The sequence below is a fragment of the Ranitomeya variabilis genome, chromosome 1 (genome assembly GCF_051348905.1).
Source record: "Ranitomeya variabilis isolate aRanVar5 chromosome 1, aRanVar5.hap1, whole genome shotgun sequence".
NCBI lineage: Eukaryota > Metazoa > Chordata > Amphibia > Anura > Dendrobatidae > Ranitomeya > Ranitomeya variabilis.
The window spans coordinates 676,546,193-677,685,598 of record NC_135232.1 but is presented as its reverse complement, the minus strand read 5'-3'; the positions used below and the strand labels follow the sequence as shown (position 1 = coordinate 677,685,598).

The 1,139,406-nt window shown below is 44.5% G+C and overlaps 8 protein-coding genes and 2 long non-coding RNA genes across 20 annotated transcripts; 5 read left to right on the top strand and 5 right to left on the bottom strand.

Moving 5' to 3' along the window:
• Positions 1 to 12,368: 12,368 nt before the first annotated feature.
• On the bottom strand, positions 12,369 to 25,230 carry PSMA3 (proteasome 20S subunit alpha 3). The gene is made up of 11 exons (XM_077264969.1): positions 25,078 to 25,230; positions 22,774 to 22,856; positions 22,192 to 22,315; positions 20,984 to 21,085; positions 20,828 to 20,901; positions 14,904 to 14,976; positions 14,191 to 14,256; positions 13,602 to 13,648; positions 13,291 to 13,358; positions 12,609 to 12,673; positions 12,369 to 12,526 (listed from the first exon to the last, which is right to left on the bottom strand). Exons 1-11 carry the CDS (start codon positions 25,096 to 25,098, stop codon positions 12,482 to 12,484), a joined length of 768 nt encoding a protein of 255 aa, XP_077121084.1. The 5' UTR covers positions 25,099 to 25,230; the 3' UTR covers positions 12,369 to 12,481.
• A 5,984-nt stretch (positions 25,231 to 31,214) lies between these two features.
• Positions 31,215 to 50,615, bottom strand: ACTR10 (actin related protein 10). The gene is made up of 13 exons (XM_077264956.1): positions 49,912 to 50,615; positions 47,331 to 47,403; positions 42,220 to 42,302; positions 40,804 to 40,912; positions 39,993 to 40,100; positions 39,626 to 39,693; positions 38,250 to 38,329; positions 38,120 to 38,155; positions 36,388 to 36,467; positions 36,225 to 36,298; positions 33,760 to 33,841; positions 33,011 to 33,212; positions 31,215 to 32,142 (listed from the first exon to the last, which is right to left on the bottom strand). The coding sequence occupies exons 1-13, from the start codon at positions 49,986 to 49,988 to the stop codon at positions 31,961 to 31,963; spliced, it is 1,254 nt and encodes a 417-aa protein (XP_077121071.1). The 5' UTR covers positions 49,989 to 50,615; the 3' UTR covers positions 31,215 to 31,960.
• A 13,936-nt stretch (positions 50,616 to 64,551) lies between these two features.
• ARMH4 (armadillo like helical domain containing 4) lies at positions 64,552 to 239,724 on the top strand. 2 transcript variants are annotated; one of them, XM_077264932.1, is made up of 8 exons: positions 64,552 to 64,811; positions 88,317 to 89,396; positions 93,877 to 94,080; positions 119,922 to 120,122; positions 126,064 to 126,318; positions 207,323 to 207,354; positions 236,177 to 236,311; positions 236,453 to 239,724. In XM_077264932.1, exons 1-8 carry the CDS (start codon positions 64,766 to 64,768, stop codon positions 236,519 to 236,521), a joined length of 2,022 nt encoding a protein of 673 aa, XP_077121047.1. In that variant the 5' UTR covers positions 64,552 to 64,765; the 3' UTR covers positions 236,522 to 239,724. The 2 variants fall into 2 exon arrangements, with proteins under 2 accessions (XP_077121047.1, XP_077121056.1); XM_077264941.1 differs by lacking the exons at positions 207,323 to 207,354; positions 236,177 to 236,311; positions 236,453 to 239,724 and adding an exon at positions 130,589 to 130,713 and having other exon boundaries at positions 64,619 to 64,811.
• Positions 239,725 to 403,627: 163,903 nt separating this feature from the next.
• On the top strand, positions 403,628 to 459,521 carry LOC143816801 (potassium channel subfamily K member 1-like). Its single transcript, XM_077297674.1, has 3 exons — positions 403,628 to 404,194; positions 413,859 to 414,254; positions 458,577 to 459,521. Exons 1-3 carry the CDS (start codon positions 403,834 to 403,836, stop codon positions 458,834 to 458,836), a joined length of 1,017 nt encoding a protein of 338 aa, XP_077153789.1. The 5' UTR covers positions 403,628 to 403,833; the 3' UTR covers positions 458,837 to 459,521.
• Positions 450,929 to 452,291, top strand: LOC143816852 (uncharacterized). Its single transcript, XM_077297804.1, has 2 exons — positions 450,929 to 451,076; positions 451,165 to 452,291. The coding sequence occupies exons 1-2, from the start codon at positions 451,063 to 451,065 to the stop codon at positions 452,108 to 452,110; spliced, it is 960 nt and encodes a 319-aa protein (XP_077153919.1). The 5' UTR covers positions 450,929 to 451,062; the 3' UTR covers positions 452,111 to 452,291.
• A 43,841-nt stretch (positions 459,522 to 503,362) lies between the features above and the next one.
• On the top strand, positions 503,363 to 971,010 carry SLC35F4 (solute carrier family 35 member F4). Of its 6 annotated transcripts, none has more exons than XM_077264823.1 (9): positions 503,363 to 503,877; positions 511,997 to 512,438; positions 803,380 to 803,571; positions 853,478 to 853,772; positions 876,022 to 876,241; positions 928,030 to 928,155; positions 930,865 to 931,057; positions 947,922 to 948,011; positions 970,590 to 971,010. In XM_077264823.1, the coding sequence occupies exons 2-9, from the start codon at positions 512,336 to 512,338 to the stop codon at positions 970,829 to 970,831; spliced, it is 1,461 nt and encodes a 486-aa protein (XP_077120938.1). In that variant the 5' UTR covers positions 503,363 to 503,877; positions 511,997 to 512,335; the 3' UTR covers positions 970,832 to 971,010. The 6 variants fall into 6 exon arrangements, with proteins under 6 accessions (XP_077120938.1, XP_077120964.1, XP_077120948.1 ...); XM_077264833.1 differs by having other exon boundaries at positions 503,369 to 503,923; XM_077264849.1 differs by lacking the exon at positions 803,380 to 803,571.
• LOC143776024 (uncharacterized) lies at positions 698,879 to 737,253 on the bottom strand. Of its 2 annotated transcripts, XR_013215754.1 has the most exons (4): positions 736,996 to 737,253; positions 730,020 to 730,071; positions 707,713 to 707,743; positions 698,879 to 699,862 (listed from the first exon to the last, which is right to left on the bottom strand). It is a non-coding gene; the product is annotated as an uncharacterized LOC143776024 (long non-coding RNA). The 2 variants fall into 2 exon arrangements; XR_013215756.1 differs by lacking the exons at positions 698,879 to 699,862; positions 730,020 to 730,071; positions 736,996 to 737,253 and adding an exon at positions 707,828 to 708,222 and having other exon boundaries at positions 707,590 to 707,743.
• Positions 887,459 to 1,019,439, bottom strand: LOC143776034 (uncharacterized). The gene is made up of 3 exons (XR_013215758.1): positions 1,019,099 to 1,019,439; positions 1,018,866 to 1,018,954; positions 887,459 to 888,003 (listed from the first exon to the last, which is right to left on the bottom strand). It is a non-coding gene; the product is annotated as an uncharacterized LOC143776034 (long non-coding RNA).
• Positions 978,207 to 1,029,265, top strand: CCDC198 (coiled-coil domain containing 198). Of its 3 annotated transcripts, XM_077264890.1 has the most exons (7): positions 978,286 to 978,513; positions 982,556 to 982,641; positions 1,018,885 to 1,018,971; positions 1,026,138 to 1,026,236; positions 1,027,561 to 1,027,738; positions 1,027,823 to 1,028,109; positions 1,029,238 to 1,029,265. In XM_077264890.1, the coding sequence occupies exons 1-6, from the start codon at positions 978,306 to 978,308 to the stop codon at positions 1,028,071 to 1,028,073; spliced, it is 909 nt and encodes a 302-aa protein (XP_077121005.1). In that variant the 5' UTR covers positions 978,286 to 978,305; the 3' UTR covers positions 1,028,074 to 1,028,109; positions 1,029,238 to 1,029,265. The 3 variants fall into 3 exon arrangements, with proteins under 3 accessions (XP_077121014.1, XP_077121005.1, XP_077120995.1); XM_077264880.1 differs by lacking the exon at positions 1,029,238 to 1,029,265 and having other exon boundaries at positions 1,027,823 to 1,029,142; XM_077264899.1 differs by lacking the exons at positions 1,026,138 to 1,026,236; positions 1,029,238 to 1,029,265 and having other exon boundaries at positions 978,207 to 978,513; positions 1,027,823 to 1,029,142.
• A 19,396-nt stretch (positions 1,029,266 to 1,048,661) lies between these two features.
• On the bottom strand, positions 1,048,662 to 1,071,230 carry NAA30 (N-alpha-acetyltransferase 30, NatC catalytic subunit). 2 transcript variants are annotated; one of them, XM_077264804.1, is made up of 5 exons: positions 1,071,079 to 1,071,230; positions 1,070,501 to 1,070,993; positions 1,057,499 to 1,057,622; positions 1,055,425 to 1,055,480; positions 1,048,662 to 1,052,950 (listed from the first exon to the last, which is right to left on the bottom strand). In XM_077264804.1, the coding sequence occupies exons 2-5, from the start codon at positions 1,070,990 to 1,070,992 to the stop codon at positions 1,052,813 to 1,052,815; spliced, it is 810 nt and encodes a 269-aa protein (XP_077120919.1). In that variant the 5' UTR covers position 1,070,993; positions 1,071,079 to 1,071,230; the 3' UTR covers positions 1,048,662 to 1,052,812. The 2 variants fall into 2 exon arrangements, with proteins under 2 accessions (XP_077120919.1, XP_077120926.1); XM_077264811.1 differs by lacking the exon at positions 1,071,079 to 1,071,230 and having other exon boundaries at positions 1,070,501 to 1,071,069.
• Between the last annotated feature and the right edge of the window lie 68,176 nt (positions 1,071,231 to 1,139,406).

Below are 1,139,406 nucleotides of genomic sequence, written 5' to 3'. Positions count from 1 at the left end.
TATACTCACCTCTCAGCGCTGCACGTGGCCGTCCGGTCTCAGGGTTGCTGTGCGAGCAGGGCCTGCGGTGACATGACCGTGATGTCACGAAGGTCCTTCTCGCACAGCATCTTTGGAACCGGACCGCCGCGGAGATCGGGACGTCAGAGGGTGAGTATAACCATTTTTTTTTTAATTTTTAACATTACTATTGATGCTGCATATTGCTGCATCAATAGTAGGAGTAAACCCGCAGCGGAAACCGCAAAACAAACCGCGATAAATCTGCAGGGATAACCGCAGCGGTTTTGCCCTGCAGATTTATCAAATCCGCTGCGGGAGAACCCGCAGAGGACCCTCCCTACGTGTGCACATAGCCATAACCTACTGATGTCTCAATTAATTTTACTTTTATTGGTATCTATTTTAACATTATGGGGATTCAGGAATGCACCTTGGCTTGGTCATACAGTTTCAATAGAGTTAAGGTTGAAATGGGGGAGGTTTGGCGCGCCTAACTGATCCTTTGCCCCGGGTGCAGGAAAGGCTAGATACACCTCTGGTTGTCGGGGTAGTAAAGGAGGATCCGGTCTTTTGAAATTCCAACGTTCGCTCCTTATGTGTCTTTAATAAAGAGATAAGCTGCTGCTAGAGGAGTCTAGCAGCAACTTTTTCCATAGCGGACACAGGAGCACTTGGCCCAGTGTTGTGTTCCTATGGAGGAAGGGAGAGGCAACTAGAGCGATGGCTTTCATCCATGCAAATAATGTGTATGGATTGGCCTGACATTTGATATTCAGGCAGGCTTACAGCAACTGGTAACTCCTCAGCACACAGCTGTAATTGCAGGATCCACCATTCACAATAGGTGCTGTCACAGCTCACCTCCTCCTCCTGTACAATGACTGATAACACCTCTATACAGTAGGTAACACAGGATCCACCATTCACAATAGGTGCTGTCACAGCTCACCTCCTCCTCCTCTACAATGACTGATATCACCTCTATATACAGTAGATGACACCGATAACCATGAGTGATACTACTTTCCTAACATTTCTGTGTAGTATGATAATATACTTGCTGATCGCCATCTACCCTGGTTCCAGCAGCGACTCACTTCTGGTCACGTAGTCACTACTGTTTTCCTGCACACACAAGGACTGCTGTGTGGGGCACTGCTACTTTCTTAGTGTAAGCCTATGAGATGGAGAACAAGGCTCTATAGACTTACATTATGCATGAACTGGAAGTTACTTTCACAAACAGCCCCTGTGTAACTTGGCAAGTCAGAATTTAAAGGGGCTGTCCAAGTTTGAGAGCAAAGTCTGTAGTCAAGCTGAGTCCTGACTGAGGCCATGCTTTCTCAATTCCCTGGGATTGCTGGTGGGAGTGAGGGCTCACTTGACCACATGTATGCTGTTTGCAGACTGTGCTCCCACACGTTGCCAGCCCCTTTGTCACATTACTTAGAATGGTAAGTTTACACCAATGCTACATTACCTGGGTAGACAGGATTGGGGGATGTTAGGAGTGCTCCTTAAAAGTTGCGGTATGCCTTATCACTATCTGAAACTTTAACCAGTCATCTGTCAGCAACCTCCCCATGAGCAGTTGTCCCAATGGTTAGAAGGGACGAAAGTCTCCAACAGTGGATCATCTCCAAGAACAAAAAACAAGTTTTGGGAATGTTGAAAACAAACCTATCCCCTGCTTTATTATTTTTGGTTCCCTCTTGTGTCTTCGTCTGGCCAAACCTTCCCCTGCGCCTGTTTTTACAGTTCTAGGCTTTGCTGACAGAGAACCACAAGGAGAATGCAGATAAGCCCGGCCCCACGCTGGGTGTCTAGCTGTGCCACTCATTGCCCTTGCTGCAGCCTGTAAGCCCCTGACGTCACGGACTACTACATGCTGGTTACCGATCAGCCAGGCACATGTAATATGAGCCTTGTATTCTCTGTGTGATCCGGCTGCAGCGCGGGTGTGTCTGGCCTGAAACTATTTTCTCTACGTTCAGCCCATTTCCCTATCCTGGGAAGTTGGAAAGTACAGACTACAAACCAGGGTCACACATCTGCAATCTCAGCACATCCATTACAGAAGAGGTGAAATCCGGATTTTATGCAGTATTCCTGGTGGGGTCGGCCTTTCTGTAACCACACGGAGAGGCCGTGTACTTGTCCGATGCAGGATCTACTTTGGGCCTCGTTCACACTTGTGTATAATGAATGGGTAACCAAACAAGGAAAGGTTCCAACCTAGTCATCCCATTCATAGGCTGTGGTTGGGCTACTATGTTTTGTGGACAACCCCTTTAATGACATGCAGTCTCCACTGTCAGTGTCTGCCTTTTCTAACAAAATGGCACATTTCGCCTTCAGTCTTTAGCGTATGTACCCCTCCTACTACACTGCCATTCTATGGTTATCAATTGTTACACCTTGATGATTTCCATTGAATAAATTACAGCAGCGCATCTTTTTGAGCCTGTTGTGAACACATCCCATTATTAGACACACTGGTCCCCAGCTTTTATTCTAACCTCTCATAAATGTAGAATTTTGTATAAATGGAGACTTTCTGCATGTTATAAGGTGTAATCTGTCTCCACAGCAGCACGATACAGCTACAGACCTCGGGGGGGCCATCACATGCTGGTCCTATTCATCACAATGTGGGGAGGTGATGGGAGCCGAGGCGCTTGACTAAAGGTGTGGAACAAAACTGTGTTTCTACTGGTGCACCACTATGACCTGTGTAGAAATGGTAAAGCATTCATAAGTATGACTATCCTCTTATGCTAAAAGGTGAAAGTGCCTCCTCTTCTCATAGTTTACTTTGTTTTGGTAGGCACTAAGTAATGAGTTAAAATGTTAGTGTAGGCATTTGTGTAAAGAAAAAGTTGCATTTTTTTTTTTTGTCTTAAACTTAGAACACACAGGGACATTTATGATTGCGTTTGTTTTGGGTAATTTTTTCGCACTAAGAAAGGATGCCTGCATTCATGCAGTGTAAATGGATGTCACTGGCGTGATTAGTGTAAGCCCATCATAAGTAGTGTTTTTTTATTTTGTTTTTTTGGGGGGGGGGGGGGTTTCCCCTCTAAGCTGCCAAAGATGGGGGTGGAGAGTGAGGGAAATCAAGCAGGTGGGAAGGTGTGCTAAGTGTAGAATACTGTAGATAAGCCCTGAAAACCAGTGGTCATATCTTATATCAGCAAAATCTGCTGACAGGTTCCCTTTAAAGGGACACTGTCACCCCCTCCAGCCGTTATAAACTAAAAGAGCCACCTTGTGCAGCAGTAATGCTGCAGTCTAACAAGGTGACTCTTTTAGTTTTTGTTGCTGTTATTCCCACAATAAAGGTATTTATAAAGTAGCTCAAATACGTCTCTTTGTACCTGGAGGCAGGTCTGAAGCCTCCTCTTTGAAGCGCCCAACCGCCGTCAGTCATCTCTTCTGTGTTGCTTTTCGCCGCCCCCTCAGCGCTGTTATTGTGTGAAATCCGGCGCCTACGCTCTGCTCTTCTGCCTTGCGCAGGCACATAGAGCATTTGCCGTCCTAGCGCTGGTGCTGGGTTCCGTTCTGCGCCTGTGCGGCCAGCCTGTTACTGGAACCCTGCACTGTGTTATGCATTATGCACAGTGCGGGGCTGGGATTCCTGGGCATGCGCCTGCACAAGGCAGCAGAGCGCAGGCGCTGGATTTCACACAATAACAGCGCGGAGGGGGCGGCGAAAATCAACACAGAAGAGATGACTGACGGCGGTTGGGCGCTTCAAAGAGGAGGCTTCAGACCTGCCTCCAGGTACAAAGAGACGTATTTGAGCTACTTTATAAATACCTTTATTGTGGGAATAACGGCAACAAAAACTAAGAGTCACCTTGTTAGACTGCAGCATTACTGCTGCACAAGGTGGCTCTTTTAGTTTATAACGGCTGGAGGGGGTGACTGCCTCCCTCTAATATACAAGACCCAGAGGAGGTTGTAATTATGACACCATTCATGCAGGCTTTAAGAAAAATTGCCTATCCAGATTATTGTAGTAGCTAGTCTATCACATCAACTATTTAGTCTTTTATCATCTTAGGAGGACCAATCAGAAAATACTAACTTGGTTCTGATGCTGTAATCCTGATTCATTCTACCTTTATTTATTTATACCTTACACACAGCATTACATTTTAGGATTTCTTAGTATATTGACTTTTTTTCAGATACGCCTCAATCTCACATTAAGAAACTATAGTTTTTGCTACAGATGCTGAGAAGTCACGTTTGCTTTACAAAAACCAAACTCGACTACCATGATAAGGAAAGCCTACAACCTGTGTTTTGGCTGCAGCATAGGAGATCAGGACAAGAGTTGGGCTCCACTCCTATGCTGCAGTAGATGTGCATCACAACTTACCCAGTCGTTGCATAGGAAGAGGCAATCTATGAAATTTGCAGTCCCAATGATCTGGAGACAGCCAACTGCTATTTTGTTATGTACCCCACCCCCCACATTAGCAAAGGAGTTCCAAGGAAGAAGTGGTGGACTTTACAATATCCTAACCTTCCACCTGCAATACTAGGAGTACCACATGCAGAAGAACTGCTGGCTCCAAAAGAACCAGAAACCTTTTCACCTTAGTCAAGTGAGGAAGAAGAGGGTGCGTGGTGTCATGAAGAATCTTCCCCTCACGACCTAGACTTTGTCAGCAACCTCAGCTGAAACCACACCTTATACCACAAAGCGAAGTGAGCAATCTTTTTAGAGATCTGGCCCTGCCCAAGAGTTAGACTGAGCTCTTCAGTACCAGGCTACATTGGTGGAATCTCCTAGTGAGTTCACTCTTGGGAGATAGATGGAAACAAAGTACAGGCGCTCAGTACGTCATGTCGGGGCCAATCCGTTAAATACATCGGCTTGTTTTTCCTCAGTAGCCACCCCACCTCTTTGACAGCTCTGGCTTTATAGGGTCAAAGCAGTGGTCTGTGGCTACTGGACAGGAGCCCTATGGACCACTGTCTTGACAGCATCCCCAAGCCTCTACTGATCTGTAGGCCCAGCACATCATCATGCATGTCTCACGTGGCAAAGATGTGTTGGAGATCTGCAAGGCTTCCCTTCGGCAGCCATTAATATGGGCTCCAACTCAGTCCTTCCAATGGATTTGATCATATCTAGTAATATTCTATGCTGCTGGAGGCGTCCATTTATCACATGCATTGCTAACCGATGTCTTGAGGTACAGTGGGTACAGAAAGTATTCGGACCCCTTTAAATTTTTCACGGTTTGTTTCATTGCAGCCATTTGGTAAATTCAAGAATTCTCTTTTTTTTCTCATTAATGTACACTGTGCACACCATATTCACTGAAAAACAGAAATGTAGAAATTTGTGCAAATTTCTTAAAAAAGAAAAACTGAAATATCACATGGTCATAAGTGTTCAGACCCTTTGCTCAGTGTTGAGTAGAAACACCCCCCTTTTGAACTAGTACAGCCATGAGTCTTCTTGGGAATGATGCAACAAGTTTTTCACTTCCTGGATTTGGGGATCCTAAGCCATTCTTCCTTGCAGATCCCTCTCCAGTTCCGTCAGGTTGGATGGCGAACGTTGGTGGACAGCCATTTTCAGGTCTCTCCAGAGATGCTCAATTGGGTTTAGGTCAGGGCTCCGGCTGGGCCAGTCAAGGATGGTCACAGAGTTGTTCTGAAGCCACTGCTTTGTTATTTTAGCTGTGTGCTTAGGGTTATTGTCTTGTTGGAAGGTGAACCTTTGGCCAAGTCTGAGGTCCAGAGCACTCTGGAAGAGGTTTTCATTCAAGATATCTCTATACGTGGCGGCATTCATGTTTCCTTCAATGGCAACCAGTTGTCCTGTCCCTGCAGCTGAAAAACATCCCTACAGCATGATGCTGCCACCACGTTTCACTGTTGGGATTGTATTGGGCAGGTGATGAGCAGTGCCTGGTTTTCTCCACACATACTGCTCTGAATTATAACCAAATAGATATATATTCATCTCATCAGAAAATCTTTTTTCTCATATCTGGGAGTTTGTTTTGTTGTTTTTTTAGCAAACTCTATGCGGGCTTTCATATGTCTTGCACTGAGGAGAGGCTTCCTTTGGGCCACTCTGCCATAAAGGTCTGACTGGTGGAGGGCTGCAGTGATTGTTGACTTTGTGGAACTTTCTCCCATCTCCCTACTGTGTCTCTGGAGCTCAGCTACAGTGATCTTGGGGCTCTTCTTTTCCTCTCACCAAGGCTATTCTCCCACGATTGCTCAGTTTTGCTGGACGGCCAGGTCTAGGAAGACTTCTGGTGGTCCGAAACTTCTTCCATTTAAGGATTATGGAGGCCACTGTGCTCTTAGGAACCTTGAATACTGCAGAAATTCTTTTGTAACCTTGGCCAGATCTGTGCCTTGCCACAATTCTGTCTCCTTGGCCAGATCCTTTGATCTCATGATTCTCATTTGGTCTGACATGCACTGTGAGGTCTTATATAAAGCTCTGGCAAAAATTAAGAGACCACTGCAAAATAATCAATTTGTCTGATTTTTCTCTTTATATGTATATTTTTGAGTAAAATATAAACTGTTCTTTTATTCTATAAACTTCTGACTTGTCTCTGAATTTCCAAGCAATACATTTTGTAATTTTTTTCTGAAAAGGAGAAATGGTCAAAATAAAAAAAAACAGTGCTTTCAGACCTCAAATAATGCTAAGAAAACAAGTTCATAATCATTTAGAAACAACAATACTAATGTTTTAACTCAGGAAGAGTTCAGTAATCAATATTTTGTGGAATAACCATGATGTTTAATCACAGCTTTCATGCGTCTTGGCATGCTTTCCACCAGTCTTTCACACAGCTCCTGGCACAAACATGTAAGCAGTTCTTCTTTGATTGATGGCTTGTGACTATCCATCATCCTCTTGATTACATTCCAGAGAATGGGGTTCAGGTCTGGAGATTGGGCTGCCCCCGTTGCAGGGTTTTAATGTGGTGGTCTCTTAATTTTTGCCAGAGCTTGTAGCCAGTGTATGCCTTTCCAAATCAAGTCCTATAAGTTTAATTAAACGCAACTGGACTCCAATGAAGGAGTAGAACCATCTCAAGGAAATGGACAGAGTGTGACTTATTAAGATATGAGTGTCTGAGCAAAGGGTCTGAATATTTAGGACCATGTAATATTTCAGTTTTTCATTTTTAATTTACAAAAATCTTTTTTTTTTTTGGGGTCAAGATCGGGTGCATGTGCAATGTGAAAAAAACTTTTTTGAATTCACCAAGTGGCTGCAATGAAACAGTAAAAAACTTAAGTGGTCTGAATACTTTCCGTACCCACTGTATATTCAGCACATAAGCAGTGTATACTGAATGCAGGCGGTCGTTTCTGCAGCATGTATGGATTTCTGCAGGCCTCGTTCAGACGAGCAGCAGCCATGTTCTAAGGCTGTGTGCACACGTTGCTGATTTTTTGTGTTTTTTCCCGATAAACGCTATAAAACAGCATACAATATGCATCCCATCATTTAGAATGAATTCCGCATGTTTTGTGCACATGATGTGTTTTTTTTCTGCGAAAAAAACGCTGCATGTTTATTTATTTTGCAGTTTTTTTTCAGATTTCCCACTATAAAATGCATTGGGAAATGTCCGGGAAAAAACGCATCAAAAATGCGCAAAAAACGCATGCAGATTTCTTGCAGAAAATTTCAGGTTTTTCTCAGGAATTTTCTGCAAGAATTCCTGAACGTGTGCACATAGCCTAAGGGTCTCTTCACAGAACAGTCAGTGTCTCTGCCAAACAGTCATGAGATTAGCACAAATTTCCAACCATGATAACAAGCGCCATGTGACAGATTACATAACCCTAACATGCACCATCAGAAGAGGTGTGGGTCTTCCAAATGGCCCTACCCTTGGTGTGGTATCACAGCTCAGCCCTATGCACATGAATGGAGCAGAGGCCATTTCACATGGTGCTGGTTTTATAAAGAAAGCATGTTATTTCTAACCCCAGGTGGCCCCTGCCCCCTTAACCTTGTGGTTGCTCCACCGTGTAAATGGACAGTTTTCAGAGTCCACTACACAGACACACAGTTTAGTTTCTGAATTTTGCTAAACAGACTTTTTTTTTTTTTGGGCTATACCGATGCTTTGCATGCATCAGTATAGCCAACAAGACCTACACCTATCTAGCATACTGATGTTTGGGTAGATGTCTCGATTGTTCATTCAAGGTGGTGATTGCATGTTTTAACCTATTGCATGATGATATTCTTCATACGGGACAGGCAGGGTTTGGGGGGGATGGCTTGTAGCCCTATTATGGGAATCTGTATCTTCTGTGCCTGTTTAGGCTTTGTAATGTTTTATCTTTGGAGCATTTTTGTACGTCAAAGATTCACTGATTTTCTATCTATAAGTGACTCCTAGTATTAATATGCCTCTTTTCCTTGTTTGTTTTTCTGGAGCGGCTCTTCCAGGCTTCCCTCCATGATCTCTTCTGCAGGTATTTACAGTGAGTGGAAGGATCAGCACTTGGTACACGGCAATCCTGCTTGTGGCATGGCACAGCAGCACCTAGAGGGGGAGACACTGGGGTCCTAGGAAGTCTCCCAGTTGTGTGATGTAAAGGTACCGTCACACTAGGCCAGTGATTTTCAACCTTTTTTGAGCCGCGGCACACAACCAACCAAAATGGCACAAAATGGTGCGTCCAGGTTTGAGATGAAAGTCTGCAGTCATTCTATGTGACTGCAGGCTTCTGAATTCTCACAGCGCAAGCACTGCACACTTTCAGGATTCTCCCTTGCCGGTGGCCAGAGTGGACGGTCATGACAGCACAAGTATGTGATTTGGATACTTCTGGTCACATTCTAACTAGACGTGTCCGGCCTCAGTCAATTCATTTTCATTGAATGAGGCCACACATGTCTAGTCAGCACGTGACCGCATGTATGTAAATCACCAACATCAGAGAATTATGATAGCAGTGTGCACTGTGAGAATTCAGAAGTCTGCAGTCACATAGTATGACTGCAGACTCATCACAACCTTGGACATCCCCTTTAATGTTCCTAACAAATAAAAATGAGAATTAGTATCACAAAAAAAACACATTTACATCCAGGTACCTGATAGATGACGTTGTTTGTGGAGTCGCCTCTTTCTTTTCATCTTCACCTTGTCCAGATGCCATGATGACTCTTCTCATCCACCGGCAGAGCTCGTTTCTGCAGACTTCCATCTTCTCCTGTCTTCTGCAGCACATCCCGACACAACACCCTTAAAGATAGCAGTGTTATTATAATGCTCCGGAATAACAATATCTGCCCTAGGCTGAGCCTCTGAGTAAATAATTGCCCCTCACTTTATTCCCAGCACATAATATGACCCTCACTGTCCCTCTTATGGTACATGCCATCCACACTACCCTCTCTCTCTTTTCCATACTTCACACTGCCTTCTCATACGGTGTCCCTCATAGAGAGCCCAGTCTCTCTACTGTGCCCCTTCATTACACTCCTCCTACTTGGCATACTGTCTCCTCCTGGCTGTTACCCTCACACTACTCAGTATCTATTATGTGTCCACTCACACTTTCATCCCCCCATACTGTCTGCACACATTTCTAATAGCCTCCTCCTGTACATCCCCCCCCCTGCTAACATACCCCTTTGCTCTCTCCATATTTCCTCCTCACACATTCCCCCCTCACACATTCCCCCGACTCCCCATACTGTCCTCACACATCCCATCACCGTTGCTCCCAGTACTGTCAGCACACATTTTTCCCCTCGCTACTGTGTCCACCCCCATCTCCCCACTCACCCCCACAGAATATATCCACTGCCCTTCCGATAGAATAAATCCATCCCCTTCCACAGAATAAATGCACCCTGCCCCACACATGCTAAATAAATTCCAGCCCCCCCCCCCCACGTACACACTGAATAAATCCCCCCACACACTGAATAAATCCCCCCCCCCACACTTAATAAATCCCCCCACATACTCCCCATAAACCCACCCCACGCTGAATCTTCGGTGTCTTCAGCTCCACAGCACAGGAGCACTTACCACCAAGTCTCTTCTTTCTCCTGCGCGCCGGATAGTGACGTCAGCAGCGTGATCACATGACTTGATCACGCTGCTGGCGTCGCTCTGACCCGGCAGTCAGAGCCTCAATTGTACTCGCAGCTGGTAGATGTCTGCGAGTACAATTGATCTCCGGGAGCCGGCGCGCTGCAGCTTCTCTGTGCCGGCTGTCAGCTTGACAGTCGGCACAGAGAACAGCTGACTCCCGTTCCCCGCGGCACACCCGACCATGTGTCGCGGCACACTGGTTGAAAAACACTGCACTAGGCGATATCGCCAGCGATCCGTGACGTTGCAGCGTCCTGCATAGCGATATCGCTATGTTTGGCACGCAGCAGCGATCTGGATCCTGCTGGGATATCGCTGGTTGCAGGGAGAGTGGACGAACTTTCTTTCGTCGCAACTCTCCCGCTGACATCGCTGGATCGCCGTGTGTGACGCCGATCCAGCGATGTCTTCACTGGTATCCATGGTAAACATCGGGTTACTAAGCGCAGGGCCGCGCTTAGTAACCCGATATTTACCATGGTTACCATGGTAAAAGTAAAAAAAAAACACTACATACTCACCGTCTATTGTCCGTCACGTCCCCTGGAGCTTGCCGTACTGACTGTCTCAGCGCCGTCCGGCCGTAAAGCAGAGCCCAGCGGTGAACCTGCAGTAACAGCGGTTCACCGCTGGGCACCGCTGTTACGGCCGGCCGGCGCTGAGACACAGTCAGTGCGGCAAGCGCCGAGGGACATGAAGGATGACAGAAGGTGCGTATGTAGTGTTTTTTTTTTTTTTTTTACATGGGGACTTCGGCATCGCTGAAGACAGTTTCAGCGATGCCGAAGTCGCTTGGTCGCTGGAGAGAGCTGTCTGTGTGACAGCTCCCCAGCGACCACACAGCAACTTACCAGCGATCACGTCGCTGGTCGCGATCGCTGGTAAGTTGCTTAGTGTAACGGTACCTTAACAATGCTGGTTGTCCTTGGATTTCTGTAATGACACGCTGCCTGCCGCCTTCTCCCCCACTAGTGTAGAACAAACAGCAACATTGGCGCAGAGCCAACTGATTTTGACAGTTTGAGAACTCGTCCACACCCACCCAGTGCAAGGCCCTGTGCAGAGGGACACAGCGCCACCTAGCGGCTGATGCTAGGAAGTGGATTACTATTCCTCCACCCTTCAGTTATGGCAGAACAAAAAAAACAAATCCTACCAACAAGGTGCATTATGCTCCACATGTGAAGTGACTGATGCACCAACTCTCTGGACCTTGCTGTATCATGGTGACATCATGATCTAGTCAGTTCTCCTGATGAGCTAACTGGTGACACTCCTCCTGGCAAAAAACAAACAAACAAATCTGACCATGGCTTTGGATAAGTACAGTATTTTTCCATCTACCAAAGACTATACCAATTTTATATATAAATCAGGAAAGAATTAAGTGTAGAATGTGAGACTTGTGTACACATCGGTCGCAGGTCGGCACCACTCTATTATATCGACATACACTGCTATACTTTATGGCCAACCTCAGTCCTAACTGGAAATCGAGTAGATACAATCTGGGGCAATCACAGGATGGATGGGGGGGGGGGGGGGGGGGGGGGGGCGGGCGGCATTTTGCACATTTAGGGGGCCAACCTCCACAGCTTGGTGGAGGTCATTTACCTGGGCATCAAATTGGGTTATATGGTAATTTCTCCAGCAATATCACTTTAAATCTAATACCGCACATCACTATATTGTTTTGGACAATCTTTGATCACTATAGAGACTATCTGAAGGCATCTTGGATCGTGTTCAGTTTTTGTATTTTAGGATACACTAGGGATTCCAGAAATAGCCACCGAGGAGCAGAGGCGCCATTGTCAAATGTAAAAGATTGCCTACTTTGTGATCTTTCTTCATCAGAATAATTCTAATTGAAATAACTTGCAGTATCCTCTTAAAAAGGCTCAGAGGAGCACTATCGATCAAACCTCCAGTAAGGAGTTAAGTTACAAGGGGAGTGAGTAAAATAAGTATTACTTAACATTTAATAAATGAAATGCACCAGAAAAAAAAAAATATAGCCATACCCTCTGGACAAATGCTGTGTCTTCCAGGAGGAACGTGACATCATGTGAGTGCTGCAGGCGATCAGCTACCACGGCCATGAGAGGCAGTGCCAACATCGCCACAATAGCAGCGGTCTGGATGGCTCGTGGTTTTGCCATCACAGGGGTGAACTTTACTGTTCCCCCATCTCATTGCAGCGCTGATCTTACCAGTAAGCAATAACAATCCCACAAGCGGTGTAAACAGTGGTTTTATTGCCACACGTTCGACTCGGGTCCTTACATATATAAAAACAGTAATTGGCGTAGAATTGAAATAGTCAAAGAGGAAGGAAAAAAAACATTAAATTACATGTTGTCATCATCAGAATCATCCTCTTCTTCTAAAGATTCCTGCCAGAAAGAACACAAGATGGGTTTTAGAACAAGCACAGATCTACAGCCCTAACCAGTCGCAGGAGAAGGTCATTTTTACCTTTGCATATTTCTCAGCTTCTTCTCTGATCTCTTTCGGTACAATTTCGTGTTTTCCATTAGTTACTGTCAGAAAATAAAGTGATTTGATATGAGAACGGTGTGGTCATTTACACAACTTACGACGCTGTTACAATGCAATAGCCAGCATGCTGAGAGAATCTGATTGAAACATCGCACTGCACTCTGATATCACCCGAGTGCAGTAACGATTTCTGCAGCTGCCGATGATGGAGAAATTATTTTCTCCATCTGCGATTCTTGCATGCGAGATGATCAGAGCTCAGATACTCGGCTCACACTTGCAGCAGATGCCATACGCTGGTGTGACTGGGACTGGCCTCGGGACTGAATATAATTATCACACCAAGGAAAGACCCTTAGTTCACACTACAGATACTGCACAGCAGGACTACGCCAAAAATATCAAATTACATCACAACAGTTGTCTAAAAATTATCACTGAGTCGTGAAAAAAATAATTGAGCAGCACTCAGTTATAGGCCTGATTATTGGTGATTACTGTTGAGTGCCATTACACATTGAAGGGGCTACAACTCTACAATCAGCTGATCAGTAGGTTGCCAGGAATTAACCCTCCATTGATCGGACTGATAAAAAAAACCAACCATACTAAATGTCATTAATACTAAAAGTGAAGATCCAACCAGCCAAACTCTTACTTTCTCCAACCCAGCTCAGCTCCAGCTCAAACGCTTTATCCTTTACTTCATCGTGGACGATATAGATTCTGGAGGGGGGGGGATAAAAAAAAAAAAAAAGTTGAGAATCTGTAGTATTGGACGATGTATGAACCCCTCAAGACCACCCCTTTTGGCATTATATTAAAGTATTCTCTGCTCAAGAGCCATCAGCGGCTACAAAGAACAGAACGTGCAGAGCATGGCCATGTATTACATGGAAGGTGTGCAGATGGGCTATAGAGAATTTCTTTTCCTGATAGAAAGTAATAATCTCGCCAATAAATACTCACATCTTTGCGACTTCTTTTACTACTTCCCGACAAGTCATTTCCTTCATCTGTCGGAAAAAAATAAAACCAATTGGGTAGTAAGGTCCATACACCTGAGATCGGTCTCCCAACGTCCCCATACACGGGAGCACTTGGCTGAGAATCCCCATTAGAGCCGCTGCCTGATGCCTCAGATGGCGGCTTATCTCCCGGAGAACAAAAGGATCAGCCCTATAAAATTCAACAGAGCGAATGCAGCCCTGCCCGACAGATTTGGGGAGACCTCCATACACAGGCTGTTCGCAATCTTTAGCCTAATGGAGTAAAGGTCCTCATATATAACAACTCTGTGTGTTACGCTCTGATCCCGCACTGAGGAGCCATGAAAAAAAAAAGTATCCGGTGCCTTTCATTTCTGCAAGCGAAGGTGAGAGGTAGCACTGATGTGGCGTCCATCAGTCTGCCAGGCCTAGGAAGCTGCAGGCTAACAGCAGTGGTCCCTCTCTCCTCCACCTGTAGTGAGAAGGGCAGGATAACCCCTTCAGGTACTATCTCACACCTCATGGATACAGCCACACATGCCAATGCCACACATGCCAATGGCACTCACCTGAAGTTTTTCAATCTCCGTCTTGGCTGCCTGTTTGGCTTTCCCAATGGAGCATCCCCAATAGCCCTGAAGTAGAAACATTTAGTTTATCAGCAAGACATTACACGTCAGAGAGCAAAGCAGTATATATAAGATAACGGGGCGTAGAAGGGAGACCCTACTAGATAAGGTGTCAGAAGTGGAGCTCCATCCTTTATCCTACATCCGTCATTGGTGCAAACAAGCCATCATGTCGCCTCATCTACTGTGTATGAGACAAGTGCATTATACGGTGTCGTCAGCCTGCTGACCACTGCACTTAATCATAGAGAATCCAGCGCTCACTCCCAGGTCTTAGACGAAACTTGACTCATACCATATTTGTCCACCACCGTCAGCTTTATCTGTATAGGAGCTTAGATTTACAAGACGACTTGTATTCACTTGTATTTTATGTGAAAAAGCATACAAGATGAAGGTTTTTGGGACCAACATTACTCCAAATGCCTGGACCAATTTCCCCTAATTTGTGCAAAGAACGATTCAGAATAGTGTCGAAGTAAATTCATTATGTTATGTCTTGTTGCATCAACTAGGCAGCACGTCCACATGATAAAAGTCCAAGGATGCAGATGATGGGAATTTTAGATGGTCGGATCGGGAACGGACAAAGTCCATAGACGAGTGACTAAATAGAACAAGACTCAAAGAAATCACAAGTAGTTCACACTTACGTAGGATACACCAGATGGGTCCACCATGTACAACTGAGCGCCATCATCTTCATTGTAGGATCCCAGCATAAAGCTGAAAAAAATGCATTGTCAGGTTAGAACTGAAAAGGGAACTTGTCAGCAGTTTTGGCCGATATAAGATGCAGCCACCACCTTTTAGGGCTGATATACTGTACTCTATAATGCTGTACATCTGCCCCCAACCTGGCCTGTAAGAGATGAACAATAGCTTTTATTATACTCACCTGTGGGTTGGTCCGGTTTGAGGAGTGTCGCTCTTCTTGGTCCGGCACCTCCTAACTTCTTGCGATGCCGTCCTACTACTTGTTTCATGTGGATGACAGTCTCCTCGGCACTGCGCTCCTGTACCGGCGCCACCAGGAGCATGAGGCCGGGGAGACTATGTGGATGACGTAGGGATAAGTCATCCACATGAAGCAAACAGGAGGGCGGCGATCGTAAGAAGATGGAAGGCTCCGGACCAAGAAGAGCGACACTCCTCGGACCGGACCACCCCACAGGTGAGTATAATAAAAGTTATTTTTCTCTTACAGGTCGGGTTGGGGGCAGATAAACAGCGTTATAGAATGCTGTACATAAGCCATGAAAAGGTGATGGCCGTATCTTATATCGGCCAAAACTGCTGACAGGCTTTCTTTAAATTCTAAAAAGATAATAATCACACGCTGTCCTGCTGCAGAGATCCACAGCAATAGAGTGAGCCAGAAGATTAATTAGGGGCCCCAAACTGTCTTTTTATATGGTGTGGCCATGTGTAGTCATATGCACCCTCAGGCTATGTGCACACGCTGCGGATTTTGCTGTGGATCCGCAGCGTATTTGATGCTGCGGATCTGCAGCAGTTTTCCATGCGTTGTACAGTACCATGTAAACCTATGGAAAATTAAAATCCGCAGTGCACATGCTGCAGGAAAAAAAAACGCATGGTTTACATTCCGCAGCATGTCATTTCTTTGTGCGGATTCCGCATCGGTTTACACCTGCTCCTCAACAGGAATCCGCAGGTGTAAAACCGCAGGTGGAATCCGCACAAAAAAAACACGGTAAATCCGCAGTGCGGTTTACCTACGGATTTTAACCAAAATCAGTGGGGAAAAATTCACACGCCGTTCCGCAGCGTGTGCACATACCCTAATAGCGAACGTAATGGTGCCCCCACTCAATGATGGCTGTCCCTATGATATCTCTATATACTCACAAAAATATAAATATATCTCTCCTCTAACATGATAACATAAGGTCTCTATAAGATACTAAAAAAAAAAAACCTTAAAGGGAACCTGTCACCCCCAAAATGGAAGTTGAGCGAAGCCCACCGGCATCAGGGGCTTAACTACAGCATTCTGTAATGCTGTAGATAAGCCCCCGATGTTACCTGAAAGATGAGAAAAAGAGGTTAGATTATACTCACCCAGGGGCAGTCCCGGTCCAATGGGCGTCGCGGTCCGGTCCGGCACCTCCTATCTTCATCAGATGACATCATCTTCTTGTCTTCATGCTGCGGCTCCTGCGCACTGCAGTACTTTGCTCTGCCCTCAACAGAGGGCAGACGAAGTACGCCTGCGCTGGAGCCACAGCGTGAAGACAAGAAGATGATGTCATCTGATGAAGATAGGAGGTGCCGGACCGGACCGCGACGCCCATCGAACCGGGACTGCCCCTGGGTGAGTATAATATAACCTCTTTTTCTCATCTTTCAGGATGGTGGGCTTAGCTGAACTTCCATTTTGGGGGTGACAGGGCCAACTGGCCAAAAATCCATCCATGTTTGCAGGACAGAGATTGCCAATTCACTATTACCAATGCGTTTCCCATCATAAGTGGGGATATAGGGACCACCCAGAGCTGCAGAACGACGATCACTCTGTAAAACATGTCCATTGGGTGGCATTCGTTCCTCTGCACACCACGAAATAAGGAAGACTGGACGTGATGCCCGTGGTACGATGTGCGCTCCACTGCACACGATCGCGAGTGAGATAGCATGTCAGCAGACGACTTCACTTCAACAAAAGGACACTGCTACGGTAGTGTTGTCCACAAATAGAGGTTGATCCAGAACTTCAGATAAAGCGCAAAAAACGTATTCCTTCATTTTAAAACCATGCATCAAAAAAAAAAGGTAGCTATCAGGAAATTCACAAAGGCATCAGCGGCAAAAATCATAAGGAAGTAAGGTCTACATTGACGCGTTTCGAAGTAACACTTCTTACTCAAGTATGAAAAGAAACACCTATATATTAGTCCTATAAATAATGCCATAATGTGAAAATCATGTATAGAACCACAAAAAAAAAAAAACACACACTTTATAAATGGATCAAATAGAATATAAAAATACAATCTTTATTGAACAGTTGATAACAATCAACAATAAAATAGCAAATATGCATAAAGTGTTTTTTGTTTTGCTGGTTCTTTACTCAAGTACCAGTAAAAAGTGTTATTTTGAAATGTGTCGAACCAAACCCTTAAGGGTACAATCCCATGTTCAGGAATTGCTGCGAGTTTGATGCTGCGTATTTATGTAGTGTCCAGATGTTACAACATAGTGGATGGGATGGGATTTCTAGAAATCCCATGCCCACTATGCGTCTATGTGCACCTGTGGATAACTCATGGAGACGGACATGTGGCGCGTCTTTCAAGTGAAATTACATCAATAGAAATGTATTGGATGCGGATTCACCCACGTTCAATAGACAGCAGCATTTTGGACGCAGCAAAAATACATGGGTACATAGCCTTCGTAATCAGTGGCAAAATCCCAGAGAGAATGAGGATTTTCTGATGAGGTCTACTTTTTTGATATATTCCTTCACTTTAAAACCTTATCTTTGCATTTTATCTGAAGTGCGTGATCAACCTCTTATTTGTTTATCCTTTGGAATCTGGATCCCATGGACTCATCAATAGATGAGCTGATCACACACTCCATTTTTTCCCCAGAATCTAGCGTTGTGTATAGTGTGGGATGAGGAAAAGTTAATTTTTTTATTATTAAATAGTAAAAATTGAAACAGTGCAAATACTGACAAAAGAAAGTCTAGTTTTTATATGTTAATAATCACTGATATCTAGTTCCTTAAAGGGAACCTGTCAGCAGGATTGTGAACAGTAACCTAAAGGCCGTATCAGATCTGCACAGTTGTACTGATTAAAATGATACCTGGTGACGAAATCCGTCTTGTGGTTGTTGTTTAACCCCTTTCCGACATCGGGCGTAATAGTAAACTGATATTGGACTCACCACTGAGACTGCACCTTTCTGGGCACATGACAGCTGATATATACAGCTGTCATGTGCCCACAACAGCCACAGGTGGAATCGCAATCCACCCACTGCTGTTAACTAGTTAAATGCCGCTGTCAATCGCTTAACAGAAGCGTGTCACTAAACCAGACCATCGGTGACCCCATCACATTATTGCAGGTCACTGATGGGTCGGGTCGGCATGACAACTCGAGGTTTCCAGCAGACCTCTATGGTTGTCCTAGCCAGATTGCTAGGAGCGTCACCCGGTGGTTGGCGTAAGCATTTCTGCTACTACAGGAGATCTGATCATCGCCTATATGTAGCAGAGCCGACTGGACAACTGCAGCTTCTAGTCTCTCATGGAGACTAGTAAAGCGTGCAAAAAGTTAAAAAAGTTTTTAAAAAATAAAAAAAGTTCAGATCACCTCCCTTTCGCCCCATTCAAAAAAAGAAAAAAAAAAGATCGTATGTGGTGCTCTGATTAGTTATTCATCTGTATGGCTCCTGACAGGTAACAGATCCCTCAATGACCTGCCCCCTAATTTACAGAATGAATATGTTTTTGTTTGTTTTTTGTTTTTTTTGGGGGGGGGGGGGAGGAGAAGAGAATTCACATTCAGCAGGCAGGCACAGGCGCTGCAGCATGATACGGGGAATAACATGCCACTCTTCGTTTTATTTACACCTATAGTTTTAAGAAATCTTTTTTTTTTTTTTTTTTTTTTTCAAAACAAAATAGCCATTTGGGTGGGGTGGTCTGCTTCATCAGGATAGTAGCACCTGCACAGTAGCATCTATTGGAAAGCGATAGATACTACTGCATGGCCACCAGCGCCATTTTGTTTGGAAAAAAAAAATTCATAACTATGTAAATAGAACGAAAAGAGGCATATTATTCCCCGTCTCACGCTACAACGCAGGCGCCTGCCTAATGAATGTGATTTTTTTTCTTTAAACCTATTATATTCATTATGTAAACTAGGGGGCAGGTCATTGAGGGATCAGTGACCTGTCAGCAGTCTGCATTATGAATATCTAATCAGAGCACCACATGAAGATCCCCTCCGGGACGCCCCGGAGCACGAGCGTATCTAACTCAAAACTGAAAATAAAACAAACCACAAGATGGATTTCATCACCAGGTATCATTGTAATCAGTATGACTACACCGACCTGATACTGTGTGTAGGTTACTGTGCACAATCCTGCTGACAGATTCCCTTTAGGTGTGCTCAGTTTTTCTTTTTTTTGGGGGGTTGGGGAAGTCTGCCTCAAAATTCCAACTCAAAACAGTTCCAAAAATGTTGAATACTCTCCATTACTGAATTCAATGGGAAACCCAGAACCCCACATTGTTGTTCATACAGAGGGGTTTTTTTCTGAAAGAAGAGCAGTAAACTCCTCGGATGTGGATTCTCTGTGGAAGATGCTGTCAAGTCAAAAGGCAGCAAAAAGACTGAAGCCGTTTCTTTCCACAAAGCTGATTCAGATCTGAGAGCTGTATTAAAAAAAAACAAAACAAACTGATTGTGATGTGGATTTCTCTAGAAAACCACATTAGATTGGGGGAGGGGTTGCCTCAAAGAGTTAAGGATGTCAAACATCTTGAACGGTCCTGGGATTTGAGTGTTTTTAGGTTCCCTACAGTACTTTCCAATTTTACTAACAAAATGTCACCTTGAGGACAGCCATGTAAAAAACAAAACACAAACACGCTCACAGCAAACACAGGCCATGACGAGCCACGACATACTAGGAGCAAACTGTAACCCAAACTGAAAGTGGGAATAAAGGGGTACTCCCACCTGGGAGCGACGGTGCTCAGATAAAGTGAATGGGAACCAGCACTGCAGCCCACTCACTCTGACCAGTTTTGGGGGGCTCAGATATGCCATAACTTTGGATGAGAATACCACTTTAAGGCTATGTTCACACGATCCTTTTTTTGATCCTTTTTTTTTTCAGGTCCTTTTTCCATGCAGGGTACAGTCCAATGTTACTCTATGGAAAACAAAAACCGCTGTGCCCACTATCCTTTTTTTCTCAGGCAAATCCGCGAGGATTTGCCTGCAGAAAAAAAGAAGTACCATGTCACTTCTTTCTGCGGATTCAGCTCCTGTTTTCAACAGGCACCAATAGGAAAGTGCTGTTGAAAACCCGCAGAGGAATCTGCAGAAGAAACTGCAGGAAAATCAGCAGTGCAGTTTTGCACTGCAGGTTTTCCAAATCAGGACCTGAAAAAAAAAGGATCAAAAAAAGGATCGTGTGAACATGGCCTAAAGCAGATTAGTCACAGGACCAAAAAGGCCCCATAGACGGCTGAGAGATCAGCGGATCATTATCCATCCCATTGTGTTCACTACAATGGAGCCGCTGTCAGACTCCTGTCACCGGTTTTCTTTCAAAGAAAAGAACCAGCAGCTCAGAATAGGACATGACAAATCCTTATATCTCCGGACATCGATATTGGCGGATTCAGCTGATATAAGTCTAATGTGTATGGGGGTCTAACGGATCTGTAGTAGAACCCCCCAGGGACTCCCATATTCTGCTCTCCAGTCCCTGCAGCAATACATGGGGGCAGACACCAACCAGTCCATACTGCATAAGGGATTAGTATAACTTCTTACAAAGTGTCATCGCTTACCTGCACCCGAACGGTCTGACCGCGCTGTACAGTGTATAGGCATGTACATACATGGCCACTCTGTCTGCAAGATGCTGCGAAGAAGCAAGGGGGCCGCATTAGTGATAGTACAGGCCCACCACAGAGTGGGATAGATTCGCCCTCGGGCGACCGTACCTTTAATGGAATGTCATAGCCGTAGTTTGATCTAAAGTTGGAAGCTTCCTCTCGAGCGATATCTGCCAAGGAGCGAGCGTCTGCTAAGAGCCCAGCGACAGCCTGCAGGTCATACAAGACAGGAGCGTTGGTCCCACAACACAATGGGTTTCAGAAAAATCATTCAGGACGATCCAGTCACAGCAGAGATCTTGTGTTGTTGATGATTTGGAGGAATCTAATCATTCTGCCCCTTTACAATGAGGAGCCCTTCCTGACATTTAATAGACGTGACTGGCTGCAGACATCACACACCGTGAGGGGGGACACAGCTCATTACATACACCAGCCACTATTCCCATCCTCTAGATGGATGCTGTGGTACAGTGCTTGGAAAAAATGTTTACTGCTCTTCAGCTATCACTTTCTTTTCAGCCTGTTGCCAAGGAGACCGATCACCGCTGCTGTGTAGCTTGTTAGTAGTCTGCTCCATCGATCCTGGACAGCTTAAAGAGCTCTTACAAGCTGAACAGGAAAGAGCTTGTAAGCACTGCACATGGTCTGCTGTCCAGCAATGGTGGCAACGGGCTGTAAAGAAAAATGTTACTAGCTCAAGATCAGGTAAAAATGGAATAAAGCAGTAAATGGTAAAATTGCTCATACTAAAAGACACTGACAATATCCATCTATGATCCTTTAAGGGACACCCATAAAATCAGTCGCCACGTCACTTACTGAAGCAGAGGAACATGTCCGCAGCAGGGAAATGCTTAGTGCAAGGTACAGTGGGTGAAATAAGTACTGAACAAGCCACCAATATTCTGAGTAAATATATTTCTAAAAGGTGCTACTGACATGAAATTCTCACCAGATGTCAGTAACAACCCATCCAATCCACACATGCAAAGAAATCAATTCCACCCTTTTAAGTACTGGTAGTTTCTTTGTATCTTCGTTCCCCATCCAGTATAAATGATACCTTGTTTTTATTCTGCAGGTCGGAGTGATTAACATGATACTAAATGGAATAGTAACAGATAGTGGCATCTATGGGGTTAAATGTCAGGCTTGATGCTAGCTGTGTTTTAGAGCCCGGCTCCTGCTGCTAATCCCACTGACAGCACCTTGTACATCAACCTGACAATTTGTGTCACAGAGGAGGAGCCAAATCCTAACCCTGGCATTCATTTTTGTTGTTGGTTGGGAAGGGGTTAAGGAGCTTTCCTTACCATACCAACATGCCGATCCACATTGAAGATGCGCTTGTTAGACCCTTCTTCATAAAGTTTAGATAACACAAGCTTCTCTACACCAAACACAACGCCATCCTTACATCTGATGCCAATGGCCGTGCTGAAAAAGAAGAAAGATTGAGGACAGGCCGAAGCGAGGCAAGGAGGACAGGCCGGATCCTACACATATGATACATGATTACCTATAGGACGCAGTTCTCTACACCTGCACTGGGTTATCACTAATAGGACCCAAATTAGGGATTTACGCCCCAGAATAGTCTGCAAACCTGGTGATGCTAAACTTGTTCATCATTCTGTAAATATTAAAACTTTTCTATACAGCTCATTGCCTAGAAGACCGACCACCGCTGTGGCCAAGCAGAAGTGGCTGAATGTGCACAGTGCTTACAAGTACTTTTCTATTGCGCTTGTAAGCAGTGTTTGGATCTGTTACCTCCTAATCCAGGCCATCTGCACTGCAGAGCAGTGAAGGGCGGGGAAAAAATAAAGAAATTGTTTTTACAAGCACTATCCCACTAAATCCACCGTTGAAGGAACTTGGGATTCGCCACTTACCTGCTGTTTTCCACGGCTTTAGCTGCATATTCAACCTGAAATACTCTGCCATCCGGTGAGAAGGTAGAGGCCGAGAGATCATACTGTAATCAGAAAGAATTGTCTAAGTCTCCAGCTTTACCTCACTGACCGCAGATCTCCGCCATCCTCACTGCTTTACCGAAACATTCTCTACAGTCAGAGCCTGAGCCTGACCTGCCACTCTCCAGAACTCACAACTAATGGCTCTTTTCTACAGACATTTGAAGAGATGGAAATCTGTGCTGGTTTCCTGTTTGGATGAAACATGAGGGGTGCAGCGGTCATGTAACAGTACACTCCCTACTGGAGGTAAATATTAGGAGACCAGTCCGGGCCAGAAGGCGAGTATAAGGCCAGGTGCACATGATCTAGAAGTAGCAGGTCTATGGACGCAGAGCATGTTCGTTGTGTCCTGCCGGCTATTGAACGCAGGTGACTCAGCATGTGATCACTGAACTGTGTGGATTCCCCTCATCCGATACATTGTACAGGTGAAAATTATATTGCAGAGACTCACATCTCCACAAGAGAAATTGAAATGCTGCAGTCTGGAGACGCGCCGCATGTCAGTAATCGCGAGTGAGCCACAGGTGTCTGCAGAAGCACAGTGGGCATGGGATTTCTAGAAATCCCATCCACTATGCTGTAACATCTGGATGCTGCACAAGTATGAAGCCTCCAACCTGCAGCGACTCCGGATCGTGGGAACATACCCTTAAAGGGAATCTGTCACCCCAAAAATAGTGTATGAGCTAAGCCCACCGGCATCAGGGGCTTATCTACAGCATTCTGGAATGCTGTAGATAAGCCCCCAATGTATCCTGAAAGATGAGAAAAACAGGTTATATTATACTCACCCAGGGGCAGTCCCGCTGCGGTCTGGTCCGATAGGTGTCGCAGTCCGGTCCGGGGCCTCCCATCTTCTTAGGATGACGTCCTCTTCTGGTCTTCACGCTGCGGCTCCTGCGCAGGCGTATATTGTCTGCCCTGTTGAGGGCAGAGCAAAGTACTGCAGTGCGCAGGCACCGGGCCTCTCTGACCTTTCCTGGCACCTGCGCACTGCAGTACTTTGCTCTGCACTCAATAAGGCAAAGTACGCCTGCGCCAGAGCCGCAGCGTGAATACAAGAAGATGTCATCGTGAGAAGATGGGAGGCCCCGGACCGCGACGCCCATCGGACCGGACCGCAGTGGGACCGCCCCTGGGGGAGTATAATCTAACCTCTTTTTCTCATCTTTCAGGATACATCGGGGGCTTATCTACATTCCAGAATGCTGTAGATAAGCCCCTGATGCCGGTGGCCTTAGTTTATATACGATTTTTGGGGTGACAGGTTCCCTTTAAACTTATACCCCACCATGGGCTCAGTATGAATAACTAGAACTTTTAGGAGACAAACCCTTTAAAAAGCAAAGCTCATCTTCCTAATCAGCCATGGCTCCTGTTCTAACACTGAGGAGTCCCTTGCTGGTCTCTGCCTCTTGCTGCAGTGATGACATGCTGATGCAGGGACATGTGGGTTTGGGGTTTTTTAAGTATTTGTTCAACGTGCCCCACTGGTGCTGCCAATCGCTGGGCTCAGCAACTCATGCTGTTTACAATCAGCAGAGTCTGGTGATTGGCTGCAGCGGCGACTACAGCTTATCAACAATGAGGCAGGTTTGGACCTGGTGGAGCTGATTATAGTGGGGCTTTCAGTTTGTTTTTCCTGCACTCTAAAAATAAATAAATAAATAAAATAGAGAATATATATTCCCAAGCTCCTTAAATGTCGGCGAGGACTGAAGGAGAACCATCTGCCTGGCAGTGGCCGCAGCCTTCTCTGGCACGGGAGCCTGTATATTGGGGAGCTGCACCGAGCAGCAGATCCGGAGTGCATCCATAGGATGAGCCTCCTGGCCCACGGGAGGGCGCAGTCCCCGCAGAGCTCCACCTGCCCACAGAGAATGAAAAGCTTTTGTGTCAGATCCAGAGGGAGAAACAAGAAGTACGTTTCCATCCACTGTCGGCAAGCAGCGGGGTCACACGGCGAGGAGACGGCAGCGGAGGAGCTGCTCACTTTCACTTTCGCCGGTGGTCAGTGACTCAGCACCTGGGACCTAGGCGGACAGCCCGGGGGCGCCGCTCCGCCACTGCCGGCTCTGCCGCTCGCCTCTCCGCCACAGAGAGGCACAAAGCCCCCCGGAGCCCCCGCTCTAATGAATGAACCAGCAGCTTCATGTACATGCCGGGGACACATGGCGTCGCCCCCAGGAGAAGCAGCGCCGCTCCAGCCGCACTCACCCCGGTCCCTATGGAGCTCATGTCGGACACTGCACAGCGGGATACAGCGGTGAGACGGCACTTTCAGTCCTGTCGCTTCCTCCGCAGTCCGCACACTCACCAGTCAGTATCCTGCAATCTGATTGCTTACTAATCGTCCAATCAGAGGCTACATTCTAGGACGCACGCGCAGATTAGGCTTTGATTACAGAAGAGCGCCCCCCAGTGGTGGGAGGCCCAATGTGCGCCGCATGTAGTTTTTCTCGCAGCAGCAAAAACCAAGATTACAGAAAGGTTCAGAAATATTAGAAAACGCATTACACACAGAGGACAGTTCACATTCCAACATTATAAGTGGTTTTTAGTACAATATCAAATCTCACTAAATGATTTGAAAAATAGCAGACCTCTTGTTTTCCGACCCCCACTACTAGGATTGGTGCTGCCCCTCACCCTATTATTGGCCCTGAATATTCCTACCACAGTGGGGAGGATTGGTGCTGCCCCTCACCCCATTATTGGCCCTGAGTATTCCTACCACATTGGGGAGGATTGGTGCTGCCCCTCACCCCATTATTGGCCCTGAGTATTCCTACCACATTGGGGAGGATTGGTGCTGCCCCGTACCCCATTATTGGCCCTGAGTATTCCTACCACATTGGGGAGGATTGGTGCTGCCCCTCACCCCATTATTGGCCCTGAGTATTCCTACCACATTGGGGAGGATTGGTGCTGCCCCGTACCCCATTATTGGCCCTGAGTATTCCTACCACAGTGGGGAGGATTGGTGCTGCCCCTCACCCCATTATTGGCCCTGAGTATTCCTACCACATTGGGGAGGATTGGTGCTGCCCCTCACCCCATTATTGGCCCTGAGTATTCCTACCACATTGGGGAGGATTGGTGCTGCCCCGTACCCCATTATTGGCCCTGAATATTCCTACCACAGTGGGGAGGATTGGTGCTGCCCCTCACCCCATTATTGGCCCGGAGTATTCCTACCACATTGGGGAGGATTGGTGCTGCCCCTCACCCCATTATTGGCCCTGAGTATTCCTACCACATTGGGGAGGATTGGTGCTGCCCCGTACCCCATTATTGGCCCTGAGTATTTCTACCACAGTGGGGAGGATTGGTGCTGCCCCTCACCCTATTATTGGCCCTGAATATTCCTACCACAGTGGGGAGGATTGGTGCTGCCCCGTACCCCATTATTGGCCCTGAGTATTCCTACCACATTGGGGAGGATTGGTGCTGCCCCTCACCCCATTATTGGCCCTGAGTATTCCTACCACATTGGGGAGGATTGGTGCTGCCCCGTACCCCATTATTGGCCCTGAATATTCCTACCACAGTGGGGAGGATTGGTGCTGCCCCTCACCCCATTATTGGCCCGGAGTATTCCTACCACATTGGGGAGGATTGGTGCTGCCCCTCACCCCATTATTGGCCCTGAGTATTCCTACCACATTGGGGAGGATTGGTGCTGCCCCGTACCCCATTATTGGCCCTGAGTATTTCTACCACAGTGGGGAGGATTGGTGCTGCCCCTCACCCTATTATTGGCCCTGAATATTCCTACCACAGTGGGGAGGATTGGTGCTGCCCCGTACCCCATTATTGGCCCTGAGTATTCCTACCACATTGGGGAGGATTGGTGCTGCCCCTCACCCCATTATTGGCCCTGAGTATTCCTACCACATTGGGGAGGATTGGTGCTGCCCCGTACCCCATTATTGGCCCTGAGTATTTCTACCACAGTGGGGAGGATTGGTGCTGCCCCTCACCCTATTATTGGCCCTGAATATTCCTACCACAGTGGGGAGGATTGGTGCTGCCCCGTACCCCATTATTGGCCCTGAGTATTTCTACCACAGTGGGGAGGATTGGTGCTGCCCCTCACCCTATTATTGGCCCTGAATATTCCTACCACAGTGGGGAGGATTGGTGCTGCCCCTCACCCCATTATTGGCCCTGAATATTCCTACCACAGTGGGGAGGATTGGTGCTGCCCCTCACCCTATTATTGGCCCTGAATATTCCTACCACAGTGGGGAGGATTGGTGCTGCCCCGTACCCCATTATTGGCCCTGAGTATTTCTACCACAGTGGGGAGGATTGGTGCTGCCCCTCACCCTATTATTGGCCCTGAGTATTTCTACCACATTGGGGAGGATTGGTGCTGCCCCGCACCCTATTATTGGCCCTGAGTATTTCTACCACAGTGGGGAGGATTGGTGCTGCCCCTCACCCTATTATTGGCCTGGAGTATTCCTACCACATTGGGGAGGATTGGTGCTGCCCCTCACCCCATTATTGGCCCTGAATATTCCTACCACAGTGGGGAGGATTGGTGCTGCCCCTCACCCATTGGCCCTGAATATTCCTACCACAGTGGGGAGGATTGGTGCTGCCCCTCACCCTATTATTGGCCCTGAATATTCCTACCACAGTGGGGAGGATTGGTGCTGCCCCGTACCCCATTATTGGCCCTGAGTATTTCTACCACAGTGGGGAGGATTGGTGCTGCCCCTCACCCTATTATTGGCCCTGAGTATTTCTACCACAGTGGGGAGGATTGGTGCTGCCCCTCACCCTATTATTGGCCCTGAATATTCCTACCACAGTGGGGAGGATTGGTGCTGCCCCTCACCCCATTATTGGCCCTGAATATTCCTACCACAGTGGGGAGGATTGGTGCTGCCCCTCACCCTATTATTGGCCCTGAATATTCCTACCACAGTGGGGAGGATTGGTGCTGCCCCTCACCCCATTATTGGCCCTGAATATTCCTACCACAGTGGGGAGGATTGGTGCTGCCCCTCACCCTATTATTGGCCCTGAGTATTTCTACCACATTGGGGAGGATTGGTGCTGCCCCTCACCCCATTATTGGCCCTAAGTATTTCTACCACAGTGGGGAGGATTGGTGCTGCCCCTCACCCCATTATTGGCCCTGAGTATTTCTACCACAGTGGGGAGGATTGGTGCTGCCCCTCACCCTATTATTGGCCTGGAGTATTCCTACCACATTGGGGAGGATTGGTGCTGCCCCTCACCCCATTATTGGCCCTGAATATTCCTACCACAGTGGGGAGGATTGGTGCTGCCCCGTACCCCATTATTGGCCCTGAGTATTCCTACCACATCGGAGAGGATTGGTGCTGCCCCACACCCCATTATTGGTCCTGGGTATTCCTGCCACATTGGGGAGGATTGGTGCTATCCGTCACCCTATTATTGGTCCGGAGTATTCCTACCACATCGGGGAGGATTGATGCTGCCTCGTACCCTATTATTGGGCCGGAGTATTCCTACCACATCGGGGAGGATTGAATAAATAAAAATAAATAAGAATATGTCTATCACTCATAAGGCTCACACACCTTAGGCTGTGGATTATTTTAGAACATTCAAGGTTCAACTTGTTAAAGTTTTATACTTTAATAACAAAAGGTTCAATGCTTACAATAAGAAAAAGGTATAAAAATGTGATAATAAAAAGACATAGAACTTATGCAAATCAGTATCAAAATAAACAGGAGAAACTTACAGAAGTTATCCAACTGGTAGTTGCCTTCTGCTCCCTGAGGGTAGGATGAATGTAGATTGGATCACATCAGCTTCTCAGGCTGCCCCCATCATATGAACACAATTCTCTTGTCTGCAGCCTAAATTTATAACTTTGGTCTGGAGGTCAGGTTTCTAGACCGGCCCCTCAGGTCAATATCATAACTGCTGCCTGTTTGATTGGGCCACGGCCGCACCCCCAATGAATATATTATTTTCCCTTGAGATACTTGTGAAAAGGATCTCAGGAATAGATGCCCTCCGGCTGCAATTAACATCTCCCCTCCACGACCTGAGAGGTGCCAAATGTTACCTTTCTTCTTGGCCCTAGCTAGACCTCCTGGTGAGATATGGAGACACAATTTCTACTAGTCCCAAGGAAGTACCTATTAACACCTATGTGCGACTTGCCTTCAGGACAGATGTTACATTATTACTAGTCACACATATAACCCTAGACATATGTCACTACACACATATACACATTTCACCACAGGGAGAAATGTGGCTGGGTGACCCATGGGTCTGGATGGGTTGTATTGCAGCGCTCCTGCACCTTGCTGAATTGCTGGTGTCACGCTCCTCAGCTTAACACCTGCAGTTTGGATCCCACAGGGTGACTCTTCCCTCTTCTTTATACATAAATGAGATATCTTGCTACGTTCAGAAAAAAGTAACTTGATGATTAAGATTAAGGGGTCGCTGTGGAACACTCTCTGTCAGGAGTTCACACTCATGTAAGTTCACCCTTTTTGGCAATAGCTTCAGGCATGGTCCATTTTTTTTATAGCACGGTGCACTTTATTCCAGCCCTATGTTTTATTAGGAGGTGACGAATATTTAAATTCATAGCCCTCATTGAGGTCATAGGAACCTTGTTTCCATGATAAAGTTTACTTATGGCTTATTGAGTATATTACATCAGTAATCATCAGTTTTCATTAGGGGGTATAGAGCATTATTACATCATTTGTGCATATTGGTGCCGTTAGCCAGAGTATATTTATTTGCCATATTTGCATTTCTCCTACTTTGATGTTGTTCCCAGTTATCTTATGAAGAGGATTTGTTTAAAAACATTATTCTTAATTTATTCTTTATTAAAAATATATTTTTATGATATTGTTGAAGTTTGCCTAAGCCTCGTTTTTCCCTTATAATTTATGTATGAGGAATTTGGTTTAATTTGATGATTAAGAACCAGGATGGGTCAAAACGTCTCTCGTATTTTGTAGTCGCCTTTCTGTACCATCAATTTGTCCTGCTCCCATAATTTTACTTTCTTTATGTAACGGACTTGAATAAAACTTTTTTTCACCATAGTACCTACGTGTGTGCAGTGAATTCTTATCCTTGATAGCATTAGATGGTCGGCTCATGTTTATTTAGCAGTTGTTGCAACAAAGAAGGATCGGGCCATTGAGTTTTAACCTTCCCGATTCTTTGTTCTGACGGGAGATTAGCAGCCACGTTACTGCGCTCTCCCAGCACGACTGTGCATGGAGTGATCCTGGCTAAATGCAGCTATGGTGGATATTTAGCGGCTTACAGAACACAAACAGTATACAGATCAATAGAACACACATTGGCCTCCTATGGAAACTTTACAGCCCCCGACACATACTGTAGGTTAAGTACACAGACATAATGAGAACCGAGCCTTACTCTCCTCTCCCCATACAGAACACATCACGCTCAGTCTAGCCTAACGTGCATGTGTATGGTGGGTTCAGGAGCAATAAGCTGTGTACAGCCATCTTTACTTAGAGCGCCTCCTCTGGAAACTGACAATGTCCTGATTGTCAGTCCAGGCCTGTACTGTATATAATAGGTTATCAGTCCAGGCCTGTACTGTATATAATAGGTTATCAGTCCAGGCCTGTACTGTATATAATAGGTTATCAGTCCAGGCCTGTACTGTATATAATAGGTTATCAGTCCAGGCCTGTACTGTATATAATAGGTTATCAGTCCAGGCCTGTACTGTATATAATAGGTTATCAGTCCAGGCCTGTACTGTATATAATAGGTTATCAGTCCAGGCCTGTACTGTATATAATAGGTTATCAGTCCAGGCCTGTACTGTATATAATAGGTTATCAGTCCAGGCCTGTACTGTATATAATAGGTTATCAGTCCAGGCCTGTACTGTATATAATAGGTTATCAGTCCAGGCTTGTAGTGTATATAAAGGTTGTCAGTCCAGGCCTGCACTGTATGTAGAAGGTTGTCAGTCCTGGCCTGTACTGTATGTAGAAGGTTGTCAGTCCTGGCCTGTACTGTATGTAGAAGGTTGTCAGTCCTGGCCTGTACTGTATGTAGAAGGTTGTCAGTCCTGGCCTGTACTGTATGTAGAAGGTTGTTAGTCCAGGCCTGTACTGTATGTAGAAGGTTGTCAGTCCAGGCCTGCACTGTATGTAGAAGGTTGTCAGTCCTGGCCTGTACTGTATGTAGAAGGTTGTCAGTCCATGCCTTTACTGTATTATAAAAGGTTGTCAGTCCAGGCTTGTACTGTATATAGAAGGTTGTCAGTCCAGGCCTGTACTCAATATAAAGGAGGGTATACAATTGGCTCATGATGCAACTAATGAAGTTTTATGTTTTAATGAAACTTTTACACTTTAACATTACAACCAAGACTTCATTACCAGGTACAAAGCATTTGGACATCTAACGGTCTTACAAATCTCAGTGAAATGCTGAAATGAATGGGATCCATCAATCCTTTGGCTGCAGCCACCCAAATGTAAGCTGCGGTCCTATATAGACACATGCAGAGGGAAGGAACGCCCTGCTACGTTACTACACCCCTCCAAGCTGAGGGAGTCCCTTGTATGTGTGTACCCCAGACAGGACAATTATCTTACCTCCATTTGTATAGTGCTATATACACTTCCTAGGATTCTCAGCCTCCAAAATGTCAGCCTTTACCCATGTCACAAGTGTATTTAAAAAAAAACAAAACACAGATCTTTCTTATGGCTAAATATCAATATCCAGCTCACTAGAAATCAGTTCATGGTAAATATAATGTCTGTGCCTCAGTGAGACTCCCAAGGTGGGCTACGGATTAGCGACCTCCACCACCACGGGCTGCAGGTCTAGTATACGTCAGTTCCTACATGAAGGAATGATGAAGTCCGGCAGTTAATGTTACATCGTTACGTAATACTTGATAGACCCCATAGGATATGACAGCCTACAGTAATGCTGTGTGTACAAGGCTAAATATTTCCCACGTATATACACAAAGTCTTGTTAGCGTTGGAGTATAATAAATATTGATATTTTTGCACATCTACTTTAGTCCTTTTGTTGTAAACAGAACAATTCTTCACTTTTCAGTAGAGAAGGCTCGTTTCATCATTGGGGGTGCAGACTTTCCGACATCAAACATGATTTCCAGAGGGGGGTTGTTAAGGCAGCACCAGTCAGGAATACGGCCGGTCTGATTGTAATATTCTTTAGACACGGAACGGCTGCTGAGGATATCCTGCAGAGCTCCAAATATCGCGCCTGGATGGGCAGAAAGATTGGGAATCACTACATGTAATGTACGTCACATAGCACCGCATAGATGTAAGTAAAGTAGTTTTCAAGCGGAGATCTTAAAGGGCTGTCCAGCGTTACTTCTGCATGGGGAGGTGTCATACGTTGCCTCCCCGCTGCGGTAGCAGAGCGCACAATGAGCCTGTGGTGTGTGCTGCCGCCGCACTCTCCTAGATGTCCAGATGCATATGTGCAAATACTGATACCATGCAGATCCAGCACCGATAATCCTCAGGACCCCCAACAGCCATTTACCATCTCTGCAGTGATGACGTGGCACAGCAACCTGTGACCACTGCAGCCAATCGCTGGTCACAATGGAATCACTGCTGCAGCCAGTGACTAGCTGAGAGCTGGAAAATATCATTCAAAGGGAATGCAGCAATAGAAAATGACTTGCTATTTAACCCCTCTCTAACTTGTAATGTAATAGTCACGTATAAGGTACAGGAGCGGACCCCACACCATACAAGGGAAATGCTGCCTGTGTTAGCCAGCCGGTATCTGTAACAGCAGTGACCGGAGCTTGCTCTGATCTCTGCCATTTAACCATTTAAATGCCACTGTCAATTACTGATGGCAGCATTTAAACAGCATGGTCGCTGGTGTGCATTTGGTGCTCCCATCTGCTCTACCCATTTTTTAAATATAGATTGTAATATGGAAAATTAGAAAAAAAAAAAACTTAGATGCATATGTGTAAGTTATCAAAGAAGCCCGATGTAAACAATAGGTCATTTTCTGATGACACACTCTTTCCTCTTATGTTTGCACTATGCACACCCCATGAAGAATGAAATGCCTACACCTGTGAGTGCGATTTCATGTACGTTACCTCCCAGCCAGGCCACACAGTTTGGCTTTGCAGGTGGATTGTGAACCTTGAAGGTCTTGGTGGCGAGGGCTTCTTTATATTTAGGCTTTTCTACTAAGTATCGGATCTCTGCCATTAGCCGGTGAAGAAATCCTGGCAGCATTGCTGTACCTCCGACGACCACAATGTTTTCAGACAGTTGTTTCCTGGTATCTATAGGGCACTAACACAGAGGAAGGCAAGGACATAAATATTCTACCAAGATCTGCGACGAGGCCGACATATAAAACTGGTACGGACGATTATAAGTAGAAATGAGAGCATCGATTGGCAGAACCCTGGTTCAGCATCAGTACCCTGCAAGCAGCCGCCTTGCCAGCGTCATCGGCGCCTCTTCTCATTAGCCCCAGCTCAATTCTCATCAATGAATGGATCTGATCATGAGGACACATGGAAAGTGACGCCTGCTGATCGGCAGATCAGAGGCAAAGAGATGGATCAGAAGACCAATCCTCTTTAAATCCTAGCCGAGTCCACAGTGCCGATGCAGAGCTGTGTGTCTCCACATCTAGTCCAACTCTCATCCATATACCCAGCCGTCTTCCCCCAACATACATTTGTTAGGACCCAACCACAAAGACAGAGCTTGTCACCATGGAGACACATAGGTCTTCACATGAGTTGCATACACAAACTGGTATTGATACGTTCAATTAAGATTTCTCGCAAAGTTGCTTAATATTTTTATTTCCGTTTGGAGCTTGTGTTACCTGTACAAGCGAGTCCAGTATTAACGTGGCCACGGACTTCTCTTCATTATCCTGCTCGAACAACAATTCTACAACAGAGTCTCTGTAAATGAGAACATCGCAAAAGGTGACGATCGCTCATCACTATGGAGGTCGTCATTGAGGTTATTAATCATTAGTGCGATTTTTAGTAATTTAACAAACTTGGGCTGGCCACACACATCTGTGAAACACGGATCATTCTCCCATGGGAGGACCCAGGCCCACCACCAGGTCTCTCCTCTCCACCCCTGAGCTAAATGCTTCCTATAGGCCTGCGGAGCAGTTAGCGCAGGTCGGGAGACTGGGCAGTCGAGTCTTCTGATCCGAGAATGATCCGAGGTTCACAGATGTATGAAACCGACCCACAGTGCAGAGTATAAGCCCCGAGAATGATCCCCACCTCCATTTGCCAGGAGTCCTGCGCTTCCACATCATCATAAATAAGACCAAGTTATACCTCTGGCACGGCTCTGGGCTAAAAATTGTCTTACAAAGGGTGAATTCTGATGTAACTGTGCAGCAAAATCCACAAGTAACAGGAAAATCGTGCTGAGGTTTGGGCTAATCCGCCTGTGTGCTTATAGCCTAAAGGCTCCCATACACATCAGATTAAAGATGGCTGAACCCGTGGATTTCGGAGGCATCGGCCGACCAGCTTATGTGTATGGGGGGCCTCCAGATTATGCTGGAAAACACAATGATCGTCTGGACATCAATTGTCTGCTCTTTCTGTTCGGAGGGGAAAATATTCTGGCAGCGGATTATGTCATAGAGAACACAGGAATGCTTGGCCGAGCCGAACATCCCTGTGTCTGGGGTGGTCAGGAGAGATGGCTGCCAGCCGATTTGAATGTTTTGGTTGCACTGGTGACCATGTTTGTAGCCACCTGGAACATGGCTACAGTATTGGCGCATTACAATCCTAAAGTCTGCTGTTGTGAATTCCGTTCTTGAACTCCCTCCTGTGGTCATGAATGGTACTTCGGTGAGTTCTGTCCGTGGACTCCCTCTGGAGGCTGTGAGTGGAGCTGCTGGTTCTGAGATTCCTTCCCCAGCTGCCCTCGTTTAGGGCTAGGCTGGATTCTCTATTTAACTCCACTCAGATCGTTACTCCATGCCAGCTGTCAATGTTCTAGTACTGGTTCAGATCTCTCCTGGATCTTTCTGAGGACCTGTCTACTCCAGCAGAAGCCAAGTTCCTGCTTGTTCATTTGTTACATATGGTTTTTCTTGCTAAGTTCTAGTCCAGCTTGCTATCATGAAACTGCCTGGCTAGCTGGAAGGTTTCCCCAGAGCTTCCAGCTAGCCAGGCAGTTTCATGATAGCAAGCTGGACTAGAACTTAGCAAGAAAAACCATATGTAACAAATGAACAAGCAGGAACTTAGCTTCTGCTGGAGTAGACAGGTCCTCAGAAAGATCCAGGAGAGATCTGAACCAGTACTAGAACATTGACAGCTGGCATGGAGTAAAGGTACCTTCACAGGAAACGACTTTGTAACGATATCGCTAGCGATCCGTGACGTTGCAGCGTCCTCGCTAGCGATATCGCTTAGTTTGACACGCAGCAGCGATCAGGATCCTGCTGTGATGTCGCTGGTCGCTGAATAAAGTCCACAACTTTATTTGGTCGTCCGATTGCCGTGTATCGTTGTGTTTGAAAGCAAAAGCAACGATACCAGCGATGTTTTACACTGGTAACCAGGGTAAACATCGGGTTACCAAGCGCAGGGCCGCGCTTAGTAACCCGATGTTTACCCTGGTTACCAGCGTAAAAGTAAAAAAAACAAACAGTACATACTCACCTGCGCGTCCCCCAGCGTCTGCTTCCTGACACTTACTGAGCGCCGCAAAGTGAAAGTGAAAGCACAGCGGTGACGTCACCGCTGTGCTGTTAGGGCCGGAGCACAGTCAGTGTCAGGAAGCAGACGCTGGGGGACGCGCAGGTGAGTATGTACTGTTTGTTTTTTTTACTTTTACGCTGGTAACCAGGGTAAACATCGGGTTACTAAGCGCGGCCCTGCGCTTAGCAACCCGATGTTTACCCTGGTTACCCGGGGACCTCGGCATCGTTGGTCGCTGGAGAGCGGTCTGTGTGACAGCTCCCCAGCGATCAAACAGCAACGCTGCAGCGATCGGCATCGTTGTCGCTATCGCTGCAGCGTCGCTTCGTGTGAAGGTACCTTAACGATCTGAGTGGAGTTAAATAGAGAATCCAGCCTAGCCCTAAACGAGGGCAGCTGGGGAAGGAATCTCAGAACCAGCAGCTCCACTCACAGCCACCAGAGGGAGTCCACGGACAGAACTCACCGAAGTACCATTCATGACCACAGGAGGGAGTTCGAGAACGGAATTCACAACAGTCTGCTGTGCCTACACTCGAGCTCCGTCACATATAGGGTATTCGGCTGTAACTGTTCTGTGAACACAGTGAAAGCCACAAACCTGATCGCCCCCTTAACGTGAAGAATCTTCTGTCCGTCCAGGGGGTAATCAACATCAGGAGGAGGAGCGGGACGCTGAAGAAAGGAGAAAACAGAACAGAAACCGGATCATAAACCGGATTGTTGTTTATATGCTAAGGAGAAATCCGGGATAAGAAACCCACCTCCGAGCCCCCTTCAATGTTAAACCTGGCAGCCTGGATTTGCAGCCCTCGCTGTAGGTCGCTCACAAAACAAACACGAACTGCAGAGAAGAGGAAAAAGTGTCTCATCAGTGGTGTCATCAGAAAGCAAGCTATTGTTTCAATCAGGCTTGAATTTTCAACACATTTCTTTAAAAAAAAGATATATATTTTTTTAAAATTTTACATATCAATATCTATCTACGTATAAAAATATATTTTACTCTGGACACTTAAGTCACTAGGCAATATCTCTTCTTCTGATTTTTAAGAAGATTCACTATTATTATAGGGAGGGATTACAATAACAGGATCCACCATTCACAATAGGTGCTATCACAGCTCACCTCCTCCTCCTGTACAATGACTGATAACACTTCTATATACAGTAGATAACACAGGATCCACCATTCACAATAGGTGATGTCACAGCTCACCTCCTCCTCCTGTACAATGACTGATTACACCTCTATATACAGTAGATAATACAGGATCCACCATTCACAATAGGTGATGTCACAGCTCACCTCCTCCTGTACAATGACTGATAACACCTCTATATACAGTAGATAATACAGGATCCACCATTCACAATAAGTGATGTCACAGCTCACCTCCTCCTCCTTCTGTACAATAACTGATAACACCTTTATATACAGTAGATAATACAGGATCCACCATTCACAATAGGTGATGTCACAGCTCACCTCCTCCTCCTGTACAATGACTGATAACACCTCTATATACAGTAGATAACACAGGATCCACCATTCACAATGGGTGATGTCACAGCTCACCTCCTCCTCCTGTACAATGACTGATAACACCTCTATATACAGTAGATAACACAGGATCCACCATTCACAATAGGTGATATCACAGCTCACCTCCTCCTCCTGTACAATGACTGATAACACCTCTATATACAGTAGATAACACAGGATCCACCATATACAATAGGTGATATCACAGCTCACCTCCTCCTCCTGTACAATGACTGATAACACTTCTATATACAGTAAACACAGGATCCACCATTCACAATAGGTGATGCCACAGCTTACCTCGTTCCCCTCCTGTACAATGACCGATAACACCTCTATATACAGTAGATAACACAGGAGCCACCAATCACAATAGGTGATGTCACAGCTCACCTCCTCCTCCTGTACAATGACTGATAACACCTCTATATACAGTAGATTACACAGGATCCACCATTCACAATAGGTGATGTCACAGCTCACCCCCTCCCCGTCCCTTCACAATGATCTTTGCCAATATCAGAGCATTCCTACAAATCTCTCCTGTAGAAGTCAAGGAGTCAGAGCCAGCCTACTGCTGTTTATGTCCATGTGGCTGCTGAAAAGCAATGTGTACAGAACGTGAAGCCTAGTGGTGTGTGTGAAAATTGCAAGAATACTGATTTTTCTAACAGACTGTAAAGATGAGCGAATCGATTTGCAGGGCCTTGGTCCAACTGACATGTCCATATTCCTTGGCTACTGGACGGGAGCCCTGTGAACCACCTGCTGCAAATCAATTTGCTCCTTTCTAATAGCGATATGGAAGGTGGTTCCAAATAAAAACAACATTTTGTCCAGCAAGAAAAAAAAAACAAAAACACAAACAAAAGATGGGTAATTAGATGGGGGTTTATCCAACCAGGCCACTTCGGAGCTGGGCACAATCCTGACGCTACAAGTCTCCATACCTTTAATATCTTCCACTACGTCTTCTGGTACACTGCCTGCAGACATACAGAAAAAAAAGGATCCATGATAAAGGCGGTGTCAGTGCCCACTGTGTATTACACAGACGTGGCAGCTGTAGGCAAGACTTACCCATGACGGACGGCAGGCTCTGCTCCTTGGCGGTCCCGGTGTCGGCGGTGCACTGCTCCAATAACTGAGCCTCCAGTTCTCTGTACACAGAAGAGCGAGCACATTACTCTACAGATTTATCAATGACTCATTGACTTGATCAGGTACATTTTGTCAGGATATATATATATATATATATATATATAGCCATAGACAATCTCCTGGTCAGAGCCTAACGCTCCAGCGATCAGGAAGGATATTTCTTGCCTAATATTATATAAATTTGCTTTTTCCATTTCGGCTTGTGCATTTTTGTACATTGGTAGTAAGTAGTCACTAGTCTTCAATGTATCGGCTCCCTGACACACACACTACCCTCACTGGGGATAAAACATGTCTGCCACCACTGAAGAAAGCCGCTCAGCTGAATTGTTCATAGCCTTATATTAGTGTGAGCACACGGTTGTCCCAGTATCACAGTCCAAGTCCCATATAGGGAGAAGGACAATGATAACACATCCATGTTTCATGGCCCAAGTACTGACAGTGATGCCCAGATTGGCCCAACCTCGGCATCTTCATGTCTGCCTATGTGGCTGCCGAGTTGGAGCCAGTCAGTGCATCGTGGTCAGTACTTACAACTACAAAAGACGGATGTGTGAATGTAGCCTTAGAAAACCGGCTCCTGGGGCATCACCTGGGTTTCTGAACCAGTCCCACAGATAATGAATGGGTTGGAGATGGAGCATGTGCTCCTCTGCTCTATTCAAGATTGTGCTGCAGAGTCTCCTTCGGAGGATCACTGGGGGTACCAGCGGCCAGTCCTCCCCCCTGCGATTGGCAACTTATCTTCTATCCCATTGATAGGGGACAGCTTTTTTCCTCTGGGAATAAACCTTTAAAAGGGTAATCTGGCTCCACTCACTTCCGGAGCAGGAGCGCTGATTTTACATCTACAAGTATCTGTTGGCTCGTCTGGACAAAAGCCGGGTATAGCTAAAACAGATGTGCAAATCCTGCCGCTCACCCCCCCCCAAGCCGGCATGCCATGTATCTGCAGATGTGGGGTCATCTCCTGATGTGGACGTGAGCAGAGCAGGATGATCCCTTTAAATGTCTAATCAAGAGTCCACAGTTCCCAGAAATGAGCTGCCCCCATAGGTACTGTCCCTCTCCAGGGAAGGGGTTTATTGGAATAATATTAGTAGGAACCTCATTTAATATTCCTGAGCACACTTTTTTGTGTTTTTAATACCCATGTAATGGCTATAGGGTTCGGTCAGTAGTAGAGGTAGACTCATCAGCCTCATACAGACTCTGAATATTAGCCAAACATTCAAGAGATCTTAATGCAAATCACACGACAAAGTTTATTTTTTACCACATTGAATACTTACTTGTGAATGGCTTTTCCACCCAAGGGCAGAGCCCCCCAACAGCTCAGAATTGGAATACCCTCATATATCTGACATCTGTTAAGGCTGAAACTGCTGCAAACTCCTCACAGCACCATAAAACCTGATCCCTGCATATTAAAGCGGTATTCTGGTCTCCAAAAACCCATTGGTAGAGGATAGGAGAAAGTGTTTAGGATGATTGGGGGTCCACCAATGGAACCCTCAACAATCACTAAAGACTTCTAATGGAGAGGGAGGGCGCATGTGCAACCAACTGCTCATATCCTAAAAATTAAGTGAAATAAAGAGGAATAATAATATAATAAATGGGAAATACTGTATATAAATTACTGACAACAGAGGATACAGGCAGAACAAGGGTTTCTCGATATCCACAGTCCAACACGATCCCAGAGTTGATGCCGAGCGTCATCAGAGACATCAGATGTCCGGGTGCAAACAGAACAGAGGGAACCTGCAAAATAGGGGAGACGCTGGTGATATTTAAACATTTCTTCACTATTACATGAATATATATGAGGCTACACTTAAGTAGGCCTGTCGTCAGATATCACAAAATAAACTATATACATTATTAGATATCTTAGATCTGATGAGGCTGGTGTACTTACTACAAAAATCTATTTCTGGAGAATCAGGACATTAAAATAAGCATTTTTTAGTCTGGCTTTAGAGAGAGAGCTTGACATTCCAAAAGTATTCAGTCTATGTACTCCCAGCTTGACTGAAAGCAGCAGCTTGTACTGATCAGATGTGAGATCTCAGCAGGGAGGAGGGACACTGAGGAGCTGCATGACGTATGGATTTACAGTGTAAATATAGCATGCACGTCAGGACTAATAAGTAATGTGTGGTTTGTATTGTCAAATCTGGAGACAGATCCACTTCAAAGAAGTTGTCCAGGATTAGAAAAAGTCAATTTTTTTGTAAGGGATGGCGTCTAATTTCGCAGCTCGGCCTTCTTCACTCTGGACCAAGCCTTTAAAATCATATGTGACTATTTCCTATGTGTCAATAGCCGCATGATACTTGAGAAGGGTCAAATGATTCCTGGAATCACAATAAAAGCTTGTAACACAATCTGCACTTGTTAACAACTTGCCCCATACATTACATCGACTCCCAGTAACGGCAGCAAAATAGGCGAATGCTCCTACCTCAAAGTACTTGAAAAGAACCTGCGTGAGAGTCTCCCTGAAGTGAGATGGGGAAAGTACGGATTCAATCAAGACGACGCGGCGGTCACGAGGATTCACCAGCAGGTGCCTGAAAAAGAAACGCGGAGGTGTATTAGAAAAAAAAAGACAAAAGCTACCGGATGCACCCGACAGAAAACTGGCACGGCTCCGTTCATAATGACGTAAATTCTCTGCAGCTGCTGCAGAACCTCCACTCAAAGAGAGAGGCTGCACTACATGTCACTCAGGAGTTGTAGCAGCAATCAGACACAGGAAAAAGTTATATCTCTGTATGTAGAATTCAGCAAAATGATTCACAGTGGCCACCAGACAGAAGCCTCACAGCCTGATCCTACCTGGCCCCTCTTCTGATTAGTTGGCCCATTGCACCAGAGATGGTGGTAAGAGGAGGTCTGGTCCGGAAGCCACATACTGCAGACATGGCTGCTGGGCCAGGGTCCTGTGAGCCTCTTTACTGACACTGGAAAAGTCCCATTAATTTGTATGATACATAACAGTGTCCGCATTACCACTAAACTGGTGAATCAGAGAGGTCAGGATGCTGCATCTATCGCATCCTCCTTATGACCCCCCCATCCAAGTATAACACATATAATACATAAAAATGAACATTATTAATGACAAACAGGAAATCCATGGAAGCTAAAGCCAAGAAAACACTCTTGATATATAATAATGCGGAGTGCAATTCATCATCCTGCTATACCTTTGCAGATGTCAGCGGAGGAAGTCATTCATTCTCAGACTCTGTAAGCGCAGCAATGTCTCTGCCTCAGTACAGGCATGAGCTAGAATTTGGAAGCCTTATTCCAAAAGATAAGAACAGGTACTCAAATAGAAAGGTCACCCTACTAATGTGTATGGGACCTGACATCTCTTACCAGAAGGAAAGAAAAGGATCGGACATGTTGGATTTCTGCTGATGGTGGCAGTGCAGCCACAAATGTCACAAAACTGCAGCTCTGACCATGAATGTAATGGGAGCTGCATCCATTATTAGGTTGTGTCTGCACAAGAAAGTCAGTCCCATTGAAGACAGCAAGAGTCACAGCAGCTTCTTTCCACGAAGGCACCAAGAGTCAGACGACTTTCACCACTTAAATATTGTTGGTCTAAGTTCAAGAGACTTTCCAAAAATTGTAAATGATCTCCTATCATTAGGATAAGGAATAACTCGCTGATCACCAGGGGTCCAACCACCAGGACCCAACTAGAATGCAGCGAGAGGGTTCATGTGATCCATTCATGGTCTATGTGACTGCTGGAGAAAGCCAAGGACATCAGGGAATCAATGGACAGGGGAAAAACTGAGGATTTGGGGCAAAGCCCGTTACTGAGACTAAAGTCCCTGGAAACAGTTCTACAACAACTTACCGAAAATACAGCATGTGAATAAAGTCTATCAGATAGGAATACAGCTCCTCCGTATTTATGTGATACTGGACAACTTTTATTGGCTGTGAAGGGGAAAAAAAAAAGAAGAATGATTAAATAATTACTTTTTGTTTTTAACCCCTTATCCGCCGAAGCTTTTTTCGGTTTTGCATTTACGTTTTTCGCTCCCCTCCTTCCCAGAGCCATAACTTTTTTATTTTTCTGTCAATATGGCCATGTGAGGGCTTATTTTTTGTGGGACGAGTTGTACCTTTGAACGACACCATTGGTTTTACCATGTCATGTACTAGAAAATGGGAAAAAAATTCCAAGTGCGGTGAAATTGCAAAAAAAGTGCAATGCCACACTTGTTTTTTGTTTTGTTTTTTTTGCTAGGTTCACTAAATGCTAAAACTGACCTGCCATTATGATTCTCCAGGTCATTACGAGTTCATAGACACCAAACATGTCTAGGTTATTTTTTTATCTAAGTGGTGAAAAAAATTCAAAATTTTGCTTAAAAAAAAAAAAAAATGGTGCCATTTTCTGATACCCGTATTATCTCCATTTTTCATGATCTGGGGTCAGGTGAGGGCTTATTTTTTTGTGTGCTGAGCTGGCGTTTTTAATGATTCCATTTTGGTGCAGATACGTTCTTTTGATCATCCATTTAATGTCGCGGCGACCAAAAAAACGTAAATCTGGCGCTTTTAATTAATTTTTTTCTCGCTACGCCGTTTAGCGATCAGGTTGATCCTTTTTTTAATTGATAGATCGGGCGATTCTGAATGCGGCGATACCAAATATGTGTAGGTTTGATTTTATTTTTATTGTTTTATTTTGAATGGGGCGAAAGGGGGAGTGATTTGAGCTTTTATTTTTTCATATTTTTTAAAAAGATTTTTTTTTACTTTTACCATGCTTCAATAGCCTCCATGGGAGGCTAGAAGTTAACATAGCCTGATCGGCTCTGCTACATAGAGGTGATGCTCAGATCGCTCCTATGTAGCTGAATTACAGCATTGCTATGAGTGCCGACCACAGGGTGGCGCTCACAGCAATCCGGCATCAACAACCATAGAGGTCTCAAGGAGACCTCTGGCTGTCATGCCAACGACCCCCAATCATGTGACAGGGATCAGTGGTGCGCGCATTTCCAGCCCGATGGCCAGAAGCACTTGTTAAATGCCGCTGTCAGAGTTTGACAGCGGCATTTAACTAGTTAATAGGCGCAGGAGGATCGCAATTCCACCCGCGCCTATTGCGGGCACATGTCAGCTGTTCAAAACAGCTGACATGTGCTGGGCTTTGATGCGGGCTCACCGCCGGAGCCCGCACCAAAGCGGGGGTTCTGCCATCGGACATACTATTCCGTCCGATGGCAGAAAGGGCTAAAAGTAAAGTTTTTTTTCTATTCGGAGGGACAGATTTCTCAAAACTTTCCTTTATGTTTCGTTTATTGTTTTTGCAGAAAAACATTTTTAAAGGGTCCAAATTAACTGTATCTATTGGCAAATATCAGCATTTGGCATCTGTAAGCCTCCGCTCTCCCTGGCAGGTAATAACCCATTGTCTGTGATCGTGCACAACGTCATCAGGGCAGGTCTACTCACTGAAGTCTAAGGCCAGCCTCACACTAGCGAGTTTTACGGACGTATTAGCGCATAAACTACGTCCGTAAAATACGCATTACACACGGCCCAATGATTCCCTATGTCACAGCTCCTATCAGCCGTATTTTACTGATCCGTATTATACGGTCTTGTACGGCCGTAGAACATCGCAGCATGCTGCGTTTGTCACCGTATTGCCCAAAAAAATCGCCAATGAAAGTCTATGGGGGCGAGAAAAATACGGATTACACACGGACCAGCAGTGTGACTTGCGAGAAATACGCAGCGGTACAACAACCTGTGTCTTTATTTCATTAAAGGACTTTGTAATAATGTGTGTGTGTTTTCTTAACCATTTCGTACTATTGGATTAATAATGGATAGGTGTCAGAATTGACGCCTCTCCATTATTAATCTGGCTTAATGTCACCTTACAATAGCAAGGTGACATTAACCCTTCATTACCCCATATCCCACCGCTACACGGGAGTGGGAAGAGAGTGGCCAAGTGCCAGAATAGGCGCATCTTCCAGATGTGCCTTTTCTGGGGTGGCTGGGGGCAGATGTTTGTAGCCAGGGGGGGCCAATAACCATGGACCCTGTCCTGGCTATTAATATCTGCCCTCAGTCACTGGCTTTACCACTCTGCCGGAGAAAATTGGGCGGGAGCCCACGCCAATTTTTTCTCCGATTTAACCCTTTATTTTACAAGCTACAGTGCCCAAATTTTGCACATACACACTACTAACATTAGTAGTGTGGAATATGCAAAAAAAAAAGGGATATGAGATGGTTTACTGTATGTAAACCATGTCTCATATCATGTCGGGTTTGGGAAGGAGAAATGAAAAGCCGGCAACTGAATTACCGGCTTTTCACATATATCGCGCTGAATTAAATATAAATACAGAATATATATATATATATATATATATATATATATATATATATGTGTATCAATGACATATATATATATATATATATATATATATATATATATATATATATATATATATATATATATATATATACACACACACACTCACTGGCCACTTTATTAGGTACACCTGTCCAACTTCTTGTTAACACTTAATTTCTAATCAGCCAATCACATGGCGGCAACTCAGTGCATTTAGGCATGTAGACATGGTCAAGACAATCTCCTGCAGTTCAAACCGAGCATCAGTATGGGGAAGAAAGGTGATTTGAGTGCCTTTGAACGTGGCATGGTTGTTGGTGCCAGAAGGGCTGGTCTGAGTATTTCAGAAACTGCTGATCTACTGGGATTTTCACGCACAACCATCTCTAGGGTTTACAGAGAATGGTCCGAAAAAGAAAAAAAATCCAGTGAGCGGCAGTTCTGTGGGCGGAAATGCCTTGTTGATGCCAGAGGTCAGAGGAGAATGGGCAGACTGGTTCGAGCTGATAGAAAGGCAACAGTGACTCAAATCGCCACCCGTTACAACCAAGGTAGGCCTAAGAGCATCTCTGAACGCACAGTGCGTCGAACTTTGAGGCAGATGGGCTACAGCAGCAGAAGACCACACCGGGTACCACTCCTTTCAGCTAAGAACAGGAAACTGAGGCTACAATTTGTACAAGCTCATCGAAATTGGACAGTAGAAGATTGGAAAAACGTTGCTTGGTCTGATGAGTCTCGATTTCTGCTGCGACATTCGGATGGTAGGGTCAGAATTTGGCGTAAACAACATGAAAGCATGGATCCATCCTGCCTTGTATGGAGCATCTTTGGGATGTGCAGCCGACAAATCTGCGGCAACTGTGTGATGCCATCATGTCAATATGGACCAAAATCTCTGAGGAATGCTTCCAGCACCTTGTTGAATCTATGCCACGAAGAATTGAGGCAGTTCTGAAGGCAAAAGGGGGTCCAACCCGTTACTAGCATGGTGTACCTAATAAAGTGGCCGGTGAGTGTGTATATATATATATATATATATATATATATATATATATATATATATATATATATATATATATATATATATATATATATGTTTTAACGAACATTTGAGCACATAAATCCATTAGATAGATAGGGAATTTAGATTGTGAGCCCCATCGGGGACAGCGATGACAATGTGTGCAAACTGTAAAGCGCTGCGTGATATGTTAGCGCTATATAAAAATAAAGATTATTATTATTATATGTCGGTTTTGCAAGCCTGCGAGAAAATATCGCAGTACGGATGCCATACGGAGGATGCCATGCGCAAAATACCCTGACACACCCTGCCTACGGATGACATACGGATCACTATTTTGGGGACTTTTCTGCGTATTACGGCCGTAAAAAACGGACCGTATTTACATACGCTGAGTGTGAGGCCGGCCTAAGGGGAAATAAACACCAAAAAATGCACAAAATACCATAAAATGAGCACAAGTTGTAGGACCCCATCAGGTCCCTCAAGTCATTGTACAAACATACTCAGCCAAGCAGGCAGAAGCATGCAGAGCAGCGTATGGAGCCAGACATTTTACTGAGCCCATGGAGAGCTCATGCAGAGGCTGAATGCGTCTGCACAGTGCGCAGTAAGGTAAGGTGGGGGTCCCAAGACCCAGCGCCCCCACTGATCTACAAAGCTTTTATGAGATTCCAACATACAAAATAAAAAAGACTTAAGAAGTTAATTAAAAAAAAAAAGTATACCTATTATATACATACACGCGCTCCTCAACATTGCAATTACAACGCCAAGAAGGAAATGTCGTGCAATTATCTAAATCACATGTTAATAACGACAAAAAATGAAAAGAAAAATTCAAAATTTGATTTACTCAGTATGGAGTGTGAGCACACATGCAGAAATCCCGGTACTTACAGCCTCGGCTGCCATCACTGAGGTTATTAATGGTCATCTCAGGAATGTTCTACTGATTGCACAGCAAATCATCAAGATCCGCTGCTGGCAGCTCCTGTGTGATCACCGACCAATGACATCCCAGATGTGCTCGATGGGGGACAAGTCTGGAGACGCTGCAGCCATGGTAACACGTTTAGGTCACGACGGCTGCTCACAGTAGCATCAGCCACATGCGACCAGGTATTGTCATGTTGAGAAATGGCTCCTGGGACACATTGGAGAAATGTCCGCACCACTGGTTCCACCACCAAATCAGTGTAACAGCGAGCTGTTAGTGCACCTGGAATAAAGACTAGAGGGGTCCGGCTACCATACATTATGCCCCCCCCCACTCTAGAATCCAGGGAGTAGGACCGGGGTGGCATGTTCTTGTGAAGGCCTCTTCATTGACCTCACACCACTACTCATAAAGGCTGTGATAGTGCAGATAATAATGGAGGTCCAGCCTCTGCTTTTGTCTTCAACGCGATGATAGCCGGAGATCAGATCACGTGGGCAATGCCATGAAGTGCCCCACACATCCTACCTATCTCCATGCCCATCCTTTTTGTGGTGGGGTGGTAACCTGTAATCTCAAAATAAGGCCTTGTACATCATTAATAAGAATTACCTTGGAGATGCCAGGCTTTCTTATTTCACTACGGATTATGCATCTTGGCCCAGACTCTCCGGCAAATCCACATCTAGAACAGAGAAGTTACGATGACTAATGAGCAGCAGTGCTTGTTACGTGAGTTTGCCTAGGTGCTCGGGTACGCACTGAGTATGGCGGGTGCTCGAGTGACATGTTCCCGTCCCTACGTTTGGCTGCTGATAGAGAAAATAAAAACACGCGAGGATACCCTGACAAACACAGGCAGTCCGCACATGTTTTTTTGGGTGTCCAACAGCCACATGTCGCTGGAGCACCCGCGATACTCCGTGCGTACCCGAGCACCCGCCATACTCCGTGCGTACCCGAGCACCCGCCATACTCAGTGCGTACCCGAGCACCCGCCATACTCAGTGCGTACCCGAGCACCCGCCATACTCAGTGCGTACCCGAGCACCCGCCATACTCAGTGCGTACCCGAGCACCCGCCATACTCAGTGCGTACCCGAGCACCCGCCATACTCAGTGGGTACCCGAGCACCTGCCATACTCAGTGTGTACCCGAGCACCTGCCATACTCAGTGTGTACCCGAGCACCCGCCATACTCAGTGCGTACCCGAGCACCCGCCATACTCAGTGCGTACCCGAGCACCCGCCATACTCAGTGCGTACCCGAGCACCCGCCATACTCAGTGGGTACCCGAGCACCCGCCATACTCAGTGCGTACCCGAGCACCCGCCATACTCAGTGCGTACCCGAGCACCCGCCATACTCAGTGCGTACCCGAGCACCCGCCATACTCAGTGCGTACCCGAGCACCCGCCATACTCAGTGCGTACCCGAGCACCCGCCATACTCAGTGCGTACCCGAGCACCCGCCATACTCAGTGCGTACCCGAGCACCCGCCATACTCAGTGCGTACCCGAGCACCCGCCATACTCAGTGGGTACCCGAGCACCTGCCATACTCAGTGCGTACCCGAGCACCCGCCATACTCAGTGCGTACCTGAGCACCCGCCATACTCCGTGCGTACCCGAGCACCCGATGCACACCTGAGCAGCAAGCACTTACGCTCATCACCAGTTACATTTAACAGCCATAACCATTAAATGCAAATACAAGAGTCCGATCTCAGGCTGGAGAGAGAAAGTGCTGAACACAATGTTGTGTTTTATTGGACTCTGCTAGGAGAGGATCAAACTGGACGTCCTGCATCAGTAACCAAACAGAACACTCCCATAATAAGCAATGGGGCCCTCTGCTTCCGCTGACATGTTCTTTCCAGAGCCCATATGCTGGTGATGGAGCCTGTTCACATTCATGGGTCATTATGGAGCCATGAAGAATACCAGGTCACTAACCCCCCCAATAACAGTGGTCGGGTCTGTACATGTCAGCTCTGATGCCTCTGACAGGACCAGCAGCAGCGCCACCAGGTGGCCGATCTGTGCTCTCTCCCATTCTGCAAGAAGAGGCAGCTTCAACTCTGCAGCGTCAGGGAATAGAAGCTCTTACCAGCTCTATAGCAAAGGGCTTGTAAGTGCTGCACTCATTGCCTAAGAGATCAGCCACCGCTGACAAGGCCTGTAGAGGAGGCCGGTAACCAAGGCGATGAGCAGTAAACCATAAACATTGAGATCGCAGATAATTTGTAGTGAGAGGTAAACTGCAAAGTTGATTGTTTTTACCCATTTAACAATATGAGAAAACCTATATTAAATGTATATAATATATAGGAGCAAAATAAAAACACTTTAAAGGGATTTTCTCATATTACATCCTCAGGATGCACCACTTACCAGCTGATTCTCACGTTACTGAGACATCAGCATTTTAATTGATATGCAAATGAGGCTAGAGAACTATGGTAGATCTGAAGCCTCTGTCACTCCAGCTCTATTTCTCGCCCAGTGCCACCTCCTCCTGCTTATTCTCAGGCCTCTAGGTTTCTTTGCCTGTGTCAGTCAAGCAGGAGGCAGCGACACTGGGTAGAGAATAGAGCTGGAGTGACAGAGGCTTCAGATCTCCCATAGCTCTTCAGCCTTATTTGCATGTCAATTCACGCACTGATTTCTCAGTAACGAAGCAACTAGACATGTAAAAGTATTGCTGGACTTGTCTGTGAAAGATCTAAGAGAGCAGATAAATAGGGGGTGCAGACAGGGCCCCTTAAGGAGATAAGACAATCCCTTTAAATATAAAGCTTCAGACATACAGCCTAGATAATGCTGAGTGCAGAGGAGCACTGCACACTGGTCACACACAAGAGAGGAGCTGTGCGGTCCTGTCTGTAAGGGCTCATTTCCACATGCGAGTCACACGTCCGTATCTCGCATGTGGAAACCAAGCTGTGAAGCCGGCACTCAGGAGCGGAGCTGTGCGGCCGCATAGGAACACATGGAGCTGCACAGCTCCGCTCCACAGTGCCAGCGCCAGAGCTTGGTTTCCACATGCGAGATACGGATGTGTGACTCGCATGTGGAAATGAGCCCTAAGCAGAAGTCCAGCTCTATGGTGCTCCAGTCCTCCCGCTGCTGCAGGGCCCGGACCCCCTGACACATGACAGTGCGGGGCCGGAGGACGGGCGGAACTCACTTGGTGAACGCCTCCCCCAGATCGATCACCACCGCGGTCTTCTCTCCGCCGCTGCCCAGACCCTCGTACAGCGGCATCTTCCACCACAGACCACAGCCCGGAGCCGCCTCAACCACAGCTGCGCACTGACAGCAGGGGACGGGGCGGGGACGGGGGCCTGGAGTCAAAACGGCTGTCCTCGGCAGTGCCTGACTGCCTGTGCCACAGAGGTGCGTGCACTAGTATGGACCCGGAGAACCAGCGGTGTCACCTGTGGTATCCTCTGTGCCTGCACTGCTGGCGGAGCTCACTGTGCACTAACCTCACCGGGGGAGCTCACTGAGCACTAACCTCACTGGCGGAGCTCACTATGCACTAACCTCACTGGGGGAGCTCACTGAGCACTAACCTCACTGGCGGAGCTCACTGTGCACTAACCTCACTGGCGGAGCTCACTGTGCACTAACCTCACTGGCGGAGCTCACTGTGCACTAACCTCACTGGCGGAGCTCACTGTGCACTAACCTCACTGGCGGAGCTCACTGAGCACTAACCTCACTGGCGGAGCTCACTGAGCACTAACCTCACTGGCGGAGCTCACTGAGCACTAACCTCACTGGGGGAGCTCACTGAGCACTAACCTCACCGGGGGAGCTCACTGTGCACTAACCTCACTGGCGGAGCTCACTGTGCACTAACCTCACTGGCGGAGCTCACTGAGCACTAACCTCACTGGCGGAGCTCACTGAGCACTAACCTCACTGGCGGAGCTCACTGAGCACTAACCTCACTGGGGGATCTCACTGAGCACTAACCTCACTGGGGGAGCTCACTGTGCACTAACCTCACTGGCGGAGCTCACTGTGCACTAACCTCACTGGCGGAGCTCACTGAGCACTAACCTCACTGGCGGAGCTCACTGAGCACTAACCTCACTGGCGGAGCTCACTGAGCACTAACCTCACCGGGGGAGCTCACTGAGCACTAACCTCACCGGGGGAGCTCACTGAGCACTAACCTCACTGGCGGAGCTCACTATGCACTAACCTCACTGGCGGAGCTCACTATGCACTAACCTCACTGGCGGAGCTCACTGAGCACTAACCTCACTGGCGGAGCTCACTATGCACTAACCTCACTGGCGGAGCTCACTGAGCACTAACCTCACTGGGGGAGCTCACTGAGCACTAACCTCACTGGCGGAGCTCACTGAGCACTAACCTCACCGGGGGAGCTCACTGAGCACTAACCTCACTGGTGGAGCTCACTGAGCACTAACCTCACTGGCGGAGCTCACTATGCACTAACCTCACTGGCGGAGCTCACTATGCACTAACCTCACTGGCGGAGCTCACTGAGCACTAACCTCACCGGGGGAGCTCACTGAGCACTAACCTCACTGGTGGAGCTCACTGAGCACTAACCTCACTGGCGGAGCTCACTGTGCACTAACCTCACTGGGGGAGCTCACTGAGCACTAACCTCACTGGCGGAGCTCACTGAGCACTAACCTCACTGGCGGAGCTCACTGAGCACTAACCTCACTGGTGGAGCTCACTGAGCACTAACCTCACTGGCGGAGCTCACTGAGCACTAACCTCACCGGGGGAGCTCACTGTGCACTAACCTCACTGGCGGAGCTCACTGTGCACTAACCTCACTGGCGGAGCTCACTGAGCACTAACCTCACTGGCGGAGCTCACTGAGCACTAACCTCACTGGCGGAGCTCACTGAGCACTAACCTCACCGGGGGAGCTCACTGAGCACTAACCTCACCGGGGGAGCTCACTGAGCACTAACCTCACTGGCGGAGCTCACTATGCACTAACCTCACTGGCGGAGCTCACTATGCACTAACCTCACTGGCGGAGCTCACTGAGCACTAACCTCACTGGCGGAGCTCACTATGCACTAACCTCACTGGCGGAGCTCACTGAGCACTAACCTCACTGGGGGAGCTCACTGAGCACTAACCTCACTGGCGGAGCTCACTGAGCACTAACCTCACCGGGGGAGCTCACTGAGCACTAACCTCACTGGTGGAGCTCACTGAGCACTAACCTCACTGGCGGAGCTCACTATGCACTAACCTCACTGGCGGAGCTCACTATGCACTAACCTCACTGGCGGAGCTCACTGAGCACTAACCTCACCGGGGGAGCTCACTGAGCACTAACCTCACTGGTGGAGCTCACTGAGCACTAACCTCACTGGCGGAGCTCACTGTGCACTAACCTCACTGGGGGAGCTCACTGAGCACTAACCTCACTGGCGGAGCTCACTGAGCACTAACCTCACTGGCGGAGCTCACTGAGCACTAACCTCACTGGCGGAGCTCACTGAGCACTAACCTCACTGGCGGAGCTCACTGAGCACTAACCTCACCGGGGGAGCTCACTGAGCACTAACCTCACTGGTGGAGCTCACTGAGCACTAACCTCACTGGCGGAGCTCACTGTGCACTAACCTCACTGGTGGAGCTCACTGAGCACTAACCTCACTGGCAGAGCTCACTGTGCACTAACCTCACTGGCGGAGCTCACTGAGCACTAACCTCACCGGGGGAGCTCACTGAGCACTAACCTCACTGGTGGAGCTCACTGAGCACTAACCTCACTGGCGGAGCTCACTGTGCACTAACCTCACTGGCGGAGCTCACTGAGCACTAACCTCACTGGCGGAGCTCACTGTGCACTAACCTCACTGGGGGAGCTCACTGAGCACTAACCTCACTGGCGGAGCTCACTGAGCACTAACCTCACTGGCGGAGCTCACTGAGCACTAACCTCACTGGCGGAGCTCACTGAGCACTAACCTCACTGGCGGAGCTCACTGAGCACTAACCTCACTGGCGGAGCTCACTGAGCACTAACCTCACCGGGGGAGCTCACTGAGCACTAACCTCACTGGCGGAGCTCACTGAGCACTAACCTCACTGGCGGAGCTCACTGAGCACTAACCTCACTGGCGGAGCTCACTGAGCACTAACCTCACTGGCGGAGCTCACTGAGCACTAACCTCACTGGCGGAGCTCACTGAACACTAACCTCACTGGCGGAGCTCACTGAACACTAACCTCACTGGCGGAGCTCACTGAACACTAACCTCACTGGCGGAGCTCACTGAACACTAACCTCACTGGTGGAGCTCACTGTGAACACTAACCTCACTGGCTGAGTTCACTGAGCACTAATCTCACTGGCGGAGCTCACTGAGTAATGACCTCACTGGTGGAGCTCACTGAACACTAACCTCACTGGTGGAGCTCACTGAACACTAACCTCACTGGCGGAGCTCACTGAACACTAACCTCACTGGCGGAGCTCACTGAACACTAACCTCACTGGTGGAGCTCACTGTGAACACTAACCTCACTGGCTGAGTTCACTGAGCACTAATCTCACTGGCGGAGCTCACTGAGTAATGACCTCACTGGTGGAGCTCACTGTGAACACTAACCTCACTGGTGGAGCTCACTGAACACTAACCTCACTGGCGGAGCTCACTGAGCTCTAATCTCACTGGCGGAGCTCACTGAACACTAACCTCACAGGTGGCAAAAGACACAGAAATTATCTCTCTAGAAACAAAAAGTGGAAGCAACGCTCCAAACACTGGATTACAGGACAGTACTGGCCACGTGGCGACATTTCGGGTCATAGTGTGAACCTTTCACACTGTCGCTGCATCTTCCATTACAGTCCTATAATCTGCACTATGGATCGCTGCTTCCACTTTTTGTTTTTACTATTGCCTGGGAAGATCTGCACCTCCGTGTGCTATATGTTATGCATAACTAGTGCTGCTTTTCCTATCAATCTATCTACAATATCTATATATTTATCCTAATATGGTGGCATGTAAAAGTTTGAGCACCCCTGGTCAAAATGACTGTTGTTGTGAACAGTTAAGAAAGTTGAAGAATAAATAATCTCTAAAAGGGCTAACGTTAAAGATGACACATTTCCTTTGTATTTTAGGCAAAAAATAAATGTATATTTACATATTTTACATTTTAAAAATTGCAAAAAGGAAAATGAGCAATGCAAATGTTTGGGTCCCCTGCATGGTTAGGACTTAGTAGCACCCCCGTTTGCAAGTATCACAGCTTGTAAATTATTTTTGTAGCTAAGAGTCTTTCACTTCTTGTTTGAAGGATTTTCATCCATTCTTCCTTGGAAAATTCCTCCACTTCTGGGTCTTCTTGAATGCACTGATATTTTGAGGTCTAGTCACAGATTTTCAATGATGTTCAGATCAGGGGACTGTGAGGGCCATTGTAAAACCTACAGCTTGCACTTTTTGAGGTCGTCTATTGTGGACTTTGTGTGTTTAGGATCATCATCCATTTGTATCTATCTATAGACAAAAATATAAGTGCAACTGCCTAATATCTGTCTCCTATTCCTCTGTTGATTCTCTCCTGCCTGTACCAGGATATCACTGTTAGGCCACTGTCACACTATCAGTATTTGGTCAGATTTCACATCAGTATTTGTTAGCCAAAACCAGGAGTGGGTCAAAAATACTGACTTGGTGACGTGTTTCTATTATAGCTTTCCCCTCTGTTTGTTCCTGGTGTTGGCTTACAAATACTGATGTAAATTACTGACCACATACTGCTAGTGTCCGTAGCCTTGTATTGTTTACTGTGTTTTACATCTGGACTTATATGTAACCCTTTTCACATGTGCTGCACTATGGAATTACTGGTGCTTTGAAATAAATATGTGTCTCCGGAGCAGACACAGACAGAAGAGGCACCTGTGCAAGGACAATATATGGGCCTTTTGCAGCCTAATAATGCATAATTCCACCTTATCTCTTAGGCTGCACCAATGATATGTCCACCCCTCTCTATTTCACATTTATCTGTCTACCTAAATAAATAGATTTTGCAACATTATTCTCTGTGTCCCTAGTCCAGTAGTTGTCTACAGGGGAGTCATCAGCCTGTTGTCATCCCATGTCCAGATTTTTTTATGGAAATCGGTTTGTAAGGGCACCATGCATCAGCTGGTGATGGGATCGGTGGTCACACATCGACAGTTCTGCTGGATTTGTTCTGTCTGCTCCTACAAGGACGCAGTCAGACGGACGTATAAATCGAACCGCAGTGCACGGACTGGCCGCGGCAGGTAGCGTGACAGCTACATAGAAATATATGAACTGTCACTCTCAGGTTGGGAGAGTCGCCGGCCAGACCATGCACTGGGGTCCGCTTTATACAGCCATCTGACTGCATCCTAATGGCAATATATACTTTATGAGCAGAGGCTTCCTGTCTCCTGCTCCACACTAGTGATTGGCATTTCTCCTCTTTTTGGTGAACTGTATTATTTGGCTCGGCTCACTATCATGTACCTGCTTCTTTGGTTCCCAAACAGTTCAGTATTAAATACCAGTTCACAAATCCAACATTTAGGGCAAAACCACACAGCCGGTTGTCCTGAGAGCACTGCCGGGGGATTCTGGACAGAGTCAAGATGGAGGGTGTAATTCACTACCCACCACAAAGAGAATAGTGACACCCGAACAATAAAAAATGAGGCATTTGCACGAAAAGTTAAGGACATTTGGACTGGTATCGAAAATCCATGTGGTCACTGTTCCTATTTGGGGATTAATGTTTGCTGGACAACCCCTTTAAGTAATTATCTCAAAAATTAAACCATTTATTTTAAGATGCCAGTGTTTGTCAATTAAAAATCTATAAGTACTACCATCCTAATGTAAATTATTAAGCAAAAAACTGAAGTAAAAATTCAAAATATTTGTATGGATTCTGAGCTGCAGTGTGCATTATAGTCCAGAGCTGCATTCAGAATTCTGCAGGTTACTATTCGGAAACACACATTTTACAGGTCAGATGGTCTCTGATCATTCAGATTAGGTACCAGATACTGTGAAAACAGAGATACCCATCATTTAGCCTTTCACAAAAAGTAAGTGTGCAACGTCAAAGCAATAGTGCAAGAAGAGAACGACCTGCTGAAGTAACTGCTGCAGAAGGCATTGGCAACCAGCAGCATATGAGATTCCAATTTGTAGTGGCCTTATCTAAAATTATTCCAGTGTCAGGTTGCAGCCTACAAGTCCTACATCCAGCAAAATGTTTTCACTGCAGATGAATGGTGGAAAAGACTGGCTCACTAGAGGGCAGTTGTAGATCGTTGAAGAAAAGTGACCAGCCACAATGCAAGAGTGCAGAAGACTGCAAGTTTCTCCCCTGAAATGACCAGACGTGATGGACAACAACATGGGTGAACATCTGCCCATATTCCTTACTGCCCAGCTGGGACCCATATCTATAAGATCCTTCCCTATTAGCTAGAGCGGCTCCTGTTCTGGCAGACATAAGCAGTCTAAGGCCGGTTTCACACGTCAGTGGCTCCGGTACGTGAGGTGACAGTTTCCTCACGTACCGGAGACACTGACACACGTAGACTCATAAAAATCAATGCATCTGTTCAGATGTCATTGATTTTTTGCGGACCGTGTCTCCGTGTGCCAAACACGGAGACATGTCAGTGTTCCTGGGAGCGCACGTTTTACACGGACCCAATAGAGTCAATGGGTCCGCGTAAAACACGGACCTCACACGGACATTCTCCGTCTGGGGTCCGTGTGCGTGCAGGAGACAGCGCTACAGTAAGCGCTGTCCCCCCCACATGGTGCTGAAGCCGGTATTCATATCTTCCCTGTAGCAGCGTTTGCTATAGAGAAAATATGAAGAATAGTGTTAAAAATAAAGATCCATGTGTCCGCCGCCCCCCCACCCCCTGTGCGCCCCCCCCCCGCTGGTCAGAAAATAATTACCCGCTCCCTCGCTCCTTCCTGGTCTGGCCACGCCTCCTACTGTATGCGGTCACGTGGGGCCGATCATTTACAATCATGAATAGTCGGCTCCGCCCCTATGGGGGGTGGAGCCACATATTCATGACTGTAAATGATCGGCCCCACGTGACCGCATGCAGGAGAAGCCGCGGCCAGACCAGGAAGGAGCGACAGCCGACGGGGGACCCGGGTAAGTATTTTCTGACCAGCGGGGGGGCGCACAGGGGGTGGGGGGGCGGCGGACAACTAAATCTTTATTTTTAACACTATTCATATTTTCTCTGCAGCAAACGCTACTGCAGAGAGGATATGAATCGCAGCTTCAGCAGCTTCAGCACCATGCAGAGTGGGTACCACACGCTCCGTGTGGTACCCACTCGCCATACGGGCGGCACACGTGTGCCGCAGGTATGGCCTCCGTGAGTTCCCAGGCACACGGACACGGATAACTCCGGTACCGATTTATTCCGGTACCGGAATTATCTGGACGTGTGGGACAGCCCTAAAGTGGTCTCTGCACGTAAGATATCTGGGTAGCCGGAGTTCCATTTGTCTGTTCGGCCTCAACCCAAAACAGACTCTTTTGCCCCAAAACAAACTATTTTGCCCCCAAACAGACAACTCCAGTACCCAAAAGCAGACTCCTTTGCCAAAACTGACTCCTTTGCCCCAAAAAAAGCAGACTAATTTGCCCCAAAACGGACTTGTCCAATACGCACTACTCTACCCAAAAGCAGACTCCTTTGCCCAAAACAGACTTTTTTGTTCAAAAATGGTCTCCTTTTCCCAATATGGTCTCCTTTTCCCAATAACAGACTTTTTTGCCCCAAAACAGACTCCTTTGCCCAAAATGGACTCCTCTGCTAACTGATGCAAAAGAAAGCAGAAGGACCCCACTGATTATTGCTGAGTGTCATTACGTGTCAGTTTTCAAGAATGGAAGAAAAAGTTCTGCATATTGTTCTATTTCTTCCTCTCTAAAAATCATCACAAAACGGAAACCCAGACTGACCCTGTACCAATCATTGGGGTCCCTCTTCTGTTTGCCACAGCCAGTAAACTGGTTCATTTTCAGCATGAATTCCATTTGTCTAAAACGGAACTGACAAATGAATCATGGACATGTGAACAGAGCCTTAGTCTAGAGCCACGCAGTCATGGGTGACATGAAGAGATCAGTGCTGCATGGTGTGACATCACATCTGATGAACGTCAATGGAGTCGGGTGGACCGGCCCCATAGACTTTAATGTAATCTTAGCCTTCCATGTGATTCCATAATCACAACCAAACTCAGTTTATGACACGACTGTGGGCAAAAAATGACGTTTTTTTCATCTGACACTAAACTTAGAGTATGTGTATACTATGTCTGATACTATTGGAAACTATTCACATTGACTTCTTCTTTGGAATGTGGCACCTAGAAAGTCATGTAACCTGAATAATGGGAAAGTCACGTTGTGTGACAAGAGGCACAAGGTCTTATTACAATCTGCATTGTTTGGCAGATCACAATGGAGCTTTTGGCGTAGAAAATGCCCGAACCCGTTACTGGACCCAGTGAAACATTTATTTGGGCTAAAAAACATTTTTGCAACTGGGTTTAATTATAAAGTTTGCACTGATTGCTTTCTATAACCTCTATGTGGCACTGCCTGTTTCTGGCTGCAGAATGAGTTAACTGAGAATTCCTCAGTGAGCTTGCTTTGACATCATCCAGAACTTCTCGGTTACAAAGCTGCACGGAGATATATATCTTTTTATTGAGGCGGGATCAGCGCAATAATAATTCTGTTGTGTTTTATATATATGTAGTACAAAACTAATATTGTTTTCAATCAAAAGCAAAATAAAAAATATATACATATAAATACATTTCATAAAAACAAATAAGAAATATAAATATAAAATAATATAATAAAATAATATAAATAAATAATATAATAAATACAATATAATAAAAATAAAATGTAGTAAAAATGAAAAACAAAAATACAAAAAAAAAATAGATGTGCATACATATGTACTATGGGGAAAATAAGTATTGGATACACTGCCGATTTTGCAAGTTTTCTCACCTACAAAGAATGAAGAGGTCCGTAATTTTTATCATAGGTACACTTCACCTGTGAGAGAGAGAGAATGCTAAAAAATAATCCAGAAAATCCCATTGTATGATTTTTACATAATTAATTTGCATTTTATTGCATGAAATAAGTATTTGATACAATAGAAAAACAGAACTTAATATTTGGTACAGAAACCTTTGTTTGCAATCACAGAGCTCAGACGTTTCCTGTAGTTCTTGACCAAGTTTGCACACTGCAGCAGGGATTTTGGCCCACTCCTCCATACAGATCTTCTCCAGATCTTTCAGGTTTCGGGGCTGTTGCTGGGCAATATTGAGTTTCAGCTCTCTCCAAAGATTTTCTATTGGGTTCAGATCTGGAGACTGGCTAGGCCACTCCAGGACCTTGAAATGCTTCTTACAGAGCCTCTCCTTAGTTGCCCTGGCTGTGTGTTTCGGGTCATTGTCATGCTGGAAGACCCAGCCACAACCCATCTTCAATGCTCTTACTCAGGACAGGAGGTTGTTTGCCAAAATCTTGAGATACATGACCCCATCTGTCCTCCCTTCAATACGGTGCAGTCGTCCTGTCCCCTTTGCAGAATAGCACCCCCAAAGTATAATGTTTCCCCACCATGCTTCACGGTTAGGGTGGTGTTCTTTGCCCTGTACTCATCCTTCTTCTTCCTCCAAACACGACAAGTGGAGTTGATACCAAAAAGTTTAATTTTGGTCTCATCTGACTACATGACCTTCTCCCATGCCTCCTCTGGAGCATCCAGATGGTCATTGGCAAACGTCAAACGGGCCTGGACATGTGGTGGCGTGAGCAGGGGGACTTTGAGTGCCCTGCACAATTTTAATCCATGACAGTGCAATGTGTTACTAACGGTAATGTTTGTGATTGTGATCCCAGCTCTCTTCAGGTCATTGACCAAGTCCTCCCATGTAGTTCTGGGCTGATTCCTGACCTTTCTCAGAATCATCCTTACCCCACTAGGCGAGATCCTGCATGGAGACCCAGACCAAGGAAGATTGACAGTCACCTTCTTCCATTTTCTAATATTTGTGCCAACAGTTGTTGCCTTCTCACCAAGCTGCTTGCATATTGTCCTGTAGCCCTTCCCAGCCTTGTGCAGGTCTGCAATTTTGTCTCTGGTGTCCTTAGACAGCTCTTTGGTCTTGGCCATGGTGGAGAGGTTGGAGTGTGATTGATTGAGGTAACAAGTTCAAACAGGTGCAATCAATAAAGGTAATGAGTGCAGAGTAGGAGGGCTTCTTAAAGAAAACTAACAAGTCTGTGAGATACAGAATTCTTGCTGGTCGGTTGGTGATCAAATACTTATTTCATGCAATAAACGCAATTTAATTATGTAAAAATCATACAATGTAATTTTTTTGTTTTTAATTTTTAGATTCTGTCTCTTACAGTTGAAGTGCACCTAGGATAAATGCACAGACCTCTCCATTCTTTGTAGGGGGGAAGTTGCAAAATTGGCATTGTACCAATACTTATTTTCCCCACTGTATATATAGGTCTGGCAAAAATTTAGAGACCACCACATCAAAACTCTGTTATGGGCAGCCCAATCTCCAGACCTGAACCCCATTGAAAACCTCTGGAATGTAATCAGGAGGATGATGGATAGTCACAAGCCATCAAACAAAGAAGAACTGCTTACATGTTTGTGCCAGAAGCAGTGTGAAAGACTGGTGGAAAGCATGCCAAGACACATGAAAGCTGTGATTAAAAATCGTGGTTATTCCACAAAATATTGATTTCTGAACTCTTTCTGAGTTAAAACATTGGTATTATTGATTCTAAATGAGTATTAACTTGTTTTCTTTGCATTATTTGAGGTCTAAAAGCACTGTGTTTTTTTATTTTGACCATTTTTTTTTTGTCATTAAAAAAATACAAAATTTATTGCTTGGAAATTCAGAGACATGTTGTCGGAAGTTTATAGAATAAAAGAACAATTTACATTTTACTAAAAAATATACCTATGAAGAGAAAAATCAGACAAACTGATCATTTTACAGTGGTCTCTTAATTTTTTTTTTTTTTGAAACGTGCAACAGGTTATTACTGTACAGTCATCCAAAATTGATTGAGGTTTATTTCTAAAATAATAAAATAATGCTAGATATAAATATATATTATATTATATATATATATATATATATATATATATATATATATATATATATATATATATAATTTTTTAGGGGGTGATGAAGGCAATAATAATCTTGTTGTACATCTCTCTCTCGCTCTCTGTCTATCTACAGTGCAGACCAAAAGTTTGGACACACTTTCTGATTTAAAGATTTTTCTGTATTTTCATGACTATGAAAATTGTACATTCACACTGAAGGCATCAAAACTATGAATTAACACATGTGGAATTATATACTTACCAAAAAAGTGTGAAACAACTGAAATTATGTCTTTATATTCTAGGTTCTTCAAATAGCCACCTTTTGCTTTGATGACTGCTTTGCACACTCTTGGCATTCTCTTGATGAAATTCAAGAGGTAGTCACCGGGAATGGTTTTCACTTCACAGGTGTGCCCTGTCAGGTTTAATAAGTGGGATTTCTTGCCTTATAAATGAGGTTGGGACCATCAGTTGTGTTGTGCAGAAGTCTGGTGGATACACAGCTGATAGTGCTATTGAATAAGACTGTTAGAATTTGTATTATGGCAAGAAAAAAGCAGCTAAGTAAAGGTAAACAAGTGGCCATCATTACTTTAAGAGAAGGTCAGTCAGCCCGAAAAATTGGGCAAACTTTGAAAGTGTCCCCAAGTGCAGTGGCAAAAACCATCAAGCGCTACAAAGAAACTGGCTCACATGAGGACCGCCCCAGGAAAGGAAGACCAAGAGTCATCTCTGCTTCTGAGGATAAGTTTATCCGAGTCACCAGCCTCAGAAATCGCAGGATAACAGCAGCTCACATTAGAGACCAGGTCAATGCCACTCAGAGTTCTAGCAGCAGACACATCTCTACAACAACTGTTAAGAGGAGACTTTGTGCAGCAGGCCTTCATGGTAAAATAGCTGCTAGGAAACCACTGCTAAGGACAGGCAACAAGCAGAAGAGACTTGTTTGGGCTAAAGAACAAAAGGAATGGAAATTAGACCAGTAGAAAACTGCTTTGGTCTGATGAGCCCAAATTTGAGATCTTTGGTTCCAACCACCGTGTCTTTGTGCGACGCAGAAAAGGTGAACGGATAGACTCTACATGCCTGGTTCCCACCGTGAAGCATGGAGGAGGAGGTGTGATGGTGTGGGGGTGTTTTGCTGGTGACACTGTTGGGGATTTATTCAAAATTGAAGGCATTCTGAACCAGCATGGCTACCACAGCATCTTGCAGCGGCATGCTATTCCATCCGGTTTGCGTTTAGTTGGACCATCATTTATTTTTCAACAGGACAATGACCCCAAACACTCCTCCAGGCTGTGTAAGGGCTATTTGACCAAGAAGGAGAGTGATGGGGTGCTACGCCAGATGACCTGGCCTCCATAGTCACCAGACCTGAACCCAATCGAGATGGTTTGGGTTGAGCTGCACCGCAGAGTGAAGGCAAAAGGGCCAACAAGTGCTAAGCACCTCTGGGAACTCCCTCAAGATTGTTGGAAGACCATTTCCGGTGACTACCTCTTGAAGCTCATCAAGAGAATGCCAAGAGTGTGCAAAGCAGTCATCAAAGCAAAAGGTGGCTACTTTGAAGAACCTAGAATATAAGACATAATTTCAGTTGTTTCACACTTTTTTGTTAAGTATATAATTCCACATGTGTTAGTTCATAGTTTTGATGCCTTCAGTGCGAATGTACAATTTTCATAGTCATGAAAATACAGAAAACTCTTTAAATGAGAAGGTGTGTCCAAACTTTTGGTCTGTACAGTATCTATCTATCCATCCCACATCTATCAATCATCTATCTATCTATCCCGTATACAGTATATCTATTATCTATTTATCTATCTATCTATCTATCTATCCATCATCTATCTATCTATCTATCTATCTATCTATCTATCTATCTATCTATCTATCTATTATCTATCCCATATCTATTATTTATCTATCTATCCCATATCTATTATCTATCTATCTATCTATCTATCTATCTATCTATCTATCCCATATCTATTATCTATCTATCTATTTATCCCATATCTATCTATCTATCTATCTATCTATCTATCCCATATCTATCATCTATCTATCCCATATATATTATCTATCTATCTATCTATCATCTAGCTATCCCATATCTATCTATTATCTATCTGTCTATTATCTATCCCATATCTATTATTTATCTATCTATCTATCTATCCCATATCTATCTATCTATCTATCCCATATCTATTATCTATCTATCTATCTATCTATCTATCTATCTATCTATCTATCTATCTATCCCATATCTATTACCTATCTATCTATTTATCCCATATCTATCTATCTATCTATCTATCTATCTATCTATCCCATATCTATCTATCATCTATCTATCCCATATATATTATCTATCTATCTATCTATCTATCTATCTATCTATCTATCTATCTATCATCTATCTATCCCATATATATCTATTATCTATCTATCTATCCATCATCTATCTATCTATCTATCTATCTATCCCATATCTATTATCTATCTATCTATCTATCTATCTATCTATCTATCATCTATCTATCCCATATCTATCTATTATCTATCTATCTATCTATCTATCTATCTATTATCTATCCCATATCTATTATTTATCTATCTATCCCATATCTATTATCTATCTATCTATCTATCTATCTATCTATCTATCTATCTATCTATCTATCCCATATCTATCATCTATCTATCCCATATATATTATCTATCTATCTATCTATCTATCTATCTATCTATCCCATATCTATCTATTATCTATCCCATATCTATTATTTATCTATCTATCTATCTATCTATCTATCTATCTATCTATCTATCTATCTATCTATCTATCTATCCCATATCTATCTATCTATCTATCTATCTATCTATCCCATATCTATTACCTATCTATCTATTTATCCCATATCTATCTATTTATCTATCTATCTATCTATCTATCTATCTATCTATCCCATATCTATCTATCATCTATCTATCCCATATATATTATCTATCTATCTATCTATCTATCTATCTATCTATCTATCTATCTATCTATCTATACTGTATCTATCTATCTATCTATCTATCCATCCCATATCTATTATCTATCTATCTATCTATCTATCTATCTATCTATCTATCTATCCCATATCTATCTATCTATCTATCTATCTATCATATCTATCATCTATCCCATATCTATCTATATATCTACTTGTCTATCTATTATCTATTATCTATTCAGATAGATATCGATATACCTGTACAACAGGTGTTCAAATTCTATATACTATATATTATTTTGTATTATTATTTTTTTCAATTCAGGGGTAAAGCTGAATCAGCCTTGAATGAATGTAATAATAATATTAATAATAATAAACCTGTTATACATGTGCATGATTGTATGTGTTGGTGTAACAAAAACTAACTGAAAATGTTCCAGAGTGTGCTGACTGAGCCTGCATTTTACAAGCAGCTGCCCCCCAGAGTGGAGGTGACTTCCCTCCTGCCCATGCTGTGCCTACATCATCTGCAGACTGGAATGAATGGGGTGAGCGAAGAGGGAGGAGGGCTGCGCATGCGCGTTACCAGGCTGGGGCTGTGGCGTGCAGCCAGGCTCCCCGACTGATGTGTTACCTGCCCCTCTCCGGAGACTAGCACCAGCCTGGGCGGGTCCATCACTGGAGACCGGAGAAGGAAGATCAGTCCAACCACCCGACGGTAGAAAGGGCAGCAGCAGCAGCAGCACTGGGTGGCAGGAGAGGATGCTGCTCGCAGGACATGACTGATGCCAATGGCTCCTTGGACGGGCAAGCTGCACACACGCCTGGCTGGTAAGGGTCCTCCTCATGCTGCCACCTTACTAGGGTTTGTGTTGATGGCAGATAACATGTCAGATCTGATCATTGCAGAAACACACTGACCAGCAGCAATTCTGTTCTGATTGCAATCTTGCTATGGTGCAGAGTAGAAAGTGATCTTGTACAATGCCAAGGTGGGACATGGTGCAGGGTGGCACACAACTTAGAGGGTAAGGCTGTCACATGAGCCATTTCCAAGGGATCAGACTTTATTTACCTTCAGTAACCAAAATATTCACAAAATAAGATCCCATGTATGAAAACTGAAGGGTGGAAGAGATGACATCTAAAAAGAGAAAAAAATCAGCCATTCATGACTTCCCCTTTCATGCCAAGTTGTATTTGCCTGTGGGAAAGTTGGGTGACATCCTAAATGGCCACCATAGGGATTGTCACCCAACTTTCCAAGACTCCTGACTGTCGGATCTGCCTCTCAGCTGCCCATATGTAGCTTCCTGTTCAGTTCTTTATTCACACTGACAAATAATTCCAATGTAAATTTGTATTCATTTCTCTTATATGTGAAAATGTGACAGTGGGCGAGATCTGGAAAAACGTGTGTGCGGCTTCAATAGCAGAAATACTTGTTATATGACTGTCCACATTTTTTGTTTTGCTTAACAATGGGTTGTACGGTATGTATAGACTGGAAAACCCAGACAAGTGTGACTTTTTCTCGCACCCCAGGCCCATTCATTAGTTATGCGTTTGGCCATTCATTTAAATGACAAGCATGTAATGCAACAACTAATTGCCTGAGGTTCCAACCACAGGAACCAGTGGAGAACAACTACTTGCTTGGTCATCTATTTTTTTAAGAGGGTTCTGTGTTCTTGTTTTGATGACCCTTTACATTTTAGAAGGACAATGTTATTTTATTTTACATAAAAAAAAAATCTAAACTACTTTTTCTTAGTTTTATTTTATTTTTTTTTAGAAAGATGGGTGACAGATGATGAAATCACTATAAATATATGCATCGTCACTCAACTTTTCTAAATTCCTGACTTACCATAGTTCTTCAATAACAAGATATAACTGTATAATTGCCTACCATGGAAAATACATGCGTGACTAGATTTATTTTCATCCAGCTTTTCCATGAACAGATAACAGTTTTGCATATAACTAAGCGATTCATGGTACCTTGGTCTTGCTGAAGGGAGGGACAAGCGACTGTGGGGTGACAATTGGGGTTCCCAGTAGTCTTTCCCCTATGGATTTATCACTGATCCAGGGTAGAAGTAATAAATGCTTTTGGTTAGAATATCCATTTTAATATATGTATCACTCGTTATTAGTGATGAGCGAATATACTCGTTACTCGAGATTTCTCGAGCACGCTTGGGTGTCCTGTGAGTATTTTTTAGTTCTCGGAGATTTAGTTTTTCTTGCCGCAGCTGAATGATTTACATCTGTTAGCCAGGATAAGTACATGTGGGGATTCCCTAGCAACCAGGCAACCCCCACATGTACTTATGCTGGCTAACAGATCTAAATCATTCAGCTGAGGTGATGAAAACTAAAACTCCGAGCACTAAAAAATACTCGGAGGTCACCCGAGCGTGCTCGAGAAATCTCGAGTAACGAGTTTATTCGCTCATCACTAGTCATTATATATGTATCTCCTAATGTAAATCCTAAAGAATGTCTGAAATGTGGGCCTATCATTAAAGGTGATGTACACTATTGAAGTCAGATTACCGGGGGTCCTACACACATCATCTGTTGTCAGCGTATTCACTTCCATAGGAGCTGAGAGCCGCCACTCACAGGTGTACAAAGCCGCCCCGTTCCGGCTCCGGGCACTATTTACAGCTGATATCTGTAGATTAGTGGGGGTGCAGAGTGTCGGACCCTCACCGATCTGATATTGAGGACCTATCATTAGGATTGGTCATCGATATCGAAATTGTTGACAATCTATTGTGCGAGACTACATTGGCAGAACAGGAAAGTGACAACTGAATGGCCATAACTGACTGATCATGGCGTCACACAAGTCAAGTGTCAGTTGTGGACAGAAAGAAAAAAAAAATCAGTCCAACATCACCGGTCACGATTTCGACAGATAGTAATTTCATGTTAATAGTTCATGATTGTCTGAATTTGGACATTTTCTACTATCATCTTATGGGTATGACTTTCTGTAGATGATACCAAGGAGTTTTCTTTAGTCTTTTTTCCTTTTTTTGTTTGCCCTGTGGCCGTGGTTTTTCATATAAAGATATTAATAATCTTTATTTTTTATAATAATCTTTATTTTTATATAGCGCTAACATATTCCGCAGTGCTTTACAGGTTGCACACATTATCATCGCTGTCCCCGTTGGGGCTCACAATCTAAATTCCCTATCGGTATGTCTTTGGAATATTTCAGCCTAATTCATCATTTGCAACTTTTTCAAAACGTTGCCAAATTTTTGGAGAATTCTACTCCAGTATCCTAGTGGAGTTCAACATCTGTCTAATTTTTTTTGCATTTTTTTTCTTTGATTTTGTGCAAAATTATTCAACACGAATGCGCCGTGTTGAAGAATTTGGCGCGAAAAAAGGAAATGAAGACCACAAAACAAGAAAAATCTTTAAAAAAATGCAAATGGTGAATCGCTGCTTTATGCTGTCATGCTCTAAGGCCGATCACCAAATATCAGAGAGTCTGGACCTTACAAAATCACCCTCCCCTTTAAGTTTCCATTGAGCTGTGTCCAGCAGACAACTGTCTATTTGGTCAATGCACTGACCAATGTAAATCACAGAGCTCGTATGCACCAGCTACTTTCCACACTGACATTAGGTCTATGTGGAAAGTATTGCAGCATAGTCTCATGCGTTTTTACATACAAGAACAGTATGGTACCGTATATATAATGGCGGGCAGCTCCTCCACCTGTCTGCGGTGGGGACAAATTACGCGGAGGTGTGCCCAGAATTTGTGGCAGTGACTGGTCCAATAGTGACTGCTGGTGAAATTTCTACAGCCGAAAATCGGAACCATTGATGAATTTCTGCAGGCCCTGTGCCGAGGAATGGGCATACATAGGGGTTTTTGCAACAAATCTTTTCTTCGGGAAAACATAAATTTTACGCCACTGACAAATACCTTACTTGTGGAATTAGTTGCTACTTTGCAAAGAAATTGCTGTGGATTTCCCCCTTTTGCAATGCAAAATCCACAGTGATTCTATGAGAAATCTGCATTTAAATCCCTGTGAAATTCAGATTTCTCATTGGGGTCAAATTACAGCGCATTTTAATATGGTCATTTGGGGGCTCCGTTTTTCAAGATTGGAGGCGGGTTTATGTAAGAACTCCGAATATAGGTAATTTTTTAGTTCTTCCCGGTGTATACAATTGCATCAGGTTTGTATTTTTTTTTTTTGTGTGTGCAAATTACACTCAGGAGTTTTTATATTTATTGGGTATTTGTCCATGTCCAGCATTGGGGTAGATAAGATTTTAATGCAGAGTTCATTTTATAGCTCCAGAACTTTTACAAACTGCATAAGTGCACATTTAAAGGGATTGTCCGACAGTAAAATTTGTATTTATTTATTTTTTTAAACCTGGATCAATTAAAAATAATAAACCAAGGCATACTGCTCTTCTGCCTGTAGTTGTCTGCAGCGGTGCTGTGACTTATGAACATGGCAAGAAACTCCACCTGAAGCTGCTGCACACATCCAAAATGGGCTAACCTACATACATGGGGGGCATTGGACGGGGAGTTTGCATTATCATGTCACGGCCACTCCTTCTGCGGCTGTGCCAGCTGCCGGGACCACCGCCACTCCTCCCGCTCATACTTAGCCGCTGCGGCGCGCTCCTCCTGCAGGCGCGCGTCCTGTCCTTCATTCTTCTCCGCTCCCTGGTTCTCGTCGGGTGCGCGTGCGCACTGCCCACTCCAGCACTTCCTCTTTATGATTTACAGGCACTCTGTATCTCCTCTCTGTGATCCTGGAGGACCGTGACCCGGAAGTCCTTCAGCACGCCATGTATTTAAGGCGATTCCTTCCTTTGCTCCTTGCCTGTCTGTCATTTGTGCTTCTGTGACTCAGGTCCACCTTTATCTTTGCACTGCCTGTTTTGAGTCTCCGCTCTGTCCAGCCAGTTCGGCTTCTCTGCCTTTCCCAGGCTTCCTTGTCTCCTCGTCCAGTCCAGCCTTCCCAGTGTCCGCTCCGTACTCTGTTAGTCTGGTGTCTCTGTCCTTTCCTGCTTCCTTTGTGTCTTCCCCTTCCCAGTGCTCCTTTGGTCTCGCCTGTACTCGGCTCTTACCAAACTGTACTTAATCTTACCCCGCTCTGCCCGTCCTACGCCCAGCTTCTCTATTTTTTACCTCCTACTACCTGTCTCCGGGTTCCAGCTTCTGCGGCAATAGTCTCCCATGGGTCTGCCCCTAACGCTCCCTGTATAGGGGGTGGTCTACCTGGTCAGCTCACCCTTGGGAGGTTCGTTGTCGTGGATCTGCGGGTCCACTCCAGGTGTTCCAAAAGATCTCAATCATTTTTAAAGGGAACCTGTCACCTTGTTTCATGCCTCCCAAACTGCGGGTGGCATGAATCAGGGCCTAGCGGCACAATTGCAGCCAGGTATATATTTCACTCTGAAACGCTTCGGCATTCAGAGAAAATATACTTTCAAGTTCTGGCCAGGCACCATAGACAGAGACAAGACTATTCCTCCTCCACCCCTGGCCGGCTTCTCCCAGGTGATTGACAGTTCTCCCACTACCACTTGTAGCAGCGCTGGGAAGTATCATAGTTATTAAGGTTGAAGGAAGACTTTAAGTCCATCTAGTTCAACCCATAGCCTAACCTAACATGCCCTAACATGTGGATCCAGGGGAAGGCAAAAAAAAAACCCATGTGGTAAGAGTAAGCTCCACCATGGGGAAAAAAAATTCCTTCCCGACCCCACATACGGCAATCAGACTAGTTCCCTGGATCAACAAGTAGCGATCAGGGGCAGCACCAGACTTGTCTAAACATCTGGCCAGGGACAATAGCTTGAGAAAAAACTAGTTTGGCCTCAACAGGTGATTGGCAGATCTCTCCTTAAATACACAGGAGGGAGATACCTATCAATCACCTATAGCAGCGCTGGGAAGAGCCGGGCCAGGGGCGTCACTGGACTAGTCTGGTCTCTCGCTATGCTCTCCGGTCAGATCTTTTAAAACACATTCTGTTTGAAATACTGGAGCATTTCAGAGAAAAACATACTTGGCTGCGATCAGGAAGCCAGGACCTGATGCATGCCGCCTGCAGTTTGGGCAGCATGAATCAGATGATAGTTTCTCTTTAAACAATCCATGCAGACAAAAAATATTTTTGTATTCTGTCAGCCAACCCCTTTAAGAACCTTTGATGAGATCACTCCTAATTGCTAATAATATAATATAATATACAGTGGGTACGCAAAGTATTCAGACCCCTTTTAAATTTTTCACTTTTTGTTTCATTGCAGCCATTTGGAAGATTCAAAAAAGTTCATTTTTTTCTCATTAATGTACACTCTGCACCCCATCTTGACTGAAAAAAAACCCCAGAAATGTAGAAATTTTTGCAAATATATTAAAAGAAAAACTGAAATATCACATGGTCATAAGTATTCAGACCCTTTGCTCAGTATTGAGTAGAAGCACCCTTTGAGTTTTGAGTCTTCTTGGGAATGATGCAACAAGTTGTTCACTCCTGGATTTGGGGATCCTCTGCCATTCCTCCTTGCAGATCCTCTCCAGTTCCATCAGGTTGGATGGTGAACGTTTGTGGACAGCCATTTTCAGGTTTTTCCGGAGATGCTCAATTGGGTTTAGGTCAGGGCTCTGGCTGGGCCAGTCAAGAATGGTCACAGAGTTGTTCTGAAGCCACTCCTTTGTTATTTTAACTTTGTGCTTAGGGTTGCAGTCTTGTTGGAAGGTGAACCTTTAGCCAAGTCTGAGGTCCAGAGCACTGGAAGAGGTTTTCAACCAGGATATTTCTGTACTTGGCAGCATTCATGTTTCCTTCAATGACAACCAGTCGTCCTGTCCCTGCAGGTGAAAAACACCCCCATAGTATGATGCTGCCACCACAATGTTTCACTGTTGGGATTGTATTGGGCAAGTGATGAGCAGTGCTTGGTTTTCTCCACACATACCGCTTAGAATTATCACCAAAAAGGTATATCTTCGTCTCATCATACCAGAGAATCTTATGTGTTTTTTAGCAAACTCTCTGCGGGCTTTCATATGTCTTGCACTGAGGAGAGGCCATAAAGGCCCAACTGGTTAGTATGCAGTGATCGTTGACTTTGTGGAACTTTCTCCCATCTCCCTACTGCAGCTCTGGAGCTCAGCCACAGTGATCTTGGGGTTCTTCTTTACCTCTCTCACCAAGGCTCTTCTCCCACGATTTCTCAGTTTGACTGGACTGCCAGGTCTAGGAAGACCTCTGGTGGTCCCAAACTTCTTCCATTTAAGGATTATGGCAGCCACTGTGCTCTTAGGAACCTTAAGTACTGCAGAAATTCAGTTGTTACCTTGGCCAGATCTATGCCTTGCCACAATTCTGTCTCTGAGCTCCTTGGCCAGTTTCTTTGACCTCATAATTCTCATTTGGTCTGACATGCACTGTGAGCTGTGAGGTCTTATATAGACAGGTGTGTGCCTTTCCAAATCAAGTCCTATCAGTTTAATTAAACACAACTGGACTCCAATGAAGGAGTAGAACCATCTCAAGGAGGATCACAAGGAAATGGACAGCATGTGACTTAAATATGAGTGTCTGAGCAAAGGGTCTGAATACTTTTGACCATGTAATATTTCATGGATGATATATGTGTGCAACATACAGTTTGCACTTTGCACACATTCAATGTGTGCAAACTGTAAAGTGCTGCGGAATAAGTTAGCGCTATATAAAAATAAAGATTATTATTATTTCAGTTTTTCTTTTTTAATAAATTTGCAAAAATTTCAACATGTCTGTTTTTTTCAGTCAAGATGGGGTGCAGAGTATACATTAATGAGAAAAAAAATGAACTTTTTTGAATTTATCAAATGGCTGCAATGAAACAAAGAGTGAAAAATGTAAAGGGGTCTGAATATTTTCCGTATCCACTATACTTGAATGAAAAATGGGCTGAATTTGACCTTTGTGACTAACCCCCTGCTGACTAGAGATAGAATTTGGGACGAACCTCAGCAATGACATCACAACATGACATCACGTGTCAGGTCAGAAGAATGCTGCAGACTACTGCTACGATGCATAAAGATGTCACTTTCTAATTGATGGGCCGGCTGCCGCCAGTAAAGTCAGATATTTTAATAAATGCCATCATATAATTAATCTCCTTGTCCTTGTGGATAATGCTTTACAAAGTGACATATTATCTGGAGCAACTGGGAAATGGCTGAATGTAACAGCTACTCCACTCTGATACAATTTACTGCCTTTGGCAGATCTAACCATGGGGACAGGAATTGTCTCTTCAAAATTAACCTCTTCCAAACCAAACTATTAAATGCCTTACACCTAAATTTACCATTCACTTATCCCATTATTCCATGCAATCCTTTGTTCCCTGGTGTCAGCCATTTCAGGCTGTGGAGATGGAGGGTATATGCACACGTTGCGAATTCCATTGCGGATTTTTCTGCTCGGATTCTGCAGAATCCGCAGGTAAAATGACCTGCGTTTTACGGCCAAATCCGCTGCGCATCCGCAGCCAAATCCGCAACATGTGCACATACCAGGAAACTGTAGTGTTCATCAGTGGGGGTTACTGAGAATTAAAATATATGCTTGATGATCGTTATTGTATTTCTGAGAACCTCTGGAATAAATTACATCCGGAGCTCCTGTATAGGCCAAAAACACATTTACTAGAATTTTGTATAAGTCATAAATTGTGCTAAAACTTACAAAAAGTTACTGCCAAATTGCACAATATTTTTGATATTTGCCAAAAGTTGAAAAAGTGGTACATGGAATTCAGGAAGGGCTACATGGAATACCGGGAGTGGTACATGGAGTATAGGGAGGGCTACATAGAGTACAGGGAGGGCTACATGGAATACAGGGAGTGGTACATGGAGTACAGGGAGTGGTACATGGAGTGCAGGGAGTGGTACATGGAGTACAGGGAGTGGTACATGGAGTATAGGGAGGGGTGCATGGAGTACAGGGAGGGGTACATGGAGTACAGGGAGGGCTACATGGAGAACAGAGAGGGCTACATGGAGTACAGGGAGGGCTGCATGGAATACAGGGAGGGCTGCATGGAATACAGGGAGGGCTACATGTAGTACAGGGAGGGGTGCATGGAGTACAGCAAAATGTCGTGTGTACTGTCGGGATCAACAAAACTGTATTCAGATATTCAGATAGGAACCCCTGCGGAGCCAGCGGAGTCACTGTGGACACTGCATAGTATCCTGTTGGCAGTGGCTTACATATCATTGATGCAACCTGTGTGCACAAGGGCCCAAGAGGTAAAGAGGCCCATTTCCACCTACAAAGCAGGTTGAATTGTGCATTATGATGACCTATTGGACTGTAATGGGCCCATATATTGTTCTTACACAAGGGTCTCTTATGTGTCCAACAGTGCACATACCCCAAAATGCCTCATTTACAATGCTCCAGTGTAAGGGCTTATTCACACATCAGTTTTTCTCGTAGGAGTGCTGTGTTTTTCACAGATAACACTCGTACATATAAAATCATAGTATGATAAAGCTGGAAGGGACCTCCAGGGTCATCGTGTTCAACCCCTTGCTCAATGCAGGATTCACTAAACCATCTCAGACAGATGTCTGTCCAGCCTCTGTTTGAAGACTTTAATTGAAGGAGAACTCACCATTTCTCGTGGCAGCCTGTTCTACTCATTGATCACCCTCATTGTCAAAAAGTTTTTTTCTAATATCTAATCTATATCTTCTTTCAGTTTCATTCAATTGCTTCTGGTGTTTCCATGTGCAAATTATTATTATTATTTATTTATATCACCATTGATTCCATGGTGCTGTACATGAGAAGGGGTTACATACAAATTACAGATATCATTTACAGTAAGCAAACTAACAATTACAGACTAATACAGAGGGGTGAGGACCCTGCCTTTGTGGGCTTACATTCTACAGGATGGTGGGGAAGGAGACAATAGGTTGAGGGTTGCAGGAGGTCCGGTGTTGGTGAGGCGGTTGCTTCGGTAGTGGTGAGGAGGCAGCGGGGTCAGTGCAGGCTGTAGGCTTTCCTGAAGAGGTGGGTTTTCAGGTACCGTCTGAAGGATCCGAATGTGGTTGATAGTCGGACGTGTTGGGGCAAAGAATTCCAGAGACTGGGGGATATTCGGGAGACGTCTTGGAGGCGGTTGGGTGAGGAGCGAATAAGTGTGGGGGAGAGAAGGAGATCTTGGGAGGACCGGAGATTTCGTGAGGGAAGATAGCGGGAGATTAGTTCAGAGATATATGGAGGAGACAGGTTATGGATGGCTTTGTAGGTTAGTATTAGTAATTTGAACTGGATATGCAGAGGGAATGGGAGCCAGTGTGAAGAGATTTGAAGAGGGGGGAAGTGGAGGAGTAGCGAGGAGAGAGATGAATTAGTCGGGCAGCAGAGTTAAGGATGGACAGGAGAGGTGCAAGGGTGTTAGCAGGGAGGCCACAGAAAAGGATTTTGTAGTAGTCAAGGTGGGAGATGATGAGGGCATGCAAAAGCATTTTAGTAGATTGACGGTTGAGGAAAGGATGGATTCTGGAGATAATTTTGAGCTGGAGGCGACAGGAGGTGGAAAGAGCTTGGATGTGTGCTTGAAGGACAGGGCAGAGTCAAGGGTTACTCTGAGGCAGCGGACTTCCGGTACGGGGGAAAGCGTGATGTCGCAAATTGCAAAAGATAGGTCAGGTAAGGAAGATCTATGAGATGGAAGAAAGATGAAGAGTTCAGATTTGTCCACATTGAGTTTGCGGAAGCGAAGAAGGAGGATATGGCTGATAGACACTCCAGGATTCTGGACAGCAGAGAGGTGACGTCTGGGCCAGAAAGGTAGATCTGAGTGTCATCAGACTTTATGAGTTGTCCCAGGCCAAGTGTAAAGATTGAGAAGAGTAGGGGTCTGAGAACAGAGCCTTGGGGGACTCTCAACAGAGAGAGGGTGGGATGAGGAGGTAGTGTGGGAGTGGGAGACGCTGAATGTGCGGTTGGAAAGGTATGAGGAGATCCAGGATAGGGCAAGGTCTTTGATGCCAAAGGAGGAGAGGATCTGTAGTAGGAGGCAGTGGTCAACTGTGTCAAAAGCAGAGGACAGGCCTAGAACGAGGAGTACAGAGTATTGTCCATTAGCTTTGGCTGTAAGTTGGTCGTTAGTAATTTTGGACAGGGCTGTCTCAGTTGCGTGATGGGGGCGAAAACCAGATTGTAGATTGTCAAAGAGCAAGTTAGAGGAGAGGTGGGAGTAAAGTTCAGCGTGGACGTGCTGCTCCTGGAGTTTGGAAGCGAATGGGAGCAGCGATATTGGGCGATAGCTGGACATAGCAGTTGGATCGAGGGTTGGCTTTTTAAGGATAGGCATGATTGTGGCATGTTTGAAAGCAGAAGGGAAGGTGTCAGAAGTTAGTGATAGGTTGAAGAGGTAGGTTAGGGATTGGATAAGAGTCGTGGTGAGGTTGGGGAGGAGATGGGATGGGATGGGGTCTAGCGCACAGGTGGTGAGGTGCGATTTGGAGAGTAGACAATTAAGCCCCCTTCAGTGATGTTGGATAAGGAGGTTATGGGGTTCGGGCATTGGTCTGGTATAAAAAGGGGTTGTAGTGGTTGAACAATGAAGACTTGCCTTGTTTGGTCGATCTTATTTTTAAAGTGTGTGGCAAAGTCCTCAGCAGAGATGAGGGAGGTTGGAGGGGGCATTGTGGGGCAGAGGAGGGAGTTAAAGGTTTTGAATAACTGTTTGGGGTTGTAGGATAGGGAAGATACGAGGGTTGTGAAGTAGGCCTGTTTAGCAGAGGTGAGAGCAGATTTGAAAGCGAGTGTTGCCTGTTTGAATGCAGTAAAATTGTCTTGCGAATGTATTTTCTTCCAATGCCGCTCTGTAACCCTGGACACTTGCCGGAGCTTTTTAGTGGTGTTGTTGTGCCACGGTTGTCTATTGATATGTCGCACTCTGCCATGAACGAGAGGGGCAACCGTGTCAATAGCTGATGCCAGAGTGGGATTGTAGAAAGCAGTGGCACTGTCTGTATCGTGGAGTGAGGATATGGATGGCAGTGGTAGGATTGAGTCTGAGAGTGTGTGGGTGTCTAGGTGTGCAAGGTTTCTGCGGGGGTGCGCATGTTGCTGAACATGGGTGACCAGTGAGGAGGACAGGGATGAGAAAGTGAGCAGATGGTGGTCGGATAGAGGGAGAGGGGAGGTGGGAAAGTTAGAGAGCAGAGATGGGTGAAGACCAGGTCTAGTGTATGTCCGTCTGTGGGTGGCTGCGGAGGACCACTGAGTAAGTCCAAAAGATGAAGTAAGGGACAGAAGTATGGAGGCTGTTGACTAAAGGGTATCAGTGGGGATGTTGAAGTCACCTATGATGATGGTGGGAATATCAGCAGAGAGAAAGTGAAGAAGCCAGGTGGAGAATTGGTCAATAAAAGGCAGTGGCCGGGCCCGGAGGTCGGTATATGACGGCCACTTGGAGGTTGGAGATAGAGTAGAAGTGGACTTCAAAAGAGGGGAGGATAAGGGAGGGTAGAGGTGGGATTGGGTTAAAGGTGCAGTTTGAAGAAAGAAGAAGACCCACTCCTCCACCATGTCTGTTGCCGGGGCAAGGGGTGTGGGTGAAGTGGAGGCTGCCGTAACACAGTGCAGCAGGGGAGGCGGTGTCAGAGGGTTTTAGCCATGTTTCTGTGAGGCCGAGGGAGGCAAGCTTGTGAGAGAGAAAAAGGTCATGAATCACATGAAGCTTATTGCAGATTGAGCGGACATTCCAGAGTGCTCCAGAGAGAGGGAGCAGGGGGGTGGGCGTCAGGGACATGGGTTTTATGTTGGAAAGATTGTAGTAGTTCATATTAGATAGGGAGCGGTAGGAGGGGATAGTGATAGGAGGTATAAGCTGTGGGTGTCCAGGGTTGGGAGATATGTCGCCAGCAGTGAGGAGAAGTAGAGAAAGGGAGTGCAGGTGGGAGAAGGAGAGTGGCCGGCTTGTTTGATGTTTTATTAGGACAGATTTAAGGTTGAGGAGCAGGTCAACAGAGGAGGAGAGGTGGGTAGGTAAGAAGAAAGGGTAGATGATTATTTGGTTAGAATGAGAATAAGTATGATCCCTCTACACTGTGACAGGCCTTCAGATATTTGTAGAGAGCTATTAAGTCTCCTCTTAGCCTTCTCTTTTGCAAGCTAAACATTCCCAGAACCTTTAACCATTCCTCGTAGGACATACTTTGCAGTCCGCTCTCCATCCTGGTAGGTCTTCTCTGAACTTGCTCCAGTTTTTCAATGTCTTTTTCTTAAATGTGGTGCCCAGAACTGGACACAGTATTTCAGATGAGGCCTTACCAAGGAGGAGTAGGGAGAGGATAATGACTTCACATGATCTAGACTGTATGCAGTAGCTTAGCTACCCGGGGGGGGGAGGGGGGGAAACACTCCGGGTTACATCACAGCGACAAACCTTCTCTGTGATACATACCTCCCGTCGACTATACAACCTTTAACCACGCTACATACCTCCCCCCTCTGCCTAAAGCCGTGGGGCTTGGCACTTATCCTAAACCGACTAGAGACCCCTCTCAGTCGTCCCTGACAGTCAAACCGTCTGTCAAAGTCAGGGCCTGGCACTGAACCCTTACGTCGGTATTCGTCAACCCTTTCCGTCACATCCTTTCATAACGATGACCCCTTGTCATCTCGTCTGCTACAGGATATTCCGCTTAAGTCACTGAGCCCTGAGCTAACTGAGGAGTCACTATTTCTAGCTCTTCCATCTGACCACCTTCGGTTCTCTCTCAGTCGATCTCTCCTATTGTCTTTCTTCGGAGAGCAGCTCTTCTCTTTACGTCTATATCCTCTGTTAACTTCAGCTTGAGGACTTCCAGGCTTTAGAGCACCTCTTCGCCTCTCTGGCAGCTGTTTATTAACTTGCAGTCTCTCAAGTCTCAGCTGCTCTACCTCCCTTAGGTATGCCATGCGATATTCCAGAAGCATGCGGATATTCCTAATACTCTCTCTGGATCCGACAACCAGGAATGGAACCATCCCATCTTCATCCATGACCTGGACCTCTTCATCGGTATCCGCAGTCTCTTCAGACCGGATTTATCCACCATCTCCTGCATCACTCTCCCAAGTTTCCCAATGACTTTCGCCACCAGAGCTTTGGGTACTTGGACTGTGTCTTCCACTAAGCCCAGCCGACTAAGAGCCTTCCTTTCATGCTCCAAACGTCGAACGGCTTCATCATTCTTCAAAATGATCCTCTGTTTTGTACGGAGGCAGTGTAGGTGCATATCCCTCAGGACAGCCACCCGCTTCACTGTGACTTCCCTAGTCGACAGTATGACCAATTGCTGAGTCTCAGGCGCCCAGTGCACACTACATGCCTCTACCGCCTTTCTAAATGCCTCATGCACACCCTTCCTGACGCACGCTTCTCGCATGTCTTCGGGTACATCAATCGCGGTCTTGAAGAGCGGGGTCTCACTCTCTTCATAGACAGACGGCTCCCTTTTTGCCTCTGACCTTTCCACCAAGACGTCTGTCACGACCGGGTGACTCTCTTGTTCCGCTTTTAGCACGAACTCTTCCTCAGTCTTTTCTTCCGCTTGAGCCTTCGCCAAGATGGGCATTGGCAACTCCTCTGCCAGGCAGCGACGTTCCTCCTCTCTCTGGAGAAGCTCCTGCTGATGCTTTTCTTGAGCCATTCTGAGAACACCCATATCTTTCAATATGGCCCTATTCATGGCCTGACACGCTGATAGGTGACCTCTGAGTTCGACGACCTCCTTCTCTAGGTCACCCATTTTGTGCTCAATTGCTTGCCTCAGGACCCTTTCTTGTTCAACAGTTTCTTTAAGCAGCTCTATGTTATGGTCCTGCTCTCTTTTGGCCAGCACATGTTGCACCACCAATTCTCTAATTAGATTTTCAGAAGGGCTCTCTTGCCCACCCAGACTCTGCCTCTTCAGAGTTCCACCTGTTTCTGCATCCACCTCTATGGTCTCTCCTGGGCTCTTTGTCTGTTTATTCTTAGGTACCTCTGGACTCTTGGTAACTTCAGAGTTCTTCATTTCTTCAGCATCAGGTACTTCATCATACTGAGCCACTTCACTCTTTCCAGGCATTGCACATGTGGGTCTACTACAGGTCTGTTCTTACCCCAGCCCGTCACTAACTATCTCAGTGCTAGGGTTTGTCAGAGATAAAGTGACCTCCTCATCAAGGACAATAACGTTATCTGCACCTGACCCTGTCTCTTCCTCACCATCTTTCTTCTCAGAGGGTCAGAGGGTGTAACCTGTCCCACCTTTTTGTGTCCCCCGCGACGAGATGAAGATTTGTGATTTTTACTCGGCTCCTCCTTACTGCACTCTTTTCCCTTTGCGCTTGAGTCACAGTCTGAACAGGAGTCACCCCCTCTCACTCTGTCATCCTGGAACAGCAAGTCCCCACTTAAACAGGTGTCAGACCCACACTTTCTTCCAGTCACCCGGAACTCTGGACTGTCGACCTTAGGTGTCGCTATCTCCTTTTCATACATCACACCACTCGGAATCACTACAGCCGCCTGTTGTGGTGGGGCTCCCTTAGGGTCATTCCGTCTCTGTTCCGAGCAATCAGACACTCCCCTTTCCTCCCACAAGTCCCAAAACCTTTCAAAGTCCTGGCCTATTACAACAGGGAATGGCAAGTCTGAGACTACAGGTACATCATGGCTGGCAATAATAGTGGGCGTCTCAATGATTACCCTGGACACCGGATAATCCCTAGCGACCCCATGAACGCAGTGGACTTCCATCTTCCTTCTGGGAATCAGATAGACAGGGAGTGTGGCGCTCACCAGCGTCACCAGGCTCCCTGAGTCCAGAAGTCCAGTCACGCACACGCCATTGACTCCTACAGAACAACTCTGTGACATCTTATCAGACGAAAAGTCAGTACAACATTCTTAACATGCGCTGTTCGAACAGTGAACCCGACAACAGTTCATCAGCAAATTCGCCGCCGCCCCTTTTTGAGCCACCACCCCTATTTGGGTCGCCGACCCCTTATTGGACTCCACCCCCTTTTGGGTTACCGCCCCCTTGTGGACCATTTTCTCCTTTAGGGCCACCACCCCTTTTAGGGACTCCACTCCCTTTTGGGCAACTACCCCCTTTTGAGACGTAGCCCCTTTTTGGCCAACCATAATTATTTGGGGTCACCGCTCCATTTTGGGACTCCACCCCACTCTGGGGTACACCCTGTGGACTTCCCACAGTACTCTCAGGCCCCAGTTCGCACAGCACACCAATGTGACTTTGGCCTGGCACAGGCCCTTTAAGAGTCTGCACACTCTAAACCAGCAATGTCTTTTTTTTTTTTCCTCTTTTGCTGCAACTGCAGCTCCGGCTGCTGCAGAACCTCTTGCTGCAACTGCACTGCACGTAACCACCGCAGACTTCGTGGACCCGCCGATCCACAGCAAGCCGCTTGTCACCTTCGAGGACCCGCCGATCCAGAGCAAGCCTCTTGTCACCTTCGTGACCCCACCGAGCCACAGGAAACTTCGTGGCCTCACCGAGCCACAGCAGGCTGACTCTCAGGAAAAAAAAAAAAAACTCAGTCTCTCACTGACCCCGGTCAGAACAACACAGATTTCAGTCTGTTACGCACCCGGCTTTAACACAGCCCAAATATAGTTTCTCACTGATCCCGATCAGCATAATACACGGTTTTCAGACTGTCACCCGTTGGCAACTTCACGGGTTCCTGGACACCCCTCAGCCTCAGAGGTGCCCAGACACAACAGTTTTCTCACTGACCCCGGTCAGTATTTACACACGGTTTTCAAGACCGTTACCCGTCATTGCCGCACAGGTTCCTGGGACCCTCTTCTCCTCGAAGGTATGCCACCAATAACAATACTCACTGACCCCGGTCAGTGTTTACTCACGGTTTTCAAGACCGTCCACTCTTCTGGCTCAGACCAGCCAGTGCTGCAACATGTACTCTTCGGATCTTTGCCCGCATCCGAAACACCAATTGTAGGGTTCACTCGCTCAGGTGCATAGGAGGAAACAGGAGGCACATTCTCTTCAGCGTTCATGTAGGTTTATTCACTCCATAAACCATTTAAGTCAGCAAAACAAAGGTAAACAGTCTTACATCAGACGGATAAGTCCTCAGTGTCCATAGTAGAGCTCCGCTCTCCCTCAGACCTGTAGGCATACAGGCTGTGCCATGTCCAGCACGTAGGCTCTCCAGCCTAAATATGGTCTCTGTGTGCTTCCAGGATGTCTGTCCCCACTTGGAACCGTCCAACACACAGGCTACTCTGCAGTGTCCAGCCAAGACACATGGAAGTGTGTCCACTCTGACAGACTTCCAAACACTCTCCAGCATGTTCCAAACACACCTCCATTATGTAGCCTGAAACCACACCCAGGCACCTGTCACATGATTAGACATGTGGTTCTGACATCACCACAGGTCCTGAAACAAACATAGATAGGCATGGTTATGCCCCTTACCCAGGGGTGAGGTATATGGGTAGCCAGACCCTCCCATCTCTCATAGCTACCCGTAACCCGGACCCAAATATACCAAACAATTCCTCATTGCTTTATGTGCATTAAAGAAAACACTCCGGGTTACATCACAGCGACAAACCTTCTCTGTGACACATACCTCCTGTCGACTATACAACCTTTAACCACGCTACAAGGCCTATGGGGAGAGCATTATAGTATACAGGCTTGTGGGGAGTGCATTATACTATACAGGCGTATGGGGAGAGAATTATACTATGCAGGCCTATGGGGAGAGCCTTATACTATACAGGCCTATGGGGAGAGCATTATACTATACAGGCCTATGGGGAGAGCATTATACTATACAGGCCTATGGGAAGTGCATTATAATATACAGACCTATGGGAAGAGCATTATACTAGACAGGCCTATGGGGAGAGCATTACATTATGCAAGCCTATGGGGAGAGCATTATACTATGCATGCCTACGGGGAATGCATTATACTATACAGGCCTATGGGGAATGCATTATACTATACAGGCCTATGAGAAGTGCATGATACTATATTGAGAACTGTCTGGTACATTATACTACAGGGTGGGCCATTTATATGGATACACCTAAATAAAATGGGAATGGTTGGTGATATCATCTTCCTGTTTGTGGCACATTAGTATATGGGAGGGGGAAAACTTTTCAAGATGGGTGCTGACCATGGTGGTCATTTTGAAGTTGGCCATTTTGGATCCAACTTTATTGTTTCCAATGGGAAGAGGGTCATGTGACACATCAAACTTATTGAGAATTTCACAAGAAATACAATGGTGTCCTTGGTTTTAACGTAACTTTAGTCTTTCATTAGTTATTTACAAGTTTATGACCACTTATAAAATGTGTTCAAATTGCTGCCCATTGTGTTGGATTGTCAATGCAACCCTCTTCTCCCACTCTTGACACACTGATAGCAACACCGCAGAAGAAATACTAGCACAGGCTTCCAGTATCCGTTGTCTCAGATGCTGCACATCTCTTATCTTCACAGCATAGACGATTGCCTTCAGATGACCCCAAAGATAACAGTCTAAGGGGGTCAGATTGGGAGACCTTGGTGGCCATTCAACTGGCCCACGATGACCAATCCACTTTCCAAGAAACTGTTCATGTAGGAATGCTCGGACCTGACACCCATAATGTGGTGGTGCACTCTCACTCCGGTGAGAGAATGAACTCGGGTGACCTCTCTCCCGGCAGCGGCGGAGAGATACACCGCGGAGGATTACCTCCGCCTGTCAGTTCATCGCGGAGGTCCTGTAGAGCAGTGACATCACCCGATGTCACTGTTTTACACGAGAGATCGTCGTGGGACACTCATTATTAACTGGAAAGGTAAGTATAGGTTGGTTTATTATGTTATTTTTATTAGATCGTGTGCTTCGGGGACTAGGTGATTGGTGAGTATGTACTGTCTGTAATGTATGGTCTCTATGTTTTTTTTTACTACTGAACACATGCATTGTCTGTTGGGACTACTTTCCCATCATCGGCTAGCTGTCACTGTGAGCATTCATAGCCGGATGGGAGCAGTAGTCCCATCAGACAATGGCTGCTTACACAGACCCGCACACACACACAGGGACACACACACAGAGACACACACAGACCCGCACACACACGCAGACCCCCGCACACAGTCTAGCTGAGCCCCTCATTAATACTCGGTCACACATATTACATAGTTACATAGTTATTAAGGTTGAAGGAAGACTTTAAGTCCATCTAGTTCAACCCATAGCCTAACCTAACATGCCCTAACATGTTGATCCAGAGGAAGGCAAAAAAAACCATGTGGCAAAGAGTAAGCTCCACATTGGGGAAAAAAATTCCTTCCCGACTCCACATACGGCAATCAGACTAGTTCCCTGGATCAACGCCTTATCAAGGAATCTAGTGTATATACCCTGTAACATTATACTTTTCCAGAAAGGTATCCAGTCCCCTCTTAAATTTAATTAATGAGTCACTCATTACAACATCATACGGCAGAGAGTTCCATAGTCTCACTGCTCTTACAGTAAAGAATCCGTGTCTGTTATTATGCTTAAACCTTCTTTCCTCCAGACGTAGAGGATGCCCCCTTGTCCCTGTCTCAGGTCTATGATTAAAAAGATCATCAGAAAGGTCTTTGTACTGTCCCCTCATATATTTATACATTAAAATAAGATCACCCCTTAGTCTTCGTTTTTCCAAACTAAATATGTCGGTTTCCGGTGCTCGCACTCACCTCACATGTGTAAGAAGCGGCTCCGACGTGGTGGTCGGGACAGAGAATTCACATCCCCGGTGACCGCTCTCAGCCGCTGCCGCCACCAGCTCTCATCCAGTTCAAACTGCGAGCGGAGAGGGAGGACGGGAAATCCCGGAGCTGGGACCTGAGGACTGGAGCTGCCCCTCACCTGCAGCCATACCTCCTCTATCACCAGCCGGCCCAGGACTTCCCTCCTCTCCAGCACTGACCTCATCACTGGCTTCGTGTACCACTTATATGTGACCGCGGGATCCTAATGTGACATCCTCTCATCAGCACTGCTTCGCACTCCACAGCGGTGTTAGCGCGGGATCCGAGACCCCCGCAGCAGCCAGAAAACTGGGGTGGGAGGGCGGGCCGGCTGACCCCCAGACTAAAGAAAAAAAACTTTCTCAGGTGCCACCCCTTCACATCCTGGCGCCCTAGGCACGTGCCCTCAAGTGCCTAGTGGCAAGTACGGCCCTGCACACACACAGGGGCCCAAGAGGTAAGGGGTCAACTACCTCCTCCAAAACAGGTGGAAATGTACATTATAATGATCTATTATTGTTCTTGCATTGTGGCCCTTTCTGTCTGAGTCCTAGCTCACATCTTACAACTTCTGAGTTTAGCAGAGCTTTTGTATATATAAGCATATAGATAAACATATCAGACAAGTCTCTTTTTGGGGGGATTTTATGCTGTATTTGTGATTATCTAGATTTTTTTTAGATTTTATCTTTTTATTTGTACTTTTTTGCTACTTTATTCTCTTGGTCTTTTTTTTTTTCAAAATGTGATGTCTTCCTGTTTGCTCCTAAATACTGTTGTTTCTTTCCTTGTATGTTTTCTTTTTTGTAAATGTATGGTACGAACGAGGCTCTCATGATCATTTCCCACCTTATCCATCAGTGTATTTGTAGGGGCATCTGGCATGAAAGGGGTTAATAGACTCCATTGTCAGCATTTACTGCATTGCAGTCCTGTTTGCAAGACGGAGCGTAGTCCTTCCCGACTGCAGTGCCACTGTATGCCAGTCACAGGGGGTGTTTTGAAACATTGCATTGTGGGTCATCGTTCATCGGTAGGATGATAGCGTCTCCATGGTAACCCGCAGACGGTAGCGCATCACATTCACGCTGCCCTCCATGCTCGATGGAGTACGGCTTGTTTACAACATGTAAGGACTTTTCTGTCCTTGGAAGGTAAAATTCCTGATTCCCAATATAGAAAAAAATAAAGAATAGAAAATGGGAGTTGTAGTATGTGTCTACGCTATAATGCATGGACTGGGATCCTTCGTTTTCCTTGTGTTTTGCCTGGAGAAATCGTTTATGACTTGTGCTGCTTTAGACTTGAGGAGTCTCCCGAGACAACTTCTGTCTTCAGAGATCTCAATTGGGAGTTGGTTCATTACTCAGAGACAATACATCGGTCACAGGGGGACCCTCCCCGCCATTTGTGCTTCTGTTTTCCAGAGATTTACTCGCAATCGCTTTATTGTATCATTTATCTTAAAATAAAATACATAGAAAAAAAAAGTCATTGCAATATACGGTAATCATTTCATTGCCCTTATTGAGAATTCTTGCCTGAATGTAGGTAAAGGTTATTCCTATCCTTCCTACATTGATATTGTCAGATAGTCCTTGTAATTAATAGCAATGTGGCAATTTATTGCTTGTTATAATTTGCAGCACAGTTTTGTTTTGTTTACAGCTTGTTGCCTTAGAGACCGACCATGGCTGCTAGGCAGAAGAACATGTGCAAGGCTTACCGCCCATTTTCAATTCAGGTTGTAAGCACTGTTTTGAGCTGGAGTGTGCTGTTACACTGGCATGCAAATATTTGGGCACCCCTGGTCAAAATTACTTTTATTGTGAACAGTTAAGCAAATTGAAGATGGAATGATCTTTAAAAGGCCTAAAGCTAATTATGAAACCTATCATTTGTATTTTAGTAAACACAAATATATATTTTCATCATTTACATTTTAAAAATTGCAAAAAGTAAAAGGGGACAATGCTACAGTTTGGGCACCCTGCATGGTTAGTGCCTAGTAGCAGTCTCTTTTTTGAAAGTATCACAGCTTGTAAACACTTTTTGTAGCCAGACAAGAGTCTTTCAATTCTTGTTTGAGGGATTTTCATCCATTCTTCCTTGGAAAATTTTGAGATCTTTGCAACACAACCCCAAGCATGATTGATCCACCCCCATGCGTAATGGTTGGCGAGATGTTCTTTTCCTGAAATTCCATGCCCTTTTTTCTCCACTCATACCTTTGATCATTGTGGCCAAAGAGATCTATTCTAACCTCATCGGTCCACAGGACTTGTTTCCAAAATTCATTAGGCTTGTTTAGATGTTCTTCTGATGCTGAATGTTATGGTGAGGACGCAGGAGAGGTTTTCTTGTGATGACTCTTACATGAAGGCCATATTTATGCAGGTACACAATGTACCACAATTCCAGAGTCTGCTAAATCTTTCTGAAGGTCTTTTGCAGTCAAGCGGGGGTTCTGATTGGCCTCTTTAGCAATCCTATGAGCAGCTCTTACTGAACTTTTGCTTGGTCTTCCAGACCTTGTCTTGACCTTCAGCGTTCCTGTTAACTGCCATTTTTTAATTACATTTTGAACTGAGGAAAGGGCAAATTGAAAATAGCTTTGCTATCTTCTTATAGCCTTCCCCTGCTTTGTGGGTCTCCAACATTTTCATTTCAGAGTTCTAAGCATGCTGCTGTTTTTTTGGCACACAGCTAGAAAAGGCTGCTTTTTTTTTATATATAAAGCTGGGAAATTTGCGTCACCTGACCTTTCCTAATGTGAACAAATCTCCATGGTTTCCCAAACTTTTGCATCAGTCTATTTTCCTTTTTGTAATTTTTAAAATGTAAAACCTGAAAATATATATATTGTTTGCCTAAGATACAAAGGAATTGTGTAATATTTAACCATTTTAGAGGTCATTTCATCTTCAACTTGCTTAACTGTTCACAATAACAGTAATTTTGATGAGGGGTGCCCAAACTTTTACATGCCAATGTATATCCTTATCCCGAGCTTCAGCATAGTGCTTACAAGCTTACAGTAGTGGTGGTCAGTCTCCTAGGCAACAAGCTGAAAACAAAAGAAAAGTGTTAATATCTCAAGAAGGGCTTCAAATTTTAATAAGAAGTAAATTGCAAAAAAAAATTTTAAAGGGCAAAGAGGAGAAGGCTGCTGCCAAAAGGCTCTGGCAGCGGTTTATATCCTGAATAACAAAAATTCCAAATAGCCTAACCCTTATCTTTTCTGACATAATTGGTTGGGAGAGACTCGGGGGGGCCCCATACACATTAGACTGTCGGCCAAATCCTGCAAAAATATTGGTGGGTTTAGTGACTTTTTTGTGTAATATACGTTTGGTTTAGTTACCCTTTAAAAGATTAAGTATATTCCCTTAGGGGTGCTGCAAAGCTGGAGCATATTCTAGGTCAAATGTACAGAGGAGAGACTGAAAATATTCTTGTAAAAACTGCATGTGGACGTATTACAACAAAGTAATAACGAGCTAAAAGAACAGTATGTAATAGTAGACATATGGGGTGTGGAGGAAGCAGTCACACTCGGCCGCTGGTACCTTAGGGAGTCCATTTAATCAATGGCACATGATAGGTAGGGACCCTGGTGCAGATTTTGCCTTGAAAGCTTTTTTTTATTATTAAAACTTTGGTGCAATATACATTTCTCATATTGCCCTACGGCCTGTGAATATTATACTCCTGCTGAGTTCTACACCTTTTGCAAACATTTCTTAGAAATACCTTCTCCTTTGATGTTTATCAGGGCTTGTCATGAACTAAAATTAATGGTGTGCCTATAAAACTAATATTATACATAATTTTGCTTAAAGGGACAATGTTTTTTGTTTATTTTTTTTTTACTTGAACGCATTTATTTGGGGCTTAAAATCATTTTTGCAATTGGGTTTCATTAAATATGTTGCGCCTTTTGTCTTCTATAGCATATTTGTTTCACTGTCTATTGCTGGCTGCAGAATGAGTTAACTGACAATCCGTCAGTCAGCTCACCGCAAAGGCCTGGCGAGCAGTTTATAACTCTTTTATCTGTCTTTTTCTGAGCTCCACTCAGCCGATTTATGACCACAGACGACATCCAAGTTGAATGTGCAGGGAAACAAAGAGTCTGTAAAAGCCAAACGGTGCAAAAATGTTAATGGAACCCAATTGCAAAAAATGTTGTCAGCCCTAAATGTATGCATTTAAGTAAAAAAATATATCTCCTAAGTTGACCCCTTTAAATTGGGTTGTCCATTATAAGAATAAAAGTGTACAGTTTTCCTTTATACAGTGTTGCTCTGGTTAATGAGACTTCAGTAGAGAGACAGTGAAGAGTGGTGCTGTTTTGGAAAATGTAGAGTCTTCTTCTAATCCTGGACCACCCTTTAACCTATAGTTATATCTATGTAGTAATATGTTTATTTTTTTCTTTATTTAAGGACTCTGCTTTCTGAATATATCAGCAGTTCCATCAAGCGCCATGAAGAGGTCACTCATCTTCCATACATGCGGGGTGCTATGTTGCCTCCTGCTGCTTTCACCAAGTGCAATGTGTCTCTCCCTTCAAAGGCTACATAAGCGTAGTATCCCTGAAGTCAATGGAGGGTTTGATGGAACAGTTAACACAGATGCTAATGACGTTCTTCCACCTACTCCATCTACTTTCGAAACATATACCATTAACACGTCTCCTTATATGAACTCATTAAACAAAGAACTTGTTGTTCCTCAAGAATCTCAAAATAACTTGAACCCACAAAATAGCAGCATAGTGGCTGAAATTAGTCCAGAAGCCGATAGTCTTGGATTTATTGAGGTTGATCCGATTGGCCAAGGTAAGACATCAGATGACAATGGAGTTCTCACCACGGCTGGTTCCACTGTTGGTTTTGTACAAAGTGTAGCACCTGCAATTGAAACCAAAAATGAAGATGCCAAGGAAAGTTTCCCCCAAGCTGAAAATAATCAAACTGACTTAAATCAAAACAATTTGGAAAATTCATCTCAAGTAAACACCATAGAGATGTTAACAACCAACCCAAGGACCAGCATTGTTGAAACCGAAACTGACTACTCTACAGCATCTTCCCAGCTCTCTGCCCAATCGTTAACTACAGTCAACTCTGAAAGTCCTGAAGACCTGGACCCTACAATGATAGTAATTAAAAGCATTGACGATGGAGAACTGATTTTCCCACATTTAGGAGAAGATTGGGATGACACAAAAGTTACAACCCAGAGTCCTAAAAACCTAGGTGTGACTGAGCTTACTATGGCAGGTCCTGTGGAAGAAGAACATCCCGAGGCAGTGATGTTCAGTACTTCTCCTGGAATCACTGTGATGTCCGACGACAAATCTGTCTTCAATGTTACAGAAAATACTCTTGTTACGGAAGGAAGAGTTTCTCCAAAAGTCACCAATTCCGCTGAGTTAAACCCAGAACTCGGAGTTACCATGTCTACACCCCAACCAAACATAGAGATGAACCAAACTCAAGACCTCTCCGCAGCAAACACAGGTAAGGGGAGGAAATAATACAGAGATTCGTAGCAAAATGAAAATGTCACATCAGTGTGAGTTCACTGTAATTGATGGTGCTTCCTTGTCACATCTGGTAGCGCTTATACCTGGCTCACAATTCAATGACCGTGGAGGGAGTAAGTGTTGCAGATGGAAGTCTTAACCACTGCTCATTTTTCAGCTGATAGATCTATTGGATGAAGCAGAGACCTTTCCTTGAATTTTTCTCATTACCCTCAGACAGTCACTTGCTGTCGCTGCTAAGCTTTATTTTGCTAGGAAGGGAATTATTTTGTGTAAGGCGTAAGAAATGCTCACTGATTTTATTAACAGGAAGGAGATAGTAAAAGTCACGGCTGCCCGAGAAGATTAGATCAGACTCCTGGGGTTTTTTGTGCATTTTGTGAACCTGATCTTATACCCTACAGATCACAGAGGTGGCCGAATGTAAATCTACTGTGGTACAATCTTTACATCCATAGCAAGTTCATTTCTTTTGCAGATTAGTTGCAAATTTTTCCATTGAGTTCAATAGAGATGTAAAAATTTACACCAAATCCCAGTTGGACTAGTTAGCCAATAAAGGTCTTACTTCTATAAGGCTGCTGTCACACTAGCAGTATTTGGTCAGTATTTTACATCAGTATTTGTAAGCCAAAACCAGGAGTGGAACAGTTAGAGGAAAAATATAATAGAAACATATGCACCACTTCTACATTTATCACCCAATTAATAGTGCCCCACTATGTGCCTCAATATGGTAATAGTGCACCCTTCTGTGCAACCACATAGTAATAGTGCCCCATTGTGCCTCAATGTAGAATTGTCCCCTTCTGTGATTCCCTAGAATTATAGTGACCGCTATGAGGTATACTTCATGGTGGTACACTGAGGTATACTGCATGGTGGTGCAACGAAGTATACTTCGGGGTGATGCACCGAGATATACGTCAGAGTAGTGCACAGAGGTATACGTCAGTGGGATTAACCGAGGTATACTTCAGGGTGATGCACCGAGATATACGTCAGAGTGGTGCACCGAGGTATACTTCAGGTTGGATCACCGAGGTATATGTCAGGGTGTTGCACTGAGGTATATTTCAGGGTTGCACACCGAGGTATACTTCAGGGTGGTGCAGCGAGGCATACTTCAGGTTGGATCACCAAGGTATATGTCAGGGTGGTATATCATGAGAAAAAGGAAAAAAAGTGTATCGCATCAGTTCGAAACGCCACACCTGTCCAGCTGGGGAAGCGTGCATGTGCCAAAGCGGTATACGGGTGATCAATCAAAAAAAGGAAAGTACTTTCATCGATGAATACATAAAAGCAAGGAGAGCACTCACCATCCGCTGTTAGTGTCCATACTTTATTGTGGCATCACTGTTGTGAACTCTATTTTTGGGCTCCCTCTAGTGGTCACAAGCGGTACTGTGTAGTGTTGTCTTTCTGCAGGTTGGCTGCATCAGCTGGTTCGTTATCCTTGGTTGGTTTCCTATTTAGCTCACCTGGAGACTCAGTTCCTTGCCTGCTATCAATGTATTCAGTGCTCTTCAGATTCCTTGTGGCTACCTTGCTCCCAGTCTCTCCAAGACAAGCTAAGTTTTTGTTTGATCATTTTTTGATTATCAGCGTTCATTATGTTTTTAGTCCAGCTCGCTAAAATGTGATTTCCTCGCTTGCTAGTTGCTCTAGGGGATTGGGTTTCTCCCCCCACACCGTTAGTTGGTGTGGGGGTTCTTGAAATCTCAGAGTGGATATTTTGTAAGGGTTTTTTACTGACCGCACAGACCCCTTTACTATTTTCTGCTATCTAGTATTAGTGGGCCTCATTTGCTGAATCTGCTTTCACCCCTGTGTATGTGCCTTCCTCTTACCTCACCGATATTATTTGTTGGGGGATTATTTCTCTGGAGGCAAGAGAGGTCTTTCTTTCTTTCTAGGGGTAGTTAGTTCCTCAGGCTGGCTCGAGACGTCTAGGATTTTTAGGCACGATCACCGGCTACTTCTAGTGTGTTTGGATAGGTTCAGATTTGCGGTCAGTCCAGTTTGCCACCTCCCTAGAGCTTGTCCTACGTTTGTTACTTAGCTGGAGTAATTTGTGATCCTCAACCACTAAGGATCATAACACATCACATAAAATTAGCAAGACATGGCAGGGAGAATCTGTGGTTCCATGAGACCTCATGGAACCACAGATTCTCCCTGCCATGTCTTGCTAATTTTATGTGATGCCACAATAAAGTATGGACACTAACAGCGGATGGTGAGTGCTCTCCTTGCTTTTATGTATGGTGCACGAGGTATACTTCAGGGTGGTGCACCGAGGTATACTTCAGAGTGTTGCACCGAGTTATACTTCAGGGTGGTGCACGAGGTATACTTCAGGGTGATGCACCGAGGTATACTTCAGGGTGGTACACCGAGGTATATGTCAGGGTGGTGCACGGAGGTATACTTTAGGGTTTTGCACCGAGGTATACTTTAGGGTGGTGCACCGAGGTATACTTTAGGGTGGTGCACCGAGGTATACTTCAGGGTGGTGCACCGAGGTATACTTCAGGGTAGTACACCGAGATATACTTGAGGGTGATGCACCGAGATATACGACAGGGTGGTGCACTGAGGTATACTTCAGGGTGTTGCACCGAGGTATATTTCAGGGTTGCACACCGAGGTATACTTCAGGGTGGTGCACCGAGGTATACTTCAGGTTGGATCAACGAGGTATATGTCAGGGTGGTACACCGAGTTATACTTCAGGGTGATACACCGAGGTATACTTCAGGGTGGTACACTGAGGTATACTTCAGGGTGGTTCACCGAGGTAAACTTCAGGGTGGTGCTCCGAGGTTTACTTTATGGTGGTGCACCAAGGTATAATTCAGGGTGATGCACCGATGTATACTTCAGGGTGGTTCACTGAGGTATACTTCAGAAGGATGCACCAAGATATACCTCAGGGTGGTGCGCTGAGGTATACTTCATGGTGGTGCACCGAGGTTTACGTCAGGGTGGTGACTGAGGTTTGTGAAGCACCGAGGTATACTTCAGGGTGGTGCACCGAGGTATACTTCAGGGTGGTGCACCGAGGTATATGTCAGGGTGGTGCACCGAGATATACTTCAGGGTGGTGCATCGAGGTATACTTCAGGGTGGTACACCAAGGTAAACTTCAGGGTGGTGCCCCGAGGTATATGTCAGGGTGGTGCATCGAGGTATACTTCAGGCTGGTGCACTGAGGTATATGTCAGGGTGGTGCACCGAGGTATACTTCAGGGTGGTGCACCGAAGTATACTTCAGGGTGGTGCACCGAGTATATCCCCCAGGATGCGGACGGAGTACTATTAGACCCGCTGGAGTGCATTGTATTCACAGCAGGACATCCTGTGAGTCACAAGGCAAAGTAAAAGTAAGTATGGACCTGGTCAAGCTATTTGGCCTGGGCATTGTTCAGGAAAACCCATTATGGGCTTTTATTTTTTAAACGGACTACAGAAAGGTAGTGGGGTTGGTCCGTTTCCTCTGGCCGGGTTTTCCATGTGGCCTACGGCAGTATAGGGTTTGAGTGTGTCCGGCTCTGCAGAAGTTCAGCCTGTGTGAGTTAACATAGAGCCAGTAGAGCAAGCTCCTGGCACCGCGTAACATCATACGGTGGTGCAGTCGCCCTTGGCAACCGGACGCATTTATGGACTGTCTTGTTTCCCGGCTGCGAGCCGGAGGATACCGTGTGCTGTACACTGTGCGAGTGTGGACATTAAACACGTTTGTTGTGAACTTTTCCTGTGGTCACTGTCTGACACATTGAACCAACACCACTGCACTACAGCATCCATATAGCAATAGTGCCCCCCTCTCTTTTCTTCATATAGTAGTGACGCCCCATCAGGGCCTCCATATAGTAATAGGGCTCCCCATTTATTCTTCCATATAGTAATAGTGCCCCCTCTGTGCTTCATATAGTAATATTGCCCCCCTATGTGCCTCCATATGGTAATAGTTCCCACATTGAGCTTCACTATAGAATTGTCTCCTTCTGTGCCTCCATATAGTTATAGTGACCCCTCTGTACTTCCATTTATTAATAGTGCCCCACTATGGGCCTCAATATGGTAATAGTGCACCCTTCTGTGCATCCACATAGTGATAGTGCCCCATTGTGCCTCAATGTAGAATTGTCCCCTTCTGTGACTCCCTATAATTATAGTGACCTTTATGTACCTCCATATATTAATAGTGCTTCCTGGGGTGACAGGTCTCTCCCCATACACAAACTCAGGGAGAGACCTGTCAGTCACTGGCAGTGGGGGTAGAGAAGTTTTCGGGGTCCCACCTGTCTGACTAGTCTATGTTGCTCAGTCCCCATCAGCTTTTACACTGAAATACCAAATATCATCTTATTAGGTACGCGGATTCTCTATATCTTTGCAGTCTATGGGTTTTGCTCTTACCGAAGGTCTACATCTTTTTTTGCCAGGTGTTAAGCAGCTGACTGCAAATACAAGTGAAAACAGCAACGTGACTGTGACAGCTGCCATCTTTGTGAATGTTACAAGTCAAAATACCACCGGGGAGCCTGAAGTGAGAAAAGAAGGAACGGAAAGTTATACTCTGCATATTGAGGTCCCGCAGAATGAAACTAATGGCAAGATCCAGGATAGTGAATCCCCTGACAGTGAAGGTAAAATGTATATACAGGATACTGTGCAGACTACGATCTATCCGTCTATCTATCTATCTATTATCCATCTACAGTTGCTTCTCACAAAATTAGAATATCATCAAAAAAGTTAATTTATTTCAGTTCTTCAATGCAAAAAACATTTTCCCACATATCATGCTTCAAACATAAAGATACCAAATGTAAATTTTTGGTGAAGAATCAACAACAAGTGGAACACAATTGCGAAGTTGAACAAAATTTATTGGTTATTTTAAATTTTTGTGGAAATTCAAAAACTGAAAAGAGGGGTGTGCAATATTATTCGGCCCCTTTAACTTAATACTTTATTGCGCCACCTTTTGCTGCGATTACAGCTGCAAGTCGCTTGGGGTATGTCTCTATCAGTTTTATACATCGAGAGACGGAATTTCTTGCCCATTCTTCCTTGGCAAACAGCTCGAGCTCAGTGAGGTTTGATGGAGATCGTTTGTGAACAGCAGTTTTCAGCTCTTTCCACAGATTCTCGATTGGATTGAGGTCTGGACTTTGACTTGGCCATTCTAACACCTGGATATGTTTATTTGTGAACCATTCCATTGTAGATTTTGCTTTATGTTTGGGATCATTGTCTTGTTGGAAGACAAATCTCCGTCCCAGTCTCAGGTCTTTTGCAGACTCCAACAGGTTTTCTTCAAGAATGGTTCTGTATTTGGCTCCATCCATCTTCCCATCAATTTTAACCATCTTCCCTGTCCCTGCTGAAGAAAAGCAGGCCCAAACCATGATGCTGCCACCACCATGTTTGACAGTGGGGATGGTGTGTTCAGGGTGATGAGCTGTGTTGCCTTTACGCCAAACATATCGTTTGGCATTGTTGTCAAAAAGTTTGATTTTGGTTTCATCTGACCAGATCACCTTCTTCCACATGTTTGGTGTGTCTCCCAGGTGGCTTGAAAAGAGACAAGTATCACTCCAAAAATGCACACCACGCAAAAAATGAAAACGTAATGTATGGAAAAACACAGGAGTTTATTAACACACCACAATAAAACATACTTAAAAACTGTGAGCAAAGAGCCCCGTCCATGTAAATACATATATATATATATACAAACATAATACAATAGTGCAAATAACCTAAAGTACATGTAATGATTAATAATAATTTAAAGCCTGCCTGCACCCTGGACAGAGTAAGAACCATATGGGGTGACCAGAAAGGCACCAAGCCATCCAATGTGCAGTCGGAAAACCTAACACCTGCCTGAACCCATATGTGGCTCATGGAACACTGGTATGAGTCTGGGAAAACCAGCTGAAAGATGACGCCCCAGAGCACAACAAGTCGAACAGACAAAAAAGCTGCCAGACACTACTGAAATGGAACGTTACCAGGCACGAGAAATCCGTGAAGCAGCAGGCAGGTAGACTGGACAGGGATCAATGCAGTCTTTTTATCACTCGCTTGCACCCCGTATTACATTCATTTGCTTTCTATAGAGTTACTGGTAATTTAGCAGTGCGCCTCGTTTTACAGCCTTATTCTCCCAGGTGGCTTGTTGCAAACTGTAAACGACACTTTTTATGGATATCTTAGAGAAATTGCTTTCTTCTTGCCACTCTTCCATAAAGGCCAGATTTGTGCAGTGTACGACTGATTGTTGTCCTATGGACAGACTGTCCCACCTCAGCTGTAGATCTCTGCAGTTCGTCCAGAGTGATCATGGGCCTCTTAGCTGCATCTCTGATCAGTCTTCTCCTTGTTTGAGATGAAAGTTTAGCGGGACGGCCGGGTCTTGGTAGATTTGCAGTGGTATGATACTCCTTCCATTTCAATGTGATCGCTTGCACAGTGCTCCTTGGGATGTTTAAAGTTTTGGAAATCATTTTGTATCTAAATCCGGCTTTAAACTTCTCCACAACAGTATCACGGACCTGCCTGTTGTGTTCCTTGGTCTTCATGATGCTCTCTGTGCTTCAAACAGAACCCTGAGACTATCACAGAGCAGGTGCATTTATACGGAGACTTGATTACACACAGGTGGATTATATTTATCATCATTAGGCATTTAGGACAACGTTGGATCATTCAGCGATCCACAATGAACTTCTGGAGGGAGTTTGCTGCACTGAAAGTAAAGTGAATTTCCACAAAAATGTAAAATAACCAATAAATTTTGTTCAACTTCGCAATTGTGTTCCACTTGTTGTTGATTCTTCACCAAAAATTTACATTTGGTATCTTTATGTTTGAAGCATGATATGTGGGAAAAGGTTTAAAAGTTCCAGGGGGCCGAATACTTTTGCAAGGCACTGTATTATATAGAGTCATTACAAACAGACAGAGTGATCTATTTCAAATGTTTATTTCTGTTAATGTTGATGATAATGGCTTACAGCCAATTCAAACCCATAAGTCATTACCTCAGTAAATTAGAATAATTAACAAAAAACACCTGCAAAACCTTCCTAAGCGTTTAAAAAGGTCCTTGTCTGTTTCAGTAGGCTCTGCAATCATGGGGAAGACTGATAACTTGACAAATGTCCAGAAGGCAGTCTTTGACACAAGCCACAAAAGGTCATTGCTAAAGAAGTGTTATATCCAAGCATATTAATGGAAATTTGAGTGGAAGGAAAAAGTGAGGTAGAAAAGGGTGAAAATGCAACCGGGATAACCACAGCCTTGAAAGGATTGTTAAGAAATTGCCATTCAAAAATTTTGGGGAGATTCACAAGGAGTGGACTGCTGCTGTAGTCATTGCTTCAAGAGCCACCACACACAGATGTATCCAGGACTTGGGCTACAAGTGTCGCATTCCTTGTGTCAAGCCACTCATGACCAATGGATGATACTAGAAGCATCTTACCTGGGCCAAGGAGAAAAAGAACTGGACTGGTGCTCAGTGGTCCAAGGTGTTGTTTTCAGATTAAAGTAAATTTTGCATTTCATTTGGAAATCAAGGTCCCAGAGTCCGGAGGAAGAGTGGAGAGGCCACAATCCAAGCTGCTTTAGGTCTTGTGTGAAGTTTCCACAATCAGTGATGGTTTGAGGAGCCATGTCATCTGCTGGTGTAGGTCCACTGTGTTTTATCAAGATCAAAGCTAGTGCAGCCGTCTACCAGGAAATTTTAGAGCACTTCAGGCTTCCTTCTACAACAAGCTTTTTGGAGATGGAAATGTAATTCTCCAGCGGGACTTGGCTCCTGTTCACACTGCCAAAAGTACCAATACCTGGTTTAAAAACAACAGTACACCGAGGGGTTACTAATTATAGGGGGAGATTTTAACATTACCTTAAATCCAGAGATTGACTCCTCAAGCGGCCTATCCTTTGTTTCTAAAAAACTAAGGCATAATCTCCTGAACAAACTATCCACCCTACATCTCATTGACCCATGGCGTATATTTCACCCTACCACTAAAGACTTCACCTTCTTCTCCTCCCCTCACTCATCCTACCATTGCATTGACCTCCTTTTGACACAATCGAGATCCTTAAAGTTAATTAAGTCAGCTAGTATTGGCTTAATCACAATCTCAGATCACGCACCGATCTTCATAGACATTGTCATCGACACCTTACCCCGTCCAGCATCATCTTGGAGACTTAATGAATCCCTATTAGATAACCCACAAAACTTAGAGAAAATAAAGTACGCACTTTCACGATACTTTTTAGAAAATATTACAGATGGGTCAATAACACCCAACATATGGGAGGCCCACAAAGCGGTACTCCGAGGAGAGTTCATCTCAATCGGAGCCCACGAAAAAAAACAAAGAGATAAAGAGATGATGTCTCTTCTTCACCAAATCGCAACCACGGAGCGCCTACATAAAAAAACTTAGTCGACCTCCGCGTCAGATTAAAAGATTTGCTTAATGTCAAATCGGCTAAGATTTTCATGCATTGTAAACATCGATTCTATATGCACGGGAACAAAAATAGCAAGCTGACCTCCCACCTTCTCAAAAAACAGAAGGAGAGCAAATTTATAAAGCATGTATACAACGATCTGAATGCGAAGGTCGACAGATCCGAGGATATTGCTGAGGCGTTTAGACGCTATTATCAATCCCTCTACAACTTAGAGTCCCCCGATTCTATGAAAGACTGTATAGCTGCGACAGGCAAGATCCATGATTTCTTAGCGCCTCTCTCCCTCCCAAAGGTTCAATCCAAAGACCATGCAGCCCTTCTGTCTCAAGTTACCAGCCAAGAAATTAGCGACACCTTAAAAAATATGGCGACCAATAAAACTCCGGGCCCAGATGGCTTTCCACTGTCATACTATAAAAATTTTTCGGACACACTCCTACCGCATTTGACTTCCCTGTTTAACTCCTTTCTAGCAGGAATACCCCCAACCAGACAGACTTTAGAAGCACACATATCTGTTATTCCCAAAGAGGGGAGAGATGGCGGTCAGTGCAGCAACTATCGCCCAATATCTCTATTGAACTCTGATCTAAAGCTCTGGGCTAAAATCCTTGCATCCAGGATCAATAGTGTCCTTGATTCCCTGATACACCCTGACCAAGTTGGTTTTGTCAGAGGTCGTGAAGGGAAGGACAACACATTAAAAATCCTTTTAGCCATCTCACATGCCAGACGCTCCGGAATCCCGTTGGCTCTATTATCAACTGACGCCGAGAAGGCCTTTGACAGAGTCAGCTGGCATTATATGGTATGCACTCTAAAGAAGTTTGACTTCCCACAACCTCTTATTGATGCCATCATGACTCTGTATTCAACTCCAACTGCTAGAGTTAGAGTCAACGGGCTACTTTCGGATTCTTTTGGGATAGGAAACGGGACCAGGCAGGGCTGCCCTCTCTCCCCAACGCTCTTTGTGTTGGTTATGGAGACGCTAATACAGAAAATAAGACAAGAAGAATCTATAAGGGGTCTAACCGTAGATCACACAGAATTTAAGACAGCTGCTTTCGCTGACGACCTTATGATCTTGATCTCAAACCCTAAGTCCGCATTCCCCTCTATTTCGAAACTTCTCGAGGAGTTTGGAGTAGTCTCCAACTTCAAAGTAAATATGCACAAGTCAGAAGTCATGAACGTCTCACTACCAGACGAGGTCGCCCTACATCTCAAAAAGTCTACCCCCTTCAATTGGCTTACAGATAAATTGAAATACCTAGGTGTCTTTCTCACTGCAAACCCCTACACTCTATACAAACACAATTTTGAGCCCCTCCTGGACAACCTTCAAACACTCCTTCAAACCTATGACTTACCATACATTTCTTGGATTGGGAGGATAAACATAATCAAATCGTACATCCTTCCAAGGATATTCTACCCAATGAACATGATTCCTATACCTCTCCCCAAGACTTTCTTCACAGCAATCAATAAAATGGTCAAAAGATATGTCTGGAAGGGTAAAAGACCTAGACTCCCATTCAAAATCCTCCCACTCCCGAAAAAAAAGGGGGTCTTGGACTTCCACATTTTGAGAATTACTACCGGGCAATCCACTTGGCCAGGTGGATATCTCTGACCAAACCCAGACCTTCCCATAAAACACCTAACTTGGAACTTTTACTATTGGGAAAAGGAGCTGAGAAATACCTCTGGACCTCAGCCATCCCCCAAAAAAATTCCCTTGAAGAAATAACTAGCACAACACTGTCCATTAGGAGGAAACTGATCCCAAATAACTGGCCATACTGTCTCTTTTTTGATAGCATGCCTCTGGGGGTCGTACCTTGGCTCATTGATCCAAAATATGTAGATGCATTTGACCTTTGGGACTCATTACCGAATCTCCCAGTTTCTCATTTGCTTTCTAATCTAATCAACTGTAATAACAGTTGGCCATGTGAAGCCAGGAAGCGTCCCCGAGACTTCATACAAGAACACCACGTTCAACATATCATGTCCAAACTAAAGTCAAACATCCAACACAACCCAGATTGGCTTTGGTTCGAACTTATACTAAAACTTAATCCCACACCCCCTAAATTAATATCTAAACTATACCATAATTTAATTTCCCCAAACACTAATTTCAAACCCTTATACCTATCCTCCTGGGAGTCTGAGTTAAACATTTCTCTCTCCAATAAGGAATCAAATCAAATTTTAGGACACTCACACGGGTTCTCAAGATGTGTCCTGTTACAGGAGAATGCTTTTAAAGTCCTTTCCAGATGGTATAGAACCCCCGAATCACTCTATCACCTGGACCTCTCAGACTCTCCTCTTTGTTGGACATGCATGAAGTCAAAGGGTTCATTATCACACATATTCTGGTCATGCCCAGCTATCACAAAATTCTGGAAAGACGTTTCTGACCGACTCCGCCAATTGGGACTGATAACTCACAACCTAACACCCCAAGAAACTCTACTGTCACTTCCCACGAAGTCATACAAACCGAAAAAACATGACCTTCTCCCTCTTCTAATAGCCGCAGCCAAACACTTGATCTCGTTGCACTGGAGACAAAAGAACCCCCCTCATATTGATGAATGGACCAAAAAAGTTCAGGAAATCTGTAGGATGGAGGAATTGTCCAGCTGGGACTCTTATTCACACGATAAATTCTTTCGGACATGGTTACCATGGCAAATGTTAAATAATCCTTCTTCGCTGCCTTCCACTAGCTATTCTTCTTAGCTATACAAAATGGTTCCCCTGTGAACTCATCGAGTTTATTGACAATGTACTGTGGTGGACCCGGGCACTATTCACTCACCTGGTTACTTTAGTTTTACTTAAATATTCTCTATGGCACTCTGCTACAGATGGTCGAAACTACCTGACTAATTTCTACTGGTTTTGGGTAGTAGTGTATCCGTCCTCCCCAAACTAATAACCTGTACTCAGAAATTTCTACATCGACCACTATCTCCCCTCCGGTATTCCAAATCCCCCCCCCCCCCCTCTCTTCACCTCCAGTTTTTGTTGTTCTTGAATCACATGTTAATTGTTTACTGTTTGTTTTTAGCCTTTTGGGTTGCACAACCCGAATCTCGTGACCTAAAATTGCCACCAATATTTCATGCAAATAACTATAGTTATGGTCACCTCGATATTAATATGCAGTTGTATGGTACGTTTTATTCCATTCAGAAGTGTGTAACACGATGTCTCAGATTCATGTGTACCATTTTGTTGTTCATGTAATTTGAAAATTTGAAAAAAAAACAAAAAAAAACAAAAAAACAACAGTATCACTGTGCTTGATTGGCCAGCAACCTTGCCTGACCTTAACCCCACAGAGAAGCTATGGGGTATTTCAAGAGGAAGATGAGAGACACCAGACGCAAAAATGCAGACGAGCTGAAGGCTGCTATCAAAGGAACCTGGGCTTCCATAACACCTCAGCAGTTCCACAGACTAATCGCCTGGATGCCACGCCGCATTGATGCAGTAATTGATGCAAAAGGAGCCCAGACTAAGTATTGAGTGGATTTACTGAACATACATTTCAATAGGCCAACATTTCGGATTTTATAATCATTTTTCAAGCTGTGTTAAGTGTTAAGTATTCTAATTTACTGAGATAATGACTTTTAGGTTTTCATTGGCTGTAAGCCATAATCATCAATATTAACAGAAATAAACACTTGAAATAGATCACTCTGTTTGCAATGACTCTATATAATATGACATTCACTTTTTTCACGTTTTGTATTGAAGAACTGAAATAAATTAACTTTTTGATGATATTCTAATTTTGTGAGAAGTTCCTGTGTCTGTCTATCTATCTATCTATCTATCTATCTATCAAAAAAATAGTAGAAGAGCACAGTTAGGATAGGGTGCAAAGCCTCACAGGTACATACCAGTCCTTATGAATAAAAATCAAAAAATATTAAGGCAGCACGCCACATTACAGTTGAAAAAGTGCTCTTTACTGGCCCATATGGAGACGTTTCGGTCCTAGGTGTGGACCTTTCTGCTTGACAAAGGTCCACACCTAGGACTGAAACGTTGCCATACGGGCCATTAAAGAGCACTTTTTCAACTGTAATGTGGCGTGCTGCCTCATTCTTTTTTGATTTTTATCTATCTATCTATCTATCTATCTATCTATCTATCTATCTATCTATCTATCCCATATCTATCTATTATCTGTAACGAATGGAAACGGAGGCACAGATGTTGCAGTGTACATTCATTTATTGCAATTTTGTGGAACCACGGGACTAGTGATGAGCAAGTGTGCTTGTTACTCAGGTTTTCTGAGCATTCGGATGGTCTCTGAGTATTTATAGCGTGCTCGGAGATTAGGTTTGTGTCGCCGCAGCTGCATGATTTACGGTTGCTTGACAGCCTGAATACATGTGGGGGTTGCCTGTTTGTTAGGGAATCCCCACATGTATTCAGGCTGTCAAGAGGCCGCAAATCATGCAGCTGCCGCAACTCAAACCTAATCTCCGAGCACGCCATAAATACTCGAAGACCACCCGATCATGCTCCAAAGGGGGCATGACTATGCGAGCCCTAGACACCCCTAGTAAGACCCCTCAAACAGGGTTGGATTGGAATGCCCGAGGGACGCAAGTGCTACCTTCAGTTAGACCCCGGACACGTGGAAGCTGACCCAACGAAACAGGTGGATTAGCGGGTATTGCGGATAGCGAAGCACTCGGCTGACGGCAAGCAGAAGAATTAGGTAGCAGGCTGGAGCGGGTTAGAACTGGCGTAGGGAGTTCGGGCGATGTCTTAGGAGACGTAGGAAGACATGGCTGGCACACTGAGGAGACAAAAGGAATTAGGATGCTGTCGGAATACAGACACACAGGTACGGGGAAATAATACCAGTTACTCAGCCATTGGTTCTGATCCTTTTTTAAAAAGGCGCGCTGTCTCTTTAAGAGACTTGTAGACCATGCACCAGGAGGCAGCAGCAGCAGGGGAAGAACGCATGCAGAAATCTTGAAGGAGACCTCTGACAGGTAGCGGGGACCGGACCCGAGCTGGGGCGCTTGCGCTACATTATCTATTTATCTATCCATCTATCTATCTATCGTAATGCAGCGGGGTTGGTGCAGTGCAACAGATAGGCAGGGACCACATAAAAGTTAAAAGCAAATGTCTTTTAATGTCCAAAGAAACTTACATTGGAAAACATACAGTATCTTCCGAATCACAACTGGGGCGTCAAGACCGTCCGTATCCGAGACCAGTTGCCATAGGCGACTGCACCACCATGTCACGCTGAGGGGCGCCAGGCATTCACTACCCTTGGCCCTGTGTTAACTGCACAGCTAAGCCAGATGTTACAGAGCCTCCTGCTCTGCAGTTTGCAAACAAACTCTGACACACCCAACCCTTGCTGCAGGGTTTTTAAATGGAATCTGTGGCCATGGGCCACTTGTAAGACCTGGTCTGGATGGAGCAAACCGCACCACTACCATTCTGTAGTTCACTCCAGAAATAAAAGCCCATGCTGGGTTTTCTTAAATCTGCCTTGGGCAAATAACTTGTCCAAGACCAAACTAACTTTTATTTTGCAATGTAATCACAGCTATATCTGTGACTGCAATGCACTCCGGAGGCCTCAGTGCGCTTCTATGCGCATCCTGGGGGATACATATCGACCCTCGCATATGATCCCCCTCACTGCCTCACACTATCTATCTATCTATCTATCTATCTATCTATCTATCTATCTATCTATCTATCTATCTCATATCTATCTATCTATTGTAGTGCAGCGGGGTTGGTGCAGTGTGACAGACAGACAGTGACCACAGGAAAGTTCACAGCAAAACATGTTTAATGTCCAAACTCACACAGTGCACAGCACACAGTATCCTCCAGATTGCAGCCGGGAAACAAGACAGTTCGTGACCGTTTGCCGTGGGCGACTGCACCTCCATGCACGCTGAGGGTGCCAGGCCTTTTGGCTCCACTTGGCCCTGTGTTTCCTCACACAGAATGAGTTCTGCAGAGCCTTCTGCTGTGCTTGTTTGCAAGACCAAAAATGACACACCCAACTCTTTGCTGCAGGGTTTTTTAAAAAAGTACCTGTGGCCGTCGGCCACATGGAAAACCCGGGGCTGAGGAGAAAACGGACAGCCCCACTACCATCCTGTAGTCCGTTTCAAAAAAGCCCAGAGCAGGTTTTTTTAAATCTGCCTCGGACAAATAACTTGCCCAAGATCAACACTTCTATTCTGTATTGCAATCACAGCTATGCCTGTGACTGCAATACACTCCCACAGCCTCCATATGTTTCTTTGCACATCCTGGGTGACACATAATGACGATCGCATATAACACCGGTCACTGCCTCACACTATCTATATATCTATCTAAAAGCAAAAAAGGGGAAATAGCACAAAAATTCCAAACTGGTGATCTTTAATGCCCGATGGCGTGGTGACGTTTTGGACATACAATTGAAAAAGGTTCGCTACACTAAACCGAAACGTCGCCATCATGGGCTAAATAAAATAGCTCCATATTCACAGACAGTGGTGTGCTGCTTCCTTTTTTGGACTACTACGGTACATGCAAGGTTTGGTATATGTCTGTGGAAGCTCTTTTGCACCCAGATTCTTTCCATGCTGAATGTGCTGCTCTATTTTTCGATTTTTTATCTATCTATCTATCTATCTATCTATCTATCTATCTATCTATCTATTATCTATCTATCTATGTATCTATCTAAAGATAGAAATTGGAACAGCATACTTAAAGGGAATCTGTCACCTAATTTTTCGCACATAAGCTGCGGCCACCGCCATTAGGGGCTTATCTACAGCATTCTGTAATGCTGTAAATAAGCCCCTGATGTAACCTGAAAGATAAGAAAAACTAGTTAGATTATACTCACCCGGGGGGGCGGTCCGGTCCCATGGGTGTCGCGGGTCCAGGTCCGGCGCCTCCCATCTTCAAGCGATGACGTCCTCTTCCTTGCTTCTGTTGCGGCTCCTGCGCAGGCATACTGATTTGCTCTGTTGAGGGCAGCGTAAAGTACTGCAATGCGCAGGTGCCGGGCCTCTCTGACCTTTTCCGTCGCCTGCACACTTCAGTACTTTGCTCTGCCCTCAACATTACACCTGCGCAGGAGCTGCGACAGAAGCAAGGAAGAGAACGTCATCGCATGAAGATGGGAGGCGCCGGACAGCACCGGACCGCCCCTGGGTGAGCAAAATCTAACTTATTTTTCTTATCTTTCAGGTTACATCAGGGGCTTATTTACAGCATTACAGAATGCTGTAGATAAGCCCCTAGTGGCGGTGGCAGCAGCTTATATGTGAAAAATGAGGTGACAGATTCCCTTTAAAAAATACAATGTGGGTGCACAGACTCCCATACAAAATATTCAACTTTTGTAAAAATGTATAAAAATAGAAAAACCAGGCAGCACTCCAATAATTACCAAAGTAAGTGGACTTTATTTAGCCCATGTGACTTGGTGATGTTACTGTTCAAATTAATCGGTATGCTGCCCCTGCTGCTTGTGGACTTCCCCTATGTAACCCTATCACTACTGTTCACACTGTGCAGTGATGAGGCAGGGACATAGGAAAGTTTAAAGTAAACGTAGGTTTAATGTCCAACTCACAAACAAAAGAAACGTTGTCCTCTGGTTTGCAGCTGGGAAACAGAAGATAGATCATGACTGTTGCCGTGGGCGACTGCACCGCCGTGTATAGTGTGTGTACTCCTCCAGAAACCAAACTGACACACCCAAACCCTTCTTGCTGGGTTTTTTTTTAATCTCAACTGGAATCTGTGGCCATGGATCACTTGCAAGAAACGGACCGGCCCAACTACCTTCCTGCAGTCCATTTAAAATATAAAAGCCCATACTGGGTTTTCCTGAACAATTCCTTGGCCACATAATCTGACCAGGTTCATGCTTACTTTTATTCCGCCTTGTGACCCACAGACATCTTGCTGTGACCACAAGGCACTCCAGTGGATCTAATATGCTTCTGAGCGCATCCTGGGGGACACATAGCGACCCTCGCAAATAACACCAGTCACTGCCTCACATACCCCCCTCTGTTCCAACTTTTGGGGTTGAATATTTGTCACCATACAGGGGGCCCGTGACAGGGCATCCGTATTCCCTGTGACTTCCCTGCCCGATGTTCGATGGTAAAATTAAAGTTTTGCAAAGACAGGGCGATTTCTCTCCTTGCCATTCCTCATCCAAACCAAGAGTGAATGATCTGTTACCAAGCGAAATGATTGATTGAGTGAGCAAATAATAAAGTAGAGACTTCAATGGCCAGGTACTCCTTCTCCACTACGCTATAGTTTTTCTCGGCCGGGGTGAGTTTCCTACTTAGGTAGGTGACCAGATGCTCCTCTCCGTCCACCTCCTGCTCCTAGGCCCAGGTTAAAGGCATCTGTCTGCACAATGAAGTGTTTCTGAAAGTCGGGGCTAATGAGGACGGGCTGTCCGCACAGCGCCACCTTCATGGATTGGTATGCTTCATCCGCCTGTAAGATGCGAGTACAATTGTTCCCTGGGCAGGGGCGGACACTGACAGCTTGGGGCCATTGTGCAAGAACTGTCTGGGCCCCTCTCCTTTTATGACGACAAGGATAATATATATAGCCACACACACATACATATGTATATATATTACATAATCTCCTTTATTATGTATATTGCCGTCCCTTATTGTACAGTGCCCTCTCTTGTTATGTACAGCACCATCCCTTACATGTTGGATTATATATAGCCCTGCAATGACTGCTGATGGAGCTTGGGAAAGCTTCTTTTCTAATGTAGGAGCTGATGGACAGGTCTTCTGGTCACCGTCTCCTCCATCAGCAGTCATTTTATATCTAAAAAAAAGAGGGGACTATGTAATAAAAGAGGGCGCTGCGAATAACAAAATCAACAAGAATACACTATGTAAGAGACAGCACTGTACATAACAGCAGAGGAAGCTATATAATAAGGGACAGCACCATATATATAACTAGAGAGGATGGTATGTAATAAGGGATGATGTTATACATAATAAAAGAGAAAACTATGTAACTAAGGATGGTGTTATACAGAATTAGTTAGTACACTATATACTAAGGGACTGTGCTATATGTAAGTGAGTACACTATATACTAAGGGACTGTGTTATACATAAGTGATAATAATGTCTTCCTCCACCTCTCCCTGTTCCTAAGTCCGTTATAAGTCCCCCTTCCTCCCATCCCAATCCCCAACACCCCTCATTGTCCTCCTCCCCCTGCATCTCAATAATGTCCTCTACCCCACCCCATCATTGCCCTCTTCACCAGGGCCGGCGTCAGCACCCAGCACACCCGGGCAAGTGCCGGGGCCTTGGCGAGCCGGGGGGGCCCACTCACGCAGTCATAGATTCCAATTTGCGCTGGCACAAGCATCTTCTCAGTCAGTGCAGGGCCAGGCACATCGGGGTTAAGGACACAGCCAGCGTGACATTGTGGGCGGAGAGAGCACATTCTCCTGCTCTGCTCTCCCGCCGCTGGCTGCGTGCAGTGCTGAACTTATCAGGCACAGGCAGATTCCGGAGGAGCTCCTACCGGCGCCTGAGTGAGTGCCATGCTATCGCTGTATATTCTGACAGTCTGGGTGACCTGGGGCGGCCATGGGCTGGGCGGCTGCAGCTGACATATATATATATATATACTACAGCAGCTGCCCAGCCCAGGCCCCCAGCACAGCCTGTATAGATACAGTGTATATAATATATATACAGGACAGGTGCTGGGGGCCTGGGCTGGGCGGCTGTTGAAGTATATACACTGCACAGTACCACTCCCCTGTATATATACACTGCACAGTACCTCTCCCCTGTATATATACATTGCACAGTACCTCTCCCCTGTATATATACACCGCACAGTACCTCTCCCCTGTATATATACACTGCACAGTACCTCTCCCCTGTATATATACACCGCACAGTACCTCTCCCCTGTATATATACACTGCACAGTACCTCTCCCCTGTATATATACATTGCACAGTACCTCTCCCCTGTATATATACACTGCACAGTACCTCTCCCCTGTATATATACACTGCACAGTACCTCTCCCCTGTATATATACACCGCACAGTACCTCTCCCCTGTATATATACACTGCACAGTACCTCTCCCCTGTATATATACACTGCACAGTACCACTCCTCCTGTATTTATACACTGCACAGTACTCCTCCTCCTGTATATAGACACTGCACAGTACCCCTCCTCCTGTATATATACACTGCACAGTACCACTCCTCCTGTATATATACACTGCACAGTACCTCTCCCCTGTATATATACACTGCACAGTACCCCTCCTCCTGTATATATACACTACACAGTACCACTCCCCCTGTAAATATACTGCACAGTACCACTCCCCCTGTATATATACACTGCACAGTACCTCTCCCTGTATATATACACTGCACAGTACCGCTCCTCCTGTATATATACACTGCACAGTACCCCTCCTCCTGTATATATACACTGTACAGTACCACTCCTGTATATATACACTGTACAGTACCACTCCTCCTGTCCTCTATATATACACTGCAGACTTTACAATAGCTACCACTCATGTAAGAAGTGAAATCTGGCATTGTACTATACCTATACTTCTCTGCTGTATCTGGGCATCATGAATCGTGGTATGTGTTAAAGGACGGGGGGGGCCCACTGAGACTCTTTCGCCCGGGGCCCTCAAAAACCTGGAGCCGGCCCTGCTCTTCACTACCTCCATCATTGCCTTCTCCACCATTACTATCATTGCTTTCTCCCCCACCACCCCATATAATTGCCCATTCAACCACCTCCATCATTTCCTCCTCCCCCACCACCCACATCATGTTCTTTGCCCCACCACTCCCATCATTGCCCATTCCACCACCTCCACCATTTCCTCCTCCCACACAACCCCCATTATTGCCCTTTCCACCACCACCATTGCATTCTCCCTCTGCACCATCATTGCATTCTCCCCAATCACCCCCATCCTTGCCCTCTCCATCACCCCCATTAATTGCCCTTTCCACCACCTCCATCACAGCCTACTCCTCCACCACCCCCATCATTGCCTCCTACCCCACCATAGCCATCATTGTCTTTTTCTCTTCCTGAGAGCCGGCGCACTGCGGACTGGAACATGCGCCAACTGCCCCCCCTAGATACGCCTCTGCACATGGCGAGCATACCCGTAGTCCATGGGTTCAGCTGTCAGGGGGCAGTTGGCAGCCACATGTCCATGGCCCTGGCACCGCCAACACTTAATAGCTGCAACACGAGGGAACCTTGGGGCAGATTTAGGGGACATGGGTCTGCTGTCAGTCTCCTTTCGGGATAACCCCTCAGTACGGGCTTGATCCAGATTAGCCCCAGTGGTGGGTCGTGGACTTTTCCCAGGCTCCTGAGCTGGCGGGACCTTACGTGACAGCCGGAGTGGAGCAGTGTCCCGTATAAAGTCCTGAGTGGCAGTATACCGCTCAATCATTCCTAACACTTTGTCCAGAGTGCCCAGGTCCTCTTGTCCTACCCAACGCTGTATGGCTGCTGGCAAAGCCCTTGCCAGTCGGTCGACCACCACCCTTTCCACAATCTGGAGTGGGGTCAAGGTCTCAGGCTGGAGCCATTTTTTTTTACCAGCAGCAGTAAGGGTGTGTTTCCATGGTCAGGAAACGCTGCGTGTTTGACACTGCGTAGAGCCGCAGCGTCAAACACGCAGCGCCCAGATGTTACAGCATAGTGGAGGGGATTTCCTGAAATCTCGTCTCCACTATGCGTTAACACACGCATGCGGCAGACCATGGTAAACGGACATACGACGCATGTCTGTTTACAATGCGTCGCCACCCCGCGCCGCACCGTAAATTTCCCATAGACACCGCATCTAATGATTAGTCACATGCGTAGTAACTGCGTTAATGCAGCTTACTACGCATGTCGGCTAATTAACATATGTTGAGTACCTGTGTCACATATGGAAGTACGTGACACAGGAACTTCCGGAGAGAGAGAGAGGCTAGTGAATCTGTTCTGTCCTTTTTTTTTTTTTAAATTAATAGCCCTCTGCGCGATGCCCAGCTGCTTACTGCAAGAGATGCCCCGGTTGTCACGTGGTATGGATTTCTTGTGGCCAGCTGATAGTACAGGTGACCGGCCATTACCCTTTCCCTGGCGGTGTAGTGTATTTCTCACGGCCAGCTTATCGCGATAAGTTCTGTGCATGTGACTGCCGGGGACGGGGTAATCTCCGGTCACATGTACTCTCACGATCAGCTGGCCGTGAGAAATGCATTCGACATGACTGCCGGGGAATCTCCTCCGGTAAGCAGCTCTGCTGTGTCTGGATGTCAGGCTTAGCCTGGCATCCAGATGTAGCAGAGCTGGACTCGTCGTGGGATCTTCGTTATTTTGGACAACGGCGGAACAGGGAGTATACTGTTGGTTTGGTTTTTTTGTTGTTTTTTTTTTTACAGGAGATCGAGGGCTTCGCAGGAGTGAGAGTACAATTAAAAGATGTTAAAACTGTGTTGTGTTTTATTTCATTAAAATATTTTATTCTGGCTGTGTATTTTTTTACCCATTTACAAACTTTGGATTAATAATGGATAGGTGTCTTATTGACACCTCTCCATTATTAACAAGGCTTAATGTCACCTTACATTAGCAAGGTGACATTAACCCTTTATTTTCCCATATCCCACTCGGGAGTGGGAAAAGCCGTGTAAAGTTCCACAATTGGTGCATCTTTGGATGCGCCAGTTGTGGGGCTACTGCAGGCTGGTATTTTTAGGCTGGTGAGGGCCAAAATGCATGGGCCTTGCCAGTCTTTTAATACCAGGCCGCAGCAGTCTAACCCATCAGGTATTCCAGAAAATGTATGTATGTACGTCGTGCTTAGTACAGCCACGTAGTATATAATACAGCCACGTAGTATATAATACAGCCACATAGTATTTAACAGAGCCACGTAGTATATAGTACAGCCACGTAGTATATAGCACAGCCACGTAGTATGTAGCACAGCCACGTGGTATATAGCAGCCACATATTATGTAGCAGCCACATAGTATATAGCACGGGCCACCTAACATAGACAGCCACGTAGTATATAGCACAGCCACGTAGTATATAGCAGCCACGTAGTATATAACACAGCCCACGTAATATATAGCACAGCCCACGTAATATATAGCACAGCCCACGCAGTAAATAACACAGGCCACGTACTATATAACACAGCCCACACAGTATATAACACTGCCCACGCAGTATATAACACAGCCCACGTAGTATATAACACAGCCCAAGCAGTAAATAACACAGTCCACGTAGTATATAGCACAGTGCATGTAGTATATAGCAGCCACGTAGTATATAGCAGCCACGTAGTATATAACACAGCCACGTAGTATATAACACAGCCCATGTAATATATAGCACAGCCCACGTAATATATAGCACAGCCCACGCAGTATATAACACAGCCCACGAAGTATATCACACAGCCCACGCAGTATATAACACAGCCCATGTAGTATATAGCAGTGTGGGCACCATATCCCTGTTAAAAAAATAATTAAAATAAAAAACAGTTATATACTCGCGAGACCGCTAAGTCATCTGGGTAATTTCGCAATGCATCACTGGGAATGGAAGCTGGCGGCAGCATCGCGCGCATCGGCGGACAGCGAAAGGTGAGAATAGCACAATTTTCCATTTTTTAAATTATTTTTAACATATCTTTTTTACTATTGATGCTGCATAGGCAGCATCAATAGTAAAAAGTTGGTCTGGGATAGGGCGACACACTGGCACTGACTGGAGGGGAGTAGGGAGGGGGCACTGACTTGAGGGGCCAATTGGCGGCCGGACTAAGCCTGTCACGACCAATCAGCGATGCGGGATTTCCGTTACGGAAGTTAGTTACAGACAGACAGACAAACAGACGGAAGTACCCCTTAGACAATTATATATATAGATAGGGGGGACCCCACGCCATTTTTTTTTCGATGTGATCCCCCTATTTTTGATAACCAGCCAAGATAAGCAGACTGCTGCGGCCTGGTATTAGCAGGCTGGTAAGGTTCATGGATATTGGATCATTGGACCAGCCTTAAATACCAGGCCTCAGTAGTCTGCTTCATCTGGCTGGTTAACAAAAATACGGGGGACCCCACGCCATTTTTTTTTCGAGTGGATCCCCCTATTTTTGCTAACCAGCCAGATAAGCAGACTGCTGTGGCCTGGTATTATCAGGCTGGCAAGGATCCTTACCAGCCTTAAATACCAGGCCTTAGTAGTCTGCTTCATCTGGCTGGTTAACAAAAATATCGGGGACCCCACGCCATTTTTTTCTCAAGGGGATCCCTTTATTTTCGATAACCAGCCCAGATAAGGAGTTAATATTTACTTACTGTTTGTAGCATATTCAGCCTCATAATGAGAATTATCAGGTAGGGATAATTCTCTTCCTTTTGTTTGGCAGTAAAACTAGAGGCATTGCAGCAAAAAATGAATTTGCAAACAGGAAATCCCTTTTTTTTTCCTTCCCAGAAGGCAACTTTCAATCAGCTTTATTTCAAGGGACAAAAAAAAGCAGGCTATGAAAAAACGCATAAAAAACGCATGCAGAATAAACGTATCAAAAAACACCTGCGTCAAATCCTGATCAAATCCTGATGCAATCCTGAGCCCGCACATAGGTATTAACACCCAGTCTGGCAAGGATCTCACCTCTCACCTTCACGTAGTCCAGAGCATCATCCTGACTGAGGTCCAGGTATGCCTTCTGGGCATCTCCCGTCAGAAAGGGGGCCACCACTTCAGCCCACTGGGATACCGGCAAGCTCTCCTGCTCTGCAGTGCATTCGAAAACTGTGAGGAAAGCCTCCATGCTGTCCTCACCAATGGTTGAAGAGACCCATATGGACGAGTATGAGAGGTTTTAGAACGCGCACAGACACTGCAGGTGGCCACATACTTTCCGAACATCCTGATGTACCCCTAATCACCAAAAACATGGAGTAAGAAGATCTGTGGTAGCTTTATCACGGGATGTCAGACCAAGACTGAATCATGATCTTCACTAAGAATTCTCAGATGGAGATTCACAGGCACAACAACCTCTTTTTCAAGATCGAAGCATATAGACACAACAACCACCCCTTTTTTTAGTATAGGAACAATTATCTTCCCCCCTAGGAAAGCAACGAGATAAGGCATCCGTCTTAATGTTCTTGTTCCCCGGCCTATACGTAACAAAAAAGATAAACCTGGTGAAGAACAATGCCCATCTTGCCTATCGAGGTGTTAGACGTTTTGCAGATTCTAGATATATGAGATTCTTATGATCCGTGATTACCATAATTGGATGAATTGCCCCCTCCAGAAAATGATGCCACTCTTCAAAGGCCCACTTGATTTCCAAGAGTTCCCTGTCACCGATGTCATAATTTCTCTCCGCAGATGACATTTTTTTTTTTAGAAAAGTATGCACATGGACTCCATTTACCAGGAGACGCACCCTGGGACAATACAGCCCCCAACCCAACTTCAGACGTGTCAACTTCTACAATAAAAGGCTGAGTGACGTCAGGCTGTATGAGAAAAACACTCCTTCAAGGTATCAAATACCTCCCTGCCCATACTGAGCCACTTGGAAAAGTCTGTCCCTTTTCCGCTCATATCCATCAGAGGTTTGGACACTACCGAAAAGTTTTTGATGAACTTATGGTAGTAGTTGGCGAAACCCAAAAACCTTTGTAACGCTTTCAAATGCTCAGGATGATTCCAATCCAGAACTACCTGGACTTTAGCCGCATTCATGAGAAAACCAGTGGACAATAACACATATCCGAGAAAAAGAATCTCCTCAACTTAGAATATACATTTCTCTGGTTTCACAAAGGAGTTGTTGTCGGAGTGTCTGTAAGACCTGCCTGACATGTACAGTACAGACCAAAAGTTGGACACACCTTCTCATTTAACCCCTTTCTGCCAGCTGACGGAATAGTACGTCAGCTGGCAGAACCCCCGCTTTGAGGTGGGCTCCGGCGGTGAGCCCAACTCAAAGCTGAGACATGTCAGCTGTTTTGTACAGCTGACATGTGCGCGCAATGAGCGCGAGCAGAATCACGATCCGCCCGCGCCCATTAACTCACACATTGCATTAAAATGCATTAAAATGCAATAACGGGCGATCAAAAAACATATCTGCACCAAAATGGTATCATTAAAAACGCCAGCTCGGCACCCAAAAAATAAGCCCTCACCCAACCCCAGATCACGAAAATTGGAGACGCTACGGGTATCGGAAAATGGCGCAATTTTTTTTTTTTTTTAGCAAACTTTGGAATTTTTTTATACCACTTAGATAAAAGAGAACGTAGACATGTTTGGTGTCTATGAACTCGTAAAAAAACAATTGTGAGATTACACGGCATGGTAAAACCAATGGTATCGTTCAAAAGTACATCTCGTCCCGCAAAAAATAAGCCCTCACATGGCCATATTAACGGAAAAATAAAAAAGTTATGGCTCTGGGAAGGAGGGGAGCGAAAAACGAAAACGGAAAAAGCTCCGGGGGTGAAGGGGTTAAAGATTTTTCTGTATTTTCATGACTATGAAAATTGTACATTCACACTGAAGGCATCAAAACTATGAATTAACACATGTGGAATTACATGCTTAACAAAAAAGTGTGAAACAACTGAAATTATGTCTTATATTCTAGGTTCTCAAAGTAGCCACCTTTTGCTTTAATGACTGCTTTGCACACTCTTGGCATTCTCTTGATGAGCTTCAAGAGGTAGTCACAGGGAATGGTTTTCAATTCACAGGTGTACCCTGTCAGGTTTAATAAGTGGGATTTCTTGCCTGATAAATGGGGTTGGGACCATCAGTTGTGTTGTGCAGAAGTCTGGTGGATACACAGCTGATAGTCCTACTGAATAGACTGTTAGAATTTGTATTATGGCAAGAAAAAATCAGCTAAGTAAAGAAAAAGGAGTGGCCATCATTACGTTAAGAAATGAAGGTCAGTCAGTCCGAAAAATTGGGAAAACTTTGAAAGTATCCCCAAGTGCAGTGGCAAAAACCATCAAGTGCTACAAAGAAACTGGCTCACATGAGGACCGCCCCAGGAAAGGAAGACCAAGAGTCACCTCTGCTTCTGAGGATAAGTTTATCTGAGTTACCAGCCTCAGAAATTGCATGTTAACAGCAGGTCAGATTAGAGACCAGGTCAATGCCACACAGAGTTCTAGCAGCAGAAACATCTCTACAACAACTGTTAAGAGGAGACTTTGTGCAGCAGGCCGTCATGGTAAAATAGCTGCTAGGAAACCACTGCTAAGGACAGGCAACAAGCAGAAGAGACTTGTTTGGGATAAAGAACACAAGGAATGGACATTAGACCAGTGGAAATCTGTGCTTTGGTCTGATGAGTCCAAATTTGGTTCCAACCACCGTGTCTTTGTGCGACGCAGAAAAGGTGAACGAATGGACTCTACATGCCTGGTTCACACCGTGAAGCATGGAGGAGGAGGTGTGATGGTTTGGGGGTGCTTTGCTGGTGACACTGTTGGGGATTTATTCAAAATTGAAGGCATACTGAACCAGCATGGCTACCACAGCATCTTGCAGCGGCATGCAATTCCATCCGGTTTGCGTTTAGTTGGACCATCATTTATTTTTTAACAGGACAATGACCCCAAACACACCTCCAGGCTGTGTAAGGGCTATTTGACCAAGAAGGAGAGTGATGGGGTGCTACGCCAGATGACCTGACCTCCACAGTCACCAGACCTGAACCCAATCGAGATAGTTTGGGGTGAGCTGGACCGCAGAGTGAAGGCAAAAGGGCCAACAATTGTTAAGCATCTCTGGGAACTCCTTCAAGATTGTTGGAAGACCATTCCCGGTGACTACCTCTTGAAGCTCATCAAGAGAATGCCAAGAGTGTGCAAAGCAGTCATCAAAGCAAAAGGTGGCTACTTTGAAGAACCTAGAATATAAGACATAATTTCAGTTGTTTCACACTGCTACCTTCCTGCTGAAACGTGTAGTGGTTCAATAAATGGTTTGTTTACCACTAATCTATTGCAGTGTGCTCTATAGCCATAGCGCTCCTTAAATTGACCACATTTTTTCCCCAAAAAATCAAGGGAAACTGGAGTCTCATACAAGGCTAAAGCATCCTTCACTCTTACTGATAGTCCTTCACAGAACTGACTACGGAGCACTGAGTCATTCCACTTAGTGTCAGTGGTCCACCTCTGAAACTCGGAGCAATTCTCCACCGGCCGGTCTCCCTGCTGAAGCTGACATAGTGTGATCTCAGCCAGGGAGACGCAGTCAGAGTCGTCATATATATGACCATGCGCCAGAAAAATTTCCTTCACCATCTGGCGTGACTGGGAGTGAAATGGGAGAAAGAATGCTCATGCTTGCGGGTCACCCTGAAGTACCGAGCGAGATTATTATCCCCAACCTGAAGTAAGGCTTTCCTGAAAGCAACAAACTTTTCACGGCCCCCCAGAGAACCTATCAGGCAAAGCAATCTTGGGCTCCACTAAGGGTTGCCTGGGAGTCATGTTGCCCAAACCTGATGTGTTAGGGTGCTGCAAAATGGCAGTGCATAGATCTCCCATATCCAGGCTGCACTGCTGTAGTTGCCCTGTTAGAGCAGTGATAGGATCCATAATGGATCAAATAATTGTTTCGGTCAGAGCTAATGTCACGATTCTGTTGTAAGGTGTCCCAGGACCAGGGGCTCCTTCTCTGTCCCTAACGCTAGGGGCGCCCTAGCTCACCCTGTTCCCCGAATTACTTCTGATGGTGAAGATGCCAGGGCCATGTACTTTGACTTAGCTCTTGCATACTCCCTTAGTCTGTACTCTTACACCACCCAAGGAAGATGGGAGTAATAGTGTACCATAATATACCAACAAGGCTAAAAAGCAAATACGAACAGGGGTAACAAAAAATACAAAACATACAAATATACTCACACATATAACAGAGGAATGCACTGGGGACTGGAGGATGGGGTTAAACCAAAGTAGGAGAATAAACCTTGCAACAGTCACAGATAAACCCACCAACAACCTCCAGCCATGCAGCATAAGCTTGCTCTGACAATGAGTGCTAGCCAGGGCCCCGATTATATAGGAGATGGGAGTGGCTAACATGGAACAGCTGAAAGCCTAAACACTCCAGGAGCTCTCAACAGAGCAGATTAACTCCGTTTAATAAGAAGGTGAATCTAATCAGTGCAGAAGAAGGAGAAATCAGATGCTCTGGTCTTCTGGTTCCTCTCTGTCGTGGTAAACCAGTGACAGCTCTCAATATACAGTATGTGCCCACACATATAGTGGGGAAAATAAGTATTTGACACACTGCCAATTTTGCAAGTTTTCCTACCTATAAATAATGGAGAGGTCTGTAATTTTTAGCGTAGGTACACTTCAACTGTGAGAGACAGAATCTTAAAATAAAATCCAGAAAATCACATTGTATGATTTTTAAATAATTACATTGCATTTTATTACATGCAATAAGTATTTGATCACCTACCAACCAGAAAGAATTCTGTCTCTCACAAACATGTAAGTTTTTCTTCAAGAAGCCCTCCTCTGCACTCATTACCTGTATTAATTGCACCTGTTTGAACTTGTTACCTGTATAAAAGACACCTGTCCACACACTCAATCAATCACACTCCAACCTCTCCACCGTGGCCTAGACCAAAGAGCTGTCTAAGGACACCAGGGACAAAATTGTAGACCTGCACAAGGCTGGGATGGGCTAAAGGACAATAGGGAAGCAGCTTGGTGAGAAGGCAACAACTGTTGGCACAATTCTTAGAAAATGGAAGAAACAAGATGACTGTTTGGGGCTCCATGCAAAATCTCACCTTGTGGGGTAAGAATGATTCTGAAAAAGATCAGGAATCAGCCCAGAACTACGTGGGAGGACTTGATGAAAGACCTGAAGAGAGCTTGGACCACAGCCACAGTGTCAAACATTATCGTAAGTAACACACTATGCCGTCATGGATTAAAATCCTGCAGGACACGAAAGGTCCCTCTGCTCACACCAGCACATGTCCAAGCCCGTTTGAAGTTCTCCAGTGACCATCTGGATGATCCAAAGTAGGCATGGGAGAAGGTCATGTGGTCAGATGACACCAAAATAGAACTTTTTGGTATCAACTCCACTCGCTGTATTTGGAGGATGAAGAAGGATGAGTACAACCTCAATAACACTGTCCCAATGGTGAAGCATGGTGGGGGAAACATCTTACTTCGGGGGTGCTCTTCCCTCAATAAGAGCATTGTAGATGGGTCATGACTGGGTCTTCCAGCATAACAAAGACCTGAAACACACAGCCAGGGCAACTAAGAAGTTGCTCTGAAAGAAGTATTTCAAGGTACTGGAGTGGCCTAACCAGTCTCCAGACCTGAACCCAATAGAAAATCTTTGGAGAGAGTTGAAACTCAATGTTGCCCAGCAATAGCCCCGAAACCTGAAAGATCTGGAGAAGATCTGTATGGAGGAGTGGGCCAAAGTTACTGCTGCAGTGTGTGCAAACCTAGTCAAGAACTATAGAAAACGTCCGAGCTCTGTAATTGCAAACAAAGGTTTCTGTACCAAATATTAAGTTCTGTTTTCTATTGTATAAAATGCTTATTTCATGCAATAAAATGCAAGTTAACTATGTAAAAATCATACAATTTGTTTTTCTGGATTTTTTTTTAGATTCTGTCTCTCATAGTTAAAGTGCACCTATGATAAAAATTACAGACTTCTCTATTCTTTGTATGTGGGAAAACTTGTAAAATCGGAAGTGTATCAAATACTAATTTTCCCAACTGTAGCTCCCTGTATACAGTATGAGCCCTCATACAGCCTCCTATATACAGTATGAGCCTGCACATAGTTCCCTATACACAGTTTGAGCCTGCACATAGCTCCATATATACAGTATGAGCCCCCATATAGCCTCCTATATATAGTATGAGACCTCACAGAGCCCCCTACATGCAGTATGAGCCCCCACATAATCCTCTACATACAGTGTGAGCCCCCACCCAGCACCTATATACAGTATGAACCCTATATAGCCTACAGTATGAGTCTGCACATAGCTCCCTATATACGGTATGACCCAGCACATAGCTTCCTATATGCAGTATGAGCCCCAAATAGCCTCCTATATACAGTGTGAGCCCCCATATAGCCTCCTATAAACAGTATGGGCGCCCACATAACCTAAATACAGTATGAGCCTCCACATAGCCTCCTATATACAGTATCGGCACCCCCATAGCTCCCTGTATACAGTATGACATCACACATAGCCTCATATATACAGTGTGAGCTCCCACATAGCCCCCCACATACAGTATGAGCCCCCACATAACCCTATATACAGTATGAGCCCCCACACAGCACTTATATACAATATGAGCCCCATATAGCCTCCTGTATATAGTATGAGCCCCCATAAATACCCCCTTTTATACAGTGTGAGCCCCCACCCAACCTTCCTACATACATTATGAGCCCCCATATAGCCTCCTACATACAGTGTGAGCCCCCACATTGCCTATATATAGGCTCACATACCATACACATATTAATAGCGGAGCACCAGGAAAGTTCCCCGCCGGGATATTTGCGCCTGCCGATGGTGGCAAACAAAACAGTAAATTGAGGGCAATCTGGTCATGAGCCCCTTGGACCCAGGCGGTAGCTCAGATTGCCCTCATTATAATCCTCCTATGTATCCATCTTCTATCTGCAATGTCCATCTATTAAATCTGCATGTCTATAATATGTATATATAATAAATAGTATTTGTATATTTAGCTTTACCCTGTGTTTTGTTGTAGATTTGATTCATTTGTCTAAGGAGGATGAGGAGTTTCTGGCTAGTTCTATCTCTCCTGTTACACCAATGGCCACCACAGAGGTTGAATCTACCACCGTCATCAGTACAGTCACATCTGTGTCCCGTGTGAGTGTAGACATCCCGCCAACCAGAAGAATCACCACCACAGCGTCCGATGGGTTGGACAGGCTAGAATCTGAAGGTATGTGTGACATCTGTATATGTATTATCTATCTGCCTATCTATTATCTATCTATCAAATATCTATCTATCCCATATCTATCTATCTATCTATCTATCTATCTATCTACCTATCTATTATCTATCTATCAAATATCTATCTATCTATCTATCTATCTATCCCATATCTATCTATCTATCTATCTATCTATCTATCTATCTATCTATCTATCTATCTAATCTATCTATCCCATATCTATGTATCTATCTATCCATCTATCCCATATATATCTATCTATCTAGCTAGCTAGCTATCTATCTATCATCTAACATATATCATCTATTATCTATCTATCTATCTATCTATCTATCTATCTATCTATCTATCTATCATCTATCTAGACAGAGAAAAAATGAAGGCAGCACTCCATAGATTTGTAGTGAAAAAAATGTGAATTTTATTCAGACCCACATGGCGTGGGGACGTTTCGGCTCACACGGAGCCTTTCTCAAAAATGAGCGCTGCCTTCTTTTTTTCTCTGTCTGGATTGGGGCATGGAAGTAATGGATGCTTTGCTGTGGAGGCCTGTGCACCCGCCTATAGGTATTGTGCTGTTCCATTTCTTTCTCTATCTATCTATCTATCTATCTATCTATCTATCTATCTATCTATCTATCTATCTATCTATCTATCAAAACTTTGGTTTGTTACTCCCAGTGTCCATTTAATATAGTCTAATTTGTTTTTATACATTATTTTGTTTGTAGTTTCTTATAGTTGCACTTTTTGGGGCTAATAGACACAGCTGCTGCTGACGGATTTGTGTTTTTCCTTCTATACTAAAATTTTGAGACGGAACAATGCAATTGTAAATGGAGTATGGCAATCTATGTGGATTATTAACACCTCGGAAAAACAACTCAGTTTCTGCTGTGATTTAAAAAAATTCTGCCAAAAACATGGTGGTCTTACTGCAATTTTAAAAATTGTAACTAGAAACAACCCGTGTGAACGTAGTCTCAGGATTCTAATTTTAACGTTTGTTTTTTTTCTCTTTATGGTGTTTACTTTATGGGGTAAAGAATAATAATAATAATTTTATTTATATAGTGCCAACATATTCCGCAGCGCTTTACAACTTATTGAGGGGACTTGTACAGACAATAGACATTACAGCATAACAGAAATCACAGTTCAAAACAGATACCAGGAGGAATGAGGGCCCTGCTCGCAAGCTTACAAACTATGAGGAAAAGGGGAGACAGGGAAAAAGAAAAATAGGGTAAAAAAACCACTACTCTCAGCAATCTCCAGTGGTTCAGAATGAATGGAGTGGAGATGCGCATGATTGAACTCCTCTGCATTCACACAGGGCTCCTAGTTCTCGGGAACGGTGGGGGTCCCAGCAGTCGGGACAGCAAGCAATAAAGAAATTATCATGTATCCTGTGAATAGAGGATGAATTCCAAACTGACAATACCCCATTAAGACCCCAGTGTAATGTCCTCTGTCTCTATAGTAATTCTGGATAATTCTGGATCATATCTGTGCTGCATTACATTTCGCACCTGAGCATTGTCGCAAGGAGTCAGCCTGAACCATTCTTTTTATAGCTTCCTTCCAGTGCAGTGACATCATGGAGAGGCTGATTACTCTTTTCCCCAGGCATTTTCTTTCCAGTCCTTACCTCCAGAATAATACTGGTAGCTCATCCAGACTCTGGGATACTGGACGTTACACTGCTTGTCCAGCAGAGGGCACTACACTCCATGATATTACTGCAGTACAGGCCTGCAGATGAGTTTTCCTACTTTCATATTAATTGTCCGTAGAACAGTTTCAAAATAATTTCTATTATCATAAACATTTTTTTGCAGCAAAACATCATTGCTAGCTAACATTGTAACACTTCTTTTCAAATGATGGTTATTTTATGTTAAATCCTATGATAGAGGCAGGAACAATTAGATCCATAGTATGGTGCATGTCACATCCTCAGCATTATAATCTGCGGAAACCATCATCTATCTACCAACATCGTGTTTAGCTGCCAGAGGAGCGGTGGCTTCTGCGTAGATCTGGTACATTCATTTCTATGGGATTTCTAAAAATTGCTGAGCACACTTGTTTGACAATTTTTGGAGCAAGGGTGCTCTGCAATTTTCGACGCTCCTTTTGAAATCGAGCCCTGTTCCCAAGAGTGAGGCATATTTAGGTGATGGAGCAAATACTCTCAGCTGTATTCACAACTCCCATAGCAATGAATGGTGGTTGGAAGCTTTGGGGAAAGTGGGAGTGGGAGATCCCTGCTCTGGAGATATGTGCAGGTTCCAACCCTTTAATCACAAGACAACCCCTTTAAAGGAGTCAATGTTTTGCTTTTATTTTATTTTTGCTGCTCCTCTTAATATTCCATTATTCGTTTTTTTGTAAATACACATAGATATGGGTCTGGTCTTTACTAAGGGGGCAGAACTCAAAGAGTAATAATGCAGAGCATCCTAAGAACACGCCCCAGAGGATCCTGTGAGACACACCCCCGAGGTAAAGAGCAAAAAATGAAACTACATTAAAAGGCCGATATCTCTGGAACCAATGTGGGGTGATTTACAAAATAAAAAAAAAAATGGGATGCTCGGGAACAGCGGGAATAAATTAAAAGCAAAGACTGGCAACTTCTGACAGATCCTCTTTTAGGGATTGGGTGGGGTTTAGGTGCTTTTAGGAAATAGTGAGATCTGGTGGAATATAAGATAATTTAGATTTCTCAAATGTTTCTAAAAGAAAAAAAAACAGGAAGGTTTCTGCACCAGAAATGAACATGCTGAGGTTTTCACAAATGTACCAAAGTCTGGGTTGCGTATGTGGTGCAGTTTTTATGCAACATTTTACAGAAACAGCAAAGCGGATGAATTTTAACTTAAGCTGCATTATTTTAGTACCGATTATTGAGTATTTTTTGGGATCACTTTTGAAAAGCGCGTGTCCGTTTCTGTTGCAGTAACGTGACATTTTGGTGCAGGTTTTACCCATTTATTTAGATGGGGATGTAGATATACACAGTTCACACTGCTGGCCTGGAATTATTTATTTTCTTTTTGGCAGTTTCTGCCAGAAAAAATATACTTAAATACGTGTAGATTTTAGTTGCAGAAATAGCATGGATTTCAATCTCGAATATCGCCTGTAAAATCCGCACCAAGTACCCAACGTGCGCACCAGCCCAAACCAATCTCTTTGTAGATTCCGCACTGAAAAAAACAGTGCAGCATAAAGATAAGTGGTGTTGTCTATCTCTGGGAACAATTATTAATATTTTTTTTTTACATAAGTCATGTATTTGGGGCCAAAAATCATTTTTTGAAATTCAGTTTCATTAAAACTATTTTGTATTGTTTTACATTTAAAGGCTTTTTGTTATCCCGGCACATTCAACTTTGATGTGGTCTGTGGCCGTATATCAGCTGAGAGGAGCTCAGAAATAGACAGATAAAAGAGTTACAAACTCTCCTATTGCACAGTCAAAATGAGTTCACTGATGGATTCTCAGATAACTCATTCTGCAGCAAAAAAAACTGTGCAACACAGAAGGCAAACGTTTTAAATGAAACCCAATTACAGAAAGTATTTTTAGCCCAAAATACACCCATTTAACGTAACTTTTTGGCACTGTAAAATGCTTCAAATTTTACATGTGGAACATCTTTAACACACATGCGTACTGTCTCTTCTCTGCCACTGAATTCTCAGGCCGAGGTACTAGTAGCAGGCACTAGTCCAAAATTCCATTTAATCTTTATTGCTGTGGATCAAATATACCTGCAGGCTTGTGATCACACAGCACAGACAAATACAAGTGACTTCCCCTTACATGATATTGCACTTCACATATAAATGTGACGATAATCCACCATTTTTTAATTATTTGGATCGCCAGTTAATTACTAATAGAAGCTCAGAGGTTTTGCACCGTTTTATAGTAAACCGCCCCCATCCCCGAATGCAACCAGAGGACCTTTCTGGTTCACCATCACAAGACTCATTGCAGAACAGTGAACCTCTCATTCCCCTGCATCTTCTTTATTATCATTTTGTGAGTAGTTTTTTAGTGATCGGCACCGCTTTCTCTTTTTATTCAGCTTTTGTGCAGTTTGCTTGCTCCATGTTTCCTCCAGCCATGCAGACCTGCCAGAGCGGTACGTTGTCACTCAGACGTCACCGTGTCATTATTTCTCCTAACTGCTCTGCTGCTCCATTGATTCCCTGTCTCATCTCTGTGTTCCCATCTAACATCTGCGGTCAGTCTGTCATTTCCCTGCTCCTTCATTTAGACTTTTCCAGATAAATCTCTGAAATATTACGCCTAAAGCTAAGATCTCGCTCACAGGTCAGTGTGTCCAGTACAATTTTCACACATACCAGAGACACTTACACACGTAGACACATTCAAGTGAATGGGTCTGTGCACATGTCAGTATGTATCCACAGACCATGTGTCCGTGGGCAAAATGCGCTGACTTGTCCTTTTTTTAACAGCATCACGGACCTCAAAACATCCCACACATGGGCAAACAGATGACACATGGATGACATCAGTGTGACTCGTACTGGCGCCAGGTGCTGAAGACCATTCACATCATTGTTCCCTGCTCTCTCTGTGATCAGCGCTAGCAGGGGAGAATGTTGAGAGTTATATTCAACTGATAATAGTAAGAACAATTAGCGGCTATTGAGACTACTATTCCTAACAGCCTACACCTGCTGCCGCTAATAAAAATGAGAGCAGGCAGCAGCTGATGAGAGTATTCATCAGCCGGCTCCTGCGCGATAAATAAATAAATAAATAAGGAGAAAAAACGGTGTGGGTTCCCTTGTATTTTTGATATCCAGCCAGGCAAAACTGACAGCTGGGGGCTGCAACCGGGAGCTGTTAGCTTAAGCAAGGCTGGTTATCAAGAATAGAGGGGAACCCACGCTGTATTTTTAGTTATTTAAATAAATAATTTTTAAAAAAGCGGCATGGAGTCCCCCCCATTTTTTGATGACAACCAGCCAAGCTAAAGCAGACAGCTGGGGGCTGGTATTCTCAGGCTGGTAAGGGGCAATGGATATTGACTCCCCAGCCTAAAAATAGCAGCCCGCAGCCGCCCATAAAAGACACATCTTTTAGATGCGCCAATTCTGACGCTTTGCTAATCCTATAGTTGTATTGTAAACACACAGCAAGTATAAAGTCTTTTATTTGAAATGAAAACAAAACACACTTTTATATTTTTATTTAAAAATAACAAACACAGTTATACTCACCTAATGCCTAATTCCACTGAATCCCTTGTCTCCTGCATTTCAACACACCGTAGATGTTTGGGAGATGCTTACTCCTGTCTTCCTGTTAAATGGAGACTTGGGAGAAAATTGGCCAAAGAAGCTATAGAAAATCCAACGTAAAGAGGTAATCCTACCTTATAAGGCCTTTTACTCTGTGATCGGTGGAAACCCAACCTCTGGGACCACCGCTGATCCTGAGAGTAACGGGGATGCAAGACTCGCGATCATTCACTTCAATCCTTATTCGTCCCCACTATTCCTTACACAAGTGGGAACGGCTTTGTTCAAGCCGAAGCATACATGTACTATCATTGGTGAGATGATATTAAGCCAGTGCCAGACACTTCTGGCACCAGCTTATGTCCATTGGGAAAAAGGGATACAGCAACTTGGATTTCAACATGCCTGATCCTTCTCGTCTTCTATGTTTCCTGTCAGAGGAGAGTGTGGTTACCCCAATTCACATTAGATGTTCGGCCAACTTACCTAATGTCTGTAGGCACCTGTACTAAAAAATTGCTTCTGCATACCAGTACATTACAGAAGGAATAGTCAGATATATTCCAGATAGCACAAATATGGTGGGTGATTATCGAAGACCTTCTAACCTCCCATGTTGTTCTTGCTGGTACAGAGGGCGATGAGGAGGATGAAGATGAGGAAGATGAAGATGATGATGAGACAGATGAAGACGATGAAGAAGAGGAGGAGGATAATAAAGATAATGACTCAGAAAGCTCAGAAAAGGATTCAGACATCCCACTCTTCACCCTCCCAGGACTGTCCTCTCAAGAACCTCTTGAAGATGATGGTAATGTTGCCCTGATTGAAGGAGCAGCTTATCCAGTCCCAGACACCATGGAGTGGGAACAGCAAAATCAAGGCCTAGGTAAGAAGTAACCAGCGCTATTCATGTGTGATATTGGAAAAGTGTTTTATAAAGTGCAAAGTTACAGAAACCATCTGGGAACCAACACAGACAGCTGCTTAAATTGCAACTCCTTACTATAATCCTCTTGCTGTTTTATAGTAACAAGAATGATCTGATAACGCAGGCATTAAAGGGAATCCGCCAGCAGTTTTTATTATGTAATCTGAGAGACACTGATTCCAGCGATGTATCACTTACAAGGCAGTGTTGCTGTTTCAATACAATAATTTTTTTTAGCAGGAGATTATCACTGCAGAAAAAGTGGGAGGGTGATCTCTTAAAGTGAGATCTATATGATTGCTTGTACCTGACCAAATATAAGCTGAGTGCTAACTTAGAGGCTAAGAATGCATCAGATACACAGAGACAGATACACACTCCTCTCTCAGCAAAGGCTTACACACAACTGCTTTATTCTCTGAACAAGGGAAGATACTAGAAGCATGAAATGGGGGGGGGGTTGCACAACTTCTGAATAGTTAGTGTCACTCTATGATTGGTTCATTCCAACTTCACTTCCATATATGGTATTTAGTCCAGTGTCCAATGTCCAGTGACTTCTTCACATTTCAAAAATTCCTTTCAGTGTGCTGCTGATCAGGAAATAGACTCCATCTTGCTACACCATATCTGAACTGACTTATATAAGGTTTAATAATTGATTTCATTAGCCATTTCCTCCTTCACACTAGGTGTCCTGTGCCTTTTGGTCCAACCACACCCCCACCACCACTGATTGACAGCTTTCTGTCAATATACAGTATACAAAGAAAGCTACCAATCAGATGTGAGGGCGGGGTTATACAGAGCTCAGCATTTGAGCTCTGCTAGATCTGCAGCAGAGAAAACTTGTATCAAAATGACAACAAGCAGCACAGTAAGTGATACATCACTGGAATCAGGCTCTTTGCCCCTACATCACGGTGCTCTCAGATTACTTAACAAAAACCTGCTGACAGAATCCCTTTAATCCTGACTGCATCTACAGTTCTATATCATGTTTTAAATATCTCTTCCCTGCAAGTGAATCATCACTCTTTAGGTTTTAAAAAAAGAGGTTCGTAAGCAGCTGCAGTACAATGCCCCAGGTGGTGAAGAACATCACAGTACAAATCTAAGACAATGCAGATCTTCTTTATGCAGAGAACAAGGATTTTTTATTTATTTTTATAATTCTTATTAATCAACAGTAAGCAGGAATCTGCCGTATGTATTTTGGGCTTAAACAATTTTTACATTTGGGTTTCACTCCAACTTTTGCGCCATTAGGCTACAGAAAGAGTCAGCGAAGAACCTGCCAGTGAGCTGGTTCCAATAGAGAGTTGATAAATCTTTGATCTGTCTTTTCTGAACTCTTCTTAGCTGATGTCTGATCACATCAAAGTTCAGCTCCACTTTCGATGTGGTCTGTGTTCATAAACCAGCACAGGGGAGTTTAGGAAATGAAAGACACAAGAGTAAGACCTCACATACTAAAAAAACCGGACTGATTATTTGGATCGCAGTTTGGTCCGAGTGTCTCCTCCTTCTCTGTGAAAACCTAACTGCAATCGGATGCTATTCAAGTATTTTTTTCACCGACCCATAGATTTACTTTGCTGATTCTGATCCGACACTCAGATCAAAATCAGACATGTCTCTGTGAAATTTGCACAGAATGCACAGTCCGCAGAAAATCATGGACATGTGAACGGCCCCATAGACTCTCACAGGTACGAGTGGAAAACACAGATAGCACTAGTGCGCCAAAACCGGACGTCTGAATAATGGCTTACAATCTCCCCGTAAAAACAAGCTCGCTGACTGATCCTTAGCTAGCTCACTCTGCAGCCGGAACTGTGCAGCGAAACAAAGAGACTGTAAAAGCCCATTGTTGCAAAATTTATAATGAAACTCTATCGCCAAAATTATTTTAAGCCCCAAATACATGGATTTAAGTGAAAAATAAATTGTCCATACAATTGAATACTTGCTCTGTTTACTCTTTTGTCAAGTTATAGGCTGCAGAACATTCTGCTATCAGGTTTCTACCAGATAGCAATAAGAAAATAGTCTCAGTACAAAAATAAACTTAGATCAGGGAATTGCTCATAATGCAATTCCTTAATGTAATTTGTTAAGTGGCTTCAAATCAGTTTTCCCGGTGTTGTGACAAATTTAGACTCTAGAGGGCAGCAAAGATCTGCGGCCAAGGGAACAAATCTCAGCTTATCATTCTGACCACCCGCCATTCACCCCTTCGGGGGCACAAATAATGATGTCATTTAGTAAATATGGTGAAATGTGGGTCACGATGTTACTGGCTGGCGGGATAAGTAATAGATCGCAGTACATGTCCCCCAGATATAATCTTCTGTATATTTACATATTATTACATTTGCCCTTTTGGGTTTTCTAGAACTGGAGCCCAATAATCAGTGTCGCGCTACCTCGTATGATCAGTGCCATCTCAGCCTGACCTTGCTCGTCCTCATAGCTCGTCACGGTTATGAATATCATCAGCTTCCAATTGTGGCAGAGAAAAAGAAAACTGTCAAGAACGAGCTACCCAGAGGGCGTCCAAAAATAGCGAGCGCTCTGAAATAACCCAGGCTTCTAATTGCCTTAAAAATCGTCATACAGCGCCTTATAGGATGGGCGTTATATGCGGCCGTTGTGTAATGATGAACTATAAGTCACAGCCAGCGAGAGAGAAGAAAAGACGCATTGCAATGGTGGATTCAATTCCTTGCTTTTATAAAAATGATAATGTGGCTGAATGGATAGGAGCAGAGCGATCTGCGACATTACCATTCTCCTATTTCTGCCAGAAATATCCAGTGGATAGATGATTAAAAAGGGGGTAATAATTTTTATTTTTACTTAAATGCCTGTATTTGGGACTAAAAATAGTTTTTGTAATTGGCCTTCATTAAAAATGTTGCACTCTTTGGCTATATGTTCTTTATTTCCCAGCACATTTAACTTTGATGTGGTCTGTGGTCATAAATTGGCTGAGATGAGCTAAAAAAAAAAAAAAAGCAAAAGAGTTACAAATGCTCATGTCACTGATGGAAACTCCGTTAACTCATTTTGCAGAGAGTGCAATCCAGGGGCTATAAAAGGCAAACAGGGCAACATTTGTAATGCAAAAATGATTTTAGCCCCATATATACATGATTAAGTATTAAAAAAAAAGACCATTGGAGAGCCAACCACTGGAAACCCCCAAAAATCAGTAGAATAGGATGCAAGACTACGATGCAAAGGACTTTGAATGGAGCAATAGCGGCATGCCTGATCTCTGTTCCATTAAAACTCAGTGGAAGTAATGAAAAAAACAAGCAAGCGCTGCCTTCTGTTATGGATCCCAGCAGTCGGACTACTACCAAACATTTTTACCTATGTATGTGAATATTACAATATAATACCTTTTTTAAAGGTATTTTAGTTATTTTTTCTATATTGTATTGATAAAACTGCAATGTGCGGTTGATGGGAGTCACACTGTTGGGATGCAGCCATTAGATGAAGATCAGTTTTCCCCTGTACAGGCTTTATCTTTCATTTTCAGTTTTCTCTGAGCTAGTGGGGAGGGGAGACTAGCTGTTATGAAGTCTCTTATGCACACCACACAGAGACATGAGGAATTCCTGCTCCCCTGTTTTTATGTCACATATGATTACAAACAGCAGCAGCATGAAAGACATGATACAGCTTCGTGGCTGTATAATGTTTGATTACTAATGTCTTTTTACTAAGCTGTGTGGCTGTGAATCCAACTCCAAAATGAAATACATTTGCTGAAGGCAGCAGCTGTCTGTTTCTGCTTGCCTCTCACAGTGCTGACTGCTCCTCATCCCTTTTCCATTTAGTGTAATAGGAGGTGTAACCTGACACCTCAGTGTTCTGGCAGCGCATTCTTCCTTTGTCCAAGATGGATTCCAGTTGTTATTCATAGTGAATGATCAGTTTAAGAGGCCGAGGAGAGGAAGAAGTGGCTCATAAGTGGAGAAAGAAGAATATTTCTCGGATATATAAAGTTTCTTATTTTCGTTTGTACTATCGATTTGTGCAAAATTTGTTAAGACAACAGGGGCCTTTTAAGGTTCCTGTAAAGGACTAGTCCCATCGTTGTACTTCAAAAAAAGAAAAGTTGGAAATGTTCTAAAATAAACTCAATTTAAATTTGATATTTTTTAAAACAATTAAAAATATATATATGAATAAACTTTTAATTCTGATCTAGGCAACTCTGCACAGATTCTATGGCGGACTGTTTACAGCCAGCAAGGACCCTGACAACAGCCAATCAGCAATCTTATTTCCTAAGTCCACAGAGTGATATCTAAAACAGAAGAAATCTTTTGATCTTTAGGCATTGGTTGTCAAAAAACTAAAAAAAAAATCTCCTTTTGTGGACATTTATTTGAATACTCTATACAGGAGGTATTATCTGGGCATGGTATGGCAGTATTATGTGTGGCATCTATGAGAGGGGGCACATAATATTTTTCTATCAACCTTGCTCCAGCTCTGTTGACTTATGTAAGTGTAAGATGCCCAAGAGAGGTAGTCGAGGGTGAGCTTTGGTCCCGACTCGCTCTGCCATCCTACAGACAAGGAGTGTCCCAGTCCCGGTGTGCTGTTGTGTATGTGGTGCTTCCCACTTACTTCTGGCCAACAGACCTTTTCTGAGTCCAGGAATCCCTCTTTTGGAACCAGGGCAGCAAACAGTCCAGGAGACACTTGGTTAATAAAAAACAAACTTTTACTGAGAGAATGGCAGTCTGTACAGTATTTACAAGCAGGTTTAAATGATAAGGCCCAATGGGTTGTCATCTTTACCACAGGTACCGGGTACAACTTTAACCCCTTTCTGACATTGGACGTACTATCCCGTCGAGGTGGGGTGGGCCCGTATGACCACCGACGGGATAGCATGTCATATGCGATCGGCCGCGCTCACGGGGGGAGTGCGGCCGATCGCGACCGGGTATCTGCTATCGCAGCTGACATCCGGCACTATGTGCCAGGAGCGGTCACAGACTTCCCCCGACACATTAACCCCCGGCACACTGCGATCAAACATGATCGCAGCGTTCCGGCGGTATAGGGAAGCTCCCTGCGGGCTTCCCTGAGACGCATTGCTCCGAGGGTCTCTTACCTCCTCCTCCCTGCAGCAGGCCCGGATCCAAAATGGCCACGGCATCCGGGTCCTGCAGGGAGGTGGCTTCAAAAAAATTGTTCCAATAAATAAATTTCTTTATCTAAATAAAAAAAAAAAACAATAAAAGTACACATATTTAGTATCGCCGCGTCCGTAACAACCCGACCTATAAAACTGTCCCACTAGTTAACCCCTTCAGTGAACACCGCCAAAAAAAAAAAAAAAAAGAGGCAAAAAAAAAAACGCTTTATTATCATACCGCCAAACAAAAAGTGGAATAACACGCGATCAAAAAGACGGATATAAATAACCATGGTACCCCTGAAAACGTCATCTTGTCCCGCACAAAGTGAGCAGCAATACAGCATCATCAAAGAAAAAATAAAAAAGTTATAGTTCTCAGAATAAAGCGATGCAAAAATAATTATTTTTTCTATAAAATACTAGTTTTTATCGTATAAAAGCGACAAAACATAAAAAAATGATATAAATGAGGTATCGCTGTAATTGTACTGACCCGAAGAATAAAACTGCTTTATCCATTTTCCCAAACACGGAACGGTATAAACGCCTCCCCCAAAAGAAATTCATGAATAGCTGGTTTTTGGTCATTCTGCCTCACAAAAATCGGAATAAAAAGCGATCAAAAAATGTCACGTGCCCGAAAATGTTACCAATAAAAACGTCAACTCGTCATGACAAGACCTCACATGACTCTGTGGACCAAAATATGGAAAAATTATAGCTCTCAAAATGTGGTAACGCAAAAAATATTTTTTGCAATAAAAAGCGTCTTTCAGTGTGTGACGGCTGCCAATCATAAAAATCCGCTAAAAAACCCACTATAAAAGTAAATCAGACCCCCCTTCATCACCCCCTTAGTTAGCGAAAAATAAAAAAAATAAAAAAAATGTATTTATTTCTGCTTTCCCATTAGGGCTAGGGTTAGGGCTAGGGTTAGGGTTGGGGCTAGGGTAAGGCTACAGTTAGGGTTGGGGCTAAAGTTAGGGTTAGGGTTGGGGCTAAAGTTAGGGTTAGGGTATGGATAACATTTACAGTTGGGAATAGGGTTGGGATTAGGGTTAGGGGTGTGTCAGGGTTAGGGGTGTGGTTAGGGTTACCGTTGGGATTAGGGTTAGAGATGTGTTTGGATTAGGGTTTCAGTTATAATTGGGGGGTTTCCACTGGCACATCAGGGGCTCTCCAAAAGCGACATGGCGTCCGATCTCAATTCCAGCCAATTCTGCTTTGAAAAAGTAAAACAGTGCTCCTTCCCTTCCGAGCTCTCCGTGCACCCAAACAGGGGTTTACCCCACATATGGGGTATCAGCATACTCAGGACACATTGGAGAACAACTTTTGGGGTTCAATTTCTCCTGTTACCCTTGGGAAAATACAAAACTGGGGGCTAAAAAATAATTTTTGTGGAAAAAAAAAAGAATTTTTATTTTCATGCCTCTGCGTTATAAACTGTAGTGAAACACTTGGGGGTTCAAAGTTCTCACAACACATCTAGATAAGTTCCTTGGGGGGTCTAGTTTCCAATATGGGGTCACTTGTGGGGGGTTTCTACTGTTTAGGTACATTAGGGGCTCTGCAAACGCAATGTGACGCCTGCAGACCAATCCATCTAAGTCTGCATTCCAAATGACGCTCCTTCCCTTCCGAGCTCTGCCATGCGCTCAAACGGTGGTTCCCCCCCACATATGGGGTATCAGCGTACTCAGGACAAATTGGACAACAACTTTTGGGGTCCAATTTCAACTGTTACCCTTGGACAAATACAAAACTGGGGGCTAAAATATAATTTTTGTGGAAAAAAAAAGAATTTTTATTTTCACGGCTCTGCGTTATAAACTGTAGTGAAACACTTGGGGGTTCAAAGCTCTCCCAACACATCTATATGAGTTCCTTAGGGGGTCTACTTTCCAAAATGGTGTCACTTGTGGGGGGTTTCAATGTTTAGGCACATCAGTGGCTCTCCAAACGCAACATGGCGTCCCATCTCAATTCCTGTCATTTTTGCATTGAAAAGTCAAACGGCGCTCCTTCCCTTCCGAGCTCTCCCATGCGCCCAAACAATGGTTTACCCCCACATATGGGGTATCAGCGTACTCAGGACAAATTGTACAACAACTTTTGGGGTCCAATTTTTTCTCTTACCCTTGGGAAAATAAAAAATTGGGGGCGAAAAGATTATTTTTGTGAAAAAATATGATTTTTTATTTTTACGGCTCTGCGTTATAAACTTCTGTGAATCACTTAATGGGTCAAAGTGCTCACCACACATCTAGATAAGTTCCTTAGGGGGTATACTTTCCAAAATGGTGTTACTTGTGGGGGGGTTTCAATGTTTAGGCACATCAGGGGCTCTCCAAACGCAATATGACGTCCCATCTCAATTCCAGTCAATTTTGCATTGAAAAGTCAAATGGGGCTCCTTCGCTTCCGAGCTCTGCCATGCGCCCAAACAGTGGTTTACCCCTACATATGGGGTATCGGCGTACTCAGGATAAATTGTACAACTACTTTTGGGGTCCATTTTCTCCTGTTACCCTTGGTAAAATAAAACAAATTGGAGCTGAAGTAAATTTTTTGTGAAAAAAAGTTAAATGTTCATTTTTATTTAAACATTCCAAAAATTCTTGTGAAACACCTGAAGGGTTAATAAACTTCTTGAATGTGGTTTTGAGCACCTTGAGGGGTGCAGTTTTTAGAATGGTGTCACACTTGGTTATTTTCTATCATATAGACCCCTCAAAATGACTTCAAATGAGATGTAGTCCCTAAAAAAAAATGCGTTGTAAAAATGAGAAATTGCTGGTCAAATTTTAACCCTTATAACTCCCTAACAAAAAAAATTTTGGTTCCAAAAAATGTTGGTTCCAAAATTGTGCTGATGTAAAGTAGACATGTGGGAAATGTTACTTATTAAGTATTTTGTGTGACATATCTCTGTGATTTAATTGCATAAAAATTCAAAGTTGGAAAATTGCGAAATTTTCAAAATTTTCGCCAAATTTCTGTTTTTTTCACAAATAAACGCAGGTAATATCAAAGAAATTTTACCACTATCATGAAGTACAATATGTCTCGAGAAAACAATGTCAGAATCACCGGGATTAATTGAAGCGTTCCAGAGTTATAACCTCATAAAGGGACAGTGGTCAGAATTGTAAAAATTGGCCTGGTCATTAACGTGCAAACCACCCTTGGGGGTAAAGGGGTTAATCCTGGTTCTTGGGGTAGGTGGCAGCTCCCCCTTTCTGGCTTTCCTAGTCCTTGGGGATCTTCCTTACTTCTATTAGCATTTCTGGATTGCAATACCTTCTGCCCCATGTAGTCTGAGTCCATCCTTTCTTCTAGCGTCGCAATCTGAGTGCGCCCCTGGCCCCGACGTCCATCTTGAGGTTGCTTTTGGCCATTAGATGGAAACACACGGAAAGTATTTACGGCATTCTGCTGTCCCGAATATTGAGCGCACGTCATCCCCAGCAGCCCACTATTCATGATTCCTGACTCTGGTCCGATTCTACCTCCTTAGAGCCGAATGTGCTGCCTCCTACAGTGGGTCTAAAACCTTGTGGGGTCTCCCTAGCCCATTTTTGTTGGGCCGCTTTGGCCTTTTGCTGCAAGGCCTACCGCCGGGCCATTCAGGCGAACAACTCCTGATCCCTTTCAAAGGTGTCCTCCCATGTATAAGGCCGTTCCACCGCTGTAGCATACCACCCCTTCTGGCCCTCACTCTTTACAAAATATACTATTTCCCTCTGGTACAGGCTGTGCAGACAGTAAGGCAGATCATTTTGTTTTACCGCGTCACCGCTGATGTAGACCCGATCAGCTGTGAACTCTTCCTCCAAGAACCCAAATTCTTCCTTAATAGGCAACTCCAGGACCCGGCCCCTGGTCTGGGAGTCCTGTACTGACTCCCGTCTGTCTGCATGGAATCCTTCCAACCACCCCCTCAGGAAGGTGTCAGTAAATTTCCTCTTTCAGAAACCGGGGTATTGTGCTGACATCCACCGTGGTTAATGCTCGGAGGGTGGGGTCGGTGTATTTGGATGAGTATCGCGACCTCAACCACGGTGGTTTGGCGTCAAGGGGGGTATCGGGGTCTCAAAGAGCTTGCTGCACCAGCATCCAATGCAGCTTGGGCTCAGAGGGGATGTCAGTGACCGGCAGGTCATTTATTAGACTAGGCTCAACCCACCTCAAATCAATTTGTCCAGCTTCCCCCTCATCACCGCCAACACTCATTCGCCATGCAGGCTGTGCCATTTCCACAGGGAGCCTCCTGCTATGTGCCTCATTTCTCGTCGCAGGGAAAATGGTGCTGAACGGCTTCCGATGGCGCGCTTAATGCGCGCCTGGCGCCGCCTCTTCCTGGGACGAACTCCTGACGCAACCACCGTGTCACACTTCATTATCGGCGGTTTCGTCCCCTTCAAGCACATTGTTCCACACAGCGGACCACGTATCACGCTGCACTACGCCTCCCTCCGGAACGTACCTCCTTTTCTGGGCAGGCCTCTCTTCACCGGGCCCATCCTTCTTCGGGCAGTCACCCCTAGGGGCTGAACATCTTTTAGTCTGCTTCCATCCTTTCATCCAGCTTCCCAAGCTGAGTGCGCCTCAGGCCCCTGACGTCCATCTCGAGGTTGACCTTGGCCATTAGACGGAATCACACGGAAAGTATTTATGGCAATCTGCTGTCCCGAATATTGAGCTCACGTTGTCCATAGCAGCCCGCTATTCCTGATGCATATGCCCTCCTGCCTTCACATTAACTGAACTGTCACTTCCTTCCTCTGCCTCTAACGCTCAGTTCCCCCATCCCGTCTGGGCTGGCCACTACAGTTAACCCTGTCCCAGCTAACTGCAGCCCCATGGGGTATTCTACCTGTACCACTTACAAGTACATAAAACACATTTAACCCTTGGGGTCTGGAAGCAATCCATGGGCTTCCACCACCGTTACATAAGAAGTAAACTAACATGGGAAATAAAGCAGAGATTTCCCCCATGAGACATAGTCAATAATTTTATAACAAATCTTTATGTACATAGAAAATCATAAAATGTATTTCTGTAAATTCCCAGGATTAATTCACACCCTGTATGTGGTTCCCTGTTGGATAAGCAAAAAATGTAATTAGTAGAGCTTGTTATGTGTTAAGGCCTCTATAAAATCCCCAAACTCTACAGAAATGATGTAGTCACCTAGGATTTTAGAAAATTGTAAATCCATGTTCCATATCCATTAAAGTGAATTATTAATGGGATTGGTCTGTGCAAACAAGTATTTTTCAGTTATACACAATGTATTTAATGCTGCACAGCTAAAGCTCTAAATCTTTAACTCTTCGGCACTTGGTTAAAGTCTATATACTCCTTCACACAGATTTTTTTTAAAATCCTTTATTGGCTTATTAATTGTAAATTTAAGCAACTTTCCAAATCAGATAGGGGATAACTTCCAAACCTGAGAATACCCATTTAAGTAAAGAGAATTAATTATTGAACCTTCTACCGTGGAAGGACCCTTTAATCCCATGAGAACCCCTACCGTAAATACAGTGGCACAACTAGAGTTTGTCAGATGTATGGGACCTTGTAGCATTCCAAATGATGTAAAGGCATACGAATTCGCTCTCTCCATGTAGCAATGTCCACATCCTGTAAGGGTAAGTTCACACAGAGCGTTTTTGTTGCGTTTTTTTATGCTAATTTTCAGCTGCTTTTTACAATACCAGCAAGGGCCTATGAGATTTCAAAAATCTCATGCACACATTGGTTTTTTGTTTGATCAGTATTTTGTACTTTGCTGAGTTTTTTGGACATAGAGCATGTCACTTCTTTCAGCGTTTTTGCTGCGTTTTTTCACCCATTGACTTGAATGGGTGTTGAAAAAAATGCAGCAAAAACGCAGGTATCATTATTTGCTGCGTTTTTGCTGCTGAAAATCCAAGGACATTGGCATGGACAAAGAAAAAAAAAGCACCAAAAAAACGCACCAAAAACGCACTAGATACGCACCGAAAACTCACCTAAACCTGCGGTTTTGACACAGCTTCTTTCCTGCCAAGAAGATCAGGTTTTGCTGCAGAAAAAAAAAGCAACAAAAACGACCTGTGTGAACTTACCCTAATAATGCCCCCAATCCTGGCCCCTTCCTGTAATAATGTAATAATGTCCTCCCACCAGTCAGGGCGTGAGCGTGACACTATGGTTGTAGGGTCACCAATGGTGGACTAAGGTCACTCAGAGGGATTTTATGATATGATAGTAAAGTGACTTTCTTTTAAATAATGTTTATAATGTCCCCTGAGATATCATTGAGATTCCTCCTGGAGATCTGCAGCCACACTAGAGAATTAAGTGGATGGTGGTGTGAGTTGGTGGTTAGAACTACAACCCCTGGCAAAAATTATGTAATCACCAGCCTTGGAGGATGTTCATTGAGTTGTTTAGTTTTGTAGAAAAAAAGCAGATCACAGACATGGCACAAAACTAAAGTCATTTCAAATGGCAAATTTCTGGCTTTAAGAAACACTAAAAGAAATCAAGAACAAAAAATGTGGTAGTCAGTAATGGTTACTTTTTTCAACCAAGCATAGGGGGGAAATTATGGAGTCAATCAATTCTGAGGAAAAATTATGGAATCATGAAAAACAAACAAACAAACAAAAAAACACTCCAAAACATCACTAGTATTTTGTTGCACCACCTCTGGCTTTTATAACAGCTTGCAGTCTCTGAGGCATGGACTTAATGAGTGTCAAACAGTACTCTTCATCAATCTGGCTCCAACTTTCTCTGATTGCTGTTGCCAGATCAGCTTTGCAGGTTGGAGCCTTGTCATGGACCATTTTCTTCAAGTTCCAAAGATTTTCAATTAGATTGAGATCCGGACTATTTGCAGGCCATGACATTGACCTTATGTGTCTTTGTCTTTTTTCAAGGAATGTTTTCACAGTTTTTGCTCTATGGCAGGATGCATTGTCATCTTGAAAAATGATTTCATCATCCCCAAACATCCTTTCAATTGATGGGACAAGAAAAGTGTCCAAAATATCAACATAAACTTGTGCATTTATTGAAGATGTAATGACAGCCATCTCTCCAGTGCCTTTACCTGACATGCAGCCCCATATCATCAATGACTGTGGAAATTTGCATGTTCTCCTCAGTCAGTCATCTTTATAAATCTCATTGGAACTGCACCAAACAAAAGTTCCAGCATCATCACCTTGCCCAATGCAGATGCGCGACTCATTACTGAATATGACTTTCATCCAGTCATCCACAGTCCATGATTGCTTTTCCTTAGTCCATTGTAATATTGTATTTTTCTGTTTAGGTGTTAATGATGGCTTTCATTTAGCTTTTCTGTATGTAAACCCCATTTCCTTTAGGCAGTTTCTTACAGTTCGGTTACAGATGTTGACTCCAGTTTCCACCCATTCGTTCCTCATTTGTTTTGTTGTGCATTTCCTGTTTTGGAGACATATTGCTTGAAGTTTCTGGTCTTGCCGCTTTGATGTCTTCCTTAGTCTACCAGTATGTTTGCCTTTAACAACCTACCAATGTTGTTTGTATTTGGTCCAGAATTTAGACACAGCTGACTGTGAACAACCAACATCTTTTGCAACATTGCGTGATGATTTACCCTCTTTTAAGAGTTTGATAATCCTCTCCTTTGTTTAAATTGACATCTCTCGTGTTGGAGCCATGATTCATGTCAGTCCACTTGGTGCAACAGCTCTCCAAGGTGTGATCACTCCTTTTTAGATGCAGACTAACGAGCGGATCTAATTTGATGCAGGTGTTAGTTTTGGGAATGAAAATTTACAGGAAGATTCCATAATTTTTTCCTCAGAATTGAGTGATTCCATAATCTTTCCCCTATGCTTGGTTAAAAAAGTAACCATTACTGACTACCACATTTTTTTTCTTGATTTCTTTTAGTGTTTCTTAAATCCAGAAAGTTTCCATTTGAAATGACTTTAGTTTTGTGCCATGTCCGTGATCTGCTTTTTTTCTACAAAATTAAAAAACTGAATGAACATCCTCCAAGGCCGGTGATTCCATAATTTTTGCCAGGGGTTGTATGTGCAGCCTGGCCAGTTATCACCGTTTCTTTGGAACTGGTATGAGAATGTTTTCCCAAATTTAATATAAATAAAGCTTTATCACTATATAATAAAAAGTTCTCTAAATTTATTACTAGACTTTTTGCTCCATTTCTTCTGTAGAACTGGGGGCTGTGGTATATGAGGGTTACCTAAATGGCAAACACATGATTTTCAATACAATGATGTTAGATAACTGGAGTGACTGTCATCATCATGTGTGGTTATACTGAAGAATCCACAAAAATCACTTTATTCATACATAGTTTACAGATGCAACTAAAACCATTTAAACATTTTTCCCCAGATAGTAGGCTATCCCCTGTCCATGAGGTAAGGGGCATCCTACTGACCACTGTAGGTCTAATCTCTGGGACTCCTCATCGATCCTGAGAACTCGAAGAACAAGGCTCTGCAGCTCCATGACTTGAATGGACCAGCATTGTTCATGCTCAATCTCTGCTCCTTTCATTGTTTATTGGACTGACAGAGAAAATTGAGTACAGCACTGTCCCTTGGACAATGGCTTAGAATCCGCAAGCTTTAAAAAAATAACATTATTTTTGCGCAACACTAGGCTGTGCAAAGATTTAGCAACTTTTGGCGGTTTCATGTCATTTTGCTCAGCTCCATCAAAGGTGGTTAGAGCTGCTGCTTGGAGACCCCCACTTATCAAATTCACGACGAGCAGTATCGTTTTTTACTCTATTCCTTGGAGTGAGATTTGTCGTGAGGCACACATGGAGGTACGCGCCAATTTGCACCTTGCCTCTTAATAAATAGGGTGCCTTGTACTCCACCCTACCACCTCAACAAGACCGGTGCTAAAAATGCCAATCTTGATCAATCATTGGCAATGAATGAAAAAGAAGCTGAGCATGCGCAATGCTAATCCATAAGAAGGATATAAGTGCCCCATTCTCCCAACTATCGGACCCGCACGATTAATAAGTAGATCGGTGATACCGTGTTTTCCCCAGACAACCCCTTTAGTCTAAGTTCACACTAGGCATTTTTGCTGCGTTTTCTTTCTGCAGCAAAACCTGCACTCCTGGCAGAAAAGAAGCAGCATCAAAATGCGTGTTTTGGTTAGTTTTTGGTGCGGTTTTTGATGCATTTTTCAAGATCCCAACTTTGATTCAGCAAGAACAAAGGTCACCAATACAAGACACAGGTTCATGAAAAAATACACATACAAATGTAACAGCTGGGGAGGGTGAATTGGTCTGGAATAATTTACCTAAAACCCCTCGCAGGTGCAAGAACAAAATAAAAACGTCAGATTCAGGACAACAGCGGCATTTACTCCGGGTACAAATAATAGATTTTTAGGGCAAGTGACAGGTCCTCTTTAATAATTATATGCAGTTTGTATTGTGAGATCTACTTTAAGTAATTTTTCAGGACTTGAAAATAAAAAGCTACATATAAAGTAAAGGCTGTTAGATATTCAGTTCCTAAAGTGAGACTCCAACTTTAATCATCACATCATCTGTAGGTCTCTAAAGCCCCCGTCTCACATAGCGAGATCGCTAGCGAGATCGCTGCTGAGTCACAAGTTTTGTGACGCAACAGCGACCTCCATAGCGATCTCGCTATGTGTGACACGTACCAGCGATCAGGCCCCTGCTGTGAGATCGCTGGTCGTGTCGGAATGGCCTGGACCTTTTTTTGGTCGTTGAGGCCCCGCTGACATTGCTGAATCGGTGTGTGTGACACCGATCCAGCGATGTCTTCACTGGTAACCAGGGTAAACATCGGGTTACTAAGCGCAGGGCCGCGCTTAGTAACCCGATGTTTACCCTGGTTACCAGCGTAAATGTAAAAAAAAAAAAACAGTACATACTCGCCTTTCGGTGTCCAGGTCCCTTGCCGTCTGCTTCCTGCTCTCACTGACTGCCGGCCGTACAGTGAGAAATGAGAGCACAGCAGTGACGTCACCGCTGCGCTCTGCTCTCACTGTACGGCGGCTCAGTCAGAGCAGGAAGCAGACGGCAAGGGACCTGACGGACACCGAAAGGCGAGTATGTACTGTTTGTTTTTTTTGGTAACCAGGGTAAACATCGGGTTACTAAGCGCGGCCCTGCGCTTAGTAACCCGATGTTTACCCTGGTTACCCGGGTGCTGCAGGGGGACTTCGGCATAGTTGAAGACAGTTTCAACGATGCCGAAGTCGTTCCCCTGATCGTTGGTCGCTGGGGAGAGCGGTCTGTGTGACAGCTCCCCAGCGACCACACAGCAACTTACCAACGATCACGGCCAGGTCGTATCGCTGGTCGTGATCGTTGGTAAATCGCTTACGGGGCCTTAGGGTACTGTCACACAGTACCATTTTGATCGCTACGACGGCACGATCCGTGACGTCGCAGCGATCGTATGAATATCGCTCCAGCGTCGTAGACTGCGGTCACACGTTGCAATCACGGCGCTGGAGCGATGCCGAAGTCCCCGGTAACCAGGGTAAACATCGGGTAACTAAGCGCAGGGCCGCGCTTAGTAACCCGATGTTTACCGTGGTTACCAGCGTAAAAGTAATAAAAAAAACAAACAGTACATACTTACATTCCGGTGTCTGTCCCCGGCGTTCTGCTTCTCTCCACTGTGTAAGCGCCATAGCCGGCAAGCACAGCGGTGACGTCAGACGTCACCGCTGTGCTCGCTTTCCGGCTGGCAGACGCTCACACAGTGGAGAGAAGCTGAGACGCTGGAGGACAGACACCGGAATGTGAGTATGTACTGTTTGGTTTTTTTACGTTTACGCTGGTAACCACGGTAAACATCGGGTTACTAAGCGCGGCCCTGCGCTTAGTTACCCGATGTTTACCCTGGTTACAAGCGAACACATCGCTGGATCGCTGTCACACACAACGATCCAGCGATGTCAGCGGGTGATCAAGCGACGAAAGAAAGTTCCACACGATCTGCTACGACGTACGATTCTCAGCAGGATCCCTGATCGCTGCTGCGTGTCAGACACTGCGATATCGTAACGATATCGCTAGAACGTCATGAATCGTACCGTCGTAGCGATCAAAATGGTACTGTGTGACAGTACCCTAAATTCTCTGCTGATCCCCAGCATAGAAATGCTGTGGATTTACCATTTGCCAGGGCTGCAGATAATGGTGTATTAGGGCTGTCCCACACGTCCAGATAATTCCGGTACCGGAATAAATCGGTACCGGAGTTATCCGTGTCCGTGTGCCTGGGAACTCACGGAGGCCATACGTGAGGCACACGTGTGCCGCCCGTATGGCGAGTGGGTACCACACGGAGCGTGTGGTACCCACTCTGCATGGTGCTGAAGCTGCGATTCATATCATCCCTGCAGCAACGTTTGCTGCAGGGAAAATATGAAGAATAGTGTTTAAAATAAAGATCCATGTGTCCGCCGCCCCCCCACCCCCTGTGCGCCCCCCCCGCTGGTCAGAAAATACTCACCCGGATCCCCCGTCGGCAGTCGCTCCTTCCTGGTCTGGCCGCGGCTTACTGTATGCGGTCACGTGGGGCCGCTCATTTACACTCATGAATAGGCGGCTCCGCCCCTATTGGAGGTGGAGCCACATATTCATGAGTGTAATCGGCCGCATACAGTAGAGAAGCCGCGGCCAGACCAGGAAGGAGCGACTGCCGACGGGGGATCCGGGTGAGTATTTTCTGACCAGCGGGGGGGGCGCACAGGGGGTGGGAGGGCGGCGGACACCTAAATCTTTATTTTTAACACTATTCTTCATATTTTCTCTATAGCAAACGCTGCTACAGGGAAGATATGAATACCGGCTTCAGCACCATGTGGGGGGGACAGCGCTTACTGTAGCGCTGTCTCCGGCACGCACACGGACCCCAGACGGAGAATGTCCGTGTGAGGTCCGTGTTTTACGCGGACCCATTGACTCTATTGGGTCCGTGTAAAACGTGCGCTCCCACGAACACTGACATGTCTCCGTGTTTGGCACACGGAGACACGGTCCGCACACGGTCCGCAAAAAATCAATGACATCTGAACAGATGCATTGATTTTTATGGGTCTACGTGTGTCAGTGTCTCCGGTACGTGAGGAAACTGTCACCTCACGTACCGGAGCCACTGACGTGTGAAACCGGCCTTATGTGGAGCAGCCGGGCCCATTACAGATTAGATTGCCAAGATTTGGATAAAGACTACATTGACTCATCTGCCTCTGCTTTCACAGTCCCCTCCTAATTAATATTCCACAATAATCTATCAGCAACTCAGCAAATTCAGCATGTCGATACTAATTCATTACCTTCCAAGCAGCATACTGACCACTTAATCATTACTGCCAAAACCCTTTTCACACTGTACAGTCATGACTATGTATGAACATCTCTCCCCCCTTCCATTAAAAGGTAGCCTTCAACGTATTAACTGTATTAGTGTCTGTTGGGCTTTCCGATTCACTAATAGTTATTAGTTTCTGTTCTTAGATGAGGAATATTTTGCATATCTAGCTATACCAATAAAACAATATAACAATGAAAGGACAGTCTTGGACTTTGGACAGTCTTGGCAAATTCCAGAGAAACCCTGATACCCTTTATCCCCCTATAAAGGGTCTGGTTTTACAACGGAATCCAGTGGATTACTATTATGGAAGGACTGCCGTCCGAAAGTGAGGTAGGAATGGTCAAAAAGCAGGGTCAAAGCCAAGAGGTCGCTATCAAGCATCGCTCGCGACATTGGTGCGGCTCTGCCTAGCGGCCGAAGGAGAATCCAGCATACTATAGATGTTACATAACCATTCTGAAGAATTTGACTTGACAAAATTACAACTAACTCCACAAGACAGAGAAGTCACTAAAAAAAGGCAAATGAAAATAAATGGGCCCCTTGTGACCATTTTGATGTATTTGGTGTACGCACAAAAAAAAAACGAGACAAATACAATGACTTAACAAGAAAGGCAAATGATGAATCGAGGCCACCGGTGGTAGCGCAAATTAACTCTATTCATTTTAACTAGGATGAGCTGCAATAATGACACCAGTCATGTGTAGAAAAAAGCAGACCCTTTATTTTCTTCTAATAATGGACAACCCTTTTAAAAAATGTTTATTGTCTAGGAATAGTTGATAAATGTGTGATCACTTAGACCCCACATCTAGGACTCCCACTCATCGCCCGTTTGGAGAAATGACAATGCAGTGGTGCAGTGGTGGCCATCCTTGTGTACTACCTTTTTATGGGTCAGCAGATCAGGCAAAATTTGAATTTGTCAGTTCGCGTGGATATTCTCCTGGGATCCAGAATGATGAAAATGACCCCAGAACATAATAAACATAAGATGCAAACCTTATAAATTCTCATCTCACGATGTGCCGGGTTTTTTGGCTTTGAGGAGGCCTGGGAAGGTTGTGTTCCTGTATATGTTAGGTCACAGGCTGCGCATGTTGTGACATCATGACACCATGACCTTTTGCTCTGCTTGCTTAGAATCCTGGGCCTCATCAAAGCCAGCCTGGCTCAGCGTGAGAGGCAGGTGGATATCAGTGCAAACAGTAGCGATCTGAAGATGCGACAAAGACTAGATGGGTGAGGGGCTGCTTAGAAGAGTATAAGGATTATTTTAATTCTCTAACATTTTGATAGCTTTTCATTATAGTTCAGCGTCCGACATTTTGCTGAATCCTCTCGGCAGCAAATTACTGAAATTCCACATTTTGTTAAATGCAGGTTTTTGTAAAATTCGACTACAAATCAATTCCACTCAAATTTATTTGCCCATTTCTACTTTCTTTCCATTCAATGTGTAATTGGGTGACATAGATCGCTAGCAGTCAAAGGGACAGGAAAAGTTTCTAAAATATAATGCATAGTTAATTCCATCTGTCCGTTGACAGTGTACTCACAGTCCAGATCTTAACAAATCGATCATTGACTAAATTGGACATCAATAATTCATGAATGGGCTAGTATGGTTTTCTTCCATCCTCACCAACTTAGAGAAGAACACACAGACTGCGGTGTTTCTTCTCAATACAGCTACTAATTGGGCAGCTTTCACAAGAGTCAATAATAATGCCATGCTGGATTACAGCCGTGTTTACCAGACTAGTGAGGATTAGGAAATTGTCTAGAAGATATTACACGAAGGCCGGGAAAAGCTTTATGCTAGGATTTGGAAATGCCACACTTCTAGGGTGTTTGTGTTGTCAGTCATTGAATTGAATGCCAATGGATTAAAAAACAGAAGTGCAGAACGTTCCAGCTTTGTTTCCTTGCTGGGATGATATGCATTTACAATGCTTTAGAGGGAACATGCCATAAGAAGATTACCTACTTTTTTTTTCTTTTTGTTTATGGTAAATTGTTTTTTTTTTACCTTTTGGTGATTATTTTTTTAATTTTCATTTCACAATCTAAATTAAAAATCTTGCAATTTTAACGCCGGTCACTAGGGCTATATAAGACTCATATTTATTGTTCCATACAGAAGATTTTTCAGCAGTCTCATACCATCAGAGGTAGGATTACTGTGACACAAGTCACTATTCACGGACAGGCTGTGAGGCAGGGTAGTCAAACACTCTGGGATCAGATAACAAGAGAGAATGTATTAAATTAAAGGGAAAAGACAAAGGCGAAGTCGAGTCACTGAGGTTAGAAAACCAGGAAGATTGCGGATCAGAGCATATGGGCTAGGCAAACGGATGGTCAGAACGAGGTCCAAGGTCAGGCAGCAATAGATCAATAAACATAGCACAGAAATACAAGGCAAACTACTGACCAGATGCTGTGTCAGAGAGAGGTCTGGTCTTGGGCTGGCAGCTCAGCTACGTAGCTGAGTAATGACTTGGAACAGAGAACATCTGAAGGAAGCTCAGCACTCCCAGACTCAGATTGGATGGCTGAGCTGTCCATCAAAGCACCAACAGCTCACCACACCCCTGCACTTGATTGGAAGACTGAGGCTACTTTCACACTGGTCCGTCGGTACGGGCCGTCACAATGCGTCGGGCCGACTTACCGACGGACGCTGTGAAATATCTGCAAGACGTGGGCAGCGGATGCAGTTTTACAACGCATCCGCTGCCCCATTGTAAGGTCCGGGGAGGAGGGGGCGGAGTTTCGGCCACGCATGCACGGTCGAAAATGGCGGACGCGACGCACAAAAAAAGTTACATGGAACGTTTTTTTGTGCCGACGGTCCGCCAAAACACAACGCATCCGTCGCACGACGGATGCGACGTGTGGCCATACGTCGCACTGCGTCGCTAATGCAAGCCTATGGAGAAAAAACGCATCCTGCGGGCAACTTTGCAGGATGTGTTTTTTCTCCAAAATGACGCATTGCGACGTACAGCAAGCGACGCTAGTGTGAAAGTAGCCTGAGCTGTCAGTAACTGCATCCAAGACACACTGAGTGGAGGAATAGTGACAATTACAATGACAGGTAACACTTCCCTTAACACAGGATCCAGCAATCACAATAGACGATATCACAGCTGACCCTGCTCCCCCTCCCTTCACAATGACCTTTGCACATGCTCATTAGATGATTCAATAAAAAAGATAGGCTAGGAGCTAGTCTATTGCTGCTAATGTGCATGTGTATTTCCTTAAACAAGATGTATGAGTCTAAAGTAACCCAAGTGACCAGTGTGAAAATTGAGATATTTCTAATTTTTTTGTAATACAGATTGTGATATAGCAAATAAAAATAAATAAATACATGCAAAATTAAAATTTGACTTAAACAGGAGATCGTTTTTTTTTTATAGCATATTATCTTTAAGGAAAAACTTTAGACAAAAGTGTTTTATGCCTAGTTCAGGCTTGAGGGAGGGGGTGCATGACGCATTGATTGAACAACATCAAAGAATGTATCCTTATGCCATACATCAGCCCCTTAGGCACACTGCTTAGAATATGAATATTGATGTACTTCTTGAAGACACGCCAATATAAATACCGAAGCATTCCTTTCATTGGCGCTCGTTGGCTTTTTTTTTTTACTTTTCGACTATGTTCACATTCAGCGTTTTTGCAGCGTTTTTGTGCTGGTTTTTTTAATCAAATTAAAAGCTGCTTTTTTGAGTACCAGCAAAAGTTCGAAGATTTCAGAAATCTCATGCACACACTTGACTTTTTTGCTGACTGAATTTGAGAACTGCAGCATTTTCTAAATCTGCAGCATGTCAATTCTTTCAGAGCTTTTGCAGCTTTTTTTCATCCTTAGAAAGCAATGAGAAAGTGAAAAAAAAAATGCTGCAAAAAACCCAGGTAATGCTTTTGCGGCATTTTGGAAGCATTTTTTGGTGACTAAAATTGCATTTATTAAACATTCATATACTATAGACAAATTGCACATGTAATCCGTTCCAAAAACACGTTAAATGCCGCAAAATTGGTGTTTTGAACAGTTTTTTTTACTGATGAGAGCAAGTTTTTTGCTGCAAAAAAAAGCTGCATGTGAACATGGCTTATTAAGTGACGTTTTGATAGTAGTGACAAGTGCTACTATCTGTGTGCAGTAGGGAAAATAAGTATTTGATACACTTCGGATTTTACAAGTTTTCCCACCTACAAAGAATGGAGAGGTCTGTAATTTTATAGTAGCTACATTTCAACTATGAGATAGAATCTAAAAATAAAAACAAGAAAATCACATTGTATGATTATCACATAATTAAATGCCATTTTATTGCATGAAAGTAGTATTTGACCACTTACCAACTAGCAAGAATTCTGGCTCTCACAGACCTTTCTTTAAGAAGCCCTCTTACTCTGCACTCATTACCTGTATTAATTGCACTTGTTTGAACTTGTTTTCTGTAGAAGAGACACGTGTCAATCACACCCAAACCTCTCCACCATGGCCAAGACCAAAGAGCTGTCTAAGGACACCAGGGACAACATTGTAGACGTGCACAAGGCTGGGATGGGCTACAGGGCAATAGGCAACTTTTTTATATCAATTCTACCCACCGTGTTTGGAGAACGAAGAAGGATGAGTACAACCCCAACAACACCGTCCCAACCATGAAGCATGGTGGGGGAAACATCATACTTTGGGTGTGCTTTTCTGCAAAGGGGACAGGATGACTGCACCATATGGAAAGGAGAATGGATGGGGTCATGAATCGCAAGATTTTGGCCAACAACCTCCGTCCCTCAGTAAGAACATTGAAGATTGGTCATGGCTGGATCTTCCAGCATGACAATGAGCCAAAACACATAGCCAGGACAACTACGGAGAGGCTCCGTAAGAAGCACTTCAAGGTCCTGGAGTGGCTTAGCCAGTCTCCAGACCTGAACCGTATAGAAAATCTTTGGTAGGAGCTGAAACTCAATGTTGCCACCTGAGAGCCCCAAAACCTAAAACATCTAGAGAAGATCTGTTTGGAAGAGTGGGCCAAAATCCCTGCTGCAGTGTGTGCAAACTTGGTCAAGAACTACAGAAAACATCTGACCTCTGTACTTACAACAAAGGTTTTTGTACCAACTACTAAGTTCTGGTTTTCTATTGAATCAAATGCTTAATGCAATAAAATACAATTATGTAAAATTCATACAATGGGATTTTCTGTTTTTTATTGTTAGATTCTGTCGCTCACAGTTGAAGTGTACCAACGATAAAAATTACAGACCTCTCCATTCTTTGAAGGGAGAAAAACTTGCAAAATCGGTAGTGTGTCCAATACTTATTTTCCCCATTGTATATAGTGAGCAGTGCTGCTGTTACTGCCAATGAGTAAAGGTGCCGGTGGATATTACTGCACTGATGCAGCGTAGCTCTTTCCCTCCGCACTCCCGCTGCTTTTTGTAGTCTCTTCTGTTTTCCTACATGTCACCAACTTCTAGTAAAACATCCATAAAATATTAAAAGCTGCGATCTCACTTGGGATGTGTGTGATTTAGTTCTGTGATTAGAGGTGCAGTGAGTACGAGCAGCTGCTAGATGGCAGTGTTCCTGCAAATTCAAGATAAACTGCGCCAATGTTTTCATCCTTCACATTGTGCCGTAACACTGCGAATACTGCAAACAGACAAAGCCTAAGAGTAATCTATAACGCTAATTCATTAATAATGCAAACAGTACCCAATGATAATGAATAATGATTTTATTTCAGCCTCTAATGATTACATTCCTTCATTCAGTTGCTTAAGACAGTGATTTTCAACCTTTTTTGAGCCGCGGCACATTTTTTATACTTAAAAAATCCCGAGGCACACCACCAACCAAAATGGCACAAAATGGTGCGTCCAGGTTTGAGATGAAAGTCTGCAGTCATTCTATGTGACTGCAGGCTTTTGAATTCTCACAGCGCAAGCACTGCACACTTTCAGGATTCTCCCTTGCCGGTGGCCAGAGTGGACGGTCATGACAGCACAAGTATGTGATTTGGATACTTCTGGTCACATTCTAACTAGACGTGTCCGGCCTCAGTCAATTCATTTTCATTGAATGAGGCCACACATGTCTAGTCAGCACGTGACCGCATGTATGTAAATCACCAACATCAGAGAATTATGATAGCAGTGTGCACTGTGAGAATTCAGAAGTCTGCAGTCACATAGTATGACTGCAGACTCATCACAACCTTGGACATCCCCTTTAATGTTCCTAACAAATAAAAATTAGAATTAGTATCACAAAAAAAACACATTTACATCCAGGTACCTGATAGATGACGTTGTTTGTGGAGTCGCCTCTTTCTTTTCATCTTCACCTTGTCCAGATGCCATGATGACTCTTCTCATCCACCGGCAGAGCTCGTTTCTGCAGACTTCCATCTTCTCCTGTCTTCTGCAGCACATCCCGACACAACACCCTTAAAGATAGCAGTGTTATTATAATGCTCCGGAATAACAATATCTGCCCTAGGCTGAGCCTCTGAGTAAATAATTGCCCCTCACTTTATTCCCAGCACATAATATGACCCTCACTGTCCCTCTTATGGTACATGCCATCCACACTACCCTCTCTCTCTTTTCCATACTTCACACTGCCTTCTCATACGGTGTCCCTCATAGAGAGCCCAGTCTCTCTACTGTGCCCCTTCATTACACTCCTCCTACTTGGCATACTGTCTCCTCCTGGCTGTTACCCTCACACTACTCAGTATCTATTATGTGTCCACTCACACTTTCATCCCCCCATACTGTCTGCACACATTTCTAATAGCCTCCTCCTGTACATCCCCCCCTGCTAACATACCCCTTTGCTCTCCATATTTCCTCCTCACACATTCCCCCCTCACACATTCCCCCGACTCCCCATACTGTCCTCACACATCCCATCACCGTTGCTCCCAGTACTGTCAGCACACATTTTTCCCCTCGCTACTGTGTCCACCCCCATCTCCCCACTCACCCCCACAGAATATATCCACTGCCCTTCCGATAGAATAAATCCATCCCCTTCCACAGAATAAATGCACCCTGCCCCACACATGCTAAATAAATTCCAGCCCCCCCCCACGTACACACTGAATAAATCCCCCACACACACTGAATAAATCCCCCCACACACTGAATAAATCCCCCCACACACTGAATAAATCCCCCCACACACTGAATAAATCCCCCCACACACTTAATAAATCCCCCCACATACTCCCCATAAACCCACCCCACGCTGCATCTTCGGTGTCTTCAGCTCCACAGCACAGGAGCACTTACCACCAAGTCTCTTCTTTCTCCTGCGCGCCGGATAGTGACGTCAGCAGCGTGATCACATGACTTGATCACGCTGCTGGCGTCGCTCTGACCCGGCAGTCAGAGCCTCAATTGTACTCGCAGCTGGTAGATGTCTGCGAGTACAATTGATCTCCGGGAGCCGGCGCGCTGCAGCTTCTCTGTGCCGGCTGTCAGCTTGACAGTCGGCACAGAGAACAGCTGACTCCCGTTCCCCGCGGCACACCCGACCATGTGTCGCGGCACACTAGTGTGCCGCGGCACACTGGTTGAAAAACACTGGCTTAAGATATACAAGCAAATTACTATTTGTATAGTAAATGGGAGGTATTAATGATATATACAGTGCAAAAGTTTTAGGCAGATGTGGAAAAATGCACCAAAGTAAGAATGATTGCAAAACTAGATGTGTTAATAGTTTTTTTTTTATTAATTAACAAACTGCAAAATGAATGAACAAAAGACAAATATAAATCAGATCAATATTTGGTGCGACCGCCCTTTCATATCACAGTCACACACCATGTCAAGATTGAGCACAGACAAAGACACAGGGTAGTTATACTGCATCAGCAAGGTCTTTCCTAAGCAAAAATTTCAAAGCAGACTGTGGTTTGAGTATGTGCTCTTCAGGCTCCTTCTAAGAAACACCAAGAAATGGACACTGTTAAGGACTGCAGATGCAGTGTTCGACCAAGGAAACTTAATCATGATGCCGTTCAGCTGCTGCACTATTTCCTTTCGAAATAGGAAGATATCCAGCAGTGCCATCAGCTCAGAGCTGGCAGCATCCAGTAGTACCCAGCTACATCCATCTACAGTTCAGAGAAGTGTGGCCAGAAGTTGTCTTCATGGAGAAATTGTGGCTAAATGACCATATTTTGTACATGGAAACTATACTAAGTTACTCAGCTATGTATGAAAACAAAGAAACTGGGGTGCAGAAAAATGGCAACTGGTGCTCTTCATTGATGAGTAAAAATGCAAAATACTTGGCTGTAATAGATGATAGTTTGTGTCATGGTTGTGGACAGGGTTCCTTCCCTGTCCTCTCGGGCTTAATTTGTGTAGCCTCCTTCTGGTTTATGGAGGGCTATATTTACCCGCCTTCATCTGGGGATCCTTGTCAGTGATACATCTGTCTTGGCTGTGTGTCTGACCCCCTGGTGTGCTTGCATACTGTTTAGTCCATTTGCTTTCTTGTGTATGACTCAGTCTGTTTTCTCATTCTGTGCTTTGCCTTGTGACTCTGTGCTAATTGTCTGTTTCTGTCTCTGACCTTCGGCTTGGTACTCTAACTTTCCTCCTGTCTGTCCCGTTTGTACTGCACCGCTATCTTCGGCTCCCCGACCTTTTTGCTATGTCCCGACCACGCTTACGTCTCACCCTTTTGGCACTTCATGGACCTCCCGGCTTCACTTCGGCACTTTCAAACTACTCTCCGGCTCCTCTGGTCACCGCCGCCAGAGGTCACGTGTTTCAGGTCCTGCGCTCCGGCAGGTAAGCTCACCGCAGCGCCCCTTACTCTCTCTCTGTCCTTCTGTAACACTTGCACAGATTCCTGCTGTAAGTCTGTAGCAGGGCTCATGATGGTTTGTTTTCCAAAAGGCTGGAGAGTGGTACAATAATGCATGTCTGCAGGTAGCATTCTGGCATGCTGGAGGGTTCTACAATTTTGGGGTTGCAATTCAAATTAAGTTGCAGGTTGGTTTTGGCCAGGATTAATGGTGTCCTCAGTGCTAAGAAATATAGGCATATACTTATCCATCATACAATACCAACAGGGAGACCTTTAGCTCCACATTTATTCTGCAGCATGACAATGACCTCAAACATGCAACTAATGTTGTTAAGAAATATCTTCAGTGTGAAGAAGAACAAGGAGTTCTGAAAGTGATGATATGGCCCTCACAGAGCCATGAGTTCAGCATCATCCAGTCTGTCTGGGTTTTCATTAATACAGAAAGATTTACACAAGCCTCATACACACGAGATCTGTGGGTACTTCTCCAAGATATTTGGAACAACCTTACTTCCGAATTCCTTCAAAAACTGTGTACAAGTACAAATGTACCTAAAAGAACTAATTGTCACAAGGGTGTCACGTCCCCTGGAAGACCTGGAGATAGTCGGTCACGTCGGGTAATGAATCGCAGGTCTTCTTTAGGGATGGTGTGATTTGTGTCTCATATTAAATGGATTTACTGTAGTTTCATCTGGTGCTGAAGAGGTTAATGACCCTTTCTATGCTGGTCAGAAACATGCAGCTCCATTTCAGTTTGCTTCTGATCTGGTCATTACCTCTTCCTATAAAAACTGGTCAGACCTTCTTGTCCCTGCCGGTGAAAGATTCATCTTCCTGTGCTCAGTGCTAAAGCTAAGTTGTTGGGAGTAGAGTTTTTGTAGTAGTGTTCAGTGGTTTGCTTTACTACGTGTGTGGTTCTGTCCTGGTCCCTGGTTCCATTTAGTTTATTCCTCCCTGTTCCTATTCTCCTCCCTATTGTTGGTGAGTGCTTTTGTATGATAGCTGTTTTCTGTTATCCATGTTTTGTCTTTGTGTCTTCTTTACATTGCATGTCTGTCCCATGCCTCATGGGGTGGCGGAGGGGACAGATCAGGGTTTAACAGTAGCATAGTAAGGTCCAACACTCGGGCCTCTCTACCTTCAAGAGCACCCCCTGGACAGGAACAGCTAGGATCCCAGTTCCAGAAACATTACCGAAGACAATCATAGTGTGACACTGATGCTTCAATGCTGTCTTGAAAACAAAGGGCGGTTGCACCAAATATTGATTTGATTTAATTTATCTACTGTTCATTCACTGTTACTTTGTAACATATTTCCACACCTTCCTAGACCTTTCTGCACTATGGTGCAAATGTAAACATTATATGTGGGATAGGGGGCCATATTAATCTTAAAATAAAGGAGCATTAATATTAATATTTGCTACTGAAACTAAGCCAAATTTAGAGGGTAACTTCATCGAAAACATTCCCCCCACCAATGTTTTGTTTTATTGATGATTTATCGGCATCTAATCTCTATTACCTTACACAGGTTGGTGGCTGTGTTTTATGGAGCTCATAGTTGTGAAGCCTGAGTCACCTAAAATCTGTTGTACACTGAGTTTAAATGTCTGTTAACATCTCAGATTGGCAAAAGAAAAAAGGAATAAGACCACTCCATCCTTCTTTTTCAGCCATGAACATCTAAGAATGTGACGTAGCCAAAGGGGACAGGGTTTCGATTAGACTTCTTTTACACTTACCATGTTTTTTGCGGCCCGTTATTGTGGGCCTTTTTTGTGGGCCTTTTTTGTGGGCCGTATTGCCGCAATTTTCACAGTCTGCCGCAATAACGGACCGCAAAAAACTTGCTGATCTCCGTTTTTCGGGTTTCCAATACTATGGCAAAAGTATTGGAAAAAAAAACGGCGTTCCCCAAAGCCAGGGATCACAGTGCACCGCAAAAACAAGCTTCCGCTGTTTTTGTGGCCCCATTGATTTTCAACGGGGACCGTGTCCGTAAGCCTTGAAAAATATCAAGCAGGCTAGATATTTTTTCAGGGCCGTAAATGCGTCCCTCAGGGCCATACAGTGTACTGCGCTCCGTAGAATTATTGCGGGCCGTTTTTGCGGCCCCGTAGAAATCTATTGGGGCCAAAAAAAACAGGACTCAAAACCACGGTAAGTGTAAAAGAAGCCTTATGTAGAGTCTCACTGCAGGCAAACCAGTAAGGGAAGGTTCCTGCTGTAGAAAGCTGCCTCCCAGCCTGGGACTTGTTTAATATAAGGTTAGGTAATAGTGTGAGATAAAGAGGCTTATATTTAACCCCTTTCTGCCATTGGACGGGATAGTACGTCTGATGTCAGTACCCCTGCTTTGACGTGGGCTCCGTCCGTGAGCCCGCATCGAAGCCGGGACATGTCAGCTGACATGTGCCCGCAATAGGCGCAGGTGGAATCGCGATCCACTAGTGCCTATTAACTAGTTAAATGCCAACAGTGGTATTTACCAAGCGCTTCCGGCCATCTGGGCGGAAATGCACGCACCGGTGACCCCCGTCACATGATCGGGGACATCAGTGCGTCGGCATGACAACCAGAGGTCTCTTTGATACCTCTATGGTTGTTGATTCTGGATTGCTATGAGCACCACGCTGTGGTCAGCGCTCATAGCAAGGCTGTAATTCTGCTACATAGAGGCGATCTGAGCATCGCCTCTATGTAGCAGAGCCGATCGATTTGTGACAGCCTCTAGCCTCCCATGGAGGCTATTGAAGCATGCGAAAAGTAAAGGAAAATGTTTTTAAAAATATGAAAAAAAAAAAATATATAAATGTTCAAATCACCCCCTTTTCGCCCCATTCAAAATAAATCAATAAAAAAAAAATCAAACCTACACATATTTGGTATCGCCGCTTTCAGAATCGCCCGATCTATCAATAAAAAAAAAGATGAACCCGATTGCTAAACGGCGTAGCAATAAAAAAAAGTCAAAATGCCAGAATTACTTTTTTTGGTCGCCGTGACATTGAATAAAAATGTAATAATGGGCAATCAAAAGAACATATCTGCACCAAAATAGTATAATTAAAAACGCCAGCTCGGCACGCAAAAAATAAGCCCTCACCCGACCCCAGGTCACGAAAAATGGAGACGCTATGGGTACCGGAAGATTGTGCTTTTTCTTTTTAGCAGACTTTGGAATTTTTTCACCACTTACGGTAGATAAAAAATAACCTAGACTTGTTTGGTGTCTATGAACTCGTACTGACCTGGAGAATCATAATGGCAGGTCAGTTTTAGCATTTAGTGAACCTAGCAAAAAAGCCAAACGAAAAACAAGTGTGGGATTGCACTTTTTTTTGCAATTTCACCGCACTTGGAATTTTTTTTCCCATTTTCTAGTACCCGACATGGTAAAATCAATGGTGTCGTTCAAAAGTACAACTCGTCCCGCAAAAAAAAAGGCCCTCACATGTCCATATTGACGGAAAAATAAAAAAGTTATGGCTCTGGGAAGGAGCGGAGTGAAAAACAAAAATGCAAAACCGAAAAAAAGCTCCAGGGGTTAAGGGGTTAAGATTACTCAAGGACCCCAAGGATAGCTTAAATTTTTGAATAACCCTTTATTATAATCTTCTCAGCTGTTGGTTCCTTGTAATACAAAAATTAACTTACATCTACCATGTGGCCAAATGCAAGTGCAGTGATGTGCGGTTCCCCCCTGGGAGTCCATGAGTATAGCACATCTGCAGATTTTTTAACTGTCGTGACATCGCTGCCTCTTCCATTAAATCTCACAGAACTTGATGTGAAAATGATTTTCACTTGAAATACCAGCCATGACGTTATGCTTAGAATGTAAATCTGATGGTAGAGGTGTCTAGAATTTCTAAAGGGTACTTATAATTGCACATGGATTTGCTCAGAAGCTGCACGCATAATAATTAATATCCAAAGCAGCTGTATAGAGGCTGACACAGCCTGTGCGAAATGAGTAGATGTTAGTGACAACAGGAACTTCATGAAGGAAGTCCACCCCAAATACCTAATATCTTGATAATGCTCTCCTGTAAGAGTAAGTCAGTGTACAATGTATACTGTGTAGCATAGCTGGGAAGGACAGGGTTTAATCCCAGCTCTGAAGTATTTGATTAGAAGCACCTGCAGTGTTTCTCTAAAAAGCAGGAAGTAGGCTCATTTTGTGGCAGTCTTCTCAGAGAGTGTCCGTCTGCTGCATGGAGCAGTGGCGAATGTGTTAGCTGGTGAATGAACAGACCATGTGCACCAGACTTTATGTGTCTAATGATGCGTGTCCACGGGCCAGATTTTCGGCGCTTTGGACGGAGCTGAAATCCCGCTCTGCCCAAAGCGCTGTCCCCTTCTGTACGCGCGGTGATTCCAGATGTGCTCATTGAACACATCCGGAATCGCCGTACCCTATACATAGGGCTGTGTTATTTACCTTGCGACGACGGAGCGTCGCCGCAAGGTAAACAGACATGCTGCATTCTAAAAAGATGCGCCACATGTCCGTAAACGCAGGGCCGCCGGATGCGTGTTCGCACGCATAGTGAAGCGATATTTCATAAAATCCCCTCCACTAGCTGTAACATCTGGACGCTGTGGGTTGAATGCTGCGGCTGTACGCAGCATTCAATCCGCAGCTAATCCGGATGTAATCCGGCCTGTGGACACATACCCTTAGAGCTGAAGAGAGAGACAGGCCAGATTCCCTTGCTGAAATGAGGCTACACATGCCGTGTACAGAGAACCACAAGGATCAGTGGTTGCTATGGACAATAGCTGTTTTGTTTGACCAAACTGGGGCTAGCTCAGCCATGTATAAGTAAGTAGCCAGGGACTGTTCTGTTTAATTAGGCTAGGTTCACATTTGCGATTGAGTCTGCAGTGTATCGTCTGCAACCGCAAACAGATGCAAAAACGCATGATAACGCAGTGTTTTTTATCCGCATCAGTTTACGCATGACTTAAAAAAAACGCAGCGTTTGCATGCCCTTTTTTACATGCGTTTGCTCTTTTTATGCGCATGCGTTTGATATTTCCAGGAGGGCGTGTCTCAATGGGCGTGTCTAGATCGGTTCCTGGACACGCGCAGTCCGAAGTACGCAAGTGCACCTATTCTGGGTGATTACCTGGCTATTTAGCTGGCTGACAATGGTAAGACCATTGCCAGTCATAGTTTTGCTCGGTGGTGTGTGTGTGAGTTATTCTCTGTGTTCAGCTATTCATATCTTTGTGGCCTGACCTTGGACTTTTGACCATTCTTTTGCCTTACCTTATTGCTTTTGACATTCTCTCCTGGTATCTGACCCCAAGCTCCTTGACTTCCTTGTCTCACAGCTTGTCTGTGACTAGTGACTCAGCATCCCACCACTAAAGGTACCGTCACACTAGGCGATATCGCCAGCGATCCGTGACGTTGCAGCGACCTGGATAGCGATATCGCTGTATTTGACACGCAGCAGCGATCTGGATCCTGCTGTGAAATTGCTGGTCGCTGCTAGAAGGTCTGCACATTATTTGGTCGCTAGGTCGCCGTGTATCGCCGTGTTTGACAGCAAAAGCAAGGATACCAGCGATATTTTACACTGGTAACCAGGGTAAACATCGGGTTACTAAGCGCAGGGCCGCGCTTAGTAACCCGATGTTTACCCTGGTTACCAGCGTAAAAGTTAAAAAAACAAACAGCACATACTCACCAGCGCGTCCCCCAGCCTCTGCTTCCTGACACTGACTGAGCGCCGGCCCTAAACTGAAAGTGAAAGCACAGCGGTGACGTCACCGCTGTGCTGTTAGGGCCGGAGCTCAGTCAGTGTCAGGAAGCAGAAGCTGGGGGACGCGCTGGTGAGTATGTGCTGTTTGTTTTTTTAACTTTTACGCTGGTAACCAGGGTAAACATCGGGTTACTAAGCGCGGCCCTGCGCTTAGCAACCCGATGCTTACCCTGGTTACCCGGGGACCTCGGCATCGTTGGTCGCTGGAGAGCGGTCTGTGTGACAGCTCTCCAGCGACCAAACAGCGACGCTGCAGCGATCGGCATCGCTGTCGCTATCGCTGCAGCGTCGCTTAATGTGACGGTACCTTAAGGCTAATTGGGAATAACCCTACCTGCAATTGACCTGAGGGTGAGAAGGTTAGAAAGTTACAAAGAGACATATGCCTGCTTTATATAGCTGACAGCAGTGTCTTCTGATAGCTAAAAGTAACCTACCGTACTTCATTATTGTGTAGTAGTATTTCTTTGTACACAGCTCAAAAACTCGTACAATTTTATGTATAGAAGGAAATAAAAATGGAAGTGTGGCACCACATTTTAAATTTAATCTTTAGTGTTATTCATCATACGAGTGTGAAATCGGGAGAGCCGAACCCTAACAACCCAATGGGAACTCAGCAGTTGATAATCTCTTGTCTTATGATCTAATTATCTATAGAACTGTTTGGACTACATATGAATTATATGGAGTAAAACATTTATCTATGGATTCTTTGCTTTTAGGGGATGTTCACATTGTGTTCAGCTCTTATGCCGCTGATGTCGTAAGGAATTGCTCCTTTCCGGCAGTGTCTGTCATTCCGCAGAAGAAAATATAATAGGCCAAAAAATGGCAAAGCTTTTGGATGGCCTACTTTAGGAGTACCTTTCACCAGGTCAAAAGTGGCCAGTTTTTTTCTTATTTTATTCTTTCTGCTTCCTTGAGTATTCCAACTTTATTTATTTCCAAATCCAGCATATCATTCCAGAGATATGGGCATTTTTATTTGCCAATAATTTTTATGGTGTTTGCAAGTAAGTGTGGTTAAGAAAGTAATTATGTAACCTGATCTAAAGACACGCCTCAGAGGATCATGTGAGCCATGCCCCCTTGTAAAGACCATAAAATGAACACTTAATAAAAATGTATGGAACTCTATGGTGGATTTAAAAAGAAAAACAAAAAACTGAATACGTAGGGAGCAATTGGAATAAAATAAGAGCAAAAATATCCTCTTTAGATATATTGGTCATAGAAGTTTCCACGTAGTAGGAAAGCCAATTGTATTAAAACGTAATAGAGCACTGTGTCAGGTCCAGCAGATGTATGACTGTTCCGATCAGAAGGATGTATGATGTTTACTACAGTATCTTATTACTAGTCTATTACTGGGTTATCTTGTTGGCTCTCACCGAAATTAATGGACCCCTCGGGGGATGTCTTTGGTTGGTAGGAGAGGATCAATGACTGACAATACGCTCATGACATTTTCATTTCTACATTGGTCTTTTAAAGATTTTTCTTTTGTATAATAGATGATTCTCTTCAAAAACACTTTCATTGCTGAAGCACCTGGTTTAATGTTTTGCCAGCCTCTGTGTACATGTATATACCTTAAGATCATCAATTTCTAGTCCCTCCATGATCTAGAAAGATGAGGGCATACATGACCATTATGTTAATGGGTCTCTATTTCTGTATTTTAGTTGCTTATATAGCACCATTAGTTCTTCAGCGCATTACATAAAACACCAGTGATTGTCTTACCGCTGTCTCTAACATCATGTCCTCCCTCTACCTGAAACTGAACCTGTCAAAAACTGAACTCCTCGTGTTCTCTCCCTCTACTAACCTACCTTAGCCTGACATTGCCATCTCCGTGTGCGGTTCCACCATTACTCCAAAGCAACATGCCCGCTGTCTTGGGGTCATCCTTGATTCCGAGCTTTCATTCACCCCCCACATCTGATCACTGGCTCGCTCTTCTTATCTGCATCTCAAAAACATTTCTAGAATTCGCCCTTTTCTTACTTTCAACTCTGCAAAAACTCTTACTGTTTCTCTTATTCATTCTCGTCTGGACTATTGTAACTCTCTACTAATTGGCCCTCTTACCAAACTCTCACCGCTCCAACCTGTCCTGAATGCTGCTGCCAGGATCATATTCCTCACCAACCGTTACACCGATGCCTCTACCTTGTGCCAGTCATTGGCTACCCATCCACTCCAGAATCCAGTACAAAACTACTACCCTCATCCACAAAGCACTCCATGGCTCAGCACCACCCTACATCTCCTCTCTGGTCTCAGTCTACCACCCTACCCATGCCCTCCGCTCCGCTAATGACCTGAGGTTAGCATCCAACAATAATCAGAACCTCCCACTCCCGTCTCCAAGACTTTACACGTGCTGCGCCGATTCTTTGGAATGCACTACCTAGGTTAATACGATTAATCCCCAATCCCCACAGTTTTAAGCGTGCCCTAAAAACTCATTTGTTCAGACTGGCCTACCGCCTCAACGCATTAAACTAACTATCTCTGTGTGGCCTATTAAAAAAAAATAAAATAACATAATCAGGTTCCTCTCATCATGTTCTCATACACTTTATACAGTTAATAGCACTCTGTGTCTGTACTGCTACATACTTAGGCAGTTAACTGGTTCATGCAGCTTTACATGAACACCCGAGCCTTACACTATGGCTGGTCCAAATAACTAAAGCAATTGTTACCATCCACCTCTCGTGTCTCCCCTTTTCCTCATAGTTTGTAAGCTTGCGAGCAGGGCCCTCATTCCTCCTGGTATCTGTTTTGAACTGTGATTTCTGTTATGCTGTAATGTCTATTGTCTGTACAAATCCCCTCTATAATTTGTAAAGCGCTGCGGAATATGTTGGCGCTATATAAATAAAAATTATTATTATATTATTATTATAGACATCATCATCGCTGTCCCCATTGGGGCTCATATTCTGAATTCCCTATCAGTATGTATTTGGAATGTTGAGGAAACCGGAGAACCCGGAGGAAACCCACGCAAACATGGGGACAACCTACAAACTCCTTGCAGATTTTGTCCTTGGTGGGATTTGAACCCAGTATCCAGCACTAAAAAGCAACAGTGCTAACTACTGAGCCAATGAGATTTATTTAGACGGTTGTTTGACATGATATTGATCAATACAGTTTTGCCAAAATCATAAATTCTCTTTTTTAAAATATTAGGGTTGTATGGCTATAAGAGAGTTGTCCCTGGGTATTAGGGCTATAAGAGAGCTGTACCTGGGTAGTAGGGCTATAAGAGAGCTGTCCCTGGGTAGTAAGACTATAAGAGAGTTGTCCCTGAGTAGCAGGTCTAATTGCTGTGCCAGACATCAACATAGGGAACAGTCCATCTTGGACTCTTAACTACTGGCTGTGTCTGCACTAATTCGAAGATGGAACTACACAAAAGTGCTGGTTGGTTGGCTGAGTGCATTCACTTTTTATGCTGGTTGACTGTGTTCACTCGGTTTCAAAGAGTCAATGTAGAACACGGCCAGTGACGGATCACACTTTTCTAGCATCTGATGGATCAGTCTGGATTTGGGAAATGCCAGGAAAACGTTACCTACCTGACTGATTGTGCCAGCTGAAGGAGGGATAATATTATGACGTTGTTTTTCAAGGGTCAACCTCAACCCCTTAATTCCATTGAAGGGAAATCTTTATGTCCAAATAACTAAAGCAATTGTTACCATCCACCTCTTGTGTCTCCCCTTTTCCTCATAGATTGTAAGCTTGCGAGCAGCAGGGCCCTCATTCCTCCTGGTATCTGTTTTGAACTGTGATTTCTGTTATGCTGTAATGTCTATTGTCTGTACAAGTCCCCTCTATAAGTTGTAAAGCGCTGCGGAATATGTTGGCGCTATATAAATAAAATTATTATTATTATTATTATTATTATGTATTGGCATATCCATAGATTTTGGACAATTGTAGCTTCTAGTTTTGCTGGAACAGTTTGGGGAAGGCTGTTTTGCTAATCCCCATGACTGTGCCCAGTGGACAAGGTCCATAAAGACATGGCTGGCGGAGTTTGGTGTATAAGAACATGACCAGCTGCAAAGGGCCAGGACCTCAACCCCATCCAACACCTTAGTGATGAACTACAACAGAGATTGTGAGTCTGTGCCTCTACCCAACATTATTGCCTGACTTAGCGAAATCTCTTCTGGATGAAGGGAAAAAAATTCCCAAAGACACTGTGGGAGTGGAGGAGATGGTGTTCCACTCTCTTAACACCTCAAGTAGTTAACATTTTTTATAGTTATGTAGGTTATCTGAGAGTCAAAACCATGGGACTGCGGTATAGCCTAGACAGGATTAACTGTAACGGCCGGCCCAGATAGGGGAGGGGGAAACTGAGAGTTAAGGCCCCGTCACACATAGCGATTTACCAACGATCACGACCAGCGATACGACCTGGCCGTGATCGTTGGTAAGTCGTTGTGTGGTCGCTGGGGAGCTGTCACACAGACAGCTCTCTCCAGCGACCAACGATCAGGGGAACGACTTCGGCATCGTTGAAACTGTCTTCAACGATGCCGAAGTCCCCCTGCAGCACCCGGGTAACCAGGGTAAACATCGGGTTACTAAGCGCAGGGCCGCGCTTAGTAACCCGATGTTTACCCTGGTTACCAAAAAAAACAAACAGTACATACTCACCATCTGATGTCCGTCAGGTCCCTCGCCGTCTGCTTCCCGCTCTGACTGAGTGCCGCCGTACAGTGAGAGCAGAGCGCAGCGGTGACGCCACGCTGTGCTGTGCTCTCACTGTACGGCGGCACTCAGTCAGAGCAGGAAGCAGACGGCAAGGGACCTGACGGACATTAGATGGTGAGTATGTACTGTTTTTTTTTTTTTACATTTACGCTGGTAACCAGGGTAAACATCAGGTTACTAAGCGCGGCCCTGCGCTTAGTATCCCGATGTTTACCCTGGTTACCAGTGAAGACATCGCTGGATCAGTGTCACACACACCGATTCAGCGATGTCAGCGGGACCTCAACGACCAAAAAAAGGTCCAGGCCATTCCGACACGACCAGCGATCTCGCAGCAGGGGCCGGATCGCTGGTACGCGTCACACATAGCGAGATCGCTACTGAGGTCGCTGTTGCGTCACAAAACTTGTGACTCAGCAGCGATCTCGCTAGCGATCTCGCTATGTGTGACGGGGCCTTTAGTTTCAAGTTCAGGAAGTGTTAGTTCACTTAGAGTTTCAGGGAGTGTGGTGAAGTGCTAGCAGTGGTCATATGCGGTGGGCTGCTAGGGCCAATATTAGCCTGTTACTCGGGGCAGCAGTGGATTGCCATAGAACACTTCCGATCAAGTCTGGTTGTGGGACCTGGGACCTCAAGATGGAAGTCGGAGCCTTTGGACACACTAAGCCTGCGGAGCTGCATGGAAAGATGGACTCAAACGCTCAGAGGTGGAAGGTAATAGAATCTGCGTGCACTGCCTTTGGGAGAGAAGAATTCCTAGTGATAGAGGAGTTAGCAAGAGGGATGCTCTACCCAGCCCAAGAACTAGGGCTGAAGTTATGTCCGGTGCCTGTGGGAAAGACTATAACCTATTATGCCCTAGTGATGTAAAACATTTTTGCGCATCATTTCTTCTTTTACAGCTACTAATGTGACTTTTTGTGTTTTTTGACTGTAAGCATAACAATATTTAGATCTGGAATAGTAAGATATTTCAATCTTCTTCATTCTACCCAGCATCTGTCACTGCCGCAATTGTCTTCGATGGCTGCTTGTCAGGTCTCATGGACGCCTGACAGATATTGTTCACCTGTCCGGTTAATTAGAATAGGACGCATGCACAATATCTGTCAATTGGCCATTGGATGAATGTTGGCAGCACTTTTCACCTGCCATTGCAGAAATAAGAGGTGCTGGATCACCTATTTAAAGGCAAAGATAATGGGGGTTTCACTCTCCTTTATATAATTCAAATTAAAAATATAGCCACAGTGTATTAAAAAAAAAAATATATATATATATACAGTATATATATATACATACAGTATATACAGTATATAGTAGAAAAAAGGAACAGCAGAACACATTACTTATCTTCGGGTGCAAGGCCCCAGGCAACCAGTCCAGTGATTGCACCAGATTCAGGCCGGCGTCACACTTGGCGTAAGACAATACGCCACGTATTATACGTCCGTACTACGGCCGTAATACGGAGAAATGTTCCCAAAATATTGATCCGTAGTCAGGGTGTGTCAGCGTATTTTGCGCATGGCATCCTCCGTATGTAATCCGTATGGCATCCGTACTGCGAGATTTTCGCGCAGGCTTGCAAAACCGACATCTAATGGATTTATGTGCTCAAATGTTCGGGAAAACATATATACAGTATATACATATATATATGTCATTGAGACACATATATATATATTCTGTATTTAGATTTCATTCAGCGCGATATCTGTGAACAGCCAGTAATTCAATTGCCGGCTTTTCATTTCTCCTGCACAAACCCGACAGGATATGAGACATGGTTTACATATAGTAAACCATCTCATATCCCCATTTTTTTTGCATATTCCACACTACTAATGTTAGTAGTGTGTATGTGCAAAATTTCAGCGCTGTAGCTGCTAAAATAAAGGGTTAAATGGCGGAAAAAATTGGCGTGGGCTCACGCGCAATTTTCTCCGCCAGAATGGTAAAGCCAGTGACTGACAGCAGATATTAATAGCCAGGAGAGGGTCCACGGTTATTGCCCCCCCCGTGGCTAAAAACATCTGCCCCCAGCCACCCCAGAAAAGGCACATCTGGAAGATGCGCCTATTCTGGCACTTGGCCACTCTCTTCCCACTCCCGTGTAGCGGTGGGATATGGGGTAATGAAGGGTTAATGTCACCTTGCTATTGTAAGGTGACATTAAGCCAGATTAATAATGGAGAGGCGTCAATTATGACACCTATCCATTATTAATCCAATTGTTTGAAAGGGTTAAAAAACACACACACACATGATTTAAAAGTATTTTAATGAAATAAACACAGCGGTTGTTTTAATAATTTATTGCTCTCTCAATCCATTTGCAGGCCCTCACTTGGCAAAATAATAAACGCACAAGATACATACCTTCTGATGTCCTATCACGTCCAACGAGGTAATCCATCTGAAGGGGTTAACTAATATTACAGGCACGAGCTGCGATAAACCACTCGCTCGTGCCTGTAATCCCCGGGTGCTGAAAGGAAAGCAGAGTGATCTGTACTTACATTGAGTCGCGGTGATGCGCCCCTGCTGGATGTTCTCATGAACTGCAGCCTGGGAACTTTTTCCCACGCTCCAGGTCATATGAGGACATCCACCAGGGGGCGCATCGCCGCGACTGAAGGAAATGTAGGTCAATGACCTACATTTCATTCATTCGCCGGGGAATTACAAGCACGAGCACACAGCTGCATTAGCAGGGCTCCTGCTTGTAAATTATTTTAACCCCTTCAGATGGATTACCTCGTGGGACGTGACGGTTCAGCTGAGGGTATGTATCTTGTGCGTTTATTATTTTGCCAAGCGAGGGCCTGCAAATGGATTGAGAGAGCAATAAATTATTAAAACAACCGCTGTGTTTATTTCATTAAAATACTTTTAAATCATGTGTGTGTGTGTTTTTTAACCCTTTCAAACAATTGGATTAATAATGGATAGGTGTCATAATTGACGCCTCTCCATTATTAATCTGGCTTAATGTCACCTTACAATAGCAAGGTGGCATTAACCCTTCATAACCCCATATCCCACCGCTACACGGGAGTGGGAAGAGAGTGGCCAAGTGCCAGAATTGGCGCATCTTCCAGATGTACCTTTTCTGGGGTGGCTGGGGGCAGATGTTTTTAGCCAGGGGGGGCCAATAACCATGGACCCTCTCCTGGCTATTAATATCTGCCCTCGGTCACTGGCTTTACCATTCTGGCGGAGAAAATTGCGCGGGAGCCCACGCCAATTTTTTCCGCCATTTAACCCTTTATTTTAGCAGCTACAGCGCTGAAATTTTGCACATACACACTACTAACATTAGTAGTGTGGAATATGCAAAAAAAAAGGGGATATGAGATGGTTTACTGTATGTAAACCATGTCTCATATCCTGTCGGGTTTGTGCAGGAGAAATGAAAAGCCGGCAATTGAATTACAGACTTTTCACTAACACCGCTGCGTATTTCTCGCAAGTCACACTGCTGCTCCGTGTGGAATCCGTATTTTTCTCGCCCCATAGACTTTCATTGGCGATTTTTTTGCGCAATACGCTGACAAAAGCAGCATGCTGCGATTTTGTACGGCTGTAGAAAGCCGTATATTACGGATCCGTAATATACGGCTGATAGGAGTAGCCCCATTGAGAATAATTGTGCCGTATGTTATGCGAGTTTTACGGACGTAGTTTCTGCGCTCTTACGTCCGTAAAACTCGCCAGTGTGACGCCGGCCTCACAGAGATTCAAAGAAGAGGCAGCACTCCATTACTTCAGTGAAAAATGTGGAAGGTTTAATCGACCCACATAGCCGGGCGACGTTTCAGCTCCAACTGAGCCTTTATCAAGCAGTGAGTAACCATACCTTGTGTCTATTTATACGTGTCTCAACAAGTAATACATTAATTTCAATCATAATTTACATACAATTGTTATTTTATAAGTCATGTGCATTATACTTCATTTACTAAAATTTGCACCAAGTGCTTACATATAAAGTGCCTAGTGCTTCTGTGCGTTAAAAACAAACTACATAATGCCCCTCAGATTCTCCTGATTTGTTGCTCATTCCCATCACATTGATAATATATATCTTATTATTAATTATATTTTACATGGATTTATTCACTCACCCCCAGATGTCATGTGGATCCATGGAGGACGCCATACATATAAGTCGGCGTTCACCGCTGCTCAATGCGCATGTCACGAGCGCATCATCACAGTGTAATGCCGTAACGGCCAATAGAGCGCTCTGTGTGGCATTTTCCACTTGGCGCATGCGCAGTAGCGCTAGAGACCGCCATATTTGTAGTGGCTACTTTACTTAATATCTGTGTTGCCAGCGCTTGCGCAATAGCGCTAACTAACGCCATTATAATAGTACCTGTGCAGTAGCACAGAAAGCGCCACACATACCTTCGCTTACAAAAATTACTTTTTTTCGGCTATAAAGAGTTTTTTTATTCATTTAAAGCAGAATGGATTTATCAAAGAACCAACATACTAAAAAAAGGGGGTTATTAGTGTAATATATTTTACTATATATATGCGGACTTTCATGGATATATATATATATATATAAATATATATATATATGTACTATACATTTACCTTCTGATCTCCGGCTGCTCCTCTGTTCCGCAGGCTGTGTCCCCCTACTGGTCTCTTCTTTTCTTCCAGTGTAGTTGGCAATGGGGAACACAGCCAGCAGGACAGAGGAACAGCGGGGAATGGGAGGGTGACTATGCAGTACTTTTCATTTTTATTATCACACTGGTGCCATATGTAAAATTAAAAAAGGGGGCAGATAACTCCATTTTAGCAGTTAAATGGTGGTCTTCATTAATCATTTATTACCATTTTGCTGCTGCACCTTTATCTAGCTGAGTGTTTAGCAAAAATGTTACAAATCTGTAAGATCTCCTGCTGAGATTTAACAGCTCTCTTAGTTCCCCCTTCCATCTCTCAGGGGTTGCAGAAAGATATCCACAAGGTGAAGAGGAGAGAAAGCATGCAAAGTTTCATGGAGGGCAGAGAAAACAGGCTATAGATAAGGCTATGAACACATGAAGAGGAAATAACTCCAGGAAAGAAGCTGTGCTGATATATGAACTGTTCAAGATAGCAATAACATGGATGCGCATAGAGCTCACATCCAGCATATATTTCCGGGAGACATACGACAGAACTATCTGAAACTTGGACCAGGCTGAAAACGTATTAACTAAAAGTAACTACTAACGTGTGAAATTATTTTTTTTTACATGTCAAAGGTGTTCCTAGACTTTAAAGCTCCCCTTGTGATGGCTGCAGACATCCAAATTTATAACATTTAACTTTGCCAGTGCAAAAGATTTGGAACATTTGAACCAAATGTAATATACTGTTAAATGGTGGATATTCACTTTAAGGTTAATATATATTTTTGGGTGGGTTATAACATAAATCAGTCAAGTCACGTAGCCATAGATGACTTTTACAATGTCCCTTTAAGTGACTGGTATACACCTGACGATGTTGAGCAATCTTCCACTTATTTAAATGCGAATAGTAATGTGACAGTCTTCCAAAGCTTCAAAACGATAGTAATGACTTCACCTATAAACCTGAGCTGTTCAAAGGCACCTTGTAGCCAGGGCAATTTTCTACAAGAATGACTCTTCTTCCGGAAAGGAATTCAAGAAACAGTAAACCAAGCCATCTACGTTTCTCTAATTATTTAGCGGATCTTATTGTCTGATGGTAATTTAGCCTCCATGGTTCTCTTTCTCGGTGCAAGCAATAATGTCAGGTGTCCTCAAAGGCAAAATTAGATGTCATTCTGAGAAGCGGAAGATTGTGAGGCATCCTGTCATTATCCTAAAGCGTAACATCCCAAACTAATTATTAGGATATTACAGAGAGACTTCAGGCAATTTTTGTGAAAAAAATTCTGACAATACAATAGATGAAATTATTTAGTTAATAATGGAAAATTACAATTTTAAAAGGATACTTCTAGACCCCAAAAAATCATTTATTTATCATTGGGTATGTTTTCAGAGGGCAAATATTTAATAGCAGTAATCAACCGATCTGTCTAATAAGTAACGGATCTCTCAGGAGATTATGTGTTAGCAGTAAGGAAAGATTCTAATATTAAAATGAAAGTTTGAATAAATATATATGCCTACTCATACAATACTTTCTGTGTTTTGTTTTTAGGTTGCTTGTAACTGGTTTATTTTAGGTTGTGTGTGGGACCCTCCATTTTAAATTATTTATTAAAAGTTTTATTTTATTATTAGAATCTCTCCTTGCTGCTAACACACAGGGCAAATGTGCAGCAAATTTTCCACTGCATGTAAAAAAATCTGCGTATTATAGTAAAATTGTTGTGTTATTCCCACAAACAGAGAAAGTCCCTAAGGTAGGAATGTGGTGTTATTCGTACCCTGTGGAGAAAGTTCCCTGGGTAGAAGTAATGTTGTGTTATTCCCACCCTGCGGAGAGAATCCCCAGGGTAAAAGTGTTGTGTTATTCCAGGGGTGGGGAACCTCAGGCCCCAGGGCCATTTACGGCCCTCAATGACCTTTTATCAGTCCCCCCTGAGCAGATTCTCAGGGACCGCATTCTTGGGCAGGGAGGTGTATTTTGATTACAACCAGCTCATAATTTCTGCTTGCTCTGTTAGCACACACACAGTGTTCACTACTGAACACTGAAGAGCATGCAATGAAAGATTACGTCCTGAAACCAGTGCCAGATTCTGGATGTAGTTTGTGGGTGGAGTTTGAACGGCCCCCGAAGGACGGTACACATATCCAAATGGCCCTTGGCAGAAAAAGATTCCCCACCCCTATGTTATTCCCACACTGCAGAGAAAATCCCCGAGGTAGAAGTGTTGTGTTATTCCCACACTGTGGAGAAAATCCCCATGGTAGAAGAGTTGTGTTATTCCCACACTGTGGAGAAAATCCCTGAGGTAGAAGTGTTGTGTTATTCCCACACTGTGGAGAAAATCCCCGAGGTAGAAGTGTTGTGTTATTCCCACACTGTGGAGAAAATCCCCATGGTAGAAGTGTTGTGTTATTGCCACACTGTGGAGAAAATTCCCAGGGTAGAAGTGTTGTGTTATTCCCACACTGTGGAGAAAATCCCCATGGTAGAAGTGTTGTGTTATTCCCACACTGGAGAAAATCCCCATGGTAGAAATGTTGTATTATTCCCACACTGTGGAGAAAATTCCCAGGGTAGAAGTGTTGTGTTATTCCCACACTGGAGAAAATGCCCATGGTAGAACTGTTGTGTTATTCCCACACTGTGGAGAAAATCCCCATGGTAGAACTGTTGTGTTATTCCCACACTGTGGAGAAAATTCCCAGGGTAGAAGTGTTGTGTTATTCTCACACTGGAGAAAATCCCCATGGTAGAAGAGTTGTGTTATTCCCACACTGTGGAGAAAATCCCCATGGTAGAACTGTTGTGTTATTCCCACACTGGAGAAAATCCCCATGGTAGAACTGTTGTGTTATTCCCACACTGTGGAGAGAATTCCCAGGGTAGAAGTGTTGTGTTATTCTCACACTGGAGAAAATCCCCATGGTAGAAGAGTTGTGTTATTCCCACACTGTGGAGAAAATCCCCATGGTAGAAGTGTTGTGTTATTCCCACACTGGAGAAAATCCCCATGGTAGAACTGTTGTGTTATTCCCACACTGTGGAGAAAATTCCCAGGGTAGAAGTGTTGTGTTATTCCCACACTGTGGAGAAAATCCCTGAGGTAGAAGTGTTGTGTTATTCCCACACTGTGGAGAAAATCCCCATGGTAGAAGAGTTGTGTTATTCCCACACTGGAGAAAATCCCCATGGTAGAAGTGTTGTGTTATTCCCACACTGTGGAGAAAATCCCCATGGTAGAACTGTTGTGTTATTCCCACACTGGAGAAAATCCCCATGGTAGAACTGTTGTGTTATTCCCACACTGTGGAGAGAATTCCCAGGGTAGAAGTGTTGTGTTATTCTCACACTGGAGAAAATCCCCATGGTAGAAGAGTTGTGTTATTCCCACACTGTGGAGAAAATCCCCATGGTAGAAGTGTTGTGTTATTCCCACACTGGAGAAAATCCCCATGGTAGAACTGTTGTGTTATTCCCACACTGTGGAGAAAATTCCCAGGGTAGAAGTGTTGTGTTATTCCCACACTGTGGAGAAAATCCCTGAGGTAGAAGTGTTGTGTTATTCCCACACTGTGGAGAAAATCCCCATGGTAGAAGAGTTGTGTTATTCCCACACTGGAGAAAATCCCCATGGTAGAAGTGTTGTGTTATTCCCACACTGTGGAGAAAATCCCCATGGTAGAAGTGTTGTGTTATTCCCACACTGTGGAGAAAATCCCCATGGTAGAAGTGTTGTGTTATTCCCACACTGTGGAGAAAATCCCCATGGTAGAAGTGTTGTGTTATTCCCACACTGTGGAGAAAATCCCCATGGTAGAAGTGTTGTGTTATTCCCACACTGTGGAGAAAATCCCCATGGTAGAAGTGTTGTGTTATTCCTACACTGTGGAGAAAATCCCCATGGTAGAAGTGTTGTATTATTCCCACACTGTGGAGAAAATTCCCAGGGTAGAAGTGTTGTGTTATTCCCACACTGCGTGGAAAACCTACAGGGTAGAAGTGATGTGTTGTGTTGTTCCCACGCTGTAGAGAAAGACCCCAGAGTACAAGTGTTGTGTTATTCCCACATGGAGTAGAAAGTCCCGATGGTAGAAGTGTTGTGTTATTCCTACACTGTGGAGAAAATCCCCATGGTAGAAGTGTTGTGTTATTCCCACACTGCGTGGAAAACCTACAGGGTAGAAGAGTTGTGTTATTCCAACACTGTGGAGAAAATTCCCAGGGTAGAAGTGTTGTGTTATTCCCACACTGGAGAAAATTCCCAGGGTAGAAGTGTTTTGTTATTCCCACACTGCATGGAAAACCTACAGGGTAGAAGTGATGTGTTGTGTTGTTCCCACGCTGTAGAGAAAGACCCCAGAGTACAAGTGTTGTGTTATTCCCACAGTGCGGAGAAAGTCAACAGAGTTACAAGAGTTATGTTTTTCCCACACTGTGGTGAAAGTCACCAGGGTAGACGTGTTTTGTTACTTCCACTCTAGTCCAAAATCAGATCCTTATCTCCCTCGACATTATATCCCCCAACATTGGACTGATAGTGATGCATATAGTAGTGAGTAGTTTAACCCTGTAATGGAATCTTGTAGATTAAAAACAATGTACGCAACTGAGCACCTATGCCCGCCACCGGCACCAGGAAGAACTGATCAGTGGGGGTGCTACGCATCAAACCCCACGATCCAATATTAATGACCTGTTTTGAGGATAGGCCATCAATGTAAACGTCTTGGAAAACCCCTTTATGTTTCTCCCTAATATATCACTGAAAGGAGTTCAGTATAAATATGTCAATATCTTATCAAAAGACATCCAGAGGCTCCTGAAAGCTGGCATGGATAAGTGTTTAGTCATCTGCAGATAAAGGCACTGTCTATATTAAAAGGAGTGAGATAATACATTGCAGAGATGTGGCCATCACTCACGGGGTTTACTCTGCTTTTAATGCAGCAAATGCTGAAGGAAAAATATGAAGATCTATATATCACAAGGAACGGTAGATATTAAAGCTTCATTCTGCAGAGAGAATAAACTCAGACCTTTCAAGTACATTTTCCCACAAGAATATAATATTGCCATTACTGGCACTATATAAGATTACTTATATACAGTTAGGTCCATATATATTTGGACAGAGACAACATTTTTCTAATTTTGGTTATAGACATTACCACAATGAATTTTAAACAAAACAATTCAGATGCAGTTGAAGTTCAGACTTTCAGCTTTCATTTGAGGTTATCCACATTAAAATTGGATGAAGGGTTTAGGAGTTTCAACTCCTTAACATGTGCCACCCTGTTTTTAAAGGGACCAAAAGTAATTGGACAGATTCAATAATTTTTAATGAAATGGTCATTTTTAGTACTTGGTTGAAAACCCTTTGTTTGCAATGGCTACCTGAAGTCTTGAACTCATGGACATCACCAGACGCTGAGTTTCCTCCTTTTTGATGCTCTGCCAGGCCTTCACTGCGGTGGTTTTCAGTTGCTGTTTGTTTGTGGTCCTTTCTGTCTGAAGTTTAGTCTTTAACAAGTGAAATGCATGCTCAATTGGGTTCAGATCAGGTGACTGACTTGGCCATTCAGGAATATTCCACTTCTTTGCTTTAATAAACTCCTGGGTTGCTTTGGCTTTATGTTTTGGGTCATTGTCAATCTGTAGTATGAAACGACGACCAATCAGTTTGGCTGCATTTGGCTGGCTCTGAGCACACTGTATTGCTCTGTATACCTCAAAATTCATTCGGCTGCTTCTGTCCTGTGTCACATCATCAATAAACACTAGTGACCCAGTGCCACTGGCAGCCATGCATGCCCAAGCCATCACACTGCCTCCGCCGTGTTTTACAGATGATGTGATATGCTTTGGATCATGAGCTGTACCAAGCCTTCGCCATACTTTTCTCTTTCCATCATTCTGGTAGAGGTTGATCTTGGTTTCATCTGTCCAAAAAATGTTCTTCCAGAACTGTGCTGGCTTTTTTAGATGTTTTTTAGCAAAGTCCAGTCTAGCCTTTTTATTCTTGATGCTTATGAGTGGCTTGCACCGTGCAGTGAACCCTCTGTATTTACTTTCATGCAGTCTTCTCTTTATGGTAGATTTGGATATTGATACGCCGACCTCCGGGAGAGTGTTGGTCACTTGGTTGGCTGTTGTGAAGGGGTTTCTCTTCACCATGGAGATTATTCTGCGATCACCCACCACTGTTATCTTCCGTGGGCGCCCAGGTCTTTTTGCATTGATGAGTTCACCAGTGCTTTCTTTCTTTCTCAGGATGTACCAAACTGTAGATTTTGCCACTCCTAATAATGTAGCAATTTCTCAGATAGGTTTTTTCTGTTTTCACAGCTTAAGGATGGCTTGTTTCACCTGCACGGAGAGCTCCTTTGACCGCATGTTTACTTAACAGCAAAACCTTCCAAATGCAAGCACCACATCTCAAATCAACTCCAGTCCTTTTATCTGCTTATTTGAGAATTACATAATGAAGGGATTGCCCACACCTGTCCAGGAAATAGCCTTGGAGTCAATTGTCCAATTACTTTTGGTCCCTTTAAAAACAGGGTGGCACAGGTTAAGGAGCTGAAACTCCTAAACCCTTCATCCAATTTTAATGTGGATACCCTCAAATGAAAGCTGAAAGTCTGAACTTCAACTGCATCTGAATTGTTTTGTTTAAAATTCATTGTGGTAATGCCTATAACCAAAAGTAGAAAAATGTTGTCTTTGTCCAAATATATATGGACCTAACTGTACCTTGTCCACAATTTTCTATAATTTATTTCTGGATTATATTTTTATGCTAATATACCACTTTATAGCTTCTTTTGTATTTTCTTCTGCTGTATTTTCGATAATTAAATATTCATTAATTTTATTTTACTACTTCATGTATAAGCTGAGAACCCCTAAATGCCCAAATTGCGGCAAATTGTGCAATAAAAAGCAATCAACAGATTTTATTTACCCCAAAATGTTACCAAAAAGAGACCACGCAAAAATACAAGTCCTCACCCAGCTTCATCTACAGAAAAATAAAAATGTTACTGGTCTCAGAAAATGGCGACAACAGCCACATTTTTTTTTTACAAAGTTCTGCATGTTTTCAACACTTCAATAATAAAAAAAAATGAATACAAGTTTGGCATCACTGTAATTATACTGACCCGGAGGATCATGTTGTCAGGTCATTTTTACTGCATAGTGAAAGCGTATAAACAAAAACTCCAAATAAATCGTAGAATTGCATTTTTTTCTCAATTTTACTGCATTTGAATCCCCCCCCCAATTTTTAAGTATATAAAATGGAAAAGTGAAGGGCGTCATTCAAAACCTCAACTCATCCTGCAAAAAAAAACCCTTGTAACAGGCAGGAGTGGACAGACAGAAAAGTAAGAAGGAGATAACTATTCCTCCACTGTTAGGGTGCATTTTCACTGGGCAATTATTGTAAAAATTCTTAGGAACCCTTTTTTCCAATAATCTACCAGTGTAAATGGGCTGTGAATGATCTAATGTGTAAGAAAAATGATAATGCGGCATGTGAAATAATTTTTGGGCATGCTCAAAAATTTTCAAATGATCAGTATGAGCACAGGACATGTGATGCTGAGAACAATGGCAGGCTGTGTACAAAGAATGATCTATTAGTGATTGTTCTGTGCGCATTGTAAGCGCAGTTGGTCTGGCAGTCTTGATGAAGGATCTATTAATGTGTAGCAAATTTTTTTAAGTGGCATGTGCCTCTTAATGAATTTGGCACATCTTATACCCGCCATGCTACAGCGAAGAAATGTGCTCCAATCAGAGAGTAGAGTATATCTCTGTCTTCCTTTATTACACCTCTGAGAAGCTGGCAGAGCTGGGCAGGACTGGCATAAAAACTGCAAAAATTGTAAAACTTTGCAACATTTTAAAGAATTCGGGCAAAAACTGTTGAGTTGAGGGCCACAATCTATCAGCTCCATCTTGGACTGATTGGGGAGAGACTGAAAGGCAAGGGCTTAACATTCTTATTGTCCAACCACAGACACAGCAGAGAGGTAGGCTGCTGGAGCTAGTTGTCTTACCGCCAGGTGTATCAGTGAGTAGGAGCAAGAGGGGAGCATGGCTGATTTCCTAGGAAACAAAGAGAAGTTTTCCTTTTATATTTTTCAGATTTAAGTGGAACAAGAAACAAAATAAAATCAAAGCAGTAGACCAAGGAAGGAATTCATGAGATATTTTTATTGATGTGTAAATTTATGGTGAAAGTGTAACCCCCCACTCCCTAGTTTATAGGGGTCCTCTGCAGCTGTCCAGGTTGCTCTTCCCTAAATCTTACATTGATCATAATACATTGCACCATTTCAGTAATAAGATCACTGATTAAAGATATAAATTAGTTCTTCTCATCGTCTCTGGTGCAGCTATTTGCTGCAGAAAATTACTGTTTGAGAAATGCTGGAACAACATTTATTTCTGATATTGATGGTTCCTTAGAACTGTACAGCACGGCGGCTCATGTTATTTGTTAGAGCAGCAGGAAATTGCTTTACATTTTCCGCTCTTATAAGGAGTACTCATTGTTACATTTTACTTCTAAATAACCCTAAAAGTGATTCAGCCTCTTGATGTTTTTCCAACCCACACAAGTAAGGTTGTTACACGCAGCCCATTGTACATTTATACTCTTTGGTGCCACCGATAAGTTCTTCCGATTACCGTTTTCAGGATTGTCCTTATCCCAAGTAAATTCTGATTGATTTCTAAATATTTCTGATTCTTTTCGGCCATGAACTACCCTACTAGATTCTTTATTACAAGCTGTTTATTCATTTTACTTATATACCACTATTAATTCCACAGCGCTTTTCCGACATTATCAGAACTGTCCCCGTTGGGGCGCCAATCTAAATTCCCTATCAGTATGTCTTTGAAGAGTGGAAGGAAACCAGAAAACCCAGAGAAAAAACACGCACACACGGGGCGCACATACAAACTCTATGCTTTCTTAAAGGGAATGTCATTTATATAATATCTGCCCCAGAAAATAATCTCCAGCAATCTGATTCATAGGAAGTAATGTATAGCTGGAGTCAGGGCTGAATATTTTTCTGAAAGGGTTATTCCCATGTTTTTATATGGGTAAAATTGCTAAACACAAGCTATTTCCCAGTGTCTTTGCTATTAGAGTTACTCTCTGTTTTCAAAAAACTAACTCATTTTTTATTTGATTGTGTTTGGCTCGTTGGCTAGATTTAATGCCACAGCTCCAGTCTATCAGCAGTGGTCTGAACGTGTGCAGTGCTTACAAGCTCTTTCCAATCATGCTTGTGAGTGCTGCTCTGAAGTGTGATCACTGGAGCACACTATTAGCACAAGTTCCCCAGCCAGCTTCTGCTGTCTCATATAGCCGCATTGGAGAGCGAACAGTTTGCCCTAGTGGCCCAACCATGCCGCTGTTCTGAACTGTCAACCAGGTAGGAGAGTCTCCCCTAGTAAGCAGGAACATCACAGTTTCCTTGTTCTGCTCTACTTTCTATGGTGATGTATGAGTAAGAGAAGGGCTCCATTGCATAGATCGAAATAGCTCCTCATTATAGCACTAACATTTTCCACCCTGGTATTTATTTCCTTCGACTGACCCTTTGTGCGGCCCCTGGATCACCTTTCAGTGTGGTTACTTGAAGCTCGTGGATCCTAATGCAAAATCTCCAATGGGACCTCTAACTATCACAGGTCTTTAATAGTATTGGTTTTTCCATATGGGCGAATGGGACATTTCGGGCCCCCTATGCTCCAGGGTCCTGGTGCCATTGCAATCCCTTCACCCACTATAATTAACTCCTTGTCACCTTCCCCTTGTTGGTAAACAATATTGTGGTGTCCTGCACAAGTTTCCACCAACCAGTAGCAAGGAAGATGTGACCAATCAGGATTAAGTCCTCTCTCTTAAAGGGTCCCATAGCTGCCAGAAATTCTGCCTGTGTGGCGTATAAGCCATTGTTCAGTTTTTGTAGCGCTACCCAATCAGTAGGTTGTGTCTGGTACTGCAGCTTAGCTCCGTAAAATGAAGCTGAACTATAATGCCACGTACAAACCATGTTGCTGATTTTGGAAGCAAGCAGACGTGTGTTTCTAATTGCGAACAACCTTATGCACAGTGCCACGTTTGGATGTGTGCCACGTGGCTCCTAATATCGTGCCCATTACGCCACTTAGATTTGGTGCCCAAACACTTGCCAAATTACTAAGACATTCTACCCCAGAAGCATTGCTTGTTCTAGCAGTTCTGATAATGATCCATGTGCATATTAGGCACTTGCTGCGTGTGCATCTTCATACACAAGCATCTGTTATACCTACTGTAATGGCAGCTGCATCTTGTATTCTTATAATGAGCACGGCAGTATAATGTATAATACATGGGAGAGGTAATCAGGCTATGAAGACGCCTACGATACAGTTAATCTTGAGATTAGATTAATTGCTGAATTTTTTTATTGCGGCAGCACTGCGGATGGCATAATCTGACTACGGCTCACATCGTAGATCAATGATGGACTAACCTAAGAAAGCATTACCCTGTTCTTCACCCTCAGCGCCAAATACGATCACAAAACATTGGAATAAATAACGGTATTTAAATATGGCAATTAAATCACCAGGCGCCTACCTACAGCAACATACGTGTCCATGAAAAAACTGACATATTGACCAACAAGGTGCCTCTAATCCATAGTATCCTCACCAGGAAAAAGCAGAGGTTAGATGCTACAAGGCAGCCCACGTGCACACCGAGGAACCAACAATACTAAGAACACATGCCAATAAAGTGTTCTAAAAAATAACTATGATTGTGCTTTGTCTTCTTTGAATTATGAGTAATGGAGCTTCATATCATAGGTTCCTTTAAAGATCGTTCCTCTGAAAAATGTGACATTTTAATAAAAAAAGCCTAAATGACAGTTTTTGGTGTAAGGTGTACATTGCAGCAGAACTTTAGCAGCTGCCATTTTAGCTACTCTGCCAGCTTCCCAGGGTCTGGCATTTCTCCTGACTTCTGCCATTCTCCAGCAGTGCTCACATTGCTTGTGCAGGCAGCACGTCATTGATGGACATCACACAGTTTGTAATAAACGCTCACGTCATTAATGATGAAAGAATTTCCCCCCTGTGCCATATATGCGTAGTGCAAAAAAAGTCATATGAGTTTTGCCGGAATAAGTGAATTAATTAATGGTTTAATGTGCGTACTAGCTGTCATTACATCTAAATAGGACAGGTGTTTGAACGGGAAAAGTGCTACTTTTTGAGTATTACATGGGCTGGACATCATAATAGTGACAACCGCAAGGACCAATAACAGAATTGTAACAACCACAGAGCTCAGCAACCCTTACCATCCATAGAGTAATAACCAGAAAACTCAGATACCCCGACCACCCATAGAGTAATAACCAGAAAGCTCAGTTACCCTGACCATCCATAGAGTAACAGATACAAAGCTCAACAACCCCGACCATCCATAGAGTAACAACCAAATAGGTCAGTTATCTTGACTATCCATAGAGTAGCAACCAAAAAGCTCAGTTATCCTGACCATCCATAGAGTAATAACCACAAAGCTCAGTTATCCTGACCATCCATTGTCACGCAGCGTCTGATTGCTCCTACTCCGGCGCTGAGAAGAAGCACATATCTGTCATATTAAATGTGTTTATTTCTTCTGACAGAACAGGGGTTAATGGAAATCCCTGTGTTCACAGTGGAGTATGGTTAGCCACTTCTTTTCCTTTTATAATCAGGGCTCTGTTACTAATCCTCGTCAGAACTAGCATTTGCTGCATGGCTAACGGTGGGAGAGGAGAACATATGAGAAGGAGGGTTGGAGGAGTTATTAGTGATTGCTCCTTGGTTTGTATGTGTGGTAATTCCTTATCTTCTCTGTTTTTGTTTATTCTCCTACCTTCACACCCCGGTGCATTCCTCTGTTACATGTGAGTGAATATTTTGTATGACTGGAGTTAGTCTGTTAACCCTTGTCTGTGTTGCCTTGTCGGGTTGGTGTACTATGGTGCACAGTAGCGCCCCCTCTTCCCTGGGTGGGGGAGAACAGACAAAGGGCTAACTTAGGATATAAGGCAAGAGCGGAGGCCCCGGCATCTTGGCCATCTGAAGTATCCCGGGGAGCAGGGCGAGCTAGGGTGCCCCCCTAGTATTAGGGACAGGGAAGGAGCCCCTGGTCCTGGGTCACACAACATCTGTGTCATGACATCCATAGAATAACAACCACAAAGCTCAGTTACCCTGAACATCCATAAAGTAACAACCACAAAGCTCAGTTACCTTGACTATTCAGAGAGTAAAAACCACAAAGCTCAGCTACCCTGACCATCCATAGAGTAACAACCTCAAAGCTCAGTTATCCTGACCATCCATAGGGTAATAACCAAAAAGCTCAGTTACCCTGACCATCCATAGAGTAACAACCACAAGGCTCAGTTCCCCTGGCTATCCATAGAGTAACAACCACACAGCTCAACAACCCTGATCATCCATAGAGTAACAACCACAAAGCTCAGTTACCCTGACCATCCATAGAGTAACAACCACAAAGATCCGTTCTCCTGAACATCAATAAAGTGACAACTACAAAGCTCGAGTACTTTGACCATCCATAGAGTAATAACCACCAAGCAGAAAAACCCTGACCATCCATAGAGTAATAACTACAAAGAATGATATTCCTGACCATCCATAGAGTAACAACAACAAGCTTCAATGACTTTGACCATCTATAGAGTAACATGCACAAACCTCGATAATCCTGACCATCCATAGATACAACCACAGCGCTCAATAACCGTGGATATCCAAAGACTGACAATGACAGAGTTGAGTATCTTGATCATCCATAGAGTAACAACCACAAAGCCCAACAAACCTGACCATCTGTAGAGTAAAAGCCACAGCGCTCACTAACCCTGACCATCCATAAAATAACAAACAGAAACCTTGATAACCCTGACCATCTATAGAATAACAACCCCAAAGCTTGATAGCCTTGATCACCCATAGAGTAATAACTACAAAGCTCAACAATCTTGACTACCCATAGAGTAACAACCACAGAGGTCAATAACCATGACCATCTATACAGTAATAACCACATAGCTCACTAACCCTGACCATTCCTAGATCAACAACCATGATACTCAGCATTCCTGACCATCCACAGAGCAACAACCATAAAGCTCAACAACCCTAACCATCCATACTCTGTGGTGATCTTTTTTTTCAGGCAACCCTTGCAAAAGCAATGCATTCTCCAAAGTGGACAATCCTTCTTTAAGACATCCCAAAAGGAGAGAACTTAGAGGTTGTTAATATTTGGCTATTTATTCTATTTATAGAGGAAAATGCACTTTACCATGTTGTTTCATTGCTTTTATCACCGGAAGTAGGTGACCCTACTGGCATTATTGATAGCAGCATGGAAATATATCTGACTATGACATTACCAACATGTTGCAGTTTATGCACGGCAGATCTATGTGTGCAGAATTGTCTGGGTCATTTAAAATGAATAGGTCCCGATGTTAATGATGGATTTCTCCTTCATTTTGCATTCTGCTAGTAAGATCAATGGACAGGAACTGCTGCAGGAGAATGTATTTGTATGCATCTATGGAATGTTGGAGCTAACAAGGTTCGTTAGTATTCTGCACCAGCTTGCCTCTCGGTACAGGGAGCGACGCTTGCAGCTGTAGACACAGGACTACCCGTACACCGAGCTTGTCTCAGGCATTTTGTAGGAGGCTGTGACTAATTTTTGGATTATTTTTCAGATAAGCAATCATCATCTTTGCCACTCGGTAAACATTAACTCTTCATGCAGTCAATACACGATTCAGGCTTCCAGGAATAGACATTATTTGCTCCACATTTACTCATATATATATATATATATAAAGGAAATATATTTTTTCTATAATTACATTGGATTTTGACCCTGCTGCTAGATTTGTTTATTTTTTTGTTCATAATACTGTTTAAAAGTTGGAAAATCCACATGGATTTATTTCCATTTTCTAGTAAACTCTTCCATGTCTGGTCTTAGAAATTGTGGTTATTTTCTGTTTCTTTGGATCCAAGTATTCTAAAGACATTCAATTGTGTTGAGGTCTGAGCTCAGGGGTGGTCAGGCCATTATTGGAAGGACTCCAGCAGCTTCCCTGATTGAGAAACGTCTTAATCTTCTCAGCAGCTGGTTGAAGTTATCTTGCAGTAGATTTTTTCTGCAATCAGAAGTTTTCTAGGAGAACTTCCACGATGTGCCATCATTTTCTTTATTTTTTTGTCAACAGCTATAAAGTTTTCAAAATAAATCACCAATTCCAGAGGATGTTCTTGTACATTTTAAAATTTGCCATGACCCTCCATATTGATTTACTGATGGTTGTAGACCTAGTTGGAAAACTCTTCCATTATTTTAGCAGTGTACATACCGCCATCAGCTACTTTCAAAGACATCAAATTTAAGCCTCAAGCACATGAGCTAATGATCGCTCTGCACAGTCATACACATGGGATATTACCACTCTGCACAATCACGTATACGCATACGTATTATCGCTCTGCACAATCACACATGAGCCATATTCACACTAGCAGTATTTGGTCAGTATTTTACATCTGTATTTGTAAGCCAAAATCAGGAGTGGGTGATAAATGCAGAAGTGGTGACTAGAGTTAAGCGAATTTCTTCGGGTCCCTGCTTATTCGGCAAGCTATGGCGCTTACCGAATAAGCTGCAGAAGGAACCCGGACACATGGAGCACGCCGGCTGATCGGGGCTGCAGCTGCATGTGTCGTGGCTGTGTCACAGCACATGCATGGAGTGCCTGTGTGTTGGGTTCTCCATGCAAGTGTTGTGACTCTGACACAGCCGTGACACATGCTGCTGAGGAGGCGAACATCTATCAGCTGGCGCAATCCAGGTATCCGGGTTCCCTCTGCAGCTTATTCGGTAAGCGCTATAGCTTGCCGAATAGGCGGGGACCTGAAGAAATTCGCTCATCTCTAGTGGTGAGGTGTTTCTATTATACTTTTCCTCTGATTGTTCCAGTCCTGATTTTGGCCTACAAATACTGATGTAACATACTGGCCCAACATTAAAACATCCTTCCTGACCCCTATAGACAATTGGACAGATCTTCATTCTTTATTGATACCAGTAATCCTGTGTATTGTGTTTTAGAAGAAAGAAATCTAACCCTTTCTTAGACATGAAACTTGTGGTCCCCAGAATTATAAAGGAGAGATAGTTTGCGGGCACTTCCCATGAGGAAAGGTGAGAATTTTGCAAGTCAGATCCCATCCCTGACTATAGGGAGAAACATTTTGGTTGATTATAAAAATTCGTCTTTGCACTTTCCTCCTCTCCAGAGGGAGAAGAAAAGTAGCATTTCTTTTTTCCCATCGGTACCACTCAGGCTAGAAGCCCCGTGTCATATTTCGATCTTCCCGTGACTATTATATTAGACAATTACAACTTTAGTAATTGCTTACTGTTTTCTTTAAAGCAGCTTGGACTGGACATACTATACTGTGTCTAATAGCTGAACGTATCCTATATTTCCATTTTCTGTTTGTTTTTGTCTTAAGAACTGCAAAGTCCTATGAAACCAGACCGTGTTGCAGCCGCCGCTGTTTCGGTTTTGGAAGCAGCAGCAAGTACATCCATAGATAGATGTTCCAGATATTTAATCCATCCTGAGATCTATACATGCAACCTAATGTAATCTGAAGCAGGAAAGGCATATTTTATTTATAGTCCAAAACCTTTATTTGTGCACTCAGTAATAATGGTTTCCAAGAAGGCTGATGTTCTCAAGTCTACTATAAATAGGTTTATTTTTAGACTTATGCTAGAAATATCTGTTTAGTCTTATGCACAATGTTACAACTGATTACGTCTAGTAAACCCAGTGGCGTACATATGAAATCATTTATTTCCCTTTGCTTATATGGTCCCTGTCCTCAGTGGGGTTCACAATCTACCACATCTATCTCAGAAACACTAGGGTCATTATTTTAGGAAGCCCTTGTTTAAAGCTATTTTTTGGAGAGTGGGATGAAACTGGAGTGTCTGGAGAAAATCCACGCAAAAATGGAGAGAACGTTCAAACTTCAAGATGTTGAATGTTAATCACTGATCCATCATGGTGCCCACAACTACAAAGATCATAATGGTTCCCCTATTACAATGCCAAGTGTTGTCACCCATGGCTCCTTTGTTTGCTATCAGTTTAGTTTTTCTGAAAAATGGAGTCCATCAGAAATGTTTGCAACCCAGAAGAAAAGAAAATGGGACCTCTCTCCAACCACAACATGCTTCTAGGCAGGGCCGGACTGGCCATAGGGCAGTTCTGGCAAATGCCAGAAGGGCCGATGGCAGTAGTGGGCCGCTCGAATGTGCCGCTGTCGGCACACTCCCGGCCCCGCATTCAACTATACCGGCGTCATAGACGCCGGTACAGTTGAATGCAATGATGGAGGAGAGAGCGTCTGCTGACGCCCCCTCTCCCATCATTCCTCGCTCTGCCTGCCGCTGACACTGCGGGTGCGCGATGACGTCATATCATCGCGCACCTGCTGTGTGACCGGGCGGGCAGACTGCGACTGCTGAGACCGGAGCCAGGAGCAGCGCGGGACACGAGGAGAGAGGTGAGTAGTGTGTTTGTTTTTTTTTATCAATGAGTGATGACTGGATTGTGGAGCTATTGGGGGGGGGGCTGCCTGCATTACTTTCTATGGGGGCTGCCTGCCTGCATTACATTCTATGGGGGCTGCCTGCCTGCATTACATTCTATGGGGGCTTCCTGCCTGCATTACTTTCTATGGGGGCTGCCTGCCTGCATTACTTTCTATGGGGGCTGCCTGCCTGCATTACTTTCTATGGGGGCTGCCTGCCTGCATTACATTCTATGGGGGCTGCCTGCCTGCTTTACTTTCTATGGGGGCTGCCTGCCTGCATTACTTTCTATGGGGGCTGCCTGCCTGCATTACTTTCTATGGGGGCTGCCTGCCTGCATTACTTTCTATGGGGGCTGCCTGCCTGCATTACTTTCTATGGGGGCTGCCTGCCTGCATTACATTCTATGGGGGCTGCCTGCCTGCATTACATTCTATGGGGGCTGCCTGCCTGCATTACTTTCTATGGGGGCTGCCTGCCTGCATTACTTTCTATGGGGGCTGCCTGCCTGCATTACTTTCTATGGGGGCTGCCTGCCTGCATTACTTTCTATGGGGGCTGCCTGCCTGCATTACATTCTATGGGGGCTGCCTGCCTGCTTTACTTTCTATGGGGGCTGCCTGCCTGCATTACTTTCTATGGGGGCTGCCTGCCTGCATTACTTTCTATGGGGGCTGCCTGCCTGCATTACATTCTATGGGGGCTGCCTGCCTGCATTACATTCTATGGGGGCTGCCTGCCTGCATTACTTTCTATGGGGGCTGCCTGCCTGCATTACTTTCTATGGGGGCTGCCTGCCTGCATTACTTTCTATGGGGGCTGCCTGCCTGCATTACTTTCTATGGGGGCTGCCTGCCTGCATTACTTTCTATGGGGGCTGCCTGCCTGCATTACTTTCTATGGGGGCTGCCTGCCTGCATTACTTTCTATGGGGGCTGCCTGCCTGCATTACATTCTATGGGGGCTGCCTGCCTGCATTACATTCTATGGGGGCTGCCTGCCTGCATTACTTTCTATGGGGGCTGCCTGCCTGCATTACTTTCTATGGGGGCTGCCTGCCTGCATTACTTTCTATGGGGGCTGCCTGCCTGCATTACTTTCTATGGGGGCTGCCTGCCTGCATTACATTCTATGGGGGCTGCCTGCCTGCTTTACTTTCTATGGGGGCTGCCTGCCTGCATTACTTTCTATGGGGGCTGCCTGCCTGCATTACTTTCTATGGGGGCTGCCTGCCTGCATTACATTCTATGGGGGCTGCCTGCCTGCATTACATTCTATGGGGGCTGCCTGCCTGCATTACTTTCTATGGGGGCTGCCTGCCTGCATTACTTTCTATGGGGGCTGCCTGCCTGCATTACTTTCTATGGGGGCTGCCTGCCTGCATTACTTTCTATGGGGGCTGCCTGCCTGCATTACATTCTATGGGGGCTGCCTGCCTGCTTTACTTTCTATGGGGGCTGCCTGCCTGCATTACTTTCTATGGGGGCTGCCTGCCTGCATTACTTTCTATGGGGGCTGCCTGCCTGCATTACATTCTATGGGGGCTGCCTGCCTGCATTACATTCTATGGGGGCTGCCTGCCTGCATTACTTTCTATGGGGGCTGCCTGCCTGCATTACTTTCTATGGGGGCTGCCTGCCTGCATTACTTTCTATGGGGGCTGCCTGCCTGCATTACTTTCTATGGGGGCTGCCTGCCTGCATTACATTCTATGGGGGCTGCCTGCCTGCTTTACTTTCTATGGGGGCTGCCTGCCTGCATTACTTTCTATGGGGGCTGCCTGCCTGCATTACTTTCTATGGGGGCTGCCTGCCTGCATTACTTTCTATGGGGGGCTGCCTGCCTGCATTACATTCTATGGGGCTGCCTGCCTGCATTACATTCTATGGGGGCTGCCTGCCTGCATTACATTCTATGGGGGCTGCCTGCCTGCATTACATTCTATGGGGGCTGCCTGCCTGCATTACATTCTATGGGGGCTGCCTGCCTGCATTACATTCTATGGGGGCTGCCTGCCTGCATTACATTCTATGGGGGGCTGCCTGCCTGCATTACATTCTATGGGGGCTGCCTGCCTGCATTACATTCTATGGGGGCTGCCTGCCTGCATTACATTCTATGGGGGGCTGCCTGCCTGCATTACATTCTATGGGGGCTGCCTGCCTGCATTACATTCTATGGGGGCTGGCTGCATTCCATTCCATGGGCCTGTGCTGCATTATATTCTATGGGGCTGGCTGCATTCCATTCCATGGGCCTGTGCTACATTATATTCTATGGGGCTGGCTGCATTCCATTCTATGGGCCTGTGCTGCATTATATTCTATGGGGCTGGCTGCATTACATTGTATGGTGGCTGTGCTGCATTATATTGTATGGGGCTGTGCTGCATTATATTCTATGGGGCTGTGCTGCATTATATTCTATGGGGCTGTGCTGTATTACATTCTATGGGGCTGTGCTGCATTTAATTCTATGGGGCTGGCTGCATTACATTCTATGGGGGCTGTGCTGCATTACATTCTATGGGGCTGGCTGCATTACATTCTATGGGGGCTGTGCTGCATTACATTCTATGGGGACTGTGCTGCATTAAATTCTATGGGGCTGTTCTGTATTACATTCTATGGGGCTGGCTGCATTACATTCTATGGGGGCTGTGCTGTATTACATTCTATGGGGGCTGTGCTGTATTACATTCTATGGGGGCTGTGCTGTATTACATTCTATGGGGGCTGTGCTGTATTATAGTCTATGGGGGCTGTGCTGTATTATAGTCTAAGGGGGCTGTGCTGTATTACATTCTATGGGGACTGAGCTGTAATGCTGGATACAGCTGTAATTATATGTTATATAGTCGTGTTACACTCCCCTCACTTCTTGTAGCCTACAAGTGTACAAAGATATTATACAGTCACCATGCGACAAGTGGGCCTGTGTGACTTCAAATGCCAGGGCTGAATTTTAGTCCCAGTCCGGCCCTGCTTCTAGGGATGCCTCAAAGAAGTAGTACTAAGTCTCAGTGACCGCGTTTTGCTCCCATTCCAGTACTTTCTGTGTCTGTTGATGTCGGTGGATCTTGGTCATAGTATTGATGCTGGAAAGGGCTGGAATACCCGCTCAATCGATGCCACACCAGCAGTCAGTTAATGATTGATTGAGCAGCAATTTCGGTCCCTTTGCGCTGTGCGAAGGATAGAGCCAACAAGAACAGACCAACGGGGATCGGATATCTTGGGACCCACTCTGATGCGGATGAGGAACTCTCTTCCCCGAGATCAGTAGCTTCTTCAGTAGGACTATGTTCATATCTGCATTGTGCCTTCTGTTTATGCTGGATCTGAGTGGCACTCAAGTGACCTAGTTGACCTATAATGTCAATTGAGTGTGAATATTATTCCGCTTTTTTTTTTTTTTTTACCAAGTTCATGCCTGAAAACCTAATTTATATTCCCTGGAAAGTTGACTTTATCCTTTATGTACCAGAGACTAAAAGCTATGCAACCGTCTTTGATGCTAAAGTGTTAAATTGGCGAAAGAGCTATTGCTGTACATTGAGCTCTGTCTTAGCTCCGCTCTCTTTCTTAAACAGCCCCGGAATTTCAATTTTCCAGTTCAGTAACCAGTAGGCATTACAGACCCGATGATAGCAGCATGTGTGATACAAGTAAGGAAGGTGGGGTAAAATGAACACCACTAGAGCAGCAGAAATTAATAAGAGTGGAGATTTACAGGTTCTTCTGTTCAGAAACAGTTTTTATTATAAAATTGGAAAAATGGAGGGCAGAAGAATGACGATCAGAATGAAAATGTATCTTTGATGAATCTAGATTTGCACTGCACTCTTAATTGGGACTGCAGTACTTATCTAAGAAGTGAACAAAGATTTTAGATTTCATTACTTATTACTGCAGCAATATTATCCAATGCTCGAGGAAAATGGTATTCAAAATGTGCAAGTAAAAGATGCTTTTTCACATCGGCCAAATTGTTTTAGCAAACCACTTATATTTTTGAGGTCTCCCTTTGTAGTGGTTCTAAGAAAGCAGCTTGTACTGTGATCCTAAACACTGCTGTAAACCAGTTGTCTCTGACCTGTCCCTCTTTAGCAGTGGTAAAACTAGAGCCTTGAACCTGGACTTCTATGGCGTAGGTTCTATGGTGATCCGCGTTCAGTTCAGAGTAGTCAGGGTGATGCGGCTGTAAGGGTACAGTCAGTTCTGTGGTCAAAGTTCATACCCTCTACTGTGGGAAAATGTATGCACAAGTTTTTTGATAAGTGTACTTCTGGATGCCACCTCTGGACCATATTCTTATACTGATTCTAAATTGCTGCTATGTGAAATTGAGCTTACTAATAAACTGGGCATTGTAACCTTTGGTCAGTGAGTCATATCTTAATTTGAAATTATAGCCGAACAAGTGTGCGCAGTAATTTTCTGAAATCTCCCATAGAATAATGAGATATTCGCTTGCATGGCCAACTCAGCATCCATGTTGGCACAAAGCGGGATCTGTTCTCGAGATGCAGTAGATGTGCATACCAGAAGTGCATATGTCATAAATGTCTGAGATGGGAATACACCTTTAACAGAGTTGTCCATGACTATGTTTTTAATATGGGTCTAAACACTAACAGGCAGGTAATTACTAACAACTGCAACTAGCTATCTGTTCTACTCGGTGCTGGCTAGAGCAATCACGAACAGCTCCTGCCGGTGGTTCATCTGCTCCACGTCAACAGAGCAGCTCTTCCTGGCTCCTATGTCAATGGGGAGTGACTGCTGAACTCATGCTGATTGACAGTTGACTTCCTGCAGTTAGGCAGCGGGGAGCCGGCTATCAATCAGCATGACATTCGTAGTCAACAGAGCAGAAAATAAGCTGCTGCTTTGCCATCGTGATGTCAGCGGAAGCCACTGAATTGCCTGCAGGAACTGAATTGCCTGCAGGAACAGTCTGTTAGCAACTACGTGTCTGTTATTTTTTTCCCCATAGTAAATAAAAATATATAGTTATGAAGAACCCCTTCAAGTACAATGTTAGTCTTTTCAGAGGCACCTCCTGTGTTATGTCTCACCTGGTGAGGTGAATCCTCGAAGCCCTTGGTCTGGATAACCAGTTGTTGTGCAGCACATACGGATGAAGTTGTAGTTACAGAAAGGGAACCAGACTAGACAATGGGAATCATGAGGTCTGATGATGCAGAATTGAGATTATGGCAACAGGTGTAACAGAGTTGTAATCCACAAGTAAGCAGGAGAGACTCAGCGATGAGGGCCTGGTGAAGAAGAGCTTTTTTGGAGAGGAGGTTTGAAAGACAGAGCTGGTTTGGTGACGTAGCAGACTAAACTCAACATAGACAAACCTATGAAACAGAGGTGAGTTGCACAAAAATATGGCAGAATTTACTCAAAGATATAGCAGAGCTGGGTTTGTCATAGAGTCCAAGGCAAAACTGGCCAATGATTTATCACAGTTGCCCAGTAATATAGCAGAGCTAGATTTGTCAAGGTGCTCTAGAAATCCAAGAGCAAGAAAAGCAGTTTCCGAGTGACATAGGAACCAGCAACATGAATACTAAGACTAGAAGTAGAAAATCTGGAAAGCAAATAAAGCACAAATAGGGTCCTAACTGGTTAAAAACCACAAAAAAGTTTTGTCCTGAGGAAGAGGTCCTGCATGACCTCGAAACGCGTTGACTATTAACTTGTTTTAAAATAAAGCTTTGAAGAATATCATCTGCCATCCATCTTTTAAGCAGCGCAGATTTGGACACATACTCCCGGTTTCACCATGAATACTTTGACGACATTCAGCTGCCTGAGCCGACCTATATCAGCTTGGGAGTGTGATGTCAAAGGACGGTGCACATCGGATTGACATAGGGATCCAACGTGCTGAGGTAAAGAGAGTAGACGGATAGAAGAGGAAACATATCCAGTGCTAGATCCAGGAGAGGCATATCTATAGGGGTAAACTCTTTTCTAGGTTCTCAACAAAAATATGTTGAGAAAGTTTAGATTTTTCCTGTTCATTACTATTGTCCTCCCCAAGATCAGCAGCACCTTCAGTAGGCTCTGTTCACTTCTCCGTTGTGTCTTTTGTTTATGGCAGATTTGACTGACACCCAAGAGAGCCAGTTAACCTATAATGGGGTCCTTTTAGAGACATGGTGAACGCCCACTAGGTGTGCTCTGTGATCTGGGGTGCCTACATTATTTGCTTAGTGCACCCTCCGTAGGGTTAACATGAGTTTTGCAAATAGTGCAGGACTCCAAATAAACATTTGCTCTGTTAAAGAATAACTAAACTTTATTTTTCTTAGAATAATTTTGTCGAGTATGGAAAGTTATGAAACTTTGAAAATAACTTTACTATGGGGTTTTATCTTCATTCCTGTAAAAAAATACATTTAAGTGACTTCTAAACCCCTGATTTTGCTCAGTCTGTTTCCCTACCTTCAGCTGTAATGATATCAGAACGTAGTCATTTGGAGTACAGATGATGGCAGTGATGGATTATCACCTCTGTCCTTTGTGAGTTGTGCTTATCAGAACGATCTCCTGCAGTAGCCTATGCCCACAGTTAGTGACACAGGTGCTGAGCTGACCCATCACTGCCATCATCTGTACTCCAGATATCAGTGCTGCTGAAGGCAGGTAAATATACTGGGGAAAAGCTGAGGCTTATAAGCCACTTACATACATTTTTACAGGAATGAAGACAAATTCCCTAATACAGATGTGGAGACACGGGAGTATTGGGGGGTCGTCGATCGCCCAAGTCCGCTAGCCAGAACCGCATGGACTAAGGATCGGCACGCCAAATGCCTGCTCTCCCTTTAACATAGGCAAAACGCTACTAAGACAACACAGAGTGAGAGTAAAACAGTGTGGCAATAGTTTATTAAACCACAAAACAGGCAGATAACACGTAGAACGGTCCCAGGAAAATACCCCAAGATGGTGTACATTACAGAGTCTCACCCTTCTGCTGACTCTCCGGGATAATGGCAACTATTACTTCAGAGCTTCCAACTGTGGCACACACACAGAGAGGAGGTAACGACAAGTGTAAGAAGATGACATTCCATTCAGGTACAAGGCCAGTTGACCAGAGGGTCACAATCTGGCTTCATCTTCCAGGGTCGACTACCCCACCTGTGGCACACACACAGAGAGGAGGTAACGACAAACTTAGTAAGATTACAGTCCATTGAGGTAAAAGGCCAATTGACCAGATGGTCACAACCTGGCTTCTCCGAACATCTCCATGGAGCCAGGCAACTGGTGAGTCCCAATCCTGGCTTTCTCCAAACGTATCCATGGTTCAGCAATGGTCAATGGAGCAGATCTGTCAACACGAGCAGAGGTCCCCTAGGTTGTTTCATGTAGAACGATAGATCCGTGAGCCTCGTGATCGATTGGCTGCTGTCCTGTGTCTGGTCCTTTGGAAGTCTTGATGTCTGCCTCTCAGTCTCTTTGTCTCTGTCTCTCTATACAGAGGCATGTATAACCTATTTTTATACTTAACAAGTATCCTTCATTCAGTGTTTAAATAAAGGGTAAGAATGGAGATGAGATCAAGTAGCATTACTTGATTATTTAATCTATTTGCATAGTTTTTCATCCTCTGTTCTCAAAGTCAACAAACTATCTGGCCTACACAATGCATAATTAGCATATCAGTAACCCTCACTAGTCATCAAGGATAAGAGCAGGCTATGTTATATCAAATATCAGCTTACAAGTAGAGTTGAGCAAATTTGTTCGGGTTCTCTCTTATTCGGCAAGCTATAGCGCTTACCGAATAAGCTGCAGAGGGAACCTGGCTTCCTGGAAGGCGCCGGCTGATCAGCGCCGCAACTGCATATGTCGCGGCTGTGTCACAGTCACAGCACATGCATGGAGAGCCTGTTTCTTGGGCTCTCTATGTATGTGCTGTGACTGTGACACAGCTGCAACACATGCAGCTGCGGCGCCGATCAGCTGATCAGCCGGAGCCATCCAGGAAGGCGGGTTCCCTCTGCAGCTTATTCGGTAAGCGCTATAGCTTGCCGAATAAGAGGGAACCCGAACAAATTCGCTCAACTCTACTTACAAGTCAATATTCCAGGATTACACAAACAAAAGTCTTGGCCAACCAGAAATCAACACTTAAATTCAAAAGCCGACATACAGATAACAGTCTGTTCTTCTTGGTTTGCTAAAAATAGCTGTCTGGTTAATTAAGATACACTGCTGTGTCTCCACAACAGAGATTTGCAAATGTTCATAACTTTTACCTACTAGACAAAATTATTAAAAAAAAACTAAAAGTTTATTTACTTTTTAAGTCAATTGATGTAGCACTGACCAGGGCCGGCTCCAGGTTTTCATGGGCCCTGGGCGAAAGAGTCCCGGTGGGCCCCTTTAACACATACCACAATTCATAATGCACCGATACGGCAGAGAAATATAGGTATAGTACAATGCCAAAGATTTCACTTCTTACATTACATGAGTGATATCTATCGTACATTCTACATTTGCTCAGAAACCGGACAGTATAGTCCTCTATACAGAATAATGAGCCCCATATATTGCTCCAAACAGAATAATGAGCCCCATATATTGCCACATACAGTATAATGGCCCCATATAGTGCTCCATACAGTATAATTGGCACCACATAGTCCTCTATACAGAATAATGAGCCCCATATATTGCTCCAAACAGAATAATGAGCCCAATATTATGCTCCATACAGTATAATGGGCACCACAGAGTGCTCCATACAGAATGAGCCTCATATATTGCTCCATACGGAATTGACCCCATATAATGCTCCATACAGTATAGTGAGCCACATATAATTCTACATATATGGAGCAATAGATGGGGCCCATCATATACTGATATGATGGGCCCCATTTATTGCTCCATATATAATGGGCCTCATATAATGCTCCATACAGTATATGATCGGCCCCATACAGTATACTGAGTCCCATATATTGCTCCATACAGAATGGGCCCCATATAATGCTCCTTACAGAATGGGCCCCATATGATGCTCCATACAGAATGGGCCCCATATAATGCTCCACAAATAATTGGCCCCATAAGATGCTCCATGTATAATGGGCCCCATATAATGCTCCATATATAATTGGCCATATACAATGCTCCATATATAATTAGTCCCATAAGATGCTTCATATATTATTGGCCCCATATACTGCTCCATATGTAATTGGCCCCATATACTGCTCCATATTGAATTGGCCCCATAAGATGCTCCATATTAAATTGGCCCCATATAATGCTCCCTATAGAATTGGCTTCATAAGATGCTCCCTATATTATTAGCCCCATAAGATACTCCATATAGAATTAGCCCCATAAAATGCTCCATATATGGGCCTCTTCTGATGGTCCCCATATATTGCTCCAAATGTTAAAAAAAAAAAAAATGAAATACTCGCCTCTTGTTGCTTGACGGTGCTTTGCTCTGGACTCCTCACCATCGGCGTCTTCCTGCTCTCTGTGCTGCGACTAATCAGGCAGAGGGCGCGCACTGGTGACATCATCGCGCCCTCTGACCTGAACGTCACAGTCAGATGATCGAAGACGCTGCAGCTCTGGAACCGGGAGACGTAAGTATCGCAAGTGCCGGGGCCCGGAGCAGGCGGGGGGTCCACTCGCGGGGGCCGGCACTATAGCGCGCCAGTGTCCCCGACGGCAAGTGGGCCCCCTGCTGGCTCAGGGCCCCGACAATTGCCTGGGTGCGCCGGGTGCTGACACCGGCCCTGGCACTGACTATTCATATGTTGCTGTCTCCATCTGTATATATCTGCTTCAGCCATGCCAAATGTGCATGTATTTGGTGGACTATTGTGAGCTGAAAATTTTAACAAATCAATGATAATTTTACAATGTCTAAGTAGCCTTTTCTCATGCTTTATAGTCCACATTGATGTTTTTGTCTGATAGTTCCTTAAAGGGAACCTGTCACCCCCCAAAATCGATGGTGAGGTAAGCTCACCGTCATCAGGGGCTTATCTACAGCATTCTGTAATGCTGTAGATAAGCCCCCGATGTTACCTGAAAGAGGAGAAAAAGAGGTTATAATATACTCACCTGGGCGGTCCCGCTGCGGTCCGTGGTCAAATGGGCGTCTCAGGTCTGCTCCGGCGCCTCCCATCTTCATTCCATGATGTCCTCTTCTGCTCTCCGCGCCGCGGCTTCGGCGCCGGCATACTTTGTCTGCCCTTGTAAGGGCAGAGCAAAGTACTGCAGTGCGCAGGCGCCGGGCCTCTCTGACCTTACCGGCGCCTGCGCACTGCAGTAGTTTGCTCTGCCCTCAACAGGGCAGACAAAGTACGCCTGCGCCGAAGCAGCGGCGCGGAGACCAGAAGAGGACATCATGGAATGAAGATAGGAGGCGCCGGAGCAGACCTGAGACGCCCATCGGAGCGGGACCGCCCCTGGGTGAGTATAATCTAACGTCTTTTTCTCCTCTTTCAGGTAACATCGGCGGCTTATCTACAGCATTACAGAATGCTGTAGATAAGCCCCTGATGCCGGTGAGCATACCTCACCATCGATTTTGGGGGTGACAGGTTCGCTTTAATAGTGATGAGCGAATATACTCATTACTCGAGATTTCTCGAGCACGCTCGGGTGTCCTCCGAGTATTTTTTAGTGCTCGGAGATTTAGTTTTCCTCACCTCAGCTGAATGATTTACATCTATTAGCCAGTTTGATTACATGTGGGGATTCCCTAGCAACCAGGCAACCCCCGCATGTACTTATTCTGGCTAACAGATGTAAATCATTCAGCTGAGGCGATGAAAACTAAATCTCCGAGCACCAAAAAATACTCGGAGGTCACCCGAGCATGCTCGGGAAATCTCGAGTAACGAGTATATTCGCTCATCGCTATTCCTTAACCCATTTCATTTTTCTGCCTTGTCTTTTACTGAATTGTGCAGTGTAGGAAATAAAAATGAGTACACGTAGTATATTTGAGGCAACAGGTCTTGTAAAACCCTGTATTACACATATCCTTCTGACATATCGCATGTACAATCTCTCCATAGTCCAACCTGTCTTCCAGGCAGAGAAGAAAAGAACATTCGACCCCCTACTGTTTGGTCATGGTTCCTTAAACATCTCTTTTCTGTTGATTTCTATGATATATCTAATACAAGTTTCTATGAGCAAAAATATAAGCTACCCCCCAATGCACCGCTCAATGTCAGACGTACTGCACCGACTCATAAGTCATTTAATGCAAATTTGTTCTAAATCGAAAAGTTCCAGGCTATGGCAAAACTTAGAAAAATAGCTTCTTTGGCAGATGTTCAGCGGAGTCACTAGGAAAAGTATTATTGGCTTGAAATCTTTCTTTTTCATCACATTGTCCAGTTTTCTGAAAAAATATACTAAAGTTATACCTATATATTATAGTGAAATGGAAAGAATGGTAGAGGCACTACTTTATAGAAAGGAGCGATTTGTGTTCATTTGCTTTAATTTCATAGAATATTGTATATATTCTTTATTTAGAAAATTTCAATAACAGGAAAGGAAAAAAGGTAAACATTTTCCAGAAATAGTAAAAGAAAGAAAAAAAAAACATTCGTAATAAACCACAATGATAACACTACAAGGCTGCGTTTTTGCGAACCAAAAGGGTTGTAAGAAGAATTTAAAAAACAAGAGGCAGTGGTGGGGGGGAACACGGGAAGGAAAGGGGAGGGTAGAGAGTCAGAAAGTCCTGCTTAAATTATAGAGATTACCAAGCGATTAGGGAGATCATACTCAAATCAAGGCATGAACATTACAGAACAGGCTATATGTAAAAAAAAAAAGAAAAAGGGAATTACATAGAATATTGCTTTAAATTAGTTATTAAGAACTAGATATTGATGACCCATCCTTAGAATAGGTTAAAAACAAATTATCATCTAATTTCTAGGATAGGTAACTTGCTGATCGGTGGGGGTTTGGACCACTGAGACCTGCACCAGTTGGCAGAATGGCCCAATTTTATTCCCATTAGAATGGAGCTGCAGAGCACATGTTCGACCACTGCTCCATTCATTCCCTAAGGCTATGTGCACACGTTGCAGATTTAGATGCGGATCCGCCTCGTTTTTGGCTACACGGATTCGCATCAAGTCTGCAGTGTAGTGCACAGCCAATGTTAATCTATGGGCAATGGAGATTTGTTGTGCACAACAGAAACGCAGCATTTTTTTCTGCAGCATGTCAATTTTTTTTGCGGATCTGCAGTGTTTCTGCACCCATTGACTTCCATTGAGTCAGGCACATCCGCAGCAAAACCACAGATGTAAAAAAGATCTGAGGATTTGCTGCGGATGTGGGTGCTAGAAACGCTGCAGATCAGGAGGAGGGAAGTGTGTAGGCAGAATGTGGGCGGAGCTATGTGTGTGTATGTGTGTGTGCCGGTGTCTGCGTGAATCTGCGTCTGTGTGCGGGGCTGTGTGAGTGTGTCTGTGTGTAGGCAGGCATCCTCCAATGGGACTACTAATCCCATCTGGCTATGCGTGCTACAGTTACACCATTAGCCAATGATGGGAAAGTAATCCCATCATCCGGCTAATGTGTTGAATGTTAAAAAAAACAAAAAAAAACACATACAGTACACATATAGTACATACTTACCATATACACCTAATCCCCGAAGCCATCGATCATCTGCAAATAAAATTTAAATAATAAACAATATACTCCCTGTGTCTGACGTAATCCAGTTAATCATTTGTTGGGCTGGATACCCTACTTGAGCACCTACTCTATACACTACTACGAGTGCCGTGTTCTACTATTACGTAATCCAATTAATAACGGTTGTCCCACGACGATCTCACGTGGAGCGCTGTCACATCAGCAGATGCGACCGTTCTCCTGGGGCTCCACTGATACAATGACGGAGATAATCCTCCGCACTGTATCACTCCACTGCCGACAGGTCACCTGAGTTCACCTGTCACTTGCGGCACTACAGAGTGTGAATTTTCTCAATGCTGTAGTGCCGTAAAGTGAACTCCGATGATACACTGAGGGAGGGTTATCTCCGGTCAGTGTGTCATCGGAGGCCCTATGGAGTGGTGACATCTGCTGATGTGACCACTCTATTCCCTCACCCTCATGGGCTGCTGTCATTACCGCTGTAATTACGCCCCTGTGTGGCACATAGTCCTAGCCACTCTGTTAAGGCTATAGCAAACTAAGGAGTCGAAGTGGCCACCACTTTGTATAATTTGTATTAGATCTAATGAAGAAGATCAGTCTGACTTGGACATAGGGCATCCCAAAAAAAATGTGCATAACTGGTTTACATCTACTGGTCTGGTTTTCTAGTTAGACCATTTTGATCACTAAAGCCCATAGTCCGACATAATGAATAATAATCATAATGTAATATTCCAGCCAGGAAAAAAGGGATTTTAATGTAGTTTAGAGCAAAGCAATATTATATCTATTAAAATATCTCGTCATCTTTGGCCGACAACATTTCCTCATAAATTACTTCTGTAAAGGATGAAATCAACTTAATCTATAAATTATTGAAAATATAGTAAATGATATGTCTGCATCACACGCACTGCACTGCAGGGAAACATCGCATTCTGCATTTTTCTCTTCTAAAGTTCATTTCACGAGGAAGAGCAGCAGAAAAGATCGAAGATATTCATTGTTGTTGTGGAGAATAATCACAAAAGGAATTTTGCATGGGGGGGGGGGGGGAACCCTGATCATCACTGTGTTAAATGCCTGGGATTGAGGTTAATTGAATATTAATAGATCAAGTTGGTAGTGAAAGAAGGAAAACAGAATGCGGGTCCTGGAATCAATGTAAGTAAATGAAGTGCTTGCTACTAATTTTTCAGCAGGAGCCAACAGGGAACTATTGATTGCTCAGCCAATTCTATGCTCAGTCATTAACATCTAAGGGCTATTTATAAAAAAAATTGTAGAATTAAAACTTGCGCTAATGATTTCATTTATTCTTCACCACTAATGCTAAGTGCACTTAGGCAAAAGTGGAAAAAGCTCTCGGCACATACTTTAACATTCTCTTCGGCTCACATTCACCAGACCGAGGCCAAAAAGTGTCATCTAAGCCTCAGTCTGCTGCTTCCTACACAGAGGGTGACTGTAAACGTACACTGTGCAATATACTTGCACTTTGATTTATTGCAATGGTCCCTATGCTGAATACCATGCCATCAATGTAGACTGTGGTCACCTCAGGATGATATACGCTCATCAATAGCCCCAAATGTAGCTGTACATAAGTTTTTACCTTATTCCCATAGGCCTCCTTCACATTGCAAGGGATGGCTGGCCTAGAAAACCCACGTTTTTAAGAGTTGGAGGTCTCAATGGGGACAGAGATGAGAATACTTGCAAAAAGTGTGCCTTGCTTTGGATGACTTGTGCCCATTGATTTGAATATGTCTTGTGTACTGCTTAAAGGATTTGTATGCTGAAAACAAGTTGTCACCTATCTGCAGGATAGGTGACATTATTAATCGGTGGGACCCACACTGATCGGTAGAACGGGGCATTGTTATTCCTGTTACAGTGGAGCAGCAGCATGCATGGTCAACAGACGCTCCATTCATTCCATATGAGGCGATGAGCGCTGTGCTCAACTTTTTCCCCTAGCCCCATAGAGCGTGAATGGAGCGGGTATCGGGCATTCGACCTGCCACTCTATTTTCTAACAGGGATAGCAGTTTCCTGCCTAGGATAAAAGCTCATCAGTTCTTCCATTTGGTGTAGGTCCCAGTGGTCGGAGCCTTGCCAATCAAGTAATCAGAGGATGGGCTTTTGCCGTCAACTGTATTTATCGGTTCGACAAAACCTTAGATCACATTTAGACCAATGTTATAAGATGGGGCCGTGCAAGTCACTCGGCCATGCAAGTCAATGAGTCCATGGAAAACATTGGGCCGCACTCGGATGACATCTGAGTGCAATGCAATTTCCACAGACTGACAAAGTGAAGAAGGTAGATACATTTTCTCCATATACGAGAAAATTGGATCACACTCTGAACACAGTATGATCATTAGCATAATCGGCCTGATTATCTCAGATGAGAACATACAGTTGTGTGACCTTAGCCGATAGGTGATAACTTGTTTTTATTGGACAGCCCCTTTAATTTCATTGTAGTGCTGCAAGTAAATTTTGGCAGATATAGGGCCTTATTCATTATTGCATCTGTGCCTATTTTTGTGTCGTTTTTCATATTACGAGGCTGTTTTTTGTTTTGCGGCAAATTCATATTTTATGTTGCGCCTATTTTTAAGTCTATTTTCGTTTTGGTTGTCTGTTCTTTCCTCTGTTTGCTATTGCCGTTGTGGACATGGTTTTTGAAATCCAGATGTTTGTGGCCGATTCGTTTTTTTTTTGCCCAAAATAGTTCTAACTGGAGTGATTTTTTCTTTCTACCACAAAAAGGTTAAAATGAAAATTAAAGAGCATTTTTTATTTTGGGCCAAATTCATGAACCCCCGTGTGTTATTTTGGATAATTTGACACAAAAGAAAAATGGCAATGAATCCAACAGCACAAAAAAAAAAAAAAGAAGAGTGACTTTAAGAAAACATTTTGTCTAAATTCAGGGGCAATCAGCAAACACTGCATGTGACCAGCATTACAGCACCGTGATGTACATACAGTGGTAACCCGGCATCTCATTACACTACATTATGAATGTGAATCATTGGAGATATCCTTTCCATCATACCCTGTGAGAAGTATGCCCCATGCTGTGCTCTTGTAAACTACCTGATGGGGAAGAAGTATATTGTGTAATGCATCTATAATTGTGGCGCAGATCGTTTTATAATTGTGGCGCAGAACGTTTTATAATTGGGTCGCAGATTGTTCTATAATTGTGGCGCAGATTGATCTATAATTGTGGCGCAGATTGTTCTATAATTGTGCAGATTGTTCTATAATTGTTTCAGATCATTCTATAATTGTGGCGTAGATCGTTTTATAATTGTGTCGCAGATTGTTCTATAATTGTGGCGCAGATCGTTCTACAATTGTGGCGCAGATTTTTCTATAATTGTGGTGCAGTTCGTTCTATAATTTTGGCGCAGATTGTTCTATAATTGCAAGCAGATGTAGCAGTAAAAGATACTTGTGGTTGTTTGTGTTAAAGAAAAATTACCAGATCTGTGGGTAAATCTATATTTATACAGAATACTCTGAGCACTCTTGGCAGGAAGCCTCCTAGTTTCCATTACATAATTGGTTTGTCTTACCTATGGGGTTACTGAAGGTCAACAGATGGAAGAAGAATGGAAGGACAGTCTCTTAAGTGTCATGATGAGGACGAACTCATATCAGTGTAACTTTTTGCTGCCTAAACCATTCTTTACCTTGGGTGGGAAGAGTGAAAGCCAAACGTCCTGTACAATGCCATGTGGGAAATACGGTAGGTCCTTTACTCAAGCCAAGCAGTATATCCATTGACTTTCTAGTCAAGTCAGTGATCCTGTGATGGGAGGAAGGGGAGCTGAAATTTAAAGATACAATGACATGTACAGTTAGGTCGATATATATTTGGACAGAGACAACATTTTTCTAATTTTGGTTATAGACATTACCACAATGAATTTTAAACAAAACAATTCAGATGCAGTTGAAGTTCAGACTTTCAGCTTTCATTTGAGGGTATCCACATTAAAATTGGATGAAGGGTTTAGGAGTTTCAGCTTCTTAATATGTGCCACCCTGTTTTTAAAGGGACCAAAAGTAATTGGACAATTGATTCCAAGGCTATTTCATGGAGAGGTGTGGGCAATCCCTTCGTTATGTCATTCTCAGTTAAGCAGATAAAAGACCTGGAGTTGATTTGAGGTGTGGTGCTTGCATTTGGAAGGTTTTGCTGTGAAGTAAACATGCGGTCAAAGGAGCTCTCCCTGCAGGTGAAACAAGCCATCCTTAAGCTGCGAAAACAGAAAAAACCCATCCGAGAAATTGCTACAATATTAGGAGTGGCAAAATCTACAGTTTGGTACATCCTGAGAAAGAAAGAAAGCACTGGTGAACTCATCAATGCAAAAGACAACAGTGGTGGATGATCGCAGAATAACCTCCATCAGGGCCGGCATCAGCACCCGGCGCACCCGGGCAAGTGCCAGGGCCCTGGCGAGACCGGGGGGGGGCCCATAACGGTAAGACACTTATTATGCTGACACTGATGCGCAGCGCATCATGCGCTCCTGGGGGGCCCCCGAAGCTGGACTACATCCTGACCCTCCCTCCCTGTGCTAGTGGTGTGCTGTGTGTGACTCCAGCCAGGACTCGGAGGCGGAGCAGGAGCGGATATATGATTCCCGGCAGCAGGAGGCGGCACACTGAGCTCTCTGGGACTGCAGGAAATAATACTCACCAATCACCATGGGGATAGAAGAGTCACTTCCGGGCCGGCGGTCATCACTTCCGGGTGAGAGTGAGGAGCTCGTCATCCTAAGAAGAACAGCGCTGACACACAGATCGTCACGATCCGGGTCCACCATCCAGTTCCAGCAAGCAGCAGAAAGATGAGCAGCATTCGTTAGTACATGCATGTGCAGATCCTATGTCCACAACGGTCGGGGGTGACGGCGATGGCGTGGTGGTGGGTGAGTCGACTCGTGACTGGCTGGTGAGTGATGTGATGTGACGTGATGGTGAAAGTGAAGCAGTGTGACTGTCTTCCTTTCAAGTTCCTGGTCCCAAGCATTGGGGGATGCAGCTTGCCTGGGACTTGTAGTCAGAGTCCTACACTACACAGACAGACCTCTACAGTATGGCATCTGAATGATGCTGGGACAGGACTTGTAGACTATATACTACATGGCTGGCTGTGCTAAATACTACGTGGGCTGCCTGTGTGTTATATACTACGTACGTGCCTGGGCTGCCTGTGTTATATACTACGTGGGCTGCCTGTGTTACATACTACGTGGGCTGCCTGTGTTATATACTATGTGGCTGTGCTATATGCTACGTGGGCTGCCTGTGTTATATACTACGTACGTGGGCTGCCTGTGTTATACACTACGTACGTGGGCTGCCTGTGCTATGTACTACGTGGCTGTGTTATATACTATGTGGCTGTGCTAAATACTACGTGGGCTGTGTTATATACTATGTGGGCTGTGCTATATACTACGTGGGCTGTGCTATATACTACGTGGGCTGTGCTATATACTACGTGGGCTGTGCTATCTACTATGTGGGCTCTGCTGTATACTATGTGGCTGTGCTATATACTACGTGGGTTGTGCTATATGCTACGTGGGCTGTGCTATATGCTACGTGGGCTGTGTTATATGCTACTTGGCTGTGGTATATTTTTCTGCTGTATCTGTGCATCATGAATCGTGGCATTAAAGAGGGGGCCCACTGAGACTCTTTTGCCTGGGGCCCTCAAAAACCTGGAGCCGGCCCTGATCTCCATGGTGAAGAGAAACCCCTTCACAACAGCCAACCAAGTGAACAACGCTCTCCAGGAGGTCGGCGTATAAATATCCAAATCTACCATAAAGAGAAGACTGCATGAAAGTAAATACAGAGGGTTCACTGCACGGTGCAAGCCACTCATAAGCATCAATAATAAAAAGGCTAGACTGGACTTTGCTAAAAAACATCTAAAAAAACAGCACAGTTCTGGAAGAACGTTCTTTGGACAGATGAAACCAAGATCAACCTCTACCAGAAAGATGGAAAGAGAAAAGTATGGCGCAGGCGTGGTCCAGCTCATGATCCAAAGCATACCACATCATCTGTAAAACACGGCGGTGGCAGTGTGATGGCGTGGGCATGCATGGCTGCCAGTGGTACTGGGTCGCTAGTGTTTATTGATGATGTGACACAGGACAGAAGCAGCCAAATTAATTCTGAGGTATTCAGAGCCATACTGTGTGCTCAGATCCAGCCAAATGCAGCAAAATTGATTGGTTGTCATTTCATACTACAGATGGACAATGACCCAAAACAAAGTCAAAGCAACCCAGGAGTTTATTAAAGCAAAGAAGTGGAATATTCTTGAATGGCCAAGTCAGTCACCTGATCTCAACCCAATTGAGCATGCATTTCACTTGTTAAAGACTAAACTTCAGACAGAAAGGCCCACAAACAAACAGCAACTGAAGACCACCGCAGTGAAGGCCTGGCAGAGCATCAAAAAGGAGGAAACACAGCGTCTGGTGATGTCCATGAGTTCAAGACTTCAGGCAGTCATTGCCAACAAAGGGTTTTTCACCAAGTACTAAAAATGAATATTTTATTTAAAATTATTGAATCTGTCCAATTACTTTTGGTCCCTTTAAAAACAGGGTGGCACATGTGAAGGAGCTGAAACTCCTAAACCCTTCATCCAATTTTAATGTGGATACCCTCAAATGAAAGCTGAAAGTCTGAACTTCAACTGCATCTGAATAGTTTTGTTTAAAATTCATTGTGGTAATGTCTATAACCAAAATTAGAAAAATGTTGTCTCTGTTCAAATATATATGGACCTAACTATGCCAGGTTCAGACGAGCATATGACAAATCATCTGATTTTCACACAGAAAAAATAAACAATTTTCATCCGTGTTGTCATCCACATTCCATACTTCTATGCTTATTTTATATCCATGTGACATCTGTTTTTACACATCAACATGAAAAAATGTGTAAGAACAAATACAGTTTCCTATGATAAGAATGGCTATGTATCCATAAAAAGCGGATTTTAATGTATGGAGCAATGATATGATTAGCAGAGTTGAGCGAATTTGTTCAGACTTGGGTCTGAATTCGATCGGCAGCGAATATTGTTTTTGCAATATTCGTTGAACACAGTCGAACGTCATTAGAGTCAACGGGAGTAGAAATTACCGAATATGTTCAGAACCGATCATCAAACATAAATTTGGCACGAATAGGGTACCAATATGGCACGAATATGGCAAATTCAGATTCGGCAACCGAATCCGAACAAATTCACTCAACTCTAATGATTAGTGTGTTAGTAGTATTTGAGATCAATATGGAGTCATTTACTTTGTCAGTGTGTGGCACTGCTACCCAGGCACTTATCATTCTTGGTGGTAGTAGCACTAACTCGCATTGTTATTTAGACAACTTCATGGGAGTAAACTGTATGAAAGTACTCCCTATAAGGATCGACAGAACATCTGCCATCGGTACAGTCCAACACAAGACGGGCACTGCACCACAACTGTTACAAACTCCAATTGTTTTTTCATTAGCCGCACCTGGTGGGGTGGATTCTGCAAGCCCAAAGTCCGGGTGGGCACATGGGCAATGAGCATCGGTGCAGCAGGGGCAAGTGAGGTAAGCTGGAAACATGTAGGAGAGGTACTGGAGACCGTGGATGGATAGGGAATCGGGAAGCAGGTAGAAGAGGTCCTGAAGACCATAGGCAGACAGGAGCATGGGAACAGGTGTCAGAGGTCCTGGATACCTCAAGCGGACAGGAGATCGGGAACAGATATAAGAGGTCCTGGAGACCGCAGGCGGAGAGGAGCCGGAGAACAGGTAGCAGAAGTCCTGGAGTCTAGGAACAGGTAGCAAAAGGTCCTGCAAACTACAAGTGGACAGAAGACCAGGAACAGGTGGCAGAGGACCTGAAGACTACTGGTGGACTGGAGTCTGGGAACAGGTAGCAGAGGTCCGAGAGGCTGCAGGCACACAGGACTCCAGAATTCCTAAAAGTCTTACTGCCAAAACAGATATGTTATATAGGTCCAGGCAGCTGATCACATGAGCTCACGCCATGCCATTTGCAAAGTCTGACATGGAGCACAAGAGAATTCAGCAGACTGGGGTGAAGGGAGCAAAGCTCAGATCAGTTGCCTAACAGCCCATCTGGTGGCCGGTACAAATAAACAGGTATTCTGATTTCGGCCATTAAAAGGCAAAGAAGGGAATGCCCTTTTATTTTTATCAATTTACCAAAATCCATTCCACTTATTCTCCCAAATAATCATCTTTATATGGAGAGCTCTTTCATATGTGAATGACTGCTGTAAACCTGCCTGGAACATAATATTACTGTTTATACAAGAAGATGATTATTCCACAGTGAGCGCTATGTCACAACCGTATTTAAGGTCTTCAATAACCTCGGGGTATTATTAACAAAAAGAACATCTCTGCAATATTAAATATTAACAGAACGCTAATATCTTCTTCAAAAGTGAGATGGAAAGCCTCGTGGCTGCAGAAGACTCTGCCTCTGTATCACAATGAAAGCTTTTCAACATAATCATGTTTTTGCATTTAGTGAAATGATAGAGTGTGTCCCAGTGGGACGCACATGAGTCTCATCCCCCCCAAGGCTTGCATGACATTGATATTGAGTAAACTAACTTACGCAAAGTGTGTGGCTTTTTCCCTTCTCCACATGGTTTTCGTGCTTGTGTAGATTTGTTAGCACCACAGCTGTGATCAGAATTGACAGCACAAGGGCATGAAGAGTTAATATCCCCTAACGTAGGATTCGTGCCCCTTAGGCTTTATGTACACTGCCATATTTCCTGCAAGCATTGTGTTGTAAGGAGCTGTAATACTGGACACGGTCTCTACTGTACTTCCCTATGCCTCTAATTTCATGGTAGTTGAGAATTTAGGTTTTTGTTTAGGTCAGAGTCCAACTAAAAGAAAAACAATAGTAAAATAGGTATATCCCATCAAATGATGAAGATATTATTAACTAAAAGAAATCTAATATACTGAACAGAGTTTACCCATGGCAACTAATGACATTTTTTTCCCCAAAACTTCTGCTAAATGAGAGAAGCAATTGGGTTCCAATGGGCAACATCTATTTTCAGACTTGCTAACTTTTTGACATTCTCATCCGGTAAGGTAATGGTCGTGGAGTTTTTTCCCATGTTGCCATACTCATTTTCAGGAATTGCCCAACAACACCTCTTCCATGCCCCCATTTAAAGACAGAGCATTCAAGGGTCATGCGCATTAAACATTTCCAAAGTTCGGGGGGTTTCAGCAATGCTCAGATTTTCCAACTCTTCTAAGAGTCTAATAGGGTTCTCCTCTTTTTTGGAACCCCCACAGACATTTCGGGACATTTGGCAATTCTGCTTACCTGCTCTAATTTTTCTACCTTGACTCTATAGTGTGCTGTTCACATTACGTTCAGGCTTTACATTAGACACAAACACCAGGAAAATATCCCAGAATGTGTCCTGCATGTAAAGGTCAAATGTAAAAAAAAAAAAAGAAGGTCTGATACAAAAAAAAACTGGTATATGAAACTGTAGTTGATGAAAGGTAGGCAGTGCACAACCCATGAATATACATCAAAAAGACTCTCCTTTGGCACAAGTTGGGTTAAAGGGGGCCCTATGGATAAGTTTGCCGTATGTGCCTAATATATTGTGAGTGCAAGAGTTTTTTCTTACATTAATATTTAATCATGCAATGAATATATTATGGTATTATATTATTGATTGATTCTTACTTTACTTATTGTTATTTTATTTATCTTTTTTTTTTAGTAAGAAGTTGGATGGAAAAACTGAAAGATAAGGTAAGGTTTCAAAATTATTTTCTAATTCTTTTTTGGCTAAATGGAAACTATATTTATATATATATATATATATATATATATATATATATATATATATATATATATATATATATATATATATATATACACAGTACAGACCAAAAGTTTGGACACACCTTCTCATTTAAAGATTTTTCTGTATTTTCATGACTATGAGAATTGTACATTCACACTGAAGGCATCAAAACTATGAACTAACACATGTGGAATTATATACTTAACAAAAAAGTGTGAAACAACTGAAATTATATCTTATATTCTAGGTTCTTCAAAGTAGACACCTTTTGCTTTGACTGCTTTGCACACTCTTGGCATTCTCTTGATGAGCTTCAAGAGGTAGTCACTGGGAATGGTTTTCACTTCACAGGTGTGCCCTGTCAGGTTTAATAAGTGGGATTTCTTGCCTTATAAATGGGGTTGGGACCATCAGTTGTGTTGTGCAGAAGTCTGGTGGATACACAGCTGATAGTCCCAGAATGTGTATGTGCACTATCTAACTTCGGCTGCTGTTAGCCGCGACACAGGAGTGGGGTAGAGAAAGACGCAGATGCAGCAAACGTACTGTGCCTCCATAACTGCGCACACCTTTCTGTACAGAGTTACTGGAAGACAAATCATATATAGTGATGTGTTACTTACTGGGCTGCTTGCTGCAGCTTTGATAAAATTTCTGTTTTATCTGCTGCAGCTCTATCAGTTCTTTAAATGTTGATCTGTATATGGCCCCACCCACACCACTGATTGGCAGATTTCTGTGTACACTGTGCATAGGCAGGAAGCTGCCAATCAGTAGAAGGGGTGGGGTTGGACTACATGACAGCAGGTTTACTAGTCCTCTAGTTATACTAATCTCCTGCTGATAAAACAGTGCTTTGTGACACAGCAACCATCTCAGTAAGTGATACATCGCTGGAATCAGGGTCTCTGTCTCCACATTATGCTGTTCTCAGATTAGGCGGCAAAAACCCGGTGACTGATTCCCTTTAAAGGTGACATATTTTTTTTTATTTCTGTTCCTCAAACAGAATTGTGTCGTGAAAAACAGTGTGATTCCAGCCTTAGAAACATGGAGCTCAGACAGCTGTAAGACTGCAGTAAAAAATTCTCAGTAACCAGTACATAACATTGGTCCTAAAAACGATATAGTGCCTCTCTACAGGTTACTTTCCCGAAAGTCGGCCAAGAAAAGCCATATGCTGAAGCCATTGCGATCTCTAATCTCCCCTTCTGTTATAACTCATAGCAGCGTGCCTGTTGTTTTCCCTAGCACACAATCAATACAGGGAACGCAGGCACTTGTTTGTGGGTGAGAAATTTAATAAAGCACAATAAACAGTCCACCAAGACTACATGCACGCATTGATAATTGGATGAGAAGCGCGGGGTTTACCCACAGTCGCTGCCAGCCACTGCCTTGTAATTAAACAATCAGCGGTAGCGCATTTTGGTGCAGTGCAGATTAATCCACACTGATTGATATAACTGGACATGGAGAAGAATCAGGTCCAAGAGGCTGGATATTAGAACATTTCTACATTTCCTAATGGATTACATTCTACACAATCTTATTTTACTTATGTCATAGCACAACATAAATATTTACTTTCTGACATGTTGCTTTTTGCTTTCAAAGCTACCTTGTTACCTATGCCCTTGTGGATTTACACAGCTGTAGATAATATATAAATAAATTAAAAAATATATATATATATAATGTGAGGCAGTGACCGGTGTCACAGGTAGAGGTCACTGTTTGTTCTCCCCAGGATGCGTACGGAGGTGTAGTGGGGGCATTGCTGTTGCAGGTGTAGCTGTGATTGCAGTGGTGAAGCAGTGACCGATATCACAGGTAGGGGTCAATGTGTGTTCTCCCCAGGTTGTGCACGGAGGTGTATGAAGGCCATAGGAGTGCATGGCAGTCAAGGGCGTAGCGGCGGCTGCAATGCAGACTAGAAATAATGAAAGAAAGTGTTAATCTTGGACATGCTAGTGTCCAAGGCAGATGTAGGGGAAACCTGCGCTGGGATGTTGTGTTGTGAAACAGACTGCAGGATGGTAGTCGTGCTGTCCGTTTCATTCCAGGCCACAGGTTTCTTTGTTAAAAGCCCTGCAGTAAAGGGTTTGGGTGTGTCAAGGCCAATTTTAGTTTTGGTGTAGGTGAGAGTACAGAGGCTCCGCAGAGCTTTGTCTCTGTGAAGAGACACAGGACAGAGCGGGGCCAATAGGCCTGGCATCCACAGTGTACACAGCGGTGCTGCCATCCACGGTAACTGGTCTCGGAGGTGGACTGTCTTGTGCCCGGAGGTGAACAGGAGGTAGACTGTCCTGTGCCCAAAGGAGGACTGGCGTGTGTAACGACTGCAATCCGGAGGATATCAAGGATTGTGTATGGCTGTGAGTAAGAGACATTGACATGGCGGTGCAGTCGCCCACAGCTACAGTTCAAAGGGAAGACCAGCGTGTTTAGTGACTGTAAACGGAAGGATGCCGTGTAGTATGTAGTGCCGTGAAATGGACACTAATACTATGCACTGAGATTACATACACTTGTGTGAATTGGGACATTTAATGCTGTGAAGAAACACATTAAAGGAGTTTTGTGGGTCACTGCCTTCTCATAGCATAAGTGTGCTACCGCTGCACTACAATCTACTATATAATCGTCTAATTTTGTCTGTTTGTCTGTAACGGAAATCCCGCGTCACTGATTGGTCGCCACATAGTTCACTAACGTTTACTGAACAAGTTCTGTCAGTCGCAGTGCCACGCAGTTCAATTACGTTTACTGGACAAGTTCTGTCAGTCACAGTGCCACGTACTTCAGTCACGTTTAGTGAACAAGTTCTGTCCATCACAGTGTGATGTAGTTCAGTCACGTTTATTGGACAAGTTTTGTCAGTCACAGTGCCACGTAGTTCAGTCACGTTTACTGAACAAGTTCAGTCAGTCACAGTGCCACGTAGTTCAGTCACGTTTACTGAACCAGTTATGTCAGTCACAGTGCCACGTAGTTCAGTCAAGTTTACTGAACAAGTTCAGTCAGTCACAGTGTGACATAGTTCAGTCACGTTTACTGAATAAGTTCCGTCAGTCACAGTGCCACGTAGTTCAGTCACGTTTACTGAACACGTTCTGTCAGCCAATGTGGTGTGCAAAAATATTTTGGGTTGATATTATCAACAAATATATTATAGTGTCGATGTACTTCTTTCGTCCGATGATTTATTTAAATGCAGTTAGACACTCATGTAATGGTTTATATATTTTGATGATCTGTTTAATAATTTCGTTTAGTTATATTAAGTTCTATGAGCAATAAAATTTAATGATAATGTATATATTTTACCCGGAAAATCCTGTGTATTCATTGCATTATTCTTAAATCTTCATAAATAAACTACATACATATTCTAGAATAACCGATGCGTTAGAATCGGGCCACCATCTAGTACACAATAATAATGTATACATTTAGACGTTACCCCTTGCAGGTTCCACTCTATACGTATGGTGCTCATTGGTGCAGTAAAACCTGGGACCTTCTGGCTTGAATCACTACCTTTTGTTCCCTGGTCTTCTTCTGTCCCTGACACTGGACTTTGTGTGCGGTTTTGCAGAGAACACGACAATATTGTCTGTTCTCAGGACTCTGTCTCTGGAGACACAAGGAGCAGAGGAAGATGGGGTACAAGTTGTGATGAGTATAAGGAGGTGTCTGATTTGGGTTCGGATTATTTATCTTTTTCAGGTCTGGGGTCTAATCTGGCATCTGAATGTATTTAGGGATCTGGTTTCAAGTCTCGGTGATTAAGGAGTCTGCTCTAGGGTTTGATTAAGGCCTCATTCGGACATTGTTTTTTCACGTAAAAGAGCTATCAATTTTTTTCACGGATAGAGCTGATATCCATGACAGCTTATAGGGCTGTTCATATGTCCGCGATTTTTCGTGATCCGAGTGGTCAAAATTGCAGACACAACAAATTGGAGTCAGATCAAACACTGCTATGAAAGTCTATGGGTCCATGAGTCTATGGGCCACATTCACACATTCACTATTTGTCAGTATTTTGCATCACTGTTTGTAAGCCAAAACCAGGAGTGGATGATAAAAAACAGAAGTGGTGACGTGTTTCTATTATACTTTTCCTTTGATTGTTCCATACGATGTTTTGACTTACAAATACTGATGCAAAATACTGGCCAGATACTGAATGTATGAATGAGGCCTTTCACTAACTGGTAGAAAGGAAAAGGTGGTGACACTTTTTTCCCCTCATCAGTGAAAAAGCTGATGCAACTCTGATGAGATTCACTTTTTGTATTGAAGAACTGAAATAAATTAACTTTTTGATGATATTCTAATTTTGTGAGAAGCACCTGTAAGTGATTTTTCATGTACGTGAAAACACATATTGATTTTCAGCAGTGTTTTGGATCTGATTATATCAGTGTTAGGTTTGTGCATCAGTTCTTACCATCGGTGTTTCATCAGTGATTTTTTCCTGAAAAAATGGCAAAAATAAATTACAAGGCTTCTTCTACTTATTGCAGTGTAAGGCTGTGTGCACACGTTGCGTTTTTTTCGCAGTTTTTCACTATAAAAACGCTATAAAACCGTGAAAAAAACGCTCACATTAAGCATCCTATTTAAGGCTACGTTCACATTTGCGTTGTGCGCCGCAGCGTCGGCGCCGCAGCGCACAACGAAAACGCGGCAAAACGCACGCTAAAACGCTGCGTTTTGCGCCGCATGCGTCCTTTTTGGCCGAAAGTTGGACGCAAAAAAAATGCAACTTGAAGCGTTTCTTGCGTCCAACGCTTGCGGCCATGCGGCGCAAAACGCAGCACAACGCATGTCCATGCGCCCCCATGTTAAATATAGGGGCGCATGACGCATGCGGCGCCGCTGCGGCGCCCGACGCTGCGGCGCTGACCGCAAATGTGAACGTAGCCTAATAGAATGCATTCCGCATTTTTTGTGCACATGCTGCGTTGTTTTCCTGAGCGGAAACGCATTCCAGAAAAAAACGCATCATGTTCATTACTTTGCGGAATCACGGGGATTCCGCACACCTAAAAATGCATTGATCTGCTTACTTCCCGCATGGGGCTATGCCCACCATGCGGGAAGTAAGCGGATCATGTGCGGTTGGTACCCAGGGTGGAGGAGAGGAGACTTTCCTCAACGGACTGGTCACCATATAATTGGTAAAAAAAAAAATTAAAATAAAAAATAGTGATATACTCACCTTCTGATGGCCCCCGGAGTCTTCCCGCCTCTGAGGGGTGCACGCGGCCACTTCCGTTCCCATGGATGCTTTGTTGGAAGGACCTGCGATGACGTCACGGTCACGTGACCGTGACGTCATCGCAGGTCCTGCACACAAAGCATCTATAGGAACGGAAGCCGCCACGTGCACCGCTGAGGAGATTGGGGGCCTTCGGAAGGTGAGAATAACCATTTTTATTGTTTTTAACATTATATCTTTGGTCACACTTGTCAAACACTATGTTTGGCAAGTGTGACCAACCTGTCAATCAGTTTTCCAAGCAATGCTACAGATCGCTTGGAAAACGCTAGCATTTTGCAAGCTAATTATGCTTGCAAAACGCTAGTGTTTAGCAGGAATATGCATGCCAATTCCGCATGTGATATACCCGTGGCAGGAGTTGCAAAAATTTCTGCGGCAATTCTGCGACGTGTGCACTTAGCCTTAAAAACGGACAGCACATGGTCAACACGCGGATGGCAATATACAGTTGTGCTCAAACCTGCTGTATATCGTCAGTGATTTTTCATGGATCTATAGACACTCCTCCTCCTCCCATCAAAATTGTATCTTAACATATTGCAATCATCATATTATATAGCACTATGTACTTACAGTTGCTCATTTTGCCTTTCTACCTGGCTAATTCTTCTCTTTTCCATTAAGTCTATGACATCACATGATTTAATATTGACTAGCTGAATCCTTCTAAGCGCTATATAGAAACCGTAGGTCAATTTTACCTTTATAAGTCATTAGTCACTGCAAAAGTCAATGGCAGAGGGAAGGAGGGAGCAACTGGGTCAGGAATTAAAGAGGGGAATGATAAATGAAGGGAGAAGACACTTCCATTTCTACATAGAGCAGACAAAATAGAAGAATTAGCTGGGTAGAAGGGCAAAATGAGCAATTGTAAGTACACAGTGCTGTAAAATATGATGATTGCAATATATTAAGAGGATAAAAACTTTGATGGGAGTGCTTCTTTAATTTAGCAAAAAAAAAAAAAGTGAAAGACTTTGTATGTCCAAAAATATATACCGTATTTTCTGGTGTATAAGACGACTGGGCGTATAAGACGACCCCCAACTTTTCCATATAAAATATGGAATTTGGGATATGCCCGCTGTATAAGACGGGGGTCATCTTATACGCCCAGTCATCTTATACGGCGTGTGGTTCCCAGGGTCTGAAGGAGAGGAGACTCTCCTTCAGGCCCTGGGATCCATATTCATGTTAAAAATAAAGAATAAAAATAAAAAATATGTATATACTCACCCCTCCGAGAAGCCTGGCTGTCACTGCTGCAAGCATCTGCCTGCATTCCTAAGAATTGCAGAGCATGAAGGACCCTCGATGACGTCACAGTCCTGTGATTGGTCCGTGACCGCTCATGTGACCGGTCACCTGACCGTGACGTCATCGAAGGTCCTTCACGCTCTGCAATTCTTAGGAACGGAGGCAGACGCTTGCAGCGGTGACAGCCAGGCTTCTCGGAGGGGTGAGTATATACATATTTTTTATTTTTATTCTTTATTTTTTACATGAATATGGATCCCAGGGCCTGAAGGAGAGTCTCCTCTCCTTCAGACCCTGGGAACATCCAGGATCGCTCCCTGCACATGCCTGGCGTATAAGATGACCCCCAACTTTTGGGACAATTTTTAGGGGTTAAAAAGTCGCCGGAAAATACAGTAATAAAAGATATATATTTTCTTATTACATTTTAAAAAGATAATCAAATAAAAAAGACAACCAGCAGACAAAGATGGCACATTCCTAAATAATCACTGCACTAATGGATATAACATGATACCAGTCTAAGGGTGTGTGCACACAACATCTTTTTCAAGCAGATTCAGCTTCAAATTCATCTGAAAAAGAATGAAAAACGACTAGTCTTCTAAACACTTCAGGTTTCGAAAGACGTCAAGCAGCTAAAAGAAGTGACCTGACCATTCTTTAGGAATCTTCTGTAGGAAGTCGTTCTATACTTTACAATAAAAGGTCAATGGGAAGGCTCAAAAGATGTCCAGTTTCTTCATTGTTAAATGGTAAAAAAAAAACAACCAGAAAAAGCCAGTAAAATAGAATCGATGAGTAGTTCATATTTATTAAGAAACTAGATGGTGGCCCGATTCTAACGCATCGGGTATTCTAGAATATGTATGTAGTTTATTTATGAAGTTTTCAGAATGCAATTTATACACAGGATTCGGTCAGCCGGCCGCGACCAATTAGCGAAGCGTGGTTCAAATTCTGCACCAATTTGCGGGCGGACTGTCGCTGATTGTTCGCGGCCGGGCGTGACCAATCAGTGAAGCCAGGGCCGGCTCCAGGTTTTTGAGGGCCCCGGGCGAAAAAAAGTCTCAGTGGGCCCCCCTCTTTAACACATACGACGATTCATGATGCACAGATACAGCAGAGAAATATAGCACAGCCAAGTAGCATACAGCCCACGTAGTAAATAACACAGCCCACGTAGTATATAACACAGCCCACGTAGTATATAACACAGCCACGTAGTATATAGCACAGCCACATAGTATATAACACAGCCACGTAGTATATAGCACAGCTACGTAGTATATAACACAGCCACGTAGTATATAGCACAGCCACGTAGTATATTGCCCAGCCATGTAGTATATAGCACAGCCCACGTAGTATATTGCCCAGCCACGTAGTATATTGCCCAGCCACGTAGTATATAGCACAGACACGTAGTATATTGCCCAGCCACGCAGTATATTGCCCGGACACGTAGTATATAGCACAGACATGTAGTATATAGCACAGACACGTAGTATATAGCACAGAGACGTAGTATATAACACTGCCCATGCAGTATATAACACAGGCCACGTAGTATAGAGCACAGCGATGTAGTATATTGCCCAGCCACGTAATATATACCACAGCCACGTAGTATATAGCACAGCCCATATAGTATATAGCACAGAGATGTGGTATATAACACAGCCCACGCAGTATCTAACACAGCCCACATAGTATATAGCAATGTGGGCACCATATCCCTGTTAAAAAAAGAATTAAAATAAAAAATAGTTATATACTCACCCTCCGTCGGCCCCCCAGATCCATCTGAGGTGTTTACCGATGCTCCTTGCGACGCTCCAGTCCCAAGAGTGCATTGCGGTCTCGCGAGATGATGACGTAGCGGTCTCGCGAGACCGCTACGTCATCATCTCGCAAAACCGCAATGCATGGACCGGTCACTGGAGTGTCGCGAGGAGCGGGAAAGGCCTCAGCAGGATCCGGGGGCCCACGGAAGGTGAGTATATAATGATTTTTTTTATTATTATTATTTTTAACATTAGATCTTTTTACTATTGAGGCCGCATAGGCAGCATCAATAGTAAAAAGTTGGTCACACAAAAAGCGGTCCGTTAATGCTGCCATTAACCCTGTGTGAGCGCTGACTGGGGGGGAGTATGGACTGTGGGCACTGACTGCGGGGAGTAAGGAGCGGCCATTTTGCCGCCGGACTGTGCCCGTCGCTGATTGGTCGTGGCCTTTTTGCCACAAACAAACAGCGACCTGTGATTTCCGTGACAGAAAGAAAGACAGACAGACAGAAGGACAGACAGAAAGAATGAAGTGGACCTTAGACAATTATATAGTAGATATGGGGCTTAAAGAGAAACTGTCAGTCATCAGAAAGACGTAAAAAGTGACAGTAGATTAAAAAATAAGACTTTTCTCAAATATATGTCATTAACAAATCAGATGATTTCTCCACTAGGAGTTTGACAGAATGTGGCAAGATTCTCTTTTCTGGGAGATACCAATTGGGAAAAAAAGAGGGGGGAGTGTGTCACGGGGAGCAATGGGAAAACAGGAGTTAATGAACTGGGGCCTCTGAACTGCCCCTCAGGCTAGGGGAGCCCTGACTTTCCTTAACTCAGGGGTACCCTTGATGGTAAGGAGGCCTGAGTCACCGACCTGTCCCTATCTCCTGTCCAGCCCTGAGCTAAGCCCTCAACCATGCCTCCAGGAAGTGAACTGTAATGGAAACCACAGACAAAGACAGACAGGGATAAAGTAAACTACACAACAAAGCAAATTATCAGTATGACACAATATGTGAGTAGGGAAGAACACAAAACAAATAGAGAGAAGGACAAACTACAAGATATACTTCACCAGAACCTAAATTAAGATATGAATATCAACAGTTACTCCAACACAGGACCGGAACGCAAATGCTATAGTCGGCAGTCAGGAATGTTCTCATATTTAAAGGGAGAAGGCATTCCCAGCAGCCTAACTGTTCAATTGACGTTAATCATAAAGTTAACTCCTGCAAAAGCTGAACATCAGAGAACAAACCAACAATGCAGCCCAAACTCAGGCTGAGCAACTGGAAAGTCTAAGACTGCGCATCCGACTCCCCATTGTGAACAGAGTCCGAAGCCGGCAAGACAGGTTGATTCTATATTGATCTGAATGGCAAACTTGAGCCTTGTGCTCATATCAGACTCGATTTGGCCTTTTTTGCCAACTTATTCATCCATAGAATTACAACCAGAGAATTGATTTACCTGATTTTCTCAGAAATTTGCAAATGGAAGGTCACAAACTCAGTAAATCAATTCTGCAATGCATCCCAATGAAAACTGAATAAGCGAAACACCAATCAGGCTATAATTTTTGTCACCTCCAGTCAGAAGCCCGAACTTCACACAGAATATTGTTATATATCAGATATGATACAGGATGTTCCTGTATATTACATAGCATAGGTAGAAAAGGAACATATAGCTGCTTCTATAGAGTTAATCTTTAAGAAGTAGGATGTGACAGGATTTTCCTCAGTTGTTGTTTCTAGCTTCCTCATGCTGCTCCATGACACACAGGAGTCCATCATACATTGCCTCTTTAGAATAACATTTAGCATGATCTAAGCAGTAAGACAGCAGTGCACAGCTCCTCTGTGCTCCCAGTCCCCCCCCACACACACACAGGGGTATCTTCCAACTCAGATGCAGGACTCCCACAGCCATCAAAATACTGAGTTTTTTAAGTTTTCCTACTTATACACAGGACTCTAGAGAGGTGTGGAAAAAAATATTGCTGTCACGATGGGGTTCGGACTTTGGGCGCTAACCAGGTCTCTAGAACTAGTGGTGCCCTAGTCTTATTCCTTTCAGCCAGATTACTGCTGAAGATCTGTGCCCTCCTCCACCCAGGGTAGTGGAAAGCTGAAGTGTATAGGAACACATTAACCAGACAAACAAGGGAAGATGGACAGGAATAAATTAAAATACCAACCATGCAAAAAAACACACCAAACAACAGAGTGAAACACAGGGGAGTTAAAGGAAGGAGACACCAAATAGGGAGGATGAGGATGTGCACACACTCAAAACTCCAAATAACACTCAAATCTCCAAACACTAAATCCAACCACAAACTATACCTCCAACTCCAGAACTAACACTGGCAATCCCAGTTGAGTCGAGCATATATAGCAGAGGGGAGTGGCTAACACTGAACAGCTGAGACCATCCAAGTAGGAATGCTCCAGGAGCATCAACTGAACAGATTAACCCATGCACTGCTAGCAAGGAAAAAACCTGCATTGTTTAATACGATGGTGAAGTGCTTCTAGCATGTGCAGGAGTTTGTGAAACCAGACGCCACTGTCTTCTGGCCCCTCTCTTTCGTGGTATACCCGTGACAGTTGCAAAGTAGGAAAGTATGTGTAAACAGTTCATATTTTTATCAATTAACAAACATCAAAGTGAATGAACAACAAATTAATCTAAATGAAATTAATATTTGGTGTGATCACCCTCTGCTTTCCAAACAGCAAAGTCAGGCGAGTAACCAATTATAACCAAACAAGTTTCATTTCACATGCTATTCACTATGGAAAGACTAAGCACAGTAACAAGACACAGGGTAGTTATACTACATCAGTGAGGTCTCTCCAAGGCACAAATTTCAAAGCTGACTGAGGTTTCTAGATTTGCTAGTCAAGTTCTATTAAAAAATTATCAAGAAATGGGTAATGTTGATGATCATATATGCAATAATCTGCCAAGAAAATTAGTGCATGAAATACACATCAAGCTTACCTTTGAAATCAAAAGATGCCAGCAGTGTCATCAACTCAGAACTAGCAGTAACCAGTGGGAACCATTTACACTAAACCACTGTTCTGCCAAAAAGCCATACCTTTGACAAGGAAACAAGGCCAAACAACTCAAATATTTAAAAAAAACATAGAAGCTGGGGAACTGAAAAATGTCAGCAGGTTACCTGAGTCAAAATGCGAAATATTTGGATGTAAGAGAAGGCATTAATGAATATCTACAGGCAACAGTCAGGCATGGTGGAGGTTCCTGCAAGTTTGCAGCTGCATTTCACCAAATGGAGTTAGCGATTTGGTCAGGATTAAAATGTTGTCCTTAATACATAAATATACAGGAAAATACTTATCCATCATGTAATGCCATCAGGGAGGAGTCTCATTGGCTTCAAATTTATTCTGCAGCAGGAGAATGACCCCAAACATACAGCCATGTCATTAACCCCTTTCTGACCTCAGACGGGATAGTACGTCCGAGGTCAGATCACCTGCTTTGATGTGGGCTCCGGCAGTGAGCCTACATCAAAGCCGCGACATGTCAGCTGTTTTGAACAGCTGACAAGTGCGTGCAATAGCATCGAGTGGAATTGCGATCCACCCGCCGCTATTAACTAGTTAAATGCCGCTGTCAAACGCTGACAGCGGCATTTAACTACCGCTTCCGGCCGGTCGGAAATGACGTCATCGCCGACCCCTGTCACATGAGCGGGGGTCAGCGATGCGTTGCAATAACAACCAGAGGTCTCCTTGAGACCTCTATGGTTGTTGATGCCGGCTTGCTGTGTGTGCCACCCTGTGGTCGGCGCTCATAGGAAGCCTGTAATTCTACTACTTAGGGGCGATCTGAGGATCGCTCCTATGCAGCAGAGCCGATCGAGTTGTGCCAGCTTCTAGCCTCCCATGGAGGCTATTGAAGCATGGCAAAAGTAAAAAAATGTTTAAAAAAATATGAAATTAAAAAAAAAAAAAAAAAATCACCCCCCTTTCTCCCCATTCAAAATAAAACAATACAAATAAAATCAAATATACACATATTTGGTATCACTGCATTCAGAATCGCCAGATCTAACAATAACAAAAAGGATTAACCTGATCGCTAAACGGCGTAGCAAGGAAAAAATTAAAAACGCCCGAATTACTTTTTTTGGTCGCCATGACATTGCATTAAAATGCAATAATGGGCAATCAAAAGAACGTATCTGCACCAAAATAAGCCCTGACCCAACCCCAGATCACGAAAAATGGAGACGCTCCGGGTATCGGAAAATGGCACAATTTTTTTTTTTTTTTAGCAAAGTTTGGAATTTTTTTTCACCACTTAGATAAAAAAATAACCAAGACATGTTTGGTGTCTATGAACTCGTAATTTCCTGGAGAATCATAATGGCAGGTCAGTTTTAGCATTTAGTGAACCTAGCAAAAAAGACAAACCAAAAAGGCGCATGGGATTGCACTTTTTTTGCAATTTCACCGCACTTGGATTTTTTGTCCCATTTTCTAGTACATGACATGGTAAAACCAATTCTGTTGTTCAAAAGTACAACTCTTCCCGCAAGAAATAAGCCCTCACATGGCCATATTGACGGAAAAATAAAAAAAGTTATGGCTCTGGGAAGAGAGGAGCGAAAAACAAACACGAAAAAACAGAAAATCCCAAGGTCATGAAGGGGTTAAGCACTATCTTTAATATAAACACCCAAAGCCCTGATCTCAACATCATCGAGTCTGTTTGGGATTACACGAAGAGTCAGAAATACTGCTAGAAAAGAAGCCTACATCCGCAGAAGATCTGTGGTTAGTTCTACAAGATGTTTGGAACAAACTCCTGCCAAGTTCCTTCAAAACCTGTGTTCAAATACAAGTGTACTGAGAAGAATTCACGCTTTGATGAGGTTTAGAAGGCAAAGGATGGTCAAAGCAACTATTGGTGAGATTTAGATTTCTCTATTGTTCATTCACTTTCCATTTTGTTAATTTATAAAAAAAAAATATTAACACTTCAATTTTTTTTTAAAGCTTCTTTCTTTGCAGCATTTTTTCACACCTGCCTAAAACATGTACACGTTAATACATAATTGAAGAAAGCTTTATAGTTTGGTCTTCTTTTACTTCTTGAAGTTTTCCAGGAGGTAGGTCCTCTATAAGGATGGTTTACAAACCTAACATTTGATATTACTTTATCAAGATAAGACCTGGGCCTGTTTTACTTCCCTTATATCTTATGACGCAGACAGATCAGTAAAATACAATTGGGAAACCATTAAGTCGCCCACTTATATGTACCAGTCATCTCGCCCGTATAATGTCTTTTTATGCTTCTCTGCGTTTCTGTGATTGTCCCTGATTGTGGTATTATCTTCCAATTCTTTTCCTCCATTTACTGTCACCACAGCCCATTTTTCCAATTCCAAAGTGGAATTGCTCTTAAGTATTGATCGAGACAGAGCCCTCCTAACAAGCTCCAGTCAACCCTCATAAATCTCCCACCATCATGTATTGCATGTCCTGCATTGCTGACCCCTATTCTTAGTCTGGATTAATGACATCTCCGCTGTCTTACCTGGTAACATCCAAGGAAAAATATTTTTTAGGGATTTCTTTTCAGCTTGGAAACACTTTAAAAATTGGCAAACAATAAAATGAAATTGTATTACTAATGAAATATAACTTTTTTTTCCCCATACAAATCACAAAGTAATTGTAGACACATTTGATAAAGGGCCTTGAAAAAGACTAACAAAAGCTTCACAGCGCCAGCTTAGCTCGATTCACAAGACTGAATTAAAGAAACTTTCTTGAAGGATTTTTTTTTTTTTATATTCCCTTTTCATTGGATTATTATGGAGTGATAGTCCACCAATAGAATGGATGCACATGCTCGACCGCCACTCCATTCATTCCCTATGGAGCTGCCAAGTACAGGGCTCCAACAGTCCCATAGAGAATATATAGATCGGAGTTCAGGCATGCAAAGTGCCTCTTTGTTCTAAGGGAGATGATGGGGGTCCCCAGCAGTCGGTCTAGAGGTTATCACTTATCCTGTGGGTAGTTGATAACTTTTTCTTACAAGGTTTCTCCTCTAGGGTATGTGCACACATTAATATATTAGTATTAGGTGCAGATATTTCTGTACCATTTCTGCATCTCTTGGCAAGAAAAAAGTTTTTCCAGTATTTTTGATACTTTTTTTACTTGTGGTGTTGGTGCAGATCTCCGTGGACCTGGCGACATGGCTGTATAGGTCAGAAATCAATCTTAGTAGCCACAAGCAAATAAGCATGGAAATAAATTGGGGGCATATCATTTTACCCCAAGTGCATCAGCACGCCCCAGTGCACTTCCAGATTAATTTACATGTGATTTCTCAGGGCTAGCAGTGCACATCAGATTAATCCCAAACCTGTATCATTTGTATTGTTCTATGACCTTTCCCAGCCAATTCCTGTGTGAGCCATGTAGGCCATATAGGTTGCCACTTTAGCTTTGCCATTGACAGTACTGACAAAGGAATGGCTGTATGGATTTTCTGCTTTTGTTTCAGACAACAGATTGTTAATTGATACTGACACCATGCCTTTATCTATTTGAGCTTTCCAACTTTTTTCCCAGTAACCTAGCTCACAATGGCAGAAGCCCTCACCGTTCCAGATCCCCAGGGAGATGATTCCGTTATGTCATGAGAAGAGCAGGCTAAATATTCCTGTCTCACATTGTATCCCTGGAGCAAAGGATAAGGGCTCTACTAGGAGTTGAGGCCATGTGTTGTCTGCAAGAATCCGATCAGTGTCAGAAATGACATCACAGTCTTCAAGGTTAACAGATTGCACACTGTGGGAGGGCAGCAGCCTTTAACCATTTATTATCAACCTTTATCTATTCTCATCAGACGTCCCTGGCCCCCATTCACTTTCAAGGGGAAGGAATATGCAAGATACATTTTTCTTTCTTAGAAATGCATCATGATGATAACAGGAACCCAATGTCCTATCTGCCATCAGTTTTGACTGATGTCTATAATATGTGATAAACATTTCAACAAAAGAAGAAATAAAAGAAAACAAACAAAATATTCTATAATATTATGGTATAATATACTAATATTTCAGCCTAGTCTATAGACTTTCACATCTTTATAAAACGATATTGTGGGATGCAAGTCATTTTGCAGTCCACTACATATTAACATTTTAAAAGGAATCTGTCAGTAGGATTGTGCATAGGAATCTACACACACTGACACAAAAAATGCTTCTGCAGGCTGGTGCCGGTCGTGGCACCTGCACTGCAGTATAATCGCATGGTTACTGTGCACTTAATAATCCCTTTTGCAGATTTACTTGAGCGAGGAAAAAAAAGTCATTTTGAAAATGGCGCCAGTTTGTATAGAGATCCGATAGCTGGCGGCGCTATCTTGCTGGAGAAGAGAAAAAATGTCCTCCTCCAAGATGGCGCCGCCCGCACCTGTGCAGTAGCAGCTCTCGGAGATCGCCAACAGCTGCTACTGCGCAGGCGCCCCGGGCACCATTTTCATAATGACTTTTTTTTTTCTCTCGCTCAAGTAAATCTGCAAAAGCGATTAAGTGCACAGTAACCATGCGATAATGCTGCAGTGCAGGTGCCACGGCCGCCACCTGCCTGTAGAAGCGTTTTTTTAAAATTCAGTATGTGATGGCATTCATTATGCAAACTAGGGGGCGGGTCAGTGAGGGCTCAGTGACCTATCAGCAGTCTGCATTATGAATATCTAATTAACCCCACCTTAGGACACGAGCATATATAACATCATATAGATTACGAAACAACCACAAGACAGATTTCATCACCCAGGTATTATTTTACTCAGTATAACGGCACCGACCTGACACTGTCTGTAGTTTACTGTGCACAATCCTGCTGACAGGTTCCCTTTTAGCCATTCTTGAGATATCAACACTTTTGTGTTGTTTATAGCTCCTTGCCTTGGAGACCGACCACCGCTGCTAGACAGCAGAACATGTGCAGTAATTACAAGCTCTTTTTCTGTTAAACTTGAAGCACTGTTTGGAAGCTGTCCAGGATCAGTGGAATGTGCTCTTTCCTCATGATCCCGGCCAGTGTCAGGACAGTGATTAGAAACCTGACAGCAGCAGTGGTCGGTCTCCTGGATAATGAGCTGTAAACCAAAGAAAATTGTTAATATCTCAAGAACAGCTGAAAATTTTAATAAGTAGTTAATTAAAAAACTCTGGGCATGTTACTAAGACAAATCAGAAGTTTGTTAAAATGATAAGCAGTCTTCAAAGTGGAATTCTGATAAAAGGTGACTATTTAGATCCCCATTCTTCTTTTAAGACTGGTATACATAGTCACTGTCTTCCAGAAATGTTCTCTTTTTTTTGTATTGGTTTCACCAATGTCTACTTTTAGACATTTTTTGTCACCAAAATGCCTCTTTGAGGTTTGGATCTTTTCTTTGGAAAATCAAGACTCTTGGCAAGTAGGCAGTTATAGCATGGAAAATTCAGTATGACCTCTTACATGACAGTTTGTATGCCATTACTCTCTGTCATACTAGCCACTGATAGCCTTCTGGTGGATTCTAGTGGAACCCAAGCCAAAAGGTTCTCAAAATTATAGGACGTAATTAGCAAACTAGTACAGTTGGACAGACGGTTTTATCACCTTTAAAAAAAAAAGGGAGAGAAGACGTAGATTTACATTTAAGGAATTGTTATATCTGGAAAATCCCTCTTTTTAGCATGCCCAATGAAAATCTGATGACAGGGTGTCCTGCTACTGTAACCCAATATCAATAAGATGTGTGGGAACTTTCCAGCTAAGGTTCTGCAGCACCACCACCACAGGGGTTATTAGCTGTCATTTTAAGTTTTATTTAATAAATCAATAGCTCACATGAAAATAAGAAAATTGTAATATATCCTATTTGAGGAATCGTCTTCTTCCTCCTTCTGGACTGATCTTTCATTCTCAATACATGGATAAAATCTGTATTCAGTGAAGACAGGTTTACCCATTGCTGAGATAGGAGATAGCAGTTGGTGCTCATAAAGTTCTATGGAGAGAAAAAAGGGAGGAGTTAGGTGCAGACACAGACATTCTCTGAAAATGACAGTTACTGTTCTCCATAGTATATTATCCACACCAACTGTCATGTCCTATCTCGGTAATGGGAAAAATCTGTTTTTACTGAAGACAGATTTTGGGCTCATACTCATCTGTGTTTAAAATGGACGAGTGCAATCCAATAAAATATCGGATAGCACTCTGACTAATGTTAGTCAATGATGACCTGTTCATCTGTGATTTTTTCTCAGCTCAGATTAGACTGAGAAAAAAAATCACAGCATGCTGCGAGTGGTTGCAGATATCGGATGAGACTCACCAATGCAAGTCAATGGGTGCGAGAAAAAGAAAAATCGCACAGCACATGGACAATGAGTGTGATGTGTGATTTTTATGCTCCCATCTCATTGGAAACCCGACATTTCTACAGCAGAGTACAGTAAATTCACAGCGTGAACCGTAAAAATACAATAGAAGAGATATACAGATAGAATTTTTTTTAAATGGCGTGGGGTCCCTCATATTATTCTTAACCAGCTAAGGGAAAGACAACAGCTTGGGGCTGATGTTTATAGTTTGGGAAGGGGGTAATAAACATGGAGCTTCTCAGGCTATTAATATCAGCTCCCAGTCTAAGAACATCAGCCCTCATCCACCCCAGAAATGGCGCATCCATTAGCTCCACCAATTCTGGCTCTTAACCTCCATTCTTCCCACTTACCTAAGTGCGGTGGCAAGTGGGGTAAAATAATTGTGGTTCATGTCAGCTTTGTAATGTCAGTTGACATCAAGCCCAGGGGTTCGTAATGGAGAGACTTCTATAAGACATCCCCATTACTAACCCCATAGTCTAGTGTAATAAAGACCCACACCGAGTAAAGTCCTTTATTTGAAATAAAAACACCCTGGCCCTCTTTTACCCATTTATTAATATCCAAAGAAAAATAAAAAAACAAAGACATCCTCACCTGTCTGCCGATAATCCATTTGTACCGCAAATACTTTACGTGGTCTGTGTCTTTATTACGTTTGACTATGGGGTTAGTAATGGGGGTGTCTTATAGATTCCTCTCCATTACTAACACCTGGAGTTGATGTCAGCCAACATTACAAAGCTGACATCAACCCCAATATTCTTACCCCACTTGCCACCACACCAGGTCAAGTGGGAAGAGTGGAGAATTGGTTCTTCTAATGGATGCGCCATTTCTGGACAGGCTGAGGGCTGATGTTCTTAGTCTGGGAGGGAGCCAATATCCATGGCCCCTTCCTAGGCTATTAATATCAGCCCGCAGCTGTCTGCCTCTAGCTATTAATTATAAGGGGGAAGCATAGTCATTTTTTGAGGGGGTTACCACTTGTTAATAACCAGTAAAGGCTAAGTAGATAGCTGTGAGCTGATATTAATAGCCTGGGAAGCTCCATGCTTATTAACTCCTTCTGAGACTATAAACCTCAAACCCCAGCTGTTGGCTTTCCCACAGCTGCTTAAGAAAAATAAGGGGGACCCCACACCATTCTTTTATTTTATTTGTGAGCTAAATACATGTACAGTAAGCTGTACTGCACTGACTTTATCTCAGTGACATCTATCTATCTATCTATCTACAAGTATCTACTGTATCTATCTAATATCGAACAATCTAAATATCTAGCTATCTATATCTGTAAGATCGTTTTATTAGTTAGTAAAGTAGCTTGAAATGACAGAGAATTATGGAATGTAACAGCTCATGTTAAACATGCATTGCATACGGATTGCATGCGCATGTAATACGGATTGTCCAGTAAAAGAAAAAAATCGGCACCGCTGAGACCCAGAGTCTATACCTCCACCGCTTAATGTCGCTGCTATTGCCACAACTGCCTGAACAATCAAGACCCTCGGGTGCAAAGATCCAGAGATAATGTAAAATCCAATACAAGAAAAAATAGGAATGCACTCACCGGTCTGTTGAAGCAAAAAAAATTTCCTTTATTGGGGCATGTGCAGGAGACGACAGGGAGAACGTGGAATGAAAGGACGACGATCGTTTCGCGCTTTAGGACCCGTAGAAGCGCAGCAGCGTGAAACGATCGTCGTCCTTTCATTCCACGTTCTCCCTGTCGTCTCCTGCACATGCCCCAATAAAGGAAATTTTTTTTGCTTCAACAGACCGGTGAGTGCATTCCTATTTTTTCTTGTATTGCATGTAATACGGATGTTAGGTGAGAAAAATCGCATTGTACTCGCATTATGCTCGTCCTACTTTACAGGATCAACATCAGATCGATTTTCTTTACGCTGATGAGTGTGAGTTCTTAACCTGAGAATTGAGACGTTTGTGAATGAAAGATCAATCCAGAAGCAGATTTGTTTGATAAGATATATTACAAAGTTTCTTATTTTTACCTGAACTTTTGATTTAGGAAATAAAAATTAAAACGGCCGTTACTCTTTAAGCATTGCATGGTTCTTTGTCATAGATCTCTCTAGTCCTACATAGTGGCAGATCACTCTACTACCTGGATTATAAATAAGGGTCCTGAATAAGGAGTCACTTTTATTAACACTTTAATCCATTTAAAACAGATTCCACAATTTAAAATACAATATGCTTAATATTAGGTTCTGATTTATAAGGAAGAGACGACGAGGAACATCCGACAACAGACAGGATGATTGTCATACCTGTAAAATAATGCACCGTTTTATGACAGAGATCTCATAATCCTGCCGTTCTAATATAGCAGTATACGCACTCATAGTCACCGGAGTGTGTAATCATGAAGATTTATTATATTGCTTTATCATTGTGCGGAGAAGCATAGATGACAGCTGTTGAAACAAATTGATACATAACTGCACATTACAGACATCTTACCAGAATTGATATATATTTTATACGAAGTAGCCAAAATCTGAAGCAGAGGTGACCTCTAAGCTACAATAGTAAGAATATACATTACACTAATATCAGTGTTGAACTTTTGCATAAAAATCTGAAGTTATAGAAAAATGATTGTATTAATTTGGAACTAAAATGTTGTCTGTAAAATCATATAATTAATTCATTAATCCATTCTTGCATTTAAATATACAGGTGCTTCTCATAATCAGATTAACATCACATCACATAACATCACATTAACAGAAATAAACACTTGAAATAGATCACTCTGTTTGTAATGACTCTATCTAATATATGAGTTTCACTTTTTGTATTGAAGAACTGAAATAAATTAACTTTTTGATGATATTCTAATTTAGTGAGAAGCACCTATAATTGCAAATTTGTTGTTGAATTAACATTGTGTATTTGCCAGCAATTTTCTCATGTTATCACAGGTCGTACTGCTTGTGTTATGGAGGGCATAATAGACAACTTGGGTCAGTCATGGTCAATGCTAAACTGGATGCTCCTCGGAATGAGTACCTCTATGTTTGAAGTGTTGAAACCCTTAATGACATAAGCCAAAAGATATTTATTTCTCAAAACTCTCCCATAAACACGGTTGAGCATGCATTGTTTACTTTGATGGGTAGAAGTATAGAAACTTCTGCCAGACACCTTGAACAGTGTTGAAGTTCCTAAAGGAGAAAAATGTGCCGCTATCTAAGCGTTGTGAGACATAATTGAGTGGGTGAGTATAGAAATTTGCTCACCTGATACGGTTGCGCAAACTGAGGCACAACTCCCGCTTGAAGTATGGATGTATTTGCAAGAGTCTGCTGCCGACCTGGTTGGGAGGGATTGGATTCCCTGAAACAGGAGTATCCCACAAAGTCTTCATATGGGAATTTAATTGGATTGACATGTTTCTTACAAATGGGTTAATTATTATCCATATTGTTTTTTTTTTTATACATTTTATATGTCATTTTTATATATGTTTAAAAGAACAGTGTAGGATGAATCACTCCTCCTCTTCCTCTTTTGTCTCCCCTCCCTCTCTCACACTGGGAAATGGCTATATGAGAAGGATCAAATTAATTTTCTCCATTCACCTAAAGAAGGCTGCAAACAGCCGAAACGCGTTGTGTATATAGTTTTTATCAGTTTGAATAAAAAATGTTTTACCTACAAGCAACCTGAAATTTCTGCACCTTGATTTCTCTCAGTGGCAAAGACAGCGCCATTCCCTGGTCCTCCTGTCTGCCAGACACTTTGGGCAGTGACTCATTAGGCTACGTTCACATTAGCGTTAAGCTAATGTGCGTCGGGTTTGCGTCGGCGACGCAGCGGCGACGCATGCGTCATGCGCCCCCTATACTTAACATGGGGGACGCATGCGTTTTTTTTTGTTGCGTTGTGCCACACATGCGTCTTTTTTGCCGCAAGCGTCGGACCAAAAAAACGCAGCAAGTTGCATTTTTCTTGCGTCCGATTTTCGGCAAAAAACGACGCATGCGTCGCAAAACGCAGCGTTTTTGCGTGCGTTTTGCCGCGTTTTGGCATGCGTCGCCGCTGCGTCGCCGACGCAAACCCGACGCACATTAGCTTAACGCTAATGTGAACGTAGCCTTAGCCTTACTTGTGGGACCAAACCTCAACCTTTTTTTCCCTGCAGTTGTTTACTACAATCTCCAGAGTTTTCCTCGATACCGGGCTCTCAAGCTATTGGCGGTACCCATATGCTGTTTTGGAGATTTTTAGACCCTTAGTGAATGTGAATGTGATACAGTGATGTTCAAAACTATGGGTACACCATGGCATCGAACCTCAGACAAGCCACGCAATAAAAAAATGGCGCAATCTGTCTTTGATTTGCTATCATGTAACAGTTTAACAGTTGCGATTTGGCTGTAATAAAAAAAAAAACGAGCGGCCACAAGCAAGTTGCAGCCATGCTCAGCAGCGTCGGATTTTTGACTGCGGTCGTGGTCAAATTCTGTTGCTTGCAAAGACACAAACACTGACTATCATTATCTGAGGTTGTAATGTTGCACTACAATCTTCTTGTCGCTTGACTAAAGCCTTGGACATCTCCTGACCATCTCCTTGGAGCTGACAACTGCTATCCGGGAGCCCTGCATTGTATAGCCAGCGCCGATCGTAATACACATGGCTCTTGGACGCTCCAGGTCCCTGTGCACTTAGTTGAAAATTGTTTTTTTGATGGGCAATTGCTTTTGGATACTCATTCCAGCTGAGCCCAGTGTTTGTTCTACTATTCATATGATCTAATAAAATCTGCCATAAATTTTCTAGTACAAACTCATTCTATGAATGAGTTAATAGTATTCAGAAATATATGTGTACGCCTCTACAGAAACTGCACAAGAAAAAATATCTTACATCATCAACGATTTTAGATATGTTCTTTTCATACTCAGGCTGTCAACCATATTTTCATGTAGCACTTCCCTGATATGTTTTTATTGGAAGTTGTCCTACCCATACAGAGATCTTGGGGTGTCTTCTGACCCACTTCCTCCAGATGAGTGGTCATTAACGTTGGCATCATATGTATACTTCCCAACTTTGATGGAAAGAAGGTTAACAATTTCTTTTACAACTTAGCCACACCTCTATTCTAGCCTTTTTGTGGGCCCTCACAGAAATAGTGCCCCTAGTGAAGTTCCTTAGTGTTCCTATAGAATTTTATGCCCCTTTTATGGCCTCCAAGAAATATGATGCGCTCCACACAGTGTAATACCCCTACAGATTCTTTTTACACACATTATGATGCCAACCACAGTTCCCCCATATTCACTATGGTTCTCCCATAGTCCCCCCTACCCTACATCATATCCTCCCATACATATTATGAAGCTCCTCAGTGCCCTCCACAGCATAATACAACCCCACAGTACCTGTCCCACACATCATGATGTTCCTATATTGTCTCTTCCACAGACTGATACCACCGTGACCCAACACACACTGTAGGATGCTCCCAGAATGCCCCTCACACATTATTATGCCCCAGCAGTTCACCTATCTCGACAAATATGTCCCCACACACATTATGATGTCCAGAGGCGTAGCTAGGGTTTTGGTTTGGGGGGGCGAAGCTTCTGAGTGGGCCCCTAACCAGGTAACCTTGATTACAACTCGGTGACACGCCCTAATAGTGGAGGAGAACCTCAGCAGATGACCGCACTATTACTGAAGATAATCTCTATATAAAGACCAACATGGATATTACCGCCATATGGTCAGTGGTAGATACCAGTCCTACATATAACATAGAACATATAAGAGATCACAGCACAGTTACAGATAATGACTTACCGCTGACGTACTTTCTGATGGAATCGTTCATTTTTCCCGTCTTTTCCATCTGGCCCAGATCGACATGACAACTTCTTCCAGCCAGGACTCGTCTGCAGAGAATACAACAAAGACACATTTCACTTCTCATATTCCAGCCGTCACCATCTATTTCCAACCTGCACAAACTTCTCATCTTGCTGATACCCCAATACTGAGCCGCTGATGCCATATGTGTCCCTATTACTGCACCTGACACCCCAATACTGAGCCGCTGCTGCCTTATGTGTCCCTATTACTGCCCCTGATACCCCAATACTGAGCCGCTGCTGCCGTATGTGTCCCTATTACTGCCCCAGATACCCCAATACTGAGCCGCTGCTGCCTTATGTGTCCCTATTACTGCCCCTGATATCCTAATACTGAGCCACTGCTGCAGTATGTGTCCCTATTACTGCACCTGATACCCCAATACTGAGCCGCTGCTGCCGTATGTGTCCTTATTACTGCACCTGCTGTGTGGTTCTCTGTGCCCTCTAAATTCTAAAGCACCCCTCTATAATATAGTAATGCCGGGTGCAAGTGCCCTAGAAAACAGTGCCCATATTTTGCCCCCTAGAAAGTAATATTGCCCTGTGTGCCCCATTGATAGTCACAGTAACCTGAGTTCCCCTATAACAATAAGTGCCCACTTTACATTTAATAATGTCCCGAGTCTCCCCCCTGTACAGCTCCCCTATACACAGTATGATGCTCTCTTATACACAGTATAATGCCCCCTCACTGTATAGTACCACCAACACAGTATACTGACCCCTTAGTAGCCCCCAAACTGTTTGATGGCTCCAACAATGTATAATGACCCCCACACTAATCTCCATACGATCTCCATATGATGGCCCCCTAGATAGCCTCCATATACAGTAGCATAATGTACCAAATAGTCCACAATATATTATAATGTACTCCCCATAGGCAGACTCTATAGCATAAGGCAGCCCCCATAGTCAGACCCTGTAATAATGCAGCACCCCTATAGGCTGACCCTGTAATGAGGCAGTCCCCATAGTCAGACCCTGTAATAAGGCAGCACCCCTATAGGCAGACCCTGTAATAAGGCAGCACCACCATAGTCAGACCCTGTAATAAGGCAGCACCCCCATAGTCAGACCCTGTAATGAAGCAGCACCCCTATAGTCAGACCCTGTAATAAGGCAGCCCCTTCATAGTCAGACCCTGTAATAAGGCAGCCCCCCCCCCCCCCCCATAGTCAGACCCTGTAATAAGGCAGCAGCACCCATAATAAATAAATAAATACTCAACTCTCTTCTTCCTGGTTCCTGCGCTGCTCCCACTGATCTCCTAACAGTGGGTGCCGGGCAGTGACGTCATCGCGCTCGCGGTCAGTGTCGGCGACGTCAGACGCCGACACTGACGGGGGATGATGGGAGAAGGAGCGTAGCGCTCTTTGTCCCATCAATGCGATCAGCTGTATCGGCTAAATGCCGGTACAGCTGATCTTCCGATGATGGTGGGGGGCCCACTGCTGGCACCGGGCCCCCCCACCTGCTCAGGGGCCCCATAGCGGCCGGGCAGCAGAGCAGGGAGATCTCCCTGCTCTGCCGCAGAAAGTAACTGTATTGGCGCGCTGCGCACGCCGATACAGTTACAGTAGCGTAGCTCCGGGTGGGCCCCCTCAGAGCATTGGGCCCGGGGTGCCAGCACCCTCTGTCCCCCGGTAGCTACGCTACTGAGATGCCCCTACAGTCCATACCAAAGAATATGATGCCCCACAGTGCCTCTTTTCCTGGTATGGTGCCCTTCCACCAACTGGCTAGTAAAAAACATACTTACCTAGCCCCATTTCCATGATATGCAGAGCAGATCTCCACTCCATGCTCTTTATGGCCAGATGCAGCAGACACAATGTAGAGATGTCATTGCACCTTCTGCACTGATCCTCAGATGCAACAGGTGAATGTTGGAGCTGGAAGCTGACGACTCCCTGCTCTCCATTCATACAGTTGAAAGCGGGACATGCCACCAACCTCTCCAGACAGCAGGATAGCTTCCTAAATCCTGCACTGTCCACCTAGATCAGTGACATTTGGAAGGCATGTTATGAGCTCGCGAAACATATTCTTCATTGATCACTTTAGAATTAGATTTAGATCAAGTATTGAGGTTATCCATAATATAACGCTGGGAGCGTCACTCTGTCCGAAGCCTTTATAGACTGCGCAAGCACCGGCGCAGTCTGGACCCCACAGAGCGACGCTCCCAGGAGATCGCGGTATGCGTAAGCGCTGAACGCACACCGCGATCTCCAACGGAGAAGCAGGGACGAGCCAGGAGGCGGAGGGTGAGTATACTTACCTGTCCCGTTCCACCGACGCGATTCCGGGCCATGAATGTCCCCCTGCTCCCGGAATCGGCGCCTGCGCAGTCCGCGCTTTCCGGCGCCATTTTATTGAAGACACATTGCAGTGTGTCTTCAAGAAAATGGCGCCGGAAAGCGCGGACTGCGCAGGCGCCGATTCCGGGAGCAGGACCAAGAAAATGGCGGCGGAAATGAATCAGGTGGCGACAGCCGCCGCACCCAGCACAGCCGTCCACAGCCGACGCACCCAGCACAGCCACCGCACCCATCACAGCCACCCACAGCCGCCGCACCCACCACAGCCACCGCACCCAGCACAGCCACCGCACCCAGCACAGCCGCCCACAGCCGCCTACAGCCACGCACAGCCGCTGCACCCAGCACAGCCACCGCACCCAGCACAGCCGTCCACAGCCGCCGCACCCAGCACAGCCACCCACAGCCGCCACACCCACCACAGCCACCGCACCCAGCACAGCCACGCACAGCCGCCGCACCCAGCACAGCCGCCGCACCCAGCACAGCCGCCGCACCCAGCACAGCCGCCGCACCCAGCACAGCCGCCCACAGCCACGCACAGCCGCCTACAGCCACGCACAGCCACCGCACCCAGCACAGCCGTCCACAGCCGCCGCACCCAGCACAGCCACCCACAGCCGCCGCACGCAGCACAGCCACCCACAGCCGCCGCACCCACCACAGCCACCGCACCCAGCACAGCCGCCGCACCCAGCACAGCCGCCCACAGCCACGCACAGCCGCCTACAGCCACGCACAGCCGCCTACAGCCACGCACAGCCGCCTACAGCCACGCACAGCCACCGCACCCAGCACAGCCGTCCACAGCCGCCGCACCCAGCACAGCCACCCACAGCCGCCGCACCCACCATAGCCACCGCACCCAGCACAGCCACCGCACCCAGCACAGCCACGCACAGCCGCCACACCCAGCACAGCCGCTGCACCCGGCACAGCCGCCCACAGCCGCCTACAGCCACGCACAGCCGCCGCACCCAGCACAGCCGTCCACAGCCGCCGCACCCAGCACAGCCACCCACAGCAGCCGCACCCACCACAGCCACAGCACCCAGCACAGCCGCCGCACCCAGCACAGCCACGCACAGCCGCCGCACCCAGCACAGCCGCCCACAGCCACGCACAGCCACCTACAGCCACGCACAGCCGCTGCACCCAGCACAGCCACCGCACCCAGCAGCCGTCCACAGCCGCCGCACCCAGCACAGCCACCCACAGCCGCCGCACCCAGCACAGCCGCCTCACCCAGCACAGCCACCACACCCAGCACGGCCGCCGCACCCAGCACAGCCGCCGCACCCAGCACAGCCGCCGCACCCAGCACAGCCGCCCACAGCCACGCACAGCCGCCCACAGCCGCCTACAGCCACGCACAGCCACCGCACCCAGCACAGCCATCCACAGCCGCCGCACCCAGCACAGCCACCCACAGCCGCCGCACCCACGCACAGCCGCCGCACCCAGCACAGCCACCGCACCCAGCACAGCCACCGCACCCAGCACAGCCACGCACAGCCGCCGCACCCAGCACAGCCGCCGCACCCAGCACAGCCGCCGCACCCAGCACAGCCACGCACAGCCGCCCACAGCCACGCACAGCCGCCCACAGCCACGCACAGCCACCGCACCCAGCACAGCCGCCCACAGCCACCGCACCCAGCACAGCCGTCCACAGCCGCCGCACCCAGCACAGCCACCCACAGCCGCCGCACCCAGCACAGCCACGCACAGCCGCCGCACCCAGCACAGCCGCCGCACCCAGCACAGCCGCCCACAGCCACGCACAGCCGCCTACAGCCACGCACAGCCGCTGCACCCAGCACAGCCGCCGCACCCAGCCCAGCCACCCACAGCCGCCCGCACCCAGCACAGCCGCGCCACATACAGCCGCCCGCACTCAGCACAGCCACATACAGCCGCCCGCACTCAGCACAGCCACATACAGCCGCCCGCACTCAGCACAGCCACATACAGCCGCCCGCACTCAGCACAGCCGCCCGCACTCAGCACAGCCTCCCACACTCAGCACAGCCGCCCGCACTCAGCACAGCCGCCCACACTCAGCACAGCCGCCCACACTCAGCACAGCCGCCCACACTCAGCACAGCCGCCCGCACTGATGGGGGCGCAGGATGGAGCAGCACGTGATAGGATGGGGGCGCAGGATGGGAGCACATGACAGGATGGGGATGCAGGATGGAGCAGCACATGACACGGTGGAGCAGCACATGACAGGATGGGGGCGCAGGATGGAGCAGCACATGACAGGATGGGAGAGCAAGATGGGAGCAGCACATACCAGGATGGAGACCATATACCAATATAAATGCTTGCCACCCGGGCGTAGAACAGGTTCAATAGCTAGTTAATTATACTTAGAAAACGAATGGGGAAGATCGTGACAAAGCTCCGTGCTGGTGATGAGCATTTTCATAGTTTAGAGGAAGCTGGTCAACCGTATCCCCCAAGATCTTTGTATCATGTGACCACAGGTAAATAAATTATGGGGAGATGGTAAAAATGTTTTGTTTTTTTTTCTTTAAAGTTACTTTTAAGGAGACAGTCATAACCAAAACTAAACTAAAATAGACTAATTGGGAAAGTTGCAAGCGCATGATCAATGGAAGGTAATATAATCATGAAGCAGGGCTGTGTAAGGTGGGATTTCATAGGGTTAATAGCACCTGAATATTTATGTGGCGGCTTTTTTCCCATACAGGCGGGATACATGTCTGGTATGCTGGTACCTGTGGGAGTTGGTATAGCTGGAGCACTTTTCATCCTCGGAGTTCTGTACAGCATAAAGATTATGAATCGCCGCAGGAGAAACGGCTTCAAACGACATAAAAGAAAGGTAAGCAACCGCCTGATCTCACCCATACATCACCAGATCGCTGCTGGTACATTATTAACTTTGACAAAGTGTAGAAACTACTAGCCCCATGTCCAGTATGCAGAACTCAAGAAATGACCAGTTTTCCTTGTGTCTCCCCAGCAAAGAGAGTTTAACAGCATGCAAGACCGTGTCATGCTCCTGGCGGACAGCTCAGAGGACGAATTCTGATCGGAAGTGCTTCAAACACCCTGTGACTCGATGCAAGAAGGAGAATCCAGCTCCTGCAATGTCACTGCTACTAGCCAGCCGTATAACACCCTGTAGTGATTACCATGCATTGAGGTGGACAGCATGCTGTCTTGTACATGTTTGTTTTTATACAGCAGTGAAATGATATGTCTTAATATGCAAAGTCCTTCTAGTGCAAGTGTGATCCGTTTTATAGCAGCTATTTTTTGTACATTGTTAGAATTTGCTGTCAAGGATGCGGGCCGTGTAAATAGTAGATATGAACAAACCTGGGGCAGTGCAACGTGGGCAACTTTGTGACCACATGGCCAATGGGAATGGTAAATGTCTGTCCCGGATTAGGAAAACATGGCTGCGTTCTTCCAGGAACAGAATCACTCTGGTAATGCAGCTCATCCCAATGAAGTTGGGCCAAGCTATAGTACTAGAGACAACCCATGGATAGGTGTGGCGTTGTGCATAACCCCTTGATACAATGGCTTGTGTAAGGTAGGAATGATCCTCAGTGATTCAGGGTTTCCTGGACTGTGGCTGCAGTGTTACTGCCATAGAGTAGCCCATGTTGCTGAAAATAAGTGGATGAACGCTAAACAAAATAAAAAAATGGTTAAAGCTAAATCAAACTGGTACGTTGAATACCTTAAATAGCCATTGGCCAACAGCTATTACTTCTGGAATCTCCATACACTTGCATGCTCCTTTCGGCTGAGTGTGCATGTGTTCTCAACGGGAGAGAGGAGTAGGGGCCAACATACTCATTAGATGAAATTCGGTTAAACTTGCTGGTTTCAGAAGGACTGGCCGACCATCTGACACATATGGGAGTCTTTTCAGTTTTTAGGGTCTTTCTCCTCCCCATTGAAAAAACATGAATGCTCAACTGAGTTGAGCGCCCATGTGTAGATAACCAGCTTAAGTCGCGGCAAAACCTCTCTGCCATCTGCTTATCCCCAGGAAAAATAAAGGTGTTAAAATTCATCCTCCCCGATATTTCTTTCCAGCCATGTCTTCTGCCCTGGAGGTCCTTGATTACCATCTGATGGATGACTGGGCCAAGTCTATGGCAGCACTATTTCTTATCAGCTCTGGCTAAAAGAGAGCAGTCCTGGGCATGAGACCTTCCTCTGTGTCATTTATGTTCCTGAAGAAAGCTTCAGGGACCATGGTTGACACAGAGAGAAAATCTCTTTATCTGATTAAGCTGCTAATGGCTGGTGGAGGCAAAAGAAAGATTTTGTGAAAAACTGATTAATACACAGTGGGTGCATCACTCTTAAAGGAAAATATAGGATCTATCTACTAAAAACAACATCCCAAATAATCCCCCAAAAATGTAAATCTAGTGTCGTATGCCATCTGTAACATTATAATTTCTGGAAGAAGGAATTTAGAAACAAATCTCCTAAATCTTATGATGTACCAATCCTTTCCAGGATGCAACTTTTATAATGTTGTCAAGGAGTAATAGTCATTATAATAATAATAATTTTATTTATATAGCGCCAACATATTCCGCAGCGCTTTACAAATTATAGAGGGGACTTGTACAGACAATAGACATTACAGCATAACAGAAATCACAGTTCAAAACAGATACCAGGAGGAATGAGGGCCCTGCTCGCAAGCTTACAAACTATGAGGAAAAGGGGAGACACGAGAGGTGGATGGTAACAATTGCTTTAATTGTTCTGACCAGCCATAATGTAATAAATCAGGTGTTCATGTAATGCTGCATGAACCAGTAATTTAATTATTATTTTTCATAAATAAACAATACGCATGAAAATAATAAACTTTGTAATAAAGCTTATAGACACAGACATTCTGCTGCAAGTTCTCCTGAAACGACAGTTACAGTTCTCCATAGAACATTATGAGCACCAACTGTCATCTCCTATCATCTCCTATCTCAGTAATGGGAAAGTCTTCATTTGCTGAAGACAGCTTTTACCCGTGAATTGAGAATTTTGAGAATGAATTATTCCAGAATAAGAAAGAAGCAGATTTCGCTGATAAGATATATTACAAAGTTTCTGTAGTACTGAATTATGGAAAAAATAAAAAAATAAGACGACGTTTGCTATTTAAAGACACTCCCATCAAAAATGTTATCCTCGTTACATATTGCAGTCATCATATTATATAGCACTGTGCTCTTACAATTGCTCATTTTCCTTTCTACCCAGCTAATTCTTCTCTTTTCCATTAGGTCTATGTCATCGTGCTATTAAAAACTGACCAGCAGAATCATTCTAAGATCTGTGTAGAAACAGGAGGTCTATTTTCCCTGTATGAGTCGTGTGTCACTGCAAAAGTCCCAGGCAGAGAGGGGGAGGAGCAGCTGGGTCAGGAGCTGAAGAGGGGAATGATAAATGCAGAGACAAGAGACTTCCTGTTTCTACATAGAACAGAGAAAAGAGAAGAATTAAATGGGTAGAAATGCAAAATGAGCAATTGTAAGTACACAGTGCTGTATAATATGACGACTGCAAATTATTAAGAGGATACAAATTTTCATGGGAGCAGTGCTTCTTTTAGCCTTCTTCCCGGATATAATGGTGATGGTCTCCATTTATAAATGTAAAACGATAAAGTATGCATGATACAATGTAGGACAAATAAAGGCATTAGGTTTTGTGGGATCTTTAGAAGAATGGGCCAAGCATATGCCCCAAACGTATGCCATGATATGCTTAGATCTGTCACTGACCCCAATGCAGATGTGTTGAAAAGCATCATCTATGACACAGATAAATACAGCTTAGGTAAAGATACCAGTGTTTAGCGGTCCAAAATATGCCAACAGATATCTCTGTAGCATATACGGTATCTGACTAAGGATAGCTTAGAAGCAAATCAGATGTCTACGTTGTCTATTACTCCAAACTTTGACCACAAATGTAGTTACCTTAGGATGTGCGAGGAACAGCAGTGTATATGAATTTAAGAACATCTTAGGAATGGTTTTGTAATTTCTTGAAATCCTTCATCTACATATTATTACACAAATTGCCAATTGTTGTACCTTTAGTGTCCCTTTATCTATCTCCTTTGTAAGGTTCAATCAAATCTGATACCATTTTATTTTAATTTTAACTGTCTGAAGGGCTTCTCCAGAAATAGAAAAAAAGATAAAGAAAAAAATGTTATTATGAATAAATTCCTTTCATTTTGAAATCACACTTTTTTGTCTAGAGTGGTAATCGCTGTAGTACAACAAAACCACTGCCATCTTATTAAGACAGAAAAGTTTCTTAGAATGTTCGTTGGATAGAAGCTTGGGATTATGTACAGTAACGTGCTCAGCCGGCTCCCTGAGGATGAGCAGAAGGATGTGATCCCAGTTTATATTCTGATCTAATAGTGGAGATACCATAGGTGCCAAAGTAAGAAGAGTCTGCTCACACTGCTGTCTATCATGTCTATCTGATCTAATACTGGAGATACAAGGGGTGATGAGGTAAGAAGAGGCTGCTCACACTACTGTCCATCATGTGTATATGATCTAATACTGGAGATACCAGGGGTGCTGAGGTAAGAAGAGGCTGCTCACACTGCTGTCCTCCATGCATATCTGATGTAATACTGGAGATACCAGGGTTTCTGAGGTAAGAAGAGGCTGTGCACACTACTGTCCTTCATGTGTATATGATCTAATACTGGAGATACCAGGGGTGCTGAGGTAAGAAGAGGCTGCGCACACTACTGTCCATCATGTGTATATGATCTAATACTGGAGATACCAGGGGTGCTGAGGTAAGAAGAGGCTGCTCACACTGCTGTCCTCCATGCATATCTGATGTAATACTGGAGATACCAGGGGTGCTGAGGTAAGAAGAGGCTGCTCACACAGCTGTCTATCTAATCTAATGCTGGAGATACCATGGGTGCTGAGGTAAGAAGAGGCTGCTCACACTGCTGTCCTCCATGCCTATCTGATGTAATACTGGAGATACCATGGGTGCTGAGGTAAGAAGAGGCTGCTCACACTGCTGTCTATCTAATCTAATGCTGGAGATACCAGGGGTGCTGAGGTAAGAAGAGGCTGCTCACACTGCTGTCCTCCATGCCTATCTGATGTAATACTGGAGATACCATGGGTGCTGAGGTAAGAAGAGGATGCTTGCACTGCTGTCTATCTAATCTAATGCTGGAGATACCAGGGGTGCTGAGGTAAGAAGAGGCTGCTCACACTGCTGTCCATCATCTGTATATGATCTAATACTGGAGATACCAGGGGACCTGAGGTAAGAAGAGGCTGCTCACACAGCTGTCTATCATGTCTATCTAATCTAATACTGGAGACACCAGGGGTGCTGAGGTAAGAAGAGGCTGCTCACACAGCTGTCTATCATGTCTATCTAATCTAATACTGGAGACACCAGGGGTGCTGAGGTAAGAAGAGGCTGCTCACACAGCTGTCTATCATGTCTATCTAATCTAATACTGGATACACCAGGGGTGCTGAGGAAAGAAGAGGCTGCTCATACTGCTGTCTATCATATCTATCTAATCTAATACTGGAGATACCAGGGGTGCTGGAAGTAAGAAGAGGCTGCTCAAACTGCAGTGCACACTATCTGATCTAATACTGGGTATACCAGGGGTGCTGAGGTAAGAGACTGCTCACACTGTTGTCCACCATGTGTATATGATCTAATACTGGAGATACCAGGGGTGCTGAAGTAAGAAGAGGCTGCTCACACTGCTGTCCATTATGTGTATATAATCTAATACTGGAGATACCAGGGGTGCTGAGGTAAGCGGCTGCTCACACTGCTATCATCTCTATCTAATCTAATACTTGAGATACCAGGGGTGCTGGAAGTAAGAAGAGGCTGCTCAAACTTCAGTGCACACTATCTGATCTAATACTGGATATACCAGGGGTGCTGAGGTAAGAAGAGGCTGCTCACACTGCTGTCTATCATGTCTATCTAATTGAATACTGGAGATATTAGGGGTGCTGAGATAAGAAGACGCTGCTAACTCTGCTGTCTACCCTGTCTTTCTGATTTAATACTGAAGATACCAGGGGTGCTGTAAGTAAGAATAGGCTGCTCAAACTGCAGTGCACACTATCTGATCTAATACTGGAGATACCAGGGGTACTGAGACAAGAAGAACCACTTACACTGTTACCCACCCTGGCTATCTGATCTAATACTGGAGATACCAGAGTTGCTAAGGTAAGAAGAGGCTGCTCACACTGCTGCTCATCTTGTCTCTCTGACTTCTGAGCCGTAGAAATAATCTATACATTTGCTGTCAAGCTATCTCCATGGCACAGCTGTAGAGCTTGCTATTGCACAGGCACATGACCTATTACCATTCTAGGACAGGTTTAAAGGGAACCTGTCACCTCGTTTTTTCGGTATGAGATAAAAATACTGTTAAATAGGGCCTGAGCTGTGCATTACAATAGTGTAGTTTGTGGACCCCGATTCCCCACCTATGCTGCCGAAATACGTTACCAAAGTAGTCGTTTTCGCCTGTCAATCAGGCTGGTCAGGTCGGATGGGCGTGGTGTCTTCCCCCAGATCTTGCGTAGTTTTCCGTTGGTGGCGTAGTGGTGTGCGCATGTCCAAGGTCCCGAATCCTGCACAGGGGTGTGAAAATAGCAGCGATGTCCGTTATTCCATTGGTGATCGGTGGGCGCGGCCATCTTGCTTTGGCCGCGCGTGCGCAGAAGCGGCGCTCTGCTGGCCGCGGCTTCAGGAAAATGGCCGCGGGCATCCGCGCGTGCGCAGATGGCTATCGCGGCGGCCATTTTCGTGAAGCCGAGATGCGAACTCTGCTTCACGAAAATTGCCGCCGCGCTAGCCTTCTGCGCACGCGCGGATGCCAAAGCAAGATGGCCGCGCCCACCGACCACCAATGGAATAACGGACATCGCTGCTATTTTCACACCCCTGTGCAGGATTCGGGACCTTGGACATGCGCACACCACTACGCCACCAACGGAAAACTACGCAAGATCTGGGGGAAGACACCACGCCCATCCGACCTGACCAGCCTGATTGACAGGCGAAAACTACTACTTTGGTAACGTATTTCGGCAGCATAGGTGGGGAATCGGGGTCCACAAACTACACTATTGTAATGCACAGCTCAGGCCCTATTTAACAGTATTTTTATCTCATACCGAAAAAACGGGGTGACAGGTTCCCTTTAATAAACTACTGTTAATTAATCTCCACACAAAACTATTATGATCTCCTAATTAATTTAGGTATTTAGGAATTGATTTTTTTTTCTTTCCCCGGCAAACACCTTTAAGTTGAGAGACAAAGCTATATCCACTATAAAAAAAAAATCCTATCGACTAGTCATATAATCCTTTCTGCTTAGAAGTAAAGTTGTCAGAGTTATTAGACAGGAGAAGAGAGACAGAAAATCATTATGAGCAGTGCGATGAGAGATTATAAACCAGCGCCACTACAGCGTCAAATCAGAATACAAAGTTTAGTCTCCTTCTATTTTTTACTGGTACTCATATCCACCCACTAAGCAATTCCTATAAAGAAAACCTTATATACTAATAATCACAATAGGGTCACTTGCCTTAGTTTTAAAAAATATTTGCAATATTCTGTTCCAGAGTGCAGTGATGCACCTACAGTCACAGAGGTGATGTGTGATGAGATGGGAATACTGAAGTCTAACGGACAGGATTGGATGTCTATCTACAGGCTACTATACAAGATATACCAGGCAGTAAATGAACATTCAAAGTGTGAATTGTTCTCAAATGTTTTCTGTAAATAGTGGAATTTCCTGAATATTCCTATCCTAGTGTGCAAGAACTGAATCGCTCCTCACTACTTTTATATGTAATATATTTTATGAATGTTTTGTAATACTGGCCATATGCGATAAAGGTCGTCCAGAACTAACAATTCCAGCCAGATTGGCTTTTGATTTTTATATTTGTGGGGGAAAAAAGGGATATGGCATGTTAGATTTCACAATGATCAATCCTTTGTTTATTCGGGGGATAAGCTGATGCTAGAATAGTCTGGCTGCAGCTTATTTCCCTATGACGCCACTGAAAAAAAAACAAGCGCAGCCGAGCCAGAGTGCATGTCTATGGGGCAGTCAGGTGAAATAGTTCTCAGCTGTGTCCAACCAACCTATTGTTTTCCAACTGTGGGTTACTGTAGGCGATAATACAAAAGAACAAATAGATGATGATCAACATTGAAGATCAAGTAAAAATGGAACATTTATTTGCTAAATACTACCAGACACCAAGGTCCCCGATTCATCAAGCCGTGTTTGCCAGTTTTTCTGGTGTAAAACTGATTAAAAATTGTATGACTTAGAAAAGTATAAATGTAAACACTGGCGCTCTGCAAAAGACTAACCCGAGGGTAAGATTAGTATAGAGAGCTGCTGGCGATTAGGGCAGGTTCTGTGTATGCCTGCTGGAAAGCAAAGAATACAAAAATCAAGAATATATCACCGCGCTACTCCATACATGTGTGGAGGACAATGGTAGTGGAGGACAATGGTAGTGGGGGAAGGGGGGGGGGTAATGGTGGAGGTGTAAAATTTATGAATAAAAGGAAACTTACTGCGATTGCGCCAAAATTACGGATCTGATGAAAAGTACTTGGTTTAAGGAGAAGATGGTCCCAGCATTTGGTGGAATAGGGTTTAGTGTCCCCTATGAACAAAGGGAGTTTTGATATTAGCAACAAAACCTTTAGTATAAACAGTGAATATTTGTGGTGTGTCTGTAATTATACTTACTGAAGTGCCGTGAGGCGGTGTGACCACTTAAAAAAATCGATATAGGTAGTAAATCTGTTGATGCTGCGTGAGTATGCTGCTGTTCAAAGGAGGGTATGGTATCCTATTAGCACAACATATGTTCGTTGTGACTTAGCTGTTTGGAATATAGTGGACTCGGTGATTAATGGTTCTGCCGTGAGTGGATATATCAGGGTTTAAGAGCAGAGACCTTGTGTAATTAATCGGGTTATTAAGCGGTACTCACTGTGTAGAACCTGGATGCAGGGAAGGCGAGCGGTGTGCCTGTGTCCGGATAACTAACCGCTGTGCTGCAGAAGGTGTCCGCAATAGGTGTGCGGGAACCGCTGAACTGGAAGCCGGCAATGATCACAGGTGCCTCAGCCGGAAGCACGCTGTGTCTGCGGCGGGAATGGGGTGGGCAGAGTTTTGGGTGACGTCACCTGAATGCGGACGGGTGCGCAGGAGGAACAAGAAACCAACGCGTTTCGAGGGATGGCAGCCCTCTTCGTCAGGGTAGTCCTGATTAAGTACACAAGAAATCATCTGATTTTCATCAGTGTGTCTGTTTTTTACATCCATGTGATGTCCATGTCCATTTTCATACGTCTACACTAACAAATGTAAATGATCGAATACAGTTTCCTAGGTTTATAATAGAAATGTATCTGTAAAAATTGGATGCCACTTGGATGTTGGACAGTTTGGTTGAGAGAAAAAAGTTCATCTGAATAGCCCCATTGCGTAACATGGATCAGTGTGCTGTCCGTGTGTTATCGGATCAAAAGTCGAACAGCACACGTCTGATTTATACATTCTTCTGCATGAAACCTCAAGTAGATGTCACAGTGTAGAGGGATCATCCTTATTCTCGTTTGCACATGGAAACCCGAGAAGCAATGGGATGAAACTGAAAGGGAGAAGATACAGATTAGATATTAGAAAAAAGTTTTTGCCAGTGAGGGTGATCAATGAGTGGAACAGGCTGCCAAGAGAGGCGGTGAGTGCTCCTTCAATGGAAGTCTTCAAACAGAGGCTGGACAGACATGGGATGGTTTAGTGAATCCTGCATTGAGCAGGGGGTTGGACCAGATGACCTCTGAGGATTATTCTTTGATTCTATGAGACCGACAGAATAGTTTTATCTGTCATATTAGATTAACAGATAACGGGTTTATACACATGATAAAATAGGAAAAGGAAATGATATCATAGGACTGCATCAAAAGTCACAACACTGCAAAGGAATAAAAAAAAATAATTACAAATTCCCCTTGATTGGATTTGAACCCAGGATTCTATCATTGGTTGGGTACTAGAACCCTGGGTTCAAATCCGACCAAGGATATTTTATAAATGTTATGTTTTCTCATGTCTGTTACTATAATATGGTTGTGGAGGACACCGGTGCAGTACCGAAGCATTTCACTTGTGTTATTTGTTAAAAATACCTGATACAACTATTCCGCCTGTCTCCTTAAGTCATCAGAATCATTGGGAACCCTTATAAAAAAACAAAACAACTTATTTATACTTGCGCAGCCATAATAGGATCTCACTGCAGGATCCCAAGTGATTGATGCGACGTTGGACAAGAGATAGGATTTACACCATCATGAAATATATTACATATGTAAAGTAGCTGAATTCCAGCAATTTCCCATGTAGTGAAAATGTGGCAATACTAATATGTATGTAGAGATATTCATGAATGCTAGTATGTGCTTGTCAATTTTCTACTATACCAATGACATAGACAACTAACCGTGTCGCTAAAGAAAATGAGACTTTACTTTTGACTTTGTAACCATTGGTTTCACAACAGAACTAAATAAATATCTTCTTAACATGTACTGCATGGAGTCGCTGTAGAATTATATGCTGCAAGTCAACATGAAGCAATGTTCAATTAAAAAAGGGTTTCACATTTCTGTGGCTTTATTTCTGATAGGACTGGTTATGTAGAAAAAGTGCACTTTCACCTTCTACACATGTATTGGTCATGGTAGCTGGTATCGTGACAGCTCGGAGACCCAGGGTTGCACTTTCTTTCAAAAAGTTTTCATCGTTGGATGTGTTCTCCCTTCGTATTGAAGGATGACGGTCCACTTGGCGGACATGCCATTGGTACAACCTGTACAGGGGTCCAAGAGGTTAGGGGGCCACTCCCATCTCCAAATCAGGAGGCATTGTGCACTATGATGAGGTACTGGACTGCAAAAGGCCAATATATTGTTTTTGCACAAGGGTCCCCTTTTATCGGGATCCACCACTTATTTTCAGCTTGGATACATTATAAATACAGTATATAAGGTAAGTGTCTAGTATTGACTTATTGTAGAATTAGCAGAAGTTGTCTTCACATGGTTATAAGTCGACTTTTCTTTTGGGTCTTTTCACATCTAGGCTGGCATGGTTCTGGACCCCTTTAATAATGGCATCTCTTTATCTACTCCACTACATCCCATAAACTGAGAAGAATTGATTAATCTTATTTGAGGGGCAAAGCCAGCCATGGAAGGTTTAGAACCTGCTCAGTAGGACCTTCAGAAGTAATGGCTTGACATGTATTACACTTAGTGACTAGTTCTTTTTTAGTTTATTAGTTGGGCATTGCCATTTAGGCACTGTACGGTGCACCATAAAGGACAGAGCATCAATAGAAGGTAGTGTGAAAGGCATCAACCAGCTTAAGGTTGGACCTATTTCTACACTGCTTGATTGATCATATGAGGGTTCCCTTACAAATATATAAATAAACCTTAAGTCTACAGTGGTGATCTCTGGGATTTCATTTTTCTGTTCATTGGGATTTCTCAAATCAGAGCACAACATTAGATGAGACCTCACAAGGTGATCAGTTAATTTATGCATCCATGATCCCAGAGATTCCTTTAGGCTCACCTGGTGGAGTGGATTCTATAAGCCTCTGGTTCTAGTAGGCACATGGACCATGTGCATTAATGCAGCAAGCAGATAATCACATGGGAAGGGAGGACTCTCAGGAATCTCAGGATCAGCCAGATGGATGAAGTGGAACCAAATGGATGAATGCATGCACAATCACAAACACAAAAAGCACCAAACACAGGACTAGAATCTCAATCCCAAGACACAGTCATGTGTCTGAATGGGTTTTAAATAGGACTAGGGAGATGATGTCATTGAACTACTCCAACAACTTGCAAAATCCGCCAGGGAGCACAGCAGAGGTCAGTGGATCCAGGGGAAGGAAGCAGAGCTGGGGATACCTGTGACAGGTATATAACAGATTAGCTATCGGGATTTGTATATTAGGAAGGTTTTTGCAACATTTTAGTGGAGCTAGAAATATGACATAGGTTTATATATTATGCAATTTAATATCCCCCAAGGGGCTTTAGAAACCACAGTCTCCATTTAGGAATCAATAGAGGTCCGTGTTCATTGACTCCTACCAATCAGGGGCGGATTATAATGGGGTCAATCTGGGCGGTAACCCAGGGCCCAGTGGTGTGGGTGGGCCCTGGGCTACCGCTCAGATTGCCCCCCGCCATCAGGGCATTACTGCCCTGACTGGCATATGGGCCCGGGGGGCATAGGGGGCCCGCATCGGGCCCCGTCTCATCTGCTCACTGGGCCCCTACCGGCGCTGCGGCAGTTAAACGCTATTGATGTGCGGGCTTGTGTCTGATGTCATTGTCAGTTGCTGGCGAGTGCATGCTTCAGCTGCGAGGAGAGAGCTTAGCTGAAAGCACGGACAGGTGAGGAGAACTCTTTTTTTTTCTTATTTTTTATTGCGAACGGGGGCCCGGGCCAGCATGCTGGCCACTGGGGGCAGAGATGCTGGACACACTGGGGGCAATATGCTGGACACATTGGGGCAGATTGCTGGACACACTGGGGGCAGTATGCTGGACACACTGGGGGCAATATGCTGGAGACACTGGGGGCAATATGCTGGACACACTGGGGCAGATTGCTGGACACACTGGGGGCAGAATGCTGGACAAACTGGGGGCAATATGCTGGACTCACTGGGGCAATATGCTGGACACACTGGGGGCAGAATGCTAGACAAACGGGGCAATATGCTGGACACACTGGGGCAATATGCTGGACACACTAGGGGGAATATGCTGGACACACTGGGGGCAATATGCTGGACACACTGGGGCAGATTGCTGGACACATTGGGGGCAGAATGCTGGACAAACGGGGCAATATGCTGGACACACTGGGGCAATATGCTGGAGACACTGTGGGCAATATGCTGGACACACTGGGCAATATACTGGACACACTGGGGCAGAATGCTGGACAAACTAGGAGCAATATGCTGGACACACTGGGGCAATATGCTGGACACAGTGGGGGCAGAATGCTGGACAATCGGGGCAATATGCTGGACACACTGGGGCAATATGCTGGACACACTAGGGGCAATATGCTGGACACACTGGGGGCAATATGCTGGACACACTGTGGCAATATGCTGGACACACGGGCAGATTGCTGGACACACTGGGGGCAGAATGCTGGACAAACTGGGGGCAATATGCTGGACACTGGGGCAATATGCTGGAGACACTGTGGGCAATATGCTGGACACACTGGGCAATATACTGGACACACTGGGAGCAATATGCTGGACACACTAGGGGCAATATGCTGGACACACTGTGGGCAATATGCTGGACAGATGAAAAACAGCTGGTTCCTGAATATAGTTAAAATATAACCTTTAATTAAATACTCTTAAAAAAGTGTGAAACATATAGTGCTAACAAAAGTGCAGAGTGCATACGTACTAACATAGAGACACATATAAAAACGTATGAGAGTATTACCGCACAAAGACAGACACTGTTACAAATGTAATCATATACTGGTGTCTTTAAACAGAAACAGGCTAGAGACTATGAATCCGTAATCTCTAGATCTCAAGTCTCTATGCCACAACTGTATTCAATAGGAAGGGAAAACAACCTCAGCGGGCTATATCTATATTTACTTATCAGCCCCTAAATGACTGCTGTTGCAGTAGCAGGTTATCCCTATCCGGCGGTATATCTCTCTTTATATTATTCAAAACACTGCAGTGACCATAGTTGTCTTGTAATCACCCTCTACAATTCAAAGCCATATTCAGGGCAAAGACACGCAGTACGTCACATGCAAATGCAACATCATGATACTTATCAGTCTTCTGCTGGTCTGCTAGTCATCCTTTAGGAGATCTGGTGCAGTGCTGTGTATCAATAGCCCATCGTGTCAGTCATTCCACTTTCGACCTCACACAATTCTCTGGGCCCATTATCTTTTACAGTGCTTCCCAACGCGTTTCATATGGAGTAATCATCAGGGGACTGTGTCACCAATAAAGATATTGCGTGAGCATAACGCTAAAGCGGTCCGTTTACCGCCCTTTTTTTATATGTAACTACCTGGCGTATCTTCTTTCCTCATTTCCGGACGCCGGGTACCTCACTTCCGGTGTAACCGGATAGGTTGCACTCTCGGATGCCCAGAAACGCAAAGAACAGTTCCGGATGCCCTACTATCGGCATATCCTGCCGTGACGACATATCCGGTGCGCATCTGGGTATTACGCACTCCGGAGTAAAGGGGAAAGTAAACCCCGTTCCGGAAAGTCCGACGTCGGCACTTCATGCCGTTACGTCAGATCCGATGGGTGGGTATTCTCTCCCTGCTACCCGTTCACTGCTGTATCAGCGTTTAGCGCTAACACTCATACACGGGTAGAGGGAGGAGTCCCATCTCTTAAACATCTCTGTAACCTAGTAACATGGAGATGAAATGGGAAGGGGGCACATAGACTCAAAACGCGCCTCCCCCCTCAGAGCCCTCTATGGAGAGGTATATGCACAGGCTTCTACTGACAAATTAAACCAAAGACACACACATCTCATGGGGCGTATGACACCTCGAAGAACAGTATAGTGTACCCATAAAAAATAAATGCAAAATGCAAAAAAATGGTCCATCACTATTTAAGTGACCAACACAAAAAAATGAATGGTCCATCACTATTCTAGTGACCAACACAGAAGGGACCAGGCCCCTGTGAAAGGGATGATCGCTTAAACTGCTAGAGAAAAGGAAAATTTGGGGGGATGAGCCACAAAAAACGCAGGAGACACCGCGGACCTCCAAATGGCAGAAAGACAGTAAGGGTGCAGCTATAGGTCTCCCTGAGCCGACCCTTTCTATATAGCTCCCTACCTATCGCGGAGGTTGGCACCCTAGACCTGCGCATTGGCGCCCCCACTCAACGGCGGCTGCCCCTAGTCTAGGATGCCCTATCATTCCCTGTTACTACAGGAAGGAAGAAAAGCCTACGTGGTCATTAAGACCATGTGGTGTAGTGGTTTGTAAGCGGTAAATCCATCTGCTTTCTCTCTGCAGTATGTTCCTGTCCCAGTCACCACCCCTCTGGGACTGATATACCCTATCAATACCCATAAATTTGATCATTTTCAGATCTCCTTGATGAAACCGGTTAATGTGATTGGCGATAGGAGTATCTCTTTTCTTTACGGTGTCGCAATGATGTTCTCCAACTCTCCTTCTAAACTCTCTGCTTGTTTTCCCAACATATTCCAATCCACACTCGCACGTGATTTTATATATCACCCCCTTAGTTTTGCAGTTTATGAAATGGTTGACATGAAAGACTTTCCCTGTTATGTTACTCGTGAAGGATCCACCCTGTTGTATAGAATGACAGTACTTACAGTCACCACATCTGAAACATCCCTTAATCTTTCCACCCAACCAAGTAGTTCGTGACTGTGGAGGGGCAAAGTGGCTGTGGACCAACCTATCCTTTAGCGAGCGGCCTTTTCTAAAGGTGATTAGAGGGGCTGGAGTTAGGATACCACTGAGATCAGTGTCCATCTGTAAAATGGACCAATGTTTCTTAATGATCTCACGCATTAGTCCCGCTCCGTTCGTGTATTTGGTTATCAATCTTACACCGTTCCCATTTTCTTTTTTGGGTGTAGGGATCAAGAGGTCCTTTCTTGGTTTAGTGAAGGATGATTTAAATGCCTCACTCAAAACTTTATTGGGGTACCCTCTTTCCGAAAAACGCTCCTTAAGATCTTTTGCTTGTGTTACAAATTTGGCATCGTCAGAGCAGTTTCTCCGTATGCGGAGATATTGGCCCTTTGGGATTCCTCTCTTAAGAGGTATAGGGTGGTTAGACTCCCATCTAAGGAGGGAGTTTGTTGCCGTAGGCTTCCTAAAGGTGCTCGTAATCAGTTGTCCATCTTCCCCCCTCTCAACAAGGATGTCCAAAAATGCCAATTTTGACCAACTCATCTCAAAGGTGAAGTGTAAACCCAACTCATTCTGATTTAGGTCTGTCACAAAATTCTTAAAGCTGGTTTCATCCCCCTTCCAGATGACGAACACGTCATCAATGTACCTTAGCCAAAGGATGACGCTACCCTCAAAAGCTGTGTGTTCACTGAAGACGACGTTCTCCTCCCACCAGCCCAGGAGCAGGTTGGCATATGAGGGCGCGCAAGGGCTCCCCATTGCTGTGCCCCTGAGCTGGTGGAAGTACCTGCCGTCATACAGAAAGTAATTTTTTGTAAGGCAAAATTCCAAAGCCTGTTTGACAAAAATGTTATGATTCAAATATTGTCGTCCTCTCGTACTCAGATAGTGGTCCACTGCCACCAAACCCCTGTCATGTGGAATGGAGGAATATAATGCTTCCACGTCTATGGAGCATAACAGCATGTCTGTGTCCAATATGATGTTATCTAATTTCAAGAGGAGGTCCGCTGTGTCGCGTACGTATGAACTCAGAGAGGTCACAAAGGGCCTCAAGATTTTATCGACATATAGACCCAAATTCTGAGTCAGACTTCCGATACCGGACACAATCGGTCTACCTTTCAGTGGGTTGGTACCCTTGTGTATCTTAGGTAGACAGTAGAACGTGGCCGTTATCGGGTGTGCGGGTACTAGGAAGTCTCTTTCGTTGGAATCAATAAGTTTATTGTCAAAAGCTTCCTTAATAAGCTTTTTAAGCTGGCCAAGGTACAGATTGGTGGGATTAGACTCGAGCCTTTCATAACCCATTTCTTCTTTCAAAAGGGAATAACATAATGTCCTATATTGCGTCACCTCCATCACGACCACGTTTCCCCCCTTATCCGAGGGTTTTATCACTCGTTCATGATCATTCTCCAATTCACGCAAACTATCCATTTCGGCCTTGGTCATGTTGTAAATTGACCTTTTATGTCTAATGGATTCTAAGTCTTTCAACTCTTGTGTGACTACGTTCAAAAAAACGTCTATGGGGCCTACGTCCCTTGACAATGGGGGCATCCGTTTACTTTTATTCTTCAAAGTTGTGAAAGGTCCCTCACCCATGTCATTCGGGTCTATGTCCCCTAGATGGAAAAGGAATCTAACATCTTTGAGAAGGTCCTCATCTATGCCTAATTCTAAACATCGTTTCTTATCTTCATTAATGAAGAATTTTTTCCATTTTAATTGTCTGACAAACAAATTCAGATCTTTTATTGCTTCAAAGCTATCATAATCCGTAGTAGGGACAAAAGACAGGCCTTTGCTAAGGACCGCCATCTGTACCTCACTCAAGGACCTAGAGGATAGGTTAATGATACTTTGACCTATGATGGATTTCTGGGGTTGAACCTGTTTCTCAAGGGGTAACTGAGATCTAAAAAACGATCCCCCTGAGGTGATCCTCTGGTTGCTCCCCTACCTCCCCGTGCTCCTCCTCTACCTCTAGACTTCCCTCTTGTGTTCTTATACCTTATTTCCGAGTCCGAAAATTCTTGCTCAGATGATGATAGATCTGACTCTTGGGGTCTGGTTTGTTTGGGGTTTGTTGGTAGGCTCCGACTATCATAAGCCTTATTCTCTCTAAAATCTTGTAAGTCTCTTACGAAAAATTTATGCTTTTTCTCTTTTAGATGGTACTGAAATTTTTCTATAGTGTTTTGTAGACTTTTTTCTTTGGCTCCAAATTCTGGTTCTGTGGAAAAATTTCTAGTAATATCTATTTGTTCTTTCAGACTATTGTTAAGTTTAGTTAGCATCAGTTTCTCTTCCTCTAATAGCAGTCTCATTAATTTTAAGGAACTCTCAGTCACTTCCTTTTCCCATCTCACAAGAAGTTCTGGATTTTTATATCTGAATCCTGGGGAAATGGGGATTCTCAGATGTCTTGGTACGATCCCTGACTTAATGTAGCTATCGAGGCTCTGCACCTCCCACCACGATGCAATCTGTTCTTTATATAATTTGGTAAGTTCTCTGAAAGCCGAATTAAACGAGGGTGTATATTTTTTCTGGGTGAAACTGCCCTCCGAGAAGACGTCCTTAGCCTCACTTATCCATGTGCTAGTGTCAATTCCTGTAGTCAGGAAGCCTGCCATACCAAAATAATACAATAATACCAAGCTAGGCTCAAATGATCAACAAGAGAACCAAAATTAGCTCAATTGAAAAACAGCTGGTTCCTGAATATAGTTAAAATATAACCTTTAATTAAATACTCTTAAAAAAGTGTGAAACATATAGTGCTAACAAAAGTGCAGAGTGCATACGTACTAACATAGAGACACATATAAAAACGTATGAGAGTATTACCGCACAAAGACAGACACTGTTACAAATGTAATCATATACTGGTGTCTTTAAACAGAAACAGGCTAGAGACTATGAATCCGTAATCTCTAGATCTCAAGTCTCTATGCCACAACTGTATTCAATAGGAAGGGAAAACAACCTCAGCGGGCTATATCTATATTTACTTATCAGCCCCTAAATGACTGCTGTTGCAGTAGCAGGTTATCCCTATCCGGCGGTATATCTCTCTTTATATTATTCAAAACACTGCAGTGACCATAGTTGTCTTGTAATCACCCTCTACAATTCAAAGCCATATTCAGGGCAAAGACACGCAGTACGTCACATGCAAATGCAACATCATGATACTTATCAGTCTTCTGCTGGTCTGCTAGTCATCCTTTAGGAGATCTGGTGCAGTGCTGTGTATCAATAGCCCATCGTGTCAGTCATTCCACTTTCGACCTCACACAATTCTCTGGGCCCATTATCTTTTACAGTGCTTCCCAACGCGTTTCATATGGAGTAATCATCAGGGGACTGTGTCACCAATAAAGATATTGCGTGAGCATAACGCTAAAGCGGTCCGTTTACCGCCCTTTTTTTATATGTAACTACCTGGCGTATCTTCTTTCCTCATTTCCGGACGCCGGGTACCTCACTTCCGGTGTAACCGGATAGGTTGCACTCTCGGATGCCCAGAAACGCAAAGAACAGTTCCGGATGCCCTACTATCGGCATATCCTGCCGTGACGACATATCCGGTGCGCATCTGGGTATTACGCACTCCGGAGTAAAGGGGAAAGTAAACCCCGTTCCGGAAAGTCCGACGTCGGCACTTCATGCCGTTACGTCAGATCCGATGGGTGGGTATTCTCTCCCTGCTACCCGTTCACTGCTGTATCAGCGTTTAGCGCTAACACTCATACACGGGTAGAGGGAGGAGTCCCATCTCTTAAACATCTCTGTAACCTAGTAACATGGAGATGAAATGGGAAGGGGGCACATAGACTCAACACACTGGGGGCAATATGCTGGACACACTGGGGGCAGAATGCTTGACAAACTGGGGGCAATATGCTGGACACACGGGCAATTTGCTGTAGACACTGGGCAATATGCTGGGCACACTGGGGCAAATTGCTGGACACACTGGGGGCAGAATGCTGGACAAACTGGGGGCAATATGCTGGACACACTGGGGCAATATGCTGGATACACTAGGGGCAATATGCTGGACACACTGGGGGCAATATGCTGGACACACTGGGGCAATATGCTGGACACACTGGGGCAGATTGCTGGACACACTGGGGGCAGAATGCTGGACAAACGGGACAATATGCTGGACACACTGGGACAATATGCTGGAGACACTGTGGGCAATATGCTGGACACACTGGGCAATATGCTGGACACTGGGCAATATAATGGACACACTGGGAGCAATATGCTGGACACACTGGGGGCAATATGCTGGACACACTGGGGGCAGAATGCTTGACAAACTGGGGGCAATATGCTGGACACACTGGGGCAATTTGCTGAAGACACTGGGCAATATGCTGGACACACTGGGCAATATGCTGGACACACTGGGCAATATGCTGGACACACGGGGCAATATGCTGGACACACTGGGGGCAATATGCTGGACACACTGAGGGAAATATGCTGGACAAACTGGGGGCAGGATGCTGACACACTGGGGGCAATATGCTGAAGACACTGGGGCAGGTTGCTGGACACACTGGGGGCAATATGCTGGACACACTGGGGGCAGGATGCTGGACACACTGGGCAATATGCTGGACACACGGGGCAATATGCTGGACACACTGGGGGCAATATGCTGGACACACTGAGGGAAATATGCTGGACAAACTGGGGGCAGGATGCTGACACACTGGGGGCAATATGCTGAAGACACTGGGGCAGGTTGCTGGACACACTGGGGGCAATATGCTGGACACACTGGGGGCAGGATGCTGGACACACTGGGGGCAGGATGCTGGACACATTGGGGGCAGAGATGCTGGACATTGGGGGCAGAGATGCTGGACACTGGGGCAGAGATGCTGGACACTGGGGGCTGAGATGCTGGACACACTGGGGGCAGGACTGGAGACATGGGCAGAATGTAGATACAGGGCATGATTGCAGACACGGGGCAGAATGAAAGATATGGGGGCAGGATTGGAAACATGGGGCAGGATGGATACGATGGAGACAGATGGGGCAGGATGGGGAGATCATATGGGGCAGGATGTGGAGATCATATGGGGCAGAATGGATACTCAGGGCAGGATGGGAGAACATATGGCTGGAGCCAGGTATGAGATACACGGGGCCAGGATGGGGGATATTATTATTACCATAGGGGCTAATTAAGGGATATTATTACTGCAGTGACGTATTTATTTTATTTTTTGAGGACACTGTTTTAAATGGGGAGGCGGTCCTGTTACTGTGTAGAGTGACACTATGTCGCCTCTTAATGTGGTGTAATGTAGAAGTTGGGAAAAATTAAGTAATGTGTTCTACAAGCGGAGCTCGAGATAACTGTGTTATGTCCTGCAGAGATGAGTCCTGGCTGAATGAAGTGATGGCGGTCTGTGCTGGATGACAGATGAAGGACTTCACCTAGAGAAGTCACTGGTGAGTCAGTGTTACCTATACACTGACACTATACACTGTATACTATATACCGAACTGAAGGGTAAATTGACTAGATCAGTGGATGTTTGACAGGTTATAGTTTCACACGGCAACTATTTTTCTGGAATAATCTGGTTCAGGTATATGATGACCCCGTCGCATGACCCCGTCACATGACCGGGGGGCCCAAAGTGTCTGAACAGCCCGGGGCCCTGGCTACCCTTAATCCACCCCTGCTATAATTACATGTTATAGTTTAGCAAGACTTCCCTCTTTAGTCTTGGTATTCCGCTCTTGTACATAGATATAGCGGTTGTTTATACACGTTCCACACTTTCCTTATCCTGGTTTTATTTTAACTGGTAACAAATGTCCTCAATCTCAGGAATCTAAAAGCCGCCATTATCACAGTACGAATAAGATTACAAGTGAAACCACTGTCTATACCTTTCTTAGATGCAAAAAATAAGTTCTACTGGTGGATCTGGAGAGAACTATTTAGCTGTATTGCATTTTAGCAAAAAAACAAAGTGCTAGAATGATAGAAAAGGAAGGTGAGCTGAGGACACACATAAATACAAAGCACAACAAGAAAAGAAATGGCAAATAAATATAACCTAATTGTATTTCTAGCAGTATAAGAAAAGCATCCAAACCATATATTACGCCTGCATTTATTGAAAACATTTTTGGCCACACACTGAAATTAATGAGTTTCCACTGAGTGCATGACTGTGTTGCTCTAGAGCAGTGTTTCTCAAACTCCAGTCCTCCCGGACCCCAACAGGTCATGTTTTCAGGATTTCCTTAGTATTGCACAGGTGGTGGAAGTATCAGGAGTTCTCTCACTTGTGCAGCACTATGTAAATTCTGAAAACATGACCTGTTGGGGTCCGTGAGGACTGGAGTTTGGGAAACACTGCTCTAGAGCAAAGCTCCATGCTGGGTGTGCCTGTAAATTCTAGCTGGTACTCCCATATGATGATACTAATTTTTGTCAATACATATGAGCTCCAAAGGGTCCTCAGGGACTGACTTTCTACATGTACCTTTGAAATATAAAGTCAAAACAACACCCTGCATCCTTCTTGCAACATACATGCTTAGCTATCTACAAATAGCAGGCATACTAAACCTACAAAAATAGACTGCAATGACATTAACCCCTTAGTGACAGAGCCAATTTGGTACTTAATGACCGAGCCAATTTTTACAATTCTGACCACTGTCACTTTATGAGGTTATAACTCTGGAACGCTTTATCGGATCCCGCTGATTCTGAGACTGTTTTTTCGTGACATATTGTACTTCAAGTTAGTGGTAACATTTCTTCGATATTACTTGCGATTATTTAGGAAAAAAACGGAAATATGGCGAAAATTTTTAAAATTTTGCAATTTTCAAACTTTGTATTTTTATGCCCTTAAATCAGAGAGATATGTCACGAAAAATAGTTAAAAAATAACATTTCCCACATGTCCACTTTACATCAGCACAATTTTGGAAACAAAATTTTTTTTTGTTAGGGAGTTATAAGGGTTAAAAGTTGACCAGCAATTTCTCATTTTTACAACACAATGTTTTTTTTAGGGACCACATCACATTTGAAGTCATTTTGAGGGGTCTATATGATAGAAAATAACCAAGTGTGACACCATTCTAAAAACTGCACCCCTCAAGCTGCTCAAAACCACATTGAAGAAGTTTATTAACCCTTTACATACTTCACAGGAACTGAAACAATGTGGAAGAAAAAAATGAACATTTAACTTTTTTTTGCAAACATTTTACTTCAGAACCATTTTTTTTAATTTTCACAAGTGTAAAAACAGAAATTTAACCACAAATTTTGTTGTGCAATTTCTCCTGAGTACGCCGATACCCCATATGTGGAGGTAAACCACTGTTTGGGCGCACCGCAGAGCTTGGAAGTGAAGGAGCGCAGTTTGACTGTTTCAATGCAGAATTGGCTGGAATTGAGATCGGACGCCATGTCGCGTTTGGAGAGCCCCTAATGTGCCTAAACAGTGGAAACCCCCCACAAGTGACACCATTTTGGAAACTAGACCCCTTAAGGAACTTATCTAGATGTGTGGTGAGCACTTTGAACCCCCAAGTGCTTCACAGAAGTTTATAACATAGAGCCGTGAAAATAAAAAATCGCATTTGTTTTCACAAAAATGATTTTTTTCGCCCACAAATTCTTATTTTTACAAGGGTAACAGGAGAAATTAGACCACAAAAGTTGTTGTGCAATTTCTCCTGAGTACGTCGATACCCCATATGTGGGGGTAAACCACTGTTTGGGCGCACCGCAGAGCTTGGAAGAGAAGGAGTGTCGTTTTACTTTTTCAATGTAGAATTGGCTGGAATTGAGATCGGACGCCATGTCACGTTTGGAGAGCCCCTGATGTGCCTAAACAGTGGAAACCCCCCACAAATGACACCATTTTGGATACTAGACCCCTTAAGGAACTTATCTAGATGTGTGGTGAGCACTTTAAACCCCCAGGTGCTTCACAGAAGTTTATAACGTAGAGCCGTGAAAATAAAAAAATCGCATTTTTTCTACAAAAATAAAATTTTGCCTCCAAATTTTTATTTTACCAAGGGTAACAGGAGAAAATGGACCCCAGAAGTTGTTGTACAATTTGTCCTGAGTACGCCGACACCCCATATGTGGGGGTAAACCACTGTTTGGGCGCAAGGCTGAGCTCGGAAGCAAAGGAGCGCCATTTGACTTTTCAATGCAAAATTGACTGGAATTGAGATCGGACGCCATGTCGCGTTTGGAGAGCCCCTGATGTGCCTAAACAGTAGAAACCCCCCAAAAGTGACCCCATTTTGGAAACTAGACCCCCCATGGAACTTATCTAGATGTGTAGTGAGAACTTTGAATGCCCAAGTGCATCACAGAAGTTTATAATGCAGAGTCGTGAAAATAAAAAATATATATTTTTTTTAACAAAAAAGATTTTTTAGCCCCCAAGTTTTTATTTTCACAAGGGTAACAAGAGAAATTGGACCCCAAACGTTGTTGTCCAATTTGTCCTGAGTATTCTGGTACCCCATATGTGGGGGTAAACCACTGTTTGGGCGCATGGCTGAGCTCGGAAGGGAAGGAGCGCCGTTTTGGAATGCAGACTTTGATAGAATTGTCTGCTGGCGTTATGTTGCGTTTGCAGACCCCTAATGTACCTAAACAGTAGAAACCCCCAACAAGTGACCCCATTTTGGAAACTAGACCCCCCAAGGAACTTATCTAGATATGTGGTGAGAACTTTGAATGCCCAAGTGCTTCACAGAAGTTTATAATGCAGAGTAGTGAAAATAGAAAATATATTTTTTTTCCACATAAAAGATTTTTTAGCCCCCAAGTTTTTATTTTCTCAAGGGTAACAAGAGAAATTGGACACCAATATTTGTTCTCCAATTTGTCCTGAGTATGCTGGAACCCCATATGTGGGAGTAAACCACTGTTTGGGCACACGGCAGAGCTCGGAAGAGAAGGAGCGCCATTTTGGAATTCAGACTTTGATAGAATTGTCTGTGGGTGTTATGTTGCGTTTGCAGAGCCCCTGATGTACCTAAACAGTAGAAACCCCCCACAAGTGACCAAATTTTGGAAACTAGACCCCCTAAGGAACTTATCTAGATATGTGGTGAGAACTTTGAATACTCAAGTGTTTCACAAAAGTTTATAATGCAGAGTAGTGAAAATAAAAAAATATTTTTTTTCCCACAAAAAAGATTTTTAGCCCCCAAGTTTTTATTTTCACAAGGGTAACAGGAGAAATTGGACTGCAAAAGTTGTTGTCCAATTTATCCCGAGTACGCTGATGCCCCATATGTGGGGGTAAACCACTGTTTGGGCGCACGGCAGAGCTCAGAAGGGAGGGAGCACCATTTGACTTTTTTAGCGCAAAATTGTCTGTCGTGTTTGGAGACCCCCTGATGTACCTAAACAGTGGAAACCCCCCAATTCTAACTCCAACCCTAACTCCAACACACCCCTAACCATAATCTCAACCTGATCCATAATCCTAATCACAACCCTAACGATAATCACAACCCTAACCCCAAAACAGCCCTAATCTCAACCCTAACCATAACCCTAATCAAAACCCTAAATCCAACACACCCCTAACCCTAATCTCAACCCCAACCTCAAACCTAACCCTAATCCCAATACACCCCTAACCCTAATCCCAACCCTAACCTTAACCCTATTCCCAACCCTAACCCTAATCCCAACCCTAATCCCAAATGTAACCCTAATCCCAACCGTAACCCTAATACCAACCCTAATCCAAACCCTAACCCTAATCCCAACTCTATCCCTAACTTTAGCCCCAACCCTAACACTAACCATAATTTTAGCCCCAACCCAAGCCCTAACCCTAACTTTAGCCCCAATCCTAACCCTAAATTTAACCCTAACCCTATCCCTAACTTTAGCCCCAACCCTAACCCTAAGGCTACTTTCACACTTGCGTCGTGTGGCATCCGTCACAATCCGTCGTTTTGGACAAAAAATGGATCCTGCAAATGTGCCCACAGGATGCCTTTTTTGCTCATAGACTTGTATTACCGACGGATGGCCACACGTCGCGTCCATCGTGCACTGGATCCGTTGTGTTTTGGCTGACCGTCGTCACAAAAAAAGTTCAATGTAACCTTTTTTTTGTACGTCGCGTCCGCCATTTCCGCGCATGCGTGGCCGTAACTCTGCCCCCTCCTCCCCAAGACATAGACTGGGCAGCGGATGCGTTGAAAAACTGCATCCACTGCCCACGTTGTGCACAATTTTCACAACGTGCGTCGGTACGTCGGGCTGACGCATTGCGACCGCCCCGTACCGACGCAAGTGTGAAAGAAGCCTAAGGCTACTTTCACACTAGCGTCGTACTCGGCCCATCGCAGTGTGTCGGGCCAATGTACGGACGCTAGCGTTGTAAGCGCCGCACAACGGGTGCAGAGGATGCTGTTTTTTCAACGCATCCGCTGCCCCATTGTGAGGTGCGCGGAGGCCGGGGCGGAGTTCCGGCCGCGCATGCGTGGTCGGAAATGGCGGACACGTCGCACAAAAAAGTTACATGTAGCGTTTTTTTGTGCCGACGGTCCGCCAAAGCACGACGCATCCGTCGCACGACGGATGCGACGTGTGGCAATCCGTCGCAATGTGTTGCTACTGCAAGTCAATGGAGAAAAAAACGCATCCTGCAAGCACTTTTGCAGGATGCGTTTTTTCTCCAATGACGCATTGCGATGGAAGCCAAAAAACGCTAGTGTGAAAGTAGCCTAACCCTAACCCTAGCCCTAACCCTAAATTTAGCCCCAACCCTAGCCCTAACCCTAACCCTAACCCTAACCCTAGCCCTAACTCTAACCCTACCCCTAACCCTAGCCCTAACCCTAGCCCTAACCCTAATTTTAGCCCCAACTCGTCTCTCCTGCCGGCCGGCAGATGGCGGGCGCACTGCGCATGCGCCCTCCATTTTCTTTGCAGAGGAAGAAGCCGGCTGGCAAGAGGAGACGCAGGAGGACCCGGGGACACCGGGTGAGTATGATAGGGTCCCCAAATCCCCCTATTTCTCTGTCCTCTGATGTGCGATTACATCAGAGGACAGAGAATTACAGATCGCTTTTTTTTTTTTTTGCGGTCGCTGGTAAACAGTTAATTACCGGCGATCGCAAAACAGGGGTCGGTAAAAACCGACCCCGATCATGTTCTTTGGGGTCTCGGCTACCCCCGGCAGCCGAGACCCCAAAGATCTTCCGGGTGCCGGGCGGCGGGCGCACTGCGCATGCGCCTGCCATTTTTTCCCGGAAAAAAGATGGCGGCGCCCATCGGGAGCCACGAGGAGCACCGGGGGAGATAGGTGAGTATTGGGGGGCTATTGGGGGCCATCGGGGACAGTATTTCTCTGTCCTCCGATGTGCGATCACATCGGAGGACAGAGAAATTAAATGGCAAATCGCGTTTTTTTATTTTTTTGTTGCGACCGCCGGTAAACGGTTAATTACCGGCGATCGCAACTCGGGGTCGGTAAAAAACCCCCGAATCATGTTCTCTAGGGTCTCGGCTACCCTCGGCAACCGAGACCCCAGAGAAAATCCGACTCTGGGGGGCGCTATTCACTTTTTCCACAGCGCCGTTAATTAACGGCGCTGTGGTTTAAGTACCCTTAGCGGCCGCCGTTAAAAGGCGTATCGGCGGTCGTTAAGGGGTTAAAAAAAGAACTTTATTAATACAAATTAAGAGAAATACCTAATAAATAGTGATGGCTAATATCTTCATGGAAACAATGGATAAGTCAGGTACATGGTAGGAAAGTAAATTGGTAATAAATATTCAACCATTAGTTAATTAGTCCCATACCATGGAATTACCATAAGTTGGTAGAAAGTACATGGTGCATGGAATATTCAAACTAAGGTCCAAAAATTACCAACGTATTAGTCAGATCCTACCAGAATGAAAGGTTGCTATAACTTCAAAACGTTTATGTAGCGTGGCATGGGACTGCAGCAGTGGGCGAGGCACTCGTCTCCTCACTTTATGCCCTGGTGTGCTACATGAAAGTGTGGGTCCTGGCTGGGTGTTTAAAGTCATGTTGTGATGGCTGCCTGTAGCCAGTGGTGTTGGCTGGCCAGGAAAATAGGTTCCACAGTTCAATAAAGGGGACTTCCGTTAAAATGCACAGTCTTTACTGAGCGGTTTCTGGGTTAGGGTTTTGTACAAGGGGTAGCGGGTACAAAGTCTTATGGATGTTTGCTTTACAATACAAAGAGCTTTCACTACACAGTATCCATCCTCTGTAGTCTACTCCAGGGACAGTGAAGCACACTGTTTCGCCCTACTTTGTCACAACCCAGCTTGTCGTCACAGTCCTGTTCAACAAGGATCTCAGCAGTTCCACATCCTATTTCTTCCACTACTGGTTCCCTGGACCTACTGCTCGAGACCCACACTAGTCCCATGAACTTAGTCTTGTTTAAGCCTGTTACCTTTGGCGTTTTGCAAGATCAGAGTTTTTTGTGACTTTTCCTATTCAAGGGGACCCTTTTCCTGAAGGCCACTCAGTCCGTTGGTTACTACAGCAGAGGTGTCAAATCGCATTCCTCGAGGGCCGCCAACAGGTCATGTTTTCAGGAGTTCCTTGTATTGCACAGGTGATAATTTAATCACCTGCACAGAATGATTCCAGCACCTTGTGGAATGCTAAGGAAATCCTGAAAACATGACCTGTTGGCGGCCCTCGAGGAATGCAGTTTGACACCTCTGTACTACAGGATCCAATTATCCCAGTCCTCAAGTCACCTTTCCTTTTGTGGATCACCCCTACAGCAGCGCTGCTTTCTTCACTCTACAAACCCTATCTGACTTTTTACAGCAAGCAGTGTCTTTCCGTAACATTAAGTCCTTCTCACTTAGGGCTGGTCCCAAATATCAACTCTATGTTATCTTGCCCTAACGTCACTATCTAAACTACAGTCAACTATTTTATACTATCTTATGTACTATGCCCTAAACTATACGTCCCTACATTACCTATTTTATACACTATGCATAATCATATCACAATTCATTACCACACAATTCACATGACACAATATATACAAAGAGGCTGGACATAGTACACAAAACAAGATTGGTAACTTCAGGGGCAGAAACGCGACAGCACAGTCCAACACCCTTACATGCCTGCAGAGTGCAAAAAACAGGGTTGATACATGTTCAAAGTATCAGTATAGTGCATCTACTATATAATTTTTTAAAGGTTACTTCCATCTTCCTGTCTGTCCATCTGTCTTTCTGTCTGTCATGGAAATCCAAAGTCGCTGATTGGTCGCGGCAAAACAGCCACGACCAATCAGCGACAGGCACAGTCCGGCGGCAAAATGGCCGCTCCTTACTCCCCGCAGTCAGTACCCGCTCCATACTCCCCTCCAGTCAGCGCTCACAAAGGATTAATGGCAGTGTTAACGGACCGCGTTATGCCGCGGTGTAACGCACTCCGTTAACGTTGCTATTAACCCTGTGTGACCAACTTTTTACTATTGATGCTGCCTATGCAGCATCAATAGTAAAAAGATCTAATGTTAAAAATAATAAAAAAATAAAAAATCATCATATACTCACCTTCTGGCGCCTTTCCCGCTCCTCGCAACGCTCCGGTGACCGGTCCAAGCATTGCGGTCTCGCGAAATGATGACGTAGCGGTCTCGTGAGACCGCTATGTCATCATTTCGCGAGACCGCAGTGCACTCTTGGGACCGGAGCGTCGCGAGAAGCATCGGTAAACGCCTCGGCTGGATCCGGGGGGCCGACGGAGGGTGAGTATATAACTATTATTCATTTTAATTCTTTTTTACACAAGGATATGGTGCCCACATTGCTATATACTACGTGGGCTGTGCTAGATACTGCGTGGGTTGTGCTATATACTACATCTCTGTGCTGTATACTATGTGGGCTGTGCCATATACTACGTGGTTGGGCAATATATTATGTGGCTGGGCAATATACTACATCGCTGTGCTCTGTACTACGTGGCCTGTGTTATATACTGCATGGGCAGTGTTATATACTACGTGGCTGTGCTATATACTATGTGGCTGTGCAATATATTACGTGGCTGTGCAATATACTACGTGTCTGCTACATACTACGTGTCGGTGCTATATACTACATAGCTGGGCAATATATTACGTGGCTGGGCAATATACTACGTGTCTGTGCTATATACTATGTTTCTGTGCTATATACTACGTGGGTGGGCAATATACTACGTGGCTGTGCTATATACTACGTGGCTGAGCAATATACTACGTGGCTGAGCAATATACTACGTGGCTGGGCAATATACTACGTGGGCTGTGCTACATACTACGTGGCTGTACAATAAACTACTTGGCTGGGCAATATACTACGTGCCAATTTGAACCACGCTTCACTAATTGCTCGCGGCCGGCAGAACCGAATCCTGTGTGTAAATTGCATTATTCTGAAAACTTTGTAAATAAACTACATACAGATTCTAGAATACCTGATGCTTTAGAATCGGGCCACCATCTAGTTTAGTATATTTACCTTCAGTACCCACCCAAAGCGTGACTTCTTCCAAGGCGCTATGTAATCTGATTAGTATGTTGTTTTTTAATGGACCTTGGTATGAATACACCATGCACTTTTTACCAACAACAACTTATGGTAATTTCATGGTATGGTACTAATTACTAATAGTTGAATATTTATTACTGATCTACTTTCCTACCATCTATCTGACTTATTAATTGTAGTTGAATTGCTGTTCCACTCCTTTGTATTTTTACCTTTATGCCAGCTTTTACATCTTATATCTTCTTTAGCACTAATGTTTCCATGATGACATTACTTATCACTTTTATCTTAATCTTTTATCTTAATTTGCATTGATACATTTCTTTTTTTTCTTAATTATTGTTGGTTTAGTAATGTATTGCTGTATTCTGACTGCTATGCTCTCAGGTTGTTTACATTGGTCCCCTGGCTAGCTGCCAACAATTAGGTTGTGAATATGAGGCATATATTCAATTATCTCAAATATTGCACCATACGATGGGACTAGGATTAGGAAGACATGGCCACTTTCCTCTAGGACCAGTGCGTCACCTCTCCAGGAGTTGTGTTTGGTATTGCAGCTCCGTTTTATGGAAGCGAAAGGGCTAAGCTGCAATACCACAATACCACATTCATCCTGTGGACAGGAATGGCACTGCTATTGAAAAAAATAGCAAAACATATTTTGTATAAATCTTATTTTATGTATTATGTTTTATTAAACATTTTTCAAAACATAACTTAGTATATAAGTACATAAGAGTCTATTGCTCATAACATAAGAGTGTAAGTAGTACATTTGCATGGAGACAGATCCAGCTTAGACAATGTACACATATGCAGGTCTTATTTATGTTTTTTTATGACAAAAATGGAAATAAAATGACACAACAAAGGTCCCCATCAATGGGGATGAAAATGTCCTAAAATGTTCTATTTGAATCCAGCTGAAATCTATTTTTTTCTGCTTGCACAAACTTTTGGTCCAGCATAAAAAATGGATGGGGCTGGATAGTTATTTTTGTTAACATTAAAGACTATGATAATGGATGGTCAACTGTTATGTTATTTCTTTACGGATCTGTTTTTTAAGCCCTGCACATGCCCAGAGCTGAAGACAACTCTAGTAAAAACTGATCTGTTACAGACGGAAGAAAAATGGATGCAAAATGGAAACAAAAGCGTTTTTATCTGTGATTTATAATGGATGGTTTATTTTAATACTGAATCTGTTACAAACAGATGACATGTGAACAGAGTCTTTACTAAAGATACAATTGAAGAATTGAATTTTCTTGTTAACCATAAGCCCCATGTACAAAAGAATAATTCTTTTCTCATAAGAGCAGATGAGACTATTGATTCCAACCAACATTTATCATTGAGGTCCCTAATCAGAGAAGTATTCAGAGACAGTGAGTTCTCTCCGTACACAAGAGATGATCAGTCTGGTAACTATACGAGCAGCATGGTGGCTCAGTGGTAAGCACTGTATGGCGGTTCAGTGGTTGGCACTGCATGTTGGCTCAGTGGTAACCATTGAGCCACTGTGTGCAGTGCTGGGGTCCTGGTTTCAAATCCCACCAAGGACAACATCTGCAAGGAGTTTGTATGTTCTCCCCGTGTTTGCGTGGGTTTCCTCCATGTTCTCTGCTTCCTCCCACACTCCAAAGACATACTGGTAGGGAATCTAGATTGTGAGCCCCATCGGGGACAGTGATGATAATGTCTGTAGAGCGCTGTGGAATTAATGGCGCTATATTAATGAGTGAAAAAAAGGGAGAGGAAACAAAGAAAGGTTTATAGACAAATGTCCAATGCTGTGGTTTAGGGAGATGAAAAAACATCTTTCCATAAATTTTTATTTGCCTTCATTTCCATCAAAAAAGGGCCAATAGCCCTAACTGAGCACTGTCTCTTGCTATTCAAAGAAGCATGAGGACTGAGGCTGGTAGGATCCAGCTTCAGACAGGCTGTAAAGCATAGAGTCCTACAAGCGGCCACTCCGCAGGGCAACAAGTTTTACACCATAAAATTAAATAGCCCTCTGTTCTCAAGCACTGTTTAAGAACGTCACACGTCTTGGATAACACTGATTTTGGAAGTGCATTGAGTAGCAAGGTGGATTGCTGCTGAGCGTAAAAAAAATCTCTTTAAATCTTCTACTTAGCGAGTGTGAACGAGCTGAGTGTGACCTGAGCGTAAGTGCAAACGGCGGTAAGTGTGACTTGTGATTCAGTGACTTTGGATCCAGGGAGTTTCCAAGGGAGGAATTACTGAATTGCTATCTGTATTTTATTAATAGTTTGTATTTGTTAAAGGACGGTATACCGTATATTAATTATTAATGTAAGGCTTGACTATTAATAATCAATATTTGGCTAATACCTCACTTGTTACTAATCAGATTCTTATGCACTATATTCTACAACGGCGACTGAGACAAAACCATGTATCAATAAAGGGTATTTATTACACACATACAAATCTGCAGTCTATAACATACATATATATTTATACCCAAGCTGGCGACTATAAATATATATATACACACATATACAGACTACAACTCTAATACAGTAATCTCACTACAGTATACAATAATATAACAATATCACACAGTAAAAACCCACCCTGAATTACCTGTCTAAATTACCCAAATCACACATACAATATCAGCCCTCCCAATCTATAGCTTACTAACCCTAAGGCATAAGCGGTTACAGGGCCTAGTAAGAAAAGGGGATACAGAGTATACTTGTCCACCATTCATGATCATTCCAGCATGCAGGCACAGCAAGAGAGGCAGAACCACCTGGTCTTGTCCCTTATAAGTGACCAACTAAAAGAGGTGTGTCCAGCCCCAGGTGTGGGGGATGAGGTCACGGTCTATTGTCCACTAAGATACATCCCCTCAGTCTTAAATGAAACTTGTTTTTCTAGCTGATGGCAGCTTTTCTTTACAGCAGGCTGGAGGGGGGGGGGGCTTTGTTCCATGTGGTATACATGTGGGGGATATACCCAAACCATGCACTAAACACATCTCTATGTAAAGATATACATTTTGGGGCACTTCCCCTTCTACAGTATTTATTTGTATTTAACTTTTCTGTGTGGTGCAATCCCCATTAGGAAATGTGCTCCACTATTGTTAATGCCATCCAGTGCACATCTTGCCTCATGTATGCAGTCCTTGATCAGCCGGTCGAGGGTGCATACTGCTGTGCGAGATGTGAGCACGTTGAGCATTTGGAAGCCCAGATTCTGGATCTAAATGTGCAGCTGGCAACACTGAGATCCATAGACAATATGGAGAGGAGTCTTCTGCTCACTGAGCAGGCGCTCAATGGGATAGATGAGGGGGGGATGGTAGGATGGAGCTGCAGGACAGCGGAACAGCAAGCTGGGTGACAGAAAACAGGGTAGAGGGAAGAGTGCCAGGGAGGCTAGACCTGATCTGGCACACCCCAATAAGTTTCCTAAGTTGGCAGATGAGGGGGGTGCCAGTACAGGGGTAGCACTGCTGCAGCCAGGCATGTCCTCTGAAAGCCGGAGAAGTGACTGCTCCAGTAAGGAGGGAAATAGGAGAGCAGGGCAGGCCAGACAGGTGCTGGTAGTGGGGGACTCAATTATTAGGGGAACAGATAGGGCAATCTGTCACAAAGACAGGGATCGTCGAACGGTGTGCTGCCTACCTGGCGCTCGAGTCCGACACATCGCTGATCGGGTTGACAGATTACTGGGAGGGGCTGATGAGGACCCAGTGGTCATGGTGCACATTGGCACAAATGACAAAGTTAGAGGTAGGTGGAAGGTCCTTAAATATGATTTCAGGGAATTAGGCCGCAAGCTTAAAGCAAGGACCTCCAATGTGGTATTCTCTTAAATACCTCTTAAGTACCTCCTGACGAAACTGCAGGGGCAGTGAAACGCGCGTCGAGGTGCGCTACGGGACCACGTATCTGGGACGACCTTATGGCTGCAGGTATTTTACTAGCTCTGTTTGATGTGTGCTGATGTCTGACTAATACCGTTACCTCATTGGTGGTATTTAGCTTGGTTACACGGTACCAATGTGATAGTGACAATATCCAGACACATCATATACGGGAGATACCAGTATAGCTGTAGGTTACCTAGCTGGCACTCCTATTTGGCTAATATTTACTGCCAGGAAGACGGCTAATAGGTATCATTGTGACATAAACAGACCTGGTGTTAGTCATTTTGAGATTGACATAGTTTTTGATATCAGTTTTATGGCGTATTACCTCGTCTAATATCTGATGTTTAATTCTTATTTATTATATCTGCACACCGGCACTTTATGTGCACCACAAGCTATGTGAGGTCATATTTATTGCTTACATCATACATATTTTGCCCTGGGCCATTTTTGGGTCATGTCCCAGATGTAGCATGGTCCCTGTTGGTTCTTTGCTGATATACAATTTTGCCTTATTCCCCCCCTATGTTTAGGGAATTGTTATGTAATTTTGTAGTCATATTTGTCTTTTGCTATTTCAGTGTATGTACTTATTGATATAGGTGTATTTAATAAAATATATATTTTTTACATATTTTGCACCTTCTGTGTCCTCTATCGGATTTATTCTCTTAAATACTGCCTGTACCACGTGCCATGCCAGAGAGGCAACGGGAGATTAGGGAGGATAATAAGTGGCTCAGGAATTGGTGTTGGAAGGAGGTGTTTGGGTTCCTGGAGAACTGGGCCGACTTCTCAGTTGGCTACAGGTTCTACGCTAGGAACAGGCTGCACCTCAATGGGGAAGGTGCAGCTGTGCTGGGGGAGAAAATGGCTAGAAGGTTGGAGAAGTGTTTAAACTAGGGATTGGGGGGAGGGTATTCATTTTATAGGAGGGGAAGATAGTGCAGATAGTGACCTGGGCACAAATAAGTTGGGGGTGATGGTGGCATGGGGGTGGGGTTAGAACAATAATAATAATAATAAATTTATTTATATAGCGCCAACATATTCCACAGTGCTTTACAAATTATAGAGGGGACTTGTACAGACAATAGACATTACAGCATAACAGAAATCACAGTTCAAAACAGATACCAGGAGGAATGAGGGCCCTGCTCGCAAGCTTACAAACTATGAGGAAAAGGGGAGAATAATTAATAATTTAAGAAAGAATAGAGGTACAGAGAGATACATAAAGTGCATGTATACTAATGCCAGAAGCCTACAAGCCAACAAAATGGATGAATTAGAATTAATGTTGTTGGAGCATAATTATGACATGGTGGGGATATCTGAGACATGGCTGGATGAGAGCCATGACTGGGCTGTTAGCTTGCAGGGCTATAGTCTGTTCAGAAATGACCGAACGGATAAGCGAGGGGGAGGGGTGTGTATATATGTAAAATCATCCTTTAAACCCATCCTGCGTGATAATATAGGTGAATCTAATGAAAATGTAGAGTCCCTGTGGGTGGAGATAAGGGGAGGGGGAAAAAATAATAAATTACTGATAGGGGTTTGTTATAAGTCTCCAAAAATAATGGAAGCAATGGAGAATATCCTCGTAAAGCAAATAGATGAAGCTGCGACTCAAGGAGAAGTCATTATTATGGGGGACTTCAACTACCCTGAAATAGATTGGGGAACAGAAACCTGCAGTTCCAGCAAAGGTAATCGGTTTTTGACAACTATGAGAGACAATTACCTTTCACAACTGGGTCAGGACCCAACAAGAAGCGGGGCACTGCTAGACCTAATATTAACCAACAAGCCAGACCGCATAGCAAATATAAGGGTTGGGGGTCACTTGGGGAATAGTGATCACAAAATAATAAGTTTTCATGTATCCTTTAATAAGATGTGTAGTAGAGGGGTTACAAGGACACTAAACTTCAGGAGGGCAAATTTCCAACGGATGAGATGATCTTGGTGCAATTAACTGGGACGATATCCTGAGACATAAAAATACACAAAGAAAATGACGTTTATTAGCATCCTGGATAGGACCTGTGCACAGTATATACCGTATGGGAATAAACATACTAGAAATAGGAGGAAACCACTATGGCTAAATAGAGCTGTAGGGGGCGCAATAAGTGACAAAAAGAAAACATTTAGAGAATTAAAGGAAGTAGGTAGTGATGAGGCATTAATTAAATTCTGTAAAAGGCAAATCAAGGCAGCAAAAATTGACACAGAGAGACTCATTGCCAGAGAGAGTAAAAATAATTCCAAAATATTCTTTAACTACATAAATAAAAACTAAAAAATGATAGTGTTCGCCCCCTTAAAACTAGTCTGGGTGAAATGGTGGATGAGGATCAGGAAAAAGCCAATATGCTAAATGACTTTTTTTCAACAGTATTTACACAAGAATATCCCATGGCAGACAATATGATCAGTGATAACAAAAATTCCTCATTAAGTGTCACCTGCTTAACCCAGCAGGAAGTACGGCGGCGTCTAAAAATCACTAAAATTGACAAATCTCCGGGCCCGGATGGGATACACCCTCAAGTACTGCAGGAATTAAGTACAGTCATTGATAGACCATTATTTTTAATCTTTAAAGACTCCATAATAACAGGGTCTGTACCACAGGACTGGCGTATAGCAAATGTGGTGCCAATATTCAAAAAGGGACAAAAACTGAACTTGGAAATTATAGGCCAGTAAGCTTAACCTCTACTGTGGGTAAAATCCTGGAGGGCATTCTAAGGGATGTTATACTGGAGTATCTGAAGAGGAATAACCTCATGACCCAGTATCAGCACGGGTTTACTAGGGACCGTTCATGTCAGACTAATCTGATCAATTTCTATGAAGAGGTAAGTTACGGATTGGACCAAGGGAACCCAGTGGATGTAGTGTATATGGACTTTTCAAAAGCTTTTGATACGGTGCCACACAAAAGGTTGTTACATAAAATGAGAATAATGGGGATAGGGGAAAATATGTGTAAGTGGGTTGAGAGCTGGCTCAGGGATAGGAAACAAAGGGTGGTTATTAATGGAGCACACTCGGACTGGGTCACGGTTAGCTGTGGGGTACCACGGGGTCAGTATTGGGCCCGCTTCTCTTTAACATATTTATTAATGACCTTGTAGGGGGCATTCAGAGTAGAATTTCAATATTTGCAGATGACACTGAACTCTGCTGGGTAATCAATACAGGGGAGGACAATTTTATATTACAGGATGATTTATGTAAACTAGAAGCTTGGGCTGATAAATGGCAAATGAGCTTTAATGGGGATAAATGTAAGGTCATGTACTTGGGTAGAAGTAATAAGATGTATAACTATGTGCTTAATTCTAAAACTCTGGGCAAAACCGTCAATGAAAAAGACTTGGGTGTATGGGTGGATGACAAACTCATATTCAGTGGCCAGTGTCAGGCAGCTGCTACAAAGGCAAATAAAATAATGGGATGCATTAAAAGAGGCATAGATACTCATGAGGAGAACGTAATTTTACCTTTATACAAGTCACTAGTTCGACCACACTTAGAATACTGTGCACAGTTCTGGTCTCCGGTGTATAAGAAAGACATAGCTGAACTGGAGCGGGTACAGAGAAGAGTGACCAAGGTTATTAGAGGACTGGGGGGTCTGCAATACCAAGATAGGTTATTATTACACTTGGGGCTATTTAGTTTGGAAAAACGAAGGCTAAGGGGTGATCTTATGTTAATGTATAAATATATGAGGGGACAGTACAAAGACCTTTCTGATGATCTTTTTAATCATAGACCTGAGACAGGGACAAGGGGGCATCCTCTACATCTGGAGGAAAAAAGGTTTAAGCATAATCACAGACGCGGATTCTTTACTGTAAGAGCAGTGAGACTATGGAACTCTCTGCCGTATGATGTTGTAATTAGTGTTGAGCGATACCGTCCGATACTTGAAAGTATCGGTATCGGAAAGTATCGGCCCATACCGGCAAAGTATCGGATCTAATCCGATACCGATACCCGATACCAATACAAGTCAATGGGACTCATGTATCGGACGGTATTCCTGATGGTTCCCAGGGTCTGAAGGAGAGGAAACTCTCCTTCAGGCCCTGGGAACCATATTAATGTGTAAAATAAAGAATTAAAATAAAAAATATTGCTATACTCACCTCTCCGACGCAGCCTGCACCTTACCGAGGGAACCGGCAGCGTTGTTTGCTTAAAATTCGCGCTTTAACTTCCTTACGCGAAGTCCCGGCTTGTGATTGGTCGCGCGCCGCCCATGTGGCCGGGACGCAACCAATCACAGCAAGCCGTGACGTAATTTCAGGTCCTTCAGGATTTTAAAATTACGTTCCGGCGTTGTGATTGGTTGCGTCGCGGTCACATGGGCGACGCGACCAATCACAAGCCGTGACGTCACGGGAGGCAGGAGACGCGCGCATTTTAAAATGCGCGCGTGTCCAGCCTCCCGTGACGTCACGGCTTGTGATTGGTCGCGTCGCCCATGTGACGGCGACGCAACCAATCACAACGCCGGAACGTAATTTTAAAATCCTGAAGGACCTGAAATTACGTCACGGCTTGCTGTGATTGGTTGCGTCCCGGCCACATGGGCGGCGCGCGACCAATCACAAGCCGGGACTTCGCGTAAGGAAGTTAAAGCGCGAATTTTAAGCAAACAACGCTGCCGGTTCCCTCGGTAAGGTGCAGGCTGCGTCGGAGAGGTGAGTATAGCAATATTTTTTATTTTAATTCTTTATTTTACACATTAATGTTGTTTCGATACCGATACCCGATACCACAAAAGTATCGGATCTCGGTATCGGAATTCCGATACAGCAAATATCGGCCGATACCCGATACTTGCGGTATCGGAATGCTCAACACTAGTTGTAATGAGTGATTCATTACTTAAATTTAAGAGGGGACTGGATGCCTTTCTGGAAAAGTATAATGTTACAGGGTATATACACTAGATTCCTTGATAGGGCGTTGATCCAGGGAACTAGTCTGATTGCCGTATGTGGAGTCGGGAAGGAATTTTTTCCCCCAATGTGGATCTTACTGTTTGCCACATGGGATTTTTTGCTTTCCTCTGGATCAACATGTTAGGGCATGTTAGGTTAGGCTATGGGTTGAACTAGATGGACTTAAATACTTCCTTCAACCTTAATAACTATGTTAGGGTATGTGTCCACGTTCAGGATTGCATCAGGATTTGGTCAGGATTTTCCATCAGTATTTGTAAGCCAAAACCAGGAGTGGGTGATAAATGCAGAATTTGTGCATGTGTTTCTATTATACTTTTCCTCTAATTGTTCCACTCCTGGTTTTGGCTACAAATACTGATGGAAAATCCTCATCAAATCCTGATGCAATCCTGAACGTGGACACATACCCTAACTATGATTTGCAATGAAGACCAACTCTTTAAAACTTCTAAGAAGCACAGTTGCCATTTTTGAGGACTATATTTTGGCCCCAGATAATAAAATTATATTGTATTAGCTGATGAGACAATTTCTAACATTGGGTTTTGGCAACAGTGAGTGGAATAATTGAATATCGCAGATTCTGTTTATATAAACATAAGAGCCATTTTCAATCCATCCTTTATTTGACTTGTCTACATTACGACCTGCCTTCCTCCCAAGGGGTATGGTCAGCTCAGCACTGATTACTTTTCCTGACAGTAAAATAGCTGATTCTTTGCAAATGTTTGTTATTGTGACAGTGCATTAACAAGCAGTGCCAGAATCAATCCGCTCTGTAAAGTCTTCTAAATGGAACCATTACTGTGTAAGAAGGGAAAAGACTGAGGTTCGATGTTTGGGACTTTCTATTTATAATTATGAAAAAAAATTGCTCCATTGTAAGTGTTGCTTTTCAGTTGTTTTCCCATGCCAGATGTTCCCCCTCATTCATTTACATTTAATGCACTGGTTTCATAATGAGCTCCCAGCAATCCCTTGTGCTTTTTTCCATCCACTTGAATGACTTCTCTACTGGATTTAATTTGGTTCTGCGTTTTCTGATGCCTATGCACGAAGTTTGCTTTTTGATCAATTTTAGACATCGAGTGAGAAAAGCTCAAATTTCAGGGGTGTCACAGTAATTTGCATGTGTAAAGTAAAGGGTATAAAAGAGAAAATATATTACAAAAATGTTAAATCCATCCCTACTAAAGAGTTTAATTATGATATCTATAATCTAACTAACAGAAAAGCATATCTATAAACCCAACAAAATGACATTCAATAAAGTGCATACGGGAAAACGTAAGATATGTACATAGCTCAGATACGTAAATTATAGCAGGGCATTGAAGTTCCCCCAAAATAATGAAGTGCAGATCTGCAATTATTTTCTCTTGCAGATTCGGCATTAGAAAAAAATCACAGCATGCTTCGAGTGGCTCCAATATTCGGATTTTGTTATGACAGAGTTTAAGCTGAGTGTCATTAGCGTAATCGGCCCGATTCTCTCACACGAGAGAATATACGCCAGTGTGAGCGAGCCCTAACAGTAAGTGTGGGTATGGATATCTGAGGCTGTGGGTTGTAATAATCACCTAAGCAGGATAACAATGTATGGTATTTTTCGGACTATAAGACGCACTTTTTTCCCAAAATTTTTTTGGGGAAAATGGGGGTGCGTCTTATAATGCAGATATACCTTACCGGCCGTGGTGGAGCATGATCCAGGGTCTCTGCTGGCCGCAGGCTGGGAAGAAGGTGTGATTGCACGTGCGGTGCGCCGCTGCGGGTGTTCAGTGCTGCAGGTGTAGGGTGCTGCAGGGGCTCTGCCGACATTTTGTGAAAGGCCAGAGCCCCCCGCAGTTGCATGGATTTCTATGGGGTGGACTCTGGGAAAATGGCTGCCAGGGGCTGCACATGAGCAGATGGAAATCTTGGCACCAAGATCTCGGGAAATGAGATTTCAGCACTGAGATCTCTTCTCCAGAGATCTTGGTGCCGAGATCTCCATCTGCGCATGTGCCGCCCCCGGCAGCCATTTTCCCAGAGTCCACCCCATAGAAATCCATGCAACTGGGGCGGCACGGTGGCTCAGTGGTTAGCATTGCAGCGCTGGGGTCCTGAGTTCAAATTCCACCAAGGACAATATCTGAAAGGATTTTGTATGTTCTCCCCGTTTTTTGCAAAGGTTTTCTCTGGGTACTCCGGTTTCCTCCTACATTCCAAAGGGGAACGTGCCACTAATGTCTGTAAAGCTCTGTGGAATTAATAGCGCTATATAAATGAGTAAATATAAATCAATAAACAAACTGCGTGGGTTCTGGCCTTTCACAAAATGTCAGCAGAGCCCTTGAAGCACTGTACAGCAATGAACACCCGCAGCGGCACGCAGCACCGAACACCCACAGCGGCGTGCCGCACATCCGAACACCCCCTCATCCCAGCCTGCAGCAATGCTCCAGCAGCGACCCTGGGACCCCGCTTCACCGCAGCTACCACCCTCCGGTAAGCAATAATACGCATGGATTATAAGAAGCACCATCATTTTATTAAAAAAGTTTTTTTCTCCTCAAAATTTGGGGTGCGTCTTATAATCCAGAGCATTTTATAATCCGCAAAATACGGTAATTATTTTTCTTCCTTACGTCCACAGTAATTCTTGGTAGATTGTCACAATGCAATGTCCCCAGTCCATAAAATGCCATCCTGGGGTTGATATTTCCAAAGCCCCATAGCTGGAGATACCCACTGACCCCTATCTTTTGATTGGCCCACAGCTTTTGTATCTTCTGACAGTATAGTCTGTAGTCACAGTCCATGCTCCTCCACACAATGAATATCACGACTGTAGCACATGTACCCCACTCCAGCCAGCAACAACATATAGTACAGTCCCATCTGGAGATCTCCATATGTCTTAGTGGGTTTAGTGATGGGCAGAAGAGCAGACCTGTATTCCACCAGATGGAGCCATGGTTCCTTGGGCTGTTCCTGAAGAGAGTCTCTTTGCAGAGTGAGCCAGAGACTTTTTATATCTGTAGCTCCAATTCAGGACATTCTTCCACAAGATTGGATGAAATTGGGGTAGGTGATGCTTCATTGTTTGATTGTTCAAGTAACCTGCATATTTATCCTAAGTTGTGTAGGTTAGCAAACTGCAGTGGGTTGATGCAATATGTAATTAGCATGCATTCACAGATTAACATACAGCAAGAGTCAACGTACAGGTGTCGTGACTCTGTTGGGTGTCACGGGACCAGGGGCTTCTTCCTGGTTCCTAATGCTAGGGGTGCCATAGCTCGCCCAGTTCACCTGATTACTTCTGATGGAGAAGACACCAGGGCCACATACCTTGCCTTAGCTCCTGAATCCGCCCTCACTCTGTAACCTTTCCCCACCCAGGAAAGAGGGGAGTAGTAGTGTACCGTAATACACCAACCAGAGTATCAAGGTACTACGAACAGGGATTAAAGAAAATACCAACCATATAAATATACATAAACAAAAGAGGGATGCATCGGGGAATGGTGGAGAAAAAAACGGAATTATCACACACTCAAAACCTAGCAACAATCATAGATAAATCCACCAAACGCATTCTCCAATAACAACCACCAACAACCTCCAGCCATGCAGCATAAGCTATCTCTGGCAATGAGTGCTAGCCAGGGACCAGTTAATATAGGAGATGGGAGTGGCTAACAGTGCATAGCTTCCATGAGCTCTCAACTGAGCAGATTAACCTCTGCACTTCTAAAAGAAATTTGTAATGTAATATGAAGGTGAATTGCTTCTAATCAGTGTAGGAGTAGGAGAAATCAGGCGCTGCGGTCTTCTGGCTCCTCTCTGTCGTGGTAAACTTGTAACAACAGGCTCATATCAAACAATGGCTCCATTGAGGCCTCTGTCACACTTAGGGTACCGTTACACAAAACGATTTACCAACGATCATGACCAGCAATACGACCTGGCCGTGATCGTTGGTAAGTCGTTGTGTGGTCGCTGGGGAGCTGTCACACAGACAGCTCTCCAGTGACCAACGATGCCGAGGTCCCCGGGTAACCAGGGTAAACATCGGGTTACTAAGCGCAGGGCCGCGCTTAGTAACCCGATGTTTACCCTGGTTACCATTTTAAATGTAAAAAAAAAAAAACAGTACATACTCACATTCTGTTGTCCGTCAGGTCCCTTGCCGTCTGCTTCCCGCACTGACTGACTGCCGGCCGTAAAGCGAAAGCAGAGCACAGCGGTGACGTAACCGCTGTGCTCTGCTTTCACTTTACGGCCGGCAGTCAGTCAGTGCGGGAAGCAGACGGCAAGGGACCTGACGGACACCGGAATGTGAGTATGTACTGTTTGGTTTTTTTTACATTTACGATGGTAACCAGGGTAAACATCAGGTTACTAAGCGCGGCCCTGCGCTTAGTAACCCGATGTTTACCCTGGTTACAAGCGAACGCATCGTTGGATCAGTGTCACACACACCGATCCAACGATGACAGCGGGAGATCCAGCGACGAAAGAAAGTTCCAAACGATCTGCTACGACGTACGATTCTCAGCGGGGTCCCTGATCGCTGCTGCGTGTCAGACACAGCGATATCGTATGGATATCACTGGAACGTCACGGATCGTGCCGTCGTAGCGATCAAAGTGCCACTGTGAGACGGTACCCTTACAAGAATGAAATGATTGCTTTACCTGATTACCAATCTTGTGTCTGGCCTTCGGTATACATAAGATCCAGACTGCACATCTTCTTCTGCTTACTGTCGTCACTGAATGGAAACATTGGTTCTTGATCTTGAAGCTGAACACTTTCCTGGTGAAATTAGTGCATTTACACTGACGAACAAGCAAATTTCTAATAGAACACAGCAAGCAAATCTTTAATAAAACACAACAATAAGATCAACATAACTGGTGGTCTATGCTAGAAAAAGACTACATCTCTTAGGCTGGTTTCACATTTGTGGTTGTGTCCGCAGCGTTTCTGATGCATACATCCGCATCTTGATTTCATATTGTAGACGCAGGTGCATGCGTTTGCATGAGTTCGCCCGAGTTTGCTTACGCATGCGTATTTTCACGGTGTGCGGCTGACGCACCATGTTAGAATTTTTCTGGTGGCAAATTTTGGACGCTTGCGGAAGGAGTGCATCAAATAAACGCATTATAATCTATAGGAACGCATGCGCACGCAAGGACATGCGTACGACTGTGTTAACATACACATGCGTTTTTATGAGTAAACATGTGTAGGAACTTGTTTTAAGTCACCCCACCAAACAAGGCTTATAAAAGAAGGTGTGGTCAGTGGAAGTCCAGTACTCTCAAGACGCGATACAAGCCTTGCAGCATCAAGTTTGGAAGACTCTATCAAAATGTAAGTATACAGTACAAGCTATATGTATGCCTGTCTGTTTTTCTCCCTGCAGTCTTTAATAATTTCTGTCTCTCTTGCAGCATTCTTCATCATGCCTTCCACTAAAAATCAGAGCTGACACAGTGGACAGGAGACTGAAGTGAGTACATTTGCTCCTGATTGGTAAGTATTCACTGTCATTATTTTACACATGTGGCAGAATATTTATTTTTCTTTTTACAGAACCATTCCAATGCAGAAGATCAGGAGCAGCAGGCTTGGGCCCAAGTTTCGGTGGCAAGATGGCGTGTAAGTATTCTTGACTGTTTTTATTTATTATTGACTGTTATTTTCTTTTTGACTGTTTTTTTTAAAGTGTTTCGTCTTTACAACATTAATGTATTTGTTTCATTTCTAGGTCCCACAACGGGAGGAGGATTTTATAGACAATGACCTCCTCATCACCTTGGTGCAGGAGCGAGTTGCATTGTGGGACACCCGGGAGCAGCAGCACTCGGACACTGTGGTGATTCGGCGGCTGTGGACTGAGGTGGCCCAAGCGCTGATGAATGACTGGGACAACACCACGTCATGAGTCAGAAAGGCTTTTTGCAAGTATTGCAGTGTGGTCTGTTGCGGCAGTGAACATGAAGGTCGGGATCACACAACCGTGTGTGATGCGAGAAACTACTGCGAGGTTCTTGCATCAAACACGGTTGTGTGATCCCAGCCTAAAGTGCATTGTTTAACAATTTTTTTTTCACCTATTCACAGTGAACAAAGTCAAAACGCGTTGGCGTTCGATGAAATATCGCTTCTTCAAGGACCTAAGACAGGAGTTCCAACAGACATGCTAAATGTCAGGGACCACCACTATATATTATGAGACAAAAATATATTTTATTAAATAAGTCAACCAAAAAACACCACAATTTTAAAAACATTTAACCCCTTCCTGACATCTGACGTACTATCCCGTTGAGGTGGGGTGGGCCTGTATGACCACCGACGGGATAGTACGTCATACGCGATCGGCCGCGCTCACGCGCCTATCGCAGCTGACATCCGGCACTATGTGCCAGGAGCGGTCACGGACCGCCCCCGGCACATTAACCCCTGGCACACCGCGATCAAACATGATCGCAGTGTACCGGCGGTATAGGGAAGCATCGCGCAGGGAGGGGGCTCCCTGCGGGCTTCCCTGAGACCCCCGGAGCAACGCGATGTGATCGCGTTGCTCTGAGGGTCTCCTACCTCCCTCCTCGCCGCAGGTCCCGGATCCAAGATGGCCGCGGCATCCGGGTCCTGCAGGGAGGGAGGTGGCTTACCAAGTGCCTGCTCAGAGCAGGCGCTTGGTAAGCCTGCAGCCCTGCACAGCAGATCGTCGATCTGACAGAGTGCTGTGCACACTGTCAGATCAATGATCTGTAATGTCCCCCCCGGGACAAAGTAAAAAAGTAAAAAAAAAATTCCCCATATGTGTGTAAAAAAAAAATAAAAAAAATATCCTAAATAAAGAAAAAAAATATATATATTATTCCCATAAATACATTTCATTAGCTAAATAAAATAAAAAACAATAAAAGTACACATATTTAGTATCGCCGCGTCCGTAACGACCCAACCTATAAAACTGCCCCACTAGTTAACCCCTTCAGTAAACACCGTAAGAAAAAAAAAAAAAAAAACGAGGCAAAAAACAACGCTTTATTATCATACCGCCGAACAAAAAGTGGAATAACACGCGATCAAAAAGACGGATATAAATAACCATGGTACGACTGAAAACGTCATCTTGTCCCGCAAAAAACGAGCCACCATACAGCATCATCAGCAAAAAAATAAAAAAGTTATAGTCCTGAGAATAAAGCGATACCAAAATAATTATTTTTTCTATAAAATAGTTTTTATCGTATAAAAGCGCCAAAACATAAAAAAATGATATAAATGAGATATCGCTGTAATCGTACTGACCCGACGAATCAAACTGCTTTATCAATTTTACGAAACGCGGAACGGTATAAACGCCTCCCCCAAAAGAAATTCATGAATAGCTGGTTTTTGATCACTCTGCCTCACAAAAATCGGAATAAAAAGCGATAAAAAAATGTCACGTGTCCGAAAATGTTACCAATAAAAACGTCAACTCGTCCTGCAAAAAACAAGATCTCACATGACTCTGTGGACTCAAATATGGAAAAATTACAGCTCTCAAAATGTGGTAATGCAAAAAATATTTTTTGCAATGAAAAGCGTCTTTCAGTGTGTGACGGCTGCCAATCATAAAAATCCGCTAAAAAACCCGCTATAAAAGTAAATCAAACCCCCCTTCATCACCCCCTTAGTTAGGGAAAAATAAAAAAATTAAAAAATGTATTTATTTCCATTTTCCCATTAGGGTTAGGGTTAGGGTTAGGGCTAGAGTTAGGACTAGAGTTAGGGCTAGGGTTAGGGTTAGGGTTAGGGCTAGGGTTAGGGTTAGGGCAAGGGTTAGGGCTAGGGTTAGGGTTAGGGCTAGGGTTGGGGCTAGGGTTAGGGTTAGGGCTAGGGTTAGGGCTAGGGTTGGGGCTAGGGTTAGGGCTAGGGTTAGGGTTAGGGCTAGTGTTACGGCTAGTGTTAGGGCTAGTGATAGGGCTAGTGATAGGGCTAGGGTTATTGCTAGGGTTAGGGCTAGGGTTGGGGCTACAGTTAGGGTTGGGGCTAAAGATAGGGTTAGGGTTTGGATTACATTTACGGTTGGGAATAGGGTTGGGTGTGTCTGGGTTAGAGGAGTGGTTAGGGTTACTGTTGGGATTAGGGTAAGGGGTGTGTTTGGATTAGGGTTTCAGTTATAATTGGGGGGTTTCCACTGTTTAGGCACATCAGGGGCTCTCCAAACGGGACATGGCATCCGATCTGAATTCCAGCCAATTCTGCGTTGAAAAAGGAAAACAGTGCTCCTTCCCTTCAGAGCTCTCCCGTGTGCCCAAACAGGGGTTTACCCCAACATATGGGGTATCAGCGTACTCAGGACAAATTGGACATCATCTGTTGGGGTCCAATTTCTCCTGCTACCCTTGGGAAAATACAAAACTGGGGGCCAAAAAATAAGTTTTGTGGGAAAAAAAAGGATTTTTTTATTTTCACGGCTCTGCGTTGTAAACTGTAGTGAGACACTTGGGGGTTCAAAGTTCTCACAACACATCTAGATAAGTTCCTTGGGGGGTCTAGTTTCCGATATGGGGTCACTTGTGGGGGGTTTGTACTGTTTGGGTACATCAGGGGCTCTGCAAATGCAATGTGACGCCTGCAGACCAATCCATTTAAGTCTGCATTCCAAATGGCGCTCCTTCCCTTCCGAGCTCTGTCATGCGCCCAAACAGTGGTTCCCCCCCACATATGGGGTATCAGCGTACTCAGGACAAATTGGACAACAACTTTTGGGGTCCAATTTATCCTGATACCCTTGTGAAAATACAAAACTGGGGGCAAAAAAAATCATTTTTGTGAAAAAAAAAAAGAATTTTTATTTTCACGGCTCTGCGTTATAAACTGTAGTGAAACACTTGGGGGTTCAAAGCTCTCAAAACACATCTAGATAAGTTCCTTAGGGGGTCTACTTTCCAAAATGGTGTCACTTGTGGGGTTTTTTAATGTTTAGGCACATCAGGGGCTCTCCAAACGCAACATGGCATCCCATCTTAATTCCAGTCAATTTTGCATTGAAAAGTAAAATAGCGCTCCTTCCCTTCCGAGCTCTGCTATGCGCCCAAACAGTGGTTTACCCCCACATATGGGGTATCGTCGTACTCAGGACAAATTGCACAACAACTTTTGTGGTCTAATTTCTTCTCTTACCCTTGGGGAAATTAAAAAATGGGGGCGAAAAGATCATTTTTGTGAAAAAATATGATTTTTTATTTTTACGGCTCTGCATTATAAACTTCTGTGAAGCACTTGTTGGGTCAAAGTGCTCAACACACATCTAGATAAGTTCCTTAAGGGGTCTACTTTCCAAAATGGTGTCACTTGTGGGGGGATTCAATGTTTAGGCACATCAGGGGCTCTCCAAATGCAACATGGCGTCCCATCTCAATTCCAGTCAATTTTGCATTGAAAAGTCAAATGGCGCTCCTCCCCTTCCGAGCTCTGCCCTGCGCCCAAACAATTGTTTACACCCACATATGGGGTATCAGCGTACTCAGGACAAATTGCACAACAATTTTAGGGGTCCAATTTCTTCTCTTACCCTTGGGAAAATAAAAAATTGGGGGCGAAAAGATCATTTTTGTGAAAAAATATGATTTTTTATTTTTACGGCTCTGCATTATAAACTTCTGTGAAGCACTTGTTGGGTCAAAGTGCTCACCACACATCTAGATAAGATCCTTAGGGGGTCTACTTTCCAAAATGGTGTCACTTGTGGGGGGTTTCAATGTTTAGGCACATCAGGGGCTCTCCAAATGCAACATGGCGTCCCATCTCAATTCCAGTCAATTTTGCATTGAAAAGTCAAATGGCGCTCCTTTCCTTCCGAGCTCTGCCATGCGCCCAAACAGTGGTTTACCTCCACATATGGGGTATCAGCGTACTCAGGACAAATTGTACAACAAATTTTGGGGTCTATTTTCTCCTGTTACCCTTGGTAAAATAAAACAAATTGGAGCTGAAATAAATTTTGTGCGAAAAAAAGTTAAATGTTCATTTTTATTTAAACATTCCAAAAATTCCTGTGAAACACCTGAAGGGTTAATAAACTTCTTGAAAGTGGTTTTGAGTACCTTGAGGGGTGCAGTTTTTAGAATGGTGTCACACTTGGGTATTTTCTATCATATAGACCCCTCAAAATGACTTCAAATGAGATGTGGTCCCTAAAAAAAAATGGTGTTGTAAAAATGAGAAATTGCTGGTCAACTTTTAACCCTTATAACTCCGTCACAAAAAAAATTTTGGTTCCAAAATTGTGCTGATGTAAAGTAGACATGTGGGAAATGTTACTTATTAAGTATTTTGCATGACATATGTCTGTGATTTAAGGGCATAAAAATTCAAAGTTGGAAAATTGCGAAATTTTCAAAATTTTCGCCAAATATTCGTTTTTTTCACAAATAAACGCAAGTTATATCGAAGAAATTTTACCACTATCATGAAGTACAATATGTTATGAGAAAACAATGTCAGAATCGCCAAGATCCGTTGAAGCGTTCCAGAGTTATAACCTCATAAAGAGACAGTAGTCAGAATTGTAAAAATTGGCCCGGTCATTAACGTGCAAACCACCCTTGGGGGTGAAGGGGTTAAAAACAGACCAATTAAACAGACCCTATGTTGGGATCTTGCCCCCTGGACATGGCAGCACCAGAATTCAAAAATACAATAAATGCAATGCTTGAGCTATCGATAAATGCAGCGTAAGTAGATGACCTGCTAATGCAGTGTTCCCCAACTCCGGTCCTCAAGAGCCACCAACAGGTCATGTTTTCAGGATTTCCTTAGTAGTATTTCACAGGTGATGGAATTATTGTCTGTGCAGGTGATGCAATTACCTGGGCCATACTAAGGAAATACTGAAAACATGACCTGTTGGTGGCTCTTGAGGACCGGAGTTGGGGAACACTGTGCTAATGGAAAGCTCTTGTGCAAGGGCTGTTAGTCAGATGAAAGACATAGACAATCACACAATAATTCTTTAAACCTGTACCCAACTGCACACCAAATATGATATATTAAAGATAGTATCTCAGGATGCTCTAGAACTTTATGTGATCACAAAAAAGTTTATTTTATATTAGTAGAGCCTAGCCAGAGAGATGAACCTGCAGTGGCACAGCTTATGACTTACAATAGAGAAAAATAAAGATATCTCCATGAGAGCTGTCAATGACACATATGGACAAAAAATGCCAAAATAATTTAAATGAAAATGCCAAAGAAAAAAGAGGCCTTGAGATGTGTCATTTATGAGTAGAAAAAAAAACTCCTGCGGAAATTGTGAATATTAAGCTTATTTTGCATTTAATCTCTTGTTGAATTTACCTTGAAGGGTTTGCATTTAATTTGCACTGGCTTTTCACAATTCCCGCAGGAGTTTTTTTTTTTTTTCTAAATAAATTGTATTTATTGTATTTTTGAATTCTGGTGCTGCCATGTCCAGGGGGGCAGATCCCAACATAGGGTCTGTTAAATTGGTCTGTTTTTAAATGTTTTTAAAATTGTGGGTTTTTTTGGTTGACTTATTTAATAAAATATATTTTGTCCCATAATATATAGTGGTGGTCCCTGACATTTAACATGTTTCTTTTTGTCTGTTGGTATTCGTAATTCTGACATGCTTTGGGTTGACCCCCCTTTTTTGCTGATATTGGTTGATGGTGCCCTCCATTCGCCTAGTTTGCAGGAGATCCAAGTTCACAGTGGTGCTGCAGCAAGGATCGGGAAATATAAGTACCACCGGTTGCTGGCTTTCCTGAGGCCTGTCCTTGCTCAGAGAATGTAAGTATTTTGTGTTGTATTCCATTGTGTTGTATTCCCTAATCTGAATTTTTCTATTCCACAGGAGTTGGCGCTTTTACAATTGTTATTTTTTGGTCGTAAATTTGTTTTACTTTTCTTTTCACAGAACCTTTAGCAGCACACTCGAACCTGGATCTTCCTCTGGAGCAGTCCCTCATTGAACAGCCACGGATCAGTCCCAGCCATCCACCAGCGAAGCAGCAAGTTGGCCGGAGAACAGGCAGCTGGTCCATCAGGTGTTCCCCTGTCCCAGTCCTCTGCCTCTTTTTTGTGGGGCTCTTCCCGACAGCGGCAGAAGGCCTCGGACAGGTCCCTCATGCCCGAGTTTATTCACTTGAGCTCGGTCTTCCAGAATGGCTTGAAGGCGCTGGGAGATAGATTGGAAAGTGCTCTGACCCATATTAACACACTTTTCCAGGATGTCAACCAACACCTTAACTGCCTGGAAACCAACCTCCAGAGACCAGCACACCATTTTTTAAAAAGATAGAGCAGGGCATGTTGGGACACCTTACGCCTGAAATCCAGCTCAACGTGATGCAGGCCTGCAATGCTGCTTATGTTCAGGCTATGCAGCAGAATCAGTACTTTCACCAGGCACAGGTGGTATTTCCACCTGTGCCACAAATTACACACTTAACATCAATACCGAGTTCTGCTGCATACTACTGAAGGACCAACACCATGCCCAGTCCTGACGCACACCACTACACCACCACCACCATGCCGTGTGCTGCTCAAAGCCACTCCACCACCACCACCATGCCGAGTCCACGGCTGCCGACCAACACCACCACTAGGCCGCCAGAAGATCCTGGACAGCTGCCCACCGCCACCAGCACTAGGCTGCCTCATGATCCTGCACAGCTGTCCACCACCACAAATAGGCCACCAGAAGACCTTGCACAGCTGTCCACCGCCACCACAAATAGGACGCCTGAAGTTCCTGCACGGCTGTCCACCGCCACCACCAGGCTGGGTCAACATTGTGAATGACCTGCTGACCCCACCACTCCCACCCTCCCATGGAGACAAAAAAAGGAAGCACATAAAACTGGACAGAAAGGCAAAAGGACTCGTGGCAGCAGAAGTGTCGTGCTACCTTCACCTCCCAATGTGTCTGTGTTGTCCAGTTTTTCTCTCCCTTCCAATAAGTCTCTCCCGTCTGTTGTGAAATTGGATTTTGGGCTCCCCCGGTGGCCACTGGTGGAATTGAACTTGTGTGCATCATCCCCTCTGTTCACCTGTTCCCATCAGGATGTGGGAGTCGCTATTTAACCTTGCTCCTCTGTCACTTCCATGCCGGTCAACATTGTAATCAGAAGCCTTTCTGTGCATGTTCCTGCTACCAGACAACTTCCAGCTAAGTCGGACTTTTGTCCTTGTTTGTTTTTTGCATTTTGTTCCAGTTCACAGCTGCGGTTTCGTTTCTGTGTCTGGAAAGCTCTTGTGATCTGAAATTGCCACTCTGATGTTATGAGTTAATACTAGAGTCTTAAAGTAATTTCAGGATGGTGTATTGATAGGGTTTTCAGCTGACCATGAAAGTACCCTTTCTGTCTTCCTGCTATCTAGTAAGCGGACCTCGATTTTGCTAAACCTATTTTCATACTACGTTTGTCATTTTCATCTTAAATCACCGCCAATATATGTGGGGGCCTCTGTCTGCCTTTCGGGGAAATTTCTCTAGAGGTGAGCCAGGACTATATTTTCCTCTGCCAGGATTAGTTAGTCCTCCGGCCGGCGCTGGGCGTCTAGGGATAAAACGCAGGCTACGCTACCCGGCTACTGTTAGTTGTGCGGCAGGTTTAGTTCATGGTCAGTTTAAGTTTCCATCCTTCCAAGAGCTAGTTCCTATGTATGCTGGGCTATGTTCTCTTGCCATTGAGAACCATAACAGTTTGACCGGCCCGCAAAGGGTTAAATTAATTGGCAGAGAAAGGAGAGAGAAAAGAAGTCTGCTGAAAAATTTTTTTTTTTTTTTTTCCTTCAGTTCTGAGTGTGCTTTCAATTGAATCACTTGCAAGTCTGCCTATATTGCAGCCTTCCTCTCTCTCTCTCCTTCTAATCCTGGAATGGCTCTGTGTTCACCTGTTTAAAATGGATATTCAGAGTTTAGCTGCAGGTTTGAATAATCTCACCACGAAAGTTCAAAATTTACAAGATTTTGTTGTTCATGTTCCTATATCTGAACCTAGAATTCCTTTGCCTGAATTTTTCTCGGGGAATAGATCTTGCTTTCAAAATTTCAAAAATAATTGCAAGTTGTTTTTGTCCCTGAAATCTCGCTCTGCTGGAGATCCTGCTCAGCAGGTCAGGATTGTGATTTCCTTGCTCCGGGGCGACCCTCAAGATTGGGCTTTTGCATTGGCTCCAGGGGATCCTGCGTTGCTCAATGTGGATGCGTTTTTTCTGGCCTTGGGGTTGCTTTATGAGGAACCTCATTTAGAGCTTCAGGCGGAAAAAGCCTTGATGTCCCTATCTCAGGGGCAAGATGAAGTTGAAATATACTGCCAAAAATTCCGTAAATGGTCTGTGCTTACTCAGTGGAATGAGTGCGCCCTGGCGGCGAATTTCAGAGAGGGTCTCTCTGATGCCGTTAAGGATGTTATGGTGGGGTTCCCTGTGCCTGCGGGTCTGAATGAGTCCATGACAATGGCTATCCAGATCGATAGACGTCTGCGGGAGCGCAAACCTGTGCACCATTTGGCGGTGTCTACTGAGAAGACGCCAGAGAATATGCAATGTGATAGAATTCTGTCCAGAAGCGAACGGCAGAATTTTAGACGAAAAAATGGGTTGTGCTTTTATTGTGGTGATTCAACTCATGTTATATCAGCATGCTCTAAGCGTACTAAGAAGCTTGATAAGTCAGTTTCAATTGGCACTTTTCGGTCTAAGTTTATTCTATCTGTGACCCTGATTTGTTCTTTATCATCTATTACCGCGGATGCCTATGTCGACTCTGGCGCCGCTTTGAGTCTTATGGATTGGTCCTTTGCCAAACGCTGTGGGTATGATTTAGAGCCTCTTGAAACTCCTATACCTCTGAAGGGGATTGACTCCACCCCATTGGCTAGTAATAAACCACAATACTGGACACAAGTAACTATGCGAATTAATCCGGATCATCAGGAGATTATTCGCTTTCTTGTGCTGTATAATCTACATGATGTGTTGGTGCTTGGATTGCCATGGCTGCAATCTCATAACCCAGTCCTCGACTGGAACGCTATGTCTGTGTTAAGCTGGGGATGTAAGGGGATGCATGGGGACGTACCTTTGGTTTCCATTTCGTCATCTATTCCCTCTGAGATTCCTGAATTCTTGTCTGACTATCGTGACGTTTTTGAAGAACCTAAGCTTGGTTCATTACCTCCGCACCGGGAGTGCGATTGTGCCATAAATTTGATTCCGGGTAGTAAATACCCTAAGGGTCGTTTATTTAATCTGTCTGTGCCTGAACATGCTGCTATGCGAGAATATATAAAGGAGTCCTTGGAAAAGGGACATATTCGTCCTTCGTCATCTCCCTTAGGAGCCGGTTTTTTCTTTGTGTCTAAGAAAGATGGCTCTTTGAGGCCGTGTATTGATTATCGGCTTTTGAATAAAATCACGGTTAAATATCAATATCCGTTGCCACTGCTGACTGATTTGTTTGCTCACATAAAGGGGGCCAAGTGGTTCTCTAAGATAGATCTCCGTGGGGCGTATAATTTGGTGCGAATTAAGCAGGGGGATGAGTGGAAAACCGCATTTAATACGCCCGAGGGCCACTTTGAGTATTTGGTGATGCCTTTTGGCCTTTCAAATGCCCCTTCAGTCTTTCAGTCCTTTATGCATGACATTTTCCGTGATTATTTGGATAAATTTATGATCGTGTATCTGGATGATATTCTGATTTTTTCGGATGACTGGGACTCTCATGTCCAGCAGGTCAGGAGGGTTTTTCAGGTTTTGCGGTCTAATTCCTTGTGTGTGAAGGGTTCTAAGTGCGTTTTTGGGGTTCAAAAGATTTCCTTCTTGGGATACATTTTTTCCCCCTCTTCCATCGAGATGGATCCTGTCAAGGTTCGGGCTATTTGTGATTGGACGCAACCCTCTTCTCTTAAGAGTCTTCAGAAATTTTTGGGCTTTGCTAACTTTTATCGTCGATTTATTGCTGGTTTTTCTGATGTTGTTAAACCATTGACTGATTTGACTAAGAAGGGTGCTGATGTTGCTGATTGGTCCCCTGCTGCTGTGGAGGCCTTTCGGGAGCTTAAGCGCCGCTTTTCTTCCGCCCCTGTGTTGCGTCAGCCTGATGTTGCTCTTCCTTTTCAGGTTGAGGTCGACGCTTCTGAAATCGGAGCTGGGGCGGTTTTGTCGCAAAGAAGTTCCGACTGCTCCGTGATGCAACCTTGTGCTTTTTTTTCTCGTAAATTTTCGCCCGCCGAGCGGAATTATGATATTGGGAATCGGGAGCTTTTGGCCATGAAGTGGGCTTTTGAGGAGTGGCGTCATTGGCTTGAGGGGGCTAGACATCAGGTGGTGGTATTGACCGACCACAAAAATTTAATTTATCTTGAGTCCGCCAGACGCCTGAATCCTAGACAGGCGCGCTGGTCGTTGTTTTTCTCTCGGTTTAATTTTGTGGTGTCATACCTACCGGGTTCTAAGAATGTTAAGGCTGATGCCCTTTCTAGGAGTTTTGAGCCTGACTCCCCTGGTAATTCTGAACCTACAGGTATCCTTAAGGATGGAGTGATATTGTCTGCCGTTTCTCCAGACCTGCGGCGGGCCTTGCAGGATTTTCAGGCGGATAGACCTGATCGTTGCCCACCTGGTACACTGTTTGTTCCTGATGATTGGACCAGTAAAGTCATTTCTGAGGTTCATTCTTCTGCGTTGGCAGGTCATCCTGGAATCTTTGGTACCAGGGATTTGGTGGCAAGGTCCTTCTGGTGGCCTTCCCTGTCACGAGATGTACGAGGCTTTGTGCAGTCTTGTGACGTTTGTGCTCGGGCCAAGCCTTGTTGTTCTCGGGCTAGTGGATTGTTGTTGCCCTTGCCTATCCCGAAGAGGCCTTGGACGCACATCTCGATGGATTTTATTTCGGATCTTCCTGTTTCTCAGAAGATGTCTGTCATCTGGGTGGTGTGTGACCATTTCTCTAAGATGGTCCATTTGGTTCCCCTGCCTAAGTTGCCTTCTTCTTCCGAGTTGGTTCCTCTGTTTTTTCAAAATGTGGTTCGTTTGCATGGTATTCCGGAGAATATCGTTTCTGACAGAGGAACCCAATTCGTGTCTAGATTTTGGCGGGCATTCTGTGCTAGGATGGGCATAGATTTGTCTTTCTCGTCTGCTTTCCATCCTCAGACTAATGGCCAGACCGAGCGGACGAATCAGACTTTGGAGACATATTTGAGGTGTTTTGTGTCTGCAGATCAGGATGATTGGGTTGCTTTTTTGCCTTTAGCGGAGTTTGCCCTCAATAATCGGGCCAGCTCTGCCACCTTGGTGTCTCCTTTTTTCTGTAATTCGGGGTTTCATCCTCGATTTTCCTCCGGTCAGGTGGAATCTTCGGATTGTCCTGGAGTGGATGCTGTGGTGGAGAGGTTGCATCAGATTTGGGGGCAGGTGGTGGACAATTTGAAGTTGTCCCAGGAGAAGACTCAGCTTTTTGCCAACCGCCGGCGTCGGGTTGGTCCTCGGCTTTGTGTCGGGGACTTGGTGTGGTTGTCTTCTCGTTTTGTCCCTATGAGGGTTTCTTCTCCTAAGTTTAAGCCTCGGTTCATCGGCCCGTACAAGATATTGGAGATTCTTAACCCTGTGTCCTTCCGTTTGGACCTCCCTGCATCTTTTTCTATTCATAATGTTTTTCATCGGTCATTGTTGCGCAGGTATGAGGTACCGGTTGTGCCTTCCGTTGAGCCTCCTGCTCCGGTGTTGGTTGAGGGCGAGTTGGAGTACGTTGTGGAAAAAATCTTGGACTCCCGTGTTTCCAGACGGAAACTCCAGTATCTGGTCAAATGGAAGGGATACGGTCAGGAGGATAATTCTTGGGTGACTGCCTCTGATGTTCATGCCTCCGATCTGGTCCGTGCCTTTCATAGGGCTCATCCTGATCGCCCTGGTGGTTCTGGTGAGGGTTCGGTGCCCCCTCCTTGAGGGGGGGGGTACTGTTGTGAAATTGGATTTTGGGCTCCCCCGGTGGCCACTGGTGGAATTGAACTTGTGTGCATCATCCCCTCTGTTCACCTGTTCCCATCAGGATGTGGGAGTCGCTATTTAACCTTGCTCCTCTGTCACTTCCATGCCGGTCAACATTGTAATCAGAAGCCTTTCTGTGCATGTTCCTGCTACCAGACAACTTCCAGCTAAGTCGGACTTTTGTCCTTGTTTGTTTTTTGCATTTTGTTCCAGTTCACAGCTGCGGTTTCGTTTCTGTGTCTGGAAAGCTCTTGTGATCTGAAATTGCCACTCTGATGTTATGAGTTAATACTAGAGTCTTAAAGTAATTTCAGGATGGTGTATTGATAGGGTTTTCAGCTGACCATGAAAGTACCCTTTCTGTCTTCCTGCTATCTAGTAAGCGGACCTCGATTTTGCTAAACCTATTTTCATACTACGTTTGTCATTTTCATCTTAAATCACCGCCAATATATGTGGGGGCCTCTGTCTGCCTTTCGGGGAAATTTCTCTAGAGGTGAGCCAGGACTATATTTTCCTCTGCCAGGATTAGTTAGTCCTCCGGCCGGCGCTGGGCGTCTAGGGATAAAACGCAGGCTACGCTACCCGGCTACTGTTAGTTGTGCGGCAGGTTTAGTTCATGGTCAGTTTAAGTTTCCATCCTTCCAAGAGCTAGTTCCTATGTATGCTGGGCTATGTTCTCTTGCCATTGAGAACCATAACACCCGTCCCATGCTTCCACTCCTAATGTGTCTACTTCCATCCTTGACTTCCCAGACCCCACAAGTTTAGTTACCCCTTCCCCTTCATCGTCCACCCGTAGCCAGTCTTCCCAGCTCCACACCCCCAGGTCCATAATATTTCCCCCTCATCGGTTCGTAAAAGTTATTTATTTATTTTTTTCTAAATATTTTTTTTTTAATAAATTTGTGTTGTTTTTCCCCAATCACTGCTTGATCTTTGTCTCTTTCGTGGCCGGCAACACACACCGTGCGCCGTCAACACACATGTCGCCGTGTACACACAGTGTGTTTTTTGCCACCTCATAGTGCCATGACACACAATCTATTACCCCTCTTCTTTATTTGCTTTACACTGCAGCTTTGCTTCTTGTGTCTGTGATGGAGCTATGATGTGGCAAAAACACAAAGAGGACTGAAACTCCTACAAAAATGTATATTAATACAGCAAACAAGGTCAGGGGTCAACAATGCTCACCTGCCCAGGTGTCAGCACTAGTGCACTCAGGATGCTGTGTTTTCTGCATCCTGAGTGCACTAGTTCTGACACACGGGCAGCTGAGTAAAGATATGAGGTGGATTAGCTCCATCATCTCTTCAGTCTGCATTAATATATAGAAAAATAGAAATGCAGACTGAAGAGTTAATGGAGCTAATCCAACGTCACCTACCATAGCACTGATCTCAGAGAGAAGAGGTGTAGTGTAAAGCATGGGTTACATAACCCAATTTGGTTATAATCCAATCCCTGTCTCATGCAATCTGCATGATACAGCAAGTGGATTATATAAAAACTGTAGTTGTGAACTGGTAATCACCTTATTAAACTTTAAAAATAATTATTCTAATATAGAGGACACTTGGAACAGGTGTTTAACTAGAGGTGTTTTATTGTCAGCAAACATTAAAGTAAATTTAAATAATTACAGGTACATAACATTGCACAACATTACAAGAACACTAAACCATGTCATCTTGTCAGGAGAGACGTCCACTCTCAGAAGGAAAGTAGGATGCAAATGTATCCATCATTTGGGCAACTTCAACTGTTGTCCTGAAAGGGTGATGATGGTAATCTGGCAATGGGTTACAAAAAGGTCCACCAAGTTCAATGTTTGGTCGCTCTTTAGCCATTATGTAGTTCACCGACTGTCTCAATTTTGCGATTAATGGCTGTCCCTAAAATGCGCCATTTCGAGACAAGCATACCAAAGGCACACTCAACAGTTCTTCGTGACCTGGTCAGACTGTAATTAACCCCTTCACCCCCAAGGGTGGTTTGCACGTTAATGACCGGGCCAATTTTTACAATTCTGACCACTGTCCCTTTATGAGGTTATAACTCTGGAACGCTTCAACGGATCTTGGCGATTCTGACATTGTTTTCTCGTGACATATTGTACTTCATGTTAGTGGTAAAATTTCTTCGATATAGCTTGCGTTTATTTGTGAAAAAAACGAATATTTGGCGAAAATTTTGAAAATTTCGCAATTTTCCAACTTTGAATTTTTATGCCCTTAAATCACAGACATATGTCACACAAAATACTTAATAAATAACATTTCCCACATGTCTACTTTACATCAGCACAATTTTGGAACCAAAATTTTTTTTGTTAGGGAGTTATAAGGGTTAAAAGTTGACCAGCAATTTCTCATTTTTACAACACCATTTTTTTTTAGGGACCACATCTCATTTGAAGTCATTTTGAGGGGTCTATATGATAGAAAATACCCAAGTGTGACACCATTCTAAAAACTGCACCCCTCAAGGTACTCAAAACCACTTTCAAGAAGTTTATTAACCCTTCAGGTGTTTCACAGGAATTTTTGGAATGTTTAAATAAAAATGAACATTTAACTTTTTTTCACACAAAATTTATTTCAGCTCCAATTTGTTTTATTTTACCAAGGGTAACAGGAGAAAATAGACCCCAAAAGTTGTTGTACAATTTGTCCTGAGTACGCTGATACCCCATATGTGGGGGTAAACCACAGTTTGGGCGCATGGCAGAGCTTGGAAGCAAAGGAGCGCCATTTGACTTTTCAATGCAAAATTGACTGGAATTGAGATGGGACGCCATGTTGCATTTGGAGAGCCCCTGATGTGCCTAAACATTGAAACCCCTAACAAGTGACACCATTTTGGAAAGTAGACCCCCTAAGGAACTTATCTAGATGTGTGGTGAGCACTTTGACCCAACAAGTGCTTTACAGAAGTTTATAATGCAGAGCCGTAAAAATAAAAAATCATATTTTTTCACAAAAATGATCTTTTCACCCCCAATTTTTTAATTTTCCCAAGGGTGAGAGAAGAAATTGGACCCCAAAAATTGTTGTGCAATTTGTCCTGAGTACGCTGATACCCCATATGTGGGTGTAAACCATTGTTTGGGCGCAGGGCAGAGCTCGGAAGGGAAGGAGCGCCATTTGACTTTTCAATGCAAAATTGACTGGAATTGAGATGGGACGCCATGTTGCATTTAGAGAGCCCTTGATGTGCCTAAACATTGAAACCCCTAACAAGTGACACCATTTTGGAAAGTAGACCCCCTAAGGAACTTATCTAGATGTGTGGTGAGCACTTTGACCCACCAAGTGCTTCACAGAAGTTTATAATGCAGAGCCGTAAAAATAAAAAATCATATTTTTTCACAAAAATGATCTTTTCACCCCCAATTTTTTATTTTCCCAAGGGTAAGAGAAGAAATTGGACCCCAAAAATTGTTGTGCAATTTGTCCTGAGTACGCTGATACCCCATATGTGGGTGTAAACCATTGTTTGGGCGCAGGGCAGAGCTCGGAAGGGAAGGAGCGCCATTTGACTTTTCAATGCAAAATTGACTGGAATTGAGATGGGACGCCATGTTGCGTTTGGAGAGCCCCTAATGTGCCTAAACATTGAAACCCCCCACGAGTGACACCATTTTGGAAAGTAGACCCCTTAAGGAACTTATCTAGATGTGTGTTGAGCACTTTGACCCAACAAGTGCTTCACAGAAGTTTATAATGCAGAGCCGTAAAAATAAAAAATCATATTTTTTCACAAAAATGATCTTTTAACCCCCATTTTTTTATTTCCCCAAGGGTAAGAGAAGAAATTAGACCACAAAAGTTGTTGTGCAATTTGTCCTGAGTACGACGATACCCCATATGTGGGTGTAAACCATTGTTTGGGCGCATAGCAGAGCTCAGAAGGGAAGAAGCGCTATTTTACTTTTCAATGCAAAATTGACTGGAATTAAGATGGGATGCCATGTTGCGTTTGGAGAGCCCCTGATGTGCCTAAACATTAAACCCCCCCACAAGTGACACCATTTTGGAAAGTAGACCCCCTAAGGAACTTATCTAGATGTGTTTTGAGAGCTTTGAACCCCCAAGTGTTTCACTACAGTTTATAACGCAGAGCCGTGAAAATAAAAATTATTTTTTTTTTCACAAAAATGATTTTTTAGCCCCCAGTTTTGTATTTTTACAAGGGTATCAGGATAAATTGGACCTCAAAAGTTGTTGTCCAATTTGTCTGGAGTACGCTGATACCCCATTTGTGGGGGGGGGACCACTGTTTGGGCGCATGACAGAGCTCGGAAGGGAAGGAGCGCCATTTGGAATGCAGACTTAAATGGATTGGTCTGCAGGCGTCACGTTGCATTTGCAGAGCCCCTGATGTACCCAAACAGTACAAACCCCCCACAAGTGACCCCATATTGGAAACTAGACCCCCCAAGGAACTTATCTAGATGTGTTGTGAGAACTTTGAACCACCAAGTGTTTCACTACAGTTTATAACGCAGAGCCGTGAAAATAATTTTTTTTTTTTTTCACAAAAATGAAATTTAGCCCCCAGTTTTGTATTTTCACAAGGGTATCAGGATAAATTGGACCCTAAAAGTTGTTGTCCAATTTGTCCTGAGTACGCTGATACCCCCTATGTGGGGGGGAACCACTGTTTGGGCGCATGACAGAGCTCGGAAGGGAAGGAGCGCCATTTGGAATGCAGACTTAAATGGATTGGTCTGCAGGCGTCACGTTGCATTTGCAGAGCCCCTGATGTGCCTAAACATTAAACCCCCCCACAAGTGACACCATTTTGGAAAGTAGACCCCCTAAGGAACTTATCTAGATGTGTTTTGAGAGCTTTGAACCCCCAAGTGTTTCACTACAGTTTATAACGCAGAGCCGTGAAAATAAAAATTATTTTTTTTTTCACAAAAATGATTTTTTAGCCCCCAGTTTTGTATTTTTACAAGGGTATCAGGATAAATTGGACCTCAAAAGTTGTTGTCCAATTTGTCTGGAGTACGCTGATACCCCATTTGTGGGGGGGGACCACTGTTTGGGCGCATGACAGAGCTCGGAAGGGAAGGAGCGCCATTTGGAATGCAGACTTAAATGGATTGGTCTGCAGGCGTCACGTTGCATTTGCAGAGCCCCTGATGTACCCAAATAGTACAAACCCCCCACAAGTGACCCCATATTGGAAACTAGACCTCCCAAGGAACTTATCTAGATGTGTTGTGAGAACTTTGAACCCCCAAGTGTTTCACTACAGTTTACAACGCAGAGCCGTGAAAATAAAACATATTTTTTTTCCCACAAAAATGATTTTTAGCCCCCCAAATTTTTATTTTCCCAAGGATAACAAGAGAACTTGGACCCCAGAAGTTGTTGTTCAATTTGTCCCTAGTACGCTGATACCCCATATGTTGGGGTAAACCCCTTTTTGGACGCACGGGAGAGCTCGGAAGGGAAGGAGCACTGTTTTACTTTTTCAACGCAGAATTGGCTGGAATTGAGATTGGACGCCATGTCGCGTTTGGAGAGCCCCTGATGTGCCTGGACAGTGGAAACTCCCCAATTCTACCTGAAACCCTACCCCTAACCTCACCCCTAACCGTTTACTGAACATTTTCTGACAGTCATAAGTGCCACGTATATAAGTGCCACGTATATAAGTGCCACGTATTTAAGAGCCACGTATTTAAGTGCCACGTATTTAAGTGCCACGTATTTCAGTGCCACGTATTTCAGTGCCACGATATTTCAATGCCACGATATTTCAGTGCCACGATATTTCAGTGCCACGTATTTCAGTGCCACGTATTTCAGGCACTGAAAAATACGTGGCACGTAAATACTTCAGTGCCACGATATTTCAGTGCCACGATATTTCAGTGCCACGTATTTCAGGCACTGAAAAATACGTGGCACGTAAATACGTGGCACGTAAATAAGTGGCACTGAAATACGTGGCACTTAAATACGTGGCACTTAAATACGTGGCACTTAAATACGTGGCACTTAAATACGTGGCCACTGAAATACGTGGCCACTGAAATATCGTGGCACTTATATACGTATATACGTATATAAACGTATATTTCAGTGCCACGTATTTCAGTGCCACGTATTTCAGGGTAGGGGTAGGGTTAGGGTTTTTTGTTTTTTTCTTGTTTTCTTGTGTTTTTCTATAAAAACGCATGCGTTTTACCGCGTTTACATGCATTTTTTCACACGTGGTTTTTTTAAAAAACGCATGCAGATAAAAACGCAAGTGTGAAACCAGACTAAAAGACGCTTTTTATAGCAAAAAAGTTTTTGCGTCTCCACATTTTGAGACCTATAATTTTTCCACATTTTGGTCCACAGAGTCATGTGAGGTTTTTTTTTTTTTGCGGGACGAGTTGACGTTTTTATTGGTAACATTTTCGGACACGTGACCATTTTTTATCACTTTTTATTCCGATTTTTGTGAGGCAGAATAACCAAAAACCAGCTATTCATGAATTCTTTTGGGAGAGGCGTTTATACCGTTCTGCGTTTGGTAAAATTGATAAAGCAGTTTTATTCGTCGGGTCAGTACGATTACAGCGATATCTCATTTATATCATTTTTTTATGTTTTGACGCTTTTATACGATAAAAACTATTTTATAGAAAAAATAATTATTTTGGCATCGCTTTATTCTGAGGACTATAACTTTTTTATTTTTTTGCTGATGATGCTGTATGGCGGCTCGTTTTTTGCGGGACAAGATGACGTTTTCAGCGGTAACATGGTTATTTATATCCGTCTTTTTGATCGCGTGTTATTCCACTTTTTGTTCGGCGGTATGGTAATAAAGCGTTGTTTTTTGCCTCGTTTTTTTTTTTTTTTTCTTACGGTGTTTGCTGAAGGGGTTAACTAGTGGGCCAGTTTTATAGGTTGGGTCGTTACGGACGCGGCGATACTAAATATGTGTACTTTTATTGTTTTTGTTTGTTTTTTTTAGATAAAGAAATGTATTTATGGGAATAATATTTTTTTTTTTATTATTATTATTTATTTAGGAATTTTTTTTTTTTTTTTTACACATGTGGAAATTTTTTTTTTTACTTTTTTACTTTGTCCCAGGGGGGGACATCACAGATCGCAGATCTGATAGTGTGCACAGCACTCTATGAGATCCGCGATCATCCTTTCATCGGAGCAGGCTGCAGCTTTCATCTGCAGCCTGCTCCGACCCGGAAGTGCTCCCTGCAGGACCCGGATACAGCCCCTCGGCCATTTTGGATCCGGGGCCTGCAGGGAGAAGACGTTCGGTACGAGGTGAGTACATCACCTTGTACCGATCGTCTCAGGGAAGCCCGCAGGGAGCCCCCTCCCTGCGCGATGCTTCCCTGTACCGCCGGTACACCGCGATCATGTTTGATCGCGGTGTGCCGGGGGTTAATGTGCCGGGGGCGGTCCGTGACCGCTCCTGGCACATAGTGCCGGATGTCAGCTGCGATATGCAGCCGACACCCGGCCGCGATCGGCCGCGCTCCCCCCGTGAGCGCGGCCGATCGCGTATGACGTACTATCCCGTCGGCGGTCATGGGGGCCCACCCCACCTCGACGGGATAGTACGTCAAATGTCGGGAAGGGGTTAAAAATCCTTTTTGTGTGTGTCAAGTCCCGACTGGAGTATGGTTTCAGGAGGTTTCCACACATCTGAAAGGCCTCATCCCCAACCACAACAAATGGCATTGGTGGGCCTTGAGTGTTGGGAAGAGGTTGTGACATGGGGAAATAGAAATGATTGCCATACAACCGTTGGCCCATGTCCGAGTTTTTAAATGTCTGGGAGTCATTACCACGGCCAAAAGATCCAATGTCCACAGCGACAAACCTACAGTCTGCATCTGCAATCACCATGAGCACTATGGAAAAATATTTTTATAATTAAAGCACTCGGATCCAGTTCCAGCCGGTTTGGTAATCCGGATATGCTTTCCATCCACTGCTCTCAAACAGTTGGGGAAATTACAAACTTCAAAAAAATTTTCAGCAGTTTGCTGCCAGATTTCCGTGGTGGTTAGGGGGATAAATTCCACAAGGAGAACATCCCACAAAACCCGGCAGGTGTCTGCGACAATCCCAGATAGTGTGAAATTCCTATCTGGAACTGGAAATGGAGTGATGATAGGCTCTCTCCAGTAGCCAGGAATCTGCCAAACAGAGAAAGAAAAAAATAAATCAGAACAATAATATTTATGACTGGGGTTTTGCTAAACAAAGAAAGAAAAAAAAAGAGAAAGAACATGGCTTTCATAACAATAATATTTACGACAGTATTTTAGCAAAAGAAAAAAAAGGGAAAAATATTAAGTACATTGCCGAACAATAATAATTATGACAGGTGTTAATGTTTAAATATTACGTACCTTAGTGTCACCAGCAGACGTTCCTTAGCAGGAATTGCTCTACCGAGCTGGGTGTTCTTTCTGCTGATGGCTTCTTGTACATGATCCAGCAATTCCATGAAGCTGTCTTGAGACATCCTCGTGTACTCAAAATATTTCTCCTGATTTTCATGGAGCTCACTGATTAAGGAATAGTAGGCTCCACGGCTCTGTCGGAGTTCAACAATCGTGTGCTGCCAAAAGCTCCGACGCCGTCTTCTCTTTTTCTCTTTTCCGTTCTTGCTCACAAGCAAATGCAAAGGAAAGAAACAAGTTGACATCCATATCCAGATTGCGATAGAAACTCTCAATGCGAAGATCAGTCTCGACACAGGATACAGGAGCAAAATATGAGGATTTCAGCTGTCCAAGGGTTTGTATACAGAAATCCCATGAGCCAATGGGTGTGGCTTGTGTCAAGGAAATTCTCTTTAAAAAATTTTTTCATAACAAATGCATGCCCATAAAAAATGCGAACGCATGCAAAAACGCATGCAAATGCGTGCAAACGTTGCATTTTTTAATCCGTCATGCATAAGTTTATGCAGATAAAAAACGCAGCATTATCAAGCATTTGCATGCGTTTTACCATGCGCTTGCGGTTGCGCAAAAAACTCTGCGGACTCAACCGAAAATGTGAACCTAGCCTTAGTTGTGGATTTCGCTCTGCATGCATTGGTCCAATAGTCTTTAATCTGTGGCCAGCTCCTCACGGTGGGTAAATTGTATGTTGTACTAAGTATCTGAATAGACACAGATCATCAGCCACAGAAAACCTCATATCCATCCCTTTCATGCATGCATATCAAAATTCTCAGGACCAGGCACCACATCCTGACTCGTTTCCCCTCTGCTGATGTGGGGTTCACCAGAGGACCCCATGTAGGTGGGGTACAAAGTCCTAAAAGTTCTGTGTTTAAATCCCAAAGTTGGATTGCCATGATGCAAGCGAGTTTCAGGAGTGCCAAAATCATGTACACTCGTGCCAAGGTTAAATATGGCAAATTACCATGGAAAGGTTTGAGTGAATGCTGATATAGAGTCCATATGGTGGGTAGGGTAAATGGATATGGGACCAGAAGGGTTCAATATTCAAAGATAAAGAGCAAAAAAAGAACTACAAACAGTAGGACAAGTTGTATGTCAGAAGGAGAAAAGTCACAACAGGAAAAGCTCTAAATTGAGCTCCAACATATTCCGCAGCCCTTTACAGACATTGTGATCACTCACTATCCCCAGTGGAGCTCGCAATCTAAATTGTTCATCAGCATGTTGGGTGTGAGAGGAATCCGGGGTACCTGGACAAATCCCACACAAAGATGGGGAGATCTAAGGGTGCATTTACACTAAGTAATAACTGCAGTTAAAAGACTGTCAATTGGCTAAATATTTGCTGACTGGTGGATGTTTGCTGATTGGTGGATGTTTAACAGATTGTTTAAAACAGCCAACTGCACTTCCAATGAGCAGAATGTGATTGTTAAAATCATTGTTCTGTGTTCAAAGATTGCCATTGATTGTCTTCTGTGGCTCTTATACTTTTTACACAGGACAAGGTCTTATTGAGAATGATGAGTTTTAAGCAAGTTTAAAATTCATTTCACCCAACGAATGAACAGTTTCCTTGTTCATCGGTTGCTTGGCAGTATGCTTACACTGGTCAGTTATTAGGAAACAAGTGCTCCTACCAATGCTTATTCTGGTAAATATACTTCCATACAATTCCATTCAGATGTTCTACAACCCCTGGCAAAAAATATGGAATCTCCGGCCTTGGAGGATGTTCATTCAGTTGTTTAATTTTGTAGAAAAAAAGCAGATCACAGACATGGCACAAAACTAAAGTAATTTCAAATGGCAACTTTCTGGCTTTAAAGGGAATCTGTCACCTCAAATTAGCGGGATATGTAAATGCCTTTTTTCCGGTCGGATAGGTGGCATTTCGTCTTCATTTCTCCACCCCATCCTCAATAGAGGTGCTAAGAGAGTTCCCCCTTTTGGATACCATAAGTTTAGTAATTTGTAGGAGGGAATCCTGTCCTTTAACACAGGCCATGACATTGACCTCATGTGTCTTTTTTCAAGCAATGTTTTCTCAATTTTTGCTCTATGGCAGAAAGCATTATCATCTTAAAAAATGAATTCATCATCCCCAAACATCCTTTCAATTGATGGGATAAGAAACAAAAACTTGTGCATTTATTGAAGACTAGATGGTGGCCCGATTCTAACACATCAGGTATTCTAGAATATGTATATAGTTTATTTATGAAGATTTAAGAATAATGCAATGAATACAAATGATTTTCCAGGTAAAATATATACATTATCAGTGAAGCGGTGTTTAAATCCCGCGCCAATATCCCAATCAGCGCAGCGGGGTTTAAATCTCAAGCAAATATCGTTGATAGTCGTGGCCGGCTGGGGCGCGACCAATCAGCGAAGCGTGGTTCAAATCCCATGCCAATTCGTGGCCGGACTGCGCCAATATCGCTGATTGGTCGCGGCCAGCCAGGTGCGACCAATCAGCGAAGTGTTTTTCAAATCCCGCACCAATTCTCGGCCGGACTGTGCCTGTCGCTGATTGGTTGCGGCCGGCTGTGCGCGACCAATCAGCGAAGCGTGGTTCAAATCCTGTGCCAATTCGCGGCCAGACTGCACCTGTCGCTGATTGGTCGCGGGCAGCTGGCGAGACCAATCAGCGACGCGGGATTTCCGTTACAGACAAACAGACAGAATTAGACGATTTTATAGTAGACTAGATGGTGGCCCGATTCTAACGCATCGGGTATTCTAGAATATGTATGCGTAGTGTATAGCACAGCCCACGTAGTATATTGCACAGCCACGCAGTACATTGCACAGCCCACGCAGTACATTGCGCAGCTCATGCAGTACATTGCGCAGCCCACGCAGTACATTGCGCAGCCAACGCAGTACATTGCGCAGCCAATGCAGTACATTGCGCAGCCCATGCAGTACATTGCGCAGCCCACGTAATACATTGCGCAGCCCACGTAGTACATTGCACAGCCCACGTAGTATATTGCGCAGCCCACGTTGTATATTGCGCAGCCCACGTAGTACATTGCGCAGCCCACGTAGTATATTGCACAGCCCACGTTGTACATTGTGCAGCCCACGTAGTATATTGCGCAGCACACGTAGTACATTGCACAGCCCACGTAGTATATTGCGCAGCCCACGTTGTATATTGCGCAGCCCACGTAGTATATTGCACAGCCCACGCAGTATATAGCACAGCCCACATAGTATATTGCACATTCCACGCAGTATATAGCACAGACCATGCAGTATATTGCACAGCCCACGCAGTATATTGCACAGCCCACGTAGTATATTGCACAGCCCACGTAGTATATTGCACAATCCACGCAGTACATTGCACAGCCCACGTAGTACATTGCACAGCCCACGTGGTACATTGCACAGCCGACGTAGTATACTGCACAGCCCACACAGTATATAGCAATGTGGGCATCATATCCCTGTTAAAAAAAATAATTAAAATAAAAAATTGTTATATACTCACCTTCTGTTGGCCTCCGGATCCAAGCAAGGCGTTTACCGCGCTCCGGTCTCGCAAAACTGCTACGTCATCATCTCACGAGACCGCAACGCATGGAGCGGTCACCGGGGCGTCGCGAGGAGCGGGAAAGGCCGGTTCTGGATCAGAGGGGCCGACGGACGGTGAGTATGTAACTATTTTTTATTTTTTTTATTATTTGTAACATTAGATCTTTTTACTATTGATGCTGCATATCAATAGTAAAAAGTTGGTCACACAGGGTTAATAGCAGCGTTAACGGAGTGCGCTACCCGTGGCATAACGCGGTCCGTTAACGCTGCCATTAACCCTGTGTGAGCGCTGACTGGAGGGGAGTATGGAGCGGGCGCCGGGCACTGACTGGACGGAAGTAGGGAGGGACTAATTCTTGGCCGGACTGTGCCCGTCGCTGATTGGTAGAGGCCTAGTGGCCTCGACCAATCAGAGACGTGGGATTTCCAGGACAGACAGACGGAAGTGACCCTTAGACAATTATATATGTAGCGCCCCCACTGCCGCAGGGCCGAGGGGTACCCGGTACCGGGCCTCTGAGTCTCTGCTCTGGGGTTGTCACGGTGGCTAGACCCGGTCCGTGACCCTGCTGAGGGGCGTACAATAATAGATGTGGATGGTGGTGGAGGTGCGGTGCAGTAAATAACGAGGACACCAGGTTGCAGTCTCTTTACCTCTTTACTGAAGGCTTCTGAGTCCTCAATCCGGAATACGGTTAACCGGGCTGCGCAAGTCCAGCCGGTCCGATGGCACCTCCAGAGTTCCCTTTGCAGGTGGAAATCTGTGCCTTCCTGCTAGCGCTATGTGTTGTGGTCCTCCCCTGCTGAGCTTACGGGATAGTCCCCACAACTGTTGTGTCTGTTTCTCGTGTTCCCTCACAACTCGATTAGATGATCTTCTGCTAATCTTCCGTCCCTCCCAGGTGTTATGGTTGGGACGCACCCGTATGACGGGTAGGCTCAGAGCTCTTCCGGGCCCCTAGAGTCGCCCCTCTCCAAAGGTTGCCCCCTATGTCTGCGTAGGTGATTTAGGTGAGACAGCCCGCCTGTGACTGACTGTCCTGCCGTTGGTTTGAAGTATGGCTTAGAGCTCTGTACCTCCTCGGCGTTCCGGCCGCCGGTTGTTTACGCCTCAGTAGGATGTTGCCTCGATCTTACAGCACGACTCCTACTGGTATTCTCCTTCTTGCTTTGATCTCGTTTCTCACTCAGCACAATAAATCTCGCTTCTTGTCCTTTCTTAGGGCACCGCCGCTATGAAGTGCAGGCTCGGTCCCGTAGCTTTCTCTCTGTTTGCCAGACCTCTGTCAGGATCCCATCCCTGACAGGGACCCTACCGAATCTTCCCCTGCAACACCCTCTGCCACAAGGTGTTGCCTGGTTCCAACCCAGTCAGCGTTCTCTCTAACTTCCTGCCTAACCCCCAGTTTTACCAGACTGTGAGGAGTGGCCTAATGAATAGTACCCTTAGCTCCCCCTGGAGGCCAGACTGTGAAATGTATTGGTGTATGTGATACCTGGTCAGATGAACTCCTTCAGTGCCATCAGACGTACCATAGCCCCCCTTAGCGGCTGAGCCACAGTACTGCAACGACCAGAACTCTGGGGCGCTGCATATATATAGATACCCGATGCGTTAGAATCGGGCCACCATCTAGTATTCATATAAACATTGGTGCTTACATTTATGTTTTAACCCATTGGACACACTGCCATTATTTCTCTCCTGTCTTTATTTTAAGAGTCAAAACTTTATTAGTCATCTATCGCTGTATGACAGCTTGTTTTCCACAGGATGACTTATAGTTTTCAAAGACACCATTTATTTTACCATTTGATAAACTTAAAAATGGGGAACATTGTTATTCTCTCCCACACAGACTGTCCTCCATATTATTTTCTCGCTCACAGACTGTTCTCCTCGTTATTCTCTCCCTCACAGACTGTCCTCCATGTTATTCTCTCCCTCACAGACTGTCCTCCATGTTATTCTCTCCCTCACACACTATTCTCCATGTTATTCTCTCCCTCACAGACTGTCCTTCATGTTATTCTCTCCCTCACAGACTGTTCTCCATGTTATTCTCTCCCTCACAGACTGTCCTCCATGTTATTTTCTCCCTCACACACTGTCCTCCATGTTATTCTCACCCTCACAGACTGACCTCCATGTTATTCTCTCCCTCACAGACTGTCCTCCATGTTATTCTCTCCCTCACAGACTGTCCTCCATGTTATTCTCTCCCTCACAGACTGTCCACCATGTTATTCTCTCTCTCACACACTGTCCTCCATGTTATTCTCTCCCTCACAGACTGTCCTTCATGTTATTCTCGCCCTCACAGACTGTCCTCCATGTTATTCTCTCCCACACAGACTGTCCTTCATATTATTCTCTCCCTCACACACTATCCTCCATCTTATGCTTGCCCTCACAGACTGACCTACATGTTATTCTCTTTCTCACAGACTGTCCTCCATGTTATTCTCTCCCTCACAGACTGTCCTCCATGTTATTCTCTCACTCACAGACTGTCCTCCATGTTATTTTCTCTCTCACACACTGTCCTCCATGTTATTCTCGCCCTCACAGACTGTCCTCCATGTTATTCTCTCCCTCACACACTGTCCTCCATGTTATTCTCTCCCTCACAGACTGTCCATGTTATTCTTGCCCTCACAGACTGACTTCCATGTTATTCTCTCCCTCACAGACTGTCCTCCATGTTATTTTCTCCCTCACAGACTGTTCTCCATGTTATTCTCTCCCTCACAGACTGTCCTCCATGTTTTTCTCTCCCTCACAGACTGTCTTCCATGTTATTCTCTCCCTCACAGACTGTCCTCCATGTTATTCTCTCTCTCACACACTGTCCTCCATGTTATTCTATCCCTCACAGACTGTCCTTCATGTTATTCTTGCCCTCACAGACTGTCCTCCATGTTATTCTCTCCCTCACAGACTGTCCTCCATGTTATTCTCTCCCTCACACACTGTCCTCCATGTTATTCTCTCCCTCAGAGACTGTCCATGTTATTCTTGCCCTCACAGACTGACTTCTATGTTATTCTCTCCCTCACAGACTGTCCTCCATGTTATTTTCTCCCTCACAGACTGTTCTCCATGTTATTCTCTCCCTCACATACTGTACTCCATGTTTTTCTTTCCCTCACAGACTGTCCTCCATGTTATTCTCTCCCTCACAGACTGTCCTCCATGTTATTCTCTCCCTCACAGACTGTCCTTCATGTTATTCTCACCCTCACAGACTGACCTCCATGTTATTCTCTCCCTCACAGACTGTCCTCCATGTTATTCTCTCCCTCACAGACTGTCCTCCATGTTATTCTCTCCCTCACAGACTGTTCTCCATGTTATTCTCTCCCTCACAGACTGTCCGCCATGTTATTCTCTCCCTCACAGACTGTCCTCCATGTTATTCTCTCAACCACACACTGTCCTCCATGTTATTTTCTCCCTCACAGACAGTCCTCCATATTATTCTCTCCCTCACAGACTGTCCTCCATGTTATTCTCTCCCTCACACAATGTCCTCCATGTTATTCTCTCCCTCACACAATGTCCTCCATGTTATTCTCTGTTATGATCTGGTGACCTTGGAGCCGCATGAGACTTTCTCTGGAGTAGGTGGTACCTGTACTGACCGCAAACCCTAAACTGACACCACAACTAGAAGTAGCCGTGGGGTGTACCTAACACGTCCTAGCCACCTCGACACAGCCGGAGGACTAAATACCCCTATAGATGGAAAGGGGAATTTCTATCTTGCCTCAGAGCAGAACCCCAAAGGATAGGCAGCCCCCACAAATATTGACTGTGGGTATAAGAGGAAAGACACACTCAGGCAGAAAACAGGATTTAGCAAAAGAGGCACTTCTAGCTAAATAGAAAAGGATAGGACAGAATTCTAAGCGGTCAGTATTAAAACCCTAAAAATATCCACAGCAGATAATAAAAATATTCTACATCTAACTAAAGACATAGAATGTATATCTGCATCTCCAGGGAATCCAGCATGACTGAAAAATCCAAACAAAGTCTAAGCTGGACAAAAACACAATGAATTGCACTGAAATGTAAAGCACACTGCATGTGTGCTGCAAAGACAAAAACCAGACACTTATCTTAGCTGAATTGACAGCAGGGCATGAGGAGCCAGACAGAGATGCAATCCCTCCAAGAACAATGGACAACTGGCAAGGACTAATGGATCCTGCACACCTAAATACCTAGTAGAGCTGCAATCAGCAGAAACACCTGCCCTGGATTACAACCCAGAGACAACTGCACTGCCACCAACAACCACCGGAGGGAGCCCAAGAGCAGAATTCACAACAGTACCCCCCCCTTGAAGAGGGGTCACCGAACCCTCACCAGAGACCCCAGGCCGATCAGGACGATCCAGATGAAAGGCATGGACCAAATCAGCAGCATGGACATCAGAGGCAAAAACCCAAGAATTATCCTCCTGGCCATAACCCTTCCATTTGACAAGGTACTGAAGCTTCCGCCTCGAAAAACGAGAATCCAAAATTTTCTCAACCACATACTCCAACTCCCCATTAACCAACACAGGGGCAGGAGGATCAACAGAGGGAACAACGGGCACCACACATTTCCGCAATAAAGATCTATGGAAAACATTATGGATGGCAAAAGAGGTCGGAAGGGCCAAACGAAAAGACACCGGATTGATAATCTCAGAAATCCTATAAGGACCAATAAACCGAGGCTTAAACTTAGGGGAAGAAACCTTCATAGGAACATGACGGGAAGACAACCAGACCAAATCCCCAACCCGAAGCCGGGAACCAACACACCGACGACGGTTAGCAAAACGCTGAGCCTCCTCCTGAGACAACACCAAATTGTCCACCACATGAGCCCAAATCTGCTGCAACCTGTCAACCACAGAATCCACGCCAGGACAATCAGAAGGCTCAACCTGCCCTGAAGAAAAACGAGGATGAAAACCAAAATTACAAAAGAAGGGCGAAACCAAGGTAGCCGAACTAGCCCGATTATTAAGGGCAAACTCGGCCAATGGCAAGAAAGCCACCCAATCATCCTGATCAGCAGACACAAAGCATCTCAAATAAGTTTCCAAAGTCTGATTAGTTCGCTCGGTCTGGCCATTTGTCTGAGGATGAAATGCGGACGAAAAAGACAAATCAATGCCCAGCCTAGCACAAAAGGCCCGCCAAAACCTAGAAACAAACTGGGAACCTCTGTCGGACACAATATTCTCCGGAATACCATGCAAACGAACCACATGCTGAAAAAACAACGGAACCAAATCAGAAGAGGAAGGCAATTTAGGCAAAGGCACCAAATGAACCATCTTAGAGAACCGGTCACAAACCACCCAGATAACTGACATCCTCTGGGAAACCGGAAGATCTGAAATAAAATCCATAGAAATATGCGTCCAGGGCCTCTCAGGGACCGGCAAAGGCAAAAGCAACCCACTAGCACGGGAACAACAAGGCTTGGCCCGCGCACAAGTCCCACAGGACTGCACAAAAGAACGCACATCACGCGACAAAGAAGGCCACCAAAAGGACCTACCAACCAAATCTTTGGTACCAAAAATACCAGGATGGCCAGCCAACACAGAACAATGAACCTCAGAAATCACTCTACTAGTCCATCTATCAGGAACAAACAGTTTCCCCACTGGACAGCGGTCAGGTTTGTCAGCCTGAAATTCCTGAAGAACCCGTCGTAAATCAGGGGAAATGGCAGAAAGGACCACCCCTTCCTTCAGAATGCCGACCGGTTCAAGGACCTCAGGAGAATCAGGCAAAAAACTCCTAGAGAGGGCAGCAGCCTTAATATTCTTAGAACCCGGAAGATACAAGACCACGAAATCAAAACGGGAGAAAAACAGGGACCATGGAGCCTGTCTAGGATTCAGCCGTTTGGCAGACTCGAGGTAAATCAGATTTTTATGATCGGTCAAGACCACAATACGGTGCTTGGCTCCCTCAAGCCAATGTCACCATTCCTCAAACGCCCACTTCATAGCCAACAACTCCCGATTGCCGACATCATAATTGCGTTCAGCAGGCGAAAACTTACGGGAAAAGAAGGCACTTGGTTTCATCAAGGAACCATCAGAATTTCTCTGAGACAAAACGGCCCCTGCCCCAATCTCAGAAGCGTCCACCTCAACCTGAAACGGAAGAGAAACATCCGGCTGACGCAACACCGGGGCAGAAGTAAATCGGCGTTTAAGCTCCTGAAAGGCAGAGACAGCCGCAGAGGACCAATTCGTCACATCAGCGCCTTTCTTCGTCAAATCGGTCAGGGGTTTAACCACACTGGAGAAGTTAGCAATGAAACGGCGATAAAAATTAGCAAAGCCCAAAAATTTCTGAAGGCTCTTCACGGATGTGGGCTGAATCCAATCATGAATGGCCTGAACCTTAACCGGATCCATCTCTATAGATGAGGGAGAAAAAATGAAGCCCAAAAAAGAAACCTTCTGCACTCCAAAGAGACACTTAGACCCCTTCACAAATAAAGCATTATCACGAAGGATCTGAAATACCATCCTGACCTGTTTCACATGAGACTCCCAATCATCGGAAAAAATTAAAATGTCATCCAAATATACAATCATGAATTTATCAAGATAATTCTGGAAGATATCATGCATGAAGGACTGAAAAACAGATGGAGCATTAGAGAGCCCAAATGGCATCACAAGGTATTCAAAATGGCCTTCGGGCGTATTAAACGCAGTTTTCCATTCATCACCCTGCTTAATACGAACAAGATTATATGCCCCCCGAAGGTCAATCTTAGTAAACCAACTAGCCCCCTTAATCCTAGCAAACAAATCAGAAAGCAAGGGCAAAGGGTATTGAAACTTGACCGTGATCTTATTCAAGAGGCGATAATCTATACAGGGTCTCAAGGAGCCACCCTTCTTAGCAACAAAAAAAAAAAAAATCCCGCTCCCAACGGTGAAGAAGATGGCCGAATATGCCCTTTCTCCAAAGACTCCTTAACATAACTCCGCATGGCGGTATGTTCAGGCACAGACAGGTTGAAAAGTCGGCCCTTAGGAAACTTACAGCCTGGAATCAAGTCAATAGCACAATCACAGTCCCTATGCGGTGGAAGGTAACTGGACTTGGGCTCATCGAATACATCCTGAAAATCAGACAGAAACTCTGGAATTTCAGAAGAGGAGGAAGAGGAGATTGACATCAAAGGAACGTCATTATGAACCCCCTGACAACCCCAACTAGTCACAGACATAGACTTCCAATCCAACACCTGCAACCATGGAAAACCCAGCACAATAGCATCATGCAAATTATGCAACACCAGAAAACGACAATCTTCCTGATGGGCTGGCGCCATGCACATGGTCACCTGTGTCCAAAACTGGGGTTTATTTTTAGCCAAAGGTGTAGCATCAATGCCCCTTAAAGGAATAGGGTTCTGCAAAGACTGCAAGGGGAAACCACAATGCCTGGCAAATTCAAAGTCCATTAAGTTCAAAGCGGCGCCTGAATCCACAAACGCCATGACACAAAATGACGACAATGAGCAGATCAAGGTCACAGATAACAGAAATTTAGGTTGTACAGTACTGATGGTAACTGAACTAGCGATTCTCTTTGTACGCTTAGGGCAGACTGAAATGACATGAGAAGCATCGCCACAATAAAAACACAACCTATTCTGACGTCTGAATCCTTGTTGTTCCGTTCTAGACAGAATCCTATCACACTGCATAGGCTCAGGCATCTGCTCTGAGGACAACGCCACAGCGCGCACAGTTCTGCGCTCCCGCAAGCGCCGATCAATCTGAATGGCCAGAGACATAGAATCACTCAGACCAACAGGCATGGGAAACCCCACCATAACATCTTTAACAGATTCAGAAAGACCCTTTCTGAAAATTGCCGCCAAAGCATCCTCATTCCATTTAGTCAGCACAGACCATTTTCTAAATTTCTGACAATACAATTCTGCCGCTTCTTGACCCTGAGACAGGGCCAACAAGGTCTTCTCCGCTTGATCCACAGAATTTGGTTCATCATATAATAATCCTAGAGCCTGAAAAAAGGCGTCTACATTAAGCAAGGCCAGATTCACAGATTCCAGGGAAAATGCCCAATCCTGAGGATCGCCATGCTGGGAGATGACAATTTTAACCTGCTGAATGGGATCACCAGAGGAACGAGGTTTCAGAGCAAAAAACAGTTTACAGTTGTTTTTAAAACTCAAAAATTTGGACTTGTCCTCAAAAAACAAATCAGGAGTAGGAATCCTAGGCTCTAAAACCGGAGTCTGAACAATATAATCAGAAATACCCTGTACCCTAGCAGCAAGCTGGTCTACACGAGAAGCTAATCCCTGAACATCCATGCTAGCACAAGACTCCTCAGTCACCCAGAGGAAAAGAGGGAAGGAAAGACAAAACAGGCTACGGAAAAAAAAGGCTCAACACCTTTCTTCCCTTCTTCTGAGATGCATTTAACTCATTGTTGGCCAGTTGTACTGTTATGATCCGGTGACCTTGGAGCCGCATGAGACTTTCTCTGGAGTAGGTGGTACCTGTACTGACCGCAAACCCTAAACTGACACCACAACTAGAAGTAGCCGTGGGGTGTACCTAACACGTCCTAGACACCTCGACACAGCCGGAGGACTAAATACCCCTATAGATGGAAAGGGAAATTTCTATCTTGCCTCAGAGCAGAACCCCAAAGGATAGGCAGCCCCCCACAAATATTGACTGTGAGTATAAGAGGAAAGACACACGCAGGCAGAAAACAGGATTTAGCAAAAGAGGCACTTCCAGCTAAATAGAAAAGGATAGGACAGAATTCTAAGCGGTCAGTATTAAAACCCTAAAAATATCCACAGCAGATAATAAAAATATTCTACATCTAACTAAAGACATAGAATGTATATCTGCATCTCCAGAGAATCCAGCATGACTGAAAAATCCAAACAAAGTCTAAGCTGGACAAAAACACAATGAATTGCACTGAAATGTAAAGCACACTGCATGTGTGCTGCAAAGACAAAAACCAGACACTTATCTTAGCTGAATTGACAGCAGGGCATGAGGAGCCAGACAGAGATGCAATCCCTCCAAGAACAATGGACAACTGGCAAGGACTAATGGATCCTGCACACCTAAATAACTAGTAGAGCTGCAATCAGCAGAAACACCTGCCCTGGATTACAACCCAGAGACAACTGCACTGCCACCAACAACCATAGGAGGGAGCCCAAGAGCAGAATTCACAACAATTCTCTCCCTCACAGACTGTCCTCCATGTTATTATTTCCCTCACAGACTGTCTTTCATGTTATTCTTGCTCTAGTATATGTATGTAGTTTATTTCTGAATGCTGATTGATCAAGGCCGGCCGGGCGCGACCAATCAGCGACACGGGATTTCGGTTAGAGACAAACAGACCCTTAGACAATTATATATATAGATGTAATGGCAGTCATCTCCCCAGTGCCTTTACCTGACATGCAGCCCCATATCATCAATGCCTGTGGAAATTTGCATATTCTCTTCAGGAAGTCCTCTTTTAAATCTCATTGGAACGGCACCAAGCAAAAGTTCCAGAATTATCACCTTGCCCAATGCAGATTCGTGATTCATGACTGAATATGACTTTCATCCAGTCATCCACAGTCCACGATTGCTTTTCCTTAGCCCATTGTAACCTTGTTTTACTCTGTTTAGATGTTAATGATGGCTTTCTTTTAGCTTTTCCGTATCTAAATCCCATTTCCTTTAGGCGACTTCTTACAGTTCGGTCACAGACGTTGACTCCAGTTTCCACACATTCGCTCCTCATTTGTTTTGTTGTGCATTTCCTGTTTTGGAGACATATTGCTTTAAGTTTCCGGTCTTGACGCTTTGATGTCTTCCTTGGTCTACCAGTATGTTTGCCTTTAACAACCTTCCCATGTTGTTTGTATTTCGTCCAGATTTTAGACACAGCTGACTGTGAACAACCAGCATCTTTTGCAACATTGCATGATGATTTACCCTCTTTTAAGAGTCTGATAATCCTCTCCTTTGTTTCAGTTGATATCTCTCCTGTTGGAGCCATGATTCATGTCAGTCCACTTGGTGCAACAGCTCTCCAAGGTGTGATCACTCCTTTTTAGATGCAGACTAACGAGCAGATCTAATTTGATGCAGGTGTTAGTTTTGGGAATGAAAATTTACAGGGTGCTTCCATAATTTTTTCCCTCATAATTGAGTGACTCCATAATTTTCCCCCTATGCTTGGTTAAAAAAAGTAACCATTACTGACTACCACATTTTTTGTCCTTGATTTCTTTAAATGTTTCTTAAAGCCAGAAAGTTGCCATTTGAAATGACTTTAGTTTTGTGCCATGTCCGTGATCTGCCTTTTTTCTACAAAATTAAACAACTGAATGAACATCCTCCAAGGCCGGTGATTACATAATTATTGCCCGGGGTTGTACTTAGTCAGATAGGAACCCAGAACCCCAGTGCAGCAAAGCAACAATATGATATACTGAGCAACGTGATGTATTTTCAGACTTGGCAAGGTTAGTGAGAGATAGAAAAAGTAAAAGTCTGATGGGAGTCCATTCATCTATTTCCCAACTTTGCCATGTATAGGGTTAACTGAACCAAGCCAAATGGCAAAAGTGGTTAATCGGTGACCACCTGCAGGAGGTATGGCACACGTAGGTTCAAAATGCTTTGCATATAGTCATTAACTAATTAGATTAACAGCAAGGATAGACAGACTCCACTGATCCTTGAGTCCACACAATTTTCCTATCGGTCAACTCTGAATGACAAGAATATATGGCACTGCAGAGCGTGTGTTCATAAACCTTGTCCACACATGGTGGCCAATGGCTGTACAGTTTAGTGGTAAATCATGAAGCCATCACTCAGCTGCACCATTTAGATTGAACCCAACTACTTTAATTAAAGGGAATCTGTCATCAGGTTTGTTTAATCTGAGAGAAGCACAATGTAGGGGCAGAGACCCTGATTCCAAGGATGTGTCACTTACGTGTTATGTGTCCTATATTATGCTGCTCTCAGATTACATAGCAAAAACCTGGGGAAGATTCCCTTTAATACTTATCTACAGTAGATGGCCTTGTAGCGCCCCCACTGCCGCAGGGCCGAGGGGTACCCGGTACCGGGCCTCTGAGTCTCTGCTCTGGGGTTGTCACGGTGGCTAGACCCGGTCCGTGACCCTGCTGAGGGGCGTACAATAATAGATGTGGATGGTGGTGGAGGTGCGGTGCAGTAAATAACGAGGACACCAGGTTGCAGTCTCTTTACCTCTTTACTGAAGGCTTCTGAGTCCTCAATCCGGAATACGGTTAACAGGGCTGCGCAAGTCCGGCCGGTCCGATGGAACCTCCAAAGTTCCCTTTGCAGGTGGAAATCTGTGCCTACCTTCCTGCGCTTGTGTTGTGGTCCTCCCCTGCTGTGCTTACGGGATAGTACCCCACAACTGTTGTGTCTGTTTCTCGTGTTCCCTCACAACTCGATTCTGATGTTCTCCCTCTACGTCCCCCTGATCTTACTGTTAGGACGCACCCGTATGACGGGAGGCTCAGAGCTCTTCCGGGACTCTTGCGTCGCCCCACTCCTGTTGTTACCCCCCTGTGTCTTCCTGGGTCTGGGTGAGACAGCCCGCCTGTAACTGACTGTCCTGCCGTGAGTTTGAAGTTTGGCTTGGAGCACTATACTTCCTCGGCGTTCCGGCCACCGGTTATGCGCCTAAATAGGATGTTGCCTCGTCTTACAGCACGACTCCTACTGGTATTCTCCTTGTTGCGTTGATCTCGTTTCTCACTCAGCACAATAAATCTCGCTTCTTATCCTTTCTTGGGGTACCGCCGCTATATCGTGCAGGCGCGGTCCCGTAACGTTCTCTCTGTTCGCTAGGCCTCTGTCAGGATCCCACCCCTGACAGGGACCCCTCTGAATCTTCCCCTACAACACCCTCTGCCACAAGGTGTTGCCTGGTTCCAACCCAGTCAGCTTTCTGTCTAACTTCCTGCCTAACCCCCAGTTTTACCAGACTGTGAGGAGTGGCCTAATAAATAGAACCCTTAGCTCCCCCTGGAGGCCAGACTGTGAAATGTATTGGTGTCTGTGATACCTGGTCAGATGAACTCCTTCAGTGCCATCAGATGTACCATAGCCCCCCTTAGCGGCGGAGCCACAGTACTGCAACGACCAGGACTCTGGGGCGCTGCACTCCCCCCCGGTTAAATCCAGTACTCCTGGACTGGGAAGAAAACAACAATACATGTCAGCAAAAAGACATACAATTTTGAAAATGCAAGTACAAGTAAACTTTTAACAGAGCTTCCCTTTATGGGAGGTGAGGACACTTGAACGTTACAAACATAGGTAAATACTTTAAATAACTTTTCTTACCCAACCGGGTATTCTACTAAGTGCAAAATTTGTAAACATTAATTTAACATTGCCTTTAAGGATGTACACTCTGAATCCACTAAAGACCTTCTTATAACACATTATAAGGCTTAAGCAACTGTGCTACATTCTCCTACTTTACGTCTGCAGGACCGCCTGTCCTAACTGCTCCAGGCCTGCTGCCTCTCCTTTCTATACAGGACCGCCCCTTTCCGCCCGGGCCTACTGTCCTTCCACTACTATACACAGTATAGAACATATCATTTTTCTTTCAGTTCAAGATCACTGAGCCATCTCTATATGGCTCCTAAGAGGACTCACCACTAACCCCTACGGGTTCACTTCCTGTCCTCATTCTTCTATTAACATTATTAAACATTTCCTACAATCAACCAGTTAGCTACATATAACTTTTACATATCAGCATTATCAGTACTTTCTTTCAAAACATCATCATTCTTTAAGTGTTTTTGATGAACATCCCCTTTAAGAGGGGACCAAGTCTCTATGAGGTAGTGCAACTTCTCAAGCTGCAAGTCTGTTTGCAGTAAGGACTCCGATGCTGGTTCTGCGACCAGTGTCTTCGCAAAGAGTCCCTTTCGCTTATAAAACCAGTAGAGAGCACCTTTAAGAAGGTGCAAACTATTTACAAGATCAGTTTTTGAATCATTCACCGTCCATGATTCGGCAGTCCTTTGATAACGGAGCAAAAATAGAAAACAAACAAAAGGCAATAGGGATCCCGGGTCAACAAAGGGATCCCTTTAAGAGTTAACCCTGGACGGGTTTTAGCAGCAAAAAGCAGGGAAACAAACAGTTAACTATTTACATATCCATGGCATCGAGGTTTACTCTCGCTCTGGCGGCTGTAGCTCCGCATAGACCTCGCTCGGCAAGGTGATCGGCGAGATCGGGGCCTTTAAGAAGTGCTCCATACCCGTGGCCCGATCCCAGGGTGTAAAGCGCCGGAGTCTATAGGTCCCAGGGAGAGGGGGTGCCGCGACGGGGCCTATCAGCAGGTCCTCTGCTGGCGGGGCAGGGTCGTTCTTCATACCTGCTTCAGATGTGGTCCCTCCGGTGCCGGTCTGCTCTGCCTCCGCTGGGGTCTGGAACGCTGGTTGCGGGGCCTTGTGCTGCGACGTTGTCATCTCTGCTCGCAGCATCTTGCTTTCCGGCAGGGCCTGGCTTTCTGGCTTTGGAGCGCTGTAACTTCCTTCTTGCTCCGGACCAGACGAGGCTGCCGACAGACGTCTGGCGAGGCTCCCGATGATGGTCTTCTTCCACCCGGCCTCAGTGCTCAGCTGCGTCTGCAGGAGTTGGTGGATCAGCTCGTCCGCTCCGGTCTGCAGGAGGTCAGCGTCAACTGTGGAGGTCTGGCTGCGGTGCCTCTCCGGGTAGCTGGGGGAGTCCTCGGCTCTGACCCCACGCTCCGGCTCCGGGCGGCTGGCCATGGCGTCCTCCATGTCACTGACTTCTTCTTCCTCGTCCTTTTCCCGCTCTCTCCTCCATGGGCAGTTTCGCTTTCTTTGTCTCTGCTCACCATTGAGGATCAGGAGGCGGATCTCGGCTGCTGACGGACACATCCTCAAAGGGCCGAAATATTTAGACTGGGCGGCCATTGTCTTTCGCGCTCTTCAGCTTGTCTACGCCCACTCCACGCCCCTCTTCTTCTCCTGCGCTCTCCTCAGCGCTGTAATGGCGGCGGTTTTGGCGGGAACTTCTGGCGGCAAGTGGCAATACACAGTCTTTGCAATAAGTCACAGTCCAAGCACAATAAATCACAGTTCCAAGGCACACATGACCTGATTCTTCAGGCTTAAGTAGATCCTGTTCGTGACGCCAAGTTGTAGCGCCCCCACTGCCGCAGGGCCGAGGGGTACCCGGTACCGGGCCTCTGAGTCTCTGCTCTGGGGTTGTCACGGTGGCTAGACCCGGTCCGTGACCCTGCTGAGGGCCGTACAATAATAGATGTTGATGGTGGTGGAGGTGCGGTGCAGTAAATAACGAGGACACCAGGTTGCAGTCTCTTTACCTCTTTACTGAAGGCTTCTGAGTCCTCAATCCGGAATACGGTTAACAGGGCTGCGCAAGTCCGGCCGGTCCGATGGCACCTCCAGAGTTCCCTTTGCAGGTGAAAATCTGTGCCTACCTTCCTGCGCTTGTGTTGTGGTCCTCCCCTGCTGTGCTTACGGGATAGTACCCCACAACTGTTGTGTCTGTTTCTCGTGTTCCCTCACAACTCGATTCTGATGTTCTCCCTCTACGTCCCCCTGATCTTACTGTTAGGACGCACCCGTATGACGGGAGGCTCGGAGCTCTTCCGGGACTCTTGCGTCGCCCCACTCCTGTTGTTACCCCCCTGTGTCTTCCTGGGTCTGGGTGAGACAGCCCGCCTGTAACTGACTGTCCTGCCGTGGGTTTGAAGTTTGGCTTGGAGCACTATACTTCCTCGGCGTTCCGGCCACCGGTTATGCGCCTCAATAGGACGTTGCCTCGTCTTACAGCACGACTCCTACTGGTATTCTCCTTGTTGCGTTGATCTCGTTTCTCACTCAGCACAATAAATCTCGCTTCTTATCCTTTCTTGGGGTACCGCCGCTATATCGTGCAGGCGCGGTCCCGTAACGCTCTCTGTTCGCTAGGCCTCTGTCAGGATCCCACCCCTGACAGGGACCCCTCTGAATCTTCCCCTACAACACCCTCTGCCACAAGGTGTTGCCTGGTTCCAACCCAGTCAGCTTTCTGTCTAACTTCCTGCCTAACCCCCAGTTTTACCAGACTGTGAGGAGTGGCCTAATAAATAGAACCCTTAGCTCCCCCTGGAGGCCAGACTGTGAAATGTATTGGTGTCTGTGATACCTGGTCAGATGAACTCCTTCAGTGCCATCAGACGTACCATAGCCCCCCTTAGCGGCGGAGCCACAGTACTGCAACGACCAGGACTCTGGGGCGCTGCAGCCTCATATATAGAAGTCTAGGAGAACCTCTTTATTTTATAGCTTCCATGGTATCAGTCATTGGAAATTATTGTTGTACGCATGTGTTATATCAACTCATATAAATCATTTTTCCTTTAAGTGAATGAAATTCAGCTGTCATGGTTTTCACTGTCCAAATCTATTTCTCCTGAGCAGCGTTCTACTGTTTCACTCGCTTCCCACTCGTCAGTCACCGTAGCTTTGGCACAATGGCACATAATGCAGATATGCCAAACGAATTTTGCCGTAGTATTTCTCGGCTGCGCCTTTCTGGGTCTCACCCTATTATCAGTTCTCAGAGACATAAACCTTCCCGTACTGAGGGAAATAAATCACTCTCTGTCAGCGACTATAACTGTCTAAATGAGCCATTTACAACCTATAGTTTTCAATCCAGAAAAAACGCTGTCAAACAGTGGGCATTGTATAAAGACTTTGCTTTGAGATGAAAGTACAAAATCAACGAAAAAATGGGCAACACACCGACATAACAATGGAGCACCTGCTGGGAAAAGTGTATGGGGATTTTTCATTGTTCACTCGAGAAAGGGTTATTCAGTCTTCTGTAAAACGGTAAAATGGTGATTACTATGACAACTGGCGACACAGAGGTATACAGTATGGTCAGTGAAAGCTTTGCCTTTTAGAATTTGTGGATTGTTAAAGGGAATGTGTGGATCGTTAAAGGGAATGTGTCATCCCAAAATGATCTGTTGTCTGAATCGTCTTTTTAGCGTACATGTATTATTGTCAGTTTTTATTTATTTTATTTAAATATTACATGTAATTATATTTGGTTGAAAAAAATATATATCACTATCAAGTTCAACCTTTAACCTGTATTAAAAACACAAAATAGAAATATTAAAATTTTTCCATGAGCCACTGGGGCTTTGTTAGATGCTAATTTTCTGTTGCAGGAAATAACACATGTACATAGCCACAATGGTCAGACACAGACCCTATCTTTTGTAATGAAGCATCTAATGAGTGTGTCAGGACTCTGAACATTTTTTACCTTTTGTGCATTACTGCCCTTTTCCAAGATGGCGTCTTTGGTCTCATGTGCACTGTGTCTTCCTGCTATAAAACTCCACCCCAGCCTTCAGTCTGTGCTAGAGTATTCTGCCTTGCATCCAGCTCCTGACCTCTGATTACTCCCTGGCTATATACCTACTCCTGTGAACCTGTGTGGTGATCCTGCTACTCTGCTCTGAGTCCCTGCTGCATACATCAGTTTCCAGTAATCCTCCTTCATCTGCTGCTCGTGTTTACTTCCATCTGCATTTGCTGGACATGTAAGCTGTTTCTGCTCTGCAAAAACCTGAGACTATTAACCAGGCCTCCCTGGTTGAGCTAAGATATGATTTGAACTGCCTTATAAGCTTATCTCTCTGTGTTTGGACTAAGACAAGGATTTATTCATGTCAAGTATCCTCAAGAATAACTGTGCTTCATAGACTTTCTGCTTGATTGCATTTTCCTCTGAAGTTTCCTATAGACTGCTAAGCTGCGTTTAATATTTACACCAAGTGTTGTGGACTTGAGTTTCTCTCTGCACCTGTTTGAATCACCGTGTGATAATATAGACTTTACCACTTATAAAACTGTGTCCTGTAGTTGTCTTGTTCCACGCAAAGAGTCTCCTGAGTTATCCCCTATAATTATTACAGGATACTCTAGCCATAAAATAAAGGAGACTGCTGGAACAATGACTGCAGAAAGCAGATTAGAGCAGGTGTTTTCCATAATTAGATCACTGCAGAAAGATGTGGAAGGTCTGCAAAAGAAGTTTGGAAGCTTTGAACACAATCAATAAGTGTTTGGACAAACTTTGCAGGACTTAAGCAACCGCATGGCAGCCTAGGAAAACAAACTTGCTGGCATAGAGTCCCAGTATGGACGGGCTTTTCAGGACATAAGCACGCAAATAGATGCACAAGTGACCTTACCCTCTGGGCAACCGCCACCAGCTAGCCCACCTAAGTTGCCCCCATTCAGATTTAATGGTGATCGCGACAAATTTCGTGGCTTTGTGAATCAATGTATGCTATATTTTGATGTGCATGCTGACCGTTTTGCTACTGATAGATCCAAAGTATTGTGTGTAATAATGCTACTGACCTCACGAGCGCTCGCCTGGGCGAATCCGATGATTGAGTCTCGTGACCCACGGTTAAATAACTTGGATGATTTCTTGGCCACTATGGCATTAATGTTTGATGACCCTAATCTCCGTGCAACCACTGAATCTGCTAAGTTGTCTTTACGCCAGGCTAAACGTTCTGTTATTGAGTATGCCACTGAATTCAGGAGATTAGCGGTAGATACCAATTGGGACAGTTATGCGCAATTGCCTATTTTTAAAAGGGGTCTGTCTAGTATTGTAAAAGATGAACTAGCTCGCTCTGAGTCACCACAAGAGCTAGAGACATTTATACAGCATTGTGTGCGCATAGACATTCGCCTTACTGAGCGTAGGCAGGAGAAATTTGCTGCATATAACCGTATTTCTAACTTTTCCCTTCCTTCCAAAGAACCTGCAGGTAAAACCTCTCGGGAGGTGGAGGAGGTGCCCATGCAAATTGATTCCGTTCAGAGGCGCGAGATCAATGAGCACCGGGAGCATCGCCTTCGTGAAAGTCTATGTTTCTACTGCGGCCAGTCTGACCACTTCTTTATCAATTGTCCTAAGTGTCCTAGACGGCCTAACAAAGTGCTAGCAGCAGTAGGGGAGTATGACAACTGTGATGATGAATCTGACATCTCTGAATGTAGCCTGCCTTTAAACGCTGTATTCCATTCACTTTCTATGACTTCACCCCCCAAGGAGCTGAAGGAGAAGAACTCTCACTGTTCTCTCCCTATTAAGATCCTGTGTTCAGGACAGTGGATTTCCAGTGCAGCTATGATTGACTCAGGTGCAGGTGGCAATTTCATGGATATCGCATTTGCCAAGGAACATGGTATTGAAATTCAGCAAAGAGCCTCTCCAATTACCATTGAAACAGTGGATGGGTCACCTTTAATCTCTGGGCCTGTGGATCAGGAGACCGTACCCCTTCAAATTTTGTTGGAGTCTAATCATTAGGAGCAACTTTCTTTCTTGTTAATTTCTTCTCCTCATTTTCCTGTGATTTTAGGCATTCCTTGGTTGCGTTCTCAGAAACCAATTATCAACTGGGAGACCAAGGAGATTATCTTTCAAACAAGGAGCAACTCCGCATTAACAGAAGCTGTCCCTGAGTCCACGGCTACGGAACTACATGTACAGGTATTTTCTTTACCTCCAGCATATAAAGAGTTCTCTGACATCTGTGACAAGAAGAATGCAGATCAGCTTCCTCCACACAGGCATTATGACTGTCCCATTTTGCTGCTTCCTGGGGCAGCTATTCCTTTTGGTAATGTATACCCTTTGGCGGCACCTGAGCTTCAAGCCTTAAAGGAGTATATTGATGAAAATCTGGCCAAAGGCTTCATACGTCCTTCTTCCTCACCAGCAGGGGCACCTACATTTTTTGTAAAAAAGAAGGATGGGACCCTGAGACCCTGTGTTGACTATCGGGAACTCAATAAGGTAACCGTACGAAACCGTTACCCTTTGCCTCTGATTCCCGAATTACTGGAAAGAGTACGCCATGCTAAGGTGTTCTCTAAACTGGATCTTTGTGGGGCTTATAATTTGGTGCGTATTCATCCAGGGGATGAGTGGAAGACAGCATTCCGATGCCGGTATGGATACTTTGAATATCTCGTGATGCCCTTTGGGCTTTGTAATGCCCCTGCAACGTTTCAACACCTTGCTAATGACATTTTTAGAGATTTGTTGGACCAGTTTGTGGTGATCTGTTTGGACGATATTCTAATCTTTTCTGACTCTTTACAGGAACATGAAGAACATATCAAAGCTGTTTTAAGACGTCTGAAAGAGAACCATCTATATATCAAGCCGGAGAAATGCGAGTTCCATCGTTCTGAGATACAGTTCTTAGGTTATATCATCTCTCCCCAGGGGCTGAACATGGAATCTGGTAAGATTCAGGCTATCCTTGACTGGCCAGTACCCAAGAACGTTAAGGAGGTCCAACGTTTTATTGGTTTTGCAAATTTCTACAGACGCTTCATTCGAAATTTTTCTGATATTGTCCGTCCCATTACTTCCTTGACAAAGAAGGAAAAGCCCTTTAAGTGGTCATCACAGGCTCAAGAAGCTTTTGATCGGCTTAAGATCTGTTTCACATCAGCACCGCTGTTGATACACCCAGATCCAACACTTTCTTTCATTGTGGAGGTGGACGCTTCTGATAATGCTTTGGGGCTATTCTCTCCCAAAGAACTGGAGAGACGGGTCTACTACATCCTTGTGCTTTCTTTTCCCGTAGACTAACCTCAGCAGAAAAGAATTACGACGTGGGAGACAAGGAATTGCTGGCTATTATTGTGGCTTTCAAAGAATGGAGGCATCATCTGCAAGGAGCTGCACAACAGATCATAGTGCTAACTGACCATTGCAATTTAGAGTTCCTTAGATCTGCTAGATGTCTTTCTCCTCGTCAGGCTCGTTGGAACTTATTTTTAAATCAATTTAACTTTGTTATCTCGCACCGTCCAGGTTCTCGTAATGGGAAGGCTGATGCTTTATCCCGAATCCATGCTGCGGATTCCGTACCTGGAGCCCCGTCCAAGACTATTCTATCTGATGCCAATTTCATCGGAGTTATCCATGATCAGGACTTGTGGAAGGAGTGCAGGGAGGCCTATGACGGTGATGTATTTCTCGCCAACCCACCTGTGGATATTAATCTTGTTTTTAAGGGTGGCATGTGGTTCAGAGATCGACGTATCTACGTCCCTGAGGTCGTCCGTCTGCAGATCCTCAAGTTGGTACATGACTTCAAGTTGGCTGATCACAGGGGGGTACAGAAGACACAAGAGTTCCTGAGCCGATTCTTCTGGTGGCCAACTTGCCTGAAGGATACCAAGGACTGTTCTCTCTTGCGAGGTATGTGCCCGTTACAAGACTCCTCATGTGGCACCTAAGGGTCTTCTACAACCATTACCTGTGCCGTCCCGCCCTTGGGGGTCTATATCAATGGACTTTATTGTGGAGCTGCCTACATCGGGGGGCATGAATACAATCATGATGGTAGTTGATCGCCTGACTAAAGCTGCTCATTTTGTTCCATGCACCGGCCTCCCCTCAGCTAAAGATACAGTGAACTTGGTTATACAGAATGTCTTTCAGTTGCATGAGGTTCGGGATGAGATCATCTCTGACCGTGGAGTACAGTTCACTTAAAGATTCTGGAAGGGGTTATGCTCTGCACTCAATATTAATGTCTGTCTCTCTTCCGCTTACCATCCCCAGACAAATGGTCAGACTGAGCGTACCAACCAGACGCTGGAACAACATCTAAGATGCTATGTTAGCCATCTCCAGGATGATTGGTTGGAGTTGCTGCCGTTAGCCGAATTTTCATATAATAATTCTCAGAGCGCCTCCACTAAATGTACACCTTTTTTTGCCAATCTGGGTTATCATCTGTGTATTTTACCTCGGTCCAATTAATTCTACGGTTCCAGCAGTGGAGGAAAGGCTGACTGCGATGAGACAAAATCTGGAGGTTCTGAAGGAATCTCTGACCACAGCTCAAGAACGTTATAAGAGATCGGCTGATAGATTCCGTAAACCTGCACCCATGTTCAAGGTAGGAGATTCCGTGTGGTTAGCAACTAAGAATCTGAAGTTAAACGTTCCTTCACAAAAACTTGGACAGAAATTCATTGGCCCTTTCAAGATCAACGGTATTGTGAGCTCTGTGGCCTGCCGGCTGAAGCTGCCTAGGACTATGAAGGTACACCCAGTTTTTCATGTATCTTTAATAAAGCCTGTATTTCCTAATACCTTCCAGGGACGTGTTGTGCCACCTCCGCAGCCTGTGGTGATTGATGGGCAAGAACAATTTGTGGTGGAGGAAATTGTTGATTCCAAGATTCGCAGGAATTGGCTCCAATATCTGATAAGATGGCAGGGATATCCCCCTGAGGAAGACTCTTGGGAACCTGTGGAAAACATCAATGCCCAACAGAAGATTTCTCGTTTTCATCAGAGGGTCCCTGAGAAACCAGGTCCAGGATCGTCCTGAGGCCGCTTCTAAGGAGGGAGTAATGTCAGGACTCTGAACATTTTTTACCTTTTGTGCATTACTGCCTTTTTCCAAGATGGAGTCTTTGGTCTCATGTGCACTGTGTCTTCCTGCTATAAAACTCCACCCCAGCCTTCAGTCTGTGCTAGAGTATTCTGCCTTGCATCCAGCTCCTGACCTCTTATTACTCCCTGGCTATATACCTGCTCCTGTGAACCTGTGTGGTGATCTTGCTACTCTGCTCTGAGTCCCTGCTGCATACATTAGTTTCCAGTAATCCTGCTTAATCTGCTGCTCGTGTTTACTTCCATCTGCATTTGCTGGACATGTAAGCTGTTTCTGCTCTGCAAAAACCTGAGACTATTAACCAGGCCTCCCTGGTTGAGCTAAGATATGATTTGAACTGCCTTATAAGCTTATCTCTCTGTGTTTGGACTAAGACAAGGATTTATTTGTGTCAAGTATCCTCAAGAATAACTGTGCTTCATAGACTTTCTGCTTGATTGCATTTTCCTCTGAAGTTTCCTATAGACTGCTAAGCTGCGTTTAATATTTACACCAAGTGTTGTGGACTTGAGTTTCTCTCTGCACCTGTGTGAATCACTGTGTGATAATATAGACTTTACCACTTATAAAACTGTGTCCTGTAGTTGTCTTGTTCCACGCAGTCTCCTGAGTTATCCCCTATAATTATTACAGAGCGTGTGCAAAGGTCAATATGAAAATAGCTGTAATATCGCCCACTGTGACTTGTAGATCCTCTGTTATTAATTGTTGTAAGGTGGCTGTCGGACACCTAGTGGTTGCGAGATAAACTTGGAATAATGCTTTAGTACATATCAGACTAAAAGGGGTTAATCGGCCATGACAGATTGATTGTGAGCAGCTGATGAGTTGGGAAAGACAGCTGCTCACCATATCCCCTTGGGGGTTGTTCACTTTGTAAATTGAGAGCTGTTTGTCTCACACATGGCTGTGTACTGTATATGGAGGTGCGCAGATCTCCTGGACTGAGTGCCTTTGCTAAAGGACAAGGAAGTGGGACTCTAAGTCAGATGGGCTAACGAGCACTATTGTATGGACTTGTTGCTTTATGTTTTTATTTTATGCTGGAGAAGGGCTGTATTTGAGTTTTCTGTTATGTGGTTTTTGTAAGGACAGAAATAAACCAGCCAGACTTTAAATAGAAATTGTTCCTGTTATACCTCAGATCGCTCCCAAGTGAGTAGCATTGTTACACTGTGTATAGATGTGTGACCTATCACTGTATTCCTGCCTTTGATGATAACAAGCCTGCTGAAAACTGTTCTTGAAAGGACAGGAAGTATGTCTAAAATAGCCCCAGTGGTCAGTGTCAAAATTGCAAGATCATTATTTTTTTAATTTTTGTTTTTATAAAGATAGTGATTTTCTAAATAAAATAAAAACACTTCCATTTTTTACACAAAAATCTGATTTAAACTTTAGATCATTTTCTGGTGATAGCTTCCCTTTAATTCCTTGGATATTGCTAAAGGCACTGTAAAGAAGTCTGCTGAATATGGAAGTGTGAAGATGAATGTGTTCCAACCCAGCCTCTTTTCCATGACCAAAGGGATGAATTAAGTGCCCAGTTTTTAGAGGTCCAAAGGTGGGCCCAGTTTGGCAAATCAAATATTGTCAGACAGTAATGTTTTGTATCTGTGTGTGTTTGACAGATTATGAAATTCATTAAATATTCCACATTTTTAGGAACTACATAGAAGAGAATGCAGAGAGTCTCTGTCTTGGTGGCACATGATGGGACACTGTCCTTCGAGACTGACATTTCTGAACAGCCCATAAAAATAATGCTCTTATTTTCTCCAGACTGTAAAATTGTTTTGATGAGTTGTAATTTTTTTTCTTTAGCTGGCGGAATCTGTTTAGATTTATAGGTATGTAATTATCATCCCTTTACAGCTCACAGTGAATGCAACTAATATCTTTATATTAGAATTACCGTCTGTAGACATATATCATCATTTTCTAATGTGTCCATGAAAAAAGTGGGCTGTCCGAGAAGCTGTTCACTCTGAAAAAAAAGTGTGGACATCAGCACAACTTCTGCTTTTGTCTGTGCGCTACATAGAAACAAGAGCAGAAATCCCTCATCTCTGTGTGTACTGCATATGAGACATCATAGAAGCTAGTCTCCACCCACCAGCTCAGAGACAACTGAAAAATAGTATAACAAATAGATTTTCTAGACGATTCTTTGTGGTATTGCAACCACTTGGGGCAGCACCAGCAGGGTTAACCAAGGAGTCGGTACAGAAGAGCAGCAATTTAGTTTAAAGGTGCATCATGTAGCATAGTCAGGAATAGCCAAGGAGTCAATACATGGAGGCAGCAGTGTAACTGTAGAATGAAGGAGCAGGTGAGAGGAAGCTTGACTAGAGGCTAGTAGCTCATAATCTCACAAGGAAGGGAGTGCCATGCCAGGTTTAAATAAGGTGTTCAATCAGGATGGAGCAATCAGGAACTCAGGGTGGAGACAATCAGAAGCTCAGAGTGGAGACAATCAGGAACAAGTAAGGTACAAGAATCTTAGCTAGCACGAACTGTCCAGCGAGCTGAAAAGCTCAGAGTGAAGAGCTGCTGGGTTCGAATACTGACGGGGGTTGTGGTGGATATGTGCTTTTGGAAGTAAATGCAACAGCCACTAGATGAAGATGACTGCATTTAGATTTATCTATTGACTTAAATTCTAGAAGCATAAACTCTAATGAAGAGAATGTCTCTATTGCTAAATATCTTGCAGACATAAATATACTTTTTATTAAAGGAAAGCTGTCACCTTGAACTTACAGTCTAATCTGTAGACAGATGGAATGGAGCAGATTGATAGATGGTATTTTGCAAAAAAAAATCAATATAACTTGTATTTCAGTTATTTTAATCACTTTCTATACTTGGGAGTCCAATGGGCGGTCCTACTTAATAATTAAGCAGTCATACAAGAAAGGGTAGGTTGTCAATCACTGAGTAAGACCTCTCACTGGACTCCTAAGCATAGAAAGAGCAGAAATGTAATCAATAAAAGTTACACTAAATCTTTTCCCACAAAGCTATATGCAGTGGCAAGTAAAAGTTGAAATGATCTCTAAAAGGGCTAAAGATAAAGATGACACATTTCCTTGGTATTTTAGGCAAACAAATATATATTGTCATTTTTTATATTTGAAAAATTACAAAAAGAAAAATGGACCACTGCAAAAGTTTGGGCACCCTTGGAGATTTGTGTGCTCAGATAACTTTGATCAAGGTTTCAGACCTTAATTAGTCTGTTAGGGTTATGTCTCTATCATCATTAGGAAAGGCCAGGTGATGCAAATTTCACAGAAAAATCCCCAAAAAGCAATTTTCAAAATTATCATAAAAATTAACCTTTATTTTAGATATTAAAAACATATGTGTGCATTTGACAAAACCATCACCAATAGATGCAAGCGTACTACAGGAAAGGCTGGAACAGTATCAAGCCCTACGCTCTCTAAGTGCCCCCTACCTGCCTGCGGAGGTTGGCACCCTATTGTCCTACGCCGTGGCGCCCCTGTTCCTCGTCGGCTCTCCCTACTACCCCTGTCAGCGGGTGCGCCACGGCGTAGGACAATACGGTGCCAACCTCTATTGGTGATGGTTTTGTCAAGTGCACACATATGTTTTTAATATCTAAAATAAAGGTTAATTTTTATGATAATTTTGAAAATTGCTTTTTGGGGATTTTTCTGTGAGAATAGTTCAATTTAACCCAAGCATTTATATTTTTGACTGTGAAGAGTGATGCAAATTTCCCAGCTTTATAAAAACCCAGCCTCTTCTAACCTTGTGCCAAAAAACAGCAGCCATGGGTTCTTCTAAGCAGCTGCATAGCACTCTAAAAATGGTGGAGGCCCACAAAGCAGGAGAAGGCTATAAGAAGATAGCAATGCATTTTCAAGTTGCCCTTTCCTCAGTTCAAGACATCTGCACAAATATGGTCTTCATGGAAGAGCCATCATAAGAAAACCTCTCCTGCGTCTTCACCATAAAATTCAATGTCAGAAGTATGCAAACGAACATCTAAACAATCAAACATTTTAGAAAAAGCGACCTGTGGACAGATGAAGTTAAAATATAATTCTTTGTCCACAATGAACAAAGGTATGTGTGGAGAAAAAGAGCACAGAATTTCAGGAAAAGAACATCTCGCCAACCATTAAGAATGGGGGTGGATCAATCATGCTTTGGGGTTGTGTTGCATCCAATGACACAGGGAACATTTCATTGGTAGATGAAAGAATGGATTCAATTAAATTTTAACAAATTCTTGATAAAAACATAACACCATCGGTAAAAAAGCTGAAGTTGAAAAGAGGATGGCTTCTACAAATGGATTATGATCCTAAATACATGTCAAAATCCACAATAGGCGACCTCAAAAGGCGTAAGCTGAAGTTTTGCAATGGCCCTCACAGTCCCCTGATCTGAACATCATTGAAAATCTGTGGCTAGACATCAAAATAGCAATGCATGCAAGATGACCCAAGAATCTCACAGATAGTATGTTAATGTGACAGTTCTTCGACCAAGAAACAGAACTCTCCCCTATAGATATATTATAACATTGAGAGTAAATTTTATGGTTGATATAACATTAAGAGTAAATGTTATGGTTAATATATATTTTAGCTGCTTTTAGTGTATAAAGATTTACAATGGAGACAAATCTGAAATTCCACCCTGTTCCTTTATTCATTCAGACGTGGTGTGAAGGATCGCAAATATCTCCATCTTAGTCAGAGCAGCTGTCAATGGTGATTCATCTCCTCATCGGTGTCATTACAACTCAGAGAAACCTGATTTTCTCATTTGCAAAATATTTATGCCTTACTTTTGGCACCTGCTTCAAAGTTCAAAACTGGGTACTTGGCATCATGTGATTGGCACATTTGTACATCCTAATAATTACTAAAAATAAAACTAGGACACAAAAACCCTGAGGCAAACATTTTTCTTTTTTTTCTTAACAATTACCAGAAGCCAAAATACTGTCAGTAAATTAAGTAATTTCAGATATTGTTAACAACATGTTGTAGAGTGTTTTAAGTGTAGATTGCGCTCATGGTGTGAAACTCCAGTGTGTCCAGATCTAGAGATGTTGGATGTAAAATACAATTTGTGCTACCTCTGAGCTATTCCTCAGAGAGATAATGAGGAGATCTTGGGCCTAATACAACATCAAGACACCCCTCATTCTAAATGTATAGTCATTTCTAAAACTGGTGTTTTCTTAAGTGGTAGATACCTTTTGGATCCCATTACTCTAGGGCTCAGGTATGGAGATGTATATAAAAACTTTGTACCCCAATGCAAATCTGTAGAATGGCCTGCCACCTACCATGTGCCATGCATAATGATAGTACTTTGTTTTGTGACAGAGGAGGCTTTAGGGTTCCGTCAGACATCAGGCTCCCTCTGCGTTCCCTAAAGATACGCTCCTACATACCATAGGATCTAATGGAGAAAAAGTATCTAATAGAGGCTCCATTTCCCTCCAGTTTGCTGATTAAGGGCATATTGGACTGACTTTGACTGGACCTGCTGATATTGGCAGGCTCATTCGACAGTCTAATGTTTATGGCGACCTCCCAACTTTTCCTCGACAGATGATGTTGGTAGAGGTAAGGATCCAGCATATCTGATTCTTTTATTTTGGGTGAGATAAGCCTCCACCAGTGATTTGGCAGCATCTCTCTATAAAACACAGAAGCACTTGGCAGAGTGAGGGCTCCTGGGTATATGTGTCAAGGGTTTAATGTGACAGAGAGGAGCCAGAAGGCCACAGCATCTGATTTCTCCTACTCCTGCACTGTTTAAAAGCACTCCATCTTCATATTAAACGGTGCAGGTTTCTTTAAGCATGGCAGGGGTTAATCTGCTCAGTTGAGAACTCTTGGGACCTTTCCTCCATTAAGGCTCTCAGCTGTTCACTGTTGGCAACTACACTCTCCTATATATTCTGGGCCCTGGCAAGCACTTATTGCCAGAGCTAGCTTCATGCTGCATGGTTAGGAGATGATGGTTTGTGGTTGTTGTTTGAGAAGGCATTCAGATACTGATGCTAGGTTTTGGGTGTGTGCTAATCGTCCTCCTCCTACTTTGGTTTTACCCCATCCTCCATTCCTCAGTGTTCTCCTTTATTACTGTTTATATTACCTTGTTAGTATGGTTAGTGCATTACGTTACACTATTACTCTCCTCTTTCCTGGGTGAGGGAAGGGTACAGACTGATTGCAGAATCAGGAGCTAAGGCAAGGTTCAGTGTGAGCTAGTGCACCCCTAGCATTAAGGACAGGGAAGGAACCCCTGTCCTGGGACACCCGACAACAGAGTTGTGACAATAGATAAGTCAGGAAAGATAGATGCTGGACCATCGACTGGTTAATCCATCGTTTGACCGACAGCTGTCTACTGTGTATAGGGTCCTTTAGACCTGTAGATATCCAGGAAATGACATCATGTACACATGGGTAATAGATAGCAATAATAAAGGCCCAATTATGGAGCCAAAAGGTAATCCCCACCATACAAATGGACCATAGCAGGACAAACTGCAAAAACTCACTAAGAAAAAACAAAAGCACCAACAACAGTTTTTGTATCCAAAATATCAAAAAATGCTTTATTATCATAAAATAATCTAACAGGTATAAGGGAGACAAGGGGAATCATGCAACAATGCGGCACAGAGAGTGCCCAAATGAAAACAGTGGACAAAACGTACATCAAATATATAGACGGGTTCCATCAAAAGTAAATACGTCACAGGTAGTGCACCGCACAATCATTGACAGATATAAACCCATAATTAATTATTCCGGTGACGGTCCAAATAAGGCAAAGAGTATTATACATTACCAAGATGTACACGCCAGTCACCACGCCGTCCACCGTTGACCCCGACGCGCATTTCGGTTAACGAAACCTTCCTGAGTCGTGACATTAGCTCTCATTTTTTGACCCATTATGGATCCTTTCACTGCTTTGACAGGGCAACTGCAGCAACTCAGCCTGGAGGTGGCAGATTTAAGAACTGTCGTTTTGCAGTACCCTAACACATCAGGTTTGGGGACCGTGACTCCCAGGCAACCCTTAGTGGAGCCAAGGTTCTCTGGGGGCGTGACAAGTTTATTGATTTCAGGGAGGCCTGTAAGCTAAACTTCAGGCTACGCCCTTGTTCTTCAGGAACCGAGGAGCAACGTGTGGGGATAATAATCTAACTCCTTTAGGGTGACCCCCAAGCATGGGCATTCTCTCTCCCGTCTGACTCCCAGTCACTGCCTTTGAGTCATATATATGATATTCCTGACTGCATCTCCATGGCCGAGTCCACACTATGTCAGCTTCAACAGCGAGACTGGCCAGCAGAGAACTATTGCTTCGAGTTTCGAAGGTGGTCCACTGACACTAAGTGGAATGACCCCGTGCTCCGTAACCAGTTCTGTCAAGGGCTATCATTAACGGTGAAAGATGCCTTAGCCCTGTATGAGACTCCAGTTTCCCTTGAGGCAAACATGTCTCTGGCTATCCAGGTGGATTGCCGTCTATGTAAGAGACATAAAGAGACACCCTGAGGTGCGGGAGGTCCAGGGCCAAGGGAAACCTGGTCTGAGTCATCTGAGGAACCCATGCAGTTAGGCGGGGTGACTCGTTCTGGGACTCAAACTGTAGTTCAGTGTAAAGGGGGAATGTGTTTTTACTGTAGGAGAAAGGGCCATTTTGTGGGTGCATGTCCTTCCCTACCTTACTGTAAACAACTGCCGGAAAACTAAGGAGTCCGGGTTGCGGGGAGATTAGGGTGTGCATATCTCCTCTGTGGGTAGGACACAATTTTTTCAGCCTGCTGAAATCCATATGGGCAAAAATAAGGTGGTCAATTCTGCCTTTCTGGACAGTGGGGCAGGGTTTAATTTGATCAACGCTAGTTTTGTGCAGGTCCAGGGCCTCAAATCACATACACATACATATTTTAATAACCTTTCTCAAGTCACTTATTCTTTACCATGCATTTATCTGGGAGACAGATAAAGGCTGGACACTACCTTTCATACTAGTGGCAAAGTGCTGCACTTTTGGTATCCTCTGGCCAATTGGGTGAGATCAAGCTCTTTCTCTATTGATACCTGACACAAAATTTTGGTGTCTTTATGAATCAGTTTGTGCATACTTATGATGTGAAAGGAAAAAGCATGATCCTAAAAAACATTTAATGAATATGGTGAACATAAGAAGCATAATTGATTTATGCTGCATATTGTCATATTGGGAGAGACATATAGCCCAGTTATTTCTCTTGTGTACCTACACAGAGGGTTTAGGGGGGCTGGAATGGATATAGGGTCACACACATGACTTATTCATTTATATTGTGATCTATCTTCAAACCCCCTTCTTCCTACTGTTATTTACTTGTTATACCCATAACAAAGCATTAAGAGCACTTTTAACCATATGATCTGAAAAAGGAGAAGTGTGATCCACCATAAGGATCTTTCATAAATGTATAGTAAATAGTTATGAGCGAATATACTCGTTACTCGAGATTTCCCGAGCACGCTTGGGTGTCCTCCGAGTATTTGTAAGTGCTTGGAGATTTAGTTTTCATCACCGCAGCTGAATGATTTACATCTCTTAGCCAGCTTGATTACATGTGGGGATTCCCTAGCAACCAGGCAACCCCCACATGTACTTATGCTGGCTAGTAGCTGTAAATCATTCCGCTGCAGCGATGAAAACTAAATCTCTGAGCACTAAAAAATACTTGGAGGACACCCGAGCAACGAGTATATTCGCTCATCACTAATAGTAAAGAATAAGTGACTTGAGAAAGGTTATTAAAATAAGAAGGCATCTGAGAATAGAAAGGTATTCAAGTAACAAGTCCTATAGTTATTTTGGACTGTGTCCCTTTTTTGATGCTGAGAACAGTAACTGAAACATTGTAGGTACCACACACCCAACTGTCAATAGCTTGAGGGCACCGTTGTGCAACTCGTGTTCCTTTGTATTTTGTTTTTTTGTAATTTTAACATACTCATTAAATGTTAACTTTTAAAATTCCCATTCTGGCTATACCTACAATGAGCAGACTATATAATATCTCTGAATAGTCCAAAAATAATTTCAGCACTCCAAATTTAAATGCAGAAAACTCAAAAAGTATTTTATTAACACAGGTATATCCACTGTATGAAAACGTTGACGTCTCGGCCTAATTAGGCCTTCATCAGAATTACAAATGATAAACAATATTTTTTTTTGTCAATATACTGTATGGATTCAATACAAGGATAGAGACCATAAAGTACTGTATACATAAAGAAAAAAAGAAAAACAAGAAAAAGTCCTTATTGCATATATATATATTTCAATCTGATATTTAGCAGAAGTGGCTAGATACATACACATACAGTATATTGATCAATCAGATCACGGTCCAGGATCCATATCTGTATCCGCTCCCTCTCATTCCAGACCTCTTTAAGCAGATTGTAGGAGCAAAATGGTTTTTAAAACTGGATCTCAAGGGGTGTATAATCTCATGAGTATTAAAAAGGGGGATGAGTGGAAAATGGCTTTCAATATGCCTGAGGGACACTATGAGGACCTTGTGATGCCATGTGGGTTGACTAATGCTCCTGCCGTATTTCAGCAGTTTGTAAATTACATCTTTAGTCACCTGGTAGGTAGATTTGTTGTAATCTATCTTGATTACATATTAATTTATTCACCTAACATTGAGTCACATCAGGTGCATGTCAGGCAGGTCTTACAGATACTCAGAGACAATAAATTATTTGTCAAACCAGAGAAATGTATGTTATCGATGAGGAGATCCCTTTTCTAGGATATGTTCTATAGTCCACTGGTTTTCACATGGATCAGGCAAAAGTCTTGACAGTATTGAATTGGGATCATCCTGAGGATTTTAAGGCATTACAGAGGTTTTTGGATTTCGTCAACTACTAAGCAAGCTCATCAAAAACTTTTTGGTAGTGGCCAAACCTCTGACAGATATGATCGGGAAAGGGACAGACTTTTCCAAATGGTCCAGGCCGGCCAGGGAGGTATTCAATACCTTGAAGTTGTGTTTTGCATCTGCATCGATTCTCATACAGCCTGACGTCTCTCAACCATTTATTGTAGAAGTTGACACGTCTGAAGTGGGGGTGGAGGCTGTATAGTTACAGTGTGCGTCTCCTGGTAAATGGCGTCCATGTGCATACTTTTCTAGAAAAATTGTCATCTGCGGAGAAAAATTATGACATTGTTAATAGGGAACTCTTGGCAATCAACTGGGCCTTTGAAGAGTGGCGTCATTTTCTGGAGAGAGCAGTTCATCCGGTTATGGTAATCACGGATCATAAGAATCTTGTATATCTAGAGTTAGCAAAATGTCTAATGCCTAGACAGGCAAGATGGGCATTATTTTTCACCAAATTTAACTTTTTTGTCACAAATAGGCCGGGGAACAAGAACATTAAGGCTGATGCCTTATCTTGTTGTTTTCCTGGGGGTCGACATAATTGTGAACTGGTTCCTATACTACAAAAAGGGGTAGTTATTGCATCTATATGCTCCGATCTAGAGAAAGAGATTGTTGAGGCTCAGGGGGACACCCGTTTTGCCTATCGTCCTTTAGGGAAACTGTTTGTACCTGTGAATCTCCATCTGAGAGTTCTTAGTGATCATCATGATTCAGTCTTGGCCAGACATCCCAGTAATAAAGCCACCATAGATCTTCTTACTCAACATTTTTGGTGGTCAGGGATACATCAGGATGACTGGGAGTATGTAGCTACCTGCAGTGTCTGTGCATGTTCTAAAACCTCTCATCTGTCTGGATCTCTCCAAATATTGGAGATTCCCAGTAGACCTTGGACTCCATTATTGGTCGATTTTATCACTGATCTACCTGTGTCGGCAGGTAATATTGTAATTTTTGAGGTGGTGGACAGATTCAGTAAAATGTCACATTTTATTGCTCTACCCGCTTTACCTAATGCCAATACCTTGGCGCAAGTTTTCATCACAGAGATTGTAAAACTACATGGAATCCCTACCAATATTGTTTCTGATTGGGGTGTAGTTTATTTCCAAGTTTTGGAGGGCGTTTTGCACTTGTTTTTGGATCCATATGTAATTCTCTTTAGCATTTCACCCGCAGTCTAATTGGCATACTGAATCTTGAGACTTCTCTTAGGTGTTTTGTGTCTGAGAATCAGGAGGATTGGGTCACCCACTTACCTCTAGCTGAATTTGCAGTAAATAATCGTTGTTATGAGTCTACTGGTGAGTCCCCGATCTTCGGGGCATACGGGTTTCATCCTCAGTTTAGCTCATTTCATAGGAATCATTCTTCTGGAAAATCTGAAGAAGAACGGTTTTCATCATTAATTACGTCTGCGTTGCAAGGGGTTTTGACAATTTGAGGAAGATGGGGTTCAAATATAAGAGTGTGGCTGATCGAAGACGTTTGGTGGGTCCAGACCTGTGTGTGGATGGCTTGGCGTGGTTGTCCTTAAGGAACATTAAGTTGAAAGTTTCCTCTTGGAAACTGGGTCCCAGGTTCATCAGTCCTTATAAAATTGTGACCGTCATCAATCCTTTAGCATTGCTTTGCCGCCCACCTTTAGGATTCACAATGTGCTTCATCGCTCTCTACTCCAAAAATATGTTTTTGAAAAATCATTTGCTGTCTTCAAATGTACATCTTTCAATTGTTCAGGTGTGTCATTTACACAAGATGTGGAAGTATCTAGGGCTTTTTCAATTCACGTGACAACTTGTTTTGCTGAAAACTGGTATATTTATTCATATTTTCTTTTTCTTGAAAGATAGGATAATGGCTTATTGGTCAATTCCAAAAAGTGTGTAGAAAAATTGTATAGCTCTAACAATTCTGTACTGTAAGAGCCACCCAGACCAAATTTCTAAAATTCATACAAAGAAATGTTTGAGTTTCCGAGATGTGTCAGATGTAATTAGAAAGAATGACAACACTGATATGCAGTGGCGTAACTACAAAGCTATGGGCCCCGGTGCGAACTTCCAAATGGGCCCGCCCCCCCCCCCCACATTCCCCTAGATACGCCTCGGACTGTTGCAGGAATCTCCTGCACTGCAACATGGTGGTGGGTGCCAGCACAGCCCGCACAGTGGTATATCCAGCACAGCCCGCACAGTGGTATATAGAGCACAGCCCGCACAGTGGTATATCCAGCACAGCCCGCACAGTGGTATATAGAGCACAGCCCGCACAGTGGTATATCTAGCACAGCCCGCGCAGTGGTATATCCAGCACAGCCCGCACAGTGATATATAGAGCACAGCCCGCACAGTGGTATATCCAGCACAGCCCGCACAGTGGTATATCCAGGACAGCCCGCACAGTGGTATATCCAGCACAGCCCGCGCAGTGGTATATCCAGCACAGCCCGCACAGTGGTATATAGAGCACAGCCCGCACAGTGGTATATCCAGCAGAGCCCGCACAGTGGTATATCCAGCACAGCCCGCACAGTGGTATATAGAGCACAGCCCGCACAGTGGTATATCCAGCACAGCCCGCACAGTGGTATATCCAGGACAGCCCGCACAGTGGTATATCCAGCACAGCCTGCACAGTGGTATATCCAGCACAGCCCGCACAGTGGTATATCCAGCACAGCCCGCGCAGTGGTATATCCAGCACAGCCCGCACAGTGGTATATAGAGCACAGCCCGCACAGTGGTATATCAAGCAGAGCCCGCACAGTGGTATATCCAGCACAGCCCGCACAGTGGTATATAGAGCACAGCCCGCACAGTGGTATATCCAGCACAGCCCGCACAGTGGTATATCCAGGACAGCCCGCACAGTGGTATATCCAGCACAGCCCGCACAGTGGTATATCCAGCACAGCCCGCACAGTGGTATATAGAGCACAGCCCGCACAGTGGTATATCCAGCACAGCCCGCACAGTGGTATATAGAGCACAGCCCGCACAGTGGTATATCCAGCACAGCCCGCACAGTGGTATATACAGCACAGCCCGCACAGGGGTATATAGAGCACAGCCCGCACAGTGGTATATCCAGCACAGCCCACACAGTGGTATATCCAGCACAGCCCGCACAGTGGTATATAGAGCACAGCCCGCACAGTGGTATATAGAGCACAGCCCGCACAGTGGTATATCCAGCACAGCCCGCACAGTGGTATATACAGCACAGCCCGCACAGGGGTATATAGAGCACAGCCCGCACAGTGGTATATCCAGCACAGCTCGCACAGTGGTATATCCAGCACAGCCCGCACAGTGGTATATCCAGCACAGCCCGCACAGTGGTATATAGAGCACAGCCCGCACAGTGGTATATAGAGCACAGCCCGCACAGTGGTATATCCAGCACAGCCCGCACAGTGGTATATAGAGCACAGCCCACATCTCATCCCACCACCCCCGATAATGGCCCCACAGTCCGGTTAAAAAGAAAAAAAAAAAAACACTCTCCTCACCTTTCCTTTTCCCCGCGCTGCTCGTCCCTGCTCCTGTCTCGGTGGCTGCAGTCTGCGCAGGACACAGCAGGTGCGCGATGATATGACGTCATCGCGCACCCGCAGTGTACTGTCAGAGGCAGAGCGGGGAATGATGGGAGAGGGAGCGTCAGGAGACGCTCTCTCCGACATCATTGCATTGAACTATACCGGTGTCATAGACGCCGGTATAGTTAAATGCGGCGGCGGCACTGGCGGGGGGCGGGGGGGAACAGTACAGCGGGCGGCCCACTACTGGCACCGGCTCTTCTGGCATTTGCCAGAAGTGCCCGATGGCCAGTCCGGCCCCGCAGGTCAGGGGCAGGCCCTGGGCCCCTGACCTGTGGGGCCCGGTCGCAATGGCAACCGCTGCGACCGCGGTAGTTACGCCCCTGCTGATATGGCATTAAGAAGTCTCTCACACAACAGGAGGCCTTGAATTAAAACAATGAGAATCCTAAACCCATATTTGTGATGGAGGAAGAGAGAGGCTTCAGGTCGAGTGGCTGGGTTTCTCCTGTTAAAAAGAAAACTGTTTTGTCATCTTCTATACCTGTTGAAGCTAAACAGACTCCAAATCCTATATTTCAAGAAAAAGCAAATTTGATTAAATCTACCAGCAGAGCCGGTTCCAGGTTTTCGTGGGCCCCGGGCGAAAGAGTCTCAGTGGGCCCCTTTAACACATACCACAATTCATGATGCACAGATACGGCAGAGAAATATAGGTATAGTACAATGTCAAAGATTTCACTTCTTATGTTATATGAGTGATATCTATTGTAAATTCTACAATACGTTCCAAACCGGACAATATAGTCCTCCATACAGTATTATGAGCACCACAGAGTGCACCATACAGAATAATGAGCCCCATATATTGCTCCATACAGTATTATGGCTCCACATTTTGCTCCATACAGTATAATGAAAACCATATATTGCTCCATACAGAATAATGGAGCCTATATAATTCCCCAAACAGTATAATAAGCCACATATAATGCTCCATACAGTATGAGCCTATATAATGCTCCATAAAGTATAATGAGCCCCATATATTGCTCCATACAGTATTATGGTCACCATTTATTGCTCCATACAGACTAATGTGCACCATATATTGCTCCATACAGAATAATGGACCCTATATAATGCTTCATACAGTATAATAAGCCACATATAATGCTCTATACAGTATTATGGGCACAATATAATGCTCCATACAGTATAATGAGCCCCATATATTGCTCCATACAGTATTATGGGCCCCATGTAGTGCTCCATACAGAATAAGGAGCCCCATACATTGCTCCATACAGAATAATGGACCCCATATAATGCTCCATATATAATGGGCTCCATATAATGCTCCACATATAATGGATATAATGGGCCTCATATGATGCTCCATATATAATTATTATTATTTCTTATTATAGCGCCTTTATTCCATAGCGCTTGACATGTGAGGAGGGGTATACAATAATCTTAATCAATACAAGTCACGACTGGTACATAAGGAGAGTGGACCCTGCCCGCAATCTACAAGGGATGGGTCAGAATACAGTAGCGGTTTGGTATATCGGCGGTTACTGCAGGTTGTAGGCTTGTCGGAAGAGGTAGGTCTTCAGGTTCTTTTTGAAGATTTCCACAGTAGGCGAGAGTCTGATGTGTTGGGGTAGAGAGTTCCAGAGTATGGGGGATGCACGGGAGAAATCTTGTATGCGATTGTGGGAAGAGGAGATAAGAGGAGAGTAGAAAAGGACATCTTGTGAGAATTGGAGGTTGCATGCAGGAAAGTACCGGGAGACGAGGTCACAGATGTATGGAGGAGACAGGTTGTAGATGGCTTTGTATGTCATGGTTTGGGTTTTGAACTGGAGTCGTTGGGTAATGGGGAGCCAGTGCAGGGATTGACAGAGGGGAGAGGCTGGGGAATAGCAGGCAGACAGATGGATTAGTCGGCAGCAGAGTTTAGAATAGATTGGAGGGGTGCGAGAGTGTTAGAGAGGGGGCCACAGAGCAGGAGTTTGCAGTAGTCAAGGCGGGAGATGATGAGGGCATGGACTAGGGTTTTTGCAGATTCTTGTTTGAGGAATGTACAGATGCGGGAAATATTTTTGAGTTGGAGTTGACAGGAAGCAGAAAGGGCTTGGACATGTGGTTTGAAGGAGAGATCAGTGTCAAGGATTACCCCGAGGCAGCGAGATTGTGGGACTGGGGAGAGTGGGCAGCCATTTACTTTAATGGATAGGTCTGTTGGGGCAGTCAAGTGAGATGGGGGAAAGATGATGAATTCTGTTTTGTCCATATTAAGTTGTAGAAATCTAGCGGAAAAGAAGGATGAAATAGCAGACAGACATTGTGGGACTCTGGTTAGTTGGGTGGTGATATCTGGTCCAGAGATGTAGATCTGTGATCTGTGATCTGTATAATGGGCCCCATATGATGCTACATATATATAATAATATATATGATGCACCTCATATAATTCTCCATATATAATGGGCCCCATATATCATGCTCCAGTGTATGATGGGCCCATATATGATGCTCCAGTATATAATGGGCCTCATATATGATGCTCCCGTGTATGATGGGCCCATATATGATGCTCCCGTGTATGATGGGCCCATATATGATGCTTCAGTGTATAATGGGCCCAACATATAATGCTCCATATATGATGGACCCATATATGATGCTCCAGTGTATGATGGTCCTCATATATAATGCTCCAAACACCCCCCCCCCAAAAAAATGAAATACTCACCTTTTGTCACTGGCCGCTGCTCTGCTCCGGACTCCTCAGCGTCGCTGTCTTCTGGCTCTTTTCACTGTGACTGGTCAGGCAGCAGGAGCACAGACATGTTGTCATCGCGCCCTCTGACCTGAACGTCACAGTCAAAAGACACTGCAGTGGTGGAGTGGGAACAGGCAAGTATCGCAAGTGCCAGGGCCCTGATCAAGTGGGGGGCCCACTCGCGGGCGCTTGCACTGGCACAGACATCGGGCCCCCATAGCACGCCGGTGTCCTCTACGGCAAGTGGGCCCCTCCGCCTGCTCATGGCCCCGGCACTTGCGCAGGTGTTGATGCCGACCCTGCCTACCAGTATTCAGCAAAAGTCTGAAAATAAGAAGTCATCAGCTGAAAGGAAAAAGCCCAAGATGCTTCCACATCTCATGTAAATGACACACCTGGACAATTCAAAGATGTACATTTGAAGACAGCAAATGATCCTTCAAAAAACACCAGTCGCTCTGAAATTAGGGAAAATTCAGAGTTTTCTAAAAGTATGTTACATCCTCTGTACCATCATTGATACTGCCATCCGGTCCTGAAGAGAGGATGTGGGTAACAGCATCTGACGTCCATGCGGCCAGGTTGATCCGTTCTTTTCACATGACACACCCTGATAAACCAATGCTGAGGTTCCAGAGGTCCCTCGTAGAAGAGGGGTACTGTCACAAGTTTACCATGACAGAGAGTAGCCAGAAGACCATGGCATCTGATTTCTCTTTCTCCTGCACTGTTTAGAAGCACATCACCTTTATATTATGCAGTGCAGGTTTCTTTTAGCAATGCAGGGGTTAATCTGCTTAGATGAGAGCTCTTGGAAGCTTTCCTGCATTAAGGCTCTCAGCTGTTCACCGTTGACCGCTCCCCTCTCGTATATATTCTGGGCCCTGGCAAGCACTCATTGCCAGAGTAGCTTCATGCTGCATGGTTAGGAGTTGGTAGTTTATGGTTGTTGTTTGAGAAGGTGTTTGGTGGATTTATATAAGACTGTTGCTAGGTTTAGGGTGTGTGCTAATCCCCCTCCTTATCCTACTTTTGTTTTACCCCATCCTCCACTCCCCGGTGTTTACCTTTGTTGTTTATGTGAGTATATTTTTATGATTGCTGTTTTCCTTAATCTCTGTTTGTATTACCTTGTTAGTCTGGTTGGTGTATTACAGTACACTATTACTCCCTTCTTCCATAGGTGAGGGAAGGGTACAGACTGAAGACGGATTCAGGAGCTAAGGCAAGGTTCATAGCACTGGCATCTTCACCATCAGAAGTAATCCAGGGAACAGGGCAAGCTAGGGCGTCCCTAGCCTTAGGGACAGGGGAGCCCATGGTTCTGTGACTTCCGACCACTGGTTGATCCATCATTTGACTGACAGCTGTCTACTGTGTATAGGGTCCTTTAGACCTGTACTCAAGTGATATCAGAGTGCAGTCCGATTTCCATGGACTCTCAGCATGGAGAGAATGTGTTCTCCATTTTATCCTCACACTAAGCTGACACTAGGAGTGTTAACATAATCAACTTGATTCTCTTGGATGAGAGAAACCAGAGTTGTGTGACCCTAGCCTAAGGCCGGATACATATTAGCGTATCTGTGTGCATCATAGGCCTGCGTACTCCTTTCCTAAGATCCGCATGCGTCTTGCGTTCCAATATTTAACATTCTGTACGCAGGGACATGCGTTGGCATCAGTTTGTATGTGGATGTCGTTTTGCGGTGCACGCCGAACGTATGTTGCATTTTTTGAGCTGTCAAATAAGCGCAGGCATGCGCATTCGGATGAGTTCGTCAAAACAATGCATTACTGTCTATGGGAACACATTAGAACGCAAGGACATGTGCATGTATGCATTTGATGAGAATGCGTTCTTCAGATTGAGCATGTCCAGGAATTGATTTCAGCACCTCCAAAATCCCAGCTATATAAAAGGGGGTGTGGACACTGGAAGTCCAGGACTCTCAAGACTCTGGATGTAAGTATAGAAGCTTTGAAAATGTCTGTCTGTCTTTCTCTCTCACTGCAGTCTGTACTCTGTCTCTCTCACTGCAGTCTGTACTCTGTACTTATGTTTTGCTTTCTGTTCCTTGTAGACTGTGCATTGTTCCTGTCCTGGATTTCTCCTGTCCCAGATTTCTCCTGTCCGGTGGTGTGGTACTAGCCCTCTCAGCTGCTACTTAATGTAAGTATGAGTTGTCTGTGCTTTTCAATTACTATGTTGCTCTGCCCAGTCTCACACTCTTCATCACTTTGTGTCTTATGTTTTGCTTTCTGTTCCTTGTAGACTGTGCGATGCTCCTGTCCTGGATTAGTCCTGTCCCGGATTTCTCCTGTCCCTGATTTCTCCTGTCCGGTGATGTGGTACTGGCCCTCTCAGCTGCTACTTAATGTAATTATGAGTGTCTGTACTTTTCAATTATTATGTTTCTCTGCCCAGTCTCACACTCTTCATCACTTTGTGTCTTATGTTTTGCTTTCTATTCCTTGTAGACTGTGCGGTGCTCCTGTTCTGGATTAGTCCTGTCCCAGATTTCTCCTGTCCCTGATTTCTCCTGCCCCGGTGTTGTGCTGCTGTCCCAGTGTTGTGCTGATGTCCCGGTGTTGTGCTGCTGTCCCGGAATTGTGCTGCTGTCCTGGTGCTGTGCTGCTACCCCAGTTCTATGCTGCCTGACTGCTGTGCTTTTGGACTATTGCCTGTAATGTAAGTCTTGGCGTCCATTGTGTTTTTAATTTTGCCTTTTTTATTCTTTTTTTTTCCTTTGGCTACAATGTTGTCAACTCTTTTAACAAGTTCAAATTGACTTATCTGTTCTTTTATGTTATGTTATCTAGTGTTTCACTTGACTGCTGCCCGCTATTCCAACATGTTCTCCAGTGAAGACCTGAATGCTTCCCAGAGTGGACATGACACTGATGAAGTAATTGCAGCGCCCCAGAGTCCTGGTCGTTGCAGTACTGTGGCTCCGCCACTATGGGGAGCTATGGTGCGTCTGATGGCACTGAAGGAGTTCATCTGATCAGGTATCACAGACACCAATACATTTCACAGTCGGGCCTCCGGGGGGAGCTAAGGGTTCTATTCATTAGGCCACTCCCCACCATAGTGGGTAAACTGGGGGTCAGGCAGGAAGTTAGATCAGAAGCTGACTGGGTTGGAACCAGGCAACACCTTGTGGCAGAGGGTGTTGTGGGGGAAGATACAGTAGGGTCTCTGTCAGGGGTGGGATCCTGACAGAGGCTTGGCAACTTGAATGAACGTAACGGGACTGTGCCTGCTCCGGGTAGCGGCGGTGCCCAAGGAAGGACGAGAAGAGAGATAGATTGTGCTGAGTGAGAAACGAGATCACGCAAAAGGAGAAATACCAGTAGGGGTCGTGCTGTAAGACCGAAGCAACATCCTACTGAGGCGCACTACCGGTGGCCGCAACGCCGAGGGAGTATAATAACATTCAGCTTCAAGCAATACTCCAATCAGCGGCAGGACAGTCAGTCTAAGGCGGGCTGTCTAACTTTAATCACCTATGCAGTCTTGGGGGGCAACTTGTGGAGAGGGGCGACTCTAGGGTCCCGGAAGAGCTCCGAGCCTACCCGTCAAATGGGTGCCGTCCCAACCAGAACACCAGGGAGGGACGGAGGATTAGCAGAACATCATCTAATCGAGTTGTGAGGGAACTTAAGAAACAGACACAACAGTTGTGGGGACTTTCTGTAAGCACAGCAGGGAAGGACCACAACACATAGCGCTAGAAGGAAGGCACCGATTTCCACCTGTGAAGAGAACTCTGGAGGTGCCATTGGACCGGCCGGACTTGCGCAGCCTGGTGAACCGTGTTCTGGACTGAGGACCCAGAGATCTTCAGTAAAGAGGTAAAGAGACTGCAACCTGGTGTCCTCGTTATTTACTGCACCGCACCACTACAGCCTCACCACCACCATCATCTGTCACATCTTTCACTGTGCGCCCCTCGGCAGGGTCACGGACTGGGCCTAGCCACCGTGACAACCCCGGAGCAGAGACTCAGAGGCCCGGTACCGGGTACCCCTCGGCCCTGCGGCGGTGGGGGCGCTACAACTTGGCGTCATGAACAGGATCTACTTAAGCTTGAAGAATCAGGTCATGTGTGCCTTGGAACTGTGATTTGTTGTGCTTGGACTGTACTTTATTGCAAAGACTGTGCTGCGCCATTTACCGCCAAAATCCGCCGCCATTATAGCGCTGAGGAGAGCGCGGGAGAAGAAGAGGGGCGTGGAGTGGGCGTAGGCAAGCTGGAGAGCGCGAACAACAATGGCCGCCCAGTCTAAATATTTCTGTGTCCTGAGGACGTGTCCGTCAACAGCTGAGGTCCGCCTCCTGATCCTGTTTGGAGGGTGGAGACCATGGAGACTGGGCCGCCCACGAAAGAGACCGCGGGAAGAAGACACTGGAGAGGAGATAAAGATGGCGACACCGGGAGCCCCGCGTGGGGATAACCTGACTCAGCATGGAGCCGCATCACCAGACACAGCCTCGGAGACGCCATCGTTGCGGGAACTGGCCCTTACGGAACCACCGATGGGTCGACCCAACTGGCGGATGTCCGAGGAGTGTGTGGCCGCGGCCGAGGCCCGACAAATAGCACGCCGCTTGGAGGCTGATGCCCGCGTGCTCGCGCAGCTGGGCCAGCCCACGGAGATCCGTCTGTCTCCAGTGTCCCCGACTCCTCCCAACCCGGCCGCGGCTGAAGGTACGCTGCAAACGCAGGGCATGAGGATCTTGCCGGAGGCCGAACACCTGCGGCACCTGATGACGGCGTGGCGGAGCCGGCCCCAGCCTGCAGCTTAGATTGATCTGACCAGCGTTGCAGAGATCCCATCGTCCCACTGGGGTGTAGTGGTCTCCTTTAACCCCCGATATGGAAGAGGGGTTATACAGGAGATCGGGGAGCCGCTACAAGTCCACGTGGATCGAGAGGAGGTGGAACCTTGCGGTAGAAGGTTCGCTCGCGACCTGGAGCCAGGTGATGCCGTAACTTACACCAGGTGGAGGAGAGCAACAGGCGAAGCTGGCTGGATGGCGCGGGGCATCCAGCGGTGCGTCGCGCTCCAGGCCGCCGCTGCAACCCCCGAAGATGAACCTCCCGCCAAAAAGACAACGGAACCTGACCCTGCGGAGCAGCGGGGGACCCGGACCCACCATGTACCTTGGGTGCGCGCCGGAGCCTCGGTGAAAAGAACATCCCGGCGAGGGATCCTGTCGTTGTCGGGGCGGGACCCGATCCTTGAACCAGCAGGACGACCCGTTGGTCTGGTGAGGCCCGGGAGGAAACCACCTTCTTCCCCGAAGAACGAGTAAGCATGACTGCTTTAAATATGTACATAGTTCTTAACTGTTGGTTTGTTGATTCTTGATTCTGCTAAACCCGTTCAGGGTTAACTCTTAAGGGGATCCTTCTGTTGACCCGGGATCCCTATTGTTTTGTTTTTGTTTGTTTTTCCAAAGTTTTTGCACAAGTTTTTAGTTGAAAAGAACTGCTGAAATCATGAACAGTGCATGATCCGAACTTCTTGTATATAGTTTGCACCTTATTAAAGGTGCTCCCTACTGGTTTTACTTAAAGAAGGACTCTTTGTGAAGATACCACACTGGAACCTTTGTTGAATATGGACTGGTAGCTTGAGAAGGCGTGCTACCTCATAGAGACTTGGTCCCCTCTTAAAGGGGATGTTCATTTATCGCACTTAAACGATGATATTGCTTTAAGACAGGTAGCAATAATGTTTTGACGAAAGAAAGTAATGATAATGTTTACATGAGTAAGTTATATGTATTCAACTAGTTAATTGTGAAGAAATGCTGATGATGTTCTCTGAAAAGGAAAAGTGAAAGATAGTAGAAGGATGCAGTGGGCCCGTAGGGGTAGACGTGGTGTCCAGCATGCATGTTAGTGAGAAAGATAATGAGAAGGTTTGATGTTGTATAAAGAAAATGGTTGATAACGTTGATAGATAATTAGGATAGAAGGTAAACCCTGAGTCCTCATAGGAGCCATGCAGAGATGGCTCAGTGCTCTTAAACTGAAAGTATGTTATGTTCTATACTGTGTATAGTAGTTGAAAAGACAGAAGGCTCGGGCTGAAAGGAGCGGTCCTGTAAGAAAGGAGAGGCAGTAGGTCTGGCGCCGTTAGGACAGGCGGTCCTGCAGATTTAAAGAAGGAGAATGAAAAAGTTAAATTGCCTTATAATGTGATTATAAGAAGGTCTTTAGTGGATGCAGAGTGTATGTCCTTAAAGGCAATGTTAAATTATTGTTCAACAATTTTGCACTTAGTAGAATACCCGGTTGGGTAAAAGGAAAGTTAATTATAGCATGTTGCTATGATATCTAACCATGTTTGTAACGTTCAAGTGTCCTCACCTCCCATAAAGGGAAGCTCTGTTTAAGTATACTTAATGTTCTTGCACTCAACAAAACTGTATGTCTTTTTGCTAACTTGTATTGTTGTTTTCTTCTCAGTCCCGGAGTACTGTGTTTAACCAGGGGGGAGTGCAGCGCCCCAGAGTCCTGGTCGTTGCAGTACTGTGGCTCCGCCACTATGGGGAGCTATGGTGCGTCTGATGGCACTGAAGGAGTTCATCTGATCAGGTATCACAGACACCAATACATTTCACAGTCGGGCCTCCGGGGGGAGCTAAGGGTTCTATTCATTAGGCCACTCCCCACCATAGTGGGTAAACTGGGGGTCAGGCAGGAAGTTAGATCAGAAGCTGACTGGGTTGGAACCAGGCAACACCTTGTGGCAGAGGGTGTTGTGGGGGAAGATACAGTAGGGTCTCTGTCAGGGGTGGGATCCTGACAGAGGCTTGGCAACTTGAACGAACGTAACGGGACCGTGCCTGCTCCGGGTAGCGGCGGTGCCCAAGGAAGGACTAGAAGAGAGATAGATTGTGTTGAGTGAGAAACGAGATCACGCAAAAGGAGAAATACCAGTAGGGGTCGTGCTGTAAGACCGAAGCAACATCCTACTGAGGCGCACTACCGGTGGCCGCAACGCCGAGGGAGTATAATAACATTCAGCTTCAAGCAATACTCCAATCAGCGGCAGGACAGTCAGTCTAAGGCGGGCTGTCTAACTTTAATCACCTATGCAGTCTTGGGGGGCAACTTGTGGAGAGGGGCGACTCTAGGGTCCCGGAAGAGCTCCGAGCCTACCCGTCAAATGGGTGCCGTCCCAACCAGAACACCAGGGAGGGACGGAGGATTAGCAGAACATCATCTAATCGAGTTGTGAGGGAACTTAAGAAACAGACACAACAGTTGTGGGGACTTTCTGTAAGCACAGCAGGGAAGGACCACAACACATAGCGCTAGAAGGAAGGCACCGATTTCCACCTGTGAAGAGAACTCTGGAGGTGCCATTGGACCGGCCGGACTTGCGCAGCCTGGTGAACCGTGTTCTGGACTGAGGACCCAGAGATCTTCAGTAAAGAGGTAAAGAGACTGCAACCTGGTGTCCTCGTTATTTACTGCACCGCACCACTACAGCCTCACCACCACCATCATCTGTCACATCTTTCACTGTGCGCCCCTCGGCAGGGTCACGGACTGGGCCTAGCCACCGTGACAACCCCGGAGCAGAGACTCAGAGGCCCGGTACCGTGTACCCCTCGGCCCTGCGGCGGTGGGGGCGCTACATAATCACATTTGCTATACTGATTGGTATGTAGTGACTATCAATACAACACATGTGGTAAATCATGTATTTTCTTTACAGAAACCATCCAGTGCGGAAGAGCAGGAGCAGTTGAGTGGAAGTGAATCTTCCCAGGGTCGTCGGACTCAAGTTCCTGTGGAGGAAAGACGGGGTGTAAGTAGTCTTTTCATTATCAGAGTTGTAATTGAATTTGGTTTAAGTTTTGTATCTTTAAAACTATATGATTTATAATTTATTCTTTGCTTTGTTTTTTTTGTTTCTTTGATGTATAGGTTCCAAAATGTGAGGAAGCCAAACCTTGTGCAAGAGCGAGTAGCGTTGGGGGACACCTGAGATCGTCAGCATTCCGACTCATGATTGATTCGACGACTCTGAGAAGAAGTGGCCAGCTTGCTCTTGGCTGAATGGGACCATGCCACCCACAAGATAGAAAGGATTTTTGTAAGTACTGCAATGTGGTCTGACGCATCAGTGAAATGTAGGTGCCTTGTTTTACAATTTATTTATTTATTTCTTTTCTTCCCCCTTCACAGTGAAGAGAGTAAAAGTCTGTTGGCGTTCAATGAATGATCGCTTCAATAAGGATATGAGAGAGGAGATTCAGGTTCGAAGTGGTGCTGCTCCAAAGGTCACAAAATACAAATACCATTGCATGCTGTCTTTTCTGAGGCCTGCGGTTGCTCAGCAAACGTGAGTATCTTTTGTGTTGTATTACTATAACTGTATGCATCACCATGTGTAATGATTTTACTATATAAACTAATTTTTTTTTTAGTAATGTTATCCACACAGAACCTGGAGCAGCACCACAGAACCTGGATTGTCCTCAGTTGTAGCTGCCCCTCATCGATCAGCCAACAAACAGTTCCAATCATCCACCAGCGATTGAGTGACCAGGCAGGCTTCACAGGCTGGGGAACAGGCAGCCGCTCCATCAGGTTTTCCCCTCTCCCAGCCCTTTGCCAATGGTTTTGTTGGGTCTTCTCGCCAGCAGCAGAGGGACTGGGAGAGGTCAGTCATGCCCAAATTTATTCACTTAAGCTCGATCTTCCAGGATGGGATGAGGGTGGTTGTAGAAAAACTGGATAGTGGGTTCACTCAGGTGAACACACTTTTCTCTAGTAACCCCCCACGACAGCACACCTGGAGGATATTACCCCTTTCCTAATAGGGACAGGAAATGACCAAGAGGTTAAATAACCCCTCCCTCATCCTCCTGTAGCGCCCCCACCGCCGCAGGGCCGAGGGATACCCGGTACCGGGCCTCTGAGTCTCTGCTCTGGGGTTGTCACGGTGGCTAGGCCCAGTCCGTGACCCTGCCGAGGGGCGCACAGTGAAAGATGTGACGGATGATGGTGGTGGTGAGGCTGTGGTGGTGCGGTGCAGTAAATAACGAGGACACCAGGTTGCAGTCTCTTTACCTCTTTACTGAAGATCTCTCGGTCCTCAGTCCGGAATCCGGATAACCAGGCTGCGCAAGTCCGGCCGGTCCAATGGCACCTCCGGAGTTCTCTTAGCAGGTGGAAATCTGTGCCTTCCTGCTAGCGCTGTGTGTTGTGGTCCTTCCCTGCTGTGCTTACAGAAAGTCCCCACAACTGTTGTGTCTGTTTCTTAAGTTCCCTCACAACTCGATTAGATGATGTTCTGCTAATCCTCCGTCCCTCCCTGGTGTTCTGGTTGGGACGGCACCCGTTTGACGGGTAGGCTCGGAGCTCTTCCGGGACCCTAGGGTCGCCCCTCTCCACAAGTTGCCCCCCAAGACTGCATAGGTGATTTAAGTTAGACAGCCCGCCTTAGACTGACTGTCCTGCCACTGTTTGGAGTATTGCTTGAAGCTGAATGTTATGATACTCTCTCGGCGTTCCGGCCACCGGTAGTGCGCCTCAGTAGGATGTTGCTTCGGTCTTACAGCACGACTCCTACTGGTATTTCTCCTTTTGCGTGATCTCATTTCTCACTCAGCACAATCTATCTCGCTTCTAATCCTTCCTTGGGCACCACCGCTATCCTGAGCAGGCACGGTCCCGTTACGTTCGTTCAAGTTGCCAAGCCTCTGTCAGGATCCCACCCCTGACAGAGACCCTACTGTATCTTCCCCCACAACACCCTCTGCCACAAGGTGTTGCCTGGTTCCAACCCAGTCAGCTTTCTGATCTAACTTCCTGCCTGACCCCCAGTTTACCCACTATGGTGGGGAGTGGCCTAGTGAATAGAACCCTTAGCTCCCCCCGGAGGCCCGGCTGTGAAATGTATTGGTGTCTGTGATACCTGATCAGATGAACTCCTTCAGTGCCATCAGACGCACCATAGCTCCCCATAGTGGCGGAGCCACAGTACTGCAACGACCAGGACTCTGGGGCGCTGCACTCCCCCTCAGTGTTTTTTCCTGTCCCTACTAGGGATGAAGAGGTCATCCCAGGTGTACTGTGCTGGCAGCGGTCACCGGGTGGGAATAGAGGCATTATTGCCGGGCAGCTGGGGATCGGACCTACGTCTCTTCTCCGTGTGCTGCTCCCGTCTCCTCTGACTCGGGACTCTTTGCCACCATTCCGCAAGGCCTGGGGGCATTCTTCAGCTGGATGCCTCTCTGAGCTCTCCAGCCCTTCTCCTCCTCCATGCGTGCGGCGTGAGGAGGACTTCCGGTCTGATGCCGGCGGCAGGATGTGATGTCAGATGCCGGCTGCCTTCAGTGGACTGGAAGGTCCTTTTGCGTTCCACGCTGGAACACAAGGTGAACGGCATGGATTATGTCAGCGGTCTCCCCCCACATACATCCGGACATTGGAGGAGGTCCTCTATCCATGAGGACAGGTGCTGCGGTCCGGTCGCCTATATTAGGCCCCGGACAGGAAAACATCTCAGGTAGGACCACTGTGTGGTGAAGACCATGGAGATGTCTGCTACCTCGCGCTCTGCATCTGCAGATCCCAGCACCATCCCAGCCCCAGTGAGTAGTCTGGCCCAGGGTGTCCCCTCCCTGATGCGGGTTGTAATCTTATGATTCCTTCTCCCCTTCTTTTTTAGGGGGACAAGGAACCCGCACCAGGAAGCAAATCTAAAACTACCCGCAAATGCGCAGTTTGTATGAAGAAGCTGTCCTCTTCATACAAGAAAGCATTGTGCAAAGAGTGCACAGAGAACATTATCAGGGAAGAGCAGCCATCTCTGATGGAAGAGATCAAGGGCTTAATCCAGCATGAGATTAAAACGTCTCTGGCCACCCTTTCCCAACCTACACCCTCTCCTAGTGCCCCTCCTGAAGCTAAGAAAAGAAAGCTTAATCCACAGGATGAAGGGCAGGAGGATTCTCAAGGGGATACGTCGGACGAACCCCCAGAGGAAGGTGAATTATCCCTTGACTCAGAAACTTTCCAGCAAGAGAGATATTACTTCTTACTACTTTTTGTTTTAATAGTTTGTACGAAGAGAAATATTTGTGTGAGCATTTATTTATTCATCACAATTCCTTGAATCCTTAACAAAAGAACTACCCATGTTATTATCCTTAGATTTTTCTGACAATGGTTGTCTCCAAAACTGCTATTTGTGCCACCTGAGTGTGACTGAGCATGAAAGCAGGTGGAGGTGTTGCATGTGGTATCAGGGCTCTCAGCACAGTAGTTCTACACTGATGCCTCACCCACCTTGTATTAATTTGAAGTTCAATTCAAAGCTGTAAATGCTGTCCCAGACCCTGATACCTCATGCATAACTGATTGCTGCCATGCCATTCTAAAATTTGTAATTTGGGTGAATTGAAACTACTTTCCTTGTTTTTGTGTAGGGGTGCTGCTGTTATGGACAGTAAAGAACACTCTGCCATTTTAAGAGACAGCAACCCCTTTTCTGGTCTGCTCCCCCCTGCAATAGACTGTGTGAATGAACTGCCCTGTGCGGTGCTGAGGGGAGAGGTTGAGCCTTCAGAGCGTGTGATGTGAGCAAAAAGCTGCTGCAGAGAACTTCGATGCTTGTAGCTGTGAAAGAGGACCCACAGCCCGAGACATAGTGGACTCATGAAATTGGACAGACTCTTCGGGTACAGCTAGGGTGGCTGTCCTGTGCTAGTTTGAGAAAACACAAAGATACCGAGAAAGGGATTTACAGTTTCCAGGAGCACCTTTTGGACCCAGAAGCAAGGAGAAGACCACTTTTCACGGAGCTGGCAGAGAGCCGTGCGTACCACCATACTAGACTGTTGGGCCCCCCCCCCCAGAGACTGGATCTGAGTCCCCAACATCACCGTGAGTTTGTTCCTGTTTTGTGCACATGTCAGGGCCTAGTGTAGGCTTCAACAGACAGAACATGGCAGCTATGTGGCCTGCTTAGAGAGGCCAGGGATGCTATATGTAGAGTAGCATGATTTTTGTTTATTGTTTGCATTTGCTTGTATACGTATATTGATTCTGTAATAGTTGGAGCACCGTGCTATTTGACGGCCCAGCTAAAGAATACAACTCTTATAAATTATCTTTTGCCATTGCATACCCCTGTTTGCACCTTCCTCTTACATTTCATTCCTTGCTTTCCAATATATTTACCCTTTGATGTTTGCACCTCATCTTGTGTACGGTAATCTCTCTGCACCGTGGTGGTTCCCATCGCTTCAAGTGGCGCTACGAGCAGGGAATGCTAATGTTAATGGGGATGCTGTAGGCATTGGTGGAATCCATGCAAGGACACTCCCTATGGGCACCATATTTAGTGTGCTACCAAAGATTGACGGCAATAATATGCCACTGACCGACTGGGTGTCCCGGCTGCTAAGAACCCTGAAGATTTATAACATCAGCCCAGACCTTGAAGTGGACATCGATTTAACTGCCCTAGAGGGAGAAGCCCGTAGAAACATCTGCCTACAACCAGAACTCACCCGTAGTACTCTGAAGGAGCTAGTGAAGTTCCTGGAATAGATCTAAGGCGAGACAGCTAGTGCGGGACACCTTTGTGCCGAATATTTCTCTAGGCTGCAGCGGGAAGAAGATGGATTTTCTCAGAATTCAACAGCACTGCAAGAAGTGTTAGCGGAGGTGCAGAGAAAGGAGTCAGATGGACTTGGCGGCATGGGCTCTAAAGACCGGATTATCCGGGAGTAATTCATTCTGGGACTGCACCGCACATCCTTGAGGCAAGCACTGTCAGAACAGGTCCGGACAGATCTGGCTCTTACATTTCATCAAATCCTGGCGGAAACAGAGGCCCGTAGTAAAGAAGAAAGCTATGCATGTTAGGTGATGCATGTCCAGGATGCCAATACCAGAAGGGACCCAAAGCATCAGTAGGTGCTGGTCCAGGTGGTGCAAGACTTGCAGCGGTCCCTTGTCAACGAGCAAGAGAAACTGACCAAGATGTAGCGAAGAGTGGAGGAACTACCACAGTCTGACCCATCGGACTCATGCAACTATTCTTCGTGCCCGACCGATAAGGGATCCGTGGGAGCAAGCCCCCTACCATCAGGCATCAGAGGCATGAGGTCAGGCTCTAGATGCCCCCTGATGAGGAGGAGGCATCCTATGATGGAAATGTGGAGGGCAGGGGCACCTTGACAGAGATTGTCGGAATTACACTCAAGGCCAGCGGAAGCCACCGTTAAACTACCAACCCCCGCATTAGTGCGGCATTCTGTGGAGTAGGCGCATAGAAAGGTTCCCTGCACCATGGTGGTTCCCCGGCCATCACTTCATCTGTTCCTCATTTGATGTATTTTGACAGCTTTTGGGAATTGTGGTGCAGTGACCCATGTTACAACCAAGGGGCGCTGTATGTGCTCCTCAGGATACAAATGTTGGCATATCTGTAATGGTGATAATGAAACTGTGTCTGGCATGATTGTGAATGGCTGGTATGTGACGCAGAGGGAGTCTGCGCTGTAAGCCTGAAGTAGTGTTGCTGCTCTGGGACCTGTAGTCCCACATATATTTGTATAGTTTGTAAAAGGATGCTGGCAGGGTTAGTTAGAGAGCTGTGAGGATCTAACTAACCACACACCTCCCACCTATGGGGGTGGTTACAGCTTCATAATGTGACCAGGCTTTGGTCAGATGTGGAGAGTGTATGGACCTGACTGGTCAGAGTGTGAGGTCCTGTATGGCCTGTGTGTTGGAATGTCCTGGAATGGACTGGAAGCACATGGTGAGGCCATGGACTCAGCCTGTGTGTTGGAATGTCCAGGAGTGGACTGGATTCCAGGAAGCACTTGGTGAGGCTATGGACTGAATGCCTGTGTGTTGGAAGTGCCTGGGACTGGACTTCCTGAATAGCGCACAGAGAGGCCGTATCGGCATAGCTTGTGATGACTACTGTGTTGGGGAAGCTACAGTTCCATCTGCGGGTCTGGACTATGTGAAGTGCCCTGGTCACAAGGATGATGATCCCAGTTCAGCAGCTTTCTGGGAACAAGAACAGACGAAGTCAGTGTGTGGAGCAGGAGCTCCTGTAAGGTAACTCCAGATAAAAGGGGGTTACGGGCAGAGAAGTTTATGCCATTGGAACAGACTGTCAGTGGTTTATATGTTCCTTTGACATTTATGAATTGTTCGCCGAGTTAAATTATAGGTAATTATAGGCCAGTAAGCTTAATCTCTACTGTGGGTAAAATCCTGGAGGGCATTCTAAGGGATGCTATACTGGAGTATCTGAAGAGGAATAACCTCATGACCCAGTATCAGCACGGGTTTACTAGGGACCGTTCATGTCAGACTAATTTGATCAGCTTCTATGAAGAGGTAAGTTCCGGACTGGACCAAGGGAGCCCAGTGGATGTAGTGTACAGTATATGGACTTTTCAAAAGCTTTTGATACGGTGCCACACAAAAGGTTGTTACATAAAATGAGAATAATGGGGATAGGGGAAAATATGTGTAAGTGGATTGAGAGCTGGCTCAGGGATAGGAAACAAAGGGTGGTTATTAATGGAGCACACTCGGACTGGGTCGCGGTTAGCAGTGGGGTACCACAGGCATCAGTATTGGGCCCTCTTCTTTTTAGCATATTTATTAATGACCTTGTAGGGGGCATTCAGAGTAGAATTTCAATATTTGCAGATGACACTAAACTCTGCAGGGTAATCAATACAGGGGAGGACAATTTTATATTACAGGATGATTTATGTAAACTAGAAGCTTGGGCTGATAAATGGCAAATGAGCTTTAATGGGGATAAATGTAAGGTCATGCACTTGGGTAGAAGTAATAAGATGTATAACTATGTGCTTAATTCTAAAACTCCGCGCAAAACCGTTAATGAAAAAGACCTGGGTGTATGGGTGGATGACAAACTCATATTCAGTGGCCAGTGTCAGGCAGCTGCTACAAAGGCAAATAAAATAATGGGATGCATTAAAAGAGGCATAGATGCTCATGAGGAGAACATAATTTTACCTCTATACAAGTCACTAGTTCGACCACACTTAGAATACTGTGCACAGTTCTGGTCTCCGGTGTATAAGAAAGACATAGCTGAACTGGAGCGGGTGCAGAGAAGAGGGACCAAGGTTATTAGAGGACTGGGGGGTCTGCAATACCAAGATAGGTTATTACACTTGGGGCTATTTAGTTTGGAAAAACGAAGGCTAAGGGGGGATCTTATGTTAATGTATAAATATATGAGGGGACAGTACAAAGACCTTTCTGATGATCTTTTTAATCATAGACCGGTGACAGGGACAAGGGGGCATCCTCTACGTCTGGAGGAAAGAAGGTTTAAGCATAATAACAGACTCGGATTCTTTACTGTAAGAGCAGTGAGACTATTGAACTCTCTGCCGTATGATGTTGTAATGAGTGATTCATTACTTAAATTTAAGAGGGGACTGGATACCTTTCTGGAAAAGTATAATGTTACAGGGTATATACACTAGATTCCTTGATAGGGCGTTGATCCAGGGAACTAGTCTGATTGCCGTATGTGGAGTCGGGCAGGAATTTATTTCCCCAAGGTGGAGCTTACTCTTTGCCACATGGTTTTTTTTTGCCTTCCTCTGGATCAACATGTTAGGGCATGTTAGGTTAGGCTATGGGTTGAACTAGATGGACTTAAAGTCTTCCTTCAACCTTAATAACTATGTAACTATGTAACTATGTAACTTCTCTTCGACTGACATAGAAGAACTCCTCACAGCAGTAAGGAAAACTATGGAAATTGAGGAAGAGAAAACGGCTCAGTCAGTACAGGAAGAGATGTTCGGGGGTCTTCGTTCTAAGAAAAGATTGGTGTTTCCCATTCATAAAAATATCCGTGATTTAGTTCTAGAAGAGTGGGAATCCCCAGAAAAAAGGCTGACTACTCCAGCGGAGATTAAGGACAGATTTCCGGTAGATGGCGAAACAGCTTCATGCTGGTCGGAGGTTCCAAAAGTGGACGTCCAGATTGCTAGGGTAGCCAAAAAAACCACGCTACCATTCGAGGATGCCTCCCATTTGAGATATCCTCTGGAACGTAAGATGGACGGACTACTAAGGAAGTTGAGGGAAACGTCAACGTCCTTACTGAACATCAATTCCGTATCAACCTGTGTGGCTAGGTCAATGCATCGCTGGCTGGAACAACTAGAAGAGCACTTGTCCTCAGGTACTCCCAGAAAGGATATTCGAGCCTCCCTACCTATTTTCCAGAAAGCAACAGGCTTTTTAGCGGATGCCTCTGCAGAATCTGTGAGGGTGACAGCGAGATCATCTGCATTGTCAAACTCAGTAAGACGAGCACTCTGGCTAAGATCTTGGTCTGGTGATATGACTTCTAAGATGAGGCTGTGTTCTATTCCCTTCAAAGGAAAGTATATGTTTGGACCTGCCTTGGATGATCTTCTGGAAAAGGCCTCAGACAAAAAGAAGACTTTACCAGAACCTAGAAACCCTAGGAAAAGACCCTTCCGCACTCAGCAAGAGCATACTCCTCAATACAGGGAGAAGGGCAAGACGGGACATTGGAGTTATCCAAAAGGGGGGAAAGACAGGAATCTTTTTCTTCCCCAACCCCAAAATTAAAGAAAGCAATGATGCCATCACAGTGGGGGGTCGGATCTCAAACTTCCTCCCATACTGGCAAAAGATCTGCTTAGATCAGTGGACCTTAAGATTGGTCAGAGAGGGGATGAAGATAGAGTTTGTATCATATCCCTAAAAAAGGTTAAAGACAACAACTTTATCTACACCAAAGCTACAATCCACATTGATAGCGGGAGTACAGGATCTCTTAAGGCCCCGTCTCACTAAGCGATTTACCAACGATCACGACCAGCGATACTACCTGGCCGTGATCGTTGGTAAGTCGCTGTGTGGTCGCTGGGGAGCTGTCACACAGACCGCTCTCCCCAGCGACCAACGATCAGGGGAACGACTTCGGCATCGTTGAAACTGTCTTCAACGATGCCGAAGTCCCCCTGCAGCACCCGGTAACCAGGGTAAACATCGGGTTACTAAGCGCAGGGCCGCGCTTAGTAACCCGATGTTTACCCTGGTTACCAAAAAAAACAAACACTACATACTCGCCTTTCGGTGTCCAGGTCCCTTGCCGTCTGCTTCCTGCTCTGACTGAGCCGCCGTACACTGAGAGCAGAGCGCAGCGGTGACGTCACTGCTGTGCTCTCACTTCTCACTGTACGGCCGGCAGTCAGTGAGAGCAGGAAGCAGACGGCAAGGGACCTGGACACCGAAAGGCGAGTATGTAGTGTTTGTTTTTTTTTACATTTACGCTGGTAACCAGGGTAAACATCGGGTTACTAAGCGCGGCCCTGCGCTTAGTAACCCGATGTTTACCCTGGTTACCAGTGAAGACATCGCTGGATCGGTGTCACACACACCGATTCAGCAATGTCAGCGGGGCCTCAACGACCAAAAAAAGGTCCAGGCCATTCCGACACGACCAGCGATCTCGCAGCAGGGGCCTGATCGCTGGTACGTGTCACACATAGCGAGATCGCTATGGAGGTCGCTGTTGTGTCACAAAACTTGTGACTCAGCAGCGATCTCGCTAGCGATCTCGCTATGTGAGACGGGGCCTTTAGTCAGCAATGTGATCTCCACAGTCCCGGAGAATGAGAGGAACAGAGGTCATTATTCCAACTTATTCCTGATAAAAAAAACAAATGGAACCCATCGGATAATAATCAACCTGAAACCCCTGAATCAATATGTAACCTACAGAAGATTCAGGATGGAATCCGTCAGATCGACAGTACCCCTAATAGGACAAGATTTCGTCATGGCGACAATAGATTTACAGGATACATATTATCACGTCCCAATCCATCCAACTTATCGAAAATTCCTAAGATTTGCAGTCACCAGAGGGAAAGACATAGACCACTTTCAGTTCAATGTCCTCCCGTTTGGTCTATCCTCAGCCCCAAGGATCTTCGCAAAGATCATGTCCGAAGTAATGGCCTACATCAGTGGTCGGCATATATGCATAATCCCGTACCTCGACGACCTCTTGGTAGTGGCTCCCACAGTTCCAATTCTACAGGAGCATCTTCAAACGACAGTCCAGATCTTGTCGTCTCTAGGCTGCGTAGTAAACCCCAAAAAATCGGATATGGTTCCGTCAACAACAAAGATCTTTTTATGAGTCCTGTTAGACTCTCACAACCAAACATCTTTCTTGCCCGAACAAAAACGGACCTTGCTTACATCAAAGATAAGAATGTTGCGGGACAAAAAGATAGTATCTTTAAGATGGGCCATGTCGGTTCTGGGGACCATGACATCATGCATCCAGATGGTGGCATGGGCACAAGCCCACACCAGAATACTCCAAACTCATATTCTGTCTCTCTAGACAAAAAGATCCGAATACCACCACACGTAAAGTCCTCATTGACATGGTGGCTACAAAAGGAGAACTTAATCAGAGGAGTTCCCTGGTTGCAGGACCCAGCGGTGACTATAAGAGTAGATGCCAGCGGAAAAGGTTGGGGAGCTACGGTAGACCAGCAGATATTCCAGGGATACTGGCCAACCGAGATAAGCCAACGATCCTCGAACTTCAGAGAACTAAAAGCGGTAGAGGAGGTTCTCAAGGCAGCAGTAACTCTTGTTCAGAATTCCCATATAAAGATATACTCGGACAACATGACAACAGTTGCCCACCTTCGCCATCAGGGAAGTACAAGACACGAGGATCTAAAAACAATATCAGCCAGAATATTTTCGTGGGCCGAGGAACATGTTCTCTCTCTATCTGCCCTACATATAAAAGGAGAAATAAATATACAGGCCGACTTCCTCAGCAGGACAAAGATCCATCCAGGAGAATGGAGCCTAGACCCGGAAGTCTTTCAAATACTGGCCAGAAGGTGGGGACAGCCAGAAGTGGACCTGTTCGCAAACGGTCAGAACACAAAGGTGGACCAGTTTTTCTCGCTAGATCCAACCAATCCGGGGCTAGGGGTGGACGCATTGGCCCAACCATGGACATTCACACTGGGGTATGCTTTTCCTCCATTACCAATTCTACCAAGAGTCCTACAAAAGATAAGGGCAGAGAAAGTCAGGGTGATTTTGGTGGCTCCATTTTGGCCCAAAAGAAGCTGGTTCGGGACCCTCATCACCTAAAAATAGATGGACCGATAACACTACCTCCGGTCAAGAACCTTCTCTACCAAGGGCCAATACTTCATCCAGATCCCGAGAGATTACACCTGAATGTCTAGCTTCTGAATTCTCAATTCTGAGGACCAGAGGGCTATCAAAGAACGTCATTAAAACACTACAAAAAAGCCGAAAGACAGTAACCAATTCAATCTACCAAAAAATGTGGAAGACCTTTATCACATGGAGTGCTCCTGAACGGCCTAACCCAGACAGGCCAAACCTAGCCAGGATCCTGGATTTTTTACAGGATGGGCTGGAAAAAGGTTTCAGACCCAGCACCCTCAAGGTACAGGAGGCAGCCCTGAGCTCGTATTTTGACCAATCTTTAGCCAACCATAGATGGATAAGAAGATTTATGACAGCAGCATCCCGCACATCTCCAAGACCCATAAATATAGTCCCATCCTGGGACCTCAATTTAGTCCTGAAGGGACTTACACTTCCACCTTTTGAGCCCTTGTCATCAATAAGTATGGATAAACTCGCCTGGAAGACCACCTTCCTGGTAGCAATAACTACAGCCAGAAGAGTAGGTGAACTACAAACCCTGTCAATCAATGAGCCCTACATGAAAATTCTACAAGACAGGCTTATCCTGCGATTGGATCCATCCTTTCTCCCAAAAGTCGTCTCTGATTTCCACAAATCGCAGGAGATAATTCTTCCCTCCTTCTATCAGGAACCAAAGAATGAGGAAGAAGAACAATTCCATACTTTGGATGTTCGGAGAATGGTACTTTATTATCTTCAAACTTCAGAGAAAATTAGAAAGGATTAGAATCTGTTTATTCATCTTCTCGGCCAGAATAAAGGAAAGAAGACTTCCAAATCTACAATTGCGAACTGGATCAAAAGAGCAATCTTGGAGGCTTATCAGATTCAAGGCCTTCCGCTGCCAGAGAAATTCACAGCTCATTTTACCAGGGCAACAGCTGTCTCCTGGGCCGAGAAAGCCAGTGCTTCCATTGAGCAAATATGCAGAGCTGCTACATGGTCCTCGGTCCATACGTTTTCCAAACATTACAGGCTAGACCTGATGTCAAAAGAAGACTTAGCCTTCGGAGAAAAAGTCCTTAGAGCTATAGTCCCTCCCTAAATGTTACTCTTGGGTACTGCTCCATGTGTGCTGTCGTGGGGGGTTACTAGAGAAAATAGAATTAGACTTACCGGTAATTCGGTTTCTAATAACTCACCATGACAGCAGGAGTAATCCCTCCCTTTGCTTAATATACGTTCTGGAAAGAATAAATATAATTTGAAGCATTCCTTCTCCTGTGGTCCTTTATAATAACACTGAGGGGGAGGATGAGGGAGGGGTTATTTAACCTCTTGGTAATTTCCTGTCCCTATTAGGAAAGGGGTAACATCCTCCAGGTGTGCTGTCGTGGTGGGTTACTAGAAACCGAATTACCGGTAAGTCTAATTCTATTTTCCATGAAGTCCACAGATGCCTTGATCGCTTGGAAGCCGACCTTCGGAGACCGGTGCGACATTTTTTTTTCCGCAATAGAGTGAGGTGTGTCGGAGAACCTGCCGCCTGAACTCCAGCTGTATGTAATGAAGGCCTGTCAGGCTGCTTTTAGTGAAGCCATGCAGCAGTCCCAAACCTACCATCCGCAGTCAGGATATCACCAGCAGGCACACATTTTTTGCCTACACGGCAACAAGGGCCAACACAGCATCAGTGGCAAAAGATGCCAGCACCACTGCACACATCTCAAGGAGTTGGACACAAGTTAGCCCAACAACTGATGACAGCACATGTGAACTATCCTCCACCACCACCGCTGGACATTACGGCAGTTCCTCCAGTTCCCAGCTACACCTCGCTGCAGAGTGCAGCACCCCTGCAGCATGCAGCTTCTACCACGCAGCCGAGTGCAGGACCCCTGCAGCATGCAGCTTCTACCACGCAGCCGAGTGCAGCACCCTTGCAGCATGCAGTTTCCACCACACAGCCAAGTGCTGCACCCCTGCAGCATGCAGCTTCCACCACGCAGCTGAGTACAGCACCCCTGCAGCATGCAGCTTCCACCAGGCAGCAGAGTGCAGCACCCATGCAACATGCAAGTAAGAAACGCCGAAGGAACACTAAAAAACAGGCGCCCAGTACTGACTCTGCTCAGCACCCGAAAGTAAAGACCGGGAGAAGGAAAGGTCGCCAAAAAAGTACCCACCACCTCCACCCTCATCTCCCAATGTGTCTCTGTTTTCCAATCTGTCTCTACTTTCCCTTAGGTCTCTCCCTCCCAATGTGCCTATCCCTTCCAATTTATATTCAACTCCTAATGTGTCATCTTCCCGCAATGTTCCATCTGCTCCCAATGTGTCTTCTGCCCAATTATTTAGTCCCATCCATGACATCGTCGACCACACCATCCATGACCCAATCCTACATTTTAGTGCTGCTTTTCCTGTAACCATTTCGTCACCGACTCACACCCAATCATCCCAGCCCGATGCTCCCCAGGTCCACAATATCACACCATCGGACAGACCCCAAACCTAAACCTGATTGTAATTTATTGGTTAAATTAACGTATGTAAAAGAAACAATTTTTTGTAATTTTGTTGATAAAAATTGTCTTTTGTTTTCACAATCCCTGTGCTTTCTTTGTCCCTTTATTTGAAAAAACACACATGTGTGTATTGTATTGTTGAGTGAAGTAGTAACAGGTGTTCCAGTGGAGGTGTTATTATTATTAAAGTCAGCAAACATTACAGGTACATTTACTTACAAGCAGATTAAACCATTTCGTCTTGCCATGCTACACATCCAATATCCGAAACAAAGTAAGCAGCAAAGTTATCCCTTTTGGACAACTTCCACTGTAGTCCTCAGAGGGTGATCTTGGTAATGTGCTGCAATGTGCTAGCAACAGGTTCCTCAAGTTCTAAGTGGTGTCGGTCTTTCGCAAGGATGTAATTGTGCAGAACACCACACGTTTTGTCAACCTCATCAATTGTCTCAGTTTTTAGATTGATGGCTGTTCCCAAAATGCAGCAGTTAGATGCCAGCAAACCAAAGGCACACTCCACAGTTCTTCATGCCCTTGTCAGTCAGTAGTTGTAAGTCTGACACACATCCCCAACCCCAACAAACAGCATTGGCAGCCCTTTAGTGTTCGGAAGAGGTCGTGGCATTGGAAAATTGAAATTATTCCCATACAAACGTTGGCCCATGTCAGAGTCTTTGAAAGTCTGAGAATCATTTCCTCCTCCAAATGAGCCAACGTTCATGGCGACAAATCAACAATCAGCATCTGCAATTGCCATGAGAACAATCGAAAAGTATTTTTTGTAATTGAAATACTCGGATCCACTTCCAGCAGGTTTCATAATCTGAATGTGTTAGCCGTCCACAGCTCCCAAACAGTTTGGAAAATTACAAATGTCCTTGAATTTTGCAGCATTTTCCAGCCAGAGTTCAGTTGTGAGTTGGGGAGGAATTCTTCACACAGAACACAACAAAGGCAAAAGCCAATTTCAATGACAAATCAAGATTAAAGGGGTTGTCCACTACTTTCAATTATCCCCCCAATGTATCCCCCCGGGTCCCCTGATGAATTGTGTAAATACCTTGCGTTGCCTTTTTCCCCTGTGAGCGGCGCTATGCTGGTGGCTGAGTCCGGGTCACGTGACCCCCAGGCTGCAGCCACCGCTAATTTCCGCCGACGTCACGTCAATTTCCAGACTCTGGAAATTGACGTGACGTCAGTAACAGGCGTGTCCCAGCCGCACAGTCAGCAGTCACTCAAGAGTGACTGGGCTGTGGGCGGGACTGTGCTGTGCTGGGGGCGGGCGGGGCTTTTCTGGGGGCGGGCGGGGCTGTGCACTGCAGGTGTCTGGAGCTGGGATCTGCTTGCTGAGATGTGCTGCGGCGGCTGCTGATCCCGTGGCTGCAGCCGGTGCCGCGGCGGCGGCTGGTCCCGCGGCGGCTGGTGCGTCGGCGGCCGGTGCCCTGGCGGCGGCCCCTGGTGCGTCGACGGCCGGCCCCGCCGCGGCGGCCGGTGCTGTGGCGGCGGCTGCGGCCGGTGCTGAAGGTGGCTGTGCGGTGGTGGTGGTGGCGGCGGCGTTGTCTCTGTGTGCAGGCATGTCCGATGGGACTACAAGTCCCATCGGGCTCTGCCTGCTACAGTGGCAGTGAGTGACACATTAGCCAATGATGGGACAGTAGTAGTCCCATCATCCGGCTAATGTGTTGAATGTAAAAAAAAAAAAAAAAAGAAAAAAAAAACACATATACAGTACATACATACATAGAACACATACAGGACATGCGCCATGCGACGACATGCGCCATGCGACGACATGCTGCATGCGACGACATGTGCCATGCGACGACATGCTGCATGCGACGACATGCTGCATGCGACGACATGCGCCATGCGACATGCGCCATGCGACGACATGCGGCATGCGACGGCATGCGACGACATGCGCATACAGTACATACATACAGTACATACATACAGACATACAGTACATAAAACATAGAGTACATACTCACCATCACTTGTCACTTTGATCCCCGAAGCCATTGTCATCTGTAAAAAATATTAAAATAATAAACAAACACTATACTCCCTGATCCGCAGAAATCCAATTAAAACGAGTGTCCCACGATGATCTCCCGTGGAGAGCAGGAGCATCAGCTGACGCAACCACTCACCAGGGGCACCAGGAACACAATGAGGGGAGGAAGGTATCCTTCCACAATGTATTCCCCACAATGTATTCCTACTCCCCTGTGAGAAAATAGTCCCTAGTCTCACTTTATGGCATGCTGTATGAGAAAGTTCCCACGCAGCTTTTTGCCATAAAGTGAGACCAGTGAACTTTAGTAACCTCAGTGATACACTGCAGGAGCCATTGCCTCCTGTCAGTGTGTCACTGAGGGTCCTATAGAGCGGTGACATCAACCCTAACCGTAAACGTGACAGAAATACGTGGCACTTACATACGTGGCACTTAAATCCGTGGCACTGAAATCCGTGGCACTTAAATATGTGGCACTGAAATACGTGGCACTTACATAGGTGGCACTGAAATACGTGGCACGTGGCACTGAAATACGTGGCACTTAAATCCGTGGCACTGAAATACGTGTCACGTGGTACTTAAATACGTGGCACTTAAATCCGTGGCACTGAAATACGTGTCACGTGGTACTTAAATACGTGGCACTTACATACGTGGCACTTACATACGTGGCACTTACATACGTGGCACGTGGCACTTACATACGTGGCACTTATATACATGGCACGTGGCACTTACATACGTGGCACTTATATACGTGGCACTTATATACGTGGCACTGAAATACGTGGCACTGAAATATCGTGGCACTATGACTGTCAGAAAATGTTCATTAAACGGTTAGGGGTGAGGCTGGGGTAGGGTTAGGGTTAGGGTTTGGATCCCATTATCACCCTGATGGTGGTGGGTGGTGTTTCAGTGTTTTTTCTGTTTTTTTCTATAAAAACGCATGCGTTTTTAACGCAAACGCATGTGCTTAAAAACGCATGCGTTTACATAGACAGCAATGCATTTTTTTGCCGCAAATAAACGCATGCATTTTTTTGCGGCAAAAAAACGCCACTAAAAATTACTACAGGTTGCATTTCTGCAAATGAACGCGCGCGTGCAAAAACGCATGCGTTGCCGAAAACGCGTCAAAACGCATGCGAAAAAACGCATGCGTATTTAATGTTAAGTATAGGAAAAAAAATGCATGCGTTTTTTAGCGCTAAAACGCAGCGTCCAAAAACGCAAGTGTGAAACCAGCCTCAGTGCCGGAATTGGCGCATCTTACAGATGCGCCATTTCTGGGGTGGCTGCGGACTGGTATTTGTAGCAGGGGGGGGGGACCAATATCCATGGCCCCGCTCTAGGCTATGAATATCAGCCCGCAGCTGTCTGCATAGCCTTTCTGGCTATAAAATATAGGGGGACCCCACGTCATTTTTTTTGGGGGGGTCCCCCTATTTTAATAGCCAGTAAAGGCTACGCAGACAGCTGCGGGCTGATATTCATAGCAGGCTACGGCCCCCGGCCGTCGGCTTTCCCCCTCTTGCGCAGAAAATTGTGCGGGAGCCCACGCCGTTTTTTTCAGTTTTTTATTAAATTAAACGCTCATTAAGGCCTGTTTCACACTTGCGTCGGCACGGGTCCATCGCTATGCGTTGGGCCGACGTACCGACGCACGTTGTGAAATTTGTGCACGTCGTGGGCAGCGGATGCAGTTTTTCAACGCATCCGCTGCCCATTCTGAAGTCCGGGGAGGAGGGGGCGGAGTTTTGGCCGCGCATGTGCGGTAGAAAATGGCAGATGCGACGGACGTGCCAACGGTCCGCCAAAACACGACGCATCCGTTGCACGATGGACGCGACGTGTGGCCATCCGTCGCGATCCTTCACTAATACACGTCTATGGGTAAAAAACGCATCCTGCGAGCACATTTGCAGGATCCGTTTTTTTCCCAAAAAGACGGATTGCGGAAAACGCAAGTGTGAAAGTAGCCTTATAGAAACATCGGCCTTTCTATTATATATCTATGGATATATCTATGGATATATCTATCTATAGATATATTTATCTATAGATATATCTATAGATACATAGATGTATCTATCCATATATTTGGGTGCTTTCACACATCAGGTTTTTGCCGTGAGGCACAATCTGGCGAGTTTTGAAAAAAACGGATCCATTTTTTTCCGTCGGATCCGTTTTTTTCTCATAGAGTTTCATCCGTTTTTTGCTGGATCCGTCAAAAAAGCTGTTTCCGCCGGATGGAAAACACATACAGAGGAACGTTTTTTCTGTCCGGCGAAAAAACGCACAGCGACGGATCCGGCAAAAAAAGTATGAAACTGAGCTGTGAAATGATGAATCCGGCCTTGGAATCCATTTTTTCATGCATGTTTCCATTCAAATCATGCACATTTTCCGTTTATTTACTTATTTCCAAAAACGGCATTAAAACCGCGCATAAACCGCACCAAAAAAAGCATCAAAACTGCACCAAAAACTGCATCAAAACTGCACCAAAAACTGCATCAAAACCTGGTGCAGTTTTGCAGTTTTGCAGTTTTGGTGCGGTTTTGATACAGTTTTTGGTGCAGTTTTGATGCAGTTCTTGGTGTGGTTTTGGTGCGGCTTTTTCCGCAGCATGTGCACAACAAGTCTGCGGCTCCCATAGACTTACATTGGTTGTACACTACACTGCGGATTTGATGCAATTCAGTGCAGCAAAAAACGCTGCGGATCTGCAATCAGATCCGCAACGGGTGCACACAGCCTTAGCATTTAGTGAACCTAGCAAAAAAGCCAAGCAAAAAACAAGTGTGGGATTGCACTTTTTTGCCATTTCATTGCACTTTGAATTTTTTTCACATTTTCTGCTACACGACATGGTAAAACCAATGCTGTCGTTCAAAAGTAGAACTTGTCACGCAAAAGATCACATGGCCATATTGACGGAAAAATTATGGCTCTGGAAAGAAGGGGAGCGATAAACGAAAACAAAAAAGCTCCAGGGGGTGAAGGGGTTTAGAAACATGGATATGGACATATCTATGGAAATAGACATAGATATATAGATATATCTGTATCTATCTATCTATCTATCTATCTATCTATCTATCTATCTATCTATCTATCTATCTATCTGTCCATCTATCTGTGTGTAATGGAGTGTGGGTTGGACAGAAATGACATCACAAATCTTTTTGAAGATAGAGGAGGGAGAGGAGGGAGGGGTTGGGGTGTGTTTTGGAGTGGGTGTGGTAGGTTCGTGCTTAGTAGCAGTGCAATGCATCATGGAACTTGTAGTATTATAGCACAGTAACTCAGGAGAAAGGAAGTTGTCGATTAACCCCATGAGAGCTGAATCCAGCACTAAAGATGTGCTGCTACAGCATGATAAAAGGTAATATTGCTAAAATAAACACAGTAGATGTTTTCAGTGGCCCATAATAGCAAGATTTATGAAAAGAAAAAAAAAGGTTATAGTAGTGGACAACTTCTTTAAGATTGAAGATCTCCATGCTAAAAAACATCTTGCAGCTGGATACTGCAGCAAAAGAAGAGGATTTAATCGATGCAGGGTCTATATATAGAAATCCCATGAGATATGTCCTTTGTGTGTGGCTTGTGTCAAGGAAATTCTATTGGAAAAGCATTTTCCCCATACCCAAATTCTCCTGGAAATGTATGTGTATAAACGTATGCGTATAAACAACGCAAACGCATGCAAAAGCGCATACAAACGCTTGCACACAGCATTTTTTTGGCATCATGCGTAAGCTGATGCGGATAAAAAACAGCGTAAGCATGTGTTTAAATACGTTTTGGCATGCGTTTGCGGATGCAGATGATACGCTGCGCACGGAAACGCTAATGTGAACCCAGCCTTACTCTGGGCATAAACTGCTGCAGGAGATTGTTCTGATAAGCAGAACAATCAGAGGAGGAGACAGGTGTTCACCCATTACTGCCATCATCTGTACTCCAAATGAGTACGTTCTGATATCAGTGCAGCTAAAAGAAGGCTAATAGACTGGGGGGAAAAGCAGGGGTTTGGAAGCCATTCACATGTAATTTTTTTTACAGGAATGAAGAAAAATCCCCTAATAAAGCTATTTTCAGAGTTCCATATCTTTTAATGTTAGACAAAATTATATTAAAATAAATAAGTAAAAATTTAAATAATCTTTAAATATTTATTTTCCACAGAATATATTAATAGAGATGTGATGCTGTCTCTGTACTTAAGTTTAGCTCTCTTTTTAACATCGATTTAGATCCTTCCTCTGATTTCCAAAATTGTTCTTTATTGTGTGTGTACTGCATAAAAAATGAAGGCATCTAGAATAAGAGGTAATAAAATCTATTATTAAAGGATCACATTGTCTGGTTTTCTTTTATGCATATTATTAAATCAGTGAGTGAACTTATATTTGCTTACTGCTGTTGCTAGTTTGCATTTTATTTGCTTGCAATTATACAGTGGGTACAGAAAGTATTCAGACCCCTTTAAATTATTCACTGTTTCATTGCAGCCATTTGGTAAATTCAAAAAAGTTCATTTTTTTTCTTGTTAATGTACACTCTGCATCCCATCTTGACTGAAAAAAACAGAAATGTAGAAATTTTTGCAAATTTATTAAAAAAGAAAAACTGAAATATCACATGGTCATAAGTATTCAGACTCTTTGCTCAGTATTGAGTAGAAACACCCCCCTTTTGAGCTAGCACAGCCATGAGCCTTCTTGGGAATGATGCAACAAGTTTTTCACACCTGGATTTGGGGATCCTTTGCCATTCTTCCTTGCAGATCCTCTCCAGTTCCACCAGGTTCGATGGTGAACGTTGGTCAACAGCCATTTTCAGGTCTATCCAGAGATGCTCAATTGGGTTTAGGTCAGGGCTCTGGCTGGGCCAGTCAAGAATGGTCACAGAGTTGTTCTGAAGTCACTCCTTCGTTATTTTAGCTGTGTGCTTAGGGTCATTGTCTTGTTAGAAGGTGAACCTTCGGCCAAGTCTGAGGTCCAGAGCACTCTGGAAGAGATTTTCATCCAAAATATCTTTGTAATTGGCTGCACTCATGTTTCCTTCAATGGCAACCAGTCGTCCTATCCCTGCAGCTAAAAAAAACACCCCCATAGCATGATGCTGCCACCACCATGTTTCACTGTTGGGATTGTATTGGGCAGGTGATGAACAGTGCCTGGTTTTCTCTACACATACCGCTTAGAATTATCACCAAAAAGGTCTATCTACGTCTCATCAGACCAGAGAAGCTTATTTCTCAAAGTTTGGGAGTCCTTCATGTGTTTTTTAGCAAACTGTATGCGGGTTTTCATATGTCTTGCACTGAGGAGAGGCTTCCTTTGGGCCACTCTGCCATAAAGGCCTGACTGGTGCAGGACTGCCATGATAGTTGACTTTGTGGAACTTTTGCCCATCTCGCTACTGCATCTCTGGAGCTCAGCCACAGTGATCTTGGGGTTTTTCTTTACCTCTCTCACCAAGGCAGTTCTCCCACAATTGCTCAGTTACTTCTGTTGGTCCTGAACTTCTTCCATTTAAGGATTATGGAGGCCACTGTGCTTAGGAACCTTGAGTACTGCAGAAATTATTTTGTAAACTTGGCCAGATCTGTGCCTTGCCACAATTCGGTCTCTGAGCTCCTTGGCCAGACCTTTTGACCTCATGATTCCCATTTGGTCTGACATGCACTGTGAGCTGTGAGGTCTTATATAGACTGGTGTGTGCCTTTCCAAATCAAGTCCTATCAGTTTAATTAAACACAGCTGGACTCCAATGAAGGAGTATAACCACCTCAAGGAGGAACACAAGGAAATGGACAGCATGTGACTTAAATATGAGTGTCTGAGCAAAGGGTCTGAATACTTATTACCATGTGATATTTCAGTTTTTCTTTTCTAATAAATATGCAAAAATGCCAAAAGAGAATAAACCAGAAGGCGCTGCTCTATCACCTGAGGTTAATTGTGGCAAATATAAGGACGAAACCACTCCTATTCGTCCAGAAAATCTACTATATAATTGTCTAAGGGTCACTTCCGTCTGTCCTGTCTGTCTGTCTGTCACGGTTATTCATTCGCTGATTGGTCTTGCCAGCTGCCTGTCATGGCTGCCGCGACCAATCAGCGACGGGCACAGTCCAGAAGAAAATGGCCGCTCCTTCCTCCCCGCAGTCATTGCCCGCTCCGTACTCCCCTCCAGTCAACGCTCACACAGGGTTAATGGCAGCGTTAACCGACCGTGCTATGCCGCGGTCGGTTAACGCTGCTATTAACCCTGTGTGACCAACGTTTTACTATTGATGCTGCCTATGCGGCGTCAATAGTAAAAATATCTAATGTTAAAAATAATAATAAAAAAAAAAATCGTTATATACTCACCGTCCGTCGGCCCCTCGGATCCACAACAGGCCTTCCCTGCTCGCGGCGCTCCGGTAACCGGTCTATGCTGCGATCTCGCGAGATGATGACGTGCGGTCTCGCGAGACCGCTACGTCATCATCTCGCGAGACCGCAATGCAATCTTCAGACCGGAGCGCGCGACGAGCATCGGTAACCGGCTGCTTCGATCCTGAGACTCCGAAAGGTGAGTATATAACTATTTTTTATTTTAATTCTTTTTTTTAACAGGGATATGATGCATACTATGTGGCTGGGCAATATACTACGTGACTGGGCAATATACTATGTGGCTGGCCAATATACTACGTGACTGGGCAGTATACTATGTGGCTGGCCAATATACTATGTGACTAGGCAGTATACTATGTGGCTGGGCAGTATACTATGTGGCTGTGCAATATACTACGTGACTGGGCAGTATACTATGTGGCTGGCCAATATACTACGTGACTGGGCAGTATACTATGTGGCTGGGCAGTATACTACGTGGCTGGGCAATATACTACGTGGCTGGGCAATATACTACGTGGCTGGGCAATATACTATGTGGCTGGGCAGTATACTATGTGGCTGGGCAATATACTATGTGGCTGGGCAGTATACTACGTGGCTGGGCAATATACTATGTGGCTGGGCAATATACTATGTGGCTGGGCAGTATACTATGTGGCTGGGCAATATACTATGTGGCTGGGCAGTATACTACGTGGCTGGGCAGTATACTATGTGGCTGGGCAATATACTACGTGGCTGGCTAGTATACTATGTGGCTGGCCAGTATACTATGTGGCTGGGCAGTATACTATGTGACTGGGCAATATACTATGTGGCTGGGCAGTATACTACGTGGCTGGGCAGTATACTATGTGGCTGGGCAATATACTATGTGGCTGGCCAGTATACTATGTGGCTGGGCAGTATACTATGTGACTGGGCAATATACTATGTGGCTGTGCTATATACTACGTGGCTGTGCTATATACTACGTGGCTGGGCAATATACTACGTGGCTGGGCAATATACTACGTGGCTGGGCAATATACTACGTGGCTGGGCAATAGCATATTCTAGAATACCCGATGCGTTAGAATCGGGCCACCATCTAGTAATATATAAGAGGGAATATCTAAAATATTTGCACTAAAAAACTCAGTTAAAAACATAAATGAATAAGAATATAAGTGAAAACACCATCTTCATTTCACATTAATGTCCAAATAAATGGCAATATGTGATTACCTCAATCCTAAAGAATGTATTCAGATGTTGCCTGTCTGAGAAGGTCCCTTAGTTATATGATGTGGGACGTGCGTCTGGATCCTTATCTGGATTTCCGTTCCAATAATGTCAGATACCAGAGAGCAATAGTGAGTAATGAATGGTAGTACAGGGGATGCTGTCCCGGGCGGTGACTAGCGTATGCCTTAAAAGTTCAAAATCTGCCGTGCACTGGCTTGGTTTAAGAACATAAAGCCGGCAAGGTACAGGACCTTGCGTGACATCACAGACACGTGATACCTTCACGTGACCGGCTACGAGGCGCACACAGGACCACACTATCCTACGCGTTTCAGAGTCGCTGACTCCTTCCTCAGGGATATTTTAGATATTCCCTCTTAAATATGTAAAAATGTCTACATTTCTGTTTTTTTCCCATCAAGATGGGGTGCAGAGTGTGCATTAATGAGAAAAAAATGAACTTTTTTTTTAATTTACCAAATGGCTGCAATGAAACAAAAAAATTTAAAGGGGTCTGAATACTTTCCGTACCCATAATATACATCACCTTTTACCAACAGCATGGCCAATGGCAGTACATTTTGGGTATAAATGGTCATTAAAAAGTACAAATCTCTTAGTTGGGCCATCAGAGGCAAAAGAGGACCCTTGCATAGAAATATTATGTGAGCCTGTTAAAGCCCCCCCAACTGATATGTTAAATGCCAGGTGATTGTCAAAGAGCCCTTTTCTCTTGGTTTGCTAAAAATATTTCTTGTGTGAGCAAATTTCTCTCTAGTGAGTAGTGTTTTTTTTTTGGTGGTGATGGCAGTAGGCCCCTTTGTCTATAGCATTTATCATTCATAGGGTCTATTATTGGGAACCATGTGATGATGATGTGTTGGGAACATTTGTGTGCAGAAACATGGTGTCATTGAGTTCTCTGTGACAAGCTAGACACTGATCTATAGGTGCGCGATTTGGTGCCAAGGGCTGATGGGGAATATACATAGACTTGTAAGTGCAACCAACGAGACTTGCCAGAACCAAACCAGAGACAAGATATAGAACCAGAAGGGAAAGAGAGTACTGGACTATATAAAAACAATTGAGATGGAGCTTGGAAAATAGAGACAGCCATAAACTGGGCAGCTAAGAAGAGAAAGGTATGAGTCAAGCTGTTTTTAACTTTAATTTCTGGTGTGAAAGATATATTGTGAGGCTAATATTGTGAAGTAGCCCACTAAGCCCCAGGTCTGGGAGGATACATGGACCCCAGGCATTGATGCAGCTGTCAGGATGGCACATGGGGAGCAAGAATGTGGCACTCTCTGGAATCTTGGGTGCAGCACAATGGATGAAGTGGAAGTTAGCAGGGATTGAAGCCGGTTAAGCATGCTGTGTACAGAAGCTGGAGACCACTAAACTAACATCTTAAATGTCAATCCTAAGACACAGGTGTATGTCCAAATGGGCCTTAAATAGGATCATGGAGATTACGTCACTGAGCCATGCCAGACAACCTGCAAAGCTAAATGAGGAGCACAACAGAGGGCAGCAAACTTAGGTGAAGGAAGCAGATCCCGTGTTATCAGGGGCAGGTTTGTAACACATATACTATGGTAACTGTATGCAGAGGTAGGCAAGGAATCTATAGTAAGTGCCACAATGACCTGGATGAGAGAAACATTTTTCAACGGAGAGAGGTTAAAAGTTTGCTGAAAGTCACCTCCGTCACACAAATTGTCCTCCATGGGAACAAATCGGCATATTAAAATCTATCATGTTTTCTTTTTCTCCTGACACCTACCATTGGGAAGAGTCAATCAAATCAGATCGTTTGCCAATGCTGCCAAAATTGCTGAATTTGTTCCATGTGTATGGGCAGCTATAAAGGGTATTCCCATAACACAAAGTGATGTCACTTCATCTCTGTGTTACCTTCAAAGTTTTCTCTGTGCAGTACCACCATCAGCTCTGTGTAATGTCCATGTCTGGTGCCCCTGCCTTGTTCCCCTCCTCTTTCCATGCGGGGACGCCAGTGTAACAGGCCAGATTAACCCCCCTCACCCAGAATATACCCGGGGTTAAAGTGACGTAGGCCACTTTATACCCTCAGAATATACCCCAGCTGCTGTAGATCATATTTTTCAGGCTTTTGAGAACCATTGAGTCATATACTCAATAACGAGGCCCCAGGCAGCACAAGGGGGGCAGAGACAGCAAACAGGGTCCCAGGTAGCACACGGGGCCCCAGGCAACACACAGGGGGCAGAGACAGCGAACGGGGTCCCATGCAGAACACGTGGCCCCAAGCAGCACACGGGGCCCCAGGCCCCACACGGGGGCCCCAGCCAGCACACGGGGCCCCAGGCCACATATGGGGCCCCAGGCAGCACACGGGGGCAGAGGCAGCAAACGGGCCCCAGGTAGAACACAGGGCACCAGGCAGCACATGGGGTCCCAGGCAGCACATGGGGCCCCAGGCAGCACACAGGGCCCAAGGCAGCGCACAGGATGGCAGAGACAGCACACAAGGAAAGAGACAGTGTGCAAGGAGGAAGAGCAGCATGCAGGGCCCCCTGTGCGCTGATTCTGCCCCCTGTGCACTGTCTGGGACCCCCTGTGCGCTGTTTTGGATCCCCTGTGTGATCTCAGAGAGGTAACACCAAACATCCTCAAAAAGCTCCAGAGAGGAAGTTAGCCGACTGCTGTAGCTCCAGGACTTCAAGAGGGAAAAATGTGAATATCACCGGCAACTCTCTGCAGCAGACTGGGGATTTATAAACACCCAGGTCCAGGTGTGTCACTAGAGCTGGAGGGAGGTTGCCGCTGGGTCCAAGAGTCCGAAGGATTAAGGAGATGTCTGTAATGCCAAACACAGAGACCTTCTGCAGCCAGATGCAGAGCAGCAGCCCGTTGCATCTAACACACCCACAACACTATCTGATCCTGTGGCCACTTCAGCGGTATCCTTATCCTACGTGTCTTCCATGGCGGAGAATTTATGAGCCAGTGCTAGTTTGGAAGTTGGGTGAGGTGCTACAATGGGGAGAGAGTCGTGTCACAAGGGTTCTTGTACTTCCAGTTGGACTGCCAATGTTGCCATCTCCTCTGCCAGATGATTGTTCCAATGACTTGTTTCCTGAAAATCTCCCATCTCAAGGACGTAACCTGGGTGAGACCAATTTGAAGACCGACCCAAAGAATGTATCTTCTAGTTCCAGGTCGTTACAGGATGACAACGTCAAGGCGGAGGTATTTTCCAAGTCATTACTGTCCACCGACCAGAAGGCAGAATCCCAATCTATCTTTGTGTCTTCCGAGGGGACCATTACTCTTGCTGGACTAAGAGAGACTCAGCTAGATAAGGTTCCTGTTTCTAAACCCGCTCCTTTCTGCTCCAAGGATGTCCAGTCTGTGAGATTTATCCTGACCAGGAGAGGGTGTGAGATGTGGCCTGAAGAGAATGTGGTCCTGATGAGAGGTCATGGGAGTTCAGGAGGAAGAATCTGGCTCCATCTTCTATGCAGGGAGTCCTCGCGGGTTTGAAGAAGAGGGGGCGTAAAGGTGGAGTACTGTAACATCCATGGCCGGTGCCCCTACATAGTTCCCCTCCTCCCTCCATGCGGGGATGGCGGCATACTCACTGCTCCAGCGGCAACAACGTCCTCACACTCCTCTTTCCCTCTCTGTGCACGCCACATTCTCTTCCGGCGGCATGCCTAGTGCGCTCCCCTGCTCTTAAAGGGGCAGTGCGCATATACTAAATGCCTGTCACGGGGATACTGAGTAGACTAATGCTGAGTACCCGGGCTCCTGCGATATCCCTCAGGCTAGGGATACCCTGTCTGTCCCTTTCCCAGAAGTTATACTAAAGGTGTGCATGTCTGGGCCGCCAGGCCTGACCCTGTCTCCTGTTTCAGCCCTAAGCTGAAACCACAACCCGCCACCCAGTGAAGAGACCATACACCAATCCCCACAGAAATCACAGACGGGGAAAACTGAAAAACGCACCACGCCGCAGACACACAGGAATACACTATAATGTGCACAGGACAAAACCAATACAAATATAGGAAGGAGGAATATGACAAAAGGATAATACATCACCAGATACGATATTCCTACAAAGACCACCACTCCAGACCAGTATCACTAGGCACAAAGCAAAAGCTATAATCGGCGACGCCCCAAAGTCCAGCACAACTATTTAAAGGCCGTGGGCGTGACCCAGCCTCCAACCAAATTACCAGCTAGATTAACCCAGAGTAAGCTGGATAAAGTCTAGCCGACGCCACTGAGCGTGTAGTGGCCAACCAAATTACCAGCTAGATTAACCCAGAGCAAGCTGGATAAAGTCTAGCCGACGCCACTGAGCGTGTAGTGGACGTATGTGGAATTACCGCTGTCTGTCGAACGCCTTAGTGTGAACAGCGTCCGACATGACAATGCCCCTGCTAACAGATGCGCATGTGCCACCTCTGGTGCCATTTTCGTAAAGACTGCCACCAGCAAGAGGCTGCCCACAAATAAGGCAGCGCCAGCCCAAAATTTTAATTAATGAATGATGATGAATGCAACAGAGGCCGTGGAGTGACCGTGGCTGAGCCCTCTGAGCTGAAGACCCTACCCACAGTCCTGCCCCAAAGCACAAAGAACTGAAGAAACCGAAATGTATCATGATGATTTAATAAAAACCAGGTTGCAGATTTGTATGCTAAAGGTATGTATTAAATCAGTATGACAGCACCATTCTGCCCATACCTTTAGTTTAACATGGATGATCCTGATGACAAGTTCTCTTTAAAGCCATAAAATCATTATAAACAAACATACTTGTATTAATGAATCCCCGCATTAGATTTGACATATTGTTTCTTTGCCAAGCTGGACATTAATAACTGCAAGGTTGGAGCTCATTTACATTTTTTATTGGCACATCATTTCTACAGTCCGAGTTAAAAATAACCAATTTTTGCTGACAGAAAAGAAACCTGAAACTTTTAAAGAGTGATGTTATAAATGTATTACCATTTTCTGATTTAAATGCATTCATTTAAAAGAATCATTAATAACTAAAGTGATGTAAAGGTGGATGGCTTTCTACTTTCTTCTGGTGTCAAGAAACGCGCTGTAACAAATGAACTACGAATACTGCAATTAATTCTTGAGCCTACACATCTATCACATTAGAGGAACTTCCTCCATCTGTCATAATTTGCTTGTTGATTGATATATTGTTAACATACCATAGAAGAGAAGAAGGACAAAGGTACAGCTGTATGACCTCGGGTTGATGAAGGGTTTCCGCAGCTGCGGGTCCGCAGCGGTTTCCCATGAGTTTACAGTACAATGTAAACCTATGGGAAACAAAAAACGCTGTGCACATGCTGCGGAAAAAAACGCGCGGAAACGCAGCTGTTTACATTCTGCAGAATGTCACTTCTTTCTGCGGATTCCGCAGCGGTTTTACAGCTGCTCCTGTAGAAAACCGCGGTTGCAAAACCGCAGTGAAATCCGCAGAATAACCGCGGTAAATCCGCAGTAAATCTGCGATCAATCTGCAGCAAAAACGCAGCGTTTTTGCTCTGCAGATTTATCAAATCCACTGCGGAAAAATCCGCAGTGGACCAGAATACGTGTGCACATAGCCTTAAATCAGCCTTGGGCAAATAGCTTGTCCAAGACCAAACTTAGGGTACTTTCTCACAGTGGCACTTTGGTCGCTACGACGGCACGATCCGTGACGTTCCAGCGATATCCATACGATGTCGCTGTGTCTGACACGCTACTGCGATCAGGGACCCCGCTGAGAATCGTACGTCGTAGCAGATCGTTTGAAACTTTCTTTCGTCGTCAAGTGTCCCGCTGTGGCGGCATGATCGCATCGTGTAAGGCTACGTTCACATTTGCGGTCTGCGCCGCAGCGTCGGGCGCCGCAGCGTCGCCGCATGCGTCATGCGCCCCTATATTTAACACTGCGTCACTGCGGCGCACGCGTCCGGGCGCAGAGGACGCAGCAAGTTGCATTTTTGCTGCGTCCAAAATCAACCAAAAAAAGGACGCATGCGTTGCAAAACGCAGCGTTTTGCATGCGTTTTGCTGTGTTTTTGTTTGCGTTGTGCGTTGCGTCGCCGACGCTGCGGCGCACAACGCAAATGTGAACGTAGCCTAACAAAGGTTGTATACAATGTGCGCACAGAAACCAACGGCTTCTACATCGCAAATACGTCATGAAATTATCACTCCAGCGTCGTGCATTGCAATGTGTGACCGCTGTCTACGACGCTGGAGCGATATTGGAGCGACGCTGGAGCGTCACGGATCGTGCCGTCGTAGCGACCAAAGTGCCACTGTGAGACGGTACCCTTACTCTTATTCTGCACTGCAACCACAGCTATATCTGTGACTGCAATGCACTCCAGCGGCCTTAATACGCTTCTATGTGCATCCTGCCTCGCATATGATTCCCCTCACTGCCTCACAGTACCTGGAAGAATTGATTCTATTTTGAAGGCAAAGGACGGTCACACCAAACATTGATGTGATTTACAGTGGGTACGGAAAGTATTCATACCCCTTTAAATTTTTCACTGCAGCCATTTGGTAAATTGAAAAAAGTTCATGTTTTTTCTCATTAATGTACACTATGCAGCCCTTCTTGACTGAAAAAAACAAATGTAGTACCGTATTTTTCGGACTATAGGACGCACCGGACTATAAGGCGCACCCAGGTTTTAGAGGTGGAAAATAGGGAAAAAAATATTTGAAGCAAAAAAAATGTGGTAAAATATTTAATAACATAAATAACATACTATTATATGTGGTGTTATTATATATAATAGTACGTTATTATGTTGGAAGCTGCGGGACCAGTGTGTTGTCTGTGAAGTACTATATGAAGACACTGGAGGGTGAGTATAAGAATGGGGGCACAGGGCTTATAGTGAAAGCACCACTCCAGCACTGCAAAATAACACTGGAGTGCTGCTTTAAAATCCCATGGGAGAACTATAACTCCCAGCATGTCCTGCAGATCCTATGACATGCTGGGAGTTATAGTTCACCAAAGGAGTGGCAGAGTGCTTTATTGTGTTTTGTAAAGACTAACCTCTTAATTGTGGGAGCCAGCCTGTGGTAAGGTAAAAGCTGGAGCATCCCATGGCTGCACACACAGAGCCCTCTCTCTGTTGTTGCCTTTCCACAGCGCACGCGCAGGACATAAGAGGAAGCTGCAGATTCTAGGTGGGAGTCTGAAGGACCTATGATGATGTCAGAAGAGGGAGGGCTCTGAGCTGCCATGTGATGCTCCAGCCCGCCCACTTCTGACATCACACAGGTCCTCCTTGTGCACCACAGACAGCTCAGTGTCCAGCACAGGCAGGTATGCAGCGATCTCCTGGCCCCTGCTGCTGCTGCCTCCTCCCCCGGACACACAGATTCTCCCCAGAATCAGTGCTGGGGAAACTGTGTGTCGCTGCTTAAGTGCAGTATTCATTTGCTGCTCCCCGCTCACCGCTCAGCTGATCGGTGGGCGGGGAGCCGCTAATGAATATTCACTGCACTTAATCAGCGGGGCCATGTGGTTTCCCCAGCAGCTGATTCCGGCAGAGGGACATCCTGAAGTGGGATATCATTGCGATCCCACTCGCTGCTGCCCCCCTCCCCACATGCTATATCCGTACTATAAGACGCACCCACACTTTCCTCCCAAATTTGGAGGAAAAAAAGTGCGTCTTATAGTCGGAAAAATACGGTAATTTTTGCAAATTTATTAAAAAAGAAAAACTGAAATATCACATGGTCATAAGTGTTCAGACCCTTTGCTCAGTATTGAGTAGAAGCACCCTTTTGAGCTAGTACAGCCATGAGTCTTCTTGGGAATGATGCAACAAGTTTTTCACACCTGGATTTGGGGATCCTCTGCCATTCTTCCTTGCAGATCCTCTCCAGTTCCGTCAGGTTGGATGGTGATTGTTGGTGGACAGCCATTTTCAGGTCTCTCCAGAGATGCTCAATTGGGTTTAGGTCAGGGCTCTGGCTGGGCCAGTCAAGAATGGTCTCAGAGTTTTTCTGAAGCCACTCCTTCGTTATTTTAGCTGAGTGCTTAGGGTCATTGTCTTGTTGGAAGGTGAACCTTCAGCCAAGTACGAGGTCCAGAGCACTCTGGAAGAGGTTTTTATCCAGGATATCTCTGTACTTGGCCGCATTCATGTTTCCTTCAATGACAACCAGTCATCCTGTCCCTGCAGTTGAAAAACACCCCATAGCATGATGCTGTCACCACCATGTTTCACTGTATTGGGCAGGTGATGAGCAGTGCCTGGTTTCCTCCACACATACCGCTTAGAATTATCACCAAAAAGGTCTATCTTCGTCTCATTAGACCAGAGAATCTTATTTCTCATAGTCTGGGAGTCCTTCATGTGATTTTTAGCAAACTCTATGTGGGCTTTCATATGTCTTGCACTGAGGAGAAACTTCCGTCGGGCCACTCTGCCATAAAGGCCTGACTGGTGGAGGGCTGCAGTGATAGGTGACTTTGTGGAACTTTCTCCCATCTCCCTACTGCATCTCTGAAGCTCAGCCACAGTGATCTTGGGGTTCTTCTTTACCTCTCTTACAAGGCTCTTCTCCCACGATCAGGGCCGGTTTTAGGCAAAGTGGGGCCCTAGGAAAAGTTTAAAATGGGGCCCCAAATGCTAACATATTGCACATCACACAGAAAAGCATTTAGGTTGTATTTACATGCCCTGAGTTCAGGCTGCTAAACGAGTGTGATCGACAATATTGAAATCGTTCAACACTTGTTTCCCGGCCTCTTTCCACCGTCTGAGAAAGAATGATGGGGACAGAATGATCACTAATAGATCAATCTGTCCCCATACAGTATCATGTTATCAGCAGCACATCTACAGTTTACACCGGCGAAGTGCTGCTGAGAACAATGATTTTTATTCCGGCATAAATAAGTATAATACACCCCATAGTCCTCCATATATTATAACGTGCACCACAGTCCTCCATATTGTAAAATGCACACCCCATAGTCCTCCATAAAATATAATATGCCCCCTAGTCCTCCACATAGTATAATACACTCCTTATAGTCCTCCACATAGTATAATACACTCCTCATAGTCCTCCATATATTAATATACACTGCTCAGCCCTCCACATAGTTTAATACACTCCTCATAGTGCTTCATATAGTCTAATGCACCGCTATAGTCATCAATGTAGTACAATTCACTTCCCATAGTATAATGCACCACATAGTTCTTCATATAGTATAATGTATTCCCCATAGTCCTCGATACAGTACAATGCAGCCCACATATAGTACAATGCAGCCACCCCATAGAGCATAATGCAACCACCCCACAGAGTATAATGTAACCCCCATAAAATATAATGCAGCCCCCTCATATAGCATAATGTAGCCCCTTCATAGAGTATGATGCAATCACCCCTCATAGAATATAAAATATAAATATAATACAGCCCCCCATAGAATATAATGTAGCCCCATCAAAGAGTATGATGCAATCCTCCCTCATAAAATCTAATACAGCCCCCCCATAGAATATAATGTAGCCCCCCATAGAATATAATACAGCCCACCTCCCCATAGTATATAATGTAGCCCCCTATAGAATATAATGCAGCCTCCCATAGTATATAACACAGCCTCCCCATAGTATATAACACAGCCTCCCTCATAGACTATAATGTATAATGTACCACCCATAGTATATAACACAGCCACATAGTATATAACACAGCGTCCCCCCATAGAATATAATATACCCCAATAGTATATTACACAGCCTCCCCATAGAATATAATATACCCCCAATAGTATATAGCACAGCTTGCATAGTATATAGCACAGCCTGTGCAGTATATAGCACAGCCATGTAGTATATGACACAGCCACATAGTATATAGCACAGCCCACGTAGTATATAACACAGCCCATGAAGTATATATCAGCCCACATAGTATATAACACAGCCCATGTAGTACATAGCACAGCCACGTAGTATATGAAACAGCCATATAGTATATAACAGCCCACGTAGTATATAATAGCCCACATAGTATATAACACAGCCCACGTAGTATATAACACAGCACACTTAATATATAACACAGCCCGCATGGTACATAACACTGCCCGCATAGCATATAATACAGCCCACATAGTATATAGCACAGTCATGTAGTATATAACACAACCACGTAGTATATAACACAGCCCACATAGTATATAACAGCCCATGTAGTATATAACACAGCTATGTAGTATATAACACAGCCCACAGAGTATATAGCACAGCCACATAGTATATAACACAGCCACGCAGTATATAACATAGCCACGTAGTATATAACACAGCCACGTAGTATTTAACACAGCCCACGTAGTATATAGCACAGCCATGTAGTATATAACACAACCATGTAGTATATAACACAGCCCACATAGTATATAACAGCCCACGTAGTATATAACACAGCCCGCATAGTATATAACACAGCCCTTGTAGTATATAACAGCCATGTAGTATATAACACAGCCCATGTAGTATATAACACAGTCCTTGTAGTATATAACACAGCCCATGTAGTATATAGCACAGCCACGTAGTATATAACACAGCCACGTAGCACATAACACAGCCCACGCAGCACATAGCACAGCCACGTAGTATATAACACAGCCCATGTAGTATATAACACAACCCATGTAGTATATAACTCAGCCCACGTAGTATATAACACAGCCATGTAGTATATAACACAGCCACATAGTATATAACACTGCCACGTAGTTTATAACACAGCCCGCGTAGTATATAACACAGCCATGTAGTATATAACACAGCCACGTAGTATATAACACAGCCACGTAGTATATAGCACAGCCCGCGTAGTATATAGCACAGCCACGTAGTATATAGCACAGCCCATGTAGTATATAGCACAGCCACGTAGTATATAACACAGCCCACGTAGTATATAGTACAGCCACATAGTATATAACACAGCCCATGTAGTGTATAGCACAGCCACGTAGTATGTAACACAGCCTGAATCTCCCCCCCGAAAATGGCCCCACAGTCCAGTACTCACTGTTATATTAACAAAGACAAAAACACTCCTCACCTCTCCTAGTGCCCGTGCTGTTCCCTGCTCCTGTCTCAGCGGCTGCACTGCCTGGCGCACAGTGAGTGCCTGATGACATAATCGCGCACCCACAGTGTCAGAACGGGGAATGATGGGAGAGGGAGCGTCAGGTAACGCTCTCTCCTCCATCATTGCTTTGAACTGTACCGGCAGACTCTGGTATAGTTCAATGCGGCGGGGGAGTCCGCGCTGGTGGCTGGCGGGCTCCTGCCTCACAAGGGCCCCATAGCGGCTGCGTGATGTGCCGCTAGCTGGGTGCCCCTGGGGGAGCGGGAGCCCTAGGCAGCTGCCTGCCCCTAACGCCGGCCCTGCTTGCAGGGGCCCTCCAGAGCCTCCGGGTCCCGATGCAGTTGCACGGGTTGAAATGGTGGTATGTCCGCCATGGCACATTTGGTCCAAGTGTGATCCAACAAAACATCAAATTGCGCTCATACCAATGTTATTCTATGGGGCGATGCACATGTCTGTCCAAGGAAAAATTGCAGCATGCATGAGTTTGATCCGATATTCAGATCATGCAAGCCAATGACTGCAAGGAAAACATTGGACTGCACTTGGATGGCATCTGAGTGTAGTCCGATTTCTGCACACTGACACAATGGAAAAGGTGGAGACATTTGTCTCTCCAACTTCTGCGCAACCGAGAGAATCGGATCACACTTTGATGATGCTCTGATCAGAGCTTGATTAGAGTGTCATTTGTATAATCAACCCGATTCTCCCAGATGAGAGAATCTACGGCTGTCTGCACCTAGCCTCAAGCTGAGAGAAAGTATAACAGAATTCTAAATGTTACATCCGCATAGAGTATGGGCCCCTAAAAGACTTACTCCAGGAAGGGAAAGTTCAGAGATGGTACTTTGTCGGAAACTGTCTCTTCAGCTATCTAAACTGTTGTAACGTGGCACGGGGCAGCAGCCAGGGGCGAGATACTCGTCTTACAAGACCAAACATGCTACATGAAAATGGGGGTCCTGGCTAGGTGTGTGGACTTTGGCTACCTCTGCAGACGCATGGTGCTGTTGCAGTGCCCCAGAGACCTGGTCGTTGCAGTAACATCGCTCTGCCGCTAAGGGGGGTGATGGTACGTCTGATGGCACTAAAGGAGTTCACCTGACCAGGTATCACAGACACCAATACACTTCATAGTCTGGCCTCCAGGGGGAGCTAAGGGCGCTATGTATTAGGCCACTCCTCACAATCTGTTAAAACTGGGGGTTAGATAGGAAGTTAGGGAGAAAGCTGACTGGGTTGGAACCAAGCAACATCCTGTGGCAGAGGGTGTTGGAGGGGAAGATTCGGGGGGGTCCCTGTCAGGGGTGGGATCCTGACAGAGGCCTAGCGAACAGAAAAGAACGTTAAGGAACCGCGCCTGCACTTCATCGCTGCGGTATCTCAAGAAAGGCAAAGAAGCGAGGTTTATTGTGAAGAGTGAGAAACGAGATCAAAGCAACAAGGAGATAACACCAATAGGAGTCGTGCTGTAAGATCGAGGCAACATCCTATTGAGGTGCGTAGTCGGTGGCCAGAACGCCGAGGAAGTATTAGGCTCCAAGCAATACTTCAAACAGAGGCAGGACACCAAAATCACCTAAGAAGACATAGGGGGCAATTGTGGGAGAGGGGCGACGCTAGGGTCCCGGAAGAACTCCAGGCCTTCCCGTCATACGGGTGCGTCCTATCCATATCATCTGGGGATGGAGAAGAACATCAGAATCAGTTGTGAGGGAACATCAGAAACAGACACAACAGTTGTGAGGACTATCCCGTGGTGCTCAGCAGGGAAGTACTACAACACACAGGCGCTAGAAGGTAGGCACAGATTTCCACCTGCAAAGGGAACTCTGGAGGTGCCATCGGACCGGCCGGTCTCTTACAGCCCTGTTAACCGTACTCTGGATTGAGGACTTTGAAGCCTTCAGTAAAGAGGTAAAGAGACTGCAACCCTGTGTCCTCGTTATTCACCGCGAACTGCACTACGCACCACCACCTACACCTTTCATTGGATGCCCCTTAGCAGGGTCACGGACCGGGTCTAGCCACCGTGACGACCCCAGAACAGAGACAGAGAAGCCCGGTACCGAGTACCCCGTGGCCCTGCGTCTGGGGGCGCTCCAAAACTTGGCATCACGAACAGGATCTACTTAAGCCTGAAGAAGCAGGTCATGTGTGCCTTGGAACTGTGATTGAACTGAGCTTAAACCGTGATTTATTACAAAGACTGTGCATTGCTGTTGTTACCAAGAGTTCCCGCCAAAACCGCTGCCATTACAGCGCTAAGGGGAGCGCAGGAGAAGAAGGAGGGCATGGAAGTAGGCGTAGACAAGCTGAAGGGCGCGAAAGATGATGGCCGCCCAATCTAAATACTTCTGTATCCTGAGGACGTGTCCGTCAGCGGCTGAGGTCCGCCTTCTCATCCTCTTTGGAGGGTGGAGACCATGGAGACGGGGCCGCCCACGAAAGAGAGCACGGGAAGAGGACATCACGGAGGAGGCAAAGATGGCGACGTCGGAAGCACCGCGTGGGGACGACCCGATTCAGCACGATGCTGTACCACCCGTAGCAGCCCCAGACTCGCCATCGCTGCAGAAACTGGCCCTCACGGAGTCACTGCTGGGAGGACTCAGCTGGCCGCCGTCTGAGGAGTGGGTGGCTGCAGCTGAGGCCCGGCGGGTAGCACGCCGCCAGGAGGCCGAAGACCGTGTGATCTCTCGGTTGGGCCAGCCCACGGAGGTCCGCCTATCTCCGGTGTCCCCCGCTTCCTCCATCCCGGCCGCGGCAGAGTGTGAGCTGCAGGCACAGGGCCTGAGGATCCTGCCGGAGGCAGAACACCTGCGGCACCTGATGACGGCGTGGAGAAATAGACCCCAACCTGCGGTCCAGATCAACCTGACGAGTGCTGAGGCGGTCCCACCGTTGCACTGGGGTGTGGTGGTATTCTTTAACCCTAGGGAAGGAAGGGGAGCCATTCAAGAAATTGGGGAGCCGCTGCAGGTCCGTGTTGACTGGAAGGAAGTGGAGCCCTGCGATGGAAGATGTGACAAAGACCGCGATTTGGAGCCTGGAGACGCAGTGACCTATACCCGGTGGAGGAGGGAGGTTGGCTGGATGGCTCGATGCGTTCAGCGGTGTGTCGCTCTCCAGGCTGCCGCCGGAACATCAGAGGACGGACCCCCTGCGGAAAAGGTAGCGGAACCTGCCCCCACGGAACCCCAGAAAATCCTGACCCACCATGTATCCATGGAACGGGGACACTTTTGGTTGAGGAGGGTGGCCCAAAAAGGAGTGCTGCTGCTGCCTAGACGAGGACCGGGCCTTCCTACACCACCACGGGCCGTTTGCCAGGTGAGGCCTGGAAGGAGACCACCTCCGGATCAGCCAGAACATGAGTAAGCCGTAATGCTTTGTCAAATGTATATAGTTAACTGTTCGTCTTTTTGTGTTTCTCTGCTGCTATAACCCGACCCGGGTTATCTCTTAAAGGGATCCCTTAGTTGACCCGGGATCCCTATTTTGCCTTTTTGATTGGTTCATCACTGTTTTAAAGAGTACCGAATCATGGACGGTGAATGATTCACAAACTGTTTTGTAAATAGTTCGCACCTTATTAAAGGTGCCCCCTACTGGTTTTACAAGAAAAAGAACTCTTTGCGAAGAAACTGTTCCTGGAAACAGTACAGGAGTTCCTGCCTTACACGATCTTGCAGCTTGAGACGTTGCGCTACCTCCAAGAGACTTGGTTCCCTCTTAAAGGGAACGTTCACCAATAGCACTTAAAGTAATAATGTTTATATGTAGAAGTAATATGTAGTTAGTTAGTTAGTTATAAGAAAAAGTTTGATAATGTTGCTAGAGATTGAGGACAGGCAAGTGAACCCGTACGGGGTTAGATGGTGAGTCCTCCTAGGAGCCATAGAGAGATGGTTCAGTGTCATGATCTCCATGGCCAGAGAACTAGCATAAGCCTCTATAGGAACAAGCTCTTGGAAGATGTAACTGTACTGACCATGAACTAAACCTACCGCATCATCTAGAAGTAGCCAGGTAGCATGTCCTACTTTTTATCCCTATATGCCCAGCGCCGGCCGGAGAACTAAATAATGCTAGCAGAGGGAAATATAAGACCTGACTCACCTCTAGAGAAATGCCCAAAAAGGAGACAGAAGCCCCCCACATATATTGGCGGTGATATGAGATGAAACAACAAACGCAGCAGGAAAATAGTTTTAGCAAATTTGAGGTCCGCTTTCTAGATAGCAGAAGACAGAAAGCATACTTTCATGGTCAGTAGAAAACCCTAACAAAACACATCCAGAAATTACTTTAGGACTCTGGCATTAACTCATAATACCAGAGTGGCAATTCCTGATCAACAAGAGCTTTCCAGACACAGTAACGAAACTGCAGCTGTGAACTGGAACCAAAATACAAAAACAAAACATGGACGAATGTCCAACTTATCTAGTAGATGTCTGGGAGCAGGAACAAGCACAGAGAGGCTTCTGATAACATTGTTGACCGGCAAGCATCTAACATAGAAGCCAGGTTATATAGCGACACCCAGATCTAATCAGAACAGGTGAACAGGGAAGATGATGTCACAAGTTCAATTCCACCAGTAGCCACCGGGGGAGCCCAGAATCCAAATTCACAACAGTACCCCCCCCTCAAGGAGGGGGCACCGAACCCTCACCAGAACCACCAGGGCGATCAGGATGGGCCCTATGAAAGGCACGAACCAGATCAGAGGCATGAACATCAGATGCAGTGACCCAAGAATTATCCTCCTGGCCGTATCCCTTCCACTTGACCAGATACTGGAGTCTCCGTCTGGAAACACGGGAGTCTAGGATTTTTTCCACAACGTACTCCAACTCACCCTCAACCAACACCGGAGCAGGAGGCTCAACGGAAGGCACAACCGGTGCCTCATACCTGCGCAATAACGACCGATGAAAAACGTTATGAATAGAAAAGGATGCAGGGAGGTCCAAACGGAAGGAAACAGGGTTAAGAATCTCCAATATTTTATACGGACCGATGAACCGAGGCTTAAACTTAGGAGATGAGACCCTCATAGGGACAAAACGAGAAGACAACCACACCAAATCTCCAACACAAAGCCGAGGACCAACACGACGGTGACGGTTGGCAAAAAGCTGAGTCTTCTCCTGGGACAACTTTAAATTGTCCATCACCTGCCCCCAGATATGATGCAATCTCTCCACCACCGCATCCACTCCAGGACAATCCGAGGATTCCATCTGACCGGAGGAAAATCGAGGGTGGAACCCCGAATTACAGAAAAACGGGGACACCAAAGTGGCAGAGCTGGCCCGATTATTGAGGGCGAACTCCGCCAATGGCAAAAAAGCAACCCAATCATCCTGGTCAGCAGACACAAAACACCTCAGATATGTCTCCAGGGTCTGATTAGTCCGCTCGGTCTGGCCATTAGTCTGAGGGTGAAAAGCAGACGAAAAAGACAAATCTATGCCCATCCTAGCACAGAATGCCCGCCAAAATCTAGACACAAATTGGGTTCCTCTGTCAGAAACGATATTCTCAGGAATACCATGCAAACGAACAACATTTTGAAAAAACAGGGGCACCAACTCGGAAGAAGAAGGCAATTTGGGCAGGGGAACCAAATGGACCATCTTAGAAAAACGGTCACACACCACCCAGATGACAGACATCTTCTGAGAAACAGGCAGATCTGAAATAAAATCCATCGAGATGTGTGTCCAAGGCCTCTTAGGAATAGGCAAGGGCAACAATAATCCACTAGCCCGAGAACAACAAGGCTTGGCCCGAGCACAAACGTCACAAGACTGCACAAAGCCTCGCACATCTCGTGACAGGGAAGGCCACCAGAAGGATCTTGCCACCAAATCCCTGGTACCAAAAATTCCAGGATGACCTGCCAATGCAGAAGAATGTACCTCAGAGATGACTCTACTGGTCCAATCATCAGGAACAAACAACCTATCAGGCGGACAACGATCCGGTCTATCCGCCTGAAACTCCTGCAAGGCCCGCCGCAGGTCTGGAGAAACGGCTGACAAGATAACTCCCTCCTTAAGAATACCTGTGGGGTCAGAGTTGCCGGGTGAATCAGGCTCAAAACTCCTAGAAAGGGCATCCGCCTTAACATTCTTAGAACCCGGTAGGTACGATACCACAAAATTAAACCGAGAGAAAAATAATGACCAGCGCGCCTGTCTAGGATTCAGGCGCCTGGCGGTCTCAAGATAGATCAAATTTTTGTGGTCAGTCAATACCACCACCTGATGTCTGGCCCCCTCGAGCCAATGGCGCCACTCCTCAAACGCCCACTTCATGGCCAAAAGCTCCCGATTCCCAACATCATAATTCCGCTCAGCGGGCGAAAATTTACGGGAAAAGAAGGCACAAGGCCTCATCACGGCGCAGTCAGAACTTTTCTGCGACAACACTGCCCCAGCCCCGATCTCAGAAGCGTCGACCTCAACCTGAAAAGGAAGAGTCACATCAGGCTGACGCAACACAGGGGCAGAAGAAAAACGGCGCTTAAGCTCCTGAAAGGCCTCCACAGCATCAGGGGACCAATTAGCAACATCAGCACCCTGTCTAGTCAAATCGGTCAATGGCTTAACGACATCCGAAAAACCAGAAATAAATCGACGATAAAAGTTGGCAAAGCCCAAAAATTTCTGAAGACTTTTAAGAGAAGAGGGCTGCGTCCAATCACAAATAGCTTGAACCTTGACAGGATCCATCTCAATGGAAGAGGGAGAAAAAATATATCCCAAAAAGGAAATTCTCTGAACCCCAAAAACGCACTTAGAACCCTTGACACACAGAGAATTAGACCGCAAAACCTGAAAAACCCTCTTAACTTGCCGGACATGAGAGTCCCAATCATCCGAAAAAATCAGAATATCATCCAGATACACTATCATAAATTTATCCAAAAAATCGCGGAAAATATCATGCATAAAGGACTGGAAGACTGAAGGGGCATTAGAAAGACCAAAAGGCATCACCAAATACTCAAAGTGGCCCTCGGGCGTATTAAATGCGGTTTTCCACTCATCCCCCTGCCTGATCCGCACCAAATTATACGCCCCACGGAGATCAATCTTAGAGAACCACTTGGCCCCCTTTATGCGAGCAAACAAATCAGTCAGCAACGGCAATGGGTATTGATATTTAACCGTGATTTTATTCAAAAGCCGATAATCAATACATGGTCTCAAAGAGCCGTCTTTTTTTGACACAAAGAAAAAACCGGCTCCTAAGGGAGATGACGATGGACGAATATGTCCCTTTTCCAAGGACTCCTTTATATATTCTCGCATAGCAGTATGTTCAGGCACAGACAGATTAAATAAACGACCCTTTGGGTATTTACTACCCGGAATTAAATCTATGGCACAATCGCACTCACGGTGCGGAGGTAGCGAACCCAGCTTGGGTTCTTCAAAGACGTCACGATAATCAGACAGGAACTCAGGGATTTCAGAGGGAATAGATGATGAAATGGACACCAAAGGTACGTCCCCATGAGTCCCCTTACATCCCCAGCTCAACACAGACATAGCTCTCCAGTCAAGGACTGGGTTGTGAGACTGCAGCCATGGCAATCCTAGCACCAAATCATCATGTAGATTATACAGCACCAGAAAACGAATAGTCTCCTGGTGATCCGGATTAATACACATAGTCACTTGTGTCCAGTATTGTGGTTTATTATTAGCCAATGGGGTGGAGTCAATCCCCTTCAGAGGAATAAGAGTCTCCAAAGGCTCTAAATCATACCCACAACGATTGGCAAAGGACCAATCCATAAGACTCAAAGCGGCGCCAGAGTCGATATAGGCGTCCGTAGTAATAGATGACAAAGAGCAAATCAGGGTCACAGACAAAATAAATTTAGACTGTAAAGTGCCAATGGGAACGGATTTATCAAGCTTTTTAGTACGCTTAGAGCATGCTGATATAACATGAGTAGAATCCCCACAATAGAAACACAACCCATTTTTCCGTCTAAAATTCTGCCGCTCGCTTCTGGACAGAATTCTATCACACTGCATGTTTTCTGGCGTCTTCTCAGTGGACACCGCCAGATGGTGCACTGGTTTGCGCTCCCGCAGACGCCTATCGATCTGAATGGCCATTGTCATGGACTCATTCAGACTTGCAGGCACAGGGAACCCCACCATAACATCCTTAATGGCATCAGAAAGACCCTCTCTGAAAGTAGCCGCCAAGGCACACTCATTCCACTGAGTAAGCACAGACCATTTACGGAATCTTTGGCAGTAAATTTCAGCTTCATCTTGCCCCTGCGATAGGGACATCAAAGTTTTTTCTGCCTGAAGTTCCAAATGAGGTTCCTCATAAAGCAAGCCCAAGGCCAGAAAAAACGCATCCACATTGCGCAACGCAGGATCCCCTGGTGCCAATGCAAAAGCCCAATCTTGAGGGTCGCCGCGGAGCAAGGAAATCACAATCCCAACCTGCTGTGCAGGGTCTCCAGCAGAACGAGATTTCAGGGACAAAAATAACTTACAATTATTTCTAAAATTCTGAAAGCTAGATCTATTCCCTGAGAAGAATTCCGGCAAAGGAATTCTCGGCTCTGATACCGGAGCATGAACAACAAAATCTTGCAAACTTTGAACTTTCGTGGCGAGATTATTCAAACCTGCAGTTACACTCTGTAGATCCATTATAGACAGGTGAACATAGAGCCATTCAAAGATTAGAAGGAGAGAGAAAAAAAAGAAAGACTGCAGCATAGACAGACTGGCAAGTGATCCAATTAAGAGCACACTAACTACTAGAGAAAAAAAAAAAAAAAAAAATTTTCAGCAGACTTCTTATTTCTCTCCTTTCTCAGCCAAGGATTTTAACCCTTTAGTGGGCCGGTCAAACTGTCATGATCTCCATGGCCAGAGAACTAGCATAAGCCTCTATAGGAACAAGCTCTTGGAAGATGTAACTGTACTGACCATGAACTAAACCTACCGCATCATCTAGAAGTAGCCAGGTAGCATGTCCTACTTTTTATCCCTATATGCCCAGCGCCGGCCGGAGAACTAAATAATGCTAGCAGAGGGAAATATAAGACCTGACTCACCTCTAGAGAAATGCCCAAAAAGGAGACAGAAGCCCCCCACATATATTGGCGGTGATATGAGATGAAACAACAAACGCAGCAGGAAAATAGTTTTAGCAAATTTGAGGTCCGCTTTCTAGATAGCAGAAGACAGAAAGCATACTTTCATGGTCAGTAGAAAACCCTAACAAAACACATCCAGAAATTACTTTAGGACTCTGGCATTAACTCATAATACCAGAGTGGCAATTCCTGATCAACAAGAGCTTTCCAGACACAGTAACGAAACTGCAGCTGTGAACTGGAACCAAAATACAAAAACAAAACATGGACGAATGTCCAACTTATCTAGTAGATGTCTGGGAGCAGGAACAAGCACAGAGAGGCTTCTGATAACATTGTTGACCGGCAAGCATCTAACATAGAAGCCAGGTTATATAGCGACACCCAGATCTAATCAGAACAGGTGAACAGGGAAGATGATGTCACAAGTTCAATTCCACCAGTAGCCACCGGGGGAGCCCAGAATCCAAATTCACAACAGTTCAGTGTTCCTGTGCTAAGAAAAGAGGCAGTAGGCCTGGGCAGATAGACAGGTGGTCCTGCATAAGACAAATCAAGAAGAAAGTGTTGCACTTAGAAGAGAGAAGTGATAAAAGTTAATTTATATTTTAGAAGTTTTATAGTAAGCCTTTAGTGGATTCAGCTTATACGTCCTTAGAGGCAAAGTTAAATTATTGTTGAAAACTTGCACTAAGTAGAATACCCGGCTGGGTAAGAAAAGTTATTTATAGGATGTTATTTAAAATATTTAACCATGTTCTGTTTGTAACGTTCAAGTGTCCTCACCTCCCATAAAGGGAAGCTCTGTTCAAATTTACTTGTTTCTGCATTTCAAAAATTGTATGTCTTTTTGCTGACATGTATTGTTGTTTTCTTCCCAGTCCAGGAGTACTGGATTTAACCGGGGGGGAGTGCAGCGCCCCAGAGACCTGGTCGTTGCAGTAACATCGCTCTGCCGCTATGGGGGGTGATGGTACGTCTGATGGCACTAAAGGAGTTCACCTGACCAGGTATCACAGACACCAATACACTTCATAGTCTGGCCTCCAGGGGGAGCTAAGGGCGCTATGTATTAGGCCACTCCTCACAATCTGGTAAAACTGGGGGTTAGATAGGAAGTTAGGGAGAAAGCTGACTGGGTTGGAACCAAGCAACATCCTGTGGCAGAGGGTGTTGCAGGGGAAGATTCAGGGGGGTCCCTGTCAGGGATGGGATCCTGACAGAGGCCTAGCGAACAGAAAAGAACGTTAAGGAACCACGCCTGCACTTCATCGCGGCGGTATCTCAAGAAAGGCAAAGAAGCGAGGTTTATTGTGAAGAGTGAGAAACGAGATCAAAGCAACAAGGAGATAACACCAATAGGAGTCGTGCTGTAAGATCGAGGCAACATCCTATTGAGGCGCGTAGCCGGTGGCCAGAACGCCGAGGAAGTATTAGGCTCCAAGCAATACTTCAAACAGAGGCAGGACAGTTGATTTTAGGTTGGCTGTCTCACCAAAATCACCTAAGAAGACATAGGGGGCAATTGTGGGAGAGGGGCGACACTAGGGTCCCGGAAGAACTCCAGGCCTTCCCGTCATACGGTGCGTCCTATCCATATCATCTGGGGGACGGAGAAGAACATCAGAATCAGTTGTGAGGGAACATCAGAAACAGACACAACAGTTGTGAGGACTATCCCGTGGTGCTCAGCAGGGAAGTACTACAACACACAGGCGCTAGAAGGTAGGCACAGATTTCCACCTGCAAAGGGAACTCTGGAGGTGCCATCGGACCGGCCAGTCTCTTACAGCCCTGTTAACAATACTCTGGATTGAGGACTTTGAAGCCTTCAGTAAAGAGGTAAAGAGACTGCAACCCTGTGTCCTCGTTATTCACCGCGAACTGCACTACGCACCACCACCTACACCTTTCATTGGACGCCCCTTAGCAGGGTCACGGACCGGGTCTAGCCACCGTGACGACCCCAGAACCTAGACAGAGAAGCCCGGTACCGAGTACCCAGCGGCCCTGCGTCTGGGGACGCTCCACTGTTGTACTCATCTGGTCAGGACTAGTGTTGAGCATTCCGATACTGCAAGTATCGGGTATCGGCCGATACTTGCTGTATCGGAATTCCGATACCGAGATCCGATATTTTTGTGATATCGGGTATCGGTATCGAAACAACATTAATGTAAAAATGTGTAAAAGAGAGAATTAAAATAAAAAATATTGCTATACTCACCTCTCCGACGCAGCCTGCACCTTACCGAGGGAAGCGGCAGCGTTCTTTGTTTAAAATTCGCGCTTTTCTTTCCTTTACGTGAGTCCCGGCTTGTGATTGGTTGCGTGCCGCCCATGTGACCGGGACGCAACCAATCACAGCAAGCCGTGACGTAATTTCAGGTCCTTCAGGATTTTAAAATTACGTTCCGGCGTTGTGATTGGTTGCGTCGCAGTCACATGGGAGACGCAACCAATCACAGCAAGCCGTGACGTAATTTCAGGTCCTTAAGGATTTTAAAATTACGTCCCGGCTTTGTGATTGGTCCGCGTCCCGGCAACATGGCCGCCATTAACCAATCACAAGCCGTGACGTCACGGGAGGCTGGACACGCGCGCATTTTAAAATTTTAAAATGCGCGCGTGTCCAGCCTCCCGGCTTGTGATTGGTTGACCTCGGCGCAACCAATCACAAGCCGGGACGTCACGGGAGGCTGGACACGCGCCCATTTTAAAATGGGCGCGTGTCCAGCCTCCCGTGACGTCCCGGCTTGTGATTGGTTAATGGCGGCCATGTTGCCGGGACGCGGACCAATCACAGCAAGCCGTGACGTAATTTCGTCACGGCTTGCTGTGATTGGTCCGCGTCCCGGCAACATGGCCGCCCTGACCAATCACAAGCCGGGACTTCACGTAACCAAGTAAAAGCGCGAATTTTAAACAAACAACGCTGCCGGTTCCCTCGCTGAGGTCCAGGCTGCGTCGGAGAGGTGAGTATAGCGATATTTTTTATTTTAATTCTTTCTTTTACACATTTATATGGATCCCAGGGCCTGAAGGAGAGTTTCCTCTCCTTCAGACCCTGGGAACCATCAGGAATACCGTCCGATACTTGAGTCCCATTGACTTGTATTGGTATCGGGTATCGGTATCGGATTGGATCCGATACTTTGCCGGTATCGGCCGATACTTTCCGATACCGATACTTTCAAGTATCGGACGGTATCGCTCAACACTAGTCAGGACTGTTCTTTTTAATGAAGAATAATTTAGTATGAACTAAGTAGAGCAGATAGTAGACATTTATCTTCATGGACGTTTCTGTAGTAACATGGAACATCTTCACACACATTTCCTTTTGTTCTGGAGTCCCACTGTCTTTCTCCATTACTATCTCTTCTCTTAACACAGCTCAGTACACTACTCAGGGAGCTTCCCTCATTCTCAATAATGTCACTACAGTCTAGTAAGCAAGATTCCTAAGCTCCATCTCACGGTAATGCGCCCTTCCCTCCGTAGGAGAGGTTCTGTGCCAATATGGCGGCTAATCAGCTTTCTTTTCTACTGACGCCGCCAAACGATAACCTGTGAACTTCATACCATCCTGCAATGCTTCCTGCCTCAGGACCCCGACACTTCTTCCTTCTTAATCTCTATCTCTGTTCTGATGCCGAACTGCTCCTCGCTTCTCTTTCAGTAGTCTCTTCTCTGCACAGTCTTACTACCTGCCTTACTCGTCTCCCTTTTGCCATATGGACACCCACTACATGAGGTTCTGCTAACTAGCCAGGCCTGAAGTCTGCTACAGCTGCAAGCTGGAACCTATCTGCTCTTATATCAGGAAGTCGACTCCTGCACTACCATGTAGCCCCTCCCATTCTGGGCTAGTCCCAAGTGTTAACTAAGTATAGGCCTACTATCTGTTGCTGGACAGAACATAACTTCACCATATAACAATGTAAATTACTGAGCATGTCAAAAACTATAATGCATTATATCCACCAAGAATCTTCAAGAGGGGTGTGCACAGCATCTCCACTTTCTTACACAGTTCCTGGCTGTATTTCATACTGACAGCTTCACTTTTACCTCTATTCAGCATCTTATCAACACTTTACAACCAAATCCAAAATTCAATTGAATAACTAAAGAAACGGGAGCAAAGAGATGGAGACCAGATAACGTTCCCTGCCAAGGACCCATGAGCTCTCTAACCATAAGCGTGATAGTCGCTCTGATGGGACCAATCCAGTTCGGGTATCTGGTCCACAGAACCCTGGTAAGTGCCTCGTAAATATGCCAAATCAATAAATGGATTAAAACCATACAAGAGAAGATGGCAATATTTCTTAAATGGTCGGACATTGAGGTTTAGGATAGGTAGCTTAAACAGATGGCATGTGGAAGCCTGCTTTCTTCCTACTGGAGGGGAGCTCATTTACATAGTACCATCTATTGACATACTGGTGCAAGAATGAAGTATTATAAAAGCCAAACTGTATTACATTGTTAAATCTGATGGCAAAGTTATCACATAGGATGCTGCAGGCAAGCAATGTACAGCCACTGAAGTTTACAAATTAGCCATGAGGCATTTATCACGAGACAGTTAATACATTTATAGTATTTGTATTTCACCCTTTACTTTCCTTGTAGGAAAAAAAAAGCAGCGCACTGCGGTCCTGTTGTACTGCTACATGGTTTGTTTCCTATCTTTGGACGTCAATGATAAAAATACCATAAAATATTCATAAAATAATACAATCGAGTATAACACATCCAGTTTACCATATTGTAGAGCAGCAGTTTTTCTGGAGTGCTGTATTATGACAGGTCATGAAGGGTCTCACACAACAGCAAGGTACCTCATTCATATTAATAGTCTGCGGGCTATTCCCAGACAAGGTCTAGCTTTACAGAGGGTAAATTGATAAAATAAGCATGTGAAAAATTTTGGAGAAAGTACATCACAGTTGGAAGCTCAGATAAGTTAGGCTGGCACTTTATACATTAAAGGTTTGGTCCAAGACCCTCATATTTGTGACCTGTCTGAATGAGATTAGTAGCGTTAGACATCAGATCAGTTAATATCTGCTAAGGCATCGGTCGTTGCTAAGTGGTCACTGTTGAGTACCCCTGTTTTAGTCTCGTTTAATCTCAGTTTAACTCCTCGCTGAAATGTGGTTCCCTAGACAGTTGCCTGTGCGGTCTACCCTTTGTTCCTTATTACTTCACAATGAAAACCTACCAGATTACTGACCAAGCTGTCTAGTCATCACAACTTGGCATGTGTCAAAGTTGCTCAAATCCTTTTGCTTCCCCATTTTCCTGCTTCCAACACATCAATATCAAGAATTGATTGATCAATAAGGCTTAATTCACACTTTAGTATTTTCCACCTATCAGAAAAATATATAATTACTAGCTGAAGAGCCTGGCGTTGCCTGGGCATAGTAAATATCTGTGGTTAGTTATAGCACCTCACTTCTCTTATTTTCCCATTACGCCTCTCATTTTCCCCCTCACATCTCTCATTTTCTCCCTTACACCTCTCATTTTCCCCCTCACTCCTCTTATTTTGCCCCTCACTCCTCTCATTCCCCCCTAACTCTTGTCATTTTGATCTCACGTCTGTCATTTTCTGATCACTCCACTATTTTCCCTCACTCCTCTCAATTTGCACTCACACCTTTTCATTTTCACCTCACACCCCTCATTTTCACCTCACACCTCTCATTTTCCCCTCAGTATATACATATTTGTCATCTCCCTAATATATAGTATACACCTGTAAGTCATCCCCTGTATATAGTATATACCTGTATGTCATCTCCCCTGTAAATAGTATATACCTGCTGTATGTCATCTCCCCCTGTATATTGTATATACCTATGTGTCATCTCCTCCTGTATATAGTATATACCTGTATGTCATCTCTTCTGTATATACTATATACCTGTATGTCATCTCCTCCTATATATAGTATATACCTGTATGTCATCTCCTGTATATAGTATATACCTGTATGTCATCTCCCCTGTATATAGTATGTACCTGCTGTATGTCCTCTCCTCCTGTATATAGTATGTACCTGTATGTCATCTCCTCCTGTATATAGTATATACCTGTGTGTCATCTCCTATGTATATAGTATATACCTGTGTGTCATCTCCCCTGTATATAGTATATACCTGTGTGTCATCTCCCCTGTATATAAGATATACCTGTGTGTCATCTCCCCTGTATATAGTATATAAGTATATATGTGTGATTTTGATCTGTTGCTTGGATCAAAATCGGACGTTTCCGTGATCTTCCACGGACTGAGCCTACTCTCCTTTTTGCATTTTTTCAAAGCTTTTCTGCCAGTTTCTTTTCTTAAAAAAGTTTGATCGGCCCCGCCATGTTCAATATGATAGGTTCCCTTTTAGGGCAGGTAAAGACGACTATTTTCTTTCCATCCCCAAAAATGGGTCCGAATATGCTAATTAGATTCTGATCAGAGTTTGTTTAGAGTGGGATCAGATTTTCTTGGAGGTCATGAGAAAAAAATAGTTTCTCTACCTTCTCCATGAAGTCGGTCTGTAAAGATCTGACCGAAATCGGATGTCATCTGAGTGCAGTTCGATTTTTTTCATGGATCCATAGACTTGAATAGGTGAGTGCCATCCAATTCTAGGAGGCAAATCATGCATGCTGCGATTTTTCTCTTTGAATCACGTGGTTGGAAGAAAAAATCAGACATGTGCGTTGCCCAATAGAATACCATGAGTATGAGTGCTAGCCATCAAAACTGCATTTGTCTGATTGAAACAGTCGTGTGTTTGAACTCTAAAATGTTTCATATAAAATATAAAATTCTTCTTCTTTGTCATGCAGATGTCCTTGTACTTCATGATGAGCTCTGTATCCTATTCTTATAGAAATGTTGACTCTTGGCTGTACACAGTAACCACGCTTGAGTCCTTATCTCTACTCAAGAGAGTCACCATCATGGCGAGAAGATGATAAAAGTCTCCAGGGTGGTCACTGCTCTTGCCATGGAAATGGTACCATGAATCTTGAATTCTCCTTTATTGTATTCTCATCTTCAGTTAATATCATAGCCAAGTTTCCTATTATAATTCCAAGCACTGTCCATGCTAGGTACTTCCTAAATGAGTATGGACCTTCACTAAGACACCTCTGGACCTCCATGCTCCTTGGTAATCTGCACGATTATGTCAGGATCAGGCAGAACATGATTGATTTTATCTTTACAATATTTTTTTGTGCAGGCTGTTCTGAAGTTTCCTCATAATATATATGAGGCTGGGTTCATACCAGATTTTGAAAAAAAAGATACTGTACCGTTAAAACAAAATGCTGCCGGATTACAACCTGTTCACATTGACTTTTGTTGTAGGTAAAAAGAAGGATCCTGTTTTTAAACAAGACAGACAAAAAAAACAGTGCTATTTTTATGCAATGTTTTAACAGGAAGATTAGGGAGATATAAACAGTATGTTTCAGCAGGATTAAAAAATGGTGGTGTGAACGTAGCCCAACAAACATTTACTAGCACCCAGCCTAGCTTTTCATTAATAAGAAACTCCATATTCCTCGAGGTGGTACATATCAGATGACGAACATGGCTCAGCTACTGGATTATACCAGCTCGTAGTCTTTTGTCATTGTCATCAGTCCAGTTGTCAGGTCAGGTTTGGGATACAAAGAACCGTGTCCATATCATGCTGGTGAAAAGCTGGTCTGAGGCCATGGGCCAGTAAACTTAAAAATAACAAACGCAATTTGGGGCTCATTCAGACAAGTGTGTTTCTGGATAGTATGCTGTCTGTGTGTACAATGAGCAGCACACTGACCCAGTATTAGCCTATGAGCAAGTCCACATCAGCGATTTTCCAAAATGTACCAGGGTGCAGTCAGATGGCTGTATAAATCGGACCGAGATCGGTCCAGAATGTACGGACTGGCCAGTAGCTCTCTCAACACAAACGTGACAGCTTCATATATTTCTAAGCAGCTGTCACTCTCTGGTCTGGAGAGCCGCCGGCCAGTCTCTGCACTGCAGTCCGATCTCGGTCTGATTTGTACGGCCGCCTGACTGCGCCCTTAGGGTATGTGCACACGTTGCAGATTTTGCTGCAGATTCGCAGCTGTTTTCCCTGAGTTTACAGTACCATGTAAACCTATGAAAAACAAAATCCGCAGTGCACATGCTGCGTAAAAAAACGCGCAGAAACGTAGCGTTGTTTATTCCACAGCATGTCAATTCTTTGTGCGGATTCCGCAGCGGTTTACACCTGCTCCTCAATAGGAATCCGCAGGTATAAAACCGCAGGTGAAATCCGCACAAAAAAATGCAAAAAAAAGTGGTAATTATGCAGGTAATCCGCAGTGCGGTTTACCTGCGGATTCACCAAAATCAGTCCGGAAAAATCCGCAGGACTTTCCGCAACGTGTGCACGTAGCCTTAGTTTGGTCGATTTTACAGGCTAGAACAGAGCGTCTAATAGAAGGCAGCTCCTGCTGCCATCCAAGATGTGAATGAGCCCACGGAGATGGGCATGGCGCCTGTCACGGCTACATTTTGAAGATGTAACTGGCCCGTTTTATTTACATGACCGTCTGAACCTGACCTAAAAAAAGATCACAGTGCAACACTGTAATTATGGAGCCATAAGCAGGAATAAAGCAGTTAGGCACACTAAAATGTATATTTTATTTGGGTCAGTTAGGGAGCACTTAACACCCTAATGGCGCAGTCAGACAGCGGTATAAATCAGACGGAGATCGGACTGCAATGCTCGGACTGGAGCGCTGCTCTCCTTACCCAAGTGTGACAGATTCGTGTATTCCTGTGCTGGCCAGTCCATGCACTGATCTTAGTCCAATTTACACGGCTGTCTGTGTCCTAAAAAGAAGGGTCAATGTATTTATCCTTTACTCTTTAAGCTGCATCCACCAGCAATTGTCCCTATCCTTCCATGTTACAGCATAAAGTGCCCCTTACCCCTTTTTCATGCAGAAGGTTTAACCAGGAGCAGTATGAAGGACATCAATAAAAAAAACCTTAAACATGGTAAGAGTGCCCCAATTTTCTACTAATTTGGGAACTACTTCATATATAGTTACAACATGCTAGGACTTGTAGTTCCATATGATCTGTCTACAAGTTTACTAGCAATCGTCCAATAACTACAAACATAAGTATTTAGATCCAGAATTGGTGCAGTTCATTAATTTCTAATTTGAATTTTCAACATATCCCAATCAATGATCCAGGCCAGGTCTTATTGTAGTTTGGAGCTAGTTAATTGCTATGTGGAGCAATCTGTGACCCGAGTTCCTCCTCAAGCCAGGTTCTTTCTGAATAGCTCAGGTTGATTTTCAACATTGACCCAACATGATCAACCAGGTCCATTCTGAGCAGCTCCATACAAGTAGTATTGTTGTGAGCCACCGACCTTTCTTCTTTCTCATTCTCTTGCTCAGTTATGTCTTGTACTTAGTCATCGGAGCCTTTGTTTTTTCCACCCTGGAACAACCCTATGAGGACCAGCTGAGGAATAAGGTGGAAGAACTGTGGAATGAGTTCCTGAAGTATCACCCATGTCTATCTGAGGAGCTTCTAGATGACTTCATCAGGAAAGTATTGTTGGTCAAGAGTTTTGGCATGTCGGTTCTTCAGAATTCATCTGGATTTGGAGTCAAGTGGGATTTTGTATCTTCACTGTTCTTCACTGGTACTACACTTGCCACTATAGGTAGGTAACTAGATCATAACATTTGGGGTATGATCACACAATGTTTATCAGGCTGGCAAAAACTAAGGGGTTTTTCAGGTGGAAACTGATTTAGGAAACACCGATGTTTGTTTCATCCTAAAGCGCTTTTGTTTACGTTTTTCTGTAAAAAATGTTTATTTTTTCCCATTAAGCCTTTTATAGCAGAGGTTTTTCTTTAAAAGACTATTAAGTAATGAATAAAACACTTGCAAAACGCTCAAAAAGACACCTAGTTTTGTTTTTAGCCCTCTCATTGACTTTTGTAATAAAAGTATGGAGTAGCTTCATAGGGGAAATGCTGGAAGAGTGGTCAGATCACTTCTTTAAACCACTTGGCGTTTTTTGAAGCCCAAATGGGTTAATAGACGCTCCAAAAGCCTGAATGTATTAACAGCAAGTTGTTTTTGATATAGAAATTATGTTCATTCTTTTGGATGTTTTCTGGGTGCATTTTCAGGCATTTACCTGGCTCTACACAAAAAAATGCCTGAAAAAAATGTTGCGCGTGCAAAAGCCTTATTAGGATGTGGTTTACTTTTCCACTGGAACCTTAGGCTAAGTTTTTACTGTAAAATATTTTTTCCAGATGTTGTTGAAACTTTAATCAGATCTGTTACATTTGTGAATGTCACACGCATTATTTTACATGGACTTTTAATAGGTCTGCCTTAGAGGTTGCTGAAACCTCTCCAGGAGGCTGTCCGTTTCATGGCATACTTCATTGTATGTACGGAGATATCGATGTACACGTAAATTCCATATCACAAGAGATGAGCAATCCTGAACTTAAAAGTTTGGGGACTTCTCCTGGAAGTTGGGTTCAATGTTTGGCTTTGGATTTTTTTTTTTTTCTAGTTCCAAAGTTTGGGTGTCAATTGTTTTCAATGGCCTTCGTGTACCAGGACCCGAACTTCCACGGGTCCATTCATCCCTATATATAATGCTAAGCGGTGGCCATACCCCTGATGTGCCAAGCAGCGACGACTGGACTTCAGGCACTGCCATGCACAGGGCTTTGCTGTGTGCCTGAGACCTAACCACAAATAGGTCTAAGGCTATGTGCACATGCAGCGCCCCAGAGTCCTGGTCGTTGCAGTAATGTCGCTCTTCCACCAGGGGGAGTGATGTTACGTCTGATGGTACTAAAGGAGTTCACCTTGCCAGGTATCACAGTCACACACTACACTTTACACTCCAGTCCACCAGGGGGAGCAAAGCTTCTATCTACTAGGGCACTCCTCACACACGGGTAAAACTGGTGGGTTGGATAGGAAGTCAGGAGAGAAGCAGACTGGGCTTCGACCAGATAACATCGAGGGAGAAGCAGCCTGGGTTTGACACAGAGAGGTCCTGTCAGGGGTGGGATCCTGACAGAGGCCTAGCAAGAGATAGAACGCTACAGAGCTGCACTTGCACATCATTGCGGCAGCATCCTAAGAAAGGACAAGAAGCAAAGTATATTGTGGAGAGTGAGAACCGAAGTCACAGCACAAGGAGATAATACCGGGAGGAGTCCTGGCCCAAGATCGGCAGCCTCCTTCCGAGGCGCGTAGCCGGTGGCCGGAACACCGAGGGAGTACTGACTCTACGCATTACTCCAGACAACGGCAGGACAGTCAATTCCAAGTTGGCTGCCCAACCTAAATACCTAAGAAGACATGGAGGCAACTGTGGGAGAGGGGCGTCTCTAGGGTCCCTATAAATTAACTCCAGGCCTACCCCGTCATACGGGTTGTCCTATCCATATCATCTGGGGGACAGAGAGAGAGAACATCAGAAATATCTACAAAGGTTGTGAGGATTTTCCCGTGGTGCTCAGCAGGGAGGTACTACAACACACAGGCGCTAGTAGGAAGGCTACTGATTTCCACCTGCAAAGGGAACTCTGGATGTGCCTTCGGACCGGCCAGATTCAGCCAGCCCTGTGAGCAGTACTCTGGACTGCGGACGCTGAAGTCTACAGTAAAAGGTAAAGAGACTGCAACCTTTGTGTCCTCGTTATTCATCACGCCTTACAACGTCCACTGTCATCATCTGCACACTTTGGGAAACCCTGGGGACATACTTCACCTGTGGGAAGGTACACCATCTGGCTGCCATTCCATCACCCCAGCGGACCCCCAGCAGCGTCGGTCACCCTGACCGAATACCACAGGTGGCGTCACGAACACCAGACAAACTTCACCTTTAATTGGGCGCCCCTCAGCAGGGCCACGGACCGGGTCGGGCCACCATGACATCCCCAGGACCGAGACCGAGGGACCCGGTGCCGAGTACCCCATTGCCCTGCGCGTGGGGGCGATCCACACACAGCACCGTTTAGATGCCCGCACAGTCACCAAGTTTTCCCAGGCAATGTTTTCACATTGCTGGGCATTATGTTCATTTATTTTTTAAGGCAGAATCCACCTGTGCGCGCACAGCCTAAGACTGTGTTCACGAGTAGCGTAAATGTTGCAGGTTTTCTGCTGCTTCTTAACATGCAATAAGAATCTTCTCTGGTTGTGTACTTGCTGCTTTTTTATTTATTTTTTAATTGATGCGCGTTTTAGTTCAGAGTAGAAGCAGTTTTTTTGTTTTTCAGTTTTAAAGAAAAAACTTTTATCTTGCACTTAGGTGCAACAACTTTTTTTTTTCAGCTCTCCATAGAAGCCTACAGAGCAAAAACACACCAAAAAAGAGCTCTGTTCAACAACGTCTTTGGACGCATAGTCGCCGAATTGTTCATAAAGTCACATCCACAGTTATATTCTATGTGGGAAAGTGGCCTTATACTGGTTTCACACATCAGATATTTGGGTCAGAGTACGAACCTCATGAGGATGCAAGTGGGACTTGTTGCTATGGGCAACAAAGAGTTTTCTTTTTAGACCCTTTTGATAAATGAAGACTTTTCTTCTCATATATTTCTAATGTGTGTGTGTGTGTTATGATGAATATTTCCTTTGAAAATGATGTGTAAATGACGGAGAACTGCTGTATGTAAAAGCTCATGTTAAAATCGCATTGCACTCGGATGTAAATCGGATGCTAGGTATGAAAAATCAGATTATACTCACATGACACTCGTGCGACTCTCGGCAGGGAGACTCGGACCGATTTTTCATACGTTAAGTGTGACGCCGGCCTTAAAGTGATCCTCCATCCTGGCATTGAAAATTGATAAGTATATTGTGTATGTGTAGGAGTGGTGGAGCTGATGGTCGGAAGGGGTTAAATGTATTTTATATGCATTTCCTTTTGCTAAGGGTAACAGCCACTGGGGCTGCAGTCTAGCCTAGGCAGGGTTAACCATAATGGTCGGCCCAGTTTTGGAAAGAGGAACTGAGAGTTGGTGCCAAGTTTAGAAAGTGACAGTAGCAGTCTCACACATTGGGCTGCTATGGACAACATGGACCTAATACTCGGGCCAGTGGATTGCCAAAAATAAACTTCCATGTGATTTCATCTACTGAGCTGGGGTAACCTCGAGATGGACGTCGGGGGCTTTGGGCGCACTTGGCCTGTGATGCTACAGGGTAAGATGTACTCAGACCCTGAGGCAGAAGGTGTTGCAATCCAGGTGCACTGCTAGGGGTAGAGAACATTTCCTAGTGCTTGTGAAGATGGCAAGAGGGACACTCTACCTATACGGTGTACCAGAGCTGTAGTTCTGTCCAGAACCTGTGGGAAAGACGACAATCCGTTGGGCCTTATCCTACATGCCTGTTTGTAAAGAATGCCAATTGTCCAGTAAAAGTTTGATTGCTTTTGCAAAACCTGTGTCCTCTGGATTTATTGGTGCCAAGGTTCCAGGAAAGGAAAACCTGAAGCCAATGGAGGCCTGCAGGCCAGAAGTAAGTGTGATGCACCACCCTAACAGCAACACATCGGGACGGGGACACGTATTGTCTGTAGAGTGCCACAGCGAGTGGGAGTAGCAACCCGCCCAAGACTACCTCGCTTGGACACTTATCATTTAGTCACCCTATTCATTTGCCTCACGCTGCTGAAGCGGCCCCCAGACGCAGGGCAGCGGGGTACTCGGTACCGGGTCTCTCGGTTCTGGGAATGTCACGGTGGCCCGACCCGGTCCGTGGCCCTGCTAAGGGGCGCCCAATAAAAGGTGTAGGTGGTGGTGTAGGTTGCAGTAAATGACGAGGACACAGGGTTGCAGTCTCTTTACCTCCTTACTGAAGGCTTCGGCATCCGCAATCCAGAGCACTGCTAACAGGGCTGGCTGAGACCGGCCGGTCCGAAGGCACATCCAGAGTTCCCTTTGCAGGTGGAAATCAGTAGCCTACCTACTAGCGCCTGGGTGTTGTAGTACTTCCCTGCTGAGCACCACGGGATAGTCCTCACAACTGTCGTGTATGTTTCTGTTCTCTCTCTCCGTCCCCCAGATGATATGGATAGGACGCACCCGTATGACGGGGTAGGCCTGGAGTTATTTTATAGGGACCCTAGAGACACCCCTCTCCCACAATTGCCTCCGTTGTCTTCATTAGGTGTAAAGGTGAGACAGCCAACCTAGAGTTAACTGCCCTGCCGTAGTTTAAAGTAATGCGTAGAGTCTATTACTTCCTCGGCGTTCCGGCCACCGGGTACGCGCCTCAGTAGGATGTTGCCGATCTCGGGGCACGACTCCTTCTGGTTCTATCGCCTTTGTGCTGTGATCTCGTTTCTCACTTCTCCACAATATCCTTCGCTTCATGTCCTTTCTTAAGATGCCGCCGCAATGAGGTGCAGGCACGGCTCCGTAACAATCTGTCCTTTCGCTAGGCCTCTGTCAGGATCCCACTCCTGACAAGGACCCCCCTGAATCTTCCCAAGTAACGCTCTTCTCTCACTAGATGTTACCTGGGCAAAACCCAGTCAGCTTCTCCCTAACTTCCTATCCAACCCCCAGTTTTACCAGAGTGTGAGGAGTGGCCTAATACATAGAACCCTTTGCTCCCCCTTGTGGCCAGAGTGTGAAGTGTAATGTGTGACTGTGATACCTGGTCAGGTGAACTCTTTTAGTGCAATCAGATGTACCATCACTCCCCTTAGCGGCAGAGCGATGTTACTGCAACGACCAGGACTCTGGGGCGCCGCACTGCCTCCTCTACTGAGACTGGTATTCCGGTCCTCATACAACAAAGATGGCAGCTGTAATGGTAAGGTTGAACATTGCCTTTCCTGTGCTGTTGAGGTGTGATTTACACTTACCACTGTGCTTCCCATGCTAATGGAACTGCCATCTTGGATGTAGGAGGAATGGAATGCCGGTCTCGGTGGAGGAGGCAAGAGGAGGAGGTAAATGGGAGGGCACCAGATAGCCAAAGCATAGTCACTGCTCAATTTGAGGGTGGAGGACCACTTTAACGGTTTTGGACACTTTTGTAAAGTGTCTAGAAAAGTAGGTATGGCTAAGGCCGAGTTCAGACAAGCAAATAAGAGACGATTTTTCTACCATATGCTGTTCTGCATGTCCATTTTTTTTTTCCATCCGTAGAACATCCTTTTTATACATGTTTTTTTTTTAATCTATTTTTTTTATTTTATTTTAACACACAGACCGTCAGGCCATGAGTAAAGCTGTTCGTCTGAAGCATCCCATTAACTTGCATTGGTCAGTGTGGTAGATTTTTTATGCGGAGGAAAGAAAATTAACACTCCTGGGACTATGGCCTTAGTGTATCTGTAAAATATGTCAAATTTATTAAAGCACTGCTCACATTTTGTACTTAAAAATGTATAAATTTTGGCTTTCCTTTGGATCAACCCTGTAGGACGAAAGGTTGAACCTGCTGGATTTTTTTTTAAGTCTGCCGCTATTTTAGTAACCCACCAGCTACTGGTTGAACTACTAAAAGAAATTACATATATTACGATGCATTGGCACGAAGGAGAATACATTTCTAGGGGCTGCTGATTCACACTGCCATGACAGAGATGACTTGATTGAAGCAATTTTCCTGCAGGTACATACGCTGAATTATACATGTTGCTCCTGTGACTGACAGCCTTTTCACAGCTCAGTCCTTTCTGTGTAAGGTCGCTCCATGAATTATCCTGCATTATCTCTGATAGTCAAAGAAGGGTTTGTTTGTACTTGATTTATAAAATTGTCTTACAAAGAGACAGGCATCTCAATTATTTCCACTCCATTAGTGGCAAATAATGTAACTAACCAGTAACGAGGAATTGGAGGGGGAGTACGTAGGAACAACCTATTTTAAGTGGGTAAAAAGTATCACAATATAACCAGAGATGACACAATCTATGGAGTACTCAAAAGTAGTAAAGGGCTGGATTAGTACCACCAGGTAGCCTATGTGGCTGGTATTGGACAGCCCTGGTTGATCTCATATCTTTTGCTATGGGGTGGCAAGAACGTGTTCCGAACTCTTCTCAAGAGTGGATGGAAATTTTGCCCAGGAAACGTGGACCATGGAGGAGGGAAAAACAATCATCAGTCCTGGATAGCAGAAACTGTACACCATAATTGGGGTCCATTTTGAATTTTGCTATAGGACTCTCATGTTTTTTTTTTTTTTTTTTTTTCTTCATTCAGAACTGCAAAAAAATATTTGATTTTGTGTGTTGAGGGGTGGACTATGATTTGGCACTCACCAGTTTCCAAAGAACCCTCAAGTGGTCGGACATTTTTTTGTCTACAGTACTATGTGTAATCAATAGCTGATTATTTTATGCAAACTTTATATATATGTTTTTTCCTATAAAAGTTGTTGTAGATTCCTTCAACTAAGCTATGTATTCAGTGGTTCATGTGAACTGATCAGTCATGTATAGGATGCTTTTTATCTAGAAGGTGATTGGAGGTCTGGGGTTGGAAACCCAATCACCTTTTGTATACTATCCATGAATTGTTGTTGTGCATTTGGTCCATGAACCTTTTATTCATATTGTATTGCCAAACCATATGAGTACACCCGCCGTGAGAACGGAGCTGGGCCTAGATTAAAAAGACCAGGCAGTTTTGGCATTGCGTGAAGTAACTTGTGAGAGTTTGGAGAGTAGAGCTTGGTTCTAGCATAAAGTGTTAGTTTGGAGATGTGGCGAAGAAGCCAAGAAAGATGTAATCTGCCTGGGAGGAAGAGCAGAATAGAATCTGCTAATTGTGTGTTATTGTGTAATAGTATGCAGGTACTGAGTATGTCACCACGGAACAAACAGACCAACAGTTGAGGGGTTTAATAACCGGAATCAGGTTCTCCTCGCAGGGAGGAAGCAATGGAATATAACTAGCAATAAAACAGTGCAAAAAAATGGGAGTCAAACAGTGTAAGGCCTGTTTCACACGTCAGTGGCTCCGGTACGTGTGGTGACAGTTTCCTCACGTACCGGAGACACTGACTCACGTAGACAAATTAAAATCAATGTGTCTCTGCACATGTCCCGCACACGTGCACACGGAGAACCGTGTGCACTCTCCTCTGTGTGCACGTACCGCCGCAGGAGAAACAGCGCTACAGTAAGCACTGTCCCCCCTGCGTGTGGTGCTGAAGCCGGCATTCATTCCTTCTCCCCAGCAGCATTTGCTGGAGAGAAGGAATGAAAAATCAAGGTGTTTTTTTTTAGTGTTTAAAATAAAGTTCGTGGTCACCTCCCACCCCCTGTGCGCCCGCCCGCTTGCATTAAAATACTCACCCAGCTCCCGCGATGCTTCCTCTCAGCGCCGGCAGCTTGTCCTGTGTGTGCGGTCACGTGGTGCCGCTTATTACAGTGATGAATATGCGGCTCCACCTCCCATAGGGCTGTCTCCTGCACGGTCCGTGTGGTCCTCAGTCAGCACACGGGTGGCACACGGCTGCCGCAAGTGTGCCACACTGATGTGCCACGTGAGCACACGGACACGGATAACTCCGGTATCGATTTTTCCGGTACCGGAATTATCTGGATGTGTGAGACTAGCCTAACAGAAGTAAGCAGGATTTCTTGAGAAAAGAACACTTATCAGTCTGATGAGGACTTGCTTGAAGGGTCGTCTTCTCCAACGTAGGCGCCGAGAAACAGAAGCACTTGTCGTCCCTCTGTTGTCCGTGGGCTGAGTAGTCTCTAGGTGCCAGCCCACTGCCTGGGGTTTCGGGAGTTAATGTGATATGCACAGGCTCTGAGTCTCTAGCTTTTACAGCACACTCTATCCCGGGAAAATGATGGTCAGTCTATTATTAAGTCTCTCACCAGGAATCAGGGGCTCTGCACTGATACCGCGGGTACCAGGGGATCGCAGTCTCTACACGGGCCAAAGTCTTTACATAGGTCTCAAAGCATCCCTCTCCAGTCACAGCAGAGTCCGCTGTCATGTACTCACAAGATGCAGTCTTTCTGGGCAATCTCCCTGTATTTGTCCTCTGACCAGGAGCTCTCTCTCTCTCTCCCGAAGCGCAGCTGCACCCTGCTCTGGCCGCTGCTCTGTTCCTCGTGCGTGTGCCTCTCCCGCTCTCTGCCCGGCTTCCTTCCTGTCCCAGTCTCTAAGTCTGCCCCCTGGGGAACCTGCAGCACAGCTCAATGGTTCCTGGCACAGAGCTGAAAAGGTAACCGCCCCCGGACTCTTCTTGTGCTTCACCTCCTTACAATTGAGGGCATCAGCCTCAAAGTATAATTACCGCTGCTGAAGAATGTCATCTTCTGTTCTGCACAGTAATCACTATTTGTGTTGAAGAACACTCTGTGGGAGCAACGAACCATCCCTGACAATGCAGTCAAAACATTTTCAAATGAGTATCATCATGGCATCCCATCGTTTGTACAAACTATTGATATCAAATTTTCATTCTGCAACTGCGAAGAGCCTGAATCTTATAGTCTCCAGCACAATTTTCTGTGGTTACAAACTATTAAGCAGAAATTCTCTAAGGGTATTAAATTCTTCTTGCGCTGGCCTATGTATTGTGTGTGCTTTGTGCCATCATCACCTAAGGCCTCTTTCACACTTCAGTCTTTTGGCGTCAGTTTGAAACCGCCATTTTCGTCAAATAGCGGATCCGCCATTTTTTTGGGCGGATCCGCTATTTTCCCATAGACATGCACTAGCAACGGATTGTGGCGGATGGTCGTCCGTTCCATCCGCCATGCGACGGATCCGTCGAGATTTGGCGGACGTCATCTAGACATTGATGGACATTATAACGTTTTTTTGTCTGCGCCGAAATGGCGATTCACAACGGATCCCTCGCGTCCGCCATTCCATAGAATGGCCGCCTATGGGTGACGGATCCGTCGCGACCGTCATTTCGGCGGATCCGTCGCCCCAATCCGCTTTTTCAATTGCGCATGCTCCAAAAAGTAGATACTTTTCCCAGACAACCCCCAAGTAACGGATCCATCAAAAAAACGGATCTGTTAGAACCGTTTTCTCAACAATTGTGACGGATCCGACACTATGTCGGAGGTGACTGACGCCAAACAACTGAAGTGTGAAAGAAGCCTTACAGTAGCTTCTACCAACATTCTTTTGTGTTGCCCTTCTTCACCCAACTTGCCATTATAATGTTAAGAGCTCGGATAACTTTACATCATGGGACTCCAATGAAAATATTTTGGAAGTAGTCTTAATTTTTTTTTATTCAAACTAGTTTTTCAGCTTCACTTTTTTTGTAAATATTGGTAGTTTTTCCAGAAATAATGTAATAAGTTAATGTTTTATTTTCTGCAGGTTATGGAAACCCTGTTCCCATCTCAGAGAGTGGAAAGCTATTTTGCCTGTTCTATTCAATCGTTGGAATCCCATTCACTTTATCCCTACTGTCTATTGGTGCCCAGAACCTTCTGTTCCTTCTTCGTGACAAGCCTATCCATGTGCTTCTCCTTAGGTGTAACTTTGCCAGGAACAAGCTGGAGTGGATCCATGCTGGTGTATTAATCTCCCTCCTCTCCCTCCTATCCTTTTTCATTCCTGCAATAGTTTTTAATTGTGTCGAAGAAAACTGGAGCTATGTAGATGCCCTGTATTTTTGTTTCATTTCTTTGAGTACAGTCGGCCTTGGAGATTATGTTCCTGGTGAGAAAAGCGGTCAGCGTATGCCAGCTTTATACAAGCTTCTGGTTCTCTGTAAGTAGACCATACAGATAAGTATTTTATGCTTAAATTTGTCTGAATCCCTGGCTAGAACATAAGATGCATGGACATTCTCCTTATTAAATTATCTTGTTTGTTTGACACAGTAATCTCTCTCAACTCCCCCCATCCCCACCCCACCTCCAGTCCATTTAAACACTTAGCTCAATGGAGCGAATGTGATCTCTATGGAAAGAGTGGCGTTAAGCTGCTGTCAGACTCATCTGGAAGTGGCTCATGTGCTTGGAGAAAAAAATTCAAATGTCTGATCCATCTGATCGTTCTCTCCCCAATGTTTTATGCGAAGAGTTGGGATGTCCTCATCATATACATTAATTTTAGTGATGAGCGAAGGTGCTCGGATAAGGTGTGATTGGGTGCTACCCGAGTGTCTTCGCTGTGCTCGAATGATATGTTAGAGTCCCCGCACCTAAATGTCTCGTGGCTTTGCTCATCACTAATTAGTATCTTAGCCAATGGACAGATATTGGCGGGTTTGCTGACATGAGTCCAATGTATTTGGGGCCTTAAGGTGCCTCTAGACATAAGATGGCTAACTCTTGCAACTCCCCCTTATACAAAAATGCTCCTGCATGGCATACTTTGCTCTGCCCTTCACTGCTTCATGTGGATGAGACATCCTGCGTCATCCATACAATGTCCCCAATGATGCTCCTGCACAGGCTGCTGATGTCAGAAGTAAGTACTGTAATGCACGTGCACCAGTTTTTCTTCCAGGTTAGTGGCACTCTTCGGCAGGGCCGGACTGGGACTAAAATTCAGCCCTGGCATTTGAAGTTACACAGGCCCACTTGTCACATGGTGACTGTATAATATCTTTGTACACTTGTAGGCAGGGCTGGTTTTAGGCAAAGTGGGGCCCTACGCCTAGGCAAAGTTTAAAATGGGGCCTCAAATGCTAACATATTGCACATCACACAAAAGCATTTCAGTTGTATTTACAAGCGCTGAGTTCAGGCCGCTAAATGAGTTTGATCAACAATACTAAAGTTGTTCAACGCTTGTTTCCCGGCCTCTTTCCACCAGCTGAGGAATAATGATGGGACAGAACAATCACTAACAGGTCACTAACAGGTCACTAACAGGTCACCATACAGTATCATGTTATCAGCAGCACATCTACAGTTTACACAGGCGATGTGCTGCTGAGAACAATGATTTTTGTTCCAGCAAAAACAACCTGAATATGCAGCATTTTACTTGTTTAGTAAAATACACCCCATAGTCCTCCATATATTATAATGTGCACCACAGTCCTCTATATAGTATAATACACTCCCTATAGTCCTTCATATATTAAAATACACTGCTCAGTCCTCCATATAGCATAATACACTCCTCATAGTCCTCCATATAGCATAATACACTCCTCATAGTCCTCCATATAGCATAATACACTCCTCATAGTCCTCCATATAGCATAATACACTCCTCATAGTGCTCCATATAGTATAATGCACCGCCATAGTCATCCCTGTAGTACAATTCAATTCCCATAGTATAATGCACCCCATAGTTCTTCATATAGTATAACGTATTCCCCATAATCCTCGATACAGTATAATGCAGTCCACATATAGTATAATGCAGCCACCACCCTGCAGATTATAATGCAGCCACCCCAGAGTATAATGCAGCCACCCCATAGAATATAATACAGCCCACCTCCCCATAATATATAATGTAGCCCCCATAGAATATAATACAGCCCCCCATAGTATAACACAGCCTCCCCCATAGAATATAATATACACCCACAATAGTATAACAGCCACATAGTATATAACACGGCCTCCCCTATAGAATATAATATACCCCCATAGTATATAGCACAACCCGCATAGTCGACAGCACAGCCCACGTAGCAGTATACAGCACAGCCCACGTAGCAGTATACAGCACAGCCCACATAGCAGTATACAGCACAGCCCACGTAGCAGTATACAGCACAGCCCACGTAGCAGTATACAGCACAGCCCACGTAGCAGTATACAGCACAGCCCACGTAGCAGTATACAGCACAGCCCACGTAGCAGTATACAGCACTGCCCACGTAGCAGTATACAGCACTGCCCACGTAGCAGTATACAGCACTGCCCACGTAGCAGTATACAGCACAGCCCACGTAGCAGTATACAGCACAGCCCACGTAGCAGTATACAGCACAGCCCACGTAGCAGTATACAGCACTGCCCACGTAGCAGTATACAGCACTGCCCACGTAGCAGTATACAGCACTGCCCACGTAGCAGTATACAGCACTGCCCACGTAGCAGTATACAGCACTGCCCACGTAGCAGTATACAGCACTGCCCACGTAGCAGTATACAGCACTGCCCACGTAGCAGTATACAGCACTGCCCACGTAGCAGTATACAGCACAGCCCACGTAGCAGTATACAACAGAGACCACATCTCTCCTCCCCCCCCCCCCCCAGAATGGCCCCCCAGTCCAGTAAAAAAAACCACTCCTCATCTCCCCTCGTGCCTGCGATGCTCCCTGCTCTTGTCTCGACGGCTGCCGCTGCACTGCCTGGGACACAGTGAGTGCGTGCGCACCTGCAGTGTCAGAGGCAGAGCAGGGAATGATGGGAGAGGGAGCATCAGGTGACGCTCTCTCGTCCATCATTGCATTTAACTGTACCGGTGTCATAGACGCCGGTATAGTTGAATGCGGCGGCCCTGGGGGCGGAGGGTGAGTCGGCGTGCAGCGGCCCACTACTGGCACCGGGCCTTCTAGCATTTGCCAGAACTGCCCGATGGCCAGTCCGGCCCTGCTCTTTGGCCTCTCCCAACCCATGCGCATTACAGTGCCTTGTTCTGACCTCAGCAGCCTGTGCATGAGAGTGATTAGGGGGCATTGTGTGGATGACATGGGATGCGCCGTCCACATGAAGGAGAACAGTGGTTGCAAGGAAAGAAAAGGCGCTGAAGCAAGACCAGTGACACTCATCATACCGGACCACACTGTATGGGGGTGGGGGGATTATAAAATGCATTTCTTGGGCTATGCAGAGTGTATTGGGGATTTACACATAGCTTATTAAAATGCTGTAAAATGGGCATTAAAGGTGATGGCCATAGTTTTATATTGTGAAAACCCGGTGACCGCTTCCTTTTTAAGCATGGAAAGAGGCAACAAACAGCTGCTTATCTTCAAGAAAACAAAATAAATGGACGTTTGAGTTCAAGTGACCCAATCGTTCCCTCCGCCAATATAATGTCAGACCACCGATACATATTTTAAATTAGATGGTCGGCCAGTCCAGCTGAAACCTATTCCCGAAATCTGAAACGTCAATGTGTATGGGGGCCTTAAGAGCAGATGCAACTAAATGAGGGATCTGCCCATTCTCCACAGATAAATATCTCAAGTCTGTGGCTAATTTTAACTAACAAATTAAAACTGCACTCTCCTGGGACCCTAACCTAACTCTACTGGGCTGAGGAGGTCGCCAATTTATGTGCTAAGTACCTTCATATTTTGTTTTAACTTATTTTCTATAGCAGTAATGCAGTTCCAATTTCATATATTCAATGTTTGCATACTATAGCGATTCAGAGTGCAGATTTAATTTGTTAGTTACATAAAGAGTGGCTCTATTAGCTTGTACCTGTTCACACTTGTCTTTCGGTTGGGAAGTGAAGGTCAGTCTTTTTAATTTGTCGCTAATGTTAAGGCATATTGAAGGCATGTTAGGATATTACATAAACCTGTCACATTGTACATGCAGTTTGATCTGTGAACACTATGGTAAGAAGAAGCTGAACGAAATGATATATAGATTTATGGGAAAGGATTCAGTATAGTGTTCAGTGGGCGGTCCTGCTAATAACTCATAGCTATCTCTACATACAGTCATATAGGGACTGACCATTGTACTCCAATGCTACAAATACCAGGGATTTCAATGAATAAAATGCAAGCTTTACTAAAACTTTCTCCTTAAAAATGTAAATCAGTCTGATCAGCTCCTCCTGCTCTATAACATGTTGCCCTCAGGTCAGATACCATTTTCAATGTGACAGGTTCACTTTACAATGTTGCCTCTAAGGCTACTTTCACACTAGCGTCGGTACGGGGCCGTCGCGCTGCGTCGGCCCGACGTACCGACGCATACTGTGCAAGCGCCGCACAACGGGGGCAGCGGATGCTGTTTTTCCACGCATCTGCTGCCCCATTGTGAGGTGTGGGGAGGTGGGGGCAGAGTTCCTGCCGCGCATGCACGGTCGGAAATGGCGGACCGTCGGCACCAAAAAACGTTACATGTAACGTTTTTTGCTGCCGGCGGTCCGCCACAACACGACGCAACAGTCGCACGACGGTTGCGACATGTGTCAATATGTCGCAATGCGTCGCTAATGTTAGTCTATGGGGAAAAAACGCATCCTGCAGACGACTTTGCAGGATGCGTTTTTTCGCCAAAACGACGCATTGCGACGTATGCAAAAAAAACGCTAGTGTGAAAGTAGCCTAAAATATACATGTTAAGAAGTGGGGCACCATTAATGTTAACCCCTTAATGACCGCCAATACGTCTTTGCTGACCTGAGATATAAGAAAATAACATCCCCATACAGGTGACAATCTCGCAGCTGTCGGCTGTACACTATAGCTGACAACTTACTGCATCAGCCACAATCAGTGTTTGCACCGTCCAAATCTGTTTAACCCTTTAGGTGCTTCTGTCAATAGTGACTACATCACATAAATGTGTGGGGGCTTCCTATTAAACCTTATTAGCACCCTGAGATCATGATTGTGTGGTCCTGATGTTTTTCATGGCAATTCGCAGCCAAATAACAGCCTTAGTCTGCCGGCTACAGTGACCTGTTTCGTAGTTAGCGACATTTAGGTGGTAAAAATACACTTTTTCATTCCTGTTATGTCACTTTGTATAAATTCCTGAAAAGCACCTGAAGGGTTAATAAACTACCTGACCGCAGTTTTCAATATGTCAGGGGGTGCTGTTTTTAAAATGGTATAACTTTTGGAGGTTTTCCAATATATTGGGCCCCCAAAGTCACTTCAAACCTATATAGGTCCCTTTAAAAAAAAATAAAAATAAATAAACTTTTGTAAATTTCCATGAAAAATGACTGCTACATTTTTAACCCCTTAGTGACTTAATGACCAGGCCAATTTTTACAATTCTGACCACTGTCACTTTATGAGGTTATAACTCTGGAACGCTTTAACAGATCCTGCTGATTCTGAGAATGTTTTTTCGTGACATATTGTACTTCATGTTAGTGGTAACATTTCTTCGATATTACTTGCGATTATTTATGAAAAAAAATGGAAATATGGCAAAAAAAATTAAAATTTTGCAATTTTCAAACTTTGTATTTTTATGCCCTTAAATCAGAGAGATATGTCACAAAAAATAGTTAATAACATTTCCCACATGTCTACTTTACATCAGCACAATTTTGGAAACTAAATTTTTTTTTGTTAGGGAGTTATAAGGGTTAAAATTTGACCGGCAATTTCTCATTTTTACACCATTTTTTTTTTTTTAGGGACCACATCACATTTGAAGTTATTTTGAGGGGTCTATATGATAGAAAATAACCAAGTGTGACAGCATTCTAAAAACTGCACCCCTCAAGGTGCTCAAAACCACATTCAAGAAGTTTATTAACCCTTTACGTGCTTCACAGGAACTGAAACAATGTGGAAGGAAAAAAATGAACATTTAACTTTTTTTGCAAACATTTTACTTCAGAACCATTTTTTTTATTTTCACAAGTGTAAAAACAGAAATTTAACCATAAATTTTATTGTGCAATTTCTCCTGAATATGCCTATACCCCATATGTGGGGGTAAACCACTGTTTGGGCGCACCGCAGAGCTTGGAAGTGAAGGAGCGCCGTTTGACTTTTTCAATGCAGAATTGGCTGGAATTGAGATCGGATGCCATGTCACGTTTAGAGAGCCCCCGATGTGCCTAAACAGTGGAAACGCTCCACAAGTGACACCATTTTGGAAACTAGACCCCTTAAGGAACTTAACTAGATGTGTGTTGAGGACTTTGATCCCCCAAGTGCTTTACAGAAGTTTATAAAGTAGAGCCGTGAAAATAAAAAATCGCATTTGTTTACACAAAAATCTTTTCGCCCACAAATTCTTATTTTCACAAGGGTAACAGGAGAAATTAGACCACAAAAGTTGTTGTGCAATTTCTCCTGAGTACGTTAATACTCCATATGTGGGGGTAAACCACTGTTTGGGCGCACCGCAGAGCTTGGAAGAGAAGGAGTGCCGTTTTACTTTTTCAATGTAGAATTGGCTGGAATTGAGATCGGAAGCCATGTTGCGTTTGGAGAGCCCCTGATGTGCCTAAACAGTGGAAACCCCCCACAAGTGACCCCATTTTGGAAACTAGACCCCTTAAGGAACTTATCTAGATGTGTGGTGAGCACTTTAAACCCCCAAGTGCTTCACAGAAATTTATAACATAGAGCCGTGAAAATAAAAAAAACTTTTTTTTTTTCCTCACAAATGATTTTTTAGCCTGCAATTTTTTATTTTCTCAAGGGTAACAGGAGACATTGGACCCCATAATCTGTTGACCAGTTTGTCCTGAGTATGCTGATACCCCATATGTGTGGGGGGTGGCACTGTTTGGGCACCCATCGGGGCTCGGAAGGGAAGGAGCGCCGCTTGGAATGCAGACTTTGATGGGATGGTCTGCGGGCGTCATGTTGCATTTGCAGAGCTCCTGATGTACCTAAACAGTAGAAACCCCCCACAAGCGACCCCATTTTGGAAACTAGACCCCCAAAGAGCTTATCTAGATGTGTGGTGAGCACTATGAACCCCAACTGCTTCACAGAAGTTTATAATGTAGAGCCATGAAAATAAAAAAAATCATTTTTTTCCACAAAAATGATCTTTTCACTCCCAAACTTTTACTTTCACAAGGGTATCAGGAGAAATTGGACCCCAAAATTTATTGTGCAATTTATGCTGAGTAGGCTGATACCCCATATGTGGGGTAAACTACTGTTTGGGCGCATGGCAGAGCTCGGAAGGGAAGGAGCGCCGTTTTGGAATGCAGACTTTGATAGAATGGTCTGCGGGCGTTATGTTGCGTTTGCAGAGCCCCTGATGTACCTAAACAGTAGAAACCCCCACAAGTAACCCCATTTTGGAAACTAGACCCCCCCATGGAACTTATCTCGATGTGTGGTAAGAACTTTGAATGCCCAAGTGCTTCACAGAAGTTTATAATGCAGTCGTGAAAATAAAAAATATTTTTTTTTTCCACAAAAAATATTTTTTTAGCCCCCAAGTTTTTATTTTCACAAGGGTAACAGGAGAAATTGGACCCCAAAAGTTGTTGTCCAATTTATCCCGAGTACGCTGATTCCCCATATGTGGGGGTAAACCACTGTTTGGGCGCACGGCAGAGCTCAGAAGGGAGGGAGCACCATTTGACTTTTTGAGCTCAAAATTGGCTGTGGCGTTTGGAGACCCCCTGATGTACCTTAACAGTGGAAACCCCCCAATTCTAACTCCAACCCTAACCCCAACACACCCCTAATCCCAACCCGATCCATAATCCTAATCACAACCCTAATGATAATCACAACCCTAACCCCAAAACAACCATAACCCTAATCAGAACCCTAAATCCAACACACTCCTAATCTCAACCCTAACCTCCAACCTAACCCTAATCCCAATACACTCCTAACCCTAATCCCAAACCTAACCCTAATCCCAACTCTAACCCTAACTTTGGCCCCAACCCTAGCCCTAACTTTAGCCACAACCCTAACCCTAACCCTAAATTTAGCCCCAACCCTAAATTTAGCCCCAACTCCTCCAGCTGCCGGCCGGCAGATCATGGCGGGCGCACTGCGCATGTGCCTGCCATTTTCTTACTGGAGGAAGAAGCTGGCGGCCAGGAGGGGACACAGGAGGACCCAGGGACACCGGTAAGTATAACAGGGTCCCCGAATCCCCCTATTTCTCTGTCCTCTGATGTGCGACCCCCGGCAGCCGAGACCTCAAAGATCTTCCGGGTGCCGGCCGGCGGGCGCACTGCGCATGTGCCTGCCATTTTTTGGCCAGAACAAGATGGCGGTGCCTATCAGGAGCCACGAGGAGCAGCGGGGGAGACATATGAGTATTGGGGGGCGATCGGGGACCCCATTTCTCTGTCCTCTGATGTGCGATCACATCGGAGGACAGGGAAATTAAATGGGAGATTGCGTTTTGTTTTTTTTTGCGACCACCGGTAAACGGTTAATTACCGGCAATCGCAACCCGTGGGTCGGTAAAAAAACCCCCTGAATCATGTTCTCTGGGGTCTCGGCTACCCCCGGTAACCGAGGCCCCAGAGAAAATCCGACTCTGGCGGGTGCTATTCACTTTTTCCACAGCTCCGTTAATTAACAGCGCTGTGGTTTAAGTACCCTTAACTGCCGCCGTTAAAAGGCGTATCGGCGGTCGTTAAGGGGTTAAACCTCCTAAAATGCTAACAAAAGAAAATAACATTTTACAAATGGTGCTGATGTAAAGCAGACATGAGGGAAATGTTTTTTATTAATGTTTTGTGTGGTATGACTATCTGGATTAAAGAGATAATCATTCAAAGTTTGAAAATTGTTAATTTTTTTACATTTTTGTCAAATTTCTGATATTTTCTATAAACACAAAACGTATCAACCTAAATTTTGCATTATTATAAATTATAATGTGCCATGAAAAAATAGTTTCAAAACAACTGGGATATGTTGAAGTGTTCCAGAGTTATTACCACATAAATTGACACTGGTCAGATTTTAAAAAATTTGGCCCCGTCACTAAGGGGTTATGTTGGTTGATCACTAGTGAGCGAATATGCTTGGATAAGAGTTGTAGCTGTTGAAAGTCCGCAAGACGTGCAGACGTGGGGACTCGAACATTTTTCGAGCATGCTGAAGACACTCGGTCGGAAATTCCAAGAAAAATAAAATGTCAGAAACAAGGAAATGTTCTAAAATTGAGTGACATGTTTTGACACTTTGCACAGGAAGATGAACTTAACACTGTATTTCTGAGCTAGTGCAGTAGATGCTGCAGAGTTTCCACTTTTAGCAGAGGTCTCTGGGGCTGAAAGGCAGCTTTCTCTGTGCCTTCCCAGTTTCTACAGATGGGAGCTGGTAATGGAGGTAATAGGGGCTCCTGTGGTGCCATCAAGTTTCAGTTCTTTACTGAAAGGTCAGGAAATGATTATAGTCCTCACAATCCTGCATCCCGATTGGTATACCAATCATTTTATGTATGGCTTCTCTGTGTACCGGTACATTCCTTTACTTATTCTAAAAACCCAGTTGGTATTACGATGCTATATATTATTTCCTACGCAAGCTCTCTAGTGGGAAGGGGCACAATGAGGAATGCTTGGGCAGGACAGGGGAACAGTGAGTACTGTGCAATTTCAGCTAAAATGCACCTTTATGTATAAAAGGTCACCCTGCGAGAGAATAGCTGTGCAGATGAATGCATTACTTTCAAAGTAATCTCTCAAGATACGTCTATCAGACTATAAAGATATAGAGTGCCTGTCAGTCTCGTCCATGAGAAGTTGTAGAATGAGAGTTCATAGGAGTCCAGGAATGTTTTTGCTATTATCTTAAGCCACACAACATTTTAATCTTATTCAAAATCCTCTCTGTTCTCTGGTCCCAAACGTAGGGATTTTTAATGTTCTTGCTCATGGTCTAGGTTACCGACCTCCACTGCAGTCTAGCAGCGTGGCTGATGATGCGCAGCGCTTACAATCTCTTTTCAATAGAGCGATGATCTTAAGGTGGGTGGGTTGCTGGAGGATATGATCCTGATACCTTTAGTGTCCCCCAATGTCGATTGCTGCATTAGAGCATGCACCGTTAGGGGCCAGCAGTGCAACAAGGTCGCTGGTCCAAATAGTCGATCTTTAGAAGAACACTGCCTCCAGCAAACCAGAATCTGGAAGACAGTGAGTGTCGCATTGCTGAAGATTAAACCTGAAAACAACCCTTTTAAAGCCCATGTACATGGGCTGATAATCGGCAAAAGACGACTCATAACTGTGTTCGTTCACGATATGTAAACATGCTGCTGATCAGCCAACGAGAGAACAAAATGATTGTAACGTTAATGTGAACCAATAAATCTTCGTTGATGTCAGCATTTCACGGCATACAGACAGGAGATGCTCTGCCGACAACATGCATGGTTTATGGGGATGGAAAGATCATATTAACAACCATTCTGTCCTCATGTTGGATTGTTAATGATGGCTGTAAAAAGGAAAAAAAAGCCTGAAATTAAGCATCACAGTTGGCATTTGATCAGTACTATGATGGAAACATGAATTAGGTTTAACCTTTCCCTCTTCCTTACTTAATAATACATTGCATAAACTATACCGTTCCGGTGAGTCACCATATTATTACCGAGCAGCCACAACACAGGAGATGTTACCGCGCAATCACTTTGTAGGTGTCAGTCATAATCAGAAGCGTATCTAGGGGGTAGGTGGGGCATTTGCCCCAGGCGCAGCCGGCAGGAGGTGCCATCGGGCCACCTAATGCAGCGGTCCGTGGTGTCTCCCCCGGTGGCTGCATTTTGCTCTTCCAATGCTGGGATTCGGGCGATCTCTGACCTGGCTGTCAAACTGCACGTTGGGTCAGAGCGACGTCAGCAGCGTGATGAGGTCATGTTGCTTATGTCACTCACCGGTGTGGAGAAGAGCGAAGAGCATCGGTGGTAAGTGCTCCTATGGCAATGGAGCTGAAGACACAATACAGTCAGTGTGTGGGGCAGGGAAATTAATTCTGTGTGGAAGTAGGAAAATATAGTCTAATGGGATTGGGGAAGATTTACTCTAACGGGGAAGATTTGAGGACACAATTTTGGGGAGAAAGGGAGGGAAAGGTGCAGAACAGTATGGTGAGTGGGGGGGGAAGGGTGAAGACACAGTATGGTCAGTGGGGAGAGGGGTGTGGATATAGTATGAGTAACAAGGGGAAAAATGTATGGGAAGCGTGGCTCATGGGATGTGTGCAGACACAGCATGGGGAGTCGTGGGGATGTGTGAGGAGTAAGGAAACTGAGGGGGTAAATATGTGAAGAGGCGGTATGGTTAGAAGGGGAATACTGTGAAGAGAATATGGGGGAGAAAAGTGTGAGTGGGCACAGAATAAAGACTGAGTAGTGTGGGGAGGTAGCATGCGGAGTGTTATGGTCTGGTGGCCTAAGAGCAGCATGAGACGTACTCTGGAGAAGGTGGTACCTGTACTGACCGCAGACTCTGAACTTAACACCGCAACTAGAAGTAGCCGTGGAATGTACCTAGCGCTCCCTCGACATCTCGACACAGCCGGAGGACTAATTACCCCTAGAGATAGTTTTCCCTTTTCTATCTTGCCTCAGAGAAAATCCCCAAAGGATAGACAGCCCCCCACAAATATTGACTGTGAGAGGAGAGGGAAAAAACATACACAGACTGAAATCAGAATTTAGCAAAGGAGGCCACTTCTAGCTAAATAGAAAGGATAGGACAGAGTACTATGCGGTCAGTATTAAAACACTAGAAAATATCCACCACAGAAAATACAAAATCTCCACAGCTAACTAAAGATATGGAGGGTATATCTGCATCTCCAGAGATACCAGCTTGGCTAAACAAATCCTTATACAGACCAAGCTGGACAAGACAAAACATGGAAAAGAACTGAACAATAAGGCCACAGCATGTGGACAGCAAAAATCAAGGCCAGAACTTATCTTTGTTGAAATGAACTGCAAAGCAGAAGAGACCAGGCAGGGATGTGAATCCTCCAGGAACAATGGACAACTGGCACTGACTAAAGGGTAAAGCAAGACTAAATAGCCCAGTCAAAATTGCAAAAAGTGATCACACCTGATAAATGCTGCGATTCAGAGACAGCAGCGCTACCACTTACAACCACCGGAGGGAGCCCAAGAGCAGAATTCACAACAGCGGAGACAGTGTAAAGCAGAGGTGTCAAACTGCATTCCTCGAGGGCCGCCAACAGGTCATGTTTTCAGGATTTCCTTAGCATTCCACAAGGTGCTGGAATCATTCTGTGCAGGTGATTAAGTTATCACCTGTGCAATACAAGGAAATCCTGAAAACATGACCTGTTGGCGGCCCTCGAGGAATGCAGTTTGACACCTCTGGTGTAAAGGCACAGCTAGGAGGGAACAGTAAGCCAAAGAGGGGGTGTGTGATGAGGGGGCGGTACAGAAACTGGCCCCTATAGGGGGAACCCAGTGTGATGAGGAGGCACAATACAGAAACTAGGCCCTATAGGGGGAACCCAGTGTGGAAGGACAGTGTGAAGAGGGGGGCCAGTGTGGAGGACATATACCTTAAGAGGGAGAGTTTGTGCAGGGAATGTATTGAGGGGAAATTACTTATTCAAGGGCTCAGCATAGGGCAGATATTTTTTATTCAGGAGCGTTATAATGACACTATTTTTAAGGGCATCGTATGGAGATGTGAGGCAGAAGATTGGAAGATAGAAGTCTGCTGAGACGAGCTGTGGATGGAAAAAAGTCATCATGGGGTCTGGACAAGACGAAGAAGAAAAAAAAGACTACGAATCCAGAGATTACATCACCTATCAGGTACCTGGATATAAATATATATACAGTGGGTACGGAAAGTATTCAGACCCCTTTACATTTTTCACTCTTTGTTTCACTGCAGCCATTTGGTAAATTCTAATGTTCATTTTTTCACATTAATGTACACTCTGCACCCCATCTTGACTGAAAACAAACCTCTGAAATGTACAAATTTTTGCAAATTTATTAAAAAAGAAAAACTGAAATATCACATGGTCATAAGTATTCAGACCCTTTGCTCAATATTGAGTAGAAGCACCCGTTTGAGCTAGTACAGCCATGAGTCTTCTTGGGAATGATGCAACAAGTTTTTCACTCCTGGATTTGGGGATCCTCTGCCATTTTTCCTTGCAGATCCTCTCCAGTTCCGTCAGGTTGGATGGTGATCGTTGGTGGACAACCATTTTCAGGTCTCTCCAGAGATGCTCAATTGGGTTTAGGTCAGGGCTCTGGCTGGGCCTGTCAAGAATGGTCACAGAGTTGTTCTGAAGCCACTCCTTTGATATTTTAGCTGTGTGCTTAGGGTCATAGACTTGGCCGACGGTTCATCTTCCAACAAGACAGAGGTCCAGAGCACTCTGGAAAAGGTTTTCATCCAGCATATCTCTGTACTTGGCCACATTCATGTTTCCTTCAATGACAACCAGTCATCCTGTCCCTGCAGTTGAAAAACACCACCATAGCATGATGTTGTCACCACCATGTTTCACTGTTGGGATTGTATTGGGTAGATGATGAGCAGTGCCTGGTTTTCTCCACACATACCACTTAGAATTATCATCAAAAAGGTCTATCTTCATCTCATCAGACCAGAGAATTTTCTCATAGTCTGGGAGTCCTTCATGTGTTTTTTATCAAACTCTATGTGGGCTTTCATATGTCTTGCATTAAGGGGAGGCTTCCGTAGGGCCACTCTGCCATAAAGGCCTGACTGGTGGAGGGCTGCAGTTGACTTTGTGGAACTTTCATCTCCTTACTGCATTTCTGCAGCTCAGCCACAGTGATCTTGGGGTTCTTTTTTACCTCTCTCACAAGGCTCTTCTCCCACGATTGCTCAGTTTTCGGCTGGACGGCCAGGTCTAGGAAGACTTCTGGTGGTCCCAAACTTTTTCTATTTAAGGATTATGGAGGCCACTGTGCTCTTAGGAACCTTGAGTACTGCAGAAATTATTTTTTAACCTTGGCCAGATGTGTGTCTTGACACAATTCTGTCTCTGAGTTCCTTGGCCAGTTCCTTTGACCTCATGATTCTCATTTTGTCTGACATGCACTGTGAGCTGTGAGGTCTTATATAGACAGGACTTGATTTGGAAAGGCACACCCCTATTAGTTTAATTAAACACAACTGGACTTCAATGAAGGGGTAGCACCATATCAAAGAGGATCACAAGGAAATTGAGAGCATGTGACTTAAATGAGAGTCTGAGCAAATGGTCTGAATACTTATGACCATGTGATATTTCAGTTTTTCTTTTTTAATAAATATGAAAAAAAATCTACATTTCTGTTTTTTTTTTCAGTCAAGGTGTGGTGCAGAGTGTACATTAATGAGAAAAAAATTATTTTTTTTTTCAATTTACCAAATGGCTGCAATGAAACAGCGAAAAATTTAAATGGGTCTGAATACTTTCAGTACCCACTGTATATTCCCTCCTGTCACCTGTGGGTGAGCATGCTTTCATTGTTTGTGGTGTGATTTATGTATAGACACGGAGTGTTACTTAAAGTATTATGATAAAAATGTTTAATCTTTGACAATAACCTGGAAGTCCTCTCGTGCTCTGTAAACAACTGATGCGGTAGAGAGGTGCTTCCCTTTTTATCTGAGGTTTCCTGTCCCTAAATGGCAGATCTCCTCTCTCCCTGGTGCGGTCATGGGCTCTGAGAAATCCCTTTACTGGTAAATAAATACGTCTTATACGGTTTTATAGAGTGGGTAGTTCGGGATGCGGCAATACCAAATATGTGTCCTTTTTATAATTTTTTTTTTTTTTCATAGAAATATATCTTTTTATATTTTTTTTAAATATTTTTACAATTATCTAAAGTTTTAGCTTTTTTTTTTTTTTTTTTTTTTTTTTTTTTTTAACTTTACTTTGTCCCAATGCAGGACTATCATTTTTTTTGCAGTCTGATGATCTCCATGCTGTACAAACTGCCAGCTCTGCACTGAGAGAGAAAGTTGCTGATCATGCACCACGCATGATCAAGCAACTTTCCTAGCTCTGATGACCATGGCAACGATCGGGACCCCGCTTCACGCCGTGGGGTCTCCGATCCAAGGGCAGAGGGGCTGTCGATAGCAACATTTAGGGCTTTAAAGTGCCGGGGAGCTGTGAGGGACTGTTCCTGGCACTTAGTGCACAGCCTTTGTGTGTGAACAATGCCCATGCAGTAATAATACAGTGGGGGAAAAAGTATTTAGGCAGCCACGAATTGTGCAAGTTCTCCCACTTAAAAAAGACTAGAGAGGCTTGTAATTGACATCATAGGTTGACCACCGCTATGAGCGTTCAAAATTGAGAAAATATATCCAGAACATCATCTTGTCTGATTTGGCAAGATTTTATTTTTCAAATTATGGTGGAAAATAAGTATTTGGTCATTAACAAAAGTTCATGTCAATATTTTGTTATATATCCTGTGTTGGCAATGACAGTGGTCAAACATTTTCTGTAAGTCTTCACAAGTTTGGCACACACTGTTGGTGGTATGTTGGCCTATTCCTCCATGCAGATCTCCTCTAGAAGCAAAGATGTTTTGGGCCTGTTACTGGGCAACACGGACTTTCAACTCCCTCCAAATGTTTTCTATGGGGTTGAGATCTGGAGACTGGCTGGACCACTCCAGGACCTTCATATGCTTCTTACGAAGCCAATCCTTCATTGCCCTGGTGTGAGCTTGGGATCATTATCATGCTGAAAGACCCATCCACATTTCATCTTCAATGCCCTTGCTGATGGAAGGAGGTTTGCACTCAAAATCTCACGGTACATGGCCCCATTCATTGTTTCATGTACCCGGATCAGTCATCCTGGTCCCTTTGCAGAGAAACAGCCCCATAGCATGATGTTGCCATCTCTATGCTTCACAGTAGGTATGGTGTTCTTTGGATGCAACTCAGCATTCTGTCTCCTCCAAACATGACAAGTTTGGTTTCTACCAAACAGTTCTACTTTGGTTGCATCAGACCATATGACATTCTACCAATACTCATCTGCATAATCCAAATGCTCTCTATCAAACTTCAGACGGGTCCGGACATGTACTGACTTAACCAGGGGGACACGTCTGGCAGTGCATGATCTAAGTCCCTGGCGGCGTAGTGTGTTACTGGTGGTAGCCTTTGTTACGGTGGTCCCAGCTCTATGCAGGTCATTCACTACATCCCCTCGTGTGGTTCTTGGAATTTTGCTCACCGTTCTTGTGATCATTTTGACCCCATGGGGTGAGATCTTGCGTGGAGCCCCAGATCGAGGAAGATTATCAGTGGTCTTACTGTATATTTCTTCCATTTTCTTATTATTGGTCCCACAGTTGATTTCATCACACCAAGCTGTTTGCCTATTGCAGATTCTGTCTTCCCAGCCTGGTGCAGGGCTACAATTTTGTTTCTAGTGTCCTTCGACAGCTCTTTGGTCTTCACCATAGTGGAGTTTGGAGTGTGACTGTTTGAGGTTGTGGACAGGTGTCTTTTATACTGATAACAAGTTCAAACAGGTGTCATTACTACAGGCAATGAGTGGAGGAGAGAGGAGCCTCTTAAAGCAGAAGTTACAGGTCTGTGAGAGCCAGAAATCTTGCATGTTTTTAGGTGACCAAATACTTATTTTCCACCATAATTTGCAAAATAAATCTCACCAAATCAGACAAGGTGATTTTCTGGATTTGTTTTCTCAATTTTAACTCTCATAGTTGTGGTCTACCTATAATGTCAATTACAGGCCTCTCTCATTAAGTGGGAGAACTTGCAAAATTGGTGGCTGACTAAATACTTTTTTTTCCCCACTGTACATCTCTTGTCAATAAGGCCTAGGGTACAGGGAAATATTATTACTTCAAATGTCAGAAATGGGATGACTTTGCCCAAGGTTTCATACTTTATCTGAGCAGACACATCTCCAAGAGTGCCCAAACTTTTGCATTGACCCATTTTTCTTTTTGTAATTTTTAAAATGTAAAAAGTTACCGTATTTTCCGGCGTATAAGACGACTTTTTAACCCCTGAAAATCTTCTTAAAAGTCGGGGTGCAGACAACAATGTGTATATGGTGGGTGGGGGGGAGTGGTCCTGATGACCAAGAGGGGGCATCTCACAGGAAAGTGTGAGTGGAGTATCCCCCATTACCTCATTGTAGCTGCAGTGTGGGGTGCTGGGGAGCAGCGGCGGCTGCTCCTCTTTGTGCCACGTGGGTGCTGTGCTGTGGGGCAGCAGCTCCTCTTCGTGCAGCATCGGGGCTCTGTGCTGTGGGGCAGCGTATCTTCGTGCAGAGTCAGTCAGGGCTCTTCCGGCATTTCCTCAAAGCCCGGAGGCCCCGGCAGCTCCATTGCTGCGATGCGGTGGCCTCCGGGAAAATGGCCGCTGGGGGCGGCGCATGCTCAGATTCAGCTCTCGTCCCGAGATCTTAGGAGACGAGATCTGAATCTGAGCATGCGCCGCCCCCAGCGGCTATTTTCCCGGAGGCCACCGCATCGCAGCAATGGAGCTGCCGGGGCCTCCGGGCTTTGAGGAAATGCCGGAGGAGCCCCAACTGACTCTGCACAAAGATACGCTGCCCCACAGCACAGAGCCCTGACGTTGCACGAAGAGGAGCCGCCGCCCCACAGCACAGCATACACGCGGCACAAAGAGGAGCAGCAGCCGCCGCTCCCCAGCACCCCACGCTGCAGCTACAATGAGGTAATGGGGGATACTCCACTCACACTTTCCTGTGAGACGCCCCCTTTTCGGCATCAGGACCACTCCCCCCCCCCCCCCCCCCCCCCCCAAAAGGCACATTAGTCACCGGCCCTATAAGACGACATACGCATACCTCCCAACTTTTGAAGATGGGAAAGAGGGACAAATTTGCGGCGCGCAAAGCGCGCCGCGGCAAATTTTAGGCCACGCCTCTGACCACACCCATTCATAATTAGTCACACCCATATCCACGTCCCAAGCACACCCATTTAGCACTGCTGATCACACTGTTTCATATACAATAGTTATAAACAAAAAAATATGGCCACACAGTGCTCCATACTGTATAATGACCACACATGATGCCCCATACTGTATAATGGCCACACATGACGCTCCATACTGTATAATGAACACACATGACGCTCCATACTGTATAATGACCGCATGCATACTGTATAATGGCCGCACATGATGCCCCATACTGTATAATGACCGCACATGATGCTCCATACTGTATAATGAACACACATGACGCTCCATACTGTATAATGACCGCACATGATGCTCCATACTGTATAATGGCCGCACATGATGCTCCATACTGTATAATGACCGCACATGATGCTCCATACTGTATAATGACCGCACATGATGCTCCATACTGTATAATGGCCGCACATGATGCTCCATACTGTATAATGACCGCATGCATACTGTATAATGGCCGCACATGATGCTCCATACTGTATAATGGCCGCACATGATGCTCCATACTGTATAATGAACGCACATGATGCTCCATACTGTATAATGACCGCACATGATGCTCCATACTGTATAATGACCGCACATGATGCCCCATATTGTATAATGACCGCACATGATGCTCCATACTGTATACTGGCTGCACATGATGCTCCATATTGTATAATGACCGCACATGATGCTCCATACTGTATACTGGCTGCACATGATGCTCCATACTGTATAATGACTGCACATGATGCTCCATACTGTATAATGACCCCACATGATGCTCCATACTGTATACTGGCTGCATATGATGCTCCATACTGTATAATGAACACACATGATGCTCCATACTGTATAATGGCCACACATGATGCTCCATATTGTATAATGACCGCACATGATGCTCCATACTGTATAATGACCGCACATGATGCTCCATACTGTATAATGACCGCACATGATGCTCTATACTGTATAATGACCGCACATGATGCTCCATACTGTATACTGGCCGCACATGATGCTCCATACTGTATAATGACCGCACATGATGCTCCATACTGTATAATGACCGCACATGATGCTCCATACTGTATACTGGCTGCACATAATGCTCCATACTGTATACTGGCTGCACATGATGCTCCATACTGTATAATGACTGCACATGATGCTCCATATTGTATAATGACCGCACATGATGCTCCATACTGTATACTGGCTGCACATGATGCTCCATACTGTATAATGAACACACATGATGCTCCATACTGTATAATGGCCACACATGATGCTCCATATTGTATAATGACCGCACATGATGCTCCATACTGTATACTGGCTGCACATGATGCTCCATACTGTATAATGACCGCACATGATGCTCCATACTGTATAATGACTGCACATGATGCTCCATACTGTATAATGGCCGCACATGATGCTCCATACTGTATAATGACCGCACATGATGCTCCATACTGTATAATGACCACACATGATGCTCCATACTGTATAATGACCGCACATGATGCTCCATACTGTATACTGGCTGCACATGATGCTCCTTACTGTATAATGACTGCACATGATGCTCCATATTGTATAATGACCACACATGATGCTCCATACTGTATACTGGCTGCACATGATGCTCCATATTGTATAATGACCGCACATGATGCTCCATACTGTATAATGACCCCACATGATGCTCCATACTGTATTATGGCCACAGTTCTCCATACTGTATAATGACATACAGGCACGCAGCTCACACACATGCAGCATCACACACACACAGTATCACACATACACACGCAGCATCACAAACGCAGCTCACAAACACATGCAGCTTTGACACAAATGCATCACACATGCAGCCATCACACACACACACAGCCATCACACACACACGCAGTCATCACACACACACGCAGCCATCACACACACACGCAGCCATCACACACACACGCAGCCATCACACACACACGCAGTCATCACACACACACGCAGTCATCACACACACGCAGCCATCACACACACGCAGCCATCACACACACACACGCAGCCATCACACACACACGCAGCCATCACACACACACGCAGCCATCACACACACACACACGCAGCCATCACACACATGCAGCCATCACACACACCCAGCCATCACACACACCCAGCCATCACACACACACACACCCAGCCATCACACACACACACACACCCAGCCATCACACACACACACCCAGCCATCACACACACACACTCAGCCATCACACACACACACCCAGCCATCACACACACACACCCAGCCATCACACACACACACCCAGCCATCACACACACACACCCAGCCATCACACACACCAGATACCTCATACACACATGACACACACACAAATGCAGCATCACACATCTCACACACACACACACACATCACACACACACACACAATCTCCTCTGTGGTGCAGGGGCGGCTGATCTGTCCATGTGCAGCTCTTCAGTTTCTCCGGCTGCTCACAGCTCTGCACTGTCCCGGCACCTCCCCCGTCTCTCCTTCTCTGCCAGGATAGCAGCTAAGAGCAGGAGACGCCAGAGCTCTGTGCACACACCTCAGGTAGTGAGTCGCTGACCTCTCATCTTGATCGCTGCTGGCTCTCTTCCTCAGCGTGGCAGCGCCGCACACACAGGGGGCGGGGGCGGGGGCGGGGGAGGGATCGGTCGGGAGGAGACCCAGCATGTATAAGAAAAAAAAAAACAGCCACAAACCTAATCGGGCTCTCTCTACGTCCCGGAAGTGGGCGGGGCTTCACCGGCGGCCGCAAATTCGGGATTTTAAATGCCCGAAGCGGGACAGCGGGACCCCGGTGCCAAAGCGGGACTGTCACGCTGAAATCGGGACGGTTGGGAGGTATGCATACGGCGTATAAGAAGACCCCCAACTTTTAAGAAGATTTTATATTTTAACTGGAAAAGTTAGGGGGTCGTCTTATACGCTGGAAAATACGGTACCCTTTATGCCTAAAATACTAAGGAAATGCGTCCTTTTAAGTTTAGGACTTTTCGAGATTTTATCTTCAATTTGTTTAACCCCATTCTGACCTCGGACGGGATAGTACGTCCGAGGTCAGAAGCCCCTCTTTGATGCTTGCTCCGGCTGTGAGCCCGCATCAAAGCCGGGACATGTCAGCTGTTTTGAACAGCTGACATGTGCCCGTAATAGGCGCGGGCAGAATCGCGATCTGCCCGCGCCTATTAGCTAGTTAAATGCTGCTGTCAAACGCAGACAGCGGCATTTAACCTGCTCTTCCGGCCGGGCGGCCGGAAATAAGCGCATCGCCGACCCCCGTCACATGATCGGAGGTCGGCGATGCTTGTATATTGTAACCATAGAGGTCCTTGAGACCTCTATGGTTACTGATCCCCGGCAGCTGTGAGCGACACCCTGTGGTCGGCGCTCACAGCACACCTGATTTTCTGCTGCATAGCCGCGAACAGCAGATCGCTGCTATGTAGCAGAGGCGATCGTGCTGTGCCTGCTTCTAGCCTCCCATGGAGGCTATAGAAGCATGGCAAAAGTAAAAAAAAAAAAAAGTAAAAAAAATGTGAAAAAAAATTAAAAAAATATAAAAGTTTAAATCACCCCCCCTTTCGCCCCAATCAAAATAAATCAATAAAAAAAAATCAAACCTACACATATTTGGTATCGCTGCATTCAGAATCGCCCGATCTATCAATAAAAAAAAGCATTAACCTGATCGCTAAACAGCGTAGCGAGAAAAAAATTCGAAACGCCAGAATTACTTTTTTTGGTCGCCACGACATTGCATTAAAATGCAATAACAGGCGATCAAAAGAACGTATCTGCACCGAAATGGTATCATTAAAAATGCCAGCTCGGCACGCAAAAAATAAGCCCTCAACCGACCCCAGATCATGAAAAATGGAGACGCTACGAGTATCGGAAAATGGCGCAAATTTTTTTTTTTTTCAGCAAAGTTTGGAATTTTTTTTTCACCACTTAGATAAAAAATAACCTAGTCATGTTAGATGTCTATGAACTCGTACTGACCTGGAGAATCATAATGGCAGGTTAGTTTTAGCATTTAGTGAACCTAGCAAAAAAGCCAAACAAAAAACAAGTGTGAGATAGCACTTTTTTTGCAATTTCGCCTCACTTGGAATTTTTTTCCCGTTTTCTAGTACATGACATGGTAAAACCAATGATGTCTTTCAAAAGTACATCTCGTCCTGCAAAAAATAAGCCCTCACATGGCCAAATTGACGGAAAAATATAAAAGTTATGGCTCTGGGAAGGAGGGGATCGAAAAACGAACACAGAAAAATGGAAAATACCAAGGCCATGAAGGGGTTAACTGTTCACAACATAAATTTTGACCAGGGATGTCTAAACTTTTACATGCCACTGTTGCAGCAGGAGCCAAAAAGAGCTGATCAGTGGAGACGTCAGACCCCCATTGATCTATTATTGATGGTTCATGCATTTTAATATATATATATTTTTTTTCAATTAAACGAAGTATACAGCTGCTGCTTTTGCCTGGATTATGGCAGCAACTTTCATAAAAGCTTATTTTTATAGACTTCTTAAAGTAACGTTTCACCTAGAGATGAGCGAGTATATTCATTAGGATTCGGTACTCGGCGAGTAATGCGGTACTCACGGTACTTGAATCCTAGAGAGTATTTGACTACCGTATTTTCCGGCGTATAAGATGACTTTTTAACCCCTAAAAATTGTCCCAAAAGTCGGGGGTCGTCTTATACGCCGGGTACGGGTGCACAGAGCGATCCTGGATGGTTCCCAGGGTCTGAAGGAGAGGAGACTCTCCTTCAGGCCCTGGGATCCATATTCATGTAAAAAATACAGAATAAAAATAAAAAATATGGATATACTCGCCCCTCCGACGGACCCTGGCTCTCACCGGTGCAAGCGTCTGCCTCCGTTCCTAAGAATGCAGTGAGTGAAGGACCTTCAGTGACGTCACGGTCACGTGAGCGGTCGCGTGACCGCGACGTCATCGCAGGTCCTTCACTCACTGCATTCTTAGGAACGGAGGCAGACGCTTGCACCGCTGAGGTCCAGGGTCCATCGGAGGGGTGAGTATATCCATATTTTTTATTTTTATTCTTTATTTTTTACATGAATATGGATCCCAGGGCCTGAAGGAGAGTCTCCTCTCCTCCAGACCCTGGGAACCACACGCCGTATAAGATGACTGGGCGTATAAGATGACCCCCGTCTTATACGGCGGGTATATCCCAAATTCCATATTTTATATGGAAAAGTTGGGGGTCGTTTTATACGCCCAGTCGTCTTATACACCAGAAAATACGGTACTTGCCTCGCAATATTCGTATCTCCCGCCCAGCATTAGCCAATCACAGTAATGCCGCAGCCTTCTTGGTTGTGGGCGGCATTACTGTGTTTGGCTGACTGCGCAGCGTCATAGATGAGTCATCATAGTAGGCTATGAGACATAGGCTCTATAAAAGCCCTGCCGGCGCCATTTTCTGCACATTGCATCCGGAACACAGCTAGTGCTAGTGTAGGGAGAGTGTGAGCAGCTGCTGGGGAGAGTTGTGCTTTTGGAAATCGTCCGGAAATCATCTAAAAAAACAAACAAACAAAAAAACACAATCTCGTGAGAGCTATTCTACTGTAGTAGTAGGTGACTGTAGTAGTACAGGGAGACAGGCAGGAGAGTTACAGTACATGCATAGTACCTCAATATCTCAGCTCTTGCTGAAAGTACTGTATAAGGTCAGGGAGTAGTGACCGTTTTTCCAGCTATTTTTGGGGTCACATTTACCCCTGCAAGCCAATTTTTTTTCCTCTTGCAGTGCTGTTTGCACACTGAATAGCACACACATTACTGCACAACTGAGATGCAGCCAGCATCGTTGTCTTCTGTGGTGACTGGGGAGCAAAATATTCGGTGTTAAACTTGGTCAATTTTTTGCCCTTACGGTACTGTTTGCACACCGAATAGCACGCACGTTACTGCACAACTGACATGCAGCCAGGACTGTTGTCTTCTGTTGTGACTGGCGAGCAAAATATTCAGCGTTAAACTCAGGCCAATTTTTTTTTTTTTTTTACATTGCAGACAGTCCTCCTGTTTGTAAAACACAAAGCAGTACTAGGCTGTAGTGCTACCTTCCACAAAGCACAAACTGCTCCTTGTGCCACAATATCTGCATCTGAACATCTGCAGCTAAGTCACAAAAAACCCAGATTCCCAAAAAGCCTGTTGTGAAGGGACAGGGATGTAGTTGTGGGGTTGTCAATGGTGCCCGACAAGGCACTGAGTCTGGGAGACAGAAGAAGGTTGATGCATCTATGTTCCTGGTGAAAATTCCCAGTCTGGAACATAAACGTGTCTGGAAGCCAGAAGAGCAAGAGCAGTTGCTGTCTTGGATGGCAGATAAGGCCTCAATGACATTTTCTAGTAGCACCTAATCCTCCACGACCACACAGTCTACTGTCGATACACAGAATGTTGGGTCATCCAATCCTCAACCTTTTCCTACTTCCTCCCCCCCCCAGCAGTCACAGGAAACGTTTGACCCAATGCTTGGCCACTCCGATGATCTGTTTGGTACATATGATCCTTTGGATGCCCCTGGCCGCTCAATGTGCAACATTGCAGAGGAATGTGAGGTCTGTTCATGGCCAAATATTTGAAAACCCACGGACACAAGAAAGCCACTTTCAGCCATGTGATATACCGGCTCAAAAGATGGAGGCTGATGATGATGATGAGACACAGTTGACATCTGGCCAGCCAGCAATATCAACACGGAAGGAGGATGACATTGTCGATGAGGTGGTCGATGATGAGTCCACTGATCCGTGATCCGACCTGAACCGTTGGTACGCATAGCCAACACAGCAGCACAGAGGAAGAAGGTGGATACATAGCACCAAGGGCTACTGGTTTAAGCAGAGTGCGAAGTATGTCAAAGGCCAAGAGCAATCCCTCTGTGCCCCAAGTCGAAGGCAAGGGGGCATTCATCCTCTCTCTGGAATTTTTTTTCGGATAGTCCTTCTGAACCAAGCATTGTCATCTGTAGCATCTGCCATACGAAGCTGAGCAGAGGCCAGGGCAAAGGCAACCAGAGCATCACCAGTATGCGTAAACACATGGCAGCCAAGCACCCTAGTCGGTGGGCGGAACAACAGAGTACCAAATCAGTGTCTGCAGGTCAAACCACTGCCATGTTGGCTATGATCCCTCCTTCCCAATCTGCTGGCAAGGAAGCAGATGCTCATACCTCTGGCTCACAAGCTGCGGTTACAGAGACACAGGACACAACAATCCCATCCACTTGTTTGTCCCAGCCAAGGGTCCAGTTGTCCATGCCCCAGATCTATAAAAGGAAGCGTAAATACCAACCCACACACCCACATGCACAAATACTAAACGTGCTCATTGCCAAGTAGCTAGTCATGAAGATGTTGTTATTTAGGCTTGTGGGGACACAGTCTTTCCGTGATGATGATGATAATAATAACACAGGTCAACAAAAAAAATTTTTTTTTCTGGTGTCCAAAATATTTTAATGAATTTGGGGTATTTTTGGGGTGCTGATTCTGAATATGTCATCAGTTTTGCCAGATTGGCTCAAGTTTTTGACATTTTTGGTATCTTATTTATAGCACTTGTTGGTAAATGCGACGCATCATCTCATTAATTTCTTTGGATTAGTACTTGAACTGAGCAGTTCTCAATATAGTTTTGTGTTAATTAGTGTTCTAAAAGTTTGTTCATAGCTTGATTTTTGCACTAACTTTATGTTGTTGTCTGTTTTCCAGTGAAAAGCATGAACTCATCAAGAAGAAGTTGTCTTAACGATCCAGACTCATTCTGTTACATTTGTGGTGAATACACACTGCCAAAACATAGAAGAAACATAACAGACTTCGTAAAAAAAGTGTATTTTGCCTATTTTGGGGTTATGCTTGGGGACCAAGACAAGTTTTGGGCACCACACATAGTGTGCAAAGCATGTATCGAATTATTACGAAAATGGAGCAAAGGACAAAGAAAAAGCTTCAAATTTGGTGTTCCAATGGTGTGGAGAGAGCCAAAAAATCATCATGATGACTGTTATTTCTGTGCAGTGCAAGTGCAAGGATTCAATAAGCATAAGAAACGAAAATGGGAGTAACATGGAATCTGCAAGAAGGCCTGTCCCTCATTGTGAAGATGTGCCTGTACCTGTGTTTACCATAAATAACAGTCATCATGATGATTTTTTGGCTCTCTCCACACCATTGGAACACCAAATTTGAAGCTTTTTCTTTGTCCTTTGCTCCATTTTCGTAATAATTCGATACATGCTTTGCACACTATGTGTGGTGCCCAAAACTTGTCTTGGTCCCCAAGCATAACCCCAAAATAGGCAAAATACACTTTTTTTTACGAAGTCTGTTATGTTTCTTCTATGTTTTGGCAGTGTGTATTCACCACAAATGTAACAGAATGAGTCTGGATCGTTAAGACAACTTCTTCTTGATGAGTTCATGCTTTTCACTGGAAAACAGACAACAACATAAAGTTAGTGCAAAAATCAAGCTATGAACAAACTTTTAGAACACTAATTAACACAAAACTATATTGAGAACTGCTCAGTTCAAGTACTAATCCAAAGAAATTAATGAGATGATGCGTCGCATTTACCAACAAGTGCTATAAATAAGATACCAAAAATGTCAAAAACTTGAGCCAATCTGGCAAAACTGATGACATATTCAGAATCAGCACCCCAAAAATACCCTAAATTCGATGAAATATCTTTGGCACCAAAAATGCTGTTGACCAGTGTAATAATAATAATAATAATAATCTTTATTTTTATATAGCGCTAACATATTCCGCAGTGCTTTACAGTTTGCACACATTATCATGTTGGCTGTGGCTGCCCCATGATACTCTGTTCCCAGCCGGCACTATTTTTCCCTGTGTGCTGTCCCTGCGTTACACTAGCACGTGTTAAATAATCTAAAGCGTCCTCTCACCAACCCCATAATTGAGAAGGTGACACGTGGACAAGTAGTTGTGGACAGGGACAATACATTTCTGTCACGGCACACTGGCTAAACCTGGTGGAGGGTGGGACAAAGTCGCAAACTGGAACATCACTTATACTACCCATGCCACGTATAGCGGGCCCAACCTCAGTCATGGTTTCCGCATCATCATATAGGTCAAGTCTCCCCTCTTCCTACACCTCCTCATCCTATGCTGGTTGTCTGTGATAGTGGGCGTAACCTGGTGGCGGCATTAAAGCTCGGGAAGCTGGTACACGTGCCATGCATGGCTCACGTGCTGAACCAAGTGGTTCAGAAATTTATCAAAACATACCCTGACTTGCCCTACCTACTTGAGAAGGTGCACCGTATTTGTGCCCATTTCTGGCATTCCTCTACCGCTGTTGCCGATCTTGCACCGCTTCAAAAGCAATTTAATTTGTCAAATCACTGACTCATTTGCAACCTGCCTACACGGTGGAACTCAACATATCATATGTTTGCAAGGATTAGTGAGCAGCAGAGGGCACTTTCTGAATACCAGCTTAAACATGCCCATCAGATTGTCTCAGCCAAAACACATAACTGTCGAGTGGGTGTGGATCGCTGACATTTGTGAGGTGCTTGATAACTTTGAGTACTGCATCAACCTCGTGAGCGGTGATCAGGCTATTATCAGCGTTATCATCCCGATGCTATGTACGCTGAAATAATCACTGCATAATCTAAACATAGAATCTTTGAGTGCCCATCAGCAGGGTATGGAGCAAGATTACCCAGCCCAGCCAATATTGTGATGAGGCAAGATTGGGTGATGAAGATGAGGAGGGAGAGGACCTATTTTTATGTGGTACCGAGGGAACCCATGATGCTACAGAGGGGACTCCCAACCCCAGCTTCAGGTCTGTCCAGCATGGGTGGGCTGGAGAGGAGGAGAGTCAGTGTGAGAGGATGGGTATTGTTCCTCCTTCTGGATCCACAGAACATTTGCCTCATTGCAGCTTGGAAGACATGGCACAGTTCAAGTGTAATTGTCTGTCCCAAGACCCTCGCGTGATCCACATTTTCAACAGCAACCTATACTGGTTGGCCATCTTTCTTGACCCACAGTACAAGGACAAATTTCCTTCTCTACTGTTGCAGTCACCAAGGGGTTTCACAATTGAATCCATCAAGAGGGCCGTTTTCGAACAGTTGATGCCAATATCAGTCTCAGACACCGCTGGTAGCAAAAATACTAGCTCTTTGCAACAGCATGCATTAATGGGGAAAGACACGCCCAACAGGTCCAAAAGAGGTGGGGGAAAATGTCCACAAACTGGGACATCTTCAATAAACCGGCTCATTAGCAAGGGCTATGTGGACCAGTAACAATGTCAAGGAGGCAGAAGTTGAACAATATGATCAACGGGTATCTAAGTGACCATACCTGCGTCCTTCCTGACGTTTCGGTTCCATTTAATTACTGGGTATCTGTAAAAGGACAGGGTTATCCTCCACAAAATATTAAACTTATAGTTACCAAAAGGGGGAAACCTCTCTACACCTCTATTGAGGTCTGATATTAACTATTATCGCCAAACTTGACTATTAATAATTAATATCCACTTAATACGCCTCAACGTTATCTTTACCTTACACTACAGTACACTACTACTATACACTAACTGTTATCTATTCCTTATACTATATACTATCTGAGACAAAACCGTGTATCAATAAAGGGTGTTTATTACACACACAAGTCTGCAGTCTATAACATACATATTTATTTATACCCAAGCTGGTGACTAATAGAGTTGTGTGTATTATATATATATATAATACACACAACTCTAATACAGTAGTATCACTACAGCATACAGTGATATCCCAACAATATCACACGGTAATAACCCAGATTAACCAGTAATATCACAACAATCAACTGCCCGATTACCCAAGTCAAGCATACAATATCTGCCCTCCCACCTGTCGCTAGCTAACCCTAATGAATAGTACTGGGCCTATTAAGAAAAGGGGATACAGAGTATACTTAAGCTATGTGGGTCCATCATCATTCCAGGCAATGCAGGCACAGCAAAAAAAGACAGAGCACATGTGTCTTGTGCCTTTTATGTCCAGCTAGAAGAGGTGAAGAGATGTGTCCAGCCCCAGGTGTGTGGGGATGAGGTCACAAATCTATTGTCCACTGGCCTAAGGGTACCGTCTCACAGTGGCACTTTTGTTGCTACGACGGCACGATCCGTGACGTTCCAGCGATATCCATACGATATCGCTGTGTCTGACACGCAGCAGCGATCATGGACCCCGCTGAGAATCGTACGTCGTAGCAGATCGTTTGGAACTTTCTTTCGTCGCTGGATCTCCCGCTGTCATCGCTGGATCGGTGTGTGTGACACCGATCCAACGATGCGTTCGCTTGTAACCAGGGTAAACATTGGGTTACTAAGCGCAGGGCCGCGCTTAGTAACCCGATGTTTACCCTGGTTACCATCGTAAAAGTAAAAAAAAAAAAACAATACATACTCACATTCCGGTGTCCGTCAGGGTCCCGCGCAGTCTGCTTCCCGCTCTGACTGCCGGCCGGCCGGAAAGTAAGCAGAGCACAGCGGTGACATCGCCGCTGTGATCTGCTTTCACTTTACGGCGGCACTCAGTCAGAGCGGGAAGCAGACTGCGCGGGACCCTGACGGACACCGGAATGTGAGTATGTACTGTTTGGTTTTTTTAACTTTTACGATGGTAACCAGGGTAAACATCGGGTTACTAAGCGCGGCCCTGCGCTTAGTAACCCGATGTTTACCCTTGTTACCCGGGGCCTTCGGCATCGTTGGTCGCTGGAGAGCGGTCTGTGTGACAGCTCGCCAGCGACCACACAACGACTTTCCAACGATCACGGCCAGGTCGTATCGCTGGTCGTGATCGTTGGTAAATCGTTTTGTGAGACGGTACCCTTAGTCCTAAATGAAACCTGATATACCAGCTTGAGGAGGGGGCTACTGAGCACATGTGGGGGAATTGTATATCTTTATGTAGAGATGTGTTTAGTGATATATATTTTGGAGCACTTCCCTTCTACAGTATCCAAGCTGCACAGTTAGCCAGACCTCTCCTTATATACCTTGGAGGTGCTCGCCTGCCCTGCTGCTATTGTGGTGTCAGGGCCGCTGGGGCGATCATCACAGATAAATGCACAGGGCTGACTACAGAGATTCCAGACAGGCTGACTCTGATAAAATTTAACAAGGACTGGATTTCACAACAGTTTTTAAGCCCTCCAGATGACATCATCCCTCTGAACTCTGATCTCAGTTTGATCATAGTGTGCTCTCTATCTTCTCCATTGTGTCAGTGTGCAGAAGTCGGACTGCATTCAGATGACATTCGAGTGCAGTTTAATATTTCCCATGCACTCATTGACTTGCATGGCTGAGTGCGATCTGAATATCGGATCAAACTCTGATTTGCTGTGATTTTTTTTTTTCCCCTCCTTTAACTGCCTCGGTCCGAATAAAAAAGAAAAAAAAAAAAAAAATTGGATGTGTGTGCTGCCCCATAGAATAACATTGATGTTTTGTCAGATTCCATGCATACGGAAAATATGGTGGAGTGCACCCGACCTTAGGCTCCATGTGCATATCAGAGCCATGTGTATGGGGGCCGTACAGCTCTATGGTACAAAACCATACAATTTTTGTGCTTCTGAACCTACAAACTCCATCTAATGGCTTTAGCTATGCTTCTAGGGAAGAATAATTATGTACATGGTACCCAAATTAGCGTTTGTCTTTTTACAATATTTTAACTTTATTCTTTTACGTATTTTTCTTGCATCTTTTTGTAGCCTTTTGCAGTCATTGCCAAGTTTGATGTGAAACAGTCAGAAAAAACTCACTGTACAGACAAATGTTTTTTTTTCCCATTTAAATCAATAGGAACCATATTCAGAGTATTTTAACCCCTTAACGACCTCCGCCGTACTATTACTGCAGAAGTCGGATCCCCTGCTTTGATGCAGGGCTCCGGCACTGAGCCCACCTGAAAGCCGGGACATGTCAGCTGTTTTGAACAGCTGACATGTGCTCGCAATAGCGGCGGGTGAAATCGCGATTCACCCGCCGCTATTAACTAGTTAAATGCCGCTGTCAAATGCTGACAGCGGCATTTAACCGGCGCTTCCGGCCATCGGGCTGGAAATGAGCGCATCGCCGACCCCCGTCACATGATCGGGGGTCAGCGATGCATCTGCATAGTAACCATAGAGATCCTTGAGACCTCTATGGTTGCTGATGCCGGATTGCTATGAGCGTCACCCTGTGGTTGGCGCTCATAGCAATGCAGGAATTCAGCTACATAGGAGCGATCTGATGATGAATGCAATAACGGGCGAGCAAAAGAACGTATCTGCACCAAAATGGTATCATTAAAAATGTCAGCTCGGCACACAAAAAAATAAGCCCTCACCCAACCCCAGATCACGAAAAATGGAGACGCTACGGGTATTGGAAAATTGTGCAATTTTTTTTTTTTTTTTTTTTTTTAGCAAAGTTTGACTTTTTTTTTTCACCACTTAGGTAAAAAATAACCTAGACATGTTTGGTGTCTATGAATTCGTAATGACCTGGAGAATCAAAATGGCAGGTCAGTTTTAGCATTTAGTGGACCTAGCAAAAAAGCCAAGCAAAAAACAAGTGTGGGATTGCACTTTTTTTTCAATTTCACCCCACTTGGAATTTTTCTTTTCCCGTTTTCTAGTACACAACATGCTAAAACCAATGATGTTGTCCAAAAGTGCAACTTGTCTCGCAAAAAATAAGCCCTCACATGGCCATATTGACGGAAAAATAAAAAAGTTATGGCTCTGGGAGGGAGGGGGGGGGAGTGAAAAGCGAGAACGCAAAAACGGAAAAGGGCAAGGTCCTGAAGGCGTTAAGGTTGTTTTTATTTGGATTTAGTAGTAGAATCTGCTTTAGCCCCTTAGTGACAGAGCCAATTTGGTACTGACCGAGCCAATTTTTACAATTCTGACCAGTGTCACTTTATGAGGTTATAACTCTGGAACGCTTTATCGGATCCCGCTGATTCTGAGATTGTTTTTTCGTGACATGTTGTACTTCAAGTTAGTGGTAACATTTCTTCGATATTACTTGCGATTATTTATGAAAAAAATGGAAATATGGCGAAAATTTTTAAAATTTTGCAATTTTCAAACTTTGTATTTTTATGCCCTTAAATCAGAGAGATATGTCACAAAAAATAGTTAATAAATAACATTTCTCACATGTCTACTTTACATCAGCACAATTTTGGAAACAATTTTCTTTTTTGTTAGGGAGTTATAAGGGTTAAAAGTTGACCAGCAATTTCTCATTTTTACAACACCATGTTTTTTTTAGGGACCACATCACCTTTGAAGTGATTTTGAGGGGTCTATATGATAGAAAATAACCAAGTGTGACACCATTCTAAAAACTGCACCCCTCAAGCTGCTCAAAACCACATTCAAGAAGTTTATTAACCCTTTACGTACTTCACAGGAACTAAAACAATGTGGAAGAAAAAAATGAACATTTAACTTTTTTTTGCAAACATTTTACTTCAGAACCATTTTTTTTAATTTTCACAAGTGTAAAAACAGAAATTTAACCACAAATTTTGTTGTGCAATTTTTCCTGAGTACGCCGATACCCCATATGTGGAGGTAAACCACTGTTTGGGCGCACCGCAGAGCTTGGAAGTGAAGGAGCACCGTTTGACTGTTTCAATGCATAATTGGCTGGAATTGAGATCGGACGCCATGTCGCGTTTGGAGAGCCCCTAATGTGCCTAAACAGTGGAAACCCCCCACAAGTGACACCATTTTGGAAACTAGACCCCTTAAGGAACTTATCTAGATGTGTGGTGAGCACTTTAAACCCCCAGGTGCTTCACAGAAGTTTATAACGTAGAGCCGTGAAAATAAAAAATCTCATTTTTTCTACAAAAATGATCTTTTTGCCTCCAAATTTTTATTTTCACAAGGGTAACAGGAGAAATTAGACCACAAAAGTTGTTGTGCAATTTCTCCTGAGTACGTCGATACCCCATATATGGGGGTAAACCACTGTTTGGGCGCACCGCAGAGCTTGGAAGAGAAGGAGTGTCGTTTTACTTTTTCAATGTAGAATTGGCTGGAATTGAGATCGGACGCCATGTCACGTTTGGAGAGCCGCTGATGTGCCAAAACAGTAGAGACCCCCACATATGACACCATTTTGGAAACTAGACCCCTTAAGGAACTTATCTAGATGTGTGGTGAGCACTTTAAACCCCCAGGTGCTTCACAGAAGTTTATAACGTAGAGCCGTGAAAATAAAAAAATCGCATTTTTTCTACAAAAATGATCTTTTTGCCTCCAAATTTTTATTTTACCAAGGGTAACAGGAGAAAATGGACCCCAGAAGCTGTTGTACAATTTGTCTTGAGTACGCCAACACCCCATATGTGGGGGTAAACCACTGTTTGGGCGCATGGCTGAGCTCGGAAGCAAAGGAGCGCCATTTGACTTTTCAATGCAAAATTGACTGGAATTGAGATCGGACGCCATGTCGCGTTTGGAGAGCCCCTGATGTGCCTAAACAGTAGAAACCCCCCAAAAGTGACCCCATTTTGGAAACTAGACCCCCCATGGAACTTATCTAGATGTGTAGTGAGAACTTTGAATGCCCAAGTGCTTCACAGAAGTTTATAATGCAGAGTAGTGAAAATAAAAAAAAAAATTTTTTTCCAACAAAAAAGATTTTAGCCCCCAAGTTTTTATTTTCACAAGGGTAACAGGAGAAATTGGACCCCAAAAGTTGTTGTCCAATTTATCCCGAGTACGCTGATGCCCCATATGTGGGGGTAAACCACTGTTTGGGCGCACGGCAGAGCTCAGAAGGGAGGGAGTACCATTTGACTTTTTTAGCGCAAAATTGGCTGTCGTGTTTGGAGACCCCCTGATGTACCTAAACAGTGGAAACCCCCCAATTCTAACTCCAACCCTAACCCCAACACACCCCTAACCCTAATCTCAACCCGATCCATAATCCTAATCACAACCCTAACGATAATCACAACCCTAACCCCAAAACAGCCCTAATCTCAACCCTAACCATAACCCTAATCAAAACCCTAAATCCAACACACCCCTAACCCTAATCCCAAACCTAACCCTAATCCCAACCCTAATCCCAAACGTAACACTAATCCCAACCCTAATCCAAACCCTAACCCTAATCCCAACTCTAACCCTAACTTTAGCCCCAACCCTAACTTTAGCCCCAACCCTAACCATAACTTTAGCCCCCGTCGTCACAAAAAAAGTTCAATGTAACCTTTTTTTTGTACGTCGCGTCCGCCATTTCCGCGCATGCGTGGCCGTAACTCTGCCCCCTCCTCCCCAGGACATAGACTGGGCAGAGGATGCGTTGAAAAACTGCATCCGCTGCCCACGTTGTGCACAATTTTCATAACGTGCGTCGGTACATCGGGCCGACGCATTGCGACCGCCCCATACCGACGCAAGTGTGAAAGAAGCCTAAGGCTACTTTCACACTAGCGTCGTACTCGGCCCATCGCAGTGTGTCGGGCCGACGTACCGACGCTAGCGTTGTAAGCGCCGCACAACGGGTGCAGCGGATGCTGTTTTTTCAACGCATCCGCTGCCCCATTGTGAGGTGCGGGGAGGCGGGGGCGGAGTTCCGGCCACGCATGCGCAGTCGGAAATGGCGGACACGTCGCACAAAAAAGTTACATGTAGTTTTTTTTGTGTCGACGGTCCGCCAAAGCACGACGCATCCGTCGCACGACGGATGCGACATGTGGCAATCTGTCGCAATGCGTCGCTAATGCAAGCCAATGGAGAAAAAACGCATCCTGCAAGCACTTTTGCAGGATGCGTTTTTTCTCCAACGACGCATTGCGACGGAAGCCAAAAAACGCTAGTGTGAAAGTAGCCTAACCCTAACCCTAGCCCTAACCCTAACCCTAAATTTAGCCCCAACCCTAACCCTAACCCTAATTTTAGCCCCAACTTGTCTTCTCCTGCCGGCCGGCAGATGGCAGCAGATGGCGGGCGCAATGCGCATGCGCCCGCCATGATGAAAAAGCCGGCTGGCAGGAGAAGACAGAAGAGGACCCAGGGACCCCGGGTGAGTATGATAGGGTCCCCGAATCCCCCTATTTCTCTGTCCTCTGATGTGCGATCACATCAGAGGACAGAGAAATAACTGATCGCTTTTTTTTTTTGCGGTCGCCGGTAAACTGTTAATTACCGGCGATCGCAAAGCAGGGGTCGGTGCAAACCGACCCCGATCATGTTCTTTGGGGTCTCGGCTACCCCCGGCAGCCAAGACCCCAAAGATCTTCCGGGCGGCGGGCGCACTGCGCGTGCGCCCGCCATTTTTTCCCGGAAAAAAGATGGCGGCGCCCATGGGGAGACACGAGGAGCACCGGGGGAGGTAGGTGAGTATTGGGGGGCTATTGGGGGCCATCGGGGACCCTATTTCTCTGTCCTCCGATGTGCGATCACATTGGAGGACAGAGAAATTAAACGGCAAATCGCGTTTTTTTTTTTTTTGTTGCGACCGCCGGTAAACGGTTAATTACCGGCGATCGCAACTCGGGGGTCGGTAAAAACCCCCCGAATCATGTTCTCTGGGGTCTCGGCTACCCTCGGCAACCGAGACCCCAGAGAAAATCCGACTCTGGGGGGCGCTATTCACTTTTTCCACAGCGCCGTTAATTAACGGCGCTGTGGATTAAGTACCCTTAGCGGCCGCCGTTAAAAGGCGTATCGGCGGTCGTTAAGGGGTTAGAAAGGGAAAATTATGCAAAAAAAAAAAAAACACTGCAGAAAAGTACAAAATAGTTAAGTTGCTCAAACCTAAATGGGATCCTTAAGGCCGGGGTCACACTAGACCGTAATACAGACAAGTGCAATGCGAGAAAAAATCGCATAGCGCTTGACCCAATGTTAATCTATGGGGCAGCTCCCATCATCCGATATTTTCTCGGCCGTATTCAGGATCCGAGTGAAATCGCAGCATGCTGCGATTGTCAGCGTATCGCGGCCGAGAATCGCCAATGCAAGTCTATGGGTGCGTGAAAAAATCGGATTACACACGGACCATGCGTGTGCATTGCGAGAAATACGGAAGTCTTTCCCAGGTGACAGGAAATTGAATCATCCATTATCAGGAAGCTTTGGCATGCTAATTTCTGGGCCACGCTGGATTGCAAAGCAGGAAGTACGCCTCCACGGAGTGTACTGTGTAGCAGCATGGCCAGGCTTATAAATGTGGAGATGCTGTTTGCTCTGGCCCATGATAGACCAGAATTATGGGACCAACGCGACGCACATTATGCGGACCGTGCACGTAAAGACGCAGCATGGAGGGCAATCTGTCGCCACATGTTCCCTGATTTTGAAGAGCGACCTCATGATGTTCAGCAAGAAATTTGTAAGTACCATCCTTTAACAAAATTGTGTTTAAAATTGGGTTCGTGAGAAAAATAACCATGAACACATCATATGTGGTGTGTTTATGACTGATGTAAATGTTCCAAGCTCTTGGTTGTGGATGCCAAATCATCAACATGACACACAAATATGGTTGAAATGTACTAGGTATAGCCCTTTAATATAGGACAAAGGGAGTTTTATGTCCCCCTAGGCTCCAGGGCCCGTGTGTGATTGCAAACCCTGTACCTGTTGGAGTTATGTGCTTGATATTAAACAAAAATCTTCTTCTGTGTTTCTTTGCAGTGAATGATGTCACTAGACGCTGGCGGAGTTGCCGGGACCAATACCGGCGTGAACGTCAACTTTCTGGGCGGAGTGGTGATGCAGCAACCAAGAAACGAAAATATATTTATTTTGATCAGCTTAATTTTCTTGCACCGGTGATGGAGCTCAGACCGTAAGTGCATACATGTCACAAAATTTAAAACACATCTTATAACGTGAATGTTTTATTATTTTTTGAAAACATGAATTTTTAAATACAGAACAGAGTCGAATCTGACAGAAAGGGAGACTGCATCTGACTCAGAGGTGGTGATTGACCCTGTTGGTGAAGGTGCTGAAATGGCTGGACCATGTGGACAACCAACAAGCAGCAACCAACCACCACCACCAGCAGCAGCGTCTTCTGCCACACAGGAGGCCAATCCAGAGGTGGAGGAAGAAGCCCAGAGCAGCAGTCCAACCTTGGCTCTGGATACATCACCACAGCCTAATACAAGACCAAACCGTGGTCGGCGCAGAAGGGTGGCTTCTACCACTGGCACAAGGAGGCAAGTGGATACAGGGGTATTGGACTATTTGTCCAGGGCTGCCCATGACGATGGGGAGGAAGCGTACTTTCGCAGTCTTGCACGCTATTTATGGCCCATTCCGCGCTCGCTCAGGCTGCGGACCAGAGGTTGTATCCAAATTGTGATAGATGCGGCAACACCCCCAAACAACCCATCTCATCTGTTTAACTACGTCAAACGGTGGCAAATGTCATCTACAAACCTTCTGGCAGTGCAAGACCTTTCACCGGAACAAGCCCAAACAGTCGCAGCACCACCCCCTCAACATATATCTCCACAACAACAGCCTGGCCAAAGCAACCAACAACCACAACTTAGGCCAATTTATGATTATCCAGCAACTGACCAATCTGACCACTTGAACAGACACACGTTTGGAGGCTGGTCCCAACATGTGTCTGCTCGACATGGCCATATTGGGGGGTATGACCAAATGGGACAATCCAGTACACAGGACTTGATGCACTTCTACCCTCAACATCAAGTTTTACCTCAGACACAGGATAGATCCTTGCAACAACACCCTCCATATATATCTGCCATACCACAGGTTGCCAGTCTGGTTGGTCAGCCACCTAGGCCAAGTTCCGCACATGCTGGACACCCGCCATCACCATCACCACCCCCAACCTACTAGAACCTGTAATTTTGCCAAACCAGTTTTTGGCCTGTCATTTATGCTGTTTTATGTGTTAAGTTATTTGCGACCTTGGCATGTTATGCTTTCTTTTTTGCTCAGGTTTATATGCCAACAATTACATATGATGTGAATATGTTTTGGCATACAAGATATATGCTTTGAGCAGTAAAAATGTTTGAACAAATTTGAGTGTTATATATTGTTCTGACTACATACATGATATGACAACTTAAACTACGAATTTTTAAAGGCCAAACATACTACACAATTCAAACAGGAACATTATGCTATATATGAAGTTACAATATAACTAAAGATTAAACCAAAACAGCATTTTCTTGCCAGACAGTCGATCCCTCTAGTGATACAAAATAATTAGTTAACACATCACAAACTTTTATGCCTGAGGGCTGACGACATGAAGGAATAACACGTGTAGTAGACAAGACAGTATTTGCATAATCAACTTCAGCATCAGCAGATGAAGGGGAATCATGGCTTCTTGTAAAGTTGTGAAGAACAACACATGCTTTTATCACGCCATTGACATTGCCTTCACTCAGTTGGATTGCGGACTGAAGTACCTGCCATTTTGCAGTGAGAATGCCGAATGAACACTCTACCAGACGGCGGGCACGGGAAAGACGCAAATTAAAAATTTGCCGCCGGTAGTCCAGGCCTCTCCGTGGATAGGGCCTCATGACGTTCCTGGATAATTGAAAGGCCTCATCTGCTACCATCATGTAAGGCACCACATCCAAATTAGCCCCTGGTATGTGACTTGGGGGTGGGAGATCCAAATCATTGTTGCGCAGCCGCCGACCCATAATGGAAGAACTGAAGACTCTAGAGTCTCCAGTTCTCCCATAGGCCCCAACATCTACAATTATAAACCTGTAGTTACTGTCAACCAGGGCCAACAGCACTACAGAGAAAAACTGTTTATAATTATAGAATTGGGTCCCTGAGCCCGGCGGCTTACGTACACGGATGTGCTTTCCGTCCAGAGCCCCAATACAGTGCAGAAACTGGCAGGTGTCCTGAAATCCTTGGGCAATACGTAACCAGTCTGCCATTTTAGGCTCAGGCATCACCTCTTGATGGAGTCTGCTCCAGATTTCCGTGCATGTATCCCGCACAATTCCAGAAATTGTTGATTTGCCCAGTAAAAACTCTAAATGCAGTGCCGCATATGAAAGGCCAGTGGCAAGAAAGCTAAAAGAAAAGAGAGTATGTTTCAAACAAAAAACACAAAATGAACACATTAGTGTTATATGGACAAAAAATAAGATTAGATAACTAAGATGCCATGTTTAATCAAACATTAAGGACATGCGATGGCTTTGATGTTCTATAAACTAAAATATTATAAAAGATGCTCAAATGATGATTTTACACAACAATTTAATGATATAATTATAAAAAGGGGTAAGACCATGAAAGTCAAAACATTATTTGGAAAAAGATGATTTAGACATACCGTAACTAGTGTTGAGCGATACCGTCCGATACTTGAAAGTATCGGTATCGGATAGTATCGGCCGATACCCGAAAAGTATCGGATATCGCCGATACCGATACCCGATACCAATACAAGTCAATGGGACACCAAGTATCGGAAGGTATCCTGATGGTTCCCAGGGTCTGAAGGAGAGGAAACTCTCCTTCAGGCCCTGGGATCCATATTAATGTGTAAAATAAAGAATTAAAATAAAAAATATTGATATACTCACCTCTCCGGAGGCCCCTGGACATCACCGCTGGTAACCGGCAGCCTTCTTTGCTTAAAATGAGCGCGTTTAGGGCCTTCCATGACGTCACGGCTTCTGATTGGTCGCGTGCCGCTCATGTGACCGCCACGTGACCAATCACAAGCCGCGACGTCATTCTCAGGTCCTAAATTCCTAGAACGAGGAGTTTAGGGCCTGAGAATGACGTAACGGCTTGTGATTGGTCGCATGGCGGTCACATGAGCGGCACGCGACCAATCAGAAGCCGTGACGTCATGGAAGGCCCTAAACGCGCTCATTTTAAGCAAAGAAGGCTGCCGGTTACCAGCGGTGATGTCCAGGGGCCTCCGGAGAGGTGAGTATATCAATATTTTTTATTTTAATTCTTTATTTTACACAGTAATATGGATCCGATACCGATTCCCGATACCACAAAAGTATCGGAACTCGGTATCGGAATTTCGATACCGCAAGTATCGGCCGATACCCGATACTTGCGGTATCGGAATGCTCAACACTAACCGTAACGATATGGCGCTCCTCTGCAGAAATAGATTTGCGCATCCTGGTGTCCTTCTTGGTGATCCCTGGTCGCAAAATCTCCAACAAAATATCAAACGTTTGTACCCTCATCCGACAATAGTTGAAGAACTTGTCTGGATTTGTCCTCAGAGCAGCATACAGACGGTTGAAATGTCCTTTATTGATCCGTTGCTTCAAAAGTGGATGTACCCACATCCGTCTCCGCCTCCTCGGATCTACAATAACTGGGTTTGGCTGACCAAAATGTTGGGAAAGTACCCAGTTGTAAAGCACACGCTCTGTGGTGTTAAAAGTCAGTAGATCAGACATGTTGCTCAGCAAGTAGAAATGCACCAACATAAGCAGGGACTCTACTGCATAGATTGGTGTCTGCCACCTCTTTTAGGGCCCTGAAATAGTGTTATTGTTGATGATTTAAATTTTTTTCAAGTGAAAAAACCGTTATATGTCCATTTTGCAAGTCTGCGATAAAATGTCACCATACGGATGTCACACGGATGTCAAAAGGATCATTTGATGCGAGAAAAACGCATCCTCGCACTGCACACGGATCACTGTTTTGGAAACATTTGTGCGATTCTCGTCCGTGAAAAAGGACCGTTTTTTTTTATACGTTGTGTGTCCCTCCGGCCTTATACAGCTTCCCAGGAGTAAAGGTGTGTGTGTGTGTATGTGTGTGTGTGTGTGTGTGTGCACCTTACGTTTTTGTTTGAATATGTGCACATACCTGGCTGAAAGATGGAGCCGGACTCTGTTGCAGACTGCCTATGGTTTTAGAAGCATAAGTCAGCTGTCAAGTTTCCTTTAACACTACTTGCCATAAAAGGTTCCCTACAATGTTACAAAACATGAGAAACCTCCACTATTCGTGCACGATTCAAGGATATAAAATTACTATTGCAATGTGAGAACATGTATAATTATAGACCACCCCCACTTCTCCTGCTACTAAAACACCGGAAAAGACAATTGACATAAGACCTATAATTATTGAAATGAACATCACCCATGTGTAGTCAACAGCTGATGCATCAGATTCCTGGCAGTGGGAAATTAATATTGATATTAATATCATTTTAAGAATAACATTCCACTGGTTCTTGCATGTTCTCTTTTACTTAGAACTCCTAACTGGCAACAATGTTGTCTTCACTCTCGTTAGCGAGCTCAGAAGGTGGCAATGCTGCAGGCCCAAGAGTCAGGACCAGGGATCAATCAGTGACACGGTCCGGTACACTAAATTGGCATCTTACTGACAAGCAAGTCCGTGTCAGACACATTTTACATCTGTATTCCGGCTTAGACTGTGGTCTCCCATAGTTATACTGAACCAAACAAGTGATAGTGAGTGATACAACTTTGGATCAGTGAGTTTCCTGTTCTGGGTTTCAATAATGTCCTACAGGGTTAGGTTGTGGTCTTTCATGGAATGATAGTGAGGTTGTTTTTTTTTTTTTAATCTTCTGGTAGCGCTACCACAGGGAACATTGGGAATTACACAGTTCTTAGTAAAAGCAAGATGTTCTCTGTAATTTGACAGACTTGTAACATCTTTCGAAGGGTAAAAACTTCAGCGTAAACAGTTGTTGGTCTACCTTATGGGTTTTTGGCAAAATATTCCTAGGCTTGGATGTTTTTCTTTGTAAGAAAATGCTACCATCTTACCGCCCTACCCCACAAGTCAGACATATGATGAATATAGGAAATTGTCAGATGCAGTACAAAACCAGGAATTGGCAGAAATTCCTGCAGCTCCTTTAATGTTGCTGTATGCCTCTTAGCAGCCTCCTTGACCCAATTATTCTGGTGATTTCATTTTTTGAGGTATGTTCAGTTCTAGGTAATGTCACTGTTGCGCTAAATTTAAGCCACTTCCTGATGACATCTTTACAGTGTTATATGGTATACTTAATGCCTTGGGAATTATTTTGTACCCTTCTCTTGACTGATAATTTTAAACAATGAGATCCCTTTGCTGTGTTGTAAGCAAAACAGACAGACCATACCGTTTACAACATAATCAGAATCAATGCAAATGATGGCAGCTATGTACTAATGTCTACTTTTACTTGAGTTTAAATGATTGGGGAATTGGTTGTATTTGCAATTAGCCAATTATAAGAGGTGTTCCCGCTTAGATAACAACAGTATTTTAGTTTTGCAATTTTTATTTTCCCCCTCAATATTTGTTTCTTAGTGGATTTCTACAGATTATGGGTGACATTAAAGGTGGATAAAGTTCTGAAATGATGGTTTCTGGCATGATATACAGTATATATATTTTTTTACATGACAAAAACCTGGCATTTTAACAAGGGTGTGTAGACTTTTTGTATCCATTGTATATTTATGGCTATAAAATATTAGATGGTGGCCCAATTCTAACGCATCGGGTATTCTAGAATATGTATGTAATTTATTCATGAAGATTTAAGAATAATGCAATGAATACAGGATTTTCTGGGTAAAAGATATACATTATCAGTGAAGCGGTGTTTAAATCCCACGCCAGACTGTCCTCCATGTTATTCTCTCCCTCACGCACTGTCCTCCATGTTATTCTCGCCCTCACAAACTGTCCTCCATGTTATTCTCGCCCTCACCGACTGTCCTCCATGTTATTCTCTCCCTCATGCACGGTTCTCCATGTTATTCTTGCCCTCACAGACTGTCCTCCATGTTATTCTCGCCCTCACAGACTGTTCTCCATGTTATTCTCTCCCTCACAGACTGTCCTCCATGTTATTCTCGCCCCCACAGACTGTTCTCCATGTTATTCTCTCCCTCACAGACTGTTCTCCATGTTATTCTCTCCCTCACAGACTGTTCTGTTATGATCCTTAGTGGCTGAGGATCACAGAACTGACGAGCTAAGTAACTGAACATAGAACGAGCTCTAGGGAGGTGGTAACTGGACTGACCGCAATCCTGATTCTAACCAAACACACTAAAGGTAGCCGGTGAACGTGCCTGAATTCCTAGACGTCACGACGCAGCCTGAGAAACTAGCTACCCCTAGAGATAGAAAGTAAGACCTCACTTGCCTCAGAGAAATAACCCCAAAGTTATAGAAAGCCCCCAACAAATAATAACGGTGAGGTAAGGGGAAAATACAAACGTAGAAATGAAAACAGATTCAGCAAATGAGGCCCGCTAGTACTAGATAGCAGAAGACAGATAGGAAACTGTGCGGTCAGTAGAAAACCCTATACAAAATATCCACGCTGAGAATTCAAGAACCCCCACACCAACTAACGGTGTGAGGGGAGAAACTCAGCCCTCTAGAGCTACCAGCAAGCAAGGAAATCACATATTAGCAAGCTGGACAAGGACAGATAATAAACCAAGAAACATATTGAACACTGATGATCAAAAAATGAACAAACAGAAACTTAGCTTCTCCTGGAGAGACTGATAACGAAGGTAGTCAGGAGAGATCAAAATAGCACTGAATACATCGACAGCAGGCAACAACTGAAAGTCCAGGTGAGCTAAATAGGAAACCAACTAGCAGATAACGAGACAGCTGATCCCAGCCACAGACCTGCAGAATGACAAAAAGAGCCACCAGAGGGAGCCCAAAGATAGCACTCACACAGTACCACTTGTGACCACAAGAGGGAGCCCAAAAACAGAGTTCACAACACTGTTCTCCATGTTATTCTCTTCCTCACAGACTGTTCTTCATGTTATTCTCATTCTAGTATATGTATGTAGTTTATTTATGAATGTTGATTGGTCGCGCCCGGCCGACCGGCCTCGACCAATCAGCGACGCGGGATTTCGGTTACAGACAAACAGACCCTTAGACAATTTTATATATATATATAGATTTTATGATGTGCCAGTTGAAATATGATGCATCATTCTGTATCGTAACATGATTTTTTTTTTTTTAACCGTACAAATTTAAGTAAAACACATTAGTGTTTGACATCCCCCATATCCCAAACCTGAAGGTTCAGGAAAACAAATTGTTTCCATTTAGACATTGTAAGTGTACACTATAAAATATAGGTTCTTGCCATCATTAGCAAAGTGCCTGTAGGCAAATCTATATAAATGTTTGTGTCTGGAGAATGCTTCGCTTGCTTGTGGCCAGCGGCTATAACAAGTGCTCAATAGCAGAAGTCGTTTAATTACCTGACATTTATTTTTGGACATTTTGAAACCTTTTTCTTTTGTTTCAGGTTATTTATTCGTTGGGCTGATTGCCATGTTCCTTGTGGTTGAAATATCAAAAAGTCTTTTCAACTGCAACCAGTTCTTCAATCTGTTCTTATTTGGGTGTGACTATAATCGGAGAGCTGAGGAGATGGTACAGGATCCACCATCTGAGGCCGGGCTTCCTTGTGGATCTAAGCATGATGAATCAACGAGAAGAAGGCTTCTACACTCTGCATCTCCTACGGAGAGGTCATATGGGACTACCAGCCCATGTATTAGCTAATGGCGTTAATATTTCTACTGCTATGCTTTTTCTCTCAAGACTATATACCACTGGAAATATTGTGTTTATTTGTATGCACCAACTTCTCTTTGTAAGTTGAAGGATATTGATATAACTTATTATTATCATTATAACACGGAAAGCACTATAAAATCTAAATGGGATAATCTATGGTTAATAAAGATTATTTTGGGTAGTTTGTTACACTTTTTGAGCACCTATAAGTCACTGTATGAGAAGAGTTATAATGTCAATGATTTATCTCTCTAGTTACCTTTAAACTTCCTTGAGATTTTAATTACTTTTTTAGATGCACTTGTTTTAACTAACTTTTCTTCACTGTCATATACCTATTTTACTTCCCCCATCCTTCAGAATTTTATCTGTTCTCTAGTAATTAGTCTAAGCACTAAAACTTGACAAATAATGCAAAAAGTTTAAAATGAAAAAGACTTTACACTCCCCTTCTGTGGGTGTCTGTGGGTTACTTTCTTGGTCCTCACAAACTGCAGAAGTCTCATGGGATAATATGTAATAGCAGGAAGCACAAAGACTGGCAAGGTAGCTACCCAAGAAAGGTCAACCTAGTATGGTAGTTGTGCTCACGTCATCTAGAGTCCTTTGCCCTTTCAAGCACAACCTTGTTCAGCCTGAGGAATCCAAAAAACTGAACTACTCAGGCCATTTGTAATAATTATAGGGGATAACTCAGGAGACTCTTTGCGTGGAACAAGACAACTACAGGACACAGTTTTATAAGTGGTAAAGTCTATATTATCACACGGTGATTCAAACAGGTGCAGAGAGAAACTCAAGTCCACAACACTTGGAGTAAATATTAAACGCAGCTTAACAGTCTATAGGAAACTTCAGAGGAAAATGCAATCACGCAGAAAGTCTATGAAGCACAATTTATTCTTGAGGATAACTTGACATGAATAAGTCCTTGCTTAGTCCAAAACACAGATAGATATGCTTATAAGACAGTTCAAATCATATCTTAGCTCAACGAGGGAGGCCTGGTTAATAGTCTCAGGTTATTGCAAAGCAGCAACAGCTTACATGACCAGCAAATGCAGATGGAAGTAAACACGAACCGCAGATGAAGGAGGATTACTGGAGACTTGTGTATGCAGCAGGAAATCAGAGCAGAGTAGCAGGATCACCACACAGGTTCACAGGAGCAGGTGTATAGCCAGGGAGTAATCAGAGGTCAGGAGCTGGATGCAAGGCAGAATACTCTAGCACAGACTGAAGGCTGGGGTGGAGTTTTATAGCAGGAGACAGTGCACATGAGACCAAAGACGCCATCTTGAAAAAGGGCAGTAATGCATAAAAGATAAAAAATGTTCACAGTCCTGACACCATGCCTTAGGCCAGTGTTCCCCAAGTTCGGTCCTCAAGAGCCACCAACGGGTCATATTTTCAGGATTTCCTTAGTATGGCCCAGGTGATGGAATTATTGCCTATCTAGATGATGGAATTCTCACCTGGGCAATACTAAGGAAATCCTGAAAACCTGACCCGTTGGTGGCTCTTGAGGACTGAACTTGGGGAACACTGCCTTAGGCTATCACATTACCAGTCCTAAAGCTCTTTACTAGTCTCCATAAAACTAGCCTACATCACATTCATGAAAGAGTCAAACTCTGTATGTCCAGGGTTCATTTCACCACTGCTCACCCCTCCCTGGATGCCTTGAGGCTTTTCCTCCACCACCTAATTAGTCTACCCCAGTCTATCATGACGGTATAGTCTGTGGCACAGAATACTGAATGCCACCCTGCTAGTGATGAGCGAACGTGCTTGCCACTATTCGTTACTCGCCCGAGTATCGGGGTACTCGCCGAGCAGCGAGCATTTCCGGGATTATTCGGCGGTAACTGCAGTCTCGACCCAGCAGTTTTGGCAGACTTTAGAGATCCAATCACAGTGCAGGGATTGTCTGCCAGGTCATGAAACGCTGCAGCCATCTTTGTTGTGGTCGTGCAGTGATTGGCTGGGCCATACAGCATCATCCCGAGCATAAGAGACCAGGCGCCGCCCTGCTCACCGCATTCTGTTCCTGTTTCAGCGAGAGTAGGGAGAGCTGCTGCCGAGATAGGGTCAGAATCGTGGTTTTAGAGTTAGTGTAGGTCTGCAACTTTTACATCCACAACTCCTGAGAAACCAACAGTCCTTTTTAGGGCTAATTCGTGGGTCCCGATATTGCAGTGCTAGGTGGGCAGGGCACAGCATATCCACATCAGTGCAAGGCCTGCAGGCACTGCTCCCACTGCATCCTTCCCAAAGCTCTATAACTGCCTGCTGCTGCAGCTTATTTACTGTCTATATACCTTTTTTTTTTCCCCACAAATTCCCCCCCCCCAAAAAAAATAAAAAAATAAAAATAAATATACAGTCTGTTCTGTCAGACGGAGGCCTGTTGAAATGCGATAGTTTGTCAGGCATACATAGCATAGTTGTGTGTGCTACCCTTGTGCCCCCTTTTTTTTGTGTGTTTTAAATTCACCAAAAAAGGCCTCATATATCTCTGTGTAGGCCGGTGTACTTACTTTTTGGCTGTGTGATACCATAATTCTATACAGCGCTATTTAGCATAAATTAACTTTAAAAAAAAATAAAAATTTGAATACAGTCTGTTATGTAAGGCTAAGGCCTATCTGGTGTTTGGGTTTGAAAAATCGTAGATTTGCCGGCATACTGATCACATATTATTTTGCTAGTAATAAAGACATTTGGGTTGAGCATTTGAAATAGTGCAGTAGTCCATTTAAAATGGTTAAGGCAAGGGATTGGGAAGTGGGACGTGATGGTGCATCCAGAGGATGAGGCCATGGGGAAGGTGAAAGGGGGCAACAACAAAGACCCACATCTTCTCGCTCGACCTTCCTGTCCCAGTTTCTGGGGGACCGCAGCACACCACTATTGAAGCAGTGTGAAACGATTGTTGGTTGGATAGCGGATAATGCTTCCAGTCACTTAGCCGCCACCCCCACCTTGTCTTCCACACGGTCAAGTCTGAGTAGCCGTGAGTGTGGCCAGGATATTCTGTACCCTAAGACAACTGATCCCACACTTGGACACTCTGAAGAGCTGTTCAGATTTCCATTTCAAGATTCAGAAATCTCTGCCGGTCAACTTGAAGTGGGGAAAGATGAGATTGCATGTAGAGCTGCCCAAAGCTTTGACCAGCCCCGGTCACACGAAGGTGATGACGGGAAAGTGTCACAAGAGGTGGACGATGATGAGACACAATTGCCAGAAAGTCAGGAGGAGGAGCAGGGTGCGGATGTGGAAGACGATGTGGTGGATGACATAGTGACTGACCCAACCTGGCAGGAGGACATGCATAGCGAGGACAGCAGCACAAATGGGGAAGGAAGTTTATTCCCCCAACAGGCAGGAATTTGCAGGACCTGCTATGCCTGCATCAGCAGGGGTAGCAAAACAATCAGCCTGACCACCACCAGCATGATCAGGCACATGCAAGCAAAGCACCCGACTTTGTGGGCCGAACCCCAGGCTCCAGGACCACTGCCTGCTGGTCACACCACTGCTTCTTCCACTGTTTTGCGTAGAAGCCAATCCCCAGCACACTGTGCATGTGAAGTTGCCTCTAGCCCTGCACCTGTTGTGGCCCACAGTCAAGCAGCACCATCAGCAAGCGCATCCACGTCCTTGTCCCAGCACAGCGTTCAGTTGTCTATAACCCAGTCTTTTGAACACAAGCGGAAATACCCATCCAACTCCCCACAGGCCACAGTCCTCAATTCTAATATTTCTCTTCTGCTTGCGCTAGAAATGCTGCCTTTTAGGCTTGTTGAGACGGAAGCTTTCCGCAACCTGATGGTGGCAGCCGTCCCAAGGTACTTGGTCCCCAGTCACCACTATTTCTCTCGGTGTGCCGTACCAGCATTACACCAGCATGTGTCCCACAACATTACCCGTGCCCTCAACAATGCTGTTACCGGGAAGGTCCACCTAACCACGGACACGTGGACAAGTGCTTGTGGGCAGGGACGGTACATCTCAATAACGGCACACTGGGTTAACATAGTGGAAGCTGGGACCCAGTCCGACCTTGGGATGGAACACATCCTCCTCACGTCGAGGATTGCTGGCCCTACATCAATCAGGGTTGCCCCCACAGTCTACAGCTCCTGCACCTCCTCCTCTTCATCCTCCTTGTCTGAAATCAACACATCAGTCAGAAGCTGGAAGCACTGCAGCACTGCCTCAGCCAAGCGGCAACAGGCTGTGCTGAAGCTAATCTGCATAGGTGACAAACCGCATAATGCCGAAGAGTTGTGGACAGTGCTGAAAGAGCAGTCAGATGTTTGGATGACACTGCTGAACCTACATCCAGGCATGGTCATGTGTGACAATGGCCGTAACCTGGTGGTGGTTCTGAGGCAAGGTGAGCTCACACATGTACTTTGCTTGCCCCATGTGCTTAACCTCGTGGTTCAACGTTTTCTGAAAAGCTACCCGGAGCTGCCGGATCTGCTAGTGAAAGTACGCCGTCTGCCCATTTTAGAAAGTCAGCTACAGCTTCAGCTGCCCTTGCCATGTTTCAGCAGCGGTTTCAGCTTCCAGCTCACCGACTGTTGTGTGATGTCTCCACACGCTGGAACTCTACGCTGCATATGTTGGAAAGGATTTGTGAGCAGAAGAGGGCCGTTGTTGACTACCAACATCAACAAGGCCATCGAATTTCAGGTCAGACTCCACACATAAGACCTCAGGAGTGGACATGGATGTCAGACATATGTAACATCCTCCAAAACTTTGAGGACTGCATCAAGATGGTGAGCGCCGATGACGCCATAATTAGCATCACCACCCTGCTTCTCAGCATTCTGAAAAACTCTCTGCTCACAATCAAAGAGGATGCATTGCAGGCGGAGCACGAGGACATGGAGCAAGGAAACATACAGGGGATTACACTCAGCCCAGCCTCATGTCTTCTCAACGTGGATTGGTAGGCAATGAGGAGGAGGAGGAGGAAGAACAGGGGCTACTTTCTGTTATGATCCTAGTGGCTTAGGATCACAAATCTAACCAGCTAAGTAGAAGATAATAGGACGAGCTCTGGGGATGTGGTAACTGGACTGACCGCAAACCTGATCCTAACCGCAAACACTATAGGCAGCCGTGGAACGTTTCCTGAAATCCTAGATGTCTCTTCACGGCCTGAGAAACTGACTACCCCTAAAGAGAAAGTAAAGACCTCACTTGCCTCAGAGAAATAACCCCAGAGATATAGAAGCCCCCCACAAATAATAACGGTGAGTTAAGAGGAAAAGACAAACGCAGAGATGAAACAGGTTGAGCAAATGAGGCCCGCTAACGCTAGATAGCAGAAAATAGCAAGGGATCTGTGCGGTCAGTAAAAAACCCTATGCAAAAATATCCACGCAGAGAATGCGAGAACCCCCACACCAACTAACGATGTGGGGGGAGCAACTCAGCACCCCAGAGCACCAGCAAGCAAGGAAATCACATATTAGCAAGCTGGACAAAACTCATCATATACTAGGAGACATCTTGAACACAGATGAGCAAAAATAAGCAAACAAAACTTAGCTTCTCTTGAGAGACTGATAACGGATGTAGACAGGAGCAATCAGAATAGCACTGAATACAACGACAACAGGCAAGGAATGAAGGACCAGGTGGATTAAATAGGAAACCTGACTAGCAGATGACGAGACAGCTGATCCCAGCCAGAAACCTGCAAACTAACAAAAAGAGCCACCAGGAGGAGCCCAAAGAGAGAACTCACACAGTACCACTCACGACCACAGGAGGGAGCCCGGAAACAGAGTTCACAACAACTTTCATGCACTATAGACGGTACTACAAACACATCTGTATTAGCTTCTGTTCAGCGGGGATGGCCTGAGGACAGGGAGAAGGAGGATGAGGAGGATGAGGAGGAGGACAGCATGGTCAGTCATCCTGTTGGTGAGAACACGGAAGTCTTGCCTGTTAGCAGTTTGGCACACATGGCTGACTTTATGTTGAGCTGCATTTCACGTGACCCTCGGATTATCTAAATTTTGGGTGACACTCATTACTGGTTGGTGACCCTTCTAGACCCACGCTACAAGGAGAACTTTCAATCTCTTCTGCTTGAGGCAGAGAGGTGTACTAAAATGTTGCAGTACCACAGGGCCCTTGTAGCGGAATTACTTAGAAAATTCCCATGTGAGAATGCTGGCAGCAGACGTCCGTTTGTTGTACAACCAAGGACTCCAATCGAGAGAGACAGAAGTACAATCCAGCTCAGGCAGGGGAACAACGGCCAAGTTCTGGGACAGTTTTCTCAGACCCTCCCATCTTGGCGGCACAGGGGCAAGGGATGCTGTGACAAGAAGTACAATGTTTGGGAAGATGGTGAGGGAGTACCTTGCAGATCGTACAAGCATCCTCCATGATTCCTCTGGGCCTTTTAATTATTGGGTATCTAAGCTGGACATGTGGCATGAACTGGCTCTCTACGCCTTGGAGGTCCTGGCCTGCCCTGCTGTGTTAGCGTTCTGTCAGAGAGGGTTTTTAGTGCCGCTGGTGGAATTATAACAGATAAGCGCATCCGCCTGTCAACTGAAAATGCTGACAGGCTGACTCTTATCAAAATGAACAAGGCCTGGATTGGGAAAGACTTCTGTACACCACCAAGTGAAAACAGCGAAACATAACCTCAAATACATTCTCTCTTTTGGGGAGGGGTATTCTCATGCACCTCGTCAAAACTACACATGGGTATACGCTTCCAGATTTGGTCTGTTTGTTTTTATCCTCCTCCTTATCCTCATCCTCCTCATCCAGAACCACTATATCACCAGGGTGAACGTGGTCTGTACGTTGCATTTTGTCCAAGGGTGCTGTGATGGCACTCTTTTATTTTTTAAAAAAAGGACAACACATTGGGGAATTGGGCATGACATTTCTTTGGGCCTACTTCTTAACTCGGTCTCCTGCAATCTGTCCTGTACCTGCCAGTAGATCACCAGGGTGAACGTGGTCTGTACGGGGCATTTAGGTCTAGGGGGCTGTGATGGCACTATTTTAATCAGTCCAAAAAGGACCCCACATTGGGGAATTGGGCATGGCATTCCATTGGGCCTACTTAACTCTGTCTCCTGCAATGTCTCTTGTGTAACTGCCACTATATCACCAGCGTTAACGTGCTTTGTACTATTATAGGCCGGTGAAGTTTGGTCAAGGGGGGCTGTGATGGCACTAGTCTATTTTTACAAAAGGTACTCCCCATTGGTGAAACCACATCCTTGTTGGAAAACACTTCATAACATTTGTGTACCTTAAAGAGCTCACTTGAAAAGCTCCTTTTTGTGTTGCCTGGTTGCTAACATTGGACACAATACATTTCATATAAATTTGATAAAGCAATGCTGTTACTTTGCCTCAGTAGTTCATTAAAAATATAGCTTTGTCCACTATATTTGTTTCTCTCCTTGCGAGCCTTAAATTTGTCTGCCTCAAATGTACAAATGGAGAATATACAAATGGCGATTTGTAACCAAGATTGAAATACTGTATACCGAATGCATTCAGACAATAACATAGCTGCACTTCTTGTAAAACATTTAGAGATGTGACAGACAATGCTCATAGTGACACAATCTTGATAAATCTTTGTTTATTCACTTCACGAAAAGTTCTAAGCCTCTATATGTTTGCTGTTTGTCATTGTAAAACATTAAGGTTTACTGAAACTATGCCAGTGGTGGTTTGATCTAAATCCTTGTGGCTTTTATTTTCTAGGGGTTTATGGCCCCTCGTCTGATGACTCCATGATATCTCAGTTTCATCCAACCTTGAAAAGTGGCCACTGGAAGGTATGGGTGAAACTCGAGTTACTATATAGTGTTATTCACTATATAAGACCAGAGAAACATGACTAAGACAGATGCCAAAACTGGGGTACCTGTAAATGTACAGTGTGCTGATACCTGCATAATTGGGGACGCCCATGCAATGTAGGTAATCTCCCAGGGGTTCTCTGTCTTGGTGTTGCTTCTCTGATATTCCAGACGGATGATGTTTAAAAGCCTCTTGGTGATGATCTAACTATACTGTATGTAGTTAATCTTCATATATACGTAATCACTATATTTATTTAATCCTTATATGTACTTATTAACCTGTGTATGTTAACACATACAAAAGTGTACGCACTCACACTATTCAATCATACTATTCCTTGAATTTTGTAGTTTGCAGTAAAATTGCCTTGTATTGTAAGTATTTGCCTTTTTTAAAGCCGTATCTGAACCTTAGTGTTAAAAACAGGTCAAATAAAATTGCAAAATTCTCCTGTAAATAATTGTGCAAAGAGGGAACCATCATACCATTAAACAATACGAGAGAATTTTCCTGGGCCTATCCAGTATGTGGGTTCCAAGGCCTAATGGGGTGCATATGACTATGCAGCAGGGCTCGCCTTCCTGCCGATGTATAAAACAAAGGAGTATGGAGCACACAATGCATATTGTGAAGTGGATTTTCATGGGCGCATCCACTATGTGGGTTCTAAGGCCTAATGGGCTGCATATACATAGTTACATAGTTATTAAGGTTGAAGGAAGACTTTAAGTCCATCTAGTTCAACCAATAGCCTAACCTAACATGCCCTAACATGTTGATCCAGAGGAAGGAAAAAAAAAACCATGTGGCAAAGAGTAAGCTCCACATTGACATATGACTGACTATGCAGCAGGGCTCGCCTTCCTGCCAATGTATAAAGCAAAGGAGTATGGAGCACAAAATGCATATTGTGAAGTGGATTTTCCTGGGCCCATCCACTATGTGGGTTCCAAGGCCTAATGGGGTGCATATGACTGACTATGCAGCAGGGCTGGCCTTGCTGGCAATGTGTAAAACCAAGGAGTATGGGAGTACAAAATGCATATTGTGAAGTGGATTTTCCTGGGCCCATCCACTATGTGGGTTCCAAGGCCTAATGGGGTGCAGATGACTGACTATGCAGCAGGGCTGGCCTTGCTGGCAATGTGTAAAACCAATGAGTACGGGAGTACAAAATGCATATTGTGAAGTGGATTTTCATGGGCCCATCCACTATGTGGGTTCCAAGGCCTAATGGGGTGCATATGACTGACTATGCAGCAGGGCTGGCCTTGCCGCCAATGTATAAAACAAAGGAGTATGGAGCACAAAATGCATATTGTGAAGTGGATTTTCCTGGGCCCATCCAGTATGTGGGTTCAAAGGCTTATTGGGGTGCATATGACTGACGATGCAGCAGGGCTGGCCTTGAATTCCATGCAACACTTTTTCTGGAGTCCCCCCTGGATATTTTATGACAGGGGTATTGTGGTGCGTCGTAATTCTTGGCAGCCCTCCCACTCACAGCATAGGCTACAACAGCTTAGAAGACCCACTGTTTATTAATGGCCCTTTAAGAAGATTAATGCCGCCTGATGCACCAGTAAAAATAGGCCCTTTGACTTTAAGAGTCCCTCCTTCGTAAATGAAACAAGATGGGTCTGCTTATTTGTCACACACCACGTGGCCAGCTAGGGTTGTTAAATGTTACAATGACATTTCCCAGTGAATGCATTTGTAGCGGTTGAAAAGCAATGTTAAAGTTGAAAAACGCAGCGTCTGAACTAAGTCTAAGTGAGAGAGGAAATTTTCGGTCTGGGGTTAAATATTTGGCCTTACAGGCAAGTCATTAACCTGCAAAAGATGTACCTTGACATATTTCCAAGCAAAACCCGTTTTGGTTTCGTTTTCATGTGTTTTTTGTGGTATCGGGAAAAATGGCATGAATCTTGAAAAAAAATGATTAAGGATGTGAACTAGGAGTCAGGAATGCTTCCAGGGGTGATCCCCATAAGGTCCCTGTGTCATTTGAGCAGTTTCCATCATATTCAGATGTTTTTAGACCTTAAAAGGACCCCCGGGGGGATAGCGGTAAAAGTACTCGGGTCTCCCATAGACTTACATTGGGCTCGTTGTTCTAGCTGAGTACCCGAGTATTCCAATTTGCTCGACCCGAGCAACGAGCACCGGAGCATTTTAGTGCTCGCCCATCACTACACCCTACCCCTCATCCAGCTTCCATAGCCTGTTTCACATGTGGTCACCATGTTCACTCACTGCGCTCATAATGACCAGGCTTTGCTCAGTCAAGATGCTGAACTACTACTCTTCAAAAGACTCATCCAAGTAACCTGGGAAGATCTACACACCGCTCTCCATCTTCTTTCCCACTGCCAATGCTCAGCAGGCAAACCATTCTTGAAGGTCCTAGCCAGCAGTAGACTCTGGCTATGGATCATTCACACTTTCCTTTAGAGCTAAGAATTAATGCTACAATTCTTAACGTAAATACATGAGGAATAGAATTGCTTTATGGCATTTCGAGGGAACATTTAGAATTACACTAATAGGGCAGATAGTACGGGATGGTCCACAGCAGCTACCTAGAGCCTTTCTAGAGCCCGTATTGGACAAACAATCAGTAGATTTGGTTTCCAGTACCATCTCTATGCTGACGACACCCAATTATACACTTCTTCTCCTGTTATCATGCCAACCTTTTTAGAAAACATCAGTGATTGTCTTACCGCTGTCTCTAACATCATGTCCTCCCTCTATCTGAAACTGAACCTGTCAAAAACTGAGCTCCTCGTGTTCTCTCCCTCTACTAACCTATCTTTTCCTGACATTGCCATCTCCGTGTGTGGTTCTATCATTACTCCAAAGCAACATGCCCGCTGCCTTGGGGTCATACTTGACTCTGAGCTTTCATTCACCCCCCACATCCGATCACTGGCTCGCTCTTCTTATCTGCATCTCAAAAACATTTCTAGAATTCACCCTTTTCTTACTTTTGACTCTGCAAAAACTCTTACTGTTTCACTTATTCATTCTTGTCTGGACTATTGTAACTCTCTACTAATTGGCCTCCCTCTTACCAAACTCTCCCCCCTCCAATCTGTCCTGAATGCTGCTGCCAGGATTATATTCCTCACCAACCGTTACACCGATGCCTCTACCCTGTGCCAGTCATTACACTGGCTACCCATCCACTCCAGAATCTAGTACAAAACTATTACCCTCATCCACAAAGCACTCCATGGCTCAGCACCACCCTACATTTCCTCTCTGGTCTCAGTCTACCACCCTACCCGTGCCCTCCGCTCCGCAAATGACCTCAGGTTGGCATCCTCAATAATCAGAACCTCCCACTCCCGTCTACAAGACTTTACATGTGCTGCGCCGATTCTTTGGAATGCACTACCTAGGTTAATACGATTAATCCCCACAGTTTTAAGCGTGCCTTAAAAACTCATTTGTTCAGATTGGCCTACCACCTCAACGCATTAACCTAACTATCCCTGTGGGGCCTATTAAAAAAAACCCCCAAAAAACAAAACCATAATCAGGTTCCTCGCATCATGTTCTCATACACTTTATGCAGTCAATAGCCCTCTGTGTCTGTACTGCTACATACTTAGGCAGTTAACTGGTTCATGCAGCTTTACATGAACACCCGAGCCTTACACTATGGCTGGTCCAAATAACTAAAGCAATTGTTACCATCCACCTCTCGTGTCTCCTGTTGTGAATTTGGATTCTGGGCTCCCCCGGTGGCTACTGGTGGAATTGAACTGGTGTCTTCATCTTCTCTGTTCACCTGTTCCCATCAAGATGTGGGAGTCGCTATATAACCTTGCTGCTCTGTTAGTTGCTTGCCGGTCAACAATGTTATCAGAAGCCTCTCTGTGCTTGTTCCTGCTCCTAGACAACTACTAGATAAGTTGGACTCTTGTCCATGTTTGTTTTTGCATTTTTGTTCCAGTTCACAGCTGTAGTTTCGTTACTGTGTCTGGAAAGCTCTTGTGAACAGGAATTGCCACTCTGGTGTTATGAGTTAATGCCAGAGTTTTAAAGTAATTTCTGGATGGTGTTTTTGATAGGGTTTTCAGCTGACCATGAAAGTGTCCTTTCTGTCTTCTGCTATGTAGTAAGTGGACCTCAAATTTGCTAAACCTATTTTCATACTACGTTTGTTATTTCATCTCAACTCACCGCCAATACATGTGGGGGGCCTCTGTCTCCTTTCGGGGTATTTCTCTAGAGGTGAGCTAGGACTAATATTTTCCTCTGCTAGCTTTATTTAGTCCTCCGGCTGGTGCTGGGCATCTAGAATCAACGTAGGCATGCTACCCGGCCACTGCTAGTTGTGCGTTAGGTTTAGTTCATGGTCAGCTCAGTTCCCATCTTCCAAGAGCTAGTTCCTATATATGCTTATGCTATGTTCTCTTGCCATTGAGATCATGACAGTTTGACCGGCCCTCAAAGTGTTAATTGTTTGGGCTGAAGCAGGAGAAAAAGAAGTGTTGAAGGGAAATTTTTTTTTTTTTTTCCCCTCAGAGTTTTGCTGCCTAGCCCTTAATTGCTGTCTAGCTGCTTCTTACCTCCTCTTAACCCTTGAATGGCTCTGTGTCCACCTGTTTGTAATGGATCTTCAGAGTGTAACTGCAGGTTTGAATAATCTCGCCACGAAGGTACAAAATTTGATGGTGCATCCAGAGGATGAGGCCATGGGGAAGGTGAAAGGGGGCAACAACAAAGACCCACATCTTCTCGCTCGACCTTCCTGTCCCAGTTTCTGGGGGACCGCAGCACACCACTATTGAAGCAGTGTGAAACGATTGTTGGTTGGATAGCGGATAATGCTTCCAGTCACTTAGCCGCCACCCCCACCTTGTCTTCCACACGGTCAAGTCTGAGTAGCCGTGAGTGTGGCCAGGATATTCTGTACCCTAAGACAACTGATCCCACACTTGGACACTCTGAAGAGCTGTTCAGATTTCCATTTCAAGATTCAGAAATCTCTGCCGGTCAACTTGAAGTGGGGAAAGATGAGATTGCATGTAGAGCTGCCCAAAGCTTTGACCAGCCCCGGTCACACGAAGGTGATGACGGGAAAGTGTCACAAGAGGTGGACGATGATGAGACACAATTGCCAGAAAGTCAGGAGGAGGAGCAGGGTGCGGATGTGGAAGACGATGTGGCGGATGACATAGTGACTGACCCAACCTGGCAGGAGGACATGCATAGCGAGGACAGCAGCACAAATGGGGAAGGAAGTTTATTCCCCCAACAGGCAGGAATTTGCAGGACCTGCTATGCCTGCATCAGCAGGGGTAGCAAAACAATCAGCCTGACCACCACCAGCATGATCAGGCACATGCAAGCAAAGCACCCGACTTTGTGGGCCGAACCCCAGGCTCCAGGACCACTGCCTGCTGGTCACACCACTGCTTCTTCCACTGTTTTGCGTAGAAGCCAATCCCCAGCACACTGTGCATGTGAAGTTGCCTCTAGCCCTGCACCTGTTGTGGCCCACAGTCAAGCAGCACCATCAGCAAGCGCATCCACGTCCTTGTCCCAGCACAGCGTTCAGTTGTCTATAACCCAGTCTTTTGAACACAAGCGGAAATACCCATCCAACTCCCCACAGGCCACAGTCCTCAATTCTAATATTTCTCTTCTGCTTGCGCTAGAAATGCTGCCTTTTAGGCTTGTTGAGACGGAAGCTTTCCGCAACCTGATGGTGGCAGCCGTCCCAAGGTACTTGGTCCCCAGTCACCACTATTTCTCTCGGTGTGCCGTACCAGCATTACACCAGCATGTGTCCCACAACATTACCCGTGCCCTCAACAATGCTGTTACCGGGAAGGTCCACCTAACCACGGACACGTGGACAAGTGCTTGTGGGCAGGGACGGTACATCTCAATAACGGCACACTGGGTTAACATAGTGGAAGCTGGGACCCAGTCCGACCTTGGGATGGAACACATCCTCCTCACGTCGAGGATTGCTGGCCCTACATCAATCAGGGTTGCCCCCACAGTCTACAGCTCCTGCACCTCCTCCTCTTCATCCTCCTTGTCTGAAATCAACACATCAGTCAGAAGCTGGAAGCACTGCAGCACTGCCTCAGCCAAGCGGCAACAGGCTGTGCTGAAGCTAATCTGCATAGGTGACAAACCGCATAATGCCGAAGAGTTGTGGACAGTGCTGAAAGAGCAGTCAGATGTTTGGATGACACTGCTGAACCTACATCCAGGCATGGTCATGTGTGACAATGGCCGTAACCTGGTGGTGGTTCTGAGGCAAGGTGAGCTCACACATGTACTTTGCTTGCCCCATGTGCTTAACCTCGTGGTTCAACGTTTTCTGAAAAGCTACCCGGAGCTGCCGGATCTGCTAGTGAAAGTACGCCGTCTGCCCATTTTAGAAAGTCAGCTACAGCTTCAGCTGCCCTTGCCATGTTTCAGCAGCGGTTTCAGCTTCCAGCTCACCGACTGTTGTGTGATGTCTCCACACGCTGGAACTCTACGCTGCATATGTTGGAAAGGATTTGTGAGCAGAAGAGGGCCGTTGTTGACTACCAACATCAACAAGGCCGTCGAATTTCAGGTCAGACTCCACACATAAGACCTCAGGAGTGGACATGGATGTCAGACATATGTAACATCCTCCAAAACTTTGAGGACTGCATCAAGATGGTGAGCGCCGATGACGCCATAATTAGCATCACCACCCTGCTTCTCAGCATTCTGAAAAACTCTCTGCTCACAATCAAAGAGGATGCATTGCAGGCGGAGCACGAGGACATGGAGCAAGGAAACATACAGGGGATTACACTCAGCCCAGCCTCATGTCTTCTCAACGTGGATTGGTAGGCAATGAGGAGGAGGAGGAGGAAGAACAGGGGCTACTTTCTGTTATGATCCTAGTGGCTTAGGATCACAAATCTAACCAGCTAAGTAGAAGATAATAGGACGAGCTCTGGGGATGTGGTAACTGGACTGACCGCAAACCTGATCCTAACCGCAAACACTATAGGCAGCCGTGGAACGTTTCTTGAAATCCTAGATGTCTCTTCACGGCCTGAGAAACTGACTACCCCTAAAGAGAAAGTAAAGACCTCACTTGCCTCAGAGAAATAACCCCAGAGATATAGAAGCCCCCCACAAATAATAACGGTGAGCTAAGAGGAAAAGACAAACGCAGAGATGAAACAGGTTGAGCAAATGAGGCCCGCTAACGCTAGATAGCAGAAAATAGCAAGGGATCTGTGCGGTCAGTAAAAAACCCTATGCAAAAATATCCACGCAGAGAATGCGAGAACCCCCACACCAACTAACGATGTGGGGGGAGCAACTCAGCACCCCAGAGCACCAGCAAGCAAGGAAATCACATATTAGCAAGCTGGACAAAACTCATCATATACTAGGAGACATCTTGAACACAGATGAGCAAAAATAAGCAAACAAAACTTAGCTTCTCTTGAGAGACTGATAACGGATGTAGACAGGAGCAATCAGAATAGCACTGAATACAACGACAACAGGCAAGGAATGAAGGACCAGGTGGATTAAATAGGAAACCTGACTAGCAGATGACGAGACAGCTGATCCCAGCCAGAAACCTGCAAACTAACAAAAAGAGCCACCAGGAGGAGCCCAAAGAGAGAACTCACACAGTACCACTCACGACCACAGGAGGGAGCCCGGAAACAGAGTTCACAACAACTTTCATGCACTATAGACGGTACTACAAACACATCTGTATTAGCTTCTGTTCAGCGGGGATGGCCTGAGGACAGGGAGAAGGAGGATGAGGAGGATGAGGAGGAGGACAGCATGGTCAGTCATCCTGTTGGTGAGAACACGGAAGTCTTGCCTGTTAGCAGTTTGGCACACATGGCTGACTTTATGTTGAGCTGCATTTCACGTGACCCTCGGATTATCTAAATTTTGGGTGACACTCATTACTGGTTGGTGACCCTTCTAGACCCACGCTACAAGGAGAACTTTCAATCTCTTCTGCTTGAGGCAGAGAGGTGTACTAAAATGTTGCAGTACCACAGGGCCCTTGTAGCGGAATTACTTAGAAAATTCCCATGTGAGAATGCTGGCAGCAGACGTCCGTTTGTTGTACAACCAAGGACTCCAATCGAGAGAGACAGAAGTACAATCCAGCTCAGGCAGGGGAACAACGGCCAAGTTCTGGGACAGTTTTCTCAGACCCTCCCATCTTGGCGGCACAGGGGCAAGGGATGCTGTGACAAGAAGTACAATGTTTGGGAAGATGGTGAGGGAGTACCTTGCAGATCGTACAAGCATCCTCCATGATTCCTCTGTGCCTTTTAATTATTGGGTATCTAAGCTGGACATGTGGCATGAACTGGCTCTCTACGCCTTGGAGGTCCTGGCCTGCCCTGCTGTGTTAGCGTTCTGTCAGAGAGGGTTTTTAGTGCCGCTGGTGGAATTATAACAGATAAGCGCATCCGCCTGTCAACTGAAAATGCTGACAGGCTGACTCTTATCAAAATGAACAAGGCCTGGATTGGGAAAGACTTCTGTACACCACCAAGTGAAAACAGCGAAACATAACCTCAAATACATTCTCTCTTTTGGGGAGGGGTATTCTCATGCACCTCGTCAAAACTACACATGGGTATACGCTTCCAGATTTGGTCTGTTTGTTTTTATCCTCCTCCTTATCCTCATCCTCCTCATCCAGAACCACTATATCACCAGGGTGAACGAGGTCTGTACGTTGCATTTTGTCCAAGGGTGCTGTGATGGCACTCTTTTATTTTTTAAAAAAAGGACAACACATTGGGGAATTGGGCATGACATTTCTTTGGGCCTACTTCTTAACTCGGTCTCCTGCAATCTGTCCTGTACCTGCCAGTAGATCACCAGGGTGAACGTGGTCTGTACGGGGCATTTAGGTCTAGGGGGCTGTGATGGCACTATTTTAATCAGTCCAAAAAGGACCCCACATTGGGGAATTGGGCATGGCATTCCATTGGGCCTACTTAACTCTGTCTCCTGCAATGTCTCTTGTGTAACTGCCACTATATCACCAGCGTTAACGTGCTTTGTACTATTATAGGCCGGTGAAGTTTGGTCAAGGGGGGCTGTGATGGCACTAGTCTATTTTTACAAAAGGTACTCCCCATTGGTGAAACCACATCCTTGTTGGAAAACACTTCATAACATTTGTGTACCTTAAAGAGCTCACTTGAAAAGCTCCTTTTTGTGTTGCCTGGTTGCTAACATTGGACACAATACATTTCATATAAATTTGATAAAGCAATGCTGTTACTTTGCCTCAGTAGTTCATTAAAAATATAGCTTTGTCCACTATATTTGTTTCTCTCCTTGCGAGCCTTAAATTTGTCTGCCTCAAATGTACAAATGGAGAATATACAAATGGCGATTTGTAACCAAGATTGAAATACTGTATACCGAATGCATTCAGACAATAACATAGCTGCACTTCTTGTAAAACATTTAGAGATGTGACAGACAATGCTCATAGTGACACAATCTTGATAAATCTTTGTTTATTCACTTCACGAAAAGTTCTAAGCCTCTATATGTTTGCTGTTTGTCATTGTAAAACATTAAGGTTTACTGAAACTATGCCAGTGGTGGTTTGATCTAAATCCTTGTGGCTTTTATTTTCTAGGGGTTTATGGCCCCTCGTCTGATGACTCCATGATATCTCAGTTTCATCCAACCTTGAAAAGTGGCCACTGGAAGGTATGGGTGAAACTCGAGTTACTATATAGTGTTATTCACTATATAAGACCAGAGAAACATGACTAAGACAGATGCCAAAACTGGGGTACCTGTAAATGTACAGTGTGCTGATACCTGCATAATTGGGGACGCCCATGCAATGTAGGTAATCTCCCAGGGGTTCTCTGTCTTGGTGTTGCTTCTCTGATATTCCAGACGGATGATGTTTAAAAGCCTCTTGGTGATGATCTAACTATACTGTATGTAGTTAATCTTCATATATACGTAATCACTATATTTATTTAATCCTTATATGTACTTATTAACCTGTGTATGTTAACACATACAAAAGTGTACGCACTCACACTATTCAATCATACTATTCCTTGAATTTTGTAGTTTGCAGTAAAATTGCCTTGTATTGTAAGTATTTGCCTTTTTTAAAGCCGTATCTGAACCTTAGTGTTAAAAACAGGTCAAATAAAATTGCAAAATTCTCCTGTAAATAATTGTGCAAAGAGGGAACCATCATACCATTAAACAATACGAGAGAATTTTCCTGGGCCTATCCAGTATGTGGGTTCCAAGGCCTAATGGGGTGCATATGACTATGCAGCAGGGCTCGCCTTCCTGCCGATGTATAAAACAAAGGAGTATGGAGCACACAATGCATATTGTGAAGTGGATTTTCATGGGCGCATCCACTATGTGGGTTCTAAGGCCTAATGGGCTGCATATACATAGTTACATAGTTATTAAGGTTGAAGGAAGACTTTAAGTCCATCTAGTTCAACCAATAGCCTAACCTAACATGCCCTAACATGTTGATCCAGAGGAAGGAAAAAAAAAACCATGTGGCAAAGAGTAAGCTCCACATTGACATATGACTGACTATGCAGCAGGGCTCGCCTTCCTGCCAATGTATAAAGCAAAGGAGTATGGAGCACAAAATGCATATTGTGAAGTGGATTTTCCTGGGCCCATCCACTATGTGGGTTCCAAGGCCTAATGGGGTGCATATGACTGACTATGCAGCAGGGCTGGCCTTGCTGGCAATGTGTAAAACCAAGGAGTATGGGAGTACAAAATGCATATTGTGAAGTGGATTTTCCTGGGCCCATCCACTATGTGGGTTCCAAGGCCTAATGGGGTGCAGATGACTGACTATGCAGCAGGGCTGGCCTTGCTGGCAATGTGTAAAACCAATGAGTACGGGAGTACAAAATGCATATTGTGAAGTGGATTTTCATGGGCCCATCCACTATGTGGGTTCCAAGGCCTAATGGGGTGCATATGACTGACTATGCAGCAGGGCTGGCCTTGCCGCCAATGTATAAAACAAAGGAGTATGGAGCACAAAATGCATATTGTGAAGTGGATTTTCCTGGGCCCATCCAGTATGTGGGTTCAAAGGCTTATTGGGGTGCATATGACTGACGATGCAGCAGGGCTGGCCTTGAATTCCATGCAACACTTTTTCTGGAGTCCCCCCTGGATATTTTATGACAGGGGTATTGTGGTGCGTCGTAATTCTTGGCAGCCCTCCCACTCACAGCATAGGCTACAACAGCTTAGAAGACCCACTGTTTATTAATGGCCCTTTAAGAAGATTAATGCCGCCTGATGCACCAGTAAAAATAGGCCCTTTGACTTTAAGAGTCCCTCCTTCGTAAATGAAACAAGATGGGTCTGCTTATTTGTCACACACCACGTGGCCAGCTAGGGTTGTTAAATGTTACAATGACATTTCCCAGTGAATGCATTTGTAGCGGTTGAAAAGCAATGTTAAAGTTGAAAAACGCAGCGTCTGAACTAAGTCTAAGTGAGAGAGGAAATTTTCGGTCTGGGGTTAAATATTTGGCCTTACAGGCAAGTCATTAACCTGCAAAAGATGTACCTTGACATATTTCCAAGCAAAACCCGTTTTGGTTTCGTTTTCATGTGTTTTTTGTGGTATCGGGAAAAATGGCATGAATCTTGAAAAAAAATGATTAAGGATGTGAACTAGGAGTCAGGAATGCTTCCAGGGGTGATCCCCATAAGGTCCCTGTGTCATTTGAGCAGTTTCCATCATATTCAGATGTTTTTAGACCTTAAAAGGACCCCCGGGGGGATAGCGGTAAAAGTACTCGGGTCTCCCATAGACTTACATTGGGCTCGTTGTTCTAGCTGAGTACCCGAGTATTCCAATTTGCTCGACCCGAGCAACGAGCACCGGAGCATTTTAGTGCTCGCCCATCACTACACCCTACCCCTCATCCAGCTTCCATAGCCTGTTTCACATGTGGTCACCATGTTCACTCACTGCGCTCATAATGACCAGGCTTTGCTCAGTCAAGATGCTGAACTACTACTCTTCAAAAGACTCATCCAAGTAACCTGGGAAGATCTACACACCGCTCTCCATCTTCTTTCCCACTGCCAATGCTCAGCAGGCAAACCATTCTTGAAGGTCCTAGCCAGCAGTAGACTCTGGCTATGGATCATTCACACTTTCCTTTAGAGCTAAGAATTAATGCTACAATTCTTAACGTAAATACATGAGGAATAGAATTGCTTTATGGCATTTCGAGGGAACATTTAGAATTACACTAATAGGGCAGATAGTACGGGATGGTCCACAGCAGCTACCTAGAGCCTTTCTAGAGCCCGTATTGGACAAACAATCAGTAGATTTGGTTTCCAGTACCATCTCTATGCTGACGACACCCAATTATACACTTCTTCTCCTGTTATCATGCCAACCTTTTTAGAAAACATCAGTGATTGTCTTACCGCTGTCTCTAACATCATGTCCTCCCTCTATCTGAAACTGAACCTGTCAAAAACTGAGCTCCTCGTGTTCTCTCCCTCTACTAACCTATCTTTTCCTGACATTGCCATCTCCGTGTGTGGTTCTATCATTACTCCAAAGCAACATGCCCGCTGCCTTGGGGTCATACTTGACTCTGAGCTTTCATTCACCCCCCACATCCGATCACTGGCTCGCTCTTCTTATCTGCATCTCAAAAACATTTCTAGAATTCACCCTTTTCTTACTTTTGACTCTGCAAAAACTCTTACTGTTTCACTTATTCATTCTTGTCTGGACTATTGTAACTCTCTACTAATTGGCCTCCCTCTTACCAAACTCTCCCCCCTCCAATCTGTCCTGAATGCTGCTGCCAGGATTATATTCCTCACCAACCGTTACACCGATGCCTCTACCCTGTGCCAGTCATTACACTGGCTACCCATCCACTCCAGAATCTAGTACAAAACTATTACCCTCATCCACAAAGCACTCCATGGCTCAGCACCACCCTACATTTCCTCTCTGGTCTCAGTCTACCACCCTACCCGTGCCCTCCGCTCCGCAAATGACCTCAGGTTGGCATCCTCAATAATCAGAACCTCCCACTCCCGTCTACAAGACTTTACATGTGCTGCGCCGATTCTTTGGAATGCACTACCTAGGTTAATACGATTAATCCCCACAGTTTTAAGCGTGCCTTAAAAACTCATTTGTTCAGATTGGCCTACCACCTCAACGCATTAACCTAACTATCCCTGTGGGGCCTATTAAAAAAAAAACCCAAAAAACAAAACCATAATCAGGTTCCTCGCATCATGTTCTCATACACTTTATGCAGTCAATAGCCCTCTGTGTCTGTACTGCTACATACTTAGGCAGTTAACTGGTTCATGCAGCTTTACATGAACACCCGAGCCTTACACTATGGCTGGTCCAAATAACTAAAGCAATTGTTACCATCCACCTCTCGTGTCTCCTGTTGTGAATTTGGATTCTGGGCTCCCCCGGTGGCTACTGGTGGAATTGAACTGGTGTCTTCATCTTCTCTGTTCACCTGTTCCCATCAAGATGTGGGAGTCGCTATATAACCTTGCTGCTCTGTTAGTTGCTTGCCGGTCAACAATGTTATCAGAAGCCTCTCTGTGCTTGTTCCTGCTCCTAGACAACTACTAGATAAGTTGGACTCTTGTCCATGTTTGTTTTTGCATTTTTGTTCCAGTTCACAGCTGTAGTTTCGTTACTGTGTCTGGAAAGCTCTTGTGAACAGGAATTGCCACTCTGGTGTTATGAGTTAATGCCAGAGTTTTAAAGTAATTTCTGGATGGTGTTTTTGATAGGGTTTTCAGCTGACCATGAAAGTGTCCTTTCTGTCTTCTGCTATGTAGTAAGTGGACCTCAAATTTGCTAAACCTATTTTCATACTACGTTTGTTATTTCATCTCAACTCACCGCCAATACATGTGGGGGGCCTCTGTCTCCTTTCGGGGTATTTCTCTAGAGGTGAGCTAGGACTAATATTTTCCTCTGCTAGCTTTATTTAGTCCTCCGGCTGGTGCTGGGCATCTAGAATCAACGTAGGCATGCTACCCGGCCACTGCTAGTTGTGCGTTAGGTTTAGTTCATGGTCAGCTCAGTTCCCATCTTCCAAGAGTTAGTTCCTATATATGCTTATGCTATGTTCTCTTGCCATTGAGATCATGACAGTTTGACCGGCCCTCAAAGTGTTAATTGTTTGGGCTGAAGCAGGAGAAAAAGAAGTGTTGAAGGGAAATTTTTTTTTTTTTTTCCCCTCAGAGTTTTGCTGCCTAGCCCTTAATTGCTGTCTAGCTGCTTCTTACCTCCTCTTAACCCTTGAATGGCTCTGTGTCCACCTGTTTGTAATGGATCTTCAGAGTGTAACTGCAGGTTTGAATAATCTCGCCACGAAGGTACAAAATTTGCAAGATTTTGTTTGTCATGCACCTGTATCTGAGCCGAGAATTCCTTTGCCGGAATTTTTCTCGGGGAATAGATCCGGGTTTCAGAATTTTCGAAATAATTGCAAATTATTTTTGTCCCTGAAATCTCGCTCTGCCGGAGACCCTGCACAGCAGGTCAGGATTGTGATTTCCTTGCTCCGGGGCGACCCTCAAGACTGGGCTTTTTCATTGACACCAGGGGATCCTGCGTTGCTCAATGTGGATGCGTTTTTTCTGGCCTTGGGGTTGCTTTATGACGAACCTCATTTGGAGCTTCAGGCAGAAAAAACTTTGATGTCCCTATCTCAGGGGCAAGATGAAGCGGAAATTTACTGCCAAAGATTCCGTAAATGGTCTGTGCTTACTCAGTGGAATGAGTGCGCCCTGGCGGCGACTTTCAGAGACGGTCTCTCTGATGCCATTAAGGACGTTATGGTGGGGTTCCCTGTGCCTGCGGGTCTGAATGAGTCCATGACAATGGCTATTCAGATCGATAGGCGTTTACGGGAGCGCAAACCAGTGCACCATCTGGCGGTGTCCACTGAGAAGTCGCCAGAGAGTATGCAGTGTGATAGAATTCTGTCCCGAAGCGAGCGGCAGAATTTTAGACGGAAAAATGGGTTGTGTTTCTATTGTGGTGATTCTACTCATGTTATATCAGCATGCTCTAAGCGCACTAAAAAGCTTGGTAAATCTGTTTCCATTTGCACCTTACCGTCTAAATTTATTCTATCTGTGACCCTGATTTGCTCTTTGTCATCTATTACCACGGACGCCTATGTCGACTCTGGCGCCGCTTTGAGTCTTATGGATTGGTCCTTTGCCAAACGCTGTGGGTATGATTTAGAGCCTTTGGAGACTCCTATTCCTCTGAAGGGGATTGACTCCACCCCATTGGCTAATAATAAACCACAATACTGGACACAAGTAACTATGCGTATTAATCCGGATCACCAGGAGATTATTCGCTTTCTGGTGCTGTATAATCTACATGATGATTTGGTGCTAGGATTGCCTTGGCTGCAATCTCACAACCCAGTCCTCGACTGGAGAGCTATGTCTGTGTTGAGCTGGGGATGTAAGGGGGCTCATGGGGATGTACCTGTGGTTTCCATTTCATCATCCATTCCCTCTGAAATTCCTGAGTTCCTGTCTGACTATCGTGACGTCTTTGAAGAATCCAAGCTTGGTTCGTTACCTCCGCACCGAGAGTGCGATTGTGCCATAGATTTAATCCCGGGTAGTAAATACCCAAAGGGTCGTTTATTTAATCTGTCTGTGCCTGAACATGCTGCTATGCGAGAATATATAAAGGAGTCCTTGGAAAAGGGACATATTCGTCCATCGTCATCTCCCTTAGGAGCCGGTTTTTTCTTTGTGTCAAAAAAAGACGGCTCTTTGAGACCATGTATTGATTATCGGCTTTTGAATAAAATCACTGTTAAATATCAATACCCATTGCCGTTGCTGACTGATTTGTTTGCTCGCATAAAGGGGGCCAAGTGGTTCTCTAAGATTGACCTTCGTGGGGCGTATAATTTGGTGCGAATCAGGCAGGGGGATGAGTGGAAAACCGCATTTAATACGCCCGAGGGCCACTTTGAGTATTTAGTGATGCCTTTTGGTCTTTCTAATGCTCCGTCAGTTTTCCAGTCCTTTATGCATGATATTTTTCGCGATTATTTGGATAAATTTATGATTGTGTATCTGGATGATATTCTGATTTTTTCGGATGACTGGGACTCTCATGTCCAGCAAGTCAGGAGGGTTTTTCAGGTTTTGCGGTCTAATTCTTTGTGTGTGAAGGGTTCTAAGTGTGTTTTTGGGGTACAGAGGATTTCCTTTTTGGGATATATTTTTTCCCCCTCTTCCATTGAAATGGATCCTGTCAAGGTTCAAGCTATTTGTGATTGGACGCAGCCCTCTTCTCTTAAGAGTCTTCAGAAATTTTTGGGCTTTGCTAACTTTTATCGTCGATTTATTGCTGGTTTTTCGGATATTGCTAAGCCATTGACCGATTTGACTAAAAAGGGTGCTGATGTTGCTGATTGGTCCCCTGATGCTGTGGAGGCCTTTCGGGAGCTTAAGCGCCGTTTTTCCTCTGCCCCTGTGTTGCGTCAGCCTGATGTTGCTCTACCTTTTCAGGTTGAGGTCGACGCTTCTGAGATCGGAGCTGGGGCAGTGTTGTCGCAGAAAAGTTCTGACTGCTCCGTGATGAGGCCTTGTGCCTTCTTTTCCCGTAAATTTTCGCCCGCTGAGCGGAATTATGATGTTGGGAATCGGGAGCTTTTGGCCATGAAGTGGGCTTTTGAGGAGTGGCGCCATTGGCTTGAGGGGGCCAGACATCAGGTGGTGGTATTGACTGACCACAAAAATTTGATTTATCTTGAGACCGCCAGGCGCCTGAATCCTAGACAGGCGCGCTGGTCATTATTTTTCTCTCGGTTTAATTTTGTGGTGTCATACCTACCGGGTTCTAAGAATGTTAAGGCGGATGCCCTTTCTAGGAGTTTTGAGCCTGACTCGCCTGGTAACTCTGAGCCCACAGGTATCCTTAGGGATGGAGTGGTATTGTCAGCCGTTTCTCCAGACCTGCGGCGGGCCTTGCAGGAGTTTCAGGCGGATAGACCTGATCGTTGCCCACCTGATAAACTGTTTGTTCCTGATGATTGGACCAGTAGAGTCATCTCTGAGGTTCATTCTTCTGCGTTGGCAGGTCATCCTGGCATTTTTGGTACCAGGGATTTGGTGGCAAGGTCCTTCTGGTGGCCTTCCCTGTCACGAGATGTGCGAGGCTTTGTGCAGTCTTGTGACGTTTGTGCTCGGGCCAAGCCTTGTTGTTCTCGGGCTAGTGGATTATTGTTGCCCTTGCCTATTCCTAAGAGGCCTTGGACGCACATCTCGATGGATTTTATTTCAGATCTGCCTGTTTCTCAGAAGATGTCTGTCATCTGGGTGGTGTGTGACCGTTTTTCTAAGATGGTCCATTTGGTTCCTCTGCCCAAGTTACCTTCTTCTTCTGAGTTGGTTCCTCTGTTTTTTCAAAATGTTGTTCGTTTGCATGGTATTCCTGAGAATATCGTTTCTGACAGAGGGACCCAATTCGTGTCTAGATTTTGGCGGGCATTCTGTGCTAGGATGGGCATAGATTTATCTTTTTCGTCCGCTTTCCATCCTCAGACGAATGGCCAGACCGAGCGGATTAATCAGACCCTGGAGACATATCTGAGGTGTTTTGTGTCTGCTGACCAGGATGATTGGGTTGCTTTTTTGCCATTGGCGGAGTTCGCTCTCAATAATCGGGCCAGCTCTGCCACTTTGGTGTCCCCGTTTTTCTGTAATTCGGGGTTTCATCCTCGATTTTCCTCTGGTCAGGTGGAATCTTCGGATTGTCCTGGAGTGGATGCTGTGGTGGAGAGATTGCATCAGATCTGGGGGCAGGTGGTGGACAATTTGAGGTTGTCCCAGGAGAAGACTCAGCTTTTTGCCAACCGCCACCGTCGTGTTGGTCCTCGGCTTTCTGTTGGGGATTTGGTGTGGTTGTCTTCTCGTTTTGTCCCTATGAGGGTCTCTTCTCCTAAGTTTAAGCCTCGGTTTATCGGCCCGTATAAGATATTGGAGATTCTTAACCCTGTTTCCTTCCGTTTGGACCTCCCTGCATCCTTTTCTATTCATAACGTTTTTCATCGGTCATTATTGCGCAGGTATGAGGTACCGGTTGTGCCTTCCGTTGAGCCTCCTGCTCCGGTGTTGGTTGAGGGTGAGTTGGAGTACGTTGTGGAGAAAATCTTAGACTCTCGTGTTTCCAGACGGAGACTCCAGTATCTGGTCAAGTGGAAGGGATACGGCCAGGAGGATAATTCTTGGGTGAATGCATCTGATGTTCATGCCTCCGATCTGGTTCGTGCCTTTCATAGGGCCCATCCTGATCGCCCTGGTGGTTCTGGTGAGGGTTCGGTGCCCCCTCCTTGAGGGGGGGGTACTGTTGTGAATTTGGATTCTGGGCTCCCCCGGTGGCTACTGGTGGAATTGAACTGGTGTCTTCATCTTCTCTGTTCACCTGTTCCCATCAAGATGTGGGAGTCGCTATATAACCTTGCTGCTCTGTTAGTTGCTTGCCGGTCAACAATGTTATCAGAAGCCTCTCTGTGCTTGTTCCTGCTCCTAGACAACTACTAGATAAGTTGGACTCTTGTCCATGTTTGTTTTTGCATTTTTGTTCCAGTTCACAGCTGTAGTTTCGTTACTGTGTCTGGAAAGCTCTTGTGAACAGGAATTGCCACTCTGGTGTTATGAGTTAATGCCAGAGTTTTAAAGTAATTTCTGGATGGTGTTTTTGATAGGGTTTTCAGCTGACCATGAAAGTGTCCTTTCTGTCTTCTGCTATGTAGTAAGTGGACCTCAAATTTGCTAAACCTATTTTCATACTACGTTTGTTATTTCATCTCAACTCACCGCCAATACATGTGGGGGGCCTCTGTCTCCTTTCGGGGTATTTCTCTAGAGGTGAGCTAGGACTAATATTTTCCTCTGCTAGCTTTATTTAGTCCTCCGGCTGGTGCTGGGCATCTAGAATCAACGTAGGCATGCTACCCGGCCACTGCTAGTTGTGCGTTAGGTTTAGTTCATGGTCAGCTCAGTTCCCATCTTCCAAGAGCTAGTTCCTATATATGCTTATGCTATGTTCTCTTGCCATTGAGATCATGACAGTCTCCCCTTTTCCTCATAGTTTGTAAGCTTGCGAGCAGGGCCCTCATTCCTACTGGTATCTGTTTTGAACTGTGATTTCTGTTATGCTGTAATGTCTTTAGTCTGTACAAGTCCCCTCTATAATTTGTAAAGCGCTGTGGAATATGTTGGCGCTATATAAGTAAAAATTATTATTATATTATTATTATTATTGCTGGATGACCAAGTGTGTGCAGATTAGTTTCAATGGGCACCATAGATTATAACTACTTACTGGAGAATTACACCTTTCTCTCTATTGCTGTGGAACCCATCAAGCAAAAATTAATTTCTAAAGTTTTCTTGCAATCTAATGCATAAATTGGTGGATTAGATCTTGCAAGTGTTTTTTTCTTTAAAAGACTTAAACACATTCTATATTCACCATGTAAGATATGATTAAATACATGGTTTGCATGTCTCCTCGGCATCCTGCTTTTCCCTAAAAATCTCCATATGGCATTGACAACAGTACTACAACTTGATTGAGTGGATTGTGTGAACAGAGCCTTAGAGTGCTTCATCCCAATATTGTCATCAATATAACAGATTACCATACTCTTCATGACACCAGAATATAAATGGAAGCTATTTAGCTGCCATGTTATTCAAACTCCTGGGTGGAAATTTATAGTGGTTATACTTGCCCAGAGCTGGTGCGGCTTTTACCCATTTATTAAACCTCTTCTATATAATGTGTTTTCAGTCCATAGATGCCCACTGAGTCGGTCGTTTTACAGCCAAGAGGAATAAGTAATGTGATTGGTGAAGCTTTAAAATACCATTTTTACGTTGTAGGATGTATAGTTCCTGCTTGGATATAATGTCCTTCTATATAGTTGCATCCATCAGGGTTTTGCCAACTAATGGGAAGTAATATTTACATTCCCGTGGTGTCACTTATTAATGGTAGCAAAATCCCAATGCCTTTCTGTATTTTGGATTTTATTCAATGTCTATGCCATCGATCACATTGACAGTTTAATAAAATTGTGCTGTTGGCAGATGGTACTGGGATGTCCTTTTTCCAGTTAAAAACTGCATTATCCTTTTTCTTTGTCAACTTGCCCAAATCAAACTTGTTGTCACATAAGCTTAGTACCCATTTTAAAGGAGGTCCTGAATGATGGCAGGGAATTTATTTATAGATCTCGTTAAAGTAATTGAATTAGTTTAACTTTCAAGCTAAACCCAAAACTTAAAGCTGAAAAAATACACCAAAATTAAAATGAGTAATGACTGCTGTGTCGGGTCTAAAAATCACATTGGTTGAGAAGCACTGCTAATTTTAAATGACTGCTACTGACGCTGTAGTCGTATTAATTTTTTTTCTTAAATTTGAAAGATTTGCAGACCGAAGAGTTTATCATCACAGTTAGTGCGAAGGGAAAGCTAAAGTGGCGCCCATAGCAATCTATCAGGTTGAGCTTTGATTTATAAAGCACCTCTTAAAAATTAAAGACTTATTCCGATCTTCAAATATGGGTATTTGGTGATAGTTCTTATGAATACAAGCAATTTTTCTATTTACTGCTTATTAAAAATTTTAACTGTTCTTGAGATGTTAACAATTGTTAACAACTTGTTGATTTGGAGACCAAACACCACTGCAAGACAGGAGAATATTCACAGTGCTTACAAGTGCCATTATGAAGCTGGCAGGATTGCTGGAGCATGCTTTTACATCCTAATCTGGATCAGCTTTTAGCACAGCACTTACAAATTAGATCTCTTCACATGCCGTGATATTTGTGTTACTGTATAAAACAGTACCGAGATATGTGTCCGTGTGTCTGTATATGTCATACACGTGTAGGCTGCTAGCAGGTGCGAAGGATGCAGTGACACACAGGAGACAGAGCAAGGGTTAACATGTTCTTTATATAAAACAGTGATGGAATGAGCAAGGGGGTAAAGAAAATGACTTTGCGGATGGGGGAAAAACAAATACAGCAGGTAACAAAGGGTTAACCTATCAGTCTCTGTGCACTGGAGGAAGATAGCTGGAAGATCCCTCGGTGGCGCCATAGGTGGTGCGAGATCTCTCCGATTCGGTCCTGCAGAAAGGCGATGCACTGTCTCCTTGCGCAGATGAATCCTCTGGGTCCTTCAGCACATGGTCTCCTGCTACGGGCACAAGAAGATTGATGAAGAAGTGTAGGTCCGAGGCACAAACAGAAGTAGCAAACAGTTTAGTAGACAAGGCCGCAGAAGACGTACACAGTCCAGCGGTCACTGCCACAGGAGCAGGCCGGTTCTCAGTGAGCACCACAGGGATATGGCTGAGCGGTGGCTTCGCGGTGGTAAGCGGAACGAAGCTATACACTCTGTACTGATCACTACACGATGCAGATGTCTCTCTGGGCTGTGGGTAGCACGTTTTAGCAGTTTTGCTAGCTGGGTGTGAAGGCACAGCAAGCTGGCGTGTGTCCGTCGAGATGGAGTCAACCATCTCTCTGCTCACAAGCTCATTCCCCGCCAAGTGTCCTGTCTTCCCGCTCAGACTGCTACTTAAGTCGGACCTGCCCCCACCAGTCAGGTGTCCTGAACTGCTCCGGTCAGAAATCTCTTCCCCCAGGAATAATGGTGACACCCCCCTAGTTCCAGCCCAGACACGCAAGAGGGACTGTTAGCTTGGCTCTCCTCCCTACACATGTGGCAACCGTGTGCCACATCAGTATCACATGTACTGGTGCCTCAGAAAAGCCAGCATAGTTCGCTCTGTTCTCAGGCGCTGGCTGCTTAAGAAAGCTCACATGATTGCCCCCTGCTCTCCCTGTGATCAGCGGGAGCATGCGATAATGTTGAGAGTTGTATTCATTATACTCATCTTAACAGCTAATCTCCTGAAGCCACTGTCCCCTATAAATACACAAACATAAAAACAATAATATGCCTCACCTGTCCGAAGTTGAAAGACTCCAGAGTGTCCCAGTCCCACACCATAATTCATCTGTGCGACAATTGCTCATCAGTGTGAGTTGTGGCCTGTGGCGACTGCACATGTTGAAGAGCAAGGGAAAATTACCTGCTACAGCGAGAGCGGGCCCATGAACAGCACTGACCTCAGTGAGATCATAGCAGAAATCTCACGGTGAAAAGCGAGGATCTCACTGAGATCAGCGCAGTTCATGGGCCTGCTAATGTTGATGAGTAAATGTCACACAGATGGATTACGGCGTGGGACACTCTGGATTCTTTCAACTTTGGACAGGTGAGGCATATTGTTGTTTTATATTTTTGTTTATTTTCAGGGGGCCATTGGCTTCAGGGGATTAGGTGTTAAGGTCAGTATGTGTTTTTGTATTTTATTCTTCATTTTACTCTCGATATCGACAACGGGGGCTGACTACAGCTTTCAACATTGTCCCTAGCTCGTGCTGATTTCAGAGAGAGCAAGGGACAAAGATCAGATCTGCCTCCAGCAGCCAGCTTTGGGGATCAGCGTGAACAGTACAGCTAATTCCCAGAAGCCGCTACGTGTCACACTGATGGCACACGGATGTCATCCATGTGTCATCAGTGTTCACGTGTGTGGGACTTTTTGCTGCCTGTGCTGGTGATAAAAAACAGATGTGTGTTTTGCCCATGGCCACACGGTCTATCAAAGCACACTGACATGACACATTCACTTGACCCATTCACTTCACTTCAGTGTGTGTCTCCTGTACGTGTGAAAATTTTCACCACGAGTACTGGAGACACTGACTTGTGAAGGAAGACTTAGAAAGCAACAGTGGTCGTCTCCAAGGCAACAAGTTGTAAACAACAAAAACCTGCTAATATCTCAAGAACAGTTGCACATTTCAATAAGCACAACATTGAAAAATGCTTGCTTTTTTTACAAGAATTATCCAACAATATTAATCTATGAAGATGGAAGTAACTGTTCCCTTGTAACATAATAATGCTGCTTTCTTTCGTCTCCAGATGTATGTGATTTGTGCAAAGGCAGGAAAAGTTTAGCCATGGCTGACTGGCTTCAATGATCGTGTGCAGCTTTGTACTGGAGTACTTTGGGCCCACCAGAGAAATTCATTCCTGGGGCCCACTATGTAGCTACATAGAAATAATACAAGCCCACCCACGGGCATCCACTGTGTCAAAAGTTGCTTAGTTCTATAATTTTATTCTAATTGCAACTTTTTATGTATGTTAATAAATATTGCAATATAAATGCATTTGTTCCATGCGTTTTGTATGACAGCCAATGACGGGATAAAGAGCGCTCCTCACCACATGCACATACAGTTGCATGTAAAAGTTTGGGCATCCCTGGCCAAAATTACTGTCTTTGTGAACAGTTAAGCAAGTTGAATATGAAATTATCTCTAAAAGGCCTAAAGTTAAAGATGACAAATTTCCTTTGTATTGTCGGCAAAAAAATAAAATATTGTAAGTTTTTACATTTTAAAAATTACAAAAAGGATGCAAAAGTTTGCAGTAGTAATAACAGATAAATCAATGGGATTGACAATAATTCAAATAAGATAAGGAAGCTCTACAGACTGATATGAGCGCAAATTAAGCCATTACCTACTAACAAATATATAGCTAGTCCCACATCCTATGGTGGGTCCTAACTGAAGAGTCATCAGATGAAAGCATGTCCTGAGTCCTCACCATAAAATTCACTGTCAGAAGTATGCAAAAGAACATTTAAGCCTGATGCTTTTTTGGAAACAAGTCCTGTGGACCGATGTGGTTAAAATAGGGCTGACTGGCCACAATGATCAAAGGTACTGTATGTGTGGAGAAAAAAGGGCACAGAATTACATGAAAACCTTTAAGAATGAGGGTGGGTCAGTCATGCTTTGCGTTTATGTTGCAGCCAATGGCTCGAGGAACTTTTCACAGGTGAAGGGAAGAATGGATTCAATGAAATTTCAACAAATTCTTGAAGCAAACATAACACCATCTGTAAAAAAGCTGAAGCGGAAAGGAAGATGGCTTCTACAAATGGATAATGATCGTAAACACACGTCAAAATCCACAACAGACGACCTCAAAAGGCGCAAACTGAAGGTTTTACAATGGCCCTCACAGTCCTCTGATCTGAACATCACTGTAAACCTGTGGCTAGACCTCAAAATAGCAGTGCATGCAAGATGACTCAGGAATCTCCCAGAACTGGAAGAATTCAGAATTGTCTAATCAAGAATGAATGAAAATCGCTCAAAGAAGAATTGAAAGACTCTTGTCTGGCTACAAAAAGTGTTTACAGATTGTGATACTTTCAAAAGGAGCTGCTACAAGATACTAACCATGTAGGGTGCCCAAACATTTGCATGGGCCTATTTTCCTTTTTGTAATTTTTAAAATGTAAAAAATGAAAATATATGTTTTGTCTAAAATACAAAGGAAATGTGTCATCTTTAACATTAGGCCTTTTAGAGATCAATTCATCTTCAACTTGCTTAACTGTTCACAATAGCAGTAATTTTGACCAGGGGTGCCCAAACATTTATATGTCACTGTACATAAAATCAAATCAAAACATTAATCCCTTGGCACATGTGCCAGTATGTCCACAGTAGGATCTGCATGTGTGGACTTAGGTCAGGAGCGGAGCCCGCATCACACACAACAGATGCCTCTGCAGCGCCCCCTCCACCGCCGCAGGGCCGAGGGGTACCCGGAGCCGGGCCTCTAGGTCTCAGTCCTGGGGTTGTCACGGTGGCTAGGCCCCGGTCCGTGACCCTGCCGTGGGGGGGCGCACAGTAAAATGCAAGGTGTGGGTGTTGGTAGTAACGATAGCGATGTAGCGGTGCAGTTGTGGGGGTGCAGGTCGCAGTAAATAACAAGGACACCAGGTTGCAGTCTCTTTACCTCTTTACTGGAGATCTCTGAGTCCTCAGTCCAGAACACGGTTCACCAGGCTACGCAAGTCCAGCCGGTCCAATGGCACCTCCAGAGTCCTCCTCTCAGGTGGAGATCTGTGCCTTCCTACTAGCGCTATGTGTTGTAGTCCTTCCCTGCTGTGCTCACGGAAAGTGACCCCACAACGGTTGTGTCTGTTTCTTAAGTTCCCTCACAACTCGATTTGATGTTCCTCTGTAATCCACCCCTTCCCTGTATTCAGGTTGGAATGGCACCCGTTTGTCAGGTAGGCCTGGAGTTCTTCCGGGACCCTAGAGACGCCCCTCTCCCGCAATTGCCCCCCAAGACTTCATAGGTGATATGTGGTAGACAGCCCGCCTGAGACCGACTGTCCTGCCGCTGTTTGGAGTATGGCTTGAAGCTGTATTCTAATCCACTCCCTCGGCGTTCCGGCCACCGGTATTGCGCCTCAGCAGGGTGCTGCCTCTTTCAACAAAACCCCTGCTGGTATTCTCCTTCTGCTTGATCTCGTTTCTCACTCAGCACAATCTGCCTCGCTTCTAGTCCTTTCTTGGGCACCGCCGCTAAGCTGAGCAGGCACGGTCCCGTTACGTTCTCTCAATGCCAAGCCTCTGCCAGGATCCCACCCCTGGCAGAGACCCTACAGTCTCTCCCTTCACAACACCCTCTGCCACAGGGTGTTGCTCTGTTCAATCCCGTCAGCGTTCTCTTCTAACTTCCTGCCTGACCCCCAGTTTACCCACTATGGTGGGGAGTGGCCTAATGATTAGCACCCTTAGCTCCCCCCGGAGGCCCTGCTGTGAAACATATTGGTGTCTGTGATACCTGATTGGAGGAACTCCTTCAGTGCCATCGAACGTACCATGGCTCCCCTTAGTGGCAGAGCCACAGTACTGCAACGACCAGAACTCTGGGGCGCTGCACCAACTGCGTTACACAGTGGGCATGTGCCTGTAACAGCAGACTACAAAGCAAGCTTTAGTCACTGACGTTAAACGAGTTATATGCAACTGTCAATCACTGGCAGTGGCATTTCAGTTGATGTGAATTCGGGGTGCTGATAGGTTACCATGCAGCTGTGTGCCCCAATCTTGATACTCTGGTGAAATCCAGCATTAGGCTGGATTCATATGAGATTACTATTTCCACTATATACTCTAATACTATTATATTCAAATGTACAAAACAAGCAGGGGCGTAATGATTGCTGTCATAGAATTTGCAACCGCGACCAGGACCGTGCTGGAGCGTGCCCCGACGACACCAATTTCACCTGGATGTGTGTCCTGTGATGCACATTCTGTTGAAATATATTGTGATGCAGAGACCCAACACTCTCTACCCTGCAGTACACGCTGCAGGCCAATCAGAGTCAGATTGACAATGATGGGTTGAACATGGCAGTGAAATCGTGCGCTGCTTTTGCCGGCACACACAAGTCAGTTCTTGGCTCCTGCGCCAGCTATTGAAGGACGCCACATGTTGTAGAAGGGGAGGAAGGAAAGAATAATTTTTCTTTTTAAAATATGATGGAGAAGAACGAAAGGAGCTCAGAATGTGAAAATTATTGCAAAATGGGGTCATTATACCAGAATGGGGGACATTTATACCAGGACGGAGGATATTATACCAAGATAAGGGCCATCATGCCAGGGTGGGGGGACATCATACCAGGATGATGGACATTATACCAGGATGGGGGACATTATACCAGGATGGCAGACATGCCAGAATAACGGACATTATACCAGGATGGAGGACATTATACCAGGATGAGGACATTATACCAGGATGTGGAACATTATACCAGGATGTGGACTTTATACCAGTACACAGACATTATACCAGAATGGGAGATGTTATACCAGGATAGGGGACATTATACCAGGATGTTAACATTATACCATGATGGGGGACAACATACCAGGATCTGGACATTATACCAGTATAGCGCCGTTATTCCAGGGTGGCGAGACATTATACCAGCATGGGCACATTATACCAGGATGGGTGACATCATGTCAGGATGGGTGACATTATACTAGGATGGCGGACATTATATCATTATACCAGACATTATATCATGATGAGTGACATATCAGAATGGTAGACATTAAATCAGGATGGTAGACCATATATCAGGATAGGTGACATTATATTACGATGGGGATATTATACCAGGATGGGGGATATTATATTAGGATGGCCGAAATTATATCAGGATGGCAGACATTATACGAGAAGGCGGACATTGTTACAGCATGAGGCCTAGGATGAAAACATTATTACTGGTAAGGGCCCAGGATGAATGTCATTATACCAAAATGGGGCCATAATGCCAGTCAGGTGTGATACAGGGGTACTCAGTCAGTCAAATGTGATACAGGTGTCACGAGTGTGTCAGAGGCTGTAGACGGTCGCTCTGCATCTGACTGCAGAAGGTCTCAGCAGTTTGCTTTGCAGACTTCTTCCTGGTCTTTCTGACTCTAGGACCTAGTATCAGCCTTCCCCCAGCTCTAGCTGACAGACCTGGACCGGGGTGTTTATAACTCCCAGCTTGCTACTGGGAGTGGCCGGTGATATTTCCATTTTCCTGTTGAGGCTTGGAGCTATAGCAGTAGGCTATCTTCCTCTTTGGTGTTTGGAGGATGTCTGTGTTTCTCTCTGAGTCTACTCAAGCTAAATGTTCCCCTTTTTGTGTATCCCATCTGTCTTTAGTGGTAGTGGGGATTGACTAGTTCTATCCTGTCATTCGCTATGCAGGGTTTATTGGCAGGGACAGGCAGGGGTTAGGTATCCTGCTTGGCAATAGGTGTGAAACCTATATAGGGACGCTTAGGGCACAAAGGGTGATGCTAGATCTGCCTAGAAGGCTCCACTCCCCCCTTACATAGTGTTGGGTTCCCTTTCCCTTAGTGTTGCCCTTAGTCTTTCCTATACTGTGCATGGCATTATGACCGGCAGTTAACATTCGCAAAAGAAAACAAAACAAAACAAAACTGACACTTGTTTTTTTGTTGTTTTTTTTGGTGTGTTTCTTTCTGTGTGAGTTTTTTTTTCTTTTGCTGGGTTCATGGATCCCGTTTCAGTGCTGGTAGAGCAGCTGCAGAGGTTATCACTAGAGGTGACTAACCGTCCTTCTGAGGTTCAGCAGCAACGGCAGCGGCTGCAGGCTCCTACTTTGGGGGGACTCTGTGTGTAGGCCGGTCCACCTTGAACCAAAATTGCCCTGCCAAACAGGTTTTTTTGGGGGTAGGGACACGTTTTTTGCGTTTAAGGAGGCATGCAAATTGTACTTTAAACTTCACCCTAACTTCTCTGGACATGAGGAGAAACAAGTAGGAATTATTATTTCACTGTTGCAGGTGGAACCTGGGCTTTTTCTCTGCCACAGGACTCTATGGGTCTCCAATCTGTGGAAGAGTTTTTCAGGGTCCTAGCCCTTATCTATGCGGATCCTGACCCTATTTCCTTGGCTGAATCCAGGCTGCATCGCATTCGGCAAGGGAATCGTTCAGTGGAGACTTATAGCTTTGAATTCTGCAGGTGGTCAACTGATAAATAAATGGAATGACCCAGCTTTGAGAAGCCAATTCATTCAGTGCCTCACTGAAAGATTAAAGGACTCATTGCAGTTTATAAGACTCCTGTGTCATTGGAGGTTGCCATGTACTTGGATATTCGGGTGGATAGACGCCTGCGGGACAGATGGGTAAGACCACTGTCTTCTGATCCCTTTTTCCGGGACAATACCCTCGTGTCAGAGGGTAGGTCTGGGGATGAACCTATACTTGCAGAGTTAGATGGATCCATGCAGTTGGGACGTGCATTTGTGTCGTATGTTTCCCCCGACATTGGCAAGAAAAAGTGTGTATTTTTTTGTGGTAGGAAGGGACATTTTATTGGGGCTTGTTTTGTGATTCCAAAGCAAAAAGAAACTCGATTAACCCTTGGGAGCCTGGAGCTTGATAATCAAGGGGTGTGTTCGTTTGCAGCCTGCAATTCTCAGTTTGTCCTGACATTACAGGTGGTGCTAGAGAGCAGGTCTGAAAAAACTCTGTGTTTATGGACAGTGGATCTGCAGTCAGTATGGTGGATGCTGAGTTTGCTAGAACTCATGGTTTTGTTTGCTCTACCTTTACTAAACCTAATCCTATTTGCACCATCGACTGAGCACCACTTTCACAGAGAAAACTGGCACAGATTGTTCATAGCATAAGACTGAAGGTGAGGTCTTCGCATTATCAAATAATCCCTTGTTATGTCCTGAAGGATCTCTACACTCCAAAGGTTCTGCGTTTGCCCTGGTTGGTGAAGCATAATCCAACTGTGGATTGGCAATCCAGAGAGATTGTAAAGCGGGGAGAGTACTGTCATGGTAACTGCCTAAACTTTTCCCCTACTGCTGTATCTACAGGGACCTTACCGGCATTTTTGTCTGGCTTTGAGAACCCTGCACCAATTTTGTAGAAGGGGGTAGGCATGTCGGTGTGAGGATTCTCTGCTAAATAGGTGGACCCTCTGGACCGTGACGACGATCCCCTCACGGACGAGCTGACCAGATTGACCCCCCCTATACAGGGAGAGTTAGGGGCAGGAGCGTGAGGGACTGTCGCCACGGAAGCTGGAGGACCAAGGCAGAAAAAGGGAGAGGAAAACGGAGACTAAAGACCAGAGGAGCAGAAGAGAAACTAAAAGTGGTGGGAACGGCAAAGACACAGGACAGACGGAATACCGCAGGGACTCAGGACAGATGGGCACTGCAGAGAAGCAGGGAAAGCAGGAACACAGGGACTGCAGGGATACAGGGACTATGGGAACACAGGAACTGCAGGATGACTGGGACTGCAGGGAAACGGAGCGTGCAGAGACACAGGGATCGTAGGAACACTGGAACTGCAAGGACACGGAGCCTGCAGAGACACAGAGACTACAAGGACTGACGAAGGTTCTCCGGAGAGACAACAGAGAACAAAATCAGGGAACAAGGAGATGCACAGAGTACACGTGCGGCCTGAAGCACTAGAGAAACACAAGTGATCATCAGACACAGGGGTGAGGAGCTAACAGGAAGATATACTGGCGCTGCGTACTTACTTCCGGGTGGAGAAGGTCCTCCAAGACGATAGAGAGGACAGGATAGGAAGTACCAGCAGGGATAAGAGGTGCGCACGCGCAGAACGGAACCTGGCGTGCGAGCGCACCCGACGAGCAGCAGAAGCCGACGAGCGCTGGAGAGAGGACGCCGCAGCAGCAGAGCCGCGCCGGGACGCCGAGGACACGTAAGTATAACAGGGTGCGGGAGGCGGCAGCGGTGGCGGCGTGACAGTTGGCCATGTACCCGGACCTGGAGGGTGATGTGTTGGAGGCTAAGGGGATGCCCCTGCCTCCTGACCTGCGGAGAGGGCAATTGTGCCATCTAATTTGCACTGCAATGTAACTAGAAAATTTCATGACTCTGTACTTGCTGGTCAGCTAGCTGGTAAGGCAACCAGGGACCTCCTTTCTCGTCGTTTTTGGTGGCCAGGGTTGCATCAGGATGTGGTTGAACAGGTGTATGCTTGCACTGTTTGCGCACATTCTAAAGTACCGCATACCCATCCATCTGGTCCTGTTTTGCCACTACCTGTTCCTTACAAGGTCAGGGGAGATAGGTATAGGCGTATGAGTGTCGGTAAACGCGTGCCAGGTCTGGACCTGAATGTGAATGATTTTATATGGTTGTCTACCAGTAATTTCAGTTGAGGGTTCCATCCTGGAAGTTGGGACCTAGATTCATTGGTCCCTATAGCATAACCGCTGTCTTTGGTCCAGCAGCCTTTCATTTTGAGCCATCTCAGGCTCTGAAGATCTACAATGTTTTTCACAGTTCTTGGCTCAAGAGATATGCGGATCCTCTTGAGCCCTCACCCCTGCTGCCACCCCCGATAATGGTTGATGGAAACCTAGAATTTCATATTTCAAGAATTGTAGATTCTTGCCTCCAACGTTGTTCCCTACAATATTTGGTGCATTGGAGGAGTTATGGTCCACAGGAAAGGATGTGGGTTTCTGCATCAGAGGTGAACGCCCCCCAGGCTGATTTGTCATTCCATACCTCTTATCCTGAGAAACCTGGTCTTGAGTGTCTGAGGCCACTCGTAGAAGGGGGGTACTATCACGGGTGTCAGAGGCTGCAGACCGTCACTCTGCATTTGACTGCAGAAGGTCTCAGTAGTTTGCTGTGCAGACTTCTACCTGGACCTTATGCCTCTAGGACCCAGTGGCAGCCTTTCCCTGCTTCTAGTTGACACACCTGGACCGGGGTGTTTATAACTCCCAGCTTGCTGCTGGGAGATGCCAGTGATATTTCCATTTCAATTTCCCTGTTGAGGCTTGGAGCTATAGCAGTAGGCTATCTTCCTCTTTGGTGTTTGGAGGATGTTTGTGTTTCTCTCTGAGTCTACTCAAGCTAAGTGTTCCCCTTGTTTGTGTATCCCACCTGTCATTAGTGGTAGTAGGGATTGACTAGTGGTATCCTGTCCTTCTCTATGCAGGGCTTATTGATAGGGTCAGGCAGGGGTTAGGTATCCTGTTTGGCAATAGATGTGGAACCTATGTAGGGACGCTTAGGACAGAAAGGGTGATGTTAGATATACCTAGGGGTCTCCACTCCCCCTTCCCTAGTGTTGGGTTCCCTTCCCCTTATCCCTTGGTGGTGCACTTAGTCTTTCCTACACTGTGCGTGACAACAGGGGGGCTCAGTCAATCAAACGTGACACAGGGGGTCTCAGTCAGTCAAACGTGATACAGGGAGGGCTCAATAAGTCAAACGTGATGCAAGGAGGGTTCAGTCAGTCAGGGGTGAAACAAGAAATGAGAGAAGATAAACTCCACAATTCTCCAGTGCTTCCACTCACATGGTACAATTGGTCTTTGGTGGGTGATAATGTGCCAATCAGGTAGGGCAAAATTTACCAGGTAGTTTGCTTTTGTATCACATTCTATGCTTTGAGAAAAGACATTTAGATGCATGGCCGACCATGAAATACAAAAACAGGCCATGTCTATCAGAGACAGATCTGCTCTTTGCTAGTCGATCACCACTCTGACCAAACAGGGGGCCCAAACACATATTTGTGTATATTGCATGACAATCTCTTTTAGTTAGTTACAGTGTGTGGTCTAAGTTGTCCAAGCTGAATTCTTACCTTCACAAAATCGAATAGATGCTTTTGCCATGACAACAAATGCCCTAGCGTGCAAATGTTTTTCCCTTAACATAACATTTTGGAGATATCTAAAATGCAGCACAAAACTTTGTTTTACTGTAGGAACCACAACTGGATTTTCAGATACACAGTATCCTAATAAACAGATAATTATTGTACATTTATAAGTAGTGCTAGGCAGGCATGGGATAGCATAAAGGGGGTTTACAATCTCAGCATGAGTTACCTAAGGTAAAAACAAAATGAGCATATATCCTGCAGTAAGTAAACAGTAAAAGTACATATAAACAACATAGGGTACATAGTTGAAATTGGAACTGCATTACTGCTTTAGAAAATATGTTAAAAATTAACGTATTTAATGCACATATTGTCCAGTTTGTGAGAGCACAACAGCTAGTGACAAGGCGTACCCCTTTGTTGGGATGATAAACCCTATATGCCTCTCCCAGGCTGAAATTTTGTAGTACACTCCCTATAACTGAGCACTCCTCCCATCAGCCTAAGGCTAGGTTCACACTGCGTTAGCAGCAGCCCGTTCAGCACATACGCTAACGGGCTGCTGTAACGCAAGTGCTGACGTTTGCAGCGCGCTAGCACAGATAGAGCATCTTCTAGCTCCATCTGCGCTAGCAGTGACGGACCCGGAAACGCTGCAGCCTGCGTCTCAGGGTCCGTCACTCAATGACGGCACATCCCTAGCGCACGCCCATTGTGGGCGTGCACTAGCGATGCGTCCGACATTGCTTTCAATGGCAGCATTAACGGACTACGTTACACCGCATTATGCCGCGGTGTAACGTAGTCCATTTAACGGAGTCACTTAACGCAATGTGAACCCAGCCTAAGGCATTTTTAATTAGAGCTGGATCCTGCCTGCCCTTAAAATTGTAGGCTTTCAGCCTGGGAGAGGCATATAAGGTCCAGCGTCCCAACAAAGGGGAACACCTTGTCAGTGGCTATTGGGCTCTCACAAATTGGCCAATTTGTGCACTAAGTACCTTAATTTTTCACACATTTTCTATAGCAGTAATGCAATTTAAATTTCATACATTCAATGTTTGTATACTATAGCATTTCAGAATGCAGCTGTTTTCTTAGCTTTATTGACTGCTTGTCTCAGCTTGCACCTGTTCACACTTCTCCTAGGCTACTTTCACACTAGCGTCGTTTGTAATACGTCGCAATGCGTCGTTTAGGTGAAAAAACGCATCATGCAAAGTTGTCCGCAGGATGCGTTTTTTCCCCATAGACTTACATTAGCGACGCATTGCGACGTATGGCCACACGTTGCATCCGTTGTGCGACGGTTGCGTCGTGTTTTGGCGGACCGCCGGCACAAAAAAAGTTACATGTAACTTTTTTTGCTCGTCGTGTCCGCCATTTTCTACCGCGCATGCACGTCTGAAACTCCGCCCCCTCCTCCCCGGACCTTACAATGGGGCAGCGGATGCGTTGTAAAACTGCTTCCGCTGCCCACGTCGGGCATTACTTTCACAACGCACGTTGGCACGTCGGGCCAACGCATAGCGACGGCCCCGTGCCGACGCTAGTGTGAAAGAAGCCTTATTCTCTTTAGAAGTGCAGGTCAGTCTTTTTGATATTTATAGACTACTTAGTTGACACTATTTTCATCAATAAAGTGTAAAAGCCATCCCACAGCGACAAGGTGTACCCAATAAGGAATAAACCAAACTCTTGTAGTTCACCTCATTATCTATCAGAAGACCTCAAAATAGATGGGGGAAGAGCAGGACCCAGACCCGACTGGTTTCATTTTTTGTACTTTATGCAAACAGGAGCGTGGCTACACCTTTTTGTACTGGGCATTTTGTCCATATAGTTTTCTATCGACAAGTATCTGAGCAGACAGGTTTGTCTCCTGCTCTGGCCCCATCTATTTTGAGGTCTGCTGACATATAGTGAGGTGAAGTAAAAGGGTTAGGGTCCGTCCCGATTGGGTACATCTTGTCACGATGGGATGGCCTTGACATTGTTTTGATCAAAAAAGTGTAAACTAAGTGCCATATGTCATTTACATGTACTATTACTATTTATTTTCTCACTGTAGGGTATTTGCTCACTTTGTTTTTATCTTAGGTTCTGCCTATTACATGGCCGCACTAGGTAAGTACACCTACACATTGCACTTATACCAACATATGATCCAATTCCTTTCTTTGGTTCAATCTCAGCATGAGATTCCTATTGTTAATGTCACAAGTACTAGAACATAGTGCTCGGAGAATCTGTCCATTTATTATTGTGGAAGAATATTTCAATTCTGGTCAAGCACTGATGGTGGTCGGCTTTTATTATAAGGAAAAAACATTATATTGAAAAACATTACAAGCAGCGATGTACTTTACAGGGACAGCAGCTGCATCTGTAATATGCTCCTTTGGATAGGTTGACCTTATACTTTGTAAAGCAGGAGTGAACACAGGCAGAATAGAGTCCCTGTGCAAGAACAGTATATGGGGCACATTGCAGTTGAAAAGCTCATCAAAATACGTAATTCCACCTGCTTTGGAGGAGGTAGTGGCCCCTTTACTCCTTGGGCCCCTGGTTTCACCAATGATATGTCTGCCCCTGTTGTAAAAGGTTATTCCCATGTGGGACAATTATGGTATAGCTACAGCATTTATCTCAAGAATGGGGCACAATTGTGTGCAATGGGTACAGTTAGCCGTGCATGCAAAGATCTCCCCAAACACTTGTGAGTTTCGAAAACTGACACCACTTTCTAACACCCCTGTAAGGAGGAAGACCGGGCTGCGGGTACCTGTATTGAGCCGGGTCTGGAACTGTCGAGGCTGTGTCCGATGTTGCCCGGGGGAAGGATTAGGGGACTAGACAAGTCACATGACCCGGGAAAAGGGGGTATGTTAAAGCCGGAAATAGAGGAAAAAGCGCGCGCAGCAACATTTAGTTTCCGGGCGGCAGCACGAGCAGAAGCAGGCATGCGGCGCGCTCCGGAGGGTGACAGACACCGCGGAGACGAGACGCGGCAGAGATTAAGCGAGCGCTCCAGACGGACAGTGCGTGTAGAGAGTGCTGCGCGCCCAGAGGCAGTTAAGGCCGCGCATGTCCTGTTGCAGGACATTAGGCCGGACAGCACGCCTGAGCCCACGTTTGATTCCGGGATTGGTGCAGCTCTCATTGCACAGGCTCATGGACTAGGGGCTCAACGGGTAAAACTGGAGACTGCCCGCTGCCGCCAGAAGCTGGATCGCCGTCTGTGGGATCCCATCTGTGGACACTACTCCGGACGCTGTCAGTACTACAACCCTCAACGGATCATCTGCAGTGGAGGACCATAAGGACACGATAAGATGATAATTAGACTGCTGTCATCTTACATTTGCTTTATTTGTTCGAATGTAACTGTTTATCTCCCTGCGAGGAGTTTCCCCTTTGTGTTAATTAAACTGTTATATTGCTAACCCCTTGCTCTGTCTCCCTTTCGTCACTGCATCCCGCAACCTGCTTACACTCCCATACAAATGAAGATAATATGCTTGTGTTCACAGTGAAATGAAATGGGCTTGTTCTCTTTTTAGATAGATGTGGTCCCAGAGCTGTCCTATGGGTATGCCATTAATGTCCCAGATGGGACAAACCCTTTAACCGCAGGGTTTTGTGTCACCAATAAAGGAGGGATAAACTCATTCCAAACTTTGCTCTAGGCTACGTTCACATTTGCGTTGTGCGCCGCAGCGTCGGCGACGCAACGCACAACGCAAACAAAACTGCAACAAAACGCACGCTAAAACGCTGCGTTTTGCGACGCATGCGTCCTTTTTGGCCGAAAGTTGGCCGCAAAAAAAATGCAACTTGTTGCGTTCTCTGCGCCCAACGCATGTCCATGCGCCCCCATGTTAAATATAGGGGCGCATGACGCATGCGGCGACGCTGCGGCGCCCGACGCTGCGGCGACGAACGCTAATGTGAACGTAGGAAAGGATGATGAAGGCATCATTGTTATCTATGACCCAGTATCAGGGGAGACTCGTACACATACCACTTATTTACACCATACATCTATAGTATAGCAAAGTCTGAGAAACACAAGTCAAATTCTACTTTCTCTTCCCCTTAATTCCAATATAAATCAAATTAGTGTCAACATTTTACAGCAATGTAAAATAACCCAAGAGACAGAGACTTGTGCATTTCAATATTCCTCTAATTTACTCCAGTCATTATGGAGAAACGCAAACTGTAGTTTGATATCTTGCTACAATAATGCTGAAGCAGTAAAATGTAAGACTATCTGTAACTAGGGGAAGGCTTAGTGCATGCCATCACCGATGCAATTCAATGATTTTACTGCAGCGCCCTCTAGCGACTCTTTCCCAAATCTGCACGCAGAAGTTGTGCGCTCCTGGATGACAGAGGCCGGCTGGCATAGGGCTATGCGGTGATGTGAAGCCGTCCTGCACAGCTAGCAGCACTGCTGGAGCAGCGAGGACAAGACTGGGAGCAGAAGGGAGAAGCTCAGCGCTGCTGCAGAGCTGACCCTGCAACCAGCAGGAAGATTCCTCCAGGGAGACAACTTGGGCCGTCACATAGACGGGGACAGATGTGAGAGGCGGCGGTGCAGCAGCATCAGCACTGTCAGAGGCCAGGAGGCTGCTCGGGAGTCAGCACGTTGGGCAGCAGCTGCCTCCAGCATTTGTGGCAGTCAGGACCCTTCCATTGTTTGTGCAAGCTCCAAGCACATTCAGCACCTTGGACAGCAGCAGCACATGGGATTGGTGTGCAGCAGGTTGGGAGAGCTCAGCACCTCGGAGAGCAGCGCCGGTGACAAGAGGAGTGCAGCAGCCTGGGAACAAGCAGCACCGGGGACACCAGCAACTCCAAGAGCAAGGGGGCAGCCATGAGATAAGTGACCAGGTGATTACCACTAGCGACCAGGAGGACAGCAGCATTAGTGATCAGTGTAACTGTGCACAGCACCTAGGAGGACAGCAGCATTAGTGATCAGTGTAACTGTGCACAGCACCTAGGAGGACAGCAGCATTAGTGATCAGTGTAACTGTGCACAGCACCTAGGAGGACAGCAGCATTAGTGATCAGTGTAAATGTGATCAGAGCCTAGGAGGACAGCAGCATTAGTGATCAGTGTAACTGTGCACAGCACCTAGGAGGACAGCAACATTAGTGATCAGTGTAAATGTGATCAGAGCCTAGGAGGACAGCAGCATTAGTGATCAGTGTAAATGTGATCAGAGCCTAGGAGGACAGCAGCATTAGTGATCAGTGTAACTGTGCACAGCACCTAGGAGGACAGCAGCATTAGTGATCAGTGTAAATATGATCAGAGCCCAGGAGGACAGCAGCATTAATGATCAGTGTAACTGTGCACAGCACCTAGGAGGACAGCAGCATTAGTGATCAGTGTAAGTGTGCACAGCACCTAGGAGGACAGCAGCATTAGTGATCAGTGTAACTGTGCACAGCACCTAGGAGGACAGCAGCATTAGTGATCAGTGTAACTGTGCACAGCACCTAGGAGGACAGCAGCATTAGTGATCAGTGTAACTGTGCACAGCACCTAGGAGGACAGCAGCATTAGTGATCAGTGTAAATGTGATCAGAGCCTAGGAGGACAGCAGCATTAGTGATCAGTGTAACTGTGCACAGCACCTAGGAGGACAGCAACATTAGTGATCAGTGTAAATGTGATCAGAGCCTAGGAGGACAGCAGCATTAGTGATCAGTGTAAATGTGATCAGAGCCTAGGAGGACAGCAGCATTAGTGATCAGTGTAACTGTGCACAGCACCTAGGAGGACAGCAGCATTAGTGATCAGTGTAAATATGATCAGAGCCCAGGAGGACAGCAGCATTAATGATCAGTGTAACTGTGCACAGCACCTAGGAGGACAGCAGCATTAGTGATCAGTGTAAGTGTGCACAGCACCTAGGAGGACAGCAGCAATAGTGATCAGTGTAACTGTGCACAGCACCTAGGAGGACAGCAGCATTAGTGATCAGTGTAAGTGTGCACAGCACCTAGGAGGACAGCAGCAATAGTGATCAGTGTAACTGTGCACAGCACCTAGGAGGACAGCAGCATTATTGATCAGTGTAACTGTGAACAGCACCTAGGAGGACAGCAGCATTAGTGATCAGTGTAAATGTGCACAGCACCTAGGAGGACAGCAGCATTAGTGATCAGTGTAAGTGTGCACAGCACCAAGGAGGACAGCAGCATTAGTGATCAGTGTAAATGTGATCAGAGACTAGGAGGACAGCAGCATTAGTGATCAGTGTAAGTCTGATCAGAGCCTAGGAGGACAAGGAGGACAGCAGCATTAGTGATCAGTGTAAGTGTGCACAGCACCTAGGAGGTCAGCAGCATTAGTGATCAATGTAAATGTGATCAGAGCCTAGGAGGACAGCAGCATTAGTGATCAGTGTAAATGTGATCAGAGCCTAGGAGGACAGCAACATTAGTGATCAGTGTAAATGTGATCAGAGCCTAGGAGGACAGCAGCATTAGTGATCAGTGTAAGTGTGCACAGCACCAAGGAGGACAGCAGCATTAGTGATCAGTGTAAATGTGATCAGAGACTAGGAGGACAGCAGCATTAGTGATCAGTGTAAGTCTGATCAGTGCCTAGGAGGACAAGGAGGACAGCAGCATTAGTGATCAGTGTAAGTGTGCACAGCACCAAGGAGGACAGCAGAATTAGTGATCAGTGTAAATGTGATCAGAGACAAGGAGGACAGCAGCATTAGTGATCAGTGTAAGTCTGATCAGAGCCTAGGAGGACAAGGCGGACAGCAGCATTAGTGATCAGTGTAAATGTGATCAGAGCCTAGGAGGACAGCAACATTAGTGATCAGTGTAAATGTGATCAGAGCCTAGGAGGACAGCAGCATTAGTGATCAGTGTAAATGTGATCAGAGCCTACGAGGCCAGCAGCATTAGTGAACAGAGTAAATGTGAAAAGAACCTAGGAGAACAGCAGCATTAGTGATCAGTGTAAGTGTGATCAGAGCCTAGGAGGACAGCAGCATTAATGATCAGTGTAAATTTGAACAGCACCTAGGAGGACAGCAGCATTAGTGATCAGTGTAAATGTAATCAGAGCCTAGGAGGACAGCAGCATTAGTGATCAGTGTAAATATGATCAGAGCCCAGGAGGACAGTAACATTAGTGATCAGTGTAAATGTGATGAGAGCCTAGGAGGACAGCAGCATTAGTGATCAGTGTAAATGTGAACAGAACCTAGGAGGACAGCAGCATTAGTGATCAGTGTAAATGTGATCAGAGCCTAGGAGGACAGCAGCATTAGTGATCAGTGTAAATGTAAACAGCACCTAGGAGGACAGCAGCATTAGTGGTCAGTGTAAGTGTGATCAGAGCCTAGGAGGACAGCAGCATTAGTGATCAGTGTAAGTGTGATCAGAGCCCAGTAGAACAGCAGCATTAGTGATAAGTGTAAGTGTGATCAGAGCCTAGGAGGACAGCAGCATTAGTGATCAGTGTAAATGTGATCAGAGCCTAGGAGCACAGCAGCATTAGTGATCAGTGTAAGTGTGATCAGAGCCTAGGAGGACAGCAGCAATAGTGATCAGTGTAAATGTGATCAGAGCCTAGGAGGACAGCAGCATTAGTGATCAGTGTAAGTGTGATCAGAGCCTAGGAGGACAGCAGCATTACTGATCAGTGTAAATGTGATCAGAGCCTAGGAGGACAGCAGCATTATTGATCAGTGTAAATGTGAACATCACCTAGGAGAACAGCAGCATTAGTGATCAGTGTAAGTGTGAACAGCACCTAGGAGGACAGCAGCATTAGTGATCAGTGTAAATGTGCAAAGCACCTAGGAGGACAGCAGCATTAGGGATCAGTGTAAATGTGAACAGCACCTAGGAGGACAGCAGCATCAGTGATCACTGTAAATATGATCAGAGCCTAGGAAGACAGCATCATTAGTGATCAGTTTAAATGTGATCAGAGCCTAGGAGGACAGCAGCATTAGTGATCAATGTAAGCGTGATCAGAGCCTAGGAGGACAGCAGCATTAGTGATCAGTGTAAATGTGATCAGAGCCTAGGAGGACAGCAGCATTAGTGATCAGTGTAAATGTGATCAGAGCCTAGGAGGACAGCAGCATTAGTGATCAGTATAAATGTGATCAGAGCCTAGGAGGACAGCAGCATTAGTGATCAGTATAAATGTGATCAGAGCCTAGGAGGACAGCAGCATTAGTGTAAGTGTGATCAGAGCCTAGGAGGACAGCAGCATTAGTGATCAGTGTAAATGTGAACAGCACCTAGGAGGACAGCAACATTAGTGATCAGTGTAAATGTGATCAGAGCCCAGGACGACAGCAACATTAGTGAAGTGATCAGTGTAAATGTGAACAGCACCTAGGAGGACAGCAGCATTAGTGATCAGTGTAAATGTGATCAGAGCCTAGGAGGACAGCAGCATTAGTGATCAGTGTAAATATGATCAGAGCCCAGGAGGACAGCAACATTAGTGATCAGTGAAATGTGATCAGAGCCTAGGAGGACAGCAGCATTAATGATCAGTGTAAATGTGAACAGCACCTAGGAGGACAGCAGCATTAGTGATCAGTGTAAATGTGATCAGAGCCTAGGAGGACAGCAGCATTAGTGATCCGTGTAAATGTGAACAGCACCTAGGAGGACAGCAGCATTAGTGATCAGTGTAAGTATGATCAGAGCCTAGGAGGACAGCAGCATTAGTGATTAGTGTAAATGTAAACAGCACCTAGGAGGACAGCAGCATTAGTGATAAGTGTAAATGTGATCAGAGCCTAGGAGGACAGCAGCATTAGTGATCAGTGTAAATGTGATCAGAGCCTAGGAGGACAGCAGCATTAGTGATCAGTGTAAGTCTGATCAGAGCCTAGGAGGACAGCAGCATTAGTGATCAGTGTAAGTGTGCACAGCACCTAGGAGGTCAGCAGCATTAGTGATCAGTGTAAATGTGATCAGAGCCTAGGAGGACAGCAGCATTAGTGATCAGTGTAAGTGTGATCAGAGCCTAGGAGGACAGCAGCATTAGTGATCAGTGTAAATGTGACCAGAGCCTAGGAGGATAGCAGCATTAGTGATCACTGTAAATGTGAACAGCACCTAGGAGGACAGCAGCATTAGTGATCAGTGTAAGTGTGATCAGAGCCTAGGAGGACAGCAACATTAGTGATCAGTGTAAATGTGATCAGAGCCTAGGAGGACAGCAGCATTAGTGATCCGTGTAAATGCGAACAGCACCTAGGAGGACAGCAGCATTAGTGATCAGTGTAAGTGTGATCAGAGCCTAGGAGGACAGCAGCATTAGTGATCAGTGTAAATGTAAACAGCACCTAGGAGGAAAGCAGCATTAGTGATCAGTATAAATGTGAACAGCACCTAGGAGGACAGCAGCATTAGTGATTAGTGTAAATGTGATCAGAGCCCAGGAGGACAGCAACATTAGTGATCAGTGTAAATGTGATCAGAGCCTAGGAGGTCAGCAGCATTAGTAATCAGTTTAAGTGTGATCAGAGCCTAGGAGGACAGCAGCATTAGTGATCAGTGTAAATGTGATCAGAGCCCAGGAGGACAGCAACATTTGTGATCAGTGTAAATGTGATCAGAGCCTAGGAGGACAGCAGCATTAGTGATCAGTGTAAATGTGATCAGAGCCCAGGAGGACAGCAACATTAATGATCAGTGTAAATGTGATCAGAGCCTAGGAGGACAGCAGCATTAGTGATCAGTGTAAGTGTGATCAGAACCTAGGAGGTCAGCAACATTCGTGATCAGTGTAAATGTGAACAGCACCTAGGAGGACAGCAGCATTAGTGATCAGTGTAAATGTGATCAAAGCCCAGGAGGACAGCAACATTCGTGATCAGTGTAAATGTGATCAGAGCCTAAGAGGGCAACAGCATTAGTGATCAATGTAAATGTGATCACAGCCTAGGAGGACAGCAGCATTAGTGATGAGTGTAAATGTGATCAGAGTCTAGGAGGACAGCAGCATTAGTGATCAGTATAAATGTGAACAGCACCTAGGAGGTCAGCAGGATTAGTGATCAGTGTAAGTGTGATCAGAGCCTAGGAGGACAGCAGCACTATTGATCAGTGTAAGTGTGATCAGAGCCAAGGAGGACAGCAGCATTAGTGATCAGTGTAAGTGTGATCAGAGCCTAGGAGGACAGCAGCATTAGTTATCAGTGTAAATGTGATCAGAGCCTAGGAGGACAGCAGCATTAGTGATAAGTGTAAATGTGATCAGAGCCTAGGAGGACAGCAGCTTTAGTGATCAGTGTAAATATGATCAGAGCCTAGGAGGACAGCAGCTTTAGTGATCAGTGTAAGTGTGATCAGAGCCTAGGAGGACAGCAACATTAGTGATCAGTGTAAATGTGATCAGAGCCTAGGAGGACAACAGCATTAGTGATCAGTGTAAATGTGATCAGAGCCTAGGAGCACAGCAGCATTAGTGATCAGTGTGAATATGATCAGAGCCTAGGAGGACAGCAGCATTAGTGATCAGTGTGAATGTGATCAGAGCCTAGGAGTACAGCAGCATTAGTGATCACTATAAATGTGAACAGCACCTAGGAGGACAGCAGCACTGGAGATCAGGATAAGTGTGATCAGAGCCTAGGAGGACCGCAGCATTAGTGATCAGTGTAAATGTGATCAGAGCCTAGGAGGACAGCAGCATTTGTGATCAATGTGTGATCAGCACCTAGGTCAGCAGCATTAGTGATCAATGTGTGATCAGCACCTAGGTCAGCAGCATTAGTGATCAATGTGTGATTGGCACCTAGGACAGCAGCACTGGAGATCAGGATAAGTGTGATCAGCACCCAGGAAAGCAGTACTAGTGATCAGTGTAAGTGTGATCAGCACCTAGGACAGCAGGTCTAGTGATCAGGATAAGTGTGATCAGCACCTAGGACAGCAGCTTTAGTGATCAAGATAAGTGTGATCAGCACCTTGAAGATAACCGCTACTGATCGGTATAAGTGTGATCACCTTGGACAGCAGTACTAGTGATCAGATTAAGTGTGATCAGCACCTAGGAAACCAGTACTGGTGATCAGGATAAGTGTGATCAGCACCTAGGACGGCAGTAGTAGTGACCAGGATAAGTGTGATCAGCACTCAGGAAAGCAATACAAGTGATCAAGATAAGTGTGATCAGTACCTAGGGCAGCAGCTTTAGTGATCAAATAAGTATGATCAGCATCTCAAAGATAACCGCTACTGATCGGTATAAGTGTGATCAGCACCTAGGACAGCAGGTCTAGTGATCAGGATATGTGTGATCAGCACCTAGGACAGCTGCTTTAGTGATCAAGATAATTGTGATCAGCACCTCAAAGATAACCGCCACTGATCGGTATAAGTGTGATCATCACCTTGGACAGCAGTACTAGTGATCAGATTAAGTGTGATCAGCACCTAGGAAACCAGTACTGGTGATCAGGATAAGTGTGATCAGCACCTAGGAAGGCAGCAGTAGTGACCAGGATAAGTTTGTTCAGCACTCAGGAATGCAGTACAAGTGATCAGGATAAGTGTGATCAACACCTAGGACAGCAGCTTTAGTGATCAAGTTAAGTGTGATCAGCACCTCAAAGATAGCCGCTATTGATCAGTGTGTGATCAGCACCTTAGACAGCAGCAGTAGTGATCAGAATAAGTTTGATCAGTACCTAAGAAACCAGAACTGGTGATTAGGATAAGTTTGATCAGCACCTCGAAGATAACCGCTAGTGATCAGTGTAAGTGTGATTAGCACCTTGGACCACAGTGCTAGTGATCAATGTAAGTGTGATCATGTCCTTGGACAGCAGCACCAGTGATCAGTGTAGGTATCATCAGCCCCACGGACAGCAGTACTAGTGATCAACGTAAGTGTGAGCAGGACCTTGAGCAGCAGCACTAGTGATCAATGGTGGTGTAATCAGCACCTAGGACAGCAGTACTAGTGATCAGTATAGGTGTCATCAGCACCTAGGGCAGCAGTACTAGTGATCAGTGTAGGTGTCATCAGCCCCTAGGACAACAGAGCTAGTGTTTAGTATGTTTGATCAGCACCTTGGACAGAGCACTATTAGTGATTAGGAAATGTGATCTGCACATAGGACAGCAGTAATGGCATTGAGTATAATATGTGTGATCAGCACCTAGGACAGCGGCACTAGTGATCAATGTAAATGTGATCAAGACCTTTGACAGTAGTACTAGTGATCAATGTCCGTGTGATCAGTGCCTAGGACAGCAGTACTAGTGATCAGTGTAAGTGTGATCCGCACCTAGAACAGCAGTACTAGTGTATAGTATGTGTGATCAGCACCATGGACAGCAGTATTAGTGATCAGTGTAAGTGTGACCAGCACAAGGACAGCAGTACTAGTGTTTAGTATCTGTGATCAGCTCCTTGGACAGCAGTATTAGTGATCAGTGTAAGTGTGATCAGCAGAAGGACAGCAGTGCTAGCGTTTAGTATAATGATCAGCACCTCAGAGATAATCACTAGCGATCAGTGTAATTGTGATCACCACCTTGGACAACAGCACCAGTGATTAGGATAAGTGTATCCAGCACGTTGGAAGGCAGCTTTAGTAATCAGAGTAAGTGGGATCAGCACCTAGGACAGAGGTTCTAGTGATCAAGATATGTGTGATCAGTATTGGTGATCAGTGTAAAAGTGATTTATAAAAAGTGACAGATCAGTATAAAAGTGATTAGCAGTGCTGAAAATCATAAGTATGATAAGCATCTTGGACAACAGCATCAGTGATCAGGATATGTGTGATCAGCACCTTAGACAGCAGAATTAGTGATCAGTGTAAGTGTGATCAGCAGCTTGGACAAGTTAGAATAAACATCTCACACTGAAGCACTGTGTAGTTTGTTTGTGAATAACCACTTCATTAGTGTCAATATAAATGTGATCAGGACCTTTGACAGCAGCACTGGTATTGGGATAAGTGTAGATCATTATTCTTTTTTTATGTTTCAGCACTGGGATTGAGGTGAATACACAGCAGGGCAGCATCTGTGATAACAGTGCTGTCAATCACGTGAGCACTTCTGGTTCAGCTCCTTGGCAAGCACCTGCAATAGTTATCAGCGAGGTGTCACACCTTACAGTGCCCTGGACTGTGACATCAGCACATCGACTTATAAAAGGCTCACCATACAGTAATATTTAAGAACGTTGCAGCACAAGTTATTAGACAGGACTCTGTGTGGCACTTGGGACCATCCCATAAAAGAGCCCCAACATTAGAGACTGAAGCAGACAGAACTATCCAAGGAACATTTCAACCAACACATCACTGCAATTTCTTCAACCTTTATGGAAGTCAAAGCAGCCCCCAATGGTGTGGCAACCATAGAAGATAGGATCTTAAGGATCACCGGATATTATGGGTATTACCCAGGTTACTCCAGCCAGAAACGTAAGATTAACCAACTTCCTTAATGTGTGTGACATCCAGCTTGAGCTATTGTTGCTCATTGCAATGCATGTAACAAGCAAACAGATGCTCTTTACGTCTACTGAGTGTATGGGTGACATATTAATAGTCACACTATGCCATTCTGGAAGTGTATATTCACTGCATGATACATGCTTGCTTTTGGCAGATGATTAATGCAGGCAAAGTGTGATGTTTGGGTTTGTAAGGGGAATTGTTAGACCTCCTATTGTGCATGCAGTTGGCTGTTTATTGTATGAGGTACAAGGGACTGCACAACATTGGCAATCAGAATCTGAAATATATAATGGAAGACGGTGAGGAATTGCACTAAACCTTTAGCAAAGGTTGGGGGTTGGTTGGCAGAACCATGAATAAATGTTCCTTAAGCATATTCCATATATTAAACATCTTCCTAACAGATAAGAGCTTCAGGTAGGGATTACCCCTGAGGAAGTGGTCAGGTATTCTTGAACTTGTAGTTCCATAGTAGAGTAAAGATCCACATTACCTAAAGCTCTAATGTATTAGCAATGGTTCTTTAAGCTACATATGGTAGAATCAAGTAAGAGACTTCTATCTAGCTATCTATTTATTATCTGTGTATCTATCTGTCTATCTCATATCTATCTATCTATCCCATATCTATCTATCTATCTATCTATCTATCTATCTATCTATCTATCTATCTATTATCTATCTATCTATCTATCTATCTATCTATCTATGTATCTATCTATCTATCTATCTATCTATCTATCTATCTATCTATCTATCTATCTATCTCTATATATTGTGACAACCCATTAAACTAACACATTCAGTGGAATCTGATATTGTATCTTTATTACATATAATAGAGTTTCAATTATTCTTTAGCTTTAATCATTGTAAAGTGAGAAATGAAGCAATATTCTTGTTAATATCTAGAAAATAACTTAAACGTTATTCAAGATGATGAATCTGTATGTTGAGGTTTAGAGTGACTTCCTTAATGTTGACGCCCAGTTACATTGTGGGGCGGCTCATCCAAAGCATCATCCACAGTGAGAGTCTGCTGACATCCTACTACCTACTACAGTAGGTGGGATCAGAGCTAACTCTGATCCAGAGTATCCCCTTTGATGCTGAAGCAGTGGCTATATATCTTACAAGGTACAATATAAAAAAGAAAAAAAAAGGTGAAAGAAAATTTAACGAGTTAATCAATAAATTATAGATACTCCAATTAAAAATATAACTTTTTGAAATCTACACCAAGCCCTGATACATCTTCATCATTAGAAAAAAAGGCTAGCTAAAAACAAGACCATGCAAAGTCAAGAGAAAAATAAAAAATAATAATTGCACTCTAAATGCATCAATGAAAAACATTTAAAAATGCTTTTTTTTTGCTTAATATTGTTGTCCCAAGTTAGCAAGTTATAACCTTTTATGTGAATAGATGTTAAGTTGATGAGGTCCCACTGATAGGACCCCAGCAGATGCTTAGAATGGGGCTCTAAAGCCCTCTGCTTATTGGATGCACATGTGTAGCATGGTGCGGGGCAGTAGACATGGATGAAGTACTCGACTCCTACGTCCCAGCATGTTACATGAAGGTGGGGGTCCTGGCTGGGTGTGTGGACTTAGTTTTTGGGGGCACTATGCCTTTGCAGGCCGCATGTTACCGATAACTTTTGTTGGCCAGGACTAGACGTTGAGCAGTTCAATGAGGGAGACCACCAGTCAAAAACGAACTGTTTAGTGAACGATAACTTGGTGGAGATTATGTACAGTAGGTGGCGGATATGCGGCTTGATAAATGTTTCCTCCACAATACGGAGCATATCCACACACAGTCTCAGTTCCTTTCTCTTGGCTCACTTGGTCTCTGTCTCCACTGTTTCACCTTCCTTCACCACAGCCCAGGTCTGTACTACAGTCCAGTTAGTGAGAGTCCTATTCTCAACCCGCTGTTCCGCATCTTCTTTCCCCCTAGGGAACTAGTTTCTTCTCTGCTACGGACGCTCTGGAACTCCCGCCTAGGACACTCTCTTTGTTTCACGTTCTCTGTCCCATCCTGGCCCAATACCTCTCTGAGTTATAAACTCAGAGCCATGCTGCTAGGCGTCCTATCCTAGGAACCATCTCCGGTTGAACACGCGGCCCTTCTGTCAGTTTTTCTTCCTCATTACTCTGGATCACGCTAACCACTGTCATGGTCTCTTCCCACTTCATGACACCCAAGTCATGTGGCTCTGCTTACTGTCCAGACCTTAGGTCTGCTTCTGATGCACACTGGGCCCTGTTCAATGTATTGACAGGAAACTGTCTCTCTCCCTTCTCCCACTCTGGGCCAGTCCCAAATACAACACCATCACCAATTACACATATCTCAATTCACACTATACACCACAACAATATGCGTCTTCAAATGGGGAACATAGGCAGCATTTCCATCTTCCCACACATGTACACCACTGCTACGTTCATTGTCTACGTGTCTGCCAGAGAAAGGCAAGTACAAGTGTAAGCTCCCATAGAAAACGAATGAAGACATTTAACACATGAACTGCAATCTTTCATTCAAATGGTGATACCCAGAAAGCCCCATTCTTGTCAGTGTATCCTAATAATCAAAGTGGTCAATAACTATTATAATAGTCATAATACAACTAAATGTTTAGACATATTCTGTATTTCAGTGGAGTATGCCATATTTTTTGTCTGATTTATATGAAATCTTTCTGAAAGTACTTTTTTGTGAAATGGAATGTACACAGATGAGCAATTTGACGTAGTAGAAGTCAATGGACATCATATTATGGCACTGTACAAACACGGAGGTATTATGGAGCCATATTATGGCCTCTGTAGACCCCAGCTGAAGCTACTCTGCTCCTTTTGCCAGTTGTCCTAGTAATAACCAGCACTGCCCAACTGCGGCAATGAGACAGAAGCTAATCCTGTAAATAAGATTGAAAGAAACATTCCAGGTAAAACTGATACAATCATTTGGGTGCATTTCTTGGGTAAAAAACAGCAATGTTAGACGTCTTGAATAATTTCTTCAGACCCTGCATAAGGCATAACACAGAATCAAACTGCGGAGTGTTCCCGTAAGACATAGAAATTGTAAATTAGAAATTCCGAGTTGGGAAATGAGACAATGTTGGGATTTCCAAGTCTAGGTAATGATAGATCACAAGTATTTCTAGCTGCCTCTTCCAGAGAGCACATCTTTCCTTACATTTGCTAATGGATATGAAAATTCTACGTTAAAATTGAACCAACTGTTTTAATATATCTGAGATATGCGCAGTTAAAATATGGGTTTGGGATAATTGGCTCCTAACACAATTAAACATTCGGTGAAGGTGTTAATTAACTTTTTTTTAATTATAGTTATCAGTGTATATAGAGAAAGTGAAGGTCGATTTTAAGGTATTAAGATTTACACTTTGATAAGTGAATCACACAACATTTTATAATATACAATAGAGCAATAGGAAGGTGAAGTTTGCATGAAATGCTGTAACAAACCATAGCAGTGGGGGGAATATATTAAGGCTTCTGTACTTTTTTTTTCATGTCAAAAAGTAGCAAATTTAGTTGCACACCATTTTGGTGCAAAAGGTATTTTTACACCATTTTTGCCACTTTTGAAAAGTTTGCATGGTTAGGTTTAAAGGGAATCTGTCACCAGGTTTTTGATACCCAATGTGAGAGCAGGATGATGTAGGAGCAGAGACCCTAATTCCAGCATTGTATAACTTATTGGGCTGCTTGCTGCAGTTTTGATAAAATCACTGTTTTATCTTCTGCAGATCTAGCAGTTCTCTGAATGCTGAGATGTGTATAACCCCACCCAAACGCCTGATTTGCAGCTTCCTGTGTACGCTGTGCATAGGCAGAAAGCTGCCAATCAGTGGTGGGGGTGGGGTTATACAGAGCTCCTGAATATGGAGGGTTACCTGTCAGCAGGTTTACTAGTCCTCTAGTGATAACTCCTGCTGATGAAACAGTAATTTTATCAAAACTAAAGAAAGTAGCCCAGCAAGTGACATATTGCTGAAAAAAAGTAGAAATATAGATCTAGGCAGAAACCTTACATTCCCCCATTGTTTTTGTGCAGTGAATGAATGAATGTGTTGCGTATTGCAGTACTATATATGTTGGCTGTATAGTGTTATGTATGATACATTACAATTAATGAAGGGCACCCATGTAGACGGACATACACTAGACCTCATCTTCACCCGCCTCTGTTCCTTTTCTATTCTCACAACCTCTCCATTCCCCCTATCTGACCACCATCTACTCACCTTCTCATTCTTGTCCTCCTAACCCACCCCCCATGTCCAGCCACTACCACATCCTCACAGAAACCTTGCACACCTAGGCATTCAAAGACTCTCAGACTCTCTTCTACCCCTGTCCTCCATATCTTCACTCCATGACATGGACAGCGCCACCGCTTTCTATAACTCCACCCTCACATCAGCCATGGACTCAGTCGCCGCTCTCATGCATGGCAAAGTGTGACAATTCAATAGGCAACCCTGGCATAACAATCTCACCAAAAAACTCAGACAAGCATCCAGGGTCGCAGAGCGGTGTTGAAAGAAAACACGCCTGCCAGATGACTTCACTGCTTTCAAACAAGCTACACTTGCCTTCAAACTAGCCCTCACTTCTGCTAAACAGACCTATTTCACAAACCTTGTATCTTCATTATCCTGCAACCCAAAACAACTGTTCAGCACATTTAACTCTCTCCTCCACCCACCACTGCCACCTCCAACTCCCCTCATCTCTTCTGAGGACTTTGCCACCTACTTCAAAAACAAGATTGACTAAACAAGGCAAACCTTTACTGTTCCACCACCCCAACAACTCCATATACCAGTTCTCTGCCCTTCGCTAATAAAATCCCTCTCCAACATCACTGAAGGAGAACTTACTCACCTCCTTTCCAAATCACACCTTACCACCTGTGCACTTGACCCCATCCCTTTCCACCTGCTCCCTAACCTCATTAACATGCTCATTCCAGCCCTAACCCATCCCTTCAATCTATCACTATCTTCTAATACCTTCCCCTCTGCCTTCAAACATGCCACCATCACACCCATCCTCAAGAAAGCTAACCTTGACCCAACTGCTATGCCCAGCTATCGCCCCATATCACTGCTCCCGTTTACTATCAAACTCCTTGAGCAGCATGTCCATGCTCAACTTTCCTCCCACCTCTCATCTAACTCTCTCCTTGACAACCTCCAATCTGGCTTCGGCTCCCACCCCTCCACCAAAACTGCTCTGACCAAAATTACTAATGACTTACAGCCAAAGCTAAGATAGTTCTCCTTGACCTGTCCTCTGCTTTTGACACAGTCGACCTCTGCCTACTGCTACAGATTCTTTCTTCCCTTGGCATCAAAGGCCTTGCCCTGTCCTGGATTGCCTCATACCTTTCCAACTGCACATTTAGTGTTTCCCATTCCCACACTACCTCCTCATCCCGACCTCTCTCTGTTGGTGTCCCTCAAGGCTCTGTCCTAGGGCCTTTACTTTTTTCCATGTATACCCTTGACCTAGGACAACTCATAAAGTCCCATGGCTTCCAGTACCACCTGTATGCAGATGACACTCAGATCTACCTCTCTGGCCCAGATGTCACCTCTCTGCTGTGCAGAATCCCAGAGTGTCTATCAGCCATATCCTCCTTCTCCAAATCTCATTTCCTAAAACTCAATATAGACAAAACCAAACTCATCATCTTTCCCCCATCTCGCGTATCCCCCCTACCTGATCTATCTATTATGGTAAATAGCATCACGCTTTCTCCCGAACCTGAAATCTGCTGCCTCGGGGTAACTGTCGACTCTGCCCTGTCCTTCAAACTGCATGTCCAAACTCTTGCCACCTCCTGTCGCCTCCAACTCAAAAATGTTGCCAGAATCCGTCCCTTCCTCAGCCCACAATCTACTACTTGTGCATGCCTTCATTTTCTCCCACCTCGATTACTGCAACACCCTCCTCTGTGGCCTCCCCGCTAACTCTATTGCACCGCTCCAGTCTGTCCTCAACTCTGCTGCCCAGCTAATCCACCTCTCTCCTCGATATTCCCGTTTCTCCCCTCTGCAGATCCCTCCACTGGCTCCCAATTCCCCAAAGTATCCAGATCAAACTACTAACACTACAAAGCCATCCACAACCTGTCCCCTCCCTATATCTCTGAACTAATCTCCCACTATCTTCCCTCATGTAATCTTCGATCCTCCCAAGACCTCCTACTCTCTTCCACACTTACTTGTTCCTCCCACAACCGCCTCCAAGATTTCTCCTGAATATCCCCCATCCTCTGGAATTCCACGCCTCAACACGTCCGATTATCCACCACACTCAGATCCTTCAGACAGAACCTGAAAACCCATCTCTTCAGGAAAGCCTACAGCTGCTGCCTCATCAACCATCCGAGCTGCCGCGTCACCACCACCCGAGCTGCTGCGTCACCACCACCCGAGCTGCCACATCACCACCACCAGAGCTGCCGCCTCACCACCACCAGAGCTGCCGCCTCATCACCAACAGAGCTGCCGCACCCCCGTCCTTCTGTCTCTTCCACATTATCCCGTAGAATGTAAGTCCACAAGGACAGGGTCCTCTCCCTTCTGTACCAGTCTGTCATTGTAAATTTGTTTACTGTAACCGATATCTATAACGCTGTACGTAACCCCTTTTCTCATGTACAGCACCACGGAATTAATGGTGCTATATAAATAAATAATAATAATAATAATTTAGCTGACTTCTAGCTGTATTTTAGGATATATTCACATGTATATTTTTGTTGTGTATTTTCCGCAAAGGATTTGGTGCATAACATACAATATTTTATAGTACTAGCATAATCAACAAGATTTCTGAAATCTCATGCATGCGCTGCTTTTTTTCGGTGCATATTTTTAGTACTGCTGTGTGTTTTTCCAAGATGCTGCATGTTACTTATTTTACTATTTTACTAAGTCAAATGAATTGGTGAAAAACGCAAGTAAATACTTGTCCAAAAAATGTGAATTGTACTCAGTTTTTTTCCTGACAATGCTGTGATTTTTGGTGCAGGAAAAATGCTGCAATAACACAATATGTACTATCAGTATCATCCAAAAAGAGTACAATATAATGATACAAAAGTAACTCATAACTATGTGTAAATAGTAGACCAAAATTAGACAAATATTGGACACTCCACCAAAATGTGCAACCTACATGAGACGGAGTACAAAATCCAGGGTATAATATATAAAAAAGACAATGTTATTATTGATCACATAACAAAGTAATTGGTACAATACATACATAAAAAGATAAAGGCAATTTCACACAGTGTCAATAAACTACACATCCACAAAAATGATAACAAGCATGGGAATCAAGATACATAAATCACAATTGGCGCGAACACCTAATGGCGTTTATATATGGGTAACATATAGGCTACAAGTGCACTGTTCCTGTTATGATCTGGTGGCCTAAGAGCAGCATGAGACGTACTCTGGAGAAGGTGGTACCTGTACTGACCGCAGACCCTGAACTTAACACCGCAACTAGAAATAGCCGTGGAATGTACCTATCACTCCCTAGACATCTCGACACAGCCGGAGGACTAATTACCCCTAGAGATAGAAAAGGGAAAACTATCTTGCCTCAGAGAAAATCCCCAAAGGATAGACAGCCCCCCACAAATATTGACTGTGAGAGGAGAGGGAAAAAACATACACAGACTGAAATCAGAATTTAGCAAAGGAGGCCACTTCTAGCTAAATAGAAAGGATAGGACAGAGTACTATGCGGTCAGTATTAAAACACTAGAAAATATCCACCACAGAAAATACAAAATCTCCACAGCTAACTAAAGATATGGAGGGTATATCTGCATCTCCAGAGATACCAGCTTGGCTAAACAAATCCTTATACAGACCAAGCTGGACAAGACAAAAACATGGAAAAGAACTGAACAATAAGGCCACAGCATGTGGACAGCAAAAATCAAGGCCAGAACTTATCTTTGTTGAAATGAACAGCAAAGCAGGAGAGACCAGGCAGGGATGTGAATCCTCCAGGAACAATGGACAACTGGCACTGACTAAAGGGTCAAGCAAGACTAAATAGCCCAGTCAGAATTGCAAAAAGTGAACACACCTGATAAATGCTGCGATTCAGAGACAGCAGCGCTACCACTTACAACCACCGGAGGGAGCCCAAGAGCAGAATTCACAACAGTACCCCCCCCTTGAGGAGGGGTCACCGAACCCTCACCAGAGCCCCCAGGCCGATCCGGACGAGCCAAATGAAAGGCACGAACCAAATCCTCAGCATGAACATCGGAGGCAACAACCCAAGAATTATCCTCCTGGCCATAACCCTTCCATTTGACAAGATACTGAAGCTTCCGCCTCGAAAAACGAGAATCCAAAATCTTCTCAACCACATACTCCAACTCCCCATCAATCAACACTGGGGCAGGAGGATCAACAGAGGGAACAACGGGCACCACATATTTCCGCAACAAAGATCTATGAAAAACATTATGGATGGAAAAAGAGGCTGGAAGGGCCAAACGAAAAGACACTGGATTGATAATCTCAGAAATCCTATAAGGGCCAATAAACCGAGGCTTAAACTTAGGGGAAGAAACCTTCATAGGAACATGACGGGAAGACAACCAGACCAAATCCCCAACCCGAAGCCGGGAACCAACACACCGACGATGGTTAGCAAAACGCTGAGCCCCCTCCTGAGACAACACCAAATTGTCAACAACATGAGCCCAAATTTGCTGCAACCTGTCAACCACAGAGTCCACCCCAGGACAATCAGAAGGCTCAACCTGCCCCGAAGAAAAACGAGGATGAAAACCAGAGTTACAAAAGAAGGGTGAAACCAAGGTAGCAGAACTAGCCCGATTATTAAGGGCAAACTCGGCCAATGGCAAGAAAGCCACCCAATCATCCTGATCAGCAGACACAAAGCATCTCAAATAAGTTTCCAAAGTCTGATAAGTTCGCTCGGTTTGGCCATTTGTCTGAGGATGAAATGCGGAAGAAAAAGACAAATCAATGCTCAGCCTAGCACAAAAGGCCCGCCAAAACCTAGAAACAAACTGGGAACCTCTATTCGACACAATATTCTCCGGAATGCCATGCAAACGAACCACATGCTGAAAAAACAACGGAACCAAATCAGAAGAGGAAGGCAACTTAGGCAAAGGTACCAAATGAACCATCTTAGAAAACCGGTCACAAACCACCCAGATAACTTACATCCTCTGGGAAACCGGAAGATCCGAAATAAAATCCATAGAAATATGCGTCCAAGGCCTCTCAGGGACCGGCAAAGGCAAAAGCAACCCACTAGCACGGGAACAGCAAGGCTTGGCCCGCGCACAAGTCCCACAGGACTGCAGAAAAGAACGCACATCCCGTGACAAAGAAGGCCACCAAAAGGACCTACCAACCAAATCTCTGGTACCAAAAATCCCAGGATGACCAGCCAAAACAGAACAATGAACCTCCGAAATCACTTTACTAGTCCATCTGTCAGGAACAAACAGTTTCCCCACTGGACAGCGGTCAGGTTTATCAGCCTGAAATTCCTGAAGAACCCGTCGTAAATCAGGGGAGATGGCAGAAAGAATCACCCCTTCCTTCAGATTGCCGACCGGCTCAAGGACCCCAGGAGAATCAGGCAAAAAGCTCCTAGAGAGGGCATCAGCCTTAACATTCTTAGAACCCGGAAGATACGAGACCACAAAATCAAAACGGGAGAAAAACAGGGACCATCATGCCTGTCTAGGATTCAGCCGTTTGGCAGACTCGAGGTAAATCAGATTCTTATGATCGGTCAAGACCACAATACGGTGCTTGGCCCCCTCAAGCTAATGTCGCCACTCCTCAAATGCCCACTTCATAGCCAACAACTCACGATTGCCGACATCATAATTGCGTTTCGCAGGCGAAAACTTTCGAGAAAAGAAGGCACACGGTTTCATCAAGGAACCATCAGAATTCCTCTGAGACAAACGGCCCCTGCCCCAATCTCAGAAGCGTCAACCTCAACCTGAAAAGGAAGAGAAACATCCGGCTGACGCAACACAGGGGCAGAAGTAAATCGGCGTTTAAGCTCCTGAAAGGCAGAAACAGCCGCAGAGGACCAATTCGTAACATCAGCGCCTTTCTTCGTCAAATCGGTCAGGGGTTTAACCACACTGGAGAAGTTGGCAATGAAACGGCGATAAAAATTAGCAAAGCCCAAAAATTTCTAAAGGCTCTTCACGGATGTGGGCTGGATCCAATCATGAATGGCCTGAACCTTAACCGGATCCATTTCTATAGATGAGGGAGAAAAAATGAAGCCCAAAAATGAAATCTTCTGTACTCCAAAGAGGCACTTAGAGCCCTTCACAAACAAGGCATTATCACGAAGGATCTGAAATACCATCCTGACTTGTTTCACATGAGACTCCCAATCATCTGAAAAAATCTAAATATCATCCAAATATACAATCATGAATTTATCAAGATAATTCCAAAATATATCATGCATGAAGGACTGAAACACAGATGGAGCATTAGAGAGTCCGAATGGCATCACAAGGTATTCAAAATGGCCTTCGGGCGTATTAAACGCAGTTTTCCATTCGTCACCCTGCTTAATACGAACAAGATTATATGCCCCTCGAAGGTCAATCTTAGTAAACCAACTAGCCCCCTTAATCCTAGCAAACAGATCAGAAAGCAAAGGCAAAGGGTATTGGAATTTGACCGTGATCTTATTCAAGAGGCGATAATCAATACAGGGTCTCAAGGAGCCATCTTTTTTGGCAACAAAAAAAAAACCTGCTCCCAATGGTGAAGAAGATGGCCGAATATGCCCCTTCTCCAAGGACTCCTTAACATAGCTCCGCATGGCGGTATGTTCTGGCACAGACAGGTTGAAAAGTCGGCCCTTAGGGAACTTACAGCCTGGAATCAAGTCAATAGCACAATCACAGTCCCTATGCGATGGAAGGGAACTGGACTTGGGCTCATTGAATACATCCTGGAAATCTGACAAAAACTCAGGAATTTCAGAAGAGGGGGAGGAGGCAATTGACATCAAAGGAACGTCACCATGAACCCCCTGACAACCCCAACTAGCCACAGACATAGATTTCCAATCTAATACCGGATTATGCACCTGTAACCATGGGAGACCCAGCACAATAGCATCATGCAAATTATGCAACACCAGAAAATGACAATCTTCCTGATGGGCTGGCGCCATGCACATGGTCAGCTGTGTCCAAAACTGAGGTTTATTTTTAGCCAACGGTGTAGCATCAATGCCCCTCAAAGGAATAGGACTCTGCAAAGGCTGCAAGGGGAAACCACAACGTCTGGCAAATTCTAAGCCCATTAAGTTTAGAGCAGCGCCTGAATCCACAAATGCCATGACAGAAAATGACGATAATGAGCAGATCAGGGTCACAGATAACAGAAATTTAGGTTGTACAGTACTGATGGTAACAGAACTAGCGATTCTCTTGGTACGCTTAGGGCAATCAGAAATAACATGAGCAGAATCACCGCAGTAAAAACACAACCTATTCTGACATCTGAATCCTTGTCGTTCAGCTCTAGACACAATCCTATCACACTGCATAGGCTCAGGACTCCGCTCGGAAGACAATGCCATAGTGTGCACAACTCTGCGCTCGCGCAAGCGCCGATCAATCTGAATGGCCAGAGACATAGAATCACTCAGACCAGCAGGCGTGGGGAACCCCACCATAACATCTTTAACGGATTCAGAAAGACCCTTTCTGAAAATTGCCGCCAAGGCATCCTCATTCCATTTAGTCAGTACAGACCATTTTCTAAATTTCTGGCAATATGATTCTGCCGCTTCTTGACCCTGACACAAGGCCAACAAGGTCTTCTCAGCATGATCCACTGAATTAGGTTCATCATACAATAACCCAAGCGCCTGAAAAAAGGTGTCTACATTAAGCAACGCCAGATTCCCAGGTTCCAGGGCAAATACCCAATCCTGGGGGTCCCCACGCAGCAGAGATATAACAATTTTAACCTGCTGGATGGGATCACCAGAGGAACGGGGTTTCAGAGCAAAAAACAGTTTACAGTTATTTTTAAAGCTCAAAAATTTGGACCTGTCCCCAAAAAACAAATCAGGAGTTGGAATTCTAGGCTCTAAAACCAGAGTCTGAGCGATATAATCGGAAATACCCTGTACTCTAGCAGCAAGTTGATCCACACGAGAAGCCAATCCCTGAACATCCATACCAGCGCCGAACTCCTGAGCCACCCAGAGGTAAAGAGGGAAGAAAAAAAAAAAAAACACAACAGACTACAGAAAAAAAAATGGCTCAGCACTTTCCTTCCCTTCTTCTGAGATGCGGTAAACTCATTGTGGGCCAGTTGTACTGTTATGATCTGGTGGCCTAAGAGCAGCATGAGACGTACTCTGGAGAAGGTGGTACCTGTACTGACCGCAGACCCTGAACTTAACACCGCAACTAGAAGTAGCCGTGGAATGTACCTATCACTCCCTAGACATCTCAACACAGCCGGAGGACTAATTACCCCTAGAGATAGAAAAGGGAAAACTATCTTGCCTCAGAGAAAATCCCCAAAGGATAGACAGCCCCCCACAAATATTGACTGTGAGAGGAGAGGGAAAAAACATACACAGACTGAAATCAGAATTTAGCAAAGGAGGCCACTTCTAGCTAAATAGAAAGGATAGGACAGAGTACTATGCGGTCAGTATTAAAACACTAGAAAATATCCACCACAGAAAATACAAAATCTCCACAGCTAACTAAAGATATGGAGGGTATATCTGCATCTCCAGAGATACCAGCTTGGCTAAACAAATCCTTATACAGACCAAGCTGGACAAGACAAAAACATGGAAAAGAACTGAACAATAAGGCCACAGCATGTGGACAGCAAAAATCAAGGCCAGAACTTATCTTTGTTGAAATGAACAGCAAAGCAGGAGAGACCAGGCAGGGATGTGAATCCTCCAGGAACAATGGACAACTGGCACTGACTAAAGGGTCAAGCAAGACTAAATAGCCCAGTCAGAATTGCAAAAAGTGAACACACCTGATAAATGCTGCGATTCAGAGACAGCAGCGCTACCACTTACAACCACCGGTGGGAGCCCAAGAGCAGAATTCACAACATGTTCCCATCCCATATGGAAATAGCCAACTATGTGTACCAAAAGCTCCCCAGTATTTAGATTAGTCGGTATGCCATAGTGAAAAAAGAAGGTACCACTCATAACAGCAATAGTTAGAGCTTTCCAAGGTAAAATAACCCATCAGAATGTTATGAGACAAAGCAAGGCATATACAGGGAAAGATGGTCTATGCAGATGTCAGCGTGTTTTGACGGACCGTGTGTCCGTGTGCAAAACACCCAGACATGTCCGTTTTTACCCCAACACACGGCCGGCAAAACGTCCCACACACGTGCACACGGAGAACAGTGAACACTCTCCTCCGTGCGCACGGATGGCACATGCCGGCAGCAGCGTGATCAGGGGACAATGAATGAAAGAAAAAAAATGATGTTTTTCCCACTCTGAAGTTAATTTTAGGTCAGGCCGCCAGGGAGCACAGCTTCGGTGACGTGACCGCTATTCACCGAAGCTCCGCTCCCAGCATTTCATTCATTCACCAGTAGTTTACAGCCGGGAGTGGTCACATTAGCAGGGCTCCCGGTTGTAAACTGTAAATTCCCCTAGATATGGATTACGGCATGGGACTGACTTACAAGGTGACATTAACCCCTCATTACCCCACTTGCCAACGCTACAGGGCAAATGGGAAGAACCGGGCAAAGCTCCAGAATTGGCGCCTAATAGATGCGCCTTTTCTGGGCAGCTGCAGGCTGCTTTTTTTTAGGCTGGGGGGCCCATATCCACATATCCATGGCCCCTTATCAGCCAGAGAATAACAGCCCACACCTGTGAGTTTTGCCAGGTTGGTTTATAAATATAGGGGGACCCCACGTTGTTTTTTTCTTTCATCCCTTCTCCCCTGCTGTCGCTGCTTGCTGGCCGAGCAGGGCAGAACGGATGACAGCCGGCTTCAGCACCACACATAGGGGAACATTGCTTACTGTAGCGTTGCTTCCCGGCGGCCATCTGTGTGGTCCTGATGCTGCACACAGGCGGCACACGGTTGCCACACGTGTGTCACACGGATGTATCACATGGACGCACGGACATGGATATCTCCGGTACTGTGTTTACCGGTACCGGAAATATCAGGACGTGTGAAACCGTCCTTAGGGTGCAAATGATGATTCCAACATCTTTCTACTGCATTTTTGGGGAAGGTGCAGTGACCCAAAAAAATGGTGAATCTAGCATTTTATTTATTTATTGAATTTCTTTTCCATTATACAATATGGTTTAAATAATTTTATATTTTGATATATTGGACTTTTGCTTTTATGGTGATAACAAATAGGTTTGCTTTTTTATAACTTTATTTTTAAAAGAGAATATAGGGATGATTTAATGATTTAAATGTAATTTTTTGTACATTCTAAATATTTTTTTAAACTTTTTTTTCACTTTTTAAATTTTGTACCCAAATAGCAAAGACAGTTGTACTAAATATCAATAGTGTGAATGCTCTATATGCACAAAATACATACAGTACATAACCTTATACTAAACAAAAATGTGCATCACACAATGGATAAGAAAATATAAATGTACTTTAACATTTTACATAATAAAACACCATTAAAAAACAAACAACAGAAGTGAAGGGAACAAAAGGTAGGCAACCCTAAAAAATCATGAGGTGTCAGATCTATGTTGGGTATGCAGAAAAATATAATAAAAGAAAACCAAGGTGCAAATAAAGTCTTGCTAGGCTCACTTGAAAATCAAAAGACAGAATAGTGATGCACAAGAATCAAAAAGCAAGTGTAAAAAAATTACATGATATAGAAAGTCATGAATATGAATGTGATTTGCAGAAACTCACTGGGAGCAAATTAAATTATGAAAGGTGAAAGTAAAGCAAAGCAATAAAGCAACATGAAGGAGAGTAATGTATATTTGAACAAAATATAAGAGACATGAATATATAGTACAAAGTGCGAGTGCATAGCAATAATTTAGTATACACAGAAGTAATGTATATTCAAACAAAAAAAGAAGCACAGAGAGAGTAGATACAAGTAATAGACCCATACCAACCTACCCCAGATGAAGCCGTTTGGCGAAACACACATGTATTTTTTTTTTTATATACTCCCTTATATACTACATTATTGACATGCACACACATTTTGTTGCATATATTCATGCCTCTTATATTCTGTTTGAATATACATTGCTCTCATTTATGTTGCTTCATTGCTTTACACTTCCACCTTCTATTATCTAAATTTCCTTCCAGTGAGTTTATGCATACCACATTCATGTTCATGACTTTCTATGTCATATATTTTTTTAAACTTGCAATTTGATTATTGTGCATCACTATTCTGTTTTTATTGATTTCAAGTGAGCCTAGTAACACTTTATTTGTATCTGGGGTTTTTTTTAATAATATTTTTCTACATATCCAGCATGGAGCTGATACCGCGTGACTTTGCAGGACTGACTACCTTTTGTTCCAACCGTCTGTGCTGTTTGTCTGGGTTTTAATGGTGTTTTATGTAACACTATAAATTACATTTGTATTGTCTTATCAATTGTGTCTTGCACTTTTCTGTTTAGTAGAAGGGTATTTTCCAAATGTTTTGTCCCCTTAGGGGACTTGGACCTGATACCACTTGATCACGTGATCGGTATAATGCAATATTTTAGTATTGCAGTATCTAGAAAAAATCACAGTCTTCTATAAATTCTAGACTATTTCAGTATGGCAGCCATAGAGGTCATCAGCATGGCAATACACCGACAGTCCATGATCACATTATGGTGGCATAATCACTGCACTTAAATGCCACATGCTGCTGTCAGTGATTGATAGTAGCATCTAAGGAGCTAAATAGCTACTGTTAGTTGTACTACAGGCACTGGTTTCAGTTCTTTTGCCAATGTGACAATGACTCATTTGGGGGAGTTAAGTGCGTTAATGTGAATTCCTTCACGCCTAGGACACAGGAGTAAGTAGAACATCTTGATGTCTTAAGCTTAGACTATACAAGAAAGGAATTAATTTTCTGGCCTGATATTACTGCTACATATTAATATGTCCATCAATAAGAAATCAAGCTTTCCAACAGTGTTTCCTTAACAAATCAAGTCCAATTCCTAAATGTATAAATGACAACACATTGCCTACCTCCAGGCATAGCCAGCCTGAGGCTTGGAGAAATGAGGCATAACTCTCTAGGGTGCAGTATATTAACCGACAGGACTGATAGTTATTCATGGCAATTGGATCTTATCTCACAGCTCAATATCTGGATGCAGGATCATTGCTGGTGATAACTCTTTGCTAAGTTATTTTAAGTAAGTAGTGAGATAAATAGATATGGATAGATTGTCTGGACAACTATTTATCTATCCATCTCTTTTTATGTACATGACTTTCCATGATGCCAAACCAAGGCTGCCGTAAAGACTGCCTTGGTCCGGATGGCATGGAGGACCAGATTTTACGCTGGACCTTTTCAATGCTCAACTTTTTTTTTATATCAACCCTGGAGTGGTACCACTAATCTAAGCTCCCTGACCTTAGTCTTACTTGCCAGGTGCCATCTTCAGCTCTTCCTGATGCCACTTTGGTCCCGCACCACCATCTTGCAACCTTAACTTCTGATTGACTGGAAGTCAGAGGTAACGGTCAGTAGCTCTCCCTTAAGTCTATGAACCTCGTTCTAGTCTCGTACTTGCTCAAATGTACTTATATTGAGTTGTGACTTCTGGATCACTCAGCAAACACTGGAGCGAACGGGCAGGTCACAACTTGCAGAATATAGACCGGAGCAGCACTGATAAAGGATGAAGACAGCAGCTAATAAATATCAGACTAGAGGCAGGGAACTTAGATTAGTAGCACCACTCCAATGCTGCAATAAAGAAAAACACAGGAGTGGTGATTTAAGTTAATGGCAATCCAGAGGTGGAGTAGTAAAAGATTATGAATTCTATACATTTTGGCTATGCATTTGGAAGGACAAGTACAGTCTTCACCTAGATGCAGATTTTAGAGGATCCATTGGTCGAGGATCCCTTTAATTATGTACAATAACATGCATAGTCAAGATTTTCATGTACAATTTATCTTACGCACATAACACCATTTATATGTGCATTCTATGTAGTCACACAGTAATATTATTGCACTGTCATGGGGATACTGCAACCGAGTGGGGTCAGACAATGGCAGAGTCTGGTGATGCATACACCTGTGGTTGTTAGAACGGCTTCACCGTCCTATTAACAGTTCTGTCTTTTTTTGCCCTGGCACTGCAAGGAATAAACTGCTTAGTTGGACTCCTGGAGTTCTCTGTCTTGGGTGGTATCAGCTGTCCTGAGTTTGTTACTCTCAGCAGGCATAAGAACCCTCCTCCTTGCTTCTAACTGTGCCAGTGATAGTTCATTCTGCCTGGTTTGGTATTGGAGGAGTAGTTCATGTTTGGAGTAGGCTTTTAAAGAGTTATTCTAGAGATTGCTGCATGGAGTTGATTAGCATGCTTATCCTTATCCTCACATATTTGGTTTTTTCCTAGCTATCCATTCCCTGTGTATCACTCTGTTGTTTTGTGAGTGTATTTGTATTATAGTAATTTTCGTTTATCTCTGTCTGTCTTCTCTTGACTGTCTGGTTAGTGTTATCCTATACACTTCGGCCTCACACCTCCCTGGGTGGGGAAGGGAACAGATTAGGGCTAACATAAGAGCATAGTAAGGTACGTGACCCCGGTGTCTTCACATTCCGGGGTAATCCAGTGGACAGGGATAGACTAAGGTGCCCCCTAGTTTGTGGGATCAGGTAAGCGCCCACAGTCTCTAGTCACTGTGTGACACGTACACTTAAATGCGTTCCTCCTTTTGGTGAATGTCTTGGAGAATAAGTTGAGTTGCCCCTTGTATGAAAGTCCCATCAATCACCTGCAATCTTTATGGGAACCAAGCAGCAATTAAATAATGTCCTTGCAGCTCCACCGCAGCAAAAAAATATGCACAACATGCACAGATGTTTTGGATCCTCCAGGAAAGGAGCTCTTAAAATTACTTTCCATAAAATAGGAAAATGTTTTTTTCTCAACAGATATTCCCTTTTAATAGTAAGAATAAAGTTCACGAAGATGAGCCTTAAAATCTAGGGTATATGGATATAAGTAATAAGTTTATGTTCCACATGGTCAGTGAAAATTCTGGGTGAGTAGTGGAAAAAAGTAATATTTTTACCATATCAGTGGGGAGTAATTTAGTCATAGCCCCTATGTGTCACACAGTTTTCTCCTAATTGTAATACATTCCCATACGAGCCCAGTATGCCCCCGTCTACATGTCACTGATTTCCTAGATCTGACCTGTAAATGAATGGCTTAAATGGCTCACAATATTCCCTCCTAACATCATTGATCCCTTTTAAGTAACAATGTGTATTAGATTTTTTAGTCTTTATGCGTTACATTTTCAAGCAACTTTAAGCAAAGCTAATTTGTTTCTGAAGCAGCATCTGCGTTTTCCTCCTTTGTTACCCCTACGTAAGATTGTAAGTGATTTTTGCCTTGTTCGGTAATTGCTTCAGTAGATTCTCATTTGTAAATTATACATGAAACCAGTCAAGAGAATCTATTAGATGACTAATATAGTCAAGTAGTGTTTGATTAGCAGCTCTCAAGTTATTTCTAGCAAACCAATAAAGTTCCAGACCTGATTAGAGAAGTGTGAGATAGGTCGGCGGTATGGTCACTGCCTCAAGAAATTACTCTGGAGCTTTACAGGGATAGAGCTACTTGATCATTTACAGTACAGGCCGGTTGTAAAAGAAAACAAAAATCTATTTTGCAGTAATTTAGCTATAGGCTTTCAGGGGAAATCTAGGTAACAGTCGAATGGCTATTACTACGACTCCTGTAGGGGTTGTTGTCACTCAACTTTTACGAACCTGGGACTGTTAAATCTGCCAAGAACTGCATTAATGTTTCCCGCTCGACTCCATAACTAGGCAGATTTGCCATACAATGCTCTTTGATAACTGAATGACATCCCATGTTGGAAGTTTATTTGTAGCCATATTGTGAAGGAATTCATATTAAGGGTCTTCAAAGGTTTGATGACCATATAAATCACGTTTTTCACAATCATAATTAAAGAGTTATTTCCATTTTAAGAGCTAGTAGCACATTCCTAGATTGTGCCATCAATTTTGCCATCATTGGGGTCAGGACTTGCTAATCTCAGGATTGAAGTAGGATCCTCCTATTCACATATTTAAGAGAAGTAATTACTGATAGTAGCTATGGCATTACTAAAGCGGATTCTGCTTAGTGTCTATAGCCAACAAAGATGACTTTTTGGAAAGTAATGTTTCTTTAGGACCAATGCTATTTGCTGATTACTGGGAATTTCTTAAGAGTCTTAGGCCAGTCTCACATGTCCAGATAATTCTGGTACCGGAGAAATTGGTACTGGAGTTATCCGTGTCCGTGTGCTCACGTGGCACATCAGTGTGGCACACGTGCGGCAGCCGTGTGCCGCCCGTGTGCCGACTGAGGACCACACGGACCGTGCAGGAGACAGCGCTACAGTTAAGCGCTGTCCCCTGGTTTTGGTGCTGAAGCCGGCATTCATTCCTTCTCCCCAGCAGCGTTCGCTGGAAAGAAGGAATGAAAAATCAAGGTTTTTTTAAATTTTTTTTGTTTAAAATAAAGTTTGGGGTCACCTCCCACCTCCGACCCCCCGTGCACCCGCCGCTTGCAGAGAAATACTCACCCAGCTCCCGCGATGCCTCCTCTCAGCGCCCCCTACCGCTCACACAGGACAGGCTGCTGGCCCTGAGAGGAGTCATCGCGGGAGCTGGGTGAGTATTTCTCTGCAAGCAGCGGGCACACAGGGGGTCGGAGGCGGGAGGTGACCCCAAACTTTATTTTAAACAAAAAAAAATTAAAAAACCTTGATTTTTCATTCCTTCTCTCCAGTGAACGCTGCTGGGGGAGAAGGAATGAATGCCGGCTTCAGCACCAAAAGCAGGGGACAGCACTTACTGTAGCGCTGTTTCTCCTGCGGCGGTACGTGCACGGTGGAAAGTGCACACTGTTCTCCGTGTGCACGTGTGCAGGACCGTGCTGCCGGAGAAACGCGGACATGTCTCCGTGTTTTGCACACGGACACACGGTCTGTGAAAACACACTGACATGTGCAGAGACACATTTATTTTAATGTGTCTACATGAGTCAGTGTCTCCGGTACGTGAGGAATCTGTCACCACACGTACCGGAGCCACTGACGTGTGAAACCGGCCTTAAAGCTTTAAGATCTCCATGTTTCTAAGGCTAGGTTCACAGTGTTTTTCACATTTCAATTTCTTCTCAGGAACAGAGAGAAAAAAAATAATGCCTCATTTAAAAGGAATCTGTAACTAAGTTTTTCTTCCTAATCTGAGAGCAGTATGATGTAGGACCAGAAACCTTGATTCTAGTGATGTTTCACTTATTGGGCTGCTTGCTGAAGTTTTGATAAAATAACTATTTTCTCGGCATGAGATTATCACTAGAGGACTAGTAAACCTGCTTCTACGTGGTCAGGTATATTTATTTGCTGTGGGACACCCCGCCCCACCAATAATTGGCCGTTTTCTTCCTCTGTACAGTGTACACAGAAAACAGCCAATCAGTGGTGTGTGCGGGGTTATATACAGCTCAGCATTCATAGAACTGCTAGATCTGCAGCAGAGAAAACAGTGATTTTATCAAAACTGTAGCAAGCAGCTCAGTAAGTGACTCACTGTTAGGGTCCCTTTCCACTTGCGAGAGAAAAAACGGTCCGTAATCTGGACCGAAAACACGGATGTAACGTATGCGATTGTCATGCGAGTGTCATGCGAGTGCAATACGATTTTTAATCGCATCATCCGTTTTTTGTAATCGCATCATCCGTATGACATCCGTATTACTGTCCGATTTGTACGCACCGGTGTCCTTAGAAAAGCCGGCAAATCAGTGCTGTGTGCAGTAATATCACACTGACAGGTTAGAATAGAGTAGATATATACACATAGAATAGGTATATATACATATATATATGTCAGTGAGACACCTATATATGTATATTTATATTTAATGCAGCGCTAGATAGCATTAAAGCAGCTAATTCTATTGCCGGCTTTTGCCCTCTCCTTCCCAAACCCGACAGGATATGAGACATGGTTTACATACAGTAAACCATCTCATATCCCTTCTTTTATTACATATTCCTCTTCACTAATGTAAGAAGTGTCTGTGTGTTAAATTTGGGGGCTCTAGCTATGAAATTAAAGGGTTAAATTGCAGAAAAAATTGGTGTGGGCTCCCGCGCAATTTTCTCCGCCAGAGCGGTAAAGCCAGTGACTGAGGGCAGATATTAATAGCCTAGAGAGGGTCCATGGTTATTGGCCCCCCCCGGCTACAAACATCTGCCCCCAGCCACCCCAGAAAAGGCACATCTGGAAGATGCGCCAATTCTGGCACTTGGCCACTCTCTTCCCACTCCCGTGTAGCGGTGGGATATGGGGTAATGAAGGGTTAATGTCACCTTGCTATTGTAAGGTGACATTAAGCCAGATTAATAATGGAGAGGCGTCAATTATGACACCTATCTATTATTAATCCAATTGTATGAAAGGGTTAAAAAAACACACACACTTTATTAAAAAGTATTTTAATGAAATAAGCACACAGGTTGTTATAATATTTTATTGCTCTCTCAATCCACCTGAAGACCCTCTCTCGGCAAAATAATAAACCAACAATATACATACCTTCTGTTGATCTGTCAGGTCCCACGAAGTAAATCCATCTGAAGGGGTTAAATCATTTTACAGGCAGGAGCTGTGCTAAAGCACTCGCTCGTGCCTGTAAACCCCGGGTGCTGAAAGGAAAGCTGGGTGATCTGTACTTACATTGAGTCGCGGTGAGGCGCCCTCTGCTGGATGAACTCATATGAACTCGAGCATGGGAACTTTTCCAAGGCTCCAGTTCATGAGGACATCCAGCAGAGGGCGCCTCACCACGACTCAATGTAAGTACAGATCACCCAGCTTTTCTTTCAGCACCCGGGGTTTACAGGCACGAGCGAGTGCTTTAGCACAGCTCCTGCCTGTAAAATGATTTAACCAAACCCCTTCAGATGGATTTACTTTGTGGGATGTGACAGATCAACAGAAGGTATGTATATTGTTGGTTTATTATTTTGCCGAGCGAAGGTCTTCAGGTGGATTGAGAGAGCAATAAAATATTAAAACAACCTGTGTATTTATTTCATTAAAATACTTTTTAATAAAGTGTATGTGTTTTTTTAACCCTTTCATACAATTGGATTAATAATGGATAGGTGTCATAATTGACGCCTCTCCATTATTAATCTGGCTTAATGTCACCTTACAATAGCAAGGTGACATTAACCCTTCATTACCCCATATCCCACCGCTACACGGGAGTGGGAAGAGAGTGGCCAAGTGCCAGAATAGGCGCATCTTCCAGATGTGCCTTTCTGGGGTGGCTGGGGGCAGATGTTTGTAGCCGGGGGGGCCAATAACCATGGACCCTCTCTAGGGTATTAATATCTGCCCTCAGTCACTGGCTTTACCGCTCTGGCGGAGAAAATTGCGCGGGAGCCCACGCCAATTTTTTCCGCAATTTAACCCTTTAATTTCATAGCTAGAGACCCCAAATTTGACACACAGACACTTCTTACATTAGTGAAGAGGAATATGTAATAAAAGAAGGGATATGAGATGGTTTACTGTATGTAAACCATGTCTCATATCCTGTCGGGTTTAGGAAGGAGAGGGCAAAAGCCGGCAATTGAATTAGCAGCTTTAATGCTATCTAGCGCTGCATTAAATATAAATATACATATATAGGTTCACTGACCCGTAGAAAAGGAACTGAGCGGCACTCGATGTGTTAATCTTCACAGGCAGTAACAATATGGGAGACGCCTTGGCATAAACTTCAAGCCACCAGTCTATGAATTTGGCAGACGCTGAGTGGTGCTTAGCATATAAAGTAAACAAACTTTCCAACTTGTTCAAATAACAAAAGATACAGCACTCACCAGATTCTTGCTGAAGATAGTGTCCTTTATTCACTTTAAGCGATGTGAGACATGTTATACGGAGAGGCGGCAGGAAAGAGGATTAGGTGCGGGGGAGAGGAGAAGGACTACGGCCGTTTCACGCCAAATGCGCTTCCTGGACCTGACCTGGACCCGTGGAAGCGCATTTGGCGTGAAACGGCCGTAGTCCTTCTCCGCTCCCCCGCACCTAATCCTTTCCTGCCGCCTCTCCGTATAACATGTCTCACATCGCTTAAAGTGAATAAAGGACACTATCTTCAGCAAGAATCTGGTGAGTGCTGCATCTTTTGTTATTTGATACATATATAGGTGTCTCACTGACATATATATATGTATATATACACATTCTATGTGTATATATCTACTCTATTCTAACCTGTGAGTGTGATTTTACTGTACACCGCGCTGAATTACCGGCTTTTCAAAGGACACCGGTGCGTAAAAATCGGACAGAACTCGCATGGTGCGAGTGCTGTGCGATTTTTTTCTCGCACCCATTGACTTGCATTGGCGAGTCTCGTCCGAGAATCGCAGCAATACGCAGCATGCTGCGATTTTTTTCTCAGCCGATCCAGATTTTTCTCAGTCCGATTTCGGCTGAGAAAAAAATCGCAAATGAAAAGACACCTATTGAATAACATTGGTCCGAGCGCAATCCGATTTTTTATCGCATTGCACTCGTCCGTTTTCCTTGCAAGTGGAAAGGGGCCCTTAGAATCAGCATCTCTGCCCATACATCATGCTGCTCTCAGATGTGGTAGCAAAAACCTAATGAAAGATTCCCTTTAAGGGTATGTGCACACGTAGAAAGGAGCTCTGCGGATTTTTCCGCAGCGGATTTTAGAAATCCGCAGGTAAAAGGCACTGCGTTTTACCTGCGGATTTACCGTGGATTTTATGCGGATTTTACCTGCGGTTTTTACACCTGCGGATTCCTATTATGGATCAGGTGTAAACCGCTGCGGAATCCGCACAAAGAATGAACATGCTGCGGAATGGAAACTGCAGCGTTTCCGCGCGTTTTTTTTATTTCTGCAGCATGGGCACTGCAGATTGCGTTTTCCATAGGTTTACATTGTACTGTAAACTCATAGAAAGCTGCTGCGGACCCGCAGCTGCAAATCCGCTGCGGATCCGCAGCAAAATCCGCAACGTGTGCACATAGTCTAAGGCAGTGTTTGAGGATGTGAACCAATGTAACATCAGAAACATCTAAAAAGGACAACTTTCAAATAAAATCCTCATTTGGTAGCAAGCCCAGTAACAGCCAGGGGAAGGTGTCATTCAAAAAGTAAATGTGGCATCCCGTTCAGACTACATTTGGGCAAGTCAGTGGAGCAAGTGTTGGAAGAGATTATTTGGATTTATATTTCTCAAATTTACTTGCAAAACTTATAAATCCACAGATAGCAATTCTGATGTAACTTTTTAACTTTTTTGGTAAAACTCGTACTGTTGCGTTTTTTTCAGCAGTTTTTCTTTATCAAAATTATAGCATCTAATGTAACAGCAATGCCCGCACTCTGCCCAAAAGGGTTGTTTATGTGTTAAAACCAGATAGTGGATAAATTATGGCTATGAGCACACGTTCCGGATTTTTCATGTTTTTTCGCATTGCGGAAAAAAACGCAGCATGTTCATTAATTTTGCGGATTTTTCGTGGATTTGCTGCTATATTATTGCATTGGGAACCTCGGGAAAAATCTGTGAAAAATCCGCAAAAAAAAAAGCGAAAAAAACTCGAGTAAAGTAGTCTGGATTTGCTCAGGAAAATTCTGCACTTTCCTGAACGTGTGCTTTTCTTCCAACAGGTCCATGCACTACACGCACATTGCTATAAATGAGAATTTTGTAATTCTTCATTTCTCCTGTGGTTGAGCTGTGGCAAAAGGCAACACTCAATGCCAGGTTTCCCCAGAGATCAGAACTGATCACTGGTGTCTAAGCAACTGGATATTTCGTGATTAGTTTGGGAGACCCGTCAAGCAAAAGCAGGCAACCCGCTTTAATTGCTAAGTGTAGGTTTAATGGAAATTAAGTACATATATGGTGCAGAAAAAAAGCATATATTTTCTTCTAGAGATTATTTACTACCTTGTATCTACAAAGGATATGTTTATATGGATATCTGAATTAGTAGCACCTATCTACTACACTTTTTTTTTTATTTGCCAAGTTTTTTCATGTTAGCAATCAATTTCCATTTGTGTAACGAATAATGCTAACAGAAGCCATAATGTTATCACTTCATGGTTGCTAAAAATACAGCCTTGTACAGTCTCATTCTTAAGCAAATTTAACAGTTTTTGCATCACGAACACAACACCTTTTTAAAGGTGAAAACTAGTGATGAGCGAGTGTGCTCGTTACTTGAGTTTTCCGAGCATGCTCGGGTGTTCTCCGAGTATTTTGGCCATGCTCGTAGATTATGTTTGTCCCCGCAGCTGCATCATTTGCGCCTGTTAGACAGCATGAACACATGCAGGGATTGCCTGTTTGTTAGGGAATCCCCACAAGTATTCAGACTGTCTAGCAGCCGCAAATGATGCAGCTGCGGGGACTCAAACATAATCTACAAGCACACCCAAGATACTCAGAGAACACCCGAGCATGCTCGGAAAACTCGAGTAACGAGCACACTCGCTCATCACTAGTGAAAACCAAACAGAGAGAAGAACCGGACCTGTGATCAAAGTAATAAGGGACAAGAAGATATATATATAAATAAAATACCTTTATTAACAAAGTGGTAAAAGTAGCACCACACACAAGAGGTGTCCGCACCGAACAAATAAGAAAAAGGAATAATAATATATCTGGGATAAAACAATGTTAAAAACCAACCCTAAGGTAACAAAAATATATTTGTCAATGTACAGCATATGCCATATTATATTCCAAAATCCGTATATCAAAAAATATAGCGTGCACAAGAAATACTGAGAGACAAGTGTACGGTAGTACGGTAGTTAAAATATAAATGGCTGCATATTGCAATGTGCCCTGGAAGATATATCTCACATCATGTGTATATACAGTACATCAAGTTTTATGTCCAATGACCGATATAAATGCTAAGGTTAAAAGAAGTAGGTGAACACATGAAAAAGAAAAATAAGATGTACTGTAAGTGCAATAAGGATACTTATTTATATAGTAAGGTCAAGCAGATTAAGCCTGAAATATAAACAATAAATGTGAGAGGACATAGTGGAGTGGACAATTTATGGTAGGTTATAATGAAGCAAGAGATAATTATGATCCACACCAATGAGAAGGGAGAGCGAAGCAAATGCAATAGGGCAACCGGTACTAATACAACCGGAGGGCACAGTAACACGATAACGTAATAGAGAAAGATAAGTTACCTGGGTGGAGGACAGGAGGGAGGGGGACACAGTCGGAAACGCGCGTCGGGTGTGTGCCGCACCGGAACCTCCCTCTTGCCCGCCGCCCAGGTAAGTTATCTTCTCTCTGTTTGGCATTCACTTTTCCGAATGGTCAACCATTCCTCTATTCAGCAGATATACAGTATACCACTTATTCTATAAATTAGTACATACATTGACCTATATAGTTGGATATATATCTACTGCTGTGTCCAGCATTTATTCTCTATTACCTTTTTAAAGGTGCAGCTATTGAAGCAAATAAGAGCTGAGCTGCAGTACTTGCAATCAGCCACTACACTGTGTACAGAGGCATGTCCTTATGGTTATGTACGCTGTCTACATCCACCCATCGTTGGGGGCTGAAAACAGCTAATCGGTGGGAGTGCTGGATTTTAGACCACTATTCTGATATATATGATCTATCCCAAGGATAGGTCATCAACATGTAAGCAGTGGACAACCCCCTTATATCTACGGTATCTACATGCTTTTCATAAATCAATAGTAGGAGCAAAGATAAGACACTTTCTCTCATTAAAGACAAATTCCTCTGTCCTCCACCCTTATTAATTACTTCTCGTCTCCAGGATATATTAATCATTCTCAAAAACTGCTCAAATTTGGCCATTGAACTGGATCCTAATACTCCTCTATGGGGGCAATATGAGGCTCCATGCAACTCATTTGTAGTACCAAATCCCTATGACCAAATTTATGGTCATGGATCTAATGCCATATAAAACGTCACCTATAAAAATATATGGGATCCTCTCAAGACTATTATTTCATAAAAGCAACTATTTATACTGCATTTTAATATCTACGGTACTTTTTAGCTTTCTTAGCTGATTATATATGCAAAGCAGAATTATATGGTTCTAATCTGTGTAAGTGAATGCATTTTAATATTTTTGGAGAAAGCAACTTCGGTGGTGATTGAAATGTCTGTAAATCACATTCTGAATAGCAATCTGTTAATTTGAATAGCATAAAATTTGCTATTTCCTGCCCTGTGTACCAGTTTTGACTTTTACAACCATAGTTCTGTTCACAGAACATTTCCACCCCCTCAAATTATTTCCAAGAAGGCTATTGTGGTCTGGTAACCATGAGGCGAGAGGACTTTGGCCCTTATAATAAATCACCACATGTATCTGCCATGTAGTTATTTTTCCATTGCAAAAAAAAAAAAGAGCAGTAAAGTATCAAAGTAGGATTATACACGTACAGCTCTGGCAAACATTAAGAGACCACCAAATCAAAACCCTGACATGGGCAGCCCAATCTCCAGACCTGAACCCCATTGCAAACCTCTGGAATGTCATCAAGAGGATGATGGATAGTCACAAGCCATCACACAAAGAAGAACTGCTTACATTTTTGCACCAGGAGCAGTGTGAAAGACTGGTGGAAAGCATGCCAAGACGCATGAACGCTGTGATTAACAATCATGGTTATTCCACAAAATATTGATTTCTGAACTCTTCCTGAGGTAAAACATTAGTATTGCTGTTTCTAAATAATTATGAACTTGTTTTCTTTGCATTTTTTGAGGTCTGAAAGCACTGTTTTGTTTTGTCTTTAATTTTGACCATTTCTCCTTTTCAGAAAAAAAAATACAAAATTTTTGCTTGGAAATTCAGAGACATGTCAGAAGTTTATAGACTACAAGAACAATTTACATTTTACTCAAAAATATACCTATAAAGAGAAATATCAGACAAACTGAACATTTTGCAGTGGTCTCTTAATTTTTGCCAGAGCTGTATATACTGTATATACACCAGCACAATATATATCGCTGGTGTCATGGTGCGGTTTTGTAATATATTGTATTGCTTACATTTTATTGGCATAGCGTGATGACAAAAATGTAAAAAACAATTAAAAAATATATTTAAATTGAATATATATATACATAACTATTTATATTATATGTAGATATTTTTAGTTATATAGTGGGTACGGAAAGTATTCAGACCCCTTTAAAATTTTCACTCTTTGTTTCATTGCAGCCATTTGGTTAATTCAAAAAAGTTCCTTTTTTTCTCATTATTGTACACTCTGCTCCCCATCTTGACTGAAAAAAAACAGAAATGTAGTAATTTTTGCAAATTTAGTAAATAAGAAAAATTTAAATATCACATGGTCATAAGTATTCAGACCCTTTGCTCAGTATTGAGTAGAAGCACCCTTCTGAGCTAGTACAGCCATGAGTCTTCTTGGGAATGATGCAACAAGTTTTTCACACCTGGATTTGTGGATCCTCTGCCATTCTTCCTTGCAGATCCTCTCCAGTTCTGCCAGGTTGGATGGTGAACGTTGGTGGACAGCCATTTTCAGGTCTCTCCAGAGATGCTCAATTGTGTTTAGGTCAGGGGTCTGGCTGGGCCAGTCAAGAATGGTCACAAAGTTGTTCTGAAGCCACTCTTTTGTTATTTTAGCTGTGTGCTTAGGGTTATTGACTTGTTGGAAGGTAAACCTTTGGCCAAGACTGAGGTCCGGAGCACTGGAAGAGGTTTTCATCCAGGATATCTCTGTACTTGGCCGCATTCATGTTTCCTTCAATGGCAACCAGTTGTCCTGTCCCTGCAGCTGAAAAACACCCCATATCATGATGCTGCCACCACCATGTTTCACTGTTAGGATTGTATTGGACAGGTGATGGGCAGTGCCTGGTTTTCTCCACAGATACCGCTTAGAATTATCACCTATTTATATATAGGTTATATATAAACTATTTATTATTATTTATACTACAAAAAGTTTTTAGCCTATACTACGTGCACTTAGGTGAAAAAAAATACCACCAAAATGTCCATATCCTTTTATAAGGCACTTTGTTTTTTTGTTTTTTTTTGTGTTACAAGTTTTTATGTGGGTCTAAATGGGAGACTCAACATCTGTGGGTATACCCCATGCTTTTTCATTACAAAAGGTGAGGTGGGGAAAGTACTAGTTCTGTTAAAAAGACTAGCTCAGTATTGAGTCTTACAAGCAATGCTTCACAGGAGAAAGTATACAAAGTAGTGCTCTGGCAAGGGGAAGCTATCTGCAACCTGTAAGTCAATGTCTGACTTAAACATGCCTTGCAACATGATCAGGGATAAATTCCAAGCCAAAAACTCCTCTGCAGGCCTTCTGTTTTGGGGTATTTGCACCTCATCCGTGTAGTGCAGAGTATACGTCTCCCTTGTGGCAACGTGGGGAAGTACATGCCAATTAGTTTTATTCCCTCTGCCATGAAAATTGTCTCTTTAGAGATGAAGAGGACTTGAACTCTATATCGCCGGCTGTTGGAAGCAGCAATTTTACAAGTCATAATCGACTCTTTAACAAGTCTTGGTATATGACACATAACATTGCAGGTTATAGTTAATTTAGTGACAAAATGAACAATTGGTGAAGAAAGGATGAGCTTGATGGTTCTAGGTCTTTTTTCAACCCCTGTAACTATGTAACTATTTAACTTAGGATAAAAACTAAATCAAAATCTCAATTTGCAGACACAGTGTTTCGGGGTATTGCCACTCGTCTGGGCAAAGTATGAGAACTGATTTGGCTAGGTGAGGGGCTCTGAACTGAGGTCTAAGGGGTAAGGTTCTCCTTGTAGAGAGTGAAATAGCGACACTGGCATGCATTCCCTCTGCCAGAAACCTATCTCATAAATACTACCTAGGAAAGAAGCTACCTTATACGTCAATGAGAGATCACTTATTCTTGGTCTTGTTGCAAGTCTTGCTAAAGGGTCAAACATTGGTGGCCAGTAGAGATGAGCAAATTGACCAGGACTCGCGTGTCTCCCGTCTGGAGGCCAGGTAACAATGACCTGTATGATGGACTGGAGTCCCACGAATCGTTCCACTCATCTCTAGCTGCTTCTCCTAAAAAATACTTGGGGGAGTGTTTCTATCACTTTGCAAGAGAAAAAAAAATCGAATTTTAGAAGGTATGAAATGGGGATGTATATTGTGCTAAAAGTAGCCAATAAAGCAGCGATGTAACACATGTATGTAATACTGCTATACAGGTAACACAATACATTGTCATATTATTGGCATGTAATGCTCAAATAATAATGAGTAAGTTTATAGCTAATACTAAAACTGATGGTTGAAGAATGAGTCAAAGTTTCAGCAAGTTATCAAATTTAATGGAAGGTAAGAAAACGCCATAAACTGCTTAGTAAAAATACAATCTGCGTGCCAAGTCCATTAATGTGTTTTCCTTCTTCCTCGCTGGGCATTGTTTCCAGTATTACTGGGGCACAGCTGACATTATTTCATACATACAGACAGTGGGGATCTTTTGTTAGAATGACGGCACAGAAAGTATTTAAAGTCCTCAAAATGGATAAGTTAAAATATGTCAAAATGTTGACAGATCCAAGATAACTTAAGTAGAAAGGAACATGAAACACTACAGCATCTTGGACCGCCATTCCTGGGATGGCACAGTGGCTCAGAAACACATACAAAATCAATTGCTTCTTAGTGGAAATATTTCCAGGAAGCTTTTGTCAGATTTCATAGACTCAATGACAAAAAAAAATTTCGTTTTTGTGTTATTTTTCTCACCGCAAATCTTTTTGTGTGTGACCTCATCTAATGGATAAATTAAAGAATCGAAAAAGGTTTTATTTTCCAAAATTAGTGCCACTCTTTGTCTATGGGTTATTCCTGGTATTGCAGCTCAGCTTATACAAAATGCAGCCCTTACATCTCCACTATTTCTGGAAACGAGCAGACTCTGTTCTTAGTCTCATATAACTCATTGTAAGGCCGGGATCACACATACGAGAAATACGGCCGAGTCTCGCATGGTAATACCCGGCACATGGGAGCGGAGCGTGCGGCTCCATGTATTGCTATGCGGCCTCACTCTCCGCTCCTGAGTGACGGCGGCAGTGGCGGGTATTACCATGCGAGACTCGGCCGTATTTCTCGTATGTGTGATCCCGGCCTTATAAACATTGCGACCCCCAAGGTGTAAAACAAATACCCCATTTACTTGTATCGTGAAATGTCAGGTTTTAAGTGTCTCACAAGAAGTCTTACAATATTTTTAAGTATTCACTAGCACAATAAAAAGTTAATAGTGGATCATGATGATAAATTGCCCAGACAAGGAATCGTGTAACCAACTTAAACATTTTCTGCTCTTTTTCCAAGATCACTTCCACTTTCCCATAGCGAAACAATGCCTGAACTACTGCGAGTTGAGGCATTGCAAGCTGCAGACAACACAGTGCCCCTGGGGATCATTCACCTATACACGATGCAGAAGGTTTCTCCTCCCTAACGATGCTCTAATTATAATTATGCTAATTATTGGCATCTGATCTGGTGCACTTGATTCTGATTTAAAGGATGTTTCTTTCTTTGATATTGATAGTCTATCCCTAGGATTGGTCTTAAATATGGGATCAGTGGGGCAGTGGCACCTAATTAGCGGATTGGAAGGGGTGCTGAATGTGGAACCCAACTATTTCATATTAATAGGCCTGTCATAAACCATCAATTCTGTAGTTCTGCAGTACCCTTCTAAGGGTATATTTTAATGGTCACAAACTTTGCATATATCAAGAGTATGGAATGAAAGAAACTTAAAAACATATTTTTGCAGAGAAATCTGCTTTTTTCTCTGATTGTGAGCTTCTACTTCATGTGAACTCATTATTTCCACTGCAAAACCGATAAGGTCCATTTTGGTCACTGAGGGGTCAGATTACAGCTGCTTATTTCAATTTATGGAAAGGAACAGAGTTAAAGAGCAAAGCAGGGACACACTGATGGTGCTGCTGCTTTCTAGAAAGTGTTTATCTGTTGTGCTGTCCTGCTGTTTAATATCCTCCATGCTGCTTAAAGGGAATATGTCAGCAGGTTTTTGCTGTGTATTCCAACAGCAGCGTGATGTAGCGACAGAGACCTCTATTCCAGTGATGTGTCACCTAGTTTACTGGGTGCAGCAGTTATGATACAATCACAGTTTTCTCTGCTGAAGATCTAGCAGAGCTCTGAATGCTGAGCTGTGTATAATAATCGGTATATAGAGGTCTGCATTCTTCTGTCAAATAAATTGCTTTCAAAATGAGGAGATGTGTATGTGTGTGAATAACTATGTGTCTGCTTGTGATTGCCCTTTCCCTACAAGCACATTACTGTGCTTCATAACTTTCAGGATGCAGTCAATATATAATTCATGGTATCTAATAATAGCATTGTTATTACCTCCAAATACTTGTCCTCTGCTCTTTTCTGCAAATTAGTTTTTATGTATTATCAGTCCTCACAGATAAATCTGAAATATTGAAAATGTGTTCAGAACATTGTATCTCTGTGGTATTCTCTCAGTGTAAGATAGATGGTATCTTCATTGAAAACCTATATATGTGATATGCATATTATATTTCTAGTAAATGACTTTTTGTAGATTTGGCCAAGGAACATTAATCACTAATGTCATCATAAACCAACAGAAAATTCATTATGAGCTGGGCTGTGAGACGCATAAGTAACATTCAACATTTAGGACACATCTCCATACGGTGGGAAAAAAAATCAGAAACCTATCACGCTTTTGCAGCGCCCCAGAGTCCTGGTCGTTGCAGTACTGTGGCTCCGCCACTAAGGGGAGCTATGGTACGTCTGATGGCACTGAAGGAGTTCATCTGATCAGGTATCACAGACACCAATACATTTCACAGTCGGGCCTCCGGGGGGAGCTAAGGGTTCTATTCATTAGGCCACTCCCCACCATAGTGGGTAAACTGGGGGTCAGGCAGGAAGTTAGATCAGAAAGCTGACTGGGTTGGAACCAGGCAACACCTTGTGGCAGAGGGTGTTGTGGGGGAAGAGACAGTAGGGTCAGTAGAGGCTTGGCAACTTGAACGAACGTAACGGGACCGCGCCTGCTCTGGGTAGCGGCGGTGCCCAAGGAAGGACCAGAAGAGAGATAGATTGTGCTGAGTGAGAAACGAGATCACGCAAAAGGAGAAATACCAGTAGGGATCGTGCTGTAAGACCGAGGCAACATCCTACTGAGGCGCACTACCGGTGGCTGGACTCCGAGGGAGTATAATAACATTCAGCTTCAAGCAATACTTCAAACAGCGGCAGGACAGTCAGTCTGAGGCGGGCTGTCTAACTTAAATCACCTATGCAGTCTTCGGGGGCAACTTGTGGAGAGGGGCGACTCTAGGGTCCCGGAAGAGCTCCGAGCCTACCCGTCAAACGGGTGCCGTCCCAACCAGAACACCAGGGAGGGACGGAGAATTAGCAGAACATCATCTAATTGAGTTGTGAGGGAACTTAAGAAACAGACACAACAGTTGTGGGGACTTTCCGTAAGCACAGCAGGGAAGGACCGCAACACATAGCGCTAGAAGGAATGCACCGATTTCCACCTGTGAAGAGAACTCTGGAGGTGCCATTGGACCGGCCGGACTTGCGCAGCCTGGTGAACCATATTCTGGACTGAGGACCCAGAGATCTTCAGTAAAGAGGTAAAGAGACTGCAACCTGGTGTCCTCGTTATTTACTGCACTGCACCACTACAGCCTCATCACCATCATCCGTTATACCTATTACACTGTGCGCCCCACGACAGGGTCACGGACCGGGCCTAGCCACCGTGACAACCCCGGAGCAGAGACTCAGAGGCCCGGCACCGGGTACCCCTCGGCCCTGCGGCAGTGGGGGCACTACAACTTGGCGTCACGAACAGGATCTACTTAAGCCTGAAGAGTCAGGTCATGTGTGCCTTGGAACTGTGATTTACTGTACTTTATTGAGAGACTGTGTGCTGCGCCATTTTCTGCCAAAATCTGCCGCCATTGCAGCGCTGAGGAGAGCGCAGGAGAGAGGAGAGGCGTGGAGTAGGCGTGGGCAAGCTGGAGAGCGCGAACAGCAATGGCCGCCCAGTCTAAATATTTCTGTGTCCTGCGGACATGTCCGTCAACAGCCGAGGTCCGCCTCCTGATCCTGTTTGGAGGGTGGAGACCATGGAGACGGGGCCGCCCACGAAAGAGACCGCGGGAAGAAGACATTGGAGAGGAGATAAAGATGGCGACGCCGGAAGCACCGCATGGGAATGATCAGACTCAGAGAGAGGCTGGACAGCCCGATGTGGCCCAGGGTACGCCGTCACTGCGGGAGCTGACCCTTGCAGAGCCAATGATGGGCCGACCTCCCCGGCCGCCGTCGGAGGAGTGTATGGCCGCGGCCGAGGCCCGACAAATAGCACGCCGCTTAGAGGCTGATGCCCGCGTGCTCGCTCGGCTGGGCCAGCCCACGGAGATCCGTCTGTCTCCAGTGTCCCCGACTCCTCTCAACCCGGCCGCGGCTGAAGATACGCTGCAAACACAGGGCATGAGGATCCTGCCGGAGGCCGAACACCTGCGGCACCTGATGACGGCGTGGCGGAGCCGGTCCCAGCCTGCAGCTCAGATTGATCTGACCAGCGTCGCGGAGATCCCCTCGTCCCACTGGGGTGTAGTGGTCTCCTTCAACCCCCGATATGGGAGAGGGGTTATCCAGGAGATCGGGGAGCCGCTACAAGTCCACGTGGACCGAGAGGAGGTGGAACCTTGCAGTGGAAGGTTCGATCGCGACCTGGAGCCAGGTGATGCCGTAACTTACACCAGGTGGAGGAGAGCAACCGGCGAAGCTGGCTGGATGGCGCGGGGCATCCAGCGGTGCGTCGCGCTCCAGGCCGCCGCTGCAACCCCCGAAGATGAACCTCCCGCCGAAAAGACAACGGAACCTGATCCTGCGGAGCAGCGGGGGACCCGGACCCACCATGTACCTTGGGGGCGCGCCGGAGCCTCGGTGAAAAGAACATCCCGGCGAGGGATCCTGTCGTTGTTGGGGCGGGACCCGATCCTTGAACCAGCCGGACGACCCGTTGGTCTGGTGAGGCCCGGGAGGAAACCACCTTCTTCCCCGAAGAACGAGTAAGCATGACTGCTTTAAATATGTACATAGTTCTTAACTGTTGGTGTGTTGATTTCTGATGCTGCTAAAACCCGTCCAGGGTTAACTCTTAAGGGGATCCTTCTGTTGACCCGGGACCCCTATTGTTTTGTTTTGTTTGATTTTTCCAAGTTTTTGCACAAAGTTTCCAGAACTGCTGAAATCATGAACAGTGCATGATCCGAACTTCTTGTATATAGTTTGCACCTTATTAAAGGTGCTCCCTACTGGTTTTACTTAAAGAAGGACTCTTTGTGAAGATACCACACTGGAACCTTTGTTGAGTACGGACTGGTAGCCTGAGAAGGCGTACTACCTCATAGAGACTTAGTCCCCTCTTAAAGGGGATGTTCACTTGTCGCACTTAAACGATGATATTGCTTTAAGATAAGTAGCGATGATGTTTGACGAAAGAAAATGATGATAATGTTTACATGAGAAAGTTATGTGTATTTAACTAGTTAATTGTGAAGAAATGCTGATGATGTTCTCTAAAAAGGAAAAGTGGAAGATAGTAGAGGGATGCAGTGGGCCCGTAGGGGTAGACGTGGTGTCCAGCATGCATGTTAGTGAGAAAAATAATGAGAAGGTTAGATGTTGTATAAAGAAAATGGTTGATTACGTTGATAGATAATTAGGATAGAAGGTAAACCCTGAGTCCTCATAGGAGCCATACAGAGATGGCTCAGCGCTCTTAAACTGAAAGTATGTTATGTTCTATACTGTGTATAGTAGTTGAAAAGACAGAAGGCTCGGGCTGAAAGGAGCGGTCCTGTAAGAAAGGAGAGGCAGTAGGTCTGGAGCCGTTAGGACAGGCGGTCCTGCAGATTTAAAGAAGGAGAATGAAAAAGTTAAATTACCTTATAATGTGATTATAGGAAGGTCTTTAGTGGATTTAGAGTGTATGTCCTTAAAGGCAATGTTAAATTAATGTTCAACAAATTTTGCACTTAGTAGAATACCCGGTTGGGTAAGAAAAGTTATTTGTAGCATGTTGCTATGATATTTAGCCACGTTTGTAACGTTCAAGTGTCCTTACCTCCCATAAAGGGAAGCCTGTTTAAATATGCTTATTGTTATTACACTCAACAAAACTGTATGTCTTTTTACTAACTTGTATTGTTGTTTTCTTCCCAGTCCCGGAGTACTGTGTTTAACCAGGGGGGAGTGCAGCGCCCCAGAGTCCTGGTCGTTGCAGTACTGTGGCTCTGCCACTAAGGGGAGCTATGGTACGTCTGATGGCACTGAAGGAGTTCATCTGATCAGGTATCACAGACACCAATACATTTCACAGTCGGGCCTCCGGGGGGAGCTAAGGGTTCTATTCATTAGGCCACTCCCCACCATAGTGGGTAAACTGGGGGTCAGGCAGGAAGTTAGATCAGAAAGCTGACTGGGTTGGAACCAGGCAACACCTTGTGGCAGAGGGTGTTGTGGGGGAAGATACAGTAGGGTCTCTGTCAGGGGTGGGATCCTGACAGAGGCTTGGCAACTTGAACGAACGTAACGGGACCGCGCCTGCTCTGGGTAGCGGCGGTGCCCAAGGAAGGACCAGAAGAGAGATAGATTGTGCTGAGTGAGAAACGAGATCACGCAAAAGGAGAAATACCAGTAGGGGTCGTGCTGTAAGACCGAGGCAACATCCTACTGAGGCGCACTACCGGTGGCCGGAACGCCGAGGGAGTATAATAACATTCAGCTTCAAGCAATACTTCAAACAGCGGCAGGACAGTCAGTCTGAGGCGGGCTGTCTAACTTAAATCACCTATGCAGTCTTGGGGGGCAACTTGTGGAGAGGGGCGACTCTAGGGTCCCGGAAGAGCTCTGAGCCTACCCGTCAAACGGGTGCCGTCCCAACCAGAACACCAGGGAGGGACGGAGAATTAGCAGAACATCATCTAATTGAGTTGTGAGGGAACTTAAGAAACAGACACAACAGTTGTGGGGACTTTCCGTAAGCACAGCAGGGAAGGACCGCAACACATAGCGCTAGAAGGAAGGCACCGATTTCCACCTGTGAAGAGAACTCTGGAGGTGCCATTGGACCGGCCGGACTTGCGCAGCCTGGTGAACCATATTCTGGACTGAGGACCCAGAGATCTTCAGTAAAGAGGTAAAGAGACTGCAACCTGGTGTCCTCGTTATTTACTGCACTGCACCACTACAGCCTCATCACCATCATCCGTTATACCTATTACACTGTGTGCCCCACGACAGGGTCACGGACCGGGCCTAGCCACCGTGACAACCCCGGAGCAGAGACTCAGAGGCCCGGCACCGGGTACCCCTCGGCCCTGTGGCAGTGGGGGCGCTACACTTTCATCATATGAGAACATACCCTTATGAATATGTTTGCATACATATCCTCCTATCATAGCTGCACAGAATATACGTGGGTCCTGAAAATATTCCTATAGGTATGGTTAATATTTAGCCCTTTCCCCTCCCTTGCCTCCAACTCTCCCTTCTTCTCTCACAGAATCTCTCTGCTTGATGTAATGTGATCCCTCAGTGAAACGCTGAAATGACTTTAAGGCCGGTTTCACACGTCAGTGGCTCCGGTACCTGTGGTGACAGTTTCCTCACGTACTGGAGACACTGACTCACGTAGACACATTAAAATAAATATGTCTCTACAGATGTCAGCATGTTTTCACGGACCGTGTGTCCGTTTGCAAAACACGGAGACATGTCAGTGTTCGTGGGAGCGCACGGATCACACGGACCCATTAAAGTCAATGGGTCCGTGTAAACACGTACCGCACACAGATGCTGTCAGTGTGCTGCCCGTGTGCCGACTGAGGACCACACGGACCGTGCAGGAGACAGCGCTAGAGTTAAGCGCTGTCCCCCCTGCGTGTGGTGCTGAAGCCGGCATTCATTCCTTCTCCCCAGCAGCGTTTGCTGGAGAGAAGGAATGAAAAATCAAGGTTTTATGGGGTTCCTGGTCACCTGCCACCTCCCACACCCTGTGCCCCTGCCCGCTTGCATTAAAATACCCAGCTCCCACGATGCTTCCTCTCAGCGCCCCAGCTTGTCCTGTGTGAGCTGTCACGTGGTACCGCTCATTACAGGGATGAATATGCGGTTGCACCTCCCATAGGGGTGGAGCCGCATATTCATCACTGTAATGAGCGGTACCACGTGACCGCTCACACAGGACAAGCTGCGGCGCTGAGAGGAAGCATCGCGGGAGCTGGGTGAGTATTTTAATGCAAGCGGGCAGGCACACAGGGGGTGGGAGGCGGGAGGTGACCAGGAACTTTATTTTTAACACAAAAACCCCCCCAAAACCTTGATTTTTCATTCCTTCTCTCCAGCGAACGCTGCTGGGGAGAAGGAATGAATGCCGGCTTCAGCACCACACGCAGGGGGGACAGTGCTTAACTCTAGCGCTGTCTCCTGCACGGTCCGTGTGGTCCTCAGTTGGCACACGGGCGCCACACGGCTGCTGCACGTGTGCCACACTGATGTGCCACGTGAGCACACGGCCACGGATAACTCCGGCACCGATTTTTCCGGTACCGGAATTATCTGGACGTGTGAGACAGGCCTTAGAGCTCATACTCACTTGCGCGAGACTCTGATGAGTCTCGCACGGCAATAGCCGGCACTGCACCCAGCACTCAGATCGGAGCGTGTGGCCGCATAGCAATACATGCAGCCGCACGCTCTGCTCCTGAGTGCCGGGTTTAGTGCCGGGTATTGCCGTGCGAGACTCATTCGAGTCTCGTGCAAGTGAGTATGAGCCCTAAGCTTCAAGGTTGTAGTTTTATAGTGAGTGCAGAGATTCTGAACATTGCAATAGCCAAATACAGGGATAAGAGGAATCACACAGTCTTTGTGTTATGTGATCCTTCATTTTGAAGAAATGTTCCAAAGTCCTTACATCCTTGAATGGGTTGTCCACAAGTAAATTATTTTTTTACTATGAGCCAAAAATCTAACAGGCAGCCCCCTTTTCCCAATCTCTGCACCTGTCCGCTAATAGGCAGGTAGTTGCTAACTAGTCAGCATTTACCTGCCTGTTTTATTCGGCGGTGTCTCAAAGGAATAATTGACCTTTCCATGTTAATCATTCAATTGCTCCATGTTGGCAGAGCAGCTCTTCTTCTGGGCTTTTCTGTCGAGGGGGTGTGACATATTGATTGACATTCAGCTACCCGCAGTTAGGCAGCATGGAGCCGGCTGCCAATCAGCAAGACATTGGTAGTCACATCTCTTCAACAAAGTAGAGCAGAAGAGAAGTCACTACTGTGCTGGTGTGATGTCAGCAGAAGTTGCAGAGTCTCTGGCAGGAGCGGTCACTGACAGATAGATAGAACGATAGATAATAGTAATCTTTGTTTTTCTATAGCGCCAACATATTCCGCAGCGCTTTACAGTTTGCACACATTATCATCGCTGTCCCCAATGGGGCTCACAATCTAGAATCCCTATCAGTATGTCTTTGAAATGTGGGAGGAACCAGAGAACATGGAGGAAACTCACACAAACACGGGGAGAACATACAAACTCCTTGCAGATGTTGTCCTTGGTGGGATTTGAACCCAGGACCCCAACGCTGCAAGGCTGCAGTGCTACCTAGTGATGAGCGAGTATACTCGTTGCTCGAGATTTCCCGAGCATGCTTGGGGGGTCTCTGAGCATTTGTACCTGCTCGGAGATTTAGTTTTTGTTGATGCAGCTGCATGATTTACAGCTGCTAGCCAGCCTGAGTACATGTGGGGGTTGCCTGGTTGCTAGGGAATCCCCACATGTAATCAAGATGGCTAACAGATGTAAATCATTCAGCTGCGGCGATGAAAACTAAATCTTCGAGCACTAAAAAATACTCGGAGGACCCCCGAGCATGCTCGAGAAATCTCCAGTAACAAGTATACTCACTCATCACTAGTGCTAACCACTGAGCCACTGTGCTGCCCATAGATAGATAGATAGATAGATCTATATATAGATAGATAGATAATATATATCATGATAGATACTAGATAGATAGATAGATAGATAGATAGATAGATAGATAATAGATAGATAAATAGATAGATATGGGATAGATAGATATGGGATAGATAGATAGATAGATAGATAGATAGATAGATAGATAGATAGATAGATAGATAGATAGATAGATATGAGGATAGAGATAGATAGATAGATAGATAGATAGATAGATAGATAGATAGAAGGATAGATAGATAGATAGATAGATATGAGGATAGATAGAGATAGATAGATAGATAGATAGATAGATAGGAGGATAGATAGATAGATAGATAGATAATAGATAGATAGAGAGATAGAAGGATAGATAGATAGATAGATAGATAGATAGATATGGGATATATGATAGATAGATAGATAGATAGATAGATAGATAGATAGATAGATAGATAGATAAATATACTGTATATGGGATAGATGATAGATAGATAGATAGACAGACAGACAGACAGACAGACAGATAGATAGATAGATAGATAGATAGATAGATAGATAGATATGGGATAGATAGATAGATAGATAGATAGATAGATAGATAGATATGGGATATATGATAGATAGATAGATAGATAGATAGATAGATAGATAGATAGATGATAGCTAGATAAGGGATAGATAGATAGATAGATAGATAGATAGATAGATAGATAGATAGATAGATAGATAGATAGATAGATAGATAGATATGGGTTATATGATAGATAGATAGATAGATAGATAGATAGATAGATAGATAGATAGATAGATAGATAGATATGGGATATATGATAGATAGATATGGGATAGATAAATAGATAGATAGATAAATAGATAGATATATAGAAACATATCTTGCATTATCCATTAGCAGCAGCTCAGCCTTGTCTGCCCAGCCTCCTGTATTCCTATGAGTGCTGGTATTGATGTTGTATGCCTTTTTTTTTAATCGTTAGGGGAGAAAGCGCTCAGCTTTGCAGTTATAGACAAAAATGTCAGCAAATTGCTGGGCCAGCCAAGCTACGCAGCCAGTAAATCACTCTGATGTTTTTCATTGTCAGGGCAAGTTCTGCCATGGGAGCCTAAAAATAAAGTGGTTTAAGGCTCTTTACATGCAGGCAATACATCAATTTCTGTTAAACAGATGGATTAACTGCACTGTTTAAGCTCAGCAAGGCGCCTGCCACATGCTGCCTTCCTGCATGGGGTGCATTGCATTTATCCTTAGGAAGTGTGCCTAGTATTACCATGGGATCAGATGCCAGAAGGAGAAATCACACTTTCTATTGTCTGAAGAGACCTGCGACATGAAAATATAAATGTGTGCATCCATAGTAATGTTACGTCACATGGCAGCATTCTCCCTATGTGTAAAACATCAGAACGCTGCCCCAACCTGCGACCACTGCATGGTACAGTCATGTGATATTACATATTTTACTGCAGCCTATTCTTCATACTAGAAAGTACGGAACGGGATTTGTTTTTTTTGTGAAGCAGAAATGTATTATAAGTCTTAATTGGGGTAGGAGTATTGTTCTCCCAAGGCCGTGTTCTCATGTAGAGTACAAGCTGCATTTTTTTCTGCTGCGTTTTATTGTCCAGAAAATTTGGTATGTTTAAGGCCGGCGTCACACTCAGCGTATGAAAATACGGTCCGTTTTTTACGGCCGTAATATGCAGAAATGTTCCCAAAATAGTGATCTGTATGTCATCCGTAGGTAGGGTGTGGCAGCGTATTTTGCGCATGGCATCCTCCGTATGTAATCCGTATAGCATCCGTACTGCAAGATTTTCTTGCAGGCTTGCAAAACCGACATCTAATGGATTTATGGGCTCAAATGTTCGTTAAAACATATATACAGTATATATATATATATATATATATATATATATATATATATATATATATATATATATACACTGTATATATATGTCATTGAGACACACACATATATATACAGTGGGGCAAAAAAGTATTTAGTCAGTCAGCAATAGTGCAAGTTCCACCACTTAAAAAGATGAGAGGCGTCTGTAATTTACATCATAGGTAGACCTCAACTATGGGAGACAAACTGAGAAAAAAAAATCCAGAAAATCACATTGTCTGTTTTTTTATCATTTTATTTGCATATTATGGTGGAAAATAAGTATTTGGTCAGAAACAAACAATCAAGATTTCTGGCTCTCACAGATCTGTAACTTCTTCTTTAAGAGTCTCCTCTTTCCTCCACTCATTACCTGTAGTAATGGCACCTGTTTAAACTTGTTATCAGTATAAAAAGACACCTGTGCACACCCTCAAACAGTCTGACTCCAAACTCCACTATGGTGAAGACCAAAGAGCTGTCAAAGTACACCAGAAACAAAATTGTAGCCCTGCACCAGGCTGGGAAGACTGAATCTGCAATAGCCAACCAGCTTGGAGTGAAGAAATCAACAGTGGGAGCAATAATTAGAAAATGGAAGACATTCAAGACCACTGATAATCTCCCTCGATCTGGGGCTCCACGCAAAATCCCACCCCGTGGGGTCAGAATGATCACAAGAACGGTGAGCAAAAATCCCAGAACCACGCGGGGGGACCTAGTGAATGAACTGCAGAGAGCTGGGACCAATGTAACAAGGCCTACCATAAGTAACACACTACGCCACCATGGACTCAGATCCTGCAGTGCCAGACATGTCCCACTGCTTAAGCCAGTACATGTCCGGGCCTGTCTGAAGTTTGCTAGAGAGCATTTGGATGATCCAGAGAGGTTTTGGGAGAATGTCCTATGGTCTGATGAAACCAAACTGGAACTGTTTGGTAGAAACACAACTTGTCGTGTTTGGAGGAAAAAGAATACTGAGTTGCATCCATCAAACACCATACCTACTGTAAAGCATGGTGGTGGAAACATCATGCTTTGGGGCTGTTTCTCTGCCAAGGGGCCAGGACGACTGATCCGGGTACATGAAAGAATGAATGGGGCCATGTATCATGAGATTTTGAGTGCAAACCTCCTTCCATCAGCAAGGGCATTGAAGATGAAACGTGGCTGGGTCTTTCAACATGACAATGATCCAAAGCACACCGCCAGGGTAATGAAGGAGTGGCTTCGTAAGAAGCATTTCAAGGTCCTGGAGTGGCCTAGCCAGTCTCCAGATCTCAACCCTATAGAAAACCTTTGGAGGGAGTTGAAAGTCCGTGTTGCCAAGCGAAAAGCCAAAAACATCACTGCTCTAGAGGAGATCTGCATGGAGGAATGGGCCAACATACCAACAACAGTGTGTGGCAACCTTGTGAAGACTTACAGAAAACGTTTGACCTCTGTCATTGCCAACAAAGGATATATTACAAAGTATTGAGATGAAATTTTGTTTCTGACCAAATACTTATTTTCCACCATAATATGCAAATAAAATGATAAAAAAACAGACAGTGTGATTTTCTGGATTTTTTTTTCTCAGTTTGTCTCCCATAGTTGAGGTCTACCTATGATGTAAATTACAGACACCTCTCATCTTTTTAAGTGGTGGAACTTGCACTATTGCTGACTGACTAAATACTTTTTTGCCCCACTGTATATATATATATATATATACTGTATTTATATTTAATTCAGCGCGAGATATCAGAAAAGCCGGTAATTCAATTGCCGGCTTTTGCTATCTCCTTCACAAACCCGACAGGATATGAGACATGGTTTACATACAGTAAACCATCTCATATCCCTTTTTTTTGCATATTCCACACTACTAATGTTAGTAGTGTGTATGTGCAAAATTTGGCCGCTGTAGCTTGTAAAATAAAGGGTTAAATCGCGGAAAAAATTGGCGTGGGCTCCCGCACAATTTTCTCCGCCAGAGTGGTAAAGCCAGTGACTGAGGGCAGATATTAATAGCCTAGAGAGGGTCCATGGTTATTGGCCCCCCTGGCTAAAAACATCTGCCCCCAGCCACCCCAGAAAAGGCACATCTGGAAGATGCGCCTATTCTGGCACTTGGCCACTCTCTTCCCACTCCTGTGTAGCGGTGGGATATGGGGTAATGAAGGGTTAATGTCACCTTGCTATTGTAAGGTGACATTAAGCCAGGTTAATAATGGAGAGGCGTCAATTATGACACCTATCCATTATTAATCCAATAGTACGAAATGGTTAATAAAACACACACACATTATTAAAAAGTATTTTAATGAAATAAAGACACAGGGTGTTTTAATATTTTATTGTACTCTTAATCCACCTGAAGACCCTCGTTCTGTAAAAAAGGAAAAATAAAAAATCAACAATATCGCATACCTTCCGTCGTTCAGTCAAGTCCCACGATGTAAATCCATCTGAAGGGGTTAAATCATTTTACACCCAGGAGCTCTGCTAATGCAGCTGTGCTCCTGTCTGTAAAATTTTGTGAATGAATGTGCAGCGCCCCAGAGTCCTGGTCTTTGCAGTATTGTTGTTCTTCCACCAGGGGGAGCAATATTACTTCTGGAGGCAATAAAGGATATCTTCTGTCCAGGTATCACAACCATACACAACACACTTCAGACTCCAGCCACCAGGGGGAGCAAAGGTTCTATCTACTAGGCCACTCCTCACGGTTAGGTAAAACTGGTAGTTGGAGGGAAAGTTAGGGAGTTCCTGGCTGGAGACCAAGAGAGAAAGGTCTCCAGACCGAGCTGGATGGAGCGAGGTCCAGTCAAATCCAGACTGCGGTCTGAGGAAGACGAGGGTCCACGGAGCTGCGCCTGCCCCACGTGCGGCAGCATCCAAAGAAAGAGACATTGAAGAGAAGTGTATTGCAGTGAGTGAGAAATGAAGTCATAGCAAAAGGAGAGGAAACCAGAAGGAGTTCTGTCCTGTGAGAGGCTGCCTCCTTCTGAAGCGCAGGAATACTGGTGGCCAGAATACCGAGGGAGTAAGGATCTCTATGCTTTACTTCAGACACTGGCAGGACAGTTAATTCTACGTTGGCTACCCGATCTTTATACACAGGAGACATGGTGGCAACTTGTGGGGGCTGGGGCGTCTCTAGGGTCCCTATAAAAAGCCTCAGGCCACCAGTCATACGTGTTTTGTTCTATCCGACCACGGGGAACAGTGAGAGGAGTAATAACAGTGAGGACCTTATTAGAGCTTATGCAAGTAGGGACCTACTGTGTTACTGTGCGCATAGGAAGGCTATTGAATTCCACCTTCAGACCGGCCGGACTCTGCCTGCCCTGTAATCCGGTGCCCTGGACTGTGGACACTGAAGCCTTCAGTAAAGGTAAAGAGACTGCAACCTTGTGTCCTCGTTATTCACTGCGCCTCACACCATCCACCATCTACACCTCTGGGAAGCCCTGGGGATACACTTCACCTGTGGGAAGGTATACCATCAAGCTGCCATAACATCACCCCAGCGGACCCCTAAGCAGCGTCGGTCACCCTGACCGAATACCACAGGTGGCGTCACGAACTTCCCCTTTAAAGACCTTCCCAGAACCATAAAAACTCTTTCCTTTATTGGACGTCCCTCAAAGGGCCACGGACCGGGTCGGGCCACCATGACATTTCCTCCGAACCAAAAGATCCGGTGCCGAGTACCTCATTGCCCTTGCGTGGGGGGCACTCCAAATGGAATGCAGGGGAATGTCCTGTAGTTACCTTGAGTCGCGGTGATGCACCCTCTGCTGGATGTCCTCATATGAACTCGAGCATGGGAACTTTTCAGAATATTTTCCCAGGCTCGAGTTCATATGAGTTCATCCAGCAGAGGGTGCATCACCACGACTCAAGGTAACTACAGGACATTCCCCTGCATTCCATTCATTCTCAAAGTTTTACAGACAGGAGCACAGCTGCATTGGCAGAGCTCCTTGGTGTAAACTGATTTAACCCCTTCAGATGGATTTACATCGTGGGACGTGACTGAATGACGGAAGGTATGGGATATTGTTGATTTTTTATTTTTCCTTTTTTACAAAACGAGGGTCTTCAGGTGGATTAAGAGTATAATAAAATATTAAAACACCCTGTGTCTTTATTTCATTAAAATACTTTTTAATAATGTGTGTGTGTTTTATTAACCATTTCGTACTATTGGATTAATAATGGCTAGGTGTCATAATTGACGCCTCTCCATTATTAACCTGGCTTAATGTCACCTTACAATAGCAAGGTGACATTAACCCTTCATTACACCATATCCCACCGCTACACGGGAGTGGGAAGAGAGTGGCCAAGTGCCAGAATAGGCACATCTTCCAGATGGGCCTTTTCTGGGGTGGCTGGGGGCAGATGTTTTTAGCCAGGGGGGCCAATATCCATGGACCCTCTCTAGGCTATTAATATCTGCCCTCAGTCACTGGCTTTACCACTCTGGCGGAGAAAATTGTGCGGGAGCCCACGCCAATTTTTTCCATGATTTAACCCTTTATTTTACAAGCTAGAGCGCCCAAATTTTGCACATACACACTACTAACATTAGTAGTGTGGAATATCCCAAAAAAAAGGGATATGAGATGGTTTACTGTATGTAAACCATGTCTCATATCATGTCGGGTTTGTGAAGGAGATAGCAAAAGCCGGCAATTGAATTACCGGCTTTTCTATAGAACACCGCTGCGTATTTCTCGCAAGTCACACTTCTGGTCCGTGTGTAATCCGTATTTTTCTCGCCCCCATAGACTTTCATTGGCGATTTTTTTGCGCAATACGGTGACAAACGCAGCATGCTGCGATTTTCTACGGCCGTACAAGACCGTATAATACGGGTCAGTAAAATATGGCAGATAGGAGCTGGGCTGTAGAGAATCATGGTACCGTATGCAATCCGTATTTTCTGCGCCTCTCATACGTCCGTAAAACACGCCAGTGTGACGCCGGCCTAACAGTTCATGGAAAATGGTTGTGATTTCACGGCAACTCGTGCCCACTGTGCGTTTAAATGGTTAAACTGTACATTTTTTTTCACTATAGGCTTTTATGGGGGAGCCTGAAAAAGTGCTTGTAAAAATGCAGTTGCATTTTTAAGGGCAAAATCTCAGTATTTCTGCAATAAAAATATTCATTGAAAAAAAAAAAATCTTACACAGATCTCCAAATCTGCTTCCCATCGCACAGGCAGAGCAACAAGTGAACACTTGCCACATTGGGCTTTATAGTGCTCCTGTTAAACTCAATAGGTGATGTATAAACTTTATGCAGTGAGCACCCCCTAGTGGTGACTGTCAGCAGCCAGAATATCTATACTGAAAAGATGGGAATTCAAGAGCTTCATTTTAAGACATGAAAAAAAGTAATGCTGACCCTTCTCCAGGAAATGTGTAAATCTGAGCTGGATTTCTAATGGTCAAGCAATACCTATCAAAACAAAGCTTTTAAGGGTGCATTTACACAGCCCATTTTCAGGGTGGATTTTGTCTAATTTTTTTTTTTACTTTTTTTCAAAATTGTAGCAAAATAATGGCATTTTGTTACAAGTGCTTACATTTTAGTTCAACATAATTTTTTTTTAGAGATATACCGTAGGTAAATTTGTGAACGAGGGTAATGTAATATTTGTGTGCAGGTAAAAAGTGGGCCCTGAAAGTCATTGCTACTGGTGGGCCCTTGGCATCCCAGTCCTACACTGCCTCTTTCTATCTGTCTTCTGTATATAATAGATTGAGAGTGTATTGTAAGTTTTTGCTTTTATGTATTTGCTGCAGTTTCCATAATCAAATAAAAACACAGAGGTTTTTTCGAGAACAGCCAAAATCAAGGCAAAATTCTGCAATGGATCTACCAGCTAAAATTGCTGGCCGATGTAAGAGCAGCTTGTTACAGCTACAAATCTGTACTTTGATTGGCAGTCTGCGAGAAGAAAAAAACTGGGAAGAGACAAAGCACAAAATATGGTCTTATCCGGGTAACCATATTAACAGAAATATACAAATTGTGCTCACCTGGTTGGGTTGTGTGTACACAGCCATAGATAGCGCTAAAGGCTGCCAATCCAGTAGTAAGTGATTTATTCGTCAACACGTTTCAAAGTATACATCTTCTTCATCAGGACAACCACGAATGGTTGTTTCCAAACCACCCATTTGCTCTCTCTTTTTATTGCTTAGCAGTCTGTCAGTGAAAAGGGGAGCAATTCTCTTATGGACACAGTAGAGTTAAAGGGAACCAGTTGGGTCATACCGCCCAAACCACAGGCAGCATGAATCTGAGCATAAAGGAAGGTTGCAGCCAGCTCACCAAATACATGACGTGCAGGGGCATCATACTCCGTTCTCACCAAACGTGGAAGATCTAAAAGAAAAAACTTGTTCCCAGTGGCGTAACTACAAAGTTATGGGCCCCGGTGCGAACTTCCAAATGGGGCCCCCCCCCCCTACCTCCGTGACGCCCCCCCACCCCCTTCCCCTAGATACGCCTCGGACTGTTGCAGGAATCTCCTGCACTGCAACATGGTGTTGGGTGCCAGCACAGCCCGCACAGTGGTATATCCAGCACAGCCCGCACAGTGGTATATCCAGCACAGCCCGCACAGTGGTATATCCAGCACAGCCCGCACAGTGGTATATCCAGCACAGCCCGCACAGTGGTATATCCAGCACAGCCCGCACAGTGGTATATCCAGCACAGCCCGCACAGTGATATATCCAGCACAGCCCGCACAGTGGTATATACAGCACAGCCCGCACAGTGGTATGTACAGCACAGCCCGCACAGTGGTATGTACAGCACAGCCCGCACAGTGGTATATACAGCACAGCCCGCACAGTGGTATATACAGCACAGCCCGCACAGGGGTAAATACAGCACAGCCCGCACAGGGGTATATACAGCACAGCCCGCACAGGGGTATATACAGCACAGCCCACACAGGGGTATATACAGCACAGCCCGCACAGGGGTATATACAGCACAGCCCGCACAGGGGTATATCCAGCACAGCCCGCACAGGGGTATATCCAGCACAGCCCACACAGGGGTATATACAGCACAGCCCGCACAGGGGTATATACAGCACAGCCCGCACAGGGGTATATACAGCAGAGCCCGCACAGTGGTATATACAGCACAGCCCGCACAGTGGTATATCCAGCACAGCCCGCACAGGGGTATATACAGCACAGCCCGCACAGGGGTATATACAGCACAGCCCGCACAGGGGTATATCCAGCACAGCCCACACAGGGGTATATACAGCACAGCCCGCACAGGGGTATATACAGCACAGCCCGCACAGGGGTATATACAGCAGAGCCCGCACAGTGGTATATACAGCACAGCCCGCACAGTGGTATATCCAGCACAGCCCGCACAGGGGTATATAGAGCACAGCCCGCACAGGGGTATATACAGCAGAGCCCGCACAGGGGTATATGCAGCACAGCCAGCACAGGGGTATATAGAGCACAGCCAGCACAGGGGTATATACAGCACAGCCCGCACAGGGGTATATACAGCACAGCCCGCACAGGGGTATATACAGCAGAGCCCGCACAGGGGTATATACAGCAGAGCCCGCACAGGGGTATATAGAGCACAGCCCGCACAGGGGTATATAGAGCACAGCCAGCACAGGGGTATATACAGCACAGCCCGCACAGGGGTATATACAGCACAGCCCGCACAGGGGTATATACAGCACAGCCAGCACAGGGGTATATACAGCACAGCCAGCACAGGGGTATATAGAGCACAGCCCGCATCTCATCTCCCCCCCCCCCCATAATGGCCCCACAGTCCGGTGAAAAAGAAAAAAAAAAACTCTCCTCACCTTTCCTTTTGCCCGCGCTGCTCCTGGTGGCTGCAGTCTGCCCAGGACACTGCAGGTGCGCGATGATATGACGTCATCGCGCACCCGCAGTGTACTGTCAGAGGCAGAGCGGGGAATGATGGGAGAGGGAGCGTCAGGTGACGCTCTCCTCCATCATTGCATTGAACTATACCGGTGTCATAGACGCCGGTATAGTTAAATGCGGCGGCGGCGGCGGCGGGGCGGGGGGAGGAACAGTGCAGCGGCCCACTACTGGCATCGGCTCTTCTGGCATTTGCCAGAAGTGCCCGATGTCCAGCCCGGCCCTGCCCTGACCTGCCGGCCCGGGGCCCCTGACCTGCGGGGCCCGGTCGCAATGGCGACCGCTGCGACCGCGGTCGTTACGCCCCTGCTTGTTCCAGCTCCTGATAAAATGTACAAATTATTGGAGAAATGAAAAGTTAGATTCCAAGAAAAAACAGCTATGCATCTGAGCACATACAAAATTCATCGGAGTGCATTCGTAACACGTAGCTGTTTTTCTGGGAATAACAGAATCCAGGTTTTTTTCCAATCTTTACATTTGATCAGGAACTGGAGCCACTTTTTTTATTTTGGAGCATGAATCAGCCACATATGTTTTTCGAGGAAACATAGTCTTAAGATCTGGACAGGAACCATAGCCACAGACGAGACTCAGGGCCGGATTTAAGAGGTGGGTGGCCCGGGGCCCATTTTGGAGGGAGGCCCATTTTTCAAGGTGTTGCAATATGTAATGCAAAAACACAAAATGAAACGAACGCAAGTTTATTTACAGAAATCATTTACGCAGACTAATTCAGATAAAATCATTCATCTTTTACAATCCAGGCACTTTCCTTGATTTTCGTGCTGCAAAATCACTAATGATGTCACTAAAGTCCAATTCACGCACTCGATGCTCATAATAGCCAAATTTACAAGTCGTTCCTGCTTCTTGGATGCCCTTAATCGGTTTTCAACTAATTTGAGTTTTGAGAAGGAACGCTCGTCACCACTGCAGTTTGTTACCATCAAAATTAGATATATCCTTAGAGCTATCTCAAAATTTGGGAAAGTGTCCTGCACACCCTTTTCCATGATAAGCTTGTACATGAAAAGTTCAGTGCTGTTATCTTTTGGCTCCTCGTCTGTGAATAAATTGGCAAATGTTACAAACTGACAGTTCATCGATAAATGTAATGTCCAAGTCATCTGAATAAGACCTGACGAGATCCTCTGCTGTGGCCTTAAGCTTGTCTGAAGACAGTTATTTCAGATCCCTAAAAATGCTAAATTTGCTTGATATATCTTTATATGCTTGAAGACGTTGGTCAAGAGAAGCGATAAACTATCAATGATAGGCAAGAAAGTTTCTGTTCTGTATTTTTCAGAAGGGCTGAGTTGTACTTCTTCCATATGACCATAATCCAATGGATTGAGACACACGTTTTGGCGCCTGTGTCGAGTTATCGTCTGAACATACTCAGATGAACTAGACAGCTCTTCGCCTTGCTTCTTATAAATTTTGAAGGAGTCACGCTTTGATGCGACATTTTTTAAGCTGGTCAGTGACGCCACAGCAGTGTTTAGATCGAGTTGTAGAGGGGCTGCTGCCGGGCTGTATATATCAGAGGCTGTTTACCTGTATATATCAGAGGCTGTTGCTGGACCAAGCAATCTCATTTTATATATAATCTCCTCTCTCATAGATTATAGAGAATTACTGCTAGGTTTATTATCTTTATAGACATAGAAAATAGACAGTCTCTTATCTAGAGAATGGCCTGAGATGTACCGCACTTCATACTTCATACTTCGCTATCTTGTGCGAGTTTCAGTCTTGTTTTGAGTAGTGTTACAGGAGATTGATCTCAACAGGGTGCATAAGGCTTAACCCCTTAGTGACAGAGCCAATTTGGTACTTAACCCCTTCACCCCCAAGGGTGGTTTGCACGTTAATGACCGGGCCAATTTTTACAATTCTGACCACTGTCCCTTTATGAGGCTATAACTCTGGAACGCTTTGATGGATCTTGGCGATTCTGACATTGTTTTCTCGTGACATATTGTACTTCATGTTAGTGGTAAAATTTATTCGATATAACTTGCGTTTATTTGTGAAAAAAATGGAAATTTGGCGAAAATTATGAAAATTTTGCAATTTTCCAACTTTGAATTTTTATGCCCTTAAATCACAGACATATGTCACGCAAAATACTTAATAAGTAACATTTCCCACATGTCTACTTTACATCAGTACAATTTTGGAACCAAAATTTTTTTTTGTGACGGAGTTATAAGGGTTAAAAGTTGACCAGCAATTTCTCATTTTTACAACACCATTTTTTTTTAGGGACCACATCTCATTTGAAGTCATTTTGAGGGGTCTATATGATAGAAAATACTCAAGTGTGACACCATTCTAAAAACTGCACCCCTCAAGGTGTTCAAAACCACATTCAAGAAGTTTATTAACCCTTCAGGTGTTTCACAGGAATTTTTGGAATGTTTAAATAAAAATGAACATTTAACTTTTTTTCACACAAAATTTATTTCAGCTCCAATTTGTTTTATTTTACCAAGGGTAACAGGAGAAAATGGACCCCCAAAGTTGTTGTATAATTTGTCCTGAGTACGCTGATACCCCATATGTGGGGGTAAACCATTGTTTGGGCGCATGGCAGAGCTTGGAAGGGAAGGAGCGCCATTTGACTTTTCAATGCAAAATTGACTGGAATTGAGATGGGACGCCATGTTGCGTTTGGAGAGCCCCTGATGTGCCTAAACATTGAAACTCCCTACAAGTGACACCATTTTGGAAAGTAGACCCCCTAAGGAACTTATCTAGATGTGTGGTGAGCACTTTGACCCACCAAGTGCTTCACAGAAGTTTATAATGCAGAGCCGTAAAAATAAAAAATCATATTTTTTCACAAAAATGATCTTTTCGCCCCCAATTTTTTATTTTCCCAAGGGTAAGAGAAGAAATTGGACCCCAAAAAATGTTGTGCAATTTGTCCTGAGTACGCTGATACCCCATATGTGGGTGTAAACCATTGTTTGGGCGCATGGCAGAGCTTGGAAGGGAAGGAGCGCCATTTGACTTTTCAATGCAAAATTGACTGGAATTGAGATGGGACGCCATGTTGCGTTTGGAGAGCCCCTGATGTGCCTAAACATTGAAACTCCCTACAAGTGACACCATTTTGGAAAGTAGACCCCCTAAGGAACTTATCTAGATGTGTGGTGAGCACTTTGACCCACCAAGTGCTTCACAGAAGTTTATAATGCAGAGCCGTAAAAATAAAAAATCATATTTTTTCACACAAATGATCTTTTCGCCCCCAATTTTTTATTTTCCCAAGGGTAAGAGAAGAAATTGGACCCCAAAAAATGTTGTGCAATTTGTTCTGAGTACGCTGATACCCCATATGTGGGTGTAAACCATTGTTTTGGCGCATGGCAGAGCTTGGAAGGGAAGGAGCGCCATTTGACTTTTCAATGCAAAATTGACTGGAATTGAGATGGGACGCCATGTTGCGTTTGGAGAGCCCCTGATGTGCCTAAACATTGAAACTCCCTACAAGTGACACCATTTTGGAAAGTAGACCCCCTAAGGAACTTATCTAGATGTGTTTTGAGAGCTTTGAACCCCCAAGTGTTTCACTACAGATTATAACGCAGAGCCGTGAAAATAATTTTTTTTTTTTTTCTCAAAAATGATTTTTTAGCCCCCAGCTTTGTATTTTTACAAGGGTAACAGAATAAATTGGACCCCAAAATTTGTTTTCCAATTTGTCCTGAGTACGCTGATACCCCATATGTGGGGGGGAACCACTGTTTGGGCGCATGACAGAGCTCGGAAGGGAAGGAGCGCCATTTGGAATGCAGACTTAAATGGATTGGTCAGCAGCCGTCACGTTGCATTTGCAGAGCCCCTGATGTACCCAAACAGTACAAACCCCCCACAAGTGACCCCATATTGGAAACTAGACCTCCCAAGGAACTTATCTAGATGTGTTTTGAGAACTTTGAACCCCCAAGTGTTTCACTAAAGTTTATAGCGCAAATCCGTGAAAATAAATTTTTTTTTTTTTTTTCACAAAAATGATTTTTTAGCCCCCAGTTTTGTATTTTCACAAGGGTAACAGGATAAATTGGACCCCAAAAGTTGTTGTCCAATTTGTCCTGAGTACGCTGATACCCCATATGTGGGGGGGAACCACTGTTTGGGTGCATGACAGAGCTCGGAAGGGAAGGAGCACCATTTGGAATGCAGCCTTAAATGGATTGGTCTGCAGGCGTCACGTTGCATTTGCAGAGCCCCTGATGTACCCAAACAGTACAAACCCCCCACAAGTGACCCCATATTGGAAACTAGACCTCCCAAGGAACTTATCTAGATGTGTTGTGAGAACTTTGAACCCCCAAGTGTTTCACTACAGTTTATAACGCAGAGCCGTGAAAATAAAACATCTTTTTTTTCCCACAAAAATGATTTTTAGCCCCCCAAATTTTTATTTTCCTAAGGATAACAAGAGAGCTTGGACCCCAGAAGTTGTTGTTCAATTTGTCCCGAGTACGCTGATAACACATATGTTGGGGTAAACCCCTTTTTGGGCGCACGGGAGAGCTCGGAAGGGAAGGAGCACTGTTTTACTTTTTCAACGCAGAATTGGCTGGAATTGAGATTGGACGCCATGTCGCGCTTGGAGAGCCCCTGATGTGCCTGGACAGTGGAAACTCCCCAATTCTACCTGAAACCCTAACCCAAACACACCCCTAACCCTAATCCCAACGGTAACCCTAACCACACCCCTAGCCCTGACACACCCATAATTCTAATCCCAACCCTAATCCAAACGTAAATGTAATCCAAACCCTAACCCTAACTTTAGCCCCAACCTTAACTTTAGCCCCAACCCTAACTTTAGCCCCAACCCTAACTTTACCTCCAACCCTAGCCCTAACCCTAACCCTACCCCTACCCCTAACCCTAAACGTGACTGAAATACGTGGCACTGAAATACGTGGCACTGAAATACGTGGCACTGAAATACGTGGCACTGAAATACGTGGCACTGAAATACGTGGCACTGAAATACGTGGCACTTAAATTCGTGGCACTGAAATACGTGGCACTGAAATACGTGGCACTGAAATACGTGGCACTTAAATACGTGGCACTTAAATACGTGGCACTGAAATATGTGATACGTGGCACTTAAATACGTGGCACTGAAACACGTGGCACTGAAACACGTGGCACTGAAATACGTGATACGTGGCACTGAAATACGTGGCACTGAAATACGTGGCACTGAAATACGTGGCACTGAAATACGTGGCACTGAAACACGTGCAACTGAAATACGTGGTACTAAAATATGTGGCACTGAAATACGTGATACGTGGCACTGAAATACGTGGCACTGAAACACGTGGCACTGAAATATGTGATACGTTGCCCTGAAATACATGGCACTGAAATACATGGCACTGAAATACGTGGCACTGAAATACGTGGCACTGAAATACGTGGCACTGAAATACGTGGCACTGAAATACGTGGCACTGAAATACGTGGCACTATGACTGTCAGAAAATGTTCATTAAACGGTTAGGGGTGAGGTTAGGGGTAGAGTTAGGGTTAGGGTTTGGATCCCTTTATCACAATGATGGTGGTGGGTGGCTTTTCAGTGTGTTTTCTGTTTTTTTTTCGATAAAAATGCATGCGTTTTTAACGCAAACAAACGCATGTGCTTAAAAACGCAAGAAAATACTGCAGGTTGTATTTCTGAAAATTAACGCATGCAGAAAAAAACCGCATGCGTTTGAAAACGCGACCAAACGTGTACAAAAAAAACGCATGCGTTTTCAATGTTAAATATAGGGAAAAAACGCATGCGTTTTTTTGTGCAAAAAACGCTGCAGACAAAAACGCAAGTGTGAAACCAGCGACGCTTTTTATAGCAAAAAAGTTTTTGCGTCTCCACATTTTGAGAGCTATAATTTTTCCACATTTTGCTCCACAGAGTCATGTGAGGTCTTGTTTTTTGCGGGACGAGTTGACGTTTTTATTGGTAACATTTTCGGACACGTGACCGTTTTTGATCGCTTTTTATTCCGATTTTTGTGAGGCAGAATGACCAAAAACCAGCAATTCCTGAATTTCTTTTGGGAGAGGCGTTTATACCGTTCCGCGTTTGGTAAAATTGATAAAGCAGTTTTATTCTTCGGGTCAGTACGATTACAGCGATATCTCATTTATATCATTTTTTTATGTTTTGGCGCTTTTATACGATAAAAACTATTTTATAGAAAAAATAATTATTTTGGTATCGCTTTATTCTCAGGACTATAACTTTTTTATTTTTTTGCTGATGATGCTGTGTGGCGGCTTGTTTTTTGCAGGACAAGATGACGTTTTCAGTGGTACCATGGTTATTTATATATGTCTTTTTGATCGCGTGTTATTCCACTTTTTGTTCGGCGGTATGGTAATAAAGCGTTGTTTTTTGCCTCGTTTTTTTTTTTTTTTTCTTACGGTGTTTACTGAAGGGGTTAACTAGTGGGGCAGTTTTATAGGTGGGGTCGTTACGGACGCGGCGATACTAAACATGTGTACTTTTATTGTTTTTTTTTTTTATTTAGATAAAGAAATGTATTTATGGGAATAATATATATTTTTTTTTTTTCATTATTTTGGAATATTTTTTTTTATTTTTTTTTACACATTTGGAAATTTTTTTTTTTACTTTTTTACTTTGCCCCAGGGGGGGACAATACAGATCGGTGATCTGTCAGTTTGCATAGCACTCTGACAGATCACCGATCTGCGAGAGGTGCAGGCTGCTTCACAGTGCCTGCTCTGAGCAGGCGTCTGTGAAGCCACCTCCCTCCCTGCAGGACCCGGATCCGCGGCCATCTTGGATCCGGGTCTGGAGCAGGCAGGGAGGGAGGTAAGACCCTCGCAGCAACGCGATCACATCGCGTTGCTGCGGGGGGCTCAGGGAAGCCCGCAGGGAGCCCCCTCCCTGCGCGATGCTTCCCTGCATCGCCGGCACATCGCGATCATGTTTGATCGCGGTGTGCCGGGGGTTAATGTGCCGGGAGCGGTCCGTGACCGCTCCTGGCACATAGTGCCGGATGTCAGCTGCGATATGCAGCCGACACCCGGCCGCGATCGGCCGCGCTCCCCCCGTGAGCGCGGCCGATCGGCTATGACGTACTATCCCGTCGGCGGTCATGGGGGCCCACCCCACCTCGACGGGATAGTACGTCGGATGTCAGGAAGGGGTTAATGACCGAGCCAATTTTTACAATTCTGACCAGTGTCACTTTATGAGGTTATAACTCTGGAACGCTTTATCGGATCCCGCTGATTCTGAGATTGTTTTTTCGTGACATGTTGTACTTCAAGTTAGTGGTAACATTTCTTCGATATTACTTGCGATTATTTATGAAAAAAATGGAAATATGGCGAAAATTTTTAAAATTTTGCAATTTTCAAACTTTGTATTTTTATGCCCTTAAATCAGAGAGATATGTCACAAAAAATAGTTAATAAATAACATTTCTCACATGTCTACTTTACATCAGCACAATTTTGGAAACAATTTTTTTTTTTGTTAGGGAGTTATAAGGGTTAAAAGTTGACCAGCAATTTCTCATTTTTACAACACCATGTTTTTTTTAGGGACCACATCACCTTTGAAGTGATTTTGAGGGGTCTATATGATAGAAAATAACCAAGTGTGACACCATTCTAAAAACTGCACCCCTCAAGCTGCTCAAAACCACATTCAAGAAGTTTATTAACCCTTTACGTACTTCACAGGAACTAAAACAATGTGGAAGAAAAAAATTAACATTTTACTTTTTTTTGCAAACATTTTACTTCAGAACCATTTTTTTTAATTTTCACAAGTGTAAAAACAGAAATTTAACCACAAATTTTGTTGTGCAATTTTTCCTGAGTACGCCGATACCCCATATGTGGAGGTAAACCACTGTTTGGGCGCACCGCAGAGCTTGGAAGTGAAGGAGCACCGTTTGACTGTTTCAATGCAGAATTGGCTGGAATTGAGATCGGACGCCATGTCGCGTTTGGAGAGCCCCTAATGTGCCTAAACAGTGGAAACCCCCCACAAGTGACACCATTTTGGAAACTAGACCCCCCAAGGAACTTATCTAGATGTGTGGTGAGCACTTTGAACCCCCAAGTGCTTCACAGAAGTTTATAACGTAGAGCCGTGAAAATAAAAAATCGCATTTGTTTTCACAAAAATGATTTTTTCGCCCACAAATTCTTATTTTCACAAGGGTAACAGGAGAAATTAGACCACAAAAGTTGTTGTGCAATTTCTCCTGAGTACGTCGATACCCCATATGTGGAGGTAAACCACTGTTTGGGCGCACCGCAGAGCTTGGAAGTGAAGGAGCACCGTTTGACTTTTTCAATGCAGAATTGGCTGGAATTGAGATCGGATGCCATGTCGCGTTTGGAGAGTCCCTGATGTGCCTAAACAGTGGAAACCCCCCACAAGTGATACCATTTTGGAAACTAGACCCCCCAAGGAACTTATCTAGATGTGTGGTGAGCACTTTGAACCCCCAAGTGCTTCACAGAAGTTTATAACGTAGAGCCGTGAAAATAAAAAATCTCATTTTTTCTACAAAAATGATCTTTTTGCCCCAAAATTTTTATTTTCACAAGGGTAACAGGAGAAATTAGACCACAAAAGTTGTTGTGCAATTTCTCCTGAGTACGTCGATACCCCATATGTGGAGGTAAACCACTGTTTGGGCGCACCGCAGAGCTTGGAAGTGAAGGAGCACCGTTTGACTTTTTCAATGCAGAATTGGCTGGAATTGAGATCGGATGCCATGTCGCGTTTGGAGAGTCCCTGATGTGCCTAAACAGTGGAAACCCCCCACAAGTGATACCATTTTGGAAACTAGACCCCCCAAGGAACTTATCTAGATGTGTGGTGAGCACTTTGAACCCCCAAGTGCTTCACAGAAGTTTATAACGTAGAGCCGTGAAAATAAAAAATCTCATTTTTTCTACAAAAATGATCTTTTTGCCCCAAAATTTTTATTTTCACAAGGGTAACAGGAGAAATTAGACCACAAAAGTTGTTGTGCAATTTCTCCTGAGTACGTCGATACCCCATATGTGGAGGTAAACCACTGTTTGGGCGCACCGCAGAGCTTGGAAGTGAAGGAGCACCGTTTGACTTTTTCAATGCAGAATTGGCTGGAATTGAGATCGGATGCCATGTCGCGTTTGGAGAGTCCCTGATGTGCCTAAACAGTGGAAACCCCCCACAAGTGATACCATTTTGGAAACTAGACCCCCCAAGGAACTTATCTAGATGTGTGGTGAGCACTTTGAACCCCCAAGTGCTTCACAGAAGTTTATAACGTAGAGCCGTGAAAATAAAAAATCTCATTTTTTCTACAAAAATGATCTTTTTGCCCCCAAATTTTTATTTTCACAAGGGTAACAGGAGAAATTAGACCACAAAAGTTGTTGTGCAATTTCTCCTGAGTACATCGATACCCCATATATGGGGGTAAACCACTGTTTGGGCGCACCGCAGAGCTTGGAAGAGAAGGAGTGTCGTTTTACTTTTTCAATGTAGAATTGGCTGGAATTGAGATCGGACGCCATGTCACGTTTGGAGAGCCGCTGATGTGCCTAAACAGTAGATACCCCCCACATATGACACCATTTTGGAAACTAGACCCCTTAAGGAACTTATCTAGATGTGTGGTGAGCACTTTAAACCCCCAGGTGCTTCACAGAAGTTTATAACGTAGAGCCGTGAAAATAAAAAAATCGCATTTTTTCTACAAAAATGATCTTTTTACCTCCAAATTTTTATTTTACCAAGGGTAACAGGAGAAAATGGACCCCAGAAGCTGTTGTACAATTTGTCTTGAGTACGCTGACACCCCATATGTGGGGGTAAACCACTGTTTGGGCGCATGGCTGAGCTCGGAAGCAAAGGAGCGCCATTTGACTTTTCAATGCAAAATTGACTGGAATTGAGATCGGACGCCATGTCGCGTTTGGAGAGCCCCTGATGTGCCTAAACAGCAGAAACCCCCCAAAAGTGACCCCATTTTGGAAACTAGACCCCCCATGGAACTTATCTAGATGTGTAGTGAGAACTTTGAATGCCCAAGTGCATCACAGAACTTTATAATGCAGAGTCGTGAAAATAAAAAATATATATTTTTTAACAATAAAGATTTTTTAGCCCCCAAGTTTTTATTTTCACAAGGGTAACAAGAGAAATTGGACCCCAAAAGTTGTTGTCCAATTTGTCCTGAGTATGCTGGTACCCCATATGTGGGGGTAAACCACTGTTTGGGCGCATGGCAGAGCTCGGAAGGGAAGGAGTGCCATTTTGGAATGCAGACTTTGATAGAATTGTCTGCGGGCGTTATGTTGCCTTTGCAGACCCCTAATGTACCTAAACAGTAGAAACCCCCAACAAGTGACCCCATTTTGGAAAATAGACCCCCCAAGGAACTTATCTAGATATGTGGTGAGAACTTTGAATGCCCAAGTGCTTCACAGAAGTTTATAATGCAGAGTAGTGAAAATAAAAAATATTTTTTTTCCCACAAAAAAGATTTTTTTAGCCCCCAAATTTTTATTTTCACAAGGGTAACAAGAGAAATTGGACCCCAAAAGTTGTTGTCCAATTTGTCCTGAGTATGCTGGTACCCCATATGTGGGGGTAAACCACTGTTTGGGCGCACGGCAGAGCTCGGAAGGGAAGGAGCGCCATTTTGCAATGCAGACTTTGATAGAATTGTCTGCGGGCGTTATGTTGCGTTTGCAGACCCCTAATGTACCTAAACAGTAGAAACCCCCACAAGTGACCAAATTTTGGAAACTAGACCCCCTAAGGAACTTATCTAGATATGTGGTGAGAACTTTGAAAGCTCAAGTGCTTCACAGAAATTTATAATGCAGAGTAGTGAAAATAAAAAAATATATTTTTTTCCAACAAAAAAGATTTTTAGCCCCCAAGTTTTTATTTTCACAAGGGTAACAGGAGAAATTGGACCCCAAAAGTTGTTGTCCAATTTATCCCGAGTACGCTGATGCCCCATATGTGGGGGTAAACCACTGTTTGGGCGCACGGCAGAGCTCAGAAGGGAGGGAGTACCATTTGACTTTTTTAGCGCAAAATTGGCTGTCGTGTTTGGAGACCCCCTGATGTACCTAAACAGTGGAAACCCCCCAATTCTAACTCCAACCCTAACTCCAACACAGCCCTAACCCTAATCTCAACCCGATCCATAATCCTAATCACAACCCTAACGATAATCACAACCCTAACCCCAAAACAGCCCTAATCTCAACCCTAACCATAACCCTAATCAAAACCCTAAATCCAACACACCCCTAACCCTAATCCCAACCCTAACCCTAATCCCAACCCTAATCCCAAACGTAACACTAATCCCAACCCTAATCCAAACCCTAACCCTAATCCCAACTCTAACCCTAACTTTAGCCCCAACCCTAACTTTAGCCCCAACCCTAACCATAACTTTAGCCCCCGTCGTCACAAAAAAAGTTCAATGTAACCTTTTTTTTGTACGTCGCGTCCGCCATTTCCGCGGATGCGTGGCCGTAACTCTGCCCCCTCCTCCCCAGGACATAGACTGGGCAGCGGATGCGTTGAAAAACTGCATCCGCTGCCCACGTTGTGCACAATTTTCACAACGTGCGTCGGTACATCGGGCCGACGCATTGCGACCGCCCCGTACCGATGCAAGTGTGAAAGAAGCCTTAGGCTACTTTCAGACATAGCGCATTTTTGAGCGCTATTTTGCGGGCGCTTTTCAAAAATGCGCAATGTCATTTTCGTCTGCCGGCAAAGTGAATGAGAAATTCACTTTGCCGTTCAGACACACCGCAAAAAAACGCGGCGCTTTTGTCTGCAAACACTCCGGCGTAAAAAGAATTGACATGTCAATTCTTTACGCAGCGGCGTGTCTGCGTATCCCCCTAGGGCCCCATATTACCTTCCACACACAGCGCCTTTGTCCTGGGTGTCAGCGTCTTTGTACGGAGGGGTTGACACCCAGGACCGGACGTGACGTCGGACAGGAAGAGGGAAGCCCCCGCCCCCCAGTGAAGCAGCATGGAGTCCTTCTGTGTGTGTGCGTGTGTGTGCGTGTGTGTGCGTGTGTGTGCGTGTGTGTGTCCCCATGCGACGCTAGTGCCACCATTGTGCTAAGTCGCCGTATGGGACTACTACTCCCATCCGGTATTAGGATGGGAGAGTTGTCCCTGTGTCCGGCGACTTAGCACAATTGTAAAGTTACACAAAACACCTACACACAATACACATACATGACACACAGTACATACAACATATAACACAGAGTATATACTCACCAACAGCACACTTGTAGGCGAAGCCCTCGATCCTCCAGGAAAAAATCCAAAAATAATAAACCAAATTCATACTCCCTGTCCGCAGAATCCATAAAACGAGTGTCCCACGCCGATCGGCTGCTCTCCGGCGATACACTGCCAGGAGCGAAGCTCCTAGCAGTGTATCGTGTACTGTTCCGGAGTTCAATGACTCCGGCGTCTCGGTTAACAGCAGTACAGCTGCGTTGAACTTTCCCACGCAGCACTGCCGTTAAGCGAGAGTGCCGGGGTCAATGACCGCCGGTAAACTCGCTCGCGCATGCGCAGTGACACACCGACAGGAACTATGGCTCCTGTCAGTGTGTTGCTGCAGCCTTGGAGAGCAGACATATCTCTGGATGTGTCTGTTCTCCATGGAAAATCTTGATACGTGGCACTTAAATATGTGGCAATTAAATACGTGACACGTGGCACTTATACGTGATACGTGTCACTTAAATACGTGGCACTGAAATACGTGATACGTGGCACTTTGATACGTGGCACGTGTCACTTAAATACGTGGCACGTGGCACTGAAATATGTGGCACGTGGCACTTTGATACGTGGCACGTGGCACTGAAATATGTGGCACGTGGCACTTTGATACGTGGCATGTGGCACTTTGATACGTGGCACGTGGCACTTTGATACGTGGCACTGAAATATGTGGCACGTGGCACTTTGATACGTGGCACGTGTCACTTAAATACGTGGCACGTGGCACTGAAATATGTGGCACGTGGCACTTTGATACGTGGCACGTGTCTCTTAAATACGTGGCACGTGGCACTGAAAGATGTGGCACGTGGCACTTTGATACGTGGCACGTGGCACTGAAATATGTGGCACGTGGCACTTTGATACGTGGCATGTGGCACTTTGATACGTGGCACGTGGCACTTTGATACGTGGCACTGAAATATGTGGTACGTGGCACTTTGATACGTGGCACGTGGCACTTTGATACGTGGCACGTGGCACTTTGATACGTGGCACTGAAATATGTGGCACGTGGCACTTTGATACGTGGCACGTGTCACTTAAATACGTGGCACGTGGCACTGAAATATGTGGGACACGTCGCACAAAAAAGTTACGTGTAGTTTTTTTTGTGTCGACGGTCCGCCGAAGCACGACGCATCCGTCGCACGACGGATGCGACATGTGGCAATCCGTCGCAATGCGTCGCTAATGCAAGCCAATGGAGAAAAAACGCATCCTGCAAGCACTTTTGCAGGATGCGTTTTTTCTCCAACGACGCATTGCGACGGAAGCCAAAAAACGCTAGTGTGAAAGTAGCCTAACCCTAACCCTAGCCCTAACCCTAAATTTAGCCCCAACCCTAACCCTAACTCTAACTCTAACCCTAACCCTAACCCTAATTTTAGCCCCAACTTGTCTTCTCCTGCCGGCCGGCAGATGGCAGCAGATGGCGGGCGCACTGCGCATGCGCCCGCCATGATGAAAAAGCCGGCTGGCAGGAGAAGACAGAAGAGGACCCAGGGACCCCGGGTGAGTATGATAGGGTCCCCGAATCCCCCTATTTCTCTGTCCTCTGATGTGCGATCACATCAGAGGACAGAGAAATAACTGATCGCTTTTTTTTTTTTTTTTTTTTTTGCGGTCGCCGGTAAACTGTTAATTACCGGCGATCGCAAAGCAGGGGTCGGTGCAAATCGACCCCGATCATGTTCTTTGGGGTCTCGGCTACCCCCGGCAGCCGAGACCCCAAAGAACATCCGGGTGCCGGGCGGCGGGCGCACTGCGCGTGCGCCCGCCATTTTTTCCCGGAAAAAAGATGGCGGCGCCCATGGGGAGACACGAGGAGCACCGGGGGAGGTAGGTAAGTATTGGGGGGCTATTGGGGGCCATCGGGGACCACATTTCTCTGTCCTCCGATGTGCGATCACATCGGAGGACAGAGAAATTAAACGGCAAATCGCGGTTTTTTTTTTTTGTTGCGACCGCCGGTAAACGGTTAATTACCGGCGATCGCAACTCGGGGGTCGGTAAAAACCCCCCGAATCATGTTCTCTGGGGTCTCGGCTACCCTCGGCAACCGAGACCCCAGAGAAAATCCGACTCTGGGGGGCGCTATTCACTTTTTCCACAGCGCCGTTAATTAACGGCGCTGTGGTTTAAGTACCCTTAGCGGCCGCCGTTAAAAGGCGTATCGGCGGTCGTTAAGGGGTTAATAGTAAAATTCAGGAAAATAAAGGAACAATGATAAAAATAAATGAGTTTACAGTTGTAATTATTGATTGCTGGGTACAAGTTCAGTCAGTGGCCTTCCTAACAGCGGGCGCTGACAAAAATGTGTTTGGCCACCTAAAGGCAGTACAATATGGCCATTGACTTTTAAATGGAGATTGTTTAATACTACATTAAGGGTAAGTACACGCTGGGCGTTTTTGCTACCCTTTTTTTCTGCAGCAAAACCTGATTTCTTGGCAGGAAAGAAGCTGCGGCAAAAACGCATGTTTTGGTGCGTTTTTGTTTGCATTTTTGTTGCAGTTTTGGTGCGTATTTTCATGTGTTTTGGGGGTAACTTGTGTCTCTTTGTGCATGCTAATAAAGCTGAGTGCCCCCAAAGAAACAAAAAACCTAATTCCTGTAGAACCATACCTCTAGATCTGTAAGGCTGGTTTCACATTTGCGTTGGCCAGAGCTGCGGAGGGCTGCGTACTTCCTCAGTTAAGCCCCTCCCATGCCCACTGCTGCACCTCTTCCATTCAGCTCTGCCTACTTCTGCATGCATCCTGCGTACCTTTCTTTAACATTGGGTACGCAGGCCATGCGGATGTATGCGGATGCGTCCTCATGCGTCATTTTGATGCTGTGCCGAACTGTGTCGAACACAACATGTTGCATTTTGTTGCAGTCGGCGCAGTGTCAAAACGACGCATGCGGACGCATCCGCATACATCCTCATGGCCTGCATACCCAATGTTAAAGATAGGTACGCAGGATGCATGCAGACGTAGGCGGAGCTGAATGGAAGACGTGCGGCAGTGGGCGTGGGTGGGGCTTAACAGAGGAAGCCCTCTGCAGCTCTGCCCAGAGCAAATGTGAAACCAGCCTAATGTTGCTGCAGCGCAGTATCATGCGTCCTATCCCAGGGGATGCTGCTGCAGCTCTGCCCAGAGCAAATGTGAAACCAGCCTAATGTTGCTGCAGCGCAGTATCGTGCGTCCTATTCCAGGGGCGACTGGAGAGGAAAGATAGGTAGCAGTCACGGCGTAAACTTAAGTGCGGCAGCGCAGGTGCCACTAGGTGGCGAGAGAGAGGTCAGACAAGCCGGGTCAGTAACGGATGGGAAATGCAATACCAAGGGAAACAACAATACACGTGGTCAGATACAAGCCAAAGAAGTCAGAGCCAGTTGGGAGCGGAAATGCCAGAGACGTAAGACAGAGAAACAGGTAAGAGGACAAGCCGGGTCAGATACCAAGGTCACAGCATAGGGAGCACACAGCAGGACGAGCGGGGAAGCAGGAATGGGAAGGCAGGGGAACAGAGTAAACGGGCAGAAGACAAATCAGGGTGTAACAGGGTCAGTCGCTCTAGCCGGGGGCAAGAACTATAGCTGACACTGCCTGCAGGTAGTAGTGGACTGAAATAGCAAAACAGATCCCAAAACGAGGCAAAGAAGGTTAACCCCCGCATAACCACACCAGAGAGAGAATAGCAAGAAACAAACCCTGGCCTGGATCATGACAGATCCTTTGAAAATCCGTTAATTCATGTGCCGCTACAGTAAAATCACACTGACAGGTTAGAATAGAATAGATATATACACATAGAATACATAGATATATAGATGTCAGTGACACACACACATATACTGTATATATATACACTGCTCAAAATAAAGGGAACACTAAAATCCCACATTCTAGATATCACTGAATGAAATATTCCAGTTGTAAATCTTCATTCATTACATAGTGGAATGTGTTCAGAACAATAAAACCTAAAAATTATCAACGTAAATCACAACTAATATCCCACGGAGGTCTAGCGTTGGAATGATGCTCAAAATCAAAGTGGAAAATGAAGTGCATTTGCCACAGAACACCAAGATTGGCAAATTCGCAACTGGCGCCCTGTGCTTTTCCCAGATAAAAGCAGGTTCACACTGAGCAAATGTGACAGAGTCTAGAGATGCTGTGGAGAGCGATCTGCTGCCTGCAACATCCTTTAGCATGACCGATTTGGCAGTGGGTGAGTAATGGTGTGGGGTGGCATTTCTTTGAAGGCCGCACAGCCCTCCATGTGCTCGCCAGAGGTAGCCTGACTGCCATTAGGTACCGAGATGAGATCCTCAGACCCCTTGTGAGACCATATGCTGGTGCGGTTGGCCCTGGGTTCCTCCTAATGCAGGACAATGCCAGACCTCATGTGGCTGGAGTGTGTCAGCAGTTCCTGCAAGATGAAGGCACTGAAGCTATGGCCTGGCCCACCCGTTTCCCAGACCTGAATCCGATTGAACACATTTGGGACATCATGTCTCGCACCATACACCAATGTCACGTTCCACCACAGACTGTCCAGGAGTTGGCGGATGCTTTAGTCGACATCTGGGAGGCGATCCCTCAGGAGACCATCTGCCGCCTCATCAGGAGCATGCCCAGGCATTGTAGGGAGTTCATACAGGCACGTGGAGGCCACACACCCTACTGAGCATCATTTCCTTGTCTTGAGGCATTTCCACTGAAGTTGGATCAGCCTGTAACTTCATTTTTCACTTTGATTTTGAGCATCATTCCAACACCAGACCTCCGTGAGATATTACAAAACCTATGAATTTATACTTCCAAATATATAAAAAACTCCCAAAAACATCAATCGATGTATTCACATTTTACCTATCGCCACATAATCCTAGATTTGCCACAACATAATAATGTTGCTTAGTGCATCCCGGGCTATATAGATTGAAGAGGAGACCAAATAATAGTCTGTACATATATAACGAAATATAGCAAATTTTATTATATATATCAAAATAATACGTAAAATCACATGGACAAGTCAAATACTGTGAGCAAGTACAAAGAAGGCAATCCAAGACAAAACAACAACATCCACCATAGTGGGACTAGCTGGGGGTGCCAATAAACCAATGGTACTAGAGATGGAACACATGAAAAACCTCAATGAGAGGAAACATAAATATACCTATGGTAAAGTATGTAGATAGCTGAGACCAGGGATATCAAATTATATCTACACAAGTGGAGAAACTATACCAACATATCATCATTAATATAGCATAAGTCCCTAACACAATACACAAATAGTGGAACTTGTATAAGCCTATACCTAGGTATAGTCACCAACTTGTGAAAGAGTCACAACTGGTCATAGCATGAACAAATATTCATGTAGTACCTGTGGCCATAGCTAAAGCTGGTGTATCTCCCCTGCTGTCACGCTGGTGGGCACCTCGTGGGATATTATTTGTGATTTACGTTGATCATTTTTAGGTTTTATTGTTCTCAACACATTCCACTATGTAATGAATAAAGATTTACAACTGGAATATTTCATTCAGTGATATCAAGGATGTGGGATTTTAGTATTCCCTTTATTTTTTTGAGCAGTTTATATATACATACAATTGTGTTCAGAAGTCCTGCATAGGCGTGAAGAAAACTATATGTTTCATACTTCTGTAGCTCTACAGTGAAACTGGTGGAACATATATGTTTTTGTAATCCCTCATTGTTTGCCATACTCATTTTTGAATGTCCCAAGTGTATAAATTGCTATGGTATGCTCATTTTTGATAATTTTTTTTACAGCATAACCATACCTACACCAGTACAGTGTGTAGAATGGTCAACAGGTTTCTAAGTTCATTAACTTCCAAAGCAAGTTCACACAGACTTAAATTTTACTTTTTAAGATTTATTATTTTTTATTTAATTCAGAGTCCTGAAAAGGGCCTTTTGAGTGCATGTTTAGCTTCTAATACTTTATTGGCCAGCCTTTGCTCTTGAGCACCAGCTTGCATCTCTATGGCATTGAGTGAACAAGCTTCTGCAGATGTTCACGAGTGATGATGTGGTTCCAGGCCTGTATCAGAGCCTCAATCAACTAACTCTTGGTCCTGACTCCTTGGCTGTTTTCTAGATATCTCTAATGATACCTTGTGCCACAAATTTTCAATTGGATTGAGGTCCGGGGACTGACCTGGCCAGTCAATAGAAGCCACCTTATTCTTACAACACCATTGGCTGCCATACAGCCCCAGACCATTACTTTCATCGGATGTTTCACAGAGAAGCTCAAACACTCTGGCTTGTACTCTTCATGTGGGAACCTTCTTACATAAGACTTGCCATCATTTCCTAAAATGCAAAAAGTGCTTTCATCACTAAATAGCACTTTTTCCCACTCCTCCTTCCTCCATTTTAAATATTTCAATGCCCACAGTTTTCGCCTTTGTCTTTGTATGGCTGTCATCAATGGCTTCTTTCAGGCCTTGCACCCTCTCAATCCTGCTTCCAAACATCTCTTCCTCACAGTTGATGTTGCTACCTCAATATTGCACTTTTCTTGCCATTCTCACAGAAGCTGAGGAGAGGTGAGCTTTCAATTGGCAAGGGATGTTCTTATCAGTACTCAATCCTCCCTTTTAGTTGACTTTCTGGGTTGACCAAATCTGGGCCTGTCCTGGGTAATTCCAAGCTACTTATGTTTCTGCAAAATTCTTACGACTGTACTGATTACAGCCGACCTTCCTTGCGATCTGGGGACCAGTATAACCCTCTCCATGTAGCACCACAACTCGCACACGATACTCCGCTGACAAAAATCTGAAGGCTCCCATCATAAAACTCTACAGTATGATTCACTACATAGACCAACAGATAAAACAAACAAACAAAGCAGCAGATGTGATGCAATGTAATGCAATGAGATTGGCTGCCATATCCAGGTTATGATTAGTCACAAGAACCTCATCTGTGATTGGCCAATTTTGGATCTGAGCTGCACAATATTTAGTTGTGCTTTCAATTCCCATATTGTTGCAATAATTTCAGGCAAAACTGCTTCAAAAGATAAAAATGTTACAGGGAGAGAATGCAAAATTGTATTCTGAACAAAACCATATATAATATGTCATATTAGCAATGCATCCAAGATATTCGACAGAAAACGTTTAAAACTTGAAAAATCAATTTATCCTATGCCTATGCAGGACTTTTGAACACCACTGTATATATATATATATATATATATATATATATATATATACACTGTATATCGAAGAGAATGCTTCAGATTTCACCTCCGAACGGTCCAAGGTGGGATTCCTGATGTCCTACCTAGCATGAGATGCATTGAGTTGGATTAACACCCTCTGGAAAGCAACCACCCTGGTAGCTACCTGCTGCACAAGTCTGACCTCACCATCAGAAGCTCCAGCGAACACCTAGTGAGCAATTTAGTTTTGCCCCTTCCAGGGTAATCTGATCAGTGGTCCAGTGGGGCCACACCCCCGGACGCCCACGCCATCAGTCTGGGTGCGAGCGTTAAAAAAATGAAGTAAGGTCCCCCTATAATTAATAACCAGCAAAGGCTATGCAGACATCTGCGGGCTGATAATAATAGCCTAGGAAGGGGCCATGGATACTGCCCCCCAGGCTAAAAACATCAGCTCTCAGCCACCCCAGAAAAGGCACATCTCTAAGATGCACCAATTCTGGCACTTAGCCACGCTCTTCCCACTTGCCTTATAGCAGTGGCAAGTAGGGTGATAGTTGGGGGGCATTAATGTCACCTTTGTATTGTCAGGTGACATCAAGCCTTGAGGTTAGTAATGGAGAGGTGTCAATAAGAATTCCCAATTACTAACCCCATAGTCACATTGTATAAAAACACAGACACCCAGAATAAAGTCCTTTAATTGAAAAAACGACACATCCTCTTTTAATAATCTCAGCTAAACCATACTTACAACCTCGCCTAATTCCAACGAAGCCCTTGTTCTCCTGAAATAAACCAAAAATAAAAAACAACAATATCCTTCACCTGTCCATCATTCTGTCCCACGGCGTAATCCATGTCTGGGGGATAAAAAGTCTTCAACCTGAATGGTGCCAAGATGTGACCGTACAGGCTGAGAACCACTGGTAAATGAGCTGCTGCGAGCACACCATCGATTCAAGTCAATAGGTGAAAAACGCTACAAAAAAGCTGAAAAAACGCTGAAAAAAGGGACATGCTCTATATAAAAAAACGCTGCAAAGCTCAAAAACCTGATGACAGAAAAAAACAATGAACGTACATGACATTTCTGAAATCTCATAGGCTTTGCTGGTACTGTAAAAAGCAGCTGTAAATTAGCATAAAAACGTAGCAAAAACGCCCAGTGTGAACTTATAAACATTTACTGTCTGGACACATTAAAGCACTAATTATAAAGGATCAGTTTTGTATACAGCCTTAAAAATGCACCTATACAGAAGCTTTGGAATTTTTTTACCTTTGAAATACAGACGGAAAATAAAAGCAGATCCCTGGAAGTCATGGCACCCTGTGATCATGCCGTGGAAAGCAATGGGCGCCCAAATGGACACCTCTCCAGGATGGTGCCCCTTAAATTCCAGAATGGCAGCATTCAGAGGTTGACAACAGCCTTTAAATGGTTAAATAGGTAGCTCCAGTTGCTGCTGTTAGTACAGGTGCTGTGCTGGCTGTATCATGTAGCTGGCACCTATACCTATGCTGTATGTCTCAGCTCCTGAGCCCGCTGCATCTGCACCCACTTCATGACGCAGTAGTACGTTGTGGAGTGGAAAGGTGTTAAGGTCAACCCCTGGGACTATCTAGAAAAACTCCTAAAATGACTAGGAATACCTTTTGGATGACATTTATATAAACCCCTTTTCTTTTGGGTTTGGTTTGCAAAATTGCCCTGCCACAATTAGGACTGTTGGCAAATATATACATATCATGCCTAAAGGAACGAGATATAATAACAAAACCTCTGTGGCTCTGTGTACTGCCATGTTTCCTCCTACACCTCTTAACGTAGATATGTGCACATGGTCCGCAGCTGATTATGGGGGCTCCAACAGCAAGTGTTATAGCCTGAGCAGCTGAGGCCCCAGTGCAAAATCTATCCCAAGGCCCGTCCTTGTAATGCTAGTAATGTGGTAATCCTGGGCTTGTGAATTCAGAAGTAATATTAAACTCAAGAAAAAACTGCACAAGTGATTAACAGATGCAAAATGCATAACATGGGAATATTGCCATTAGTTTACTCTGTCATCGGGCTCCTATGGGACCATGTATGTGTGTCATCCTCTGCTGCATGTGACTGAATAGAGCGCAGAACAATTTCCTCTGACAGTCATAGAAGAATGGAAGTCACGTATGGGCTATAATGAGCTGCACTGCTCTGCTGTCTTACATTACATGCAAGACTTGGCCCACCGTGTTTTAAAGAGAACCTGTCACATTGAAAATGGTGTCTGGCTTGCATCAGCATGGGGGAAGTGTGTGTGTGCATATATACTGTATATATACCGTATATATATATATATATATATATATATATATATATATATATATATATATATATAAAATGGGAACAATATACCTTCTCATGTATTAATTCATTCCCTGCCCTTTCTATCTTTCTATGCCTTGGAGTCAAGTGGGCGGTACTAGTAAGTGATTGACAGCTTTTCCTGTTTGACTAGTAATCAGTTATTGATTAGGACCACCCACTGGACTTTTAAGGATTAAAAGAGCAGGGATTTAAATTAATAAAATACCATTTATGTTCAATTTTCTTACAGACTTATACTGTATATCAATCTGCTCTGGATGAACAAGTTGACAGGTTCTTTTTAACCCCTTCCTAATGAGATTACGGGGTGCCGATGGGTTGCCACAGCGACCAAGGGCCTATTGAAGGCCCCCAATGCCGCCATCTTTGTACTTCTATGAAGCCCAGCCTATGGTTGGTCTTCAAATGAGATTTTTAAATTCACTACATACTATAATACTGCAGTATATAGCACAAGGGATCAAATAAGGTTTAAGTCCCCTAGGAGAGACAAAAAAAAAGGAAAAGATAATAAAAAAAATGTAGTAGTAAGAGAAAACACAAATATTTGAAACACCCAAAAAACAAGACCTCGCACGGATCCATCGATGGAAAAATTAAACACAAAATACTTGTATGAAAGACTCACATCACAAACCACATTTTTTACAAGGTTCTGAATTATTTTTTCATCTCTAAAATAGAAAAAAAACAGTGAAACTTTGATATCACCAAAATTGCACTTACTTAAGGAGTCATGTTGCCAAATCTGTTTTACCTAATTTTAAATACAAAACCTAAAAGACAATGTCACAATTGCATTTTATTTTTGGTTCATACATAGTACAATGAATGGTGTAATTCAAAACTACAACTTGTCTCATAAAAAATAAATCCTCATAAGGCTATGCTGACAGAAAGATAAAAAAAAATGATGGCTCTCGGAAGAAGGGAAGAGGAAGAACAAAGTAAAAAAAAAAAATTGATCAAGATGAGAAATAGTTAATGCTCCAAAGTATTGTCTTATGTTTTCGATTCTATTCTCTGAATGTTATAAGGGTTTTGTTGCTTAGATATGTCATATCACTTGTCATCTATTTTTTGCTTCCAGTATTTGTACATACAATGTAGTAAAATTACTTTAGTGCAGCATCAATTGAAATTGATAGGTGGATTGTTATAAAATAAACTTAATTACTTAATTATTGAATGACCAATGGAAGGTATCAGTGGAAGGTATTTAAAAGGAAGAAAGGCACCTTTCCCTATTTTTCTAGTATATACTAAGCATACAGTCTTTTACAGGATCTTGTCCTTATGAAAACAGGACTAGACACTGACAATGTAATGAAATCAAAGTAAAATAAGATTAAAATAAGGTGCCTCGAGACATACAGGTGCTTCTCACAAAATTAGAATATCATCAAAAAAGTTAATTTATTTCAGTTCTTCAATACAATAAGTGAAACTCACATATCTATAATATAGGAGCGTCACTCTGTCCGAAGCCTTTATAGACTGCGCAAGCGCGACGCTCCTAGCGTTAGATTATAGACACGTTATAGAATGGCGCCGGAAAGCCCAGACTGTGCTGGCGTCGAAATCTGTGTCACAATCCCGCCCATATCACTTAGTTTCCACCCCCACAGTGTCCCCACACCCCCTGATTCCGGCCCATAAATGTCCCCCTGCTCCCGGAATCAGGGGGCGTGGGGACACGGTGGACACGATCCCACCTTCATGACGTTGCAGCAGGTCATGCCACAGCAGTTGCTTACGCCCCCTGATTCCGGCGCATGAATGTCCCCCTGCTCCCGGAATCGGTGCCTGCGCAGTCCGCGCTTTCCGGTGCCATTTTCATGAATACATACTAAAGTTCGGACTGCACATGCGCCAATTCCGTGAGCAGGGGGACATTTTTGAGCCGGAATCAGGGGGCGTGGGGACACGGTGGACACGATCCCTCCCTCATGACGTTGTGGCAGTTCATGCCACAGCAATTACTTACTTAATTCCCCCTGCTCCCGGAATCGGCACCTGCGCAGTCCGCGCTTTATGGCGCCATTTTCTTGGATACTGCAGTGTGTCTTCAAGAAAATGGCGCTGTAAAGCGCGCACTGCACAGGCGCCGATTCAGGGAGCAGGGGGACATTTATGGGCTGGAATCAGGGGCCGTGGGGACACAGTGGACACGATCCCGCCCTCATGACGTTACTTACATACATCTGAAGAGACACTGCTGCGCGGACTGCGCAGGCACCGATTACTACGTCACAATCCCGCCCTCTCATGATGTCGTGGCATTTCCGCCCACATTAATGATTTCGTTACAGATATCAGGAGCATGTGTAAGAATATCTACACAATATATGTATACAATACAATATATCTATACAAGTAACTTTCTAAAGAATATATAACACACGTCTGTGGAGCAAGGCAGCCACTTCGACTCAATACCGCCACAGTGTCTGTTGCCATCACTGACTAAAACGGGGGCGCAGGATGTGAGCAGCACATGACAGGATGGGGACCATATACCAATATAAATGCTCACCACCCGGGCGTAGAATGGTTTCAATAGCTAGTTATATATACTTGGTCGGGCTCCTTTTGCATCAATTACTGCATCAATGCAGCGTGGCATGGAGGTGATCAGCTAGTGGCACTGCTGAGGTGTTATTAAAGCCCAGGTTACTTTGATAGCAGCCTTCAGCTCATCTGTATTGTTGGGTCTGGTATCTCATCTTCCTCGTGACAATACCCCAGAGAGAATCTATGGGGTTAAGGTCAGGCGAGTTTGTTGGCCAATCAAACACAGTGATACTGACATAGTAACATAGTTTTTAAGGTTGAAGGAAGACTTTAAGTCCATCTAGTTCAACCCATATCGTAACCTAACATGCCCTAACATGTTGATCCAGAGGAAGGCAAAAAAAAACATGTGGCAAAGCGTAAGCTCCACATTGGGGAAAAAAAATTTCCCGACAATTTTCATACGACAATCAGACTAGTTCCCTGGATCAACGCCCTATCAAGGAATCTAATATACTGTATATAATCTGTAACATTATACTTTTCAAGAAAGGCATCCAGTCCCCTCTTACATTTTAGTAATGAAACACTCGTTACAACATCATACGGCAGAGAGTTCCATAGTCTCACTGCCCTTACAGTAAAGAATCCGCGTCTGTTATTATGCCTAAACCTTCTTTCCTCCAGACGTAGAGGATGCCCCCTTGTCCCCGTCTCAGGTCTACGAGTAAAAAGATCATTAGAAAGGTCTTTGTACTGTCCCCTCATACATTTATACATTGTAATAAGATCACCAGCTAGCCTTCGTTTTCCAAACTAAATAGCCCCAAGTGTAATAACCTATCTTGATATTGCAGACCCCCCAGTCCTCTAATAATCTTGGTCGCTCTTCTCTGCACCCGCTCTTGTTCAGCTATGTCTTTCTTATACACCAGAGACCAGAACTGTACACTGTTGTTTTTAAACCAGGTATAATAATAATAATCTTCATTTTTATATAGCGCTAACATATTCCACAGCGCTTTACAGTTTGCCCACGTTATCATCGCTGTCCCCGATGGAGCTCACAATCTAGAATCCCAATCAGTATGTTTTTGGAATGTGGGAGGAAACCGGAGTACCCGGAGGAAACCCACGCAAACACAGGGAGAACATACAAACTCCTTGCAGATCTTATCCTTGGTGGGATTTGAATTGGTACTTTTGGCAGTGTGGACAGGTGCCAAGTCCTGCTGGAGAATGAACTTTCCATATCCAATAAGCTTGCTCGAAAATTTCCTGGTAGATGGCTGCGTTGACTTTGGTCTTGATAAAACACAGTGGACCTACACCAGCAGATGACATGGCTCCCCAAACCATCACTGATTGTGGAAACTTCACACTAGACCTCAATCAGCTTGGATTGTGGCCTCTCCACTCTTCTTCCAGACTCTGGGACCTTGATTTCCAAATTAAATACAAAATTTACTTTCATCTGAAAACAACACCTTGGACCACTGATAATAGTCCAGTTCTTTTTTCCTTGGCCCAGGTAAGATGTTTCTGATGTTGTCTATTGGTCATGAGTGGCTTGACACAAGGAATGTAACACTTGTAGCCCAAGTCCTGGATACCTCTGTGTGTGGTGGCTCTTGAAGCAATGACTCCAGCAGCAGTCCACTCCTTGTGAATCTCCCCAAAATTTTTGAATGGCCTTTTCTTAACAATCCTGTCAAGGCTGTGGTTATCCCGGTTGCTTGTACACCTTTTTCTACCACACTTTTTCCTTCCACTCAACTTTCCACTAATATGCTTGGATACAGGACTCTGTGAACAGCCATCTTCTTTAGCAATGACCTTTTGTGGCTTACCCTCCTTGTGGAGTGTGTCAATGGCTGCCTTCTGAACATTTGTCAAGTCATCAGTCTTCTCCATGATTGTGGAGCCTACTGAAACAGAATAAGAGACCTTTTTAAGCGCGTAGGAAGACTTTACAGGTGTTTTTTTTGTTAATTATTAGTGATAAGCATGTATACTCATTGCTCGGGTCTCCCCAAGCATGCTCGGTTGATCTCCAAGTATTTGTTAGTGCTCCGAGATTTAGTTTTTGTCGCCTCAGCTGCATGATTTACGGCTGCTGGACAGCCTGAATACATGTGGGAATTCCCTAACAAACAGGCATTCCTCATATGTATTCAGCCTGTCTAGCAGCCGTAAATCATGCAGCTGAGGCGATGAAAACTAAACTAACAAATACTCGGAGATCACCTGAGCATGCCTGGGGAGACCTGAGTAACGAGTATACTCGTCCATCACTATTAATTATTCTAATTTACTGAGATAATGATTTTTGGGCTTTCATTGGTTGTAAGCCATAATCATGAACATTAACAGAAATAAACACTGTCAGTTCTTCGAAGCAGCTCATAATGGAATCCACTCTAAACTAAGCACTACCCAATCAAAAGGCTGCAAAAAATGCTTCAGGAAAAAACTCTCCCAAAAATTTCAAAAACTCTTCAAAATTGTTTTAGGACATACTCCAGGAAATGAAAAACACCTTCAAAAGCTTCCCGATGGTATGTGCACACAGTGTCTTTTTCAGGTTGAAACTTCACATGAAAAAGCATCATAAACTTTAAAACAAATATGGCATAATGCACAGCAATGTAAAAACGACATTGCTGTGTACATGTTCAGTCATAGGTCACCTCTTTTAAATGCTTCAGGGTACAGAAACTATATACATCTCTTTATAACTTAGGAACGTGAGACAAGTGGCGTACACCTCTGTGTGGGCCTAGCCATAAATCCTACTCCAGTCCCTGTCGTGGCATTTTGGACGCTGCCACTCATTGTAAATTTGACAAGGAGCAGTCACAATGCCCCCATCCCGTCCCAGCTTCGCTCTCTTTGTTGGAACCAGGCCTCAAGTTGCGCCACAATTATGCGACTTTTCAAAGATTTTTACTTCAGATTACTGGCATAAAAACGTTGATGAATCGGGCGCCAAATGTGTGATTATTCTAGGGGCTTTATTATCTAAAAGGCAATGCGCTGAGCTTTATATTATCAATTTGAGTTGACAGACTCAATTTTTAAACAGGTTTATCCAGTCTTCCCATTACTGTACCAAATAAAACATATTTAGGCACGTTGGCTTACATATGCTGAGGTTTCTGTGACTGTTTTCTAAAGTACTTTACTACAAAATTCTGATGCAACTTTTTTTAGAGTGATTTATTATTGAAAAGTATGAACTCCTGACATTTGGTAAATGGTGATGAATTTATTAGTTCCATATTATATAATCAATGTGGATAACAAGATTCTGTATATGGGATATTTTATCCATTGGATTTAAAGGGAATCTGTCAGTAGGATCAACCCTCCTAAGATGTCTATATGGGCATGCAGGTCATAGGAAGATGAATAAAATGATACCTTGATAGCTGCAATCCGCTGTCTTAATCACGAGAAATCCACATTTTTCTTAGTATGTAAATGAGAGGTTAAGATCTATGGGCTGGACATACAGTAGATCTCCCTGAGAATCTGCCTCTACAGATTATATTAAATGGAATGAGTTGTTACCAGTGTGAGACGTAGATCAGGAGAGCAGACTGTCAGTCATTACATGTCTCACACTGGTAGCGCTTCCTTCCATTTAAAATAATGTCCAGAGGCATGTCTCATGCAGTTCTATGTCTGGTCCATAGATCTTAACAGTTCATTTACATATTAAGAAAAATGTGGATATCTCTGGAATAAGACATCAGATTGCAGATATCAAAGTATAATTTTATTCAGCTTCTTATGACCTACATGCCCATATGTGGACTAGTTTGGAGGGCTGATCCCACAGACAGATTCCCTTTAAGATATTTTGGGAATAGAAGATAAGAAAGCTTTTTCCCATCGGTTATCCTCCCACAGGCCCAAATCCATCTATGATTTCTGCATACTCTACACCAGGTTGTTCTTAATAAGACACATCAATAGGATTTTATAGTATTTTGAGGTTAACCCATTACTGCTATAATATCAGATGTCAATATATCACTTTATGTACTTGCTTATCTCTTGCTGATGAAACAATACGCTATACCAGACCAAGGCACAAACAAGTCAAAAGAAATATTTTCCAATAAACAGAATTCCTCCTTTGGGGATTGATAAGATTTGAACGAGTGATTAACGAGCACAAATCCTCTATTCATCCTGAAATTAAAGTAGTGAGATACCCTAACGTTGGCCAAATTTTGTAAAAATGGATCTGTCATTGGGCATAGTTCAATGCAGATGTGAAGCAACTCTTTTTCTAGGCAATGTGGCAGCACTCTTGCCAAAAAGCCTATGTGCAGACAGGGTATTTAGAGGAGTTTTCTGGAGTAGGTCCGCTTAAAAAAATACCTGAAAGGAGAATAAATGGCACCTTCCTTTCCTAGCTCTTCTTTGTAGCAATTAGTGTGAGCCCAAATGGTTTGACTGCTAGTTATTAATTTTTTTTCAGCCCAGTCTTCGACTCATGTTACGGTGACTATATTGCTGGATTATCAGACTTTCTGGATTTTCATATGGCAGATTGTAGAAATTCACCCTACTTACTTTTATAGTGGTGAGAATTTTGTAATAAATGTTCTCCTTTCATAGTACTTACATGGGACTGCCATGATCCTGGACTAATAAATTCCCAGATTGTTTACATACAATTACTATTGGTATGGTGTTTGCCTCATCCAAAGTCTTTTGCACTACTCTCTCTTTTGCTTCCATTTATTGCACCTGATCATTTCTGTCCATTGGTCATTTCCAATTTACAACAATATGACTATTTTGTCCAGTTTGTAGGATTTCTGGACCACTGGATTATAGCCTAAAGGAAGTTTACTGTATTTACCTGTGCAGTCCTAGAGAAACCAATGACTCATGAGTATCTCAGGACCGATGCTCAGCGCGAGGCTTCGTCTTCATAGAATTAATTCAGTACATGTCAATTAGTGATGAGCGAACTTGCTCGGATAAGGTGCTAACAAACAGGAAATCCCTGCATGTGTTGTGGCTGTCGAACAGCCTGCGAGACATGCAGCCACGGGGACTCCAATATATTATTCAAGCATGCCGAAGTCACTCGGTTAGCACCTGAGCATGGTCGGATAACACCTTATCCCAATATGTTCGGCTATCACTTTGTTGCCTATACAATGTATATTTTCTGAGGGATATAAATACTAAGAAGACAAAGATGACTATATAACCTCCCTTCTCCTACCAGCTATCTATATCCTATGTATATCAATGTTTCTATGCAGCGCCCCAGAGTCCTGGTCGTTGCAGTACTGTGGCTCCGCCACTATGGGGAGCTATGGTGCGTCTGATGGCACTGAAGGGGTTCATCTGATCAGGTATCACAGACACCAATATATTTCACAGCTGGGCCTCCGGGGGGAGCTAAGGGTGCTATTCATTAGGCCACTCCCCACCATAGTGGGTAAACTGGGGGTCAGGCAGGAAGTTAGATCAGAAAGCTGACTGGGTTGGAACCAGGCAACACCTTGTGGCAGAGGGTGTTGTAGGGGAAGATACAGTAGGGTCTCTGTCAGGGGTGGGATCCTGACAGGGGCTTGGCAACAAGAACGAACGTAACGGGACCGTGCCTGCTCCGGGTAGCGGCGGTGCCCAAGAAAGGATTAGAAGAGAGATAGATTGTGCTGAGTGAGAAACGAGATCACGCAAAGGAGAAATACCAGTAGGAGTCGTGCTGTAAGACCGAAGCAACATCCTACTGAGGCGCACTACCGGTGGCCGGAACGCCGAGGGAGTAGAATAACATTCAGCTTCAAGCAATACTCCAAACAGCGGCAGGACAGTCAGTTTAAGGCGGGCTGTCTAACACATATCACCTATGCAGTCTTGGGGGGCAACTTGTGGAGAGGGGCGACTCTAGGGTCCCGGAAGAGCTCCGAGCCTACCCGTCAAACGGGTGCCGTCCCAACCAGAACACCAGGGAGGGACGGAGGATTAGCAGAACATCATCTAATCGAGTTGTGAGGGAACTTAAGAAACAGACACAACAGTTGTGGGGGACTTTCCGTAAGCACAGCAGGGAAGGACCACAACACCTAGCGCTAGTAGGAAGGCACCGATTTCCACCTGTGAAGAGAACTCTGGAGGTGCCATTGGACCGGCCGGACTTGCGCAGCCTGGTGAACCGTGTTCCGGACTGAGGACTCAGAGATCTTCAGTAAAGAGGTAAAGAGACTGCAACCTGGTGTCCTCGTTATTTACTGCACTGCACTACTACAGCATCACCACCATCATCCACACCTGTTATTCACTGAGCGCCCCACGGCAGGGTCACGGACCGGGCCTAGCCGCCGTGACAACCCCAGAGCAGAGACTCACAGGCCCGGTACCGGGTACCCCTCGGCCCTGCGGCGGTGGGGGCGCCGCATCTATACCTGTTTTCTGTGTACAAATAACATACGTAGAAAACTGCAAATATAGTATTTGGCTAAAGTGATGTTCTGCAGCAAATGAGTGTAAATTATGATCTGAAGCAGCTGAGGTGGGTAATATGATGTTCTGAAGCAGCTGAGGTAGATAATATGATGTTCTGAATCATATTCAGCAAGTATTATAATGTTTTACAGAAGCTGAGGTATACAGTGTGATGTTCTGCAGCAGCTGAGATGTGTGTGTGGCTCCCCAGGAGTCCGGTTGCCATAGTGGCATTGCCTCCCTCACAGGGGGTGATGCCATGCCTAGAAGCAAGAAGGGATTCCCTTAGCAGGTAACACAGCATGCAACACCTTTCCTGACTCCAGACCAGAAGGGGGAGCTCTAAACCCGGTTTCAGGGTAGCTTCCCTATAAGTTCTGGCCTGGAGGCAGGGTTAGTGAGTTCAGTGTGAGACAGTGAAGGGAGAGTAAGCATGTGAGGAGAGCCTGGGAGTGGATCTGCGACTGAGCTCACCCCATGATTGAGCGTAACAAAGCGGACATCGGAGTCTGTGGTTGTGTGGGAACTACAGGCCCCACAGTCAAATCCGGAGGACAGGAGATTGCAGGTCTTCTGGCCACAACTGACACCCGAAGGCACAGCCGCATACCAGAGCTCGGAGTCACCACAAGGGAGTGACACCTGGAAAAGGCTCAAGCTGCCTGCCATGCGGGTAGTGTTTTACTAAGTGGACAGACTGAGAGAGGGACTTGAGGAGAACTACAAGAATCAGGAACCCAGAGAGCAGTGCAGTAGGGAGGCTTCCAACCCCACCTGGCTAGGGGAATTCTGAACTGCTTGCAGGATGCCCGGATCTCCAATACCAACTGTTACCTGTGCTCCGGACTGCACCTATAATTAAAGGTAAAGAAACTACAGTCCCTGTGTCCTCCAATCATTCCTGCACCCCAATGTCCACAACCTCTCATAGACTGTTCTGGTAGCCTGGGGCCCCGCTCCACCTGTGGGGAGTCAAACCATCTCAGCTGCAACACCACCGGCCACAGCGGTCCTTTTAAGCAGCGTCGGCCATCTCTAGCCAAACTCCACATGTGACATCAGGAATAATCCCCTAGAAACATTTCCCTCATCCCTTTTATTGCGCGCCTAGGGCCACGGACCGGGTCACTGCTGCCGTGACCACCCCTTTAAGAGCCATCCGTTCCAAGTACCCCACGGCCCTAGCAGGTGTTGCATGTGCTATGATGTTCTGAAGCATTTTAGGTGTACTAAGAGTATCTGCAAATCTGAATAATGTATTTTATATTCCCTATTAGATGTGTATAATGGTGTTTTTCGGCAGCTGAGAACTGTATAATTTTTTTCTGCAGTATATGTAGCATGCTGTATGATGGCTGATGATCTGCAGCAGCTGAGACATGCTACTGTGTTATACACACTGCAGCAGCTGCTGAAGAACCTCTTTTAAAACAGATGGCAAACTACATGTCAATACTTGAGAGACTGGCACAGGAAAAGTAACTTCCTGCAAAACTGATCTGTGCGATAAGTAATGCCCATGTAGCTTAACCCCTTGGTGACTGACGCTCTACACGTATGACGGAGGTGTGCTATCACTGCAAGGAGCTTTACTGACATGATTTGGTCTTAGAGTGGCATCTAAAGGAGATCTTCCCTCCCATCCTGTACCTCTAGCAAACACCACAAAACAAAGTACGAAAGGAACCTAAATTGTTCATGTTCCCTTACATTTTTATTTTTAAGTGTTTTTTCTATTAATTATTAAATATTTTTCTATCACATTAAAAAAATGATCTTGGAGGCAACATTTCATCTTACTTTTTGCTTACTAGTAACAAGAAGAAAATGTTTTTTAGCACTTAAGAAATCAAAATGGCAGCCGGCCAAGGAGGAGTGGAAGCCTCATAAATCATGCCATGTGGACAAACAATCTCTGTACAAAGAAGAGTGATTCTGAAGAAAATGGGGCGTAAAAGATGCTTACACTACCGCTTGTATCATCAGCAAGAGAAAAATAAAGAGCGGACACGTATTTGTAGTTACATTTCTTACAGCTCAAGCCTACGAGAATGACGGAGGTCTTAGATGGGCCCACCAATGTGGCCGACAGTGAGTTGTTTGGGCAATTATTCTTGTGGATATGAATGTGTGTATTGGACCGGTATAATAAGGGGGTAGCTACAGGGGATGCAGAGGAAGAAGCCTTGATGCCTGAGGGGTCCCAAAAGACATTATTACTATAAATGTCACAATCTGTTACAGATTTTGTGATTAGACGCAGGAATTTCATGTGGGAAGCTTATCTGGGCCATTGGAAATGATAGAGGCTGTCCATCTGGTGTCTATGGATGGACTTATAGATGAGTAGACCACTGCTAGCACAGCCTCAGGGTGCGCTCATTGAATGGAAAGAGGCGGTTGTTCTTGCAGCTCACTCCATTCATTTCTATGGGAATGGTGAGACCTGCATCTATGTCCATTCTTTGACAGTAGGAAAGTCTTTGAAAAACAGAGTTAGGCTTATCTGATCTCACAGGACAGTATAGAATCTCATCATGGATACTTAAAAGGATAGTTCGAAATTTAAAGTTACCTTCTACTGATAGGATAGGGGACAACTTAGTGATCATGTGGATCCTTAGCCAAGCAATCCCAGGGCAGAGCCCTGATTGAATGGAGTAGAGGTCAAACATGTGCGACTCCACTCCATCCATTGTCTATGGGACTTCCAGAGATGCCAGACATATCCTGCAGTCACATAGTGAATGAATGGAATGGAGGCGCGCGTGCTCAACCTCCGCTACATGCAGAGCCCCATTCACGATATTGTTGGTAGGGGAGTCCCAGTGGCCAAACCCCCAGCGATCAGTAAGTCGTCCTCTATTCAATGAATAGCAGATAACTTTGAAGCTTTAATAAATAGTTCATGTGGTTTTGTAGCCAGGATTAGGCTGGTGAGGTTTTATTGGGTGCCAGAAAAGGGTGGATATTCCATGTGGCCGAAATTATGAGTGTGTCTAATGTGCGTGTGTCTAATTACAAACCTTGCAACCCAAGGGAAGACAACATACTTGCATGGCTAGAGTTATAATGGGTGTCTGTCTGTCCGTCCATTCATCTGTCTGTCTGTCCATCCATTTATCCATCCGTCCATTCATCTGTCTGTCTGTCCATCCATTTATCCATCCGTCCATCCATCTGTCTGTCTGTCCTTCCTTTTATCCCTCCATCCATTTATCCATACCTATCTGTCTCTCTGTCTATCTCAAATGTACCTATCCACTTATCTTCTATCGGTAAATATAAATATACTGTAAGACTTGTCTCCTGCCAAACCAACTGATTGATGTAGACGAGATGGAAACTGGGCAGCGATAAGACGTTACACTGAGAAGGATAATTCATTGTATTTATTTTTATTGTTTTCTCCAGTTCCTGCCAAGTTACCCTTGAAAAAAAAAGTAGACATAAAATGTTGTTCCAAACTAAAACTAGATATTTCTGACTTAAAGAACTGTTGTTTATGTTGCATTATGATAGAAATATCAGGAAAGATATATATCTTGGTACCGTGTTAGCCAGCAGATAGAAAAATATTTAGAATTGAGAGTCCTCAGTGGTTGATACCTTTTAATGGCTAACTGAAAAGATGGTAACAAATTGCAAGCTTTCGAGACTACTCAGGCCTCTTCATCAGGCATAGACTAAAAGAAGTAGTCTCGAAAGCTTGCAATTTGTAACCATCTTTTCAGTTAGCCATTAAAAGGTATCAACCACTGAGGACTCTCAATTCTAGATAGAAATATCATACACCCATTGTTGTAGCAAAAAGCGGAGGAGCTAGAAATACAGAATTTTGGATCTAGGATTGTATGATGGATTGTAGTTGTAAATCCAGTAGAAAGAAGGGAGACATCTCTCTTTTTATTTTGAGAGTGATTCGTTCTGAGAAATTAAGAGAAATTAAAGGGGTTTTGCAAGAAAACGACTCATTTTTTAAAAGAAGCCCATTTGGCGATAAGTTATTGTTGCCAGCTGAAGCCACCAAATTCATCATCCCTCCCCACCAGTTTGCTGGCATAAAGACAAAATTTAGTGTAAAGGGTATTTGTGCAAAAATGTGACTTTTTGTGCTGGCCCATCACTTTTGGTGGTCAAGTGCTGCGCTTTGTTGGTCAAATTTATTATAATGGAATCTCGCTCACTGCTGGCACAGATCTAATTTTCTGGTCCACAAACAGCAATTTAAAGAGGTTGGCAACTACTTAAGCTATCAATATCTGATCAGTTAGTGTTTGACATCTGGAACTCCTGCCGATCAGCTGTTACCAGCGTCAGTATGCTGCCAGCGCCAGCTGATCGATGAGGGTACAGAGTGCCGCACGCCCACCAATCAGATATTGATGGCCTGCCCTAAGGCCAGTATCTCAGACCCCTGACAGACGTGCATTCAGCTACTGTGTGGATTGTCTTTCTGTGCCTTGCCTTCTGTTTGTAGATCTTTCATTGCCTGACCTTGGACCTCGTTCTGACAATCCACCTGTTTAACCCCTTATGCTCTGATCTGCTATCCTCCTGTAATCTGACCTTGAAACATTATTTGACTATGCCTTTGTCTCTTCCTTCATTTTTGATGTAACTTCCTGGCTTTTGACCTCAGACTCCTGACTTTTCAGTCTCACGGTTTGGCCGTGAAAAATGACTTAGCATCATACAAGGTAAAACTTTAAGTTTTAAAATAGAACACTGGCCTCTTGGAATGGAAATTAAAGGGTTTGTCCACTACTTTGTTATTGATAGTAAGTGGACAACCACTTCATCTAATCAATCAGTACAGAAGTTTGGACCTATTCACTTATTCCTACTTATATACCACTTAGGCAAATGAGCAGATTAAAGAGAACCTACCACTTGTCATAAATATGCAATTTTTTTAAAGTTGTGAATGTCCATGTTCTTCTTAACCTGGCATAGTTTTTCATGTTCCTGCGCCTCTCTATTCTTGAGAAATGTGTATATATACATATATGTGGTTTGTATAACATAATATATATATAATCTAAATATATATATATACTGTATATTAGCCACGTCTATTAATATTACATATAGTGTAGTGATGAGAGAGTGTACTCCTTACTCGAGTTTTCCGAGCATGCTCGGGTGTTCTCCGAGTATTTTGGGCGTGCTCATAGACTATGTTTGAGTCACCGCAGCTGCACGATTTGCGGCTGCTAGACAGCTTGAATACATGTGGGGATTCCCTAACAAACAGGCAATCCTTGCATGTGTTCAGGATGTCTAGTAGCCGCAGATCATGCAGCTGCGGGGACTCAAACATAATCTACGAGCACGCCCAAAATACTCGGAGAACACTTGAGCATGCTTGGAAAACTTGAGTAAGGAGTGCACTCCCTCATCACTAATATAGTGTTGAAGAAGAACATGACTCAATTATTAAGAAAAAGCTGAAATATTGTAAGACATGACACATTTGACAACTTCAAGCTCACAAACATGTCATGTTACTTTGGAAGCCATGAAATGTAGAGGATGGAATTTCCAGGAATTAATATCAGGATCCCGGAGTTAATAGTTACTGATGTACGCTTCATTAACCCTGGCTTACTGATTGGACACAGATTTGTTGCATAGTGGAGGGACTTGGAAGAAGTCAGGGATGTCATTCAGGGATATGGGTGAGCTGCCAAGGGCTTGGGCAGCTGCAGGGAAAGATGATGATTTCATTATTGTCTTCTTTGGAAGTGTTATCACTATATGGTGATTTCTATGGTTTTATATGGATGCAAATTTATCCAAGAAGAAGATCTGAATGCTGGAATCCTTCGTTGAGATGTTTTAAATTAAATAGGTTCTTTAAGACTAGAAAAAATGGTCTAGTTTTTCTATTTACAGGAAATACCACCACTTTTATCCACTGGTTGTGTCTTGCAGCACAGCCCGATTTATTTTAATGCTAAACTGCAGTACCAGACATGAACAAAAAAGGGGCACTGTCTCTGGAAATACATTGTTGCCAGAGTTGAGTCTTCATTTAAAGTACTAGTAAAAATAAGTTGCGCAAAAATATCCCCCGTACCCTACCTGCTGGTATGCTCGGTGCGGTTTCTGTTTAATAGACCCATGTGCAACGTCATGCATGTGTCACAGGTTTACCGCGATAGATAGGAGCCAGAAGACCGCAGCATCTGATTTTTTCTACTCCTGCACTGGTTGGAAGCACTTCACTTTCTTTTTGTCATATGTGTGCCAGAGGCTGCAGATCGTCGCACTGCATCTGACTGCAGAAGGTCTCAGTTTTCTTTGCAGACTTCTTCCTGGTGCTTCTGACTCTAGTACCCAGTGACAGCCTTCCCCCAGCTCTAGTTGATACACCTGGACAGGGGTGTTTATAACACTCAGATTGCTGCTGGGAGTTGCCGGTGATATTTCCATTTCCCTGTTAAGGTCGGCTATCTTCTTCTTTGGTGTATGAAGGACATCTGTGTTACATCTCTGAGTCTACTCAAGCTAAGTGTTCCCCTTGTTTGTGAATCCCATCTGTTTTTAGTTATAGTGGAGATTAACCAGCATTACCCCATTCTTCCCTAAGCAGGGCTTACTGCTAGGGTCAAGCAGGGATTAGGTATCCTTCTCGGCGATAGGTGCTGGACCTATATAGGGACGCTTAGGGCATACAAGGGGAATGTTACATCTCCTAGGGGTCTCCATTCCCTGCTACTCTAGTGTTGGGCTCCCTTCCCCTTATCCCGTTGCTTTGCACTTAATCTTTCCTACACTGTGGGTAACACTTTTTAAATGGTGTAAATTTCTTTTGGCAGTACAGGGGTGAATCTGCACTGTTGAGAGCTCCTGGAGAGTTTAGGCTCTCAGCTGTGCACTGTTGGCCACTCCCTTCTCCTATATAATCTGGGTCCTGGCTAGCACTCATTGTCAGAGATAGCTTATGCTGCATGGTTAGAGGTTGTTGGTGGTTATTTGAGTAGGTGGTTGGTGGATTTATCTGTGACTGTTGCTAAGTTTTGAGTGTGTGATAATTCCCTTTTTTCTCCTACTTTGGTCTAACCCAATCCTCCACTCCCTGGTGCATTCCTCTCTTGTTTATGTTTGTTTTGGTTTTTTTTTGTTTCCCCTGTTTGTATTACCTTGTTAGTCTGGCTGGTGTATTACAGTACACTACTACTCCCCTCTTCCCTGGGTGGTGGAAAGGTATAGACTGAGGGTGGATTCAGGAGCTAAGGCAAGATACGTGGCCCCAGCATCTTCGCCATGAATAGTAACCTGGGAACAGGGCTAAGGTGTCCCCTAGTATTAGGGTCCGGGAAGGAGCCCCTGGTCCCGGGACACCTGACAACATAGTTATGACACAATGATTACATAACGCATGGCCTATTAATCAGAAGAGGCGCTGGGGATGCCGACAGGTAAGAGGAGGTTCAGAGAGCACTGGTTTGGCAGCCACAGACTACTGACACGGCTGCTTGACCATGGTCCTCTGAATAGTTTTGATCAACTTTAAGGGGCCAATTCATCAAGACCAGAAATTCTCTTTTGAGTCTGAGGGAGCAGACGCTACTGATTTATTAAGAGGCATATGTCTCTTAATGAATCAGGCGAGGTGGCCACGTCCAATCACACTTCTGTCCCGCTCCAGCAAAATTGACGAGAATTGCAGGAAAGCAATAGAAGTCACTTTTTTTGTCCAACCTTGTGTTGCTCCAAAAATTTGTGACTTTTCAAACATTGTTTTTTACAGAAATCTGGCAAAAATGTTTTTTAATGAATCGCCGCCTAATTGTTACTAATACAGCTACTAATATTCTAAATATAGGCTAATTTTTAAAACCTGTATTTATTTTTTTCTTGTAAAAGGACAAGAAAAATTGTTCTTTTTAGAGGGAGTTGTTTTATCGAGTGGCTCAAAACCTTGTTCCCTATTATACAGCTGACGCCCACAAAGTTGGAGCCAGCTCTGATTGCGGCGTTTTAACTCTGTAGATGCTGCAGTCAGTAGCACCCACTGTATCTAAGGGGTTAGACAGAAGGGGGTCCACTGACTCCCCCTGCCATGTGCAATGTGACTGCAACGTGCTGATGATTTGTCATGGCTGCTAGTTGCGTAATGAATGTCCCCAGTCTGCATTGTTAGTAGTCCCGTAAGCTGATGACAATACAGATGAATTATAGATTATTATACCAGTGATCAAATGATTGCAGGTTACAGTCCCCTAAGAGGACAAAAAAATGTAAAAAAAAGATTGAAGAATGTTAAAAAAAACACCCCCTTCCCTCATTGTTCGAATAGAAATATGTACAAAAGTAGAAAAACTTACATAATTGGTATCACTGACTCTGTAAATGTCTAAAAATATAATTATTATGTTCTTTATCCAGCTCCGCAATGGTGCCATACATAAATGCTACTTGGCCTGCATGAAACAAGCGCCCATTCAGCTATGGAAAAAAAAGTTATGACTTTCTTAGGCAGGGGTGAAAAAACTAAAACCAACCCCCAAAAATGTTTCTCCTTAAAAGGGAGCATGTCATAAGGAAATTACCTATTGTTTATGACATTTTTTGGCAATGTTTTTATTTCATTTCATTTTTTATCACATCCTGTATTAAAAACTTTTTTTGCAAGTTTCACATTGATCACCAGGGGGATTTTAGACTCCTAATTCTTGCCCTTTCAAGAAGAATTTTCAGCAGGCTCATCATCATCTGAAGCAGGTTTACAATAACAGGTAACACCTTTAAGCATAGCTGATAACACAGGATAAATATCACAATAGGTGATGTCACAGCTCACTTCCTCCCCTCTTTTCAAAATGATCTTCGCACATGCTCATTAGATGCTTCGTAGATAGGGTCCAAGTCAGTCTATTGCTGCTAACGTGCATGTGCATTTCCTGAAAGAACAGGAATAGTAAGTCTAAAATAGCCGCATTGCAAGATTTTAGTTTTTTTTAGTCCAGATATGATATGAAAAGTTAAAATAATACCAAAATTAAAAAAATACATTTAACATAAAAAACTGATTTAAATAGTATGCAATTTTGTAATGACACATTCCTTTTAAAGAAATAACAAATATATAGTTTCACCATAAATATGTTTCTACGTGATGTAAAATATTATGGAGGTATCAAGTTTTCCGTATTGTAGTTCTAAGTCTAATTAGGGAAATTGTATTTCTGAGCTAGAACTAAAGATTTATATATCAAAGATAAATGGCAGAAGGAAAAGCAAAAATATAGCATGTAGGGGTAACCTGATTGTCCCCCAATGTCTGCTTTTGGGTGAGGGTAAGCTATGTTCAATTCTATCTTTCTAGTTAAAAATATTAGAGAAAAGTGCTGACGGAAATGTACTGTCAGCGTTCCAGATATGCATAACTTCCCCCTACCACAACCGGTTGCATTATATTAGGAATTAGAACAGTAACCAGAAGAAAATAAAGAGTTAACTAATGGAGGACACTGGGAGAATGGTGAGCGATAGCTGCACTGCTGGGAAAGGTGTAACCTAAATGAAATGAGTGTAGAAGCTGCTGGTGGTGGAAGTGGTAATGTGATTAGGGGGATCTGGGAAGCACAAGAGGATCATTAATGGGAAAATGTGAAGAAAGGGATGAAACGATGCTGACAGACTGCAGACAAGCGTCATACTATAATGGTATATAAAAGCCTGCACGTCCTATAGAACAAGAAACAAAATACCAATATGGTCACTGGGTAATGGACCAGACTCCAGAGCACTTAAAGAGGTGATAGCAACCTCCATTCTTAATGTCTGTCCACCATCACAACACCAGAGATGACAGCTAATCACTGCGGAAAATAATGGCTCCTGTACATTTTACCTACAAATAGACAATACATAGAGCGTATTCTCTTTGTGACCTGACTATAATAGAGGGAAGTCTTAAAGGGGTTGAAAGCTATCCTCAATCCACTCGCCATGGGACCCCAAGCGATCCTGAGAATGGTGCTCCGATAAAGCTGTTTCACCTGCAAATCCACACTGCCGTTATGATCCGCCATGCAGGTTCACAGGTGATACAGCTGTTTCCCTGCAAAAGTTAAGTGATTGCAGAGGCGCAGTGTAAAGATCACAGTGACACCCGGCTGTTTTCAAACGCAGCCCTGGTGCTGCCTGTGAAAGCTGCCATATAAACATGAGTGTTGTGAAATGTGGTTGGTTATAAAGCAATACAGTGGTGCACAAACTGTATTATGGGTCCAGTATGGACCCTAAAGCTCTAAGGGGGTGTTATCAAGTTGTTTAATTGCTTTAGTTATTTAGAAAGTGTGAAAATCTGCACATTTGCAATTGACTTGCATTACTGTTTGCTTTCATTCTTCTGCAATGAGGTCTTTTATCTTACATAGTGCACAGCTTGTTTCCATGGATCTTGGCCACCAGAGAGTGGTAGCTGGGTATGCTCAGTATTAGTATTGCTCAGTATCACTTTCCAGGGGAGGAGTTAACTCCTAACATCCCAACCATCTCTCTCTAGCCCACTGATTTCTATACAGTATATAGCTGCTCACCTTCCTCCTCCTCCCTCACTGCTCCTGACAGGGCTTTAATCATTCCTGTATAATAACAATCTCTGGCTCCCCCTTGACACAACTCATCATAGTTTTCACTATCCATAGCCAAGTGCTTTTTCAAATGCACTGCTATCTTTATATGCAGATACATTGATAAAATTGTTGAGTACAGAACAAACCAGTGAGAGTTGAATGTGTTATGGCAGAACATATGCTGAGCTTTCAAGTTCTACTAATCCTGCAGCTCTGCTGTCACCAGAACCGTCACCCAAGTAGGAGAGCCTGCCCTGCCAGAAACCAGGAAGTAAAGAAACTGAATTGCTCTGAGCTGCTCAAGAGAATACCCCTTTAAGTACACTCAGATGTCATATGTGCCACTATGAGACCCAGCGTCTTTCCAATGCTTGTTTAGTAATATGGACAAGAATGGAGTATAACATGATTATTATTTTACATGGATTCTTGAAAAATCAGAGATGCACAGGGGTACAGTGTGGGTTTACATCAGGCAATGGGCATTATGTTTGGATTCACATGAAAATTCATTTGAGAAACAGCTGCAAATACAAGTATCCACACAGATGAAAGTGAGGGTAAACTGTAGCAGGAAGAACATAACCCCCAACTTGGCGAAAAATAGGACATGCTACTTATTTCAAACACAGAAACATACTTTGGTGTATTGTGCAAAGTGATCAATTCCTTAGCTCCTGGGTGAATTTACATGAGCCATTATTTATACCCTACACTGACATTGCAAAATCCTCATATTTTACATGTGGCTGTAGACGTAGACTGGCTGCAGAAATGGAGACGAATTGCTGCTGATTTAACCCAGCGTAAAAGATAAAATCTGACGCAATTCTGCAGAGTTTTGGCTGAAATTTGCACCACAATCCACACGTAAAACATAGATTTTGTAGTGAATTTGTCATTGCTGTGTTGATCTCATCTACTTTGCTGATAGTGTATTGTGCTGGAGATTTTCACACAGAAAATATCCACCCCAAGTGCATGTATCCTAACTATTCATCCTTGCCCATCTCACTTATTGCAAACTATACAGTATAGAATCTCACATTTTCTTCATGCCTCTTCCCTGCTGTTATAGGTAAGACTTGTGCTTTAGTCCTGTCAGTCTGATCACCTTTACTCCCAGAGCTATCAATTATAGATAATACCAGAAAATAGTGGAAAAACTGACTTCTTACTGAATGGGATCATCACAATAAGTCACCCCTGTTCAGAACATTCTGTAGCTATGGAACCAATTAACCTCTCGTCCTCTCCTTGGTCTTTTAAATCTTTCCTTTTAAAAATTCCTCTACAACATTATAATTCACATAAATTTATGTTTCAGTTTGAGAGGATATAGAGCCATCTAGTGGCCATTCTGTAACATTTTAATATATTTATAGATGAAGGCAGTATTTTAACACAATGTTTAAGATAAACCTGATAATCTCAAAGTAAAAAAAAAATGCAAAACTTTAAAAATATATATCTGGTTCATATACCTTCAAGGAAATGGGATGTAATGTGATCTGCTGCACCTGTTCTTATCATAGACCAATAAAAGCCTCATAAGGTAATAACTCTATAAATAGTTTTTTCAAAACAACAAAATGTATAAACTTTCTACTGTTTGCAATCAACTAATGAAGCAAAAACAATTTAAATAACCAAACACAACTAATATAGCAAATTACATACCAAATGGCACTTTTACTGACTACTGCAATCTCTGGCTATTATGACATGCGGCAAACATGATCCATAGCAAGACACCAGTGATTCTGTCGAATCTTTGCCCATTCCTCATGGACAATGGCCTCCAGTTCCAGTGTCCTGTTGGAAGGTCCACTGATGTCCAGTTTTCAGCCTCCTCACAGAAGGCATGAGGTTTCCACCTAGGATTTCATGATACTTGTTTGAATCAATCTTGCCCTCCACACACTGCAGGTTTATACTGCAACAGGAATTAAAGCAGGTACAGAACAGTACTGAGCCCCACTATGCATCACTGAAGGCATCACCTACCCACCTTTATGCTTCACTATAGGCATCACCAAGCCACCCACATGCTTCATTGTAGGCATCACAGTCACCCCTATGCTTCAGTATAGGCATCGAGTCCCCTCCACGCTTCACTGTAGGCATCACCAAGCCTCCCTCGTGCTTCACATTAGGCATCACAGAGCCACTCCTATTCTTCACTGTAGGCATCACAGAGTCACCCCTATGATTCACTGTAGGCATCACTGAGTTCCCGCTATGCTTCAATGTAGGCATCATCAAGCCATCTCCATGCTTCACTGCAGGAACCACAGAGCTGTTATGCTTCATTGTAGGCTTCATCGAGTCTTCAGCATTCTTCACTGAAGGCATCATTGAGCTCCCATCATGCTTCACTGTACTCTTCACCGAGTCCCCACTATGCTTCACTGTAGGCTTGATCAAATCACTGCCATACTTTACTGTAGGAATCACTGGGCCACCACCATGCTTCATTGTAGACAGGGTGTTCATTTCAGCCAATGCGTCATTATTCCCCTTCCAGACATACCACTGATCTATAGGACTGAAATGTTCTAGTTATTTTTCATTTTCCGAATCCCCAAACCTCTATTATTATTTATATTTTTTTTAGCACATTGGAGCTTTAATAGTGTTTTTTTGTGAATACAAGTGTAGGTCTTTGGATTCGAAAATAGAGACCTTTAGGGTTTAGTATGCACCTTAATGTGCAAAATGAAATCTCAGTACCAGCTGCCACCAAATCTTGCTGCAGGTCTTTTGCTGACACTTGAGGATTTTTGGACTACCTGCCTCCTCAGGAATCTTATGGCAGCTGGTGATAGTTTACTCTTTCTGCCACAACCAGTGTTTCTATAAGTTTGAACTTTCAAACTATGTTTCCAGCTGTATCTCTGGGAATATTTACTGCCTTTGCTATCTTTTTGTGTCCTTTTCCTTGCTTGAGGAAAGCAATAATCTCTTCTTTTAACTTTTGGGATCACTCTCTCTCTAATTTTTCATTAGTTGATATATTTCCAATCAAATGTCACAGTCAACAAACCTCTAGCCAGTCTGCATATTTGATATGAATTATCTCAAACACATCTGATGTAACTAATGAAGCCCTTGATGTTTTACCCAACACCTCCCTTCCATTCATGACGGGGTTGCGGAGCTCCATTCTCGAGGTTTTTCAGCCCAAGTCTTGGGATGACAGGGGGTCCCAATAGTCAGATCTTTCTGTGATTAGCAAGTTATCCAATATTTTAACAATAGCTGTATGATGGAATAAATCTGCCACTTTTGACTTTTTGGTAGCTGGCAAATCTACACTCACTGGCCACTTTATTAGGTACACCATGCTAGTAACGGGTTGGACCCCTTTTGCCTTCAGAACTGCCTCAATTCTTCGTGGCATAGATTCAACAAGGTGCTGGAAGCATTCCTCAGAGATTTTGGTCCATATTGACATGATGGCATCACACAGTTGCCGCAGATTTGTCGGCTGCACATCCCTGATGCGAATCTCCCGTTCCACCACATCCCAAAGATTTCATGTTGTTTACGCCAAATTCTGACCCTACCATCCGAATGTCGCAGCAGAAATCGAGACTCATCAGACCAAGCAACGTTTTTCCAGTCTTCTACTGTCCAATTTCGATGAGCTTGTGCAAATTGTAGCCTCAGTTTCCTGTTCTTAGCTGAAAGGAGTGGTACCCGGTGTGGTCTTCTGCTGCTGTAGCCCATCTGCCTCAAAGTTCGACGCACTGTGCGTTCAGAGATGCTCTTAGGCCTACCTTGGTTGTAACGGGTGGCGATTTGAGTCACTGTTGCCTTTCTATCAGCTCGAACCAGTCTGCCCATTCTCTGACCTCTGGCATCAACAAGGCATTTCCGCCCACAGAACTGCCGCTCACTGGATTTTTTTTCTTTTTCGGACCATTCTCTGTAAACCCTAGAGATGGTTGTGCGTGAAAATCCCAGTAGATCAGCAGTTTCTGAAATACTCAGACCAGCCCTTCTGGCACCAACAACCATGCCACGTTCAAAGGCACTCAAATCACCTTTCTTCCCCATACTGATGCTCGGTTTGAACTGCAGGAGATTGTCTTGACCATGTCTACATGCCTAAATGCACTGAGTTGCCGCCATGTGATTGGCTGATTAGAAATTAAGTGTTAACAAGAAGTTGGACAGGTGTACCTAATAAAGTGGCCAGTGAGTGTATATGCTTGCCAATAAAAATTTGTGAAACGGTCAGAAATACAAGAGGATCTAGCCCACCTTAAAAGTCACTTCTTAGTAAGAAAAGTTTTTAACTATTAACTAAAAAGCAGCAATACGACATGTAAACTTATGAAACATTTAAATAGTACATCATGCATAAAAGACAAATCCATTGGCTGCAGTAATAAACGCAGCAGTGCTTCATCTGTGAATGTTATTAGTACATTTTGTACTGCGCAGCACAAATGTCAAATACCATACAGTCAGCTTGTGCAGCACCTGAACAAACATGAAAACGTCAGCTCTGCTTGTAGCATTGTTTCCCCTCAGACATATTTTATATATGTCCAATAACTAAGAGGAGAAAAAACTAATTTTTCGTTTTTTCTTTTCATTAATGGATTTGAAGCGTATGTGCCATTTCAGGTGACTTTTCAGAATAAGCTGTTGTGTGTATATGAGGTATAACTCTATTTCTGACCATTATATGACTTGTATCCAACATTTTCCAAACCAGTTGTCCCCTCCATAGGCTCTAATTGTTATTTTCAGTTGTCTCTGTCTTATTGGATGGAGACTAGCTACTATGATGTCTCCAATACTTCATACACGCAGACAAGGGGATTCCAGTGTGACTCTAGTCACTATTCACAGACAGACCGTGAGGCAAAAGAGTCAGACATTCCGGGGTCAATAGTACATAGCTAGCCAAAGGAAAAGACAAAGGCGTAAGTTAGGTCACAGTCCAGGGTCAATAACAAGAGATAAGAGATCAAAAGGCAAAGGATAAGACAAAGGGATAGTAAGAACATGGTCCAAAGGGTCAGGCAGCAGAAGATCAGAACTCATAGCAACAGACTCAGGTTAACACTCACCAAGAAGCACAAACTAATTCTGGCAAGGATCAGGGGCTGACAGCTCAGTTAAATAGTTGGGCAATCACCAGAACACTGAACACCTGGAGAAAGTCTCGCACCTCCCAGTCACAGATCGGACAGCTGAGCTGTCAATCAAGGCACCGACAGCCCAGCAAGCCCATCACAGGATTGGACATCCAAGCTGTCAGTCAAGACACAGACAACTCAGCAAGACATTTTCCATAGAACAGCATAGCAATCACTCACAGCTCTTCTTTCTCTGAAGCAGCAGCAGCAAGAAAATCATTATACAACAGTACTGAGCGGTATGACTGTGAATCCAGCACTGAAGTGAAATACATTTGCTGAAAACTGCAGCATGATCTGCTTGATCTTTCATATTGCTCACTACTCCTCCTGCCTTCTTCCACCTGCCCTCTCAACCTAACATCTCACTGATCTAGCAGTCTGTCCAACTTTGACAAATACAGATTTGAACTGCTTTTTTCAGAGTGCATGATGACTTCAGGAGGCAGGTGGGAGGGGAATAAGTAGATCATAACTGGAGCACATTTCTTATAATATATATTAAAAAGTTTGTTACATTCACTTGTACTATTTATTGATTTTTGCAATGTTTGTCGAAACAACAGTTATCATTTAAAGGGACTCTGTCACCTGAATTTGGTGGGCTATGTAAATGCCCTGCGTCCGGTCCGATGGGCGGTATATCCTCTTCTTTCATTCACCCCTTCCTTTCCCGCTGGCCGCAATATTTTCTTGTATTTCAGTAGGTTTCCTCCGTAGTTCACGCGTGCGCAATGCAATCTTGCCTTGCGCATGCGCAGTATGCTTTGCCCAACTGCGAGCAAAGCCGAAAAGCATTAGTGCGCATGCGCCGGCGCACTATGTCCCGGAAGTATTTAGCTGTGTTCCGGGGCATAGTGCGGCGGCGCATGCGCACTAACGCTTTTTGGCAAGATTGCATTGCAAAGAGGAAACACCGCCCATCGGACTGGACACAGCGCATTTACATAGCCCGCCAAATTCAGGTGACAGAGTCCCTTTAAATAGAGAAGATTCTCAAATAACTTGAGTCATAGCTTCTAGAAGGGAACACAGTGAACACACCAAATGGAGGCACACAGATTGGATATGTAATATAGACCAGTAGGGCCTGCTGTAGAAGGACTATGCTCACAGCTCAAAATGCTCTCCAATGGGGCAGTGAAATTATAGCATAAGTCATGTCCGTGTCCTTTGTGTTTTCTTCTTTCATGTATAGATTTAATTAAAGCAAATGCATCAATGTCCACACATATCTGCAAACATCTAAATGAGGAGAAATGTAAATGTAGGTGATTGGTGATGCATATGATCAGGAAATGTCTACCAAGCTGTAAATCTGTGTTTTGATCTTCTGGTCACAAAACAAACAGCTCCCATATAATGACAGCAGAAATTTGAAAATAGGGAGCACTTGGTAAGATTCAGCAATGATCCTTTTGTTACCTTATACATTTAGTTAGAAAGAATTAGGCATATAGAGAAGGGAGTACAATTGCAGAATCAGATTGCATGTAGGGGAGAATTCAAGAAAGACCATGCTCCTCAACTGAGGTACTAAAACTACATATTTTTGCTAAAGCTGAATTTCCTATTTTTTGCACGTTTTACCCACTCTTGTTATTTTTCTAAAAGACAAGTGATCGTACTTAGCAAGAGGAGACAGGGTTGTCCAGAAACTGAACATTTTTCCAGGATATTACAATAAATTATAGCAGTAATCCATGCCACCCAAAGCATTTCAGTTTATAGGTTGACCAAGATGCATCAAATTTATCAAGAAGAATGCATCTCTTAAAGGTAATTTGCAACACCCCCAAGCAATTTATATGTGCACGTAGCTCTTTCAAAGACAACTCAAGGTGGGGGTCATTATCCCTCTGTTAAGCGGGGCCCCGCAGGCTTGGGCTTTCTCTCTCCCCTCTGTGGCCCCTGAGAAAATGTCGGTGGATGCTTTTTTTGAGGCCCTTGGGCATATCTACGATGAACCTGACCGTGTGTATTTGGCTGAGGATATGGTGATGAGTGTGTGTCAGGGGAAAGACTCAGCCAAGTGGTTTTGCAGTGAGTTCAGACGCTGGGCCGCAGAGGTTTTGTGGAATCACGCTGCCCTCCGGTGTTTGTTCTGTAGAGGCCCTTCAAGCGTTTGAAAGATGCCTTGGCATTTCACCCCCACCTGATTCTATGAAGGATGGCATGATCCAGGCTGTCCGTATGGACCGTAGGTTGCGGGCAAGAGGGGTGATGCAACTGGATACACTGTTGTTCCCCAGTGGAAGGTGGGAGGCCTTTTTGAAATTGAAAAAATGTTTTATGTCTGTTCCGATTCTGGTACAGCCGGATCCGTCCAAACCATTCATTGCAGAGGAGGACGCCTCTGAGGTGGGGGTGGGGGCAGTGTTGTCCCAGGGTCCTGCCACCTTGACCAACCTCAAACCCTGTACCTTATTCTCCAGGAAGTTCTCTTCAGCTGAGAGAAATTATGATGTGGGCAATAGAGAACTTCTGGCGGTTAAGTTGACTTTTGAAGACTGGAGGCATTTTTTGGAAGGGGCAGCTCATCCTATCACTGTGATTACGGATCATAAGAATCCGGCATACATCGAGTCTGCTAAAAGACTGACTCCCAGACAGGCCCGCTGGCAGCTTTTTTTTTTCCCGGTTTCAGCTTTCTAAGTTTCGTTCTGGGTCCAAAAATGTTAAAGCGGATGCGTTGTCCCGAAGTTTTGATCCTATGTCTCCCAGCGAGCCACCGTCCTCCATTCATCATCCCGGGGTAGCGGTAGCGGGGATATCTTTGGAGTTGGAGCGAGAGATTGTGAGGGCTCAGTCTCTTGCCCCTACTTCCAAACTGGGGGGGGGTAAATTGTTTTTCCCGGAGTAATTTCTGCGAATCCAAGTTGAGTGCTTATCCAGGTATTTCTGCCACACTTAAAGCGGTGGCTAGAGAGTTTTGGTGGCCTTCATGGGGTATGGATATTAGAAAATTTGTATCTGCATGTGAGGTCTGTGCTCGTTCTAAGGGCTCTCATGGCTGGACGGCCGGGGAACTGGTGCCTTTGCTGGTTCCTGATAGGACATGGACTCACCTGACTATGGACTTCATCACCAATCTCCCTCTGTCCAGGGGTAACACTGTTGTGTGAGTTATGGTGGACAGGTTCTCTAAACTGGCTCATTTTATACCCTTGGTTGCACTACCTTCAGCAGAAACCTTGCCCTACTTGTTTGTACAACATGTGGTCCGTTTGCATGGGGTACCCTTGAATGTGGTGTCTGACAGAGGTGTGCAGTTTGTGGCTAAGTTTTGGAGGGCATTCTGTAAGAAATTGGGTATTTCTTTGTCTTTCTCATCTGTGTACCACCCCGAGAGTAATGGGCAGACCGAATGCACCAATCAGTCCTTGGAACAGATTCTTAGATGTTTGTCCTCGGCTAGGCAGGAGGACTGGTGTGATGCGTTGCCCTTGGCTGAAATCGCCTTTAGCAATCGGGTGAGTCAGTCCACCAGTATGTCTCCATTTCTGGTCAACTACAGGTTTAGTCCACATTTTTGGGAGTTCTCCCAATTGGATTCTGGTTGTCTTAGGGCAGAGGGAGCTGTATAGCATATGAAAGAACTATGGGATGAAGTCTGTCGCAATATCTCCAAAGCTCAGGGGAGGTATAAATTTTTCCCAGACAAAAAGAGAGTCTCGGGTCATGCATTTCGAATGGTGGAGAAGGTTTGGCTTTCCACATGGAATTTCAACCTCAAGGTTCCCTCGGCTAAATTGAGTCCAAAGGTTATTGGTCCTCATGAGCTTGTGGAAAGAGTCAATCCAGTAGCATACAGGTTGCACCTCCCACTCACACTGAAGCTGGCCAATGTGTTCCAAAAATCGCTGTTGAAACCCTTGGGGTCAGTGGACGATGGGTCTGTGCAGCTGCTCCCCCGGTGTTGGTTGAGGGTCACAGGGAGTATGAGGTTGGACACATTGTGGATTCCCGTCTGGTACGCCGCTCTTTACAGTATCTGATTCACTGGAAGGGGTATGGAATGGCAGATCGGTCAAGGGTTAGCGCCCACTCAGTACATGCTGACCGTCTGGTCCAGGCGTTTCATGCCAGACATCCTGAGAAGTCTGGGGGTCCGGTGGCCCCCCTTTGAGAGGGGTACTGTCATGGTGTGTTTGGAATCTGCGGGCCGGTGCTCCAGGGGTTAATACTTGGAGCCTCTCTTTGGCTCTGGCAGGAGTTTATATGACTGCTGTCCTGCTCCATTCCTTGTCAGTTATACTTCTGCCCTCGGCTGAGTTAGTTGACCCCTGAGTGTCTTTGCCTGCTTTGTTGTCTGATTCCCTGCTTTTGACCCGGTCGGTTTAAAATTGTGCTCTTGTCTTCTGATTTGGTACTGTGTATGTGTGTTCCCGGTTTCTGACTTTAGTTATGTCCCTGACTAATCTCCCGTCTATACCCCTTGACCCCTTGTACTTTGATTGCCCGCACAGTTTTGACTCTTGGCCTGACTTTGACGTCCCTCCTGTTTAGTGCTCATCGGCGCCCCTAACCACCTTGCCTTCCAGCAGGTGCCCGCCACGCTCAGCGACTCCCTCCGGGAGTGTTGTGGTCGGCCCCGCCCCGGGTCTGCCTCTGGCAGTCACGTGCCACAGGTCCTGCTGGCCAGCGGTCGCATCTACCCTACAGCTCCCTCCAGGCTCTGCACAGTCTCACTGTGTCTGACCTGAATCAGGACCTGTGCACTGACCGGTATATCAGTCACGGAGTCCTGACAAAGAGGAGGCATAGCTGAGCTGGAAATAGAGTTGGAGTGACATAGCTTTCCAGCCTCATTTGCATGTCAATTAAAAAATGATTTCTTGTAACCGAGGCATCAGCCAGTGAGCCATATAAAGATATTGCTGGACTTGTCTATGAAAGAGCTACATGCACATATAAATAGTTCGAGGGGTGAAATCCTGCTGACAGATTCCCTTTTAATTAATCTGGCGCCCTTTACTCCAGTGCTCTTTTGATTAAAACTGGCTTATGACATGCCAGCCTTAGTAAATGTTCCCAGTAGAGTTTCTGTGTGGCATGATACTATGGGGGTACATAGGTCTGCATTGGAGCTGTAGACACAAAAAAATAGGAGATATTTAATTAAATTATTAGCAGAGTTTATTTATTTTGTGTTTTATATGCACTGAAAAAAATATACGGGTATGTCTGCTATGATAGGCACAAGCATTATGCAGATTTGATTCATTTTCCAGTAATTGGGTAGATCTGTATAAATCAGTCCTGAGTGTTTTGCATTCAGGGCCACAATGATTGTGGCAAACTATCAGATCAGCCAAATTACCGGTATATCTGTACCAAATCTGTGGCTCACCGGATGACGCATAGTTGCAACCCTCATTATGCTCATACATGCAACAGGTGATGATATACATTGAGAGTTGTAGTTTTTGTTGGATAAAATAATAAAGTGGGCGCATGATATAAAAGAAAGGTGTTAACACAGGAGATCACACACCGCAGGACGTTGAGAACACCACATTTTACTGAAAAATTATGTGTAATAGACAAGACAGGCAGGGAATGCACAACCACATGACAGCACAGTTTGCTTCCTGCCTTCACTTTGTCTATCAGCCTTGCTCTCAGTGGATCTTTTTGCTTTCACGGAACCTGGAGAAGTTTAGCTCCTGGCAGCCGGCTCTATAGTCCTCTCTTTAGGAAGACAGTTCAGACAGAATGCATCATCTACCTCTAAGATCAGACGTCATGTTCTCCCCAGGACTGTCTAACATAATTTCTTGCTTCCTCTCAGCAAAGACTTTTAATCTCAAGTTGTCTTTTACAGGTCCATTTGTTTTGCAACCATATGAATGTGTCAGAGCTGAGCACGCTATTTGGAATGACTTGGTGTAATGTCACTATTGAAGATGTAAAAGCTCCACATAACAAGCTGTGCATGATGGTCAGTGAACTCCAAGCACCAGAAATACCCACATCTGTTTGTATCATTAGGGGCTTTCCATAAGATAGGGGATAACATGCTGTTTACTGGGGGGTCCAACCACTGGGTCTCCCAGCAATCCTAAGGATGGGGTTCCCAAACGCCTCATCTTGAATGTAATGGAGGTGTGCATGCTTGCCTTCTCCATTGATTGTCGAAAGGACTGCTGGAATTGCAGTACTTGTCTTTCTGTGGAAGACATTGAATAGCGTGGTGGCACGCTCCATTCCAATGGAGTTTTTCAGAGACCCATTCTCAAGGGTCACAGTGGACAGACCCTAATTATGCTACTCAAACTCTGATCAAAGTGGGATTCAATTTATTTGAAGGTAGAGCGAAAACAAATGTTTTTCCACCTTCTCCAGTCAGTTCGTGAAAATCAGACTGCACTCGGATGTCATCTGAGTACAGTCTGATTTTTTTCACGGAGCCATACACCTGAATAGACGAATGCCATCCACTTTTCTGAGGCATATTGTGCATTCTGCAATTGTGTGCAGCCCCATAGAATAGCATAAGTACGAGTGCTATCTGTGTAAATCACGGAGAGCACTCATCCGATTTATACGGTCACGTGCACAAGCCCTGAGATTGGATCCCAATGATTGGACTCCCATCCTTTTCTATGATGTTATATCATCTTATACAGCACATAAGACTGGGCTTCCTTATGGTGTAACCCTTAAGCAGCTGCATTCAGGGATGTGAAAGTGACATCTTGCAGGGAAAAATTGGCACTATCCGAGTGTGTTATCAGTACAAGAGAAGCCTGATTTTTTTTCTTTTGTTTGGAGGGAAGCGCTGTTGCATGAATGACAGGCAATGAGTGGCAGGTTCTGTTGACAAGAAACAACTGAACAGGTTTCCGCTGCACAGCTAAGCTTGCTGCTGCCATATGCTACGTCTTGCATCTGCTTCTATGTGAATTGTGTGCCACTCAAGCATCTGTCCCTTCCTAGTAAATTAACTATCTTACTAAAATGATAGAGATTAAATACCTGGGAGTCATTTTGAAACAAGATGTAGCTATATCTAGAACATTTGGATATTGTATACAATAAAGGTCATTGGATAATCTCAATATATATAGATATTGTAAAACATTGTCTGAGTTAGACAATCTATTTTTCTTCTAAGACTATCCTCACTGTGAAGACACAGCATTTAATCTTAATTAACCAGATGTCTATTTTCAGTAAGCCAGAAGGAATAGACTGTAATCTTTATGTTGAATTTTGAACTTATGCATTTGTTCTTTGATCAAGAAAACACAAACCTTTGTTTGTATAAGCCTGTAAAATTGATGATTGTTATAACATATTGTGCTGTTAGACTGGATGACAGAGACGCTGGACAATTGAACAATGATGTTTACGGATATGTTGATTACACATTGTCCAGGCCAGCTAGCTTGTTGACTTGGGTACGGTAACCTTGAGTAAGGCTTTTCGAAGCTGAAACACATTGGTTGGTACTATGCCGTTGGAATTTGTGATTAATTATACTTCTATTTTAATCTTACCAATAAATCATGGATTTTATCTTCTAATTGCTGCCTCGCTTGGATCTACTCCACCTTTTTTGCATTGCTTCCAAGCTGGATCCCAGGCTATTCCGGGCGAGATCTACAGCTGTATCCATTCAATTATGAACATGGTGAGCTGGCTCGCCCTCTCCCTTTTATCTTTTTTCTGTATCAAAAGCTAAAGCCCAGATTCATGAAAGGTTTTACAACTTCTGGTGTGAAACACATTGAAAATTCGCAAAAGTTTTGCACAACACAGAATTGAGCAAAAATGTTGAGACTTTTGGTATTTACATACAAGTTTCAAACAGCTCCTCTTAAAGAAGCTGATCTGTAGAGGAGTTGGGGTGGAATGTAGTGTGATTGCATTCACCCCTCAAAGGCTATGTGCATGTAACGGAGGCCAGAGGGGTATTGTGGCTGAGGGTGGCAGTACTGGCACACCCTGGCCCTCCGTCACATAAACACATTGTCCCTTCTGTGGTGCACTTGATGGTCCACTTTCTTGTGCATCAGGGTCCATCTCAGTCTGCTGAGGCATTGCTCTTTAAGCACCACATAATGACAGAGTCCAAATCCAGTTTCAACAAAACAAGTTTACTCAGCTCGTCCAGTTCAGTCACAGAAACAGTACAAGTTCTTCACAAAAAATCTCCATTCTGTTCCCTGTACTGTCCCTCACTTCTCCAGAAATATCGCAGGGTCGTACCATCGCCTTCGGTACTGCAGCTTCCTGACTGGTCAGCCTAACCAGCTTCAGGAGTTCCCTGTCCGCTTCACGTCGGACGTTTAGGGTTGTTCCCACAAAGTTAGTGGATCGCCCCCAGGCGCAGGGCAGTGGGGTACTCGGTACCGGGTCCCTCTGTCTTGGTTCTGGGGATGTCACGGTGGCCCGACCCGGTCCGTGGCCCTGCTAAGGGGCGCCCAATTAAAGGTGTAGTTTGTCAAGTGTTCGTGACGCCACCTGTGGTATTCGGTCAGGGTAACCGACGCTGCTAGGGGTCCGCTGGGGTGATGGAATGGCAGCTAGATGGTATACCTTCCCGCAGGTGAAGTATGTCCCCAGGGCTTCCCTTGATGAGTAGGTGGTAATGGTGGATGTTGTAAGGTGCGATGAATAACGAGGACACAAAGGTTGCAGTCTCTTTACCTTTTAATGAAGACTTCAGCGTCCACAGTCCAGAGTACCGTTCACAGGGCTGGCTGAGTCCGGCCGGTCCAAAGTCACATCCAGAGTTCTATTTGCAGGTGGAAATCAGTAGCCTTCCTACTAGCGCCTGTGTGTTGTAGTACCTCCCTGCTGAGCACCACGGGATAGTCCTCACAACTGTCGTGTATATCTCTGATGTTCTTTCTCTCCGTCCCCCAGATGGTATGGATAGGACGACCCGTATGACAGGGTAGGCCTGGAGCTATTTTATAGGGACCCTAGTGACGCCCCTCTCCCACAATTTGCCTCCGTTGTCTTCATTAGGTTAAAGGTTGGGCAGCCAACTTGGAATTACCTGTCCTGCCGTTGTTTGAAGTAATGCGTAGAGCCAATTACTCCCTCGGTGTTCCAGCCACTGGCTATGCGCCTCAGAAGGATGTTGCCGATCTTGAGGCAGGACTCCTCCTGGTATTATCTCCTTGTGCTGTGATCTCGTTTCTCACTTCCCCACAATATACTTCGCTTCTTGTCCTTTCTTAGGATGCTGCCGCAATGAGGTGCAGGCGCAGCTCCGTAACGTTCTATCTCTTGCTATGTCTCTGTCAGGATCCCACCCCTGACAGGGACCTCTGTCTGCAGCTCAGATGTTCCTCCTTCTCCCCCTGTCTGCCTGACAGGTCTTCTCTGGGTCGAACCCAGGTAGCTTCTCCTCTAACTTCCTATCCAACCCCCAGTTTTACCCGAGTGTGAGGAGTGGCCTAATAGATAGAACCTTTTGCTCCCCCTGGTGGCCGGAGTGTGAAGTGTAGTGTGTGACTGTGATACCTGGTCAGGTGAACTCCTTTAGTACCATCAGACGTACCATCACTCCCCCTGGTGGAAGAGCGACAATACTGCAACGACCAGGACTCTGGGGCGCTGCACTCCCCCCCCCCATTAAATCCAGTACTCCCGGACTGGGAAAAGAAGAACAACAATACATGTTAGCAAAAGACATACAAAATTTTTGGAATGCTGTAAACAAGTAAGTATAACAATGCTTCCCTTTATGGGAGGTGAGAACACTTGAACGTTGCAAACAAAAACATATTTACATTGTGCTTAAGATTTTAAATAACATTTATTAATTAACTAACTATAAATAACTGTTATTACCCATACGGGTATACTAGCTACTAAGTGCAAATACAAAACAGTAGTTTTCCTTTAAGGGCGTGTACCCACTAAAGGCATGCTATAAAACTCAAAAGTGCAAATCAACATTTCCTTTATTTCTCTTATACTTTCACGTATGCAGGACTATCTGTCTACCCCTACGGGCCTACTGCATCTTTCTTTAGCTTTCCTCTCAGCAATTCTAATTTTACTTTAACTTCGATTTTATTCAAAGAACATCATTAACATTTCTATTCCTAGCTACATACTATCACTATGTAAAACATTATCACTATCTAACTTTCTTAAGGCAACATTATCATGTATTAGGCTAAGTGCACCAAATGAACATACCCTTTAAGGGGAAACCAAGTCTCTTCTGAGGTAGTGCAAACCATCAATTTGCAAGTCAGTTCAAAGTAAGAACTTTCACGCTGTAATCAGGAACAGTCTCTTCAAAAAGCTCTTCTTTTTGTAAAACCAGTAGGGAGCACCTTTAAGAAGGTGCAAACTATGTACAGCAACAGTTTGTGAATCATTCACCGTCCATGATTCGGTAGTCTTTGATAAATGTAGAAAACTTGTGCAAAAACATAAAACAATAGGGATCCTGGGTCAACAAAGGGATCCCTTTAAGAATTAACCCTAGACGGGTTTTAAGCAGCAAAACAGGAAAAGTTTTAAAATAACTATATACATACTCAGGTTTCCGAGGTTCATCCTCATAGTAGGTTGCAAGGCATCAGTTGGTTGTGAACACTTCCTGACCGGGGAAGCTTCGGTTCCGTGCTCTCTTCTGATGCGGTGTCAGTATCATTGGTTCGTCCCTCAGGCGTGGCCAGGTCACTAAGAGTCTGGATTTGAATGTCAGTTTTGGTAGCCAGTTCAGTGGCGGCAATAATGCACACAGTGGTGGTAGTGTTAGGATTTGTCAGTTCAGATTTAGTCGCAGTCAGGACGGCAGGTGGCGCTACAGTAGGTTCACATTGCTTAACGTTCCGTGCGCACCAACCTTATGCACTCCGTTGGCGAGTGTAGGTCACCTGGTCCCCTCTGCGCAAGATTCGGTTCCGATATCCATTGCGGAATTGAACTTCCACGTCATAGCTGGCAACAAAGACTTCAGACGGTAGTCCCGGCTCCTGTATTAAGCCCCAACCCCGTTTCGGGTGAAAGGCTAGTACGGTTCCTTGTTTCACCGGGTTCTTATTACCACATTCGGTCTTTGGCTTTTGTACTCTTGGTGAGTCATTTTGTTCTGTCTCTTTTCTGTTTTTCCAGTGCGAAATTAGGCATTGGTTGTACTGCTCCCAGGTGAGCGCAGCAATATAGGTTCCTTCTTCTCGGAACTCGTCCGGTCTAATCTTTGGTACGTCCCATTGGAAGATCACCCCCTCGGAGCTCACATCTAGTGGTTCTCCCATGGTTGTTGGTAACGGAGGCACTATATTCTCCAGGGCATCAGGAGGTACCACGACGAGCTCAGCGGCGGGGGATCGGTTACTGTCGGGCCGGGGAGCGGTCATGGGAGCAGGATCGGTCGGTAGAGCAGGGGCGCTTTCCATATCTGCGTCTGATGTGATTCCACCGATGCCGATCTGTTCCATTGATGAGGACACTGGAATCGGCTGTGGCTCGGACCGCGGTTCTACCCTGCGGTCTTCTGGCATAGTTCCGACTTCCATTTCCTCGCTGCTGTCGGCTTCGTGTCTGGGATTGGTCGGCTCGGCTCCTCCAGCGGTGGATCCAAGGAGTCCGGACTCTCCAGCTGTGGCAGGTTCGGGTACACCCCCGGTCGGCTGAGGCAGTCCTGGGTCACTTCGTCGTCGTTCAGGTACCCGCTGGTCACCCTCACCACCTCGAGGTCGGCGACCGCACATACACGCTGCTCCTCCATTTTCTGAGGGCGGAGCTCCTTCTTGTCTTGGTTCCCACCGTTGCAAATCAGGGGGCGGTTCTCATCTGCTTCGGGGAACGTCGTCATCTTGCAGTAGTAGTTGGAGGGGGCGGTCATTACTTTTGGCGCCGCTTTGGTAGTCTCCTCCCATGGCACGCCCTCCTTCTTCTCCTGCGCTCTTCGTGGCGCTGTAATCGCGGCGATTTTGGCGGGAATATTTGGCGGCAAATGGCAGTACACAATCTTTGCAATAAATCACAGTTCCAATACAGTTCTGACACAGTTCTTAGGCACACATGACCTGATTTTCAGGCTTAAGTAGATCCTGTTCGTGATGCCAAAGTTGGATCGCACCCAGGCGCAGGGCAGTGGGGTACTCGGTACCGGGTCCCTCTGTCTCGGTTCTGGGGATGTCACGGTGGCCCGACCCGGTCTGTGGTCCTGCTAAGGGGCGCCCAATTAAAGGTGTAGTTTGTCAAGTGTTCGTGATGCCACCTGTGGTATTCGGTCAGGGTGACCGACGCTGCTAGGGGTCCGCTGGGGTGATGGAATGGCAGCTAGATGGTATACCTTCCCACAGGTGAAGTATGTCCCCAGGGCTCCCCTTGATGAGTAGGTGGTAATGGTGGATGTTGTAAGGTGCGATGAATAACGAGGACACAAAGGTTGCAGTCTCTTTACCTTTTAATGAAGACTTCAGCGTCCACAGTCCAGATTACCGTTCACAGGGCTGGCTGAGTCCGGCCGGTCCGAAGGCACATCCAGAGTTCCCTTTGCAGGTGGAAATCAGTAGCCTTCCTACTAGCGCCTGTGTGTTGTAGTACCTCCCTGCTGAGCACCACGGGATAGTCCTCACAACTGTCGTGTATATCTCTGATGTTCTTTCTCTCCGTCCCCCAGATGGTATGGATAGGACGACCCGTATGACGGGGTAGGCCTGGAGCTATTTTATAGGGACACTAGTGACGCCCCTCTCCCACAATTTGCCTCCATTGTCTTCATTAGGTTAAAGGTTGGGCAGCCAACTTGGAATTAACTGTCCTGCCATTGTTTGAAGTAATGCGTAGAGCCTATTACTCCCTCGGTGTTCCGGCCACCGGCTATGCGCCTCAGAAGGATGTTGCCGATCTTAAGGCAGGACTCCTCCTGGTATTATCTCCTTGTGCTGTGATCTCGTTTCTCACTTCTCCACAATATACTTCGCTTCTTGTCCTTTCTTAGGATGCTGCCGCAATGAGGTGCAGGCGCAGCTCCGTAACGTTCTATCTCTTGCTATGTCTCTGTCAGGATCCCACCCCTGACAGTGACCTCTGTCTGCAGCTCAGATGTTCCTCCTTCTCCCCCTGTCTGCCTGACAGGTCTTCTCTGGGTCGAACCCAGGTAGCTTCTCCTCTAACTTCCTATCCAATCCCCAGTTTTACCCGAGTGTGAGGAGTGGCCTAATAGATAGAACCTTTTGCTCCCCCTGGTGGCCGGAGTGTGAAGTGTAGTGTGTGACTGTGATACCTGGTCAGGTGAACTCCTTTAGTACCATCAGACGTACCATCACACCCCCTGGTGGAAGAGCAACAATACTGCAACGACCAGGACTCTGGGGCGCTGCACTAGCCACTACCATATTGATGATGCCCTGTATTCCTCTACCACCTGGTGACTGTCAGCCCATAGGCCCTGGACGGCTGGGCTCCCCAGCTTGAACTTTATGGGACACAACTGTCCTGACCTGGCTCCCATCCTTCTCTGACTAACTCCAGGAAGCTCCCCAGCTATTCCCAGTTGGCCCCTCCTAACTAACTATATCCTATTGGCCTAGCCTACTCCTTTCTTCTCTATTGTGCCCCCCCCCCCAGTGGGCTAAATCTAAATCCTTCACCTTCCCTAACCCAGTACAGCACATGAACATCAGAAATACACAATATACAGTATATATACGTATATACATTACATGACACATGAAATATACTGTTTCAGTCAGGCCTATTTACATACCAGAGATGTATGCAAGGAGTGCAGGGCATTGAACTTGCCCCATACCCCTTACTTTCATACAGAGGTTTTTGAGGAGTTTTGGAGCGAAAACTGGCAATCAGCACACAACAGCTTTAAAACTCATGCGGACAAGACTCTTCAGAAAACTATGGGTTTCTTTTGCTGAAGCATCTTGTGTAGTTCTTTCAGTCGGCTCCTGAGCATTTTTCAAATTTCTTTTGCACTGATGTTTCTTGGAGAGTTTTCATTTAATTTTTGTGACGTCTTTTTTTGTTGTCGTTTTCCGGATGTTTTTCTTCACTCCACTGGATAATGAGGAAACTGCTAGCGGTTTTTTTAAGCAAAAATTTTAGCAAAACTCTCCAAAAAAGACTGGTCATCTTCCTAGTGTCTTTAGAGCTTTCCCATTGACTTATATTGTAAAGTACAAGGTGTGTCCCGAGCAGAAAACGCCAGAAGAACAGACAGATCATAATTGCTTGGCGTTTAAAATACGTTCAAAAGCCTGAACGTATACACAGCAAGTAATTTTTAAATAGAGATGCATATGTTCACACTTTTGAAGTTTTTTATAGGTTTTTCATTTGGTGTCAATGGCAGAATCCACCTAAAAAAGACAGTGTGCATATACCCACTGAGCAGAAGCTAAGCAGAAACTCCCCAAATCCTCCTCCAAATCTCAAAAACTTCAAGTTTCTGGTAAGTGGCTAAGTGCACATGGAGCCTTTTTGCTGAGATTGGCAGAAACTAAGCTGAAACTACAAGTTTTTAAGGAGAATTTTGAGAATTTCCACTCAGTTTCTTCTTTAAAAAACTCATTGATAAACTTTTTGTGCACAAAGCCATTTTCTGCTCTGAAAGATCTTCAAAAAGACCGCACATTGCCCAATTCAACAAAAGTGCCAGCGATTCTCACTACATAATTGTTACTCCAATCCTTGACAGAAGTATCATTGCAATGTCAAAACGATATTGCTGTGCACATGTTTAGTCATCTGTCACTTCTTTTTACCTGCTTCAGGGTTTGGGATACGTGAAGCGTTTAAAAGAAGTGACATGTTTATTCTTAAGGCGGCTCTCTATACTAAACAGTATAGAATGAAAGCCGCCACAAGAACTATGGCAAAGCCGCCGGGAAAGCAGCCACAGGGAGATGACGACTATTCTCGAGTCTGAATGATGCTGTGCACATCACCAATCAGTATTTTCATGCTAGTTTTTCTAGGAGTTTTTTGAGCTGAAACAGCAGAAACTCTCCAAATACTCCTCAAAATCTCAAAAATTCTCAAATATTTGAAGTTTTGCTTAGTTTTTGCTTAGACAACTTTGCTAAATGATTTCATTTGCATATACCCCGATGGTCTCTTATCAATAATTTGAGGATTACTGCTGCTGGGTCCTCATGCAATCAGCTGGAAACTATGACAAAGCTAACAGTGCCAATTATAGGATGCCTCGACAGACATGCCAATTCCTGCAGAGAGAAGCTCTATTCAGCCATTCTCCTCACTGGCTAATATGTCTCACAAGGTCTCTAAAATAGGATTTCTAAACCATGCTATTCTTTTAATGATCGCCCCAATAAGGAGTATATAAAACTTCCTAATATTAAGTGCAAGCCCAGTATTTCTAGTTTTTATACATTTTGTATTAGTTATTTTGTACATAAAAGATATAAATCCAAGAGCAGAATGGCCCAGCTTTCCTTACAGTTTCTTATCTATGGTACACACTCACTATTTTCTGCCTCTGCCATCCCATACACTTATTTGCTGGAAGTGATGCTGGTGGACCAGGTGTCCTTTACTATGGGTGGGGAATCTCCTACCGATACAATCTTACAATAGTACATGTGGAACGCCTGCCATGGCCATGGGGTACTCAGTGCCGGGTCCGGTCGTTATTAAGGGGGAGGTCACGGTGGCGGCGACCCGTTCCGTGGCCCTGGGTGTCCAAGTAAAAGGGGTAGTCTTTAAAGGGATTTGTAAAGTAATAAAAGTTCATGACGCCACCTATGGTACTCAGTCAGGGGTGACCGACGCTGGGGGTGATGGTGCTGCAGCAAAGATGTTGTCGCTTCCCACAGGTGAAGCGGGGTCCCCAGGGCTCCCTATGTGTTTTGCAAGAATGGTGTGATGCCGGAAATAAATGGAGGACACAGGGTTACAGTCTCTTTACCCAGTTTACTGGTTGTAGTAAGCCACCGTCCAGGGTACCAGCAACAGGTGGTGATGTGGTCTGACCGGCCTGGAGGCAATGGTGGATCCCTCTCCCAGGTGAGGTTTGTAAGCCTTCCTTCTCGCGCACTTATGCGAGGTCCTTGCTGTCTGTGGCTCCCTTACAAGGTCTTCTCTCTCCTGTCCTCCTGGGACAGTACCCCCGTATGGTGGGCAATGCGAGCCTTTTTACAGGGTCTCTATCACAACCTGGGCTCTGTGTACTGCTGTACCTTCGTGTGGGTGTGGACAGACTACATAAAGTCTTCTGCCCTTTGGTTCTGCTGTGGGACGTGGAGTGCGACACAGCCTCGGGCTCCCAGTGCCCGGTTCCTGTGCTTCAGCTCGGAGGGTGCCCCGTCACAGTTCCCCTCCGAACTGCTTGATTCTCCTTTGCTTCTCCCCTCCAACATTTGCTATCACTGCAACCCTTCTTGTTCTCTTCCGTCCTGGAGCTGCAGCACCACACGTGGCTGCACGGCCCCAATCTGCTCACATTCCTCTCTCCTCCAACTCCCTGGATCAACTCCCTAACTCCTCCTCCAGACCAGAATATATATATCTGGGGGAAGCTCCCCTGAATCCGGGTTCAGAGCTTCCCCTTCTGGCCTGGATTCAAAATGTGTTGCATGTAGATGTATTACCTGTTAAAGGGAATCCTCCTTGCCTCCAGGCATGACATCACCCTCCCTGAAAGGAAGGCAACATCACTGTAACAACCGGTTACCTGGGGTGTTACACATGCCTTCATTATTTAATGTACTATCTCTTCATTGGGTACATGTAAGGGCTTGTGCAGATGACCATAATAAACGGACGAGAGCTATCTGTCGTTTTGACCCATACACTTATCTCCTAGTTATTCTGTGGGGAATCGCACCTGTCCGATTTTTTCCTTGGACAGAGCCGGTATTTGGATCACACTCCACCATGCAAGTCAATGAGTCCAAGAAAACATCGGACTGCACTCAGATGACATCTGAGTGCAGTCCGATTTCCATGGATTTACATAATGGAGAAGATAGAGGGTTTTTTTCTCTACTCCTCATCAGAAAGAATCAGATCACACCCTGATTATACTCTAATCAAACTCTGATCATAGTGTGAATTGACCCAATTCTCTTGGATGAGAAATTTACGCTCGTGTGACACAACCTAACTAACACAATTACCCTGGTACAGATTTTGTATTGCAACCCAAAAGCTCCAAATCATTGATCTCCATAAGTGTGTGTGCAATAAACTATTTTTGTTAGGCAGATTCCACCTGGAACTCGCCTAAAAAAAAAAAACACTGAAAAAATGTCAAACATAATGAACATAATTCACAGCAACGTCCAAACAAATTGCAGTGCACATGTTCTGTCTTTTGTCATTTCCTTTAACAGCTTTAGGCTTCAAAACTCACAAAGTGGCTAACAGAAGTGACCGGCGTTCCATTCTTCAGGCAGCTTCCACTATTTTATATATAGAATATAAAAAAGTTTCTAGAGGCAAAGCAGCCGCAAAAGGCGTCTCAGTAAAGACACTTTAGGTAAAACATTGCAGGCGTTTTCCTAATGCGTCTACATATTGCAAAACCTATGTGATTACGCCATATTCTAAACGATACCATGTGAACCTTAAATTGCAGCTAGGCTATGGAGTGAATTTCGGGGGCTGAATTTCTTTAGGCAGGTAATAGACTCTCTTTTCTATCTAAGCATGAAATATGACAAATAACTCATGAATGATGTATAATTAGGGAGAATTAGTGCAGAAGGCACTTCTTCTAATTCCTGTCTCTTTAGTGCTCACTTGAGCCATAATTAATCTGCTTTATAATCACATACTCTTGTGTGTTCTGACTAATAGAAGACGAGAGCAGGTCAAATAATATAACTAGTAACACCAAATGACACTTAACAATGATCCCTCATTCATACTGAAGTGTTTATTTTATAAAGAACTGTTGACTTTTTTATTTTAATTTATTATCCAAATTAGCAAGGTTTGCTTTTATCACTTTATGCCAGAGTATCAACATACTTATGTTTGTATGAAATTAAAATGCATTAAGTATTTTCTACAACCCATATTTCACTCCAGAGCTAAATTCACAAGTCTGCAGACATGATAACTTGAAGAGCCTCCAATTTACACCTCATTCCTGATGACTTGTACTTTGTCAATTATAGTCTTTAAAAGAAAAAGATACTGCTTCACAGAACCTCAGCAAAGTTCACAATGTTTCCAGGCTTGTTCACTGTTTCCAGTGATGACCAGGAGAATTATGATTGCAGCTCTGGAGTATACAGTATATCCACCTGTCTTTCAAAATTAGGTGAAGGTGTTGGTCAATAAATACATAGATAACTATGTGGGATAGTCAACGATAAGGACGAATAATCTAATATATAAAGCTGAATGTGTGTGTGTGTGTATGTATGTATGTATGTATGTATGTCCGGGATTGGCATCTGAACCGTAGCAGCTACAGCCACAAAATTTTGCACAGTCACACGTCTGGACCCCGAGAGCGTCATAGGCTATGTTGTGAGGTGAAATTTTAACCCCGCGCTTTCCAATTCACCAAACAATTTTGCCCCTATCTACATAATGGGGAAAAAGTGAAAGGAAAAGTGTTGGAGGCGTCGCAGCTACAGGCACAAAATTTTGCACAGTCACACGTCTGGACCCTGAGAGCGTCAAAGCTATATTGTGAGGTGAAATTTTAACCCCGCGCTTTCCAAGTCACCAAACAATTTTGCCCCTATCTACATAATGGGGAAAAAATGAAAGGAAAAGTGTTGGAGGCAAATTAACAGCTGCCAGATGTGAACAAGGGGGACTTAAAGAATGACAGCGATGGCACCAAAGAGTATATACTGTACAGTTGCTAAGGTGGGGCCCCAACATGGGATAATCACACCACCACGGGGATATGAACACACACACAAAATGCGCCACACACTACCACGTGCTCGAACACATATACCACCCTCAGTGCACATTTCACCACACATACACCAACCTCGCCACATAAAAGTAGAAACACAAAAGTCGCCGCTCAAAACTCGCCACGCGCAAAACTCTCCACATGCAAAACTCGCCACACGTGCAAAACTCGCCACACGCAAAACTTGCACACGCAGAAAAATTGCCACACGCAGAAAAATTGCCACATGCACAAAAGTTGCAACACATGCAAAAGTTGCCTCACACAAAACTTGCACATACTCAAAAGGCACCACACATAAAACTCGCCACGCGCAAAACTCGCCATGCGCAAAACTTGCTGCACACAACTTGCTACACTAACCTGTCACATGCAACTCGACACACAAAAAGTTGCTACACGCATGTCGCCACACAAAACTCATCTCACAAAAGTCCCTACATGCATGTCGCCACACGCAACTCAACACACACAACTTGACACACGAAACTCGCCCTAAAACACACACAAGTCTGGTATCCTTCAAAAATAAAAATCTGATTAATAAGCAGACAAACTACAAGAGCAACAAATGTACCATATAGGAATCCGGCAGCTGTCAGTCACATGACCAGTCTATTATGTGTATGTGTGAGCTAATATATACTGCCAGGGGGTGGGCTTACTGTTGGCTGGGGATTTATCAGGCTGCCATTTTAGCTTACAAATACTGAGGTAAAAATACTGACCAAATAACGTGTGAACGAGGGCTAATACAGGAGGAGATGGCATACAGCTATATACTATATACAGGAGATGACACACAGGTATATACTATTTACAGGGGAGATGACACACAGGTATATACTATATACAGGAGGAGATGACACACAGATATATACTATATACAGGAGAGATGACACACAGGTATATACTATATAGAGGAGGAGATGACATACAGGTACATACTACATACAGGAGGAGATGACATACAGGTATATACTATATACAGGAGGAGATGACACACAGGTATATACTATATACAGGAGCAGATTACCTACAGGTATATAGTATATACAGGAGGAGATGACACAGGTATATGCTATGTATAGGAGGAGATGACATACAGGTATATACTATATACAGGAGATGACACACAGATATATACTATATATAGGTGAGATGACACACAGGTATATACTATATACAGGAGATTACATACAGGTATATCTAATATATAAAGCTGAATGTGTGTATGTATGTATGTGTGTATGTCCGGGATTGGCATCTGTACCGTCGCAGCTACAGCCACAAAATTTTGCACAGTCACACGTCTGGACCCCGAGAGCGTCATAGGCTATGTTGTGAGGTGAAATTTTAACCCCGCGCGTTCCAATTCACCAAACAATTTTGCTCCTATCTACATAATGGGGAAAAAGTGAAGGGAAAAGTGTTGGAGGAAAATTGACAGCTGCCAGATGTGAACAATGAGGACTTAAAGAATGAGAGCGATGGCGACAAAGAGTATATACCGTACAGTTGCTAAGGTGGGGCCCCGACATGGGATACTCACCACACACGGGGATATGAACACAAACACAAAATGCGCCACACACTACCACGTGCTTGAACACATATACCACCCTCAGCACACATTTCACCACACACACACACCAACCTCGCCACATAAAAGTCGAAACACAAAAGTCACCACTCAAAACTCGCTACATGCAAAACTCGCCATATGCAAAACTAGGCTCACGCAAAACTCGCCACACGTGCAAAACTCACCTCATGGAAAACTCACCTCATGCAAAACTTGCACACACAGAAAAATTGCCACATGTACAAAAGTTGCACCACATGCAAAAGTTGCCTCACACAAAACTTGCACATACTCAAAATGCACCACACATAAAACTCGCCACGCGCAAAACTCGCCATGCACAAATCTTGCTGCACACAACTTGCTACACTAACCTGTCACATGCAACTCAACACACAAAATGTTGCTACACGCATGTCGCCACACAAAACTCATCTCACAAAAGTCGCTACATGCATGTCGCCACACGCAACTCAACACACACAACTTGACACATAAAACTCGCCCTAAAACACACACAAGTCTGGTATTGTCCTTCAAAAATAAAAATCTGATTAATAAGCAAACTACAAGAGCAACAAATGTACCATATAGGAAATACGGCAGCTGTCAGTCACATGACCTGTCTATTATGTGTATGTGTGAGCTAATATATACTGCCAGGGGGGAGGGCTTCCTGTTGGCTGGGGATTTATCAGGCTGCCAATAGCAACCAATCACAGCTCAGCTTCTATTTTGCTACAGTTAATTAACCTGAGCTCTGATTGGTTAATATAGGCAACAAAGACATTCTCAGTATAACAAAGCTAATATATGTTGTGAAATGCTTCTATTTGCTTAGTTTTTGCCTTTTAATAATTACATTTCTATCTATTTGTTTTGTGGTTTTTGTGTGCAGAATAAATTTTTGTTAACACATTCTATTTTGCTAACAGCAGTCATTAACCCGGGCGAAGCCGGGTAGTACAGCTAGTAAATAATAAAATCAGCATTTGTATCTGTATTTTGTCATATGTGCCATGAATGGTTCAATGATTACTATCACGACTGTTCACTGTTTGTGCTACTCTCCTATTCATATGTGCATTTGAAGGTTTTTTTCTAGGGGGTCAAAAACGACAACTTTTTAAGTGGAAACGGCATGTGCACACGAAGTCTTTCTGCATTGTTTTCAGAGCAAAAACTAAGCAGAACTTCCATATTTTTGAGGAGTATTTAGAGGAGAATTTGGAAAGTTTTCACTAAATTTTTGCTCAATGGCTGCGTGCACATGAAGTCTGTCAAGAACATTGGAGATATAATTTCATGCCAATCATTTGTATCCTATTTGGCCAAGGATTATAAAACCCTCTTTCCTTTAGGTACCGTCACACTAGGCGATATCGCCAGCGATCCGTGACGTTGCAGCGACCTGGATAGCGATATCGCTGTATTTGACACGCAGCAGCGATCTGGATCCCGCTGTGAAATTGCTGGTCGCTGCTAGAAGGTCTGCACTTTATTTGGTCGCTAGGTCGCCGTGTATCGCCGTGTTTGACAGCAAAAGCAAGGATACCAGCGATATTTTACACTGGTAACCAGGGTAAACATCGGGTTACTAAGCGCAGGGCCGCGCTTAGTAACCCGATGTTTACCCTGGTTACCAGCGTAAAAGTTAAAAAAACAAACAGCACATACTCACCAGCGCGTCCCCCAGCCTCTGCTTCCTGACACTGACTGAGCGCCGGCCCTAAACTGAAAGTGAAAGCACAGCGGTGACGTCACCGCTGTGCTGTTAGGGCCGGAGCTCAGTCAGTGTCAGGAAGCAGAGGCTGGGGGACGCGCTGGTGAGTATGTGCTGTTTGTTTTTTTAACTTTTACGCTGGTAACCAGGGTAAACATCGGGTTACTAAGCGCGGCCCTGCGCTTAGCAACCCGATGCTTACCCTGGTTACCCGGGGATCTCGGCATCGTTGGTCGCTGGAGAGCGGTCTGTGTGACAGCTCTCCAGCGACCAAACAGCGACGCTGCAGCGATCGGCATCGCTGTCGCTATCGCTGCAGCGTCGCTTAATGTGACGGTACCTTAAGTCCAGCACAGACTCAGCAGGAAGTACAATATTCTCAAAGCCTCAAGGAGAAAGCTGGCACCTAGCTCAGCAGAGTGGCTCAAACCTCCAAAGGCTGTGAGTGACAAATCTCACACTTTGAGCCAGTCAACTCAGAGCAGGACAAAGGTTGCTTGCAATATAGAGTCATTCTGAACCTGCCAAAGAACATTCTAGAAACACAATTATATGAGGAGTTATGGAGATACTATATGTCCTAGCCAAACATGTATATCTCCGAGATCTCCAGGACATAGCGAATGCCTTCCAGGGTCTCAATCCATTCTAACACCCCAGGGAGGGGAGTACGTAGAATGGCTAATTGGAACCAGACAGCAAAGATGTGTTTAGTCTCAGTAGCAGGGGCCCGGTCGGATCCAATGGCACCAAAACCGCCTCTCTAAGACTGTCCATTAAAAGAGTTATTACTCATCTTAGGTTTTGGAGTTTTTAGCTTATGGAGGCAAGAGGAGGGAATTTGGTTTCAGCCCAAAGGGCAGGAGGGGAGTGACCCAAAGGGGATAAAGGCTAGTGTAAGACCATGTAGTAGCTCTCTCTGTTATGCGTGCGGTCCATTTTGAAAGGGAGTGAAATCAAGTAACGTGCATACGAAGGCCCTAGGAGCCAGCTGGCCGCCCATGCCCCCCTGTGGCCAGCGCACACATGATCAACATCAACCCAGTAATTTACATGATCCATCTGTTTATATCTTGTGTCCTACCACTACTGTATTTGCATATCTGACCTTTGTACATGTATAACCATCATGTATATAGTTTATTGTTTAGTGTGCCTTTAAATATATAATTTAACTGTGGGCTGCTTTTTTATCTAGATCCACGAATCCACGCATCCGTTGCTCTCTTTAACTTTCCATTCTATCGGGTCTGGTTTCTGGTCCGATGGTCCGATATAATCCCATTAACAAACCGGGCTTATATCTAACAAGGAACTGGTGGCAGTCCTGGGCTGCCAGAGCTCTGTTTCACTGGTGCTAGTTAAATGGGCTTCTCAGCCTGTCAGGGTTGTGGTGAGTGTGGTGCCACATTTTCTGACGTTTAATGGCATTACCCGTTTCAGGCATGGCCCATCCCCTTGATTAGTTGGACCTGATGAAGGAGACAGAGCGTCCGTGAAATGCGCAGTGCAATTAAACATCTCATCTTGTGAATAGGCTGGTCTCCTCCATCGCAACGCCCGGAACATAGTTGCTTCTTTTTCCTTTTTCTTCCAGAAGAATGGACATTAAAAACCTGCAAGTTGTTTTACATAGAAATGCAATGTTCATTCTTTTGAATGTTTTTTGATAGGTTTGTCACCTGGAAAGATGTTGTGATCATATATCCCATAATCTTTGTTCCTACAGTTTTGGCCACCATTTTTTTAAAGGGATTTCTATGGTTTGCTTATAACCATAGGTCATGTGCACTTGTAAGCAGGTTGCGGGATGCAGTGATGCACGAGAGGCAGAGCAAGAATTAACAATTGAATTGAACAAAAACAGTACTCCTTGCAGGGAGAGAAACAGTTAAATTGCAAATGCAAGGAAAGAATAAAGGTGACTAGCAAAACTAGCAACAGTTCATTCAGTAAACTTATCGTGCAACGGGGGTGTGGAAACCACAAAAACGACCAAACGGAACCATACTTTATATATACAAAGAATCTTTATTCCATATAACAGACACAATCCAAAACTGTCAGTACAGGACAAAAATGAAACACAGTGAGAGGCATGTACAAGCCACGAACAAAGTGCTACCGTGCAAAATATTAACATGCAGACCATGAAAGAAATCCCATATAAATTTCAGTTGTTGGTATGGGGGATCTATACAAAACAGCGAAGGGAAAATCTATCCACATGGGCACAACCAATGTAGCAAGGTGCTGCTACACAGGCCCGTTGCATATCTCAATACAAAAGAGGCCTATTAACCATATTATTGCCACACTGGGCTAGGTCTACACACACCTGTGCAGCAGTACCTGTAAACCATACTAATTTAGGCTGAAAATAGCTGATATAAAAGGTAACAGCCGATCCTCATGCTAGCCACAATGCCACCAGCCTAAAAAATGCCCATGTGGTGAGGACATGTATGTGCAGCACCCCAGAGTCCTCGTGGCAACATCCTACTGAGGCGCGTAGCCGGTGGCCGGAACGCCGAGGAAGTATTGGGCTCCAAGCATTACTTCAAACAGCGGCAGGGCAGTTGACTTTAGGTTGGCTGTCTCACCTAAATCACCTAAGCAGACATAGGAGGCAATTGTGGGAGAGGGGCGACGCTAGGGTCCCGGAAGAACTCCAGGCCTACCCGTCATACGGGTGCGTCCTAGCCATATCATCTGGGGGACGGAGAAGAACATCAGAACAGATACAAGTTGTGGGAAAGAACATCAGAAACAGACACAACAGTTGTGAGGACTATCCCGTGGTGCTCAGCAGGGAGGTACTACAACACACAGGCGCTAGAAGGTAGGCACTGATTTCCACCTGCAAAGGGAACTCTGGATGTGCCTTCGGACCGGCCGGTCTCAGCCAGCCCTGTTAGCAGTACTCTGGATTGCGGATCCTGAAGCCTTCAGTAAAGAGACTGCAACCCTGTGTCCTCGTTATTCATCGCGACTTGCACCACGCATCACCATCACACCTTTCATTGGATGCCCCTTAGCAGGGTCACGGACCGGGTCTAGCCACCGTGACAACCCCAGGACCGAGACTGAGAGGCCCAGTACCGAGTACCCCACGGCCCTGCGTCTGGGGGCGCTCCAACTTGGCGACAAGAACAGGATCTACTTAAGCCTGAAGAATCGGTCATGTGTGACTTGGAACCATGTCTGAATTGTGCTTGAACTGTGACTTATTGCAAAGACTGTGCATTGCCACTTTCCGCCAAAACTGCCGCCATTACAGCGCAAAGGGGAGCGCAGGAGAAGAAGAAGGGCGTGGAAGTGGGCGTAAACAAGCTGAAGAGCGCGAAAGACAATGGCCGTCCAGTCTAAGTATTGCTGTATCCTGAGGACGTGTCCGTCAGCAGCTGAGGTCCGCCTCCTCATTCTCTATGGAGGGTGGAGACCATGGAGATGGGGCCGCCCCCGAAAAAGAGCGCGGGAAGAAGACCCAGAGGAGGGGACAAAGATGGTGACTTCCAGGACACCGCATGGGGACGACCCGGCTCGGCGCAGGGTTGCATCACCCACAGCAGTCCCGGATCCACAGTTGCTGCAGGGACTGGCCATCGCGGAGCTGCCGATGGGGAGGCCCAGCAGACAGTCACCAGATGACTGGGTGGCCGCAGCTGAAGCCCGGCGGCTGGCGCGCTGCCAAGAGGCCCACGCTCGTGTGAGTTCCTGGCTGGTCCACTCTGCAGAGATCCGCCTGTCCCCTGCGTTCCCCTCTTCACCCGACCCGACCGCAGAAGACCCACGGACCCCGCCGCCGGACCGTGAACCGCGGGAGCGGGATCTGAGACTGATACCATGGATGGAGCACCGGCGGCGCCTGGTGGCCGCGTGGCGAAAGGAGAAGGAAAGAGAAGCCCGACCTGTGGCTGTGATCGACCTGAGGGCCGAAGTGAAAGATCCTCCGCCGAAGTGGGGTGTAGTGGTCACCTTCAACTCCCAGGAAGGAAGAGGAGTTATTCAGGAGATTGGGGAGCCGCTGAAGGAACACGTCGCCCGGAGCGAGGTGGAGCCCTGTTATGGGGAAATTGATGCAACCCGCGACTTGCAGCCTGGAGATGCAGTGGTCTACACCCGATGGCAAAGGGGAACAAGTTGGGGAGCTCAGGGTGTCCAGCGCTGTGCAGCTCTTCAGGCCACCCCTGAGGTCCAGGAATCCAGACCCCTCATTGAGTAGTTGATTGCAGCCTCCGTTTCGGATCACCAAGCCGCTTCAACCCATCATGTGACCAGGGGCCCCACCTGTTCTTGGCTGAGAGGGGTGGACTTGGGGCCAAGCCTTCCTAAGCCACGGAGGGCCACCTGTGAGGTAAAGCCCAGGTGGAAACCACCTCCTGATTTATAAGCCTAAACTGCAGAAAGCTGAAATTGTATATAGTTCATTAACTGGTTGTCTTCCGTGTCCTTTGCTGCTAATACCCGTCCAGGGTTATTCTTAAAGGGATCCCTTTGTTTACCCGGGATCCCTATTGCTTTTTATTTTCGCTCTTGTTTTTATTTTTGCTTTTGTTCATCCATGTTACAAAGACTGCCGAATCATGGACGGTGAATGGTTCACAAACTGTATTGTAAATAGTTCGCACCTTCTTAAAGGTGCCCTCTACTGGTTTTACAAAAGAGAGACCTTTTTGAAGAGACTGTTCCTGAGAACAGCATGGAAGCTCTTGCCTTAAACGGACTTGCAGATAGAGAGAGTCTGCATTACCTCAAAGAGACTTGGTTCCCTCTTAAAGGGAACGTTCACTAGTTGCACTTAAAGTATAATGTTTCCTTAAAGAAAGTAAATGGTCATAATATTTTACATAGAAGTAATATGTAGTTAGTTAGATAGTTATAGAAAATGTTTAATAATGTTACTAGAGATTGAGGACAGGAAAGAGTTGAAAGCCGAATTTCAATAAAGTAAACCCGTAGGGGTTAGTTAGTGAGTCCTCCTGAGAGCCATAGAGAGATGGTTAATTGATCCTGTACTAAGAAAATTGGCAGTAGGCCTGGGCAGATAGACAGGCGGTCCTGCATATGAAGAATCAGAGAGTAAAAAGAAAAATGTTGCACTTAGAAAAGAAGTTAATTTATATTTCAGAGTTTTATAGTAAGCCTTTAGTGGGTTCAGCCTATACGCCCTTAAAGGAAAAGTTAAATTATTGTTCAGAATTTGCACTTAGTAGAATACCCGGCTGGGTAATAGAAGTTATTTATAGTATGTTATTTAAAATATTTAACCATGTTTTTGTTTGTAACGTTCAAGAGTCCTTACCTCCCATAAAGGGAAGCACTGTTATATTTATTTGTTCATTGCATTCCAAAATTTTGTATGTCTTTTGCTGACATGTATTGTTGTTTTCTTCCCAGTCCGGGAGTACTGGATTTAACCGGGGGGGAGTGCAGCGCCCCAGAGTCCTGGTCGTTGCAGTACTGACGCTCCGCCACTAAGGGGAGTGATGGTACGTCTGTTGGCACTAAAGGAGTCCACCTGACCAGGTATCACAGTCACACATTACACTTCACACTCTGGCCACCAGGGGGAGCAAAGGGTTCTATGTATTAGGCCACTCCTCACAATCTGGTAAAACTAAGGGCTGGATAGGAAGTTAGCGAGAAGCTGACTGGGTTGGATTCAGGCAACATCCTGTGGCAGAGGGTGTTGCAGGGGAAGATTCAGGGGGGTCCCTGTCAGGGGTGGGATCCTGACAGAGGCCTAGCGAACAGAACAGAACGTTACGGAGCCGCGCCTGCACTCGAATGCGGCGGCATCCTAAGAAAGGAAATGAAGCGAGGTTTATTGTGGAGAAGTGAGAAACGAGATCGCAGCACAAAAGAGAATAAAGCCAGTAGGAGTCGTGCCTTAAGATCGTGACAACATCCTACTGAGGCGCGTAGCCGGTGGCCGGAACGCCGAGGAAGTATTGGGCTCCAAGCATTACTTCAAACAGCGGCAGGGCAGTTGACTGTTATGGTTCTCAATGGCAAGAGAACATAGCCCAGCAAACATAAGTACTAGCTCTTGGAAGGATGGAAACTAAACTGACCATGAACTAAACCTGCCGCACAACTAACAGTAGCCGGGTAGCGTTGCCTACGTTTTTTATCCCTAGACGCCCAGCCCCGGCCGGAGGACTAACTAATCCTGGCAGAGGAAAATATAGTCCTGGCTCACCTCTAGAGAAGTTTCCCCGATAGGCAGACAGAGGCCCCCACATATATTGGCGGTGATTTTAGATGAAATGACAAACGTAGTATGAAAATAGGTTTAGCAAAATTGAGGTCCGCTTACTAGATAGCAGGAAGACAGAAAGGGCACTTTCATGGTCAGCTGAAAACCCTATCAAAATACCATCCTGAAATTACTTTAAGACTCTAGTATTAACTCATAACATCAGAGTGGCAATTTCAGATCACAAGAGCTTTCCAGACACAGAAACGAAACTACAGCAGTGAACTGGAACAAAATGCAAAAACAAACGAGGACTAAAGTCCAACTTAGCTGGGAGTTGTCTAGCAGCAGGAACATGCACAGAAAGGCTTCTGATTACAAAGTTGACCGGCATGGAAGTGACAGAGGAGCAAGGTTAAATAGCGACTCCCACATCCTGATGGAAACAGGTGAACAGAGGGGAAGATGCACACCAGTTCAATTCCACCAGTGGCCACCGGGGGAGCCCAAAATCCAATTTCACAACAGTACCCCCCCCTCAAGGAGGGGGCACCGAACCCTCACCAGAACCACCAGGGCGATCAGGATGAGCCCTATGAAAGGCACGGACCAGATCGGAGGCATGAACATCAGAGGCAGTCACCCAAGAATTATCCTCCTGACCGTATCCCTTCCATTTGACCAGATACTGGAGTTTCCGTCTGGAAACACGGGAGTCCAAGATTTTTTCCACAACGTACTCCAACTCGCCCTCAACCAACACCGGAGCAGGAGGCTCAACGGAAGGCACAACCGGTACCTCATACCTGCGCAACAATGACCGATGAAAAACATTATGAATAGAAAAAGATGCAGGGAGGTCCAAACGGAAGGACACAGGGTTAAGAATCTCCAATATCTTGTACGGGCCGATGAACCGAGGCTTAAACTTAGGAGAAGAAACCCTCATAGGGACAAAACGAGAAGACAACCACACCAAGTCCCCGACACAAAGCCGAGGACCAACCCGACGCCGGCGGTTGGCAAAAAGCTGAGTCTTCTCCTGGGACAACTTCAAATTGTCCACTACCTGCCCCCAAATCTGATGCAACCTCTCCACCACAGCATCCACTCCAGGACAATCCGAAGATTCCACCTGACCAGAAGAAAATCGAGGATGAAACCCCGAATTACAGAAAAAAGGAGACACCAAGGTGGCAGAGCTGGCCCGATTATTGAGGGCAAACTCCGCTAAAGGCAAAAAAGCAACCCAATCATCCTGATCTGCAGACACAAAACACCTCAAATATGTCTCCAAGGTCTGATTCGTCCGCTCGGTCTGGCCATTAGTCTGAGGATGGAAAGCAGACGAGAAAGACAAATCTATGCCCATCCTAGCACAGAATGCTCGCCAAAATCTAGACACGAATTGGGTTCCTCTGTCAGAAACGATATTCTCCGGAATACCATGCAAACGGACCACATTTTGAAAAAACAGAGGAACCAACTCGGAAGAAGAAGGCAACTTAGACAGGGGAACCAAATGGACCATCTTAGAGAAACGGTCACACACCACCCAGATGACAGACATCTTCTGAGAAACAGGAAGATCCGAAATAAAATCCATCGAGATGTGCGTCCAGGGCCTCTTCGGGATAGGCAAGGGCAACAACAATCCACTAGCCCGAGAACAACAAGGCTTGGCCCGAGCACAAACGTCACAAGACTGCACAAAGCCTCGCACATCTCGAGACAGGGAAGGCCACCAGAAGGACCTTGCCACCAAATCCCTGGTACCAAAGATTCCAGGATGACCTGTCAACGCAGAAGAATGAACCTCAGAAATGACTTTACTGGTCCAATCATCAGGAACAAACAGTCTACCAGGTGGGCAACGATCAGGTCTATCCGCCTGAAACTCCTGCAAGGCCCGCCGCAGGTCTGGAGAAACGGCAGACAATATCACTCCATCCTTAAGGATACCTGTAGGTTCAGAGTTACCAGGGGAGTCAGGCTCAAAACTCCTAGAAAGGGCATCCGCCTTAACATTCTTAGAACCCGGCAGGTAGGACACCACAAAATTAAACCGAGAGAAAAACAACGACCAGCGCGCCTGTCTAGGATTCAGGCGTCTGGCGGACTCAAGATAAATTAGATTTTTGTGGTCAGTCAATACCATCACCTGATGTCTAGCCCCCTCAAGCCAATGACGCCACTCCTCAAAAGCCCACTTCATGGCCAAAAGCTCCCGATTCCCAACATCATAATTCCGCTCGGCGGGCGAAAATTTACGCGAGAAAAAGGCACAAGGTCTCTGTTATGACCCCAATGGCGAGGGTCTCAGAGGAACGTGGAAGTCTGCAGAATACAAAAATCCAGCTCATAGGGCAGTGGTAACTGGGTTGACCATATATCTACTCCTAACGCCAACACTAGAAGTAGCCGGGGATCATTCCTACGTTGATTCTAGATGACACGCGCCAGCCGGAGAATCTAGCTACCCCTAGTAGAGGAAAACAAAGACCTTTCTTGCCTCCAGAGAAGGGGACCCCAAAGCTGGATAGAAGCCCCCCACAAATAATGACGGTGAGGTAAGAAGAAATGACAAACACAGAAATGAACCAGGTTTAGCACAGAGAGGCCCGCTTACTGATAGCAGAATAAAGAAAGGTAACTTATATGGTCAACAAAAACCCTATCAAAATCCACACTGGAAATTCAAGAACCCCCGAACCGTCTAACGGTCCGGGGGGAGAACACCAGCCCCTAGAGCTTCCAGCAAAGGTCAGGATATAGATTTGGAACAAGCTGGACAAAAATACAAAACCAAAACAAATAGCAAAAAGCAAAAGGCAGACTTAGCTGATATAACTGGAACCAGGATCAGTAGACAAGAGCACAGCAGACTAGCTCTGATAACTACGTTGCCAGGCATTGAACTGAAGGTCTAGGGAGCTTATATAGCAACACCCCTAACTAACGACCCAGGTGCGGATAAAAGGAATGACAGAAAAACCAGAGTCAAAAAACTAGTAACCACTAGAGGGAGCAAAAAGTAAATTCACAACAGGTCTCATCACGGAACAATCGGAACTTCTCTGCGACAAAACTGCCCCAGCTCCGATTTCAGAAGCGTCGACCTCAACCTGAAAAGGAAGAGCAACATCAGGCTGACGCAACACAGGGGCGGAAGAAAAGCGGCGCTTAAGCTCCCGAAAGGCCTCCACAGCAGCAGGGGACAAATCAGCAACATCAGCACCCTTCTTAGTCAAATCAGTCAATGGTTTAACAACATCAGAAAAACCAGCAATAAATCGACGATAAAAGTTAGCAAAGCCCAAAAATTTCTGAAGACTCTTAAGAGAAGAGGGTTGCGTCCAATCACAAATAGCCTGAACCTTGACAGGATCCATCTCGATGGAAGAGGGGGAAAAAATATATCCCAAAAAGGAAATCTTTTGAACCCCAAAAACGCACTTAGAACCCTTCACACACAAGGAATTAGACCGCAAAACCTGAAAAACCCTCCTGACCTGCTGGACATGAGAGTCCCAGTCATCCGAAAAAATCAAAATATCATCCAGATACACAATCATAAATTTATCCAAATAATCACGGAAAATGTCATGCATAAAGGACTGAAAGACTGAAGGGGCATTTGAAAGACCAAAAGGCATCACCAAATACTCAAAGTGGCCCTCGGGCGTATTAAATGCGGTCTTCCACTCATCCCCCTGCTTAATTCGCACCAAATTATACGCCCCACGGAGATCTATCTTAGAGAACCACTTGGCCCCCTTTATGCGAGCAAACAAATCAGTCAGCAGTGGCAACGGATATTGATATTTAACCGTGATTTTATTCAAAAGCCGATAATCAATACACGGTCTCAAAGAGCCATCTTTCTTAGCCACAAAGAAAAAACCGGCTCCTAAGGGAGATGACGAAGGACGAATACGTCCCTTTTCCAAGGACTCCTTTATATATTCTCGCATAGCAGCATGTTCAGGCACAGACAGATTAAATAAACGACCCTTAGGGTATTTACTACCCGGAATCAAATCTATGGCACAATCGCACTCCCGGTGCGGAGGTAATGAACCAAGCTTAGGTTCTTCAAAAACGTCACGATATTCAGTCAAGAATTCAGGAATCTCAGAGGGAATAGATGATGAAATGGAAACCACAGGTACGTCCCCATGCTTCCCCTTACATCCCCAGCTTAACACAGACATAGCTTTCCAGTCAAGGACTGGGTTATGAGATTGCAGCCATGGCAATCCAAGCACCAACACATCATGTAGGTTATACAGCACAAGAAAGCGAATAATCTCCTGATGATCCGGATTAATCCGCATAGTTACTTGTGTCCAGTATTGTGGTTTATTACTAGCCAATGGGGTGGAGTCAATCCCCTTCAGGGGTATAGGAGTTTCAAGAGGCTCCAAATCATACCCACAGCGTTTGGCAAAGGACCAATCCATAAGACTCAAAGCGGCGCCAGAGTCGACATAGGCATCCGCGGTAATAGATGATAAAGAACAAATCAGGGTCACAGATAGAATAAACTTAGATTGTAAAGTGCCAATTGAAACAGACTTATCAAGCTTCTTAGTACGCTTAGAGCATGCTGATATAACATGAGTTGAATCACCGCAATAGAAGCACAACCCATTTTTTCGTCTTAAATTCTGCCGTTCACTTCTGGACAGAATTCTATCACATTGCATATTCTCTGGCGTCTTCTCAGTAGACACCGCCAAATGGTGCACAGGTTTGCGCTCCCGCAGACGCCTATCGATCTGGATAGCCATTGTCATGGACTCATTCAGACCCGCAGGCACAGGGAACCCCACCATAACATCCTTAATGGCATCAGAGAGACCCTCTCTGAAATTCGCCGCCAGGGCGCACTCATTCCACTGAGTAAGCACAGCCCATTTACGGAATTTCTGGCAGTATATTTCAGCTTCGTCTTGCCCCTGAGATAGGGACATCAAGGCCTTTTCCGCCTGAAGCTCTAACTGAGGTTCCTCATAAAGCAACCCCAAGGCCAGAAAAAAACGCATCCACATTGAGCAACGCAGGATCCCCTGGAGCCAATGCAAAAGCCCAATCCTGAGGGTCGCCCCGGAGCAAGGAAATCACAATCCTGACCTGCTGAGCAGGATCTCCAGCAGAGCGAGATTTCAGGGACAAAAACAACTTGCAATTATTTTTGAAATTTTGAAAGCAAGATCTATTCCCCGAGAAAAATTCAGGCAAAGGAATTCTAGGTTCAGATATAGGAACATGAACAACAAAATCTTGTAAATTTTGAACTTTCGTGGTGAGATTATTCAAACCTGCAGCTAAACTCTGAATATCCATTTTAAACAGGTGAACACAGAGCCATTCCAGGATTAGAAGGAGAGAGAGAGAGAGAGAAAGGCTGCAATATAGGCAGACTTGCAAGAGATTCAATTACAAGCACACTCAGAACTGAAGGGAAGGGGAAAAAAAAAATAAAAAATCTTCAGCAGACTTCTCTTTTCTCTCCTTTCTCTGTCAATTAATTTAACCCCTTTTTTTTTTTTTGGCCGGTCAAACTGTTATGGTTCTCAATGGCAAGAGAACATAGCCCAGCAAACATAAGTACTAGCTCTTGGAAGGATGGAAACTAAACTGACCATGAACTAAACCTGCCGCACAACTAACAGTAGCCGGGTAGCGTTGCCTACGTTTTTTATCCCTAGACGCCCAGCGCCGGCCGGAGGACTAACTAATCCTGGCAGAGGAAAATATAGTCCTGGCTCACCTCTAGAGAAGTTTCCCCGATAGGCAGACAGAGGCCCCCACATATATTGGCGGTGATTTTAGATGAAATGACAGACGTAGTATGAAAATAGGTTTAGCAAAATTGAGGTCCGCTTACTAGATAGCAGGAAGACAGAAAGGGCACTTTCATGGTCAGCTGAAAACCCTATCAAAATACCATCCTGAAATTACTTTAAGACTCTAGTATTAACTCACAACATCAGAGTGGCAATTTCAGATCACAAGAGCTTTCCAGACACAGAAACGAAACTACAGCAGTGAACTGGAACAAAATGCAAAAACAAACGAGGACTAAAGTCCAACTTAGCTGGGAGTTGTCTAGCAGCAGGAACATGCACAGAAAGGCTTCTGATTACAAAGTTGACCAGCATGGAAGTGACAGAGGAGCAAGGTTAAATAGCGACTCCCACATCCTGATGGAAACAGGTGAACAGAGGGGAAGATGCACACCAGTTCAATTCCACCAGTGGCCACCGGGGGAGCCCAAAATCCAATTTCACAACAGTTGACTTTAGGTTGGCTGTCTCACCTAAATCACCTAAGCAGACATAGGAGGCAATTGTGGGAGAGGGGCGATGCTAGGGTCCCGGAAGAACTCCAGGCCTACCTGTCATACGGGTGCGTCCTAGCTATATCATCTGGGGGATGGAGAAGAACATCAGAACAGATACAAGTTGTGGGAAAGAACATCAGAAACAGACACAACAGTTGTGAGGACTATCCCGTGGTGCTCAGCAGGGAGGTACTACAACACACAGGCGCTAGAAGGTAGGCACTGATTTCCACCTGCAAAGGGAACTCTGGATGTGCCTTCGGACCGGCCGGTCTCAGCCAGCCCTGTTAGCAGTACTCTGGATTGCGGATCCTGAAGCCTTCAGTAAAGAGGTAAAGAGACTGCAACCATGTGTCCTCGTTATTCATCGCGACTTGCACCACGCATCATCATCACACCTTTCATTGGACGCCCCTTAGCAGGGTCACGGACCGGGTCTAGCCACCGTGACAACCCCAGGACCGAGACTGAGAGGTCCGGTACCGAGTACCCCGCGGCCCTGCGTCTGGGGGTGCTCCAACGTGTTACACAGTCCCTAAAACGTCACCCAAAACGGAGTTACAATTACCCTTCAAATGTGCTAATTTCGGGGTGGTAACTACCACTCTCCATATTACCTTTTTTAAATGGGCGTGACGCCCCCTGACGAAGGAGTTCATCTCCAAATCGCGCATCGGGCAGACGTGCAGACCGTGGACCGACGTATACATCAGCGCCATTGGGCACATTGGGTGTCTGTTATATGGAATAAAGATTCTTTGTATATATAAAGTATGGTTTAGTTTGGTCATTTTTGTGGTTTCCACACCCCCGTTGTATGATGTAGTAATGACTAGGTTATAATAAGTCCTAAATTAGAACAACAATTGAGAGTGACACTTGGTCAGGGATAGTTATGTTGTTACTAAATACCATTTTTCTATTCTAAACTTATCGTGTCTATGGTTTTCTCAGCCGCAAATGTTCCGATGAGGGTAGTAGTCCTTGTAGCTGTCGAGAAAATGTCCTCAAGGGGAGGTCCAAGCTTAGCGATCCGTCTTTTGGCAGCAGCAGTTGGTCTCAGGTACCTTCCGCTGAGCCCCTAGTCCATAAACACCCACGGCCAAAACAAACAAGGCCGCGGTACTTCCAATGTCAACCGGGAACGGGGGCGAAATCACTGACAGGGAAGGCCGCACGATTCTGTCCGGTGGTCGGCCTTCTCTCCTCTGCTCGTGAGCGGTACTCTAAGTCAATGAGCGCATGGTACCTCTCTCATCAGCAGCCCCGCTGGAAACGGCGGGGAACAACCAACGCAGCCTCTCGCGGTGCCAGTACTCAGGGGACGCTTCACGCTGCTCACCCGGCTGTGCGCTGCTGCTAATTCTTGCCAAACTGCCGGCTGCTGCACGTACTTTTTTTTTAATGTTGCCCCTCCTACCCGGGTCATATGGTTGGTCATGCTCCTCATGCTTTCCCCCAGGCAACAAGGGAGGCAGCCTCAACAGTTCCAGACCCGGATAGGTACAGGTACCCGCAGCACGGTCTTCCTCCTTACACACACAATGTCTTTTTCAGGTGGATTCCATCATTTTTTTTAAGTGGTTTCACCTGGGAAATCCCAATGGCTATGCTGGTGTCTAAATGACACCATGTGTTTTCCTGGAGCATTTATGTCAGCCATTTAATTGGCCAGTGCCTAAGCTGCTTCAAAGAACACACATGTACTTTTTTTTCTTCCATCAGGCATTTTTCAAAATCTGACGTGGAAAAAATGGTGGAAAAAATGCTCCAAAGACTGAACATATTAACTGCAAAGTGGTTTCACAATAAAAATGCATAGGAAGAATCTTTCAAGCATTTTCAGAGCAATTTTTCATTTGTTTTGTGTATAACCTATCTGTTGTAGATTAAGTCCCATGTGCTACCAGGTATTAGCGATCTTCCTGATGCTTATACTGTTTACCATGGTCTCTATTTCCAGGTCCTGTCCTGACACATAGTAAATGATCGCTCAGCTAATTACCGTACTGGCTGAGGCAGGTCATTACTGGACAACGCCTTTAAGAAAAGAGGTAAAATATGTAATACATATTAGTATGTGTTGTACCTCTAAATTGTTTGTTCTTAACCCCTTTCTGACATCAGGCATAATAGTACGCCGATGTCGGACATCCTCCCTTTGACGTGGGCTCCGGCTCCCGACTTTACAGTAGAATCGGCCGATTTCACGCGATCCGACTTTCGAGAAGGTCGGGTTTCACAAAACCCAACTCGATCCTAAAAAAACAAAAGTCGCTCAACCCTAGCGGTGATCATAGCAAGTGAGTAATTTTGCTACGTACAGGTGATCTGATCATCGCCTGTATGGAACAGAGCCGACCGGGTTATGGCAGCTTCTAGTTTCCCATGGAAACAATTGAAACATGCCAAAAATTAAAAAAAAAGTTTTTAAAAATCTAAAAAACAAAAAAATAAAAGTTCAACTCACCCCCCTTTCGCACCATTCAAAATAAAATTGCATTAAAAAGCAATAACGGGCAATCAAAAGATCGTATCTGCACCAAAATTGTATCATTAAAAATATCAGCTCGGTACACAAAAAATAAGCCCTCAACCAACGCGAGATCATGAAAAATGGAGACGATACAGGTCTCGGAAAATGGCACAATTTTTTTTTAACAAAGTTTAAAATTTTTTTTTTACTCTTTACATAAAAAAGAACCTACACATGTTTGGTGTCTATGAACTTGCAGTGACCTGGATAATCATAATCACATGCCAGTTTTAGCATTTAGTGAATGTGGTAAATGAGAAAAGAAAAAACAATTGTGGGATTGCACTTTTTTTGCAATTTCACTGCAGTTGGAATTTTTTTCCTGTTTTCCAGTACACGATATGTTAAAACCAATGGTGTCGTTCAAAAGTACAACTCGTCCCGCAAAAAACAAGCCCTCAAAAGGCCATATTGACTGAAAAATAAAACGTTATGGTTCTGGGAAGAAGGGGAGCAAAAATGAAAACCAAAAAACCGAAAACACCGCAGGTTATGTAGGGGTTAAAGGGGTTGTCTGGTCTAAGAAACAATTTTTAAAATATTTATTTTCAAGTTTATAGGCAGCATCTTTTGTTTAGGATCCTCATCTATTAGGATCCTCATCTATTAGGATCCTCATCAAAACACTAGCAGTATTTGGTCAGTATTTTACATCAGTATTTGTAAGCCAAAACCAGGAGTGGAACAAATAGAGGAAATCTATAACAGAAACATATGCACCACTTCTGTATTTATCACCCACTCCTGGTTTTGGCTTACAAATACTGATGTAAAATACTGACCAAATACTGCTAGTGTGACGGCAGCCTTATTCAGTGTGGAGAATGGTTATAAAGAGCATCTCTCACTTTGGAGGACTCAGTCAGTCCAAGCCATACAAAAACAGCCTGTTTATAGTAATCATCATTGTGTCATTCTTAATGTAGAGCATTGTAACAGATTATAGATGATTGCTAAGAATCAATTTAGATACCTTGGAATCAGCATATTGTCAAAAGACTCCTCTAAGGCCGGCGTCACACTCGGCGTAGGAAAATACGTTCCGTTTTTTACGACCATAATACGCAGAAATGTTTCCAAAATAGTGATCCGTATGTCAACCGTAGGTAGGGTGTGGCAGCGTATTTTGCACATGTCATCCTCCGTATGTAATCCGTATGGCATCCGTACTGCGATATTTTCTCGCAGGCTTGCAAAACCGACATCTAATGGATTTTTGGGCTCAAATTCTCATTAAAACATATATACAGTATATACAGTATATCTCTCTCTCTCTCTCTCTCTCTCTCTCTCTATATATATATATATATATATATATATATATGTCATTGAGACACATATATATATATATTCTGTATTTATATTTAATTCAGCGCTAGATATCATAAAAGCCGGTAATTCAATTGCCGGCTTTTCATTTCTCATTCCCAAACCCGACAGAATATGTGACATGGTTTACATACAGTAAACCATCTCATATCCCTTTTTTTTTTGCATATTCCACACTACTAATGTTAGTAGTGTATATGTGCAAAATTTGGGCGCTCTAGCTATTAAATTAAAGGGTTAAATCGTGGAAAAAATTGGCGTGGGCTCCCGCGCTATTTTCTCCGCCAGAGTGGTAAAGCCAGTGACTGAGAGCAGATATTAATAGCCTAGAGAGGGTCCATGGTTATTGGCCCCCCCTGGCTACAAACATCTGCTCCCAGCCACCCCAGAAAAGGCACATCTGGAAGATGCGCCTATTCTGGCACTTGGTCACTCTCTTCCCACTCCCGTGTAGTGGTGGGATATGGGGTAATGAAGGGTTAATGTCACCTTGCTATTGTAATATGCAAAAAAAAAGGGATATGAGATGGTTTACTGTATGTAAACTATGTCTCATATCCTGTCGGGTTTGGGAAGGAGATAGCAAAAGCCGGCAATTGAATTACCGGCTTTTATGATATCTAGCGCTGTATGAAATATATATATCTCTGACTCACTGACATATATATATATACCTATTCTATGTGTACACATTTATTCTACCTATTCTATTCTGTCAGTGTGATTTTACTGTACACCGCACTGAATTGCCAGCTGATCTAGAGAACACCGGTGCGTATTTCTCGCAAGTCACACGCATGGTCCGTGTGTAATCCATATTTTTCTCGCCCCTATAGACTTTCATTGGCGAATTTTTTTGCGCAATACGGTGACAAACGCAGCATGCTGCGATTTTCTACGGCCGTGCAAGACCGTATAATACGGATCAGTAAAATATGGCAGATAGGAGCTGGGCCATAGAGAATCATTGTACTGTATGCAATCCGTATTTTCTGCACCTCTCATACGTCCGTAAAACTCGCTAGTGTGACGCTGGCCTAACAAAGAGAAAAAAATTCTACAAAGTGTTTGAAAACATCTTTAGGTTGTGGATGCGGGTTAGGATGCGGATTTTGCTGTGGATCTGCAGCTCCTGGTCCGCAGCAGTTTTCCATGAGTTTACAGTACCATGTAAACCTATGGAAAACGCAATCTGCAGTGTCCATGCTGCGGAAACAAACGCGCGGAAACGCTGATAGTTACATTCTGCAGCATGTCAATTCTTTGTGTGGATTCCGCAGCGGTTTACACCTGCTCCATAATAGGAATCCGCAGGTGTAAAACCGCAGGTGGAATCTGCACAAATCCTGCATGAAAACCGCGGTAAACCGCAGGTAAAACGCAGTGCCTTTTACCTGCGGATTTATTAAATCCGCTGCGGAAAAATCCGCATCCCTCAAAAATACGTGTGCAAATACCCTTAAAGTTCATCTATCAGCAAATTTCACAATACAAACTGCATACATTATTAACCCCTTTCTGACATTGGACGTACTATCCCGTCGAGGTGGTATGGGCCCGTATGACCACCGATGGGATAGTACGTCATCACCGATCAGCCGTGCTCACGGGGGGAGTGCGGCCGATTGGGGCCGGGTGTCAGCTGACTCTCGCAGCTGACATCCGGCACTATGTGCCAGGAGCGGTCACAGACCGCTCCCGGCACATTAACCCCCGGCATACTGCGATCAAACATAATCGCAGTGTTCCGGCGGCATTGGAAAGCATCGCGCAGTGAGGGGGCTCCCTGCGTGCTTCTCTGAGACCCTCGATGTGATCGCATTGCTCCGAGAGTCTCTTACCTCCTCCTCCCTGCAGGCCCGGACCCAAAATGGCCGCGGGGGGCTTTCCGGGTCCTGCATTGAGGTGGCTTCCAAGCGCGTGCCCAGAGCAGGCGCCGGGAAGCCTCTCTGCTGTGCCTGTCAGATCGCTGATCTGACACAGTGCACATCAAAGTGTCAGATCAGTGATCTGTCACTATAATGTGATGTCCCCCCTGGGACACAGTAAAAAAAAAAATATTTACATGTGTAAAAAAAAAAAAATAAATTCCTAAATAAAGAAAATATATATATATTGTTCCAATAAAAACATTTCTTTATCTAAATAAAAAACAAAACAATAAAAGTACACATATTTAGTATTGCCGCATCCGTAACGACCTGACCTATAAAACTGTCCCCCTAGTTAACCCCTTCAGTGGTCACCGAAAAAAAAAAAGAGGCAAAAAAACGATGCTTTATTATCATACCGCCAAACAAAAATTGGAATAACACGCGATCAAAATGACGGATATAAATAACCATGGTACCATTGAAAACGTCATCTTGTCCCGCAAAAAACGAGCAGCATCATGAACGAAAAAATAAAAAAGTTATAGTCCTCAGAATTAAGCGATGCAAAAATAATTATTTTATATATAAAATAGTTTTTATCGTATAAAAGCGCCAAAACATAAAAAAAATATAAATGAGGTATCGCTGTAATCGTACTGACCCGAAGAATAAAACTGCTTTATCAATTTTACCAAAAGTGGAACGGTATAAGCGCCACCCCCAAAAGAAATTCATGAATAGCTGGTTTTTGTTCATTTTACCTCACAAAAATCGGAATAAAGAGTGATCAAAAAAGTCACGTGCCCGAAAATGGTACCAATAAAAACATCAACTCGTCTCCCAAAAAGCAAGACCTCTGTTATGATCTGGTGACCTTGGAGCCGCATGAAACTTTCTCTGGAGTCGGTGGAACCTGTACTGACCGCAAATCCTGAACTAACACCGCAACTAGAAGTAGCCGTGGGGTGTGCCTAACATACCCTAGACACCTCGACACAGCCGGAGGACTAAATACCCCTATAGATGGAAATAGGAATGCTACCTTGTCTCAGAGCAGACCCCCAAAGGATAGGCAGCCCCCCACGAATAATGACTGTGAGTAGGAGAAGAATAGACACACGCAGGTAGAAAACAGGATTTAGCAAAAGAGGCCACTCTAGCTAAATAGGAAAGGATAGGACAGATTACTAGGCGGTCAGTATTAAAACCCTTCCAAAAATATTCACAGCAGATAATACAAAAAGTTCCACAATCTAACTAAAGACATGGAATGTATATCTGCCACTCCAGAGAATCCAACAAGACTGAGAAAATACTGACACAATCTAAGCTGGACAAGAAAACATAAAGAATAGCACTGAATTGTGAAGCACATAGCATGTGTGCCGCAGGAAAAAAACAAACAGACACTTATCTTTGCTGATTTGGCAGAAAGGCAGGAGGAACAAAGCAGAGGTCCAACACCTCCCAACAACAATTGACAACTGGCAAGGACTAATGAATCCTGCACGCCTAAATACCTCAGTCAGAACTGCAATCAGCAGATACACTTGACCAGGAATGCAACTCAGGGGCAACTGCATTACCACCTACAACCACCGGAGGGAGCCCAAAAGCAGAATTCACAACAGACCTCACATGACTCTGTGAACCAAAATATGGAAAAATTATAGCTCTCAAAATTTGGAGACGCAAAAACTATTTTTTGCAATAAAAAGCGTTTTTTAGCGTGTGATGGTTGCCAATCATAACAATCCACCCAAAAACGCTATAAAAGTAAATCAAACCCCCCTTCATCACCCCCTTAGTTAGGGAAAAAAAAAATATATTTTTTAAATTTATTTATTTCCATTTTCTCATTAGGGTTAGGGTTGGGGCTAAAGTTAGGGTTGGGGCTAAAGTTAGGGTTAGGGTTGAGGGTCAAGTTAGGGTTAGGGTTGAGGCTAAAGTTAGGGTTAGGGTTGGGGCTAAAGTTAGGGTTAGGGCTAAAGTTAGGGTTAGGGTTGGGGCTAAAGTTAGGGTTAGACTTGGGACTAAAGTTAGGGTTTGGATTACATTTAAAGTTGGGATTAGGGTTGAGATTAGGGTTAGGGGTGTGGTTAGGGTTATGGTTGGGATTAGGGTTAGGGGTGTGTTTGGGTTAGGGTTTCAGTTAGAATTGTGGGATTTCCACTGTTTAGGCACATCAGGGGCTCTCCAAACGCGACATGGCGTCTGATCTCATTTCCAGCCAATTTTGCGTTGAAAAAGTAAAACAGTGCTCCTTCCCTTCCGAGCTCTCCTGTGTGCCCAAACAGGGGTTTACCCCAACATATGGGGTATCAGCGTACTCAGGACAAATTGGAAAACAACTTTTGAGGTCCAATTTCACCTGTTACCCTTGGGAAAATTCAAAACCAGGGGCTAAAAAATAATTTTAATTTTTGTGGGAAAAAAAGGATTTTTTATTTTTACGGCTCTGTGTTATAAACTGTAGTGAAACACTTGGGGGTTCAAAGTTCTCACAACACATCTAGATAAGTTCCTTGGGGGGTCTAGTTTCCAATATGGGGTCACTTGTGGGGGTTTCTACTGTTTAGGTACATCAGGGGCTCTGCAAATGCAGCGTGACGCCTGCAGACCAATCCATCTAAGTCTGCATTCCAAACAGTGCGCCTTCCCTTCCGAGCTCTGCCATGCACACAAACGGTGGTTCCCCCCCACATATGGGGTATCAGCGTACTCAGGACAAATTGGACAACAACTTTTAGGGTCCAATTTCTCCTTATACCCTTGGGAAAATACAAAACTGGGGGCTAAAATATAATTTTTGTGGAAAAAAAAGAATTTTTATTTTCAGGGCTCTGCGTTATAAACTGTAGTGAAACACTTGGGGGTGCAAAGTTCTCACAACACATCTAGAAAAGTTCCTTGGTGGGGTCTAGTATCCAATATGTGGTCACTTGTAGGGGGTTTCTACTGTTTAGGTACATCAGGGGCTCTGCAAATGCAACGTGACACCTGCCGACCAATCCATCTAAGCCTGCATTCCAAACGGCATTCCTTCTCTTCTGAGCTCTGCCATGCGCCCAAAAGGTGGTTCCCCCCACATATGAGGTATCCGCATACTCAGGACAAATTGAACAACAACTTTTGGGGTCCAATTTCTCCTGTTACCCTTGGGAAAATACTAAACTGGGGGCTAAAATATAATTTTTGTGGAAAAAGAAAGAATTTTTATTTTCATTTCTCTGCTTTATAAACTGTAGTGAAACACTTGGAGGTTCAAAGTTTTCACAACATATCTAGATAAGTTCCTTAGGGGGGTCTTCTTTCCAAAATGGTGTCACTTGTGCGGGGTTTCAATGTTTAGGCACATCAGGGGCTCTCCAAACGCGACATGGCGTCCCATCTCAATTCCAGTCAATTTTGCATTGAAAAGTCAAATAGTGCTCCTTCCCTTCCGAGCTCTGCCATGCGCCCAAACAGTGGTTTACCCCACATATAGGGTATCAGCGTACTCAGGACAAATTGGACAACTTTTGGGGTCCAATTTCTCCTGTTACCCTTGGTAAAATAAAACAAATTGGAGCTGAAGTAAATTTTTTGTGAAAAAAAGTGAAATGTTCATTTTTTATTAAACATTCCAAAAATTCCTGTGAAACACCTGAAGGATTAATACACTTCTTGAATGTGGTTTTGAGTACCTTGAGATGTGCAGTTTTTAGAATGGTGTCACACTTGGGTATTTTCTATCATATAGACCCCTCAAAGTGACTTCAAATTTGATGTGGTCCCTAAAAAAATGGTGTTGTAAAAATGAGAAATTGCTGGTCAACTTTTAACCCTTATAACTCCCTAACAAAAAAAAAATTTGGTTCCAAATTGTGCTGATGTAAAGTAGACATGTGCCAAATGTTACTTATTAAGTATTTTGTGTGACACATCTCTGTGATTTAAGGGCATAAAAATTCAAAGTTGGAAAATTGCTACATTTTCTAAATTTTCGCCAAATTTCCATTTTTTTCACAAGTGAACGCAGGTAATATCAAAGAAATGTTACGACTATCATGAAGTACAATATGTCACGAGAAAACAGTGTCAGAATCATCAGGATCCGTTGAAGCGTTCCAGAGTTATAACCTCATAAAGGGACAGTGGTCAGAATTGTAAAAATTGGCCCGGTCATTAATGTGCAAACCACCCTTGGGGGTAAAGGGGTTAAATAGCTCTCTAAGACCTCACGAGGCTGGTGTATTTATGTTGAAATGTTGAAATCTATGTGAGAATGGCTATATGATCCTTTTTGGAAACTTTCCTTGCCTAATATTAAAATATGCATTTTAAGAGTCCAACACATAAGCAGTTTAAGTTTCAGGATTTGTACACTATACTGACATCAAATTTCCAAGTAAAGGTACCGTCACATTAAGCGACGCTGCAGCGATAGCGACAACGATGCCGATCGCTGCAGCGTCGCTGTTTGATCGCTGGGGAGCTGTCACACAGACCGCTCTCCAGCGACCAACGATGCCGAGGTCCCCGGGTAACCAGGGTAAACATCGGGTTGCTAAGCGCAGGGCCGCGCTTAGTAACCCGATGTTTACCCTGGTTACCAGCGTAAAAGTAAAAAAAACAAACAGTACATACTCACCCAGCGTCCCCCAGCCTCTGCTTCCTGACACTGACTGAGCTCCGGCCCTAACAGCACAGCGGCTTTCACTTTCACTTTAGGGCCGGCGCTCAGTTAGTGTCAGGAAGCAGACGCTGGGGGAGGTATGACGCTGGGTGAGTATGTACTGTTTGTTTTTTTTACTTTTACGCTGGTAACCAGGGTAAACATCGGGTTACTAAGCGCGGCCCTGCGCTTGGTAACCCGATGTTTACCCTGGTTACCAGTGTAAAACATCGCTGGTATCGTTGCTTTTGGTGTCAAACACAACGATACACGGCGATCGGACGACCAAATAAAGTTCTGGACTTTATTCAGCGACCAGCGACATCACAGCAGGATCCTGATCGCTGCTGCGTGTCAAACTAAACGATATCGCTAGCGAGGACGCTGCAACGTCACGGATCGCTAGCGATATCGTTTAGTGTGACGGTACCTTAAGTGTACCAGTCTCATCATGGCTGGATGTCTTATCTATTTTAAAAATCTATACAGTTTGTATTGTGAAATATAGTTACAGGTTCACTTTAAAAACTTATTTCATTTTCACATATCAGTTTTCAAGTATCAGGACTAATATAACTAAGAAAAGGTGACTACTAAATAACATATCTTTTAGGATAAATTTGTTTCTAGTGTGCAAGCTTTTTTAGGAAGAATAAACCATTTACTGTTATATCCATAGTCAGTGTCTAAACTATTGCTTTCTTCTGCATTGTTTCAATTTCTTGCTAAATATGACTTTACAACTGTCTAGTCATTAAAATGACCAGTGAACTGAGACCGAAAGACTCTAAACAAGATGAAGGCTTCTTCCTCCTGAGACCAGGGCCGGACTGGGACTAAAATTCAGCCCCATTACAGTTAAATGGTTTGGGAATAGCCCACATACTAGGAGGGGTTATGGCAAACAAAAAGGGGAAGCACTTCCTCGATAGTGTGTAGTAGTCTCAGATGGAGTTAGTGCAAGGTTCAAGTTCACATGCGAGCTGCAATGGGCCCTAACAGTACTAGGCTTCCAAACAGCAGGAGGGCACACCAAAGTCTAGCGTAAATCCCTGGGTGGTATCGGGCCTATGGCCCGGAGTATGCACTGGAATCCATGTCTAATTCTCTCCTAAGAGGAAGAGGCTGGTTGGGGAAGAGCAAGAAGAAACAGTGGCAGGCCTCAAGAGAGCTGGTAGCCGAACGGGAATTCCCTTGTGCCAACAGGAGCTGTTGATGTGGGGACAGTTCAGGCAGACCAGAGGCAGGACCTTGAATTATATTGTTTTATGGGAACATAAACCAGAGGAGGCTCTGCCCCATACTGTATGTCGCAGCCAAATGTATCTGAACTGTGTAAAGATGTAGCAGAGGCTTCCAGTTCACAAGTAATTGCCGAGCGAATGCAACAGCATAACACATATTGGATTAATATCAATTTACAAGTGGGGTTTCATGAAGAGAAGAGAAGTCAGAACCAGCCCACAGCACCGGCAATGAGCCTCCCTTCAGAATTACCAGCCTTTATGACATAAAAGATAAACTCGTATAGTCAGGCAGTTATCCTAACTTTGGTGTCATATTTGTCTACTATTTAACCCCGGTGTGTTTGTATCAGCGACTTCCTTTTAGGAATTTACTGTCTTATTGATTTGGGACATTTTTTGCAATTTGCAGAGAAATATGTACCTTCAAATTAGTGAATATTGCAAATGAAAATGGCGAGTGAGGATAACTAAACTGCACTCCCCTAACTTAATTCTAAATCAATTACTAATTTTGCATCAATACTAATGAAATGTTTTGTGGCACTGGCACAATGCGGATTCTCTCATAAGAGCTGGATGGCTATTGACTAAGTAAATAAAACAAATTAATCCATTAGTGTAAAGAACAATTAGTTTAGATTGGATTGTAAAACATCTAAGTGAACGCTGCGGAGAACTTTAAGTTCATTGTTTTCTTACCTGACATAAATAATTTGGGATTTCACCACCAACATAGTTAGAATTTAGATTATATACTAAGAAGGTTGTTTGCTTGGTCAGCACCATAGTCATCTAGGTCTTTAAATGTGCTTCTGAATTCCATCACCTAAATCTGCTGCATTATCTTTCTTTCATAAAAATTGGACATTTGCCAGAATTCTTTCACAAGTCTGTGAGTAAATGAAGATATCATACCTGTCTCTGCTCCTGTAATGACAGATCCATGATGCCAAACCTCAAATAAGCTTTGACATTTGCCTTAACAGGGATGACAAAATGAAGATAGAGGCCCCAATTCTGCATTGCATATACGCCTGTTTTTTGTCTAGTTTTGTGTGGTTTGCGCATTTTTTGTATGCACCAAATCATTATTCTATTTGCATCTTTTTTAAATATACTTACAAGTGTTTGCACTTTTTTCTTTAACGCATTGTGGGAAGAGTTTAGTGATTCCATACATTTAGCATGATTCATCACTTAATTAAAAAGGTGCATAATTTGGCACAACTCTACTCCACTCCTCCACCCTGATGTAGTTTTTTAATGCATGTTTTCAAGAGTCGCATCTTTTGTGACATTTTGAAAAAGATTTTTGCTCTGAAAGTTGCAAAAATTGTTAATGCCAGGAAAGAATCTCTTTTCTTTTTTTTTTAATTAGAACGATTCGTGCTTTATTTTGATGATCTTATCGATTATTGTGGTTCTCATGAAGAAATTACTCCAATTTTGAAACCCCTTGATGTTACGTTACATCTTGATTTTTATTTCGAATACCTCATTGGCAGCGCAGATCGCCACTCCTATCCTCCAAGAACTTGTTTTACTTGGCAGGCTTCCTTCTCCTGAGGGTGCTGCAGCAGCTGTCCTTGAGTTGATTCCTCAGTTGTAAGCTAAACAACCTCAAAAGGTGAGCAGTTTCCTGTTCCTTCACTTTTCACCTGCATATCAGATAAGACCCAATTGCGATTGTTATCCCCCCTTCTTTATCTATTTTGATGAAATTGGCGCAATAATTTGGGTGCTCGGATGTACTTGTTAATCTGTGATCATTAGCCAGTGCTCGATTTCAAACTCGAATCCCCGCCCCGAATGTTTGACACCTGTTACACAGACAATAACCAAGCGGGGATTGCCTGCGCTTCATGCCATAGCCATCATTGTAGTGGTATTACTGAGATTGGCTGGCCGTGTGATATCAGGGGTTATAAAAGGACAGGCATCGCCAGGCTCGGCATACTGACACCATTGCACAGCTCTATATAACAGTTGTTATTGAAGGGACAGAGTGCTCGTCCATGCGTGTGTTCACAGTTTAACGAATAAAAGTCATGCAGTGTTGATACTGCTGAAGCTAAACCATCATACTAACAGCCCTTCTAAGAGCTAATTGTGTGCTTTGCTGTTTATATCAAAGTCTACATTTAGCCTATGGAGGGAGAGAGAGTTGCAGGAGCAGGGAGAGTGGCTGCATGCAGTCTCTAGGCAGGGATTAGGGCTTTGCAGTCCATTGCTAAATATATAGCTGCAACAGTTGAACACATTTTTATTTTTTGGGGTGAAAAAATTGACTATATTGTCATCCATAGAGTATTAGATGCTTTGTGAAACATTTCTGTGTTGTAAAACACTACAAAAAAGTCTTAAAATATTTTTCTGTATTCAATTACTCATCCATATACTATTGCATGGTCTGTGGTACATTTTAGTGTTACATAACAGTGCTAAAAAGTCTTAAAATATTTTTCAGTATTCATTTACTCACCCATATACTATTACGTGGTGTGTGGAACATTTCTGTTATATAACATTCCAGAAAAGCTTTGAAACATTACATCCACTGAGATACGTTTCTGTGGTATATAATCCTCAAAAAAAGAAATTCAAAATGTTGTCAGTATTATATTGCTCATCCATAGAGTATTATGTGCTCTGGGGTACATTTCTGTGGTTTGTAAAAAAGTCTTGAAACATTTTTTTCTGAATTCAATTACTCATCCATATACGATTATGTGATCTTTGGTACAGTTCGTTGTTATATAACACTCCAAAGAAGCCTTGAAACATTTCTCTCTATTAAATTACTCGTCTATTTACTATTATGTGGTCTGTGGAACATTTCTGTTATATAACATTACAAAGAAGCCTTGAAACATTTTTCTGTATTCAATTACTCAGCCATATACTATTACGTGGTCTATGATACATTTTGGTGTTACCTATCAGTCAAAAAAGAGTTGAAACATTTTTCAGTATTCAACTACTCATCCATATGGTATGAAGTGCTGTGGGGTACATTTCTGTGGTATATAACACTCCTAAAAAAGTCCAAACCTTTTTTGGTATTATATTGCTCATTCACAGAGTATTATGTGCTTAGGGTAGATTTTGGTGGTATATAACACTCCAAAAAAGGTGTTGAAATTTTTTTCTGGATTCAATTTGTCATCCATACAGTATTAGGTGCTTTCTGTTACATTTCGGTAGTATATAACACTCCAAAAAAGTGTTGCAAAAAATCTCTAGATTCAATTAGTCATCCATAGACTATTAGGCACTTTCTATGACATTTCGGTGGTATATACAGTGGGTAGGGAAAGATGGAAAGTATTCAGACCCCTTTAAATTTTCACTCTTTGTTTCATTGCAGCCATTTGGTAAATTCAAAAAAGATCATTATTTTTCACATTAATGTACATTCTGCACCCCATCTTGACTGAAAAAACAAATGTAGAAATTGTTGCAAATTTATTATAAAAGAAAAACTGAAATATCACATGCTCATAAGTATTCAGACCTTTTGCTCAGACACTCATATTTAAGTCACATGCTGTCCATTTTCTTGTGATCCTCCTTGAGATGGTTCTACTCCTTCATTGAAGTCCAGCTGTGTTTAATTAAACTGATAGGACTTGGTTTGGAAAGGCACACACCTGTCTATATAAAACCTCAGAGCTCACAGTGCATATCTGTTGTGAACTCTATTTTTAGGCTCCCTCTAGTGGTCACAAGCGGTACTGTGTAGTCTTGTCTTCTGCAGGTTGGCTGCATCAGCTGGTTCGTTATCCTTGGTTCGTTTCCTATTTAACTCACCTGGATACTCAGTTCCTTGCCTGCTATCAATGAATTCAGTGCTCTTCAGATTCCTTGTGATTACCTTGCTCCCAGCCTCTCCAAGACAAGCTAAGTTTTTGTCCGTTCATTTTTTGATTATCAGCATTCATCATGTTTCTTGTCCAGCTTGCTAAGATGTGATCTCCTCGCTTGCTGGTTGCTCTAGGGGACTGAGTTTCTCCCCCCACACCGTTAGTTGGTGCGGGGGTTCTTGAAATCTCAGTGTGGATATTTTGTTAGGGTTTTTTACTGACCGCACAGACCCCTTACTATTTTCTGCTATCTAGTATTAGTGGGCCTCATTTGCTGAATCTGTTTTCACCCCTGTGTATGTGCCTTCCTCTTACCTCACCGTTATTATTTGTTGGGGGCTTCTATATCTTTGGGGATTATTTCTCTGGAGGCAAGAGAGGTCTTTCTTTCTCTCTAGGGGTAGTTAGTTCCTTAGGCTGGCTCGAGACGTCTAGGATTTTTTAGGCACGTTCACCGGCTACTTCTAGTGTGTTTGGTTAGGTTCAGATTTGCGGTTAGTCCAGTTTGCCACCTCCCTAGAGCTTGTCCTATGTTTGTTACTTAGCTGGAGTAATTCGTGATCCTCAACCACTAAGGATCATAACAGTATAGCAGGCCAAAAAAGTGTTTAATGCATCGCAGAAGTGGGATAAAAAGAAGACCTGAGTACATTTTTTTTTTCCCCGCTCTTCCTTTGCTGCAGTCTGTTTAGTTTCTTTCATCCCCTTGAACTCTGGGTGGTTTTGAGCTCAGCTGCAGACATGAATATTCAGACTCTGACTTCTAGTGTAGATCATCTTACTGCACGGGTGCAAAGTATTCAGGATTTTGTTATTCATAGCCCTATGTCAGAACCAAAGATACCCATTCCTGAGTTGTTTTCTGGAGATAGATCTAGGTTTCAGAATTGTAAAAATAATTGTAAGTTATTTCTGTCTCTGAGACCTCGTTCCTCTGGTGATTCCGCTCAGCAAGTTAAAATTGTTATCTCCTTGTTGCGCGGCGACCCTCAAGATTGGGCCTTCTCTCTGGCGCCAGGAGATCCTGCATTGCTTAATGTAGATGCATTTTTTCTGGCTCTTGGACTGCTTTATGAGGAGCCTAATCTTGAGAATCAGGCAGAAAAAGCGTTGCTGGCTATCTCTCAAGGTCTGGATGAAGCAGAGGTGTATTGTCAAAAATTTCGGAAATGGTCGGTGCTTACTCAATGGAATGAGTGTGCCCTGGCTGCAAATTTCAGAGAAGGTCTTTCTGAGGCCGTTAAGAATGTTATGGTGGGGTTTCCCACCCCTACAAGTCTGAGTGATTCTATGGCTTTAGCCATTCAGGTTGATCGGCGTTTGCGGAGCGCAAATCTGTTCATCCTTTGGCGGTATTTTCTGAATAGAGACCTGAGTCTATGCAATGTGACCGAACTCTGACCAGAATTGAGCAACAAAGTCATAGACGTCAAAATGGGTTGTGCTTTTACTGTGGTGATTCTACTCATGTTATCTCAGCATGCTCTAAACGTTTAAAAAAAATCGCTAAACCTGTCACCATTGGTACGATACAGCCTAAATTTATTTTGTCTGTTACTTTGATTTGTTCTTTGTCGTCCTACCCGGTTATGGCTTTTGTGGATTCGGGTGCTGCCCTGAATCTGATGGATTTGTCGTTTGCCAGGCGCTGTGGTTTTGTCCTGGAGCCTTTGGAATTTCCTATTCCTCTGAGGGGAATTGATGCTACGCCATTGGCTGAGAATAAGCCTCAGTATTGGACGCAAATGACCATGTGCATGACTCCCGTACATCAGGAGGTGATTCGTTTTCTCGTTCAGCATAATTTGCATGATGTTGTCGTTTTGGGTCTGCCATGGCTGCAGGCTCATAATCCAGTTTTAGATTGGAAAGCTATATCTGTGTCAACTTGGGGTTGTCAGGGAATTCATGGCGATACTCCGTTGGTGTCTATTGCTTCTTCCACTCCTTCTGAGGTCCCTGAGTTTTTGTCTGACTACCAGGATGTATTTAATGAGCCCAGGTCCAGTGCCCTGCCCCCTCATAGGGATTGTGACTGTGCTATAAATTTAATTCCTGGTAGTAAATTCCCTAAGGGACGACTTTTTAATTTGTCTATACCAGAGCATGCCGCGATGCGGAGTTATATAAAGGAGTCTTTGGAGAAGGGACATATTCGCCCATCCTCTTCCCCTCTTGGTGCAGGATTTTTTTTTGTGGCCAAGAAGGACGGTTCTTTGAGACCTTGTATAGATTATCGTCTTCTGAATAAAATCACAGTCAAATTTCAGTATCCTTTGCCACTATTGTCTGATTTGTTTGCTCGGATTAAGGGGGCCAGTTGGTTCACTAAGATAGATCTCCGTGGTGCGTATAACCTTGTGCGCATTAAGCAGGGAGATGAATGGAAAACAGCATTTAATATGCCCGAAGGCCATTTTGAGTACTTAGTGATGCCTTTTGGACTCTCTAATGCTCCTTCTGTGTTTCAGTCCTTCATGCATGACATCTTCCGAGAATATCTGGATAAATTTATGATTGTTTATCTGGATGACATTTTGGTCTTTTCTGATGATTGGGAGTCCCATGTGAAGCAGGTCAGGATGGTGTTTCAGGTCCTGCGTGCTAATGCTTTATTTGTGAAGGGCTCAAAATGCCTCTTCGGAGTACAGAAGGTCTCCTTTTTGGGTTTTATTTTTTCTCCTTCTACTGTGGAGATGGACCCAGTCAAGGTCCAGGCTATTCATGACTGGACTCAGCCTACGTCTGTTAAGAGTCTTCAGAAGTTCTTGGGTTTTGCTAATTTTTACCGTCGTTTCATCGCTAATTTTTCTAGCGTGGTTAAACCTTTGACGGATTTGACCAGGAAGGGCTCTGATGTGACTAATTGGTCTCCTGCGGCCGTGGAGGCCTTTCGGGAACTGAAGCACCGGTTTTCTTCAGCTCCAGTCTTATGTCAACCAGATGTCTCTCTCCCCTTCCAGGTCGAGGTTGATGCTTCTGAGATTGGAGCAGGGGCTGTTTTGTCGCAGAGAAGCTCTGATGGCTCTATGATGAAGCCATGTGCTTTCTTTTCAAGAAAGTTTTCGCCTGCCGAGCGGAATTATGATGTTGGTAATCGGGAGTTGTTGGCTATCAAGTGGGCATTTGAGGAGTGGCGACATTGGCTCGAAGGAGCTAAACATCGTGTGGTGGTCTTGACTGATCACAAAAACCTGATTTACCTCGAATCTGCCAAGCGCCTGAATCCTAGACAGGCTCGTTGGTCGCTGTTTTTCTCCCGTTTCAACTTTGTGGTCTCATACCTGCCTGGTTCGAAGAACATGAAGGCTGATGCACTTTCTAGGAGTTTTGTGCCTGACTCTCCGGGAGTTTCTGAGCCGGCTGGTATTCTCAGAGAGGGAGTGATTTTGTCTGCCATTTCCCCAGATTTGCGACGAGTGCTGCAGAAATTTCAGGCGGATAGACCTGACCGTTGTCCACCAGAGGGACTGTTTGTTCCGGATAGATGGACCAGCAGAGTTATTTCCGAGGTTCATTCTTCGGTGTTGGCGGGTCATCCTGGGATTTTTGGTACCAGAGATTTGGTGGCTAGGTCCTTCTGGTGGCCTTCCTTGTCGCGGGATGTGCGTTCCTTTGTGCAGTCTTGTGGGATTTGTGCTCGGGCTAAGCCTTGCTGTTCTCGTGCCAGCGGTTTCCTTTTGCCTTTGCCTGTCCCGAAGAGGCCTTGGACGCACATTTCCATGGATTTTATTTCGGATCTTCCAGTATCTCAGAAAATGTCTGTCATCTGGGTGGTGTGTGATCGTTTTTCCAAGATGGTCCATTTGGTGCCCTTGCCTAAGTTCCCTTCCTCCTCCGATTTGGTTCCTCTATTTTTTCAGAATGTGGTTCGCTTGCACGGCATTCCTGAAAATATTGTGTCTGATAGAGGATCCCAGTTTGTGTCCAGGTTTTGGCGGACTTTTTGTGCTAAGATGGGCATTGATTTATCTTTTTCGTCGGCCTTCCATCCTCAGACTAATGGCCAAACCGAGCGAACTAATCAGATGTTGGAAACTTATTTGAGATGTTTTGTTTCTGCTGATCAGGATGATTGGGTGACTTTTTTGCCATTGGCCGAGTTTGCCCTTAATAATCGGGCTAGTTCTGCTACTTTGGTTTCGCCTTTTTTCTGCAATTCTGGTTTCCATCCTCGTTTTTCCTCGGGTCAGGTTGAGTCTTCTGACTGTCCTGGGGTGGATTCTGTGGTGGATAGGTTGCAGCAGATTTGGAACCATGTGGTGGACAATTTGAGGTTGTCACAGGAGAAGGCTCAGCGCTTTGCCAACCGCCGCCGCGGTGTGGGTCCCCGACTTCGTGTTGGGGATTTGGTGTGGCTGTCTTCTCGGTATGTTCCTATGAAGGTCTCCTCTCCTAAATTCAAGCCTCGCTTCATCGGTCCTTATAAGATCTTGGAAATCCTTAACCCGGTGTCTTTTCGTTTGGATCTCCCAGCATCGTTTGCCATTCATAATGTGTTCCATAGGTCTTTGTTGCGGAGGTATGTGGTACCTGTGGTTCCTTCTGTTGACCCTCCTGCTCCGGTGCTGGTCGAGGGTGAATTGGAGTACGTGGTGGAGAAGATTTTGGATTCTCATATCTCTAGACGGAGGCTTCAGTATTTGGTGAAGTGGAAGGGCTATGGTCAGGAGGATAATTCCTGGGTTGTCGCCTTTGATGTTCATGCGGCCGATTTGGTTCGGGCCTTCCACGCGGCTCATCCTGATCGCCCTGGGGGTCTTGATGAGGGTTCGGTGACCCCTCCTCAAGGGGGGGGTACTGTTGTGAACTCTATTTTTAGGCTCCCTCTAGTGGTCACAAGCGGTACTGTGTAGTGTTGTCTTCTGCAGGTTGGCTGCATCAGCTGGTTCGTTATCCTTGGTTTGTTTCCTATTTAACTCACCTGGATACTCAGTTCCTTGCCTGCTATCAATGTATTCAGTGCTCTTCAGATTCGTTGTGATTACCTTGCTCCCAGCCTCTCCAAGACAAGCTAAGTTTTTGTCCGTTCATTTTTTGATTATCAGCATTCATCATGTTTCTTGTCCAGCTTGCTAAGATGTGATCTCCTCGCTTGCTGGTTGCTCTAGGGGACTGAGTTTCTCCCCCCACACCGTTAGTTGGTGCGGGGGTTCTTGAAATCTCAGTGTGGATATTTTGTTAGGGTTTTTTACTGACCGCACAGACCCCTTACTATTTTCTGCTATCTAGTATTAGTGGGCCTCATTTGCTGAATCTGTTTTCACCCCTGTGTATGTGCCTTCCTCTTACCTCACCGTTATTATTTGTTGGGGGCTTCTATATCTTTGGGGATTATTTCTCTGGAGGCAAGAGAGGTCTTTCTTTCTCTCTAGGGGTAGTTAGTTCCTTAGGCTGGCTCGAGACGTCTAGGATTTTTTAGGCACGTTCACCGGGTACTTCTAGTGTGTTTGGATAGGTTCAGATTTGCGGTTAGTCCAGTTTGCCACCTCCCTAGAGCTTGTCCTATGTTTGTTACTTAGCTGGAGTAATTCGTGATCCTCAACCACTAAGGATCATAACACATATCTGTTGTGAATTTGCTTTTTGCTCCCTCTAGTGGTTACTAGTTTTTTGACTCTGGTTTTTCTGTCATTCCTTTTATCCGCACCTGGGTCGTTAGTTAGGGGTGTTGCTATATAAGCTCCCTGGACCTTCAGTTCAATGCCTGGCAACGTAGTTATCAGAGCTAGTCTGCTGTGCTCTTGTCTACTGATCCTGGTTCCAGTTATATCAGCTAAGTCTGCCTTTTGCTTTTTGCTATTTGTTTTGGTTTTGTATTTTTGTCCAGCTTGTTCCAAATCTATATCCTGACCTTTGCTGGAAGCTCTAGGGGCTGGTGTTCTCCCCCCGGACCGTTAGACGGTTCGGGGGTTCTTGAATTTCCAGTGTGGATTTTGATAGGGTTTTTGTTGACCATATAAGTTACCTTTCTTTATTCTGCTATCAGTAAGCGGGCCTCTCTGTGCTAAACCTGGTTCATTTCTGTGTTTGTCATTTCTTCTTACCTCACCGTCATTATTTGTGGGGGGCTTCTATCCAGCTTTGGGGTCCCCTTCTCTGGAGGCAAGAAAGGTCTTTGTTTTCCTCTACTAGGGGTAGCTAGATTCTCCGGCTGGCGCGTGTCATCTAGAATCAACGTAGGAATGATCCCCGGCTACTTCTAGTGTTGGCGTTAGGAGTAGATATATGGTCAACCCAGTTACCACTGCCCTATGAGCTGGATTTTTGTATTCTGCAGACTTCCACGTTCCTCTGAGACCCTCGCCATTGGGGTCATAACAGTTTGCCAGGCCAGTATTAAATGTTTAATGCATTGCAGAAGAGGGATTATAAGAAAGAAGATTCTGAGTTTTTTTTTTCTCCTTCCCCTTTACCTCAGAGTGGCTATGCTTGCTGCAGACATGAATGTCCAGACCTTGATTACAAGTGTGGACCAGCTGGCTACTCGTGTGCAGGGCATACAAGACTATGTTATCAGAAATCCTAGGTCAGAACCTAAAATACCGATTCCTGAACTGTTTTCCGGAGACAGGTTTAAGTTTAGGAATTTCGTGAATAATTGTAAATTGTTTTTGTCCCTGAGACCCTGTTCATCAGGAGATTCTGCTCAGCAAGTAAAAATTGTTATTTCGTTCTTACGGGGCGACCCTCAGGATTGGGCTTTTTCGCTGGCGCCAGGAGATCCGGCATTGGCTGATCTTGATGCGTTTTTTCTGGCGCTCGGTTTACTTTATGAGGAACCCAATCTTGAGATTCAGGCAGAAAAGGCCTTGCTGTCTATGTCTCAGGGGCAGGACGAGGCTGAAGTGTATTGCCAAAAATTTCGGAAATGGTCCGTGCTGACACATTGGAACGAGTGTGCACTGGCCGCTAATTTTAGAAATGGCCTTTCTGAAGCCATTAAGAATGTTATGGTGGGTTTTCCCATTCCCACAGGTCTGAATGATACTATGGCACTGGCTATTCAAATTGACCGGCGGTTGCGGGAGCGCAAAACCGCAAATTCCCTCATGGTGTTGTCTGAACAGACACCTAATTCGGTGCAATGTGATAGAAAAACCGCAAATTCCCTCATGGTGTTGTCTGAACAGACACCTGATTTAATGCAATGTGATAGAATCCTGACTAGAAATGAGCGGAAAATTCATAGACGCCGGAATGGCTTGTGCTACTACTGTGGTGATTCTACACATGTTATCTCAGCATGCTCTAAACGTATAGCTAAGGTTGTTAGTCCTGTCACCGTTGGTAATTTGCAGCCTAAATTTATTCTGTCTGTAACTTTGATTTGCTCACTGTCATCTTATCCTGTCATGGCGTTTGTAGATTCAGGTGCTGCCCTGAGTCTCATGGATCTCTCATTTGCTAAGCGCTGTGGTTTTACTCTTGAACCATTAGAAAATCCTATTCCTCTTAGGGGTATTGATGCTACACCATTGGCAGCAAATAAACCGCAGTATTGGACTCAGGTTACCATGTGCATGACTCCTGAACACCGCGAGGTGATACGTTTCCTGGTTTTACATAAAATGCATGATTTGGTCGTTTTAGGGCTGCCATGGTTACAGACCCATAATCCAGTCCTGGACTGGAAGGCTATGTCAGTCTCAAGTTGGGGCTGTCGTGGTATTCATGAGGATTCCCTGCCTGTGTCTATTGCTTCTTCTACGCCTTCGGAAGTTCCGGAGTATTTGTCTGATTATCAGGATGTCTTCAGTGAGTCTGAGTCCAGTGCACTGCCTCCTCATAGGGACTGTGACTGTGCTATAGATTTGATCCCAGGCAGTAAATTTCCTAAGGGAAGACTGTTTAATCTGTCGGTACCTGAACATACCGCTATGCGTTCATATATCAAGGAGTCTCTGGAAAAAGGACATATTCGTCCGTCTTCTTCCCCTCTTGGTGCGGGATTCTTTTTTGTGGCAAAAAAGGACGGATCTTTGAGACCTTGTATTGATTATCGGCTTTTAAATAAGATCACTGTCAAATTTCAGTATCCTTTACCGCTGTTGTCTGACTTGTTTGCCCGGATTAAGGGTGCCAAGTGGTTCACCAAGATAGACCTTCGTGGTGCGTATAACCTTGTGCGCATTAAGCAAGGTGATGAATGGAAAACCGCATTCAATACGCCCGAAGGTCATTTTGAGTACTTGGTGATGCCTTTTGGGCTCTCCAATGCGCCTTCAGTTTTTCAGTCCTTTATGCATGACATTTTCCGGAAGTATCTGGATAAATTTTTGATTGTTTATCTGGATGATATTTTGGTTTTTTCTGATGATTGGGATTCGCATGTGGAGCAGGTCAGGTTGGTCTTTGAAATTTTGCGTGAAAATTCTTTGTTTGTCAAGGGCTCAAAGTGTCTCTTTGGTGTACAGAAGGTTCCCTTTTTGGGGTTCATTTTTTCCCCTTCTGCTGTGGAGATGGACCCAGTCAAGGTCCGAGCTATTCTTGATTGGACTCAGCCCTCGTCAGTTAAGAGTCTTCAGAAGTTCTTGGGCTTCGCTAACTTCTACCGTCGTTTTATCGCTAATTTTTCTAGCATTGTGAAACCTTTGACGGATATGACCAAGAAGGGCTCCGATGTAGCTAGCTGGGCTCCTGCTGCCGTGGAGGCTTTCCAGGAGTTGAAACGCCGGTTTACTTCGGCGCCTGTTTTGTGCCAGCCTGACGTCTCACTTCCCTTTCAGGTTGAGGTGGATGCTTCGGAGATTGGGGCAGGGGCCGTTTTGTCGCAGAGAGGCCCTGGTTGCTCTGTTATGAAACCTTGTGCCTTTTTCTCTAGGAAGTTTTCGCCTGCCGAGCGAAATTATGATGTGGGCAATCGGGAGTTGTTGGCCATGAAATGGGCATTTGAGGAGTGGCGTCATTGGCTCGAGGGTGCTAAGCATCGTGTGGTGGTCTTGACTGATCACAAAAATCTGATGTATCTCGAGTCTGCTAAACGCCTTAATCCGAGACAGGCCCGCTGGTCATTGTTTTTCTCCCGCTTTGATTTTGTTGTCTCGTATTTACCAGGTTCAAAGAATGTGAAGGCCGATGCTCTTTCTAGGAGCTTTGTGCCTGATGCTCCTGGAGTCGCTGATCCTGTTGGTATTCTTAAAGATGGAGTTATCTTGTCAGTTATTTCTCCGGATCTGCGACGTGTGTTGCAGAGATTTCAGGCTGATAGGCCTGAGTCTTGTCCACCTGACAGACTGTTTGTCCCGGATAAGTGGACCAGCAGAGTCATTTCCGAGGTTCATTCCTCGGTGTTGGCAGGTCACCCGGGAATTTTTGGCACCAGAGATCTGGTGGCCAGGTCCTTTTGGTGGCCTTCCTTGTCAAGGGATGTGCGGTCATTTGTGCAGTCCTGTGGGACTTGTGCTCGAGCTAAGCCTTGCTGTTCTCGTGCCAGCGGTTTGCTCTTGCCCTTGCCTGTCCCGAAGAGACCTTGGACACATATCTCCATGGATTTCATTTCTGATCTTCCGCTATCTCAGGGCATGTCCGTTATCTGGGTGATATGTGATCGCTTCTCCAAGATGGTCCATTTGGTTCCTTTGCCTAAGCTGCCTTCCTCTTCCGATCTGGTTCCTGTGTTTTTCCAGAACGTGGTTCGTTTGCACGGCATCCCTGAGAATATTGTGTCAGACAGAGGATCCCAGTTCGTTTCCAGGTTCTGGCGATCCTTTTGTAGTAGGATGGGCATTGATTTGTCGTTTTCGTCTGCTTTCCATCCTCAGACTAATGGACAGACGGAGCGAACCAATCAGACTTTGGAGGCTTATTTGAGGTGTTTTGTCTCTGCTGATCAGGACGATTGGGTGACATTCTTGCCGTTGGCTGAGTTTGCCCTTAATAATCGGGCTAGTTCCGCCACCTTGGTTTCGCCTTTTTTCTGCAACTCTGGTTTCCATCCTCGCTTTTCTTCGGGTCATGTGGAGCCTTCTGACTGTCCTGGGGTGGATTCTGTGGTGGATAGGTTGCAGCGGATCTGGAATCATGTGGTGGACAACTTGAAGTTGTCACAGGAGAAGGCTCAGCGCTTTGCCAACCGCCGCCGCGGTGTGGGTCCCCGACTACGCGTTGGGGATTTGGTGTGGCTTTCTTCCCGCTTTGTTCCTATGAAGGTCTCCTCTCCCAAATTTAAACCTCGTTTTATTGGGCCTTACAAGATATTGGAAATCCTTAATCCTGTATCTTTTCGTCTGGATCTTCCTGTGTCGTTTGCTATTCACAATGTATTTCATAGGTCCTTGTTGCGGCGGTACATTGTGCCTGTAGTTCCTTCTGCTGAGCCTCCTGCTCCGGTGTTGGTTGAGGGCGAGTTGGAGTACGTGGTGGAGAAGATCTTGGATTCCCGCCTCTCCAGGCGGAGGCTTCAGTACCTGGTCAAGTGGAAGGGCTATGGTCAGGAGGATAATTCCTGGGTGGTCGCCTCTGATGTTCATGCGGCCGATTTAGTTCGTGCCTTTCATGCCGCTCATCCTGATCGCCCTGGTGGTCGTGGTGAGGGTTCGGTGACCCCTCACTAAGGGGGGGGTACTGTTGTGAATTTGCTTTTTGCTCCCTCTAGTGGTTACTAGTTTTTTGACTCTGGTTTTTCTGTCATTCCTTTTATCCGCACCTGGGTCGTTAGTTAGGGGTGTTGCTATATAAGCTCCCTGGACCTTCAGTTCAATGCCTGGCAACGTAGTTATCAGAGCTAGTCTGCTGTGCTCTTGTCTACTGATCCTGGTTCCAGTTATATCAGCTAAGTCTGCCTTTTGCTTTTTGCTATTTGTTTTGGTTTTGTATTTTTGTCCAGCTTGTTCCAAATCTATATCCTGACCTTTGCTGGAAGCTCTAGGGGCTGGTGTTCTCCCCCCGGACCGTTAGACGGTTCGGGGGTTCTTGAATTTCCAGTGTGGATTTTGATAGGGTTTTTGTTGACCATATAAGTTACCTTTCTTTATTCTGCTATCAGTAAGCGGGCCTCTCTGTGCTAAACCTGGTTCATTTCTGTGTTTGTCATTTCTTCTTACCTCACCGTCATTATTTGTGGGGGGCTTCTATCCAGCTTTGGGGTCCCCTTCTCTGGAGGCAAGAAAGGTCTTTGTTTTCCTCTACTAGGGGTAGCTAGATTCTCCGGCTGGCGCGTGTCATCTAGAATCAACGTAGGAATGATCCCCGGCTACTTCTAGTGTTGGCGTTAGGAGTAGATATATGGTCAACCCAGTTACCACTGCCCTATGAGCTGGATTTTTGTATTCTGCAGACTTCCACGTTCCTCTGAGACCCTCGCCATTGGGGTCATAACACATATCAGATCAAATGAGAATCATGAGGTCAAAGGAATTGGCCAAGGAGCTCAGAGACAGAATTGTGGCAAGGCACACATCTGGCCAAGGTTACAAAAGAATTTCTGCAGTACTCAAGGTTCCTAAGAGCACAGTGGCCTCCATAATCATTAAATGGAAGAAGTTTGGGACCACCAGAAGTCTTCTTAGACCTGGCCGTCCAGCCAAACTGAGCAATAGTAGGAGAAGAGCCTTCGTGAGAGAGGTAAAGAAGAGCCCTAAGATCACTCAAGAGATGCAGTAGGGAGATGGGAGAAAGTTCCACAAAGTCAACTATCACTACAGGCTTCTACCAGTCGGGCCTTTATGGCAGAGTGGCCCTATGGAAGCCTCTCCTCAGTGTAAGACATATGAAAACCCGCATAGAGTTTGCTAAAAAACACATGGAGGCCTCCCAGACTATGAAAAATAAGTGTTGAAAATTTGTCTGTATTCAATTAGTCATTCATACAGTATTAAGTGCTTTCTGTTAAATTTCGGTGGTATATAAGATTCCAAAAAGTCGTTGTAAAAATTTTCAGTATTCAATTACCGTATATACTCGAGTATAAGCCGACCCGAGTATAAGCCGACCCCATTAATTTTGCCACAAAAAACTGGGAAAACTTATTGACTCGAGTATAAGCCCCAGGGGGGAAAATGCAGCAGCTACCGGTAAATGTCAAAAGTAATAATAGATACCAATAAAAGTAAAATTAATTGAGACATCAGTAGGTTAAGTGTCTTTGAATATCCATATTGAATCAGGAGCCCCATATAATGCTCCATACTGTTCATTATGGGTCCATAAGATGCTCCATATTAAAATATGCCCCATATAATCCTGCATAAAGGTTAATAAAGGCCCCATAAGATGCTCCATAGACACATTTGCCCAATATAATGCTGCAAAAATGCTGATTATGGCCCCATAAGATGCTCTATAAAGATATTTGCCCCTTATAGTGCTGCACAAACGTTATGGCCCTATAAGATGCTCCATACAGACACTTGCCCCATATGCCGTAGTGCCCTTAAACGTTAATTATGGCCCCATACAGACACTTGCCCCATATAGTGCTGCACAAACATTATGCCCCTATATAGTGCTGCAGAAACGTTATGGCCCCATATAGTGCTGCAGAAACGTTATGGCCCCATATAGTGCTGCAGGAATGTTATGGCCCCATATAGTGCTGCAGGAACGTTATGGCCCCATATAGTGCTGCAGGAACGTTATGGCCTTATATAGTGCTGCAGGAACGTTATGGCCCCATATAGTGCTGCAGGAACGTTCTGGCCCCCATATAGTGCCGCAGGAATGTTATGGCCCCATATAGTGCTGCAGGAATGTTATGGCCCCATATAGTGCTGCAGGAACGTTATGGCCCCATATAGTGCTGAAGGAACATTATGGCCCCATATAGTGCTGCAGGAATGTTATGGCCCCCATATAGTGCTGCAGGAATGTTATGGCCCCTATATAGTGCTGCAGGAACGTTATGGCCCCATATAGTGCTGCAGGAATGTTATGGCCCCATATAGTGCTGCAGGAATGTTATGGCCCCATATAGTGCTGCAGGAATGTTATGGCCCCATATAGTGCTGCAGGAAAGTTATGGCCCCCATATAGTGCTGCAGGAATGTTATGGCCCCTATATAGTGCTGCAGGAACGTTATGGCCCCATATAGTGCTTCAGGAACGTTATGGCCCCATATAGTGCTGCAGGAACGTTATGGCCCCCATATAGTGCTGCAGGAATGTTATGGCCCCATATAGTGCTGCAGGAATGTTATGGCCCCATATAGTGCTGCAGGAATGTTATGGCCCCATATAGTGCTGCAGGAACGTTATGGCCTTATATAGTGCTGCAGGAACGTTATGGCCCCATATAGTGCTGCAGGAACGTTCTGGCCCCCATATAGTGCCGCAGGAATGTTATGGCCCCATATAGTGCTGCAGGAATGTTATGGCCCCATATAGTGCTGCAGGAACGTTATGGCCCCATATAGTGCTGAAGGAACATTATGGCCCCATATAGTGCTGCAGGAATGTTATGGCCCCCATATAGTGCTGCAGGAATGTTATGGCCCCTATATAGTGCTGCAGGAACGTTATGGCCCCATATAGTGCTGCAGGAATGTTATGGCCCCATATAGTGCTGCAGGAATGTTATGGCCCCATATAGTGCTGCAGGAATGTTATGGCCCCATATAGTGCTGCAGGAAAGTTATGGCCCCCATATAGTGCTGCAGGAATGTTATGGCCCCTATATAGTGCTGCAGGAACGTTATGGCCCCATATAGTGCTTCAGGAACGTTATGGCCCCATATAGTGCTGCAGGAACGTTATGGCCCCCATATAGTGCTGCAGGAATGTTATGGCCCCATATAGTGCTGCAGGAATGTTATGGCCCCATATAGTGCTGCAGGAATGTTATGGCCCCATATAGTGCTGCAGGAATGTTATGGCCCCATATAGTGCTGCAGGAACGTTATGGCCCCATATAGTGCTGCAGGAATGTTATGGCCCCCATATAGTGCTCCAGGAACGTTATGGCCCCATATAGTGCTGCAGGAATGTTATGGCCCCCATATAGTGCTGCAGGAATGTTATGGCCCCCATATAGTGCTCCAGGAACGTTATGGCCCCATATAGTGCTGCAGGAACGTTATGGCCCCATATAGTGCTGCAGGAACGTTATGGCCCAATAGATGCTCCATACAGACACATGCCCCATTTGCTGCGATAAAAAAAATAAATCACATACTCACCTCTCCGTCGCTCAGGCCCAGGGCACTTTCAATAGTCACCTGCTCCTCGTTCCGGGCGCCGATCTGTCTCCAGCACTGACGTTCAGCAGAGAGCGCGCACTGACCACGTCACCGCGCCCTCTGACCTCAGCGTCAGTGCTGGAGACAGATCAGCGCCCGGAATGAGGAGCAGGTGACTATCGCGCAGCGCTGCGCTCCCCTCCCCGTATACTCACCTGGTCCTGCCGCTGTGTAGATCCTGCTTCTCCGATGCCGCAGCGCTTCATCCTGTACTCAGCGGTCACATGGTCCCGCTGATTACAGTAATGAATAGGCGGCTCCACCCCTATGGGAGGTGAAGCCGAATATTCCTTTACTGCAATGAGCGGGACCATGTGACCGCTGAGTACAGGAAGAAGCTGAAGCTGCTGCTGCCGGCGCTGGGGAAGCAGGGACCGCGCCTGGACTAGGTGAGTATTTTTAGACAGCCCCCGCTCCCCCTCCCCTGCCGACCCCCGGTATGACTCGAGTATAAGCCGAGAGGGGCAATTTCAGCCCAAAAAAGTGGGCTGAAAATCTTGGCTTATACTCGAGTATATACGGTACTTATCTATATACTATGACGTCCTCTGGGGTACATTTCCATGATAAATTACTGTTATGGACTTATCTGAGTTGGAGTAGTGATATTGCAACCACTAGGGGCTTCATCAGCAGGTAGCGTCGTCAGGATATAGCCAGAGGTTGGTACACGGAGAAGCAGTAGGATCTTGAGGATAAGCAGGAATCATAGTCAGGATATAGCCAGAGGTTGATACGCAGAGCAGCAGTATAGTTGGGAGGATAAGCAGGTAACATAGTCAGGATATAGCCAAAGGTCGGTACATGGAGCAGCAGTAGGATCTAGAGGATAAGCAGCAGGTGGGAAGAATCTAGACAGGAACTGCTGGTTTGAATGCTGACAATAACCCTCCAAAAAAGTGTTCAAAAATTTGTCTGAATTCAATTAGTCAACCATATAATATTAAGTGCTTTTAGTTACATTTCGCTGGCATATTTTAAAGACTCCAAAAAAGTGTTGAAAATGTTTCTGTATTCAATTACTCATCCAAAGAGTATTCCGTCCTCTGGGGTATATTTTGCTGAAATATAACACTCTAAAAAAGCACTCAAAATTTTTTTGGTATTATATTACACAGCCACGTGTGTTCTGTGACATTTTGGTGGTATATAAGAGTCCAAAAAAAGTTGCAAAATTTGTCTGGATTCAATTAGTCATCCATACAGTATTAGGTATTTTCTGTTAAATGTCGGTGGCATATAAGACTCCAAAAAAGTGTTGAAATTTTTTTCTGTATTCAATTACTCATCCATAGAGTATTACGTGCTTTCTGTTACATTTCGGTGAGTTATAAACCTCAAAAAAAGCATTCAAATTTTTTTCTGGATTGAATGTGTAACCCATACAGTGTAAAGTGCTTAGTGGGCAATAAGGTGGAAAAGATGGCAGTATCCTGCGAGACTCCCGAGGGAGCGACCAGAAGAATATCAGAGCCAGACAAAGCTGGCACGACAACAGAGGTGGCAGTAGCTTATCGTCTGGAACCATCCACTTTCTCAGAACCACCAAGGCCCAAAACCAGGCCGCAGTCTTCACCACTGGGATTCTTGTGGACTAGTGAGCAGACTGTGGGGACAAGGCTGGTCGGTAGAGAAAATGAGGCGAGCCAAGACCAGGATCCAGCAACTAGTGAGCAGACTGTGGGGCCAAGGCTGGTCGGTAGAGAAAAGGAGGCGAGCCAAGACCAGGATCCAGCAACTAGTGAGCAGACTGTGAGGCCAAGGCTGGTCGGTAGAGAAAAGGAGGCAAGCTAAGACCAGGACAGGAGATATGCTAGCAGGACAGCTAGCCACAAGGTACTGACAGTTGGCATCCTGGCGGGGAGGTTTTTATGTACTACCGGCAGTGGAGATGGGGGTCCGTAGAAGAGTTTGGCACCTGTCATCAACTCAAGCTACGATAATGGATGAACCTACATCCTATATTCAGAAAAGAAAAAGCAACGAAGATCAGCTCACCTCCTCTCAGTCCCAGTGCACGGATCATGCAGTGCTGCAAGTAGTATGAATGAAAAGCAGAAGTCCAGCGTGGGTGATGTCCATAAAAAATACCTTTTATTCCATTTTTGTTAAAAGCACATAAATCCAAAGTCCATCTTCACATCCATAGACACAAAAACGGGTGATTCCTACCAGTGACAGTCACAGGCTTAAAGTGCATTAAAATCAAACGCGTTTCAACGGTCGTGCCGCCTTACTCATTGTGATATACATCCTATATTGCACAGTTTTTATTAAGCCCCAGGGGTTGTCTGTAATCCAGTACACCTGGTAGATTAGGAGGGGAGAGCACAGAGACCATAGAAACATAACAAGTAAACAGTGGGTGAGAACGCAACACCTGCAAAAGCTATCACATTCCAAATAATGTTATCATAAGTGTTTGGTTTACTTTTGCCTGATCTCTGAAGACTATTCATATGACACATTGGTTCATACTCTATACTGATACAACAGAAGTGGAGGGCGTATATGTGGCCATTGTTAATACCTGAAGACGTGGGACCACGGTTTCTGGTGAAAGCAACAGCAAATTGTCGTAATTGTTTGTTAGATTCGAAAAACCCTCAATTCAATGTCATCCTATTATCCTACAGAAGAAGGATACAATTAGTTTATTTTATATTAGGGTAGAGAAGGTTTTTTTTGTAGTGTCAACAAAATAACACACATATAGTATATTGTAGAGATTACCACCGTGCCAGAGAGTCTTATCATGTCTCACATGTGGATCTTTAGATCCAGACTTCTTCCTCACAAGTTGGACCTCTCCATCAGAAGACTGGCAGGTTTTTCATTTTTGATGGGCATTATTTTGAAGCTCCATTTGAAATGAATAGAGATATACAAGGATGTGATTCCTCCTCTCCACTAACAGTGACATGTAATGAAAACCTATTCTCATTTATGGGATATCCTGTAGAGATCTGATTTTTGATGAAAATGGGAAAGATTTACAGTATGTAGAAAAAAAGGAATACTGGCAAAGCCACATGCTTAATTCTCATTCTTCCAACCCCAAACATATCGCTGATCTATAAGCATGAAAAGTTTGTTTTGTTTCATTGCTCCACAGAACAGAATCCCAAAATTTATGTGGCTTATTTACACGGTTTTGAGTATATTAGTTTTAAGCAAATACTTTTCTTGTGCTTTTCGGACAGTAGAGGTTCAGACTTGACATGTCCCTCTCCACAAGGAGAAACGTTACCCCCTCGATCCAGGTCAGAAGCCTCTCACCTAGCCATTCCAGATCGCACACTTTGCACTGATGAGGGGCGGCACCTCGAAACACATTGTCTGTAAATTGAGATTCTGGTTTGGCTTTTATATTAAGTCAAGTGGCAAGGTTCGTTAAAGGGTCGATATATTAGCTTTTAGGATTCCTACTTCTAATAGGTAGCACTAGAGTTCTAATTCTTTGTTATGCATAGGAATAACTACTCTGTAGCGACTCACAACGGACCAGCAAAAGCGCAGTCACAGATGCACTTTATGCAAGCCACCAATGCTAGGCAAGTCCTTTGGGGAAGGGGGCTTTACAGAGCCCTTCCCAGATTGCTGTCACAGGATATCTGGCGCCTGTTGTTGCAGACGATGTGGAGTCAGGTACAAGAGTAAATCCAAAGTTAGGAAAAAACCCAAATGAAAACCAAAGGGAAACCCCAGTAAATAACTAATAAAGTAGAACCAATAACGACCATTATCAACTACTGAAATGCAACCATAGCTCAACCAAGAAGCAAGCATTCACCATACATCTACACAAGGGAGCTGGATAAGCAGCACTGAACTTAATTAGAAGCAGGATTTAAATGCCAGCCCAAATCTAAGGATAACAATCAGATGATGCATTCCTCCTAGTCATGTACAGGGAGCCACTCCCTGCTCGCCTGCACAGCAGGGTGCACACATTCCCACCAATAGTTAACACCAGGCAATACAGCGTCCTGTGGGCCACAAAACCAGTGGCAAGCACGGCGTCCTGTGTTCCCACATCGATCACGACTTCCACATTCAAGGCCCCATCATCACCTCCCAGCACAGACATACCGGTGGAGCAGTCTGGAATCCTCCGGAGGATTATTGTGTCCACCGCAGGTATTCCTGACAGTATCCCTCTTTCTAAGAGACACCTCCAGACTCTCACCACACAGCTTATAAAGAAATTTCTTATGGAATTCAGTGATAAGGCGATCAGCATGAATTCTGTTTCCAGGACCTCTCCTCTGATCCGTACCCCTTCCAGTGGATTAAATATTGGGCAGAGTTCTCAATCTTCTGAGAGTCTTCAATACTCTCTTACTCATACTCATTAGCATTGTCTACCACATTAGGAGGAAGGGGGTTGTGGGTCACAAACGGAATTACTACCTTCTTAGGCAACCCCTTTTGAAACACATTGAGAATACGTATGGAGGTAGGAAGATTGACCTTAAAGGCCGTATCATTGAATCTTTCGATAAAGGAGAAAGGTCCAATTACCTGGGTGCCAGGCACTTTAATCTTAAGGTTCTTGGTCGACATCCAGACCCTATCCTCAACCCTGACCTCGAGCCCTTGTTGTCGATGTTTATCTGCCTGCCTCATCATGCTCTCCCCTGCTTTCATAAGATGCCACTGAGACTCCCCTGATGTTCCAGAGATGGTAGAGTGTATCAAAGACCGCCAGAAGTTTCCCACACACCCCACACATGGAAACCTACATTAAAGAAGATAAGGAACATACTAAGAACCTCATGCTGCTTATTTTTTAAAGTAAATTCAGCCAAGGCCAGGTAAGCCCCCCATTCACACTGGTTATGGGTTCCAAAACACCTTAAATATTAGTCCAAACTATGTTTGGCTTGCTCAGTCAGCCTATTAGTCTGAGGGTGGTACGGGAATGAAAATGACCGCTCGATGCAGAGGAGCTCACAGAAAGCTCTCCAAACCCTGGAAATAAATTGAGAGCCACGATCTGAGACAATATTCATAGTGATACCATGCAGTCGTACCATCTGAGTGAGAAACAGATCTAACATCTGAGCATTGGGCAGCTTGGCAAAGGGAAACAAATGACATTGTTTGGAAAAGCGGTCAACAATTACCCAAACAGTGGTCATACCCATGGACCTTGGGAGTTATAAAATCCATAGATATGAGAGACTAAAGACATACAGGGATAGACACGGGTAAAAGCTTCCCTGCTAGGGCGGTGCAAGGGATTTTGTTTCTGGCGCAAATGTCACATGCATTAAAGGGGTTGTCCACTACTTTCAATTAACTCCCCAATATATTCCCCCGGGGCCCCTAATGAATTTTGTAAATACCTTCTGTTGCCAATACTGCCTGTGAGCGGCGCTATGCCGGCAGCTGAGTCCGGGTCACGTGACCCCCAGGCTGCAGCCGCCACTTATATATGCCGACCCCTGACTCTGGAAATTGATGTGACGTCATCAGCAGGCATGACCCAGCCTCCACAGACAGCAGTCACTCATCAAGAGTGACTGGGCTGTGGGCGGTGCTGGGGTCTGCAGGCGGTGCAGTGCTGGGTCTGCTTCAGGTGGGCGGTGCGGTGCTGGGGTCTGCTTTGGGCAGGGCAAGGGGGTCTGCGGGCTGTCTGGGGGTGTGCGGGACTGTGCAGGGGGCTCATTGGGGTGTGTGTGCATGTGTGTGTGTGCAGGCATCGTCCGATGGGACTACAAGTCTCATCCGGCTATGCCTGCTGCAGTGACAGTGATTGACATATTAGCCAATGATGGGACAGTAGTAGTTCCATCATCCGACTAATGTGTTGAATTAAAAAAAACAAAAAACACATATACAGTGCATACATATAGACATACAGTACATACAACATACAGTACATACATACAGATATACAGTACATACAACATACAGTACATACCTATAGACATACAGTACATACAACATACAGTTACATACATACATATAGACATACAGTACATACAACATACAGTACATACAGATAGACATACAGAACATACAACAAACAGTACATACATACAGGCATACAGTACATACAGTACATACATACAGTATGTACAGTACATACAACATCATATAGACATACAGTACATACAACATACAGTACATACATATAGACATACAGTACATACATATAGTACATACAACATACAGTACATGCATACAGACATACAGAACATACAGTACATACATACAGTACGTACAACATACATATAGACATACAGTACATACATATAGATATACAGTACATACAACATGCAATACATACATGCAGTACATACAACACACAGTACATACATACAGACATACAGTACATACAACATATAGTACATTCATACAGACATACAGTTCATACAACATACAGTACATACAGTAAAGACCAAAAGTTTGGACACACCTTCTCATTTTAAGATTTTTCTGTATTTTCATGATTATAAAAATTGTAAATTCACACTGAAGGCATCAAAACTATGAATTAACACATGTGGAATTATATACTTAACAAAAAAGTGTGAAATAACTGAAAATATGTCTTATATTCTAGGTTCTTCAAAGTAGCCACCTTTTGCTTTGATGACTGCTTTGTACACTCTTGACATTCTCTTGATGAGCTTCAAGAGGTAGTCACCGGAAATGGTCTTCCAACAATCTTGAAGGAGTTCCCAGAGATGCTTAGCACCTGTTGGCCCTTTTGCCTTCACTCTGCAGTCCAGCTCACCCCAAACCATCTCAATTGGGTTCAGGTCTGGTGACTGTGGAGGCCAGGTCATCTGGCGTAGCACCCCATCTCTCTCCTTCTTGGTCAAATAGCCCTTACACAGCCTGGAGGTGTGTTTGGGGTCATTGTCCTGTTGAAAAATAAATGATGGTCCAACTAAACGCAAACCGGATGGAATAGCATGCCGCTGCAAGATGATGTGGTAGACATGGTGGTTCAGTATGCCTTCAATTTTGAATAAATCCCCAACAGTGTCACCAGCAAAGCACCCCCACACCATCACACCTCCTCCATGCTTCACAGTGGGAACCAGGTACGTAGAGTCCATCCGTTCACCTTTTCTGCGTCGCACAAACACGGCGGTTGGAACCAAAGATCTCAAATTTGGACTCATCAGACCAAAGCACAGATTTCCACTGGTCAAATGTTCATTCCTTGTGTTCTTTAGCCCAAACAAGTCTCTTCTGCTTGTTGCCTGTCCTTAGCAGTGGTTTCCTAGCAGCTAATTTACCATGAAGGCCTGCTGCACAAAGTCTCCTCTTAACAGTTGTTGTAGAGATGTGTCTGCTGCTAGAACTCTGTGTGGTATTGACCTGGTCTCTAATCTGAGCTGCTGTTAACCTGCGATTTCTGAGGTTGGTGACTCGGATAAACTTATCCTCAGAAGCAGAGGTGACTCTTGGTCTTCCTTTTCGGACTGACTGACCTTCATTTCTTAAAGTAATGATGGCCACTCGTTTTTCTTTACTTAGCTGCTTTTTTCTTGCCATAATAAAAATTCTAACAGTCTATTCAGTAGGACTATCAGCTGTGTATCCAACAGACTTCTGCTTAACACAACTGATGGTCCCAACCCCATTTATAAGGCAAGAAATCCCCCTTATTAAACCTGACAGGGCACACCTGTGAAGTGAAAACCATTTCCGGTGACTACCTCTTGAAGCTCATCAACAGAATGCCAAGAATGTGCAAAGCAGTCATCAAAGCAAAAGGTGGCTACTTTGAAGAACCTAGAATATAAGACATATTTTCAGTTGTTTCACACTTTTTTGTTAAGTATATAATTCCACATGTGTTAATTCATAGTTTTGATGCCTTCAGTGCGAATTTACAATTTTTATAGTCATGAAAATACAGAAGAATCTTTAAATGAGAAGGTGTGTCCAAACATTTGGTCTGTACTGTACATATAGACATACAGTACATACAACATACAATACATACAGTACATACAACATAGAGTACATACTCACCAATCACCTTGATCCCGAAGCTATTGATCACCTGTAAAAAATATTAAAATAATAAACAATATACTCCCTGATCCGCAGTTATCCCAGTAATATGAGTGTCCCATGACTATCTCCCATGGAGAGCTGCCGCATCAGCTGATGCTCTCCAGGGGCTCCGGTGATACAATGACGGAAGGTATCCTTCCGCACTGTATCCCTCTGCCGCTGTGAGAAATTGTTCCACAGCTTTGCTGTGTGGGAAAATTCCCATGCAGCTTTGCAATAAAATGAGAGCCTGAACTAAGGTAACCTCAGTGATGCACTGCAGGAGCCATTGTCTCCTGTCAGTGTGTCACTGGAGGCCCTATAGAGCAGTGACATCTCCTGATGTCACTGTTCTATAGGGTAAATCTTCGTGGGACACTCGTTATTAATTGGACTACGGTGGAAAGGTAGTATACGGGTGGTTTATTATTTTTAATTTTTTGCAGGCGATCGAGGGCGTCGCAGGAATTAGGTGTGCTTGTAAGTATGGTAAAATTAAGAATATTAAAATACTTTTTTCTGGCTGTGTCTTTTTTTTAGTTCTTTCACTACTATAGGATTAATAATGGATAGGCATCTTATTGACGCCTCTCCATTATTAACCGGGCTTAATGTCACCTTACAATAGCAAGGTGACATTAACCCTTTATTACCCCATATCCCACCGCTACACGGGAGTGGGAAGAGAGGGGCTAAGTGACAGAATTGGCGCATCTTAGAGATGCGTCATTTCTGGGGCGGCTGGGTGCTGGTATTTGTAGCCGGGGGAGGCAAATATCCATGGCCGCTCTCTAGGCTGTGAATATCAGTCTGCAGCTGTCTGCGTAGACTTTCTGGCTATAAAATATAGGGGGACCCCACATCATTTTTTGGGGGAATTCCCCTATTTTAATAGCCAGTAAAGGCTAAGCTGCGAGCTGATATTCATAGCCAGGGAAGGGGCCATGGGTATTACCGCCTTCCCAGGCTACAAATATTGGCCCCCGGCCATCAGCTTTCCTCCTCTGGAGCTGAAAATTGCGCAGGAGCCCATGCCATTTTTTTTTCATTTTTTTTTTACTGAAACATATTGTTCATTAAGAAACATGGATATGGATATATCTTTGGATATATCTATGGAAATATCTATAGATATATCTATGGATATAGCTATATATATACACTCCCTGACAGAAGTTATGTCGCTTATCCATGTTATGTAAATAAAAAAAAGCTTATAACCTGACATTAAATTCATCTATTGGTTGTACAAATTATTCTTTTGAAAGCTGAAACCCACCAAAATGTGGTCCAGATCCACTGCAGAGGTGGCTGGCACCTTTAATGTGTCTCAGCCTCAAGTATAAAGAATTAAAAAAAGATTTGAAGAGACTGGAGATGTGTTTGACAAGCCTAGGTCCGGCAGACCCCGCAAGACAACTGCTCAGGAGGAACGTTTGTTGGTTAGAAAATCCAAAGCAAGCCCCTCTTCCACAGCAGAGCTCCAACAGGCCTGGTCACCTCAAATCCTTGTGTCAACTAGAACATTTTGTAGGATTCTGTCTCAAAATGGCCTCCATGGTCAAATCAGTGCCCAGAAGCCAGCACTAAACAAAAGGCAAATAAAAAACCGTGTGGCATTTGCAAAGTCCCACAGCCTGCTAAACAGATGGATGCTGGAAAAGTGGCAGAAGGTGGATTTCTCTGATGAATCTTCAGTAGAATTACACCATAGCCGCCGCAAATACTGCAGGAGACCTACTGGAGCCTGTATGGATCCAAAATACACCCAGAAAACAGTTAAATTTGGTGGTGGAAAGATCATGGTCTGGGGTTACTGTTGTGAGTTTGGTTTCTGGGCTCCCCCGGTGGTTTCTGGTGGTACTGCACTTGTGTGCTTTATCTCCTCTGTTCACCTGTTTCCATCAGGATGTGGGAGTTTTCTATTTAACCTTGCTCCTCAGTCATTTCTATGCCGGCCAACAATGTTACCAGAAGCCTTTCTGTTGCATGTTCCTGCTTCTAGACTACTATCAGCTAAGTTGGACTTGTAGTCCTAAGTTTGTTTTGCATTTTTGTTCCAGTTCTCTGTGATTGATTATTTCTGAGGCTGGAAGCTCTTGTGAGCTGAAATTGCCACTCTGGTGTCATGAGTTGATATTAGAGTCTTAAAGTAATTTCAGGATGGTGCTTTGAAAGGGTTTTCAGCTGACTGTGAAGTTCCCTTTTCTGTCTTCCTACTATCTAGTAAGCGGACCTCAATTTGCTAAACCTATCTTCATACTTCGTATGTCAATTTCCTCTGAAATCACCGACAATATATGTGGGGGCTACTGTCTGCCTTTTGGGGAAAATTTCTCTAGAGGTAAGCCAGGTCTGTATTTTCCTCTGCTAGGGTCAGTCAGTTCTCCGGCTGGCGCTGGGCGTCTAGGGATAAAACGTAGGCACGCTACCCGGCCACTGTTAGTTGTGCGGTAGGTTTAGCTCACAGTCAGCTCGAGTTCCCATCTTCCAAGAGCTAGTCCTTTTTGTATGCTTTACTATGTTCTCTTGCCATTGAGAACCATGATAGTTTGGCCGGCCAAGGGTTAAATAATTGGCAGAAGAAAGGAGAGAAAAGAACTCTGCAGAGAATTTTTTTTTTTTTCCTGAGTTTGCTCATTAGTTGATTCACTTGCATCTCTGCTTACTGCAGCCTTCGTCTCTCTCTCCTTCTAATCCTTGAATGGTTCTGATTTCACCTGATTAATATGGATCCTCAGAGTTTAGCTACAGGTTTGGATAATCTCGCTGTGAAGGTTCAAAGTTTACAGGATTTTGTTATTCATGCTCCTGTATCTGAACCTAGAATTCCTTTACCTGAATTTTTCTCCGGGGATAGATCTCGCTTCCAGAATTTCAAACATAATTGTAAATTATTTTTGTCTCTGAGATCTCGCTCCGCTGGAGATCCTGCACAGCAGGTCAGGATTGTAATTTCCTTGCTCCGGGGCGACCCTCAGGACTGGGCATTTGCTTTGGCACCAGGGGATCCTGCGTTGCTCAATGTGGATGCGTTTTTCCTGGCTTTGGGGTTGCTTTATGAGGAACCTCATTTAGAGATTCAGGCTGAAAAAGCCTTAATGGCCCTGTCTCAAGGGCAAGATGAGGCTGAAATATACTGCCAAAAATTTCGTAAGTGGTCTGTGCTTACTCAGTGGAATGAGTGCGCCCTGGCGGCGAATTTCAGAGAGGGTCTCTCTGATGCCATTAAGGATGTTATGGTGGGGTTCCCTGTGCCTACAGGTCTGAATGAGTCCATGACAATGGCTATTCAGATTGATCGGCGTTTGCGGGAGCGCAAACCTGTGCACCATTTGGCGGTGTCTACTGAGAAGGCGCCAGAGATTATGCAATGTGATAGAATTCTGTCCAGAAGCGAACGACAGAATTTTAGGCGAAAAAATGGGTTATGCTTCTATTGTGGTGATTCAACTCATGTTATATCAGCATGCTCTAAACGTACTAAGAAGGTTGATAAGTCTGTTTCAATTGGCACTTTACAGTCTAAGTTTATTCTATCTGTGACCCTGATTTGCTCTTTATCGTCTATTACCGCGGACGCCTATGTCGACTCTGGCGCCGCTTTGAGTCTTATGGATTGGTCCTTTGCCAAACGCTGTGGGTTTGATTTAGAGCCTCTGGAAGTTCCTATACCTCTGAAGGGTATTGACTCCACGCCATTGGCTAGTAATAAACCACAATACTGGACACAAGTAAATATGCGTATTAATCCGGATCACCAGGAGATTATTCGCTTCCTTGTGTTGTATAATCTACATGATGTGTTGGTGCTTGGATTGCCATGGCTGCAATCTCATAACCCAGTCCTCGACTGGAAAGCAATGTCTGTGTTAAGCTGGGGATGTCAGGGGACTCATGGGGACGTACCTTTGGTTTCCATTTCGTCATCTATTCCCTCTGAGATTCCGGAATTTTTATCTGATTATCGTGACGTTTTTGAGGAGCCTAAACTTGGTTCACTACCTCCGCACAGAGATTGCGATTGTACTATAGATCTGATTCCGGGCAGTAAGTTTCCAAAGGGTCGTTTATTTAATCTATCTGTGCCTGAACATGCTGCTATGCGGGAATATATTAAGGAGTCCTTGGAAAAGGGACATATTCGTCCTTCGTCATCTCCCTTAGGAGCCGGTTTTTTCTTTGTATCTAAAAAAGATGGCTCTTTGAGGCCGTGTATTGATTATCGGCTTTTGAATAAAATCACGGTTAAATATCAGTATCCTTTGCCACTGCTTACTGATTTGTTTGCTCGAATAAAGGGGGCCAAGTGGTTCTCTAAGATTGATCTTCGTGGGGCGTATAATTTAGTGCGAATTAAGCAGGGGGATGAGTGGAAAACCGCATTTAATACGCCTGAGGGCCATTTTGAGTATTTAGTAATGCCTTTTGGTCTTTCAAATGCCCCTTCAGTCTTTCAGTCCTTTATGCATGACATTTTCCGTGAATATTTGGATAAATTTTTGATTGTGTATCTGGATGATATTTTGATTTTTTCGGATGACTGGGACTCTCATGTCCAACAGGTCAGGAGGGTTTTTCAGGTTTTGCGCTCTAATTCCTTGTGTGTAAAGGGTTCTAAGTGCGTTTTTGGGGTTCAAAAGATTTCGTTTTTGGGGTACATTTTTTCCCCCTCTTCCATTGAGATGGACCCTGTCAAGGTTCAGGCTATTTGTGATTGGACGCAACCCTCTTCTCTTAAGAGCCTTCAGAAGTTTTTGGGCTTTGCTAATTTTTATCGTCGATTTATAACTGGTTTTTCTGATGTCGCTAAACCGTTGACTGATTTGACTAAGAAGGGTGCTGATGTTGCTGAGTGGTCCCCTGCTGCTGTGGAGGCCTTTCGGGAGCTTAAGCGCCGCTTTTCTTCCGCCCCTGTATTGCGTCAGCCTGATGTTACTCTTCCTTTTCAGGTTGAGGTCGACGCTTCAGAAATCGGAGCTGGGGCGGTTTTGTCGCAGAAAAGTTCCGACTGCTCCGTGATGAGACCTTGTGCGTTCTTTTCTCGTAAGTTTTCGCCCGCTGAGCGAAATTATGATATTGGTAATCGGGAGCTCTTGGCTATGAAGTGGGCTTTTGAGGAGTGGCGTCATTGGCTTGAGGGGGCTAGACATCAGGTGGTGGTATTGACCGACCACAAGAATTTGATTTATCTTGAGTCCGCCAGGCGCCTGAATCCTAGACAGGCGCGCTGGTCGTTATTTTTCTCTCGGTTTAATTTTGTGGTTTCTTACCTACCGGGTTCTAAAAATGTGAAGGCGGATGCCCTTTCTAGGAGTTTTGAGCCTGATTCCCCTGGTAATTCTGAACCTACAGGTATCCTTAAGGAGGGAGTGATATTATCTGCTGTTTCCCCAGATTTGCGACGGGTCTTGCAGGAGTTTCAGGCGGATAGACCTGATCGTTGCCCGCCTGGTAGATTGTTTGTTCCTGATGATTGGACCAGTAGAGTCATCTCGGAGGTCCATTCTTCTGCGTTAGCAGGTCATCCTGGAATCTTTGGTACCAGGGATTTGGTGGCTAGGTCCTTCTGGTGGCCTTCCCTGTCGCGAGATGTGCGAGGTTTTGTGCAGTCTTGTGATGTTTGTGCTCGGGCCAAGCCTTGTTGTTCTCGGGCTAGTGGATTGTTGTTATCCTTGCCTATTCCGAAGAGGCCTTGGACTCACATCTCCATGGATTTTATTTCTGATCTCCCTGTTTCTCAGAAGATGTCTGTCATCTGGGTGGTGTGTGACTGTTTCTCTAAGATGGTCCATCTGGTTCCCTTGCCTAAATTGCCTTCCTCATCCGAGCTGGTTCCTCTGTTTTTTCAAAATGTGGTGCGCTTGCATGGTATTCCGGAGAATATCGTTTCCGACAGGGGAACCCAATTCGTGTCTAGATTTTGGCGAGCGTTCTGTGCTAGGATGGGCATTGATTTGTCTTTTTCGTCTGCTTTCCACCCTCAGACTAATGGCCAGACCGAGCGAACTAATCAGACCTTGGAGACTTATTTGAGGTGTTTTGTGTCTGCGGATCAGGATGATTGGGTTGCCTTTTTGCCCTTGGCGGAGTTTGCCCTCAATAATCGGGCTAGTTCTGCCACCTTGGTTTCTCCTTTCTTCTGTAATTCGGGGTTTCATCCTCGTTTCTCTTCCGGTCAGGTGGAGTCTTCGGATTGTCCTGGAGTGGATGCTGTGGTGGAGAGGTTGCATCAGATTTGGGGGCATGTGGTGGACAATTTGAAGTTGTCCCAGGAGAAGACTCAGCATTTTGCCAACCGCCGTCGTCGTGTTGGTCCTCGTCTTTGTGTTGGGGACTTGGTGTGGGTATCTTCTCGTTTTGTCCCTATGAAGGTTTCTTCTCCTAAGTTTAAGCCTCGGTTCATCGGCCCGTACAAGATATTGGAGATTCTTAACCCTGTGTCCTTTCGTTTGGACCTCCCTGCATCTTTTTCTATTCATAATGTCTTCCATCGGTCATTGTTGCGCAGGTATGAGGTACCGGTTGTGCCTTCCGTTGAGCCTCCTGCTCCGGTGTTGGTTGAGGGTGAGTTGGAGTACGTTGTCGAGAAGATCTTGGACTCCCGTGTTTCCAGACGGAGACTTCAGTATCTGGTCAAGTGGAAGGGCTACGGTCAGGAGGATAACTCTTGGGTGACAGCCTCTGATGTTCATGCCTCCGATTTGGTCCGTGCCTTTCATAGGGCTCATCCTGATCGCCCTGGTGGTTCTGGTGAGGGTTTGGTGCCCCCTCCTTGAGGGGGGGGTACTGTTGTGAGTTTGGTTTCTGGGCTCCCCCGGTGGTTTCTGGTGGTACTGCACTTGTGTGCTTCATCTCCTCTGTTCACCTGTTTCCATCAGGATGTGGGAGTTTTCTATTTAACCTTGCTCCTCAGTCATTTCTATGCCGGCCAACAATGTTACCAGAAGCCTTTCTGTTGCATGTTCCTGCTCCTAGACTACTATCAGCTAAGTTGGACTTGTAGTCCTAAGTTTGTTTTGCATTTTTGTTCCAGTTCTCTGTGATTGATTATTTCTGAGGCTGGAAGCTCTTGTGAGCTGAAATTGCCACTCTGGTGTCATGAGTTGATATTAGAGTCTTAAAGTAATTTCAGGATGGTGTTTTGAAAGGGTTTTCAGCTGACTGTGAAGTTCCCTTTTCTGTCTTCCTACTATCTAGTAAGCGGACCTCAATTTGCTAAACCTATCTTCATACTTCGTATGTCAATTTCCTCTGAAATCACCGACAATATATGTGGGGGCTACTGTCTGCCTTTTGGGGAAAATTTCTCTAGAGGTAAGCCAGGTCTGTATTTTCCTCTGCTAGGGTCAGTCAGTTCTCCGGCTGGCGCTGGGCGTCTAGGGATAAAACGTAGGCACGCTACCCGGCCACTGTTAGTTGTGCGGTAGGTTTAGCTCACAGTCAGCTCGAGTTCCCATCTTCCAAGAGCTAGTCCTTTTTGTATGCTTTACTATGTTCTCTTGCCATTGAGAACCATGACAGGTTACATTCAGTATGGGGGTGTGCGAAACATTTGCAAGGTGGAAGGCAATATCAATGGCCTAAAATATCATGAAGTATTAGCTACCTCTTATATTCCAAATCATAAAAGGGGTCAAATTCAACAACAAAGTTCCTCCAGGCAAAAAAGATCAAGGTGCACAAGGACTGGCCAGCCCAGTCACCAGACATGAACATCATTGAGCATGTTTGGGGTAGGATGAAAGAGGAAGCTTGGAAGACAAAACCAAAGAGTCTAGATGAACTCTGGGAGGCATGTAAGACTGCATTCTTTGCTATTCCTGATGACTTCATTAATAACTTGTATGAATCATTGTTGAACCGCATGGATGCAGTCCTTCAAGCTCATGGAAGTCACACAAAATATTAAGTATGACTCTAATAGCACCACAACTTCATTCACCAATGTTATGCAACATATATTTGTATTTTAAGTTAATTATTTATTTGAATATCACATTACTTTCTGTGGGCGACAAAACTTTTGTCTTGCCAAATTCTGACCATTCTGTGTCCATTAACTGATCAATATTTCTGCATTGATGCCAATTTATTTTCTTAACCTAAACCACATTTCGGAGGGTTTTAGCTTTCAAAAGAATAATTTATACAACCAATGGATGAATTTAACGTCAGGGTCAAAGCTTTTATTTACATAACATGGATAAGCGACATAACTTCTGTCAGGGAGTGTATCTATAGATAGATATCTATATATATAAGAAGCATCGTGATTACTCGCTAATCCCACCCCCTGCACAGTAGCTTCGCCCCACCACATCACACAGAATCCCGCCCCCCACCCCATTATCACACACAATCCCGCCCCCACCACATTACCACACATAATCTTGCCGCCCACCACATTACCACACATAATTCCGCCCCCCACCACATTACCACAGATAATCCCGCCCCCCACCACATTACCACACATAATCCCGCCCCCCCACCACATTACCACACAGAATCCCACCCCCCACTCCATTACCACACACAATCCCGCCCAAACCACATTACCACACACAATCCCGCCCCCCAACCACATTACCACACACAATCCCGCCCCCACCACATTACCACACATAATCCCGCCCCCCCACCACACATAATCCTGCCCCCCTACATTACCACACATAATCCCACCCCCCTACCACATCACCACACATAATCCCACCCCCCACATCACACTCGCTAATCCCACCCCCTGCACAGTAGCTCCACCCCCACCACATCACCACACATAATCACGCCCCCCACCCCATTACTACACACAATCCCTCCCCCCTCCACATCACCACACATGATCCCGCCCCCCACATTACCACACACAATCCGCACCACATCACCACACACAATCCCACCACATCACCACACATAATCCCGCCACCAAACACATCACCACACATAATCCCGCCCCCCACCACATCACCACACATAATCCCGCCACCAAACACATCACCACGCATAATCCCGCCCCATCAACACATCACCACACATAATCCCGCCCGCCCACCACATCACCACATAATCCCGACACCAAACACATCACCACGCATAATCCTGCTCCCTCAACACATCACCGCACATAATCCCACCTGCCCATCACATCACCACACATAATCCCACCCCCCCAACACATCACCACACATAATCCCGCCCCCCAACACATCACCACACATAATCCCGCCCCCTACCACATCACCACACATAATCCCACCACCAAACACATCACCACACATAATCCCGCCCCTCCACCACATCACCAAACATAATCCCGCCCCCCATCACATTACCACAGATAATCCCGCCCCCCACCACATTACCACACATAATCCCACCCCCCACCACATTACCTCACATAATCCCGCCCCCCACCACATTACCACACATAATCCCGCCCCTACACCACATTACCACACATAATCCTGCCCCCCACCACATTACAACACATAGTCCCGCCCCCACCACATTACCACAGATAATCTTGCCCCCCCACCACATTACCACACATAATCCCACCCCCCACATTACCACACATAATCCCGCCTGTTATGGATCCCAATGGCTAGGGGATCGCACTGGACAAGCAAAAAATAACTCAAATAACGGACGAGCTCTAGGGTGATGGAACCTGGGCTGACCGCTGCCCTACTCCTGACAAACACAACTAGAAATAGCCAGGGAGCGTGCCTACGTTGATTCTAGACGCCTCGCGCCAGCCTAAGAGCTAACTAGCACTGCAGAGAAAATAAAGACCTAACTTGCCTCCAGAGAAATAAACCCCAAAGGTATAGTTGCCCCCCACATGTATTGACGGTGAAAATGAGAGGAAGGCACGCACATAGATATGAAAATAGAGTTAGCAAAACGAGGCCCGCTATAACTAGAAAGCAGAAGGATACAAAAGGGGTCTGAGCGGTCAGCAAAAAACCCTAATCAAAAACTATCCTGAGATTACAAGCACCCATGTGCCAACTCATGGCACATGGGGAGCACCTCAGCCCACTAGAGCTTCCAACTAGCATAGAGTAATATTTAGCAAGCTGGACAAAAAACAAAACAACTGAAAAGCATAACTTAGCTTATCCTGAGAGATCTGGAAGCAGGTAGTCAGAACCAAACTGAGCACATCTGAATACATTGATAGCCGGCAAGGGAATGACAGGAAAGCCAGGTTAAATAGGAAACACCCAGCCTCAGATGGACAGGTGGAAACCAGAGACCGCAACCCACCAAAGTCACCCAGTACCAGTTGTAACCACCAGAGGGAGCCCAAAAACAGAATCCACAACAGTATCCCCCCCTTGAGGAGGGGTCACCGAACCCTCACGAGAACCCCCAGGGCGATCAGGATGAGCTCTATGGAAGGCGCGGACCAAATCAGTCGCATGAACATCAGAGGCGACCACCCAGGAATTATCCTCCTGACCATAACCCTTCCACTTAACCAAATACTGGAGTTTACGTCTGGAAACACGAGAATCCAAGATCTTCTCAACAACATACTCCAATTCTCCCTCCACCAGCACCGGAGCAGGAGGCTCAACCGAAGGAACAACGGGCACCTCATACCTCCGCAATAACGACCGATGGAACACGTTATGAATAGCAAACGATGCTGGGAGATCCAAACGAAAAGATACAGGGTTAAGAATCTCCAAGATCTTATAAGGACCGATGAACCAAGGCTTGAACTTGGGAGAAGAGACCTTCATAGGGACAAAACGAGAAGACAACCACACCAAGTCCCCAACACGAAGTCGGGGACCCACGCGGCGACGGCGATTAGCAAACTGCTGAGCCTTCTCCTGAGACAACTTCAAATTGTCCACCACCTGATTCCAAATCTGATGTAGCCTGTCCACCACCACGTCCACTCCAGGACAATCCGAAGGCTCCACCTGACCAGAGGAAAAACGAGGATGAAACCCCGAATTACAAAAGAAAGGAGAAACCAAAGTAGCAGAACTAGCCCGATTATTAAGGGCAAATTCGGCCAGTGGCAAAAAGGCAACCCAGTCATCTTGATCAGCAGAAACAAAACACCTTAAATAAGTTTCCAAGGTCTGATTAGTTCGCTCCGTCTGGCCATTCGTCTGAGGATGGAATGCAGACGAGAAAGACAAATTAATGCCCATCTTAGCACAAAACGTCCGCCAAAATCTAGACACAAACTGGGATCCCCTGTCAGAAACGATATTCTCCGGAATCCCATGCAAACGAACCACGTTCTGAAAAAATGAAGGGACCAACTCAGAGGAGGAAGGCAACTTAGGCAAGGGTACCAAATGAACCATCTTAGAAAAGCGGTCACACACAACCCAGATAACGGACATTTTCTGTGAGACAGGGAGATCTGAAATAAAATCCATGGAAATGTGCGTCCAAGGCCTCTTCGGGATAGGCAAGGATAACAACAACCCACTGGCCCGAGAACAGCAAGGCTTAGCCCGAGCACACACTTCACAAGACTGCACGAAGGTGCGCACATCCCTTGACAAGGAAGGCCACCAAAAAGACCTGGCCACCAAGTCTCTAGTACCAAATATTCCCGGATGACCAGCCAACACAGAAGAATGGACCTCGGAGATGACTCTACTGGTCCAATCATCCGGAACAAACAGTCTTTCTGGTGGACAACGATCAGGTTTATCCGCCTGAAACTCCTGCAATGCACGACGCAAGTCTGGGGAGACGGCGGACAATATTACCCCATCCCTAAGGATACCAGTAGGCCCAGAGTCTCCAGGAGAGTCAGGCACAAAACTCCTGGAAAGAGCATCTGCCTTCACATTCTTTGAACCTGGCAGGTATGAAACCACAAAATTGAAACGAGAAAAAAACAACGACCAACGAGCCTGTCTAGGATTCAGACGCCTGGCAGACTCAAGGTAAATCAGATTTTTGTGATCAGTCAAGACCACCACACGATGTCTAGCACCCTCACGCCAATGACGCCACTCCTCAAATGCCCACTTCATGGCCAAAAGCTCCCGATTACCCACATCATAATTGCGCTCGGCGGGCGAGAATTTTCTAGAAAAGAACGCACATGGCTTCATCACCGAGCCATCGGAACTTCTCTGTGACAAAACCGCCCCCGCTCCAATCTCAGAAGCATCAACCTCAACCTGAAAAGGAAGTGAAACATCTGGTTGACATAACACAGGAGCAGAAGAAAACCGGTGCTTAAGTTCCTGAAAGGCCTCCACAGCCGTAGGAGACCAATTAGCAACATCAGCACCCTTTTTAGTCAAATCAGTCAAAGGTTTAACAACACTGGAAAAATTAGCAATGAACCGACGATAAAAATTAGCAAAACCCAAGAACCTCTGAAGACTCTTAACAGATGTAGGTTGTGTCCAGTCACAAATCGCCTGAACCTTGACGGGATCCATCTCAATAGTAGAAGGAGAAAAAATGTACCCCAAAAAAGAAATCTTCTGGACTCCGAAGAGACATTTCGAGCCCTTCACAAACAGAGAATTGGCCCGCAGGACTTGAAACACCTTCCTGACCTGTAGAACATGAGACTCCCAGTCATCAGAAAACACCAAAATATCATCCAAATACACAATCATAAACTTATCCAGATATTCACGGAAAATATTGTGCATAAAGGACTGAAAGACTGAAGGAGCATTAGAAAGTCCAAAAGGCATTACCAAATACTCAAAATGGCCCTCAGGCATATTAAATGCGGTTTTCCACTCATCACCCTGCTTTATCCGCACAAGATTATACGCACCGCGAAGATCTATCTTAGTGAACCACCTAGCCCCCTTAATGCGAGCAAACAAATCTGTCAATAATGGCAATGGATACTGATATTTGACTGTAATCTTATTCAGAAGGCGATGATCTATACAAGGCCTCAGGGAACCATCTTTTTTAGCCACGAAAAAAAAACCTGCTCCCAGAGGGGACAAAGATGGACGAATATGTCCCTTTTCCAAGGACTCCTTAATATAATTCCGCATAGCAGTATGCTCTGGCACTGACAGATTAAATAAACGACCCTTAGGGAACTTACTGCCAGAAATTCATTCTATAGCACAGTCACAATCCCTATGAGGAGGGAGCGAATTGAGCTTAGGCTCCTCAAAAACATCCCGATAGTCAGACAAAAACGCAGGGACCTCAGAAGGAGTAGATGAAGCGATTGAAATCAGAGGTGCATAATCATGAACCCCCTGACATCCCCAGCTTAACACAGACATTGTTTTCCAATCCAGGACTGGATTATGAGTTTGTAACCATGGCAGACCAAGCACTAGTACATCATGTAAATTATACAGTACAGGGAAGCGAATCACCTCCTGATGAACGGGAGTCATGCGCATGGTCACTTGTGTCCAGTACTGCGGTTTATTCATAGCCAGTGGTGTAGAGTCAATTCCCTTCAAAGGAATAGGAACTTCCAGAGGCTCCAGACTAAAACCGCAGCGTTTGGCAAATGACCAATCCATAAGACTCAGGGCAGCGCCCGAATCCACATAAGCATCGACGGAAATGGATGACAGTGAACAAATCAGAGTTACAGACAAAATGAACTTAGACTGCAGAATACTAATGGCAAAAGATTTATCAACCTTTTTTGTGCGTTTAGAGCATGCTGATATAACATGAGCTGAATCACCACAATAAAAACACAATCCGTTTTTCCGCCTATAATTTTGCCGTTCACTTCTGGACTGAATTCTGTCACATTGCATAGTCTCAGGTGCCTGTTCAGAAGACACCGCCAACTGGTGCACAGGTTTGCGCTCCCACAAACGCCGATCAATCTGAATGGCCATAGTCATAGACTCATTCAGACCTGTAGGCGCAGGGAACCCCACCATAATATCCTTAATGGCCTCAGAAAGACCATCTCTGAAGTTTGCAGCCAGGGCGCACTCATTCCACTGAGTAAGTACCGACCATTTCCGAACTTTTTGACAATATACTTCTGCTTCATCATGCCCCTGAGAGAGGGCTAATAAAGCCTTTTCAGCCTGAATCTCCAGGTTAGGTTCCTCATAGAGCAATCCCAGTGCCAGAAAAAACGCATCCACACTGAGCAATGCAGGATCCCCTGGTGCCAATGCAAATGCCCAATTCTGAGGGTCGCCCCGCAGGAAAGATATTACAATCTTGACCTGCTGAGCAGGGTCTCCAGAGGAGCGAGATTTCAAAGAAAGAAACAATTTGCAATTGTTCCTGAAATTCAGGAAGGTAGATCTATCTCCAGAAAAAAACTCTGGAATAGGAATTCTAAGTTCAGACATAGGAGTGTGAACAACAAAATCCTGTATGTTTTGAACTTTTGCAGCGAGATTATTCAGGCTGGAAGCCAAACTCTGGACATCCATATTAAACAGCTAAGGTCAGAGCCATTCAAGGGTTAAGAGGAGGTAAGAAGCAGCTAGACAGCAATTAAAGGCTAGGCAGCAAAACTCTGAGGGGAAAAAAAAAAAAATTCCCTTCAACACTTCTTTTTCTCCTGCTTCAGCCCAAACAATTAACACTTTGTGGGCCGGCTATACTGTTATGGATCCCAATGGCTAGGGGATCGCACTGGACAAGCAAAAAATAACTCAAATAACGGACGAGCTCTAGGGTGATGGAACCTGGGCTGACCGCTGCCCTACTCCTGACAAACACAACTAGAAATAGCCAGGGAGCGTGCCTACGTTGATTCTAGACGCCTCGCGCCAGCCTAAGAGCTAACTAGCACTGCAGAGAAAATAAAGACCTAACTTGCCTCCAGAGAAATAAACCCCAAAGGTATAGTTGCCCCCCACATGTATTGACGGTGAAAATGAGAGGAAGGCACGCACATAGATATGAAAATAGAGTTAGCAAAACGAGGCCCGCTATAACTAGAAAGCAGAAGGATACAAAAGGGGTCTGAGCGGTCAGCAAAAAACCCTAATCAAAAACCATCCTGAGATTACAAGCACCCATGTGCCAACTCATGGCACATGGGGAGCACCTCAGCCCACTAGAGCTTCCAACTAGCATAGAGTAATATTTAGCAAGCTGGACAAAAAACAAAACAACTGAAAAGCATAACTTAGCTTATCCTGAGAGATCTGGAAGCAGGTAGTCAGAACCAAACTGAGCACATCTGAATACATTGATAGCCGGCAAGGGAATGACAGGAAAGCCAGGTTAAATAGGAAACACCCAGCCTCAGATGGACAGGTGGAAACCAGAGACCACAACCCACCAAAGTCACCCAGTACCAGTTGTAACCACCAGAGGGAGCCCAAAAACAGAATCCACAACACCCGCCCCCACCACATCACCACACATAATCCTGCCCCCTCGCCACATTACCACACATAATCCCGCCCCCTCGCCACATTACCACACATAATCCCACCCACCCACATAACCACGCGAGGCTCTGTCCCCACACATTACCACACGAGGCTCCGTCCCCACACATTACCACACGAGGCTCCGTCCCCACATATTACCACACGAGGCTCCATCCCCCCACATTACCACACGAGGCTCCGTCCCCACACATTACCACATGATGCTCCGTCCCCACACATTACCACACGAGGCTCCGTCCACACACATTAGCGCACGAGGCTCTGTCCCCCACACATTACCGCATGAGGCTCCGCCCCCCACATTACCATATGAGGCTTCGTCCCCGCACATTACCACATGATGCTCTGTCCCCCCACATTAACACACGAAGCTCCATCCCCACACATTACCACACGAGGCTCCGTTCCCCCACATTACCACACGAGGCTCCGTCCCCGCACATTACCACACGAGGCTCTGTCCCCACACATTACCATACGAGGTTCCGTCCCCCCACATTACCATACGAGGCTCTGTCCCCGCACATTACAACACAATGCTCCGTCCCCCCACATTACCACACGAGGCTCCGTCCCCACACATTACCACACGAGGCTGCGTCCCCACACATTACCACATGAGGTTCCGCCCCCCCACATTACCACACAAGACTCCGTCCCCACACATTACCACATGAAGCTCCGTCCCCCTACATTACCACACGAGGCTCCGTCCCCACACATTACCACACGAGGCTCCATCCCCACACATTACCACACGAGGCTGCGTCCTCACACATTACCACACGAAGCTCCTCCCCCCACATTACAACACGAGGCTCCGTCCCCACACATTACCACACGAGGCTTCATTCCCACACATTACCACACGAGGCTCCGTCCCCACACATTACCACACGCAGCACTTCCTTTCTATGTAATTCAACCACTTCAGCCAAGGTAAACATACATTTAATTGCATAATCACCAGCAGCGTTAATTAGATAGCAATGAACGTGCCGAGCGTTAGCTGGCTGGAAACAGCTAGTAGATAAATATATGGATAGATATATCTCTGTATGTATCTATCTATCCATCCCATATCTATCTATCCCATATCTATCCCATATCTATCGATCTATCCCATATCTATCTATCTATCTATCTATCTATCTATCTATCTATCTATCTATCTATCTATCTATCTATCTATCCCACATCTATCTATTTATCCCATATCTATATATCCCATATCTATCTATCTATCTATCTATCTATCTATCTATCTATCTATCTATCTATCTATCTATCTACCTATCTATCTATCTATCTGTGTGTAATGGAGTGTGGGTTGGACAAATGTAAAAGAGGAGATTGGACAGAAAAGACATCACAAATCTTTTTGAAGATAGAGGAGGGAGGAATTGGGTGTGTTTTGGAGTGGGTGTGCTAGGTGCGGGCTTACAGGTCAGTTCAATGCATCATAGAACTTGTAGTATTAGAGCACAATAAGTCAGGAGAAAGGAAGTTGTCGATTAACCCCATGAGAGCTGGAGCCAGCACTGAGGATGTGCTGCCACAGCATGATAAAAGGTAATATTGATTAAATAAACACAGTGGATGTTTTGAGTGGCACATAATAGCAAGATTAGTAAAAAAAAAAAAAAAAGTTATAGTAGTGGACAACTTCTTGAATATAGGCCTCTACATCTGTTGAGGGAGGATCTAAAGTGATCCTTCATGGTTGACTCAGTGATTTCCAAATTAATCTACAGGGCATTGCCGGCAACTGAAAATGACCAGACGGAGACATGTTTCTCTGTTTGGGGGGATCGAGCAGATCTCTGGCCCCCGTTTATTGTGTATCACTTTTCATAATCATAGAAATTATGCTTCAACCAATCAGCATAAGAACACGCTTACAGTTCTTAACCTATAAGAATGCAGGAACAGTCTGAATGTCAAAGTCTCGTAGAACAATACACCCTCAGTCTCATGTCCTGTCCAGGTTGAAACAATCAAGATCTCATAACAGCTGTGAACTTTAGCCTAGTAACAAAATTTATATCAAAACAGCAAAATGGAGTCGAAAAGCACAAAATGGAGAATCTTTCTTAATTTGTTACTTCACATTCCCCCCTAGATAAATGTTGTTAACTAATATGCAGCATCAGAGGTACTATCCCGAGCTGTAATCTCGAGGGGTACGGTCTTTACATGACTGGTGCCATGTTACCAGTCATGGCTGTTGCGGCGCACCCGTCCCCCCTGTATGCTACAATTTATGGATAACTATTTTTGATGACAGTGGAGGAGATCTTTTGAAGGTAGCCATGCGCTTGGCTTCAACATCTTCATCAGATAACTTTATGAAATCGGTGTAGAGAAGTGCAGGGGTGGCAACGCTTTTGGTATCATCATTAGTTGTCTTAGTGCAGAATTTCCTAATACATACAGAAATACACCAAAGAACAAGTTTTAGTATTACATACATGACAAGGATAAAAGCAGCGATGTGTAACAAACTTTGCAAGATTCCAGCTATCCAGCCCCCAAGTCTCTTAAACCAATTTGCTGGATAAAAAAAGGAGAAGGTGTCTGCCCACCAACTGTCCTTATTATGGCCATTGTCTTTATCATATTGATCTCTGAATCTTTGAATGTTCTCTATCTTTATCTTTAACTTCGTAGTGCTATTGGGATCTATATAATAACAGCATGCGGGTCCAATAACCTGACACATACCACCCTGTGCTGCTGTTAAGTAATCCAGTACTACAGTATATTGATTAGTGACTATGATAAGTTGGTTTTGGACAACAACAGTAGTATTAAGTATATCCAATATAACCCAAATTTGATCATCTAGATAGTCTGTGGCCTTAAGCAATTTATCCCACATTTGTGTAATCATAGGGTAAATGAAAATAGAACTGACAATTTTATTGGCTGTACTCATCTGTACTACTAATCTTTCATGATATTGTACAAACTTATTATTCAATGATATTGGGGAATTTAGGCTGTCCCATGCAGTTACCAATATTATTATATGGTTATACGAAAAACCAAAACATTATGTCCCCTTATTTGCTACTGGTCTGTTTGACCAGCTTGCAGTGCAATGTGTGGATCCACGTCGGCCTTCCTTCCAGCTTTACTGACATAGGAGTAATGAGGAGGACTTGGTAGGGACCGTCATACAAGGGTTCTAGTTCGTATTTTCTGACATGCCTTTTCACAACCACAAAATCACCAGGCTTCAGGTTGTGACAAATATCAGTCTCTGTTGAATCTGGCAGGGAAGAAAAAAACTAGAGCATGGGTGTTAGCAAGATTTTTACTAAGCTGAATAACATATTGAACAGTACAGTCAGTTTCCTCTGATAAATTTGCAACTGGGGGCCTAGCATCAAACAATATCTCATATGGGGACAGGCCATGTTTTGCAATAGCGGTAGTACAAATGTGGTATAGTACAATGGGTAGACGCTCTGGCCATGGAGCCGTAGTCTCCTGCATCATTTTGGTCAATTGTCCCTTCAGTGTGCCGTTCAGCCTCTCAACTTTCCCACTAGATTGTGGATGGTACGGAGTATGGAGGGCTACAGTGGATCCAAGCATTGTCAAAACCTCCTGATACACATGAGAAGAAAAGGCCGGACCTTGGTCACTTTCGACGACTTCTGGAACACTATATCTGCATATGACTTCCATCACCAGTTTCTTTGCTGTGGTCTTTGCAGTCATGTGGGTAACGAGGAATGCTTCCAGCCAACCGGAGAACATGTTGACAACCACCAGACCATATTCATAACTTCCAGACTTAGGCAACGTGATGTGGTCCACTTGGAGCCTTTGGAAAGGATAGTCGGGCTTAGCAAGGTGCTTCGGGGATACACGTTGAAGTTGACCGGGATTGCAGGTCTGATAGATATTACATGCACGGTTGAGTGCTGTCAGGACTGTAGAAATACCTGGAGCCCAGTAGAATTTTTGTACCAGGGCTAGGTCCTGGTTTTTTCCTCGATGTGTGGGCCCATGTGCCCACGTGGCAATAGCAGGGTACATCTGCTTAGGGAGACACACAAGTTGGTCCTTTTTCCAGAGACCATTGTCCATACATGCTCAATCAGCCTTCCACTGCTTCACCTCTACCTTTGGAGACATTCTCTGCATCATCATTAAGCGGTCTCGCGGGGACCGACAGAAAACAGTCTGGCGCAGATCATCAGGTTCCTGTAGAGTCAGTGTTTCTTGTAACTGTTTTCGCTGAGAGCGTGTGGTCACCATAGTTGGTATGGTCAGTTCAACGGGTAGGAGAGCAGAAGCTTTTGCTTGCATATCCGCAAAGGCGTTACCAACAGTCTGTGGACTGTTCCTAGGACTGTGCGCCTTAACTTTGATAATGGCCACCTGGGTAGGTAATTTGATTGAGTCCATGAGGGTTTCAACAGCTTCAGCATTCTTCACTGGAGTCCCGGCAGTAGTAATAAACCCTCGATTGGCCCATAGGGCTCCGAAATCATGAGCAATACCAAATGCATGCTGTGAGTCCATGTATATATTAGCCCGCCTGTCTTTGGCCAGAACACATGCAGTAGACAGAGCCTGAAGTTCTACTTCTTGTGCTGACTGTGAGGGAGGGAGTGCAGCTGTGTGCACTACAGTGTCCTCTGTGGTAACAGCATATCCGGTGTGGAATCTGTCAAACTCATCAGCATATTTTGAACCATCTGTGTATAAGGGTACTGTCACACAGTGCAATTTTGATCGCTACGACGGCACGATCCGTGACGTCGCAGCGATCGTATGATTATCGCTCCAGCGTCGTAGACTGCGGTCACACGTTGCAATCACGGTGCTGGAGCGATGCGGAAGTCCCCGGGTAACCAGGGTAAACATCGGGTTACTAAGCGCAGGGCCGCGCTTAGTAACCCGATGTTTACCCTGGTTACCAGCGTAAACGTAAAAAAAACAAACAGTACATACTTACATTCCGGTGTCTGTCCCCCGGCGTTCTGCTTCTCTCCACTGTGTAAGCACCATAGCCGGAAACTGTGCTCGCTTTCCGGCCGGCAGGCGCTCACAGTGCAGAGAAGCTGAGACGCCGGAGGACAGACACCGGAATGTAAGTATGTACTGTTTGGTTTTTTTACGTTTACGCTGGTAACCAGGGTAAACATCGGGTTACTAAGCGCGGCCCTGCGCTTAGTTACCCGATGTTTACCCTGGTTACAAGCGAACACATCGCTGGATCGCTGTCACACACAACGATCCAGCGATGTCAGCGGGTGATCAAGCGACGAAAGAAAGTTCCAAACGATCTGCTATGACGTACGATTCTCAGCAGGACCCCTGATCGCTGCTGCGTGTCAGACACTGCGATATCGTAACGATATCGTTAGAACGTCACGAATCGTACCGTCGTAGCGATCATAATTGCACTGTGTGACAGTACCCTAACACCAGATCAGGATTTGGAAGTGGATTTTCACTGACATTTGATGGAGTAGCTGTCTCTTCAGTCAGGAGTTGGGAACAGTCATGCTGGAGGTAATCCTCATCACTGCCATCCTTCTTGGGGACCGGCAGTAAAGTAGCTGGGTTGATTGTAGTACAGCGATGCAACTTGACATAGTCAGGCAAAAGGAGTGAACACTGCAGCCGTAAGTGTCATTGTACAGTCAGATGTCTTGCCTGTTGGAGTGTCAGTATTGCCGCAATATCATGCGGGGTAAAAATGTGCGTCTCATGTCCAAGAATTATGTCAGCAGTCTTGTCAAGCAATGAGTGAGTGGCGTGAACTGCCCTCATGCAACTTGGTGATGCTCGGGCCACGGGGCGAGGCGGGCCGAATAATAGCTCACTGGTCGTTGCCTATTGCCATGCCACTGTGTGAGTACCCTGCTGCGTGTCCTTCATTCTCAGACACATACAAATGGAACGGTCCAGTAAAGACCAGGATGCCCAAGGCAGGGGCAGAGGCAATAAGCCGCTTTAATTCAGAGAAGGCACGATAAAGGCTTTCCATACAAACTGGTGATCTTTCCTTATAGTTCATTGTACCGTCTTTCAGGGCGTTGTAGAGAGGTTGCATTATGCGGGATGCATCCGGTATCCACTGACGACAATAAGTACATAGTCCAAGAAAACGCTGGAGTTCAGTCTCATCTTTCAGAAAAGGAAGGGAGCTGACGGCTATTTTTCTTTCTTTTGTGAGGTGTCTGACACCCTGAAGGACACAATGACCCAAAAATATCACTTGACCAAGGCAGAACTGAAGTTTCGAGGCCAAAACCCGACAGTTCAGATCTGCCAGATACTTGAGGAGGCTAACAGTGGCAGCAATGGCTTCCTGCTTTGTTCGTGCACACAACAAAACATCATCCACATACTGAAGCAGCGTGACATAGGGGTGATCTAACTGCCAGGGTAAAAGACACTCGCCCATATTTTTTGCAAACTGATTGGGACTATTTTTGGCCCCTTGTGGCATAACTGTCCACGTCAATTGTCGTCCCTGATAAGTGAATGCAAATAGAAACTGGCAATCTGGGTGTAATGGAATGCTGAAGAAGGCATTGGCAAGGTCGATGTCTGTGAACCAAGCAGCATCCTGAAATATCTGGGACAAAGGAGTATGTGGATTAGGCACCACCGGAGTTTCTAGAACAGTAGCTGCATTAACTGCCCGTAGATCTTGTACCAGCCGGAACACGGGGTAGGCCAGGTGGGGTCTTTTTCTTAACGGGAAACAAGGGCGTGTTACATGGGGAAACACAAGGTACCAGGGCACCATTATCGAGTAACTTTTGTATTTGCCCCTTGAGGCCCCGCTCCTGATGTTTCAAAGGGTACCGATGGACTTTGGGAAAAGGGGCTCCAGGTTTGAGAAACACTTTTACTGGTTCTACAGGCATTATTGGGGGTGGATCTGGGCCTATCAGGACCATCATAACCGTGGGAAGGGCATGTAGGATACAGATCTCCTCATTGTGTTCATCTGAAAAGGGGTTATATAATGTACGGACCATCTGACCATCATCTTGGAGTTGTATTCTGGAGTGGAGCTGTGATAATAAATCTGCCCCCAGTAAATTTACCGGACATGTGGGAGAGATCAGGAACTGAGCAGTAATCTCAGGGAAGGGTCCCACAGGGATGGGTTTTGTAAGAGTATACAGTATTTATTGGGTCTGCCATCTACTCTAATTAAAACAAGCTCTTGATCTGAGAATTGACATGGCAGGGCTTGGGAGTGAGATTCCCAGACATAGGGTTAAAAGGGATATTGGAGTATGTGACTGAATTTGGGTATGGTGGGGAGGGCAGGAGCTGGAGTCTGTTGTGTGGGCCACTGATAAGGAACTGAGCTGTGTCCTTGTAGCTGGGGTGGGGGCTGAGGTTGGAGCAGGAATCGCTGTGCACTGTGGCCGTTGATATAACCTTTAATTTCCCTGCTGATGCAGAGCGGGCTAAGTTCTGTAAACTTTTTTACTATTTTCAATGCATCATCTGGAGTGGAAGTCTCGATATCAGGTCTAAATGACATTATTGCCTCTTTCAATTCAGGTTTAAGGCCGGACATTAAAGCTGCCACAAAAATGTGTGAATGGGTTTTATTTTAAAATGAGAATCCCAAATCTTTAAATATTACCATAAGAGGCCGATAGAACTTCTTGGCAGTCCAGGATATATTGGTGCCTTGGGGTTAAGGGGCATAGGGCTTACAGTTGGGAGGAGAGGCTTAATTTCCTGGGGAGGGACCATATTATCTAGCAGGGAGACCCCCTGTCCCAAATTTTTAATTGTTTGCTTTCCCGACACATTAATCTCAGTCACTTTCTCAGTTCCTTCTTGCACCACAAAACATCCAGTTTTTTGTCATAGTAATAGATAACTTTCCTTTTTCAACGTAACAAAAACAATCAGAATTCACTTCCTCTGTTAATCCTCAATTTACTATATATCAACCACTCAACTTGAAGCAGGTCAATCTTTTACCAATCTTTCAATCACACTGATAACCAAACAATCACTTACAAGTTTCCTTCTAAAACTAGGCACCATATTTCACTTTCAACTTCCAACTTCAACTTACAATATTTCTTTCTACTGCAATACAATACTGTTGCTTTAAACAAAACACAGATCTCCCAACGCGTACTGCACCAAGGACAGAAAATGCAGAGGAACTTGAACGCAGCTACGTGCCCCCTCCCATCCGAGATTTGAGCGGATATAAGAATTCACAGCATTCCTCAACACAGAAAGGAGAAAGCAATCGCGCAGCTGTTTGATTCACCCCTCCCATCAGGTATTTTAGAAATTTCACACAGAAACAGAATACAGCAGTTCTCAGACTTAATTAATTTCTTCAAAACCTTCATCACACAATTCACGTGCCAGACCACCTTAGAAAAACCCATGATTGAGAATATCTTTCCTGCATTCTTAACAGATTTCTTTCCCCGTCTTTGGGCTAACAGTATCAGATTCATCACACAAATTCAAAGTCTTCTTTTTCTTCCACGGAAACTGATTCTCCTTTAGAGCTAAATATCCTTACTTTAGTTGTGCACAATACTGAGCGGCCGTACAGTTTTGTTCCACTGGGTCTCTCTGTCCCCCACTGGGACAACCCAAAAACGCGGTACTCAGTGAAAGGAGGAGGGCGTCTCAGACTTTCCCTCCGGATACCCCTGGACATATACATATATATCTATATATTCCTGAGTTACGCATCCTACCCATCTTCGATCACCTCACCATGCCTGATTCTAACAGGGATCAGGATTTCAGGATATTTTGACTATAAAGAGAGTTACATCACTGGTCAATCTGGGGTGTCCGTCCCTTATGAGGTACGGTTCGAGCACTGGGCTCCGAATGGAACTACACCTCTATATGATTCCACCCAAAAATCACCCCACCATCGGGGACAAACCTCAGATCCTCTTTGCAGCACAAACACAGGAAAACCACACCAAACGGTCTGGACAGTATAACTGCCAACTCACCGTGGTTGTTGTGGGGGATGATCAATCCCAATTTCCAGTGCCTGTGTCCGGTCCGAGGGTCCTTTGTCTTGTTGTCCTCCAGGGGCAGAAGCATTCCTGTTTGGGGCCCCACATTCGGGCTGTTGAGGGAAGATCTAAAGTGATCCTTCACGGTTGACTCAGTGATTTCCAAATTAATCTGAAAATGACCAGACAGTAACGTGTGTCTCTGTTTGGGTGGATTGAGCAGATCTCTGGCTCCCGTTTATTGTTTATCACATTTCATAATCATAGAAATTATACTTCAACCAATCAGCATAAGAACACGCTCACAGTTCTTAACCTATAAGAATGCAAGAACAGTCTGTACGTCAAAGTCTCGTAGAACAATACACCCTCAGTCTCATGTCCTGTCCAGGTTGAAACAATCAAGGTCTCATAACAGCTGTGAACTTTAGCCTAGTAACAAAATTTATATCAACACAGCAAAAGGGAGTCAAAAAGCACAAAATGGAGAATCTTTCTTAATTTGTCCCTTCACACATCCTTAACCATGGACAACCACTAATACCCTCTGTCTAAAAGATGACATGTACCCTTGATGCCTAGGTTACCACAGTGACAATCATGACTCTCCCTGAGCAACCGCAACCTCAAATGCACAGGAACAAACAACTTGTCATGGGGTGTACAAGACGTAGCCAATCCCTACACCTTAACCACCTCCCATGTCACATTGACTGAGTACACCAGATCCCCTTTAGGAACAAAGAACACTGGATAAGACAAAGACTAAGAGAGAGAGAGCATCCGCCCATACATTCTTGGTCCTGGGGAGGTAGGAAATAGATTAAATCTGGTAAAGAACAACGCCCATTGTGCCTGCCTAGAATTTAATCTCTTGGCATTTTCTAAACAAATCAGGTTCTTATGGTCAGAAAGTACAGTAAAGGGATGTTTAGCCCTCTCAAGGAAATGTCTCCATTCCTCCAAAGCTAATTTAATGGGGAGGAGACACCACCCAAGTGCTCACTAGTTCTGCCCCCAGGATGGAAAGACCAGCAGAGTATTTTGGAAACCCAGAAGAGGACTATTGCGTCCACAGCAGGCAGGGGCGTAACAACAGTCCTGCGGGCCCCGGTGCGAACTTTTGAATGGCCCCCCCCCCCCCCCAAAAAAAAAAAAAATGATATACAGACACACGCATACAATGTTAAACTAAGAAGTAAATATCTATTGCAAAAAAAACATTTCCGAAAGATAAGAAAAAAGTGTTGTAAACAACAGCTTACCCTCAAAAGATGAACTTTCATGTTGCATCCCCTAAAAAGAAAAGATTGTAAGGAAAATTAGCTGACAGTCTAATACATTACCTGGAAATTAAGTTTACATGTTAAGAATTTTTACCTACAGAAATTGGTTTTTCAGTCAGTGCTGGTCATGCTTCTTAACCAAAGCGGAACAACATAAAAACGGTTTCAAAGAATCAACTCGAACAAATGCTTAAAACGGCAAACTGTGTTCAAACAGGAACGTAATAAAACGCAATATGAATATTCTTGTCACTGTAGAAAAGGAAATGGGAACATTTATTAATTTAAATGCTTTTTGCAATTGTTGATTGCCTGCCTTCTTTGTATGATGCTTTTGTGGTACCATTCTCAAATGGTAAAGGTATTTTTTTTTTGATTAACAAGCTTAAATGCTTTATTAAATAGATTGATGCTTGCTGAAATGCCAGCCCTCCTGCATCACACTGTATGGGACAAAGCATTCAATGTGTCTGTGGGGTGATGGCTGTTCCTGCCTCTGTTTTTAACTACACTTTGCATATTCTTTGAATTTTCAATGAACAGCTATTTAGTAGTTTTCTGCAGGTTTGCAGAAAGAGTAAGAGGACATGGTGGATATAAACTGTTATAAAAGTTAAACAACCTGAAAATGAAATTTGAAAAATAAATCCAGGTGTTAAACCCTAAATATAGACACAAAGAAAGTTCAAACAGAGCAATTGTATATACCACGCAATAACTGCAGCCATTACATTTAAAAGAATTGCAGATACACAAAACCAATGTATGTGGTGGGGGGGGGGGAATGCATCCCATGGCTCCCCAATACAGTTTCACAGGGCGGTTTGAGCACTTGTAGGGGGGATTGCAGGGCACCCCCCCCCCAGCTAAACGATAATGGCACCGGCTCCTGCCGCCCGGACATACCTGGGCCGTGGGCCCGGCGATCGGCATCGCCAGGCAGCCCGGGACCTGGGAAGAGCATGGCGCACCCACATGTCGCACCCCCCACATGTCCTGTTGCTGCACGTACCTTCACCGCTCGAAGTCCCCCAGGCAGCGCGCGCGCGCCTGGCAGCCCCGCGAAAAGGAGGAGGAGGAGCCGAGGAACGTGACGCCGCACGGCCTGCCCCCACAGTGACCGGCCGCTCAGCCTGCAATTCATCCTGGCGGCGGCCCGGTAAGCTGCGCCCACGGCGGACTACCGAGGTCGCAGAGGTCGCGGCGGCACCGGGCCCTCTTTTGGGCCCGGGCCCTGGTGCAGCCGCGACCTCTGCGACCCCGGTAGTTCCGCCCCTGACAGCAGGTATTCCTAACGCTCTTCCTCTCTGAACAGGCAATTTGCACATGGAGAAAGCAAGAAATCCATTAATGTTTCCAACTAGGAAGTGTCAGGCCCGCAGATAAATCTGATTATAAGAGCCCAGTGCTGAGTTGAAAATAATAGATTTGATGTACCACGCACATTTTCACCTGATAATTGGTTTTGATGCACATGGGAAATGTCTGTAACTTGTTTAAGACAGCTGAAGTATTGTGAAGCTTATGACCTGGACACAGGTGTTGTATCGTAAATGCTGGTCTTTAGTTTCTTCGTAGCAGAGTAATTGTGGAGATGTGTGAAGAATGTGACCATACTAGGCATTCTAAGGATCAGATGTCCCCAATACACAGATATGGTTGGGTATCATCTGAATTAGAGTATGCCATTATAGCTATGCTAGGTTATACACACTGCTCAAAAAATAAAGGGAACACTTAAACAACAGAATATAACTCCAAGTAAATCAAACTTCTGTGAAATCAAACAGTCCACTTAGGAAACAACACTGTTTGACAATCAATTTCACATGCTGTTGTGCAAATGGAATAGACAACAGATGGAAATTATTGGCAATTATCAAGGCACACTCAATAAAGGAGTGGTTCTGCAGGTAGGGACCACAGACCACATCTCAGTACGAATGCTTTCTGGCTGATGTTTTGGTCACTTTTGAACGTTGGTTGTGCTTTCACACTCGTGGTATCATGAGACGGACTCTACAACCCATACAAGTGTCTCAGGTAGTGCAGCTCATCCAGGATGACACATAAGCTGTGCTGCTTATAAGCTGAAATCAGCTGCTGGAGTGAGAACAGGATGCTGCGAGGGAGCGCTGGGAAGGTAAGTAGAATGGTTTATGGGTTTTTTATGCTTTTCTGATGGGGGCCATGAATACCAGGATGGGGATTGGGGCCATTCATGCCAGGATCAGGAGGGGGGGGCCATGCATATCAGAATGGGGAAAGAGGGGGCATGCATACCTGGATAGGGTGAGGTGGTCATTCATACTAGGCTGGAGATGAGGGCAACCTACAAAAAATGGAGTCAAGAGTCCCAAAAATCAATTAACCAAGTGAGAAAAAATATACCAAATGTATATATCAACATGGAAAATTGTGTTACTTTCTAAAAAACAAACGTTTAAACAAAACGACAGTACAATATATAAAAAAGATGAGTTGAATGGTGAAGACAATACACAGGGGGACACTGCTATATTACAGCTAAGGTCAAACTAAAAACCCTAGTTACTGTCTCTAATAGACTTTGGCTATATGATCACATAGTAAGTGATTTATCTAGGGGGGGCATGAGAAAATCAGCTCTATATCAAAGTAAGATGTCCATCTACATGACATAGGGGAAAGTAAATCAAGATAAGAGCAAGGAAAATCCATCTCCACACATAATCCCAACTCAGATCAGATGTTATGTATAAAGTGCCGTAGATTTTGCTGTCCTAAAGTGCTTACCCATGTGGGGTGCAGAATGTCCATCCTGTTGCAGCCCCAACGATTTTGGGGGTAGCGGCACAAGAGAGACTGCAGCCAGACCAGTGGGCGGAGGTGCTGGCCCCCTATCTAACCGGCGAGCCCCAGAAGGCTTATTATGACCTGGCCTTACAAGATGCCCAGGAATATGCCAAACTAAAAACTGAGATACTGGCACACTCAGGGGTGACTATGTCTGTACGAGCTCAAAGGGTTCATCACTGGGCATATTGTGGTGATAAACCTCCTCGCTCCCAAATGTTCGACTTGCTGCATCTGGTGCAGAAATGGTTGCAGATGGAGTAATCCACCCCAGCCCAGATGGTGGAGCTGGTTGTAATGGACAGATTTATCTATTCCCTTCCAAGGCCGGTACAGACATGGGTTGCCCATGGGGATCCCCAGAATGTGGTTGACCTGGGCGGCCTTGTAGAAAGGTACCAGGCAGTCAAGAGGTCCCTAAGGAAGCCGGGGGTGGTGCATTTCCATACTGGGGTGCCCAGCGGGAGCCCAAGTCCCAAAAGAGGGGTAGCAGAGCCACCACAGGGTGAATTCTGAGGCATGAAGGAGCCTTTGAAGGGTTGCAAAAGACTGCTGGTAAAGACCTGATCTGTTGGCGGTGTCACAGTTCTGGACACATTGCTGCCTGTTGTCCTTTGTCTTCTGAGCAGATGGATTGCAGCCTAGGCAGGCACTGCTCATATTTTGCTTATCCTGCTTGCTGTGTGGACCATCAGCCCAGAGATGGGACTCAGTCATGTCCCGTGACCATAAATGGGGTGCTGGTGTCAGGACTATTGAACTCGGGGAGTTTGGTGACTCTGAGAAGGGCCACACTTCCCCACTAGTGATGAGCGAGTATACTCGTTGCTTGGGTTTTCCCAAGCACGCTCAGGTGGTCTCCGAATATTTGTGACTGCTCGGAGATTTAGTTTTCCTTGCCGCAGCTGCATGATTTGTGGCTACTAGATAGCTTGATTACATGTGGGGATTCCCTAGCAACCAGGCAACCCCCACCTGTACTCAGGCTGGCTAGCAGCCATAAATTATGCAGCTGAGTCACCAAAAACTAAATCTCCGAGCTGTCACAAATACTCGTAGACCACCCGAGCGTGCTCGGGAAAACTCTAGCAGCAAGTATACTAGCTCATTACTATTCCCCACCAGTTAATCCCAGGGAAACAAGGATGCCAAGGACTACCCCGTTGCCAGAGTATATATAAAAACAAACTGTGGCACTGAGTCCCATGAGGTTGGGGTTGTGAGAGACTTGCTACACCCCGTGTTAATCGGGCTGGACTTCAGCCTGTTTTCGGACTTGTGGGGAAAGGCTGGGATGCTAAGTGACTCAGACAGACGCCAACTCAACCCTGAACAATCCCTGTCACAGCCAGAGGTGGAGGAGTTCCCCTTGTGTGTCCTGGTGGGTGAAGAGGATGAGATGGTGGTCAGTGAAGCCGAAGTTCCTGATCTGAGGGTTTCTGGGGAAAATTTTGGTTCTGCTCAGATGCGGGATTTTACCCTAAAAATGCATTCGAAAATGTGTCAGTGGTAGATGGGGTTGCTCAATAGCTGGGGGCTGACACCAGGTTCTCACACTTTGCCATTAATGGCGAGTTACTGTATTGGGTGACCACACTGAGAGGAAGGGAGATAGTGGAGCAGCTCTTGGTTCCAGTTCCCTACTGGTGGAGGGTTTTAGATATGGCCCATTCACATGTTTTGGGGGACATCTGGGGGTAGAGAAAACACAGGAAAGAATAATGCAGAGGTTTTATTGACCGGGGTGTTACCGGAAGATCCTAAATTATTGTAGGTCCTGCCCCACCTGCCAGATAACTGCTCCCTCTGCTCACTTCCGAAGTCCCCTAGTTCTGTTACCGGTGATAGAGATCCCATTTGAGAGGATTGCCAAGGATCTAGTGGGTCCTGTAGTCAAGTCTACATGAGGGCACCAGTACAGCTTAGTGGTCATGAACTATGCGACCCGGTACCCTGAAGCAGTACCACTAAGTAACTCCACGGCCAAGAGTATTGGAGTGCCCCGCCTGGGCCGTGGGGTACTCGGTACCGGGTCCGGTCTTAAAGGGGATGTCAGGGTGGCTGCGACCCGGTCCATGGCCCTGGCGTCCAATTAAAGGGGAAAGGTCTTTTAAGGGGAATAGTGGGACCAACGCTGCGTTAATGGGGTCCTCTGGGGGATGTTGTTGCAGCATTGATGGTACACTTCCCACAGGTGAAGCGGAGTCCCCAGGAGTCCTAAGGTGTAAGGCGATAATGGTGTATGCTGGGCAATAAGTAAAGGACGCAAGCTGTAATTCTTTACCTGGTTTATTGTAGTTGGCAGGCTACAGTCCAGGGTACCAGGCACAGATGGTGATGTGGCCCGGCCAGCTCAGAGGCAATGGGAGAATCCCTTTTCAGTAGAGGTCCGTGAGCCTTTCCAACTAGCGCTTGCTCTGTATGGAGTCCCTGCTGCCTGAAGCTTTCTGCAGAGTCCTCTATTCCCCCCGTCCTAAGACAGGTACCTGCATGATGGGCAGCTTGAGCCTTTTTATAGGGACTCTATCATGTCCCGGTCTCCTCCGGTGCTGCTGCGTCTCAGGTGTGGTGTGGGCCAATCCCATAAAGTTCTCAGCCCTCCGGTTCTGCCAAGTGTCCTACAGTTCCACTAAGGCCTCAGGCTCCTGGTACCCGGTAATGCGCTTTGACTCTGAGGGTGCCCGGTCACAGTTCCCCTCTGAGCCCTGTTCCGCTCCTTTCCTCGGAAGCTCCACCACATACAACCCCTCGGGTCTTTCTCCTTCCAGAGGCTGCAGCTCCCTCGTGGCTGCCAGGCCTCTCTGTCTGCTTTCAATTCCTGACTTCCTTCTCCTTCAGTGTCTCTATTAGACTGCCTTGCTTGGTCTCCCTGGGCCAACTGTCTAGCTCCTTCTACGGGTCAGGATACATATAGCTTAGGGAAGCTCCCCTCAATCCGGGTCCTGAGCGCCCCTCCTGGCCTGGATTTGGAATGTGTTGCATGCGGGTGCTTTACCTGGTGAAGAGAACTCCATTGCCTCTGAGCATGATATTACCCTCCCTGAAGGGAATGCAACATCACTGTAACAACCGGTTACCTGGGGTGTTACAGTATCGCCCGGGAACTTGTTCGTATTTTTGCACGAATGGGTCTGTCAAAGGAGATTTTGACAGACCAGGGAGCCTCTTTCATGAGAAAGGTAATGAGGGAGTTGTGTAAGGTCCTTCAGATTGCCCAGCTCCAAACCTCAGTCTCCCATCTACAGACAGACGGCCTGGTAGAGCGCTTCAATAAGACCTTGAAGGCGATGCTCAAGAAGGTAATTGAGAAGAGCAGGAACGAAAGCAGATAGTCCCAGTCTTGACCATCCTTCTCAATCAGAGAAGTTTCACAAGCTTCTACTGGCTTCTCACAGTTCAAGCACCTGTATGGTCGACATCTGCAAGGGCTCCTGGGACATTGCCTGGGAAGCCAAGGACACGCCACACCGGAGCGTCATAGAGCATTTCGCCCAGTTACAGAAGTGGATGGTGAAAGTGATGCCAATCATGAAGGAGCATCTTCTGCAAGCACTGGAGGCACAGGCAAGGGTGTATAGCCATTCAGCGAGAGTGAGGCAGTTCCAACCCGGGGACCGCATCCTAATGCTTATTTACACGGTGGAGAGCAAGTTCCTAGCCAAGTGGCAAGGCCCATATGAGGTGGTGGAGAAACTGAGCGAGGTGAAATACAAGGTATACCAGCCAGGCTGAAGAAAGCCACACCAAATATACCATGTGAACTTGCTCAAGCCATGGCGAGATTGGGAATCGCTGGAAACCCCTTGTCTGGGAGCCAGTCGCAAAGCCACAGTGGATGATGTCACCGTTGCAGAGACTCTCACGCCGGCCCAGAGACAACAGTGTCGGGAACTGTTGCAGCAGAACCGCCACCTGTTCTCAGAGTTGCCAGGGCATGCGCAGGTGGTCGAGTCCCATCGTCCTCGTGCCAAAGCCCGACGGTGACTGGCAGTTTTGCAATGATTACCGTAAACTGAATGAGGTCTCTAAATGTGATGCGTATCCGTTGCCCTGGGTGGATGAACTCATTGAGAGATTGCGAACCGCGAGATACATTACAACCCTTGACCTGACGAAGAGCTACTGGCAGATCCCCATGTCCCAGAGTGCTAAGGAGAAGATGGCCTTCTCGACGCCTGATGGGTGTTTCCAATACACCAGAATGCCTTTTGGTCTACAGGAGGCTCCTGCAACCTTCCAGAGGGCTATGGATCGGGTCCTGGCTAAACATAAGAAGTATGTTGCCGCCAACCTAGATGACATTGTGGTCTTCAGCCCTGACTGGGGTAGTCATCTACACAGGGCCGGTTTTACACAAATTGTTCCTTAAGCAAAATTCAAAGTGTTGCCCCCATGTCCATATAAACCACGAACATGTTACACAGATATCGGTGTCACCAGTGTTTTCAATCAGTGTGCCATCCATGTGCCATCCGTGTTTTTCTGGTATGGATAATGGAAATGAAATTACAAAACTTCTCATATACTTTCCACGTTAAAAACGGATGGCACACGTACAGCACAAGTACATCACACGTACAGCACACATACGGCACACGTATGGCTCACGGACGGCATGTTTACATGGACTCATAGACTTGTATTGGTCCTTGTCATCTGTGCTGCTGGGAAAACATGGACATGAGTGCAGCACCGTAGGTCAAATAGGGCACACGAGGCATCTGTGAAAAACATGATAGAAAGCATTAGCAGAATTGCCGTCTTTTTCTACATCCTACCTCACAAACAGCAGAATACAAAGAGATTTAAAAAATAGTCCGGCATGTCGCTAACCTACTCTGCTAAATCCCCTGTGGCTCCGTGGCCAATGGTTCGGGGTCCCTGATGGTTATTATTCACTTTGCAGCTATAATATAAGGTGCAGCCACAAGACCCCTGCAGCCCACTGCTAAGACTGGCAGAGACCCCCGGAGCCACAAGACCCCTGCAGCCCAGTGCTGAGACTAGCGGAGACCCCCGATTCATCAGTGCTGGAGCCGCGGGGGATTTATCATTTCATGCTAATTATTTTTGCATTCTCATAAAAACCCCGTAGAGACTGTTAATGCGCACCATTTTTGCTGCGGATTGATCTACAATGTTGGCAGCAAATATTCAGCGTTTGTGCAGCCTTTTCACGTGTATTTTTGTGTCCCATTCATTTGAATAGGGAAAGAAATGTTGAAAGATGACAGCAACAGATTTATAAAAAAAAAAAAAAAGTGTCTTCTGTCCACTGTCCGTGTCTGGCTGCTGTACTGGGACAGCGCGGAATAGTTTAGTAGACTGCACAATAGTATGTTAAACCCTGTTCACACAGAGCTTATGCAGTGTGACCGAGGGCTGTGCCTGAATCACCCTAAGGGTATGTGTCCACGGTCAGGATGGCCGGCGATATCGCCGGAGCGGCGAAGCCGCTCGGCGCTAAGCCCCGCCCCCTTTCTGGGACGCGATGATGCTGGATGTGTTAACTGTACACATCCGGGATCATCGCACCCTCCCATAGGGCCCTGTGATATTACTTGCGGTGACGCAGCGTCGCCGCAGGTAGCACGGACATGCTGCGATCTGAAAAGATGCGCAGCATGTCCGGAGTCGCAGGGCCAACGCGTGCGTGTTTCCACGCATAGTGGACACGGGATTTCCAAAAATCCCCTCCACTATGCTGGAACATCTGGACGCTGCGTGTTTGACGCTGCAGCTCTGCGCAGCGTCAAACAAGCAGCGTTTACTGACCGTGGACACATACCCTAAGATAGGATTCACATAAATCCCCCGACAGGGCCACAGACGGCACTGACACAAGCAGAGGTTAAAGTAATTTTTTTTTTCTGAAATGTATTTATTTTCATATACCAGGTGCACACGATCAGGAATTGGCAGTGCTTTGGAAGCAGCACATGTCCGCTGCCGGCTATTGAACGCATGAACGCAGGTGACTCAACATGTGACCTGAACCGTGCGGATTCACTGCGTCCAATACATTGAATACATTGAACTCCATTCCTGTCATTGCAATCTATGGTTCTATAGGGGATTCAGGCAGAATGCACTGGGAGCAGTAAAGAAAGTGTAAACAAACAGGTCCTAATGTAAGACACAGGCATTAGACATACCGTATTTTTCGGATTATATAAAATTTTTTCCCAAAATTTGGAGGGAAAATGGGGGCTTCTTATAATGCAGATATACCTTACCAGCCGCGGTGGAGCATGGTCCAGGGTCTCTGCAGGTCGCAGGCAGGGATGAAGGGGTGATCGCATGTGCAGTTCACCACTGCAGGTGTTCGGTGCTGCGGGGGCTCTGCCGACATTTTGTGAAAGGCCAGTGCCCCCGCAGTTGCATGGTTTCCTATTCGGTGGACTCCGGGACAATGGCTGCCGGGGGCGGCGCATGAGCAGATGGAGATCTTGGCACTAAGATCTCGGGAGATGAGATTTCAGCGCTGAGATCTCATCTCCCGAGATCTTGGTACCGAGATCTCCATCTGCTCATGTGTCGCCCAGGCAGCCATTTTCCCAGGAGTCCACCACATAGTAAACCATGCCATGCAACTGGGGCGGCACGGTGGTTAGCACTGCAGACTTGCAGCGCTGGGGTTCTGGGTTCAAATTCCACCAAGAACAATATCTGCAAGGATTTTGAATGTTCTCCCCGTGTTTGCATGGGCTCCCTCCTACATTCCAAAGATATAGAATTTAGATTGTGAGCCCCATTGGGGACCGTGCCACTAATGTCTCTAAAGCTCTGTGGAATTAATAGTGCTATATAAATGAGTAAAAATAAATAAATAAACTGCGGTTTGTTCTGACCTTTCACAAAATGTCGTCAGAGCCCCACAGCACTATACACCCGCAGCAACGAACACCCGTAGCAGCACGCAGCACCAAACACCCGCAGCTGCGCGCCGCACATCCGAACACCCCCTCATCTCAGCCTGCGGCCTGCAGCAATGCTCCAGCAGTGACCCTGGGACCCCGCTTCACCGCAGCCAACACCCTCCGGTAAGCAATAAAACGCATGGATTATAAGAAGCACCACCATTTTATTAAAAAAGTTATTTTCCTATTTTTCTCCTCAAAATTTGGGGTGCGTCTTATAATCCAGAGCGTTTTATAATCTGCAAAATACGGTAAACTAGTAGTTTACGTATTTTAGTGTAGTATTATAGTGTCCTATTATAGCGACACTACAATTACAGAACTACCACATATACTCGAGTATAAGCCGACCCGAGTATAAGCTGAGACACTAATTTTGCCACAAAAAACTGGGAAAACTTAGTGACTCGAGTATAAGCCTAGGGTGGGAAATGCAGCAGCTACTGGTATATTTAAAAAATAAAAATAGATACCAATAAAAGTAAAATTAATTGAGACATCAGTAGGTTAAGTGGTTTTGAATATCCATATTGAATCAGAAGCACCATATAATGCTCCATACAGTTCATGATGGGCCCCATAAGATGCTCCATATTAAAATATGCCCCATATAATGCTGCAGAAAGGTTAATAATGGCCCCATAAGATGCTCCATAGAAACATTTGCCCCATACAATGCTATATAAAGGTTGATTATGGCCCCATAAGATGCTCCATAGATTATGCCCCATACAATTAGACTAAACACGTCATCGCGCCCCCTGACCTGAACAGTCACAGGCAGGGGAAGCGGAAGACGGAGCGGCGCCCGGCAGTGGAACGGGGTCAGGTGAATATCGCGCAATGCTCACCCTCCCCCATTATACTCACCTGCTTCTGGCGCAGTCCCTGCATCTCCGATGGTCTGTGGGAGCCGGCAGCTTCTTCCTATGTTCAGAGGTCACGTACCGCTCATTAAAGTAATGAATATGCGTCCATATTCATTACTTTAATGAGCGGTACCACGTGACCGCTGAACACAGGAAGAGCCGCCCGGAGACCATTGGAGATGCAGGGACCGTGCCAAGAGCAGGTGAGTATGTGACACCTGCCGCTCCCCCTCCCCCGCTCACCCCCTGGGACAACGACTCGAGTATAAGCCGAGAGGGGCACTTTCAGCCTAAAAAAATGGGCTGAAAATCTCGGCTTATACTCGAGTATATACGGTATATATGCAGCACATATACACAGATACACACTATACATGTACACACATTATATAAACTTTATAAATATAGAAACACACTATATAAAGTATATACACACAGAAACATTCAGTCTATATACAGTATATACAGTATGCTCACGTACATGTACAGTTTATATATACTGTATAGTTACACAATATACTGCACACATGCAGTATACAAATATAATATACATACATATACTATATACTGTATATACATGTGTGTGTGTGTGTGTATATATATATATATATATATACACTGCTCAAAAAAGTAAAGGGAACACTTAAACAACAGAACATAACTCCAAGTAAATCAAACTTCTGTGATATCAAACTGTCCACTTAGGAAGCAACACTGATTGACAATCAATTTCACATGCCGTTGTGCAAATGGAATAAACATATGGAAATTATTGGCAATTATCAAGACACACTCAATAAAGGAGTGGTTCTGCAGGTGGGGACCACAGACCACATCTCAGTATCAATGCTTTCTGGCTGATGTTTTAGTCACTTTTGAATCTTAGTTGTGCTTTCACATTCACACTTGTGGTAGCATGAGACGGACTCTACAACCCACACAAGTGGCTCAGGTAGTGCAGCTCATCCAGGATGGCACATCAATGCGAGCTGTGGCAAGAAGGTTTGTAGTGTCTGTCAGTGTAGTGTCCAGAGGCTGGAGGCGCTACCAGGAGACAGGCCAGTACACCAGGAGATGTGGAGGGGCCGTAGGAGGGCAACAGCCCATCAGCAGGACCGCTACATCTGCCTTTGTGCAAGGAGAAACAGGAGGAGCACTGCCAGAGCCCTGCAAAACTACCTCCAGCAGGCCACAAATGTGCATGCATCTTCACAAACGGTTAGAAACCGACTCCATGAGGATGGTCTGAGTGCCCGACGTCAACAGATGGGGGTTGTGCTCACAGCCCAACACCGTGCAGGATGCTTGGCATTTGCCACAGAACACCAGGATTGGCAAATTCGCCACTGGCACCCTGTGCTCTTCACAGATGAAAGCAAGTTCACACTGAGCACATGTGACAGACATGACAGAGTCTGGAGATGCCGTGGAGAGCGATCTGCTGCCTGCAACATCTTTCGGCATGACCGGTTTGGCAGTGGGTCAGTAATGGTGTGGGGTGGCGTTTCTTTGGAGGGCCGCACAGCCCTCCATGTGCTCGCCAGAGGTAGCCTGACTGCCATTAGGTACCAAGATGAGATCCTCAGACCCCTTTGAGACTATATGCTGGTGCGATTGGCCCTGGGTTCCTCCTAATGCAGGACAATGCCAGACTTCATGTGGCTGGAGTGTGTCAGCAGTTCCTGCAAGATGAAAGCATTTAAGCTATGAACTGGCCAGCCCGTTCCCCAGACCTGAATCCGATTGAGCACATCTGGGACATCATGTCTCGCTCTATCCACCAACGTCACGTTGCATCACAGACTGTCCAGGAGTTGGCGGATGCTTTAGTCCAGGTCTGGGAGGAGATCCCTCAGGATACCATCCACCGCCTCATCAGGAGCATGCCCAGGCATTGTACAGTAGGGAGGTCATACAGGCACGCGGATGCCACACACAATACTGAGCATATTTTCCTTGTCATGAGGCATTTCCACTGAAGTTGGACCAGCCTGTAATTTGATTTTCCTCTTTGATTTTGAGTATCATTCCAAATCCAGACCTCCATGGGATATTTAGTTTGATCTACATTGATAATTGTTATGCTTTATTGTTCTGAACATATTCCACTATGCAATAAAAATTTGCAACTGGAATATTTCATTCAGAGATATCTAGGATGTGGAATTTTAGTGTTCCCTTTATTTTTTGGAGCAGTGTATATATACAGTATATATATATATATATATATATATACACACTCACATGCACCACAGATATACACAATCATACTATATACTGTTTATATTCACAGACATACTATATACACATATACAGACACACACACTGTTTACTGCACATGTACACACAGATACACATATACATGTATGCTTACCAGGTTCTTCACTTGTACAGATCCATTTCCAGGACAGTGCTAGAAGCAGCCATGATGAGGACTCGGAGAGGACACCGACACACAGCGGCGCGCTGGCACAGCTCTGACCTCTGTCTGCTGTATTGTAATCGGCCCCTCCCCCTCAACTTCTAACCTGATTGCAGGGAGAAAGAGAGAGAGAGGGCGGCTGGAGGGGGGGGGGGGGGGTTAGGAAAGACGCTCCAGAACTACAGAGGATACATAGCGTTATTCACTGCTATACACCCTCTGGGCACTTCATAAAGGGGCTGCAGACGCAGAGGGCCCACTTTGTGAGTGGGGGCCCCAGGCGTCTGCCTGCCCCAAATGCCGGCCCTGCATCTACCAAAGGTAGAGGAAGTTCTGGATGCGTTGAGGAATGCAGGGTTCACCATAAACCCAAAAAAATGTGCTATAGAAAAGGAAGAGGCCAAATACCTAGGCTATGTCGTTGGGAGGGGAGAGATCAAGCCCCCTATAAACAAGATTGAGTCAATCCAGAAATGGCCACAACCACTTTCCAAGAAGCAAGTTAGAGCGTTTCTTGGAATTGTGGGTTACTACCGGCGGTTTATATCAAGGTTCACCATGATTGCTTCAAGGCACAAGATCATCGGTGATAAAATGGTTTGCTGAGACTGAGATGGCTTTCCAGGAGCTGAAGCAGGCTATCTGTAAACATCCGGTTCTGGTCACACCTGACTTCAGCAAGGAGTTTGTGGTCCAGATAGATGAGTCAGAGGTTGGCTTCGGAGCTGTGCTGTCTCAGGAAGTGAATGGGGAGGAGCATCCCATGCTGTATCTGAGCCGGAAGCTCTCTTCATGTGAAACTATGCCATTGTTGAGAAGAAGTGCTTGGCCATAAAATGGGCCGTGGATACCCTGAGGTACTACCTGCTAGGCCATAGATTTAAGCTGGTATCTGAATATTCTCCTCTGAGGTGGCTGAGGGAAAAGAAAGGTAAAAATGCTCTGGTGACTAGATGGTTCACCTTTTTTCTCACTTTTCACGTTGAGCATAGGCCAGGAAAGTTGCATGGGAATGCAGATGCCCTGTCCAGACTCCCCTGCTTAGCAAGTGAAAGTGCCAAAACCCACCGATTTTGGGCAGAGGGGGGGGTTATATGTGACAAAATCACTGGTAAGGTAATAGAGGGGAGATACTGTATGTGTCACTGCGCTTAATGGCGTCACTGATATGAAACCAGAGTATTTTCATCCAGCACACTACGTGTTGTGAGGGTTAAGTTAAACTTGCATAATGGGCTGGTGGCTTTGTGGCTTGTCGAGCACAGCTGAACCTGTGTTGCTCTAGCGGGGTTCCACCCGCAGCGTATGGACTGTGTTGCAGCGTTTTGTTTTCATTGTTGTTTTCCTATTTTAGCCAGAAAGGCTGAGTTTATTTTCCCCTCGTGTTGGTTTATGCCACCTACTAAAACCGAGCCAGGATTTAAAGAGACAGTGCTCCCATTTTCTACCTCTGTTACAGCCACGTGAGTGGCATATATATACGAGTGTATCGTATTTTTCAGATTATAAGTCATACTTTTTCCCGCCTAAATTGGGGGGGAAATGGGGGGCGTTTTATAACCCAAATGTAGCTTACTGGCTGCTGTGGAGAGGGGTACCAGGGTCGCTGCTGCAGAAAGCTTCTGGCGGCGGCAGGAGTTAGGCAATGCTGTGGGGTCCAGGTTGATAGGAGGTGGTGTTTGGCGGTACGGCGGCTCCGCTGACATTTTGTGAAAGCCCGTAGCTCCCACATTTTCCGTGCTTTACAATGCAGTGCACTCTGGAAAAATGGCTAATGTGCAAATTGAGATCTTGATTCCCAAGATCTCAATCGCACATGCGCCACCTCCGGTGGCCATTTTCCCAGAGTCCACCACATTCAAAAGCATGGAAAGTGCAGGGGCTCCAGGCTTTCACAAAATGTCGGTGAAGCCCCGCCTACCAGCCTGGGACCCTCAGCATCGCCCCACTCCTACCTCCGCCAAACACCACCACCTACCAGCCTGGGATCTACATCATCCCCTTGCCTCCGCCAGGTCCTTGCAGCAGCAACCACGCCACCTGGGACCCCGCTCCACCGCCCCGCCCCCAAGTAAGCTACCGTAAAAGCGGATTATAACACACATCACCATTTTTTTTTTTAAATGCTCTCCTTGAAATTGTGGGGTGTGTCTTATAATCTAGTGCCTCTTACATATACCGTATTTTGTGGATTATATAGTTATATAATATTATTACATGATGGTGTATTATATTAGACTTTCAAAAAAAAAACTTTCAGAAAGTTTGAAAATTCTCTTACAAATCTTAATATGGGTTGTCACAAAGCTTTCTCAGGCTCCTGAATTGCAAATGTCCCTAGTTATGCAGTGACACAAGGGCAGAGAGCACATTGCTATATAACTAGGTGGATTTGCTATTCAGGACTCCTTGCTGACAATCCCCTTAGGAGCTGGTAATGGTTGCTATTTCTTATTGTCCCTTCTGGAAAGCATAAAATGGAGAAACACATATAAGTAAGACACTTTATTTTTGTAAGCTATGCCCAATGCATGTATTATTCAAGTTTGTAAACTGGCCAGTAATGTAATTCTCTGAGTACGGTGCATTATTTCCCATAATGTCATACTTATGATAGAGAGTTTAACAGTCTTGCTGTTTTAGAAGACAGAATCACGCAAGCTGCAATTTTTGGAAAGATACCACGACCTCTGCAAAAACAGAGTGGACTGCAGGGTTTTCATCCATTGGTAAGGAAAGCCATTCATATTCATTTTTACTTTCTTTGTTTGCAGCAATATTTGATTCTATTTTTAATGGGAAACCGTGATGAATGATGACTTGTGGGTCAAAGTGTGGTGCTGCACCGTTCCTGAGGAGGCAGATGACAGTGAAGAGTTAAAACAGGGAGAAACTGCAGCTAGGAAACTGACATAATACAGGTGATTGGCTACTCTCCAGACACTTCCTTTTCTGTACAAAAGACTTTTCTGCAGTTTCATTATCATTACAGACAGCATTTTAATGAAAGATAGCACGGGATCCGCCATTCACAGTAGGTAACGTGTGATAAGTGCCAATGGTTGTTCAAAAAAGCCATTTTGCTTCAGCTTACATACAGACTAGGGTAGGGAACCTTTGCTGCAGGTAAATGGAAGAATATAAAAATAATAGGATTCTACTGGATAGGACTGAATGTAAAAAAGAAACAATGTAGTAAGTAGATATCAGTAAAATTAGTTAATAGATATTAGTAAAATATAGTCAATCAAGTTGCAATGCAGTAGCACTTCTTTTTCAGCACTGAACCATGATTTGCATAGATCCAAGAAGAGCAGAGGATTATGACACAAGATGGTGACATTTACGGAGTGTAAATGAGATTGGTTGGATAAAAAAAACTTTTCCAATTAATGAAGGCTGGTTGCAAAAAAAAGTTTGCTCCCCTGGTTCTTTATCTCAGTAACCTGGCCAAGGTAGAGTAGCTTGCTAGTGCGCCAAGTGGCAAACAGAGCACCAAGTGGCAACCAGAACCCAGGAGGAATGCTACTTAAATCCCCTTTTACCCAACTACATCTTAGGAAAAAAAATATAAGGGCCTAATTTTTTTTCTTACAAGTGGAGAAGAGAAATATAACATATTTTGTATAACAAGGATGCCTCTCAAAATTTGAGTAATTTTAGCATATTCAAGGACCTAGATCCAGTAGTTTTATGGGGTTTTATTTCCCCATGATCAGACATGATGGATTCTGTATACTGAGTTACTTATTAAAAGAGCAACTGTCCTCTCTCAATTCTTCTGTAATTTTTCACTTTTTTTGCCAGCATTTTTGTCACAAAGGGGGACCTTGTTATTTGCAAACCTTGTGAAACATATACAGTAGGCCTGTATTTGTACATCTGTGTACTTGATTTAGACCTTTATTTTGATAAGACATTGTTGATGTAGGTATATATTTCTAGTCTTAAACAATAGGAACAGTAAACATGTCAACAGTCCAGGTTTTTCCAGGATAAGCCTTCATACTGGATTTCAAAAGGCACAAGGTTAGCAAAATGATGCCAAAAAGTGGGCTTCCTTGGCAATTGCATATTGTTCTGGGTGAGAGAACAATGCAATATATCCTGAATTTGGCATTCTGATGTGGGAGGAGATAAAAATTGAATGATTTATTTCCATACCTCAGTTTAAAAAATTCTAAACAGTTGTGTCTAGTTTTGCTGTAAGCAAGACCACTACATTCTCAATACAAGTAGTGCCAAAATACTCCTCCCAGACAATTTTCATCTGGCCACTCCTTCCCCAGATCTGTTTTGTGCCAGACCACTCCTTTCACAGCTCTGTTATGTACCCCCAGTCTGCTCCTTCTCCATTCCTCTTTTTTGCCAAACTACTCCTTCCCCAGCGGTGTCACGTACCCTCACACCACTCCTTCACAAACTGTATTATGTGCCCTCAGACCACTCCTTCCCCAGCTGTCATGTGCCTCCAGACCACTCCTTCCCCATCTGTGTCATAATGCCCTCAGGCCACTCTTTCCCCAGCTGTCATGTGCCTTCAGACCATTCCTTCCTCAGTTGTGTCATAATGCCCTCAGACCACTCCTTCCCCAGCTGTGTCATAATGCCCTCAGACCACTCCTTCTCCAGCTGTCATGTGCCTTCAGACCACTCCTTCCCCAGCTGTGTCATAAAATACCCTTAGGTCTCTTCTTCCCAGCTTTCCTCAGCTGTCATGTGTCTTCAGACCACTCCTTCCCCAGCTGTGTCAGTTGCCCTCAGACTACTCCTTAACCAGCTGTGTCATGTGCCTTCAGACCACTCCTTCCCCAGCTGTGTCAGTTGCCCTCAGACTACTCCTTAACCAGCTGTGTCATGTGCCTTCAGACCACTCCTTCCCCAGCTGTGTCAGTTGCCCTCAGACTACTCCTTAGCCAGCTGTGTCATGTGCCTTCAGACTACTCCTTCCCCAGCTGTGTGATAATGCCCTCAGGCCACTCTTTCCCCAGCTTTCATGTGCCCTCATAACACTCCTTCCCCAGCTGTCATGTGCCCTCAGACCACTCCTTCCCCAGCTGTCATGTGCCCTCAGACCACTCCTTCCCCATCTGAGTCATAATGCCCTCAGACCACTCCTTCCCCAGCTGTCATGTGCCCTCATAACACTCCTTCCCCAGCTGTCATGTGCCCTCAGACCACTCCTTCCCCAGCTGTCATGTGCCCCAGACCACTCCTTTCCCAGCTGTCATGTGCCCCAGACCACTCCTTCCCCAGCTGTCATGTGCCCTCAGACCACTCCTTCATAAACTGTGTCATGTGCCCTCAGACCACTCCTTGCCCCTCTGTCATGTGTCATCAGACCACTCCTTCCCCAGCTACATTTGCCAGAACATGCCTTCCTAAGCTCTGTTAAGTTCCAGACCACACCTTCAGCAGTTCTATTATGTGTCAGACCACTCCTTTCCCATTTGCAAAACTTTGCTCCATGAAAAAAAGCCTGCGAAGGAAGTTTAAACAATACATTTCTCAACTTCCTAGCCACAAATATCAATAAAACCACAGCCATTATGTTCAAGAAAATACATTATCCAAGAAAATTATTTGTTAATATCTGTAATAAACTAGCCAGGACTTTAACAAGAATATTAAACATTTTACTGATGAATGAACAACAACACACAATACATTCCCATTCAATAGTCATAAAAATAACACAACTACAACAGTAACATATGTATGTGGGGCTGTGGGGTACCATACTGTGAAGGGGACTGTGAGTGCCATTATACTGCATCAATGAGCTGTAGGGACATCATACTGTTTGGGGAGACTCTAGGGGCATTATACTGTGTGTAGGGTTATGGGGGCCATCATACTGTGTGTGTATCATACTGTGTGGGGAGATCATACTGTATGGGGGGATCTGTGGGGACATTATACTGTGTGCGGAGAGCTGCTGATTGGATACATCTATACTATTATATTCTTAAGGCTGAATAACAGATGCAGTATGATTATAAACTTTATAAATTATATGTTTTTATTAACTGCTACTGGTAAGAATACATGTTACAGTAAGCCCAATTGTATGTGTACTAACAGTAGCAGATAGTCAATTTATTTAATTTTGCTTCATATTAACCAATAAAAATTAATATTACATAATAATAATATATTGGCATGTTGGTCATGGTCTCTCACGTGGGTACTTGGGAAACATAGTTATGAGCTCCATTTTCTAGAAGGGTATAACTGTAGGGATTTACAGGTAGCAGGCTATATTCTAAAAGAAAACACACCAGTATTTTAAATGGTGCATAGTTGGTGGGGAAGTCCACTTTTAGATTTCGCATTGGTGCAATGCTATGTACCATCTGTATTTTTGGCAGTAGGGCATCCCGCCTTTATAGGATGTAATTATCGCTGAAGAATATCCTATTAATGCAATAGCTAAACAAATTAGGTGACGTGAAATTAAAAATGGAAAGCGGAAAATCTCTGCAGGTTTTACAGAACGTCTGTGTTTTTGCCTTGATGCACAAATTATCCAGGCGTAGGGGCTGCGAACTGATTCTGGAGTTAGTCTCTTATGCTGCGTATAAAGCTCGCGCTTACTGGTGATCAGTCATTAGGCTTACATGGGAACTGCTCAAATGAATTGGTTCTGTAAAGAGGAATAATAGACAGCCGGCACTATCTCACACACCGCTGAGTGTATAGAGTTATTTTGCAGCTGCTGAATTCTAATTTGCTCGGTAGCAAACATTTGTGATATTAGCATATTGGAGCATATGACATGACAATAGGGCTTACTCTATTATTTAGAGTGCGGCACCACGTATCTCTTGTAATACCGCTCTGCAGTGTATTGTGCGCCAATATGTTCTATGCAGTGGGACGATGGAAAGGGCCCAAGGTCATAAAGCGTGCATAGACATGATGCACGTATCAAAGTAAAATGTGGGAAATTATCTGAATTATGGAGAAAAAAAATCAGATCATAAAAATTCTTCTTGAATGTTGGACATGTTATATATGTTCTCCTGTAAATATAAATGCAGATAGCTGTATTGAATTTTAAAGGAGTATGTATCCTCCTTTTTTAATACATAAACTATGTGCTGATACATATCATTCATTTTTTCTTTGTTGCTTATATTTTCTATGTGAATTTTTTTTGTTTCTTAAAAATTTGTATTACAGCAACTATGCGGACATAAGAAATGTAAAGGGGTTGACCACTTTATTTTAGCAGATGTCTAACAGACATGATTTTGAGTAGGTTACAATTATATAGGTATGACAGGTTCTCCTGCTTTTGTTAGTGCAGCTTTCCCCACAGTATGCGCAGCTGTCCTGTCCATAAAATTGCTCCTGGTGGAGGAGCATGTGACCAGACAAGCCCCTCAGCTTCCTCCAATAGAAAAGCAGCTTTCCCATATGAGGTGTATTTTATTGGAGGAGGCTGGTGGAAAGGTGTGGTCACATGTTCCTCCATCAGTAGCCATTTTGAGAACATGAGAGCTATGCAGTCTGTGAAGGAAGCTCACGTAACAAGTTCAGAAGAACCTGTTATACCTATATAATAGTAATGTACACAATATTATGTCTCCAACACATCGGTTAAAATAAAATGTGGCCAATCCCTTTAAGGCTGAAAATTACTTATTGACAACTTAGGGAGAATTTTGTCGTTATGCTATGAAATGTGCAGAGGTCACTGTGTAGGGGAAGGAAGGAGACGCTGAGCTGAACTGATCACCTATTGTTAAAGGGGGTGTCCACTACTGGACGACCACTTAATAATGGCCCCTGGGTGAGGCATGAATTAAAAAAACAAACCTTACTTCCCATACCAGAGCTGCTTCTCCATTCCCAGTTCTGTGTCTCTCATAGGTCTCCCAACATAAACAATGCCGTAAACACTGGAGGGAATCATACTGTTTGTGGTCGGCTATGGGAGTCATTATACTGTGTGTGTGTGGACTGTTGGGGCCATCGTACTGTGAGGGCAGCATGATGTGACTGGAGGTTGTGGAGTATTATACTGTGAGGGGGGTATGAGTGCCATCATACTAAGTCGAGGAGCTGTATGGGCATCATACTGTGTGGGGAGACTCTGGGGCCATCATACTGTGTGTGTGGGGGCAATCATACTGTTTGGGGGCAATCATACTGTGGAGAGTGACTGGGGGAATCATATTGACTGTGGGGTCGTAGTGCTGAATTTGGGGTCTGTGGGGGAATCATACGAGTGGGTATGTGTTGGCACATTATAGCGTGCATGGGGAGCTGTTGATCAAGGAACATTTATGCTTCTTATATATACAATTAAGGCTGAATAATAGGAGCATTGTGATTATAAACATTGTGTACTTACAACTGCTAATTTTGCTTTTCTACCCAGTAAATGCTTCTTTTTTCTCTGCTCTATGTAGAAACAGGAAGTCTCTTTCAACTGCAAAAATCATTCCCCTCTTCAACTCCTGACCCAGCTGCTCCCTCCTCCTCTCTGCAATGGACTCATGACTCATGCAGGGAAAATAGACTTGAATGATTCAGCTAGTCAGTCAATTTTTAATCATGTGATGTCATAGGCCTAATTGGAAAGAGAATAATTAGCTGAATAGAAAGGCAAAATGAGCAATTGTAAGTACACAGTGCTATATAACATGATGACAGCAATATATGAAGAGGATAAAAACTTTGATGGGAGGGCTTCTTTATCTGCTACTTGTAAGAACACGTTATAATAAACCCTATTGCAACATGTATTAGCAATAGCATTACAGTAGTTAGCATACTTTATTTTGCTCAATATTAAACAATAAAGAATAATATGAAATAATAATATTTTGGCATAGTTGTCAATGCCTCTAATGTAGTGAAAGAGAATAATGGCACTCCTAGAGAAAAGTGCACAAGTAGGGTCGAAACCTTGTAGTATAAAGATGAACTTGGGACTCATGTTGTCAATGTGAAAAGTATGCTTTAATGCAAGTATAACAGTACAGGTGTTACAGACGTTTTGGTCCACAAGGACCTTCATCAGAGTGCTAAAAAAATGTTAAAAAGCAAGGAAAGTATAAGAGTACAACAAAAGTATATACAGCCATTATCCTCATTATAAATGAGCATTATATTCCTGGAATAGGACCAAGAGTCACAGTAACATTGTATATAGGTCGATCAGACATAAGGAAACATGCAAAGGGTAGAAGTAGACAGATAGAAGTTAGACATTATATAATTTCATACCAGACTGCAGTCATTTTGGATGAGGCGGACACAGTGTGTAGAGAAGTGAAAGCTGTGGAAAGAAGAAAATAGGAGTAAGGAGACACGTTTCTAGATAATGGTGGTGAGCCGCATGGAGGTTATTACCCATAAGACTGGTGATCCTGGAGAGCACGGTGCAGAGCTAGCGGCATAAATGCAGAGTCCACATCTTATTCTGAGGCACGCTAGTGATTGGCAGTGATAGCCTAGACTTTTATGGACCAGGAGCGGGGTTTACCGTGCATGTCAACCAATCGGAAAGCAGGCACATGACCGGAAGTGACGTTGCGAATGATGCGGTCAGGTCCTGTGCAGCTGTGTAGTTTTCAGATTGCGATGTTTGCCTCTAAGGCCCCTTTCATACATAATTTTTTGCCATCAGTCACAATCCGTTGGCTCGATGGATCGACGGATTCATCGCAGATTGTGAAAAACTGATGCGACGGATTCGTTTTTTTCAACGGATCCAACTAGCGGATCAGGCTAATTGGATCCTAAATAAATTGGAGCAAGCTCAGTTAAAAAAACGAAATAATCGCCGGATTCCGTCATTTGACGGATCCGGCACCCATAGGCTTCCATTCGAGCAAACGACGGACGGCGACGGATCCATCGCTGTCCGATTTTTCGACGTACACAAAAAAACATTACTTTATCCGTTGTCTCCGGCCACCAGACAATTTTTAATGCATCCGGCGAACGATGGATGAAACGTGAGGCCATCTGTCGCAATCCGTCGCTAATACAAGTCTATGAGAAAAAAACGGATCCAGCGGCATCAGTCGCCGTATTCGTTTTTTTCAGAATTGGACGGATTGCGACTGATAGCAAAAACCTGATGTGTGAAAGGGGCCTTATGTAGACACTTGGGAAAATGAATTGCCCATCCCTGATATAATAATGTAATACAGGTGTGATCTTCATTGCTTTCTGCCTGTGATCTCTAAACAAAAAGGGTCAGCCATTTGTGAAACTCAGCGTGAAAATGACAAGATTTCAGTTTTTTGGTAATACATAAAAAATTATAAAAGGAGCCCTACATTTTTTCAAACATAACTTTAAAATGACTGCTTGATGCAAGCAATAGATCATTTATGACTACAGATTCCAGATATCGAGGGAACAGAAAAATTATGGGTGTGATGAGTTGCTGATAGGCATACACTGTGTCAAAGAATAAACTTTCTAGCACAAAGGACGTGACTGTGATGAAAACTTAAAGTTTGGAGTCTACTAAGAGCCTCTTATCCAAGTAAAAATATACAAATCATCTAGTAAAATTACCTAAAATTCAAATTTAAATTCAGCAGAAGACGTTCTGTCCTGTAGTGGCAGCAGAAGACTAGTTTATCGCTGTCCTTTATGCAATGATTTTTATAGACTCTATTATTTTTAGCGCAAAATCATTTCACATTTACAGTTTCTTGCGCATAAAATTATGCACGCTATTTTGTAGTTCACAATCTTGTAATTATAGAGGTCCTGCCACTTGCTCAAAAATATTCAAATACCTTGTAAAAATCCCTGAGTTTGCCTTGATTTCTGCTGCTTTTTATATTTTGTGCTTTGTTGCACTGTTGCAGCGGTAATCACGTACACATGCATCTCACAAAATTAGTATATCATCAAAAAGTTAATTAATTTCAGTTCTTCAATACAAAAAGTTAAACTCATATATTATATAGAGCCCTTACAAACAGAGTGATCTATTTCAAATGTTTATTTCTGTTAATGTTGATGATTATGGCTTACAGCCAATGAAAACCCAAAAGTCATTATCTCAGTAAATTAGAATACTTTATAACACCAGTTTGAAAAATGATTTTAAAAACAGAAATGTTGGTCTACTGAAATGTATGTTCAGTAAATGCACTTGAGGCTATGTGCACACGTTGCGGATTTTGCTGTGGATCCGCAGTGGATTTGACGCTGCAGATCTGCAGCTGTTTTCCATGCGTTGTCCAGTACCATGTAAACGTATGGAAAACAAAACCCGCAGTGCACAGCATGTCAATTCTTTGTGCAGATTCCGCAGCGGCTTACACCTGCTCCTCAATAGGAATCTGCAGGTGTAAAACCGCAGGTGAAATCCGCTCAAAAACCATGGTAAAACCGCATCAAATCTGCGGGTAAAATTGCGGATTTTGCAAAAACAGTGCAGAAAAATCCGCACACCAATCCGCAACGTGTGCACATAGCCTAAGCCTTGGTCGGGGCTCCTTTTGCATCAGTTACTGCATCAATGTGGTGTGGTATGGAGGCGATCAGCCTGTGGCACTGCTGAGGTGTTATGGAAGCCCAGGTTTACTTTGATAGCAGCCTTCAGCTCGTCTGCATTGTTGGGTCTGGTGTCTCTCATCTTCCTCTTCACAATACCCCATAGATTCTCTGTGGGGTTAAGGTCAGACGAGTTTGCTGGCCAATCAAACACAGTGATACTGTTGTTTGTAAACCAGGTATTGGTACTTTTGGCAGTGTGAACAGGTGACAAGTGCTGCTGGAAATTAAATTTCCATCTCCAAAAAGCTTGTTGGCAGAGGGAAGCATGAAGTGCTCTAAAATTTCCTGGTAGACAGCTGCGCTGACTTTGGTCTTGATAAAACTCAGTGGACCTACACCAGCAGATGACATGGCTCCCCAAACCATCACTGACTGTGGAAACTTCACAATAGATGTCAAGCAACTTGGATTTTCTGTCTCTCCACTCTTCCTCCAGACTCTTGGACTTGATTTCCAAGGTCTGCCGCCTCAAATAATTTTTCCTAATATTCAAAAGCCGTATTGCTATTCATATTTCATATATTTCCCATTGACATGCCTTAGCATGATAGAGTGCAACCTCTTTTTGCATATTGTACATGGAGGTAGCTCCTCCTGGTATGCACCTAGTGCACACTAGTCTGGATGTGCCAGTTTTTTGTCATATGTATGTTAGCTTACTGACCGATCACTCCGCCCTTCAACATGTGGTGATTTTAATTAGAGCAGGTTCCTACTTACCCAAAAATGCAGGCATTGCTGACAGAGGTGTCCAGTCTAGGGTGCCAAGGAAATGCATGGTAAAAATTAAGTAGCAAGTTTTTGAAGGTCTTACCTCCTAATTTTGTTCCTTTTTGGTCATAGATATTTCATAATTCTCTTAGATTAGATATCATTTACTGGTTGCTCAATGGCACATCATATTGCAGTTTTAAATGTTTGTTTAGTATTTATCATCATGCATATCCCGCGTTATGTATGGTATGTTATGCCGTTTACCGATCAGATTGATTTTATATTTTGATAGATTGGGCGTTACCAAATGTGTGTGTGTGTGTGTGTGTATATATATATATATATATATATATATATATATATATATATATATATATATATATATACCTTGAGCAAGTGGTAAATCTAAATTTAATGTCAATATATTTTATATGGTGCATCCTTATGTCAAAAGGAACAAATTTGAGGGGTAAGACTTACCAATTTGCAAAGTTCATTTTTCACCCAGGAATTCAGACATCAGCCTAAGAGAGGTGTTCACACATATGGGTACCCATCAGTTTTTGAGACCACCTTGACGATGGTTGATGGGATATAATTTGGCCAAATTTTATGCTGTGTCTCAATTTTTTTTCCTAATATTCAAAAGCCGTACTGCTATACATATTTCATATATTTCACATTGACATGCCTTAGCATGATAGGGTGCAACCTTTTTTTGTATATTGTACATGGAAGTAGCTCCTCCTGGTATGCACCTATTCACACTAGTCTGGATGTGCCAGTCAGTTTTTTTGTCATTTATGGGTTAGTAATGGAGGCGTCTTATAGACGCCTCTCCATTATAAGCCTTGGAGCTTGATGTCACCTGACAATACAAAGGTGACATCAACCCCCCAACTATCACCCCACTTGCTATCGCACTAGAGCAAGTGGGAAGAGCGAGGCTAAGTGCCTAAATTGGTGCATCTTATGGATGAGCCATTTCTGGGGCAGCTGAGAGCTGATGTTTTTAGCCTGGGAGGGGCCAATATCCATGGCCCGTTCCTTGGCTATTAATATCATTCCACAGCTGTCTGCCTAGCCCTTGCAGGTTATTAATTACTAGACTGTGGCCCGATTCTAATGCATCGGGTATTCTAGAATATGCATGTCCCCGTAGTATATGGACAATGATGATTCCAGAATTCGCGGCAGACTGTGCCCATCGCTGATTGGTCGAGGCAACCTTTATGACATCATCGTCGCCATGGCAACCATTATGACATCTACGTCGATACTGTGCCCGTCGCTGATTGGTCGAGGGATTTCCATTATGACATCATCGTCGCCATGCTGTGCCCGTCGCTGATTGGTCGAGGCCTGGCGGCCTCGACCAATCAGAGACGCGGGATTTCCAGGACAGACAGACAGACAGACAGACATACAGACAGAAAGACAGGCAGACAGACAGACAGACAGAAAAACCCTTAGACAATTATATATATAGATAAGGGGACTCTACATCACTTGTTTTGGTGGTTCCCCATTTTAATAACAAGGAAAGGCTAAGTATGCAGCTGTGAGCTGATATTACTATCCTGGCAAGCCCCATGAGTACCCCCTTCCCAGGCTATAAACATCTGCTGTCTGTTTTCCATCTGCTGGTTAATAAATTGTTGGGGGGATCCCATGCCATTTTTATCAGAAAATAATTTAGTAAGTAGAAAAATACATATACAGTAAACTACACAAGCAGTGTACTAATTATATTTATGACTGACATTTTCATACCTATCTATTCTATCTGTTCTATTCTGTTGGGTCACGCTGTGATTTTACTGTAAGCGGCAGATGAATTGCCGACATTGCAAAGGATATCAGTGTGTAAAAATCGGATGGCACTCGCATGGTCCGAGTGCCATGTTATTTTTTTCTCCCACTCATTCACTGGCATTGGCGAGTCTCGTCCGAGATACAAGAAAAATCATGCTGCTATTTTTTTCCCAGTCCGATTTCGGCTGATTGCAGATGAACAGGGAATCATAGAACAACATTGGTCAGATTGCAATCCGATTTTTTTAACTGGATTGCACTCGCAGATAAGTATGAGCTCTTATACACACCTCCGGCGCCGTTACAGCTGTGTCAGCACTCATGTTCCCGGGGCTCACATGAGGTTGCTATGTCGCGTGAGTCCGGCGCCCAATCAGTATTGGCATCACTGTCCCCACCTCCAGATGTATAGGTAATCAAGAAGTAGTAAGCGGCCAGCTGCAGTTCTCACTTCCTGTTGACTATTTATACGTGACGTTACAAACTCACATGAGACTTGGGAATGCGAGAGTGCTGGAAATTCGTGGGCATTGGAGGTGAGTATGAGTGTATTTATTTTAAGGGGGGGGGGCAAATTTTCAGATTGAGAAGGGGTTGTCCTAGTAGTGGACAACCCCTTTTACCCTTCATAGGTAATTTAAGGCTCCTTATTCAGGTGTGTGCCTTTTAACTGGTGCACTTTAAGGAACTGAAGTTTTCAGAAAATGCATAATGTATGCAGAATTGTTCTGCTTTCCAACTAATGCATGTTTAAATTTTTAGTCTGTTTATAAAATAAGTGATTCAGGTTGGGAAATAGATATGTTCTAATAATGCAAAAAATATATAAAAGAAAAAAAAGAGCAGCGAAAACTCGTGTGGTCCTGGCTCCAGCTGCCTCCTGTGATTGTGGGAAGGTGGGGTTGCACATTAACTGCTGAGCCTAACAATTGAAGGCTGCTAAGTGCTGGCATAGGTCAAGAATTGTTTGAAATGTTGCAAATGGTTTCCCTGGGTAACAGCAAATCAGGTTCTCCAGGCTCAGAGCTGCATCTCCAAAACGACAGCCAGGTATCAGCATCAGAAGCAGCAGCCACAGCAGCCAGTGTATGACTGCAAGGACTGAGAGCAATGTCTGGACTGCAGGGACCGGGGAGAGCCAGCAGCTGCCTGTAAACTTCACCCCTCCAGCACCACCATGAAGAAGCACTCAGCTAAGGTGGCCCCTGTCTCAACCTTCAGTGTCTCAGAATTACATGCAGCGATCATAGACGGTAATGAGCTCTATATGGCAGCACTGCTCATCTATGCAACTTCTCTGCTCCTCAAGTTCTTTGCACTAGATAGGAATTGTCTGTTCATGGAAGGAGATGCTTATGATCACTTGCATGCTATAATGTGTCATTTTGTTGCTTTGCAGCCTTAGAAATAATATAATAGAAATGCCTACATCCATTTATGCAGTATAGATATCTGGGCTGTCTGTGTATTTGCATATATGCAGTATATTTGCATATTTGTACAGAAAGATCGCTGCTTTTTTTGTGGAGTTTACCATGTAATTATGTGGAATGTCATATGCTTAATAATAATAATGCACCAAGCTGGTACCTAATAGTTTTACCTGAAGTCCTATGGATGGCATATCCTGAATTGTGCACATTGTAGAATCAGTTTTGCTACATTGACAAACTTGAAACTCGGTTTCTACAAAGTAGACAAGGCTTTGCTTACTGTGTAAGAAGAGTTCCTCTTTATATGGAAATCCAACTTAATGTGTCAGAGGGGCAAAATAAATGTGCTTTTATCCAGTAACTTTAGGATGCTATCAGTTAACCTGTTAGCCTAGCAGATGTCATTTGTGGATTTATATATGTTTATGCTTTTGTTATAAAGATACAACTTTTGTAATGTCATGGGGTGGAATTGTTTATTATTTTGTGTAATTTATTGTATCACGTTATTGGTGGATTGGAAGTTAATCTACTGTATTAGGTAATATAACATAAACTGTATCAGTATCAATATCTTGCAGTCACTTTATTAACCCCAAATATTTTAATCCTTACAGTACCGCAGTCTCCTTTTCACCTTGAGACTCCAGATAAAACACAACAAGCTAGTGATAGTGTGCGGAAATAATAATGATAGGTAGTGGATTTATTACCTGGGCGGGAAAAGGTTTTCGGTTTGGTGATACCCACTTTTCCCTCTGCGGGGCGCCTTTCTAATAGTACTTAAAATCCCGCAGATTGTCAAAGCCATTATGGGGCGTCCTCGTTGGACTGTCCTTTTAACCCCTTCCTGTCTGTGGTGCAGAGTTGTTAGTTGGTGGCTCTGCGCTGTTGTGCTCTGTGATGCGCTGTTCCTGCTGCAGTCTCCACTCTCACAATATTCAAGTCTTGTCTGTGGTGACAACAACCTGACGTCAGCCCTAATGCTCAAAAGAGAGAGAGCGAGAGAGATGAAGGGGAGTATAGCCACTGTTAAACTGTAGCAATAATAATCCATGACTGTCCAGATAACCTTGTCCATGCCTGAAAGGATGTGCTGACTGAATGCGGTATTTCTGTCGCATGCTAGTTAATGACAACACTGCTGTGGTGCTGGATACTTCACATTCTGCTTTTATTTATATAGAGTTATGTGGGATTGGAGGACGGACAATAAAGGGTTAGTCCGTGAGTTCGGGGAGTGGGGTGTACAACCTACTATGGCAAATCAGTTATTTCTGTATGAATACAAATATTTAGCATTCTGCATGCTAAACTGCTACTTTATATGGATGAGTGAGAAATCACAAATGTAGGTAGACAACGGCATGGTTAGTACAGATAAACCCATGTATCATTGGATTTTAGTTTTGTTCCGGTTTGTTTTATTGAATGGGAATATCCGAAATCTCACTTGTTCATAGAAGTCCTTGAGTTGTCCTTGTCTGTCAAGTTAGTAAAAATGTTACTTGCATCTGCTTCGTAGACCCCTAAATGGCAAATCTGACTACTTATCATACAAGAACAAATAATTTCTTTAATGGCAAAGTAACTTGAACTTGGCACAGTGACCCTGAATGGTGGCATATGAAGCCCTACTGGATCTGTGGGCACCCACCATATGCATATGCCTAAAAGTAATACTTTAATGGGTGAATACATCAGTAACATACCATGCATCAAAGAATGCCATGATTGTATTTTTGGGGGGGATTTTGTAAAAAGCATAAGTGAAAAATGTCTGTAAAATGAGTGGCATCTATAGAGACTGAATTACGAACCAATAGAACATGAATTTCTAATTTTTTCACCTTTTAAGCGGTCTAATCTTACCCGGTAAGGTGAAAGGTATTCATAAACTAACAAAAGAAAATCAGGAGACAAGATATCCTGTTCTTCATTAGGTTTTGAAGTTGGACTGTGACTATGTCTCAAGGACTTCTTTTATTATAGGTATGAGTGGCATCAAGGTGTAAATAATTTATGTTTTTTGATGATTTTTACTGATTTTACTGTTTATATAAACTGCTTAAATAAAGAGAATAATAGAGGTGACATACAATACAACAATAAGTTTATTTCAAATTGATGGACTTCATGACACAAGGTTGAATCATAAGTGATTCTATATAGGACTATACAATAAAGCTGATAAGTGTATCTTTTGTGGTTATGTCCTGACGAAGAGATAATTTGAACCTTGAAACGCGTTGAATTAAACCACTTTTGTCTATTTGAAACACCTTGACTTTATATCATTATCGGCAGCACGGACTACATCCACAAAATCCTCTATCTTGTCATATATGATACGGTCTCTTGAGGACCCGCTGCAGCTGGAATCCTCATTGAGATATATATGCCTTACCAATAGATCTATCTATCAAGTTAGTGCTATTTGAATTGAAGGAAATTTGTGTCCATCGGATAAGACCCTATTGCGCTGATCTCTCCTACAGTTTATTCCTTAACCCGTAACTAGTATCGGTATGACATACGTATGTAATCCGTAAGCAATGCGTTTTTAACATCAAATTTTACATACTGTAATTCTCTGACATTTCAAGCTATTTTATAACTAATAAAACAATCTTATATACAGATATAGATAGATGATAAACAACAACAAAGATAATAGAATTATCTATTATAAGTATATGACGTATGTGAAAATCCACTGATTAAATATACAAATCCTACCAAAAAAGTGAATAGACACTGGAATAATTAATAAAATATAGAGTACAGACCAAAAGTTTGGACACACCTTCTCATTTAAAGATTTTTCTGTATTTTCGTGACTATGAAAATTGTACATTCACACTGAAGGCATCAAAACTATGAATTAACACGTGGAATTATATACTTAACAAAAAAGTGTGAAACAACTGAAAATTTGTCTTATATTCTAGGTTCTTCAAAGTAGCCACCTTTTGCTTTGATGACTGCTTTGCACACTCTTGGCATTCTCTTGATGAGCTTCAAGAGGTAGTCACCGGGAATGGTCTTCCAACAATCTTGAAGGAGTTCCCAGAGATGCTTAGCACCTGTTGGCCTTTTTGCCTTCACTCTGCGGTCCAGCTCACCCCAAACTATCTCGATTGGGTTCAGGTCTGGTGACTGTGGAGGTCAGGTCATCTGGCATAGCACCCCATCACTCTCCTTCTTGGTCAAATAGCCCTTACACAGCCTGGAGATGTGTTTGGGGTCTTGTCCTGTTGTAAAATAAATGATGGTCCAACTAAATGCAAACCAGATGGAATAGCATGCCACTGAAAGATGCTGTGGTAGCCATGCTTGTTCAGTATGCCTTCAATTTTAAATAAATCCCCAACAGTGTCACCAGCAAAGCACCCCCATACCATCACACCACCTCCTCCATGCTTCACGGTGGGAACCAGGCATGTAGAGTCCATCCGTTCCCCTTTTCTGTGTCGCACAAAGACACAGTGGTTGGAACCAAGATCTCAAATTTTGACTCATCAGACTAAAGCACAGATTTCCACTGGTCTAATGTCCATTCCTTGTGTTCTTTAGCCCAAACAAGTCTCTTCTGCTTGTTGCCTGTCCTTAGCAGTGGTTTCCTAGCAGCTATTTTACCATGAATGCCTGCTGCACAAAGTCTCCTCTTGTAGAGATGTGTCTGCTGCTAGAACTCTGTGGCATTTGTTGTGGATTCTGTTTGTGGGCTCCCTCTGGTGGTTACTGCTGGTACTGGGTGACTTTGGTGGGTTGCGGCCTTTGGTTTCCACCTGTCCATCAGAGGCTGGGTGTTTCCTATTTTACCTGGCCTTTCTGTCATTCCCTTGCCGGCTATCAATGTATTCAGATGTGCTCTGTTTGGTTCCTGCCTACCTGCTCCCAGATCTCTCAGGATAAGCTAAGTGCTGATTTTCAGTTGTTTGGTTTTTTGTCCAGCTTGCTTATTATGTCTCTATGCTAGCTGGTAGCTCTAGTGGACTGAGGTTCTCCCCATGTGCCATGAGTTGACACATGGGTTCTTGTAATCTCAGGATGGTTTTTTTGATTAGGGTTTTTTGCTGACCACTCAGTCCCCTTTTGTATCGTTCTGCTTTCTAGTTTACAGCGGGCCTCAATTTGCTAAAACTATATATATCATTTCTATGTGTGTGCCTTCCTCTCATTTCACCATCAATACATGTGAGGGGGCAACTATATCTTTTGGGGTTCATTCCTCTGGAGGCAAGTGAGGTCTTTATTTTCTCTGCAGTACTAGTTAGCTCTTAGGCTGGTGCGTGGCGTCTAGAACCAACGTAGGCACGCTCCCTGGCTATCTCTAGTTGCGTTTGTCAGGCGTAGGGCAGCGGTCAGCCCAGGTTCCATCACCCTCCCATGTCTGAACCTAGAATTCCTATTCCAGAGTTCTTTTCTGGAGATAGATCTACCTTCCTGAATTTCAGGAACAATTGTAAATTGTTTCTTTCTTTAAAATCTCGCTCCTCTGGAGACCCTGCTCAACAGGTCAAGATTGTAATATCTTTCCTGCGAGGCGACCCTCAGAATTGGGCATTTGCATTGGCACCAGGGGATCCTGCATTGCTCAGTGTGGATGCGTTTTTTCTGGCATTGGGATTGCTCTATGAGGAACCTAACCTGGAGATTCAGGCTGAAAAGGCTTTATTAGCCCTCTCTCAGGGGCATGATGAAGCAGAAATATATTGTCAAAAATTTCGGAAATGGTCGGTGCTTACTCAGTGGAATGAGTGCGCCCTGGCTGCAAACTTCAGAAATGGTCTTTCTGAGGCCATTAAGGATATTATGGTGGGGTTCCCTACGCCTACAGGTCTGAATGAGACTATGGCTATGGCCATTCAGATTGATCGGCGTTTACGGGAGCGCAAACCCGTGCACCAGTTGGCGGTGTCTTCTGAACAGGCACCTGAGACTATGCAATGTGATAGAATTCAGTCCAGAAGTGAACGGCAAAATTATAGGCGGAAAAATGGATTGTGTTTTTATTGTGGTGATTCAGCTCATGTTATATCAGCATGCTCTAAACGCACAAAAAGGGTTGATAAATCTTTTGCCATTGGTACTCTGCAGCCTAAGTTCATTTTGTCTGTGACTCTGATTTTTTCACTGTCTTCCATTTCCGTCGATGCCTATGTGGATTCGGGCGCTGCCCTGAGTCTTATGGATTGGTCATTTGCTAAACGCTGCGGTTTTAGTCTGGAGCCTCTGGAAGTTCCTATTCCTCTGAAGGGAATTGACTCTACACCATTGGCTATGAATAAACCGCAGTACTGGACACAAGTGACCATGCGCATGACTCCCGTTCATCAGGAGGTGATTCGCTTCCTTGTACTGTATAATTTACATGATGTACTAGTGCTTGGTCTGCCATGGTTACAAACTCATAATCCTGTCCTGGACTGGAAAACAATGTCTGTGTTAAGCTGGGGATGTCAGGGGGTTCATGATGATGCACTTCCGATTTCAATCGCTTCATCTACTCCTTCTGAGATCCCTGCGTTTTTGTCTGACTATAGGGATGTTTTTGAGGAGCCTAAGCTCAATTCGCTCCCTCCTCATAGAGAGTGTGACTGTGCTATAGAATTGATTCCTGGCAGTAAGTTCCCTAAGGGTCGTTTATTTAATCTGTCACTGCCAGAGCATACTGCTATGCGGAATTATATTAAGGAGTCCTTGGAAAAGGGACATATTCGTCCATCTTCGTCCCCTCTGGGAGCAGGTTTTTTTTTCGTGGCAAAAAAAGATGGTTCCCTGAGGCCTTGTATAGATTATCGCCTTCTGAATAAGATTACAGTCAAATATCAGTATCCATTGCCATTATTAACTGATTTGTTTGCTCGCATTAAGGGGGCTAGGTGGTTCACTAAGATAGATCTTCGCGGTGCGTATAATCTGGTGCGGATAAAACAGGGTGATGAGTGGAAAACCGCATTTAATACGCCTGAGGGCCATTTTGAGTATTTGGTAATGCCTTTTGGACTCTCCAATGCTCCGTCAGTCTTTCAGTCCTTTATGCACAATATTTTCCGTGAATATCTGGATAAGTTTATGATTGTGTATTTGGATGATATTTTGGTGTTTTCTGATGACTGGGAGTCTCATGTTCTACAGGTCAGGAAGGTGTTTCAGGTTCTGCGGGCCAATTCTCTGTTTGTGAAGGGCTCAAAGTGTCTCTTCGGAGTCCAGAAGATTTCTTTTTTGGGGTACATTTTTTCTCCTTCTACTATTGAGATGGATCCCGTCAAGGTTCAGGCTATTTGTGACTGGACACAACCTACATCTGTTAAGAGCCTTCAGAAGTTCTTGGGGTTTGCTAATTTTTATCGTCGGTTCATTGCTAATTTTTCCAGTATTGTTAAACCTTTGACTGATTTGACTAAAAAGGGTGCTGATGTTGCTGATTGGTCTCCTGCGGCCGTGGAGGCCTTTCAGGAACTTAAGCGCCGGTTTTCTTCTGCTCCTGTGTTGTGTCAACCAGATGTTTCACTTCCTTTTCAGGTTGAGGTTGATGCTTCCGAGATTGGAGCGGGGGCGGTTTTGTCACAGAGAAGTTCTAATGGCTCGGTGATGAAGCCATGTGCATTCTTCTCTAGAAAATTCTCGCCCGCCGAGCGCAATTATGATGTGGGTAATCGGGAGCTTTTGGCCATGAAGTGGGCATTTGACGAGTGGCGTCATTGGCTTGAGGGTGCTAAACATCGTGTGGTGGTCTTGACTGATCACAAGAATCTCATTTACCTTGAGTCTGCCAGGCGTTTGAATCCTAGACAGGCTCGTTGGTCGTTGTTTTTTTCTCGTTTCAATTTCGTGGTTTCATACCTGCCAGGTTCAAAGAATGTGAAGGCAGATGCTCTTTCCAGGAGTTTTGTGCCTGACTCTCCTGGAGACTCTGGGCCTACTGGTATCCTTAGGGATGGGGTAATATTGTCCGCCGTATCCCCAGACTTGCGACGTGCATTGCAGGAGTTTCAGGTGGATAAACCGGATCGTTGTCCACCAGAAAGACTGTTTGTCCCGGATGATTGGACCAGTAGAGTCATCTCCGAGGTCCATTCTTCTGTGTTGGCTGGTCATCCTGGAATATTTGGTACTAGAGACTTGGTGGCCAGGTCTTTTTGGTGGCCTTCCTTGTCTAGGGATGTGCGTACCTTTGTGCAGTCTTGTGAAGTGTGTGCTCGAGCTAAGCCTTGCTGTTCTCGGGCCAGTGGGTTGTTGTTATCCTTGCCCATCCCGAAGAGGCCTTGGACGCACATTTCCATGGATTTTATTTCTGATCTCCCGGTTTCACAGAAAATGTCCGTTATCTGGGTTGTGTGTGACCGCTTTTCTAAGATGGTTCATTTGGTGCCCTTGCCTAAGTTGCCCTCCTCCTCTGAGTTGGTCCCTTTATTTTTTCAGAACGTGGTTCATTTGCATGGGATTCCGGAGAATATCGTTTCTGACAGGGGATCCCAGTTTGTGTCTAGATTTTGGCGGACGTTTTGTGCCAAGATGGGCATTGATTTGTCTTTCTCGTCTGCATTCCATCCTCAGACGAATGGCCAGACGGAGCGAACTAATCAGACCTTGGAAACTTATTTGAGGTGTTTTGTTTCTGCTGATCAAGATGACTGGGTTGCTTTTTTGCCACTGGCCGAATTTGCTCTTAATAATCTGGCTAGTTCTGCCACGTTGGTCTCTCCTTTTTTTTGTAATTCGGGGTTTCATCCTCGTTTTTCCTCTGGTCAGGTGGAGTCTTCGGATTGTCCTGGAGTGGACGTGGTGGTGGACAGGCTACATCAGATTTGGAATCAGGTGGTGGACAATTTGAAGTTGTCTCAGGAGAAGACCCAGCAGTTTGCTAATCGCCGTCGCCGCGTGGGTCCCCGACTTCTTGTTGGGGATTTGGTGTGGTTGTCTTCCCGTTTTGTCCCTATGAAGGTCTCTTCTCCTAAGTTCAAGCCTCGGTTCATCGGTCCTTATAGGATCTTGGAGATTCTTAACCCTGTATCTTTTCGTTTGGATCTCCCAGCATCGTTTGCTATTCATAATGTGTTCCATCGGTCGTTGTTGCGGAGGTATGAGGTGCCCGTTGTTCCTTCGGTTGAGCCTCCTGCTCCGGTGCTGGTGGAGGGAGAATTGGAGTATGTTGTTGAGAAGATCTTGGATTCTCGTGTTTCCAGACGCAAACTCCAGTATTTGGTTAAGTGGAAGGGTTATGGTCAGGAGGATAATTCCTGGGTGGTCGCCTCCGATGTTCATGCGACTGATTTGGTCCGCGCCTTCCATAGAGCTCACCCTGATCGCCCTGGGGGTTCTCGTGAGGGTTCGGTGACCCCTCCTCAAGGGGGGGGTACTGTTGTGGATTCTGTTTGTGGGCTCCCTCTGGTGGTTACTGCTGGTACTGGGTGACTTTGGTGGGTTGCGGCCTTTGGTTTCCACCTGTCCATCAGAGGCTGGGTGTTTCCTATTTTACCTGGCCTTTCTGTCATTCCCTTGCCAGCTATCAATGTATTCAGATGTGCTCTGTTTGGTTCCTGCCTACCTGCTCCCAGATCTTTCAGGATAAGCTAAGTGCTGATTTTCAGTTGTTTGGTTTTTTGTCCAGCTTGCTTATTATGTCTCTATGCTAGCTGGTAGCTCTAGTGGACTGAGGTTCTCCCCATGTGCCATGAGTTGGCACATGGGTTCTTGTAATCTCAGGATGGTTTTTTTGATTAGGGTTTTTTGCTGACCGCTCAGTCCCCTTTTGTATCGTTCTGCTTTCTAGTTTACAGCGGGCCTCAATTTGCTAAAACTATATATATCATCTCTATGTGTGTGCCTTCCTCTCATTTCACCGTCAATACATGTGAGGGGGCAACTATATCTTTTGGGGTTCATTCCTCTGGAGGCAAGTGAGGTCTTTATTTTCTCTGCAGTACTAGTTAGCTCTTAGGCTGGTGCGTGGCGTCTAGAACCAACGTAGGCACGCTCCCTGGCTATCTCTAGTTGCGTTTGTCAGGCGTAGGGCAGCGGTCAGCCCAGGTTCCATCACCCTAGAGCTCGTCCGTTATTTATTTGTACCTTGCTTGTCCTGTGCTATCCCTAGCCATTGGGGATTCATGACAGGCATTGACCTGGACTCTAATCTGAGCTGTTGTTAACCTGCGATTTCTGAGGCTGGTGACTTGGATAAACTTATCCTCAGAAGTAGAGGTGACTCTTGGTCTTCCTTTCCTGGGGCGGTCCTCATGTGAGCCAGTTTCTTTGTAGCGCTTGATTGTTTTTGCCACTGCACTTGGGGACACTTTCAAAGTTTTCCCAATTTTTCGGACTGACTGACCTTCATTTCTTAAAGTAATGATGGCCACTCGTTTTTCTTTACATAGCTGCTTTTTTCTTGCCATAATACAAATTCTAACAGTCTATTCAGTAGGACTATCAGCTGTGTATCCACCAGACTTCTGACAACACAACTGATGGTCCCAACCCCATTTATAAGGCAAGAAATCCCACTTATTAAATCTGACAGGGCACACCTGTGAAGTGAAAACTATTCCCGGTGACTACCTCTTGAAGCTCATCAAGAGAATGCCAAGAGTGTGCAAAGCAGTCATCCAAGCAAAAGGTGGCTACTTTGAAGAACCTAGAATATAGGACATAATTTCAGTAGTTTCACACTTTTTTGTTAAGTGTACAATTCCACATGTGTTAATTCATAGTTTTGATGCCTTCAGTGTGAATGTACAATTTTCATAGTCATGAAAATACAGAAAAATCTTTAAATGAGAAGGTGTGTCCAAACTTTTGGTCTGTACTGTATATGTTTATTAATACATAAGTATAAAAAAATACATATTAGCAGAAAAGGTAAAAATACATTGAGAGTGAAAACACAGAAAAATCACAGGGAAAGACGTATAGTAAGTGGTTCTAAAAATTACATGGTATTATCCTCAACAAAAAAAATAGTGTAATGTAGATATAGCAGCAAGGTTGGTTTATGAATAAATATTAAGTTAACATATAGGTCCAAGTGTATAAGTAAATAATCATGTACAAACACCCCAGCAAATATATCACAATACATATAAATAAATGGGGAGACATTACCAAGCATGGACACCCAAAAGCTCCAAAATAGATATATCATTGAGCTATATAATTAGTGCAGTGCGTGTGTAGTGTACTGTAATATATTTAGCTAATAAAAGAAAAAACTGCTTTGGGGGTCCCCCTTATTTTTCTTAACCAGCTGATGGAAAGCCAACAGTTGAGGGCAGCTGTTTATTGTCTGGGGAGGGGGTAATAAGCAAGGAGCTTCCCAGGCTATTAATAGCAGCTTACAGCTGTCTACGTAGCCTTTAATGGTTATTAACAAGGGGAGACCCCCAAAAAATAATGTGGGGTCACCCCTATTTTTAATAACCAGCAAAGGCTAAGCAGACATCTGCGGGCTGGTAATAATAGGTTGGCTAGTAGACACCCCCATTACTAACCCCTTGAGTTTAAGTGAAAAAACACACAGAACAAAGTTGTTTATTTGAACAAAACACTCCCTGACCCTCTTTTACCCATTTATTAAGATCTAAATTAAAAAAATAGTAATCCTCACCTGTTCGCAGATAATCCATAATGATTATGCCCCACAACGAACCTGAGGTCTGTTACATCCGGATGGTGTGTTGAGTGGTAACATGATGCGACCGCACATAACGCAAGCCGGAAAACAATGTGAGAACGCGCCTGCAGTGATGAGTGATGACTCACGCGACCAATCACAAGCCGCGACGTCATCGAAGGTCCTAAACTCCTCATTCTTAGGAACGGAGGCTGCCGGTTACATCGGTAAGGTCCAGGGGCCGCCGGTCGGGTGAGTATATCCATATTTTTTATTTTAATTCTTTATTTTTTACATGAATATGGATCCCAGGGCCTGAAGGAGAGTTTCCTCTCCTTCAGACCCTGGGAACCATCCAGGATAGCTTCCGATACTTGTGTCCCATTGACTTGTATTGGTATCGGGTATCGGTATCGGCGATATCCGATATTTTTTGGATATCGGCCGATACTATCCGATACTGATACTTTCAAGTATCGGAAGGTATCGCTCAACACTAGTGGTGACATCAATAAGGTGACTGGAATTCATAGCCGATGAACTGCAGTAATCTTACTGACATCAGCACTTGCTGAGACCATTGGCAGTCCCATAGACAGATAGGCTCTTATCAGCAGCAGCTGATGCAGTGATTTGGTGCATAGCATCTCCTTCTTTTCGACTAATATTCTTTTATGGTCTGTGACAACTGCTGTGAGAAAATGAATGGCTGAGAAGTATGGTGTCATCTCTGAAACCCTCCATATATTGGTGTTTAAGACTTCGGATCAGAATTATTACTCAGTACTACACCCGAACTTGGCACAGCTCATATGATGTATTATCATCCACTACTAACAAATGGACAGCAATGAAAAATTGTTTACCTGTCCTTATTATGAGTCTTCTGCATTAGGGCTGTATCTACTCTGCAGTTGAAGATGAGCATCTACTGTCAAATTGTAATACTATGGTGCAGTTTTAAAGTATTTCAAGGGTGTGAAAACTATTACATGGCTGTAATTTTAGAAATTCATAGCCTACTTCTGCCTCGGGGGACGTCATGAGTGCCGTTCATGCATTGCTGTGCCATTAACAGCGCTGACTTGCTCATTTCAATTTCAAAGCCTTGCTTCATTGAAGGATGACCAGGTTCTGAAAATAACCTGTAGTATTATGTGGGATGCATTTAATTATTTGGAATATAACAGATTGTAATATTGGGACTGGATCTATGTAGTGTATATCTGTGTCTTTATACTCACCTGCTTCAAATGCTCGAATTATGATAAGTGGTAGATGGGAGGCCCAGTTATAGCTTTTAGATTAGGCCCAGGAGCTACAATGCCACTATGTAGCAGTATTCAGAGAAAATATCTGACATCTGTAGGTCTGTACTGCACATGTAAATAGCAGAAGTTGGTTGATTGTCCTCTCTGAGTCAATAAGGAATCTAGACAATCTGTAAAATCCAGTTTTTCGATGTCTTGTATCCTTTCTTTCCTTGTATTTTCTCTCCAGTGTTTATCCCTAATTCTCATATGTGTTAAATGAGTTCCCTTTTTAGAAAACCCTGTTCTGTATTGCACACATAACCCTGTGATTTAAATGAACACTGTAATTCTCTATTTCCCTTGTGGGGAAGCTGCAGGGAAAAAAAGATCACTTAGTGCACTTACATTTAATTGTTAGGCAACAGGGGAACACTTTGCTTATTTGCAGGAATTGTGTAAAATAGAGAAGCTCCTTTAGCGGTATTACCATCAATGTCACATCAGTAAATAGCTCCACGCTATTTCAGGTGTATTAAGGATTATATGATACTAGCTATTGAACCCGTTCTACGCCCGGGTGGCGAGCATTTATATTGGAATATGGTCTCCATCCTGGTATGTGCTGCTCCTATCCTGTCATATGCTGCTCCATCCTGCGCCCCCATCCTGTCATGTGCTGCTCCACCGTGTCATGTGCTGCTCCATCCTGCATCCCCATCCTGCCATGTGCTGCTCCACCGTGTCATGTGCTGCTCCATCCTGCGCCCCCATCCTGTCATGTGCTGCTCCACCGTGTCATGTGCTGCTCCATCCTCATCCCCATCCTGTCATGTGCTCCCATCCTGCGCCCCCATCCTATCACGTGCTGCTCCATCCTGCGCCCCCATCAGTGCGGGCGGCTGTGCTGAGTGCGGGCGGCTGTGCTGAGTGCGGGCGGCTGTATGTGGCTGTGCTGAGTGCGGGCGGCTGTATGTGACGTGGCTGTGCTGGGTGCGGGCGGCTGTGCTGGGTGCGGCAGCTGTGGACGGCTGTGCTGGGTGCGGTGGCTGTGCTGGGTGCAGCGGCTGTGCTGGGTGCAGCGGCTGTGCGTGGCTGTAGGCGGCTGTGCGTGGCTGTGGGCGGCTGTGCTGGGTGCGGCGGCTGTGCTGGGTGCGGTGGCTGTGCTGGGTGCGGCGGCTGTCCGTGGCTGTAGGCGGCTGTGCGTGGCTGTGCTGGGTGCGGAGGCTGTGCATGGCTGTGGCGGCTGTGCGTGGCTGTGCTGGGTGCGGCGGCTGTGCTGGGTGCGGCGGATGTGCTGGGTGCGGCGGATGTGCTGGGTGCGGCGGCTGTGCTGGGTGCGGCGGCTGTGGGTGGCTGTGCTGGGTGCAGCGGTTGTGCGTGGCTGTGGGCGGCTGTGCTGGGTGCGGCGGCTGTGGGCGGCTGTGCGTGGCTGTGCTGGGTGCGGCGGCTGTGCGTGGCTGTGGGCGGCTGTGCGTGGCTGTGGGCGGCTGTGCTGGGTGCGGCGGCTGTCCGTGGCTGTGGGCGGCTGTGCGTGGCTGTGGGCGGCTGTGCGTGGCTGTGGGCGGCTGTGCTGGGTGCGGCGGCTGTCCGTGGCTGTGGGCGGCTGTGCGTGGCTGTGGGAGGCTGTGCGTGGCTGTAGGCGGCTGTGCGTGGCTGTGCATGGCTGTGCTGGGTGCGGCGGCTGTGCTGGGTGCGGCGGCTGTGCTGGGTGCGGCGGCTGTGGGTGGCTGTGCTGGGTGCGGCGGCTGTGCGTGGCTGTGGGCTGTGGGCGGCTGTGCTGGGTGCGGCGGCTGTGTGTGGCTATGGGTGGCTGTACGTGGCTGTGGGCGGCTGTGCTGGGTGCGGCGGCTGTGGTCGGCTGTGCTGGGTGCGGCGGCTGTGCGTGGCTGTGGGCAGCTGTGCTGGGTGCGGCGGCTGTGCGTGGCTGTGGGCGGCTGTGCTGGGTGGGGCGGCTGTGCGTGGCTGTGCTGGGCGCGGCCATTTTCTTGGTCCTGCTCCCGGAGTCGGCGCCTGCGCAGTCCGCGCTTTCCGGCGCCATTTTCTTGAAGACACTGCAATGTGTCTTCAAGAAAATGGCGCCGAAAGCGCGGACTGCGCAGGCGCCGATTCCGGGAGCAGGGGAACAGTCACGGCCCGGAAGCGCGTCGGTGGAACGGGTCAGGTAAGTATACTCACCCTCCGCCTCCTGGCTCGTCCCTGCTTGTCCGGTGGAGATCGCGGTGTGCGTTCAGCGCTTACGCATACCGCGATCTCCTGGGAGCGTCGCTCTGTGCGGTCCAGACTGCGCCGGCGCTTGCGCTTGCGCAGTCTATAGAGGCTTCGGACAGAGTGACGCTCCCAGCGTTATATTATAGATGTCACTAACAATGGCTTGTGAACATGATCGTATTGCTATCCAAGTGCTATCCAGAAAAATATCGGATCACACTCTGTCCAATGTTACTCTACGGGGTCGCACGGCATGCCCAATTTGGATACGATTATAGGATCGCTCTCGGTTATTAAAGTCAATGAGTCTGTGGAAAAAACTCAGATTTCACTCTGTTGACATCTGAGTGCACTCCAATTTTCACGGACTGATAGCATGGAGAAGATGGATAAATTTTTGTTTTTCCATCTTCTTCTCATCCAAGAAAATCGGATCACACTCTGATCAAACTCTGATCAGAATGTGATTAGCATTATTTACCCGATTCTCTCAGACGAGAGAAAATACACTGGTGTGACCCTAGCCCAAGTAATAATAGGAATTTCCATCTGAGGCAGGTTCATGGTTTGGGAAAGTTCAATATACTTTGTTTTCTACAAATTTTCTCAAACAAAATCAAACAAAAACCTACTTTCTCAAACAAAATCATACTGGGTGTCAAATTGAATGATAATGGGCACGGTAGAATCTGTTACACCAACATTCATCTCTGATACTTGGAACAGACTCAGAGAAGCTCTTAAAGAGATTGTTTGTGACAAAAAAAAAACAAGAAGAGCAAATGTGCTAAAGTTACAAAGTGACTAATAGTTGTTAGATCGCCGTTAATCCAGCACTGAATTCTTGGCGATTTTGCCTATATTTGTTTACCATACACCTACATGAGCGCTGCAAGCAACACTGGCCTCAGAGGTGATACTTGTACGTGAATACTGAGGCCAGGTATTGGGTGCGTTCGCATTTATGAGTGGCATGTCATCACTGCAGGAAAATAAACAAAGACCAGCGAGAATCACCAGAATATGGTTGGCTGTCTACATATGTGTACACAGCAGTGACTGCCAAGAGTCAGTCTGTGTTTGCAGCGTGCTAGCGTTCCAGCATATTCAGCTGACGGATTTGCTTTAACCCCTTTGCTGTGTCCGACATACCAATAGAATCTACGTCGAATGTGGGTGTATGAAGCGGTCTTAGGAGCTGAGCCTGATTCATACAGAGCTGTTGGCAGTGTTACACATCCAACACCTGCCACTAACAGCTGCAACTGGAGCTAGCTCTGATTGCTGCTGTTTAACCATTTAGATGCCGCTGTCAATCTCTGACCTGACAGTGATAGTTACATACAACTCCAATTCCAAAAAAGTTAAGACTCCGTGTAAAATTTAAAGAAAACAAAAATAAAATTATTTGGAAATCTCTTATAGTCATATTTTATTCACAACAGAACATATAGCACAGATCAAAAGATGGAAAGTAAGATATTTTTCTATTTCATTTGGAAAAAAAATCATTTAGGAATTGTTGGCAGCAACACAACTCAAAAAAGTAGGAACAGGGTCAGCAAAAAGCTAAAAAGCAAGTCATACTAATGAAAAACAGCTAGAGGTTCAGTTTTCAACTAAGTCACATGACAGTATAAAGAGAGCATGTTAGAGAGGCAGAGTCTCTCAGAAGCAAAGATGGTTGGAGGTCACCAATCTGTGAAATACCTCTAAGAATTGTAGAACAATTACAAAAATGGTCCTCAATGAAAAATTGCAAAGACAAACCCATGTGCTTGAGGGAGAAAGGCAGTGGTCAATATTGGATGCTCAATATCTACTGGCCCTCAGGTGGCACTGCATTAAAAATCAGTTGTGCAAATCACTGCATGGGCTCAGGAGTACTTGCAGAAATCATTGTCTGAACACAGTTGTATTATATAGCGTTGTATGAATGCATGTGCAACTTACACATCTGGAAAGGCATTATCAATGATGAGCATTATATAGATTTTTTAAAACATCATATGCCCGCAGCTGTTAACATGTTAAATGGCGCTGTCGATCTCTGACATTTAACTAGCGCAAACTGGATGCGCGTCACTACTTCTGCCCATTGGCGCCCCTGTCACCTGATCGTGAGGCGCTAATGGGTTGGCATGACAACCTGGGGTCTGCACGAGACCCCTGTCATTGTCATTGCTGGTCTGCTGTGAGCGCTATCCCGTGGCCGGCGTTCATAGCAGATGATCAATTCTGCTGCACATTGCAGAGCAGAAGCCTTGCTATATGTAGCACAAGTGATCAGAAGATCTCCTAAGGAGAACTGAAGCAAGTAAAAAGTATAAAAAAAAAGTTTATAAAGATGCAAAAAAATTAAAGTTAATATCACCCCCCTTTTGCCCCATTCAAAATAAAACAATAAAAAGTACACATATTTGGTATCGTCACATTCAGATACGAACGATCTTTCAAAATATAAAAATAATTAATCTGATCGGTAAACGGCGTAATGAGAAAAAAGAATCAAAAAGAAAAGGCCGGAGCGAGCCGTACCCCTCCCCCCCCACGGCGTAGGCGGAGGCCTGCATGACAATGGGTGGGAGAGGGGTGGGGAAATATGCTAATGTGAGGGTGGAAGGTTCTGGCTTGAGAATATATGGGGGTTAGGGGGGAGGGATCTGACACTTCCCGCTCTTGAAGGATCGTGAGCAGTCCCGACCTCCCGCCCTATTGTTGGTTTTAAAAAGGGGGTTGAATGTTTTTGTTTTGTTTGATCGTCATGGCAAGGTTGTTTTTCGGTCATTGTGGCCGTGGCGGCTGGGGGGAGTCCTGGGAGTTGGTAAAAATTGGTTTTGGGGATCCATTTTGGCATATGGCTCCTCTGTTTTGGTGTTAATATCTTTTGAATCTGGTGAATGGTGGTTGGGGAGTTCCGGCAGGGGTGGCCGGATATCCTGGAATTTTTACCGTGAAGAGTGAACCCTCTTTTGGGTTTTTGGTGCTCCCGAGCCAGGGTTTTGAACGGCTGGGAGTAAAGTTGGTGTTATGTACGTTCACGGTATGAGTTGTCAATCACCAGATTCTTGGGGCTCCAAGGACTCCTTCTAGCCTTTAAAATGTTATTATTGCTTTGTTATCAATGTATTTATTGTTATATGTTTAATAAAAAGGCTACTGTGGCCTATATCATTCCAAAGAATTACATCTGGTCATGTTTTTATTGGGTATAGGGGAGAGAGCTGGTGGGCCACGGGTAGAAAAAGGGAAGACTGGGGTGAGTTTACCGTCAAAAGACTACACCTTCGACAATACCAGGGTCATGTCAGAATTACTTTTTTTGTTCTCTGCAACGTTGAAATAAAATGCAGTAACAGGCGATTAAAACATTGTATCTACCCCAAAACAGTATTAATAAGGCTTCCGTCACACTAGCAGTATTTGGTCAGCATTTTACATCAGTGTCTGTAAGCCAAAACCAGGAGTGGAACAAATAGAGGAAAAGTATAATAGAAACATATGCACTACTTCTGCATTTATGACCCACTCCTGGTTTTGGCTTACAAATACTGATGTAAAATACTGACTAAATACTGCTAGTGTGACGACAGCCTAAAAATGTCAGCTCAGCATGCAAAAAAAAGACCTCATCCAGCCTGAGACCCTGAAAAATGTAGACGCTATGGGTCTTGGAAAATGGCGTTTTTTGTTTTTTTTTACAAAGTTTTAATTTTTTTTCATCACGAAATCAAAAAAGGACCTAGACATGTTTGGTATCTGCAAACTTGAAATTATCTGGAGAATCATAATGGCAGGTCAGTTTTAGCATTTAGTGAACATGGTAAAAACAAAAGACAGTGGTCAAAATTTTTACCTTTTTTTGTTCCAATGTCACCGCACTTGGAATTTGTTTCCCATTTCATGATACACTTTATGGTAAAATCAATGGTGTTGTTCAAAAGTACAACTTGTCCCTCAAAAACAAGTCCTCACACAGCCATATTGACAGAAAAATTAAAAAGCTATGGCTCTGGGAAGAAGGGGAGCAAAAACCAAAAACAAAAAAACTGAAAATTCCAAGGTCATGAAGGGGTTAAATCAGCCACTTTTTCTAATCCAAAGTTAAAGAAATGAAGAAAAAAAGAAACATATTTGGTATTGTCATGTAAGTTTGGTAATAAGTGGCTGCACATCCAATTGTAAGAGCGTTTCAAGTACCACAAGGCTCTGTTCTGACACCAGTTTTGTTCAATATTTTTATAATGATGTATATAAGGGAACTGAAAGTAAACTAATCAAATTTGCAGATGATGCAAAGCTAGGAGGGATAGCTAACACTAGAGAAGACAGAAAAGGGATTCAGAAGGATCTAGATAAGCTTGAACAATGGGCAGCAACTAATAGAATGGTATTTAATTTAAAAATGCAAGATTCTGCATCTGGGCAAGAAAAGCAAAAATTACATTTACAGATTCGGAGGCACAGAACTAAAGGCCCCGTCTCACACAGCGACGCTGCAGCGATACAGACAACGATGCTGATCGCTGCAGCGTCGCTGTGTGGTCGCTGTGTGGTCGCTGGGGAGCTGTCACACAGACAGCTCTCTCCAGCGACCAACGATCAGGGGAACGACTTCGGCATCGTTGAAACTGTCTTCAACGATGCCGAAGTCCCCCTGCAGCACCCGGGTAACCAGGGTAAACATCGGGTTACTACCAAAATATACAACACTAGCGCACTACCTATGTTAAGTAATAGAAAGAAAGGGGTGCAGCACAGTGGAAATGGGATAACTGAGAAAACCAAGAAAAAAAAGAACCACTGGAAAATGCTGCACACCACAATATATATCAATAATATAAAAGGCAAACTTTATTGACACAATAAAAACATTAAAAACATGTAGCACACCACAAATCCCCACAATGATCCATGATTGTTACAGTGGCCAACCAAAGGCAGATGTCCTATAACAAGTATGTGCATATATAAAATGAAATATAATATATCTGAGCAATATTCCTATCACACGATGACAGTGGCACATGAATATAATGATCATGAACTAGTAGTGGCCCAGAAAAAACACGAATATAACACCTACATGTGGCCATACGTATCTCTGCCTCCTGTATGAATAAACGATGCCCAAAGTAGAAAAAATATGTGAGTGCCAACTCTTCAGATGGAGCATGGACCTTGTCATCAAGCATAAATGGCCATGGCACAATATGATAAATGCCTGATGATCGGCACACAAAATAACCCTATAGGGCTTTATGCCAGATGACAAACCGAAAATGAAACTGGAAAAGGGAAGATGGAAGTATGCAGTGCCCAAACATATAGGGTTATAGTAACCACATACCCACAATGTGAAGGAAAATCCCAGGTCCAGCCGGGCAGGCACAAAATCAATTGGTGGTGCCAGGAGCACAACGTTCCGGACAGGCAAGAGTGCAGGATCATAGCGGGGAAAGACCCCACGCGTATCGCCGTTACTGGGACGGCTTCGTCAGGGGAAGGGTGCCAAACGATCGTCAAAATTAGTTTAAATACCTTATGAAGATGAGCAGATGTAGGTACGGACGCCGGGGACCGGAACCGGAAATGACGCTCGAAGAGGGCGGAAGTGTGTGAACGGCAGACGTCTCTGCCCAAAGTCATAATGCGCATGCGCCGAAGATTAACAGCGCAGCGCATTGTGCATATAGCAAAAAAGGTCAATAGGAATGCGCCCCACGTATAATATGTAGAGGATATCAGAAGGGGAAGTGCCCCAATCACAGTCACCCGCGGGGAGCCTAATGATATACAGAAAATAATATATATATAAACAAACAAGGACAAACATAGAAGGACACAATGGGAATATGACATGACAGGGGACACACGTATGAGAAAGAGAAAAAATAATAAATAAACCAAAAATGAATCAATTTTGAATAAAAAAACATAACCTAAATGTCTACTGAATAATATGTTTAATAGAGGTGGCTGGCCCAAAAGATTTTAGACAGCAAAAGAGGTATAGATATTTATCAAGAACAAAGACCATGTACCATGTTAACTAAGGGAAAGTAAATAATGATAATCAATCGAAACTATGAGTGAAGCCAACCCTGGTAGTAGGAGTATCCCACTAAAAAGAAAAAACAAACAAACCAACAATAGCCATGGGACCATGTGATAAATGAGAACCCCGGACAATCTGAAAATGTGCCAAAAACACAACTGCGGCTAACAACGATGACAATGTCAAAATAAGAGGGAACAATGCAGGAGCATAGTAGTGTATATACCTGAATAGAAAATGCATAAAAAATATGATTCTTGACTGCTGCTCCCCACATAACACCTGCATGGGTTAACTCATAATGTCCTTCTAATGTCCTTCATGATAAAAAGCCCTCTGCCACCATTGGCAAAAATGGATGTTAGGGCATATAATAAGGACTAGGTCGTGCTTGAATCCCAGTATTGTTGCCGTGGATAATCCATACATGGGGACCATGTGGTGGTGATTCGTGGTCCCGTTGATCCATCACGCACAATGTGTTAGTATAGCGGTGTTGTACAAGTATTCAAAATTTCTTCGTCACACACGATATTCATCCACTGCCAGCAGACATAGATGTTAAACCATATAGATAGAGCTGGAGCACATTAGAGTCCCAGTATCTCACACTGCCGTGGATTGTCCAAGAAGCACACAGATGACCAAATGACACCGAGTCAATCTAAAGAGGGACATGAAAAAACATATATATATATATATATATATATAATGACAAAGTTGTTAAACTTGAAGAGCCCAAAAGAATAAAATGACAAAGTTGTTCAACCTAGAAAGCCCGAAAAAAGGAGATCCTCATTTATGCCTTGAGGTGCAGTAGAATGTAATGAAAAGATCCAGCGGGCCTCAACTTGTAAAAGTTTACGTTCGAGGGATTCTCCTCTGCCCGAACTCTTAATGTGTTCAAGACCTACAAACCTGATACCCGTGTATCTACCTGCATGATGTGACAGAAAATGAGAAGCCACTGAGGTAAGAGGCTTCTCCTTGCGGGCATCAGCCATTGCAGTACTAATAGTAGAAAGATGTTTCTGCATGCGACGGCGCAATTCTTGGGATGTTTGACCCACATAAATAAGTGGGCATGGGCAGATGATAGCATATATCACATTGGTAGTTTTGCAGTTAATATATGACTTGAGCCCATGCTTAGCGCCATCGATGGGATTGCAAAACCAGTCCCTGACTGGATGCATATACTGACAGATGTTACATTCTCCGCATGGAAAAGAGCCCCTCAATGTAATGCCGCGATTCAATCGGACAGTGGGCCTGGTGTAATGGCTTCTCGTGAGGATGTCTCTCAAGTTTGGTGCCCGTCTTGCCGTAATTAATGGTCGTCCACTAACGACTTGTGAGGTCGCTAAGTCTGTAGTGAGAATGCCCCAATGCTTCTGTAAAATGTCTCTTACCTTGGACCAATGGGTGTTGTATCCAGTAATGAAACGGACAAATTTATCCGGTGGTCTTGTCCTTGGCTCCAACAGGGAAACCTGTGACTGGCCTCTAGCTCTCTGGTACGCTTGAGAGACACATTTTTTAGGGTAAGTTCTTCTTTTGAATCTCCTAGTCAAATCTTGTGCTTCTTTCTGGAAATCCTCATCGAGTGTACAATTTCTCCTGGATCTAAGGAATTGTCCGATGGGTATGCCCTTCTTTGTGTGGAATGGATGGAAACTGCGAAATTCCAACAGATTGTTAGTGGCTGTGGGTTTGCGATAAAGGCATGTTGTTAAATTGCCATTACGACACATAATGTTGAGGTCTAGGAAACTCACCGAGGAGGAAGAATACGAAAATGTCAAGAAAATGTTGAACAGATTATCATTGAGCAAGTCAATAAAGATCCGAAGTTCCTCCTGGGTGCCTGACCAGATAAAGAACACGTCGTCAATAAATCTGTACCAACAGCGCACCTTAGATTTAAACCACGTGGAAATGTGAACGCTCGTTGACTCCCACCATCCTAGGAAAAGGTTGGCTAGAGCCGGGGCACAGCGGGCCCCCATTGCCACGCCAGAGACTTGAAGGTAAAAACTCCTGTCAAATAAGAAGAAGTTGTGTTTGAGAATGAAACCGAGTAGATCTACAATGAAGGAGTCATGTAGCCTGTCTGAGTGCTGTTGTTGGTCCAAAAAGAACAACACAGCTTGTAGGCCATGATCATGGTCAATATTTGAGTAGAGGGACTCAACATCACATGTGACCATGATCTCATCTTGGGCCAAAGTGATATCCTGTAATGATGTAATAAAATGTGACGTGTCCCTAATGTAAGAGGGAAGCTCGAGAACAAAAGGCTGTAAAAAAAAGTCAATATAGATGCAGGCCTTTTCACACAGGCTCCCTATGCTGGACGCCCGGGCGGTCTGCTGATGTTTTTATGCAGTTTAGGCAACATATAGAATGTTGAAGTGGTGGGATGTTTGACCCAAATAAAGTCCCGTTCTCCTTTGTTGATAATACCCAAATCAAGGGCTCTATCCAGTAACGATCTTAGTTTAACTGAGTATATGCCCGTGGGATCTGATGGAAGTTTATGATAGTATTTGGTATTATCTAATTGTCTACGTGCTTCTTCCACATAGAGGTTGTGGGGCCAGAGGACAATGTTGCCCCCCTTGTCAGCCTCACGAATCAAAAACTCATTGTTGGATTTAAGTTCTGATAAGGCACCGCGCTTAGTAACCCGATGTTTACCCTGGTTACCAGCGTAAATGTAAAAAAAACAAACAGTACATACTCACCATCTGTTGCCCGTCAGGTCCCTTGGCGTCTGCTTCCTGCTCTGACTGAGTGCCGCCATACAGTGAGAGCAGAGCGCAGCGGTGACGTCACTGCTGTGCTCTCACTTTACGGCGGCTCAGTCAGAGCAGGAAGCAGACGCAAAGGGACCTGACGGACATCAGATGGTGAGTATGTAGTGTTTGTTTTTTTTTACATTTACGCTGGTAACCAGGGTAAACATCGGGTTACTAAGCGCGGCCCTGCGCGATGTTTACCCTGGTTACCAGTGAAGACATCGCTGGATCGGTGTCACACACACCGATTCAGCGATGTCAGCGGGACCTCAACGACCAAAAAAAGGTCCAGGCCATTCTGACACGACCAGCGATCTCGCAGCAGGGGCCTGATCGCTGGTACGTGTCACACATAGCGAGATCGCTACTGAGGTCGCTGTTGCGTCCCAAAACTTGTGACTCAGCAGCGATCTCGCTAGCGATCTCGCTATGTGAGACGGGGCCTTAAGCAACAGCATGTGTGAAAGACTTGGGTATACTAATAGATTACAGACTCCACATGAGTCAACAGTGTGGTGCAGCGGCAAAAAAAAAGCAAACACAGTTCTAGGATATATTAAGAGAATCATAGAGTCTAGATCACGTGAAGTAATTATCCCCTTCTACTCCTCCTTGGTCAGGCCTCATCTGGAATACTGTGTCCAGTTCTGGGCACCAAAAAGACGTCGAAAAACTGAAGCAAGTTCAGAGAAGAGCTACCAGGATTGGTGCAGACTGCCAAGTATTTCCTGCGAGGAACAGTTAAAGGATCTGAGAATGTTTAGCTTGCATAAAAAAGGCTAATAGGAGACTTAATACCTGTCTACAAATATCTGAAGGATGTTACACTGTAGAGTGATCATCATTATTCTCATTTGCGCATGGCAGCGCGAGAAGCAATGGAATGAAACTGAAAGGGAGAAGATATACAGTAGATTAGATATTAGAAAAAACTTTTTGACAGTGAGGGTGATCAATGAGTGGAAAAGGCTGTCACGAGAGGTGGTGAGTTCTCCTTCAATGGGAGACATGTGTCTGAGATGGTTTAGTAACTCCTGCATTGAGCAGGGAGTTGGACATGATGAAAGCTCTGTAGACCCATTGTGCAGCACAAACAGTTCTTAAGAGTTACATCAGTGGGAACCTGGGTTTCTACAGAGAATAAATGAACTGTGTGGACGGTGAACCATAGTCTGCTGGGAACTACATTATTCTTCAAGTTCATATTCTTCCAGGAAATGATATTTGGTCGGGTGGTGATAATCATGCTTGCAGCCTAACTCCAGATGTGGTGTAAAGATTTTTAATGAACACCCTGCCCAATAGGTGACGCTTTGATGCAAAATTATTTAATTGTCTGAAGTTTCTTTATTGTCGATATTTGCCTGATGAAGGTGCCAGTTTGTGCCCCGAAACGCGTAGCTCTATTAAACTAAGTTTTTTAACATACCATCGCCAGTGGAATTCTTCCTGTAGCCCTTGGCAGCGCTTGCCTAGACCACTGATCCTTTCTCCATTTCCTGTGATTTTTTCTGTACCCATTATTGGTCCAGCATGGGGAGTAGCAGCCGGCAGGAGATTCCTTTACACCTCTTTCCAGAGTTGTTCCTGAACCACACAAACGTCACAGGTGAGTATGCTCACCACAAGATGCTCCATCAGGTCTGATTGATCTGCGCAAGGTGCGCTTTCTTTCCCTTCTTTTTCATGAACTATTGTCTATCATATAGACGTGATGCCTTGAGAATAGTCACCACATGAATCAATTACAATCAAGTTTTATTATCTATACCTGATTGAACCCCAAAAACTATAAAATGACCAGGAGCCCACTGGTCATGGTGGCAGACCAAATGACTGCTATAAGACCCGTGAGCTGGGGATGCCCAGTGCCAAGTGGCATGACCCCCTTGACTCACTCCACCTTTCATTGCAATCTCAATGGTATCTGTACATTGTGTAGAGGATTGTGGGGGCCATCATACTGCATGGGACCATCATATTGTGTTTGAGGTCCCTCATACTTTTGGGGGCAGTGGGTTATATTATACTGTGTATAGGGAGCTGTGGGGCCTCCATGCTTTATATAGGAAGCTGTGTGAAGGGCAATTTAGGGGCATCATTCTGTGGGAGGAATTACACTGTGTTGAGATTACTGTGGCGGCATCAAACTTTGCTGGAGATACTGTGGGGTCACCGTAATGTGCGTGAGGGGGGACTGTTTGGGGAACTCTCTGTGGAGGTATAATGTAGTATGGGGGCACCTTTTAGGATATTTTTACTCTATAAGGGTCATGAACGTGATATAGTAATGTTTGAAAACTCTAAAGAGCTTCAGTATTGGCATAATTACTCGCTACCTGTCGTAATACATGTCCCGCTCTGATTTTAAAAATTGGAAGGTATGACTGTGCCTACGCTGCCAAATATTTTTAGGGGGGGCATATAGAGGGGGGCTTAAATAGGGCTTTTGCTATGGGGTCCCATTATTTCTGTGTACACACTGTAAGTGACATATCTATAACTTGTCCTTTGGTTTATCCATCAGTGTTAGGGTTGGCGGATTGCACTAAAAAAATTTAATAAAGAAGTACAATCGCAACCCGGGGTCCACCGTGCAAAGATGTAAAACTGCAGCTAATGTGCACAATGGCAGAACACACAGCGAGTGATTGCTAGCCTGTACTGAGTTTAACTTCACTCAGTGAACAGCACATGAAGCTGTGTCACTTGCACACAGAAACAGAATAGATGCTCTGCTATAGAGCTGTGTCACTCGCACACTGTAACGAAGTAGATGCTCTGCAATAGAGCTGTGTCAATCGCACACAGTAACAAAGTAGAAATGACAGTAGACATGAACCTTGTTAAACTCCCAGGGGATCGGAGCCCACTAACGGGGTAAATAGCAAACATTGGTCACACTGTCAGCAAAAGCACTCAACCAGGGGGCATGGCTATGTAGCAGAGGAGAGAGGACGCACCCTGAGAGAGCGCCTGGAATCCTGACCTTATCCTGCCATTAAGACCCCTTTTCAACACGATATACCTGCCAGCGCTGAAGCCCTTTGGACCTTGGGAGGCTTTTGGCCATTACAGAAGGGTGCTGTGAGGATCCGTGACGCCGGGAACCAAGGGAGCCTAGACAGTCGGAGGGATCCATGTGAGGTGGCGGCCATTTTATAAGCCCGTGCTCCGGCAGGAAAGAGCGTGGCACCAATTTCTACCGACACCGGGTACCCCCACTTGGACCTTGGGAGATCCCTGACACCTACTGGTGAGTGCTGAGGAGTTCCGGTGTGCTTGGAGCTGGAGGGGTGAGGACGGCAGTGCCTGTGGGAGACAGCGGCCATTTCTAAAGCACGCACTCTGACAGGAGGAGAGGCGACGCTACCCACCATTATCGCAGCGCTGTTCAGGAGGTGAGCACTGATGCTAAATTATACTACGGGGACGGGCGGTGTGTGCTCTGGAAGATTGGGCCCTGCGCTCCCCTATCAGGAAGACACTTATCCTGCCAGCGCCATTACTTTGGAGGGCTTACCCCCCACTCCTTGCTGCTGCCCCTGCGGGCGCTGTGGGTCCTCTCTGGTGCACGGAGCTCTGGTGAAGACTTAGACTTGCTGAATTTATAATTCTAAGCACCCCATTTATTTGGAGCTGTTTCGTACTGTAAGCACTTTACATCTATCCTGCTGTTTCTGTGACTGGAACGTGGAACTTTTATATAATATAATTTCAATTATCCTGTTGTGCATCACCACTGCTAGTCATGCATCACTCCAAGGGATCAGAAGCTGCTGCCAAATTAAAAAGATATGCAAGGGATGACTCCTCGGACAGTGTACAAACTCTTAGAAACAACCCCTCACAAGTTCAACGCAAAAACCGCCTTTCTGATAGTAATGAAGAGGGTGAACAGGAAGAACTGACTCTTAAACAGGCATCTGAACAACTAATGCAGGATATATCCCTAGCAAGATCATCTCTCACTGAAAAAATAGAGGATGTGCACACTGAGGTGGTACGTCTAAGGCAGGATATGCAGGCCATGAGAGGGCGCATTACAGAGGTGGAAACAAGAGTGTCACAAATAGAAGACACCATCATACCCATGGAGGCTAAAGGTACCTTCACACGAAGCGACGCTGCAGCGATAGCGACAACGATGCCGATCGCTGCAGCGTCGCTGTTTGGTCGCTGGAGAGCTGTCACACAGACCGCTCTCCAGCGACCAACGATGCCGAGGCCCCCGGGTAACCAGGGTAAACATCGGGTTGCTAAGCGCAGGGCCGCGCTTAGTAACCCGATGTTTACCCTGGTTACCAGCGTAAAAGTAAAAAAAACAAACATTACATGCTCACCTGCGCGTCCTCCAGCGTCTGCTTCCTGACACTGACTGAGCTCCGGCCCTAACAGCACAGAGGTGACGTCACCGCTGTGCTTTCACTTTCACTTTAGGGCCGGTGCTCAGTAAGTGTCAGGAAGCAGACGCTGGGGGACGCAGGTGAGTATGTGCTGTTTGTTTTTTTTACTTTTACGCTGGTAACCAGGGTAAACATCGGGTTACTAAACGCGGCCCTGTGCTTAGCAACCCGATGTTTACCCTGGTTACCAATGTAAAATATCGCTGGTATCGTTGCTTTTGCTTTCAAACACAACGATACACGGCGATCTGACGACCAAATAAAGTTCTGGACTTTATTCAGCGACCAGCGACATCACAGCAGGATCCTGATCGCTGCTGCGTGTCAAACGAAACGATATCGCTAGCCAGGACGCTGCAACGTCACGGATCGCTAGCGATATCGTTTCGTGTGAAGGTACCTTAAGTTGACAAAAGTGTCTGGCTCTATAAACGCCTGGATACAAAAAGCAGACGATTTGGAGAACAGGCTACGTCGGAATAATATCCGAATTATTGGTTTGCTGTAACGCTCAGAGGGTCAGCAACCTGAACACTTTTTAGAAGAATAGCTTAAGGCCTGTCTGGGTGATGAATTTTCCTCAACGGTCTCTGTGGAAAGGGCCCACAGAGTCCCTACAAGACCTCTACTTCCCAGAACTCCACCAAGACCTTTCCTGGCACGTCTCCTCAACTGTAAGGATAGAGATACTATTCTACGTTTGGCACGCAAAAAAGCCCTATCAAATTCAATAATGCCACAAACTTGATTTTTCCGGATTTTTCGATGGAGCTTCAGGAACAGCGGACGCGGTTCATGGAAATAAAGAAACAACTCAGAGATAAAAATGTCATGTATTCCATGATCTATCCAGCTCGACTTCGAATTGTCCATGAAGGTTCTTCTATATTCTTCACTGATTCAGAGGAAGTAGCTGAATGGCTACGGTCCCACAAGGTGTCTAATGCAAAGAAATCCTAATGTATCCACATCCAGCTAAATTTTCTAACAACTATATGAATGGCGCTCTCTCTATGGGCGCCCAACCTATCAACAATACCGGACGCTGAATCCAGCGAGGGTATCCCCATATTCACTTGGTAATAGGAGCATAGGACTTCACTCCTATATTGTTTGGTTTTTGCTCTGTTTTTTCTCTTATGTCAGTTCTATTTGTTATTTATGTAGAAGTCGCCACAACAGCTTTCTTGTCTTTTGTGTGATGTCCCTGAACTTTGCCCGAGTAATAATGCATACCATATTTTGATGTGCGAGTATGGGAACTGAGATAATCAATATGTACAGTGCAGACCAAAAGTTTGGACACACCTCATTTAAAGATTTTTCTGTATTTTCATGACTATGAAAATTGTAAATTCACACTGACTGCATCAAAACTATGAATTAACACATGTGGAATTATATACTTAACAAAAAAGTGTGAAACAACTGAAAATATGTCTTATATTCTAGGTTCTTCAAAGTAGCCACCTTTTGCTTTGATGACTGCTTTGCACACTCTTGGCATTCTCTTGATGAGCTTCAAGGGGTAGTCACCAGAAATGGTCTTCTAACAATCTTGAAGGAGTTCCCAGAGCTGCGTAGCACTTGTTGGCCCTTTTGCCTTCACTCTGCGGTCCAGCTCACCCCAAACCATCTCGATTGGGTTCAGGTCTGGTGACTGTGGAGGCCAGGTCATCTGGCGTAACACCCCATCACTCTTGGTCAAATAGCCCTTAAACAGCCTGGAGGTGTGTTTGGGGTCATTGTCCTGTTGAAAAATAAATGATGGCCCAACTAAACACAAACCGGATGGAATAGCATGCCACTGCAAGATGCTGTGGTAGCCATGCTGGTTTAGTATGCCTTCAATTTTGAATAAATCCCCAAAAGTGTCACGAGCAAAGCACCCCCACACCATCACACCTCCTCCTCCATGCTTCACGTTGGGAAACAGGCATGTAGAGTCCATCTGTGCACCTTTTCTGCATCGCACAAAGACACAGTGGTTGGAACCAAAGATCTCAAATTTGGACTCATCAGACCAATGCACAGATTTCCACTGGTCTAATGTCCATTCCTTGGGTTCGTTAGCCCAAATAAGTCTCTTCTGCTTGTTGCCTGTCCTTAGCAGTGGTTTCCTAGCAGCTATTTTACCATGAAGGCCTGCTGCACAAAGTCTCCTCTTAACAGTTGTTGTAGAGATGTGTCTCCTGCTAGAACTCTGTTCTAGAGCTCTGGGGTTAACCTGCGATTTCTGAGGCTGGTGACTCGGATAAACTTATCCTTAGAAGCAGAGGTGACTCTTGGGGCGGTCCACATGTGAGCCAGTTTCTTTGTAGCGCTTGATGGTTTTTGCCACTGCACTTGGGGACACTTTCAAAGTTTTCCCAATTTTTTGGACTGACTGACCTTCATTTCTTAAAGTAATGATGGCCACTCGTTTTTCTTTACTTAGCTGCTTTTTTCTTGCCATAATACAAATTCTAACAGTCTATTCTGTAGGACTATCAGCTGTGTATCCACAACACAACTGATGGTCCCAACCCCATTTATAAGGCAAGAAGACCCACTTTTTAAACCTGACAGGGCACACCTGTGAATTGAAAACCATTCCCGGTGACTACCTCTTGAAGCTCATCAAGAGAATGCTAAGAGTGTGCAGAGCAGTCATCAAAGCAAAAGGTGGCTACTTTGAAGAACCTAGAAAATAAGACATAATTTCAGTTGTTTCATACTTTTTTGTTAAGTATATAAATCCACATGTGTTAATTCATAGTTTTGACGCCTTCAGTGTGAATTTACAATTTTCATAGTCAAGAAAATACAGAAAAATCTTTAAATGAGAAGGTGTGTCCAAACGTTTGGTCTGTACTGTATGACCTGGAATGTGCGGGGCATTAAGTCTCCCAGGAAGAAAATTAAGGTATTTTCACAGATCAAGCACTATTATACACATATTATAGCTTTGATAGAGACACATTTGACCAGGGATACAGCCCGATGTGTGCAGAAGCCATGGGTACAATGGTTCATCCACGCGTTCCACATTAGCTATTCGAGAGGGGTTTCACTGTTAATTCATAGAGATGTTAGATGGGAAACTAGGGAGGCTGGGCGGGATCCTGAGGGCCGCTTTGTTTTTGTATATGCACTAATTAACTCTCGGGAGTACGTAATACTGTGTGTTTATAATCCCCCTCCGGCTAATACATCAGTTCTTCGGATGGCAATGAGTTTTGCCTTAAACTAACCAAATGCAAATATCATTTGTATGGGAGACTTTAATTTAGTCATGGACAATCGCCGTGATAGACTGAGATTGGGTGGTGAGGTATCTGGGGAGCCCCCTTCTTTGGCTCCAACTCAATTAGCATTATTTATGGAGGGGAGTGGATGGTTAGATCTGTGGAGGATGTGACACCCTGAGGAAAAAGGATATACTTGCCACTCTACTAGGAGCTCTTTCCCGCATAGATTATATATTCGGATCCAATGGATTAGCAATGTGGGTGGATAGCATTGAACAATTGGCAATAGAGGAATCTCAGATCATAGCCCAATCATTCTTAAACTTAAATATGGGCAATCAATTAATGGTATGGTCTGGAAATTGAACCCATTTTGGTTGACACTAATAGACTCTAATGATAGGACTGTTGATCAGTTAAACTGCTTCATTTCATCCCACCCGAAACCTCAGAACACCAACTTATTTAGGGATGCCCTTAAGGCGTATTTAAGGGGATTTTTATCCTCCACAATTTCTCATATTAAAAGGGTGACCTGAATCGAAGATGACGAGATGAAGCAATGACTGAAAGACTCGGAGGCAGCATATATAACCAATCAGACTAATGGTAATAGACTTGAGTGGTTCGCTTCCCAGAGATTATATGCCCAGCATACAGACACTAAATCTAAACGTAAATTATTTTTCACTCGTCAATCCTATTTTGAACTAGGAAATCAAGCTAGTACATTTTTGGCCTTCTTGGTATGCCAACACAATACATCTAACACAATACTACAAATTCGTGCATCGGACGGCTCATTGGTATCTTCAACTGAAGAAATACTTAATTGTTTTCATGACTACTATAAATCGTTATATAAATCTAAGAGCAGCCTCGATATTTTGGAATGTTTAGACTATTTATCGGATATAACATTTCCTACTCTGAGCTCAGCTCAATGAGCCTCCATGGATGCTGAGTTTACCTTGGAGGAGATAGAATATGCAATGACGGATATGGCCTCTGGGAAGGCTCCTGGACTAGATGGGTTTCCCATTGTATTATTTAGAAAATATCGAGACATACTAGCACCACTTTTATTAAGGGTGTTTCGGGGGATCTGGGAGGAGGAATCTATGCCTGACACTTTCTATGAAGCAAATATTATTGTGCTTAGGAAAGAGGGGAAGGACCCTTTGGAGTGTGGATCTTATCACCCTATATCTTTGGTAAATGTAGACTATAAAATTTTTACTAAAGTTTTAGCCACTAGACTGAATTTGATTATATTAGATCTTATACACCCAGACCAAACGGGCTTTATGCCTGGTAAGAACACCTCTATTAACATTAGACGAGTCCAGTCGGTGATGCAATATAGCTCGCTAGTGCCAGATAATAACTGGGCATTGGCGTCGCTGGATGCAGCCACAGCCTTTGATTCCCTTGAGTGGCCCTTTCTATCTGCATTCTTGCAAAAATACGGTTTTGGTGATAAATTCTTAAAATGGGATGGTATCCTATATATGAAACCTAGAGCCCACATAATTGTAAGCAATTCCATTTCTGAGCCCTTCTCATTATATAGAGGGACCCGTCAAGGGTGCCCCCTTTCCCTGGCCCTTTTTGCCCTTGCGATAGAGGCATTGGCGATACGCATAAGATCTTCTGCTGATATTAGAGGTATAGATATAGCTGGTCGTGTAGATACCATCGGTTTATATGCCGATGACCTGGTGATATTCATGGATAGGGCGGAGGATACACTGCCACAAGTGATTGCCACTATAGATAAATTTAGTAAATACTCGGGCTTATATATAAATTGGGACAAATCTGCTCTGATGCCTCTCTCTCACACCCCAATGCCTCTTCTTGAAACTCTCTCCCCCCTGCCTATTATACCCAATTTTAAATATCTAGGAATCCACATATCTCAATATAGTAGATCTGATTTACAACATAACATATATCCATTGCTAGAACTAGTCAAATTTAAATTTGCAGCTTGGAATAAACTCCCGCTATCTGTAGCTGGTCGTATTAATCTAATTAAAATGATATTGCTCCCCAAACTTAGCTATTGTCTTCAACACAGCGCTGTGCTAATACCTAAATCCTTTTTTGCAAATTTAAATTCTCAAATCACATCGTTTATGTTGGGAAGTCTAGGCCCAAACTTAAGCTGTCTACTTTACAGAGACCAAAACAGGGAGGTGGAGCGGCGTTACCGGATTTTTATCTATATTATCTGGCCGGACAGGCTAGGGCAATAAGTAAATGGATGCCCAATAATCATCTCCCTAACTCTGAAAGCCACTTGCTTTATTCTGCCCCGGTTGACTGTCCGTTAAGCTTCCTGGAATTGGAAAAAATTAATGTCCCTCGTTTGCTGCCTTTACTTCGACTGGCACGATCAGTTTGGAGGCAAATTAAAAAAGTTATTGGATTTGTTGATATTATAGCTGAAATGCCCCTGTGGAAAAACACCTATTTTCCAGTTCTGTTGAATCACCCATCCATTGACTTCTGGATTCTACATGGTGTCTCCTCGTTAGGCGATCTATATGATGGGGGGACCTTTGTGTCTTTTGAGCAATTACAAATTAAGCATGATATCCAGAGATCCCAATTTTTCCGATACTTACAACTAAGGTCAGCTTTTTAATCACATGTGAGAAATATGGTCACAGGCCGGACTATCTAATCCCTACCTTTAACAGGAATTCTTAATTCGCAAGGTCTTCAAGGACTCATCTCCTCTCTATACACCTATATGCTGTCAACGGGAGCTGAATCTACCATAAGATTTATCAAAGGGAAATGGGAGGGACTTCTATCCAATATGCAAGAAGAGGAATGGTAAGTAAACACAAAGGATGATATCCAAGGTAACAATAGCAGAAAATTGGAGCCTATTTTCAAATATAAATAGTCAATTAAGTACCACGGAATCACCAATGTGTAAAAAGGACAAGTGGAACCCACTCAAGTAGAGAACAAATCCATGCACCAAACTGGTTTAAAGATCAGATATAAAAGATAATAACACTTTATTTGTAATTAGCTTGACAAAAACAACGTATAATTGATGTGCATTTATCAAGCTATAAATTGCAAAGGGTAAATAATTAAAAATATATGATAAAAAATGAATGTATATAAACCAATTTGTATTTAGCGGATCAGGTAATATGACAAATCCATATATATATTTATGGATTAAAAGCACCAAAAAAATATATTAATTCTAACATATGAGTGTCAATTAAATAACAACAATATGTGCCTATGTGTAACAAACTACATCTGCACTAGTATGGATAGATCAAATTACATCTTGCTGTATTAGCAGATGTATGCAGAGAAAAGATAATGAATAAGGTGTAAGTACAAAACAATATGTACAATAAAAAAGTGACGTGTGCATGAGAATAAATAAAGTGCTGGCGCTAAATAAATATATATATATATATATATATATATATATATATATATATATATATATACTCCCAAGAGTAAGAAATCAAAATGACTGTACCTTTTAAATGCCGCTAGCCTTGATAACACGCACCCCGACGCGCGTTTTGGAATGGAGGAATCTGACGAAGGAATGACGGCTAAATGCCGATACAGCTGACCTTGCGGTGATGGGCGGTGGGCCCACTGCTGGCACTGGGCCCCCGCCGCCTGCTCAGGGGCTCCATAGCGGCTGGGCAGCATAGCAGGGAGACCGATTCTCCCTGCCCTGCACGCGCCAATACAGTTACAGTAGCGTAGCTCCGGGTGGTCCCCCTCTGAGCTCTGGGACTGGGGTGCTCGCACCCTCTGCCCCCCCCTCCCGGTAGCTACGCTACTGAATAGATGGAATGATCAGCAGGTGGTAATACCATGCTCGTTTTGACCCTGAAGACTCCCAGCAGCAACTTTGAAAGCATGCGAAAAGTGGAGGTCATTCTCATTGAATGTCTGGAAATGATAGCAGAATTCAGATTAACTGTAAACTGCTTGGAAATTAATGTATATGTTTGTATTTGTGTCAATCACAAAAAATAACTCAATAAAGATGCTCAGATGAAACCTAGCTTCTACATATAACTAAATATACCTCAACTCATACTGAACACAATTTATTCTAAATTTAAATTTGTACATAAAGACAAGTCAGATACATGAGGGTAAGGGTTTGGGTACATGGCTGTATTTTCGATCTGAGTGCGATCTGACTAAACATTGGATCGCACATAGACTAATGCATGTTATGCACATGCCTGATATTTTCCTCATATAGAGCTGGGCCGCAGAATAAAATTGCAGTATGCCTGAGGGTATGTGCACACCTTCAGGATTTTTTGCATTTTTTTCGCGATAAAAACGCGATAAAAATGCATAAAAAATGCATATATATGCATCCTATCATTTAGAATGCATTCCGCAATTTTTGTGCACATGATGCGTTTTTTTTTCCATGAAAAAAACGAATCGAGGTAAAAAAAGCAGCATGTTCATTAATTTTGCGGATTTTTCACGTTTTTCCTGCTATTTAATGCATTGGGAAAGCTCCGGAAAAAAAAACGTTCAAAAAACGCGAAAAAAACCCATGCGGATTTCTGGCAGAAATGTCCGGTTTTTGTCAGGAAATTTCTGCAAGAAATCCTGAACGTGTGCACATACCCTGAGATTGATCCTGTTTTCACATTGCACTTGGCCATAAAAGTCAGAATGCATGGAAACCATCGGATTGCACTTGGATATAAGTACAGTCCGATTTCCATGGACTGACACAATGGAGAAGTTGGAGAAATTGTTTTCTACATCTTTATATCTGAGGGAATTGGAGCACATTATGATCAAACTTCTGATTACGGTTTTATCAGACTGTATTTGCATAATTGATCCGATTGTCTACAATGAGAGAATATATGCTCTTGTGACCCTAGCCTAAGTCAAAAAGTTTACACACTCCGGTAATATTAAAACTTCTTTTAGAGTCACTGTCTTATCATGCTTCTGTACGAGATCGCCATCTCTTTGGTCAATAAATGTATTGCGTCTATTAATTTGTGACTACGATGTGAGAAACAATGGTTGCCCCACTTGTGATTTGCACAAAGGAAGCACTCTGTGTGGTCCGAGAGTGTGTCTGATGCCGATATTTAATGAAGATATTGTGCACATTATTGAGAAAGTGTTTTGTCATGAAGAAGTGTGTATTAAATGATAGAAAAGTTTAAAGAAGGTCGGCTGTGAAAATGGAGCCAGGCACCTGTCCACATCCATGATTGATGACAATATTGACCATTCACGTGAACTGATTCTGTTGGATAGGCAAGTGGCAGTGAAACAGTGAATTCTGTGACCAGAAGGAAGCTCTATGAGGATCAAAAATCAGGTATGATAATGAAATGAAGACAGAAGTGCTTTCCAGTCTTAGAAGTCAGCTTAAAATATCTTTTAATATTCAGTCGAAAAGCTTGTTGATGGATAGACAAAGTGTATTGCTAAGCAGGGAGATTATCTCAAGAATTGATGTATTTGTGTTTTCTGAAAGTTGACTGAAATAAATTCTGCAGCCAGATTACAGATACTTTTTGACTGATCCTCATAGATACATCAAAATTAGTAATGAGCGAGTGTACTCGTTGCTCGGGTTTTCCCGAGCACGTTCGGGTGGTCTCCGAGTATTTGTAACTGCTCGGAAATTTAGTTTTCATCGCTGCAGCTGAATGATTTACAGCTGCTAGCCAGCTTGATTATACTGTATGTGGGGATTCCCTAGCAACCAGGCAACCCCCACATGTACTCAGCCTGGGTAGTAACTGTAAATCATTCAGCTGCGGCGATGAAAACTAAATCTCCGAGCAGTTACAAATACTCAGAGATCACCCGAGCGTGCTCGGGAAAACCCGAGCAACGAGTACACTCGCTCATCGCTAATCAAAATCTCTAAATGAGTCTCCCGGCACTTAAATATAGATGGTTTATCTTTCATTTGAGCAATCAATGCCTGATCAGTAGAGTCTGATTCCTGACATGCTTCGAACAGAATGAAGTGGCAGCAACTCTCCAATATATTTAAATCCATCATTTCATTGTTTGAAACCAACTCAGTATGAACTGAAGCACAATTTTAACTGGAGACATATTGCAAAATTCTGATTTTATGGCCAAAATGACAGAAGCTAAAGCTTTGGAAAATTTATGTCAAAGTTGAGATTGGATAAGAAGTTTAGAGAACATCCAGATCCCTAGATTTGGGTAGAAAGGTTAAACAATTGTTATTTATTGCATATCTTAGCAATCTGCTGGAACATTATGGAGACCAATAGCCTAGTGGGCTCTAAAGGTCCTATTGGTCCAATACTAATAAACGCCCACGATAAATGGGGCCCTATTTGAGATTTTACATTGGGTCCCATGAGCTTCAAATGATGCCACTGACAAGAAATGAAGATCCCATCAACTTTTTTCCTGCACGGTGATGCTTCCAACAACTCACTGTGCGGGGAACGGCAACACAGTGAAAATTCAATATACTGTAATAGATCCCAGTACAACGAGCAGCCAAAAGCATTTCTAATGAACTGCAGTGGTGAAACATTGCTGCAGTCCCTTTATTTTAATTTATGGGGATCCACTAGTTGCTTCCCATTAATCTGTAAGTGATATTTCCTAGCAGGGAATAACCTCTATAGGAAAATGATATATTCTGAAAACACCATGTGCCAGACATGCCAGATAAGTAAAGATTTACTGTGGGTGGCAAGAGCTTTACCTTAATATTAAACTCGGAAGATTTCAAGACTGTTTCTGAATTTTTACAACCTTTTTAGATAATGTATAGATTCATGAAAAAGATAATTTGCAACCAATTCATATCTATTGTTGTGTATTTTGACTTTGATGAATACCTGTTAGTTTTAGCCATCTGGAATATGGTAGCTCCTGATCTGATTGCTTATACATATTATTTTGTATCTAATTGCTAAAGAGGCAGATATCTAGTGACACTTTTTTGACATTTAAATGTGTGTGCACACGCTAAGTATTTAAATGTGTGTGCACATGCTAAGTATTTTCTGCACCAAAAACATGTCTCTTGGCAGGAAAAACGCTTCATAAAAAATGTTTGTCTTTTAGGCTATTTTTTATGTATTTTTTCAACCATTTATTAGAGTGGGACAGAAACGTTGCAAAAAATGCTTAAACAATTGACATGAATGCAGATTTGTAACTGCTTAAAATCTGCAAAGATAAAATAAATAGAAGATGTCTGAGATTTCAGAAATCTCATTCACTTTGTTAGGACGATAAAATGCTCAATTTTTTTTTTCAAATTTTTGTTCAAATTCCACCAAGGACAACACCTGCAAGGAGTTTGTATGTTCTCCCCGTGCGTTACTTGGGTTTCATCAGGGTTCTCCGGCTTCCTCCCACTTTCCAAAGAAATACTGATAAGGAATTAAGGCTGTGAGCCCCAATGGAGACATGATGTTTGTAAAGCACTGTGGAATTAATGGTCATATATAAGTGAGTAAAATAAATAAAAATACATAGGTTGGATTTGATGTCTTCAGTGATGCTTTAGCTTCGTCTTCTCCATTCCATCAGAAAACTTCATGCATAGTTGATGCAAACACTTGGCTTTGGGGAGCAGTCCATCCTCTTATCTACATCATCAGACAGTTCTAATGAAGAAACTTTGCAAAGTTTTATCACATTCTGGCAGGGAATATTGATGTAATACAGAAAAGTTCCCTAGTCAACGACCTACCTTTGTCTTTTTTTCAACCTTTGTGACCATGTAATTATTTAAAGAAGCACTGTAGCTCATGAGTATGCTCATGAGTGCTTTAGGACTCCATTGGCATGGTCCTTTAACTCTGATGAATGGTGTGTAATGCTTTATTTCCCATGCAGCATGACCAAGGGCTTCATAGCTGATGTCTAAAGTCCAAGCAGTTTAGTATTGGGAGTCCTGTTCTCTGTCACAGGGTTGTCCAAGCAGATAGCAAGTGTTTTCTCATTAGGATTCCCAGGACATATATGGTGTTAGTATCGGGAGTTGTAGAACGTGCTGTCTAGTATTCTCCATGTTATTCATTGAGCACTTAGTAATAGGATTTTGCTTTGTTAATTGTGCGATAATAGTATTATAAATCTTATCTCATCGGCACTGCAGACTTATAAAATCATCCCAAGTCTCTCCAAACTGCATTTTCAATTCACGGATTAGACAGCACACGTTCGATTCTCTTTCCCGTCAAGATGCAGACGTCAGATTTACTGTTTCAAGATCTGCGAATGACATTCCCGAAGGCTTTCTAGCTTCATGAGTATCAAAGAACGTAGATGGATTACTGCACCGTATGCATCCTCTAGACTCTTCATTTTTTTGGTGCCATAGGGGACTTCATAAGAGCTCTAGAGTATTTTCCATTATGTAGCTAATAAACCAGATAAAATTGGCTAGTAACTCATTGAATTAAGTAAGACATTCAATGCAGCTGAATGATTAAGCATCGTGGCTGATGCAAGACATGAAAAAAAATTTATAATTTGCATTGCTGCATTTAAAATGATGAACCCTACTGTCATGCATTTTTCATAAGCTAAAATTCTTCAAGTACTTAACTCTCACGCATTTTGTGTGATTTCCAAAACTGTGGTAGAACACACAAGACTCAAAGTTGATGTTTTTTATAGTCCATTTAGTCTTAAGGTTTCATATTCTTCTTCAAGGTCAAACTTTCAGACAAGAGAAAATACAGTAATTTATCTATTTGATCGCAGCAATGGGTGAGTGATCCAATTATATAAGATTTGATGAGACTATAACTGAATGCATTAAACAAGATTAATACATAAAATATGATGTATTCAGATGTTTAAGCTTAAAAATGATTTTTACGTTCAAGACTTTTGTGCATGAGTTAATAGTTAATCTTTATTTTTATATGGCGCTAACATATTCCGCAGCGCTTTACAGGTTGCACACATTATCATCTCTGTCCCCACTGAGGCTCACAATCTAAATTCCCTATCAGTATGTCTTTGGAATAGTTTCACTTGTCTGTTTAGCTTTTTGCGTAGTAAAGTTTCTATACAATGCGGTCTTCACTTCTTCCTTTTGCAACAAAGAGCAGTCCCTCTCACAGACTATATTCTCATTATCATTATTATTTATTATTATAGCACCATTTATTCCATAGCGCTTTACATGTGAGGAGGGGTGTACATAATATAGACAAGTACAATAATCTTAAACAATACAAGTCACGACTGGTACAATAGGAGAGAGGACCCTGCCTGCGAGGGCTCACAATCTACTAATCCCAAAAGTGGTCAGGTCACTGTCTCTTGCAAGATCAACACAATTCCCTTCTGTTGCTGTCATCATTTCAATGTCCTGATTGGATAAAGACTGCTCTATGTGAGTCGCCCCGTGGGCCAGGGGGTACTCGGTACCGGGTTCGGCGGTTCACAGGGGGATGTCACGGTGGTTGCGACCCAGTCCTTGGCCCTGGGCACCCATGTAAAAGGGAATGGTCTTTAAAGGGAATAAAGTTTGTGTTCGTGATGCCACCTGTGGTATTCGGTCAAAGTGACCGACGCTGCTTTAACCCCTTCCCGACCTTTGACGCCACATAGGCGTCATGAAAACCCGTGCCAATCCGACCTATGACGCCTATGTGGCGTCATGGAAAGATCGCATCCCTGCAGATCGGGTGAAAGGGTTAACTCCTATTTTACCCGATCTGCAGGGAGAGGGGGAGTTGTACTTCAGCCCAGGGGGGGTGGCTTCACCCCCCCGTGGCTACGATCGCTCTGATTGGCTGTTGAAAGTGAAACAGCCAATCAGAGCGATTTGTAATATTTCACCTATGAAAATGGTGAAATATTACAATCCAGCCATGGCCGATGCTGCAATAGCATCTGCCATGGCTGGAGACCCCGATCTGCCCCCCCCCCACCCCACCGATCGCCCCCCCAGTCGTCCTTTCTGCCCCGATCTCCTGTCCGCTCCCCTCCTCCCTCCTGTCCGCTCCCCCGGTCCTCTTGTCCGGTCCTCCGATCCCCCCCCGTGTTCCGATCCCACCCCCCCATACTTACCTAGCTTCCATGTCCCTCCCGGTGTCCGGCCGTCTTCTCCATGGGCGCCGCCATCTTGGAAAATGGCGGGCGCATGCGCAGTGCGCCCGCCGAATCTGCCAGCCGGCAGATTCATTACAAGTACATTTTGATCGCTGTGGTAGGTTCTATCACAGCGATCAAAATAAAAAAATAATAAATAAACCCCCCCCCCTTTATCACCCCCATAGGTAGGGACAATAATAAAATAAAGAAAATATATATATTTTTTTTCCCACTAGGGTTAGGGTTAGAACTAGGGTTAGAACTAGGGGTAGGGTTAGGGTTAGGGGTAGGGTTAGGGTTACGGGTAGGGTTAGGGTTAAAGGTAGGGTTATGGCATGTGCACACAAAGCGGATCGGCCGCGGATCTGCAGCGGATCGGCCGCGGATCCGCAGCGGATCGGCAGCGGATCGGCCGCGGATCCGCAGCGGATCGGCCGCGGATCCGCAGCGGATCGGCCGCGGATCCGCAGCGGATCGGTCGCGGATCCGCAGCGGATCGGCCGCGGATCCGCTGCGGATCGGCCGCGGATCCGCAGCGGATCCGCCGCGGATCGGCCACGGATCCGCAGCGGATTGGCAGCGGATCCGCAGCGGATTGGCCGCGGATCCGCAGCGGATTGGCCGCGGATCCGCAGCGGATTGGCAGCGGATTGGCCGCGGATCCGCAGCGGATTGGCAGCGGATTGGCCGCGGATCCGCAGCGGATTGGCCGCTGCGAATTCGAAGCAGTTTTCCATCAGGTTTACAGTACCATGTACACCTATGGAAAACCAAATCCGCTGTGCCCATGGTGTGGAAAATTCCGTGCAGAAACGCTGCGTTGTATTTTCCGCAGCATGTCAATTCTTTGTGCGGATTCCGCAGCGTTTTACACCTGTTCCTCAATAGGAATCCGCAGGTGAAATCCGCACAAAAAAACACTGGAAATCTGCTGTAAATCCGCAGGTAAAACGCAGTGCCTTTTACCTGCAGATTTTTCAAAAATCGTGCGGAAAAATCTCACACGAATCCGCAACGTGGGCACATAGCCTTAGGGTTAGGGTTGGAATTAGAGTTAGGGTTGGAATTAGGGCTAGGGTTTGAAATAGGGTTAAGATTAGGCTTGTGGTTAGGGTTACGGATAGGGTTAGGGGTGTGTTGGGGTTACAGTTGTGGTTAGGGTTGGGATTAGGGTTACGGTTGGGATTAGGGTTAGGATTAGGGTTAGGGTTGGAATTAGGGTTACGGGTGTGTTGCGGTTAGGGTTGTGGTTAGGGGTGTGTTGGGGTTAGGGTTGTGATTAGGGTTATGGCTACAGTTGGGATTAGGATTAGGGGTGTGTTGGGGTTAGTGTTGAAGTTAGAATTGAGGGGATTCCACTGTTTGGGCACATCAGGGGTCTCCAAACGCAACATGGCGCCACCATTGATTCCAGTCAATCTTGCGTTCAAAAAGTCAAATGGTGCTCCCGCCCTTCCAAGCCCCGACGTGCGCCCAAACAGTGGTTTACCCCCACATTTGGGGTACCAGCGTACTCAGGACAAACTGGGCAACAACTGTTGGGGTCCAATTTCTCCTGTTACCCTTGCAAAAATAAAAAATTATTTGCTAAAACATAATTTTTGAGGAAAGAACAATTATTTTTTATTTTCACGGCTCTGCGTTATAAACTTCTGTGAAGCACTTGGGGGTTGAAAGTGCTCACCACACATCTAGATAAGTTCCTTCGGGGGTCTAGTTTCCAAAATGGGGTCACTTGTGGGGTGTTTCTACTGTTTAGGCACATCAGGGGCTCTGCAAATGCAATGTGATGCCCGCAGACCATTCCATCAAAGTCTGCATTTCAAATGTCACTACTTCCCTTCCGAGCCCTGACGTGTGCCCAAACAGTGGTTTACCCCCACATATGGGGTATCAGCGTACTCACAAAAAACTGGGCAACAAATATTGGGGTCCAAATTCTCCTGTTACTCTTGTGAAAATAAAAAATTGCTTGCTAAAACATCTTTTTTGAGGAAAGAAAAATGATTTTTTATTTTCACGGCTCTGCGTTGTAAACTTCTGTGAAGCATTTGGGGGTTGAACGTGCTCACCACACATCTAGATAAGTTCCATGGGGGGTCTAGTTTCCAAAATGGGGTCAATTGTGGGGGGTTTCTACTGTTTAGGCATATCAGGGGCTCTGCAAACATAACATGATGCCCGCAGACCATTCCATCAAAGTCTGCATTCCAAAACGTCACTACTTCCCTTCCGGGCCCCGGCATGTCCCCAAACAGTGGTTTACCCCCACATATGGGGTATCAGCGTACTCAGGAGAAACTGGACAACAACTTTTGGGGTCCAATTTCTCCTGTTACTCTTGCAAAAATAAAAAATTCTGGGCTAAAAAAATATTTTTGAGGAAAGGAAACACATTTATTATTTTCATGGCTCTGCGTTATAAACTTCTGTGAAGCACTTGGGGGTTCAAAGTGCTCACCACACATCTAGATAAGTTCCCTTGGGGGTCTAGTTTCCAAAATGGAGTCACTTGTGGGGAGTTCCTACTGTTTAGGCACATCAGGGGCTCTGCAAACGCAACCTGATGCCCGCAGAGCATTCCATCAAAGTTTGCATTTCAAAACATCACTACTTCCCTTCCGAACCCCGACGTGTGCCAAAACAGTGGTTTACCCCCACATATGGGGTATCAGCGTACTCAGGAGAAACTGGACAACAACTTTTGGGGTCCAATTTCTCCTGTTACTCTTGCAAAAATAAAAAAATTCTGGGCTAAAAAAATATTTTTGAGGAAAGGAAACACTTTTTATTTTCACGGCTCTGCGTTATAAACTTCTGTGAAGCACTTGGGGGTTCAAAGTGCTCACCACACATCTAGATAAGTTCCCTTGGGGGTCTAGTTTCCAAAATGGAGTCACTTGTGGGGAGTTCCTACTGTTTAGGCACATCAGGGTCTCTGCAAACGCAACCTGATGCCCGCAGAGCATTCCATCAAAGTCTGCATTTCAAAACATCACTACTTCCCTTCCGAACCCCGACGTGTGCCAAAACAGTGGTTTACCCCCACATATGGGGTATCAGCGTACTCAGGAGAAACGGGACAACAACGTTTGGGGTCCAATTTCTCCTGTTACCCTTGGGAAAATAAAAAATTGTGGGCTAAAAAATCATTTTTGAGAAAAGAAAAATTATTTTTTATTTTCATGGCTCTGCGTTATAAACTTCTGTTAAGCACTTGGGGGTTCAAAGTGCTCACCACACATCTAGATTAGTTCCTTGGGAGGTCTAGTTTCCAAAATGGGGTCACTTGTGCGGGAGCTCCAATGTTTAGGCACACAGGGGCTCTCCAAACGCGACATGGTGTCCGCTAATGATTGGAGCTAATTTTCCATTCAAAAAGCCAAATGGCGTGCCTTCCCTTCTGAGCCCTGCCGTGCGCCCAAACAGTGGTTTACCCCCACATATGGGGTATCATCGTACTCAGGACAAACTGGACAACCACATTTGGGGTCCAATTTCTCCTATTACCCTTGGGAAAATAAAAAATTCTGGGCTAAAAATCATTTTTGAGGAAAGAAAAATTATTTTTTTATTTTCACGGCTCTGCGTTATAAACTTCTGTGAAGCACCTGGGGGTTATAAGTGCTCACTATGCATCTAGATAAGTTCCTTGGGGGGTCTAGTTTCCAAAATGTGGAGGAGCTCCAATGTTTAGGCACACAGGGGCTTTCCAAACGCGACATGGTGTCCGCTAACGATGGAGATTAATTTTTCATTCAAAAAGTCAAATGGCGCTCCTTCCCTTCCGAGCCTTACCATGTGCCCAAACAGTGGTTTACCCCCACATGTGAGGTATTGGTGTACTCAGGAGAAATTGCCTAACAAAATTTAGGATCCATTTTATCCTGTTGCCCATGTGAAAATGAAAAAATTGAGGCTAAAATAATTTTTTTGTGAAAAAAAAGTACTTTTTCATTTTTACGGATCAATTTGTGAAGCACCTGGGGGTTTAAAGTGCTCACTATGCTTCTAGATAAGTTCCTTGGGGGGTCTAGTTTCCAAAATGGGGTCACTTGTGGGGGAGCTCCAATGTTTAGGCACACGGGGGCTCTCCAAACGCGACATGGTGTCCGCTAAAGATTGGAGCCAATTTTTCATTCAAAAAGTCAAATGGCGCTCCTTCCCTTCCGAGCCCTGCCGTGCGCCCAAACAGTGGTTTACCCCCACATATGAGGTATCAGCGTACTCAGGACAAATTGGACAACAACGTCCCTGGTCCAGTTTCTCCTTTTACCCTTGGGAAAATAAAAAAATTGTTGCTAAAAGATCATTTTTGTGACTAAAAAGTTAAATGTTCATTTTTTCCTTCCATGTTGCTTCTGCTGCTGTGAAACACCTGAAGGGTTAATAAACTTCTTGAATGTGGTTTTGAGCACCTTGAGGGGTGCAGTTTTTAGAATGGTGTCACTTTTGGGTATTTTCAGCCATATAGAACCCTCAAAATGACTTCAAATGTGAGGTGGTCCCTAAAAAAAATGGTTTTGTAAATTTTGTTGTAAAAATGAGAAATCACTGGTCAAATTTTAACCCTTATAACTTCCTAGCAAAAAAAAAAATTGTTTCCAAAATTGTGCTGATGTAAAGTAGACATGTGGGAAACATTATTTATTAACTATTTTGTGTCACATAACTCTCTGGTTTAACAGAATAAAAATTCAAAATGTGAAAATTGCGAAATTTTCAAAATTTTCGCCAAATTTCCGTTTTTTTCAGAAATAAACTCAGAAATTATCGACCTAAATTTACCACTAACATGAAGCCCAATATGTCACGAAAAAACCATCTCAGAATCGCTAGGAACCGTTGAAGCGTTCCTGAGTTATTACCTCATAAAGGGACACTGGTCAGAATTGCAAAAAACGGCAAGGTCATTAAGGCCAAAATAGGCTGGGTCATGAAGGGGTTAAGGGGTCCACTGTGGTGATGTTATGGCAGCTAGATTGTATACCGTCCCACAGGTGAAGTATATCCCCAGGGCTTCCCGGTGTATAGATGGTGAATGGTGAGTGGCGCAGAGAAGAACGAGGACACAGGGTTGCAGTCTCTTTACCTTTACTGAAGACTTCAGCATCCACAGTCCAGAGCACCAGATCACAGGGCAGGCAGAGTCCGGCCGATTTGGAGGCAAGTCCAGAGTCCCCTTGTCCAGGTGGAGAATAAAAGTCTTTCCTCTAGCGCCGTGGTGGTGTAGTCCCTTACTGCTAAGCTTCTCATAAGGTCCTCACAGATGTTATCTCTCTCTGTCCCCCCCCCCGGATTGGATAGGACATACCCATATGACTGGTGACTTGAGGCAGTTTATAGGGACTCTAGCACGCCCCAGCCTCCAAGGTTGCCACTGTGCCTCCTGGGTGTTAGGTCAGACAGGTAACGTAGAGTTCAGCTGTCCTGCCGGTCTCTGATGTAAGCCATAGAGGTCCTTAAAACCTCGGTGTTCTGGCTACCGGTCTCTGCGCCTCAGAAGGAGGCAGCCTGCTCGGTGCTGGTCCCCTTCTGATATCCTCTCCTGTGCTTCCTCTCTTGCATGCTCGCTGAAAACGCCTTCAAATGTCTCTTTCTGGAAGCTGCAGCTTTGAGGGCATGCACAGCTCCGTGAACCCTCTCCTCTGTCCACTGACAGGAATTCACTCCTGCCAGGAAAAGCTTCCCTGAAGGACTGACTGACTTTCCCTACAGACTACCAGATATATATATATATATATATATATATATATATATATATATATATATATATATATGGAGTCACCTAGTAAATAGGATCAGAAGCTCCCCCTGGTGGCGTGGAGTGTGAATGTGTTACATGTTTGTGGTACCTGGATGCAGTTATCTTTCCTTGCCTGCAAACGTAGCATCACTCTCCCCGGGAGGAAAGCGACACTACTGCAACGACCAGGACCCTGGGGCACCGCATATGCCCACCCAAATCATGACATTACCTCTGTAGTTTGTAACATTATATCTGGTTTTATAATCATCTGAGCAGGTAGTACACTTACGTGCCTGCTGCCATGATAAATGTAACATAATGATGGTGTTAAGGACTTACCTGAGTTGGAATAGTGATGTTGCAACCACTAGGGGCAGCACCGGCAGGTAGCATCATTGGGAGTCGTAGTCAGGATATTGCCCGAGGTCTGTACACGGTGCAGCAGTATAGCTGGAAGGATAAGCAGGTAACATAGTCAGGATATAGCCAGAGCTTGGTACATGGAGCAGCAGTAGAGTTGGGAGGATAAGCAGGTAACGTAGTCAGGATTGTTAGAGAAGGGATTTCTAACCTACTCAGGTGTTCTGTCTTATAGGTACCTAAGCGATGAAGCAATAATCAGAGAGACACATGCTCATTGTCTGTCCAAATAGTCTCTGTTCTTTATTTTTAGGGCTGGGCTTTTAAAGCCAAAAGATCAAAAGGAAATATAGGGTTACATAATAAATTGGCAAAAATATAGATTATGTAATGGGTTGTCAGACACATTCTGGTATACAAGATAGATTACATAAGAAAATGTCAGAGTGCTCTGGTTCTGTGATTTTGGCTGAATATTCAGGATTTTTGGGTGGATAAAGACAAAAACAGACATATATCGTTAGTCTAGAAATAAACCACATGTCCTTGACCAATTCTGAGAAATTCTGACCACTATTATGTGGAATGTCCAGGAAATTGTCCACAAGGAGACAGATGATAACTAAAAACATATGACCTGTTGCACAATCTCTTGTGCAATACTTAGTATTTTCCTATTTTATTCAGAATACAGATTAACCATTTCTTTAACAGGATGTAGCCAGAGGTCAGTACACGGAGCAGCAGTAGGAACTTGAGGATAAGTGAGAATCGTAGTCAGGGTATGGCCAGAGGTTGGTACACAGAGCAGCAGTATAGTTGGGAGGATAAGCAGTTAATGTAGTCAAGATATAGCCAGAGATCAGTACAGGGAGCAGAAGTAGAATCTTGAAGATAAGCAGCAGGTGAAAAGAAGCTAGACTAAAGGCTGGGAGCTCAATAATCTTGCAATGAAGGAAGTGCAGCACCAGGTTTAAGTAGGGTGCTCAATCAGGAAAACACAGGGTGAGCCAGTCAGGAACATGGGGTGGAGACATCAGGAACTCAGGTTGTTGACATCAGGAACAACATGAGTACTAGTATCTGATTTAACAAGGAACTGTCCAGTGAACTGAATAGCTCAGATGGAAGAGCTGCCGCCTGGTACAAAAAAGCTGCAGGGTTCGAATCCTGACAGTACTCCCCTTATTACAGGATGGCCTCTGGACATCTCAGGCAGTGGCTTCTTTGGATGTCTCTGGTGAAAGGCTTTTGTAAGTCTGGGTGCATAGACATTGCCCTACGGCTACCAAGAATTATCTTCTGGTAACCCCTCCATTGGACCAAATATTGCAATCTTCCTCTAAATCTTCTAGAGTCCAGAATTTTATCCACAATGTACTCTTCTTCATCATGGATTTTTTTTGGTGGAGGAGGTGGCTGAGTTCTCCCTGGAAATGGGTTTTCACTGAATGGTTTGCGCAAGGATACACGTGACACCTCAGGGTCCTGGTTGTCACAGTGGCATTGTTTTCCTCAAGGGGAGAGTGATGTCACTCTTGGAAGAGATAAAGGATTCCTTTTATCAGGTATCCACAAAGCACACAACATGTTCACACTCCAGGCCAGAAGGGGGAGCTCTGTTCCTGCTTATGGGTGGCTCCCCTATATATATATTCTGGTCTGAAGGGAAAGACAGTTCATGCCAGACAGCAGACTGGAGGAGTCTGAGGCAGAAAGACATGTGAGGGGCCGTGCAGCCAGAGGTGTTATGACCCCAATGGCAGAGGGTCTCAGGAATAAATACCAAGTCTGCAAACACAAAAAAACAGCTCATAGGGCAGTGGTAACTGGGCTGACCGTATATCTAATCCTAGCACCACAAATAGCAGCAGCCGGGGAACGTGCCTACGTTGGTTCTAGACGTCTCGCGCCAGCCGGAGAACTAACTAACCCTAGAAGGGAAAAGATAGACCTTTCTTGCCTCCAGAGAAAAGACCCCAAAAGTTGGATACAAGCCCCCCAACAAATAATAACGGTGAGGTAAGAAGAAAAGACAAACGTAAGAATGAACTAGGTATTTAGCAAAGAGAGGCCCACTGACTAATAGCAGAATATAGTAAGATGACTTATACGGTCAGCAAAAACCCTATCAAAATTTCCACGCTGGATATTCAAGAACCCCCGAACCGTCTAACGGCCCGGGGGGAGAATACCAGCCCCCTAGAGCTACCAGCAAAATCAGGAATCACATTTAGTACAAGCTGGACAAAAAATAAGAGCAATGCAAATAACCAAAAAACAAGGAAGCAAGACTTAGCTTAATTTTGCAAGAACCCGGACCAGCAGACAGGAGCAAACAGAAAGAACTGATTACAACGATGCCAGGCACCAGACTGAGAATTCAGGAAGTTCATATAGCAACACCCCTGGACTAACGACCCAGGTGGGTGCCAAACTGAGGAAAGACAATCCCAGAGTCATATCACTAGTGACCACAAGAGGGAGCCAAAAAAGTCTAATTCACAACAGTACCCCCCCTTTAAGGAGGGGTCACCGAACCCTCACCAAGACCACCAGGGCGATCAGGATGAGCAGCGTGAAATTCACGAACTAAATCGGTCGCATGCACATCAGAGGCAACCACCCAGGAATTATCTTCCTGACCATAGCCCTTCCACTTGACCAGATACTGAAGCCTCCGCCTGGAGAGACGAGAATCCAAGATCTTCTCCACCACGTACTCCAACTCACCCTCAACCAACACCGGAGCAGGAGGCTCAACAGAAGGAACCACAGGTACAACGTACCGCCACAACAAAGACCTATGGAACACATTGTGAATGGCAAACGACACCGGAAGATCCAAGCGAAAGGACACAGGATTAAGGATTTCCAATATCTTGTAAGGACCAATGAAGCGAGGCTTAAATTTAGGAGAGGAGACCTTCATAGGAACAAATCGAGAAGACAGCCATACCAAATCCCCAACACGAAGTCGGGGACCCACACCGCGGCCGCGGTTGGCAAAACGCTGAGCCTTCTCCTGTGACAACTTTACGTTGTCCACCACATGATTCCAAATCTGCTGCAACCTATCCACCACAGAATCTACCCCAGGACAGTCAGAAGGCTCCACATGTCCCGAGGAAAAACGAGGATGGAAACCAGAGTTGCAGAAAAATGGCGAAACCAAAGTAGCGGAACTAGCCCGATTATTAAGGGCAAACTCAGCCAACGGCAAGAAGGTCACCCAATCATCCTGATCTGCAGAAACAAAACACCTCAAATAAGCCTCCAGAGTCTGATTAGTTCGTTCCGTTTGTCCATTAGTCTGAGGATGAAAGGCTGACGAAAACGACAAATCAATGCCCATCTTAGCACAAAAGGATCGCCAGAACCTGGAAACAAACTGGGATCCTCTGTCAGACACGATATTCTCAGGAATACCGTGTAAACGAACCACATTCTGAAAGAACAAAGGAACCAGATCGGAAGAGGAAGGCAGCTTAGGCAAAGATACCAAATGGACCATCTTGGAAAAGCGATCACATACCACCCAGATGACAGACATGCCCTGAGACACCGGAAGATCTGAAATGAAATCCATGGAAATGTGTGTCCAAGGCCTCTTCGGGACAGGCAAGGGCAAGAGCAACCCGCTGGCACGAGAACAGCAAGGCTTAGCTCGAGCACAAGTCCAACAGGACTGCACAAATGACCGCACATCCCGTGACAAGGAAGGCCACCAAAAGGACCTAGCCACCAAATCTCTGGTGCCAAAAATTCCCGGATGCCCTGCCAACACCGAGGAATGAACCTCGGAAATGACTCTGCTGGTCCACTTATCAGGAACAAACAGTCTGTCAGGTGGACAAGAATCAGGTCTACCAGCCTGAAATCTCTGCAACACACGTTGCAAATCCGGAGAAATGGCTGACAAGATTACTCCCTCTTTAAGAATACCAACTGGTTCTGCGACTCCAGGAGAGTCAGGCACAAAGCTCCTTGAAAGAGCATCAGCCTTCACATTCTTTGAACCTGGTAAATACGAGACCACAAAGTCAAAACAGGAGAAAAACAATGACCAACGGGCCTGTCTAGGATTCAGGCGTTTAGCAGACTCGAGATACATCAGATTTTTGTGATCAGTCAAGACCACCACACGATGCTTAGCACCCTCGAGCCAATGACGCCACTCCTCAAATGCCCACTTCATGGCCAGCAACTCCCGATTGCCAACATCATAATTCCGCTCAGCAGGCGAAAACTTCCTAGAGAAAAAAGCACATGGTCTCATTACAGAGCAACCAGGGCCTCTCTGCGACAAAACGGCTCCTGCCCCAATCTCAGAAGCATCCACTTCAACCTGAAAGGGAAGTGAGACATCAGGCTGGCACAAAACAGGCGCTGAAGTAAACCGGCGCTTCAACTCTTGGAAAGCTTCCACGGCTGCAGGAGCCCAGTTAGCAACATCAGAACCTTTCTTGGTCATATCCGTCAAAGGTTTAACAACGCTAGAAAAATTAGCGATAAAACGACGGTAGAAGTTAGCAAAACCCAAGAACTTCTGAAGACTCTTAACTGACGTGGGTTGAGTCCAATCATGAATAGCTCGGACCTTGACTGGGTCCATCTCCACCGCAGAAGGGGAAAAAATAAAACCCAAAAAGGGAACCTTCTGTACTCCAAAGAGACACTTTGAGCCCTTAACAAACAAAGCATTCTCACGCAAGACCTGAAACACCATCCTGACCTGCTCTACATGTGAGTCCCAATCATCAGAAAAAAACAGAATATCATCCAGATAAACAATCATAAATTTATCCAGATACTTCCGGAAAATATCATGCATAAAGGACTGAAACACTGAAGGAGCATTAGAGAGCCCAAAAGGCATCACCAAGTACTCAAAATGACCTTCGGGTGTATTAAATGCAGTTTTCCATTCATCTCCCTGCTTAATGCGCACAAGGTTGTACGCACCACGAAGATCTATCTTGGTGAACCACTTGGCACCTTTAATCCGGGCAAACAAGTCCGACAACAGAGGCAAAGGATACTGAAATTTAACAGTGATTTTATTCAGAAGCCTATAGTCAATACAAGGTCTCAAAGATCCGTCCTTCTTGGCCACAAAAAAAAATCCCGCACCAAGAGGGGAAGAGGATGGACGGATATGCCCCTTCTCCAGAGATTCCTTGATATACGAACGCATTGCGGTATGCTCAGGTACAGACAGATTAAATAGTCTTCCCTTAGGAAATTTACCACCTGGAATCAAATCTATAGCGCAGTCACAGTCCCTATGAGGAGGCAGAGCACTGGACCTGGACTCGCTGAATACATCCTGAAAATCAGACAAATACTCAGGAACTTCCGAAGGAGTAGAGGAAGCAATAGACACCGGCGGGGAATCACCATGAATTCCCTGACAGCCCCAACTTGACACAGACATTGCCTTCCAATCCAAGACTGGATTATGGGTCTGTAACCATGGTAGACCCAAAACGACCAAATCATGCATTTTATGCAGAACAAGAAAACGAATCACCTCCCGATGTTCAGGAGTCATACACATGGTTACCTGTGTCCAAAACTGCGGTTTATTTTCCGCCAATGGCGTAGCATCAATACCTCTAAGAGGGATAGGATTTACCAATGGCTCAAGAACAAAACCACAGCGCCTGGCAAATGACAGATCCATAAGACTCAGGGCAGCACCTGAATCTACAAACGCCATAACAGGGTAGGAAGACAATGAGCAAATTAAAGTCACAGACAAAATAAATTTAGGTTGCAAATTACCAATGGCGACAGGGCTAACAACCCTTGTTAGGCGTTTAGAGCATGCTGATATAACATGTGTAGAATCACCACAGTAAAAACACAACCCATTCTGACGTCTATGATTTTTCCGTTCATTTCTAGTCTGAATTCTATCAAATTGCATTAAATCAGGTGTCTGTTCAGACAACACCACCAGAGGATTAGCAGTTTTGCGCTCCCGCAAACGCCGATCAATTTGAATAGCCAGCGCCATGGAATCATTCAGACTTGTAGGAATGGAGAAACCCACCATCACATTCTTAATGGCTTCAGAAAGGCCATTTCTGAAATTTGCGGCCAGAGCACACTCATTCCACTGAGTAAGCACGGACCATTTCCGAAATTTTTGGCAATACACTTCAGCTTCATCCTGGCCCTGAGAAATAGCCAGCAAGGCTTTTTCTGCCTGAATTTCAAGATTGGGTTCCTCGTAAAGCAATCCGAGCGCCAGAAAAAACGCATCAATATTCGCCAATGCCGGATCTCCTGGCGCTAGCGAGAAAGCCCAATCCTGAGGGTCGCCCCGCAAGAAAGAGATAACAATTTTAACTTGCTGAGCTGAGTCTCCAGACGAACGGGGTCTCAGAGATAGAAACAATTTACAATTATCCCTGAAATTCCTAAACTTAAATCGGTCTCCAGAGAACAGTTCAGGAATAGGTATTTTAGGTTCAGACATTGGACTACTGGTAACAAAATCTTGTATGCTCTGCACACGAGCAGCAAGCTGATCCACACTTGTAATCAAGGTCTGGACATTCATGTCTGCAGCAAGCATAAGCCACTCAGAGGTAAAGGGGAGGAAGAAAGAGAGGAGAAAAAAAAAAAAAAAACCTCAGAATTTCCTTTCTTATAATCCCACTTCTGCAATGCATTAAACATTCAATGTGCGCCTGGCATACTGTTATGACCCCAATGGCAGAGGGTCTCAGGAATAAATACCAAGTCTGCAAACACAAAAAACCAGCTCATAGGGCAGTGGTAACTGGGCTGACCGTATATCTAATCCTAGCACCACAAATAGCAGCAGCCGGGGAACGTGCCTACGGTGGTTCTAGACGTCTCGCGCCAGCCGGAGAACTAACTAACCCTAGAAGGGAAAAGATAGACCTTTCTTGCCTCCAGAGAAAAGACCCCAAAAGTTGGATACAAGCCCCCCAACAAATAATAACGGTGAGGTAAGAAGAAAAGACAAACGTAAGAATGAACTACACTCACCGGCCACTTTATTAGGTACACCTGTCCAACTTCTTGTTAACACTTAATTTCTAATCAGCCAATCACATGGCGGCAACTCAGTGCATTTAGGCATGTAGACATGGTCAAGACAATCTCCTGCAGTTCAAACCGAGCATCAGTATGGGGAAGAAAGGTGATTTGAGTGCCTTTGAACGTGGCATGGTTGTTGGTGCCAGAAGGGCTGGTCTGAGTATTTCAGAAACTGCTGATCTACTGGGGTTTTCACGCACAACCATCTCTAGGGTTTACAGAGAATGGTCCGAAAAATAAAAAAAATCCAGTGAGCGGCAGTTCTGTGGGCAGAAATGCCTTGTTGATGCCAGAGGTCAGAGGAGAATGGGCAGACTGGTTCGAGCTGATAGAAAGGCAACAGTGACTCAAATCGCCACCCGTTACAACCAAGGTAGGCCTAAGAGCATCTCTGAACACACAGTGCGTCGAACTTTGAGGCAGATGGGCTACAGCAGCAGAAGACCACACCGGGTACCACTCCTTTTAGCTAAGAACAGGAAACTGAGGCTACAATTTGTACAAGCTCATCGAAATTGGACAGTAGAAGATTGGAAAAACGTTGCTTGGTCTGATGAGTCTCGATTTCTGCTGCGACATTTGGATGGTAGGGTCAGAATTTGGCGTAAACAACATGAAAGCATGGATCCATCCTGCCTTGTATGGAGCATCTTTGGGATGTGCAGCCGACAAATCTGCGGCAACTGTGTGATGCCATCATGTCAATATGGACCAAAATCTCTGAGGAATGCTTCCAGCACCTTGTTGAATCTATGCCACGAAGAATTGAGGCAGTTCTGAAGGCAAAAGGGGGTCCAACCCGTTACTAGCATGGTGTACCTAATAAAGTGGCCGGTGAGTGTAGGTATTTAGCAAAGAGAGGCCCACTGACTAATAGCAGAATATAGTAAGATGACTTATACGGTCAGCAAAAACCCTATCAAAATTTCCACGCTGGATATTCAAGAACCCCCGAACCGTCTAACGGCCCGGGGGGAGAATACCAGCCCCCTAGAGCTACCAGCAAAATCAGGAATCACATTTAGTACAAGCTGGACAAAAAATAAGAGCAATGCAAATAACTAAAAAACAAGGAAGCAAGACTTAGCTTAATTTTGCAAGAACCCGGACCAGCAGACAGGAGCAAACAGAAAGAACTGATTACAACGATGCCAGGCACCAGACTGAGAATTCAGGAAGTTCATATAGCAACACCCCTGGACTAACGACCCAGGTGGGTGCCAAACTGAGGAAAGACGATCCCAGAGTCATATCACTAGTGACCACAAGAGGGAGCCAAAAAAGTCTAATTCACAACACAGAGGTGCTTCAGCTCCCGGATAGTGCTATACAGAAGGAAAGAACAGCATTTAATGAGCATGCAGGAGAGCAAAGCACAGGAGAGTGACATTTGGGGAGAAAAGCTGCGACTGGGCTACCTCCCTGGCAGATACCGGTAGTCGGAAAACCGGGGTTGTGTCGGACTCTAGGTGGCACAGCAGAAACCGACAGGACAGCTGGACTATACATTACCTGTCCACCCTAATACCCAGGAGACACAGTGGTGCATAGAGCCCGGGTCATGATAGAGACCCTATAAAAAGGCTTGAGCCACCTGTCATACGGGTTTGTGTCCCACCTTTGTGGAGAACAGAGGAACTGTGAGGACCTTGCTAGAAGACATAGGCAGTAAGGGACTACAATACTACTATGAGGAAGGCTTTCATCCCTACTTGGTAAAGGGTACTCTGAAATCGCTTCCAAGCCTGCCAGACCCCTGCCTGTACCTGTGATCTGGTGCCCTGGACTGTGGATACCTGAAGTCTACAGTACACTAGGTAAAGAGACTGTAATCCTGTGTCCTCCGCTCTTTACTGCACCACTCACCATCTTTACCTACATATCGGGAGCCCTGGGGACCTACTTCATCTGTGGGAAGTTATACCATCTCAGCTGCCTTAACATCACCCCAGCGGACTCCTTTAAGCAGCGTTGGTCCCCACTGACCGAATACCACAGGTGGCGTCACGAACATAAACTTTATTCAAAACCCCTTTAAGGACATTCCCTTTAACATGGGCACCCAGGGCCACGGACAGGATCATCGCCACCGTGACATCCCCCTGTGAGTACCGGACCCGGTACCAAGTACCCCACGGCCCTGGCGGGCGACACACACAGAATACAGGATGTATTTTCAGGCTGTTAGAAAGTTTTATATGGAAAGCAACTGGGTTAATTTGTGTATAAATTTGAAAAGGTCCTATGAATTTTTGATCCAATTTAGAAGACAGTACATTCGTTCTCAGATTTTTTGTAGATAGCCAAACCTGGTCACCGACCTGAAGGGTAGGAGGGGTTTTGCGATATTTATCCGCTGTTTCTTGGTAATCTTCTTGGGCCTTTTGTACCATCTCAATTAGTTCTTGCTGAGCTTTCCACAACTTTGTAAGTCTGTCAGTAACAGCAGGAGCCAAAGTATTCAATGGAAGATTAGGACAAATGGGCTTTGGTATGCAGAACTGTGCCTGGAGTTATTATAAGCAAATTCTGCTGTTGGTAAATAGTCCACCCTGTCATCCTGTAGGTAAGAACTAAAACAGCGCAGGTATCGTTCAAGAATTTGGTTAGTTTTTTCAATCTGGCCTTTGGATTGTGGGTAGAAGGCAGAAGACAAATTGACAGTAACTACTAAAGCTGTACAGAAGCTTTTCCAAAATTTTGATGTAAACTGAACATCTCTATCAGAAATTACATTTTCAGGAATTCCATGAAGCCTAAATATCTCTTCAACCACTAATTCTGTGGTTTGTTCAGCGGTAGGAATCCCTTTAGTTGGAATAAAATGGGCTTTCTTTCTGAGCCAATCCACCACAACAAGGATAACAGTAATTTATTTAGAGGGAGATAGGTCCGCAATAAAATCCATTGAGATTGATCCCCAAGGCCTGGATGGAACTGGAAGAGGTTGAAGGAGTCCTAGAGGTGAGGATCGTTGTCTCTTGTTCCATGCACATCTTAAACAGGAGGAAACATATTTTCTCACATCCTTCCTACAAATAGGCCACCAAAAAGAATGAAGCAGTAGTCGTGCGTTTTCATAACTCCAGGGTGTCCTACAAGTTTAGACTCATGGACAAGGTTGAGGACTTCAAGTCGAGCAGATTCGGGGATGTATATTTGATGGTTCTGCATCCAAAACCCCTCCTTTAAATGAAAGATCAACGTCTTTAGAAAGAAGGTTAAGAAAAAAGTCAGTTTGGTATCCATCTTTAATCTTTGTTAAAAATTCTTTGGTGTCCAGTATTCCCCCCAAAATTTGGGGGTGGGAGGGTTTAAATGGTACAGTCAGTGTTAGATCTCTCCTGAAGTTCGGTAAATATCCTGGACAGCGCACCAGCCAAACCTGGAGAAAAATAAGGCCCAACATGCTCTTCTTGCAGACAACCACTTAGCTGTACGGTTGAATTCTAAAGGTTTGTGGTCAGTAAGGACAGTAACCGGATGATTGGCCCCTTTCAAAAGATGTTTCCATTTGGAGAAGGCGACTTTAATAGCTAAAAGTTCCTTATTTCCAATGTCATAATTCTTTTCTGCAGATGACATGGTATGAGAAAGGAATGCACATGGATGAAGCTGCATCTTGTCCCCAACTCGCTGTGATAAAACAGCTCCCACCGCAGAGTCTGAGGCGTTTACTTCGACAACAAATGGCAGTTCAGGATTTGGATGGACTGGTAATGGACTGGTGTGGAAGTAAAAAGAGTCTTTAATTTATCAAAAGCCACCTGTGCCTTTGAGGACCAGAGTTTTTTTTAGTGAGTGAAGTAATTGGTAAAATAATTTTTGAAAAGTTTTTAATGAATCTTCTCTTGAAATTTGCAAATCCTATACTACGCTGGATGTCTTTTAGATTTATTGGGGTAGGCCAGTCAATTACCACTCTGATTTTACTGGGATCCATGCTCAGACCTTCTAGGGAGATGATATATCCCAGGAGCCCTGGTTTGTTCAAATTCACATATTTCGAGTTTGATATAGAGCTGATTCTCCTGTAGATGTTTCAGGACTAACTGGACATGCTCCTTTAAGGTATCTGAAAATATAAGTATCTCACAGAGATAAACAGCAACAAATCGATCCAAGAAATCTAGAAAAACATCATTAATGAAGTGTTGGAAGGTGGCAGGGGCTTTGCTAAAGCTGAAAGGCATAACCAGGTATTCAAAATGCCAATATCTAGTTCTAAAGGCGGTTTTCAGTTTCAGTTTCAGTTTGTATAAGATTAGATTGAGTTTGGTAAAAATCTTTGCAGAACGCAGTGTTTCCAGCAACTCAGGAATTAAGGGGATTGGGTAGTGATTTTAAAAGGGAAACTGTCACCAGGTTTGGCCTGAGAATTCCTAGAATAACTAGAAATTTTGGAGAGGAATCGGGATGCAAACTAACAGCTTCATGATGATTCGGTTCAATACAGATTTCAAGTTCAAGTGTCTCGTGGTTAACAGGCCCAAAAGATAAAGGTGATCCATTTACAGTTTCAATATCGATTGGCATGGATTTATCCTACTTGCTATTTTATTATCAAGTGTAAATTGTAAGTCCATAAAATTTTCTCCTGCTCCAGAATCTAACATGGCTGAACATTGTATGTTTTGGCTCCCAATTATGACCTGTATGGGAACGACAAAATGAGATGATGGTGATTGCTCTTTGCCTTTATCCTGCATTACAGATGAGATGGTCTGCATAACCGGATCTGGCCATTCAAAAAGGTCTAAATCACATTCAGTTTTGGTGAGATTATTCTGTTAAGAATTGATCTGAGTTGGATTAATGATATTGCAACCACTATGGCAGCACCGGCAGGTAACATCGTTAGGATATAGCCAGAGGTTGGTACATGGGGCAGCAGTGTAGTTGGAAGAATATAAAGGAATTGTAGTCAGGATATAGCCAGAGGTCAGTACATGGTGCAGCAGTAGGATCTTGAGGATAAGCAGCAGGTGGGAAGAAGCTAGACTAAAGGCTGGGAGCTCAATAATCTCACATTGAAGGAAGTGCAGTACCACGTTTAAATAGGGTGCTCAATCAGGAGACCACAGGGTGAGCCAGTTAGGAACTTGGGGTGGAGACATTGGGAACTCAGGTTGGAGACATCAGGAACAACACAGGTACTAGTATCTGATTTAACAAGGAACTGTCCAGCAAACTGAATAGCTTAGAGGGAAGAGCTGCTGCATGGTGCACAAGAGCTGCTGGGTTCGAATCCTGACAGATGGGCTTTACAGGATGCTAAAAGGTATTCAATCCCCAACAAATTTAAGGACATATACACCATAGCTGCCAACCTTTAAACAGAACTTGTCATTTACCATAAATATCCCTTTTTAAACCATGTATATGGCTGGGCGAACCTGAACTGTAACGTTCGGGACCGTACTGAACATGTAGTCACATGGTTTATAGTCACACAGTTCAGGTCCAGTTTGGCTTGTAAAAAAAAAAAAGAAAATTTATAATAAACATTAGAATTATACTTACCTGTCCAGCTCCCCCTCCCCATCCCATATATGTAAAGTCCGAGTTCGGGGTTCGGACGCAAGACCATGTCATGTCCGGCCCTGAACTCGACCTTTACAAAAAACTTGAGCGAACCCGCCAATCCCAAACATCGGGGGGTTCGCCCATCACTAACCAGGTATAAATGCCACTCTTCTCAATATGCCTTTGTTGTTTTTTTTCGTTCTCTCCATTGGTAAGAGATGACCTCTTCTTTCTGGTATGCAAATCTAGTCTTGTTAACCAAGGGTGCGTTGTTATCAACTGATTTTCTATGTGGATGTTTTCTTGAGGACCATACACCCCTAGCAAACAAGACTAGATTGGTACGGGTGGGCCATATGTCGGTTATGGAAAGAGGTGAAAGAACAAAAAAACAAAACAATGCCAGATTTATGAGAGCAGTGACATTTAGACCAGGTAATACCATTACATACTAACGGCAAGTGACAGGTTCTCATTAATGACCACATCCTTATGTGGGTAGGGGAACAACGCGCTGCCCGCTATAAGCCGAATAGAGGGTTATAGCTATTATAAAGTAAAATATTGGGTAGGTTGGGGCACAAATGCGTTGTCCCCATACACATTTGATCAAATGAAAGTCAATGAGCTTGGGCAACTCTAATATGTATGGTCAGATGAAAAAGAATAAAGGCTTAATGTGAATGAGTGCGCCAGCCAACTGATGGTTGGAAGAAATGTTGATCACTCTTGTCTGGTTTTGGACTGCTGATCACATTGTTCTCCCGGAGACAAGCCGCCGGCCGAGGTGTCAGTGGGCAGCTTTCTCATGTTGATAAATGTAGAGTAATCCTATTGCTGCATATATATTAAATGGGAGTATACTCGGGACTACAGAACAGAAGAAGGACTTCGGTATTCTGGTTACAATTAATCTGAGCCGCAGTACTCAGTGTCAAGCAGCAGCTAATGTATTGTTACCCCTTTACGAATCAATTTGTGAGGCCACATCTAGAATATGGGATCCAGTTTTGAGCTCCACATTTTACAAAGGATATTCACAAGTTAGAGTCAGTTCAAAGGAGGGCAACTAGATTATTACAAGAGATGGAAGGCATCTCATATGATGAGAAGTTGGAAAAGTTGGGTTTGTTTAGCTCAGAAAAAAAATGCCTAAGAAAAGGTCTCATATATATGTGTCGTCAATACAAAGGACTGACACATGACTTATTCCTTCCAAAGACTATACTAAAGACCAGGGGACACTCATTACAGGTGGGAGAAAGGTGATTTCTGCAACTAAATAGGAAAGGGTTTTTTACAGTTAGAGCTGTCAGAATGTGGAATGCCCAATTGCAACAGGTAGTAATGGCAGACACTATAACAGCTTTTAACAAACGGTTGGGTGATTTCCTCACTGCACATAACACTGTGGGTTATATTTAATTTAGTGACAAAATGTATAGTTAGTGGAGAAAGGTGGAACTTGATGGACTTAGGTATTATTTTCACCCTATGTAACTATGAACATTCAGCTGAGCGCTTCTATCTATGGAAGTTGGCTGTGATGGCTAAGCATTGTTCTGCCGACAGTCATCTAATGTGTATGGCCAGCTTAAAGGTACCGTTACACTAAACGACTTACCAACGATCACGACCAGCGATGCGATCGTTGGTAAGTCATTGTGTGGTCGCTGGGGAGCTGTCACACAGACAGCTCTCTCCAGCGACCAATGATCAGGGGAACGACTTCGGCATCGTTGAAACTGTGTTCAATGATGCCGAAGTCCCCCTGCAGCACCCGGGTAACCAGGGTAAACATCGGGTTACTAAGTGCAGGGCCGCGCTTAGTAACCCGATATTTACCCTGGTTACCATTGTAAAAGTAAAAAAAAAAAACACTACATACTCACCTTCTGATGTCTGTCACGTCCCCCGCCGGCGGCTTCCCTGCACTGAATGTGTCAGCGCCGGCCGGCCGTAAAGCAGAGCACAGCGGTCACGTCACTGCGGCCCTGCGCTTAGTAACCCGATATTTACCCTGGTTATAAGTGAACACATCGCTGGATCGGTGTCACACACACCGATCCAGCGATGACAGCGGGTGATCAGCGCCGAAATAAAGTTCTGGACTTCTAGCTCCGACCAACGATATCACAGCGGGATCCAGATCGCTGCTGCGTGTCAAACACAACGAGATCGCTATCCAGGACGCTGCAACGTCCCGGATCGTCGTCGTTCTTGCTGCAAAGTCGCTTAAGGCCCCGTCTCACATAGCGAGATCGCTAGCGAGATCGCTGCTGAGTCACTAGTTTTGTGACGCAACAGCGACCTCAGTAGCGATCTCGCTATGTGTGACACGTACCAGCGATCAGGCCCCTGCTGCGAGATCGCTGGTCGTGTCGGAATGGCCTGGACCTTTTTTTGGTCGTTGAGGCCCCGCTGACATCGCTGAATCGGTGTGTGTGACACCGATCCAGCGATGTCTTCACTGGTAACCAGGGTAAACATCGGGTTACTAAGCGCAGGGCCGCGCTTAGTAACCCGATGTTTACCCTGGTTACCAGCGTAAATGTAAAAAACAACAAACAGTACATACTCGCCTTTCGGTGTCCAGGTCCCTTGCCGTCTGCTTCCTGCTCTGACTGAGATCCGGCCGTACAGTGAGAAGTGAGAGCAGCAGTGACGTCACCGCTGCGCTCTGCTCTCACTGTACGGCCGGATCTCAGTCAGAGCAGGAAGCAGACGGCAAGGGACCTGGACACCGAAAGGCGAGTATGTACTGTTTGTTTTTTTTTACATTTACGCTGGTAACCAGGGTAAACATCGGGTTACTAAGCGCGGCCCTGCGCTTAGTAACCCGATGTTTACCCTGGTTACCCGGGTGCTGCAGGGGGACTTCGGCATCGTTGAAGACAGTTTCAACGATGCCGAAGTCGTTCCCCTGATCGTTGGTCGCTGGAGAGCGGTCTGTGTGACAGCTCCCCAGCGACCACACAGCGACTTACCAACGATCACGGCCAGGTCATATCGCTGGTCGTGATCGTTGGTAAATCGCTTAGTGAGACGGGGCCTTTAGTGTGAAGGTACCTTAAGCTAAAATATGCAGATGATAACAACTAATAAAGCTGTTTTTAGGTTTGCGAAAAGGTGAGCTACACAATGTACAAGGTTACTTCTATTGTATTGGTTTGGCAATTTCAGATAGCCCATGTCTTTCTAATGTGGGCTTTTGTCAACCCATTATGTCAATATGTGAATTGGAGGTCTGTAAACTTCAGAGCAGAAATCTCCTAACCTCCTTTTTGTTATGTGATGTAGGTGGGTGTGTGAGAGACTACTTCTTTTGATACTTTCTATTATGTGACTACACATAACCTCACTTCTAAGGATGATATGTTGCTAGATACTGGGTAAATTGTGTATATCTCCATCATTTTTCTGCTAGGTCTTGGTAACAAAAGAATATATTGTAAGCTGGGAAATGGCTCAGCTGCATGGTTTGCCAGTGAGAGTGACTAACCGCATTAGTCAGTCATCCCAGGAGAAGTAGGTGTTTGTTTGTGTTTAGTTTAACCTATTTCTCTACAAAGGAGCAAGTAAAGTATAAAGCTGTGAAATATATTTGCCTTCTGCTTCAGGCACATAACTCTTGCACTTAGTCATGCACAATCATAGCAGAAAGAAAATCATTTCCACATCTCTACTGTGCTGCTACTCTACATCCTTTGCTTACTCTTTTATAAACCCCCAGACCTGCTTATTTAGGGCTTTGCTCACATCTGCGTTGGATGTTGTCACAGATTTCATCATAGTTGATGGGAATAATTGCGCAGCATACAGCACTGATCTTCCCAACAAAATACTGGACATCACAGAGGAGCCAGACGGATATCATTATGAGTCAGTCGAGTCCATAATGCATCATTAGTGTCCATAACGTGACCGATGCCTCAATCCGTCATTTTTGGTTTTCTGTTCCCGATATATGATATATGAGAACAGTTTGTGGAAAGAATAGACTGAAAATGGTGGAAAATAATATCAAACCAAGCTCCCAGCAAAAGTACACCGCTTGTCCACTATGGAGGATGTATCCTACTAAGGAGATGTGTCCATCTGTATCTTTCTAAACACCTTGTTAAAGTGGTTGTTTGCCACTTAAATAAATGCATTTTATAGGCTGCTGAGAGGTGATTATGCCATTGTTTATTGTTTTAAAACTGTTCATATCTAGAGAAAAAAAATCAGTGCAGTATAACCCCTTTATGGACAATAATTTCTCACAATACAATTTCAGTACATTATCACCATATGCCAGTAAAACCCTCAACACACTGCAATCACATCAGAACTATGGGATGACCACATGTAGGCACTTATAGCATAAACATGTCCTGACCCACCTCTTTGTCCAAATCTGGATGCTTACCTTGGGAAATGTTGGACCTTGAATAAAGCTAAGGACGGACACATCTGTAAAAGTGAGCCCAATGGGCACTGACTATTTCTATACTGGGTCCAGATACACCAAAAGGCAGCTCTGCCTTTTAGGAAAAAGTAATGTAATGTTGACATGCTGGCCCTGTCTATGGTTCCTTGTTCTGTTATCTTCCTCTTTGGAAGTTTTCAATCAAATTACAAGTCTTTGAGTTTTAATAAAATAGAACATGTATAATTTTTAGAGATGGAAACAAACCTTAAAATGTGGCACAGGATATACATAATTTTTTAAATATTTCAGTGGTTTCAGTCACTTTTCAAAGATCAACATGATCTCATTCTCAAACATGACATTCTTGGATTCTGATTCTCAACAGGATGTTGCCCCTTTAGAGTGAATTGTACTCTATGTCATGAACTTAGGTGACCTCTTGTTTGGCTACTCGTTCAGCTAACAGCTCTTCTTCTTCCTTCTACCTTACACATATAAGCTTGGTGGGACGGGTTAAAACTGTCTGTCGTGTATCAGATACTGGCTGCATTATTTCATTCAGGTATTTTTGACTCTGAAACGCTGCAACATTTCAGAGAAAAACATACCTTAAAAGCCAAGGCGCACGGGAGATACCAAACTGCACGTGAGACCTGTCAGAAAGGTGAGAAGCATCTCTGCATCCATTCACCTTGAGTGAAAGGTGTCTCCCTGCATGCATGTATTGGGCGAGTTTTGTCAGTCACTGGCAGAATGAGAGGAGAAGATGCCGGGGACTAGTTTCCCATTCGGCTTGGCCTCTAGCGGGTTTTAAAAGTTTTTTGCTGAACTGCCACAGTGTTTCAGAGCCAAACATACCTTGATGACATCAAACAGCTACTGCCTCATATATGCTACCCATGGATCAGACAGCATGTATCAACTTTTAATATTTTGTTATGTAGAGTTTTGTTGCAAGGGACAGAGGTCCATCAGTGAACAAGTTTTTAAATCTGCTTTTAGATTTAATAATATTTTCTAACAGTGGAAAAAAATAGAAATGACTGTAACTCAGGAACATTGTAAAGACTAAAAAGAATTTAGGTCCATTTCATCCAACCTATTATCCTACAAATACGATCCGCAGGAAGTAAAAAAAAAACCTGTGTAATATAGTTGCTGTTTTTCTCTTGCCAATATGACAAACATTGGCCAATATCCTGAAAACTACAATATTTAGCAAGTGATATTTCTTTCATAATATAGATTGAGACCCCTTTTCCTGTTTTATGAGTCAACCATCACAACATGATGTGACAGAGAGGTCCATAGTCTCCCTGCTCTAACAGTAAAGAAGCTCCATCTATAATGATAGGGAGACTTTCTTTCCTCTACACAGAGTGTATGCCTCTTAGTCATAGTTACAGGATTAGGTTTATGAAGATCATTAGACAGATATCTGGACAGTTCATTAGCAAAATTGTGGATAATAGTTAAATAATTTCATACTTTTAAGGTTGAAAGAAGACTCAAGTCCATTCTCTTCAACCTATAACCTAACATGTTGATCCAACTGACAATGTTTTCTAACAAGGGCTTTTTCCAAATATTATAATTCAAGTCAGATAATCTTTCATGGTAGTACAGTCCACTTATTCCCTTAGTTATTCAATAAATATTAAATTAGACATTATCCTTACAGGATAACTTACTGAACTCTTGGTTTACGACTGCTGGAATCCCAAGATTGAAGTTGTTGAATCTGGGAACCAGCCTTATCTTAAATGCAGTGGAGGTGTGCATGTTGGACCTCCACTCCATTCAGTCTTATCAGACTGCGAGAGAATGCAGAGGGCTGACCCTATAGATAATTAATGGAGCAGATGATCAGCATGCCCACCTCTGCTCTATTCAAAATTGGGCTCTGCGGGACCCAATCAGACACCTGATCTTGGGGGTCCCAGCGGTAAAACCCCCAGTGATAAGTAAGTTAACCTCTGTGCATAGGGGATAATTTAATAACTTGAGAATAACTGTTTAATTACTTTGGTCATCCCCTATTGCCATAGGTTACATTCTGTCCTTATACACAATAGACCACACTATGTACATAATATTTCATCTGTTGTTTGATTATTAATTTTTAGAAAGACAAAATGATGTTCTTGTTAGGAACGTCTATGCCTCTTTTGATACATTGAGTTATTAGCCTTGGCAGCAGATATCTGGCACAGATTGCTCAAGGTAAGTTCACTATCCAACAGTTTCCCCTCCCTGCGTTGGTTTGCACACTTTTTTACAGTATCATTATAACCTATTTCTTATCGCAAGTATTTAACCTTGTTTAACCTTGCATTTATCCACATAAAAAATGAATTCACCTCTAGCTTTCTCAGATTGCTCTGTAATATTATATTATATTCTCTTCTGTGTTCTTCGCTTTACAGAGTTTTTATCATCAGTAAAAATTAAACTGAATTGACATATGTAGTTGAATAGCTACAAAGCTACTTGGGTTCATCAAATTTTACATTTATTAGACCAACAGGAAGGCAAAACAAAATTTCTTGGCCAACTTCTTTAGGGGTAAAAAAAAATTCTTCCTGAACCTGTACAAGAGTCAGATAGTTTCTCCTGTAACAATTATAACTTTCAATATGCTTTGCGCATTAGTTAAAAGGCAAACTGATTTTTGGACCACCAAAGTCTAATTCAATAGGCAAAGCAAAGAGATATTAGAGAAATCTTAATAATATATGTGTATTAGGCTTTCCAGCTTGAACTATCTTGCCTCTTAAGCTTTAGGACAGTCTACAACAAATATTGGGCATAATCCTTTACCAATTATTGTATGATGTTTGAAGAAAGAAGACAATGAAGAGTCCAAGCTTAACTTGCATCTTTTGTAGAGATGTAGAGTTTCATTTTTTCTCCCCTTATGGTCTTCATCGATGGATTTTTCTAAAACAACTGGAAGTATGAACAGAACATACAGATAGAGGCTGGATATCTATCTAATATGCCGCCAAGTCTATGAAGAGAAATATCTCCAACATGAGTAAACATGAAGTCTATGCAGATGTCCAGTAGACATCTCGGAGTAAAGGACAATTTGAAAACAAAAGCTCAACTTATATTACATTTTTCAGTAGCGTGAATGAAACAAGATGCCATAGACATGCATAATCCTTCTTGGTGGGGTTGATGTTTTCAAGACAATGTTTATAGGAAGCTTGTTTAAAAAATGAAGAATGTTCATAATCTGCTGGACAAAATTCATTCCAACTCTTTCTTCTCAGATACTTCACACTCATCCGTTTCACGGTGTCTGTCCGGAATCACATACTCGAATTCATGTAGTAGCACAAGAAAGAAGATATGTCATATGTCTTCAACTGAAGAATCTTCTTCTCCCATGTTTGAGATGGAAAGTAGAAGTCCTCTTCAAAGGTTTGAATGCAGCAGATCCAACTTGGTCCAGAGTGGTTCAGGTATGACTCGTCCTAGCAATACTGGCATTTTGACTGTGATTCTTATGTTATTACAGAAGGTATTGGTTTCCTCGTTGCCTTCTTATTTATTTCCTTTACCAGTATTCTTCATCATTTTAATGCAATCAGAAGATAAGGATTCTATTTTGAGTCTAACATCAAATACAGTCAAATATTATTTGTGGGACTTGAAAACGCTACTTGCTTTTATCCTATGAAGGAACCTTTCGTAAAATGTCTAAGAATGGATTGTCTGAAAAAAATGTGAAGTCAAATTACTAACAGTATCGGTAATATATTTTCTTTGAAGTATAGATTATACACTCTTTCTCTATACTCTACATGTTCTTTCCACTTTTTATACAAAAAGTTTCATTGAGCCACTTTCCCAGTAGATGTTTTATTTTTGAGGGCCTTGTTCTTATCCACTTCTCATGGACATCAGCAAGGTGAAGGCTAAGCCTGCTCAGGGGCTTTAGAAAATTACATCTATGAAATTCTTAAGCTATAGAGTAAAAAAAAAAGTGCTCTGCAAGCAGGTTTCTCTAGGGTACTTTCTAATTTAGTTTTATTTTCTGCTGAAATAAAAACACTGGAAAGGAATCTAGGAATTCTGAATATATTTAATTATCAGTCAAGAAATGAGTGTAGAGCCAAGCAATGGCTTTAAATAGAACTTCCAAGGCTTCAAGTGGGTTACATATCCCATTTATATGTTTCACTTCTACTTTAAAAAAAAGTCACAGAACATAATACAATGCCAGAAGCAAGTAGTCCAACATGGGCCAGGAGGAATGAGGACAATGAACTGCCAAGTCTCAAGCAAATAAGCAACGTAACCACCAATGACCAAGATGTCTATGCTAATCAGTGTAAGCTTGAGTGCTTCTGTAAATGGTATCAAACTACCAATTCTCAAAAAAGATTAAATTCCGAATGCAAAACCTTCCACTATTATGAGCCTGATACATTTCAATGAACTTGTCTTCTTTAATTTAGTTTACTGAGAATAATGTGAACAGACTCAAGACTTGGGATTATCAGTGGCAGGGTTGGAGTGGTCCACCAGGGTATCAGAGTGCCTCTGCTGGGCCAGTCTCTGACATAATTGTAAAAGTTGAGAAACCAACAGGACATAATCCATTTTTGGGGTTCTTTTTCCAGTGAACTAATTCACCTATAGCCTATTAGAGTTCATTGATTTATAAAACATTACGAAGGAAATAACAGAAACAGGAGCAAAATTGTAATATCTTTTATAACAAAATTCTTGTCATGATTACAATGACTTTATGTGTATGACATTAAACAATAATTCATGATGCTCTTGTAAAGGAAGAACACACTGGTGGTATGTTTGTTTGCCTTAGTAGAAGATTGTTTCTTGTGGATTTACATAATACAGTATGTGAATTTAAAGGTAGAACCCCATGATTGCTTGAGGTTTGGTAGATTACACTTGCAAAATTACAATCTTTGAGTTTTATCTAGAAATGAAAACTGCACAAAACTTGTCAGACTCCGTTCTCTTTCTTTGTGCTGCTTATTTGGTGAATATGTTGAGAAGGCTCCCTGTGAAAATAGTAAATGTATATATAGCTGGCATGGGGCAAGAGTGTGCTTTTTTGGCATATCCTACTGTGACAGAAGCTGCACTGTTGATTTAGAATCATCCTGCAACTATAGGGGTTAAAATGGTTATAGCAGAGAGGGAGTGGTTAGCTCAGCCCAAGGGAATATCGGGAAAGTTATTATTGTGTCTTGGACATCCAAAAGTAAGGAGTGTGCTAGAGATTCTCCTGTCAGACTGAAATCAGACAAGCTGTATAGACCAGTTCTTCCTGGAGAGCGATTGTTATAATCATAGAAACAATCAGGATAGCCAGGAGCATCTTTATTACTTCAAGGTAGAAGTTAGAGAGCTATAGCACTGGACTCATTCCCCTCCTCCCCACCGCACTGCATGAATAAGGTACAGTTCTGGTTGGGTTAAGACACTGTGTGTGTAAAGAAGTTATCTGTATGAGATTTTCATATACGCTACAGTTCTAAAGTTTAGGGTCACCCAGACAATTTTGTGTTTTCCATGAAAACTCATACTTTGCCAAATGAATTGAAAATCTAGTCCAGACATTGGCAAGGTTCGAAAAAAATATTTTTATTTGAAATAATAATTTTCTCCTTCAAACTTTGCTTTCGTCAAAGAATGTTCCCTTTGCAGCAATTACAGCATTGCAGACCTTTGGTATTCTAGCACTTAATTTGCTGAGGTAATCTGCAGAAATTTCACCCCATGCTTCCAGAAGCCCCTCCCACAAGTTGGTTTGGCTTGATGGGCACTTTTTGCGTACCATACGGTCAAGCTGCTCCCACAACAGCTCAATGGGGTTGAGATCTGGTGACTGCACTGACCACTCCATTACAGATAGAATACCAGCAGCCTGCTTCTTCCCTAAATAGTTCTTACATAATTTAGAGGTGTTCTTTGGGTCATTGTCCTGTTGTAGGATGCAATTGGCTCCAAATAAGCGCTGTCCACAGGGTATGGCATGGCGTTGCAAAATGGAGTGATAGCCATCCTTATTCAATATCCCTTTTATCTTGTACAAATCTCCCACTTTAACAGCACCAAAGCAACCCCAGACCATCACATTACCTCCACCATGCTTGACAGATGGCGTCAGGTACTCTTCCAGCATCTTTTCAGTTGTTCTGCGTCTCACAAATGTTCTTCTGTGTGATCCAAACACCTCAAACTTGGATTCATCTGTCCATAACACTTTTTTCCACTCTTCCTCTGTCCAATGTCTGTGTTCTTTTGCTCATATTAATCTTTTCCTTTTATTAGCCTGTCTCAGATATGGCTTTTTCTTTGCCACTCTGCCCTGAAGGCCAGCATCCCGGAGTTACCTCTTCACTAGAGTTGAGCGACTTTTACTTTTTTCGGATCGAGTCGGGTTTCGCGAAACCCGACTTTGTCAAAAGTCGGGTCGGGTGAAATTGGCCGATTATTGCGAAAAGTCGGGGGCCGACTGAAACCCGAAACCCAATGCAAGTCAATGGGGAATCAAAGTCGGCAGTGAGTGGAGGACAGGAAAACACCTACAGTGCCCATTTTAATGCCAAAAACATCAATTCTTATTACTTAAGCTTGTCAATCTTAATTTACTTTATAATAATAGTTAGGCATTGAAAACTGGGGGTCATTTGGCTAAAGTTGTGGGGGGGTAGGGCTGGCTCAAGATTTTCGTGGACCCAGGAAACGCGGAATACGTCACGGTGGTGGAGCAGGGAGACGTAAGTATTTTAACTTTGCAAGTGCTCTGATCCTGAGCAAGCAGGGGGGGCCCACTCGTTGGCACTGGCACAGGGCCCCTCATAGTACGGTGGTGTGTTTGACGGTGGGTGGCGCCTCCCACCGGCAGAAACACTTTTGCGTACTATGAGGGGCCCTGTGCCAGTGACGTTGCCAACGAGTATACCCCCCCACCTGATGAAGGAACCTGCACTTTCATCTGCACCTTCCTCTTTGTCTCCGTGTAAGGTGGTATAGTGTGTGGGAAGGGGAACCTGACTTTCAGCAGGGTCAGATTCTGGCTGTGTAGAGTGCAAGGGGAATGTAGTGGTCAGGGTCAATGTACCAGCAGACTCATCTAGCAGTGGCTGGGCAATGGGCAAGGTGAGGAGGAAACACAGTTAGTAGGCCCAAATAATAAAGTGGGCTAAATGCAGTTCAAATGTGGTAACAGGACTAAACAGGCGGCATTGCTTTGTTCAGTGGAGGAAAACTGTAATGAGTGGCAGACACAGTTAGTAGGCCCAAATAATAAAGTGGGCTAAATGCAGTTCAAATGTGGTAACAGGACTAAACAGGCGGCATTGCTTTGTTCAGCGGAGGAAAACTGAAATGAGTGGTAGACACAGTTAGTAGGCCCAAATAAGAAAGTGGGCTAAATATCTGCCAAAAAATTGTTCATAAATAAACAGGTGGCATAGCTAGGTACAGGGGTGGGCTCCTCTGCTGAGTAGCAGACAGTGGTAGTAGGCGCAAAGTATTAACTGGTCTAAATGGAGGCCAGGGCCCCTGTATATTTTAACTATCATCTATCATTTCAACAAATTTGTATTGGCAGTGCCATTGAAGGATTTAACAGCACAGACTACACAGTGGTGGAGCAGGGAGAGGTAAGTATTGCAAGTGGTAGAGCACTGTTCGAGCTGGGGGGGAACACTCTCTCATGGGCTGCGGTATTGGCACAGGGCCCCTCATATTACGACGGTGTGTCTGACGTTGGTTGTGCACCACCACCGTCAGAGACACTTCATTGTACTATGAGGGACCCTGTGCCAGTGCCGTCGCCCAAGAGTGGGCCCACCCACCAGTCCAGGCAAACGGTACTTGCACCAGGTGGTGACCACGGCCCTGTGGGGGGAGTCAGCCCATTTAGGGAGATATAAAAATGGCCTATGGTGGACATTCAGCAGCTGCAAATGGAGGAATTGGAGAAGTCAGTAAGAGGAGGCCAAAAGCAAGACATTTTTCAGGCAAGCTATGTGTCAGCAGGGGAAGGTGGGGCAAAATAATTTGAAATCCATGATTGGTTCATTTTAATGAAGGTTAGATCATCAACATTTTGGGTAGCCAGACATGTCCTTTTTTCGGTCAGTATTAAACCAGCAGCATTGAAGACTCTTTCTGATAGCACACTAGCAGCAGGGCAAGCTTGCTCCTGTAATGCATATTCTGCCAATTCAGGCCAGGTGTCTATTTTAGATGCCCAGTAATCAAAGGGGAATGACCTGTGAGGGAGAACATCGATAAGGAAGGAAAAGTAGTTCGTAACCATACTGGACAAATGCTGTCTCCTGTCACTTTGAATCGATGCAGCAGTACCTGTCGTGTCAGCGGTCATTGCAAAATCACTCCACAACCAGGTCATAAAACCCCTCTGTCCAACGCCACTTCGGATTTGTGCACCTCTAACACCTCTGCCATGTTGCCCCCTACGGCTCATGTTAGAACCATCACCGCCGCTGTGTGCTGGGAATGCCTGAACCAAACGGTCTACAAGAGTTGCTTGTTTGGTAGCCAATATTTGCTCAAGGTTCTCATGTGGCATTATATTTTGTAATTTTCCTTTATATCATGGATCCAGGAGGCAGGCCAACCAGTAATCGTCATCGGTCATCATTTTGATAATGCGGGGGTCCCTTTTTAGGATACGCAAGGCATACTCAGCCATGTGGGCCAATGTTCCGTTTCAGGTGTCAATTCACTGCTTGTGCTGGGTTGAGGAGCACTTTCTTGCAAATCAACATCACTTGTGTCCTGCAAAAACCCTGTACCTGATGGTTCTGCATACGGCTGGAGTGTACAGGCATCCGGCGGATGTGCGAGCAAAGTCTTCACACCTTCAGGAGCAGGACTAGTAACTCCGGATAATTTTTTTTTTTTAAATCATGTATTTTTTATTAAAGCATATGACACGCCATTAACACAGTCCGATACAATTTCCAGACAAATACCGTACATTAGATACATGACCTGATAATATATTTTCATTTTACTAAACACCCTTACCACCTAACCAACTCCCCTCTCCCTCCCCCCAATCTCTTCACCATTATTCAATACAACTATCTGACAGCATCACCTCTTAAGAAAAGATAACAAGCTTTACAAAAACACGCCTGTACATGTAGGAGTCCCCCCAGAATCAACTACACAACACCCATTCTACTTTGCAGTAACTCAGCAGAAGCCACACCTGGGTAATCCATCCATCCACCCCACATATTTTCAAATTTTGTATTCTGACCTCTCTTACTGTATATATTTATTTCCATAAGGACAATAAAATTTATCTTGTTGATAAATTCCTTTTTCCCTGGCGGTTTTTCATCCAACCAATGCATTGCGATAAGCTTTCTCGCAGCATACAACAATCTTGCGATAGTCAGCCTTCCACATTCATCCGTAGCAATATTATCCATACAGCCCAAAAGGCAAGTCAGCGGGTTACGCACCACATCTACTCCTGTCACCTCCTGGATTAAGTTAACCCCTTAACGACCGCCGATACGCCTTTTAACGGCGGCCGCTAAGGGTACTTAAACCACAGCGCCGTTAATTAACGGCGCTGTGGAAAAAGTGAATAGCGCCCCCCAGAGTCAGATTTTCTCTGGGGTCTCGGTTGCCGAGGGTAGCCGAGACCCCAGAGAACATGATTCGGGGGGTTTTTACCGACCCCCGAGTTGCGATCGCCGGTAATTAACCATTTACCGGCGGTCGCAAAAAACAAAAACAAAACGCGATTTGCCATTTAATTTCTCTGTCCTGTTTCTCTAGCCCCCCAATACTCACCTATCTCCCCCGGTGCTCCTCGTGGCTCCCGATGGGCGCCGCCATCTTCTTTCCGGGAAAAAATGGCGGGCGCATGCGCAGTGCGCCGCCGCCTGGCACCCGGAAGATCTTTGGAGTCTCGGCTGCCGGGGGTAGCCGAGACCCCAAAGAACATGATCAGGGTCGGTTTTTACCGACCCCTGTTTTGCGATCGCCGGTAATTAACTGTTTACCGGCGACCGCAAAAAAAAAAAAAGCGATCTGTAATTCTCTGTCCTCTGATGTGATCGCACATCAGAGGACAGAGAAATAGGGGGATTCGGGGACCCTATCATACTCACCCGGTGTCCCCGGGTCCTCCTGCGTCTCCTCTTGCTGGCCGGCTTCTTCCTCTGCAAAGAAAATGGCGGGCGCATGCGCAGTGCGCCCGCCATCTGCTGCCATCTGCCGGCCAGCAGGAGAGATGAGTTGGGGCTAAAATTAGGGTTAGGGTTAGGGTTAGGGCTAGGGTTAGGGCTAGGGTTAGGGTTAGGGTTAGGGTTAGGGTTAGGGTTAGGGCTAGGGTTAAGGCTAGGGTTAGGGTTAGGGTTAGGGTTAGGGTTAGGGCTAGGTTTGGGGCTAAATTTAGGGTTAGGGTTAGGCTACTTTCACACTAGCGTTTTTTGGCTTCCGTCGCAATGCATCGTTGGAGAAAAAACGCATCCTGCAAAAGTGCTTGCAGGATGCGTTTTTTTCTCCATTGACTTGCATTAGCGACACATTGCGACTGATTGCCACACGTCGCATCCGTCGTGCGACGGATGCGTCGTGCTTTGGCGGACCGTCGGCACAAAAAAACGCTACATGTAACTTTTTTTGTGCGACGTGTCCGCCATTTCCGACCGCGCATGCGCGGCCGGAACTCCGCCCCCGCCTCCCCGCACCTCACAATGGGGCAGCGGATGCGTTGAAAAAACAGCATCCTCTGCACCCGTTGTGCGGCGCTTACAACGCTAGCGTCGGTACGTCGGCCCGACACACTGCGATGGGCCGAGTACGACGCTAGTGTGAAAGTAGCCTTAGGCTTCTTTCACACTTGTGTCGGTACGGGGCGGTCGCAATGCGTCAGCCCGACGTACCGACGCACGTTGTGAAAATTGTGCACAACGTGGGCAGTGGATGCAGTTTTTCAATGCATCCACTGCCCAGTCTATGTCTTGGGGAGGAGGGGGCAGAGTTACGGCCACGCATGCGCGGAAATGGCGGACGCGACGTACAAAAAAAAGGTTACATTGAACTTTTTTTGTGACGACGGTCCGCCAAAACACAACGGATCCAGTGCACGATGGACGCGACGTGTGGCCATCCGTCGGTAATACAAGTCTATGGGCAAAAAAGGCATCCTGTGGGCACATTTGCAGGATCCGTTTTTTGTCCAAAACGACGGATTGTGACGGATGCCACACGACGCAAGTGTAAAAGTAGCCTTAGGGTTAGGGTTGGGGCTAAAGTTAGGGTTAGGGTTAAATTTAGGGTTAGGATTGGGGCTAAAGTTAGGGTTAGGGCTAGGGTTGGGGCTAAAATTAGGGTTAGGGTTGGGGCTAAAGTTAGGGATAGAGTTGGGATTAGGGTTAGGGTTTGGATTAGGGTTGGTATTAGGGTTACGGTTGGGATTAGGGTTACGTTTGGGATTAGGGTTGGGATTAGGGTTAGGGTTGGGATTAGGGTTAAGGTTAGGGTTAGGGGTGTATTGGGATTAGGGTTAGGTTTGAGGTTAGGGTTGAGATTAGGGTTAGGGGTGTGTTGGATTTAGGGTTTTGATTAGGGTTATGGTTAGAGTTGAGATTAGGGCTGTTTTGGGGTTAGGGTTGTGATTATCGTTAGGGTTGTGATTAGGATTATGGATCGGGTTGAGATTAGGGTTAGGGGTGTGTTGGAGTTAGGGTTGGAGTTAGAATTGGGGGGTTTCCACTGTTTAGGTACATCAGGGGGTCTCCAAACACGACAGACAATTTTGCGCTAAAAAAGTCAAATGGTGCTCCCTCCCTTCTGAGCTCTGCCGTGCGCCCAAACAGTGGTTTACCCCCACATATGGGGCATCAGCGTACTCGGGATAAATTGGACAACAACTTTTGGGGTCCAATTTCTCCTGCTACCCTTGTGAAAATAAAAACTTGGGGGCTAAAAATCTTTTTTGTGGGAAAAAAAATATTTTTTTATTTTCACTACTCTGCATTATAAACTTCTGTGAAGCACTTGAGCATTCAAAGTTCTCACCACATATCTAGATAAGTTCCTTAGGGGGTCTAGTTTCCAAAATTTGGTCACTTGTGGGGGGTTTCTACTGTTTAGGTACATCAGGGTCTCTACAAACGCAACATAACACCCACAGACAATTCTATCAAAGTCTGAATTCCAAAATGGCGCTCCTTCTCTTCCAATCTCTGCCGTGTGCCCAAACAGTGGTTTACCCCCACATATGGGGTACCAGCATACTCAGGACAAATTGGAGAACAAATATTGGTGTCCAATTTCTCTTGTTACCCTTGTGAAAATAAAAACTTGGGGGCTAAAAAATCTTTTTTGTGGAAAAAAAATATTTTCTATTTTCACTACTCTGCATTATAAACTTCTGTGAAGCACTTGGGCATTCAAAGTTCTCACCACATATCTAGATAAGTTCCTTGGGGGGTCTAGTTTCCAAAATGGGGTCACTTGTGGGGGGTTTCTACTGTTTAGGTACATCAGTGGCTCTGCAAACGCAACATAACGCCCGCAGACCATTCTATCAAAGCCTGCATTCCAAAATGGTTCTCCTTCCCTTCCGAGCTCTGCCGTGCGCCCAAACAGTGGTTTACCCCCACATATTGGGTACCAGCATACTCAGGACAAATTGGACAACAACTTTTGGGGTCCAATTTCTCTTGTTACCCTTGTGAAAATAAAAATTTGGGGGCTAAAAAATCTTTTTTGTGTAAAAAAAAAATATTTTCTATTTTCACTACTCTGCATTATAAACTTCTGTGAAGCACTTGGGCATTCAAAGTTCTCACCACATATCTAGATAAGTTCCTTTGGGGGTCTAGTTTCCAAAATGGGGTCACTTGTGGGGGGTTTCTACTGTTTAGGTACATCAGTGGCTCTGCAAACGCAACATAACGCCCGCAGACCATTCTATCAAAGCCTGCATTCCAAAATGGCGCTCCTTCCCTTCCGAGCTCTGCCGTGCGCCCAAACAGTGGTTTACCCCCACATATTGGGTACCAGCATACTCAGGACAAATTGGGAAACAACTTTTGGGGTCCAATTTCTCTTGTTACCCTTGTGAAAATAAAAACTTGGGGGCTAAAAATCTTTTTTGTTAAAAAAAAAATATTTTTTATTTTCACGACTCTGCATTATAAACTTCTGTGATGCACTTGGGCATTCAAAGTTCTCACTACACATCTAGATAAGTTCCATGGGGGGTCTAGTTTCCAAAATGGGGTCACTTTTGGGGGGTTTCTACTGTTTAGGCACATCAGGGGCTCTCCAAACGCGACATGGCGTCCGATCTCAATTACAGTCAATTTTGCAATGAAAAGTCAAATGGCGCTCCTTTGCTTCCGAGCTCAGCCATGCGCCCAAACAGTGGTTTACCCCCACATATGGGGTGTCGGCGTACTCAGGACAAATTGTACAACAACTTCTGGGGTCCATTTTCTCCTGTTACCCTTGGTAAAATAAAAATTTGGAGGCAAAAAGATCATTTTTGTAGAAAAAATGCGATTTTTTTATTTTCACGGCTCTACGTTATAAACTTCTGTGAAGCACCTGGGGGTTTAAAGTGCTCACCACACATCTAGATAAGTTCCTTAAGGGGTCTAGTTTCCAATATGGTGTCATTTTTGGGGGGTTTCCACTGTTTAGGCACATCAGGGGCTCTCCAAACGCGACATGGCGTCCGATCTCAATTCCAGCCAATTCTACATTGAAAAAGTAAAACGACACTCCTTCTCTTCCAAGCTCTGCGGTGCGCCCAAACAGTGGTTTACCCCCACATATGGGGTATCGACGTACTCAGGAGAAATTGCACAACAACTTTTGTGGTCTAATTTCTCCTGTTACCCTTGTGAAAATAAAAATTTGGGGGCAAAAAGATCATTTTTGTAGAAAAAATTTGATTTTTTATTTTCACGGCTCTACGTTATAAACTTCTGTGAAGCACCTGGGGGTTTAAAGTGCTCACCACACATCTAGATAAGTTCCTTAAGGGGTCTAGTTTCCAATATGGTGTCATTTGTGGGGGGTTTCCACTGTTTAGGCACATCAGGGGCTCTCCAAACGCGACATGGCGTCCGATCTCAATTCCAGCCAATTCTGCATTGAAACAGTCAAACGGCACTCCTTCACTTCCAAGCTCTGCGGTGCGCCCAAACAGTGGTTTACCTCCACATATGGGGTATCGGCGTACTCAGGAGAAATTGCACAACAAAATTTGTGGTTAAATTTCTGTTTTTACACTTGTGAAAATTAAAAAAAATGGTTCTGAATTAAAATGTTTGCAAAAAAAAGTTAAATGTTCATTTTTTTCTTCCACATTGTTTCAGTTCCTGTGAAGTACGTAAAGGGTTAATAAACTTCTTGAATGTGGTTTTGAGCAGCTTGAGGGGTGCAGTTTTTAGAATGGTGTCACACTTGGTTATTTTCTATCATATAGACCCCTCAAAATGACTTCAAAGGTGATGTGGTCCCTAAAAAAAACATGGTGTTGTAAAAATGAGAAATTGCTGGTCAACTTTTAACCCTTATAACTCCCTAACAAAAAAAAAATTTGTTTCCAAAATTGTGCTGATGTAAAGTGGACATGTGGGAAATGTTTTTTATTAACTATTTTTCATGACATATCTCTCTGATTTAAGGGCATAAAAATACAAATTTTGAAAATTGCAAAATTTTAAAAATTTTCGCCATATTTCCGTTTTTTTCATAAATAATCGCAAGTAATATCGAAGAAATGTTACCACTAACTTGAAGTACAATATGTCACGAAAAAACAATCTCAGAATCAGCGGGATCCGATAAAGCGTTCCAGAGTTATAACCTCATAAAGTGACAGTGGTCAGAATTGTAAAAATTGGCTCGGTCATTAAGTACCAAATTGGCTCTGTCACTAAGGGGTTAAGCACCTTCCCCCAAAAGGGTTGGAGGCGAGCACACGACCACATCATATGTAGCAGATCAGCGCCTTCCTCACCACACCTGGGACATTCTGAGTCACCTCTCAGTCCTGCCTTCCTCATCCATGCCGGGGTCCTGTACACCCTATACACCAGGTATAACTGTGACACCCTCTTAGCCTCACTCAGGGAAGCCCTGGGGATATATTGAAGTATGGACTCCCACTGGGACTCCGACAAGGGGCCCACATCCGCCACCCATTTCTCCTTAATCCTTAACGGAAGAGCTCTGTTCTGGCTCTCCCCAACCTACCATGTGCTGGCATTGAGATGCTATATAGTAAATCCATGGATTGGGGACCGTCAGACCACCCTCATCCTTTGCCCTTTGCAGATGTTCCAATTTGATGCGCGCCCGTCCACCCCTCCAAATTAAATCCCTAAATAGAGTATTAATCCTATAAAATTTATTCTGAGGCAGCCACACTGGAGCATTATGCAATATGTAGAGGAGCTGAGGCATAAGTATCATTTTGATCAAATTGGCTCTGCCTGCGACCGACAGAAATAGCTTCTTCCAGGCCCCAATCTTCTACTGGAACCTCCCAAGCAAAGGAGTCAGGTTGAGCCGCACATAGTCCTCTATTTTCTCCGAAACCACAATGCCCAGATACTTAAACTCATGTACTACTCTTAAGGGACCCCCAGGGTCAAGAGTCAGAGGAGCCACCGCGTCCATGGGCAACAACACAGACTTCTCCCAATTAATAGATAATCTGGAAAGAGCCCCAAATTTAGAAATACTGTTCATAGCGGCCCCCAGAGACTCCTGTGCATCTTCCAAGAACAATAACACATCGTCAGCGTACAGGGCTATTTTTTCTTCATAGTTTCCATACCGAAACCCCTTTATGTCCCTGTCCCTCCATATTGCCGCCGCCAAGGGCTCAACAGAAATTGCAAACAGCAGAGGAGACAAGGGGCACCCTGCCGCGTTCCCCTATATAAAGGGAAATCCCCTGACAAGACTCCATTCACCCGTATCCTGGCTCTTGGAGACATCAGCTGCACCCAACGTATGAACCTCTCACCAAAACCCATAGCCTTCATGACCGCCCACAATTACCGCCACTCCACACTATCAAACGCCTTAGCGGCGTCTAAAGACACCACAACCCTCCGACCCATATTATCCGCCTTTACCTGCATATTGAGAAACAGTCGTCGAAGATTACATGCTGTAGAACTATTGGGCATAAATCCGGACTGGTCCCGGTGTATTAGTGTTGTTATCAACTTGTTAAGACGGTTAGCCAACATCTTGGCCAAGATTTTGATATCTATCGTTAATAACGAGATTGGGCGATACGAAGCTGGATCCCTCGGATCCTTACCCTGTTTTGGCAGTACAACAATTATTGCCTCCCGCATGGACCTCGGCAGCTCCCCCTCCACCAGACCAGCAGCATACACCTCCAATAAGGCAGGAAGCAGTATCTCTTTATATTTTTTATACACCTCCCCCGGGATCCCATCTACCCCCGGGGCTTTATCATTGGGCATAGAGACCAATGCGGCATCAAGCGCCTCCAAATTAAACGGCTCCTCGAGAAGTCGCCGATCGGCCACTGAGAGTCTGGGAAGCTGTACCCCTGTCAAGAAACCATCCACCTCCTCCATCGTTGGCTGTACCCGTGATTTATAAAGATCCGAGTAATACTCCATCATCACCTCCAAAATTGCTTTGCAACCAGTGTGCTCCCTCCCATCCCTTCCCTTCAAAGCGACTATATGTGTGGAATCTCTCTGCGCCGTCACTATTCTGGAAAGGAGATGGCCCGCCCTGTCCCCCTCTTCAAAGTATTTGGCAGTTTGAAACATTCTTCTACGTTCCGCTGTTTTCATTGCCATCTGACATATTCTATTCTGCGCCACCTTTAACCTTCCCTGTGCCTCTGGGGATTGATCGTTAATTAATGCCTCCTCAGCCTCCTCCAACTCTTTTATCAACATCTGATCCTTCCTGCCTGTTTCTGCCTTGATTCGGGATATCCCCTTAATACAGAGCCCTCTGAAAGAGGCCTTCATGGCCTCCCATACCGTCAATACCGAAGCCGACCCAGCATTAATTTTAAAATATTCCTTAATTTCCCCCCTATGTGTCCATCTAAATCAATAAGGTGTAGCCAGAACGGATTCAGCCTCCACATGCACCCCCTAGCAGGCAAGGATCCCACACCCTCAAGTATCACACTCATGGGGGAATGATCAAATATTGTTCTAGCCATATACGTTACCTCCCCTACAAGGCCCAACATCTGTGAATTGCCCAAGGCCAGATCTATTCTTGTCAAAGAAGTGAAAGAGGACGAAAAACAGGAATACTTATACACCCCAGAATGAGAAATCCTCCATAAATCATGCCATGCAGAGCAGTTTCCCTCAGGACGGCACCAAATGGTGTGCAATTACCACCCGACTTCAACGGCTCTCGTCTACCCCTATCCCAGTGTGCGTCCGGAATGTTGTTAAAGTCCCCTATTATCAAAAACAGTATCCCTGGTGTCTCCTCCAATATTCCCAGAACTCTGTGGATAACCTTTCCACAATATGGTGGTGGAATATAAATTGAAACCAGCCACATCAGACATCCGTACAATTTACAAAGCAAACATACGAATCTACCCGACTGATCTATAACCACTTTGTGATACACAAAAGCTACCCCGGCACAGATGAGGATGCCGACGCCCCTGGAATATGCTGAAAATGTGGCATGGTACCCCACCTAAACCCATCTCTTAGCCAGAAAATGCGTTCTCTCCTTCACCATATGAGTCTCCTGCAGACAGATCACTGACGGCTTGGCATCATTCAAAAATTTAAGCACAGCTTGCCGCTTCACACCAGACGCCAAACCCCTGACATTCCATCTCACAATTCTCATTCTTCCCGCCATTTTCCCTCCTCAGTACATATTATCCCACATTCTTTCATCCATTTGCGGCCAAAGCCACAACCACAGTAACCATGGTGATGCACATTATACAAATATTTCCCCAACCCCACCCCCCTCCCCCTACACAACAGAGAAACATCCCCAACAAATCCCCATCCCATCCTTCCATCCCCTCCTAACACAGAGGGGAGCGCGCACTTTATCCGGAACAGTCTGTTAACCCCGTCCAACAGTCCCGCCGCTTGTCCCAAACTATTGGGACTCTCACATGACTTGTTGATTGCAGCCTATTTAAATTTCAACTCGAGATCCAACAAGGGCCCATCCCCACCTCAAAAAAAAAGAGGCAGTAAAAGAGAAACAAGAATAAGAAAGAACCGTTCTATCATCCCACTGAGTCCTTTAATTTCGCTTGACGCAAATGTTGCTCGTTGCTGTCCAGCCATCCGAGTGCCTCTTTATCCTCCGTGAAGAAGTGCACTTTCCCTTCAGCGACCACTCTTAGTTTGGCCGGGTACAGCATCGAGTAAGTGATGCCGATCTCCCTCAGCCTCTTCTTGATATGGACAAATTTGGCTCTCTGCTTCTGCACCTCTATGGAGAAGTCTGGAAATATGGAAATCCTGGAGCCATTTATCTGCAAATCCGGGTTCTCTCTGGCATGTCTGAGAATGGCGTCTCTGTCACGGTAGTGCAAGACCTTGACTAGCACTTGTCTAGGAGGACGCCCAGGGGGGAGGGGATACATAGGGACGCGGTGTGCTCTTTCAATAGCATACATCCGAGATAACTTGTCGGCTCCAATATGGTTTAATAGCCATTTTTCAAAGAACTCTGTTGGCGCTGTGCCTTCCGTCTTTTCAGGCACCTCAATCAGCCGCACATTATTGCGCCTGGATCTATTTTCAAGGTCCCCCTTTGAGAAAGCGATCACGCGAAACGCGCGTCAGGGGTTGTGGGAAGGCTACACAGGAGTCCGGACCGATTATGGGTGAGTTCATGTTGCCTCTTTGATATGTGTGAACATAGGATATATCGGCTCATATGATAATATGGGGCTCTGGCCTCTAAGGGATGATTCCTCATTGTAGGACTATTGGTAGTTCAGGGACCTCTGATACTCACCCAGGTCATACTACGGATGTGTGCCCTACCTTCAGTGCACCGGTTGGCTTTTCCTCCTCTCCACATATTGGAATTTTTTATGTATTCTGTCATGTATGTATTTGTTTGTATGTTATTTTTGATATTGAGAACTAAATAAAATATTTATATATACCTTTTTATAATCTTTGGTGCTCCCTTTTTCGCTAGTAGATGCTATTTTCAAGGTCGTCCGTTTTCGCTTGTATGGCAGAAATCGCAGCACTCATGCGTTCTGTAGCCTTATCCGCCTTAGCAATACAGTCCTCGGCACCGCTAATGCTTTTTTCCACCTTTCCCATCCTTTCCTTAGTCACGTGAAAGGAATATTGCATTTTGGACATGTCTGCCTGCATGACCCCCATCTGCGCAGCCATATTGGTGATCGTATTGTGACTGTATAAAACCACCTTAAACACATCCTTCAGAGTGGGCTCCTCAGGAATCTGCCTTCCCTCGATGCATAGCACAGAGCCTTTCATGATTCCCCCGCTCTCCTCATCCTTCTCCTGCACAGAACGGCTCCCACCATCGCTGTCCTCTCCCTCCTCCTCCCCCAGCTCCTCCATATCTCTGTGCAGCACAGGCTTATCTTTCACCTTGCCTGTCACAGCTGGGCTCCGGATCTCCTCTGTCTGTTGGGCGAAGCGCTGCAGCCTGGCTGCTGCATCTGCTCTCCTAGGATCCTCCCCCACAATCACAGGCTCCTCTGACTGCCTTTCCTCCTGGCCGGCGCCATCTTGGTTCTTTCTCTCCTGCTCCCCAGTCACCTTCCTGGAGCTCCTTCTGCCGGTCATTGCGCCGCAGGCACTCAGATCCACAGGCACTACACCGGTCACTGATTCCCCAATAATTTCAGGTACCTAGCCACCAATTTTACAGGCTGCAATCCTGCATATAGCTTATACTGAGCGGGAGCTCCTGCCTCAGACGACTGCTCACATCATGCTCAGGCCACGCCCACAACTCCGGATAATTTTTGAGGAAGCACTGCACCACCAGGTTCAAGGTGTGAGCCAGGCAAGGTATGTGTTTTAGTTCTGAAAGGGCTATGGCAGCCAAAAAATTCCTTCCGTTATCACTGACTACCTTGCCTGCCTCAAGATGTACACTGCCCAGCCATGACTGAGTTTGTTGCTGCAAGTACTCGGCCAGTACTTCCGCTGTGTGTCTGTTGTCGCCCAAACACTTCATTTGTAACACAGCCTGCTGACGCTTACCACTAGCTGTTCGATAATGGGACACCTCGTGTGCAACACTGGCAACTGCAGATGGAGTGGTCGTGCGACTGCGCTCTGTGGATGAGCTTTCGCTTCTGGAGAAGGAGGAGGAGGAGAGGTGGAAACGCCTACAGCCAACTGTTTCCTATACCGTGGGCTAGGCAGAACTGTCCTACTATGGCTGTCCCCTGTGGAACCTGCATCCACCACATTAACCTAGTGCGCTGTGATGGACACGTAATGTCCCTGGCCATGCCTACTGGTCCATGTATCTGTTGTGAGGTGCACCTTTCCACTGACTGATTGCCTCAGTGCATGGACAACGCGATCTTTGACATGCTGGTGGAGGGCTGGGATGGCTTTTCTCGCAAAGAAGTGCCGACTGGGTAGGTCATAGCGTGGTACTGCGTAGGCCATCAGGTCTTTGAAAGCTTCGCTTTCAACCAACCATTAGGGCATCATCTCTAACGAGATTAGTATAGCAATGTGGCCGTTCAAACCCTGTGTACGCGGATGAGAGGATGAGTACTTTCTTTTCCTAACGAGAGTCTCTTGTAGAGTTAGCTGGACTGGAGAGCTGCATATGGTGAAACTAGCGGGGGTGGTGGTGGACATGGCAGATTGAGAGAGGGTTGGTGATGGTATTCTTGATGTTGGCCTACATACAGTGTTTCCTACCAATAATCTTGTGATTCCCTGACTGCTTTGGCCTTGCGAGGATACCTCCACATTTGCTGCTGGTGGTGTCCTAACCGGTGGGCTTACAGTGAGGGAAGCAATGTAGCGTTGCTGACTACCTTCATTCTGAGCAGGTGCACCAACGGTACCGGACGTTTGGTAGTTAGTCCAGGCTTGCAAGTGCATGCTGGTTAAATGTCTAACCATGCACGTTGTATTTAAATTTTTAAGATTCTTCCCTCTGCTAAAGGTCTTTGAGCATTTCTTACAGATAACTTTTGACTGATCATTCGGATCTTGGTTAAAAAATTGCCACACTACATTTTTCCGGATGGCCACGCTGTCCTAAAACTGTTTTTGTTTTTGACAAATTTTTTTGGCCTGATGACAGCTGTTGCGATGTAGATGGCTGCTGCAGATCATCCTCCTCCGCTTCTGAGCTACTGGCAGCGGCACCCTCTTCCCCCAATGGCTGCCAATCTGGGTCAACAACTGGGTCATCTATCACCTCCTCTTCAATGTCATGTGCACCTTCCTCTGTGTCACCGTGTAAGGTGCTATAGCATTCGGGACGGGGCACCATAGTCTCATCAGGGTCAGATTCTGGCTCAGTACACTGCGAGGGCAATGTAGTGATCTGAGTCAATGGAACAGCATAAAAATCTAGCTGTGGCTGTGCATCAGTGCACTCCATGTCCGATTCATCTTGTAATGGGCAGTTAACAATTTCCCTTTCTAACCCAGGCACGGTATGTGTAAAGAGCTCCATGGAGCAACCTGTAGTGTTGCCTGACGCATTCCTCACTTTTGGTTTGGGTGAAGGACACAAGGAAATGTCTTGTTCCTGACCGGAAGCATCCACTGACAACTCGCTGCTTTTATATTTGGAACTTTCTGAAGAGGAGGCGAAAGAGCTAGAGGCTGAGTCAGCAAGGAATTCAAAACTTTTTCCTGCTGCTCCGGCTTTAAAAGCTGTTTTCCTACTCCCAGGTAAGGGAGCCTTCGAGGCCTTGTGTAGCCAGACGATGACGCTGGCTCAACACCTCCAGCCTTAGGTGCTATTGTGCTTTTGCCACTATCACCAGATGCACCACCACCACCACCATCAGTACCAGCTGGCAACCACCGCCCACGGGCTCTTCCACCAGACTTCCTCATTTTTTGGAAAATCTAACCAAAATAACAACTGTTATGTGGTACTGTAAAACAAGGTAAGGTGTATATAAACTTGTTGAGAATTTAAATCTCCCTTTTTTTTGTGGGAGACTGAACCAAAACTCAGGCCCTGTGCATAAAACACCACAATGTAAGTGGCAGAAAGTGGCTGGCTGATATACGACAAACTAACAGGACCGAAGTATATCCACTTTTTGAGAATTTGAATCTCACTTTTTTTTTTGGAGACTGAACCAAAACTCAGGCCCAGTGTATAAAACAACACAATTTAAGTGGCAGAAAGTGGCTGGCTGATATACGACAAACTAACAGGACTGAAGTATATCCACTTTGTGAGAATTTAAATCTCACTTTTTTTTTTTTTGGAGACTGAACCAAAACTCAGGCCCAGTATATAAAACAACACAATGTAAGTGGCAGAAAGTGGCTGGAAGATATATGAAAAAATACAAGGACTGTAGTACAATTTCAATCTCCCTATAATGATCTCAGGAAAAGTATGGCAGCAATAAATAGGACTGCTGCACACAAAAGTGTGGACAAATAAACAAGATAACTGTGCAGAAAGGAGCAACAGGATTTTTGCTTTTAAAAAAGCAGTTGGTTTGCACAGCAGCGTGCAATGCAGCAGGGAGCCTAAGGCCATGTTCACACAGTGCGTTTTTTACCGCGGAATCGCGGCGGTTTTGCCGCTGCGGTTACGCAGCTGTTTTCCATGCAGGGTACAGTACACTGTACCCTATGGAAAACAGGACACACTGTGCACATGGTCCGGAAATTTAAAAAAAAAAGCCGTGCTGAATAGCTCCCGGAAAAAAGAAGGAGCATGTCAATTCTTCTTCCTGAACCGCAGCGGTTCTGCACCCATAGACCTCCATTGTGAGGTCAAAATCGCAGTAAAACCCGCAGATCAAAAATATATCTGCGGGTTTTACTGCGGTTTGTTGTGCAGAACCGCTGCAGCCGGAAGTGCGGGGAAGCCGGCGGAAGTGCGGGGCCGGAAGTGCGTGGGCGGAGAGACATGGAGGCATACCGGCGCATGGGGATCGTGTCGGCCGTTTGATTGATTTGGTATGTGTGTCTGTGTGTGTGTGTATGTGTGTGTGTGTGTGTGTGTGTGTGTGTGTGTGTGTGTGTGTGTGTGTGTGTGTATGTGTATGTGTGTGTGTATGCGTGTGTGTGTGCGTGTCCCCATGCGACGCTAGTGCCTCCATTGTGCTAAGTCGCCGTATGGACTACTACTCCCATCCGGTATTAGGATGGGAGAGTTGTCCCTGTGTCCGGCGACTTAGCACAATGGTAAAGTTACACCAAACACCTACACACAATACACATACATGACACACAGTACATACAACACATAACACAGAGTATATACTCACCAACAGCACACTTGTAGGCGAAGCCCTCGATCCTCCAGGAAAAAATCCCAAAATAATAAACCAAATTCATACTCCCTGTCCGCAGAATCCATAAAACGAGTGTCCCACGCCGATCGGCTGCTCTCCGGCGATACACTGCCAGGAGCGAAGCTCCTAGCAGTGTATCGCGTACTGTCCCGGAGCTCAATGACTCCGGCGTCTCGGTTAACAGCAGTACAGCTGCGTTGAACTTTCCCACGCAGCACTGCCGTTAAGCGAGAGTGCCGGGGTCAATGACCGCCGGTAAACTCGCTCGCGCATGCGCAGTGACACACCGACAGGAACTATGGCTCCTGTCAGTGTGTTGCTGCATCCGTGGAGAGCAGACATATCTCTGGATGTGTCTGTTCTCCATGGAAAATCTTCGTGGGATACGTGGCACTTAAATACGTGGCACTTAAATACGTGACACGTGTCACTTATACGTGATACGTGTCACTTAAATACGTGACACGTGTCACTTATACGTGATACGTGTCACTTAAATACATGATACGTGTCACTTAAATACGTGGCACGTGGCACTTAAATACGTGGCACTGAAATACGTGATACGTGGCACGTGGCACTTAAATACGTGGCACGTGGCACTGAAATACGTGGCACGTGGCACTGAAATACGTGGCACGTGGCACTTAAATATGTGGCACGTGGCACGTGGCACTAAAATACGTGGCACGTGGCACTTAAATACGTGGCACGTGGCACTGAGATACGTGGCACGTGGCACTGAAATACGTGGCACGTGGCACTGAAATATGTGGCACGTGGCACTTAAATACGTGGCACGTGGCACTGAAATACGTGGCACGTGGCACTACAATACGTGGCACGTGGCACTTAAATACGTGGCACGTGGCACTACAATACGTGGCACGTGGCACTTAAATACGTGGCACGTGGCACTGAGATACGTGGCACGTGGCACTTAAATACGTGGCACGTGGCACTAAAATACGTGGCACTGAAATATGTGGCACGTGGCACTTAAATACGTGGCACGTGGCACTGAAATACGTGGCACGTGGCACTGAAATACGTGGCACTTAGGCTATGTTCACATTTGCGTTGTGCGCCGCAGCGTCGGCGCCGCAACACACAACGCAAAGTAAAACGCAGCAAAACGCATGCACAACGCTGCGTTTTGCGCCGCATGCGTCCTTTTTTTGATTGATTTTGGACGCAGCAAAAATGCAACTTGCTGCGTCCTCTGCGCCCGGATGCGTGCGCTGCAGTGACGCATGCGGCGCAAAACGCGGAGCGCTGTCATTCAAAACACGTCCACTCATTTTGGTGTTTAGTCCCAAAATGGAGGATGGAAGAAGAAAAGGGTTGGACAAGGAAATGACATCATTTCTTTTTTTTTTTTCCCCCACTGCAGTTAAAGCTTTATTTGTGTCAAACACAGACAATTTGCAGAGAAAACTGCATAAAAAAACGCACAAAAAACCGCACTAAAAAACGCACCAAAAAACGCACCAAAAACGCACCAAAAACGCACAAAAAACGCACCTGCGTTTTCTGCAGAGACCTGCAGATTCAGTCAGGAAAAAAAAAGGATGGAAATCCTGAACGTGTGAACATAGCCTTATAAGGCAGCCTAATAAGCTACAGAGCTGATGCACAAAAATATAGCCTCCACTGTCCCTGCAAAAAAAAGGTGGTGTTGGACAGTGGAAATCGCTACAGCACAAGCAGTTGGGGGGTTAATCTTCCCTCCCTAACTATATCCCTTCTTCTGATGAAGCTGCAGCAACCTCTCCCTATGCTAAGATCGGCAGAAGTAAGATGGCGGTCGGTGTGCACGCCCCTTTATAGCCCCTGTGATGCCGCAGAAAGCAAGCCAATCACTGTCATGCCCTTCTCTAAGATGGTGGGGACCGAGACCTATGTCATCACGCTGCCCACACTCTGCGTCCTCCTTCATTGGCTGAAAAATGGCGCTGAAAGCGTCATATGAAACGCGACTTTGGCGCCAGATCGCCGACCTTATGGCCGATCCCACACTAGGATCGGGTCGGGTTTCATGAAACCCAACTTTGCCAAAAGTCGGCGATTTTTGAATTTGTCCGATCCGTTTCGCTCAACCCTACTCTTCACTGTAGACGTTGACACTGGCGTCTTGCGTGTACTATTTAATGAAGCTGCCAGTTAAGGACCTGTGAGGCATTGATTTCTCAAACTTTAGACTCTAATGTACTTGTCTTGTTGCTCAGTTGTGCAGCGGGGCCTCCCACTTCTATTTCTACCCTGGTTAGAGCCAGTTTGTGCTCTCCTCTGAAGGGATAGTACACACCTTTGTAGGAAATCTTCAGTTTCTTGGCAATTTCTCACATAGAATAGCCTTCATTTCTAAGAACAAGAAAAGATGGTCGAGATTCACATGAAAGTTCTTTTTTTCTGGCCATTTTGAGAGTTTAATGGAACCAACAAATGTAATGCTCCAGAATCTCAACTAGCGCAAAGGAAGGTCAGATTTATAGGTTCTCTAATCAGCCAAACTGTTTTCAGCTGTGCTAACATACTTGCACAAGGGTTTTCAAAGGTATTCTAACCATCCATTACCCTTCTTACACAGTTAGCAAACACAAAGTACCATAAGAATACTGGAGTGATGGTTGTTGGAAATGGGACGATTGCAGCTAGAATAGTCATTTACCACATTAACAATGTATAGAGTGTATTTCTGAATCATTTAATGTAAGCTTCATTGGAAAAAACTGTGCCTAAACTTTGGAACGGTAGTGTATGTTGATGAAGCATTGCATAAAGAGAAGTGATACTGTCTAATGAAAAGAAGCTTGAATAAAACGCCTGTGATCAACTTCAGCTCAGAACTGTCATAGCTGTGTGCCTGTAAACCGTTTCCTACCCTCTACTGTGAAGAGTTACAATTAATGGTTGCCCTGAGTAAGATTTCCCCAGGACTCCAACAAGAACTCATGTTTCCTTTGTATCGCTCTCATATCCTAAGTGGCGTGCATGCGTACAGGGAATCCTAAGAGGTTATAAGACTGTAATTGAGCAGAGGCACAGCTATTGAAACATACAGCAGCACAGCACGTCAACTCAACTTTGTTACACCAGTTAAAGAGGACCGACATTGTAAAATCACAATGGCAAAAGCAGGAGCTATGGATGTGGAAACACAAATTAAAAGTGTCAGTGAGTTACTTTTGCACTTAACCTATGAGGAAGTGAGTGCTGTAGCAGGACATGTAAAGATTTCAGAAGAACAGATCCCTAAGGCACACAACTGCTGACATCTCTTAACCGCCATTAATAAGTGGATGCATTCGGTGAGAGAGAAGATGAGGATGTTATGGGGACATTCCTTCAGGAATTCACATCGTTTATAACTGGGTTGAGGATGATCGATGGAGGGGAGGTACCAATTGGCAGGAACGGGAAACTCCTTCCACAGACAGAGCTACAGGAATTGAAAGAGCAATTTATCGCTTTGAGAGCCATGCAGGAATCTGCTAAAACTCCTGAACTAGTGACAGACTCTGACAGAACCTCTAGCCCACCCAGGTTAGGTAGACCAGGAAGGCAGACATCTCTAACACCGTAAATCATCATCAATTTTAAGATCCTTGGACAGATTGGGGAGCATGAACAGAAGGATAAACTGTCTTGTTGCACCAGATTGACGCAGGGTTGCAGAAAGGTTACCAGCCAGATGAGATTGTCCAGAGGGTGGTGAAAGCTATCAGCCAGGCATTGAACCTAAGAAATATGCTAGAAATTAAAAGTCACTTGACATTACTACAACTGAAGATGATTTTAAAGGGGCACTATAAAGAAGAAAGTACTTCAGAATGGTTCCACCAACTCACTAACATCTCACAGGACCATAAGGAGTCTCCTCAAAGTTTCTTGTTCAGAGCAATTGAACTTAAGGATAGACTGTTTGTGAGTCGCCCACCAGGGCAATGGGGATACTTGGTACCGGGTCCGGTCGCTCTTAAAGGGGATGTCACGGTGGCTGCGACCCGGTCCGTGGCCCTGGGCACTCCATAAAAGGGGGATGGTCTTTAAAGGGAATTTGGTAATAAAGTCTCTTCATGACGCCACTTTTGGTTCTCGGTCAACAGGGACCGAAGCTGCTTAAAAGGGTCATCTGGGGTGATGTTGTGGCAGCAAGATGGTGACGCTTCCCACAGGTGAAACGGGGTCCCCAGGGCTCCCAAGGTGTGTGGCAGAGATGTGTATGCCGGAAAATAAGTGGAGGACACAGTGGCAAAGTCTTTACCTGGTTTACTGGCAGTAGCAGTCCAAAGCTTGGGCTGATAAATGGCAAATGAGCTTTAATGGGGATAAATGTAAGGTCATGCACTTGGGTAGAAGTAATAAGATGTATAACTATGTGCTTAATTCTAAACTCTTGGCAAAACCGTCAATGAAAAAGACCTGGGAGTATGGGTGGATGACAAACTCACATTTAGTGGCCAGTGTCAGGCAGCTGCTACAAAGGCAAATAAAATAATGGGATGCATTAAAAGAAGCATAGATGCTCATGAGGAGAACATAATTTTACCTCTATACAAGTCACTAGTTCGACCACACTTAGAATACTGTGTACAGTTCTGTTCTCCGGTGTATAAGAAAGACATAGCTGAACTAGAGCGGGTGCAGAGAAGAGCGACCAAGATTAGTAGAGGACTGGGGGGTCTGCAATACCAAGATAGGTTATTACACTTGGGGCTATTTAGTTTGGAAAAACAAAGGCTAAGGGGTGATCTTATTTTAATGTATAAATATATAAGGGGACAGTACAAAGACCTTTCTGATGATCTTTTTAATCATAGACCTGAGACAGGGACGAGGGGACATCCTCTACGTCTGGAGAAAAGAAGGTTTAAGCATAATAACGGATTCTTTACTGTAAGAGCAGTGAGACTATGGAACTCTCTGCCGTATGATGTTGTAATGAGTGATTCATCACTTAAATTTAAGAGGGGACTGGATGCCAAAGTATAATGTTACAGGTTATATATATTAGATTACTTGAAGGGGCGTTGATCCAGGGAACTAGTCTGATTGCCGTATGTGGAGTCGGGAAGCAATTTTTTTCCCCAATGTGGTGCTTATTCTTTGCCACATGGGTTTTTTTTGCCTTCCTCTGGATCAACATGTTGGGGCATGTTAGGTTAGGCAATGGGTTGAACTAGATGGACTTAAAGTCTTCCTTCAACCTTAATAACTACGGTATGTTACTATGTTACAGTCCAGAGTACCAGGAACAGGTGATGGTATGGCCCGGCCGGCCTGGAGGCAATGGTAGATCCCTCTCCCAGGTGAGGTCCATAAGCCTTTCCTACTTGCACTGATGTGTGAAGTCCCTGCTGCCTGAAGCTTGCTGGCAAGGTATTCCTTTCCTATCCTGGGACAGGTGCCTGCACGGTGGGCAGTGTGAGCCGTTTTAGAGGGTCTCTATCACGACCCAGGCTCTTAAGATACTGCTTTACCTCAGACTTGGTGTGGGCAAGTAACATACAGTCTACTGCCCTCCGGTTCTGCTATGTGTTGTGAATTCCGTTCTCGGGCTCCCTCCTGTGGTCGTGAATGGTACTTTGGTGAGTTCTGTCCTTGGGCACCCTCTGGTGGCTTTGAGTGGAACTGCTGATCTTTGAGGTTGGCTTTCTCAGCTGCCCTCGTTTATTGCTGCTGCTGGCTTCCCTATTTAACTCTGCCCAGGTCGTTAGTTCATGCCAGCTGTCAATGTCTCAGTACTGGTTCAGATCTCTCTTGGATTTATCAGATGACCTGTCTACTCCAGCAGAAGCTAAGTCCTTGCTAGTCATTTGCTGTTCATCGGTTTTTGAATATATTTTTCAGTACATGCTATGTTTCAGTCCAGCCTGCTATTATGATATTTCCTTGCTAGCTGGAAGCTCTGGGGGTGCAGAGCTGCACCTCCACACCGTGAGTCGGTGTGGAGGTCTTTTTGCACACTCTGCGTGGTTTTTGTAGTTTTTTATACTGACCGCATAGTTCCCTTTCCTATCCTCTGTCTTTCTAGAGAAGATTCGGCCTCCTTTGCTAAAATCTGTTTCATTCATGTGTTTGTCACTTCCCTCTTAACTCACAGTTAATATTTGTACGGGGCTACCTTTACTTTGGGGAATTTCTCTGAGGCAAGGTAGGCTGCTATTTCTATCTTTAGGGGTAGTTAGCTCTTAGGCTGTGAAGAGGCGTCTAGGGAGAGTTAGGTACGCTCCACGGCTATTTCTGTGTGTGTGATAGGATTAGGGATTGCGGTCAGTAGAGTTACCACCTCCTCAGAGCTTGTCCCAGGTTTTCTGTTTTAACCATCAGGTCACTTCGGGTGCTCCTAACCACCAGGTCATAACAGCTATGTGTCCTAGAGTACAACAAAGCCTCGGGCTCCCGATGCCCGGTTTCTGCACTTCGGCTCTGGGGGTGCCCAGTCACTGTTCCCCTCTGAGCCCTTTTCCACTCCTTTGCTCCTTCCTTCAATGGCTCCACTACATGCAACAGCCCCTCGGGTTCTCATCCTTGCCTGGACCTGCAGCTCAGTCTTGGCTGCACGGCTCCGTAGCCTGCACTCTTTTCCAGACTTCCTTCTCCCTCAGTGTCTCTCACCAACTCCCTGTCTTCTCTGGTCTCCCTGGACCAGCTCCCCTGAATCCGGGTCCTGAGCTCCCCCTTCTGGCCTGGATTTGGAATTGTTGTGTGTGGGTGCCTTACCTGGTGGAGGGAATCGTCCTTGCCTCCAAGCATGATATCGCCCTCCCGAAAAGGAAGGCAACATCACTGTAACAACCGGTTTCCTGGGGTTTTACATTTGCATCCCATCGTGTAGAGGCGGAGGAAAAGTTTGATGATGGACTAGTCCACAAGAAGTTTTTTTAGATCTTTAGGAACAGGCTTAATTAGCAAAGACATCAGATGAAACAGTACCTAGAAGATCCTGGCATTCTGGATGAAGTCTAAAATGAGAAGAATAATAAGGCAGTGAGTTTGGAGTCAGAGAGTGAACAGAAATTAAAGAAAGGCTCTGCTACCAAAATGAATCAGCAGACATTGAAGACCTCTAGCTGTCAGTCACAAGATCACCCTGGAGACTCTCCAGCATTAATACCGAGAGCAAACTCCAAATCGACAGCGAAAGAGAAAACAGCTGGCGCTGACTGGATATAGGTAATCGGAGAACTCTGAGCTGAGTTGACAGAGGTGAAGAAGTTGATTTCTCACCAGGCCAGAGCCAATACCGTTTAGACCCAGGAGTGGGTTCCAAAATAGAAGATATTCTGCTTGTGAGGCTTTCCAGACATCATATCAGAGTGCTGCATGTGTCCACTGTCTTAGAAGTGTGGAAGAAGGACATTATGCCAATGAATGTCAAGTGTCACGATTTCAGGGGCTAAAAGGCAGAATGTTGCCAGTGTGGGGTGACTGGTAACAGCAACACACATGAGGCCCCAGAAGCAAACACAAACACCACCAACTCCCAGAACAGCTTTTGAGATAAAATGGCTGCATCAGCACTATCCCCAGGTGTGTGACCATCTACAACAGTTGTAAGAGAGACAGAGGCATCAGCTACTTAAGGATAGCCTGATCAACCTAACCAGTGAAAGGTGCTTCATACAGTGCAAGTTATATGCCTTCCTGGTGAAAGCACTGTGGCACATGAGTACTCAAATAAGCCTCCTTAATTAATGAAGAATGGAGAAGGTGCCATCTGCTACACACCTGACTTCATCCGCTAAAAAAACTTTTAGGACCAGTGGAACTCCACGGCAAATCTGTCAATCAGACCAAAATCTCTTTCAAAGGCTGGGTAAAAGTGACATTTCTACTCAGCGCCACAAAGAACAGCAACGTCATTGAGTTATTGGTACCCTTTCTTTCAGACCATACCTAAGGTCGTGATAAAAAACGTGATTCGTGGGATGACTAAAGCACAAAACACAATGTACATGAAAGAAGTAAAGGTAGGCCAGCGTCCAACCATCATCCCTGCAAACAGAATTATGGGAGTGAGGTGTGGAGTTCAGGTGGAACTTGGAAGAAAACTCAAGAGGAGACTGTGCCAAGAGACTCATCAGAACTTTCCAAGGGTCTCATCCAAGCTGAGACTCTGCTTACGATCCATACTAGTGGCTATGCATGAGCAACAGTGCTGGTGATGAATACAATTAAGCAAGAAGTTAGATTGCCCTAAGACTGTGTTAGACCACATTGAAACCATTAAGATGGTGTATCCAGCCAGTGTGAGGCCAGTCCAGGTTTCTGCTGTTAATTCGGTTTCCAAACCAAGGAGCAAAGTGTGCCCAGAGGAGAGAACCACACGACCAACCTCAGGAGCCTGGGACCCTCCAGTATCCCTTGAGCACCTGAGTATCAAAGATTTAGCGGTAGCGAAACAGATGTTCAGGGAAGAGTGTCACACGTTCTCAAAGGATGAATCTGATATAGGGTGTATCCCGTCATTGCACCTGAATATCAACCTGAAAGACACTACCCCAGTAACCAGAAGTTACATGTCCGTACCTAAACCATTGCACCACGGAGTGAAAGAATATCTGCAAGGCCTAATTCACGGAGGTTGGGTCCAAAAATCTAAATCTTCTTATTCCTCTCCTATTGTCTGTGTTAGGAAGAAGGAAGGCACGTTGTGGTTATCGGGAACTTAACAAGAAGTCAATTCCTGATTGGCTCCCAATACCTAAGATTCAAGACATACTGAATAGTTTCTCCAGAAATACCTGTTTTTCTGTCCTTGTCTAAGGCATACCACCAAGGTTTTGTAATAATAATCCAGTAAAGCTTTCGTCACACCATGGGATTATATGAGTGGATCCATATGCCATTTGGGCTCAGCTCTGCCCAATAGAATCCTAGAGGAGCATGGAAGCATGTCTGTAGGGTTTAGAGGACGATATCTGCCAGCTGTACCTAAATGATAATGTGGCACACAGCAAGACCTTTGCCAAGCAAGTTGAACACATGAGGACCGTACTCCAACGTTGTCATCAACATGGAGTCAAGCTAACTGCAAAGAAGGTGAACTGTTCACAAAGTTCTTCACAAAGTTTGATGTATGGGAAAAATCATGTCCAGAGATGGATACACCATTGATCCAGCGGAAATAGCTCCGGTAATGGCCTTAATAGACAAGCTTTCGTCTAATGTGGGGACCTGAAGGAGATCTTAGGATTCCTCTCCTACTACAGAACTTACATAAAGAACTTTTCCCGGATTGCCGCTCTGTTATACCACCTCTTGGGGGGAGAAACAAATCCAGCCACATCATTGGAGAAGAAAAATAACTCGGACAGGATTCGGCCTATAGGGAAAAAAAACACAGTTTGTGCTCAGCAACCAATTAGCTGGACATCAGATCACAAGGAGATATTGGAAGAATTAGTGGATTACCTTGTAAAACCACCCATAATGGAATATCCTGACTTCAGACAATCATTTTGTTCTGAATTGTGATGATTCTCAACTGGGACTTGGAGCTGCCCTGACATATGCCGAGAAAAATTACCTTCCACATTCTGGAAAACTAGAGTTCCTGGCATTGAAATGGGCTATCTGTGAACAATTTAGAGATTATCTCTATTACAGTAGAGTTTGAAGTATACACTGACAACAACCCTCTGACCTATGTCCTCACTACAGCCAAACTGAATGCTACAGGTCAGACATGGGTGGCTGGACTAGCTGACTTCAACTCCAGTATCAAGTACAAGCCAATGCAATGCGGACTCAGACGGATTGTCGAGAATCCCGTTAAAGCCTCAGGAGTTTATGCAAGAGTGCTTGGAAGAAGTCAGTCTAGAAGCTGTTGTGAGCACCACCCAAGCCTTTCAAGTCCAGCATGAGGAATGCACACCGCTGTGGTGTCCGTTGATGGTTACAAATACCATGAAAGCACAGGAACAAAATTGTCTAATGTCCATTCAACCATTATCAAAAGAACTGATTCAGAAAACACAATGGGAAGATCAAATAATTGGCGGAATTCTACCATATGTGGAACAAAATTGGGTCCCGAGGAAGTGAGAGTTAGGGTATGTGCACACGTTGCGGTTTTTGCTGCGGATCCGCAGCGGTTTTCCATGCGGTGTACAGTACCATGTTAACCTATGGAAAACAAAAACCGCTGTGCACATGCGGAAAAAAACGCGTGGAAACGCTGCAGTTTTTTTTCCGCAGCATGTCAATTCTTTGTGCGGAATCCACAGCTGTTTGACACCTGCTCCATATTAAAAAACCGCAGGTGTAAAACCGCAGCAGAATCCGCACAAAAACCGCAGTAAATCCGCGGTAAAACCGCGATAAATCCACAGGAAAAATGCAGTGTTTTTGCCCTGCGGATTTATCAAAATCAGTGCGGAAAAATCCGCACACCAGGAGGCATTGTGTGCACATACTCTAAGTCACTAGCAGTAACTGTCTTATTTAAAGAATGGGCAAAGCTCTACCTCAGCGCATATAGTATCCTGTATCGCAAAAGAGAACAAACAGTACTACCTGGAATATATAATTGGTTGGTCTTCAAAGACATGTTAAATCTAGAAGAAAGAACTAAAAACCTGATTTGTGAGCGTTTCTTCTGGCCGTACATGCAAAGAGATATCGAGAAGTTTGTGACCAGAGAGTGTGGTTGAAAGACAAGCGTTCTAACACTCCAACACAGGCAGGGGCGGACATTGACAGCTTGGGGCCCCTGTGCAAGAAATGTGTCTGGGCCTCCTCCTTTTATGATGACAAAACTACATGTATGTACAGTTGTGCTCAAAAGTTTACATACCCCGCCAGAATTTTTGCTTTCTTGGCCTTTTTTCAGACAATATGAATGATAACACCAAAACGTTTTCTCCACTCATGGTTAGTGATTGGGTGAAGCCATTTATTGTCAAACTACTGTGTTTTCTCTTTTTAAATCATAATGACAACCCAAAATATCTAAATGACCCTGATCAAAAATTCACATACCCTGGTGATTTTGGCCTGATAACATGCACAGAAGTTGCCACAAATGTGTTTGAATGGATACTAAATAGTGATGAACGAGTATAGTCGTTGCTCGGGTGGTCTCCGAGTATTTTTGTGTGCTTGGAGATTTCGTTTTCGTCGCCTCAGCTGCATGATTTGTGACTGCTAGACAGGCTGAATACATGTGGGAAATCCATAACAAACAGGCAACCCCCACATGTATTCAGGCAATCTAGCAGTTGTAAATCATGCAGCTGAGGCGACGAAAACTAAATCGCCGAGCACACCAAAATACTCGGAGGACACCCGAGCATGCTCAGGAAAACCCGAGCAATGAGTATACTCGCTCATCACTTCTACTAAAGGTAACATCCTCACCTGTGACCTGTTTGCTTGTAATCAGTGTGTGTGCATAAAAGCTTAGTGAGTTTCTGGGATCCAGACATACTCTTGCATCTTTCAACCAGCCACTGACGTTTCTGGATTGTGGGTCATGGGGAACGCAAAAGAATTGTCAACGGAAGTACGGGAAAAGGTAGTTGAATTGTATAAAACAGGAATGGGATACAAAAAGTTATCCAAGGAATTTAAAAAGCGTAGCTACTGGGGGGCAGAGGGGGTGGTCGCCCAGGGCCCCCACGCTCTGGGGGGACCCACCCAGAGCTATGCTACAGTAACTGTATTGGCACACGCAGTGAGAATCGATCTCCCTGCTCTGCCGCCTGGCCGCTATGGGACCCCTGAGCAGGCGGGGGGCCCCCCGCCTGTCATCACAAGGTCAGTTGTACCGGCATTTAGCCAATACAGCTGATCGCATTGATGGGAGAAGGAGCGCTGACACTGTCGGTGACATCTGATGTCACTGACGCTGACACTGACAGCGGGTGCTCAGAGCTGCGGAGGAACCAAGTAGAAGAGAGGTGAGTATTTTTTATAGGAGCTGCCTTATACTACAGGGTCTGCCTATGGGGGAGCTGCCTTGTACTACAGGGTCTACCTATGGGGGTGCTGTCTTATACTACAGGGTCTGCCTATGGGGGTGCTGCCTTATACTACAGGGTCTGCCTATGGGGGTGCTGCCTTATACTACAGGGTCTGCCTATGGGGGTGCTGCCTTATATTACAGGGTCTGCCTATGGGGTGCTGCCTTATACTACAGGTTCTGCCTATTAAGGTGCTGTCTTATACTACAGGGTCTGCCTATGGGGGTGCTGCCTTATACTACAGGGTCTGCCTATGGGGGTGCTGCCTTATACTACAGGGTCTGCCTATGGGGTTGCTGCCTTATGCTACAGGGTTTGCCTATGGGGTGCTGCCTTATACTACAGGGTCTGCCTATTGGGGTGCTGTCTTATACTACAGGGTCTGCCTGTGGGGTGCTACCTTTTACTACAGGGTCTGCCTATAGGGGTGCTGTCTTATACTACAAGGTCTGCCTATGGGGGTGGTGTTATACTACAGGGTCTGCCTGTGGGGTGCTGCCTTATACTACAGGGTATGCCTATAGGGGTGCTGTCTTATACTACAGGGTCTGCCTGTGAGGTGCTGCCTTATACTACAGGATTTACCTATGGGGGCACTGTCTGATACTACAGGGTCTGCCTATGGGGGTGCTGCCTTATACTACAGGGTCTGCCTATGGGGGTGGTGTGGTACCTTATACTACAGGGTCTGCCTATGGGGGTGCTGCTTTATACTACAGGGTATGCCTATGGGGTGCTGCCTTGTGCTATAGAGTCTGCCTATGGGTGCTGCCTTGTGCTATAGAGTCTGCCTATGGGGGTGCATTATATAATATTGTTATGGACCTGGTGGTTAGGTGCACCTGGAATGACCTGATGGTTAAACTAAATGACAGGACAAGCTCTGGGAAGTGGGAACTCTGCTGACCGCAAATCCTAATCCTAACACACACACTAGAAATAGCTGTGGAGTGTACCTAACTCTCCCTAGACGCCTCTTCACAGCCTAAGAGCTAACTACCCCTAAAGATAGGAAAATAAGCCTTACCTTGCCTCAGAGAAATCCCCCAAAGGTAAAGGCAGCCCCCCACATATATTAACTGTGAGTTAAGAGGAAAGTCACAAACACAGGGATGAAACAGGTTTCAGCAAAGGAGGCCAGACTTACTAGATAGACTGAGGATAGGAAAGGGATCTATGCGGTCAGCACAAAAAACTACAAAAAGCCACGCAGAGTGTGCAAAAAGACCCCCGCACCGACTCACGGTGCGGAGGTGCCACTCTGCAACCCAGAGCTTCCAGCTAGCAAGGCAATATCATGTTAGCAAGCTGGACTAGAACTTAGCAAACACTAAGAAACATATTCAGTACACAATAAACAACAAATGAACCAGCGGGGACTTAGCTTATGCTGGAGTAGACAGGTCATCAGAAAGATCCAAGAGAGATCTGAACCAGTACTGATACATTGACAGCTGGCATGGAGTAACGATCTGAGTGGAGTTAAATAGAGAAGCCAGCCTAGCCGCAAACGAGGGCAGCTGAGGAAGCAACCTCAGAACCAGCAGTTCCACTCACAGCCACCAGAGGGAGTCCACGGACAGAACTCGCCGAAGTACCATTCATGACCACAGGAGGGAGTTCGAGAACGGAATTCACAACAGTACCCCCCCCTTGAGGAGGGGTCACCGAACCCTCACCAGAGCCCCCAGGCCGATCAGGACGAGCCAAATGAAAGGCACGAACCAACTCGGCCGCATGGACATCGGAGGCAAAAACCCAGGAATTATCCTCCTGACCATAGCCCTTCCACTTGACCAGGTACTGAAGTTTCCGTCTCAAAATACGAGAATCCAAAATCTTCTCCACCACATACTCCAACTCCCCCTCGACCAACACCGGAGCAGGAGGGTCAACGGAGGGAACCATAGGCGCCACATATCTCCGCAACAACGACCTATGGAACACATTATGGATGGCAAAAGAAGCTGGAAGGGCCAAACGAAACGACACAGGATTGAGAATTTCAGAAATCTTATAAGGACCAATGAAACGAGGCTTAAACTTAGGAGAAGAAACCTTCATAGGGACATGACGAGATGACAACTAAACCAAATCCCCAACACGAAGTCGGGGACCAACACAGCGACGGTGGTTGGCGAAACGTTGAGCCTTCTCCTGGGACAATGTCAAATTGTCCACTACATGAGTCCAAATTTGCTGCAACCTGTCCACCACAGAATCCACACCAGGACAGTCCGAAGGCTCAACCTGCCCTGAAGAAAAACGAGGATGAAAACCAGAATTACAAAAAAAAGGCGAAACCAAAGTAGCCGAACTGGCCCGATTATTAAGGGCGAACTCAGCCAATGGCAAGAAGGTCACCCAATCATCCTGATCAGCAGAAACAAAGCATCTCAGATAGGTCTCCAAAGTCTGATTAGTTCGCTCGGTTTGGCCATTTGTCTGAGGATGGAAAGCCGAAGAGAAAGACAAATCAATGCCCATCTTAGCACAAAAGGACCGCCAAAACCTTGAAACAAACTGGAAACCTCTGTCCGACACGATGTTCTCCGGAATGCCATGCAAACGAACCACATGCTGGAAAAATAGTGAAACCAAATCAGAGGAGGAAGGTAATTTAGGCAAGGGTACCAAATGGACCATCTTAGAGAAGCGATCACTAACCACCCAGATGACCGACATCCTTTGAGAGACAGGGAGATCTGAAATAAAATCCATGGAAACATGCGTCCAAGGCCTTTACGGGACTGGCAAGGGCAAAAGTAACCCACTGGCACGAGAACAGCAGGGCTTGGCCCGAGCACAAGTCCCACAAGACTGCACAAAAGAACGCACATCCCGCGACAAGGAAGGCCACCAAAAGGACCTAGCCACCAAATCTCTGGTACCAAAAATCCCAGGATGACCAGCCAACACCGAACAATGAACCTCAGAGATAACTCTACTAGTCCATCTATCAGGGACAAACAGTTTCTCTGCTGGACAACGGTCAGGTCTATCAGCCTGAAACTCCTGCAGCGCCTGCCGCAAATCAGGTGAGATGGCAGACAGAATTACCCCCTCTTTGAGAATACCAGCCGGCTCAGGAACTCCCGGGGAATCAGGCACAAAACTCCTTGAAAGGGCATCGGCCTTCACATTCTTAGAACCCGGAAGGTATGAAACCACAAAATTGAAACGGGAGAAAAACAGCGACCATCGAGCCTGTCTAGGATTCAGCCGCTTAGCAGACTCGAGATAAGTCAGATTCTTGTGATCCGTTAAGACCACTACGCGATGCTTGGCTCCCTCAAGCCAATGTCGCCACTCCTCGAACGCTCACTTCATAGCCAACAACTCCCGATTGCCAACATCATAATTACGCTCAGCAGGCGAAAACTTTCTAGAAAAGAAAGCACATGGCTTCATCACAGAGCCATCAGAAGATCTTTGAGACAAAACAGCCCCTGCTCCAATCTCAGAAGCATCAACCTCGACCTGAAAAGGGAGCGAAACATCTGGCTGACACAACACAGGGGCTGAAGAGAAATGACGTTTCAACTCCCGAAAAGCCTCAACGGCCGCAGAGGACCAATTCACCACATCAGCACCTTTCTTGGTCAAATCAGTCAATGGTTTAACAACGCTAGAAAAATTAGCGATGAAGCGACGGTAAAAATTAGCAAAGCCCAGGAATTCATGAAGGCTCTTCACAGATGTAGGCTGAGTCCAATCATAAATGGCCTGAACTTTAACAGGATCCATCTCGATAGTAGAAGGGGAAAAAATGAAGCCCAAAAAGGAAACCTTCTGAACTCCGAAGAGACATTTAGACCCCTTCACAAACAAAGAATTAGCATGAAGAACCTGGAACACCATTCTGACCTGCTTCACATGAGACTCCCAATCATCCGAAAAGACCAAAATATCATCCAAATATACAATAATGAATCTATCCAAATACTTTCGGAAGATGTCATGCATAAAGGACTGAAACACAGATGGAGCATTAGAAAGCCCGAATGGCATCACCAGGTACTCAAAATGGCCCTCGGGCGTATTAAATGCTGTTTTCCATTCATCGCCTTGTTTAATACGCACGAGATTATACGCCCCTCGAAGATCTATCTTGGTGAACCAACTAGCCCCCTTAATCCGAGCAAACAAATCAGACAGTAGAGGCAAAGGGTACTGAAATTTGACCGTGATCTTATTGAGAAGGCAGTAATCTATACAAGGTCTCAGAGAACCATCCTTCTTGGCCACAAAAAAGAACCCTGCTCCCAACGGTGACGACGACGGACGAATATGCCCTTTCTCCAAGGACTCCTTTATATAACTCCGCATAGCGGCGTGTTCAGGCACAGATAAATTGAAAAGCCGTCCCTTAGGAAATTTACTACCAGGAATCAAATTAATAGCACAATCACAATCCCTATGAGGAGGTAGGGCACTGGATTTGGGCTCATCAAATACATCTCGGTAATCCGACAAAAACTCAGGGACTTCAGAAGGAGTAGAAGGAGAAATTGACAACAATGGAACGTCACCATGTACCCCTTGACAACCCCAACTGGACACAGACATTGATTTCCAATCCAATACTGGATTATGGACCTGTAGCCATGGCAAACCCAACACGACCACATCATGCAGATTATGCAACACCAAAAAGCGAACATCTTCCTGATGTGCAGGAGCCATGCACATGGTCAACTGAGTCCAGTACTGAGGTTTATTCTTGGCCAAAGGCGTAGCATCAATTCCCCTTAATGGAATAGGATACTGCAAGGGCTCCAAGAAAAAACCACAGCGCCTGGCAAACTCCAAGTCCATCAAATTCAGGGCAGCGCCTGAGTCCACAAATGCCATAACAGAGTAGGACGACAAAGAGCAAATCAGAGTAACGGACAAAAGAAATTTAGGCTGTACAGTACCAATGGTGACAGACCTAGCGAACCGCTTAGAGCGCTTAGGACAATCAGAGATAGCATGAGTGGAGTCACCACAGTAAAAACACAGCCCATTCTGACGTCTGTGTTCTTGCCGTTCAGCTCTGGTCAAAGTCCTATCACATTGCATAGGCTCAGGCCTCTGCTCAGAGGACACCGCCAAATGGCGCACAACCTTGCGTTCACGCAAGCGCCGATCGATCTGAATAGCCAAGGACATTGATTCATTCAGACCAGCAGGCGTGGGAAACCCCACCATAACATCCTTAAGGGCTTCAGAAAGACCCTTTCTGAAAATTGCTGCAAGGGCACACTCATTCCATTGAGTAAGCACAGACCACTTTCTGAACTTCTGGCAATATACCTCCGCTTCATCCTGACCTTGACACAAAGCCAGCAGGATTTTCTCTGCCTGATCCACAGAGTTAGGTTCGTCATAAAGCAATCCAAGCGCCAGAAAAAACGCATCTACATTAAGCAATGCAGGATCTCCTGGCGCAAGGGAGAATGCCCAGTCTTGTGGGTCGCCACGTAACAAAGAAATAATGATTTTTACTTGCTGAATGGGGTCACCAGAGGAGCGGGGTTTCAAAGCAAGAAACAATTTACAATTATTTTTGAAATTCAGAAATTTAGATCTATCTCCAAAAAACAAATCAGGAATTGGAATTCTAGGCTCTAACATAGGATTCTGAACTACATAATCTTGAATGCTTTGTACCCTCACAAGAGGACAGACCTTGAATGTCCATATCTACACCTGAGTCCTGAACCACCCAGAGGTTAAGGGGAAAAGAAAGACAAAACACACTACAGAGAAAAAAAAATGGTCTCAGAACTTCTCTTATCCCTCTATTGAGATGCATTAACACTTTGTGGGCCAGCTGTACTGTTATGGACCTGGTGGTTAGGTGCACCGGGAATGACCTGATGGTTAAACTAAATGACAGGACAAGCTCTGGGAAGTGGGAACTCTGCTGACCGCAAATCCTAATCCTAACACACACACTAGAAATAGCTGTGGAGTGTACCTAACTCTCCCTAGACGCCTCTTCACAGCCTAAGAGCTAACTACCCCTAAAGATAGGAAAATAAGCCTTACCTTGCCTCAGAGAAATCCCCCAAAGGTAAAGGCAGCCCCCCACATATATTAACTGTGAGTTAAGAGGAAAGTCACAAACACAGGGATGAAACAGGTTTCAGCAAAGGAGGCCAGACTTACTAGATAGACTGAGGATAGGAAAGGGATCTATGCGGTCAGCACAAAAAACTACAAAAAGCCACGCAGAGTGTGCAAAAAGACCCCCGCACCGTGAGTCGGTGCGGGGGTCTTTTTGCACACTCTGCGTGGCGGAGGTGCCACTCTGCAACCCAGAGCATCCAGCTAGCAAGGCAATATCATGTTAGCAAGCTGGACTAGAACTTAGCAAACACTAAGAAACATATTCAGTACACAATAAACAACAAATGAACCAGCAGGGACTTAGCTTATGCTGGAGTAGACAGGTCATCAGAAAGATCCGAGAGAGATCTGAACCAGTACTGATACATTGACAGCTGGCATGGAGTAACGATCTGAGTGGAGTTAAATAGAGAAGCCAGCCTAGCCGCAAACGAGGGCAGCTGAGGAAGCAACCTCAGAACCAGCAGTTCCACTCACAGCCACCAGAGGGAGTCCACGGACAGAACTCGCCGAAGTACCATTCATGACCACAGGAGGGAGTTTGAGAACGGAATTCACAACAAATATACAGTAGGCTTATGGGGAGTGCATTATACTATATGGAGGCTTATAAGGAGTGCATTATACTACATTAAGGACTATCTGGTGCATTAAACTATATAGAGGCTATCTAGGGGGGCATCATACAGTGTGGAGATTACAGTGAGGGGGCTATCGTACAGTGTGGGGATTACAGTGAAGGGGCCATCATACAGTGTTGGAGCCATCAAACAGTTTGGAGGCTACTAAGGGGTCAGTATACTGTGTGGGTGGGACTATACATTGAGGGGGCATTATACTCTGTATAAGAGAGCATCATGCTGTGTATAGGGGTGCTGTACAGGGGGCAGACTTGGGACATTATTAAATGTAAAGTGGGCACTTAGTTTTATAGGGGAACTCTGGTTACTGTGTCTCTCAAAGGGACACACAGGGCATTATTACTTTCTACGGGGCAAAATGTGGGCACTGTTTTCTAGGGCACTTGCACCTGGCATTACTATATTATAGAGGGTTGCTTTAGAATTTAGAAGGCACATAGTACCACACAGCAGGGGCAGTAATAGGGACACATATGGCAGCAGCGGCTCAGTATTGGGGTATCAGGTGCAGTAATAGGGACACATATGGCAGCAGCAGCTCAGCATTGGGATATCAGCAGGATGAGGAGTTTGTGCAGCTTGGGAATAGATGGTGATGGCTGCAATATGAGAATTGAAACTTGTCTTTGTTGTATTCTCTGCAGACGAGTACTGGCTGGAAGAAGTTGTTATGTCAGTCTGGGCCAGATGGAATAGGTGGGAAAAATGAACGATTCCATCAGAAAGAATGTCAGCGGTAAGTCACCATCTATAACTGGCTATAACTATACTTAGATCTCTTATATGTTCTGTAGGACTGACCATATGGCGGTAATAGAGATTATAGAGATTATCTTCAGTAACAGCGCGGTCATCTGCTGTGGTTCTCCTCCACTATTAGGGTGCATCACCCAGTTGTAATCAAGGTTACCTGGTTAGGGGCCCACTCAGACGTTTCGCCCCCCCTGAACCAAAACCCTAGCTATGTCTCTGGGCTGCATGATTACAATCTTTAACAATAATTACTTAAAAAAGAGCATGTCTTTTATAAAAAATAACATACTAAATATGCAATGTAAAGAACATATCAAAATGCAGCTTTTAAGGTGCAGTGCAATAGTGTAAACATAAAAGGTAACAGACAGTATACATTTTATCATCAATTGGCAAATTCCTCACAAAAGGTAGTTAGTAAAGTGATCCTATTCAATATACTATAATTTTTCTTTTTGTTTAAATGACTCTCCCTGCTGATATTTCTTACTTTGTCCTCACATCTTTTTAAAATGTCTTTGTTTAAATTTGTTAGTCATTTTTTCACAGAAGTTTCCAATACACCATAATCACTTACTATTTTCTTCACTCGCAGGTTTTAACTATAAGGCAAAGCCTCAACTAACCTTGTGATGTGAACTTTCATATCTCAGCAAATTATTTTTATCAGTAGATTTTACAAATATCTCTGTGGATAATGTTTTATTCTCATATTTCACAAGGACATCCAAGAATTGAATTTCATTCATTGAATAAACTAATGTGAATTTTATTTCATCATCTAAACTATTCAAAAACAATTTGAAATTTTCAAGTTCAATAACAGTACCTTTCCATAGGAGGAAGACATCGTCTATGTATCTCCACCACTCCAGAACATTGCCAAAGTGGTGGGACACATAGACAAGGTCCTCCTCCATGGCTGTCATAACCAGAATTGTGTAGGCTGGTGCCATATTAGCGCCCACTGCTGTGCCCCTTTTTTGCATAAAAAATTAATCCCTAAATAGGAAATAATTATTTCTCAATACAATCTCCAAAAATGTTAAAGTAAAATTTATGGCCTCAGAAGTATATGCAGTGCCAATCAATTTTCTTCGAACAGCCACAAGTCCCGTGTTATGGTTAATCAATGTATATAAAGAAATGACATCAAATGGCTCCAAAATAATATCATCTTCAATTTTAACTTTTTCCAGTTTACTTAAAAAATCAGTTGTATCCTCTATAAAGGATTGAGTTTGTCTAGACAAAGGCCCTAGTATCTTATCTAAAAAAAAATGCCAGTATGGCTAAAGATGGAATCACTACCCGATACGATTGGTCGACCGGGGGAATTATTTAACGATTTGTGTATCTTTGGTAATATATACAGTACAGACCAAAAGTTTGGACACACCTTCTCATTTAAAGATTTTTCTGTATTTTCATGACTATGAAAATTGTACATTCACACTGAAGGCATCAAAACTATGAATTAACACATGTGGAATTATATACTTAACAAAAAAGTGTGAAACAACTGAAATTATGTCTTATATTCTAGGGTTCTTCAAAGTAGCCACCTTTTGCTTTAATGACTGCTTTGCACACTCTTGGCATTCTCTTGATGAGCTTCAATAGGTAGTCACCCGGAATGGTTTTCACTTCACAGGTATGTATTATAAATGGGGTTAGGACCATCAGTTGTGTTGTGCAGAAGTCTGGTGCATACACAGCTGATAGTCCTACTGAATAGACTGTTAGAATTTGTATTATGGCATGAAAAAAGCAGCTAAGTAAGGAAAAACGAGTGGCCATCATTACTTTAAGAAATGAAGGTCAGTCAGTCCGAAAAATTGGGAAAACTTTAAAAGTGTCCCCAAGTGCAGTGGTATAAACCATCAGGCGCTACAAAGAAACTGGCTCACATGAGGACCGCCCCAGGAAAGGAAGACCAAGAGTCACCTCTGCTTCTGAGGATAAGTTTATCCGAGTCACCAGCCTCAGAAATCGCAGGTTAACAGCAGCTCAGATTAGAGACCAGGTCAATTCCACACAGAGTTCTAGCAGCAGACACATCTCTACAACAACTGTTAAGAGGAGACTTTGTGCAGGAGGCCTTCATGGTAAAATAGCTGCTAGGAAACCACTACTAAGGACAGGCAACAAGCAGAAGACATTTGTTTGGGCTAAAGAACACAAGGAATGGACATTAGACCAGTGGAAATCAGTGCTTTGGTCTGATGAGTCCAAATTTGAGATCTTTGGTTCCAACCACCGTGTCTTTGTGCGACGCAAAAAAGGTGAACGGATGGACTCTACATGCCTGGTTCCCACCATGAAGCATGGAGGAGGAGGTCTGATGGTGTAGAGGTGCTTTGCTGGTGACACTGTTGGGGATTTATTCAAAATTGAAGGCATACTGAACCAGCACGGCTACCACAGCATCTTGCAGCGGCATGCTATTCCATCCGGTTTGCGTTTAGTTGGACCATCATTTATTTTTCAACAGGACAATGACCCCAAACACACCTCTAGGCTGTGTAAGGGCTATTTGACAAAGAAAGAGTGATGGGGTGCTACGCCAGATGACCTGGCCTCCACAGTCACCAGACCTGAACCCAATCGAGATGGTTTGGGGTGAGCTGGACCCGCAGAGTGAAGGTAAAAGGGCCAACAAGTGCTAAGCATCTCTGGGAACTCCTTGAAGATTGTGGAAGACCATTCCCGGTTACTACCTATTGAAGCTCATCAAGAGAATGCCAAGAGTGTGCAAAGCAGTCATCAAAGCAAAAGGTGGCTACTTTGAAGAACCTAGAATATAAGACATATTTTCAGTTGTTTCACACTTTTTTGTTAAGTATACAATTCCACATGTGTTAATTCATAGTTTTGATGCCTTCAGTGTGAATGTACAATTTTCATAGTCATGAAAATACAGAAAAATCTTTAAATGAGAAGGTGTGTCCAAACTTTTGGTCTGTACTGTATATTAGCGGTGTAATTGGTTTATCCACAATTAAGTATTTATATAAATTATCATCAATAATATTACACTGCTTTGCCTCATCCAATATTATTTTGATCTTTCTATCTATCTCAAATTTGGGATCCCCCAATAATCTTCTATATATGTTCGGATCAGATAATTGACGTACAATTTCTGGTTCATATTTACATGTATCCATGACGACAAGACCGCCACCATTATCAGCCGATTTGATGGTGATGTCATTGTCATGGATCAACTCAAGCAAGGCCTGATTTTCTTCACGTTTCAAATTCATTTTTTTCAACTTATTCCTATCATATACCTGTTTAAGGTGATCAATATCTTTGCTTACTGCATTAATATAGGTATCAATGACAGGGACATTAATAACGGGTATAAAATCACTCTTACTGTAAATCATAAGTTCTCGCAAATTGAATTCGGTGTCCACAGTTCTGTGCATACCAATATTTCAATTTGATTGTTATAAAAAATTTAAACATTTCTATTTCCAATTTAAACCAATCAGTATGCTTACTTGGACTAAACGAAAGGTCCTTATATAACACAGACAATTGGTTAATAGACAAAGATTTTGACGACAAATTTACCACAGGGTTCAGTCTTTCTTCCTCATAGTGGTCTGCCATTGTGGAAGTACACTCACCCTCTGCCTTTTCTCTCTTTTGTCTGCGGTGGTGCCTCCTGCCTCCTCGTTTGTTCCTTTTGTATGTAATTCCAAACTATTCACTTCTTTTTCCTGAAACTGTAGCATTGAAACAAATTTAAGGTGCTACGTTTGCATCGTCTATGTTAGAATCTGTTTTGTTTTGACCATCCGCCATCTTGTTGTGGTTTTCTGGCTGCTGGTCTTTTTCCCCTGTTGTTGGGTTGTCTTGATCAGGTGATTGTATCACCCTTTATTACCCAGCACCTGCCTCCCATTCCTTGCTGGACAACAGTGTTAATCCGCTAGAGTTCTGGCTAGGTGGTTAGACAGCTTTCTGTGTTGGATTTTATGCAGTTCTGGGATCTCTGGTTCTGCTATCTTTAGTTTCTGTTTTCAGTTGGTTTCTGCAGCCTTCTCTGTGTTTCCTATTAGGAGGTGACCTGTTTTTTGTACCCAGTCCTTAGATCTTTTAGGGACCTCCTTCCCCTTATCTATAGGTCTTCGCTGAGTTTAGACTAGGATCGTTGGTGGGTCTATTCGCAAGGAATGGGTCGCCCACTCCATCGTAGGGTTTCAGCCTAGTCTTAAGGTACCGTCACATTAAGCGACGCTGCAGCGATAGCGACAACGATGCCGATCGCTGCAGCGTCGCTGTTTGATCGCTGGAGAGCTGTCATACAGACCGCTCTCCAGCGACCAACGATGCCGAGGTCCCCGGGTAACCAGGGTAAACATCGGGTTGCTAAGCGCAGGGCCGCGCTTAGTAACCCGATGTTTACCCTGGTTACCAGCGTAAAAGTAAAAAAAACAAACAGTACATACTCACCCAGCGTCCCCCAGCTTCTGCTTCCTGACACTGACTGAGCTCCGGCCCTAACAGCACAGCGGCTTTCACTTTCACTTTAGGGCCGGCGCTCAGTCAGTGTCAGGAAGCAGACGCTGGGGGAGGTATGACGCTGGGTGAGTATGTACTGTTTGTTTTTTTTACTTTTACGCTGGTAACCAGGGTAAACATCGGGTTACTAAGCGCGGCCCTGCGCTTGGTAACCCGATGTTTACCCTGGCTACCAGTGTAAAACATCGCTGGTATCGTTGCTTTTGGTGTCAAACACAACGATACACGGCGATCGGACGACCAAATAAAGTTCTGGACTTTATTCAGCGACCAGCGACATCACAGCAGGATCCTGATCGCTGCTGCGTGTCAAACGAAACGATATCGCTAGCGAGGACGCTGCAACGTCACGGATCGCTAGCGATATCGTTTAGTGTGACGGTACCTTTAGTGCAGGGTCAGCTTTCCCCTATCTTTCCTAGTTCTGTGCTGCAGTTTCGTAACAGTCTATAGCTATGCCAATGTTTTTTCCATTTATCTTCATTCACAATAAGCTGTTGTTATCCTTAAAATTAGATACCAAAGAAAAATATCTGACATGTTCACTGTTTCCATATATAGTAACAGTAACTTTAGATATTTAATGGCGTTTTTACTCATCCTCTTCCAAATAACATATAAATTATGGCCACTCCTGGTAATTCTTGATTAGCAATCAGACTCCCCATTGATTCTATAATGAAAAAAGATTGGTCCATTTAACTGAGGGAAAAATCAGGTTGAGATATTTAGGAAAGTCAGATTGTTTTAAAGGTCCATCAAAGAAACAATGCAAAATCAGAATGTGGAAGAACCTTCCTCATTGTGTTGTCAGTCCACCAGTATTTGGGAAGCATGAAAGCCATTAGTGTAGTTCCTTGCATGCAGTGTAGGAGGAAGCACCGACTTTTTTTGTTTTAAAGACATCGTACTGCAGTGTGCACTGTGAGTGAACTGAGTATGACAAGGAGGTCATTTAGATAAGCAATGGCTTGAGATCGCAACAGCCGCACATATACCTTAAAAAGAGGAATGGATATGGGTTACAACAACCTTGAGACAACCTTTGTAGTGTAGGAGTCGGTCCCACTGCCTTCCGGGCTCCTGTGCTGCACAGATGGAATATGTGGCAGGTCATAACTGGGCTAAGCCTAAAGTCTGTCTCATCTATATTTGGGATATATATATACTAGATAGTGGCCCGATTCTAACGCATCAGGTATTCTAGAATATGTATGTATGTATGTATATAGCAGCCACCTAGTATATAACACAGGCCACGTAGTATATAGGAGCCATGTAGTATATAGCCGTCAAATACTACGTGGCCTGTGCTATATACTATGTGGCTGCTATATACATACATATTGTAGAATAGCCGATGCGTTAATACAGGCCACACAGTATATAACAGTGGCCACGCAGTATATAACACAGCCCAAACAGTATATAACACAGCCCACGTACTATATAACACAGCCCACGCAGTATATAGCAGCCACGCAGTATATAACACAGGCACACAGGCGACGTAGTATATAGCACAGGCCATGCAGTATATAACACAGGGCACGTAGTATATAGCACCCCCCACGCAGTATATAACACTGCCCATGTAGTATATAGCAGCCACGCAGTATATAACACAGCCCACATAGTATTTAGCAGTGTGGGCATCATATCCCTGTTAAAAAAAATAATTAAAATAAAAAATAGTTATATACTCACCCGCCGGGATCCAGCGTAGCTCTGGCGATGCGCGCGCGGTTCCCGCCATCTTCCGTTCCCAGGATGCATTGCGAAATTACCCAGATGACTTAGCGGTCTCGCGAGACCGCTAAGTCTTCTGGGTAATTTCGCAATGCATCTCTGGGAACGGAAGATGGCAGCAGGCGCGAGCGCATCGTCGGACAACGGAAGGTGAGAATAGCAGGTTTTTTGTTTTTTTAGTATTTTTAACATTAGATCTTTTTACTATTGATGCTGCATAGGCAGCATCAATAGTAAAAAGTTGGGGATACACAGGGTTAATAGCAGTGGTAACGAAGTGCGTTACCCGCGGCATAACACAGTCCGATACCGCTGGCATTAACCCTGTGTGAGCGGTAACCGGAGGGGAGTATGGAGCGGGCGCCGGGCAATGACTGTAGGAGAGTAGGGAGGGACTAATTGGACTGTGCCCGTCACTGATTGGTCACGGCAGCCATGACAGGCAGCTGGCGAGACCAATCAGCGACACGGGATTTCCGTGAAGGAAGTTGCCGACATAAAGACGGAAGTACCCCTTAGGCAATTATATATAGATATATATAGATATAATTATTATTATTTTCAACTCTTTTAATTGAATTATTTGCTATATTTAGTTAACATTTTAACGTCATTTTTGTCCATGTAAAATATACCTATCATAAGAATGAAATTTAGACAACTGTTAGTAGTTTTGTGATGTTTTTATTAGGTTGCATTATGTGGATGTCCCCTTTTCACATTGTGGGTTCTTTGTATCAGCTGATCACTGGAGGTTCCCTTCCTGCAACACCTTAGCCCTGATTCATCAAAGTGTTTTCGCCAGAAATCTGGCGTAAAACACAATGATAACTCGAAAATATGTATGCACAAGTCGAGGTTTTCACACTAGTTTTGCCTAGCTCCACCAAAAAGAGCAGAGATGGCGGAATAGGGACGGGACGGTACTGGTCATCTAATTCATCCTGTGCTGTGGCGTACTTTACTGCAGAAATCTACTACGGTAAGCACAGAAGCACATAGAGGCCCCCGCCATTTATTTTCTGATGCTCCTGATTCATTAAGAGGCATGCTGGTCTTGATGAATTGGGACCCTTGTGTTTAGCTGCTACCTGCTAGAGAACTACATGGGTGATAAGAATGTTACTTGCAGTGTGATACCAAGAAAACAATGTAAGTACATTGATCGGTATGCTCATTGAAATGACTTTTTGTAAGATACAGAGAGAGCCTTATAGAAAGGAACCCCATCCTCATAACACCCGATCCTATTAACTATGTTGAATTGTTATACCCTCTCCAAAAATGTTGTTTGCATGTTTATGTATATTTTTCAGCATTACTTTATGATAAACATATTATGCCTAAAGAATATTTAATGACAATGTTCCTGGCACAGGAAATTGTAATGAAAGGATGATAAAATGCACGATATTGGTGTTATTCGAGATGTCACAATGCACAGGAGATGAACTCTGCATGAGAATTAGCTCATTTTTACAATACTACAGCTGTGGTTTGGGGAAAATAATTTGACACAATAGATGGGGCTTTCATATGACAAATTGACATCTTTAGCATGTGACTTGAGTGCTGATATGCTTACATGACCTTGTAATTTGAGGAAGCTGAAAAGAAGAAATAATAAAACAATTGAAAATATCAAATATGAAAACCTAGTGCTGTAGCTTGAAAATGCTAATACTTGACCATGAAATGTGGTCTGAAAATACCTATTGGCAGTGATCTTTCTATACAAGGTGCAAAGGAGACCAGTAGACTGAAGCCAGAAAGTAGAAAAATTGCGGCAGCACTCATATTAGACACACAGGAACCCAGGTATCCATACCCACAAGAAGGCGCGTCGTCCCAAAATCCATAGAGCTCACTTGGAAAAAAGTGCAAAATAGCAAGTAATAGACAACGTCCAAATAAATTTTTTATTTTGACATACAAGGTGCAACGTTTTGACCTGATACAGAGACTTGTATCTGGTCGAAACATTGCACCTTGCATGGCAGAATAAAAGAAGATTTTTTTTGCATTATTCAAGCTTGGATGCTGTCTATTACTTGCTATTAGGTGGGCTGAAGCCGTCAATATACAGCAGTTGTTGAGTAAGGGCTCATACTCGCATGCGAGAAACTCGGATGAGTCTCGCACATCAATACCCGGCACTGCCGCCGGCCAGCGCATGTATTGCTATGCGGCCGCACGCTCCGATCTGAGTGCCGGGTGCAGTGCTGGGTATTGACGTGCGAGACTCATCCGAGTTTCTCGCATGTGAGTATGAGCCCTAAATATAACTCTTCATAATACAGGACGTATACAGTATGTATGGCTGCACTGCAGGTGAAGTAAAGGTCGAAATGCCAAGGAATGTGGAAATACTAGTAGCGTTGTTTGCGATGTTTGACAATACAGTAATAATTAGGTGAAACCTGTCATGGGAAGAATCTACTAACAATTATTTGCTATATTTGCCTTTCACAGGAATGAAATTTAGATGATGGAGCTGTTAGTATTTTTAGTGATGTTCTTATTAGGTTGCATTATTTGGATGCTCCCTTTTCACATTGTGGGTTCTTGCTATCAAGCTGATCACTGGATGTTCCCCTCCTGGAACACCTTAGCCCCGATTCAGCAAAGAATTTTGTCTGAGATCTGGCATAAAACATTTTGATAGTTGAAAATATTTTTGGACAGTTTGAGGTTTTCACACCAGTTTTTCCTATCTCCGCCAAAAAGAGCAGAGATGGCCCATGTCATGGGTGGAACGTGAGACCACCGGTCATAAAATTCATAATGTGCTGTGGCATACCTTACGCCAGAAATCTTACTACAGTAAGCACAGAGGCACATGGAGGTGTCCGCCACTTCTTTTCAGACATGCTTGATTCATTAAGATATGTGCTGGTCTTGATAAATTGGGGCCCTTGTATTTAAGTGCTATCTGTTTGGAGAACAACATGGGTGATGTCAGCACACATGGGAACAAATAGCAATGTATGAGCAGCAAGATGGCTTAGTGGTTGCCACTGTTCCTTTGCTGTACTGGGGTCCTGGTTTCATAATTTCACTAAGGACAATAGCCTCTGGGTATTCTGGTTTATCCTACAATTCAAAAGACAATTTAGATTGTGAGCTCCTGTAGAGACCGTAAGTGGTGATAATATGTGGTATATGTTAGCCCTATATAAGCAAGTGTGACAAAGCGGCCAGACCATTTTAGGTGGTGATGTTTTCATGTTGGCTTTTTGGGATTTTCCCTGATTCTTTTGTGTCTTCTGGAAAAAATTAATATTCGCGCGTTTGACAGATACCATACATTGAAGACTGTCCAACATGCAGATTTAGGTTTATACTATAATGGAAAGCGGCTTCCTATCAGAATCTGGCCAAAGAATGAGCACGTGAGTTCTCTTAACTGCTTCACAGTTTCCAAAACCAGAAATGGTTGAAAGATATGACAATAGACTGAACAAGTATGCAATGTTTATTTTTAGCAGTGATCATGTTGCACTTTTTCAGATGGTTTCCACCTGAAAAAGATGACATGTTCATATACCCTAGTTCGGGTGCAATTAAATGTATTAGGAGCTTTAGTTCACAAAATACTGGAAATAACCTCACTGTATGCAAGGATATGCATCATATGCAAGAAATAGGCAAGAAACTGAAAATTTTCTGGAAACATCCAAACGCCATCCAGTATTTCATGGATTAGGTGGGACTAAATCTCTGGGATATACCATAATCAATGGTGAAAGGGTTTATCTGAAATAAGAAAAACACTCCTATATTTCAAAAACAGCACTACACCTGCCCTTTCTCAGGCAAACTGTTTTAATCTCTACAGATTTTAAAGGCCTCAAAAATCATTAGAAAAAAACATCAGAGACCAACCATTTCATCAGGATCAGCCAGCCATCTGATCTTGGGGAAGAGAGGAATCTGGCCTCTTGAATTTCAGTAGCTTATCCTTTTGATCAGAGTGGAGATAATATTGTATATTCTCCAAAATAATGATAGATTTAAAATTGCTTGAGAATACAAAATGAAAAAATATGTTTTTGTGTCTGTTTTCCAGGTGGAGATGGAGCACAAGCAAATGCAGAGAATACATCCGAAAACCATGAAAAATCTCGATGTCAGTCATGTACCTCCACATTCCTAAAAATTGTCTGGGGATTCTTGATTATCCTTTCAGTGTCTTCATCTTGGGTTGGAACAACGCAGATAGTAAAAATCACATACAAGAACTTCTACTGCCCATTCTTTATGACTTGGTTCTCAACCAATTGGAACATTATGTTTTTCCCAGTGTATTACTCTGGGCATCTAGCAACAGCACAAGAGAAGCAGTCACTGCTCCAAAAAATCAGGTAGGTCCAAATCTACATTTTGCACAATATAATTCATCTCTATTTCAACCAAGTTTGTCAGGATAAACGTGATGATGGTCGCACTTGATATCACAGTGCGTTTGAGTTGTGCGCTATGGAGTATGTTAGAAACCCTTAATAACATTTACGGTACTTTTAATAAGTGATAGTAAAAATATTTATATCCCCCCAAAAAAGGTGAAAGGTGCAACGTGCAAGATATGTTATTAATATATATTCATATATATATGGTTAGAAGAAACAGAAGGTAGGCTCATCTGTATATATATAGGGAGAGAGAGAGATATAGTAATTCTTTACGCTCCTGTCTAATACAGTAGTATAGTAGATAGCAACTAATGTTTAAATTCAAGTGTTGCCTTATCCTGACAGTAAAGGACTAGTCAGAGGAGAGGCAACAGTCGACTATGGCCCCAAATCTAAAGCTTTACCCAAAAGAACAATTCCCAACTGCCCAGGGTACATAAAAGCCTGCAACACCTATAGATAAATAATCTGTAGCATAGAGGTGCCTGCAAAAAAAGGTGTTTCAGATGATAACCATTTATGCCAGGTCGAGGTGAGAAGGGGTGTGCTTGCCCTTCGTACAACCCCTGCTGTACGCCTGCCTGTTTGCGGAGGTTGGCACCCTAAGATGACGCCCCCGCTAGTGTGTCGACTGCCCTAAATCCCTGTATGCAACCCTAAGACAGACATATAGTAGGAAACAGAGAGCAGCAGCCTCATCCTTAGGACCCCTTTTTTGCAGGCTCCTCTGTGCTACAAATTATTTATCTATAGACGTTGCAGGCTTTTATGTACCCTGGGCAATTGTTGTTTTGATTAAGGCTTTAGAATAAGGGCTATAGTCATCTGTTGCCTCTCCTCTGACTAGTCCTTTACTATCAGGATAAGGCAACACTTGAATTTAAACATTAGTTGCTATCTACTATACTACGTTATTAGGCAGGAGTGTACAGGATTACTATCTCTCTCTTTATATATATATATATATATATATATATATATATATATACTAGATGGTGGCCCGATTCTACTGCATCGGGTATTCTAGAATATGCATGTCCACGTAGTATATTGCCCAGTGATGTAGTATATTGCCCAGTGACGTAGTATATTACCCAGTCACGTAGTATATTGCCCAGTTACGTAGTATATTGCCCAGTGACGTAGTATATTGCCCAGTGACGTAGTATACAACACAGAGCATCATAGTCTATTGCACAGCTACGTAGTATACATCACAGAGCCATGTAGTATATTGCCCAGCCACGTAGTATATTGCCCAGCCACGTATGTCACAGGTTAAAAAATAAAAAATAAACATATACTCACCTTCCGAGGGGCCCCTTGTAGTTCTGTCACCTGTGTTCGGTTCAGGCGGCAGCTTCCGGTCCGAGGGTGTGATGACGTCGCGGTCACATGACTGTGATGTCATGGCAGGTCCTTCTCGCGCAGGCGCCTGTGATGACGTCGCGGTCACATGACAAGTGACGTCATGGCAGGTCCTTGTCGCACACTAGCCTTAGCACAGGAACCGGCCGCTTGCATGGACCGGTCCCCGGAGCGTCGGAAAGGCGGCGGAAGGTGAGTATATAATGATTTGTTATTTTCCATAGGCAGCCTCAATAGTAAAAACTTGGTCACACAGGGTTAATAGCGGCGGTAACGGAGTGAGTTACCCACGGCATAACGCGGTCCGTTACCGCTGGCATTAACCCTGTGTGAGCCGTGACTGCGGAGAGTATGGAGCGGGTGCTGGGCAGTGACTTAAGGGGAGAAGGAAGGGACTAATCAGACTGTGCCTGTCGCTGATTGGTCGCGGCAGCCATGACAGGCAGCTGGCGAGACCAATCAGCGAATGAATATCCGTGACGGAAGTTGCCGACAGAAAGACGGAAGTACCCCTTAGACAATTATATATATAGATTATATGAGCCTACCTCTTGTTTCTTCTAGCCCTTTATATATGTATATATTAAGAACACGTTGCACCTTTCACCTTTTTTTGGGGGGTATAAATATTTTTAATATTACTTCTTAAAAGCTAAATTTTATTAAGGGTTGTTTGTTAGTAAGTCACTGGTAATTCTAACATACTCCATAGTGCACAACTCAAATGCACTGTGATATCAAGTTCGACCATTATCAGGTTTATCCTTAAGTCACTTAGTTTACACCCTTTTCATATATCCTTTTCATATAAGCTGGTCTAGAATTACCAGTGCCAATACATTTGAAGCGCATTGTAAATTTGGCCAGTATTATTTGTTTAAGGTTTAGCAAATGTTCTTGCTGTCTTACACACCTATATGAACATATTCAAATGAAGAACGTTCATTCTGTTGCAACATGTAGAAAGCATTGGTTATAATTGTTCATATGCTCCAACATTTCAGAGAAGCATACAATAGCTTAAACAAATTAGCTAGGCACGGGGAGAGTTGTCCCTACCTGGTTTGGGTGGAGAGGAGTCATAGTGTAGCTCCTTTTCTCAGTGTCCACACTTCTCTACAGGGGTATAACCATAGTGGGTTCAAGTTTTGCAACTGCACACAAGTCCTGTAGCCTGGTGGGGAGGAGGCAAAAGGCCCTTTTGGCCCATATGAGAATACCAATATCTATTAAAGACCCATGCTTGTTGCATGCATTGCAATCTACAATTTGCGTCACTATTTCTCTTGGTGTACCCAGCCCAACCTATGTTCAGCTCCTGTGCCCACTCCATACGCTGGCACCTACGGCTTGACGTAATAACATGTTGTGTAGTAAGAAGGGTTGAATATCGAAGACATTTGAGTGATCAATGGCTGCTACAAGAGACATAAACTCAAACCATCTAAGACTCAACCAGAAATGAATGTAAGAAATAAGATATAAAACTGATATCACCACAAATAGAAGATCAAAATGAATTTACAAATCTGATATGAACCCTTATTTTCTAATGTGGCATTTACTGTGGCAATATGTATAATAGGGGGGCTCTATATTAGGGGGCTCTATATTAGATGCATCACAGGGCTACAAGAACAATAAGTAGGTAATTCTATTTTCCCAAGTACATTTGGGTTCCGGTGTAGTTATCACGTCGAGTTTATCATACACAACCTTATCCAAAGGCCAACACACAGGCCTACTGTATTAAACCTTTCTTTGTTATTCACAGCAATCAATCAGAGCTTAACTTTCATTTTTTTTAAACACTGGTAAAAATGAAAGCTGCGCTGTGATTGGTTGCTAAGGGAAGCAATGATAGTTTACTTTTAGACAGTTTTGACAAATCTGCCCCCTTGCACCAAACAGTTCCTACCTATTACCAATAAAGGCCCAAATAACACAACCATTCAGCATATGCAATGATATTGCATAATATCAGCTCAGCATGTTATCCGAGCATGTTCACTCATCGCTAACTACAACTTTGTACCAATAGCCATGCACGCAACTCTGATTTTTGGATCATGAATTGGCTCATGTGAATTTTCTTTGTGCAAGTACCTATTGTTCTACAACATGAAATTAGACACACACTTTGTCAGAGATTATGCATTGTTAGGGCTGGCGAAATGCACCAAATAATATAAAGGAAGATATAAGGTGCGTCCGCAGCCCGGGGTCCACCGTGCAGAGGTATTACCTGCTGCTCAGTAATGGCGGACAGTATATGGCAGTATAAAGAGAACACACACGGGTTAATGTCACCCGGTATGTATGGAGACGAACCCTGTTGCGTCACAAAGCCTCAATACTGCTGAATGAACGCTAGTGTTCGGTCACAGGACTCTGCCCCAAGGACACGGGGCTAGAGTCCCTCTAGACCAGTATTTCCCAAACTCCAGTCCTCACGGCTCCCAACAGGTCATGTTTTCAGGATTTCCATGGTGCTGCACAAGCGGGAGAACTCCTGATACTTCCATCACCTGTGCAATACTAAGGAAATCCTCAAAACATGACCTGTTGGGGTCCAGAAGGACTGGAGTTAGGGAAACACTGCTCTAGACCCCCTAGAGCTATGCGCCGGCCGCACCTGCAGTGCCATGGGAAACTAATAATAATAAATTTAGCGCACAGAGTGCGCGCAGCACCGCTCTGGCAGATGCCACTGACCACCTTAACTAGGGACAAGAAAGCACACTAGTTGCGCATGGCATCGCACTGGCGAATGCTGCTAAAGTTGCTGTAGGAAACGTGCTTAGTGCTCGATTGCACTTAAGTGGCGCTAGTCAGCTCCAATCACCCACACTCAGTCAACACTAGGGAAGGGAATCAATTTCACCAGAACTTACATGTATCCATACACACTACGTTTTGAGGTTATACTAGCGCATGGCCGAGTGGCCATGCAAACCTTTTATAGTTGCAGCCTTCTGGGACCTTGCCAGTGGACCAATCGGAGCCGCTTGGGGACCTGGGCATGTGACCCCCGACCTCCAATAAGAGGTCGTCCCATGGGCATGCTCAGTAGGCAAAAAGCAAGACTTAGTCCCTGGAATGTCTGCTTGCCACTGACTAATGCTGTTTACAATAGCTGGACCTGGAACAGCAGCAGTAACCAAATGCACAGCAGCAGGTTGAGCAAGACGCTGGGACCGACGTCTCTGCTGAGCAGGCTCCTCTGCGGCTGGGGAAGAATGGGAAACCGCAGAGGACATGGTTCGAGATTCCCCCTGTGCAGCGGTGGGAACTCGACACCTAACATGCATAGCAATAGGTACAAATGGCCATCCACAATCGTATCCAGTAGTCAATTACAATTTTCCCTATGCTTTTGTTTGTCCATGTAGGCAAATAAAAAGATGAACATTGCTCTGCGAAGCTCCTGCAAGACAAGACAAGGAACAGAAAAAGGTATTTGGAAGTGGTTTTTATTTGTTAAAGCGTTTTGAAGCATACAACACTGTTAGTGGTTTATCCTGATGAAAGAGTGTTGTATGTTTCAAAAGGCGTTGACAAAAACTGCTTCCAGATACCCTTCACTCTTTCTTCATCGTCTGGCAGGAGCTTGGCAGAGTGATTTTAGATCCATCTTTCCATTTGTCTACATTTCTGCCTTGAGGGATCCACAGTAGCCTTCTGCTCTTGCAAGCTAAAACAAGAGTTGTGACTGTCATAAACCCATAAGGTGAGCATAAAAAAATAAATTTCTGTTTTCCCTTTTTTATACCGGATAAGACCCTATTTGAGCTTTATTGTGTCCACAGCCTAATTTTATCCGTTTGTTTGTTGTCTATGGACAGATATACCATTGATGCAACCAGTGGAGCTGGACAGGGCCCCAATAAGTAAGGGGGCTACTTCCACCTCCAAAAGCAGCAAACTGTAAAATGCTTCGGTCACAGACACATAAAGGGGTGCATTATGATGAGCTGTTGGACTGCAAAGGGCCCATATGCAGGATAAGTCACTCGCTACTTTACCCGAAAAAGTTGTCGAGTGTACTGAAATTTGGACTCTACATATTTTGGCTCATAAGTAACAAGAGTGCAATGAATCTCAGAGACAGTGACAAGAAGCATCCTCACACTGAGTGGTCTCACCAACTTGTCATCCAACGGTTGTCTCCACTATGAGATAGACTTGCTGCACACCTTTCTTCGCGTCGGTAGTTTTATGTGGTGCTTGCATTTCACTTCTGCAGAATTCCTTCTTCATTTGTCAACAAAGTACATACACACTTTCGATTAGCATTGTTAAAACTTATTGGAAAACAGAGTCTATGAAGAGGTGCCAAAGTGAGTTTGTAAAGAAGATTGGCGGTCGAAATCCGCTGTCCAAACGGTGCATTTGAGCTTTGTTTGATAACAGAGTAATCTCCAAGGAGTTCAGGTACCACAGTGGTATTGCCTTCCTCTTGGGGAATGTGATACCTTGCCTGGAGACGAGGAGGATCCCTTTGACAGGTAATTTGTACATGCAACATGTTCTAACTCCAGGCCAGAAGGGGGAGCTCTGAACCCAGTTTCAGGGGAGCTTCCCTAGTTGTATATACATTCTGGTCTGGAGGAGGAGTTAGTTAGTCTGGAGCAGACAACGAACAATAAAGGAGCACAGGAGACGTCTGGAGCTAGAGGAGAGCTGCAATTGGGCTCCCTCTAAGCTGAAGTGCAGGAAGCGGGCATCGGGAGCCTGAGGCTGTGTGGAACTACATGTCCCATGGCAGCACTGGAGGGCAATTGAAAGTGACTTACCCACATTACACCCTGAGGTACAGCAACATCCAGAGCCCGGAGTCACCGTGAATAGAGACCCCAAGGAAACAGCTTGTGTTGCCTACCATGCAGGAAGTGTCCCAGGACAAAGAGTAACTAGTAGATTAGGGAGACAAAAAGCGCATATAGGGTCTTATCCTCAGATTAAGTGCAGTTTTTTAACAGGGAGCTGCTCACCTGTAAGGCAAAAGCATGTGCGTATCGGCTGCTGCAGATCCACGGGTCGCCCAGTCGACCTTCTCAGAGACATTGTGCAGGATAGTTTGTGGATTAAGTCAGCGCTGCCACAATAATACAGATTCAAATGTAATGAAAAGCTCTGGTGGTTTATTCGACGCGTTTTTAAGGTCTATCTGACCTCTTCATCAGGAAAATACCACAAAGACATCTTTGTGGTATTTTCCTGATGAAGAGGTCAGATAGACCTTGAAACGCATCGAATAAACCACCAGAGCTTTTCATTACATTTGAATCTGTATTATTGTGGCAGCGCTGACTTAATCCACAAACTATCCTGCACAAGGACAAAGAGTAAGAGAGAGAGGACCTTGACAGAAGCCACAGACAGCAAGGGACTATTATTTAGCGCATAGTGGAATGCTCCCAATCTGACCTGGCAAAGGGGATTCTACTCGTTTTCAGGCTGCCTGGACTCCACTGTCACCTGTTGCCGGTACCCTGGACTGAGGCTGTCTGCCATCAGTAAAACAGGTAAAGAAACTGCAACCCTGTGTCATCCGTTTATTTTCCGGCACCACGTCATCCTTGCCAACCACATCGGGAGCCTTAGGGGCCCAGCTTCACATGTGGGAAGCCATACCATCCCTACTGCCTTAACATCACCCCAGAGGACCCCTTTAACCAGCATCGGTCACCCCTGACCGAGTACCACAGGTGGTGTCACGAACATTTCTTATTTTTACAAACTTTATTCAAACCCCTTTAACCCCTTAACCCCCAAGGGTGGTTTGCACGTTAATGACCTGGTCAATTTTTACAATTCTGATCACTGTCCCTTTATGAGGTTATAACTCTAGAACGCTTCAACGGATCCTGATGATTCTGACAATATTTTCTCGTGACATATTGTACTTCCTGATAGTGGTAAAATTTATTTGATATTACCTGTGTTTATTTGTGAAAAAAATGGAAATTTTGTGAAAATTTTGAAAATTTCGCAATTTTCCAACTTTGAATTTTTATGCCCTTAAATCACAGAGATATGTCACAAAAAATACTTAATAAGTAACATTTTCCACATGTCTACTTTACATCAGCACAATTTTGGAACCAAAATTTTTTTTGTTAGGGAGTTATAAGGGTTGAAAGTTGACCAGCAATTTCTCATTTTTACAACACCATTTTTTTTTAGGGACCACATCACATTTGAAGTCATTTTGAGGGATCTATATGATAGAAAATAACCAAGTGTGACACCATTCTAAAAACTGCACCCCTCAAGGTGCTCAAAACCACATTCAAGAAGTTTATTAACCCTTCAGGTGTTTCACAGGAATTTTTGGAATGTTTAAAAAAAAAAAAAAAAAAAAAAACATTTAACTTTTTTCACAAAAAAATTATTTCAGCTCCAATTTGTTTTATTTTACCAAGGGTAACAGGAGAAAATGGACCCCAAAGCTTGTTGTACAATTTGTCCTGAGACGCTGATACCCCATATGTGGAGCTAAACCACTGTTTGGGCGCATGGCAGAGCTCGGAAGGGAAGGAGCGCCGTGTGACTTTTCAATGCAAAATTGACAGGAATTGAGATGGGACACCATGTTGCGTGTGGAGAGCCACTGATGTGCCTAAACATTGAAACCCCCCACAAGTGACACCATTTTAGAAAGTAGATGCCAAAGAAAACAAAAAAGAAAAAAAACAAAAAAGAAAAAAAGTTTGACGCACTATCAGCATCGACCCACCTGTGCTTCACTAGCAAATAACCAGGCGTTGTTACTGCCACAACAGAATCGGGTGCTCGTGAAAACAGGAAACAATGTCTATATAGCAGTAATAGCAAGAAAACGAGCACTCACCATCTGTACAAAAGTCTTCCTTTATTGCGGCTTCATATTAAAAAAGCAGGATATTACAGGGAGAACTGTGGTTCCTAATGACGACGATCGTTTCGCTCCTCTGAGCTTCTACGGGTCAGACCCGTAGAAGTTCAGAGGAGCGAAACGATCGTCGTCATTAGGAACCACAGTTCTCCCTGTAATATCCTGCTTTTTTAATATGAAGCCGCAATAAAGGAAGACTTTTGTACAGATGGTGAGTGCTCGTTTTCTTGCTATTACTGCTATTTTAGAAAGTAGACCCCCTAAAGAACTTATCTAGATGTGTGGTGCGCACTTTGACCCACCAAGTGCTTCACAGAAGTTTATAATGTAGAGCAGTAAAAATAAAAATCATATTTTTTCACAAAAATGATCTTTTCGCCCCCAATTTTTTATTTTCCCAAGGGTAAGAGAAGAAATTGGACCCAAAAAGTTGTTGTGCAATTTGTCTTGAGTACGCTGATACCCGATATGTGGCGGTAAACCACTGTTTGGGTGCATGGCAGAGCTCGGAAGGGAAGGAGCGCCGTTTGACTTTTCAATGCAAAATTGACTGGAATTGAGATGGGACACCATGTCGTGTTTGGAGAGCCCCTGATGTGCCTAAATATTGAAACCCCCCACAAGTGACACCATTTTGGAAAGTAGACCCCTAAGGAACTTATCTAGATGTGTTGTGAGAGCTTTTAACCCCCAAGTGTTTCACTACAGTTTATAACGCAGAGCCTTGAAAATAAAAATTATTTTTTTTCCACAAAAATGGTTTTTTAGCCCCTAAAATTTTTATTTTCCCAAGGGTAACAAGAGAAATTGGACCCCAAAAGTTGTTGTCCAATTTGTCCTGAGTACGCTGATACCCCAAATGTGGGGGGAACCACCGTTTGGGCGCATGGCAGAGCTCGGAAGGGAAGGAGCGCTTTTTGGAATGCAGACTTAGATGGATTGGTCTGCAGGCGTCTTGTTGCATTTGCAGAGCCCCTGATGTACCCAAACAGTAGAAACCCCCCACAAGTGACCCCATATTGGAAACTAGACCCCCCAAGGAACTTATCTAGATGTTTTGTGAGAACATTGAACCCCCAAGTGTTTCGCTACAGTTTATAACGCAGAGCCGTGAAAATAAAAAATAATTTTTTTCCACAAAATTAATTTTTAGCCCTCAGTTTTGTATTTTCCCAAGGGTAAGAGAAGAAATTGGACCCAAAAAGTTGTTGTGCAATTTGTCTTGAGTACGCTGATACCCCATATGTTAGGGTAAACCCCTATTTGGGCACACGGGAGAGCTCGGAAGGGAAGGAGCACTGTTTTACTTTTTTAACGCAGAATTGGCTGGAATTGAGATCGGACGCCATGTCATGTTTGGAGAGCCCTTGATGTGCCTAAATAGTGGAAGCCCCCAATTCTAACTGAAACTCTAACCCAAACACACCCCTAACCCTAATCCCAACTCTACCCATAACCCTAACCTCGCCCCTAACCTGAACATGCCCCTAACCCCAGCAGACCCCTAACCCTAATCCCAACCCTAACCACACCCCTAACTCCAACACACCCCTAACACTAATCCCAACCATAACCCTAACCACACCCCTAATTTGGACACACCCCTAACCCTAATCCCAACCGTAAATGTAATCCAAACCCTAAGACCGCCGTCACACTAGCGAGTTTTACGGACGTAAGAGCGCATAAAATACGTCCGTAAAATTCGCATTACACACGGCCCAATGAATCTCTATGGCCCAACTCATATCTGCCGTATATTACGCATCCGTAATATACGGTCTTGTACGGCCGTAGAAAATCGCAGCATGCTGCGTTTGTCACCGTATTGCGCAAAAAAATCGCCAATGAAAGTCTATGGGGGCGAGAAAAATACGGATTCCACACGGACCAGCAGTGTGACTTGCGAGAAATACGCAGCGGTGTTAGTGAAAAGCTGGTAATTCAATTGCCGGCTTTTCATTTCTCCTTCACAAACCCGACATGATATGAGACATGGTTTACATACAGTAAACCATCTCATATCCCCTTTTTTTTTGCATATTCCACACAACTAATGTTAGTAGTGTGTATGTGCAAAATTTGGGTGCTGTAGCTGCCAAAATAAAGGGTTAAATGGCGGAAAAAATTGGCGTGGGCGCAATTTTCTCCGCCAGAGTGGTAAAGCCAGTGACTGAGGGCAGATATTAATAGCCAGGAGAGGGTCCATGGTTATTGGCCCCCCCTGGCTACAAACATCTGCCCCCAGCCACCCCAGAAAAGGCACATCTGTAAGATGCGCCTATTCTGGCACTTGGCCACTCTCTTCCCACTCCCGTGTAGCGGTGGGATATGGGGTAATGAAGGGTTAATGCCACCTTGCTATTGTAAGGTGACATTAAGCCAGATTAATAATGGAGAGGCGTCAATTCTGACACCTATCCATTATTAATCCAATTGTATGAAAGGGTTAAAAAACACACACACATTATTAAAAAGTATTTTAATGAAATAAACACACAGGTTGTTTTAATATTTTATTGCTCTCTCAATCCACCTGAAGACCCTCGCTTGGCAAAATAATAAACCAACAATATACATACCTTCTGATGAACTGTCACGTCCCACGAAGTAAATCCATCTGAAGGGGTTAAATCATTTTACAGCCAGGAGCTGTGCTAAAGCACTCGCTCGTGCCTGTAAACCCCGGGTGCTGAAAGGAAAGCTGGGTGATCTGTACTTACATTGAGTCGTGGTGAGGTGCCCTCTGCTGGATGAACTCATATGAACTCGAGCGTGGGAACTTTTCCAAGGCTCCAGTTCATGAGTTCATCCAGCAGAGAGCTCCTCACCGCCACTCAATGTACAGATCACCCAACTTTCCTTTCAGTACCCGTAAAAAACGGACCGTATTGTCTTACACTGAGTGTGACGCCGGCCTAACCCTAACTTTAGCCCCAACCCTAACCCTAACTTTCGCCCCAACCCTAACCCTAACTTTAGCCCCAACCCTAACCCTAACTTTAGCTAGCCCCAACCCTAACCTTACCTTTAGCCCCAGCCCTAACTGTAGCCCTAACCCCAACCCTAGCCCCAACCCTAACCCTAGCCCCAACCCTAACCCTAGCCCAACCCTAACCCCAACCCTAGCCCCAACCCTAACCCTAGCCCCAATCCTAACCCTAACACTAATGGGAAAATGGAAATAAATGCATTTTTTTATTTTATTATTTTTCCCTAACTAAGGGGGTGATGAAGGGGGTTTGATTTACTTTTATAGCAGGTTTTTTAGCTTTTTTTGTGATTGGCAGCTGTCACACACTAAAAGACACTTTTTATTGCTAAAAATAGTTTTTGCATCTCCACATTTTGAGAGCTATCATTTTTACATATTTTGGTTCACAGAGTCAGGTGAGGTCTTGTTTATTGCAGGATGAGTTGACGTTTTTATTGGTACCATTTTCGGGCATGTGACATTTTTTGATTGCTTTTTATTCTGATTTTTGTGAGGCAGAATGACCAAAAACAAGCTATTCATGCATTTCTTTTTGGGGAGTGCATTTATACCGTTTCACGTTTGGTAAAATTTATAAAGTAGTTTTATTCTTCGGGTCAGTACGATTACAGTGATACCTCATTTATATCATTTTTATGTTTTGGCGCTTTTATATGATAAAAACTATTTTATAGAAAAAATAATTATTTTTGCATCGCTTTATTCTGAGGACTATAACTTTTTTGCTGATGATGCTGTATGGTGTTTTTTTTTTGCGGAGCAGGATGATGTTTTCAGTGGTACCATGGTTATTTATATATGTCTTTTTGTTCGCGTGTTATTCCACTTTTTGTTTGGCGGTATGATAATAAAGCGTTGTTTTTTGCCTTGTTTTTTTTGTACAGTGATCACTGAAGGGGTTAACTAGTGGGACAGTTTTATAGCTCGGGTCATTACGGACACGGCGATACTAAATATGTGTACTTTTATTGTTTTTTTTGTATTTTTTTAGATAAAGAAATGTATTTGTGGGAACAATATTTTTTTTTCTTTAGGATTTTTTTTTTTTTCACATGCTTGTATATTTTTTTTTTTCTTTAGGATTTTTTTTTTTTTTTTACATGTGTGAATATTTTTTTTTACCTTATAATATTGCCCCAGGGGGCATCATGTTATAGGGACAGATCGCTGATCTGACACTTTGCAGAGCACTGTGTCAGATCAGCGATCTGACAGGCACTGCAGGGAGGCTTGCAAGCGCTTGCGTTGAGCAGGCGCTTGCAAGCCACCTCCCTGCAGGCCCGGATCCAAAATGGCCGTGGGGGGCCTTTCCGGGTCCTGCAGGGAGGTGGCTTGCAAGCGCCACCGGAGGAGGAGGTAGGAGACCCTTGGAGCAACGCGATCACATCGCGTTGCTCCGAGGGTTTCAGGGAAGCACGCAGGGAGCCCCCTCCCTGCGCGATACTTCCCTATACCGCTGGAACACTGCAATCATCTTTGATAGCCAGCCGCAATCGGCCATGCTCCCCCCCCGTGAGTGTGGCCGATCTCATATGACGTACTATCCCGTCACTGGGAATTAAGTTCCAGGTCATCTTGACGCGATAGTACGTCATATGGGACCGTCCCTTTTATTTGGATGACCAGGGCCATGGACCGGGTCGCTGCCACCGTGACTTCCTATTTAATGATCACCTGACCCGCTACCTAGTACCCCTAGACCCTGGCCAGGCTCTCCATTTGTATATTTGTTAACATATTATGGTTCTGCTGCACAATTTAGTGTATTACCACTCCTATATTATGGTATTGCTACACGGTCAAGTGTATTACCATCTTTTACTAATTGTTCTGCAGTGCAACATATGTTTTACTAATGTTTAAACTGTATTAATATTTGACTAAGTAGGGAAACTGTAGTGTCCAATTATGGCCACTAGATGGGGGAACTATAATATTCATAATATATTTAGGAACACTGTGTAAGCAGATGGTTAAATGTAGGAGGGGATGCTAAGTGGTAAGTAAGTGTATTGTATTAGGTTAGGTCAGCAGGGCCTAAGCACCCGAAGCGTCCACACGGCCTCTAGGTCCAAGACACTGCAGCAGCCACATAACATTTGAAGAGGAGAACCCAGCTATTAGGAGTCCTCTAGGGACGGAAGGGCAGTCTTCAGTATCAGCGTTTCAGCAGTGGGAAGCTAAGGAGAGAATGAGGTCTGCAAGACGTACAGGGTGCAGATTGTTCATCATGTGGCAGGTCATTGCTTGGGCTGAAGCTCTAAGGTCCGGTGCAAAACGGACGAGTGAAACTTCAAGTGTATTTAGTCTACACCAGGATGATGCTGCGGTACTGCCTAAGGCGCTATTACCCTGTAATGTACGTGAGGACATAGAGTGGAGTACAGGGAAAGTACAGGATGTGAACTGTATGGACTTTGATGCTGAAATCGTTTATGACAAGGATGTGCTGCGAAGTATGTCAAGTAAAGTTGCTCATTTTGAACTGCAGTTGGACTGTGTGTCTGTTTATTCAGAAGCAACTGAAAGTAACCCTGAAGAGCAGGGAGAGATTCTAGAAGTAGCTGAAAACGGGAACACAAGCACAAAGTGAGATGTGATTTTTATGTAGAGGGAGACCAGGGTCACCCAGACCAGTTTTGTCCGACCACGACTGTGCCACTGGTCATCTCCTACAGTGGCCTCACTGCTGTATTGAAGGTCTGGTCTTGCTTTGTGTAGTCCTTCCTTCACTCTATTGCTAGTGGAGCTTACATTTACCTGCATTGCAGATGTGTGACAGTCTGGTCCTGGGTTGTGGTGCCCCATGAGGTCTGAGGAACACATTCCTAAATTGATGTAAGAAAACATAAATCCATGCTGTACATTCATTCCTGCTCTGAATGTGTCAAAGGTCACCATAAGTATTTACTCACATAATCTTCTGTTTCTTTGGGATGTGAAGCTACAGTGCCTTTCAGTACCTGCAATTTCATTTTTTATTGTCAGAGGACAATAAAACTTTCCCATACCCATTCGATTCGGGGCTGAACCTGTAATTGTGGCGCCCCTGGGGTCCAGTCACCACAGAGATGCTGCACCTCACCCAGAGGTGTGGTATCCCACTCTCAGGTAAGGAGAGAGCACTACCCAGGACTCTAGCACTCACATCCAACACACACCAGTTCAGTCAGGGCACCTGGGCGTACCCAGTCTGGATAGGAAAGCATATTGGAGGAGTGGGTGGGGAAGGTAGAGTAGGGGAGGAGCTAATTAGGAGGGAAAGTGAGTCAGATTGTGAGAGGACGGAGAAGCAGTAAGATGTGCTAAGAAGGAGCTCCCTGTCAGAGGGGGCTAGAGAGATTGTGAGAGAAGTGGAGCTGAGCAGACAAGGGTCTGCAGCTCCTGACAGCCTGAATAGAGAATTGAGAGGGGTCCTAGGGGTACTGGGAGTGCAGAAGCCACCCGTGGGGCCCGTATCCAGATGTGGAGGGACCAGTTCGCAGTTAAGGGGACCAGCCCCAACTTAGTGGAATACTTCAAGTTCAGCTAAGAAACTGGAGAACGTGGCTTTGGCAAGAAGCACAGCCACATCCTCCCATACTTCACCAAAAAGGCAGCCATATAGAATCCAGGGGACACAGAGAACGTCGCCCGACCAGGTTCATGGCTGCTGGTTTGGGACACTGTGGGTTAGGTGCTGGGCAGGAGAAGTGGAAAGCCAGTGTAGTGAGACGGCCAAAGAAAGGCATATGAAAGGAGTCCTGGAAAGGTGCATCTTAATCTACCTGGGAGTTTGCTGGACCACTGACCTGGAGAACTGCACCTTGCTGTGTCCTTTGTGTTCTTTCTACAACACCTGCCCGGCCTACCACAACCATCATCACCACAATTAACACCTATACCTGCCCTGGGGTTAGCTCTGTCTGTGGAGAGCTGTATTAACTCTGCTGCATCACCAACAGCCCCAGCGGACTCTGAAGCAGCGTCGGCTAACATCTTTATTGCCGAGTACCACAGGTGGCGTCATAAACTATTCCCCTATAAACTTTATTTCCCCTTTATTTCACCTTTAAATGGACGCCCAGGGCCATGGACTGGGTCACTGCTGCTGTGATCACATCCCCTTTAAGAATTGTCTGACCCGGAGGAGCACCCCACTGCCCTTGGGGGCGCGTCACAATACTGGCAGATTTGGACAATTTTAGTCTAATCTGTATGGGAGGACTTAACTACTGTATAAAGGGTGTGGGCACTTTCAAGGTATGTGCACGCAATGTCTTTTAGAAGTCAATCAATTACATTAATTTTTCAGGCAAAGGACGCTTCAGAACATGCCGGCGTCTTTTGTGCTAAAGCCACTTCTTTTGCTTCTCTTCAGACATCTTTTGGGGACAGGTTTTAAATTAAATTGTATTAAATAAATTAATGTGGGGGAAAAAATGGAGAGTGAACGAGTGTAAGGAGGTGGCAGAGGACCTCAGTGCTCCCTCTCTCTCCTTCCTGTGTGGCCCCTGAGCACTTGATATAAATATGTTCTTAATGTATTGTGCTGACTTCTGTGTTCACATTGTTCTTACTATGCATGGTAAAACTTGTACTGTAAATGCCATGTAATTTGATCAAATTGCCTTACATTGATGTGTTATGTTTACATTGGTCCATGGTGTGAGTTCCCTTTAATTGCTAATGTGTCCATTGTATTAACTGCTGTCTGTATGTAGGATAGGGACAGTTAATAGTTAAAGATGGTCTGGACTAGCAGCTCAGAAAAGGCGGCATGAAGCTGCTGCTGCAGTCAGTAGCCCAGGCATGTTTGCTCTGGGCAGATGTATAGGAGCAGCCGGGGCATTGCCAGATCCCAGGAGGGAACAGAATCTGCTGTCCCGGACTAAAGACTTTAAGCCTGCCACATGGCCCCAGGACTTCGAAAGGGCCCCCACTGAACGGACTAGAAACGTCCAGATCTCAGCGAGTGGACTACTGCTTGATTTCGGCTGCCATGGCTGTGGTGGGTACGTCCATGGACAGTGTCAAGGAGAGAGCAGGAAGCCAGTGTTATATCCCTTTTTTCTCATCACTGTTTTATTAAAGTTTATCCCTGTTGGATCACAGCCGTGACCATGGATTTTCATTGCCTGGACTACAGTGACTGGGAAGAAAATGTAATCTGTGAGGGAAGCTGTGTCCATCCTATGTTTTTATGTACAAGGGACCAGAGTGTCTGCGGACTGTATTTTGTGGGTGAACTCGGTCAGGACTACTACCCTGGTTCACCTTGTTACAGGAGCTTGATCACGCTGGTTCAAATGCAGACAAGAGGATCAGATCAAAGGGTGTCATGTCTCAGGCTGCTGCAGCGTAGCAATAAACTAATGAGCAACTTCCAAGTTGCCTGAGGAATGGTCAGGTCACTTGGTTTAACCGCTTATCATCTTTGCAAACCTGAATCAGTTAAAAGAAGCTCAAAAGACTGAAAACATGATGAGCAAGACATTTTTGCACTGCATATATTCAGTCTTTTCAGAGTTTATTTAGCACTTTTTCAGGAGGGTTACGGAACATACCTGCGTGAAAAGGATGTCGTGTGCATGTACCCTTAGTCTGACTTACCAGTAGGGGCATGACAACTTGAAGTGTCTATGGAAGCATGAACAATTGCTGCCCTGATTAGCCTACAAAGTTACAGAGTGGGGTCGGCAACTGCTGAGGTGCATAGTGCATAAAATCACCAATGCTCTGTTGACTCTATAACTGCAGAGTCCAACCTCTGGCATTAACTTCAGCACAAATACTGTGCCCCCTGCCAGGAGATCCATGGCCAAGCAACTGCATGCAGCCTTACAGTACAGACAAAAAGTTTAGACACACCTTCTCATTTAAAGATTTTTCTGTATTTTCATGACTATGAAAATTGTACATTCACACTGAAGGCATCAAACTATGAATTAACACATGTGGAATTATATATTTAACAAAAAAGTGTGAAACAACTGAAATTATGTCTTATATTCTAGGTTCTTCAAAGTAGCCACTTTTTGCTTTGATGACTGCTTTGCACACTGTTGGCATTCTCTTGATGAGCTTCAAGAGGTAGTCACCGGGAATGGTTTTCACTTCACAGGTGTGCCCTGTCAGGTTTAATAAGTGGGATTTTTTTGCGTTACAAATGGGGTTGGGACCATCAGGTGTGTTGTGCAGAAGTCTGGTGGATACACAGCTGATAGTCCTACTGAATAGACTGTAAGAATTTGTATTATGGCAAGAAAAAAACAGCTAAGGAAAGAAAAACGAGTGGCCATCATTAGTTTAAGAAATGAAGGTCAGTCAGTCTGAAAAATTGGGAAAACTTTGAAAGTGTCCGCAAGTGCAGTGGCAAAAACCATCAAGCGCTACAAAGAAACTGGCTCACATGAGGACCGCCCCAGGAAAGGAAGACCAAGAGTCAACTCTGCTTCTGAGGATAAGTTTATCCGAGTCACCAGCCTCAGAAATCGCAGGTTAACAGCAGCTCAGATTAGAGACCAAGTCAATGCCACACAGAGTTCTAGCAGCAGACACATCTCTGCAACAACTGTTAAGAGGAGACTTTGTGCAGCAGGCCTTCATGGTAAAATAGCTGCTAGGAAACCACTGCTAAGGACAGGCAACAAGCAGAAGAGACTTGTTTGGGCTAAAAAACACAAGGAATGGACATTAGACCAGTGGAAATCAGTGCTTTGGTATGATGAGTCCAAATTTGAGATCTTTGTTTCCAACCACCATGTCTTTGTGCGATGCAGAAAATGTGAATGGATGGACTCTACATGCCTGGTTCCCACCGTGAAGCATGGAGGAGGACGTGTGATGGTGTGGGGGTGCTTTGCTGGTGACACTGTTGGGGATTTATTCAAAATTGAAGGCATACTGAATCAGCATCTTGCAGCTTCATGCTATTCTATCCGGTTTGCGTTTAGTTGGACCATCATTTATTTTTCAACCGGACAATGACCCCAAACACACCTCCAGGCTGTGTAAGGACTACTTGACCAAGAAGGAGAGTGATGGGGTGCTACACTAGTTGACCTGGCCTCCACAGTCACCAGCCAATAAGTGCTAAGCATCTCTGGGAACTCCTTCAAGATTGTTGTATCCACAACACAACTGATGGTCCCAACCCCATTTATAAGGCAAGAAATCCCACTTATTAAACCTGACAGGGCACACGTGATTTGAAAACCATTCCAGGTGACTACCACTTGAAGCTCATTAAGAGAATGCCAAGAATGTGCAAAGCAGTCATCAAAGCAAAAGGTGGCTACTTTGAAGAACCTAGAATATAAGACATATTTTCAGTTGTTTCACACTTTTTTGTTAAGTATATAATTCCACATGTGTTAATTCATAGTTTTGATGCCTTCAGTGTGAATGTACAATTTTCATAGTCATGAAAATACAGAAAAATCTTTAAATGAGAAGGTGTGTCCAAACTTTTGGTCTGTACTGTACATCACCGAGCACAATGCCAAGCTTTAAATAAAGTAGTGTAAAGCATGAAGCTTCTCTATCTGGTGTCTGATGGATGAGTCTACATTTGGCGAATGCCAGGAGAACGTTACCTGCCTGCCTACGTTATGCTAGCTGTAAAACTAGAAATATGGCACTGTATTTATAAAAAACTTGTATCATATGCCTTAAACAATAGCTGTCAAAGATTGCTCATTTATTATTGCCATGTGCCACCTATTTGCTTAAAATTCTGACAACAATAGGTAGAAATGAATGTGTTTACTATATCAAAATATATAATATGCACTATTGGATCAGTTTAAGCAGCATTAAAAAGCTCTGTCCTACATTTGTACAGTTCTTATCCAAAAGCAATTTTGCTAACAAAAGTAAGATTTCTATATAAAAAAAAAGTCTGCTGGGATCACAGATCTGGTTGTCATACAGCAGAGTTATTGCCGTGTGTCTGTAGTTGGTGATGAATTCCTTTTAGTTTTACACTACATTGATACTGAGTCAACACTGTGTCCTGTAGGGATCTTCCTGTCAGCTTCTGTCTCCAAGCTGCAAATGGAAGATAACGGTGACAAAGCATTCAGCTGCGCCAAGATGAATCTGCTACATTTGTTTGCCTTGTCTGGGTTATTAATAATCACTTGATTGCTCTAAGCAACTTAGGGTACCGTCACACAGTGGCATTTTCATCGCTACGACGGCACGATTTGTGACGTAGCAGCGTCGTATAATTATCGCTCCAGCGTCGTAGACTGCGGTCTCACGTTGCAATACACAGCGCTGGAGCGATAATTTCATGACGTATTTGCGATGTAGAAGCCGTTGGTTACTGTGCGCACATCGTATACAACCTGTGTCACACGATGCAATCATGCCGCCACAGCGGGACACTAGACGACGAAAGAAAGTTTCAAACGATCTGCTATGACGTACGATTCTCAGCGGGGATCCGGATCGCAGTAGCGTGTCAGACACAACGATATCGTAAATGCATCGCTGGAACGTCACAAATCGTGCCGTCGTAGCGATGAAAATGCCACTGTGTGACGGTACCCTTACACCTGAGGCTGAAATGTTTAGATGTAATGGGAGGGTTGAGCTTAATGACATCATCACACCTAGGAAATATCTAATGCAACAGTATGCAGTATATTATGCATTTTTCTGGTAAGATGTTCATTTACTCCAGCATTAATATATGTACATTTATAAACTGAAGACCTGGAACGTTTCCTAGAACATCTTTGAAATAAACAATGTAAAAGCCGCATATATTAGTATCAATTTTTATCATACTTCTTAGGGAACAGCACTTTGCAGCACCACTAATGCTGAGCGTGACTTCATTTCCCAATCTCATATTTATAGGATTTAAAGGGAACCTGTCAGCAGATTTTGGCACTATAAAATGCGGCCACTGCCTTTCAGGGCTTTTTCTACAGCATTCTATAAAGCTGTAAATAAGCCTCTGGTCCGACCTGCAAGTGAAGAAAAATAAGTTATATTATACTCACCCATGGGGGTGGTCCTGTCCGATGGGTGTCGTAGGTTTGGGTCCGGCGCATCCCATTTTCTTGCGACGCTGCCCTCTTGTTTCTTCATTGCTCCCTGGCATCGGCGCTCCTGCGCAGGCGTACTTCTCTTCCCTGTTGAGGGCAGAGTAAAGTACTACAGTGTGCAGGTGCTGAGAAAGGTCAGAGAGGCCCAGCGTCTGCGCACTGCAGTACTTTACTCTGCCTTCAACAGGGCAGAGAAGTACGCCTGCGCAGGAGCGCCGATGCCGGGGAGCGATGAAGAAGCAAGAGGGTGGTGTCGCAAGAAGATGGGAGGTGTCGGACCCTGACCTGCATCACCCATTGCCTCCACAGAGCACCAATGAATACTGCCGCACCAGCCTGGGAAGTGAGTGTGATCATCGCCCTGCAGCGTTAGACTGCCGCAGAATCGCCCGACTCCTGCTGCCACCACACTACTTATAAGTATATTCTGTCTATAAGATGCACCCCCATTTTACCAAAAAATTTTTTGGGAAAAAGTACGTCTTATAGTCCGAAAAATACGGTAACTTGATGCAACATTATGCGGCACATTCATTTTTTGCCTTTTTTTTGTTCGGGTTTACCATTGTGGCATGTTTCATCAGATTTCACATTATGGAGGCATTCTACAGTCTGTGAGGCTGCTTCTGGCGCACAGTGGAGCACAATGCCAGCAGTGTAAAGTAAGAATTATGTTTCCTATGTTTTATAGGAGATATAATTATTGTGTCCGGTAAGTGCCACCATCACATAGTGCCTCATAACGGTATGAAACACTATGGGAGCTGGGTCAGCACTTAGACTTGGTGTATGTCTTTTTCATGAGCTTATTCCATATCATCCACATAGCACATAGTACATACAAACACAGAAAATTTCTATTGTGCTAAAAAGTGGTGGTGTATTTCAATCTATTGATGCAACTTTCCATCTATGCTTGAGAAAGAGTACAGCTGAAATGTTGCATCACTGGATCGAAATATGCACCTCTTTTTGGTATATACTTTTGAGCTCTGGCTTTATCTTGTCTTTTGCTGTCAGTTTTTGTTATGTGGTTTTAGAAGACCCACACAGTGGAGTTCAGAGCTCTTAGGCTACTTTCACACTGGCGTTTTTTGCAATACGTCGCAATGCGTCGTTTTGGCAAAAAAACCGCATCCTGCAAAGTTGTCTGCAGGATGCGTTTTTTCCCCATTGACTAACATTAGCGACGCATTGCGACACATTGACACACGTCGCAACCGTCGTGCGACGGATGCGTCATGCTTTGGCGGACCGTCGGCTCAAAAAAACGCTACATGTAACGTTTTTTTGTGCGACGTGTCCGCTTTTTCCGACTGCACATGCGCGGCCGGAACTCCGCCCCTCCTCCCTGCACCTCACAATTGGGCAGCGGATGCGCTGAAAATCAGCATCCGCTGCACCCCGAGCCCGACGCTAGTGTGAAAGTAGCCTTAGGTCTCCATAATATGGGCTCTATGTGCCACTGTAAAGGGTTTGTGCACACAACTCTGTCAACATGACTAAATTTATGGCATTGTGCACAAGGTTGTATAAATGTTAAAGTTTTAATATAATATTTTATCTCTTGTAGCAATTTACAATTTTGTACGAATGCAAAAAGGTAGATACAATACCAATACAAATCTTGGTACAGGGCCAAAAATAATCGCTCATACAAACAAATCAGTATCATTAACCTGCAAAAAGCATGCACCCAGGTAAGCGCCCTGCAAAGTCATTTGTGTTTTTGGATCAAAAAGTGGAAGTAGCACCTTGGCCCTGTGCCTCGGTGTCCTATAGGACTCACCTTAGCAGCCATCAGTATTATTAATGGCACACAGCAGATTTGAGGCCATGTTACAGGATTAATATTAATATTATTCATGATTAGGTTGATCTATAAGTTAAAAAATATTATTTATTTTCTTTTCACAGAGAATGTAGTCGAATTTTTGGAGAAGATGGTTTGACGCTGAAGCTCTTCTTAAAAAGAACTGCCCCTTTTTCCATTCTATGGACTTTGACTAATTACCTCTACTTACTTGCTCTTAAAAAACTCACAGCCACTGACGTGTCTGCTCTATTTTGCTGCAACAAAGCCTTTATGTTCCTGCTTTCATGGATTGTCTTGAAGGACAAGTTCATGGGTGTACGGGTAAGAACACCAACGCGCCTGTTATTCATGTTTACTCTACTGTTAAAACATTTCACTACCTAGAGTCTATTTAGACATGTGCAGTGAGTTTACCCCATCCTTCCCCAGTTATTAGCTTTAATTGAACAAGTGAGTCAGTATTTGGAGTAGTGCCAGAGCAGCTTCCATTGTGGAGTAAATGTAGTAGTGGTACTGTGTGTTTTTCTTAAAGAAAAAGTTGAAGGAGCTGTTCCTAAAATGGCTTATGTGAAAGGAGTGGATTGAGATGGAATGAAACTTAAAAAAAGGAAGGAAGGGGTCAGATTGATCCAGCTAGTTGATCTCAGAAGGTTTGGCGAAGCTCAGGTTGAAGTCAAAACCGCAGAGTTATCCAGTATATAAGGCCACATGTTGGTCAAATATTCATGAAATAGTCCTCCAGTCATATCAGTCAGTTGGGTGGGTTTGTGTGAGATTCAGAGTTGGTCCATCAGGAGGGCACAATTATGTAATATATGCTCCCTAAAAGGGACTATTAACACATTTCAAAATCCTATATGATGTGGAATGGTGGTAATGAGAGAAGAATAGTGTGGTTGTAAGGAGTGTATAAGAATGAGTGTAGTCATCATACTAGCTTCTGTTTACTGCATAGATAAATATATTAGCTAGTGTTTGCTGTGGTGTAGTTTCTAGTTCCTACAATTTAGAGGAAAAGGTCATATTTTCTGGTGACCTAGAGGATTAGTTCCTATAAGTCGTGGAGATTTTCATCCACTCCCCAGTGACCCTATTGACATGGATCTTGTGTCTCTGCCAAAGAACTAGTGCAGGTTGTGCTTTCAGGATTAGTATATGGATATTATTATTCTAGCAGGAGTTCTCTCTATGGGATATCGATAGCACTTGTTGAGGGTACTTGAGCATGACTAGATTAGATTTAAAAAAGCGTGATCTCTTGACTAATCATAAATTCACTTGTATCCTAGATATTATTTTCACTTTATTATGGAAACTGTTCTATCTCTATGCCCAGTCCTGCTCCAGTGACGTCTGCTTTTGTTGTCAAGTGCCGCTGTATTCACCCTGTGTGCAGTGCTGGTGATGGAAGAGACATAATAGCTGGGCTGCACAGGACTGTCCAGCCAATGAGACTCACGTAATTGGGACCTGTGGTTGCCACCCAATCAAACAGAAGGAGGGTATATGCTGTCCAGCAGCTCAGCAGATGTAGCCAATGGGGCAGCACCACATCCTACTTAAACTCTCAGCAAACTCTGGGAGTTGACAATTATTACTTGGATATTCCTGATTCACTGGTGCTAATCCTGATGCTCTATGGGCTCATTCAAAGATGAGTTATTCATGTAGGAGTTCTATCTGTGTTTTTTGACAGGTATAACACTCATACCTATTATAGTTTATGGGGTTGTTCACAAGTCTCCCCATATTTTTGTGGACCGAGTGGACTGCAAAATACCACAGACACATGTCCAGTTTTGTTCTGAATCTCTATGAAGAAATCAGACATGACTGAGATGCCATATGTGTACTCTCCGTTTTCCAGGACTGTTTGATATGAGAAGCTTGAGAAACCTCCATCAGTTTTTTTTCATACGAGAAAAACTGAAGAAATTCTGACAATAAAAACTGACAGTCAGTCACTAAACTCTGACAAAAATCTGATCAAAAATATATCCAACACCAGCTTTGCCCTGACTATGGTTTTGTCTCCCAACTCCATGCCCCTGGTTCTGTTCTTTCAGCTACTGACCCAGCTGGTTTAACAACTGTTGCCTTATGCTCTCTCATTTGGCCAGGAGCCACTTCATGGACTCAACCTAAGGAGCCCCATTGCAAGTCTGGATCCTTGTATGGGGTTAAACGATGAAGGCCGGGATTCTTTTGGGGTTTCCTAGATGGAGTAGCTTGAACCAAGTCTGTCCAAGGTAGCCTTTTTGGGGCTGATGGCTTCAGACAGACTACAGAAATTGAGTTTCTACGACCATGTTAATAACATACCTTAAAAAAATAAGTTTTTTTTATTACAGGGTTTGTCTGCTTTAGATAATCGAATCAGATCTTAAATTGTCATCCCCATTGCTAGAGACCCTATTAATCAGCTGTAATCTCTGGAAATTTTGCAGCAAGTAACAAAATGGAGACATGTCAATTTTTGATCTGAGTCATGGATGAAAATTACCCATACAAGTCTATGGGTCAGTGAAAACTGTGGACAACTCACGGATGGTATCAGTGTACAATTCATGTGCTTTGCATGATTAACATTGCAATTGTTAGAAAAAGCTGTACAATTATTTTTTTTTTAAGCCCATGAGAATCACAGCTTAAATAATGATGGTAAACTAATGTGTCACGTTGATAACGCAAGTGGGGCCAGAAGATCACGGCGTCCGGTTTCACAAAGTCCTGCACTAATTAAAAGCACCTCTCCATTTTATTAAACAGTGCAGGTTTATTCCTTACTACCAGTGCAAGGGATAATCTGAGAAATTGAAGCTGCTGGATGTAATGAATGGAAACGGAGGCACAGATGTAGAAGTTCACATTCGTATTTATTAAGGTTTGATGTGGAACCACTAGACCACAGTCCGGGGAGCTCAGAAGGGGGCGTTACTGCGTGAGACTCGTAGAAAGTCCCCTCGAACAGGGACAGAATGGAATGCCTGGAGGACACAGATGCTACCTTCAGTTAGACCCCGTACTCGTGGCGGCTGTCCCAGCGGAACAGACGGACCAGCAGGGTTAGCGGGTGTTGCAGAGCTGACTGGAGGATACCGGGTGTATGAGTAGAAGCTGGCACCGGTAGTACTGGCGTGGTCCGGAAGTGAGGCTGGCGGACTGGCAGGACTAGACGGGTCCAGCGTAGATACTGCGGATGCAGTCCAGAATAACTGAGTAACTGGTAGCAGAAGATCTGTGGAGACAGACAGAATAAGCGGAGCTCCTTGCAGATACTTCAGAAACAGAAGCGCATAATAACAAGAACCGGAAGTTAGCAACAGTAGATACTTGTTGCTCCGGCGCCCTCCCTATGCTGGAAGGGCTAGAAATAGTAGATAAACACACGCCATTGGTTAGAGGCAACATTTGGAAAATGCACACTGTCTCTTTAAGAGACCGGGAGCGAGCGCGCGCGCGTGCGGCCTAAGAACCCTGCAAGGGAACCTGCTGGCCGCACGCCAGGAAGCAGGAGAGGAAGGAGGGGTGGGGGCTGTGTCCAGACAGCGTGAAGCCTGCACAGAGCGAGAGTCCCGACAGAGACCCCCTGGAGGTACAGTAAACAGACCGGGTGTAACACTGGAGCTCTCCAACCTGGATTGTCTCAGCTGTTTAGTGTTTGCCATTCCCCTCTGCTATATATTCTCGCCTCTAGCACTTAGGAATTGCCAGTGATAGTTCTTACTGTCTGGTTTGGAGTTGAAGGTGTAGTTCATGGGTGGAGTTGGTATTTGGAGATTGTTCAGAAGATTCTTGCTTGGAGTTTTATCTGTGTGCACTTCCTCATCCTGTCCTATTTGGTTTCTTCTTTTTTTAACTTCCCTGTGTTTCACTCTGTTGTTTGGTCAGTGTATTTTGTTTGACTGTTATTTTCTTTTATCCCTGTCAGTCTTTCCTTGTTTGTCTGGTTAGTGTTAACCTATACACTTCAGCTTTCCACCTCCCTGGGTGGGGGAGAGGACAGATTACAGTTGATATAGGGGCATAGCAAGGCATGTGAACCTGGTGTCTCCACCTTCAGGAGTAATCCAGGGGACAGGGATAGACTGGGTTGCCCCTAGTTCTAGGGACCTGGTAAGCGCCCACAGTCCCAAAGCATGGTGTGACAAACGGATACTGACTAAAAACTGATGAAAATCTGATATAATACACTGATGAAAATCAGTCTATTCTTTTGTGTAAGAGAAGCATTACTGATGTCTGAATTAAGGTTTACACAGAATTTTTCAGAAAAATTCTTCCTTTACATTTTTATGACAAACTTTCCTGTTCTCTGCTGTTCATGTGAGAAGGTTTTTGAGCATTTTTTTTCCTAAAGAAATTTCATAAAACACCTGGTGGGAAAGAGGTCTATGTCACTTCTTTAAAACAAATCCAAATTGAATCTGCTGCAAAAAATCAGAAAAAACAATTCTTTAAGAAAAAAACTTTTCAAAACTGTTTCAGGAAAAATAAAATTCCTCCAAGAACTCTCCCAAAAAGAGGTGCTTCTTGAAGTGATTTCCGCTTGAAAAACTCATTTTAAATGCTTTAAAAGATTTGCTTGTGTAACTTAGGACAGGAAAGATCAACTCTGACCAAGAATTGTGGATCGGGAAAAAAAGACTCCCCCCACTTAGAATAATTCTCTTACATGGTGTATGAACATGTTTTTTGTTTTCTGATCTGGATAACATGTTTAATTTAACTAGAGTTCAAGATTTTTTATTGTAAAAGAGCAAGAGATTAATTAATTCCATGGGACGAGTTACAGATGGCATGTCTGTGGTTCACTGATCAATCATAAATAGCTAGACAGTCCTCATATTCCTGCCAGCTTATTATATGAGTTAGAAGGAGATAAATGCTCTCTGTTTTTAATGCCTGAACAAAAGAAAATGCATCACAGGTCACAGTCTGAGCTACAGCACACACATTTCTATTCATGTCTGCATTCTAGCTTTAACATTAAATGCAGGTCCCAGAATTACATGCAATAAAAACTACAATATCCACATTTTTTTTATTGCTGCAACTTGATATATTAGCAAAATGCATTTATTGTCAAGTCAAATTCAGAAAGCTGCAATATTAACCAGATCAGCTCCAGACATGGGTAGAACTCTACAGCTGTGCCCTTTATGAAGTTGAATTGTAAGGTCCTAAAGATAACCTGTCATGTGTAAATATATCTGCGGGTTAATAGTGCTAAAACGCTACCTAACAATCTTACTTTAAGTGCAGCTACTGTGAGAAAATGAACTTATATGCTCCTGAGAGCCGCCAGCTTTCAGTCATAGGAGTGTGCACGGAGTGGCTACATTCATCTCTCAGTACACAGTGAGCGGTGGCTGTAATCTCTCCCAAGCATTTTGATTGTGAGCTCACTTTGGATCCCTGCAGAGTGGACTGTCTTTCAAAGTGCCAGGGAGTGAGTTCAGCCACCGGTCACATGATGAGCAATGACTGTAGCTGCTCTGTACACACCCCTATGACTGAGAGCTGGCGGCTCCTGGGAGGATATAAGTTTATTTTCTCCTGGTAGCTGCATTGTCAGTTAGGTGGCTGGGCATCATTGTAATATAGTAACATAGCTATTAAGGTTGAAGGAAGACTATAAGTCCATCTAGTTCAACCCATAGCCTAATCTAACATGCCCTAATATGTTGATCCAGAGGAGGCAAAAAAACCCATGTGGCAAAGAGTAAGCTCCACATTGGGGAAGAAAGTTCCTTCCCGACTCCACATACGGCAATCAGACTTGTTCCCTGGATCAACGCCCTATCAAGGAATCTAGTATATATAACCTGTAACATTATACTTTTCAGGAAAGGCATCCAGTCCCCTCTTAAATTTAAGTAATGAATCACTCATTACAACCTCATACGGCAGAGAGTTCCATAGTCTCACTGCTCTTACAGTAAAGAATCCACGTCTGTTATTATGCTTAAACCTTCTTTCCTCCAGACGTAGAGGATGCCCCCTTGTCCCTGTCTCAGGTCTATGATTAAAAAGATCATCAGAAAGGTCTTTGTACTGTCCCCTCATATATTTATACATTAAAATAAGATCACCCCTTAGCCTTCGTTTTTCCAAACTAAATAGCCCCAAGTGTAATAACCTATCTTGGTATTGCAGACCCCCCAGTCCTCTAATAACCTTGGTCGCTCTTCTCTGCACCCGCTCTAGTTCAGCTATGTCTTTCTTGTACACCGGAGACCAGAACTGTGCACAGTATTCTAAGTGTGGTCGCACTAGTGACTTGTATATAGGTAAAATTATGCTCTCCTCATGAGTATCTATGCCTCTTTTAATACATCCCATTATTTTATTTGCCTTTGTAGCAGCTGCCTGACACTGGCCACTGAATATGAGTTTGTCATCCACCCATACACCCAGGTCTTTTTCATTGACGGTTTTGCCCAGAGTTTTAGAATTAAGCACATAGTTATACATCTTATTACTTCTACCCAAGTGCATGACCTTACAGTTATCCCCATTAAAGCTCATTTGCCATTTATCAGCCCAAGCTTCTAGTTTACATAAATCATCCTGTAATATAAAATTGTCGTCCTCTGTATTGATAACCCTGCAGAGTTTAGTGTCATCTGCAAATATTGAAATTCTACTCTGAATGCCCCCTACAAGGTCATTAATAAATATGTTAAAAAGAAGAGGGCCCAATACTGATCCCTGTGGTACCCCACTGCTAACCACGACCCAGTCCGAGTGTGCTCCATTAATAACCACCATTTGTTTCCTATCCCTGAGCCAGCTCTTAACCCACTTACACATATTTTCCCCTATCCCCAATATTCTCATTTTATGTATCAACCTTTTGTGTGGCACCGTATCAAAAGCTTTTGAAAAGTCCATATACACGTCTACTGGGTTCCCTTGGTCCAGTCCAGAAATTACCTCTTCATAGAAATTGATCAGATTAGTCTGACAGGAATGGTCCCTAGTAAACCCGTGCTGATATTGGGTCATGAGGTTATTCCTCCTCAGATACTCCAGTATAGCATCCCTTAGAATGCCCTCCAGGATTTTACCCACAGTAGAGGTTAAGCTTACTGGCCTATAATTTCCGAGTTCAGTTTTTGTCCCCTTTTTGAATATTGGCACCACATTTGCTATACGCCAGTCCTGTGGTACAGACCCTGTTATTATGGAGTCTTTAAAGATTACAAATAATGGTCTATCAATGACTGTACTTAGTTCCTGCAGTACTCGGGGGTGTATCCCATCCGGGCCCGGAGATTTGTCAATTTTAGTGATTTTTAGACGCCGACGTACTTCCTGCTGGGTTAAGCAGGTGACATTTAATGGGGAATTTTTGTTATCACTGATCATATTGTCTGCCATGGGATGTTGTTGTGTAAATACTGATGAAAAAAAGTCATTTAACATATTGACTTTTTCCTCATCCTCATCCACCATTTCCCCAGACTAGTTTTAAGGGGGCCAACACTATCATTTTTTAGTTTCTTACTATTTACGTGGTTAAAAAATATTTTGGGATTATTTTTACTCTCTCTGGCAATGAGTCTCTCTGTCTCAATTTTTGCTGCCTTGATTTGCTTTTTACAGAATTTATTTAATTTTCTGTATTTATTTAATGCCTCATCACTACCTACTTCCTTTAATTCTCGAAATGCTTTATTTTTGTCACTTATTGCGCCCCTTACAGCTCTATTTAGCCATATTGGTTTCCTCCTATTTCTAGTATGTTTATTCCCATACGGTATATACTGTGCATAGGTCCTATCCAGGATGCTAATAAACGTCTCCCATTTTCTTTGTGTATTTTTATGTCTCAGGATATCGTCCCAGTTAATTGCACTAAGATCATCTCTCATCCGCTGGAAATTTGCCTTCCTGAAGTTTAGTGTCCTTGTAACCCCTCTATTACACATCTTATTAAAGGATACATGAAAACTTATTATTTTGTGATCACTATTCCCCAAGTGATCCCCAACCCTTATATTTGATATGCGGTCTGGCCTGTTGGTTAATATTAGGTCTAGCAGTGCCCCGCTTCTTGTTGGGTCCTGAACTAGTTGTGAAAGGTAATTGTCTCTCATAGTTGTCAAAAACCGATTACCTTTGCTGGAACTGCAGGTTTCTTTTCCCCAATCTATTTCAGGGTAGTTGAAGTCCCCCATAATAATGACTTCTCCTTGAGTCGCAGCTTCATCTATTTGCTTTATGAGGATATTCTCTGTTGCTTCCATTATTTTTGGAGACTTATAACAAACCCCTATCAGTAATTTATTATTTTTTCCCCCTCCCCTTATCTCCACCCACAGGGACTCTACATTTTCATTAGATTCACCTATATTATCACGCAGGATGGGTTTTAAGGATGATTTTACATATAGACACACACCTCCCCCTCGCTTATCCGTTCGGTCATTTCTGAACAGACTATAGCCCTGCAAGTTAACAGCCCAGTCATGGCTCTCATCCAGCCATGTTTCAGATATCCCCACCATGTCATAATTATGCTCCAGCAACATTACTTCTAATTCGTTCATTTTGTTGGAGAGGCTGCTGGCATTAGTATACATGCACTTTAAGTATCTCTCTGTACCTGTATTCTTTCTTAAATTATTACCGGTAATTGTTCATGTACATAAAAGAGAGGTGCCTGTAGAGAAGTTCCTGGTGTCAGACCTCCACTGATCAGAAATCGATGATATATCCTAAAAGTAGCCCCATCAGTCCTTCATTGATAGCAACCATGTGAGCCATGTGACTAACACCATTACAGGAACACAATTGTTAGGATGCTAAATCTGAATGTTCAGTTAGATGGAGCCGAGTTGATTTCCCAATTCTGCATGTTTCTGTGAAGCAGCTCTAATAACTGGCTTGGTAGAATCGGTTGAGCTCCATCGCTGCATAAAACAGCCCAACATATATGAATTGGTTGCATCTGATTTGCAATTTATCCATACAAGTGAAGGAGAATTAACTGCAATACACGACACAAATGGCGCCAAAGTGGCGCTTTATGTGGAGCATACCTTAGATATTTTAGCATAATTTTCATAATTGTAACATGCAACAATGAGCTTTTTTTTAAAACTTTGACGTGTCTAAAAAATGTGGTAAAATATAAATTCCTTGCTTTGGATTACTGTCAAATAGACATAGAGTCTACGATTCTTAAATACCGTAGATTTAATACCTATTGGAATAGTCAGCATTATTCTCGCCGAACCAGCATTTCCTCTTGTGCTATGACATATAGAGGAGAGTTATATATGAACACACTAAACACACGAATATGTCCCTTTATCTACCTACTCAATCTGTAGAATATATTCAATCACAAATCTACTAGGATGGTCATCTAGTAGGAATTTTTTGCTGGTAACTTTGAATAGAGAAATAATGCAGGGCTGGGTAGCTTCCTATGGCACGCACATCAGAGCCTCATAATACAGGTTCTCACAAGACTAAAGTGAAAGCAATAAATATGCAGCTAACCCTATTTGGCCAAACATGCGGAAATAAGCGCTTGCCTAACAACACTGATGCCGCTTATCTCAGGAAACAATCACATTGTTTGGGATTATGTAAAAATATTAAAACAACTACATAAATCCAGCAAATTACCAGAAGTAATATACCGTATATACTCAAGTATAAGCCAAGAATTTCAGCCCATTTTTTTAAGCTGAAATTGCCCCTCTCGGCTTATACTCGAGTCATTCCCAGGGGTCGGCAGGGGAGGGGAGCGGCATCTGTCTAATCATGCTCCTGGCGAGGTCCCTGCACATCTCTGGTTCTCCGGGTGCCGGCAGCTTCTTCCTGTGTTGAGCAGTCACGTGGTACCGCTCAATACAGTAATGAATATGGACTAGACTCCACTCCTATAGGGGTGGAGCCGCATATTCATTACTGTAATGAGCGGTACATGTGACCACTCAACACAGGAAGAAGCTGTCGGAACCCGGAGAACCAGGGACGTGCAGGTACCGCGCCAGGAGCAGGTGAGTATAACGGGAGCATTGCGTGATATTCACCTGTCCGCGTTCCACCGCCGGGCTCTGTCTAACGCGTCCTCTGTCTGTGACGTTCAGGTCAGACGGCGCGATGACGTGTTAGTGTGCGCGCTGCCCTCTGCCTGAATAGACACTGCGGAGGACGCTGAGGAGCAGCGGGCAGCGATGAGAGGTGAGTATGTCATTTTTTTTTTAATTGCAGCAGCAGCAGATATACTGTTCAGTTAATAATATCAGCATAAACTGCATTTTATGGGGCCATAATCTACTTGTATGCAGCATTATATGGGGCAAATTTCCTATGGAGCATCTTATGGGGCAATAATCAACTTTTATGCAGCGTTATATGAGGCAAATGTTTCCATGGAGCATCTTATGGGGCAATAATCAACTTTTATGCAGCATTATATGGGGCAAATTTCCTATGGAGCATCTTATGGGGTAATAATCAACTTTTATGCAGCAGTATATTGGGCAAGTTTCCTATGGAGTATCTTATGGGGCAATAATCAACTTTTATGCAGCATTATATGGGGCAAATATCTCTATGGAGCATCTTTTGGGACTGTAATCAACATTTGTGCAGCATTATATGGGGCAAATATCTCTATGGAGCATCTTATGGGGCCCTTATTAACCTTTGTGCAGCATTATATGGGGCATATTTTAATATGGAGCATCTTAGGGGGCCCAACATAAACTTTATGGAAACAGACGTCAGATAAATAATTAGAATATGGCGACTCAATCACAAATTCTTAAAATAGGAGAAAAATGAGTCAAAATTAGCCCAAATTAATATAAAAAGGTTTATAGTTTATTGAAATTAGAAAATAGTGACTAAAACATACATTTAGCATATAATAATTAATAATTCATAGGGTTGTGCAGAGTGACCAATCCCTAGGTGCAACCAATAATCCAGGTATACAGACGGGACACAAATACCTCCAATCACAATAAAGGTTTATCCAACACTTTCCCCTAAACAGTAAGGCTCATACATAGCACATGGAATGAACATCAATGTTGTATGGCTATACGAATTATAGCCGCAGTAACACCATATGCCCAGTCTATACCGACCATAACATATCCACTAAGGGAAGCAAAAGGGGAGTGAGTTGATTAATTACCCATATTAAGCGGGGTGTCCGATCTGCGTCCTGGTACCGTACCCCAACGCGCGTTTCGCGTTCACCGTGTTGCCGCTTCCTCAGGGGGCATGGCTAAATCCGGATCTCCATCCGGTTTAAGTAAGGTGTAATTCCGGTGACGTATGTAAATAAAAAAGTGCGCTGCTATGGACCGACGTATGTAAATAAAAAAGTGCGCTGCTATGGACCGCAAGTGAAATATCCCTTATTGCGCCTCAGGCCTCACTCCCAGCAGGTAAGTCCGGGTCACATGGGTGGGTCGGCGCCACACCCACACCACATGACACCGGACCTCCGACGGGAGCCGACAAGGGGCAGCAGATAATACATATCAAAACTGTGTCAAGGTTAAGTAGAATAAAATATGGTGATTATGGTGAAAATACTACATGTGCACAAAATGCACTATTATATGTGCAAACATTTATAATGTGCATATGAATTCCGCATTAAAGTGACTAGTGCAAAGGTGCAAAAGAGATAAACCCTAATACATACAAATATGTTAACTTTATTCCATCATAAAAATACAATATAATATAAAATATACAGATGGCACATCCAACAGGCATAAGACATTAAGAGCAAAGTGGGACGACCACAATGTGCAATAGCCATAAGATCAATTACTGACAATCACAAGAATTATAGCATTACGTCATCCATCCAGGCCATTAAACACATCGCATAAATATATAGAATGTGTCAGAAAAAACTATCCCAATAGTAATCCATTAATCTTCATTTATTTCATATAGTTAGAGTAATCCTCCAGAGGACACCGAAATTTCTTCATCACCATCAAGTAAGTAGAATCTTTTCACCATATGTTGTCTCCCACGAACACATCAACGTCACATGTCATATGAATGTAGACATAAGTAAAATCGCACTAAAAACAGTAGAAGAATAGAGACCGAATTAAAATCTAATGATCAATGGCATGGACAGGCATCTATCAGACAAAATTTAGAGGAATGACGAGAAACCATGTGCCTCATTGAGGCCTTTGGGTGCCATGGTTCCCAAAGTAGAGATCCAGCGACATTCACGTTGTGCTAGAATGCGCTTAATATTACCGCCTCTCACACCACATTGCACATGGTCAATCCCACGCACCATAAACGACTTAGGGTCACATTCATGAAATTGTCTAAAATGGCGCGGTATGGCCTTAAGTTTTGCCATATCAGTCTCCTTTGCTGCAGCCATTATATCCCGCACATGCTCCCGTCTGCGTGTACCAAGGCGGCGGGATGTCAATCCAATATACACTTTGGGACATTTACATATAGCGTAATACACCACTTGTGTGGTATTACACGTTATGTGATAGTTGATACTAAAAGTCCACCCACCATCTACTGCATCAAAGGAGGTGGTACGACTAATGTTGGGGCATGAAATACATTTTCCACATGGGAAACAGCCCTTCACTGGGCCACCGGAGCCAAAATTGTACTCACCTGGTTTGGGGACATAGTGGCTTGATACCAGTAAATCCTTCAAATTTTTACTGCGTCTGGCAGTCATTGAAGGATATTCTTTTAAGACCTTAGAAAGAGTTGGATCACTCCTGAGGACACCCCAATGTTTTTGGAGGCAATTCCTCATCGTGGTCCACTCACTGTTGTACGTAGAAATGAATCTTACTAGGTCTTGTTGTTCGGCCTTTCTTTTGAACTGGCCATTCCCAGGGCGCAATAATCCCTCACGCGATGCGTATTTGGCCCTCAAGTAGCCATTCTTGATGCTCCTATTGCTGTATCCCCTAGTTTGAAATCTAGATATGAGATCCAACGCCTGTGCTTCAAATTTAGAGGTTGAGGAGCAGATCCGCCTCATCCTAAGGTGCTGGCCCACTGGGATGGCTTTGATGGTACTATATGGGTGACCCGAATCTGCATGTAACAAAGAGTTAACCAATGTGGACTTTCTGAAAACATCAGTCTGTAAATACCGTTCTCCATCCACCTCAATTTTGATGTCCAGAAAGTCCACCTCGGTCTTACTCATCTGGTAAGTCAATTTGATGTTATATGTATTGTCATTTAGTTGTTGCATAAACTCATGCAATGCGTCATCGGGTCCCTGCCATATGATAAACAAGTCATCGATATAGCGTAACCAGCACTGCACATGGTCAGAGGCCCATGAGCCCCCCCGCCAAAAATCTCTCTCTCCCAGTATCCCAGGAAGAGATTAGTAATGAATATGGACTAGACTCCACTCCTATAGGGGTGGAGCCGCATATTCATTACTGTAATGAGCGGTACATGTGACCGCTCAACACAGGAAGAAGCTGTCGGAACCCGGAGAACCAGGGACGTGCAGGTACCGCGCCAGGAGCAGGTGAGTATAACGGGAGCATTGCGTGATATTCACCTGTCCGCGTTCCACCGCCGGGCTCTGTCTAACGCGTCCTCTGTCTGTGACGTTCAGGTCAGACGGCGCGATGACGTGTTAGTGTGCGCGCTGCCCTCTGCCTGAATAGACACTGCAGTGGACGCTGAGGAGCAGCGGGCAGCGATGAGAGGTGAGTATGTCATTTTTTTTTTAATTGCAGCAGCAGCAGATATACTGTTCAGTTAATAATATCAGCATAAACTGCATTTTATGGGGCCATAATCTACTTGTATGCAGCATTATATGGGGCAAATTTCCTATGGAGCATCTTATGGGGCAATAATCAACTTTTATGCAGCGTTATATGAGGCAAATGTTTCCATGGAGCATCTTATGGGGCAATAATCAACTTTTATGCAGCATTATATGGGGCAAATTTCCTATGGAGCATCTTATGGGGTAATAATCAACTTTTATGCAGCAGTATATTGGGCAAGTTTCCTATGGAGCATCTTATGGGGCAATAATCAACTTTTATGCAGCATTATATGGGGCAAATATCTCCATGGAGCATCTTTTGGGACTGTAATCAACATTTGTGCAGCATTATATGGGGCAAATATCTCTATGGAGCATCTTATGGGGCCCTTATTAACCTTTGTGCAGCATTATATGGGGCATATTTTAATATGGAGCATCTTAGGGGGCCCAACATAAACCTTATGGAGCATTATATGGGGCGTATTTTGTATGGAGCATCTTATGGGGCCCATCATGAACTGTTTGGAGCATTATATGGGGCTCCTGATTCAATATGGATATTCAAAAACACTTAACCTACTGATATCTAAATTAATTTTACTTTTATTGGTACCGTACCTATTTTTATTTTTTAAATTTACCAGTAGCTGCTGCATTTTCCACCCTAGGCTTATACTCGAGTCATTAAGTTTTCCCAGTTTTTTGTGGCAAAATTAGGGGTCTCGGTGTATACTCGGGTCGGCTTATACTCGAGTATATGCGGTATTATAAAAGTAATCTGAATTGATATAAAGTGGACAAGAAAATAAGATTAAAACAACTGATGACAAGCCAACAAGAATTAGGTAAAAATTATAATTTTTATTTTTTTTAATAATTATTAGAGGTGGAGGAACACAGTGCGCAGATTGCAACAATGTTTTGGAAATAGAGATATATATCCTAAAGAATCATTTGGCAGATTAATTTTGATTGAATATTGTATGATGACCACCAAATCAATATGTGAAGTGGACCTAAAGTGCATCGTGCACATCATATGATCTAAATAATCACTCAAAGACGAACGATAAAAAAAATTACTAAATAAGGTGCCAGTGTATGATAAAGAATATAAATATCAATTTGTGATGAAATTAAATAATGAAATACCACATTGAAAATTGACTATTTAAAGATGTTAACAAATAGAAAGGCTGTAGGTAATGCCAATAAGGTCATATCAAATAAAACATAAAAGCTAAATATAATTAGATAATGAAAGACTGTAACTTCTTCTCTGAGGAAGCGTTGGTGAAACATGCATTGGAGGATGTTTTATTTGATATGACCTTATTGGCATTACCTACCATCTGTATAAACAATTTTTGATGTAGCATTTCATTATTTAATTTCATCATGAACTGATATTTATATCATTTATCATGCACTATCCACTTCTTTAACCCCTTCACCCCCAAGGGTGGTTTGCACGTTAATGACCGGGCCAATTTTTACAATTCTGACCACTGTCCCTTTATGAGGCTATAACTCTGGAACGCTTTGACGGATCTTGGCGATTCTGACATTGTTTTCTCGTGACATATTGTACTTCATGTTAAACGTAAAATTTATTCGATATAACTTGCGTTTATTTGTGAAAAAAATGGAAATTTGGCGAAAATTTTGAAAATTTTGCAATTTTCCAACTTTGAATTTTTGTGCCCTTAAATCACAGACATATGTCACGCAAAATACTTAATAAGTAACATTTCCCACATGTCTACTTTACATCAGTACAATTTTGGAACCAAAATTTTTTTTTGTGACGGAGTTATAAGGGTTAAAAGTTGACCAGCAATTTCTCATTTTTACAACACCATTTTTTTTTAGGGACCACATCTCATTTGAAGTCATTTTGAGGGGTCTATATGATAGAAAATACTCAAGTGTGACACCATTCTAAAAACTGCACCCCTCAAGGTGCTCAAAACCACATTCAAGAAGTTTATTAACCCTTCAGGTGTTTCACAGGAATTTTTGGAATGTTTAAATAAAAATGAACATTTAACTTTTTTTCACACAAAATTTATTTCAGCTCCAATTTGTTTTATTTTACCAAGGGTAACAGGAGAAAATGGACCCCCAAAGTTGTTGTACAATTTGTCCTGAGTACGATGATACCCCATATGTGGGTGTAAACCATTGTTTAGGCGCATGGCAGAGCTTGGAAGGGAAGGAGCGCCATTTGACTTTTCAATGCAAAATTGACTGGAATTGAGATGGGACGCCATGTTGCGTTTGGAGAGCCCCTGATGTGCCTAAACATTGAAACTCCCTACAAGTGACACCATTTTGGAAAGTAGACCCCCTAAGGAACTTATCTAGATGTGTGGTGAGCACTTTGACCCACCAAGTGCTTCACAGAAGTTTATAATGCAGAGCCGTAAAAATAAAAAATCATATTTTTTCACAAAAATGATCTTTTCGCCCCCAATTTTTTATTTTCCCAAGGGTAAGAGAAGAAATTGGACCCCAAAAAATGTTGTGCAATTTGTCCTGAGTACGCTGATACCCCATATGTGGGTGTAAACCATTGTTTGGGCGCATGGCAGAGCTTGGAAGGGAAGGAGCGCCATTTGACTTTTCAATGCAAAATTGACTGGAATTGAGATGGGACGCCATGTTGCGTTTGGAGAGCCCCTGATGTGCCTAAACATTGAAACTCCCTACAAGTGACACCATTTTGGAAAGTAGACCCCCTAAGGAACTTATCTAGATGTGTGGTGAGCACTTTGACCCACCAAGTGCTTCACAGAAGTTTATAATGCAGAGCCGTAAAAATAAAAAATCATATTTTTTCACAAAAATGATCTTTTCGCCCCCAATTTTTTATTTTCCCAAGGGTAAGAGAAGAAATTGGACCCCAAAAAATGTTGTGCAATTTGTCCTGAGTACGCTGATACCCCATATGTGGGTGTAAACCATTGTTTGGGCGCATGGCAGAGCTTGGAAGGGAAGGAGCGCCATTTGACTTTTCAATGCAAAATTGACTGGAATTGAGATGGGACGCCATGTTGCGTTTGGAGAGCCCCTGATGTGCCTAAACATTGAAACTCCCTACAAGTGACACCATTTTGGAAAGTAGACCCCCTAAGGAACTTATCTAGATGTGTTTTGAGAGCTTTGAACCCCCAAGTGTTTCACTACAGATTATAACGCAGAGCCGTGAAAATAATTTTTTTTTTTTTTCTCAAAAATGATTTTTTAGCCCCCAGCTTTGTATTTTCCCAAGGGTAACAGAATAAATTGGACCCCAAAATTTGTTTTCCAATTTGTCCTGAGTACGCTGATACCCCATATGTGGGGGGGAACCACTGTTTGGGCGCATGACAGAGCTCGGAAGGGAAGGAGCGCCATTTGGAATGCAGACTTAAATGGATTGGTCAGCAGCCGTCACGTTGCATTTGCAGAGCCCCTGATGTACCCAAACAGTACAAACCCCCCACAAGTGACCCCATATTGGAAACTAGACCTCCCAAGGAACTTATCTAGATGTGTTTTGAGAACTTTGAACCCCCAAGTGTTTCACTAAAGTTTATAGCGCAAAGCCGTGAAAATAAAAATTCTTTTTTTTTTTTCACAAAAATGATTTTTTAGCCCCCAGTTTTGTATTTTCACAAGGGTAACAGGATAAATTAGACCACAAAAGTTGTTGTCCAATTTGTCCTGAGTACGCTGATACCCCATATGTCGGGGGGAACCACTGTTTGGGCGCATGACAGAGCTCGGAAGGGAAGGAGCGCCATTTGGAATGCAGCCTTAAATGGATTGGTCTGCAGGCGTCACGTTGCATTTGCAGAGCCCCTGATGTACCCAAACAGTACAAACCCCCCACAAGTGACCCCATATTGGAAACTAGACCTCCCAAGGAACTTATCTAGATGTGTTGTGAGAACTTTGAACCCCCAAGTGTTTCACTACAGTTTATAATGCAGAGCCGTGAAAATAAAACATCTTTTTTTTCCCACAAAAATGATTTTTAGCCCCCCAAATTTTTATTTTCCTAAGGATAACAAGAGAACTTGGACCCCAGAAGTTGTTGTTCAATTTGTCCCGAGTACGCTGATAACACATATGTTGGGGTAAACCCCTTTTTGGGCGCACGGGAGAGCTCGGAAGGGAAGGAGCACTGTTTTACTTTTTCAACGCAGAATTGGCTGGAATTGAGATTGGACGCCATGTCGCGCTTGGAGAGCCCCTGATGTGCCTGGACAGTGGAAACCCCCCAATTCTACCTGAAACCCTAACCCAAACACACCCCTAACCCTAATCCCAACGGTAACCCTAACCACACCCCTAGCCCTGACACACCCATAATTCTAATCCCAACCCTAATCCAAACGTAAATGTAATCCAAACCCTAACCCTAACTTTAGCCCCAACCCTAACTTTAGCCCCAACCCTAACTTTACCTCCAACCCTAGCCCTAACCCTACCCCTAACCCTAACCGTGACTGAAATACGTGGCACTGAAATACGTGGCACTGAAATACGTGGCACTGAAATACGTGATACGTGGCACTTAAATACGTGGCACTGAAACACGTGGCACTGAAATACGTGGCACTTAAATACGTGGCACTGAAACACGTGGCACTGAAATACGTGGCACTGAAATACGTGGCACTGAAATACGTGGCACTGAAATACGTGGCACTTAAATAAGTGGCACTGAAATATGTGATATGTGGCACTTAAATACGTGGCACTGAAATACGTGGCACTGAAATACGTGGCACTGAAATACGTGGCACTGAAATACGTGGCACTGAAATACGTGATACGTGGCACTTAAATACGTGGCACTGAAACACGTGGCACTGAAATACATGGCACTGAAATACGTGGCACTGAAATACGTGGCACTGAAACACGTGGCACTGAAATACGTGGCACTGAAATACGTGGCACTGAAATACGTGGCACTGAAATACGTGGCACTGAAATACGTGGCACTTAAATAAGTGGCACTGAAATATGTGATATGTGGCACTTAAATACGTGGCACTGAAATACGTGGCACTGAAATACGTGGCACTGAAATACGTGGCACTGAAATACGTGGCACTGAAATATGTGATACGTGGCACTTAAATACGTGGCACTGAAACACGTGGCACTGAAATACGTGATACGTGGCACTGAAATACGTGGCACTGAAATACGTGGCACTGAAATACGTGCAACTGAAATACGTGGTACTAAAATATGTGGCACTGAAATACGTGATACGTGGCACTGAAATACGTGGCACTGAAACACGTGGCACTGAAATACGTGATACGTGGCACTGAAATACATGGCACTGAAATACGTGGCACTGAAATACGTGGCACTGAAATACGTGGCACTATGACTGTCAGAAAATGTTCATTAAACGGTTAGGGGTGAGGTTAGGGGTAGAGTTAGGGTTAGGGTTTGGATCTCTATCACCTTGATGGTGGTGGGTGGCTTTTCAGTGTGTTTTCTGTTTTTTTCGATAAAAATGCATGCGTTTTTAACGCAAACAAACGCATGTGCTTAAAAACGCAAGAAAATACTGCAGGTTGTATTTCTGAAAATGAACGCATGCAGAAAAAAACCGCATGCGTTTGAAAACGCGACCAAACGCGTACAAAAAAACCGCATGCGTTTTCAATGTTAAATATAGGGAAAAAACGCATGCGTTTTTTTGTGCAAAAAACGCTGCAGACAAAAACGCAAGTGTGAAACCAGCGACGCTTTTTATAGCAAAAAAGTTTTTGCGTCTCCACATTTTGAGACCTATAATTTTTCCACATTTGCTCCACAGAGTCATGTGAGGTCTTGTTTTTTGCGGGACGAGTTGACGTTTTTATTGGTAAAATTTTCGGACACGTGACCGTTTTTGATCGCTTTTTATTCCGATTTTTGTGAGGCAGAATGACCAAAAACCTGCTATTCATGAATTTCTTTTGGGAGAGGCGTTTATACCGTTCCGGGTTTGGTAAAATTGATAAAGCAGTTTTATTCGTCGGGTCAGTATGATTACAGCGATATCTCATTTATATCATTTTTTTTATGTTTTGGCGCTTTTATACGATAAAAACTATTTTATAGAAAAAATAATTATTTTGGTATCGCTTTATTCTCAGGACTATAACTTTTTTATTTTTTTGCTGATGATGCTGTATGGCGGCTTGTTTTTTGCGGGACAAGATGACGTTTTCAGCGGTACCATGGATATTTATATCAGTCTTTTTGATCGCGTGTTATTCCACTTTTTGTTCGCCGGTATGGTAATAAAGCGTTGTTTTTTGCCTCGTTTTTTTTTTTTTTTCTTACGGTGTTTACTGAAGGGGTTAACTAGTGTGGCAGTTTTATAGGTTGGGTCGTTACGGACGTGGCGATACTAAATATGTGTACTTTTATTGTTTTTTTTTTAATTTAGATAAAGAAATGTATTTATGGGAATAATATTTTTTTTTTTTTTCATTATTTTGGAATATTTTTTTTTATTTTTTTTTACACATTTGGAAATTTTTTTTTTTACTTTTTTACTTTGCCCCAGGGGGGGACAATACAGATCGGTGATCTGCCAGTTTGCATAGCACTCTGACAGATCACCGATCTGCGAGAAGTGCAGGCTGCTTCACAGTGCCTGCTCTGAGCAGGCGTCTGTGATGCCACCTCCCTCCCTGCAGGACCCGGATCCGCGGCCATCTTGGATCCGGGTCTGGAGCAGGCAGGGAGGGAGGTAAGACCCTCGCAGCAATGCGATCACATCGCGTTGCTGCGGGGGGCTCAGGGAAGCCCGCAGGGAGCCCCCTCCCTGCGCGATGCTTCCCTGCATCGCCGGCACATCGCGATCATGTTTGATCGCGGTGTGCCGGGGGTTAATGTGCCGGGGGCGGTCCGTGACCGCTCCTGGCACATAGTGCCGGATGTCAGCTGCGATATGCAGCCGACACCCGGCCGCGATCGGCCGCGCTCCCCCCGTGAGCGCGTCCGATCGGCTATGACGTACTATCCCGTCGGCGGTCATACGGGCCCACCCCACCTCGACGGGATAGTACGTCAAATGTCGGGAAGGGGTTAATAATATATATATTTTTTTTAACATTGGAACACTAGAACTACTGTTATAGTCATTTTGACGCCTTTCACTTTTTATTTCTCTTCTGTGACTACATTTTTCGGAATTCCGGCTTGAGACTCGGTGACTTTTCCTCAAATAGGATGTTAAAAAAGATTTTGTGACAATAAATAATTTTGGTGAAAAAATTGCGCGTTTTTTTCAAAATTTACCTTAACTACTAAAGGTAGTCATTTTGACTACCTACTATATTTTGCTGTCCTTTTGTCACTAAATGTTGCTGTAAAGTTTTGTGCATAATTTTTTCACTGTGTCTTATTTACCCTGATGTTCATATAGATGTAGTTCAATTCAGATGGCAACTTTTCACATTTTCCTTGTGTTAGGGTACTTTCACACTAGCGTCGGTACGGACCCGTCGCAGTGCGTGGGGCCGACGTACGACGCATCCTGTGAAATAAAATCACAACGGGGGCAGCGGATGCAGTTTTTCAAGGCATCCGCTGCCCCATTGTGAGTTGCGGGGAGGAGGGGGTGGAGTTTCGGCCGCGCATGCGCGGTCGAAAATGGCGGACACGACGCACAAAAAAAGTTACATGGAATGTTTTTTGGTGCCGACGGTCCGCCAAAACACGACGCATCCGTCACACGACGGATGCGACGTGTTGCAATCCGCCGCAATGCGCCGCTAATGAAAGTCTATGGAGAAAAAATGCATCCTGCGGGCAACTTTGCAGGATGCGTTTTTTCTCCAAAACGACGCATTGCGATGTGCGTCGAACGACGCAAGTGTGAAAGTAGCCTTATCCAACGTCACCTACCATAGCACTGACCTCAGAGAGAAGAGGTGTAGTGTAAAGCATGGGTGACATAATCCAATTTGGTTATAATCCAATCCCTGTCTCATGCATGCTGTGTAATGCTGAACTGAAAAGAGTTTGTTTGGAATACTGTAGGCTCTTATCTTATGCTAAAGAAGGGTGTTGTTTTTCTCTGGTCCTAGCAGTAGACAGTAGTCTGGATAGTAAGTTTACTTTCAGTTCAGCTGAAGAGACAAAGCGAACACATGCAGACATAAGAGCTCAAAAAACTCATACAAGTATATAGCAGATACAACATTTTATTGTCATATTATTCGATTATTTTGCACTGTATAGTGTGAAGCAGCATTTTTTTGGGGGGAAAAACTATATTTGCATACAGCTTGATGTTATTAGTTATAGTTTACAGCTAGAAAGAATATTTTTTTATCTGCAAATGGGCAATATGTATGAATATAGCAATAATGCAATGTAATGGTTTATGACGCGAAAACGATAAAAATTACTTGTTTTTTTTTCATTTTTCTTTTGTTTATGATCAACCAAGTTCACATACAGTATAATTCTGTGAAAAAATGTATAAATTAGCTAAAACATCAAGACTTTTATAGGACCAGTCAAAAATTAACGAACATTATATGTCTATTATTATTGTTTTACTTAGTTTACTTTTGTTATTTCCTGTAGAAAAATATGAAAAATCAGAAAAAAAACATTCCAAAGCATTACTGTTGGATCTCACAATAATAATACATTAAAAATATTAATAAATAACCACAAACGAAACTCTAAAAATAAACGAAAACAAGTCAGTAGTCAAAATGACTGCATTCAGTAGTTCTAGTCGGGGTCACGAGTTCAGTAGTTCTAGTAATTTTTTAAATCATTATGTGCACTATTCACTATAGGTCCACTTTATATATTAAGTTGGTGTTCATTATACAATATTCAATCACAATTTGCCATATCATCCTTTGATGTACAGTATATCTCTATTTGCACACATTTTGCTATCCATGCACTGTGTTCTTCCACCACTACTAATTTGTACCTGATTCTTGTTGTCTTGTCATCAATGGTTGTACTTATATTGTCTTCTCCACTTTATATTCAATAAATATTATATTTCTTATATATTATTTTGGCCATGGGCTGGATTTATGTAGGTGTTTTCATGTTTTATCATTATCCAGCTGACTAATTTTATTAGTCTTTTTCATTTTGGTATTACTCTCTTACTATAGGTGTTAATATGATGTAAAAATAGGCAGAATTTTTAGATAGAAAGTAGAGGCCTCTACTAAGTATCATAGGGCTCCACGATCTCCCCTAATTCAAGACATATTCAATATAAATTGTGACAGGGTCAAGATGTGTCGTAACGGTTTTTATCCTGCATGTTGTGAAATCGATAAGTTTCCCTTCAGCATGATATTGCTGAGAGTAAACCAGTGGTTACCAGAGTCTGGGTTTTGTTGTGTGTAGGTGTAAGAGATGGGCGGGACGCCTACTCACCATATCTCCACCTCAAGGGTGTGGTTGGAGGGAGTTGAATGTCCAGCTACTGTTTTTTTCTGCCTGGTCTGTTTGGAGTAAGGAAACCTCCAGGCTGAAGCTCCGGTGAGAGCTGCCGTGTGTTTTGTCCCAGAAGGCTGGAGTCATACTGGAGAGGACTTTTATGTATGGACTTCTTATTTTCCTTTTTCACCACCCCGAGACTTGAATATAAAGTGTTCCTGTATCTACCTTGGGAAGCAGCTGAGTGAGCCGACCTTCCACAATATTTAAACACATAGTTGCTAATCGATAGATATTCTTTTTGTCACTGTTTTCCCTCCATTCTAAGAATCTTGTTGCATATTTGCAATAAAACACAGCAACTACCAAAATAAGCTGCAGTGTAAAGCATGGGGAATAACAGAACAGCAACCATGTATCCAATGATTTCAAACTATCTTAGGAGTCCTAATATACATTTTTCATTTTTTTTTTTTTTTTTTTTTGTTTGCCTTGATTTTAATAATAAAAGTATTTTTTAAGCAAGGGTATTTCATATATGATTTTTGACTGGTTCCCTGGTCGAAATATATTAATTGAAGAATTACGTATACGTTCCAAAGTTTGGTATGGCGAGTTTCTTAGCTGGACCTGTTAATTCGGATTTGTGGTTAGAAGATGCTAATCAGGCATTCAGTGTAGGTGGCACACAGGAGGTCGGTACAGGCCCTCTTGCCTTAAAAAATCTATTTAATGAGGTATATGGTGGCTACAAAGAATATCTCAAATCCTAGTGGGAGATCAGGACATTGGAAAACTATTTGAAAAACAGAATTGTTCCAAGGGGACTGAGGATCAATATCTCCCCTTCCCAAAGGATTGCATCACCTGCGTTTTTGAATATCTGGTATAGGGAATCTATAGAGTCTTCTATCAGATTTATGCAAATCCTTTTGGTTGAAGAGAAAAAAGTTTTTGAAAAAGCCACTAGTCAGTTGAATCAACTTATTGAACGGGTTCTTAAGTGTAAACCAGACCCAGACTTCAATAGAAGGGAGGGGCTGTTACAGACCTCAGTTGAGAGATATCAAGCACTATTGAAGGAGAGGAAACATCTACAATTCCAAAGGGATCTAAAAGACTTTAATGAAAATCAGATCTTTACTCCCCAGGTAGAGAGACCGTCGGAAGCATCATCCTCAGATATAGATACATCGGATACGGAGAGATCTAACGTTACAGAGAGGAGGACACAGTTCTTTAGGGGCCACCAGACAAAACAGAGATGGCAGGGAGGAAGGGGAAAATCTGGAAAGAGGGGGAGAGGTGCACACAGAAGCGGGTTTGGTACAATGACTCCGTTTCTAGCAGTAAACCCAGCACAGGGTCAACCACCTATGGCCTCCTCATCATCCTCTGCCTCTTTTTTGGAGCGGGGTGTGGGAACGGGTTACCAACTCAGAACCCTGTTCAGCTAAATAGGGGTCAAATTATAAACCTGTCCTCGCACACACTCTCAAGGGATGAATTTGGTGTACTTCAGCGGGGCCTCAATTTCGTACCAACGAACTATTTTAATTGCTTTGAGTGGGTGAAGGACCTTAACCTGTTCTGTAGGAAATTGAAATGGCGGAAATTCTTTAAGCATAAGACCCGTGAGGAATGCCATGAATTAGGACTGAATGAAGAAGATCTAGAAGGATATGAAGCCCTATGTGGCTTACTACAGGAGAATAATAGGACTTTGGAGGAGGGTAAAGGTCCGTTCACCACGTTGAGAAATAAAAGTGTGAGAATGCCGCCACAGGGGGATACAGGAAATATTGATCTATTCTCGCTACTAGTGGAAAGGGACCTCAAGAGACTTGGAAAGAAGGATTGGTACACTGAGGATAACCTTACTGAGAGTGAACGGGGGGCACTACTGACCCTGAGAAAAAATGACCAACTTATTATAAAGTCCTCAGACAAAGGGGGAAATTTAGTCCTTATGCATCATCTGGAATATCGCACTATGTGCACTACAATCTTGCAGGATAGGACAACATATGAGGTACTTAGCAGTAACCCACTCGAGACATTTAAGGGTGAGTTGAGGCTCATTTTGGAGGAAGCTATGCTCCAAAATCTGATTTCACCAAGTGAATTTGATTTTATGTTGCCAAAGTGTCCCCTGGTGGCGACATTCTATACACTCCCCAAGGTACATAAGGGGTACCACCCCCTCAAGGGACGTCCCATCGTCTCGGGGGTGGATTCCCTAACACAGAACTGTGGAATTTATGTGGATCAGGTTCTTCGTCCCTTTGTCACCTCCATCCCGTCTTATTTGAGGGATACATCTGATCTGCTACTCAAATTAGAAGGAATGCATTTGGGACAAGATGCGTGGTTGGCTTCTATTGATATCGAAGCACTTTATAGCAGCATCCCGCATGAAGCAGGGCTGGAAGGAGTAAGACATTTTTTGCAACAAAGATCGATAAGGTGTCAGGCACACAATGAGTTTGTGCTTAATATACTTACATTTATCCTTACCCATAATGCATTTAGTTTTGACGGGAAACACTTCCACCAGCTCAGGGGCACTGCGATGGGGTGTCCCTGTGCCCCATCGTACGCAAACATGTTCCTGGGCTGGTGGGAGGAGACTATTGTTTTTGGGGGTGATGGAAGATGGTGGGACGAATATATATCTATTTGGTATAGATATATCGATGACGTGTTTCTAGTGTGGACCGGCTCAAAAGAGGGATTTGAAGAGTTTATGAAACATTAAAATGTGAATGATGTAGGCCTGAGATTCACCTCTGAGATTACGGATAAGGAATTAGCGTTTCTAGATGTAAAGGTTGAAAAAGAGGCAAATGGAGGGATTGCAACCAGCATATATAGGAAACCGACAAGCACAAACAGCCTGCTGCATTGGCAGAGTCATCACCCAGCCCCCCTGAGGAGAGGGATTCCTAAGGGTCAATTCCTTAGATTGAGGAGGAATTGCTCTAGATATAACATGTTTAAGAGTCAGGCAGGGGATATGTACAATAGATTCCACGAGAAGGGGTACCCAAGACATGTCCTTGATAAAGCCTTTAATGGTGCGAAAAGGGCAGACAGACAAGCCCTGCTGCAGAAACGTACAAGGGAGGATCCAGGTGATGTTTTAAGGATTATTGGTACATTTGATACTCAACATCAGGATATTAGAAAGATCTTCTCTAGGCACTGGGATATACTTAGGTTTGATGAGGATCTTAGGGATTCAGTAGGGGAGTATCCCAACATAACATTCAGAAAGGGCAAATCCATCAGGGATATGCTGGTGCATAGTCAGTACCAGAGACCTAAGCCTGGGGATACGTGGCTGAATCGAAGACCATGTGGTTTCTTCAAGTGTGGGGAGTGCAGCCTATGCAAATGGATGAAACCGTGCAAAAGGTTCCAGAGTTCCGCTACGGGTAAAATGTTTTACCAGCGAGAGTTTTCTAATTGTAAAACAGAAGGGGTGGTATACACTCACTGGCCACTTTATTAGGTACACCTGTCCAACTTCTTGTTAACACTTAATTTCTAATCAGCCAATCACATGGCGGCAACTCAGTGCATTTAGGCATGTAGACATGGTCAAGACAATCTCCTGCAGTTCAAACCGAGCATCAGTATGGGGAAGAAAGGTGATTTGAGTGCCTTTGAACGTGGCATGGTTGGTGCCAGAAGGGCTGGTCTGAGTATTTCAGAAACTGCTGATCTACTGGGATTTTCGCGCACAACCATCTCTAGGGTTTACAGAGAATGGTCCGAAAAAGAAAAAAAATCCAGTGAGCGGCAGTTCTGTGGGCGGAAATGCCTTGTTGATGCCAGAGGTCAGAGGAGAATGGGCAGACTGGTTCGAGCTGATAGAAAGGCAACAGTGACTCAAATCGCCACCCGTTACAACCAAGGTAGGCCTAAGAGCATCTCTGAACGCACAGTGCGTCGAACTTTGAGGCAGATGGGCTACAGCAGCAGAAGACCACACCGGGTACCACTCCTTTCAGCTAAGAACAGGAAACTGAGGCTACAATTTGTACAAGCTCATCGAAATTGGACAGTAGAAGATTGGAAAAACGTTGCTTGGTCTGATGAGTCTCGATTTCTGCTGCGACATTCGGATGGTAGGGTCAGAATTTGGCGTAAACAACATGAAAGCATGGATCCATCCTGCCTTGTATGGAGCATCTTTGGGATGTGCAGCCGACAAATCTGCGGCAACTGTGTGATGCCATCATGTCAATATGGACCAAAATCTCTGAGGAATGCTTCCAGCACCTTGTTGAATCTATGCCACGAAGAATTGAGGCAGTTCTGAAGGCAAAAGGGGGTCCAACCCGTTACTAGCATGGTGTACCTAATAAAGTGGCCGGTGAGTGTATATGGCGTCCTGCTCCTGCCCAAGAGACTATGTGGGAAAGACCAAGAGGGAATTTAGGAGAAGAGTGGGGGAGCATATGGGTGATATCCACAATAAAAGAGATACCCCCGTGGCTAAGCATATGCACACCCATCATAGTGGGAACCCAACGGATGTGAGATTCATGATTATAGAGGTGGTGAAGGTGAACCCAAAGGGGGGGTAATCATGATAGGATGATCCTCCAGCGAGAGTGTGAGTGGATCTTCAGGTTGGAATCCCTTGAGCCAAAGGGTCTTAATGAGCAGATATCTTATATGTGCTTTCTGTAAATGTGTTATCTGAATGCAAATTAATTCTGACCCCATGTCCTTACTAAGATAATGAGCCATACTAGATGTTTTGATGGATTCCCCATATTTTGGGGAATCACATGGATCTCCATGACATATTGATAGGAATATCGTCCTTTATATCTTCTTGTATACCTGCCTAAATACTTACCGTCTAACCTCGCGTTTTTGGCCAACTACCAGATACATCTGAACAATGGTTTATCTAGGGTCACCATGCTGGATTGGTATCGGTGTCCCTTGGTCCTATGGGTTGCACCTGATTGATAGGGGCAACCCGCAGTCAATATGCCCATAGTATTTAACTCTTTTTATATGGTATGGGCTGCTAAGGCTATCATCAAGTGGGACTTTAGATATTGGATGGATCCATCAGATGTGGGCGCCTTACCTTCATTTGGTACTATGAAGGAGTATAGGCGCGATAAAATATATTTGTAGGCGTCCTAATCAACCCGCAATGGGCCTAAATTATATAGTTGATATAATTTTTTGTCTATAGTCACATTAAATATAGTGTGATTATACAGTGGGTTAATCTACCCAGGAACATCTAGGGATGCTTTGATATGATGCATGGGTAGCGCTTAGGCGCCCATATTTGTGGCATTTATCTTTGTAGCATTCCCGTGCCTCATGAGCTATGTGGGCGGTGTCTCAAGCTGCCTAGGAATATAGAGGGATGCATTAATATTAAGTTTAGCGCCTAAGCATTTATATCTGCAGCGCTTATGTGTGCAGCGTCCCTGATTCCCAAGAGCTGCCCAGATCACAAACGACGGGGGCGTATTATGTGGTTACCACATTGGTGGCATTTATCTCTGCAGCGTTCCCGTGCCTCATGAGCGACGTGGGCGGTGTTTCAAGCTGCCTAGGAATATAAAGGGATGCATTAATATTAAGTTTAGCGCCTAAGCATTTATATCTGCGGCACTTATATGTGCAGCGTCCCTGATTCCCAAGAGTCGCCCTGGTCACGAAGGACGGGGGCGTATTATATGCTCTCCGATTTGATGTGGTTACCAGGGTAACGTTTGTAGCGGGTGGCATGCGCAGGAGGATCATCTCGGCGCACTCTGTTCCTACAGAAGACTGTGATCCGGAAGTGGATATTGATTAGGAGCACTGGAGGGTGACCCTGCTTTCCTGTTGGTGTGCGGTCCAAAGGGAGCATGCGCAGTGATGCGCCAAGGCGCTGCTATGATTATGTTAAGGTACCTGTGTTTTTTGCATACATTCCGGAACTGACATGCGCAGCTGAGGGCCGTGAACGCCACAGGAAGTAAAAGGGAGGAGCCCTATGTGCGGTGAAACTGGCGGTATTTATAAAGTAGGTACTTACTATTTGGCAGATTGTTACTGATCATCGGATATGACACATATTATCTTCGTATCGGCCTCCTGATGAGCCTTAAAGGGTGAAACGCGTTGAGGCGCGAATTAGGAATGGCGTTTGGGAAATTACCGCAAGTACATCCTGAGATGAGTACAATTGTATCCCATTTGTTTTGACCTGTGTGCAATGTGTCTGGGTTTGCAGCGCCAGATTAATGTGCAGGAAATTAAACTAATGAAATATCCATATAATCATTTATAGTAGTCTCCTGCACTATATTTATCTAAATGCAGCATACAGCATCTTTGTGATATCTATGAGAGTGATACGATAATCACTCAGACTTGAATAATAGCTCTCTCTGAGCGGTTTCATCTGTTACCCAATGTTTATGCGCCAAGTGTTCATACAGTGTTTTTATATTTCACATGTTTGGGGACCTAGCTTCTCCCTAGCATAGGCAGCTCTCTGTCTAGTGTGAGAGGACCCTATAGCCTGAGGGTAGAGGCTTTTCACTAGCGGTGGTAGGGAGCATCAGGACCTTTAGGGTCAGCCATCGAGGAGCGGGGGCGCCACAACGTTCCCCCTAGGGTGTCAACCTCCGCAGACAGGTAGGGGTTATTATAGATGCTGGAGCTAGGGGTATCTAGGTTGTTTTCCCCTTAGTGTTTTTTGATTTTTTTGGTTTGAGCACATTATTTTTGGGTTGTGTGCATTTTCTTTTGTGGTCATTTTTGTTGTTGTTTGCCTTGATTTTAATAATAAAAGTATTTTTTAAGCAAGGGTATTTCATATATGATTTTTGAGTCCTAATATACAGTACAGATTGGAGCCGATTCGGTAAGGTTTCTCTCATGTTTCTGCAGGGAAAACGTAGCATCGCATGCTAGCCATTTAAATGATGGACCTGTATGACAGCCATGCATGTTATTAGTAGACCATTCCAAAGGATAGTTCTCATATATTATTAAGGATTAGTTATTCACGTTAGGTCACTGTAATTGCGGAGCATCACTGTTAGGCTATGTTTCCACAATGAGCTTTTGGTGAGTTATTGACGCTCTAGAATTTCTGCACCTATTATTGAAATGAGGTTACTTGCATTGTTTCATACTTTTTTTCTAACGTGTATTTATCGCGTTTTGATCCAGTGTTTTTGTCTCTGTTTGGTGTGTTATGCTTTAAATAAAGCTGCTTTGTTTGTGATGCTTCCTGTTACTTGGCTTTGACAAAACTTTTTGATATAGTTACATGCGGATTAGATGCGTTTTTGATGCGTTTCCTTAGTGGAAATGTTCTAAAAATGCATGTGCGTTTTTTACCTGCAGATGTTCTATGTCTAATGCAAGTCTATGGCTGGAGTCACACTAGCGATTTTAAAATCGGTCTGATTTTGATGCAGGAGAGTCTGACGAATGTAATGCAAGTGTTTTGCGAGTGTTATGCGTTTTTCATAAGAGTACAATCCGATTTTTCACACCAATCATACGATTTACATCCGAATGCAGTGCAATTGCTATTCGACTGCAATGCGATTTTAACATGAGCTTTTACATACAGCAGTTCTCTATGTCATTTACACATGTGCTCAAAAGTTTACATACCCAGGCAGAATTTTTGCTTTCTTGGCCTATTTTTCAGAGAATATGAATGATAACACCAAAACTTTTTCTCCACTCATGGTTTGTGGTTGGGTGAAGCCATTTATTGTCAAACTACTGTGTTTTCTTATTTTAAATCATAATGACAACCCAAAACATCCAAATGACCCTGATCAAAAGTTCACATACACTGGTGATAACATGCATAGAAGTTAACACAAATGGGTTTGAATGGCTACTAACGGTAACATCCTCACATGTGACCTGTTTGCTTGTAATCAGTGTGTGTGCATAAAAGCTGAATGAGTTTCTGGGATCCAGACAGACTCTTGCATCTTTCATCCAGCCACTGATGTTTCTGGATTGTGAGTCATGGGGAAAGCAAAATAATTGTCAATGCATTTACAGCAAAAGGTAGTTGAACTGTATAAAACAGGAAAGGTATATAAAAAGATATCCAAGGAATTGATAATGCCAGTCAGTAGTGTTCAAACTGCGATTAATAAATGGAAAATAATAAGGGGCTTTGTAAAAACAAAACCACAGTCAGGTAGAGCAACAAAATTTCATCCACAACTGCCAGGAAAATTGTTTGGGATGCAAAGAAAAACCCACAAATAACATCAGCTGAAATACAGGACTCTCTGAAAACTAGCAGTATGGCTTTTGGCTTTTTCAAGATGCACAATAAGGAGGCACTTGAAGAAAAATGGGCTGCATGGTCAAGTCGCCAGAAGAAAGCCATTACTGCGCAAATGCCACAAAGTATCTCACCTACAATACGCAAAACAGCACAGAGACAAGCCTCAAAACTTATGGAACAAGGTAATTTGGAGTGATGAGACCAAAATTGAACCTTTTGACCACAACCATAAACGTTACATTTGGAGAGAGGTCAACAAGGCCTATGATGAAGGGAACACCATTCCTACTGTAAAGTATGGAGGTGGATCGCTGATGTTTTAGGGATGTGTAAGCTACAAAGGCACAAGAAACTTGGTCTAAGTTGAAGTACAGATGAATGCAGCACGTTATCAGCAAATACTGGAAGCAAATTTGCAATCATCAGCCCGGGAGCTGCGCATGAGGCATACTTGGACATTCCAACATGACAGCGATCCAATATGCAAGGCCAAGTCGACCTGTCATTGGCTACAGCAGAACAAAGGGTCATTCCATATTAAGTGATCCAAATATGAATATTTTTTTTACCTGACGTCTTTAGATTTAAAGTACAACTTTAGTTAACTACAAATTAAAAGTTTTGAATTTTTTTCTTCATCAGTTAATTTTTTACAGACCTCTAAAGTTTTGAAAAAGCGCAATTTTTGGCCTGGTATGGCTTTACATTTTTTATCATATCTCGGGCTAGAATTAAGATAGAGAGGTTAGAGAGGCATCATGTTTCTCAGAACGGTACCGGCTTTCATTTGATGTCACAAGACTATGTTTCTTTATATTTTGTTTTGGAGAAATCAAATTCAAAATTTTGATGCGCAATTGTGAAAAAACGTATGTTTTAAAGTTGTGAAAAAATGCATGTGTGCTACTTGTGTTCTTGTTTATATTTGTACAGGGATTCAACTTGGGACCTATCAAATTTTGTGGTTTTTTAAGCCTTGAATCATTTGATTTTGTGTGAGTTCCTTCCTTTTTTCTTTTCAAATTACAACTTATTGAATTCAACATTTATATGCAACAATAAAGAAACATGAAAAACAAATACGGAAGTGCCAGAATAAATCCATCTTAATCATCCTAAGGCTACTTTCACACTAGCGTTGTGCACTGCACGACGCTATGCGACGTTGCAGCGCACTGACGCATAGTGTGGAAGCACCGCACAATAGGGGCAGCGGATGCTGTTTTACATTGCATCCGCTGCCCCATTGTGATGTGCGGGGAGGCGGGGGCGGAGTTCCGGCCGCGCATGCGCGGTCGGAAAAGACGCTATCGACGCACAAAAAAACTTTACATGTAACGTTTTTTTGTGCCGACGGTCCGACACAACACGACGCAACAGTCGCACGACGGTTGCGACTTGTGGCAATGCGTCGCACTGCGTCGCTAATTCAAGTCTATGGAGAAAAAACGCATCCTGCAAGCACTTTTGCAGGATGCGTTTTTTCTACAGAACGACGCATAGCGACATGCAGTGCACGACGCTAGTGTGAAAGAGGCCTAACACAACTTGCTCAGCATTTTCAACCTGAATACATTGAACAAACCAAAAGAAAAAAGGTGATCATATCCTCAAGTGTGATTTTCTAAATACAGTCTCATCCTAATTATATGTTAAAAACAAGATTAAAAGAACCAATATTTTTACCACCTATTTATACATGTAACAATTTTTTTTCCTATTATATCACTAAACATGTCATTTATAGTACAGTAGTTAAATCCTCGTTCTATAAAATATGAACTAATCAAATAATTAATAGTACGTTTTTAAATTGGCCTTTTATCATCAATTTGTCCCTTCTAGTGGGTGAAATGTATTCTTGTCCATCAGCGCTTACTAGCAATGGCCATTTCCTTTTCTGTCAGAGTATGTACTGCCTGTCATGGTGTTCGGCTCCACCTGGGTTAATATCTGATTTTTGTAACTTTTAAAATGTCTGATTTTCTTGGATACACAAAGGATGGCGCTGGACTAGAAAGATGCAAAAAAGTCACTTCTACGTCTTCATTTTCACAACCTTTGGAGAGTCCAGTAGCCGCCACCAGCGCCAATCATATTCACAGGTCACATAACCAGTTCTGTCATCCATTGCCAATCTTGTGCCGCCTTCTGCCACTTCATGGACTTCACTGTCTTTGCTGAATAAAAAATTCCTTGTTTTTATTTCTGTTTCACTACATGGGATGACAGTCCGGTATTGCTGAGTCCCTTTGATGGGTTCTGCTTCCTGTAACCGATGTTTTAACAATCTCTCCTCCTCTTCGTAGTTCTGGTTTGTACAATACATGAACTGGATGTTAAGAATATTTTTCTCACTCCATTTGTAAAGTTGCCTGGGTGTTAAGATTTGGTCTGAATATGGCCTCTGGAGGCTCGAGCTGCCGGCCTGTCATCTGCTCTCCTGTAATAATTATATGGGTACTACGGAATCTGATAGCATGGGATAAAGCCAGTCTGAGAGCAAAGTTGCAGCAAAAGATGTATTTACTCAAAAACAGTAATGTAAACAGAACTAACAGATATTTCTGCAATTGAAACGAGGTCCTCAGCTCTATATAGAAAATAGCCAAACAGAATAGCAAACAAAACATAGTACAGATATTCCTGCAATAGTAACGAGGTCCTCAGCTCTATATAGAAAATCACAGCAAACTGAGTAGCGGGACACGACCGCTAATGTGAACCAGTCCAGCAAGGCAATGATGTGGAAGCAAACAAGACACTTAAACGAGGAAGTCCAATAAGGTTATTAGTGCAAATGCACACAGTACTTAAATGATGAAGTCCAGCAAAACTTGTTCATACATGCGCACAGTACTTGTTAGGCCGGCGTCACACTGGCGAGTTTTACGGACGTAAGAGCGCAGAAACTACGTCCGTAAAACTCGCATTACATACGGCACAATTATTCTCAATGGGGCTGCTCCTATTAGCCGTATATTACGGTTCAGTATTATACGGCTTTCTACGGCCGTACAAAATCGCAGCATGCTGCGTTTGTCAGCGTATTGCGCAAAAAAATCGCTAATGAAAGTCTATGGGGGCGAGAAAAATACGGATTCCACACGGACCAGCAGTGTGACTTGCGAGAAATACGCAGCGGTGTTAGTGAAAAGTCGGTAATTCAATTGCCGGCTTTTCATTTCTCCTGCACAAACCCGACATGATATGAGACATGATTACATACAGTAAACCATCTCATATCCCCTTTTTTTTTGCATATTCCACACTACTGATGTTACTAGTGTGTATGTGCAAAATTTCAGCGCTGTAGCTGCTGAAATAAAGGGTTAAATGGCGGAAAAAATTGGCGTGGGCTCCCGCGCAATTTTCTCCGCCAGAATGGTAAAGCCAGTGACTGAGGGCAGATATTAATAGCCAGGAGAGGGTCCATGGTTATTGGCCCCCCCGTGGCTACAAACATCTGCCCCCAGCCACCCCAGAAAAGGCACATCTGGAAGATGCGCCTATTCTGGCACTTGGCCACTCTCTTCCCACTCCCTGTAGCGGTGGGATATGGGGTAATGAACGGTTAATGCCACCTTGCTATTGGAAGGTGACATTAAGCCAGATTAATAATGGAGAGGCGTCAATTATGACACCTATCCATTATTAATCCAATTGTTGGAAAGGGTTAAAAAACACACACACACATGATTTAAAAGTATTTTAATGAAATAAACACAGCGGTTGTTGTAATAATTTATTGTTCTCTCAATCCATCAGGAACACCCTCGCTTGGAAAAATAATAAACGCACAAGATACATACCTTCTGGTGAACCGTCTCGTCCCACGATGTAATCCATCTGAAGGGGTTAACTAATATTACAGGCAGGAGCCCTGCTAAATGCAGCGGTGCTCCGTGCCTGTAATCCCCGGCGAATGAATGAAATGTAGGTCATTGACCTACATTTCCTTCAGTCGCGGTGATGCGCCCCCTGGTGGATGTCCTCATATGACCTGGAGCGTGGGAAAAAGTTCCCAGGCTGCAGTTCATGAGAACATCCAGCAGGGGCGCATCACCGCGACTGAATGTAAGTATAGATCACTGCTTTCCTTTCAGCACCCGGGGATTACAGGCACGGAGCACCGCTGCATTTAGCAGGGCTCCTGCCTGTAATATTAGTTAACCCCTTCAGATGGATTACTTCGTGGGACGAGACGGTTCACCAGAAGGTATGTATCTTGTGCGTTTATTATTTTTCCAAGCGAGGGTGTTCCTGATGGATTGAGAGAACAATAAATTATTACAACAACCGCTGTGTTTATTTTATTAAAATACTTTTAAATCATGTGTGTGAGTGTTTTTAAACCCTTTCCAACAATTGGATTAATAATGGATAGGTGTCATTATTGATGCCTCTCCATTATTAATCTGGCTTAATGTCACCTTCCAATAGCAAGGTGGCATTAACCCTTCATTACCCCATATCCCACCGCTACAGGGAGTGGGAAGAGAGTGGCCAAGTGCCAGAATAGGCGCATCTTGCAGATGTGCCTTTTCTGGGGTGGCTGGGGGCAGATGTTTTTAGCCACGGGGGGGCCAATAACCATGGACCCTCTCCTGGCTATTAATATCTGCCCTCAGTCACTGGCTTTACCACTCTGGCGGAGAAAATTGCGCGGGAGCCCACGCCAATTTTTTCCGCCATTTAACCCTTTATTTCAGCAGCTACAGCGCTGAAATTTTGCACATACACACTACTAACATTAGTAGTGTGGAATATGCAAAAAAAAGGGGATATGAGATGGTTTACTGTATGAAAACCATGTCTCATATCCTGTCGGGTTTGTGCAGGAGAAATGAAAAGCCGGTAATTGAATTACCGGCTGTTCACAGATATCGCGCTGAATGAAATCTAAATACAGAATATATATATATGTGTCTCAATGACATATATATATATATATATACTGTATACATGTTTTCCCGAACATTTGAGCACATAAATCCATTAGATGTCGGTTTTGCAAGCCTGCGCGAAAATCTCGCAGTACGGATGCCATACGGATTACATACGGAGGATGCCATGCGCAAAATACGCTGACACACCCTGACTACGGATCACTATTTTGGGAACATTTCTCCGTATTACGGCCGTAGTACAGACGTAAAAAACGGACCGTATTGTCTTACGCCGAGTGTGACGCCGGCCTTAGAAGGAGTCCAATAGTTCACAGATGGTGCGTAATGTGAATGATGTCCTGGAAAATAGAGGACGAGGGGAGAAAGAGGGAGAGCGCTATCTAAGTGAAGCAGATGAGTAGATCTTTCTTGGAGAGAAAAGCACAGCTTGAATCTTGCACACCTGGTGTGGTTGTGCAAAGAGGCACAACACTGGGAAAAGTCTTGTAAACAAAGGAGATCCTTCCACTGGTGTGCTGCACGTCGCAGCAGTTCCAGAGGAGAGAGGTAGCTGAATGGGGTGAAGCAGACCACCGAGTAGTGAGCAGCAGAAGCAGGGAGTTAACCAGCAAACAGGCAGACGCTCAGGAGCCAGCAGCACAAAATACTCAGGCACAGGTATACACAAGACCCGGACTTAAATAATCAGGACACACATGAAGTTCCATGACAGGGTGAGATCCAAGACTCCATCTTGAATCAGGGCGAACAGACACCAGGAAAGTCCGGAATCCTTACATCTGCATTCAGTAGCTACCCCTGTTCATTCTCAGGTTGAGCCCTAACAAAACTTTCTCCTCTATCCTCTCCTGCTTCTAAACTGTAACATAATAAAATAATACAGTAATATCTAAAAATCATGGATTAGTTGGTAAATATAGACCCCACACTTTTAGACCACAGGCTGAACAGATCTGAATTCAAGATTTTCGAATTGACACTGTAATAGTTTTATTTTTTTAAATATGATCCCATCATGATCCCAACTTGTATTTTGGTAGACATATGGCTAGGAGCATAATTAAACGTTATTTTTGGAAATGCATTTTAAAATTTTGCGTTTGCATGGGTAAAATGTTAACAAAGATACTCTTGTGACATATCTGGAGAAAGCTCGCACAGTTCTGAGTAGAATGGTGTTTATTTTGTTTCTCTATCTTTTTTCTAGCCTGAGTTATGAGGAGAAATGTAAAGGCAGACAACACCGAAATTCGCACTTTTTCCGAACTTTGAAAATCAATAAAAAAAAAAATCTAGAATTTTTTTTTCTTCACATTTTGCATTCTCTGACACACTATTACCAAATAACAAAATGTCAAAAGAATTAAACATGTAGAGGTAAAAATAATTGGTTCACTTGACATGGAATGACCCAAAGTGAAGGTTCTGGAGTGGCCATCTCAGTCTCCTGACCTCATTATCATTGAGCCACTCTGGGGAGATATCAAGCGTGCAATTCATGCTAGACAGCCCAGGAATTTACAGGAACTGGAGGCTTTTTGCCAAGAAGAGTGGGCAGCTTTACTATGTGAGAAAATAAAGAACCTCATCCACAACTACCACAAAAGGCTTCATGCTGTCATTGATGTTAGTAGGGGCAATACACGGTATTGAGAAATGGGGTATGTGAACTTTTGATCAGGGTCATTTGGATGTTTTGGGTTGTCATTATTAATTAAAAAGACAAAACACAGTAGTTTGACAATAAATGGATTCACCCAACCTCTAATCATGACTGGAGAAAAAGTTTTGGTGCTATCATTCATATTCTCTGAAAAAAGGCCAAGAAATTAAAAATTCTGCTAGGGGATGGAAACTTTTGAGCACAACTGTAGATAGAAGAAAAGCCAGCAATTCATTGGCCGTGTACTGTAAAATCACAGCAGGAGCCGACGGGATAAAGAGATGGATTACATACAGTAAATACACATAGAACAGATATATATATATATATATATATATATATATATATATATATATATAATAATAATTTTATTTATATAGCGCCAACATATTCCGCAGCGCTTTACAAATTATAGAGGGGACTTGTACAGACAATAGACATTACAGCATAACAGAAATCACAGTTCAAAATAGATACCAGGAGGAATGAGGGCCCTGCTCGCAAGCTTACAAACTATGAGGAAAAGGGGAGACACGAGAGGTGGATGGTAACAATTGCTTTAGTTATTTGGACCAGCCATAGTTTAAGGCTCGGGTGTTCATGTAAAGCTGCATGAACCAGTTAACTGCCTAAGTATGTAACAGTACAGACACAGAGGGCTATTAACTGCATAAAGTGTATGAGAACATGATGCGAGGAACCTGATTATGTTTTTTGTTTTTTTTTTGAATGGCCCACACAGGGATAGTTAGGTTAATGCGTTGAGGCAGTAGGCCAATCTGAACAAATGAGTTTTTAGGGCACGCTTAAAACTGTGGGGATTGGGGATTAATCGTATTAACCTAGGTAGTGCATTCCAAAGAATCGGCGCAGCACGTGTAAAGTCTGGGAGACGGGAGTGGGAGGTTCTGATTATTGAGGATGCTAACCTGAGGTCATTAGCGGAGCAGAGGGCACGGGTAGGGTGGTAGACTGAGACCAGAGAGGAGATGTAGGGTGGTGCTGAGCCATGGATTGCTTTGTGGATGAGGGTAGTAGCTTTGTACTGGATTCTGGAGTGGATGGGTAGCCAATGTAATGACTGGCACAGGGTAGAGGCATCGGTGTAACGGTTGGTGAGGAATATGATCCTGGCTGCAGCATTCAGGACAGATTGGAGCGGGGAGAGTTTGGTAAGAGGGCCGATTAGTAGAGAGTTACAATAGTCCAGACGGGTAAGAGTTTTTGCAGTGTCGAAAGTAAGAAAAGGGCGAATTCTAGAAATGTTTTTGAGATGCAGATAAGAAGAGCGAGCCAGTGATCGGATGTATATATATATATATATATATATATATATGTATATATATACATATATATATATATATGTCAGTGACATATACAAATAGTACAGTGTGTGTGCAGCTTAATGTACATATATTTAATAAAAGATTTTTTTTCGGAAAAAAAGGTGTGGGCTCCCGTGCAATTTTCTTAAACAGCAGAGGGAAAGTCGACGGCTGGGGAGCCGATGTTTATAGCCTGGGAAGGGGGTAATACCCATGGAGCTTCCCATGCTATTAATATCAGCTCACTGCTGTATACGTAGCCTTTACTGGCTATTAAAATGGGGGACACTAAAAAAAGAAAGGTAAAGTGAGTTCACTGGCTGTGAACTAGCAGGACCTGTCTGACGGCACCACGAGCAGGAGAATTTTCTCACGCTTGTGGTGCCCTCAGATAGGGAATATGAGTTCACAGAGAGACACTGAGCACATGGTACTCAGTGTCTGTTGGACAACAGGCTGTATGGTCGCATCATGCAGCCTGCCATCTAGATGTAGCAGAGCTAAACCCATCGTGAGACAAATGGATTAGCAGCATCTCTGTGGAAATGTGAGGAATGTTGTTGATCTTTTGCAGATGATGAGGGCATCGGGGGAATGGGCAAGGTTGTAAGTATGGTTTAATTAAGATTATTAAAGGAGTCTATATCATTCTTCCAATTAACCCCTTTCTGCCAGCTGACGGAATAGTACGTCAGCTGGCAGATCCCCTGCTTTAAGGTGGGCTCCGGCGCTGAGCCCACCTTAAAGCCGCGACATGTCAGCTGTTTTGTACAGCTGACATGTGCGCGCAATGAGCGCAAGCGGAATCGCGATCCGCCCGCGCCCATTAACTAGTTAAATGCTGCAGTCAAGCGCTGACAGCGGCATTTAACTAGCACTCCCGGCCGTGCGGCCGGAAGTGCTCGCACTGCTGACCCCGTCACATGATCGGGGTCAGCAGTGCATTGCCATAACAACCAGAGGTCTCCTTGAGACCTCTATGGTTGTTGATGGCCGAATGCTTTGAGCGCCACCCTGTGGTCGGCGTTCAAAGTACACGACCATTTCTACTACATAGAAGTGATCTGTACTTCACCTCTATGTAGCAGAGGCGATCGTGTAGTGCATGCTTCTAGCCTCCTATGGAGGCTATTGAAGCATGCCAAAATTAAAAAAAAAAAGTGTTCAAAAATATAAAAAAAATAAAAAATATATAAAAGTTTAAATCACCTCCCTTTCGCCCCAATTAAAATAAAACAATAAAAAAAACCCCAAACATACACATATTTGGTATCGCCGCGTTCAGAATCGCCCGATCTATAAAAAAAACAAAGGATTAACCTGACCGCTAAATGGCGTAGCAAGAATAAAAATCAAAACGCCAAAATTACGTTTTTTTTGTCGCCGCGACATTGCATTAAAATGCAATAACGGGCGATCAAAAGAACGTATCTGCACCAAAATGGTATAATTAAAAACGCCAGCTCAGCACGCAAGAAATAAGCCCTCACCTGACCCCAGATCATGAAAATTGGAGACGCTACGGGTATCGGAAAATCGCACAAATTTTTTTTTTGTTGCAAACTTTGGAATTTTTTTCCACCACTTAGATAAAAAATAACCTAGACATGTTAGGTGTCTATGAACTCATAATGACCTGGAGAATCATAATGGCAGGTCAGTTTTAGCATTTGGTGAACCTAGCAAAAAAGCCAAACAAAAAACAAGTGTGAGATTGCACTTTTTTTGCAATTTCATCACACTTGGAATTTTTTTCCCGTTTTCTGTTACACAGCATGGTAAAACCAATGGTATTGTTCAAAAGTACATCTCGTCCCGCAAAAAAATAAGCCCTCACATGGCCATATTGACGGAAAAATAAAAAAGTTATGGTTTTGGGAAGGAGGGGAGCGAAAAACGAAAAAACAGAAAAAGCTCCGGGGGTGAAGGGGTTAAAGAGCTTTTTCTGTGTGTGTTTTCATACAATGTGTCTATGGGGTTAGTAATGGGGGCGTCTTATTGACACCTCTCCATTACTAACCTCTGGGCTTGATGTCACCTGACAATACAAAGGTGACATCACCCCCCCCCCAACTATCACCCCTCTTGCCATCACTACAGAGCAAGTGGGAAGAGCGAGGCTAAGTGCCATAATTGTCGCACCTTAGAGATGCGCCTTTTCTGGGGCGGCTGGGAGCTGATGTTTTTAGTTTAGCCAGGAAGGGGGGGCAGTATCTATGGCCACTTCCTAGGCTATTAATATCAGTCCGCAGCTGTCTGATTATCCTTTGCTGGTTATAGGGGGACCCTACATCACTTTTTTAGGGTCCCCATTTTAATAGTCAGTAAAGGCTAAGTATACAGTTGTGAGCTGATATTAATAGCTTGGGAAGCTATTACCCCCTTCCCAGGCTATAAACATTGGCCCCCAGCCAACGGCTTTCCCTCTGCTGGTTGCGAAAAGTACGCTGGAGCCCACACCATTTTTTTCCAAAAAATAATCTTTTATTAAATACATGTACAGTAAGTTGCACACACACTGTACTAATCGTATTTCTCACAGATATCTGTATATCTACCTATTCTATTTGTATTTACTGTACGTAATCCATCTCTTCTGTCCGGTCGGCTCCTGCAGTGATTTTACAGTACATGGCAGATGAATTGCCAGCTTTTCTTCTATCCATGTGTCTATGTAATATATATACATACAGTACAGACCAAAAGTTTGGACACACCTTCTCATTTAAAGATTTTTCTGTATTTTCATGACTATGAAAATTGTACATTCACACTGAAGGCATCAAAACTATGAATTAACACATGTGGAATTATATACTTAACAAAAAAGTGTGATACAACTGAAATTATGTCTTATATTCTAGGTTCTTCAAAGTAGCCACCTTTTGCTTTGATAACTGCTTTGCACATTCTTGGCATTCTCTTGATGAGCTTCAAGAGGTAGTCACCGGGAATGGTTTTCACTTCACAGGTGTGCCCTGTCAGGTTTAATAAGTGGGATTTCTTGCCTTATAAATAGTGTTGGGACCATCAGTTGTGTTGTGCAGAAGTCTGGTGGATACACAGCTGATAGTCCTACTGAATAGACTGTTAGAATTTGTATTATGGCAAGAAAAAAGCAGCTAAGAAAAGAAAAACCATTGGCCATCATTACTTTAAGAAATGAAGGTCATCAGTCCGAAAAATTGGGCAAACTTTGAAAGTGTCCCGAAGTGCAGTGGCAAAAACCGTCAAGCACTACAAAGAAACTGGCTCACATGAGGACTGCCCCAGGAAAGGAAGACCAAGAGTCACCTCTGCTTCTGAGGATAAGTTTATCTGAGTCACCAGCCTCAGAAATCGCAGGTTAACAGCAGCTCAGATTAGAGACCAGGTCAATGCCACACAGAGTTCTAGCAGCAGACACATCTCTACAACAACTGTTCAGAGGAGACTTTGTGCAGCAGGCCTTCATGGTAAAATAGCTGCTAGGAAACCACTGCTAAGGACAGGCAACAAGCAGAATAGATTTGTTTGGGCTAAAGAACACAAGGAATGGACATTAGACCAGTGGAAATCTGTGCTTTGGTCTGATGAGTCCAAATTTGAGATCTTTGGTTCCAACCACCGTGTCTTTGTGCGATGCAGAAAACGTGAACGGATGGACTCTGCATGCCTGGTTCCCACCGTGAAGCATGGAGGAGGAGGTAGCATGAGACGGACTCTACAACCCACACAAGTGGCTCAGGTAATGCAGCTCATCCAGGATGGCATATCAATGCGAGCTGTAGCAAGAAGGTTTGCTGTGTCTGCCAGCTTAGTGTCCAGAAGCTGGAGGCTCTACCAGGAGACAGGCCAGTACACCAGGAGATGTGGAGGGGGCCATAGGAGGGCAACAACCTGGCAGTAGGACCACTACTTCATACCTTTGTGCAAGGAGGAACAGGAGGAGCCAGGCAGAGCCCTGAAAAATGACCTCCAGCAGGACACAAATGTGCATGTGTCTGCAAAACCGGTTAGAAACTGACTCCATGAGGATTGAGGATGGTCTGAGTGCCCAACGTCCACAGATGGGGGTTGTGCTCACATCCCAACACTGTGCAGGACACTTTGGATTTGCCACAGAACACCAGGATTGGCAAATTCGCCACTGGCGCCCTGTGCTCTTCACAGATGAAAGCAGGTTCACATTGAGCACATGTGACAGATGTTACAGAGTCTGGAGACGCTGTGGAGCATGATCTGCTGCCTGCAATATCCTTCAGCACAACCGGTTTGGCAGTTGGTCAGTAATGGCATGAGGTGGCATTTGATTGGAGGGCCGCACAGCCCTCCATGTGTTCGCCAGAGGTAGACTGACTGCCATTAGGGACCGAGATGAGATCCTCAGACCCCTTTTGAGACATGTGCTGGTGTAGTTGGCCCTGGGTTCCTCCTAATGCAGGACAATGCCAGACTTCATGTGGCTGGAGTGTGTTAGCAGTTCATGCAAGATGAAGGCATTGAAGCTATGGACTGGCCCGCCCATTCCCCAGACCTGAATCCGATTGAACACATCTGGGACATCATGTCTCTCACCATCCACCAATGTCATGTTACACTACAGACTGTCCAGGAGTTGGAGGATGCTTTAGTCCAGGTCTGGGAGGAGATCCCTCAGGGATCCATCCGCCATCTCATCAGGAGCATGCCCAGGCGTTGTAGGGCGATCATACAGGCACGTGGAGGCCACACACGCTACTGAGCGTCATTTCCTTGTCTTGAGGCATTTCTACTGAAGTTGGATCAGCCTGTAACTTCATTTTCCATTTTGATATTGAGCATCATTCCATCTCCAGATCATTTTTAGGTTTTATTGTTCTCAGCACATTCCACTATGTAATGAATAAAGATTTACAACTGGAATATTTCATTCAGTGATATCTAGGATGTGGGATTTTCGTGTTCCCTTTATTTTTTTTGAGCTGTGTGTATACATATACAGGTACTTCTCAGAAAATTGAATTAACTTTTTGATGATATTCTATTTCAATTCTTCAGCACAAAAAGCGAAGCTCATATATTATGTAGAGTCATTACAAACAGAGTGATCTATTGTTTATTTCTGTTAATGTTGATGATTATGGATTACAGCCAATGAAAACCCAAAAGTCATTATCTCAGTAAATTAGAATAATTGAAAAAAAAAAAAAACACCTGCAAAGGCTTCCTAAGCATTTAAAAAGGTCCCTTAGTCTGATACAGTAGGCTCCACAATCATGTGGATGACTGCTGACTTGACAGATGTCCAGAAGGCAGTCATTGACACACTCCACAAGGATGGTAAGCCACAAAAAGTCATTGGTAAAGATGCTGGCTGTTCACAGAGTGCTGCATCCAAGCATATTAATGGAAAGCTGTGTGGAAGGAAAAAGTGTGGTAGAAAAAGGTGCACAAGCAACCGGTATAACCGCTGCCTTGAAAGGATTGTTAACAAAAGGCCATTCAAAAATTTGGGGGAGATTCACAATTAGTGGTCTGCAGCTGGAGCCATTGCTTCAAGAGCCACCACACACACAGACGCATCCAGGACATGGGCTACAAGTGTTGCATTCCTTGTGTCAAGCCACTCATGACGAATAGACAATGCCAGATGCTTCTTTTACCTGGGCAAAGGAGAAAAAGAACTGGACTGTTGCTCAGTGGTCCAAGTTGTTGCTTTCAGATGAAAGTAAATTTTGCATTTCATTTGAAAATCAAAGTCCCAGAGTCTGGAGGAAGAGTGGAGAGGCAGAGAATACAAGCTGCTTGAGGTCTAGTGTGAAGTTTCCAGAATTGGTGATGGTTTGGGGAGCCATGTCATCTGCTGGTGTAGGTCCACTGTGTTTAAGACCAAAGTCAGGGCAGCTGTCTACCAGGAAATTTAAGAGCACTTCATACTTCCCTCTGCTGACACGCTTTTTTGGAGATGGAAATTTAATTCACCAGCAAGAGTTGGCACCTGTCCACACTACCAAAAGTACCAATACCTGGTTTAAAAACAACAGTATCACTGTGCTTGATTGGCCAACAAACTTGCCTGAGCTTAACCCCATACAGAATCTATGGGGCATTGTCAAGAGGAAGATGAGACACCAGACACAACAATGCAGACCAGCTGAAGGCTGCTATCAAAGTAACCTGGGCTTCCATAACACCTCAGCAGTCCCTATAGTAGGTGGAGCCGCATATTCATCCCTGTAATGAGCGGCACCACGTGACCGCTCACACAGGACAAGCTGCCAGCGCAGAGAGGAAGCATCGCAGGAGCTGGGTGAGTATTTTAATACAAGAGGGTGGGCCCACAGGGGGTGGGAGGCGGGAGGTGACCAGGAACTTTATTTTAAACACAAAAATATTTTAAAAAACTTGATTTTTCATTCCTTCTCTCCAGCGAACGCTGCTGGGGAGAAAGAATGAATGCCGGCTTCAGCACCACACGCAGGGGGGACAGCGCTTATCTCTAGCAATGTCTTCTGCACGGTCCGTGTGGTCCTCAGTCAGCACACAGGCGGCACACGAACAGCATCCGTGTGCGGTACGTGTTTACATGGACCCATTGACTTTAATGGGTCCGTGTGATCCGTGCGCTCCCATGAACACTGACATGTCTCCGTGTTTTGCAAACGGACACACGGTCCGTGAGAACACGCTGACATGTGCAGAGACACATTTATTTTAATGTGTCTATGTGAGTCAGTGTCTCCGGTACGTGAGGAAACTGTCACCACACGTACCAGAGCTACTGACGTGTGAAACAGGCCTCAGGAAGATTCCGGGTGGAAAAAGTGCTGCAAAATGACATTGCTGTGCACATGTTCTGTCTTTTGTCACTTCTTTTAACCACTTAAGGGTTCAGAAACCTGGAATCAGTTAAAAGAATTAATATGCCCAGTCTTCCGCCTACTCTCTGTACTTAATGTCGTAGTGTAAAGGATGCTGGCAGCAGAGCCGCCGCAAGAACGAAAGCAAGGGCCGCTGGTAAAGCCGCCTCAGGAAAATGAATGCTGGTGTTTTCCTGAAGCAACGCCACCTGGAAAAAGTCTGAGGCTGTGCACATACCCTAGGTTTTGAAAAACAAATGATGGAAAAAAAGAAAGTGCTCTTGATTGGATTTGCTCGAAACTAGGCACTATCCAATCGGGAGTTTGCAAAAAACGCTTCGGGAAATTAAAAACTCCTCCCAATAAAGAGTATTTCCTGAAATGGTTTTCACTATATAACTTATAATTTTTGATTGCCCTAAAAAAACTCTGTGTGCACATATCTTAATTTGTTGTATCTGTCTTTTCCTGATCTCTCAGCTCCCCTTTGATGTGGTCATACATTGGTTGCTTAGAGCTCAGTGAAAGACAATACAAACTCTCCCATCGGAATGAGCTCACTGATGATTCTTAGGTGACTGACTCTGCAGCCAGCAATAGACTGTGAAACAGAGAAAAAAATCCTAAGTGAATGGCACTGAGGTGTAATACCATACACTAGCTGAGGACAGTCCTGGTACTCTTTTTGGAGGAAAGTACAATCCATGTTTTTAAGGGCTCTGACATTTTTTTTTTGTCTCTGTACAGTTATACGCAGCTGTGATTAATATTTTATTGCAATACTATTACACAACCGCACAACCAATGTTTTATATATTGAATAAATTATGAACAACTTTTCATTAAAAACCCTCCAGTGCATTTATTAATAGTACAAAGAAGGGGGTGTAAACTTATGCTGCTCTTTGTTCATTACTGGTATGCTGAATTATTAATATTATATTCAATCCCTTCAAATCCTTCTATAACATATGAATTTTATTAACTGTTTCATGACCATTGTACTATCGTGGGTTTTTGCCTCACATGTTTTGCAGTACCCTGGCACATCGATAGCTGCCAGATCAGAAGCCCTGCTAACCTCCTCTTGCCTGCTGACGCCTCCTTCTGATTTGTATGCGTGACGTCATGTGTGCATCACACTGCAATGATGACATCTCACCGGGCCTACTAGCCTACTAATCAGAAGAAGCACCACAATACCGGCAAGAGGAGATTCACAGGGCTCCAATCTGACAGCCACGTACTATCATCCTGCAAATTGTATTTGCTCGTCTCTACTCATAACACAAATGGATTTATAATTATTGTCCAAATTATTGGCCAGTGCCATCTGTCTATATGTTACTTAGTTATCAGATGTCGTAAATTGATGAAATGAGGGCGTTGTTCTTGGTCTTCCTCTAGATCAAGTTGAACTAGAGGTCTGCGTGGAACAGTGTTTTGATAAGCACTGTTCTTTTGGTTAAAAAAATATTCCATCTGCTGAACTCAGTGATATCTAACAGAAGCCATATCACTTAGTGAACTTTCCTGCTCTTGTATATTTATACCTCCCACTATGAGGTGACTGACACGACTTGCTGATGAGCATGAATCAAAAATGAATCAACATTTGCAATATGTTCTAATTGTGTAGTCTGATCCTGTAGTCTGAGCTCCCATATATATAGTATGATGGCCCCAGTTCTCCCCATATATGTAATATAATAGCCCCAGTTCCCCCATTTATATAGTATGATGGCTCCAGCTCCCCCATGTATAGTATGATGGACCCAGCCTCAATATACATAGTATGATGGCCCCAGCCCCCATACATACAGTATGATGGCTCCAATTCCCCAATGTATAGTATGATGGCCCCAATTCCCCCATAGATATATAGTATGATGGCCCCAGTTCCTCCATATATATAGTATGATGGCCCCAGCCCCCATACATACAGTATGATGGCTCCAATTCTCCAATGTATAGTATGATGGCCCCAGCCTCCATATATATATAGTATGATGGCCCCAGCCCTCATATATACAGTATGATGGCCCCATCCCCCATATATACATTATGATGGCACCAGGTCCTCCATATATACAGTATGATAACCCCAGCCCCCATATATATAGTATGATGGCCCCAGTTCCTCCATATATAAAATATGATGGCCCCTGCCCCCATGTATACAGCATGATGGCCCCAGTTCCACCATATATAAAGTATGATGGCCCCAGCCCCCACATATACTGTATGATGGCTCCAGTTTCTCCATATATAAAGTATGATGGCCCCAGCCACCATATATACAGTATTACAATATGATGGTCCCAGTTCCTCTATATATATAAAGTATGATGGCCCCTGCTCCCATATATACAGTATGATGGCCCCAGCCCCCATATATTCAGTATGATGGCCCCAGTTCCTCCATATATAAAGTATGATGGCCCCAGCCCCCATATATACAGTATGATGGCCCCAGCCCCCATATATTCAGTATGATGGCCCCAGTTCCTCCATATATGCAGTATGATGGCCCCAGCCCCCATATATACAGTATGATGGCCCCAGCCCCCATATATACAGTATGATGGCCCCAGTTCCTCCATATATAAAATATGATGGCCCCAGCCCCCATATACACAGCATGATGGCCCCAGTTCCACCATATATAAAGTATGATGGCCCCAGCCCCCATATATACAGTATGATGGCCCCAGCCCCCATACATACAGTATGATGGCTCCAATTCCCCAATGTATAGTATGATGGCCCCAGTTCCCCCATAGATATATAGTATGATGGCCCCAGTTCCTCCATATATATATATATATAGTATGATGGCCCCAGTTCCTCCAAATAAATAGTATGATGGCCCCAGTTCCTCTATGTATATATAAAGGATGATGGCCCCAGCCCCCATATATATAGTAGGATGGCCCCAGCCCTCATATATACAGTATGATGGCCCCAGTTCCACCATATATAAAGTATGATGGCCCCAGCCCCCACATATACTGTATGATGGCTCCAGTTTCTCCATATATAAAGTATGATGGCCCCAGCCACCATATATACAGTATTACAATATGATGGTCCCAGTTCCTCTATATATATAAAGTATGATGGCCCCTGCTCCCATATATACAGTATGATGGCCCCAGCCCCCATATATTCAGTATGATGGCCCCAGTTCCTCCATATATAAAGTATGATGGCCCCAGCCCCCATATATACAGTATGATGGCCCCAGCCCCCATATATTCAGTATGATGGCCCCAGTTCCTCCATATATGCAGTATGATGGCCCCAGCCCCCATATATACAGTATGATGTCCCCAGCCCCCATATATACAGTATGATGGCCCCAGTTCCTCCATATATAAAATATGATGGCCCCAGCCCCCATATACACAGCATGATGGCCCCAGTTCCACCATATATAAAGTATGATGGCCCCAGCCCCCATATATACAGTATGATGGCCCCAGCCCCCATACATACAGTATGATGGCTCCAATTCCCCAATGTATAGTATGATGGCCCCAGTTCCCCCATAGATATATAGTATGATGGCCCCAGTTCCTCCATATATATATATATATAGTATGATGGCCCCAGTTCCTCCAAATAAATAGTATGATGGCCCCAGTTCCTCTATGTATATATAAAGGATGATGGCCCCAGCCCCCATATATATAGTAGGATGGCCCCAGCCCTCATATATACAGTATGATGGCCCCATCCCCCATATACACATTATGATAGCACCAGGTCCTCCATATATACAGTATGATGGCCCCAGTTCCTCCATATATACATTATGATGGCCCCAGCCCCCACATATACAGTATGATAGCTCCAGTTTCTCCATATATAAAGTATGATGGCCCCAGCCACCATATATACAGTATTACAATATGATGGTCCCAGTTCCCCCTATATATATAAAGTATGATGGCCCCTGCTCCCATATATACAGTATGATGGCCCCAGTTCCTCCATATATAAAGTATGATGGCCCCAGCCCCCATATATACAGTATGATGACCCCAGCCCCAATATATTCAGTATGATGGCCCCAGTTCCTCCATATATGCAGTATGATGGCCCCAGCCCCCATATATACAGTATGATGGCCCCAGCCCCCATATATACAGTATGATGGCCCCAGTTCCTCCATATATACAATATGATGGCCCCAGCCCCCATATATACAGCATGACGGCCCCAAGTTCCACCATATATAAAGTATGATGGCCCCAGCCCCCATATATACAGTATGATGGCGCCAGCCCCCATACATACAGCATGATGGCCCCAGTTCCTCCATATATACAGTATCGTGGTCCAAGCCCCCATATATACAGTATTGTGGCCCCACTTCCTCCATATATAAAGTATGATGGCCCCAGCCCCCATATATACAGTATGTTGGCCCCAGCCCCCATATATATAGTAGGATGGCCCCACAGCCCGTTCATATAACAAATAATGAAGTTTATACTCACCTCATCCTGGTTCCTGGCACCACAGCCTCCGTCTTCTCTTCTGGCCTGTAGAGCAGTGCGAGACAATGATGTCATCGCACCCCCTGCATGAGCTTGCTGAGGTCTCACAAGCCGCAGTCTGCAGCTTATGAGGCAGACTGATACACGTGGCAATGTCTGCTGCCGGCCGCATCACAGCACAGCAGACACGACCGCACGCAATTTGCTGTGCGCTGCCATCAGGCGGCCAGCCCTGCACAGCTGCTGGGGTAGCATCCCGGGGGGCATTTGCCTCCCTACCACCTGGCCCAGCCAGCCCCTGAGTCTGATCCTGCAGTACTTTCCATTCCATACTTCTAGCAAACCTACCAAATGTACATTATCATAAAGTAAGGGATTGATGAATTGGAAATATTATATACTTGCTCACAGAACTATTTTTACCTGGAAAGTTTGTTGAACTGGACTGCAAAAACGATTGGACAAAGTTACTTCTTAAATAGCTGCTTTAAAGGCGTTCCTGGGGTGAGGTATTAAATATTCTAAATTTTGCATTTTAAAGTGAATCTGTCAGTAGGATTTCTCCCCCCAAACTATTGATATGTGCATGTAGCTCTTTTAAAGACAAAGACAGTTCAGCAATACCTTTACATGACCAGTCCATTACGTATGAATCAGTGTTTGAATTGATATGCAAACGAGGCTGAAGTGCTATGCTAGATCTGAATCTTCTGTCACTCCAGCTCTACTCCCCGCCCAGCGCAACCTCCTGCTGCTTGACCAACAGCCTCTATGCTGTGTAACTTCTAGCAAAAGAGTCGTCATGCAGGAAGAGGCAGCGCTGGGTGAGGAATAGAGTTGGAGTGACAGAGGCTTCAGATCTATAGTAGCTTTTCAGCCTCATTTGCATATCAATTCAACCACTGATTTCTCAGTAATGTCAGAACAGTAGGTACATGTAAAGTTATTGTTGGACTTGTCTTTGAAAGAGCTACATGCATGGCATGATAGCAATATTAGGCCACACATTTTTTGTATGGTATAACAGAGATATCTTGGTTTTCGTAAGGACTGCGGAAATGAAACAATAGGTTTTTTTTTTATACATTTATTTGCGAAGTGGCTTCGTTCTTCTTTTTAAATGTATTGGAACATTACAAAATGAGTGAGTAGGTATATGTAGCCATTTAGTGTTGCCATTTTTTTTTCTTACCACAGATGGTTCATTGATATTTCCAGCACTGGTAATTAGCAAATATATGTGCAATACTTTCCAGAGTCTTGCACTCCAGTTTGCTCAATGATGTGAAAACTCTTCTCATGAGAAGAAGTAAAAAAAAAATGTGTTTACCTCTTTTTTTTTTGGCACAGATAGTTGCTACAATAATGGCAATAACAGGGATCGTAATGATGGCGTATGCAGATGGTTTCCATGGCGACTCAATTATTGGAGTAGCTCTCGCAGTGGGATCAGCCTCAGCTTCAGCACTTTATAAGGTAAGAAAGTGTCAAATCATCTAAATGACAATTTTCTTACAACTAGTGAATGTTTATGTGGAAGGCCATTACTGAGTGTAAAGGATTGTGGGGAAAAAGAAATCAGGTTGCATTACAAATTTCTTCTGTTCTGCCTTTTAAACCATTTGAATGGGTTAGCCACTACGTTTTTATTCGTGTTTTATCATATCCTAAGGATAGACCATCAATAATAAAGTAGTGGTCAACCTCTTTAATTCTCTTTAAGCATCAAAATTGCTTAACTAGTTCAACGCAGGTACTACAAAAAAAACCACATATAAGGTAAATGTGAGAGAGCAAGAATTGATCCAACCGATTAAATTAAAATATCTTTTATTTGAATAGATTATTAAAAAACACACAATAAAAAGCAGAAATGCTGTAAAGGGATGCTGAGGGAATGATTGATATACAGAGTAAAGGGGGTTAAAATAATAGTACAATAACTCCCCCTAGCTGCATGACAAATAACCAGACTATATGTATAATACAGTGCATGAAAATGAATGCACCAAAAAGAGCTTAACAATGATGGCAGTGATAGCATGCAGGTAAACTATAAACTATATAGCAGTAAAGCAGGAGGATATCAGGGTATACTGTATATCTCGTGTCTGTGGGAAAGAGGGGGGGAAGGGAAAGTTGGAGCTTGACACGCTGAGACACATATCATAAACCGTTGCAATTGAATATAGCTGGTAATTTCAGCCGAAGTGAGGAAGGAGAAGGGGAATTTCCAGCACATCCATCCAGTTTAAATAAAACTTATTTTTTATTTGAACATTTTAAAAAACAATTTTAAAAACCAACAGAGAGACTCTCTGCCTCTCGCGTTTCTATCTCATGCTGAGCTCATCTCCGGTGGCAGTCTCACATTATAACAGGTAAACCTCATGCCTTTTTGGACATTTAGCCTACTGGCTGGGGGTTCTTCGTTACTTTGAGCATTTACCTTTGGTTCCGTCATTTATTGTCTAGGACACTAGGAGATTTCGTAAGGACTGCTCTGATGTCCTCCTGCTGTACTGCTATATACCGTACAAGTGCTTCTCACTAAATTAGAATATTAAAAAGTTAATTTATTTCAGTTCTTCAGTACAAAAAGTGAAACTCATACATTATATAGAGCCATTACAAACAGAGTGTTTATTTCTGTTAACGTTTATGGCTTACTATATATAGGATATAGTCTGGCTATTTGTCATCCAGCTAGGGGGAGTCATTTTACTATTACTTTAACCACCTTTCCTCTGTATATCAATCATTCCCTCCCTTTTTGCTCAGCGTCCCTTTACATTTCTGATTTTTTATTGTGTGTTTTTAATAATCTATTCAAGTAAAAGATATTTTAATTTATTCAGATGGATTGCTTCTTATTCTCTCTAATTTACCTTTTATGTGGGGTTTTGCTGTTGTATCTTGAACAAAGTGCTTTCATTTATTTACTTAGGACTACTAGTTTGATCTAGTTCAAGGTAGGGCAATTTTCCCCTGTTCATGATCAGACACATTGTTTTTTTTTTGTACACACAGTTTTAGGTCGGTTTTACCCATCCTGATACTGGAAAACCCAGTACCGGAGATATCAGTGTCTGTGTGTGTAATACTTGTGGCATACGTGTTGCAACCAGGTGCCGTCCATGTTCCGCATCGGTCCCATGTGTACCGGCGCCTGGGAAGCATCAGCACTGTTAGCGCTGTTCCTTGGCATTGGGTGCTGAAGACAGCTCTCATCATTGTCCCTTGCTCTGCCGGCAATCAGCACTAGCAGGGAATAATGTTGAGAGTTATATTCAACTGATAACAGCGAGAGCAGATGACAGATGAGAGCGGTCTTCAGATGTCATTTGTGTGTCATCTGTGTGCACGTGTGCGGAATGTTTTGCGGCCCATGCTGCTGTTAAAAAACAGACATGTCAGCATAGTTTGCCCACGGACACGCACAGTCCATGGAAACACACTGACACGTGCACAGACCCATTCACTTGAATGGGTCTGCGTGTGTAAATGTCTCCAGTACATATGAAAACTGTCACCACACGTACTGGACACATTGACGTCGGAAAGAGCCTTTAAAAGCTATAAAGGGTTTTTTCTTTCTAATTTTTATGTATTTTTTTTATTCACATTTTTATCTTTTTGCAATATTTGGGGACAATATATAGAAAAAAAGTGGATCCCGACACTCAATGATCACTTGACTGCTGAGGTTGCAGAAGGAAGCACTATTAACAATTCCTGAGCTGTATACACAGAGCTCATTTAGCATTGTGAATATAGTGATTCTATGCGTTTTTGTCCATGGCAGCTTTTAAAGTATGCTTTTGGTGACATGCCACAGTGTTTCAGAGTCAAACATACATGGCTAATATCATACAGGCAGAGCCTGATACATGCTGGGACTGGACTGCAAGCATCAGCTGACAGATTCACTTTAAACCATAAAATACAGACAGCACACAGATGACATCCATGTGGAATATATTTTTTTTGTTACAGGGCCATTAACTGGCAACAATCTGTTTTGGAGTTTTTTGCGGACAATTGTGAAAAGTCACATTCATAATGGCTCTGTGATTTTTCTGTATAAATAGTGGATACCACACATATCCAAAACTGATGTGTGAAAGATACGGACTTTGGCTGACTAATTGGGTTACATAACAATTGATATTCTTATTGTTACAGGTTTTGTTTAAGATGTTTCTTGGAACGGCTAACTTCGGTGAAGCAGCTCATTTTTTTTCTACTTTAGGATTTTTCAATTTAATCTTCATCTCCTGTACACCGATCATCCTTTATTTTACCAAAGTAGAGCACTGGTCATCCTTCTCAGCCTTACCATGGGGATATCTGTGTGGAGTCGCCGGTCTCTGGTTAGGTGAGTAGGAATGGGACATGTCTTCCTAAAAATCATATTCGTTTTTTGTTTTCAGGATTTTTTTTTCAAAATGGCAAAGTATGTGCACCCAGTCAGGACTAGAGTACATTTGTGGCATGTTACGCCATAAAAGTGACATAACTTTTCTTCAATTTGAGAATTCGAGGGGTGGGTTTAACCCTGCCTCATACCACCCATGCTCCACCCATATTGAGGCTTCTGACGGACTGACGCTAAAAATTGTAATATTGTAATATTTTGCTCAACTTCCGAGTTGCGCAAAAAAATTGTGACTTAAGGTGTTTTACTACAGATTTTAGAGTGAAGACGATTGTCAGCCAGTGGTATAATCCAACCAATATTATTCTTACAGCAATTTGGATTAAAATTTAACTTTTAATATCAATATCCATAAAAGTATCACAAAATAATCTTCACCACAAAGTGCAAGGTGCATAAGACATGCAACACTAAAACATTAATAGACAAACAGCGGAGTGCATATAATTAATGGGGTACTATACACACTTGCCCCTTATATGCAGGAGCCTAACCATCATATCCGACTGCATACAGCAAGTGGGGTATTTTTTATGTATACCACTCATATATAGGAAGCCGACCATCAAATCCACTCATAAACACCAAGCGGTTAGTAACGTTCCTAAATAAATGGCCCGGTTTTGTGGGCACCATTATACAACATATGTTACCCCTAATAGCTCTGCTCCGCGTATTACAGCTATCTCAGGATCACTTATTCAGCGTCTAGGATAGGACCTGCTTCAATGCTTCAACCTTTTTACGGTCCATTCCAAATTAGCATATAAGACCCTTCCTTATGCACTGCTGCTAGTACCAATCATCTGTTCTGGGAACAGAGGGGGACAGGGTCCACCACTGCATCTTGGAATGGAGCGTACTATTTAGTAGCAACTTCTAGATGGGTGAGATCCTTCTAATTTGCCACATATGCTCAAACAATGTTAGTCTGTAAACCCCTATGATTGGTACTAGCAGCTATAAGGCAATAGAGAAATTGAATTTCATTATTAGACTGCACCATTTGGGAAGACTATGTTATGAACACTCAATGACCCTTGTTATGTGTTTTCTGTGCATAAGGAAGTGTCTTATATGCTAATTTGGAATGGACCGTAAAAAGATTGAAGCAGGTCCTATCCTAGACGCTGAATAAGTGATGCTGAGATAGCTGTAATACGCAGAGCAGAGCTATTAGGGGTAACATATGTTGATTATAAGCAGGGGCTGGCTGGCAATTTTCAGCCTGGGGGGCAATCACAAGGCAGTGGCCCTCGAGTTGCGGTGGCCCTCCTTTTCCCTGCTTATATCTGGCCACTGCATTAAAGTAGCAGAGATAACAGGCTTTAAAAACAGGCTGGTACACAGATATGGGAACTGAACGGAGCTTGCTGCATAGATATGGGAGCAGAATCGAGCTTACTCCAGAGATATGGGAACAGAACGGAGCTTACTACAGAGATATTTGAGCAGAACAAAGCTTACTACAGAGATATGGGAGCAGAACAGAGCTTATTATAGAGATATGGGAGCCGAACCGAGCTTACTGCAAAGATATGGGAGCAGAACCGAGCTTACTACAGAGATATGGGAGCAGAACCGAGCTAACAGCAAGGATATGGGAGCAGAACCAAGCTTACTGCAGAGATATGGGAGCAGAACGGGGCTTACTACAGAGATATGGCAGCAGAAACGAGCTTACTACAGAGATATGGGAGCAGAACCAAGCTTACTACAGAGATAGGGGTACAGAACCGAGCTTACTACAGAGATATGGGAGCAGAAACGAGCTTACTACAGAGATAAGGAAGCAGAAACGAGCTTACTACAGAGATATGGACGCAGAACCGAGCTTACTGCAAAGATATGGGAGCAGAACCAAGCTTACTACAGAGATATGAGAGCAGAACCGAGCTTAGTGCAGAGAAATGGGAGCAGAACCGAGCTTAGTGCAGAGAAATGGGAGCAGAACCGAGCTTACTGCAGAGATATGGGAACAGAATCGACCTTACTACAGAGATATGGGAGCAGAACTGTTGTGAATTCCGTTCTCGGGCTCCCTCCGGTGGTTGTAAATGGCACTTTTGTGAATTCTGCCCTTGGGCTCCCTCTGGTGGTTTTAAGTGGAACTGCTGCTCTTTGGATTTAGCTTAGCAGCTGCTTCCACTGATCGTCTCTCCTGCTCTGCTATTTAGCCTGGCTCTGATCTTCAGCCAGTGCCAGCTGTCAATGTTTCTTGGTTGGATTCAGATCTCTCCTTGGATTTCCTTGATAGTCGGTCCTGTTCAGCAAAGATAAGTCCTTGCATGTTCATTTGTTGTCCTCTTGCTGTTGACTTAATCATTCAGCTCATTTTATGTTTGCTCTAGTCCAGCTTGTCAGTATTCTATATTCAGTTAAGCTGGAAGCTCTGGGGAAGCAGATTTGCCCTCCACACCGTTAGTCAGGTGTGGAGATTTTTTTTGTAAACTCTGTGATGGATTTTTCTAGCTTTTAATACTGACCGCACAGTATCCTTTCCTATTCTGTCTATCTAGTTAGAAGTGGCCTCCTTTGCTAAATCCTGTTTTCATTCTGTGTATGTCATTTCCCTCTCCACTCACAGTCCATATTTGTGGGGGGCTGTCTGTCCTTGGGAGCTTTCTCTGAGGCAAGATAGCTTTCCTGTTTCCATCTTTAGGGGTAGCTAGTTCTCCGGCTGTGATGAGATGTCTAGGGAGTGACAGGAACATTCCACGGCTACTTCTAGTGTTGTGTTAGGTTCAGGAACTGCGGTCAGTAAAGTTACCATCTCCTCAGAGCTCATCCCATGTTGCTCCTTAACCACCAGGTCATAACACAGAACCAAACTTACTACAGAGATATCAGAGCAGAACCTAGCATACTACAGAGATAAGGGAGCAGAACCGAGCTTACTAGAGAGATAAGGGAGCAGAACCGAGCTTACTACAGAGATATGGGAGCAGAACCGAGCTTACTGCAGAGATATGGGAGCAGAACCGAGCTTACTACAGAGATATGGGAGCAGAACCGAGCTTACTACAGAGATAAGGGAGCAGAACCGAGCTTAATAAGTCTACTACATGGAACCAAGTCTGCTACATAGAAACTGGAGCAGAACTGAGATTACGACATACATACAGTACCATAATCTAGATTACTACATTGATAGAGTACCAGAACCAAGCTTACTGCTTAGATATGGTGCCATAACGGAGCTTACTTACAAACATACACACAACAATACAGCTACACAGTGCCTAGTACTATCACCACTACACAGAGAATACATAATATCACCATTACCTCTACATGAAACTACATTCTATACAAACACCAATGATGCCACCATACACTCCCTGACAGAAGTTATGTCGCTTATCCATGTTATGTAAATAAAAGCTTATAACCTGATGTTAAATTCATCCATTGGTTGTATAAGTTATTCTTTTGAAAGCTGGACCCTCCAAAATGTGATTTAGGTTAAGAAAATAAATTGTTATCAAAGCAGAAATATTGATCAGTTAATGGACACAGAATGGTCAGATTTTGGCAAGACAAAATTTTTGTTGTCCACAGAAAAATAATTAACTTAAAATACAAATATATGTTGCATAACATTGGTGAATGAAGTTGTGGTGCTCATCTAGATTCTTTGGTTTTGTCTTCCAAACTTCCTTTTCATCCTTCCCCAAACATGCTCAATGATGTTCATGTCTGGTGACTGGGCTGGCCAGTCCTTGAGCACCTTGATCTTTTTTGCCTGGAGGAACTTTGTTGTAGAGATGGATGTATGAGATGGAGCACCATCTTGCTGCAGAATTTGACCTCTTTTATGATTTGGAATATAAGCGGTAGCTAATACTACTTGATATTTTAGGCTATTGATATTGCCTTCCACCTTGCAAATGTTTCGCACACCCCCATACTGAATGTAACCCCAGACCATGATCTTTCAACCACCAAATTTAACTGTCTTCTGGGTGTATTTTGGATCCATACTGGCTCCAGTAAGTCTCCTGCAGTGTTTGTGGCAGCTGTGGTGTAATTCTACTGAAGAGAAATCCACCTTCTGCCACTTTTCCAGCGTCCATCTATTTAGCAGGCTGTGGGAGTTTGCAAACGCCACACGTTTTTTTATTTGCCTTTTGTTTAGTGCTGGCTTCTGGGCACTGATTCGACCATGGAGGCCATTTTGAGACAGAATCCTACAAACTGTTCTAGTTGACACAGGTAAAGGTTTAGGTGTGCACTCAGCCTTAATATGGCGAGGTGCTGGTGTAACGGACCAATGGCCCAGAATAACAGCAAAAGTTAAATTCACTGCACTCTCTCTAGGTTTCTTATGCAAAGTCTGGTATAAATTTATTATACATAAACAGGCAGCGTAACAGAATATTACAGCATCTGTGATTTTTTTTTTTTTTATATACAACGTTTCGGCTCAACCAGAGCCTTTGTCACTTAATCGCTTGTTCCAGCTAAGATAGTGATATACAGAGAAGGCGGAAAGTCCCAGCGGTGCAATATAAGCTCTATTGTAATCTAAATGTCTGCCTATGGAAGATCCTGTCCAGTAGTGTGGACCTGCAGTGTCTGTTATGACAAGCGGCGCTCCCGCGCCTTGCTACCGATCGGCATGTCACGTGCGGTGAATTTAACTTTTACTAGTTGACACAGGGACTTGAGGTGACCAGACCTGTTGGAGCTCTGCTGCTGTGGAAGAGGGGCTTGCTTTGGATTTTCTAACCAACAAATATTCCTCCTGAGCAGCTGTCTTGCGGGGTCTGCCGGACCTAGACTAGTCAAACACATCTCCAGTCTCTTCAAATCTTTTTTTTAATTCTTTGTACTTGACGCTGAGACACATTAATGGTGCCCGCCACCTCTGTAGTGGATCTGGTTTTCAGCCTCTTGATAACCCAGTATTTGGTCGCAGGGTGGATTTTTGGCATGTTGTCAAGAGCTCAAGTTGCAGTTCAAGTGAAGGTCTGGGGTGCTGGGTTTCTTTTTATACACACACACTAAATAACCGATCATTTACTGAGCACAGGTAAGGATGTAAACTAGGATTGGGTGCATTATATGACCAGGCGACAAAACTTTTGTCTTGCTAAAATCTGACCATTCTATGTCCATTAACTGATCAATATTTCTACATTGATGTGAATTTATTTTCTTAACCTAAACCACATTTTGGAAGGTTTCAACTTTCAAAAGAATAATTTATTCAACCAATGGATAAATTTAAAGGGAACCTGTCACCTGAATTTGGCAGGACCGGTTTTCGGTCATATGGGCGGGGTTTTCGGGTGTCTGATTCACCCTTTCCTTACCCGCTGGCTGCATGCTGGCCACAATATGGCGCACTATGTCCCAGAAGTATTTCGCTGGGTTCCGGGACATAGTGCCCCGGCGCATGCGCACTAATGCTTTTCGGCTTTGCCCGCATTTGGGCACGTGTACTAACTACGGAGGACAGAGAATGAACTTCAATCCAATATTGCAGCCAGCATGCAGCCAGCGGGTAAGGAAAGGGTGAATCAAACACCCAAAAACCCCGCCCATATGACCGAAAACCGGTCCCGCCAAGTTCAGGTGACAGGTTCCCTTTAACATCAGGTTATAAGCTTTTATTTACATAACATGGATAAGCGACATTACTTCTGTCAGGGAGTGTACAACTTTTACTACTAGTATACTACAATACTGATCATTAATTTTAAAAAAAGCACAACACTAAGTGCCATTGTATACAGGAACTCTGTATTTACGGTCAGTGTAAAGATACAGTGATCACTGGTGACATTATACACAGGAGATCTGTATAAGGTGTCCGTGTACAGGTAATACAGTGATCACCACTGCCAGTGACATTATACACAGGAGCTTTGTATATAGTATACAGTGTATAGTGTCAGTGTACAGGTAATACACTGACTCACTAGTGATGTCTCTAGCTGAAGTCCTTCATCTTTGCTTTTCATTTTCATCCAGCACAGACTGCCATCACTTTTTCCAGCCAGGACTCGTCTCTGCATAAAATAACAGTTACCTAGAGCATGACTTCCAGACCACATTCTCCACTTTTTCCCTTTTTTCTACACCATGTTCCAAATTATTATGCAAATTATATTTTTCTCGGATTTTCCTAAATGGTCGGTGCAGTCAGTCTAATAAAAGTCATCACCCGTTAGAGTATACATCGAATTTTATTGGAGAAACCTCCCAATGATAACAGTATAATCTCCAAAATGAATAAAAACTCAAAATACACTGTTCCAAATTATTAGGCACAGTAGAATTTCTAAACATTTGATCAGTTTTAAAGAACTGAAAATGCTCATTTGTGGAATTTGCAGCATTAGGTCACATTCACTGAACAAAAAAGCTATTTAACTCCAAAACATCCTAACAGGCCAAGTTACATGTTACCATAGGAACCCTTCTTTATCACCTTCACAATTCTCGCCTCCATTGAACTTGTGAGTATTTGGAGAGTTTCTGCTTGTATTTCTTTGCATGAAGTCAGAATCGCCTCCCAGAGCTGCTGTTTTGATGTGAACTGCCTCCCACCCTCATAGATCTTTTGCTTGATGATACTCCAAAGGTTCTGTATAGGGTTGAGGTCAGGGGAAGATGGTGGCAATACCATGAGTTTATCTCCTTTTATGCCCATAGCAGCCAATGACTCAGAGATATTCTTTGCAGCATGAGATGGTGCATTGTCATGCATGAAGATGATTTTGCTCCTGAAGGCACAATTCTGATTTTTATACCATGGAAGAAAGTTGTCAGTCAGAAACTCTAAATACTTTGCTGAGGTCATTTTCACACCTTCAGGTACCTTAAAGGGCCCTTCCAGCTGTTTCCCCATGATTCGAGCCCAAAACATTACTCCTCCATCTCCTTGCTGACGTTGCAGCCTTGTTGGGACATGGTGGCCATCCACCAACCATCCACTACTCCATCCATCTGGACCACCCAGGGTTGCTTGACACTCATCAGTAAACAAGACTGTTTGGAAATCAGTCTTCATGTGTGTCTGGGCCCACTGCAACCGTTTCTGCTTGTGAACACTGTTTAGGGGTGGCCGAATAGTAGGTTTATGCACCACAGCAAGCCTTTGAAGGATCCTACACCTTGAGGTTCGAGGGATTCCAGAGGCACCAGCAGCTTCAAATAACTGTTTGCTGATTTGTAATGGTATTTTGGCAGCTGCTCTCTTTATCCAATGAATTTGTCTGGCAGAAACCTTCCTCATTATGTCTTTATCTGCATAAACTCTGTCTGTGCTCTGTTTCAGTCACAAATCTCTTCACAGTATGATGATCACTCTTAAGTTTTCATGAAATATCTAATGTTTTCATGCTTTTGACCGAGGCATTGCACTATTTAATGCTTTTCAGCAGCAGAGAGATCCTTTTTATTTCCCATATTGCTTGAAACCTGTGGTCTGCTTTATAATGTGGAACATCATTTTTAAGTAGTTTTTCTTTAATTAGAAACACCTGGAAAACTAATGATCACGTGTTTAAGATTGATTTCAGTGATCCATTGAGCCCTGAGACACAATACCATCCACGAGTTTATTTGAAAAACAAAACAATTAAATCTTTATGACACTTAAATCCAATTTGCATAATAATTTGGAACATGGTGTACACTAGACATCTGAATACAGAGGTGCACCTACAAACAATATATAATTGGTTATTATGCAACCTCATAGATTGTAAGCTTGCGAGCAGGGCCCTCATTCCTTTTGGTATCTGTTGATCCATTGTCTGTACAAGTCCCCTCTAAAATGTAAAGTGTTGGCACTATAGAAATAAAATTATCATAATTATTATTATTAACCGACCATTCCAAATATAAATTATAATCCACCACTGTGCACCCACTAACTATAAATAGCCACTTTCCCCATTTAATATATAAATTAATTAGCACCTGTACTCTTTCCCCCAATTCATTACCAGTCACTTCATCCTCAACGCCCCCCACTATGTACCTACCACTCTAACCCTATCCCGGATTCATTATAGTTACATGCCCCTCCCCCCCAATTCATTGTCATGTCTTTCTCTCTCACCCTCTATTCATTATCAACTGCTCTACCCCACATTCAATACATCATTTACTCCCCCACCCTTAAAATTCATTATTTGTTCTTCCCCTAGATCATTTGCTCTCCCCACCCCCTCTTCAATTGATCATTTGCTCTCCTCACCCCCACCTTCAATTAAATTGCTGTCCCTTGTCCCTCACACTGAATTTATCATTTTGTAAGTCCCCCCACTTTAATTTGAAGTCCCCTTACTTCATTCATTGCAGTCCCCTATCACCCCCTCACTTCATCTGCAGTGCCCCTTCATCATTTGCAGCCCCCTATCCCCCTTCCATTTCATCATGAGCAGTCCCGCATCAGACACACTTCATCATGTGCAGTCCTGCAGTCCCCTTCTCCCACTTCATCATGTGCAGTCCCCTTACCCCCACTTCATCATGTGCAGTCACCCTTACCCCTCACTTCATGTGCAGTCCATCTTACACTCCACTTTATCATGTGCAGTCCCCATTACCCGCCACTTCATGTGCAGATCACCTTACCCCCCACTTCATCATGTGCAGTCCCCTTTAACCCCCAATTCATCATGTGCAGTCCCCATTACCCCCCACTTCATCATGTGCAGTCCCCCTTACCCCCCACTTCATGTGCAGCCCCACTCCCCCTTCATCATGAGCAATCCCCCTTACCCCCACATCATCATGTGCTGCCCCATTCCATCATGTACAGCCCCACTCTCCCCACTTCATCATGTGCAGTCTCCTTTATCCACTAAACTATCATGTGCAGCCCCATTCCATCATGTGCAGCCCCACTCCATCATGTACAGCCCCACTCAACCTTCATCATATGCAGCCCCACTTACCCCCTCACTCCACGTGCAGTCTCCTTTAACCCCCAAATTCCATCATGTGCAGCCTCCTTACACCCCCCACTTAATAACTTGCAGTTACCCACCATTAAATTTATTTTATAAAGAAAACAAAAAAGTTCTTTATACTTACCTCACCAGTCGCTCCCCTGCAGTGCCTGTCTGCTTCTAGCATCCGGGTCATGTCGGCATGTGCGTGAGGACGCCATCGCGCATGCCCAACACCTAACCTGGAAGTATAGAGAACATGAAGGGAGCAGTAGCTGCGCAGCCATCAAGGTGACAGCCAAGCATAGCTCCTGGCCCCAGCGCAGATGTGTGCGCTAACTGTGATGCGGCTGTGTCTGCTGCCAGCCGCCTCACAGTACAGCAGACATGGCTGCGCACAATTTGCTGTGTGGCTGTAGCCACCACCAGGCAGCCGGCCCTGAACAGCTCCTGGGGGAGCAGCCCGGGGGGGGCATTTGCCTCTTTGCCACCTGGGCCAGTCAGCCCCTGATTATAAGTGCCCACAAAACCGGGCCATTTATTTAGGAACATTACTAACCGCTTGGTGTTTATGAGCGGATTTGATGGTCGGCTTCCTATATATGAGTGGTATACATAAAAAATACCCCACTTGCTGTATGCAGTCGGATATGACGGTTAGGCTCCTGCATATAAGGGGCAAGTGTGTATAGTACCCCATTAATTATATGCACTCCGCTGTGTGTCCATTAATGTTTTATTGTTGTATGTCTTAAGCATCTTGCACTTTGTGGTGAAGATTATTTTGTGATACTTTTATGGATATGATATTAAAAGTTAAATTTTAATCCGAATTGCTGTAAGAACAGATTTTAGAGTGAACACATTAATGAATGGGACCCAAAGTATTTCAAATTGGTACCAATATAAAGTCAACTCTTCCCACAAAAAAACAAGCCCTTATAATGTTCTGTTAGACCGACCAAAAATGAAAAAGCTATAACTCTCAGAATATAAAAAAGTGGATTTTTTTTAGCGTACAAAAGTAGAAAAACAAATATTTTTCTTTCAATACTAAGACCTCCTTCTGGTAAGTGTGGTGATACACTTTTATACACGTACCGGAGACACATACACAGGTAGACCCTTCAAATGAATGGGTCTCTGCATATGTCATTGTGTTTCCATGGACCGTGTATCCATGGGCAAAACACGCTGACAAGTCCATTTTTTTTTTAACAGCAGCATGAGCCGCACACTTGTGTCATCAGTGTTACACGTATCGGCACCTGGGAAAAAGTGGTACAGTTTGCGCTGTACCCAGGTACTGGGTGCTGAAGGCATCTCTCATCATTGTCACCTGGTCTCCCTGAGATCAGCCACGACTAGGTGACAATGAATCATAGAATCATAAAATGGTAGAGTTGGAAGGAACTTCCTGGGTCATCTGGTCCAACCCCCTGCTCAAAGCAGGATTCACTAAATCATCCCTGACAGATGCCTGTCCAGTCTCTGTTTGAAGACTTCCATGGAAGGAGAACTCACCACCTCTCGTGGTAGCCTGTTCCACTCATTGATCACTCTAATTGTCAAAAAGTTTTTTTATAATATGTAGTCTGTGTCTCCTCCCATTCAGTTTAATCCCATTGCTTCTAGTCTTTCCTTGTGCAAATGAGAATAAAGATGATCCTTCTACAATATGACAGCCCTTGAGATATTTGTAGACAGCTATTAAGTCTCCTCTCAGTCTTCTTTTTTGCAAGCTAAACATTCCCAAATCTTGTAATCGTTCCTCATAGGACATGGTTTGCAGACCGGTCACCTGTTATGACCCCAATGGCGAGGGTCTCAGAGATATCAGCAAGTCTGCGAAGTACAAAAATCCAGCTCATAGGGCAGTGGTAACTGGGTTGACCATATATCTACTCCTAACGCCAACACTAGAAGTAGCCGGGGAACATGCCTACGTTGGTCGCTAGATGTCTCGCGCCAGCCGGAGGACTAACTACCCCTAGAAGAGGAAAAACAAAGACCTCTCTTGCCTCCAGAGAATAGACCCCAAAAGTTGGATACAAGCCCCCCACAAATAATAACGGTGAGGTAAGAGGAAATGACAAACACAGAGATGAACTAGGTTTAGCAAAGAGAGGCCCACTCACTAATAGCAGAATGTAGTAAGATAACTTATATGGTCAACAAAAACCCTAACAAAAATCCACACTGGAGATTCAAGAACCCCCGAACCGTCTAACGGCCCGGGGGGAGAACTCCAGCCTTCCTAGAGCTTCCAGCAAGGATAGGATACAGATTATGTACAAGCTGGACAAAAATGCAAACAAAAACAATAGCAAAAAGCAAGAAAGCAGACTTAGCTTAATCAAGCAGGAACCAGGATCAGTAGACAAGAGCACTACAGATTAGCTCTGATATCAACGTTGCCAGGCATTGAACTGAAGGTCCAGGGAGCTTATATAGCAACACCCCTGACCTAACGACCCAGGTGAGCATACAAGGAATGGTAGACATACCCAGAGTAAAAACACTAGTAGCCACTAGAGGGAGCCAAAAGGTAAATTCACAACAGTACCCCCCCCTTAGTGAGGGGTCACCGAACCCTCACCAAGACCACCAGGGCGATCAGGATGAGCGGCGTGAAAGGCGCGAACTAAATCGGCCGCATGCACATCAGAGGCGACCACCCAGGAATTATCCTCCTGACCATAGCCCTTCCACTTGACCAGGTACTGAAGCCTCCGCCTGGAGAGACGAGAATCTAAGATCTTCTCCACCACGTACTCCAACTCGCCCTCAACCAACACCGGAGCAGGAGGCTCAGCAGAAGGAACCACAGGCACAACGTACCGCCGCAACAAGGACCTATGAAATACGTTGTGAATGGCAAACGACACCGGAAGATCCAGGCGAAAGGATACAGGATTAAGGATCTCCAATATCTTGTAAGGACCAATGAATCGAGGCTTAAATTTGGGAGAGGAGACCCTCATAGGAACAAATCGAGAAGACAGCCATACCAAATTCACAACAGTACCCCCCCCCCCCCGGGCCGTTAGACGGTTTAACAACGCTAGAGAAATTTGCGATAAAACGACGGTAGAAGTTAGCAAAACCCAAGAACTTCTGAAGACTCTTAACTGACGAGGGTTGAGTCCAATCATGAATAGCTCGGACCTTGACTGGATCCATCTCCACAGCAGAAGGGGAAAAAATGAACCCCAAAAAGGGAACCTTCTGTACACCAAAGAGACATTTTGAGCCTTTTACAAACAAAGAATTTTCACGCAAAATCTCAAAAACCATCCTGACCTGCTCCACATGCGAGTCCCAATCATCAGAAAAAAACAGAATATCATCCAGATAAACAATCAAAAATTTATCCAGATACTTCCGGAAAATGTCATGCATGAAGGACTGAAAAACTGAAGGTGCATTAGAGAGCCCAAATGGCATCACCAAGTACTCAAAATGACCTTCGGGCGTATTGAATGCGGTTTTCCATTCATCGCCCTGCCTAATGCGCACAAGGTTGTACGCACCACGAAGGTCTATCTTGGTGAACCACTTGGCACCTTTAATCCGGGCAAACAAATCTGACAACAACGGCAAAGGATACTGAAATTTGACAGTGATCTTATTTAAAAGCCGATAGTCAATACAAGGCCTCAAAGATCCGTCCTTTTTGGCCACAAAAAAGAATCCCGCACCAAGAGGGGAAGAAGAAGGACGGATATGCCCCTTCTCAAGAGACTCCTTGATATATGAACGCATCGCGGTATGTTCAGGTACAGACAGATTAAACAGTCTCCCCTTAGGAAACTTACTGCCAGGGATCAAATTTATAGCACAGTCACATTCCCTATGAGGAGGCAGTGCACTGGACTTAGACTCGCTGAAGACATCCTGATAATCAGACAAATACGCCGGAACTTCCGAAGGCGTAGAAGAAGCAATAGACAAGGGCAGGGAATCTCCATGAATTCCATGGCAGCCCCAACTTGACACTGACATAGCCTTCCAGTCCAAGACTGGATTATGGGTCTGTAACCATGGCAAACCCAAAACAACCAAATCATGCATTTTATGCAGAACAAGAAAACGTATTACCTCCCGATGTTCGGGAGTCATGCACATGGTAACCTGTGTCCAAAACTGCGGTTTATTTTTTGCCAATGGCGTAGAATCAATACCCCTAAGAGGGATAGGATTTTCCAATGGCTCAAGAACAAATCCGCAGCGCTTGGCAAATGACAGATCCATAAGGCTCAGGGCCGCACCTGAGTCCACAAACGCCATGACAGGATACGATGACAGTGAGCAAATCAAAGTTACAGATAGAATAAATTTAGGTTGCAAATTACCAATGATGACCGGACTAACAATCTTAGTAAGACGTTTAGAGCATGCTGAGATAACATGTGTAGAATCACCACAGTAGTAACACAAGCCATTCTGGCGTCTATGAATTTTCCGCTCATTTCTAGTCAGGATTCTATCACATTGCATTAATTCAGGTGCCTGTTCAGACAACACCATGAGGGAATTTACGGTTTTGCGCTCCCGCAACCGCCGGTCGATTTGAATAGCCAGGGCCATAGAATCACTCAGACCTGTGGGAATGGGAAAACCCACCATCACATTCTTAATGGCTTCAGAAAGACCATTTCTAAAATTTGCAGCCAATGCACACTCGTTCCACTGGGTCAGCACGGACCATTTCCGAAATTTTTGGCAATACACTTCAGCCTCGTCCTGACCCTGAGACATAGCCAGCAAGGCTTTTTCTGCCTGAATCTCAAGATTGGGTTCCTCATAAAGCAAACCGAGCGCCAGAAAAAACGCATCAATATCAGCCAATGCCGGATCTCCTGGCGCCAGCGAGAAAGCCCAATCCTGAGGGTCGCCCCGTAAAAAAGAAATAACAATTTTCACTTGCTGAGCGGAGTCTCCAGAGGAACAGGGTCTCAGGGACAAAAACAATTTACAATTATTCCTGAAATTTCTAAACTTAAATCGGTCTCCGGAAAACAGTTCAGGAATCGGTATCTTAGGTTCTGACATAGGATTTCTGGTAACATAATCTTGTATGCCCTGCACACGAGCAGCAAGCTGGTCCACACTTGTAATCAAGGTCTGGACATTCATGTCTGCAGCAATCACAAGCCACTCAGAGGTAAAGGGGAAAAGAAAAAAAAATGAGAGAGAGAAAAAAAAAACCTCAGAACTTTCTTTCTTATAATCCCGCTTCTGCAATGCATTTAACATTTAATACGGGCCTGGCAAACTGTTATGACCCCAATGGCGAGGGTCTCAGAGATATCAGCAAGTCTGCGAAGTACAAAAATCCAGCTCATAGGGCAGTGGTAACTGGGTTGACCATATATCTACTCCTAACGCCAACACTAGAAGTAGCCGGGGAACATGCCTACGTTGGTCGCTAGATGTCTCGCGCCAGCCGGAGGACTAACTACCCCTAGAAGAGGAAAACAAAGACCTCTCTTGCCTCCAGAGAATAGACCCCAAAAGTTGGATACAAGCCCCCACAAATAATAACGGTGAGGTAAGAGGAAATGACAAACACAGAGATGAACTAGGTTTAGCAAAGAGAGGCCCACTCACTAATAGCAGAATGTAGTAAGATAACTTATATGGTCAACAAAAACCCTAACAAAAATCCACACTGGAGATTCAAGAACCCCCGAACCGTCTAACGGCCCGGGGGGAGAACTCCAGCCTTCCTAGAGCTTCCAGCAAGGATAGGATACAGATTATGTACAAGCTGGACAAAAATGCAAACAAAAACAATAGCAAAAAGCAAGAAAGCAGACTTAGCTTAATCAAGCAGGAACCAGGATCAGTAGACAAGAGCACTACAGATTAGCTCTGATATCAACGTTGCCAGGCATTGAACTGAAGGTCCAGGGAGCTTATATAGCAACACCCCTGACCTAACGACCCAGGTGAGCATACAAGGAATGATAGACATACCCAGAGTAAAAACACTAGTAGCCACTAGAGGGAGCCAAAAGGTAAATTCACAACAGTCACCATTCTGGTCGCTCTTCTCTGAACTTGCTCGAGTTTGTTGATGTCTTTCTTTTAAATGTGGTGCCCAAAAAAAGTTATGAGAGTTGTATTTAGAACTGCTGTGATTTTCAGAACCAGCAGAGGGAAAGCTGACCGCGACTGCTGAGGGCTTATGTGAATAATCTGGTAAAGGGGACAATATCCTAAAAGTTTCCCTGGCTATTAAACAACTATGAGCTGTTATTGCATAGCCTTTACTGGTTAGCTCACGGGGGACCCCAGAAAAAACATGACATAGGGTTCCCCTATAAATTCTCACCAGCAGAGGCTAAAACAGACAGCTGTGGGCTGATACTAATAGCCTGGGGATGAGCCAGGGATATTGGTCACCCTACCAGGCTAAGAACTTCATCCCTCAGCCGCCTCAGAAATGGCACCTCCATACAATGCGCCAAATTTGGCACTTAACCTTGCTCTTCCCACTTGCCCTGGGGTGTTGTCAAGTGGAATAATAGGGTTGGGGTTGGGATGCAGCTTTAGTGAGGAGCGGTAACATCACCGCAGGTTACAGCCAGCTATTCCCATGCTCAGTTCAGTGGGAGCCGGATGAAGAACTGTGGTAACCTTCATGACATCACCGCTAGCACCTTTACTGCTCGTCACTAAAGCCGTGTCCCAAGCTCTGTTCAGTGTCTCCTGGATTCATGGCTGAGCGGTCGCATCATGGGATCCAAATGTAGCAGAGCTGGAGTTCTTCGTGGGACAAATGGATTGTCGTCAGACAGGTGAGGAAAATGATGTTTTATTATTTTTAATTTTAGAGAAGTAAATGGGAAAAATAGGTTGGATAGTGTTTATTTCAAATAAAGGAGTCTGTATTTCTTTTAATTAAAGGTATTTATTCTGGCTGTGTATTTTTTACAATATGACTATGGGGTTAGTAATGGAGGTGTCTTATAGATTCCTCTACATTAGTAAACACTGGGCTTGTTGGCAGGGGACATAAAACAGCTGACATCAACCCCAACCCTATTACCACACTTGCCACCGCACCAGGGCAAATGGGTAGAGCAAGGCTAAGCACCATATTTGGCGCATCTTATGGATGGGCCATTTCTGGGGCGGCTGAGGGCTGAGGTTCTTAGTCAATATCCCTGGCTCCTTCCCAGTCTATTAATATCAGCCACAGCTGTCTGTTTAGCCTTTGCTGGTTACAATTTATATGGAAACCCTAAATCATGTTTTTTTTCTGGGGTCTCTCGTGAACTAACCAGTAAAGGCTAAGCAAACAGCTGTGAGCTGTTATTAATAGCCTGGGAACCTTTAGGGATATTGGCCCCTTTCCTAAATTATTAACATCAGCCCCCAGCGGTCAGCTTTCCCTCTGCTGGTTATGAAAATTATGTGGGAGCCAAAGCCTTTTTTTTATTACTTATTTATACAGGATGTACAGATGGTCTGGGGGTAAAATAAAACTTCCATCAATGTCGCCTGCTCGTGCTGATCTCAGGGAGATCAGGCGATAATGATAAGAGCTGCCTTCGGGACCCGGGAACAGCGTAAAATGTACATCTTTTCCAGGCACTGGTACGTGTCACACTGAAGTGGCACATGTATGCCACACGTATGTAACACACTGATAGCTCCAGTACTGGTTTTTCCAGTACCGGAAATATCAGGACGTATGAAGGGGGCCTAATTCTGTATGTAAGACTATGCCCACCTTGGTATCCATATTTTTGGCTCCATTGCATCTGAAATAAAAATAGTATTTTTTAAATTGTTACTTTTTTTGCATGCAGCTGCCATGCAGACCTAAACATCTCCAGGCTAACATTTATTTTTGGCTTTTTCATTTTCCTGTTTTGCAGCTTTTAACATCTTAGTAAATGTCGGGGTTGTCCTAACATATCCCATCCTCATTTCAATCGGCACAGTCCTCAGCGTTCCAGGTAATGCAGGTAAGTGCTGAAAACCTTTTAGGATTTTTATTCAATTTCATTATTAATGTTGCAGATCTCAAAACGGTCCTAATAATTTATATAATGGGTGTTTTTTCTTATTTTTACGGGTATTTCCGTGTTAAATAGGATGGCACTATGGACTAGAAATAATGCTTTTATTTTCTTTAAGAAGCAGCTCCACTTTAAACACATAAGCTGTGACTGATAGTGCAATTGAGACCCATTCACTTAAGCTGCACTACCATCTCCATCCTAAGGGCAAGATTGCACTGTTTCTGGAAAATTACTTCTTGTGACACAGCTGCCGCAAGAAAAAATTATGCTGTGTTCATTTGGTTTATAGAAGAGGAGTCAAGAGGGGGGGCTGTAGGAACGCAGTTTATGAAAGCCCCCCATGACTGCGTTGCCAAGGGAATGCAGGGGAGCAATTTTTAAATAATGATGCAGGGAGAGGGGATTGGTTTAAGGGATGGGGAGGAGCAGGGGGGTGGTCTAGAGTTGGGGCGGGTTATTGGGAAAAGTGCGGGAAAAGGGGGCCATTACCTTTGGACATCAGATCTGAGAAGACGCGCACGATGTCCTCCGTCGACGAAATCCTCGGGCAGCTGAGGGTGATGGCGAGGTCGCGGCGTGGAGGCTGGCTGGAGGACCAGCTAGCGTCATTACTGGGCAGCCAGGGAGCCCAGGGGACCAGATCCAGGAGGACCCGACCCCCGGAGCGCTTGTCACCGGAGATAGGAGGGCGCGGCAACCGCCGGCCACGGAGCTCCTCTCGGGACCCTGCGGAGCGTGCGGGCCGGCGGTCACCTACCCTCCCCGGCCCGTCCTCCGGCAGGAATCCACAGGCCAGCGCTGCTGGCGCTGGACGACGGCCAGGAGCAGCGGCGGCGCAGGCCCAGAGAGACGGGCAGGCCGCACCGGAAGTGTCAGGAGGAGTTCCGGGTCGAGGCTCCAGCATGGCGGCGGTGAGCAGGAGCGGTACCCGGCGGGCAGCGGCGGTGTCTGCGGCGCCGGCGACGTCACCGGCGACGAGGAGCAGAGGGCAGGGAGCAGAGCACTTGAGGAGCAGTGGAGCAGCGGCGGGTACCTCGGGGCTTGAACCTCCCCGGGGGCCCGGCAGGGGCGGCACGGCAAGAGGCAGAGTGACGGGCAGGCGTACCTCAACCCCACAGCCTGGCCCAGCACGGCGGGGGCGATCGTTGGCGGCGGCTGGGGCTCGTGGCAGAGCTCAGCAGGAAGACAGGTCCGGAGTCGGGCTGGCTGCTGCCAGGTCCAGGTCACCCAGAAGGTCCAGGGAGAGTTCCAGTTCGCCTGCTCCATGTTGATGCGATAGGGGAAGCATACAGGGCGTACGGGGGTCAGGCGTGGTTACGCTATGACGAGCAGTTTCGGCAAAGGAAGGCGATTAGACCTGAGATAAAATGGGAGCAGAAGGACATAGGTTTGTGGTTGAAGGTGATGGCTCCGACGCGGTTTGGGCAGTCCTTTCATGGGGGCGGAGGGAGTAGCGGTCAGCAGTCAGGACAAGGAAGTGGGGGACAGGGGTCACAAGGGGTTAAGGACAAGACAGGGACGTGTTGGCAGTTTAACGACGGCCAATGCAAATACGGCAGTACATGCAAGTTTAAGCATGTCTGTTCCCACTGTGGAGGGGCTTCACATGGAGTGGCCAAGTGTTTCAAAAAAGCAAGGGGCAAACCAGCAGTGGGAGGCGGTCATGGGGGTGACGCCGGTGAAGGTTCTAAAGATGGCCCCTTATCTAAGTAGGTATCCGGATAGAGAAAAGGCTAGGTTGTTGTGGGATGGTTTTTCGGAGGGTTTTAAGATTCCTCATCCGGCTCATGCTATCCCCTTTTCTAAAAAGAATTTGAGGTCGGCTAACCTTCAGGCAGATGTGGTTAAGGCAAAATTGGCGAAGGAGGTTGAGTTAGGGCGCATGGCGGGGCCGTTTAGCGATTTACCTGTGGAAGGGGTGGTCGTTTCACCTTTGGGGATTGTCCCTAAAAAAGAGCCTAATAAGTTTTGCCTTATTCAACATCTGTCGTATCCAAAGGGCCAGTCAGTTAATGACGGGATAGCGGAGGAGCTTTGCTCTGTGGTTTATACCTCCTTTGATGCTGCGGTGCAATGGGTGCGTAGGTATGGCACAGGTGCATTAATGGCTAAGACAGATGTTGAATCGGCTTTCCGGCTACTCCCGGTTCACCCCGATAGTATTCCGTTGTTAGGATGTTTTTGGAACGGGGGTTCTTTTTGGATAGGTGTTTGCCCATGGGTTGTTCGATTTCCTGCTCGCTGTTTGAAGCCTTTAGCACTTTTTTGGAGTGGGTGGTTCGGGATGTTTCTCAGGTTCCGTCTGTTATTCATTACTTAGACGATTTTTTGTTTGTTGGCCCCCCGGATTCTTTGTTGTGTGGTAATCTGTTGGTTACGATGGAGTGGGTGGCAGGACAGTTTGGTGTGCCCTTAGCACGCGATAAAACGGAGGGACCTGTCACGGTGTTGAGTTTTTTGGGCATTCTCATAGACTCGGTGAAGATGGAGTGTCGCTTGCCTGAGGAGAAGCTGGTGGCTTTACGGCAAGAGGTGATGAGATGCGAGAAGTTGCGCAAAGTTACGTTGAAAGAGCTTCAGTCGTTGTTGGGGCGGTTGAACTTTGCGTGTCGCATTATGCCTATGGGCAGGATATTTTGTAGGAGATTGTCGAGGTCTATGGCTGGAGTGCGTTCAGGGCATCATTTTGTACGCTTGAACAAAGAGCACAGGGAGGATTTGGTGGTTTGGAGGCGTTTTTTGGACAGTTATAACGGTAAGTCCCTGATACAACAGGAGGATTTGAACGATTTTGATTGTGAAATTTTTACGGACGCGGCTGGTAGTGTTGGATATGGGGCTTATTGTGCTGGAAAATGGAGTGTTGGGGGATGGCCTGAGTGGTGGCGCAGAGCGGGTTTTACAAAAAATTTGGCGTTGTTGGAGCTGTTTCCAATTGTGGTTTCGGTGTTCATTTGGGGCAGTACTTTTCAGGATAGGCGGATACGTTTTCATTGCGACAATTCAAGTGTGGTGTCGGTGATTAATAGTCTGTCTTCATCATCTCCTCCGGTGATAAAATTGGTTCGGGAGTTAGTTTTGCGGTGCTTGGAGTTGAATACTTGGATTTCGGCGGTGCATGTTCCCGGTGTTCAAAATTCTATAGCCGATGCTCTGTCTCGTTTGCAGTGGGAATGTTTCCAGGAGTTGGCTCCAGAAGCGGAAGATGCAGGAACGACATGCCCTTTTCATTTGTGGCGGATTGTTGCGGACGAGGAGGTCGGCTGATACAGTCTTCAGTGTCCGGAAGGACGTGGTCAGGTTATGAGGCGTCATGGCATTTGTGGGAAGGGTGGTTGGAGCAATTGGGTTCAGTTGATTCAGATGGTGATAGGGTGATGGCATTTTTGCTTTTGATTGGATCAGCGGAGGAATGGGGTTGGTCCGTGTCGAAATTGAATAAATTTGTAGCTGGTGTTGCTTTTGGTTTCAAGCTTCAGGGTTCTGTTGATGTCACTAAGGATTTCTTGATTCGGCAGGCTTTAAAAGGTTTTAGGAAGGGTTTTTCAACTTGCGATACTCGACGGCCCATATCCTTCGGGATGTTGGAGCGTCTGGGGGTAGCATTGGGGGAAGTTTGTAGTTCTGGCTTCGAGGCGGCTCTGTTTCGATTGGCATTTTCGTTGGCCTTTTTCGGGGCTTTGAGAATAGGGGAGCTGGTTTCCCCTAGCAGGTTTGCAGCTGGGGGTTTGTTGGCTGAGGATATTGAATTTTGGTCAGGCGGGGTTGCTTTTTGGATTTGGAGGTCTAAGACCGATCAATTTGGAAAAGGAAGACGTGTGGTTTTGGGAAAAGTGATTGGGGGGGCGATGTGCCCTCATCGGTGTTTGGAAGAGTATTGGGGATTGGAACCAGATAGGTCTGGCCCACTTTTGCGGCACCGTCAGGGTGAATTTTTATCACGGTTCCAGTTTATGGCAGTATTGAGACAAGCGGTGACGATTTTAGGCTTGGATCCCTTGTCATTTGGGACACATTCATTTCGAATTGGGGCAGCATCTGAGGCTGCAGGTTTGGGGCTGGGACCGGAGGTTATTCGTCGTATTGGCAGGTGGTCATCGAATCGTTATTTATCTTATGTGCGTAATTAATTTGTGGGGGTATTAATTATCGTTGTATTTTGCAGGTCGGACCCCACTTCTGGCATGGATTTTCGGACATTCTTTTGTGCATTGGGGGGCGATTCGTGCCGATGTTAGACAAGATGGTAGGCAATTGGGATTTCAAAGGGAGGCGGTGGTGGTCCGATGGTTGGGTTTTCGGGGCATGTCGTGGCGTGGGTTTTTGACCGAGTTTTCCAGATCGGTTAGTTTGGATCGTTCCCCGGATATTGTAGTCGTACATTTGGGTGGTAATGATTTGGGGTCTAAGCCAGTGAGGGAATTGATTAGGGATATACGGTATGATTTTTTACGATTGTGGGTATCTTTCCCAGGGATGGTTACGGTGTGGTCCGACATAGTGCCCAGGAAAACGTGGAGGGCAGTACGCTCTATGAAGGGTATCAATAGAGCCCGGGTTAAGCTTAACAGGGCTGTGGCGAGTTTTGTTTCTCGTAACGGGGGGGTGGCGGTTCGCCACTTGGAGTTGGAACCGAGTGTTGGAAATTATTGGAGGAGCGATGGCGTTCATTTAAATGATATTGGCTTGGATTTGTGGATGTTGTCAATTCAGGAAGGGGTGGAGAGGGCCATGGCGGTGGTGGGGCACTCGCGAGCCTGAGGGTTCAGTGCTGCTCGTGGATGGGGGGGGGGCGGGGTTCTTGGAGTTGGTTTCATGGGGCTGATCTGGCTTTGGTTTACTGGCTCTGGACGGGGATTTGACCTCGGGAGCTTTGGGGTTGGTTTGCCCGGTAAACGGGTTACATGGTGCCCTCGAGCTGGTGGTTACGGCTGAGGGTAAAGAAGGGTTTTTCATGTTGGTTTTGGGCTTTTGCCTATTAGGTGCCAGATTTATTAGCTCCAAGAACCCTCCCCTCTAGTTTTTATACAAATGTATAAATGGTTGTTTATGTTTGTTATTAATAAAATGGCCGCTGTGGCCGAATTATCCAAAAAGAAATGGTTGTCGTGTTTTAATTTAAGGGTAGTAATAGTTATGGGGTATAAGGATCGAAGGGGTAAGAGGGGCCTGGTATCTCGGAGGTCCCATCTTGGAATACGCAGTCAAGAGGGGGGGCTGTAGGAACGCAGTTTATGAAAGCCCCCCATGACTGCGTTGCCAAGGGAACGCAGGGGAGCAATTTTTAAATAATGATGCAGGGAGAGGGGATTGGTTTAAGGGATGGGGAGGAGCAGGGGGGTGGTCTAGAGTTGGGGCGGGTTATTGGGAAAAGTGCGGGAAAAGGGGGCCATTACCTTTGGACATCAGATCTGAGAAGCCCACCCACCCTCCCTTGTTTTTTGGTATTTTTCTTTGGGCGCTTTATTGGGGTAATGCGTGACTGGTTGGGGAATTTGGTGTTAAATTTGTCCTTGGTAGGGGTTTTTTGTTGTACTATTGTCACAGTGGCTGGTTGGCGGGGGGCGGGGTTCTTGGAGTTGGTTTCATGGGGCTGATCTGGCTTTGGTTTACTGGCTCTGGACGGGGATTTGACCTCGGGAGCTTTGGGGTTGGTTTGCCCGGTAAACGGGTTACATGGTGCCCTCGAGCTGGTGGTTACGGCTGAGGGTAAAGAAGGGTTTTTCATGTTGGTTTTGGGCTTTTGCCTATTAGGTGCCAGATTTATTAGCTCCAAGAACCCTCCCCTCTAGTTTTTATACAAATGTATAAATGGTTGTTTATGTTTGTTATTAATAAAATGGCCGCTGTGGCCGAATTATCCAAAAAGAAATGGTTGTCGTGTTTTAATTTAAGGGTAGTAATAGTTATGGGGTATAAGGATCGAAGGGGTAAGAGGGGCCTGGTATCTCGGAGGTCCCATCTTGGAATACGCAGTCATGTAATGACTATGCTTGCTGGCTGTTTAGAACACGTAACACTATGACACTGTGTAACAAGGCCGGCACCCAAATTTATAATACTGTTGGCTTTTTATCTGACAGAGGGCCTTTCAGTCCACTCAGGCACAAAGGTCCAGGTGTAACTGGTATATATGCATTACCTATAGCTACGCACCTGTATATGTCAGTATTCAATTGCTACCCAAAAACTCAGTAATCTCTGCTTTCTGCATTTTCTCTAACACAATATAACTGGAAATTTCCCCAGGTATTCATTTGTTCCACAGTTTTTGAGTGTTTTTCCTGGTTTGATTGGATACATGATTTAAAAGACACAAGTCACTTGCAAAATATTGAGATGGTATTGGCAGAAGCATGCAGTAAGAATGTGACATCTAGTAATAAACGTACAATAGAGTGATGCAGAGAAGAGCAAATCCTGTAAAATACACCCAAAAATTCATCCATTTCAGAGTAGTTTAGAAGTAAAATGAATATGAAATGTCAGAAGGTGACCCCAGTGGAGGTCTATTTACGTTGTTCTTTATAATATATCTTTGTACCCATTTGATGTTTCATATATAAATTTATATCCAGTGCAAAGCAGAGTTGTGCTGGAATATGTCAACAAGTTGCAGTTGACAGATCTGTTCTTATTGTTATCAAGTACTTTGCAAATCGGTGGGAAATCGGACCGCAATTTGCCGCAAATTTCCAGATCCGAACATGACAGTTTCATACAGTCATGGCCAAAATTTTTTGCACCTTGAAATTATGCAGAAAATGAAGTATTTCTCCTATAAAACTATTGCAATTATACACGCTTTGTTATACACATGTTTATTTCCTTCGTGTGTATTGGAACAGCACAAAAAAAAACAGAGAAAAAAGGCAAATTGTAAATAATTTCACGCACAACCCAAAAAAAGGACCAGACAAAATTGTTTCAGCTTAATATTTGGTTGCACACCTTTTGGAATAAATAACTGCAATCAATTGCTTTCTATAACCATCAACAAGCTTCTTACACCTCTCAGCTGGAATTTTAGACCACTCTTCTTTTGCAAACTGCACCAGGTCTCTCATATCTGAAGGCGCCTTCTCCCAATAGCTAATTTAGGGTATGTGCACACGTTGCGGATTCTCTGCGGATCCGCAGCGTTTTTTGCAGTACAGAAATGCTGCAGATCCGCAATTGATTTACAGTACAATGTAAATCAATGAGAAAAAAAAATGCTGTGACACTTTGCGGAAAATCCGCTGTGGAAACGCTGCGGTTTTAAAGAAATAGCATGTCAATTCTTTTTTGTGAATCTGCAGCGTTTTTGTACCCATTCCATTATAGAAAACCGCAGGGGTAAAAAACGCAGCAAATCCACAAGAAAACCGCAGCAAAAACGCACAAAAAAAGCTGCGGAACCGTACAAAAAACCGCAGGTGCGTTTTCTGAGAGACAGAATCCGCACCAGAAATTCCTAAGCCGAATCCGCAACGTGTGCACATAGCCTTAGGATCTCTCCACAGGTGTTCAATGGGATTTAGATCCGGACTCATTGCTTCCACTTCAGAACTCTCCAGTTCTGGGTACTTCTTGAAATATGTTTCGAGTGATTGTCCTTTTGGAAGACCCATAACCTTGAATGAAAATCCAGATTTGTAACACTGGGCACTACACTGGGCACTACATTAGAACCCAAAATCCTTTGCTAATATTCAGATTTCGTGATGCCTTGCACACAGTCAAGTCCCCCAGTGCCAGAGGCAGTAAAACAACCCCAAAACATCTTTGGTCCTCCACCATATTTGACTGTAGTTACTGTGTTCTTTTCTTTGTAGGCGTCATTTCCTTTTCGGTAAAGAGTAGAATGATGTGGTCAAAAAGCTCCATCTTGCTCTCATCTGTCCACAAGACGCTTTCCCAGAAGGATTTTAGTTTACTCACATACATTTTGGCAAACTGCAGTCTAGCTGTTTTATTTCTCTGTGGCAGCAGTAGGGTCCTTCTGGGTCTCCTGCCACAGTGTTTCATTTCATTCAAATGTTTACTGATAATTTACGCTGAGGCTAATGCACCTAATGCAAAATAATAATAATGAAAAAATCATTTAGAAGAGGCAAATAGAGTTAAATAATTATTTTATTATATATAAAGTTTAAAAAGACAATTAACAACATTTAAAAAGGCAGAAAAGCTGGGGAATAACTTAACCGCCTGAGAAAAGTGCATATTATAATAAAAAATGGACCTACAACAATCTGCCAAACAATCCCATAATATGGAATACATATAAGAAAGGTGCTATAAATATAATAAATAATAACTATGTATACATCGGCACAAGATCACAACATATAGATCAATATAATATGTATACCAAATGGTATGTACAAATGTTGTACAGAGTGTTGTAGGGGTTTACTTGTGTTATGGTGTTTTTTTACTGTGGTTTTTTTTCACCATTGGCTTCCTGATGTATTGAGGTTTTGTTTCTTTCTTACTGTATGATAGCTAATAGAGTAACATTATGTGTGCATAATGAGATATACATGTAACAGATAACCTATGTATATATTTTGCTCCGTACACCACTTTCTGTGAGGATTATCAATACCAAGTGTATCCACCCAAATCTTTCTTGTACCTGTAGTATTTGTCTTACGGTTTTTATAAATATATATTTTTTATGAAGTTCTTTAATAAAAGTTATTTTAATTGAGATACGGCTGTGTGTAAAACCCCATTTCTTTGGTGTCATATATTGTATGTCGGCCAAACTACAGTTGAATGGCACAAGAGGCTCCAAAAGCACCTTGTACTTTCTTATATGTGATCCATATTATTGGATTGTTTGGGAGATTGTTGTGTGTCTATTTTTTATTATAATATGGACTTTTCACAGGCGGTTAAGCTTTTCATCTCCACCTTTTAAATGTTCCTAATTGTGTTTTTGCACTTTATATATAATAAAGGAATTGTTTCACACTATTTGCCTCTTATAAATGCTTTTATATTATCATTTTTATTTTGGGCTCTATGGTGCCAGACACACATTTTTTCGTTTTTCTGATTTACTATTTCTGGTACATGGCACAAGAGTCCATTTAATTATCTAATATTATTCTTGTGGTGCTGTTCCATTTTTTTGCTCATAGAATATGTGATACTGAAGAATCCTGAGCCTTCAGGACAGGAATTTAAATTGGGGCTGCTTATCCACTATCCAGACTATCCTGCAATGCAACCTTTCAGCAATTTTTCTCTGCCGTCCACGTCCAAAAAGATCAGCTACAGTGCCATGGGTTGTAAACTTCTTGATTATGTTGAACAACGTGGACTGTTGTGAACTCTGTTCTCGAGCTCCCTCCTGTGGTCAGGAATGGTATTTCTGTGAATTCTGTCCGTGGGTTCCCTCTGGTGGCTGAAAGTGGAGCTGCTGGGCTGGAGGTGGCTTCCTCAGCTGCATCGTTTAAGACTGGGCTGGTTCCTCTATTTAACTCTGCTCAGATCGTTACCTGATGCCAGTTGTCAATGTATCTGTACTGGTTCAGATCTCACTTGGATCTCCTGATGACCTGTCTACTTCAGCCGAAGCTAAGTCCCTGTTAAGCTCATTTGTTGTTCATTTGTGTGCTGAATATATTTCTGAGTACCTGCTAAGTTTTGTCCAGCTGGCTATCATGATATTGTCTCGCTAGCTGGAAGCTCTGGGTTGCAGAGTGGCACCTACCACGCCGTGAGTCGGCGCGGGGGATTTCTTGCTCACTCTGCGTGGCTTTTTGTAGTTTTTTGTGCTGACCGCAAAGATCCCTTTATCTATCTTCTGTCTATTTAGTAAGTCGGGCCTCCTTTGCTGAAACCTGTCTCATTCCTGTGTTTGTGCCTTCCTCTTAACTCACAGTCAATATATGTGGGGGGCTGCTCTTTTCCTTTGGGGAATTTCTCTGAGGCAAGGTGAGGCTATACTTCTCCTTAGGGGTAGTTACCTCTCAGGCTGTGAAGAGTCGTCTAGGCAGAGTCAGGTACGATCCACGGCTAATTCTAGTGTGTGTGATAATAGATTAGGGCTGCGGTCAGCAGAGCTCCCACTTCCCAGAGCTCGCTCTATTTTGCAGTTTTGACTATCAGGTCATTCCCGGTGCTCCTAACCACCAGGTCCAGCCATAACAGTACAACTGGCCCGAAAGTGTTAATGCATCTCAATAGAGGGATAAGAGAAGTTCTGAGACCATTTTTTTTTCTCTGCAGTGTGTTTAGTCTTTTTTTTCCCCTAAACCTCTGGGTGGTTCAGGACTCAGCTGTAGATATGGACATTCTAGGTCTGTCCTCTTGTGTGGATAATCTCACTGCAAGGGTACAAGGCATTCAGGATTATATAGTTCAGAATCCAATGTTAGAGCCTAGAATCCCAATTCCTGATTTGTTTTCTGGGGATAGATCAAAGTTTCTGAATTTCAAGAATAATTGTAAACTGTTTCTTGCCCTGAAACTTCACTCCTCTGGTGACCCTAGTCAGCAAGTAAAAATCATTATTTCCTTGTTGCGTGGTGACCCTCAAGACTGGGCATTCTCCCTTGCGCCAGGAGATCCTGCATTGCTTAACGTAGATGCGTTTTTTCTGGCGCTTGGATTGCTCTATGACGAACCAAATTCTGTGGATCAGGCAGAGAAAATCTTGCTGGCTCTATGTCAGGGTCAGGATGATGCTGAAATGTATTGTCAGAAGTTTAGAAAGTGGTCTGTGCTTACTCAATGGAATGAGTGTGCTCTGGCAGCGATTTTCAGAAAGGGTCTTTCTGAGGGCCTTAAGGATGTTATGGTGGGGTTCCCCACGCCTGCTGGTCTGAATGAATCAATGTCCTTGGCTATTCAGATCAATCGGCGTTTGCGGGAGCGGAAAGTTGTGCACCATATGGTGGTGTCCTCTGAGCAGAGGCCTGAGCCTATGCAATGTGATAGGACTTTGACCAGAACTGAACGGCAAGAGCACAGACGTCAGAATGGGCTGTGTTTTTACTGTGGTGACTCCACTCATGCTATCTCTGATTGTCCTAAGCGCACTAAGCAGTCCGCTAGGTCTGTCACCATTGGTACTATACAGCCTAAATTTCTTTTGTCCGTTACTTTGATTTGCTCTTTGTCATCCTACTCTGTCATGGCGTTTGTGGATTCAGGCGCAGCCCTGAATTTGATGGACTTAGAGTATGCCAGGCGCTGTGGTTTTTTCTTGGAGCCCTTGCAGCATCCTATTCCATTAAGGGGAATTGATGCTACGCCTTTGGCCAAGAATAAGCCTCAGTACTGGACCCAGTTGACCATGTGCATGGCTCCTGCACATCGGGAAGATATTCGCTTTTTGGTGTTGCATAATTTGCATGATGTGGTCGTGTTGGGTTTGCCATGGCTACAGGTCCATAATCCAGTATTGGACTGGAAATCTATGTCTGTGTCCAGTTGGGGTTGTCAAGGGGCCCATGGTGATGTTCCAGCGCTGTCAATTTCTTCTTCCACTCCTTCTGAAGTACCTGAGTTTTTGTCGGATTACCAGGATGTATTTGATGAGCCCAAGCCCAGTGCCCTGCCTCCTCATAGGGATTGTGATTGTGTTATTAATTTGATTCCTGGTAGTAAGTTTCCTAAAGGCCGACTTTTCAATTTATCTGTGCCAGAACACGCCGCTATGCGGAGCTATATAAAGGAGTCCTTGGAGAAAGGGCATATTCGCCCGTCGTCGTCACCGTTGGGAGCAGGGTTCTTTTTTGTGGCCAAGAAGGATGGTTCTCTGAGACCTTGTATAGATTACCGCCTTCTTAATAAAATCACGGTCAAATTTCAGTACCCTTTGCCTCTATTGTCTGATTTGTTTGCTCGGATTAAGGGGGCTAGTTGGTTTACCAAGATAGATCTTCGAGGAGCGTATAATCTTGTGCGTATTAAGCGGGGCGATGAATGGAAAACCGCATTCAATACGCCCGAGGGCCATTTTGAGTATCTGGTGATGCCATTCGGGCTTTCTAATGCGCCATCTGTATTCCAGTCCTTTATGCATGACATCTTCCGAAAGTATCTGGATAGATTCATGATAGTATATTTGGATGATATTTTGGTCTTTTCGGATGATTGGGAGTCTCATGTGAAGCAGGTCAGAATGGTGTTCCAAGTCCTTCGTGCTAATTCCTTGTTTGTGAAGGGGTCTAAGTGTCTCTTCGGAGTTCAGAAGGTTTCCTTTTTGGGCTTCATTTTTTCTCCTTCTACTATCGAGATGGATCCAGTTAAAGTCCAGGCCATTTATGATTGGACTCAGCCTACATCTGTAAAGAGCCTTCAGAAATTCCTGGGCTTTGCGAATTTTTACCGTCGCTTTATCGCTAATTTTTCTAGTGTTGTCAAACCACTGACTGATTTGACCAAGAAAGGTGCGGATGTGGTGAATTGGTCCTCTGCGGCCGTTGAGGCGTTTCAGGAGCTGAAACGTCGTTTTTCTTTGGCTCCTGTGTTGTGTCAGCCAGATGTTTCGCTCCCTTTTCAGGTCGAGGTTGATGCTTCTGAGATTGGAGCAGGGGCTGTTTTGTCTCAGAGAAGTTCTGATGGCTCTGTGATGAAGCCATGTGCTTTCTTTTCTAGAAAGTTTTTGCCTGCTGAGCGTAATTATGATGTTGGCAATCGGGAGTTGTTGGCCATGAAGTGGGCATTCGAGGAGTGGCGACATTGGCTTGAGGGCGCCAAGCATCGCGTGGTGGTCTTGACGGATCACAAGAATTTGACTTATCTCGAGTCTGCCAAGCGGTTGAACCCTAGACAGGCTCGATGGTCACTGTTTTTCTCCCGTTTCGATTTCGTGGTTTCATACCTTCCGGGTTCTAAGAATGTGAAGGCTGATGCCCTTTCAAGGAGTTTTGTGCCTGATTCTCCGGGAGTTTCTGAGCCGGCTGGTATTCTCAAAGAGGGGGTGATTTTGTCTGCCATCTCCCCTGATTTGCGGCAGGTTCTGCAGGAGTTTCAGGCGGATAGACCTGACCGCTGTCCTGCAGAGAGACTGTTTGTCCCTGATAGATGGACTAGTAGGGTTATCTCGGAGGTTCATTGTTCGGTGTTGGCTGGTCATCCTGGAATTTTTGGTACCAGAGATTTGGTGGCTAGGTCCTTTTGGTGGCCTTCCTTGTCCCAGGATGTGCGTGCTTTTGTGCAGTCCTGTGGGACTTGTGCTCGGGCGAAGCCCTGCTGTTCTCGTGCCAGTGGGTTACTTTTGCCCTTGCCGGTCCCGAAGAGGCCCTGGACGCATGTTTCCATGGATTTTATTTCAGATCTCCCTGTCTCTCAAAGGATGTCGGTCATCTGGGTGGTTTGTGATCGCTTCTCTAAGATGGTCCATTTGGTACCCTTGCCTAAGTTGCCTTCATCCTCTGATTTGGTTCCGTTGTTTCTCCAGCATGTGGTTCGTTTGCATGGCATTCCGGAGAACATTTTGTCGGACAGAGGTTCCCAGTTTGTTTCGAGGTTTTGGCGGTCCTTTTGTGCTAAGATGGGCATTGATTTGTCTTTTTCTTCTGCTTTCCATCCTCAGACAAATGGCCAAACTGAGCGAACCAATCAGACTTTGGAGACCTATCTGAGATGCTTTGTTTCTGCTGATCAGGATGATTGGGTGACCTTCTTGCCATTGGCTGAGTTCGCCCTTAATAATCGGGCCAGTTCGGCTACTTTGGTTTCACCTTTTTATTGTAATTCTGGTTTCCATCCTCGTTTCTCTTCAGGGCAGGTTGAGCCTTCGGACTGTCCTGGTGTGGATTCTGTGGTGGACAGGTTGCAGCAGATTTGGACTCATGTAGTGGACAATTTGACATTGTCACAGGAGAAGGCTCAACGTTTCGCTAACCGCCGTCGCCGTGTTGGTCCTCGACTTCGTGTTGGGGATCTGGTTTGGCTGTCATCTCGTTATGTTCCTATGAAGGTTTCTTGTTGTGAACTCTGTTTTCGGGCTCCCTCTTGTGGTCACTGGTGGTATTGTGTGACTTTTGCTTTGGGCTCCCCCTGGTGGCTTTGTTTGTTATCCTGCTGGTCTCTGGCTATCAGCTGGTTCGTTATCCTCTGGGAGGTTCCTATATAGCTCTGTTTTACTTCCACTTGTGGCCGGCTGTCGATGTAATCAGTGCTACTCAGATTCCTTCTGACTACCTTGCTCCCAGTCTATCCAGGATAAGCTAAGTTTTGTTTGCTCATTTTTTGATCAGCAGTGTTTATCATGTTTCTCTGTTCCAGCTTGCTAAAATGTAATTCCCTCGCTTGCTGGTTGCTCTAGTGGGCTGAGTTTCTCCCCACACACCGTTAGTTGGTGTGTGGGTTCTTGAAATCTCAGGATGGATATTTTGTAAGGGTTTTTTATTGATCGCATAGACCCCTGCTCTATTTTCTGCTTTCTAGTACTAGTGGGCCTCTTTTGCTGAATCTGATTTCATCCCTATGTATGTGCCTTCTTCTTACTTCACCGTTAATATTTGTTGGGGGCTTCTATATCTTTGGGGATTATTTCTCTGGAGGCAAGCGAGGTCTTTCTTTCTCTTTAGGGGTAGCTAGTTCCTCAGGCTGGCTCGAGACGTCTAAGAATTTTTTAGGCACGTTCACCGGCTACCTCTAGTTGTTTTGGATAGGTTCAGATTTGCGATCAGTCCAGTTACCATCTCCCTAGAGCTCGTCCTTAGTTTAATCACTTGCTGATCTATTTGTGATCCTCCGCCACTAGGGATCATAACAGTACAGCCGGCCTATAAAGTGTTAATTGCATGGCAGAAGCAGGAGAAAAGAAGCCTTGAGAAATGTTTTTTTTTTGTTGTTGTTGTTGTTGTTGCCGTGTGTCTAGCTGCTGTGGCTAGCTTCTCTCCTCCTCTTAATCTTGGTGTGGCTCTGAGTTCAGCTGCTGACATGGATGTCCAGAGCTTGGCTTCCAGTCTGGATCATCTTGCTGCTAGGGTTCAAAGTATTCAGGATTTTGTTGTTCACAGTCCTATGTCAGAGCCTAGAATACCTATTCCGGAGTTGTTTTCTGGAGATAGATCTAGGTTCCTGAATTTTAGGAACAATTGTAAGTTGTTTCTTTCTTTGAAACCTCGTTCCTCTGGTGATTCCGTTCAGCAAGTTAAGATTATCATTTCCTTTTTGCGTGGTGACCCCCAAGATTGGGCCTTCGCATTGGCGCCAGGGGATCCTGCATTGCTTACTGTAGATGCGTTTTTTCTAGCCCTTGGATTGCTCTATGAGGAACCTAATCTTGAGAACCAGGCTGAAAAAACGTTATTGGCCCTCTCGCAGGGGCAAGATGAAGCAGAGGTGTACTGCCAGAAATTTCGGAAATGGTCGGTGCTTACTCAGTGGAATGAGTGTGCCCTGGCTGCAAATTTCAGAGAAGGTCTTTCTAAAGCCATTAAGAATGTCATGGTGGGGTTCCCTACGCCTGCAGGTCTGAATGAGTCAATGACTCTGGCCATTCAGATTGATCGGCGTTTGCGGGAGCACAAACCTGTGCACCATTTGGCGGTGTCTTCTGAACAGACACCTGAATCTATGCAATGTGACAGAATTCTGACCAGAAGTGAACGGCAAAGTTATAGACGGCAAAATGGGTTGTGCTTTTACTGTGGTGACTCAGCTCATGTTATCTCAGCATGCTCTAAGCGCAAAAAAAAGGTTGATAAATCTGTCACCATTGGTACTTTACAGCCTAAGTTCATTTTGTCTGTTACCCTGATTTGTTCCCTGTCATCTTACCCGGTTAATGCTTTTGTAGATTCAGGTGCCGCCCTGAGTCTGATGGATTGGTCATTTGCCAGGCGGTGTGGTTTTGATTTGGAGCCTTTCAAATTCCCTATTCCACTAAGGGGAATTGATTCTACACCATTGGCTACGAATAGACCTCAGTACTGGACACAAGTGACCATGTGCATGACTCCTGTTCATCGGGAGGTGATTCGCTTTCTTGTACTGCATAATTTGCATGATGTCGTCGTGTTGGGTCTACCATGGTTGCAGACTCATAATCCAGTCCTGGATTGGAAAGCTATGTCGGTGTCAAGTTGGGGTTGTCAGGGAATTCATGGTGACGCTCCTGTGGTGTCAATTGCTTCGTCCACTCCTTCTGAAGTCCCTACGTTTTTGTCAGACTACCAGGATGTATTTGAGGAGCCCAAACTCAATTCTCTACCTCCTCATAGGGACTGTGATTGTGCTATAAATTTGATTCCTGGTAGTAAGTTTCCTAAGGGACGACTTTTCAATTTATCTGTGCCGGAGCATGCTGCCATGCGGAGTTATATAAAGGAGTCTTTAGAGACGGGACATATTCGCCCGTCCTCATCCCCTCTTGGTGCAGGATTCTTTTTTGTGGCTAAAAAGGATGGTTCCCTGAGACCCTGTATTGATTATCGCCTTTTGAATAAAATCACGGTCAAATTTCAGTATCCTTTGCCATTGTTAACTGATTTGTTTGCTCGCATTAGGGGGTCTAGTTGGTTCACCAAGATAGATCTTCGTGATGCGTATAACCTTGTGCGTATAAAACAGGGTGATGAATGGAAAACTGCATTTAATACGCCTGAAGGCCATTTTGAGTACTTGGTGATGCCTTTTGGACTTTCTAATGCTCCTTCAGTCTTTCAGTCCTTTATGCATGACATCTTCCGTGAATATCTGGATAAGTTTATGATTGTGTATCTGGATGATATTCTGGTTTTTTCGGATGATTGGGAGTCTCATGTTAAGCAGGTCAGGATGGTCTTTCAGGTCCTATGTGACAATGCTTTATTTGTGAAGGGCTCAAAATGTCTTTTTGGAGTCCAGAAGATTTCTTTTTTGGGTTTCATTTTTTCTCCTTCTACTATTGAGATGGACCCAGTCAAGGTTCAGGCTATTCATGACTGGACGCAGCCTACATCTGTTAAGAGTCTTCAGAAGTTCTTGGGTTTTGCTAATTTTTACCATCACTTCATAGCTAATTTTTCTGGCGTTGTTAAGCCTTTGACGGATTTGACCAAGAAGGGTTCTGATGTGACAAATTGGTCTTCTGTGGCTGTGGAGGCCTTTCGGGAGCTGAAGCGTCGGTTTTCTTCGGCTCCGGTCTTATGTCAGCCAGATGTCTCACTTCCCTTCCAGGTGGAGGTTGATGCTTCCGAGATTGGAGCGGGGGCTGTTTTGTCGCAGAGAAGCCCCGATGGCTCTGTGATGAAGCCATGTGCTTTCTTTTCAAGAAAGTTTTCGCCTGCCGAGCGGAATTATGATGTCGGTAATCGGGAGCTGTTGGCTATGAAGTGGGCATTTGAGGAGTGGCGACATTGGCTCGAGGGAGCTAAACATCGTGTGGTGGTCTTGACTGACCACAAGAATTTGATTTATCTCGAGTCGGCCAAGCGGCTGAATCCCAGACAGGCTCGTTGGTCGTTGTTTTTCTCTCGTTTTGATTTCATGGTCTCGTACCTGCCGGGTTCGAAGAATGTGAAAGCTGATGCTCTTTCTAGGAGTTTTGTGCCTGACTCTCCTGGAGATTCAGAGCCGGCTGGTTTCCTTAGAGAAGGGGTGATTTTGTCTGCCATCTCCCCAGATTTGCGACGTGTGCTGCAAGAGTTTCAGGCGGATAGACCTGACCGCTGTCCACCGGAGAGACTGTTTGTCCCGGATAGATGGACCAACAGAGTCATCTCCGAGGTTCATTCTTCGGTGTTGGCGGGCCATCCTGGAATATTTGGTACCAGAGACTTGGTGGCCAGGTCTTTTTGGTGGCCTTCCTTGTCGCGGGATGTGCGTTCCTTTGTGCAGTCTTGTGGAATTTGTGCTCGGGCAAAGCCTTGCTGTTCTCGTGCCAGTGGTTTGCTGTTACCTTTGCCTGTCCCGAAGAGACCTTGGACGCACATTTCCATGGATTTTATTTCAGATCTCCCTGTCTCTCAGAGAATGTCTGTCATCTGGGTGGTGTGTGATCGTTTTTCTAAGATGGTCCATTTGGTGCCCTTGCCTAAGTTGCCTTCCTCCTCCGAGTTGGTTCCACTGTTTTTTCAAAATGTGGTTCGTTTGCACGGGATTCCTGAGAACATTGTTTCTGACAGAGGATCCCAGTTTGTGTCTAGATTTTGGCGGACCTTTTGTGCTAAGTTGGGCATTGAATTGTCTTTTTCGTCGGCCTTCCATCCTCAGACGAATGGCCAAACCGAGCGAACTAATCAGACCTTGGAGACTTATTTAAGATGTTTTGTTTCTGCTGACCAGGACGACTGGGTTACTTTTTTACCGTTGGCCGAGTTTGCCCTTAATAATCGGGCTAGTTCTGCTACTTTGGTTTCTCCTTTTTTTTGTAATTCGGGGTTTCATCCTCGATTTTCCTCGGGTCAGGTGGAGCCTTCTGACTGTCCTGGAGTGGATGTTGTGGTGGATAGGTTGCATCAGATTTGGAATCATGTGGTGGACAATTTGAAGTTGTCACAAGAGAAGGCTCAGCTCTTTGCCAACTGCCGTCGCTGTGTAGGTCCCCGACTTCGCGTTGGGGACTTGGTGTGGTTGTCTTCTCGCTTCGTTCCTATGAAGGTCTCCTCTCCTAAGTTCAAGCCTCGGTTTATCGGTGCTTATAAGATTCTGGAAGTCCTTGGCCCTGTGTCATTCCGTCTGGACCTCCCGGCATCATTTGCTATTCATAATGTGTTCCATCGCTCGTTGTTGCGGAGGTATGTGGTACCTGTGGTTCCTCCGGTTGAGCCTCCTGCCCCGGTGCTGGTTGAGGGAGAATTGGAATACGTGGTGGAGAAGATCTTGGATTCTCGTGTTTCTAGACGGAGGCTCCAGTATTTGGTCAAGTGGAAGGGCTATGGTCAGGAGGATAATTCTTGGGTTGTCGCCTCTGATGTTCATGCGGCCGATTTGGTTCGTGCCTTCCATGTGGCTCATCCTGATCGCCCTGGGGGTTTTCATGAGGGTTCGGTGACCCCTCCTTAAGGGGGGGGTACTGTTGTGAACTCTGTTTTCGGGCTCCCTCTTGTGGTCACTGGTGGTATTGTGTGACTTTTGCTTTGGGCTCCCCCTGGTGGCTTTGTTTGTTATCCTGCTGGTCTCTGGCTATCAGCTGGTTCGTTATCCTCTGGGAGGTTCCTATATAGCTCTGTTTTACTTCCACTTGTGGCCGGCTGTCGATGTAATCAGTGCTACTCAGATTCCTTCTGACTACCTTGCTCCCAGTCTATCCAGGATAAGCTAAGTTTTGTTTGCTCATTTTTTGATCAGCAGTGTTTATCATGTTTTTCTGTTCCAGCTTGCTAAAATGTAATTCCCTCGCTTGCTGGTTGCTCTAGTGGGCTGAGTTTCTCCCCACACACCGTTAGTTGGTGTGTGGGTTCTTGAAATCTCAGGATGGATATTTTGTAAGGGTTTTTTATTGATCGCATAGACCCCTGCTCTATTTTCTGCTTTCTAGTACTAGTGGGCCTCTTTTGCTGAATCTGATTTCATCCCTATGTATGTGCCTTCTTCTTACTTCACCGTTAATATTTGTTGGGGGCTTCTATATCTTTGGGGATTATTTCTCTGGAGGCAAGCGAGGTCTTTCTTTCTCTTTAGGGGTAGCTAGTTCCTCAGGCTGGCTCGAGACGTCTAAGAATTTTTTAGGCACGTTCACCGGCTACCTCTAGTTGTTTTGGATAGGTTCAGATTTGCGATCAGTCCAGTTACCATCTCCCTAGAGCTCGTCCATAGTTTAATCACTTGCTGATCTATTTGTGATCCTCCGCCACTAGGGATCATAACAGTTTCTTCTCCTAAGTTTAAGCCTCGTTTTATTGGGCCTTATAAGATTTCTGAGATCCTCAATCCTGTGTCATTTCATTTGGACCTTCCAGCTTCTTTTGCCATCCATAATGTGTTCCATAGGTCGTTGTTGCAGAGATATGTGGCGCCTATGGTTCCTTCCGTTGACCCTCCTGCTCCGGTGTTGGTCGAGGGAGAATTGGAGTATGTGGTGGAGAAGATTTTAGATTCTCGTATCTCGAGACGGAAACTTCAGTATCTGGTCAAATGGAAGGGCTATGGTCAGGAAGATACTTCCTGGATTCTTGCCTCTGATGTCCATGCTACCGATTTGGTTCGTGCCTTTCATTTGGCTCGTCCTAATCGGCCGGGGGGTTCTGGTGAGGGTTCGGTGACCCCTCCTCAAGGGGGGGGGTACTGTTGTGAACTCTGTTCTCGAGCTCCCTCCTGTGGTCAGGAATGGTATTTCTGTGAGTTCTGTCCGTGGATTCCCTCTGGTGGCTGAAAGTGGAGCTGCTGGGCTGGAGGTGGCTTCCTCAGCTGCATCGTTTAAGACTGGGCTGGTTCCTCTATTTAACTCTGCTCAGATCGTTACCTGATGCCAGTTGTCAATGTATCTGTACTGGTTCAGATCTCACTTGGATCTCCTGATGACCTGTCTACTTCAGCAGAAGCTAAGTCCCTGTTAAGCTCATTTGTTGTTCATTTGTGTGCTGAATATATTTCTGAGTACCTGCTAAGTTTTGTCCAGCTGGCTATCATGATATTGTCTCGCTAGCTGGAAGCTCTGGGTTGCAGAGTGGCACCTACCGCGCAGTGAGTCGGCGCGGGGGGTTTCTTGCTCACTCTGCGTGGCTTTTTGTAGTTTTTTGTGCTGACCGCAAAGATCCCTTTATCTATCTTCTGTCTATTTAGTAAGTCGGGCCTCCTTTGCTGAAACCTGTCTCATTCCTGTGTTTGTGCCTTCCTCTTAACTCACAGTCAATATATGTTGGGGGCTGCTCTTTTCCTTTGGGGAATTTCTCTGAGGCAAGGTGAGGCTATATTTCTTATTAGGGGTAGTTACCTCTCAGGCTGTGAAGAGTCGTCTAGGCAGAGTCAGGTATGATCCACGGCTAATTCTAGTGTGTGTGATAATAGATTAGGGCTGCGGTCAGCAGAGCTCCCACTTCCCAGAGCTCGCTCTATTTTGCAGTTTTGACTATCAGGTCATTCCCGGTGCTCCTAACCACCAGGTCCAGCCATAACAGTGGACAAAAGCACATCAAGATCTGTAGAGATGGACTTGTAATCTTGAGGTTGTTGATATTTTTCGACAATTTTGGTTCTGAAGTCCTCAGACAGTTCTCTTCTACTCGTTCTGTTCTCCATGCTTAGTGTGGCACACACAGACACATAATGCAAAGACTGAGACAACTTCTCCCCTTTTTATCTGGTTTCAGGTATGATTTTTATATTTCCCACACCTGCTACTTGCCACAGGTGAGTTTGCACAAACATCACATGCTTGAAACAAAGTTGTTTACCCACAATTTTAGAAAGGTGTCAACAATTTTGTCCAACCTGTTTTTGTAGTTTTGTGTGAAATTATGTCCAATTTGTTTTTTTCCTCTATTTTTTTGTTGTTGTTCCAATACACATAAAGGAAATAAACATCTGTATAACATACATGTGAAATTGCAATAATTTTCTGGGAGAAATACTTAATTTTCTGGAACAATTCCAATGGTGCAAACACTTTTGGCTATGACTGTATATTTCTATGAAGCTGTCACGCTTGGGTCGGGAGATCTTCAGCCAGTCAGTGCATTTCAGTTCGATCTTGCACCAATTTGTACAGATGTCTGAATGCGTCCTTTTACTGAGAATGGGTTGTAGATCATTAACATATTAATTCCTATACAAGGCTTATTAGCCCAGGGATACCAATCAGAAGAAGACAACCTACCAGGTTTTCTTATTCAAAATAAGTAAAAATTACAAACATGATGATATATTGAAAATATGAATTTACATGTACTAAATATATTGTCTGAGTTAATGAAAGATGAAGCTTTTTTTCTGTTATGTGAAATCAGGATAGTATCAAAATCAAAATATTGATGTGTAAATATATATTGCACAGTATGATTATTCTTAGGCTATGTGCACACGTTGCGGATTCGCGTGCTGAATTTTCCGCACCGTTTTTGCAAATTCTGCAGGTAAAGCACTGTGTTTCACCCGCCGCTATTGCGCGCACATGTCAGCTGTACAACCGCCGGAGCCCACATCAAAGGGGGAGACACGACATGTGCCGTACTATTACGGCGCATGTCGTGAAAGGGTTAAGCTATGTTCTGTCTGAAACATTTTGTTATGTTTCAGAGTAAAACATAACTGGCTGCAAATGCGCAGCAAATCTTTGAATAATGCCCTCTGTGTTTCAGGCAGCATGAGTCTAATGAAAGGTTCCCTTTAAGGTAGCAAGCACACAATTTTTGTTATAGATATATATTATGGTATAGGCCCATAGAACAATGCATGATTTGCCCTATGACAAGGACCTCACTTATATTATGGGGCCTTCAGCTATCTATGGTCACCTCTGGTGCAAGCTGTCAAGTATACTGATTGGGTAAAGCAGCCTACCTCCATACTGTTCCTATTCATGACCTGTACAAGTATCAAGCTATATATTACATAATTGAGGCGTAGGACAACAACTTTCCTTCGTTACACATCCTTATATTTTATGAACTTTCATTTCACTTTTTGTCATCCATTCAGTTATTGACCTGCTGAAGCATGAAGTGATTTTCAGCGTTGTAAGACTGGGGGCGACTATTATCATCTGCATTGGGTTTTTGCTTATGCTGCTCCCCGAAGAATGGGATGAAATTACCCTGCGATTCATCAACAACTTGAAAGAGAAGAAGACAGAGGAGCATGCCGAAGATGTGGCAGATGCTGGCGCCAACATGAGGAGCAGGAGCAGGGCTAACGGCACAGTGTCTATACCACTGTCTTAAAACTATCATCATTTGAATGCACGTGAATGTATATTCTGTGAATATAATTTAATTATTTCACTAATTGTAATGTAATATCACAGTATTTATCTGCAAATAATTATAAGTTAAAGACATAAAGTTTACATTTATACACCTATATGTAAATAACACAATAAAGTGCTTTTTTATGGAAGGGCTTTTGTGCATCTGAAATGTCTTTTCTTTTAAAGGGAATCCATCAAGTGATTCATGCTACCTGTCAATCTGAATGTATGGCGTGTGAGAGAAACTGATTAAAGAAGGGACTAGATTATGAGGAAAATATAGCAAGGGAGAAACTGAGAATAGTTATATGTCAGGTGATAGGTCTGTCTAAAAGATGTGTGTTTAGGGCACGCTTAAAACTATGGACACTGGGAATTAACCTAATTGCCTTGGGTAGTGCATGCCAGAGAACTGGTGCAGCACAAGAAAAGTCTTGGTGACTGGAGAGTGCTGATTGAGCTCTGCTTTATATTAAAGGGAATCTGTCACCCCCTGGGATGTATATGACCTATTAATTCAGGCATACAGGTAATATAAATGTTACATTAGTCCTACCTGTATACCTCATATTAATGTTCTTGTTGCTGTTTATTGTTATATTCTGTCTTTATGCTAATGATTTCTTCCAGGCACCATGCGCCCCGAAGACTGGAAGAAATCCCTACCTCCTCTCCTCATTGTAATACTTACCCCCCTCCCATCAGTGGCCCCGGAATTCCTGCACCCTGCACTCCCTCAGAAATACATACCTCATCCTCCCTTCTATGGGCGCTGCATTAAGAGATCTTCTGAGCAGGCGACTTCCACTCCATTGACCTCCAGTGTGCGCGCCCATAAGGTGCTCTCCCCACTTCCTCCCTGCATACTCATAGCTATGTACACAAGGTTGCTAGCGATGACTGTGCATGGAGGAAGTGGGGAAAGAACCTTATGGGCACGCACATCGGATGTCACTGGAGTGGAAGTCACCTGCTCAGAAGATCGCTTAATGCAGCGCCCATAGAAGGGAGGATGAGGTGTGTATTTCTGAGGGAGTTCAGGGAGCAGGCGCAGGATTCCGGGGCCATAACTGACATGCATGGGAGGGGGGTAGTATTAAAATGAGGACATGGGCAGGGATTTCTTTCAGGTACCGCATGTCCCAGCGCCTGAAAGAAATCATTAACATAAAGACAGAATATTAAATTTCTCAGCAACAAGACCATTACAGGTAGGACTAATGTAACATTTCTATTACCTGTAATCCCATATTAATAGGTCATATACATCCCAGGAGGTGACTGGCAGATTCCCTTTAATTAGACCTAAGGTTTTTGTTTGATATAGAGCTCCAGATCACTAGCAGAGACCTAGAGTAAAAAATAAAATTGGTTGCCAATCACCACTGGAGGTGTATAAGCTTACTGAACAGTGGTAATACAATGAATTGAGTAATACAATAGTATGAAGTAATATTCAAAGCTCCTTCTAGTGATGGCTGCGCACAACCAAAACCTGTCACTTAGACCGTGGAGATTTCTGGGTAGAATGCTTTAGGACAGGAGGAGGTGAGTGGATTGATATGTAGTTTTGCCTCTGATGCTATGAAAATAGGGAGTGCCATTAATATTGTTAGTATAGGGATGTTTAAGTCCAACCCACAGTCCAACTTGAAATTTCCCATGACTACAAATTAGCAAATATATTCTGAATGAATTGATTTTGTTATAAATTTAGGTTAAATCTGAATTTTTTGGGGATATGATTTGCGTGAATGCAGCAAAAATTACGTCCAGCTGGCCACCGTTTTGCTGGATTTTGATGGCTGGGAAAGGGATAAAAAAAATCAATAAAGTATTGTACAAACCCTTCTATACCTTGACCCTCCCCATTAATGTCCTCTATGTGGTCACTTGGGGCACGACACACATCATTGACACCAAAGATTTGCCTTGTGTCCAACATGACTGTGCTGCCTAGTAAGCAGCAGGACCGGTATGGGGAGTGTCAAGGAGAGGTGAATTTTATTTTTTATTTTTTTTTACCCTTTACCAAAAAGATTCAATTTGCACATAATTTATTATTCAATGCAAAATGAATATCTCCCTCCTCCCACTCTGAAATAAGCAAATCAGCCTAAGTCAAAGGAGTTTTGCTAAATTGTATCCACAACCGACCTGGACATACCCACTTTTGGGTGGGGTTTACACAAGCTTCATCCTTTTTTCAATCCAGGGCAGGGATTAATTTGTCGGCATTGGATCTGCAGAATCAGGACAGTGCTGGCAAATTTGTGACTGTTAGGGTAGATCACTGGAAATACGTCAAAAGACCAGAGGTCTAAGAAACTTTAAATATGTGGTACAAGCAACATGTGAATATAAATGTCTAAACACAATCTGAGCCATCGTAAAGGGTTCACATGTCACAGGTACAGGTAGCAGTTAGCCGTAGATTGCCATTAATAACAAAGTGGAGAAAACAGCTGAAATTATATATTGTATATTCTGCATTGTAAGGTTCTCCTCCGTTCATCTCTACCTTCATCTCCTCTTTCATTGTACCAATGATATAGCTTGAGTCACTTTAGTTATGAATGTATTGAGACAGGCCCAAATCAGAGGGTTGCACGGCTGCTGCAAGAATAGAAATCATGGTAGATTGACACCCAACAACTTGCTCAAAGGTTTGGTAGGACACAATTGTGTCACACTTAATATACTAACAGAAAATCATCCTATTAAAACATTTCACACACATAAGTAATTTGTTTTTGTGGCATCTAACAAGCCCCAGAGGTTTGAGTGTGTGTGTGTGCACTGTATCAGCCACCGGATGCTCGGTCCAATCCCTCTGATTGGAGATGGTTTTAGCTGGGAGGATGAAATCCCATCTGGTTTCCTATTTCAACATAAAATGCCTTTGGTGTTCTCAGACAATGCTGCCAGCCTCTGTGATTAAATTGAAAGACTACACGCTTGTATAAATGCTACACAGTGATTTCTATAAATACAAGACAATTTTGGTTGAGCAAGCTATTAATTGTGTAGTGCGAAAATAGCGTGGCCAAATAGGGTCTTGGGTCTAGTAAAATGCTTACATCACAGGACACGAGCCTGGCAGCATAAGAATAATAATCAAGAGTGAGAAAAAAATAGAAAAATATATCCCTGATTCTCCTTATAGTATCTGGTTTAGAAAAACTATTTTTAATTTCTCTGCTAAGGTATTGTGAGTACAGAGTCCATATTCAGGACCCCCATCTGGGCACCAAAGCACAGAGTGGCTACAAAGATAGTCAGGAGGATACCTGCACCAGAGAAGAGAAAGGCAACAAAGATGGTCAGGAGGACTCCTGGCATGAGGGAAGAGAGTGGCTACAATGACGGTCAAGAGGACACCTAGCACCAGAGCAGCAAGAGGCTACAAGTATCGTCAGGAAGACACCTGGCACCAGGAAAATGATTGGCTACAAAGATGTTCAGTAGGAAACCTAGCATCAGAACAGTGAGGGGATACAAAGATGGTCAGGAGGATAACTGGCACCAGGAAAGTTAGTGGCTACAAAGATGGTCAAGAGGACACCTAGCACCAGAGCAGCAAGAGGCTACAAGTATGGTCAGGGAGACATCTGGCACCAGGGAAGTGAGTGGCTACAGAGATGTTCAGTTGGACACCTAGCATCAGAACAGTGAGGGGCTACAAAAATGGCCAGGAGGTAACTGGCACCAGGGAAGTGAATGGCTACAAAGATGGTCAGAACACCTGACACCAGAGAAGAGAATAACCACAAAGATAGTCAGGAAAACATCTGGCACCAAAGCAGAGAGTGGCTACAAAGATGGTCAGGACTCAGGAGGTCGTCTGGCACCAAAGAAGAGAGTGGCTACAAGGCTGGTTAGGAAAACACTTAGCACCACAGAAGAGAGTGGCTTCAAAGATGGTCAGGAGCACACCTTGCACCAGAGAAGAGAGTTGCTACAAAGATTGTTATAAGGACACCTGGCACTAGAAAAGTAAGTGGCTATAAAGATTGTCAGAGGGACACCTGGCACTTCCATACATTACTCATACAACTTATGAACTTCAATGGAAACTATGTAATGCTTCATTCCCTCTGTGGGGGCACTGTAGGAAAATTGAACATCTTTTGTCAGATTCCTATCATTACCATCAGAAATCTAGACCTATATTATGTCAAGACATAGCCTAGTCCATGGCCTGGGTCTCGTATTGAAGTTCACATCCATTTACTTTTATGGAAATTCATGGGGTTAGATGGTAAAATTATTTTTACCTATCGCTGTTACTAGGTTTATGGGAGCTACTTAATGCCATAGGCAGCGTACATCACCCCTAGAAATGTATAGAGGTGTAGAGCTAACAGTCATACCTGGGTCCTGATGCCTAAGAGAACCAGGAGGTTCCTCTGTCACGTAAGAAGACACTAGTAGTATAAATGACACATTGTAGTTAGGGGGTCCTGTTACAAATTTTGAAAGTTACCCCAGGTATTTTGCTTATATAGTGTCTATAGCATCTATACACAAAGGCACCCAGTAGTTCCATTCTTAGTTGTGTATTCACTTTTAGTTAATTCAATAAAACTGTGGTCCTAGCTGAGGCATGACTGGTGGAAGGTTAAATACAGGTCACATACACTGCTAACCTTATATTACAGGATGATGCATGGTAGCAATTGTGGCAATTACATCAACCCAGAATTATTGTAGGTTGAGAAGCTATTTTCCCACGACAATGAAGAAATCTATATGTCAAAAGATGAATGTAAAGTCCAATGGCTACTAGAGATCACTTTGTGATTATGTGAAGACCCCTTACTGGGAATGCTCATCTTGTTCTTTACAAATATACGTTAACATTGGCATGAACAGGCAAGGGACCCCATAGGAAAAATCAAACTGGGCCCCTAATATAATGCAAAATTGTTGCTACCCAGAACAGAAGACCTACAGTGGGTAAAGAAAATATTCAGACCCCTTTAAATTTTTCACTCTTTGTTTCATTGCAGCCATTTGGTAAATTCAAAAAAGTTCTTTTTTTTCTCATTAATGTACACTCTGCACCCCATCTTGACTGAAAAAAAAACAGAAATGTAGAAATTTTTGCATATTTATTTAAAAAAGAAAAACTGAAATATAACATGATCATAAGTATTCAGACCATTTGCTCAAACACTCCTATTTAAGTCACATGCTGTCCATTTCCTTGCAATTTTCCTTGAGATGGTTCTACTCCTTCATTGGAGTACAGCTGTGTTTAATTAAATTGATAGGACTTGATTTGGAAAGGCACACACCTGTCTATATAAGACCTCACAGTGCATGTCAGACCAAATGAGAATCATGAGGTCAAAAGAACTGGCCAAGGAGCTCAGAGACAGGATTGTGGCAAGGCACAGATCTGGCCAAGGTTACAACAGAATTTATGCAGTACTTAAGGTTCCTAAGAGCACAGTGGCCTCCATAATCCTTAAATGGAAGAAGTTTGGGACCACCAGAAGTTTTCCCAGACCCTGGCCGTCCAGTCAAACTGAGCAATCGTGGGAGAAGAGCCTTGATGAGAGAGGTAAAGAAGAACCTCAAGATCACTGTGGCTGAGCTCCAGAGATGCAGTAGGGAGATGGGAGAAAGCTCCACAAAGTCAACAGTCACTGCAGCCCTCCACCAGTTGGGCCTTTACGGCAGAGTGGTGTTTGCTAAAAAACACATCATGGACTCCTAGACTATGAGAAATAAGATTCTCTGGTCTGATGAGACAAAGATAGACCTTTTTGGTGATAATTCTAAGCGGTATGTGTGGAGAAAACCAGGCAATGCTCATCACATGCCCAATACAATCCCAACAGTAAAACATGGTGGTGGCAGCATCATGCTATGGGGGTGTTTTTCAGCTGCAGGGATAGGACGACTGGTTGCCATTGAAAGAAGCATGAATGCGTCCAAGTACAGAGATATCCTAGATGAAAACCTCTTCCAGAGTGCTCTGGACCTCAGACTTGGTAGAAGGTTCACCTTCCAACAAGATAATGACCCTAAGCACACAGCTAAAATAAAAAAGGAGGGGCTTTAGAACAACTCTGTGACCTGAAAATGGATGTCCACCAATGTTCATCATCCAACCTGCCATAACTAGAGAGGATCTAAAAGGAAGAATGGCAGAGGATCCCCAAATCCAGGTGTGAAAAACTTGTATCATTCCCAAGAAGACTCATGGCTGTACTAGCTCAAAATGGTGCTTCTACTCAACACTGAGCAAAGGGCCTGAATACTTATGACCATGTGATATTTCAGTTTTTCTTTTTTAATACATTTACAAAAATGTATAAATTTCTGTTTTTTTCAGTCAAGATGGGGCACAGACAGTGTACATTAATGAGAAAAAAAATGAACTTTTTTGAATTTACCAAATGGCTGCAATGAAACAAAGAGTGAAAAATTTAAAGGGGTCTGAATACTTTCTGTACCCACTGAATTTGTTTTACTCTCCTATGACCCTTGGAACAATTCCCCACAACATTAGTCAATTCCTCAGGGGAGGTGCTTTCTGAACAGATATTTTCCAGCAAATAGCAGAAATTAATGTACTTAACACTAGGCCAATTGTCTTAAAGGTCTCGATAGCATCAGCTATATTTTTAAACCGAATATTTGAAGACATAACACAAACTTGCATATTAATGGGGTTTCACAATTTGAACAATCTCAATTAGTTAGAAAAGTTCCCTAACAATAAACTGGCTCTTACTGCTGGAAATTTCATTGATTAGATGTAATTCGTTGAGACAAGCTGGTAGTAGGGGTTCAGTTTTCCTGCAGCACCACCACAGAGAAAATTAGGTATTACATATACCCATTCAAATCAATGAGTTCTTTGTGTAATGCATAGACATGTTTGGTCCTCCAAAGAAAGAAACTCTTTGTACCATTCTATAGGTTGGCTTGTAGATGAAGATCCTGAAGGTGAGATTAACTAGACATAGGGTATAGGAAAATGGTTTTTGAAAACAAGTCAACCCTTGGGTCAGAACTTTTTTTTCACATATGTATATATATAAAAAAGTAATTTCTAAAGTACTCTATATTATTGCCTGATAAGAACTTCAACAGATAACTGAAGTAGTGTCCATATGAAGTATTTAATTCTTCATAATTGAACTCTGTAAGTTACTACTCCCATTGTGCTCTATCACAATAGTAAACAATGCATCTCTAAACACACCACCCGTTATGTGAACCTCCTACTAGGCTGCATATCATAGTTAAATATTACATTTCTACATCAGTTACTGTGCCATGTAAATGTTTAACTTATGGGAGAGACGTTCCTGCAAGTTACTGGCTTACTCAGACATCAGGGAAAGTTTGCTTGGAAACTGAGAGGAGTCAAAAATACAACTTATTTTACTATGGAAATATAATTGTCAATGACTGGGTTATTCTGTGAAATGGGAGTGTACCATTCAAAGTTAAACCATAAAGTGAGAAGAGTGGCGCCTCTGGAAAATAAGGATGTGTATGTTTCACCAACTACAACCACCTCTGGAGTTAAAAGACTCAACACGTCTTCTTTTGGGATATTGGGTCTCAAGGCTCCAACATCTGATCATCAGCTCCCACCATTGAGAGAGTCCCTTTATGGAAGAGGTTCAGTAGGTAATGTATGGGTGATTTACTAGTATATGTGTTAAACAAGTAACTTTTCTAACTTCTGTATCAGACAATAGTATGTGCTAGGTGTAGTGACGGATTATGCTGGTGACTCTTAATCTTTTTGCTAGAGACAGACTATTTTTATCAAACATCTTTAAGTTCTATTGTATCAACTTGGTATAAGCGGCAGGTCTGAGGGTGGCCATACATAAGTAGCTGTCTGTCAAACTGGTTGGCTTCAGAGGACACCATGTGACCAGCTGCGGGTAAAAGCCAGATACTTATGAGGGACCGGAAGTGTTGATCACAAAGCTGTGGGCAATCGGTAAGGTAACTATGACATCTTTTTTTATTTTATAATATTCTAAGCTGTTTGGGGATTTTTGAAGGGCTAATCAACTGCTTTAAAGGGATTGTCCATCTAAATTAACTCATTTTCATTAGTACATTGGTCAGAGGAAGATCAAAGAAGAGGTTTCCGCTAAGACCCTCTGTCTATGAGATAGAAAATAAAGCAGTTTGAGGGATTGGCAACTGCTTTGTCAGACTTATAACAATATTTTATTACATGGTTGCCCATACATTTGAATGGGTGTAAAATTTACTACCAAATGGCCTCTTTACCACATTTGCTACTGATTAGACTACGATAGGATATTCAGTGAATGCCTGCAAAAATCTGTAATTGGACAACTTCTCTAAAGGGTTATTACCAAAATTTAAAACTTACTTAAGATTCATAGGATAAGGGATACGTTTCTAATTGCTCAGGGATCGACCTCTGCACCATTCATTGACATTGATAGTAAACTTATAATTTTGGTTATTTATCCTAGGAGTATTCAGCAAACATAAAACAACAATGCAAAATGCTCTATTTTTAAATAATTTAATACAGAGAACTCCTCCATTTAGGACCCTCATTAACTATCTGGACTGGAAAGCCATTGTTAGGATAGGGCTACACAGTGACTTTAACTGCGATGCCTAATGCTCCGCCAAAGTTTGCTATGTGTTGCTGATATATCGCAGTACAATGCAATGAATGGGATGGCATCGAACCCCTGAGGGTACTGCGTCAAAAAACGTTCAGTCACGTTGGATTTTTTTGCAACTTGTTGGTTGCAACACAACCTTATTCACTTGTATTGCATTGTGATATAGCAGTGATATATGTAAAAGGTGTCGCTGCCAAAGTCGCTATGATGCCCTATGTTAACGTTCCCCAACTCCAGAACCTGATATATCTGTGTACAACACTGACAGCCCATTTATTTCAATAAGTACTGTATAAAGCAGAATAAAAGACTTTAAACAAAGCAGACATCCCTTTAAATTTTGTGAATATTAAGTTTTGCTTTTACCCTGATCTACATATGAAAAACAGAGAAACTAATGGACTTATAGAGGCAATTTACCCTGGCCTGTAGTTCCAGCTCACCATTCCAATCCTTGTTAGATCATTTACTTTGATTAATCAGTATGTTAACTCAGAGCCATTAAGAGCACAGTGGTCAGGTCATACAACACAGCCTACTAAGAACACAGGAGCACTGTTAATACTTAACATCGACCTGTTAATAATTACATCTTGGAAGAATTACACATTTCATTTTATTTTAATGGGGAAAAATATATCCAAAATAAAATATTTATTTATCACTTCCATATGCCAAAGCAGTATTTAAAAAAAGAATTAAATTGTTGTGGCATGCCAGATGAGTATCATAGACAGAAAAATTGGCAAGTATGTCAGAGGATATCAGAACAGTGTGCCAACCGATGAAATATGTGAACATGACAGGGCATCTGGAGAAATGCCAAATGAGGAATGTTGGCAGGAATCGAACATAGTTGAGAGGTAGGTCAAATGAAAAATGTTAGAAAAATTATGAAGTGCCAAGCTATGAAATGGTGGTAAAGTAAACACTGGCATGGAGATGTTATCCAGAGGGATGCAAAAGTAAACTCATGCAATGGGTTTAAATGCAGAAATGAGGGCACTTTGAAATTTTAGTTTTCAAATGCAAAATGTGAAGCACAAGCACCAACACTTGTGTTATTTGTAGCACCACCCTAGGCCACATGGCCCAAATGTGACTGTACCCTCTCTGCACACCCTATAGTCACCCCCTGATCAAAGAGCAGCCACCATGACTGCTAATTTGTAAATGTGAAGTTGGTGAGATGCAGCTCAGGTTGCCCCTACCCATATAATCCCAATGGTATAGAGGAGACAAAAGAATATACAGTGGGCAAAATAAGTATTTGATCCCTTGCTGATTTTGTGAGTTTGCTAACTGACAAAGACATGAACAGTCTATAATTTTAAGGGTAGGTTAATTTTAACATTGAGAGATAGAATATCAAAAATAAAATCCAGAAAATCACATTGTATAAATTATATAAATATATTTGCATTTTGCAGTGAGAAATAAGTATTTGATCCCTCTGGCAAACAAGACTTATTACTTAGTGGCAAAACCCTTGTTGGCAAGCACAGCACTCACACGTTTGTTGTAGTTGATTATGAGGTTTGCGCACATGTCAGTAGGAATTTTGGCCCACTCCTCTTTGAAGATCATCTCTAAATCATTAAGATTTTGAGGCTGTCGCTTGGCAACTCGGAGCTTCATCTCCATCTATAAGTTTTCTATGGGATGAAGGTCTGGAGACTGGGTAGGCCACTCCATGACCTTATGTGCTTCTTTTTGAGCCACTCCTTTGTTGCCTTGACTGTATGTTTTGGGTCATTGTCTTGCTGGAAGACCCAGCCATGACCCATTTTTAATGTCCTGGCGGAAGGAAAGAGGTTGTCACTCAGGATTTTGCGCTACATGGCTCCATCCATTCTCCCATTGATGCGGTGAAGTAGTTGTGTGCCCTTAGCAGAGAAACACACCCAAAACATAATATTTCCACCTCCATGCTTGACAGTGGACAGGGTGTTCTTTGGGTCATAGGCAGCATTTCTCTTCCTCCAAACACGGCGAGTTGAGTTAATGCCAAAGACCTCAATTTTGGTCTCATCTGATCACAGCACCTTCTCCCAATCGCTCACAGAATCATCCAGGTGTTCATTGTCAAACTTCAGATGGGCCTGCACATGTGCCTTCTTGAGCACGGGAACCTTGCGGGCACTGCAGGATTTTAAACCTTTACAGCCTAATGTGTTACCAATAGTTTTCTTGGCAACTGTGGTCCCAACTGCCTTGAAATCACTAACAAGTTTCCCCCCATGTAGTTGTAGGCTGATTTCTCACCTTCCTCACAATCAAGGATACCCCGCGAGATGAGATTTTGCATTGTGCCCCGGATCGATGTCGATTGACAGTCATTTTGTATTTCTTCCATTTTCTTACTATTGCACCAACAATTGTCTGCTTCTCACCCGGTATCTTACGTATGGTTTTGTAGCCCATTCCAGCTTTGTGCAGGTCTATGACCTTGTCCCTGACATCCTTATAAAGCTCTTTGGTCTTGCCCATGTTGTGGAGTTTAGAGTCTGACTGAGTAACTGAGTCTGTGGACAGGAGTCTTGTATAAAGGTGACTATGTAAGACGGCTGTCTTTAATGCAGGTAACGAGTTGATTAGGAGCATCTAACTGGTCTGTAAGAGCCAGAACTCTTAATGGTTGGTAGGGGATCAAATACTTATTTCTCACTGCAAAATGCAAATAAATTTATATAATTTATACAATGTGATTTTCTGGATTTTATTTTTGATGTTCTATCTCTCAATTTTAAAATTAACTTACCATTAAAATTATAGACTGTTCATGTCTTTGTCAGTGGGCAAGCTTACAAAATCAGCAAGGGACTAAATAAAGGTGTGAACCAATTCAGAACCTAGGTTTTTTTTCCTATGTCTTTCTTCAACCTATTTAACTATGTAAATTCTCCCCTTAATCACCACACACCATTTACTTTCACATTTCTTTCACAAATCTTATTGTCTTGGAAAAATCACAAGGATAGCAAAAAACGGATTAAAGTATTAATGAAGGCAGTCTTCCCAGAGTTTGACTTTTCTTTTTTTTCCAGTGCCCAGGCCCCTTTGCTCTGATGTTTCTCTGGACAATGGAGACACATCTAGCATTATTAAGAGGCACCCTCCACGAAGGCTCCAAGTAAGAAGAATTTAATAGGCATGCTATGGAGTAGCTTAGATTTTATGATAACAAATGTATTTACAATTAATAATTTACAAATGTACACATTTGTTTTCCTAAAGGTGATGTAAGTGATACATTATGGTAAGAGGAATTAAATGAAACCTGTCTGATGATTCATTCTGCCTCAACCACAGGCAGCATGAGTCAGAATCAGTCTTCATCATTACAAATATGGATGCTTCACTCTGAAATGCCACAGCAAGCAGAAGCCAGGAACGAGGTGACTAAGCAAACTAGTTACTGTAGGGAGGGGGAAGTCCTGTTGGCTTTTTCCTGCTCTGCTCTGCTTTACAGACAGGTCTCTCCCAACACACATATAGAGCTTCAGAGTAAGGCCTCATTCAGGGCCGGCGTCAGCACCCGGCGTACCCGGGCAAGTGCCGGGGCCCTGGCGAGATGGGGGGGCCCATTTACGGTGAGCAGCTGCAGCAGGAATGCTCACCTCTGGGAGTCGGGACCGTCACCATGGATACGCAGAGTGAGTCACATCCGGGCCGGGCCTGGGACAGAGTTTCACGCAGCTGCAATACTCACCAGTCACCGCCGGCGCCGCCATCACCATGGATACGAGTCACTTCCGGCCGGCGCTCGCTGCAGTCGCTCGCTGAGGCCAGGATTGCTGCTCGGTGTGTTCCGTGGCTGCTGCTGGTGAGCGGCGTCTTGGCTGCTGTGCTGAGCGCGGCCTCGGCGGACGGGAACGTGTCATGATCTCTGCAGGCAGAGATCATAGCAAGCCTATAGAGGGACAAGCTCTCGGAAGATGGAACTATACTGACCATGAACTAAGCCTGCCGCGCAACTAGAAATAGCCAGGTAGCATTTCCTATTTATCGCTAGATGCCCAGCTCTGGCCTAAGACCTAAATAGCTAGCAGAGGGAAATATAAGACCTGGCTCACCTCTAGAGAAATATTCCAAAGAAGACAGTAGCCCCCCACATATAATGACGGTGAGTTCAGATGAAACAACAAACGCAGCAGGAAAATAGTCTTAGCAAATTTGAGGTCCGCTTACTAGATAGCAGAAGACAGATAGTATACTTTCATGGTCAGCAGAAAAACACTAACAAAACACCATCCAGAGATTACCTTAAACTCTGGCATTAACTCATAACGCCAGAGTAGCAATCCCTGATCAACGAGAGCTTTCCAGACACAGTAACAAAACTTCAGCTGTGAACTGGAACAAATAGGCAAAACGAAACATGGACAAAAGTCCAACTTATCTAGTAGTTGTCTAGAAGCAGGAACAAGCACTGAGAGGCATCAGATAACATTGTTGACCGGCAAGAAACCACCAGAGAAATGAGCTTAAATAGCGACACCCACTACTGATGGAACCAGGTGAAACAGGAAAGAGGATGACAAGTCCAATTCCACAAGCGGCCACCGGGGGAGCCCAGAATCCAAATTCACAACAGTACCCCCCCCTCAAGGAGGGGGCACCGAACCCTCACCAGATCCACCAGGGCGACCAGGATGAGCCCTATGGAAGGCACGAACAAGATCAGAAGCATGAACATCAGATGCATTGACCCAAGAATTATCCTCCTGGCCGTAACCCTTCCAGTTGACCAGATACTGGAGTCTCCGTCTGGAAACACGAGAGTCCAAAATTTTCTCCACAACGTACTCCAACTCACCCTCAACCAACACCGGAGCAGGAGGCTCAACTGAAGGTACAACAGGTACCTCATACCTGCGCAATAACGACCGATGAAAAACGTTATGAATGGAAAAGGACGCAGGGAGGTCCAAACGGAAAGAAACAGGATTAAGAATCTCCAATATTCTATAAGGGCCGATGAACCGAGGTTTAAACTTAGGAGAAGAGACCCTCATAGGGACAAAACGAGAAGACAACCACACCAAATCTCCAACACAAAGCCGAGAACCAACACGACGATGACGGTTGGCAAAACGCTGAGTCTTCTCCTGGGACAACTTCAAATTGTCCATAACCTGCCCCCAGATGTGATGCAATCTCTCCACCACCGCATCCACTCCAGGACAATCCGAGGATTCCACCTGACCGGAGGAAAATCGAGGGTGAAACCCCGAATTACAGAAAAACGGGGACACCAAGGTGGAAGAGCTGGCCCGATTATTGAGGGCGAACTCTGCCAATGGCAAAAAAGCAACCCAATCATCCTGGTCAGCAGAGACAAAACACCTCAGATATGTCTCCAGGGTCTGATTAGTCCGCTCGGTCTGGCCATTAGTCTGAGGGTGAAAAGCAGATGAAAAAGACAAATCTATGCCCATCCTAGCACAGAATGCCCGCCAAAATCTAGACACAAATTGGGTACCTCTGTCAGAAACAATATTCTCAGGAATACCGTGCAATCGGACAACATTCTGAAAAAACAGAGGAACCAACTCAGAAGAAGAAGGCAACTTGGGCAGAGGAACCAAATGGACCATTTTAGAGAAACGGTCACAGACCACCCAGATGACAGACATCTTCTGGGAAACAGGCAGATCTGAAATAAAATCCATCGAGATGTGTGTCCAAGGCCTCTTAGGAATAGGCAAGGGCAACAGCAGTCCGCTAGCCCGAGAACTACAAGACTTGGCCCGAGCACAAATGTCACATGACTGCACAAAGACTCGCACATCTCGTGACAGGGAAGGCCACCAGAAGGATCTTGCCACCAAATCCCTGGTACCAAAAATTCCGGGATGACCTGCCAATGCAGAAGAATGTACCTCAGAGATGACTCTACTGGTCCAATCATCCGGAACAAACAGTCTATCAGGCGGACAACGATCCGGTCTATCCGCCTGAAACTCTTGCAAGGACCGCCGCAGATCAGGAGAAACGGCCGACAAAATTACTCCCTCCCTAAGGATACCTGTGGGTTCAGAATTACCAGGAGAGTCCGGGTCAAAACTCCTAGAAAGGGCATCTGCCTTAACATTCTTAGAACCCGGTAGGTATGACACCACAAAATTAAAGCGAGAAAAAAATAAAGACCAGCGCGCCTGTCTAGGATTCAGGCGCCTGGCAGTCTCAAGATAAATCAAATTTTTGTGGTCAGTCAATACCACCACCTGATGCCTAGCCCCCTCTAGCCAATGGCGCCACTCCTCAAACGCCCACTTCATGGCCAAAAGCTCCCGATTCCCAACATCATAATTCCGCTCTGCGGGCGAAAATTTGCGAGAAAAGAAGGCACAAGGCCTAATGACGGAGCAGTCGGAACCTTTCTGCGACAACACTGCCCCAGCTCCGATCTCCGAAGCGTCAACCTCAACCTGAAAAGGCAGATTCACATCAGGCTGACGCAACACAGGGGCAGAGGCAAAACGGTGCTTAAGCTCCTGAAAGGCCTCTACAGCATGAGGGGACCAATTAGCAACATCAGCGCCTTGTCTGGTCAAATCAGTCAGTGGTTTAACGACATCCGAAAAACCAGCAATAAATCGGCGGTAAAAGTTGGCAAAGCCCAAAAATCTCTGAAGACCCTTAAGAGAGGAGGGCTGAGTCCAGTCACAAATAGCTTGCACCTTGACGGGATCCATCTCAATGGAAGAGGGAGAAAAAATATACCCCAAAAAGGAAATTTTCTGGACCCCAAAAACGCACTTAGACCCCTTCACACATAAAGAATTAGACCGCAGAACCTGAAAAACTCTCCTGACCTGCTGGACATGAGAGTCCCAGTCATCAGAAAAAATCAGAATATCATCCAGATATATTATCATAAATTTATCCAGAAAATCGCGGAAAATATCATGCATAAAAGACTGGAAAACTGAAGGGGCATTAGAAAGACCAAAAGGCATGACCAAATACTCAAAGTGGCCCTCGGGAGTATTAAATGCGGTCTTCCACTCATCCCCCTGCCTGATCCGCACCAAATTATACGCCCCACGAAGATCAATTTTAGAGAACCACTTAGCACCCTCTATACGAGCAAACAAATCAGTAAGCAATGGCAATGGGTATTGATACTTAACAGTGATCTTATTCAGAAGCCGATAATCAATACATGGTCTCAAAGAGCCGTCCTTTTTTGAGACAAAGAAAAACCCAGCTCCCAAGGGAGAAGAAGATGGACGAATATGTCCCTTTTCCAAAGACTCCTTTATATATTCCCGCATAGCAGCATGTTCCGGCACAGACAGATTAAACAAACGACCCTTTGGATATTTGCAACCTGGTATCAAATCTATGGCACAATCGCACTCACGGTGCGGAGGTAACGACCCAAGCTTGGGTTCGTCAAAGACGTCTTGATAATCAGAGAGGAACTCAGGGACTTCAGAGGGAATGGACGACGAAATAGAAACCAAAGGTAAGTCCCCATGAATACCCTTACATCCCCAGCTCAACACAGACATTGCTCTCCAGTCCAAGACTGGATTGTGAGACTGCAACCATGGCAATCCCAGTACCAAATCGTCATGTAAATTATACAGCACCAGGAAACGAATAATCTCCTGGTGATCCGGATTGATACGCATGGTTACTTGTGTCCAGTATTGTGGTTTATTATTAGCCAATGGGGTGGAGTCAATCCCCTTCAGAGGAATAAGAGTCTCCAAAGGCTCTAAATCAAAACCACAACGATTGGCAAAGGACCAATCCATAAGACTCAGAGCGGCGCCAGAGTCAACATAGGCGTCCGCGGCAATGGATGACAAAGAGCAAATCAGGGTTACAGACAAAATAAACTTAGACTGAATGGTGCCAATGGAAACAGACTTATCAAGCTTCTTTGTACGCCTAGAGCATGCTGATATAACATGAGTAGAATCCCCACAATAGAAGCACAATCCATTCTTCCGTCTAAAATTCTGTCGCTCGCTCCTGGACAGAATTCTATCACACTGCATACTTTCTGGCGTCTTTTCCATAGACACCGCCAGATGGTGCACCGGTTTGCGCTCCCGCAGACGCCTATCAATCTGAATAGCCATTGTCATGGACTCATTCAGACCTGCAGGCACAGGGAACCCCACCATAACATCCTTAACGGCATCAGAGAGACCTTCTCTGAAAGTTGCCGCCAAGGCGCACTCATTCCACTGAGTAAGCACAGACCATTTACGGAATTTTTGGCAGTAAACTTCAGCTTCGTCTTGCCCCTGAGATAGTGCCATCAAAGTTTTTTCTGCCTGAAGTTCCAAATGAGGTTCCTCATAAAGCAAGCCCAAGGCCAGAAAAAACGCATCCACATCGCGCAACGCAGGATCCCCTGCTGGCAATGAGAAGGCCCAATCTTGAGGGTCACCCCTGAGCAAGGAAATCACAATCCTAACCTGCTGAGCAGGGTCTCCAGCTGAACGAGACTTCAGGGACAAATAAAGCTTACAATTATTTCGGAAATTCTGGAAGCTAGCTCTATTCCCTGTGAAGAACTCCGGCAAAGGAATTCTCGGCTCAGATACCGGAGCATGTACCACAAAATCTTGTAAATTTTGTACTTTCGTGATGAGATTATTCAAACCCGCAGTTACACTCTGAAGATCCATTATTGTCAGGTGCACACAGAGCCATACAGAGATTAGGAGGAGAGAGAGAAAAAAGACTGCAGCAAGGCAAACTGGAGGAAAAAAAAAAAAAAAAAAAAAATTCCAGCAGACTTCTTATAACTCTCCTTTCTCAACCTGGGTCTTTAACACTTTACTGGCCGGTCAAACTATCATGATCTCTGCAGGCAGAGATCATAGCAAGCCTATAGAGGGACAAGCTCTCGGAAGATGGAACTATACTGACCATGAACTAAGCCTGCCGCGCAACTAGAAATAGCCAGGTAGCATTTCCTATTTATCGCTAGATGCCCAGCTCTGGCCTAAGACCTAAATAGCTAGCAGAGGGAAATATAAGACCTGGCTCACCTCTAGAGAAATATTCCAAAGAAGACAGTAGCCCCCCACATATAATGACGGTGAGTTCAGATGAAACAACAAACGCAGCAGGAAAATAGTCTTAGCAAATTTGAGGTCCGCTTACTAGATAGCAGAAGACAGATAGTATACTTTCATGGTCAGCAGAAAAACACTAACAAAACACCATCCAGAGATTACCTTAAACTCTGGCATTAACTCATAACGCCAGAGTAGCAATCCCTGATCAACGAGAGCTTTCCAGACACAGTAACAAAACTTCAGCTGTGAACTGGAACAAATAGGCAAAACGAAACATGGACAAAAGTCCAACTTATCTAGTAGTTGTCTAGAAGCAGGAACAAGCACTGAGAGGCATCAGATAACATTGTTGACCGGCAAGAAACCACCAGAGAAATGAGCTTAAATAGCGACACCCACTACTGATGGAACCAGGTGAAACAGGAAAGAGGATGACAAGTCCAATTCCACAAGCGGCCACCGGGGGAGCCCAGAATCCAAATTCACAACAGGAACGGTGTCCCGAGCAGGAAGCTGAGGATGCAGTACACGGCGGGGCCGCTGCTGAAGTTCCTGATCTGGTGAGTAGACATGGCGGGTGAGCGCACAGCGCCCGCTCCCAGCACCGTCCTGCGGGGTCACCTTGTCCCCGGGGGATAGCAAGTGGTCCCGACCTGACCCAGCATGGGAGCGGCGGGGAGAGCTGCGCCGCTGAGTAATGGCTGCACGGAGAGGCCTGTGCTGCAGTGCTCTCAGTGTGCGAGGGAGGGCGCTGTGATTACGGGAGGCTGCTGAGCGGCCCGTGCTCCAGGGTCAGCACATCACAGCAGCCGCCACCATTGTCCTTACCCCTGTGGGCTCCTCGGCAAGCTCTGTGGCAGCCTGTAAGGGCATTAAGGTGCAGGTGACTAGCCGGGCCCCCCTAGTGTGGAAGAGGGGATAGTGGGGAGCCGGGCCCCCCTAGTGTATTAGAGGGGTGTGTGGGGAGCCGGGCCCCCCCAGTGCATTAGAGGGGTGTGTGGGGAGCCGGGCCCCCCTGTGCTATATACTGCATCTGCGTGGGCTGTGCTATATACTGCGTGGGCTGTGTTTTATACTGCGTGGGCTGTGTTATATACTGCGTGGGCTATGTTATATACTGCGTGGCTGTGTTATGTACTACGTGGCTGTGCAATATACTACGTGGCTGTGCAATATACTACGTGGCTGTGTTATATACTGCGTGGGCTGTGCTATATACTACGTGGCTGTGTTATATACTACGTGGCCTGTTATATACTTTGTGGCTGTGTTATATGCTACGTGGGCTGTGCTATATGCTACGTGGGCTGTGCTATATACTGCGTGGACTGTGCTATATACTTCGTGGCCTTTGTTATATGATACGTGGGCTGTGCAATATATTACGTGGCTGTGCTATATATTACGTGGCTGTGTTATATACTACGTGGATGTGCAATATACTATGTGGCTGTGCTATATACTGCGTGGGCTGTTATATATGCTACGTGGGCTGTTATATACTACGTGGCTGTGTTATATACTACGTGGTTGTGCTATATTTCTCTGCTGTATCTGTGCATCATGATTTGTGGTATGTGTTAAAGGGGGGGCCCACTAAGACTCTTTCGCCCGGGGCCCTCAAAAACCTGGAGCCGGCCCTGGCCTCATTCAGACACCAGCATTTTCCATGTACGAGAAAAAAGGACCAATTATTTTCATCAGAGTTTGATCAGAATCTGGTCCGAGAGTCATCAGTTTTTCCCACACGTGGAGAAAAAAAAAATTCTCTATTTTCTACTTTTTGACAGTCTGTGAAAATCGGACCCCACCCATTATTATTGCTTTAAAGAAGTTTTCCTATTTTTGATTAAAAAATAATAATGCTTAAAGAGGATCTGCCACCAGATTTCACAACCTCCATACATTAATAAATACATTTCTTATACCTGATGACGCAGTTGTATGCAGCGCCCCAGAGTCCTGGTCGTTGCAGTACTGTGGCTCCGCCACTATGGGGAGCTATGGTGCGTCTGATGGCACTGAAGGAGTTCATCGGATCAGGTATCACAGACACCAATACATTTCACAGTCGGGCCTCCGGGGGGAGCTAAGGGTTCTATTCACTAGGCCACTCCCCACCATAGTGGGTAAACTGGGGGTCAGGAAGGAAGTTAGATCAGAAAGCTATGACGGAACAGATGAATGACCTCGGGGAGACCAAAACATCCAACACTGCGGAGACACCATCACGTGTTTCTCAACGCAGTGATCCAGAACACTGCCCCCATCCCTTATGGGAAATATGCAAACGCATGTAAAGTAAGCTGCGGAGACACCATCACGTGTTTCTCAACGCAAGCAATGAATAGCCAGGCCTTTCTCCGGGAAGGAACAACCACGGGAAGGGCAGCATCCAATAAAGGAGACTATCCAATAAAGGAAGACCACCTATGCCAAGCATGGTATCCATCCACAAACAGCTGTTTCGGGGTTTTTGCCCCTCATCAGTGTGGAGTAGGAAACTGGCTAATAGGAGCAGTGCCTGGTGAAAGGCTATGACGGAACAGATGAATGACCTCGGGGAGACCAAAACATCCAACACTGCGGAGACACCATCACGTGTTTCTCAACGCAGTGATCCAGAACACTGCCCCATCCCTTATGGGAAATATGCAAACGCATGTAAAGTAAGCTGCGGAGACACCATCACGTGTTTCTAAACGCAAGCAATGAATAGCCAGGCCTTTCTCCGGGAAGGAACAACCACGGGAAGGGCAGCATCCAATAAAGGAGAATATCCAATAAAGGAAGACCACCTATGCCAAGCATGGTATCCATCCACAAACAGCTTTTTTTTTTTTTTTTTTTTTTTCCCTCAGATGGGAAGTTCCACAGTCAGGTAACCAAAACTATAAGGAACTCATCTCCCAAAACAGCGTGCCACACACTTAGTGCCACCGCCATTCCCATCATCATTGGAAAACACACAAAAAATGTTTTAATTAACAACCAAAAACCACTTCAAGATACATTAACAAAATGTTTCCACTTTTTAGTCTTCCAAATTCCCTCTGCATCCACCTCCCCTCTCCTCCTCTGATCACATACAAAGCAAAAATACAATTTTCCCAAAATAATTTTTATACAATTTTTAACCTCAATATCCTTCCTTTTAAACACATACACATTTCTCACATCCCACAAAACCTCTTTTATACATGCCATCATCAACCACAATACTCTCTCCTTTTCCCCACACATACCCAATCCAAACATAAAGAGCTCAAAAGACAACAGATTTACCTCACACAGCTCCTTACACAAACGACCCAGACCTGCAATCACACTTCTAGCATACTGACAATTCCAAAACAAATGCACCACACTCTCACTCCCACCACATCCACTCCTCGGACACCTCTCACTCCTCGCTAAACCCCGATTTTTCAGAAACTCCCTCACCGGCAACACCCCATGCAATGACTGCCATACAATCTCACTCTGCCTATTTGTCATACCATTCACACGTACCTTCTTCCATACTTTCTGCACATCATCCCCTCTTACCATTTTAAAATCTGGCAAGTACAGCCTATGGGCTCGTCCTACAATAATGTCACATTCCATCTCTCTACACTCAATCATCTTATATACAGCTTTCTTCTTTTCTAACAATCTCACATCCACATCACAAAGTTCATACTTCACTAAAAATTTGTAAACCCACACATACCACACAGGAACCTCAAAAGCCACTGGGCTCCTAAGATCTCTTTCACGCCATTTCAAACGAAACAAGAAATTTCCAAACAAAAACCTGCACATACATGCATACTTCCCATCCATCCTAATCACACCTAGTACAAACACCATAATATTCACGCCGAAAAAAACATTCAAATTTGGGAAACCCAGTCCCCCCTTATCCAAACTCTTCATAACAATCTCTCTCCTCGCACGCTCCATACATGAACCCCAAAAAAAGACAAACAAAACCCTATTTAATCTTCTAATACACATGTGGCTTGGTGGAAACACCATCGCAACATACAAAAAAATAGGTAACACAACACTCTTAATAACTAAAATTTTACCAAAAAACGTAAGATCCCTCAAACTCCAAAAATTTAACTTACGCTCCACTCTCTCTCTCACATCCACCCAGCTTTCCTCTCCATCCAATTTCTCTGAAAATTTCACACCCAAAACCTTTATCGATCCACTCACCACATTCACTCCAGCATCATCGCTCAGACTCCTTCCCCCAAAATTCTTACACTCACTCTTCTCCCAATTCACTTTAAAAGCAGATGCTCCACAAAAAATAGAAACCAACAACTTCACACGCCGTACCGAACACTCTGAATCACACAGCACACACACATCATCCATATAGCCACTCATCTTCCATTCTCTCCCCCCACCCCCGGGTACTTGCACACCCCGAATCACCTTATCTTTTCTTAACAAACATAACAAAGGCTCAATTGCGCAAATAAAAACGATAGGGGACAAAGGACACCCCTGCCGAACACCCGAAAATACATTTACTCTCCTCCCCACATTTCCATTCAACAACACACAACTGTAAATATTCTTATACAAACTTCTCACTCTCTCAACAAACTCAGAAGGAAACCCCATCTTCACCAACACACTAAACAAAAAACCATGCGCCAATCTATCATACGCCTTCTCAAAATCCAAACTCAACACATACACCCCCTTCTTACGATTCATGCAGTCCCACAAACAATCTCTCAACATACACAAACTTCCATGTATTCGTCTTCCAGGCACCGCACAACATTGCTCCTCACCCACCACGCTCCCAACCACACCACGCATCCTGTTAGCCAAAAGTTTCGCATAAATCTTATAATCACAATTCAGCAATGTGATCGGCCTCCAATTTTTTAGATTTTTCAAATCACCTTTTTTTGGCAATAACACAACCACCCCTGCACGCATACCATTTGCCACCTCTGCATTCGCCCACATATACTTACATACATCCACAAAATCCTTCCCAATCACATCCCACATCACACGATAAAATTCCACCGGTAAACCATCCTCCCCCGGTGTTTTATTCAGCGCCATACTGCACACCACCTTCCATACTTCTTCACCCGTCACCTCACCCATCAAACTTTCCCTTTCTATCCTATTCAAACTATTTTCCAAAACACTCAACACCTCACCCTCCAAACCTTCATCCCTCCATTTCACAGCATACAAATCATCATAAAACTTTGCCACTTCCTCACACAAGTCCGCGCCACTAACTTCATTTCCATCCATCCCATTCAAAACACTCATACTCTGTCTCTTCCCAAAAACTTTCTTAAAGAAAAACCGCGAACACTTCTCATTCTTCTCCAAATTCTCTAATTTGGCCCTATACACAATACTCCTCCCTCTTTCTAACAAAAAATCATTCACTTCTTTTTTCACTTTCACTAAATCTTCACTCACATCCATCCCTCCCGCCCTCAACTTATACAACAAACTCAATCTTGCATTTAAAAAAACAAACCTTTCTCTCTTTGCAGCCGCACACTTGTACCCGAGTTTTTTAAAAAAACTCTTGGTTCTCCATTTAACCCAATCCCACCATTCACACACATTTCTGAAATCACTCCTGCACCCACACCACTCTGCATAATGTCTTTCATACTCCTCTCTCACCCCCCCTCCTTCCAGCAAACTCACATTCAACTTCCACACACCTTTCCCAGCCACCTCATTAACATGCAAATCCAATTCACACTTCATACACACATGATCCGAAAAAAACACCCTCTCCTGTGCATAACTAACAGGAATCAGATTTTTTGAAACAAAACAATAGTCCAATCTAGACTCCACCCTCCCACTGTCAGAAAAAAACGTATTTAACAACGGAGTTATCTTGCATGCCCGCTGCATATCTTTTAAACCAAAATCACTCACCATATCCATTAACACTTTCCCTGATGCATCGACATTCACACTTCCCACATCACAGTTCATATCACCCACTATCACAACAGGCACTCTTCCTGGAATAAAAAACTTAATTTTTTCAAATAAAACTCTACGCTCCTGTTTATCCACAGGCGCATATACATTAATAACGCAAAAACGAACATTTCTAAACTCAAAATTTGCCAACACACACCTTCCAACCTCAATCACCATATAGTCACACAAACTCACATCATTTCCCTTCACCAAAAAACCCACACCATCATTTTTATTACAGGCACTCCCTGACCACACAGACGCACCATGAGGCCATTCACTCCCCTTCACACCATCCACAATCCCACACTCCTGCAAACAAAAAATTCCTGCATTTTGAGTTGCAAAAAAATCCAAGATGGCCGCCCGCCGCAACCTGTTTTTAAAAACCCTCACATTTTGTGATATAATAACAAAACCCATAACATACACAGAAACAAAAATACTAAGAAAATCAACCTACAAACATAACATTACGCAACTTACATAAAAAACACACAAAAAAAAAAACAAAAAAAAAAACAAAACATTTTTTAAAGGCAAATGCTACTATATACAAAAATACTTAGCTACTGAAATAATAGCACATAGCTAACCAGCACCGCTACTGTCCTCCTCCACCATCTGCGCCGTGCAGCTTTCAGGGCCGCTAACCTCCATACACTCCTCCAGACGCGTCTTCTTCTGCCCAGCCTTCCTCCGGGGCACTCCTTCACCATCCTCAAAGTCACTAATTTCCCCACCACCCTCCCTGGGACACTTTCGACCTCCAGGCTCCTCTTCTGAGGAAAAAGCACCAATGTTTCCTGGGTCAGACCCATGAATCACAGACTCAGCCATCTCCTCCGCCCCAGAAGTATCAAAATCCATCAAATCACCCAACTCGACTGCTTTGGTAACTGGGGACTCCTTTTTTTTTTTATTTTTATTAATCATAGCACGCTCTTCCTGCTTTGCAGCTCTCCAGAATTCCTTGTCCTCCTGCTTCTCCCTCTTCCTCTCAGCCTCCTTGTCTTCCTGCCGTTTATCCCGCCTTCTCTCAATCATAGAGGGCGGAATTACCTCAGAGCTTTGCTGCACAGACGCCTCGCCATCCTCCCGCTTCCTCTCCTCCTCTCGCTTCTTAACCTCCTCCTCTCTCTTTTTTTCCTCCTCCTGCCTCCGCTCCTCCTTACGTTTCTTTTCTTCCTCTTCCCGCCTCTCCTCCTCTCTAGTTGGCCTCCTCGGCACACCATATGGACAATCCTTATACAGGTGCCCTGTATTACCACAACGGTCACATTCACGTGGCATCGGACACTCAGCCGCCACATGGCCTTCTCTTTTGCAGTTACGGCAAACCAAACTTTTATCGCACATATTCTGCAAGTGCCCAAACTGGAAACACTTCCTGCAGTATAGAGGCTGCCCTGCATATGTCAGAAAGCCCCTATGACCCGCCACTGAGAAATTCGCCGGGGGGTGGGTGAAACCTCCCAAACAACTTGGGTCTCTCTTCAGTTTCACACGAAACACAAGTTTACAGTTAAAAATGCCCAAGCAATTTCTCTGTTTGTCTCCACCCTTAACATATTCGCAGTACCGAGCCAGGAACTGCTCCAACAGACTTACTTCAGTATAAGGATTATAAACAGTAACCGTCACAACTTTTTCCATGAGCCCAAACAGAGGCTCCACCCGCACTCCCTCCAGGCATGGGTCACCATCATGACTTCTGAGCCACTCAAAGACTGTTAAACAGCAAGGCTCACTCACAAAGGTAACATCATAAGTACCTTGGTTATGAAATTCGTTCACGCTGAAAATATCAGTCCGATGAGCTCCAGCCTTTCCCTCCAGCAGGTCACGAACCACGTACACCACGTTGTTTTTGGCACCATCTTCCACGACCACACGAATTGTATTCTTAATGAACATCTTCAAACTTCTCTGCCGGTACGAATACCGCAGCAATAAATTAGCAGCACGCTGCTAGGAAACACTCGCACCCTCTGACCGCGACACAAGATCGCAGCCAGAAGGCCGAGAGGCACTCCTACCCACAGACAGCTGTTTCGGGGTGTTTGCCCCTCATCAGTGTGGAGCAGGAAACTGGCTATTAGGAGCAGTGCCTGGTGAAAGGCTATGACGGAACAGATGAATGACCTCGGGGAGACCAAAACATCCAACATTGCGGAGACACCATCACGTGTTTCTCAACGCAGTGATCCAGAATACTGCCCCCATCCCTTATGGGAAATATGCAAACGCATGTAAAGTAAGCTGCGGAGACACCATCACGTGTTTCTCAACGCAAGCAATGAATAGCCAGGCCTTTCTCCGGGAAGGAACAACCACGGGAAGGGCAGCATCCAATAAAGGAGAATATCCAATAAAGGAAGACCACCTATGCCAATGGCATAAGGGATGGGGGCAGTGTTCTGGATCACTGCGTTGAGAAACACGTGATGGTGTCTCCGCAGTGTTGGATGTTTTGGTCTCCCCGAGGTCATTCATCTGTTCCGTCATAGCCTTTCACCAGGCACTGCTCCTAATAGCCAGTTTCCTACTCCACACTGATGAGGGGCAAAAACCCCGAAACAGCCGTTTGTGGATGGATACCATGCTTGGCATAGGTGGTCTTCCTTTATTGGATATTCTCCTTTATTGGATGCTGCCCTTCCCGTGGTTGTTCCTTCCCGGAGAAAGGCCTGGCTATTCATTGCTTGCGTTGAGAAACACGTGATGGTGTCTCCGCAGCTTACTTTACATGCGTTTGCATATTTCCCATAAGGGATGGGGGCAGTGTTCTGGATCACTGCGTTGAGAAACACGTGATGGTGTCTCCGCAGTGTTGGATGTTTTGGTCTCCCCGAGGTCATTCATCTGTTCCGTCATAGCCTTTCACCAGGCACTGCTCCTAATAGCCAGTTTCCTACTCCACACTGATGAGGGGCAAACACCCCGAAACAGCTGTCTGTGGGTAGGAGTGCCTCTCGGCCTTTTGGCTGCGATCTTGTGTCGCAGTCAGAGGGTGCGAGTGTTTCTTTGCAGCGTGCTGCTAATTTTCGTCTGCGATATTCGTATCGGCAGTGAAGACTGAAGATGTTTGTCAAGAATACGATTCGTTTGGTCGTGGAGGATGGTGCCAAAAACAACGTGGTATATGTGGTTCGTGACCTGCTGGAGGGAAAGGCTGGAGCTCATCGGACTGACATTTTCAGTGTGAATGAATTTCACAACCAAGGTATATATGATGTAACCTTTGTGAGTGAGCCTTGCTGTCTAACTGTCTTCGAGTGGGTAAGAAGCCATGATGGTGACCCCTGCCTGGGGGGAGTGCGGGTGGAGCCTTTGTTTGGGCTCATGGAGAAAGTAGTGACTGTAACCGTGTACAATCCTTACACAGAAGTAAGGCTGCTGGAGCAGTTCCTGGCTCGGTACTGCGAATATGTAAAAAGTGGAGAGAAACAGAGAAATTGTTTGGGCATTTTTAATTGTAAATATGTGTTTCGTGTGAAACTGAGGAAAGACCCAAGCTGTTTGGGAGGCTCTACCCATCCCCCGGCGAACTTTTCAGTGGCGGGTCATAGGGGCTTTCTGTCGTATGCAGGGTAGCCTCTATACTGCAGGAAGTGTTTTCAATTTGGGCACTTACAGAACACATGTGAGAAGAGCATGGTTTGTCGTAACTGCAAGCAAGAAGGCCATACAGCGGCTCAGTGTCCGATGCCACGTGAATGTGACCAGTGTGGTAATACAGGGCACCTGTATAAGGACTGTCCATATAGTGTGCCAAGGAGGCCAACTAGAGAGGAGGAGAGGCGGGAGGAGGAAGAAAAGAAACGTAGGGAGGAGCGGAGGCAGGAGGAGGAAAAAAAGAGAGAGGAGGAGGTTAAGAAACGGGAGGAGGAGAGGAAGCGGGAGGAAAGCGAGGCATCTGCGCAGCAAAGCGCTGAGGTAATTCCGCCCTCCATGGTTGAGAGACGGCGGGATAGACGGCAGGAGGACAAGGAGGCTGAAAGGAGGAAGGAGGAGCTGGAGGACAAGTTATTCTGGAGAGCTGCAAAGCAAGAAGAGCGTGCTATGGTTAAAAATAAAAAGAAAAAAAAGGAGTCCCCAGTTACCAAAGATGAGGAGTTGGGTGGTTTGATGGATTTTGACACTTCTGGGGCGGAGGAGATGGCTGCGTCATTGATTGTTGATTCTGATCCAGAAAGCATTGGCGTTTTTTCCTCAGAAGAGGAGCCTGGAGGTCGAAAGTGTCCCAGGGAGGGTGGTGGGGAAATCTGTGATGAAGGTGGAGGGCCCCAGAGGAAGGCTGGGCAGAAGAAGGCGCGTGTGGAGGAGTGTATGGAGGTCAGCGGCTCTGAAAGCTGCTCAGCGCAGATGGTGGAGGAGGACAGTGGCGGTGCTGTGTAGATATGTGCTATTATTTCAGTAGCTAGGTGATTTTGTATATAGCATTTGCCTTTAAATTTTTTTTTTTTTTTTTTTTTTTTCCTTTTGGTTTGTTTTTCATGTAAGTTGAGTAATGTCATGTTCGTAGGTATTTTTTTTTAGTATTTTTTTGTGTATGTGATGGGTTTTGTACTCATATCACAAAATGTGAGGGTCTTTAAAAGCAGGTGGCGGCGGGCAGCCATTTTGGATTTTTTTGCAACCCAGAATGCAGGAATTTTTTGTCTGCAGGAGTGTGGGATTGTGGATGGTGTGAAGGGGAGTGAATGGCCTCATGGTGCGTCTGTGTGGTCAGGGAGTGCCTGTAATAAAAATGATGGTGTGGGTTTTTTGGTGAAGGGAAATGATGTGAGTTTGTGTGACTATATGGTGATTGAGGTTGGAAGGTGTGTGTTGGCTAATTTTGAGTTTAGAAATGTTCGTTTTTGCGTTATTAATGTATATGCGCCTGTGGATAAACAGGAGCGTAGAGTTTTATTTGAAAAAATTAAGTTTTTTATTCCAGGAAGAGTGCCTGTTGTGATAGTGGGTGATATGAACTGTGATGTGGGAAGTGTGAATGTCGATGCATCAGGGAAAGTGTTAATGGATATGGTGAGTGATTTTGGTTTAAAAGATATGCAGCGGGCATGCAAGATAACTCCGTTGTTAAATACGTTTTTTTCTGACAGTGGGAGGGTGGAGTCTAGATTGGACTATTGTTTTGTTTCCAAAAATCTGATTCCTGTTAGTTATGCACAGGAGAGGGTGTTTTTTTCGGATCATGTGTGTATGAAGTGTGAATTGGATTTGCATGTTAATGAGGTGGCTGGGAAAGGTGTGTGGAAGTTGAATGTGAGTTTGCTGGAAGGAGGGGGGGTGAGAGAGGAGTATGAAAGACATTATGCAGAGTGGTGTGGGTGCAGAAGTGATTTCAGAAATGTGTGTGAATGGTGGGATTGGGTTAAATGGAGAACCAAGAGTTTTTTTAAAAAACTCGGGTACAAGTGTGCGGCTGCAAAGAGAGAAAGGTTTGTTTTTTTAAATGCAAGATTGAGTTTGTTGTATAAGTTGAGGGCGGGAGGGATGGATGTGAGTGAAGATTTAGTGAAAGTGAAAAAAGAAGTGAATGATTTTTTGTTAGAAAGAGGGAGGAGTATTGTGTATAGGGCCAAATTAGAGAATTTGGAGAAGAATGAGAAGTGTTCGCGGTTTTTCTTTAAGAAAGTTTTTGGGAAGAGACAGAGTATGAGTGTTTTGAATGGGATGGATGGAAATGAAGTTAGTGGCGCGGACTTGTGTGAGGAAGTGGCAAAGTTTTATGATGATTTGTATGCTGTGAAATGGAGGGATGAAGGTTTGGAGGGTGAGGTGTTGAGTGTTTTGGAAAATAGTTTGAATAGGATAGAAAGGGAAAGTTTGATGGGTGAGGTGACGGGTGAAGAAGTATGGAAGGTGGTGTGCAGTATGGCGCTGAATAAAACACCGGGGGAGGATGGTCTACCGGTGGAATTTTATCGTGTGATGTGGGATGTGATTGGGAAGGATTTTGTGGATGTATGTAAGTATATGTGGGCGAACGCAGAGGTGGCAAATGGTATGCGTGCAGGGGTGGTTGTGTTATTGCCAAAAAAAGGTGATTTGAAAAATCTAAAAAATTGGAGGCCGATCACATTGCTGAATTGTGATTATAAGATTTATGCGAAACTTTTGGCTAACAGGATGCGTGGTGTGGTTGGGAGTGTGGTGGGTGAGGAGCAATGTTGTGCGGTACCTGGAAGACGAATACATGGAAGTTTGTGTATGTTGAGAGATTGTTTGTGGGACTGCATGAATCGTAAGAAAGGAGTGTATGTGTTGAGTTTGGATTTTGAGAAGGCGTATGATAGATTGGCGCATGGTTTTTTGTTTAGTGTGTTGGTGAAGATGGGTTTTCCTTCTGAGTTTGTTGAGAGAGTGAGAAGTTTGTATAAGAATATTTACAGTTGTGTGTTGTTGAATGGAAATGTGGGGAGGAGAGTAAATGTAATTTCGGGTGTTCGGCAGGGGTGTCCTTTGTCCCCTATCGTTTTTATTTGCGCAATTGAGCCTTTGTTATGTTTGTTAAGAAAAGATAAGGTGATTCGGGGTGTGCAAGTACCCGGGGGTGGGGGGAGAGAATGGAAGATGAGTGGCTATATGGATGATGTGTGTGTGCTGTGTGATTCAGAGTGTTCGGTACGGCGTGTGAAGTTGTTGGTTTCTATTTTTTGTGGAGCATCTGCTTTTAAAGTGAATTGGGAGAAGAGTGAGTGTAAGAATTTTGGGGGAAGGAGTCTGAGCGATGATGTTGGAGTGAATGTGGTGAGTGGATCGATAAAGGTTTTGGGTGTGAAATTTTCAGAGAAATTGGATGGAGAGGAAAGCTGGGTGGATGTGAGAGAGAGAGTGGAGCGTAAGTTAAATTTTTGGAGTTTGAGGGATCTTACGTTTTTTGGTAAAATTTTAGTTATTAAGAGTGTTGTGTTACCTATTTTTTTGTATGTTGCGATGGTGTTTCCACCAAGCCACATGTGTATTAGAAGATTAAATAGGGTTTTGTTTGTCTTTTTTTGGGGTTCATGTATGGAGCGTGCAAGGAGAGAGATTGTTATGAAGAGTTTGGATAAGGGGGGACTGGGTTTCCCAAATTTGAATGCTTTTTCGGCGTGAATATTATGGTGTTTGTACTAGGTGTGATTAGGATGGATGGGAAGTATGCATGTATGTGCAGGTTTTTGTTTGGAAATTTCTTGTTTCGTTTGAAATGGCGTGAAAGAGATCTTAGGAGCCCAGTGGCTTTTGAGGTTCCTGTGTGGTATGTGTGGGTTTACAAATTTCTAGTGAAGTATGAACTTTGTGATGTGGATGTGAGATTGTTAGAAAAGAAGAAAGCTATACAGCTTATATATACATATATACATATATATACATATATACATAAGATGATTGAGTGTAGAGAGATGGAATGTGACATTATTGTAGGACGAGCCCATAGGCTGTTCTTGCCAGATTTTAAAATGGTAAGAGGGGATGATGTGCAGAAAGTATGGAAGAAGGTACGTGTGAATGGTATGACAAATAGGCAGAGTGAGATTGTATGGCAGTCATTGCATGGGGTGTTGCCAGTGAGGGAGTTTCTGAAAAATCGGGGTTTAGTGAGGAGTGAGAGGTGTCCGAGGAGTGGATGTGGTGGGAGTGAGAGTGTGGTGCATTTGTTTTGGAATTGTCAGTATGCTAGAAGTGTGATTGCAGGTCTGGGTCGTTTGTGTAAGGAGCTGTGTGAGGTAAATCTGTTGTCTTTTGAGCTCTTTATGTTTGGATTGGGTATGTGTGGGGAGAAGGAGAGAGTATTGTGGTTGATGATGGCATGTATAAAAGAGGTTTTGTGGGATGTGAGGAATGTGTATGTGTTTAAAAGGAAGGATATTGAGGTTAAAAACTGTATAAAAATTATTTTGGGAAAATTGTATTTTTGCTTTGTGTGTGATCAGAGGAGGAGAGGGGAGGTGGATGCAGAGGGAATTTGGAAGACTAAAAAGTGGAAACATTTTGTTAATGTATCTTGAAGTGGTTTTTGGTTGTTAATTAAAACATTTTTTGTGTGTTTTCCAATGATGATGGGAATGGCGGTGGCACTAAGTGTGTGGCACGCTGTTTTGGGAGATGAGTTCCTTATAGTTTTGGTTACCTGACTGTGGAACTTCCCATCTGAGGGGAAAAGAAAAAAAAAAAAAAAGCTGTTTGTGGATGGATACCATGCTTGGCATAGGTGGTCTTCCTTTATTGGATATTCTCCTTTATTGGATGCTGCCCTTCCCGTGGTTGTTCCTTCCCGGAGAAAGGCCTGGCTATTCATTGCTTGCGTTGAGAAACACGTGATGGTGTCTCCGCAGCTTACTTTACATGCGTTTGCATATTTCCCATAAGGGATGGGGGCAGTGTTCTGGATCACTGCGTTGAGAAACACGTGATGGTGTCTCCGCAGTGTTGGATGTTTTGGTCTCCCCGAGGTCATTCATCTGTTCCGTCATAGCCTTTCACCAGGCACTGCTCCTAATAGCCAGTTTCCTACTCCACACTGATGAGGGGCAAAAACCCCGAAACAGCTGTTTGTGGATGGATACCATGCTTGGCATAGGTGGTCTTCCTTTATTGGATATTCTCCTTTATTGGATGCTGCCCTTCCCGTGGTTGTTCCTTCCCGGAGAAAGGCCTGGCTATTCATTGCTTGCGTTGAGAAACACGTGATGGTGTCTCCGCAGCTTACTTTACATGCGTTTGCATATTTCCCATAAGGGATGGGGGCAGTGTTCTGGATCACTGCGTTGAGAAACACGTGATGGTGTCTCCGCAGTGTTGGATGTTTTGGTCTCCCCGAGGTCATTCATCTGTTCCGTCATAGCCTTTCACCAGGCACTGCTCCTAATAGCCAGTTTCCTACTCCACACTGATGAGGGGAAAAACCCCCGAAACAGCTGTTTGTGGATGGATACCATGCTTGGCATAGGTGGTCTTCCTTTATTGGATATTCTCCTTTATTGGATGCTGCCCTTCCCGTGGTTGTTCCTTCCCGGAGAAAGGCCTGGCTATTCATTGCTTGATATCAGAAAGCTGACTGGGTTGGAACCAGGCAACACCTTGTGGCAGAGGGTGTTGTGGGGGAAGATACAGTAGGGTCTCTGTCAGGGGTGGGATCCTGACAGAGGCTTGGCAACTTGAACGAACGTAACGGGACCGCGCCTGCTCCGGGTAGCGGCGGTGCCAAGGAAGGATTAGAGGCGAGATAGATTGTGCTGAGTGAGAAACGAGATCACGCAAAAGGAGAAATACCAGTAGGAGTCGTGCTGTAAGACCGAAGCAACATCCTACTGAGGCGCACTACCGGTGGCCGGAACGCCGAGGGAGTATAATAACATTCAGCTTCAAGCAATACTCCAAACAGCGGCAGGACAGTCAGTCTAAGGCGGGCTGTCTAACTTTAATCACCTATGCAGTCTTGGGGGGCAACTTGTGGAGAGGGGCGACTCTAGGGTCCCGGAAGAGCTCCGAGCCTACCCGTCAAACGGGTGCCGTCCCAACCAGAACATCAGGGAGGGACGGAGGATTAGCAGAACATCATCTAATCGAGTTGTGAGGGAACTTAAGAAACAGACACAACAGTTGTGGGGACTTTCTGTAAGCACAGCAGGGAAGGACCACAACACCTAGCGCTAGAAGGAAGGCACAGATTTCCACCTGCTAAGAGAACTCTGGAGGTGCCATTGGACCGGCCGGACTTGCGCAGCCTGGTAATCCGGATTCCGGACTGAGGACCCAGAGACCTTCAGTAAAGAGGTAAAGAGACTGCAACCTGGTGTCCTCGTTATTTACTGCACCGCACCACCATAGCATCACCACCACCATCATCCATCCATCATATCTATCACTGTACGCCCCTCGGCAGGGTCACGGACCGGGGCCTAGCCACCGTGACAACCCCAGAGCAGAGACTCAGAGGCCCGGTACCGGGTACCCCTCGGCCCTGCGGCAGTGGGGGCGCTACAACTTGGCGTCACGAACAGGATCTACTTAAGCCTGAAGAATCAGGTCATGTGTGCCTTGGGACTGAGATTTATTGTGCTAGGACTGTATTATGTTGCAAAGACTGTGCTATGACATTCCCCGCCAAAACCGTCGCCATTATAGTACTATGTGGCGCGCAGGGAACATGGGGCGTGTCATCGTGGGCGTAGCTTGGAAGAGCGGCGCGAAGATGGAGCCCACCCCTCACAGATACTACTATGTTCAGAAAATATGCCCATCAAGGAGAAGGGCCCGCCTCCTAGTGTGGGATGGCGGAGGAGAGAAAGGCCGTCCTCCGGACGGGGAGGAGCAAGAGCCTCTGGGTGCCACGAGGCAGAATCCGATTGGCAGCATGGAGCGCGGAAGTCACCCCGGAGAGGGAGAGGAGACCCGTACCAGGCCCCGCCAATGGGAGCCGATGGAGTTCGTACCAGGCTGCGCTAATCAGGAGATCCTCGGGACAGAGGTGGAGGAGCTGTGCCGGCAGTTCCGGAGTCTCTGTCAGCGAGCAACCATCCCTAGTGAGGAGCCGCACCCGCACCGGGCATCGATCCCGCAGCCAACCACAGAGGAGACCGGCACCGGAGATGCGGCGGAAGCAGGTAACGGCGTCAACCCGGGCGTGGCGATTGAAGAGCCCCTGCTGGTGGATGTAGACTCGCCCCCACCACGACCACCCGGACGGGTGTGTAGCCGCATTGAGTGCGAGAGGCCCTGGGAAACCCTGCAGACAGCTGATAGCCCCCTGCGACCCATCAAGCAGCCCCCGCAGCCCCAGGGAGAATGGGTAACTTTCAAGTGGACCCGCGCGGCCACCACCAACCTGATGGGGTTTCCAGGGGATGCCCAGGAGGAAGGGGAGAGTATTGAGGTCATCCGCCAGAGGGAATACCGCCAGCAGCTGCGCCAACAAGAAGAGGAGTGGGCCCGCAAGAAAGAGCTCCGGCGTCAGGCTGAGCGGGAGAAGGACCTCCAAATCAAAGCCCAGGTCAGGCAGGCCGCTGAGGAGAACTGGGGCCCGCAGCGCCATGGCGTGATCAGCACCTTCCGGCTGCAGGGAGGTTGGGGCTTCATTAAGGAGCCCGGTCTTGCTTTGGAAGTGTTTGTCAACCGGCGGGATGTAGAGGCGCACCTCATTGAGGGACACCCAGGCCGGGATCTCTACCCGGGAGACCGAGTCCGGTACACTCGCCACTGGGGAGATAAGGGGTGGTATGCCCTGCACGTGCGCAGATACAAGCCAGAAGTGACAGTACCATCCTCCGATGATTCACTGAGACCAGCGGTCATTGCCCCAATCTCCCTGTGTGCCAAATGTTTACGGACCATCACTCCAAGGAGAACCGTGAGTACCCAGACCCCAATCCGGGGTGCAGACGCCCTTTATGTGGTGGCGGGAGGAGGGCGGTGCTCACGGAAGCCACCCCCAGACTTGGAAGAATAAACCTCGATACACTGAGCAATGTAAATAGTTGTTGTTTTACTGTTTTGCTGCTAAAACCCGTCCAGGGTTAACTCTTAAGGGGATCCTTCTGTTGACCCGGGATCCCTATTGTTTTGTTTTTGGTTGTTTTTCCAAAGTTTTTGCACAAGTTTTTAGTTGAAAAGAACTGCTGAAATCATGAACAGTGCATGATACAAACTTTTTGTACATAGTTTGCACCTTATTAAAGGTGCTCCCTACTGGTTTTACTTAAAGAAGGACTCTTTGTGAAGATACCACACTGGAACCTTTGCTGAGTACGGACTGGTAGCTTGAGAAGATATGCTACCTCATAGAGACTTGTTCCCCTCTTAAAGGGGATGTTCATCTGTTGCACTTGAATGGTGATATTGCTTTAAGATAGATAGCAATAATGTTTGATGAAAGAAAGTGATGATAATGTTTATATGAGAAAGTTTTATGTATCCAACCAGTTAATTGTAAAGAAATGCTGATGATGTTCTCTGAAAAGAAAAAGTAAAAGATAGAAGAAGGATGCAGTGGGCCCGTAGGGGTAGACGTGGTGTCCAGCATGCATGTTAGTGAGAAAGATAATGAGAAGGCTTAATGTTCAATAAAAGAAACTGTTTTAGATAATGTTGATAGATAGTGGGATAGAAGGTGAACCCTGAGTCCTCCTAGGAGCCATATAGAAATGGCTCAGTGCTCTTAAACTGAAAGCAATGTTATGTTCTATACTGTGTATAGTAGTTGAAAAGGCAGTAGGCCCGGGCTGAACGGGGCGGTCCTGCATAGAAGGGAGAGGCAGTAGGTCTGGTGCCGTTAGGACAGGCGGTCCTGCAGATTTTAAGAAGGAGAATGGAAAAGTTAAATTACCTTATAATGTGATTATAAGAAGGTCTTTAGTGGATACAGAGTGTATGTCCTTAAAGGCAATGTTAAATTATTGTTCAACAATTTTGCACTTAGTAGAATACCCGGTTGGGTAAGAAAAGTTATTTATAGCATGTTGCTATGATATTTAACCGTGTTTGTAACGTTCAAGTGTCCTCACCTCCCATAAAGGGAAGCTCTGTTCAAATATGCTTATTGTTATTGCACTCAACAAAACTGTATGTCTTTTTGCTAACTTGTATTGTTGTTTTCTTCTCAGTCCCGGAGTACTGTGTTTAACCAGGGGGGAGTGCAGCGCCCCAGAGTCCTGGTCGTTGCAGTACTGTGGCTCCGCCACTATGGGGAGCTATGGTGCGTCTGATGGCACTGAAGGAGTTCATCGGATCAGGTATCACAGACACCAATACATTTCACAGTCGGGCCTCCGGGGGGAGCTAAGGGTTCTATTCACTAGGCCACTCCCCACCATAGTGGGTAAACTGGGGGTCAGGCAGGAAGTTAGATCAGAAAGCTGACTGGGTTGGAACCAGGCAACACCTTGTGGCAGAGGGTGTTGTGGGGGAAGATACATTAGGGTCTCTGTCAGGGGTGGGATCCTGACAGAGGCTTGGCAACTTGAACGAACGTAACGGGACCGCGCCTGCTCCGGGTAGCGGCGGTGCCAAGGAAGGATTAGAGGCGAGATAGATTGTGCTGAGTGAAAAACGAGATCACGCAAAAGGAGAATTACCAGTAGGAGTCGTGCTGTAAGACCGAAGCAACATCCTACTGAGGCGCACTACCGGTGGCCGGAACGCCGAGGGAGTATAATAACATTCAGCTTCAAGCAATACTCCAAACAGCGGCAGGACAGTCAGTCTAAGGCGGGCTGTCTAACTTTAATCACCTATGCAGTCTTGGGGGGCAACTTGTGGAGAGGGGCGACTCTAGGGTCCCGGAAGAGCTCCGAGCCTACCCGTCAAACGGGTGCCGTCCCAACCAGAACATCAGGGAGGGACGGAGGATTAGCAGAACATCATCTAATCGAGTTGTGAGGGAACTTAAGAAACAGACACAACAGTTGTGGGGACTTTCTGTAAGCACAGCAGGGAAGGACCACAACACCTAGCGCTAGAAGGAAGGCACAGATTTCCACCTGCTAAGAGAACTCTGGAGGTGCCATTGGACCGGCCGGACTTGCGCAGCCTGGTAATCCGGATTCCGGACTGAGGACCCAGAGACCTTCAGTAAAGAGGTAAAGAGACTGCAACCTGGTGTCCTCGTTATTTACTGCACCGCACCACCACAGCATCACCACCACCATCATCCATCCATCATATCTATCACTGTACGCCCCTCGGCAGGGTCACGGACCGGGGCCTAGCCACCGTGACAACCCCAGAGCAGAGACTCAGAGGCCCGGTACCGGGTACCCCTCGGCCCTGCGGCAGTGGGGGCGCTACATGTACTTAAGTTGAAAATTCACGTCAGAAAGGCTGTACAGCTCTGGCAAAAAATTAAGAGACGACCACATCAAAACCATGTCATGGGCAGCCCAATCTCCAGACCTGATCTCCATTGAAACTTGTTTTCTTTGCATTATTTGAGGTCTGAAAGCACTGGGTTTTTTTTCATTTTGCTTCATTTTGCTTTCATTTCATTTATTGCTTCAGAGACATGTTGACAGAAGTTTATAGAATAAAAGAACAATTTATGTTTTACTCAAAAATATACCTATAAAGAGAAAAATCAGACAAATTTAACATTTTGCAGTGGTCTCTTAATTTTTTCCAGAGGCTGTATAATCCTTAAATTTTCCTGCTTGATATTAAGATGAGTATTTTGTAAGTCCAGTTAGAGGGGAGATAAAAGAACCATTTTTACATGGATATTCAAAATATGTACACCAGCCTCATCGGGTCAATGAGATCTCAAAGATATACTGATGTAGCAAGTGTATATTGTGAAACCTGGTGACAGATCCTGCTTATTAACTGTATATTAAAAAAGACTTTTTAAATTTGGTTTTAATTCCTTTTAATTTTCAAATTATTGATAAGTTTTGTTTATTTTCAAAGGTAACAAACCCTATTCCTAACCTAACTAGTTCTGCTGTTAGATAAGAGGGGGATAAGACTGTACCCGGTCCAGCAATGATTCTTCTTTTCATTTGCAAATTTTTTCAGATCTAATTTATATGTGTCCGCCTGTATTTTTTTTTATGGTCACCATTTTGGCCAGGACTTGTGGTTTCCAAATGTTTTCAGCTAAATCATCAATTCTGACTTTTTAGAAAGTCACCAAATTTTTTCCCAATTGTAATCCAGTCTCCCAGCCTGGAGTGGTTATATGTAATTGTAAATTAAAATTTTACAACACATTAATCAGAACGTGCAACTTTTTGCTATACAAAGGTGCAAAAAAAAAAAAACGGTAAAAGACAAAAACAAAGAGCATTAGTGTCATTTTTAGGAACTTGCACAAAAGACTCAACGAATATCATTAAAAAAAAAAGGAAAGGGAGTCGGGACTTAAAAAAAATCTGCAAATGATGATTTGGGCCCCTAGTGTTAAAGGGTTTTCTTCCAAGTTTGATATGCTATTATTTGAGTATTTGCAGTTCTGTTTGGCAATATTATACACTCTATGACATAATAGGTACTGCCATCTAGTGGTCATATCCAGATGATGCATTGAAGCAGTTCTTGGTAACTAAAATCTAAAGAATTAAAGCATCACTGATTTAATAGCCCAGTTGGGATCTGTTTGTAGCCCTGTGGTTCCATGTCCTAGGTTTTACATTGTAATGATAAGCAATTTGAAGGCATTGATGTGTATCTAGAAGCACGGAGATGCAACATAAAACGTGTCAGTACTGCTTTACAGCTCTGCCAAGGTAGATAGTGTTACATATTGTTGAGGATCCACACTTGGAGAAGTTGTAATAAAGCCAATGGCTGAGAATATATGGAGTCAATTAAATGAAACATTTTATTTGGCGCCGATACAAAGAATCACTAATCGACCTCAGTTCTTTGGGAATTGCATAAAAGGATCAGATATAGGGTCCATTCTAAGAGAACATGACTTCTAGACAGATGGCATATTTCCACTTCAAAGTAAGAAGTGCTCACTGGGTCACTGAGCCGTGTGCGGTTTTGACATTCGCAATCAAGTGAGAAATAAATAGGAATTGTTTGTTGCATTTACATAATCCATCATCATTTATATTGAAGACACAGAGGTCATCTCCATCTTTAACCCCTTCATGACCGTGGGATTTTCCGTTTTTCCGTATTCGTTTTTCACTCCCCTCCTTCCCAGAGCCATAACTTATTTATTTTTCCATCAATTTATCCATGTGAGGGCTTATTTTTTGCGGGACGAGTTTTACTTTTGAACGACTTCATTGGTTTTACCATGTCGTGTACTAGAAAACGGGAAAAAAATTCCAAGTGCGGTGAAATTGCAAAAAAAGTGCAATCCCACACTTGTTTTTTGCTTGGCTTTTTTGCTAGGTTCACTAAATGCTAAAACTGACCTGCCATTATGATTCTCAAGGTCAGTACGAGTTCATAGACACCTAACATGTCTAGGTTATTTTATACCTAAGTGGTGAAAAAAAATTCCAAACTTTGCTAAAAAAAAAAAAAAAAATTGTGCCATTTTCCGATACTCGTAGCGTCTACATTTTTCATGATCTGGGGTCGGTTGAGCGCTTATTTTTTGCGTGCCGAGCTGGCGTTTTTAATGATACAATTTTGGTGCAGATACGTTCTTTTGATCGCCCGTTATAGCATTACAATGCAATGTCACGGCGACCAAAAAAACGTAATTCTGGCGTTTCAATTTTTTTCTCATTACGCCGTTTAGCGATCAGGTTAATGCTTTTTTTATTAATAGATCGGGCGATTCTGAACGCGGCGATACCAAATATGTGTAGGTTTGATTTTTCTTTTATTGATTTATTTTGATTGGGGCAAAAGGGGGGTGATTTAAACTTTTATGTTTTTTTTCTTTTTTTCACATTTTATTTAACTTTTTTTTTTTTTACTTTTGCCATGCTTCAATAGCCTCCATGGGAGGCTAGAAGCAGGCACAACTCGATCGCCTCTGCTACATAACAGCGATCATCAGATCGCTGCTATGCAGCAGAAAATCAGGTGTGCTGTGAGCGCCGCCCACAGGGTGGCGCTCACAGCTACTGGCGATTAGTAACTATAGAGGTCTCAAGGACCTCTATGGTTACAATACTGAAGCATCGCCGACCCCCGATCATGTGACGGGGGTCAGCGATGACGTCATTTCCGGCCGCCCGGCCGGATGCGGTAGTTAAATGCCGCTGTCTGCGTTTGACAGCGGCATTTAACTAGTTAATAGCGGCGGGTGAATCGCGATTTCACCCGCCGCTATTGCGGGCACATGTCAGCTGTTCAAAACAGCTGACATGTCCCGGCTTTGATGCGGGCTCACCGCGGAGCCCTGCATCAAAGCAGGGGACCTGACGTCGGACGTACTATCCCGTCCGACGTCAGGAAGGGGTTAAAGGGATGACTGGGATTAGCTAATTACAGACACAGCAACACTTTTTCTGAAGGTTGTGAAAGGTATTGTAGCTTGTGTGACGGATCGTCCAGGGGAAGGGGTGTGTCAACTCACTCACCTCTGGGGAGGGGAGAGAATGACACAAGCAGGGATTGGCTCTCTGGCACCCCCACTTACCCCAGGTCAGTCAGGGAACTGCACCGAGGGCAAATAGTCGCTGCAGAGGCTTCCCTTATAGGTGCGCTCCCAGTGAGCGGGGATATATATCACCAGTCCAGGCTGGGGATATACAGCTCTGGCAAAAAGTAAGAGACCACCACATAAAAACCCTATCATGGGCAGCCCAATCTCCAGACCTGAACCCCATTGAAAGCCTCTGGAATATAATCAATAGGATGATGGATAGCCATCAAATAAAGAAGAACTGCTTAAATTTTTGTGCCAGAAGCAGTGTGAAAGACTGGTAGAAAGCATGCCAAGACACATGAAAGCTGTGATTAAAAACTATGGTTATTCCACAAAATATTGATTTCTGAACTCTTCCTGAGTTAAAACATTAGTATTATTGATTCTAAATGATTATGAACTTGTTTTCTTTGCATTATTTGAGCTCTGAAAGCACTATTTTTTTTTTTTAAATTTTGACTATGTTTCTTTGTCACAAAAAAATACAAAATTTATTGCTTGGAAATTCATGACATGTTGTCAGAAGTTTATAGAATAAAATAACAATTTACATTTTACTCAAAAATATACTTATAAAGAGAAAAATTATCCAATCTGAATATTTTGCAGTGGTCTGTTAATTTTTGCCAGAGCTGTATATATAAACCTCCTGGCCGTCACTGTCAGAGTTCCACACTAAAAAAGTACGGTTTTCTGCCACCAGTCCCTCGTTAGACATAAGCCCTGTCTGACCACAGGCTTATATCGGGTCAGAAACCAACCACAGGTAGTGCATAATAACCAACTGATTCGTGAATCGAGATAAAAGAGCAGCTCAAGATTAATTTTGTGTTTAATCACCGAAAGGCACACTAGAAGGATACAGGTATATATACAAGAACAATATACAAGTATACAGTCAGAAGTGTAATACAAGGGTAGGATGCAGATAGATTACAATTACCATGTTATGTAGCATGTGACCACAGAGAGGCACTGATGAATCACAGGTCCAAATGTTTGTGGTTCTCTGGCCGCATGAGCTAATGGGCCTCCTGCCAGTAGAAAAACTCAGTCTAGAATGAGGAGCTGCCTATTATCCACTAGGCTGCGCCCTCCTATGCAGCGCCCCAGAGTCCTGGTCGTTGCAGTACTGATGCTCCGCCGCTAAGGGGGGCTATGGTACGTCTGATGGCACTGAAGGAGTTCACCTGACCAGGTATCACAGACACCAATACACTTCACAGTCTGGCCTCCAGGGGGAGCTAAGGGTGCTATGTATTAGGCCACTCCTCACAATCTGCTAAAACTGGGGGTTAGATAGGAAGTTAGAGAGAAGCTGACTGGGTTGGAACAGGCAACATCCTGTGGCAGAGGGTGTTGCAGGGGAAGATTCAGGGGGGTCCCTGTCAGGGGTGGGATCCTGAGAGAGGCCTAGCGAACAGAAAGAACGTTACGGGACCGCGCCTGCACTTCATCGCGGCGGTACCCCAAGAAAGGACAAGAAGCGAGGTTTATTGTGCTGAGTGAGAAACGAGATCAACGCAATAAGGAGAAATACCAGTAGGAGTCGTGCTGTAAGACGAGGCAACATCCTACTGAGGCGCATAGCCGGTGGCCGGAAACGCAGAGGAAGTATTGAGCTCCAGGCCTTACTTCAAACCTATGGCAGGACAGTCAGTTATAGGCGGGCTGTCTCACTCAAATCACCTAAAAAGACATAGGGGGCAACATTTGGAGAGGGGCGACTCTAGGGTCCCGGAAGACCTCCGAGCCTACCTGTCATACGGGTGCGTCCTAGCCATATCATCTGGGAGGACGAAGAAGAACATCATAATCGAGTTGTGAGGGAACTTCAGAAACAGACACAACAGTTGTGGGCACTCTCCCGTAAGCACAGCAGGGAAGGACCACAACACACAAGTGCTAGAAGGTAGGCACAGATTTCCACCTGCAAAGGGAACTCTGGAGGTGCCATCGGACCGGCCGGACTCAGGTAGCCCGGTTCACCGTATTCTGGACTGAGGATCCTGAAGCCTTCAGTACAGAGGTAAAGAGACTGCAACCTGGTGTCCTCGTTATTCACCGCGACCTGCACCACACCACAACATCATCACTCTCCACCTTCATTGGACGCCCCTCAGCAGGGTCACGGGCCGGGTCTAGCCACCGTGACAACCCCAGAACTTAGACAGAGAGGCCCGGTACCGGGTACCCCTCGGCCCTGTGGCAGTGGGGGCGCTCCACCTACATGCTGCACCAACCCTTGGGCTGTGCAGTCTCTCTCTTCCCATATCTAAGAGCATGGTTTTCCGACCAGAACCTTGGATGCCCATAACTTTCCGTCCGAAGCTCCAAATGGATCGGTGGTAGCGCCACTGGGTTCTGCTGGATTTTATCTGTGCAGGGAGACCAAATGCAGCTACCGTATTTAATTTCTGGCAGCTATGCTTTATATCTCAATAATGCAAATTTCTAGAGGTGACTGGATGGTATGGGCTTGTGGGAAAAGGAATGCAGATACAGATGGATTAAAGTTACCATGTTATGCAGCATGTGACCACTGGGAGGCGCTGATGAATCTTGGGTCCAAATCTTTGTGATTCTCTGGCCGCATCAGTCAACCCTGCCAGTAGAATAACTTTAGAGTCTAAAGTCTAGAATGAGGAGCTGCCTATTATCTCCTAGGCTGCTCCCTCCCATACACTGCACCAATCGCTGGGCTGTGTAGCCTCCTTCCTCTCATATCTGAGAGCATAGTTTTCCAGCCAGAACTGTGGATGCCCATAACTTTCTGCCCAAAGCTCTAAATGGGTCAGCGGCGGTGCTACTGGTTTCTGCTGGATTTTATCTGTGCAGGGAGACCAAATATGGCTATCGTATTTAATTTCTGGTAGCTATGCTTTATAACTCAATAACGCAGAGTTCTAGAGGTGGCAGCATGGTATGGGTTTGTGGGTAAAGGAATGGAGATTCCGATTATGTGCTCAGCTAGGTTCAGAGATATTGCATTCTTTTATTATAGATCATTTCTAGATTCAATATCTCAAAGCCTTGTGCTGGGAACCTGAGACCTGTGGTGCCACAATGTCTGCATGGCAGCCAGAGTCAAACAGAGAAAACCGCTGTAACCGCACAAGAGTTCACACCCCTATGAAAATTGCTGGACTTGGTGCTGGGGGACACAGGGTCCATGCTGTTTTGCCCCCTCGGGGAGAGTTTCAAAGGCCTTTTTGCTTGAGCTAATTAAAAAAAGCCATTGGTCTGCCCTGTCCAAGGAAGTGCCTTCACTGGATAATGAGGTCCAATTGTTTGATGTGTATTTGACTTCCCTTTTGGCCTGGGGGAATGCCAAAGATGGGGGCTGAGTTTGGAAGCAAGTATTTTGGGCCAAACTGTATCTGATTCCATCAGATATCAAAATTATATCAATTAGATATCATTTTCCCATATCTCACAGCTTAGTCATATTTACTTGAGTATGGGAGAGTGTTGCTGCTTCTGGAAAAACAAAAAAAGCTGACTTTACCCTAATATTGGATAAGGCCTTTAAAGAGAACTTGTCAGCTCGATTCATGCGGCCTAAACCATGGGCAGCATGAATCAGAGCCTGGCCATACAATTGCAGTCAATTACATTTTTCTCTAAAAAGCTCTAGTGTTTTAGAGAAAATATAGCTAGAAGATCAGCCCGGCGACCACTGCCAGAGACAGACTAGTCCGATGCCTTCCTTGAACGCTCCAAGCACAGCTCCAGATGATTGACAGGTCTCTCCCACACTGACAGACCTGTCAATCACCTTTCGCAGGGCTGGGAAAAGCTGTCCCAGGGTGGCACCTTACTAGTCTCATGTTGCGCAGGTCCCTGACTGGATCTTCTATCTATATTTTCTCTGAAATGTTGGCGTGTTTCAGGGAATAAATAGTTGAAAGATCCGGCCGGGGAGCAGAAATGAGACTACTCCAGTGCTACCTCCAGCCGGCTGTTCCCAGCTCTGCTCTCGCTATGCAGAGACCTGTCAATCAATTAGAATGGTGCGGGTAGAAGCTGGCTGGTGGCGGCATTGGACTTGTCTCGTCTTGTTCCTGGTTATTGTCCCCATCTGAAGTATTTCAGAGAAAAATATACATGTTTGCAATCGTATAGTCAGGTTTTAATTCATGCTAGCCGCAGCTTGTGAAGTATGAATCAGCTGACAGGTTCCTTTTAACTTATTCATACTTTTCCAGTTATAATAACAAAAGAATGGCAAAATGTAGAGTACTAAGAAAAATTGTAGTGGGGGTGAAAGTATTCTTTATAAATACATAGGGTGCAAAAGGATAACCATTTCCTAAATGGGTTAAACAGGAAAAGGGAGCAGTCAGACATCCGTATAAATCGGGCCAGGATTAGACAGCAGTGCACGGCCTGACCGGCGGCTTTCTCAATCCGAGCATGATAGCCTCATACATTTCTATGCAGCTGTCACGCTCAGGTAGGGAGAGCTGTGGCCAGTCTGAGCAGTTAGGTTCAATATTGGTCCAATTTATACGGTCGTCTGAGTGCACCCTTAGAAAAGCATGGCTCTTTTGCAGGGCCACAACAGACTACAGGTTGTGTGTAGTATTGCAGTGTAACCCCATCCACAATTTTAGAGCTGTGCTGACAGATGTAGTAAAGAGGTGGTGTGGCCCTGCTGCAAGAAGAAAGCAGCCATGTTTTTCCAATCCATAACAGCCCCTGTAATATTTATTTATTAATTGACTGTTTTGGTGGAAGAATATATATATATATACAGTATATACAGTTGTGCTCAAAAGTTTACATACCCCGGCAGAATTTTTGCTTTCTTGGCCTTTTTTACAGAGAATATGAATGATAAGACCAAAATGCAGTTCTCCTAGCGTATCCTCACCCATCTCCTGTAGACTGTGAGCCCTCACGGGCAGGGTCCTCTCTCCTTCTGTACCTGTGTGTGCCTTGTATTGCTCATGTTTACTGTACTTGTCTATGTATGCACCCTTTTTTCACATGTAAAGCGCCATGGAATAAATGGCACTAAAAAAAAAAAATAATAATAATAATGACTTTTTCTCCACTCATGGTTAGTGGTTGGGTGAAGCCATTTATTGTCAAACTATTATGTTTTCTCTTTTCAAATCATAATGACAACCCAAAACATCCAAATGACCCTGATCAAAAGTTCACATACCCTTGTGATTTTGGCCTGATAACATGCACAGAAGTTGACACAAATGGATTTAAATGGTTACTAAAGGTAACATCCTCACCTGTGACCTGTTTGCTTGTAATCAGTGTGTGTGCATAAAAGAAGAGTGAGTTTCTGGGATCCAGACAGACTCTTGCATCTTTCATCCAGTCACTGATGTTTCTGGATTGTGAGTCATGGGGAAAGTAAAAGAATTGTCAACGGATCCAAGGGAAAAGGTAGTTGAACTGTATAAAACAGGAAATGGATACAAAAAGATATTCAAGGGATTGATAATGCCAGTCAGCAGCGTTCAAACTGTGATTAACAAATGGAAAATCAGGGGCTCTGTAAAAACAAAACCACTGTCAGGTAGACCAACAAAAATGTAGTCCACAACTGCCAGGAAAATTGTTCGGGATGCAAAGAAAAAACCACAAATAACATCAGCTGAAATACAGGATCTCTGAAAACTAGTGGTGTGGCTAATTCAAGATGTACAATAAGGAGGCACTTGAAGAAAAACGGGTTGCATGGTCGAGTTGCCAGAAGAAAGCCATTACTGTGCAAATGTCACAAAGTGCCTCGCTTACAATATGCAAAACAGCACAGAGACAAGCATCAAAACTTTTGGAACAAGGTAATTTGGAGTGATGAGACCAAAATAGAACATTTTGGCTACAACCATAAACATTACATTTGGAGGGAGGTCAACAAAGCCTATGATGAAAGGAACACCATTCCTACTGTAAAACATGGAGGTGGATCGCTGATGTTTTGGGGACGAGTGAGCTACAAAGGCACAGGAAACTTGGTCAAAGTTGAAGGAAAGATGAATGCAGCAAGTTATCAGCAAATACTGGAAGTAAATTTGCACTCATCAGCCCAGAAGCTATGCATGGGACGTACTTGGACGTTCCAACATGACAATGATCCAAAACACACGGCCAAGTCAACCTGTCATTGGCTACAGCAGAACAAAGTGAAGATTCTGGAGTGGCCATCTCAGTCTTCTGACCTCATTATTATTGAGCCACTCTGGGGAGATCTCAAGCTCACAGTTCATGCTAGACAATCCAGGAATTTACAGGAACAGGAGGCTTTATGCCAAGAAGAGTGGGCAGCTTTACCATCTGAGAAAATCAAGAACCTCATCCTCAACTACCACAAAAGGCTTCAAGCTGTCATTGATGTTAGAGGAGGAAATAAACAGTATTAAAAATGGGGTAAGTTAACTTTTGATCAGGGTCATTTGGATGTTTTGGGTTGTCATTATGATCTGAAAAGAGAAAACACAGTAGTTTGACAATAAATGGCTTGAGTGGAGAAAAAGATTTGGTGTTATCATACATATTCTCTGAAAAAAGCCAAAAAAGCAAAAATTATGTTGGGGTATGTAAACTTTTTAGCACAACTGTATACTGAAATACATAGCATGAGATAGGTGCTCAAAGTTCTCTTAGGATACAGTATGTGCACAACAAGACTTTTTGCTCATTTTTAGAAGCAGAAACTGAGCGAAAACTCAAAGTTTTGGGGGGAGTTTTGAGATTTGGAAGAGGATTTGGAGAGTTTCCGCTCAGTTAAGGAAAGAGACTCATTACTTAGACTGTGTTCATACACAGATTTTTTAGCATCAATTTTCCTGACTAAAAATTCCACACCTAAAAACTGCTACTAAAAGTCTTATGTTTTTTGGAATTTTTTTAATGCGTTTTTTTCAGCATGGTTTTTAATGCGTAATTAATCGTAACATGGCGTATGTCAACATGATGTGGCATTTTGCACATTTCCACTGCAAAAATCCTCACCAAAGATGTGTGAAAAGAGAACATTAATAAGCCAAGGTATTGACACAATGCTCCTTTTTTTTCTTAAACTACAGTTGCAAAAAAATATGCGAGTTGAAAAAAAAATGCCACTTGTGAACTGTAAGCATTTTTTTGGGTTTTGTTACACGTTGAATGAGAGGCTTGTTCCTAGTAAATTTTTTATTTTTGTAACATGGATTTTGGCGCAATAACCACATAGAAGAACGCTTTCCACCCAGAATGGGGACCTGCTGGGACTTGACATATCTGCCATTCTTGACATACCTGCCTTTTTCTTATCCAGAAACTAGAGCCGGCTGTCCTGCCTTCGATATTAGCCGCTGAGGGGATTATGAGGAAGCAAGGAGCCGCTGCTGCAAGAAAGGAGCAAGTGCGTATTTTCATTTATTCTCATGGTAGAGAACCCAACACATTAACTACAAGGTGGGACTCAAAAACAAAAAGAGCCATTCTCCTTATGTAGTTTCTATAGGATAGTGGAAAAATGGCGTACTGACCTGTAAAATGGCTGTCTATACCCATGGCCAGTGGCCCATTGTAATACATTCCACACTTCTGTTTGTCCCCTTCTATTAAATCTCGCACCGCCAACACTCGGTGTCTTCAAGTGAAGCGATTTCAATACTTGACGACATATTGTGGTGCTAACAGCCATCGATTTCTTCTAATCCTCTCATAGATGTCTGCATTGACATGTGTTGAAATACATGGTGTCTATTTTTTTGTTGCCGGGGAGGGGTGTTATGTCACTCTTGCACCAAACCATTGCACAAAATACTACCATCTTCCACAGACAACTACCCAACCATCAGGGAAGGAGATGCTGGGCTTCTGTCATTTCTTACACTGCTGAGGTAAAGTGAAAGCTGAGCTCTGATTGGTTGCTATGAAGAATGAGGCCTGAGAGGCCATAGGAAGCAGGGGGCTGCGTTTTTGTGGCCCACCCTGTGTCATAATCACCAAACAACATTTTACCAAAATAATAATGTCATATATTAGTTAAATAACACTTCAATAACTGATCAAATAATAACAATGTTATATGTAAAAGGGATAGTTCCCTATTTGCAGATTCTAGGTTAGACTCCTTGATGACCTATGAGGTACATTTTCATCAAAGGTTGCTAAGGAAAGTTTGAAGTAAACGACGTAAATGGAAAAAAAAACCCAGCCAAAAGTCGTGATTTTCAGCTGTAACGGCTCCCATAAAAATAAGAAAAGCATTGAAAACGTCTTATGCACCCCAAAATGGTGTAAAATAAAAACATTGGCTCACCATGCAAAAATAAAATAAACTGTGACAAAAGCTGCTGCTGCTGCTGATGATGATGAATGGTGTCATTCAAAAGTACAATTCATCCTGCAAAACTGAAAAACTCTCATAAATGCTATGGTGAAGCAAAAAAGACAAAAAAAGTTATGGGTCTTGGAAAAAGGGGAGACAAAAATGAAACCACAAAAAAATTAAAAATGTCTGTGCCATTGAAGACACACTCCCATGAACTTTTTTTTAGGAACAAAGTTCATGAGAAAGCTTCTTTAATGTGTTAGGCTATATTCCCACAATAAGTATTTTGTGCGTATTTGATGTTGCAGATTTTCGGCACCATGCTGCACCTATTTGGTAAATTAGGTTACTTACATTTTTTTCATTGCGCTTTTTTACATACATTTTTATCGTGATTGTTTATGACTCTTTTTTGCTATGTCATGCTTTAAAGGCATTGGGGTATAAGTTTGTAGTCACTCTATATGACTGCAGACTTCTGAATCCTCACAAATGCGCACATTGCGTGCTGTCAGGAGTCTCTGGTGCTGGCGCTGGGAATGGCGAGCGGCGGGCGAATGACTGCAAATATTTAATCTGCATACATGTGGTCTGGTGTCGACTAGACGTGTGCAGCCTCACTCAATACAAGTGAATTGAAATTATGCTGGACATATCTAGTAGGAATGAGTCCAAAAGTATGCAAATCGCATACTTGCAGTCCCATGACCGCATGCTCCCAGCGCCGAAGAATCCTCACAGAGCGCAGTGGACTTGTTGTGAAGATTCACAAGTCATCAGTCACACAGAGTGACTACAGATTTGAACCCTAAGGCCGAACAACCCCTTTAAATAAAGCTGCTTTGTTTTTGATGCTTACTGGTACTTGGCTTTGGTAAAACGTTATTGATACAGTCATGTGCGGATCACATGCGATTTTAGTGCATTTCTGCCACGTATGCGTTCTTTACCTGCGGATTTTCTGCATCTAATGCAATTCTATGGGGAAAATCCGCTCAAAAAACTCAATGTATCTGCAAAAGAGATTGACATGTTGCGGATTTGAAATATGCACCACAGGTCAGTTTAAGCTGAGTTAAGAAAAAAAGGACAGTGGGCAGGAGATTTCTATGAATCCCATTCATTCTGCTGGAATTATAATATATAAAATATATAAAATATACAACGTCAAAACTCACCAAAAGCTTATTACTTGAACACCGTCTTAATGTCAAGGCACCCTTCTAAAAAGTAGGTATTGCATGCCGCGGAAAACCACTTCAATGCCACCTCCATACACTACAAAAAAAATGTACAGCAGGCCTGCCTTTCCCTAGGTGTTAAAATATTCACAGATAATATATTTCTCGCTTTTTTGCATTAATAATGTAATATTTACTGATGAGCTTTGTCTGGAACAGCGGGAGATGAGCGAGACACTAGACGGTATTAGATGTGAACATCTGTTGAATATCGGCTTATAGCTTTGGATCAAGGTTGTGTTTATGCAGATGTATTTCTAAAGCGTCACCAACCTACGCACTGTACAGAGAGTTCAATAATACCAAAAGCACATTGAGCACGATAAAATGTATAGACACAAGAAACAAGACTGTTGCCGGAGTGATTGGGAAAATTACAATGATTTGCGGTTGCTCTGTGTAAGCTCCAGACGAGATGTACATGCAAATTGATATGTTTGTCACACTAAAAGTATTAAAAAAATTATCTGAAAAAAACATAAATCCATCAAAACTTTTAAAAGTACAGCATATTCGCTACACTGACCTAATGTGTATATATATATATATACACTCACCGGCCACTTTATTAGGTACACCTGTCCAACTTCTTGTTAACACTTAATTTCTAATCAGCCAATCACATGGCGGCAACTCAGTGCATTTAGGCATGTAGACATGGTCAAGACAATCTCCTGCAGTTCAAACCGAGCATCAGTATGGGGAAGAAAGGTGATTTGAGTGCCTTTGAACGTGGCATGGTTGTTGGTGCCAGAAGGGCTGGTCTGAGTATTTCAGAAACTGCTGATCTACTGGGATTTTCACGCACAACCATCTCTAGGGTTTACAGAGAATGGTTCGAAAAAGAAAAAAAATCCAGTGAGCGGCAGTTCTGTGGGCGGAAATGCCTTGTTGATGCCAGAGGTCAGAGGAGAATGGGCAGACTGGTTCGAGCTGATAGAAAGGCAACAGTGACTCAAATCGCCACCCGTTACAACCAAGGTAGGCCTAAGAGCATCTCTGAACGCACAGTGCGTCGAACTTTGAGGCAGATGGGCTACAGCAGCAGAAGACCACACCGGGTACCACTCCTTTCAGCTAAGAACAGGAAACTGAGGCTACAATTTGTACAAGCTCATCGAAATTGGACAGTAGAAGATTGGAAAAACGTTGCTTGGTCTGATGAGTCTCGATTTCTGCTGCGACATTCGGATGGTAGGGTCAGAATTTGGCGTAAACAACATGAAAGCATGGATCCATCCTGCCTTGTATGGAGCATCTTTGGGATGTGCAGCCGACAAATCTGCGGCAACTGTGTGATGCCATCATGTCAATATGGACCAAAATCTCTGAGGAATGCTTCCAGCACCTTGTTGAATCTATGCCACGAAGAATTGAGGCAGTTCTGAAGGCAAAAGGGGGTCCAACCCGTTACTAGCATGGTGTACCTAATAAAGTGGCCGGTGAGTGTATATATATATATATATATATAAATATATATACACTGCTCAAAAAAAAAGGGAACACTAAAATCCCACATCCTAGATATCATTGAATGAAATATTCCAGTTGTAAATCCTTATTCATTACATAGTGGAATGTGTTGAGAACAATAAAACGGAGGTCTAGAGTTGGAATGATGCTCAAAATCAAAAGTGGAAAATTAAGTTACAGGCTGATCCAACTTCAGTGGAAATGCCTCAAGACAAAGAAATGATGCTCAGTAGTGTGTCTGGCCTCCACATGCCTGTATGATCTCCCTACAATGCCTGGGCATGCTCCTGATGAGGCGGCGGATGGTCTCCTGAGGTATCTCCTCCCAGACCTGGACTAAAGCATCCCCCAACTCCTCAACAGTCTGTGGTGCAATGTGATGATGGTGGATGGTGCGAGCCAGGATGTCCCAGATATGTTCAATCGGATTCAGGTCTGGGGAACAGAGGCGGGCCAGTCCATAGCTTCAATGCCTTCATCTTGCAGGAACAGCTGACACACTCCAGCCACATGAGGTCTGGCATTGTCCTGCATTAGGAGGAACCTAGGGCAAACCGCACCAGCATATGGTCTCACAAGGGGTCTGAGGATCTCATCTCAGCACCTAATGGCAGTCAGTCTACCTCTGGCGAGCACATGGAGGGCTATGCGGCCCTCCAAAGAAATGCCACCCCACACTATAACTGACCTACCGCCAAACCGGTCATGCTGAAGGATGTTGCACGCAGCAGATCACTCTCCACGGCGTCTCCAGACTCTGTCACGTGTGTCACATGTGCTCAGTGTGAACCTGCTTTCATCTGTGAAGAGAACAGGGCACCGGTGGCGAATTTGCCAATCCTATGTGTTCTGTGGCAAATACCAAGCGTCCTGCACGGTGTTGGGCTGTGAGCACAACCCCCATCTGCAGACATCGGACACTCAGACCATCTTCATGGAGTCGATTTCTAACCGTTTGTGCAGACACATGCACATTTGTGGCCTGCTGGAGGTCATTTTGCAGGGCTCTGGCAGTGCTTCTCCTGTTCCTCCTTGCACAAAGGCTGAGGTAGTGGTCCTGCTGCTGGGTTGTTTCCCTTCTACAGCCCCCTCCACGTCTCCTGGTGTACTGGCCTGTCTCCTGGTAACACCTCCAGCCTCTGGACACTACACCAACAGACACAGCAAACCTTCTTGCCACAGCTCGCATTGATGTGCAATCTTGGATGAGCTGCACTACCTGAGCCACTTGTGTGAGTTGTAGAGTCCGTCTGATGCTACCACGAATGTGAATGCACAATCAACATTCAAAAGTGACCAAAACATCAGCCAGAAAGCATTGGTACTGAGATGCGGTCTGTGGTCCCCACCTGCAGAACCACTCCTTTATTGAGTGTGTCTTGATAATTGCCAATAATTTCCATCTGTTGTCTATTCCATTTGCACAAGAGCATGTGAAATTGATTGTCAAACATTGTTGCTTCCTAAGTGGACAGTTTGATTTCACAGAAGTTTGATTTACTTGGAGTTATATTCTGTTGTTTAAGTGTTCCCTTTATTTTTTTGAGCAGTGTATATAGGTAGGCAGTAATAGATGTTATATAAAAAAAAATGAAGCAACAACCAAAGTTCAATAACCTAAATGGGAACTGTGTTTTCTAAAAAACTTTACATAAATCAGTAGTACAGGTAAATATTAGAAACTTTATAATATATCTTACCAGAGAAATATGCTTCTTTCCCACTTATGAGCCACTTTTTCCCACCTCTTTCCTCCAGAACTCACCAAACACTTTGAAAAACAGCTAAGATAAGATGGACTGTTGGATCACTGAGGTGTCAGGAGACAAAGATCATTATACTCTATGACGATCAGAGGAGAAGTGAAGAGCAGAGTGCAAAAATAGACAGAGAGAGACACAGAAAGAGCGCACTGAACTTTAGGGTTCGTTCACACTAGCGTATAAAAATCAGTCCCATTCTCATCCAGGGGTGGAACAATTTTTTTTCTCCCTTGTCATCCGTGTGCTGTCCGTGTACAGTCCGTATGCTATCTGTTTTTTTACTCAGAAGCTATTAACCTTTTACAGGACTGTTTACAGTTTCTAATTCTACAGAATTGTAATATATCAATAAAAATCAGATGTCATATTGATTCTCCATACAGCATGTAATTTTTTTCCTTGCACTGTACCAATTTCGGCATGCTGCAATTTTGTTTCTCATGCCGAACACAGCTGAGAAAAAATACACAGATTTGCACTGATTCAATGAATAACATTGGTCTTAGTGCAATCTGATTTTTTTATCTGATTGCACTTGTACGATTTATACGCTAGTGTGAGGAAACCTTTATAACGAGTCTTTTATGTCACATTAGAGCTTCATTCACATTCTAACTGCTGTATAATGCCCTCCATGATAATATCTATCTCGGCGTGCTGTGTTAAGGAGACATCATAGGGTCTTGTCTTCCCCACCAGCTCAGAGTCAATTGAAAATTAAAGGTAGAGCCTTCAGTGGGGAAAACTGGTGAAAAAGCAAATCATACAATAGCCAGAAAGAGTGTTATTTCTCATGTACACACAGTACAGCTTATTCTGAAAAGTTACTTGAAAGTACAGTTACCCTTTAAGGGCTACATTCCACTCCACCACCAAAAAAACCAGATAGGTAGTGCAGTAATCAGGCGATAAAGGGAATATCAATTATGCACCAGAGCTAAAAACATCTGTTAATTGTTAAATGGGGTGAGACAAAGAGGGAATTTCCATATTAAACCTTTCTGACATATCCACAGGGTATGATATGAATGTCTGATAGATGTAAGTCCCAAAACTGGATCAAGATCTATCTAGAGAACAGGGGCCACATTGAAAATGGAGATCTGGTAAAGATGGTGCAAATCCCTCCATTTCTGTAAGAGTTCTGAAAATAGCTGCAGATTACAGATGAGCGAACCCGAAGTTAAACGTTCGGGGTTCGTACCGTATAGTTAGTGTCTGGTGCTAAACGCCAAATAAAGTCTTCTCCCGGAAGTCAGTTTCAATGTTCGGAGTTCCGGGGAAGTGAGAGAGACAGTTTTTTTCCAGCTCAAAAGTTCGGGTTCCCCTTATTTTCAATGGGGTTCGGGTTCTGGTTCAAGTACAGTTCTGGTACCCACACCGAATTTTGGAATAAAGTTCGGGTCAAGTATCAGAACCCGAACTTTCACAGGTCCGCTCATCGCTACTGCAGATATGTCTATGACCTCCTCAACTCTCCATTCATAACGGCATGAGATTTCGAGATACTAGGTCGGACCCGCATTTATTAGAAAATGTTGCATTTTCTGTGGCTATGCCATAAATGTCTGAGATTTATGTAAACCATTAGGAGATTCTGTAGCTCCAACAACATTATATAGAGCAGCTTTGTGTGTGCTCAACCACCACTGAATACCATTCAGTTTGTGTTTGTATGTGTTGGAGGGTGAGAGACTTGGAGTCATTATTCTAGTGATCAGTGGGGTAAGTGTAAATTTAAATTCTAATTTCTTGGTTCTTTTTAAAACAGGAGCTAGAGAAAAAAGTTGTTGCAGCCCAAAACTCTAGAGCAAGGAGGCAGTATATTCACAAGATGCAGATACAAGAAATAAATAGCAAGAGAGAACAAGTAAGACAATCCTTGCATTAGATTATTAGATAGATAGATTTTTACATCCAGGTTACGTCTACTACTTTTTTTTATCTTTAATTGGTCATGTCATGTAGGTTTGGAAAAAATTCTTGGTTTTGTTGTCATTTAGTTTAGTCTTGGTCCAACCTTGTTCCCCATACTGGTTGACTTATGACTGGGACTGGCACGATTTGGAGCATCCTAAAGCTATACAGCTACAATTGACATCACCTGTTATGAGATACTGTAAAAAATTTACAGAACCAAAGAAGATTGTTAATGGACTAAGCATAGAAATTGTATACCTAGATCACCAGGGCCGCAATGAGCTGCTTGACGCCACCACACACCTAACAGTCTACAATGAGTACACAATTTTAGTAAAGGTCTACACCAGGGGAAGGTGTGAGTTGATTGCCAGCAGTAAGAATGTCAAGTTTTTAACATTTAATAAACTTTGAAAACCTATTTGCCATATATCAAGAATTAATGCTCTTTATTTTGTGAAAGATGGGCTAGACTTCCAATTAATCTAATCAATCACTTAAAATTAATCAGATTTTTGACCAGACCCATAAATGTAATCAGATCTGAGACTAGAAAGAAAGGAAAAATTTATATTAACCGCTCCTGGATAATCTTTATTTCCAGGTAGAAACACAGTCCTTACATTGGCCAATATATTGATCTTATGTGTTGGGTTGGGTCCAGCTGCTAGTTTGCTCCTAATGCAGACCCCCTACAGTCATAGATTAATTGGAGAAGAAACTGCCCTCTTCCAATGCACCCATGACAATAGGTATGTGGAGTTAGGACAGTTGGCATCCCAGGTCTTGCTTTAGAGATTTACTAGTTGAGGACTTGTTTTTCTAGAACATATCTTGGTATATACATCCATTATTCATGATTTGACCATATTGTCCACTTGCTTGTTTGCTTATTTTGCAATGCCTATATGTAGGTTCCTACTACCGACAATGCCAATCTGCTCCAGCCATATCGGATGTCTATGAGACAGTTCATTACATATTTATTCTATATTTCGTCTCTGGTGCTCTTTAATTTTGTGTCTTACTCACTCCCGCTACGGTCCTGCCCTGGTGACCCCAACTGCTAAACTGGGTGAACAAAGGAGATTGTCTCACCAACCATAAGTGTTAAGGAGACATCTCATTGTGTACTTTTGGCTTTTTATTTCACTTACTCTGTTCACCCAATGCTCATGCATATTGGACCCAAGGGATTATATTGCCAATGCTCACTCTTCCATATGTTAGATCTTCTCCTTAATCATATCCATTGTTTTCTATTGCCTGCACAGATGAATCATTTGCAGTCTCAGGCAGAAATGAAAAGAAATATCCACAGGGAAACCAAGATCAATAAACACAAAATGAAGGAAATCAAGGCTAAGAAAGTGAGGGAAAACGCAATGAAATGTCGCGAAGATGAAGATTTCCTTCCTGTGGAACATGATGAAACTTTTAATGTGGATCACAGTGAGATTTACGACATATACTTACAAGTTAACTCTTTGTGCAGCTCCACAGAGAAGGATCTAAAATTTTGTGTTTTTATTGCAGACAACACATGGCACTGGAAGACTCAAGAATCCAACTCTACTCCAGATTGTTATCGAGGAAAGGGTAAATTAGAGATGTGGTTCCAGCCTCACCATGATGGAAGCGAGACGAATTCTGACAGCTCAAGCACAGATTCACAAGAAAGTTGGTTACGAGAAGATTCTAAGAACCAGCGAAGGCCAGCCACTTTATTTCGGACACGAGCTGAAAAAATCCCCACATTTGATGAGTTTTTTGATCGTGAATTTTAAAATCATTCTTGATCTGATCACCACCCATCAGTCCCAGTTTAGTAACTTCTCTATCCCCTTTTATATATTTCTAGATTCTCTTCATATTTCTACTTGGATGAAAAACCCTTTTTTTGGCCAAAAAAGTTTGGAAAAAAATGTGGATTTTGAATATAATAGTTACATATGTTTCATTGACTACGGAAAGTATCTTCCTGTATTATTATTATTTATTATCATAGCGCCATTTATTCCATGGTGCTTTACATGTAAGGAGGGGTGTACATAATAAAAACAAGTAAAGTGATCTTAAACAATACAAGTCACAATGGTACAGGAGGAGAGAGGACCATGCCCGCGAGGGCTCACAATCTACAAGACTACTACTGTATTTATCTTTTAGTATATGGCACAGTCAGTGCTACAACAGACCTATTGCGTTGATTGGTTTATGACTTGCAAGGAGTAATTTTTCCTGAATCTTTTCAATAATCAAAAAATTGGCCTGTAATAGGTGGCAGAGGTTAGAGAAAATCTAACTGCACTATTGTCAGAAAACAAAACATTTTTTTTATCAACCCCTTTAAGATAACTCAGTATGTTTAACTGCAGCTTTATACTATAAGTCAAAAGCAAATTGGTGAGTGTATGATCAATCACTATGTTTCTGCATTACAGAGCTGCAGGCTTTACCCGTGCTGACTGTCTTTGGCACTGCAATCTCTTTTAGTAGCAATACTATTAGGAAGCACCTCTGTAATATGACATATAATTAAATATTCCATAAGAGATTTCATATGAATGTAGAGGAACATAGGCATAATATATCTTTATAGCACCATATCACAGATCCTCATAACATGGAACCATAATACAACCAGTTACATGAGCTCTAGAAGAAAACTATAAATTATGGTTATATAGTGGTCAAAGGGGTTAGCTAACTTAAAATTTGATTTTAAACATCAGCATATGTTATAAAAAAACGTAATTATAAAACACTTGCTACTACTTTAACCTGAAGATCTAACACTGACAGCACATATGGTCTCTTTTAACATGCTTTCCTCCTTTTCTAGAGGCTATTTTCCCTGCCCTCCATGAGTCTGTACATGCTTTCTACTCTGTTCATACTGAGGAGACCTGAGCAGAACAGGAACTTATGAATTTGTATTCTTTCTGCAGAGATCTCAGCTAGAAGAATGACTTACAGACACTTGACAAGATGAAAATGCTAGAAATTTCTTAATGAACACTATTTGGAAACTTATGCAGCCGTGTATACAGGAAATAAGTGAACAATAAACAAAAGTTCTTTGAGAGGGTGTTCGTAGCCTTTAACTGTGACAAACCTAGTCACTACAGGCGTAGGTGTCTCCTGCCATCTAGTCCTCCTGCTCTATGTAACTTTCCCCCCCACTGACTGGCAACTTTCTGTGTATACTGTGGAAATGAGTCGCCCCGCCTGGGCCGTGGGGTACTCGGTACCGGGGCCTGCGGTTCACAAGGGGATGTCACAGTGGCGACCAGGTCCGTGGCCCTGGGTGCCCATTTAAAAGGGAAAGGTCTTTAAAGGGAATAAAGTTTATGTTTGTGACGCCACCTGTGGTATTCGGTCAGTGGGGACCGACGCTGCTTTAAGGGGTTCTCTGGTGTGATGTTATGGCAGCTAGATGGTATAACTTCCCACAGGTGAAGTATATCCCCAGGGCTCCCGATGTGAAGATGGAGGATGGTGAAAGGCGCAGTAAAGAATGAGGACACAGGTTTGCAGTCTATTTACCTTGTTTACTGTTGACTTCAGGCAGCCACAGTCCAGGGCACCAGATCACAGGGCAGGCAGGGTCCGGCCGGCTTGGAGGCAAGTTAGGAGTCCCCTTACCCAGGTGGAAATCAAAAGCCTTCCTCTAGCGCCGTGGGCTTTCCATAAGGTCCTCACAGATGTTATCTCTCTCTCTTTCCCCCGGATAGGATAGGACATAACCCGTATGACTGGTGGCTTGAGGCTGTTTATAGGAACTCAAGCACGCCCCGGCCTCTGAGGGGTGCCACCGTGCCTCCTGGGTGTTAGGTCGGACAGGTAACGTGGAGTTCAGCTGTCCTGCCGGTCTCTGATGTAAGTTATATAGGTCCTTACAACCTCGGTGTTCCGGCTACCAGTCTCTGCACCTAAGAAGGAGGCAGCCTGCTCGGGGCTGGTCTCCCCCTGGTATTCTCTCCTGTGCATTGCTCTCCTGCACGCTCTCTGCAATGTATTCGGCTTTCTTAATGTCTCTTTCCTGGAGCTGCTGCACTGCGGCTACACAGCTCCGTAAACCCTCTGCTGCGTCAGACTGACCCAGTCTGTTTCCTGGCAAGAACTCACTGACTTTCCCTACAGACTACCAGTTATATATATATATATATATATATATATATATATATATATATATATATATATATATATGGAGTCACTTAGTAAGTAGGATCAAGAGCTCCCACTGGTGTCCTGGAGTGTGAATGTGTTGCATGTTGGTGGTACCTGGTTACAGTTATCCCTTCTTGCCTTCAAGCGTAACATCACTCTCCCCGTGAGGAAAGCAATGCTACTGTGACGACCAGGACCCTGGGGCGCCCCACATAGGCAGAAAGCTGTCAATCAGTAGTGTAGGTGGGGTTATACAGGGCTCAGCATTCAGAGCACTACTAGATCTGCATCAGAGAAAACAACAATGTTATCAAAACTATACCAGGTAGGCCAGTAAGTGATACATCAGTGGAATCAGAATCTCTTCCCCTACATCTTGCTGCTTTCAGATTACATAGCAAAAATCTGGTGACAAATTTTCTGTAATACTTTGCTATATCTGTGATGAACTCATGGGTGCAGTATATGTATCACATCTATGTCTTCATATCTATGTGATTGTCACATTACCAGGAAAGAGTGTTCTTCACTAGAAATTAACAACAAAGGGTCCTATTAACTGACAGCAAGCAGATATCTTGAAAATCATAATTGATACAAAAGGTTTATTGGAAAATAGCCCTGTAAATATTGCAGTGTGATCCAGAAGCCTGAATGACAGTATTATATTTCTCTTCAGGGAGGAATGAGATGTACAAACAAGAAATCCATTAACGTCCTTGTCTCCTCCACATTAATCTTTATGTGTAGGACAGTGTATTAAGACTCAGAAGTAGCGCCCCGAGCCGTGCAACATGTAAAAGTAAATACATGCACTTATTGTGTTCCCATCTAGAGAATATAGTACCCATCAGGATTTGCAGGGAGGGAAGATTTATACATCTCCACAGGTCCCTTCCAAGTGTACACATTAGTAAAACAAATGCCTAGAGCGTAGATAATGTAAATCAGAGAGTCGTTTATATTCTCTTAAAAAATCTATTTTCAGGAAGCAGGCGTCAGTTATTATTGAGTAGACTTTGCACTGATTATTTTTGTTCAACAGGTGAAATAGGAGAAGTTTTTCAATAATTTTTTTTGCTGCAAGTGACTTGAAAAATTAATGGATCTGAAAATAATGTACACTCATTAGCAAGAAACCATCTAATATAATAACCTTCCCTGTATAATAGGAAGACGGATTCCTGCTCAGTTGGTTGCTCCCTTATCAAATGATCAAAGAGAACTGGTACACGGGGCTCCTTACTGCCAAAAGAAGTACAACATAAGAAAGGATACAGTCCCATGGTTCAGTACACTTCCTTCTATGTGTCTGTCCACCCGTGCAGATTGATTTTCTAATATATCTTTACTGGGTTCGGAGATCTGTTCTTCTGCTTGAGTTTTTCAACTTCCCTGCATATAGACTGAAAAGATAACAGCCATTGCCAGGGGAACCTTACTCCATAATGTTTATCTACTGATCTCAATAATAACACTGCATGCACTAAGCTCATGAGCTCCCCCCATTGGTGGCTACAGGTATTGTTCTCATGTCTTGCCTCTAGCGATGGGGCCCTGCCCCTTCTCCGCCCTTTGTTGTGTTCCACTCCAGCTTTTTCTACTAGCCCAGTCAACTCCTGTGGCATCACCCAAGACCTTTTAAGATTGAAACAGCTATTTGTGTCTGAGTATTCAACAAGCTTTATTTTCAGTTACCGTGGGCTTTCAAATTAGTCTCAAAATCTATTTCTCACAGTCATCTCCATAAGCAGCCCCTGTTTGATTCTCAAGTATCTGTATTTACTTCCTGGCTCAGAAATACAGTTAACCATTCATCTGATGTAAGCATAACACACTTCTCTGGTGGTTTTCACACTACAAATGTTGTTGCAACATTGCGTATCTTCCATACAAGTATTCAGTTTCTCTGTTCTTAATTGTTGCCTACGTCCCTTCCAAAGATCTTCTGTCTTCTGATAGTAAACCCATGTTTGCTTCAAGTCCATGACTGACTATACATCTTTACATCTGGCTTTCTGGCTTTTGGTATTTCCTGCTGCACTTATCTACTTGCCATTCTGCTTACCCTGCTGTCCTGGTCTTTGATGACCCACGTGCCATCCAGCAAGTCCTACTCAGTGTGCCATCCCCTAAGGGCCATGTTGTCTGACGTACAGCTTAGAAAATCCACCTATCCAGGTGAGCCCGGAACAACATGTAGCCAGTCTAGTATCTTTTAACTCTATTCTTCCAATTGAGAGATACAGTCAAGAAAAATTAATAAGTACAAAATTGTGGAGCTACTAAAAAAACAAAAACACAAACTGATGTTGAATAGTGGATATTTACTCTAAGGCTTAGGAAGCATAAGTGTAAAAAAGGACTTCAAGCTGAAGTTGCCCTGTTGTGATCCAGAACCACAACCGGGTCAACACTTTGACTTCTGCTTTGGAGCTTCTTTGAGATATATCATTGCTTTATGAGATGAAAAAAACTCCTTTAAGTGCCCAGCTTGTTTACACAGATTATCACGACCTCCGTAATCTGTCCAGATTTACCTTGTGCTGACTCTTGGAACCTCCATGGTATTAAATGCTGGCCGGAGTATGAGAGCTTCCTACTTATTGGGTCTTTGCTCTTATTCTTGTAGGGGGACACCCATCTATGACTTCCATGTGAACTGATAAGATAATTAAAGAAGCACTCCTCCCATCTAAGGTTTTATCCTTGTTATATATTGCAGTCATCATATTATATAACAGTGTACAATCAATTGCACATTTTGCCTTTCAACACAGTTAAGTCGTCTCTTTTCTCTGCTCTATGTAGAAACAAGAAGTCTCTTTTCCCTGCATGAATCATTCCCTTCACCAACTTCTAACACAGCTGCTCCCTCCTCTCTCCTGAGTGACTTTTGCAATGACTTAAGACTCATGCAGGGAAAATTTACCTCCTGTTTCTACATAGAGCTTAGAAGGATTGAGCTAGAGTCAGTTTTTATCTTCTTAATATATTGCAATCATTCTATAGCACTCTACTTACAATTGCTCATTTTGCCTTTCTACCCAGCTAATTCTTCTTTTTTCTCTGCACTATGTAGAATCAGGAAGTCATTTGTCCCTGCATTTATAATTCTCCTCTTCAAATTTTGACCCAGCTGTTCCTCCCCCCCCCCACCACCACCATGGACTTTAGCATTGACTTGAGCCTCATGCAGGGAAAATGGACCTCCATTCTCTACATAGAGCTAGAAGGATTCGGCTCGTCAGTTTTTAATCATAGACCTATTGGAAAAGAGAAGATTTAACTGGGTAGAAAAGCAAAATGAGCAATTGTAAGTACACAGTGCTATACAATGTTAATAATATATTAAGAGGATAAAAACTTTGATGTGAGTGCTACTTAAACAATTTGTAGGACACCCTTACAGTACCAAAATAGATTTGACCCACTGAAGCATGGTCTCTACACCTCTGAATATGTTCTGTAGAGTCTGGCACCAAGATGTTACAAGATCCTGTAAATTGCTCCTTAGAAGATCGAACTTGTTTTTCAAGCACATCTCAAAGATGATCAATTGGATTGAGGTCTGGAGGATTTGGAGACAAGTCATCACCTTTGTTCTCTTTGTCATGTTCCTCAAACCATTCCAGAACAATTTTTGCAGGGTGACTTGTGCATTCTGGAGGTCTCTATTCCCCAACATTCGATCATCCATTTGTTGTAAATATAATCAGTCGAGGTGACCTTCTTCCATTGCTCCGTGGTCCAGTATATTTTATGACAGTAGTCACATGAATACAAGTTCTGACCTTCCTATGGCTCTACACCATCTCTGTGATTTCATCAGTCTTCATAATTTACCGCACGGGATACATTTTATGTATATATAATTAATTAATATGATGATTTATTTTGTACATAATATTTCCATCTTCAATACCCCTAACAGAGTGACAGTCACATTTTATTAGCTTACCGTCTATCCATTAGTGGTTAAAAATATATGTCCTCTAGATAAACCCTTGAAAGAAGGTAAAGGAAAAAAACTAATTAGTGTTCAGAATTGTTTTCAGAGACCTTGGATTTAACTTGCCACTTGCAATTACCAAGGGTCCAATACAGAAAATTGATTATCTCACTTTACAGCAGCAAATAATTATAACAAATGAGTCCGAGCGTCTCACTTTAGGCATAATTTAGCTGGGATCTATGAGCAGTCCTTGAAATGGAAGAGTAAACAATTTCATACACAGATATAAGGGATTTATTGCATTGTAGGGACTGTTTAATATAAGTTTAATATATCTGAAATACGTAAAGGAAATTAAGATTTACTATTCCGGCTTTAATATATATACAACTAGTAATAATAGCCACCGTTACCTGGAATTAAATATATCTATCCAACATTTATAATTATCTACAATACACAATATAATTCAAAAATTAATTTTTGTAATAAAAAAGGAATAAATAAGCAATTACGGGTGTAATTACCTAAAGCACAAAGCTATAGTTAAAGGGAATCTGTCAGCAAGTTTTTGCTATATAATCTTAGATCACCATGATGTAGGGGCTGAGATCCTAATTCCAGGGATGTGTCACTTACTAGGCTGTATTTTTTATCAGCAGGAGATTATCACTACAGGACTAGATGTCTTGTGCCTCCTGGTCCAGCCACGCCCCCAGCACTGATTGGCAGAGTGTACAGAGAAAGCTGCCAATCAGTGGTTTGAGCTGGGTTATACAGGGTTTGAGCTCTGCAGCCAAGAAAACTGAGAGTGTATTACAACTGCTGAACCCAGTAAACCAAGTTACACATCGCTGGAATCAGGGTCTCTGTCCCTACATCATGCTGCTGCCAGATTACATAGCAAAAACCTGCTGACAGATTCCCTTTAAGTGAATATATTATAAAAACAAATCAGGCTATTATAATTTTTGTTGCTTTTCTATAGAAAATGCTTAAATATAATGCAATATCACAGTTTTTTATTGGACACTGGACCACATACAATAAATTGACATTTCCTGTTTGCTGCAGCTTATTTGTGAGCTTTGTTGTATAGATTAGGATAGGATGAACAGAGTCATCTTACTGTCACTAGAAAGTTGGACAAGTTAAAGGGGTTTTCTGGTTGTGATATCCCATTCTAAATATCATATTCAAGAATTCTGAGTTAATAGAGGTTTCCTCTTCAGTTTCTTCATCTATTGGCCAGAGTGGACAAAGGCTTCTCTAACTCAGGATGACATGTCCTGCATTATACACACTTTTGACAAATTTTCCCTGTTGTGGTGCTGAAAGTAATGTGAACACTTATTGGCAAGTTTCCCCAAGCCTATACATTTCTTCTTAGGTCTTAAAATGATCTAGTTTGGCTGACATGGTCTCTGAAATATATATTTTTTATACATAAGCATGATGGCTCCAAGCCTGGATTCTACAATTTGGAGCAAAATCTTAGCAGCAGGGCACTGAAAACAAACTTGGGAGGAAAATAGTATATGTACTCATCAACCATAACATTACAACCCATGACAGGCAAAGGGAATATTATTATGCTGTCTTGTCCCTGTGCTGCTGCGGGCCCTGCTGCATTGCCATGGTAATGGGCGCAATTACATTGTCCTCCTGGTATCAAGGCATGGTATCAAGACAGAGTGCGCACTGATTTGCCATTACTTCCGCAAAACCTTAATATTGTCCACGTGTCACATCCATGCGCTGGGCCGCCCTAGCAGTGATGCTAGCTTGCCGTGTTGCTGTGGTGATCGGTGTGATTACGTTGTTGATCATGCACGTTCACGTCAGGCTGTGTCGTCACGGGAGCCGAGCATTTTTTTTTTAACCATTAATTTTTTTATTCAAGTTTCAGAAAATTTTTGAACACACAAAGGGTCAAACAAACCCATTACAATAGGTACCTGTACACATTCTACGTATACTCATTAAAACATGACTTCTACACCATCCAACAGTGACATCACAGGAACTCCCGGGTTAAAGCATGATGACATAATCCCAAAAATGTAAGTTTCATAGGGCCAAATTAGGTTTTACTTCTTCAGTGAAAAGGGGCTACCTCTGGCTATCCAGCCATGGACCCCATATAACCTGAATTCTCTTTTTGGCTGAGATGGAATGAGCCAACATCAACTCATATTGGCTATGTATATTAACTTTCTCAATTACCTCTTTTATGGATGGCAAACTCGTCCCCCTCCACCTAGCCACCAGAGATAACCTGGCTGCAATCAAAATATGCAAGAAAGAACCTCTAAGCACCTGCGGTACTTTATCTATTCCAATATGTAAGACTCCCATATTGGACTCCAAAACCAACTGTACTCCAAGGACCTCTCGTATTAGATCACCAATATCTACCCAAAATTAAGCTATAATCAGACATGACCACCACATATGACCCAGTGTACCCCTTTGCCCACAACCTCTCCAACACAGCTGAGATTGGTTAGGACCAAAATGAGCTAAGTGCGGCGTAGATTGGTACCACCTTAAGTGCACTTTTTTAACTGTTCCAGGTGATTTAGGCAAGTTGATACTCTTTGCACCTCTCTTAAACCCTCCCTCCATGGCTCCAGGTCAAGGGATATGCCTAACTCCCTATCCCACCAAATCATATATGGTAATTTAGTATCAACAGCTGGTGCATTCAAAGCACTATATAGAATAGAAATCCCCCTAGATCCCAACTCCAGTCTTAGAATATACCCATTAGCCCTATGGTCCAAGGGAGTCTTAAAAAACAACAACTCTGGTGATGCATGGATCAGATGCCTAATTTGCAAATACTGATAAAATAGGCGTCGTATATCTGGATGTTTTGAGGACAGTTGGTCAAAGGGGAGGAGGTTCAGAGCACCATCTATCAAATTCTGAATAGTTTCAACCCCTGCATCCAGTTATGCAGACCAATGTAAGGGATATGCTGCTCAAGAGCTTTCAAAGACACATCGGTGAGGGGGATTTTTAATTACTTCGAGGCTATTTGTCCCCAATAGTCTATAGTGACTGCCATTGTCGGGAGGGGTGGGGTAAACAAAGTTTTCTTAATTGTCTCACTTTCTAGTGTAAGACGGGTTGAGCCCCTGCAAGCATAAAATGCTTCAATCTGTAGCCACTTTTGAGCATTATCCATTAGCCACCAGTCTCTTACCCCAACGAGGACTACCGCCCTATAGTATGCAAGCAAGTTAGGGACTCCCATCCCTCCTGCATCATACGAGTAATACATCAACTTTCTAGCCACCCTCGGTCTTTTATGAGCCCAAATAAACTGAAAAGCAATTGTTTGAAGAGAAGAGAGAAATCTAATTAGAACTTTGACTGGAATACGCAGCCTTGCAGCGCTGGAGTCCTGGGTTCAAATCTCACCAAGGACAACATCTGCAAGGAGCTTGTATGTTCTCTCCGTGTTTGCGTGGGTTTCCTCCGGGTACTCCGGTTTCCTCCCACATTCCAAACACATACTGATAGGGAATCTAGATTGTGAGTCCCAACGGGGACAGCAATGATAATGTGTGCAAACTGTAAAGCGCTGCGGAATAAGTTAGCGCTATATAAAAAGAAAGATTATTATTATTATTATGAATACACCTAAAATAATATAAAATCTTAGGGAGCACCATCATTTTAAAAATATTGATCCTGGCTATCCAAGAAGCTGGAATAGATTGAAATTCGTCTAATTCTAACTTGGTCTCTTTCAGGAGGCTTGAGAAGTTTCTCTCTATAAGCTGTTTAGAGTGTGTATAAACTACACCTAAATATGGGATCCCTTCATCTACCCATTTAAAAGGATATCTACATTCCAATAATCCTCGAGTTGCAGACGGAATCAAAACAGGAAAAACTAATCATTTAGTGGCATTAGGTTTATAGTACGATACTGTAGTGAATTCCTCTAATGTAGTGACAATGGCAGGAAAGGATGATTCTATATCGGTGCACGAGATAATTACATCATCCGCATACAGTCCAATTTTGTGAATTAACAGCTCAACCTTAACCCCTTAATCCCATATGACGCACTATCCCATCAAGGTGACCTGTGACTTAATTCCCAGGGATGGGATAGTACTTCATAGCAATCGGCCGCGCTCCCGGGGGGAGCGCGGCCGAGTGTCAGCTGACTATCGCAGTTGACATCCGGCACTATGTGCCAGGAGTGGACACGGACCGCCCCTGGCACATTAACCCCCGGCTCACTGCGATCAAACATGATCACAGTGTTCCGGCGGCATAGGGAAGCATCGCGCAGGGAGGGGGCTCCCTGCGTGCTTCCCTGAGACCCTCGGTACAAGGCGATGTGCTCACCTGGTACTGAGCGTCTCCTCCCAGCAGGCCCCGAATCCAAAATGGCCACGGGGCAGCATCCGGGTCCTGCAGGGAGGTGGCTTACCAAGCGCCTGCTCAGAGCAAGCGCTGGTAAGCCTGCAGCCCTGTATGTCAGATCGCTGATCTGACATAGTGCATTGCAAAGTGTCAGATCAGCGATCTAACCTTATAACATGATGCCCCTCCCCCGGGGCAATGTTATAAAGTAAAAAATATATATATTTAGTGTAAAAAAAAAAATTCCCAAATAAAGAAAAAAAAAATATTGTTCCCACAAATACATTCCTTTATCTAAAGAAAAAAAACAATAAAAGTACACATATTTAGTATCGCCGCGTCCGTAACAACCCAACCTATGAAACTGTCCCACTAGTTAACCCCTTCAGTGAACACCGTAAAAAAAAAAAAAGAAAAACCGAGGCAAAAAACAACGCTTTATTATCATACCGCCGAACAAAAAGTGGAATAGCACGCGATCAAAAAGACAGATATAAATAACCATGGTACCGCTGAAAACGTCATCTTGTCCCTCAAAAAACAAGCTGCCATACAGTGTCATTAGCGAAAAAATAAAAAAGTTATAGTCCTCAGAATAAAGTGATGCAAAAATAATAATTTTTTCTATAAAATAGTTTTTATCGTATAAAAGCGCCAAAACATAAAAAATGATATAAATGAGGTATTGCCGTAATCCTACTGACCCGAAGAATAAAACTGCCTTATCCATTTTACCAAACGCAGAACGGTATAAACCCCCTCCCCCCCCCCCCCAAAAGAAATTCATGAATAGCTGGTTTTTGGTCATACTGCCTCACAAAAATCGGAATAAAAAGCTCTAAAAAAATGTCACGTGCCCAAAAATGTTACCAATAAAAACGTCAACTCGTCCCGCAAAAAAACAAGACCTTACATGACTCTGTGGACCAAAATATGGAAAATTATAGCTCTCAAAATATAGTAACGCAAAAAAATATTTTTACAATAACAAGCGTCTTTTAGTGTGTGACAGCTGCCAATCATAAAAATCCACTAAAACACCCGCTATAAAAGTAAATCAATCCCCCTTCATCACCCCCTTAGTTAGGGAAAAATATTAAAAATGTATTTATTTTCATTTTCCCATTAGGGTTAGGGCTAGGGTTAGGGCTAGGGTTGTGGCTAGGGTTAGGGTTGGAGCTAGGGTTAGGGTTGAGGCTAGGGTTAGGGTTTGGATTACATTTACGGTTGGGATTAGGGTTAGGGGTGTGTTGGCGTTAGGGGTGTGGTTAGGGTTATGGTTGGGATTAGGGTTAAAGGTGTGTTGGAGTTAGGGGTGTGGTTAGGGTTGGGGTTAGAGGTGTGGTTGGGATTAGGGGTGTGTTTGGGTTAGGGTTTCAGTTAGAATTGGGGGTTTCCACTGTTTAGACACATCAGGGCTCTCCAAACGCTACATGGCGTCCGATTTCAATTCCAGCCAATTCTGAGTTGAAAAATAGAAAAAGTAAAACAGTGCTCCTTCCCTTCCGAGCTCTCCCGTGCGCCCAAACAGGGGTTTACCCCAACATATGGGGTATCAGCGTACTCAGGACAAATTGGACAACAACTTCTGGGGTCCAATTTATTTTGTTAGCCTTGGGAAAATAAAAAATTTTGGGGGCTAAAAAAACATTTTTGTGGGAAAAAAATTATTTTTTATTTTCACGGCTCTGCATTATAAACTGTAGTGAAATACTTGGGGGTTCAAAGTTCTCACAACACATCTAGATAAATTCCTTGGGGGGTTTAGGTTCCAATATGGGGTAACTTGTGGGGGGTTTCTACTGTTTAGGTACATCAGGGGCTCTGCAAATGCAACATGACGCCTGCAGACCAATCCATCTAGTCTGCATTCCAAATGGCGCTCCTTCCCTTCCGAGCTCTGCCACGCGCCCAAACAGTGGTCCCCCCATATATGGGGTATCAGCGTACTCAGGACAAATTGGACAACAACTTTTGGGGACCAATTTCTCCTGTTACCCTTGGGAAAATACAAAACTGGGTGTTAAAGATAAGTTTTGTGGAAAAAAAATATATATTTTCACGGCTCTGCGTTATTAACTGTAGTGAAACACTTGGGGGTTCAAAGTTCTCACAACACATCTAGATAAGTTCCTTAGGGGGTCCACTTTCCAAAATGGTGTCACTTGTGGGGGGTTTCAATGTCTAGGCACATCAGGGGCTCTCCAAACGCAACATGGCGTCCCATCTCAATTCCAGCCAATTTTGCATTGGAAAGTCAAATGGCGCTCCTTCCCTTCCAAGCTCTGCCATGCGCCCAAACAGTGGTTTACCCCCAAATATGGGGTATCAGCGTACTCAGGACAAATTGTACAACTTTTGGGGTCCATTTTCTCCTGTTACCCTTGGTAAAATAAAACAAATTGGAGCTAAAATAAATTTTGTGTGAAAAAAAGTTAAATGTTCATTTTTATTTAAACATTCCAAAAATTCCTGTGAAACACCTGAAGGGTTAATAAACTTCTTGAATGTGGTTTTGAGCACCTTGAGGGGTGCATTTTTTAGAATGGTGTCACACTTGGGTATTTTCTATCATATAGACCCCTCAAAATGACTTCAAATGTGATGTGGTCCCTAAAAAAAAATGGTGTTGTAAAAATGAGAAATTGCTAGTCAATTTTTAACCCTTATAACTCCCTAACAAAAAAAATGTTGGTTCCAAAATTGTGCTGATGTAAAGTAGACATGTGGGAAATGTTACTTATTAAGTATTTTGCGTGACATATCTCTGTGATTTAAGGGCATAAAAATTCAAAGTTGGAAAATTGCGACATTTTCAAAATTTTTGCCAAATTTCTGTTTTTTTCACAAATAAACGCAAGTTATATCGAAGAAATTTTACCACTATCATGAAGTACAATATGTCTCGAGAAAACAATGTCAGAATCGCTAAGATCTGTTGAAGCGTTCCAGAGTTATAACCTCATAAATGGACAGTGGTCAGAATTGTAAAAATTGGCCCAGTCATTAACGTGCAAACCACCCTCGGGGCTTAAGGGGTTAAAGTTGCCAGGGCACGTTGGAGATTTCCTTGGTTTTGGCAGAGTAGAGATCGTAGCTTCTAAAAGTTAGTTTTAGATATAAACTCCTTATCCCACCATAATGTACACAAACGTAGAAGAAAGGAGGATAAAATCTTCTGGAACTGACCATAGTGCTCATTTGGTAACTCATCCGGGCCCGGGCCTTATGACCCTTGGTGGTCCTAATGGTGGTCCAAATTTCCTCTTTAGTAAAGGGCGCGTTAACGAAATTCAGTTGTTCCTGGGAAACCATTGGTAAGTTAATGCTCTGCAATTATTGATCAATCGCCACTGGGGAGAGCTGGGGTGTATCAAGATCTTCCCCTAAATTATAAAATTGAGTATAATATCTTGCAAACTCATTCATAATCTCCACTGGGTTTCTGATATGTTTCCCTGTGGGTCCACCAAATGATCAATCCTGGATCTTACCTCGGGGGCAGAGCATTATGATGGTGAGCGCACCGATTAGTTTATCAATTAACTCCAGCCATTCAAATACTGTAGTACCCATGTTTCCTGTTTTATGCTAACTACGTCTCCTAACAAAGCCCAGTGCGGTGAAACACGCGCCAAGGCACCTGTGCACCCCACTATATGTTCACCATTTTGTCTGTGCATCATGTCTCAAGGTATTATCCTCTACTATCCTCATGGATATTATGGCTAACACTTGTATTGATGACTTCTTATATGCATTGTATCAGTATTGTGATATTGCATTTGCAGATTACTATTTTTGCATCTTGCACATTTTGCTATTTGGCTACATTTGCACATTTATATTTTTTATTGCAGACTATTATGATTACTTACTAGATGGTGTCCCGATTCTAACGCATCGGGTATTCTAGAATATGTATGCATAGTGTATAGCACAGCCCACGTAGTATATTGCGCAGCCCACGCAGTACATTGCGCAGCCCACGCAATACATTGTGCAGCCCATGCAGTACAATGCGCAGCCCACGTTGTACATTGCGCAGCCCACGTTGTACATTGCGCAGCCCACGTTGTATATTGCGCAGCCCACGTTGTATATTGCGCAGCCCACGTATATATAGCAATGTGGGCATGATATCAATGTTAAAAAAAAAAAAAAATAAAATAAAAAATAGTTATATACTCACCTTCCGTTGGCGCCTGGATCCAGGAAGCGGTTACCGACGCTTGGGATCCACCGAAGCTCCGCTGAGCAGCTCGCGCCGGCCGCCATCTTCCGTTCCCGGCGATGCATTGCAAAGTTACCCAGATGACTTAGCGGTCTTGCGAGACCGCTAAGTCTTCTGGGTAATTTCGCAATGCATCGCCGGGAACGTAAGATGGCGAGCGGCTCGGCGGACAACAGAGGGTGAGTATAGCAGGTTTTTTTTTTATTTTGAACATTACATTTTTTTTACTATTGATGCCGCATAGGCAGCATCAATAGTAAAAAATTGGGGACACACAGGGTTAATAGCAGCGTTTACGGAGTGCGTTACCCGCGGCATAAAGCGATCCGTTACCGCTGGCATTAACCCTGTGTGAGCGGTGACCGGAGGGGAGTATGCGGGCGCCAGGCACTGAGTGCAGAGAGTAAGGAGCGGCCATTTTCTTCCAGACTGTGTGCGTCGCTGATTGGTCGTGGCAATGGTCGTGGGCGTTTTGCCACGACCAATCAGCGACTTGGATTCCATGACAGACAAAGGCCGCGACCAATGAATATTCGTGACAGACAGAAGGACAGACAGACAGACGGCAGTACCCCTTAGACAATTATATAGTAGATTACACTAATGTAAACTTTTGTGCATTTGTCCCATTGGCAATTCTATGTCCTGCTTTATGGAGTTTTCTTCTCCAAGCGTCATTCTACATCAAAGGAAGCTTCCATATATGTATGCATATGCCTAGATCACTATATATGCCTTGAGACTGTTCATATATATTTTACTGCATTCACTCTTGATAAATAATAAAAATATATTTATATATGTATTTGTATGTTCAGCATCAAATCAGATATGATGGTTTTCTGTCGTCAATATCCACTATTATGATTGTTTTGGAGCATAAATAGTTTTTTTTATTGCCTCTTATTCAAGGGTATGTCCATCTCCCCTATGTATGTCCTTAGCTCCTTCCCCCTCACTTTAATTATACTTATTATTATTATTGATATAATAAAACTTTATTTATTATTAGTCTAAGGGCTCCTTCTCACTTGCGAGAAATACGTCCGAGTCTCGCAGGTTAAAACCAAGCTCTGGCGCCGGAGCGGAGTGTGCAGCTCCATGTATTGCTGTGCGGCTGCACGCTCCGCTCCCAAGTGCCGGCGCCAGAGCTTGGTTTTAACCTGCGAGACTCGGATGTATTTCTCGCAAGTGAGAAGGAGCCCTAATGCTCATTTTTTTTCCACTGTCTCCTCCTGTGAGGATTGATGCATTTAGTTTAGCCATATATCCTCTGAGGTGGCCTTGAAGAAACTTTTTCGGTTTCAAAGGGATTATTATTGATCACATCAAGTTGATGTACAGGTCCTTCTCAAAAAATTAGCATATAGTGTTAAATTTCATTATTTACCATAATGTAATGATTACAATTAAACTTTCATATATTATAGATTCATTATCCACCAACTGAAATTTGTCAGGTCTTTTATTGTTTTAATACTGATGATTTTGGCCTACAACTCCTGATAACCCAAAAAACCTGTCTCAATAAATTAGCATATTTCACCCGTCCAATCAAATAAAAGTGTTTTTTAATAACAAACAAAAAAACCATCAAATAATAATGTTCAGTTATGCACTCAATACTTGGTCGGGAATCCTTTGGCAGAAATGACTGCTTCAATGCGGCGTGGCATGGAGGCAATCAGCCTGTGACACTGCTGAGATGTTATGGAGGCCCAGGATGCTTCAATAGCGGCCTTAAGCTCATCCAGAGTGTTGGGTCTTGCGTCTCTCAACTTTCTCTTCACAATATCCCACAGATTCTCTATGGGGTTCAGGTCAGGAGAGTTGGCAGGCCAATTGAGCACAGTAATACCATGGTCAGTAAACCATTTACCAGTGGTTTTGGCACTGTGAGCAGGTGCCAGGTCGTGCTGAAAAATGAAATCTTCATCTCCATAAAGCATTTCAGCCGATGGAAGCATGAAGTGCTCCAAAATCTCCTGATAGCTAGCTGCATTGACCCTGCCCTTGATGAAACACAGTGGACCAACACCAGCAGCTGACATGGCACCCCACACCATCACTGACTGTGGGTACTTGACACTGGACTTCAGGCATTTTGGCATTTCCTTCTCCCCAGTCTTCCTCCAGACTCTGGCACCTTGATTTCCGAATGACATGCAAAATTTGCTTCCATCAGAAAAAAGTACTTGGGACCACTTAGCAACAGTCCAGTGCTGCTTCTCTGTAGCCCAGGTCAGGCGCTTCTGCCGCTGTTTATGGTTCAAAAGTGGCTTTACCTGGGGAATGCGGCACCTGTAGCCCATTTCCTGCACACGCCTGTGCACGGTGGCTCTGGATGTTTCCACACCAGACTCAGTCCACTGCTTCCTCAGGTTCCCCAAGGTCTGGAATCTGTCCTTCTCCACAATCTTCCTCAGGGTCCGGTCACCTCTTCTCGTTGTACAGCGTTTTCTGCCACATTGTTTCCTTCCAACAGACTTACCATTGAGGTGCCTTGATACAGCACTCTGGGAACAGCCTATTTGTTGAGAAATTTCTTTCTGGGTCTTACCCTCTTGCTTGAGGGTGTCAATGATGGCCTTCTTGACATCTGTCAGGTCGCTAGTCTTACCCATGATGGGGGTTTTGAGTAATGAACCAGGCAGGGAGTTTTTAAAAGCCTCAGGTATCTTTTGCATGTGTTTAGAGTTAATTAGTTGATTCAGAAGATTAGGGTAATAGGTCGTTTAGAGAACCTTTTCTTGATATGCTAATTTATTGAGACAGGTTTTTTGGGTTATCAGGAGTTGTAGGCCAAAATCATCAGTATTAAAACAATAAAAGACCTGACAAATTTCAGTTGGTGGATAATGAATCTATAATATATGAAAGTTTAATTGTAATCATTACATTATGGTAAATAATGAAATTTAACACTATATGCTAATTTTTTGAGAAGGACCTGTATTTAAAGTGGGAAAAATAAGCAAGTGTGAGGATCTGGATGCATTTGCAAAAGACTAATCTGTGATAGCTAAACCTACTTTAAAAGTTGCTGGGGACCAAGCCACATGGGTGAATAATCAGACAGTGTGGTCCCCGGTGACATTAACCCGCCCTCTGCCAGTGACTCACAGGTCTCTCCTTAGGCTATGTGCACATGTTGCGGATTGGTGTGCAGATTTTTCCGCACTGTTTTTGCAAAATCCGCAGGTAAACCGCACTGCGGATTACCCGCGGATTTTGTGCGGATTCCATCTGCGGTTTTACACCTGCAGATTCCTATTGAGGAGCAGGTGTAAACCGCTGCGGAATCCGCACAAAGAAGTGACATGCTGCGGTAAATACACCGCTGCGTTTCCGCACGTTTTTTTCCACAGCATGTGCACTGCGGATTTTGTTTTCCATAGGTTTACATGGTACTGTAAAATGCATGGAAAACTTGTGCAGATCCGCAACGTGTGCACATAGCCTTCTACACGCGGAAGGGATAGACCTGTCACTCAAGAAAGCAGGCTGGAAAAGCCGCTAGAAACCCACCTTTTCGACTAGTCACCCATGTGGCTTGGTCCCTGCCGGCTTTTACAGAATGTTTTTGAAACACTGCAGCATTTCAGAGTAAAACATACATGGCTGAAATCACACAGTGTGACACGTTGCTCGTGGATCGGGCGGCACATATCAGCTGTCAGGTTCCCTTTAAAGGAGTGCTGATAAGTGTGATCCCCAGATAGTACCATTAAAAAAACAAAGTGGCATGCCCTAAGAAATCAGGGGTGGCCTCCATCGCTTATTCAGAGGGGAAGCAACTATTAAGTATCTGCAGCAAGTTTGTGGTGGAGACGCCCGCCAAATACAAAGAGCGGGCACCATGCAAGGTGGATTTCTGTTGTAGTGAACGTTGTGGAGGAATTGCACATTTCGTTTGCAGCTGAACCCAACAATGGATACTTACTTTTGGTTGCCCTTCTTAAAAAAATAAAAAATTAGACAAAACACAACTAGTGATGAGGGAGCGTGCTGGGATAAGGTGCTCATGTGCTAACCAAGTGACTTCGGCGTGCTCGAAAAATATGTTCGAGTCCCCACGGCTGCATGTTAGAACAGCCGTGAGACAAAGAGGCAATCCTCGCATGTGTTGTGGTTGTCGAAGAGCTGCGAGACATGCAGCTGTGGGGATTCAGACTTTTTTTTAGCACACGAGCATGGCTGCTTATCACTAAACATAATCTAATCCTTACCAGGCAGTAGTTGTATATTACTTGTTGTGATATTTCAGGATTTTTCCTCATCACTGTTGTTTATCCTACTTTCTCATCCTAGTCTCAGTATAGTACCACATGCCGTTGAGGCACAATTAGCGTAAACGGTTAAAAAAAAAAATGCTATAACATTCAATGGTGTGTGCTGCCTCCTAAATGACAACATGTGCAATTGCATTATAAACAAGCAGGAAAAAAAATAAAATAAAAAAACTTCCAGTAACCAAACAGGAGCCACAAGCTTGTTATTGCTTAAATTCAGGCAACACCTGCTTCGATGGATCCATAAAAAGAACGGATCCAGTGCATCAGTTTTTTTACAATCTGCACAGGATCCGTCTTTTCAACACTGACGGATTGTGACTAATTGTAAAAAACTGATGTGTGAAAGAGGCCTAAATCAGGCATATGTAAGGCTACGTGCAATCGTTGAGAATTTGCAGCAGATTTTTCTGCAGCAAAACCCAGAGTGTTAGTAGGAAAACCGCTGCATAAAATATGCATTCCCCCCCCATTTATTTGAATAGGTAAAAAAGCTGAAAAATTGCGGTAGGCATTGACGTGGTGCAGATTTGCAAAAAAATGCCCGATGGTTGAAATGTGAAAAAAAAAAAAAAAAGGAGCGTGTGCATGAGATTTCAGAAATCTCCCTCACTTTGCTGACATTTGAAAAGACGCAGCATTTTTCCCAAACTCACCCCCCCTCCAGACTCGAGCATGACAGCTGCATAGAAATTCACGCTGTCACAGTTGGGAGAGCCGTCAGCCAGTCCGAGCATTGCATTGTGATCCTCGTCCAAGTCATACAGCAGTCTGATTCTTGCTTAATTTGGAAGAGGATCACAACGCAATACTCGGACTGGCTGACGGCTCTCCCAACGGTGACAACATGAATTTCTATGGAGCTGTCAAGCTCGAGTCGGAAGAGACGACGGCCAGTCCATGCATTGAATGGCGATCCTTATCCTCGTTATACAGCAATCTCTTTCCTAAGAATGAACCATGGTCATCCCTATCGCTACTTGATCCGAAGGATATGTTCATACTAATGTTCTTGACATGGGTCAACTTAAAAAAATGACCATATTAAAAAAAATAATATAGATGAAAAAAAAAATAATTAAGTGTGGATAGCACATGCTTGCTCTATACTGGGGTGAACTCCACAGTGAAGTATTTGTAACAGAGGTGGACATGTTTTTGATTTAACTGAACCCTCCCCCTCCTTGTGGGTGCTCTCTTCTGATTTATGGAACCAATGACAAATAATGCTATATTTTTTATTTTGGGGCAATTTTTTTTTTCTGGTTCATGGTAATTGAAGAACCTCAGTTTCCCGATGACGGTTTGGCATAAAAGAACAGAACATAAAGCTTATGTAGAGCACAATACATAAACAACAGAATTATTTTATTTTACAGCTCACACATTGAACAACCCCATGTAACTTTTTTTTTTTTTTTAAATCTAAAGCTTCAGTGCGAAACATGGCATGTAACACATTGCAAGGCGAAGGTTCTTGCAGCTGCCCCCAGCACCAGAACGTATCCACCATGCCAGTGCTGGAGAAAGAGCCGCATGACGAAACCGCCCAATGCACCGTGATCGTTCAGCACTGAGGATTAAGGCAGATGAAAAAAAAAAAAAAAAACACAACATATATAATCATCAATTCATCAGTCTGACATCATATGAAATATACCAAAGTGATATTTAAGAGACCAGCCTCCTAACGCATTTCAAGTCTTAAAAGCCACAAGTCTTAAAAAGTCCAATAGACGTTACAGTAATCATGGGCGGAAATGCAAGTCTGGAGCTTGGAGATGATTGTACTCTCTCGACACAAAAAAAAAAAAAAAAAAAATGATAATGGTGATTGGCTTCCATGATTTATTCAGGACACGGACATACAGTACAAACTCAATCGGAGACGGGTCAACCAAAACTGGACATACGAGAAGCAGAGAACAGAAAGTGAATCACTTTTTTTCCTTTTTATTTTTTTTAGAATGGTAGATCCCAAATATAATATACCATGGAGGACCCTCCTAATACAATGTATTATGAGCACAGCAAAAATGGAAAAGAAAAAAAAAAAAGCATAGATTGAGAACTGCACTGAGCTATAAAACAGATGTTAAGGTTTTTTTTTTGTTAAATAAGACCCTATTAAAAAGAGCATTTTCCCCAATAAAAGTAAAACTCAACAGTAAATACAAGTCCATGAATTGTCTTATTTAAGGAACTCGCCTCTCAACATTCCCAGACTTCTGTTTGGTAACCCAATGGTAATTTATTGGCTCGCTTTTCCTATACCTCCGCAGCAGAACATGGCCAATTTCCAGTTCGGAGAGTCTGGGAAAAGTTGAAGAACGACCTCCAATATATATGAGCCATCAAGCACATGGCGATGTCATATGCACTCTTGGATGGAGTAGTAAGATGGCACCCAAACTCTTGTATGGAAATCATGATATGGTCAGAAATACTTCAGATTACTTACTTCTTGAGGACCCCATAAAAAAAAAAATATATTGTGGCAGATTTCATTGGTTGCCAAATTACTGTAGTAGCGGCCATATTTTGAATAATAAGCCTGAGGAGAGCACATACAACCTCCGAGTCGTACAAAGCAGTAATATGTAGAGTCCAGCAAACAGATTTATAGGACCTGGTCCATTGGCTACATCGGTGGTCCATGGCCACACATCAGAGCCCTATATCGCCAGCAGCTCTACTCATTACCAGGCCTAGTACCTTTCTCACTTTGCAATGATGTTACGCCAGACCTACCAATTAGAAAAGCTGAAGGGAGTTTGCAGGGCTTTGGTCTACGTCCATAGACTACCAATGGGCCAGGGCTCTGTAAATATTTTTTGCTTAACTCTTAATATTACAGCTCTTTACGACTGGACCAGTGTCATGCCAATCTTTTTTGCTCAACTCTATTAATGTGTTACCCATAGACTTCATTGGAAGCAATGATGTGCAGCTGACTTTGGCTGCCGTCACACTATCAGTATTTGGTCAGTATTTTACATCAGTATTTGTAAGCCAAAACCAGGAGTGGAACAATCAGAGGAAAAGTATAATAGAAACATATGCTCCACTTCTGTATTTATCACCCACTCCTGGTTTTGGCTTACACATACTGATGTAAAATACTGACCAAATAGTGATAGTGTGATGGCAGCCTTTATGGAATATATATCTCATATTCCATTGGTTGCCACTTCATGGACAAATTAACCCTTAAGTGCACTGCTATACCTGTTGGGCCACTGTCGGCACAGAGACTTGTAGACTTCCATACAGCCACTCAATGTAAAGCGCCATGGAATAAATGGCGCTATAATATCAAATAATAATAATAATAATAATCTGTTACAGAAGATTTAGACAACTCTATTAGGACCCCTGCATCTACTAAACCAAGGTTAGAATGGAACCCCTAATGTCTGGCTTAGTAGAACCACATGGGGCCCAAGTCTTGCAGCCATAATACAGCGCTCCGAAATCGTCCTTAACAGAAGACTCAGTAACTTATTGTTTGCTCATGATTTTTTTTAAAAGTTTTATTTTAAAGTAATCTGTCAGCAGGTTTTGCTATGTAATCTGAGAGCAGCGTGATGTGGGGGCAGAGACCCCGATTCCAGTGATATGTCACTTACTGGGCTGCTTACTGGTGCAGTTTTCATAGACTTCCTGCTGTCTCTCCTGTAGATGTAGCAGTGCTGTGTATAACCCCTGATTGGCAGCTTGTCACTGTACACAGGAAGCTGGCTGGATTGCCAGGGACAGGACATCTGGTCCTGCAGTGATACTCTCCTGCTGATAAAACACTGATTGTATTGAAACGAAAAACACAGCCTAATAAATGACATTACGCTGTTCCCAGACTAAATAAAAGCCTGCCGACAGATTCCCTTTACCGTGGTTTCGAGTAAGTAAAGCTGGAACACTATACAGAATATTTTGTGACGGAAACTGAACAAGCAAAAAGAAATATAAAATAGCTCTATTGCCCATTGATCTCCACATATTAAATGAAAAATAAAAATAAAAGCAAAAACACAACTGATATAGAAATTGTAATACAGCAGTAAGGCCAATGGAACATTTCACGATCTTAAAAAAAAAAAAAAAAAAAAAGCTGGAGGGATTACTACCACAAAGGAAAAAAAAGGTTTTGCCAAGACTTTATGGAAAAATACTACAAAAGTGACTTAAAAATCGACAAACTTTAAAAGTAAAAAACAAACAAATGATATTAGTCATTCAAAATAGGAGTTTTGACTCTGCATCAGTAAAGATTTCCCCATGAGAAAAAATAAAAATAAAAATGGAAATGATTTAGCTGCGTTATAACATTGTATTTTGAGTCCTTTCCTAGATAAAAGTACTGTAAAAAAGGATTGAAATAAATTTAGAAGGTGAAACAAAGCTGAAAATGCCAGAGTCAAATCAGGACAAGAAATTTATTAAAAATAAAAGGAGCAAAAAAAAATTAAAAAAAAAAAAATATATATATAGCAGAGCGGTTCTTTAGAGCTACATCTGTTTTAAATAAAATACCAATTTACAATAATTTCTTTAAAATCCCAAGCGCCTTACAGAAAAGTGCATCCAGAACCAGCATAGATTTTAATAGTTTTGTTTTTCTTCTTAGCAGCTAAATGATTAGTTTATTTCCCTAGATAGCTTACACTTTTTGAATGAATTCAAAAAAAAAAAAAAGTGAGGCAGTGTATATTGACAAAAAAAAAAAAAGAATTAAAAAAAAAAGTTTGAAATAATTTAACTTTCAGAACTTTAAATAAAAAAAATGATTTCTTTTCAAAAAGTTCAGGGAAGACCGGGAATAAAGGGGAAACATGCATTTTTAACTTTTAAAAAAAGGGAGGGGGATGGAGTATCCTTTATTGTACAGGCACTGGCAGAAAAAAAAAAAAATGTGTTTTTGTGTCACACCCCACCCTTCAAAACATTGGGATTTTAATCAATTAATTTTCTTAAAATTTACTATTAAGGTATGAAGAATAAAAAAAAGTTAGAACCCCCCCCCCCCCCAAATCTGTATTTTTGCTTTCCTTGGAAAAACTATGGCAAGATTGGTAGCAATGTTAGCACAATTCTAGAATTTGACAGTTTACATTGGCTGCTGTAATCCTCCCCCCCCCACTCGAGAACCAAAAAATTACAGTTCTCACATTGTTTTTTTGATAAAATGTTCATTTTTTTTTTCTTTAATATCTTTTAATATAACACAGTCAGTAGATTTTGCAAATGAATGAATGTGTCTTGGCTAACAACTGGCACATCTTTGCTGGTACCAAATGAAAGTCCTCTTGATGTTGAAAAGGAAAAGATCCGGTTGAATTCAGGACGCACGCGCCATGCCTTAGTGCAACGAATAGTGCGACACGCAATGGGATACTGACGAGAGAGCTGCATGGTAGAGAGGTCCTGAACAAGCCTCGGATGGATGGAGGGGGCATTTGTTCCTCGGTGCGGCCCGTCTTGCGTCAACGCAGCCATAGTTTAAGACGCAGTGCATCAACTCCGTTTAAATAGTATCTGAACAGACGTTTATCTCGCACAAAGCCAAGATTTTCATAAAGTTTCAAAGCAGATTTGTTTGTGATTTCTGTTTCCAAGACAACCTGTATAAAAATATAACAAGACCAGAAGAAAAAAAAACAACAAACTAAGTTAAGGTGACTAAACAGGATGGTTATTTCTAAAGAGATGCAAAAAAAAAAAAAAAGTGTCAAACATCAATAAAAGTATTCTGAAACTACAGAAAGTGTCACTTGTTTTTTAAAAAAATCGGGTAATATTCATTGAGGGGTGAAAAGGCGGGAGCGTGTGTGTGTGCACTAGGTAGCAAGACTTTGAGAAATCTCATTATCATCACAGACAAGATTACAATGACATCGTAGAAGAGATTGCTGAAAAGGCTGGTTAGTGACTCTACATAGATGTGTTGTGTCATTGTAATCCTCTGTGATGATACTGCTGATAAGTCCTGCTCTCTACTATATGTAGATGTTTTATGTATCATTGTAATCCTCTCTGTTACCTCTCTGATGAGACTGTTGAAAAGTCTTATCAGTCAGGATTACAATTACAGACATCTATATCTATCTATATAGTAGATAAGACTTTCAGCAGTCTCATTAACAGACAAGATTACAATGACATCTCTATATACATCAGATAACACAGGATCCACCATACACAATAGGTGATGTCACAGCTCACCTCCTCCTCCTGTACAATGACTGATAACACCTCTATATACAGTAGATAACACAGGAACTACCACTCACAATAGGTGATGTCACAGCTCACCTCCTCCTGTACAATGACTGATAACACCTCTATATACAGTATATTACACAGGATCCACCATTCACAATAGGTGATGTCACAGCTCACCTTCTCCACCTGTACAATGACTGATAACACCTCTATATACAGTAGATAACACAGGAACTACCACTCACAATAGGTGCTGTCACAGCTCACCTCCTTCTCCTCCTGTACAATGACTGATAACACCTCTATATACAGTATATTACACAGGATCCACCATTCACAATAGGTGATGTCCCAGCTCACCTCCTCCTCCTGTACAATGACTGATAACACCTCTATATACAGTAGATAACACAGGATCTACCACTCACAATAGGTGATGTCACAGCTCACCTCCTCCTCCTCCTGTACAATGACTGATAACACCTCTATACAGTAGATAAGAGGATTCACTACTCACAATAGGTGAGGTCACAGCTCACCTCCTCCTCCTGTTCAATGACTGATAACACCTCTATATACAGTAGATAACACAGGATCCACCATTAACAATAGGTGATGTCACAGCTCACCTCCTCCTCCTCCTGTACAATGACTGATAACACCTCTATACAGTAGATAAGAGGATTCACTACTCACAATAGGTGAGGTCACAGCTCACCTCCTCCTCCTGTTCAATGACTGATAACACCTCTATATACAGTAGATAACACAGGATCCACCATTCACAATAGGTGATGTCACAGCTCACCTCCTCCTCCTTCCTATTCAATTACATTTGTCCAGCTTCTCCTTCTATAAAAATTAGAGGGCATATTTGCCAATGCAGTCTATTTTACAACTGAACAAATTTAGATTAGACTGTTTTAAGAAATGCCTGATTTCTGGAAGTTTACGCCACCTATTAGCTGACCCACTGTGCCAAAAAGGTGCACCAAAATTGACAATTTTTTGGGCAGCAAATAGTCACACATTAGACCTCGGCCCCTTGCATGTAAGTCACAGCGCTCATCAGTGGAGCAACGCTGATTGAAAGACAATTCAGGGAGAAATAAAAAAATAGTCTAAGGCACATAAATCTGGTGCATGTCTTGACAGGACTAGTGGTCAGTGTAAAAATTGCAAGATTTATTTTTTTTAAACATTTTTTTTTTCTCATATCACAATCTTGATCTGAAAAAGAAATTGTGTCCAGTTCCAACCTATTAAAGGGTATTCTTCCCCAAGAACTGCTTTTATTGCATAACTACATAACGCACTGAACAAAGATCCATATGGCGGCACAAAGAGTGCAGATGGCCCAATGGCACAGGGCTGTAGAGAACCTGAGCATGCCATGGAAACTCCTGCTTTCTACATTCCTTGGCACAGTACATTAAAAGGGAACCTGTCAGCAGGATTGTGCACAGTAACCTACACAGTGTCAGGTCGACGCTGTTATACTGATTACAATGATACCTGGTGATGAAATCCGTCTTGTGGTTGTTGTGTAATCTTTATTTTCAGTTTTGAGTTAATGATAAGCTTGGGGATCAGTGACCGTTCAGAAGCCATACCGATGAATACCTAAATCAGACCACCACTTGAAGACCCCCCACAGCACGAGCATATCATTAACTCAGAATTGAAAATAAAGATTAAACAACAACCACAAGACGGGTTTCATCACCAGGTATCATTGTAATCAGTAGAACTACACCGACCTGACACTGTGTGTAGGTTACTGTGCACAATCCTGCTGACAGGTTCCCTTCAACACATCTTTAGGGTATCACTATCCCTCCCACCCACGTAAACTGGAAATGAAAGTCATTACCTCATCACAATCCCCTTCCACCATGGCATAAATAGCTTTCTTAACCAAATTTGTACCTGTGAGAGACAGAGACACCAAGTAAATACAATTTATGTGAAAAATTATTTTTACTTTTACAAGGATATACCAGGTCTTCATCAGCGAGGGTCTGTCCTCAGACTTACACCCATGTGGACCCCATCCACCCGGTTTGCTCTGAAGGAGCCCCTGAAAAGTGTAACTAAACATTGGAGTCTTTTATAATATTTTGTAGGCTGATAAATGTCCAGGGATCGGTGTGGGAACAGGCGACTGCTAAAAATATTGTCCAGGATTGTGCAAATCAGAAGGCAGAAGCGCTCGGCTCTGGCATGAGCGCACATATAGCGCAGTGCGTGGGTCTGTACAAATATGGAGGCAGGAGCAGCGCTCTTCTGCCTTCTGAGTGATCAGTGGGGGTCTCAGGACCTGGACCTTCATCAATCTGCTCGACAAAGGGTTTTCCGCTTTCGGAAAACCCGTCCCCCGGCTGCATTTTGTTTTAATAAACAAACAAAAAAAAAAACCCCTGCGCTTTACTCCTCCTGCCCAGAGCAGGGTTTCCACCGCTGCTCCTGGTGTCCGTCATTGTCTGCAGCGCTTGCGTCATGTTGTCAGTGACACAGCCAGTCATTGAGAGGCTGTGCCGCTGGACTCACGCAGAGCTCAGTGATCGGCTGCAGCGCCGTCGACGTTACGCCAGTGTTGCAGACAGTATAGGGAGCAGTGACGGGGTCAGAAAGGTGGACCGGGGGGTGGCTAGTAAAGCACAGTTTTGTGCTTTCAATTCAATGTGAGAAAAAAGTGTAATACAGAAGGTTTGATGCAGTTTTCCTCAAGAAAAAAATTCAGACATCCTGGAACTGAAAAAACCATTTAAAACGACTCAAAGTTTAGTTACACTTTAAGTAGCTCTGCAGCCCCTTGATTCGGGGGATATGGGGTCACCAATCAGATATTCTGCTGTAAGAAACATTGAAAAGTAGAAAAAAATTACAGGAGCAAACAAAAGCATACGGCTGCCAAAAGTGGTCTCTCTCAAGAGAGAAGCCTCAAGGCATTGTGTACACAACATCTTATTTTTTAACCTGCAAGAAGTACACAGCAATGTAAAAACGACACTGCCGTGCACATGTCCAGTCTTTTGTTACTTTTTATAACCACTTCGGGTTTCGGAAACTGAAGTCGCTTTGCTTTCGGCCGTTATAGTTTAAAAATCACAAGAAAAGATGTTGCCACAAGAACAACGGCAAAACAACCGGTGAAGGCTATTCAGGAAAAAGATTGATGGCTTAGTCCTGAAGAAGGCTTTGCCAAGAAAAACCTTGGTGGGTACACCGCAGTCTTAGGGTCTTACTGAGAATATTTCTGCCGCGTTTTCGGGCTGCTCCGCTTAAAAATTGATGAAGAGAGTGCTAAAAGGATCAAAAAGAGCGTTTTCCTATTAATATTTTTATGGAAAAACTACCCGACTACAGATAAGTTTAGGCTTTAAAAAACACCATCCTTCAGGCGGTTTCCACTAGGAAGACCCTCAGTACTTTACAATAGAAGTCAATGGAAATGCTTAAACAACTAATTATTTGCTCCAAAAAAATAAATAAATAAATAAAAAAAACTTCATCGCTTTAAAAGGATTTACAAAAAAAAAAAAAAAAAAGTCTGGAAGATACCATGAGAAAGATGACACCCCCCCCCCCCCAAAAAAAAAAAAATGATGTAAGTTTACAAAGACACTAGAGGGGGAGAATAAAAAAAACAAACAAAAAACACAAACAGCGTGAACATGCCCATAGGTATGCGGACGTAAAAAAATGTTTCCCCTTCCACGTGCAGATTTTTCCAGAGTATTCCATCAATAACGGGCACACCACTGATGTAGATTTGGACAGGCACGCACAGAAGGTGGCAACACTCTAGATTGTTCTGCAAATACACAATGGATTTTTTCAACTTCTACTATGGGGCAGCACTTGTGCACACCAATTATACTTCAGGGACATGTGTTGATGACAAGGGGGGGGGGAAACAACAAAAATAAAAAAAAACACCTTACCAATGCCTTTTCTTCTATACTTGGAGTCCACGGCTAACATGGCTATATAACCTCTTCGGAACATCTTTTTGTGCATATCCAACTTGCAGACAATGGCACCTACACACTCCTCTTCTACCACAGCCTGGAAGAGAAAGCACAATGCAAAATACATCCGCGGTGTACTGATAATGCATGACCTGGCTAGTACTCCTAATACAGAGGATGGGATTTTTTCCCCTTTAAAAATTTGACACCTTTCGAGAAGTTTGGTGTCTAGTGTCCAATCTGCAGGAGGGAGGTTCTAGAGTAGCCGATTCAGCCAGTTAGTTCTCTTGCTCATAAGTCCAGTGGGTGGTCCTACAAAGTGACTGCCAGTCTTCTATCTAAAAGTATATACAGGGATTAGCTGTCAATGATCAGGACTTCCCACTGGACTCCTACACAACATATATGGCAGCTCAGAAACTTTCCAAAATGACAGCAGAAGTAACTGTGCTCCATCCTATTTCACCCCCTTTGGTAACAGCTGGAGAATAAGCGTTAAGCCAAGGGGCTGGTAATTCGCTTAGTTAAGATTAACTAGGATAACTAGCAGTCTTTTGGCTTCTTTCATTAGTGATTGGCCAATTACTTGTTCAGCTGACAGCAATGCCACCAACTCCAATGGAGAATAGAGAAAGCTGAAGCAAGACTCTGTAGGCAGCAGCTACGTAGAAACCTAGCGATGGGCTGCATCAGGGGCTGCGGACCCCCTAAAGGACAGTCGCTCTTGCTGAAATTAGCAGATTTGGTCTACTTTCACACAGAGGTGAGGAAAAAAACATTTTGGAACATCAGAGGTTTACATCAGCAGTGGATCTGGCTGACAAGCCTCCCCAATATCACCTAAACGAACGTCCAGAAGTGTTCAACTAAGCGCAACTCTTCTGACACAAAAAACGGACTTTAGAGAAAGTTTGCAGACCTCTTCAGTTTACAAGGAAATCAGCACTTGCTTGGCAGAGAACATCTGCCCTTTGTATTAAGAATCGATGGTGGTCTTAGCACTCAGACCACCACCAACCAAAACGGCTGACATTTCCATGACAGGTCAAAAGTTTTTTGTTTTTAAATTTTTTAAATAACAGTCTGAAAAGTTGAGGGTCTCATACAAAAAAAAAAAAAAAATTATGTGTGTTCCCAGATTAAAACACATGTACACCTTACATTGCCAGAAAGCTTCTTCCGTGTCCCTTCACAATCTGCTTTTTTTCTCATCCCTTTCAATGTAGAGAATGAGCAGCGCTGTCATTGTGATACTGCGCAGCGCTCTCCATCTGTCTGGCAAGACGAACAAAAGTGAAAAATGATATCTGCGTGTTTACTGCACCCTGCTCGAGGGCACCATGCCCACACATCACGGAGCGGCGGGTACATCTCTATGGAATGCAGCGGGAACAGTAGAATGGCGCAGGTTTGAACATGTTAGCCCCCAGAGTGGCATCACGTCAGATTCAGGCCCACAAGGCATCTCCTTGACTTCCCACAAAGCCACCTGTGCTCGTCGTGTAGTGGCATCTCTATCCTCTGCCCTTATCCGACATTGAAGCATCACTTAACAAAAGACATCCCAAACATGTGCGCGGGCCGTCGTACGCCACATTTGGGGAATGTGAACTCCATAGCAGAAACTCAAAATCCCACACTTGTTGCCTTTAAGGCCTATGGATGGAAGACGCCTCCCAATATTAATTTTCCGCGGCTTCAGTGAGTCTCCACGATCACACACGTACATGAGGCTTCAGTTACTTTGACCTGCACAGATGGATGACCGGAGGCAAGACAAGTACATGATCTGGGGCTCCCAATGCCACAGGGCTGCTTTCCCCGACGTCAGCAAGCACTGGCTCCATATGTGCATTGAAGGCGCCCACGCTAAGGGCTCTGTGCCAAGGTGGTCCTTAGTAGAGATGGGCAAACCCAAACAGTAAAGTTCGGCGTCCGTACCGAACAAGGACTTCACCAGGAAGTCCATGTTACTGTTCGTGTTCAGCTGCCCAAATACCGGGTGTTTGTCATGCACATGACAGTGCGGCAAATACCGCTTCTGATTGGAGGTGAAATCATCCCTGCCGGTCAGAGAGCCGTGGGTCCCACGCTGTCAAATGACAGCGTGAGCGCTCAGCTGTGATCGGAGGTATAAACTTCACCTCTGGTCACTGGTGTCAGCTGATGGGACTACTGCTCCCATCATCCGACACCTGCTACCGCGAATAACAGCGCAGAAGTGGCAGATAAAAACTCCCATCCACCGCTACTGTTCTCACTAAATAATAAAAAAAACAAAACACGTGGGTTCCCCTGTATTTTTGCTAACCAGCCAGGCAAAAATCACAGCTGGGGGCTGCAACCCTCAGCTGTCAGCTCCAGCAAGGCTGGTTATCAACAATGGAGGGGTCGTCACACTTTTGTTAAATTATTTAAATTAATTGAAAAAACAAACAAAAATTATTAGATGCGCCAATTCTGGTGCTTTGCCCGACTCTTCCCACTTGCCCTGTAGCGGTGGCAAGTGGGGTTCATATTTGTGGGGTTGATGTCACCTTTGTATTGTCTAATAGATGCGCCTTTTCTGAGCAGCTGCGGGCTGCTATATTTAGGCTGGGGGAAGGGCCAATATCCATGGCCATTTACCAGCCTGAGAACAGCAGCCCCCAGCTGTCAGCTGAGGCAAGGTTTGTTGTCAAAAATAGGGGGGACCACATGCCATTTTTTTTTTTTTAATTATTCATTTAAATAATTAAAACAACAGTGTGGGGACCCCTCCATTCTTGATACCCAGCCTTGCAGAAGCTGACAGCTGAGCGTTGTAGCCCCCAGCTGTGAGTTTTAAATACAGGGGAACCCACGCTGTTTTTTTTTTTTTTAATTATTTATTTACAGCACAGGAGCGGCTAATGAGTTCTCCCATCAGCCCCTCCTACGCTTGCGGTTATTCGCGGTAGCAGGTGTCGGATGAAGGGAGCAGTAGTCCCATCAGCTGACACCAGTGACCGGAGGTAAAGTTTATACCTCCGATCACAGCTGAGCACTCCCGCTGTCTTTTGACATTGGCGGGGAGGATTTCCCTGCCAATTAGAAGCTGTGTTTGCCGCGCTGTCATGCACGTGACAGCGCAGCAAACACTGGATGTTCGGGCCCCCCATTCAAGTGAATGGGGTCCGGATTTGGGTACCTGAACTTTTTGTAACTCTTAGGCCGAACCCGCCGGTCCCGAACATCCAGGTGTCCGCCCATCTCTAGCCATTAGCGAGGAGAGTATTGAATTGCATAAACATCAGTAATCCGTGGCCACCAGACAAGAGCCCTACGAACCACTTGTCAGAATCCCCCGCTGGGCACACAGATCAGAAGAGGTGCCGCAGGATACAGAAGGCAGTTTGTAGGGCTCTCATATGGCAGCCACGGATTACTGATGCAGAAGCTGAACCGGGGTCCGGCAAATTTATTTTCTCTTCTCTAACGGTAATACACTGATGAACCAAAGGGTAACAAAGTTGTGAACTTTAGACTTTCAGGCTCCATATCTCACCAACCACTAGTGCTTTCATCGTGAGGCTACCAACAATCATTTTGGCCACCTCATACAGAAATGGGACTTATAACTATTTAGCATATGATTAGTTATGCACATTCTGGTCATGTCACTGCATTGTTACTGTTTTGATCCTGATGGTGGTAAAATCTTTTTCTTCCTGTGTACTACAAATTACAACCTGTTCTGACATTCCCTAATAGCTCAGTGTGTTATTAGGTTGATTCCCAAGTGAAGGTCACTGGTTATAAGAGAGGAGCAGCCATGAAGATTTCCCAAGAAAAGAGAAACCGCATAATCCAGCTCATCGATAGCGGTCTGTCGGCCAAATCTTGCCAAACCGCACGTTACTGCCATGACAGCTGTAAGAATACAAGATGAAGTCCATCCATCCATCATCCAAGAGGTGGACGTCCAGGCAAAATATCAACAGTCATCAAGCCTGAATATATGAGGTTGTTTCGCAGCCAAAGGTGATGGATACTTGACCAGGAATGATGGTGGTCTCAATGCTGAGCTATATGTGAGTATCCTACAAGACGAGTTACTTCATACACTTGAGTACTATAGGTATAAAAGGGACAACAATGTTCCAGCAGGACAATGACCTGAAGCATACATCGAGATTGGCGAATAAATGGTTCAATGACAAAAGTTGATGTGTTGGATTGTCTCCACAGTCCCCAGACCTCAACACCATCGAACACGTGTTTGTAGAGTTGAAGAAAGCTGTACACATACCCAAGTGAGAGGATCAGTATGCACCAACGTTGGGAACGTGTAGAAGAGACCCGGGATCAGATTTTGATCGACATGTTTGAATCTGGCAGAGCTGCCCAGAAGGATTCAGGTTGTGTTGATGACAAAAGGTGAATTTACAAAATACTGACAAAATAATTTAAATTTAGATTTTCATGAGCAAATCAGTAACAATGCAGTGACATGACAAGAATCTGCATAACTAATCATACGCTAAATAGTTGCAAGTCACATTTTTGTAGGAGATATCCATGATGTTTGTCTATAAAATGATGGTGATCTCACGTTCTAAGCAGTAGTGGATGGTGAGATATGGGGCCTGGAAGGACATTATTACCATTTTGCTCTGCAGTGTACATATTAGATGAACCGCCAGTCAATTGTCTATGGGGCAGATTTCAACATGCCCGATGTACCCAATTGGGGCGTATTTATCCAGAATTATGAGGAGCGCTGCCAGACTTCCTTTTGAATCAGATATGCCACATCTTGACTCCCCCCCCCTACAATCTGTCAGGGCCCCCCACACAGAGGCTGTTGGTTGTACCCCTTGATAAATTGGCAGGTTTGGCTGACATTGGCCTACACAGTCTGAAAATTAAACTTATCGAAGGGCATGAACCACTGATAAGTTTGGCGCATTGTAAGACTGTCTAGTCCGAGTCTGCAATGCCGACGAATTAGGCAAGTCTGCCACATTGTACATATGGGAGAGGCGCTATAGCTGGCCAGCGTCTGGCACCGGCTAATTCACCACTATAAAAAAAAAAGCAGTCTGGCAGCACTAAATGACTGGCCAAACCAAGCACAGGCGCTCTGTGAACCTTACCACCTACTTGTTTTCCCATCTCTCTGCCTCCTGTAAAACCCGAGCTGTCAGTCAAGGAGGCAGAGGGTGGAGATGGCCCCTAACTCCTCATCACTATGGTGGTCCTTGCCCGTCACTACTCTCTGTACGTCCATGTCGCGCTCCTGCTAATCTCTGGTGGCAGAGATATCAGAAAGGTAAAGTTTGTATTAATCGTATTTCCTGTAATTTTTCTTCAAACTCCAGACCATCACTTTATGGGATGAAGTAACTACTACTACTCCCAGCATCTTGCTTCCCCCACAATCCTCAAGTACCATCTGGAAGCCCCTCAGTTCCCCTGCACCTACTCCTTTCCTGGGGTGACGACATGCAGGAACTCTGCTTGCTGTCATTTACGGATGGACACAGATACCCGGATCGTTATAGGGCACAACTCTGCCAAGTGTCCTTCAACAGTTCCGCTCCTGTGTCCATCGCACAACCGACAGATTATTATTAGTGACGAGCGAATATACTTGTTACTTGAGATTTCTCGAGCATGCTCAGGTGTCCTCTGAGTATTTTTTAGTGCTCGGAGATTTAGTTTTTATCGCCTCAGTTGAATGATTTACAGCTACTAGCCAGCATAAGTACATGTGGGGGTTGCCTGGTTACTAGGGAATCCCCACATGTACTTATGTTGGCTAACAGATGTAAATCATTCAGCTGCGGCAAGGAAAACAATCTCCGAGCACTAAAAAATACTCGGAGGACACCGAGCGTGCTCGAGAAATCTCGAGTAATGAGTATACTCGCTCATCACTAATTATTATTCCTGTGGAGTAAATCATGAACGCTCCTAGAAATGACAGCAAGCAGAGCTTGAGCCAGTCAATTTGCAGGACCAGGTCCAGAGCTGCAACCCCCTTACTTGCCAGAGTCCCCTTTTAATTAGGCGGCCTATGAGGACATTATGGGTGCGGTGTGACACACAGGAGCCGGGAGATTCGGCAGCCATGGACCTCTGACGAGGACACTGGACCAGGACCCTGTGAATGGAGTGAAGGGGGGAGGCAGTCTGACCAGACCACCGGGACTTTCTAATATGTTGTGTGATACAAGTCATCACCATTTCCCAGATCTCTGCTTGCTGGCAAATGTCTGGTAGAAATATTACTGTTTAAATTCAGATGCTGGTCGGGGTTAGGCTGTCAATCTAAAAAAGGGGATTAAGTGAACGCAGAAGCCCCCCCTCATCATGTCAGAGGCAGCGTGGCATCTGGGTGCGGCACAGCTGACGACGGGGCTCATATGTCATGGAGCCTTCAGTTACAGATTTCTAGAAAGTAGCCATCCCCTCCGAGCAGCAGAGGCGGACATTGTGCTACAGCATAGGACACAAAGCAAAAAAAACATTCCACACGCCTGTCACGTACCCGAATAACTTACTTTTAGATGCTAGAATGGAAGCACAGAGCAAAAAATAAAAAACAAATCCAGAAAACCTGATAAAACTGCAGCTGAAGGACAATTCCTGGAACGCTCCGCATGGTAAAGTACAACAGGTGCATGGACGGGTCAGGGCGCCAAAAAGTGTCCTGCTCAAAACTCACCCTGAGGGAACCGACAAGGAAGACCGGGTCCAGGGAGGAATATATCAGGTTTCTTATATGGCCCGTAATATCGGGACTGATGGTGGGATCTCCTGACCTGAACATACAGCTTCACATGTGCCAACCACAGACCTGGGGTCAGTCTGAGCATGGCGGTCCGTACATGGACCACCACATACAGCCACTCTGACACGGCCTAAGGCAGCTGCCTACAGGTGTATTGTGTGCAGGAACGGCTGACGCATTGGTTTTCATGTGTGGTGGCCTGGGTGCCGAGACCCCTACCAACCGCTAAAAATAAGAGGGCAGAAGATCTAGAAGTCCAGGAAAAAGAAAAAAGTGCCGAACTGAAATTAAGGGGCGCCTCACTTCTTCTAACGACTGGTGGTGGTGTCAGGACGCAGCACCCCACCGATCAAAACTTCTGACTGCCAGAAGATTCTAAGAAAAAAATAAAGCCCTGGTGTATCCTAAGTACCAAAGTCCTAAAGGCATGTTCACACATCTGCTGCTTTGACAGATCAGATTTGCAGACTTTACCTTTACCTTGTGACTGAGGCTGCAATACCCAAATGTCCACAGCATAACATCACTTTTTTAAATACTTTTTTTGGGGTCAGGTGGTGGAAGGAATCCAGCACATACCTAAAGAGAACCAATATTTTGTGCCACGTTCACCATAGACTGATGAGGAGCAGATGTGTCATGAAGATACATACACAAAATATTTATGTATACATAGACATAAAATGTGAACAGCAAAAAAGTCACTACAATACGTAGTGCACACGCGACACGAGCACGGCCAGGCTTCCCATGTGACGCAAGGGGTCAGGAAGCCGTTCCCCTAGCAACCATGACCCGCAAGCATCACACGTCGAAACGCGCGTAGGGGCTGGCAGTCTGGTGACTAACATGGGTAAGGATCAGACTTGAACTACCCACTATACGGTTTGCCTCTTAAAGGCATATGTACATTATATAGTATGGTTTAGTAGCCTCAAGAACTTCATCCCACCGGTCATATACTTTATACTAGTGATGCTCTCCAGACTATTTCTGTCTTGTGTTCTTTGCATTTAATTCTACCTATATAATACTTTTGTAGTTATGTATTGTAGTGACTTTTTGCTGTTCACATTTTAGGTCTATGTATAAATAAATATTTTTTGTATATATCTTTATGACAGATCTTATGACTCCAATTTTTCTAATTTTCCATGTATCTATGGATGGGAGTTTTTCTGTCTCGCCTATAGATTGGAGATAGCCATTTCTGATGCAGTCAGATGCTGGATATCCTGAATATTGCTCTGATTTAATTTTTCATGAGGAGGAGCAGATACCCGGCCGGGTTCACACATGGAGGATGGCAGCAGACTTTCCTAAATTGGATTTGCAGCACACTGCTAATCAGGTATTAGGCAGAATTTATGAGGCGGGTTTCTACAGGCGGCTTTGCACGTGGCGGGTTTCTACAGGCGGCTCTGCACCAGGCAGGTTTCGACAAGCGGCTCTGCACGTGGCGGGTTTCTACAGGCGGCTCTGCACGTGACGGGTTTCTACAGGCGGCTCTGCACGTGACGGGTTTCTACAGGCGGCTCTGCACCAGGCAGGTTTCTACAGGCGGCTCTGCACCAGGCGAGTTTCTACAGGCGGCTCTGCACGTGACGGGTTTCTACAGGCGGCTCTGCACGTGACGGGTTTCTACAGGCGGCTCTGCACGTGGCGGGTTTCTACAGGCGGCTCTGCACCAGGCAGGTTTCGACAAGTGGCTCTGCACGTGGCAGGTTTCTACAGGCGGCTCTGCACCAGGCAGGTTTCTACAGGCGGCTTTGCACGAGGCAGGTTTCTACAGGCGGCTTTGCACGAGGCGGGTTTACACAAATGGCTTTGCACGAGGCGAGTTTCTACAGGCGGCTCTGCACGTGACGGGTTTCTACAGGCGGCTCTGCACGTGGCGGGTTTCTACAGGCGGCTCTGCACCAGGCAGGTTTCTACAGGCGGCTCTGCACCAGGCGAGTTTCTACAGGCGGCTCTGCACGTGACGGGTTTCTACAGGCGGCTCTGCACGTGGCGGGTTTCTACAGGCGGCTCTGCACCAGGCAGGTTTCGACAAGTGGCTCTGCACGTGGCAGGTTTCTACAGGCGGCTCTGCACCAGGCAGGTTTCTACAGGCGGCTTTGCACGAGGCAGGTTTCTACAGGCGGCTTTGCACGAGGCGGGTTTACACAAATGGCTTTGCACGAGGCGAGTTTCTACAGGCGGCTCTGCACGTGACGGGTTTCTACAGGCGGCTCTGCACGTGGCGGGTTTCTACAGGCGGCTCTGCACCAGGCAGGTTTCTACAGGCGGCTCTGCACGTGGCGGGTTTCTACAGGCGGCTCTGCACGTGACGGGTTTCTACAGGCGGCTCTGCACGTGACGGGTTTCTACAGGCGGCTCTGCACGTGACGGGTTTCTACAGGCGGCTCTGCACGTGACGGGTTTCTACAGGCGGCTCTGCACGTGACGGGTTTCTACAGGCGGCTCTGCACGTGACGGGTTTCTACAGGCGGCTCTGCACGTGACGGGTTTCTACAGGCGGCTCTGCACGTGACGGGTTTCTACAGGCGGCTCTGCACGTGACGGGTTTCTACAGGCGGCTCTGCACGTGACGGGTTTCTACAGGCGGCTCTGCACGTGACGGGTTTCTACAGGCGGCTCTGCACGTGACGGGTTTCTACAGGCGGCTCTGCACGTGACGGGTTTCTACAGGCGGCTCTGCACGTGACGGGTTTCTACAGGCGGCTCTGCACGTGACGGGTTTCTACAGGCGGCTCTGCACGTGACGGGTTTCTACAGGCGGCTCTGCACGTGACGGGTTTCTACAGGCGGCTCTGCACGTGACGGGTTTCTACAGGCGGCTCTGCACGTGACGGGTTTCTACAGGCGGCTCTGCACGTGACGGGTTTCTACAGGCGGCTCTGCACGTGACGGGTTTCTACAGGCGGCTCTGCACGTGACGGGTTTCTACAGGCGGCTCTGCACGTGACGGGTTTCTACAGGCGGCTCTGCACGTGACGGGTTTCTACAGGCGGCTCTGCACGTGACGGGTTTCTACAGGCGGCTCTGCACGTGACGGGTTTCTACAGGCGGCTCTGCACGTGACGGGTTTCTACAGGCGGCTCTGCACGTGACGGGTTTCTACAGGCGGCTCTGCACGTGACGGGTTTCTACAGGCGGCTCTGCACGTGACGGGTTTCTACAGGCGGCTCTGCACGTGACGGGTTTCTACAGGCGGCTCTGCACGTGACGGGTTTCTACAGGCGGCTCTGCACGTGACGGGTTTCTACAGGCGGCTCTGCACGTGACGGGTTTCTACAGGCGGCTCTGCACGTGACGGGTTTCTACAGGCGGCTCTGCACGTGACGGGTTTCTACAGGCGGCTCTGCACGTGGCGGGTTTCGACAAGCGGCTCTGCACGTGGCGGGTTTCTACAGGCGGCTCTGCACCAGGCAGGTTTCGACAAGCGGCTCTGCACGTGGCAGGTTTCTACAGGCGGCTCTGCACCAGGCAGGTTTCTACAGGCGGCTCTGCACCAGGCGGGTTTACACAAACGGCTCTGCACCAGGCGGGTTTCGACAATCAGCTCTGCACATGGCAGGTTTCTACAAGCGGCTTTGCACCAGGCGAGTTTCTACAGGCGGCTTTGCACCAGGTGGGTTTCTACAGCCGGCTTTGTACCAGGCGGGTTTACACAAACGGCTCTGCACGTGGCGGGTTTCTACAAGCGGCTTTGCACCAGGCGGCTTTCTAAAGGTGGCTTTGCATGAGGCGGGTTTACACAAATGGCTTTGCACGAGGCAAGTTTTGACAAGCGGCTCTGCACGAGGCAAGTTTTGACAAGCGGCTCTGCACATGGCAGGTTTCTACAAGCGGCTTAGCACCAGGCGGGTTTCTACAGGCGGCTCTGCACGTGACGGGTTTCTACAGGCAGCTTTGCTCCAGGCGGGTGTCTACAAGCGGCTCTGCACGTAGCGGGTTTCTACAAGCAGCTTTGCACCATGCGGGTTTCGACAATCGGCTCTGCACGTGGCGGGTTTCTACAAGCGGCTTTGCACCAGGCGGGTTTCTACAGGCGGCTTTGCACAAGGCGGGTTTACACAAATGGCTTTGCACGAGGCGAGTTTTGACAAGCGGCTCTGCCCCAGGCGGGTTTCGACAAGCGGCTCTGCACATGGCAGGTTTCTACAGGCGGCTCTGCACCAGGCGGGTTTCTACAGGCGGCTCTGCACGTGACGGGTTTCTACAGGCGGCTCCGCACGTGACGGGTTTCTACAGGCGGCTCCGCACGTGACGGGTTTCTACAAGCAGCTTTGCACCAGGCGGGTTTCGACAATCGGCTCTGCACGTGGCGGGTTTCTACAAGCGGCTTTGCACCAGGCGGGTTTCTACAAGCGGCTTTGCACCAGGCTGGTTTCTACAGGCGGCTTTGCACCAGGCGGGTTTACACAAATGGCTTTGCACGAGGCGAGTTTTGACAAGCGGCTCTGCGCCAGGCGGGTTTCGACAAGCGGCTCTGCACGTGGCAGGTTTCTACAAGCGGCTTTGCACCAGGCGGGTTTCTACAGGCGGCTTTGCACGTGGCGGGTTTCTACAGGCGGCTTTGCACGTGGCGGGTTTCTACAGGCGGCTTTGCACCGAAGCAGTATGATCGCGGATGGGGTACGCAAATTACTGCAAATAATTTGCTCGGTTTGGGATCACATTCGGCAGTCTGGAGGATCGGTGGCCATGCGTGTGCTCCATTGGACCAATTCACACAGGGGGATGTGGGATCCCTGTTCTTATGATTGCAGTCAGGTGATCCTACACTTATCGCCCACCCCTTTAATAGGATTTTCCAAGGTCATGAAAATATATATATTTATATTGTGTCATCCCCGTATTATGAAAGGTGTCAGATGTGCTTGATGGCTCACCAATATCAAACCTGCTTGCTGTCAATGAATGAAAACACTCGTTACTGTCCTAGTATGTCTCATTGCCAAAAGCCCTCAACTACTGCACCTGGTCTGGTGAAACACGGCAGTGGCTCAGATATGTGCAATTTACATGGGATGCAACTGTAGCAAACCATCAGCTGTGAGGACTGTCAGGCCAGGACTGTGTGGCGATTTGTATTCACAACAGAATATAAGGGTCCGCTGCAGCAATCATCTGTGGTCACTACGACCTATACAATGGTAGCCACGAGTCGCCCCGGGTCTGTACAGGTTTATGGCCTTAGAAGCCATCACGGGGTCCACTAGAGTTTCCAGCAGCAATGTGAACCAAGCCCAACTCTGCTGATCCATTACTTTACCCTTCTGTCACCCAAGTGCTACATGAAGAGGTGTAGATCCTGAAAGTGTCAGACTCGCATAGCTGCCCTCATCCTTAGAGGGTCCCATCCGTGTCCAGCAGCAGCCTGTGTTACCTCCTAGTGATCCCACAAACTAGCCCCTACTAATCCCGAGTGATTGTTCGTTTTCTAGCCCAGAGCTGCATTCACAATTCTGCTCTTTTTCACTGAAAACAAAATCAGCATGCAGGGGAGTGGGCCGGATAATTGTACAATGCATGATGTAAAGGCTATACTCCCAGAATTCACCAGTTATTGAGTGAGCACAGACTACTGGGAGAGTTCAGCTGTGAAGATACATTACTTTACACTTCTGTCACCCAAGGCAGAAAACTCTCAGGAGGGTCAGGGTCAAGTAGCCCCCTTCGACCTTTAGAGAGCCCCGCCTGTGCGACTACCTAACCGTTACGCTTCCCAGAATGCAAATTGCCAGATACTGAATCTGCACAGGATGCTGGCAGAGTTCAGCTCTGAAGGTACAGCACTTAACCCTGAGTCACTCAGTGAAATAATCAAAACTAGTTAGGTCAGGGTCAAGTAGCGCCCTTCAACGTTCAGGGGGCCTCCCATTTGTGCACCATCAGCTGCCTAAGCACCCCTCTGATTTGGAGTATAAGTAAGCTCTACAGCCTGGAGCTGCATTCACAATTCTGCTTGATGTCACTGAAATCTGATAATCCTGGTGTAAAGACTACAGGTCACAGAATGCCAATCACCAGGCACTGACTCAGCACAGGATGCTGGGGAGGGGAGTTCAGCTCTGGAGATGCATTACCCTTCTAGCACCCACATTCTTACACGGCGAAGTCACAGGAACTCCTCAGAGGGGCCACCCCAGGATGTTATTACCCGGCCCAGAGCTGCACTCACAGTTCTGCAGCTCTCAGGGGGCACTCACCAGGAAGCAGAGCTGCGGCCAGTTGTGGATGAAGTAGCGGTAGGTGTATATGGAGTAGGGCTCGGACAGGTCCTTGGTGATCAGTCTCATGATATCGGGCATTTGCAGCTCGGACTCGTAGCGCACGTATCGTATGGAGCCGTCCCCGGGGCGCAGGGAGCAGGCGGCGGCCATGCGGGAGGGCAGCGCCTCGTCCTCCGCCTGCTGCAGCCGCTCCAGTCCGTTGGGGGCGGCAGTCCGGTCATCGCTGGGCGGCGGGGGCAGCTTGCTCTTCAGGGCCTTGATGTGCCGCAGGTCGGGGCTGATCAGGCCGTTGAGCTGCTGGTGATGGCGGCGGCGGTGGTGATGGTGGTGTCCGCGGCACGGCTCGTACCGGCCCTCTTCTTCCTCCTCCTCTTCTTCCCCGTCCTCTTGCTCGTCTCCCGGCGGCAGGGCGAGGCCGGCCCCGGGGTAGTGGGAGAGCACGCTAGGCCCAGACGGAGCGTCAGCCATCCTGCGGAGAGAAAGCGGCCGCGTTATACACCCGCAGCCCGGCCCGGCATCCCCGCCCGACCGCCCGCACCCGGAGCTCCGCTCACCCGCGGCCGTAAAGGGAAGCCGCCGCCGCCGGCAGTCAGGACGCAGCGTTTCCGCCTGCCTTTTACGACACTTCCGGCAGTGCAGCTCCGGGTGGAGGGGGAAGTGGAGTGCACGGTGTGTCACTGCCGGGGGAGCTGTGCGGCCGATCAGGGTGCTGGCCGACGGGGGCTATTATCGTCCGATCGGATTGTGGGAAAATCGCCCGGTCCGGTACAATCTGGTTGGACTGGTTCTGGAGGTCGCTCCTCAGTGGTGGGCATCGCCCCTGGTGCTGGCGGCTTCTCCCCCAGGAGCTTTCATCAGCCATTGGCAGGGTCCGCATAGGCCGCGTTCACACTGCAGCTTTTGAGGAGCAGATCCACTTCTCAGCCCCTGGACCCCTAGCCATTACTATGGGACGCTCACTTTGCTGGTCATATGAGGAGTTTATGAGCACTTTTTTTTTTTTTGGGGAGGGGGAGGGAGAAATAAAGGGCTATCACTATTTGGGGACGGCTTCTGGAGGAATCTGCCCCAAAATAAGCGCTGACCAATCAAAAGGCTGAAAAAAAACTTTAAAAAAGGAGCGTTTCCTGAAGTGGCTTCTGCATGAAATATTCACCATTGTACAGGGACTCCTCCCAACCGCTTAGTCGCTTCGGTTCCCTGCAGCATCTAATGGGTTAAAGGGGTTGTCCAGGACTGTAACATTGACGGCCAATACGCAGGGTAGGCCATCAATGTCTGATCGGTGGATAGGTCATCAATATCTGATCGGTGGGTAGGTCATCAATGTCTGATCGGTGGGTTGGTCATCAATGTCTGATCGGAGGATAGTTCATCAATGTCTGATCGGTGGGTGGGTCATCAATGTCTGATCGGTGGGTAGGTCATCAATATCTGATCAGTGGGTAGGTCATCAATGTCTGATCGGTGGGTAGGTCATCAATATCTGATCAGTGGGTAGGTCATCAATGTCTGATCGGTGGGTAGGTCATCAATGTCTGATCGGTGGGTAGGTCATCAATGTCTGATCGGTGGGTAGGTCATCAATGTCTGATCGGTGGGTAGGTCATCAATATCTGATCGGTGGGTAGGTCATCCATGTCCGATCCGGTGGGTAGGTCATCCATGTCCGATCGGTGGATAGGTCATCAATGTCTGATAGGTGGATAGGTCATCAATATCTGATCAGTGGGTAGGTCATCAATGTCTGATCGGTGGGTAGGTCATCAATGTCTGATAGGTGGGTAGGTCATCAATGTCTGATCGGTGGGTAGGTCATCAATGTCTGATCGGTGGGTAGGTCATCAATGTCTGATAGGTGGATAGGTCATCAATATCTGATCAGTGGGTAGGTCATCAATGTCTGATCGGTGGGTAGGTCATCAATGTCTGATAGGTGGGTAGGTCATCAATGTCTGATCGGTGGGTAGGTCATCAATGTCTGATCGGTGGGTAGGTCATCAATGTCTGATCGGTGGGTAGGTCATCAATGTCTGATCGGTGGGTAGGTCATCAATGTCTGATCGGTGGGTAGGTCATCAATGTCTGATCGGTGGGTAGGTCATCAATAGCTGATCGGTGGGTAGGTCATCCATGTCCGATCCGGTGGGTAGGTCATCCATGTCCGATCGGTGGATAGGTCATCAATGTCTGATAGGTGGATAGGTCATCAATATCTGATCAGTGGGTAGGTCATCAATGTCTGATCGGTGGGTAGGTCATCAATGTCTGATCGGTGGGTAGGTCATCAATGTCTGATAGGTGGGTAGGTCATCAATGTCTGATCGGTGGGTAGGTCATCAATGTCTGATCGGTGGGTAGGTCATCAATGTCTGATCGGTGGGTAGGTCATCAATATCTGATCGGTGGGTAGGTCATCCATGTCCGATCCGGTGGGTAGGTCATCCATGTCCGATCGGTGGATAGGTCATCAATGTCTGATAGGTGGATAGGTCATCAATGTCTGATAGGTGGGTAGGTCATCAATGTCTGATCGGTGGGTAGGTCATCAATGTCTGATCGGTGGGTAGGTCATCAATGTCTGATCGGTGGGTAGGTCATCAATATCTGATCGGTGGGTAGGTCATCAATGTCTGATCGGTGGATAGGTCATCAATATCTGATCGGTGGGTAGGTCATCAACATCTGATCGGTGAGTAGGTCATCAATGTCTGATCGGTGGGTAGGTCATCAACATCTGATCGGTGAGTAGGTCATCAATATCTGATCGGTGGGTAGGTCATCAATGTCTGATCGGTGGATAGGTCATCAATATCTGATCGGTGGGTAGGTCATCAACATCTGATCGGTGAGTAGGTCATCAATGTCTGATCGGTGGGTAGGTCATCAATGTCTGATCGGAAGGGGAGTGACACCCAGAACCCCCGATGAGCAGCTGTCCCAACTTCCAGAGCTGCGCTGCAGTATAGTGGCAGCTGCCGGTACTGCACTCTGCTGCTTTGAACAGGAGGCGGATGTGCAGTAACACGGCCGCTGCCGCTATTCGGCCGGGATCACACATACGCGAGATACGGCCGAGTCTCGCAGGTGAAATTCCTCCTCTGGCGCCGGCACTACGGAGCGGAGCGTGCGGCCGCATAGCAATACATGGAGCTGCATGCTACGCTCCGGAGTGCCGGCGCCAGAGGAGGAATTTCACCTGCGAGACTCGGCCGTATCTCACGTATGTGTGATCCCGGCCTTCCGCTGTTAAGCTCTGAAAGTGGGGACAGCTGCTCATCGGGGGTCCCAGGTGTCACTACCCCACCGATCAGACATTGATGACCAATCCTAAGTACAAGCCGCCAATGTTAATGTCCCGGACAACCTTTTTAAACTACATGGGGGTTAAATGGGTTATATGGCGTCACTAGCTGCCACATCGTGATGTGACCCTACACACCCGCCGGCACACTTGGCACAACGATTTGCCAGTGAGATACGCCGGATCACCCTCTAAGTCCTCCAGCCCCTGCAGTATATGGATAAGTGATACATGAAAGCGGGGGTCCGGCGGCAGAGGCCTCCACAAGTCATGAGAACAGGGGTCCCTTGTCCCCCATGTGAGAGTGTGTGCACAATCACTAATGATGTGGTCCCACATGCTTATCATTTCAAGGAAGCCGGACCCTCGCTCTCATAACCCATGGGACCCCCATTGAAACATATCATTGGGTGATCTCCTTTGAGGAGCCTTTGGTTCCCAGAAATAGACGTTATCTCATTGAGAGGAGATCAGCGTCTACATGGAAGATGGGCGCCGCTTATTATCGGGGCTATATCCAGGCTCCCTGTTTGGTCCTGTCTGTCCAATCCACATTAGACCCTGGCTGACACTTGTAGTACCTGTGATTCTATATTGTCAGCCGGACGCCCATAACCAGCCTGATGGCAGCGTGGTCTACAAAGCCCAGCACACTATTGTGCCTGCACCATTCTATCCTGTTAGATGGATGATATGTACAGGCTATCCCTCTCCATCCAGTGTGTGTACAGCATGGCCTCCTCACTGACATGTGCTTCAGACCTGAGGCCTGGCGCTGACACATGGAGACCTCCGCAGGGATTGGCTGCTTTTCTCTTCTGCTCTGACAGCTGCTTCTCTAGAACTACATTTCCCTGCATTCCTTGCTGATGATGTCACACCTGACTCTCTACTACCCCCATTGGATAGTCTGAAGAATGACAAGCAGAATAAAACATGAATATACTCTGCAGAACAAAAAAGAAAAATTGTGTGATATGGAGAAAAGTGTCAGGACACAAGTCCAATCATTGAATTCAGGTTTATACCCTTCGCCACGACAGCACCCACATGAGAGAGGGGATCCGCCCATAGGAACAGGAAACTACAGAATAATAGGAGGCGGTCCCCTCTCCTCCTCAGTTTAGGTTTCCTGTTCCTATAGGAATCCCAAGATACCTGCAGAGAAGAGGATTCCTGGGCCAGAGCATCCGCCTGTGTGGTATCTGAGGGAACAGCAGGGCTGCGGTACCAGATGCAGCGATGGGGGAGCCCCTGCTTGCAGCCTCCCTCCTCATCTGTCCACCTATCCGGGGTGGGCCGCCCTCTTCCACGAGGACGCGCACACTGCAGGGGTGGATGCTGGCCGGCTTTTTCAAACTTTCGGCGTCTACCACGCGGTAAGGAGAGCCGGCGCGTCTGACCCGGAAGTGACCGGAGTACTTCCGGGGAAGGACCGGGGAGGTAGGAGATGTGGCGCCAGTTTTAAAAATGGCTACACGCGACGGAGCCGGTGTGTGCAACATGTCATTACCGGCTGATGAAGCGCACCTACGCACAGCAGCGCAGCGTCCTCCCAGCAAGGAGGGAAGCGCTAAAAGTGGCAGCACAAAGAGCAGTGGTCGCCCTGGAGAACAGCGATCCACGAGCAGACAGCAGGGTAGAAAGGACAAACTACCTAAGACCCGGGTGTCCCCGCCTCCAGAACCGGTACCTTTCAGCTTCACTGGGTGAGTGTAAATATCCTCTTCCTATTAAGCTGATCTACTTCTCCTATATCCCCCACTTCTTTTAGACTAAGAAAAGGACACACAAGTCCAAACATAAAGAATGTGCCCTATGCACGCAGCTCCTTCCGGATTCATATATAAAAAAAGTTATACCCCGACTGCATCAATCTAACCTTGCGGGAAGAAAAGGTAATGATGCCAATGGATGTAAGAGCCATAATTAGAGAAGAAATACAGGCTTTGAGGCAGGCCGGTGGCTCGAGTGGACAGATGCCTAGTAGATTCCTTTCACCAATTGCCAGTTCAGATGATGTGCAGGATAAATCCTCTGATACTCCAAAATCCCAATCGAGTTCATCAGAATATGAAGGTTGCCTATGCCTTCCTGACGGCAGTATAGATAATTTAATTAAGTCCGTCAGAAATACAATGGGATGCCCTGACACAAAAGGATCTAAGTCCGCACAGGACATAATGTTTCCCGGGCTGGCACAGAAAAAACGTAGAACCATCCCGGTAATTTTAACTATTAAAGAATTGATTAAAAAGGAATGGGATAAGCAAAACCTACAGGGTTTTTTACCATCATCCTCTAAAAGACGCTATCCTTTTAGTGATGAGATAACTTCCTGGTCTAAGGGTACCGTCTCACAGTGGCACTTTGGTCGCTACGACGGCACGATCTATTATCGCTCCGGCGTCGTAGACTGCGGTCACACTTCGCAATGCACGGCGCTGGAGCGATAAATTCATGACCTATTTGCGATGTTGAAATCGCACTGTAGTACGTATATATCGTGCACACCTTTGTTACACGATGCGATCATGCCGCCACAGCGGGACACTTGACGACGAAAGAAAGTTTCAAACGATCTGCTACGACGTACGATTCTCAACGGGGTCCCTGATCGCAGTAGCGTGTCAGAGACAGCGAGATCGTAAGTATATCGCTGGAACGTCACGGATCGTGCCGTCGTAGCAACCAAAGTGCCACTGTGAGACGGTACCCTAAGGTTCCCAAGGTGAATGCCGCTGTAGCATCCACATCAAAACAATCAGTACTGCCAGTGGAAGATTCAGGAGTTTTGCCGGACCCTCTGGATCGCAAGGCAGAAAACATGTTAAAAAGATCATGGGAGGCCAACACAGGGGCATTCAAACCCGCCATTTCTAGTACATATACTGCAAGGTCATTACTAGTTTGGGTGGATCAGTTGGAGGAACAGATTAGAGGCAAAATATCCAGAGAAAAGATTCTGCCTACAATCCCTCTAATTAAAGAAGCAGTGGCATTTCTGGCGGATGCATCAGCAGACTCCCTATGTTCACAGCTAGGTCAGCTGTCTTGGTGAACAAAGCCCGGCGAGCACTCTGGTTGAAGAGCTGGAAGGGGTACGCACAGACAAAAGCAAAACTTGGTGCAATCCCGTGTCAGGATGAGTTCCTCTTTGGAAAGACGCTAGATGATATTCTAACCAAAGCAGGGGAGAGAAAAAAAGGGATTTCCTAATCACTCTCTTCCTTCCTACAGTAGAGCATTTAGAAGACGACCCTTTAATAGGAACAAAACATTTGAAATCCAAAGAGGTTGTTAGGAGACAAAGGACACAAAGCAGAAAGGTGTCTTGTTTGGTGGATCCTTTGGGGCAAGACGTAATAAATACCATTAATCCCCAAGTTGGTGGTAGGCTAAAAATTTTTTTCAAAAATGGAAACGCATAACATCAAGCAAGTGGATCCTTGACATCATAAAGTTTGGATTAAAACTAGAATTTGAACGAATTCCCCAAGATTCATTTATAGTAACATCCCTTAGGCCAGGATCACACATACGCGAGATACGGCTGAGTCTCGCAGGTGAAAGCCCAGCTCTGGCGCCGGCACTCCGGAGCGGAGCGTGAAGCCGCTTCGGAGTGCCGGCGCCAGAGCTGGGTTTTCACCTGCGAGACTCGGCCATATCTCGCGTATGTGTGATCCCGGGCCTTAGGAGGCCGGAACAACAAAAGGCTCTCGAATTAGAGATTCTGTCCTTATTATCCAAGAAAGTTTTGATAGAAGTTCCCAAAGATCAGGAAGGAAGGGGATTTTATTCCCCTTTATTCCTGGTCACCAAACCTGACCGTTCATTCAGCACCATTATCAATCTAAAAAAATTAAATTCTTTTTTATATAATGGTACCTTTAAAATGGAATTCATTGGTTCTACTATCATACTTTTATTTCCTAGATGTGTGATGGCAGGAATAGACTTAAAAGATGCCTATTACCATCTTCACATACACGCCGAGCACCAACGGTACCTGAGAGTGGCAGTCAACCTGGCATGACAGATTCGTCATTTCCAATATGCAGCAATGCCCTTTGGTCTTTCGATGGCTCCTCGTGTATTCACAAAAGTAATGCTAGAGGTGATGGCTTATCTACGCCAACGGGATACATTAATTGTACCCTACCTAGATGATTTTCTAGTGGTGGGAAGATCTGTCTCTCAGTGTGAGGATCGCTTATCTAATACAATTTCATCCCTGCAGGAGTTAGGATGGATCGTCAATTTCAAAAAATCCAGATTGGTTCCGGAAACTTTCCAGTCCTTCCTAGGACTACATCAAAACTCCGTAAGTCAGAGGTGTTTTCTTCCAGAATCTAAAATATTGACTATAATATCAAAAGTGAAACTAGCAAGGAAGAATCCTAAGATGTCACTAAGGGAGGCTATGTCTTTATTTGGATCCCTAACCTCATGTATTCCAGCAGTTCTGTGGGCCCAGTATCATATCAGGGCCTTACAACATGAAATCTTAAATGTTCAGGAAATCTCACAGGGACATCTAGAAAGGAAGATAACTCTTTCCCAAGATGTAGTAGAGTCTCTATCCTGGTGGTTAGATATAGACCACTTTTCCAGAGCAGTACCCTGGATAATAGAGCCTTCCTGAATGATCACTACTGACGCTAGCCCCTCGGGATGGGGTGCCTACATGGGGGATAATCTAGCACAGGATCACTGGAGTCCTGCCGACTCACTCTATTCTTCCAATTGGAAAGAGTTAAAAGCAGTTGATCATGCTTTAAATCATTTTCTTCCACAGATTCCGGGGACGCATGTAAGAATCTTGTAGGACAATTCCAGCACAGTGGCATACGTGAACCATCAAGGTGGAACACGATCGGAAAGCCTAATGTCGATAGCAGCAGATATTTTTCATTTGGCAGAAACCCATCTTTCATCCCTAACAGCCCTTCATATCAAGGGAATAGAAAACACAAGGGCAGACTTCCTCAGTCGAAACATGTTGCGCCAGGGAGAGTGGACTGTCAAACCCCATATATTCAAAAAAATTATAAAATTATGGGGTACTCCACAAATAGATCTATTCTCCACCAGGGAGAACAGACAAGTACAAAGGTTCGCTTCCCTAATCAAAATGGACCATTCGGACATGTTGGACTCTCTTCAGTTTCCCTGGAAGTTCGATCAAGCATATGCCTTTCCTCCGATGACGCTAATTCCGCTGGTGCTCAGGAAGATCAGGAGGGAACAAGCAAGGGTGATCCTTATCGCACCCTTTTGGCCGAAGAGGCCGTGGTTCTCTTGTCTCTGAGCCATGTCACTATGCGACCCTTGGATTCTTCCATCAGACCCGAAACTGCTATCTCAAGGCCCATTCTTCCATCCTCAGGTGAAGGGGCTACACTTGACGGCGTGGAATTTGACAGGCAGCTATTAAGTTCAAGAGGCTTCTCTGATGACCTTGTAAACACTCTGTTGTTAAGTAGAAAAAATCTACTATGTTAATATATAGCAGGGTGTGGAGAAAATTTCTACGCTTTCATACGGAACCTTTTACTAGACAGGCTCCAATCTTGGCCATCCTAGAATTTTTACAGAAAGGTCAAGAACTGGGGTTATCGGTAAACACCTTAAAAGTCCAGGTTTCAGCCTTGGGGGACCTGTATGGGTGCAATATAGCAGGAGATAGATGGGTCGCAAGATTCATTAGGGCATGTGAGCGAAGTAACCCGGTCCACATTCCACGTTTACCACCATGGGATTTGAACCTAGTCCTCGATGCCTTAACTAGTTCCCTGTTTGAGCCACTAGAATCTATCCCCTAAATGTGTCATATAAGGTAGCTCTACTAGTAGCTTTAACATCAGCCAGAAGGGTCAGTGACATCCAGGCTCTCTCCATAAAGCCACCTCTCTTGTCATACCTTCCTAAGGTTGCGTCTAGCTATCATAGGTCACAGGAGATATTTCTTCCTTTCTTCTTTGCTACTCCATTAAGTCCAGAAGAAAAGTTTCATACCTTACATGTTAAACCTGCCATCTTGACCTATATAGACACGACTCAGGCCTGGAGGCAGAGTAGGGCTCTGTTTGTGTCCTTTCAGGGCCACAGGAAAGGACGTGGGGTCACAAAAGCTACCTTATCCCAATGGATCAGAGAAGCTATCTGCTTGGCTTATTCATCAAAAGGTGAAGTTCCTCCAGAAGGCATAAAAGCACATTCTGCACGAGCCATGACATCCTCCTGGGCGGAGAGAGCAGACCTGCCAATTGATTTGATATGTAAGGCCGCAACTTGGTCAACACCTTCCACATCCCACAACCACTATAGACTTGATCTATCTACATCTTCTGACTTGACTTTTGGTAGAGCTGTCCTTAGCACAGTAATCCCACCCAGGTGACGGTTCTCTGAAAGTCTCTCGTGGGTGCTGTCGTGGCGAAGGGTAAAAAGCCGCATTACTTACTGGTAATGCTCTATTAGAGAGTCCACGACGGCACCCACTCACTACACTCCCTAGTTGTATACGGTTTCTTCCTTTTAAACTGACAAATGGATTGCTGTATAGAGTATTTTAAGGCATTTACATTGTCTGATATGAATTGAACTAAAACCTCGCGGTTCCTCTCGTACTCTGAAAACTAAATTGAGGAGGAGAGGGGGACCGCCTCCTTTTATTCCGTAGGTTTCCTGTTCCTATGAGCGGATCCCCTCTCATGTGGGTGCTGTCGTGGACTCTCTAAAAGAGCATTACCGGTAAGTAATCCGGCTTTTTCGTTCCGTCCCAGTGCCATATGAATATAACATCCTGTCCTAACCTGCTCGGCTTTCCTACATCACTTGAAGTACCCAGCTCTGCTTCATTTATCTCTTCACTGAGGTTCCGTCTTCTTTGTAGTCTGATACTCTACATTAAGCGACTACCAGGAGAACATCACCAGACTGCATTGCTCCTTCTATACAGTTTGGTTGCTGAGGGATAAGCGATGGATTATCAGGGGTCGGCCTTGGGCCCTTTAGTTCCAGTGAAGAGAAATCTTGTTACTTCAGCACAAGATATTTTGAACAATTGTAGCTTCTAGATTTGTTGGAACAGTTTTGGGAGACCATTTTATGTCCCCTGTGCCCAGTGCACAATGTTTATAAAGTCATGGTTGGAGTGTTTGGTGGAAGAACTTGAGCCCAGACCTCAACCCCAACCACCACCTTTCTGATGAACTAGACTGGCGATTGTCCCCAACATCAGGGTCTGATTATTATTCTTATTATTCTTATTATTATTATTTATTGTTATAGCGCCATTTATTCCATGGCGCTTTACATGTGAGGAGGGGTATACATAATAAAAACAAGTACAATAATCTTAAACAATACAAGTCATAACTGGTACAGGACGAGTGAGGACCCTGCCCGCGAAGGCTCACAATCTACAAGGGATGGGTGAGAATACAGTAGGTGAGGATAGAGCTGGTCATGCAGCGGTTTGGTTGATCGGTGGTTACTGCAGGTTGTAGGCTTGTCGGAAGAGGTGGGTCTTCAGGTTCTTTTTGAAGATTTCGATTGTAGGCGAGAGTCTGATGTGTTGTGGTAGAGGGTTCCAGAGTAGGGGTGATACGCGAGAGAAATCTTGTATACGATTGTGGGAAGAGGAGATAAGAGGGGAGTAGAGAGGGAGATCTTGTGAGGATCGGAGGTTGCGTGTAGGTAAGTACCGGGAGACGAGGTCACAGATGTATGGAGGAGACAGGTTGTGGATGGCTTTGTATGTCATGGTTAGGGTTTTGTACTGGAGTCTCTGGGCAATGGGGAGCCAGTGAAGGGATTGACAGAGGGGAGAGGCAGGGGAATAGCGGGGGGACAGGTGGATTAGTCGGGCAGCAGAGTTTAGAATAGATTGGAGGGGTGCGAGAGTGTTAGAGGGGAGGCAAAGTGTCCTGGATGAAGGGGCAAAAATTCCCACAGACATCTCCAAACATAAAACCTTTCCAAAAGGCGGTAAGCTGTTATATCTAGAATGAGATCAACTCTAGATTAATGGGCACTAGTGATGAGCAAGTACTAAAATGCTGGGGTATTCGTTGCTCGAGTCAAGCAAATCGTAATGCTTGGGTGCTCAACCTGAGTAATAAGTATAATAGAAGTCATTGAGAAACTCAAGCATTTTTCAGGCGGCCCCTATGGAGGTCTGGAGGTGGATCTATAAATTGCTGAAAATGATGGAAGCAGTGCTGAAATGGCATGAGAACAGCATGGAGAAGACCCCTGGAAACATTTCTGAATCTTAGGTCGGTGCTGAGAACGATAGTGTCAGAGTATTGCGCCACTTTTGCAAACTGATAATAAAACATACAAAACCACACTTAAAATGGATTTGACTGGAAAAAAATCTTAAAGAAACATTCTTTCCAGGATAATGACTTGTATATAAGCTGAAATAAATTAGAAAAAAATGCTCCTCCACACCTTGGGCTAAGTTCACACGTTTTTTCACGTTTGCATTGCTTACAGTGGTGAAACATTCTACCGGAAATGTAATTTTATCTTTTTACTGACTTATCTGGCCATGTGGTGTGTGAGACATGATCAGACACTGTAACGAATGGAAGCGGAGGCACAGGTGGTGAAGTTCACATTAGTTTTTTATTGATATTTCTGTGGAACCTCAGGATCACAGTCTGGGGGGCTCTGAAGGGAGCGTGACAGCCGTCCCAGCGGGACAGACGGAATAAAAGGGTTTACAGATGTTGTGGAACTGACCAGCGGGTTCCGGGTGTACAGGTAGGAGCTGGCACAGGTGGTACTAGCGTTGTCCGGAGGTACGGATGGCTGAATGGGGGAATGTGATGGAACTGGCGTAAACAGAAAGAACGTCGTCCAAGATAGCCAGATAACAGGTAGCTGACAGTCTGTGGAGACAAACAGTGTAAGCACTAGCAGAACACTTCAGAAGCTTAAGCACACACTAGCGGAAACTAGAAGCTAGCAACAGAGGATACTTGTTGCTCCGGCACCCTCCCTATGGCAGAGGGGCTAGAAATCGTAATCACTAACACGCCATTGGTCAGAAGTACTTTTAGAAAAATGTGTGCTGTCACTTTAAAAGCCCGGAAGCGCATGCGCACTCGTGACCTAAACATTCTACCTGGGAACCTGCTGGCCGTGCGCCAGGAAGCAGGGGAATGAGAGGAAGCAGAAGCTGCAGCAGGACGGCTTGGGGCCGGCACAGAGCGGGAGTCCCGTCGGGAACCCTGCGAAGGTACGGGACCAGGACCGGGTGTAACAGACACATTGAAAGATTTTTGTTTTTTTTTGCAGGGCCATCAGCCAGCCATCACTATTTTCAGAGAGCCATCGGGCGGCCATTTCTATTAGACGGCCAGCAGGTGTCCTGTGGACAGATGAGACCAAGATAGAGTTTTTATGGTAAAGCACATCATTCTACTGTTTACTGTAAATGGAAGAAGGCCTGGAAATAAAAGAACACAGTAGTTACAGTTAAATATAGTGGATTTTCAAAGATATTTTTGGGTTGCTTTGCTGCCTGTGGCCCTGGATGCCTTGAAATTTGAAGACTCCCAAAGGATATTGGGTCACAATGTAGTGCCTGGGGTCTGAAAGCTGAGTTTGCATCGTAGTAGATCATGGGTCTTCCAGCAGGACAATGACCCCAAACATACTTCAAGAACCACCCAGAAATACATGGAAACAAAGTATTGGAGAGTTCTGAAGTGGTAATTCTGGCTCCAGTAGCATTAAGGTTCCCATTACTGCCTCTTACATACAGATGCTACAGAGAAACTGTGGACATATTGAATCATTTAATTTTGCTTGCGTTGATAAATTTCTGAGTACAGATCACCATAACAAACATGAATCGGTCAATGAGTACATGGAAAAAACAGCAGCAAGGCTCAGAATTTATAAATAATCCCTGACAAGATGCCTGTCATATGCTATACCTACTGCCAGACCTCACCGTAGACGATTTGCAGATAAGAGCGAATTTATTGTAAAATATAGAATGGATTTGAATCAGCTCTTCTTGTACGTGGCAGCAAAAAACTGTGGAGTAACGCAAGTAACAGTGCCAGCTTTGATGAATTTCTGAGTACAGATGACCGTAAAAAAAATGAATCAGTCAATGAGTGCATGGAAAAAAACAGCAGCAAGGCTTAGAATTTCTAAGGCAATAATCCCTGAGTAGATGCGTTTCATATGTAAACATACTGCAACACCTCACCGTAGACGAATTGCAGATAAGAATGGTATTATTATAACAGATTAAAATATATTTGAATTAGCCCTGAAAAAAGTGACTAATGGAGAAGCATCAAACTCATTCAAACAAATTTCATCAACTCTGCTGGGGAATATAGTGGAGCGTTTTGCATCTACTCAGTGTGATATGGAGGATACCAGGGTCTTCTGTACTTATTGTACAAAGTCTGCTGCCTGGCTGTGAAATCCTGTATGCAGTGTGAGAGCTCCCTATGTGACTACCAGAACACGGCAGTGGATCATATACCGATAGAATCCGTGGGCTCTTTTGGTTTCAAAAAATTTTCCTCAACTAGAAGGTGGACCCTCAGAAAAGCATCTCCTACACTGGTAAAGGGTATGCACTAAGTGCAAGGGATGCCAAAAATTAGAAGGAGGCACTCCAAACCCTCTTTGAAGAAACTTAGTGGAGGGCCTCAGAATTTTTTTTCCCCATTATGGAGGAGTGGGTATCCTATGCTTACCCCTGGGGGGTATACATACACACGTGGTCAAAATTATTGGTACCCCTCGTTTAATGACAGAAAAGCCCACAATGGTCACAGAAATAACTTGAATCTAACAATAGTAATAAATAAAAGATCTATGAAAATGAACAATTGAAAATAAGACATTTATTTTCAACCATGCTCCCACAGAATTAAAAAAAAAAAATTCATGAAATAGGCCTAGACAGAAATGATGGTACCCTTAACTTAATATTTTGTTGCACAACCTTTTGAGGCAATAACTGCAATCAACCGATTCCTGTAACTGTCAATGAGACTTCTGCACCCCTCGACAGGTATTTTGCCCACTCCTCAAGAGCAAACTGCTCCAGTTGTCTCGCGTTTGAAGGTTGCCTTTTCCAGACGGCATGTTTTAGCTCTAGCTCTTTCCAAAGATACTCAATAGGATTTAGGTCAGGCCTCATAGAAGGCCACTTCAGAATAGTCCAATGTTTTCCTCTTAGCCATTCTTGAGTGTTTTTTATCTGTATGTTTTGGTTCATCCTGTTGCAAGACCCATGACCTGTGACTGAGACCAAGCTTTCTGACACTGGTCAGCACATTTCTCTCTAGAATCCCTTGATAGTCTTGAAATTTCATTGTACCCTGCACAGATTCTAGACATCCTGTGCCAGATGCAGCAAAGCAGCCCCAGAACATAACAGAACCTACTCCATGTTTCACAATAGGGACAGTGTTCTTTTCTTGATATGCTTCATTTTTCTGTCTGTGAACATAGAGCTGATGTGCCTTGCCAAAAAGTTCCATTTTTAGCTCATCTGTCCATAGGACATTCTCCCAGAAGCTTTGTGGCTTGTCAACATGTAGTTTGGCAAATTCCAGTGTGGCTTTTTTATGATTTTTTTTCAACAATGGTGTCCTCCTTCGTCATCTCCCATGAAGTCCACTTTGGCTCATACAACGACGGATGGTGCGATCTGACACTGATGTTCCTTGAGCTTGAAGTTCATTTTTAATTTCTTTAGAAATTTTTCTGGGCTCTTTTGTTACCATTCGTATTATAAGTCTCTTTGATTTGTCATCAATTTTCCTCCTGTGGCCACATCCAGGGAGGTTGGCTGCAATCCCATGGATCTTAACCCCTTTCTGACATTGGACGTACTATCCCGTCGAGGTGGGGTGGGCCCGTATGACCACCGACGGGATAGTACGTCATAGCGATCGGCAGCGCTCACGGGGTGAGCGCGGCCGATCGCGGCCGGGTGTCAGCTGCCTATCGCAGCTGACATCCGGCACTATGTGCCAGGAGCGGTCACGGACCGCCCCGGCACATTAACCCCCGGCACACCGCGATCAAACATGATCACAGTGTGCCGGCGGTACAGGGAAGCATCGCGCAGGGAGGGGGCTCCCTGCGGGCTTCCCTGAGACGATCGGGACAAAGGAATGTACTCACCTTGTACCGAGCGTCTCCTCCCTGCAGGCCCCGGATCCAAAATGGCCACGTGGCTGCATCCGGGTCCTGCAGGGAGTACTTCCGGGTCAGGAGCAGGCTGCAGCTGCAGCTCTGTAAGCCTTCAGTGATGAGAGAGATCGCCGATCTCACAGAGTGCTATGCAAACTGTAAGATCGGCGATCTGTGATGTCCCCCCCTGGGACAAAGTAAAAAAGTTAAAAAAATTTTTTCCACATGTGTAAAAAGAAAAAAAAAGAATTCCTAAATAAAGAAAAAAAAAATATATTATCCCCATAAATACATTTCTTTATCTAAAAAAAACCAAAAGAAACAAAAGTACACATATTTAGTATCGCCGCGTCCGTAACGACCCAACCTATAAAACTGTCCCACTAGTTAACCCCTTCAGTGAACACCGTAAGAAAAAAAAAAAAACGAGCCAAAAAACAACGCTTTATTATCATACCGCCAAACAAAAAGTGGAATAACACACGATCAAAAAGACGGATATAAATAACCATGGTACCACTGAAAACGTCATCTTGTCCCGCAAAAAACGAGCCGCAACACAGCATCATAAGCAAAAAAATAAAAAAGTTATAGTCCTCAGAATAAAGCGATGCCAAAATAGTTATTTTTTCTATAAAATAGCTTTTATCGTATAAAAGCGCCAAAACATTAAAAAATGATATAAATGAGATATCGCTGTAATCGTACTGACCCGACGAATAAAACTGCTTTATCAATTTTACCAAACGCGGAACGGTATAAATGCCTCCCCCAAAAGAAAGTCATGAATAGCTGGTTTTTGGTCATTCTGCCTCACAAAAATCGGAATAAAAAGTGATCAAAAACTGTCACGTGTCCGAAAATGTTACCAATAAAAACGTCAACTCGTCCCACAAAAAACAAGACCTCACATGACTCTGTGGACCAAAATATGGAAAAATTATAGGTCTCAAAATGTGGAGACGCAAAAACTTTTTTGCTATAAAAAAGCGTCTTTTAGTGTGTGACAGCTGCCAATCATAAAAATCCGATATATAAAAAACGCTATAAAAGTAAATCAAACCCCCCTTCATCACCCCCTTAGTTAGGGAGAAATAATAAAATTAAAAAAATGTATTTCCATTTTCCCATTAGGGCTAGGGTTAGGGCTAGGGTTAGGGCTAGGGTTAAGGTTGGGGCTAGGGTTAGGGCTAGGGTTAGGGCTAGGGTTAGGGCTAGGGTTAGGGTTGGGGCTAGGGTTAGGGCTAGGGCTAGGGTTAGGGCTAGGGTTAGGGCTGGGGCTAGGGTTGGGGCTAAAGTTAGGGTTGGGGCTAAAGTTAGGGTTAGGGTTGGGGCTAAAGTTAGGGTTAGGGTTTGGATTACATTTACTGTTGGGATTAGGGTTGGGATTAGAATTAGGGGTGTGTCAGGGTTAGGGGTGTGGTTAGGGTTACCGTTGGGATTAGGGTTAGGGGTGTTGTTGGATTAGGGTTTCAGGTAGAATTGGGGAGTTTCCACTGTTCAGGCACATCAGGGGCTCTCCAAACGTGACATGGCGTCCGATCTCAATTCCAGCCAATTCTGCGTTGAAAAAGTAAAACAGTGCTCCTTCCCTTCCAAGCTCTCCCATGCGCCCAAACAGGGGTTTACCCCAACATATGGGGTATCAGCATACTCGGGACAAATTGGACAACAACTATTGTGGTCCAAGTTCTCTTTTTATCCTTGGGAAAATAAAAATTTGGGGGGCTAAAAATCATTTTTGTGGGAAAAATAAGATTTTTTTATTTTCACGGCTCTGCGTTGTAAACTGTAGTGAAACACTTGGGGGTTCAAAGTTCTCAAAACACATCTAGATAAGTTCCTTGGGAGGTCTAGTTTCCAATATGGGGTCACTTGTGGGGGGTTTGTACTGTTTGGGTACATCAGGGGCTCTGCAAATGCAATGTGACGCCTGCAGACCAATCCATCTAAGTCTGCTTTCCAAATGGCGCTCCTTCCCTTCCGAGCTCTGCCATGCACCCAAACAGTGATTCCCCCCCACATATGGGGTATCAGCGTACTCAGGACAAATTGGACAATAACTTTTGGGGTCCAATTTATCCTGTTACCCTTGTGAAAATACAAAACTGGGGGCTAAAAAATCATTTTTGTGAAAAAAAAAAAAGAATTTTTATTTTCACGGCTCTGCGCTATAAACTGTAGTGAAATACTTGGGGGTTCAAAGTTCTCACAACACATCTAGATAAGTTCCTTGGGAGGTCTAGTTTCCAATATGGGGTCACTTGGGGGTTTGTACTGTTTGGGTACATCAGGGGCTCTGCAAATGCAACGTGACGCCTGCAGACCAATCCATCTGTCTGTATTCCAAATGGCGCTCCTTCCCTTCCGAGCTCTGCCATGCGCCCAAACAGTGGTTCCCCCACATATGGGGCATCAGTGTACTCAGGACAAATTGGACAACAACTTTTGGGGTCCAATTTATCATGTTACCCTTGTGAAATTACAAAACTGGGGGCTAAAAAATCATTTTTGTGAAAAAAAAAAGGAATTTTTATTTTCACGGCTCTGCGTTATAAACTGTAGTGAAACACTTGGGGGTTCAAAGCTCTCAAAACACATCTAGATAAGTTCCTTAGGGGGTCTACTTTCCAAAATGGGGTCACTTGTGGGGGTTTTAATGTTTAGGCACATCAGGGGCTCTCCAAACGCAACATGACGTCCCATCTTAATTCCAGTCAATTTTGCATTGAAAAGTAAAATGGCGCTCCTTCACTTCCGAGCTCTGCTATGCGCCCTAACAGTGGTTTACCACCACATATGGGGTATCGTCGTACTCAGGACAAATTGCACAACAACTTTTGTGGTCTAATTTCTTCTCTTACCCCTGGGAAAATAAAAAATTGGGGGTGAAAAAATCATTTTTGTGAAAAAATATGATTTTTTATTTTTACGGCTCTGCACTATAAACTTCTGTGAAGCACTTGTTGTGTCAAAGTGCTCACCACACATCTAGATAAGTTCCTTAAGGGGTTTACTTTCCAAAATGGTGTCACTTGTAGGGGGTTTCAATGTTTAGGCACATCAGGGGCTCTCCAAACGCAACGTGGCGTCCCATCTCAATTCCAGTCAATTTTGCATTGAAAAGTCAAATGGCGCTCCTTCCCTTCCGAGCTCTGCCATGCGCCCAAACAATGGTTTACACCCACATATGGGGTATCAGCGTACTCAGGACAAATTGTACAACAACTTTGGGGGTCCATTTTCTCCTGTTACCCTTGGTAAAATAAACCAAATTGGAGCTGAAATGTTCATTTTTTATTTAAACATTCCAAAAATTCCTGTGAAACACCTGAAGGGTTAATAATAAACTTCTTGAATGTGGTTTTGAGCACCTTGAGGGGTGCAGTTTTTAGAATGGTGTCACACTTGGGTATTTTCTATCATATAGACCCCTCAAAATGACTTCAAATGAGATGTGGTCCCTAAAAAAAAAATGGTGTTGTAAAAATGAGAAATTGCTGGTCAACTTTTAACCCTTATAACTCCCTAACAAAAAAAAAATGTTGGTTCCAAAATCGTGCTGATGTAAAGTAGACATGTGGGAAATGTTACTTATTAAGTATTTTGCGTGACATATTTCTGTGATTTAAGGGCATAAAAATTCAAAGCTGGAAAATTGCAAAATTTTCAAAATTTTCGCCAAATTTCCGTTTTTTTTTGTCAAATAAACGCAAGTTATATCGTATAAATTTTACCATTAAAATGAAGTACAATATGTCACGAGAAAACAATGTCAGAATCGCCAAGATCCGTTGAAGCTTTCCAGAGTTATAACCTCATAAAGGGACAGTGGTCAGAATTGTAAAAATTGGCCCGGTCATTAACGTGCAAACCACCCTTGGGGGTGAAGGGGTTAAATTTCTGAATAATATGTGCAACTGTAGTCACAGGAACATCAAGCTGCTTGGAGATGGTCTTATAACTTTTACCTTTAATATATTTGTCTATAATTTTCTTTCTAGTCTCCTGAGACAAATCTTTCCTTCGCTTCTTCTGGTCCATGTTGAGTGTGATACACACCATGTCACCAAACAGCAGAGTGAGTATCTGTAGCCCTATAGACAGGCCCACTCACTGATTCCAAGATTGTAGACACCTGTCTTGCTAGTTAGTGGACACACCCTGATTCAACTTATCCCTTTTGTCACATTATTTTCAGGGGTACCATCATTTCTGTTCAGGCCTATTTCATGAGTTTATTTTTATTTTTTTTAAGTCTGTGCAATTATGTTTAAAAAGCAATATCTGACTTGCAATTGTTCATTTTCATAGATCTTTTGTTTATTATAACTTTTGTCAGTCTCAAGTTTTTTCTGTGACCATTGAGGGTTTTTCTGTCATTAAACGAGGGGCACCAACAATTTTGACCACGTGTGTGTGTGTGTGTATGTATGTATGTATATATATATATATATATATATATATATATATATATATATACTGTATATATATATGTATGTATGTATACAGTACAGACCAAAAGTTTGGGGACACCTCATTTAAAGATTTTTCTGTATTTTCATGACTATGAAAATTGTACATTCACACTGAAGGCATCAAAACTATAAATTAACACATATGGAATTATATACTTAACAAAAAAGTGTGAAACTGAAAATATGTCTTATATTCTAGGTTCTTCAAAGTAGCCACCTTTTGCTTTGATGACTGCTTTGCACACTCTTGGCATTCTCTTGATGAGCTTCAAGAGGTAGTCACCGGGAATGGTCTTCCAACAATCTTGAAGGAGTTCCCAGAGATGCTTAGCACTTGTTGGCCCTTTTGCCTTACTTCTGCGGTCCAGCTCACCCCAAACTATTTCGATTGGGTTTAGGTCTGGTGACTGTGGAGGCCAGGTCATCTGGCGTAGCACCCCATCACTCTCCTTCTTGATCAAATAGCCCTTACACAGCCTGGAGGTGTGTTTGGGGTCATTGTCCTGTTGAAAAATAAATGATAGTCCAACTAAACGCAAACTGGATGGAATAGCATGCTGCTGCAAGATGCTGTGGTAGCCATGCTGGTTCAATATGCCTTCAATTTTGAATAAATCCCCAACAGTGTCACCAGCAAAGCACCCCCACACCATCACACCTCCTCCTCCATGCTTCACGGTGGGAACCAGGCTTGGAGAGTCCATCCGTTCATCTTTTCTGCGTTGCACAAAGACACGGTGGTTGGAACCAAAGATCTCAAATTTGGACTCATCAGACCAAAGCACAGATTTCCACTGGTCTAATGTCCATTCCTTGTGTTCTTTAGCCCAAACAAGTCTCTTCTGCTTGTTGCCTGTCCTTAGCAGTGGTTTCCTAGCAGCTATTTTACCAAGAAGGCCTGCTGCACAAAGTCTCCTTTTAACAGTTGTTGTAAAGATGTGTCTGCTGCTAGAACTCTGTGTGGCAGTGACCTGGTCTCTAATCTGAGCAGCTGTTAACCTGGGATTTCTGAGGCTGGTGACTCGGATAAACTTATCCTCAGAAGCAGAGATGACTCTTGGTCTTCCTTTCCTGGGGCGATCCTCATGTGAGCCAGTTTCTTTGTAGCGCTTGATGGTTTTTGCCACTGCACTTGGGGATACTTTCAAAGTTTTCCCAATTTTTCGGACTGACTGACCTTCATTTCTTAAAGTAATGATGACTACTCGTTTTTCTTTACTTAGCTGCTTTTTTCTTGCCATAATACAAATTCTAACAGTCTATTCAGTAGCACTATCAGCTGTGTATCCACCAGACTTCTGCACAACACAACTGATGGTCCCAACCCCATTTATAAGGCAAGAAATCCCACTTATTATACCTGGCAGGGCACACCTGTGAAGTGAAAACCATTCCCGGTGACTACCTCTTGAAGCTCATCAAGAGAATGCCAAGAGTGTGCAAAGCAGTCATCAAAGCAAAAGGTGGCTACTTTGAAGAACCTAGAATATAAGACATATTTTCAGTTGTTTCACACTTTTTTGTTACAACAACCAAAGAAAAAGGTATGCAAATAAACAAATGGGATCACCAACAAAATAATATACCAAATAATGATTTCTTTATTGAGAACACACAGAACATGTTAAAAACATTTAAAAGGCCTCCACCACAAAAGTAGAGGTGGCGGGTCCACACTACAATTCAACATAAACAATCTATTGCACAAAAAATACACTGATGGGCCATATACATTAACAATAGACCATGACCATAATTAGATAATTTATTCCGTCAAATAACCATCCGTGGTAATACTGGTGGATACAATTATGATAAACGTCATGTAATATACAAGCACACCGGAAATGTATAGTAAGAAATATAATTGAACCGCCCCATGAGCCTAACAGGCCACAGCATACAGAAATTGTCTAATGGAAATCCCAAAGTAAGCGCCTGCAATAGGCCTAAAGGATATTTCGCTGCTGCCCACTAGCTGTTAAGCCATTACAACTCATCACCTAAAATCAAATATAAACCAGTGATGTTGGTAGCAGAGTGTCGCTGTGGCAAACACATGCCATATCTAACAGCATATCACCCCCCTGCAGAGCAAGCACAGGCCCAAGGTAACGCAGAGTATCTCACCAGAAAATGACCTGCCAAATCTCTAGTGCGCTTTGTATAGTGTATCCTAATGGTCACATCAGTGTCCTGGACCAACACTTTTTTGTTAAGTATATAATTCCACATGTGTTAATTCATAGTTTTGATGCCTTCAGTGTGAATGTACAATATTCATAGTCATGAAAATACAGAAAAATCTTTAAATGAGAAGGTGTTTCCAAACTTTTGCTCTGTACTGTGTGTATATATATATATATATATATATATATATATATATATATATATATATATATATATATATATATATATATATATATATATAAATTTAAGAATGTTTGAGGTAGGCCTCTAAAAATGTTAATGTGGGTATCATAAACACCCTTAAAAAATTGATAGCGAGGGTAGCGTGATCACCCTATGGTGGTGGTGGAGGAGAAGTAGGAGAACGAGATAAAAGACAAAATCCTGAAGCGTATACCCATGTTTGGGTGGGAAGGTGTGCATGTGAATGGAGCATAAAGAAACCCCAAAACACTGGATATAAGTTTATGTTCCGCTGCTGTCATCCGGTCGTGTTCAGAAGTCTAGCCGAATCCTGCCCTTGTTCATTTTGATAAGCCAGCCTGTCAGCGTTGACAGTCTGATGCATCTATTGATTATAATTCCCCCGGCAGAACTAAAAACCCGCTTTAACAAAATGCTAGCTCCAGGGCACGCCAGGACTTCCAAGGCGTAGAGAGACAGAGTCGTAGCTAGGGTTTTGGTTTGGGGGGGGGTGGGGGGCGAAGCTTCTGAGTGGGCCCCTAACCAGGTGACCTTGATTACAACTCGGTGACGCACCCTAATAGTGGAGGAGAACCTTAGCAGATGACCGCGCTTTTAGGCTGCCGTCACACTAGCAGTATTTGGTCAGCATTTTACATCAGTATTTGCAAGCCAAAACCAGGAGTGGGTGATAAATGCAGAAGTGGTGCACATGTTTCTATTAGGGTATGTGTCCACGTTCAGGATTGCATCAGGATTTGGTCAGGATTTTTCATCAGTATTTGTAAGCCAAAACCAGGAGTGGGTGATAAATGCAAAAGTGGTGCATATGTTTCTATTATACATTTCCTCTAATTGTTCCAGTCCTGGTTTTGGCTTACAAATACTGATGAAAAATCCTGACCAAATCCTGATGCAATCCTGAACGTGGACACATACCCTTATACTTTTCCTCTAATTGTTCCACTCCTGGTTTTGGCTTACAAATACTGATGTAAAATACTGAGCAAATACTGCAAGTGTGACGGCAGCCTAACTGAAGATAATCTCTATATAAAGCCCAACATGGATATTACCGCCATATGGTCAGTGGTATATTCCAGTCCTACAGAACATATAAGAGATCACAGCACAGTTACAGATAGTGACTTACCGCTGATATTCTTTCTGATGGAATCTTTCATTTTTCCCACCTTTTCGATCTGGCCCAGACCGACATGACAACTTCTCCAGCCACGACGGCTGCAGAGCATACAACAAAGACACATTTCACTTCTCATATTCCAGCCATCACCATCTATTCCCAATCTGCACAAACTCCTCATCCTGCTGATACCCCAATACTGATCCGCTGCTGCCGTATGTGTCCCTATTATTGCACCTGCTGTGTGGTACTATGTGCCTTCTAAATTCTAAAGCACCCCTCTATAATATAGTAATGCCTATAGGGAGACCCTGTAATATAAGGCAGCAGCCCCATAGGCAGCCCCTGTAATATAAGTCAGCACCCCTATAGACAGACCCTGTAATATAAGGCAGCACCCCCATATGCAGATCCTGTAGTATAAGACAGCCCCCATAGACAGACCCTGTTGTATAAGACAGCACCCCTATAGGCAAACCCTGTAATATAAGGCAGCACCCCTATAGGCAGACCCTGTAATATAAGGCAGCACCCCATAGGCAGATCCTGTAGTATAAGGCAGCACCCCTGTAGGCAGACCCTGTAGTATAAGGCAGCACCCCTATAGGCAGACCCTGTAATATAAGACAGCCCCCCATAGGCAGACCCTGTAGTATAAGACAGCCCCTATAGGCAGACCCTGTACTATAAGGCAGCACCCCTATAGGCAGACCCTGTAGTATAAGGCAGCACCCCCATAGGCAGATCCTGTAGTATAAGGCAGCACCCCTATAGGCAGACCCTGTAGTATAAGACAGCACCCCTATAGGCAGACCCTGTAATATAAGGCAGCACCCCTATAGGCAGACCCTGTAATATAAGGCAGCACCCCTATAGGCAGACCCTGTAATATAAGGCAGCACCCCTATAGGCAGACCCTGTAATATAAGGCAGCACCCCCATAGGCAGATCCTGTAGTATAAGGCAGCACCCCTATAGGCATATCCTGTAATATAAGGCAGCAACCCTATAGGCAGATCCTGTAGTATAAGGCAGCATCTGCATTATAAGGCAGCACCCGTAAAAAATAAATACCTCTCTTCGTCCGCAGCTCTGAGCTCCCGCTCATCTCCTGACAGCGGGCGCCGGCTTGTAACGTCATCGCGCCCCCTGTCAGTGTCTGCGTCGGTGACTTCAAAAGCTGAGAGGGGGATGATGGGAGAAGGAGCATAGCGCTCCTTCTCCCATCAATGCGATCAGCTGTATCGGCTAAATGCCAGTACAGCTGACCTTCTGATGATGAACGAGGGCCCACTGCTGGCACCGGCCTCCCACCTGCTCAGGGGCTCCATAGTGGCCGGGCTACAGAGCAGGGAGATCGATTCTCACTGCTCTGCCCCGGAATGCCGTTACAGTAGCGTAGCTCCGGGTGGGCCCCCTCAGAGCATAGGGGCCCTGGGTGACCACCCCCTCTGCCCCCTGGTAGTTTTGCTATTGGAGACAGTTCATGCCACGTGTCTAGCTTGAATGCACAATAGTTGTAAGGCACAGAGGAATCACAGAGGACGCTGGCAAGGTACTCCTTCAGCATCTTCCAAAACTTTTCCTTCCTTGTCAGAGTACCCGGCGTATCAAGGCCTGGGCGCTGGGAGGGTCTGAGAAAACTGTCCCAAATCTTTGAGAGTGTTCCCCTGCCTCTGTTGCATCTGGTGTGTGTCTACCCAGTCTCCACTCCTTGGTTGTCCAAGGAATTGTGACCTCTGCTGCCAGTGTTGTCAGATGGGAATTTTTTAAATGATTCTTCAACTATGGTCTTCTGCTACTGCAACATTTTATTACACCTCTCCGCCATGGGAAAGAGATATGTAAAGTTATCCTTGTAGCTTTGGTCTAGAAGAGTTACCAACCAGTAATTAGTGATGGCTAAAATCTGTACCATGTGAGGGTCACGGGAAAGGCGGCGGAACATAAAATCATCGATGAGTGCCAAACTGCCAACAGCCAAGTCTTCCCTGTCCCCACCAAGAGGGCAACTATTCAATTTGTCCTCCTCGTCCTCCCTCTCCTCTTTGTCTTCAGGCCATTGACACTGAACAGACGGGATGAAGGTGGTGTGGGTACCACCGTCTGTAGCGCAGGCAATCAGCTCCTGTAACTCCTCCCATTATCTCCAAATCCGCGTTGAGAAGATGAGATGAGGCTTAGCTGTGTAGCATCACCCAATATAGTTTCTTGCTCCATCTTAATTTGCACTGCCTGCAAAGCCTCCTCTTTAATTGTGAGCAGCGAGCGTTTCGGTAGACAGAGAAGTGGGATGGTGACGCTGATTATGGCGTCATCGCCGCTCACCATCTTGATCGAATCCTCAAAGTTTTGAAGAGCCGCACAGATGTCAGACATCCATGCCAACTCATCAGCTTTTATGTGCAGAGGAATACCAACGTGCATGGTGTAGCTGGTATTCAACTACTGCCTTCTGCTGCTCACAAAGTCTTGCTAACATATGCAACGTTGAGTTCCAACACGTGGTGACATCACACACCAGTTGGTGAGCTGGAAGTTGCAAACGCTACTGCAGCACCGCCAGGGTGATGGCAGCTGTAGCCGTCTTGCGGAAATGGGCATACATGCAGCATACTTTCATAAGTAGCTCAGGCAGATCTGGGTAGGCTTTGAGAAACCGCTGAACCACTAAGTTGAGCACATGGGCCAGGCATGGTACATGTGCGAGGTTACCAAGCTTCAGAGCTGTCACCAGGTTACGGCCATTGTCACATACAGCCATGCCTGGTTGAAGGTTTAGGGGCGATAGCCACAGATCATTCTGGTCTGTTAGACCTTTCAACAACTCTGCGGCAGTGTGCGGTTTGTCACTGTCATGGTTCCACCCTTCAGTATGTCTGGGATGCAGTTACTGACAACTCGGTTGTCCAATCCGGTACAGGGGCGTGCTGAAGCTGTTAGTACTTTGATAGCTTGGCCATCCAATCTGGTACAGGGGCGTGCTGAGCTGTCACTGTGTTGATTGACAGTTCAACTATCCAATCTGTCTGGAAGGCATCTGTAATACCCCAAGTAACCGGTTGTTACAGTGATGTTGCCTTCCTTTCAGGGAGGGCGATATCATGCTTGGAGGCAAGGAGGATTCCCTTTACCAGGTAAAGCACCTTCATGCAACACATTCTGAGTCCAGGACAGAAGGGGAGCTCTGAACCCGAATTCAGGGGAGCTTCCCCAGATATATATTGTGGTCTGGAGGAGGAGTAAGTTAGTTGTTGAGAGGAGTTGGAGGAGAGAGGAGTGAGAGCAGAGAGTGAGGCCGTGGAGCCACGTGTGAGCTGCAGCTCCAGGAATGGAAGATAACATGAAGGGTTGGCATGTTAGTGAGCATCTGAGAAAAGGAGCAAAGGAGAAGGAAAGGGCTTAGAGGGGAACTGTGGCCGGGCACCCTCTGAGCCGAAGCGCAGAAACCGGGCACCGGTGGCCTGAGGTTGTGTTGAACTCCAGGTCGCACAGCAGAACCGGAGGACAAAGGACTTTATGTAGTTTGCCCACACCCACACCCGAAGGTGCAGCAGTACACGAAGAGCCCGGGTCGTGATAGAGACCCTATAAAATGGCTCGCACTGCCCACCATACGGGTAACTGTCCCAGGACAGGAGAGAGAGGACTTTGTCAGGGAGCCACAGGCTGCAAGGACCTCGAATACGAGCGTGAGCAGCAAGGCTTGCGGACCTCACCTGGGAGAGGGATCCACCATTGCCTCCTGGCCGGCCAGACCACATCACCACCTGTTGCTGGTACCTGGACTGTGGCCTGATTCAACCAGTAAACCAGGTAAAGACGTTACAACCCTGTGTCCTCCTTTTTTTGCCAGCATACACCATCCCTGCCCAGCACACCGGGAGCCCTGGGGACCCAGCTTCAGCTGTGGGAAGCGATATCATCTTGCTGCCATACCATCACCCCCAGAGGACCCCTTTAAGCAGCGTCGATCACCCCTGACCGAGAACCACAGCTGGTGTGACAAATTTTTATTGCTTCACACCTCCCTTTAAAAACTATCCCTTTTACTTGGGCGCCCAGGGCCACGGACCGGGTCGCCCCCACCGTGTCATCCCCTTTAAGTACCGGACCCGGTACCGAGTACCCCATGGCCCTGGAGGGCAACTCACATTGGCTGTCTCCTAGTGTTCACTTTCCCGGGTGATTGCCATCTACTTAACTGAGCTGCTTCTCCCAGACCTCTGCCAGATGTACATTCAGCTTGTGAGGTTTGTGCTCCCTGTGCCTTGAGTTCTGTATGCTTGATCATTTACTGCCTGACCTTGTACTTCCTTCTGATTATCCACCTCTTTAACCCCTTCTTCTCTGATCCATTATCCTCCTAGTATTCTGACCTCAGAAGGTTACCTGACCACACTTTTGTCTCTTCCTTCTGTTTATGACGTACTCTCCTGGCTTCTGACTTTGGACTCCTTAACCATTCTGATTCACGCCTTGGCGGTGGGAAGTGACTAGCATCAGTGTCACCTAAGCAGATTAGCTTCAGCACAGCTTGTTGCCACTTGGCTGAGGCAGTGCTGCAGTGCTTCAAGCTTGAGACTGATGTTGACGTTTCTGAGATGGAGGGTGAGGAAAGGTGCAGGAGCTTCTGTAGAAGGTGGGGGCAACCCTGATTGAACCAGGGCCCACAATCCTCAATGTCGGTAGCACGTGTTCCGTCCCAGGGTCCGACTGGGTCCTGGCTTTCACATTGTTTACCCAGTGTGGCGTCAGGGAACTGTAGCATCTCTGACCATCTCTGGTCAAAAAATTTGAAGTATTACAATGCCAGGTAAATTTGCACACCTCAGATGGACGTATAAGACTGCAGTATCAATATAGTGATGCTATTGAGATCCAACCAAGTCTGGCTGTATGCTTTTTACGCACAACTGCCACAGTAACAGAACAAGGATTAAGAACAAAAGATTATTATTAGCCCTGAGAAGGGGTTTTGGTATGAGTTGCAGGATGCAGCATAAAGGACGTGCAATTCACCCAATCCTGTTATACATGATCCCTTCAGCGTAATCTCTCCCTAAGTGCTTCTAACAGCAGTATTACTATTTATTATAATTAGCCCTATAATTAGGACTGTGGCACTTCAAAGAAATATAAATGTGGTTGATTTCCTGGCTAATACGCAGCTACAATTCTGTCCCTCTCTTACCAGCACGCCTCCCTATGCTGCCTGTGTCCTTTTTACAGTGTGACGAGTATAGTGTCACTGTTCTTATATGGACCGGATGATGCTATGTGGCCAGCCAATCACAGTAATGCCACAATCAAAATGGCTACGGCATTACAGTGGCTGGCAGGCAATCCCCACATGTTCATTGGCTGTCTAAAAAGCGACAAACATGCGGGACGTGGACTGGAGCTCCCGCTTGAGCATTCAAAAAATACTTGCCGAGTGTTAGGGGTCGAGTTCCTGCCTCTGCACAGGGGGAATCTTGAACCATCTCCGCTGCGGTCTCCCATTCTTCTCCAGCCGCAGTGGAGCCTGCTCAGCGGAGACATCGGTCCCAGCGTCTGGCTCAGCCTGATATGGTGCAGATGATTACTGCTGCCTTTTCAGTCTCAGCCACCATTGTAGCCAGTAGTGGTCAGCGGTAGAGTTGAGCGACTTTCATTTTTTTAAGATCGAGTCGGGTTTTGTGAAACCCGATTTTGTCCAGAGTCGAGTCGAGTGCAGTCGGCCGATTATCGCTAAAAGTCGGGGATCGACCGAAACACGAAACCCAATGCAAGTCAATGGGGAAGCATAGTCGGCAGTGAGTGGAGGCCAGGAAAACACCTACAGTGCCCATTTTAATGCCAAAAACATCCATTCTTGTTTCTGAAGCTTGTCAATCTTAATTAACTTTATAATAATAGTTGGGCATAGGGAATTGGGGGTCATTTGGCAAAAGTTGTGGGGGGAGTAGGGCCGGCTCAAGTTTTTCGTGGGCCCAGGAAATGCGGACTACGTCACGGCGGTGTTGCAGGGAAAGGTAAGTATTTCAACGTTGCAAGTGCTGTGATCCTGAGCAAGCAGGGGGGGCCCACTCGTTCGCATTGGCACTGGCACAGGGCCCCTCAAAGTACAGCGATGTGTGTTTGCATGGCGGGGGCGCCTCCCACCAGCAGCGACACTTTTGCGTACTCTGAGGGGCCCTGTGCCAGTGACGTCGCCAACGAGTATGCCCCCCCACCTGATGAAGGAACCTGCACTTTCATCTGCACCTTCCTCTCTGTCCCTGTGTAAGGTGGTATAACATGCGGGAAGGGGAACCTTACTTTCAGCAGGGTCAGATTCTGGCTGTGTAGAGTATAAGGGGAATGTAGTGGTCTAGGTCAATGTACCAGCAGACTCATCTAGCAGTGGCTGGGCAATGGGCAGGATGAGGAGGAAACAGATATAGGGCCAAAGAATAAAGTAGGCTAAATGCAGTTCAAAATTGGTAACAGGACTAAACAGGCGGCATTGCTTTGTTCAGTGGAGTAGCAAACCCAAGAGCAGCAGACACTGTTTCAAGGGCCTAACCACACTAGTAGGCCAAATGCAGTTTAATATCTGATAGTATAGGGCGAAAGCCAGAATGTGGAAGCTCAGCTTTGTTCAGTTGAGGACAACACCAGGCAGGGGCAGACAGACACCTTTAGTAGGCCGGAACAGCCAATTTTTTAAAAAAACAGCAGTTAGTAAGAGGCAGAAGGTAGAAGCTCAGCTTTATTCAGTTGAGGACAACACCAGGCAGGGGCAGACAGACACCTTTAGTAGGCCGGAACAGCCAATTGCATTTTTAAAAATGGTAATTTGGAACTGAAGGTTGAAGCTCAGCTTTATTCAGTTGAGGACAACACCAGGCAGGGGCAGACAGACACCTTTAGTAGGCCGGAACAGCCAATGGCATTTTTAAAAATGGTAATTTGGAACAGAAGGTAGAAGCTCAGCTTTATTCAGTTGAGGACAACACCAGGCAGGGGCAGACATTCACCTTTAGTAGGCCGGAACAGCCAATTGCATTTTTAAAAATGGTAATTTGGAACAGAAGGTAGAAGCTCAGCTTTATTCAGTTGAGGACAACACCAGGCAGGGGCAGACAGACACCTTTAGTAGGCCGGAACAGCCAATGGCATTTTTAAAAATGGTAATTTGGAACAGAAGGTAGAAGCTCAGCTTTATTCAGTTGAGGACAACACCAGGCAGGGGCAGACATTCACCTTTAGTAGGCCGGAACAGCCAATTGCATTTTTAAAAATGGTAATTTGGAACTGAAGGTTGAAGCTCAGCTTTATTCAGTTGAGGACAACACCAGGCAGGGGCAGACAGACACCTTTAGTAGGCCGGAACAGCCAATGGCATTTTTAAAAATGGTAATTTGGAACAGAAGGTAGAAGCTCAGCTTTATTCAGTTGAGGACAACACCAGGCAGGGGCAGACATTCACCTTTAGTAGGCCGGAACAGCCAATTGCATTTTTAAAAATGGTAATTTGGAACTGAAGGTTGAAGCTCAGCTTTATTCAGTTGAGGACAACACCAGGCAGGGGCAGACAGACACCTTTAGTAGGCCGGAACAGCCAATTTTTTAAAAAAACAGCAGTTAATAAGAGGCAGAAGGTAGAAGCTCAGCTTTATTCAGTTGCAGCTTCTTGGCAATAATATAAAGAAGACGCGACAGGACAACACTCGGTGGATGCCATATCTGTGTTTTCAATGGAAAAAAACCTTTCAGTTAACTACTTGCAGGAGCAAGTTTTTGTAGCTGGTGGCCAATTTTTGTACTGTACCAGTTTTTTGTTGTATGTGTTTTTGTTTTTAATGTTAAAATGTCTGCATTTGATATCTCTCCAGTATTTTCTTTTTTATAAGCAAAATACTGCAGTTTTACATCGGTTACATGGATACACAGGCAGCTTGGTGGTCAGTGGAGGAGTATTTAAAGTAGGGACCGCAGACAGGCTATCAAAGGCCTAAAATAACAAACAATAGGCTCATGGCAGCTTTACAGCGGTTACATGGATACACAGGCAGCTTGGTGGTGAGTGGAGGAGTATTTAAAGTAGGGACCACAGACAGGCTATCAAAGGCCTAAAATAACAAACAATAGGCTCATGGCAGTTTTACAGCGGTTACATGGATACACAGGCAGCTTGGTGATGAGTGGAGGAGTATTTAAAGTAGGGACCGCAGACAGGCTATCAAAGGCCTAAAATAACAAACAATAGGCTCATGGCAGTTTTACAGCGGTTACATGGATACACGGGCAGGCAGCTGGTGATGAGTGGAGGAGTATTTAAAGTAGGGACCGCAGACAGGCTATCAAAGGCCTAAAATAACAAACAATAGGCTCATGGCAGCTTTACAGCGGTTACATGGACACACAGGCAGCTTGGTGGTGAGTGGAGGAGTATTTAAAGTAGGGACCGCAGACAGGCTATCAAAGGCCTAAAATAACAAACAATAGGCTCATGGCAGTTTTACATCGGTTACATGGATACACAGGCAGCTTGGTGGTCAGTGGAGGAGTATTTAAAGTAGGGACCGCAGACAGGCTATCAAAGGCCTAAAATAACAAACAATAGGCTCATGGCAGCTTTACAGCGGTTACATGGATACACAGGCAGCTTGGTGGTGAGTGGAGGAGTATTTAAAGTAGGGACCGCAGACAGGCTATCAAAGGCCTAAAATAACAAACAATAGGCTCATGGCAGTTTTACAGCGGTTACATGGATACACGGGCAGGCAGCTGGTGATGAGTGGAGGAGTATTTAAAGTAGGGACCGCAGACAGGCTATCAAAGGCCTAAAATAACAAACAATAGGCTCATGGCAGTTTTACAGCGGTTACATGGATACACGGGCAGGCAGCTGGTGATGAGTGGAGGAGTATTTAAAGTAGGGACCGCAGACAGGCTATCAAAGGCCTAAAATAACAAACAATAGGCTCATGGCAGTTTTACATCGGTTACATGGATACACAGGCAGCTTGGTGGTCAGTGGAGGAGTATTTAAAGTAGGGACCGCAGACAGGCTATCAAAGGCCTAAAATAACAAACAATAGGCTCATGGCAGCTTTACAGCGGTTACATGGATACACAGGCAGCTTGGTGGTGAGTGGAGGAGTAGTGCAAGGAGTGTCTGTCCCAGTACTCCCAAAATATAAATAGATGTTAATGTCTCGCAAAACAACCAAAACAAAAAAAAAGGTGGCATACTTAGGTACAGGGGTGGGCTCATCTACTGAGTTTCTGACATAGTAATTTGGCAGTAACTATTTAATGGTGCCAATATAGGACACAGACACAGACTACTTTAAGTTGCATCATAGATGTCTACAAATTTGTATTGTCAGTGCCAGACATTGAATGATGTCAGCGAATAGACTAAAGATTGGTGGAGCTGTGCGACATAATTTTGCACGTGGTAGAGCACATTTTGAGCTGGGGTAGGGGGGAACTCTCTTGAGGCCGGCGGGACCGCCCCAGGGCCCCTCATGTTACAACGGTGTGTCTGACGTTGGGTGCGCACCACCACCGCCAGAGACACTACATTGTACTATGAGGGACCCAGTAGCAATGCCGTCAACCAAAAGCGAGCACACCCACCTCTTCAGACAAACAGCAGTCTCACGGGTGCTTGCGCCAAGTCGCGATACCACGGCCCCGTGTGGGGAGTTTTGCCATTTAGGGAGGTGTAAACATGTCGTATGCTGTACAATCAGCTGCAGCAAATTAGACATTAGAAAAGTAATTCACAGGCAAGAGCTTTTCATAGGAAAGCTAGGTGTCGGCCGGGCAAGGTGGGGCAAAAGATTTCGAAATCCAGTTGTGGTTCATTTTAATGAATGTTAGATCGTCAACATTTTGGGTAGCCAGACGAGTCCTTTTTTCGGTTAATATTGAACCTGCAGCACTGAATACTCTTTCTGATAGGACACTTGCTGCCGGGCAAGCAAGCTCCTGCAATGTATACTCTGCCAATTCTGGCCAGGTGTCTAATTTGGAGGCCCAGTAATCAAATGGGAATGACGGTTGAGGGAGAACATCGATAAGGGATGAAAAATAGTTAGTAACCATACTGGACAAATGTTGTCTCCTGTCACTTTCAATTGATGCAGCAGTACCTGTCCTGTCTGCGGTCATAGCAAAATCACTCCACAACCTGGTCAGAAAACCCCTCTGTCCAACGCCACTTCTGATGTGTGCACCCCTAACACTCCTAGTCTGCTGCCCCCTGGAGCTCGTGTGAGAACGATCACGTGCGCTGTGTGCTGGGAATGCCTGAAGCAAACGGTCAACAAGAGTTGATTGTTTGGTTGCTAATATTAGTTCCAAGTTCTCATGTGGCATAATATTTTGCAATTTGCCTTTATAGCGTGGATCAAGGAGGCAGGCCAACCAGTAATCGTCATCGTTCATCATTTTCGTAATGCGTGTGTCCCTTTTTAGGATACGTAAGGCATAATCCGCCATGTGGGCCAAAGTTCCAGTTGTCAAATCTCCGGTTGTGATTGGTTGAGGGGCAGTTGCAGGCAAATCTACGTCACTTGTGTCCCTCAAAAAACCAGAACCCGGCCGTGACACGCAACCAATTTCCTGTGCCCCCGGGAAAGGTTCGGCATTAAAAATATACTCATCCCCATCATCCTCCTCGTCCTCCACCTCCTCTTCGCCCGCTACCTCGTCCTGTACACTGCCCTGACCAGACAATGGCTGACTGTCATCAAGGCTTTCCTCTTCCTCAGGTGCAGACGCCTGCTCCTTTATGTGCGTCAAACTTTGCATCAGCAGACGCATTAGGGGGATGCTCATGCTTATTACGGCGTTGTCTGCACTAACCAGCCGTGTGCATTCCTCAAAACACTGAAGGACTTGACACATGTCTTGTATCTTAGACCACTGCACACCTGACAACTCCATGTCTGCCATCCTACTGCCTGCCCGTGTATCCTCCCACAAATAAATAACAGCACGCCTCTGTTCGCACAGTCTCTGAAGCATGTGCAGTGTTGAGTTCCACCTTGTTGCAACGTCTATGATTAGGCGATGCTGGGGAAGGTTCAAAGACCGCTGATAGGTCTGCATACGGCTGGCGTGTACAGGCGAACGTCGGATATGTGAGCAAAGTGCACGCACTTTGAGGAGCAGGTCGGAGAACCCAGGATAAGTTTTCAATAAGCACTGCACCACCAGGTTTAAGGTGTGAGCCAGGCAAGGAATGTGTTTCAGTTGGGAAAGGGAGATGGCAGCCATGAAATTCCTTCCGTTATCACTCACTACCTTGCCTGCCTCAAGATCTACTGTGCCCAGCCACGACTGCGTTTCTTGTTGCAAGAACTCGGATAGAACTTCCACGGTGTGTCTGTTGTCGCCCAAACACTTCATAGCCAATACAGCCTGCTGACGCTTGGCAGTAGCTGGCCCATAATGGGACAACTGGTGTGCAACAGTGTCATCTGCCGATGGAGTGGTTGGCAGACTGCGTTCTGTGGAAGAGCTGTAGCTTCTGCAGGAGGACGAGGAGGAGGAGGAGGAGGGGGTGCGAACGCCTACAGCCAACTGTTTCCTAGACCGTGGGCTAGGCACAACTGTCCCTAAATTGATGTCGCCTGTGGACCCTGCATCCACCACATTCACCCAGTGTGCCGTGATGGACACATAACGTCCCTGGCCATGCCTACTGGTCCATGCATCTGTAGTCAGGTGCACCTTTGTACTCACAGATTGCCTGAGTGCATGGACGATGCGCTGTTTAACATGCTGGTGCAGGGCTGGGATGGCTTTTCTGGAAAAAAAGTGTCGACTGGGTAGCTCGTATCGTGGTTCAGCGTACTCCATCAGGGCTTTGAAAGCTTCGCTTTCAACTAACCGGTAGGGCATCATCTCTAACAAGATTAGTCTAGCTATGTGGGCGTTAAAACCCTGTGTACGCGGATGCGAGGATAAGTACTTCCTTTTTCTAACCAGAGTCTCATGTAGGGTGAGCTGGACTGGAGAGCTGGAGATCGTGGAACTTTCGGGTGTGCCGGTGTACATGGCAGACTGAGAGACGGTTGGAGACGGTATTGTTTCCGCCGGTGCCCTAGATGCAATATTTCCTCCTACAATACTGGTGGTTCCCTGACCCTGACTGCTTTTGGCTGGCAAAGAAACCTGCACAGATACTGCCGGTGGTGCGGAAAATGGTGGCCTTACAGTGACGGAAGGGATGTTGCGTTGCTGACTAGCTTCATTGGCCGAGGGTGCTACAACCTTAAGGGACGTTTGGTAGTTAGTCCAGGCTTGAAAATGCATGGTGGTTAAGTGTCTATGCATGCAACTAGTATTTAGACTTTTCAGATTCTGACCTCTGCTTAAGCTAGTTGAACATTTTTGACAGATGACTTTGCGCTGATCAGTTGGATGTTGTTTAAAAAAATGCCAGACTGCACTCTTCCTAGACTCGGATCCCTTTTCAGGGATTGCAGACTGAGCTTTAACCGGATGGCCACGCTGTCCTCCAACAGGTTTTGGCTTTGACACGCGTTTTGGGCCAGATACGGGCCCGGCAGATGGAACCTGTTGCGATGTTGATGCCTGCTGCGGCCCCTCCTCCACCTCCGCTTCTGAACTACTGCCGCCTGCACCCTGTTCCCCCAATGGCTGCCAATCGGGGTCAATAACTGGGTCATCTATTACCTCCTCTTCGAGCTCGTGTGCAACTTCGTCTGTGTCACTGTGTCGGTCGGTGGTATAGCGTTCGTGGCGGGGCAACATAGTCTCATCAGGGTCTGATTGTGGATCTGTACCCTGAGAGGGCAATGTGGTGGTCTGAGTCAAAGGAGCAGCATAGTACTCTGGCTGTGGCTGTGCATCAGTGCACTCCATGTCAGAATCTACTTGTAATGGGCATGGCCTGTTAAATGTTTCACTTTCTAAGCCAGGGACGGTATGTGTAAAGAGCTCCATGGAGTGACCCGTTGTGTCGCCTGCTGCATCCTTCTCTCTTGTTGTAGTTTTTGCTGAGGAGGACAAGGAAGCGACTTGTCCCTGACCGTGAACATCCACAAGCGACGCGCTGCTTTTACATTTACCAGTTTCGGAAGAGGAGGCAAAAGAGCTAGAGGCTGAGTCTGCAATGTAAGCCAAAACTTGCTGTTGCTGCTCCGCCTTTAAAAGCGGTTTTCCTACTCCCAGAAAAGAGAGCGTTCGAGGCCTTGTGTAGCCTGACGACGAAACTGGCTCCACAGCTCCAGACTTAGGTGGAATATTTTTATCCCCACGACCACCTGATGCTCCACTACCACTACCATCATTACCAGCTGACAATGAACGCCCACGACGACCTCTTGCACCAGACTTCCTCATTGTTTTAAAATCTTAACCAAAGTAACTTTATTTGTTGCTGTCAAACAACTTACACGGTGAGCTATAACTTCAGTATGATTTCAATATCCCTTAACAGGTTGGTGAGACCACAAGGAAAATCAGGCACAATGTTACACACTCTGTTTTCTGTGGCACAAAATCACAGAGATGACACACACGCAGGACTGTCACTCAAGCACTAATGTCAATATTAATCTCCCACCTAATTTATTTATTTTTTTTTCTCAGGGAGACTTTAGAAACCAAATAATATTAAAAAAACCAAAAAAATAAATAGGCTTTCTATGGCCCACTGAATGAGAGAGAGAGGTGGCACACCCAGGAGTCAAGACTGGCACACAAGCTGAAAGGGCAATATTACTCTCCCACTGTTTTTTTATGTATTTTTTGTTTTTTAAGGGAGACTTTAGAAACCAAATAATATTAAAAAAACCAAAAAAATAAATAGCCTTTCTATGGCCCACTGAATGAGAGAGAGAGGTGGCACACCCAGGAGTCAAGACTGGCACACAAGCTGAAAGGGCAATATTACTCTCCCACTGTTTTTTTATGTTTTTTTTTTTTTTCAGGGAGACTTTAGAAACCAAATAATAAGAAAAAAAATAAATAAATAAATAGGCTTTCTATAGCCCACTGAATGAGAGATAGCACACACAGCAGTGGCACACAAGCCCTGACTGAGGCCAATATTTTTCTCCCACTGATTGATGTAGTGTTTTTGTGTTGAGGTAGATTTTAGAACACAAATCAAGGAAAAAAAAAAAAAATGCTTTCTATGGCCCACTGAATGAGAGAGAGAGGTGGCACACCCAGGAGTCAAGACTGGCACACAAGCTGAAAGGGCAATATTACTCTCCCACTGTTTTTTTATGTTTTTTTTGTTTTCAGGGAGTCTTTAGAAACCAAATAATATTAAAAAAACCAAAAAAATAAATAGGCTTTCTATGGCCCACTGAATGAGAGAGAGAGGTGGCACACCCAGGAGTCAAGACTGGCACACAAGCTGAAAGGGCAATATTACTCTCCCACTGTTTTTTTATGTATTTTTTGTTTTTTAAGGGAGACTTTAGAAACCAAATAATATTAAAAAACAAACAAAAAAAAAAAGGCTTTCTATGGCCCACAATTAGAGAGAGAGAGGTGGCACACCCAGGAGTCAAGACTGGCGCACAAGCTGAAAGGGCAATATTACTCTCCCACTGTTTTCTTAAGTTTTTTTTCTTTTATTTTCAGGGAGACTTTAGAAACCAAATAATATTAAAAAAACCAAAAAAATAAATAGGCTTTCTATGGCCCACTGAATGAGAGAGAGGTGGCACACCCAGGAGTCAAGACTGGCACACAAGCTGAAAGGGCAATATTACTCTCCCACTGTTTTTTTTTTTTTTTTTTTTTTTCAGGGAGACTTTAGAAACCAAATAATAAGAAAAAAAAATAAATAAATAAATAGGCTTTCTATAGCCCACTGAATGAGAGATAGCACACACAGCAGTGGCACACAAGCCCTGACTGAGGCCAATATTTTTCTACCACTGATTGATGTAGTGTTTTTGTGTTGAGGTAGAATTTAGAACACAAATCACGGAAAAAATAAATAGGCTTTCTATGGCCCACTCAGTGAGAGATGGCACACACAGGGATGGCACTGTAGCAGAAATGCCAATCTTAATCTCCCACAAAAAAAAAAAAAAAAAACAGGGACTGTCCTACAATTACTATCTCCCTGCAGTAATCTAAGCCAGGTATGGCAGGCAGCAATAGGAGTGGACTGATGCACAAATTAAATAAAAAGTGTGGACAAACAAAAAAGATAGCTGTGCAGAAAGGAACAAGAGGATATGTGCTTTGAAAAAAGCAGTTGGTTTCCACAGTGGCGTACACACAGCAATACAGCTATCACGGAGCCTTCTAGGGCAGCCCAATGAGCTACAGCGCTGAGGAAAAAAAAAAAAAAAAATAGCTTCCACAGTCCCTGCACACCGAAGGTGGTGTTGGACAGTGGAAATCGCTACAGCACAAGCGGTTTGGTGGTTAGTGGACCCTGCCTAACGCTCTCCCTGCTTCTGACGAAGCGGCAGCAACCTCTCCCTAAGCTCAGATCAGCAGCAGTGAGATGGCGGTCGGCGGGAACGCCCCTTTATAGCCCCTGTGACGCCGCAGACAGCAAGCCAATCACTGCAATGCCCTTCTCTAAGATGGTGGGGACCAGGACCTATGTCATCACGCTGCCCACACTCTGCGTTCACCTTCATTGGCTGAGAAATGGCGCTTTTCGCGTCATTGAAACGCGACTTTGGCGCGAAAGTCGCGTACCGCATGGCCGACAAGCACAGGGGTCGGATCGGGTTTCATGAGACGCCGACTTAGCCAAAAGTCGGCGACTTTTGAAAATGATCGACCCGTTTCGCTCAACCCTAGTCAGCGGCGAGCAGACGTCTCTGGGACTAAGTCCTGCTTTTCCCCTTCTGAGCATGCCCAGATAAGACCTCTCATTGGCGGTCGAGGGTCAGGTACTGCGACAGCTCCCATTGGTCCTCTAGGAAGGTCCTAAAGTTGCTCAGGTACTGTAGCAGCTCCCATTGGTCCTCTAGGAAGGTCCTGAAGTTGCTGCAGCTATAAAAGGTTCACACATTTTACCACAGAGTGGGCAAAGGTGGGATTTATTGTGTCTATCGTGTCGGACAGGGCATTGGAGTGGGCTACGCCGCTGTGGGAGCGTGGTGATCATGTGGTGCAGAGTGCTCCGCTGTTCCTGAGCACTCTAAAACAGGTCTTTTTAGGACCTGGAGTCACCCATGATACGGTGCTCCAACTGTTGGCATTGACTCAGGGCTCGTCATTGGTCAGCCATTTTGCCGTCCACCCTAGCATCTGAGTTGGAGTGGTCAGATAAAGTCCTTATCCAAATATTTTGGAGGGGGCTGGCTGACCACGTGAAATACACTCTGGCCACTAGGGAGATTCCCGCCGCACTGGAGGAGTTTATAGCCGTGTCCACTCGTATTGACCTCCGTTTTTACGAGCGGAGGTTAGAGCGAGCCCAGTGTAGGCAAAGGTTTCGGCTGGCTCCCACCTTCGCCAAACCTTTGGAATCTCCGGTCCTGGTCCCTGAGTCACATGAGGCCATGGAGGTGTCACGAGCGAGATCTAAATTCCGGACCGCTCGTACACTCAAGGTCTGTCATGTTTGCCAGCAGTCAGGACATCTTGCCACCAGATGTCCCTAGTGGTCGAGGAAACGTCAGCGTCTAGTGGTAGTAGGTGGAGGTACACTAGACACGGAAACGTTTGCCTCCAAATTGTCCTTTAAGGGGACAATTACTATAGGCTCATTCTCCCACTCGGTCGAGCTCTGCGTGGATTCTGGGGCGCAGGGCAATTTTATGTCTTCTGCCTTCGCTCAACGTCACGCAATTCCCCTGGTAATGCTAGCTCAACCAGTTACCGTACGAGTGGTGAATGGGTCGACACTACCCTCTCAAATAACAAACCAGACCATCCCTTTCACTCTGTCCATGTCGCCATCTCATCAGGAGATTATATCTCTCCTCGTCATTCCTGAGGGAATTGATGAAGTCCTGTTAGGGATATCTTGGCTACGGTACCACTCTCCTCATATAGAGTGATCCACAGGCAGAATTTTGGGATGGGGTGAATCTTGTGGGGGTAGATGTCAGAGGGAATGCATTCAGGTTGCTACTACCGAGGTACCCGCAGATCTATCCTCTCTCCCTAATCAATATTGGCCCTATGCGGACGTGTTCTCCAAAAGGGCTGTGGAGACCCTTCCACCTCACCGCCCCTATGACTGTCCTATAAACCTCTTGCCTGGTGCTGAGCCTCCCCGGGGTTCAGTCTATCCGTTATCTCTCCCGGAGACGGAGGCAATGTCGCAGTACATCCAGGAAAATCTGGCTAGGGGATTCATTAGGAAGTCAGTGTCACCTGCAGGGGCCGGGTTCTTCTTCGTGCAGAAGAAGAATGGGGAACTACATCCATGTATAGGCTACAGGGGTCTTAAGGCCATCACCGTTAAGAATAAATATCCCCTGCTCCTGATATCTGAGCTCTTTGATAGGCTTCGGGGAGCAAGGGTATTTGCTAAATTAGATCTGTGGGGTGCTTACAACCTGATTCGCATCCCTGAGGGGGACGAATGAAAGACGGCTTTTAACACCAGGGATGGGCACTATGAATGTCTAGTGATGCCCTTTGGGCTCTGTAACGCCCCAGCCATTTTCCAAGACTTTGTAAACGATATCTTCCGGGATATGCCCTCCACCTCGGTCGTAGTCTATCTGGATGATATTCTCATCTACTCTCCAGATATTGACTCCCACCGGAAAGATGTTTGCAAAGTCTTCGACCTCTTACGAGCTAATTCCCTATATGCCAAGTTGGAGAAATTTGTGTTTGAGCAAGAATCCTTACCTTTCCTGGGCTATATCATCTCCGCCCAGGGATTGGCTATGGATCCTGCCAAACTACAGGCTGTGATGGACTGGCAAGAACCCCATTCTCTTAAAGCGGTGCAGCGCTTTATGGGGTTCATTAACTATTATCGCCAGTTCATTCCTCATTTCTACACTTTGGTAGCTCCCTTGGTAGCCCTCACCAAGAAGGGAGCAAATCCCAAATTGTGGTCTGAGGAGGTCTCCAAGGCCTTCACTTCTATTAAGTCCCATTTTGCTAGCGTTCCCATCCTACATCGCCCCGATGTAGATAAGCCATTTATAATGGAGGTGGATGCCTCTTCCGTTGGTGCTGGAGCAGTCCTCTTTCAAAAGGATGCTTAAGGTCAGAAGCATCCTTGCTTCTTCTTTTCCAAGACCTTTACACCAGCGGAGAGGAATTATTCCATCAGGGACAGGGAGTTGCTAGCAATGAATTTGGCCTCTGAGTGGAGACATCTTTTGTCTCAGCAGAGACGTTGGTCCCAGCATCTGGCTCAGCCTGATACTGTGCGGATGATTACTGCTGCCTTTCCAGGCTCAGGCATTGTAGCCAGTACTAGTCAGCGGTGAGCAGATGTCTCTGGGACTAAGCATTTTACTCATAGAAAAAAAGGAGTTTGAGTCCAAAATAGTATAAAAATATAAACAAATTTTATTTGTACAATATATCAATCCATAAACTGATCTAGCAAATACACTGAAGTTTATAACATGCTCAGTAAGGGAACACAACCGTGACCAGACCTGTGTGACCTACCACATACTGCTAAACGTATAAAATAAAGTGCTATGTGCCTAAATATAGATACCATGGGATACAGAAACCCCTTAGGACCTGACAATCAGAGTGTCTCATATCACTTGTCCTTAGTTATTCAACTAAGTTATTCTTAGTTAGAGATATCTCATTAACATAATGTCATACAAATAGTGAGCACAAGGCTTGGTTCCTTACCCATGTAGCAGATGTAGGAGGATCACAAAGTACAGCCCCAATGCGCGTTTCACGTCGGCTTCGTCAGGGGGCGCCCCTAATAGAGCCTGACATCAATCTCCCACATTCTTCATATGTCTGACCTGTGCACTAGGGTGGTAAGATGGAAACCTTTTCATACCAAGAAAATCATCTAAGCCCAACTGTGTTTTGCCAAAACCTACATCAAGTCTGCCAAAAACGTGGGGGCATGGCTATGTAGCAGAGGAGAGAGGATGCACCCTGAGAGAGCTCCTGGAATCCTGATCTTATCCTGCCATTAAGACCCATTTTTAGTAAGTTATACCTGCCGACATCAGAACCCCTGGACCTTGGGAGGCTTGTGACCTCTGCGGAAGGGTGCTGCGAGGTTTCGGGATGTCAGGAGTTGAGGAGACCTGGACGGACAGCGGGATCCATGTGTGGTGGTGGCCATTTTCTAAATTGCACGCTCCGACGGGACGGGATGCGACACCAACATCTATCAGCAGCGGGACTCCCCCGTTGGACTTCGGGAGTCTCCCGACAACTGCGGGTGAGTGCTGTGGAACTCCGGTGCATCAAGAGTTGGAAGACCTGGGCGCGTGGCGGTGTGTGCGTGGGACAGCGGCAATTTCTAAAGCGCGTGCTCTGACAGGAGGAGAAGCGACACTACTTGCCATCCTTGCGGTGCTGCTCAGGAGGTGAGCATACATCCTGAGACAATAAGGGGACGTGCGGTGTGTGCTCTGGAAGATTGGGCCCCTATTAGATAGACATTTAACCTGCCAGTGCCATTACTTTGGAGGGCTTAACCCACTCCCTGCTGCCCTGTGGGGACTGTGAGCCCGCTAGATGCACAGAGCCCTGGTGAAGACGTAAAGCTGCTACATTTATAATTCTCAACATCCCATCTGTTCAGAGTCACTTTAGGATATAAACTCTGCATTTAACCCTGCTGTGTCTGTGACTGGAACGTGGATTCTTCACAAATACAATTGTAATCATCTTGTGGTACCTTGTTGCTGTTAGCCATGCACCATTCCAAGGGAGCAGGAGCTGCTGACAAATTAAAAACGTATGCCAGGGATGATCCCCCTGATAGTGTACGAACTCTTAGAAATAACCCCTCACAGGCCCAGCGTAAAAACCGCCTCTCTGATAGTACTGAGGAGGGTGAACAGGCATCTGAGCAAATAATGCAGGCTATATCCCTAACTAGATCATCTATTACTGAAAAACTAGAGGATGTGCACACTGAGGTGGGTCATCTGCGGCATGATATGAGGGGTCGCATTACAGAGGTGGAAACAAGAGTGTCCCGTATAGAAGATACCATCACTCCCATGGAGGCTAAACTGACGAAAGTGGCTGGCTCTATAAACGCCTGGAAACAAAAGGCAGACGATTTGGAGAACAGACTACACCGAAATAACAAATTATTGGTCTGCCGGAACATTCAGAGGGTCAGCAACCTGAGCAATTTCTAGAAGACTGGCTCAGGGCCTCTCTTGGGGATGAATTTTCTTCAACATCCTCGGTGGAGAGGGCCCACAGGGTTCCTACAAGACCTCCCCCCCTTGGAACTCCACCTCAACCTTTTCCGGCCACGTCTCCTTAAAGGGAACCTGTCACCCCGTTTTTTCCGTATGAGATAAAAATACTGTTAAATAGGGCCTGAGCTGTGCATTACAATAGTGTATTTTGTGGACCCCGATTCCCCAACTATGCTGCCGAAATACGTTACCAAAGTAGCTGTTTTTGCCTGTTAATCAGGCTGGTCTGGTCAGATGGGCGTGGTGTCTTCCCCCAGATCTTGCTTATTTTTCCGTTGGTGGCGTAGTGGTTTGCGCATGCCCAAGTCCAGAATCCACTGCACAGGGGAGGGAAAAGAGCGCGATCTGCGCTATTCCCCTGGTGATCGGTGGGGGCGGCCATCTTCCTGTGGCCGCTCGTGCGCAGATGGAGCGCTCTGCTGCCCGGGGCTTCAGGAAAATGGCCGCGGGATGCCGCGCGTGCGCAGATGGAGATCGCGGCGGCCATTTTCCTGAAGCCGAGAAGCGAACTCTGCTTCAGGAAAATGGCCGCCGCGATCTCCATCTGCGCATGCGCGGCATCCCGCGGCCATTTTCCTGAAGCCCCGGGCAGCAGAGCGCTCCATCTGCGCACACGCGGCCACAGGAAGATGGCCGCCCCCACCGATCACCAGGGGAATAGCGCAGATCGCTCTCTTTTCCCTCCCCTGTGCAGTGGATTCTGGACTTGGGCATGCGCAAACCACTATGCCACCAACGGAAAAATAAGCAAGATCTGGGGGAAGACACCACGCCCATCTGACCAGACCAGCCTGATTGACAGGTGAAAACGGCTACTTTGGTAACATATTTCGGCAGCATAGGTGGGGAATCGGGGACCACAAAATACACTATTGTAATGCACAGCTCAGGCCCTATTTAACAGTATTTTTATCTCATACGGAAAAAACGGGGTGACAGGTTCCCTTTAACTGTAGGGATAGAGATGCTATTCTTCGTTTGGCATGGCAAAAAGGCCTTATCAAATTCAACAATGCTACAATTTGGATTTTTCAGGACTTTTCAATGGAGCTCCAAAAACAGCGGGCACGGTTTATGGAAATCAAGAAGCAACTTAGAGACAAAAATGTCATCTACTCTATGCTTTATCCAGCTCGATTCCGAATTGTCCACAAAGGTTCTTCCATATTCTTTACAGACCCAGCGTAAGTAACTGAGTGGTTACGGTCCCATAAGGTGTCTAATGCAAAAGAATCTTAATATACTCATAATCCAACAAAATCTTTCTTGTCTAATGGCTATACAAGCGGAGCTCTCTCTATGGGCGCCGAGTTCATCAACAATACTGGACACTGGATTCAGTGAGGGTATCCCCTTTTCTATTTGATTATAGGAGTACAGGACTTCACTCCTATACAGTTCGGTTTTTGCTCTGTTTTGTTCTTTATATTAATTTTGTCTGTTATGTGTGTAAAGTTGCCGTGGACAGCATTTTTGTGCTCTGTGTGATGTCTCTGAACTTTGCCCGAGTAATAATGCACATTATTCCTTCTTTTAAATATAAGTATGGGATCTGAGATTATATGTATGACCTGTAATGTATGGGGTATTAAATCTCCCCAGAAGAAAATTAAGGTATTTTCACAGATTAAACGTTATCATCCCCACGTTGTAGCACTGGTGGAGACACACCTGACTAGGGATACAGCCCGATGTGTACAAAAGCCATGGGTACAGTGGTTTATCCACGCATTCCATACTAGCTATTCGAGAGGGGTTTCCCTGTTAATACACAGAGATGTCAGATGGGAAGCCAGGGAGGCTCGGAGGGATCCTGAGGGTTGCTTTGTTTTTGTGCATGCATTAATCAACTCCCGTGAGTATGTGATATTATGTGTCTATAATCCTCCCCCGCCTAACACATCGGTTCTTCATATGGCAATGAGTTTCTCCTTAAATTTTCCAGATGCAAGTGTTAATTGTATGGGAGACTTTAATTTATTCATGGATAATCATCTTGATAGACTAAGTTGGATGACGCAATATCTGGGGAACCCCCGTCTCAAGCTCCGTCCCAGCTGGCACTATTTATGGGATGTAGCGGATGGTGGGATTTATGGAGAATACGTCACCCCGAGACTAAGGGATATACTTGCCACTCATCCACTAGGCGGTCTCTATCTCATATAGACTATATATTCGGATCCAGTGGGTTGGCAATGTGGGTGCACAGTGTTGAACATGGCAATAGGGGGACCTCGGACCATAGTCCAGTTATTCTTAAACTTAAATATGGGAAATCAAATAATGGTATGTTCTGGAAATTGAATCCATTCTGGCTGAAACTAATAGATTCTAATGATAGGACGGTTGATCAGTTGAACTGTTTCACCTCAGCTCACACAGAGCCCCAGAATACCAGTCTATTTTGGGACACCCTAAAGGCATACTTAAGGGGATGCTTGTCTTCTACAATTTCTAATATCAAAAAAGTGACCACGAAAGAGGATGATGTGATAGAACAACGGTTGAAAGACTCGGAGGCTGCATATATATCTAATCAAACTAATGGTAATAGGGTTGAGTGGCTAGCTTCTCAAAGGTTATATACTCAGCATGCAGACACTAAGTCTAAACGTAAATTATTCTTTACTTGTCAGTCCTATTTTGAACTGGGAAATCAAGCAAGTAAATTTTTGGCTTTCCGTCAACATAATACTTTTAACACAATACTGCAGATTTGTGCACCAGATGGCTCATTAGTATCTTCGACTGATGAAATACTCCATTGTTTTCATGATTACTATAAGTCGTTATATAAATATAGTAGCGGCCTTGATATTTTGGAATGTTTAGATTATCTATCAGATGTAACATTTCCCACATTGAGTTCAGTCCAACGGGCCTTTATAGATGCTGAGTTTACCCTGGAGGAGATAGAGTATGCTATGGCGGACATGGCCTCTGGGAAGGCCCCTGGACCAGATGGGTTTCCCATTGAGCTATATAGGAAATATCGAGATATACTAGCACCACTCCTATTAAAGGTGTTTCGGAGGTTGAGAGGGAGGATCTATGCCTGAAACATTTTATGAGGCAAACATTATTATGCTCAGGAAAGAGGGGAAAGACCCTTAGGAATGTGGATCTTATCACCCCATATCACTGGTAAATGTAGATTATAAAATTTTCAATAAAATCTTAATCAGGCCACTAGACTGAACTTGATCATATTAGATCTTATACACGCAGACCAAGCTGGTTTTATGCCTGGTAAAAGTACTTCTATCAATATTAGGCGTGTTCAGTCAGTGATTCAATATAGCTCTCTGGCATCAGATAATAACTGGGCACTGGCATCGCTCGATGCGGCGAAGGCTTTTGACTCCCTTGAGTGACCCTTTCTGTCTGCATGTTTGCTCGTATAATTGTAAATAATTCCATTTCTGAGCCCTTTTCATTACACAGGGGAACTCGTCAGGGGTGACCCCTCTCCCCGGCTCTTTTTGCCCTGGCGATAGAGGCATTGGCAATACGCATAAGGTCTTCCACTGACATTATGGGAAAAGATATAGCGGGTCGTGTAGACACCATTGGTCTTTATGCTGATGACATAGTGATATTTATGGATAGAATGGAGGGAACGCTACCACAAGTAATAGTCACTATAGATAAATTTAGTAAATTCTCCAGCCTATATATAAACTGGGATAAATCTACTCTATTACCTCTTTCTCATACCCCAATGCCCCATCTTGAAACTCTCTCGTTGCTACCTATTGTCTCAAATTTCAAATATCTAGGCATCCACATGTCTCAACATAGTCAATTTGATTTACAACTTAATATCTGCCCATTACTAGATTTGGTCAAATCTAAATTCGCAACTTGGTATTAAACTCCCGCTCTCTGTTGCTGGTCGTATTAATCTAATTAAAATGATATTGCTCCCCAAACTCAGCTACTGCCTTCAACACAGTCCTGTGCCAATACCTAAATCCTTTTTTGCAAATCTAAACTCCCAAATTATGTCCTTTATATGGGGGAAAGCTAGGCCCAAACTCAAGCTATCTGCTCTACAAAGACCAAAGCAGGGGGGTGGAGCCGCTCTACCAGATTTTTACTTATATTACTTGGCTGGGCAGGCTAAGGCAATAAATAAGTGGATGCCCAATATTCTCTTCCTAACTCTGAGAGCCATCTGCTCCATTCTGCCCGGATTGATTGCCCACTGAGTTTTTTGGAACTGGAAAGAGTTAGTGTCCCTCATTTGTTGTCTTCGGCTGGCACGATCAATTTGGAGGCAAATTAAAAAAGTCATTAGATTTGTAGATATTGTGGCTGAAATGTCATTGTGGAAAAATAATTTTTTTTAAATGGGTCGTCTCCACTCACCAGGATGTTTGCGATGTCACTCATTAGATGCAGATTGTATCCATCTGATATGGAAATGCCCTATTATTTTTCATTACTGGAAAGAGGTGACGACGTTAACATCTCTGTCAGTTCCTGTCCCTCTTGAGCCATTGACGTGCTTATTCGGGGTGTGGGATGTGGAGACCTGGGACCATTATACTGGGATTTTTCTACGAGAGACACTCTTTATGGCATGGAAGGTATTGGTGCTACGGTGGATGGGTGGTTCTTGCCCATCTCTCAGAGCTTGGATTGAATTGGTGAATTCGGTTATCCCGTATGAACGTACATTGTATCAAAATAGAGGATGTCCAGGCAAATTTGAGAAGATCTGGGGTAGATGGAACTCCTCTTACCTTACTCTATAGATCCATTCTAATTAGATATCAGTGCAGGAAGCTGGGTTTATGGTTTTGGGGGCATCACATGAAGGACGAAATAATGCGGAGTTTTCTTTTAAGCGGCAAACTAGTAGTTATTGTAGTTGTTGTTATATAATTTATATTATATCGGTGATTTACAGGATATCGGTGATTTGACATACAAAATTTGCTGTCCTTGAAATACTTTATCAATAATAGGTACAATATTTCTTGTTATGAATAAAGTACGCACCTTTTCGCATATTCAATAATGCAATATAATTATCTGTACTTTATGCTGTACCCGATAATAATGAATGCAAATGTGTGTATTGTATGGTTTATTCTGAAATTAATAAACAATTTAAAAAAAAAAAAGTCTGGAAAAACATGTGGGAAAATGTGTTATAGTCTGATGAGTGTCAGTCTTGCAGCTCTGTTTCTGAAAGCTTCTGAAACACATGAGAAATTGGACCAACTCACTCTTCGTAGAAGTATCGTGACGTCTTGCAACACTGCTTCGGTGAGGAATATTAACGAGCTCTGGGAGGCACACCACCTAAGAACGCGTGCTGCCAGCCGGAGCACTGTTTATCAGACTAAAGGTACCTTCACATTAAACGATTTTGCAGCGATAACGATAGCGATCCGTGATGTTGCAGCGTCCTGGATAGCGATATCGTTGTGTTTGACACGCAGCTGCGATCAGGATCCTGCTGTGATATCGCTGGTCGTTGCTGAAAGTTCAGAACTTTATTTGGTCGTCAGATCGGCGTGTGTCGTTGTGTTTGACAGCAAAAGCAACGATGCCAGCGATGTTTTACAATGGTAACCAGGGTAAATAGCGCTTAGTAACCCGATATTTACCCTGGTTACCATTGTAAAAGTAAAAAAAAACAAACAGTACATACTCACCTTCTGCTGTCTGTCACACGTCCCTCGCCGTCTGCTTCCCGCACTGACTGTGAGCGCCGGCCGTAAAGTAAAAGCAGAGCACACCGCTGTGCTCTGTACTGCCGGCGCTCACACAGTGCAGGGAAGCGGACGCCGGGGGACGCGAATGTAAGTATGTACTGTTTGTTTTTTTACATTTACACTGGTAACCAGGGTAAACATCGGGTTACTAAGCGCGGCCCTGCGCTTAGCAACCCGATGTTTACCCTGGTTACCCGGGGACTTTGGCATCGTTGGTCGCTGGAGAGCTGTCTGTGTGACAGCTCCCCAGCGACCACACAGCGACGCTGCAGCGATCGGCATCGTTGTCGATATCGCTGCAGCGTCGCTTAATGTGAAGGTACCTTTACACTGCTGAGACTATATCTATTGAGACAGAGTCACTGGTGACATATGTGAAGAGAGTTATGTGTCACAAAGGTTGCTATCTTCCGTGATGTGAAACCCCTCTGGACTAACTCTTCTCTTCACCCGATACAGGTCTTTCTCTCAACGATTTTCCAGCTTGTCTCGAGGGCGCTTCTCCTGTACTAAGACATGGTCTCCAGGTCGAAATTCTGTTGCTTCGGACGAGGTCCTCTCAGCATGTTCTAGCTCCTGTAACCTGGTCTGGACCAATTGGTGTAAGGTATTCAGGCGGTGTCGATGTTCTCGAACCCAGGAGGACACCCCCATCTATGAGTAGTCCTCTTCTGGGTTCATTGCCAACTCGGTGATTCCTTTTCCTTCTCGACCGAACAGAGGAGAGTAAGGTATATATCCCGTGGTTCGGTGTATTCGATTGTTATATACCCACACCAGTTCAGAATCGTACTCTGGCCACCAGGCCTTCCAATCTTCCTCTTTAGTTCTTAACATCTGAATCAGTGTACGGTTGAATCGTTCACATGCACCATTACCTTGAGGGTGGTACGGTGTGGTGCGGGATTTGTCAATCCGGTACAGATGGTGCAATTCATCCATTACTTTTCCCAAGAAACAAGCTCCCTGATCAGAGTGAATTCTCTTTGGACACCCATAGGGTTGAATGAAGTTCTTACCTATTGCATATGCAGTGGACTCTGCAGTCTGATCCTGTGTCGGAGTCATCACGGCAAATTTTGTAAAATGATCCACCATTACCAGGCAATGTTCATAGCCCTGATGGGCCGGGCCGATGGTTAGATAGTCTATTGTCAAGAGTTCCAGAGGAGCGGAGATTATAATGGGCTGAACGGGAGCCTTCTGTTCTGGCGGCTTAACCAGCTCACATGTCCGGCACTTCCTACAGGCCTCGTCCACTTTTGCCTTCAACTAAGGATGAAAGATGAACCGTTGTAGCCATTGGAAGGTCTTTTCTGAACAAAGTGGGCTCCTTGCTCTGGTGCAGCGACAGCAATTTCAGATAATAACGTTGTTGGAGCAAGGACTTTCCTGGTCACATTTGGCTCAGTCCGAGTTGCGCTTTCTGATATAGTAAGCCGTTCTTCATCCGTAGTTGTTCCCACTGTTGTAGGATTCGCAACACCTTCGGGGACAAGGTACCCCTTTCTGACGATCTTGGAAGTCTCTGAGAAGCCACACATCTTAACAAAGCCAGTTTTCCATCTTCCTGTTGAAGCTGAACCCACTCATCTTGAGTTTGTCCCAGTATGTCGTCTTGGACTGAGGCATGTGTTATGATGACCTGATGGTTAGGAGCACTAGGAATGACCTGATGAGCAAACTAGTAATACAGGACAAGCTCTGGGAAGTGGGAGCTCTGCTGACCGCAACCCCTAATCCTATCGCAACAATTAGAAATAGCCGTGGAAGCGTACCTGACTCTGCCTAGATGCCTCTTCACAGCCTAAGAGCTAACTACCCCTAAAGATAGAAAATAAGGCCTAACTTGCCTCAGAGAAATTCCCCCAAAGAGAAAGGCAGCCCCCCACACATATTGACTGTGAGTTAAGATGGAAGTCACAAACACAGGAATGAAATAGGTTTCAGCAAAGGAGGCCAGACTTAACTAAACAGACTTGAGGATAGAAAAGGTATCTTTGCGGTCAGCATAAAAAACTACCAAAAAACCACGCAGAGTGTGCAAAAGAGACCCCACACCGACTCACGGCGTGGAGGTGCCACTCTGCATCCCAGAGCTTCCAGCTAGCAAGGCAGAATCATGATAGCAAGCTGGACAAGAAAACAGTGGTAAACAAATAAGCTAGCAGGGACTTAGCTTTTGCTGGAGTAGACAGGTCATCTGAAAGATCCAAGAGAGAACTGAACCAGTACTAGGACATTGACAGCTGGCATCAAGTAACGATCTAAGTGGAGTTAAATAGAGCAGCCAGCCTAGGACTAAACGAGGTCAGCTGAGGAAGGAACCTCAGAACCAGCAGCTCCACTCACAGCCACCAGAGGGAGTCCATGGACAGAACTCGCCGAAGTAACATTCATAACCACCGGAGGGAGTTCGAGAACAGTATTCACAACAGTACCCCCCCCTTGAGGAGGGGTCACCGAACCCTCACCAGAGCCCCCAGGCCGATCAGGACGAGCCAAATGAAAGGCACGAACAAGATCGGCAGCATGAACATCAGAGGCAACCACCCAGGAATTATCCTCCTGACCATAACCTTTCCACTTGACTAGGTACTGAAGTTTCCGTCTCGAAACACGAGAATCCAAAATCTTCTCCACCACATACTCCAACTCCCCCTCAACCAACACCGGGGCAGGAGGGTCGACGGAGGGAACCATAGGAGCCACATATCTCCGCAATAACGACCTATGGAACACATTATAGATGGCGAAAGAAGCTGGAAGGTCCAAACGAAATGACACAGGATTAAGAATTTCAGAAATCTTATAAGGACCAATGAAACGAGGCTTAAACTTAGGAGACAAAACCTTCATAGGAACATAACGAGACGATAACCAAACCAAATCCCCAACACGAAGTCGGGGACCAACACAGCGACGGCGGTTAGCGAAACGTTGAGCCTTCTCCTGGGACAATGTCAAATTGTCCACCACGTGAGTCCAAATCTGCTGCAACCTGTCCACCACAGAATCCACACCAGGACAGTCCGAAGGCTCAACCTGTCCTGAAGAAAAACAAGGGTGGAAACCAGAATTACAGAAAAAAGGCGAAACCAAAGTGGCCGAGATGGCCCGATTATTAAGGGCGAACTCAGCCAAAGGCAAGAAGGACACCCAATCATCCTGATCAGCAGAAACAAAGCATCTCAGATATATCTCCAAAGTCTGATTGGTTCGTTCGGTTTGGCCATTTGTCTGAGGATGCAAAGCTGAAGAAAAAGACAAATCAATGCCCATCTTAGCTCAAAAGGACCGCCAAAACCTCGAAACAAACTGGGAACCTCTGTCCGACACGATGTTCTCCGGAATGCCATGTAAACGAACCACGTGCTGGAAAAACAATGGAACCAAATCAGAGGAGGAAGGCAATTTAGGCAAAGGTACCAAATGGACCATCTTAGAGAAGCGATCACAAACCACCCAGATAACCGACATCCTTTGAGAGACAGGGAGATCTGAAATAAAATCCATGGAAATATGCGTCCAGGGCCTTTTCGGGACCGGCAAGGGCAAAAGCAACCCACTGGCACGAGAACAGCAGGTCTTAGCCCGAGCACAAGTCCCACAGGACTGCACAAAAGAACGCACATCCCGTGACAAGGAAGGCCACCAAAAGGATCTAGCCACCAAATCCCTGGTACCAAAGATTCCAGGATGACCAGCCAACACCGAACAATGAACCTCAGAGATAACTCTACTAGTCCATCTATCAGGGACAAACAGTTTCTCCGCTGGGCAACGGTCAGGTCTATCAGCCTGAAACTCCTGCAGCACCCGCCACAAATCAGGGAAGATGGCAGACAAAATTACCCCCTCTTTGAGAATACCAGCCGGCTCAGGAACTCCCGGAGCATCAGGCACAAAACTCCTTGAAAGGGCATCAGCCTTCACATTCTTAGAACCCGGGAGGTACGAAACCACAAAATCGAAGCGGGAGAAAAACAGTGACCATCGAGCCTGTCTAGGATTCAACCGCTTGGCAGACGCGAGAGAAGTCAGATTCTTGTGATCCGTCAAGACCACCACGCGATGCTTGGCTCCTTCAAGCCAATGTCGCCACTCCTCGAACGCCCACTTCATAGCCAACAACTCTCGATTGCCCACATCATAATTGCGCTCAGCAGGCGAAAACTTTCTAGAAAAGAAAGCACATGGCTTCATCACCGAGCCATCAGAACTTCTCTGAGACAGAACAGCCCCTGCTCCAATCTCAGAAGCATCCACCTCGACCTGAAACAGGAGCGAAACATCTGGCTGACACAACACAGGGGCAGAAGAAAAACGACGCTTCAACTCCTGAAAAGCCTCAACGGCCGAAGAGGACCAATTGACCACATCCGCACCTTTCTTGGTTAAATCAGTCAATGGTTTAACAACACTAGAAAAATTAGCGATGAAGCGACGGTAAAAATTAGCAAAGCCCAGGAATTTCTGAAGGCTCTTCACAGAAGTAGGCTGAGTCCAATCATAAATGGCCTGAACTTTAACAGGATCCATCTCGATAGTAGAAGGGGAAAAAATGAAGCCCAAAAATGAAACCTTCTGAACTCCAAAGAGACATTTAGACCCCTTCACAAACAAGGAATTAGCACGAAGGACCTGGAACACCATTCTGACCTGCTTCACATGAGACTCCCAATCGTCCGAAAAGACCAAAATATCATCCAAATATACAATCATGAATCGATCCAGGTACTTTCGGAAGATGTCATGCATAAAGGACTGAAACACAGATGGAGCATTAGAAAGCCCGAATGGCATCACCAGGTACTCAAAATGGCCCTCGGGAGTATTAAATGCTGTTTTCCATTCGTCGCCCTGTTTAATACGCACAAGATTATACGCCCCTCGAAGATCTATCTTAGTGAACCAGCTAGCCCCCTTAATCCGAGCAAACAAATCAGACAGTAGCGGCAAAGGGTACTGAAATTTGACGGTAATTTTATTGAGAAGGCGGTAATCTATACAAGGTCTCAGAGAACCATCCTTCTTGGCCACAAAAAAGAACCCTGCTCACAACGGTGACGACGACGGGCGAATATGCCCTTTCTCCAAGGACTCCTTTACATAACTCCGCATAGCGGCGTGTTCTGGCACAGATAAATTGAACAGTCGGCCCTTCGGAAACTTACTACCAGGAATCAAATTAATAGCACAATCACAATCCCTATGAGGAGGTAGGGCACTGGATTTGGGCTCATCAAATACATCCCGGTAATCTGACAAGAACTCAGGAACTTCAGAAGGATGGGAAGACGAAATTGACAACAATGGGACATCCCCATGTACCCCTTGACAACCCCAACTAGATACAGACATTGATTTCCAATCCAATACTGGATTATGAACCTGTAGCCATGGCAAACCCAAAACGACCACATCATGCAGATTATGCAACACCAAAAAGCGAACATCCTCCTGATGTGCAGGAGCCATGCACATGGTCAATTGAGTCCAGTACTGAGGCTTATTCTTGGCCAAAGGCGTAGCATCAATTCCTCTCAATGGAATAGGATACTGTAAAGGCTCCAAGAAAAAACCACAGCGCCTGTCAAACTCCAAGTCCATCAAATTCAGGGCAGCGCCTGAATCCACAAATGCCATAACAGAATAGGATGACAAAGAGCAAATCAGAGTAACGGACAAAATAAATTTTGGCTGTACCGTACCAATGGTGGCAGACCTAGCGAACCGCTTAGTGCGTTTAGGACAATCAGAGATAGCATGAGTGGAGTCACCACAGTAAAAACACAGCCCATTCTGACGTCTGTATTCTTGCCGTTCAGCTCTGGTCAAGGTCCTATCACATTGCATAGGCTCAGGCCTCTGCTCAGAAGATACCGCCAAATGGTGCACAGTTTTGCGCTCACGTAAGCGTCGATCGATCTGAATGGCCAAGGACATAGACTCATTCAGACCAGCAGGCGTGGGGAATCCCACCATAACATCCTTAAGGGCTTCAGAAAGACCCTTTCTGAAAATTGCCGCCAGGGCACACTCATTCCACTGAGTAAGCACAGACCACTTTCTAAACTTTTGACAATATACCTCCGCTTCATCCTGACCCTGACAAAAAGCCAGCAAGATTTTCTCTGCCTGATCCACTGAATCTGGTTCATCATAAAGCAACCCAAGCACCAGAAAAAACGCATCTACATTACGCAATGCAGGATCTCCTGGCGCAAGGGAAAATGCCCAGTCTTGAGGGTCGCCACGTAGCAAAGAAATAATGATTTTTACTTGCTGAATGGGGTCACCAGAGGAGCGGGGTTTCAAAGCAAAAAACAGTCTACAATTATTTTTGAAATTCAGGAACTTAGATCTATCCCCAGAAAACAAATCAGGAATTGGAATTCTGGGTTCTAACATCGGGTTCTGAACTACATAATCTTGAATGCCTTGTACCCTTGCAGTGAGTTGATCCACACAAGAGGACAGACCTTGAATGTCCATATCTACACCTGTGTCCTGAACCACCCAGAGATTTAGGGGAAAAGAAAAACAAAACACGCTGCAGAGGAAAAAAAAAAATGGTCTCAGAACTTCCTTTATCCCTCTATTGAGATGCATTAACACTTTACTGGCCAGCTGTACTGTTATGATGACCTGATGGTTAGGAGCACTAGGAATGACCTGATGAGCAAACTAGTAATACAGGACAAGCTCTGGGAAGTGGGAGCTCTGCTGACCGCAACCCCTAATCCTATCGCAACAATTAGAAATAGCCGTGGAAGCGTACCTGACTCTGCCTAGATGCCTCTTCACAGCCTAAGAGCTAACTACCCCTAAAGATAGAAAATAAGGCCTAACTTGCCTCAGAGAAATTCCCCCAAAGAGAAAGGCAGCCCCCCACACATATTGACTGTGAGTTAAGATGGAAGTCACAAACACAGGAATGAAATAGGTTTCAGCAAAGGAGGCCAGACTTAACTAAACAGACTTGAGGATAGAAAAGGTATCTTTGCGGTCAGCATAAAAAACTACCAAAAAACCACGCAGAGTGTGCAAAAGAGACCCCACACCGACTCACGGCGTGGAGGTGCCACTCTGCATCCCAGAGCTTCCAGCTAGCAAGGCAGAATCATGATAGCAAGCTGGACAAGAAAACAGTGGTAAACAAATAAGCTAGCAGGGACTTAGCTTTTGCTGGAGTAGACAGGTCATCTGAAAGATCCAAGAGAGAACTGAACCAGTACTAGGACATTGACAGCTGGCATCAAGTAATGATCTAAGTGGAGTTAAATAGAGCAGCCAGCCTAGGACTAAACGAGGTCAGCTGAGGAAGGAACCTCAGAACCAGCAGCTCCACTCACAGCCACCAGAGGGAGTCCATGGACAGAACTCGCCGAAGTACCATTCATAACCACCGGAGGGAGTTCGAGAACAGAATTCACAACAGGCATGTATCTGTCCTTGCGTTGTCACCACCGTCCTGGTGGACCTCCAGAATTTAGGGACCTCTTCATCCTCTAGCGCTTGGTCTCTGTCCCGCTCGGGTCTGGTACTCTTCTTCCGGGACAGGGTATCGGCATGAGTATTTTCTGCCCCCCTTCTGTAGGTGATTTTATAACGGAATTTCACCATTCTGACTACCCATCGCTGTTCTAACGCCCCCAGTCTCGCATTCTCCAGGTGTGCAAATGGGTTGTTATCAGTACGCACCAACACTTCAGAGCCGGACAGATATTCTGTGAATCTCTCCATCATAGCCCACACCAACTCTAACAGCTCCAACTTGAAAGAACTGTAATTATCCGGATTGCATTCGGAATCATGAAGTGACCGAATTGCATAAGCATTCGCCCTCTCTTCCATCCTGCATCTGTGACAACACAGCCCCAAGTCCCAGCAGACTCCTGTCAGAGTGAAAAATGAATGGTTGAGAGAAATCCGTGTAGGGCAGGATAGGAGCTTCAGTGAGTGCCCTTTTGAGATCTTGAAAGGCTTCATCTTGGGGCTCCTGCCAACAGATTTTCCAATCTTGGCACAAGAGGGTACCTCTTTCAACAGTTCCTGTAAAGGCTTTGCCCATTGAGCGAAATTCTTCACAAACCGCCTGTAATAATGGTCAGTCCCAGGAACGCACGCACATCTTTCACGGTCTCTGGAATGGGCCAGTCTTAAATCATGGTGACCTTCTCTCTGGAGGGTTCCACCCCTTCGGCAGAAACGATATGACCCAGGTATTCAATCTGTGTGCAGAACAAATGGCACTTATGAGGCTTCACCTTTAGTCCGTGCTTCTGAAGGCGGGCCAACTCTTGTTCCAGGCATTACAGATGTTCCTCGAATGAAGCCGCAAAGACTATAATGTCGTCCAGGTAGATGAGCGTCGGCTCAAAGTTCAAGTCCCCTAGACAATTCTCCATGAGACTTTGGAAAATTCTGGGAGCGTTGGCTAGGCCGAACGACATGTGGTTGAACTTGTACAGACTCTGGGGAGAATGAAGGCAGTCTTTGATCAATCTTGTTCAGACATGGGGACTTGCCAGTATCCGCTGGCGAGGTACAGTGTAGAGAAGAACCTGGCTTTCCCCAGAGCAGACAGGAGCTCCTCAATCCGAGGCAGCGGGTACAAGTCCCTCACCATACAGGCATTGAGTTTTCGGTAATCCACACAAAACCGCCAGGTGCCGTCTTTCTTTCGTACCAACACAATTGGGGCAGCCCACGGACTCTGGCTCTCCCGGATCACACCGGCCTGCAACATCTGGTTCAATGTGTTTTTCACTTCCTGGTACAACTGTGGAGGAATTTGCCAGTAACACTCCAGTATGGGCGCGGTGCTTCCAGTTGGTATTTCATGCGTAATGGCCGTGGTGCAGCCAAAATCATCTTTGTGGAGGGCGAAGACTTCCTTATACTTCCCCAGCAGAGCTTCTACCTGTTGCACCTGAGCGGCTTCGAGTTTGGCCAGTTCAGCCCGCATTTGTTCCAATATGGGTCGGCCCTCCTTGATGTAACGAGGTTCTGACACTGAAATAGAGTTCACTGACACAGTCCAGGGGTCTCCGGGTTGTACCTCCAATTGCACTGTTTGAGGTGGCATTACTTCTTCAGGTAGGTTCATGATTTGGGCCACCACACTTCTGGGAATGACAGTAATGTCCTGATCTAAGTTAATGCACCGCACTGGTACAGTTCCTTCCCTTACAAATGCGAATGTATGCGCTACTAGGAGCCCCGTGGATAGTTGTTCAGAAGAGGATGGTTCAATTTGGACCTCAACCCTCTCCAGGGGGACACAAGCACAAACTGGCAGGGACAGCACTGTTTGTCCTGGTGGAAGAACAATTTTGGTGGAGGCCGGAACAATTACTTTTCCTAACACTCCTCCCTCACAGTTAGACTCCTGTACTTGTGCCTCTCATGCTAGTTGTTGGAAAATTCTTCTCTGTGGTGTGTGTGTGGGCTCTTTTCTTTCTTTCAGAGTCTCATTAGAGGGGTCTTTGAGGAGAAGGCTTCCAAACGCCTTCAGCACATTCATCACCAAGGTGACAACGGGTCCGTAATTCCCCTCTCCCTGTATCAGTACCACGCCTTTCCGTCCCAGGTCTTTCCCACAGATGGACAGTTGCATCCATACCACCCCTGCGACCGGGATGGGTAGTTGGTTGGCCGCCATTAACTTTATCTCAGAGCCCCATTCGGGCCGGTTTGCCTGGGGAAAATTTTGCCAGTAATAAGCCTCTGGCATCGTTGTCACCTGCGAGCCCGTGTCCACCAGGCATCACACTGCACGTCCGTCCATTTCTGCCCATATCAGGGGGCTTGTTGACACTAAACTTGCGGGACTTCCACTACTCCTCCTCACCTGTTCTGGCTCCGGGCGGCGTCCACCCGTCTCGGAGCCCTCTAGTTTAACGGGCGGCGAGACGTCACTCTTCCACGGCGAGTGCACTCCCGTGCAATGTGTCCGCTCTCTCCACAGTTGTAACAAGTGATGAGCCTTGGCAGGCGAAATATTCTGGAGTCACGGCAGAGCCTTCGCTGTTCTCTGGAGAGTTACTGGTAGCCCTCGTATTTCTCTTGATGTCAGCCAGTTCTACTTTCACATTCAGAAGTTCTCTCCTCAGTTCTTCCACCCATTGGGGTTGAGCAATAGCATTTACAGACACCCCCACACTCTGGACCTTTCTCCCGGGACTGTCATCCCCTGCTCCTGTTCCCGCATGCGTGCCTCACTCCCTACTTCAGGAAAAGTCATTTGGGGGTTCACCCGTACACGTTCTCGCAGGGCTTGTTTTGTCAGCATGTCTCGCAAACCTGTCACTAGGAGGTCTCGTAACATTATGTCTGTGGGTCCCACTCCCCTGCTGTCTTTCCTAATAATTGCAGTGTGTAGCTCTTGCAATGCATTCATTTATTTGGTCACTGTCTCCCCCTCCTTCTGCTTCCTAATTCAAAGGCGTGTTTTCAGTTCCCCTACACCTGTGGGGTCCCCGTGAGGCTCCTCCAAGATCTGCAGCACCTTATTAAAGGTATCCCGGTCTTGTGGGGTCTATAACATTACATGGTTTTTCTCCATCTCCAACAACAAGAATTTTTTATGAAGTTTTTATATTGTAAATTTAAATAAAGATTATGTAATTTGATGATTCCAGTGTTAGGGGTCGAGTTCCCGCCTCTGCACAGGGGGGATCTCTGGCCATCTCCTTTACGGTCTCCCATTCTTCTCCTGCTGCAGTGGAGCCTGTTCAGTGGAGACGTCGGTCCCAGCGTCTCGCTCAGTCTGACTCTGCATATCATCCCGAGACGAATGGGTTGGTAGAAAGGGCCAACCAGACCTTGGTCACATATCTGCAACATTTTGTCTCATCCAGGCAGGATGACTGGGCATGCTTGCTACCATGGGCGGAGTTTGCGCTGAACAACGCCGTAGCTGACTCCACTGGGCAAACCCCATTACTCCTTAACTATGGTCAGCATCCGCGGGAACCTGTGCCTATGCCCGTGTCTTCCGCTGACTCCAGGGTGGCAGACTGGGCTGTGGAGGCACGGGATATTTGGGACCGCACTCAGGATGCCATTCGGGCCTCCAAGGAGAGAATGAGGTCCTCCGCCGATGCACATCGGCGCCCCGCTCTGACCTTTGCTCCTGGCGACTTGGTGTGGCTCTCCGCCCATAACATCAGGCTGCGAGTTGAGTATAGTCCAGTTTGCACCTCGCTACTTGGGCCCTTTCAAGGTCCTCGAACAGGTTAACCCTATGGTCTACCGTTTAGCCCTTCCGCCACGCCTGGGTATCACCGACACCTTTCATGTGTCCCTCTTGAAACCCGTATACATGTCCTGGGTTTCCGAGTCATCTGCCGGGATATTGGGTTCGTCTGCGGACGATTACGAGGTGAACACTATTTTGGGGTGCAAGGTGGTACGTGGCAAAAAAATTTATTTGGTGGACTGGAAGGGTTATGGTCCTGAGGACAGGTCCTGGGAGCCTGCTGAGCACATTCAGGCTCCGCAGCTCATTGCTGCCTTCGGGCGTGGCGGGGTCCGGGGGGGGGGGCCCTGGGGGAGGGGGTAATGTTAGGGGTCGAGTTCCTGCCTCTGCACAGGGGGAATCTTGGGCCATCTCCTCTGCGGTCTCCCATTCTTCTCCTGCCGCAGTGGAGCCTGCTCAGCGGAGACGTCGATCCCAGCGTCTCGCTCAGTCTGACTCTGTGCAAAGGGTTACTGCTGCTTTTCCAGCTTCTGCCATTGAAGCCAGAGCTGGGCAGCGGCGAACAGATGCTTTTGGGACTAAGTCCTGCTTTTTCCCTTCTGAGCATGCCCAGGGTAAGATCTCTCATTGGAGATCGAGGGTCACATGCTTAGATACTGCAGCAAAACCCATTGGTTCTCCAGGAAGGTCCTGAAGTTGCTCAGGCTCTGTGGCAGCCTCTCATTGGTCCTTCCAGGAAGGCCCTGTACTTGCTGCAGCTATAAAAGTATCAATTCATGTCATGAGTTTTGCACCAATGTGGTCACTCTTGTGTGTATTCAGGGACCAGGCTGAAATAAGCCACTTAGAATACCGGCTCCACCGGTGAGGAGATTGTATGATTGCCTCCTTGACTGCGTGATCACAAGCTACTTTCTGCTCAGCAGTTACTGTGTATTCCTGTGAAGTTTAACAGGACACAATCCTTTCTTTATAGCGACTCTGTGAAGCAACAGAGTTCGCTACTACCGCCATATAGTGCCGCCGTTTGCCAGCAGCAGGTTCTTTTCCTGCACGGTGGACCCCGGGCTGCGAACCAAATAACTCTATATTTACTGGGTGCATTCCGCCAGCCCTAACAGTATACTAGCGACAGGGTCTGGCTGGTAAATGGCGGATGATCAGCGCCTACAGCGGTACATCCAGCAGCTGGAGGGTAGGTTGGCGGCTCTTGAGCGCACAACCTCAGCTGCAGATGTTACCGCAGTCGCTGCTCAGGCTGCCAGTGTAGCTGCAGCCAGTTTGTCCTCTGCCACCCCTGCTCCAACTTTATCCCGTCTCCCGCTTCCAGACAAGTTTGCTGGTGACAGTAAGTTATGTCGGGGATTCGTGAGTCAGTGCACCATACATCTTGAGCTCCTGGCTGCACATTTTCCTACGGAACGGGCGAAAGTGGGATTTATTTTATCCCTTTTGTCGGGCAGGGCGTTGGAGTGGGCAACGCCGCTATGGGAGCTTAATGATCGTGTGGTGCAGAGTGCTTCTCTCTTCCTGGACGCTCTGAAACAGGTCTTTTTGGGACCTCGTGTCACCCACGTTACCGCACTCCAATTGTTGGCAATAACACAGGGTTTGTCCATTGTCAGCCAGTTTACCGTCCAATTCCAGACTCTGGCCTCTGAGCTGGAGTGGCCAGATAAAGTCCTTATTCCGGTGTTCTAGAAAGGACTGTCAGACCATATGAAGGACGCCTTGGCCACCAGGGAGATTCCCGCCACACTGGAGGAGGTCATTTCTATATCTACCCGCATCGACCTCCATTTTAACGAGCGGAGGTAAGAGCAGACCCAGTGTAGGCAGAGGTTTTGGCTGGCTCCTACCTTCTCCAGCCCTCTAGAATTTCCTGTTTAGGCGTCCGACTCCCATGAGGCCATGGAGGTTTCTCGAGCGGGACCTAAGTCTCGGACCGCTCGAGTACCCGTGGTTTGTGAAAATTGCCAACAGCTAGGACATTATGCCAATAAATGTCCACGGTGGTCTGGAAACGATCGCGTCTAGTAACCATTGGAGGAGGTTCACTAGACACAGCGGTGTTTTCCTCCAAGCTGTCCTTCAAAGCGACAATCATGTTAGGCTCATCCTCTCTAACAGTCGAGCTTTGTGTGGATTCTGGAGCAGGAATTTCATGTCCTCTGCTTTTGCTCTGCGCCATGCAATACCTCTGGTGATGCTCGCCAAACCGGTAACTGTTAGAGTAGTGAATGGGTAGACACTTCCATCATAAATCACACACCAGACTGTCCCTTTCATGTTGTCCTTGTCCCCTTCCCACCAGGAGATTATTTCCCTTCTTGTCCTTCCCGAGGGAATGGACGAGATTCTGTGTCAGGACTCTTAACATTTTTTACCTTTAGTGCATTACTGCCCTTTTCCAACATGGCGTCTTTGGTCTCATGTGCACTTGTCTTCCTGCTATAAAACTCCACCCCAGCCTTCAGTCTGTGCTAGATTATTCTGCTTTGCATCCAGCTCCTGATTACTCCCTGGCCTTGCACCTGCACCTGCTCCTGTGAACCTGTGTTGGAGATCCTGCCACTCTGCTCTGAGTTCCTGCTGCATACACCAGTGTTCAGTAATCCTCCTTCATCTGCTGCTCGTGTTACTTCCATCTGCATTTGCTGGACATGTAAGCTGTTTCTGCTCTGCAAAACGTGAGACTATTAACCAGGCCTCCCTGGTTAAGCTAAGATATGATTTGAACTGCCTAATAGCATATCTATCTGTGTCTGGACTAAGTCAAGGATCTGTTCGTGTCAAGTTTCCTCAAGAATAACTGTGCTTCACAGACTTTCTGTTTGTTTGCATCTACCTCTGAAGTTTCCTATAGACTGCTAAGCTGCGTTTATTATTTGCACCAAGTGTTGTGTGTTGTGAATTTGCTTCTTGCTCCCTCTAGTGGTTACTAGTTTTTTGACTCTGGTTTTTCTGTCATTCCTTTTATCCGCACCTGGGTCGTTAGTTAGGGGTGTTGCTATATAAGCTCCCTGGACCTTCAGTTCAATGCCTGGCAACGTAGTTATCAGAGCTAGTCTGCTGTGCTCTTGTCTACTGATCCTGGTTCCAGTTATATCAGCTAAGTCTGCCTTTTGCTTTTTGCTATTTGTTTTGGTTTTGTATTTTTGTCCAGCTTGTTCCAAATCTATATCCTGACCTTTGCTGGAAGCTCTAGGGGGCTGGTGTTCTCCCCCCGGACCGTTAGACGGTTCGGGGGTTCTTGAATTTCCAGTGTGGATTTTGATAGGGTTTTTGTTGACCATATAAGTTTCCTTTCTTTATTCTGCTATCAGTAAGCGGGCCTCTCTGTGCTAAACCTGGTTCATTTCTGTGTTTGTCATTTCCTCTTACCTCACCGTCATTATTTGTGGGGGGCTTCTATCCAGCTTTGGGGTCCCCTTCTCTGGAGGCAAGAAAGGTCTTTGTTTTCCTCTACTAGGGGTAGCTAGATTCTCCGGCTGGCGCGTGTCATCTAGAATCAACGTAGGAATGATCCCCGGCTACTTCTAGTGTTGGCGTTAGGAGTAGATATATGGTCAACCCAGTTACCACTGCCCTATGAGCTGGATTTTTGTATTCTGCAGACTTCCACGTTCCTCTGAGACCCTCGCCATTGGGGTCATAACAGTTTGCCAGGCCAGTATTAAATGTTTAATGCATTGCAGAAGAGGGATTATAAGAAAGAAGATTCTGAGTTTTTTTTTTTCTCCTTCCCCTTTACCTCAGAGTGGCTATGCTTGCTGCAGACATGAATGTCCAGACCTTGATTACAAGTGTGGACCAGCTGGCTACTCGTGTGCAGGGCATACAAGACTATGTTATCAGAAATCCTAGGTCAGAACCTAAAATACCGATTCCTGAACTGTTTTCCGGAGACAGGTTTAAGTTTAGGAATTTCGTGAATAATTGTAAATTGTTTTTGTCCCTGAGACCCTGTTCATCTGGAGATTCTGCTCAGCAAGTTAAAATTGTGATTTCGTTCTTACGGGGCGACCCTCAGGATTGGGCTTTTTCGCTGGCGCCAGGAGATCCGGCATTGGCTGATCTTGATGCGTTTTTTCTGGCGCTCGGTTTACTTTATGAGGAACCCAATCTTGAGATTCAGGCAGAAAAGGCCTTGCTGGCTATGTCTCAGGGGCAGGACGAGGCTGAAGTGTATTGCCAAAAATTTCGGAAATGGTCCGTGCTGACACATTGGAACGAGTGTGCACTGGCCGCTAATTTTAGAAATGGCCTTTCTGAAGCCATTAAGAATGTTATGGTGGGTTTTCCCATTCCCACAGGTCTGAATGATACTATGGCACTGGCTATTCAAATTGACCGGCGGTTGCGGGAGCGCAAAACCGCAAATTCCCTCATGGTGTTGTCTGAACAGACACCTAATTCGGTGCAATGTGATAGAAAAACCGCAAATTCCCTCATGGTGTTGTCTGAACAGACACCTGATTTAATGCAATGTGATAGAATCCTGACTAGAAATGAGCGGAAAATTCATAGACGCCGGAATGGCTTGTGCTACTACTGTGGTGATTCTACACATGTTATCTCAGCATGCTCTAAACGTATAGCTAAGGTTGTTAGTCCTGTCACCGTTGGTAATTTGCAACCTAAATTTATTCTGTCTGTAACTTTGATTTGCTCACTGTCATCTTATCCTGTTATGGCGTTTGTAGATTCAGGTGCTGCCCTGAGTCTCATGGATCTCTCATTTGCTAAGCGCTGTGGATTTACTCTTGAACCATTAGAAAATCCTATTCCTCTTAGGGGTATTGATGCTACACCATTGGCAGCAAATAAACCGCAGTATTGGACTCAGGTTACCATGTGCATGACATTTTCCGGAAGTATCTGGATAAATTTTTGATTGTTTATCTGGATGATATTTTGGTTTTTTCTGATAATTGGGATTCGCATGTGGAGCAGGTCAGGTTGGTCTTTAAAATTTTGCGTGAAAATTCTTTGTTTGTCAAGGGCTCAAAGTGTCTCTTTGGTGTACAGAAGGTTCCCTTTTTGGGGTTCATTTTTTCCCCTTCTGCTGTGGAGATGGACCCAGTCAAGGTCCGAGCTATTCTTGATTGGACTCAGCCCTCGTCAGTTAAGAGTCTTCAGAAGTTCTTGGGCTTCGCTAACTTCTACCGTCGTTTTATCGCTAATTTTTCTAGCATTGTGAAACCTTTGACGGATATGACCAAGAAGGGCTCCGATGTAGCTAACTGGGCTCCTGCTGCCGTGGAGGCTTTCCAGGAGTTGAAACGCCGGTTTACTTCGGCGCCTGTTTTGTGCCAGCCTGACGTCTCACTTCCCTTTCAGGTTGAGGTGGATGCTTCGGAGATTGGGGCAGGGGCCGTTTTGTCGCAGAGAGGCCCTGGTTGCTCTGTTATGAAACCTTGTGCCTTTTTCTCTAGGAAGTTTTCGCCTGCCGAGCGAAATTATGATGTGGGCAATCGGGAGTTGTTGGCCATGAAGTGGGCATTTGAGGAGTGGCGTCATTGGCTCGAGGGTGCTAAGCATCGTGTGGTGGTCTTGACTGATCACAAAAATCTGATGTATCTCGAGTCTGCTAAACGCCTTAATCCGAGACAGGCCCGCTGGTCATTGTTTTTCTCCCGCTTTGATTTTGTTGTCTCGTATTTACCAGGTTCAAAGAATGTGAAGGCCGATGCTCTTTCTAGGAGCTTTGTGCCTGATGCTCCTGGAGTCGCTGATCCTGTTGGTATTCTTAAAGATGGAGTTATCTTGTCAGCTATTTCTCCGGATCTGCGACGTGTGTTGCAGAGAATTCAGGCTGATAGGCCTGAGTCTTGTCCACCTGACAGACTGTTTGTCCCGGATAAGTGGACCAGCAGAGTCATTTCCGAGGTTCATTCCTCGGTGTTGGCAGGTCACCCGGGAATTTTTGGCACCAGAGATCTGGTGGCCAGGTCCTTTTGGTGGCCTTCCTTGTCAAAGGATGTGCGGTCATTTGTGCAGTCCTGTGGGACTTGTGCTCGAGCTAAGCCTTGCTGTTCTCGTGCCAGCGGTTTGCTCTTGCCCTTGCCTGTCCCGAAGAGACCTTGGACACATATCTCCATGGATTTCATTTCTGATCTTCCGCTATCTCAGGGCATGTCCGTTATCTGGGTGATATGTGATCGCTTCTCCAAGATGGTCCATTTGGTTCCTTTGCCTAAGCTGCCTTCCTCTTCCGATCTGGTTCCTGTGTTTTTCCAGAACGTGGTTCGTTTGCACGGCATCCCTGAGAATATTGTGTCAGACAGAGGATCCCAGTTCGTTTCCAGGTTCTGGCGATCCTTTTGTAGTAGGATGGGCATTGATTTGTCGTTTTCGTCTGCTTTCCATCCTCAGACTAATGGACAGACGGAGCGAACCAATCAGACTTTGGAGGCTTATTTGAGGTGTTTTGTCTCTGCTAATCAGGACGATTGGGTGACATTCTTGCCGTTGGCTGAGTTTGCCCTTAATAATCGGGCTAGTTCCGCCACCTTGGTTTCGCCTTTTTTCTGCAACTCTGGTTTCCATCCTCGCTTTTCTTCGGGTCATGTGGAGCCTTCTGACTGTCCTGGGGTGGATTCTGTGGTGGATAGGTTGCAGCAGATCTGGAATCATGTGGTGGACAACTTGAAGTTGTCACAGGAGAAGGCTCAGCGCTTTGCCAACCGCCGCCGCGGTGTGGGTCCCCGACTACGCGTTGGGGATTTGGTGTGGCTTTCTTCCCGCTTTGTTCCTATGAAGGTCTCCTCTCCCAAATTTAAACCTCGTTTTATTGGGCCTTACAAGATATTGGAAATCCTTAATCCTGTATCTTTTCGTCTGGATCTTCCTGTGTCGTTTGCTATTCACAATGTATTTCATAGGTCCTTGTTGCGGCGGTACATTGTGCCTGTAGTTCCTTCTGCTGAGCCTCCTGCTCCGGTGTTGGTTGAGGGCGAGTTGGAGTACGTGGTGGAGAAGATCTTGGATTCTCGCCTCTCCAGGCGGAGGCTTCAGTACCTGGTCAAGTGGAAGGGCTATGGTCAGGAGGATAATTCCTGGGTGGTCGCCTCTGATGTTCATGCGGCCGATTTAGTTCGTGCCTTTCATGCCGCTCATCCTGATCGCCCTGGTGGTCGTGGTGAGGGTTCGGTGACCCCTCACTAAGGGGGGGGTACTGTTGTGAATTTGCTTCTTGCTCCCTCTAGTGGTTACTAGTTTTTTGACTCTGGTTTTTCTGTCATTCCTTTTATCCGCACCTGGGTCGTTAGTTAGGGGTGTTGCTATATAAGCTCCCTGGACCTTCAGTTCAATGCCTGGCAACGTAGTTATCAGAGCTAGTCTGCTGTGCTCTTGTCTACTGATCCTGGTTCCAGTTATATCAGCTAAGTCTGCCTTTTGCTTTTTGCTATTTGTTTTGGTTTTGTATTTTTGTCCAGCTTGTTCCAAATCTATATCCTGACCTTTGCTGGAAGCTCTAGGGGGCTGGTGTTCTCCCCCCGGACCGTTAGACGGTTCGGGGGTTCTTGAATTTCCAGTGTGGATTTTGATAGGGTTTTTGTTGACCATATAAGTTTCCTTTCTTTATTCTGCTATCAGTAAGCGGGCCTCTCTGTGCTAAACCTGGTTCATTTCTGTGTTTGTCATTTCCTCTTACCTCACCGTCATTATTTGTGGGGGGCTTCTATCCAGCTTTGGGGTCCCCTTCTCTGGAGGCAAGAAAGGTCTTTGTTTTCCTCTACTAGGGGTAGCTAGATTCTCCGGCTGGCGCGTGTCATCTAGAATCAACGTAGGAATGATCCCCGGCTACTTCTAGTGTTGGCGTTAGGAGTAGATATATGGTCAACCCAGTTACCACTGCCCTATGAGCTGGATTTTTGTATTCTGCAGACTTCCACGTTCCTCTGAGACCCTCGCCATTGGGGTCATAACAGTTGTGGACTTGAGTTTCTCTCTGCACCTGCTTGAATCACCGTGTGATAATATAAATTTTACCACTTATAAAACTGTGTCCTGTTGTCTTGCTCCACGCAAAGAGTCTCCTGAATTATCCCCTATAATTATTACATTCTGCTGGGAATACCCCGGCTCCGTTTCCACTCCCCACA

Coding starts and splice junctions, on each gene's coding strand:
- CCDC198 (XM_077264890.1), top strand. CDS start 978,306: ATGGGAGTGTACCATTCAAAGTTAAACCATAAAGTGAGAAGAGTGGCG. Junction 1,026,237..1,027,560: donor TAAATAGCAAGAGAGAACAA/GTAAGACAATCC, acceptor TTGCCTGCACAG/ATGAATCATTTGCAGTCTCA. Junction 1,027,739..1,027,822: donor AACTTTTAATGTGGATCACA/GTGAGATTTACG, acceptor TTTTTATTGCAG/ACAACACATGGCACTGGAAG.
- ARMH4 (XM_077264932.1), top strand. CDS start 64,766: ATGCCAATGGCTCCTTGGACGGGCAAGCTGCACACACGCCTGGCTG. Junction 120,123..126,063: donor GGACAGGCTAGAATCTGAAG/GTATGTGTGACA, acceptor TTGCTGGTACAG/AGGGCGATGAGGAGGATGAA. Junction 236,312..236,452: donor TCAAACGACATAAAAGAAAG/GTAAGCAACCGC, acceptor GTGTCTCCCCAG/CAAAGAGAGTTTAACAGCAT.
- NAA30 (XM_077264804.1), bottom strand. CDS start 1,070,992: ATGGCTGACGCTCCGTCTGGGCCTAGCGTGCTCTCCCACTACCCCGGG. Junction 1,057,623..1,070,500: donor GGCCGCAGCTCTGCTTCCTG/GTGAGTGCCCCC, acceptor TTTCTCTTCCAG/GCTGTGGTAGAAGAGGAGTG. Junction 1,055,481..1,057,498: donor GTATAGAAGAAAAGGCATTG/GTAAGGTGTTTT, acceptor TGTCTCTCACAG/GTACAAATTTGGTTAAGAAA.
- PSMA3 (XM_077264969.1), bottom strand. CDS start 25,098: ATGAGCTCCATAGGGACCGGG. Junction 13,649..14,190: donor CGGAGATTGAAAAACTTCAG/GTGAGTGCCATT, acceptor TTTTTCCGACAG/ATGAAGGAAATGACTTGTCG. Junction 12,527..12,608: donor AAGCTGAGAAATATGCAAAG/GTAAAAATGACC, acceptor TCTTTCTGGCAG/GAATCTTTAGAAGAAGAGGA.
- SLC35F4 (XM_077264823.1), top strand. CDS start 512,336: ATGGAAGTCAAAGCAGCCCCCAATGGTGTGGCAACCATAGAAGATAGG. Junction 512,439..803,379: donor AGGTTACTCCAGCCAGAAAC/GTAAGATTAACC, acceptor CTTTCTTCTCAG/ATACTTCACACTCATCCGTT. Junction 853,773..876,021: donor TCACTGCTCCAAAAAATCAG/GTAGGTCCAAAT, acceptor TTCTTTTCACAG/AGAATGTAGTCGAATTTTTG.
- LOC143816801 (XM_077297674.1), top strand. CDS start 403,834: ATGATCAACCAGGTCCATTCTGAGCAGCTCCATACAAGTAGTATTGTT. Junction 404,195..413,858: donor TACTACACTTGCCACTATAG/GTAGGTAACTAG, acceptor TATTTTCTGCAG/GTTATGGAAACCCTGTTCCC. Junction 414,255..458,576: donor ATACAAGCTTCTGGTTCTCT/GTAAGTAGACCA, acceptor CTTTTGTTTCAG/GTTATTTATTCGTTGGGCTG.
- ACTR10 (XM_077264956.1), bottom strand. CDS start 49,988: ATGCCGCTGTACGAGGGTCTGGGCAGCGGCGGAGAGAAGACCGCGGTG. Junction 42,303..47,330: donor GAAAGCCTGGCATCTCCAAG/GTAATTCTTATT, acceptor TCCCCTTCACAG/CCAATAAAAGTTGTCCAGTA. Junction 40,913..42,219: donor ATTCACATGCTGTATTTTCG/GTAAGTTGTTGT, acceptor TTTCTTTTTCAG/GCACCTGCTGGTGAATCCTC.